At 47.6% G+C, this 855,330-nt stretch overlaps 305 protein-coding genes across 305 annotated transcripts; 145 read left to right on the forward strand and 160 right to left on the reverse strand.

The window, feature by feature from the left end:
- Positions 1–3,563: 3,563 nt before the first annotated feature.
- N7503_003233 (60S ribosomal protein eL34) lies at positions 3,564–4,621 on the reverse strand. The gene is made up of 4 exons (XM_057062780.1): positions 4,539–4,621; positions 4,457–4,470; positions 4,205–4,328; positions 3,564–4,000 (listed from the first exon to the last, which is right to left on the reverse strand). Exons 1-4 carry the CDS (start codon positions 4,560–4,562, stop codon positions 3,812–3,814), a joined length of 351 nt encoding a protein of 116 aa, XP_056923695.1. The 5' UTR covers positions 4,563–4,621; the 3' UTR covers positions 3,564–3,811.
- A 363-nt stretch (positions 4,622–4,984) lies between these two features.
- prp8 (U4/U6-U5 snRNP complex subunit PRP8) lies at positions 4,985–12,103 on the forward strand (the record flags this gene model as incomplete). Its single annotated transcript, XM_057062781.1, has 2 exons — positions 4,985–9,557; positions 9,618–12,103. 2 exons carry the CDS (start codon positions 4,985–4,987, stop codon positions 12,101–12,103), a joined length of 7,059 nt encoding a protein of 2,352 aa, XP_056923696.1.
- A 1,848-nt stretch (positions 12,104–13,951) lies between these two features.
- N7503_003235 (SANT/Myb-like DNA-binding domain-containing protein) lies at positions 13,952–15,020 on the forward strand (the record flags this gene model as incomplete). The annotated part of the gene is made up of 2 exons (XM_057062782.1): positions 13,952–14,794; positions 14,862–15,020. 2 exons carry the CDS (start codon positions 13,952–13,954, stop codon positions 15,018–15,020), a joined length of 1,002 nt encoding a protein of 333 aa, XP_056923697.1.
- Positions 15,021–15,673: 653 nt separating this feature from the next.
- Positions 15,674–16,872, forward strand: cox5b (cytochrome c oxidase subunit IV; the record flags this gene model as incomplete). Its single annotated transcript, XM_057062783.1, has 6 exons — positions 15,674–15,770; positions 15,936–15,989; positions 16,231–16,389; positions 16,489–16,589; positions 16,640–16,727; positions 16,778–16,872. 6 exons carry the CDS (start codon positions 15,674–15,676, stop codon positions 16,870–16,872), a joined length of 594 nt encoding a protein of 197 aa, XP_056923698.1.
- Positions 16,873–17,257: 385 nt separating this feature from the next.
- On the reverse strand, positions 17,258–19,121 carry N7503_003237 (purine-cytosine permease family protein; the record flags this gene model as incomplete). The annotated part of the gene is made up of 6 exons (XM_057062784.1): positions 17,258–17,341; positions 17,396–18,101; positions 18,152–18,265; positions 18,320–18,392; positions 18,450–18,600; positions 18,654–19,121. 6 exons carry the CDS (start codon positions 19,119–19,121, stop codon positions 17,258–17,260), a joined length of 1,596 nt encoding a protein of 531 aa, XP_056923699.1.
- Positions 19,122–20,031: 910 nt separating this feature from the next.
- On the reverse strand, positions 20,032–21,319 carry N7503_003238 (SANT/Myb-like DNA-binding domain-containing protein; the record flags this gene model as incomplete). Its single annotated transcript, XM_057062785.1, has 6 exons — positions 20,032–20,073; positions 20,125–20,208; positions 20,255–20,287; positions 20,340–20,387; positions 20,445–20,808; positions 21,252–21,319. 6 exons carry the CDS (start codon positions 21,317–21,319, stop codon positions 20,032–20,034), a joined length of 639 nt encoding a protein of 212 aa, XP_056923700.1.
- A 4,428-nt stretch (positions 21,320–25,747) lies between these two features.
- On the forward strand, positions 25,748–27,592 carry N7503_003239 (uncharacterized protein; the record flags this gene model as incomplete). Its single annotated transcript, XM_057062786.1, has 2 exons — positions 25,748–26,426; positions 26,481–27,592. 2 exons carry the CDS (start codon positions 25,748–25,750, stop codon positions 27,590–27,592), a joined length of 1,791 nt encoding a protein of 596 aa, XP_056923701.1.
- Positions 27,593–28,937: 1,345 nt separating this feature from the next.
- On the forward strand, positions 28,938–30,048 carry N7503_003240 (ER lumen protein-retaining receptor; the record flags this gene model as incomplete). The annotated part of the gene is made up of 3 exons (XM_057062787.1): positions 28,938–29,034; positions 29,103–29,404; positions 29,461–30,048. The coding sequence occupies 3 exons, from the start codon at positions 28,938–28,940 to the stop codon at positions 30,046–30,048; spliced, it is 987 nt and encodes a 328-aa protein (XP_056923702.1).
- Positions 30,049–32,293: 2,245 nt separating this feature from the next.
- Positions 32,294–33,654, forward strand: N7503_003241 (uncharacterized protein; the record flags this gene model as incomplete). The annotated part of the gene is made up of 4 exons (XM_057062788.1): positions 32,294–32,377; positions 32,466–33,191; positions 33,281–33,346; positions 33,460–33,654. 4 exons carry the CDS (start codon positions 32,294–32,296, stop codon positions 33,652–33,654), a joined length of 1,071 nt encoding a protein of 356 aa, XP_056923703.1.
- Positions 33,655–34,498: 844 nt separating this feature from the next.
- On the reverse strand, positions 34,499–35,868 carry N7503_003242 (putative translation factor pelota; the record flags this gene model as incomplete). Its single annotated transcript, XM_057062789.1, has 3 exons — positions 35,757–35,868; positions 35,204–35,692; positions 34,499–35,143 (listed from the first exon to the last, which is right to left on the reverse strand). Exons 1-3 carry the CDS (start codon positions 35,832–35,834, stop codon positions 34,499–34,501), a joined length of 1,212 nt encoding a protein of 403 aa, XP_056923704.1. The 5' UTR covers positions 35,835–35,868.
- An 879-nt stretch (positions 35,869–36,747) lies between these two features.
- N7503_003243 (aldo/keto reductase) lies at positions 36,748–37,893 on the forward strand (the record flags this gene model as incomplete). The annotated part of the gene is made up of 6 exons (XM_057062790.1): positions 36,748–36,819; positions 36,885–36,895; positions 36,958–37,015; positions 37,077–37,258; positions 37,312–37,681; positions 37,738–37,893. 6 exons carry the CDS (start codon positions 36,748–36,750, stop codon positions 37,891–37,893), a joined length of 849 nt encoding a protein of 282 aa, XP_056923705.1.
- A 595-nt stretch (positions 37,894–38,488) lies between these two features.
- Positions 38,489–39,517, forward strand: N7503_003244 (uncharacterized protein; the record flags this gene model as incomplete). Its single annotated transcript, XM_057062791.1, has 1 exon — positions 38,489–39,517. The coding sequence occupies one exon, from the start codon at positions 38,489–38,491 to the stop codon at positions 39,515–39,517; it is 1,029 nt and encodes a 342-aa protein (XP_056923706.1).
- Positions 39,518–39,645: 128 nt separating this feature from the next.
- On the reverse strand, positions 39,646–42,225 carry N7503_003245 (HET-domain-containing protein; the record flags this gene model as incomplete). Its single annotated transcript, XM_057062792.1, has 1 exon — positions 39,646–42,225. The coding sequence occupies one exon, from the start codon at positions 42,223–42,225 to the stop codon at positions 39,646–39,648; it is 2,580 nt and encodes an 859-aa protein (XP_056923707.1).
- Positions 42,226–43,435: 1,210 nt separating this feature from the next.
- On the forward strand, positions 43,436–45,299 carry N7503_003246 (FAD-dependent oxidoreductase; the record flags this gene model as incomplete). Its single annotated transcript, XM_057062793.1, has 3 exons — positions 43,436–43,694; positions 43,748–44,274; positions 44,331–45,299. The coding sequence occupies 3 exons, from the start codon at positions 43,436–43,438 to the stop codon at positions 45,297–45,299; spliced, it is 1,755 nt and encodes a 584-aa protein (XP_056923708.1).
- A 1,506-nt stretch (positions 45,300–46,805) lies between these two features.
- N7503_003247 (ferric reductase family protein) lies at positions 46,806–49,002 on the reverse strand (the record flags this gene model as incomplete). The annotated part of the gene is made up of 6 exons (XM_057062794.1): positions 46,806–47,871; positions 47,928–48,026; positions 48,080–48,334; positions 48,386–48,497; positions 48,557–48,813; positions 48,890–49,002. The coding sequence occupies 6 exons, from the start codon at positions 49,000–49,002 to the stop codon at positions 46,806–46,808; spliced, it is 1,902 nt and encodes a 633-aa protein (XP_056923709.1).
- Positions 49,003–51,507: 2,505 nt separating this feature from the next.
- On the forward strand, positions 51,508–52,282 carry N7503_003248 (uncharacterized protein; the record flags this gene model as incomplete). Its single annotated transcript, XM_057062795.1, has 3 exons — positions 51,508–51,633; positions 51,691–51,824; positions 51,889–52,282. 3 exons carry the CDS (start codon positions 51,508–51,510, stop codon positions 52,280–52,282), a joined length of 654 nt encoding a protein of 217 aa, XP_056923710.1.
- Positions 52,283–52,899: 617 nt separating this feature from the next.
- Positions 52,900–54,396, reverse strand: N7503_003249 (acyl-CoA desaturase; the record flags this gene model as incomplete). The annotated part of the gene is made up of 1 exon (XM_057062796.1): positions 52,900–54,396. One exon carries the CDS (start codon positions 54,394–54,396, stop codon positions 52,900–52,902), a length of 1,497 nt encoding a protein of 498 aa, XP_056923711.1.
- Positions 54,397–59,880: 5,484 nt separating this feature from the next.
- egl2 (putative endoglucanase) lies at positions 59,881–61,323 on the reverse strand (the record flags this gene model as incomplete). Its single annotated transcript, XM_057062797.1, has 5 exons — positions 59,881–60,659; positions 60,711–60,808; positions 60,862–60,926; positions 60,974–61,185; positions 61,236–61,323. The coding sequence occupies 5 exons, from the start codon at positions 61,321–61,323 to the stop codon at positions 59,881–59,883; spliced, it is 1,242 nt and encodes a 413-aa protein (XP_056923712.1).
- Positions 61,324–63,260: 1,937 nt separating this feature from the next.
- Positions 63,261–64,419, reverse strand: N7503_003251 (PQ-loop repeat-containing protein; the record flags this gene model as incomplete). The annotated part of the gene is made up of 7 exons (XM_057062798.1): positions 63,261–63,402; positions 63,464–63,512; positions 63,573–63,629; positions 63,682–63,811; positions 63,869–63,959; positions 64,019–64,083; positions 64,267–64,419. 7 exons carry the CDS (start codon positions 64,417–64,419, stop codon positions 63,261–63,263), a joined length of 687 nt encoding a protein of 228 aa, XP_056923713.1.
- A 1,547-nt stretch (positions 64,420–65,966) lies between these two features.
- N7503_003252 (glycoside hydrolase family 16 protein) lies at positions 65,967–67,125 on the forward strand (the record flags this gene model as incomplete). The annotated part of the gene is made up of 2 exons (XM_057062799.1): positions 65,967–66,778; positions 66,831–67,125. 2 exons carry the CDS (start codon positions 65,967–65,969, stop codon positions 67,123–67,125), a joined length of 1,107 nt encoding a protein of 368 aa, XP_056923714.1.
- A 30,615-nt stretch (positions 67,126–97,740) lies between these two features.
- N7503_003253 (flavin reductase) lies at positions 97,741–97,966 on the forward strand (the record flags this gene model as incomplete). Its single annotated transcript, XM_057062800.1, has 2 exons — positions 97,741–97,809; positions 97,862–97,966. The coding sequence occupies 2 exons, from the start codon at positions 97,741–97,743 to the stop codon at positions 97,964–97,966; spliced, it is 174 nt and encodes a 57-aa protein (XP_056923715.1).
- Positions 97,967–98,011: 45 nt separating this feature from the next.
- Positions 98,012–98,482, forward strand: N7503_003254 (TrkA-N domain dehydrogenase; the record flags this gene model as incomplete). The annotated part of the gene is made up of 2 exons (XM_057062801.1): positions 98,012–98,209; positions 98,282–98,482. 2 exons carry the CDS (start codon positions 98,012–98,014, stop codon positions 98,480–98,482), a joined length of 399 nt encoding a protein of 132 aa, XP_056923716.1.
- A 581-nt stretch (positions 98,483–99,063) lies between these two features.
- Positions 99,064–100,427, forward strand: N7503_003255 (F-box protein; the record flags this gene model as incomplete). Its single annotated transcript, XM_057062802.1, has 3 exons — positions 99,064–99,185; positions 99,249–99,758; positions 99,818–100,427. The coding sequence occupies 3 exons, from the start codon at positions 99,064–99,066 to the stop codon at positions 100,425–100,427; spliced, it is 1,242 nt and encodes a 413-aa protein (XP_056923717.1).
- A 1,073-nt stretch (positions 100,428–101,500) lies between these two features.
- On the reverse strand, positions 101,501–102,034 carry N7503_003256 (uncharacterized protein; the record flags this gene model as incomplete). The annotated part of the gene is made up of 1 exon (XM_057062803.1): positions 101,501–102,034. One exon carries the CDS (start codon positions 102,032–102,034, stop codon positions 101,501–101,503), a length of 534 nt encoding a protein of 177 aa, XP_056923718.1.
- Positions 102,035–104,451: 2,417 nt separating this feature from the next.
- N7503_003257 (uncharacterized protein) lies at positions 104,452–106,381 on the reverse strand (the record flags this gene model as incomplete). The annotated part of the gene is made up of 2 exons (XM_057062804.1): positions 104,452–106,007; positions 106,075–106,381. The coding sequence occupies 2 exons, from the start codon at positions 106,379–106,381 to the stop codon at positions 104,452–104,454; spliced, it is 1,863 nt and encodes a 620-aa protein (XP_056923719.1).
- A 1,238-nt stretch (positions 106,382–107,619) lies between these two features.
- N7503_003258 (uncharacterized protein) lies at positions 107,620–108,483 on the reverse strand (the record flags this gene model as incomplete). The annotated part of the gene is made up of 1 exon (XM_057062805.1): positions 107,620–108,483. One exon carries the CDS (start codon positions 108,481–108,483, stop codon positions 107,620–107,622), a length of 864 nt encoding a protein of 287 aa, XP_056923720.1.
- A 1,688-nt stretch (positions 108,484–110,171) lies between these two features.
- Positions 110,172–112,173, reverse strand: N7503_003259 (Major facilitator superfamily transporter; the record flags this gene model as incomplete). Its single annotated transcript, XM_057062806.1, has 4 exons — positions 110,172–111,248; positions 111,335–111,482; positions 111,538–111,820; positions 111,960–112,173. The coding sequence occupies 4 exons, from the start codon at positions 112,171–112,173 to the stop codon at positions 110,172–110,174; spliced, it is 1,722 nt and encodes a 573-aa protein (XP_056923721.1).
- A 2,506-nt stretch (positions 112,174–114,679) lies between these two features.
- Positions 114,680–116,682, forward strand: N7503_003260 (uncharacterized protein; the record flags this gene model as incomplete). The annotated part of the gene is made up of 2 exons (XM_057062807.1): positions 114,680–115,098; positions 115,161–116,682. The coding sequence occupies 2 exons, from the start codon at positions 114,680–114,682 to the stop codon at positions 116,680–116,682; spliced, it is 1,941 nt and encodes a 646-aa protein (XP_056923722.1).
- Positions 116,683–116,937: 255 nt separating this feature from the next.
- Positions 116,938–117,786, reverse strand: N7503_003261 (uncharacterized protein; the record flags this gene model as incomplete). The annotated part of the gene is made up of 1 exon (XM_057062808.1): positions 116,938–117,786. The coding sequence occupies one exon, from the start codon at positions 117,784–117,786 to the stop codon at positions 116,938–116,940; it is 849 nt and encodes a 282-aa protein (XP_056923723.1).
- An 848-nt stretch (positions 117,787–118,634) lies between these two features.
- N7503_003262 (uncharacterized protein) lies at positions 118,635–119,060 on the reverse strand (the record flags this gene model as incomplete). The annotated part of the gene is made up of 1 exon (XM_057062809.1): positions 118,635–119,060. One exon carries the CDS (start codon positions 119,058–119,060, stop codon positions 118,635–118,637), a length of 426 nt encoding a protein of 141 aa, XP_056923724.1.
- Positions 119,061–119,090: 30 nt separating this feature from the next.
- On the reverse strand, positions 119,091–121,730 carry N7503_003263 (Protein flp; the record flags this gene model as incomplete). Its single annotated transcript, XM_057062810.1, has 2 exons — positions 119,091–119,361; positions 120,133–121,730. The coding sequence occupies 2 exons, from the start codon at positions 121,728–121,730 to the stop codon at positions 119,091–119,093; spliced, it is 1,869 nt and encodes a 622-aa protein (XP_056923725.1).
- A 727-nt stretch (positions 121,731–122,457) lies between these two features.
- N7503_003264 (SDR family NAD(P)-dependent oxidoreductase) lies at positions 122,458–123,330 on the reverse strand (the record flags this gene model as incomplete). Its single annotated transcript, XM_057062811.1, has 1 exon — positions 122,458–123,330. One exon carries the CDS (start codon positions 123,328–123,330, stop codon positions 122,458–122,460), a length of 873 nt encoding a protein of 290 aa, XP_056923726.1.
- A 711-nt stretch (positions 123,331–124,041) lies between these two features.
- Positions 124,042–124,368, forward strand: N7503_003265 (uncharacterized protein; the record flags this gene model as incomplete). The annotated part of the gene is made up of 2 exons (XM_057062812.1): positions 124,042–124,052; positions 124,113–124,368. 2 exons carry the CDS (start codon positions 124,042–124,044, stop codon positions 124,366–124,368), a joined length of 267 nt encoding a protein of 88 aa, XP_056923727.1.
- Positions 124,369–124,772: 404 nt separating this feature from the next.
- N7503_003266 (uncharacterized protein) lies at positions 124,773–125,895 on the forward strand (the record flags this gene model as incomplete). The annotated part of the gene is made up of 4 exons (XM_057062813.1): positions 124,773–125,123; positions 125,203–125,308; positions 125,647–125,802; positions 125,864–125,895. The coding sequence occupies 4 exons, from the start codon at positions 124,773–124,775 to the stop codon at positions 125,893–125,895; spliced, it is 645 nt and encodes a 214-aa protein (XP_056923728.1).
- Positions 125,896–126,354: 459 nt separating this feature from the next.
- N7503_003267 (tetratricopeptide repeat protein) lies at positions 126,355–128,878 on the reverse strand (the record flags this gene model as incomplete). The annotated part of the gene is made up of 2 exons (XM_057062814.1): positions 126,355–127,702; positions 127,770–128,878. The coding sequence occupies 2 exons, from the start codon at positions 128,876–128,878 to the stop codon at positions 126,355–126,357; spliced, it is 2,457 nt and encodes an 818-aa protein (XP_056923729.1).
- Positions 128,879–130,844: 1,966 nt separating this feature from the next.
- Positions 130,845–132,146, forward strand: N7503_003268 (uncharacterized protein; the record flags this gene model as incomplete). The annotated part of the gene is made up of 1 exon (XM_057062815.1): positions 130,845–132,146. The coding sequence occupies one exon, from the start codon at positions 130,845–130,847 to the stop codon at positions 132,144–132,146; it is 1,302 nt and encodes a 433-aa protein (XP_056923730.1).
- Positions 132,147–132,504: 358 nt separating this feature from the next.
- Positions 132,505–133,231, forward strand: N7503_003269 (uncharacterized protein; the record flags this gene model as incomplete). The annotated part of the gene is made up of 2 exons (XM_057062816.1): positions 132,505–133,114; positions 133,170–133,231. 2 exons carry the CDS (start codon positions 132,505–132,507, stop codon positions 133,229–133,231), a joined length of 672 nt encoding a protein of 223 aa, XP_056923731.1.
- A 512-nt stretch (positions 133,232–133,743) lies between these two features.
- Positions 133,744–134,694, reverse strand: N7503_003270 (SDR family oxidoreductase; the record flags this gene model as incomplete). Its single annotated transcript, XM_057062817.1, has 1 exon — positions 133,744–134,694. One exon carries the CDS (start codon positions 134,692–134,694, stop codon positions 133,744–133,746), a length of 951 nt encoding a protein of 316 aa, XP_056923732.1.
- Positions 134,695–135,307: 613 nt separating this feature from the next.
- N7503_003271 (uncharacterized protein) lies at positions 135,308–135,661 on the forward strand (the record flags this gene model as incomplete). Its single annotated transcript, XM_057062818.1, has 1 exon — positions 135,308–135,661. The coding sequence occupies one exon, from the start codon at positions 135,308–135,310 to the stop codon at positions 135,659–135,661; it is 354 nt and encodes a 117-aa protein (XP_056923733.1).
- A 1,601-nt stretch (positions 135,662–137,262) lies between these two features.
- Positions 137,263–139,008, forward strand: chi3 (putative class III chitinase; the record flags this gene model as incomplete). The annotated part of the gene is made up of 4 exons (XM_057062819.1): positions 137,263–137,434; positions 137,496–137,509; positions 137,569–137,696; positions 137,754–139,008. The coding sequence occupies 4 exons, from the start codon at positions 137,263–137,265 to the stop codon at positions 139,006–139,008; spliced, it is 1,569 nt and encodes a 522-aa protein (XP_056923734.1).
- Positions 139,009–139,163: 155 nt separating this feature from the next.
- N7503_003273 (uncharacterized protein) lies at positions 139,164–141,350 on the reverse strand (the record flags this gene model as incomplete). Its single annotated transcript, XM_057062820.1, has 1 exon — positions 139,164–141,350. One exon carries the CDS (start codon positions 141,348–141,350, stop codon positions 139,164–139,166), a length of 2,187 nt encoding a protein of 728 aa, XP_056923735.1.
- Positions 141,351–143,652: 2,302 nt separating this feature from the next.
- N7503_003274 (phosphoglycerate mutase-like protein) lies at positions 143,653–144,577 on the reverse strand (the record flags this gene model as incomplete). Its single annotated transcript, XM_057062821.1, has 4 exons — positions 143,653–143,867; positions 143,930–144,089; positions 144,147–144,491; positions 144,542–144,577. 4 exons carry the CDS (start codon positions 144,575–144,577, stop codon positions 143,653–143,655), a joined length of 756 nt encoding a protein of 251 aa, XP_056923736.1.
- Positions 144,578–146,034: 1,457 nt separating this feature from the next.
- Positions 146,035–147,195, reverse strand: N7503_003275 (uncharacterized protein; the record flags this gene model as incomplete). The annotated part of the gene is made up of 1 exon (XM_057062822.1): positions 146,035–147,195. One exon carries the CDS (start codon positions 147,193–147,195, stop codon positions 146,035–146,037), a length of 1,161 nt encoding a protein of 386 aa, XP_056923737.1.
- Positions 147,196–148,208: 1,013 nt separating this feature from the next.
- Positions 148,209–148,895, forward strand: N7503_003276 (uncharacterized protein; the record flags this gene model as incomplete). Its single annotated transcript, XM_057062823.1, has 1 exon — positions 148,209–148,895. One exon carries the CDS (start codon positions 148,209–148,211, stop codon positions 148,893–148,895), a length of 687 nt encoding a protein of 228 aa, XP_056923738.1.
- A 922-nt stretch (positions 148,896–149,817) lies between these two features.
- Positions 149,818–151,495, reverse strand: N7503_003277 (putative carboxylesterase; the record flags this gene model as incomplete). The annotated part of the gene is made up of 2 exons (XM_057062824.1): positions 149,818–150,075; positions 150,137–151,495. 2 exons carry the CDS (start codon positions 151,493–151,495, stop codon positions 149,818–149,820), a joined length of 1,617 nt encoding a protein of 538 aa, XP_056923739.1.
- Positions 151,496–152,062: 567 nt separating this feature from the next.
- On the reverse strand, positions 152,063–154,009 carry N7503_003278 (SET domain-containing protein; the record flags this gene model as incomplete). The annotated part of the gene is made up of 2 exons (XM_057062825.1): positions 152,063–153,835; positions 153,896–154,009. The coding sequence occupies 2 exons, from the start codon at positions 154,007–154,009 to the stop codon at positions 152,063–152,065; spliced, it is 1,887 nt and encodes a 628-aa protein (XP_056923740.1).
- A 1,191-nt stretch (positions 154,010–155,200) lies between these two features.
- N7503_003279 (mitochondrial 54S ribosomal protein uL14m) lies at positions 155,201–155,817 on the forward strand (the record flags this gene model as incomplete). The annotated part of the gene is made up of 4 exons (XM_057062826.1): positions 155,201–155,215; positions 155,272–155,356; positions 155,460–155,681; positions 155,747–155,817. The coding sequence occupies 4 exons, from the start codon at positions 155,201–155,203 to the stop codon at positions 155,815–155,817; spliced, it is 393 nt and encodes a 130-aa protein (XP_056923741.1).
- A 210-nt stretch (positions 155,818–156,027) lies between these two features.
- On the reverse strand, positions 156,028–156,815 carry N7503_003280 (DNA-directed RNA polymerase II core subunit RPB9; the record flags this gene model as incomplete). Its single annotated transcript, XM_057062827.1, has 4 exons — positions 156,028–156,072; positions 156,167–156,256; positions 156,484–156,655; positions 156,736–156,815. The coding sequence occupies 4 exons, from the start codon at positions 156,813–156,815 to the stop codon at positions 156,028–156,030; spliced, it is 387 nt and encodes a 128-aa protein (XP_056923742.1).
- Positions 156,816–157,124: 309 nt separating this feature from the next.
- pin1 (peptidylprolyl isomerase ESS1) lies at positions 157,125–157,828 on the forward strand (the record flags this gene model as incomplete). Its single annotated transcript, XM_057062828.1, has 4 exons — positions 157,125–157,127; positions 157,191–157,588; positions 157,645–157,761; positions 157,819–157,828. 4 exons carry the CDS (start codon positions 157,125–157,127, stop codon positions 157,826–157,828), a joined length of 528 nt encoding a protein of 175 aa, XP_056923743.1.
- A 1,748-nt stretch (positions 157,829–159,576) lies between these two features.
- On the reverse strand, positions 159,577–162,413 carry N7503_003282 (uncharacterized protein; the record flags this gene model as incomplete). The annotated part of the gene is made up of 4 exons (XM_057062829.1): positions 159,577–159,634; positions 159,689–159,852; positions 159,907–162,021; positions 162,102–162,413. 4 exons carry the CDS (start codon positions 162,411–162,413, stop codon positions 159,577–159,579), a joined length of 2,649 nt encoding a protein of 882 aa, XP_056923744.1.
- A 243-nt stretch (positions 162,414–162,656) lies between these two features.
- Positions 162,657–163,424, forward strand: N7503_003283 (nuclear cap-binding protein subunit CBC2; the record flags this gene model as incomplete). The annotated part of the gene is made up of 5 exons (XM_057062830.1): positions 162,657–162,722; positions 162,802–162,893; positions 162,950–162,994; positions 163,049–163,240; positions 163,295–163,424. The coding sequence occupies 5 exons, from the start codon at positions 162,657–162,659 to the stop codon at positions 163,422–163,424; spliced, it is 525 nt and encodes a 174-aa protein (XP_056923745.1).
- A 146-nt stretch (positions 163,425–163,570) lies between these two features.
- N7503_003284 (pyridoxal 5'-phosphate synthase glutaminase subunit PdxT) lies at positions 163,571–164,439 on the reverse strand (the record flags this gene model as incomplete). Its single annotated transcript, XM_057062831.1, has 2 exons — positions 163,571–164,144; positions 164,210–164,439. 2 exons carry the CDS (start codon positions 164,437–164,439, stop codon positions 163,571–163,573), a joined length of 804 nt encoding a protein of 267 aa, XP_056923746.1.
- Positions 164,440–164,770: 331 nt separating this feature from the next.
- N7503_003285 (4'-phosphopantetheinyl transferase family protein) lies at positions 164,771–166,066 on the forward strand (the record flags this gene model as incomplete). Its single annotated transcript, XM_057062832.1, has 1 exon — positions 164,771–166,066. The coding sequence occupies one exon, from the start codon at positions 164,771–164,773 to the stop codon at positions 166,064–166,066; it is 1,296 nt and encodes a 431-aa protein (XP_056923747.1).
- Positions 166,067–166,623: 557 nt separating this feature from the next.
- N7503_003286 (1-acylglycerol-3-phosphate O-acyltransferase SLC1) lies at positions 166,624–168,222 on the reverse strand (the record flags this gene model as incomplete). Its single annotated transcript, XM_057062833.1, is given in 4 exon segments — positions 166,624–166,799; positions 166,857–167,237; positions 167,255–167,678; positions 168,187–168,222. The coding sequence occupies 4 exon segments, from the start codon at positions 168,220–168,222 to the stop codon at positions 166,636–166,638; spliced, it is 1,005 nt and encodes a 334-aa protein (XP_056923748.1). The 3' UTR covers positions 166,624–166,635.
- Positions 168,223–168,229: 7 nt separating this feature from the next.
- On the reverse strand, positions 168,230–170,811 carry N7503_003287 (anaphase promoting complex subunit bimA; the record flags this gene model as incomplete). Its single annotated transcript, XM_057062834.1, has 4 exons — positions 168,230–168,301; positions 168,359–170,181; positions 170,245–170,418; positions 170,475–170,811. The coding sequence occupies 4 exons, from the start codon at positions 170,809–170,811 to the stop codon at positions 168,230–168,232; spliced, it is 2,406 nt and encodes an 801-aa protein (XP_056923749.1).
- Positions 170,812–171,546: 735 nt separating this feature from the next.
- Positions 171,547–172,171, forward strand: N7503_003288 (SND2/TMEM208 family protein; the record flags this gene model as incomplete). Its single annotated transcript, XM_057062835.1, has 2 exons — positions 171,547–171,585; positions 171,662–172,171. Exons 1-2 carry the CDS (start codon positions 171,577–171,579, stop codon positions 172,169–172,171), a joined length of 519 nt encoding a protein of 172 aa, XP_056923750.1. The 5' UTR covers positions 171,547–171,576.
- An 816-nt stretch (positions 172,172–172,987) lies between these two features.
- Positions 172,988–176,695, reverse strand: N7503_003289 (uncharacterized protein; the record flags this gene model as incomplete). Its single annotated transcript, XM_057062836.1, has 4 exons — positions 172,988–174,460; positions 174,499–175,711; positions 175,766–176,503; positions 176,571–176,695. The coding sequence occupies 4 exons, from the start codon at positions 176,693–176,695 to the stop codon at positions 172,988–172,990; spliced, it is 3,549 nt and encodes a 1,182-aa protein (XP_056923751.1).
- A 904-nt stretch (positions 176,696–177,599) lies between these two features.
- Positions 177,600–182,218, forward strand: N7503_003290 (E3 ubiquitin-protein ligase SSM4; the record flags this gene model as incomplete). The annotated part of the gene is made up of 2 exons (XM_057062837.1): positions 177,600–180,597; positions 180,657–182,218. 2 exons carry the CDS (start codon positions 177,600–177,602, stop codon positions 182,216–182,218), a joined length of 4,560 nt encoding a protein of 1,519 aa, XP_056923752.1.
- A 589-nt stretch (positions 182,219–182,807) lies between these two features.
- On the forward strand, positions 182,808–186,813 carry N7503_003291 (uncharacterized protein; the record flags this gene model as incomplete). Its single annotated transcript, XM_057062838.1, has 2 exons — positions 182,808–186,120; positions 186,320–186,813. 2 exons carry the CDS (start codon positions 182,808–182,810, stop codon positions 186,811–186,813), a joined length of 3,807 nt encoding a protein of 1,268 aa, XP_056923753.1.
- A 1,102-nt stretch (positions 186,814–187,915) lies between these two features.
- N7503_003292 (beta-glucosidase) lies at positions 187,916–190,629 on the forward strand (the record flags this gene model as incomplete). Its single annotated transcript, XM_057062839.1, has 7 exons — positions 187,916–188,042; positions 188,128–188,321; positions 188,400–188,452; positions 188,513–188,735; positions 188,788–189,037; positions 189,101–189,263; positions 189,321–190,629. The coding sequence occupies 7 exons, from the start codon at positions 187,916–187,918 to the stop codon at positions 190,627–190,629; spliced, it is 2,319 nt and encodes a 772-aa protein (XP_056923754.1).
- Positions 190,630–193,551: 2,922 nt separating this feature from the next.
- N7503_003293 (glycoside hydrolase family 16 protein) lies at positions 193,552–194,735 on the forward strand (the record flags this gene model as incomplete). The annotated part of the gene is made up of 3 exons (XM_057062840.1): positions 193,552–193,823; positions 193,881–194,343; positions 194,394–194,735. 3 exons carry the CDS (start codon positions 193,552–193,554, stop codon positions 194,733–194,735), a joined length of 1,077 nt encoding a protein of 358 aa, XP_056923755.1.
- A 770-nt stretch (positions 194,736–195,505) lies between these two features.
- On the forward strand, positions 195,506–197,284 carry N7503_003294 (sugar porter family MFS transporter; the record flags this gene model as incomplete). The annotated part of the gene is made up of 4 exons (XM_057062841.1): positions 195,506–195,890; positions 195,949–196,186; positions 196,245–196,825; positions 196,908–197,284. The coding sequence occupies 4 exons, from the start codon at positions 195,506–195,508 to the stop codon at positions 197,282–197,284; spliced, it is 1,581 nt and encodes a 526-aa protein (XP_056923756.1).
- Positions 197,285–200,711: 3,427 nt separating this feature from the next.
- N7503_003295 (phosphatidate phosphatase App1 family protein) lies at positions 200,712–202,369 on the forward strand (the record flags this gene model as incomplete). Its single annotated transcript, XM_057062842.1, has 2 exons — positions 200,712–201,716; positions 201,767–202,369. 2 exons carry the CDS (start codon positions 200,712–200,714, stop codon positions 202,367–202,369), a joined length of 1,608 nt encoding a protein of 535 aa, XP_056923757.1.
- Positions 202,370–203,619: 1,250 nt separating this feature from the next.
- Positions 203,620–204,357, reverse strand: N7503_003296 (polysaccharide lyase family 20 protein; the record flags this gene model as incomplete). The annotated part of the gene is made up of 1 exon (XM_057062843.1): positions 203,620–204,357. The coding sequence occupies one exon, from the start codon at positions 204,355–204,357 to the stop codon at positions 203,620–203,622; it is 738 nt and encodes a 245-aa protein (XP_056923758.1).
- A 1,925-nt stretch (positions 204,358–206,282) lies between these two features.
- On the reverse strand, positions 206,283–207,679 carry N7503_003297 (transcription factor domain-containing protein; the record flags this gene model as incomplete). Its single annotated transcript, XM_057062844.1, has 3 exons — positions 206,283–207,425; positions 207,481–207,571; positions 207,621–207,679. 3 exons carry the CDS (start codon positions 207,677–207,679, stop codon positions 206,283–206,285), a joined length of 1,293 nt encoding a protein of 430 aa, XP_056923759.1.
- A 1,785-nt stretch (positions 207,680–209,464) lies between these two features.
- N7503_003298 (aromatic alcohol reductase) lies at positions 209,465–210,481 on the reverse strand (the record flags this gene model as incomplete). Its single annotated transcript, XM_057062845.1, has 3 exons — positions 209,465–209,908; positions 209,970–210,383; positions 210,446–210,481. 3 exons carry the CDS (start codon positions 210,479–210,481, stop codon positions 209,465–209,467), a joined length of 894 nt encoding a protein of 297 aa, XP_056923760.1.
- Positions 210,482–211,916: 1,435 nt separating this feature from the next.
- N7503_003299 (2-deoxyribose-5-phosphate aldolase) lies at positions 211,917–212,699 on the forward strand (the record flags this gene model as incomplete). The annotated part of the gene is made up of 1 exon (XM_057062846.1): positions 211,917–212,699. One exon carries the CDS (start codon positions 211,917–211,919, stop codon positions 212,697–212,699), a length of 783 nt encoding a protein of 260 aa, XP_056923761.1.
- Positions 212,700–214,293: 1,594 nt separating this feature from the next.
- Positions 214,294–215,448, forward strand: N7503_003300 (transcription factor domain-containing protein; the record flags this gene model as incomplete). Its single annotated transcript, XM_057062847.1, has 1 exon — positions 214,294–215,448. The coding sequence occupies one exon, from the start codon at positions 214,294–214,296 to the stop codon at positions 215,446–215,448; it is 1,155 nt and encodes a 384-aa protein (XP_056923762.1).
- Positions 215,449–216,047: 599 nt separating this feature from the next.
- N7503_003301 (FAD-dependent oxidoreductase) lies at positions 216,048–217,372 on the reverse strand (the record flags this gene model as incomplete). Its single annotated transcript, XM_057062848.1, has 2 exons — positions 216,048–216,782; positions 216,845–217,372. The coding sequence occupies 2 exons, from the start codon at positions 217,370–217,372 to the stop codon at positions 216,048–216,050; spliced, it is 1,263 nt and encodes a 420-aa protein (XP_056923763.1).
- Positions 217,373–217,680: 308 nt separating this feature from the next.
- Positions 217,681–220,098, forward strand: N7503_003302 (Zn(II)2Cys6 transcription factor; the record flags this gene model as incomplete). The annotated part of the gene is made up of 6 exons (XM_057062849.1): positions 217,681–217,737; positions 217,789–217,817; positions 217,878–218,407; positions 218,481–219,202; positions 219,261–219,487; positions 219,540–220,098. 6 exons carry the CDS (start codon positions 217,681–217,683, stop codon positions 220,096–220,098), a joined length of 2,124 nt encoding a protein of 707 aa, XP_056923764.1.
- A 1,119-nt stretch (positions 220,099–221,217) lies between these two features.
- On the forward strand, positions 221,218–223,270 carry N7503_003303 (carotenoid oxygenase family protein; the record flags this gene model as incomplete). The annotated part of the gene is made up of 5 exons (XM_057062850.1): positions 221,218–221,372; positions 221,437–221,704; positions 221,996–222,307; positions 222,374–222,483; positions 222,547–223,270. The coding sequence occupies 5 exons, from the start codon at positions 221,218–221,220 to the stop codon at positions 223,268–223,270; spliced, it is 1,569 nt and encodes a 522-aa protein (XP_056923765.1).
- A 536-nt stretch (positions 223,271–223,806) lies between these two features.
- Positions 223,807–225,665, reverse strand: N7503_003304 (carotenoid oxygenase family protein; the record flags this gene model as incomplete). The annotated part of the gene is made up of 2 exons (XM_057062851.1): positions 223,807–224,958; positions 225,009–225,665. 2 exons carry the CDS (start codon positions 225,663–225,665, stop codon positions 223,807–223,809), a joined length of 1,809 nt encoding a protein of 602 aa, XP_056923766.1.
- Positions 225,666–226,303: 638 nt separating this feature from the next.
- Positions 226,304–226,777, reverse strand: N7503_003305 (uncharacterized protein; the record flags this gene model as incomplete). Its single annotated transcript, XM_057062852.1, has 2 exons — positions 226,304–226,598; positions 226,647–226,777. 2 exons carry the CDS (start codon positions 226,775–226,777, stop codon positions 226,304–226,306), a joined length of 426 nt encoding a protein of 141 aa, XP_056923767.1.
- A 1,295-nt stretch (positions 226,778–228,072) lies between these two features.
- On the forward strand, positions 228,073–228,330 carry N7503_003306 (short chain dehydrogenase reductase; the record flags this gene model as incomplete). The annotated part of the gene is made up of 1 exon (XM_057062853.1): positions 228,073–228,330. One exon carries the CDS (start codon positions 228,073–228,075, stop codon positions 228,328–228,330), a length of 258 nt encoding a protein of 85 aa, XP_056923768.1.
- A 1,995-nt stretch (positions 228,331–230,325) lies between these two features.
- On the forward strand, positions 230,326–232,101 carry N7503_003307 (phytoene desaturase family protein; the record flags this gene model as incomplete). Its single annotated transcript, XM_057062854.1, has 4 exons — positions 230,326–230,353; positions 230,414–230,535; positions 230,598–231,131; positions 231,178–232,101. The coding sequence occupies 4 exons, from the start codon at positions 230,326–230,328 to the stop codon at positions 232,099–232,101; spliced, it is 1,608 nt and encodes a 535-aa protein (XP_056923769.1).
- A 513-nt stretch (positions 232,102–232,614) lies between these two features.
- On the reverse strand, positions 232,615–234,666 carry N7503_003308 (phytoene synthase; the record flags this gene model as incomplete). The annotated part of the gene is made up of 6 exons (XM_057062855.1): positions 232,615–233,425; positions 233,479–233,769; positions 233,830–234,003; positions 234,050–234,420; positions 234,486–234,585; positions 234,644–234,666. 6 exons carry the CDS (start codon positions 234,664–234,666, stop codon positions 232,615–232,617), a joined length of 1,770 nt encoding a protein of 589 aa, XP_056923770.1.
- Positions 234,667–237,857: 3,191 nt separating this feature from the next.
- On the reverse strand, positions 237,858–239,032 carry N7503_003309 (uncharacterized protein; the record flags this gene model as incomplete). Its single annotated transcript, XM_057062856.1, has 2 exons — positions 237,858–238,927; positions 238,990–239,032. The coding sequence occupies 2 exons, from the start codon at positions 239,030–239,032 to the stop codon at positions 237,858–237,860; spliced, it is 1,113 nt and encodes a 370-aa protein (XP_056923771.1).
- Positions 239,033–242,276: 3,244 nt separating this feature from the next.
- On the reverse strand, positions 242,277–244,564 carry N7503_003310 (uncharacterized protein; the record flags this gene model as incomplete). The annotated part of the gene is made up of 10 exons (XM_057062857.1): positions 242,277–242,543; positions 242,595–242,693; positions 242,747–243,034; positions 243,149–243,183; positions 243,251–243,537; positions 243,597–243,723; positions 243,785–243,882; positions 243,939–244,145; positions 244,210–244,312; positions 244,408–244,564. The coding sequence occupies 10 exons, from the start codon at positions 244,562–244,564 to the stop codon at positions 242,277–242,279; spliced, it is 1,668 nt and encodes a 555-aa protein (XP_056923772.1).
- Positions 244,565–247,354: 2,790 nt separating this feature from the next.
- N7503_003311 (dTDP-glucose 4,6-dehydratase) lies at positions 247,355–248,671 on the reverse strand (the record flags this gene model as incomplete). Its single annotated transcript, XM_057062858.1, has 3 exons — positions 247,355–247,848; positions 247,908–248,446; positions 248,499–248,671. 3 exons carry the CDS (start codon positions 248,669–248,671, stop codon positions 247,355–247,357), a joined length of 1,206 nt encoding a protein of 401 aa, XP_056923773.1.
- Positions 248,672–253,396: 4,725 nt separating this feature from the next.
- Positions 253,397–255,034, reverse strand: N7503_003312 (high-affinity nicotinic acid transporter-like protein; the record flags this gene model as incomplete). Its single annotated transcript, XM_057062859.1, has 4 exons — positions 253,397–253,728; positions 253,791–254,002; positions 254,054–254,775; positions 254,831–255,034. The coding sequence occupies 4 exons, from the start codon at positions 255,032–255,034 to the stop codon at positions 253,397–253,399; spliced, it is 1,470 nt and encodes a 489-aa protein (XP_056923774.1).
- Positions 255,035–256,374: 1,340 nt separating this feature from the next.
- Positions 256,375–257,934, forward strand: N7503_003313 (fungal specific transcription factor domain-containing protein; the record flags this gene model as incomplete). Its single annotated transcript, XM_057062860.1, has 1 exon — positions 256,375–257,934. One exon carries the CDS (start codon positions 256,375–256,377, stop codon positions 257,932–257,934), a length of 1,560 nt encoding a protein of 519 aa, XP_056923775.1.
- Positions 257,935–258,260: 326 nt separating this feature from the next.
- On the reverse strand, positions 258,261–259,178 carry N7503_003314 (ABC transporter substrate-binding protein; the record flags this gene model as incomplete). The annotated part of the gene is made up of 1 exon (XM_057062861.1): positions 258,261–259,178. The coding sequence occupies one exon, from the start codon at positions 259,176–259,178 to the stop codon at positions 258,261–258,263; it is 918 nt and encodes a 305-aa protein (XP_056923776.1).
- A 545-nt stretch (positions 259,179–259,723) lies between these two features.
- N7503_003315 (glutathione S-transferase family protein) lies at positions 259,724–260,518 on the forward strand (the record flags this gene model as incomplete). Its single annotated transcript, XM_057062862.1, has 2 exons — positions 259,724–260,203; positions 260,297–260,518. 2 exons carry the CDS (start codon positions 259,724–259,726, stop codon positions 260,516–260,518), a joined length of 702 nt encoding a protein of 233 aa, XP_056923777.1.
- An 886-nt stretch (positions 260,519–261,404) lies between these two features.
- Positions 261,405–263,067, forward strand: N7503_003316 (uncharacterized protein; the record flags this gene model as incomplete). The annotated part of the gene is made up of 4 exons (XM_057062863.1): positions 261,405–261,583; positions 261,698–261,794; positions 261,853–262,860; positions 262,921–263,067. 4 exons carry the CDS (start codon positions 261,405–261,407, stop codon positions 263,065–263,067), a joined length of 1,431 nt encoding a protein of 476 aa, XP_056923778.1.
- Positions 263,068–269,038: 5,971 nt separating this feature from the next.
- Positions 269,039–273,067, reverse strand: N7503_003317 (CHAT domain-containing protein; the record flags this gene model as incomplete). The annotated part of the gene is made up of 1 exon (XM_057062864.1): positions 269,039–273,067. The coding sequence occupies one exon, from the start codon at positions 273,065–273,067 to the stop codon at positions 269,039–269,041; it is 4,029 nt and encodes a 1,342-aa protein (XP_056923779.1).
- Positions 273,068–276,455: 3,388 nt separating this feature from the next.
- N7503_003318 (uncharacterized protein) lies at positions 276,456–278,066 on the reverse strand (the record flags this gene model as incomplete). Its single annotated transcript, XM_057062865.1, has 5 exons — positions 276,456–277,374; positions 277,438–277,577; positions 277,634–277,850; positions 277,925–277,979; positions 278,033–278,066. The coding sequence occupies 5 exons, from the start codon at positions 278,064–278,066 to the stop codon at positions 276,456–276,458; spliced, it is 1,365 nt and encodes a 454-aa protein (XP_056923780.1).
- Positions 278,067–279,653: 1,587 nt separating this feature from the next.
- On the forward strand, positions 279,654–281,586 carry N7503_003319 (flavin-containing monooxygenase; the record flags this gene model as incomplete). Its single annotated transcript, XM_057062866.1, has 3 exons — positions 279,654–280,242; positions 280,294–281,393; positions 281,449–281,586. 3 exons carry the CDS (start codon positions 279,654–279,656, stop codon positions 281,584–281,586), a joined length of 1,827 nt encoding a protein of 608 aa, XP_056923781.1.
- Positions 281,587–282,192: 606 nt separating this feature from the next.
- N7503_003320 (uncharacterized protein) lies at positions 282,193–285,102 on the reverse strand (the record flags this gene model as incomplete). Its single annotated transcript, XM_057062867.1, has 1 exon — positions 282,193–285,102. One exon carries the CDS (start codon positions 285,100–285,102, stop codon positions 282,193–282,195), a length of 2,910 nt encoding a protein of 969 aa, XP_056923782.1.
- An 871-nt stretch (positions 285,103–285,973) lies between these two features.
- N7503_003321 (uncharacterized protein) lies at positions 285,974–288,139 on the reverse strand (the record flags this gene model as incomplete). Its single annotated transcript, XM_057062868.1, has 1 exon — positions 285,974–288,139. The coding sequence occupies one exon, from the start codon at positions 288,137–288,139 to the stop codon at positions 285,974–285,976; it is 2,166 nt and encodes a 721-aa protein (XP_056923783.1).
- Positions 288,140–289,117: 978 nt separating this feature from the next.
- Positions 289,118–290,460, reverse strand: N7503_003322 (serine hydrolase domain-containing protein; the record flags this gene model as incomplete). Its single annotated transcript, XM_057062869.1, has 3 exons — positions 289,118–289,536; positions 289,589–289,886; positions 289,936–290,460. 3 exons carry the CDS (start codon positions 290,458–290,460, stop codon positions 289,118–289,120), a joined length of 1,242 nt encoding a protein of 413 aa, XP_056923784.1.
- Positions 290,461–290,579: 119 nt separating this feature from the next.
- N7503_003323 (uncharacterized protein) lies at positions 290,580–290,816 on the reverse strand (the record flags this gene model as incomplete). The annotated part of the gene is made up of 1 exon (XM_057062870.1): positions 290,580–290,816. The coding sequence occupies one exon, from the start codon at positions 290,814–290,816 to the stop codon at positions 290,580–290,582; it is 237 nt and encodes a 78-aa protein (XP_056923785.1).
- A 296-nt stretch (positions 290,817–291,112) lies between these two features.
- N7503_003324 (flavin-containing monooxygenase) lies at positions 291,113–292,970 on the forward strand (the record flags this gene model as incomplete). Its single annotated transcript, XM_057062871.1, has 4 exons — positions 291,113–291,254; positions 291,301–291,674; positions 291,728–292,450; positions 292,503–292,970. 4 exons carry the CDS (start codon positions 291,113–291,115, stop codon positions 292,968–292,970), a joined length of 1,707 nt encoding a protein of 568 aa, XP_056923786.1.
- Positions 292,971–293,658: 688 nt separating this feature from the next.
- On the reverse strand, positions 293,659–293,925 carry N7503_003325 (acetoacetyl-CoA synthetase-like protein; the record flags this gene model as incomplete). Its single annotated transcript, XM_057062872.1, has 1 exon — positions 293,659–293,925. The coding sequence occupies one exon, from the start codon at positions 293,923–293,925 to the stop codon at positions 293,659–293,661; it is 267 nt and encodes an 88-aa protein (XP_056923787.1).
- A 4,348-nt stretch (positions 293,926–298,273) lies between these two features.
- N7503_003326 (uncharacterized protein) lies at positions 298,274–299,021 on the forward strand (the record flags this gene model as incomplete). Its single annotated transcript, XM_057062873.1, has 2 exons — positions 298,274–298,643; positions 298,705–299,021. The coding sequence occupies 2 exons, from the start codon at positions 298,274–298,276 to the stop codon at positions 299,019–299,021; spliced, it is 687 nt and encodes a 228-aa protein (XP_056923788.1).
- A 440-nt stretch (positions 299,022–299,461) lies between these two features.
- On the reverse strand, positions 299,462–301,150 carry N7503_003327 (CocE/NonD family hydrolase; the record flags this gene model as incomplete). Its single annotated transcript, XM_057062874.1, has 1 exon — positions 299,462–301,150. The coding sequence occupies one exon, from the start codon at positions 301,148–301,150 to the stop codon at positions 299,462–299,464; it is 1,689 nt and encodes a 562-aa protein (XP_056923789.1).
- A 705-nt stretch (positions 301,151–301,855) lies between these two features.
- N7503_003328 (NAD(P)/FAD-dependent oxidoreductase) lies at positions 301,856–303,452 on the forward strand (the record flags this gene model as incomplete). The annotated part of the gene is made up of 4 exons (XM_057062875.1): positions 301,856–301,877; positions 301,929–302,482; positions 302,536–303,401; positions 303,449–303,452. 4 exons carry the CDS (start codon positions 301,856–301,858, stop codon positions 303,450–303,452), a joined length of 1,446 nt encoding a protein of 481 aa, XP_056923790.1.
- Positions 303,453–304,448: 996 nt separating this feature from the next.
- Positions 304,449–306,059, forward strand: N7503_003329 (NAD(P)/FAD-dependent oxidoreductase; the record flags this gene model as incomplete). The annotated part of the gene is made up of 3 exons (XM_057062876.1): positions 304,449–304,503; positions 304,557–305,113; positions 305,172–306,059. The coding sequence occupies 3 exons, from the start codon at positions 304,449–304,451 to the stop codon at positions 306,057–306,059; spliced, it is 1,500 nt and encodes a 499-aa protein (XP_056923791.1).
- A 557-nt stretch (positions 306,060–306,616) lies between these two features.
- Positions 306,617–308,404, reverse strand: N7503_003330 (uncharacterized protein; the record flags this gene model as incomplete). Its single annotated transcript, XM_057062877.1, has 5 exons — positions 306,617–307,232; positions 307,296–307,641; positions 307,700–308,058; positions 308,113–308,181; positions 308,232–308,404. 5 exons carry the CDS (start codon positions 308,402–308,404, stop codon positions 306,617–306,619), a joined length of 1,563 nt encoding a protein of 520 aa, XP_056923792.1.
- A 440-nt stretch (positions 308,405–308,844) lies between these two features.
- On the forward strand, positions 308,845–310,004 carry N7503_003331 (acetylornithine aminotransferase; the record flags this gene model as incomplete). The annotated part of the gene is made up of 2 exons (XM_057062878.1): positions 308,845–309,321; positions 309,402–310,004. 2 exons carry the CDS (start codon positions 308,845–308,847, stop codon positions 310,002–310,004), a joined length of 1,080 nt encoding a protein of 359 aa, XP_056923793.1.
- A 702-nt stretch (positions 310,005–310,706) lies between these two features.
- N7503_003332 (uncharacterized protein) lies at positions 310,707–311,195 on the reverse strand (the record flags this gene model as incomplete). Its single annotated transcript, XM_057062879.1, has 1 exon — positions 310,707–311,195. One exon carries the CDS (start codon positions 311,193–311,195, stop codon positions 310,707–310,709), a length of 489 nt encoding a protein of 162 aa, XP_056923794.1.
- A 426-nt stretch (positions 311,196–311,621) lies between these two features.
- Positions 311,622–313,164, reverse strand: N7503_003333 (uncharacterized protein; the record flags this gene model as incomplete). Its single annotated transcript, XM_057062880.1, has 6 exons — positions 311,622–312,020; positions 312,080–312,193; positions 312,249–312,343; positions 312,421–312,560; positions 312,627–312,853; positions 312,913–313,164. Coding segments are annotated over 6 exons (1,227 nt in total), but the record flags the coding sequence as incomplete, so codon positions are not given.
- Positions 313,165–314,859: 1,695 nt separating this feature from the next.
- Positions 314,860–315,960, reverse strand: N7503_003334 (amidohydrolase family protein; the record flags this gene model as incomplete). Its single annotated transcript, XM_057062881.1, has 1 exon — positions 314,860–315,960. The coding sequence occupies one exon, from the start codon at positions 315,958–315,960 to the stop codon at positions 314,860–314,862; it is 1,101 nt and encodes a 366-aa protein (XP_056923796.1).
- A 1,575-nt stretch (positions 315,961–317,535) lies between these two features.
- Positions 317,536–319,114, forward strand: N7503_003335 (uncharacterized protein; the record flags this gene model as incomplete). The annotated part of the gene is made up of 4 exons (XM_057062882.1): positions 317,536–318,071; positions 318,123–318,378; positions 318,439–318,891; positions 318,938–319,114. The coding sequence occupies 4 exons, from the start codon at positions 317,536–317,538 to the stop codon at positions 319,112–319,114; spliced, it is 1,422 nt and encodes a 473-aa protein (XP_056923797.1).
- A 512-nt stretch (positions 319,115–319,626) lies between these two features.
- Positions 319,627–321,147, reverse strand: N7503_003336 (uncharacterized protein; the record flags this gene model as incomplete). Its single annotated transcript, XM_057062883.1, has 2 exons — positions 319,627–320,865; positions 320,962–321,147. The coding sequence occupies 2 exons, from the start codon at positions 321,145–321,147 to the stop codon at positions 319,627–319,629; spliced, it is 1,425 nt and encodes a 474-aa protein (XP_056923798.1).
- A 1,506-nt stretch (positions 321,148–322,653) lies between these two features.
- On the forward strand, positions 322,654–324,283 carry N7503_003337 (uncharacterized protein; the record flags this gene model as incomplete). The annotated part of the gene is made up of 7 exons (XM_057062884.1): positions 322,654–322,845; positions 322,953–323,084; positions 323,155–323,161; positions 323,263–323,403; positions 323,465–323,729; positions 323,782–323,808; positions 323,875–324,283. The coding sequence occupies 7 exons, from the start codon at positions 322,654–322,656 to the stop codon at positions 324,281–324,283; spliced, it is 1,173 nt and encodes a 390-aa protein (XP_056923799.1).
- Positions 324,284–325,329: 1,046 nt separating this feature from the next.
- Positions 325,330–325,617, forward strand: N7503_003338 (uncharacterized protein; the record flags this gene model as incomplete). Its single annotated transcript, XM_057062885.1, has 1 exon — positions 325,330–325,617. One exon carries the CDS (start codon positions 325,330–325,332, stop codon positions 325,615–325,617), a length of 288 nt encoding a protein of 95 aa, XP_056923800.1.
- A 1,228-nt stretch (positions 325,618–326,845) lies between these two features.
- Positions 326,846–327,974, forward strand: N7503_003339 (uncharacterized protein; the record flags this gene model as incomplete). Its single annotated transcript, XM_057062886.1, has 4 exons — positions 326,846–327,052; positions 327,112–327,165; positions 327,216–327,733; positions 327,782–327,974. The coding sequence occupies 4 exons, from the start codon at positions 326,846–326,848 to the stop codon at positions 327,972–327,974; spliced, it is 972 nt and encodes a 323-aa protein (XP_056923801.1).
- Positions 327,975–330,135: 2,161 nt separating this feature from the next.
- On the reverse strand, positions 330,136–337,738 carry N7503_003340 (acetyl-CoA carboxylase ACC1). Its single transcript, XM_057062887.1, has 3 exons — positions 337,547–337,738; positions 337,095–337,392; positions 330,136–336,978 (listed from the first exon to the last, which is right to left on the reverse strand). Exons 2-3 carry the CDS (start codon positions 337,251–337,253, stop codon positions 330,265–330,267), a joined length of 6,873 nt encoding a protein of 2,290 aa, XP_056923802.1. The 5' UTR covers positions 337,254–337,392; positions 337,547–337,738; the 3' UTR covers positions 330,136–330,264.
- A 936-nt stretch (positions 337,739–338,674) lies between these two features.
- On the reverse strand, positions 338,675–340,642 carry nde1 (nuclear distribution protein NudE). The gene is made up of 2 exons (XM_057062888.1): positions 340,302–340,642; positions 338,675–340,242 (listed from the first exon to the last, which is right to left on the reverse strand). Exons 1-2 carry the CDS (start codon positions 340,536–340,538, stop codon positions 338,740–338,742), a joined length of 1,740 nt encoding a protein of 579 aa, XP_056923803.1. The 5' UTR covers positions 340,539–340,642; the 3' UTR covers positions 338,675–338,739.
- Positions 340,643–342,076: 1,434 nt separating this feature from the next.
- On the forward strand, positions 342,077–343,426 carry N7503_003342 (cysteine hydrolase family protein; the record flags this gene model as incomplete). Its single annotated transcript, XM_057062889.1, has 4 exons — positions 342,077–342,183; positions 342,252–342,676; positions 342,736–342,867; positions 342,924–343,426. The coding sequence occupies 4 exons, from the start codon at positions 342,077–342,079 to the stop codon at positions 343,424–343,426; spliced, it is 1,167 nt and encodes a 388-aa protein (XP_056923804.1).
- Positions 343,427–343,923: 497 nt separating this feature from the next.
- On the reverse strand, positions 343,924–344,574 carry N7503_003343 (TRAPP subunit TRS20; the record flags this gene model as incomplete). Its single annotated transcript, XM_057062890.1, has 2 exons — positions 343,924–344,284; positions 344,384–344,574. The coding sequence occupies 2 exons, from the start codon at positions 344,572–344,574 to the stop codon at positions 343,924–343,926; spliced, it is 552 nt and encodes a 183-aa protein (XP_056923805.1).
- Positions 344,575–345,516: 942 nt separating this feature from the next.
- Positions 345,517–346,746, reverse strand: N7503_003344 (uncharacterized protein; the record flags this gene model as incomplete). Its single annotated transcript, XM_057062891.1, has 5 exons — positions 345,517–345,788; positions 345,843–345,910; positions 345,962–346,079; positions 346,132–346,513; positions 346,564–346,746. The coding sequence occupies 5 exons, from the start codon at positions 346,744–346,746 to the stop codon at positions 345,517–345,519; spliced, it is 1,023 nt and encodes a 340-aa protein (XP_056923806.1).
- A 1,981-nt stretch (positions 346,747–348,727) lies between these two features.
- On the forward strand, positions 348,728–350,458 carry N7503_003345 (cytochrome P450; the record flags this gene model as incomplete). Its single annotated transcript, XM_057062892.1, has 5 exons — positions 348,728–349,024; positions 349,081–349,324; positions 349,372–349,490; positions 349,540–350,295; positions 350,345–350,458. 5 exons carry the CDS (start codon positions 348,728–348,730, stop codon positions 350,456–350,458), a joined length of 1,530 nt encoding a protein of 509 aa, XP_056923807.1.
- Positions 350,459–350,783: 325 nt separating this feature from the next.
- On the reverse strand, positions 350,784–351,437 carry N7503_003346 (uncharacterized protein; the record flags this gene model as incomplete). Its single annotated transcript, XM_057062893.1, has 2 exons — positions 350,784–351,100; positions 351,155–351,437. 2 exons carry the CDS (start codon positions 351,435–351,437, stop codon positions 350,784–350,786), a joined length of 600 nt encoding a protein of 199 aa, XP_056923808.1.
- A 1,743-nt stretch (positions 351,438–353,180) lies between these two features.
- On the forward strand, positions 353,181–354,506 carry N7503_003347 (splicing regulator NSRP1-like domain-containing protein; the record flags this gene model as incomplete). Its single annotated transcript, XM_057062894.1, has 1 exon — positions 353,181–354,506. One exon carries the CDS (start codon positions 353,181–353,183, stop codon positions 354,504–354,506), a length of 1,326 nt encoding a protein of 441 aa, XP_056923809.1.
- A 542-nt stretch (positions 354,507–355,048) lies between these two features.
- N7503_003348 (cytochrome P450) lies at positions 355,049–356,845 on the forward strand (the record flags this gene model as incomplete). Its single annotated transcript, XM_057062895.1, has 6 exons — positions 355,049–355,250; positions 355,321–355,406; positions 355,478–356,239; positions 356,290–356,391; positions 356,469–356,597; positions 356,654–356,845. The coding sequence occupies 6 exons, from the start codon at positions 355,049–355,051 to the stop codon at positions 356,843–356,845; spliced, it is 1,473 nt and encodes a 490-aa protein (XP_056923810.1).
- A 184-nt stretch (positions 356,846–357,029) lies between these two features.
- N7503_003349 (40S ribosomal eS30 domain-containing protein) lies at positions 357,030–358,096 on the forward strand (the record flags this gene model as incomplete). The annotated part of the gene is made up of 3 exons (XM_057062896.1): positions 357,030–357,293; positions 357,396–357,500; positions 357,658–358,096. 3 exons carry the CDS (start codon positions 357,030–357,032, stop codon positions 357,682–357,684), a joined length of 396 nt encoding a protein of 131 aa, XP_056923811.1. The 3' UTR covers positions 357,685–358,096.
- Positions 358,097–360,196: 2,100 nt separating this feature from the next.
- Positions 360,197–367,665, forward strand: N7503_003350 (tetratricopeptide repeat protein; the record flags this gene model as incomplete). The annotated part of the gene is made up of 3 exons (XM_057062897.1): positions 360,197–361,924; positions 361,980–362,586; positions 362,633–367,665. 3 exons carry the CDS (start codon positions 360,197–360,199, stop codon positions 367,663–367,665), a joined length of 7,368 nt encoding a protein of 2,455 aa, XP_056923812.1.
- Positions 367,666–368,085: 420 nt separating this feature from the next.
- N7503_003351 (Zn(2+) transporter ZRT3) lies at positions 368,086–369,744 on the reverse strand (the record flags this gene model as incomplete). The annotated part of the gene is made up of 3 exons (XM_057062898.1): positions 368,086–369,444; positions 369,503–369,633; positions 369,690–369,744. The coding sequence occupies 3 exons, from the start codon at positions 369,742–369,744 to the stop codon at positions 368,086–368,088; spliced, it is 1,545 nt and encodes a 514-aa protein (XP_056923813.1).
- An 888-nt stretch (positions 369,745–370,632) lies between these two features.
- Positions 370,633–371,619, forward strand: N7503_003352 (DNA/RNA non-specific endonuclease; the record flags this gene model as incomplete). The annotated part of the gene is made up of 1 exon (XM_057062899.1): positions 370,633–371,619. One exon carries the CDS (start codon positions 370,633–370,635, stop codon positions 371,617–371,619), a length of 987 nt encoding a protein of 328 aa, XP_056923814.1.
- Positions 371,620–371,786: 167 nt separating this feature from the next.
- Positions 371,787–373,016, reverse strand: N7503_003353 (putative RING finger domain protein; the record flags this gene model as incomplete). Its single annotated transcript, XM_057062900.1, has 3 exons — positions 371,787–372,102; positions 372,148–372,406; positions 372,462–373,016. The coding sequence occupies 3 exons, from the start codon at positions 373,014–373,016 to the stop codon at positions 371,795–371,797; spliced, it is 1,122 nt and encodes a 373-aa protein (XP_056923815.1). The 3' UTR covers positions 371,787–371,794.
- A 1,074-nt stretch (positions 373,017–374,090) lies between these two features.
- N7503_003354 (Arf family guanine nucleotide exchange factor SYT1) lies at positions 374,091–378,401 on the reverse strand (the record flags this gene model as incomplete). The annotated part of the gene is made up of 2 exons (XM_057062901.1): positions 374,091–377,932; positions 378,017–378,401. 2 exons carry the CDS (start codon positions 378,399–378,401, stop codon positions 374,091–374,093), a joined length of 4,227 nt encoding a protein of 1,408 aa, XP_056923816.1.
- Positions 378,402–379,230: 829 nt separating this feature from the next.
- On the forward strand, positions 379,231–380,957 carry N7503_003355 (M14 family metallopeptidase; the record flags this gene model as incomplete). The annotated part of the gene is made up of 2 exons (XM_057062902.1): positions 379,231–379,668; positions 379,746–380,957. Exons 1-2 carry the CDS (start codon positions 379,294–379,296, stop codon positions 380,955–380,957), a joined length of 1,587 nt encoding a protein of 528 aa, XP_056923817.1. The 5' UTR covers positions 379,231–379,293.
- A 293-nt stretch (positions 380,958–381,250) lies between these two features.
- Positions 381,251–383,018, reverse strand: N7503_003356 (major facilitator superfamily domain-containing protein; the record flags this gene model as incomplete). The annotated part of the gene is made up of 5 exons (XM_057062903.1): positions 381,251–381,774; positions 381,846–382,323; positions 382,372–382,416; positions 382,466–382,658; positions 382,711–383,018. The coding sequence occupies 5 exons, from the start codon at positions 383,016–383,018 to the stop codon at positions 381,251–381,253; spliced, it is 1,548 nt and encodes a 515-aa protein (XP_056923818.1).
- Positions 383,019–384,414: 1,396 nt separating this feature from the next.
- N7503_003357 (dicarboxylic amino acid permease agtA) lies at positions 384,415–386,331 on the reverse strand (the record flags this gene model as incomplete). Its single annotated transcript, XM_057062904.1, has 5 exons — positions 384,415–385,729; positions 385,785–385,945; positions 385,999–386,005; positions 386,070–386,127; positions 386,175–386,331. 5 exons carry the CDS (start codon positions 386,329–386,331, stop codon positions 384,415–384,417), a joined length of 1,698 nt encoding a protein of 565 aa, XP_056923819.1.
- A 1,811-nt stretch (positions 386,332–388,142) lies between these two features.
- N7503_003358 (exosome non-catalytic core subunit RRP45) lies at positions 388,143–389,144 on the forward strand (the record flags this gene model as incomplete). The annotated part of the gene is made up of 3 exons (XM_057062905.1): positions 388,143–388,306; positions 388,361–388,480; positions 388,550–389,144. The coding sequence occupies 3 exons, from the start codon at positions 388,143–388,145 to the stop codon at positions 389,142–389,144; spliced, it is 879 nt and encodes a 292-aa protein (XP_056923820.1).
- Positions 389,145–389,880: 736 nt separating this feature from the next.
- On the forward strand, positions 389,881–394,010 carry N7503_003359 (aminophospholipid-translocating P4-type ATPase DRS2; the record flags this gene model as incomplete). The annotated part of the gene is made up of 2 exons (XM_057062906.1): positions 389,881–393,105; positions 393,159–394,010. 2 exons carry the CDS (start codon positions 389,881–389,883, stop codon positions 394,008–394,010), a joined length of 4,077 nt encoding a protein of 1,358 aa, XP_056923821.1.
- Positions 394,011–395,159: 1,149 nt separating this feature from the next.
- On the reverse strand, positions 395,160–396,232 carry N7503_003360 (uncharacterized protein; the record flags this gene model as incomplete). Its single annotated transcript, XM_057062907.1, has 2 exons — positions 395,160–396,099; positions 396,162–396,232. 2 exons carry the CDS (start codon positions 396,230–396,232, stop codon positions 395,160–395,162), a joined length of 1,011 nt encoding a protein of 336 aa, XP_056923822.1.
- A 3,238-nt stretch (positions 396,233–399,470) lies between these two features.
- N7503_003361 (uncharacterized protein) lies at positions 399,471–400,418 on the forward strand (the record flags this gene model as incomplete). The annotated part of the gene is made up of 1 exon (XM_057062908.1): positions 399,471–400,418. One exon carries the CDS (start codon positions 399,471–399,473, stop codon positions 400,416–400,418), a length of 948 nt encoding a protein of 315 aa, XP_056923823.1.
- A 411-nt stretch (positions 400,419–400,829) lies between these two features.
- N7503_003362 (MFS transporter) lies at positions 400,830–402,287 on the reverse strand (the record flags this gene model as incomplete). The annotated part of the gene is made up of 1 exon (XM_057062909.1): positions 400,830–402,287. The coding sequence occupies one exon, from the start codon at positions 402,285–402,287 to the stop codon at positions 400,830–400,832; it is 1,458 nt and encodes a 485-aa protein (XP_056923824.1).
- Positions 402,288–403,184: 897 nt separating this feature from the next.
- On the forward strand, positions 403,185–404,218 carry N7503_003363 (spliceosome-associated CWC15 family protein; the record flags this gene model as incomplete). The annotated part of the gene is made up of 7 exons (XM_057062910.1): positions 403,185–403,194; positions 403,232–403,272; positions 403,321–403,397; positions 403,453–403,825; positions 403,884–404,054; positions 404,110–404,145; positions 404,201–404,218. 7 exons carry the CDS (start codon positions 403,185–403,187, stop codon positions 404,216–404,218), a joined length of 726 nt encoding a protein of 241 aa, XP_056923825.1.
- Positions 404,219–404,504: 286 nt separating this feature from the next.
- Positions 404,505–405,355, forward strand: N7503_003364 (RNA polymerase II mediator complex head subunit MED22; the record flags this gene model as incomplete). Its single annotated transcript, XM_057062911.1, has 4 exons — positions 404,505–404,796; positions 404,870–404,934; positions 404,989–405,057; positions 405,167–405,355. Coding segments are annotated over 4 exons (615 nt in total), but the record flags the coding sequence as incomplete, so codon positions are not given.
- A 565-nt stretch (positions 405,356–405,920) lies between these two features.
- Positions 405,921–406,736, forward strand: N7503_003365 (dihydrofolate reductase; the record flags this gene model as incomplete). The annotated part of the gene is made up of 1 exon (XM_057062912.1): positions 405,921–406,736. The coding sequence occupies one exon, from the start codon at positions 405,921–405,923 to the stop codon at positions 406,734–406,736; it is 816 nt and encodes a 271-aa protein (XP_056923827.1).
- A 336-nt stretch (positions 406,737–407,072) lies between these two features.
- Positions 407,073–409,929, reverse strand: N7503_003366 (putative voltage-gated chloride channel (ClcA); the record flags this gene model as incomplete). The annotated part of the gene is made up of 4 exons (XM_057062913.1): positions 407,073–407,228; positions 407,288–407,671; positions 407,730–409,563; positions 409,640–409,929. 4 exons carry the CDS (start codon positions 409,927–409,929, stop codon positions 407,073–407,075), a joined length of 2,664 nt encoding a protein of 887 aa, XP_056923828.1.
- A 1,440-nt stretch (positions 409,930–411,369) lies between these two features.
- Positions 411,370–412,378, forward strand: N7503_003367 (SGNH/GDSL hydrolase family protein; the record flags this gene model as incomplete). The annotated part of the gene is made up of 5 exons (XM_057062914.1): positions 411,370–411,530; positions 411,582–411,621; positions 411,673–411,751; positions 411,803–412,193; positions 412,245–412,378. The coding sequence occupies exons 1-5, from the start codon at positions 411,407–411,409 to the stop codon at positions 412,376–412,378; spliced, it is 768 nt and encodes a 255-aa protein (XP_056923829.1). The 5' UTR covers positions 411,370–411,406.
- A 761-nt stretch (positions 412,379–413,139) lies between these two features.
- On the forward strand, positions 413,140–414,809 carry N7503_003368 (uncharacterized protein; the record flags this gene model as incomplete). Its single annotated transcript, XM_057062915.1, has 2 exons — positions 413,140–413,338; positions 413,398–414,809. The coding sequence occupies 2 exons, from the start codon at positions 413,140–413,142 to the stop codon at positions 414,807–414,809; spliced, it is 1,611 nt and encodes a 536-aa protein (XP_056923830.1).
- Positions 414,810–415,337: 528 nt separating this feature from the next.
- N7503_003369 (uncharacterized protein) lies at positions 415,338–416,116 on the reverse strand (the record flags this gene model as incomplete). Its single annotated transcript, XM_057062916.1, has 4 exons — positions 415,338–415,851; positions 415,905–415,958; positions 416,020–416,035; positions 416,086–416,116. 4 exons carry the CDS (start codon positions 416,114–416,116, stop codon positions 415,338–415,340), a joined length of 615 nt encoding a protein of 204 aa, XP_056923831.1.
- Positions 416,117–416,367: 251 nt separating this feature from the next.
- Positions 416,368–418,200, reverse strand: N7503_003370 (bifunctional hydroxyethylthiazole kinase/thiamine-phosphate diphosphorylase; the record flags this gene model as incomplete). The annotated part of the gene is made up of 6 exons (XM_057062917.1): positions 416,368–416,622; positions 416,683–417,160; positions 417,212–417,619; positions 417,683–417,818; positions 417,870–418,046; positions 418,101–418,200. 6 exons carry the CDS (start codon positions 418,198–418,200, stop codon positions 416,368–416,370), a joined length of 1,554 nt encoding a protein of 517 aa, XP_056923832.1.
- Positions 418,201–419,471: 1,271 nt separating this feature from the next.
- On the forward strand, positions 419,472–420,725 carry N7503_003371 (translation initiation factor eIF5; the record flags this gene model as incomplete). The annotated part of the gene is made up of 1 exon (XM_057062918.1): positions 419,472–420,725. The coding sequence occupies one exon, from the start codon at positions 419,472–419,474 to the stop codon at positions 420,723–420,725; it is 1,254 nt and encodes a 417-aa protein (XP_056923833.1).
- Positions 420,726–421,014: 289 nt separating this feature from the next.
- Positions 421,015–424,561, reverse strand: N7503_003372 (uncharacterized protein; the record flags this gene model as incomplete). The annotated part of the gene is made up of 2 exons (XM_057062919.1): positions 421,015–424,479; positions 424,529–424,561. 2 exons carry the CDS (start codon positions 424,559–424,561, stop codon positions 421,015–421,017), a joined length of 3,498 nt encoding a protein of 1,165 aa, XP_056923834.1.
- A 577-nt stretch (positions 424,562–425,138) lies between these two features.
- Positions 425,139–427,980, forward strand: N7503_003373 (DNA ligase (ATP) CDC9; the record flags this gene model as incomplete). The annotated part of the gene is made up of 4 exons (XM_057062920.1): positions 425,139–425,206; positions 425,279–427,100; positions 427,153–427,383; positions 427,435–427,980. 4 exons carry the CDS (start codon positions 425,139–425,141, stop codon positions 427,978–427,980), a joined length of 2,667 nt encoding a protein of 888 aa, XP_056923835.1.
- A 480-nt stretch (positions 427,981–428,460) lies between these two features.
- On the forward strand, positions 428,461–429,303 carry N7503_003374 (uncharacterized protein; the record flags this gene model as incomplete). Its single annotated transcript, XM_057062921.1, has 2 exons — positions 428,461–428,567; positions 428,634–429,303. The coding sequence occupies 2 exons, from the start codon at positions 428,461–428,463 to the stop codon at positions 429,301–429,303; spliced, it is 777 nt and encodes a 258-aa protein (XP_056923836.1).
- Positions 429,304–430,036: 733 nt separating this feature from the next.
- On the reverse strand, positions 430,037–430,328 carry N7503_003375 (uncharacterized protein; the record flags this gene model as incomplete). The annotated part of the gene is made up of 2 exons (XM_057062922.1): positions 430,037–430,109; positions 430,174–430,328. 2 exons carry the CDS (start codon positions 430,326–430,328, stop codon positions 430,037–430,039), a joined length of 228 nt encoding a protein of 75 aa, XP_056923837.1.
- Positions 430,329–431,358: 1,030 nt separating this feature from the next.
- Positions 431,359–432,194, reverse strand: N7503_003376 (uncharacterized protein; the record flags this gene model as incomplete). Its single annotated transcript, XM_057062923.1, has 4 exons — positions 431,359–431,467; positions 431,547–431,711; positions 431,812–431,944; positions 432,116–432,194. 4 exons carry the CDS (start codon positions 432,192–432,194, stop codon positions 431,359–431,361), a joined length of 486 nt encoding a protein of 161 aa, XP_056923838.1.
- A 98-nt stretch (positions 432,195–432,292) lies between these two features.
- N7503_003377 (uncharacterized protein) lies at positions 432,293–432,515 on the reverse strand (the record flags this gene model as incomplete). Its single annotated transcript, XM_057062924.1, is given in 2 exon segments — positions 432,293–432,404; positions 432,424–432,515. 2 exon segments carry the CDS (start codon positions 432,513–432,515, stop codon positions 432,293–432,295), a joined length of 204 nt encoding a protein of 67 aa, XP_056923839.1.
- A 462-nt stretch (positions 432,516–432,977) lies between these two features.
- vtc4 (putative vacuolar transporter chaperone (Vtc4)) lies at positions 432,978–435,653 on the reverse strand (the record flags this gene model as incomplete). Its single annotated transcript, XM_057062925.1, has 4 exons — positions 435,610–435,653; positions 435,015–435,477; positions 433,420–434,956; positions 432,978–433,363 (listed from the first exon to the last, which is right to left on the reverse strand). Exons 1-4 carry the CDS (start codon positions 435,612–435,614, stop codon positions 432,978–432,980), a joined length of 2,391 nt encoding a protein of 796 aa, XP_056923840.1. The 5' UTR covers positions 435,615–435,653.
- A 1,314-nt stretch (positions 435,654–436,967) lies between these two features.
- N7503_003379 (MCM DNA helicase complex subunit MCM4) lies at positions 436,968–440,123 on the reverse strand (the record flags this gene model as incomplete). The annotated part of the gene is made up of 4 exons (XM_057062926.1): positions 436,968–438,742; positions 438,794–438,865; positions 438,918–439,772; positions 439,841–440,123. The coding sequence occupies 4 exons, from the start codon at positions 440,121–440,123 to the stop codon at positions 436,968–436,970; spliced, it is 2,985 nt and encodes a 994-aa protein (XP_056923841.1).
- Positions 440,124–442,635: 2,512 nt separating this feature from the next.
- N7503_003380 (putative DUF221 domain protein) lies at positions 442,636–446,338 on the forward strand (the record flags this gene model as incomplete). Its single annotated transcript, XM_057062927.1, has 3 exons — positions 442,636–442,802; positions 442,854–445,252; positions 445,311–446,338. 3 exons carry the CDS (start codon positions 442,636–442,638, stop codon positions 446,336–446,338), a joined length of 3,594 nt encoding a protein of 1,197 aa, XP_056923842.1.
- Positions 446,339–446,486: 148 nt separating this feature from the next.
- On the reverse strand, positions 446,487–447,764 carry rmt2 (protein-arginine N5-methyltransferase; the record flags this gene model as incomplete). Its single annotated transcript, XM_057062928.1, has 1 exon — positions 446,487–447,764. The coding sequence occupies one exon, from the start codon at positions 447,762–447,764 to the stop codon at positions 446,487–446,489; it is 1,278 nt and encodes a 425-aa protein (XP_056923843.1).
- Positions 447,765–448,154: 390 nt separating this feature from the next.
- Positions 448,155–449,238, reverse strand: N7503_003382 (prohibitin subunit PHB2; the record flags this gene model as incomplete). The annotated part of the gene is made up of 4 exons (XM_057062929.1): positions 448,155–448,478; positions 448,535–448,890; positions 448,956–449,024; positions 449,082–449,238. The coding sequence occupies 4 exons, from the start codon at positions 449,236–449,238 to the stop codon at positions 448,155–448,157; spliced, it is 906 nt and encodes a 301-aa protein (XP_056923844.1).
- Positions 449,239–449,395: 157 nt separating this feature from the next.
- Positions 449,396–450,331, forward strand: N7503_003383 (putative polyadenylation factor subunit CstF64; the record flags this gene model as incomplete). Its single annotated transcript, XM_057062930.1, has 2 exons — positions 449,396–449,447; positions 449,511–450,331. 2 exons carry the CDS (start codon positions 449,396–449,398, stop codon positions 450,329–450,331), a joined length of 873 nt encoding a protein of 290 aa, XP_056923845.1.
- A 1,076-nt stretch (positions 450,332–451,407) lies between these two features.
- N7503_003384 (putative SNF2 family helicase) lies at positions 451,408–458,306 on the forward strand (the record flags this gene model as incomplete). The annotated part of the gene is made up of 3 exons (XM_057062931.1): positions 451,408–451,759; positions 452,171–457,895; positions 457,994–458,306. 3 exons carry the CDS (start codon positions 451,408–451,410, stop codon positions 458,304–458,306), a joined length of 6,390 nt encoding a protein of 2,129 aa, XP_056923846.1.
- Positions 458,307–458,848: 542 nt separating this feature from the next.
- Positions 458,849–459,830, reverse strand: N7503_003385 (complex I 24 kDa subunit family protein; the record flags this gene model as incomplete). The annotated part of the gene is made up of 3 exons (XM_057062932.1): positions 458,849–459,250; positions 459,321–459,611; positions 459,714–459,830. The coding sequence occupies 3 exons, from the start codon at positions 459,828–459,830 to the stop codon at positions 458,849–458,851; spliced, it is 810 nt and encodes a 269-aa protein (XP_056923847.1).
- Positions 459,831–460,132: 302 nt separating this feature from the next.
- N7503_003386 (uncharacterized protein) lies at positions 460,133–460,480 on the reverse strand (the record flags this gene model as incomplete). Its single annotated transcript, XM_057062933.1, has 1 exon — positions 460,133–460,480. One exon carries the CDS (start codon positions 460,478–460,480, stop codon positions 460,133–460,135), a length of 348 nt encoding a protein of 115 aa, XP_056923848.1.
- Positions 460,481–461,083: 603 nt separating this feature from the next.
- aah1 (adenosine deaminase) lies at positions 461,084–462,133 on the reverse strand (the record flags this gene model as incomplete). Its single annotated transcript, XM_057062934.1, has 1 exon — positions 461,084–462,133. One exon carries the CDS (start codon positions 462,131–462,133, stop codon positions 461,084–461,086), a length of 1,050 nt encoding a protein of 349 aa, XP_056923849.1.
- A 451-nt stretch (positions 462,134–462,584) lies between these two features.
- Positions 462,585–463,877, reverse strand: N7503_003388 (L-threonylcarbamoyladenylate synthase; the record flags this gene model as incomplete). The annotated part of the gene is made up of 1 exon (XM_057062935.1): positions 462,585–463,877. The coding sequence occupies one exon, from the start codon at positions 463,875–463,877 to the stop codon at positions 462,585–462,587; it is 1,293 nt and encodes a 430-aa protein (XP_056923850.1).
- A 671-nt stretch (positions 463,878–464,548) lies between these two features.
- On the reverse strand, positions 464,549–468,082 carry N7503_003389 (putative DUF814 domain protein; the record flags this gene model as incomplete). Its single annotated transcript, XM_057062936.1, has 4 exons — positions 468,013–468,082; positions 467,892–467,960; positions 466,241–467,820; positions 464,549–466,190 (listed from the first exon to the last, which is right to left on the reverse strand). The coding sequence occupies exons 1-4, from the start codon at positions 468,043–468,045 to the stop codon at positions 464,549–464,551; spliced, it is 3,324 nt and encodes a 1,107-aa protein (XP_056923851.1). The 5' UTR covers positions 468,046–468,082.
- Positions 468,083–468,549: 467 nt separating this feature from the next.
- N7503_003390 (coatomer subunit zeta) lies at positions 468,550–469,226 on the reverse strand (the record flags this gene model as incomplete). The annotated part of the gene is made up of 2 exons (XM_057062937.1): positions 468,550–468,790; positions 468,862–469,226. The coding sequence occupies 2 exons, from the start codon at positions 469,224–469,226 to the stop codon at positions 468,550–468,552; spliced, it is 606 nt and encodes a 201-aa protein (XP_056923852.1).
- Positions 469,227–469,800: 574 nt separating this feature from the next.
- Positions 469,801–471,780, reverse strand: N7503_003391 (uncharacterized protein; the record flags this gene model as incomplete). Its single annotated transcript, XM_057062938.1, has 2 exons — positions 469,801–471,077; positions 471,132–471,780. The coding sequence occupies 2 exons, from the start codon at positions 471,778–471,780 to the stop codon at positions 469,801–469,803; spliced, it is 1,926 nt and encodes a 641-aa protein (XP_056923853.1).
- Positions 471,781–472,497: 717 nt separating this feature from the next.
- Positions 472,498–473,222, forward strand: N7503_003392 (60S ribosomal protein eL30). Its single transcript, XM_057062939.1, has 3 exons — positions 472,498–472,622; positions 472,678–472,872; positions 472,934–473,222. The coding sequence occupies exons 1-3, from the start codon at positions 472,590–472,592 to the stop codon at positions 473,027–473,029; spliced, it is 324 nt and encodes a 107-aa protein (XP_056923854.1). The 5' UTR covers positions 472,498–472,589; the 3' UTR covers positions 473,030–473,222.
- A 289-nt stretch (positions 473,223–473,511) lies between these two features.
- Positions 473,512–474,819, forward strand: N7503_003393 (60S ribosomal protein uL16). The gene is made up of 3 exons (XM_057062940.1): positions 473,512–473,632; positions 473,899–474,074; positions 474,153–474,819. The coding sequence occupies exons 1-3, from the start codon at positions 473,588–473,590 to the stop codon at positions 474,595–474,597; spliced, it is 666 nt and encodes a 221-aa protein (XP_056923855.1). The 5' UTR covers positions 473,512–473,587; the 3' UTR covers positions 474,598–474,819.
- Positions 474,820–475,099: 280 nt separating this feature from the next.
- On the reverse strand, positions 475,100–475,508 carry N7503_003394 (uncharacterized protein; the record flags this gene model as incomplete). The annotated part of the gene is made up of 3 exons (XM_057062941.1): positions 475,415–475,508; positions 475,209–475,347; positions 475,100–475,155 (listed from the first exon to the last, which is right to left on the reverse strand). The coding sequence occupies exons 1-3, from the start codon at positions 475,502–475,504 to the stop codon at positions 475,100–475,102; spliced, it is 285 nt and encodes a 94-aa protein (XP_056923856.1). The 5' UTR covers positions 475,505–475,508.
- Positions 475,509–482,771: 7,263 nt separating this feature from the next.
- N7503_003395 (putative serine/threonine protein kinase) lies at positions 482,772–484,712 on the forward strand (the record flags this gene model as incomplete). Its single annotated transcript, XM_057062942.1, has 1 exon — positions 482,772–484,712. The coding sequence occupies one exon, from the start codon at positions 482,772–482,774 to the stop codon at positions 484,710–484,712; it is 1,941 nt and encodes a 646-aa protein (XP_056923857.1).
- A 1,667-nt stretch (positions 484,713–486,379) lies between these two features.
- On the forward strand, positions 486,380–488,992 carry N7503_003396 (Sad1/UNC domain protein; the record flags this gene model as incomplete). The annotated part of the gene is made up of 1 exon (XM_057062943.1): positions 486,380–488,992. The coding sequence occupies one exon, from the start codon at positions 486,380–486,382 to the stop codon at positions 488,990–488,992; it is 2,613 nt and encodes an 870-aa protein (XP_056923858.1).
- A 480-nt stretch (positions 488,993–489,472) lies between these two features.
- On the forward strand, positions 489,473–490,129 carry N7503_003397 (Spo12 family protein). The gene is made up of 3 exons (XM_057062944.1): positions 489,473–489,721; positions 489,812–489,901; positions 489,986–490,129. Exons 1-3 carry the CDS (start codon positions 489,561–489,563, stop codon positions 490,074–490,076), a joined length of 342 nt encoding a protein of 113 aa, XP_056923859.1. The 5' UTR covers positions 489,473–489,560; the 3' UTR covers positions 490,077–490,129.
- Positions 490,130–491,016: 887 nt separating this feature from the next.
- N7503_003398 (uncharacterized protein) lies at positions 491,017–492,588 on the forward strand (the record flags this gene model as incomplete). Its single annotated transcript, XM_057062945.1, has 4 exons — positions 491,017–491,091; positions 491,206–491,451; positions 491,521–491,733; positions 491,782–492,588. 4 exons carry the CDS (start codon positions 491,017–491,019, stop codon positions 492,586–492,588), a joined length of 1,341 nt encoding a protein of 446 aa, XP_056923860.1.
- A 444-nt stretch (positions 492,589–493,032) lies between these two features.
- N7503_003399 (ribosome biogenesis GTPase LSG1) lies at positions 493,033–495,045 on the reverse strand (the record flags this gene model as incomplete). Its single annotated transcript, XM_057062946.1, has 1 exon — positions 493,033–495,045. The coding sequence occupies one exon, from the start codon at positions 495,043–495,045 to the stop codon at positions 493,033–493,035; it is 2,013 nt and encodes a 670-aa protein (XP_056923861.1).
- Positions 495,046–495,429: 384 nt separating this feature from the next.
- On the forward strand, positions 495,430–496,968 carry N7503_003400 (ribosome biogenesis protein LTV1; the record flags this gene model as incomplete). The annotated part of the gene is made up of 2 exons (XM_057062947.1): positions 495,430–495,469; positions 495,522–496,968. Exons 1-2 carry the CDS (start codon positions 495,450–495,452, stop codon positions 496,966–496,968), a joined length of 1,467 nt encoding a protein of 488 aa, XP_056923862.1. The 5' UTR covers positions 495,430–495,449.
- Positions 496,969–497,433: 465 nt separating this feature from the next.
- On the forward strand, positions 497,434–500,436 carry N7503_003401 (tetratricopeptide repeat protein; the record flags this gene model as incomplete). Its single annotated transcript, XM_057062948.1, has 3 exons — positions 497,434–497,521; positions 497,574–497,721; positions 497,772–500,436. The coding sequence occupies 3 exons, from the start codon at positions 497,434–497,436 to the stop codon at positions 500,434–500,436; spliced, it is 2,901 nt and encodes a 966-aa protein (XP_056923863.1).
- Positions 500,437–501,746: 1,310 nt separating this feature from the next.
- N7503_003402 (DUF4246 domain-containing protein) lies at positions 501,747–503,846 on the forward strand (the record flags this gene model as incomplete). The annotated part of the gene is made up of 1 exon (XM_057062949.1): positions 501,747–503,846. The coding sequence occupies one exon, from the start codon at positions 501,747–501,749 to the stop codon at positions 503,844–503,846; it is 2,100 nt and encodes a 699-aa protein (XP_056923864.1).
- A 1,066-nt stretch (positions 503,847–504,912) lies between these two features.
- Positions 504,913–506,620, reverse strand: N7503_003403 (CDP-diacylglycerol--glycerol-3-phosphate 3-phosphatidyltransferase; the record flags this gene model as incomplete). The annotated part of the gene is made up of 3 exons (XM_057062950.1): positions 504,913–505,912; positions 505,972–506,324; positions 506,384–506,620. The coding sequence occupies 3 exons, from the start codon at positions 506,618–506,620 to the stop codon at positions 504,913–504,915; spliced, it is 1,590 nt and encodes a 529-aa protein (XP_056923865.1).
- Positions 506,621–506,812: 192 nt separating this feature from the next.
- On the forward strand, positions 506,813–507,636 carry N7503_003404 (complex I NDUFA12 subunit family protein; the record flags this gene model as incomplete). The annotated part of the gene is made up of 7 exons (XM_057062951.1): positions 506,813–506,863; positions 506,926–506,946; positions 507,035–507,041; positions 507,100–507,180; positions 507,254–507,323; positions 507,394–507,531; positions 507,588–507,636. 7 exons carry the CDS (start codon positions 506,813–506,815, stop codon positions 507,634–507,636), a joined length of 417 nt encoding a protein of 138 aa, XP_056923866.1.
- A 343-nt stretch (positions 507,637–507,979) lies between these two features.
- On the reverse strand, positions 507,980–512,021 carry N7503_003405 (uncharacterized protein). The gene is made up of 5 exons (XM_057062952.1): positions 511,928–512,021; positions 511,712–511,835; positions 511,312–511,635; positions 510,613–511,229; positions 507,980–510,551 (listed from the first exon to the last, which is right to left on the reverse strand). Exons 1-5 carry the CDS (start codon positions 511,931–511,933, stop codon positions 508,203–508,205), a joined length of 3,420 nt encoding a protein of 1,139 aa, XP_056923867.1. The 5' UTR covers positions 511,934–512,021; the 3' UTR covers positions 507,980–508,202.
- A 225-nt stretch (positions 512,022–512,246) lies between these two features.
- On the forward strand, positions 512,247–514,612 carry N7503_003406 (RIX1/PELP1 family protein; the record flags this gene model as incomplete). The annotated part of the gene is made up of 2 exons (XM_057062953.1): positions 512,247–512,579; positions 512,651–514,612. 2 exons carry the CDS (start codon positions 512,247–512,249, stop codon positions 514,610–514,612), a joined length of 2,295 nt encoding a protein of 764 aa, XP_056923868.1.
- Positions 514,613–514,755: 143 nt separating this feature from the next.
- Positions 514,756–516,336, reverse strand: N7503_003407 (wax synthase family protein; the record flags this gene model as incomplete). The annotated part of the gene is made up of 1 exon (XM_057062954.1): positions 514,756–516,336. The coding sequence occupies one exon, from the start codon at positions 516,334–516,336 to the stop codon at positions 514,756–514,758; it is 1,581 nt and encodes a 526-aa protein (XP_056923869.1).
- A 619-nt stretch (positions 516,337–516,955) lies between these two features.
- Positions 516,956–519,850, forward strand: N7503_003408 (DEAD/DEAH box helicase; the record flags this gene model as incomplete). The annotated part of the gene is made up of 3 exons (XM_057062955.1): positions 516,956–517,211; positions 517,276–517,463; positions 517,520–519,850. The coding sequence occupies 3 exons, from the start codon at positions 516,956–516,958 to the stop codon at positions 519,848–519,850; spliced, it is 2,775 nt and encodes a 924-aa protein (XP_056923870.1).
- Positions 519,851–520,253: 403 nt separating this feature from the next.
- On the forward strand, positions 520,254–521,075 carry N7503_003409 (uncharacterized protein; the record flags this gene model as incomplete). Its single annotated transcript, XM_057062956.1, has 1 exon — positions 520,254–521,075. The coding sequence occupies one exon, from the start codon at positions 520,254–520,256 to the stop codon at positions 521,073–521,075; it is 822 nt and encodes a 273-aa protein (XP_056923871.1).
- Positions 521,076–521,608: 533 nt separating this feature from the next.
- Positions 521,609–527,292, reverse strand: N7503_003410 (putative SNF2 family helicase/ATPase; the record flags this gene model as incomplete). Its single annotated transcript, XM_057062957.1, has 2 exons — positions 521,609–524,363; positions 524,423–527,292. The coding sequence occupies 2 exons, from the start codon at positions 527,290–527,292 to the stop codon at positions 521,609–521,611; spliced, it is 5,625 nt and encodes a 1,874-aa protein (XP_056923872.1).
- A 444-nt stretch (positions 527,293–527,736) lies between these two features.
- On the forward strand, positions 527,737–529,441 carry N7503_003411 (glutathione synthase; the record flags this gene model as incomplete). Its single annotated transcript, XM_057062958.1, has 2 exons — positions 527,737–528,101; positions 528,161–529,441. 2 exons carry the CDS (start codon positions 527,737–527,739, stop codon positions 529,389–529,391), a joined length of 1,596 nt encoding a protein of 531 aa, XP_056923873.1. The 3' UTR covers positions 529,392–529,441.
- A 1,409-nt stretch (positions 529,442–530,850) lies between these two features.
- N7503_003412 (sugar porter family MFS transporter) lies at positions 530,851–533,057 on the forward strand (the record flags this gene model as incomplete). The annotated part of the gene is made up of 7 exons (XM_057062959.1): positions 530,851–530,876; positions 530,932–530,955; positions 531,007–531,287; positions 531,343–531,487; positions 531,547–532,196; positions 532,257–532,294; positions 532,353–533,057. 7 exons carry the CDS (start codon positions 530,851–530,853, stop codon positions 533,055–533,057), a joined length of 1,869 nt encoding a protein of 622 aa, XP_056923874.1.
- A 392-nt stretch (positions 533,058–533,449) lies between these two features.
- N7503_003413 (DUF167 domain-containing protein) lies at positions 533,450–533,888 on the forward strand (the record flags this gene model as incomplete). Its single annotated transcript, XM_057062960.1, has 2 exons — positions 533,450–533,662; positions 533,727–533,888. 2 exons carry the CDS (start codon positions 533,450–533,452, stop codon positions 533,886–533,888), a joined length of 375 nt encoding a protein of 124 aa, XP_056923875.1.
- A 382-nt stretch (positions 533,889–534,270) lies between these two features.
- Positions 534,271–534,819, forward strand: N7503_003414 (uncharacterized protein; the record flags this gene model as incomplete). Its single annotated transcript, XM_057062961.1, has 2 exons — positions 534,271–534,425; positions 534,480–534,819. 2 exons carry the CDS (start codon positions 534,271–534,273, stop codon positions 534,817–534,819), a joined length of 495 nt encoding a protein of 164 aa, XP_056923876.1.
- Positions 534,820–535,364: 545 nt separating this feature from the next.
- N7503_003415 (bestrophin family protein) lies at positions 535,365–537,266 on the reverse strand (the record flags this gene model as incomplete). Its single annotated transcript, XM_057062962.1, has 7 exons — positions 535,365–535,723; positions 535,776–535,949; positions 536,008–536,357; positions 536,416–536,541; positions 536,595–536,679; positions 536,759–536,906; positions 537,000–537,266. 7 exons carry the CDS (start codon positions 537,264–537,266, stop codon positions 535,365–535,367), a joined length of 1,509 nt encoding a protein of 502 aa, XP_056923877.1.
- Positions 537,267–537,847: 581 nt separating this feature from the next.
- On the reverse strand, positions 537,848–539,460 carry N7503_003416 (MFS transporter; the record flags this gene model as incomplete). Its single annotated transcript, XM_057062963.1, has 2 exons — positions 537,848–539,026; positions 539,089–539,460. The coding sequence occupies 2 exons, from the start codon at positions 539,458–539,460 to the stop codon at positions 537,848–537,850; spliced, it is 1,551 nt and encodes a 516-aa protein (XP_056923878.1).
- A 3,699-nt stretch (positions 539,461–543,159) lies between these two features.
- On the reverse strand, positions 543,160–544,997 carry N7503_003417 (uncharacterized protein; the record flags this gene model as incomplete). Its single annotated transcript, XM_057062964.1, has 7 exons — positions 543,160–543,430; positions 543,484–543,593; positions 543,653–543,853; positions 543,910–544,292; positions 544,353–544,428; positions 544,488–544,799; positions 544,857–544,997. 7 exons carry the CDS (start codon positions 544,995–544,997, stop codon positions 543,160–543,162), a joined length of 1,494 nt encoding a protein of 497 aa, XP_056923879.1.
- Positions 544,998–547,307: 2,310 nt separating this feature from the next.
- On the forward strand, positions 547,308–551,466 carry N7503_003418 (acetyl-CoA synthetase-like protein; the record flags this gene model as incomplete). The annotated part of the gene is made up of 16 exons (XM_057062965.1): positions 547,308–547,425; positions 547,499–547,610; positions 547,782–547,788; positions 547,841–547,944; positions 548,011–548,343; positions 548,421–548,580; positions 548,647–548,783; positions 548,838–548,973; positions 549,028–549,199; positions 549,256–549,733; positions 549,796–550,231; positions 550,372–550,446; positions 550,516–550,813; positions 550,878–550,924; positions 550,993–551,099; positions 551,154–551,466. 16 exons carry the CDS (start codon positions 547,308–547,310, stop codon positions 551,464–551,466), a joined length of 3,033 nt encoding a protein of 1,010 aa, XP_056923880.1.
- A 2,414-nt stretch (positions 551,467–553,880) lies between these two features.
- N7503_003419 (uncharacterized protein) lies at positions 553,881–555,234 on the forward strand (the record flags this gene model as incomplete). Its single annotated transcript, XM_057062966.1, has 3 exons — positions 553,881–554,383; positions 554,443–554,767; positions 554,827–555,234. The coding sequence occupies 3 exons, from the start codon at positions 553,881–553,883 to the stop codon at positions 555,232–555,234; spliced, it is 1,236 nt and encodes a 411-aa protein (XP_056923881.1).
- Positions 555,235–557,123: 1,889 nt separating this feature from the next.
- gatA (4-aminobutyrate transaminase gatA) lies at positions 557,124–559,304 on the forward strand. Its single transcript, XM_057062967.1, has 2 exons — positions 557,124–557,719; positions 557,775–559,304. The coding sequence occupies exons 1-2, from the start codon at positions 557,436–557,438 to the stop codon at positions 558,982–558,984; spliced, it is 1,494 nt and encodes a 497-aa protein (XP_056923882.1). The 5' UTR covers positions 557,124–557,435; the 3' UTR covers positions 558,985–559,304.
- A 131-nt stretch (positions 559,305–559,435) lies between these two features.
- On the reverse strand, positions 559,436–560,018 carry spt4 (transcription elongation factor SPT4; the record flags this gene model as incomplete). The annotated part of the gene is made up of 4 exons (XM_057062968.1): positions 559,436–559,469; positions 559,554–559,606; positions 559,683–559,880; positions 559,941–560,018. The coding sequence occupies 4 exons, from the start codon at positions 560,016–560,018 to the stop codon at positions 559,436–559,438; spliced, it is 363 nt and encodes a 120-aa protein (XP_056923883.1).
- A 308-nt stretch (positions 560,019–560,326) lies between these two features.
- ppt1 (protein serine/threonine phosphatase PPT1) lies at positions 560,327–562,079 on the forward strand (the record flags this gene model as incomplete). Its single annotated transcript, XM_057062969.1, has 5 exons — positions 560,327–560,476; positions 560,562–560,642; positions 560,764–561,199; positions 561,258–561,988; positions 562,041–562,079. 5 exons carry the CDS (start codon positions 560,327–560,329, stop codon positions 562,077–562,079), a joined length of 1,437 nt encoding a protein of 478 aa, XP_056923884.1.
- A 407-nt stretch (positions 562,080–562,486) lies between these two features.
- On the forward strand, positions 562,487–564,234 carry N7503_003423 (damage-control phosphatase ARMT1 family protein; the record flags this gene model as incomplete). The annotated part of the gene is made up of 6 exons (XM_057062970.1): positions 562,487–562,527; positions 562,579–562,649; positions 562,709–562,839; positions 562,905–563,017; positions 563,088–563,947; positions 564,004–564,234. Exons 1-6 carry the CDS (start codon positions 562,506–562,508, stop codon positions 564,232–564,234), a joined length of 1,428 nt encoding a protein of 475 aa, XP_056923885.1. The 5' UTR covers positions 562,487–562,505.
- Positions 564,235–564,537: 303 nt separating this feature from the next.
- Positions 564,538–566,003, reverse strand: N7503_003424 (ATP-NAD kinase-like domain-containing protein; the record flags this gene model as incomplete). The annotated part of the gene is made up of 2 exons (XM_057062971.1): positions 564,538–565,829; positions 565,892–566,003. The coding sequence occupies 2 exons, from the start codon at positions 566,001–566,003 to the stop codon at positions 564,538–564,540; spliced, it is 1,404 nt and encodes a 467-aa protein (XP_056923886.1).
- A 244-nt stretch (positions 566,004–566,247) lies between these two features.
- N7503_003425 (histidinol-phosphatase) lies at positions 566,248–567,314 on the reverse strand (the record flags this gene model as incomplete). Its single annotated transcript, XM_057062972.1, has 3 exons — positions 566,248–566,487; positions 566,546–567,094; positions 567,156–567,314. 3 exons carry the CDS (start codon positions 567,312–567,314, stop codon positions 566,248–566,250), a joined length of 948 nt encoding a protein of 315 aa, XP_056923887.1.
- A 386-nt stretch (positions 567,315–567,700) lies between these two features.
- On the forward strand, positions 567,701–569,475 carry N7503_003426 (pyridoxal phosphate-dependent transferase; the record flags this gene model as incomplete). The annotated part of the gene is made up of 3 exons (XM_057062973.1): positions 567,701–568,231; positions 568,284–568,417; positions 568,464–569,475. Coding segments are annotated over 3 exons (1,677 nt in total), but the record flags the coding sequence as incomplete, so codon positions are not given.
- Positions 569,476–570,472: 997 nt separating this feature from the next.
- On the forward strand, positions 570,473–572,437 carry N7503_003427 (fungal specific transcription factor domain-containing protein; the record flags this gene model as incomplete). The annotated part of the gene is made up of 6 exons (XM_057062974.1): positions 570,473–570,677; positions 570,731–570,993; positions 571,133–571,321; positions 571,369–571,835; positions 571,885–572,245; positions 572,276–572,437. The coding sequence occupies 6 exons, from the start codon at positions 570,473–570,475 to the stop codon at positions 572,435–572,437; spliced, it is 1,647 nt and encodes a 548-aa protein (XP_056923889.1).
- Positions 572,438–572,827: 390 nt separating this feature from the next.
- On the reverse strand, positions 572,828–574,903 carry N7503_003428 (neutral/alkaline ceramidase; the record flags this gene model as incomplete). The annotated part of the gene is made up of 1 exon (XM_057062975.1): positions 572,828–574,903. The coding sequence occupies one exon, from the start codon at positions 574,901–574,903 to the stop codon at positions 572,828–572,830; it is 2,076 nt and encodes a 691-aa protein (XP_056923890.1).
- A 2,146-nt stretch (positions 574,904–577,049) lies between these two features.
- N7503_003429 (putative choline transport protein) lies at positions 577,050–578,832 on the forward strand (the record flags this gene model as incomplete). The annotated part of the gene is made up of 5 exons (XM_057062976.1): positions 577,050–577,557; positions 577,613–577,946; positions 578,003–578,277; positions 578,360–578,575; positions 578,654–578,832. 5 exons carry the CDS (start codon positions 577,050–577,052, stop codon positions 578,830–578,832), a joined length of 1,512 nt encoding a protein of 503 aa, XP_056923891.1.
- A 490-nt stretch (positions 578,833–579,322) lies between these two features.
- On the forward strand, positions 579,323–580,362 carry N7503_003430 (G-protein beta WD 40 repeat-containing protein; the record flags this gene model as incomplete). The annotated part of the gene is made up of 3 exons (XM_057062977.1): positions 579,323–579,679; positions 579,758–579,997; positions 580,036–580,362. 3 exons carry the CDS (start codon positions 579,323–579,325, stop codon positions 580,360–580,362), a joined length of 924 nt encoding a protein of 307 aa, XP_056923892.1.
- Positions 580,363–580,416: 54 nt separating this feature from the next.
- N7503_003431 (WD40 repeat domain-containing protein) lies at positions 580,417–581,577 on the forward strand (the record flags this gene model as incomplete). The annotated part of the gene is made up of 1 exon (XM_057062978.1): positions 580,417–581,577. The coding sequence occupies one exon, from the start codon at positions 580,417–580,419 to the stop codon at positions 581,575–581,577; it is 1,161 nt and encodes a 386-aa protein (XP_056923893.1).
- Positions 581,578–582,659: 1,082 nt separating this feature from the next.
- Positions 582,660–583,385, forward strand: N7503_003432 (uncharacterized protein; the record flags this gene model as incomplete). The annotated part of the gene is made up of 1 exon (XM_057062979.1): positions 582,660–583,385. The coding sequence occupies one exon, from the start codon at positions 582,660–582,662 to the stop codon at positions 583,383–583,385; it is 726 nt and encodes a 241-aa protein (XP_056923894.1).
- A 363-nt stretch (positions 583,386–583,748) lies between these two features.
- Positions 583,749–586,002, reverse strand: N7503_003433 (uncharacterized protein; the record flags this gene model as incomplete). The annotated part of the gene is made up of 2 exons (XM_057062980.1): positions 583,749–585,913; positions 585,963–586,002. 2 exons carry the CDS (start codon positions 586,000–586,002, stop codon positions 583,749–583,751), a joined length of 2,205 nt encoding a protein of 734 aa, XP_056923895.1.
- A 1,513-nt stretch (positions 586,003–587,515) lies between these two features.
- Positions 587,516–592,427, forward strand: cpcC (putative protein kinase (Gcn2); the record flags this gene model as incomplete). Its single annotated transcript, XM_057062981.1, has 4 exons — positions 587,516–587,698; positions 587,775–590,147; positions 590,202–591,204; positions 591,259–592,427. 4 exons carry the CDS (start codon positions 587,516–587,518, stop codon positions 592,425–592,427), a joined length of 4,728 nt encoding a protein of 1,575 aa, XP_056923896.1.
- Positions 592,428–592,780: 353 nt separating this feature from the next.
- cwc2 (active spliceosome conformation promoter CWC2) lies at positions 592,781–594,473 on the reverse strand (the record flags this gene model as incomplete). Its single annotated transcript, XM_057062982.1, has 10 exons — positions 592,781–593,241; positions 593,295–593,331; positions 593,382–593,407; positions 593,457–593,553; positions 593,610–593,656; positions 593,710–593,731; positions 593,802–593,830; positions 593,900–594,002; positions 594,061–594,178; positions 594,253–594,473. The coding sequence occupies 10 exons, from the start codon at positions 594,471–594,473 to the stop codon at positions 592,781–592,783; spliced, it is 1,161 nt and encodes a 386-aa protein (XP_056923897.1).
- Positions 594,474–594,651: 178 nt separating this feature from the next.
- N7503_003436 (uncharacterized protein) lies at positions 594,652–596,237 on the forward strand (the record flags this gene model as incomplete). Its single annotated transcript, XM_057062983.1, has 9 exons — positions 594,652–594,680; positions 594,731–594,759; positions 594,812–594,826; positions 594,883–594,907; positions 594,976–595,407; positions 595,468–595,613; positions 595,673–595,730; positions 595,792–595,956; positions 596,030–596,237. The coding sequence occupies 9 exons, from the start codon at positions 594,652–594,654 to the stop codon at positions 596,235–596,237; spliced, it is 1,107 nt and encodes a 368-aa protein (XP_056923898.1).
- A 264-nt stretch (positions 596,238–596,501) lies between these two features.
- Positions 596,502–597,860, reverse strand: cpa1 (carbamoyl-phosphate synthase (glutamine-hydrolyzing) CPA1; the record flags this gene model as incomplete). The annotated part of the gene is made up of 1 exon (XM_057062984.1): positions 596,502–597,860. One exon carries the CDS (start codon positions 597,858–597,860, stop codon positions 596,502–596,504), a length of 1,359 nt encoding a protein of 452 aa, XP_056923899.1.
- A 1,296-nt stretch (positions 597,861–599,156) lies between these two features.
- Positions 599,157–601,016, reverse strand: N7503_003438 (putative C6 transcription factor; the record flags this gene model as incomplete). The annotated part of the gene is made up of 1 exon (XM_057062985.1): positions 599,157–601,016. One exon carries the CDS (start codon positions 601,014–601,016, stop codon positions 599,157–599,159), a length of 1,860 nt encoding a protein of 619 aa, XP_056923900.1.
- Positions 601,017–601,446: 430 nt separating this feature from the next.
- On the reverse strand, positions 601,447–603,317 carry N7503_003439 (uncharacterized protein; the record flags this gene model as incomplete). The annotated part of the gene is made up of 5 exons (XM_057062986.1): positions 601,447–602,267; positions 602,334–602,724; positions 602,825–602,897; positions 602,961–603,103; positions 603,168–603,317. 5 exons carry the CDS (start codon positions 603,315–603,317, stop codon positions 601,447–601,449), a joined length of 1,578 nt encoding a protein of 525 aa, XP_056923901.1.
- Positions 603,318–603,606: 289 nt separating this feature from the next.
- Positions 603,607–604,845, reverse strand: N7503_003440 (putative DnaJ domain protein Psi; the record flags this gene model as incomplete). Its single annotated transcript, XM_057062987.1, has 3 exons — positions 603,607–603,900; positions 603,954–604,612; positions 604,698–604,845. The coding sequence occupies 3 exons, from the start codon at positions 604,843–604,845 to the stop codon at positions 603,607–603,609; spliced, it is 1,101 nt and encodes a 366-aa protein (XP_056923902.1).
- Positions 604,846–607,409: 2,564 nt separating this feature from the next.
- On the reverse strand, positions 607,410–609,291 carry cp1 (putative carboxypeptidase S1; the record flags this gene model as incomplete). The annotated part of the gene is made up of 2 exons (XM_057062988.1): positions 607,410–609,098; positions 609,154–609,291. The coding sequence occupies 2 exons, from the start codon at positions 609,289–609,291 to the stop codon at positions 607,410–607,412; spliced, it is 1,827 nt and encodes a 608-aa protein (XP_056923903.1).
- A 701-nt stretch (positions 609,292–609,992) lies between these two features.
- N7503_003442 (putative poly(ADP)-ribose polymerase PARP) lies at positions 609,993–612,507 on the reverse strand (the record flags this gene model as incomplete). The annotated part of the gene is made up of 6 exons (XM_057062989.1): positions 609,993–610,496; positions 610,576–610,661; positions 610,733–611,530; positions 611,604–612,128; positions 612,187–612,312; positions 612,384–612,507. The coding sequence occupies 6 exons, from the start codon at positions 612,505–612,507 to the stop codon at positions 609,993–609,995; spliced, it is 2,163 nt and encodes a 720-aa protein (XP_056923904.1).
- An 808-nt stretch (positions 612,508–613,315) lies between these two features.
- N7503_003443 (YbhB/YbcL family Raf kinase inhibitor-like protein) lies at positions 613,316–613,897 on the reverse strand (the record flags this gene model as incomplete). Its single annotated transcript, XM_057062990.1, has 2 exons — positions 613,316–613,719; positions 613,774–613,897. The coding sequence occupies 2 exons, from the start codon at positions 613,895–613,897 to the stop codon at positions 613,316–613,318; spliced, it is 528 nt and encodes a 175-aa protein (XP_056923905.1).
- A 336-nt stretch (positions 613,898–614,233) lies between these two features.
- N7503_003444 (fungal specific transcription factor domain-containing protein) lies at positions 614,234–615,239 on the reverse strand (the record flags this gene model as incomplete). The annotated part of the gene is made up of 2 exons (XM_057062991.1): positions 614,234–614,852; positions 614,914–615,239. 2 exons carry the CDS (start codon positions 615,237–615,239, stop codon positions 614,234–614,236), a joined length of 945 nt encoding a protein of 314 aa, XP_056923906.1.
- A 453-nt stretch (positions 615,240–615,692) lies between these two features.
- N7503_003445 (uncharacterized protein) lies at positions 615,693–616,507 on the reverse strand (the record flags this gene model as incomplete). Its single annotated transcript, XM_057062992.1, has 3 exons — positions 615,693–615,725; positions 615,755–616,321; positions 616,385–616,507. 3 exons carry the CDS (start codon positions 616,505–616,507, stop codon positions 615,693–615,695), a joined length of 723 nt encoding a protein of 240 aa, XP_056923907.1.
- A 272-nt stretch (positions 616,508–616,779) lies between these two features.
- Positions 616,780–618,502, reverse strand: N7503_003446 (cytochrome P450; the record flags this gene model as incomplete). The annotated part of the gene is made up of 5 exons (XM_057062993.1): positions 616,780–616,954; positions 617,009–617,175; positions 617,233–617,343; positions 617,403–618,247; positions 618,301–618,502. The coding sequence occupies 5 exons, from the start codon at positions 618,500–618,502 to the stop codon at positions 616,780–616,782; spliced, it is 1,500 nt and encodes a 499-aa protein (XP_056923908.1).
- A 2,136-nt stretch (positions 618,503–620,638) lies between these two features.
- Positions 620,639–622,792, reverse strand: N7503_003447 (lipid-binding SYLF domain-containing protein; the record flags this gene model as incomplete). The annotated part of the gene is made up of 1 exon (XM_057062994.1): positions 620,639–622,792. The coding sequence occupies one exon, from the start codon at positions 622,790–622,792 to the stop codon at positions 620,639–620,641; it is 2,154 nt and encodes a 717-aa protein (XP_056923909.1).
- A 1,150-nt stretch (positions 622,793–623,942) lies between these two features.
- Positions 623,943–625,143, reverse strand: N7503_003448 (electron transfer flavoprotein subunit beta/FixA family protein). Its single transcript, XM_057062995.1, has 3 exons — positions 625,026–625,143; positions 624,225–624,873; positions 623,943–624,162 (listed from the first exon to the last, which is right to left on the reverse strand). The coding sequence occupies exons 1-3, from the start codon at positions 625,077–625,079 to the stop codon at positions 624,080–624,082; spliced, it is 786 nt and encodes a 261-aa protein (XP_056923910.1). The 5' UTR covers positions 625,080–625,143; the 3' UTR covers positions 623,943–624,079.
- Positions 625,144–625,497: 354 nt separating this feature from the next.
- On the reverse strand, positions 625,498–627,677 carry tah18 (NAPDH-dependent diflavin reductase; the record flags this gene model as incomplete). Its single annotated transcript, XM_057062996.1, has 3 exons — positions 625,498–626,989; positions 627,041–627,372; positions 627,441–627,677. 3 exons carry the CDS (start codon positions 627,675–627,677, stop codon positions 625,498–625,500), a joined length of 2,061 nt encoding a protein of 686 aa, XP_056923911.1.
- A 637-nt stretch (positions 627,678–628,314) lies between these two features.
- Positions 628,315–629,297, reverse strand: N7503_003450 (DNA-directed RNA polymerase III subunit C31; the record flags this gene model as incomplete). The annotated part of the gene is made up of 4 exons (XM_057062997.1): positions 628,315–628,691; positions 628,764–629,049; positions 629,127–629,214; positions 629,290–629,297. The coding sequence occupies 4 exons, from the start codon at positions 629,295–629,297 to the stop codon at positions 628,315–628,317; spliced, it is 759 nt and encodes a 252-aa protein (XP_056923912.1).
- A 238-nt stretch (positions 629,298–629,535) lies between these two features.
- Positions 629,536–631,488, reverse strand: N7503_003451 (uncharacterized protein; the record flags this gene model as incomplete). Its single annotated transcript, XM_057062998.1, has 1 exon — positions 629,536–631,488. The coding sequence occupies one exon, from the start codon at positions 631,486–631,488 to the stop codon at positions 629,536–629,538; it is 1,953 nt and encodes a 650-aa protein (XP_056923913.1).
- Positions 631,489–631,667: 179 nt separating this feature from the next.
- On the forward strand, positions 631,668–633,021 carry N7503_003452 (COP9 signalosome complex subunit 6; the record flags this gene model as incomplete). Its single annotated transcript, XM_057062999.1, has 3 exons — positions 631,668–631,932; positions 631,994–632,488; positions 632,579–633,021. 3 exons carry the CDS (start codon positions 631,668–631,670, stop codon positions 633,019–633,021), a joined length of 1,203 nt encoding a protein of 400 aa, XP_056923914.1.
- A 588-nt stretch (positions 633,022–633,609) lies between these two features.
- On the reverse strand, positions 633,610–635,529 carry N7503_003453 (OSTA/TMEM184 family protein; the record flags this gene model as incomplete). Its single annotated transcript, XM_057063000.1, has 5 exons — positions 633,610–634,461; positions 634,519–634,794; positions 634,866–635,169; positions 635,277–635,427; positions 635,487–635,529. 5 exons carry the CDS (start codon positions 635,527–635,529, stop codon positions 633,610–633,612), a joined length of 1,626 nt encoding a protein of 541 aa, XP_056923915.1.
- A 461-nt stretch (positions 635,530–635,990) lies between these two features.
- Positions 635,991–637,751, reverse strand: N7503_003454 (SAP domain protein; the record flags this gene model as incomplete). Its single annotated transcript, XM_057063001.1, has 1 exon — positions 635,991–637,751. The coding sequence occupies one exon, from the start codon at positions 637,749–637,751 to the stop codon at positions 635,991–635,993; it is 1,761 nt and encodes a 586-aa protein (XP_056923916.1).
- A 386-nt stretch (positions 637,752–638,137) lies between these two features.
- aguA (alpha-glucuronidase) lies at positions 638,138–640,652 on the reverse strand (the record flags this gene model as incomplete). The annotated part of the gene is made up of 2 exons (XM_057063002.1): positions 638,138–638,281; positions 638,331–640,652. 2 exons carry the CDS (start codon positions 640,650–640,652, stop codon positions 638,138–638,140), a joined length of 2,466 nt encoding a protein of 821 aa, XP_056923917.1.
- A 2,409-nt stretch (positions 640,653–643,061) lies between these two features.
- Positions 643,062–644,030, forward strand: N7503_003456 (uncharacterized protein; the record flags this gene model as incomplete). Its single annotated transcript, XM_057063003.1, has 1 exon — positions 643,062–644,030. The coding sequence occupies one exon, from the start codon at positions 643,062–643,064 to the stop codon at positions 644,028–644,030; it is 969 nt and encodes a 322-aa protein (XP_056923918.1).
- Positions 644,031–644,446: 416 nt separating this feature from the next.
- Positions 644,447–644,978, reverse strand: N7503_003457 (60S ribosomal protein eL30; the record flags this gene model as incomplete). Its single annotated transcript, XM_057063004.1, has 3 exons — positions 644,447–644,542; positions 644,701–644,855; positions 644,909–644,978. 3 exons carry the CDS (start codon positions 644,976–644,978, stop codon positions 644,447–644,449), a joined length of 321 nt encoding a protein of 106 aa, XP_056923919.1.
- Positions 644,979–645,213: 235 nt separating this feature from the next.
- met2 (homoserine O-acetyltransferase) lies at positions 645,214–646,837 on the forward strand (the record flags this gene model as incomplete). Its single annotated transcript, XM_057063005.1, has 2 exons — positions 645,214–645,723; positions 645,775–646,837. Exons 1-2 carry the CDS (start codon positions 645,245–645,247, stop codon positions 646,835–646,837), a joined length of 1,542 nt encoding a protein of 513 aa, XP_056923920.1. The 5' UTR covers positions 645,214–645,244.
- Positions 646,838–648,876: 2,039 nt separating this feature from the next.
- On the forward strand, positions 648,877–650,157 carry N7503_003459 (uncharacterized protein; the record flags this gene model as incomplete). Its single annotated transcript, XM_057063006.1, has 1 exon — positions 648,877–650,157. One exon carries the CDS (start codon positions 648,877–648,879, stop codon positions 650,155–650,157), a length of 1,281 nt encoding a protein of 426 aa, XP_056923921.1.
- A 199-nt stretch (positions 650,158–650,356) lies between these two features.
- Positions 650,357–651,613, reverse strand: N7503_003460 (M20 family metallopeptidase; the record flags this gene model as incomplete). Its single annotated transcript, XM_057063007.1, has 1 exon — positions 650,357–651,613. One exon carries the CDS (start codon positions 651,611–651,613, stop codon positions 650,357–650,359), a length of 1,257 nt encoding a protein of 418 aa, XP_056923922.1.
- Positions 651,614–651,899: 286 nt separating this feature from the next.
- Positions 651,900–653,431, reverse strand: N7503_003461 (uncharacterized protein; the record flags this gene model as incomplete). Its single annotated transcript, XM_057063008.1, has 6 exons — positions 651,900–652,233; positions 652,282–652,506; positions 652,560–652,788; positions 652,837–652,904; positions 652,960–653,303; positions 653,348–653,431. The coding sequence occupies 6 exons, from the start codon at positions 653,429–653,431 to the stop codon at positions 651,900–651,902; spliced, it is 1,284 nt and encodes a 427-aa protein (XP_056923923.1).
- Positions 653,432–657,698: 4,267 nt separating this feature from the next.
- Positions 657,699–664,761, reverse strand: N7503_003462 (putative THO complex component (Rlr1); the record flags this gene model as incomplete). Its single annotated transcript, XM_057063009.1, has 2 exons — positions 657,699–659,898; positions 659,957–664,761. The coding sequence occupies 2 exons, from the start codon at positions 664,759–664,761 to the stop codon at positions 657,699–657,701; spliced, it is 7,005 nt and encodes a 2,334-aa protein (XP_056923924.1).
- Positions 664,762–665,402: 641 nt separating this feature from the next.
- On the reverse strand, positions 665,403–666,534 carry N7503_003463 (putative nucleoside-diphosphate-sugar epimerase; the record flags this gene model as incomplete). Its single annotated transcript, XM_057063010.1, has 3 exons — positions 665,403–666,199; positions 666,259–666,464; positions 666,515–666,534. The coding sequence occupies 3 exons, from the start codon at positions 666,532–666,534 to the stop codon at positions 665,403–665,405; spliced, it is 1,023 nt and encodes a 340-aa protein (XP_056923925.1).
- A 1,049-nt stretch (positions 666,535–667,583) lies between these two features.
- Positions 667,584–669,932, reverse strand: N7503_003464 (retromer subunit VPS17). Its single transcript, XM_057063011.1, has 4 exons — positions 669,654–669,932; positions 669,100–669,567; positions 668,574–669,027; positions 667,584–668,523 (listed from the first exon to the last, which is right to left on the reverse strand). Exons 2-4 carry the CDS (start codon positions 669,511–669,513, stop codon positions 667,664–667,666), a joined length of 1,728 nt encoding a protein of 575 aa, XP_056923926.1. The 5' UTR covers positions 669,514–669,567; positions 669,654–669,932; the 3' UTR covers positions 667,584–667,663.
- Positions 669,933–669,971: 39 nt separating this feature from the next.
- On the forward strand, positions 669,972–672,689 carry N7503_003465 (mitochondrial elongation factor MEF2; the record flags this gene model as incomplete). Its single annotated transcript, XM_057063012.1, has 1 exon — positions 669,972–672,689. One exon carries the CDS (start codon positions 669,972–669,974, stop codon positions 672,687–672,689), a length of 2,718 nt encoding a protein of 905 aa, XP_056923927.1.
- A 274-nt stretch (positions 672,690–672,963) lies between these two features.
- On the forward strand, positions 672,964–673,626 carry N7503_003466 (GNAT family N-acetyltransferase; the record flags this gene model as incomplete). Its single annotated transcript, XM_057063013.1, has 2 exons — positions 672,964–673,357; positions 673,406–673,626. The coding sequence occupies 2 exons, from the start codon at positions 672,964–672,966 to the stop codon at positions 673,624–673,626; spliced, it is 615 nt and encodes a 204-aa protein (XP_056923928.1).
- A 310-nt stretch (positions 673,627–673,936) lies between these two features.
- N7503_003467 (uncharacterized protein) lies at positions 673,937–674,540 on the reverse strand (the record flags this gene model as incomplete). The annotated part of the gene is made up of 3 exons (XM_057063014.1): positions 673,937–674,075; positions 674,131–674,339; positions 674,397–674,540. The coding sequence occupies 3 exons, from the start codon at positions 674,538–674,540 to the stop codon at positions 673,967–673,969; spliced, it is 462 nt and encodes a 153-aa protein (XP_056923929.1). The 3' UTR covers positions 673,937–673,966.
- A 762-nt stretch (positions 674,541–675,302) lies between these two features.
- On the reverse strand, positions 675,303–676,076 carry N7503_003468 (uncharacterized protein; the record flags this gene model as incomplete). The annotated part of the gene is made up of 1 exon (XM_057063015.1): positions 675,303–676,076. The coding sequence occupies one exon, from the start codon at positions 676,074–676,076 to the stop codon at positions 675,303–675,305; it is 774 nt and encodes a 257-aa protein (XP_056923930.1).
- Positions 676,077–676,615: 539 nt separating this feature from the next.
- Positions 676,616–677,336, forward strand: N7503_003469 (uncharacterized protein; the record flags this gene model as incomplete). The annotated part of the gene is made up of 2 exons (XM_057063016.1): positions 676,616–676,831; positions 676,896–677,336. 2 exons carry the CDS (start codon positions 676,616–676,618, stop codon positions 677,334–677,336), a joined length of 657 nt encoding a protein of 218 aa, XP_056923931.1.
- Positions 677,337–681,084: 3,748 nt separating this feature from the next.
- N7503_003470 (uncharacterized protein) lies at positions 681,085–682,114 on the forward strand (the record flags this gene model as incomplete). Its single annotated transcript, XM_057063017.1, has 2 exons — positions 681,085–681,112; positions 681,138–682,114. 2 exons carry the CDS (start codon positions 681,085–681,087, stop codon positions 682,112–682,114), a joined length of 1,005 nt encoding a protein of 334 aa, XP_056923932.1.
- Positions 682,115–682,419: 305 nt separating this feature from the next.
- Positions 682,420–684,036, reverse strand: N7503_003471 (GTPase-activating protein GCS1; the record flags this gene model as incomplete). Its single annotated transcript, XM_057063018.1, has 4 exons — positions 682,420–682,833; positions 682,892–683,671; positions 683,823–683,891; positions 683,995–684,036. The coding sequence occupies 4 exons, from the start codon at positions 684,034–684,036 to the stop codon at positions 682,420–682,422; spliced, it is 1,305 nt and encodes a 434-aa protein (XP_056923933.1).
- Positions 684,037–684,788: 752 nt separating this feature from the next.
- Positions 684,789–686,083, reverse strand: N7503_003472 (uncharacterized protein; the record flags this gene model as incomplete). The annotated part of the gene is made up of 4 exons (XM_057063019.1): positions 684,789–685,124; positions 685,187–685,405; positions 685,471–685,771; positions 685,884–686,083. The coding sequence occupies 4 exons, from the start codon at positions 686,081–686,083 to the stop codon at positions 684,789–684,791; spliced, it is 1,056 nt and encodes a 351-aa protein (XP_056923934.1).
- Positions 686,084–687,247: 1,164 nt separating this feature from the next.
- On the reverse strand, positions 687,248–688,616 carry N7503_003473 (uncharacterized protein; the record flags this gene model as incomplete). Its single annotated transcript, XM_057063020.1, has 2 exons — positions 687,248–688,491; positions 688,574–688,616. 2 exons carry the CDS (start codon positions 688,614–688,616, stop codon positions 687,248–687,250), a joined length of 1,287 nt encoding a protein of 428 aa, XP_056923935.1.
- Positions 688,617–689,943: 1,327 nt separating this feature from the next.
- Positions 689,944–692,042, forward strand: N7503_003474 (DUF2985 domain-containing protein; the record flags this gene model as incomplete). The annotated part of the gene is made up of 4 exons (XM_057063021.1): positions 689,944–690,607; positions 690,673–691,065; positions 691,119–691,193; positions 691,255–692,042. 4 exons carry the CDS (start codon positions 689,944–689,946, stop codon positions 692,040–692,042), a joined length of 1,920 nt encoding a protein of 639 aa, XP_056923936.1.
- A 431-nt stretch (positions 692,043–692,473) lies between these two features.
- Positions 692,474–693,337, reverse strand: N7503_003475 (uncharacterized protein; the record flags this gene model as incomplete). The annotated part of the gene is made up of 1 exon (XM_057063022.1): positions 692,474–693,337. One exon carries the CDS (start codon positions 693,335–693,337, stop codon positions 692,474–692,476), a length of 864 nt encoding a protein of 287 aa, XP_056923937.1.
- Positions 693,338–695,676: 2,339 nt separating this feature from the next.
- On the forward strand, positions 695,677–696,197 carry N7503_003476 (hydrophobin family protein; the record flags this gene model as incomplete). The annotated part of the gene is made up of 2 exons (XM_057063023.1): positions 695,677–696,081; positions 696,141–696,197. The coding sequence occupies 2 exons, from the start codon at positions 695,677–695,679 to the stop codon at positions 696,195–696,197; spliced, it is 462 nt and encodes a 153-aa protein (XP_056923938.1).
- A 485-nt stretch (positions 696,198–696,682) lies between these two features.
- Positions 696,683–697,261, reverse strand: N7503_003477 (thioredoxin family protein; the record flags this gene model as incomplete). The annotated part of the gene is made up of 3 exons (XM_057063024.1): positions 696,683–696,980; positions 697,047–697,122; positions 697,219–697,261. The coding sequence occupies 3 exons, from the start codon at positions 697,259–697,261 to the stop codon at positions 696,683–696,685; spliced, it is 417 nt and encodes a 138-aa protein (XP_056923939.1).
- A 1,113-nt stretch (positions 697,262–698,374) lies between these two features.
- On the forward strand, positions 698,375–699,982 carry N7503_003478 (uncharacterized protein; the record flags this gene model as incomplete). Its single annotated transcript, XM_057063025.1, has 1 exon — positions 698,375–699,982. The coding sequence occupies one exon, from the start codon at positions 698,375–698,377 to the stop codon at positions 699,980–699,982; it is 1,608 nt and encodes a 535-aa protein (XP_056923940.1).
- An 885-nt stretch (positions 699,983–700,867) lies between these two features.
- On the reverse strand, positions 700,868–704,868 carry N7503_003479 (GRAM and VASt domain-containing protein; the record flags this gene model as incomplete). The annotated part of the gene is made up of 3 exons (XM_057063026.1): positions 700,868–701,583; positions 701,636–704,364; positions 704,432–704,868. 3 exons carry the CDS (start codon positions 704,866–704,868, stop codon positions 700,868–700,870), a joined length of 3,882 nt encoding a protein of 1,293 aa, XP_056923941.1.
- Positions 704,869–705,526: 658 nt separating this feature from the next.
- N7503_003480 (uncharacterized protein) lies at positions 705,527–707,369 on the forward strand (the record flags this gene model as incomplete). The annotated part of the gene is made up of 3 exons (XM_057063027.1): positions 705,527–705,550; positions 705,604–705,729; positions 705,789–707,369. The coding sequence occupies 3 exons, from the start codon at positions 705,527–705,529 to the stop codon at positions 707,367–707,369; spliced, it is 1,731 nt and encodes a 576-aa protein (XP_056923942.1).
- Positions 707,370–708,379: 1,010 nt separating this feature from the next.
- Positions 708,380–709,432, forward strand: N7503_003481 (alpha/beta hydrolase; the record flags this gene model as incomplete). Its single annotated transcript, XM_057063028.1, has 3 exons — positions 708,380–708,525; positions 708,584–708,846; positions 708,914–709,432. Exons 1-3 carry the CDS (start codon positions 708,420–708,422, stop codon positions 709,430–709,432), a joined length of 888 nt encoding a protein of 295 aa, XP_056923943.1. The 5' UTR covers positions 708,380–708,419.
- A 2,904-nt stretch (positions 709,433–712,336) lies between these two features.
- On the forward strand, positions 712,337–714,568 carry N7503_003482 (uncharacterized protein; the record flags this gene model as incomplete). The annotated part of the gene is made up of 4 exons (XM_057063029.1): positions 712,337–712,601; positions 712,655–713,030; positions 713,087–713,993; positions 714,047–714,568. 4 exons carry the CDS (start codon positions 712,337–712,339, stop codon positions 714,566–714,568), a joined length of 2,070 nt encoding a protein of 689 aa, XP_056923944.1.
- Positions 714,569–714,774: 206 nt separating this feature from the next.
- Positions 714,775–717,713, reverse strand: N7503_003483 (uncharacterized protein; the record flags this gene model as incomplete). Its single annotated transcript, XM_057063030.1, has 11 exons — positions 714,775–715,552; positions 715,617–715,855; positions 715,920–716,217; positions 716,276–716,491; positions 716,546–716,614; positions 716,672–716,850; positions 716,909–717,016; positions 717,067–717,143; positions 717,200–717,307; positions 717,372–717,464; positions 717,533–717,713. The coding sequence occupies 11 exons, from the start codon at positions 717,711–717,713 to the stop codon at positions 714,775–714,777; spliced, it is 2,346 nt and encodes a 781-aa protein (XP_056923945.1).
- A 1,112-nt stretch (positions 717,714–718,825) lies between these two features.
- N7503_003484 (DUF803 domain membrane protein) lies at positions 718,826–721,343 on the reverse strand (the record flags this gene model as incomplete). The annotated part of the gene is made up of 2 exons (XM_057063031.1): positions 718,826–720,348; positions 720,407–721,343. 2 exons carry the CDS (start codon positions 721,341–721,343, stop codon positions 718,826–718,828), a joined length of 2,460 nt encoding a protein of 819 aa, XP_056923946.1.
- Positions 721,344–722,170: 827 nt separating this feature from the next.
- Positions 722,171–723,943, reverse strand: N7503_003485 (WD40 repeat domain-containing protein; the record flags this gene model as incomplete). Its single annotated transcript, XM_057063032.1, has 1 exon — positions 722,171–723,943. The coding sequence occupies one exon, from the start codon at positions 723,941–723,943 to the stop codon at positions 722,171–722,173; it is 1,773 nt and encodes a 590-aa protein (XP_056923947.1).
- A 382-nt stretch (positions 723,944–724,325) lies between these two features.
- Positions 724,326–725,887, reverse strand: N7503_003486 (proteasome regulatory particle base subunit RPT2; the record flags this gene model as incomplete). The annotated part of the gene is made up of 4 exons (XM_057063033.1): positions 724,326–724,579; positions 724,636–725,704; positions 725,761–725,826; positions 725,885–725,887. The coding sequence occupies 4 exons, from the start codon at positions 725,885–725,887 to the stop codon at positions 724,326–724,328; spliced, it is 1,392 nt and encodes a 463-aa protein (XP_056923948.1).
- Positions 725,888–726,614: 727 nt separating this feature from the next.
- On the forward strand, positions 726,615–727,436 carry N7503_003487 (E2 ubiquitin-conjugating protein UBC1; the record flags this gene model as incomplete). The annotated part of the gene is made up of 3 exons (XM_057063034.1): positions 726,615–726,875; positions 726,943–727,208; positions 727,265–727,436. 3 exons carry the CDS (start codon positions 726,615–726,617, stop codon positions 727,434–727,436), a joined length of 699 nt encoding a protein of 232 aa, XP_056923949.1.
- A 613-nt stretch (positions 727,437–728,049) lies between these two features.
- N7503_003488 (TFIIH complex kinase subunit CCL1) lies at positions 728,050–729,379 on the forward strand (the record flags this gene model as incomplete). The annotated part of the gene is made up of 2 exons (XM_057063035.1): positions 728,050–728,382; positions 728,450–729,379. 2 exons carry the CDS (start codon positions 728,050–728,052, stop codon positions 729,377–729,379), a joined length of 1,263 nt encoding a protein of 420 aa, XP_056923950.1.
- Positions 729,380–730,139: 760 nt separating this feature from the next.
- Positions 730,140–732,034, reverse strand: N7503_003489 (ATP-binding cassette family ATPase ARB1; the record flags this gene model as incomplete). The annotated part of the gene is made up of 2 exons (XM_057063036.1): positions 730,140–731,408; positions 731,489–732,034. The coding sequence occupies 2 exons, from the start codon at positions 732,032–732,034 to the stop codon at positions 730,140–730,142; spliced, it is 1,815 nt and encodes a 604-aa protein (XP_056923951.1).
- A 537-nt stretch (positions 732,035–732,571) lies between these two features.
- N7503_003490 (HPP family protein) lies at positions 732,572–733,514 on the reverse strand (the record flags this gene model as incomplete). The annotated part of the gene is made up of 2 exons (XM_057063037.1): positions 732,572–733,144; positions 733,224–733,514. The coding sequence occupies 2 exons, from the start codon at positions 733,512–733,514 to the stop codon at positions 732,572–732,574; spliced, it is 864 nt and encodes a 287-aa protein (XP_056923952.1).
- An 814-nt stretch (positions 733,515–734,328) lies between these two features.
- On the reverse strand, positions 734,329–735,321 carry N7503_003491 (uncharacterized protein; the record flags this gene model as incomplete). Its single annotated transcript, XM_057063038.1, has 1 exon — positions 734,329–735,321. One exon carries the CDS (start codon positions 735,319–735,321, stop codon positions 734,329–734,331), a length of 993 nt encoding a protein of 330 aa, XP_056923953.1.
- A 2,468-nt stretch (positions 735,322–737,789) lies between these two features.
- On the forward strand, positions 737,790–739,167 carry N7503_003492 (uncharacterized protein; the record flags this gene model as incomplete). Its single annotated transcript, XM_057063039.1, has 2 exons — positions 737,790–737,980; positions 738,039–739,167. 2 exons carry the CDS (start codon positions 737,790–737,792, stop codon positions 739,165–739,167), a joined length of 1,320 nt encoding a protein of 439 aa, XP_056923954.1.
- Positions 739,168–739,698: 531 nt separating this feature from the next.
- N7503_003493 (putative NAD binding Rossmann fold oxidoreductase) lies at positions 739,699–740,906 on the reverse strand (the record flags this gene model as incomplete). The annotated part of the gene is made up of 3 exons (XM_057063040.1): positions 739,699–740,402; positions 740,474–740,569; positions 740,624–740,906. 3 exons carry the CDS (start codon positions 740,904–740,906, stop codon positions 739,699–739,701), a joined length of 1,083 nt encoding a protein of 360 aa, XP_056923955.1.
- A 281-nt stretch (positions 740,907–741,187) lies between these two features.
- Positions 741,188–742,349, reverse strand: N7503_003494 (O-methyltransferase). Its single transcript, XM_057063041.1, has 3 exons — positions 742,204–742,349; positions 741,381–742,130; positions 741,188–741,327 (listed from the first exon to the last, which is right to left on the reverse strand). Exons 1-3 carry the CDS (start codon positions 742,255–742,257, stop codon positions 741,283–741,285), a joined length of 849 nt encoding a protein of 282 aa, XP_056923956.1. The 5' UTR covers positions 742,258–742,349; the 3' UTR covers positions 741,188–741,282.
- A 538-nt stretch (positions 742,350–742,887) lies between these two features.
- On the forward strand, positions 742,888–744,360 carry N7503_003495 (uncharacterized protein; the record flags this gene model as incomplete). Its single annotated transcript, XM_057063042.1, has 1 exon — positions 742,888–744,360. One exon carries the CDS (start codon positions 742,888–742,890, stop codon positions 744,358–744,360), a length of 1,473 nt encoding a protein of 490 aa, XP_056923957.1.
- A 1,071-nt stretch (positions 744,361–745,431) lies between these two features.
- On the forward strand, positions 745,432–746,571 carry N7503_003496 (uncharacterized protein; the record flags this gene model as incomplete). Its single annotated transcript, XM_057063043.1, has 3 exons — positions 745,432–745,587; positions 745,680–746,059; positions 746,121–746,571. The coding sequence occupies 3 exons, from the start codon at positions 745,432–745,434 to the stop codon at positions 746,569–746,571; spliced, it is 987 nt and encodes a 328-aa protein (XP_056923958.1).
- A 661-nt stretch (positions 746,572–747,232) lies between these two features.
- On the forward strand, positions 747,233–747,868 carry N7503_003497 (uncharacterized protein; the record flags this gene model as incomplete). The annotated part of the gene is made up of 1 exon (XM_057063044.1): positions 747,233–747,868. The coding sequence occupies one exon, from the start codon at positions 747,233–747,235 to the stop codon at positions 747,866–747,868; it is 636 nt and encodes a 211-aa protein (XP_056923959.1).
- Positions 747,869–748,791: 923 nt separating this feature from the next.
- Positions 748,792–749,366, forward strand: N7503_003498 (uncharacterized protein; the record flags this gene model as incomplete). The annotated part of the gene is made up of 2 exons (XM_057063045.1): positions 748,792–749,283; positions 749,340–749,366. 2 exons carry the CDS (start codon positions 748,792–748,794, stop codon positions 749,364–749,366), a joined length of 519 nt encoding a protein of 172 aa, XP_056923960.1.
- A 1,023-nt stretch (positions 749,367–750,389) lies between these two features.
- N7503_003499 (ankyrin repeat domain-containing protein) lies at positions 750,390–750,755 on the reverse strand (the record flags this gene model as incomplete). Its single annotated transcript, XM_057063046.1, has 1 exon — positions 750,390–750,755. The coding sequence occupies one exon, from the start codon at positions 750,753–750,755 to the stop codon at positions 750,390–750,392; it is 366 nt and encodes a 121-aa protein (XP_056923961.1).
- Positions 750,756–751,929: 1,174 nt separating this feature from the next.
- On the forward strand, positions 751,930–753,862 carry N7503_003500 (uncharacterized protein; the record flags this gene model as incomplete). Its single annotated transcript, XM_057063047.1, has 9 exons — positions 751,930–752,391; positions 752,459–752,487; positions 752,531–752,660; positions 752,712–753,110; positions 753,179–753,463; positions 753,523–753,606; positions 753,660–753,686; positions 753,748–753,768; positions 753,824–753,862. 9 exons carry the CDS (start codon positions 751,930–751,932, stop codon positions 753,860–753,862), a joined length of 1,476 nt encoding a protein of 491 aa, XP_056923962.1.
- Positions 753,863–755,076: 1,214 nt separating this feature from the next.
- Positions 755,077–756,447, reverse strand: N7503_003501 (glutamine synthetase/guanido kinase; the record flags this gene model as incomplete). The annotated part of the gene is made up of 1 exon (XM_057063048.1): positions 755,077–756,447. The coding sequence occupies one exon, from the start codon at positions 756,445–756,447 to the stop codon at positions 755,077–755,079; it is 1,371 nt and encodes a 456-aa protein (XP_056923963.1).
- Positions 756,448–758,562: 2,115 nt separating this feature from the next.
- N7503_003502 (protein fluG) lies at positions 758,563–759,969 on the forward strand (the record flags this gene model as incomplete). The annotated part of the gene is made up of 1 exon (XM_057063049.1): positions 758,563–759,969. One exon carries the CDS (start codon positions 758,563–758,565, stop codon positions 759,967–759,969), a length of 1,407 nt encoding a protein of 468 aa, XP_056923964.1.
- Positions 759,970–760,800: 831 nt separating this feature from the next.
- Positions 760,801–762,698, forward strand: N7503_003503 (class I adenylate-forming enzyme family protein; the record flags this gene model as incomplete). The annotated part of the gene is made up of 5 exons (XM_057063050.1): positions 760,801–761,107; positions 761,157–761,887; positions 761,941–762,035; positions 762,094–762,215; positions 762,265–762,698. 5 exons carry the CDS (start codon positions 760,801–760,803, stop codon positions 762,696–762,698), a joined length of 1,689 nt encoding a protein of 562 aa, XP_056923965.1.
- A 371-nt stretch (positions 762,699–763,069) lies between these two features.
- N7503_003504 (class I adenylate-forming enzyme family protein) lies at positions 763,070–765,012 on the reverse strand (the record flags this gene model as incomplete). The annotated part of the gene is made up of 5 exons (XM_057063051.1): positions 763,070–763,512; positions 763,566–763,687; positions 763,747–763,841; positions 763,895–764,628; positions 764,694–765,012. The coding sequence occupies 5 exons, from the start codon at positions 765,010–765,012 to the stop codon at positions 763,070–763,072; spliced, it is 1,713 nt and encodes a 570-aa protein (XP_056923966.1).
- A 1,295-nt stretch (positions 765,013–766,307) lies between these two features.
- On the reverse strand, positions 766,308–768,050 carry N7503_003505 (GMC family oxidoreductase; the record flags this gene model as incomplete). The annotated part of the gene is made up of 1 exon (XM_057063052.1): positions 766,308–768,050. The coding sequence occupies one exon, from the start codon at positions 768,048–768,050 to the stop codon at positions 766,308–766,310; it is 1,743 nt and encodes a 580-aa protein (XP_056923967.1).
- Positions 768,051–770,213: 2,163 nt separating this feature from the next.
- N7503_003506 (catalase) lies at positions 770,214–772,289 on the forward strand (the record flags this gene model as incomplete). The annotated part of the gene is made up of 11 exons (XM_057063053.1): positions 770,214–770,247; positions 770,300–770,429; positions 770,500–770,523; positions 770,573–770,780; positions 770,844–770,936; positions 770,989–770,996; positions 771,050–771,173; positions 771,226–771,513; positions 771,568–771,652; positions 771,714–772,142; positions 772,213–772,289. 11 exons carry the CDS (start codon positions 770,214–770,216, stop codon positions 772,287–772,289), a joined length of 1,500 nt encoding a protein of 499 aa, XP_056923968.1.
- A 539-nt stretch (positions 772,290–772,828) lies between these two features.
- N7503_003507 (uncharacterized protein) lies at positions 772,829–773,740 on the forward strand (the record flags this gene model as incomplete). The annotated part of the gene is made up of 3 exons (XM_057063054.1): positions 772,829–773,195; positions 773,255–773,559; positions 773,615–773,740. 3 exons carry the CDS (start codon positions 772,829–772,831, stop codon positions 773,738–773,740), a joined length of 798 nt encoding a protein of 265 aa, XP_056923969.1.
- A 1,735-nt stretch (positions 773,741–775,475) lies between these two features.
- Positions 775,476–775,758, reverse strand: N7503_003508 (uncharacterized protein; the record flags this gene model as incomplete). The annotated part of the gene is made up of 2 exons (XM_057063055.1): positions 775,476–775,678; positions 775,731–775,758. 2 exons carry the CDS (start codon positions 775,756–775,758, stop codon positions 775,476–775,478), a joined length of 231 nt encoding a protein of 76 aa, XP_056923970.1.
- Positions 775,759–777,366: 1,608 nt separating this feature from the next.
- N7503_003509 (3'-5' exonuclease) lies at positions 777,367–779,146 on the forward strand (the record flags this gene model as incomplete). Its single annotated transcript, XM_057063056.1, has 3 exons — positions 777,367–777,416; positions 777,783–777,947; positions 778,030–779,146. The coding sequence occupies 3 exons, from the start codon at positions 777,367–777,369 to the stop codon at positions 779,144–779,146; spliced, it is 1,332 nt and encodes a 443-aa protein (XP_056923971.1).
- Positions 779,147–780,543: 1,397 nt separating this feature from the next.
- On the forward strand, positions 780,544–781,059 carry N7503_003510 (uncharacterized protein; the record flags this gene model as incomplete). Its single annotated transcript, XM_057063057.1, has 1 exon — positions 780,544–781,059. The coding sequence occupies one exon, from the start codon at positions 780,544–780,546 to the stop codon at positions 781,057–781,059; it is 516 nt and encodes a 171-aa protein (XP_056923972.1).
- A 4,142-nt stretch (positions 781,060–785,201) lies between these two features.
- N7503_003511 (MARVEL domain-containing protein) lies at positions 785,202–785,711 on the forward strand (the record flags this gene model as incomplete). Its single annotated transcript, XM_057063058.1, has 3 exons — positions 785,202–785,348; positions 785,400–785,512; positions 785,582–785,711. The coding sequence occupies 3 exons, from the start codon at positions 785,202–785,204 to the stop codon at positions 785,709–785,711; spliced, it is 390 nt and encodes a 129-aa protein (XP_056923973.1).
- Positions 785,712–786,289: 578 nt separating this feature from the next.
- Positions 786,290–791,298, reverse strand: N7503_003512 (uncharacterized protein; the record flags this gene model as incomplete). The annotated part of the gene is made up of 10 exons (XM_057063059.1): positions 786,290–786,764; positions 786,816–787,279; positions 787,349–788,281; positions 788,344–788,713; positions 788,773–789,368; positions 789,437–789,680; positions 789,736–790,079; positions 790,166–790,617; positions 790,679–790,761; positions 790,811–791,298. 10 exons carry the CDS (start codon positions 791,296–791,298, stop codon positions 786,290–786,292), a joined length of 4,449 nt encoding a protein of 1,482 aa, XP_056923974.1.
- Positions 791,299–791,704: 406 nt separating this feature from the next.
- N7503_003513 (Zn(II)2Cys6 transcription factor) lies at positions 791,705–794,333 on the forward strand (the record flags this gene model as incomplete). The annotated part of the gene is made up of 9 exons (XM_057063060.1): positions 791,705–791,762; positions 791,818–791,852; positions 791,916–791,982; positions 792,031–792,191; positions 792,253–792,493; positions 792,645–792,817; positions 792,944–793,129; positions 793,182–793,654; positions 793,757–794,333. The coding sequence occupies 9 exons, from the start codon at positions 791,705–791,707 to the stop codon at positions 794,331–794,333; spliced, it is 1,971 nt and encodes a 656-aa protein (XP_056923975.1).
- Positions 794,334–796,684: 2,351 nt separating this feature from the next.
- N7503_003514 (tyrosinase family protein) lies at positions 796,685–797,982 on the reverse strand (the record flags this gene model as incomplete). The annotated part of the gene is made up of 4 exons (XM_057063061.1): positions 796,685–796,932; positions 796,992–797,371; positions 797,425–797,521; positions 797,592–797,982. The coding sequence occupies 4 exons, from the start codon at positions 797,980–797,982 to the stop codon at positions 796,685–796,687; spliced, it is 1,116 nt and encodes a 371-aa protein (XP_056923976.1).
- Positions 797,983–798,523: 541 nt separating this feature from the next.
- On the reverse strand, positions 798,524–799,973 carry N7503_003515 (FAD-binding oxidoreductase; the record flags this gene model as incomplete). The annotated part of the gene is made up of 2 exons (XM_057063062.1): positions 798,524–799,288; positions 799,344–799,973. 2 exons carry the CDS (start codon positions 799,971–799,973, stop codon positions 798,524–798,526), a joined length of 1,395 nt encoding a protein of 464 aa, XP_056923977.1.
- An 868-nt stretch (positions 799,974–800,841) lies between these two features.
- On the reverse strand, positions 800,842–802,435 carry N7503_003516 (FAD-binding oxidoreductase; the record flags this gene model as incomplete). The annotated part of the gene is made up of 3 exons (XM_057063063.1): positions 800,842–800,971; positions 801,040–802,145; positions 802,211–802,435. 3 exons carry the CDS (start codon positions 802,433–802,435, stop codon positions 800,842–800,844), a joined length of 1,461 nt encoding a protein of 486 aa, XP_056923978.1.
- A 675-nt stretch (positions 802,436–803,110) lies between these two features.
- N7503_003517 (uncharacterized protein) lies at positions 803,111–804,350 on the reverse strand (the record flags this gene model as incomplete). The annotated part of the gene is made up of 3 exons (XM_057063064.1): positions 803,111–803,953; positions 804,028–804,156; positions 804,207–804,350. The coding sequence occupies 3 exons, from the start codon at positions 804,348–804,350 to the stop codon at positions 803,111–803,113; spliced, it is 1,116 nt and encodes a 371-aa protein (XP_056923979.1).
- Positions 804,351–805,751: 1,401 nt separating this feature from the next.
- Positions 805,752–806,561, forward strand: N7503_003518 (oxidase ustYa family protein; the record flags this gene model as incomplete). Its single annotated transcript, XM_057063065.1, has 1 exon — positions 805,752–806,561. One exon carries the CDS (start codon positions 805,752–805,754, stop codon positions 806,559–806,561), a length of 810 nt encoding a protein of 269 aa, XP_056923980.1.
- A 131-nt stretch (positions 806,562–806,692) lies between these two features.
- N7503_003519 (oxidase ustYa family protein) lies at positions 806,693–807,409 on the reverse strand (the record flags this gene model as incomplete). Its single annotated transcript, XM_057063066.1, has 2 exons — positions 806,693–807,144; positions 807,196–807,409. The coding sequence occupies 2 exons, from the start codon at positions 807,407–807,409 to the stop codon at positions 806,693–806,695; spliced, it is 666 nt and encodes a 221-aa protein (XP_056923981.1).
- Positions 807,410–808,757: 1,348 nt separating this feature from the next.
- On the forward strand, positions 808,758–809,076 carry N7503_003520 (uncharacterized protein; the record flags this gene model as incomplete). Its single annotated transcript, XM_057063067.1, has 2 exons — positions 808,758–808,830; positions 808,889–809,076. 2 exons carry the CDS (start codon positions 808,758–808,760, stop codon positions 809,074–809,076), a joined length of 261 nt encoding a protein of 86 aa, XP_056923982.1.
- Positions 809,077–811,600: 2,524 nt separating this feature from the next.
- On the forward strand, positions 811,601–812,278 carry N7503_003521 (GIY-YIG nuclease family protein; the record flags this gene model as incomplete). The annotated part of the gene is made up of 1 exon (XM_057063068.1): positions 811,601–812,278. The coding sequence occupies one exon, from the start codon at positions 811,601–811,603 to the stop codon at positions 812,276–812,278; it is 678 nt and encodes a 225-aa protein (XP_056923983.1).
- A 967-nt stretch (positions 812,279–813,245) lies between these two features.
- On the forward strand, positions 813,246–813,515 carry N7503_003522 (uncharacterized protein; the record flags this gene model as incomplete). The annotated part of the gene is made up of 1 exon (XM_057063069.1): positions 813,246–813,515. One exon carries the CDS (start codon positions 813,246–813,248, stop codon positions 813,513–813,515), a length of 270 nt encoding a protein of 89 aa, XP_056923984.1.
- Positions 813,516–813,634: 119 nt separating this feature from the next.
- On the forward strand, positions 813,635–815,342 carry N7503_003523 (carboxylic acid transport protein; the record flags this gene model as incomplete). Its single annotated transcript, XM_057063070.1, has 4 exons — positions 813,635–814,188; positions 814,242–814,372; positions 814,425–814,603; positions 814,674–815,342. 4 exons carry the CDS (start codon positions 813,635–813,637, stop codon positions 815,340–815,342), a joined length of 1,533 nt encoding a protein of 510 aa, XP_056923985.1.
- A 569-nt stretch (positions 815,343–815,911) lies between these two features.
- N7503_003524 (uncharacterized protein) lies at positions 815,912–817,045 on the forward strand (the record flags this gene model as incomplete). The annotated part of the gene is made up of 2 exons (XM_057063071.1): positions 815,912–816,058; positions 816,116–817,045. 2 exons carry the CDS (start codon positions 815,912–815,914, stop codon positions 817,043–817,045), a joined length of 1,077 nt encoding a protein of 358 aa, XP_056923986.1.
- Positions 817,046–817,157: 112 nt separating this feature from the next.
- On the reverse strand, positions 817,158–818,742 carry N7503_003525 (uncharacterized protein; the record flags this gene model as incomplete). The annotated part of the gene is made up of 4 exons (XM_057063072.1): positions 817,158–817,830; positions 817,890–818,196; positions 818,261–818,362; positions 818,415–818,742. The coding sequence occupies 4 exons, from the start codon at positions 818,740–818,742 to the stop codon at positions 817,158–817,160; spliced, it is 1,410 nt and encodes a 469-aa protein (XP_056923987.1).
- A 343-nt stretch (positions 818,743–819,085) lies between these two features.
- On the reverse strand, positions 819,086–820,070 carry N7503_003526 (hemerythrin domain-containing protein; the record flags this gene model as incomplete). Its single annotated transcript, XM_057063073.1, has 3 exons — positions 819,086–819,307; positions 819,432–819,908; positions 819,978–820,070. The coding sequence occupies 3 exons, from the start codon at positions 820,068–820,070 to the stop codon at positions 819,086–819,088; spliced, it is 792 nt and encodes a 263-aa protein (XP_056923988.1).
- A 5,230-nt stretch (positions 820,071–825,300) lies between these two features.
- Positions 825,301–827,919, forward strand: N7503_003527 (membrane copper amine oxidase; the record flags this gene model as incomplete). Its single annotated transcript, XM_057063074.1, has 4 exons — positions 825,301–825,662; positions 825,720–826,582; positions 826,641–826,935; positions 826,995–827,919. The coding sequence occupies 4 exons, from the start codon at positions 825,301–825,303 to the stop codon at positions 827,917–827,919; spliced, it is 2,445 nt and encodes an 814-aa protein (XP_056923989.1).
- Positions 827,920–833,081: 5,162 nt separating this feature from the next.
- Positions 833,082–835,690, forward strand: N7503_003528 (bifunctional terpene synthase/polyprenyl synthetase family protein; the record flags this gene model as incomplete). The annotated part of the gene is made up of 8 exons (XM_057063075.1): positions 833,082–833,448; positions 833,504–833,538; positions 833,606–833,906; positions 833,968–834,539; positions 834,590–834,744; positions 834,823–835,085; positions 835,149–835,294; positions 835,370–835,690. The coding sequence occupies 8 exons, from the start codon at positions 833,082–833,084 to the stop codon at positions 835,688–835,690; spliced, it is 2,160 nt and encodes a 719-aa protein (XP_056923990.1).
- Positions 835,691–836,727: 1,037 nt separating this feature from the next.
- Positions 836,728–839,133, forward strand: N7503_003529 (OPT family oligopeptide transporter; the record flags this gene model as incomplete). The annotated part of the gene is made up of 3 exons (XM_057063076.1): positions 836,728–836,932; positions 836,983–837,150; positions 837,203–839,133. 3 exons carry the CDS (start codon positions 836,728–836,730, stop codon positions 839,131–839,133), a joined length of 2,304 nt encoding a protein of 767 aa, XP_056923991.1.
- Positions 839,134–839,231: 98 nt separating this feature from the next.
- N7503_003530 (alpha/beta hydrolase) lies at positions 839,232–839,998 on the reverse strand (the record flags this gene model as incomplete). Its single annotated transcript, XM_057063077.1, has 2 exons — positions 839,232–839,920; positions 839,977–839,998. The coding sequence occupies 2 exons, from the start codon at positions 839,996–839,998 to the stop codon at positions 839,232–839,234; spliced, it is 711 nt and encodes a 236-aa protein (XP_056923992.1).
- A 1,985-nt stretch (positions 839,999–841,983) lies between these two features.
- On the forward strand, positions 841,984–842,748 carry N7503_003531 (GNAT family N-acetyltransferase; the record flags this gene model as incomplete). The annotated part of the gene is made up of 1 exon (XM_057063078.1): positions 841,984–842,748. One exon carries the CDS (start codon positions 841,984–841,986, stop codon positions 842,746–842,748), a length of 765 nt encoding a protein of 254 aa, XP_056923993.1.
- A 657-nt stretch (positions 842,749–843,405) lies between these two features.
- Positions 843,406–843,714, reverse strand: N7503_003532 (uncharacterized protein; the record flags this gene model as incomplete). Its single annotated transcript, XM_057063079.1, has 1 exon — positions 843,406–843,714. The coding sequence occupies one exon, from the start codon at positions 843,712–843,714 to the stop codon at positions 843,406–843,408; it is 309 nt and encodes a 102-aa protein (XP_056923994.1).
- An 840-nt stretch (positions 843,715–844,554) lies between these two features.
- On the reverse strand, positions 844,555–846,012 carry N7503_003533 (uncharacterized protein; the record flags this gene model as incomplete). The annotated part of the gene is made up of 1 exon (XM_057063080.1): positions 844,555–846,012. The coding sequence occupies one exon, from the start codon at positions 846,010–846,012 to the stop codon at positions 844,555–844,557; it is 1,458 nt and encodes a 485-aa protein (XP_056923995.1).
- A 544-nt stretch (positions 846,013–846,556) lies between these two features.
- Positions 846,557–847,997, reverse strand: N7503_003534 (pyridoxal phosphate-dependent aminotransferase; the record flags this gene model as incomplete). The annotated part of the gene is made up of 4 exons (XM_057063081.1): positions 846,557–847,003; positions 847,081–847,493; positions 847,542–847,746; positions 847,794–847,997. 4 exons carry the CDS (start codon positions 847,995–847,997, stop codon positions 846,557–846,559), a joined length of 1,269 nt encoding a protein of 422 aa, XP_056923996.1.
- Positions 847,998–848,441: 444 nt separating this feature from the next.
- On the forward strand, positions 848,442–849,503 carry N7503_003535 (4-hydroxybenzoate octaprenyltransferase; the record flags this gene model as incomplete). Its single annotated transcript, XM_057063082.1, has 1 exon — positions 848,442–849,503. One exon carries the CDS (start codon positions 848,442–848,444, stop codon positions 849,501–849,503), a length of 1,062 nt encoding a protein of 353 aa, XP_056923997.1.
- A 706-nt stretch (positions 849,504–850,209) lies between these two features.
- Positions 850,210–852,488, reverse strand: N7503_003536 (thioester reductase domain-containing protein; the record flags this gene model as incomplete). The annotated part of the gene is made up of 2 exons (XM_057063083.1): positions 852,128–852,488; positions 850,210–852,072 (listed from the first exon to the last, which is right to left on the reverse strand). The coding sequence occupies exons 1-2, from the start codon at positions 852,467–852,469 to the stop codon at positions 850,210–850,212; spliced, it is 2,205 nt and encodes a 734-aa protein (XP_056923998.1). The 5' UTR covers positions 852,470–852,488.
- An 878-nt stretch (positions 852,489–853,366) lies between these two features.
- Positions 853,367–854,598, reverse strand: N7503_003537 (uncharacterized protein; the record flags this gene model as incomplete). The annotated part of the gene is made up of 4 exons (XM_057063084.1): positions 853,367–853,751; positions 853,817–853,934; positions 853,988–854,366; positions 854,428–854,598. The coding sequence occupies 4 exons, from the start codon at positions 854,596–854,598 to the stop codon at positions 853,367–853,369; spliced, it is 1,053 nt and encodes a 350-aa protein (XP_056923999.1).
- Between the last annotated feature and the right edge of the window lie 732 nt (positions 854,599–855,330).

Consider the following 855,330-nt stretch of genomic DNA (forward strand, 5'->3'; position numbering starts at 1 on the left):
AGTCTCCACCTAACAAAACGATCGTGGTGCAGTGATCAGACCCTCTTTTCCAATCGGGTCCATCCCACTCCCGTTGACGTGTATCAAAGGCTTGGTAATAAAAACGGATCGCACAACGACATGAATTTGAGTGTCTCGCCACTATGCGCTTATTAAAAAAAAAAAAAAAAATATTAGCTAATTTTCGAAAGCGTATTTGAATACGAAAACTCGGCTATCAGATTCTATTTCTTATCTAGGCAAGGATTCCCGGTCGCAGTTGACGACGGGCATAAAATTAGGCTAAATGACATCCAGCTGACAAGTTTGTGATTCATACTTGGACACGATGTACGATTGAGACAGGGGGTTTGAGATCTAAGCTAGGAAGTGCCGGGCAGAAGGTACTGGCCAGTAGCATTGTAGTGTTAAGACAAGGATTATGGGAAAAGACGGCACATAATCCTAGTTTTCAAAAGTACGACAGTGTACTCTCTTCAAGTAAGAAAGATCAGATATGCGTTTGCAGAGATTTCTATCTTTCATACACTATATATGTGACTCAAAATTGTGTACAAGTTCGAGGTTCAAAAAGAAAGGAGGGTTTGACCTGTCATGTGCAACCTTAAATCAAGAAATCAACATGACGGGCAGGTTCGCACCTGGTATCGCCTCATCGCCGCTCGGGCCATGTTAGCCTATTCATCTTTCCGCTTTTTGGCCCTTCAGTTGATCTGTGGCTGCATCAGCATGCGGGTACTTATGTAGGCGTCTCCTGCCTATTATGGAATGGCTATTTGACTAAATTTTTCGTAAATAACCGACTAGTGTGACCTACGGTGATCCATAGCGGTTATCCCAAGCAGTGTTCTGTACTGCTGCGGTTCTCCCCTCACGCGATTCTGCCGGGCGGTAGTGCTGCTGTATTGCCTCGCGACCTAGCCTCGATTTGGTGCATGAATCATACATGTCACTAAGCCATATATGTACCATATTGCCTCTACCAAGTGGGGCTTTGCTATCTCCACTGGCGCTGCTTTTACGAGGTGCTTAAAGTCGGGTTTACGTAAATTTTAGTCCGGGCTTATTCTCCGAGCCGCCCAGTATCAATCGCGCAAGTGAGACGTGAAGTTCTCGGGCTCAGAGGCATATACTAAGTACCCAAGGCTCAGCCCATACCCCAAAATCACTCCTATAATATTGAGATTGTTTTTCAGGCCCCTTCATCGCAGTATTGAATTGATTCTGTATCGACTCTGCAATCGCTGGACACTCAAGATCAGGCTGTATGGTAAATTTGAGGTTTTTCTTCCTGGCGACAGGCATAGGCCGTCTGCTGTTGGGTTTTTGATACCAGCTATATTCCTGCTAGACAAATATGTTTCAAGCCAATGGCGCTAGCGAGCGTCCTATTATATAAATGCTATGCAATTGTCCAGTAGTGTACTCGAAGGAAAGTCTCATTCATATCATGAAGTCAGAGCTTCCGGCTTCCGACGCTATGGTACGTTCTGGAGATGTGACTGTCGTGAAAGAGAGGGGGGAAGGTCTTCTAAAGAAGCCACCAGTGAGACTGCCTGCGATCCTAGCTTTAAATTCAAAGCCTAAATGTGTTTCCTGGGTTTCTCCAAGGTCTTCATCTTTTTGTTTCCCCGCAAACCCTTCATATCCACAAGTCATAGTGAACGATGGACCTTGTCGGAAATATGGTTATTATATCTACATGTATTTCATTTTGTCCCTTCTGCCTCTGCGATTACCAAATGGACTGTACTTCAAGTATGTACATAACTTTCCAGGTATGCCTTTAATTCACCGTTACTGTCGTCTCATGAACTAGCACAGAAGTGATTGTGATTTGTATTTGTCTTACGCGTTGCCAGGCCTTTGAAAATAATTCATGACCTCGGGACGCTCATGCTATTTTGACGACAAGTGGGGCAACATTGTCAAGGTGGTCCCTTGAAGGGAGAACTAGCAGGGTGCATTATATTGAGGTAGGCTTAGTGGACGGATCAGCTCGAGGATTAAACGATGCGGTCCGATTGCCAGGTCCACGGTACTTATGTAATGGTCAGCAGGCCAGACCGCTCAGGGACGTTCCCAGCTCTACTGAGCAAAAAGCGACAGGGTCCAAGCACGAAAAAGAAAACACAATGCTAAGTAAGTGGAAGGGTAAAAGATCCTGTAGATCCGCTGCTATTTTGCTTTTTTTACTTCCTCGCCTTCCAAGGTTGATTATCTGTCCACGGGTGGAGGCGTAGGTGCCTTGTACAGATGGTGTGGCGATGTTCCGAGGCCATTGGTAGATCGTCAAACATATATACATCGGATTCTCGGATAGACATCATTGCTTTGGATTGTCAAACACCCTTACGAACATATGTTCGTGGATCTATATCCACTTGCCTAGGAAGGTTGACTGCATATTCCATAGCTAATTCTTCGGATGCGCCTAGACGAGACGAGGCCAATCTCGTGGTTCTTCTATTGTACACATCCATTCTGCGGCTCAGTGGGCCTTCCCAGCGCGCATCGATGCGGGCACCCACCTGGGCACCCCATGAAGATTGTGAGTAGAGCCAAGAGAAGATCCGACTGGGTGGTATTTTGTGTACGATGACTTACAAGAAATCAGAGCAACGTGATAATTCAATTACGCCGAAATATATTCCAGGAAAGTTGAGGTCACGGCATGCACCTAGTAGTGCCTGAATGCCCAAGGCATCATTATCGGACCACGATCACCTAAGATAGCCACTCACTACTGAACACGAGGGACATAAGTACCACGCGGCAATAAAAGAACCAAAACAAAACAAAAAAAAGGTATTTGAGTTTCAGGGGCTCGGAGATCCCACGTAGGACGCATCATATTGATGGTTCCGAGTGCTGTTGAGCCATGAAAGCTAAATCTCTGCAGCTGCGGGCCGAATACAAACCTGCTGATGCGTCTGCCGAGACAGGGACCCCGGACATGACGATTCAATGAATAAGATTTTGTCAACGGATACTGCCCTAGTTAATATTAAGCACAAATATAGGGGATTCGGTAGCTTCCCCGCTGACTGCGTCCGCACTATCTGCTTCATTTAGCCTATCATAGATCCAACTCGTGGCGGTCTGACCACGAGATTTGTAGCGCTGTCAATTGACAAGGGTATGAATCGTCAAGCTGCGGTGTAATATTAGGATGTTGGGAGACGCGTGCTTGACGTGGTCAGAGGTGTTAGATTAGTGTGTTTGGCAAAGGGCTGAACCGAGTCTAGACTTGTGACGAATTTGACACCTGCAGAGCATCGGTGAAGAGGTGCGGCTCTTCAGGGTCTTTGGAATTCCCACAACGAGGTAAGTTTGAAGTGTCGATAGAATGAAGCAGAGGCAATTGCTGCGTTGGAAAGATTGCCATTCAATATTCTAGGGATCGATATTTATACCAAGGACTGGATATTCAGGACCGAGTATCCAGATACGGGCTCTACGGCGTTCACAAGCAGTGTCACATACTCACATCCGGTCTATAGTCAATGGACCCCGCAAGTAACATTGCGGGTCCATCTAAGACGGTCCAGAGGGCAGAGCGGGAGGAAGATAGAATGCACAAAGTAGAGCACGAATGCCCAAGGCAAGAAAATGGGAACGAACGCATTGTGGGAATCAACTCATGAAGGTAATAATTTGGGTTTCATTTGCGTAGCCACGGCCCAATCCTGGACTCATGAACTAGCGGTTCCTGTCCATCGTTTTAGATTCTAAGAGAACCGTTCCCAACCATTTTTTCCGTAACGTCCGCTCCTCAAAAAAGACCAACACCGACGAAAATGGACTTTGCTTAGCGCTTGGCGGCCTTCTCCTGGGACTCCTTGAGGACCTTCTTGACGATCTTCTGCTCCTCAATCAGGAAGGCACGGACAATGCGGTCCTTGACGCAACCAGCGCAACGAGAGCCACCGTAGGCACGGCTGACGTTCTTCTTGGGGCGGGAGATCTGAGCGTACTCGCGGGGGCGGAGAGCGGGGACCTAGGTTGAACCGTGTCAGTTGCTTCGATTCTTTTGAGAATAGTGGCAATGTAGCGGTTGTGGGTATTGTTGGCGGAGCGTAAAGAATTCTTTCTGAGAGGGGGTGCCTTTTCCGTCGGTCCACCCACATCCACCCGCACCGCACAACACGACGCACAATGCCACATGCCGAGAATTTAAAAAATCGATTCAGGAGTTACTCACACCGGGGAGCTTGATGCCACAGTCACCGCACTTGGGAGCAGTACCCTTCTTCTTGAGGTGAAGGTACCGGAGCTCGCCACCGGGGGTCTTGATGATGCGCACCTTGTTGGACCGCGTGTTGTACCTATCGGGGAAAAATCGTCAATAAATCGCTCTGGATCGATGTAGCCATTCCGTCTTGATCATATCCAATGTCGAATCGAACGTAGAGAAGGCCTTGTGCGTGGGAATGGATTTTTTTCATGAACGTACGGGTTCCGGCGGCGCTAAAATTAAAAAATCGATGTCAGTATTTTCGCACAAAACAGACAGATATAGATTCATGAGAACTCACGTATTGCAGTCTGTTGTTCACCATTTTGACTGTGTCGAACCTCGGTGGTCAAGAAGGCGTTGGTCGTCGTCGGGTTGTGAACGGTAAAATGTTCGAGTTGGACGGGTTTGTGTGGGTTTCGCTCTAGCGCAGATTTGGCGAGGCCACGCTAACCCCGATCGGGCCTAGTGCGTTATGGAGCCGCCACCGGAAAGTTCCAAGTTCGAAAGGAGCAACTCAGCAAAGTTAGAGAGTGAGAGACGACCATTGGTGTACCCCCATCCCATACTCCTGGTCGGGTCGATTCTCTTTCTACGCGTTCTTAATTCGCTTTGTTTCTGTTGATATCGTTTTCATCCGCCATCAACCTCCACCTGTTGATGATTTCCGACGTGACCTGACGCGACTCTTGACCCCAACTCACGCAGAAGGGAGGGTGGACACTCCCCCCATCAACATCCACAATCATGGCATCATTGCCTCCTCCCCCTCCTCCAGGATGGGGTGCTGCGCCTTCATCATTGCCGATGGCGCCGCCGCCGCCTGGATACCAGCCACCTGCCGACCCGAACGTCGCAAAGTTTGCGCAGAAGAAGCATGAGTGGCTGCGAACACAACGCAGTCGCTTCGCAGAGAAGCGCAAAGGGGGATTTGTACAGACTCAAAAGGACGATTTGCCCCCGGAGCATCTCCGAAAAATCGTGAAGGATATCGGCGATGTGTCGCAAAGAAAATTTACCAATGAAAAGCGAAGCTATCTGGGAGCTTTGAAGTTTATGCCTCACGCCGTCATGAAGCTTTTGGAGAACATGCCGATGCCATGGGAGTCCGCGAGAGAAGTCAAGGTTCTTTACCATGTCAATGGTTGTTTGACCCTGGTGAATGAGACCCCGCGTGTCATCGAGCCTGTCTTCCACGCCCAGTGGGCCACTATGTGGATGTGTATGCGTCGCGAAAAGAGTGATCGTCGGCACTTCAAGCGAATGCGCTTCCCGCCATTTGATGACGAGGAGCCGCCTCTGTCATGGTCTGAAAATATTGAGGATGTCGACCCTCTGGAGCCAATCCAGATGGAGCTTGACGAGGAGGAAGATGCGGCAGTCTATGAATGGCTTTACGATCACCGACCCCTCCTAGATACCCCCCATGTCAATGGACCGAGCTATAAGACCTGGAACTTGTCATTGCCACAGATGGCGACTCTCCACCGTTTGAGTCACCAGCTTCTCAGCGACGTGGTGGATCAGAATTACCACCACATGTTTGACTTGAACAGCTTTTTCACAGCAAAGGCTCTCAACGTGGCCATCCCCGGTGGACCCCGCTTCGAGCCTTTGTACAAGGACATCGACCCTAATGACGAGGACTTCAGCGAATTCAACGCTATCGATCGCATCATTTTCCGCGCCCCGATCCGGACCGAATACCGCGTCACCTTCCCCTTCTTGTATAATACCCTTCCGCGGAGTGTCAAAGTCGCCTGGTATTCTCACCCCCAGGTGGTCTATGTCCGTACCGAGGATCCCAACCTCCCCGCTTTCTACTTCGACCCTGTCATTAATCCCATTTCTTCCCGCTCGGTTGCTCCCAAGAACATCACCGTCAGCCACGAGGATGAGCTCTTCGGTGAGGGCAACAACGAAGATGATTTCGAGCTTCCTGGAGAGGTTGAGCCCTTCTTTGACGATGAGGAGCTTTATACCGCGGACACCGCCTCCGCGATTGCTTTGTGGTGGGCCCCTCATCCGTTTGATAAGCGTTCTGGAAAGATGGTGCGTGCTCAGGATGTGCCGCTTGTGAAGCAGTGGTACTTGGAACACTGCCCTCAAGGCCAGCCCGTCAAGGTCCGCGTCTCTTATCAGAAGCTGCTCAAGACTTATGTGCTCAACGAGTTGCACAAGAAAACACCCAAGGCTCAGAGCAAGCAGAATCTTTTGAAGACACTCAAAACCACCAAGTTCTTCCAGCAGACGAGTATCGATTGGGTTGAAGCCGGTTTGCAAGTCTGTCGTCAGGGTTTCAACATGTTAAACTTGTTGATCCACCGTAAGAACTTGACTTACCTGCACTTGGATTACAACTTTAACTTGAAGCCTGTGAAGACTTTGACGACCAAGGAGCGTAAGAAGTCTCGTTTCGGAAACGCTTTCCACTTGATGAGAGAAATCCTCCGCTTGACGAAGTTGATTGTTGACGCCCAAGTCCAGTACCGTCTGGGCAACATTGATGCCTTCCAGCTTGCTGACGGTATTCTGTATGCCTTCAATCACGTTGGTCAATTGACCGGTATGTACCGATACAAGTACAAGCTGATGCACCAGATCCGTTCCTGCAAGGACCTGAAGCATCTGATCTACTACCGTTTCAACTCTGGTCCTGTTGGTAAAGGACCTGGTTGCGGTTTCTGGGCTCCAGCTTGGCGAGTCTGGTTGTTCTTCATGCGCGGTATTATTCCCCTTCTCGAGAGATGGCTTGGAAACTTGCTCTCTCGTCAGTTCGAGGGTCGTCACAGCAAGGGTGTCGCCAAGACTGTCACTAAGCAGCGTGTGGAGTCTCATTTCGATCTTGAACTCCGTGCATCCGTCATGGCTGATCTTATGGACATGATGCCTGAGGGTATCAAGCAGAACAAGGTCAATGTTGTTCTGCAGCATTTGTCCGAAGCCTGGAGATGCTGGAAGAGTAATATTCCCTGGAAGGTCCCTGGCTTGCCCGCTCCCATTGAGAACATCATTCTTCGATATGTGAAGAGCAAGGCGGACTGGTGGATTTCTGTCGCTCACTACAATCGCGAGAGAATTCGTCGAGGTGCTACCGTTGATAAGACCGTGGCAAAGAAGAACTTGGGTCGTCTCACCCGTCTCTGGCTCAAGTCCGAGCAAGAACGCCAGCACAACTACCTCAAGGACGGTCCTTATGTCTCGTCCGAGGAGGCTGTGGCTATCTACACAACAATGGTCCATTGGTTGGAGTCGCGCAAGTTCTCGCCGATTCCCTTCCCTAGTGTGTCGTATAAGCATGACACCAAGATTCTGATTCTGGCCCTTGAGCGCCTTCGCGAGTCATACTCCGTGAAGGGCAGACTTAACCAGAGTCAGCGTGAGGAACTTGCCTTGATTGAGCAAGCTTACGACTCCCCCGGAACTACTTTGGCTAGGATCAAGCGTTTCCTTTTGACCCAGCGAGCCTTCAAGGAGGTCGGCATTGATATGAATGACAACTACAACAACATCAACCCTGTTTACGATATCGAGCCCATCGAGAAGATTACTGATGCTTACTTGGACCAGTACTTGTGGTACCAAGCAGAGCAGCGTCACTTGTTCCCCGCCTGGATCAAGCCTTCTGATTCCGAAGTGCCACCCCTTCTGACCTACAAGTGGACCCAGGGTATCAACAACTTGTCCAATGTTTGGGAGACTGCCGACGGCGAGACCAACGTCATGATTGAGACCGACCTCGCCAAGGTCTACGAGAAGATGGATCTTACCCTCTTGAACCGTATGCTTCGTCTGATTATGGACCATAACTTGGCTGATTACATCACTTCCAAGAACAATGTCCAGCTAAGCTACAAGGATATGAATCATACCAACAGCTATGGTTTGATCCGTGGTCTCCAGTTCTCGGGCTTCGTGTTCCAGTACTACGGTATGATGATTGATTTGCTGCTTCTTGGCCTGCAGAGAGCCAGCGAAATGGCCGGTCCCCCGGCCAGCCCCAATGACTTCCTGCAGTTCCGTGACCGGGCTACTGAGACTAGACATCCTATCCGTCTCTACACTCGTTACGTTGACAAGATTTGGGTCTTCTTCCGTTTCAAGGCAGACGAATCCCGGGATCTTATCCAACGTTTCCTGACCGAGAACCCCGATCCCAACTTCGAGAACGTTATCGGCTATAAGAATAAGAAGTGCTGGCCTCGTGACTGCCGAATGCGTTTGATGCGTCACGATGTAAACCTTGGTCGTGCTGTTTTCTGGGATTTGAAGAACCGTCTCCCCCGGTCCATCACCACGATTGAATGGGATGATACATTTGCTAGCGTGTACAGCAAGGATAACCCCAACCTGCTTTTCTCCATGAGTGGCTTTGAAGTGCGAATCCTCCCCAAGATTCGCAACCAGAATGAGGAGTTCTCGGTCAAGGACAGTGTTTGGTCTCTCGTAGACAACTCTACCAAGGAGCGCACAGCACACGCTTTCCTCCAAGTCACTGAAGAAGACATTCAAAAGTTCAACAACCGCATTCGTCAGATTCTGATGTCTTCTGGATCAACGACCTTCACCAAGATCGCTAACAAGTGGAACACGGCACTCATTGCCCTCTTCACCTACTACCGTGAGGCTGCAGTGTCGACCGTCAACCTTCTCGACACTATTGTCAAGTGTGAGACCAAGATCCAGACCCGTGTCAAGATTGGTCTTAACTCTAAGATGCCTTCTCGTTTCCCGCCAGCTGTGTTCTATACGCCCAAGGAGCTTGGTGGTCTCGGTATGATCTCAGGATCTCACATTCTCATCCCCACTAGTGATAAGCGTTGGTCAAAGCAGACCGACACAGGTATCACCCACTTCCGTGCGGGTATGTCGCATGATGAAGAGACCCTGATCCCTAACATCTTCCGTTACATCATTCCTTGGGAAGCCGAATTCATTGATTCTCAACGTGTGTGGATGGAGTACTCTCAGAAGCGTATGGAGGCGCAGCAGCAGAACCGTCGTTTGACCTTGGAGGATCTTGAGGACAGCTGGGACCGTGGTCTGCCTCGTATCAACACGCTCTTCCAGAAGGATCGCAGCACTTTGAGCTTCGATAAGGGTTTCCGTCTTCGTGCCGAATTCAAGCAATACCAGCTTATGAAGAGCAACCCATTTTGGTGGACCAGCCAAAGACACGATGGTAAACTTTGGAACCTCAACGCTTACCGGACTGATGTCATCCAAGCTTTGGGTGGTGTGGAGACGATTTTGGAGCACACTCTGTTCAAGGCAACCGCTTTCCCATCTTGGGAGGGTCTGTTCTGGGAGCGAGCCTCAGGTAAGTCAACTCTCTTTAGATATGTGCATTACATCTAGCTAACTTTCCTTCTTTACACAGGTTTCGAGGAGTCCATGAAGTTCAAGAAGCTCACCAATGCTCAGCGTTCCGGTTTGAACCAGATTCCTAACCGTCGATTTACCCTCTGGTGGTCTCCGACTATCAACCGTGCGAACGTCTATGTTGGTTTCCAGGTCCAACTGGATCTGACTGGTATCTTCTTGCACGGTAAGATTCCGACCCTGAAGATCTCGTTGATCCAGATCTTCCGTGCCCATTTGTGGCAGAAGATTCACGAGTCCGTGGTTATGGACCTGTGTCAGGTGTTTGACCAAGAATTGGAGCAACTTGGTATCGAGGCTGTTCAAAAAGAAACGATTCACCCTCGTAAATCCTACAAGATGAACAGTTCTTGCGCCGATATTCTTCTTTTCGCCACCAACAAATGGAATGTTACTCGGCCGTCCGTGCTGTTTGACACCAAGGACGTTTATGAGCCCACGACCACAAACAAGTTCTGGCTTGACGTGCAGCTGAGATACGGTGACTACGACTCTCACGATATCGAACGTTACACTCGTGCCAAGTACCTTGATTACACCACCGACAGCATGAGTATCTACCCATCCGCGACTGGTCTCATGGTTGGTATCGATCTTGCCTACAACCTCTACTCCGCCTTTGGTTCGTACTTCCCGGGTCTGAAGACCTTGATCCAACAAGCCATGGCCAAGGTCATGAAGGCCAACCCTGCCCTGTATGTCTTGCGCGAGCGTATTCGCAAGGGTCTGCAGCTGTATGCCTCTGAGAGCAACCAGGAATTCCTGAACTCCCAGAACTACTCGGAGCTTTTCAGCCCCCAGATTCAGTTGTTCATTGACGACACTAATGTCTACCGTGTCACCATTCACAAGACTTTCGAGGGTAACTTGACGACGAAACCTATCAACGGTGCCATCTTCATCTTCAATCCTCGTACCGGACAACTGTTCCTGAAGATCATTCACACCAGTGTCTGGGCCGGTCAGAAGCGTTTGGGTCAACTTGCCAAGTGGAAGACTGCGGAAGAAGTCGCGGCTCTCATTCGATCCCTGCCCGTGGAAGAGCAACCGAAGCAGCTTATTGTCACTCGTAAGGGTCTGCTTGACCCTCTCGAGGTCCATTTGCTCGACTTCCCCAACATTTCCATCCGTGCCTCTGAGCTTCAACTGCCTTTCCAGGCCGCTATGAAGGTCGAGAAGCTCGCCGATATGATCCTCCGCGCCACTGAACCCCAGATGGTTCTCTTCAACTTGTATGATGAATGGCTGAAGTCCATCTCTCCATACACTGCCTTCTCTCGTTTGATCTTGATCCTGCGTGCCCTCCACGTCAACATTGACAAGGCCAAGATCATCCTTCGACCCGATAAGAGCGTGATCACTCAAGAGCACCACATCTGGCCATCTCTCTCCGATGAGGACTGGATTAAGGTCGAAGTGCAACTGCGTGATCTGATCCTGAACGATTACGGCAAGAAGAACAACGTGAATGTGCAGAGTCTGACCAGTAGTGAAGTGCGAGACATCATCCTGGGTATGGAGATCAGTGCGCCTTCCTTGCAGCGACAGCAGGCCGCCGAGATCGAGAAGCAACAGGAAGAGGCGAAGCAACTCACCGCTGTGACCACCAAGACCCAAAACGCTCGGGGTGAGGACATCATTGTGACCACCACTTCTCAGTATGAGCAACAGTCCTTTGCTTCGAAGACGGAGTGGCGCACTCGCGCTATTGCGACATCCAACCTTCGGACCAGATCGAACAACATCTATGTCTCGTCCGATGATGTTCGTGATGAGGGCTTCACCTATGTCATGCCGAAGAACATCCTTAAGCGATTCATCACCATCGCGGATCTTCGGGTCCAAGTCACTGGATACATCTACGGTAGCTCACCGGCCGACAATGATCAAGTCAAGGAGGTCCGCACTATTGTTATGGTTCCTCAGGTTGGAAACACTCGGGATGTTCAGTTGCCACACGAACTGCCTCAGCATGACTACCTCAACGGCCTGGAGCCGCTGGGCATCATCCACACCGTGTCCGGCAACGAACCACCTTACATGTCTGCGGCAGATGTCACACAACACGCTCGTCTCATGAATTCCCACCCGTCATGGGACAAGCGAACGGTCACTATGACTGTCTCGTTCACTCCCGGATCGGTGTCACTTGCCGCTTGGGGCCTCACCCCGCAGGGTTATAAATGGGGTGCTGAGAACAAGGATATGACCTCGGATCAGCCGCAAGGCTTTTCCACTGACATGGGCACCAAGTGTCAGCTGTTGCTCAGTGACCGAGTGCGTGGTTACTTCTTGGTGCCGGAAGATAACCTGTGGAACTACAGTTTCATGGGTAGCTCCTTTGGCAGTGTTGAGAAGCGACCGATCTATGTCAAGATCGACACCCCGCTGCGATTCTACGATGACCAGCACCGACCTTTGCATTTCCAGAACTTTGCCGAGTTGGAAGATATCTGGGTTGACCGGTCCGACAACTTTGAGTAAGGGATTTTATTGGTGGGCGTTAAGAAAAAGCCATGACCCCTTTTTTTGTGTCATTCGAGGCGTCTGTATTCTTATTGTATCTTTTTTTAAGTAGTTGCTGTGTATCATGACAATCTTAATTTCATGTATTGGACGAAAGTTTGAAACAAAGATCTCTTTGTAGATTACCATTAACAGGCTGATGTCTACTAGCGTTGTTTCTGATTGATCAAAGACCCTGTTAGCGTGAAAATGAAAGAATTAAATCCAGGCGACATTAAAACGCTCGTCCATGACCAAGGCGGTACGAAGTCAACCGCATTCTCCGGTCTTCGCTTTCCTTTACACCATATGTTCCATGACCTCCGGTAATCGCCCGGTAACGCGCTTACTGGTCATCAGGCCATGCATCATCGGCCGAGTCTCCGAGGTCAGATCATGTTATAAGATATGAGTTCGCGGAGGTCGCAGGGGTAGAACAACAACCGAGACTAAACCACATAGGCTGATACTCCGTGGGGATGCATGAGACAATGAATGCAAGCACACTACAGGCCGACTCTCCTGCAGCTAGTCAAGCCAAAGTAGCCCGGGATCCTCTCAGCTCCCCTCTCTCACCCGTGCTATTTGCTATGTAATAAAATGATGCGATTCGAGCGGGGCTAGCAAATGATCCAACATGCGTCTCGTATCATGAGTGCCATCTCATTACAGGGATAACAACATGGAGAGTATGTTCATTCTTTTTCTCCACTCTTTTTCACTCGTCAACGATGTCAAAACATCAAAGCTGGAGCGGTTTATTCTTAGAACTGTCAGGTTCATTGTTCTCAACCCGTGTCGGCACATTCGGTCCATTTTCTAGCTTCGTTTTGCAGGATGGCGCTTTTAGACCGGCGCCGAAAGCAAACCTTGCCCCTGGTTGCTTACAAGTTGGCTTGGCTCAGTACAAGTCTGACCAACCCAGAGCATTCCCTTCTGATCCCGACAAGACGTGGGGCTTTTCATTGGGAAGTTTGATCCATCGAATGACAATGTAGCCTTCTTGAATGTTTGTCTTATTCTATCAAGGCTGACGGGGCGTTTTTCGGTTCTTGTCGGATTCTTCGACACGGACTTCTCACCCTCCGCATATCCGCCTTGTCATTCTTTGTTTGAGTTTTCCCTAGTCGATCCCTCCCTTATAGTACTGGAAGATTAAGGTCTTGTATGAATAGTAAAATATCATATAGAGTATGGGATTTGGAAAAGCGCGCGCTTTTAGTTCAGATTTTCGCTTGGGAAGAGTCTCTTTACGCGAACTATTGAATTGTATAATTTCTCGGTTTGAAATCCTGGTTTCTTCGACTTCAAACCTATCGAAAGCAACCCTGGACACGATCAGATGAGGGGTTACCACACAGACTCCCCTTTTTTATTTTATTTTTCTTTCCAACAAGTAGCTGCAATGCGACGGATCAAGATACAACGAGGGGTGATCGGTGAAGGTCATAAACAGGCCAACGCCGCACTTGTTTTCCTGTGTTTTTTCCCCTCCAAAATGTCGTCAAAGTTGCTTTTTGTCTCCTTGCACACCTCCAGATACCCTTCATTCATAGGCTTTGACGTTCTTGTACCTCTTTGATACTTTGACTTTGATACTCGCCAATCTCCAATCAACGTACAAACTTTCTATTATTGGTGCAGATTGAAATTTGTCTTCCTTGGATAAAAAACGTGTCCTATATATTCGAGGTCTTAAGGACCAGCCGGCTACATCCGATTTATCCTTTTGGCCACACTGGAAACGACAAACGTGCCATAATCAGGTTCGACTCCGTGTTGACAACTCAGCCACCCAAGCCGGGTCTTTCCTGGCATCGTTGATGCATGCCCGCTACATTGGCGGCCCCGTATAGAGGTTTTGCTGTTACTTACTCCCACGCGGATAAACCCAACGATCATGATTTGATGTCCTACGATGAGGCCCATTCGCAGCCGCGGGACAGGCTCCTAAGCGGACTTTCCTACCACTCTCAAGACGCCAACGCATCTCACTTTGGGCACATGCAGGCAGTCCTACCTCCTTTACCAGAGCCCCATACAACCGGACATCACGAGGTGCATCCGACTTTCGCCTCGGGTCATCAACTGCTTCACCCACACCCATACAACTACGATATATCTTACCCGTCTGAAAGCAGGAAACGATCTCGCTCCGGAAGTGACGGAGGTCACCATCACCAAATGGATCGCAATATGGTTCACCCGCAGCCTACTCACTTAATGCCTCTAGATGGCCCGGGTTCGGCTCCCGAGGCGGACATGCTGTATCCCATTCAAACCGATCCTTCGGGATCCCATGTCTCGTCCGCCCACAGCTATGCTTCCCCAGTGTCCCTTTCGCTTCCCCTTCCAGTACCTCTTCCAATTCTGCAGCAGCATCACCACCACCGACTTCCGGCCCAGGCGAACTTGAGGGATCGGTCGAATGTGCAAGGGCCCCCGTGTATGGTTGGTCAACCAGGCATGCCTCCTCCGGCTCCGAGGCCCAGTGGACCGAAGCTCAAGTTCACACCTCGAGAGGACTCACTACTGGTGGAGTTGAAGGAGGATAAGAATTTGGCTTGGAGGCAAGTTGCGGACTTCTTCCCTGGAAGGACGAGTGGGACCTTGCAAGTTCGATATTGTACGAAGCTGAAGGCCAAGGATGTGGTTTGGACAGACGAGATGGTTCGTATTTGTTCCTTCTATCTTGTGTAGGGTAATTTATGACGTACATGCTAAATTTTGAATCAAGGTGGAACGACTTCAGCACGCTATGAAGGCCTATCAGGTTGACCGCTGGCGGATCATTGCATCCAAGGTTGGGAATGGTTATACCCCGTTGGCATGCAAAAAGCGGGCTAGGCAGTTTCCACCTGAGCCTGAAGAGGAGGATGAGTATGAGGATGACTGATGTATTTTATGGTTATGATTTTCTATGTAGACTTTAGCTTGGGCAATTTGATTATAAATGTCTTTATGTGAATTAATACCGTGTGCACAATTCTTGAATTACCCAGGGGGGGGATTAGAATCACCTGATGTCAAAATTTTCGTTTGATGACATTTGGTAGGGATGTTGCCCACCTAGGCGCCTGGTAGGTGGTACGTTCATGTAGTTGAAATATATATCCGTATGTGTAAACAACCTTAAATGTTAAATGACATAGCACCTAAACTATAAAGAACCACTCTAACTTTCTAAAATTGTGACGAGCGCGCTTATGCATTCAACGATGCATTAAGACCCATCACACAACTCTTACTCGATGGTCATATCATATGCCGAATGTTATATCAAAATGTCATCCCATACTTGCATGACAGAAGCCCTGAGCCCTAATATTACCCAAAGCGGCCACTCTATGCATACATGGTCTGTGACACCTCCCGTACCTCCCTTACCGCCAACCAATCAGCGTGACGCCCATTAGGCTGCTATCTAGCCAATCAGAAGCCCGACGGGCCGTAGCGGACTTCAAACTCGCTCCAACCTCAGACCTCCAAACTCTCCCCATCTTCAAATTCCACACCTCCACCCCCCATCCCACCACCTCTCGCCGGACAATGTTCCTCCAGCGTACCGCCATCGCCCTTGCGCGGCGCTCTCCTGCTCGCGCTATCACTCTCGCTCAGCGCCCATTCTCTTCGTCCATCGTCCGCAGTACGTGACTCCTTCCACCCCCAGTGGCATGATGCAAGCTCGCCAACCCGACCTCGGCCAATTCCCCTTCCCAAGCGCAATTGGCCTCCAATATACCATTCCAACCCAACATTGATCGATCCGACTTGCTACAAACATCAGCTAACGCGATTTTGTGCTCCATAGGCAATGAGAAGAAGTTCATCGTGAAGGAGGAGGGCAAGACCCTTTCCTTCGATGGTTAGTGAACCCCCCCTCTCCGCTATATCCGATACGCGACCAGCAAACTCTACACCTGGGACCTCGAATTGTGGGGGTAGATCTCGAATCCATTGTTATGATGTCTCTTTACGCAATTGGGCTGCGGGAGATATCGGGTACATGGATTGTGGACCCCTCCGCGTTCCAAATCACACCACATCAGCTCGGTCGCATGTATCACCATCGGAGGAAAGTAACTGACCCGTTTTTGGATGAATAGAGATCAAGACTGAGGAGGACCTCCTCCCCCCCGGTGCCAAGCCCGGTACCATCCCTACCGATTTCGTCCAGGCTACCGGTCTCGAGCGTCTCGAGCTTATCGGAAAGATGCAGGGCATCGACATCTTCGACATGCGTCCCCTTGACGCTTCCCGGAAGGGTATGTTGGCATCCTCGGAATCGATATGCACGGCGCGGATCTCGGCTCCGGCGTGCATATGCATAGCTTTCTAGCTTCGGGATCTAATTATGTGTATAGGAACGCTCGAGGACCCCATCATCGTTAACGGTGCTGGTGATGAGCAGTACGCTGGTTGCACTGGTTACCCCGTCGACTCCCACCAGGTTAACTGGTTGACCGTATGACGCACCCTCTCAAAACATCAGATATTAAACTAATATCTTTCCAGGTCTCCCGTGAGCGCCCCATCGAGCGCTGCTTGGAGTGCGGTAACGTCGTCAAGCTTAACTACGTCGGTCCCGAGGAGGACCACTCCCGTACGTGCTCCCCCACCAATCCTTGCTTGCTATATTCTAACCTTCAATAGACGACCACGACCACGACCACGGCCACCACCACCCCCCTCACGTTGAGCCCAAGACCTTTGCCGACTACGTCAAGCCCGAGTACTGGTACCGGTAAATTCGCAGCGCAATAAAACCCATGCGACTGTGAACGGTTTTATAGCATGCAAGTCTTATTCGTGTCTCTGTTTCTGTCTTCGTGGCTTGTGCATCTTTCTGTTTTGTAGAATAGTTCTCTAGTGGATGAAAATGAGAGTGGTCCTGGAGATGTGTGACTAATTTCTAAATCTTCTAAATCATTTGAATGTTGCTCCAGCGTGTATGAACACCTAACTTCTAGTATTCCATTTAGTAGTGTTGTGTAAATGATCGGATAACAATGTGCAATTATTTGTTGTATCTATACAAAACAGATATAGTGTTGAAGCTAATATGAAGCATTTTTAGGCGTAAGACATGAGTTGATCCAAGTCCATAAACAATACGAAATCGTATTGTGAAATTCAACGGCCCACGTACCGCAGCTCCAAGTATCTCAAAGGAGGATACACGAGCAAGGCCCAGGTGAAGCCAACATAGTTACCCATCTATAACCAGGTTAGCAAATGCCCCAGAGATATCAAAGACCAGGGACAACGCACATCAGCACCGTAATCACCAACCAACTTCGCGATAGGCCCAATATACCAAACCTCAGACATACACAGAATAGCACCAACCCACCCAACAACGAAAGCTGCAAAAGCCGCAACTCCAATAGGGAGTTTCTTCGGATCCCGCCACGCAGCCCAGTGGTATCCACTCTTCCTTCGGAAGATCAAGTACTCCTCCAACAAAATCGCAAACCAAATAGCGACCCAGTACCCCATCAACGCGAGGAAGTTGGTGAAGATTTCAGAAAGGTGAGCCCTTCCTACAAGTGCACAGACGATATAGATGACCACACCGATAGTGTTCCAGATAACGCGCGGGACTCTCTCGGCGTAGCGGCCTAGGATCTGGAAATCCACTCCGGCCGAATAGGTCGGTGCGACGGTGTTGGCGATTAGGCCTAGTGCAACGATTACCGAGCAGAATTTGCCGAAGCCGTGGAGAGGGCCGAAGCCTTCGACGATTAGGGCGCCTTGGCCTTTTGCGTAGGCTGTGGCGTATTCGGCGTGGGCGGTTATGCCTGAGCCCAGGCCGATTCCGGAGATGAGGGCGAAGCTGAAGGAGAGGACGAGGCCTGTTAGAGTTAAGGTGAAAATTGTTAGGCGAGAGGTGTGTTCGGGGTAGTAGACGAAGAAGTCTGCTGCTAGTGGGGCGTAGGTGATTGCTGCGCTTAGGCAGATGGAGAAGAAGGATAGTCTTTGGATGTTAGATGGATTCAATAATGGGCTGCAGGGAACATGGCTTACCTGTTCGCGGTTACTGTGGCGGGATCGCCAGTGGATGGGGTAGTCAAGTCAAACTTCACGGATGAGACACCGAATAGAATACAGAAGACGATAAGCTGGGGGATGAAGGCATATCTGGCATCTAGTTAGCTTGAAGCCCGACATGGATGTACTAGTATCGTGACTGACCGTTCATAGTGATGGAAGCCTTGAATGCCAAACGTCGCTACGACCCAACTGATAACCGCAATGATGACAATACCTATCCAAGCCAGTTAGAAGTCGTGTCAAGATAATATAAAGAGGGTGGTTACCATACCGACAGCAACGGACATGCCTCCGGGCGAAACAGCAGACAAGATTTGCCCTCCGACAACACAGTCGACCAAGCAGTAACCGATCATTTGAATCAAGTTCAACAGAACAATGATCTTACTAGGCCACCATCCCATCGAGTATCGGCCAAACGCCTAGTTCAAGATTAGTCCCAATCGCACATGATCTAAATAGTAGTATAGCATACCATAGTCCGAATGCCCGAAACAGGTCCCCATGTCGCTACCCATGCGGCAACCAGAGAACCAGTAAAAACACCAAAGACAGCACACAGAGCCGAGTCCGTGAAACTCAAGCCATAAACTGCAGGCCCCAGCATTCCAAGCGTGATATTGTTGGCCGCCAGATTAATCGAAACCCACAGCAAGAATGCTTGCAGATACGACATCCATGACAACTTCTTCATGCGATCCTCCGGCGCAACACGTTCAATACCTCGTGCCTCCAGGTTATACTCGACGAGCTGCTGCTCGAAGGCTCTCAGCAGGGAGCCCAAGCGCGAACCGACGGGGTTTCTGCGACCAGCCGAGTTATCGACGGGGAAGGGTGCATCATGTATATTCTTGCTATCATCCACAGTTTGAGTGGGGAGTTGGATCGTCTCGTCTTTCTCCGAGCGCACCTGGACGGTGGCGATTTCGTTTTCGGGAGCCATACTACTTCGAATGGGTGTTAGTCTTGCCTTATCGTACGGACAGAGGGAATAGTGTGCGCATGAGTTCTTTCGCTGGAATTATCCAGATCAAGTTCAACCGTATAATCTCAGAACGGCGCTGACAATTACTTGCTGCGCCGAACACCGGTCTGCATGCAGGTGGGTTTACCACTGTGTACCTTGATCAGATAAAAACCAGACTACTTGTCTTCATGATATCCGGGTCCCTGATAAGAGAGGTGGGGGTGTGTACTCGGGCATTTATAACAGGGAAGTGAGGTTGGAGGCGTTATCAGCTTCCCATGAGTCACTATGAAGCAAAGCTGTTAATTGTGGAGGTGGGGTCAATTGCGATAAGCGATACCAACCTGGAGAATCAATGTCCAGTTACTGAGTCAAGGGGTGAAGAGAAGCTCGGGCATTAAACTGCAGATGCATGCAAAAGGCAAAAAGCAGTAAGTGGTACGAGGGAAAGTGCTCTCGCGGGGAAAAGTAAAAATCGGCCGCGGTCTCGGCGTAGTTTCCCGTTCTCCGCCCGCGGATCGTTTATATGTAGATAGTACCAAAGTACTGTATATTTGATCAAATTGATCGAATGTTCCCTTCATGTAAATATTCAGGCCAATGGAAAAGCCACCCCACTAGCACCACTGTTAAACGCCCCAAGCATATAGAAAAGAAAATCGTGGAAATAAGAAAAGACGCGGAAACGCGACCAGAATCACCAACTCCATCTTGCCTTGTATCAAAAGACCCCCAGCGGCCATTTGAAAACACTTTGCATCGCTATGGAATTGCTTAATCCAGGAGTCAGGGATGCCAAATTCATGAGATGCGGGAAAAAAAAACAAAGAAATTAGAATAGGTTCGTCACTCGTCAGCAGGGTCGTCATCAAATGGAGAAATCGGCTCAAAGATTCTTGAAATGCTCTTTGGCGTACTGCTCACAGGCCTATCGGACGCGTCAGTATATAGCAAACTATGACTGTTGAATCTCACGAACCTTAGCGGGCTTGCCCACTTTCTGGCCAATGACCTTCCACTTGTTGGCCTCGTATTCTTTGATCGCATCGCGGAGTTTCACGGACTGGGGAGGTTAGTTAGGGATTGGGATGATCGGCCGAGTCGCATACCTCATCTTCGGCGAATTCGGCATAATGCATATCCTACTTCCAATTAGTATTGATGACACTAACATTGCGCGCGTAGTCCACATACCTTGTACCAATGCTTCTTGACACTCCCTTCAGTGCGAGTAGGAAATGTCTACGATCAGGCCCGGTTAGATATTAAGTCTGTTTCACGACGATCATCTGTTCCCACCTTGGCGATTTCGCTCCAGCTCCGGCCAGCATCGCGCATTGTCTTCAGTCGTTGTTCCTCTTCAGCGGTCCATGGGGTATTGGTGCGACCCTTCTTCTTCGGGACAGGCTCAGGCGCGGGGAGGGACCCAGGATCTTCGATCCCGCCGGGATTCATTTGTCCAGCCATCATGGCGGACGAGCTTGCGGTCGGGGATGATGGGCGTTTGCGTGATGGTGTCTGTTGGGGAATCGGCGCAGTCGGAATAGGAATACCTTCGAACGTGGGCACTCGGTGAAACGGGTGGATTTGTTGTTGGGCGAGAAGATGTGACGGAGCGCTGGTGGTCGCCGACGTCTTAATTCTCTTGGACGTTGGGGGTGAACTAACAAAATCGAGGTCAGTCGCAACGAAATGGTAAAACACAGAAATAGCAAAACAAGGCCAGGCAAACAACACCACAACGCGAACCATCCGAAGTCTCCCAGCCGCGTGAACGGAGATCATAGACGAGGGACTTACGACATGGTGAAGGGCACACGATCTCAATCACACGCCAAATCATCTGTACAAGCAATAAAGCGGCATCGGGGGGTTAGCAGAACTGCTACAGGCGCGCCATGGTCAACTTCTAGGAAAGTGGAAGTGGGCGCTTGTTACACTAAAAGACGATGACACAGGCGCATCCTAGGCAGAACCAGATCGGGACAAGAAGGGAACCGGGAGGGAAGGGAAGGAACCCCGAGCGATTCGCTCCTGTGGGGGATAGGGTCGTGGGATGAGATGGGGGGAGGGGAGTGGAGTCGCGACAAAGGAGAGGGAGCTCACAGATCAAAGTCGCATGGTCTCAGAGTGGATTCGGGAACCTCGAATTCCTCTGAATATGGGGAGAACATGTGGAAGGTGTGTAGGAGGAGTAATGAATATGTAGTGGATGGAGGAAGGGAGAGAGAAAGTTACAAAGGTTGAAGAGGAGAGAAGGAAGAGTGAGAGGGAGAAAGAGCGTGAGCGGGGATGGAGGCACCTCATAACGGTAATCATAAACAGCACAACAACACCCACTTTTTTAATGCTGTATCGGTTTTATTCATTTTTCTTAATGTTTTAGCTGCTTTTTGATTCTAGTTCTGATTTTATTTCTCTGTCTATATCTATATGCGAATTTGTAATATCATTTTGATCATTGAATTAGATGTCATTGAGTTTGATGGGGGAGAGATCCAGAACGTGGACATGTTTAGAGTGTTTGGTTTAGACTTTGTTACTCTCAACCTTCTCCATGTCTCTTTCTCCTCTCTATATTCGAATTAGAACATCCGGTGCATTCCACTTCATCGAGGAACCGATCTCCCGGGGACCCTGTCACAGATGGCTCGTGCAGCCCTCCAATTCGACCATGGACACTGCAGAAAGCAGGAATCGACACGTCCCGGCTCCCCCATGAGACATTTGGGCCGAACAGACCTGCGAGTGGTCTATTCCAGAATCCGGTGACCCGGCAAACGCTCACACCCGTGCGAGGATGACATGCCCTGACCTAGAGCGGCCTAAGACGTGCTTCTTCTTATCCTATTTACTTCGCAAATAATAATCGAAAAATGGCTTCGTTTCAACTTCTGGGCCCTCCGCCTAACCCGATCCTTGGCGGCCTAGTTTCAAGCCACAAGAGGGTTAGAGGGTGCAGCCAGCGTAATCGCTCTATTCCCCCTCTTTTGTGCTTCTGACTTGCATGCGACCTCCGCTATATGTGATAATGGGATCCATTGGTCCCCAAATCTTTATAAGCGACCAAAATAAAACAAAGAACAAGGTTCGGGTATGTATCCATTAGACAGATAGCTGTTCCTATTCTTTACGGCTGCACACATGCTCTCGTACGCAGTGCTCGATCACCATTGGAGGTGGTTAACAGGATGCAATGCAATTTCACCCCTTGTGCCAATCAACGGCCCGTGTCCCCGGGGCCCACGCTGCAGACATGGGGAATGCAATCCAGGATCCTGCGTCTGCTCGAAACAATGTGGCTTGCCCTCTGCAGAAAGAGAAGTTCTGGGTGGAGATACGGCCGGGTTGGATTCTGCCCCCGACTATACTTCTTCAACCAGAAAAAGCACCTTATCGATCGATTCTGATATAGCCGAATTTGGGTCGTCGATGTGGAAATAGGAAAAATTAGAATATTTTGATAGGTCATCTGTTTTCGGAGATCATTGATTGGTTAAATTGATTGATATTGACTGCATCGTGCGACATCTACATCCTCTCGATTTAACGAACATGGATCGTCGAGACTGTCCAGGTTCGCTATAGGCTCTTAATAAACTAAGAAATACGGAAGTGGAGTAGGCACGCAATTGATATATGTACAGTATACTGTCCCTTCAACCAAAAAACGAAACTTGAGATTATAACCCATCAATATTCACCTTAGTTGGTCAACGCCCAATATCACAGGTAAATATAACAAAAAACGTCAGTCGCACTCATAGGACCCTTCATCTGGATTCTCAGCCCAATACTCACCATCCCTAGTGTGACCTTTGACGAAGCAGGTTTATTCACATACGTCTTAGTCCCGACATTCGCATACTGTCAATTCATCAAACCCCAAATTTGTCAGATTGACCAAGCCGATCGATCATGCTATCGTGATGCCAAATCCAAAATTGATTTCAAGCCTGAATTCTGTTCGCATCGTTCCCCAGATGTCCGCCCATAACATGATGTCCATCGTCGTGAAGCTTGATTGAGCCACCTCGGAATCCCTTGGAGCGATGTTTCGAAGTGCCAGATGTTTGGCTGTGGGGGATTAGATGGAGGTCATAAGGGTATCTCGCGAAGCTAGTTCAGTCACATAAACTAGATACGAGCACTGTGTCTGGAAAAGGAAAAGCAGGCACGTAGCTACTGAGGGTAACTCGCAGGCCTCGTTATTTTGGGATGTAGACTTCATTACCGGAGAGCAATATGTTCTGCGGTCAAAAAGGGGTGAGTCCGTCGTGGAGTCGGCACCAGTACCTCAATCCCAGTATCTGTATGATGTGAATGAGAAGATCATTCGCTTGAGGGTGAACAATGGATGAGGGAGATCCACAAGTAGTCGCTGATAGACTGATCCCCATTCATGGATATGATACCAGTCCCCGAGATTTAGGCTAGCGAGAATCCCTGTTGCTTATTAGAATGATCGGACACTAGCGTGGTATGTCGAGAATGACTGGGATGCTTGCAAGGTATGGACTGACTCAATGTACTGAACGATGGATGTAACTATTCTGATCAATATGGGTCGTTAACAAAACGTCATGTCGAGTTCTCGCTGCCAGTGCCAGAGTGGAAGGGGCTCGGGAAGCCAATGTTTGCAGACAAAGAACGATTGAATATAGGTTGAAGTCTCCAAGCATGATGGTATTCCAGGGATTCCAAGGTACTACCTTTTTGCCGCCCGGCGGCAATGTTCTGTGCGGCGTCGAGAGCAGACTGTGCTAGTGACCTGAGGTAATTGTGATCTGACACCCGAGTCGACGGTCTATTCATCATTTCTTTTGGAGAAGTTGTTGGTAAGGCCCCAGATGACGAGATCAACGATGAAAGAAGAACCAACGAGCTTAGGGACCGGATACATAGCGCAGAAAACTCACGACTTACCAACAGCATAATGAAAAAACTGCATAGATATCACCTCCTAAGGCTGTGTATCTGAAGACGATGCTGGGCTTGGGCCGAACGTATCAGGGTTATAGTCCCTTGCGTAGTATGATATCCATTCGGATATTATGGATGCGGGATTAAGATGACGCCTGCTTATCTGCCGTGTACCACGAGGTCTATCACAGCTCATTGGCTCGGGTGTTCTCGAGGCCCTCCACATGCGGCTTATATTGACATGTGCAACCGTCGACCTTTCTCAAAGCCAAGCCCAAAGTCAATAATCTTGTTTACTAAAGCACCCAGGACAAGGTGGGATACGATCAAAATCAAACTGGAGTGAGGCTCATGACCGTTTTACAGGTACTCTAGAATAGCCTTGAAAGACCTACATAGGCAAATCAAATGGCTAGGGTCTTCTATGCTGAGTAAGTGCACATGTGAATGCCATAGCTAAAAATATAATGAGGTCATGATGATTGCGAGGTCGTTGATTGATCTTGGCGGCGCGCTTAGCGCAAATATGCAGCCCTGATGAGCCAGTCTTGAAAAAGCCAGACTCACGTACGGAACGTGCATCATCCAAGGCGGCTCCAGTAGAGTAAGAACCTCCATTATAATAAGGAGCCACCACCTGCAGTCACATTTGAACTTGGTCATGTGCATGGACTTGGTTATATGAATCCACACGTATACTAGCGACATTGGGCTAGTAAATTAGATGATGTACTCAGCGAATCCCGGAAACTCCGCACTGCGATCGAAAAGTTGAGAAACCTAGATCTATATTCATAGCCTATCACTCTGTGCATTTGTTGGCCACCTGTGTATACGGCTGTCTCTTATAGAAGAGCAAGGTTGTTCTCGACCCACAGCGAGTGAGCTTTTGACACAGAAATACTCTAGTAATTGCTGAGACGTTGAAAGCTATGGCAGCTACATATCTGATTTCGTGACTAGTATTAGATAGTTCGATTCTCGTTTGTTGCCGATAGCTGATACATAGCCGTGATTTCCGAGCGGAGTCTTCAATGAGAGAAGTGGAATCTCAGCATGATATGAGGAATGCTTCTGTGTTGTTTCTTAGGAGCTTCAGAGCTGATAACTGTTGGTAAGGTACTTACAGGAATTTTAATATAACCTGTTAGCTGTATAGCCTCGGGATCAGCAGGGCAAACTTGAACTGGAGTCGAAAGATTCGTTCGATAAGAATAAGATTCCGAATAGCTGATGTTGATTTTGACAAAAGCTTCTGTTAGGTGAAGCTGAGGCTAAAAGATCTCAACCCTCGGCTCGGGAGATGTCCTTGTGTAGGTGATGTTTTTTCTAGCAAGCAAAATATAATAGTCCTCATTCGAGATGCTCGAAAAGTTCTCTAACAGGAGCCTCCAATCAGGAATTAAACTCAGGCTTGTTGAATATCCGCTCTCAGATACGGTCAACCTTCATTATTATTTCACAGAAAGCTTAATAGGGACCTGGCGCTATATTTCCACTGAGAACCTGGAATAAACCAATTTTTATTGGTCATACCGAGACCCATGAGTTCAAGTTGATTGTCTCACGGTGTTTGTTGCCTAAGATAATGACGAATTTGCAAATCAAGGTCCGTTTGACACTACCAAATGAGTGTTTGAATAGCGGATCACCCGATCAGTATAGACTAGTCAATCAAAATGTCTGCTATATTTCTCAAGGGCAAATCCATCAGCTATCCATGCATTCCTTCTCTTACTTTTATCATCCTCATCCTCATCTTCATGTCCACCCAGTCGATCCCCCACTCGCCTGAAATGACGCTCCCAGACACGAAAAATCACTGCTTGGATCCTACTATCAATAATATTAATCATGAGGCTTTGAAGATAGAGATTCAGGAGACCATCAAAACGGAGACCAAAGAAGAAGTACAAAACGGGCTCAATGAGATACCCATGTACACCCTTACCACCCCACACTCCGCTGAAATGCTGCTCCCAAGCCCAAAAGCTGGCCAATTGGATACTACTGTCGACAGTATTGAGCGTGGGGTTCTGAAATGCGAAAATGAAGAGTCCATCAAAGAGAAAATTGAAGACAGCTCCCACGTGGATTCCAAAGAGGAGATGATAATCTCCACTCATACCACCCCCCACTCGCCTCCAAAATCGAATGTCAACAGCTTTGATATCAGTTCTGACAGTACTGGCAAAGAAGCTATTATAGAGGAGATCAAAGAGGAGACCAAAAAGATCTTCAAAGAAGAGCTCAAAGAGGAATTCAAAGAGGCTACCAGAGAGGCAATTAAAGAGACTAAGGAGAAGGCTCCAAGGAGGGCTACCAAAAGAAAGATTAATGAGATCCTTGATGATGAAGGTATGTATGCCATCCGCAAAGACATATAATGCTAATATAGACTCATCACTGCAGGATCGGCTGACGTCAACCATATTGCCCCTGTCCCATCAAATACGGTGGATCTTCCCGTTCATCAAGCCTGGAACTCTCTGGAGGAAGCGTACGAGGCGATCCTTGGCTTCGTTCATCGTCAGGGATATGGTGCCACATATTACAAGGGGCCGTATCGCACCAGTCTACCGGAATACGTGCATCTTGGATGCGACCTCCTGGAAATGAAGGAATATGACCGGGTGAAGAAAGATGGCTCGCGGGAGTCAATCAGAGCCAAGAAGACCAGCACCTGCACCTTCGGTGCCATTATTATGAACTGTCTGAACAGCTGGCGCATTGTTAAAATTTCGAGTGCAAGACATAGCCATGAGCCTTTGCCACCGAGAGCCCTTCCAAGCCAGCATAGGCTTGAGCGAAAGAGAAAGGCAGCATTGATCTACCAGATGATTCAAGAAGGATTCGATAATAATGAAACTTTGCAGCAAATTCAACTGCAGGATCCTAAAACCTGTCTCGATCGTGCGGATATCAAATACGTGCGGCATGCTATCAAACAGAAGCATAAATCTGAGCTGTGGATACAGCTTCAAAAGGGTGCTACAGATGATGATCTTCCTAGCCTTGGACCTTCATCGCCGGTAATCTCTGCAAAAAGGCGTCAACTTGAGCAAGATACGAACAAAGCATACATCATTCAGCAGGTTCAACAAGGCTTGTCTAACGAGGCTATCGTGCAAAAAATTCGACTTCAGAATCCAAATTCCCATCTCGATAGCCTTGATATCGCCAACGTGCGGGGAAAACAAAAAAATGGTCAGAGCAATGCTTTGCGGGGACAGGATTTGAAGGGTTCCACAGATGATGATCCTACCGAAGACCATCAGCTTTCAAAGGCGGAATCGAATGATGGCTTAGCAGAGGATTACAAGTTTCTAGTACGGGAAGTGAGTGATGAAAAGGATTGCAAGCTGCCAAAGACAGAGATGGATGACGATCTCATAGAAAGCTACAAGTTCTGGAAGGAGGAAATGCATGATGAGAAGAACTACAAGCTCCCCAAAGAAGAAATGAGTGACCAGAACTACAAGCTGCCAAAGGAGGAGATGTATGATGATCTCGCAAGAGTTTAGGTACAAACACCTGAAGCTGATGATGGGAATATGGCAAAATTGCAAAGTAGTTAATGAGTGGATGGGGGTTTCAATTTTTTGTAGCGTTCTTTTTGCCAAGCTGAAACGCGCAGAATTTGGGCAGCCTGTGTTGACATTGAGAGAGCATAAATTTGAATAATTTGGATTTGCAAGGAGAAACTACCATTTGAGAATTCAATCAGTCATTGCAAAGGAAAGCATGTAGCTCCAGATGTCTTGCAAATTGCTCCCAGTTACATATGCGAGAATTTCTGTAACAGGTGTTGGGGGATACCCACATTTCGCCATCTTTACCATAGCCCTGGGCCAAGAAAAGCCTAACAATATGTGCATCCATGTTCATAGAGGTGGTTGATGGATTTATTGCAACTCAAAACAGCAGCCGATGTAGCTCAAAATAAATATTGGGGTGGGGGTCTCCGAAAACTGCATTTGGGATCGTCACAGAATCCATTCTCTCTCAATCAAGGAGCTTGCAAGAAGAACACCACGATTTCAGAAGAACACCACCGCTAACCACAGTAGGGATAGCGTAGTAGATGTAATCGAAGAGTAGTATTTTTGAGTACATGTCCAAGTACCTACTTGCTCACTTTATTCTGTGGACTACGCTGGAATGTGAAGGTGATCAAAGACTGATACCCACTAAGCTTACTTATATCATGACTCTGATGAAGCGTGATCTCGTATATTGAGGTGGATTAAGCGAAGGTGGTGCGATATCCTTGAGTATTCGAGATAGCATTTTTTTTATGAATTACAATTACTGCGCCATACCAAATATAGAAATGATGTGGTGTCCGACTGATTCGTGGTGTTCGACTAGTGAGCTCCTCAAATCAAATCGCTGATTGCGATATCTGGTTAGGTTCGATGAGATTCGTGAGAAGATGTCGTGATTGGCCAATTGGGAATATTTGTATACAATGCTCTTATCCAAGACAGGAACAATCAAAAAGCAGTTTGCTTAAGTGCTAAGAAGATACTGTATTTCGAGGCAGCAATCTCGATACAAGCCAAAGCACGACTCGATGCTCGTACAGCATCATGTGATCTGATAGCCCCAGCTTATTGATGTCATACATCACGTGAGGACACGCGGCCCAAGCTCGGATCGCTGATAAGGGAGCTCAGCTTCCTTCCCCATGCAAGGCTCCAGTGCAGGTAGGGGGAAAGTGCAGCTTTCGTGAACACTACTTCTTTAACTGCAATAACTTCCTTACGAACGCTTTGAGATAAGGCACAATCATCTTACCCATCTTCGTTGACCGACGCGTCAAACCAACTCCACTTTTCACCCCGCAACCAACCCATTCTACCAGCCATGGGGTGGACCGTGTTTCGCTATCTGGCGGACATATCCCACCTAGCTTCGATATGTATCCTGATCTGGGCAATCCACCGTAACAAAAGTGCTGAGGGTATGTGACCTAGACATTCAGAGCAGGAATTCTGCAACCATCTTTTCTAACACCTGGCTTCTTGGTAGGCGTTTCGCTCCTCACCCAGGGTCTCTATGGGCTCGTGTTCGTGGCTCGATACCTGGATATACTCAAACCATCGTCATGGGCTTTTGGGTATGGAGCGTCACTGTGGAATATCCTCTTTAAGCTCTTTTACCTAAGCTCCTCTTTCTACCTTGTGTTTATCATGATGAAGGTCTTTCCTCGAACACGAGAAACAGAGCGAGCATGGAAGCTTGGAATTTACTCAGTGGCTGGATCGCTGGTGCTGGCGCCGATTGCGATTGCTGTACTGGAGGGGGGTTTCCCAACGACTTGGTTCCTTGAGGTAAGACAGATCTGGATCTTTTACTTTCGCTATAAGATGCTAATAGTCGAGGACAGCTCTGCTGGTCTTTCTCTATCATTCTCGAATCGGTTTGCGTACTGCCACAATTACTACTCTTGCGCCAAACCACCGTTCCAACCGTGATTGATTCCTACTACCTCGCTGCTTTGGGGTCTTACCGGGCATTCTACATTGTGAACTGGCTTGTCCGTGGTTTCAGCAATCCGCCGAGCTGGGATCCGATTGCGCTTGTTTTCGGACTTGTACAGACTGCTTTCTATGTCGACTTTGCGTGGGTTTATTACTCGCGCCAGCGAGTGAAGCTTCGCAACGGCGGAGTGGTTGATTCGGAGGACCTTCGCAAGAGTTGGCTGGTGAACCGTGTTCTCAACCTTCGAGGAGTGCGCGGCTCTAGCGATGAGGAGCAGGGTCTCCGAGAGGATGCGGAGGGGGATGAAAATCGAGCCAGTAACAACCGGTGGGGCGCCCGTGGTGTCTCCATTGCTGCGGATGACACGCTTGATCATCACCAGGCGCATGGGGATATTCAAGACCCTGACGATTTCGCGGGAGTTTTGGGGGACGAGGGTTCCGACGAGGATGACCATGATCTTTCTAGTCCGCGTCACCAAACCACCGCATGATACACATGATAGTCATGTAACATCTTCGCTTGATATATCACAAGTTAGAGGATCATGATAGGAGGATATTGATGTACAAGGGCAAACCCTATCACTGGGCTTTTCGATGTTAAGAAGCGTGCATATCTTTTAGGTTTATTTTCTATATTTCGGGAGCGGGTTCGTCTATCAATGCAGATTCGCAAGGCACAATCACAAATAGTATCGTATAAACCATTCATTTAGACAAGGCCCCCAAGTCTGGCTGCCTTACACGTCAAGCTAATAACGAACATCATTTATACGCCTATCGGGTTTCGCCGATGCTTCGGACTACTTTAGATGCCGCCAATCGGGCTTTGTAGAGAGTGGGAGGTCGAGAACCTCGTCAGCCCCATTGATTTGCGGCACATTCTCTCGCATATTGACGGGTTTATCAAGAAAAGAGCCCCTTTCCAACCACGCTAATGTGCCTGCAGCACTGCGGCACTGCAGGGCTAGCCATGAGGCCCCCAGATCGCCTGGGGTTACCGTACTTGGAAATTTTCCTCCGTAGTCTACGTACTACGTCGGGGCTACAGAGTAGAGCTGCACTCCACAGCAAAATCAAGCGTCAATCCAGTCAGGTATTGACACTTTTCACACCACCCTTTCCAACAATCTTCCCCTCATTTGAACTCGTCATAAACACCTCACCTGAACTCTCCACTACAGGTCAGATCTCGGGCGCTTAATAGCCTGACCGCGTAGGACCAGGGAGCTTAGTGTGGGGTTCGGGTAAGATGCCAAGCCAAGCCCACGCCCCGAACAGGATAACATGGCCCAAATAATCCGCCTTGCGGCTAAAGGGCAGTGCACGGTGTCAAAGAAGATTCGGGAAAAGCATATCAAGGCCAGGGTCCCCTGCTGGGCGCTTAACCATGGGTCAAGAATTCTCCGGAGCAAAAGCCACTGCGGCGCGCGGGTAGCCTTTCAGCCTCACGGACCCCGGTTTGCATCCGGCCAGTCAAGAGCCGCCGGTGACAAACTCCCTTTCCATTAGCCCCAATTGCTTTTTTCTCCTTTCTTTTCTTTTCTTTCCTCGGCAAGACCTAGATGGACATGGGCCCCATTCGTGTTTGGCCTTCTAATTTTCATTTTCCAGTATTAAAGGTGGAGACTGACAGCAAGGAGACCTAGGTTTGTTGGCTTGGTAGGGAGTTGTGTATTAGGGTATCATCCTATGATTCTTAGATCCAGGTCTCCAAGGCGGATTCCAAATTAATTAGTAAAAGATTCAGCCTCGACCATTTTAGGTTTAAGTAATGAATTCTGGATTTAAGGATAAATCCCGCTGGAGCTAGGAATTGTGCAGAGCGGGGGCGAAAGGCGAGTTAAGTATATCAGTGCGAATCCCTGCAGAACACATGGATAGACGAATTGACATGCACTAAATGCACTAGGCCCAATTTGAGGTCACTAGATTCTCAGCCCCAATAATGCAGGCAAATCCCGTAGATTTCGGCCCTTTGCCTTAGCCCATCCTTTTTGACCCATTTCCAGACCCTTGGGTGTTTTGTTCTATTTTGATTTCCTATGATGTTGTTTTCCCCCCCTTGCTCTAAGATCCTTTACCCGTTGAAGACTTCTCGATTTGGCCCTATGATCATTCTTCAGCAGATCCTGCAATCATTGTTCTCGGGGGTGTGGGTGGAAGGATGGGGGCCGAAAATGTTGAATATCAAGAAAACGGGACCATTGCATCCGTAGGCGCTTAAATATAGGCCCTCGACGTGTCTACACATCTCCTCCCCGAGCGGTTCTAATGCAGCACAGCGGCCATCGGCGTTACTAGTCCTTGCTTTTCTGTGCACTCTGAGCCTATAGTTCACCACGCCAGAACGTTTGTTCATCCTGCCTTGCAAGGCATTCCAGTGTAGGCTGTGATATCGCTTTCTCCAATGCATTTGCGAGAGTTGTCTTTGACTCTATATCTTATTCCTTCGACCCCCACCTGTACCTGGACAGATCCTTCATCTATAAAGAAATCATTCCTTCAGCTCTTCTTGACGATATTCTGACAAGCTGCCGCACGCCATTTCTTGTTTGTTTCATCTACTAGCCGCTTCCAACCATCAATCTTCAACAACCGCCACGTTCAGAATCTGCTGCACGAAGAACCCCGTGTTTCAAATCTTTGCCACCATCGCTTCTGGTTCCAATCAATTACAGTTGTGCAACCTTCTGGAAGTCATACATGGTTCTACCCGGCCACCGTGCGAGCATCATGTCCTTCCATGACGACAGCTGCTCACCAGAGGAGGTACCGTCCTTCTACGATGTTGAACCAAACTGGGCCGGGGTCGAAACAGTATGTCGCCCCCGTCTACTATTGGCCCCCGGGGCCAATAACCTCCACTAAGACCCACGTTTCCGAGAACTGACAGTACTATCTTTAGCCCGAATTTCAAGCCGCCTTTCTAGGTGTAAACGCACCCTACTGCCCAGAGCCAATAGGCCCATCCGCACTCCTGACCCCAGTCAGCCTCCCCGACAGCTCGTTCCGGCCGAGTCCCGCATTGAGCCATCACTCGCAAGAATACGTCCCAGAATACCAATATGTCGGCAATTCCATAGCTCCGCAAGGCCTAGGAATCAGCGCACCATTCCCCAACGACTTCCCCGTATCTTCAGCAGCACATCTAAATACATCCTACATCTATGCTCCAGATGATTATCAACAACTCGAATATGGCCTGCCAACCAATACATCCAGCATGTCGCCGCAAATGCAACCTCAAGCGCAAATCCACACGCAAGGATTGGCACCTAGACGCAGGAGGCGCGCGCCATCTCAATCAAGGTCTCACACACCCTCCCGCGATACACCACTCAATATCATGCCCCACCCACAGGGAATTGAGCGTATGGAACGTGAGCGATTGAACCCCCGGCCCCCACCACAGGTGCACCCCCGACCCCGGGCCCCCGGAAGGGGACGACGGGACCCACAGGCCGAAGAGGAAGATGCATTTGTAGAAGAATTGCGCGAGAAAAATACGGCGTGGAAGGTTGTTCGGGAATTGTATCGAGAAAAATTCAACAAGGATGCTTCGGAGCCGCGATTGCAGATGCGTCAAAATCGTCGGCGTGAAAGAAGGAATGCACGCTGGGAAGATCACGATGTGAGTACGTGAACCGAATTCCGGATCTGCCGTGAGGTAGGAAGGGTGATGTGTGTTTTTTGTGGATCGCGTGCTGATTGTGAATGTAGGTCCAGCTTCTTATCAGGGCTAGTGCGATGTGGGAGAAGGAGAAGTATCGGTTTATTGCGGATAAGGTAAGCCTCCGAGTCTAGTATCAGACCAATGTAAACTGGATTTGTGAATCTAGTTTCCATTATTTGTGTGGCATTGGTCTCGAATAGTTACTAATCTTTAATGTTTACTTTAGATGAAAGAACTCAATGCTTCAAAAGAATATACACCCCACCAATGCAAAGTTCAATTACGTCTCATCGAGACGAATGATTATCGTCAAAACATGGACATTGCCTCACCTTCAGCAATGACCGATCCTCCTCGTTCGCCACCTGTGATACCAAGATCAAGAAAGCGAGCGCGTCCTCAATCATTGGAACCGGAATAATGCATGCATCTCCTTACATTTCCAACTTTCAAAACGTTCCTTACATTTCTGAGCATTTATAAAGCATTTTCATTTCTTTACATGTTTGTTCTCAGGCATGACTATATTAGCATTGCATCATTGCATGGGATTAGCGTTGTACTATGCCATTTACTTGCACTTCTCTTCTATCGGATTTCGGAAACATGTATTGATTCCATACATTCAACAAGGAATATCATCAAAATATCGGCAAATGGGATTTGGCCGTACATACTCAACTACCTACCTCAGTAGGGCCTTAGTTCTGTACTTGCCAAGTAGCTTGCCACACAATCGACATCATGCATAGCGATCTACCGAACAACAGACCCACCCGGCGTACATTAAGCTAATGATGAGTTTCAGCCCCCGACGAATAAGATTCATGGATTTTGTTTCTAAGTATATTTAAGGTGGGAATTGTGTTTCATCTATTTAGGACGAATCGGGGCCATGCATTAGTCACTATTTTCCTTGATATGGGTCCGTACTTGCCTCATGTGTTTCTTCATTTAGAATTCCGCCGCTTCAAACCGTTTGGGCTTTTGATGTTACACTGCATAATTTGGGGTGATGCATGTTATGTAGCTAAGGTCTGGTCGCATATATCTATGTTTGGGTCATGCGCTGATGAGTGTTCTATTTGAGGGCGGACTATTTTGTTGGTAGTGCTTGGCTTGAGTTGGGCTGCTATGAATCGTATGATGAGGGGAAAAGGTCGGATGAAATGTCCAATTCGTGAATTTTGGGTATGGGTCTTGCGACTCTAGTAAACTTTCATAATATTCATCAAGTTCTATTTTTCAACCTCATAGATGACAGTTTAGGCCTCCTCGTCGGAATAGAAATCATCATCGCCGACAGGGAATGTTAAAAGCGCCGCGATACCTCCAAGTCCCTCCAGACGCTTTCCACTTTCGTGATCGGAGCTGAGAATCCGGACCTCACCACCTTCCACATCCCGGACCCGATCAACGAGTCCAACCCATCGTTTCCGTTCCGCAATATTTTGCGATCTGAATAAGCGGTTGGACACGATCAACACACCACCACCACGGCCGACGGCGCCCTGGTCCACCGCTGACTCGACCTCGCGTGGACCGTATGTAGCTTTGTTCGTCTCCTTGCGTAATTGATCCATGAAATCGTCCATTAACTTGGTCTCACGCGCGTACTTTGTATCGGCCAAAAGTGTCTTCACGGCGGGAGATTGGAGGACCTCCGATAGAGAGTTTGTGTACCCTGATGCAGAATGCACAACCACGACGCTGGAGAGTAGTCTTCTAAGGGCGGGTGTTGTAGATGCTTCTGCCTGAATGTATTTGTGGAATCCCGTGGCAACAAACCCGGGTGAAGCTAGTAGAATAGGTCTCACGGTCTCGTTGTTTGAGCCGGAAGTAATGCTGGTATTAAATTCCATTTGGCGGAGGAGTGTTTCGAGTGTGACTTTGAAGAATTTTCCCATGCCCTAATTGATGTTAGGTTTCTCTCCAATGATAGCCAAAGTCTCAAGACTGCCAGTACTTACTTTGTCATGATCTCCTCCACCCTGTCGTTTCCTCGGCACAGACATCTCTATTTTCTGCTTCAATATTGTTTGGAATTGGCCAATGAAGCAGATATGTGCCAGTCCTTCTTGCATTACAACGGCGATGGCCTCTGCCCGACGTTTCCCGCCCTCATCGACAGCATCCTTGAGCATCTCCACCGCAATGCTGTCCCACCCAACACCCTCACCATCTGAGCCGACATCTTTTTCTAATGTGAAATTGCGATTCAACTCCAGATCAAGGGTGTGGAATTGTCCGATCTTGGTATGCGCCGTCTCATTAACAATTTGTCCCGAAACATGAAGCTGCGAGCTCTGAGGATCGAAATCAAGGTTCTTCACGCGGATCTCAAGGTTTAGATGTACTCGTGCGGATGAGGTTGATCCGGTATCTTGGGTGGTAGTGACTCGGCGGATAGCACTTGCGCGTAGAAGGTCTCCGGGTCGAATGAGGTTGTATGCGTGCCACTAAGTTGGAATGTATGAGCTTGGTGTCTGCTAATATATGAGATTGTTGCTGAGATTCTCATACCATATCTTCGGGCTCTTCCGGGAATAATGTGACAGTGCCGGAGCCATCATGCTCGATCTTGTTCTTCACAAGACGCATGGTTGTAGAGAGGAATTCACTCGGACTGTTTATGATCTGAAATACGTCAAGGTCAAGAAATATTATCCTGAATCGCGTCTTGCTGCCCCGCACAATACTGCCACTGGTCACCGCTAATATGGTGAGGCTGCTCTATAGAATGTATGTTGATTAGCTTTACTCAGCAGAAACTTCTTGCAAATATAGAGCTTTAATTGTTTTTTTTATGCCCTTAACAAGATCTTGGTTGGGTCCTCGGGGTCAATTTGAGGTTGCACATGATGGTGTATACATAGATGCCTGATTTGTGCCCTCGAATGCGTTCCTCGTCCGCCAGGCTACGTCATTGAGAAGCAGAATCAACTTGACTATTACTCCGAAACCACAGTTTTTATTCACAAACAAACAAATCCATAGTGGGATCATTATGTAAAAAAGCCGATAAAAGTCCCCAAGCTTCCAGTTAAAATGCCATTGGCTTCATCTAGCCCCGCGCTTTTCGACAAAGAGATGGAATAGTCCCATGAACCTCGGGTCAACTGGTGGGCTCGGAACTCACCTTCCCAAGTAGGTATTTGGGTAGATCAATTATGGCCATTCAGGAATTTTAGCAATTCCAGGGTCACAGAGTCTGCAAAATTCTAATTCCAAAGCCCCAGTCATCGGCTTAACCCGCTCCCCACTTCGTTAATTTCCCCAAAAGCTCGGCCGTGGAAACGCGCGGAAATGATGGAACCGAAGTGGTCCGTGTTATCAATCAGTGAATCTTCAACTTCTCCTCTCCATCTACTTTCTTCACACTCTTAAAATACAGACACTTACTCACTCCTGAGGCTTCTCAACATCTTTAACCATCGGACTTCTGCTCGATTTTTTATTATCAAGTACCTGAACCTTTCGCCACTGCTAATTTAATTCGGACCATATCTGCAACATGGCTGGACTCTCACTTCAATCAACCCGCAAGATGGTGTCGGGATATGAGATCCCCGTGGTCGGCTTTGGTGTATGTGTCTCTATCAACTCGTTGCTTTCAAGATCTGGATCTCTGACATCGCTCCTTCACTCTAGGTCTACCAGACGTATGACTCCACAATTCCGGGTTATATTTCCGAGCTCGTTACTTACTGATATGGTAATCTAGACCCTCAGATGTCACCGAGAGAGTGACGCTCAAAGCTCTCGAGTTGGGATACCGTCATGTAAGTCACTATTCAAAACCGCTAACCAAGCACCGGTCGTTGGTATTGACTGTTCGTCTAGGTGGATAGTGCCAAAGTCTACGGCAATGAGAGAGAAAGCGCTTCGGCCATCCGCAAGTCAGGACTGGATCGATCCCAGATCTTCTACACTAGCAAAGTTCCCCGCTCATGCATGGGTTACGAGAAAGCCAAGCAGGCTATTGAAGAGAGCATTGCGGCTGCCGATCTCGGCTACATTGACCTGTATGCTTCTACATCTCTCACAATAGCGACGAAAATACTGATGCGCCAGTTAGCTTGTTGATCCACGCACCCTACGGTGGCAAAGAAGACCGCTTGGGTGCTTGGCGCGCTCTGGTCGAAGCCCAGAAGGCTGGCAAAATCAGATCATTGGGTGTGTCTAACTTCGCCATCCAACATCTGGAGGAGCTGGAGGCATACATCCAGGCGGGCGGTGGCGGTCAGATTTCCGTCGGCCAGTATGAGATCCACCCCTGGTGCCCTCGCGAGGATGTTGCCGAATGGTTGCAGAAGCGCAATGTCATTGTTGAGGCATACTCGCCCCTTGTGCAAGCCACGCGCATGAAGGAGACTGTTTTGCAGACTCTTGCTCAGAAGCACGGAAAGACTCCTGCTCAAATCCTGGTTCGCTGGAGCTTACAGAAGGTATGTGCTTATGAATCTAGGTGAGAAAGCAAAAAATTAATGTCCTTGTCATCTAGGGATATGTGCCTTTGCCCAAGTCGGTGACCGATTCGCGTATTCAAGAGAATGCGCAGGTCTTTGACTTTGTGCTTTCCGCGGAGGACATGGCTAGTCTGAAGCTAAACTCGTATGCGCCTGTGTGCTGGGACCCTGTCCGGGACTGCAAGATCTAAATGGATCCCCAGATAAAGGTGGACAAATGAGTAGAAATGAATAGAAAAGAAAAGAAAAGAAAGAAAAGAAAAAAAAAAAAAGAGAGGAGAAAAAAAGCAGGTGAAGCTTTCCAAAAATATGAAGCAACGTGAAGATGCAGAATGGAGTACCATGTGGCTTGCCTCTGGGCCGACCTTGATCCAAGAAAGGACTGTCTACGATGAGCTTACTTCAGGTGTTGTTTCAACCTTGCATCCTGGTGCAAGCAGCAAGTGCGACTTTCAGAGAAATCGATCAAATACTTCGGTGCTGAAATCAAACTATTAGCATGCAAGACCATATATTAGATGAAGCTATCCTCCATTATGGATGTGGAACCTATAGTTGCCAATAACATTAAATTTTTTCCCAGTCTCTGATTCAACGCGTGGGCAAGTAGACACGCGGTGTTACCGGCCAAATTAGGAAATTTGTTGACCATCGGCACAACGTATCGCCGTCAACAAAACCCCTCGAAATCAACCAACGGCTATGACGCACGACTTTCAATAAATCACATCTGTTCCCCATGTGTGGAATTATGCCAGGCAGTCGCACGCGACGGTTGCCTCCAAAATGCCACCAGATCGGCCCCGAATCATCCTTGAGAAATCCAGCACGGTGAGACGCCGATACCAGCGCAGCGACAAACGGTTCAGATTCACCGCCGAGCAACTGAAGCGCATTGAACGCGAGGAACAACGAGAGAAAAAGGCGAAGGAGCTCCGCGAAAAGGATAAGAAGCGTATTGCGAACAAAAAGAAGAAAGCCGACGCCGACGCGAAGGCCCGCGAAGAGGCTAGACGACAGGGCTTGCCTGATCCCACCGCAGGAAAGATCCCGGCTAGTCAGCCTCTGCTCTCGACATTCCTCTTCGGTGCAAAGAGACCATCTCCATCGGAAGAGCCCATTAAAGGACCAACACCTGAGCCTTCCCCCCAATCTTCGCCTGAATCAACACACGAGCCTACGCCAGAGCCTACACCTGAACCCACTTCCGAGCCTCCACTCGAACCTCCTCACGAACCTCCTCACGAACTTTCACACGAATCTCCACAAGAGGATGCGCCCGAGCATGAATCCCAGCCTGTAATTGCAGAGTCTGAACCCCGCAATGATTATGGAAATACGGAGGCCGACAGCCAAGCCGGGGACACCGAGCCAGACTCAGATTGTTTTGACGACTTGGACGAAGAATTGGAGCAAGAGCTTTCTATTCTCGAGGGTGCAGCCACTCCGAGGGACCCCAACACCCATAACATGGGCTTGGAGAAGAACAAAGAGACGCTAGACACAATTGATGATGATGATGAATTCTCCGACTGCTCAGCATTCGACGACGAGGACATCCTCAGAGAAGCCGAAGCGGCTGCAGCCACACAAGCGAGCCATCGCGTAATAAAGTCTCCATCCATAACCTCTGCATTATTACAACCAATCTCGAACGAACCCCCGCAGAATACCGTGGGCACCATAACTTCGCTCAGTGATTCCTTCCGCGACGATACGGCGGACTACTTAGAAGATATCTTTTCGCGAGGATGTGGTGACTCATTTGGCGAACTTATGCAATTGGGCTCGAAACCTCGACAGGCCCCCATTTGAAAAGTACCAGCATATTGCTCACGGAATAATGTCCATTTTTAATTCAGCATCTGGAGTTTTGGAGTATGAGGTCTTGGTACTGGGCATGTGGAACGAATCTGCTTTGGGAGTCCTCCAATTGGGATCTACTAGAGGCGGCCCTCACCTATATGACGCAGCTTGGAAAATACCTGACCTCCTTTTTCAATCGTCTTTCGCAATAGAGGGCGATGATTTTGATTCTCATCTCTGGGCAAGAGCTCAGCAATTTCTGGATGAGATACTTTCACTCTCTGCCACAGCGGCCTCCAGCCATCGCAATCCTCCGCATCAACTTCTGCGTCGACCTCAGCGCCTCTTTCAAGTAGCAACTGAACAATCCTCCTGTGCCCACGCAAGGCAGCCAAGCTCAGGGGCGTCTCAAAATGGTCCCAATCTGATGGAGCCATGTACTTCACTCTATCAGTCTTTGCCTCTATATCAGCCCCTTTGTCAAGTAACCATTCGACAGTCTGTTTCTTCCCCCACTCAACTGCCATATGTAGGGGTGTCCAAGAATGCTCAGCTTTCGCTTCTAAATCGGCGCCCCTTTCAAGTAGCATCTTAGCAATCCTCTCACGCCCATACAGAGCAGCAATGTGCAGAGGCGTTCGACACTGTTCATCTTGTGCGTCTAAATCAGCGCCTCTTCCAAGTAGCATCTCGACAGTCGTGCTCTTGCCCCCCTTAGTAGCAAAATGCAGGGGTGTCCATGAAGATTTATCTTTCGCGTCTATTTCAGCGCCTCTCTCAAGAAGCAGTTTAGCAATCGCTTCAAATCCACCAATAGCAGCACGATGTAGGGGAGTCCAGGAATGTTCATCTTTCGCGTCTATTTCAGCGCCTCTTTCAAGAAGCAGTACAACAATCGCTTCAAATCCACCAATAGCAGCACGATGTAGGGGAGTCTGATCAGCAGCATCCCTTGCTCTTAAACCAATGCCTCTGTCAAGTAGCAGCTTAGAGATGTCCTCAAGTCCATACCGAGCAGCATGTAATAGAAGTGACTCGAGGCGTCTGGCATGCGGTCCATCGTGTTTCTCGAGTAAAACCTTAATGACATTTTCATGCCCATTTGCAGCAGCAGATGATAGATATGACAGAAGACTTTTCTCATCGATAGCGAAACCCCAGCTAAGTAGTGACCAGATAATTGCCTCGTAACCATTTTTAACGGCCCACAACAGCATCTGCTCGAAGGCTCTATCATTTTTGACCGCAGCACCCCTCTCAAGTAAGATTTTAACAATACCATGATGTTGATTTGTGGCCGCCCATGATAGCGGTGTCTGATTGCCACGATCTTTCGCATCGACTAAAGCCCCCCTCTGAAGCAGCATCTTAACGATACCCTCATGTCCGTACTGGGCCGCCAAAGAAAGCGCCGCGCGACCAGAATCATCTTTTGCTTCTGTTTCGACGTCGACGTCGCTTCGTGTCAAGAGAAGCCATACAAGTCCATCGTCTCCGTTTTCGGCGGCTTGTGGTAAGGCCGTTGCGTTTTCGAAGTTCATCAACTCAGACAACTCATCGTGGCTCCAAAAGCCCGCATAATTATCCCGATTTTCTCGAGTCCACCTCATCTTCCGGGTTATGCGACTGACTTGGATACATATTCTTCTGACTGGATACTGGGAAGGTCGAAATCTTTTAAGAATAACTTCCTCCCAAGTATCACTCTTAACTCTCATAAAGCGTTCCATTGTGAAGGACAAATCTTTCACATAAATAGCAATGAGCCTGAGGTCGTCTTTATCAGTTTGATCTTTGCATTGGAGGATCGCGAGTCCCACCCCTCCGCAATTTATCCCTAAGAAGGGAAGTTCCAAATAGATACCCCTACTACTTATAGTAGGAGGATTGCCAACGGAGCCAAACTGATTAGATTGGATGATATTATAAGAATTGGCGAATGCAGCTGGGGAGGTGGCTAGTAGCCCGGCCCGATGGTCGTTGTGTTGCCAGGCAAAAATGGTATGATCATCCGATATACGCATAATCTCTTCCTGTAGCCTGATGAAAGAGGTTTCTCGTTCACCATATATCAATGGCATGTTGACGCCAAACAATCCCATAAGGCTATAGGCCCAATCTTCAACTCTAGATGTTTTTCTCTTTGCAGCCCAAGACATTTTCTGAGCGACACTAAATGTGTCGAGATCATCCTCTCCAGAGAGAATACCAATAGGTATACGGGTACAGTCAGACACGATACGTTGAAGTTGAAGGTCTTTCTTATGCCCGAGCTCTTTCCATTTCTCATCAAAGAACGTAATGTTTCCAGGAGCAATAAGTTCCTGAAGGGTCCACCCTCTAGTAAACCATCTGCTCTTTTTGAATTCACATTTAGATGGTACATCTGCAAGATACGCATAGCATATTTCGGCTTCTTCATACCAACTGTACATCGAGTTGATGGCTTCCGAGAGTTCTGCGCTGCTTGCTTTATCGATGCAGCATGTGTCTATCCAGACATAGTTGAACCCGCTGGCTAGAGCAAGAGCGCAACATCGTGTGATTTTGTCAAATCCTTTCTTTTTCTTCGCGCCATATCCTTGCATATCCTGCAGACTGACTTCCTCTTGCTCCCAAGTGTGGGAGAGGATAGCATATGGCGGAGCGTTATAGTCTGTGAATTCTTCGATGTTGAAGCTGCCCGAGTCGGACTCTCTTGTGTTAACTAGGCGCATAATTTGAGTTTGTAGGTCTTTTGACGAGTGAGATAGCGCTAGGTGCGCGACACAAATGAAATGCTCAATCAAGTGTCATTCCAAGGTTACTTCGGTTTGGCTCAGGCTGATGAAGATTAGGACGATTCCTGTCACGCGGGGTAAAATAAGGGTGCCTTACTAATAGGCATTTACACTTTGACCTCTTCTATACGAAGGCCCATGGCCTTGACAAACAAAACCGATTTGTATACTACCGGGCAGCTTTCTTACTTTTAGTGCCATGCCAAATTGAGAGACAAGGAGACCCCAAACGGTCTTGCGGCTTTTTATGTTTAGGGTTTCGGGTAAATCCCGGAAATGATTGGTGCAAAGTCACCCAGCCGGGTAATGATGTTGGCAAGGGACACTTGACGAAGGTTTTAGTGTTTCCCCTCCGCGATCCACTGTACCTGAATACCATAGAGCGGAGCTTGTGAGTGACATGTATGGACTGAGTAATCTACGGTTGAAGTTGTGCATTCGACATTTTAAGGCCCCCTATATCAGGTCTCAACTGGCGAGTACTACCCTACGTAAGCTGGAGATCTCGGCATTGAACTGAGGTTTACAAGATGCGGCTTCAATGCTGGAATATAACCCGTAATTGCGCCCATTTGCATCATTGGGCAAGATGGAATATCGTACCCTGTATAAAGTCGATCGACATGATCTGGTGTAATGTGGTGCCTGGGCCCGCCAGAATCTAAGCGGGGTTCCCGACCTCTTAGCCCCCGGGGCCGCCCTTGTCTTGAGCGGAGATTCTGTATCCACATTGCCGAATCCTGCACCAATGCACCGCTTTGGATAGCCAATAAAGCCACAAGGCTCGCAATGGTGCGGTCTTTATGGTCTAGTGTATAATGAGTGGGCCCGGGACACCTGTCGGTCTTTCCATCTAAATGGAGAGGCTACAGCCGTGCGGAGCAATCGAGAAAGCGATTGGCTTTTGCCTGCTCCCAAGGAATGCCTTTCATTGTGCCAAGGGTAGCCAACATAATGGGTGAACCGCGCACCAACAAGGAGCCCCTTATTGTTGCAGGTTGGTGCGTGAGTATTCATATTATATAAAGATGGGTTCGCTCTGTGGCCTGATCAGTTTTCTTCGCAAATCATTCATTCAAATCGTGGATGATCGATACGTACGTCGCTTCTGCCCTTGGTTTGTGTGCCAACACTTGATCAGGTCATAATGCGTTCACACACACTTCTATACTCCCTTTTTGCGTCCGCGGGTGTGGCGGTGGCTACAAAGTCCTGTCGATGCCTCCCATCGGACCCTTGCTGGCCTTCCCATGCGGAATGGCAAAGCTTCAACCGAACAGCCAATGGTCGTGTTCATGCATTAAGGCCGGTCGGCGCAGTCTGCCATGGATCCGCGTATAATTCCGCAGCATGCGCTGTTGTTCAAGAAAATGAGTATGACTCCATCTGGAGGGCAGACCAGCCAGGTATGTCCCCGCGGTGCAATTTCAACAGACACAGGCTCAAAAATGATTGACAGGAGCCGTGGAATGGCCAAACTGGGAGGCATGGCCCGAACAGAACCAGTCATGCTACATCGACTCCAAGAAGTCAATCCCGTGTGGCCAGGGACGTATATCACTTTACACCCTTCAGGCCGAATCATCAGAAGGTATCCAAGCCGGTGTGAAATTTGCCCGAAAGCACAATTTGCGGGTAGCTATTCGTAATAGCGGTCATAACCACGCTGGGCGATCTGTTGCTCCAGAGTCGCTGCAAATAAATACGCACTTAATGGTCAATAAGACTGTGCACACGAACTTCAAGCCCGCCGGTTACAATGGTGCAGATGGCGGTGTGGGTCTTGCAGTGACCCTTGGCGCTGGTGTTGAGCTGTACGACATGTACACATGGCTGGCTGAGAATGATATCATGGCCGTTGGTGGCTCGGCACATGGTGTGGGTGTCACTGGAGGGTATATCCAGGGAGGAGGTCACTCCCTTCTTGCTGGTATCCATGGCATGGCCTCCGATAATGCCCTGGAGTTCACTGTGGTTGTTGCCGATGTAAGTCACTGTTAATTATAGCTTATTCTAGTAGTCAGGACTAACTGGCTGCCCAGGGGAGACATTTGACTGCCAACGCTTACCAGAACTCCGACCTCTTCTGGGCTCTCCGTGGTGGAGGCGGCGGCACTTGGGGTGTTGTCACCTCTGTGACTGTGCGAGCATTTAATGACGCCCCGTTCGTGAGCTTCTCCATTTCGGGAGGCGCAGAGTTCGAGTCAGATGAGTACTGGAACGCAGTCGAGTATTTCCACTCGTTCCTACCCAAGTTCAACGAGGCAGGTGGAAGCTTGTACTACTGGCTGATTCCAGATTACCCCGATTCCACGCTTGGCCATGTGTCAGCCATCAGTGCTGAAGGTGGCTTCGGAAACGCGACCAGCAAGGCGGCTGTTGACAATTTCATGCTACCGCTTGTCTACGCGCTCGGCAATCTCACCGGCGCCGCCTTCACCTACTCTTCAACCTATATCCCGAAGGCATCCTCCCTGTATGTCGCAGAATTCGAAAGCTCCGACTCAGTCGGCACACCTGTCATCCTGGGCTCGCGTCTCATAACGCGCGATTTCATGGAATCGGCCGCAGGACCAGGGAAACTGACAGATGCTCTTCGAAGCCTGCGTGTGTACCCGGGAAACACAACTTTGGGCCAAAATGCGATCCAGGGTCTTGTCGTAGGTGGGCCGGCTGTATGGGCCAACGCCGGTGTTATTGACAGTGCGCTGCACCCTATCTGGCGCAAGGCGCTAGTCCATGTTATCCTCGCGCGAGGATGGGACATTGATACACCGGTCGCTGAACAGCAGGCAATTCAGCGGAACTTGACTGAGGTTGAGGTTCCGATTCTCAAGACGCTGGATCCCGCACCGGAAGGTGGCTGTTATCTCAATGAGGCGGACGGTTATGAGGAAGGTTTCCAGGACAGCTTCTGGGGTTCCAATTATGCACGTCTCTATAAGCTCAAGCAGAAGTGGGATCCTGAGAACTTGTTCATTGTTCGAACTGGTGTTGGTAGTGAGGATTAGGATGCCGAAGGGTTGTGTCCCAAGTAGAGTGATATGTACGAGGTACGGAGGAAGGTTTGAGCCAAGACAGATTGGATGGTAAGATTGTAGAGAGTGGCCCTTTTGAGTCCAATCCATGATTTTTGCTTTCGTCCCACAACCTTAAAGCGTGTCGCAACAAAGTTCAAAGACCATACAAATAAGCTTCACACTAGAAGGGCCCTGATTACGTCAATATCCGTCGTAGATGTCGAACTCATGCAGGCAAATTTATTCCTCTTTCATGAACTTCTTATTGAAAAACCATCATGAGAAGCAGATAATCAAATTATCTAAGCAGCGATGGTCTCTATACCCGCCAGCTATCTTCACTTGGTTGGTGATTCAACGAAACAGGAGCGTGTTTTAGAACGGACTGGAGACTTTTCAGTTCTTCAGAGGTTCAGATGGAACGTCTGCCTTGAGGGAATCAAGCCTCTTAGTGCAGGCCCAGTTGATTTAGCTGGGCTCCTACAAACGGAATTGATACTTCGAGAGAATGACCAACGCGAAGTGGCCATCAAAGAGACAATCCGACTTATCAGAAACGCTTCTGGCAATAACGAAGACAAAGCCCCTCTGATTGAAGATTTAAAAATGGAGATTAGAAAGCTCCGAAAAGAATACTGGCTGTTACAACGACGTTGGTGGGAAGTTCGGTCCTCCTTTCCAGAATGCCCTCTTAGTAGAGGAGTAGACCTTTGGCGCTCGCATCCGAAGTGGTTCTTACACCGATGGCTTTGTGATGATTGTTCTGGGCGCGGAGGCTGTTGTGGAAGAGATTGTGGATGCTGTGCTAAACGCTCCAATAGGCCCGGGCGAAATTTAGCTATCGGGCATTGCACAATAGAGTGTCACTGTTGCGAGCAAGCCAGGGGGTTTCGAATCGATACAAAGCATAAATCACAGGTTCAAAAAGCACTTTGTTTTGATCAAGACTACAGAAAGAACTCTGTCTATGCGAAACGAATGATCCAAATTGCAACTCTAGGCCTCACGATCGGGAACTTCGATAACCCAATCAACCTGATTTCTTCCAACATTGACTGCGTTGCCATGCCACCAAAATACTCGCCCCCCTTATGTAAGTCCCGTACCAAGGGCAAGGAGGATGGATCGCTTGGTACTGATCGGAAGACTTTGATAAAAGATTGCCTTATTCGATATGATGAGAGTAATTCAAGCGGCCGATATTCTATCTCTAACCATGTGTATGTAATTACTGTCAGGTGCTTGCTTTCGTTTGGTTATGTTGCTCTCATGGCTTGGTCTTCCAAGTATTCTTCCTATCTTTGCTGTTGCTATTTGCTTTGGCTCCTACTTTGTATTTTCGTGCTCAGGGATACAGTACACGGTTCCGGGGCAACTTGTGAAATAGTGCCTCGGCGCCGAGGACTGTAGCCTCACTAGCATGAGGTGCCATATGGAAAACTATGGCACTGACCGAAATCTACATTCAATGGCGGCGGTCAATTTCAATTTCTGATTTTATGCCCAAGAGAAGTGCTCGCAGTGTAAATAAGCTCCTGCCGACTTCGAACCTTTGAAGATGTTCAAGTTCACGTCTGCAACCGCGTTACGAACATCATTTTGCATGGTAGTTGGCCCACAGACATAGACCCCAAGCGATTCACTTGCTTCCACTGCCCTTGCTGCTTCTTGGATAATCACAGGTAGCTGTGGTCGGCCTTCGCACTCTTCAGCTAGTGTGGAGATTTCTGCTTGATTCCCCTCACCACTGATTCTTTGTGGCAACGAGGACTGACCTTCCAAAACTGCCGGATGCTCCTGGACCTGTTTTGTAGAATTATTGTCTTTTATAGCGTCGCCGGTCAGATGCACCTGAATGTGAATGTTGTGTAGTGGATTTGTCACTGAGTGCTCTGCCAGGAGCTTGTTGACTGCTTGAACATACCAAGTTCGGCTGCTAATGTCTCTGGTCGCAAGTATCAGTCGCAGAGAGCTGGGCATAGACAGCTTATAAGCATGGCGGAGTTCGTCATCACTTGCTACTTTTTCGCTGTCAACTTCTTCAGCTCGGCCACATTCTTCGTCAGTTGGTGTAGAGCGGCATGCGATAAATTGCTCAATGAACGGCAAAGTCCAACCAACGCCCGAGCCTCCTGCAATGACAAGGAGATGGTCACTTTCGTAATATGACTGCATATTGATGCCTCCATACGGACCATCAATGAGCACAGGTACTGTGGCATTGGGGTTCTTCATGGCATATTCGTAAATCTGGGCTGTGAACCCGCCTTGATGACGAATATAGAAGACGAGCTCAGACTTTACGCCTGGCTGTCTTGATGGCAAAGAGCATATGGTGAAAGGATGGGCCGAGAGAGCTTGTAAGAGACCGAAGCTTGTAAAGCGGAGGAAGCAGTGCTGTCCAGGATGCCAACTGAAGTTCACTGGAATGGTGATGCGAGTAAATCCATTTTCTTCCACAGAGATCTGGGCCTTTTGTCGAAATCCATACTCAAAACAGGTCCGTAGCAAGGGGAAGATGAAGCAGGGAACGTATACGGCTGCCGTCGCGATGAAGTAGTGCCTATGAAGATGTCAGCGTGTGCCTTGGAAGATTTACGGGTAAGCGTTTGTACTGACCAAGAGGTGAGGGTATAATCGCAGTGCCAAAAGAATATCAGAACGAACATGGCGGCAGCGAAAAAGTGTGTCGCCTTGAAAAACTCGTAACCGAGTTTTCTATATGTTATGTTAATATGAGGTTTGATGTTTATGCACGATCTTTCACATACCGGATTACACTGTGAGATGCAAATGTAAGCCAAGCCTGGAAGATGATGGCGACAATGCCTGTCCAGTAGAAAAGGAGGCTCATCTCCACTTGCATCATCATATCATGAAATCTTACATGATAGACGATGAAAGGGAATGTGTGTAGTAACGCAAGAATGAAGAAGGCGTAGGATATCCATCGGTGGAATACCTGGAGCTTCTCATGGGAAACACCCGTGAGTAGTGTGATCCAATTCGTCTTCGTGGCGGTGGCGCTATAGAGGATCAGTATCTTTAGGAATACCTCAACCAATGCGTAGGCTTACAAGATAAATGGCATACATGCCAAAGCCATCCAACCCGATCTGGTTGCCAGTGGGGGTGAGCCACCAAAATCCAGACTTGGCCAGTAGTAGGGCTGGGGAATGAGGTCCATGCCTAAGGGTATAGCTATCAGCTCACGGCACGTTGGAGTTACAGCGTCGTCTGTAGCTTACAAAAGAAATAAATAGTCCCTGCAGCACCCAGTAATAGAACCCCTAAGGGTGCCGAATTCCATCGCAGTGCCTTGACGTGGAAGCCACGGTAAGATAAGTATCGGATCACAGCTATCAATTTCTGCCATAAACGAGGGCCGCGAAACCTGCGATAACCCAGTAGTTGCGATGATATGAAGTTGCCGATGATGAAAATTCCAAGTGAACACATGAAAAATGCTATTGTCGGCAGCGCGTAGACATAATCTGCAATGTACCTATTGAATAATCTCTTGGTCAGAAGATGCACGGGATACCGTCGACGATGCTTTGCGGTCGAAGGAAAGTTCTCACCAAAAATGCCATCGATGCATGTAGTACTCGCACTGCTCCGTTGTAAAGCCATCACAAGTGAACTCGCGGCTCCCTGTCAGTTGAATGGGGGAGGTCAGCCAGCTTGCAGCCATTTCGATGTGACGAAGATATTATACAGTGGAATTTTTTTTTGGCGTGTTGCAAAGTGACATGAGGGATATGAGGTAGAACTCTCAAATTAAGCGAGCGAAATTAAATGGAAACTTCTGCTACAAGTAATCCAGTTTCGCGCACTGTCAGTGATCAATGTATACGAAGTCCTTGGATGCTCCAACGGATGTGGCGGCCTGACCCGCCACGGAATCATCAGCCACTCAACCAATGCGGTGTAGCGCGTGCTTGGTGAGCAAATTTGAGCTTTTTTGATGACACATTCAATTGGTTGCTCGCCTATTGTTCCAACTGATATTGGCCATATGTACAGTATTCGAAACCAGATTTACCTCTATACTCATAAACTTTCATTCCCGAGCCCTAGCCTGCGTCACGCTAGTCTAGATTTAGGCGTTCCCCAGTAATCCTGTCAGACCGTATGGAAAGGTCATTTGGAACAATACCGTAAGTTATTTGTAATAAATTCTTTCGTGCAAAGAGACCAAACAAAGCGAGCAATCCTAACGATTCGGCAAGATCCCCCCAATTCTGCTCCTTTACGCTTGATCTTCCAGTCACGTGCAGCCTTCGCTTACCCTCGTTTGACATCTAATATAAGGCTGCATTTGCTTCCGTAGAGAACTGACCCTGATAAGCAAGAATGCTTTGCATTCCCATGGCTTCTATTGTCCACTGCAATTCATTCGCTGTCGTGGTCTCGATCAACTGGCCTGGGGCTGAAATGTCCGAAGACTAGTGGACCTCTCCGTTCCATTGTTCATATTCGCCGCTACAATATATCATTTACTTGAGGACCCTGGCTGGGACCCATTGGATAGTCTAAGATTCTCACACGTCAAAAAGATGAGCAAAGCTAGGTGGAACGTGCCTCTCTCTGCTGAGACGGCTTAGTACAGAGCTTGGGCAAGGACTCCGTCAAATTATCGGCACAAAATGTTTGAACATGAGGCCGTAGCTCTCAAGCCATTCGATCAATATCCAAATTTGGTCAAAATTTTGGAGTAAAAGTCTGCTATTGAAAATGGGCCCATGCGGATAAAGCCTGTTTGCAACCGGAAGCCTACTTAGACAGCTCAGCACATGAGAATGGCGTTAGCTTTGCTTGGCCTACTAGTCTTTGAAGAAAACCAACCCCGTTACCTGGCAGATCTGAAGAATGAAAGGAATAGAAAAAATATGGCGCGAGAAATGTGAGTCGTTCATTGCCGTGTCTACCAAGCGTCGGCAAGAGGCAAGACTAGTCCCAAAGAGACACCATTCAAACCTGGAGCTTTGTGATTGAACATCACAAGATTAGTTGAACACCTTTACTAGCGGCATTTAGAGTAGCGCAGTATTCAAGATTCAGAGAGTAATGATACTGAGTACTTACCCAAGTATCTAGTTTCTCACATTATTATGTAGACTACGCTGAAATTTGAAGGGGATTAAAGAATGATATGGTACCCACTGAGCTACCTTTTCTTACTTACATCATGGCTCTAGTAAAGCGTAATCTCATAAATTGACGTTGATTGAGCGGGGTGATGCAATGTTCTCAAATGCTTGAGATAACATTTGCTCCGAATCATAATTACTGCGCGACTTCAAATATGGTTCGTGTTGAACTAATTTTGCGGTGTTCAATTATCGCGCTCCTTAAGATGTTGTTTGTTCTTTTTTTTTTACCGGCTGGATGCAAACATCTTCACTGTCTTAATCTCGGATACATTCGAACACGATCACGCCTTTCGAGATCCCATGGACAACATGCACGACCGGGTTTATTCCGGATGGAGATAGGGTTCTTCTCTATACCGAGCTCTTTGGGATTGTCATCTCGGGATTTCACGGCTCACCCGAAACTGCGATTCTTTGAAATTTGAGAGCTTTCTATAGGCTGCCCCGCATCATCAACTACTCGCAAAGTGCCACATTCGCAATGAAAACTGTCAATAAAGATCGCTAGAGCACCTATGTTTCGAAGGTATCATTTGTCATACTTATAAGCACTACTCATCGATTAGATCTGTATATAAACCCAAAATAACTCACTTAAAGTCAGCCGCCACTGCGGATCGGGATTGGGCAGCGTAAAATGAGGTGACATCCGACAACACAGCCCGATACTAAGCTTTGCCATGCTTTGCGGGGCATCATGCGCGGGATAAACAAGAACAAGAAAATGAAATGGAGAGTATGGGCGGCAGCTAAGTGGGGATTACTTTTTCTTTTCCCTCTGCAGTCTTGCGGGCGGGGGAGAGTTGGGGTGTTCAATCCCATAACGATTCAAAATGAGTTATTGAAGTGGCGTAGGCAGGGTCAAAGGGGTCATAAACCCCACTAATTTATTTCCAATCCACAAGTCAGTCTGAGCGCATCGCCGTGGCTTTACATAATATATAAATAGCCCCTGATTCATATTCATGTGTTTAGGTGAATTTTCCTTTTATTCCATAGACCGCCCCGCATTCACTGGTAATATCACCAAAGCCATTCTTTGAATGTTTTTTCACGTTTTCTTTGCCTTGGGCGGGGTCTCCGCCGCTTATGCTCAATCTACTGCTAGCTCGCCCTTCTTAGCCCAGTGGCTTATCTTAAGTGACTACTCCATCTCTACTGTTGGAGGCGTATGTCGCGCAACATCTTTACTCTAGAGGGTTGATAACTAATGAAAATTGTCACAGGATGACACTCATACCACATACAATGTAAAGTGTGATACCGACGCCACTCGTTGCTCGCTTCCTGCGGCTGGTGTTACCGTTTTCACTGCCCCATCATCTGTCGGACTATATTATACTGCACTCTCTGAGACATTGTGAGCCATGATACTTAAAACTGCAGCAAGGTCCAATCTCGAGACATCATTAACCCCTCAATAGTAAATCATTAGTTGATTGTACCTATATCGACGCTCGTGCATCGGCAGTTTGCTTTGCTTTACAGGCTGCTCCCGGTGTGGCTGTTCAGAGCGGTACTTTTGTGACGGGCCTGAGTATAAGTACCACGACTGCCACCCTGCCCGCCGCTTCCGTTGAACTGGGCTTTAACACGGCTACTACAACAACTACCGTTATCCAGACGACCGAGGGGGTTGTGTCAGCAGCAGGAACTACTTCTCACAGCGAGACTGCGACAAAAACTGGCGCTGCGGCGAGTGCAACGAAGGCTAGCGGTGCGAGTGAGGTATTTGGGCATCGTAATTCTAACCTGGCTGTGGGCGCTGCAATGATTGGCCTATCTTTGTTATTGAGTACATTGATGTCTATGTTTTGAAAATAATCGAAGTCCCTACCTGGACCAATGCTTCTGGATTGGAGTAGGCCCAGCGCAGTCATGTCTTGGATCTCATTAGGTGTGATGGTAAGAATTAATATGGACTTGGCGGGTATGCCGACGTTGAATTGAATTATATATATCCTAAAACTTTAAGAATATGAAATAATAGGGTATACATGTAAACATTGAGTGTTTATGGTTCGCCTTTTTGACAAACTATTATTGATCACTCTCTTCGCCCTCGAGTATGTCATTGTTTCTCGAATCTGTGATACGCCACTATGCAGGGTTATTAGAGTAGCCAAATGTGGGCCAAGGCGGTCTTAATAGTCTTCACGGTATATTAGCAAGATTGAAAATTATCTGCACTGCAGAACAAAGGGCACACGTAATCGTAAATGGGATATAAACCATTATAAAAAGTCTCAGTTTGATGTGAAACCTAGTCTATAGACCCTGATCATGGGTATTTTTTGACTAATTTGGTGGTGTTCAACTAGTGAGCTGCCATAGGCTTTAGGCACGCGCTAGGTCATTAATCCGAGAAGAAAAGAGGTGGTAATCCTCCTCCTTGGGTTTTCGGCAGAAAAGAACAAGACAGAGCAAAAACACAGTCAATAACTGTGGTGGCCCTCAATCAAATCCTTCGCAGCAACTTTCCTGCATTCCTCCATCACCCTCAATTGCTCAGCAACCTCGCCTAGTCTGCTAATAACTTCCTTGTTTCCGCGCGTAAAAGTAAATATTACATAAGGGATCCCGACGTCGTCGCAGAACTCCTTGACATACTTCTGCGCCCGGCGCAGGTTATGTCTTGGGAGACGAGGGAACAAATGGTGCACAACCTGGAAATTGAGACCGCCATGTATAAAGTCCAACCAAGGCGGGCAATCGACGTCCATCGTCGTCCGCACCATCTTCTGAGCAAATGACTCGTGGAGACCCCCATCAGTACTCGACATGGCAAAGTGACTGAGCGTGAGTTGGACGTGCAACGGAGCGGTGACCATATGCGAGATGAACAGGAACACAATGCGGGACGACCACGTCGGGATCGAGAGATATAGCGTTCGGTAGCCGTACCAGTACCAGAAAAACACCTGGCCGGTCATTTCAAGGTAGCGATGCCACCATGCTGACCCTTTACGGGGCGCTTGCTTCGGATCTAGTAGGTATGACCATGCTAGGCGGTACAGGTTGAAGCGACCCATCAAAAGTATGGTATAGTAGAGGTAATGCTGGTGCTTGATAAACCACCGTGCTGCAGCGTCGAAAGGCATATCGCGGTCGTAGTAGGTCGAGCGTAGGGAGCCGAAGAATCGAGAAGAGATGGCGAAAAATGGCATATGCTGAATATCCGGATCGTGCTCGGGCGAGTTGGTTGCTATATGATGCACATTATGATTCCGTTTCCACCAACCGACTGAAAGACCACCAATGAAATCTGCAACGAAAATTCCGATGCAGCTGTCCGTGTGGAAACCGTGTGTTATGCTTAGATGACCGGCGTCGTGGACGAGGAATGAAAGCAGGTGCCAAAGTAAGCCGAGAAAAAGGCCGGAAAGAGCGTAATAAGAATAGTGAAGACATGTCAAGAAAAAAACAAAAAGAGTCGAGTATCGGATGAGCTCGACAGCGTAGGAGCTATATGGGCACTGGTAGAGTCCTTCGGATCGCAATCTCTCATTGAGCTGGCGGTACTTTGAGATGACCTCGTCTTGTGACATTTGATCAAGACGAGGATATTTTGTAAGGTCTGATGATATCGCGTGGGCTGTTGATGCTTCGGTAGAAACAAATTGCTCCGGCTCCGGTGCTGATGATGAAGCTCGAGAAATAGGCGTATCATTGCCTATGCGCCTCAGACGAACTTCGTCTCCTGCCTCTTCAGTATCGAAGACTGGTGAAGGTGGTGTCGATTGTCCAGATGAGCTGACATCTTCGGCTTCGTCGTCCGTCGATACCAGCGCTCTGAATATTCCTCCCTGTATCGGAGGCAAGAAATTATCCCATCTTCCATGTACTCTTCCTATCACATACTTCTGCATATGTGCCTGTGCGTCCTCTGAGTGCAATGCTGTGATTTCGTCCGTCCCATCCCGACCGACCATGTGCAATATTGATTTATCGCCACCTGGGTGATATGGTATCCACGCGTCGGCCTTCAGTACTTGGCCTCCAAATATGATTATCTTTCGCCCATCTGCTATCAATCCTTCGATTTCCCTCCGAGACCACACTCGCTTTGTACGTGACATGGCCCGAGCAATAGCCCGATGTTGGGTGCAGTGGAGCAGCTGGAGATTAACTTCATACCCCGGACAGTTGATGATGAATGCTCGGCATCGGAGGGAAAGGGAATGAGGTGCTCGCACGTGTCATATGCTGTTTATTTGTTTGGTTCCTCGCCATCAGAGGTGTCAACCTTGGAACAGTCCCGGAGATCAGGCAACCAAGTCACGTGCAGGGCCAAACGCCCCGGATCACTCTGTGTTTCAAGGGGGATCGAATATTGCACTGAAGTAAGAAAATTGAAATCAGAGACCAGAAAACACCAATCAGACAAACGGAAAAAATTGGCACTAACGGGAAGTGCGTGGAAGGACGTAACTAATCATCATGAAAATAGGCTCCACTGTATCCAATTGACCAGGGCCGGGCCGCAACTTCCGTAGTTTTCCCATTTTCTCGATCACCAATGATCGACTAGATAACGACGAGACAAAACAACATTTTGACCAATGATCTCACCTGGGTAGTATTTCAGATGAACACGTACCCAGTGTAGTGGGGAGAACTAAACAATATAAGCGCTTGCGCTTAGGGATAAGCGACTCAGACTATCTTTCATACTACGAGCCACCTCTAGGTCTCCTTTCATGTTTCTCACTGCCTTCAGAGGACGACGAAATCAAATTCTGGCGCCTGGTTCGCAGATAAGTACCCTTGCCAATGAGCGTTTCCCTCTTTGATTAAGTAGGTGTTCAATGTCACAAAGCCTATGAGCAACTAAGACTGGGCCGCGCGTTCTCGGGCGCTAGCTGTGGGTCAGGTAGCTCCCCCCTTACTACTTAGCTATCTAACATTTGTTCTTTATGCTATTAAAGGTTTGCTCCCAGGATCTAATTGAGTTTTATTGATGGTTGAGTCGAGAAATATATATTTAATGGTTGAAAGGAGAAATTATGTTGTAATCTATGGTAACCTTGAAAAAAAAGTATTGATCCAAATCGCACTTAACATTGAACTTGAATTGAAGGTTTGATGTGTTCATATAATGTAGTCGATATGTGTGGTTGCTGAGACACGAATGTTTTAGAAATCATGTTTACTATGTACCTCAAGGTGTCCGACCTGACCGGGTGTCCGGCTCGCTTGTGAAATACATGATTTAATCCAGCTTTATTAAGCCCATGGGACGGTGGTGCTGCGAATCCCGACCATGAGGAAGTGGTTCAATGTTACGAAACGAACCAACGCTAGGTAGCAATCTCGGGTTCTGCTAGAAACCAGAAAAAGAAAAGAGATCATTGATCTTGGTTGGTATCAGCCGAGACTTAAGCACATATAAGTCTAAGCTAATAGCCGTATCGAAGTGGATTCAGTGAAGCCTTCGACATCTAGACAAGGGGGTTGATAGCCTCTCTTCGCTCTGCTATAGCTAAGATTTGTGGCGAGAGTGGGAATTTAGATTAGGTCAGTGCTGAGTGTCGACGGGTGAGGTGTCAGCCAGGCATCAAGGATCGCCTGTTTAGGAAGTTTGCTTGCCGCCTAGTCTTAGCTATCAGATTTGAATATCCACACGTGCCTCCATGCTCCTAAGCAGTTCTCATATATATAGACCCCTGATACCGGCTAGGCATGCCTTCAAAACAATAGATGGTTAGAGAACATCGCTTAGAAATACCGTCCTGCCCATGATCTACGGGTGAGTTCCTACGCCTTGGCTTTGAAGTAAATTCGTGAATCGTCTCACTCTTTATACCCCTTCCCTAACTCAATTAGCCTCCTGTGCTTCCTGTCATAGAACAACCTTGGAAGCTTTTTTGGGTTAGACGATCAAGTAGGCGGTCTCGCCTATATTAAGTTACATACGTTTGATGACTAGCATCAGTCCCGGTTTTCTGAGCAACGCATTCTACATTAAGAGACGAAGGGAGCTTTGAATACTTCACAGGGTGTTGATTATTCGAATAATTTACTGCATATCGCTGAGTACCTGTCCTCGAGAGGGTGGTGTTAACATTATTAATGCGTAGATATTTTGATAAAGCTATTATGCCCTTTGTTGAACTAAGACTACGATAGACCCATTTTATAAGCTAGACGTATTAGCGTAGCGTGAACACGCGGCCCTGGGCACTAATTATTGACTTATCTACGTTGGATGACTAGCGTCAATCCCGATCCTTCGAGCGAAACGTTTTGCTTATGAAGAGCCAAAGAGAGATTTGAATACTTTACGAGATGATAAGTTGTTGAATAATTAGTTCCACAACGCTAAGTACCCGTGCTCGAGCGAGTGGTGTAAAAGCTATTAATGCGTAGATATCTACTTAACGCCAATCACGCCCTTCGTTGTACTGAGGCTACCGTAGACCCACTTTATAAGCCAGTGGCGGGACCCACTTGGTTTATCTCGCTTCATTTTCACAGAAATCGCCGTAGCGAACATCGTTCTCGGATCCCGAGCTCAAAATCGAAGAGGCCACCAATCGGCGCATGTAGCGCTAAAATATTCTCCGCATCCGAGGCGAGTTTACTAAAATGTAGACCATGCATACCCGCATTTTACACTTTGCCATTCCCTCCCTTTGGACTTAAGCCATTCCAGATACTACGCAAGTTCAACAATCCAAAGGTCAACTCGCGATTGTCATAATGGCCAGACGCTCTTTTCTCGAGTCGTAAGTATTTAATAATGAGAACTATCAAGCGTCAAAGCTAAGGAGGGTTCCAGAATCATTATCATTGCCAATTTCCTCATATTTAATAAGGAATTCTTCCTTAGCTGCACCTTTGCATGGATAGTGGCATTTCTTATTCCTCAGACACGCCAAGTCCTTTTGACCATTCTACTCAGAGTATATCGCTACTTTCGGTCACGCCCGATTCAGTTTGTAGTAATATTCTACTGCTTCGTGCTTTCGTCGACCTTTCTTCTTTTACACTTGGACGTCGTCTCTGCGCCTCCTATTGTTGAAGTCGTTTACGTTAAGCTCAATTCAAAAAATGGAACAAAAACTCGCATCACTCCCCAGGAGTACAGCAGTATATCGTCACAACAGATCTCACAACAGATCAAAGCAAGTGGATTGTCAAGTTCCGAATGGGCTAAAGCTCAAGCTGAAGAGATCTCTGCATACTATTCGGCAAATGATCACCGCCAGGTGCATCATATTTCGGAGCATCCTGACACATCTGCGACTTCTACAGCCAGGGTGGAATTTCTGTTTTGAGGGCGTTTCATATCATTCAAAGCCATCATAATGGTCTGCAAAGTCGAAACGGGCTCTCATGCCCAAGTTCGGGTATGCTTACCAGCACAAGTGGCGTTAGGTTTACCTGCACCTCAGATTGTCGCAAAATTTTGAATAAAGTGGGTTCAGCTGCGAATAACTATCACTTTAGCTACTTAAAGGTTTGATTTGAAAGCCTACAGTCCTTTAACCTAGATGAATGAAATTGAAAGTCCAGAGAGCTGAACCATCTTATTTCGTAAAGCCCAGAACGTAAGGAAGTAGAATTGGAAGAAGTGGGGATGTGGTTACTTAACAAATGTTAGGATTGCTCACTTTTTTTGGTCTCTTATCTGAAAGATTCTATGATATTCGGAGGCGAATCAAGGTATTACTACAGCCTCGTGACCCATCCATCAATACCATGGTGTTTAATATAGTCTGACGGGGGATTACTGGGGAGTGACTCAAGTTAAAGTAGCGCGATTTAAGCTAGGGTTTGGGTATAAAAATCTGTGGGTATAGGAATGAATCTGGTTTGAATACTACTGTTAGCTATCTACGCATGACTTTGATGTCCTAGGAACGGTAATAATTGAATAGTATTCAAGAAGAAACTCCCCCTATCTCGTACTACTCAAGTGCTAGTCATCTACCTATATCTCCAAGCTTATTGACTCATCAAGCAGGCCACATGTTAAGTTCAAAAGATACCTGAATGAGGCATAGCATAAGCTAGACTGTCGTAAGCGAGCCTCCGTCTCCACGAAAGTCCGATAGCAGAAAATATTCTGACGGATGTGTCAACCGATCTAAACACATTAGCGTGACCAGCAACTGTATAATTTAGCCCAATTCTCATCAGAGCTAGTGATTTATCCTCTCTACCCTCGAAATTAGCAAACTCGACGTTAGAACGTTCAAACGCGATCTTAACACCTGTATCGCTTGCCGATGTGAGAAGTTCGATTGGCAGGTCAGCTGAATGGAAGTTGCTTTTGTCCTATTTCATTTGCAAAACCGCAACTTCAATAAGAAGCAAGTGGCCCACAAATGCGGAGCGGGCCATTTAAAGGCCGATTGGTACCTGGTACAGGATCAACTCTAAAGACTTTCTGATACTGATAGTCTTACGTAACGCATGTGACCTATGGCGTCTATTGCGCAACTTAATCCTTGCCCATTTGACACCCACTTGACTTGTTCGCATATTTACTAACCTCCTAGACACAGGTAGGCTCACTTCCTCATAATTCTGTGTAGCCAAGAATTCCTTCACGGAATAGTCTAGTACATACGACCATAGGGTGTGGAGAACAGGGCTTCCTGTCCGCTCAGCCGTACTTAAGCCACACGCCGGTTAGTTAGTAGTATGGTGGGTGACCACATGCGAATCCTGACTGTTGTATGTTTTTTTCTTTTTGATCTTGTGTGAAGAGATGGTATGAACCTTCTGTTGGCTGGGTGAGAGCGGCTAGGAACAAGGTAAGGATTCTCACCCATGTTGACCCGCCCCCCAACCTTTACTTCAGTCCGGGCCAAAGTTATGCCACTCGGGCGTACACACGGTCAGCTATTTTGATTCGATCACTTTTTGGCTACTAAAAATAAATGCAAGGGCTTGACCAAGAGTTTGACGACTTGGATGCTCGATTGAGGTTGCCAATGGCCTTCTGTTGCTCGCTTTCAACTAACCAAGATGACTTGAACGACAGACTCATTACAGACCACTTTTTTCGCTTTTAGAGAGACGTTGGAGGGCTTACAGATTTTGCGATGCAGTTGTATAGAAGTTTTTTTTCATGTCAATTTTTATAAGGGGTACACCTTAACGGAATTTTATAGAGTCAGCGGTTAGCACCGAGAGAAGATCTCGAGCAATGATCGCAAGTGCTGGAGATATCCACCCCCAAGTGGTACTACTCCATGGATACAGTCAAAAAAGGCAGACCTGATAGGTGTTTCTGGAAATACTATTTGACTGTGGTGCGGAAGTTTCTTGGCTAGCCAAATTTCAATTCCACAGTGCGCCCATTCAAAATTGTATATAAGACGTAGACCTTTGCATTTATTGAAGAAGTACATACATTTTGATAGACAAAGAACGACTAATACTATATTTCTCATACTTCTGGCTTACAGACATTGCGAATAGTATGCATTTTGGGCCTGGCAGGTATATGGGCTGGCACATGTCGTCGCCCCTGTCCAGCCAGTACCGCCACACTGCGCCCAATGAGATGCTGTTGCAGTAGTAGTAGAACCTGTGCTGGTGCTGGTCGACGTGGTGGTGGCTTTAGTGGTGGTCGTAGCTGCTGTGGTGGTTGTCGATGTAGAGTGCGTGGTTGTGGAAGTGGTTGTAGAACCGCCAGAACTTCCCGAAGTGGAAGGAAAGTAGGCAGACAAGATATTCAGATAGTAAGTATACGCAGTCCCCGAGGGCGGCTCCATCGAAAAAATATAAGTCCCCCACCATGGCCCTGCAGCCCACCAGGATGCTCCGAGCCAGACGTCGCTGTTCTCTTGCAAGTAGCTCAGCATTCCAGTCACAGCGCTCTGACAGACTGAGTTAGCACCACCGGCAAACTCGCCCAGAAAACCAAGTTTCCCATTGCTTTGCAGCCATTCTGTCGCTGCCTCTACACGCTCCTGGCCGATGGTCGTACTGACACATGTGTCGGATGTGCCAGACCCACCCGAGTCGAGATACTGGTGCATCTCGTAGACGATTTTGTCATTGGGGTCCGTTAGATTGACCAGATTGCTATTGACCGATGTCCACGTCCAGGCGCCACTCCACGAATTTCCTTCTACGAAGATATACTGCGAGGTGGCTCCAGCAGCCCGGATTGCGTTAATAGCCGCCTGGTTGAGATCAAGCACCAGTGTTTGGTCCTCCGTGTTGAATTCGTTGTCTGCAGATGTCAGTAAGAAGAGGAAGGGACCCAGTCGAAGCTGTCGCTTACTCGTGTCAAATATGACCTTGTCATTCGATGCAAATTGCGTTGCCACAGTCGTCCAAAATGCAGCAAAGTCACTCGTGGAGGTGATGATGTTGCCATAGCTAAATCACTAGTGAGTGAACTTTTCAGTAAGGAAGCGGAACTATCGACTCACTATCGCCCAAAGTTGTGTGGATCAACGATAGCATACGCGCCGGCAGACGTGATGTACTCCACCGTCTAGAAATCAATAAGCACGGGTGGTATCCTAGACAAGGACAACTTACACTCTTCAGATCTTGTAGGTATGTCTCATTTGGGGTCGAAGTCAATGTATTGGGAACCAATCGCTCCATCAAGAATGGCACCCGGAAGATGTTCATACCCGCGTTGCGTAGGGTTTGAATGGCCGAAGTGTCTGGCCAAATGTAGTCTGTTCCCAGTACCCCCGGAATATTTCCACTGCCAAACTCCGCTCCGGACTCACTTGCGCCAAACCCTATCGAGACTGGTCAGTTTCGGCACATCTTTAGTGGCTTCTACACATACAAACAAAGGACGAGGCCCGCTTGGAGTGGCCTTGGGGCACCGCGAGAGCCAGGGCGGCGCTGGCCGCGAGCAGCAGAGTGTATCTCATGGTTTATAATCTTGATAATATTGAATTTGGATGCCTGACAGCTTGGAATTATTGATTTCCTGGGAAGGGTCGTACTAGAGCAACTTTATAAAAGCACGACCCCAAGCTTTCAGGACTGTCGACCCTATCCCTTTCCTCCGCGGTGATGCAGCCGTGTCAGCCCTTTTCCACAGGAGAAAATTCTTCAGCATCTACAGTACTGTATAATATCATATTCGGAATAGGTTTCTCGGACCGTCGACCGAGTGTGACTGACTTCTTGTGAAACCACTTTCACGAGATGAATTACTGGCTAGGACAGGATAGGTACTACGGATTGACGATGACTAGATTGGACACGGCATTTGGCACGTCACAGGAACATCTGGGGCAAGGTTAGACATCAGAGATGAGCAGGAGAGCATGCAAGACGTTGCTAGCGCATGGAAAGTAAGTTTAAATGCGGTGAAGGATAATATGGAGAAATTCCCGGACCGAAACAGGCAATGAAGCTCTACTGGAAACTCCTCGGCGAACTTGTCTTGACAGCCAGGTTTTCTCGGTCTGTTCCAAGATTTGCGGGGCTCCCATTCCACCCCGCACCCCTTATTCAGGGGCGAGAGGTGGGTCAGAAATAAAGTTATTGGCATCTTCATCAGGCGAGTCTCCTCAGTGTGGCAGGGTCAGAAGGAGTTTGCCGGTGGATCTTGGTAGACCCTTAGCGGTACAGGAGATTGGCCGTCAAGTGTTCGCAACGACTGAGTTATGGTTCTTGTTGCTGGCATTTGAGATTTGGCCTGACGAAACCGAACGTCATTCTGCAACCCCACAAAATTAGTTTCACCCTTGAAATTAGTGTTATGCCAAGGTGGGGCGCTGACAGCGCTCGGAGATGAAACACAGTAGAAGGGCTCTTCAGTGGCGTACGTAGTCGGAGCGCCCTCCGCATGGTAGCTCCCGCATGTTGCAGAAATGTGACGGACTTTACTGCCAACGGATATGAATAATAGACCAGTTGTCGCATCTTGATTGGTCAGTCTAGAACAATAGAGTCCGTGAACGAAACGCGGATGCCAACACCTTCACGTGTTGGCCTCCCTCTCCCTCTTCCTTTTTCTCTAGATACGATCTCTAGCGCACTTTGCACCAACAGTACCTGCTTTTCCGCGCCCCCACTCCCTTCCTGCCTGGTGGGTAAACACATTTTGTCTCGATCCTATATTGTCACTTGAAATATCAAGGGCCTCATGGAATGGCATACGCTAAGCTCTTCCTAGGACAGCAGGCAAAACAATGTGGATTGTAATCAGGGCTTGTTTCATTGAAGCGGAAGCCACCAAAGAATGCTCTCCTCGCCGTGCGGGCCCTTGTAATGGGTAGGGCTATCGTCACTACGTGAACAGCCTTGGTGGCACTCCGGAGCCCAAAAGACATAAGTTTTGTTTTCAGATCCTTTACCGAAGCTTTCGCTTGACGAGATGAGAGTCATACAACCCCAGAGGATTGGGTAGATCGATCAACTGCGAAGTGATCACTCCAGGTGCGATGCATTACATCCAGGGGATTGACAGCCAATCAGGGATTGCTGGTACCACTGAAAAAGCAGGTCGTGACCGATTATGAAAATTTGGGAACATGATTGTATGCGAACTTCCGGCAGACATGCGAAAGACGGGAAAGGACATTCAGAGCTTCAAGAAAGAGGAGTGCTGATTGCATCGCAGAGATTGAAGCTGCTACCTACTGAGAAATACAAACCTATCACCCGAAATTGCCCATCTGAATGGACACCTGTGGTGAACGAAACCTTTCAATGATCCATGAGCAAAACCTCCAGTGAAGATGGCATCTTGTTCCCATGAGAGAATTCTTTTTCTTGCCTCCTGCCTTCATAATGCGTATCTTGCCTAGAATGTTGTTGATTTTCATGATAATTTCCCAATCAGGGCTCGGTAACTCTATACCAGACACGTCTCTGTATGATTTGCTTCAAGAAGCTCGTCAATACTCTTCCCCAAGAGCCTGGCCTGCTTCCGAAGCTCTCTGAACCGAATCCGCCAAATTATGTGGCTGACATAGATGCCGAGCTCAACAAGCACTCTGTCCAGCTGTATTCAGCACATTATCTTCGTAGCCAAGAGTTATTGGAAGCTGGACTCACACAAAGATGTACATAACGCCACCGAGAATATCAAATGATCCTTGTGCGGCTAACATGGGTTAGTCATGGCTGTCCCTAAGAGGTTGAAACAAGGGACGGTGCCTCAAACCTAACGCGAATAAGGAAAATAGTCCTCCCAGTGTATCGATACTCAGAAAAACCCAGTCTAGTCGACAAATCAGCCCAGCTATCTTTTTAATGCAGTTTGTAAGGCCTACTGAATCCAACGACCCTGCCTTTTCTCTTCCACAACTCAGGGTAGACCGGTAACCAACTACCACCGAGCAGTATAGTTGCGACAATGCCAACCAAAAGATCCGGCCAAGTGACTCCTTTACTGTAGGGGATCTAATTCTGTCAGCAGCTACTTGAGGGGGAGACTAAGCTAACAGAAGTGATGAATACCCTCAGTGTAAGGATCAGCATTGCTTCGATGCCCCCAAGCAAGACAAGAAGGCCACAACAGCATAGAGTTGAACTGACTCGACCGTAACCACTGCCATACAATCTTTAGAAACTCAAGTCTCCCCATTTCGAACACAAACATTGACTTACTGTCCATAGTGTAAGATCTGGGCCCAAACAATTGTCGAAAAGAACCCAAATATTTGTGGCTGCACCTGTAGGGGAATATTTACATCCTTGACCAGTAATGTCAGTCCTCAATATACCAGCAACGAAATGACTTGGTCTACCTGCAAGATTAAATATGCTCCCATTGGGACCGCACCTAGTAAGTAAAATGGTCAGCAAATAGTGGTCATCATCCAATGTTGATGAGATACGCATGCAAACATACATACTGCCCAGAGAAACCCCAATGCCAACGGCAACCCTTCTGTCTTCTTCCTTCTCCAATTGTGCCATATCTGGGGAACCAGCTGTATGCACCAGCATACAGTGCCAATAGTCCCCAAGACATTAGATGCAACCGTGACTTTATCTTCATTAGACATTATGATTTGCACTGGAACTATGAGAGCAGTGATATGAACATTTGTAAAAGAAGTAAGTGCAGTCCCCGCATGTCTTATTTAACTAGCTACGAAAAACGCATTTCACCCTGGTCGAAGAACTTTGATAGATAATATCAATGTTGGCGACTTTTCGGACTACAAGATGCCCGTAGCGTGGGGTTGGAGCTTGACTATAGTGGGGAAGTGGGTCTGGTGGTTACCCAAAGAAGGCAGTTCGGGTGAGATGAACATCTAGATTCTTGCAACTTTGCACGAGAGATACCAGTACAGGAATCTCTATGGCTCCTAGGTCCTCCTTGATTTCGCGCTAGAAAATGAAAGCCAGCTACATTATTATTTCTATTTGAGATCCCAATATCATGTGTTCGTTCCTCTATCTGCTTCGGAATTGTGTTGGTGGCCTCAGGTACCCACTTTGTCGGCCAATAGAATGTCCTGATATGGACAGAACGGCGGCACATCGCGACAACCACAGCTGAAAAATGTTTGCACTGTTTGGTGTAGATGATGGTCTTGTTGAGCAAAACAAACAAAGCAGATAAACAAACAGCACTGCAAGGGTCAGATGGACTTCTCGCTCTCGCTCCCTCTGGATCTTCACATATCTCAATACTAACCGCATTTCGACCTCCTGTTTTAGAGTGGCGAGTTCCCTGCTTTTACTTTTACTTTTGGGGATCTACAATTGTGGCGTGCATATGATAAAAATGATTTGAGATTTAATGTCCAAAGAAAGTCAATTGATTGGCCATAAAAAATTAATATCATCCACATCACATGTACTCTGCGTTGTATGCGTATCAGCCCTTATCTGCTGCCCGAGTTTTCTTGTATGAATCGCAGTTCATGTACGGAGTACTATTATTGGAAGATAGAGAGTCAACTCTAATCAGAGCTGGGCTTGATTGGTCAAGACTTGGGTTCTGTGTGAAAAGTTTATCCACAGTGTGGCACAGTTCCTGGCTTCCTGTCAACTCAGGGGGATCAACTCAGCACTAACCACCTTGAGGAGGTGGATACGCGCGACTTTGATCGCTTAGTCATTTCAGGGTTAACCCGTGGACCCCGTGGACCCTGGGTTTCGCCGATAAACACGGACACAATTAATTAACCCGGTGTTTCTTGATCTGTTGATGAATATTGGAAGCCTGCGAGTCTTTATAGCTGGTCCAATACATGCTAGATTACACAAGGTTGACAAACAACAATAGCCAAGACATGCCCAGCTTCTAATCAAATCTGGTTGTACCTATCATGACCAAGACCAAGACCGAGACCTATCCATTACACTAAATTAGCTCCCCACGTCGATCCATTACTGTTTCCCAGTTTTCCTACTGGTCGCAATCATGAGAGATTCCCCTTAAATGTATGCGGGAGCCTGCAACCCCTAAAAATCAAATCAAAGCAATCTTTTCCTTCCTTTAACCACTCCTTCACTCATTAGGGGTTAAGGAATTAAACAAGCGATGTGGATTCGACTGGGCTAATTCTACCCCCGAATTTTCCATTCGCTCTTTGCCATCATGGCGTCCTCTCCTTTCAACGTTCTTTTCGCTCTTTTTACAATTTTAGGAATCACAGCTGTCGCATCCGCCACCGACTGTAATCCCCTTGAAAACACAACATGTCCCGCCGATAACGCCCTCAGTACCGAGCACACATGGTGGCTCAACTCCACCCTCGACAGCGAGCTATGGAATATGGAAACCGGCACTGCCGACTACACCAGTACCGGCGCCGACTTTTCCATCAAAACTGAGAATGCATCCACTCTTTTAGTCTCGAATTTCTATATTTTCTTCGGCGTCATGGAGACGCATGTCAAAATGTCTCCGGGGAGGGGTATCATCAGCAGCGTGATCCTGCAGTCGGATGATGAGGATGAGATTGATTGGGAGTGGGTTGGATATAATACGAGCTCGGTGCAATCGAATTTCTTCGGGAAGGGCAACACGACTACGAGCGACCGCGGAGCCTTTCATAATGTCGCCAATGCCGATACCGAGTACCACAATTACACCTCATACTGGGATAAGGATCGGCTGGAGTGGTGGATTGATGGCGAAATCGTGAGAACGGTCAACTACTCCGAGCCGACGACGTTGTATGGAAAGAATTATCCACAAACACCCTGCCGAGTTAAGGCTAGTATCTGGCCAGTCGGCCTTCCGAGTGCATCCGTTGGCAATATCGAATGGGGTGGTGGACTTGTGAATTGGGACGATCTTCCTTTCACCATGAGTATACAACGGATCCGCGTGAAGGATTTCTCCTCTGGAAAGGAGTATGAGTACGAGGGTACCAGCGGCTCATATGACAGCATCAAGATCGTCGAGTAAGTTTTCGAAGAATTACTCAGAGCGGTTCCCTGATCTAACAAAATGCAGTGGAAACTCAACCGCAAAGGCAGAGATCGAGAAGACACCAGCTAAAACCTTAGCCGAAAAATGGAACGACCTAGGAGAAGGCGCCCATATCGGTGTTTACTGTGGTGCAGCTGCCGCTGGTGGACTCTTGGTCGCCCTCTTCTCCTGGTGGTGTATAAGGCAGCGGCAACAGGGTCGACTGGCTCGGGCACTCAACGATGGAAACCATGGCGAGGAGCTCGCATCCATGGAGAAATCTCAAAACCAGTGGGCTCAGTCAAGATGGGGTCGACAGAGTTATCAACCGGTGCCCTAGTACTTTCAACGAAAGTGGCATCATCAATGACGAAACCCGACTTCATGTTACTGTATACTATAGCATATTGGCATATCTCTTTTGACTGATTATATTTAGATTTTTTTTTCGATTTAACTTATATCCCGCCTGGCCGTTTGTACTTTTCCACGTTCAAATTGTAATTGAGCGAGCGAAATTTATCGTGGTAGAACATGCGTTACCAATGAAATAGCAATTGTGGATAATTGTGGTTCTGCCTATACATATTCCTTGAGCCGTGTTTCCCCTGGTCAAGCTCAGCAAGCCATAGTATTGTCCCTACCATAGCCATGGTTTACGATTTTGTAGAGGTTTCGAAATCAGTATGTAGATTAGGCGAGCATCTAGGCTACCTAAAGAGGACTAGTGTAAATAAACAGAAGGTGGTAATAAGCTAATATCTATACCTTATTCTTAGTCTTAAGCATAGCCAAAAGCTGATTTTGAGCTATCTATTTTAGAAACGTATCATATACCCTAACTACCCTAAAAAGTACTTAGCTCTATAGATTTAGTCTTAAATCTCCTAGATTAGTAGTAGTAGGTACTAGTCTTTCTTCGTGATTAAATTTAGCTATCTATAGTCTATATATAGTTATAGACTTCTATCTTTCTTTAGTATAAATAGGATTAGGTATCCTATTAATAATATTAAGTATCTAATATAACCTTTCTCTAGGTTCGTTTTAATATATTCCTTTAGTACCTAAGACTCCTTCTTAGATAACTAGTAGATCTTCTAATAGATTAGTTCTTTATTCTTTATAAGATTAATCTTATAGTTATAAGGTCTATACTCTAGTAGCTAGCCTATAGATAGTAGTATAAATATATCCTAGAACTTATAGTACTCCTCTAATAGTTCTAGTACTCCTTCTCCTATTATATAGAAGGCTATTAATTCTTAATATATTATAATATATTCCTTAAGCTTATTATTTAATATATTTAGTCTCTATTCTAGGTTCCTAATAATACTTATATCTATAAGCTATTAGTCTATTATCTTTAGTTAAGATATATTTACTCTTATTAATATATCCTTAGGATTACTTATTCTCTTACTAAGGTTCTATATAAATTCTTTAGTTTTATCTATCTATTATCTCTTTATCTATCTATAATTATAGCTATTAAACTATATTATTCTAGTATCTTATTTAATAGTAAGATTATAATATTATAACTATAATATTCCTAGGACTATATTATATCCTCTAATTAATATAATATTAAAACTAATATCCTTAAAATAGTTTCTAATAATTATTAGTTAGGGTTTTATTTTATATATTATTATTAATCTAAGGGATTTTTTATTTAATCTAATAGTAGATATAGTTATTTATTTCTTATTTTATATAATTTATAGCTTCTAAATATATCTTAGGTCTATAAAGTTTCTATATACTCCTAAGTTAATTAGTACTTTAACTATCTTAAATAGGATATTTACTTTTACTTTTAGATATACTCCCTATTAGATTACTATAAGATATTACCTATTACTATATATTACTATATTATCTTTAGCGCTAAGGCTTTATATAAGTTCCTTAAGGAGATTATCCTAAAGTATAACTTTATATTTCTATTTCTTAGGAGATTTATTAAGTATATTTTAACTTATAACTTCTAGGGTTCTATATTTTATATTCTATAATCTTATTAATCCTAGGATTATAGTTATAGGTCTTAGATTATAATATTCTATATCTTAGGGCTAATTAGTTCTTAGGACTTAGATTATAGATTCCCCTTAATTATATATTCTAGTCTCTATATAAGGAATAAAAGGGCTAGGTAAGAAGATAGTAAAAGAGAACTAAAAGGAATATAAAATAATACTAATATAATATAATAATAGTAAAGTCTTTATATTACCTAGTAGAATCCTACTAGATTCTCCTAAGTACTATCTAGTTAGAACCTAATAGTTCTCCTTAAATAGTATATAATCCTACTTAAATTATATCTAGTAGTATATCTAAAAATATATAATCTACTATAGTTATATAAGATTAATAAGGTTCCCTCTTATAATAATCTAATCTAATCTAAGAAAAACCCTTATTTTATAAAATTATAAGAAGATAAGTCTAAATATATCTATTTAGACCTAAACTAGACTATATAAATAAAAAAGGGGTTAAAATAAAAGGATTATATCCTTAGAAAGTACTAATATACTCCTAAGTAACTAAAAAATATTAGAAATTCCCTTTTAAAATCTATCTAAGATAAGTAATAATCTACCTATAGATATAAAATAGTATAAGGCCTAGGATTATTCTTAAATAACCCTAAATATATCTATTCTATTAGTACTCTAAGATTAATAGAAATAATCTTATTTAGTTATAAATAATCTATTCTCTCTAGAAATTATTATAGCTCTAGTATTACTTAATATATAGACTAGGACCTTATTATATAATATATAGTTCTATTTAGCTAATCTTAATATCTATATATTAGCTATTCTTTATATAGTAAATCTTATAGCTATAGCCCTTAGAATAAACCTATCTTTATTAGTTAAGACCTAGATAAGTACTATTAGCTATAAAAGTAGTTAATATTTTATAAATAAAGCCCTCTTAAAGGATATCTACCTAATTAATAAGTATAGTAGAAAGATTTACTAGTTAGTAGCCTAGTAGTTCTTACTTAACTATAAATAGTATTTTAAGGAAATTAGCTTATATATAAGATAATAGCTAGATAAGAAAGCGAAGATTATCTTTATAAGTAGAAAGCTTATAGATTAAGCTAGAAATACCTAAAAGGCTTTTAAGTAGAAAGTTAGTAGCTATTATACTAACCCTATTAAGACTTTTATTAACTTTAAAGCCTAGATTAAATAGGAATTCTTAGAATATCTTAGATCTAAAAAGCGCTAAGATTACTTTAATTCTCTTTAATAAAGTATAAGAATAGTCTAAGTATATACTATAGAGCTTTAATAAATAATAATAGATACTAGGTTTAATATCCTAAAAGTAATCCTAATCTAGTATCTTTAGAAAGAAGTAAATATAGTCTTATAATAGTATTAGATAAAGATAAATATATAAGCCCTTATCTTTATAGAAGCTAAGAAATATCTTATTAAGTTTAAATATAGATAAATACTCTTAAATTATATTAATTAATATATAGGAGAATTAGATCTAGATACTATAGATCTATCTATTTTCTTTATAGTTATAAATAAGACTAAAAGAAATAATAGGGTTTATTTTAATTATAGGAAACTAGAATACTTTAAGAGGGATTACTAAGAAAAAAGAAAGAAGCCCTTTTACTAAAATTACTTAAGAAATAGATTTAATTAATAAAAGCCCTTATTAACTATATAAAATAGGCTTTATATATATCTAATCTAGAAGATATTAACCCCCTTAAATTAGTATAATCTAGTAATATAGAACTAGATACCCTATTAGATATTATTATAGACTAGTCTCTATAGATTTAAGTCTCCTTAAATATAATAAATAACCCTTTACTATATTTTAACTATATATTTAGAATAAAGGAGTTAAGAGTTACTATTTAAGCTATAATTAATAGTAATATATTATATTCCTTTATTTCCTTTTATATATTAAAAGGATTAGGGATAGATATATCTATCTATATCTAAAAGATAGAGTTAGAAATTATACTCTCTAATAATAATTACTTATAGATAAGAATATCTATCTTCCTCCTAATATATATAAGAAGCTAAATAAAGAGTATAAAAGTATAGATCCTAGATCTAGTAGATTATATATTTATTCTAGAATATAAGTTCTTATAAACTTAAAACCCCTAATTTAACTAGACTATCTTATATATAATAATTTAGGATAGTTAGAACTAATACTATTAGATCCCCCCTTAAAAGATATCTAAATAGACCTTAATATAAATATAGGACTAAATCTAATATTAGATAAATAAGCTTAAAAAGCGATCTAAAAAGAATAGATAAAAGTAGCTCTTTTTATTATCTAAGAGAAAGATTATAGCTAAGATAGGCCCTAAGTAAAAGTCCCTTACTATTAAAATAAAAGAATCTAAGAAGTTCTAGATAGATACTCTCTAATATTCTAAAAGAAACTATTAAATAGATTATTACTAAAGCGCCTACTTAAATACTAGATTAATATAAAAATAGCTATATCTATTAATCTTAATTTATATCTAATATTAAAGGAAAAGCTAGATAAATAACTCTATTAGATTAAGAAGCTACTTAAACTAGGGCTTATCTAATTATTAAGTAGCCCTTAGGGCTTCTTTATTATATTTATTAAGAAACTAATAGATAAATAATAGATATATATTAACTATTAGGCCCTAAATAAAGTTATTATTAAAAATAGATATCTACTTTTAAGAATTTAAGATCTTTTAGATATAGTTAGAACTATATAAGTCCTCTTAAAGATTAATCTAGCTTTAGAATACTAGTAGATCTAAATAGATAAGAACTCTATTAAGAAGACCACTTTTAATACTATATAGGAAAAGTATAAATAGCTAGCTATACTATTTAGATTATATAATATACTAGCTATATTCTAGATAACTATAAATAAGATATTATAGTCTATCCTAGAGTAATATACTCTTATCTATCTAGATAATATCCTAATATTCTCTAAAATAATTAAAGAATATTATATTTATCTTAAGAAGATCCTAATCTTACTTAGTTAATAAGGATTAATTACTAAACTAAATAAGTATAAGATAATAACTACTAAATTAGAGTTTTATAGCTATATTATTAGGAATAGATCTATATAGTCTATACTAGCTAAGATTATAGTAATTTAGAACTAACTAGTATTAATAAATATCTATAAGATCTAGTAGTTCCTAAGGCTAATAATATATTATTAATAGTTTATCTATAGATTTACTTATATTATAGTATCTTTATATAAGCTATTAAAGGATCTAGATAAATCTATATAGAAAGATAAATTCTACTAAATTAAATAGATAATTATCTACTAAAGTACCTTTATTAGGCTAAAATAATAATTAATAAAGGCCCTAGTTCTTATCTAACTAGACTTATCTAAGCCCTTTATTATTAAGATAGATATATCTAAATAGGCCTTAGGGATAGTCCTAATATAAAAGGATATAAAAGAGATTCTTTATCTAGTTATCTTTAATAGATAGAAACTCTAGGGTATAGAATTAAACTATCTAATATAGGAGAAAGAGCTTCTTATAATTAAATATACGCTTTATCTATAAGACTACTTTATTAATAATAGTTATAAGATAATAATTATTAAAGATTATATAAGCCTATAATATCTCTAGATAATAATAATATATAGTAAGTATTTAGTCTATTAGATTAAGGAGTTCTAAGAATATAATCTTATAGTTAAGTATAGGAAGGATTTAGAAGTAATTATATCTAATATAATAAGCTATTAGCTAGACTTTATTAAGATAGGCCTAGTAAATATAGCTATAAGTTACCTAATATAGTTAGCGATATTAGTAATAGTCTATATAGTTTATTATATACCTAAAGATATCTAGTTAGAAGCTATAAAGCTATTCTTAAAGATAGAAGGCCTACCTAATAATTATTATATATATAAGATAGTAGAGTCCTATATAAATAGACTTTTATTAAAAGAGGAGATATTAGAAGTAAATAAATATCTTATATTTATCTATAAAGATAGTATAAAGTCTTTATATATAGTAGACCCCTTCTAGATAGATCTAGTCACGCGCTTATATAAGGAATTTAGCTATCTAGGATCCCTAGGACTAGATAGAGTAGTAAGATTATAAGCTTAATAGCTCTTTATATATATAGATTTAGAAGAAGAGATCTAGTTATATCTAAATTACTAAGTCTCTTAGAGATCTAAAGAAAGCCTAGAGCGCGAAGTAATATAATATCTTATAATAGTAGATATTTAACTATTTAAATAGTAAGGAATTAATCTTATTAAGTAACTTCTACTTATACTAAATAAGAACTATTAGATAATAATAGTAATTAACTATATAACTAGATAGCTAATTATATAGATAGTTCTAGATATAACTAAAGAGACTCTAGTAAAGTTTCTTTATAATAATATCTTTATATCTTATAGCGCGCTAAAAGAACTCCTATTTAATAATAGCCTAAATCTACTTTCTAGAGCTATATACTATTATATCTAACTACTAGGAGCCTATTACTATATAATAATATCTTATTATCTATAAATAAATAAGAAAGTAGAGAATCTAAATAGTCTTATTAGCTAAATACTTATAAAATATCTTATAAATAAGCTAACGCGAGAATAGGATCTCTTTCTACTATAGGCGCTATTCTCTATATATATCTATATATACTTAGTTATAGGATATAGCCCCTTCTATCTAGTCTATAATATATACCCTAGGATCCTTAGTAATATAGACTCCCTAAATATACTAATTATAGATAAAGAAGTAATCTTTTAGAATCTTAATAATATAAGAATAAAGGTAAATAAATTATTACTAAACTAAGTAATCTAAATAAATTATATTTAAGATTTACTAGTTATAAAAATAAGCTTCTAGGAGGGAAGCTAGATACTTATAAGGAATAAGTTAGGAAAGAAATTTAAGAGTAAATAATTTAGCCCCTATTAGATACTATAGATATATCTATTAGATATATATACTCTTATAGAATCTAATAAATAAGTATTATAGAATCTTATTAATAAATCTCGCCTAATTAAAGTAAATATAGATAATCTATAGGGATTATAGGCCTCTATAGCTATATAGTTAGCCCTATAGTAGACTAGCCTCTATCTAGATTAGCTAGAAGAGTTATAGTAGATCCTTAATAAGGAAGTCTCCTTATTAATATATATAGATCTATTAACTTATACTTAGAAAGAGTAAGAAGAGTTATAATATATAGATATATACTTAGGTTTAGTAAAAAAGAGAAATATAGTTACTAACTATATATTAATTAAGAGTAGAGCTAATATAAAAAAAAAGAATTAAAAGATAATTACTTAGCTAATAGAAGAATATACTAAGCTAGAAGAATAGGATTTTAATATAAATAATTATAAATTAGTTATATTAAAAGTAACTAGATTAGAACTAAAAGAAGAGTAATCTATATAAGATACTAAGTAAAGATAATAGATCTAGTTTAATAGCCTATTTATAATAATAATCTAATTACTAGAATAGATATATATAAAGATATAGGCTATATAGTTAATATAGGAACTATACTAAAGTATAGGGAAAGGGGCCTATTAGCTCCTATACTATTATATATAAAGGATATATAGTTAAGTATAGGCTATATAGATATATATAGGGACTATATAGTAAGATATAGGAAGGAGTTCTTACTAACTCTTATATAATTATATATAAATAGATATATATAAGATATAGGCTATATAGATATATAGGGATTATATAGATTATAATATAATTAAAATAAAAAGTAAAGTTATTCTAGGCTAATATAGAAGCTAGCTATCTTAAGTATAATCTTAAGAAATAAAACTAACTTAAGAAATATCTAAAATTATTCTTAATTAATATAAATATAAGTAAAATAGAATATAAGTATATAGAATACCTATAGATAAACTAGAAATTATTAGAAAGTACCTAAATATAATAAAAAAGATAAGAAACTATCTATATTAATCTAAAGAAATCTAAAATAATTAAAGATTAAGATTATTAAAGATACTATTACTACTATCCTTCTTCTTAGACTTATCTAAATATTCTAGCTCCCTATTCTTAATAAGGATAGCCTTTAGAATAGATACTTCCTACTAAGTATAGATAATAATAAGAGCGATTTCCTTAATTAGTATATAAGTTCCCTTTTAGTCCTAACTATAAATATATAGATCCTTTATAGTAGAAGTATAAAAGATAGGATTATAATTAAGCCTATAAGAAGTACTCTTAGACTTAGTAGCTATATCTCTTTCTTTTCCTTTAGAATTAGTTATATAAGCGCGCTTTATAATAGTTTTAGGTTCCTTCTTATTAATATAAGCGCGCTTATTAATACTCTTAGGTTCCTTTATATCCTTATAAAGGTATTTCTTAATAGAAGTCCTATAAATAGAACTTCCCTATTAATTACTACTTAGGGTAATCTTATTAATATACCTATAGAGTAAAGTAAGATTAATAGAATTAGCGATAAATAAGAGAATATAGATATAGGGTAGTAATAAACCTAATTAGAAGGAGTAATATCTAGGATTACTTCCCTAAGTATAATTAATATAAGCTCTACTAAATAGGAGCTAGCTATTAATAATTATAATCTAGTAGGATAGGAAAGGATCTAATTTATAAGTATAATATAAATATATATTAACTATAGATATAATAATCCTAATCTATTAGATATAAGCTAAATAATATTAGTTAGATAAGATAGTAAGCCTAAGCTCCCCTTAGCGCTAATCTATATTAATTTAGGGATAGTAAGATATAAGAAGGGCCTTCTTAGCCTTAGTTTTAAAATAATTATATAAGGGATTACTAAAAGTATTAAGACTAATAACTTTACTAATATCCTAAATAAAATTATTAGAATTAGATCTAGCTAGATCTATAATAGCCTTAGCTTTACTCTTATTCTTCTTATTAGACTTAGCCTTTATAGCGCGATCTTTATTCTTATAAGTAATATACTCTTTTTTTTTTTTCTCTAAGTATATAGTACTCTTACTCTTCTAGGTCTTATAGGCCTTAATCTCCTTAATCTTCTTAGATATAGAACTAGAACTAAAGCCTTTAGGTCTAATAGGGTTAGAAAGATCTTTAAGTCTAGCTATAGATTTAGTAATAATCTTCTTATCTTTCTCTTTTAGACCCTTATTAATATTAATATCTATTTTTATAGTTAAATCTACTATCTTAGCTAGAATACTCTTATAGGCCTTCTCTTTAGCTATAGTAATAGCCCTAGTAGAAGACCCTTCCTTAGTATTATTAGTAAAGGCCCTAGCGAATATATTTATAGCCCTCTTAGCTACTTCTAAGAGCTTCTTAGCGATAGTAGCTATAAGTATTCTTATAGTATCTTTATTAGCCTTACTTATCTTCTTTAAAAACTTCTTCTTAGCTATAAGAGTAGCCCTAATAGAGGATCCTTCTTTAGTATTATTAGCCTATATCTTAGTGGCCTTTTTTATAATATCTCTAATAAGATCTATAGCTATCTTCTCTATAGTTATATTATTAGCTTTAGCGATCTCCTTTAGGAGTACCTTATTATTATTATTATTAAAAACCTCTAAAATAATATTATCTAGGCCCTCTATAATAGTTTCCTCCTTAATAGCCTCTATAGCTAGCTTATTAGTCTTAGGTACCTTATTATCTATTAGAATTAAGAAGTTAGTATAGGAATAGAAGAAAATAGACCTATACTAATCTATATAGATCTAATTAGATTAATCTAAATCTATAGAAGTAGATACTAACCCCTATTAGAGTAGAAATAGAGATAAAGTAGACTTATCTAATATATTAACTTATATAAAATAAGAGATAGGAAAAGTAAATAATAATAAATAAATTTAGTATAGTTAAAAAGCGCTTTTTATAAGAAACTATAGTAAGTAATAGTTTATAGTAGGCTTATATAAGATATAATATAGATAGGTTCTTAATAAAGTTAAGAGTAGTAATATAGAGAGTTATAGAGAGAAGAAGAAGTTAAAATAAGAAAAAATAACTATTTATACTATAAAGTAAGAGAATAGTACTACTATATATAATAATATAAAAGAACACTTTCTTTAGTACTATAATCCCTATCTAATCTTTTACTACTATATAGATTAATCCTTTAGATACCTACTATACTCTTAAGTATAGATTATTAACTAATTAAATAGATTAGACTAAAATAGACTTAAAAGAACCTTTTAAGCCTTATATAAGCTAAAATATAGTGAGCCCTATACTCTTATTTCCTTTATTATTATATCTATTTTAAGATATTTATATACTTTTATAAGCTTTTCCTTTATTTTTCTTTATTTCTTTTATTTAAATCTATTATAAGATCCTTAGTATAAAGGAATTATATAAAAACCCCTATCTATAGCTAAAATTAGCCACTCTTCCCCTAAAAACCTATAGATTAGCTATAGATAGATATAAGTAGATCTACTTATCTCTAAAAGGGAGTATATAGGTTAGAATTACTAGAAATCCCTCTATACTAAGAAGATCTTATATATTCTAGAATATAAGGATATATTCTAAGCTAGTAGGGGAGGATATAATAATAATAAAGTCTTTATACTATCTAGTAGAATCCTACTAGATTCTCCTAAGTACTATCTAGTTAGAACCTAATAGTTCTCCTTAGATAGTATATAATCCTACTTAAATTATAATAATATAGATTTAAGGTCTAAGATAATATAGATTATATTAGTTTTAAAACTAATTCTTAAAGAAGGGAAGAATTAAAAGAGAGAGATTCTTCTTCTTTCTTAATATAAAGGAAGTAAGAGCTAAGTAAGAGCTAGATAAATAGTTTATAATAATCTTACTTTAAATATCTCTTTATTATAGACTAGCTCTAGATAAGTCTAGAGCTTACTCTTAATCTAGATACTAAATTAGAAGCGATTTAGTACTATTTTAAGATATCTAAAGTATTCTATAATTTCTACCTTAGAAAAATAGATATCTATCTTTTCTTTTATAATAACTATTCTCTCTCTTTTTATAGAATTAATCTTAATTCTAGATAAAGAATAATATAAGAAACTAATAGAAGTTTAGGGAATATATATTAAAGAACTTCTAGTTATATATAATATATATTTCTTTATTTAATATAGTATATAGTAATTTTAAAATTTTAGTTTACTCTTAGATATTATTTTACTTCTATATTATATCTATATTATAGTTTCTATAATTTAGTGTACTAGAGTAACTATAGTAATATAGTTATAGTATATATAATACTTTTATAACTAGTTATTTACTTAGACTCTAGTTAAGTCTATAATAGATATTATAGCTAGGATTAAAGCTTTTACTAATCTAGATATACTAATCTTAATATCTTATTTATATTAAGATATAACTACTATATTATATAACTATTATATTCCTATTAAAAAGGTATATAAATAAATTAATACTAGAATAATAGGGAATATAGCTAATTTTAACCTTATTATTAAATAGGCTATAAAATTCTAGAAGCCTTTAGGAGCTAAGAATCTACTAAAGGAGGACTAGATAGAAGATAAATTTTATTTAAGATTAAAATAAGTAATTTATAACCTAGAGTAGAGCTTAAAAGCTTCTTTAATAATATATTATATTATATATAATTTAATAGCGAAAAAGATAGTAATTCTAGTATATATTAATTTACTATTATTTTAGTATTAATTTACTAATCTCTTATTTTTAGATTATTAAAGTAAATTATTAGAAATATCTTATTTAATATAAATAGGATATTACTTTATATTATCTAACTAGAGTAGGCTATAATATAATAGATCTTTAATATAAATATTTACTATAACTTTAAGAAGATAATAAAGGATATATCTATTAGTTAGTAATAAAGTATATACTCTTAGAAGAGATTAAATAGATTATCTATACTATTTAGGATATAAATAAAGTTAATACTATTAGAAACTATAAAAAAGATAATCTTATAGAATTATAAATAGTAGAGATTTAAGAGACTTTTTTATTAAAGCTAATTATAATTTAAATATAAAATAAGATAAAAATAAGATTAATTTAAAGTAAAAATAAGAGTTAAATATATTTTCTTAATTTTTTAAATTTACTAATTAGAGCTAGTATATTAATATTTTCTCTTATTATCTATTAATTATATTCTAAGGGCTAATTTTTCTATTTTAATAAAAAGTAATCTTCTCTATTAATCTTCTTCTTTTCTTTAACTTCTTCTACTTCTTAATTATCCTTATTTTCTAAAGATAAGAATAGTATAGTTTTACTTTACTCTTATTTCTAATTTACTTATAGTTTAAGTAATAAAATATAGAAAATATTATAGATTTTATAATATTTTATAGATAAAGTAATTTAATAGGCTTACTAGCTAATTTAATCTAGGATTTTAAATAGGCTAATAAATTTAGGGATAAGCTTTTTTACTAGAACCTTTAATTATAGATTTCTTATTAAGAGAGAAATAAGATCTCCTTTTTTAAAGATAATATCTATATATTTCTTATTATATTATTTTTAGTATAATTTAATAGCGATTTACTACTATTTTTTAAGCTTTTCTTATATTATTCTTATTTTTATTATTCTTACTTTAACTTCTAGGACCTCTCTTTTTTTAGCGCTAATCTTAGTATATATATAAAAGCTAGATTAATATTCTATTAAAATAATAAAAGATAAGACTTTTATTATAGAATTAATAGCGCTATTATAAGTAAATTCTATACTTTAAAATAGAGTTAGCTAGTTAGTTTACTTAGTATTAGTAAAATAATATAAATAGTATTCTAGAACTTAGTTTATTCTCTTAGTTTATCTATTAGTTTAAGAGTAAAATACTATAAAGAGGTATTATTTTATATATAAAAGATAATATAAGCTAGATTAGAAATTACTTATAAAAACTAATCTATAATTAGATATAATTCTATCTAGAGCTCTATATTTTAGTTTTATTTTATTATAGAATAACTCTATTAGTTTATTTAAATTAATTATTATAGAAATAGTAAAGAATAGGGCTATTTTTATATAGTAATTAACTATAACTAAAATAGAGTTAATAATTAATTCTTTAAAGAAGATTTAAGATAAGCTAGTAATAAAATCTATAATTAATTTAGACTAAGATTAAGATAGAATTAAAAATAAACTTAGCTTATTATATAAATAATATCTTAGTAAAGTAATATCTTAATATATAGTATATCTTTTAATATAATCTTTTATTTCTTAGTTAATTTACTTTTAATAGAAGTTTACTTTTAATAGCTTACTTATTTTATACTCCCTAAAATAGTTAGCTAGAGGGTTATAATAGTATAATTCTAATAGGATTTACCTTAATTTTACTATTAAGGGAATATAATAATATTTTTTAAATAATATTAGTCTATTAGAACTAAGAGACTAAGTCTTATTTATTTCTTTATTATTCTTTTATTTTAAATAAGGATTATAACTTTTTATATTAGTAAGATTTATAATCTAATATTTCGCTATTTATTTTAATAACTTAGTAATAGAACTTAATTTAGTAATATTCTAAGCTTATTTTTAGCTTATTTTACTCTTATCTAACTTTTATCTAATAATAGAATAACTTAACTTTTACTTAATAGTAGAAAAACCTAACTTCTACTTTAATTATCTTATAATAGGATAATCTAACTTCTACTTTAATTATCTTATAGTAGGATAATCTAACTTCTACTTAGCTTATTTAATAGTAGAAAAACCTAACTTCTACTTAGCTAATTATAATATTACTTAGTATTTATTTATATCTTTATTTAGCCTATTTTCTTAGGCTTTTCTAATTATTAATATATAATATAAAGTAAGGGGATCTTTAGATTAAACTTAGTAGATTTCTATTATTAGATTATCTCTTAATAATATATTCTATATATTAGGTAAGTTATTATTTCTAATTATATTTATATTAATATAGGATTAATAATTTCTAGCTAGGTCTTCCTATATATAAAAAGATATCTCTTATACTTTAACTTTTTATTTAATTAGATCTAAATTATATATAATAGATAGAGCTCTTACTTCTTAATTTAATACTAAAGTAAGATTAAAAGACTAAGATCCTAAGTATCCCTAGATTTTCTAAATAGTCTTAATAGAGTATCTACTAGATTAGTCTTACTAGATTAGTATTTTATAATAAAGTTAAAAGATAGTAAAGTTATATATTACCTTACTTACTAACTATTAATTTTTTATTACTTTATAAAAGCTTATAAATTAGTATAATCTAAGAGTACTTTAATTATATATTTACTTCCTTTTAAATAATAATACTATATTTTAAAGGAATATACTATAATATATAGCTCTTAATTAAATATATTATAATTTACTTCTAAATTAGTAAATTTTTAAGACTAGAATACTATAGGATAAAAAACTCCTTTTTTATTTAGCTAGAATAGAATATTTACTATTTTCTATTTAAAGATATTAGTTTCTAGTCTAATAAGTAATTTAGGATTAAAGTAAACTAGAAGTAGAGCTAATTTAAAAGTATTAATTAGCTTTTAAAAGGCTTCCTTCTTATATTCTAATAAAAAATATAAACTAGGCTTTTTTTTATCTTTACTTCCTTTTAAAAGAGAAGTAAAAGATTATATAATTTAAGAGAAGTTATATATAAATCTATAATAAAAGTTATAAAATCTAATAAAGACTTAGATATCTCTAAAACTCTTAGATATTAGCTAAGAAATAATAGATTTAACTCTTTCTTAATCTATAGTAATATCTTCTTTTAAGATAATATATTTAAAGAATTTAATCTTAGATTAATAGAATATATACTTTAATAGCTTAGTATATAGTTAAGCTTTTTATAAATACTATAGTACTTACTTAATATAACTTATATACTTATTTCTTATTCTAAAGAATATAAGAATATTATCTAAATAAGTAATATAGAATTTATTTAGAATCTTATATAAAGTAATATAGATATAGTTCTAAAATATAGTAAATATATTTATTAATCTAAATAGTATAACTATATATTTAAAATAACTATATTAGATTTAAAATACTATCTTTTATTTATCTCTACTTTTAATTTAAATTTAATAATATATATTTTATATATTAATTTTACTAAAATATTAAGAGCTAGATAATCTATCTAGAATCTTAGAAATAAGAGATAATAGATATTAATTCTTTACTAAAACCTTATTTAAATCTTTATAATTAATATATAAATAAAGAGTTCTATCTTTCTTTAGTATAAAAAGAATAAAAGCTCTTATAGGACTTTTTAAAGATTAGATTTATTAATTTTTAAGATTTTCTACTAAGTAATCTTAAAGTAATTTTAGTTTATTCTAAGATAATAGGTATATAGGCCTATATAGGGGCTTAGAACCTTTAATTAAATTAATTAAATAATTACTTACTTAATTAGTAGGTAATATCTTTAAATCTACTTTTAAAAAGATAGGTTTATATTTATATAGCTTAGGTAGAATAGATAGTTTATTTATTATAATATTATTCTAACCTTAAATTAAGCTTACTTTAGGCTTACTTTTCTTTCTCTCTACTAGTAGTTCTAGAGTTATAATTAAAGTAAAGATATAAGTCTAATTTTAATAAGCTTTCGTTAATTAATAAGCTATTATAATTTTAAAGATAAGGTTCTTAAACTATTATTTTCTCTTCTATAGTAGTAAATAAATCTTTAATTTAGTTAAAGTTATTATTAATAATAAGATAGGACTTTAATTATAATTTAAGTATCTTTTAATAGTAATATAGGCTTATCTTATTAATCTAGTAATATCTTTATTATTTATTAAAGTAATAGATATAGTAAAAGCTCTATAAGTTAGAACTAAGAGATTTCTAATTATTTAAATATTTAGAATTATAAGTTTTATAGATTTAAAATAGGACTTTTAAATAAATTCTAAGCTAATAATATTAACTTTAGCTATTATATTAAGATTAACTAAAGTCTTCTATTAATCTATTATTATAGAGATAGTAAAATACTATAAAATCCTTATTAAATTAAGAGATATTAAAATAATAGGGCTTACTTTAATCCTTTTTAATTTTTTAAATTTTTAATAATTATTTCCTATATTTAAATATTTTATAAATAATTAGATTATATATAATTAGGACTATTATAGATATAATAATTAATTTTTTATTTAATATAAGTTTAATTTCTTAGTTTCTACTTAGATTTCTCTTACTTTTAGGGCTCTTTATTAGAGCTTTTAAGCTTTTTATAAGATAAGTCTAATTTAAAAGTAAAATAATATTATTTTAAAGCTAATTTTAAAGAAAGAAGATTCTAGTATAATATAGTAAGTAATACTATTTCTACTCTAGTTTCTAATAAAGATCTTATATATTTTTATATCTTTAATCTTAGTTCTAGGACTAATTTAGAGAAGAAAATAAGTACTTAATTTTCTTTATTTTCTTATAGAAGATACTTTTTTAAAGAATTTAAATATATTTTAAAATTAAATAGATACTAGATACTAAATTAATATATAGCTTTAATTTAGTTTCTAATATCTATCTTAAAATTAGTAATATTTTAAATTAGAATAAGAGTCTATCTCTTAAAATATTCCTATAAATTAGTATTAATTTAATATTATTCTAGGGTTTTTTCTAAGATATATTCTACCTATTTTAGTAATAGTAGTAATAATAGAATTTATTTACCTAATCTAGCTTATCTCTAATAATAGCTACTATATAGGGGTGCTACTAGGCCTATCTAGTAGCGAAATAGTATACTATATCTAAGATATATTATATATAGAGATAAAGTTAGGGTTTATCTATTTTATCCCTAGTTATCTATAATCTAAGAAAATTAAGTATAAAGAATATTAAAAATAAAAGAAAGAATATTAAAGGAAAGTTAATCTCTACCCTAGTAATATAGCCACTAGTATCTAGCCTTTTATAGCTTTTTCCTAGTCTTTTCCTACCTTATTAGGAGGCCTATTATATCTTCTAAACTCCCTATAAGATTATTATATCTATTATGCCTATAACTTTATTTTTCTACCCTATATATCTCTATGGTTTCGCTATATCTCTTACTTCCTACTTCTAATACCCCTTATACTACTATATCCTCTTCTTCTTACTTTACTCTTACTTCTATCTCACTTTTACCCTACTTCTACCTCTATAATATACTATCCCTAGATATATAACCTTTTCCCTAGCTAGTTAGCCACTTCTATACTATTCTACCTCTTAAGGGAAGGAGGGGACCTAGCCCTTCTTCCTATAATCTATGTTTTATCTACTACTACTATACTACCTTATTAAATTATATTAGTTATTCTTACTCTAGTTATTACTACTCTAGTTTAAATCCTATAATATTAGGGTTAACTATATAGAACTACCTAAGAAGTTAGGTCTTTTCTATAAAGACAGAGATCGCTAATATAGCACTTTACTCTTATATAAGCTAGTTAAAGGATAGAGATATATATATATATACTTATATAAGTATTACTTATATATCTCTACGCTTATCTTTAAAAAAGGGGCACTCTAAGAGTATATATCTTAGTTACTAGTACCTAAGATTATATATATAGTAAGGTAAGTCTATAACTCTAATTCTCTATAGATAATATTTTAATCTAATAATATTAAGCTATATTTAAAGTATAATAGATACTAACGCTTTTCTCTAGTCTTTCTAGTAGTCTAGAATCTTCTTTATAGGTACTAGAATTAATTATTTTATTACTTTTCCTAATTTCTCTTTCTCCTATACTACCTCCTATATAATCTTCGCCTATTCTTAAATACCTTACTTTACTATAGTAGTAAGCTTAATATACTAGTTATATAGGCCTAGAAGCTTTACTTTTACTATTTACTTTATATACTTATCTATAAGCTTATTACCTAGGATCCCTTAATATATAAGGATCTAATAGAGCTTAATCTAGATATAAGGAATAAAAGGGCTAGGTAAGAAGATAGTAAAAGGAATCTAAGAGGAATATAAAACAGTACTAATATAGTATGGATTTGAGGTCTAAGGTAATATAGATCATATTAGTTTTAAAACTAATTCTTAAGGAAGGGAAGAATTAAAAGAGAGAGATTCTTCTTCTTCCTTAATATAGAGGAAGTAAGAGCTAAATAAATAGTTTATAATAATCTTACTTTAAATATCTCTTTATTATAGACTAGCTTTAGGTAAGCCTAGAGCTTACTCTTAATCTAGATACTAAATCAGAAGCGATTCAGTACTATTTTAGGATATCTAAAGTATCCTATAATTTCTACCTTAGAAAAATAGGTATCTATCTTTTCTTTTATAATACTTATAGTATTATAGTATCTCTAATTAATATTAATAAAATAGCCTATAATTATTATAAATAACTATAAATAAGGAGATATCTAATAATTAAGTATAATTAATATCTTTAAGCTAACTAATAATCTCTAAAGTATATCTTTTTATTAGTCTTTAATAATACTTATTAATTAATAGTAGATTATATTAATAAAGGAGATTATTAATAGACTTAGGGTATAATAATCCTAAGAAATTAGATACTAAAATAAGGGATATTTAATAAGATATAATAGAAGTTAATTAAGTATTAAAAATTAAAGAAGGTCTTTTTTCTATAATTCTTATAAAAAGGGTATATTATTATCTATTAGTAATATCTAGTATTTCCTAAAATATATTAATTAAGATATTAGATACTAACTTTAGCTAAAGATAGGATTAAAGAAATAATTAAATATACCCTATTCTTTAGAAACTAAGTAATCTTATTCCTCTTCTTATTATATAGTACTAGGCTTTAGTATATAATATATTATCTAAAAATTCTAGGGCCTATACTATACTATATAATCTATAGGCCTATATAGGGGCCTATAGGCTATTATATAGGCCTATAGGATACCTAATTTTACCTAATTTTACCTAATTACTACCTAATTTTATATATTTTTTACTAAGACTTTTTTTTAATTATAGTCTATTCTAGTCTATATATATATAGTAACTACTATTTCTAGAATCTTCTACTCTAACTATTATAATTATATATAATATAGCTTAATATAAGCTTATTATACTATATTACCCTAGATTACCCTATATTTAGAGTAGCTAGGTATAATATAAGATAGTAATTTTTAAAGTAGTTAATTTTCTATACTAATAGGGGAAATATATATATATAGAATATATAGCTTTATTATCTTACTAACTATATATCTAGGTTTTCGCCCTAACTACCCTTTATATATATAATTTAAATAAAGAATAAGCTATATTATAAGGTATTAACCTTATATATAAGGTTAAAAGCTCTATTTTAACTAGTCTAGATAGGAATTCTATAGAAATATAGATTAATTAAACTAGTATTCTTAATTATATAGCGCGTAAGTAAGACTACTATAGTAGTAATTAATTAGCGCTATAGAACTAGACCTATATATAATATCTAACTAATTAGGTTCTAGAAGGTAATATCTTTAAAAATCCTTTTATTCTAGCTCTCTCTTAGCTCTATATACCTAGTATATTAGAATTAGGGTTTCTAAACCCTCTCTAGAGTAATCTAATTACTCCTTCTAAGTTAATATTAATATTTTACCCTATCTAGAGTACCCTATCTACTCTAAGCGCCCTATTAACCCTATTTAATAAAATTCTATAGTTTTCTATATCTAAAATAGGAAATTATACTATATAGTCTAAATTAAACTATAATAGCTTCCTAAAATAGTAGAAAATAACCTTAAATAGATTAAAGGATACTAAACTAGCTCTTAATTAGTTAAAAATAGGAAACTTAAAGATTTAGTCCTATATTAAGTAAGTTATAGAAGTTTAGACTAGACTACTAAAAGTATACTATATAGTATATAATATACTACTAAGCTACCCTAATTAGAGTAATAGTAGAAGCTCTATTAGAGGAATCTCTACTATTCTTCGCTATATTAAGAAAGTCTATAAGTCTAAGATTATTAACCCTAGCTAGGCTTTAATTAAGAGTAGCTTTATCTTTATTATAGTAAGCCTACTACCTTACTACCCTACTATCCTACTACCTTATATTATATATATTATATATATTATATATACTAACCCTACCTAGATAGTTTAATTAAAGTAGTATATAACCTATTAGGTATGGTTTAAGCTACTTATAAACTTCTTTACTATCTACTATCTATCTTTTAATATCTTAAATAGTTAGTAATTTAAGGCCTTTATAAAAGGAATAATCTAGCTTACTTTAGTCCTATCTTTATCTTTCTCTTAAATCTTATCTTATTACCTATAAGATAAAAGCTTAAATTAATAAATAACTACTTTAAGTATACTTCTAGAAGGTTCTAAGCTCTTAATTACCCTAGATTATTAGATATCTTTATACTCCTAATCTTATCTAGCTATTATAGGCTATTTTCTAGACCTAGACTAGTACTATAGAGAGGTCCTACTAGGGTTTAAACCCCTATATAGCCCCTATTTAGATAAGTCTAACCCTAGGTATCCTATATTATATAGCTCTATATTATATAGCTCTATATTATATAGCTCTATATTATATAGCTCTATATTATATAGCTCTATATTATATAGCTCTAGACTAATATATAATATATCTATATCTAGGCGCTAATCTTATATATATACTTACCCTAATACTAGAAAAGCATAATATATTAGACTAGATTATAGCTATTACTATAGATAACGCTTTAAATAATAAGACTTTAATCTTATCTCTTTAAGAACTTCTTTAAGAAGCTTATCTAGAGACCTTAATCCCTTAAGTTCCTTATATAGTATATATAATCTAGCTATTCTTAAAGTAGCTATATAGAAAGATTAGGGTTAACCCTAAAAATAATAATATTAAGCTAGTTTAGTCTAAAGATCTCTAAAAGTATAAGATTAGCTAGATAACTAATATTACTTCTATACTCTAGAAGATATAGAATCTAGTAGTCTATATTAATATAAGCCTATAAAGATAGGATAATTTCTAGATAGAGTAAGTAAAAGATAAGATAAAAGACCTACTTTATCCTATCTAGGATATTTAGACTTAATAGAACTTAATCTTTCTAATACTAGAAAGAGCTATTTAGATTAAACTAGCTCTAGATAGCTACTATAAGCTATTCTAGGGTAAAATATATATAAGATTAGATAAATAGTATTAAATTATCTATCTTTTATATATTATAAAGCCTTTCTTTATCTTTACTACTATATTATATAAGATAAAGGATATTATTATATATAGTATATTTAATATCTATAATACTTTATTCTAGTATATTAAGTCTTCTATCGCTAAGCTTTAGTAAAAGAAGATATATTTAATCTATATAAGCTTATATATAAGTTATATAAGCTTATATAACCTTATATAACCCTATACTAACTATATAACTCTAGCTTTTATAGAAATAAGATATACTTTTAGCTCTATAAATAGCTAAATCTAAGCTTTAAGAGTATTACTCTTAGACTATAGACCTAGCCCTAGATAGTATATATATATAGAATAATCCTTACCCTATAATATAAGCTTTAATTCTTTTAATCTAAAGAGTAGGAAGATAAGATAATTAATTATACTAAGGTCTATAGATTAAGCTTATAGGATCTAATTAGATCTTATTAATAAGATAATCTAATCTTAAGTCCCTAAGCCTAGAGATATATAGCTATAGAGCTAGTAGTCTAGTCTATAATACCTCTAAAAGCTAGTATATTACCTATATAAGTAGATAAGCTAGGAGATTACCTTTAAGCTAATATATTAAGTCTATATCTATATATCTATATATATATATATATAGACTCTATATCTATAGCCTAACCTAACTACTCTTTACTAATCTAACTAGGGCTAATTAATAAGGAACCCTATATCTTCTAGTAGAATAATTAGACTAAATACCCTATCCTAGCTTAGATAGCTTAAGATCTCTTCTCTATTCTAGTAACTAGTACTAGTATAGAGTATCTATTTAATATAGTATATAATATATACTACTACTAGTATAGTAGGCTAAGTACTTCTATTATAAAAGACCTTATAGTATATAATTATACTATAAAGTTTAATATAGATATAGAAGAGCTAACTTAGCTAGTTAAGAATCTTAAGATTAAAGAGGAGATAGGATTAAAGGACTTAAAGACTTAAATAATACTTAAGGATATTAGTAATATTAAGGACCTAGACCTTAATAGCTTAGATAAGGAAGAGTAGCTAGTCCTAATTTAGTAGTCTATAAAGAGAATAAGAGAGATTTTATCTAAAGATTCTTTAAATAAAAGATTAGATAATAGAGATTTATCTTTAATTAGGGTTTCTAGAAGAGCTAGAGCTACTAGATAAAGATAGGATAAAATAGAATAGGTATATTACTAATTAATAAGATTAATTATATAAGCTTTTCTTAATTATATAGATACTAGGGTATTAGAGTGGCTTTTAGGTCTTACTTTTATATATAAAAATCATAAAAAAAATTAAAAAAATAAGATAAAATCATAGGGTTTATACCTTTAAAAGCTAAATTTATATTATCTATATATAATATATAAGATATTTAAAGTAGTATTTTACCCCTCTAAAACTAAACTTTCTATATATTTTATAAAAAATATATATAATTTTAGACCTACTTTTATAGATACTATATAATATATTATATAGGCCTAGGCCTATTTTAAAGGTAAATAGTATATTATTTTTAGGCCTATACTATATTATATTATAGATACTATACTATATACTAAAGCCTATATAGTACTAACTAGTTATAGTAAGTATTATTTATAATAATTATATATATATATTAAGGCTTATTCTTAAGTCTTAGTTATAATTATACTATTATTATTAGGCCTTATATAGGCTTAGATCTATAAAGTAGACTCTTATTAGATATACTAGATAGTATATTTAGTTAAGCTATATTTAGGATCTATATTAAGTAATAAGAGACTAAGTATATCTCTCTTAATAGAGTAGTTATCTTAAATATAAAATAAGTATAAAGCTAGAACTATAGGTTTTTATTATATAGTACTAACTAATTATAGTAAGTATCGCTTATAATAGTTATATATATATATTAATAGCTTATCCTTAAGTCTTAGTTATAATTATACTATTACTATTAGATCTTATATAGGCTTAGATCTATAGAGTAGACTCTTATTAGGCTATACTAGATAATATATCTAGTTAAGCTATACTTAGGATCTATATTAAGTAATAAGAGACTAAGTATATCTCTTTTAGTAGGGTAGTTATCTTAAATATAAAATAAGTATAAAGCTAGAACTATAGATTCTAAGTAATAATATATAATTAAATATAAAGAACTAAATATATATATAGTAATAACTATCCTTATATATTCTAGTCCTTCCTATTAGGGCGATAGGATTCCTATTCTATTACTAAGATAGGATCCTATCCTATTATTAAGATAAGATATTATATATAACTAACTATCTTATAGTAATTAGAAGTATATATTATAATAGTAAGTAATAGACTAGAAATAGCCTTAAGTAATAAGAGAATAGAAATCTAGTCTATAGAATAACCTATATACTAGATTTCCCTTAGCCTTATTACTTTAGATATTTCTATCTCTAAGCTACTTAGTAGGATTACTAAGTATTAGTACTTATATAATTTATTATATAATTATCTTTTATTTAGGCGTAGTATTTCTAATTATACTTAGGTAGCTAATACTAGCCTATCTTATATATAACTTTAGGTTTATTAATTCCTCTCCTAAGAATTAGTTAGTTCTTAACCCCTACTCTTATTATAGGCTAAGTAGGTCTATAATAGCTATCTAATAAAACTTATTCTATATTATTATAGAGCGTTTTAACTACTAATGAATTTTCTTATTATTATTTTCTATAATTATATATTATATCTAAAACTACTAGCTTATAAATTACTCCTTTAATATATTATTATAAAGAATATAAACCTTTTTTTAATTAAGGCTAATATATTAGAGAGAATTAAGACTAATAGTAGACTAAGGAAATTTAGATAATAGAGCTAAGATATAAGTTTATTAACTAAAGATAGGATTAGGGATAAATATCTATATTAGATTAGATAAAAGATATATAAGATTATATAGATAGTCCCTATAACTAAGATATAAGGGCTTAGTATTAGAGGACTAATTAAATAGATCTATAGTTTAGATTTAAAAAGTATATAAATAGAGAGAAATAACTTATCTTAGAATATTTTAAAATAGATAGTTAATTATCTTTAGTAGTTCTAGTATTATAATAGATAAATTCCTTTAAATAAGATATAATATATTATAAAGAAGACTTTAGTATTTATTACTAATTAGATATCCTTATTTAGCCTTATAGGGATTCCCTATTAGTCCTAGTATATTCTCTATTAATTCTATAATATTCTCTATTAGTCTTAAATAATCCTATTAGTCCTACTAATTTTCTATTAAATTAATCCCCTATCTAGTTTTAATAAAATAAATTTAACTCTAAAGGACTTTAATTAATACTTTTTAACTACCTAAAAATTCTAAAATTTAATCTAAAATAAAACTTATAATAAAGAGACTATTAACTATCTATTAGTATAAAATAAAGTCTAAAAGTCTAAGAATATATAATTAAATTATAGAAGAATAAAGTTTTTTAATAATAAGATAGTATATAATAGGGAGGAAATATATATATTTATACTTAAGATTTAATTATTTTTAAAACTTTTAAAATACTATTATAACTTTATCCTTTTACTATAAAAAAGTAATTTTTATTAGACCTTTAATTTACTAAATCCTTATTAGGGGGCTAACCCTTAATAAAAAAGTCTATAAAGATTTAGTAGATATAGACTTAATATAATCTTAATTCTTAAGTAGTACTATTCTTATATAGATTAATATATAATTACTAGTATATATAGTAACTTATTATAAAGATATAGGATAGTTAGAATAAGTATAAATAATAGTATTTTAAATATATTATTAGTAGTTTTATATATCTAATTCTAGTTAGTTATATAAATTTTTATCTTAGCGGGGTATTTAGGAATTCCTATAGGACTATACTAAGACTAGAATTAACTTAGTCCTATAGGACTAGGACTAATATATACTCCCACGGGACTACACTAGGACTAGAATTTATTTAGTCCCGTGGGACTTAGAAAGGTCTATTTACTCATAATAGAATAGGAGATAGCAATAACTAATCCTTAGTTAGACGTGACGGGTTAGGGGACGGCGACGATATATTAATATTCTAGTTAAACGTGATCATTAGCATAAAGAGCTTCGTAGTGGCTTTGTTACCTAAGCATACTAGAAGAATATATAGAAATAGTAAAGTGGTAAGAGAAGGTAGTAAGTAGAGAGGCGTAAGAAGAAGAAGAAGAAGAAGAAGAAGGAAGAGAGGAAAAGGTGTATTTATATCATAGTATTAGAAGATTATTTACCTCACTTCTTGACTAGCCCTACTAGTAAATACATATGATCACTAGTGATCAGAAATCATTGGTTTTTACCCAACGCTAATATCAAAAACTTATATCTTTTAGTAGCTTCTTGGTCTTCCTTACATATCTCGCCCTTCACAACCCCCCTCCCACAATTACCCTCCCTCGATCCAAATCAAGCCTTCTTCTCGTGAATATCTCTTGCTGTCAACATGGAGCATGACATGAATGACTTTGGACACGAAATTGAATGCTGGGGTTGCTGATGGAGCTGGGCCTGGGCCTGGAGCTGCTAGAGCGCGCTGTGTACGGAGATGGAGAGGCAAATGGTGATATGGCGGGCATTCCGCAAGTATCTGCTCTGCCTTGGCCGACGCTTTTCTCTTGACCGAGTAGTCAAGGCTCGTGGGCCTATGACCCCTTGAGCAATTGGCATACTTGATTCGAATCATGCCGCCACGCGTTGAAGGGGACTCCCAGGTCGGGTGCTCCTCCGCTGACCGTATATGAAGCTTCTGTGTGGGTAGTGTAATTGAACATGCCCTGGCTTCTGGCACTTGCGGCATAGCTTGACCCTGCCAACTCGGCAGAAGAACACGACGGAGTGGACCTCCGAGTTCCAGTATAGGTCTTGATCAATTCCTTAATTCGCAACCATTGGATTGTCGAATTCCATTACTACCGATGCTTCACACTGGATCTCGCCGCGGGGGCGGGTTAACCAGTCAAGGTAGACAATCTTCGCTTTCCCCCCCCAATTCAACACGTTCTGCCGCTGAAGCTCACTAAACCAAGCCCTCTTGATTCTCGGGCATGAGCTAGAAGCTCTGGATTGGCAGATCATACACGACCACGCCCCATGATAGGCTCTACATCGGGGCTGCCGAACCAAACATGCGTTTCCATCACTCGTGAAGGCGAAGGAGCTCCGCACCTACAGTAGAGTTCGCCAACAGCATACGTCTCCAGACGGCAGCACACGAGCAGCGCAGAATTCCGCGTTTCCATAGCGGAGCTCAGGGGGAGATGGCGGAAGTTATCTCTGCTCTTGAAGCAATTGCCGCTGACACACACCTACTGTTTTCCTCAACCTATCTCCGTAAGCTTCCTGCTACTATCCAGCACCCTGATATTTTAATACATCACGCAGCTTTCACGACCAAAACACCAGAGAACCGCTGAGTATCCGGTTCCATCTACTTGTAGCGAGTCCTGACTGACCGTCAACACATCGAGGCACAGAGACTGCAACACTCTCCCTGACACATTTGTTTGGCGGGAAATTGTGTGGCTGGAATCACAATTGAAGTTGGGCTGAATTGACAGTTGAGCCCGTTTGGCCTATTGCTACCAGCCCTTTCTTTCCAACCTTGTGAGAGCCTAGAAATCAGGTGACCAGAGTTTGTAGTCTAGCCTAGCGCTTATTTTGATCCTTTCCTTCTCCATAACCACCTCGACGCAAGATTTCTCTGGTGATTCCGTTCCACCTTTCTATCGTTTTTGATATTCCACCAGCACTACATTTCGAAAAAATTCGTTTGAAAGGCTCAACCGCAGGTCTATTTGCGGATAACCTTATGTGCTCTCAACAAACCGAGACAAACAGAACGTCCGCTCTTTTCTGCAGGTTGGACATCTTTTTGTATATCTCCGGATTTTTGCCCACTTCTCACGACTATCTGAACTTGTCATACACATGCAAATACTTTTACGGTGCTTTGACAGTATCCTATCCTAGTGCATTGGTAAAATCACGAAGCTTCTGTCACCGTTTTCATTAGCCAGCTACTGACTGTGCTTTGCAGTGTAACTGCCATCAGTGCAATCCACATCAGCCTCCGTATCTGCTTTGATTGCTTGTTTCCCCCTGAAACAATCTGCAACAAATCGAAACTATCAACCATTTTGCGACGAAAAAAGATGGGAGATCATGACAAAGCTGGGGACTTCTATGAAGTTACACCCACCACCGCCTGTCTCCTTTATTCAATTGTCCGCGACGCAACGTATGAGGTTGAGAGTGATCGAGCAAAGCGTGTGAAGCAGATTGATGCAGTGATCCTACCCAACAGATAGTTTCTATGTAGACTGCTCCTCGAGAGACTCATGATTCACTTTTAAGTCTTACCGTCCACCCTACAGAAAATCCACAAATAGAGCGCAACAGCAAAAGGCGTAGAGAACAGAAAAGGAATAGCAAAGGGAATTGAAGAAGTTGACAATAGACGACCTGCGAGATCCGCGCACAGTAAAGGTAAGATAAAAAGCCGCCAAGATTCATCTCAGACCATTGAAGACTTGATTAAGAAAAATATGCGATAGATACCACAGCAAGTGGATTGCCTTCAGACCAAGCTTCCTACCGGGGCTTGATAGATAGAGCATTAGAAAAAGCTGCGTGGTCACTCTTTATCATCCAAGAAGCAATTAATTCATACCTAACATTTTAAACTACCCTAATGGGATATTATGTACGATTAACGGCCCGGCCCGATCCCGATTCTATATTTAAAAGCCAGCGCATAATAATATAGGACCTTCCACTCGCCGGTTGCTTTATAGATAGGGATATACCTATGGATCTATACTATTATCGCCAATAGGCTAGCTTAGCTATATTTGATATAAATATAGATAGATACCTATTCAAACTTCTCCGTTATCCATTAATACCGCTATACTAGTGCCCTAAAGAGTTTAGTAAGCTCCTCGCGTTTTCTTTATTAGCTTTTTATGATTTCCACGTTCGACGATTTTCCTATCTTATACAACAATAATTCAATCCGCTTTACTAATAGTTAAAAGACGATGCGCGATAATAAAGATAGTATATTTAAGTCTTAGCTATTCTAGCGAGGTAATGATCTTTGTCTTATTTATTAAGTAAACGTTGCTAGTAGGTTTATTAAGTAAAATAATTAGTGATTTCCTAAGGAAGGCTTAAGTAATATTAATATATTACTCTTAGCCCCTAAATAGGCCAATTTCCCTAATAATACTATTATAGCTATCTATGATGCTTAGGTTATCATCATAGATAATAGTATTCAAGTATATAACACGAACTTCCTTATTAGTAGCACTAATCCGCGTATATCGCAAATTTTCCATAATTAATAAGTCCTATAGAAGTTAAGTCTTTTTAAGCATAATTATAATAGCTTCGCGAAGAGACTTAAAAGTCGCATATTTAATATCCTAACCATTAGTTTCGATCTTACTAGATATCACATCGAATAATCATAGAAGAAGCTTAAAGATCGTTGACTTACTAGAGCTAGTTAAGCCAACCAATCTAACTATTATTCATGATAGGGCAATTAGGGTTATATCCTTTAAAATCATTCGGTCCGAGCAGGAGAAGCTCACATTACGGAAGGCAATACTCCCACCTATATAGTAGAGTCGCCGAGCATCCGGACTCTCAGTAATAGTTAGGTCCATCTTGAAGAGAGCAAGAAGACGTTCCGCATCGACCAGACCCTCCCTCATTACTCGCTCCCTAGGAAATTTCTTTATACGTATATCTGATTTCGAAAGCTTCTGTAACTCACGGTCTAGATAAATCAATAAAATATATACGATTGTTTTCAAACACCTTAATCACCTTGGTAAAGATATCCACTTTATAGCTCTTTGGCTTGCAGTCTAGCCTAAGGACTCGCTGAATGGTCATGACCTCGCGGCAAGCTTGTGTGTCGGGTCATCGCCCCGCGACAGGCTTGTGTGTCAGGCCAAAGTTCAGTGAGGCATGGGTCAAGATGACCACAGCTTGCAACATTCAAGTTGCTTGCATGCATCTATGATGAATTTACCATCAAGATCAAAGACCAGTGATCAACAACACCCCCAACCCGCCGTGACGAGCTTCATGTACGTTTTCAGACATCATGTCTCATGCACATCACATCATCACATCAACCACTCAACATTGAATTGACTTCTGGACCTGCGAGTTCTTACTCAAAACCACAACACCTCACTTACCAATCTTATTGTCATCAAATTCTATCAAATTCTCAATCATCAATCTACAATCTACAATCCTCAATCAATATCCACGCCAATCACACTCATCAAACCTTGCGACCTCCATCGAGATTTACTCTCCAAGCTTCGTCTCTCAATATGAGCTCACAACATCAATCTTCAACTTATAAGCTCTACCTTCAAGTACATCTGACTTGCATCTTCGAACTTCTGACAATCATCTTTGCCTCCTTCAACTCTCTCTACTTCTATCTACATGTTCCGCCTTCAAGATTTCAACTCCCATCTTCGAGCTTCAAACGTCCATTCACGCTTTCGTCTTCTTCCAACTCCTGGCTCCGAGCTCCATATTTCCATCTTAAGACTCCTTTTTTTCACCAAACTTCCAACATTCCAAATCTCATCTTCAAACATTCTGCTTCGAAATTTTCCCACTACCAGCAGCGAGTTCCAAATTCCATCTTTGACTTCCTTCTTCCACCGAACTTCCAACCTTCTAAGTTCAACCGTCGAACTTTCTACATCGGCTCTTTCAAACTTCCTACTCCAAGCTTCATCTTTGACTTCCTTCTTCCACCGAACTTCCTACATCCTTCTTCAAGTTTTATCTGCCGATTTCCATTTTCGAGCTTTCAATATCCATCTCCGAATTCCATCTTTGAACTTGGGTCTTTTATCGAGTTCTCAACATCGGCTCTTTCCAACCTTCAGCTCCGAGGTCCATGTTTCCACCTTCAAGGTTCCCATATCTGGGTCCTCCAACAGCTGCCGATCTGAAATTCAGACAACGCACCGATAACACATGGAGAACAACATCCTTTTTGAGGTCGCAACTTCTTGAGCCTCAAAAATGTGACTCAACAATTCAAAGAGTCTAGATAGACAGTCATCAATGCTACCCAGTCAGCAAGATAATTTACAAACCCACTCACGTATTAGTAGTTTGTAGGCCCATTTTGACTGCCTCGAAATCATTTGAACTAGCACTATCCTTTGAAACTTGTTACGTCAGGCTAGCGATAACTTAATTGGCCACATGTACGGTCTTAAGACTGGGACTCGGAACTTCTAAGTAAGTGGTTGGAGGGCATTCGGATCCGATACAACAAACCGTCATGTATGAAGGCACAGTCGGGTGCCATGGAGAAAGACATGATATTTTCGCTTCTCATATCCAACAAGTCAATCATTTAATATTAAAACCCTTTGAATTTTATACTCAGGTTCCGAAGTTGGTATTTCACGAAAAATGCGAGTTCTTGTTATTGGTGCAAGTGGCCGGACAGGCAAACTAGTCCTCGAGGGCTCCATAATCGAGGTGTGTGTTTGTATATCCTCTACAAGCCAGTTAAGAGCAAAGCTAATACTAGGTACCAGGGCATCATACCACAGCACTTGCCCGCGACCCGCCAGCATTGGAAGGGTACAAGGTGAACATCGTGAAAGCTATGGATGTCAACCCAATTTATCTGTGAATAGTATACGAAAACTAAACAATCGTCCTAGGCACACCTACAAAAATGTCCGACGTCAGGGAGGTATTCAAGCAAAACATCCCAGAGGTCGTAATCGTGACCCTGAGCACACCCCGAGCCAGCGATAGCCCCTTCGCCGCATCAATCTCCCCACCGCGCCTGATGGCCGATTGCAACGCCAACGTGGTGGCAGCCATGCAGGAGTTTGATGTTCGCAAAGTGGTAATTCTCCAAGCATTCGGAGTTGGTGCATCATGATCGAATATGCCGTGGTTGTTGCGATTGCTCATGAGCAAGTCTAACATGCGGTATCAGTACGAAGATCACAACCATACCGACCGGGAAGTGCGTGAGAGTGAGTTGAAGTTCGTCCTTGTGCGACCATCACGGCTGGTGGAAAGTGACGTGCTAGAAGTGCATGAGTGGCCTGTTAACAGAAAAGGCGTTTCGCTGATGGCGAGTGCTAGCCGAAAGAGCGTTGCTCATTTCCTGGTAGACGCGGCGACGAAGTCCTAGTGGGATAATACGGCGCCAGTGATTACAAACTAGGAAGGTATCAGGGTGACCCCAAACTCCCCTTTTTAGTGCTCATATACTGGCTTTCACATTCAAGTTTATAATTAATTTGTTGATTATGGCGCAGACTAGGCACGTCAACTAGTGACTGGATTTTCCTGCCCCCGCCCTCCCTTATGGAAAAGCCGAGGTCTATAAGCCATTTTGAGCAAGTTTTGATGGTTTCCTTTGATATTTAGTTCCGATTGTGTATATATATAGCAGAAGGGATTGTAGTACATTTTCGAACTACTATGTTTTAGAACGAGCCGTAACTCCCTATATCAAACAATAATACCAAGATCAAAATCAAACTGAGCATACGGCTATCCCAAACAGGAAAGCAAGACCGAGGGCTAACCGAGTGTTTTTGGCGCTTAGTCATAAAAGCTTGATAGGGCCGCTCCGGTCCGGTCCGATCCGCCAATCCTATTGCCGCAGATCTCTCCTGCAATATACAGTACCAAGTAGAAAGGAGACAGCTTTTTGGCGATACGTGGCTTCGCCGGAGCTGATCATTCCATATCTGCAAGGGTTTCGAGATGACTGGCCTTGCCAAATTCATGCTTTCGGTGCAGAAAATTCGAGCGGCTATCCATCACAAAGGCAAATCAGGAGCCAGGCAAACATCCGGATGTGACCTAGATCATCATCCAGCGCAGGGGTAATCTTTTGCCATTCCGACATATTGAATATATTGCTGACGTTCTATCCTTATTCTCAACAGCCCGCAAAATGCCAAATATCCATCAAATTCCTTGAGAGGCCTTCCGGCCGAGATCAAAATCAAAATATTCGCCTGCTGCAAAATTTCAGACTTTTCAAACTTGAAGCTGGCCTGCAGAGCACTCTATGACCTCATTCGGCTCCATGAACACGACATTGCTCGACAATATCTCTATGAGCTTCGCCATGGCACCCTTCCATCCCCTATTGCTACCGAGCGGATCTACACAGGAAACCCGGAAGACGATGTGATTCTCTTGTCCGACCTTTTCCCACCACACAAAAACACAAAGGATGGATACGTCTATACATTCCAGTATCTTTCCAGTTTGCGTCGCAGACAAAGCCTATGCTCGAGGCTTTGCTACTATCTTGCAGACCGGATGATGGACCGATTCATACAAACCGAGCCTACCCTCGTGAGGTCCTTGTTCCCTAGAAAGAAAAACGAAAGAGGAGCATATACTCGTAAAGGCATATCTAACATAGTGCTCTATCTCGCACCACTTATGTGAGTAAAACGGGCAGACTTTCTTACTACATAGGCTGAGTTACTAATATCCTTCGCAGGTACTATCTATTGTACTTCTTAGAATCGTACAAGTCAGCTAGGAGTGAGCATAGAAACATGGTTTACGGAGAATATGAATTTGGCCGTCTTCATACCCCCATTATACAAGAAGTGCGTCAGTCGATGCATCACGAATTGCAGACGCAGATTCTTCAATCTCCCCCCTTCACCAACACGCCGACTTTAATTGCCACACATCATTGCATGCAATTGCTCGTCTCATATATTCGCTATACTATGTCACCTGAGGAAGTGATCGATGACTCCTGGATCAGTTCCTTACTCACACTTTCGCCATTTGTGCGGATTATCGAGTTTTTCTCCGCCGAGATTGGCGACGGAGGTAGCCAGTGGACGCAGCGAAAGGATTTCATGAACAATTTCAGCCGCGATATTAAAGAACATGAGCGCGATAAAATAAAATCTAAGATTTTCGCCCGCGCGTCTGATCAACAAGCTCATGATCCCCTAGATGGTGTTTGGTTTGACGCCACCTATGCCGAAATGTCAGCGAGGGGAGCAATCCCTCATAATATCGAGAAAATATATGTATGGGACGGCATTCCTCTAAATTTTGGGTGTGGAGAGTGCCGCCATACAAGGGAATAGCTGGTATGAAGCATCAATTGTTCTAGCAATGTGATATTGTCTTTTCTGTCCTATGTTCGTCTGGCACTTCCTTAGATTTGGCCCTACTACTCATCAATGCCCAGTGCATATCCTGCTTTTACTAAATCCAATATGTGCATGAGTCATGCCTAGCCTATATATCATACGATAATTTCTGGGATTATCCCACCTATCTAGCTTGGCTAGTTTCTCTCTTCCTCCCCTATCAAGGCGTCTCTGCGCGCTTACTAAGGGTTGCCGCACTATATTCCCACATCATCATAGTTCTAAGACAATTAAATAATTGACTATAGAAAGAGACAATGACTAAAAATGGTAGCGAAAGAGAATTTCGGCATACAGTAATGCATGAGTGAGCATCGTAGGCTCCATCAAGAATTCAGTTCCGAGGTAATATCATACCGTAATGCGAATCAGCTCTGTATACATCGAGTCGACGAATTGTTTTGTTTTGCACTAGTTTGCCATTTTTATTCAAAAATATTAATCAGGTGCACATGTCCTGTCGCAGAGGACAAATATATACAGAAATCGGATAGATTGGAAAATTTGCTCAGAAGATTACTCCATAAAGCTACATAAATGTATACTAGCTACTACATACCAAATAAACATTGAAGGTTTCAAACTTTGAATAACAGCGCGGGCATGCCCTATCATGACATGGATTCATTGTAAAACGAAGACATCCATATTGTACATCAAATCGAAAGCAAGCAGGGGACACAAAGGGCAAATCGAAACACTGGAGTAAAGCTGACCATGTGACATCGTAGCAAAACCAACCACAAACATTTGTTGAAGTGAATGGACATTCAGCCCCATATCACAATCCAGCGTTTGGTGGAAGGTGCACCAGGAGGAACCTTTGAACTTTGTTGCATCGGGTATAGTTGCCCAAAATTCGATTAGTCTGGATGGAGAGACAGGCATTCAAGTAGCATCCATCTCATAGTCGGATGCAACGTATTTGATAGCCGGGATAAATCCATCTAGCAAAAGGTATCAGTAATGCAATATACCACGAGAGAACAGATGGCTTGGAGTCATACCTAGATGGTCGAATCATTATTGACACATTGGCCATCACATGCGACCGAAGCTCGAAGGTAGTCGCTGGGGCAAGCATCAACTGACTCGCTTAAGGCGTATAGAGTATAATCCACCACGTTGCCCCCCTCGCCGCCTATTTCGACGCTTCGAATACCTCCTGCGCCGCCGCACTCGGAATACAAATTGGTAAACGCTGTGCGAATGTGATCCACCGCACATGCTCCTAGGGCTGTGCTGATTTCTGACTGCATAAGAGATCGCGTAGTGCATGTGTATTGGTCATCATCGCCGCAACTCATATTCGTTGCAGTGAAGCAGATACCTGTGGTGTCTGAGCCGTCATTTGTAGACACCAACTCCACAACCATATAGTTGAACTGAGCCTCGCTGATGACTCGATTTCCATCAGTACCGGCAGTGTTGCAGCTCGTGCTGTATTCTGTGTAGGTACACGAACGTTCATGAAGGGACACATCAGTTCCTAGAGAGAAGCCTATGGCATTCGCAATAAGTAGACCTGCAAGGACCTTCATGGTGTAATTGACGGAAAAGGATTGGGGATTTTGTTGGCGGTTTTTGGGGTTCCCTGGTTGAGTGGAAGTCGCCCAAGGGGGCTGGAGCGTGGGCTTTTATAGATGCTCGTTTCGGGAGCTTGCCACCAACCCTAAGCGTTAAAAACTAGCTAATCCAGATGAAGCTACTCTTGTATCGCTTGTTCTAGCGCTTTACGACGCTACAATCTCCACATTCTCACCTTGGAAGTCTTTGGGGTTTGAAAGCTGTTGTGCGGCCTGAAGGGGGGAGAGAATTGGTACATCTAAGTTCGATGTTGCTTCTGCACAACTTCTGAGTAGATGCTGTTGAACGAGGATCTGAAGCAACAGACTCTGAGGATAGGATGGCGCAGCATCCCATTCTATCTAGGGCTTCGAAATAGACCAACGGAGATCTCATTCGTGCGAACAAGTGCTGCTATCTGTTGATGGTTGGTATTCTATTACAATGCTAACCTGAAGGGGCTGTGCTGCTCCACAGAAGCCTTTCTTTTATATAATAGACCGGATCAACTCGGAATACCTCTTGTGTTATACCAAGAACGAGATAGATCTAGATCTTCTCAAAACCGGGCAGAGTCAAACGGAGTAGTCCCTTCATATTATAGTAGCCATTTTGCATCTCGCCCCTCAAATTCTTCGAAGGCTGTCGGGATTTATTTGAATGGCGTCTTTTTATTTTTGATTTCAAGATCCTATGAATGAACTTCGAATGTCGAACAAGACACTATACTCAGTAGTAATCAGTGCTAGCAGTACCTCGGCATTCTAGTGCTCTAAATGATTGAACCGGAACGGCTTTTGTCTAGGATTCTAGGTCGTAATCCCAGAGCCTGGGTCGTTAAAAGGCGTCGGCAAATATCATAGCCTCCTCTTACTCCACTAGAGCGCGGTCGATACACTAGATGAAGTCTAGCTCCACGTTAGCCTTTACCTCGCACGCTGTCAAGTACTCTTAGTATTTGAAGGGTAAGCCGGCCCGGTTACGGTATAAGCACAATAAAATACAAAATTTGAAGGCTCACGTTTGATATGTAATAAGTATTAATCAAATACTATTTAATTTCGTGACCGAGAAGCTTGAACTTAGTCTATCCTAGGCTAATATCAACACTAAGGAACTCTTTAATGGCATGCTGGTATAGTTCAATCTAATTTTGCCGAGCTTTATACGCTAGTCTTACTCGCATAATTAGCTCTATGATATCAGGTAACGAACCCGGGTTAATATCATGCGGTATTATCTCGGCTATACTTGTTAACTAGGCTAGATGAAATCTATATACGAGAAAATTAGAAGGCCCTATAACGACTAAATGTTCTATATTATCTATCCCGAACGAGCCTAGGGTATATGCTCGTTATTTATTTAACGCGTGGAGCGCCTAAAGGCGAATAGTATGATAGGTAGTAGCGAAAAGGGTAAGTTACTGGTATTTAGTTAGATCTTAAAGAGTTTGAAGAATCCCAGCCCGGGGACTTAGAATCCTATTTTTTTAAGTCCTATTCCTTTTGTGGAATTATTTAAGAGAAAGATAGGAATTAGCGATACATATACTTAAGCAGATAAATAGACAGAAATAATTATCAATTGGTTAGTCATATCAAGAGCATTCAAAAAAAAGTCGAGGCTTAAATAGCTCATCCTCTGTATTCTATGTGGTGGGCCTATTACGTGGCCTGTCACCTAGTTTTTTTCTTAGCGAACTTAGCTATGCCCCAAAGGACCTTGGTTGCGTGTACAAGTGGAGTATACAAATTTCTGGTTGAACGGCTGAGCCGGATACCTCCGTAGATAGGAATCGAGCTCGCGCCCAGGCCTTGGCCTAAGTCTTATCTCCCATAGGCTTCGGCAAATGGGTCGGGCCCAATGGGTCGGGCTGAGCCCGGCCCGAAAATGGGCCCCCATTCTGGGCCCATTTTAGTGGGTCTAAATTTATGTGTATTTTTCATAAAATATGCAGAAAAACTGGTTTTGGAGGGGTAAAATACCACTTTAATTACGATATCTAATATAGCCCTTGGTAATTTATAGCTTATAAGCTTATACTAGACTTGGTTGAAAACCAATATATAGTAAAGACTAAAGATAATATTAAAAAGGTAAGAATGAGTTAGCGTGCGATATATATGGTTATAGTGTAAAGAATCACACTCCGCGCGACGGTTGCATTGACCTAATTCAGCTAGAGTAAATCCAATTAGGCAACAATCACCATCTAGAATAGCCAGCTTATTGACATTCGCACATATTCCCTCGTTATAGTATCATTCTACTACTAAGAAAGTTCTAAGCTAAGCTTGAAAACGAGAGAAGGCGAAGCTAGTGGAGACACGGCTCAACTTACACCGTCTAAGGAGGCATAGTATACAGATAACAGGAAAAAAGACAGCACTTAGTTGTTCCCGACCAGGAATCTGAACACGGCTCGGACAAAGTCCAGGGTATCCTGGGCATTGCCGGTTGGGATGGCCGGGGCAGTCACAACACTGCTGGGGTAAGCCACGACAGTGCTGGGCCTCGAAGACTGATGAGCCTGGGTGGCGAAGGTAGTAATAGCCTGCACAGCCTGCTTAGCGGCAGCAGGAGTAACAGTCTTAGCGGAAGCGTGGATCGCAACGGTGGCGACAGTTGTCTCTGCAGCAGCGGTACTCTCAACCACTGCAGGAGTCTCGGCGACAGCAGCAGCAGAAGTAGTCCCAATAGCAGCACTGCTAACAGAGGTAGTAGTCTCCACAGCGGCAGCAGTAGTCTTGGTAGCAGTAGCAGCAGTAGTCGTAGTCTCGGCAGGAGTGGTGGCGTTGGTGATCTCTTCAGTGCCCATGCAAGCGAAGGACATGTTCTTAGTAGTGGAAGAAGTACTACCATACCCAACCGCCTGCGACAAATCCCACTCCATGCTGACATACGGCCAGCAGATACGACCATCCGACATAGTGACCATGTCACCTGCAATATAGACATCGGTGCTGGTGAAAGCATCACCAACCTTGGTACCATCTGAGCTCACCTCCTGGAAGAAAGTGCCCGCAAACTGTCCCCGACAGCCCATCGCAATGTAGTCACAGATCGGGTTCGAGATTTCTTCCCAGGTGATCAGGGCCGAGCTGGTGCCAAAGGTTGCGGCATGGGCATTGGAGCAGTCATTCGATCCTTGGGTCACCCAGTTGACCTGGCTGTCTCCGTCCTCGGTGCCAACCACCGAGGTGGCCTGGTCGCCTACCTTGGTATACTTATCCGTGAATAGGGAGATGGCAACGTTGCGGCCATTGGTGCGGTTGTTGACATGAGTGTAACCGTCGCCCATCCAGGTGTTTTCGGTCACATCGATGGCACCGCGAGAAACCCAGGCGAAGATGTACTTGGTGGTGTCGGCAAAGCGAGCCAGCGCGCTGTAACTACCCGACATACCACCCATGGGCTCACCAGAGCCACCGTTGGTGGTGTTCTCGTTAGAAATCTTGACTCCGTCATTCATCATGCCTTGTCCCTTGGTGTTTAGCCAGATAGCGCCCTGGTCCTCAGCGCAGATACTGGCGAAGGGAGCCTGGTCGGCATCCTCGAACGCAATACCGGTATTGTGGCTGCATCCCCAGGAGCTTGATGCACCGGTTATCGTGTCCAAGTCTCCGGCCTTGGTAACGTACTGGATGCTGTCACCGTAGTGACCGGAGGCGTCCCCAGTATAATCAGTGACAACGAAGTATGCACCGTAGAGCTCTTCGCTTTCAGAGTAAACGAGGTCACCGTTCATGTCCGGGGAGGAAGAGAGGCCATCAGAAGCGTGCACTCCAGGTCCGCCCAGCCAAGTCTTCCATGTCTGCTTTCCATCGGTGTAGCGGTACAACACAGCAACGGGGGTATCACTGGGCGGCGCATTAGTGGTGCCCGAAGGCATGGCTTCGTTGACCAGAACAGCGAAACCGTCGTTGTGAGCGACGAGACCTCCGGCTATATTTTTCAATCAGTCACAAATTTCTCAATATTTCAAATATATCAGGTAATTGGGCTATCACACCTTCCTTTCCACCAGAGACGGTTACCGTAGTGCCCGTAGCCTCGAGAGTCGTAGGATCCAACTTCTGAACATGAACATCGGTCTCACTAGAATCCAGATACGCAATGTAGGCAGAAGTTCCATCAGGAGACACCGCGAAAGGAGTGCGACGGTGGTGTGGATAGTCAGTCCAGTAGGCTTCCTTGACGGGGTTGAAGGCACTGTCGAGTGCCAGCACATCGACGTGAGTTTTCAGGTTAGAAGACGTCAGACCAGCAGAGGCACCCAGTGCCGCAGAAAGCAGGGAAAGAATGAAAGTCCCACGCATTTTGGGGGATGAAAGTCGGTGCTACTGCTTTTTGGTCTGATTTGGATCGTGTAGATCGCCCGGGATCTACACTCTTTTTAAACCCTATCCCAACAAACACTGCTAAACGGCTAAGAATCCTTACATGGCCTGATACGAACACAGATACGATGCATGCTTAAGCATATACCATTGAAGGGTCAGGTTGGCACGGTAAGTGTTTCATGTACTGCCGAGAAAACCCTTAATGTAGATTATTTAGTTCCCCATCACTAGTCTCGGAAAGTAGCCGCTGCCAGAAAGGGTGCGGAACCCGACCCTTGTGAAACATTGTTTCACCGTCATTTATGCGGAAACCCCCACACTTTAATTTTTCCATGACGGATAGCTTGTAGTTAATTGGGCTTGCTTTCCAAGTTCTTACTAAAGTACTGCCTGGGTAGATTAAAGCCGATCTAACTAAAAAGGCCAAAATGCTAATCTCTCAAAGATTAGCATGCCCGCCACCGTAATATAATGAGTGCCACGCACCCGTTCTACCGCGTGATTTATGGCAGATCGATTGAAGGGCCCTGAGTTATCATTTTATAGTTATGTTCCTCCAAAATGCCTCGTAATATGTTCATCAGAAGTTTCAAGGCGTCCCTTAAATTGTAAAACTTTTGAGGCGTAAAGAGTTTGACCGTCCTGTATGGCTTGGCCGAAACTCTGCCAAGCCCAATGTTAAATACACCAGCTCTAGGAATAATCAACATAATTCTAGGCTCTGAAAAAGCCCGTTTCTATGATTGAAGCATTTCAATCATGTTTTTAGCTTTCACTTCAAAGGCCTGATACGCGTAAACATCATAGACACAAGGTAGGTTCAAATGTGTGTGCTCATTTCGATATTAGAAACGGGAGAGAGGCAATGTAAGTATCGTCAGATGGTTGAAGACTAACGGGTTGAAGGATTTGAAATATTATAGCTCCTATGGGTGAGCCTGAAGATATAAGAGTCGTCCGATCCGAAGAAGTTTGAATTTCGATGGACATATCCTTGAGGAGTGAGAAGGACACCTCAAGAGCTCCTCGAAGTGTTTGTGCAAATATGCATAGGCCCGCGCGCCAGAAGGCTCGCTCGCAAAGCTGCAGAGACAGCGCTACGGTGGCTTGTATGCACCCAAAAGGCTCTTTCAACAGGTATCAAACGCAGACCCGTATGGAGAATCAGCTCATACCCGGGAGTATCGGTGCAATCGCGGTAGTTTTCGTATGTCTCACGCTAACTCATGAGCATCATTCGGAGCCGACAACTCCAGCTTGTTATCAATCTTATGGCCTGGTAGCTCCGCTGGCGTAGACTCTCCTGGAAGTTCCGGACGCTGATTATCGGCTGGCAGTTCGTGATGCGCAATGTCTTCAGCACCAGCGTTGGCCTTACGCCTCCGCTTAATCAACCAAAACGCCAATCCCGCAGCCAAAGCCACTCCGGCCACGCCACCGATTACTGGGCCTGCGATCCATGCTTCCGATGATGAGGAAACGGATTTGTCTGGGGTGGATGTAGTAGATGTGACGGTTACCGTTGGAGCGGATGTGGTGGTAGTAATCACACCGGTTGAGTCAGTTCGGAGTTTATCCAAGCCTGACATGACCGTCAAGGCTTTATATGTCAATTTAGGGGATAAAGTGGGCGAGTCGGACAATGTCGATGTAGTGGAGAACGTCCCACTGGAGAAAAACGAGCTTGTCGTTCTGACACAAGGGGCAGCGAGTGAGGTGTATCTAACATCGCATTCAAGACTAGCAGACGTAATCCACATCTGCTTGGCGAAGTAGCCGGTCACGTCAAGCCTTTTTCCCTGATTTGATGGACCGGTCGTGAAAGTTTGCGGCAAGACATACCCGGCGGACGTGCATATGTTGGTAAAGTCAGATCGGCATTCGATCTTGATAGTGGTGGCCGTGGAGTCGGCACTAATGACACTTCCTTCCACATGAGACATATCCAGTACTGGGAACATAAAGTGGAGGGCACCAAATTCAGTTGTTTGCGCCGCTGCGTTCGCGACAGTTATTATCGGCATTAGAAAGGCCACTGCCACGGCCACGGCCGTTTGGCAGGCACGGAGAGAATTCATCGGGTCCGTGGGGATGGAAATGAAATCCAAAGAATTCTGTTGCTAGATAAGAGATCGTCTTACGCAGGACTAGTATCATCTGAATAAACGGCGGTAAGAGAGAATAATTGATGGCACGCCTTGGACTGTCTTTCGGTGGGCGTAGGAGGAACTGGGCAGACGAAGCTATGGGAGCTGTGAGCGCTGGCTAATCCTTTACGACTAATTACTGCCGTTGGGAAGGAATTCCACACCCGGACCGCTTCTTAGGGAGTGACTAGTAAAGCTTGCGGTCAAAGTGGGAGGAGCCGAAATAAACGGTTGATTGGCTTGAAATGCCTTGAGCCCCATCTCAAATCTCATTAGCACGTTGAACTTGATGGAGACACTGTCAATCCTTCCACATTGGTAATTAGTCTCCTCGGGCTGGGAAGAAAGGGCCCGTATGAGTGGCTATGCAGGCGGACCAGCTCTCCGCCTCGCCATATTCGGTAGGAGCCAGTACTTTGCACGGCCTGGGGAGGACCCACTTTATACGCGCTAAAAGCAGGGTTCAGCCTATCCAAGGCAACTTAAGATATGATCAAACAAACGCTCGGACATCTATAGGGTTTGAAAATGCATTGACCCCAGTACCGACAAATCAAAAAAGTTGAATCGGTTCGTCCTTTTAAATAGGAAATGGATGCTCCGATCCCTCACCCCTCTCTGCCTGACTTAGTGGGCCAATATCTCTCAATGGTTGCTAAGCGACCTGCGCAGTCCAAAACACATAGTAGATGAGTTAAGTGGAATATCACATCTGATCAACCATGGGTTTGATTTACTTCATTATTTGTAGATTGCATTGGGCATGAGAAAATCACCCAGTCGTCCTTGGTAGCTGTCTCCCTGTCAAATACACGTAAAGCGCCGCTAGGCTACTGCACCTAGTGTGAGTGCAACAGACTGTGTCTATTCGTCGTCTATGGACAAAGCTCCAGGTGTAGTAGCTGAAGCCGTCCAGCCTTCAAGACGATCGTGTTGAGAAATTGTCAAGCCAAAGTGACCAGTCATGTCCATCTGAAGCATAAACAGTCAAAAAATATCCCACATTGGATTTCATCCGGGTTGTTCCCAATCATTTATGACAGCTCTATTCTTACCTTTTATTCATTTTTATGAAACTATGTTCTGATCACCTTTCTCACGTGTGCTAATATAATTTATCGGGAGGAGACTTGCCCAGGTGGTACAGTATATGCCTATGGCGTCGGAGTTTGACACAACGCGACCTCGAGATATATAAACCCAAATACCCGTCCTCAAATATTGGGCATTTAAATATGCATGTCTACCTATCTGCAATTCCTTCCAAGGCTTCTTACATGCCGAGTCTCTTGAGCTCGTTCTTCACACCCTTTCCGAGGTTTGTTTTGGAAATCAGATTGGTGTTTTGTTTCACCAAGAAAAGTGCCATGGCCTCCTTCATTATGGGATCTATGCAGCTAGCATCTGGCATTTTTGCCGGCTTGAGACGTTCTACGCAACATAAGATCTCAAATTCTTTGTACAGTGAGATTGAATGCTAGCATCACAAAACGTGGAATTTGAAATCCATTATTGTGGGATCCTGTCATCATGATCCGGTGGTTTGAAAGCATGAGAGGAAACGTGGATCGCTTCATGAACCAGGTGATCCAGAAATTACTAGTGCGATGGAGAAGCTCTCAAGACGCCTGTTGTGACCCTCTTTCCGTTTCCGTCTTCGTGTTCTTGAAGTCAAGAGCCTCCCATTTCATGATCAAGGCAAAAATAGCCATCAAAGCCCCTCCAACTGTGCTGATATAAAACAACCTGATGATGGCTTTAGTCACCGCTGAAATGGCGTCATCTAGAGCTTCTGGGTCGAGCATAGCCCACACAGGGGACTCATGTCCGGCAAGCGCGTTATGTATTTGCGAATCTGACAAATTAGACCGTTGCAAAGCATTGGAGAGAAAACCGAAGCCAATGTTCTGAAAGATGCAGCCCGCAATGGCCAGTGAGACGGTAGTTCCGGTGTAGATGGTAAGAGTCATCGTAATGGAATTGTCCATGCGAATATTTGCCGGCAGTGCCAGCGCCAAAACAGTCACTCCAAGCTGCATTGTCAAGCCCACGCCGAATCCGAGGATGGCGCTGATTCCCATAGTCTGACTCAAGGAAGTGTTTGCATTGACCGACATCATGGATCCAGCCCCGGCCGCGATAAGGATTCCACCCAGGAGATACATGACGGCATATCGACGCACGACAGGCAGGAACATGCCGCAACCGATTGCTCCTGCAATATAAACGCCGATATAGGGGAGCATGTGCACAGCTGTTTGGATTGAGTCGTCGCCGCGTGTGAACGCATAGTATAGGGGCAAATAGTATAATGCAACGCCGTATCCTGAGCAGGCGCAAAATGAGGCGCTCATAACGAGGAAGCCGGTTCGGGTGGATAGGACGCCAATGGGGAGGATGCGCTTCGCTGGATCTGTAAATAGGCTGAATGCCTGCTGGATAGTATAAATAATTGTGACGACGCCAAACATCACCCACAGAGCGATGACACCGGAGCGCCATGTCAGTGTGGATCCTGAGAAAATACAGGCTGCGTCGAAGAGCGTCAGCGTAGCTGCATGCAGAAATGCACCCACCCAGTCTATGTGAAGCAGCCCTTTACCAATTTCCTCTTGAGGACGTAATCGTACATGCGGGAAGACGAAAAAAATCAGTACCATGATAATGCCCGAGTATGGAATGCCGATGTAGAATGCCTGGTATGCCGGTCAGCTCACCGTCGTTCATTCGACCAGACTGGGGCTGGGAAATCGATCTCAAGTTTGACCCAAAACAAACCTACCCATCTCCAAGTAGCATGCTCGTTCTGTGCAAATGATCCTCCGATCACCGGGCCAAGGAATAAGCCGACGGCGTAACCCATACCTAGCAGCCCGGTGAGCCTTGCATGCTCAGTGGGCCGAGCCAGGATCGTCGAGTAACTCAACAATCTGATCAAGTCAGCTTTCTTCACCGAGTAAGCAGCGTAGTGGTTCAAACACATACGATAAGTAACAGCCCCCTCCAGCTACACCTAGAATGATGCGACCGACTATGATGCCTTCAATAGTGGGAGAGGCTCCACACACAGCAGTAGCAACGATAAACACGGTCCAGCAACTGAGTGTGAACCACTTCAAGTCGACCAGCTTCATTATCCGGTCAATCGTAGGACTTGTGGCTGAAACACCGAGCGAGAACGCTGTCACGATCCAGGGGAGGAGATCAATCCGTCCGAACGCCTGGTATATGGATAGCTGAATGGTGGATACATTGCTAACATCGTAACCTGCAGATTATCGCAGTCTGTCAGCACATCTCTGGGCATCTATCTGTAAACATAACGGGTGAAGGTATTAAGTAGTGGAAGGAATCTTGAGAATTTGAATGGCAATCTGTATACTTAAAGTTCTAAAAGTGGGTCATACCTGAAATCGCGGCTCCAAAGAATACGATTATGTGGAAAAGACTCCACTGCCAACCTGCTAAGCCGTTTCGCAACTCTAAAAATCGGGCTTTATCGTCTGGCCCAGACAGTTGAGTTGAGGCTGGCGATTTGACGATTTCTGAAGCATTCGTCGATGGTAGTGCTGAATTATGATTCTTCTCTGTTGAGGACATGTCCCGGGGCGATGAAGACATTCTTAACGGCGGCTTTGTTTACAGAATAGTTAATTTGGAAATATCCGCCGTTGTCATCAGGGATATGGAGATGAATGGCCAGCGCCTCTTCCGAGATATAGTAAAGGTGAGTGAGCTAGGACGAAATAAAAAACGAAGTGTTTTCAGGGATCTCCCAGATGCCCTTTGTCCGCCAGTTGAGTCTTATTAAGAGCGAACATATACAGAGCGGCGCATTGGTCCATATCGAGCCTAATCCACGGGTAGGACGGATATGCTGACGAAGTTGAAAAGAAACCAACGAGCTTGATTTTATTGGTCAGAACGAGTCAGCAAGGCTCGCATGTATACGTGTAGTCGGTAGATCACAACACGAATCTTTTTTTGGCACTTGTCAAATCCTTTCAAACCCCCAATAGAACTGCACACGTGCCCTATAATTGGCGATTGTAAGTTGCGAGCTTGCATTTCCGGCGAGTGTTCAGGTCATTCGGTTTCGAACACTTAGGCCAATGCCTGGCCAGTGCTGTATTTGCAACTCAACTAAATGCTACACCTTGTCGTAGCCTTGTTAAAAGATACACAAGATACCAAAAGAAACAATTAGCCTACAGGGCACGTACCTCGGGCTCGGTGCTCTTGGCTTTTAGTATGAGTGTGGGTAAGGACTCCAGCCGCGGCAGGGTCTTGCATAAGGGGCTAAATCCCATGTTCATTGACTGGTGTCGCCCTCGGATGGTATATATTTATTTCAGATTTTCGTGAGACCTCTGTAACGCACGTTCTCGGGAGGGTTACCGATCAGTCACTGTCTTGGGTGAACTATGTCCAACAGCCGTTTTGTGGGCCATTATCGGTAAGATCCACTTTCTCCACCAGCTACCCCCACCTTGCTGACTACCGATTGAGCATAAACAATGCCTCCGAAGGTCTCGACTCTTTATGATACGTCTTATATTAAATCACGTAGAAGATTTCAAGAATCACTGATTTACGCCTATAGCAAGGATTAAATAGTAGCAGGAACCTTGCAAGTGGTGGAGCTGCACGCCATAGTGGCTATTGGAAGCCCATTACGCCAGTAAAATACTTAAAATCCTTTGACACGATCATAATCAGCTGAAACGGAAGCATTATGAGCAGGCGGCTTACCTACTATGGAATCCCGCAAGCTTTGGCGGTACAGTGTAGAAGTGAGAAGACTCTAGTTGGCCAGTATCTTCCACCCGGCAAAAATGGCCCCAAATTCTGGCTTACGGCAGACGGCCTGAACTTCAAAGCAAGACAGAATTAGGCGACCGACTCAATCATCCCAGCCGACCAGAGCTGATACCTCTCATCTTGCCTACACTACAATTATGGAAAAAGGGGCTACCGGGGCCGGGGTCCCCGTCTATTACCCCAGTAGGCAGGTCTAGGTACTTGTAGTAAAACTTGAATCAAGGGTCTCACATCATCGTGGGGCTTTGTTTACCGAGTATTACACCCCCCGGCCAGTTCCTGAAGCCCCTCATAATAAAACCTTTTTCAGCCACGTTGTGAGGTCTTGCATATTCTATATATAAACCTGCTTCTTTCAGATATTGTAATCCGGGACATGCGGTCAAGCCTATGCGACCGAGGCTATGCTTCGGGTATATGCAACCCATTGGCCAGCCAATTATTTGTCGGGGTGGAATCTAGTTCTATAGATAATAGCAATGATCTGATAAAGCTATCAAAATACACGTGTAGAGCTGTCGAGTATAGTTGGCACAGGCAAAAAACCACCTTCCTGCGAGTCTATTGCAATGAACGGGCGGTATAATAACGTGTACGAGGAGAACAAGTACAATATATGATATGTGAAGCAAGACATGCTTAACATTAGAGGAGTCACATGAACACTGAAAAGGAGAAGTAAAAGGCATGAAGTTCAAACTGTTCGGCAAAAATACTGGATCTCAATCATGGGGCGACAATACTTGCATACTTGCTCTCGTAAATCAGCAAGGCTGCGCATCGCAGGAGCCGGGAACAAGAAATGAAAATAACCCGAGATAAATACGGGACAGAAAACCTGGTTTCTGCGCCTACGCAGAATGCCCAGAGATCTCCGATGTCCGACAAGAGCTGTGTTAAGAAAGCCATGGAGTTAATTCTTTCTGAAACTAGAAATTTTTCGCGATGGTATCATAAAATTACCTTTCGTTACATTATCGCTTGTTTATGATTGGGACCACGCGGCGAAAATATGTAAGCGTATTATTCCGTTTAGACTTCTGTACAATGGGGTTATCAACTCTCACTCTTGTACACAGATCATTGCGAGGCAAGCGCAGAATTGGCCAACACTGGATCTAGTTGAGTGTATTAGTAATAGAAACGTGGTAGATGTGGTGGTTCAGCTGTGGCGAGCCACAGAGCTGATACTATTGGGAGGTTCAAATAGACACTAGGAAGCCGTCTCAAGAGATCTGTATTGATTTACCATCAAGAAAAGCCTTCATAGATCCCATCTCAATTGTGTCTATTGTATGGTGTTAGAATGTTGTCATTCATTCAGCGAGTCCAGACTCCTACTTGGCTGGATCTCTCTAAGCTGTCCAAGACGCCACAGGTGACCACGGTTGAAGTCCTTGAGAACAGCGGCACTGATGATGGTTTATTTGAGACACCTCAGAAAAAACATCGATCAACACCGAAGCTAGAGAGCCCGTACTACGATGATGTAGCCTTTGCTCGAATTCTCGACTTGTATCTGTCGCCTGAGATCAAGAAGCATGCCGAAGGCGAACTCTCTGTATTCGCCGATGCTGCGGTCTCTGAGCAAGTGATGAATTGGATTGCAGAGACCGAGCGCCATTCTGTGCACGTTCAGCATTGGGATGGCTGGGGAGAGAAGAAAAACGAGCTCGTCACGAGCCAAGGTTGGAAGTATCTATGGCGACTTGGAATATCCGAACGGTAAGTTTCTGAGAATATCCAAGATTGCGCATCGCAAACATAGACTGATGTTACAATCATAGACTGGCTGCTTTGCCTTCTCTTGCCAATGAGTATGAAGGCTACGCAAGAATGATCCAGATGTTGAAGGGCCACTTATTTGCCCCGTCTTCTGCGACATGCATATTCCACCTGATCTTGTCGGATGGCGTTGCTGCTCTCCTACTGACACATTTACGCGGTTCAAAGATCGATAAACCAACGCGAGCATTGTTTCAGCACGCCTATGACAGGCTCACATCCGCCGATGATCAAAAAGGATGGACTTCCGGGCTGTGGATGACCGAGCGTGGCGGCGGCAGTGATTTGACGCCCACCGAGACTACAGCCACCTACTCTCCGCTCAGCAAGGACGACAACTCCAGGGATGCGGACGGATTTCCTCTTGGACCCTGGGTACTGGACGGTCTCAAGTGGTTCTCCACGGGTACCGAAGCGTCCATGGCAATCGCTGTCGCGCGAACACCCAACGGTTTGAGCACATTCTACGTCCCGATGCGTCGCGCAGTCACCGTGAACGGGGTTGACGGGGTCGAGCTTAACGGCGTCCGTATCCGACGCATCAAGAAGAAAGTAGGCACGCATCCGTTACCTACCTCAGAGCTCGAGCTTAAGGGCATGCGCGGGTGGCTGATCGGCAAGGAGGGCAAGGGCATTAACGAGATCGGTGTCGTGCTCAATATCACGCGCATCCATCTGGCCGTGGGCGTACTTGGCTACGCGGGGCGGTCTCTCTCAGCTGCTCGCGCGTTTGCAAGGGTGCGTAAGGTTGCCCGCGGTACTCAGCTTAGCAGCGTGCCGCTTCATATGAAGTCGCTCGCGAAGGCCCACGTTGCTTACCGCGCGCAGATGGCGCTGGCATTTTTTGTCGTAGCGCTACTAGCCAAGCACGAGCAACAGCAAGTCAGCTCGCCAGTCGATCTCGTACCCAAGAGCTCACAGGACGCCTCATGTCTGCTGCGACTGTTAGGCTCCGTCGCAAAGGCGTCTGCGGCAATGTATGCCTGTAGCGCAGCGCAAGTCGGTATGGAGTCTCTTGGTGGCGTCGGCTACCTAGAAAATGATGAGATGGACTTCAATGTCGCGCGTCTCTGGCGAGATTCTGCTGCGACGTTGATTGGGGAAGGCACCACGGACGTTCTTGCCACAGATGTCGTCAAGGTTCTGAAGGGCAAGATCGGCTCGTACGTAATGGCGGCTTTCGGTCGGTGGATCAGGTCTTCGTTGCCCAAGAAAGAGTCCATGGCACCCGAGGCGGCGATCCTGTCCGAACAGTGGTCAGAATTTCAAAAGGCTATATCATCGAGCACACTGGAATATCTTACCATGAATGGGCGCGAGATCATGGATCGGGTTTGCAAGATGAGCGCCGGCGTTCTGCTTCTTGCCGATGCGGCGCGTGATGACAACCCTGTAGCGATGGAAGTAGCTCGTCGTTGGATACGGCCGACTGCCTTGTTGAGCGGTTTGAGCGTCGAACAAGAACTCAAACTTGACCAGCAGATTGTATTTGGTAATCAGCCAACATGGGTAGGTCTGCCATGAGAGGAAATTACAGTCTCATCTTAACATTGGAACACGATCGCGTTGGGAGGACTTGTATTGCTTTGGATTGACCAAAGGGGATAGATTGGATTTATCGATTCCGCATTAGAATACGACTTGACAGCAAATGAGTTATAATACATTAGAGAATTGATAGGGTCTGGAAGCTTGTACCAAGTAAATTACTGAAAATTAGATACAGTCTTGTAGTGAATGAACCTGCCCAAAATAGAGTCTACCCAAGCACAATCTCGCTCACAATTTTGAACTTCCAAGCCATGTCCTCATAATTGCTTGCCGATACATATCTGGGTCTTGCTTTAGATGCCCAACGTGTGTGCTCCCCTGGAACTTGACTTGCTCCACTGACCAGCCTTTCCGCTGGGCATCCTTGGCATGCTCCTCCACGTCTTCCCATCCAATGATTTCATCTTTCTCAGAATAGATATAGCATCTTCGGGTCCCTTTCACTGCTGCAGCAGTGTCGTTCATCTGAGCTCTCATAGAGTCATATACATCGGGTCCAGGAAGAACAAGCATTCCAAGATGCATTATGCACAAGACAGTGCCGAAGATAAATCCCAGAACCATCCTTGGTAAAAGGGCATGCGGCAAACTTTGTACCAAAGATGCCCATGTCTGTTTGAAATGCGCGCGCCCGGGGGCGCTGTCCAGAATCGTTACGGCGCTAGACAGAGTCCGTCCAGTTGATTGAAGATACATCTTGTTGATTTTGGCCCATCGCGTTGACCCGGCGTTCGACATCACATGTACAAGGAGGGTATCATCGTCCAATTCACTCAGCATCTTCACCACTGGCTCTACTAGCTTGCGCTGAGTGGACTCTGGCCTCCAGAAGAAATCTGCCATGCCTGTTTCGACGATAATGATCTTGGCTTCAGGGTAGAGTTCACCATACAGACTGGTGTACTTTTCGATGTAACGAAACTTCGCATCTCCCCAGGAGAGGAACAATATTGTCTGCGGCGAGGCCCCCGGAAGAGCTTTGCTGGACCGTAGCCCTTCGGCTGAACTTGCCACAAAACTGGCGGGATCCTGAATGGACACAATTGTGTTGACGCGGGAAAATGGAGGAAGCGCCATTGTGGAATAGTCGTGAAGAAAGGCTGCTCTCTTCTGCTGAGCGTAGACTTCAGCTGTAAAAATGTATGCTGGCAAATATCGAGGACAAAAAAAAAGTACACCTGAACCTTGTTCACCACATGGCTAGAAATAGTATCAGGTGAGGAGGTCATAGCGGAAATCAGAAAACATCGATTTATTGCATATGCTTTACGAGCCAGCCAGTCATTCAAGTGTTCTTTCTGATTGAGAATCACGTCTAGCCAGATACTCCACCTTCTTGCATGGTATCTTGCAAGGTCCCTTTGGATGGCCAATGAGAGTGGCGTTGAACCCCGATGGATGCGCGGCAGCCCGGGGGCGGAGGAGCCCCGGCACCCGTGAAGCGGGCATGCCGATGCAACAAGGTACGACTAAACACGGCCGGCTTAGGAAGAATGCGCCATGAGGCACTCTATCAACATAACTTGAACTACTATGCATTGCGAATATATCGAGTATATGAGTTTGCTTATTTTCTTTCGTTTCCTTCCGTTTTTTCTTCGTATACGAATTCTTTTTCTTCTGGATAAATTTCTCTTGATAAGTAATACCACGTGGCGGCGATATACGCTTCATTGGTTCCAACTTTGCCTGGGTTGTCGCAACGGTAATATGGATGATAGGGATCTATGCAAATGGTTAGAATTTTCCATATCCGAGGCTGGCAGATTGTTCGAGGCCTTACTCGCAGTGCGCGAAATTTACAATCATGTAGTAGCTTCATCGGGATTGTGGAATAATTTCACAAGAACGAGGCTCGAAGCTTACTACGGAAATTGAACGATATTGTTGTGCTTTTGCAGCCCGGCGGTTGTATCAGCTCAGTATCACATGATTCGTTCGACGGTCCAGCTCTCAATTCCATCTTGTAGATTCTCTCGATCCTCAAAAAATGGTTTGAATAGCTCCTGAATGATATCGTCCGGATGAACACCGCCCTCGAATTTTCCTGTTGCTGAGCCAGTGACTGTTCCCCGCACCAAGGGCATGCCCACAAGAATGCTGTATCGTTCTGGAAGCCACTGGGCAAACAATCGGCTCACATTCTGAGAGGCAGATTTGGAGATAGAGAGTGCCGAAAAGAATGGCACCGGGTTCTTGTCAAGGAGACCACCCGTAACTAGGAAGACAGGATATTCCCCCTGGGCAACTCGATCAACCCGGGCATTTTGCGCAAACCATTGCCCCGCAACGAGTGTCCCAACAGCTGAGACCTTTAGGTCGGATTCCAAAGCCTCAGGGGTTAGATCCATTATGTTTATTTCGGAAACATGGGCGGCGTTTTAATTCAAAACGTCCAACTTGCACTGGAATTGCTCAACACACCAGTCGAGGGCAGTTTTCAAACTACTGGGATCACTTGTATCACCAGTCTTGTAGACTACTTTAGCGTCAGGATTTTTCTGTGCATTTTTGATTTCGGTCGCGATTTTTGAAAGAGGTTCTTCCGATCGAGAGATCAGGGCAATGTTCCACCCTAAGCTCGCCAGCCATAGGGCAAGAGAGCGCGACATGGATGGGCCAACGCCCACGATAGCGATGGAGCGGTTCTCACTAACTGCCATATTGGTTGATTCTTGGCAAAAAAATTAGAGCTATAGCATTCTCAAAAGAGTTCTCAAGTCAACTTGCAAGATGTCATCACTGAGATGAGTAATCCTCGTATTGCGGACGATGCGGGACTTTATGGAAGGTTTATTATTGGTAAACAAAAGCGCGTGGCGCTGGATGACGACTAGAGGAGACACAAAATAATGAGACAGATAGAAGAATCTCGTATTCTGGATGTTGAAAGTACAAGAAAGAAACAAGAGGGAGAAGCCCTGATACATCTTCAGAGGCAGTCACATGAGTATATGAGTAAAGCACCAACTTGCTTTGACGGATTATTGACTAGCGGATACCGGTTGATCTTCTAGTCTCGCCCTAGGTGGTTGGAGATTTTATCATAAGACTCTCCATGGGCATCGGTCAGATGGGTAATTTTCACCGATCTCGATCGCACTCCACTGAGTAGATATCAGTTCTAGAACTGGGTATTTTACTATAGCAAATGGGAAAACTGAAGCTCATTTTACTAGTAGACTCCGAAAGCCGTTGACCCTATTCGAAAATGATATTGTCGGAACCTAGATACCATCGCCTTCTTCTTCTTGGTCTTTCCTTCTCGCCTCCACACCCACACAATTTACGTTGTTCTCTCTGTCGTTCTTTGCTCTTGTAGCAAGCTCCATGAGCTTGTGCTCCCTTGCCTCCTCTGCTCCTCCAGTGCAACGCAATGACACACGGCTATTTGACCAAATAAATCATATAATTTTAGTGAACTTGTAGCCTGTCCAGACGAGATAATCCACTTGAGCCATAACTGTGCGAAAGTAAATCAGGAAGTAATCCACTTCTGTGATGTGATATCTGCCACGTTCTGCCTCCTCATCGAGCGACAAGGACCATTCGAAAATATTGTCTTCCAAGTGTCTGAGGCTATATCGCTGAGATTCGCGGCCTTGGAATAAGACCTCCAACGTGTTGTTCTCGGGACCCACGTGAATTTCCACCACGAAATTCTTCAGCTCATTTATGTAGCGTCCTGCATACTCTCGTAAAGAGAATCCCCGTGTCCCGATTCGGCGTCTTGATGCGATATTGTCCGCCTGTTGTTTGTATTTATGAATCAACTTATTACTAGTATCCTCAGTGAACGAAACAAGGTCAACTGGATTCGGAAAATCAAAGAGGGCCTGGGAAAGAGCTTGCATAATGGTATCTGGTGAATCCGTCAACGGAATTGAATTGGCCAGAACAACAATGGCAGATTGGGTTTCTGGGAAGAGAGCGATATTGGTGTAGTACCCTACGGTCGAACCCTGGTGATAGATGCAAAGCATTGAAGGCGAACCCTGGCCAATTTCTGGAAGCTCATCCACATCTTCCAGAATAGCTATATTCTCGCCCATCACACCAAGTGTCCCAGGTAGCTGGGTACGGATCCATCCCATTGCGTAAGACCGCTCACGGAACGACGGACCAAGAACTGGAATTTGACCAGATAGCAAAGTCTCCAGCTCTTTAAGGGCTGAGTCACCACCATGCCGGTAGGCCGTAAGGATAGATGTGGAGTAAGTCAACAGATCATCCACGTTAGAGTATGCACCCGCAGCAGCCTCGAATAAAGTATCTTCAAATATCATTGGACTTTGTAGGTGAATTGGGTTCGCGTTGGAGTCGGTCGCATACGGTTTCGCGATATGTCCGCTATGATGAGATGGTATTCGTGTTGCGGTATTTTCCATGCCAAGCTTGTCATATATATTTGTTTTCAGGTACTCGTGAAAAGAGCAATTGGAAAGCTTCTCGATGATGCGACCGGCTATTGCGTAGCCCCAACTATTATAGGACCATTTGCCTCGGAAGGACTCAACTTGGTCCATGTTGTTGAATGTCGGTATCATTTGCTCCGCAGGTAGCAATGCTTCCCCGTCTCCCTGAAAGGTGAATGATATATCACTACTGAGACCAGTTCGATGGGCCAGCAAATCAACAACCGTGGTAAGATTGGTGACAGAAGCGCTTTTATGCTGAAAATCCGGTAGAATGTCTTTTACGGGGGTTTCCCAGGTCAAAAGGCCATCATTTACTAAATCCCCTATTGCAAACGCTGTCATAGACTTTGTAAGGGAGCCCAGGCCATACAAGGTCTGCGAGTCGGCGGCTTGTTTGGTTGCGACGTCGCAGTACCCGAGATTTTCTTTGTACAATTCCTGGCCATGATGCAGCACACCGATGGATACACCGGCTGTGCCCGAAATCTGGCGGATCTGCTCTAACGTTGTTCTGAGATTTTGCAGACGTGACAGAGGTGACGACTCTTTGTTTGCCTGGAGAATACTTTGGGCGGCGAGAATCGAGGTGAATGTTTTGAACATGATCCTTGATAGACAGAATGGAAGGTTTCAGTTTTTAAATGATGTTGTGAGGCTGCTTCCTTCATTTACTCTCTTGTGTCGGATATTTCGAATATTGCTTTTTCAATCGATCGCATAATTCTTTCAGCGTTGTTAGTGAGTTGAAACGTAGGCCCGTATTTAACAGCGAACTGGGCACGCTTGAGTGCGGTCTGAGCCCTACGCCTACACGTGACAGCACACGTGACGCCTCTCGTCGAGTGAGGACAAGAATGTTGAGTAGCGTGGCGTCTTCTGACATCAGAAGGTGGAAGTCCTGCTTGAGAATGACTTCTTGTGTAGATAAAGGTCATGACCCCAAAACTTACCCGGTATCACTGATCAGCTGTCAACTACGGGTAGAGTTACGGGCCACCCTTGGACCCCCGCAAGCCCTTGGAAAATCTACATAGATCTCGAACCACCTTATTAATTCTCAAAATGGGTCATAACACCCTTGAATCTAGCTCTTTATGACTTGGTTTTTTTTTGTACAAGACGCATGTATCTTCGCAAGATCCAGTGTGATTCTTCACCATAGTACCCCTACTTAGAATCAATTCTGCCATATTCTCTGGATATACAAGGGAATGAACATCCTGAGCAAAGAATTTAAAATGCAAAGTAAATAGCAATGGAATGTTGGAAAATGTTAGCGTCATTCTGGTCGCGACTTGAACGGGTTATGTGATAGACAGAAAGATCTTGGTCAGATTCCCATCATGGTCAACCGATACAAGCTTGAATCTGCACGCACTTCTTGAATCATATGCTGTAGATCCCGTTCCGAGTCAACATAGCGCCCACTCAGGTGCCTTGAATTCTCGTTTAAGGCCAATTGCAAGCATATATCAGCCACATGGCATGGCGAAGCAGTACTTCTGCCGACGGTTGATTCAAGCATTTTTTGCAATGCAGGCACCTTCTCCACCGTGTCTAAGTCAATAACTCCAGGTTGATGCGTCAACGTTGTAGCAACATCACCTGGTTGGAGATAAAAATGTGAAACTCCTCGACCTTGAATCTCCTGTTCGAGACACTGATGAAAGCGAAGCAGAGCCGTCTTTGCCGCACTATATGCTGTCATGAAGGGAAAGTCTATCGCCCCATTTCGACTTCCAAGACTAATAATAACACCAGTACCTCGAGATAGCATACTAGGAAGCACTTGGTGAATCAAGGCTGCTGGACCGCGCAGATTCACCTCCAGAACTCGCCACCAAGATTCAAAGCACCTTTCGTGTTCGACGGTGTTGATCTTGTCGATTCCAGCATTATTGATAAGTATAGAGACGGGGCCAAATCTCTGGACGGCGGTATCCACAATGAGCTTCGCAGATGTAGAACTTGAAACGTCTGCGATGACTGCGACACCAGACCCAGGAGTGGAGGATTCAATCTGAGATACTACGGCCTCAATCTCTGAGGCCGTCCTAGAGACGCAAACCACATTGGCACCTGCTTGAGCAAATGCTAATGCAATTGCCTTGCCAATCCCCCTTCCGGCACCTGTCACTATTGTGGTAGTTCCTTTCAACACTGGGCTCCTCATCATATCTGGTTCAATATCAGCAGAATGCATCTTACCGATTATTTGGGGATAAATCAGTGTTGAATGAAAAAAGGACGAATGGAATTGCAAAACCATCTTTATTTCTTTATGTGGATATCCTGATCATGAGTAACAAATACTCTGTATTATTGGCTGAACGAAGCCGCGCATACCGCCATGTCTTGATCCCCGCACCAGCCTCCGTATTCATGAAATCAGGCTTACTCGTGTATACGCTGTCCTTGTGCGACTATCTTTGGCTATATTTCAAATGCCCCTAGTGTTTCGGCATCTGCATCCCCTCAAAATATCCAATTAACGAAGAACACGATAAGAAGTGTGGATTATCAACGATCCGTGAGAGTATCCGATGACATGTGATAATTAATTTGCATTCCTGGTTTCAAAGAGTCGCTTGGGCCTTCATGGGCTGAGTTATGTAGCAGGGTTCGTTAAAACTATCTGTTAATTGGGCTGTTCCCCTCACTTCTCTTGTTTCTTGGGCCGGCAGTACCCGCGACCCAACAATAACCCGGGCACAACTTGGTAGTCAGGCAAACAAAGCGTGTCAGATAGTTATACGCGAACTTCTGAATTTTGCCTTGGCAATTGAGCCTCAGTTATGTTTCTGGTACATAAAAGGCCCCATTTTGCATTGATTTGGCCTGTCAATAGCGAACAGCAAACATTTCACATAAATAACCGATTATCACAATAGTCGATCACCTAAGCCTAAGCACCATGCAGTCCGAGTAAGTGCAGTATAGCTCCTTACTTTGAAAAAAAAAAAAATCTAAAATACAAAAAACCAGCAAAACTTTATCCTCCTCAAGCCCTAACACTGCCTCAAAGCCTTCGCATCCCTACTTTTCCGCCCCGGTATCGGACTCAAAAGGATCTGAACGTGAACAACCATGGAAGAAGATCGTGAATAAAGATCCTTTGAATACGTCGAAGGGTGATAGTAGTTCCAATAGGGACATGGCCAAGCTTGGAGGAGGAGGAGGAGGGCCACAAAAGCCAGAACCGATAGGTCCGCAGACTCCTACGCCCCATATTGCAGGTTAAATGGATGGGTACTCCTAAGGACAGGCTTTGTGCGAACAAACACTATGTAATAAAAGACCAGGTCATCATGGTTCTTGGCAGGTTTTCTTCGGGCTTCTCCACTGTCCTGAACCTATTTCAGTCGTCTTATAATGTCCGAGGTTGTTTTGTGCAAGATAATCACAGCGTGGTGCCTATCTGTAAATATGTTTTCCGATATTATATTGAAGACCAAATTATGGATGTTATAGATTAGGTGATGAGGCTCCCATAACATACCAATATAAAAATACTGCCCAACATATTGAAATATGGCATGGGGTCGTTTCTCCAATTCAGATTATTTGGTTGCCCAGCCCCGTATAAAAAATAACTTCTTCCCCCGGCCCTTTCGGGTTCAAAGCAGGTGAAAGGTACCAGTCAGGATGTCAGTGACTACCATGGCCAAAGATCAACGAGCTCAACTACGATACTTTCAGTGGAGCCCAGAATTTTACAAAACCAAGCCCTATGAACTTCTCCTTGACAACATCCCCGATGATTTTCCCGTCACAAATTTCGAAACCTCACCCGAAGAGGCAGAAGTAATCCAAGATCTTCGAGGCATGGAGCAGTCGTTCACACTAGAGGACCATGGCTTTTGCATAGCAAAGCAGCGCCTTGATATTCCAGTCTTTGATCAGGACACTATCGAGAAGGTTTATCTCCCACAAGTTGAGCGGCTGCTAAAAGGAATGATGCCCGATATCCAAGATCTTTTCATTTTCGATTGGAGAGTATGCTGGCTCATATCTACTATATTTCCTTTCAATTCAATTTGCAGCCCAATCACTGACTGTTATTCCGATATCGCAGCTACGATCTAGCGATAGAAAGCTGATTGGGGCCCAATTTGAGGGGGATTATCTTAACTTGGCCGACCAAACAAACCGACTGTTCCCCGCAGAAGCTGTGCATATTGGTGGGTTTTGATTCACGCATGATATTTTGCGCTCTTTTCAACTTTCTTATGCGAATGTCTAGATCAAAGCCCAGTTTCGGCAATCAAAAGAGTGAAATACCATATGAAAGACCGAGCCCCGGGGCTGCTCGAACGAAAATTTCAGGTCATAAAGTAAGTATTTCAACATAACCAAGAAAAATTTGAGATTGATCATTGCTCGATACACGAATCCGCATAGAGAGGAATATAACCCAATATTGACATCGATCCTAGTATTTGGCGACCTATTCACCACGCAGTTGAAGATTACCCTCTTGCCATTTGTGATGCAAGTACTGTACGCTCTGACAGAGTAGTCGCCGCAGACCATGTGCGACGTGACTATAATGGGGAAAGCTACTACCCCCTATATATCCCGGGATACAAGTGGTACTACCTTAGTGGCCAGATGGAGCATGAAGTAACCGTATTCAAAACATATGATTCGCGACCGGCTGGATCTGCCAAAGTTGGTGAGTCCAAGCCCCACCTACCTATTTGTCTGGAGGCATAGCTTTGCCACCTTTGGTGCAGCGTACATCAAACACACGGCAGTTCTCAGCTGACCATGTGCATTAAGGCTGCCCCCACACTGCCTTTAAGGTGCCCGACGTTCATCCAGATGCGCGACCTCGTGAGAGTATTGAGGTTCGAGTTCTGGTATTTTTCAACACATAGGGAAAACCGGTTTGGCTATATATTTTGGTGGCTTCGTTTACAGGAAAGTCTACTAGCAATGTATGTGATCTTTATGTGATATCATATGCAAGATATGTTCTGGCCCCAGGGCTTGAAGGTGTACACCGTGACGGAGTATCGTCATTCTGAAATATTACATAGAAAGTAGCGGTGAAGACAGTGAGAGAAATTATAAAAAATACAATTAAACAACCTTGAAACGGCATGCAAAAAGATCCACGAAAGAGTTCCATTGTCAGGACGTCTCAACACTTTCGACAAAAGTATCCAAAGATAGCGCGTCTTTTGTTGCAGCTAAAATCTTAGATCATCATGGATCTTTTCCATTAAATGTGTGCGACTAAGTTATCGAAAGCAGTCTCGTCTAGCGTTATCGACGGGTCATGGCTTGGTTGCTCTGCCTGATACATTTTGAGAGCCTCACGGTGGGTCTGCATCTCCGCAGGGTCGTTCAGGTAACGAAGTACAAGAGAAAGCTTATATTTTGACCGTGCGATCCGCCTTTTATCTGGGTGAGCTAATCCCTCTAGGATGCGGATTGCTTCCAGCAAACAATCCCTATTTCCCACGTCAGTCCGCGCATTCAGCAAGAAGAGACAAGAAAAAAGTTCGGAGATATACCTCGCGGTGGGTTGATCGTCTAATCGAGATTGACAGCATGCAATCATGTGTAACGTGTTAGCGGTATCAAAATGGTCCCCCAGCTTCCCCTTCCGTAGGTGAAAGGCTTCTGAAAACAGTTCAAGAGCGACTGGAGTCTTTCCTTCCTCCAATCTCATGCAGCCATAATTGTGAAAAGTTAAAGCTCGTTTGAGTAGATCTTTCGAGTCCTTACTGGCTTCCAAAGACCGGTTGTAGTACTCTGCTCCTTCTTCCCACCGCCGTTGGCGACCATATAAGTTGGCTGTATTGCTGTAGGACAAACTGAGGAGATAGTCTAGTTTGACGTGGTCATTTATCTTGACCTGCGCATGCCAGTACTCTTTGATCCGCAGAGATAAAATGTTCCACATTTCAGCATCCGCAAGACGGCCCATAGAGAGACAGATCCCAGCTAGGTTGTTATACGCATTGGATAACTGGATTTCGTCCACCATTGTTGGAAAGTCTCCTCGGTCTCGGATAGAAGCAAGGTTGCTTCGACGATCTTGTGCCTGCCTCTCAAAACATTCCAATGCTCCTGAAAGATCCCCTTGCTCCGCGAGAAATGTTGCCTGAAATGCATCAATGTCTGAGGCAAGAGCATTATTGTTGAAAATTTTGGTGTTTTGGCTCTCGCAGATACGTTTTGCGGTAATAATGAGGCGTTCGCCCGAAGATAGAAGCCCCCGCTCCCATAGATAAATCGAAGCGTCAAGAAAGAGCTCCGCGACTTGTTCGATTGACAGGAGCTGGGCATCAAGCTGTGCCAGACGGTTACCCAAAGAGATGACATGGGTGATCCATTTCTCACATTCTGGCCACTCTTCGCTGAGGGGTTCCGCGAATGGCGATTGTCGGGGAAACACATGCCGGAGGAGCCGTATGGCAGTGTCAAAGGACCTTTGACGATCAGAGGTCGTTAATCGATCTAAGCAGTATTGTTGTACTAGCCGGTGTACCGATAGTTCCTGCCCTGGAGGAACTGATACGATGAGAGAATACCGACTAATATCTCCCAAAGCGCGGAGAACACTGGATTGTGGGTATTAGCTGAATTCGCTATTCTCGTTCGGTAGGGCAACAAAAAGATGAGGCTTACTGGTCCTGGGTTTGGAAGGTATCTGGGTACGCCCATCGCAGAATATCAATATCAAAAACTGATTTCGGGATTCTGTCTGGGTCGAGAAAAGACATTATACTTAGCAAATGAAGGCTTGCCGGGGACAACCGATCGAACGAGAGCTTCCAAACTGTGGCCAAGGTGTGCGGGTAACTAATCAAGCCTTGTCCCAATGAATTTAGCGCTGCTCTCATCTTCATGTCTCTGTAGTAGGCTAAGAAACTGGCGGGATCAATAGACGTTGTTGTTATGTATGATCCGGCTTGACGGACGGCGAGAGGAAGTGCGCCCATCTCATCCACAATCTCGCTTGCATCTTCGTCACTGACGTCCATGTTCACGCGCTCAAGGAGCGTTCTTAGAAGTCGAACCCCTTCGGCCTTCGAAAATGAACCTAGTCGCTCGCCCTTTGTAATGAATTCTTGAATGAGCCACGTCTGATCCTGACTAGTAAGCAACAATGAACCTTTAGTCGTAGGTGGTATGTATTCCTCCAGAGCCACAGGGCTTTCTGCGTTATCAAGTATGATGAGGCAGTTTGTACCATTTTCACAAAGCCAGTCTCGAACGACATGGTGTGCTTGAGAGTGTCCGTGGACATCCAGCCGTAGCTTGCGTGCAATCTCGACGAATCCTTGAGTAATTTTCACATTCGTGTCGCATGTGATCCAAAAACAAGCTTCGAATGAATTCCGAAATCGATACGCGTACTGGAGTGCAACTTGTGATTTTCCTGATCCCCCTAGTCCGCATAGTACAAAGAACATGAGTCTATCTTGCGTTCCGGTGACCGATGGACGAAGGCATTCATGAATTCTGATGAGTAATTCCTCTCGGCCGCAGTACGTGTTATTTTGGGAGAAAGGCACACTGAAGTGCGTTGCCGGCAGGGCCTTTGGAGCCGATAAAACATTGTCAGGTGTGGTCGGTGAGGCGATGGAGATATTCTGAGCTTTTATGAATGCACGGTTTCCGTCTGTGATGTTTGCTACATTGAAGTGTCTCAATTCCACTTCAACTCGATCTTTGATGCGCCGGAGGCGCTGGAGGATGTCTTCGTGTGCCTTTTGATCTCGCTTCCAAGCCATCCTTTTGAGCCCTGGACATGGTTAAGATAAGAGGGAAATAAATAAAAGATTGCAGGCTCATAATGACGACGTATCGGCCGAGGCAAAGAAAGGATGTAGTGAGCACTTACAATTATTACCTCGACCGAAAGTTTTGACCGTTCGCAGGCCAATCCGCAGATATTCTGTGTAGATATCGAAGATGGCTGATTGTAGATGGGGTAAATGTGGAATCAGTTCCACGTATGATGTCTGCCGTGGGAGGTCGCTCAACAGGTTGTCGTACATGAGCAGTATGAAACTCAGCTCGGGAATATTCTTCTTCGTGGACTTTTCTTGCTCAGTATATTATACAAGGAAAAGTCGGGTAGTTATTGAATCGATAGAGTCTTTATTCACCTCTATGACTAGTTTCAATATTCCCCAAATGTATCTAGCGCGTGGCGCATATCGATCTGATCTTGTATCAAAATTCAACGCCTCCGCAATTGGCTCTGAAATTTCAATGATTTTCATTAGTCGAGTGCGAACGGGATCGATAAAACTTCCAAGGTTTTCAATATGCGCCTGCAGTGCGTCTTTGCTCTTCGCTGAATTCAGTATTTGGACCTCTTCCGTGCGCAGCTCTACCAGCTGTTGAGGGAGAGATGAGGAATCCATCGTTTGATACCATTGATGCACTGCAGGCTAGGGAGTGAAAGGCGCAACTTTTAGACTGGGGCTGGGGCTGGGGCTGAGAATGAGGGGAAGTCAAGGCAATTAGCCATTTTCCAGTAACAGTGGCATAGACCCATGCTTGACAAAATGCAGTGACTGTACTCGCTGGCTAAATCAGTAGGTCCTTGAGAAAACCCTGCTCGTTGATGTCAAAGAGTCACCTCCACTTATAGTCTAATATTGAGAGAGACACCTGAGCCTCCCTTGATACAGATAATTTAACTTTCCCAGACCAGACATGTTTTGTACCGATCGTCGAAGAGTAAAGCGGCTCTTTGTATTACCCTGCTTTTGAGTGCGGAACCTTGGAAGGTGCTGCGAATACGGGCTTCTAATTTCCAAAATGGAGTTTGCCCGGGCAAAATTACCGGAGGCGATAATAAGACCGTTAATACATGATCCGATACGACATAATCTATGGAGGTCAGTCGGTCTAAATTCTGGGCGTTGAACAGCCCCGCTCCCCGGGCCCTGAAGGATGCCCACTTGGAATCTTTCTCTGGCTCGGGATGTTGTGGGAACTATGCGGTCGGAAGATTTAGCTCGTTCATAAAACATAGAGCATTCCATAGGAGCATTTTTGAATTCAATTTTGAGTAAACTCTTGAAGACCATGGACTTACGACGATTCTCATTATCCTTTACAGCATCGAACGCTTTTTGTGGCTTTTTCTGGGAGGGAGGGCGGACACAATCGGTGAGTGGTCTTATCGCACCCCCCTCGCAGGCTATTGCATGCACCTATCCCAGAATATGTAGTGGTACCATTCTGCATGTAAGCCCAAAGCCCTCCAACACTGCCGCGCTTTCCGAAGATTTCCGGGTCTTTGAACAGCGGGACATCACCCAGCAAACAAGCAAGGATCCTATCTAGTGAACATCAAGATTGGTTGATGCTTCATTAGCCCATGGTCAATGCACATCTCCAACACAAGACGTACGAATCAAAGCCAGCCTTTTTGGAGCGATTGTTCTAATTGGTTCTTTCATCGTTCAACATCTTTAGGTCAATGCGAGCCTCGAAATCTCGACCATGAGAAATAGAAACATACCAAAATTACGAGCCGCTTCGACACGTATTTCTCTGCAGCAGGAAGATCATCAATTGCAGGCTAGCTCCCGTATCTGAATTCCCAAGGACATATATTAGGAGTTTCTTGTCGCTTGACTTGAACTTGAAGTTATTGGCTGGACTTTGACATCGCCATCAGATAACCGTCACCTGACAAATCTTCTTAAATGATTACATTGCAACGAGAAGGTAAACAGCATGGCCACTGAATCAGTTCCTCCTATCGTTCGTCTCGAATACATTCCACGGTCCTGGTCGGAAACAAAAGCGTCTGCAGCCAGTGATCCGTTTCATCATGAATCGCGAATCAATTCGCACAACCATCACAGCCTGCATCCATGGGGCCCAGAAGCGAGTGTAGGAAGCGATGCATTCAACACCTTGTATGCTCAGGCAAACAATCAATACATGTATCATGTGTGGTACACCGATGCGTTGGCACCCTTCATGGCAACCGATGTGATCGCCATCCATCCTCTCTCGAGCGACATGTTAGAAATCCTAGGTGTCGTGCTTCATTTGACAATTAATTCTGGCATCAATGCTGCGCTTGCATCTCCCAATGGCAAAGAGTTAATCCGTCAATTCCAGGAGGTTTTAGACGACCTGGGCCTTTCAGAAGACGAACAAATCTTTGTTCGTCTCGGAGCAACATCCGCTAAAGATAGTTGGGCTACTTTAGCCGGGGTCCCAACGATGAAACCGCCACCCTTATCGGCTGATGCAGATCTCATCCTGCACTGGCTATTGACCAGCGGGCGGGTCGTTGGCAGACTCCTCGCTTTGTCTCAACGATTCTGGGCTGCCGATCCTGGAGAGGCTTTGATAATACAGCGCTGGAGCCCTTTCATTGAAGCTCGTCGGGAGTTCCGCGTATTCTGTGATCGTGGCAGGGTCACTGCTATTTGTCAAGATATCTGGTGGGAGAAGCTGGAGGACGACCAGAGATATTCGCCTGGCTTTGTTGACGCAATTGTTCACCTCTGGGACAATGTCAAGAAGCATCTTCCATTCGATTCCTGTACAATGGATGTCTTGATGACACACGTTGGTCATACATGGACTGGACAAATTGTTGAGTTCAATGGCTTTGGAGCTCATCTCAATACGGGAAGCGATCTCTTCCACTGGGTGCACGATGCTGATATTCTCCATGGAGAAACCGATAGCATCACCGTCCGCTTCATGGAAGGAAGCAACTCAATCGATCTTGTTGAGCCAGCACCAGACGATAGTGTGCTAATTAAATCGGAGTCTCTGGTGGAGCTCAAAGAAACTCCCCTGCAGGGAGCAAATATCCCAGAGATTCCAGAGGTTAAGGAAAGCCCCAAGGGAGCGACCGATGAGACAACTCAGAATCAAAAGCCAGATTGGCTTATTCTTGAGAAAAGCCTAATGGCCAAATTTGGCAGTTTGGATATCGATCCGAATGGTCAAAAACTCCAGTCAGGTGAACGAATCACGATCCCACTGCGAGGAAATTGGTCAAGTGCATATTAGCATGCTTATAATGTGGCGTTTCATATTCTCTATCCCTTCAAATTTTATGATCGTAATAAGTCAAATCCTGACAATTAAACAGTTTTGCTGCCTAATGCTTGGATATGTTGTATTGCATCAATACGTAAGAAGGGCTGCTGATGAATTTGCGTGGTTGGACGTGACGCCGCCACGCATATAGCTCGAGGCGGCCCAAAGTGGTTCGTTTAGCCTCATTTCTGATCTGCAGCTACCCGGGTGCAATTATCAGCTTCCAGTATATATTTTCTCACCATAGCAAGCCCGATAGACGGCCTTCTGCACTATACCATAGAAAAAGGAAAAGGAAAAACAAAGCTTTAGTCAAAATATGTCGAACATGACTTCTACGCAGCAGCTCTGCGGCTTTGTTGGCAACGGCGACACATATGGTCTTGGGGTTCGACTAGGCGCATATCTTCAATGGATCGCCTCACTATTTGCTTCGCAGCTTTCGGCGGACGAGGCCAACTCCATGCGTGGAGTCAATACCTGCTTCAACATTGCTATGCTAGTTGCTTTAATGTGGCAGACCTTTTCTCGAGATCCTCAACTTTACCCTTCAGAAGCATACATTCTCCTCTTATTCTGCGTCAGTGGAATATGCTCGACATTTGTATTTTCCCAGAACCTTCAACGAAGTACCGAAAAACCTCTGGCCCCCGACCTGCCTGCCATGTCATCATGCTTTTCATATCTTCTCGCAACCGATGCCGGAGGCGTGGTGAGAGTGGCATTCACGTTTGCTACATTCGCTTACATGGCCTGGTTCAGCTTCAAAGGACTAGATGACATGGACAATCCGCCTTGTGCATCAAGGGTGTTCTTGTTCGCCATTGTGGATTTGCACGGATGGGTACGAACGTTTCTTCAGGTCCTTTCAATCAGCACCGTCATTGGGTCTGGACTTGCCTTCTTCGCCAGCTTGCTTCAGGTCGGATGGAACAGTCGTATGTGGCTTGTGCACTGGATGGAAGCAGATTCTTCTGACAATCAAGACCGCAGCCATGTCACCACTGTATCTCTCTCCTTCAAAAGTATCGGCATTGCGTTGGCAGTCTTCTTAATATTCACTCTAGCAATAGAGTTGACCTTGATCTGGAGTCATATTCGCGGCGTGTACTCTTGCTCATCCACAGGGCAGCTTTTTCCATTGGTTGTTGGAGTATCTGGACTTCTACGGTTAATATACGTTTTGGGGACGAATTATGTCAAAGGTAGCCTTCGGATATATCGCACATCAATATTATGAGACAAGATGGGACAGGTTATTCGGGCAAAATTTACGATCTTCTAAGTGCGTCAATCACAGATCTACAGTGTGGCACAGAAGAGGATGATGTTGATGATATGACAGCTCCCTGGTTTGGAAATTGGGTACTCATCTAAGTAACCCGGATGCCTAAGTTTTAGATAGCGATGTAGCACTCTACCTGTACACAGCCATGTATCCAGGGGAATCTTGCTTATTGAGACTGAAAGACTTTGAATTTTACTACAGTTGTATTCAAGCAGATTTCCAAGGATTCAGACAATGGCACTTTGTAAACTATTTCTCTTGAACCCCGCTATTCCATGCTCATAAAAATATGTGTTTGTTTGCCTTGGCCCATTCTTCCAGGCTTGAGACATCCCAGGCATACTTGTGAAGATTGGCGGCCGCCTTTGTGTACGCTTCGCCCTGAAATGGATTAAAGCCACCATCGCCGCTCTCCTTTGGTCTCATCGACTCGATTATTGGCCCGGCGGCGAATTGTGGTACACCATTTTCTAACATGACTTCAAGACCCTGCTTTTCATCCAACTCGGTGACAGTGATCTGTTTTCCAAGGGCGTCACCAAATGTCTTCACAGCATCTCTCTGAGACACCAGCTTCGGTCCACAAAGAGTAATGAAAGTTGGCTCTTCAGCGCCTTCCGTCGCCTGAGCCCCTTTCACGAGGACCGTTCCCGCTACCTTGCCGATGTCCTCGGGTGATATCCAGTCGACCTTGGCATCTGGGTAGGCCATTCTCACGTTCCCCTCCTGGAGCATACCCCGCCACCACGTTGCGTTCGTGTTGAAGAATCCAGGTCGAACAGCTACATAACCACCGCCTCCAAAGACTTCGTCAAGATTGACCTCGACCTGTGCATGTGCATACGGTATGTACTCTTCCGGTGGGACCTGCCTGATATCACCTTGCACTGAGACACTACTGAGGAAGACAACAAACTCGACACCGGAAGCCTTGAGGGATTCGATAGTCTTCCTCATATGGTCGGGAGAACCGTGAGCGAGGTATATGAATGCGCGCTTAGCGTCGGTGGCGCGCACAGCAGCCTCAATGGTGTCAGGCTTAGTAAGATCTGCTTGAATCCTTCGATACCCTCCGGCCTTCTCCTGCTCTGAGGTGAGACCTGGAATAGGCTTGTTGGGATCACGCAAAGCAAGAACCACATTTGCACCGAGCTTTTGCACAGCGCGAGCAGTTGCGGAGCCGACTTGGCCTGTGGGCCCGAAAATGATTGTAGTGAGAGAAGAAGCCATTGCAGAATTTGTTAGATTGTACTGATATTACTAAGAAGGCATTTGAATTGATGAGATGTCACTTTCGAGATGCTTGGTATCCACAACCTTCTTGTATTCCATTTTCCCCGAGGATCTTCGGGCTCTCGGGGGCGAAATTCGGTATTCGGCTTTTAGATTGCCGACTTTGAGGGGGTGACGTAGAAGTGTTTGTCATATTGCTGAGTAAAGCTGAAAATGGTTCATTTTTCGTATCCAAATTGATCGAGCTCGGATAAGGTTGATAACCGGAGTTTATCACAAGGCTCAGAAATAGTGCGGGGATGTAAAGTTTGGCTAGGAATCTTCGTCATCAACTCATCCTTCGGTCGCCACTTTGTTTGGACTAGTAACAAACCACTCTTGCAAAGGTATCTCCATCTCGCCTTTTGGCCTCCAATCCCAATTTCGCGATCCGATTTTTACCTATGGCTATTCCAGTCATAGTCTGTGGCCGAAGGGAAAGCGTTGGCTCTGTTGTGATTGAAGGATTGAAACCTGACTATGAAGGTACTCTAACGTCCCATGAAAACAATGTTGGTCAAAACAAAGCATGAGCTATAGTCTCACTAAATAAACAGTGATATATTTTATCATGAGCCTTGAAGGAGGCCTACGCAATCTCCCCCTCATTCTATCTGGCTCTACACCCGCCAATGAGGAAAGCAGCCTTGGCTCGAAAAATTACTCTCAGCCTCCTAAGGCTATAATTCTAGGTGGCGGTTACAGTGATGATGATTTGGCAAAGCTCCAAGAGGCAGCCACTAGTTCCCCTGGGGCTGTCAGGGTTCCTTGGCTAAAAGCAGATATTGAGAAGACTAAGAGAGGTCCAGAGCCAGGAACACCTGAGTATAGCCAGCTGGTGGCACTTCGAGTCAAAGAGACGCTGGGAGATTTACTCAAGCAAAATGATCTGAATCTCACGGAAAATGATGTTTTTCTTTGGTAATCCGACGTTGAGGCTGCAGAGGGCCAAGGAGTAGGGGCTTCAACTCAAGCAGGATGACCTGCAGTTTTCAAGATTCCACACCCACACGTTTTCATTGTTTGACTTGTTCGTTATCTTTATTGAGTGGAGGTAAATTAAATTCTCAGGACGTGAAAAAAGGCCTTTGAATTCGACAGGTCGACAACCAAGCCAAAGGTCGCCTGATTTGACGCAGCTCCTGTGACATTGCTTCACATGGCGCTCTCATTCACATAGCAGCATATGACTAAAAACGTCAATAAGAAGATTTATGATGTGATTGCACCATTGTCGTAAGATTTTCACAACAATTTGCAGTTTAACATTGACCGATCCAGGTTCGGCCCAAAATAGTGGGTCGCAGTTTACTAAGTAGTCTACCAGGAAGTTCAGCACCCGTCCCCATCGGCCTTATATTTGTACTTTTCTCAGAGGTCTTCGCTCGGGTGACCCTCTCAGATTCTGTATCTTCGATAGATTATCAAAGACGGGTACTCAATTGACTATGCCTGTGTTAGTTTGGTACTATATCTGCACGTCCTGGCATATTCCTATTGGCCGAAGGGCGCCAAGCCATGGACCCCTAGCTTATCTACATGCCGTATACGACTAGTCAAATTTCGCACTAAAAAGTACCGGACCTGGCAAGCGAGCCAATTACCGCAGCTTCAAAATATTAATCTCCACAATATACGATCCAAACGAACTAGCGGGATTGCAAAACCGAGTTGTTATTGTGAGGAAATTGTAGCGAGAATGGGCACTGAGCTGGGAAACAGGGTCATACACAGTAACTCAATTTCATCAACTTTGGAGAGCATTATGACTATATTGTAATGCATGGGAATTAAAAGCTCTTGGAACCTCGGGGTTGAAGCAAAAAAAGTATAGAAGGGATGAAAGAAAACTCCAAGGCTCCGGCTCTAAAAAAGCCTCTTGGAGAGTAGGTCGTTTCAATCCATCGATTTGGTGGAAATTACACTCATCTTCTAGAAAACACCAAGTCTGCCAAAATACTGAAACCGATGCTTGCCTTGCCCGATCTAGCAGATGAAACACGCCTTGGCGCTCTGAGGTGCTTAAGGGGTCTCGGTTAGTGAACTCCGCATCGCCGTCAATCTCGGTTAGAATTGTCAAAGCCCCATGAAGAGCTATGAAGTGGGTCTTGGCCCACCAGGGTCCAGCTGACAACGACCAGAGAAATCCCGCCGATATACTGAACCAATCAAACTCCTGTTTAAGTATGATGTATGTAATTTGGCCTAGTTGTAGACTCAAGTCAAGGGATGGGCACAGCGAAGGGGAAGAAAATGGCGCGCACTAGGCAAATATATGCTTGTAAATCATACACAGGGGCTTTTAATCTTATTTCGGACTCCATTTAATACATAGTATAAAAACAATGGTAGAGCTCTCTATTCCTACTGTCTTGTTTTTTCTCCAACCCTCATTCATTCATTCATTCGGTTCTCGGCCTGTCATTCTTTTACAGTCGCTTTTTTTCCCTCCCCGGCCTGCCGACCTTTTTACATTATTTCTTGACGAAATAAAAACAATCATTTATCTTTCCTTTGAACTTCATCATGTATTCTGTGAATACTGCTGCGGCCCTGGTGGCCCTTTATGCCTTTCAAGGCGTTCGTGCTGCACTTGACGTGACAAGCTCATCAAATGTTGCTATCTACTGGGGTCAAAACTCTTATGGTGAATCATCTGGCGACCTTGCCCAGCAAGATCTTGCTTATTACTGTGAAAGTATATACTTCGAGTCTCATCTACTGAGTTGATCATAAGTCTGACTGATTTTGGCATATAGGTTCGGATATCGACGTATGATAACACCACCTTCCTAATATCAATGTCATATATACTAATGCTAGCATGACTAGGTCATTCAACTGGCCTTTTTGGATGTGATTAACGGTGAGGGCGGTGCCCCCGAAGTCAACTTCGCCAATTCAGGTAATGCTTGCACTACCTTTGACGGTACTGCTCTTCTTGATTGCCCTACAATCGCGTATGTACCTTAATTTATTACAACATTACAGCTCCTACGTGTCTAATTCAAGAATAGAGAAGATATCATCACTTGCCAGGGTCTTGGAAAGACCATCCTCCTTTCGATTGGCGGTGCCACTTATAGCGAGGGAGGTTTTACCAGCGAGGCTGCGGCTATCGCTGGCGCTAAAATGATCTGGCAAACCTTTGGACCGGTCTCCACCAATTCCTCGATCAATCGTCCATTCGGTGATTCCGTTGTCGATGGATTCGACTTCGACTTTGAATCTACTGTTGAAAACATGCCTGCTTTTGCCAACGAGCTGCGCACCCTGTTCGCTGAAGACACCTCTAAGACATACTACCTCACCGCCGCACCTCAATGTCCCTACCCCGATGCCGCCGACAACCCGATGCTTGACGGTGCGGTATACTTCGATGCTATCTGGGTTCAGTTCTATAATAACTACTGCGGTGTTAACTACTTCACCACCGGTTCCACCACGCAGGCTGATTTCAACTTTGATAGTTGGAACACCTGGGCCACTACTATCTCTCTCAACCCCGATGTTAAGGTCTTCCTTGGTATCCCTGGGGGTAGCACCGCGGCTGGAACTGGATACGAGTCGGCATCGACCATCACTTCAATCGTCGATTTCATTGTTGAGGAAGGGTACACAAGCTTTGGTGGTATTATGATGTGGGATGCTAGTCAAGTGTATGCCAATGATGGATTCCTCTCTAGCATTGCATCCGGCTTGGGATCTTCGTCTACTGGCACCACTACTAGCGTCGCGACAACTTCCAGCGCTAAGTCCACTACCAGCACTAGCACCACATCTAAGGCTACTACCCTATCCAAAGTGACTACGACTACTGCTTCAACTACTTCCACTAGTTCCTCCACCAGCTCGAGCTCTACCAGCACCACTGACACTATCAAGGCGACCACCACCGCCGTTCCTACCACACTGTCGACCGTCACTATTAAGAGCACAAAAACGGTAGTTCATATGATTACCACAAATGCCAAGGCAGTTACTTCGGCTACTTCGACCGCTTCGACCGCCACTTTGACGACTGCGACTGCTGCATCTGCTACCACTACCGCGGCTTCATTGACAACTGATGAAAGCTCTGAAGTCTGCCCAGTGTCCGGAGGAACCTGTGCTACCTCTGGCACTTATTCATGCAATGGTAGCAGCTATGGAATTTGCGACAATGGCGAGTGGGCTATTCAAAAATGTGCTTCGGGTCTTATCTGTGTGCAGGATGGATCTTCTATCTACTGCGACTTCAAGGGAGACCATCCCGATACTACTTGCAGCTAAGGGGTGCGTTTTTCAATCAGATTTGGCGAAAGATGTACTCTTGTATTATATCGCAAATCTCATTTTAGAAATTCATAGATTATTTGTTAATTACCCATCTCACTTTCAAGTCTCCCAAAGATTGTGCTATTGTTTTTCCCACCACACCAAGTTGTTTAATCGGTAACTTCGACGTTGACAGTGCCTTTTCCATTGAATGACTTGTCGGTAGTAGAGTGAACAACTACAGCAATGGAATCGGCGGTCTCGTCGGTAGCAATGGTCAGATATCCGCTGTTTGAGATCTTGGTATCATTGGAAATGTTACCGATCAGGTTCCAGGTGACCGAGGGGACACTGGAGTTGAACTGCTGACTCGCACCCTTGGCGAGACTCCATTCGAACTTGCCAGTATATGGCTGGACGTCAATCCCGCCCCAGCCGGCTTCGATGCTGCTCTGCCATGCCCATTTCTCGTGATAGATCCAAGTGTCTGACGTCTTGTTGAGGACATATCCGGGTTGGCCTGAGAGGTATGGGCTGGCAGCATCTGGGGAGAGGGTGGCACCACCAGCGTAGGTCTTAGTGAAAGTGACTGGTAAACCGTCGACTTTTTCTGTGGCCGTCGCATTGACCCTTGTGGTGATGTAAACGGTGTTACCAATTAGTTGCACATTCATGTCCTCGACACCGGACCCATCATATACATCGGCGGCCGCCGTTGTGTTGACTAAAATGCCACTGCCACTGGCCGTTTCCGCGTAATACTTCTGCACTCCATCGATGGTAGTACCCAGAGTGTAGTTAGCGCCCTCTGCGATCTGGCTCACTTGGGTGAGGTTTGCAAGCCCGTAGAAACTGTATGCGGTCACAGTGCCATCGATGGTGGTGCCACCGCCGCCCTGCTGAGCAAGGTAGACGTACACACTAGCGATGTCGTACGTTTTGGTAAGAGAAGCCACCGATTGCTTCGTACCCTTGAGATTTCCTCCGCTCACAGTGATTGTCATTGTAGTGTACACTGGTTCAAATGGCCAGTTCTGCAAAGTGATTGCAATTTGCGTCTCGCTGCTAGAGGTGCTAATCACAAAGTCGTTGCTTGCCTCCAAGGCAAGCTTGTCGCCTTGGTCGCTAGAAAGAATAATTTGCACGTCACCGGCCTTGATCATAGACGCGTCTGTGCCAACGGGCCAGGTGATGTAGACGTCGTCGGCCTGGGCATCGGCAAGGTTGGGCTTGTCGCCGTTGCCAACCCAAGTGTATACCGGCACGTTACCGCGCTTCGGCGGATTGGCGACTTTCTTGCTCAGTGGCTCAAGAACGGCCTGTACAGTGGTGCCTGCGCCATACTTTGTAAGTGCGTCGCTGGTATAGTTGTAGCCGTAGATGTAGACGTGGGTGCGGAACGTCTGGGCGGCCACCGGTAGTCCTTTGTAGGTGATTCCGGCTACCTTCAGGTTGAAAATATAGTTGCCCCGTCCGTCGCCTCCTAGACAGCTCCATTCGCGACCACTATCAGAGTCTTTGATGAGATAATCACCTGTATTGATGACCATGTCGCCTTGTTGCAGAGAATAAGTGGTCCCTCCATTAATCCAAGACCCTGTCAACTTGTCGGACTTGAGGATGTACTCGGAAGTGTAGTAACCATCGCCGTCTGCGAGGGTAACGGTGGCATTTTCATAGCCGATCTTTGAGTCTTCCAAACCCGGCAGCTCCAGTAGCAGCTTTGCATGTGTGTCCGCATTATATGTGACATCGACTCCGAACATCTCCTTCAGCGTGCTCTTGGCGTGGGTGTAGGCGCTGCCTGTGATGTTGCTGACAATGCTCAGCTTTGGAACGAGGTATCTCCCGACCGTTGTGCTTGTCGGCTTGTAGACAGTCTGCCCGGCATTCTTCAATGCTCCATATGGCGGCCGAACTGTTAAGGTACTTGGACCATTGGAGATGAAGCCAGTGATGCTTAAGGCATCAAGTCGGATGGTCAGTAACTTATCATCGACTACGATAGCCTGGGCAACGCTGCTGTCTTGTGTAAATGCCGACATGTCGCCATCGTTGACGAACCAGGAAGTGACGTCCGCGGCGTTGGTGACATTCCAAGACAACCCGCAATTGGCTTTGAGCTCAATCGTCTGGGACTGAGTATCGCTGATATGTATAGGAGCGCTCAGTAGCTGGTAGAATGCCGAGTCGCAATCGACATCGGTCTTCAAAGTGCTCGCGGCATCCTTCGCAACCAATGCACGGGTGTATGTTTGACGTCCATTTATCACTCGTGCTGTACTCCCACCAATTATTCCACTGATGGCAAAAGCAGCAGTGAATAATGGGAGCGAGGTAAAGGACGAAATAAGCATGATGAAGCTTGAAAAGCGGGGAAATATCTGTTTCGCTTCTCCAGGCGAGATAGATGCAACGAAGTAAGATGCCAATGGAATTAAGCGAGCTGTAGGCTGTAGCTACTGGAACGGATTTTGGATTCGCTGAGCACCCAACTGCATGTTATATAGTCTTCATATTTGTATTAATCTGTGCGTAATTCTAAAATAAAAAACTTGCTACTGGCCATACGCTAGATGACATCGGGAATAACATACTTCAAGATCGGTTAAATCAATTCCCGGATCACTGGGGAAAGCGGGGAGGTTATTTACAATTTGATGGTATTTTCTTCATTTTTCCAAGCACTATTTCATAAGTGGAAAGGTCCTGATCGTTTCTGACACCACCCGGCCCAAAGGAAGTTTAGCTGCCGGTATATTAGAGGTAGCTGCTTGATTCGTGGGGTTACCCCACAAACACACGGTCACTAGCGGCTCTCTCCACACGACAACCAAAGCTGTCATCGGCTATTCTGCTTCCTATTGGTAATAGCGTTCAGTTCTTCTTTGAAACCCGAGGTAGCATCAATCGCTCATGTAAGTGGCCTATAGGAGAGATAGAAGGGGCATTCAAGGCCGAGAGGATGGCTGGCCCTCGGAGATAACAAAAGCGGGCACTTAAAGACAACTTTCCAAGGTCGAAAATGGCTCCGCTAACTTTAAAAGGTAACTGTGAAAGGGGCCAAGCGTATACGCTCAGGCTTATGGAAGGCTTTCGGATTGTCAATTACTTCCGTTTCCTTCCCACAATCAAGTGGGGATGTTCGAAAAAGAGATTGAATGACTAGTAGTATTCACGGAAAGCACAGCAAGCAACTTTTCTTCCACCCTGTAATTAAAACTTACCAAGGGTGCCGATCTCCACAAAATATGGTCCCATGCTGAACACATGATGGTGGGAGGGGTATCTAGCGCTCCAACTTACTCATAGTTGTGAATGACATTTAGTTCAATATCTTAGCTAAGCCCTTTAGCCTGCAATATACGGGAACCTGGCTGGTAGATGTATCCTGAAAGTATCGACGCCAATATATTAGTTGACTTTTAACTGGCATGAAGTGCGGTGTGTCTCTGGCTGCTATTATTTAGAGAATTGGTCACAGACAACGGATAATAATTCTCATATGGTGGGTCACTCAAGCATGTGGCTTGTGTGCGGTCAATAGTCGGGTGGATGTCCGGGTAAAAGATGGGTGGTTTTGGCTAGGAGAAATTTATGCAAACAAAAATTGCATAATAGACAGATCAGGAGTGAGTATATGGTAAAAAAGAAATTGCAAAAAGATATGGCGCTGCCCGGAATCGAACCGGGATCGACGCAGGTTGGGAATTGTGGGATGAACACCACTGAAACCACAATGCGGCATTCTGCCATTAAACCACAGCACCTTATTGGATGAATTGTTTGATCAAATTTAGAATAATAGCCATCAAAAATGCTAAACCAACCTTGCAATGGCTACACCAAGTGCTCTACCTCTACACGCCTGCTCTTGAAGCCGAGATATATCTAATGGTTTCACTTACAGCACCGTCTTACGACACGTTCTCTCTTGCTAACGCCAATTGTGAGCCAACCCGCTAACCAAAACTTGTCCTCGTAGTGCTTTTGAAACAGCCCGCCAACCATGTCTGGTCATGTCTGGTCAAGCTTATTGTGACAGGTTTCGGTATCTGAACGCTAACCTCAGAAAACAATTGAAAAAAAGCAGTGCGCATTCGATTGTCATGCAATTAAAATGAGCCACTGTATCCTATATCTAAGAGAAAGAAAAACAATGCCGCCCCACCTCACAGGTGGCAGGGGTCATCAACACTCAATAGCAAAGGCGCTGCAAACCGCGACGTCGAATATTCTTGCTTCCGCGTGCGATCCTGGAGAGCTAGGCGCGACGCGCTAGCCGCTTGTTTCAGTCCTTGATAAGCGCCTCCACTCTCATCCCTCTGTTTAACATGGCCTGTTTCTCCAAGGTCTTGAGGCTTGCACGGAATACGCTTCTCGGCTACTATTGAGGCTGTTACCAGGAAGGCTCTGGTAGCAGCAAGCGGTGCACACCGCTGCCCTCTCACCAACAAGTGTCGTGCATGTGAGCCACGCGGTTTGCAGCCAATGAACTGACCAATAACATGATAAAGAACAACATCTCGTGACCTTCAAATGTACTTCTAATATTCTTCGAGAACTCTAGATATGGTTTCTGAATACTATATCGAAATTCTTAAAGACTCGGCGTGATATCGTATTCCGCTATGTTTTCGAAAGTTCAACTGTCTCAGTTTACTCGATCGGGTAGCCTTGGTTTGCCCAGCCTAGCAACATCTCTCCGCTTAGCAGCTCTTGGTCATTGATGGTAGGCGATATGGTAGTTTGTCCCCGCATATGACGTGATTCCATTGTTTCTTGCATCGGAGCTTCGTCGCCTTTCTCATTAAATTCACCAATGTTTGCGACAAATTCGTATGTTCGACACTCTGCATTAGCCCACCCGGTTCCTATACCACGTTATTATAAGGCCCAGGTTAAGATTCAATTACAATGCTTGATTTGAACATACCATCGTACTTGCACGCATCTTCCCAATCCTCAGTCAAGAAATGGAGGAATCCTCCATGGCTGACCACCACAATCTCTTTCTCCGGACGAGCTTTGAGCCAAGCTCTAGCGTCCCGAGCTCGGGCTCGAATCTTCTCTCTTGTTGGTTCATACCGACCAGTCTGTATCGAACAGCCAAGTTAGATTTCTTTCATAAAGCGGACACAATGACTTATTACCTTCTTTGTCCAGTCATTTTCAACGAAGCTTAAATCCACTGGAAGATTTGCTTTCTCCATCTCTTTTTGCAAATCGGCGCGCTCAGTACCAATGTCACATGGGAAGTCGCTAACTTCTTGGAGGTCCGGAAGAGCAATCATTTTCAGCCATGGCTTGGCCTCGAATGTTTGACTGAAGGCTTCCAGTCCGGTATGTATGGCGCGTCGCATTGGTGAAGCGACCACCAAGTCTACTGAATCACTGAACAAAACTTGACGCCTCAATTCGTGACATTGTTGTTTTCCTTTGTCGGTCAGTTCAGGATCAAGAAGGTTCCAATTTTCAGGGCCAAGGTTATGGTAGCCCTGGTATACCAAGTCAGCGGGGAAACATTGTTTGGAGGGTGGAAACAGACCTGTGCGTGTCTAACAAGATGTAACGTTGGCGCCATATTTGTGAGTGTGTCTTGGTTCAAACTTTGATATAGAGAAAAAGCTACAGGTGTGATGAAGCCTGGTGCACTAGATATAAAGGATTTTCACTGGGGTAGTAGCTTAGCGTTTATCGATTATCGAGCGCAGATCTCATGACAAACCAGAATTAGGAGACCGAATTTGCATTCAGTGCCTGAACGTTTCACTCTTCCATGTTATACCAGTTATTATCAGGATTTGGCAACCCCCCATGTTGATCCACTTGAAAGTCTAATTAGCTGTCTTGGCGTCTGGTTATGGACTAGCGCATTTGACTCTCCACCTACCAACGGTGCATGTTTCCTGATTTCAAGTAGGGATTCGTGCGCGTCATGATGCGTATGGCTGTTCCAAATTTGGACCTCAAAGGATTTAGTTTAATCTGAGATAATTTGACTCCGGATTCACCCGCAGATGGTTTCATTGATAAGCGGGGATATAAACTTTCATCATTGGTAGCAATTCTACCCTATCTATCAACATGGGCCCCTACTCGTGCTTTGAAAGAGGGGAGGGAGTTCCGTCGGGGTTGCATTAAAATTGATACACAATGCATTAGCAAGGTGACTTCGTTTCATACAGCCGAATGTCAGGAACTCGTCAACTATTTCAGCACTATCTCTTTCTAGGTCACTCGAGCTGAAGAGAGATACGCGGAGTCCTGTAAGATACCCCAGCTCGGTCCTCTTAGCCACGCCTTCATTCCAAGATCCCCCCATAATGTGGCTTTTGGCTTTGGGGAGAATTTTCCATCCAAGATCTTACCCGTCGCCTGTGAATGCGAGGGGATATCAGTCTCATGACACTTGCATTCATCTAGCGGACCGGGCGTCTGTGAAATTCTCATAACACAAGGCTACCATAACGGAAATCATATCCGTCACAAGCAATCTCGACTGTTCTAAATGTTCCACTTTCAGAGGCGATCTCCATCCATGATGGGTCCAGAATGCAGGTGTGGGGTGTGATGGGTGGGGGGACTAAGATGGAGATTGATAAGAAAGAAAACACAGACCATCAATGTGTTGAGGTAGTATTGTGGTTACATCATGCGGGGTTTTCATAAGCCAAAGTGGCTACTGATAGGAGGAAATACAATCTTGTTTATTGTCAGTAGTGCAGACTTCAGGACTTCATCGCCGTTGAGATGCATATATCACTTGCTAAAGAGTGGCTCGTGATTTCAGTATTTGAGGTTTCTTTCAAGACCGTATTTGGCATAAACAGAAAGATTGTTATCATGTGAAAGGCCCAAAATTACACATAATTTTCAAGGCTAATAAATCATAATTTTGTCCGAATAATCAGGTGTCAAATCATCCGCGGGATGCAGCCGGGAGAGTGTTGAATATTGGATACTGGTGAACATCAAAAAGAAAGAAATAACTGGATAAACTCTTGATGTTACCAGGATTCAAGCGCCAGTAACAACACCCTAGTCAACCCGCTGCTTTCTCCAAGTCAAGAAAACCACATAAAATTCCTCCTCCGTCTGCGGATCATACCGAAGATGACCACCTGGAGTATTGCTATCACCGGTTCTTAAGGCAGACTGGGGATCAAATGGTTTCAAAGTTGGAACTGCAAGCACGGGTTCCGGTTCAGGAACAGTATCCGAGTCTGGCTGACCGTCCTGTCCGATTATTCTTGGGGCAGGAGTTGCTCCTTTCTTCAAGTCCACCTCCTTTGCCCCGATCCAGCTGTATGTACTCCGGGAGCTCGGATCAGCAACCAGGTACACAGAATTATCGACCTGCATTGGAAATTTCCAATTCAAGGCCCGTTCTATGATGCCATCCAGCTGCTCCCGCTTCCGCATAATGGTCTCAAACTCAATAACCACTTCCTCAAGGCTGGGGACAGAAGCGAATTGATTCCCCCATGCCCTTTCTTGGTAAGGGCCGGCAGGTCTATCCATCTCGTGTGCGCGTGTTCGTCCGCATCGAAATGGGTCCATACCCAGGGGATCATTATTCTCCCAGAACCACCAATCCGTATGCCGGAATGTGAAAGTGATCTTCTTTGGCGCAAGTCTGCACTCTCCGCGCATATTCCGTCCATCTTCGCCCATTTTCATTCCGACCCAAACACGCGACCAGGGGTTATCTTCCAGGAAATATTGCTGAGTAAAAAAATGCAGATCGTGCACCTGCGCGCGTTGTTTTGGGGTCATATTGCGAAAGTATTGCACTGGGGACGATGCATGTTTGACATGTGGCGGAGCGCGATAGAACCAGAATGTATGTTCATTGACAGCAGTGGGGAGAAGAGATGCCTCATTGTAGATCTGCTGACAGGTTTGGAGGAGTGCGGTTTGGATACGTTTGGGCTGCTTGTATCCGGGTCGATAGTAGAAGGTATTTCGGCGGTAGAGAGAATCGGGATCGTCATTTGAGGAGGTGTCTTCGGATTCGAGAGATAACGCATAAATGCGGTTCCGGATCTCTGCGGGGAAGACGGTAAACAGGGGACATGATGTCTGTGAGATCGCTGGGAGCGATGGGACAAGGTCGGGTAATGTCTTTTCGGGTGTGGTATCGACTTCAGGCAGACGGCGTCGCCCTCCTCGAAGGATTCGTCTTGGATAGCCGTGCATTTTGTGATTGAAAGGTTGAGATGGCGATTGAGTGCAACTTATATTTTGGTTTGGTTCGGGTAGCACCCCACTGTAACCTGCGGCCCCGCTGATGCCTAGAACAAGTCGGTCTCCGCTTAGCGTACATTAATCCACCAAATTGAGGCAGACAAGGTGGTTGCCTGGAATTATCTCATAATTGAGCCGCACCAGTGAGTCATCCAAATCAAGAAATATGAAGCTCTTGCAACCAATCATATTCCAGTGCGTTCTTGACGTCAGCCCGCGTCAATCTACTTCTCTAGTGAAACTTTGATTTGTATCTATTATGGGATAGCAAAGATGAGTATGGGTTTCATAGATTTCTTAAACAAAGAGAGATTCCGCTTCTACCAGAAATGGATGGTATGACCTAAATATAGAACTTTGTGTACTTGTAAGTCGTGAATAGCGATGAACAAAATACAAATTAATGACTTCAGGGGTTGGCTTTTCAGGGGTTGACTTCGTGTCCGATCTACTGTCACAACCTTATCGAGAGCATGATGGGTGGATGCTTCTGACTCCCCGAAATTCGATCTATACTCTCGAGTCTGCACAGATTCACTTCTTCGCCTTGAGCACCCAGCCCCCTTCTTTTAGAACTCATCCTTCTTTCATGGTCTCTTATATGCACAATGAGCATTCTACTATTATGCAAGAATACATGGAACAATTTATATTGATGAATGCATTTCTTTATTGCTCGTTTTGACCCATTCATACATTGTTACAAACGTTCTCCCTGTCCACAATTTTCTTTATTCTAATTATATTCTTCTATTATTATATCTATTCTTTGCTTCAATATGATCTGAATATTGGTAGACAGGACCCGGGTTGTAGTATATTAAGCCCATCGAGGCACCACAAATCGAGTCCATCACCACATCAAGATCGCATCACATCATTTGCATACTTAACAACCAAGAAATCATTTCTTTCATCTAATATTATCAATCCAAACTAACTTACCGCATTACCAGCGACGCAAAATGACTCACCAGTGCTATAACGGTAAGTGGGAATCGGACGGGAGTGATCTACAGAGACAGATGGAGAATGCTCAGGAGCCAGGATGCAAGATCCCTAGATGTACGTTTACCCTAGATGATATGGACGACAGGGTATGGATAATCAACTACACCGACGAATGTCTGCCTTGGGAATTTTATGAGTGGATTGAAGGACTTTCACTACCCCAGGATACTCAAGACGACACGATTTCCCCTTACAAGTATGTTTGCCTTGTCAAGCGTGAACTTCCACCGATGTCCTGGGTCGGCCGAGTTGGGGAAGGTGTTATCTTCCTTGATGTTATTGCTCGATCGGAAGGCAACGAATACTACATCAGCGACCTGACCAAGATGGCATATGAATCGTTCTTTGCCCTTGACACCCTAAAGTATGTGTTTGTGAATAATATCGTTAACGCGTACACCACAGATCTTCTTTCCGACATCTACTGTGCTAAGGGAATTGACTATCGGTCGCCTGATGAGTATACGTGGGAGTCTTCTTCTGCAGAGTTCAAAGCTTTGATTGGCTGTGGGATCGGTAAGTGCGTTGCCTCGTTCATTTTGGCTGCTTATGGTCAAGGTGTTAAGCGTATTGCACGAATTACCACCTGGAGGACTGGACATGAGTTGGAGATGCTGTTTTATATTGAGAATGTTGCCTAAAAGCTGACTCATTGCAAGTTATCTATTCATTTACTTCTTTGTCTGATATGTAAGTGTGCTGTGAGATATTTTGAAATTGAATATTTGGCTATTACCGAGAACTGGGTTGATATAATTTTGTAATACTTAACCAAAGGGCTCCAATCTTTTTCAGAAGCTTCCTTTCGGTCTGTAAAAAGTTGGAAGCACGTCATGGTGCACAGGATTGCGAAGCACTTCCCCTTATTAATATTGCTGACGAATGGTCTTGATGTCTTCGACTGCTTGATATTAAACTTCAGTTTCTCAATCTGAGTTATTATAGCCAACTATCAAATGTCACACATCAAATCAGTGGCTATTTTTGGAGCGGGGGCTTCGGTTGGATTGGGGGCTTCGGTTAAACAAAGAACTCTGCATTATTGCCTCTTGTCTTCGAGTGATGCACTTTAAACAATTTCGCTCCGCGACCGATTTCACCCAGAGAAGTGTTATGATCATCGGCAATTCCGCCTCTGGACAGGACCTGACAACATCTCTTGTTCGCGAAGCTGCCCATCCTGTATATCAATCACGTCGATCGGCAGGTCGGTGGGATGGCGATAAGCCTCCAGAAGGTGTGCAATGGAAGCCCGTTATCACACGATACGAACTACCTGGGGAAATAGTATTTTCAGATGACCCGGGTCGGTCATACCCGATGATGAGATCGTGGGATGGTGGGGAGACAGTTCAATATCTATAAGCATTATTTGATATTACAGGTTTGCCTCGACTTGACGGTGCAGGCAGATATACACCTGTTCTGGGTGAAAGGACGAGGTGGGCGATTCATAAGAAGTACCCTGAACCTGAGAGGAATGGGATTGAGGATGGGTATGTGATATTCAACTCGGCAGAAGTCAAGGATAGTCTTCATTTTATCTGATCTATCCTGATCTAATCAAATTGGGATGTTCTTTCCTATACTGCGCCAAAAGTCGCATCTTTTCTTCAGTTGAACCAAACGAACGTTCTCGAATCCATGATCAACAATGACAAATTCTTCCCCTGTTTTCTGCAGCTCTGGTACACCGGGCTCAGAGGAATTAGTCAATTTGTGCGCGTTCGGATCACCTGTCTGGAAGAAACTAGCGAATGCGCCCGCGTAACCTAGATAGACGACACGGTTGGTCTCTTGGACTGCATTGACAGTGTCCCACTATTGTTCTGTTAGTCATGATTCTCCAACTGCTTGCACATAATTATGGGGTCCAACGAACATAGATAGCATCACTCCCGTGTGTTGCCGGGGAAATCGAATATTCACCAACGTATCCCTTCCCCGGTGCCGCCGAGGCTACCCAGTATGCCGGACAGGAGAGCACCACATCTCGGTAGATGAGCCCGGCGCGAATATAAGTAGTATTATACTCAGTGATCGTCTCGGAGCTGCCATCGACTGGATAATAAGTATCCTCCACAGCCTCAACCTGCTTCGCCGACAAGCCAGGTAGAAATCCGGTTAACCACTGGTGAAAGCTCTCCTCAGATGAGTTATATCCGCCCGTTAAAGCAGCATCAGCTAATCCTGACGGGATGAAATTCTGTCCTTCGTGGGTGTTGTACATTCCCCAGATAAACTCGGTTTGCAAATCACTCTTGTCTACAGCCTCCGTTAAAGTATCAGCCAGAAACTCGCCATCGATAACGGGGGCCCACGTATACGAGCTGGTAGTGTATGTATTATCAGCATCGATGATGAGACTCGCATCCCGAATAGCTTGCACATCAGCCGATTTCAAGCAAGCCAGCGTCTGATGGCCATTATTGTATCCAGCACAACCGGTCAAATTAGCCAACTGGTTGTAAATGGCCTCAGCCTGGGGCGCATCATAAGTGTAAGACTTTGGCCAGAAAGGAGAGCTAGCGATGGCCTTTGAAAAGAGTTTCGGTTGCCCATTACGTCCATTTGCTAGAATCTGAGCCACAACAGAGCCTCCACCAGCAGATTGGCCCCAGATGCTCACATTCTTCGGGTTCCCGCCAAACTGGTCGATGTGGCTCTGCACCCACTTCAGCACATATTGCTGATCTAACAAGCCCGGATTGAGATCCGAGGTGGAGGATTCTTTGATCGCTTTGCCGGGTAGGAATCCAAATGCATTCGTGCGGTAGTTGGGATAAATCACCACGTAATCATTCAGAGTGCTTGCGTTGAGAACAGGGTATGAATTAGGCGGGATGCCAAAAAGTGCATCGCCTTCGATGAATGCGCCTCCGTAGAACACGACAAGAACAGGCCTTTTCACATCCTGTGAGGAATCCCATGGACGAGAGAAGAGGCCCAGGTATAAACAGTCTTCGGAGCCGTTGACCGTGCGCTGAGGGCACATGTCGAAGGTCTGATCTGTGTCATAGACGCTTTCGTTGATTTTGAGAGGCGGCTGGGGTCCACGGAAGCGGTTTTGTCCTGTTGGGGGCGCTGCAAATGGAATCTTGCGAAAGTACGAGAGGTTGTAGGTTGTGTCGTATTTTCCCTGGAAGTTGCCATAGTTGAGCTGTACCAATGGGTCATCGTATGCGCTCACGATGGCTACCAGGGCCAGGAAATGTAGGATGAGAGGTAATAAGAATCCCATCGTAGTAAATGATGAATTAGTATAACTATTGACCCTCGAAATGATGCTAATGAGATGATCTACAGCAGCGTCTTGCGGAGGCTATATATGCCTGGTTTTGGAAACTGCGGCCCAAAAAAACAGGATTTACTCGGGGATAAGCCCGCAACGGTCTTGCATGGGGTCTCGTGTGGACCATGTTTGGGCATCATCGATCAAGGATGGGATACTAACAAGCAATAACATCTTGTTCCTCATTGGTGCAGTTATTGTTGACGGAACCCTGAATGTCGCGGGGCCGAGATGCGGGGATGCATGGGGAATCGCTACTTCGGTGTCGATCAACCCGATGAAAAGTGTACTCAAAAAGTGTTTGCTTTAACCAATGAAGGAACTGTCCATGTTTTAGTAATAGATCTCTGTTTCCAAATAAGCCGACTCCAAACGACCAAAATGCCTGATGCCCCATCCAATGAAATCCCTAAATGCACCACGAAAAAGCCGTCCAAACACCTTGTCTGATGCGTAAAAAGAAATGTTACAAATGCCAAATACTCAGCTTATCCACTCTCATAGATGAACAGCTCTTTACATCGTCATGCGCAGCTCCCGGGTAAGGCGGCGGCTCGCACGGGTGTTGCGGCGCGGTTCGAGAACGTCGCTGGTCTCTGTCTCAGTGTGACTATCCGAGAGTTCAGGGGTTATCCCGAAGCTGACACCTCGGTCTCGGCGTGAAACACGAGCCTCGGAATCGGGGGACAGGAATCGATGGATGGTGCGGTGATCCATGACTCGATCTTCGCCGTCATTGCCCTTCTCCGTCTTTGGCCACTGGAATCCATACAACTTTGAATGCCGCTCACAGCGAGGGCACTCGCGGCGGGTCTGGTATGAATTAGATTGGACGAACCACACATCACATGTTTGGCAGTCTACCCAGCGGTCATATTTCTGTGCTAGGAGTCGTGAGGTTTTGGTGTAGTCACCTGGAACACGCACGAGAGGCATCTTCTCCTCAATGGAGGCGATGATCTTCCATTTGCGACGGTTTCGGCGAATCTTGGGCTTTTCAGCACCATTTTCAGTGGCCTCGTCTAGCTCAACTGATTTGGATAGATCCTCGTCAGACTCAAGGATTTCTGCTTGGGCCTTCAGGCCTGTCTCTATCACCGAAGTAGGAACACTTGATGTGGAGGACCGGTGGGATTCGCCAGTTGCGGATTCAGGCGATCCACAATCGATAGGAGAGATTGTTGTCGCAATAGTGGTCTCAATGGACTCGATGGGAGCGACCTGATCGGTAATTACTGGAAAGTCTGACTTTTCGGAGGCCAGTACGGTTGAGAGTGAGTCAGGGATGGTATCGAAAATTATTTCCTGTCTCAACTTAGACTTTCGGTCGCTCTCGATAGGAGTCGCGACGACAGTTGAACCGAAATCGGAGCCAGGTGTAGAAGGAACATCAGAATCTGGAGTCGTAGTGAGTTCGGTGAGAGAGATTTCTTCCCGTAGCTTGGACGTTTGGCGCTGGAATTTGGCCTTCTTGCGTGGAGAAGAACATATTGCGGGTGGATCTTCCACATCCAACTCCGAATCTCGCCGTCTTTTTTTGCTGGTAATTTCTGGTGTCTCTTCATCCATCGAAACTGGGGTGGACTCCTTGCTATTCATTTCCGAGTCCGAATGTGATTGTGGCGCCCAACCGTTACGGGCGCCACGTTCGCAGGTCAGACACAGACATTCACAATTATCGATACCAAAGTAATCCTCTCCGTATGAGACTGTGATTTCTTCTCCCTCGTAGATATTACGCGTGGCCATAACAGACATTCCCTCGTTGCCCCGAGTCACCAAGCGACCATTAGCATCACAGTCGTGGTTGGCAAAGCGAGCGGGTCCGAGAAAGAAGGAGGGCGTTTTCCGGCGGCTGGACATCACAACACTGAAATCCTTCCGCGTCAAGCCAAGATCCAGCTCTTCTTCTTTGGTCATAGATACAAGAGTTCCACTGAGGAACTTGATCTCCTGGCCTGATTTAATGAATTTGCGGGCGCATATGGCGGCTTCGTGTTGAGTGATGATATACCGGTTGGTCGTAGTGACCTCGAATGGACAGTCCGGGTGGTACATCTGCACATATTTGCGTAGATGGCGGCGAAACCACTCTTTTTCACGAGGGCTAGGGAGATTGGCCATGTACTTCCTCAGCCCCGGTAATTCCAACAGCTTTCGTTCGCCTTGTGGGACATCCTTGGCAACGACCACATCGTGAAGGAGGATGCGCCCTACGTCGTCATCGTGGATGCCGCGGGCCGGGCTGTACTTGTTGCGATTCTTGCGCGTAGTGGTCCAGAAGTAAGCCTATTCATAGTTCCGGTTAGCAAGTGGGTTCTTAGATCAGGTGGGACACGACGAGCCTACATGATCAACTAGCGCATCTGTTGCGACATCGTCATAGCTGGCCAGTTTCGCCAAAGTCAGGCGTTCACGGCGCTCGCTCGCGGGAGACTCCGAACGCGAGTTCTTAGGTGGCATGGTAGATCACAGTGACCGACTGAGGGACTTGGGTAAGGAGGACTCCGTGCGCATGAAATGGAGGGCGTTTTGCGCGGTTTTGTGAGGCGTTCGGAGCACGCGGCGGTCCGCAGGGAGGGGTGTAGTGTGAAGGTGGATTGAACAGATAATTGTGATAATGAATGAACAAACGAGTGATAAAGACAGTGTCACAGCCCCAGCATGGCGACAAAGATGATCATAGGGGCGCCAATTGGTGCTGAGTAGGCTGTGCCCGTCGCAAATCCAAGGGGAAAACCAAGGCTTTCCGCGTTCCTGGGACTCGGGCCGTTCTCGCCGCTTTTACGTCCGCCCCATAGAGGCCTTGCATACCAGTGTACTTCTTGAATAAAAATAGCCCTTGCACTGCTTACTTTATTCTACAAGTCCTCATAGTATTGCCCAACTTTTTAGACCTTTGTATACAAAGAGTACCATTCCCAAACTCCGGTTTCACTGCAGGTAAGGCTTGAGACCCGGTGTAAGATCGAGTCCTCCGCGCCTGAACACCTCCGACATATTGCCTTGATCGTTAAATTTTATCCTTTGAATCAATGCTCACCTGTATGTAAGCATGACATTTGAACCTACTCATCTACTGGTTCACAAGGTAATTGACATGACGACTGTCCTTAAAAGATGGAATTAAGGTCATCGACTGGGCACCCTCCAAGGTTGGCAAGCGCGCTCAATTATATATATCTTCAACCTCCCGAGCCATTGTACGATAGACTACCCAGTCGAAACTCAAGTTGTACCGTTTCTATGAAATATGCATTCCAAGGCTACTAGCATTGGCTCTGAATATATGTACCAGCAGACCCGCAAAGACATAGCAGATTTGCATTCATTCTAAAAACTGCCAATTTAATCCAACAATATTGCCATGGTACTAATGCCCTGGGAGAATAACATCAAGTCATGTCACTGCAAACATACTCCATCATTCCTTTAGTGCTGCAATAATCTATCAAGAAAGGAAGGAGCAACCAGAGGTCATAAATAAAATAATATTAAAAGGCATATTCGCCATACGGGTCAAAGTTAAATTGCGAAAGTATAGATGGCGATCGGAGAAACATTCCGTTCGGGGAAACTCACATCCGACCTCCCGATCAAATTATGGTTGATGCGACTCCGCGACAAATAACTACCCTCCTCCAATACGCCAACATGATTCAACTAAAGGTGAGTACCAACCTCAAAACCTGCTGGATAGAACATTGCTAACCCTTTCCACACAGACATTACTAAATTGCATCGACAACTCCGGCGCCTCGGTCGTCGAGTGCGTCAACGTCCTGAAGAAGAAGCGGCCCGCGACGATCGGTCAGTTCCGGAACCCAGAAACCCCGAATATATGGATTGCAAAGAATTGGAAGAGAAGGTCGAGAGTCCGAAAGTTAGAGGCTAATATTGGTGGTTCATACAGGTGATCGGATAGTCGTTGTCGTCCAGAAACAGAGAGCTGCTGGATCCGAGGGATCTGGCACTGCTCTTGCGAACAAGGTCCGCCGTGGTGATATTCGTCATGCAGTTGTTGTGCGTGTGAAGAAGGAACTTCAGCGCAAAGACGGATCTGTGGTGCGATTTGGTGACAATGCCTGTGTGCTGGTGAACAAGGCGGGAGATCCGATCGGAACAAGAATGAATGGTGAGTCTGGACTCCCTTAAGATTACTTGCTTGTAATGGATGCTAACAATTCCCGCTCTCTTCAGGTGTCGTTGGACAAGAACTGCGCGATAAGCAATGGTCCAAGATTTTGTCGTTGGCCCCGGTGCACGTGTAATACTACAGCTATCTGATTTTCGTTTTTTTATTTGGGAAAGCGTTGTTTGGAAAGCATATTTTGTATCAATAGAACTTTTCTCCGTCACAAAACCATTGAGCATATGCACGAAGTGTTCCTCGCTAAACTCCAGAGCATGCTGAACTTGCAAATCAAAAAAAAGACCGTGAAAGGGTATCCGGGGGAATCGGGACGCATCGTAAAGGGTCATCACATGAAAACGTTACCGCACGCGCAACACACGTAGTAGAGTTTCTGTCAATAAGAGTTGGCGCATGATCGTTGGGTGTGACCGTTGGTATATGTAAGGGGAAACAAAAGGGAAGAAAAAAACCCGAGGGATGCTCACCATTCCAGTCTCGGCAGACCGTTGTTGGGACTGGAAGAATACAGCCTCATTCTCACCACAACTTGGGCATAACTTGTTCGCACGGGGAAGCTATAAAATGGGGAAACAAGATTGTGTCAGCCTGAAGGAACATCCAAAGAAACTTCTTAAGAACGGGCTGAGCTGAGGCTGCACTGGCTCTCGAAACATGTTTCCAGGCCATCATCGTCCTCTTCCGCGTGAGTCAAATTGGGTAGCTCGCCGCAAATATAGCAAGAGAGTTCATCTCCGCAAAGATAGCAAAAGCCTTCGAGAAAGGGGAATCTTGGGACACAAACCGTGGGGTCGGAGCCCACATCCTGGGTGACACCGGCGGTATCACCGACTTGGCTGTTGAGCTTGTTCTGATAGACACAGTAGGAACTGGCAGGTTCACCGACATGGCAGGTGCGGCAGGTGAACATGAGTTGGTTGGTGGCGCGGTCCTCCTTGGGGTAAAGCAGGTTGGAGCTGACAAATTTGTTAATACGCATTCTTTTGGTTCTTTTGGAAAGGAATCAGTTCCCCTATAGAGGAAGCTCAAGACTTACCATTCGCGGCAGAATCGGAAGTGAATCTGATCGGCCTGCTTGGTGTCACCACCGGCAGCTGGAGAAGGGCTGGCAGACATTTTTCGAAAAGAGCGATAAGTTTGGATGCCGAAAGAATGTATATTAGCGTTGTTGGAAGTATGACAGAAGCGTTGAGAAATGAATGGCGAAAACTTATAGAAGGAAGTGAGAGTTGAGATGATAAGTTCGATTTCCCTTTGCCGTGGCGATGTGGTTTGCACTGTTTGCACTGGACCTCCCCCGCAATTTGCTTAATTTACTGCGTTGTCCCGCATTTCGTAGTGAATTGCTAGCTCCAAGTCAGATTCAGAATCATCGCAAACACCTTTTCATCCCCATATAAAACCTTCTTCACGAAGACATTCACGATGGTAAGCTCCAGTCATCATCCAATGCTTGATACATCAATTTCTAATGCTTCCGTGTTTTTAAAGGCCGATACAGGATTGCCTGCCGGTTGGGAAGTTCGTCACTCCAACTCCAAGAACCTTCCCTACTACTTCCACCCCTCTTCCAAAGAGTCCCGTTGGGAACCCCCTGCCGATACCGATACCGAGAAGCTCAAGGTCTACATGGCTCAAAACCACACCCCTGCGGCCCGCAACGATGGCGCTGGACAATCCGAAGGCAAGATTCGTTGCAGCCACCTGCTGGTGAAGCACCGTGATAGCCGTCGCCCCAGCAGTTGGCGCGAGGCCGATATCACCCGTTCGAAGGAGGAGGCCATCCAGATCCTCGAGGGTTATCAACAGCGCATTGATTCTGGCGAATCTCTGGGAGACATCGCCGTCTCCGAGTCCGATTGCAGCAGTGCCCGCAAGAAGGGTGATCTGTAAGTCTCAAACTTCTGGATTTTAAATTACAAAATTTGGAACTAATGATTCTCAGTGGCTTCTTTGGCCCCGGTGAAATGCAGAAAGAGTTCGAGGACGCTGCGTTTGCACTGTCGCCTGGTCAGGTCAGCGGCATTGTTGAGACTGCTTCGGGTGTCCACCTCATCCAACGGTATGTAGTAATAGCTCCCTAAATGAGACCCCACAGCCACTGATTTGCGAGACACAGTGTCCAGTAATTTGGTATCCTTTTAGTCAATTGACTGAAACGTCAGAGTTTGTGCCTTCAACTAATCTCTTTTTTTTGTTTATGCGTTCTCTGATGATACTCTCGGGCTGCCATGTTTTGAACTGGAACTTATTCCAAGGTGATGAGAAATGAAAAGCCACGTCCCCGTTGAATCTCCACAAGCGAACATAAGCGAACTCGATTCCTGGTGGAAGCTGTGATTTCCGTGTTTTAGAAACCACTACTGCAAAAAAAGTACTGGATAGTTTTCTAAATTTCCAGAGATAGAGATGACCCAGACCACTGGGAACAATGAATAGATATTTGCTTAACTAAGTACGCCTACTCAAGACTTTTGATTTCAGATTTCCAACTATCTGCCAATATCTATTCTTCAAATGTACAAGTCAGTTGTATTCCAGACAATCTGTCTCATTTGTTTCAAAGGTTCAGTTCTGAAAGCTTTGTCTCTCTGTCATACCAGAGCATCACCCTTTATCTGGAACTACTGCGCCTTTGATTTCCTTAGTGTTCCAGTCACTATACAAAGAATGTCAACAGGTAGGTGAGTAATACAATTAGCACAATGAAAATCTTCGTTATAAGCATATCTGCCAGATTTACCCAACATCCACCTATTTCCAAGCCAATAACTGCAATCAATCCATTTCCCATCTCCTACTTGACAACGGATAGCAATGTGTATCACATGGACTCGAAAGTATCCGCTATGTGGCTGTATATGGGTTGAAGAGGATATCCTCTGTAAAGCAGACCAGATGTGTCTCGGTCGACGGATGGTGATTCGTTACTCGCATTTACAGACTTGCAAAGAATGCTGGAAGAGTGGAGATAAGAGGATCAACGAGTCTATTTCCAAGATGATTAGAAATCAACTTGAATGGAAGGAGGAAATAACTCGAGGCAGCGAGACCCATGATGAAAGCCCGTCAGGCAAGACCGAATCACCCTACCTTGTTCCAAGTATCGTTAGAGGAACCAGGGAAACAGGTGCGAAGCAATGCACCAGCGACAAAGAAGCCCCGAATATACCCTTAACTCCTGATAAGTGCACCTGCAAAAATGCCCCAAGGCGACTAAGCCAAGCCGATGATATAGAAAACATAATTGGTAAAGAGTCAGACGATGAAGCCTACATCGAGGACAATGATATCACGCGCACGAATCCATCGCGGCCACAAACACCCATAACAGACTACGACCTAGATTCAGATAACCTTCCCTGGTATCTTCTACATTATGAGTATTACTGTGATACGTCCAGGTCCTGTGAGCCGGTGAAACTTTCGTCTATGCAAAAAGATTATCGCACGACGCGTGAGAAGAGTAATTGGATTTATTTGAAAGGTGGGCAACCTGTTACTATATCTCTCTGATTTGGTTATGTGTGCTAATTAGAAGTTTCATAGATGGAGTTGGGCAAGATGTCGAGCCCGACCCCGAGACATGCGAATACGATGAGAACGTCTCTTCCGATTGGGATCACGGAGATGTATCGCCGTGGTGGTGGTGGTGGAAAAGAGAATGTAATTATTAGCTTATTTACGATAGAGATCTCGTTTCAGGACGAAATTCATGGATGTATTAAGCGAAAATGCAGGGCTTTCATTGTACTTGAAAATCGTAAACATGCGGGTTTGATGCGTATCTCACCACTAAATAGCTTCACCCATCAATGCAGGTGTAAAAAAACAAATTCTATTGGCCAACAACTCCGTCGCTATACTGTTCAGCGCCCTAAATGTTGTGGTTGAGGCGTCCAAGTCGAGAAGTAATAGCGTCAATGACAGCAGACCTAGCGATTTTGTTAGTTTGTAGCGACAAGAATGTCAAGGCAATATCAACTCACTCTCGCTCGACCATTCTCATGGCCTCTGTGACCCGTTGGCGCTGCAGGCGTTGCGGTACCTTGGGCTGAGAGCCAGAAGACGAATCTCCAAGATCCGGGGACGTGGGTGCCTTGGCGGCAATCGACTTTGTTTCGGCCATGAGGTCAAGGGCGAATTGTTTGACCTGGAAAATTATTAGTTGACGAAATCTAGTCATTAGTAGGGGGGAAAGTCTCACCGTCTCCAACCGTCCGGCAAGCTGTTGCTTTTCCTCGTCCTTGGACTGCTGATCATCAAGCGATTCAGACAACGTGTTGACCTCCATCGCCCAAGCCCTCTCCTTCTCACTCAGGGGACGTCCGCCTGAGTTGATAACCTTCTTGCGTAGTGCATCATAGCGCTGTACCAATTCTAATTGTCGGTCCCTCGCGTTTTGCAGCCTCTTGTCCAAGGCTTCACCATTTCTGGTGCCCTCCTTGCGGTTGCCATCTTCACCAATCTCGCTCGTCACGCCCTTGATGCGTTCTGCAACATCGGAGAGTTGCTTCAGCTGGTCCTTCATCTCACCTTGCAACCGTTCGCATCTACGGAACAGATCCGAAGCGGCTCTCTCGAGTGCATTGGTATAAGAGGCAAGCTGGCGGTGAGCAGTAGCAACAAGGTCCAACGTTGCTGGCGACAGGCGGACCTGCTCCTTGAGGGTGTGTCGTTGCCGGTGAGGGACTTGCGTGTCGACAAAGGATTCCAATGGGGACGCCGCATAGAGAACGGCCGGAACTTGGTATGGAGCGCGTCGAGGCAACGCGGCAGGAGAGCCGGGAACACTCGTTCGCTGTTCGAAATGGGAGTCCAGTGCGGCAGAGAACGAGTCCTCTGGAGCATCCATGACAGCGGCATACGGATTTGAAGGGTGGTAGGTGAGTAGTAGGTAGCCGAGGTCGAAATCATAGAAAACGACAGAACCAGCAAGATGCGCGTTCGGGAAGGTGATATCAGTTTCCGAAACTTGCAAGATTCGTTCTCTTTGGGCAACGTTTCCACTGCACAGGACTTGCAGACGGAAACCAGACCCGGAGGGGTCCTCTGCCTGCAGTTCGGCCTCGAGTCTCTGAACCCAAGAGGACATAGAGAAAGATACTACGTTTGTAGCAGTAGTGACGAAAAAGGAGTAGCGTGAGTGTAAATCCCTGGTGAAGATAGGCCACGCCACCGACTCGTTTCCAGTGGTTTTGATGGTGTCGAGTGACTCGACCAAGACGAGATCAGAAGGCTCCGAGAGAGGAGTTCGGAACGTGTTTTTCTTAGACTTGGGAAGCCATTGGCCTTCAACACCCTCAAGCTCCAGGCAAATGTTGACACGGCCGTTCCCACTCGACAGGCAAATAACAGTTGCCGACAGCTTGTCTTTCTCGGTGGCCTCAACTGCAAGCTCCTCATCCTCGCCCATCATGAGGTCTTCAACATTGAGCCTGGCGGCAATTACGAGGATATCACAGAGATCCAAATCATCCAAATCGTCACCGAGATCAAATCGGAAAGGCCCTTGCAAACGTGGAATAGCGCTCGGGACAGCCGGACGGGTGAAGACGTCTGCGCCCTGGATGTTGCCAGTTTCAGAGGGAGGATCCAAGGGTTCTTGTTCGTCAATCTCCCGCAGCCAGTCATACTGTTGCCGGCATGCGATTAACTGCTCTTCCAGATCCTCAGGGGCCTCTTCAAGGGCCGCCAACTTCGGAACAATGGCCGAAGAAAGCGAAGGGATAGTTGTAGAAGGAGCCTGCCATTTAGATGGCAGCAAAGGGCAAAGAGCATAAAGATCACCTGGCCGCATAGCAACCCAGAGAGTCATGGGCGCCCAAGCATCTTCTCTCTCGTTTCCACTGCCCGCAAAGCAGGCAGAAGCAACTTCCATATCAATTACATCGGCGGAGAATCCCTTGTTTTTACCAAATCCTGAGGGTGCGAAATCCTGATCAGACGAGGTTCCATCAACCAGCTTCCTGAGGTCCACTGCCAGAGTCGGTTGATCAAAGGACCAGTGGTTGTTCCGGTCCAACTCCCAAACTCGCACCGCAGCATCTGCGGTAATGGTCACGATACACCCGCTCAAGTTCGTGTGCAGCCCTAGAGGATGCCACAGAGCAGATACCACGGGGGCTTCTGGAATGACATGGGTGGTCGGGCCAAGCTGGTAGGTTTTTAACCGAATAGGTAACGTGTCTGTCGAAGATAGATGGGACGAATCGGGGAGGACAGAGATATGGACAGTGTTCTCGGTGACAATCGCGAGGAACGCGCCATTCGGAGAGGGTATAATCTGCTTGATGAGGCCGTAGACAGGCACCGCTAGAACCTGTGTTTGTTAGTTATGGGCGCCAAAATCGAGAGTACTCGGAGACAACATGTTTCGAGTATATGATTAGAGTTACCTACCCTGTAAGGTGGAGATTTAGTGCCATTTGCCTGCTCCTTCACAGGACCTGTAGAGCTCTTCTTTTGCCGAGCTTCTTGTTGCCATTGATCCTTCAGTCGCGCAAGGTCGGACCAGCGAATTTCGTTGTCGATGACGGCGAATACCTCATTTCCTCTCTTTGCGATCGTGCGATTTGCTGCGTTTGGTGTAACAGTCTTTGATCCATTTTCCAGGGTCTGCGCAGGGCCTTTGTCGGATGCACTGGTGAAAAGGCTGGCGCCGGGCGAGGGCCGGCACAGCCAGGCCGGCGCGTAACTGTTCACCTTTGGCATGGAGATAGTTGTATCAAAGAGAATTCGAGTTGGATCAGATGTTTAAAAAAGGGTGAGAAGCTCAAAACATCCTCCCCAAAAAGATGTTAGGCAAAGCGGAAGTGTTGATGCGGCGTTGGAATTTGGGCGCGCGCCAAGATCTTTAGAAGCTCCGAGCTCCCTTCCCTTGTCCGCCTTTCTTGCTTGCTTCTTCAACTTTCATTCTTTTCCCCATCTCTAAAGTCCACCAATCCCACTTTCACTATGAGTTTATTGCAGATTAATACCGTCGATCGGTTAGACCGGCCTAGCGCTTATTATGCTGGCAAGGTGAGTGATCACGAGGTCTTACGACCTCTACAGGGTCTGCGCCTTGCAAAAGACCAGCGCTAACCACCAAATTAAACAGAACAAGCGCCGCAGAGATCGTGATGATGAAAAGGAGCAGGAAGATCCCAACTCCAAGCTCCACAATGCGACAACACTCTACGTGGGTAACTTGTACGTGACGGGCTCCAGGCCGAGACTTGGCGGACATGTCACTGACTCGACTATAGGTCTTTCTATACAACAGAGGAACAGATTCATGAGCTCTTCTCCAAGTCAGTTTGATCAATCTGCTGTACTACCTAACCAAGGCTAATGAAGATACTCAGATGCGGCGAAGTCAAGCGGTTGGTAATGGGTCTTGACCGTTTCAATAAAACACCCTGTGGGTTCTGCTTTGTCGAATACTACAATCATCAAGATGCTGTGGACTGCCTGAAGTACATTGGAGGTACTAAGCTGGACGAGCGCATTATCCGGACTGACCTGGATCCCGGCTTTGAGGAGGGTCGGCAATATGGGTAAGTGGTCCGACGAAGCAATTGCTGAAGACGTAAACTAAAATCTTCATACAGACGTGGAAAATCAGGTGGCCAAGTCCGTGACGAGTACCGTGAAGAATACGATCCCGGCCGAGGTGGCTACGGCCGTGCTTACGATGAGCAGCGCGCACGAGAGGAAGAAGAATATGGTGCGGGACGATAGGTATCTAACATGGACATGAAGCATTGTGGGAAAATTGGCGTTATTTCAAGGGTGCCAGCTCAATTAGCAGACAAAAAAACACCGGAGATTTTCTATTCATCTGATACTCTATTTACATGTCTTCTCAGCGCGGTCTATAAGTCGATCTATTGTTGTCCCAGTTTATTCCTTTTGTTAACAGCAGCTTGCACTTGGCGCAGCCACCATGCGTGAATCCGAGCATCACCCGTCAGCTCCGGGTGGAAACTGGTACCGAACACATTACCCTGGCGCACAGCAATAACATCGCCAATCTCTTCATCAGGGCTGATGTTTCGGCTTTGTGTGGCAATGCGAGCTGCGGGTCCTGACAATGTGGCCATCACCTCAACGTTATCGGCTGTGGCAGCTTCTGCCACTGCGTCTTTGGTTGGTCTCGACGGAGCAACGACAGTGTCTTCTCGGTCGACCTCGTCCACCTGGATACCTTTCTGGTGTGGTAAGATGCACTCCACGATAGGTGCGCGAATGAAGACGGCGGGGAACGGTTCTGCAGTCTCGCCCAGGAATGGAAGGTCGAGTGGTGCCTGGAAGCTTTCTGCTTGCCGGCCAAAGTGATTGCGATTGACTCGAACGTCGAGGCCACCAACAAGCTCTTGGCCACCCTTTTTGGTACGGTTCGCTGACTCGGCGAGCAAAATCAGGCCGGCGCAAGTGCCCCAGGTTGGTTTACGAAGGACCCTATACAACCGCCACATTAGCTCCCAGTCACGTTCGTGAGATCAATGTCATTAATGAAGACTTACTTGACGAACTCTCTCAATGGCTCCAAAAGATTGGACCTCGCAGCAACCAGAGACATTGTGGTACTCTCGCCACCAGGCAAAACAAGTCCATCGCATCTCGCGAGCTCTTGTGGTGTTCGCACCTCTAAGAACTCCCAGTCTGCAGAATCTTGCCCCACTGCCTGTTTCAAGAGATTGACATGCTCAATGAATGCGCCCTGCAAGGCAAGAACACCCACTGTAATCGTCATTTCCGTAGTTAAAGTAAAGTATAGAAAACAAGGTTGCCCCCTCGTGGCGATATGACTCTTCATGCACGTGATGTTGACTTTCCGCGGGGAAAAACTCTTATCGGCACGTGAAGATCGTACCTGATAGGCCGATAAGCTTATCCTTGCGAACGCGGCGCAAGGTATCAACACCTCATAGTGGGGTCCAGAATGACCAGTCGTTGATCGACACTTCGGACTTTTCATTGCCTGAGCCTTTGGGATTAGTGGGGGCTATATATTTAATAACACCCTCTCACGCTTTGGACTCTTATATTCGCCTCAAAATTGGCCTGAAACCAAAACCTACAACATGCGGACCAATGAGATCAGTCTGGAAGATGCTCGGCATGGCAACCCCAGCGTCGAGGATGTCAACTCTTGTTTAGCAGGTCTCCCAACAACAGCACGCTGGTACATCGATGTCCGAGACTGGGAGGCGAATGGGAAGAATCTGCCCTTTTTAGAATCCCTTCGTCCCGACGAGCAGAAAGCCGTGACAAGGTATTACCATGCCGCAGACAAACGCATGTCGCTGGCCTCACATCTTCTCAAGTATTTATATATCCACCACGCCTGTGGTGTTCCATGGAAAGAAATTATCCTCAGGCGCACGGACATGCCCGAAAACCGACCATACTACAAATCTATCTCTGACACTCAGGTGGAATTCAACGTCACCCACCAGGCAGGGCTCACCATGCTGGCGGGAACCATTGCTCCAACTTCAGAACAAATGCAAAAACACTCCACCAGAGGCACCTTACCGCAGCAGCCTCGGCTGGGCATCGACGTGACCTGTGTGAACGAGAACCGCCGCAGGGTCATCAAGACCATGCCCGAGTACCTGGAACATGTATCCATTTTCGTGGATGTATTCTCAGATCGGGAGCTTGAGACTATGAAAAATCCAGCAGCTGCCCTCCGCCAAGCTCGAGCACTCGGCCTCGCAAAAGCATTCGATGGCTCAAACACCGAAGAAACGATTGTCAGTTTTGGCGTGCGTCTGTTTTATTCATACTGGGCTCTCAAAGAAGCATACCTGAAAATGACCGGAGATGCTCTTCTGGCTCCATGGCTACGAACTCTTGAATTTTCAAACGTCGTTCCCCCCGACCCTGTCAATCCTTTACATGCTCCGAAACCCTACGTTCAATCTCAAAATTCGAAAAATATCCCGCAATCACCCAGAAACTGGGGCCCTTCGTTTGATGGTGTCAAGATCACCAAGGCAGGGAAGCCACTTGATGACGTTCGTCTTCAACTTGTCGCATTCGAGTCTGATTACATTGTTGCGGTTGCTGGTCGGGGTCTCCCTGTTGGTGTTTTCCCGGAAGTGAAGTGTAATGAGGGTCTGCATCATCTGCCTGGACATATCACTGTGCGCTCTGGGGACGAAACGGAGGAGTGTCGCATTCCTCTCAGTACTATGAAAATTATTGGTCATATGGATCCGTGGAATATTCCATCTTCAATCACAGATCCTTGGCTCCCGATGCAGGAGGTCGATATTGATCTTGATATCCGGGCTTGTGCAGAAGGTCGATGTGCTCATCCTGAGAACCCTAAATCCGTTCTCTCCGGTGTTCAATTACGTGAATCGTTGTAAAGCGACATGCCTTCTGACTCCAGAGCTGGGGATCACATCACTTCTTGTGAATAGGTGCAACTCCTGAGGTCGATTCATGATCTTGGAGTGATTAGGCTTCTTATAAAACATCATATAGCGTCATTTGATGAGGTTGAAACAAGACAGTTGCCAGATCATTAGTCTTTTCATGCTAAAGATATATACAGTTGTAGGTGGGTATGAAAAGAAAAAAAGGGCCGAGGAAGGTTGTGTGATAATGTGTACCGAAAAAAAGGGAAGGTAGCAAATAAGCCTTTCTGATAAGCTTGAATCAATTAATTCGTGATAATCCCCATTATCTGTTTGTTTCAGACAAGGGGGCCAAGTTCCTTCTTCTATCCGCAGCAATCTGTAACTGAAAGACAAGGGGTATGTGCCGAGAGAAGAGATGTATATACAGCAACAATGTTAAGTGCTGCTTCGGAAATGGCAGGTTTCATGAAGGCGGGGTTTTGTGAGAGGCCGGCCAAACAAGGCTTGGTTGGCGTGGAACCATGTTTACATGTTCCATTATATGCTTCTGACTATTCATGACCAAAATATGGCCATCAGATCTCGATGGCAGTTGACACACCGTTGGCCTGTGGCTCGACCTTGTTTTCTAGGGTCTGTGCCATTTCCAGGATGGACTTCAGCATGGAATCCCGTGTCAAAGTGGTGAGTTGATCAACATCCGCAGCGGTCATGTTCTTAGTTTCAATGGGTGGAAGAACTATTGATTTGTTTTAGTAAAACCTTGGTTGGAATGCATGTAGGTGCAAAAACTGACCTTTGATCCTGATAGTGCCTGCATCAAAGCGCCAGGCGCGAGGCGACATGATATGCGCATAATTCTCCGTAACAACGGGAACAATAGGCACACCAGCCCTGATGGCAAGGTGGAAAGCACCCTTCTTGAAAGGCAGCAACATAGCTTCATCGGAGTAACTCCGGGTGCCCTCGGGGAAGATGAAGACGCTTTGCTGATGGGTCTTCATCTCATCCACAGCACCATCGAAGGCCTTCATAGCAGTTTCACGATTCGCTCGGTCAATGAAGACAGTGCGAGACAACCACATGAACCAACCGAGGAATGGAATATTGCGAAGGGACTTCTTGGCCGTGACACTGCAGTAGGGGGGAAGACATTGCCAAGCATGAGGACGTCGAGCTCAGTCTGGTGATTACCGACAAAGATGGCAGGGCGGGTGGAGAGATGTTCCTCACCCTCCACGATGTCGAAGCAAACTCCGGTGGTAAAGCGCATCACCCATTTGAAGCTGCGGGCGGTGGCCCATTGGGAGATTCGGCCGTAGCCTGCGATGCGGAGGACGATGGACGCGGCAACTCCATAGGTTGCACATAGGAGAAGGGAGCCATATGCGGCGAGACAGCGGGCGAGAAACGCTGCGCGGGGAACCTTCTGGCCAAGGGCGAAGAGAGATAGTGTCACCACCACAAATGAGCTGATGCCCGACAAGATATAAGAACCGATCGACATAGCGGTGGGATCAATACGCCAAACTGTTGGGAAAGGGTTGGTGGTCAGTCCAAGTTCTCTGAGGTCGAGGGTACATGGATACATAACCCTGGAAATGTTGGGGGAAATCACCTGGTTCACCGAAATATGGCTTCAACCTTAAAGAATGTCGAGGGAAAGAAGTCACAAGGAGGGAGATCCATGCTGCGGGACTGCGGAGGTGGATACTGCTTTTTTTTGCCGACGCCGACTCACCGCCAGCTGATGGTGGCAGATGACGGCATCACGCATATATATATCCGGAGGTTTTCCACATGTAAATAAAAATTTTGGCGATTCTCCTGGGCCAAGTATGACGGATTTACTATACTTTCAATGTCCCCGGGGCCACGGGGGATACCAGGAAAATGAGGGGGATAGTGGAATGTCAATGTTTTGGAATTTTATGAAAAATGGACGAATGGTAATAATGCATTATGCTATGCCATCATCGGGTTCACCATGATGCCCCAACCTCACTAATGTACAAAACACCCTGAATGCCAGGCGTCTAGACGTGGAAAACAAACTCCCCAGTGATGCTGTGCAGAAAAGGTCCGGAAACGCCGAGCTCGTAAGACAAGATCCTCCCAAGTCAAACGTAAAAGTGAGAAAAAGCCGTGAAGCCTAAAAACATCACAGGCCTATGCCATGTCGTCATCCTCCATCTCATCATCATCTATGGACTCCATCGCATCCTTGATAAACTGTGCAGCCTGTGTTTAAATTAGAAAAAGAGATACAGACCAGATGGAGGAAGCAGTATATCTTACCTTTGGGTCCAAGTTCAAGGCCGTCGTAAAGTGCTTGATCGCATTGGCCTTGTCATGAATGGTTTTGTACAACTTGCCCAGAAGGTAGTGCACATTCGCCTCGTCGGGGGCCATATCTTTGAGGACCTTCAGTTCTGCCAGCGCAAACTTGTATTCGTGGAGTTTCATCAGCACACGAGCCTTGCGGAATCGTGCTAGGATAGAGTGTGGTGCTAGAGAACACGCCCGTTCATAGTGAACCAACGCGGTCTTGGAATTATCGCTCTTCTCCAAAACTAGTCCAATGCAGCAAATGAGAACTGCATTAGTGGGATTGATCATCGCGGCATTGCGGAAATGCTGTTCGGCTTCGTCCAGCTTGCCCATCTTATCATAAACAGTGCCCAGGCCGTACCATGCATTATAGTGTCGGGCATCGGCCTTGATACCGTGGCGATAGGCATCAAGTGCTTTGTCATACTCTTCATTCGCAACATACTCATGGCCCTGAAGGGTGAATGCATATGCAAACTCAGGGTCCAGCATCGTTGCACGCTTGAAACACTTCAGCGCTTGATCATGATCCCTTTGATGAGAGAATGAGTTGCCAATTGCACACCAGGCCTGTGGAGAGAGTCGGTCGACCTCCAGTAGCTGATGCGCTAAATAAGCAAGTTCCACATCGTTCTTCAAGTGCCAAAGCACTGTAGAATAGATTTCCATATCCTCAAGTCTAGAGGGTGCCAAGGATTGAACCCGAGAGAAGTATTTTGAAGCATCTGCATACATCGCCTGTTCAAAAAAGGCCCGACCCAGCTGGGCCAGGACCCAAGGTGTTTCCCGCTGACCCTGCGATAGGGAATTGAAGTGCTGAACGGCATCTGTGCACTTGTAACGACTCAAGGAGAAATATCCCGAGGCAAGTTTTGTGAAGAGTCCCAAAAGCCAGCTGAGCGCCTCAACCTCTTTTGTTTTTTCGGCATTTCTGGGCAAAGGAGGAACGGGAGGTATGGATGTTGCACGGTGATGATCTTTGCCATCGCTGTCATGGCTTTCGATTGGTTTGCGGTTGCCACTAACAACACGACCAACGGTAGAAGTCGATCCAGTCCTTGCCTTGGAAGTTGTACTTCTTACTTTCTTAACTTCACGTCCATCTCGGCCGCTCAAGGTGCTGCTGGTCAGTTTTGTGGTAGGTTTGATTTGGTTGAAGAGCCGGACACTGCGACGTTGAGGAGCGCCTGGTTCTGTTATTTGTTGAGGAAGAGGGTGAGCGACTTGGCCTGAAACAGTGCGTTTACGATCACCGATTCGTGGCGCTGGTGGAGGCTCTCTCTCAGATGGCGCAACTGGCGGTTCTTCGGGTTCGGTTCTTGTTTTTGGTCGAGGACGGATGCCAGTGGGTCGCATTTTTTGGGTACCTTGACCTGTGTGATCCAAGCTCATGCTCATTGCCTGAATCGTGCGCATCTTTCTCGCAGGGGCCAGTGGTGGGTCCCAGGGATCCGTGACTCCATTTGCGATCCGAAAATCTTCCGACCCGCTGCTTTGGCCAGGGGTTTCCATTCCCTCATGAATTATTGGCTGCGGTACCGTAGGAGCGTTGGCCGAGCTTAGATTGAGCTTCTCATAGAGAGCAGAGCTACCATTTGTTGTATCATGGTCGGGAAGCGTGGCAGAAACCATAAAAGGGTCCACCCCATTGCCAGTAGTCGGCATTGGAAATGAACCTTCGGTGGGACTGAAGTGATCAGATAGTATGTCCAACTCATCTTGGGAAGAAGATATCATGGCGAGTAGCTCGGGGCTGAGCTGAAATATATTAGGGACTCTGATATTAACACCTAAACACGAATTAGCCTTGACTGCTTTCAATGGAGGAAAGGTGAAGAGATGAATCAACAAACCTGTCGCGCTTAAACCTAGGAACGCATCCCACATGAATGGATTGAGTTTCAGCGAGTCCACATAGCAATCTACGGCCCTGTTCAGGTCTTTGTGGGCATGGAATAGCTTTCCCTGTAGGCAATAGACTGCAGCTGCATCAGGCAAATGTTGCCGTTGTGTTTCACTATGCTTGTCTGTGATTTGGCATTAGTTCAGTCCCGGACACAAGCAAGGCCTTTCGATCACTCACTCCAGTGATTCTTAGACGCCCATAGACTCTTGCTGCGCTCCAATGCCGTTACACCATCCAGGTATTTCCCAAGATCAAGGCACGCTTGCGCATAGACGTAGGCGCAGCCAGCATGTAGTCCACGGGACCCTGTAGGCTGGCTACACTCGAAGGCTGCCTTGACCTCACCATTGTGTAAGTGACAGAGAGATAGAAGGTATTGCGCCTCGAAAGATCGCGGTTCGAAAGCGTGTAGCCGATCAGCAAGGAAGAGCGCATTACGAATGAGGTTGTTGTCGAGGTGATAGTAGATCAAGTGTCGCAGCTGGCCTGCGACATGGCTCGGAGAGAGAGCCATGGTGAGGAGGGGTGCGCGTGGGGTTCGGCGCGCGAAACGGCGTTTGAGTGAGCGAAGAAGGCGTCAAGTGGAAGAAGGAGGGGGTGAGGATGAGGCAGTAATGCGATTGCTGGGTATCGGTACTTTCACTGTCGATGGCACATCCAAGTCTTGTGTCCCTTTGGACGCGGGGAGACAACGCGCGAGTTCGATTCAGAAAACAAAGCACAAAAGTCCATCAACACTCTCTAGACATGGAACCTGATCAGTCTGTAGGCCGGAGAAGACCTCGTCTGGAAGCAGGGATCTCCAACCGATCTAAATCGGAGCACGACAACGGGTTGTGCCAGCACGGAATGTAAACTGACGGAAACGGTAAGAACGAAAAGAGAAACCAGGATTGGCCAGCCAAGTCAGTTATGCTGTAGACTCCAGTGTGAGCCCTTCATAGCATCATAGTCATCGTGCTGGGAAAGAGATCCAGTCAAGGGGATAGTAAGTTATTCCAGAGTGGAGACGTTGGAGTTTGTTGCTGCATCATGATCTTATTTTGGTTGCGTCGATCAAGGTGCATGGTTTCTGCCGGGCGGTGAAGGTCGGGAGGGCAACAATCGGAAGTTGGAGATCAGCTTGCTCCGCTTCCCTCGTGGCCACTTCTGCAACTAACCCTCTTATTTTCAACATCGGTTGGGCATCGTTAGGGAAAGGGTCTATTTGGCTTGCCTTGACTATCTGGTCCCCTCACTTCTCTAATACGTTGTGTGATTGTGTAAAGCTGTGTTCAAAATGGCACAGGTGAGCTTCACTAAGCTACCACAGCTACTGGCGCAAGCTGTCTTGTATGTTTCTAGATGAACTAACTCCTAAATAGAAAGCTCTCAAAACCCTAGCCACCCGTAATACGGCTGTGCTTACTCGCACTCATCTTATTTCAGCCGCAATCCACATACTGTTCTTTATCCTCCACCAGGTGTTCCAACGACCACGCTCTCTGAAACCATACTTCTTTCTGGCTTTCCCAACCCTGCTTATCGAATTTTACCTTGACCGAGTTGGTCGCCCAAGCTATAACGAGGATGGTTCCTTGCGCTCGGCTGGCGAAGATTTAAATGCTACCGGCTTGACCGAATACATGTGGGATGTGCTGTATTGGACTCTAGGCTGCATTGTTGCTGCCTGTATCTTCAATGACCGTGCTTGGTGGCTTTGGACCGTCATTCCTGTCTATTCTGTCTACCTGGCCTACACTACAGTTATGGGCGTGAAGAAAGGCTTTGCGGGCATGGGCGGTGGCAATGAGGGGGAGTCTGAGGGCGCAAGGAGCAAGAGGGAATTGAAGAAGGAGAAGAGAGGAGATCGACCAAAGCACCGGACTCGCTAAGCCTATCTGGTCAGACTTATCAACCGACTACACAGATTGAGCATACAATCTACTGTGCTTGCCGTCCTGGCTCACCTATCTGCATACCGGGCGTCGGCACCAATCCAAAGAGCCTTTTGTGCCAGGATTGGGTTCATGGGGCGGCTAACCGATGCATGAGAGGAAGAGACCAATGTTTGCGAATTTCGACGAAGAAGTCCATGGTTGGGAACACATCTAGCACTGGACCCAGTCCAAATATCCTACTCCTTTAGCCAAGGTTTTATGTCGCAGTATTCGGAACTTGAAGAGTAATATTGTCATCAAGTACATATCTAGGTACCTATTTACTCAAATGTAACTAATGTGAAGTTGAAAAAGGAGGCATACCCACTGAGCCGCCTTCTGTGTTCACAGGCGCCAGAAAGAGCCTGAAAGACCTAGGCATTGGACGAAAATGATATGATTTCAGACTATACGGAGTAGGGCCATGGTGCATCCATATAACAACTCACATTATCCAGATTATCTCGTCAAAAAGTACAAATAAATAATCTTGAGCACCCGAAAGCGACGACAGATGATGGGAAAGCAAGATAGGAAAATTTAGAACGCAGCATAATAAAAACATCAATGTGCATCTGGTAGGTCGTGAACATATTGCCATCGTGACAAACTATATGGGGAATAAAGCGTCCATAAACCGAGCATGACATGCCTCTGGCAAGAAGCCCAATTTCGACGCGGCAGGATCTAGAAGAAAGGAGTGGACATAAGACAGTAGCATAAGGGGCAAGTATCACAACTAGGCCCATGAGCCGGCTTTAAGCGAGTTTATTACAGCTCGTCCTTGGCAGACGACATGGCAGACTTGATGTTGCCGGTGGCATCCTCCACATGAGAGCTAGCAGTCTCAGCAGCCTCAGACGCGACACTGCTGGCCTTTGAGGCCAGTTCGGCTAACTGGGACTGAGCACCCTCAACAGCGGCAGCAAGGCGGCTGGTCGCGCTTTCCACCGCACCGGGCTCCTCCCCGTAGATGGCAGCACTGGCCTTTGACTGGATTTCCTCAATGTGCTCCCTGGCAACATCAATGTACCCGGGCTCCTTTCCATAAACAGCACTGCTGATCTGTGCTGACGCGGTATTGTAGGCGTCAGCCACAACCTCTGTAGCCTGTTCATAAGGGCCCTTAGGAGTGCCATAGACTCCAATACTCGCAGCTTCTACAGCAGCATTGAGCTGCTCGTTCACATTGTGCAAGACATCCTCCACGCTTGGAACGCTTGAAACGTAAGCATCTGCAACCGAGGACGCTGATTCGTAAGTTTCACTGACGTAGCTAGAAGCAGAAGACAAGGCGGCCGCAGGGTAAGGGGTTTCGTATGCAACACGAAGCTTGCTCATGACACTCTCAGTAAAGGAGGGCTCCTTGCCGACAATCAGCTCAGATACCACTCCTTGAACAGCCTCAAACTGAGGCAGTCTCTCATGCAATTGCTGAAGATACGGAGCGGGAGTGCCATAGATTTGCTCGCTGGCCTTGGAGATAAGGCCTTCCCAGTTCTCGGATGCTTGGCTGGACAGAGACTGCAAAGGTCCTGGTGTAGTGCCATAGACAGCAGAGCTGACGGATGCAGACGCAAGAGAAAGGGAGGCGGACGCCGCTGACATGGCAGCGTGATACCTGGATGAGGCATCGTCAATGATGCCCTGCGCTGCCCCATCATCCGCCGATGAAGCCATAGAGCTGGCAGATGCGACGACTGCAGCAAGGCTGGCAGAAGCCAGCGAAGAAACACGTTCGTATTGGGACCCAGCTTCTTCGATGAGCTGTTGGAAGCCAAGAGGAGCTGCAGTGGGAGTTGGGGTACCATAGACAGCGTGAGAAGCCGTGGAAACAAAAGCGGTGTAATGATCATGAGCGAGACCGACAGCTTCATAGTACCGACGCTGGGCATCAAGCACGTAAGGCTGAAGGCCCGCAGAACTAGTCTGGGATGGAATAGGCTGGATGTGGGCCAATTTCTCAGAGGCGACGCTGAGACCCTCGCTCAATCGAGAGGAAGCAATTGAGGAAATCTGGGCGAGAGGACCGGCAGGAGTAGGAGTTGCCCTGATAGCGGCAATTTTCGCGTCAAACTCATTGGTTGCATAATTGACAGCTCCAGAGTATGCAGATTCAATAGAAGAGAGAACCTGTGCATGGGCAGGCTCACTAGACTGAGCCATTTGACCCATGACTTGCGACTTGGCGATCTCGTAGAGAACTTTGGCATTTGAGGTAGAATCAGCAAAAGCGGAGCTCGCCTGAGAATAGGCGTCAGAGTAAGCATGTCCAGCCTTACTTGCAAGGCTATGAAGGGCATCTTGCTCCTCATCATCAAGAATAGGAGCTTGATATGTGTTGGCATCAGCTGCTGCAACTCCCCCCAGGCGGCCTTGATAGGGCTTGATTCATCGTTTTGAACAGCATCAGCCGACATTGACTCGATAAAATTATCTTTCTCAGTGCCAGGTGCGCTTTCGAAAGACTCTTCGAAGTCCGAAATATTCTCGGTCGATGAATCCTCTCCCTCATTATGAATGGTAGCGGCTGTTGATGGTTCCAAAAATTCCTCAGGAGATTCATCGTGTCCAAGATCAGCTTTTACCTCAGAATCCTCAGCATCGGTTTCCGGCTTCGGTCTCGGAGGGGGAAGCTCATTTCTGGTCTCGAAATTGTCGCCGACTTCTCGGGCAGCCAGTTTCCAATGGCCAACATCCTTCAATCTGACAAGCTCCACAGCCGTTTCTTGAGCAACCTCCATCCCACGGTCCAAGATATCGGCGGCCACCGCCTTGGCTTCCGCAACTGATTTGTGGTTCATACCGACGTGATAGATCTGATTGCGCCAGTCCTGGAGTTGTTCCTTGACGGCGCGATATCTTGCCCAGTCTTTGTAGGTAACACCATCCATCCATGCCCAGCGCATGCCGATTTCCTGGAGACCAAGATCACGAATGCCGTCGAGGACATCTAAGGTCGAGTTCACAGCTGCTGATACCCGACGCAAAAGTTCATCGTCGAATGACAATGACCATTCGCGAAGGGCATGAGCACGATCTCTGACAGAGATGGCGGATGTTCGAATGTCGTCAACCAACCGATCGCGGGCTTCCTCCTCAGCTTCCGGTGCATCCTCTTCAGGTAGAGATTGTACAAGATCATTGATACGGTCCTTAATGGTGGTAACTTGTTTCGCAGCCACACTTTGAAGTGCCGTTGAAAGGCTCAGACCATGGCTATTAGCACTGCTAGCAACGAGGGCACCGACAATCTCTTCGATGCGCTCTTCAAGGTCTTCAATTCCACTGTCAGCTGCGGCAGCAAACTTGTCTTGCCATCTCTGAAGATCAGAATCAATCTGTTCGCGAACTTGCTTTGCCTTATCGGCTGCCGAGAGGGTAGGCGCAACATATGGGACCTCGGTAGTTGAAGTTACTGTCACACTGCTCGAGGTGTGGATCGACTCCACAGAAGTAAGCGTGGCCGAAGGACTAGGCTGCTCAGAGAAGCTACTAAGGCAATATTAGTGAAATCGATCGGATAATAGGGTTAAGAATAGTCTATACCTATCCATTTCCTCAACAACCGCACGGAGGCGCTTGCCCTCCCTATAGCTCGCCAGACGCTGTCCGATCTTCACCAATTGCGGCTCAACCTGCTCAGAATAGAGACCGGTAATATGAGGCCACAGGGAGCTGTTGGCAAAGTAGACAACGGAAGACCAGGTGTATTGTGCGCCAGGCATAACGTGTGTCACCAAAACATCCTGGGAAGTGGCATAGGCCTTACCGATAAAAGGTTGGGACCTAGTGTAAAAAGGAACCAGATGATCCCAATAAGCCGTGAGCACAGCGGAGTTTACCTTATGATAGTAAGGTGAAACCACCATAAAGCCCTGCTGAACGTATGGATCTACCTCAGCCAGATAGAGCTGATGTACTTTGTCCTGGGCCGCCTCAACCCGCGGCGTCACCTGAGCCTTCCATTGAGCTGCGCCATATGTCTGAGCCTGTTCCCATGCTGGTGCGCCGTACTTTTCATAACCAGCGTGAGCAAGCTTGGATGTCGGCACATAGACTTGTTTGTTGAAAATCTCTACGTATGGTCGGGCTTGATCCACGTAGGGGCGGGCCTGGTCCACGTAGGGTGCAGCATAGGTATCATAGTAGGGAGTAACGTAGGGTTCCACATGAGATCGAGCAATGAGATAAGGTTTGCAGACTCGAGGAGACGTGTCGTTCAAGTCGGAAATGTTCGATGGGCACCGCAGAAAGGGTGTCAAAAGCGCATACCATATCCCGAGTCTAAAGCATGCACAAATCAGCGTCAGAACGGGTCAAATACTGCCACGATTCGAATTGTAATACATACCGCACGACCAAGCCTATAATGGTCCATCCTAGGAACTTCTTTTTCCTCTGAGTTTGCACAGACTCTTTTCGCCCATTCGGTTTGACCACTGCTTCAGCATGGCCATTCTCCTGTGCCACTGCCATGGTTGGCGGCAAGTCTAATCTAGGCCGGGCTTGCACTTCGAAAATTGGCAAGGGCAGGTTCTGCAGGACCACAGGTGCCGGATTGTTTGTACAAAGGTATCAAACAGGAACTGAAACTCTCGGGCTCATTGAAAAAAATCAGTGAACACCCGCGAGATGCTGACGGCCTGATAAGGACCTTTGGAAAGAAAGCTGAACCTGAGCGGAATGCTCGCGTTGGTCTTGGCACTAGCAGAACTTCACGAGGTGCCGCGGTCAGAGCGCGGAGACAGATCTGAGGCAGGAAGGCACTTGATCAGTTTAATGGGGAATTTCAAACAACAACTACAACACGACTGATGTTTGGGGGAAGACGCGACCTACAGTACATCAATAACCGGTAACTCAAATCATCATAAAAGCAAGGGCATAGTTGGCGACTAGGGGAAGCAGTGAGGTCATCGGTGCCACCTGCATCACGCAATACATATTAATACCAATTACGCGGATGATTAGCGGGCCAATCCAGCGTGCACGGGTGATTATAGTGTAATATATGTAATTAATTGTAAGGCCTTTACAGGCTGAGTCAGCCATAGTGGCCCGAGCATTGAAGCAAGAACAAAGGAAGGTGCGACTCGACGGTGATTGTCTGATTTGTTGAGGCTCCGTTGATGCAGAGTAAGTTAAATGCGGTCTTGATTTCCTTTTCATTGTGTTTCACTTCTTATCTCTTCTTGTCTAATACCATATTCTTCTCCGCAGCGTTTTGATACTCCGGTGCTCCCAGTCCACACTACCCGTGCGCGCCCACCTCCCCAACGGTTGATGGTTTTTATCATACAAGGAATAAGCGAGACTAGAATGAGGATTTGGTGAAGACACTTGTCCGACCGTCGGCTCGACGAGATTATCCGCCATCATAATGGACACGAATCCCTTCCGCAACCCAGCGGGGTTGTCTTCTTTCCCAGACTTGATGAACGATCCAGCTTTCGATGAGAGGGATAAGGGTATCGAGGATATGGATACTTGCCGCATTTGCCACGGAGAGGCTACAGAAGAAGAACCGCTGTTCTACCCATGCAAATGTAGCGGAAGCATCAAGTTTGTTCACCAAAGCTGCCTGGTGGAATGGCTGGCACACTCGCAGAAGAAGCATTGTGAGCTGTGTAAAACACCTTTTCGGTTCACCAAATTATACGACCCGAATATGCCACAAAACCTCCCGACGCCCTTATTTTTGAAGCAAGCTTTGATTCAATCTTTCGGAACCCTGATCACATGGCTGCGATTTGGTCTGGTTGCCTTTGTCTGGTTAGGGTGGTTGCCATGGTCGATGCGCGCAATCTGGAGGGCACTCTTCTGGCTTGCAGACGGACGATGGTCCGCCAACGGCCAACAGCAAATTGCGGAAGGAAGTCTACTGCAAGGCGCTGCAAACAATACCGCAGCCACTGCTGCCGTGGTCAGCTCGGCGATCCCGTCAGTCTCAAGTGCAATTCAATCCACTCTCGGTACTCCACCAGCAGTACAGTCATCGACCGAGGGATTTTCCGCTGGAGAACCGATGATGCTCACGCTCATCAAAAAAGTGATACCAAGTCTCTTTCTCCCCGCTTTGACATCACCAGGTGGCCACAATGGCTCCTTACCCACTAATATGACTGGGCTATCAAAGGCTCGGTATCCGTCATGGCTCTCGGATGTAAAATTTCTCATCACACTTACACCTTACCCGACCATCAACAACATGATCATCGATACTCTGGAGGGACAGCTCATTACTCTTTTGGTAGTCGTCGCTTTCATACTTCTGTTCCTTATCCGAGAATGGGTCGTCCAGCAACAACCCATGGTTAACATTGCTGAGGGCGAACGGGAAGCCGCTATGCAATTGAATGTTAATGCAAACCGCATGAATGATCAAGCACAACCACCTCAACCTGCCGGCCCTGTTGTTCGTCCGAACTTTGGCAATCATGAGCAGCATGACGTAGCTCAAGAAGAGCTCCATGAAATTCCTCGCGCTGCATCTCCCGCTCCCTCCTGGACCGATTCCGATGACGATCTTCAACCGCTACTTGGGGTACCTCCTATTCCTAGCAATATTCTAGCAGAAGGAGACGCTCAAGATAGTGCAGGGGAAGGTCTTGCAAGCCCGTCATCCCTCCATCGGGACCACCCTGCCAATTCTGGCGTAGCTGGCTTCAGAGATATATTGGCTCGCTCCAATGGTGACCGCGATGAAATTTTACGACTTATTCGTGACGAAGGCCGTGAGGATGAACTAGGCTGGATTGTGAACGCGTTGACTCCAGACTCTCAGGACCAAAATTTGGCGGGACCTTCAAACCGTGCTGTCAATGCCGAGGTTGATGAAACCTCCAGCCCGCGTGATTCGTTCAATCTACAGGAACAAGACACTACCCCTCAACAAATGCAATCGAATGATCAGCCTGCCAGCCAATTTCCCCGTGTCCAAGAGGAAGCATCACGTTCAGTAGCCTTGCAAGAAGATATAGAGAACCCACAAGGAATTACAGAACGCTTGGTGAACTGGTTTTGGGGAGATATTACTCCAGGAGAGCATGATCCTGCCGAGGCAGTACCAGCAGATGATGAGCATGTTGTTCAGGACCCAGCGTTGGAAGAGCCTTTTGTCCCCGTCCCAAATCGATTGGAGGACCCACCCATGGAAGGAGATATGGCCATCGCCGCTGAAGCGGGGTTAGATGCCAATGACATGGATGCAATCGAAGGAGATGATTTCGAAGGAATCATGGATTTAATCGGCATGCAAGGCCCCATCTTTGGTCTCCTACAAAATGGTGTCTTCTGTGCTCTTCTAATCGCCTTCACGGTCACAGTTGGCATCTGGCTTCCCTACCTGTGGGGAAAGATTGCCCTGGTTTTGCTGGCCAATCCGTTGGAATTGATTGTGGGTGTTCCAATGACTACCCTCACTGTCGTAACAGATATTGCTCTTGATACTTTGATTGGCGTTGTTGGCTACCTCATGTACTGGTTGACATTTATCTGCAAATTGGTGCTGAGCCCATTTGTTGCATTTGTCCCTCTTGGAGAATGGATCCCACGAGGCAAATCCGTCACAACCGCTTCACTTTCTCTTATTGACGCCAGTACTCATCGATTGAACAAGGTTGTCAAAGCCTTCCTTGTTTTCAATGAGTCTGACATACCCATGTTCTCGGTTCTTTCTCACCAGGCACTCAGACTACACCAGGCTCGTCTCCTGGCCTTCTTCGAGTCAATATGCGCTATCATAAAGTTTGTTTTACACGACTTTCCCTTGCGCTTGATCACACTTGGGGTTCCCGGGGCGCTCTCCTTCGACCTGGACCTTTCCCAAGTTAAGGAATACGCCGTGCAAATCCAGCAGCATGTCGGAAACTTCACCAGGTCTCAGCTATATTCCAGTTCCGGAACGAAGCTGCTGAATGCAAGCACCGCCAAGGCAGTCTCGGGATCTGCGGCCGTCGATTACGATCTCGCTGTGTGGGATACCAAAGACCGCATCATCGCTATATCTATGGGGTATCTTCTTGCAACAATTATGGGATATCTTTACCTACGGATCACTGGATTTCTGGCTGGACCTAACCGCGGACAACGGATTGAAGGTGTGGTTGCCGAGGTACTTCTCCAGGCTGGGGGAGTAATGAAAGTAATTCTCATCATTGGTATTGAGATGATCGTTTTTCCTCTCTACTGTGGCACATTACTCGACATTGCTTTGCTTCCCCTTTTCTCGGAGGCAACAATTCTTTCCCGCATCGCTTTCACCACAGGATCTCCGCTCACGTCGCTCTTCGTGCACTGGTTCATTGGCACTTGTTACATGTTCCACTTTGCCCTATTTGTGTCTATGTGCCGAAAGATTCTGCGAACGGGCGTTCTTTGTAAGTTTTATTCGTCTATCACCGTAACCCATTGAAATGCTCATTTTCTTTCCCAACAGACTTCATCCGAGATCCCGATGATCCTACTTTTCACCCCATTCGCGATGTCCTGGAGCGCAGCATTACCACCCAACTTCGGAAAATTGGCTTTAGTGCCCTTGTTTATGGGACTCTAGTCATTGTTTGCCTGGGAGGAGTTGTGTGGGGCCTGAACTTTGCATTTGAGGGTGTTTTACCCATCCATTGGTCCGCCAGAGCCCCTATGCTTGAATTCCCAGTGGATCTCTTGTTCTACAACTTCATTATGCCACCCATCATTCAATCCTTCAAGCCTTCGGATGCGCTGCATGACTTGTACGACTGGTGGTTCCACCAATGCGCTCATTTCCTGCGTCTCAGCAATTTCTTCTTCCCGGACAGACACCCCGAAGAGGAGGGACACTACGTTTATCGGACTTGGTGGGGGTTTATTGCCGGACGCAAGGGCGAGTGGGAACATCCTGTGGTCGGGGCAGCTCAACAGGCCGCCGCAGAGAACGAAAACCGTGACGTGTATTTCCTCCGAGACGGCCGGTATGTCCGGGCTCCTGCATCGGACCAGGTTCGCATACCTAAAGGAACTCAGGTTTTCTTGGATGTGACCGAGGACAATGAACGCGTTGATGGGAAAATCGATTTGGATGATGGCCTACATGGACGTTCCAGCAACATGTTTACCAAAGTCTACATCCCGCCTTACTTCCGACTACGAATCGCCGCTTTCATTCTCCTCATCTGGCTGTTTGCTGCCACCACAGGGGTAGGCATTACAATTATTCCGCTCATCATTGGGCGGAAGATGATCACTGTATTTTTTTCAAGTCCAGTGCCGGTGAATGATATCTATGCATTTTCCAGCGGGCTATGTATTGTTTTCAGCTTTGGTTATCTGGTTTATTACTGTCGCGCAGCAGTGAGAGCCATGCAGGGCAACTCGTGGGCACACTTGCGATCCCCCAGTGAGTTTGGCCGGCTTTGTGCAGCTCTTGCACTCGATGCTGGGCGTCTTCTCTACATCTCTGCTACCTTGGCCATCTTATTGCCGACTCTTTTCGCACTCCTCACCGAGCTTTATGTGTTGATCCCCCTACATACCCTTTTCGGGGACGGCAAATCCCATGTTGTTCATGTCGTTCAGGATTGGACGCTAGGGGTGCTTTACGTCCAGATGGCAATCAAGTTGACTTCGTGGCATCCCCAGTCCTGGGCCGCGGCCGTTCTTAACGGTATTTTTCGCGATGGCTGGCTCCGTCCCAATGTGCACCTTGCCACCCGAGCTCTTATCCTACCTCTGTTACTTTTCACAGCTGCTGCCATTGTTCTTCCTCTTTCGCTTGGCGGAATCTTGGGGCACACCGTTCTCTACAGGATTGAGGCGCAGCAAAATATCTACCGCTATGCTTACCTCGCCACGCTGCTATTCGCTTTGGCCGCGTGGGCTATCCACCTGGTGCTTCGGTGGGTAACCATCTGGCGCATCAACATGCGGGATGATGTATATCTTATCGGTGAGCGATTACATAATTTCAGCGAGAAGCGGGCACGAGATGTTGGGGTTTCTCGGAGGGTGATCACAGGGTGAAGATGGTGGAAGGATATTCGGATGAAGTCTAATCTTGGAAGAGCACTGTGTGACATTCTAATGTTGCCTATTCTTTCATGCTTTTTCAATTTTCTCCATTCCAAGATAAAGTGTGTTTTATTTCTTCCTCTCTTATTATTGATACTGTATATTTAGAACATTCTTAGGGGATCTTATACGACGAGCGCTCCATATGAGATTAGATGACAAGTGATGCTGCTGCCTGAGAATCCTCAGGCAGATAATAAACCAAGTCCGAGTCGTAATATTACCCGCATTCTGATACCACTTGCAAATACCAAATACATCAATTTAGATGCCTGCCACGTGACCCTACCAGCTCCACTATGCTGCACAGATCAGCCTTTCTCATTGGTTAGGCAACAGGATTCCCTTTAATCCTCCCGCATCGGTCTATCGCTGTAATCGCCGCGCCCAGGCACCCATTGATGGACCGTCTCTTCTCTCCTGATCTTCCTGTCTGCGTGGGATTTTAGATCTTTCAACGTCTCAGGATGGATCTGTGATACTACGCGACTCTACGTTTTGATATTTGGAATCCCTTCGTCCTGATCGAATCGTTATCGCCATGTCCGTACTGCGCCACGGAGGAGGCGGCGGCTTCCTCCAGCGCCGCCTCACCAAATTGTATACCGATACCAAAACGTCCTGCGAAAGTGTCACCACCGCTTCGAAAGCACTCGATGACCCAGAACTTGTCGCCTTGCATCAGAGTTTCCAGAAACAACGGGATCGGTTGTTGGCCTGGGGTTTGGACTGGAGCGACGCCAGCGCCGCTCAGCCCAACGATATCGACGAATCTTTGACTGCGGCGGGGTTCAGCGACGTGGTCGAGAGCGTCATGTCTACAATCCAGGATCTACTCAATGATGCCGAACGAGTTCAACACCTTGACCCTCCGCTCCCCTCGAAAGACCGCAAAGTGGACCCGTCAAAAGAGGCTGTCGGCCCTCTTAAGACCCAGTGGACAGATAATGATATCAGCCGATCGCAGACAATATTGAGTGACTTGACGGGCTGCATTGACACTTTATACGATCTCTCCCGCTCGCGGCGGACCATGGCCTCCAGCATGTCTTCAACCAGGCGGCGCGCTCGACCCACCCCGGCTTCACCATATGACTCTCCACTTGGCTCTTTTTCTGATACGAAAGAAAAAGTCCAAAGCCCGAAGCAACTGTTTGACCAATATACTCAATCTCCTACAATGCAGCGTGACTTCTCTGCACCATTTGTCTCACCCCACCATCTTGTTATTCCACGATCTGCTTTGCAACTATATGGGGCCGCCGTTGATAACAACCCTCCACCATATGAGCCGGTCGCCGCATCTTCGAACTCGCGTGCTGTCGGTCGGCTGAACACTTCCGCCTCTTCTGCTCTGAAGACATCTATTAAAGAATCCCATGTCTCGGTTTTGGTTGAGTTTATGCCTATAATGGCGGATTCCCAGAAAGGATCCAAGAACTCCAGAATGGAAAAGCTGCAGCAGTCTCTTGAGCAACTTCTGCAGAATGCCAGGATTTCCCATCTTGGTCTTCTACGATTCCTGGGTTATTGCATTGATGAGCCCAACGCCCGTTACGCCTTCCTTTATCAGATGCCCGTTGATTATTTCCCATTTCTGAGCAACCCAAGTGATTTATTGAAAGAATTGAAGCCCATGCCGCTCGTCTCACTTCTGCCCTCCCCATCCGCGGAGGACTATCGTGAGAAGCGGATGCCAAACCTAGAGACCCGCTTCCGGCTTGCTTATGATCTATTGATGTCCGCCTTGCATCTCAGAAGTCAAAATGTCGTGCATGGTAATATCAACAGCAGCAATGTCATTTTCTTCCCCGGTCGGACAGATGCGAACAACGAGGACGGTGGTCTGTCCCCTGATCTTCGTCGTCCTTATTTAACCTCCCCAGCTCGCTTTTCGGGAGACGGACCTACCCCCGAGCCATTGAGTACGGCCATGTATCGCCACCCAGAAGATAAGAGAAATGTCGAAGATGATGGTGCTTGGGCCTATGATCTTTACTCGCTCGGTCTAATCCTGCTGGAGATTGGTCTATGGGCACCGGTTGGGCGCCTATGGAAGATGAAATATGACCGTTCCTGGTTCAAACACCGTGTTGAGGATCTGTACGTCAAGAAGCTTGGAGCGAAGTGTGGTGGTGCATACCTTCAGGCCGTGCAGCTTTGTCTTGATGCACCCAATTTCCATCTCTCTACGCAACCCATGACCGACCTCTCTCTTCGAGTTCCTCAGATCTACCACTATCCTGTCCTCGACTTGTCTGATCCCGACGGAACGTTTTCCTTTTCGATGAACTTCATGTACACCATCTGCAAGATTCTTTGGTCATGCTGTCGGATTGATATTTTCTCCGCGCCGCCTGCCGAGGAACTGGATGACTGTTTGCCACTAGCTCTTGTGCCCACCCCTGAACCTACGCCGGCAAATGAACAAGTGTCCGCTTATAGATCTGCCTGCGAGTCAGCTGACCTTGGCAAGAAGCTACCGAGCATTCCGACACATCAGTGGGGTGCAGTGACACAAGAAAAAATAGAGAAGCCCGCCAAGAAACGCACGGTCAAGCGTCTTCCTAACATCGAAATTCCAGATGAACATTTACAGGAATGGAACTTCCAGATGATGCCAAAGTTGAGCCGCCTCTTACAAAAGATCCTGAAGGATTCAAATGAGTCCTGTGCAGCCAATCTCATAATGACCGGAGAATCGCTTGAAACCGCCCGAACCACCATTTGTGTTACCTGTTCCAGTGTCAAAAAAGTTCGATCTGCTCTGAAGAAGCATTTTCAGCTTGGTCGTGATGACTGGGATCTTATTGTCATCCGGGGTGATGTCGAAAGATCTAAGGTCCCTCGCAACAAACGACGCAAGCCGGCAAAGACACGCCCTAACGGATCTAACGAAACGCCATTTCGTCAACGCGAACTGAACCCATGTTACCAGCAACGACCACTATGTGGAGCCTCAATCGGTGCCTTTCAGAACGAGGAACATTTGCCTCCAGTCTCGTACGGTGGCGCAGTCCTAGTTGACGGAATACCCTATGGTCTGACGGTCCATCACATGCTTGAGGCACCGAGTGACGATGAAGGCTCCGAGAACGATGATCAAGATGCCCCAACTCGTTCTGCGGGTAACGGGCTTCGCAACACGTCTACCGCCCCGAATGCAGATTACACCCATACATATCCTGAGGATGACCGATCAGAAGTCAATCTGGACCTCGAGATATCGGATTTTGAGGACGATGATACCGCATCAACATCACAGGGCCCGGATGGTGGGCATGATGAATACTGGCTGTCGGAGGACGAATCATCTGACGATGAATCCATTGATCCTGACAACGATGATGATGATGCTGCATCAATAGGTGATACAACCGGTATTGATCCAGGTGAAGAACCACGGCTTTTTGTCACCCAGCCTGCGATTGACGACGTTCACGAGGATTTTTTTCCATCCCCCGAAGATCGCGATGACGAGCACCTTGCCTCGCATTCTTTAGGCTATATCCATGCATCATCGGGCGTGCGGCGCTGGATGTGGAAGGGGATCAAGCATGAGATTGATTGGGCTCTCATCAAAGTTGACGACGCTCGCATGGATCCTCGAAATATCATCGTCGATAGCACGACGTCGTCGCCCGCTAGGCCCATTCCTGGACGAGCGGCTCAAAGTCCACCCATCTTTCTCAACCAAATAGCTCGGATGGAAGAACTGGGTGGCTTGCTGGTCCATTGTTGTGGCCGTACAAGTGGACTACAATCAGGCTTAATATCCAAGGCGATGACGCTGGTCAAGCTGACAGGTCGGCACTCCTTCTCGACGAGCTTCTGTGTCAATGGAAACTTTGGAGGTAAGAGGCGCACTTCGCGGATTCATGTTTATGTCTATACGATCATTAATTAGATACCCTTGCTTTTGTTTTGTCATTCCCCTGTGATTCCCCCTACCTGTTACTGTTAAACCGGTAAACAATAACCGTTCCCACCGGATCTTAAGACCATTCTACCCATATATCTAGTAAACTGTTCTTGAAGCTAACCTTACACAAGCCCCCGGCGACTCTGGCGCATGGGTATTTGACAGATCAACCGGTCGCGTCTGCGGCCACGTCTTGGCCTGGTCCGCGAAGAGCAACACCACCTACATCGCCCCGATGGAGGTGACCATCGAAGACATCACCCGCACCCTCAACGCCTCCCTCGTTACCCTTCCTGGCGATCCCACCAGGTCCATGGGCTACATCCCCCATACCTCACCACAACCACCAGCACAATACCGCTACCAGTCACAACAACTGCCAGGGGACTTTAGCCGCCTGACTGTCGGTGGTCCTCCCACACCCCCAATGCCACCGCCGCACCCCTTTACCCATCCCCATCATCAACCCTATCCTCACCATCCGGGTTTCGGCCGCCCTCCCCCTCCCCCGCCGCCTCCTCCGCGACCCGGCTCTCGGGAAACCCATGGCTTCCGTGGCCGTGTGTCGCCAATTCCACCAACCCTTCTAACAGGGCCCCGGAATATTGAACGTCAGCTTGCGTGATTTCCGTGCTTATATTTTATCATGCCCTTTGGTTGTAGGCACATCTGTCGTGCGGATACACTTGACTTATGATATGCAAGATTTATGATTTGTTTTGAGAATACCCATGGCGGCTAGTTATAACTTGTTGTTTAAACCACTTTACATCATTTCGTTTGTTTGATCCTGACTATCTTGGAGTGGTGGAAGCTTCTGTCGAGCCCAGCCTTGAAATATTAATAGTACGTTTCGTAGTATTCGTGTATTTTCCGATCTACATCAATCCTTGTATCTTCGTTCAAGAACACTTCCAAAGGGTTTCAAAGGTTGGAAATTTCTTTCGGAAAGTTTCTTGGGACGGTACGCTAGATTTAAGCAAGCCACGAGCCCTGAAGAGTATGAACGAGTCTTGGGAATCCGAGAATCCTGCAAGCGAGTTCCAAGTATGTGGAAGCCCCACTTGTAGTCATTGTTCCCCACATTCCACTTTCTAGTACTACAAGTCCATAGAGTATCTGAGTTTCCACAGCTCTAATCGAGGCTAAACCATCTCACCGGTCAGCTGCAATGCAACCCCGGCACTGAGTGCAATGGCCTTTATACCCCGCTTCAAAAAAAAAAATCAATACCTTTCTCCCCCCTAAAGATCCGGACCCCGAGCCCCATGGGGAGCTATCCCCACATTCCGAGTTCGTGCCCTAGACAGCGCGTGATTTCACCTGCATAACTTACATAGTCTTCATAGGATCTCGCTTCCACTAACCCCGACTATATTAAGCCATATCGGCGCACGAAACTGTCGGATGGACAGGTACTCCGCACTTGAATCTTCTTCGAGATTGGTCGCCAAGTCTTACCAAGAGGCTAGTGGATAGATTAAACGCTTCGACACTTTCTTTTTGCCATTTGCGGGGAAATACAAGGTTAGATTATAGCCGATATATACCCGGTTGGGGCTTTGGGAAAGTGGGATGATGCAGGGCTGCTGTGTAAATTAGACGACCGTGGGGAGGGGTCGTACTTTTTCTTGTATAGTAACGATAGCAAATGTATAAAAGGGACGTCTATTCTCGACGAAAGGGTCTTTGGAATTGAGTCAAGTCTATCAGCTCCTCTGGCTATCATGTTAACCTCCTGGGGAACGACAAGCCTATTGCTGGGCTTTGCCCTTGGCAACTATGCCGTAGCTGAAAATGTCATTACGAGTGACAGCCACTTCTATGGCGAATCTCCTGCAGTTTACCCAGCTCGTGAGTCCGTATTTTGGTCCCCCAGCCTGACTATTGCATGTATTGGTTCCATTCTGGGCAGAATAATTGCTAAGTGTCCTAATAGCTGTGGGATCTGGGGCTGGAGACTGGGCGGCTGCGTACGTGAAAGCAAGGGCTTTTGTCGCCAAACTTTCTGATGACGAGAAAGTCAATTTGACAGCTGGTGTGACATCCAAAACTGGCTGCTCTGGAAATATTCAAGCAATCGAACGCTTAGGATTTCCGGGCATGTGCGTCAGTGACGCTGGAAATGGTCTTGTAAGTACCAATCCTCTGAGGGCTATTCATCCGTCCATCCCACCTATTGAATCTTCATGGACTTATACATATTCTCAGAGAGGAACAGACTATGTTAACAGTTGGGCATCGGGTATCTCTGTTGGAGCCAGGTGTGTTTTGAGATTGATTCGAAGGCTCGCCAAGGTCTTGCTAACTTTCACTCTCCACAGCTGGAACCCAGATCTTGCCAATGATCGGGCTACATATATGGGCAAAGAATATCGTAAGAAGGGTGTGAACATGATTCTTGGCCCCGTCGTGGGCCCACTTGGTCGTGTAGCACTTGGTGGACGTAACTGGGAAGGATTCTCTACCGACCCCTACCTCAGTGGAATTCTGATCGGCGAGTCAGTGAAAGGCCTCCAGTCCCAGAATGTTGCGACATCACTGAAGGTATGTACCGCCAGCCTGTTCTTGTTGGACTATAAACCTAAGCTTTAAGCAGCACTTCATCGGTAATGAGCAAGAAACCAATCGCAATCCCACTACCGACTCCAATGGCAATGCTGTCCAGTCTGTTTCGTCCAACATGGATGACCAGACAATTCACGAGCTCTACTTGTGGCCGTTTCAGGATGCAGTCCTTGCTGGTGCAGCCTGTGTCATGTGCTCGTATAACCGATTGAATAACTCATACGCCTGCCAAAACAGCAAGACTCTCAATGGTTTGTTGAAGACTGAGCTTGGCTTCCAGGGTAAGCAGAACACCCAGTTTGATGACAGATGAATCAAACGGAAACTGAATAATTCCTCAACAGGCTATGTTGTGACGGACTGGGGAGCTCAGCACGGTGGTATTGCTAGTGCTAATGCTGGACTTGATGTTGTTATGCCCTCATCATCGCTCTGGAACAGTAATCTGACCACTGCCATTGCAAACGGAACGATGGAGGCATCGCGTCTAGACGACATGATTACGAGGTAGGTGAATGTGTGATCAACGAAAAATTAATGTCAGATACTAATTCTATCTCGCAGACTCATGGCCACATGGTACTATCTGGATCAGGACTCGGCCTTCCCCAACCCAGGTATTGGAATGCCCACCAGTGCCTCTGCAGCTCACCAGGCTGTCATCGCCACCTCCCAAGAAGCGAAGCCATTTCTTCTCCAATCCGCCATCGAGGGACACGTCCTGGTGAAGAATACCAACAATGCACTTCCTTTGAAGTCTCCGAAGCTGATTTCAGTCTTTGGCTACGATGCCTATACCCCAATGGCCATGGACCTCTCGACCTCATTTGACTTCAGCGCAACCGCTACAAGATCGGCCCTCTATCAAAATGGGACCCAGTATGTCGGTGGTGGCTCCGGTGCGAACTCGCCCGCCTATGTGGATGCTCCCATAAGCGCCATCCAGCGCCGAGCCTATGAAGACGGCTCGTCTGTTCTCTGGGACTTCACCTCTGAAAGCCCGTCGGTGGACTACACTTCCGATGTGTGCTTGGTATTCATCAACTCATACGCTACAGAAGGCTATGATCGTGCAGGTCTCGACGATACCCACAGCGACACCATCGTGAACAACGTCGCTAACAACTGCGCCAACACCATCGTCGTGATTCACAACGCTGGTATCCGCACTGTCGAGTCATGGGTTGACCATACTAACGTCACCGGTATCATCTACGCCCATCTCCCTGGCCAGGATACCGGTCGTGCCTTGGTGGAAATTCTCTACGGAGATTCCAACCCCTCTGGTCGACTTCCCTACACCGTTGCCAAGACTGAATCCGACTACGGCACTCTGCTTGAGCCGTCCGAGCCTGCGGGTATTTACGAGTACTTCCCTCAATCAGATTTCTCAGAGGGTGTCTACACTGACTATCGCGCCTTCGACAAGAAGGGTATCGAGCCCCAGTACGCCTTCGGATTCGGTCTTTCATACACCAGCTTTGATTATTCCAAGCTTAAAGTGTCAAAGAAGTCTTCTTCACTTCCTCAGTACCCGGCCAAGGCATCGATTCTTCCGGGTGGAAATCCTCGTCTCTTCGATACGCTGGTGACCGTGTCCGCCACTGTCAAGAATACTGGCACTGTTAATGGCCAGGAAGTTGCTCAGCTCTATGTTGGCATTCCCAATGGCCCCGTTCGCCAGCTTCGTGGATTTGAAAAGGTCCTCGTCAAATCTGGCAAGTCAGTCACTGTTAGCTTTAGCTTGACTCGTCGCGATTTGAGTACTTGGGATGCCACTGCACAGGAGTGGCTGTTGCAGCGGGGAACCTATAAGATTTACGTTGGTCGTAGCAGCAGGGATCTGCCTCTTGAGACAACCTTGACTATTTAAAGCTTGATTAGACTAGCTGCCCAGTGGTGATCTCATATAAATGTCTCGCTCATTGTTCAGGAATTTACTCACGTCCAGTTCCTGTTCAATTTTTAAACCTCTCTTGCTTCTACATATCCGAATCGTTACCTAAATGATCGCGAGCTTTCTCTTGACATTTCGTATCACCTAGTAAGCTGTCTTGATTGCCTCCACAGGCTAGCTCCGTGGCTGACACTCAGCTGAGAGCTTTACGGCAACCCATACCAATCTTTCCAGACCAACAACAAACTGACCTGGAGATCTATGCTGTAAAAATAATCCCTCTTCTAGCCACAAGTGGAGATTCTACGACACAGAAGAATGTGGGGTTACTGCTCGGAGAACAGGGGATATTTTTTTACCCTCAAGCACAACCCTTTCAAGTTATTGACGAACTCGTAAGAAGTGTTGAGTCTTCAAATCCTTACTTTCGTAATCGTCCTACACAAAATGCCAAGGATCTCGAGACTAATCCACAGGCCTCGCCAAGATTATCAAGCTTCATACTCCACATACTATAATATCAATCATAATTACGTCCCCTTCGTTTGTCATGGTTTTACATGTAGGACATACAAAAGGTGGATTTTAAGCAGGTTTCTTATCTGCCTCTCTGCTCAAGGATTAAGAGAAACAACCCGTCCACAGTTGCGGATAAAGCGGTACAAGCGTTGATTCAGATTTTCTTGAATGCCCAGAAGTCACCTTTCCATACAATCGTGCCTTGAGGTCCATTTATTGCCATCCTGCCATCTTGGAAGAATACTAGTAGACGATGATAGGTACTGGGATTATGTACTTTTGCCAGAAATACATCCGACACTTCCACAATTGAATATCGAGTAAAATGCTGGAGGGACGCCATGCGCTTACACTTTCTAATATGGTAATAGAGGGGAAGCAAATAGCTTGAATTGCAGGATTCCGTTAAATAGATAGACCATGATTACGCACATTAAGTATTGTTGAAGTTGTATGATGCTCCCGTCATGACCTTGTCTGTGCCCGCCAGGGTTACACAAAACTTTAACAACTTAAACTCATCCTCACCTGATCTTCACAAACCTTGGAAAAACACCCGTCCTTATGCATTATCGCACTTCGAAGTTCGAAAATGCACACTCCAGGCTTCAGTCAATTCACGATACGACAGAATGTCAGTTTTCAGCCACGTCTCAAAACACTGATGAATATGAATACAACGATCTGGTCCGATCGCCTCTATCGCCGGAAGAAGGAAATAAACTTCCACCATTGAGTCATCAATCAATGCTAAAATCTCAGTGACCGTACAATTATCTTTCCCACATGCTAGGTATCTATCCTGGTAAAACGATTGTGTATTAGATGGTCCGAATAATGCCGATGACTTCAAGTATCAGGGAGGGCATTGACTTTTTCAAGGGACGCAAAAGACCATGATTCAAGCCCGTGAAATTTGTGCCAGGCGCGTTCAGACAGAGCACTCTATTCTATCTCTGCCTCGGTAGTCAGTCCACTCCACTTGCCGTTTTTCCATTTTCCCGCCTTGCCCTCCTTCGACGCGTTGGTCACCCCTTTGTGTAGACCCACTGGGGCTGAGGTGGCTGATGATTGTATCAGTATCAGACCAGCATGAGCTGTTGTGTATGGTTACACACGATTGAAGCTTTGTGGCTAGGCACAAGCTTACGTAGGCGCCAGTAGTTCCCGACGCCACGAATCTGCAAATGCCGAGATTTAGGCGTCGGAAGAAAAAATAGCTCGCGCTAAAACTACCTGAAGCTCCACAACAGAGGAAAAAACCCTCTTTTGGTGCCTGAACCAGAAAAGACCCGGGTCATGTGACTTGGTACACGATAAATAAAGGATCAGCCGATAGAGTTCAACGTATATTTAAAGGCGGATAGGATATACTGAACACGGACAAGAGTGCACGATTCAGATTGACTGTCTTGACATATCCAATCGTCACGAGCAACAGCCTGTCGTCTAATATTTCTTCTTCTGAGCATCGAGTCACGTGTTATTAGCCTTACGTGCGGACCAACGTAATCCACAGAGCGGGCCAGACCAAAACATTATAGTAAATGCAACGATTTTTTTCGACAACGACAACCCAAATCTAATTTTCTCCCGCTAACTTCCTGAAATAGACGTAGTTCAATTTGGAAGCTTGGTATAGCTTAACCTATGGATGCTTGATGAATAAAATCACCATAAATCACTACTTTATCTTGCCCTTTTAAGCTCCAGATATGAGCCCGTAGAAATCAGATCTTAACCCGGAAGTATGCAACGGATAATACGAAGAATAGTATGAACAACATCAGTGCATGTTAACAGTTCACTTTTTGTTTTTATCGGAATTTAGAGTTGTAAAATTATCGTATTCACTATGGCGTTTTGGGTCGCTCGGTAAGGGATTGCCTTACTCAGTTACCGAATGTGCAGAGTAGGATCCGCAAAAGACAAAAGTAGCTGCAGGGTCTGCTCCGAAGATAGCCCACGCAGCGAATTGGGCGGTGTTATTAGAGACGGAAACTTGTTATTTTGGGCTTAGATCCCTGTCAGCGCCCCACGTATCAGCGGGACGCGTGGTCAGCGTCCCAGCCGCGGCACTTCGTCATCATGGCTTGGCAAGATACGCGGCCTTACCAATGGCGAATGGGAAATTCTTATCACGTCTTGCAGTGAAGTTGTTTTAATCGTGGGTCATGGTCGATATTTGGGGTTGTTTTTCTTATTTTTTCTCTCCGCAACGTTCCTGGTACGGCAGATGTCTTTTCCAACGATTGGATAACCTTAATTATCACCTCCGCTGGAATGAGCTTTGATCTATACGAAAGATCATCTGGGCAAAATATCAGGCAATCAGGTTTCTCGAGAATCAGTGAGCCACCTGCCTACGGATCCTGGAATATGGGCCCCGAGACAGCAACAGCGGGTCCTACAACCGCAGGATATTCTGCCTGGGACCCGCGGGGATGGTCTCTGATTAAAAAGCTCGCTGTCGCAGCCGGTGTTGTTGTGGTTATTGTTGCTGTTGTTGTGGGTGCTGTGCTCGGAGTACGAGCAACCCGATACCCCGATTATTCCCAACTCGACTACAGTTTGGTAGATACCTATTCTGGCTCTGATTTCTTCAATAACTTTTATTATGCGACCTCTGACCCGTCAGGTGGATTTGTCCAGTAAGTATCAGACGAAGCTGCGCCAGGATGATATCTCCGCTAATCACTTTACTACAGATACATTGACCGAGCTGCATCTGAATGGCTCAACTTGACATATGCCACCAACACATCGGCTGTGCTCAAAGTGGATACCACATACAGTGGAGAGGACGAGGTCGCTAATGGCCGTCAATCTGTCAGGATTACATCCAATAATACCTATGCGGATGGACTCTTCGTGTTCGATATTTTGCACACACCCTATGCTTGTGGCATCTGGCCAGCGCTATGGCTCACAGACCCAAGTAATTGGCCAGAGCATGGCGAGATCGATGTCATGGAGGCTGTCAACATGGGCGAATGGGGCAACCAAGCGACACTCCACACATCAAGTGGATGCAATATGGGCGTGAAGCGGAAGGAGACTGGCACTGCACTGTACAAGACCTGTTACTGGGACTCGCACGACGAATCAGGATGTGGTGTGAAAGGTGCCAAGACCACATACGGACCTGAATTCAATGCACAGGGTGGTGGAGTAAGTTGTTTTTGTCATTCGCAGAGACTTCCTCAACTAACCATTATTAGGTCTATGCAATGGAGCTCCGTGACGCCGGAATTCGAGTCTGGCATTGGGTTCGCGCAGATATCCCATCCGACATTACATCAGGAAGCCCTGATCCCTCCACTTGGGGCAAGGCATACGCTGATTTCCCGAGTACGGAGTGTAACATCGGGAATCATTTCAAAAACCAGAGCATCATTGCCAATATCGATTTCTGTGGAGGTTGGGCATCTGCGACGGAGTACTACACCACACAGAGCGGCTGTCCCGACAGTTGCGAGACGTTTGTGATGGATAACGCATCAAATTTTACGACAGCATACTGGGAGTTTAAGAGTTTCAAAGTTTATCAAGCGAGCACATAGAGAGAAGACATTTTTAGATTTGCGAGCTTTCGTTAATGAATAATCCAAAATATATATTTCTCCTATTCATGTTCGGTGCCCCTGCAAACGCACGTAGCAGTGCATTGAAACTAATATTCGGATCTCAGTTTCAATCACCTACCTATGGTGACCATAACTTGATCAGAACAACTTTGGAAACCCCATCAAAGCTCCACAGCTAATTACCTACCTGCCTACCTGGTGAGGTCCATGCCAAAGCACACGGAAATTCATTGTCCTGTCTATTAGGAAGCCTTCCCTTGTCTTCAACATTCTTGTTTACATGAAGCTGCAGAGCCAAATCCCCATTGAGTCTATCTTATATCATTCCCGGTCACACTTTAATTCAAATTTAGGTTTCCAACGGTCTCATCGCCAAGAATGTGCCCCCGACTCGTGTCCCGCCTCGACCCCCGACACGGGCACGAGCCTTGAAGATCATCGGCAGACAGAGCCCGAGACCCGCGCGGGATCCCCTCATCCCTACCACATTGGGAACCCCAGAATCAACAAGCCTTACATGCTGCATCGGATTGATACCGAGACAATGATTGTACGATGGGGCTCCGTCTCGAGGCAAGCCACTGGAATGACGATTGCGGGGGATAGCGATGGAATATAGCTGGTTCCTACCCCGGACCCACTCATCCCCACACTATGGAGACTGGGGTGTAGAGGATATATAACCGCGATCGATGGGAGCATTTGAATGCATTCTCGGGTATTGGTTTTGGAATGCCTTCTTGACGATGATGTGGAATTCTTCAAAACCCTACTTTGGCCTCCAGGGTGGATGGCTTACCTTCTGGATCACAGTGGCCTGTGGCGCGGATATGACACTGCTTGGCTATGATCAAGGAGTATTCAGTGGAGTCGTCATTTCACAGGACTTTCTTCGGCTTCACAACCTTGAAGGACCAACCAAAACAACGCTTCTAGGCACCGTGACTGCTATTTACGATGTGGGTTGTTGTCTTGGTTCGTTGCTTGCCTACTCCATTGGAGAGCGACTGGGTCGGAGAAACACCATTGTGCTGGGCACACTTGTTATGACTATCGGTGCTATCCTGCAGGCTTCTTCTTACAGCCTGGGTCAAATGATGACCGGTCGCATTGTTGCTGGTATTGGCAATGGTATGGTCGAACTTCCAAGCTTTGTGCTGCATGAGTGCTAATCTTCTTCTGTGAACAGGCCTCAACACCTCAACAGCGCCAATCTGGCAAGTTGAAACTTCCAAGGCCCAGTGGCGAGGAAAACTGGTTATTCTCGAAAATTGCCTGCTCTTGGTCGGCTTTTCCCTTGCCAATTGGCTGAATTATGGTCTCTCATTTGCCAATGGTCCAGTTTCGTGGCGCTTCCCCTTATCCTTTCAGCTGATTTTCAACATCATGATATTTTGCACAGTTCCATGGCTTCCGGAGTCTCCCAGGTACGCCTTACTCTCTTGCTTGGAACTTGAAGCTGACCAGCATTCTTCCACCCCATAGATGGCTCATTGCCCACGATCGTCCGGACGAGGCTCTCCAGATCATCGCCGATCTGGAGGGACAAGAAACCACCGATGCTTTTGTCCAGCTTCAGATTAGTGAGATACAATACAGTGTGGAGTACGAGCGCTCCAACAGCGTCAGCTTCAGTGATATTATCCGCGGCCGAGCTAGAGAGAAATCAGGCACGAACACAGTCCGTCGCCTCATGCTGGGCATGGGAGCGCAGGCATTCCAACAGTTTACTGGGATAAACGTGACATCTTACTATCTCCCGACCGTCCTTACCACATCGGTCGGACTGAGCGAATCATTGGCGAGGTTGCTCACAGCATGCAACAGTGTCCAATACCTGTGCTTTTCCCTGATCGGCATTCCCAACGTGGAGCGATGGGGCCGTCGGAGATTGATGATGTTCGGATGCTCAGGAATGTGTTTCTGCTACATATTCATCACGGCGCTCATACGATACAACGAGCTGTCCGGATACCCGCATCGAGATCAAGTTGCATCGGCATCAGTAGCGTTCTTCTTCCTGTATTACGTTTTCTTCGGCATTGGCATGCAGGGTGTACCGTGGCGTGAGTTGAAGAGAATAACCCCCCCCCCCATTGTGATTCCAATCATGATTTTTCATCACTAACATTTGACTCTACTGTCTAGTCTATCCCACCGAAATCAACTCACTCACGATGCGAACAAAGGGAGCAGCACTGGGAGCTGCAACAAACTGGATCATGAACTTCATGGTTGTCGAGATCACACCAATTGGCATTCAAAACCTCGGCTGGAGGTTCTACATTATCTGGGTTGTTTTGAATGCGATGATCATACCTACTGTGTATCTGTTCTACCCAGAGACCGCCGGTCGGACTTTGGAAGACATGGATGATTACTATCGAGGCAGCCCGCCTCTTCTGGCTTGCCTCGACAAGGAAGCCATATCCAGTAAACGTCCTCAAAAGTACCAAGTCCGAGATGAGCATATCATGCATGCCAAAAGGGGTGAAGAGGCGGAGCATATTGAGAGTGTGACATGAGAATAGCCAGATCTCGGATTTTCATTCATCAAGGCTTCGAGGGCTGGACATGGAGGAGCTTGTCCGGAGTTACAAGTCGTCGCAATTCTCATCCTCATGAGAGTTTGGGTCGAGGCAATTATCTACATGCAGTGAATTGAATGTCATTTGGGAATCAGAAATGAGTCTCAATCAAATGCCATGAGCCGAATACCCAGGATCAACAGTAGTATGTACAAGATCAAACAGACCAAGAGACAATAAGGTCGAAAAAGCAAGTGTTGTCTACCAAGGGGTCTGTCTTAGCTTTCCGAGATGTCATGAAGCACAAGGCAGAACAACACAAGGTACTAGTCGCCAGCACTGCGTAAAAGTGCAGACCCATCGCTGGCGTGTCGAATGGCAACTGACCGAGTCAGAGTAGACCACGAAACGCTGTGACGAATGGCATCTAACCGAGTTAGAGGCTGCCCGCACATCGAATCAGACGACCCAAGAACAGTCATGACAATGTTCAAGATGAAAAAACCCATCGCATGCGCAGAGTACAAGCCGAACCGGGTCCGAGAGGAAGTAGTACTAAGCAGATGCTCCGGTAAAAAAGAGCCAACCCACAGGATGCATTGCAATATTCAGAGTAAAAGCCGGACCGAGTCCGATTCGATCTGATCAGAAGACACAAAGAACACGTTTTGGAATCAATGGATTCCTCACAATGTTCAGAGTAGAAGCCGAACCGAGTCCGAGTCAATCAGAATATACAAAGAACACGATTCAGGATCCAAAGATCCCTCACAATATTCAGAGCAAAAGCCGGACTGAGTCCGAGTGAATCAAAACGTACAAAGAACACGCTTTGCAATCCACAAATCCATCGCAACATTCGAAGTAAAAGCCGGACCGAGTCCGAGTGAACAAAAGATACAAAGAGCATGCTTGGGATCCACAGATCCCTCACAGTATTCAGAGTAAAAGCCGGACCGAGTCCGAGTGAACAAAAGATACAAAGAACATGACTTGGAATCAACAGATCCCTCAAAATATTCAGAGTGAAGACCGGACCGAGTCCGAGTCTGAATAAATCAGAACGTACAAAGAACGTGCTTTGGATCCCCCAGAGCCATAGCGAGCCAACGAGTTTGACGAAGAGCAGGCCTGTAGTGTGGAGTACTTCTCCAAGCAAAGAAACAATCAGGCACAAGGCCCCGTGCACACACCTCAAGAACACAAACACCAGAGAGATATTAGAGAGAAGCCAGATTGCGACAACCCGAAAGCCCACTGTGTTAACATCAACCGTGCAGAAGTGCGGACCCGCCATTCATGACGCATTGGCGACTCACCGAGTGAGAGGTTGCACAAGTCCCAGGAGCTGTAAATACATACTCACAAATCGTGACTGCTCAGGGGTGGAAAGACGAACCACGGTGTTAACACGCTGTCCCAGGCACCTCCGTCTTTACAGACGAGACCATTGACCGGCCTCAGACTGCGGTGTAGACGATAGTGTGAGGCTGTTTTTCTGTTCTCCGTCAGTTGTACGGGAGGTCAGGCAGAACACGGGGCAATCACAGGCAGACGACAAAGCATCGACCAGGTCGCAGGCTCAATACCCACCGACTTTCACGCGTCATTGAGAGAGTGTAAGTCAACGACAGAAAGCCCGTATGCACTCGGGAACTTCCAGATTGCGGTGCAGGGGGAAAGAGAGTACTTTGCATGATGCTCTGTCTGAACGTCATTGGGAACTTTCGGCGAGCGTACTAATTCCCACCAGGAACTTCCGGCGAGACCTACTAAACCCAGCAAGAACCTCGGCATGGTCAACGCTTCAGCCGGCAAGGCCCGCGAATAGCACCCTTGTTGACTTGCATATACGACCAGGGGTACCACATGCACTTCTGATGTGGGGTCTTCCAGGCACGCGGGTCCACATGGAGAAAATAGTGGAGGCGCTTTTGACGAGAAGACGCCGAACGAACAGATAGAAACAGCAAGCCGTAACTACCTAGGTGACGTACCTGAAGAACATGAAAACATACAACGGCGAAAAATGTTTTGGCAAAACTGGAAAGACGCGTTAGGTAAATAGGGAGATGGCGGATGGAATTAAAGAAAGGAAGCCATTGTGGGGACGGAAAGAAGAGAAGATATTGAGTTCTGTGGAGGGGAAGAAGGAAGAAGAAGAGAAGAGGAAGAAGAAGAGGGGGGTATTTTTAGGCAGGCCTGGGGGACGTGAATCATGGGCTCCACAGATCACCACCCCAGAATCACTCGCTTAATTCAGAATCGACCAACCAGAGTGCAGGATCAGAGCATTCACTGTTTGCTACACGGAGTGACTCATTGTGGGATCACATTCACTACTATCTAGGTTCCCAATTGGGAGAACAATAGCAAAAGTGTTTCTTCCCCCATCTTGGTATTGTTTTTCCCTCTTGGTATTGTTTTTCCCTCTTGGTATTGTTTTTTCCCTTAATGCTATTTTGATTCACCGTTTGATGTTGTTCCTTCTTTCTTGTCATTGCTTTTGTCGAATTTCCATTCCCACTGAGGAGTTGAATCAATCTCATGTTTATACTTCCACATCTTACCTAATCACGTGACTGTCGTAGAATCATATCAAATTAGCATCTGCCACTGTTGATGCTAAAATACCAGAGTTGCCCAGTACAAACTCCTATGCAAACCAAACTTACACGTATCTTCTCATTAATCATGGGAGGAGCCGACGTTCATCAACCACTACGTATCTACTCGGCCCCGCGTTATCTGTAAGTGGTCAGAGCCGCATTACATAATACCAGTTCCATTCAGTCAGTTATTTATAGCGCATGAACAAGCCTTCTAGATTCCATGGCCTTGATTTTTACTATTTGGTCATTGCTTGCTCGTATCAGCATTGCTCGTATCAGCATGAAAAGCCGCAACCAGAGGAAATTCGACACACTTTACTGCAAATACAATATTCGAATTTCCCAAATCACTACAGTCCACCATCGCGATGTGATATTTGAATAGACAATTCATTCCTCGTATGCTACAATGGTTACGATGGGCGTAATGACGTAGTTTTAATCTCAGGACCCCTAGACCCTAAGGGTCTCACAATAATAGCCGTGCATGATTTCCTGGGTTGTAATTCGTCAATCTGGTTGTTGGTGGAAATTCCTGCCCCACTTTCGGCGCCAGTGACGTCGCTCGTCCCTGTTTCCATGTTTTATACATTTGTGCCTGGTCAGTTAATCTAATTTCCACTATTAATAAGAAGCACTGCTGGGGAAATAGTGGTCTCGAGCTTTGTACCTTCTTTAAATATCTCAACAGGTCTCAATCGCTACCGAAGAAATATCCTGTCTTTGTGTGCTTTACTTGGCATCAGCGCGACCTTTGATCTGAGACGTGTGATTGGTACGGACCCCCCACTTTTGTGTTTCTACTCGCAATCATGAAGGAGTCGACAATTGCGCTCCAGGCCATTCTGCAGGCCTGCCTCTTCTCCATCACCTCCGCATCCCCCGCACCGACTCCGTACCCCAACAAGAATGCCGTCGCCCCGCAAGACCCGGTCATCACAGCCACCCCAGTCGCGCGTCAACCTTCTCCGATCGTCGGCAGAGGCCTTCTAGACGACGTTGACTCCTATATCGACACCGTGCTTTCGGGGCTTGGGACAGATCTTCCTTCGTGGGTTGCATCAGGCGTGCCCGAATTCTTCCAGGGATTCCCAACTGGAGATGCAGTTGCCAGTTCACTCGGCCTGGACAGCACAGACTTGGCAGCATTGCCGACCAATGTGCTTAACATTGACCCTTATGCGAATTGGACCAACTCAGGCTGGAACGTTCGCTTCCACGGAAATGTTTACAAGCAGCCAAACACCTCCGTCTCAGACTTGAACAAGTTAGCCGACGTCTTCCTCGTCAACACAAGCATCTCGGATCTTCCTGAATCCCAGCAGGACCAGGCACGGAACCTGACTGCCGAGATCTTTGTTGTTCAGCAACCTGAAGTGGCCGTGAACACGATTCACCTAGAGCCTGCCCCGAGCCAGGGATCCAGTGGACAACCTGGTGGTGGTGGGTCATCGAACACAACGGGTGGCACACAAGACATCACTCTGCCGTACAATACCACGGTCGAAGGTGATTTCGACGTCTTTATGCCAATTGATAGCAATGGCCTCACTGCCGGAAATGAGACCTCGGAAATCCAAAGGCTTAACACCTACGTTGGCGGTGCAACTATCGGCAACAGTACCGCCTACCTGGTGCCTCCGACTGGAATCACCATCGTCTCTGATATTGATGATATTCTTCGTGTCACAAAGATCTATGAACCTGAGCAAGGATTGCTCAATTCATTTGCCCGTCCATTCACTGCCTGGGAGAACATGCCAGACATTTACCGCAACTGGTCCATCAGTGTCCCCAACATGCACTTCCACTACTTGGTTGGTCCCTACCCTCCCTCTTTAAATCAGCATGCTAACAATGTTTCAAGACTACCACCCCCGAGCAGATTACCAGAAACTATATGCAGTTCATCTACACCAACTACCCGGGAGGTTCTTTCGACACTCGCCCATTGAACTTCAGCGACGTCTCCGCTACCCTGTCGATCCGCAAGTTCCTACTACAAAAGGTTTTCGAAACCTTCCCGGAGCGCAAGTTCATTCTGATTGCAGACACGAGCAACAGCGATGTCATGAAGGACTACCCAGAAATGGCCACCGAGTTCCCTGGACAAGTCCAATGCATCTGGCTCCGCAATACCTCCGCCACTGACTCGGGCGACAAGTTCCCATATGACACATCCGGCTTCAAAAGCTTGAACCAGTCAAACTATATGTTCTTCTTGAACCCCGATGACCTGACCAACTTGGACGTTGCGAATGGAGAGTGCTACAATACCTCCATTGCGCAGAACTTGACCTTCGGTTATCAGGGACTTCCATATGGATTGGGAGCTACTCCCACCTCGGTCAATGGCTCGGCAAATCACACTGGGGCCGGGATTGCATTGACACCGATGGGATCAGGTGGTGCGCAAAGTTTGATCGCATTGGTCGCAGCGATATTTGCGGCCACTTTCATGTTCTTTTGAATTCATGCAGATATGATTAATGCCATTTACGTATCCTAAGTTGATATGTTCCTGAATAGCTGTTGTTATATGTACTAAATACCTGGACTCGGTATGAAAATGGAAGGCAAAACTCAATAAAGGAACCGAAACATATACCTATTATTGTCATCACACAAAACCCTTGATTCATGTGACCTAGTAATCCCCAATGCTCCACCCAAGGAGTGAGCGCTTTCACAGCCGAAACCCCTTTATTCTCAACTATGAGCCATCCGTAGGCATATTGTAAATCATCTCTTTAATACTTGCTTTGGAGTATACCTAGTAATAACCCTTGACATACACTTGATGGACGGAGATGTTTAATCGCACTTGCCAAGGATCTTGTACTGGCCAGTACCACATGCACCGCTGCGGCATTTGAGATCTCAGTACAAGCATCATCCGCTTTTCTTCGTATCATAAGTCAATAACAAAAATAGGAATCCAAATTGCAGAGATGACTCAAAATAAAACATGCTGGCAATGCATCTTTTTTCGGCAACAGGAACAGCGCCAGCAATAGCAACGAACACGAAAAGAGCAGCAAGAGCGATGCCACTAAACATTGATGTGATATTATAACATTTCTTTTATCTTAAAGTTGGTTGTTTTGGTTTGAATGAGATGGCAAACTCCTTTAAAGTAGCTAGAACCCCTACTTATGCCTTTGTTCGTCACTCATCTTGTTACTCGTTTAAACAATGTGTCTTCAAGATGAGCCCACAAAGTAATTGACCGTGAGAGATTTATCAGGATGTGTCTGATTGGATCCAAGTTGATCTGGCTCCAAGGATTGCGGGGGCTTTGATACTTGGCCAGTAAGAGTTGGTCGAGCGACGTAGCCCCTTGCCCAGGCGGAGAAGGATTAAAACTTTCAAGGCGCCATTTATGCTTCTAGAAAAGTGCTTCAGGGTTTGAGTTCTAAATGTTCAATGGAGGGGGCGAAGCTTGGTATAATGCTTTCTTTATCGAAATCTATTCTTCTCTCTCGCATAGACTGTTTACACCATCCCCATCGCTCCCTGACTAGATCGAATCAACAGCATTTGCCGAAATGACATACAGAGCCTGGAACAGATATGGGCAATAGGACGAGTCGCATTCCCCAGTCCCACAGCGCGATCCTTCAGCTTCATACCACGGACCAGAAAGCCGATACTCGGATCTGACCTACGAACGATCGCGCAATCAATCGCCCCCAAAGCTGAACCCCTGCTCTGTTGATTTCACCACTGACTGGGATCGGCATCCGCAAAAGTTGTCCCGGTAGCGATCTGGTCATACCATACCTGCCGCGTCCCCTGAGTCCCCTTCATCTGATCATCATCATGCCATCCATTAGCATACAAGCCAACCCGGAACTGGAACTCCCGATCATCCTCAATCGTCGTATTGATATTATACTCCTCCAAGACTTTCGTCCCGTCGAACCAGATCTTATAGAATCCAGTCCCGTCGGTCTTCCAGCTCGCTTGGATCTCGACTCTGTGCCAGGCACCCGGGGAGACGGTAACGATGTTGGAGAAGGTCTGGATCTTCTGTGCACAAATCGTTCCCTGCTTGACACGGGAGTACAGCTGGTTTCCGACGAGCCAGATCATGCTGGAGGGCATGTAGTCGTCGCAACCCGTGTCAGAGAAGTCGGCGATGAATTGAGCGATATTGTATGACTGAGCGGGGGAGAATTGCCAGTCGTCTTGGAGGCGGAAGGTAAATCCGTAGAAGCCGGTGTCGCCGCGCTTGTACACGTTGTTTTTCACTACCTCCGAGTGGTATCGTCCCGTATAGCTCGAATCGTAGATCTGGGTCATCTTCAAGGCTGTCGTGCCTTTGTAGACAACGTTGGTGACTTGTTGGACGGTGCCCTCGTGTTCTTTATTGGTGGAGTCCCAGCCGGAGGTTGTTCCTGTGTTGCTGAAGGTTTGGGTCGCCTGGGCGCAAAGGCTCAGAGCCAGGAGGCCCATCGTGTAGATTGACTTGTTCATCATCATGAAGGTAACCTCGATGGAGAATGAAAATCAATCAAGATCTCAGGCTTTGCCAAATGATGTGTTGTGGAAATGGATGGACTCTTCTGAAAGTCTGAAGCTTGCCCTTGCCTCTCAGTATTGCCGGGCAGAGATGGGCATTTTATATTTTCTGAGCTCTTATTGAAACGACCTGTTCATAGTTTGCACCACACGGGAAAACAATGCTGCTCCGGAGAAACTTCCAACTGGTCACATCGACCTCGGCATCCTCCAATTGTCTCACTGTGGATGCTCATTAGGCTTCTAATGTTGTATTTGGTGGTGGATAAGCAAATGTGCCACCTCCTGCATATACGAAGGGTTCTTTCATTCTCCGCATATGGCGTTGAATCCTCTAGTCATGCAACGAGTAGTATACTGCAATAGGTGATTATGTTGTAAGACGAATGCTCGCCTTGCATTCCATTATACTAAGCTGAAATAATTATCCTGGAAATAAACTCCAGGGGGCGATCAACCGATCAGTATCGGCAGTTTCTCCCTGTGGATGATCATACATATTAAATTTCCACATAATGGAGATTGTCAGCAGGTCAGCACACATTCTAGTGCGCAGTGGGAATAAAAATCTCCAGCTTAGACTAATCTCGTGACTTTTGAGAATTCTAATACTACATTGTTCATACTATGCGTGTTTGACGCTTTCCAGGGTTGCATTGGTTAGTCCGTTTAAGGTTAATGGTCGCGGAATTACCGCAGGGGAATTACCGCAGGGACCCGTGGCACAAAACTTGGGGGCGGGGAAACAATTATTGGTAAGAAGCAATGTTGCGATTCAACTATGTAGAAGGTGTATGAAACTTACTAAATATGGCTCGCCCTTTTAGGAAATTGGTCTTCATAATATTTCATCTTCATTGTTTCAGGATAATGATCATTGAGGGAAGTCAAGGGGTCTTGGCATCCAATATTAGCGCCACGGATTTGTCCCTGCTGAGTCGGGCTACATGCTTATTAATGACATTTGAAAGTTTTGATAAGCTTACTCCGTTTTACTGAGAGGTTTGGCAAGGAGTTGAATGCCGAAACCCGGCATTTAGTTGGGTGTAGATTATATATGCGACTATACGTACCGTACTGTCTTTGACGGAGGGGATTTCCTATTCTGGTTGCCGCCGCTGTTATGAAGGCGCTCAGACTCAGGCTCGCTGAGTAAATTTCAGTCTGGGCTCAGGCGCACTGAGCAGCTCATTGATATCACGTAATAGATCGGCCACCCTTAACTTAACCAGTGAGCACTCGCTGATCATGATCGTCTGCTCGCTGACACCCCACACTATTGATTACTCAGAGGTCCTTTTTTGACTACCCAGTCGCTTTCTAGAAATGAAAAGCAAGTAAAGAGAGAGAAGTCTCCCGCACCCTGTCCTACGACGTCAAGTTTGAGTTTGAATATTTATCCGATGTCTTATCGGCCTACCGCAATGCGGATGTCAGTCAGGGCTTAAAGGTTTGGGGCTATGGGGAACCAGAGAAAGACAGGAACAAAGGTTTCAAATGTCTTTAACACCAGGAACAATACGTGAAGGGCCATTTATTAGCCTATAGGGCTGGTCGATCATGGTGAATCGTGCGCTTGAGATACAGAGCTCCTGCACTGTATGGGCAAGTATTTAGTACAAGAAGTGAAGTGGCTTCACTGACAGAAATTGTTAGGTTGAGCACTCGTCATGGGAAGTCCCAAGCGCTCTCTCGATCCACACTGGCTTTCAAACTCTGGCAAAATCTTTGAGCTTGAGGAAGATCCATGAGTGTTTGCTCCTGCCTTGCAATGGAGTTTTAGACAACATGATGAATGTAGAATTCAGTGATGAGACCTTTCCAAAGTACATTCAAAACTCTCACCAATATTGTGTTTTCTAGAGCCATGACCTATGCAGGTTATGCTCTGAGTCTAACACTTCGAAGTATTTCTCAAAGATTTGTGCACTCCACTGGCAACCTGTTCCCGCACTGGGTATGGTCAGGCTCTCCGTAATACCTTCGCCTTGCAATGCAGTTGAAACGACTTCTGCTTGACTAACGGGTGCGCTTTGGACTTGGGTGTTCATATCACAGTGATTGGGATCACAGCTACCCACGGGTGACATTGTAAAGACACTGGGCTCCCTCTGCACCAAGCCTCTGGCGTATAAAGCCCGGGAACGTAGGTCTTCGATATTTTTCCAGCGATAGTTGAGACACGTATCGCTGTGGTTCTTCCAATAATCATAGATGTCATCAGCAGCACCCCATGCTAATTCGACGTCATCCCCTGACGGTACTAGAGACATATTGATGAACAGATATGACAGGGCATCCCACTCGAGGTATGTCTGGAAAAGCCAAAGCCATTGTTTCCCCTTTTCATAATGACGCAGCAAGCGAGCACGTTGCAAAATGTTGACACAAGTCTTTCGGAAACTCTGTTGCATGACAAGGTGTTGACTTTGCTTCGTTTGGGGTTTGTTCACTGCGAGTTTGAGCTTGACGAGTATGAGACGAATGGACGCTGCGGTGATAAAGTCCAAAGGAACGCTCTTGTCTAGATGGGATAGATATTCTTCCTCTATTCGGTCTCCGAAGTTGTTGATGGCCACACATCTCTCAGGACCTGATAAGACATCGTAGGCATTCTCTTGACAATATTTATCGGAGAAAACTACGCGTCGTGCAAAATGACTCCCTTCAAATCTCACCAGAGAAAATGACATTTCTGTTCTCCCTGAATATGCTTGAGGCATCTCGCTCATACCAGGGTGGAGACTTGCATCGTTGAAATTAGAAGGAAATCGCGTGGTGAAAGATGTAGTAAGGATTCGTGGATCCGAGCCATTGTCTTCGGCAGTCCGCACATCCAGGACACAGATCTGCCACCATAGCCGACGTCGGATCTCGACTTCGAAAGGGGGCATATCGAACTCCAGGCCATCCCGATGTAGATTGTTTTGGAAAGCCAGCCTGACCGCGAGATCTTTCAAGCGATTGGTATCCGGTCCTCGCTTGTCGAATCTGCCACATACCTGACACAGCAATGGTGAGGTTTTCTTCGGCAGTGATATGGTAAGGAAGACCTACAGTGTATAAGACAAAAGATTGTATAACAGTCATGTCCGATGTGTTAAGAAAGCCAGACTGTTCCAAAGAGTTTTCCAACTCATCGCGGAATCTATTGTTTTATGAGTGAAACACATCACGCAAGGACTTCTAAACATTACCCTTTCAAAGCTGCCCCCTTGGGCTTGTGAAACTCTTCCCAGCATTCCTTATCTGACATTGTAATCACAGAGGTGTAGTATATCGCAAACATTGAAATATGACGAGCCAAATCGAGACGGAATTTGCCCCGCATAAAATTCATAATATCTTGTTGCACGGTCTGTGTATGGATCAATTTCAATACAGGATCAACTCTCTCGAGATAAGTTTGCCACATAAAGAAGATAGTTGTTGGAGGCGGGTGGAGAGACTCTAGGGATCCCGTTGGAGAGACTGTGGATGGTGAATCCGTTCGACTAAATCTCGGACATCGATTGCCTGGATCGTCTTGGAAATTATAAGACGCGCTTAGCCTGTGTGACGCTAAGCCCGTTGACCCCTAATGCCAAATCAGAACCATAAGACTGAAGTCACGTTGAACTGATGAACATACACTACTAATTGTTCTCCCCGCCGATAAAATTTGGTCTCTCGGATGACGTGCTTCGAGCCTATGGGTATCAAATTGGCCAGAGCTTGAGGTTGCGTGGGTCTGTTGCAGAATTTCGGAGATTTGAGAGATCCTACGCTCGAGGGTTTGCAAGGTGTTCTCAATACTATCAATGCGAGCACTTTGGATTTCGTTGCCTAAATTCGAGCTTTCGCCTTTCTCTGAAGCTGACTTTGGTGTTGGGTAGCGGCATTTGATCTTGACCTTCACACAATACGAGCAAGGAATACACTTGTCACACCTGATTTTCCGCCGACGACATTCGAGGCAAGATTTCGTTGCAACCGCGTTGGTCGTTAACATGACTCGTTATCTTTCACAAACACTCAATCTCTGTCGCAGTGATATCAGCCAATCTATTGATAATCGAACAGTATCGGGTGACTGAAAAGATGATTATCAATTGAGTCATGAGTTATTGGAAGACAGTGTGCCCTGGTTGGTCGAATCGGACAATTGGAGGGAAGGGTCCGCATGTATAATGGAGAAGAGTTGAGCTTAGTAAGTACCGTGAACCTCGGATGGCGTTATAGAATAATCTTAGCGTAAGATAAATACAGTAAGCTTCCAGTCATATCACCAAGGAGTTAGCTTGCTAATTGGCTACGGCGGACAAGCGGCCGAGAAAGTCCGCATGCTGCATGTGGTTTGTAACCCCCCGCTCTTTGGACCATTTTTACGTATTTCTGCCGCTTTTATCTGCCAGTTCAAAACATCGTATCTGCCGCTGTTTATTAGCTTAAATACCAGTCGTCTTTATCTACAATCTGCTGTGTCTGGTGAGGCATGGTTAAAGATTAATTCATAGGCGTAAAAAAGGCAAGCTCTAACCAGGCTTCTCGGGCAACCAGAACCACGTAATCTAAGGTCTCTTTAATGTCTGGCTTTAGACCTCGTGTGTTACGTGCCCATCCCGGTTCCAAGCCAACACGTGACCGATCCATAGCTACATAGCCCATAGTTTCGGTCCTTCTGACCTCTCTTTATGTCATGCTTCTTATCACCCATTTTCTGGCTTCGTGCCTTCGTTCCTATCAACGTAACATAATGAGAAAAATTTAAAGGGACACCTCCGCCCTCCGCCCTCCGCCATCATCAGCCCTCGTTTGCATAAAGAAAGTTGACTATTCCTATTTCAGATGCATAATCCTGCCGATTCGTACTTTTAGAACGTTATTATTCGGACATAGTCATTATATTGATTCTTGTCGAATTTGTGGGACTTAAGAGTTAAGTGAAAGAGAAACAATTTAATAAAGCAACTTGATTTGTGTAACCTAGTATAGTTTGCTCTTGCCACCACAGTGCCCCATACCATGAACGCAGGTCATGTCGGAGAATCAAGAGCCTATGTTACAGCCGATTGATGGTATTCTCAACATTGTCCATCTCTAGACCCAGCAATTCATTTGCAAAATATTCGTCCTGCAGATAGCTTGAATGAAGACCAGGCGTGTTACCGAAACAGGTGGCCCGGACCAGTGCAAAAGCGCCGCTGAAATCACCAGCTGTGAGCTTCTTGACAGCCGCACTAACCTGCTCATCCGTGGTGGTATCTTCAGTCGTCCATTTAACCCCAGTCACCTTCTCCAGAGCGGCGACAATATCCCTCTGGGTGGTCTCCACAGACGCGACATACAGATACATGTTGCTAGTCTCCTGTGGATGTTCGAGTACAGATACCACCGACTGGCCTAGCTGGTTTGCGTTGGTCAAAGTGAACTTTTTGTGACCGCCATCCCAGATCGTAGCAGTGTGATTGGAAAGGTCGAATTCCAAGAAGCCATTACGAAGCCCCTGGTGGTAAAATAAGAGTTAGAAATCGGACACCAGCTCTGCAAGATATTATATCATTTACCCAATCGAACAATCCAGAGGTGGCAATGCCAGTCCAAGTCAAACCTGAGACTTCCTTTTCTTTCAGATACTTGATCAGGTCATTCTTCTGCCCAAATAATGGCAGCAACTGTAGCACGGCCTCACTCTGGCTATCGGCTGAAAATTCCGAGGGGATGAAACGTTTGACTCCAGCGTGGATGGCTGCATCCACGAGCGCTTTCTGTTCATTGAAACCGGTGGCTCCCACTGCCGAGATCACGGCATCTTGTCCCTGTAAGACATCCCTCAGAGCGCTATCTGAGAAGTCTGTCTTCAGAACCGTGACTCCTGGGGGGAAGATAGCCTCACTGGTCTTGCGGGAAATGACCGTTATGGTAAATTTGTTCGAAGCAACCAGACTGTCAAATATGATTTTGCCAATGTTTCCGCTAGCCTTAAGATATATCAGCTTATACCGAAGACCGAATTGTTAGATAATTGTCAAGCCGTTCTTACACCGACGATTGCGACGTTCTTCAGGATAGTTGCCATTGTGAATGTTTATTTGGCAGTCAGGCTTGTCTCTGGTGATTTGGTTCTCTGGCTTCAAGATTTCTTATTGATATTCCACATAGGTAGGATTGAAGACAAAGTCATATTTATACATTCGACTGGCAGCATCATCGTTGTCTTCCCACGGTAGTTAGAGGTAACGCTTGCTTGCGGTGGATTCTTGGTGATATGATTGGTGAAAGCGGATATACTGACCGTTTCCCGCTGTAGCCAATCGGTGAATGTCAAGTAAAGCAATCAGGTTGCTCTTCGTTGCCCACCGTCGGATAAGCCTTGCTCAGGTAGTCGCAACCTTGACTGATTGCTTAGAAATGCCGGGTTCGATTTCTGATTGGAATGATGATGGTCGACCATGATACACGCCACGATACCTGCAATATGCAGAGGAAAATACAATCTGATGTGCCTTGTCTTTCAATTTCTGGTAAATCCTGCCTTGAGTGCCATCGCCGAAAGAGTAATAAGACAAAGCCCTTCCTTGCTTATACTGTGCGATCATAGCCACTATATTCAAATAGTGATAACTCCAACCATTCCATAACAAGCTATGTGCTCGATCTTCGGGCTAGTACAGGAAGGCGACTTCAAGGCCTATATCAAGACTTACTATCTCGAGACCCTTATGTGCATCATGCGCGTTTTTTCATTCCTCTTCAGCCACAATATTACTTCTATGGCAGAGATACTCAGAGCGAGTGCATCCGGTGCTGAAAATCATCGGCGCACCAAGCGTTCAGCGCCAAATTATCGCGTGCTTTTGAGAGCGAAAATACAACAACTTGCTGATTTACTGATCTGATCACTGCGACTAAGGCCGTGCTCGGATCTACTCAGTAAAAGCGGCGAGGGGGTGAGCACTAATCTGGAAAGGAAACGACGAACAGTTAAAGGGAATCCGATACATACGTTCGGATGTTCAGGGTTGCGTAAATTGTAGATTTGTAACACTAACCATCTTAACATGATGCCTCTGGTCGTACAAACACATTCAAAGTAGACTTTCGTGAATTGACAATTTATGGCGTAAATTGAGCACCATTCCCTTGAGTGATGAGCACCCAATGTGGGTGTCTTCATTCGATGCATGTCCGGCGAGCGGAGTCCCTATCACGTAATAACAAAGCCACGGTGATCGGAAGAAGTCTTTATCCTATATTAGTCATTCAAGCACGCATCATCACGCTGGGACCCACTTCTAGAATAGGCAGTCATTCCACCGGAATCCCAAGATACTTTAAGGAAAGTCGATCCGAAAAGACGAAGGGAACTATATAAACCCACCATTATTCTGGAAATTTTATTTTCTTATATCCAATTTCAAAAATCAGAAGACTCTCTTAATTAAAACCAATTGATCACTTTAGTCCCGGCCTCAACCACCAAACATCCATTCGCTCAACAAGAAACCGGAATCATGTCTGAGAATACTGTCACCGTCAATCTTACTCAGATTGCCAAGATGATTGATCACTCCCTTCTCCATCCCACAATGACCGACAATGATGTCCTGGCCGGCCTCGAGATTGCCAGAGACAACAATGTGGCAACCGCCTGCGTCAAGCCATATCACGTTCCTCTTGCGAAGCGAGAGCTCGCCGGAACTGATGTTCGGGTGTGCCCTGTCATCGGATTTCCCCACGGAAACAGCACGACCAACGTCAAAGTGACCGAGGCTATCGCTGCTGCCGAGGCAGGCGGCACTGAAATTGATATGGTGGTCAATGTTGGCAAGGTTCTTGGCGGCGATTGGGACTATGTGACCCAAGAAATCGATGCCATTAATAAAGCTGTAGTGAGCCATGATGCTATTCTCAAAGTTATTTTCGAAAATGACTACCTCCAATCTGAGCATATTATTCAGCTTTGCAGAATCTGCACCAAGCTCAAGGTTGCGTTTGTCAAGACATCAACCGGGTATGGGTTTGTCAAGCAAAGCGATGGCTCCTATAACTATGTCGGTGCAACCATAGACGACATCAAGCTGATGCGGGAGAACTCCGGCCCCGAGGTTCAGATCAAAGCCGCGGGTGGTGTTCGCACGCTTGATGATTTGCTACATGTCATGAGCATTGGCGTCACTCGCATCGGAGCGACAGCAACCGTCGCGATTTTGGATGACGCCAAAAAGAGGGGTATCGGCAGTGAACCCGTGACTGTGACATTTAGACCCATGGCCGAAAAGACAGGCGGATACTAAAGCAAGATCCATATGATTCGCATCTAGCATTATACTAGCAAAAGATTCAACGCCATAATCGTTATTATTCAGTGGTCGTTACAAGGTAGCAATATTTATCCCAGTGTTTATGATCCGGAATCTCCAATTCTTACCCTGAAATGAATCAATGAAGATATATTGCCATTTGGCCTTACGAGTGTTCCGCCAAATTGTTCGACTAATTTAAAAATGGCACCGACAATCGGATAACGTAGCTCGGATCTTCTTACCAGAATATCGATAATCTAACAAGTTTTGCAACCGAGAATATTGTGTAGCAGGCGGCACGACATGATATCGGCCCGGGAGCACCTGATGACCTAACGAGCTGGCGGTGACATTTTGCCGAGATCTTTACATCACTCCAATTGTCAGTATCCATACTATCCTTTTCCCTGTCGGGGCGTTTCGGTGCCCACCAGCGCCATCATCAGAGCCCCTTAAAACTCGGTCTTCTGTATTTCACCTGTCTTGCTCACCTGCACAGTCTCAAGCTCAATGTCAGTATGGCTTTACGGAGCAAACGAACAAAAGTAGGCAGTGCGTGCCAGCGATGTCGACGTCAAAAGCTTAGGGTTAGTCCCTTAATTTATCATCCAAATTGCCACCCGCTACGGTCTAATTGCGACTTAAGTGTGATGTCCAACGCCCGTGCACTCTCTGCGTTCACGCGGGTGTTGAGTGCCAAACAGGTCAAGTGGATCGATTCAGACCCTTCCAGATACCTGTTACTCGTACGCGAAGTAGGCGAAATTGCCAACAGGATACTACAGAGGAAGAGGAAGAGCTTGAGATTGATAGCAATCTCACTGACCAGCCCTGGTCTAGCTCAACAATGTCGCTGGTAGCAGGAGTAAGTGCAAGATTAAAATTCTAAAACCCGCATTCTCACGCTGTGCAGGCCTTTGAACTCGATCGATCTACCACAATAGACACCTCAATAGCTACAGCCATTCCGGGAGGCCAAAAACCGCCAGGATTGGTAAATCCCATGACTAGTAGTAGCCCCAACGCTGGATCCAGGTTAAAGAGGCCATATTCGTCGAATTTGCTCTTACAGGAACTAAGGTCGGCCTCAACAGACTTACTTTCCCTCCTCCCATCGCGAGAAGTAGCGGCATTGCTGATCGACACATACTTCGATCGCGTACATTGGTTCATGCTCATATTCCATCAAGATGATTTCAGGCAGAGATGGCAGACATTATACGACGCATCAGCTGATGGTAATTTTGAAGCTACGCCTAATCTCGGTCTCATCAGTACCTTCCTATTGGTTATCGCCATTGCCTTGCAGTACACTGGAAAGTACAGATCTCAGATATTGGAAAGGAAAGATGTGGATCCTATTTTTTTGAAAGAGAGAATCCTTTCCACCGTTCGGTCCAGATTGTTAGACATCGTTTCAATTGGCTCGCTAGAGGCTGTTCAGACTTGTGTTCTATTAGGCACATATTACCTATACCACGGCAGCCCAAATTTAGCATGGCCAGTCTGTGGATGTGGACTACGTGTTGCACAAGCAATGAATTTACACCGCAAGTTACCCATCAATCAACCAACGTCTGCTGAAATGCAGCGAACTATTGAAACGCGCAAACGCTGTTGGTGGGCTATTTATGAGATCGAAACCTTCTGTTCTATCTCATACGGATACCCCCATGGCATCGTTGATACAGATTGCAATGTGGAGCTCCTAGATCCGCTGATGACGTCTCCTGGTCAGTCACCGGCCATTTATGATGAATTACACCAGTGCCCAGCCAGTCTCTTGTCTTATAAATATCTGATGTCAAAATTGTCTGTTCTGCTCAAGGATGTCTTGAACGATTTATACGGAGTCGGATCGCATCAATCAGGGAGCAGCAAACGACGCCCAGGCTCACTCGATCTCAAAACACTTTTGCACAAAGTGCCCATATTGGATGACCGATTGCAGAAGTGGAAGGCCGAATTACCAGATATTTTACGCCTAAATCCTATTACCCCGACACAATATTCTTCTGTCGAAGTAATGGATTGTGACATTGGTGCATCTGGCCCTGGCTTCGAGAGCCACGTCTATCAGCTTCAAGCTCTGGCTCTTTCGCTAGCGTATGAAAATGCAAGAATCCTCATCCATCGACCACTTCTCACGTACCGAACGCGACCTGGTAGTGATCGCGAACTAGGAAGTCTTCGCGAATCATCTAGAAAGGCGTCCCATCTCTCCTTAGAGGCCTGCCGAGATGCTGCTATGAATACCTCAAACCTTGGAGAATCCCTCATATTTTCGCTTGCGGCGGATACGTATGCTGCCGCATTTATAAGCATCCATACATTTACCGCCGGTGTTATGCTTTGTGTTCTGACCAACATTGACCCCTTGGCCCCAGAGTCTCAGCAGTCTAAAATAGGCCTCCGTCGGCTTTTGAAAATGCAAGCACATTTGAAGTCGAAGTCACGATCGCCCATTTCAGAACAGGGACTTGATATCCTAGAGCGATTGACTCGATTAGTCATGGAGAAAGAATTGAAAGAGATTTTGACTCCCATAAATGCGGTTAGCTCACAGTTTCAGGGAATGGAAGCCCCCGCACTTGGCCATTCCCAGAATTTGGGTGAATGTGAGCCAAAAGACCAACTAGATGAGACGGAGGAAGCTACTCAAGAAGCGGGCTTAGTGGACTTAGTGGAAGACACGACTGTTTCACAGGCGTTATTTGAACTTGACCAAGGTATGGACTAACCGAAGCATCTGGAAAGCCTTTTTAACGTAATACACAGTTCTCTCATGTCACGATTCTAACATGGCCCTTGAGCCATTCTTTCCGGATCTCATTGCGCCCAACAATGGTCTTGCACAAGAACAGGCCTGGATTTGGGGTATGGAAAACTCTACGCAAAGCTTTTGGCAGCCATAACGCGTGGTGGTGGCTTTTCGACTCGGAGTCAATCATGCATTGATTGTTCCTGACAAAGCTTCGCTACATGTGAAAAATGAGGGACAAAAGAGAGATACACTTTGTAGCTAGAGTTATAAAAGTAGAAAGACAAACAAAGCAAAAAAGAGTCGGAATTTGCGTGTCAGCACATCCAGCGCCAGGTAATTTCATATACACTTCAAATGGTTGTTATACGCTAGCAGTTCTCATGATAACTTTAGCTTGCCATCATATGAAAACCGGAACGACATCTGCAGTTCTGGTCAGACGCCTCCTTCCTAGACTTGCCAGCTGGAAGCGGCCATATATTCGGTTTTTGGGCTGACTAGGAGAGGGGGAGCCAGATAGCTAACAAACGAATAAAAACCTGAAATCAACACCAATGCATTGGGATTTGATGCCTTTATTTGCCACCCGAGGCCTTCACGTTGTATAGGAGCTCATCATGTTCTCCATCAACAAATCCAAGAACATTCTCCACCGCATTATCACTGAAAAGCACTGCTTCACTCTCTGCGCTGCGCCGGATCAAGTCCCGACCGCGCTCAAACATTTCCTTTTCATACGAAGATAGGGCCTCTTCCAAGCCCGCTTGCTGGACACTTCCAATATCCAGATCCTTGCCACAAAGCTCACGAAGACAACTACACAGTAGCACAGCGTCATACATGGCGCAATTCACCCCTTCGCCCACAAATGGCGTTGAAAGATGTGCTGCATCTCCGACTAGCGTCACACCCGGAGCCGCATCGCGTTTCCAACCGACTTCTTCTGGCTTCAGATAGTGCAAACTCCAGGCACGGAATGGCCCTTCAGCATTTTCGGCGATAGATTTGAGCTGTGGAGCCCAATTGGCATAGAACTCATTGGAAGACAGCATCAACTGTCGCACAGCTTCGGACTTTTCCATAGCACTGCCATTGCGGTGTTCGTAAAAGTCTTCAGCAACGACGACACCAAAGTACATTCTGTATGTGCCATCAGCCACTTGCTGCAATGCTAAGCTCTTGTTTGGACCCATCGCCATCATCATTCCCGGTCCGGCCAAGTCGTGGGCTGCTTTGTAACTCTCGTTGTTGTGCGAAATCTTGCCTTCGATGTACATCTTCCCGGAATAGACTGGCTGAGCTGTTGAGATCTGCAATTTGCGACCAGAACTTAGAATCAAAATTCTTGTTGATTCTGGGTTGTTTGACTTACCAAAGAACGGACTTTGCTCCAACCCCCGTCAGCCCCAACAATAAGCCTAAACCCAGTGGCCGAGATACCGTTTACAAAATGTATAACGTGACCATTACCCATATCATCGGGACTCTTTGTTTTCTTCCCCTCAATAGAGCGCACACCGTGACCCCACTGGATCTTGTGCGCGGGTATAGAGCTCAGTAGAAGCTGACGTAGCTGCAGGCGATCGATCTCCGGCGCGTCACGGCCCTCACCAAAGCGCCCAACTGTCTCTCCAGAAGATTTGACAATGTGGATGCGCGAGGCATCCCAGCGTGCGTAGACCGTGTTGAATTCATCGAATAAACCCGCTTCCTTGAGTGCCTGCTGACCTGACGGGCCATGGAGATCTAGAGAACCGCCTTGCTGCCACGGGCCCGGTGTGGACGATTCATCACACTCGTAAAGAACATAGTCCTTGAGTCCATTCACCTCAAGGAGGCGTGCGAAGAGAAGGCCACTCGGCCCGGCACCGATGATTGCGATAGAGGGTGACGGATGCATGGCATGCGTATCTGAATAAGAGGAGCAGTGAACAGAATAAGGACATAATAGAGAGAATGTGTGCTTGTAGTCAAGTGGCTTTATATGTATGCGACGTTGTTGATGGGCAACGGAAATTGGTATGATTCGAGCTCCGGGTTCACCCCTTCTGATTGGTCCAGGGTGGAACCTATCCGGAGCACTCTCCGGAGACGACCACTCAGCACCACGCAATCTTTCAGCCTGTCCGGAGCCATTCCATAAACTTTGCCATCTTCACTCAGAGCTCCATAGTATTGCTCACGAAGCCTGCGTCCTTGAGTAACATTATGGAAGCCTCCAATCATTCGGAGACAGCCCACGGGCGCAGCTTTGCTCGTTTCGCCGTAAGTACGGATTGCGGACGATCGGGAATATGCGAAAGCTAACAGTGCTAGTGCGACTTTTGTCGAGTGAAGAAACTCAAGTATTTTGCACCCCTGCATGAGGTGAAGTCAGGTATCAAATTTGGCTAATCATCTGAAAGATGTTCAAGAGAGTTGCCGAAATGCGGTGGTTGCAAGCCGTGGCCAAGTAGCTGCGTTTATTCCCGGGAAGTGTCGTCAGTCAATGCGAATGGGAAAAGACCTCATGTGACTGAGGCCTCTAATAAAGTTACGGAAGTCAGCATTGACACTCGCCTCGAACGCTTGGAGGGCACAATCAATTCTCTGACCAGATCCGTTGACGAGGCCTTGCTTACCTTGTCCGCAACACCCTCGCGAAGAGACTTGAGCAAATTACCGATTGCACCCAACCAGACAATTGTGAATGGAGCAGACAGATCCAATCCGGAGCTATACATCGGTCCATCGCATTCCTTCTCTTTTCTTCAAGAGGCGCCTGCTGGCATTGAGCGTTTACCCCCCCAAGGTGTTGAAGATTCCCGACAGGATGTCATTTCAGAGATTCACAACATGTCATCGAATCTGACATCAGCAAAATTGCCAGTATCAAAAAAGGATTCAATCAGTTTTCATATTCCTTCGAAATCCGTAGGATATGCCCTCCTTAGCAGTGAGCTCATTCCCATCCCTTAACCAATTATTGTTGTTAGGTAATCCCACTAACTTCAGACTCGTCGCCCTAGAGTTTTTGGACTATTCTCAGGTTGGTGAGCCATTCTTTCGGTTCCCATCGGACGAAATTCTCAGGCAGATCGTTTTCGAACCTGAAAAGGTCCGGGAAAAAGCTTGGATTGTTTCCTTCAATTATGTCTTACTTGCCGCCATATCTACAGAGCATGATGAGCATGAAGACAAACTCCGGAACAATTTCCAACTGGCACTTAATGATAGCCAGATATTCCTCGAACCATCTTTGGCTAATGTGCAGGCTTTGGCCTTGCTCGCTGTTCACGGCGAAGACTTCGCTGCACCCAACATATCATGGATGCTGTTAAGTCATGCATGTCGCCAGGCGGAAGCTTTGGGTTTGCATGCTAAGAATAGCAAGGATACGTTCGATGAATGGCAGCACAAGCTGTGTTTATTTTGGATGCTTTTCACAATGGACAAATCTTGTGCGCTGGCATTTGGTCGGTCTGCCTTCTTGCCATTATTCATGTGCCGACATGTTCCGCTGCCGGAGAAAGAGTTTATGCGGAAGTTCAGCCCCCATGACACGAAGGACTTCGGTAGTGAGCAGCGGAATTCTCAAAATTCTGTTTTCGGCGCCGTCATGTTCCAAAATACCATTGAGCTGGCAAAGTTGACGAGCGATGTCTTAGATGCTCTGGGTGTGGGGAGCTCGGATCAATCCAAGGATGAAACGCGGGCAAAATTGGAGAGGTGGTTCTCAACCACGAATATGGTAAGATTTACACTGTCTTGGCTAATCTTGAAATTGGAAACCTAATGCATAAATCTAGATCTTGACGCAAGCCTTGGAGAATGAGCGAGTATCAGCAGACACAGATCAGATCCATGAAATGGAACTGGGAATCAACAGTACCAAATTTCAATACTTGCACATTCTAACTCTATTACTAAGGGGGGATATGTCTTCAGATCTCCGCCTATCTTGTGCTCGTGAAGCGATTTCCTTACTCCCCTTTTTGGTATCGAATTGGGGCTCAGTATATAACGGAGTTGTCTGGTATGAGAAAGCTTTCCTTTTTTAGACCCTGCTAACCGCAAAGATGACACAGGCAACTTCTCTATTATCCCTTTGCCCCTTTCTTCGTCATTTTCGAGAACATAGTGCACCGTTCTAGCCAATCCCTCAAACATGAGGACGATTTGCGTTTACTGGCTGTTGCCGTGGATTACTTTGCCGAGATGAGGTCCCAAATGCGGCTTCTCGCCGATTTATGCTCTAAACTTCAACATACTGCGGCTGTTTTCCTCCATCTGGCTCAATCTCTTAACCGCCATTGCAAGTCCACAAAGCCAGCCCGCAACGTAGTGCCCATATCCCAGCAGCAGACGGTTGCAGAGCCTGAAGAGCAGACCACACATTCATGGGATGATTATGTCGATATTGATATGAGTGATGATGAACTCACGACCTACCTGAGTTGCTTGCCAGTTGACATGGAAGCCACGTCACGAATGCTTGAAAATGAGCTTCAATTTCCACAATCTCATCATGGGGATCACGGGGAGAAAAGCAGTCCAACGTACTTTCAAAAGCCAATCTCGGACTGTACGTTTGGTTGGTTCTTATGGGACGACTATTATCGCAGTTCCAACATGAGGTCTGAATGATGTTTCACCCAGCAACCACTGAGAGCTTTGCCTAGGGGCGGGCGTACATCAAGGAAAACCAGATCAGCTAGGGGCCACGACATTAAATAAGATTATTGAATAAATTTCCTGCATTGCGCTTAACCTCGCTGTAGATCCCTGTTTCTCTGATTACTCGTCCCTCTTCAAGATACAGCTAGTGTTATCACGCTTACCTATTCCCTGTCCATTAATCTTACTGTCATCATTCCTCTAGACAAGAACAAAACCTAGTTATGTTACGAGAGAAATATCAGGATGAAATTACTGAATAACAATTAGCATTATGCGACCACGCTATCAAAGTCATAATAATTTAAATGAGAAGAATGGTCCAAACTGCATTTTCCGTTGCGAGTCTCTCCGCACTTTCCCCGTGGTTGCCTTTTCCGATCTTCCCGGTTTATGATGTCCCCGGTCTATACCCGCGAGCATAGACATTCACTGTAGCTGTTATATTTAATGATGAAAGTGGAAGCAGCGTCGGAGATACAGGGGGTCGATTAAGGCTTTTTAAGCGCAGGATCCTGATCCCCAACAGTATGCCTATGTGGCCTATGACTATGGTCGGGCCAAATGTCTTTCCAGATGATGTATCTGAGGTGCTATAAATACCCAGTTATACCCCATGTTGTGCTGTGCAGCGAAATTCAGAACAAGAATTCAACTAATTTTCCCTTCACTCACCAACCTAAGTCTGGTGATGCAAGCTGATTAATCTCTTCGGGGAGAGGGCGGATAGTCATCCCGGGCGATGGATAAGGCCAGGGCCCACACCAGTCAAGAATCATTGATCCTCGTTGCCAGGCATGTCTTCCATCCAATCAGCAAAGATCAATTAGTTCGGGGTAGATTCCCCCCATGCCGTAGTGCAGAACAAACCCATAGTGATCGCGATGACCTGGGGCTGTCCGCAAATCGTGCCATCGGCTCCCTCGGCACTCTTCCGCCTTCAAACTTGGTAGTTTGTAGCGGTCATTTCGAACTCCATTGCTCGCTCAATATAAATTTCCGGTGTTTTCACGTTTCTACCCACCTTTACCGTTCCAGTCCGAACATTCATTGCAACTATACCACAGCAGCCAGCCAAAAAGCATCACAATGACGAATTCTTTCCCTTACAATACCTACTTCGTAACGGAGGAAGATCTGCAATACGTTCCACCGTATATGAAGGATACTGGAGAGACACCACAAGAATTGAAGTGCCCGATCAAAGGTTGCTGGCCAAAGTGGCTAGCTGGTGAATTTGTGCGGTAAGAGCCTCGCAATAAACTCCCCCTCACTTGCTCTAAATCTAACTGTCCTATTGTGGTGAAGTGTCGGTGGATCAAAATTTGTCGTTCCTCTTTCTGAGGATGGATCCAAGCCTGCTGCGGTTCTGCAGCACTTTTTCGATGGTTTGGGCTCTCTACACAGATTCCGGTTTGCAGATGGCCAAGTTCATTACACCAGTCGCTCTAACACCGATGGTGTTGCTCGCAATGCAAAACGTGACGGCATTGTCCGCACCCATATGTTCGGCCCTAATGCCAATACACCCCTAAGGGATGCGCAGGATCCATGCTCTAAATTGCTGGGTGAATCGGTAATAAATTGCGGTGCACTTTGATGGATAAACCTGTGTTGACTGTAATCCATTTCAGCAATCACTCTATCTGCCTCCTGGCCACCTGGGTCCAGATGAACTCAACATTCAAGTTATGCCCCGACGAGGAATGCATCTACCAAAAGATGAAAATCCACTGTCGCGTGGAAGTACAGCTTCTAAGCCTGACGAAGAAGAGGTAATAGCAAAACCGAACCTTCGACCGGCTTCACACCAGAACACTACTATGAAAAGGACATTAGGCTAATTGTGAACTCAAATGATCTGCAGATTCTTGTCCATACAGACTATAATTATTTGCAGGTCTGTGATTCGAAGACCTTGGAACCAAAGCGTCTTTTGACCTACGCAGATATTGATCCTCAGCTATCTGGATTTCGAATTTGCGCTCACCCGCCAAAGGATCGGAAGCGGGGGTTGACGTTCAACTATATCATATCCGAGGAGGGAAAGATGTCTGTGTTTGCACTATCCTATACAAGTAAACCAGCTTCTTTGGTCTGGAATACCGTTCTGCCTTGCCAGCCTTGCTACATCCATTCTCTTGCCATCACCGACAAATACGTCATTTTCATTCGCAACGTGAGCTTGTTTCATCTCTTTGACTTGGTATCTCTGAAGTACATAGCTGACATAGCACCTGCACAGCCACTTCATATGGATGTAAGTGATATGGGAAAGCCCGTCATGGACATGCTCGAGTTCGAGCCAGAATCCAAAACGCTTTTTTTCGTGCTTGATAAAGAGGATGGAAAACTGTCAGTATTACCTTCTCGTTTCCTTTTGCCCTCTCGTCAACCTCTTTCTCTAACTGTAAACAGTGTACGAACATTTGCAGCCCCAAACTTCATGTTTTTCCACTCCGTGAACGGATATGATTACGTCTGCCCCAAGACCGGACGTACCAACATCCATGTCGATTTGTGTAGCTACGACTGTGACTACTGCCCATATCGGGAGTACACTTTGAGCAATACTCTCGACCCTGTGAGACCATTCCAAGAAGGTACACTAGTGCGCTATGAGTTGGCCGGTGTTGACGGCGAAATGTCGTCGAAAGATCATACAGGGAGGGCTACAATCGCACAAGCATTCCGTAATTTCCCCATGGAGCTTCCCCGCATCAACAAGGGGTATTCAACAAATCCATCATATCGGTATGTTTATGCCACGGGTGGCAACGGCGGTCCGTCACCGGGGACGTTGGTTCCTGTTGGTCGGCTTGGCAAGAACCTGAAATGTGTGCAAGGCGCATTTTTCAGCCGAATTGCCAAAGCCGATTGGCAAACAGGCAAGACCCAGGTCTGGCAGCCTGAGGATGGTGAGAGCTGTCCTTGTGAGCCTGTGTTTATCGCGCGCCCGGGGGCTGTCGAGGAAGATGACGGAATTGTCCTCACCATCATTGTTAACCGAGATGGAACACAGAGCATCCTCATTGCTCTTGATGGAAGAACTATGAAGGAGGTTGCCAGGGCGATGATGCCTCAAGTATATGGCTTAGGTCCCCACGGTAGCTTCATAGAGCAGAAGTCGATGTACCCTTAGAAAGGTCACATCTCCTTGACTTCAAGAGGACTAAGGTCGAAAGCATGAATTCTCATAGCTATATGGAATCAAAGGGGATGATAGTCTTCCATCAGCTTGGAAGGTCCTTTTTTGTCCTTGCCTTTTGTATTAGCGATATGAAGGCTATTCGGACAGATGTGATTTTAGGCTGGTGAAATATAGAGTACAATTTACGTTTCACAACCGAGATCCCGTCAATAAAGTGATATATTTGTAGAATTTCATGAATCATAACATATTCTCCATGTTCGGAAAACAATTAAGCGGACGGTAAGAAGCATTAATAAACAGCAAAGTCATACCAGGCATGATCTATCGCACGATTATATAGAAACAGGTTCTAAGGCAAGGCCCCGGGGGAATTCTGGTTTCTTAAGAGACCCAGCTGAGATGAAGTACCGGCCGCTCCATCAATGCATTGCAAGGTTATACCGCTACAAAGCATATTACTGGACTAGAAAATAGTGATTCTTTAGCCTCATCTCAACGATAGAGGTCATGGACTGTCTCAGATGTTAGTTCAGACTTTCCCGGTAGCTCTCCACAGGCCGCTGTTTGCAGATTTCCTCCTTGGGAAACCAGCTTCCATGTAGTCCATACGGCACTCGCTGAGGCAGCAAAACCCGAGCGATCAAGTCTTGCATTCCCTTTGCATCAATGACCCATAGCTCACTACGGGCATTATCCAATGCATTTCCCTCCACGTCGAGTTGGGATTCGTCAAAAACGAAGGTCAAAAGCCATCCATCATCTTCTGACGTTCCTTCATTCCGAGGAACGAAACTACATTCTTGTGCATACCATCCATCAGGGATCTGGAATACTTTGATAGGATCATTTGGATCTTTCAGATCCAGGATTTCCTGAACGGACCGGTCATCCACACAGCCGGTCACAGGAACAGGTGGCTGTCCAAGACCCTTCTTAATCAGAGAACTGACATCCAGCTTCACTAAACAATCAATTTTGGTCGCTCGTCCAAGTGCCGCAGTAAATGTGCCTTTCGATAAAGAACAGCCGTAGACAAACTGGGTTGCAGACATTGTGAGGTGTTTGGGAACATGCGAAAATTCAAAAGGTATAGCGGAAAGTGCCCACTGATGGTTGATTGTATTCGAAAATTGATTCAAACCAAATTGAGTATAGTATAGTCGACATTCCTCTTCACCAACATGGCAAGGTACCGGTGGGGAGATGTTTCCTGCGGTGAAAATCATTGCAGGACTGGTCATACGACACACAAGCATGTTCACAGCTGTAACAGCACCCGAAAGCGTATCCACTTCATCCCAGGTGTTGACCGAGTGGAATATACAGCAAGCTTTGGTTTCAAACCACCGTACTCGATGTGGACTTCGCCTTGGAAACACGCCGAAGCGTGTACGTCCCTCAGATTCATAAGCGACTACTGGCTTATTGTAAAGAAGATTCATTGGATCAAGCGAAAGGGGAATGTCAATAATGATTGTATGCGTGCGAGATACACCAAAATCGTGCATCATCTTAGGAGATTGAATTCCTGGGACAGGCATGTTCAGAATGGGAGTTGCAGGCCCTGATGTTCTGTTCTTCATTTTCGAGGTCGGAATAATCGAGTAGTGGACAAAGGGTGCGATGAATGTCGAATGGAAAAGCATTAGTTCTTGCGTATGCGGATCTCTCCGGGGCTATATTATTTAGTCAAGAGATTTAGATAGCAGGTAAGAACTGGGCTTACATGTGCAGTAGTCCATTCTTTCAAAAAGCCGCATATACCGGGTCCCCCAATCCCAGGTGAAGGAGCCGATTTCAGCGGCTCGCCCTCCGCTTTCCAGCCACTGAACCATCCAACCGTTTCAAGGCTGGGTAAAGAAACCCTCATTGGCGGTCCACTTTCACATGTGGCTAGAACACGCCCATCGTGATAAATGACATTGGTGTTGGCTACACTTATCTTCGTTATTGCGCTTGAAGGGTTTTTGAGACAGGACCGCAGAATGAAAAAGAGCGTTCGACATATTACGAAGAAAATCCAACCCAAAGTCGCCTTTGGGTTGATCAACGTTGCAATGCTGGGCAATATTGGGATGCGCAGTTCGGGACATGCTTCGGCAGCCAAAAAAACATCTGTCAAGACGTATCGATTTACGTATTGAGGTTGGATGCCGAACTTCTCGTCTGCCTTGAAAAAGACACCACTGAGCATGCCGTCTCCATCGAACCAGTGAAAATCTCGTGCTAAATCATTGTTTGTCACCGGATTGCCCCCGTTGCGGACGTACTGACCGCCAACGAGGTCTTCTGGAATGTCTCCGATGTAATCACAAGATGCAGCAGATTTTATGCTGTGTATAGGGGCGAAATTGCCTTTCAGATACCTAGCAAAGGGCATCATAAGTTAGCTTAATCAAAAAAATAAGCGTCTTGTACACATACGGGTGCGTTTGTGGTTTCTTCGTCCTACAACTATTTGATCTATCCATCATAATTCCCAACTTATGGACTAAGGCTAGCCACAATCTGCAAAGATCTCGTGGGCTTTCAGAAATACAGATTTTCAACCATATCTTATCGCCTTTTAGTGTCCACTATGGTCGAATCGGTAACGAAGGAGTTCCGTTTGCTTTCGGCTTGTCCCCCGCCTATTTTAAGTATAATTTATTTATTCGCAAGGCCCATGACGTGACAAGCTATTAAGTCATCTATCTCTCTTGTCAATTTTCATGTATTCTTCCAGAAGCGGTGGTGATATTCAGCGGACAGAAAGTATGACAGGCCGTGATCTGCAACGCGTTCCTCCTTCAAGGAAAGTATACGAGATCAATTACAAGAATCCTTCTGCGAAGATAGTCATCATCTCACAGGGCTTGAGGTATGATGTAGCAGTACAGATACTACGCATTGAGTTTTCATAAGAGTGGCAAAATTGGTGAAATGTTGGAAGTGGATCAACGCCTCTTAGCCAGATAGGTGACTATGCAGCCGTCGGCTAGCGTCCAAGGTTTTAGTGCATTACAAGGCCAAAGACTGGTATCAATCATCAATTCCACACAGGCACCGATAAACGGTCACTATTAGGAGGATGCCGTACACAGGACCTCCTAGGAGATCCAGAATTCCGTAGAAGAGACCTTCTCCGTTGGGAGAAATAACATTGCCTCCCTCACTTAACCCCCAGGAAATACCATAGCCACACCAGAGGATAGCCATATCAATGCCGCACAAGATGTACATCCGCTTCATTAATGTCCCTTTCAGCGAGGCTAGCCGGTACCCTGTGTGCGTAAGCAAAATGGTAATACCGGCACATGCGACGCCCCCGTAGAAGCTGATTCAGGTCAGCAAAAACTCAAAATCAGAAGAGTCCCATACTTACTAGTACGCCCACTTATATGTGCTCGGAATGACCGCTCCAAAAAAGCCTGTTGCCATCACGATGAAGATGAGGAAGACATCAAGCAAAATTACTTCAATGGAAGCGGACACCAGGAGGAAAAGTTCTGTCATCGATAAAGGAGTGGAGATGAGCCTGGTTGTTGGTCAGCGTTGTACTTAGTCTTCCAGAACGTTCAAGCTTGCCATGTCACGTAACGAATCCAAAACACCTGGCGAGTGGGATTGCTGCCCAAAATGGCTCTCGAATCATTACGCACAAACTCCACTTCTACTGCCACCCAGCCAAGATCAGCAGCCATGGCACAATAACCCATGGACAAGGTATAGCAAGCCAATGCTGAGAGATAACAAAATACTGGCAGGTTTTTATTTCGCGTCATGACACCCAATGCCAGGAATAAGAACCCAGTAATGGCAAATATAGCTGTGAGTACCCAGAACCTAGCTTATTGTTAGACACTATGAATGCAATTGAATTTTGACCAACCATGTTTGTCCCCAATACGTCACCGCAATGTCCGGTCGCTCAATTTGAGTCGTGGTAGCGCGGCTCAGAAATGACAGCATGGTACCGTTTTGACTTTGGAAAGGCAAAGTCGACAGAGACAGCAAATTGAACTTCACCACTAAGTAAAGAGCAGAATCGAGGAACCACAGTGAGGTTGCATTATTTGAATTTATATGCGCATGTCACACCGAGGGAACATGACCTAGACGACTTAGGATAGCTTTGGTTCAACCTTTCACAGAAATAATTTAGATTACTCACCGCTAGTGTCTCATGACATATCGCTCAGCGGGGTTATTAGCACTGGTGGCTTTTGTGTTCAATTACCCAGGCTCTCGTCAAACGCAGCCTAGCGATATTACCGAACGAGACTGTAAAGCTACGTATCTTTATGACCTTGTATTAGGTTATACGGGGTTGAAATTACATTGTAATACATACAGATGTTCGTAGCTCAGCGGTGGGAGCAAATTTGTCCTATCAAGACCTACCACAACCCGTCCTTCACACGTTTAAATCTCCCAAAAACAATACCCCCCTCCTCCCCCCAATATCAACTTTATCTCCTGGAAATACTCGCAGAAGAGTGTTCTATCTCCAAGCTTTTGAAGTCGTCAATACATTTGAGTCTTTGAATCGTTCCCCTACATTTGAAGAGAGTCAGAGATTATGGGCAAGTCTTGGAGTCAAAGTGCCTGGATACCAACTCCGCCTATAACGGAGGATAATATCTGCGATCAGAGTGGAAAGGTAATAGCCTGCCATCTGAAGCCCGAACGATAAAATATCTCTTGCATCGGGAGCTTACCGTAATCAGGTGTTCATAATTACAGGAGGCAATGCTGGTGTCGGTCTACAGCTAGTTAAGATACTGTACAGAGCGAACGCTAATATTTATATGGCTGGCCGGTCAGAGAAACGCGTTACTGAGGCAATTGAAGTCGTATGTGCAGCGATGCCCGACTCCAAGGGCAGTCTTTTATGGTTGCCCTTGGACCTTGCCGACCTGCGCTCGATAAAGGGAGCAGTAGAGAATTTCCTTACTAAAGAGACAAGACTGGATGTGCTTTGGGATAATGCTGGTGTCATGTTTCCATCTGGAACAGTCAAAACAGAGCAAGTTGGTTTTTCTATCACTGATTGGGCGGCTGAATGAGTGCTTACTGATGTTACCAACTCTTAATCACAGGGGCATGACCTTCAGATGAGCACAAACGTCCTTGGGCCTTATCTACTTTCAAAATTACTCTCTCCAATATTGGAGAAGACGGCAGAAACCGCCCCTCTCAACTCCGTGAGAGTGTGCTGGGCCAGCTCACTTTTGATGGAATTGTCACCCCACGGAGGAGTTGATATGGATGAGTCTGGGTCGCCGATATTATCGAATAACAGATTCATCAACTATTTTGTTTCAAAAGCCGCCAATAACCAACTAGCCTATGAATATGGAAGAAGATACAAGATTGCAAACATACTAAGTGTGGTATGTTACCGTTTTTCTGTCTATTCATTATTCGTCTATCCTGCTTTTTGTGCTAACATGGGCAAGTCTTTTAATCCCGGGAACCTCAACACGGACTTGACGCGGCATTTAATGGTCCCGTATTTGGGATGCATTCAGCGCTTGCTGCAAGGGCTTGTATTGTGGCCAACACGCTATGGTGCTTATACAGAGCTCTATGCAGGGCTCTCCCCTGAACTGACCATAGAAAAGCACTCTGGTGCGTACATCTGGCCTTGGGGACGTGTCGGGTATCTGCGTTCAGATATTGAAGATTCATTGAGGTCAGAAATTGAAGGAGGCACAGGGAAAGCAGCAAAACTATGGGCATGGTGTGATCAGGAGACCGCAAGTTTTATTTAGGAGTTTTTGATAGCGGGGTGGACTGTCTGGAAAGTCATGATGTTACGACCGATAGTGCATGCTTCTTTCAATATATCAGAAACGTGGTTGGAGTCTCTTAGGCTATGAAATTTATTTAACTGAAAGTTTTTGTATTGAATAAATGACCACTTATTGATTATATATCGCGAAACTGTCAGATTAATGTTTCACTCGCTAAAGACGCAAGTCGTATTAATATCCGCAGATTGAAGGAACTTCAAAGTAAACTTTCTCAAAATGCGTATTGCAATTGAAGAGAATGATTGTCCTAGGCTTTAAACTGTGCTCGTAGCCAGGTAACTAAATGTTCAACCCTGCCGAACATGATATTGCAGTAATAATAATGGTGATCAGCTTATGGCGGTTACGTCTATGCCTATTGCTATCACGAATTCAGGTTTTGAGCCCTGGCGTCATTTGGTTTTGATTTTCCGCCCAAAATAAACCGATGCGCACATCGACCCACGTTCGAAACTTATATGTAACAGCATAATATCCAGTGTTCGCTAGGTTCACCAAGAAAACTCGAGGTGAAGAAGTTCTGACATTAGTCGTTACAAACACGGTACAGGACTGGTAAACACGCGTGGAGCCACACTCCCTTCACCGCATCTTTGCCCTTTTAGGGTTGAATAGACTCTTCCCACATCAATGCAAGGCATGCCTGCTAGTAAATTCATCCTGCAGAGTTTGAATCTTTTCTTAGCTGAGACTACCCTACAGACTAAATATTAGGGCCCTTGAGAAATACTTGTCGGCTGTAGAGCCATGCTTACTTCACCGCAACTTCGTATCTCCTTATTGTAAGGTTTCAATGAACCCAAAGCGATCGTGGCGTTTTATGTGGATTGGAAAAAGCTAGATCACCGAACCAAGCGTTCCATAAACTTGGAAGTGGATCCTTTCCAGCGATCAGTCAGATGCGTACCCACCTACAGGTCGATTCAAAATCTCCACTATTATGCGACGGAGTGGGGCGTTGATAGATGGGCGTTCCCATGCCAATTCTACTGAGAATTGAAGTGCTAATGGGACACACTAAAGCTAATGAGCAACGGTGGGGTGGTACATTCCTCACCGTAAGTTGGTAGCCTCTAACTTTATGTATTCTGAATTTATAACACCGTGGAAAGAAAAATCGATTTTATCGCCACATTTCTCGCCAATTTGCACAAATCGAGAGACTTGACTGACGAGTATTTTGGTTATATGATAGGCGATTCCTTTTGGAACTATAATTTGAGTCACAGTAGCAAGTTGAGCTCAATGGCTAGACAAACTGCGATTGTTATTGGTAAGCATATGCTCCGAATGCTCAGCCCGATTTTATCTAACAAGCATTCGACCTACATAGGTGCTGGCGCAGGAGGGGTCGCCATCGCCGCTCGTCTAGCAAAGGAAGGGATGACAGTAACTGTAATAGAAAAGAATGATTTCATCGGGGGAAGATGCTCACTCATCCAGGAGAATGGCTATGTTCGTCCTGACTTACTATACAATGTACAACTGTCAAAGGAAATACTAACTAAATTTGCTAGAGGTTCGATCAAGGACCGTCCCTACTTTTATTGCCGGAATTATTCGAGAAAACCTTTCTAGACCTGGGCACATCACTGGCAGCTGAATCCGTTCAATTGCTCAAATGTGAGCCAAATTATCAAATATGGTTTGATGATCAAGATTCTGTTGAGTTGTCAACAGACATGGTCAAAATGAAACGAGAGATCGAGCGCTATGAGGGAAAAGAGGGTTTCAAGCGATTCTTGTCATTTATGAAAGAATCGGGTCATCATTACCATCTATCCGTCACTCATGTCCTGAATAAAAACTTCCCCACCCTTTATAGTATGCTCCGACCTGGCTTTCTTCTATCAACACTGGCTTTGCACCCATTCGAGAGCATTTACAGCAGGGCAAGCAAGTATTTTGCCTCTGAGAAACTGAGAAGAGCATTTACATTCACAAGCATGTATCTCGGGATGAGTCCGTTTGAAGCCCCGGGGACATACTCACTGCTTCAATACTCAGAGCTTGCCGATGGAATCTGGTATCCTGTCGGAGGGTTCCAAGTGGTATGTTTCCCCGTCTACTTGATTGACTCAAGCTGAACTTTACTAGATTCTAAGAGCGTTAGCCGACGTTGGAAAGCGCTTGGGTGTAGAGTATCGCCTCAATGCACCAATTTCATCCATCAAGCTGTCCGAAGACGGCCTTTCAGCAACAGGTGTTTTATTAACCTCTGGCGAGGTCTTATCTGCGGACATAGTCGTTGTGAATGCTGATCTCGTCTATGCTTATAACGAGCTTCTGCCAAAGACTCCCTTGTCTGAGTCGTTGAACAGGCGGCCCACATCCTGCAGCAGTATATCCCTCTTTTGGTCGTTTGACCGCATAATCCCAGAGCTCCGCACGCATAATATCTTTCTGGCCGACAATTATCGTGAAAGTTTCGACACCATTTTCAAAGAACACGGCATTCCTTTTGAGTTATCTTTCTACGTCAACGTTCCCAGTCGCATTGATCCCACAGCAGCTCCACCTAATAGGGATGCAGTGGTTGTACTGATCCCTGTCGGACATCTAATGGAGGACACATTTCTGGGCATAGACTTGGGAGATATCATATCTGAAGTCCGAGAGGCTGCTTTTGATATAATTGAACGTCGCACCGGTGCCCAAGGCCTGCGTGATTCCCTCCTAAATGAGAAGATTGAAACTCCCTTCAGCTGGAAAGAGAAATTTAATTTGAACAAGGGCGCCATCCTGGGACTATCCCACTCATTCTTCAATGTTTTGAGCTTTCGACCCAAGACTCAACATGACAAAATCAGTGGACTCTACTTCGTCGGCGCCAGCACACATCCAGGTACCGGTGTTCCTATTTGTTTGGCGGGCAGCAAAATTGTATGCCAACAGATTTGTCAACGAATCAACACAAGGAAGACATATTTGAAAGGATTCGGAGCTTTTGGTTATTTGTTATATGTGGTTTGGGCCGTTATGTTTGTTTCCTTGTTTCACGAATATATCGTCGCACGCTAGCATGGATTTTGGGACCTTCTAGGTTGGACTTTTAGAGACCATGCCATTTGATTTCACGTATAGACTGAAAATCCAAATTTAACTTGATTGAAATCGTATTTTCTAAGCGTTTATATATATAATTGATGGTGATTTGCACAGACCAGATAATACCATTTTCAACCTTTAGTAAGGGAATAAAGAATTTAAAGATACGAATATAGAAATTTCGAATCCCCCGGAAAATACAAGGTAGAAAATCAGGTAATAAACCGTTGAAGAGATTATCAAGGCTAGAACATAGCAAACAAAGTAAAGACAAGCATGGTACGTCAATGGAAGATTGACAAAAAAAGGGTTCAAGAATGCTGGAAAGAATGTGAAATAACCGATGAGGGCTGAGGCATAATCAGAACCCAGAAGTGTTAGTGAATCCAGGCAGACCTAAAAGCCTGGAATCTGGACGACATGTTTGTGTATTCCATGCGGCACAACGGATCCTGTTGCCTGTCTGCGTAGGTCATACAGTTGACGCTATGATGCCATGGCCAACCACGCAACCTTGACCCTCCTCCAAAATGAAACTTTCAGCTTCCCGTTCCAAGACTTTCCTTCATTTTCTCTGATTACATGACCTATCTCCATATAACTCATCACAGTTGCTCGGACAGGGCCTCGGACGGGCAAGGGGAGCTTGTCCATTTGTATGTGCGTCTCTGCGTAACATGCATCTGCTTTATCGAGAAGGCGTTTTCGAAGAATGGCCATTTTAGTATGGTTGGGGTTCTTGACTACCATTGAAGGTGTCAGTCCCTCGTCGGAGAGCCATGAGGTTGGGATATAGACTCTGCCTATGGCGGCATCTCGGACAATATCTCGTGCAATATTCACGTATTGTAGAGCTTGACCCATGCGCTCTCCAGACGATATTATATCTGATCTTTCGACGTCATCAACAGTCTCTGGGTATTGACGGAAAATCCTATCCAGAAGAAGTTCTGCGATAGTACCAGCCACGCGGTAGGCATACAATTCCAAATCTTTCTCCGTTGCGATGGGGAATTTATCATCTGAATGGAACTCCAGATCGGTTTTGAAGCCTTCGAGTAGACTCAAAAATGGTTCCCTGAGCAGACGTGATACTGGAAGAAGATGGAATGGGACATGCAAAGGTGCTGGAATTAGTTCTGTCATTCTTTGATACGCCCTTGGATCCTCAAATTTGACTTCAGTGGAATTAAACTTCACATCCAAGGCTTTGGCACATTCCTTGATCCAATATTTTGCAGTTTCGCAATTGGGCGCATCATCAATTAAATCGTCAGCTTTGCGACAAAATGAATATCTGAGAATCAAACGTCAGCGATCATCACCTCTAAAGTAGTTTGGAACCCTGACAATGAAATAAGGTCCATCCGTAGCTGGCCTTCGAAAGTCGCGCTGCCTAAGTACATGCTTTGACTCTTATTCTGAAGACTTTCAACAGCCTGAGACAGATTTTGGAGTAGGTTCTGATCGTATTGCCCGTTGCCCTGGAGGAATGGGGCAATGAGAAGGGCAACAGAGGGTTTTTCACCAATAGTATCAGTGGACGTGAAGGACTTGTACTCGTGTAGCGCAATTGCGTTGTCGATTGCTACAAGGCCGAAGACTATCATAAGATTAGTCACAAAGAAGAAAAGTGCCTCTCTAGTAAAATGTCAGCTATGGCTCTCATATTTGAATTTTGGAATGAATCAATATACTGACTCTATCTCCAGACCGGACCATATCTGTATATCCATTTTCGTTCCTGTCTCTATGACCCATGTACCTCTTTTCAAGGCAAGAGTATCCACCAGCCAAAGGTATGCGGTGGGTAGTAGGATAGGGACTAAAGTGCTGGTAGGCGGCAGAGCGAGCAGAAAGCGGTACGTCAAGAGCCTAATACCTTAGCATTCTGTATGTTAAGCAATAGAGTAGATCGTACCATTGGAGAGTGAGTACTGGGGACACCCAAGTGAGGATTAAGCCCATATACATGTATTTCCCACCATGATACATGCAAGTCAGGCCCAGAACTGCCGTTCCTGAAAATAAAACGGTACCTATATCTCTGCACAAGATAAGGATGGTCCGATGCGGGCTCTTCAACGGCCCTGAGAGGTATATTGGCAGCAGTAATCTTTTACCAAGCAGAGTGTAAAGCAGGCTAGTGTTATAGGTCTGAATTATGAAAAAGAACACCTCTTCAATGGGTATTTTGAAAAGGGTAAGTCCAAGGATCGAATCAGTAGGATATGTCCATATGTGAGTATGAATGAGAAACGAATCCCATGGGATTGTCCAAATGACAGCTATCTAACAGCTAATAGTCAGTCTTAGACATCCACGAATACAAAGTTGCTATGACTTAGGTGACCCACGGTACAAAGTATCAAGATCTTTTGAATATCTGTCCTCGTGAAGAACGGTCCGTATAATAGTGTTATAGCCAGTGCTGGCGGTACGTTGTACTTTGCATGTCTTGCATTTGTTAATTGAAAGAATTCCACTTGGTTAAACAATAGTATCGCATACTTACACGAACAAATAGTCAAGCCCCATAGTTCACGGTATACGATGCGATCATGGAATCTTCCAGTCACCAGGCGATTTTCAAAGGTGCACGAATGATTGATTATTATTCTAACAAGTAGAAACTATCAAATCTATATTGAAGAAGATACCCTTGCCTGCTCAGCGAACACGTAAATGTAGTTGTAGCGGTGAGAATCCGATATGTGAAGTCTAATTTTTTCTTGTTTTCAGAATCTTCAGATGATATGCACTGACTTTGAATGATCCACATTGACCCACTTCCAACATTGCCCAGTTCTTCGGTGACGAAGCTCAGCGACTGGAACTCTAAGAACTGATACGTTGTCTATTATGCGCCACCGTGGATCGCCGTATCAATCCGTTTTTCCCGGTATCTTAGCTTTACATACCACGGCCCGCGAATAACCAGCCTTTATATTACATAACCACGAACGTAATACCGTTTGTGACCCATGGTGTATTCACCTAGCCTAGGCACGTATAAATTACTTATCTTATTTCTTGGCGATCCCATTTGGGCGACTTTATTGGTGTCTATTTGCTGCATGTGAATCCTTGTAAAACGGTACAAGATGCACTTGCAAAAAGCCCCACGTGGGATGATTTACAATTTGCCCTCGTAATGCTTGACAGATTGCCGCCCTTGCATCCTTCATATCAGTAAAGGACAATACGAGATCTCGGCCTTTAGATAGTCAAGTGGATTTATGGAGATTCCGAGGAATCACAGAAAGCCAATGTGATAGATCATATCTACGGGAAATCCTGGAAGAGGGCTATAGGGACTTAGGCAAGGGCGAATGATATTCCCACTCTTAGCTTGAGTGCTGAAGTCTCTCATCTATATTTATAGTCTCTGTGTGTGGAAGGCAACTCGACCGGGGTTGAATTTGCATTTTCTCGCTCCTCACACAATCATGAGATGTCATCCAACCTGGACAAGTTCCTCAAAAGAATGCATGATAATCTGCGGTCTGAATTATGTAGATTCTCAGCATAAATGTGCCGGCTTAATATGACTGCGTAGAAGACTTCAGCATTCCTTCAGTATATATTGCCCAAACCATAGCCACCTGTAAGCTTTTGTTGTATCAAACCACAAAGGCAACTCAAGTATTGCATTGAATTTACATGGATATATCAAGAACACCCAATGCAATCACTATAACTGCCCGGTTTGTTATTATCGTACTCTACGAAGACGCTCGGCGACTTACATTGTTAAGTTAGGTATGTAGAATCTGAATATAGAAACCCACACTTTAACCTAATACATTCTCATTTGGCCAACAGGGGTATGTTAGAGCATCTTAAAGGTGCCTCAGCAATATTTCAATTCTCGCAGAATTTGCACAAGATGGAGCTTCTAGTGAAAGCCGTAGGCCTTCTTTACTGGCGAAAGGGTAGCTCTGAAGCTATGCGGGATGACCTGTCCCCTGCAAATCGTACAGAATTAGGTTTTTTCGAACCTTTGGTCAAAATGATCATCCGCCAGATCAAAAGAGGAAAGAAGTGGCTGATGCTTTGGCCTTCCCCCTCGCTTCCTGGTATCGATATTTGTTTAGTTCCAGATGGAGAGTTTATCGTTGCCAGTCTGCTAAAAGTGAGATGGTCAGTGTGGAGGCAATCAGCATCGTTGAGCTATAGGGTGCACAAGATGCATACCTCACCAGAGTATGTGAGAAAAATAGAGAGGAGTATGCTGCAAATGTTACAAGGCTCTTGAAATGTTAGTTCTGAGGTCTAATGGTTTTCCACAAGGATTTTATTACCCAATTCCTCGTGGATGGCCAACTCCATACCGCCACCAACCAGAGGAAACGTCTTGCTATCCTTGGCAAACGCTCCCTGAAAAGAACAAAGAGAAATATTATGGCTTTCGCGTTGTGACACGCGTTCTTGCTCACCAAAAGCACAAAATTGTCGATCTTAGCATAGATGCTTGTCAGCTTCGCACAGGAATTAATTGTACGATCTTTGATGATCCTTGCGATGAGTATGAAAACTTCACTACGATATCCAAGCAACCAGGCTTCCGCCACCTTGACCTAGCGCTTGCTATTCACGGATAGAGGAGCCCGAACAGAACTGGCAATCCTTGCGCAATGGAAAGCTTCACCAAGCCTTAGGCCAATCATGCGACCTAGAGGAGATTAGTCTCTACACTGGGGGAATAGTGGCTTGGGGCGAGACTAGAGAAGCAGCAAAATATGCACCACCTGTTCCCCTTGAGAGCATATTTCCCCTCTAGAAATGGTCAAAGCTTCGTCACTTCGAGCTGTCGCGTTTCATAGTCAGACAATCCGATCTTATATCATGTCTATTGAAACTACCGGATACACTTCAATCGGTCAGGTAAAGCTTCTTGGAAATTCATTGATAATGAGACTGTGGATAATGAGTGGCATCCATTCCTCGCAGAGATGCGCAGACAAATTCGTGAGAAGCGTCTCTAGCCCGACCGACGACCGCGTGTTACCATTGGTTGTATGCGAATCGATGTTCTTCCAGGGCGAGGTCGCTGGTTTAACAAGGAGACAAATGCCTTCCCATATGAAAATGGAGAAAGCCCATTTCTCGAGCAACCAAGAGGCCACGCCAAATGGTGGTTGGAAAAAATGAAAGATCCACTTGATCCTCATCACATTTATCCTATCTATTAGTCTGGTGTCCGTTCTTGGATTTCCGAAATCCGATTTATCTAGAAAGACTTGATAAATTAAAGTTGTTAGAACCCCGCAGGGGCAAGTGTTAGCGCGTGTCTCTGAGCAAAACCAGACGAGAAATGAGTGTACGAGTATATGATACGAATACGAAGCAAAGAAAGGAAAACGAGGGCAAGACAGAAAAATCCCCGGACAACGAGGAGAGCTATAAATTCGGGGCACTTCCAAGGAAACACCGCAAGAGGTTGTTTTCAATCCTACCAGGTGGGCATGATGCCCTCGGACATATTTAAAATTAGCACACCTGGCCGTGCTGCGGGGGGATGGCTGCATGGCTAACAAATCGAAAGAAAGAAAAATATATCATATAAATTAGGGGCTGGTTGCCCGCTAGTAGGCTTCCCAACTATGTCTAGTTACCCATGATCTAAATCGCTATTATACAAGAGGTATTCCAAACTTGCAGTGAAAGTGGTCTTCAAACCATAGAACGCGATGGACACGGGGAGTTGGCAAGCAAAGGAAACCGCATTACTCCGTCAGAGTACTGGGGGCAGGGCAAGCCAGGACCGTCACAATGTCTGTTACATAGACAGTTGGAGTGACTTCTGCACTATCGTTCGGTTCAACATTGGTAGCAGTGGTATGTGGGACAGGCGTCTCTGCTGATACCAGAATCACAGTATAGGTCTCTTCAGATTTAGAAGTCACGTAGGTGGTCTCTTCAGACGAAGAACATTCATCGGCATCGTATGGACAAGCAGTAATGGTGTGAGCTCGAATAGTGGAGCCGGTGGAGGTGGTGATAGAGTAAAAGTTGGTTCCAGTGGGAATCATTTGGGTGATTGTCGAGGGGGTCTTTTCGGCATAAGGACAATCCTTTACCGAAGAGGCACATTTGTAAACTGTCGAGAACTCGGTTCTATACAGTGTTTCAGTGAAAATATTATCCGCTGGTGCGGCGTCACTGGGGGCCGCCTTTGCAATAGAAGTGGTGACAGGGTAAACAGTCGTTCCAGTAGCGCTTATTTGGGCGATTATCGAGGGGGTCTTTTCGTCATAAGGACAATCCTTGACCGTAGATGCACACTTGTAGATCGTAGAATATTCAGATGTATACAGAGTTTCAGTGGTAAGACTCTCTGCTAGTGCAGCTCCACCGGGGTTTTTCCCTGCGATGGAAGTGGTAACAGGGTAAACAGTGGTTCCGGTGGCAATCACCTGGGTCACTGCGGAGGGGGTCTTGTCGGCATAAGGGCAATTCTTCACCGTAGAAGCACATTTGTAGACTGTTGAAATCTCAGTTGTATACAGAGTCTCAGTGGTAAGGCTCTCCGCTGGTGAAGCACCACTGGAGGTTTCACCTGCGATGAAGGTGGTGACAGGGTAAACAGTGGTGGCGGTCGCTACCACTTGGGTTACTGCCGAAGGAGTCTTTTCTGAATAAGGACAGTTCTTCACCGTAGATGCACATTGGTAGACAGTTGAAACTTGAGTTGTGTACAGAGTTTCCGTAGTCAGAGCTTTAGGTGGTGGACCGCCAGTTGGGGCTTTTCCGATGGCGGGTGTAGTCTGGGTATCATTCGGAATAGCTGTTGGGACTTTGTCGTAGGGTAGGCTCACAGAACTGACGAAGGAGGCAGAATGAGATCCCGGGAGGTACGAGTGATACTCGGGGGATGTAGTGCCCGAAGAGACCCCGACATGGCTTGAGGATAAGATCGACGAGGCACTTGTGGGAGGTTTTGACAGCGGCACTGATGAAACCGGTGATGACGAGGGCAAGTGGGCCACTGAGCTAGAGCGAAAAGAGACCGATCCGCCTGCAGAAGTTGAAGGAGAAGCGATCGGCAATGAGGCAGATAAATGAGGCACTGAAGAGCTAGACCGAAGAGGGGCTGAGGCTGCAGCAGAATTTGAACCAGATACGATCGGCGATGAGATCAGCGATGAAGGTGATGGATGAGTCAATGGAGAGCTAGAGCGAACCGAGGCTGAAATTTCTGCAGAACTTGAAGGAGGAGCGACTGGTGATGAAAAAGATAGATGAGCCACCGAAGAGCTGGACTTAACAGAGGCTGATACTGCGGTAGAACTTGGAGAAGGAGCGACTGGGGTTGAGGAAGAAACTGCAACAGAGCTTGAGGCTACTTCTGGAGTAGGAGTAGGAGTCGGCGTCGGAGTCGGCGTAGGTGTGGAAATAATGATGGTTGATGTGTATAAGACAGTGTAGTCTACAGTTGAGACCTCAGTGGAAGTCTCTGTATACATCGAAGTGATCGTTGCATAACAGGGATTAGTAGTAAAGACTTCCAATACCCCTTGGGATCTGGTGCCCGATACCATTGTAGGCGTGCCACTAACCAAAAAGCATTCGCTTACGGCGCCTATGGTGAGCATCTGCATTCCGCTACAACTAGAGATCTCGGCACAATATCCGCAACAAGCCGCCCATGGGAGTCCAACATATGCTCGAATTGTGGTAGCACCTACCAGGGACGAAGATGCACAAGTTGCCGAAAGATAAAGTGAGCCTTCAGTCCAGACAGCGTTGGTGCATGTTACAAGCGGTGAGCTGCCAAGGGTGCAGGAGGTCTCAGTTGTAGTTACTGCAAATGTGCTTGTAATTGTCTGGGAGACTGTACTCCGACTTGTCTCTGTGATGGTGGTCAGAGATGAGGCTTCTGTGGTGCCTAGCAAAGACCACAGCAGGACGGCAATGCAGGTAATGAAGGCCCTCATGTTGGCCTGTGGCTTAAAGGGCCGATGTAGAAATGAGCGTGGATGAAATCAAGGTTAGTGAAAAAAGGAGTAGAGGGGTCTATTTACGTCCTTGTGAAGGGTAAGTTGAAAGATCCTTCTCAATCTGTTACTGTAGCGCCACTCGCTTATCATGACCTGGAGTATACAGTGGAAACATCGTGGATCCACCGTGGGAGCGAACAAGTCGAGGACCCACTATTCAAGAACAAAATCAGGGTTGGCTTTTTTGCCGGTGGATCTGGGTACAAAAGGCAATGACCAAGCAAATCTCAAGGGAACGGTTTTTTTCGTCTAGTCAGCCAGCTATTGAGTTCTATTGGCTTAAAATTCCAACATTAGAAATCTTGTATCGTGTAGAAAATAGAATTGGGAGGCGGTGCCGGTACAATAATAACCCCTGAGTGACCGGCCCTGCCGACAGGGACAACATTTCCGACGCTAAGATTACGCCACAACCACTACTAGTAAGCAGGACCTGCATTAGCTTGATAAATTTGGATCTCCGATTTCGCAAGCATCCATGGATGACTTCACGGAGTCTTTTATAATGTGAATTGCTATCTTCAATGGACGGACACATATATTTCTATGGCGGTCCCGTTTATTATATGCAATATGCGGCTTGTCAAAAATTACAACTTTCACTTTCACTGAGGAGCAAAGGAAATGGAGGAAAGTTCAACATTGACGTAACATTAGGCTGACGTGAGAATGATCTGAGCTTATTTTGGGTCAAATCTGTCGCAATGAAGATAGAAGGTTTTGCGGGATACAGCTAAGGATATAAACTACAAGGCCTAGATTCAAAGGTGAATAGGAATAGTGAAATATGACTAACCATTCGGATTGTGCTAGACCCTCAAAGGTGGGTCACCATGATCATTTGACTTCTTACATAAGCAAACACCAATTTCAACCTTCAATTGAATAATTCCTTATTCAGCTGACTGGTGTGTTTGACCACCGAGTCTGTCTTTTGACGGATGCAGTGAAGACAAACTTGAAATAATCGAATCTGCTAAAGCGCCATAATTGCAATAAAGGCCTTTCAAAAGTGGGGAGGAGCGAAAGACGCGAAGGTGTGAGCACAGATCCGCCAAGTCATTAGAAGAAACCGACGAGATAGTCGGGTCATTCATTCTTAAGACCACCGTTGTATTCATATAGTGATCAAAGGATGACCAGTTCAATGGAAAAAAAACCAATACCACGCAGAAAAGAAAAATCATAGCTAATTTCCAAGAATCCGCGTGTGCTGATTAGCGTCATAATGCAGAAAAAGATAGCCCCGTAGGCATGTACTCCTTATTCTCCAGAAACAGTGAGTATTGCCAGCGGGCCAGCATCCTTCATCCGAGATACATCCAATCGGACCTCCTGTTACGCCATAAACTTTAGCATATGCTTTAAGCAGAGGGGATACTACCACATACCTTTTGAGCTGCTATAACAATAGGGTACGTGGATATCATAATGGAAGAATTTCATGTTGTCTGTACTCACTCTTTGAATTTTTTGACTTAAAACGTTGGGGAAGGTCGTAAGCCAATGAATATTCGTTGTCGCTACTAACTTTCTTGTAACACAGTGGGACACTTTGTATTTCACCTTGACTGCCAATCAGCTCGACCTAATCGCGATTCCTCTAAATTAGCGGTCCGTTGGTCAGGCTTAGGATAGGCTTCCCTAGGCCTCGTGGCCCGTGGCCTGCTTATGGAGAAGCTTTGGCATCACAAAGTATTTTTCTGGGCGGCAAGAACCAAAACCATGTTTGAGTTTCCACCCACTCTTTGCTCTCCTCTCCCACCGCGACAGAATCAAACCTTCTCTCTTCCCTGGTGGTTATAATGACAGATATTAATTGATTTTTATATTTACGACATTCCATCTTTGTCCCAACCTCACCGGCAAATGGGACGGATTTGAAAGGTTACGAAATGCTTTGTCAGTCCCAACTTTAGGCTGTTCCCAAACTTAAATTTAGCCTAATACTTATGAACTAACAATAGAGTTTAGCGGGGAGGCTTCTGTGGACCTTGAATTAGGACTTGGCATAAGCGTTTGATTTATTGAGATCATAGCCATTCAATCAATTTGTCGAAGGCGAAGGTTCAAGGGCACCATAAACACTCACTGTAGAGATGCCTGACCTCCCAAAAGGCCTATGGAGTGACTGGCTGTCCACACTCACGGAATTACAGCCTCGGGCTTTTCCTCGGAGGAACCAAAGTCCAAGAGTCCCAACTCAGTGTAAATCTGAAGCAAGCGATTCCTGTCCTCAATCGCGCTACCGGCTTCATCCCCAAAGACTTCATCCATTTCCTCAAGAGTCAAATTTTTGGTCTCAGGGACCACAAAATAGATGAAAAGTGCACCAAGGATGCACATGACTCCAAAGAAGATGAAAGTTCCGTAGCCCATTTGCGCAACCATCTGGGGGGTGGCTTGACCAATCTAAGAAGTGTTAGCGCATTGAAACAGTGAGGAAGTTCGGATAATTCGTACAGCAAAGTTATTAAGCCAGTTAGAAGAAGCACCGATTGAGATAGCCTTGGCTCTGACTCCAAGAGGGAAGATCTCAGCGACCATCACCCATGCACCTGGCTATAATAATTGTCAGCTTAAGCCTTCACATCACGTACAAATCTTCAACTTACACCCCATGAGTAGCCAAAGTTAATTTGATAAATCCAGACGAAAACAACAGCAACCCAGCCCGCAGCCTTATGATCAGCCCAGCTGGTGTTGTATTGTCCATCAAGGCCAGCCACAATGAAATGAGAAACACCCATGCCAATGGCTCCTGCGATCAAGACGGGCTTGCGTCCAAGCTGATCAATATAGAGCACTGCAGGGATGGTAGCAAGAAACAGGAGAATACCACCGACTCCGCTAGCGAGCAAAGACACAGTATTTCCAGTAAGGCCCAAATCTTTGAAAATGAACTAAATATCCTCAATATTAGCAATGCGCTTCATTTGATATTCTATATGCATGGCGGTCCTGGTTCACGCTGTGCGACTTCGATAAAATGCATATAAATTTTGATGTTCACTTACCGCTGCATAATAAAGAATAGCGTTGATTCCGGACCCTATCAGAACCCGAACATGTCAGCAGGCTTGCCATATTACTCTCCAGGACGAAAAGATGAAACATACATTGCTGGAAAACCATGATAAAGACAGCAACAATAGTGCGTTTGAACAATGACCTGTTCGTCACCAAGCTAGCGTATTCGTGGAATTCAAGTTTGAATTTGTTCATCCACCCTGGGCTGTGGTATTGAGGGAACTTTGCCAAGGACGTCTCTTTTTCAAACCGGTCTTGTGCCTTCACTTCTAGGTATTCAAGTTGCACAAGCTCACTGTCGGCGGGTAGACTGCGTAGGTTCGCAATTACGGCCAAGCATTCTTCTTCTCTCCCTTTTACCATTAGCCAGCGGGGGCTGCAAAGATTAATCAGCTTGCTGATACTTGGTGTAGTAAATGAAGTATTTTGACCGACCTTGGGGGCATGAAAAGGATTCCAACTCCGAGTGCTATGGCGGGGATAATTTGGATGCACACGGGAACCAACCATGCTGCATTCGATTGGCTCTCGCCAGTTCCTCCAATGTAGTTAGTACCATATCCTAAATGTTGGATGTTAGCTATCGAAGACGCGGCATTCCGGCTTTGAATTTGGGAACGGACCGATCCAGTAGGATACCATGATTCCAAAGCAAATGGCAAGCTGCTGGAGGGAAACAAGGGAGCCTCTCAGCTCAGGCGGCGCGAGCTCTGCATTGTACCTAAGCAGCGATATTAGCACAATACTTACTGACCGAGGCTTGGGAACAGTCCTCACAAAGGCACGATCATAGAGAGGATACCAACACCGATACCAGTCACAAAGCGTCCGCCGAGGATGTAGTCAGCGTTTTTCGCACATGCTTGGACAATGACACCGATGAGGAAGACTGCAACTCCGGAAACTGTAGCCTCCTTACGGCCTAGAGCATCTGCAAGAACGCCATTTACCAAAACGCCAACCCAGGCTCCCAGCTCCAAGATACTATCAATTCTCTGTCAGCTCGTTGCGCAACATCGGATAGCTTTGCAGGGGGGTCTCAACTCACGCCGTAAGAAATCCTCTCAATGTGGGGTTTGTAATAGACTCCGGGTGCACAGTGTTGGAAAAGGAGGTCATGCTCAGAATCTGACCGAACATTCCTTGATTGTCTGCAAGTTCCAATTTGTAATCAGTGACAGGTCTCTTATTTCCAACTCCTCTGGGCGAAAAGACATAGGGAAATACAGTGGGTTTGGGCACATACAGCCATACACAAGGCCACCGAGTGATGCAAAAACTGCGATAGCAAAGATTCGGAGATTTGACATAAGACCCTTGATTCCCGAGGGGCCAGCGAGCCCAGCGCGACGCCGGGATACCGCAGTAAGCCCCGGGTTGGGTGCTGAAGAACTGACAACCATGGTGAGAACGGAATTGGAGCTTCAGATAATTTCAAACACCCGTGGGTGTCTCTTCAAAGGTGAAACGAACATTAACATTGACATCCATTAGTGAATATATACTGATAATGATCCTCCGCATTATTATAATGTTTAGGCTGAATGGGACTTTCTTTACCGGCTAGTCTAGACCGACAGCAACATTAATTAGCCTTATTTGGAAGCAGAAGTTACATCGCAATGAGTAACCGGCTGTTACAGCACAGCTAGATTGTTTCGAAGGTTTGTGGCTTCGTATTCCCCGGGTGTGGCGCCGATCATTACCGGATGAAGAGTCTAGTTTTGCGGGGTCTGGGGTATGATTGGCTACAAAGTAACATATCTTAACAGAGGCATATGACCAAGTGTTATTTTTTTTATCCTTGCGAAGGTCTCGCAGCTACATCGGAAACCAAATATCGTAGCAAAAGATGAGCAATATAGCCCCGCAGACTGACGCCTTGCTTCACTACCTGCTCTTATGGGTGATCAAGTTTTGAGGTGCCAAGGACCGACCAAGCAATGACAATCCAACCCAAGACTATTCAAGCGACAGATGCTGACATGGAATTGTTGCGCCACACGACTTGTTCTGCCGCCATATCTATCACGTGCGTTCCCTAATACCCTTCTCACCCCGGGTTTATCCCATGGGTAATTTAAACCTTCAAAAAACGGGGTTCTAACTCCATGGCATCCTGGAAACTCTCAGCAATGCTTTATTTGATTGGCCTATTTTTCTTTTTATAGACCCTTCTCGCAGCCCATATTCGATATTGGAGTGCATAAAATAAGTGTCGTACCTTGTTTGGCTCTGCTTGTGGGGTAGTACACAATTGAGACCTTCATTCTAAGGCTTTCTCCCCGTGGACCTCTGTTTTCTTTAGTCCGGATTTTGACTAGCGTGAGAAGTTTGTTCTGTGGTACTTTCACCCGTGCCCTCGAATCAGCGGGTATCTATTTTCATTCTGCATATTTAGTTTTCCACCGATTTCACCCACAATGCTTGTGAGACAACACAGTTCCGTGGCTGCTTGGCATAATTTGAGCATTCAGTGGGATTGCATGAAGCACCTCTTGGACTTCTTCCTTCAGATTTGAAGAAAGGGTTTAGGTTCGATCTTCAGAGTCAACTGCTCTACAATGAATAAATGAGCTTCTCTGCTCGTAACATTCTGCCTTTGTCACCATTCCTACCCTCAGATTTGTCTTAATGTGATCCTACCTGGCTTCCCATCTTCGTCATTTCATTGCCGATGAGCCATTGGTCGATATCAATTCATTTCAAATGTTGCCTGTCACTTCGTTTGATCTTCGGCCGATCACAGCTCCACCCACCCCGCCCAACCCAGTTACCCCCAAACCAACATCAGCCAGCGACAAGAATTCATCAGACGATATTTACATAGGCATAGCTGATTATAGCTCCTCTTCGAATTCTTTCAGCGTGTTCTACCACCTCCAAATACCTTTCTACCGTATTGTTTAGAAGCAATGTCAACACTATTGCCTCTCTACCTACAACATCGCTGTCAATACTCTCCGTCTTTTGACACTGTCGAAGTAGAGTGCCATACTTTCTCGTGGGATGAGGGCATCAATCATCATGTGACAGATACGATCATTAGTTGTCATAAACCTTATATGTGCAGTGATGGACATGCCCCCTTTCTCTACATTTGGAAGCATCCTTGTATTTGTTCAATCGCTTTAACTGGCGCATGGATGTCTCTTCGGAGTCAGCCAGTTGGTCTACCATCACATTTTTTAGGGGCTTAACGTTTCCGAGTACATGCGGGGGTCTTGGAATTTCTGACAGCCTCAGCACGCTCATGATACTCCCAATCTCCAATTTGTTTTTCACGTTGCGAGAAGTAGTTCAATTTATGAAGTATAGATATTTATAATATAAACAATTTATCACCGCATTCTTCACTTCGTCTATTGCTTCAACCAGCGCTTTCCGTTTGAAAAGTCTACTACATTGCCTTTGAATGGTTTAACATATCTTTTAGTCTTTCCATTTAAGGTCAGTCTGCTGATGGCAGATTCGTGCGGTGTGTCTGGTAATGCTCTAGCTAGAACGGGACGTTGGATAACCGGAATGCGGAGATTTCTGACTAATCAGGGGTCATGCTCAACGATCTAACAGCATAGGCGGTCAGCGAGGTTACATAATCTGCACTGGCAGAAAATAGAAAAATCCATGACCTTCTAATGCAAGTGAGGTTTATTCCCAGACCAAAATCATAATCTGCATTTGATGAATCCAAAATATCTACTAGTGATAGACAAATGCTACCATTCGAGTCTTTTTGTCTTCATGACTAATGCGACCGGTAGAAATGGATATATCCCCGGATAATATAATCTACCTAGACTAAACTAAGACTAGACTAGATTGAGTCCCGCACACGTTGCAGGGTTGAGCAGGGCCCGGAATTACTCGGACGGTCTGGGTCCTGCACACTCAGTTCGAGTCCTAAGCGACTCGGTAACAATGACTTCATTCAACGCAACACGCAGACCTTGGAACTTGATAGTAAGAAACTCGATGGATTTCGTTGGTATTTTTCTCGAATTTCGCCATAATCTTTGTAAATTCAATATTTCTTCCATGAAAATCTACTACCACACGGGGTCAATGATATCACACGGGGGGAGGATTCAGTTCAATGTGGAATCTCCTAGTTGGATATGAAAAGAAAAAGCGGTCTTGGTATATTGTCGCTGTCTAATTAATGTATAAATTCAAGTTTCGAACTTTGCAAGTCAACTCGCTTTCTCAACTCCGCTCCCGTTGGAGTGGGCGCGATGGCTTTCAGGGGTCGCAGTCGACGCGACGTTGATAGCCTTTGAGGCTTCAGGCCACCAAGAATCTAGGTTCTCACGGTACCATTTGACTGAGGTTTCCAGTCCATCGGAGAAGGAGACACGCTGGTGCCATCCTAATGCAGCCAACTTAGAGCCGTCGACCCAGTAGTCCTGGTCGTTGAAGGGACGGTCGGGAATCTGAGTCAGACAACGATTAAAGTCACGTGGATTGTACCCAAATAGCTCAAGGGTACGAGCGGCGACCTCAAGGTTGGTGACTGCTTGGGCAGATTGTATGTTGTAAGCTTCACCAATGACACCCTTATGTAGTAAAGTATCGAAGCCGTCAGCAGCATCGGCTCCATAAAGGTACCGGCGAATATTCATGCCGGTGCCTTGTATTGTTAATGGCTTTTGCTGCATTAATAGTGTACAAAAGCGTGGAATGATTTCTGATTTCATCGCGTCAGCTGTATGCGTCACCGAAACAAAGAGATGTGGGCATTCTTACTCTCGGGATATTGACCAGGCCCATACACGTTGTTGCTCCTGACAACAAGAGCCGGGATGTCGAAAGACTTCGCATATGACCAAACGTACATCTCAGCAGCAGCTTTGGAGGCTGAATATGGGTTGGTGGGCATGAATTGCTTTGTTTCGTCACACGCCGATTCCATAACATCACCATAAACCTCGTCGGTGCTAACGTGAATGAAGCGGCGGACCCTTCTGGACCCTTGGTGATGACGGACAGCTTCAAGTAATAATTGAGTGCCGATGACATTATTGACGGTGAAGTTTAAGGGATCATTGAATGAGTTCTGGACATGCGAGCACGCAGCGAAGTGCATCACACAGTCAATATCGTGCTCAGTAAGAACCTTGGCAATAGCTGCCTGGTCCATCAAGTCGCCATGCACAAACTGGAAGTTTGGCAGAGATTCCAAACAGTTGATATTGGCGAGAGAAGCGACAACATCGAGCTTGTCAAAGCAGACAATGTTGTATTCAGGGTATTGCACCGCTAAGTGTCGCGTTACCCAGCCTCCGCTAGATTTTCCATGTTAGTAACATCTAATTGGGGAATTTGCGGGTTTCTTACATAAATCCTGCACCCCCAGTGATCAGAATGTTTTTCACGTCATTCCGAGGCTCAAACCGGGTGGTGCCGATGAGGCGCCGGGTTTCAAGGTCACTAACTCCTCCAGTCGCCAGCGACAGACCCTTACTGGGAGGCGGGGTCGCAGGAGGAGATATAAAACGAGGGGCAGGCATTTTGCCAGGGTGCAGTGTTGAAAACGAAGGAGTGTGTTGAAGGCGAAGAAGTGGCTGTGCCGTGGTCTGATTTTCCTGCGGCGCGCAGCGCCTTAAAGTAGTTCAACCTCCAGATCCGTCGCGATAACAAGCAATAACAATGAATTTGTAATGACTGCAGTAAATATCATCAGATTTCTGCATAGATTGGTTGTAATAGGTCTTCCATCGCGCGATTCAAGATGATGAACAAGGTACGGAGGCGACTGCGGTTCCCGGTCGCGGACCCCAACCCGGAATTACTCCGTTCGGTTAGTGTCGTGAATATCATGGTGGCAATATACCCGATCTCTTTATCCTGATCCTTGCTGTACCTCAATTTGTATTGATGGTAGTAGCCCCGATGGGCTTCTTCAAGTTCTATGGGGCTAGATCTTTTTTGTTCCAGGTCCCACTGCACTACCGGACAGATCTAGTCCCTAGTGGGCTATGTTCCCACGAATCTGCAATTCCCCGCTGCAATTCACCGCTGATAAATTGCCGCTGCTTTAGCCACGTCTAACCCGTTGACTGCTCTATATGATTATAATACAGAATATCGTGGCATATAATCTTTTCGTGCCATTGAACTCGGTCGGATAAATTCTCAGGTGATTCATCATGCCTGCAGTACGAGGATAGGAGATGTTCATCTTGGTATATCTATGAAACAAAAGTTTTCACCTGAAAAGTCAAGATCTAAGGCTTTCAGCATCAATTAACACCTAGACGAATACGATGATTATCAGTGTATGAGTATCGTTATTTACAGTAGTCGATCAATATATTTGTAGATGAGAAATATGATGTACTTGAAAGTGTTCGGTGGCAAATTGAGTTCCCGCTTTCGGAAAGTTGAGCCCGTCCCAGTCACATGACTCTCATAAGCACGTGATGCTTTTTTATATCCAATACGCGTTTCCAGAGAAGAGAGGGTACAGGTCACGTCGCCACTGACATAAGCCACAGGTCGCCATTGAAAGTAAGCTAGCCCGATTAGGAAGGTCCCCCACAATAGATTACTGTTTATCAAAAACCAACTCTGCTTCCTTCCACCACCATCTCTTCTCCGCCTCTGTCACCGCTTCGTGAACTCCCCCTTTCGTTATGAGCACTTACTCTGATCACTTATGGAGTGCTTATTAAGTGCTTCTTAAGTGCTTAAATTAGTTTTATAATAGCTAATAAGGTTTCGCCTACCTATTTAGTTAGAGACTAATAAGATTTATATAGAATATATTTACCTTTAGGAGTCTAGAGAGTTAAGACTAGAGAGTTAGAGCTCCCTCCTTATAAAAAGATAAGTAAGAGCTATAAGCGCTTCCTAAACGCTTAATAAGCACTTACTATTTAGACTTATAAGAAAAAAAGTAAGTATTATAGTTAACTAAGCACTTCCTAAACGCTTAATAAGCACTTACTAGTTAACTTAGAGAATCTACCTCTATTAATATTTTGCCAGATTTATTAAATTTTAATAAGTTAGAATGTGGGTATAAAGTAAGGTAGTGGGTATAGCCTTAAACCCTTCTGTAATACAGTCGTTTTAGGACCTAGAATTACAGGTCACGTCGCCACTGACATAAGCAGAGGTCGCCAGTGAAAATTATTCTATTTCCTAATTAGGCCTAGTTACTGGCGACCTCTGCTTATGTCAGTGGCGACGCCATAACGTATTTCCCTAGCGAGCGGGACACCCGGGCGAGCGGGACACCCCAACCAAAACGCGTCAATTAATTAGTCCGTTCTTCTTCAACTAGCCACCATGCCACCAATCCGCTCTCAAAATCGTAAAAAATTGACAGAGCAAGAGGGGCGTATCTTGCTTGCTATATAAGCTATCAAAAAGCAAGGAAAATTGTCAGTCCGCAAAGCAGCAGATATATATGATGTGCCACGTTCAACGCTCCACGCCCGGCTTCAAGGACGTGAAAATCGCGTCGATTTACGCGCAAATTCCTTCAAATTGACCGAAATCGAGGAGAATTCGTTAGTTAAATAGATAATTTCCATGGATACACGTGGAGCAGCACCTCGACCTAAGCATGTGCGTGAAATGGCCAATCTTTTACTCGCAATACGTGGAACGACCCCGATTCAGACCGTCGGTAAAAATTGGGTTCCACGACTCGTGAAACGACACCTAGGAATTGATTCACGATTCTCGAGACGTTATAATTACGAGCGCGCTAAGTGTGAGGATCCAAAAATCATTAAAGAATAGTTTAACTTGGTTCAAAAGATAATATCCGAGAACGGGATCCACGAAGATGATATATATAACTTTGATGAGACGGGTTTCGCGATGGGCTTAACTTCGACTACGAAGGTTATAACGAGAGCAGAAATAGGTGGTCGGCGTTGCCTACTTTTACAGCCTAGAAATCGTGAGTAGGTTACCGCGATCGAGTCTACTAGCGCGTCTAGATTTAGCCTTCCTCCAATAGTGATCTTTAAGGGCAAAGTCTTTATTATAAGCTAGGCTAATCTGATTCCAGATACTTAGTTCCTTCAAAAAAGCAAGAATAGATGGACCTCGGATGAAATTAGAATTGAATAGCTTTAAGAAGTCTTTCTTCCATCGACTTTATTAAGAACGAAGGGGAAATTTCGACTTCTTATCCTTAATGGTTATAGAAGCCATTTAACTCCAAAATTCGATAGAATTTACTCTTAAAACGACGTGATTCTAATTTATATGCCACCGCACTCGTTATATCTTTTACAACCTCTTAATATAGGTTATTTTGCTATATTAAAGCGCGCGTATAGGGAAAAGGTTAAAGATCTAATGCGAATTCGACAAAATCATATTAATAAGCTTGACTTTCTCGATATCTTTCTAAGAGCTCGAATCGAAGCTTTTAAACCAGAAATAATCAAAAATAGCTTCGCGGTAACTAGATTAGTTCTATATAATCCAAATCGTGTAATTTTAAAGCTAAATATTCGACTTTCTACACCTATACCCCCCCCTTTAAGAGGTAGTCAAAGCAGCGCGTGGGAGCCAAAGACCCCATTAGATTATAAGCAGCTCTAGAAGCAAGCTTCTTCTATCAAAAAGCTATTAAAAGAACGCTCTAGAAGCCCACCAAGCGCAGCGAATTCCGCAATAGATCAAGTGCTTAAAGCGTGCCAAATTGCTATGCAATCTACCGCTTTTCTTACTCGAGAAAACGAGCTTCTACGTGCTGGAAACGAGAGAATCAAGCAGAAAAGAGCAAGATCTAAGCGTCAGATAGCTCGTACAGAGGCTATATCCGCGGCAGAGCTTCGAGAGCTAGCTCAGCGTGCTCCAGAAGCTCTAGAAGCACCAATTCAACCTCCGTCAACCGGTCAATCTCAAGCACAAGAACCACGCCAGCGAGCTCCACTAAAGTGTTCGAATTGTGGAATTCGGGGGCATAAGATCACACATTGTTCAAATTTAGTTAAATAGCTTGTATGTGAAATATTACGTTATTCTGGTTAATATACGTGGATTTGAATTACCATAATTTGATGGGGTGTCCCGCTCGCCCGGGTGTCCCGCTCGCTAGGGAAATACGTTATGTAGACTCGAGAGAAGATGAAGAGTTGACCTGGGTTAAATTACCTAATAATAGTAACAAAAATGGCATATGTACATTGCTTTGGTGTGTGGATATGCCGGATTGAAAAATACTGCTATATATGATACATACATAGGTCGCAATAGGAGTCTGAAATGCAGATACAAGGGTCTCAACTCAGGGTGTTCGCCCCCAAATTTTGATGGCTTTGTTGCTGTTAGCCCACATGGGCACTTCCCCCTCCGTATCCCTAAGACTTCCCCCAATGCAACACAATAATATTGGATCCCATTCCAGTCTTGTACCTCTTCGTGGAGCTGTTGCGTACAAGATAATTGCATCTCCCGACTCGCGATACAAGTCCTTACGCCTCAAGATCCCTATGAGACTCTATCATACCATCAAAAACACACTATCTCCTGACAACCAGTGTTTATTCGGTTTTGCTAATTGGTAATTATTCCAGTAGACAAATTTGAGGAGTTCAAGTTTACAAGATGGCATTTGGTCTCGCCGTGATCACATCTTGATAACATGGCAGATCCTCGTACTTTTATCCCCAGCCTTTCATCCTACTCCTCATGAAACGTATCTCGTAGTAGAGATTGGGATGAGCAGCAATATTGTGAAGATGCAACATCCTCTTTAGCCAGAAACTAGTGGAGCTCTCTTCCCTCTTTACTCCGCTGGAATCCTTTCCCTCCGGAATGTCAAGTCACGGCAGCGCGTCAGGCATATTGCCGCGGAGCCATCAACAAAAACAACAACAAAAAAACATACAACAGTCAGGATTCGCATGTGGTCACCCACCATACTACTAACTAACCGGCGTGTGGCTTAAGTACGGCTGAGCGGACGGGAAGCCCTGTTCTCCACACCCTATGGTCGTATGTGCTTGAATTTATATTGGAAGGAATTATAGCTCATGCTGCATCAGAATAGACTGATAGCGAGACCGGCTTTATGCCAATTTCGGCAGGATGAGTTGCTCTCCACGATTGGTGCTAGGGAGAAAGTCAAGAAGAGCAAGCAGCTGCAGTGAACCTGGACCCTAAACTACTCAACGAATGGATGAAAACTCTGGTATCACGTACTGTGAACGCATTTTGTCTCTCATTATCATAAACTTGTGAGCACTAACGACAGGACTTGCCACTCAAAGAATGTACATAGAGTCCAAACTCATGTCTCCCTCTAAACCATTGGTAGTGGCCCCTTCAGCAAGAAGCTTGGCCTTCTGTGCATTTCTACGTTTGAGCAGCATCCAGCATGCCGCATACAGGAGTCCGGCAACGACTGAAAGACCGGCAGAGACGGCATTTCCAACAATGTATCGCGGGCCTTGTTGGGTGGGGTATAGTTGTGATGCTACCAGCGCAGATAGATTGCCAATAGAGTAAGCCACGGGCATTCCAATGGCGCGTTTGGAGTCTGGAGACAAATTGGTAGATACCCAGGTCACGACTAGGGTAGAAATGGGGTATATTCCTATTAAAGTTTAGTCCAATACACGATGCAGCAAGACGGTGTCTAATAGCGAAACGACTCACCCAAAACAAGAACAAACATGCCTGCGTAACCGGCAGCGGAGTTTGCTGTACCAACACAGATAAGGTATCCAACTGCAACCGGAATGCAGCATCCAACTATAAATACGCCTCGTTTCTTGAGTTTGTCAGAGAAGTAAACCTGGGTGACAAGCGAGATGGCGCCAAGAACGTAAATTGGAATAGTCATATAGTTGACCTGCAAGGAAGGAAATCTGTACGATATTAATCCACTGACCATACTTGTCATTTGAGATGGTACGTACCCGAGGCCAGCAATAATGGTGGGACAAAAGACACCAAATCCATTAATTGCCACAGACGAAGTGAAGAACCCAATTCCCAGGAGCCAAACAAATGGGTCAGTAAGAGCAATCTTGACCCATTTTCGGTCGAACTTGTCGTCACCTCGGTGCACAAGGTCACGTTGCCTCTTCAGACGCATAGTCTCTTGTTCTTCTTCACTCAAGAACCATGCCTTTTCAGCTGAAGTCGGCAGGAAGAACCATCCAACGCCTCCGACAACGACTGTAATGCAAAACTCGACAATGAATAGCCACCTCCACGCGGCGAGTCCGTGTTGAGTACCCATGGTCTGAACCGCATATGCAAAGAGCCCACCAAATGCGCCAGAAATGCACATTGCGAGGTTAGTCGTCATGATACGTTTACCCGCCGTCTCTCGGGGATAGATTGTCGAAAATAGGTAGGCAAAACTCTGAGCAAGACCGGCTTCAAAGGCATTTAGTAACATGCGAACTGCGATAGCCTGGCCGTAGGTCTGAATGAATGCCGTTCCAAGTGTGCAAAAACTCCACAGTACGAGAGCAGCACCCAGCGACTTGTTAGCACCGAAGCGCTTGACTGCCAATACCCAAGGAACTTCAAATACGATCGTGCAGACGCTGGATAACAAGTTGATATTGCCAAAATCGTCTCCCTTTAGTCCAATATCCTCGTCAAAGCCAAAGACTCGAGCATTGCCAAGCTAATTCCTTGTTAGCAGTGGCATTGAAAGACAAGTGAATCAGGGGCATTCTCACATTGTTTCGGTCCAGAGCCGACAAAACGAGAAAGACTACAGAGACTGGCAGGAGGTAAATATCAAACTTCCTGAGAGCCGCTGCTTCCTTCTTGGGATCGATATATATCATAGAGCCTGCCACCTCTGACGAAGTATCGTTGGAGGCCATGTTGTCGATAACAGAAACTTTTGTCATTTCTTCTTTTCTATGTTCGAAATCCATTGCTGTAGACTGTAGGCGTGATGTGTATAATTATTGTAAGACTGGGGGTTATGATAAAAATCCTTTGCGGATGATCTGTGGTGGACCTGGCGGAAGTATCGTGAAGCTGCGCAAATATATACTATTTTTCTTTCGCTTCCTTCAACCTTTCCAGGCGAGTGTATACTGGCAGCGCTGTGATAGATCTTGAACAGCCAACGATAAGGATTCAAAGCCATAGGATTGGCGATGAGTGAGGGTCATCGGAAAAAGCCAGACTAGGGCGAAACTAAACTTAGCCTTGATCACTCCATATCGTGGATAACGGCTGGGTTGAGCCTATCTATATGATTGGGGCATTTCAGTGTTAGTGGCGTCCACAGGCGATAAGAGATATGAAGATGCTCGAGATAACTGCGCCGACGCGGGGTATGCCAAAAGATCTGGCATATGTCATCTTCCCAGAGCTAATCTAAGGCGCATGATATTTTGAGAATTTTATCTAAGTCCTAAGGAGGCACAATGGTCTGGTTCCAATCAAAGCGGTTTTGCTGTATGATAAGAAAACCGGGGTAATCACATGAATTAGTGAGACTTTTGTTGATAAGACCCCGCTTGGATGGTTGTACCCCGGTCGGCTTATCCCGGTCGCTACTTATCTGATTGCACGCTCAACTTCTCCTTGCCGAAACCCATGGAGCACCCAGAGTCACAAACGAAGTCCCCGCTTTGTAAGGAAGGAAGAATCATGAAGGCGGTTACTGCATGTCAGAGGTGGGTCGAAGTAGCATCGGAACTAGATCAAATCCAGAACCCGAGGCTGACCTATCGCTTAGATGTCGGAGGAGGAAACAGAAAGTAATATAACAGATACTCAAGCCATAGAGACATTTTGCTAAATATAGTGGAAAACTACAGTGTGATCTGAAGCGTCCGAATTGCTCCAATTGTCAAAGCGCACGCGTTTTGTGCTTGACATACCACACAGAGAAACAAGCTGAGGTGAGTGCAATTGTTGACAACAAGGCCAACGCTCACCGCTAACATCTTTGGAGATACCTCGTGACTACGTGTCTAATCTAGAGGCACAGGTAGAGAGGCTGAGACAAGAGAACGTCGAGTTACGAGCTACGCAAAGTCAAGGACGCTCTGTTAGTCGTGAGATTTCGGCGGCTCTACCTGACACATCTCCAACGAGATTCGAACCAAGTTTATTGCTTTCGGGGAGCCCTGCTACTTCTGATTCGAACTCTAGTCACGTTCAGGACTTGGTCACAAGTGTCCGGAACGTAGTCGTCGAACCTTCCAGACAGCCAAGGTTCTTAGGACAGAGCTCGGGCATTACTCTCGCGCGCCTTGTCATGGCTGCTATTAGAATTGAGGAGCTACCGTCGCTGGTAACGGAAAATTCCAAAAATGAATCATCCTCATCTGTGATAGCGAACGAGGCCTCTCTCCCACCACGCCATGCTGCAGACCATCTGGTCGAAGTCTATTTCCAGTATCGTACGCCTCACCTCCCGATTGTGGATCGCTCGCAAGTGAATGAAGCTGTTGAGAATGCATATTTGGCTAGAAGCAATACTCGGCCATCGAGTCGCTCAGTTGAGAAGGACAATTTTATTGCATACATAGTTTTCGCGATTGCCCTTTGTGATATGTCTAGTGCGTCCGGAGGTCGTCCAGCCCAGAGCGAGGGTTGCTTCCGTTCCGCCATTGCTTGGATCGAGAAGATCATCACATACTCGGAAAGTGACATTGAGACTTTGCGCTGCGTGCTTTTACTGGCACAATTTGTGGCTCTCTGTCCTTCCTGGGGCAGCTTGTGGCATCTTACCGGCATTGCCCTGCGCTTATGTATCGACATAGGTTTGCATTGGGAAAGTGAAGAGAATGCTATCAATATGGATCCAAAGCTGTTGCATGATCGACGCCGTTTATGGTACTCTACCTACCAATTTGATCGTAACTTGTGTATCACGCTTGGTCGCCCCTTTGGTATCATTGACGAAAGCACCCAAGTCCAGCTTCCAAATCCATGGGCAGTCAGTCGTCGCTCACTGACAAGTGACTCTTACGACTTTGACATCCATAGCCAACGAGCTCATAATCATATGTTCACCTTGTCCAAACTTGAGTCAGAGGTTCGACATGTGCTCCACAGCCACCAATGGCCTTTGAAGTTAGCATATCCAAGGGTGAACTACCCGGCTTGGCTTCAAGATATCCAGCCTCGTCTGGAAGAGTGGTATAATACTGTACCACAACCTAGCAAGGCTCATCCTTCGTCTATATTTGCTTGCCAAGCCTACTGGGATGGTATATATAACAACACAATTCTCCTTCTCTACCGGCCAAACTCGATAGTTTTGCATTCGTCGACGGAGATCCTCATTTCATTCGAAGCTTCTTGCAAGCTTATCACAAGCATCAAGACCTTACAACGAGAAGGAAAGATTGATGTTATGTGGAAATGGGTCTATCACCTCTTCATGGCTGGCCTTGCAGTGATATATGGCCTTTGGAACTCCAAAGAGATACGAGATCGTACCTCTATCGGGAAAAGTATTACGTCTCTTCAGTCATGTACCTCAACACTCTCTGCTATGTCAGAGACCTTCCCAGGGGCTTCAGGCTGCCGTGATGCGTTTGATAGTCTCTCATCCGCAACAATCGATTGGCTTGTGTCCGCTGAGGAGATACGGCAAGCACCATTTGACTTTGATAAGCAAGTACAGGATTTGTTATATGAACTGCAGCCGTCCTCCCGTGGTGGTATTGGTGCCGCAGCTGACAACAGTATCACTGACATGTCTGGCATAATGTCTACTGACAATTCGGCTTTATGCGAAATGCTCAGCTCGGCCGCACAGTGGCCTGGCTTTCAAGACATGGATTTTAGTACCTCAGTACCGCTGTAAAGGAGAATTTGCTTCTGCTATTGGATTTTGTAGTGATGGTTCGCCTGTAGTGACTCATCAGAGAGCTTCTACATATACTGAAATTGAATATCTGATATTGAAGACGAAGAATGATCATGAAACCTTATCAGTGTGGATATGAGGTTTTATTTGGCTGGCAATTGGACAAAAGATGATTGTAAGACAATTGGACAAAAGATGATTGTATGACAATTGGACAAAAGATGATTGTATGACAATTGGACAAAAGATGATTGTATGACAATTGGACAAAAGATGATTGTATGACAATTGGACAAAAGATGATTGTATGACTATTTACCATCCTATTTAGCCTCCGCTGCCTTCGCTGGTGCATCATCCACCATTTCATCATAAGGGAAGGCTTTCTTTATAAGACATGCATCAGCAAGGCCATTTTGCCACCGATCAAATGCCTTTCTGGGGATACAGGTGGATGACCACATGCCGTTTTGACGGAAAGAATTCGTCACGGTCACGACGATATCGACCGGCACCCCTGGGAATAAGTCGGCGAGTTCATCCTTATAGGTTTCGGCATCATGCTGAAGCACCCAATCTATACCTTTCTTAAGAGCGATGCAGAATCTTTTCTGTGAATCGAGGACTTCCGGAGTGACGGTGGCTGTTTCTCGGTAATAGACACTCCAAGGGATGTCGCCTTCCTTGACCATTTCCATTGCGATGGAGATTTCAGGATTTTTCGCTGTCATGGCCAGTGCAGAAAGATTATCGGTAACGAAATAATCTCCCATGCCGCCTTCAAACAAAGTAGCCAGCATCGCACCATCCAGGTCCTGAATGTAGCTGATAGAGTTTGGGTCGATGCCGTTCTCCCGCAAGAACATCTTGAAAAATAGACCCACGCTGGCTCCGCCACCTGACTTCATGAGGACAGTGCTTTTGGCGACATCGGCTAGCTTGAATCCTTCATCATGCCCTCGGCGAAGCAGAGCAAGAGGGCAGCGGTTTGCGATCTGGGCGAATACGGTATAATCTTTCGCTCTGTTGCGATACATCGCCGGCACCCAAATCCCTCCGAGAGCCATGTCGGCGGTGCCTTCTGCGAGGTCATCGAGAACACCATCCCAGGGAACTGGTATCTTCAGATCAAAATCGAGTCCTTGCTCCTTGAAGTAACCATGGCGGCGGGCAATGTACTCAGGAAGATAATTGAGATTATGGCCAGTGGCAGTAAGGTGGAATCTTTGTTTGATCTGCATGACTTTGTCTTGTGTAGTTGGCGAATGTTATCGAGTGATCAAAATCGGATTTGTGCGACGAAGCAACAATGGAACAAAATATCTGGAACTTGGATGCCAGTGCAAGTGAATCTCTAATGGAAAAAGTGCACACCAGGCTCTTAAGTAACTAGCTGAGTGGAAGCTCTTGCAACGGGGCATGTTGCCCGCGAAAGAGCCAATTAAGCTACATCTTCGTCGGAGATGGAATGCTCCATCGGAATACCGCGAAATCTCCGATGGCCGATCTAATCGCCTTCGGAGAATCCCGTCGCTGTCGGATTACTGCTATCAACACGTGACTCAATGTAATCGGCAGAAGGTACAACATTTGTCTTTAGCTCTAAGAAATTGATTATTCCGGTTAACGCTCAGATAAAGAGATGTGGTTGATTTACTTACTTTACGGGCGTGCCATGGTGTGTTGTGAGCAGGACATCGACTAAAATTCTTCTTAGTCTACATTTAGAAGCCCATGTCCCACTATTCTATAACTTATCTTACACTTTACCTTTGTGAATACTGAAATGGCTCCCAAAATTTCTCTATATACTGCCCATCACTGCCCTTGGGCCCACCGTGTTCAAATCGCTCTCCGAGAGCTCGATCTTGAGTTTGAGACGGTTCTTGTCGACATCAACATCCCACGCACACCCGAATATCTCGCGATTAATCCTAGTGGGCTCGTACCGGCTCTAGTTTACGATGGTCATGTCTTGACGGAATCTGGTCTCATCACGCAATTCCTTGTCGATTCACATCCCAGTCATCTACTCAAGCCTAGTTCTGAACCTGGCGGTGCTTTGCAACGATTCAGTGTGACGTTGTTCGTTGACTCCTACATCAAGGCCCATGGCTTCTTCGATACCGCTGTTTACTCTTGTGATCAGGAGCAAAAGGCCACCGCCGCCCAAAAATACATTAATGCGATTGTCTGTGATATTGAACCTCTTCTTGTGGATGCAGCACCATTCTTTGGAGGCTCCTGTCGTCTTACGTTTGCAGAGGTATGTGTCCAGCGCGTCGACATTACTACTATCACCAATTACTCCTTGCCTTCCAAAGAAATGAAAATCTCTGACTCGGTTCGCTGCGTGTAGGTTCAAACAGGATCATTCCTTCTCCGCGTGTTTGCACTGCCCAGACATGGGGGAATTCTTCCGGACTTTTTCGTCAAGGCGCTTGACAAGGCACCGAACTTCAAGCGATGGAGTCATGCTGTAATCGGTGAAAAGACGGTAACGGCGATTTGGGATGAGAGGGATGTCATCAAACGCACTCTGGCGAGGATTGAATTGGCGAAGCTTCGAGAAAAACCTTGAAAATAAAACTGGAATATTTTCATAAAGCCAGAAAAAAGAGTGTGAGGAAATTCATGTAATATTTACCGCTTTTCAATGTAAAAAACACTTCCATGCTGCACATATATATCGTGTCAACTCCAGCACAAGCACAGTCCGGAGCGACGTGCCGGGGAAAAAGTCCCGAGGTCGTAAGATAGAGACAAATGATCTGATGCTAAACATATATTTTCTATGACTTGATGAAAGGTCTCTTTTCAAACTCCCACGGCAGATTTTGAAATCCGACCCAATCGGGCACTGCAAGTGGCTCGGGTTTCAGAATTGAGTCAAACATGGCGAAGCTAGGAATTGGTTCCGGGGAATGTGGGGCGTTGGCAGAGGGAGCTGAGCCGACCTGGCCCCGACATCCCCGGTAATGCCGCACTAGATGCCGAACGCCCCCGGGAATCATAATAGAGTGGTGAATTATACGTGCAAGTAACCTCGGATGATGCGGAAATCATCAATAGCCACAATGCATCGAACCTTGAAGTGGAATTGTTCCGTATTCACCCCACAAATCGCTACTACAAGTGGGTCATCGCTCCAATGACAAGTAATAAACACGTAGTTCGTAGGTCATCACGTCCCCAACAAAAGGGTCCTTTACCCGTCAAGGCTCACCGTATACCCCACGGGGTAAAAGAGTGGTACTTACCCAGTTGTATAAATCCTCCCTTGAGAAAACAAAATGGCTCTTCAAGCCGAGTTCTGTTCATCTTCTACTCTTCTTGAACTGTGTCAGACGTCTTGGTTCATTTATATCCAGCACCTCTTTCACTATTGACATATCGGTACGAAGTGTACTCGGCCTTTCTCCTTGGTCAAACGCCTGGTGCTCCCACGGACCCAGGTCCTACTCAAAATGAAGGGGAGCAGCTCTGAGGATTCAAGCCACCTTGAGAATGTGGTTCCAACTACTCCAACCCAATATGTCCAGGGAGACCTCACACCGGTTGAAAAACTACCTCACGATCCCCAAAATTGGCCACAATGGAAGAAGAATGCACAGATATTCATGGTTGCCTTCCACTCCATGATGTGGTAAGTTCTTTCAAATCAATTCGGCGGAACTAGCTTATCCTCTCTTCTCAATCCATGATTCTGCCCTACTGGAGCGGTAAACAAAAACAACGACTAACTTTATTACCACCGCAGCACAATCATGGCAGCTGGTATCATCCCGGCTTATGACACCTTTGCAGAGCAATATAACATCACAGTGGCAGATGCCAGTTACTTGACGTCCTTCCAGGTAAGTTGTTGATCCTCAAGCTCTAGTCACTGACTAATCACCAAAATAACAAGAGTAGATCCTATTTCTCGGTCTCTCTCCACTGATATGGTGTCCAATAACTGCTGTTTATGGTCGATACCCCGTGAATCTCTTTTCAGTCTTTGCCAGTATGCTCTGCAACATTGGGGGCGCTAGATGCACTACATATGGCACCCAAATGGCTACCCGGATCCTGGCTGCTTTCTTCATCAGCCCACCTATTGGCAACGGAAGCGGAATGATCACAGAAGTATCGGAACCAGAACATCGTGCGCAGAAGCTGGGATACTGGTGTCTTTTGACTACTCTTGGGACGCCACTGGGCCCCTTAATCTTCGGTGTTGTTGTGAAGCACATCGGCGTCCAATGGATATTCTGGATATTTGCCATCATCAATTTCTGCCAATTTGTCTTGTACATTGCAATAGGGGATGAAACTATCTTCGACCCGAGTTATGACCGACAAGGACTCCGAAGTGGAAGATTCAGTAGAATGTTCCCTAGAAGGATCACCACCCGTCAATTCCAGCTACGAGATATCCTGGCACCGTTCTCTCTGGCCAAACACCCCCGTGTATTGATCCCTGCATGTGCCCACGCTATCACCTTCTGCTATGCTAACATCGCCTTGATCGTTGAAATGCCAATCTCATTTGGCGAGAAGTTCCATTTCGACGCACAGCAGATTGGCTTGCAGTTTATCGCTATTGTCATCGGATGTGTTCTTGGCGAGCAAGTTAGTGGACCTATGTCGGACTGGTTCCTGAAGAGTGTGCGTCGGAGAAAAGGACACTCTTGCCCGGCAGACCGGCTGTGGCTTTCATATATTGCATTTGCGACTGTATTTGCAGGCCTCTTGAGTTGGGGGTTTCAGCTACAGCACGCAACGACATGGAATGTTACACCCTGCGTTGGTGCAGCTATTGCTAGCTTCGGCAACCAGATGCAGACAACTATTCTTACAACATTTGCGGTGGAAAGCAAATCGGAAAGAGCAGCTGAAGTTGGCGTTTTTATCAATGTGTTCCGACAAATTTATGGATTTGTAAGTCTCCAAATTTTCGACCTCCAATTGCCGACATCTACTGATTTATACACGATCTAGCTTGGCCCTTTTTACTTTCCTGATATGTTCTCTGCCTTAGGTCTGGGCGGAGCTGCGGGTGTAATGGTTGCTATTATAGCTGGCTGTTCACTGTGTCCAATTGTCGCCGTTCACTTTGTAGCTACTCGAAATGATAATCACCAGTGAGAACTTGTTGACTTCGACGGTGACTTTGACTGTTAGGGGCAATTCGATGATTTATTGCACGCAATGAGCCACTATGGGCTCGAATTTGGTAGCTAGCCCAGCAATGAAAGTATTTCGGTCTTCCAATCAGTGATTAATTCGCAACTAGTCAGGGATTTTCCCCCACGGCGGGCCGCTGGCAGGGTAATTGATTGTCCGAGTGCAAATAACTTCCCATATCTACCCGTTTTCCATCTTGGCTTGACTCGGTAACTTTTCTCCCCAGTAAAATGCAAGCAATTCTTTCACCTGCGCAGCTATGGCCCGGGGGAGGGGGTTCCCGTGAGCTGTTCGTTTGCACCCAGAGAACGATTTGGAAGATCATCACCCAGGTGAAGAAATCAAAGGATGGTGCCAATTTTTGAAGGTATAAGCTAATTTAAACAAATGTGCAACCAAATCTAAGCTCGTTAACGTTTCCTAGGCATCGTGGACTCCCCTTCCTGACCCAGAAGAAGAGAGAGCATAAAGACGGGCTCTTGTGAAATAAGGGGCATCTGTAGATCAAAGTTCTCGTGATGTATACCGTCCTGTATCCTTTAAGCTTATCGATGAATGGAGGATCTATTAAGTTCCTAGTCTTCTTATTTGAATATGTCACTCCCGTTTTTAGTCAAAAATTTCCTTGGCGCATATAAGTCTAAACGCTTTGTCTGCCTTGTCGATAAGCCCTACGACCCCGAGAAATATTCCCGCATAACTAAGCTGTTCATTCTGCTCTATATTTATCTCGCTCGCACGCCTACTTATTCATTAAGCTTGGGTACTACCTATACCCTATAGATCCTGGTGTTCATCATAGATCCTGGTGTTCATCATAGATCCTGGTGTTCATCATAGATCCTGGTGTTCATCATAGATCCTGCCGCATTTAATTAGTACTCGCGACTCCTCGTAGTAGAGGACTTGCCTGCAAGCTACTACCTCAAAAGTCCTAACTTCAGCGCAATGGCTATAACCCGTATAGGCACTATTATCTTCCTATATCTTATATCATAAGTCTCCTTTATGATCGATAATCAGAGCTATCAGGTTAGACGCGTGCGTATGCTTAATTTCTTGTTCTAATGGCTAAATTATGTAAGAACTGCCTATACGTCCGTTTTAAATTAGTCGTCTTACGCTGCTCCACGCTTCACTAGGCCATCTTTAGGAATGAACTTTTCAATAGACCCGATACGTCCCCGCACTTGAATTAACCATACGTGCTTCTAGGCTTTAAGCTGCTTTCGGCTTTGTAATTACTTCTTTAGATCAAAAATTGTTTCGTGGCACCCTAAGCTGATAGACTATGATATAATAATAGTCCCGATCTAGAACCACCAATCTTAGAAATTATAGTGCTGCTTAGCCAGCGGAGGCATAAACCACCGTTTAACGACTACACATTGGCTAAGTGGGCCGAGGAGTTTAAGCGATTTGTGCTGGAGCTCATAGGCTATAAGTGCGAAGGCCGGGTGGCTCAGTACAGCTGGTATTGGCTGATGGATGTGACATTTCTTAAGTGTAATCATCTTCGCTATGACCGATAGCCTACTGCAGCGTTTATAGGTGAGTATGTAGAAACTAACACTAGGCCAGGTGGAACGGGGCGCTGGGGAGGCCGTGCACGTGGCAGGGCGAGGTCTTTTTGAAGACGAAAGGAAGATTTTTTCCATTGCAAAAGAAGCAAAATCGAAGGCCGTTGATTTAATCAGGAGTAGAAGGCACACTAGCAGATCACGAATGCCAGACCCTTGCCAGATTTACATTAATTTTGTCCTGCATGTGAGTATGGAAAAAGTATCATACTTGACGACGGAAGGGAAGATAGTACTCAACGTCTTCTCTATTTGGTGTGGCACTACTAGTGCATGGCAAAAATGAAGAAGAAGAAGAAGAAGAAGAAGAAGAAGAAGAAGAAGAAGAAATACCATGTGCCGACATTCAACATAAAAAAGTATTATAACACAAGGATAGGGCCGCGCCCCACTATAAGTCAAATAATGAAATAATGGTATTAATGACCGTGTGTATACAACTGGTGTCAATATATTATCGAGAGCATACCCAGGTACCTACTCGGTCACACTACTCCATGAAGTATCCCAGAATGTGAAGGTAACGAAGGAGTTATACCCACTAAGCTAGCGCCTTTTGAGCCCTAGAATGGAAATTTGTTCATTCTGGATTCTACTCATGACATGAAGTTTGCTTCACAGTAGTATCCCACTAAGCATTAGACTAACAGTGGCCAGGAAACTGCTACTAAGGGTTTCGGAGATACCTGAAATTGCAGCCGATGATGAAGAGGAAGTAGCCGGGCTCGTTGAGGAGATAGAAGCTGATACTTCAGATGTAGTAATATGTGATGAATTGTGTGATATCGTAGATTGCGAAGCCGATGGGGTTGCCGACGACGTCATTGTCGCTTTAGCCTCGACAGAGCCAATAATTGATTGATAAACCTGTTGCTCTTTCAGGACGACACTCACGACCGCAGTGGGAACGGAGGCGAGCCAGGTCGGAAGTGAGTTGATATTAATTCCGCTATACCCCGAACATGATAGCGAAGAAGTAACGGAGGCTGGAAAGGCATTCATCGCTGACGAAAATTCAGCATTTGCGCTAGAGTAGACCGGGTTCTGTTCGAAGCTTGAAAATGCCGACTCAAGCGCGTCGTTCATCTCATAAAACAAGTTGCTAGATAACGTGCCAAGAAGTTGTTCAATGCATGTTTCTCTAGTGACAGTTAGTCTGTGTACGCTTATTTTCTCTATAGAAAGTTTTCATACCTAGCAGTTGTTTGCGCGTGTATAAATTGAGAGGTGGTGAGAAGAATCATTGCAAGAAAATTTTGTTTGGTCATGTTTGTGGACCAGAAATATCTCATTGCTCTTTTTTTTTAAAAAAGATTAGTCGAAAGTATGAGAGAAACCAGACAGATAAATCACACGTTTCTGCGTATCGAAGGGAAAGTGACAGCCCCAGAGAAGAGCTGGGGACTTGCAATGCTACCTAGGGACTTATAATGCGCGGAGGCGATTGCGTAGATTATATACCGTGCCTAGTCACATCCCATGAGTGGGGAAGGATAGTAGGTCAAAGCGCTTGCTCTCGATTTTGTATTTTTAGGTCCAAACATGGGGAGGTACAAACTCTAATTACACCAGCTTGACATCACCTGGAACTGCAGTAAACAAAAGGCGGTCTGGTGGGCGTATACGTTGGAAGATTATTTTGCATCTATTTTCCTGTTATTGGCCAGTAGATTATCTAGCTGTGGTTGCGTTACATTGAGCTCAGACTCTTGAGTGCCTCGGGTAAGCACTAAATACGGAATGGGAACCAGGTGGGGCAGTTTACCCCTGATCTTAACGCATACCAATCGCATGCGGTCGATTCCTGGTTTCCAAGGCTTTTTATAGAGATCAAGCACAAATTATCGAAATACTTCCTAGGAGTACTTAAGGTCATGTAGGTAATCCTTAAAGGATACCAAGAACAACTGAGCAAAGCTGAGTGTTACTAGGAGCGAAGCGCTAGATAGCAGCCGATAAGCCAAAAATAACTTTCTTTTTTTTTTCTTCTTATCACTACTGGTATTGTTTTGACTATTTTCCCCATAAAAGGAAGAGTTCTAGGGTGATGAACTTAATCAGAACCTCCTATTTAGCTCTTATCTCACTTACCTATCTCACTTAGCTCTCATCTTACTTAGCTCTCATCTTACTTAGCTCTCATCTCGCTTAGCGCTCATCTCACTTAGCTCTCATCTTACTTAGCTCTTATCCTACATAGCTCTCACTATTAAAGTAAGAGCTAAGTAAGAAGTCAGAGGGACTATATTATGCTAGGCGTATGTTAGTTAGAGTATAAGGTAGATCACGATAACAAAGGATGTCAGTGAATGGCTACGCTTGCCTTTTGCTCCTAAGGTGATCAACATAGACTCAAAGCGCCCCTGTGTATCGATCAGGGCGTTGCTCTCTTCCATAGATAGCTTATGGGTTTGTTTTAGATGTTTCAACATCCTATACCTGCTTGGAAACCACTTCAGGGCAAGCGAACAGTCGTCAATAAGGCACGGCTGGCTCTTCACCCATCTATTCTTATAGGATGCTGGTGGTGAAGGACTAGGCTTTTTCCCGTCTTGATGTTCTATCTAGCCTTTCTGGTCATTTATAACAACAGCTTGCTCCTTAGACATTTTGTGCACACTGGTCAAATGGCCTAACATATTGGTCCTGGTCACAAAGCATTTCCGACCGCTTTTATAATCGTCAACGAGACAGGGCTATGTCTTGACCTCCTGATCTATATTGGAGGGCGACATGAGACCACGGAACAACAGCGGGCCATTCACCGAGAGCGCGAAATAAGAGACCATAGAACGATGCGGCAACTTCTATTGGTCCTATAACATAGACTTTTGTGATGATACTGCGCATGTCGCAAAGGAAGACCCTTAGGTAAGCATTCTCAGACCATACCATATACCGGACTAAGGCTTACCATGCAATGCAATATAGACCTAAATATGGGAGAGGGTGAAAGTGTTCGACTTTGATTAAGGGTTTTCTGATAACGCCATTCCCTTATGCCAGCGCCGCCATAAGGAGTGACTACGCTTCAGGTCCGGGCTGGGTCTTTTTCCCAACAGACTTGGGCTACTTCATCAAGTTTGAAGAAGAGGACAGACGACGTCGAGCTACCTATACCGGCCATACTAACCGGCGTGTTCCTACTGCCATGAAGTAGGAGACGTATCAGCGCGATGGTGGCCTACTCCCCCGAGGCACCAAGGGGGAACGTGGTCTATATCGACGTGTCTGGTTGAGGCTTTTCACGAACTGTAATTGCGGAATTACACCAACAGTTCTGGATCGACTGACAGATCCTAGGCAGTGGTATGGCGCACCTCTCGCATCGATCAGGCGGGCGTTCGCCGCCCTGGGCAGTGTCCGGATTTCGGTATTGGATCCCGCGATTGAGCAAAACTTCCTACAGCTCCGAGGGTTATACTTTGAGCATATTGATCGACAAGATTTGGTGATTCAGCCAGCCCTCAAGGCCCGCTACACACTCAATAAACGGCGCTTTGAAAAAGATAGCGACAAAAATCCAAAGCCCTCCAACGCGACGAGCTCAATCAATGCCAGACGTTACGTCTTACCAAACCGCGCCTGTGTCCGAGGACCATCATGTTGAGGATGGCCATGCCTACTTAGTCGATGCGGGAATGATAATGCCCTGGCGTCGCAAAACGAAGACCTTCAAGAAGCAAATCCTGAGTTCAATGTGCGGGTACAGGACCTTGAGAAGAGACTTCATAGCTGGGAGGGTGGTTTGGTCGATATTGAGATCGAAGATTAAGCGCGCTAAATTATATCTGGAGTCAGAAGAGCTAGGGAATTATTGATAGGAAACCAATGATGAGACACTGCGAATGAGTAGGTCACCTCACAAGCCCACATCTTAGACAATGCGGTAGTTGTATGTCGTACTAAAGTAGAAAGAGTAGTAGGCCTAATCGAGTACGTACACAGGTACCTAGTTGTGCACCTTAAGGCTATCCAGAACCATGAAGCTGCCGCAGGTCAAATGGGGTTGTCGGCGGTTATAGCGTTAGGTTGGCCTTGGCATTGCTGCTTTTTCATAATGCTGTTGGCCTTCAGGGACGAAATTTCCAATACGTACGGATATTCGGTTTCAAGTACATGAGCTCATAACATAGAATTCTGACTAGCATTTCTTGTTGTCAAAAGGCCAATACGTATAATATCAATCAAATTGTGTTGCTATTGGATGTAAGACCAGGAGCCAACGACAAGGATTAAGATGAAACAGCATGCACTAGCATTATTCAGCCAGGGGTCGTATGATTCATTCTCTTGCATCCGACCTATCTTGATAGAAACACCCTCTTAATGAAAGCAAGGCGTGAATCTACTCACGAATTTGACATAGATTCTGCAAGCTGAAATCGAAGGTCACCATAACCGATCAACATAAAAGATGCCCAATAGTAAGGGTCAGACCAATCAATTTGCGACAAAGTCATCTTCCAAGTAGACATAATAAATTCCTGATCGGGTACAAAGTCTTCGGGTAAATTGCCGTTCTCATCAGGGGCAGTCCAGTCTTCTAGCATGCTAGTCAGAAGCTCTTCAGCTCGGTCACAGTCAAGCTGCATAAATTCAACTTGAGCTTGCCTTATGGCCTCAGCAGTAGACATTTTCGCATTGCTTTTCAGATATCTGTAAAAGAGAGTCATTATTATCATCGACGCTAGATCGCTAACTTCCCAGAGTGTGCCAATATAGGCTTGACAGCCACTGCTGAGCACAACATGCGAGAAGCCCAAAACATCTGTGCTAGGAGTAGCTTTGCCCAATCCACTTAGACAGGCGGCAAAAACCAGCAAACGAGCTCTACTTCGGATAGTAGACATGTCTAAGACGCGGAAATTCTGACCAATCGAAATCGAGGAGAGAAGCGGGTTCCGAGGATCAATGTAGCCGTGAGTTCCGATATGAATGATCGAGGATTCAGCTTCCATGTAGTCGCAGAACTCCTGTCTGGACAGATTGGATGCTTCGACTGGCCAAGTCGCAAACATGCGGGCAATGCTAACTGCCTCAATTGCCGCCATATGTAGGTTGACCCCATTGCTTTCCTTTCGCGTGTTGGATTCATCTCCTTCTGGCGGGTTGGCGTTCGGTGACTTAGCGAACACAGAAACACCTCGCGCTTCTGCTGCCGACATGCGTTGGGATAAGAAGAAAAGAACAGTCATGCTTGGGATGTAAGAGATGACAGCATGCAAGACCAAGGGCCTCCCATCGAAGGTGAGTGCTGAAAAAGGGAATGCTGTCAAGGGCTCCGAGCAGGAAAATATGATATTCCGTTTGGATCGAATAATAGCTGAGAATGGTGCTACTAAGACCGAAGATATATGCCGAGAAAGCTCATCGAGGATTCTCTTCCGCTCATTGTTTGCCTCGCCCGTGGATTGAGCAATCTCCCCCGTGATTTGCATGAACTTCATCACAGGCCTGCGTATGTCGCTTACACTAATTGGTCCTTGCTGCACATGTTGAATACCGTCTTTGGTTGCAGCAAATGCAATAAACCCCCGAGCCCCGAACGTTGTTTGAATGACAACTGCATCATCGGGAATACTCTGATAGATCAATCGAGGGTCAATCGTTGTACTGGCCTCGTCAATAAAGCTCAACGCAGGAGATATCGCATCGTTATGTTCCAACTCCTGAATTTCATCTTGAAGCTCGGCGATCTCGACAATTTCCGCTTGAGTTGGAGATTGAAGAGAAAGTAGAGATCGAAGTGTCCTGAGCTTATGAATGGCCTTGGGTATGCAGGCACTGCTGGGCTCGACTAGCTCGCGTTGATTATGCTGAATGTGCAAGGAATCGAGGACAGCACGTGCCCTTCCAGCTTCCGTGAACAGTAGCGCATGTTCGTTCCAAGAAATATCTTCGGGATGATCATGTTCGTAACGATCCATAACATCAATGGGAACGATGGAGTCACGAAATCTAAGACATAGACGCGCCAAATTGAGATAAACTTCACCTTGCCAACCTGCCATTGGAATCCCCATTCGGGCATCCACATCAATGGTCTGCGATCGACGAAGCTCAATCATTTCACAGGCTTGGAGGAGGGAAGAAAACGCTAGCTCTGGGGAGTTATTTTCCATCATGATTGTTCCATAATGAGCGAGTCGAAAAGCTGATTCAGAAGCGCCCTCGACTGGACGGTTGAAAAAGTCTGGGGAAGCTCTGGTGATCATATTGACCAGTCGATAACCTCTCTCACAGTCTTGGGCATAAATGCTGCATGTGACTGCATTTTGTGCAATGGTTGACACTGTCCTCCAGGATGGGCCATCAACCTTGAACGATTCTTCAAGGTCCGTCAACCTGCCGTCAAACAGATAATCGTCATCAATACTGTCCAATATCGAACGAGCTCTGGTTGAATCTCCAATGCGGTCGCAAGCTAATATGCAGTAGAAGTATCTCATGGGCACACGCTCCAATTCGCTATTGTCATCTAAAAATCGATGGATGGCACTTTCTGCCTTTTCGATGTCCCCTTCGTCTAAATTGCGATGGAACTCAAGATCAGCTGACGCATATTTCACTTTCATAGAATCTTGCGCCATCGCCTTCTCCCAAATCTCTGTTCTCGAGCGATACTGATGACCAAATGATGAACGAAAGCTAGACGGTTGTGATCCGTCCCGCATGGTCTGAGAACTTCTGTCGTGTTGAATGAAATCTTCGAGCCTCGATTGCCATTCGGCAAAGGCAATAGCATCCCCCACTCGGAGATAAACAATACCCACATTCATGCTGAACGTCCAAATTGTGTTGAATTTACGACTCAGAAGAGTGCTTCTATCATTATTACCGGCTATTGTATCTGGAGCGAGCGTTATTCTTGCCTCATAATAGTCACTTATCACCTCAAACATAGAGATAGCCTTTTCAATGAGAATGCGTGACGCTGATGAGTTGAAAACCTCATTCTGCATTGATGCTTGACAGACCAAAGTTTGGAACATAGGAAAAGTATCCCCAAGAGCCTCAAACATTGCTTCCGCGAATTCCCAAGCGAGTAACGACGAATCAAGGCGCGAGAATCTCCGCCACTCCTGAAGTGCGAACCGGGATACCAGAAGCCCAAGGAAATGGACCAAGTTCTCATTCATTGCATCAACGCCCCATTGTCCAATTAATTTGCCGGCATGTTTTACTTGAAATGCGTTCATATTTCCTCTGCTGATCGCTAGCAGGGTTTGATGGATTTTGACTATTTGGACGTTTGCCTCATCTGCCCCAAAAAGTATCAGGGCATCCTGAAATTTCTGTTCGGCTTTCTCTAGCAAGTCAATTCGTTGCTGCTTCGTCCTCCGCAGTGGGATTGCCGAGACATGCAAGCAGCAACCTTCTCGGAGTAGTACAGCTGCTTGGCCTCGTTTGCAGCCAGCTTTCTGAAATAGAGTCGTCGCAGAATCGTAACACTCTCTGGCCTTAAGTGAGTAATCGAAAGGAAGATTGAATTCGATGGCGTCCCAGGCAGGGTCATCCATAAGAGATGAGGATGGGTCAACGACTGTCAGATTTAAAGAAAGTGGGCTAGCGAAATAAGGACTGAGAAGATTGTCGGCTTCAATCATTTTGCAGTTTCCCATACCCACAATATCCCCACTTTCCTCATACGTTTCAGAAAGACATTCGAGTGCAGCGCTCGATGTCTTGGATTGACAAGCTTGTTGAAGTTCGACGATAAGGCGATTGAGATAAGATGCAATCCCCGGCTTCTCATTCCCCGCAGCCATATCTCGGTGGGCCGCAAACCCTTTACAGACTTGACTAACTTGACCTTCCGAATCTGCATCTGGCGTATGCCATGGACCTTTAGGGCTTAGAGGATGAAACTTTCTCGTCAGGTTGCGTGCCATTATAGGAAAAAACAGAATCGAGCTAAGGGCTTTGCAAAGTACCCGGTCGGGCTCAGCTCCTGTTGGGTAGTATGTGGTGAAGTTCTTGCTGAAAAGCTGTTCTAATTCGATTGGGCCAATAATATCCTTCAGCATGCTGATACTGATTGGTTTGCCTGCCTCCTGGTAGAAGTGAAGTCCCGGTGGATAGCGACGGCTATAATGGGTCAACATCGTGTAATTTGACCATCGAAGCCCCCACTCCTCAGGCAATCGTTCTAGAAGACCATGAAGCTTGTTCAGGCTCTCATACGAACATGCCAACCTGCCGGTAAGGATTGAATGAAGGGAAATGCATCGAAGATACTCAGCATGCTGCTCCGGCTCGATCAGAGACTCATCGAATCGATACTGCTGTAGCCGGTCCCTCGCCTCCTCAAGGTCGCCTCGGAGCTCTTCTGCGAACGGAGACCTGCCACAGATATCGATTAAATTATTGGAATCCATTATATCTCAGAGCTTCACGTTAAGATGGCCCGATTTCAACCCTGTTGGGCTCAAATTATTCCCCCGCCTGCCAAGCTGACAGAGAACAACAATCGGATTCGCCGAAACTGTCCCATGCGCCCCGTCCAAATAAAGCCTAGTCTTGTTTCATCAGCCGATGAACTCTGATAGGTGATTCGTTCTTCGCTATCTTTGGGCGATGGAGGGGTCTGCAGGGTTGACGCCTGAATGCTTGGCTTTGCTGCATTATTGGCTTGCACAGACTGAGCTTCCACTCTGTCTACTCTACCCGCTCCCACTTTTCCCATGGAATTGACAACCAAAGCCCGGCCTTGAACTCGTGAATACGCAGTAGACAGGATGATAAGTCATCACCGGTTGCATGGTCATCTCACAGGCTCTCACATTGGAACACAACATATTAGAAGCTGAGCGCTGCAGTGGGCGAATAAATTGAGATTGTTCTTTATTATCTATCACAGCCGCAGGAATGTCACCCAGTGATGATCAAGCTGTCTTGAAGAAACTCACCGTCTGGGATTTAATATCGGTCCAATTCTCCGTCGGCTCAAACCTCTCAACGGTTGCATAGAGATAAACGCAATATGCTACCCTATGCGATATCATACCCTCAACCTCAAACATTGAAAGCCACTGTCCTTAGTGGCAGTGGGCTTACTATATGTAGAAACAAGGCAATTATGGCTATGCTTTATGCAAAGGCCGCCGCGGATGCCGTACTAGGTAGAATTCCATAGCGATTAATCTCCTACCTAATGAGGATGAATCATGACTATGCATACCTCGATTGACACACCAGTTACAGTGGGCGGCGTTTTGCTCTCGTCACACGCAAAGGTTTGCCGAACATTGTCAATGGTGTCCTGGACAAATCTGCTGCTGCTTAGGCCCTTGGTATACTAATCTAGGTGGTCTAGTACTTCCAAAAGACATCGCGCGTTTTCTATCTGATTATGGTCGCTTACATTAGCGTGCTTCCAGAACGTATCCATCTATGTGGGCTGCTGGCGATATAGTCTCCGACCTCTATTTGCTGGTATGGAGACAGGGTTTGCCGGACGAGTCACATGGCCCTATAATTGCAGTCAAATTTTTGTTTGTATAAGCCTCGCGTAATATAAAGAATATTAAGCTACTATCCATGATATCCTAGTACGCTAGTATACCAGGCACGGGTAGTATTTTTAGCGCCACGAGGGCCGTTTTAAATAGCATGATTCTACAGCTCCATCAGCTTTATAGGCGAGTGACTAATCAAAGATCTCTCATATAGCCTATGGTAGCTTTGTGTTATCCTGTGTTGCTAACCTAGTCCTTAGATCTCCAAATAGGCAGTCAACGAGCGTTCCCCTCTTCCTATCTATATGTTGGCTTGGAGGTTACTTTACGCGACTTTAGCGTACGCGTATGCTACATAATAAATTATAAGGCTTTTTTGTATGTCGCAGTACTATTGATGATACTAAAAGTTGCTGAATTAGTCGGCGAGTGCGTGACTTTGACCACTATAATCTGATTTTTGGTCTATCTAACGGTCTAACCATTCCTTCTTCGTCCAGCACTCCCTCCTAAGTAACCACTAACCCCTCTATATTAGGGAGTCTTCCAGGGCTTACTGTACGTTTTTTTCGCACGTCACATCATTAAAAAACAATCACACTCCTGCTCCCAGTGTGAGTAATTCTGACCGAATGACAGATATTATCCGCATGCCTCCACGACTATCCCCTCTCCGACCCCCATTCTTTTTAACCCCACAACGCCGTCACTCTCCAGCTTGATCACTCAAACCCTATGAACCGAACCTCCAGCTTGTTTACCCATTCTTGAGAACCTCAACCCGGAAATCTATACCGATGTCAGAATCAGCGTCGAACAACAGCGGGTCACTCACCAAGAGCGTGAAGCAAGAGACCAGAGACCTATGCGGCAACCTATTTTGGTGTTGCTATATGGACTCTTGTGATATTGCGCATGTCGTTGTAAAGGAAGATCGCCAGGTAAGCATTCTTAGTCTATACCATGCACTAGACTCAGGCTCACAACGACATAGAATATAGACTTAAGTATGGGAGTAGGCGAACGTGTTCGACTTCAAATACAAGTCTTCTAGTAATGCCATTTCCTTATGCCAGCGCTACCATAAGGAGTTTGACTACGCTTCAGACCCTAGCTAGGTCTTTTTCCTAATAGACTTAGGCTACTTCATCAAGTCAGAAGAAGCGGCAGATGACGTTAAGCTAGTTATACTAGCTATACTAACCAGCGTGTTCTTACTACTATATAGTATAAGGTGTATTAGCGCTATGGTGAGGGTGGTGAGGGTATGGTAGTCCCTAAAAGAGAGGACTAAGTGAGAGGTAAGTAAGTATAAAAGAGAGGACTAAGTAAGAGGTAATTAAGTATAAAAGATATCATAAAGTAAGAGGTAAGTAAGTATAAAAGAGAGGACTGAGTAAGAGGCAGGTAAGGATATAAGATATCATAAAGTGAGAGGTAAGTAAATATAAAAGGGAGAAATAAGTAACAGATAAGTAAGCATAAAAGACAGGATAAAGTAAGAGATAAGTAGATATAAGAAAAAGGCCTAGGTAGGAATAAGGAGATGGGGAAGAAGAGATAGAAGGAAGAACTTATCCCTTTATAGGCATCCAGGTGTCATATATTTAGGCCCTGAAAGAGGGGACTAAGTAAGAGACTTTGAATATTTATTTAATCGCCACCTACCAATTCTAGCTACGAGGTTCTAATTATTCGCATCATAGAATCTAATGCGATCATGTGACTATGCCTAGTGATGCATATCAGTATAAATGAATATATAATAGAAGTAATATCATTAGGGCTACAGCTGGATGACTAGGATCGGACAAGAAATCAGAGAGAAGGTTGGTTAAAAGGAGAAGCATGTCTAGGCACCTAAAGCACTAGGCAGTAACATTGACGCTAATAATGGATTTTGGCCTGTCGCTTTCAGCCCTCTTCAGGGTAATCTGGGCGGACTAATTTGTTTTCGAGCGTTTAGAGTAGATTCATCATATATATAGAAAGCTCCTCCACTATAAAAGCCTGGAGGTCTATAGAGACACTTCGACTCTACCTAGGATCACTCCTGGAGTGTCCTCTCTAAGGTACGTAAAATGAAGGGCAGTGATCATTCAAAGCTAGCTACCAACATAAGATAAAAGGCGCTTTGCTAGTAGCAGTCATCCCTCCTTCTACGTAGATTATTACTGTCAGATTAACATTCACGCCGTCTACTAGTTTAAGATTACCAGGACAGAGATAGGTGTAAGTTACTGATAAGGTGTGGCTATTGCCGCCAAGTAGATTTTTGATGTGGAGTCGTATTTGACTGTGCCGTGCATTATGAAATTACTTCAGCCCATATATTCGCCGCATGTTCCTTCTCATCCTCTAGTAACACAGCTGGCCAGGCTAGTGTTAGTAATACAGACTTCACATCTTTCCAATCTGTGATTTCAGTGGCCAAACTCCAAGCTCTGGCGCGGTTAAAGAACCATTCGTGAAGTCGCCGCGAGCCTATCTTACACGAGCCTGCCACACAGTGTCTGGCAGTCCGTATGCCTGTGGCTGTTTGCTTGTGCTGGGTTTTAGTCAGAGTTAGAATTCCAGTAAAGACCTTCCAGAGCCAGAGAGACTGGCACAGACGTCCTTTTTCTCCGCTCAGATGGTCTTGAGTTTGGTCAATGTCTTGCATCATCAACAGGAGAACGCGGTAAAGAAGGCGGCACTCAATCGGTTCACCCCCGTTGGTGATATTCAGCACGCTGTGCATATATAGTTGCACTGTTGCACCGATACCACTCCACGAGGATTGAAGAGAAGGTTGCGATAGCTTTTCCTTGCCTGGAGAGCCTGCGTTCCCGTCGTCCTTTGTGAAGGATGATATATGAGAAGTAACCAGTACCATCATTAGCTTTGTGGGGCCACCGTCGTTCCACATTCGATTAAGGTTCTCAGCCGTGGGATCGGTGCGAAACTGATCAACAGCCTCAGTAATGGCTCTGAGACAGTCAATTATAGGCAAAGCGTCGACCTTTCTGGGCCAGCGAACACCCGGACGCATGCTAAAGAAGTGCGGGAAGAGGCGCATGGCTTTCAATCTGGTATCAAGGCCTCCGTGCTCCATCCCGTGCCATATTTTCATTAATTTCAAGGCCTCGGACGATGATCTGTCATGATTGGAGTCGAATCCTTGCGCCGCGCGAAGAAGTATAAAACCTTCAAGGCGGCTCCTCAAGGCGGAAACAAAGGTAGATGTCCTGCATAGTAAAAGATTGACATGTTAGTGGAAATTCTGATTTTTAACTCGTCAAAATACTAACAGAAGAAGGTAACGATTAGTGAGCTCCACTTCAATATCGCTGAAGTTTCCCCAGGCATCGCGGGAATGTTCATGAGAATCGAAAAATGACATAACACCGTTGAGGTGAGTCTCTGCGGTATTGAGGTTGCCAAGACAAGCCTATGAGACAAAACGTTAAAATCTATATTCAACGTAGTCCTCCCATCACTCCTCACCTCAGCCAGACATATTGTCAAGATTTGTCTGACACAAATAAATGGTTTGGAGTTGGAAGCTTCAAGCCATGTGTTGATAGAACGTATGCTCTCAATCTTGTGGAAAAGAAAAGCGGAATCATAAGCCTTTATGTTCCCGGTGTTCCAAGAGTAATGTATGCCAGCAATCAGAATGGTACTCCGAAGAGCGTGTTCATCCAGGTTTGCTAGAGCAATGCTTGATAGTTCAAGTTAGCATGCGTCAAGTGTAGCGGACTGGATTTGTCCGATATGAAAAAAAGGAAAACAAACCAGTCATCTTTTGGATCCGTGGGAGCTACCGCAAAGGCTGCTCCACTTTGATAATCTACAATGGAGCGGGTTAATAATGTAATCTCCAGAGGCGGGCCATAAACATACAGTACTGATATAGTTCTTGTGACTTGAACGGCATTTTTATTGGGAGTACGTCGAAGGGGTCCATGGCTGTACCTGCCTTCCATCGTACATCAACAATGGCAGAACTATTAGCCAGCTCCCATGGAGCTTGCTGACCCGGTGGAATTGCATTTCTTTGAAGGATTCTTCGATCCCGAAGAGGAATGGTAACGGATGCATAGTTGCATGACCGTTGAGCACTGAGGCATTTTTGGCTGTCGAAATAACCGTTAGCAACCCCGTGGACCATCAAACCGCTCCAGTGATCTTTGGCCATACCCTCCCCTATGCCCTCCTTTCTGGCTTCGGTCACTTTGTCCAACTATTATTCAATAAATGCACATACCAAGATGGGCGTTCCTCGTCACACCGAACGTGGCGTTGCCTGCACGTCAGACATCCTGTCCTGCTTCGAGTTTTCACTCCGTTCGGCATTCTGGCTTTGTGGTCGGCTCGTTGTGTCTAAGCGGTGTTTTTCAGCCTGCAGATCATCTAGCCTTGTCAGCGACAACACGTGGCGAGGCAACCAGTTGACTAGCGCGCAATACAGTCATGTGATCACGTTCTTGTGGATAGTCAGCTTCCTCTAGGTTTCTCTTCTTCCTCTCACCATCGCAGTGAAGATCAGTGGATATTTCATAGCCAGCGTGTTTGATACAGCGCAAATGAGTCAAATGGCTGTCTTGTATCTATTATTGCTTGATTCCAGACAGCACGGAATCCTGGATTGGCCCCCACCGTAGCTCTGTCAAAGCCTTTCCTGTTCATGCCTTTTCGCCCCCACCCGTGGACTCCCTATACCCGCTATGTTTCCGAATACAGTTCCGACCAATAAATATCATAACTTGGGTAACTAACAGAACGACCACTCTTTCTGGTTTTCATTTCCACATATCGGAAATCTCTCCAACACCAAACTTGAGACAAGACGTCGCAAAGCGGCAAGTGGGTATCAGGGGGGCTGTGGCCTGTTGTGGGGGCGAAACCACAAAAACCATTCTGACCTCTTGTGTGTATCCAAAAGCGATAAAACATCCGCTGGTTTGACACTAGATTCCAAAGTTTTTCACTGCTTAGATTGTCAGAATTGCCATGAGAGAGGGACAGAGAATAATGCCAAGCGACTTGGAGCGACCGTAGGTGTTATTGAAGTCGTGCGGTGGGTTTCATAGAGGATATTTGGATGCAATTATTGCTTCGTGTTGATTTTTTTCCGAGCCAGAACTATAGTGTCTGGCAAGCTATCTATCTTTTTATAAATTTTTGTGCCTAAGTGACTGCATGTGATATTATAGGTTGCGTGTCCAGAGACTGTACGTCAATTTGCCCACTTGAGGCTACTGTAGTTAGGCTCCGACGGGGGAGTTTGATTGGATGGCTAATTGACGAGATGGGGCTAGTCCACATGCGCCGCGTGGGAGCCTTTCCTATTTGGGACGAATACTCGAGCTCGGCGATCAGATAGCTAAATGCCGACTCAAAGATGAGCTATAAAGGCCACCCATTTACCCACATTGTGACTGACCAGACAGTTTCTTCCCTCACTTTCAAACTTCTTTTCAATCCTCATACTCTTTCTTTCGGGTCATATCCAGTTCCAACCATGACTGGTGAATTTCCACCCTTGGCGGCTCTTCCGCAACTCATTCTGCACCCATCTGTGAGGCCAGAAAACCTCGATGCGGCCAAAGTTGTCGATGACTGGCTTTCTTCCTTCATGGAAAGCTTAAAGAATGGCTCTACGGGGGACATGCTTGATCATTTCCTAGAAGAGGAGTCGTGGTGGAGAGACTTCCTTTCTCTCACATGGGATATCGCGTGTCATAATGGATCTGAGGCCATATGCAAATACCTAAGCACTTCCACATCTGGACTTACAGAGCTTGAAGCCGAAAACCACGGTGCATTGCAACCACGCTTGGAAGATTTAGGAGGACTGAGGTTCATCCAATCCGGCTTCAGCTTCAAGAACAATTTTGGCACCGGCAGAGGTGTTCTTAGGCTGGCCAATGTTGGGGTAGACCAGTGGAAGGCATGGACAGTATTCACTGTGCTTGAGAATTTGAATCAGGTGGAAGGCCTTGAGCGACGGACAATCGAATCAGACATACAGTGTGGTGTTTCCAGTAATGGAACTTTGCCACCAGTCAACCAAACCGACAATGATCTACAGGTCTTGGTAGTTGGAGCAGGTACGGCCACAAAATTTATTTATGAACGCAAACCGCTAACCCCGCTATTAGGTCAATCTGGACTTGCAATTGCAGCGCATTTACAAAACCTAGGCATCAAATATCTCGTCGTGGACAAAGCATCTCGACCTGGTGACTCATGGCGAGCAAGATATGGGTCGATCAAACTGCATACGCCCATTTATTCAGATCACTACCCTTTCATGAAATACCCGACCGACTGGCCCCGCTACCTCGACCAGGAACACATTGCAAAATGGATGGAGCATTATGGACATGCTATGGCTCTCAATATCAGGCACGACACCCTCGCGAGGAATATCCAGTACAATGAATCGATCCAGCAGTGGTCAATCGAGCTGCAGACCAAGGATTGTGTGAAGACTATCAATCCAAAGCATGTTGTGCTAGCCACCGGGCTATTGAATGATATTCCAATCCGCCCCATCTTCCCTGGCGAGGATTCATTCAAGGGTCAGATCTACCACACATTGGCCCATAAATCGGCGGCTTTAGTACCAGACGTACGAAGCAAAAAGATCACAATCATCGGATCTGGAACAAGTGCACATGATGTGGCCCAGGACTTCGTCAACCATGGGGCTGAGACAGTAACCATGGTGCAACGCGGCCCCATTTATGTGGCATCTCTGGATTCGCTGGAAAAAATGCAGCTGCAGCTGTGGAACACTCCAGGATTAAGCACCGAAGATGCTGATCTTTTGGGCAACTCCCTACCAACGGCTGTTGTTCGCACTCTCAGTGTGGGAGCGTCCCAAATGATGTCGGCAAATGACAAAGTCATGTTGGATGGGCTGAAAAAGGCTGGACTGGCAGTGAAGAAGGGGGATGGAGGAGACAGCCTGGTCGATCATCAGCTTATCAAGGCAGGACATTTCTATATTGAACAAGGGGCAAGTCAAATGATCATCGACGGTCAGATCCAGGTACGGAGATGTGAACGAGGCGTCCAGGAGTACTACTCAGACGGAATAATCCTCGGCGACGGTACCAAGGTGGAGTCCGACATTATCATCTTAGCCACGGGACTCGAACGTAATATCAAATACGTTGAGCAGCTCATGGGAAAAGAGGTCATGGACAAGGTGGGAGATCTGTGCGGTTTGGATGACAGCCAAGAAAGAATTGGTGTAAGTTTGCATTGCTGAGTGTCTTCGGGCTGTAGATCGCTAACATCGCTCATAGGTGTGGAGACCGACCGGTATGCCGGGATTCTGGTTCATGACGGGGAGCTTTATGTGGTCCAGACAGTTTGCTCCCATTCTCGCTTTGCAGATTGCTGCCATAGAGCGAGGGTTGCAAAATTATCAAGTCCCGCCGTAAATTATATGTTGCTCAAATGGTTGAGGCATCGTTCTAACAGATAGACACCCCCGAGGTTTCGTGCTCTAAGCTTTGGGATATGATCACTTTTGCCTAATCCTCTCCTGCTGAAATATGGATATCAAGTGATGGCCAGATCCATGCACCTTCCCTTTCTTGTTTCTACTCCTCTGTCATCCATGCCACCACAATATGATCGGGTTTTTTGACTTGCCTTTCTTAACACTCGTAGCAGCAAGCCATATCAGCTTGTGCTCTTCCTTTTCCCCTCTAATACTCGACCAGTACCACGTGCTGACACCCTCCTTTCGTCATTTATCTTCAGTCAATCCCTATAAAACACAAGGGCTTTTCAAGCATCAAGCTTCTTAGATGGCCAAGCGCTAAAACCATGCCTCCTGGCAAGATAAATCAGCCAAAAGGTAAATTACTAACGACACTTGGAATGAATATGGCGAGAACCTCTTTCAAAAGTATCATACATATATTAAATTTCAAAACGGACAAACAGAGTGCTTATCTAAAACGTTTCCAGACGAGATGCCATGGTCCTCACCATTGCCACGCCACCAAAATGGTCTTTTCATTTTGACACCACGAGCGTTCCTAATCGGCATATCCACTGATGATGCATTTAACAGCAGTCTCTGAGTTTTCTTCTCGCAGGTCGGCTCTCTTTCGAATATGCTGGCTGATTGATAAAGGAACAAGACTTTTTTTGGTTGAAATGGAGTAGAACGGATGTTCTCCGAAAGAAGTCACAAATCCGTCCACTTTTGCCAGCATATTCAAGTGACGAGCATTGATGCAGTAGCTTTTCCCGACCTTGAGGACATCCGTTGGGTCTGCTGCCCACTGCAGATGGTGAGTATAGGCATTCAATTTTGTTGCCAACCGGCACTTGTCCGGCATCCTCCATTGATCTTTCTGACACATGTGACCCATAGTCTGAAAGCAATATGGAGATACACATGCAAAGGTCGCGGTCAAAGACGAGTCGCTCAACACTTTGGTCCACGGATGGTCTTCGGCAGACAAAGCCAGCATTTGTATTTCAAGCCGTTGAGTGATGAAAGCTAGGTGTAAATCTCCGTTTCTGGATACACCTGTTTCTTTGAGCATGGCCATCACATTCTTAAACAAAGACAATACTTGTTCTTGCAAAATTCTTAGGTAATCACCTGTACCTGGGATATTCTGTTCGAACTCCTGAGCCAGAGATTCGACCCAGGTCGTCAGACTTTCTTCTCCGCTCAAGACTTGAAGAAATGCATGTAATGAAGCTTCGCGGGTTTTCCCAGGCATTACTGGGACTTGACGAGGCACATGAAGGCAGATGAAAGCGACTATCTCGCGGAGTCTGACGCGGGTCATCACTCCGGTGCAGAGGCTGACGAACAAGCCCCACATCTGATCGAATTCAGCTATCTGAAATTCGAAGAATCCGACTGAATTCAGCACCGCTTCCTTAACAGTTCTTCCCGGCACCCTGATGAATGTTGCTTCTGTGACAACATTCACGATTTGACCTGCTTGTAGCCCAAGGTTGAAGTCTTCCATCTTCCATTGAGGGTCGCTAACTCCAAGTACCTGGAAACTTGATCCTAGCCGTTTCTCGGAGCAAAGACCGGCACTTCGAGGGCAACTCTTATTCAAATAGGATGGCCCGATTGGCGTCAGACGAAGACTATTCGTTCCTCCAATTCTGACTCGGATATGACGGTCGATGCTGGCATTCCCTCTGGATATGTGAGATATGTCATTTTCATCATTCTGATTCAGCGACTCCCAATGCCATTTCGGTATTCCATCAACACTTTCGTCACTTGGTAGGATGAATCCGTTTTGGATTCTTATGCCAAAGATATCGGTTTCCTCGAATATAGCTAAATCTTTCTGGGTCGTCTGTTCTGCCTCTTTCGTTGAAGGGTCTTTGAAAATGAATTCCGCTGGTCCCCACATAGCAGCCACTTGCTCTGGTGTTGCAATAACATCCAATCGATTTTGGAAAAGCGACTTTTGTGATCCGAAAGCTAGCACCTCTTTCTGAAGCATATCACCCAAACAAGAAAGCTTTTGTGAGCCTGCATACAGCTTTAAAGCATCTGGACTTGGGTGTGAACCTTCAAGGATGAAGTCTGAGATGGGAGTCGTTAAGAATTCAAAACAAAATGGCGTCTCTGAGCCTCGTAAATATGATTGGAGTATTAGAGTGAGAGCTTGCACTACCAAAGAGGTGAGGTGTAAAACTTCAAACTGTGCTGATTCTGAAATCTTGTCGTGGTCGAAGCGATCAATTCCGAGGGCTTCAAGCAAGGGTTCCAAGGATTTCATTAGTGGTGATAGTTTCTGCAGAAGAGCAAGATCTGACTGTCGGTACAAAAACGAAGAAACAAATGAAAAGAGAACGCTCCCTGCCGTGAAAACCAATAATATCGGATACACAACGCCCAAGATCTGACTTGCCGCGACGGTCCAAAGTCTCGTAAATAGGCTATGATCTTCATTCTCTGAGGCTTCAAGGCGCTGGTCAAATATATGTCTGGACTTTGCATATGCATCAAAGAAATCATTGATTTCCTTTACTTGTATTGAAGCAATCTCAGTGTAATGGCTGTCTCTGTCTGTTCCGTTTTCGGCTGTGGAGGAGACTTGGCGAATGAATAACAGTTGAGTAAAAGGAGCTACATCGTCCGGAAGAGTATTGAGATGTGACATGAGATTTATCATGCCATGGTCCACTAGCGATTTAGCACGGATCATCGTATCCTCTGAATCACCACGATTGGATTTATCATGTTGAAAAAATGAGATTGCTGCGCACTGCCTTCCTTTGGTCCCAGAAAATCGAATGTGCTTGTGGTATTGATCGACAAAATCGTATTCTATGGTTGTAGCCGATTGTGCCTCAGACCATGCAGCTTCGTCCTGCAATGCACACTTATCGATCAATGGAGAAAAGCCTGCCAAGCCAAGCATGGCATCTGAACGGGCTAGAATCTTGGACTTGTTGCCAAAGCTTTCCAGAAAGTTGCCCGTCTTCACATTCAATGTCAAATCATGCAATTTAGCCACATTATGTGTAACCAAGTTGGCCAGATCGTCAGAAGCCGCCACAGATCTATGCCTTGAGTTGGGCATGGGGAACTCAGACGTCGTCATTTCAGCCCCATAATCAGAATTGTCATCACGATTCTCGAATGTCTGCTGGACCAACCATGGGTGAAAAACCCAAGGGCGGTTGAGGACATAGCGGGTTAGAAGTCTAGCTATCGAGCTGGTTTCGTCATCTGTTGAAGTATCATCAAGGTCTAGTTCTGCCAGCTGGGAGATCCAATCGTCTTCTTTAAGTTTTGTTGCGGACACATGCTGTGCGATCTTCTTCTGGATACTCCTGAAAATCTCATCTCGCTGCGGTTTGCGACCGTCTTCGCTAGATAGAAAGCTGTTGACCTCCGGGATAGATCGGAGGAAAATCTCGATTTCTGTGCCTGAATTTTCATCACAGTCCGCCATTTTGCTGTCAACGTTGTTTGTGAAAGAAGAATCAAATAGATATCAGAATGGGAGAAGCCTCAAAGTGAGGGGTTTCATCCCGCGTGACAAACCCCTGTCTCAAAGGACGAATAATCTCTTGCTACGTGTACCCCACTAAGCTAAGATAAGGGCAATTGAATCAGGCCAATGTAGAATATCATCCATCTCATTGATGGTGGACATGTCTACTCCACATATTCGGCCACCAGCTCCGCGGTCCCGCCTTGCAAGGCCCGTCATTCGTCATGCGAGAACGATGTAACAGATGGATGTGGAAATATAGAAGGGAGGAAAATGCAAGCCGGCCACGTTAGCGCGTTGAGGGTTTTTTAGGGCGTTCAGGTGGAGGCGCCCAAAGACGGCAAAGAGATAGGGCGGCAAGAGATCACACTGGATTGGACAGAAAAAGAGGCAGAAATATATTGCTCCCTCTTGTTTTCACTATTATCTCCTCCTTTCTGACACGCAGCCATAGGAGGCATACGCATGCAGTGGCAAATCGATGCGCTTCGGGCACGACGGAAAGACCGGGCTTTCCAAATTCGCGAAAGTCCAAGCATGAACTACATATTTTCCTTGGGTGTCCGAAGCAGAATTGAACGGACTTTAACGAAGTGAAACAATTCGGCTCGCAACCTTTGGAAGGCGTGATGCACTAGAAAGCAGATGTCTCTTAGAATCGAAAGTTTCCAAGCTAGATTTTCACCTGAATAAAAAATCTCGCTAATGTTCATCCCGATCAATTATATATACAGCCAGACTTGATGTTTCCTCGAAATTCCTTTCATTGCAATACCAGAGGAATTGCATAAAGGTCGCCATAACTATATTAGCGTGCCAAAGCTTCCAATCAACCCAGGCACTCATTCCGTAGTTTTCTCAACGCTAGTGAAAGTATCTCAGCAATCCTTCGTGCCATATCTGACTTTTTACCCAACAGCCACAATCCCTTCATACAATTTTCGGCCCGCTCCATATTCCGCTCAATTTTAAGCCTAGTATGCCCGAAGGTAGTCGCAGTGTAGCAAAGGGACTCATCTGCTTCGCTCAAAAAGACCATACATGCTTTGGTAAACGCCCTGATTAGAATCATCGTCCATGGCTCGGTCAGAAGCGTCCCCTCATTGGTAGCGTGGTGAAAGTCTGGCATCTGCGGTACACCCGTGATAGCATCTTCGGCAGGCGGGGTGGCGACTCTTGCCAGATCTGATAGCTCTTGGGCACTACGGTTCCTGATTCCCCTCGCCATTTGGCTGTTGATACGACCGTAAGCCGCATCCTCGATACCCAAGGCATTGTCGTCGATAAATTCCAGCAAATCCGCAAGCATCAAGGCAGCAAGGTGCCAGTGCGCAGAGATACACACAAACCAGCCCTGTATACGCTGCGGAACTAGACTGTAGTTCTGCACGAGCTCGTCGAAGAAAGCACCATGCGTCTTATTCCAGTATTGATACAGCGACATTGTACTATGGATGATTTCCTCAATTTGCTTTCCATGAGAGCTCTTGCGAACAGCGTTTTGTAGGTACGACAGGTGCCGGAAGAGAAGTACTTTGACTGGCGCTGACTTGACGATGTCTTCGGCGGCGGTCTCGTAGGAGCAGGGCCAGTGTGTTTGATGTGTCTCTTCAATGCTCTCTTGCACGAAAAGCTTGAGATTCCACCGACTTTGTGTAGTAGAATTATCTAAATTCGAAACTTGTCGGTGCCGTTTTTGTGCGTCGTGTTCGCAGTCCTCATCCATTACCACGACGGGTCGTTCGTTCATGGAGGAGGAGATGGTGTCAAACATAATGGCCAGCCAATAGAGTAGGCCGATCGTCCCTCGATCTTCGGGACTTATGTCTGCAATGCCATCAGCAGCCTTCTCTCGACTGCCATACTGCCTGCCTAGACCCGCTTCGAGCGCATCGCAGCGAAACTTCAATGCGTGCATTTTTCGAGCTGCACTCTCCATATATATCGGCGGCCCTTCCTTGCGTATTATATCACTCGCCTGTAAAAAGACTGAGTTTATGGCAGATCTATGGCCCTGTGCTTCTATCTCATGTTCGAGAGTCTGCTCGTCGGGGTTCCATGGCCTTTGTGTCAAGCCAAAGATCATCTCGGCACAAGCCACTCTGTACGACTCTACAGCGGCAACTTGCTGCAGTGCGCACTGCGCCTGGTCCCAAAAGTGGCGCTGAAGAATGCGGTCGAACTCGTTGGATATGTTACTTTCGTCCTCGCCATGATGGAGAGTCACTGTTGGATGTTTTTCACGGTGCCGATTACTTCCCTGCGCCCATTGCGTAGCAAACGCCATGATGGCAAAATGCAGAGCCTTGGACGCGGCCTGGTCCTCAGAGCGTGTCATCTGAAGGAACTTGGAAGACTGTAAGACACGATCGAGCTTAATCGTGCGCTGATATATCCTGTTAGACCATGATGAGCCCCATTCCGGGATGATTTTGGTCGAAGTTCGCGATCCCAATTGGTAGGGACAAGTCATCTCAGTTAACCAACACGATAAGTTGTGCTCCAATACGTCGTGGTAAATCTGGAGAAGATTTTCTGAAATCAGGTGGTTATTGGAAGTGGTGATCATTTGCTGGTCGATGGAATATGGGGAGAACGAGCTTTGGGGGCTGTTCCGACGAGAGGGCTGGTGGTCGAAGGTCTTCCAAGGGGAGTCACTCAGCTGCCGGGAGCTTCTTGACGAGGTGGATTGGCGGCTACTGTACGTCTGTAGTTCCTTGTAATTATGGGTGTTCAGCCACGTCGGATGGCATATCGAATCAAATCCGAGATCTGCGGGTGGCTTGGTAGAGATATCCGAGGCACTAGACAAATCAGATAGCTGGAAATCATTCATAGATCGTGTAGACGTCAAGGCGTAAGGCACCTCTGCGGTAATATCCTCCTGGGTGTCCTCGTTCAAATCGAGCATGGAACTGAGTGGTCTTGAATCATGGCTCAAATATGACATGGATAGATCAATATTGGCCGGCTCCCAAGCCATACGATCCTGCATGGGATTTGGTTGCAGCAGATCATCTCAGATCCCACATTCAATGTCAGCCTGGAGCTTACTAGCCTTCCATGGGAAGCCAAGATCTGCACCCAAATGCTCATGATGGGGCCCTTGGCAAGGTGGCTTCGGCGTAGACTGAGCCTGGGACCGGGCCCATTCCTTGGTACAGCGTTTCTTTGTTCTGACACAGTAGGAACATGGTGAATGCTGGCCATCAATATTTCCAAATATCGGGTCTGGACATAGTGCATCGCATGCTCGCTTGGCCTTTCTGCACTGGTCGCAAGAATGGTTCTGACGCCTGGCTCTAGATCCTTGTGCAAGGGCTCTGGAGTGTTTCTGGATAGGCATGCTGAACAACGTTGTTCGCTCAATTCTTCTTTTCTTCTTTTTCAGGCTATAACGTGAGGAATTGGAATGTTCTGTGATTATGAAGTCGAGCTAGTGGAGCCGGAGGCGAGTTGGATGGCGTCAAAAAGCGGGGAACGGGGAGGTCCTTATACGGATCCCCGGCTTCCCCGCATTCCCCAGATTTCCCTTAGGCAAATTTACTGTTGTTTATCTAACCATGATTGGCCACGGTTGGAACTCGAACTCCTGCTGATTACAGGTTCGTGCCACGGCGATCTCGAGTTTGAGGCCAAAGCATCGCGATTCGTGACGACTAGCTAGTGAAGTGGGGATGGCGCGATAGCAGTCTGGCTCTGCAGATTGGGTGCACCAACGATGAAGCACACACAACCACTCTTATGCGCTACGATGGAATGAAATGGGAGAACCCCGAAGTGTAGGATAATCTTGCCCTTAAAGTCACATCATGAACCAGAGGAGGTAAAAAATGTAGTGATATCCAGGTAACTCTCTAGTCTAGGTAAGACTATATATGGTCCGCGGTGTTTGACACTCTGAGCGCCCGTCAACTAATGTCATTGAAATCACTAATACCCTAGATACCATCTGATATCTCCACATTCAATCTCATTGACCAAGCGCTTTATATATCTCGGATTCAACTGCTCCCCATAACTCAAGCACCTTGCCATCCGCAAAGGGAAGAATCTGCGTACAGATAATTCCCGCAACGCCTTTCTCCCTGTCCGCCCACCACCACAAATTTGGCAGCCCAGCCCAGTGCGCTGTGCCACTCGATCGCCCTGTAGCGCCACCGTTGCTTAGCATGAAAGTGAGTCCCCAACCCTGTGGCGGGTTCCCGGGAACTGGATACAGCTCAGGAATGAGGTTGGTCAGGTCCGGTTTTGCAGCTGGGATGCCCGAGCGGCTGTAGTTGGGGAACTGCGGAATTTGATTGGAAAACATTTCATCGACGGTTTCCTTGGAAAGTAACTTGCTGCCCGTCTTAGGGCAAGTTCCGTCGTTCAGCAACACAGCTAAGACCTCTGCAAAGATATGTCAGGGTACAGAACCTCACCAAAGCTTGAGGCTACTTACTGCAGTACTCTTGCGGCTTGGCAAACATTCCTGCGCCACCACTGTTGAATACCCTAGTGACTTCGGCCTCATTGTCCAGATCAACAACCAGAGGAGCCCGGAGAGGGTGGTCTCGGGCCCTCAGACTACCGTCTGGGCTTCTGCTGTTCATATAGGCTAGCCTCCGACGCATTTCGTGGTTCGGTAACATGGACATTTCTCTGATCCCAAGGGGAAGAAGAACATGTTTCTGAAGGTATTCGTTGAGGGTCAGACCAGTAGCCCGTTCCAGCGCAATCCCCGCCCAATCGATACCAACCTGTTATTATTAGCGATGCGCTTCATAGTCCTGTTTGAATAGCACCTACACCGTATTCCCAACCTTCGCCGGGTTGGAAAATCAGAGGCAGCTTCATATCTTCAATGCGCCCGGAAAATTCATCCACGCCAACCGGGTGTGACCATTGTCTCAATCTCTCATTAAAGAAAGTATAGCCGAATCCGGCAGTATGAGTCAACAGCATACGCAGAGTAATTGCACGCTTCTTCTCCTCAAAACTGCCATCTGGCAGTAAAACCTTGAGACTCTTTAATTCAGGGCAAAGACGCTCGGTCTGCTGCCCATCATCTAGCTTGAGAAGGCCCTGCTCAACAAGCTGCATACAGGCGATACCAACCAGCATCTTTGTACAAGATGCAATCCAGAAGATGTTTTCTAGAGTCATGGGATCTTTGGATCCCGTGCCTCGCTTACCGGCAGAGTGAGCGAATAGTTCGTTGCCATCTTTGCCAACGACCACGACTGTGGTTCCGGGGATACCGGACTTTTGATCTTCACAGGCCTTGTCTACAATGTCGCGGAGATTCGAAGTCACTTCCGCACCGAGAGACATGTTGGCTGCTGTATGTGTCAAAGTGGCAATTTGTGCGGAAGATTGGGCGTGGTCGAGTGTACGGCGTTGATATACCTTCAAAGGTCACACCAAATGTATCTGGAGGCTGCAAGTATGACTTATTTAACGATAGGTTCAGTCAACTCGTTGAAAATAACTTTCCAATGCCCGAAACTACCTCGGACACTGATAAGAGGTTCCCGTGATTCTAGAGCGGCTGTGACTTGCTGCGGAGCCGCAATTTGCGGATCCGCTGCGGATTGCGGAACGCGGGCGCGGAGGTCATTGCATCCTGCTCCGCAACCGCAACTAGCGGCCGAAAAGGTCCAATCAAAAACAGTTGCAGCACCATACATGATGACATGGAACATGGGGAACCTGGGGAACCTAGAAAATGTGGGGTATGAGAGCGGGGCTGGGTGTATCTAGAACGAACGCGTCCACTAGATTGGATCGATAGAGCTGCGGTTACCTGTATAATGACGATTAGTGGAATACAGTCTAAAGTGTATGCTGGCCTCACCATTAAAGCACAACATCAATCAAGCCAATATAAATAGGTGTCTGAGAAACGGAAGTTCTGAACGGTATCTCAGACTGTCAATCTCCCGATAAAAACTACAAAATTCGATCATTCCAAACTTAGCTCAAAATGGGTAGCCTAGGTGAAACAGTTTCTAGGCCCAAGAAGTACAACACCGAGCTCACAGACTACTCCGTAACCCACGCCGATAAGACTGGGCCATATGCGGACAACCTCGAAGTCGATGCTTTAGTCGTTGGTGCCGGCTTCGGTAAGTCGCCTTCACTTACAGGTTCATGAACCAGCTAACGAGATAGCCGGTGTCTTCATGCTCAAGACCCTCCGCGATCGCGGGTTGAAGACGGTCATTTTCGAGGCCGGCAACGATACGGGTGGCACTTGGCGATGGAACTGCTACCCCGGCGCCGGTGTCGACTCCGAAGTGCCGGAGTACGAGTTCGCTTGGCCGGAAGTATACAATACATGGAACTGGCCCAATAACTATCCTGACTACAAAGATCTACGTAATTATTTCGATCACGTTGACAAGGTAATTGGTATCAAGAAGGACTGCGCTTTCAACACCGTCGTGGTTGAGGCCCAATTCGATACGACGGAGGGAAAATGGCATATTAAGTCTGCAGATGGCCGCACAACCAAGGCCAAATATCTCGTTCTCGGAACCGGCTTTGTGAGTCCTTGCACCCTTCAGTCAGCTGAGCATGTTCTAATCGAATCGTTAAGGCCGCCAAGCGTTATATTCCCCCGTGGTCGGGCATGGACAAATTTAAGGGCGTTGTGCACCACTCGTCTTTCTGGCCCGAGGAAAAGGTCGACGTGAAAAACAAGCGCTGTGCTATCATCGGTACCGGCGCCTCGGGCGTACAAATCACGCAGGCCTGGGGGCCCGAGGCCGGCGACCTTAAGGTCTTCCAGCGAACTCCCAACCTCGCTGTGCCCATGCGCAAGCGCAACCTCACCGTTGAGGAGCAGGAGCGCATCAAGCCCTATTACCCAGAGTTGTTCCGGTACCGCGAGGCCAACTTTGCCGGCTTCATGTACGATTGGTGCGAGCGCAATACTTTTGACGACACCCCCGAGGAGCGCGAGGCCTTCTACGAGGGCGTTTGGAAGGACGGCGGCTTCCGCTATTGGGTTGCCTTGTACAAGGATAACTTGTTCAACGCCGAAGCCAACAAAGAGTCGTACAATTTCTGGGCCAAGAAGACCCGTGCTCGTATTGGCGACCCTAAACTAAGGGAGCTGCTTGCGCCACGGGAGATGCCACACTACTTTGGTATCAAACGGCCGTGCCTGGAGAGAAACTATTACGAGCAGTTTAATCGTGAGTCTGTGCACCTGGTTGACATCAACAACAACCCGATCACGGAGTTTACCGAGACCGGTATTACCCTCAAGGACGGAACTCACCATGAACTTGATGTTGTTGCAGTCGCAACTGGATTTGTAAGTTCCACGCGAAACACTAACAGGAGCGCACAAGGACTGACATTCACAGGATGTTGTCACTGGTGTCATGACCCAGCTCGGGCTGAAGAGCATCGACGGTGCCGAGCTTGAGAAGGAATGGATTCCAGGAGCAAAGACCTACCTGGGCACCACCGTCAGCGGCTATCCCAACATGTTCCACATATATGGCCCGCACGGCCCAACGCTCCTCAGTAACGGCCCCACGTCAGTCGCGGTGCAGGGCCGGTGGATCGCCGACGCTATTTCCAAGATCGAGGCCAATGGCATTAAGTACATCAACCCCAAGATCGAGGCCGCTGATAAATGGAAAAAGCACGTTGTCGAGCTCAATGACAAGACTCTCTTCCCCACGACGAGATCAACTTATATGGGTGGCAGCATTCCTGGCAAGGTTTATGAACCTGTGTGCTACTCTGGTGGTATCCCCGCATATGCCATCGAGATCCGGAAGGCTCTGGATAATTTGGAAGACGGATTTGACGTAGTCAAGGCTTGAACGAGACTTTATGGGAAACATGAAAGGGTTTCAGTCGCTAGGCAGTGTTGAGCAATTATATATCGCAGAAAGGTCCCAGACTAGACGTCTTTGCTATATTCTAAGCCACGGCGGAGGAATTGAAACCCTTGAAATATATACATATCACCATTAACCACCACGTGTGCAGTTATTCTCAAACACCATCTCGGATAAGAGGCCTAGGTCATGCGACTAGTCTGCCACGATGGAGTGAAAGACTGGAAATGCTACCTAGTGTAGTGGGGTGTAACTGGTATTCGTTTTAAGCGCTTGCATGTAAAAAATAAACAATATGACCATCCTTCCCTCTGAAAGCCACACATATTTTCTCATTTCCTGTCTCCTACTACCTCCCGTGACCGAACTAGATGTCAAGAGTGGGTTTGGTTCGTAGTGGCTTGCCGGTTCACCAGGTGACAGTACTCCGCTTCACTAGGTATATACTCGAATAAATTCCTGGATTTCAAACACAAAGTTTTATATAACCCGTTATTGTGGTGTTCAATTTGATTATAGCGCTGCTTTGCCAAAGCACACTACAGGTGTAGGTAAGAGCTAGGGAATCAAGATATATATACTCGTCTCACAGTCTGCTCTGGGCGTATAAATGAAATAATACCTTGCTAAAATTAGAGCTCATTTAGGCCATTTCAAAGCTGGGGACAACTCAAAGCTTGGCTTGGGCTTGCAATACTTCCTCAATTTTTGCAAACCGGTAGTAGTAATGAAGGCTTTTAGGATTGAGTAACGTTTCCGAGGGCTGTACAGTCTTTCCAGATACGATCTGTTTGACAGGAAGCTCTACTTTGTCAGTTAAAGCGGAAGAGAAAATTGCACCTAGAGCAATTGTAGCCAGCAGGACAAGCAATGAATCGATGCTGTTGCTCCCCACGATGGCAATGCGATCACCGCGTTGAATGCCTGCAGCCTTCATTGCTTGTATGAGTTGGCCGGTACATTTTCGAAGCTCAGCCCAGGTCAAATCCACCGCAGGCTTGAGGTTTCCTTCGCGAATTCCAGTCAAGGCGATTTTTTCCATTCATTTTCCTTCCCTTCAATTGTAGTGACATTTGGTTTCGCCGAATGAGATCCGGTAGTAGCCGTGAACAGTATGTTTTCTGCAAAATTGAGCCGGATTCCAGGAACCAGGCTGGAATACTGTCCATGCGCGCATTCTCATCTAAGATCTGCTCATGCTGGCCTTCGTGAACAATGGGCAAATAATACCAAAAAAGCTCCCAAAACTAGTTGATTTTTGAGATTGACCATTGATACAAAGAGTGGTAGTCGGGTAGATCCAGACCTTTTGTCTCCTGTAGACGCTTTCTAAAATGGCCTTAAGCAGTGGAATTGGGATCCGGATGTTCCCATAATTTCCGAGGTAACATGAGGCTGCCGGCCATCGTCTCAGCAGGAACGTGGGATTATATCCAGGAAGAAAAAAAAAAAAAAAAGGTAAAGTAAAAACAAAAGAGGTCGATGAATAAGGAAGATGAAGGAAGGCACTGCGAGCGAGAAACGAAAGTATTTATTATCTTTTCGGGAGGTCTTCAAAGGGCTCGGCTGGTAAGCATTGCGTCGGCTGAGTCCCAGACACCTGATCATCAAATCAAGAAGAGAGATTTCCAAGGCAGTAGAGCCTAGCATTAATTGCCAGGCAACTTCTAGCCTGAGTAGTATATGCAGAAATGGGAAGGCCTTGGTGAAAAAAGTTCGGCAGACTAGTATAGGTTGAGGGTAATTTCTCCCGGCCAAAAATTCCTTCAGGTTGGCTTCAGTGATTTGTCGATTTGTTGACTTCGGCAATCCCGAAAGAACTATGAGATAAGAAGCTAATAGAGTTCCCTCGAAGCAATCCCGCCAAGGAAATTACACTTCCGGCGATTGATTTCATGACATCCAGGATCAATGCCGGCACACGGACATTCTCCTTATCTAGCGCCTCGGGTAATAAACCTTGGCAGAATAGATGGCGCACCATTGAGTTCCACCCCTTCCCAGCTATCCAATGTTAAACAATGTTAGAGGAAGAGTGCGGAGAACTGAAACACGCCATCCGCAAGAGGGTTAGTTCCCAACGCAAGATTCCGATCATCGTTTGATTACCAAAGCCTCCGGTAACACCGAAATGATTAAAGACCCCGCAAGGTCCGACTGTCCTTCGCTTTGTCCGAAATTGGACTTCTTGCTACAACATGGGCTTTAATGAGATCAGCGTAGGTGGTTACACCCGTTCATTTGTCCCACACTCACTGGAACGTCGAAGTGTCGTTGTTGCCGGCTCCGCAAAATCCGGTGTGACAAAGTTGAACCGACTTGTACACCATGCTCGTCCCGCATGATTACTTGCCACTATGACGCACGCAAACAAAGACCCAGGAAATTAGTGTTTGAGTCCCTCCCATATTGTTGACCTATGACTGCCTAATTTAATTTGATCTAGGCAGCATGGCAAGACAAACAGGACGGCGTGCGAGAATATACAACACCAGCCAGAGCTTTCCAGTCCACAGCAAGCTCAAGACTCAAGTGTTGCAGGTCTTGAGCCAGGCTCTACGCCCGTTGAAGCCCATGATGTTGGAGTATCTAACAGAAATGAGCCCTCGCAGTCTAGTTTTCCTAGGCTGGCTCTTTTCGCTTCAGCGTCCACGGACTTTCCGAGTGCAATAGGCAGCAGCGTGCCTCACACAAATTACATTTCCAACCGTGCGCGCGACGTGAAGCTCATGTCTCATGCTTTTCTCAATCGTGTCAATGAGTCCTACGATGATATAGCATATCGACATTCACGTTTCCAATTGCTCGAAGATATACAAAAAGAAGCCAGTGAGGTTTTTCAAGGATACACTCCTGCTTCTGACACTGACACAAGTGAATTTGATATTGACACGGTATCACCGTCAACAAAGAAGAAATGGCTGGAAGGTAGGAAGTTTAAGCAATCATGATTTGCACTAGAGCTTCATTGAAGATTGCCAACAGATTTTTTCAGGGAATTTGCCATCGTTCTACACGCGGTTGATATAGACAAGGAGCTTCTCTTCCTAATTCCGACCCACCTGAGCAACCCTCACATTCGCTTCTCAACAACACTTCTCATCACCTTTTACGCAAGCCTTTTTTATGGCTCCAGTATTACTTGTGATTTGCCTTATATCCTCCAAATCGCCAAATCAATTCATCGAAAATTGTGGGCACTAGCTCAAACCTGGAAAAATACGATTACTGCCACTTCACTGGATGTTTTCGCCTGTACATTGATGGTATGTCATTTCCTCTCACTTTAAAAATCCTTTGGCGCCTAGCGACTTTTTCAATTTTGATGAGATGGTTACTAATAGAACGGTTCTTTGAAAGTCCGATATCATGGCCGTATTCGCTGACTTGGAATCCTCATGGTATTACTTCGGCGAATCCTGTCGGCTGGTGAGAGCCCTGGGCGATTTGGACACTTACGTTGAATCTATGTCACCTTCATCAGGGCCAAGTATTACTAGCTTGATAAACACCGAAGACAGACGATACCTCTTTTGGGATCTGATGCAGAAAGACTGTTGCTTCAAATTGATGTTGAACAGACCGCCAGTCATTCCATATTCTCAGCTAAATGTGCGATTTCCAGCACTATCTCACGATACGTTCGATCTCCACGCGGCCGACATGAAACAGCTATATTTTGTTGTTTCGATGCGTATCATTCTTTCTATTCCACACGTCGCCGGGGACCTAGACCCCCCCCTTCTGTGCCTCCGTGGGTCTCCCAAGAGACCTCGAGATTGCTCAAATTGAAATCGCGAAAATACTGGAAAATTGGGACATTGTCAGTACATGTGTCTTCATCCAACTTACATATAATCTAATGTTTCTATTGGCCTCAGAAAGCACAATTTCAAAGATCTTGCCCCGGAGTGAGCAGCTGGGTCTTTGCTGATTTATTATTTTATGGTTATATTGTTATCATGCACCTTGAATTTCAAAGACTAGAGAGAGTGAAGGGCAAAGTATCCCATACATCCCGCGAAACGGCCCTTGCATTCTGTGACCTTGCTAGAGAAGTGAATGAAAATGGTCTAGGTCCTCACGCTTGGGCATTAAGGCATGTCAAGAATCTTCACCCAGCCCTCGCCTAGTTAATGTTGATTAAGTTGCACTCAGTTTTCTAATCAGAAAGATACAGATATCTCGGCGTGTATGCTCTCGCGCCAGCGCAGATACTCTTCCAAGCTGTCCTTGAAACAACAGATGCTATTGCTGCTTCCTCGTACCTAGCCGTTCTGAAATGGTTATCTTCAGCGATGAAAGCTTGGAACCTTGGCAGTTCAAGGAACAATACGGTCGCAAAATTTGCTTCTGCATTGCTGGATCTGTGTCAGCAGCTTCTTCCTTTTAAAACGAAAGGTCGACCTTTTCAAGACTCGGAGGGGTCGCGTTCTAGCCTCAATTGATGGTTGAACGGTCCAGTGAGCATTGACTGCACCTTAGTGTATGGAGCTATCATAAACCAAGCTGGAACCCCAAGCTATTTGTACTGAAACTATCGTTTCTTCTGTACAATGTAGTACGATGAGGATATCTTTCAAGGTAGATCTAGTCACTAGTTTACTGCGAAATACTCTTGAAAAGTGGACATGTGAAATTGTTTTGAAGATCTTTTGAAATTCTTTCTCATTACGACGGCCCGTTTATTATGATTTCCTATAAATCAAAGTCCGACTAGATTGAGTTAAACTGTGAGCCAGGCACTGACATGAAGGGGTCTGATAGGCGCGGCCAATCGAGTTCAGAGACCAACAAACTGACTACCTCTACGGCCCCCTTGAAAGTAAAGAAGGGCCTAGCAAATCAAGAGACATTAGATCTTGCAAAGAGGACATCATAGTACACTGTTTCTTATGTCCACCTTATGTATCAATATCCAGACATGTCCAGACTAGCCTGAGTTGCGCATCTAGATCCTGGAAAGGCTAGTTTGCTTGTGAATAATACCTGCAAGTGGCCCTTTCGGGAAACTAAATCAAGTTTCCGGGCATGTTTAGCGCCAAAAACCTCGGACTTTGGTCCGCCGGTATTACCAGCAAACGCTAAAGGTCCGGAGTCCGCGGGTACCGGGGGCTGACCATTCACCTCCTTTCTTTGGACCGAGTGCTAGCGATGGGATTAAGATCTAAAAAGCCCAACCTGGGTCGGATTTTTCAAGTTAGAAAATTGAAACAATTCATACCGACAAAGTTTCCTCAACATAGTTGTCATTCGGGGCTGGAACGTCTTCTTCACTGCTAAATATGCTTATCATTAGAGGAGCAAATGTCTCCGATGCTGGCCGTATCGCCGAGATATACGTCCATGCAATGAGCATCAACCCCTTTCTCATATTTGAATTTCCCACGCCAGAATCTCGCAAGGTGTTGATTCATTCGTTGACAGAGCGAACAGTCGATGAGCTTGAGACAAACCCAGACTCGGTACTCGTCGGTCAGGATAGCAATGGCAATGGCGAAATTGTCGGCTTTCTCAAATGGACGCTCTATGAATGCTCGGATGTCGGTAAATCCGGCAGTGATCCTGCTCCAGCTGTCAGCGAATTTCACGCAAAGTATCTCTCTGAAACAGCTGCAGCGCGGGAAAAGCACATGAGAGATCATTCTTTTATTCGTAAGCTCATTCTTTATCTTTTACCCTCCAAGGCTTTCCACTTCATACCTTGCTATGCAAGGTCAATGTGACGTCAATTTGTTGACCGTGGTATCCGTCGGACTAGATTTAAACTACCTTGCAATCTCGCCAGAGGCTCAAAACCAAGGCGTCGCTCGCTCCTTGATTGGTCGGATTACAGACATAGCTTCAACAAGACAAATACCAGTCTATCTCGAGGCCACAATGAATGCAGTAAAGCTCTATGAAAAATTTGGATGGAAGGAAATCGAAAGTATACATATTCTGATTCCCGAGAAGAAGGGTGAACCGGCGACGAAAGATTACGAAGAAATATGCATGGTGTGGCACCCTTTAGGAGCACAAGAAATCAATTAATTCATGTTGTCTACTGCCTGTGAATTTATCCTGGTAAAACATTGTTTGAATGTCATCCGTCCAAAATTTCCCTCATTTAACTTCTTGATCACCGCTCATCGATGACTCTCACAGCCATTGCATGGTTGTACAAGTGACAACCTGGGTACTTTGATTAGTCGCGACTCTAAGACTTCCAGTAGCCTGTTTCATGCCTAAAGAAAGGAGTTCAGTCTTTAATGGCACGCAAACGAGTCAATTCCTTCATTTCTCATCACATCCAATTCTCCGTAGACACCGATATTTTATGGCCTGCTGCTTGCAATTAGTAGAGAATTCACTCCCACCACTGTAGTATGTGCCGCAATTGACATTTCTTGTCGGAGGAGTTAATAAATTACAATTTTTATGGGTTTGTCTGTACAAGATCATTGTGCTATTGTGGGTAGTGCAAATGGCAATCATATCTTATTCAAGCTGATAACCGGAAGGATAAGGAAGGCCGCATGGCTTCCACCAACGCGCAGTCTATGCTCGCTCTTCTCCCGTTTCGTGGCAGTCCACGGATTCTCCTCGGAGCCAGGATGCACAGCAAATATTGGGAAGTCACTACACTGGATCTGCAACTGAAGTCTATGTCCGGCTCGTAAGCGGTATGCGTTGTCATCCAAGTTGAGTAGCACCTCGGGTCCATATTTCTGATCTATGACTACCCGACCCCATGATATCGGACGGGTCGTTCCGTCGGGAAAAACGTCTTGCAGCTTTGCAAACAAGTGGGTGGAGGGACTCGAAAATTCAAGTTCCACTTGGAGCGTTGGTTGGCCACAGAAATCCAGATGATCCACTAACGGTTCGGTGCAGAATGTCAGGACATCCTCACGTTGAGCCATGTCTCGTTCATCTGGATAGGCTGCAAGCAAATACCAAAGAGCCTCAATGTCGAATGTAGACGGAACTGGATTATTTGGGTCGTGAATCCATGTCAATAATGATGGCATGGGAGAGTGGTCTTCATTTGTCGACATGACATACCCAGCATCACATTTTGTAGATGAGAGTGTGAGCTTCAAGGGTCTGCTTTGAGGGGGGTACTCTTCTGAGGCTTGCCATCCAACATGGCCGAGGTGCCACCGAGCTCGCTCTCGAGGTACAGATGGCTTTGATCCATTGACGAATTCATCAAAGAAATCTGCCACTTCACCACATTCCTCATAAATTCTTTTCTTTCTCGCTTCCTCATTTAAATAGGAAGCTTTGCTTAGATCACCAACATTCTCCAATAAGAACGTTGAGTGGTCAGCAGAGTTGGCCCGCAGATAATGGAGATTACGCGTTGGCAGATTGCGGAAATGCCTCCAATCGCGCATCCCGGCTGGTGCTAATCCAGGGTCGTACCAATTCTGCCAATGTAGGATGGGGATATTCGTTGTGTGATATGGATGCCGGTCTCCATACGGGTTATACCACCCCTGGAGATGGATTCTTTCCTGAATCATCTTGCCCGCAGCGATGTTCTTCCCAATTACATCAGAAGCACTTTCAACCACTTTATGAGGGGTATCAGCCGTCCAGTCAATCGAGGCGAGGTAGCCCTTATTGTCTGTCCAAATCTGGATGAGGTCGTTGACGGACGATAAAGATGGGATATCCTGTGACCATCGTGAGGCGACATGTCTAGCTCCCATATCGATGCCTGTTGCCTGAGGAACAGCTGCCTTGATCGCGGGGTGGCCACTGGCTACTGCTGCCCATGTTGTGAAGCCGTAATAGGAGACACCCGTAACCCCAACGCGACCATTTGACCAAGGCTGTTTTGTGATCCACTCAATTGTATCGTATGCGTCGTTGACATCATGGGCGTAGGGCTCGGTTTCACCAGTTGATTTGAACTTCCCACGAACGTCTTGCGCGACAAATGCATAGCCACGATCCATATAGTATTCAGCTTCATACTTGAGAGCGGTATAACGGCTGGACTTGTCGTAGGGTGTTCGAACGAAAATCGCCGAGAACTTCTGGTTGTTTGCATTTGGAGGTAGGTAGACATCAGAAGCCAGTTCTTTGCCATCTCTTGTAGGCACAAAGAACTCTTTGGCGAGAGCAGAACTCTCTTCCGATGTCATTACTTCAATAATTTCGATAGCCATGGTGTCAAAACGTAGGGAACTTAGATAGAAGATCCAAAAGATAAATTATCCAATCAAGTCGATATTGATCAAATCAATTATAAAAGAAATTTGAACGACACATTGTGAGACCGAAATCTCCTTTAATATATCTCTGATCCCACGGAGTGCTGCCGCGAGGTCTATCGGTCATTTCAGGAGACTTCGAGGTCGATGTGTCTCGCGCCCGAAGTTCCTATCCCATTTGATTTGGATTAAAATTTCGTGAACATTAGTTGTTTCGGAGCTTCGGACTGTCCGAGGGTACATCTCGGCACGTTGGAAAAAGACGGTGGTACCGATGCTTCCTTCTCAGCCCGGCGGATCTTGCTAAAAACTATTCAGACCACCATCTTTCTGACATCTGTCGATTGAGGTCTGTCCGAAAGCTTCACTCCATATCTCTGGAAGCCGAGGTGCTTTCTCGGCAGAGTGTCTCGCCCGAGCCCATTCACGTCATTTGCCGGGATTTGGGCTGTTTCCCCATGTTTTTTCCGTATCTGGACCCATCAGCTCCAACGTAACAAATGAGAGTAGACCCATCATCCTTTCATTAATCCCCTCCGTCTCTCATTATGCCCCTCAATTCCGATTCATTGGATTCAGTCAGCCTTATAACTATCACAGATACCGCGGGTACATATGGGCATTTTTACCATAAAACAACCTTACACTGGAGGAAGCACCATGTCCGCTCCGGACAATCAAAGTAAGAGAAAATGTTTTCTATCATACTCGATAAATCTGACATGATGGCCAGAGCGCACCTTGTATAGTCTGATAACATCAGATCCTGGCCTGCCACGACCTTTCACAAAACCACCGTACTGGCTTCACATGCCGTGCGCTCTCGCACAACACCAGTCCCCTAGCTTGCATTCAACAGTCGATGTTATTGTGATTGGCTCCGGAATTACTGGCGCAAGTGTAGCACACACATTGCTGGAGAGCGACCCTACCATCAGTGTAACCCTGCTCGAGGCGCGTTCACTATGTTCGGGTGCCACTGGTCGGAATGGCGGCCACATAGTCGCTTACGGAGGGGCCGATTTTGCAATATTGAAGGAAGAGTTTGGAGTAGAGGAGGCCCTCAAGATTATTGATTTTACCTTCAGCACCTTGGATGATTTAGTAGAGCTTGTGCGGCAGAATGGCTGGGAGAAAGATGTCGAATACCGACCTGTTACTCGTGTTAAGACCTTTGGAGACGAGGACACTTTGCTGTCTACTAAAAAAAGTGTTGCGGAATTTTCAGCCGAAAGACCGATGATGGACAAAGTGTACAGGTTTATTGGTCCAGAAAAAGCAGCGATGGTAGACACCGTCCCGTGCAAATCACGCACCCTGAATGAGCTAACGTAGCCTAGGACCACGGTATTCAAGGAGCAACGGGTGCTTTATTGTTCCCTGCTCATGCCATATGGCCTTACAAACTTGTGAGCAAAGTTTTTGAGCGACTAGTCGGCCACTACCCATCAAGATTTTACTTGGAAACAAATACCCCCGCGTTGTCCATAGCGGTTGATGATACCTTTCCAAAGTCAACCCATCCCTATGTAGTGACAACTCCACGAGGCTCAATTCAAACTACACATGTTGTCCATGCCACCAATGGTTACGCGGGGCATCTTATACCCGAGCTTCGCGGTCGGTTATATCCTTATCGAGGGTCAATGACAGTCCAGAACTTCAAAAGCGAGATCTCCAATCAGGGTGACCGGTACACCTGGAGCCATCACCATAAGCCCCGCTACGACCCTGCGTCTGGCACCACTATCCCCGGGACATATTACCTACAGCAAAATGCTAATTCGGGATATTTCTTCTTCGGCGGAGAGCGGACGACACCAGATCAGAGTATCAACACCGATGATACCCAGCCTGTCAAAAGCGCCACGAAGCATCTAGAGTCAAAGCTCACATCTCTGCTAGGACAAGACCCACAGTCACGTCATACTGTCAGTGAATGGGCAGGGGTTATGGGGTATACCGCTGATAAACTTCCACTTGTTGGTCGCATCCCTAGCACAGTGAGTGCTAGGCATGAAGGGGAGTGGATTTCAGCTGGATTCAATGGTATGGGAATGTGCTATGCCTGGCGTGCAGGCAAAGGAGTGGCCAAGATGATCCTAGGCGAAGATGTCAGTGGCTGGCTACCCAAGTCGTTCGTTTTATCCGAAGAACGTCTCAAACACAGACTTGTCACCGAGGCTAGTTTACAGGATCTCAAAGGGTATTTTCCACGCGCCAGTTTGGCACGTGATAACATTTCGAAGTTAGGTAGCCGGTCATCCTTGTTATAGTCATGCAGATCTTCTAAAGTCAGAGTATAAATATTATAACTGATTCACCTAGATATTGGTGTTCGAAGACTATTCTACAGACATTGCTGGGAGGCTATATCGATTTTTCCGAAGTAATTTGTCTCGCAGCCCATTGACTTCTGCATTTCGACTACTTTGCTTATCTCAATAAAGGCCCCATCAAGTATGCGGCATGCTCAATATAAAATATGCCACTACGCTGTTATCTTTCATAGCTACAGAGTCGATTCTTGTGATTAGGTTGAACTTTTCTCGATCCATAGCCAACTATCACGCACACAGCCATGATTTCTCCTCAAGATATCCATACCATGTACTATTCAGCTTAGTCTTATTGCGGGTTAAATTCACCGTCTAGTAAGCACGACACATTTAGGTTGAGCTGTCGGACGACGATCAGGGCCATACCGAGTAACTTCAAATGTTTCGCTTTTTCTTACCAGCAGATTCAGGAATGTGCATTTAGTCATTTCAACAAAGTCTTCATATACGTCAGGTCTCGGAGCGCTATGCAGATAAGACCCCGTGTCCTCAGAAGAAAACCCCATTGAAAAGATTGAAGGTTTAATCTTGGCTTTCGGATCGGTAATGTTATCGTCACAAACATATAGATACTTCCTATCTCTGGGCCCCCACTAAAAGATCATCTGTAACTGCGCGCTCGGTCAAGCAATGTTTGAGTGGAGTCGCGCGGGGATTTAGCGGGTGGCCTACTCCCGTAAATTAAGTGGTTTGTGTGTGTTGGCTGGGCTTTCGGACACTCCGAACAAGGCCAAGTCACCCCATGGTTTACGCAAGCCCCCGAGTCTTGCCTTTGGAAACAGGGACAGATTACCCCACTGGCAAGTACGATTGCTCTTTCCTCCATCTACCCGCAATATCGACAGGTACCCAATAAGTTCCTAGGGGTTTATTTACCTATAAGTCTTATGGGCCTGCGGATTCCCGGACGTTCAATGAGAAGAACAAGAGCCACAACAAAACCAAGCAGGACTGTGCATAAAATTACAAGTGAGTATTTGTCTTTGTCTCATTCGAACAGACCATTTGACAATTTCATGCAGTGTCACAGCTCAAGGACCTTCTCCAAGCCGACCCCGGTATTCCCAGACATGGAGCGACCGAGCCGTATTGGCTTCATGTTAAACACCATCTGGCTTCAGTCCAGTCCGAAGCCCTTCCAGAACAAACTGATATTGTCGTCATCGGTTCAGGTATCACTGGAACTAGTGTTACGAAGTCATTGCTCCAAGATCCGGCCCAAATCTCGCAGAGGATCACAGTCCTTGAAGCACGGACACTATGCTCCGGTGCCACAGGTCGTAATGGTGGTAACTTATTGACCTATGGGGGTATTATCTATGGGAAGTTGAAATCGATATACGGAAAAGACTTGGCGCTCAAGATAGTCGAATTCACCATCGACACAATTCAAGAGACACGTAAAGCAGTGGAGGAATACGCTGCTGAGGAATCGGAGCTGCGCAGTGTGACAAGAGTTCACTCTTTCAGAGACAGTGAGCTGTTTGAAGCCGCCAAAAAGAGTGTAAGTCAGTACCAGAGTGATCTGCCTCAATATGGTAGCTCTTATTCTATTATCACTGGTGAGGAAGCAGCAAAGGTCAGTGAATTCCTGGGGATGCTTTCAAGTTTAGATAAAACCCAGCTGACTAGCTCAGGACTACGATATCCATGGTGTGGTAGGGGCTATTCTCTTTTCGGGATATTCGCTCTGGCCATACAGATTCATCATGAAAGTCTGGGAAGCCCTATTCAAGGAATTCTCGTCTAGATTAACAATTGAAGCGAACACGCCGGCACTGAAAATTGAATATGATCCCAGTGTCCCATCTCATCCATACATCATCGAAACCCCCCGCGGCCAGCTGCGAGCCTCGAAAGTGATCCACTGCACAAACGGATATTCCAGTCATCTACTTCCCGGACTCCGCGGTCTCATCTTTCCCTGCCTCGAATCGATGACCGTACAAGACCTTCATGTGCGCCGACGCGAGTCAAGATGCTGGGCGATACTCCAAAAGCCAACGCACGATCCTCAATCCGGTGCTAAAACCACGGAGCTCTTGTATATGCAACAGAATTCAAAATCGGGACATTACTTCATTGGCGGGGGCTACAGCACCGCAGCGGAGGTTATCAGTGCCAATGATGCGGCGCTTAACGCGAGATCGACTGCTTATCTTCAGTCAACGCTTCATGAGTTTCTCAATACTGAGCCAGGTTCAGAAGACCTTGTCAGTGAATGGACGGGAGTGCAGGGGATGACTTCAGATCATATGCCTGTGGTCGGTCGGCTTTCGGGGAAACAGACTGGTCGGTCGGGGGATGGGGAGTGGATTGCAGCGGGTTATAACGGAGGTGGAATGTGTATGTGCTGGCGCATGGGCGAAGTGATGAAGAAGATGATTCAAGAGAAAGAACCGCCCCAGTGGCTGCCTGAGGTATTTTTGCTGTCTCAGCAGAGGATGGAGCGAAGTCTCACGGTCGAGAATTCGGTGCATTCTGCTAGCTACTTGCTACCTGACGAAACACCTGGTGATAATTAACCAGTATGTGATACGTAATTCTTTTGAGCTGTTGTGTCATGTGGGTTGGCATACAAATTATTCTCATTCAAAACTCTTCCACCTGCTTTTCGTGAAGTAAAATCTTGGAACATTTCTCTTCATAACGAGGTCCACTGTTTCCTGCCCATCATTTGGAGATAGCGATGAGTGACGCAGTCCTCCAGATCTTTCTCCGTCTTCTATCTTCTTCCTGTTGTTCCTCCAGATGGCTCAAACGTAGTTGATTGTCGCTTTGTGCTTTCCCTCCACCAGCTCTTCTGGAATATGCGCTCCAGAAGGTCGTATCAGGTAGCAAACCCATCACTTTCTCAGTTTGATGATTGACTGCCATGACTAATTTCTGCACAATCCTGAGTCTGTGCTAGCTTATAGGCTTTTTGCTGTCAACCTGACCCGGGTCCAATGATAATACTCCCAATGATGGTTTGGTTCCCTATCTGTCGGTCGCTCTCTGTGATCGGGAAACGACTTCAGGTTGATATGAAAACCAAGATGGAAAATTATTCAGATTTGTAAGCCAAGCAACTTGCACTAATTTAATTATCTTCCGCAGTCGACCGGTGAAGTGCTTCCAGAGGAATACCTGGAAATTTCTTTCCCCATGTAACATAAAGCAAGCAAGATATAATGATAATTGACACAGTAACTGCCCAATTGTAATTGAAAGTGTTAATGTCCCAGCTCTTGTAGAGCGGAAAAGACTCCATGATGATGAAGTAAAGCTGGGAAATGAGAGCCAGTGCATGTATTGGCTTACTCCATCTGCCATAGTTCCAGGGGCCTGGAACCCAGCGATCACCCGCGAACAGGCGCAATCCGACCGGTATTGCAGCATTGATGAGACCGCAGAGTACGGTGAGAGAGTAAATAATTTCTTTGGCTGACGTTGAGAGGGAAATCAGGAGAATGAGAGACGTCCCGGCTGCTAGGACTAGGACTGCGTTAATAGGAAGACTGAGACGCTGGTTCACGTATGTGAGGTGTTTCGCAAAAGGGAGGCCTCCATCCCGCGCAAAAGCAGCGATTTGGGTTCCATAAGTTAGAAGCATGCCGCTGCCCCCGAAGGTGCTGAATGGAGCTATGAATAGGAGGAAAGCAGCACTTTTCTGCTGGCCCCAGTGATCAATGAGGACTTGATAGAGTGGGTAACCTCTGTAGAGTAGCTTTTAGTTTTCCGGGCTTGGCGAGCGAATAAGAACAGATTTGGGGACTTACGATGGATCCATAGCAATGCTGTCCATATCTGCGATGCAAAAGGCGCTTATGATTGTCACAAACAGACCCATGACACATGTCGAAATGTAGGATCCGATCATGGCTTTGGGGGCACTTGTTCGAGGACTATGAGTCTCTTCCACAACAAACGCTGGTGCCATCCAGATTGAATTCACCCAGGCTGCACAGAACCAGGTGAACGGAACGGCAACAGCAGGCTCCCAATCTGTATAGTTCTGATAGCTTCCAAACACAACCCTAGCAGAAGGAAAGGGCATGCCTTGAACGGCATGTGACACCGGCAGAGCGATGAGAAAAAGGATCACATGGCAGAGGATAACAACAGCTAAAGTAAAGTAGATTAGTACCCGAGCACGTCTGACAGTTTCGACTGAATCACGTACCACAAATCATATAAGCGAGAGTAACATTCTCAAGTCGTAGCATCATTGAGACGACCCAGAACACGACGACACCCAGAGCCATTGCCATAATCATAGGGTTTGTGCAAGACCAGTCGGGTCTCGCAATCAGGATTGAATACGCAAGGCCGGAGGCAACAGCATATGCAAAACTGGCAACTCCAGTGAAAAGGCCAAACAAGTTAATCCAACCCGAAATGAAACCCAAGCATCGCGACCATGATTCAGGTGCCAGAGCTGCAGTCCACCAGTACATGGCCCCGTTCACCGGCATGGAGGAGCATAGCTCTGAGATGGCTAGGACCTGCGGGAAGAGGACTATACTGGGAATGATCCACCCCCTTTAGTCTGAATCAGTATTAGACAATGTCACAGATGCGGAATCATGCCCATACCACGTGAGACCAAAATACCCTCCATAGGACACTTGGTAAAATGCAGATACCAATATGGCAGACAATGGGCTATCAAAACATGAGCAAATTTTACATATTCAGGCACGTGGTTTGTATACGTTGTCAAAGCAATGACCAAGCATACACTGGCGATTGTCTTCAATACCCGCCTGTATGATTGCTGATAGCCGAGATCCTGGATAACCCCGTTATCGATATAATCGTCCGCTTTGCTCAATTCTGCACCAGTAGCTGAAGTGGCCTTTTTCGAGCAGTCTTTCGTGGAGTCCATGGCAGAAAATAAGGAAGGCAAAAAGTAAGGGAAAGTCCAAGTAAGCCTTGAAATATCAGAATCTATCTTTCTGTGAGTTTCCTGTTGCGGGGTCTCCACTTATAAAGTGGAGCAGCGAAAACTGGGGAAGCAGAGTATTAGCTCTATGAGGAGATAGGAGAAGCCAGATAACGGCTCGGCGCAGCTGGCGGAAATCAAACTGATACACAATTGCTATCAGGCCTTCCCTAAACCCATCGAATTGTAGCGGAGACACCGAGATTCGGGAAGGCGGCAAAAATACACATTCGTTAATTTATGACCAGATATCGGACTGTCCGAGTATCCGAATGTCCGGACCCACTCTTGCACAACCATATTTTAGAAGATAATACTCTGGTCTATCTATAAGTACTAAGACAACTACAAACTTCAAATTCAGGTGCAGTGACGTTTCAAAAATGTCAAGTGAATCAACTCCGGCCAAATGGGACGCCTTACTGGCCACCCATCATCAAGAGCTGACTGAAGATTATATATCTTCAAATCCTCACTCCCAAGAAGCTTTTGACAAAGCTAGACGGATACTTCCCGGCGGCAATACCCGCTCAGTCTTATATGCGGTGCCATTCCCACTGTGTACCCAGTCTGCTCATGACGCTTTCATCACGTCAATTGACGGCAAAGAGTATGTGGACTTTGTTTCTGATTTCTCTGCTTGCCTTTTTGGTCATTCTCATCCGACGATCGCTCGAGCCATCGATGGGGCCTTGAAATTTGGATTCAGCCTAGGAGCGATTACCCAGAAAGAAACAGATCTCGCGTATAAACTTCAGCAGCGTTTTAACAGCATTGAGCGAGTTCGTTACTGTAACTCTGGAACCGAAGCAAATATTTACGCCATTGCAGCTGCTAAGGCTTTTACAAGAAAGTCAAAGGTATGTTTGTCATCAAATGTGGCCTATTCCATGAATGAGCGTCCAGTATGAAAGAGTCAATATTAAAAAATGCCATACAGGTCCTCGTATTTCAGAACGGTTATCATGGTGGAGTTCTGAGCTTCGGCACCACCGGTAATACGACCAACATACCTCACGAGTTCATCATCGGTAAATTCAACAACATCGAGGCGACTGAGCCACTGATTAGCCCTGATCTGGCAGTCATTCTGGTAGAGCCAATGCAATCCGCCGGCGGAATGCAACTTGCATCCAAAGAATTCCTGGCCTTCCTTCGATCGGCCGCAGACAAGACCGGTGCAGTGCTCATCTTCGACGAAGTTGTTACTTCCAGACTACACTATAATGGTCTGCAAGGTCACTTTGGGATTAAACCAGACATGACCACGCTAGGAAAATACCTTGGCGGCGGTCTGTCGTTTGGTGCGTTCGGCGGTCGTGATGCTATCATGAGCCTGTTCGATCCGGCCAAACCTCACAATGATAGTCCGCTGCAGCACTCGGGCACATTCAACAATAACATCTTCACCATGAGTGCAGCCCTTGCGGCTGCGGAAATTGTGACTCCCGAAGAGATCCAACGCATCAACAATTTAGGCGATCGACTACGACAGGGGGAAATCAGATTATCCGTGAAGCCGGATTTAGCAGCGAATTGGTGATGATTGGGTTTGGAAGCTGCGTTGGCATGTATTTCCCAAATGATCAGATAGGAGTTTTGCGTGACTGCTTATATTTCTCTCTTTTGCATATGGGAATCATGATCGGTCGTCGTGGGTTTCTGATGTTGAATATCGCTCATACTGACGAGTTGATTGATCGTACTTTGAGTGCTCTGCGCAACTGCATCAGCTCTATTGCCCTACTTGTGACTCCCACATAGCGGGCTAGCTACAGCGAATCTAACATTATTGTTAGGTTAGGCGACCAATATCATACTATATCCCTCCACCTAGAGCAACTAAGACTTCTTTTTTCTCCATACCACATATTACTACCACATACATTCTATACGCTCCATCTGTACGTCCGTATAAATATTCGAACCTACATGACTTTGAACATAGGCCTGCTTATACTTTGAGTCATAACAATATTAAATAGGCCTCAAAAAAGATACGAAGATACTCAATATGCTTAGCCGTGAACATTAATAATGCGTGTGGCTTCGTCCTAACAGACATGTCCTGCCTATGATACCACCGAGGGTCAGTATTGGCAATACGAAGCGCTTGTATCTAAGCTCTCGCTCCCACTTTCATGTATAAAACTTTGGAACAAAGCCGCTCTTGTACTGCTTGCGCGTGTGGATTGATTTTGTTTGGATCCACCGGAGTAAAAAGAAAACAGAGGGAGACTTTGTGTTATTTACTTTTATGCTGAAATCCCTCAGTGAAACAGATACAACCAATCACTCCAACCAAGGATCCTATGCCAGCCCCACCAGCGACTCCACGCCAACCCCCTGACATGGCTACCAGTGGCCTCCGGAAAGCTACTGCAAGAGCTCCCATGATCGCTCCCGGTTCACTCCAATTGTCAATTGCCATCTGCCCTGTATTGTATCGCAGTCGCCAACTGCGATCACTCCACTCAATATCCTCTCGACCCCACATTCTGGCAACCATCCCCACTGTTGATAATCCGGCGCCGATTATGCTCCCGGCACCCGCCGACCGAAGGAGAAGAGGCATGGTCATAGATCGACGTTTGAACGCAGATTCAATAGTGTAACTTATTAAGCCAAGCGTTGTACCAAGCTGAAAGCCACGGCTGGCGACATGGGTGGCGAGAATAGTTCGCGCCAAAGGTTGGTCCTCGGCGTACTCGGCTGTGGGGTAAAAGTGGGACATCGGGATGTTTTACCAATCAAGAGTAGTTTATTGGTAGAATGATTAGTTCTGCATTATTTTAACAGGTAAGTTTTACTGGCTTTATAGGAAATCATTGCTGACACGAGTGTGGCGGGGGGATCCCGTCGGAGAATGTTCTGGCCCGAAGTCACCGTCCATATGCGGAGTCTTACTTTGGCACTCGTGATGCGATGCGCCCACCAAAATATCTTGAAGCATTTTGCCTTGAATCATTAATTTCGGGTCCATTTAAGCTAGTCGAGTGGATTTTCACTATCCGCCATCTTAAATTACATGGCCAGCGGTTGTAGGTAAAATGGCCCTTTTTTGAGACTCCAAGACCTAATTAATATTACATTTTTTACATAAGAGGTGTATAGTAAAGAGAGCCGGCTGTGTATATGCCTCCCTGTTCAACAGGATCTCCTATGTCCTCTCAATTATCGTCTCCGAGACCACTTGAATTCCAGGGCCTTGGTCTTTCACATCGTGCTTGTCCCAATCACTTTTTGCTGTAACATGTGTGGCAGGCTCCGTTCGGCCGGTATCGAGACTAACAAGTTCATCATCAAGCGCGCTCCACTCGTTATTCTTCCGAGACACTAGTGGATAGCTGCTCTTTTTCCGAATTTGCGACTGCAGGGCGCTTTGAGATTGCGTTTGACGAGGATAGTCCCGGGAGCTGCCTTGACTAACAATCAATCCGGCCTTGCGAGCGAGGCGACGGACAAGAGGGTATATCATAGGAAGGTTTCCTACAGCGACCGCCACAAAGGATTCACGTCGAGCCCAGGCAGCGCCTTCTGCGGCACTTCTGGATCCTCCCTGTGAATAGAAATCTTAGCATACTATAGGGGCGTGGTGTCCTTATGGATTGTGCTTACCGTCAAGATTAAAGCGCATCGTAGAATTCCAGCCGTCATGACAAACAGTCCTCCACTGAAAAGAACCAAAAGTCGCGCCTTTTCTCGCCATCGCATCTTGGCCTTCGCCAACATCTTGAAGCGGGCGTTAGGATAAATGTGATCTTGAATTTCCAAAGTAATGACTCACGGGGATAGGTATGCTCATGAGTTCGATATCCGTGATCACATTCAGGATAACGGTGAAGTAGATATGTAGCTTGGCAACAGCTGGTTGGCAGCCATCTTAAGAGCAAGGTTGTGTTAGCAAAGAAGATCCACTGAAGCCTTTCAGAACACAAAGACAAGCGGGGGCAACACACTTCCTGGATTGGGGTATATTTGCCAATTCTTGTGCATAGGGTGACAGCCTGCAAGTATGACAACAAGCACAACAACATAGGTCACAGCGATCGATACGTATGAGATAAGGATTCGGATTCGCATAAAGGGTAAACCGTCCCTAGAGTGTAGATGTCAGATAGATGTGAAGGAAGAGAGAGTGAGGATGTTGTGTATTGATACGTACGTAAGGCGTGAATAGAAAACTGACATGCATACTTTTAGCAACCATAAGGTTGTGACATATAATGACCAGCCAATCACTTGAACCTTAGAGCCACCAACGCGCCAATGGTATTCGTCGGAATCAGGTGACAGGCTCGCACGTTGTTCATCAGTCATCGAGCTATTGGCAAGACCATGATACCAATCAACTACCGCATATGCAGCAACTGTTTCCATTGTATAGACCATCTGCAACATAAGATCCTGTCAGCATTCGCAATATAATCAGCAGTAAAATGAGAACCCACACCAGCCAAAACCATTAAATAATCATCTGCTTGGAAATTCTTCCATCCCACCATAACCCATCGTGCCACGATTCGTAACGCGATCAGGAACATCGATACTCCTAGCAAGGAGAAGCCCTCCACGATGAATTGACTAGAGCTCGTATCAACCATTTTGCCGCATTTGACCTCATTAATTGACGATATCAATGACCAGTGTTCCCACGTTGTCACAAGCCCCGGAACAGAAACGCGGCAGTTTGCGAGACGCGCCTATATATGTTCAGCAAGACAAGAAAGGGGGTTTAGAATTTTTTTCCCCACAACTTGACTTTCTGAGTATCAGTATGGAACCTCTCTTACCTACCCCGTGTAACCCGCTGAAACTCCACATACGCCATTTAAACTTCACATCAAGACCCACCACGATCGAGCCATTGGTTGCAATTGGGAAACACGAATTCTCAATTTTGGGCCCTAAAATTAAACCTTTTAACGTGAATCCAGAACATTGCTGAACTTAAAATGCCTTAATTTAACCTTTGTTTTACGTACTCATCCGACCATTGAACTAAAGGAGCATAGTGTGAAAAGTTGATAGGTGCCATTCCCCCTAAAGTTCGCACGGCCCTTGATGACTACCCACCCAAGCGAGTCGGGCACAGATGTCCAAATCCAAGGACTGGATCAAATTTGAGACAATGCAAATAATAGCATTGTTCCATTATGACTTTAAACTACTAATCACGATGCCGATGGCGATCATAATCATCTTTCTGATCTTGGCTTGTTCGATCGGCCGTTTTCCATCCGAATGCGATCTAGTTTGCCCGGAAAACCTCCGAAGGATTCATGCTATGCGTACATAGCGCAGAGATCCGCAAGGTAGTTAGCCCCCTGATAGGGTCATTCTGGTCATTTGAAACTGTGGGCGATCCATACTGCGTGGTCAAATTTGCTCAGCCGCACTAAAGAAACCTAGACAACTTTCGGTATATAAACCGAGCCTGATGTGTCTGCCCTCCCGTACGATACCCATTGTGACCCGCCTTGTGGACCAGCAGATCATGGATGCGCCAATTGATCGCGAGGTTGAATCCCTATTAATTACTTCAGATCTTCTCCGGCCATCAATAGTAGATTTGCTAAGAAATCTCCACATTTGAGCCGCTATAGTACAGACGGCCCCGGAGAGGGACGATCACTAACGATCTTCGATCATATGACTTGTGGCCCAGGAATTATGCATTGCATTGTGTACTCCGGATACTGGACTCCGGAGCCAAGACTTTCTCTAGGATCAGACCTATTGCACCATTGCGCCCACACGGACTCTGATACATGGCAAGATGAGATGAATTGGCAATTTGCAGCAATTCTCATTCTCATCCCACGAGTACTAAGCTCAAACTGGCAAGATTCATCCGGTCCTGACCCAGTGTACCTTTCGCCCCACGACATCTTCCCAACAACAACCCCATCAACTGACTTCAAGCGCTCACATCCCCCGCCTCTCATCGTATCTAGTAAGCCGCGATATCAGATATATGTGCCTCGCTTCAAAGCATTTCTCAATGGAACTCCGGCTTCAGTGAGTGTTTTTGTCAACCAATTTCTTCAGCATCGAAACCTTTCACTCCGGGGTATGGTCGCCGGAATGATAAGAACTCTAATGCCATCTTATATGAATACCGGGAAACCTAATTATTGAGCCTCCGAGAGGCGGATCCAAATAGGGGCTTGCAAAAAACAGAGATACAATTGAGCCTGATCATATTAACGCATGGCACACGTAGTCATGATTTTATTGGGACGTCCTTATTTTCAGTTTGCCTGACGCTGAGCCTTCAACTTTTTTCATTCTCAAAATCTCAGATCTTATACCTTCATTTATACTGTATGTTTCCATGGTAAGAGAGCTAAGGCATAAGGTTTCATAATCCAATGTCTCATTTCCGACTGCTTAAGCTAAAGGTTACCCAGATTTCGAGAAGGTACTTTGTTCCGCACATCGTTAAGTCCAAAAAGCCGTATAGCATTTTGGTGAGAGATGACAGCCCTGGAGTTTTCGTTGATTTCAAGCGAATCAAACCAGTCTGCGGCATCCTCATTGCTTTCATAGGGATAATCAACACTGAACATCACACGTGACTCTCCGAGTTCTTCAATTGTGTTTTTCAACGTACTGTGGCGACGAACACCAGCTAATGTAGCATAGAAATGAGTTTGGAAATAGTGCATGAGAGTCTTTGTGTGTTTGCCATTGCTTCCAGGTGTTCCAATAAGCATTCGCTGATCAGCGCGATGAATAAGGAATGGAAGCGCCTCAGCACAGTGACCTAAAATAATGTTCACGGGATATCTGTCCAGGATACCTGAGCACATTATTCTGAGAGCATGACCAGCGCATTCCACCCCAAAGCCGTATGACGCCGACACCAAGTTTGGATACTGGCCATAAAGCACTTGTTGGTGTGTTGGGGGAAGTCGAGGGTGCAGGTATAGAGGAACTTGGAGACGGTGCAGCATTGCCCAGAATGGTTCACATTCAGGCGCATCAAGGTATCGTAGCTTTTCATCACGGTCATCGAGGTTTGTGAACCCGTTAATCAAGACTCCTTTGGCGCCCAATTCTGTCACGGCCCTTTCAAGCTCCTTGGCAGCTTCTTCTGGGTCATGCATTGCCACACATGCAAAGAAACCGAAGCGGGAAGGATGCGATGCGACGTATTTCTGATGGATTGCATCGTTCGTCTCTTTGGCAAAACGGATAGCGGTTGCGGTATCACTGACACCCTCAATTCCAGGTGAAGTCAGGCTTAGAATGGCATATTGGATACCACACCGATCCATTGATTCCAGTCGTAGGTTCACATCGTCCAATCTGGACTCAACGTCGGCAAGGAATTCAGGACTAAATGGCAGGCCCTGCAGGCCTTTGATAACCGGACGAGGCGGGTAATTTTGGTGTGCAGCGAAGAGGGGGCTTCCGACTGCTTCCTCCAGAGCAATCTTTCCACCCCGACGAGCAACCCGAATACTCTGAGTGGTTTCACGGTTCAAAGCCATCTCGAGTCGATGCTCTTTGAGGGAACAAAGGCAAAATATATAAGATTCCCATTTTCCCAAACAGATGACCTTATTTATGTCATTTCAACCCCGCTTTCGTCACTTGAATATCACACTGGGTACGCAAAGCGGAACAATCGGATCGCGGGGAAGGTGGGGAACGTGGGGAAAGCTCCAACGATGATCTTCAGACCACGCGGGGCAAACATGTTCATTAGGGGGCGATGAAAAAAGAGGCTGGACAGGGGAGAATCCATCGAGTGGCTCAATATTTGGAAGCGAATGCTCATCTCAGCGCTTGAATAGGGTGTGATGGATATAGTCTGCCTGGTTATTCAGGCATTAAATCATGGTGCCTTATGTGGTGCCTTCTCTTAGTAAACTTCATCCGCCATAGCCACGCCATTAATTCTTGTCTAGTGCGTCCGATATCACATCTATCACATCTTCATTGCGAGGACCTAGAAATAGAACATGTGCAACAGACCCGCTCATCGGGCTAGTCGAATCGTGCCAAAAATGGTGCCATTCAGTTCTGGCAGTGTTGGTCCTAGTGGACGAGGTGGGGTTTATGGATCTCAACTTCCAGCAACCGAACAACGCCGATCGGTATGTACTACTTGCGCCACGTAGCTAATATGATCACGCAGGATGCGATTAATCAAACACGAAAGAGTCAAATGCAAATACTGGAGCTGCTGTGGAAAAGCGGGTTGTCAAAGGCGTTCGACCTCAACTTCAGCATTGATCGAGTATTCAACAGCTATAAACAGTCGAAGTCTTCGACAATGGCATACCTTTGGCTGGGACATTAAGTGCTGCTGTAAATCTAACTTCTTGCTTCATCTCATTCTCTCTCCTTTGATTCCTCGTCTTTCTTACGAATGAGACTTTCTTTATATTTTCCCTGCTATGTAATCCATGGCGCTTCTTAGGTGCCCAAATGGTCTTAGGTTGGGGGCTGAACGGAAAGGTCTGCCATGATTGATTGGCTCTCAGTCGCCCATCTGCTACCTCTAACTCTTCAGTAGTTCCAAGGTTCGCGATTGCTAGGATCGCAACAAAGTTTTACGAAAGGTTTCTGGACACTTATATTCTATTTATTTAGATGGTCCGTAACATAGGGTGTTATTTATTACAAATATGAATAAACCCATGTTTCCAGATCTTCCTGCATAGTAGATTCAAACCAATAGGTAGGTCCCAAGGAGGTAAACTCTAAATCATCCATGGATGTGCCAGGACGGGTAGAATTAGCACCCTAATATGCCTACTTAGCAAGTATGGGTTCAGATTTCAACGTGATGTGCGGAATTTTGACTGTCGTAAAAGTGGATTTTGCCTGGTAATATTTTTGGTGGCGGGGCAACAAAGTATCAGCACAAACCCTAATCGTGACAAATCTTTCATGTACCTCATGAATTAAGCCATGTACTATAGATACTATAATAATTCAGTTACTCGCTTAAACTGAAGACTGATCTTGACTTTCCACTGAAAAGCTGCCGGCTATTGACGACGTGTAATTCAATCAACGAAGATTATAATCCGATCCCTTGGACATTCACGACAATTATGTCCACGACCTGGTATATGGCCTCGACAATCCTCACTGCCATGGGGTCCATTTGGCTCACTCTATCTCTGATCTTTGTCTGCTCGATTGTCAGATCCTACAAGAATTTGATCTTTCGGAAACAAAAAGGCACATCTAGCCTAGAGAACATACTACCTGAACTTGAAGCAATGAGAGGGTATCATGAGACCGCTGATCTGTTACAGCATTTGGTTGAGTTTGACGGTGCAGGCAGCTGGCCTCCTCAAGCCTCTCACGGTAAAGCGTGGCCCGCAGCACTTCGCCCATACCATGACATCTATCTCAAGCTTGCAAAATCATTATCCACGGCAGATGTATCACTTGACACGGAAATCCACTCCAGTCGACGTTTTGAGTATCGAGCACAGATGCGAGATCTATTGCACGAGAAGATTGATTTGTCAGCTGTGGAGGATATCCTGTTGGCTGCTGAGGCAGGGGATTGCTCTGTATTCTCAGCAAAAGCATACAATGGCTTCTATGCGTGCATTGCAGTCTCACGCCATGCTTTCAGGTACGTTTGGTATGAAGGCACTATCAAGTTAGTACTTTCTTGACTTTTCAGATGGGGCACGATACCCGTGGTGAAGGTCGCACAGGAGGAAAAGTTAATTGACTTTCCTCCTGAGCTTGACCTTCCCTGGAATTTCATCCAAAGACGGTACAACATAAAGTCACAAGGAGGCAACGTCACGTCAAACTACCTCTGCAATTTCAGCACAGAGGGGCAGATTGTCTACGAGATCAATAGCGGCATGACCGAGAGTATCAGATCAGCTGAGTACAACTTCGCACATATATTCGTCGCTATGGAACAACTGGTCTGTTTGAAAGTCGTACCACCTGATTTACTGTAATACTAACAGCCCGGCTCTTATCAGGCACTACCAATATACCATAATCTTATAAAATCTATAACATATTACGAACAAGGTCAGAGAGAGGCATGCGTTGGCTGTCTCAAGGTTATCAGAACACATCTACCACATGCCTTGGATACATATCGCAGCGCGCTAGTCGACTCTAAGATACCTCATAGCCTATGGATGCCTTACGTGCAAGGATTTCAGGCGTGGGGTGCGGGAGAGATCATAGACGGCACTGATGTCGAGTATGATGGTCTTTCAGGTAATCAACAACCATTGTTTCATTTCATCGACGCCTTCCTTGGAATTGACCCTTACCTTACTGAGGAATCACTTGAGCGATACATACATGCTTCTCAAAGAAATTTGAGCATAGCCTTGAGAAAGCATAGCTTCAGGCAGAGGGCAATTCTGGCGGGACATAAAGAGATTGAGGCTGAGATGGAGAAGATCAAAAATCACATACGGGTAAGTTTTCTTATCATTCCTAAAATTCAATGCTGATTTCTTAAAGAACTTCAGAGCAGCTCATCGAGCCCGAATACATCCATATCTCAGCATTTCTGCCCCCGAGAGAATGATAATGACTGCGGGAAAATCTGTCCTGGAAAGCAGTGCAGTCAACAATCTTAAGGCAGCGCTCAGTTTTCTGGAAGCCTTCCTTGTGAAGAGACAAAAGGAGACAGTTTGATGGTAGGATTTATTTTGGAGTATACCATGGGCATCTTATATACCACATACCGAGCTCTAAGCTTGTTTGAAAATGAGATCTTTGGTCATGAAGTAGTAAGCAGAACGCAAAGTAAATCTGCAATGAAAGCTTAGCATCCGTGTTATCTGTTATATGCTGGCAGGAAGTAAATTATCTCCAGTAAGCTTGTAGGGGGTATCTCTTCGAAAGAATTCCTTCTTTGTGGTACACAGCCAGGGTGAAGAGATTAAAGCCTTTGATTTTGAACCTGCGGATTTTGTCCTAAATGACCAAGTATCAGCTGCAAAATCAATTCGCATGCTTAGTTAGTGTGGAATGGCAGATAAGTAGGCGCCAAGGACTCTCATGTTCAATTGTTTTGGCCCAGATGGTATGCGGCAGTGAGTGAGCATGTATTGAATTGCTGACTATTATACACGAGATATGAGTCAGGGTTGAATTTGGAGAGGCAGAGCCTACATCTATTAGATGGTTTATAGTAGAAATTATCTTTAAAGTCCTTTGAGGATCTTAGGGAAAAGACCTTCATCAAACTCCCAAAGCGTAGTCTGGAAGTTCACCGAAAAAGCTCCACCAGTCCACCAAGTCGACCGAGCACCTTGGAGCTTATAAAGGTCCTGGTAGAAACCAGCCTTGACATCTTCGACACTCGCTCGGGCGTGCATAGGTCCGTGGGTAGCAAATGCAGCCCAGCTCAGCTCCTGACTCTCAGTTGAGCCGGACAGGCGTCCGGACTTCAGCAGTGTGTTGAAGCTATCCTGGGCCAAAACCTTAGCATCAGCAGCCGTGGTAGTTTTGTTACCGATGATCATCACACGGAAAAGGTGATCAAGGCCACTGTATTCGAAGCTTTGGACCATAGGCTCATTCTGGAAGACGAGGTAGTGGTTTGGAGCAGCAGTGGAGGGTAGATTAGAATACAGGTAGCTTGTGTTGAAAGCGGCGTTGTCGACCAAGCCACAATATTCGTTGGAGAAATCGAACTTGGACAAGGTATTCCACTCGGAGGGGCTAAGGTCCAAAGGCTTCATGTTGCTTTCGCTGGGCTCGATGGCGACGAGGAGGCGACGCGCAGCGATACGTGTGAGCTCGCCCGTCTTGTGGTTGCGAACGGTGAGGAAGACGCCGTGGTCGGAGCGACTGCTCTCAATCACTGTGCTGGAATAAAACACATCATCGCCAAGGTCTTTTTCGATAGCGTTATAAAGAGCCTGGTTACCGCCGGAAACCGGCTTGTACAATGCCATTTCGCCAACCATGGCGCGTGCCATGTCCCATCCAAATGCTTGCAGCGCAAACATGGTTGCGACCTCGCTCATGTTACCCACACCAAGACCGGTTGTTGAGTACATGAGAGGCGCGGCCTTCTCAACGCCATACTTGGTGAGAAACTCGCCGAAGGTGATCAGGAAGTCCGCGGGGATGCTTTTGGGCTCAGGGAAATTCCAGTAACCTGGTCGCAACATCGACTCCCACGGCTCGATCACCTTGAGGAACTTTGCAATAGCTTCTATCTGGATAGTTGTCGACGGCGCATTGAAGCCAACCTCTTTGCCGGTGTTGAAGTCGAAATACTCAGTTGTTGCGGTGGAAGTAGTCGAGTTAGTGGTGACCGGAATATTAAACCGGGCAAAGAAGTCCATCGAATTGCTGATGTTGAGGAAACTGTCCACGCCGTAGTCGTAGATGGCGCCAGTTTTCTCATCAACATATGTGTCGACCATACCGCCCTACAAATCGAGCTCACGTCAGCGCCTGCTTCTAGATATCCTGGTTCAAATTTCTCTGAATTGGAGAATTTGAAGGGTGTCAATCGGCGCTCTTACCAGCCTTGCCTCCTTCTCGATCAGCGCAATGCTCTTATTGAAGTCATCGCGCAAGCGGACGGCAGCATAGGCACCCGAAGCACCTCCACCAATGATCACAACATCTCGTTGGATGACCTCCGGATTGGCAGCGACTAATGGCAAGAAAGCTCCTAGTCCGCACACAAGGTATGCGAAAGAAAGCATTGGGGGAGAATGAATCAGCATCCGGTTGGGCCAGGGGAGGGGAACAAAAGTGTTGTTTCGCGGGCTGGAAAAAAGCAAAAAGCTCCGAGCCTCGCGAGTTAAAGTACTCAAAGTCTGTCTAATTCATTGGTCAGTCTCGGCAAAATTATAAATGAGCATAAATGAGGCATAGCTAAGCATAATCAGCTAGTCGTCTGTTCAGACGGAAAGCTCGGGAAATACGCTGCAATGGTATTGGGCTCTACAATCATTGTGGAGGCAACATGTATTAGCTTCAAGGCATGTCAATTTCGGTCCGCCGGGGTTGAGATGACCGGTTAAACTAATTGGAACGATCTTGGAGATATCAAGTCTGATTGGTGGCATTGTGAGTCTGATCGATCCACCACTCCACAGGCACTACTGTATACAGTACGCACCACAATCCCCCACTCATCATGCAACATACTGTAGTTTTTATTAATTTGCTGGGATTGTGAAACACAAAAAGTGGTTTTGATTGCTTGCTAATGCAACTAAATTGTTTGGACTTTGCAAGCTTTTCCTGCAAATGAAGCAAAGTATCTATTTTGATATCCGTACAAGGTTCCCTCGGAATTATCTTATAGACAACTCACGCTAAAGCCCGCACAAAGCTTCTGTATTGACAAACAAGGTTCGAGAAGGATTCGGGTAGCAATAATACGAGCAAGACACGATTCTCCGGGGTCGGAACACGTATTTGCGGGACATCGCCCCAGCCTGTTCACATCGGCGAGATAGCCAATATACTTGCGACCAGAAGTGGGACCAAGCCGTGTTCGCAAAGACTATGCTATTGCTTCTATGCACTCTGGCTACAGACCCTGGTCTTAAGGGCTTTGTGGCGCCCAGGGGCCCCGTCCCAACACAATGTCGTGGGGCCGCCCCATTTGTGGATAGCTGAAGGGAACGTGCACTAGCGAGACTTGCAGATCGCTGATTCCTTGTGGGTCGAATCCCGCAGTCACTCTCGGATTTCTCCTTTGCTTCCACGCTAGGATCTGAGTAGCCGGGCTGGTCTTCCCCGTCGCCTAATTATGGGGACGCTGGACTCACTAGACTCATTCATTCTGTCCTGCAAAAGTACTGTGGTGACGCGTTATCTTTGGATGGCCTACGTGTCCGTTTACAACGACTGAACATTCATTCGAAATAAAAACGCGATCTCGATTGTTCTACGTTAATCAAATAACCAAAGCCACCAGACACTACTGCAGGAGAAACAGGGATTCGCAATGTAGCTTTGTGCGGGGCGACTCCTTCCACTTAGAGCTTTGGAAGTCAAGATCCTTCGACGCGCAAGCATCAGGTTTCTTGTATGGATCGTACTGTGTGTGTTCATTTGTCGGCAATCCCTGCTAATGCCGACGAATTGACTTTTCTCATTATGAATTCTACATTGAATGCTCATTTGCGCATTGAATATTCTACTTCGATGTCTACCACCAACGTCGCTGACTACCATCTCCGCCTGGAAAGACGACCATGGCACCCAGCGCGGCATCAATGGTGGCTAGAGGATCAGCATCTGTCGACGAAAACCATCTTCCCCAGATCTTGGTTGTGCAGACAATTGTCACATTCCTGGCTGTTACTGCGGTCGCCTTACGTCTCTATGTTCGCATCAGATTAATCAAGAATCCTGGGTATGATGACTGGTCCATGTTAATCGCAGCGGTACGTAATCCTTTCCTTCCGAGTCCGTAGAATGTCATCTGTTTAATTATGGGGTAAACGGTTTAAACGAGACACAACATGGAGCCTGATATTGACGACATGAGCAGTTGTGCGCTTTGGGTGGCTGGATCCTTTACATTTTCGAGGCCGTTCACGGGCTGGGACACAGCGATGCATGGTTCGACGCAGGAAACGGCGATGAAAAGAAAGTCACCCAGGGGACATTTTGGCAGTCCATAGTTTGTTCTTCTTTAGGCATAGCTATGCTAAAGATCTCAATTGCTTTGAATCTGCTGAGATTGAGCCCAGCAAGGTGGTTTGTATATTGTTTATGGACAAGTATTGGTAGGTGACGAGAAACGTTTCTTGGGATTAAACAAGGAGACATTTGCTGTTTCGGAAATTAATGTTTTTCAGTGATTGTCGTTGCCTACTGCTTCTTAGGTGCCATGGCGCTTTTCCTCTACTGCTCGCCTATGTCGGCTTATTGGACTCAAGCTCCGGGCTCTCATTGCTACTCGGTGAACCTTTTTGTGACTTTCGCTCTCGTGAACACTTGTACGATCATTCCCGCATTTTCTGCAGTGGCGAAGGGCTAATGAAGATTTCTATACTGCAGCTTTCAACATCTTCACTGATGTTCTGTTCGCGACGATCCCAATTCCGATTATTTGGATTCTCAAAATGTCACGCAAAATCCGCCTATATCTTATCGGCATCCTCAGTCTAGGCTATGTGTTTGTCTCCCATTCCTCTATTTTGTCAGCGAAATGCGAGCTGAAATTCCGGTTGGCTAATCCCGATTTTGAGTACAGCGCTGTGATCTTCGGTATCATGAGTGCCATCTATCAGATCGCATTTCCCTCATCGACAGACCAGTACCTGTATGTCTACTCCTCCACCCATACATCTCCATTATGTTAATTATATTCTCAGGAATGACTGGATCTTATTCTGGGCAACGTATGCATCTCCTCCGTCTGGATGACTCTTCCAATCTACGCATGACCCTTACTAACTAAAGTCCAGAGCCCAATTCAACGTCGGAATCCTAGCCGCCTGCATTCCCTCCCTCAAGCCCATCGTGAGCAGGGTCCTCAAACTCTCCGATTACTCAAATTCCTATCCCCCAAGCCGGAATATCTACGGAACTCGCTCCCGATCTCGCCGCGTCCCAAGATCCACTGGAGGAAGCATACATACAGTGGGTGGAAGTAGCGGAAACCGCATCTGGTCCACGCACCGAGGCGATCTGTATGCGCTCCAAGAGCTGGGGAGTCGAGACTCTGGTGAACGTGGTCATGAGCATCATCCAAATGGCGAGTATAGTGCCACTGCTACGTATGACGGGGAATGGCCCTTGTCGAGAGATAAACACCAGCAGACTAATGGTGGGAAAGAGGGAATTGTGAAGACAACCGAGGTTACTATAGATTAATTAATTTTCGATGTTTCATTAATCAATCGCCGACATGGAATTAGAAGGTGAGGTCCGGGGTCGTCTGGGGTCGCACAAAGTAAAGCAGGAACAGGTTTGGGGAACCCCACAGGAGATTTGTAAACCAATCCACGACAGGCTGAGCGATGGCAATCTACCTAATAGATTTTTGATGATTGGTGTGATTAATTCAGGTCAGTGATGGGCCTCCTCCCGTGTGAATTGGCCGTATCACGAAGCTTCGTCAGAAGCGATTACCATTCGACTGCACGCGTTAATAGTCCGATGGACGGTCGGTCACCAGGGCCGTCAAGATCTCCATGTGCTCACCAACTAGTAGATTTGTGAGTATCATGCCGGCTATGAATCCTTTTGCTTGCCCCGTTTCAGTTGTAATACTAATCATCATTCCAGAAAGGCGCGTGGTCACGCTCGCGATGAGACGTATACCATTAAAACTACATCCAAAACAGGGAGTTACTGGCTGCTTAAAATGAATCAAGTTGCAAGGAGAAAGGGCAGAGATGAAAACTCACCCTGCGACAATGTCCCTAGAGGCAAAGCAGACCAATTGCGTAACAAGCAAAGGTCACCTGCTCTCCAGCAACCCAAAAGTGGATCAAACATTAATCCCGCACCCTGATTCCCCACCCTGCGGCAGCAATCACAATCACAACAGCCTTATAGGGCTGAAGCTTAGCATGAACACGGGCTACTCTGTTTCTAGCAGAGTCAATCCCATGACCTCTTCCCCTGGGTCTCCTAATTGGCGATCTAAATATGGCCCCTCATGGTGACACGGGCATCACACCAAGTCCTGATGGGTCTGCTCCATGGTCACCCAACCAACTGACGAGCATAACTGCCAGAGATGACTTTGCATCAAGTCAAATTAAGAACCCTAGCTCTACTTGTCTCAATGGGATGTGATGAGTTCTCCGTAGGGATATAAGGGTCGGGTTCTGCCCCTGAGACCAGTAAGAGTCGTTCAGTACAAAGAAATCTACATTTCGTACTCCTCTCCCACTATCCCTCGAATTCATACCATGGGCCTCCTCAAGATTCTCCTCAAAGTTATCCTCATCCCCATTGTGGTCGTCGTTGTCATTGTCGTGGTTATCGGCATTCTCATCAAGATGCGTCGGGATCGGAAGAAGGAAGAAAAGCAGGTTAAGCAGAGAGGCTTTCATCCACCGCCTATTACACAATGGGCGTATCCTGAGCAGGTTTATCCCGACCAGGTCCAGAAGCCTGCTCCGGTGGCGTACCCGGTCGCTGCTCCGAGTTACGTGGCTACGCCTAGCCAGAGGGAGGCGGGTTACGCTCGAGCGTAGAGTATGTTCTTTAATGAAGATGAAATATTCCGGCCTTAGGATTTGCTCTGACATTTATCTAGCTACGTTATTGTGGAGTTTCGATTGCTGTGTTATGAGAATCGTTTATCGTGTTAACAGCTGGTCTGATCTGTGATAGTTGAAATACTGGATATTTTGCTTCCTTTCTTCCTCGGTGTAATAGAGGTTGGTTTTTTTCTGATGTCTGCTTTCATGTCTCAATGCCTTAGATATTGCCCTACGCGTCCCTGAATGAGAGTACAATAAAGATCTATTCATTATTCCATTTCCCCTCACGAGGATCCAATGCACTGAAGTGGGTCAACCCAATGAACAATTCTGCTGCCTGGTCATCTCTTTCAGTGCTCTCCTAGAATCGGGTATGGACACGGCGCGTAGATGCAACATTGATTTAAACAGGGTTGATTTGTGGAACACAATTGCTATCTGATGGGTCAGGTAGGCAACCGCCAAACAGCAGCTCATTCTGTTATATCGTAGGGCTGAGCTCTGGTTGTCGATCCTCTGGCCCCGGCTACAGGGCTGAAGACTAGCAAGGTTTGGGACTAGCTCTGTATTGTTTGTACATCACAAATTTCCTTGTCTACATTATATTCTTATCACCAGCCATTCACCTTTCACTAGGTACGCAGAATGTCTATAATCATTAATGAACTATAGGTTCTTGAGGACATGAGAGCTTCTCCTACTTCAAGATTCTCACCGCACCCAAAATGGGGCTTCAGGCATTTAGGTAAATACAGAACTTGTTGTTATCTTGATGTCCAAGAAAAAGGATAGGCAAAAGGAAATGGTTCCAGAGGGGGTAACCCTCGACTTTGGCGTTATTAGCACCACACTCTGACCAACTGAGTTATGGAATCGCTTATGAGATGTGCTGAAGGTTAGAGCGAGACGCGTAATTTCCCCATAGATCAAAGAATTAAAAGTGCAATAAGGCAAGTGAATGAAAACAAAACCATACAAGAGCTAAAATACGCGGTTGGTGGCCATCAAGCGCTACCCAGTGTAGTACTCATGGGCGCCTTACCGCCCTTCAGGCCGCCTTTAGGGCATCCAGTCACCAATGATATTCACCGAGAATGTTCAAAAATGAATATCGGGGTGAAGCAGAATCACTGGACAACCTACGTCCGATTTAAATTCGGCTATGTAAATAGTCTTCCGCCCTCTCACTCCCGATTCTTTCAATTATCGACAATTCAATATGTCGATAGTAAAGTTGCATAACCAATGGCCTGGGGGGTTACCCTCCTGTATCCGCCGACATGAAGAGCCCATGGAGGATGTGGAATCTGTCACGTGCGCTTGGAGGCGTTTTGTTCGTGAGCAGTGGGTCGATGGCACGGACGCGGATCAACAGAGACGAGCTCTGATCGAACAATGGGCAACCGCAGACCAGGAAACCCGCGATGTGAGTCGGGCTTGCGTTAACTTGTGAAAGTAATTCGTTCTTTTCTAACACTAAAATAGAGCTATGAATCTCGAGCCCTAGTAGATGAACTACCTTTTGGGGACCCTGAAAGTGTATGGAATACGCTATCTATTATTTAACTAGATTTACTGATCTAGGTTAGGAACCCTGTCTTTCTAGACATGTATACTACCAAGCTGACGAGGTCTATGTCTGCATCTCCCAATGGACTCCTAAGACACAAGCTCTACTAGCGAAGTGCATTCTTTCATTATTCGGATTGGACTGTGGCGACGACCTTCTGGTAACAATGATATCGGTACTGATGCCTTTCGAAAAAAACCAAGGTGACCTGGTAGACAACTTCAAGTTCCGTCGGAGTGTTGCCCGACCCGACTTCCAAGATATGCACATGACGCAGGACGGAACCGTGCTGTTCGCAAATACGTTCCCGACACTTATTATCGATGACCACACTCTTCAAACTGGACTGGCACTTTGGATCCAGTACGAGACAAACGGATTCCGAGAGCGCGCTTATAGGATGCAATTACTCTCCAAAGAATTTCCTGACTTATTTCGCGATGTGTATTTGAATCAGAACTCTTTGGAGGTCCAGTTGAATTTTATGGAGGATGACGACGAGGATGAAAATCTGGATATGTTTTGGGAGGAAAAGCCGTGAGTCTTACGAACTTTTGTTTATGGCGGTTGCTGAATTATATTTAGGGCCGACATGCGTCGCTCATTCATGGAAGTTTATATCGGGGCAGATGAGAGGACACGCGCTCTACTTGACGTATATGCGCCTGGGTACCGGGAGGCTGAGAGCCTGGGCAATGGTTTAGCGATTGGGTATAATTTGGAACAAATCATCATCAACAAGGGACATCCGACGAAGATGACGATCATAGAAGGCTGATTTAATATAATGTTTGACACTGTGCTTCCCTGAATTATCTCCGACCGTGCCAATGTTCAAAGAATAGAGGTATTTTAAGCGAGCAAGAATCAATAGTAAACTTTTTCTTATAAGCTGTAAATTTAATAACAGAAAATCTAGCACTGTATTTTGGTATATATTAATATTTATTTACGCTTTGTCTCGCTTCTGCAGGTCGAATTTAGGCATGATCCTCGACTTTCGCTCCAAAAGTACTGGAGCTCTATAGCAAAACCCCAAATGCCGAAATCATATTCACTGCTAGGTGCAATACCCCATGCTGTTCTGCTATTATGCTCGTCACCTCATATAAGCCCGTCAGCTGGAATAACTACACGCAAGTATTGTTCCACTCTCTGTACTTTCGCTTACTGACGACTGCTATAGTGAATTCTGACTATCAATTTCTGTGTCAATAGGAGGAGCCGCACGAATACCTACCTGGGCAGGTGGAATAAGTATAGTGTCTGGTCATTATATACACAGAAGCACCAGCTTTCTTCCTCCAGTTGTGTTACAAAGCATGCTCACTGAATTTTCAATTTAGTTTTTGTGATTCTCAATTGTGAAAATGCGATTATCAGAATCTGCCTGCAGTAAGGTGACTAAGAGCCTCTGTAGATAACTAGATGGCGCTTCTTCCCTTCTTCCTTCTTCTCTCATCCATACCACCACAATACACAGACTGTTCTGTTTGTTCGTTCTTTCTTGGAGCAGCAAGCTGTAGCAGCTTGTGCTTTCTTTCTTTCCTTTCTCCTCTGATCCTCGACCAGCGTATGACACTGACAGCGGTTAATACCACACTTCTCAGTGTGATCCATTACTCAGAAGGTTTGACCAGAGAGAATGATACATAATCACTCTTGATTCACCCTTCCTCTTGACCTGCCTCATTCTGTTGACCATCCCCCAACTCTTCCCGCTTCATCTACCACCTTCTGATCTGTCATTCTCTTAACCTCGACCATCCCACTCTGATAGTGCTTTTCACCCTCAAGGTCAGTCACAAGCCAACAAATCCAAACATCATCCTACCATCAAAAAAATCTCACATCCAAAAGGTTGCATCTGCTCAAATACTCTCTACTCGAATCGAATCACGACCCGCAGTCAACATGACTCAGGAATCTGGAAGAACCACCTAGGTTCTGATGAATGGAAAGGGCCGATTCAGACGACAAGGTACGGCACAGGTTGGGTGGAACGGCCAAGCTATCATGTTAGGGGGCAGATATTAAGGCTGCTACGGAGCGTCTGGGGTTGCCGCTTCCAGGACCAAAACAATTTCACAGATATTTCAGGCGCTGACTGCGTGGAAACGCCAAGTGTCAGTTGAGGTTTCTGGAAGCAGGTTTCGACCCTGACCCTGATGTTCAAAGGCAGGAGTGCAGCTTTCAGCGCCAAGAAAGGTCTTTAGAGAGGAGCGCTTTGGCTATGGAGGTGGAGTGGGCTCCGCCAGGCATTGACTACACTGGAACACCAGCACACTATTTACGGTGTTTGAAGGCAGATTTTAAGACTGCTGTTGAAGAAGGTAGGAGTGCAGCTTGCAGGGACCAAAAAAGGTCCACCAAATGGAAAGTTATGCGTGGAGCTGAAGTTGTCTCTTCTAGGCGCTGGCTAGGTGGAAACCCCAAGCGCCGGTCATGGTGTTTCGGAGGAATAGCTGGAAGTTACATAGGACATCGATCATCTGGCACGAAGGAGTGCCGTGTTGCAGGGTCAACCGCACGTCACATCAAGTATGTGTTACCCACCTTTGAATGAATTCGATCGAGCACTAACAATATCATTAGGGTGTCGGCTCATGCGACCATGAGGCGTTCCAGTACCCTGCAGGATTTGAGGCTGGTCGGCACATTACTTTGACCGTGTACCAATCAAGACTGGAACATAGATGTATGCCAACACGGTGAATGCGACTGATGATGTCAGGCTTACTGGACACTTAAAGTCTAGGGTGCTTCGGGGCTGTACGTGAAAGATTTCGGAGGCAGGAGTCATTCGCAACACGAACCACAACATTTTGGACCAGGAGTTCGTTTCTACTAGGACCTAGGATCAAATAAATGTACGAGGAATTGAGGATTCAAGTTGAAAGACATTTAATATAACTATTAAATACACTAGACGAAAACTTTCATAGAATAATAAAAAAGAAAAAACCGATCACAAAACACCGATGCAAAAGCTTTAACAGAAACAAAAAAATCACATCAACATCATTTCATAAGAGAACTCTATTTTGCTTCACACTGTGTCTCTGACACTACGCGGAGCCGAGGTACTTCAGGACAGACTCACGCTCCTCAACGGGAAGCATAGAGAGAACCTGCTGAACACCAAGGAGACCACCCTCCTTGTTTCCGATGAGAAGCTGGGCAACCTCGGAAGCAACACCCTCAGTACGGAGAGCCTCGACCTTAGACTGGACGAGCTTCTTGTTCTCCTCGTACCACATGGCAACCTTGTGGTCGTCGTGCTCGAGTTCATCATCAAGGAGACCGGTCCAGGCACGGAGGCTCTTGAGGTGAATAGCACGGGGAGACTCGACGGTGGGGTGAGTAACACCGGTGTTGGGGATAGCACCAGCGGAACCAGTGCGGGGAGCGGGGGAGGGAGAGGCGGTGACCATGCGCTTGACGATGAGCTCTTCGCTGAGACGGCGGCGCAGACGCCAGTAGAAGAAGCGACGGGCGTTCTGCCACTTGAGGGCTTGACGGATGGTGTTCTTGGCCTTCATGCGACCAGCGCGGTCGTGCAGGTCGGCGAACTGGAGGGCAATCTGCATGTAGACGGGCAGAAGCTGCTCCTCACGGGCGGCCATCTTGATCTTGATATCGGAGAGCTGCTCGTTGGTGAGGGAGGTGTCCTCCAGGGAGCGGCGGAGCTCGCCGTAGGTGGGGTCGAGACGGGCCATGGTCTCGAGCTGCTTGTCACGGCGGAACTTGATACCGACGATACCCTCGGGCTCGAGGACACCACCACGGGCATCCTCATCGGCGTACATCTCCATCTGCTCGGGGTTGATCGTAGGGTCAACAACGACCCAAGATCCACCACGGAGCTCACCGAAGGGAGGAATGTAGACGAAGACGGGCTGCTCGTACTTGACGAGAGCATCGACAATGTACGAACCGTACTTGAGCACCTCGTTGTACATGTCACGCTGACCACCAGAGAAACCTCTCCAGTTGGCCAAGATCATGACAGGCAGCTGCTCACCGTTGTTGAAGTCACGCAGAGCCTGGGCGGTCTTGTAGGCGGAGTTGGGGTACCACACACCACCAGCCTCCTGGGTGATCATCTCCATGGAGTCGGGGTTGGCGGGGTCAGCAGGAGTGACGTTCTCGACCGAGCGGGACTCAACAGCGATGACACCCATAGGGATACCGCCGAGACGAGCACGACCAACAACGACAGTCTTGGCCCAGCCACCAAGAGCCTCCTCGAAGGAGTCCTTGTCGAACAGACCAGGGAGGAAGCCCTCCTCATCCTGCTTACCAGCGATCAACCAGCGGACATCGTAGGCCTGCTTGTCAGAAGGAGGGAAGTAAGCAATGTCACGGTCCCAGTTGTCAGACCAGGGGCGGATGGGAACGGGAGCGTTCTTCTTGTCAGGAACGAAGGACATCCACTCAACAATCTTCTGCACACCCTCGAAGTCATCGTTGGCAGTCATGTGGGAAACACCGTTCTTGTACATGATCTGGGTACCACCGAGCTGCAGGTTGGAGGTGTAAACCTCACGACCAAGGAGCTTGTTGATGGCAGGAGCACCAGTGAGGATGATGGGCTGACCCTCAACCTGGATAGCACGCTGACCAAGACGAACCAGGTAGGCACCAATACCGACAGAGCGGCAGGTAACCAGGGTGATGGTGAAGATGTCCTCGTAAGCCTTGGAAGTGGCACCGGCAATAAGACCAGAGCCCTTCAGACACTCAACACCAAGACCGTCCTTGGCACCAATGACAGTGGTGATCTTGTGACGCTCCTCACCGTCCTCGTGGATGAGCTCGGTGATGACCTCCTTCTGCTTGCTAGCGTCGAAGCGCTTCTTGACCTCAGGAGTAAGGTAGAGGTACTTGAAGCCAGCCTCGGGCTTGGAAGCATCGTTCCAGGCAACAGAGAAGAAGGGAATCAGCTCATCAGCCATACCGATACGGGCACCGGAGTTGGCAGACAGGTAGATACGGGGAATACCAAGCTTGCGAGCCAGCTCAGTACACTTGTGGAAGAACTTGTCTTCCTGGGGACCGAATGAACCAATCTGGAAGGTGATGTCGTTGGCGACGATGATGAAACGACGACCGCGGGGGTACTCAGGGGTACGGGCAGTGACAATCCATCCGACCATACCGTGGCTGTTGGTACCGGGCTCACGGGAGACCTCGACCAGGTTGTCGGTGTCATCCAGCACAAGCTCGCTGTAGTCGATGCACTCGCCAACAGGAGGACGCTGGGAGGACAGAGATGGGATGGTCGCGAGAGCCTTGGTCCAGCTGTTCTGGAAGGCCTGGCGGAAGAGCTCGGGGAAATCGTAGACGTACTGAGTTCCCATGAGGTGTGCCTTGTAACGCTTGGGCTGCAACCACTCCTTGGTAGGGTAGGGGGTGGACACAGGGCGCATGTGCATGGAGCCAAGCTTGGTGGTACCACCAATGCTCTGGAAGATCCACTCTCCCTTCTCGGACTTGCGCTCAATGTAGAGCTCAACCTGGATGATGAAACCGTAGGTGTTGCTGATGATAACACGCAGAGGGTAGGCCATTCCAGTGGTGGGGTCAGTGCAGAGGATACGAATCTCAGCACCAGTGACACGCAGACGCCACAGACGGCGACCGAAGCGGTCAAGGAAGCCAGCAAGAGCCTGCTCAACATCGACGGGCTCGAGGTTGAAGACGGGGGAGAAGTTGATGAAGATGTGGTTAAGATCAGAGTTGTTGTTGCCAATGATCTCCAGAGCATCCAGAATATCGGTCATCAGACGATCAGCCTCCGAGATCAGGTACTCGGCAGTAGGAATGTCATCGCGGAGACGACCAGGACGGACGACAGCACGAACGAAGTAGCGCTTGTCAACAGCCTTGTCGTTCTCAGGACCCTTACCAATAGCCTCGTAAACGTGGATGTTACGGTTCTCGGTGAAGACAGGGGTGATCTTGAACTTGGACAGACGGCCCAGCTCAAGCTGGAAAGCGAGGGCAGGCTCGTTGTGACGGATACTGACATCCTCGTCGTAGTTGGGGCCACGGAAGGTGAAGTAACCGGGGTACACACCCTTCTTGCCACAGATGAAAGTAATGCGACGAATACGGCGAGCAAGCAGCTCATCCTTGGTGCTAGCAAGGAGCTCCTGCATCTGAGAGACAAGCTCAGCGTCATCCAGGTTCTCGATGTCACGGATGGCGATGTTGCAGACACCAGTGAGCTCACTGTCGTTCTCAAGCTTGGCAGTGGGACGACGCTTGCCCTCCAGGTTGGCAATCAGACCGTTACCACCGACAGCCTTGAGCGGGGCACGGGGGAAAGCCTCCAGAGCCTTAGACAAGGACTCCTCAGCATCCTCCAGGTATTGAACGGGGATGATAACACCCTTGCGGACGGGGTCGGTGGATGGGTCATTGGCCATGTAGGACATCTCACTGATGGAGTTGATGCGCTTGAAGGGGCTGGGGATCTCGGCAGTGGGAGTGCCAGGAGCGGAGGGCTGGGTGGAAGACACAGAGCCAAACTCAGCCTGGTTGCCGACCTTGCTCAGGGTGAAGTCCCAGGTCAGGAAGGGGACCTCCGAACCGGCGTGGTAATCGATACCCTTCAGAGTGTAGGCACGGTAAGCACGGCGAACGTAAACCTCCAGAGCAGCAAGGGTGACCCAAGGGTCCTGGTGGACGAAGAAGCGAGGAAGCACATCGAAAACGGTGTACTTGGAATCGACAACCTCCTTCAGGGCAGCAAACTCAGGCTCACGGTGCTCCCAACCAGTCTCGCCGTAGCTGGACTCAACGACGGAAGAGCGCAGGATGTGCTCCATCTGAGTTAGACGCTCCTCCAGGGAAGGCATGGCGCACTGGATAAGGACCTCACGAGCCTTAAGAGTGACCTTAGCGGTGGAGCGAGCCTCGAGATCAGTCAACTTCTTCAAGACAGGCTTGAAGTAGGGGGCAACATTGCCAACCTCGGGCTGGTTGGGACGGTACATGTCCAGGATAGCCAGGATCAGGTTGTTCTTGGAGCCAACACGGCTGTGGGAGAGAACAGTGTGAACAACCTTGGTGATGTCCTCCTTGTTCTCCTCACGGAGCTTGAGAATAACATCCTCGTCACGCTTGGTGCCGGTGGAGAAAAGCTTCTCAACGTCGTAGTACTGCTGGAGCAGAGAAATGAAGACATTGTACTCGTTCACCTTAAGACCGTCGAGGTACTTGTTGATGACGTGAACCAGGGGCAGAAGAGTGGTGCGCAAGATGTCAGCATCGGCAGGGTTGACGTTGTCCTCAATGAAGCGGACAATGGTCTTCTGGAGCTGCTTAGCAGGGAACTCGGCCTGACGAACACGAGCCTTCTCGACAACAGCACCAAGCTGGGCATCCAGCTTCTGGGGCATACGAGAGTGCAGAGCCGAGAACTGAGCGGTCCACTCTCCGTAGGGCAGATCCGGGTTGCGGAGGACCTCAACGAGCTCCTTCAGGGTGGTACCCATGATGACCTGGTTGTCGAAACCACGGAGAATGTTCTCCAAGATGCTGTAGAGCAGAGTGAAGCGCTGGGGAGCCTTAGTACCGACCACAGTAGGCGAGCCAAGGTCAGGCAGCTGTCCAGAGAAGGGAGTGGCGTGCTTGACGCGGGAGGGGTCATCCAGGGCGAGGATTCCGAGGATGTCGCCAGCCTCAAGAGTGGCACCAGGCTGCTTGATGAGCTGCACAATACCATCCTCCTGGGCAATGAGGGGCATGTACATCTTCATAACCTCAACCTCAGCGTAGGGCTGACCAGCACGGACGTGCTCACCGTTCTCCACGGTGAACTTGACAAGCTTACCGGGAGAAGGAGTGCGGAGCTGAGTGGGGTCGTTCTCCTGCTCCAGAAGGCAAGTCTTACCATCCACACTGATACGAGTGGCAGCAGGCTCCTCCTTCCAGTAAACGTTGTGACTGCGGCCGTCCAGCAGAACGAGCAGACCACCGTCAGCCAGGGCACGCACACCAACGGAGCACTTGGAACCGTTGATGAACAAGTGGTAGCTGTCAAGACCGGCACGGGTGGCGGTGAACTTGTAACGGGCACCCTCGTAAATGAAGTCGACGGGGAAGACGGTCTTCAGAACATCCTTGGAAGAGACCTGACCCTTCTCAAGGCTCTTGCGGTACTCCTCGATACCCTCCTCGCTGGCCAAGTGCGCCTTGGTGACGGCACCGCAAAGAACGGCAACGATCGGGTCGGGACGCTCAGCAGTCAGCTTGTTGGAGATGAGCTGATCCAACCATCCGGTGGTGATGGTGTTGTCCTCGAAGGCAGGAGTCTCAAGCAGTTTGATCAGGTACTCGACAGTGGTACGGAAATCACCACGAATACTCAACTCCTTCAGCGCCACAACCATGTGCTTCCGCGAGGCAGATCGGTTCTCACCGTAGGCGAAAATGTGACCGAACTGACTGTCGGAGAAACTGTGAATACCACCGGCAGTACCGACGGAGAAGTAACCCCAGACGTTGGAAGAACTACGGAAGTTCAGCTCGTGCATGGTACCGCTGGAAGGCTTGAAGCCCTCGCCAGGATCTTCGGAGGTGATACGACAAGCAGTGGTGTGGCCCTTGGGCTGGGGGCGACGCTGGGTCTTGAAGCTCTCCTCGCTGGAGAAGTCAAAGTCAATCTCGGAGGCGGTGTTGGGGTCGACACCGTAGAGCAGACGAATATCACGGATCTGGTGCAGGGGAATACCCATGGCAATCTGGAGCTGAGCAGCGGGCAGGTTGACACCGGAGACCATCTCAGTGGTGGGATGCTCGACCTGGAGACGGGGGTTCAACTCGAGGAAGTAGAACTTGTCGTCGGAGTGCGAGTACAGGTACTCGACGGTACCGGCAGAGACGTAACCGACCAGGCGACCCAGGCTGACGGCGGCCTTCTCCATGGCCTGGAAAGTAGGCTGCTTGGCAATGGTGACGGGAGCCTCCTCAATGATCTTCTGGTGACGACGCTGCACGGAACAATCACGGCCGAAAAGCGAAATGTTGTTACCGTACTGATCGGCCAGCAATTGCACCTCCAAGTGGCGGGCGTTTCCAGCCAGCTTCATAATAAAGATGGGCGATCCGGGGATCTCGTTGGCGGCGGCGTTGTACAGGGAGACAAAGTCCTCCTCGTTGTCGACCTTGCGAATACCCTTACCACCACCACCCTCGGAGGCCTTGATCATAACGGGGAAACCAATCTGCTTGGCCTTCTCCAGACCCTCAGCTGGGGATGTTGTGCAACCCTTGGCGTAGATATCGTCCTTCACGGTCACAATTCCATGCTCGTCAACTTCCACATCGTCGACACCGGTTCCGGACCACGGGATACAGGGAACTCCGGCGTGCTGTGCAACAATGGTGGAGGAAATCTTGTCTCCCAGGGAGCGCATGGCCGAGGCTGGGGGACCAATGAAGATAATCTTCTTTGGCGACGCCGCCAACGACTCGGGTAACCGAGGGTTCTCGGAAGCGTGACCCCAACCAGCCCACACGGCGTGGACATCCATGCGCTCTGCCACATCGACGATGAGCTCGACGTTGGCATAATTATTATTATTTGTGCCACCCGGCACCTCGACGTATTGATCGGCCATGCGAATGTAGTCGGCGTTGGCGTGCAAATCCTCGGGAGTCGCCATCACAGTGAATTGAATTGCGCGCTCATTGCCAAATGTCTCATAGGCCCATTTCCGCACTGAGCGGATCTCCTTGACGGCGGCGATACCGTTGTTGGCGATCAGCACCTAGAAAATAAACACCCCGCTTGTCAGTTTCAATTTTAATTTGCTTTGCTTCTCTCTCGCTTTCCGAGGTCCTTGCAACGTCCGACACTTCTTCTGGGGTTGAATTGAGTACTCACGGAGCTGATCACGGAGTGACCTCCATGTTTGGCCACAAAGTCCTTGACGGCACTTGGAGGCGCGGCATCGAGGTTGTTGCCACCGATGAAATGTGAAGGAATAGTATCTTTAGCCGGGATACTGCTACCGTTTGCTGAGTTTCCGTTGGGGACGCCCATGATGTATCGATCAATTAGGCCGACTCAACGACCATGCGGGGGGGTAAAGGATAAAGTGTGTCGGAGTATTAAACAGCGCTGCTGTTACAAAGTAATATACAGGGAAGTTCCGGACGGTGGCTAGTCACGGAGTAAGAATCTGTTGCTTATGATAATCAGCAATCAGCCCAAAATTCGGGGTTTCTCGATTTTGGAGAAAAGCCGAGAAGGAAAAGAAGCAGGGGCGGGAAGGGAAGTTCTGCAGGACCGCAGGTCCGTAGGTCTGCAAACGGAGGGTTGCTATGTACACTTACTGATTGTTCAAAAGAGCCACCACTTTTGAAGCCCTGAAATTGAGGATAGGAGAAATAGATTAAAAAAGAGAAAACGGAATTCAAAGTGATCCGGGGTTCATGATGAACAAGTAGCTCAGCAATTTTTTTTTTGGTGAGTTACTAACGCTGGGAATGAATTGGCCCCACCAGCTTTTGGCCCGTGGAGTGTCGGTCCCAACCAGGTACCTCCTTCTAGCGCTGTTTACTATGGAGATCCCAGGTACCAAAATGCCCCCAACCAACGTCGTGTTGGGCGGATCCACTCTCTTCCGACCAATCGGATCCCACTTGACCTTCTATTGGACTCGACTGGACTCTACACTTCTTTCCCTGAAATTCGTTTCCGTCGAGTTCGGATACCGAAATCGGTGGCTTTTTTCCATATCTTCCTGGCGTGATTGGTGGCTGCATTGTACATCTGTGGAAACCCCGGTATCTCAAGCATACACAGAATAGTCTATCTGATCAAGTTGCCAAAGGAGGCAATTTGAGTTCTATTAATATGGTCAGATTAATAAGTCCTAACTTTCTCTGGACTCAAAATCGGGCCAAATCCAGGCACTTGTTCAGGAACATCATGACGTGGTTGACTGAAAGGGGGAAAGGAAGAGATGAAACGTGGGGTCGATAACGAACTACTCAGCGCCGGATTAGGAACTCCGCGCAGGAACATGATAGAACATGGGCCCCCAACACCTGAACCAAAAACAGGAATAACAAGAAAATCTAAGTATAGAGAAGATACCCTCGTATACAGTCTACAAGAAGAATTCGACATAAAAATCGTTCGTGGGTATTGTAAACGCCTCGCGACGGAAAGTATGAGAAGGAAGATTGCTGAGACACAGCTTGGGACGCCTGAGACTCCATCCAAGGCTACAAAAAAAAATTGAAGGAAGCACAGCACAACGGCTGGGATTCCCATAAGCAACACCTCCACGCGGTCATGGTAAAAAAGGGATCTGTACAGGAAAAGCGCAGAAGGGGTCTAGGTCCACCATCCAGGTGGATCGCAGAATGCAAAAATGCAAGAAACTGGACAAAAATCTCCCTTGCGTCCAGGCAAATAGTCGGAAAATAGCATGGTCCAAGTAGAAGAAAAGATTGCCAAATCCAAAACGGAAAGAACCATACTTCGGGAGATCCAACGTGAAACAAGGAAGACGTTACTTCTAAAAAGTCTCGCCGAGCCCATTGGCCTGCTTTCGGTCGGGTGGTGGCATCCCTCCCGGGCCGATGCTGGTCTTAAAGCTTCGGGGGGTGGGGATAGCCGAAACGCCACTAGTGGTGCGTTTCTTCAATCCCGGGGTAGCCGAAATTGATGGCCGTCGGAAATCTAGTGGAATGCGGGAGGTCGGCGTCGTCGGGCTCGAGACGTCTCGGTCCTCATCAATGTTGGACATACTACCCACAGAAGGGGTTTGTCCATTATGGTTGCTCAGAGAAGAGCGAGGGCGTCGGCTTTCGGTGGTAGGATTCGTAGAATAATGGCCGAGAGGGGTTTTGGCGCCAGGACGACTTGATCGACTCTCGGGACGAACGGGTACGCCGGAGTGGACGCTCTGGCTGAATGAACTGCGGCTCGAGTAACTAGTCCGGCTGCTGGGCCGACTGTCCCCGGTCCGTGCACTTGCACCGAAGGACTGGCGATTTTGCGGTAATGACGGGTTGCCTTCGCTGTCTCGTACCGAGGAGCCATAACTGCTCCCACTCAAGCGCTTGGAGGAGCTTCTCCGCACAGTGACCGTCGACGGGACTGGGCTGTCACTCACGACAGATCCGGAACGAGGTGAACCACGGGATGAAGTGTCAGAAGGCGCAGGGAGTAGTGACTTGGCAGATTGCACACGCTCTTCGAGCTTCTGCATCTTCCCGATCAGGCCCCGAATCTGGTACAAGGACCCTGACTTGGGCAGTCCCGTTGGGCGCGGGCCATTCATCCTGGTCATGCTAGTGCGAGAGGCGACAGAGGGGGTGGAGCGACTCGCATTGCTAAAAGCGAGGGACGACGCTCGAGAATGATTCGGCCGAGGCTGGGTTCTGGCTTGTTGCAGGGTCCGGGAGTTGACAGCATCTGCACCCGCGACTCTCGTTCGAGGGAAGGTAGGGGTAGCATTGATAGACCTGCGGAAGTTGGTCGAGGCCTCGGAGATGGGAGGCGACGGAGGAGTCGCAGTGGTAGATGCCAATGATGACTTGGCTGGTGGTGTTGCAAACACAGGTGAAGATGTGGCAGTGCCAGGCGAGCGGTCGAAGATTTCGAAGGTCTGCGGGGTTGACGGGCTGCGGTAAAGGGGTGTCGGCTTGCGACGACGGTAACCATGTCCCTCAGCGTGTCGCAGTCTCTCTTGTACAATCTCGGCCTCGACCTTCAGATCGGACAATTCATCGCGCAGACGTTGGTTATCAATCCGGAGACTCTCACGCTCCTGGTCACCTGCCCGTATCTCCTCCTCCAGCAGCACTCCGCGCTCAATGGCCATATTGTACTTGGATTCCAAGTCCTCCAGGGACGATGTTGTATTCCGGGCTTGTCGTTCATAGTCGTCATTTGCAACCTCAATGTCACGTAACTTCAGCTGGAGAGAACGGCTTGTATCGCGGAGAGCAGTGATCTCCTTCTGCAGATTGTTTTGGGCGGCGTTGGCTTCGGATTTAGACTGCTTGTATTTGGTCTGGAAACACATGAGTCGCCGCGTCGCATCAAACATTAATCCTCATCATAGCAACATACCTTCCACTCCTCAACCTCGTACCGCTGGGTATCCAATTTTTCTTTCAGCTGGCGCTCACGTTTCTCTGAAGCTTCAATGTCTTTCTCTAGCTCGGCCTCCAATTCATGGCTGGATAGTTGAAAGTCCGCCAGCTCCGATTCTAACTGTTCATATTGGGCTTTGTAGTGCGCAAGCTCATCTCGGTATGAGCTGCTGGTGTGCTTCTTCTCAGAAGGTACTTCATCGGCGGCAGGCATCTTCCCACGTTGGGCACCCGGCGGTGGGTCACAGACAAGGTGACCGCGAGATCCGGTTCACCAAACTTATAGCAAATTCAGGGCCGAGTCGAAATCAGCACAATTCAAACCCAAAAAGGATCCTCCTTTCGAGTTCATGCGCCGGTGTTGTGCGCGACACCCGGTCCGTGAGTTCTCGATAAGAGCCCCTCGTCGAGGCGGTGACGATGGCGATCGGGAATGTGATGGCCGAGCACCCTCCACCGTAGAGAGTGTATGCGCCAGAAAGAAAGTTCCAACGCGAAGAGGGCCCCGAGTAAATAAACTTACCTTATTGCTCCCCTTTCATGGGAGGGAACTCTCACGGTGGAAGGCACAGTGTTGTTGTGATGCAAAGCAAAGCGGCTTGATTAGATTGTTGATTTCCTGTCGTCAGGGGCCCCATGCGCTAGTCCATATTCAGCGGTGCCACGATACGTTATGTAATCGTATGCATCTATGCACGTTCTTATGATCTTTACTTCGACAATGTTGGCATCTACTTTAAACTTAGTGGGAAGCCTGGTCACTTTACTCCATATCAGACTTACGTTTCTTCTAATTGATGGACTGCGAGAGTATAGCATCAACACCTCATGCTGTCCGCCTGCAGATGCCCAGGTGGTACCTAATGAGCACTGGCCCAGATAAGTTGGGCTGAATATATTTATTCTGGGCTGCGGTACCTGAGCCATCCATCCATAGATTAATGCGTCAATATTATTACACCTCCTGCAATATTTAAATCTAATAATGTCTATATATATAGAGTTTAAATATGCAATCAATATCCTAACATTGAATTCCGATACCTTCTTCGAAGTATCATAATGTTTGGAGGTATGCGTGGTTCAAACAACCGGATGTGCCGTAAACTCCACATCTGTAGACCCATGCGTGCCACCGGATTTTCCTTTCTCCACGCACAGAATATTCCCACGGCCCTTCGCTCCACGCACCAAACACAAAACGTGATTTCTTTCATTTCATCCGCCTGAACCTTTTCCTTCCACGCACTCCCTCTTCACGCTTCCTCCAGGAGTATCTTCACCGCCTTCATCTTTGTGCTCGTCCACCTTACGTAACATTTAAGCCTCAGGCCACAAGGTCGTGGATCTCGATCGCGTCTGGATCCATTCGATTGACCTGGAGCTGGAGGTATACCCCAGAGCTTCGTGCGAAAGAAGGTGAGATATCTTGGTGTTGTGTGTAGGCGTGCGCGTATGTTATTCTCATCTCTCCGTGTCCCAATATCCCACATCTCTCTTGTTCCATTCACCCCCCTTCCCAAGGCATCCGTCCAACCTGGAGCTGCTATGCCCACGCACGGCTTCGTTCGATCGCAAACCGATCGTCGGGATTGCTTCCACGCACTTGTTTATCATCCCCTTCTGGCTCCCACAGCTCGACTAACCCGAACGGCGAGGCCTACCCGGCTTGGCTGGGGTATGCAAATACCGTGCTGACGAGCCTACTATATAGACACCGTTTAGATCGTGGCGTCAACCTCTGAGTCCGCCATGGCGAGCCCCTCCGATCTGAACCTGGACGCGCCCAGCGACCTTCAGGACATTCCTGAATTAGCCATGCAATTGATTCCCCCACCTGAGGGAACATACCCAGACAAGTCTGTCTCCCAATTGTCCCCTTGCGTGGAATCAACGTCATATACTAACCTCCGCTTTCGCGCTTTAGGAACGCTCTACTTCAGGCAGTCCAAGATCATGGGAAGACACATGGCTATAATGTGGTCGTGAAATCGTCCAGTACCCCTACCGAGAAAAAGCCAGGTCGCACGGCCAAGGTGTGGTTGCGCTGTGACCGTGGTGGACATTACCGGCCCCGGAATGGGCTTACTGAGGAGACACGCAAGCGCCGGCGTACATCGCGTCTCATGGATTGTCCCTTCATGCTGGTCGCGGCTGGGTCCCCTGGAATTTGGACTCTTACCGTCCTCAATGCGACCCATAACCATGGTCCCATGATCGAGAAGCCTCGCCAGATCCCTCAACACAAGGTTCGCAAGGGTCAACTCCCTGCGATGCCATATGACTGGCCCCATGATGCTTCTTTTAGCCCGTACACCACGGCACTTGTGATTATTGATATGCAAAAGGACTGTATGTATACCGACATCGTAATTTGTGATATATGAAGTATATGAACTAACAATTCTTAGTTTGTACACCCGGCGGTTACATGGAGTTCCAAGGTTATGATATCTCTGAAGCGCAGGCCCTGATCCCAAAGATCCAGCGACTACTAATGGCATTCCGCTCTGCTAATTTCCCGGTCTACCACACACGTGAAGGTATCTTCCAGCCCCAGCGAAGTATGCCTTGAGGGAGTTACTAATCCAGTATCTAGGACACCGCCCAGATTTGTCTACCCTTTCTAGCCGGGAGTCGCATCGGTCCCGCAACAATGCCTCAGGCCTTGGCATTGGCGCTCTTGGACCATTGGGCCGTCTGCTCGTTCGTGGTGAGGGTGGCTGGAATATCGTGGACGAATTATGCCCCTTCGCAAATGAGCCAGTTATCGACAAACCTGGACGTAGCGCGTTTGCTCACACCGACTTTGAGCTTCTCCTTCGCAACAAAGGAATCAAGAACCTTATCATCACGGGCGTTACCACAGACGTCTGTGTATCTTCCACCATGCGCGAAGCCAATGATCGGGGGTTCGACTGTGTGGTTCTCGAAGATGGAACTTCTGCCGCGGACTCGGCGCTCCATAACAGCACGATTGAGTCTGTCAAGATGGAGGGCGGCATCTTCGGAGCCGTCAGCAAGATCGAAGATGTGGTGCATGCGCTTGAAAATTTCAAGTCCGTCACCATGAAAAAGCTTGCTCCTCAGTTGAGTGCATGATCATTCATCTAGTGAATATTTTCTTTTTTAGCGGATCGTTATCGCGATGGGAGGAATTCGGACGGCGTTTCGGGATGGGTCCTTTCTTGATTCTTTGCTTCTTTTTCTTGCGATAATGGCACTGAAAGCGCATGTCATCCTGGTTCCCAGGTTTTTTCATCGGATTTAGCGAGTTCGGGATTTACTGTTTATTTGCTTTCAGGCACAAACACGGCCACATTTGTCTTTCGAGGGTCCAAAATTCGGACATGGCATAGTATGCATTCGATGCCCAATGCAATCCAGGCTCTCATATGGGTATCATACAATTTGCACTTTCATCTACCTTTTAGTATCAGAACCATGACCTAGAGGTATCTGCATAGCACTCCAGACCACCTCGCAAACACCAGGTGCAACAAAAACGATTTCTAACCAACAATGCAATCCCAAACGCCACGCTTCGAGTAATAAAAGCCATGAGGATAGAAAATTATCCCATATTAAAGTTCGCATCCCTACAGCCACTTCTTTCCCGCGGCCGTAACCTTCGTCCGAAAGACCGGACTCCGAATCTCCATCCCCTGCTTGTAGAACGGGCTCATAGCGGTCTTCACATAGCTCTCGTAGATCTCATTCATGAACTGGCGCACCGCTTCCTCAGTCTGCGGCGAAGTCGGGTTCGCAGCGATAGAGCTCGACGAAGCACGGGTGGTGGAACCAGACGCGCCCAAAAGCGAAGACGCACCGAGACTACTTGAGTTGCTCGCGGGGAGTTGTGGGGGTTGGTGTAGGAGGAGGAAGCGCGCTCCACTGGGAGTTAGGAAGGCGGAGATATAAGCTGCGGCTGGGGGGTAGGTATCGATATGTTTGAGGTACCTTTGTTTACCAGTTAGTTTGGACAGGAAGTTGGTGGGGGTGGAATGGGATTGGTAGCGGATAAAGAATGCGAAAATTTGGAGGGGTAGGTAAGCTTACATTCCACCATTTGTCCACTGGGTTTCTTCGACGATATCCAGACTCGAGTGGATGATGAATTGGTTCATGTACTGCGCGGTGTCCGGGAACCGGAAGCGGGCAATGCCATCGCCGCCACTTTTGGATGTGCCGAAGGCGATGTTGAATATCGGGGTATCGGTTGGTGAGAGGATGGTAAAGTAGTATGACATCTTGGCGGGATTGGTGAGTGCGGAGGTATGAATGGGGAGTTGAATGGGGGGAAACATGCCTGCCGCTTGATGGGCACGTGATTCGCGGATGTATATGCGGAGCCACTATATGCTAGGATGAGGTAACTGAAGTATAAGCTTAATTCTTCAACGGTTCATAAATATACCTGGCTTATCGCTTGGAAAGAATACTTTGGAATTTATGCGGGGGAATGTTGCTGCTTGATTGCGGGTGTGAATGTCTGTAAACCACTTGGGCAGTGTCCCAAAAGTATACACAAGGGAATATTCGACACCCAAAATTTATCTTCTGACACTTACTTACCTATATGAACTAGGCAAGTAACTGTAGCTCAGCTAAAATTCCGCCTAATTTCTCGGGTATGTATTCAAAACCATACTGTAGAATGTACTGTAGACCCCGGCTTATTTAAAGACAACACTTCAATCGACCCTCGGCTCCAGTCAATGAAAGTTGTGACCGTGGGTGGAAGCGCCCGGATACGTGTCGGTGAGTAAGGGCATATGACTAGAATGCTTCTTCTTTAATGCTTGAGAAATTGGGCATGATATGATTTGGTGTAAATTAGTTACCGCTACTTTAGTATGGGGTCAGAATGTTAATCTTGGTCGAACTATGAGTCTTCGTTTACACAGGAGGACAGAAGTAGACCTATGGTCTCCGCAGAACCCGAAATTCATTTTCACATTATAAATTATATCTACCTAGCTACCTAGAGCATTGTCCAATCTGAGGGAAGTTGATTTTTGGACGAATCCAACTATCGCTGTAATCATAGCATAGTAAGGGAAAGAAAATACAAAGATTGACCGTAGGCAGCTTCAGAAAAATAGTCCAGGAATCGAAAAAAAAAATAAAAAGAGATTAAAACCTCAATTTACCACAGGGTACTCAGTGTGGTACCCAATGAGTCTTTGAAATCAACGTGCCTCATGAGCCTCATGAGCCTCATGATACTCCTCCGTATCTCTCTCCATGTTCCTCTCCTCGCTTGTGCCACGCTCAACCGTCACCTCTTGTGTTGTTTCAATACCGGACTTGCTGCTGAGCGGGTAGTTGCCTTCATTTCCATCACTCCTCTGGTAGCTGGAGCGAATACGTACGATGAGGATTCGGAGGGCGGGGATCGAGGCGGCGAAGATGGTGAAACCGGTTTCGGCGGAGGCCCAGATGGCGATGCTGGAGCAGAAGTCTAGTTGTTTTCTTGTAAGTGGAAATGCATCTGAAAGGGCAGGATTATTCTTACAGGTAAAGTCCTGCACCATAGCAACGTTGACGAGCTTAGAAGTCTTGATGAAACTTGTGATCGCGGCACTGATGGATTGTTAGTAAGGCTATTCTTGATTGATGATCAGGTAGACTTACAAAACACCCATGCTCATAGCGAGAGCAATACCAATCTTCTCTCGCTTCTTCATCTCGAGTTTCCAGATGATCAGCCAAGGAAGGAGAGCAAGGATAAAGTCCATGCACCCAGAGTAAGCTATGTCCAGCGTTAGCATCGGTTCATCTATACGTCCAAGGAGCCTACTTACCTCCCGCCACGAGAGCAATGTCCTCAAAAACATTAGTTGGCCAGCATTTAGCTGTAGCCGCTAACTTGGTGTTCCACAGTGCAGCAGTTGGTGTACATTGAGCTAGATAGCTCACAGCACAGAGCCACATGATAGCGTTCATCGTGACGATGATGAACCATAGAAGAGCCTTCATCCATGTTTTTGTCACAATGCGGAGGAGGGTAAAGGCGAAAGAGGTCTTACTGAACACACAACCAAGGATCAGAATCACGAAGCTAATGTAGACCAATTTGAGAGCCTCTGGAATGTGATCCGGGTTTTCGATGGCGGCCGCGTGTCTGCCAATTACTCCCAACTTCACAGCCTTTGTAATAAGAACCGTGTAAACCAGATGCAATGACTATCGAGGTTAGCGAGATAGTACAACTTAGCTTCAAGGCATTGACAAACCCATGCGAATAGGACAATCATGTCATCAAAACCGAATCCACTGAATCCTCTGTTACTCAGTGCAGTTTTACACCAGATCCGCAGACCAAGTACCAGACCGGGGATCATGACCAGGACCCAGCATAATGCTAGAATGGTCGGACCCTGGTTCTCTGCGTCCACAGCAGCAGTATCCATAGCCATGATGCCTCGAATGAATTCAGCACTTATCAAGGTGTACAATTTGGACGAGAGTAAATAAAAGAATGAATATCGCGCACACGACCGAGTCCATAGGAGCAGAAAGTCAGTCAATAAGTATTAGACAGGAGCACATCTAGGGGGCCCAATCATTTCAGATTATTCGATTTGAGTAGAGATCATGCAATGACTAATTAATGTTCCCCAGGCAAATTCTCCTGGATATGACAAGTCAATATTCACGCAGGTAGTAAGATGTTTATCGAGTCCCGCTGCCGCGCGGGAGTGCAACCTTGGTCCTTGCGTTCGAATATAATAGCTGCGATGCTAATCCTTGAACGATCGGGGAACGGACTTTGATAGGCGGCATTAGCAGCCAGTCGACCTATCAATGTCCCTGGAGCTGCTAGACTGGCAAATCGAATTGGACGTTCCCAGTTTTGACAGGAAGATCATCATGCTAGGGATAAGTATATTCGACAGATCTTGAGCGCGACCTGCAAGCAAGCAAGATGGCAGTGATCTACAGAGAAAGGGTTTGCCCAGTGGCGATGTTGCGCGGACAAAGCAATTATAATATTTGGCCAGAGGCGAAGGGTTGGCTTACATTATATTACGCAGTTCGGGGGTTTAAACATGCGCGGGGGAGTTCACCATTGATATGATGCTTGTGTTTTGCAGACGCGGGCAATGCCCGGCATGAGGCTAATGCTGGCAATGGGAGTTGCCCACAAACCCCGCGACACTTGCATAATATTGAAAATTGGGAAATTATGTTAGTTATGGGGAAAAAATCTCCTATGTGTTGGCTTAGCTGATACGGTCTTACGGGCCCACAGCGAATAGGACCGAGCCCCATCTCTCCTCAACACCTGATTTTATTCCAGATCTTACCCTGGATTTGAGCAGTCAAAATAAAGTAGACGGCTGGATATGCGAACCCTGATTAGAACTCTGACTAGAACGTTGCATTTCTGTTTCTGGTTTCCTGCTTGACACATCGCACCATGGATGGAGTCAACGGGCCCCCTCTTGGGTGCTCCACTCATGGCCGAACTCAAAAATGCCGCTTATGCAGACGGAAATGTGATATGTCAAGTTGACCACAATGATAAGCAAGGCAACGGCGGACACAAAATTGAATTTTTCTGTACGCCCCAACCATAGAGACTATCTATCAACTGTGGCCAACTCACTCATAAAATCATCTGACAGCTGAGAAGCTTAAAGAATTGGCGTTCAAGGCAAAACGTGACGTAGTGTGGAATCTCCACATTGTCAATGGGGGCTAACTGCGGGATTTGGAATACCCTCACGTCCGGCCTTTCGATTGGGCGGGAACCACTTCCAAAATCCACTTAATATCCGACAAGCATCTTTGCATGTTCGCACTATCACACAAGAGTACATCTCTCCGAACTGCAATCCAACTACTCGCATACGCGCTCAAGGATTGAAGGATCAATGCACGATTACGAACGCCATGTTCTTGATTATGTATCAGGATAGCCACTGTGGAAAAGAGACCAATGATTATCACCAGTCCCTAACGCCTGTCGAACTACACCCGATCACCTTGCAGCACACTAGCGTGGTCCGGAGAGTTCTAGGTCTCCGCACCATCGCTGACTTATAGTGCCTGTATCACCTCCGACCACTGAGCTTTGATGCTCGCCTTTCTAAACTTTGTCTGGAACCGCTGATCTCCTTCACACACACCATACCAAGGCCCTAGCGGCCTAGTGATCTAATTCCCGTCACTAAACCTTGGAACTTGTCCGTGCAAGTGAATCCCGCAAGATGCGCACAGAACCCCTCTTCTTAGTGGGGCCAAGGAGATGGAGGCAAGCCAGTCGAAGGGCTCCTAATTTTACTTATGTAGAGGGGGAAGGACGAGAAAACAAGGTCTCAATTCCACAGGAATTGAAACTTCTTCTGTTCCCAAGATTGTAGGAACTGTTGGCGTTCAACCCCAGAAAACATCATGGTTTCGCCGGTGGACATTGCTACGAATCTAGCCCTTTCAGTGGCGATTCTCTTCTTGTCTCGCTTCCTGTGGAATTATCTTCGCTCTCCATTGAAGTCCTTCCCTGGACCGGCCAGTGCCAGTTTCACCAATCTCTGGCGAATGTACGATGTGTTCAAGGGTCGTTGCGATATCACTCATAACAAATTGCACCAAAAGTATGGGCCTGCTGTTCGTATGGGCCCCAATGTCCTCAGTCTCTCCGATCCAAGTTTGGTGAGCCAAGTGTTCACCACGAAGAACCCATGGCGCAAGGTAAGTACAAGCTGTGTTGCAATATGAGCCAGTCCGTTTTCTGATATACGGCATAGAGTGACATGTACAACGTCAATGACGCTGTTGTCGGAGGCGTCCGTTACAAGAATCTCTTCTCGAGCCAGGATGAGAAGTGGCATTCGACTTACATGCGTCCGATCAAGAGTATGTACTCTCTGAGCAGAGTGCAAGAAGTCGAGGAGAATGTAGACATCACTATCAACTTGTTGCTTGAAAAGCTCCGAACGCAGTTCGTTGGTACTGACAAGCCTTGCGAGATGACTGATTGGATCAACTTCTGTGAGTACTTCTATTCATCAACCTGTCCATTTACTAATAGGGTATAGTTGCTTGGGATGCTATGAGCCAGGTCACATTCTCTCAAGATCTCGGAATTCTCGATGCAGGCAGTGACTACCGCGGATTCGTCGGAAGATCAAACAAGACCCTCGACTACTTTGCTTCGGTATGTTCTAACCGTCTAAATGAGAATCCGCGAGCTAACCCCACATCAGATCTGCCAAATTCCCCTCCTAGATATGCTTTTCGACAAAAACCCAATCATGCGCATCGGACCCCCAACCTTCGTCTGGGCAAACATCTTCAGCGTCGAACAGCTCCAAAAACGCTATCAACAAGGCACAGAATCAACCAAAAGCATCGACTTTCTCTCCAAATTCCTCGAAATCAAAAAGAAAGACCCAGAGCTAGTTAACGACAACACCGTCATCCTCTACCTCCTCTCCAACGTTCTAGCCGGCAGTGAATCCACAGGAGCATTCATGTGCGCAGTAATCTACTACGTCTTGAAACACCCGAACGTTTACAAGAAACTGCGCGCCGAGCTCCAAGCCGCTGACCTCTCCCTCCCGGCCAGATGGAAAGATATCCAAAAACTAAAGTACCTCGAAGCTGTGATGCGAGAGTCTATGCGTGTACACCCGGGTGTTGGCCTTATGCTTGAGCGAGTTGTTCCGAAGGGTGGCCTGAGTCTTCCAGATGGCCGCTTCGTTCCCGAGGGTACGATTGTTGGTATGAACCCGTGGGTTATCAATAAGAACGAAGATATCTTTGGTGAAAAGACCGATGACTTTATTCCTGAGCGCTGGCTTCAAAGCCCCGGTGAGCCGGATGAGAGTTTCCAGGCACGTTTTGCGAAGATGAAGGGTACGGACTTTACGTTTGGTGCTGGGTCGCGTGCTTGCTATGGACAGTATCTGTCGCAGTTTGAGAGCTACAAGCTTGTTGCGACGCTTTTTAGCGCTTTTGATGTAAGTGGCGTTCTTTCGGTGTGGCTGTGCTATGCTAATGACTTTTTAGATGGAGCTGCCGAGTCGGGATCATGAGTGGAAGGTTATTAACTCGTGGTTTGTGAGGCAGGAGAATATCCCTGTTCGCTTGATGGAGCGGACGGGTGAGTCTGTTTCTGTCTAGGTGTTGACTGATGAATTATGTGCTATGTTTGTGGAGTAACTTTTAAGAGCTGGGGATTATGGGGCATGGAGCATTTTGATAATTGAGGACATGGTTGTGAACAGTACGTATTTCTCAAATGTATAGCTTGGGAATAGTGAAATCATGGACTCGGGTATCTAACCGTCCAGATGTAAGGCGGAGCAGACAAAAGTATCATCGCACGTCAGATATTATTATAGTCAGGTAGTCATATCGTATATACATAGACCTCATGAAGCACGCTCTAAGAGTCAAAGAAATCATCACGCATTAATCCATCGACGAACATTAGACCAGAACTTCTTTACAAGAACTTGCGCTCAACCTCTACCTTCACGCAGCTGGGGTTCTGAGGCTTTTGAGAGCCATTACCCATAACCCAGTTCAAGGTGCGGTAGGTGTATGCGGCGTAGTATGTCTCGCACACATACCAGTTCTTCAGCACCTTTACAGTGTCGCCAGTAGGAGGAGTAACGGCATCATTCAGGTAGCTGTAGATACCCATGACATTGTTCTTGTTGAAGAAGACCTCCTGCTGATCGTAGCTAGGCATGAACATGGGCATAGCGACATTGGTGGAAGGGTCGGAGTAGAAGCTCATGGGCTCGGACTCGACAAGATCTATGACATGTTAGATAGATCTATGCATAACGGGAATTTATGATATAAACTTACCACCATTGTAGGGCAGGTTCCAGATGAGAGCACCGGGAAGGCCATTGCCCTTGATAGGAGCTTCTTCTCCCTTGGTGTGGTTCAGGTAAAAGTGACCACCGGAACTTCCAGCCAGGCAAAGTGATTCGATGGCAGCGCCGGAGTGGCAGGCGGAAAGTTGCTCGCCGTTCAATGCCTTCTTAGCCGCCTGAGTGATGACCAAATGGAAGGGCTTGGACTGGATCTCTTGCGCGGTGGCAGCCCCGAGGAGCAGGAGAGATGACAGAATAGCAAAGGACTTCATCTTAATTGTGATGTGGGTTGTGTTGGGTGGTTTTGATTATTTTATAATGGATGTGTTGTTCGGTTGATGGCTGGAGAAATTAAAGAGCAGGCTGGGGATGCAGAATGTAGGTGGTAATCTTGTGCCTTATTTATACCCCGGGCTTCTGGTCCTTACCGGAATCCCGGCCACAATGCCCTGCATAGCAGGACCCTGGATGACTAGCGTGAACTGAAAATTCCTAGGAAATGTCCGCCGAATGAGACATGCGTACCTTAGTGCAGTTGACCACTTTCGAAATTCGGGCAGATCGTCGGCTTAGCTTACTTGCTAGTAAATTTCCGGAGATCTAATTACATCACCGTGAATCCCCCGCAACCGTGGAGCCTCTCTTTCAAAAATAGAGATTCAACCAAAAAGTGGCAAGGTAGCCGGGCTTGTAAAGTCTGGTCAAGAATGCCGAGTACAGTGAGAACTACGGAGCAACGCCACAGGTGGAGTTATGGAGCCTACGGGGACTCCGGGGGAAGTGCAGAATGAGATGAGAATGTCAACAGGCGAGTGCCGATGGGCAAGTCCACGTGAGGTGCACGGACCCAGTGCAAAATAAATAAGCTAAACTAAGCGGATTTCGCTTTCCTTTAACCAGAAATGGCTCCAATGTCTCAAGAAACCTTGGAATCAGCTCGGATCTATATCCATTTTCCAGTCACTTGAATGCTAGTCGCACTTGCCAAGCCACAAGTAGAGCATATACAATTCTAATTTTGGGTTATGCAGACGTCGGGCAGAAAGGTCATACAACCTAAGGCTGAACATGATTATATGATTACATGATTACTTCCGAAGCACCCGCTCTGTGAGACTATGATAGTAAAAACTAACTTTTGTGTTCGTATACGGATACCGATCGGGGTACCTAAACTCGTCGCCCTCGTAAAGCAACATTCCCCATATTCTATGATCATACATAGCCTGTGGGAAGGGGGGGGGGCGGGGTATCTCCATGAGTATTTTTCTCCCATCATCAAGCTTATCTCCAAATTGCGCGTCTGAGGAAGCATCGATTATGGTCCGGCACTTTCGAAGTTGTCCAGAACGATCACTGTGGTATCTACATTAGTTGTGTGGGCTGGGCAGGCTGGCAAGAATGCCGGCAGATTGCTTGACTTGACTATCACGCAAGGCATCATATCGGGTTTTCTTTTTTGTGTGCGCTTCTCGTCTGGAGCATCTTTTATAGCTTCGTTCTTCCTGTAATCGGTGAGCTTATTTGTGGAGATTCGGAAGTAAATTTACTTTGTCAGCATTGAACGAAGATACCAGTAGCCCACAAGCACACTGAATATCAAAATAGGCAGAGCGAGAAAGAGGCCTTCGATACAGCTCTATTGAAATCTATCAAAATCTCTGGACAGTATGGAGGCAATAAAGGGACCTGTAGGACGAAGTCGAAGACATAGTATCGGATTATCTGTAGAACACAACTCTACATGACGGAGAATCTATTTCATTTATCTTGTTTCGTCGAAAAGCAGGTGCGAAACGTACATCCATAAATCCTGAGCTGTGACTTCCACAATAGTTACGACTTCAGGTGGGATCAGTGTTGCCTTAAGGCACCAGCTTACATAACTCTTATCGCTTATCGCGGCTTCCACCTTGTTCACGTCACCCATTTCGAGCTGCGCGCGACAATTTATCCAGTCCATACACTTTGCTCTGTGACGCCTCCAGGCTGGTCAGGCCCACTCAATAACCAACATGGCGCCACAATTCTCTACTGGCCTCAATATGCCGAACAAGAAGCCTGGCCCAAAGCCAGGAAATCCTCTTGGACAAAAGCGCAAGAACATCTTCGATGACGACTCTGACGACGAAGGCAAACAAAATGACAACGGCGAAGTCGAGGTATCCACCCTCGGTGGCCTAGACGCTCCAGCTCCCCCGAAACCATCAAAAGCAGGACCACCACCCAAAAGAAAGATGCAATTGGGCATGGGCAAGCCTAGTTCCAAGCCGATAAGCAAGAACTCGATTTTCGCCAACGACGAGGAGGAAGACGAGCAAAAGGACAAGGAACGCCAGGGTGGGGTACAATTCGGATTGAATCAGTCAAAAGATGCAGGTGCTCCCAAGGATTTCACCAACCTCTCTGCGCTACATAGCAGCAAACAGCACGCCAAAGAAGCCGAAGAATTGGACCCGTCGATCTACTCCTACGATGCCATTTACGATAGCTTGCACGCCAAGCCCGATAAGTCGAAGACCGAAAGCAAGAGTGACGTGCCGAAGTACATGGAGAACTTGCTACGCAGCGCTGAAATTCGCAAACGAGACCAGCTCAGAGCGCGCGACCGACAACTAGCACATGAGCGTGAAGCCGAGGGCGACGAGTTTGCAGACAAGGAAAGCTTCGTTACAAGTGCCTATAAGGCCCAGCAGATCGAGATGCGCAAGTTAGAAGAGGAGGAGGCTCAACGGGAGAAAGAGGAGGAGGAGCGACGGAAAAAGAATGGCGGTTCTGGTATGGTCGGCTTCTACAGGGACGTTTTGTCGCGGGATGAGGCCAAGCATAACGAGGTCGTCAAAGCTGCGGAAGAAGCAGCTCGACGAGTTAAAGAAGGCGAGATTACCGAGGACACAGCGACAGAGTCAGGAGAAAAGTCAGAAGCCCAGAAGGCAGCGGATCTCAATGCACAGGGCGCTCGTATTACAGTTAATGACGAAGGTCAAGTGGTGGACAAGCGCCAACTGCTATCTGCTGGTCTAAACGTGGCACCGAAGCCGAAAACGGGCCCCGCCGCACAACCGGCTTCTCGCGGGCCAGTGGGACGGACTGGGCCTCCTGCGGGCTACCAGGCTGGCCGTGGCGCTCAGCGGGCCCGCCAGACCGAGATGGTTGCACAGCAATTGGAGGAGCGTGCGCGGCAAGAGGAGGAAGCGGAAGCTGCCAAACAAAAGGAAATGGCAGAAAAGATCCGCAGTCGCAAGACAGCAGGGGATGTCTCCAGCGCCAAAGAGCGGTATTTGGCTCGGAAAAAAGAACGCGAGGAAGCTGCCGCGAAGGCAAAGGCCAATACCAACTGAGACAGGCCTTCTCAGGGGAAATAAGCGGTGTATACGAGTCGTATACGAATCTACATTTGGGGCGTCTAGACAGGCTATTGGGTTGTATATTGCGGAGTTTCGGATAGGCGTATAAATTAATTGCATGATATATTCATGATATTTCAGCCGTACATCAAGAAAAACCAGATTCCCCCCTTGATCTAGTACATGTGATAACCAATAGTTGTGAAGAAATTACATGTAATATGCGGGGATTAGACTTCAGCACCCAACACAACGGTAGCCAACCAGCGCTCTTGGGACGGCAGGGTAGTGTACACTCACGGCGCACGTTCCTCTATGGTTTCTTCAGTGATTGGTAAATCCTTGTCATTTTGGGATAACGCCGGTAGTTAACTAGTCAGTTATCAGGATTTAGTCACGTCAAATAAGAGGCCGTCAAATTACACTTCCACGCCCCATGATTCTCTCCTTTCTCTTATTCTGGCATTTGGATCCCCACTTGTGCACTACAGTCTACCGTTCCAGTCAATTTCTAGGTAGGCAGACTTCAACATCTCATGGCATCAGCTTATAGCTGGGGCCACCTGGCCTTGGCCTTTGTCGCTGTAGTAGTTGCTCGCGCCTTCTTCCGGCGATACTGGGCACCGATCAAAGATATTCCGGGTCCTTTCTTGGCTTCTTTTTCAAATCTTTGGCTGGTATTGCAGATTCTGAAAGGACATACCGAGGCCGAAACAATTAAATTACACAAGAAGCATGGTGAGTGGGCGCAAACTCCAAGAAAATGCGGACATATTGAAGTATACAAACTTATCACGTTGAATATAAGGTCATTTTGTTCGCATCGCGACAAATGAAGTCAGCGTTTCACATCCAGATGCTATTCGACAACTTCTTCATGCTCCAATTGCCAAGGTATGATGTCATAAGGAGGCTGCTTCACTTATATACATGTATGGGCATGGCATTGACCATCTATACAACAGGGCCCATGGTATGAGATCATCAGTTTTCCAGATTATCTCCATGTAAATCAGATGTCAGAGTTGGATCCCCAACGACACATTCAAAAACAACGGAATGTTGCCTCGGGATACGCTCTGTCCAACATCATTCAACACGAGGCACACTTTGACACAGTCCTTCAGCTCCTGACCTCCCGTCTGGACAACTATTGCAAGTCGGAACAGCAAGTTGAACTAGACCAGTGGCTTATGTTTCTCGCATATGACTCCGCGGGCGAAGTCATTTTCTCCAAATCATTTGGGTTTCTGGAACAAGGTAAAGACGTTGGAGATGCTATCCTAAACACAAGAAGATTGGCTCCATATGTGGCTATCATGGGCTACTATGTCTGGTTTCATAACCTGACACTAGGGAACCCACTTCTCAGTCGACTGGGCATTCAGCCGACATCTCATATATTCGACACTTGCAATGCCGCAATAGAGGCACGTCAGAAAAATCCTGCAAAGCGAATTGATATGATGCAGAAGTGGCTTGACACGCGGGCCCAGTATCCGGATCGCATGGAAGAAATCGAGATTTTTACCGCTGCTGTCTCGACTCTTGCGGCTGGCGGAGATACTGTTGGAACAACGATGCAGGCGCTATTCTATTACTTGATTCGAAATCCTCAATACTTGAATCGATTACGAAGCGAACTCGATGCTGCCCAGTCTCGCGGGGAGCTTTCGCCTATTGTTCAATATGCCGAGACTCAGCAGTTACCCTTTCTTCAAGCTTGTGTATGTTCAACGCATTCATTTTGGGACATGGGTCTAACTTTACCAAACAGATAAAAGAAACATATCGATTCCATTCCGCTATTGGTGTGGGGTACCCGCGAGTCGCTCCTTCGGGTGGAATCACGATTGGTGATATGTTCTTTGCTGAAGGGGTAATGTCCTACCTCAAACACCTTCATCTCCAGGATTGGTGATTTCTGTGGGTCTTTTTCACTAACGTATAATTCAGACCATCCTAAGCGTAAATCCATGGGTCTTCCACCGCAACCCGGAACTTTTCGGCGAGGACTGTGAAAGCTTTAATCCAGACCGCTGGTATAAAAAAGATACCACGGAAATGAGCACCTTTATGATCCATGTGTGTATACCCCAACTTCTTGACATGCAACTCTCTTTTGACAATCTCTTTCCTAGTGGGGCGCCGGATATAACGCATGCCCTGGACGAAACTTCGCTCATTTCGAAATATCAAAGGTTGCGGCAACTTTGTTCCGGGATTATGATATTGAGCAAGTAGACCCCAAGCAAGAGTGGAAGTGGTCCAATCATTACCTTTGCGTGCCATATGATTGGCCTTGCAAAATTCGGCACCGGTCAAGGACGTGATGAGATACTTTAATAGTCCCTTTCTGCGAGCGGTGTCTAATAGCTTCCCATAGTTAATTAATATACTCCGTAGTAAATGAGAACGGAGTACTGATCAGCCAATCAACTTCTCTGTAAAAAGTTGAGTCCCGGGGACCCAAAAGGGTTAGCCCGAGAAGCCCCTGAACCACGGCTGACATCAGCAATGAGTCAAAGATCACATGACCTTCGCTGTAAAAAGCAGCGGAAGAACTCATTTATCCGGCCGCCCACACTCGCACACTCGCTAAGCCCGCCCCACACGGTCGCACTCCCAATTTTGCAACTCCATCGTCAAAGAGCGAATCGTCTCCATCCCCCTTCAACAAATCGTTCATCCCAGTCCGTTCATCGCCAAAAATCATCCAATATGGGTAAGGTTCACGGATCTCTCGCCCGTGCCGGTAAGGTCAAGGCTGCCACCCCCAAGGTCAGTTATCCAGCAAACCCCCGAACTCCTGCGCCACTACGATCTTCATCGCCGCCAGGATGCCCGACAGAACCGCCAACCTAACGAATATTTTGAATCCAGGTTGAGCCCCAGGAGAAGAAGAAGCAGCCCAAGGGCCGCGCCTACAAGCGTGTTCTCTACACCCGCCGCTTCGTCAACGTTGTCATGACCGGTGGCAAGCGCAAGGTACATACCGACTGATTTTACCCACACAACGCACAATACCCACACCCACACACGAAAGAAAACTCTTTCGAGAACTCGAAATCACATTCTCCCGACATACAGATGCATACACACGAAACAGGAACAAGAAACAGAAGGCTGACAAATCGCCCAACAGATGAACCCCAACCCCGGTGCTGCTTAAATCAACGCATCTTGATAAACAAAAACCCCGAGGCGTGGAGGGAGGTCGGATTCTACGATTTTGAAAGACATTCGCAAAACTCGACACCGCTACGGCCCCATCGAAACGAAGGCTCACCAGATACGGCTGGCTACTTGTACGGATGATATCATGCTGCGTTTCATTTTGAATTTTCGGCAACGGATCGGTTTTTTGAGGGGTGGAACATGGGAAATGGATGAATACCACATGGTGGCCTGAGGATGAAAAGTTCTGGCTAGAAGCGAGCTGCTTATTGGTAGGCTGCGCTTGGGATGGTCGCTTTTGACTCGTACATAGGCTATTCCATGCATTGCATTTCCGATCCTTGAGTGGAATCTTGCTTTACAACTGTGTATGTGCCTAGACCTGGGAGATCCTTTCTGATGTGAGCTTTGGAGACATTGTGCCACTGTGGGATGGAATGGGCTTGGGCTTTCTGGGATTACAGTGCTCTGGTATCCAGATCACCTCTGTAGTTTCTGCATGCCGGACCCTCTGCCCAGGTGGTACTCTGGATTCAGAGGATCTTACATTCTGTCATGCCTGGGTGGTTGGAGGGTTCTGCCTCAGGAGGCCCTTCAACCTTACAAGGATTCCAAAGTAGACCGTATGAAAACCACCATTCTCCAGGAGATAGGTAGACCGCCTTTGCATCAATTCAAGGTTGCGAGATACAATATTGGACGCTGCTGAGTGCCCAGAAGACTGGGGGGCGTCTAGGTACTTGCAAGGTGAGTATCTAAGAGATAAACCTGGCAGTATTTCCAAGGTTGAATGCATTTGACAAGCAATTTTTGTCGCCCAGGTCCATATTGCTTGCGCATATGAATTCGAATCCTTCGCAGTCTACTATTTTATGATGCCAGATGCATGTTGAACAATATTCCTACGTCCCTGTGTGTTAAGGATCCATGAAATCTAGTTTATACTTCCAATAAGTGAAAGCGTCGATAGAACAGAATAAATTTGTATGGTTGTTATTCTGGAACGATACATACATAAAAGGCAGAGAACGTGCGGTTGGAATGCTCCAGTAATCTTAAATGCCTGCGCTGTATATATATCTATAGTAGATTATCGGACCCGGATATATATCCTTCCAATGGATCCAACGTTCGACGCACATGTGACCTCTCGAGGTCCCAAGATGTCGACACCTGGGCGTGTCTCTACGATTAAGACGGCAAGATATAATCCAGGATGACATGCAATCTACATGCCAATCTAGCGCATGTGTAAAAAAACCAGGTCGGCCAATAGCAATGACCGCATGATTCAAGTGACGGGCGATCCAAGACCTGCTACGACTTGAAATTTTTTTTAAATATCGATTCGATCGATCACTCGATTAACAACTGATTTCGATGAGATTAATAAATGCATCATGCGAGCAATCCTGAACCTGTAGAAACACTCTTCAGCCAATGTCATGACATAAATGGCCCACAAAATCTCCTAGCCGACGTTGGGGACTGATATCCTTAGTCGCACAAGGCAGAATATCAGCATCCAAACAAAGACACATGATCTCATGAGTAGCCGGGACCTTCGGGATTGACATCTGTCCAGAACTAATATGTTGGGGGACATGACCTCACAGCAACAGTATCCATGGATCGCGGGGTTGGGATAAGGTTAGATCGAGGTGAAGGCGCCCGGATGACTAAGGGCCACACGACCACCAACTGGATTCTCTCTTGCTGCTTTTTAGAGCAAGAAAGTCTTTACGTCACCCAGAGGATCTCATGTGGCACACCCGTCCACTCGTGCTCCATTGTCTCCAAAACATTCACAATTACCCCACATCCATACAATAAGGCCAATTTGTACAATCGTCATGGGTGTTTCCTCCCAAGAGAAGATGTCAACCCCAATGGCCACACTCTTATATTTGCGGCTAGCAATTGAGGTCAATTGCAAATATAGGCCTTACTAACTCTAGATCTCGCATAATAAACCTCAATCTAAAGCCACGCTAGCTTTGTTCTAGCTGCGATATAAACAGTGACGATGCAGAAGGTTTAAGTGGGGACATCACCTGGTCGAAATACCCACTCAAGCTGTTGATAATTGCTCTCGCGCATCATCGACTTTACTCCCATACTGGTATTCCTGCAATCACAGCTCTCAATTGCTCAGTTGATCCGCTTGCAGCCCTTGGGACGCAAAATCATGGCATGGCTCACTACCGGCCGGTTCGAACCGCACCCTCAGTTTCTCTTTGGACCCCCTCGGTGATGGGGGTTATTTTCGGGAAGGCCGAATTAATTTATGATGCAATAGGAGAAGGAGGTGCTGAGTTTGGCTACTTACTACTTATTCCCGCTGAGCCTAGCGTAGTTCCTTCCCTTTTCTTTATCTCTATGAAAACTGAACTCAACGATTTATGATAATTTCAATCTATACTTTTTGACGGCGTCACACGTCTCACGTACTACTACTATATTCGATTATATTTGATACTATTCAACTACACACACACGCCTACAACATGTCCGATCCTATGAATACCGAACCCGAACCCGAACAGGTGAGCCAAGGTGGCAGCTCCTGGTTCAATAAGAAAATAGGCAGAAAATTGTCTTTGGCCCGCTCTCCCAAAGAAACACCAAAGGAGACCACCGGCCCAAGTGAAACAACAAAGGAGGCCACTGATCAAAGCGGTATTGGTCAGTCAGCCATGGATGAGGGAGAGAAGGTCAAGACAAACCTGCCTTCTGAGAATATGAACGTTCTGAAAGATACGGCTGGAAAGGGAGAAAATATTGGAACCACGGCCAACCAGGGAGACGCGGCGGAGGCAATTGGTCAAACTGGCTTGCACAAGGACAGTTTCAGCAAGAAAAACATCGAAGACGTTGGCCAGCGTCTCTTTGGCCACCGTGGAAGTACTTTTGGCCCGAATAGCGACATCAAGAAGGGTCCCATTACGGAGGGATCTATGGACCAAAGAGATACAGGCCAGGATCTTGTGGGCGCCACTGGCTCTGGATCTGCATCTGGAGCCGGAACAATGGGTACAAGCACTGGAGCTGATCTACTTGGAGCTACCACTGGAGGAGCTAGCACGTCTAAGACTACTACATCAGATACCAAAATGTCTAAGTCTACTGTATCAGATACCAAGACATCTAGTATTGGAGGCATGGGTCCAGGCATGACTGGCAACCAAGGCATGACTGGAAGTCAAGGTATGACCGGCAACCAAGGCATGACCGACACTCAAGACATGACCGGAAGTCAAGGTATGGCTGGCAACCAAGGCATGACCGACACTCAAGACATGACCGGAAGCCAAGGCATGACCGGAAACCAAGGAATGATGGGCAAATCTAGTGTTGCTGGCGGAACTTTTAGCGACAATTCGATGAATCAGGAACTCGACAATCAAGCACATATCGACTCGGATGTGTTTGGTGATAAGAATGGTCTGCAGAATACTTCGACAGGCGGTCATGTTTTTTCCTCCCCAGGAATCGAGCAAAAGCTTGCCGAGAAGAGGAGACTCAGCACAGAAGGCAGACACCATGAGAAGCATAAGTCTATGCGGGAGGGAGGAGGGCCCAGTCAAACTGCTATTGGCAGTTCGGCCCTCGGTGGTGGTGCTATGGGTGGCGCCAGTGATATGAGCAAAGATGGCACTAGCCAACAAGCTGGTACAGCGGGACAGACGAGCAAAGGAACAACACAGGCTCGTATGTCAGGCGTGTCTGGCGGAGGTCTCACACAAGCCATTGGCCAAGGATCCACCGGCAAGCGAGGACTTGGTCAAGGTGGCATGGGTGGTATGGGTGGTACGGGCCAACGCCCCATTACCCGTCGCAAGCCTATGGCAACTAAGGCGAATCGATCAGTCGAGGATGCTGGAATGGCCTCCGGAACTCCACGGACCATGATGCCCATGGGTAGCTCTAGCTACAAGGTGACTATACTCCAAGAGAAGGTCCATGCCGTGTCGCAGAAGTGCAAGACCCAATTGGGTGGCTCTGCTAGCGAAATCAGTCAGCGCAGCCCTACTGTGGATGCTTTCTTTGATTCAGTGGCGGCAGAGCGTCTCCGTTGGATGCCTGCCGATGGAAGTAGACTCGACTGCTGTCTTCGATGGGCCTCCCGGCTGGCATATGCAGTTGATAATCTACGGGAGTCGATCGGTGCTTTCGCTCCTGGAGCAAACGAAGCCGCGAAGCTGATTTGGGGTTTCGAAACTATGCTCCTGGAGGTAAGCCAATGAAGTACCTCGGCAAGTATGGAAAAATTACTAACCCAGCTGCTAGTCTGATATCGACAACACAGATCTCTTTGAAAGCGTCTTTGGCCGATATGGCCGTGTTGCTGTGGGCATTCGTCTGCTCCTCCAGTACGAGAGTGTATACAAGCCATCTCCGGAGCTCCAGCCTGAAGCTGCCGCCGTGTTTGCCGATCTTTTAGAGCTGGTCTGCAGCACCACTATCAGTTGTGTTGAGGGATTCAAGGCTAAGGAGCTTGATACAGTCATCAGCCACAACGTTGATGCGGCCTTTGTGACCTACGCCACTCGCTACTCGACGCACTGGAATGCTATCGTCGAGGCTGCAACATCCAATGTTGTGATGCAGAGCACGTTGATCTGGTCAAGTGAGGAGCTTGGCAGCCTTCGACAGTTCCTCGGCGTGCAGGATCGTCCTCTTCAGTTCATTCTTGACTCCCGTAGTCATACTTTGGCCGAGGGGTCCTTCGAGTGGTTTAACAACACTCTTTATGACTTCACTGTGGGCAAGCCTCCTGTCATGCTGGTTACTGGTGGAGCCGGCTGTGGTAAGAGTGCCATGGCACAGTGGACTGTCGACCGAATGCAGGAATCTTCCGATCACGAAGGCTGGAATGTGATTCCCTACACTATTCGTGAGTACAGAGTCCCATTTCCAAAAATTCAAACTAATATGTGCAGGCGCCGATATTCCCGTTGCCACTTTGCCTCTACGTATCTTGAAGGGTATCTTGCACCAGATGCTGGACCACTGCGTCATTGAAAAGAGCATCCAGGAGGATATCCTCTTCCATGTCGCCAAGGCCGCTCAAAGTGCCCTTGATGGTGCGGGAGAAGCAGAAGTTGAAGATAGTCTGTGGAAAGGCATTCGCACTGGACTGGAATCTGATATTCAGTACATGTTCGTCGTTGATGGTCTCGACCAAATCAAGGGCGGAGACCCCGATGCCACTGAATTCATGGACAAATTCAGCGAAGTCCTGGCTGAGCAGAATGAGGGTTCAAAGATGATTGTCTTCACCCGACCTCTGAAATCGAGAATGAGCTCCCGGAGCATTCAGCATTTCATGGTGCATGCATCCCAGACTGAAGCTGACCTGGAGGCCTACGTCCACAAGAAGATCGTATCCGCATTTGAATCCCAAACCGGAAATAGTGACCAGCTCGATACTGCTGTAGCTACCATTGTCAAACGATCTCAGGGCTCCTTTAGCTGGGCGGAGATGGCCATTGAGTATGCTCGACAGCAGAGAACCCCTGGCCAGGCTATTCAGTCTGTGCAAGCACTGCCTCAGGCTATGCAAGATATGCTTGACTTCCATATGAAGAACTTGGATCTCAGCAAGAACGAGGCAAAATATGTCCTGTCGTGGCTTGCTGCTGCTGAGCGACCTCTGCTGGTTGAAGAAGTTGAACAACTTTTGGCTGTTGACACGAAAACGACAACCTTCATGTCTAGCTTCTCTCGTGAGGATAGTGGATGGAGCAAATCATTGAGTCCTATTGTGATGACACGTGATGGTGTTGTTTCCTTCGCACACACCTGCATTCGCGACCACATCATCAATCAAGCTAGGTCCTCCAGCGCCACAGCACCGCTTAATCTGAAGGAATCCCACTATGACCTCCTTACCAGATGCCTTGCATGGGTGCAGCTTAGCGTCAAAGAAGAGACTGATGTATCTATTAATAAGCTGGGTATGGAAGAGCGCAACCGTCTCTTCGACAAATACGTTATTCTGGAATACACGGCACGATACTGGCTTTCGCACCTTCTGTCTTCGCAGTTGGTGACAGATGAAGGCGAATTCTCATTCAACGCAAGCTTCAGAAAGCTGGTCCCAGCGACCGTTCTGTTTGCTCGTCTTGAACTGACCTGTCGAGAGTCGCAGTTCACCCGATCCAGCGTGGTCGAACTATACCGACTGGCGACAGACATTCGCCGCTTGGTCTTAGGCGAGAAGTCACTGGCACTTCTGCAGAGCTTGCTACTCAGTGCCCGCGTCTCCAAGTATGCCCACGCTAGCCATGCGGATGAGCACTGCTACGAAGCTTGGAAGCTCAGCCAAGAACTCCTTGGCCAGTCCGACTTGATCACCTTGGCATGTGCCGAGATGATGACCCAGTCGTTCACCGAACGAGGTACCATGACTTCACAACAGGAGGACATCATGAAGTACTTGATCCTGACCGACTCTGAGATCACTGGCGTTGATTTTGCTCAGCGCTTGAAGTACCTTGGCGCAGTAACTGAAATGTACAGTTACCGCAGCGAGCAAGAATCTTCTCTTACCATCTCGAAGGAGTTCTACCAGCAGATTCTCACGAAATATGGCTCAAACTCGAGTCAGTCCTCAGAGACTGCAGACTTCTTGACCAGCCAGTTCGCTGCTACTGGTAGCGACGAGATGAGCCGCGACATTGCACGAACCAAGTACGATAATGTGGTTCGCACGATGGAGGTCACCGATGAGCGCCGTATCAAGTACACCTTGTACATGGCCCAGCTTTACGAGCAGCAGGGTGAGAATGCCCAAGCACAGGGTGTACTCTCCAGCCTGTGGGCTGGTCTCAACTCCCGGGACATCGACTCCGTTGACATGATGGACAAGAAGGCCAACGTTGCCCTCGTTTACTATCAGTTCCTGCGCCGCCAGGGCAGAAATGACGAGGCTGAGGTCATAATCCGTGAGCTTGTTGCAGACCTCGAGGTCACTGGTGTTCACTCTCCGGAAATGATGCAGCGCGTGCAGCTGCTTCGCGCCGAGACTCGCGAAATGCACATGTACAGCCTGGATCGCTCCCTGTCTATTCTGACGTGGCGCTACTACAAGGAGATGAACATGGAATACTCGGCCGAAGCGAGGATGCTGGCTCTGTCCCTTGCAGAGAGCATGGCTAACACCGTCTCTATCGAGGACAGTCATTCTCTTTCCGGAAGAGACCGCAGACTGATGGTTGAGCTTTTGGATTCCATCACCTCGTCTTCCGAAAACCTCACTGTGGCCACATTGATCCTGTGCCACAATTTGTCCAGCATCTATGTCCGCGAAGAGGATTGGGTGGAGGCGAGCGACTGCTCCAAAGCTGTCCTGCAGCATGTATGGCCTACAGTCGAGCAGGCTGGAAACCACAAGACATTCTCGGCCGAATTGGCTCCTCCAATAGCAGACCTGGCTCTGATTCTGGCATACTGCCACATCCGCAGATTGCATCTGGAGCAGGCTACCATTGTCTATGAGAATGCATTTGGATCTCTCGTCTCCTCAGATGGAGTCCCCGTACCTTCGGTGCTGGCTGTTGCTAAGGCCGTTGTTGAATTCTACGAGACAACCTTCCAGTTCAACAGAGCTCTGACTCTTCTGCACTCGGTCAGCGAATTCTTGACTATGAGACTAGGCGAGACTCACCAGCATACCATCGAGAACTTCTACCTCGAGGCTGCGCTTGCCAGTCGTTTGGAGATGACCCACGAGGCTAAGAGCACATACCAGCGCATTTACAGGTGCACCACCCGCGACGGCAAGGTTGAACCCCAGGGCTTTGAAGCTGCTCTCGCACTTGTTGCTTTGTACGAAAAGGAGCTCCAGTGGGATGCTGCTCTGGATGTTTACCGCCACGTATGGCCTACCGTGGTTGTTGAGGACAATATGACCTCCAGCTACGACCGCGTGAGAATCGAGAAGATGTTGGAAAAGACCTACATTGGATATATGACTATTCTCACTACCCGCTCCAAGCTTACCGACTTCTCTGAGCAATACAAGGTCGCTTCAGAGTACGTGATGACTTGCCGCAACGTCTATGGTCCCACGAGCCAGAAGACACTGAGCGCCACTCTGCTCTTCGCCGAGCTATGCGAGAGCAGCGACTCGCATATCGACGAGGCTATCTCACTCTACAAGAAGCCATTCCAGACTAGCGAGTGGGTGCCAACCTCCCAGTCTTCCAAGGGTCTCGACCAGATGACTGCACCACTGCCCATCACGCTCAAGCACAAGCTCGCCCAGCTATTCGTCCGCAAGCGCGATTCCACAATGGAAGCCCGCTCCCTCTACACAGAAGAGTTCCAGCTGGCAAAGAAGACCCAGGGCTACTTCTCCAGCACGACGCTCTCCTGGCTCCGCGAGCTAGCCCTCGCGCACTCCCGCCAGGGCACGCACGCCTCCGTCCAGCAAGGCTGCGCCATCCTCCATACATACGTGACGGACGTCCTCCATTCCGGCGGCGAATCCGACTCAATGAGGGACTGGGCCCACAAGGTCGCCGCGATCTACCTAGAATGCGGCTTCATTGACGGTGGCAACAGCATGCTCGACGAGCTTCGCCAGCGTGTAGTCTACGGCTCTGACACCTCAGCCATGGCACTTGGAGAACGGCGCGATGCCGTCTTCGCCGCTGCCTTCGAGGAAGCGTTCGGTCGCCGCGCAAGCTACGAACAGATCATGAGCGAGATGGCCCGTGAGATGCAGACTCAGCAGACCTTTACCAAGAGCCTGTCCGGTCACGACTTCATCCCGACTCTTATTACTGGTGAGCGTCTTACGTACCTGCAGACGGAGCAGAAGCGTACTCGTGTTGCGACGGAGACTCGTAGCAGACTGTACGAGTACTTCTGCACTACGCTATCCGCGACTGCGATTTCGGATCGCAAGATCGTTCAGCAGTTCTATGGTATCTGTCTGCGTGAGGTGCAGAATGAGAACTACAACATGGGTATCTTGAACACGACAACCAGTCTCGTTCGCGATCTATGTAACTCTGGCAAGTTCCAGGAAGCAAGTGATGTTACAGGCGTCCTGCATTCATTCCTACACCTGACAGATGGTCTGAATAGCTACGATAGCATCATCACCGCTTCAAAACTCTGTCTATACCTAACTGGACACCAAGCAACCCGCTGCCAGAATGATAAGCTCTCCAGCGAGATGTCCATGAAAGCAAAGGACCTCCTTCAGGAACTCCTAGCCTCAGCCAAGACCCTCGGCTTCGAAATAGTCGACCTCCCCTTCCACGAACTGAACGACATTATTACCCTGCTAGGCGAATTCGAGATGTTCGATGACCTTGAGGCAATCCTAACCCAGCTCTGGACATCCCGTATTGTCCAACGAACCTGGACACCAGACGTAGTCGTTTGGATCGGCCGCCGCCTAGTCGAAACCCGCTTCTGCCGAGGCGCAATCGATTCTTCAATCCAGCTTTGTCGCGATATCTGCTACAACCTCCGCCAAGTCTGGGGCAGCTACGACAATGTCACGTTGGAAATGACGAAACTTCTATCGGGACTGTTCACTGCATCGGGTGATCATGCTTCTGCGGCTACGCTGCATGAAGGTGTTCTTCATGATTTGCTTAGTGATTCCGATGCGACGTCGCATCCACAGGCTGCTGATACGGCTATGCAGCATATGGAGTTGCTTAGTCGGGCTCAGAGTCGTGGTGCGGGCTTGAGTTCTGCTAGGTCGTCTGCGCATGCGGATTTGGTTGCGCAGGTTACGGAGAAGTTTGGATTGAAGTCTGGACAGATTAAGGGTGTTGGGGAGGCGCAGGGAGAGTCGTTTGGAGTTTGGTCTAAGCCTAGACGGTTTAGCATTGATATTGACGACTTGGATGATCAGGGACAGATGCATCATAATCATCTGAGGGAGTCGAGTGGAACTGGTATTATGAGTGGTTCTGGGGCGAGAAGAATCTCGGTGCAAGCGCTGTAGTTTGAGATGGAAACAAATTGTCAGTGGATTTATTGGTGTTTGGGTTTGTTTTAAAAGGACGAGATGATTATGACCAAATTGTATGGATAGTTGAGTTCAGTCAATGTCAGTTTTCTTTTATAACTTTTGTATGAGGCCGTAGGGCTCTAGTATCATATGAGGACATGAATTGAGTAACAATTGTTCGTAATTCGTCTGATGCACCAAGTATCAAAACTCTGGATCGAGTACAGTGAATGGTATATAAAAGCAATACCTGCATATCAATATATCAATGTACCACACTCCTATGCATCATGCAATATGCAAGGTCTCCCGAAATGACAAATACAACGCCAGCCACCGATCTTTTCTTTTTATTCATATAGCGGGGCAGAAACGCAAAACGAACGTGAATGTGCAATCAGAATCGAAAACTGTTCAAGCCGTCAAGGCGAAGCTCACGCCCATCATTCCCATACCAAGGACTGCAAACCCAATGCCCAAATTTCGGCGGTGGGTCAGTCCCAAGCCTTCACTGAATAGCGATAAGGCGACAGAGGTCATCACTCCGGCCGTGGCGGCGAACATGCCTCCATACACACCCCAGGACGGCCCCATCTTATCATTGCCAGAGTGCCCCGAGGTCCAAATCCACAGAGCGGCGAGGCCAGCACCGGCCGGTTGGCTGATACCACCGAGAAGGCTGGACCAGAACATAGCTTTCCAACGGGAACCAAGGGCTAGATATAGAGGCAGTGCCATGGCGAAGCCTTCCACGATGTTATGAATGAACAGGGCGAGGAATACAGTCAGTCCAAGTGTCGGGCTGGCGTGATTGGTCGCATATGTGATAAAGCCTTCTGGGAGTTTATGTAAGGCAATGGCAAGTGAGGTTTGAAGGCCAATGGAGAGGAAGGCATTTTGTGGAACATGGTGGTGATGCACACTATCCGCCGCAGGCTTGGAAGCATGATCGAGGTCATCATGGCCTTCACGATCTTCATGATTATGAGAATTTTGGTTGTAATGCTGATGGCTAGCTGCATCCGAATGGTGGTGGACATGCGCCTGGGATGAGGCAGAAGAGGCCGTAGCACTAACTTCTGCGTGGTCAACGGGATGCTGGGCAGAAACGACGTCAAAATACCCCGAGTCGGACGCGGTCCGAACGTTTTCAATAGCCGTATTCAATGCAGGGTCTCGGCCTGAATCCAGTTGCACGGCGATGCTTTGATGGTGTGGAACAAACGGACGCGTGACCTCATTGGTATGGACGGTGAGTGGCGGACTAGCTTTGGGGAGCACCTTGATACATTCCTGGCCACATGTCTGCGAAAAGCCGTAGCACGGTCCGTCCTCGTCACAAACGTCCTTCACACCACCCATCAGGGAGCTGAAACGCCGCGAAAGCATCTTGCGTAACGAATCCCGCTTGACGGCTCTCGACGCCGGCTCCGTCCGTTGCGATACTACCGGTGTTGACTTGGAAGATTGGGTTTGGGTCGGTCGCAGAAGAGGGGTTCGCTCCGTGTGACCGTTGACATGGCTATGCTGGTCACTGTGTGCACCCAGTTGACCTTCTCCGCGCTCGGGATCTTGTTCCGGAGAATGAGTATGGGCGCAATCGACCACATGCGATGGGATGAAGCGGTGGAGAAAGCCGGATACAACTCTAATGACAATCACACCAGCTAGAAACAAGCCGATCAAAATATATGCGGAAGCGGAGGGGGAGAAGCCGGCGCGTGTGAGGTATTCTTTCGACGTGGGGAGCATGCTATATAGAGAGGTGAAGAGCTGCGATTGGTTAGATACCTGGGGGAAGCACAACATCGACAAGCTTGGAGCAGCTCACCATCACACCAGCACTCAGACATAGTGAGGCCGACAGGAAATTATTGCTGTTGGCGATCTGGAAGGTCTTATCGTTGGTAACCCGCCGCACTACCAGATCCGCGCAGATGACGGCGGCTCCGAGGACACAAGCTGCCAAAATTGTTAATTATTTCGTTTTAGTTGGCATTAAGATAAAACAAACTTACCCACGCCGGAGACACCGCTCATCACCCAGCCCCGAAGGTCGTTGCTGGCAGCCATAGTGAGGTGGGAGAGGTGATGTAACCAAAAGTCACATTCAAGCAGGAATCGATCTGTTGGCGGTCAAAGCTCTTTTCGCCTCTTTCCTCTTATAGTAGATATAGTCTCTTCGATTCCAAACCCACGAGAGAAGTGGGAATGAAAGGGAGGAGAGGCCAGAGCCCCAGATTCCTGCATCTTTATTCTCCAATGAACTGCAGGAGCGTCTCAGGCCATCTGCCTCCCAAGGTCCTCAGAGGCCTTGGCCTTATCCCCCTCGAAGCTATGAATGACCAATCAAGTCCTTTCAAAGCTGAGCATGTATATGGAACGTTACTATAGGAATGACCCAGATGACAATTTAGAAATAAACTGTGCATTTAGATATAACATTTGAAGACCTTTACCTGGGTGAGGTAGATTATCTACACTAAACGTACTAATGTCGTGTGGGGTAGCGTAAGTCACCAAGTACTAAGATTAGGCACTTAATTTATTTGTCCTGTTTTTACGCAATCTTGTGTGTGACTTTTATTCTCTCAATCATAGATAGTGAAGCGAAGCACATACAGTATGATGTTTCACTTTTGACAATATCCAACACTTGGATATAAGGCAGCATGCAAGTGCCTGTCCAACCCGTAACGTTCCTGAGGCAACACTGCAGATCACCGAGAACCATGACTGGACATCTGATTTGCTAGAATTCCCAGCTGATTAGATTCAATATGATTATCATATGATTCCGATCTATAGGTCACGAGTAAACAAAGTGCATGTGGTTTATTGATTGGCCCGTGACTTCTCAAGTTCCCCATACTACTTTTAGCTTATCCGCGCCAAATTCTCCATTTTTTTCTTCCTCCGCTCCGACTCCGACTCTAACCCCAAACACCTCACTTTGCGACCATGTCCAAAGCCACTTTGGCCGTCATCGCGGCCGCGAGTGCCGCCACCGGTGCCGGTGTCACCGCACTCCTCTACTCCAAGCCTGCTCGCCCTCAACAGCAGCAACAACAACAACAACTCCCACCCTCCAGCATCAGCGTGCAAGTTCCCACGACCACTCAAACTCCTACCCTCGCAGTCAAGGTTAAAGCCATCGGCCCTGTCGATCCCGCCGGTGTCCTTGAATATGGATTCCCAGGCCCCATTGCCGACGAGATATCCTCCCTCCCTCTACACGGCGCTTACGACCGTCGCACCCGCAATCCCGCCTGGGTCGCCGAGCACATTACACCGCAGTCCCTGCTGATCAAGAACGCCGACCGCAAGCACAGCACCTTCTTCGAAGATACTTCCATCCCGGCTATCTTCCGCGCCAAGCTGAGCGACTATTTCCGCTCTGGATATGACCGCGGACACCAGGTCCCAGCCGCCGATGCGAAATGGTCGCAGGAGGCTATGGACGGCACTTTTGCGCTGAGCAACATGTGTCCGCAGGTTGGCGAGGGTTTCAACCGCGATTACTGGGCTCACTTTGAGGATTTCTGCCGAAATCTTACCCAGAAGTACCCCTCTGTCCGTGTTGTCACTGGACCTCTGTACCTGCCCCATCGCGACCCCGATGGAAAATGGCGTGTGAACTATGAGGTGATCGGTACCCCGCCTAACGTTGCTGTGCCGACTCATTTCTATAAGGTCATTTATGGTGAGGATGGTACCGGTGGGCCGAACAGCAAGGTTGCGCTTGGTGCGTTCGTTTTGCCTAATGCTCGCATTAACAACCAGACGAGTCTGTCGAGCTTTGAGGTTCCGTTGGAGGTCCTGGAGCGGGCTTCTGGTCTGGAATTTGCGGCCAAGCTTGACCTCAGCCGCCGTCGTCGGTTGTGTCAGGAGGTCAAGTGCGACATTACCGTTCGCGAGTTCAACAACACCAAGAAGAAGCTTGCTTAGACTTGTGTTGACTTGGGGCTTGGACATATTTTTAGCCAGATGGCTCTGTGTATACATATCAAGGACATGGTTATTGCATGGTTTCGGGCGTTTGGCCCTCGGGCAAGTTATGGGTATTTTTGAGCCCTTCAATAGAAAGACCGCGTTTTTTTGTACAGCTTTCTCTTCGCAGCATTCAACATTGGAATGCCACTCCCTTCTTCGTAGCCACATTACCGCCGCCGCCTGCGAAACCCGTTCCTTCAGAGCTGATCTCCACCATACCAGGCTTGATACCTTCCTTATCCTTCTTCTTAGATTTCTTCTTTCCATCCGCTTTCTCTATAGTGGCATCTGGCGTAATGTCTGTTTCGCAAACATAACATAATACCTTCCGATGAGCTTCCTGTTCTTCCTTGGAAGCATGGGGGTCAGGCGTATCCTGTGGAGTCATAAACTTCGTAACGCAAGGCGAACAGATGACATGACCGCACGGTTTAGTGACTAGGAAAGTTAGCCCAATCCAACGAATAATTGCCAAATACATACGCATAGCTTTAAGTCCATTGCTAAGAGCTTTCTTGCAACTGGGACACACTCTGGACGTAGATCCATCGGTGCCTTTTTCCTCTGTAAAATTGACCTCAACCAGACTCTTAAGCGAATAGGTATGTCTATTCGTATCCGAAGACCCAGGACATATGGGCGCCAACTTCACAGTCTTGTTAGCAGCAATCTCATCCGCATCCGTATTCGGTGTCAAAGATGGCACCCAAAAAGACGGTAACGCCGACTTGCTCGACTCGAACTGTAGATCCGATCAACCTCAATCCCATCTTCAATGGTACTCGAATCCAACAAACCTTCTCCTTCTTCAACTCCTCCTTCAATCTCTCCTGCTCCTCCCTCGAAATCCTCTTCATCTCGGCCTCATCAAGCTCGAAAATCTTCTTCCGCTTCCCATCAACAACAACCTCGCGCGCCTTAAACGCCGCAACAGCTTCACTCTCCTCCGCCTTCCTCTTTGTCCCCGCTTTCGCACCCTTCGCACCAGCTTCCAGTCCCATAGAAACGAGTTCAAAATCGGCCAATTCTTTCTTCTTGGCTTCTTCCAGCACTAACTTATCATCCTCCGCAATCCGCTTCTTAGCATCCTCGCGTTCGCGCTCGAGACGCTTGATCTCCTGTCGTTGAGCGAGTAGGTCATTGATCGCACATTCGCGACAAAAGAGGTCACCGTTTGTTGCACAGCCTACGACGGGCGTGCGGGCTGGTTGGAGACATAATTTGCAGGATGCGAATGGGAGGAAGGAATCGCGGCCGATTACGCTGCGCTTTGTGCCCCAGCTGTCGCGGAGGAGGCCACGCTCGTAGGAAGTGAAATGGGGAAGGGAGGTGTTGCGCTTTGAGTGCGCCATTTTTTGCTGAGGTTAGAGGTTGAGGTGTTTGGGGCAATTGAGATTAAAGTTGGAGATGGATGTTGGATGTCGTAATTGAGCGGACTTATCTGGTTGTGAGATGCTGATTGGTCAGTTTGGTGACCGCGCTTGGGACCGCTTTCGTAGACACTAAGCTAACTAATAAATGATTAGTCGATCTATCACGGTTATATCTACAAATCATAGGATACTTTCATTTTGTCCCGTGTTTTTGCTACTTGGCAAGGTACGGTAAGCAATAATGACAGGAGCTATATAGCCTTGAGTCACAAGTGCTTTATCGTCATAAATTATGTGAGCATTTTTTTAGGCATAGCCTACGCCCTAGAGGTAATACCGTAATCTATTTGAAATATGAGCATCTCTTTAAGATTCACGTGGCATGGCTCATTTCGAGACGGGTTGCATCTCTAGCGTATAACCCGATAGACTTGACTATTTGACTCTTCAGTATTCACAAATATTATATCTATGATGAATCTATGTCTAGTAGACAATGCTTTCATATCATAGAAGCGGTGCCAGAGAGCGTACCACCAAAGTCATTATGATCATCAGACTAGAGGCTCAGCCGGAAGATAAAACTTCTCTTCGATCATCATTAAATGTTATACTAACTCATGGACACAGTCAAGATGATCAATCGTAAATGAGTTTTGTTGTCTAATGAAGTTGCCCACAACCCCATGCGAACTAATGGATGACATTCGCACTCAAGGGGACAGGGCGATGCAAGAGTCGAGATTCTCCCAAACACGCAGATAGGGAGACGCTAGAAGTAGATTGAACAAGATAAAAAATCGTCGCACCAATGAATGCTTTCCATGAATCCACAATGAAAATACAAATTCAAGCCGAAAACAATCAGAGATCCGAGATCGGCTGGTGGCCGTCAATGCAAAAAAGAAACCCAAGGAAGCAGACCGCAATGGTTGAAAGGGGTATAATAGTCGTAAACAGCAGATGAGAAAGGGTATGGCTATACAAGTGATGGGTTGAGAGAGGAAGGAAAAAGAGAAGTGGGAGGGATATGGGCAGTGATCAAGCCGATGTTCATGCTCCTACAGCTTGTTGCCGCAGGTTTTCGGAGGAGGGAGTGTCCACAGCTCGTTCACCGAGAGAATTGGTGGATGAAGGGGGTTTGTCATCAGTTGCTGTGAGGCGGGGACCGAAGATCGCAGACCCAGAACTTGAGGCCGGACGGGCTGTGTTCTCCTCCGAACGTTGTTCTGGGTCTTTCTCCTCGGGTGGAACCGAGAGATTTGAGAGATCCTTTTCGATGGTGGGTGTTGCCAGTTCCCCACCGAAAGTTTCGTAAGCGTCCTTGAAGTAGTCGACGCTCGGCTCATCGTCGCTACAGAAACTGAGCCTGGTTGTCGTGCTCGCACTTCGAATAGAGTGAGGCCGCGCGCCTGGTGTGTGATCTAAAGAGGCCAATTCGTTGCTGCCAAGTATAGCAGGCTCCGAAGCTCGCGGCTCTTCGTAGGGTGTTGGTTTCCGGAGTTTCAGCCGTTCCTCAGGGGGCATGTTCTGCCACTCAGATCCAAAGGTGATGATGGACGCCTTTTTACCATGAACGGTGAAACTGGGTGTCTTGCGTGACAGAATTTCACCATCTTTCATAATTTCGTCGTCATCAAGTGTCGGGATGCTTGACACCGATCCCCGGTTCTTCTTGCTACGAGAGTGATGACGAGGAACGTGGGGGTGTGAATCACGAAGTGTACGGTGGAGACTGCGTCGCACTCGGCTAGGCCTGTCACCTTGAGAAACGTCTGCAGACTCATCCTGCTTGCCCTCGCCTTCCGATTCGGCCACATTGCTGGACTGTTTCCGTGGTGGAGGTGAGCCACTCAGATCTAACAAGCCAGTTTCTCTCAGAAGCCGTTCCTCGCCTTCATCGAAGCTCACGGGAGAGGTGAGTTTAGATGCTCGAGAGCCGAGACTGGCCCCATCAAATCTGCTGCCACGGCTGAGAACTGAGGATTCACGCTCCAATTGAGGTTGTCCGTCGGATAGCTTGTCTGGCATAACGGCAATAGAAAGCGGGCGACCAATACGAAGAGCGTCAGAGGAGGTGGTCGAAGCCGGGAGGCTTGGGCGGCGCATCTCATCCGTGGATGGTTGGTGTAGGAGGCCAAGATCAACAGGTTGGTCAACAGATACCACAGGTGGTTCATGAGTATCATGGCTAGATGCCGTGTGGACGATACTAGGAGCCCGGACACCAGGTTCGGATCGCACCGAATGTCCCGAGATGGAGGCAAGCCGGGCTGCATCTTCAGATGTCGGCGGTTCGGCAATGGACCTGGCCCGTCCCTCAACAAAGCTATCATCTTCGCCCAGGTCTCGGAGAAGCACTTCACGATAGCACTTGTTGCGCCAGAGATCCTGTCTGACCCATTTGAGCTTTGCTGCCATTCGTCCTGCAGCCATGATGACGTTTTCACGAGCCCGAGGATTGACCGGAGTCAGAACTTGAAGGTGGCGGGCATTCCGCAACAGTTCTTCAAGTTGCTTCTGCGTGACGAAGAGCTTTTCGTTCGTTTCTCGGATCTTCTGGCTCATTAGTTCTCTGCGGGCAGCAACGAACTCGGCAACAATATCAGTGGCGATGCTTGGCGATGCAGGCTCCTTCTCCGCTGACTGCGAGTTGAGCGAGGCGTCATCAATCCGCTGGCTCGTACGGTATCGCTGACCCTCGTAGTTCGTCGCGATCATGCCTTTTGTGCGGACACCTGTCGTTCTGAATGCTGCTGCATAATTGAGCTTGGAAATCCAATCGTTCATCTCCGATTCGGACGTCGCAAGGAATATCTCTTCCAATGCATTTTGGCGAACATAACTGAACGCATACTTGTGTTTTTTGTAACTTGTGTCCAACAGAGCAACGGCATCATTCGTGGACATGATGGCATCTGGCTTGAATTCAGCGAGCGGTGGCCGGAAAACCAGTGTGCCTGTCCGATCATTTTTCACGTAGTTTTCGTGCTGTGCCATCAAGGACCGCACCCAATTGACATTGCGGAAGAAGTAAAGCTGCGAGAAGGTGAGAACAGCGCCCCATTCAGCCCAGGGTGACCGAGCCCGCTTCTTTTTCGGGTCTTTTCGCCAAAGCAAGCCAACTTTCGCAACCTTGATATCGACCAGGCCTGGATTTGATTCTGCAGGGTTCATCATGCTTGCGTGCATGAAGGCATCGGGACGAGAACGCAAGGATATGATCTGCAAGATTCCAGACTTTGTAAAAGCTTGGTGCAAGTCATTCATATCTGGCGGGCCGGCGGTTCCAAAATGATTGTACGAATCATCAAGACTCATCACATCTCCAAGACTTGGGCGCAGTGCCCCAAGCTTTCCATCCATGATCAAAGTGTAAGGATCAACGGGATCGCGTGCTATACGAGCTAAATTCTCGGTGCTGGTGCTCTTGAACAAGGCGCGACGGGGCTTGGCAAGGTGACGATCGCGTAAATTGGCATCTTCCACGTGGATGAACGGGGTATAGGCGATATTTTCATAGAAGCACTCAAGGATGTCATCAGAGACACCCTCGCCACGGGTATTCTTAACATAGTCGGGTTTCTGCATCTTCCGCTTGTTGTTCTTGTTGAACACATCAGTGTGGAGAATCAATATTGAGAAAGCAATGAAGTAAGCTTGATCTGTGGTTGCGAAAATCCCAGGGTTGCACTCATGATATCGATCCGCAAAAGCCTGCAGAAACCGGTCTATCTGCTGTGTTTCCTTTGGTAGTTCGACTTCCATCAAAAGTTTGCGAATGGCCATGTCCATTGGATCACCGAAGTAAGAGAACGACCGCATGTACTTCCGTAGAGCAACCTTGAAGAACTCGTCGCCTGATTGGGACAATACACCACCAACCATACCTCGAGGTACATTTTCTTCAAGCCTTGTCAAGTAGCTAGCTGGTGTATCGCCCTCTTCCTTCTCCGGCACGGGCGGTAAGTCAGGCTTCGAGATGGGAGTTGACGCTCCGCCGAGGCCAGGTGACCCATTGCGGGGAATTGGGGGCTCAGAATTCTGCCTCAATCGCTGAGAGATACTGAAAAGATCACCGAAGCTCTTGCGACCAGTCGTCGAAGTGGAGGTCCGTCCCGATGACACCAAGTATGGAACTGGAGACAAGTCGTCCTGGTTTTCGGCCAGTGACCCCATAGTGGACGATCTGCCTCGACCTTTGTGAGAGCGGTTGGATCGAGCGGAGTGGTTCGAGTTTGTGGAGTCGTTGCGAAATAGCGTGGGGTGGCCACCTGCTGTACTAAGCCCCACAGAGGAGCGAGACGGCGAGGGGAGAGGGGAGATTTGATCATGGTCTGCAGACCCATCGGATTTAGGTGTATCTGCCGGTGGGAATTTGGGGCCATTAAGGATTGACTGTCCCGGCGGGGGTTTCGGAGGAAGGGGGAAAAGAGGGCTGCGATTCCGCTTCAATCGCGGTAGACGGAATCCTCGCTTGGCGCTTGATGTTGATCCTACGCCGTCTCGCGGGGAGTTGCTGCTGTATGCGGCCTGGTCACCGTAGCTCTGATCTGAACGAGATGACTCTGAGAAGCGGGGGTCCGTCACTGAGGAACGCTGCGAATCGTTCAAGTTCATCTGGTCTCGACTTCCACTGCGTAATGACGTTGTTGAAAGTCGCCCTGGTTCCTCCATACTACCCTGGAATGTCGAGAGGCCGGAATCGACCTGCGAGTCGGTTGACCCTTGGTGCTTCCGTGATGGTTTCATCCCAGGCTGTTCTGCTGTATTGCGGGATAGCTCTTCCATGGAATGCTTTCGTGATGACGGCCGAAGTTTGTTGAATAAGGGTAGTTCTTTGGTGGGCTGATCAAGATCGTGGCTGGTGGGGGCTGTGGTGATGATTTTAGGAGCTGCAGGGTTGAGACAAGAAATCGTTAGTCGTCCATGCGTTCCTGCAAGTCTATCATCATGTTTCCATCCCGATATCGACTTACGCGGCAAGGAGGGCATTGGTGGAGCTTCCTGCTGACCAGCCTTGGCGTAGCTTTTGGACAGTTGCGGGTCGGATGCATGTCGTAACCTCATGAAGCTGAATCGATTGCGTCGCAAGCTTGGGGCATCTCCCGATGAGGGGCCCGCGAAGTCCGATTCGGCGACCCCATGGTCTGGAATATCAGTGGGCACCCCGAGTCTCGAATCGTCCGTTCCATCGATCGGGGGCAGGGCTGGACCGCGGGCAGTAGACTCCGAGAGTCTCGGATCGGACACCGGCGGACTTGGACGTGGCAAATGCTCACTGCGGCGGGACTGGGATTGGGGTTCAATGGTACTTTGACGTTTGGAGCTATCGGCGACAAGCCGCAAGCCTTTCCAATGCATGACGAAGAACCGAAGCGATCAGACCCATGCGTGGTCGGTGCCTTGCAGTTTGCAGGTATGAGATTTGAAAATGATAAAAGGCAAGGTCCTGAGGCTAGGAGAGCATGGCGACGTGGAGTGTTCCAGAACGCGGTGGGATTTCGGTGGAGAGGCCCGTCGTCAGCTTTGCAAAAAGGGGAACGCGGGAAGGGGGATGGTTCTGGGCTTCGCGCGCCACACCACTAGTTCCGTATTTTTTTTTATCACGGGTAAACCGGTAGAAAGAATCAAGTTCAACAAAATACAATCAGGGAGGGGTAAGGCAGACGAGTTACGTTGAAGAGAACAAGGTGCCCTGAGCGCGGAGGAAGAACACACAGTGATTTCATGGTCTTATTGGTTCTGGCAAACCGGAGTCTAGAACTTCTGGGGAATGTTAAACAGGGTCTACCTTGCCGATGCATGAACAACCTTGGAACCATTAGATCATGTTTTGTTTTCTATTATAATTCTAAATTCTAGAATTACCCTACAGTTCATCAATATTGTATCACGTACCTGCTTATATGTATTTCGAACTGCCTGCGCATAGTATAAGCTTGGAATATTGCTACCTAGTCTGTACCGGAACACCCCGATGGAATCATTCAAATGTTATATAAACTAAATAACACAAGATGAAAAAAACAAACTGATTGGAATAGCACAGCGTCAAATTAATATTATTCAATTATTGACTAGGTCCCTAGATCACCACCATAGTTTTATAGTATGTGGTAACCTAATGTTGTACTCTCTGTTAGAGATCCTAATCCGGTTCCACTTATCTGCTAATTAACTCTCCACTATCAACTATCGCTTCCCCTCTTCTCCGCACCTCACTCCAGGGCTGTCTTCAGCATCTATCACCACGATGCGTCTCTTTCCAGTTCTTCTACTCTATGGGGCCTTGACTCCCTCGGTTTCCGCCATCCCTGCGGCCTCCAGTATCGTGCCGCCTCCCCAACCCCAACCCGCCCTCCTTACTCATGCCTCGGAGCCTCGCCCATGGACCCGATTCCGCGACTGGGTCATCGAATCTGTTTGGAGAACCGGTCGCTGTTCCTCTCACAAACACACAGGCCCACCACTCAACGTTCGAGAACGCTATGAGACCGACGTGGTTCTCCGCTTTCACTTGCGTCATCCGGAGGAGGCAAAGGCGTTGGCCTCGGCATCACAAGCGCTAGTCTTAGATGTCTGGGCTATCACGGCGGAATATGTAGATATTCGTCTGACAGATGACATGGTACGTCTGCGGCATTTATGGAGCGATTTCAATCGCTACGTGCCTCAACTTTAGTCTAATCAAGTGCCACGAGACAGATTCCCTCCTTACTCGATATGCTCCCTCCCTCGCTCCGCACGGCCCACACCCCCCTCATGGATGATTTGGTAGACATGATCTACAGCACATATCCGAGACATCATCCCAAGAGCTGGAAGAGTGAACATGGCTTTGCGGGGGATGGTCGAGTATCTACGGTCGACGATGTCTTCTTCCGCGATTACCAGCCGCTCGAGGTTATTGAGCAATGGATGAAACTAATGGCATCAATGTTTCCGTCTCATGTTCAATTCACCAGCATCGGCTTGTCTTATGAAAATCGTGAAATCCCAGCCCTGCGACTAGGAGCTTCTAGAGCGGACTTCAAGTCAGCAGAACCGCGAAAGACAATTGTGATTGTCGGTGGTCTGCATGCTCGCGAATGGATCAGCACATCAACCGTCACTTACGTCGCATACAACTTGATAACCCAGTATGGTCTGTCACACGCTGTCACACAGCTTCTGGACGACTATGACTGGGTGCTAGTCCCAACGCTCAACCCTGACGGATACGCCTACACTTGGAAGTCAGATCGTCTGTGGCGGAAGAACAGACAACCAACCGGACTCCCATTCTGTCCGGGGGTGGACCTTGACCGAGCCTGGGACTTTGAGTGGGATGGAGAATCAACTCGGTCAAACCCATGCAACGAGAATTACGCTGGCTCAGAGCCTTTCGAAGCTCTTGAATCGCATCGACTCGCCCAGTGGGCAATGAATGAGACCTCCAGCGGTCGTGCGAATATAGTGGGCTTCTTGGATCTGCACTCTTATTCACAGCAGATTCTGTATCCTTATTCCTACACCTGCTCTTCTGTACCTCCGACCCTCGAAAGCCTCGAGGAACTAGCCTTGGGCCTGGCGAAGGCAATTCGACACTCGTCCGGGGAACTATACGACGTAACATCTGCCTGCGAGGGCATACTAAATTCAGGCTCAGCGGGCTCAGCGGGCTCAGCTGCCATCATTACCTCGGGTGGTAGCGCGTTGGACTGGTTCTACCACCAACTACATGCCAAGCACTCGTATCAGATTAAATTGCGAGACCGTGGTAGCTACGGATTCTTGCTTCCATCCGAACACATTGTTCCCACTGGCGAGGAGATCTTCCACGCCGTGTTGGCATTTGGCGGATTTGTCACGAACGAGGCCATCGTCTCTTCCACTGACTTCGACTCTTCGATCAGCGACCAACAGCCACTGGTCTGAACGAAAAGCTTGTTCTTCATGAAGCAGCTTGCCTTCAGATTGAAAATTGTTGATAACATGCTGCATAGTTTGCCGAGGCGTTTGGTGTTTCTTTTATGATTCGGGTGTAAGAAGAGAGCACGAGTAGTACATATTGGCTTCTGGCACGATACGATGGACCTGACTAATGTTCTGATGTACTACAATCGTCAAAAATGACCGGATATGACTTGGAATGGCATAAAAATCCAACAACCAGACTGCACCTCATTCGCGTAATCAGAGAAGTCGAATTAATCTCATATGTAGTTAATCTAAGCAGTCTTGAATCTAGCTGGCCCACTCCAAGCCCTCAACTCCTTACCCCAAACCTGCAATGCAAGCACAATAAAGAACGCCGCCCCCACGATCCCACACATAGTCCCAAATTGCTTAATAGTTCCCTCTTTCTGCGCCCACTCAACCATGAAGTAACTAACAATGAACCCACCCGTTGTTCTTCCAAAGTTCACCCACGCCGCAACCTCTCCACTCGCCTCGGGATACGCATCAAGCACATATGAGTTCACGGCCACGGTGACAATCATAATACCAAAGACGTACAGCCCCCATCCCAGCGCAGCGAGCATATAATGGTAGTGTCTCTCGAGCGCGAAGCCGAGGAGGATCAGGCCGGGTACAAGGAAGGGCATGGCGAACCAGATAGCGTAAAGTCGGGCTTCTGGATCGAGGTGGTTGTTGTTGCGCTTAGTGTATGTCTTTGCGATAAAATCGTGCAACCAGTGGCCGCAAATTTCACCGATAATAGCTGCTACTATAGGTGTGAAGTAGAAGAAACCTTGTAAATGTTAGTCTAATAACTCTCATACCCAAATAGGTACCTGGTCTGAGTTTTGATGGTGAACATACCAATCGCCTTAGCTCCAAATCCATACTTTGGCGCAAGGAAAATCGACAGCGTAGTGTTGATACCAACCACCCACGCAAACATAAGCATATAAGCTATAACGATAAGAACGATAACAGGCTTGCGGAGCATAGTAACAGGCCGCATGCATGCATCCTTGAATGAGTTCTTGATATACTTTGTGCGAACCTGCTGGATACCTAGCATACGTTGCCAACGTGGACCATTGGGAACGAGTTCCGGCTGGATCGTCTTGCGATCGTAGTATGTTTCATCCACGAAAAGGATAATGGCTATAAGGCAGAGACCAGTTTCGATGGCGTAGACGCCAAATGCCCATTGCCAAATCTGGGTATTGACGATGAATGATCCGAAGAGGGGGCCCATGTATGGGGAGAGGATGATGAAGCCGGACCAGATATTGATCTTGCGGGCGTGTTCGTGGAGGAAGAACATGTCTTTAACGAACATCAATCCGCCCTGGAGATGGTTAGAACTTTAGTTGTGTAGGAGATCTGGGGTACTTACGCCTTGAGCGACTGTTGAGAAGAATCCATTGAGAATACGGGCGGCCTGATAGTGTTAGTGTTGATGCTTGTGATATTGATTCAAAGCTGCGTACCATGAATGACTCGAAGCTTTGTGCAGCTGCACACCAAATTGCCGTTGCCAACGCGAACAGCGTCCACCAGAAAAGAACAGGGTATCGTCCGAAATAGGCTGCAAAAGCCACGACTATAGGTCCAGCTGCACCGAGCATGAAGACATTGCCAACCTGGGAGTGATTGACAGTATTGGGACTCATATTCCATTCCCTAAAGAAGTCAGCTTGTGCTGTCACCGAAAACAATATCGCGAACTACTTACTCTCCCTGTGGCGTCAGCGTTACCGCACCAGTGGCACTACCATAGTCTGGCAGGAACGCCGTGCACGAAATGATGATGAGAACAAGATGCTTCTTGAATGGAGTCCAGTTCAGTGGATCATTAGGTGAGTCACTTGGTTGAGGGATAAGAATAATTTGCCCATCAGCTGTTGTCTTAAGGCCACGTTCATGAGCAAGCGAGACATCGTTCAGCACATAACCCTCTCGCTCGCCAATCTCTTCTAAGTCGGGTTTCTCGAGATTCGCAAGATCCTCTCGCTGACTGAACTCGGGCTTCTCAGGGTCCATGGTGTATCGACCACCGGGTCAGTTCCGTATACGCGTAGAGCGTAAGGTCTTCAGAATGTCAGGAAGCCGAGGCTGAGTTTTTCTCGTTTAATTTCAATAAAAAAACGCCAGGCTCGGCATCCTTTATAGGGGAAACCCCACATCAACAGTCGCCGCCCCCCACTGAGCCGATGCGGACCACCCGTGGGGTGCCGGAACAGGGAATCAGGATCTGTCTTGATAATCCTTACGGCATTGGATTAAAGTTTCGTGGATATAATGCCGAATTGTCATTTGACAATTTCGCCCCTTTTCCACATGGGCGGGATCTGGGCGGCTTGTTTCTATGGACGTGCGGGGGGCCCACGCGGGGTAGGGGTTCGAACAAAGAGATTGTCTTAGCTCTAGAACTTCTAGGCCTACACTTCTTGACATGGACTAAAATGAGTTCTCGAGCTGCTCTCTCGAGGCCTGAATGCAATTGAGAACATGTTAAAATTCAAACACGTTAAGTATGAAGAAGATCAATCAATAAAGTCAAAGATGTAAACTCAAATAGAGTTCAATGGACCCACCTTTAATAACTGCCGGATGTGGGGAAATTGCCTATAACTCCATTTTGCAGTGGATTGACCCCTATATCTAGTAAATTGGCCCTATGGGATTAAAGAAAGGGGTTCAAGCCATCACAGTTCACGAAGTAGACCCCCAAATTAGAAGTAATATAGATGTTAATTGCATTAAACCCACCGCGTATGTGTGCTACGCCTGTGAAGGTCAAAGGGAACGATCATGGATACGAACCGGGGGAGAAGGAAGAGATAACAGAGAAGTTCATACCTTCTCTACGTCTATTACTACGTCATGATTCAAGTATTGCGTGGTCTATGACATGGCTCTCGACATTGTCCCGTTCCACCATTTCTGCCCAACCATCGAGACTGAACGATTCATGTGGTATTTGCAATTCTAGTCCAACCATTTTGGCGTTTATCATATCTATTCAATATATTGTTTACTTCCCAGTTTTGATGGTTGGTTCATGATCGCCATGTCAATCAATAGCCTCCAACTAGACCAAAGCTTAAGATGTGGTGGGTCCTCTTCAGCCTTCTAGAAGAAAGAATTTCCGTTATACCACGTGGGTATGTTATGCATAGCCGTGAAAAGTCTGCAGCCCCTGGCAAATAGATAGTCAGGGACGCTATCTGTAATTACTAAGAGTCGTAAAAATTCTCTTTTTGGCTTTTGTGATGATCTGTGGATCGCAGCCACATATCCGCTTCTTAGTCCAGTTGGATAAAGCGGGACAAGAACCTTTGCTGTAAAAGTGCTATAAAAGTTGATTTATCCAGTTTCTAGTAGACAAGCTATAGATAGAAAAGTAACATAGCTACCCTTCTAAGAGATATTCCTCTCAGAACAGCCATGACACAAACTTCTGGTAGAACCAGTGTGACTGAGCATGTTTCTCAGTCTCGGCCTCTCTCTTCGCAATGTACGCAGCCTCCTCGCGGTCAATTTCATCCTTCCCAGTCCACAAGTCCGCCGTTGCAGGATCAACACGCTTACACTTGGTGATAAGCTTGTATCCAGTAAGCATGATCAGGTAAAGCGGAATGCCGAGATAAGCCGTAATAAAGTTCTTGTAATCGAAGTTACCCCACTTCTTGTTGTGCGTGAAGACATCATAGTTTTTGGTCAAGGCAATGATGATGCAGAAGCCCAGAGCAACATAAGAGCCAGCCACGCCCAGAGGCGCAACATATGCTAAGCTTTCAACCGGGACATTCTGTGCCTTTCGGGCCCGCACGAAGCAGATGTGGGTCACCAGGATCGAAATCCAGGTGAGCAGACCGAAGATCGTGACGAGATTGACGAAGTATTTGAAGACCACCTTGGAGTCACTTGTGACATTCATATAGGCAAGTAGTGCGAATATCGCGGAAATCCCCAGGGCAAAGACAGGTACTCCACGGCGATCAGTCCGAGCAAGTATCTTGGGAGCCTTGTTCTCGCGGGCCAGACCATATATCGTGCGAGTTGCGATGTAAAGATCCGAGTTTGCAGCGGAGAACACAAACAGCAGGATGCATGCGTTGATGATGTGAGAGAGCACTGGGATACCAGACAGCTCGATAGCCACAACGAATGGCGATGCGGCAGCTGAGCTACTGGCGCCGATGGCGAAAGCGAGCTTCTTGTCGTTGAAAGGAACCAGGGTACCGACGAGGAGAACTGACAGCACATAGAAGACCAAGATTCGCCAGAAAGTCAACTTGATCGCTCGTGGAATTGTCCGCCGGGGGTTCTGTGCTTCACCGACAGTCACACCAACCAACTCGGTTCCAAGGTAAGCAAAGGTAGCGGATACCATCGAAGACCAAAAGGCCAAGAATCGTCCTGCGTCTCCGGTTTCAATGTATGTGTTAAAAGCTCCAGGACTCTTCCAGTACCGGAACCCCTTGCGGTCATGATCCGGACCTCCGCCCAACATGAGAATGAACGAAAGGAGAATGATACCCAGGATGACAATCACTTTGAAGGAGGAAAGCCAGAATTCGAACTCGCCGAAGAAGCGGACTCCGAAGTAGTTGATACAGATGATGGCGATCAAGAAGATAGTAATCCACACACCCGGATTGACCTTTTCTGCAGGTATCCAGTATGATATGACAAGGGCACCAGCTGTGAGTTGATTCGGTGAAAGGATGATATACTTAAACCAATATCTATGAGCTGCATTAGTAAGTATCGCAAGGTAGAATTTGAGGTGATAGTCCATACGTCCATCCCAAAGTAAATCCAAGCGCAGGATCACAGAATCGCACCGCATATCCTGTGAAACCAGATGGCAGTGGAAGCCAAGCGGCCATTTCTCCAAGCGCGCACATCACGAGGTAAACGATAAATCCCACCCAGGCATAGGCAATCAAAATAGCAGCGGGCTATAACGGTCAGGTTAGTTCGTGTAAACTCTCGAATAAGATTCAATACGTACTCCAGCCCTGCAAGAAAAAGAACTGACGTTAGCGAATGATTCTATAGCTCAATTTTGAATGTCAGTCTTACTTCGCGAGAGCTTCGCCGGTTCCGATAATCAGTCCTGTACCGATGGCACCTCCGATGGCTGTTCCGGTTAGTTTATATTCGCCGCTGGCTGTGAGCTTCTCCTACCAATCATCGTAATGTGGCGTGCCTTGAGCGCGCGGTGAAGATTGACATGATTGGGGTCAGATAGACCACCTTCCTCTGCAGTGGTCACATCGCCTTTACTGTAATCCTCTTGAAGTGGACTTTGAGACGGAAAAACCTCGTGTTTGACCTCCGCCATGGTTGCTGGACGGAGCGTCAATCTGGATAGCTTTGGGCCGAATTTGAACGTAAGATTTGTTTTTCAAGTTGGGGTATGAGGTTGGGAGAATCCGGGGTATGGGACAGAAAGAAGGTGAAGTGAAGGTCAAAAGAGACGTGTCAGAGCGGCTCTTTTGGGAGTCGGAACTCTACACTTTATAGCATGGGATCCCCCCGCTAGCAAAGATAGGGAAAAAAAATCTATGCAAGGAATTACTCTAATGTTATTTGACCGATAAGCTGACTGGAGAGCCAAGCCGGCTTTTTTTCTCTGTCGCGTGGTTCGAGAATGCGGAGTCAATGAAAACACATGGGGGGCATGGATAGCGTTGCAACGCAAAACCCGAGCCAAGAGTTTACCTCGAACAAGGTTCTACAAATACGGAATCTGCCTGACGAGGATGCATCTGCAGGGCAATTCAAGGCTGTGCGGTGTCACCTGAACTTTGTACATCAGCCTCGTATTTGGGACACAAAGTGTAGCACGCCTGGGCTGAGTATAATGATAGCTCATTACTGTATACAGTATCATGCACTGCCGTTTTTCTTTGTCAAGGATTGATCAATTGATGATAAGAAGCATAATCCAGCCCCTCTCAGGCGGAGCGCCCAGACGCCAAGATCTCGAGGGGCGAAGGCTATTCCATTTTGACCTATCTCTCTAGAGGAACGCGGCTCGCTTTCCATCGGAACATTATAAACCCTTCTACTCCACCATCTCTCATCTAAGGTTATCATCTCGTGTTTTACAACCTTTGGGCTGCTAGGTATGGATCTCTTTCCATTCAGGCCTTGTAAATCGCAGGGCGTCGTCAATTTACTGACATATGCTGCCATTATGCTACCTCTTCCGGGCAAGGGCGGGAAAGCATCCGTCAGCTTTGCATCAATCACCCCTCAACCCTCTGTATGCAGGCGAGTTCGGTGAAAACAATGAAGAGCCTAAGGAAATGTGGCTTGGCGGCCCGCTTCTCTACGCCAAGACCTCCGCCACGTCCACTTTGACCAATGGGTGATGTTCAAAACAAACCCCGGCTAGAAGCGCAACTTAACTTGTCTTGGCAGGGATTGGGTGAGCTTTTACAGACGTATGGAGTGTTTCCCTCGGCATAGTGCCACAAGAGGAAATTTTCTCGAAAAAGCTAAGGCTCAACTATCCATGGAACTAGACCCAGGGCATGCCATGGCATCCCGAGCTCGCGTTGTGTCCGGGTGCAAGAGTTGAGGGTACACCGTCCTTCCAGGCTGCCCAGCTGGATGTGTCGATCTTGCAGTATTATCTGCCTATGTATATAAATGTAGGTCTAGCGTCGATGCTAATAAATAAATTCAAACTTAACATATCCCCCGAGAGCTGGAAACTTGGTGGTTTTGGTGCTAGAGTGTAGTATTGAGCCTGGAAGATGCAGACATATATTTCTGCGCACTTGAGGCCGGGATTCTCAGGTATAGCTCGCACAACAGAAGCGGACAAAATGAAAGCCTAGGTTTAATGTGCTTCCCATATACCTGCATACATTTATTGATCTTTCAATGCAAGCTCCCAGTCATGATTAAAATGTTAAAAGAGCAAAGAAACCCTGGAAAGGAATTAAGTGTGGTATGGTGTATAGAGTAGAATGTTGTGTGGGGCTAACCTTCTCTCCTTCACGTGATACAAACTCACCGCTCTCTACACAAGCACAGTCATTGGTCAATACACAGCTCCCAAAATGAAGGTCATCACGGCAAAATGGCCAAAAAAATGGCATCCCCGCAAGTCTGAAAGGCCTCTCCACCACACACCTCAACATGTCTCGAGAAGCCCCTCTGTCAGTCGCTGAGCGCGATTTTATTCTCAAGGCCCTACAAGAGAACACGCGCCTCGATGGCCGTGAGGCTGATCAATTCCGACCTCTGAGTATTAGCTTCGGCGAGGAATATGGCCATGTGAAGCTGCAGCTGGGCAAGACCAGGTAATTTTCCTTGCAATTGCCTTATTTACATGGCAGGTGCTAACTATGCAATAGCATTATTGTTCGCATTTCTGCTGAAGTGACAAAGCCTCGCGATGATCGTCCCTTTGATGGCCTATTTGACATCTCCATCGAATTGACTGCAATGGGTTCTCCAGGCTGGGAAAATGGACGGTATGCTCCAATGATGGTCTATATTCTCTGAGAAAGATAGCCTTGCTCACAATTTATCTCCAAATACAGAACTAGTGACCAAGAAGCCTCTGTCGCCCACGTTCTTGATCGAGTCGTCCGCCACTCCAATGCCCTCGACACGGAATCGCTCTGCATCGTAAAGGGCGTCAGCTGCTGGAGCATCCGTGCTGACATACATGTGATCGACTACGATGGAAACCTGACTGATGCCGCCTGCATCGCCGTCATGACTGGACTGCAGCATTTCCGCCGGCCGGATGCAGTGGTGCGCGATGGCCATGTTATCGTGTACAAAGTGGAGGACAGAGTCCCGGTTGCCCTCAACATCACCCACAAGCCTCTTTCCGTTACCTTCAACTCGTTTAACGATGGCAGAAACATCATCGTTGACGCCACACTCAAGGAAGAACAAGCAGCTGAGGGAGAGCTAGTCATCGGCATCAATAGCGGTGGAGAAGTCTGCTTTATGTCCAAATTCTCGGGCGCGCCTTTGGATCCGCTATCGATTGTGAGCAAAGTTAATGTCGCGCTAGAGAAAGTCAAGGCGCTCAATGCCCAGGTTGACAAGGTGTTGCAAGTCGATCTCGCGAAGCGGGCGAAGCTGGGCATGGCCGATGAATCGCGGGCGGCGAATGATCGCTAATCTGCTTCAAATTTACACGACTCAATATTGTATGACGCGACCTTTGATGACCCTGGGGCTGGAGTTCTGCATGGCTTTTCTATTTCTGAACGAGGACCAATGGCATTGACTGAAATCATTATGCATGTTAGCATGTTTACAGAATAAATCAAGATAACATAGGAAATAATAGATAATTTCCAAAGTACCCTATGTGCCTGACCGCAGGGCTAATACCCTATTTGTTTTCTTTTGGGGGGTTCATAAATGATGATCGTCATTCTCCTTATGTTCGCAAAAGTGGATGTTTGGCGCCTGCTTAATATATTTCCGACTGCGGCGACGCCAAGAACCCTCCTATTCTTAGAGCGTATTGTTTCAGGCGGCTCAGCAAGTAGTGAATAAGCTAGATAAAATTAAGAACTCTAGATCAACTTTAATTAATGGTGAATATCATGAGAAGCAACTCGATGCATAATAGAGTTGATGGTTTTATTGCCGGAAAAAAAGCGGGACGATCATAACAGTTACTCGCTGCCTTCGCCCGCTAAGCCACCCCATTCTTACATTCTGTACTTTTTTCTTTCAACTCACCGTCCTATCGCCTATTCCTCTTCTCTGAAAGTCCTCTACCTCTCGGACCTATTGCTGTCAGGTCCTACTGCAAGATCCTAATAGCTCGATACCTCTTTCCGATCCATGCCTCAGGGGCATCACTACTGCTCTCAGTGAGGGTACCAGCTCCCCCCGCGGCAGCATGGCCGGTAGGCCTCACGGATCGCATCACGCCGTTGGCCACGATGACGACCTACTCCTGGACTCAGGTCCAGTCTATAGCTCTGGGCAGCCCCCACCCGTGAACGACGAACACCTCCTTGAACACTACGACATTGACGATTCCGACCAGCCCCATGCGCAGCCGCGCCCTTCCGTATCCTACGATAGTTTTGTCGGCAGCCGTGCGCAACAAGTCGGAGCACATCACAATCCAGCTCCTGGTCCCGCGCATGTCGCCCACTCGGGCGTGTACGGGAGTGATCCCTACATCGACGATCCAGTCACCCGGACCTATTCGCAGTCCTCCGGACTAGATAACTACCAGCGGTACTCCTTTGACGAACTCGAAGACTCGCACTCCGGATACTACGACCTCGATCATGATGATCATGAAGATCGCATACCGAGCTCCGCTCATGTTCGCAAGGCGAATGAGCGGAACAGCATTATGGGGTTGGGTGGTGGCATGTTGGGGAAGGCAAAATACATGTTTGGAATGGGACCGCAATATTCCGAGATGGATCTGCCATTAACAGAGGCCGGAGCGAGAAGAGCAACAGTAGACAGCAGTGATGCGACAGCCGCCCCGAAAGCCAAAAAGTCTTCCGGCGCGTCTGGCTTCAAGTCCATATTTGGCCGAAGAAAGGTCGATCCCGCAAGCTTGGGTCCTCGAATCATCCAGGTCAACAATCCCCCTGCCAACGCTACACACAGATTCATCAGCAATCATGTATCGACCGCGAAGTACAACATCATTACTTTTATTCCCAAATTCCTCTTCGAACAATTCTCCAAATACGCCAATCTTTTCTTCTTGCTCACCGCCGTCCTGCAACAAATCCCCAATGTCTCGCCGACAAGCAAATACACCACCATCGTGCCGCTGGCTATCGTGTTGGCGGTATCCGCCATCAAGGAACTGGTAGAAGATTACAAGCGACGAATGTCGGATCGGGGATTGAATTACTCCAAAACGCAGGTTCTCCGCGGCTCTTCATTCCACGAGACAAAATGGGTTGATGTTGTAGTTGGGGATATCGTTCGAGTCGAGTCCGAGCAACCATTCCCTGCGGATTTGGTCCTCATGGCGTCATCGGAACCTGAGGGATTATGTTATATCGAAACGGCCAATCTGGATGGCGAGACCAACCTGAAGATCAAGCAGGCCATTCCCGAAACAGCTCATCTGGTTAGCCCCAGTGACTTGGGTCGGCTGGGTGGACGAGTTCGTTCCGAACAACCCAACAGCAGTCTTTATACCTATGAAGCTACCCTGACCATGAACGCGGGCGGTGGTGAGAAAGAGTTGTCTCTCGCTCCGGACCAGTTGCTTCTTCGTGGTGCAACTCTGCGCAACACGCCCTGGATCCACGGTATTGTCGTTTTTACTGGACACGAAACCAAGTTGATGCGGAACGCAACAGCAACACCGATTAAGCGGACTGCTGTGGAACGCATGGTCAACATCCAGATTCTGATGCTTGTGTGCATTCTTGTTTCCCTCAGTGTTATCAGTTCTGTTGGTGACCTGGTCATTCGTAAAGCCAAAGGCAAATCACTTGCCTACCTGGATTATGGTGATACCAACGCCGTCAGCCAATTCTTCTTGGATGTTTTCACCTACTGGGTGCTATATTCTAATTTGGTCCCTATCTCTCTTTTCGTCACCATTGAGATCGTCAAATACTTCCAAGCTTACCTCATCAACTCTGATCTTGACATTTACCATGTCGAAACGGATACCCCTGCAACATGTCGTACATCATCTCTGGTCGAAGAGCTTGGCCAGATTGAATACATCTTCTCGGACAAGACAGGTACTTTAACCTGCAACCAGATGGAGTTCAAGCAGTGCACAATTGCTGGTGTCCAGTACGGAGACGATGTTCCCGAAGACCGACGGGCTAATTCGGATGAAGATTCTGAATACGGGATCTACGATTTCAAGACTCTCCGGAGAAATTGCCAGTCACACCCCAGTCAGCATGCTATCCAACAATTCCTTACTCTCTTGGCCACCTGCCACACGGTTATCCCCGAACGCAAGGGAAGTGATCCCAATGATATCAAGTACCAGGCAGCTTCACCCGATGAGGGTGCCCTGGTTGACGGTGCTGCTACTTTGGGATACCGTTTCACGAACCGCAAACCTAGATCCGTTCTTTTTGAAGCCGGTGGCCAGGAACATGAATATGAGCTTTTGGCGGTTTGCGAGTTCAATTCGACTCGTAAGAGAATGTCTACAATTTTCCGGTGCCCAGATGGCAAGGTTCGGATATACTGCAAGGGTGCCGACACGGTCATCCTTGAGCGGCTTCACCCAGATAACCCCACCGTGGAGACAACCCTCCAACACCTTGAAGAGTATGCCTCGGAGGGTTTGCGTACTCTCTGTCTTTCCATGCGCGAGATTCCTGAGGACGAATTCCAGCGATGGTGGCAAATCTTCGACAAGGCCAACACCACCGTGGGCGGCAATCGTGCCGAAGAACTCGACAAAGCTGCTGAGCTGATTGAAAAGGATTTCTATCTTCTTGGTGCCACCGCTATTGAGGATAGACTGCAAGACGGCGTCCCCGATACGATTCACACGCTTCAGACTGCCGGAATCAAGATTTGGGTTCTGACTGGTGATCGCCAGGAGACTGCCATCAACATTGGCATGTCGTGTAAGCTCATCTCAGAAGACATGACACTTCTCATCATCAATGAAGAGACTGCGGAAGCCACACGTGCCAATTTGCAATCGAAAATGGAAGCAGTCAAGACTCAAGCTAGCTCTGGTGACATTGAGACCCTGGCTTTGGTGATTGATGGAAAATCCTTGACATTCGCCTTGGAGAAAGACATGGAGAAGCTGTTCCTGGACCTTGCTGTCATGTGCAAGGCCGTCGTTTGCTGCCGTGTTTCTCCCCTGCAGAAAGCCTTGGTCGTCAAGCTTGTCAAAAGACACTTGAAATCCCTGCTTCTAGCTATTGGTGATGGAGCAAATGACGTGTCCATGATCCAGGCAGCTCACGTTGGTGTGGGTATCAGCGGTATGGAAGGTCTCCAAGCTGCTCGATCGGCCGATGTGGCAATTGCCCAGTTCCGTTTCCTCCGAAAGCTTCTTTTGGTCCACGGAGCCTGGAGTTATTCTCGTATCAGTCGAGTTATTCTATACTCATTCTACAAGAACATTACTTTGTACATGACACAGTTCTGGGTAAGTTTTGATCAACACTCGTCACTCATGGTGAGATTCTAACATCTCTTTAGTATTCCTTCCAGAACGCCTTCTCTGGAGAAGTTATCTACGAGTCGTGGACACTCTCCTACTACAACGTGCTATTCACTGTTCTCCCTCCATTCGCCATGGGCGTTTTCGACCAATACATCTCCGCTCGACTGCTGGACCGGTACCCTCAATTATACCAGATGGGCCAAAAGGGTCTCTTCTTCAAAAAGCACAGTTTCTGGGCCTGGATTCTCAATGGTTTCTTCCACTCCCTGCTTCTCTACATCGCCTCTGAATTGATTTTCCTCTGGGATCTTCCCATGTTCAATGGCCACGTCGCTGGCCATTGGGTTTGGGGCGAGGCATTGTACACTGCCGTTCTGGGAACCGTTCTCGGCAAGGCTGCTCTGATCTCGAACATCTGGACAAAATACCACTTCATCGCCATTCCCGGATCTATGCTTCTGTGGCTCATTTTCCTTCCCGCCTACGGTTACGCCGCTCCCGCCCTTGGATTCTCCGTTGAATACTACGGCACCATCCCCGTCCTCTTCAAACTCCCCGTTTTCTACTTGATGGCCATCGTTCTTCCCTGTCTGTGTCTCCTGCGTGATTATGCCTGGAAGTACGCCAAGCGCATGTACTACCCCCAGCATTACCACCACGTCCAGGAGATCCAGAAGTACAATGTACAGGACTACCGTCCCCGCATGGAGCAGTTCCAAAAGGCCATTCGGAAGGTCCGCCAAGTGCAGCGTATGCGCAAGCAACGTGGTTATGCCTTCTCGCAAGCCGACGACGGTGGTCAAATGCGTGTCTTGAATGCATATGACACCACCCAAGGTCGTGGACGTTACGGTGAGATGGCTAGCTCCCGAACTCCGGCCTTATGATCGATCTGGCATTAAATATTGCTGCATTTGTTTGCCATGTGGTTTATGCATTATTGCCCAATGTTGGTATCTGTACTTTTTAACTTTTTACTTTTTTACTCTTTTTCTTCCTCTAGCTTGGTTCAATAGCCGGCTATTGGGTCGGGGGAGGCTTGTGACATACTATGTTGAGATGTGTTTCTAGCTTCGATTTCAATTGGACATGAAGATGAATATGACCCTCTGTGATGTAGGACTGTCGTAGGCAGTTGGCGAGATATTTCAAGACCTCGAGTACCTAGTGCTGGTGTTTTTGCGTACGTATGATTGCCCAGCTGGATATTGCGCATGTAAGGCATTTCCCTACCGTACAGGCAGTACATTGTACCAACAGAAGCAAATGATGTTCAGCACCTGAGTCAAGTGCTCGACTCGCTTCACTTACAATAACATTGATGTCTCGTTTCTACGCATAACAGGTACCATGTAGATACACAAGAATATTCCGTCGAAATCATAACATCCATTGTAGACATACGACTTGCATAGCAAGGAGAATATTGTCTTAAGTTGCAAAGTCAATATGGTCATAAATTGATAAAAATTTATCTTCAAAATTATTGCAAATAAGTCAGATCTTAACCTCATATCTCCGCACTTAAGCGCCAATCCAACTTGGCCCCCACCCAACACTTGGGCACAAACCCATCAGCCCGCCACAGTAAGCGGTTATATGCATCATTTTCGAACTATCGATTTTCCAGACAGGGATCAGAGAAAAGTGCGGCACAATGCGGCTCTCAATCATGCGTATCGCCCAAATGAGCAGTGCAAAAAGAGATAGCCCCCAATTGACTAACGCCCGGGCAAAATATTGTCCAACAAATTCGCCGCTGACTTGCATTGACCACAATGCATCGGCAATTCTTCTGATTGTGGATAGCCACGCGATTAAGGCTTGGATACAATGAGCTCATGACTCGGGCTTTTGGTCTAGAAGGATGGCTGGAAAGGTTGTTGCTTGACTGGAGCGAATCAGTGGCTATCGTTTACAGCAATATTCGAAAAAATATCCCCATTCTCATATTGACTTGATTTACCCATTCGTATTAAAAAACCACTCTCATACGATAGCATCACAAGGCAAACCTTGTTGCCACGGGTATCTGCCTATTGCAATACCACGTCGTGCAAAAGGCATAGGTCAAACACATGACTGATCATACAGAACCCCGTAGCCATCCACCACCTGTACATGATTCGGTCCTGATACCTTGAGCAGGATGTCAAAGTATAGTAGACTAAGATAATTGAGCTCGTGTAGAATAGGAGGCCCGTAATGAATGCGGAGACGTGTTGAGCTCGTGTCCAGATCCAGAAAATGCTGACGACATCTGCTGATACCAAGACATGCGCTGTCATCTTTCGAAGCTTCATCTGGCCCTCTGGCGAGAGTATTATCGGTATTGTGACAGCGTGTGTGGTGTAATCTCCCTCAATATCCCGGAAATCTTGAAGATGAATTGTGGCCATAGTCCAGACACAGACGATCATGTCAGGCACAGCATTCATGGCCCATTGGTCGATATCAAGAACAACAGAATTTAGCAGACGTAACATGATGAAGGTGCTACCAGTGACCATAATGCTTTTTGTTAACCAGTGCCGATACGCGGGCCACACATAGAAGCTGAAAATCCATATTTGGTTCAGAGTCACGAAGAAGGCCGGCCACTTTCCATACAGCAAGGCAATTGAAGGAGCAAGGAACCAGCTTAGCAGCCAACGGGCCCGGGCCTGCTTGACAGTGAGGAGGCCAGACGGAATTGGCCGGTGGGGTTTATTCAATTTGTCTTCTTCCACAGATGAGGTTGTGTTGGCAATGTCAAATGTGTACGCCGTCAGGAGACATATCAATATCACACGTAGTGAGACTAAGCCTCCTGTTATCAAAGGTACCGGATGAACAACCAATCTTGGCAAAAGGCCTCCCATAAAGCCGGCCAGGAAGCCTGGAAAATTGTTTTTGCAGAGAGCCCACGTGATGGTGCATTCATGTTTCACGGACTTGAAGAAATGCGAGGCCTGATAAGGTGTTTTCGGGGTGCAGCTGCTGTGAGTTAGGACTCTGTTGACACTTGGTGGATGTGGGCTTTAGCAAATGACTCTTACTATCCATTGGAAGTCAGCTCTTTAACAAGGCTTTTGATCACCGCAGGAGGCGAAATGGTTGTGGCTGGCATTGCAGGAAAGACAGCAAGTTGTGAGATTGAGGAATATTGTGAGAGTTGTGAAATAGATAGTTGCGAGTGTTGTTAGTTATCCTTCACTGTTCCTTTATTTACATCTTTGATATTGCGGATCCTCTTCCCACTATCACTGATGGCACTCCATGTTGCAAGCTCTGTTCCGATCTACGTACCTGCAGTCATGATGCAGATAAATAGACCTCGGGAGTTGTGACGAGTCTTGAATATAAGTGTCTATCAGGAATCTATACGGCTGCTTCTCCGCACGAGCGGGGAAAATGCTGATTATTCCCACAATGGTACCTCTACTATATTAGCCTACAGCAAACGGAGTAAGGAACATGGTAGATCGCGAGGTTACCCCACTTTGAGAATCCTGCCAAGATCTTCACAGTAGACTTGAAGTATTTCATGAAGCCTCAATTGGCTTCCAAAATCAATAATATAGGAGTCACAGTACAGCTAAGTGGGAATAATCTATAGAGCTACCAGATGTTAGGGTAGCATCGGACACGGAACAAGTAATAGCGCATGCGAGTCAATGGAGGAGTCTGTTTTCAATTATTGCTTTACACCGCTGGATGGAATGCGGCTTAAACTTTAATAGAGACTAACAAAGCCGAGCCTTCCAAAGGTTAGAGCGCCATCTCGGTGAATGTCCTTTTTATAGACATCTTTGCCGGATGTGATAGATCCAGAGAAATCCAAGACAGGATCGGACCACACTTAGATTCTAAGCGAGTCTCCGAGTTCCGGCATTGTGATCTCAAATCTTAATGAATTCAATCAAGTAAATATTGGCTCAGGTAGGTATCCTTGTATCTTCTAGCTTTTGCATATTCAAAATTAGCGAGGCCAAAGTATCACCAAAGGGTGAAACTTGAGATGCGTTTCCACGGCAATGCAGATTGAGATGCAATTAATTGCTGGCCTTGCATAATAACATGTACCCGGCCCTTTTACTGAGAAAATCGCACGTTAAAGAGTATGTATGCAGTAAAAGCAGTCGGACCGGGATTATTGCATAATTTGACAGGCGTGATCGACGCTTCGACTTCAAGATAGCTCAACCGGCAACCATGTCTTCGATGCCTTCTCACTGTTTGGTCCCAGATATATCTGACATCAACATGAAAATTGTACTCAATGAGTCCCCCGATTGTACTATTTACGAGACCGAGCTCCAAGGGAAATATACGCAATAAAGCAAGTACAACTTCTTGAATCCTCAAAACGCCGCTGACAGGTCCGCTCCACAACGAGGACGAAGGATACACAGAAAAGGGCCCAGATCTGAGTCAATTCTGATGCGAACCGAACGCCTATCAGAATTTCCAGAAGTGCGGTGTATCTAATTGTGGCTTTTTATCCTGATGTCACGGCTACATCGATCGAACTGATCCAAGGCTTTTGGGTGGGCCGCTTAATCATTTCGTTCACGATGAACTCCATATCAGAGCACTTTTTTTACAGTCCTTGTCAGATACAAAGCCACTCGACTGTGTAAATTACTCAGAGAACTCTTTTGTGCTGCGGTTGGTGGTATTAGAGAGATTCATGGTGCCTTTGTTCCTCACCGGGATATTCATCCCACAAAAATACTTGTGTCTGCTAGAAGACTGGTGTGAATTTTATTCGATGTAGCAACTACTTTCACTGAGGTGAGTGAGAAGGAAAAGGCGCGTTGTGACCATAAGGTTGAACCGGTGGGAGGGGTTGGAGATGCGCTGCTTCGTTAAGTTTGTTCCCGGTCTAGTATCATAAGTAATGCTCAATTTTGGACGTGAAGATCAGAAAGAAAACTTCCACTGAACACTAGCTACTATCTATTTAGGTATCACAAAAAAGGAGCTTACTGAAATCTATAGTATAAATTAAAACCCCTTACTAACCGTAGTTAAAGTAGCGCAATAATTGTAATTCAGAAGAAAAAACGTTATCTCAAGTATTATAGGACATCGCATCATATCGCTTAATTCACGTTAATATACGACACAACACTTCATTACAGCCATGATATAGGTAAGAAAAGGTGGCATAGTAAATATCACTCTCTAATCACCTTCAATTCCAGTGTAGTGTATAGTGTGGTGCGAAGAGTATCGTGAGCAAGTAAGTGCCTGAGTATGTACTCATGAATATTACTCCTTGAATCTTGAATTCTGCGCTACTTTTATTTTCAATGCGGTTAGTAAGGGTGTTCATCTAACTCTGTGGTTTTTATTGAATAGCTCCTTTACGTATCAAAAGAAAAGCCAGACTGGTACGGTAATGGATTGTGAGAGCGTATTGCCACATCCATGAACGCACACCCGACAGCACCTGTATAGATAGATATCTGGAGCCCTTGGCTGTCATGATACGAACCGCAGTACCTCAAAAGACCATTTGTATTTTCAGGTTTGTTTACCGGTTAGCCTTGGAATGAATCCTCCTGCGGGAATATCCATAACTAGATTAGCGTAACTTGTGTGCTCGCAAGAGCCTCCTGACGATGTGTTGTCCGACAAGGATGGCGATAGTGGCACCATAATATCCGAGATATACGAGATATACAGATGTCAATGAAAAAAAGGAAGCGGGGCCAGTCCCAACTTTCAAGCAGGATTAAAGACCTTCAGTCGAGGGAAAGAAGTATTTTCAGCCTATCATTAAGAGCTTGAGGCACCAGGATCCAGGTTGGTGGAAATTAGCTCGAGCAAGGACCACCTACAGCTATCAACAATGAATCATGACGAGCCGAGGGGCCAACATTTGGATTATCGGGCTTCATAAGTGGATGCTGGGGCCCTGTGTTAGCGTGTGATGGCTTGCATAAGTTCGTTGTGAATGGATCAAGGATAAGATTCTGGTTGGTGGAGGAGCGCCTCAGCGGTTAGAGATATTAATACCCTGGTTAATATTCACGCATTGTAATTGGTGTCATTTGACCCACTCCCTCAATTGAGCACTGTGATTGGCTTTCAGCTGTTACAGAATTTACTATGATTAGCAACATTATGGACCTAAAAATGGAGTTAATTATGGCACTTTCTATGTTAAGATATCAGCTTAGATGCGGGGGACTGTTGGTTGTTCCCCTGCATTGCCAACTATATCAGGGTCTAAATCGTCTCTCATTCCCTCCTGTTTTCCAGAGGGAATTCACTGAATTCACTCCCTACAAAAGTTTCATTCTATAATACTCTCTCTTTCTATCTTTTAAACACTCTTATACATATATACCTTCATTATGGGCGTCATGCGTTTACCTCGCCCATCGGGCATCTACGTCCCTGGCTCTCCCCGCGTCACCACCGAAATGATCTCCCCACCACTCTCCCCCTCTTTCAATTTTGATTCCGAGGCTGTTCTTCCAACGATCCTACCAGCACTGGAGTACATCTCCTCAAAACTCCAACAAAGATTGATGCACGTCACCCTCCTCGTCGGCCGGGGCAAGCCCTTCCCAACCGGTCAAGCCTCAGACTTAATGGTCATCCCCATCACAAAACTCGACCAAGTCTCCACCCGCATTCTCGAACGCGCAATCGCCAAGGGCGCCCGCAAATACTCCCTAGGCACCAGCTGGAGCGAAGCACTAGACCGCAGCTACCATGCACGCCTAGCAAACGAATACCTCGTTCAACAATCCATCCTACAAAACGAAGTCCTCTTCAGCCAGGAAGGTCTAACCATCCTAAACATGGACCGCATCTACACATTCAAACGCCGTCTTTGCATCCTCTCCAGTAGACCCAATCCTCGCCCAGAAGACCAGGCCATGATCTCGGCCGTAAAACTTCTCCACCGGTTAATGGGTGATTTCCAAGGCCGTCCATTCAGCAAAGCATTCTTCCACCGTGTCTATGAGCAACTGGATGTTCGTGATGAACTCTTAACTGCTATCGCTTCTGCATACAAGAACACACATAAGACTGATGCGATTATTTTGCCTTCAAAGCTCACGGCTGAGAACTCGAAGAACTCGCCTATTCGCTTGGTGCGCGTGCGAAAGAACCCACCGCCGGCTAAGTCTAGTCGCTGTTCGAAGCGTGGGCCGAAGACGCCTTTGTCTGCTTCGGATGTTACGCCCATCACGAGAAATGAGTGGAATATGTTGGTTGCGCACGATATTCATGAGGTTCAGCCTACCATTACCCAGTGGACTCCATCTGCTACTGTCTTTGTAGTGGCTTGAATTTTGATTTGGCTTGTCTTACCCTACATCCTGATGTCTGCGCGTTTTGGAGACACCCCAAAGTACGGTGCTTTAGTCGGGGCTTCAGATGAAGTACCTGTTCTGCTGCCGTCCCATCACTCCGGGCTTTGTGCCCACTCATTTGAAAATGACCTTTAGTTTGCAAGACTGAAAATTGCCGGCAAGCTTGCATCACCCTGTCCTGGACGAACGAAGTATTCTTCGACTCCAGGGATGTCAAAGCAACTTGAAAAGAAACAGGAGGATGGATCTTTATGTACTATTATGAAGTTTATGATGAGATGATGATGAACAAACAACCACTTTTGCATCACTGCATTCCAGTTCCTCTGTTTATAACATTGTAGACCATGCATCTGGAACTTTCTCTAGCGTGTATCGGTACTTGAATCAAGTCCCATGTTCATAAGAACTTCTACTCCGGAAAGCAGGCCCATAATGATAAAAGACCCAAGGAATCGGTGCCATACTCAACGCCAGGAATCCCAAGAGACTCGATGCCCACCCCACGCCCAGCTTTTCATACATCTGTGTCACAAACAGAGGGAAAGCAGCCGAAAGTATGTACCGGGAAAATGAAGATGCTCCGTTGGATGAAGCACTGTACTTTGCACCGTACACATCCACCATATACAGACTGCATGGCACATAGATGAGATAACTGCCGACGAATGCGAGTGCTTGTGCCAAGATGGGACATATCCAGTGGACGGAAGAATTGGCGCTCCAGCCAAACCAGAAGAGAGCAACCGGGAGGATGAAGCTCCCATACAATGCATTGCGGAGTTTGTTCTCCGGATTGAATAACTCTGTGGATGATTGTAATTTTGACTTTCGTGTCCGCAGGATATAATCCAGTGTGATGAGAATAAACGGCGCAACCATGCATCCGCCTACCATTCCGAGAAAAGAGAGACCCTGCGCGCTCATAGAGAATCCATACACTGTCTTAAATACCCACGGGCTGGCAACAATGAAAGTATAGAGGAGCGCAAATTGGAAGCCCGTGTACAAACAGATGAATCCAACCAACGGTTCAGTTGTGAGCATATGTAACGGTCTGATAACAGTCGAAGTGATGAACGTCTGCAGGGTTCGCATCACACTGACAGACTCAGTCTCAGAATTCAATATATCCCCCGACTTTTCGGATGATATCCTTGCCTTTCCCCGCCGCTGCAATATAGTCGTCTTATAAGATTCCCGCAGGAACAGAACCGGAGGGTGAAAAGCGGCTGCCATGATAAGAACAATCCAAGCAGTCCAGCGCCATCCTTTTGCTTGCACCACAAAATCCCCAATCAGCGGCCCAATTGCACTTCCTAGCCACGGCATCGCATAGTACCCCGCAAGTGGAACAAGCCGTTTTTCCGGCGCCGTAAAATCCGATATCACAGCCGCGGCAACGGAGACACCAGGGGCAGCAAAAAATCCCGCAAAGAAGCGACAGACCGTCAAGGAAACGATGCCACTCGAGAATCCCGTTGCGAGTATGAAGATGTCGCATAGTGGGAGGGTAGCCAAGTACACGAATCTGCGACCGAAGGCTTCGGACAGTGGGGAAGATATCATGGGCCCAAATGCGAGGCCGAGAGAGTATGCTGATAGTGGCAAGAGCGCCACGGTAGATGAGACATGGAATTCATGTTCTACTTCAGCGTGTCCCGGCGAGTAAATTGATGCGCCGAGTGTGGTTGTAAAGCCGATCGCGCAGACGATCAAGCCTGTAGCGACCTTGCGTAGCCGAGGCCAGTTTCGGGGGTTCTCTTTGTCATATGCCCAGTCAACGCCTGTGGGTGCTATATCTGGTGGTTTTTGATGCGATGGCGATGACTCCATGGTGGACATGGTGCAGAAAAGGCTAAAACGCGAGACCGAAAAGAAAGCCACAATGGATTTATGCTGGTCCTGAATTTGTAATGTTCGCCATATCAAAATTTTAAGAGATGCACGGAATATTTAGTAAAGAAGTGGTGGTCGCTCGACCGAGAAATAAGCAACTCAAGCAGAGCGACGATCACTCGGTGCGACCTTCTAGCTCCCGAGGGCTCGGCCTCTAAATAGCAAGTGCCGAATTTAAGCTTGCAGGTCAACACATGATATCACCCTATTGTCGGGGATAATAGGAAACTACGGTATTCTAGGAAGGAGTATTGGGGTAATTAGGAAAACTTTAGATTATATAGATGAAGTTATGTAGATGAAGTACGGGTTGGAGTACACCCGTGGACCGTGACGCCGGCCCAGAAGCTCGGTTCAAAAAAAGATTGTCTAGAGGGTATACTGATATGACTGGGGATTTTCATCGCTTCAACTAATTCACAGCCTTGTTTACCTGCAGGAATCCTGAGATGGAATAAGCGGATTGTCGTGCTACTATAAAGGAAGTAGCCTGTGGAGCTGTGTTAGCCGGTGAAAACCAAAATCAAGAATGAAGTATCTTGAAACGATAATCGAATGATGCGATAAACACTTAAAATGGGCGCCTGAGCAGGAAAGTCTTGCTGACTTTGTGGACTGTCCAGAGTACACACAATTAAAAAGAAAGTATAGAGCAATGTATTCCCTCATAGACGGTATACCTCGGATCGGGATTACTTTGTTACGGCAGATTTTCGCTGAGACGTCATCACATGACCATGCCAGTTGGCGCAGCCTATCATCACGTCCAGCTCCGGCGCCAAGCCTTAAAGATCAACCTTCAAGTTATCACTTCTCAACTTCTCATCTAACACCACTCACAAAATGACGACCGGTATGTCAATCCGTGTATTCAGACTTCGGTATTTGAGAAACTGACATTCTTCCAGCTCACAGACCCACCTTCGATCCTGTACGACCACTCCAACTCCCCGTCCGAATGAAAGACTAATGAAACCAGGCCCAAGGCAAAGAGGCTCTCCGAGGCCCAGCATACCACCAAAGACTCCTCCCTGCACACACACATCTGAAAGTCCGGTACGCAAATCACTACACCATTGCGATCGCACCCGCAGCTACTAACATCGCCCAGACAACCCGGACAAGGTGGTGATGCTGACACCGAAGTTCGTGACCTGCGCGCAGAGCTCCTGAAGGCTGAGGCCGCGCACTTTGCCAAGAAGAGCGGTGTTCCCGTTGACGACAAAGTCGCCACTGAGCAGACTCCCAAGCGACAACTCGAATCTGCTCGCGCGGATGCTGAAGCCGGGGAGGGCGAGACCGAGGACCCTGAGGCAAAACGGCGCCGAATTTTAGAAGAGACTCGCGACCTAGATGCAGATTCTGATGGGTCAGAAGAGGATAGCAGCGAGGAGGAGGATAGCGATGACGATGACGACGAAGCTGCGTTGATGCGCGAGCTGGAGCAGATCAAGAAGGAACGCTTAGCGCAGAAGGAGAAAGAGGTTTGTGGCGATCCCATCTTGATGGGGACTTGACTTAGCGAGTACTAATCCTGTACAGGAACAAGAACGGGCAGCCGAAGAGGAGGAGCAACGAGAGGTCGACATTGCTCGAGGAAACCCGCTTCTCAACACACAGGATTTTAACATGAAGCGCCGGTGGGATGACGATGTGGTTTTCAAGAACCAGGCTAGAGGCACCGAGAAGCAGGATGGCAAAGAATTTGTCAACGTAAGTCTACTCTTCCTGAGATCTGCTGTGTGTCGCATACTAATGTTGTTTCTAGGATCTGCTACGCTCTGATTTCCACAAGAGATTTATGGTATGTTTCCAGTCCGTGCAAAATCCAGGTTAAACATTCACTGATCTTTTGCTAGTCTAAATACGTTCGATAAATCAATTACATTTACTGCGATGGGGAACAAATGAGATTAGAAATGAGGATTAGCACTGATTCTGGGTGATATCAGTTTTGGGATACCAGTCAAGCAATGACAACAATTATTCATTAAAACAGTTGAATGAAGAGAAACAAGTATTCTGTTAATACACCCAATTTTTCATAGCTCAGCCAGTCAAGGTTTATACAACTGCAAAGAACAGGTCATGTGACATGGCACGTTCTTAGACACATGCACGTGCCATTTTGGTCATGTGCCGGACCAACTTATCTCCGAAGTAAATGCACCCCACTTTAAACCTCGCTCACCGCTCGCTTATCGATATGGTCAAACGGTCCGCCTCCCTCTCGTCGGAGGAAGCATCCCCTCTGGTCTGGATAACGATGATCTGAATATCGACTTCGAGACCCTCAATATCAAGTCTGCGAAGTCCAAGCGCCCCAATTTCAAGCTTCCTAAGGTCCCAACCCCCATCCCCGGGCGCCACAAAGTCAAGAACCCCGATATCGACGTCTATTTTGTGAAATCCACCCACGACATGGACTCCCAGCTCACCGCCAAGGCTCTGCACTGTAAGTCACTTCCTGGAGAAGGTTTTCTCGCTCTTAATAAACGAATCGTGACTGATGAATTTGTTTCCTTTAGCTCGCATCAACACCAATGTCTCTCAGTTGCTGCAGCGATTCGAGAACATAATGGCTACCGCGACAGTAAGGCTCCTGTGAAACAATGAAATCCATCAATTGACTTACCACTTCTTTCAGGTTCAAAACCCAAGCCACACGGCTACCGCGGTGGAGACATATCAACTCGACGTGGAGTCGACCGCTCTGGTAAGTTCAGTTTGCGATCACCACAAACTTAAGACAGTCTTTTCTTTGTTTCCGGTCCTGATATTCGTTTGTACATACGCAATCGACTAATATTCTTGTTATCATCTAGATTCGCTCTGCCGAGGACATCCTCTCGCTCACCCGTGCCATGAAGGAAATGTGGCTTTTCGGCAAGCTGGATACTATTGGCGAGGACGAGCGCGATGTGGAACGCCGTGAGAAGCTAGACAAGGATGCCCTTGCTGTGGAGGAGGCTCTCAAGGAGGGGGCGCTTGCAAAGCTTGCACCTGAGAAGTAGGGCAGCCACCCTGGCATACTGCATGGGCTTTGCCCCAAATGGCGTTTTCGAGGGCATTCACGGAGCGTTGATGGTGCATTTGTCGGTTTTTGGAGTTTGAGGCTTTCCAGTCACTGCTTATTTTCGTGGAAATATTCAATCTGCTGTCTATTTCAATCGCTCGTTTCTCTTTCTTTCGTGTTTCTTTTTCATGCGTTGTTCATATATGTGCATTTGTCATGTTTGGCATCTCTTTGTTACGGCGAATTGGTGATGTCCTATAGATTGACATTTACCAATATGCATTTATAGCTTACGCCTACATAGACACTTAAAACATATCGTCCAGAATGCGCACAGGAATTGTAATGCATATTACAGCATATCCCAGGTACTTTTCTAGATCATACTTCAACAATGCATTAAACCCATCTAATCAACCCCACGCGGGGCTCGATAAGCAATCCGATAAACAACTTTTCGCCCTTCCCCATCGTCACCGCATCCAACCCCTCCCAGCAAAGCAACTTTGGAACCCACCAATACTCCCAAGGACACTCCAAAAAGACACAAAAAACACATCACAATGCCACCACCAAAAACCACCCACTCAATTCCCCCATCCCTCCCACTCACCTTAATCGTCGCGACAACCCCAATCCGCGTCGCGTCTCCCGCAACACCAGACCATGAATCCACCCGCCTAGGCATTGGCCTCAAGGGAACCCTCCCTTGGCCCCGCATAAAGACCGACATGAGCTTCTTCGCACGCGTAACATCCCGCCCCCCAACACCCGACACCACAAATGCGATTATAATGGGCCGGAAAACTTACGACTCAGTGCCCAAGAGCCTACGCCCGCTCGCCAAGCGCATTAGCGTGGTGATTACGCGCGATGCATCTGGTTCTGTCCGTGAGGGTGTTTTACAGGAGCTCGAGGCGCGGAAGGCGAAGATGGCTGCTAAGGCGGCGGAATCTGCGGCTGCTGGTACTGCTTCAGCTCCGGCAGACGAGCCCATTACGGATGCGATTGTGACGCCTAGTCTGGACGCTGCGCTTTCGGAGTTGGACTCTGTCTATGGATCTTCTGGGCGATTGGGGAAGATCTTTGTTATTGGTGGTGCGGAGATTTATGGTGCTTCGTTAAGGATGAACTTTGGGGCTTTGCCTAGGCCTGTCAGAGTTGTTATGACTAATGTTGTAAGGAAGCCTGAGGGCGGGGATGAGGTTCCCTATGAATGTGATACATTTTGGCCGTTGGATAGTATGGATCAGTCAAATGGGTGGAGGAGTGCTAGTCCTGAGGAGTTGACGGAGTGGGTTGGGGAGGAGGTTACTGGGGAATGGAAGAGGGAGGGAGAGGTTGAGGTTCAGATGGTTGGGTTTGAGAAGTTGGATTGATGGATATCTTAGGTCGAGCAGTGTTAGTATTTGCATATATATGGTGTATTTGGAATGCATTCATATCATCCATAAAGTGTTCATTCTGGAAAGAGGAAGAGTCCATATATTATGCTGAACTGTCGTTAGAACTGGAAAACAGAATGCCAAGTGGCTATGCACGGTTGAGTTTCTATAAACAATGCCTAGAATCAAGGCAGCCCGAAATAGCGAGAGAATGTGCAATGCTATGCAAGATGCTCAGAGAAATCATGGAAGCAGAACCCGTCAGGCCAGAAAACGCCAGGCTCAAAACAAAGAAACAAAAATTTGATCAACCATCAAGGTAGATCGTACCTACTCATTCTCCTTCATGAATTTCACAAATGCCTTTTTGTGCACAAGGCCGGCATAGTGGCCATTCTGAAGCACACATAGATATCGCAGGCCCAGCTTGGCAAAGCACTGGTATACCAAATCGATAGGAGAATGCACATCGAGGGAAACTGGGGCCTATATTGAGATGAATAGGTTAGCGTTGGAAAAGACAACAAAAGAGGACATCCACTTACAGGATCTATGTACCGCGTGAAATCTTCCTGCAGAGTATCTTCGTTGTCGCTATCATAGACAGCGATGGAAGCATCCATTGCCATCAGACAAAGTGTGTTTTCTTCGTCTTCAAGGGTGTCAAGTGCGAATTCCAGGTCTGGAGCTGGAATTAATCCTGCCAAGACACCATCCCGAAGAATTGGCAGGCCGCCATCCAGCTCACCGGCCATTAAGAGATGTTCGAGCTTCAAACGAAGTTCCGTTGCGGCAACGAAGGGCGAGTTTGAGATATCGATCATGCGGTCTTTGCGCACAGGTCGGACAATATCACCCAGCTCGGCATCGCTCAGGGGCTGAAGTTTGCTGTCGAGGAAAGGATAGGCGTTCATGTCGGTCAGGAGGTCCTATCCAGGGTTAGGTCTGTGATTTTTTAAAGCAATAGGGACCAGGCAATGAACTTACATAGATGGAGCGTGGCTCTATCGCATCTGCCGTCCATTTGGCGCAAAGGACTGCGAGAGAAAACGGAAGCACATGGTCTAGACTTCCCGTTAATTCGAAGAGGATGACAGGCAATGTCACTGAGAGTCGAGTCACTCCACACATGGTGGCACCTGCAGCAACCAGGGCATAGACGCCCGGAGTCACACATGATTCTAATCCACGGACGGCGGGACAAGAGTTGAACAAGAAAAAGGTCGGGTGCTTCGCAACCCAGAATTGAACGACATGTCCGACGATTCGGCCCATCAGACCACCAACCACCATGGATGGAACGTAGATACCAGCTGGTACTTTGATGCCAAACGTGACAACCGTCAAAAAGCTCTTGATTATGAACGCAACCAAGAGATACTGGATGGTTTGCAATATGTCCTCCTCAATAGGACATAATCCGGTACCGTCTTTAGAAATATTTTCACATGGGCTGGTGATCTCTAGCAAAAGCTCCGTGACGGGCATTTTGGTATATCGATTCCAAAAGCTGATCAAACCGGTTACAAGTGCAACAAGAAAGACTTCTAGCATTGGCCAGCGCTTGATTATCGGGATCCGACGGAATGAGCGTGCCCATAAATTGGAGGCTTTGATGAATAGCGCACCAGCTGCACCGCCAAGTATGCCGAGGAAGATGAAGATGAAGAGTTCAAAAAATTCCCAATCTGTGAGATACCTCACTTCAAAGAGAACAACCTTACCTGTGCCATAGGGATTGAGGAATTTCAGGGATAGAGTAGCCGCAATGCAACAGAAGAAAGTCCGGAAGAGAGTCTTTGGCGGGAAATAGTAGCTGACTTCCTCCAGACTGAAGAGAACACCACCGATGGGCGCGCCAAAGGCAACGGCCACACCACTGGCCGCACTAGCACTCAGCACTTCACGCCTTTTGCCATCGTTCTGGTTGTACTTGGCAAACAATCGACAGGCAATATTGCCTACACAAGTAGCAATGTGAACGTAGGGACCCTCCTTTCCTAGACTCAGTCCAGACGAAACACTAAAGACCAGAGCAATTGTTTTGACGACCAGCGTTTTCAAACCAAGGTAACCGTGGAGAACAAAACCACTGTTGATAACCTTTACTTCAGCCACGCCACTACCAGCAGCGGAATAGTAGACCATTGCCGGGCGTGAAGGAGCGTTAGGAAAGGTTCCATGAGGACTTGTGATTGACTGCGGCGAACCAACGTCAGCAGAAGTATACTGCCCGCGCGACTCAGCCCCAAGGTTTTCGTCAAGCGTGGATAAAGAAACAGAAGATGGAACCACTGTCTTTGTGAGCAAGGTAAGACCACACGAGATCATCGCGAGAACGACCACCCAAAAAACAAACATGACAAAATCCACGCCTTCATCATTTGGGCTAGAGGGCCTGAAGATCCGTGTCCATGGCAGCCAGGCGTCACAGGGTGACGCACCCACACAGCATCTACTTTGACTGGCAAACCAACGAGAAGTGCAGAATCCGAACTTCGCATCGAATATTCTATCCTCCGTCACATCCACGAAATAGGCAATCGCTGCCGTGATGCAGCCAGTCAATGCCACGAGAATCCACCCCTGAGCGCCGTCGAACCACGACAGCAACCGGCCTCGAAGATCCTTCCGGCGCCTCAATTGGCGCAGACGCGCTCCATCGGCAATACTGTCGTGCACCCAGTCCGTCGAAGTAAACTGGTCGTACCAGGTACGTTCATCCAAGAACGATGATGCGGTGAGTCCATTTTTAGTCGATGCCGGTAAACTGGCCGGGCGGTCTTCGTCTTCAGCCTCAATCTCCCCCTCATCCACAAAGCTACTCCGCCGACTGAATTTTCTTCTCGTTGAGCCTGCCCGGCTATGGTTGCCTATGCGACGCAAGTTCCCCGCACCCAGGAGATACCGCAAAGAATCCGGACCTGAAGCCCCCGAGATACTCGTATATGAGCGTCGCGGTACCCGGCGTTGTGGGTTTTCGGGGGGGGCCCAGGAGACTGGTGACTTCGGTGATCTCGAGATGCGATTCCAGCGACTGGTAGCCTGTGTGCTCTTCGGAGAGGTAGCTTCGACGGCGATGAGCGGTTGGCGACGGGGGAGCTGTCCGGGAGGCAGGGGAGTCGATTTGAGCCTCGTCCGGCTCACCCCGTGGCGATGAGGTATATTGTGGAACTGAACGAGGCATCGTGGGGTTCGGAAGCGTCTATGCTTCGGGGTACAGTGCCGGTGCCTGTATTGTTTATCGAGTTAGATATGTTGAAGAACCCAGTGCGCCGCCATGGGAAGGGACCGCATGAGGGTGTGTTGGATGGGGATGTAGAAGAAAGAAAAAAACCTACCAGAAGTCATGGCCCGCACAATACTTCAAGGGTCTCAAGAGCTTCAAAAGAAAGTCCAGTGCGGGTTGCAGATGATGGGGACGCGTCAGGTGAGGGCGGACCCACCGCATGTCGAATCCCTTAATCCACATCATTCGTTGTTTAATCTATCTTGTTGCGCATTTTGACGGCCTGGGATGCATATTTAATTCGATTTGATTTGATATGTTAACCGTTTAGCTTTTTGCCTCATGCCTGCTACATTTGCGGAGCTCCTTCCCCCCTGCTCGGGATGCCATTCTACGGAAGCCGCTTCGCGCCCGGTCAAATCACATCTTCCTATTGGAGTATGAAGGAGGCATGAGGGTCCGATGCGGGGAGCTATGCACGCCCAATATCTCCCCATGACGTTGGGCTACTTATGTCGGTATGTACTTGCCGGCCTGAGCGGTGTATTGCAGATGTCAATATACCAACGACTTTATTTGCTCTTAGAAAAGACTTAAAACTGCCCCTGTCAGAAAACCTAGATGAATGACCCTCAGGGGAAGAAGACCCGGACATACTAGGTCAGCTAGGTCATTTGCCTAAATCACCTAAGCACAAGGAGAATCCTGAGACATTTGTGCTGCGTGATGCTCGCCACTTGACTGTCCATACGCTGATCCTCCGAGTCGATCACTTGGCGGTGGGTCTCAAGGTCCCCCCAAGAGGCGGTGGCTTGCGCAAAGACATGTTTTTGGTGTGAGAATATCCATTAAATGTGGATATATGCTGTTGTTGTTGGCAAGTTCCAAGTATACGTGATGCACTATTGGAACTTTGTTGTCGTCGCTTATAAGCTTTGGGCGCACACACGACCCTCGGCAGATTTTGGGGATTAAACGTGCATAAGATCGATCAGTAAACAGCAGCGACGTTATCAAATCAAGGCCCCCGATGCTGCTTATAATTGGCCGATGTGTAACCGCTTTTAGTGGGGATTGTGATTGGTCTGTTATACTAGTTTCTCTACCTGGTTTTCCTACCGTCTACTCGGCTTCTATACCTGATTCCTATACTCTGTTCAGATTTTACCTAGACGTCGGGAAAATGAAATATTGACTGGCACACAAAGTTGCGAATGTGACTTTGTAGAAGATTCACGAAGCGCTAATCTGCATGGCAATTGGTGGAGAAACCATCGAGATAAGATGACTCGGTCCACTCCGTTTTGTCCACGGAGCATAACACCCCCACCATCTTTAGGTCTTTCCCGCTACTCTAAACCCCGACATATATCCCCTCGACAGCCTAGCATATTTTTTATAATTTTTCTTTCACCTGTGCTCAATTCAGCTCATCATGACGAGATCAGACGAGGTTATCGGAAAGCCATATGATCAGTTCCTCCTCTTTGGGGACTCGATCACCCAGATGTCCAGTAACCAGGACCTGGGATTCGGCTTCGAGCCAGCATTGCAAGACGGTAAGTCGATTTATTTTGGAACGAATTGTTCTCTGCTAAATCTTCCCATAGTATACTGCCGCAAGATGGATGTGCTGAACCGTGGGTTTTCGTAAGCGTTCAAAAATTCACAACCCCTCGTAATCAGTCTAACCGACAACAGGGGATACTCTACCGCTCATGCCATCAAAGTCTTTCCTAAATTCTTCCCATCGCCTCAAATTGCTACCGTGCGGTTCATAGTAAGTGTCCTTCAGCTCCTCCGTTCATACATTGACTAATACAACCCAAAGACCATTTTCTTTGGTGCCAATGACGCGGCAGTTCCTGGGCACAACCAGCATGTTCCTCTGGAGCAGTATAAGCAGAACCTGACAGATATCGTTCAACATCCGGCAATGCTTGCTCAGAACCCTCACATCATTTTCATTACTCCCCCACCAGTCAATGAATACCAACTAGAGGGCTTTGACAACGCTAAGAACACTGTCCACCCCAGCCGAACTGCCGCTCTTACGAGGACCTACGCTGAGGGAATGAGAGAGCTCGGTGCATCGCTCAATATCCCAGTTGTGGATACCTGGTCTGCATTCATGGCTTCAGTTGGTTGGAAGCAGGGAGAACCTCTCATTGGATCTCGAGATGCGCCCAATAACGAGGCATTCGGTAGTCTCTTCACTGATGGTAAGTATCACTTCAAGACGTCAATTTGCCGCCACACTAACTGATATCTAGGATTGCATCTGACACCGGCTGGATACCGTATTGTCAGTACTGAGCTAATGAACACAATCCGTGCTAACTGGCCGGAGCAAGTTCCAGAGGTCCTGCCAATGGTCTATCCCCCGTGGCCTGAGGCTCCCAAATAAATATTACATTCATAGCTCTATTTTAGACGGCCTTGGCGCCCCAAGAATACAATCAGAATTACTTTGGGTAAATTCCGTTGGTTTTTAGTATATAAAATCAAACTCCACATACAAAAAATCGATCTAATTGCACAGACCATGACATCTGCCGCGTAGTTGAAGCCGTTAGTGGAGCAGCACGGGAGCGGTCTAGATCAACTTCCTTCCCCTCCTGCATATGACGCTGTCCTCTCCACTGCATTTTCCCCCAGATCTCATTCCCGCTGCATTAAATCTGACATCAATTCCCTTGTCGCGTGCGATCTTCGTTTGTGAAGATCCACTTTCACCTGCTCTCATTCACCACCCCTCCATCAGTCATCACTCCGCCAACCACTTGCTGTTCAACTCCAAAACCTTAACGCCGTCAACCTTCCCATCGTCTCCCTTGCATATTTCAGCCTCAACCTATTTCGACCTCATTTGCTTTCATACATTCCGAGCCGACCACGACCTTCTCTTTGTCCATTTTTCACGCCTCGAGTCCTCACCGCATGCCATAGCGAAACCACAAGCCCCTGCAATCTACAGCTCGGAGGACGGCCCCGTGGGCCGTCACGCTTCCTGAAGGAGGGAGGAGGCCGAAGGAGGCCATACGCGATCATAGAGGCGGGAGTTGACGGAAACAAGTTGGCATCTCTTGGAGTTTTCGTCCTAAGGGCGCAAGGGGCGTGATTGATTCCAGGGCGGTTGAAAGATACCAACCTACCAGCCAGGGCCTAATGGATGCGCCGTACTATTCTGGCCCGCGGGAATTCTGGCAGATAGTTGAGGACCTAAAAGAGCTTCATGCTGTACAATTTGAGCAGGCCGAGCGGATCGCACGACTCGAGCGTCGCCGTGACGAGGATGCGAGATTGAAAAGTGTTTGGGGTCCACTGTCGCCATTTCCTACTCCGTTGGGGAGTTCTATTCCCACTGGTACGCGCTTCAGTTAGCCAAAATCCCGGTCGCGTTGCTAATAGTGGCTTTGCATTTAGAACCCGCTTACAATTCTCCGCCTGACGCCTTCAAAGGATTTGATCAAGGGCCTCATCCCGGGATGTCTAGCTCGGCTATGGTTATGGAAGGTGATGAGGAACCGCGACGAGGCGCTTCACGGGCGAACAGTGTGCGATTTGATGAGAGTGCTATTCATGGGTATGGGCAGGCTAGTCGGTCAACCACCGAGCTGCCGCTCCGCACCGGTAGTGGGATGGGAAGCTCAATGATGACCGAGCGATCTTTTTCTCATCGGTCAGATGGCCGACTGAGCTCCTCGGGACACTCGCTTCATTCGACACGCACAAATAGTATGGGTTTGGAATCGAGTCGCTTATTGGGCTCGTCATACGGTGGATCGTCGCCACTTCTCCCTCCACCTGGGTGGGCTCTCTTGGGGCCAGTACCTTGCATCATCCGATGCTGGCTGACACCTAGATTCTCAAATGAGACGCTCCTCTATGCCGCAGTCTGCTCAGGCTCCTACATGTCAACATTGGGCATATCGACCATTCGCAATCATGGATTGGAAGATTCGATAGAACATGAAGATGGCATGAAATACGTCAAGGTTCCCATGCACCTCACCGAAGCTAGTATCCACCATATTTCCCCTCGCTCCGGCAGCCCTGAGCCCCAGGTACCCACGTTGACAGTTCGATTCTTGGTCCGCGAGACAGATACCACCGACGATTCAATCGAAGTAATCATCGGGATTGATGTGCTTCGCGCACACAATGCAGATATTTTGCTCTCTAAGGAAAAGATCATTATGCTTGACGACGAGAGAAATACCATCTCCATTCCCCTCGTCCGCCCCGAAAAGGAGTCTGCCTTCAAGACTCTACTAACAGCTTCAAACGGGATCAAGATCAACGATGAATCGGGAGAGCCCGCGGTAAATGGGGATGAAACCGCTGGAGTTATTGGACAGTCCAGTGCTCAACAATCAACTTCAGCCCCTGCTTCAACTCGCATTTCCGTTGGCGAAGCAGTTGAAGGGAAGAAGCCTCGTCTGCAGGATCAAGCTCCCACAAGTGCTGAATCGCATCCCACTTCGGCTTCGTCCCATGATCCAACTACTACCTCTAAGACCGAGCCTGCTACTGTATGGAACTCTTGGCGTCGCCCAAAGCCTGAACCTATTGCCACAGAGAAGAACGGGCCTGGCCGTCCCATGAAAGTCCTTCGGCCTACCAAGCTCTCTACTCGTGCAGCATCTTACACACCTGCACCAATCAGTGTATCTACAGATCGCACCGAGTCTCATGGCACAGCACCCAACTCTGCTGCCCCTACTTCCTCCGACGGTAACGCTTCGTCTGTGACGTCCGCAACCAATCCCGTTGGCGGTGCCTCGGCGTTCGGATGGCTGAACTCATCCGGCCACGCGACTGGAACCCCTAAGTGAACTCCTTCCGTGAAAACGATTTACCATAACTTGCATCTTAGCGACGGATCTCGGTGATGAGCCGTAAAATACTACAGATGCCATCTCGATAGTCCCTGTTTACCGATATGGTATCCAGTCTTTTTTTAGTTAATCTTCCACTTAGCGACGACATCCATAGTCGGATAGTCATGACACGACAGCAATTCAAAAATGGGTTTATTATTGACATTGAAGCTCCAAATTGTGCACTTGTAACTGTTCATACATACCTCGATAGATTTCGGAGGCCACTGAACACAAACTTCCACATACGTTAGATAAACATAGTCGCTAAGACTTCTGATCCTGAGTCCTCGGCATCAGGTAGCATGGCATGAAAATTTTCATCAGCTTTCGCAGTCAACTTCCTCTCTTTTGGTGAGACTTTCTTTAGCGTCATTGGCGACATGCTCAGTCTTCAGGCGCTTTCCAACAAGTACTATTGCTTCTTCTTGACGCTCCATCTCTTCCAGCTCAGGATTGAGCAGATATATTGGGCCTTCCAATTTAAATCTTAGCAAAAACATCCAAAGCCCCCTTCGTCTCCTCCACTGTCTCCTTAACCAACCCACTAACAGCTCTGAACGACTCATGATTCGCATCTCCCAAAATCTCAAAGAGCAAACTCTCACTACTAGTAATAATAGCCCCCGCATCCCTCAGCCGCTCAAGCGCAATCTTCCTCTCCCCGGGGTTAACACTGCTGACCCCATCCACAACAATGTAAACCCTAAACCCGCGCCCCAAAAGCTGGAGTGTCGTCTGCGTAACACATATATGTGTCTCAATGCCTACGATGATTGCATCCATAGCAGTGGGGTCCGAGGGCAGCTTAGCATTCAGCTCTGGGGTTATCATTGAGAAAAGCGTCTTGTCGACATCGGCTTTGATGTTGGGGCCTTGGAGGTGGGGGGAGAGCTCGGAGACGGTTTCTCCGAGCTTTGCGCGTGATTGTGTGCTTATGTAGATTGGGAAGTTGAGGGTGTTTGCAGCGCGGACTAGTTTGTTGGTGGTTGAGACTCTGGGCCTTGTTAGTGATTGTTTATGCTGGAGGTGGGGATGAATGGTACTGACAGCTTGGGGAATTCGTAGATTTTCGTGCGAAATTTCTCTTGGATGTCGCAAATACTATAGGATTGACTGATTAGTCTGATATTGTATGGGTTTGGTTGTTAATATTTGAACATACAATAGTGCGGGGTTGCCTGTAATGTGTTAGTCGAGTTCAATGGGTAGTTGTTCGTGTGGTGCATACGAATCCGAACAGTGCGAGATAGGGTAGCCATGATGGAACAGCACTTAGCGATTGAATAGATAGATGGGGTTTCAGACGAAGTGTGGTGGAGAAGGAAAAGGGAAAGGATTAAGGGACTGAAGAGCGGCGGGAAATCGGAGATTGCGGGGAAGCCAATCGGCCGAGGGGAACTATGCACTGCGGAGAATGCCGTCTCATACTACGTATTAAATTGCCAAAGCTACTATGGTCATCAAAAGAATGGGGTATTCTTGTCTCGTCTCATTACCATGGATTTTAGATTTAGATTTTCACCTCGTGCACCTTTGCTCGGCCAGCGATCCAGCTATCGTCGCCCTTGGCTGCCGCCGTGCGGATGGCGTATAGCTCATCTAGGAAGGCTGGTACAAAACTGCCAGGACCGCGAACATAATCTTTGGCTGCAGCATTTTCAGCTGCAATCTCGTACATCAGAAGGCCAGATAGCACAGCAAGCAGTTTGTCGGAGTAGGGGGAGGCCAGGAAACAGCCTGAGATGCTACCAAGGGCACATCCAGTCTAGTAAATTGATGTGTTAGCATCAATCGTATCAAGGGCCTTGAAAGGGTTGAGACATACTCCGGTCACTTGTCCCAAGTATGGGTGGCCATTTTCAACGGCGAAAACACGCTCTCCGTCACTCAGGTAGTCAACGGCTCCAGTCATCAGCACAATATTTCTTTCTCGTCGGGCAAGGTCTCGGGCAAGAGCAGCCTTTTGCGAGTCAGTGAGGGTGCTGGGTCCACTATCAACACCCCGCTGCTGCACTGCATTACTACCCCAGACCTGGCGAATCTCGCCCTCATTACCCTTGATCAGGTCAAAGTATCCACCCGACATGAGTCGAGAGACCGCATTTCGGCGAATCTCTGTTGCAGCAGCACCCACGGGGTCTAGGACCACAGGGTTACCCCGTGTGTTGTACGCCTTGATAGCTTTTTCGTAGTTTGGGATACTCTCACTGGTCAATGTACCCATGTTAATGAGAAGAGCGCCGTTGAACTTGCAAAGATCCTTGGCTTCATCGCCGTATGGAGACATGATAGGCGATGCGCCACTTGGAGGGTGGTTAGTATGAATGGCTCAACATATAGCAGCAAAGACTTACATGGACAATGCAACATTCGCAACAAAGTTAGACACTACAAAGTTAATCATGTTGTGGACCAATGGGTGCGCCTCGACCAATCTGCGCACGATCTGCGGCACCTCAGCTACCAGGGTCTCGGGCTTGCTGGCCCCGGCAACCTTAGAATCCAATGCAAATACAGGAGTTGACTTGATAAGCTTGGCGAACTCCTCGGCCGAAGCCTTGGGGTCGTCGGCGGCCACAATAGCGCTCACAATAGCTACTCCGTCCAGGCCCTTGTTCGGGGACTTGGACTGGTAGAGTACCCGTTGGACATTGGCGTGGTTGATACCTCCAATAGAGACCGTACCAATAGAAGATTCACTAATGGCATCCAGAATAGCCTGAGTCCCTGCTGTTCCAATAACAGACTTGGTGTTGGTTTTTCTGGATCGGTGTTTTGGTTAGTCCATTTTCCGCTTACGCTGGATGGGGCCATAAAAAACATACGTTGGAGTGGCAAACATTGTCCCAATACCAATGTAATCGGCGCCATCGGCGACAGCCTTGCGAGCCTCTTCTATAGACGAGGTACTAATTCCAATAATAGCATCTTTGGGAAGAAGCTTCTTCGCCAATTCAAAAGCTAGTTGATATTAGTCTCCGCGGGAAACCGGCATCAGGTGAGCGGACTTACTCATATCATCCTGACCCAAATGAACACCCTCGACTCCCACAGCAAGGGCAACATCCACTCGATCATTGATCAGTAGTGGGACACCATAGCGCTGGGTGACTTGATGCAGCTTTTTAGCTGTGCTAATCAAATCTCCGGTATCGCTCTTTTTGTCCCGGTATTGCACGACCGTGACCCCTGCAAGACATCCTGGTTAGACTCGGACTATCCATCGGAGTATCTTTGTCTTACCTCCTTTTAGGGCATCTTCCACAACCGTGCACAGGTCTCGCCCCTTCAGGATTGCCGGGGTCGAGTCCGTCACCAGGTACAGCGATAGGTCTACGGGCATTGTGACCTAAACACACAATCAAAGGAGTGGATCCTTAGCGGTAATGTGCAGGTATCCGAGGCTTCCACGCACAATTGGCGAAAAATAGGACCCGGGAATTGGCGATCACGAACAAGTTGCCGTTGGGGGAGATTTGGTGGGGCTCGGAGGGGTTGACCTCATTCTGCAGCCAGATTTTCAAGGTTTACTTTGTATGAACTACGTAGCTTAGTTATACGCAAAAAAGCAAAAGACGAATCGGATCTATCAAGAGTCTTGTTTATCTTGGTTCGATTTGCTTCCTTTTCTTTCTTGTTTTTGTATTTGTTTAGTATGGGGTTACTGTATTGTTCTAGTGAAGTCCGACTCGGCCGCTAAATCCGATGGTGCTAAGGCGACGCATCAACTTACAAGCTACACGCACTGTTTGTCTCTTTTTCAACTCCCACCACGCTGCAGCACAAAGCCTCTTGAATCCTTCTCACGCTCGCAATGAAAGCCTGCCTTACCATTTTCGATATTCTGGGAGGCATCAAACCATATAAATGATCTACGTGGCAGCTAATCGCTGGCATGCAGGTATACTCCAAGTGCGGAGTGCGTGCATATAAGCGCGTCTACGGCCTTTGACAACGCCCCCCGAGACCACGTGCGGGATGAGCTAAGCAGACCCGCTTGAAAACGCTTTCTCTTTTTCGTTTTCGCCCTCAATTCTGTTTTTAACCCACACATCTTTTAAGGCCTCGACATCTCGCGAAGCCTCTGTTTCCCTGCGTCAACTGTGAATACAGTTTACGCGTCCACTTGAAATCAACCCGCGTTTACTTCGGTATCGCCATCATCACTTTCTTCAGCAAGCTATCCCAGGGTCTCCGGCCTCTGACTCGGATTCCCAGAACAACCTCGGTCGTTCTCGCCCCTAAGAGACACCCAGCAAGGATTTCGACTGCGAACTTGTCTATGTATTCGTCCTCCGTGCAAAATTTCGATTATCACCTGCCGCTCAAGCTGCAAACGTTTCGCGCGTCGAAACCTTGCAGTATACACCTTCGCTCTTGTGGCTGAATCCCTTCGGTTCACTTGACTCCCTCGTTGACCTACGCGTGAGAAATCACACTGTTTAGTCAAACAGAGTAACCCCTCAAAATCAGAAAAATCAACATATTTGTTAAAACACCTCCGACACGCATGTCTTGTTCCGTCGACAAGATTTCGTTCAAGATTTCCTCCCGCTACCTTTTCCGCAAGCCAATCGTATCCTCGTGATCCAAGTTTAAATCAATACCGCCAACATGGCTACCGTCAACATTCGCCGGGATATCTCCGATCCCTTCTATCGCTACAAGATGGAGAAGCTGCAGTCCAAGATTGAGGGCAAGGGTAACGGTATCAAGACCGTTATTGTCAACCTGAACTCTGTCGCCCAATCCCTCAGCCGTCCCCCTGCCTACGTCATCAAATACTTCGGTTTTGAACTCGGTGCCCAGGCCAATGCCAAGCCCACTGACGACCGTTGGATCATCAACGGTGCCCACGACGCGAACAAGCTCCAGGACTACCTGGATGGATTTATTACCAAGTTCGTGCTCTGCAAGAAGTGCAAGAACCCCGAGACCGATGTCATCATCAAGGATGAGACCATCACTCTGGACTGCAAGGCCTGTGGCCAGCGTTGCACTGCTGACCCCCGCCTGAAGCTGAGCACCTTCATTGTTCGCAACCAACCCAAGCCGGGCAAGAAGGAAAAGAAGGACAAGAAGGCCCGCCGTGAGGCCAAGAAGGAGAGACAAAACAACGGCGAGGATGTCAGCCCCGCTGACAGCAACGGCTCCGAAAATGGCGAAGAGGAAAACGGTGATGAGGCTCTTGAGGCTGGCAGCGACGATGAGCTCGTCCGCCAGGCCAAGAACCTCCAATTGGAGGAGGATATCAAGGACGACGACTGGGCTGTTGACGTTTCCGAGGAGGCTGTCAAGGCTCGCGCCAAGGATCTCCCTGATGACCTTAAGCGCGCTGTCGTCATCGAGGATGCCGACGCTGATGAGGCCGATGGTCCTTCGTCCTACGAGCAGCTGGGTCAATGGATCATCGAAACTGCCGAGGAGGTTGGCAGTGTCACCAAGGTCTCCGATGTTGACATTTACAAGAAGGCCAAGGACTTCGGTATCGAGACTAAGCACAAGACTCTCGCCGTTCTCGCTCAGAGCATTTTCGACGAGAAGATTACCAAGCAAATCGAGGCCCGTGCCCCATTGCTTAAGAAGATGATCACTTCCGACCGCCACGAGAAGGCCTTCCTTGGCGGTACTGAGCGCTTCGTCGGACAGGACCACCCTGACCTGATTCCTCAGATCCCTGCCATCCTTCTTGCCTACTACCAGCACGACCTTGTGTCTGAGGAAACCCTCAAGGCCTGGGGCGCTAAGGCTAGTAAGAAATACGTTGACATGTCGATCAGCAAGAAGATTCGCAAGTCTGCCCAGCCCTTCCTGGAGTGGCTTGAGACTGCGGAGAGCGAGGATGAGAGCGACGAAGACAGCGAATAGATGTTTGGCTTTACGCCATTTTTCATCGCTTATCTGGCTTATGTTTCTATTTGCAAGCTGTCTTTACAGTGGCTCAATGTCTTCCTGATTCTCACACATTGCAGTGAGTTCAGTCAGTTTGAATAGTTAGTCTTTTAGTTTAGCTCACCAATCGCCACTCCTTTGAAATCTCCACATGATCCAGATTTTTAATTACGTAGTACAAGGAATTTATTGCAGTATTTGTAGATCATGTCTATAATGCGCTATGAAAGCAGTGTATTTACAAACACATGGATCTAAATCTCATTTAAAATGCAACCTCTGCGAACCGGAGTACCACTCCATCAAGCTCCAGGGCCATATCATCCTTAACTTCAGACACAGGTCCAGTAGAAGGACTATGCAGTTGATTCCGCTGCTGCTCAAAAATGAACCAAGTCAAATCCGCATTCCAAGTCTCCATCGCTTGGATAGCATCATCAACTGATGAAAGCATACTCCTTTGCGCATCATCCAACCTAGCACCCGAGTCCAAATTCCTAGAATGAAAATAGTATGCGGGACCAACAAATAACGCAATCCACGCACCCAGTATCTCGCATATCCGATCTCCCACTTCGAGTGGTAGACGGACGCGAGTTAGGACGGTTAGGAATAGTGAAATCAATGCTCGCCAGAGTGTGTGATGTGGTGTAAAGGCTTTGGATCCGGATGTGAGAGGTGACAGTGCGAGAGAGGCAGTGGGCGCTAAGTTGAATTCAGCGTTTGAAGTCTCGGTATCAACAGCTTGTATGAGCATTGGAGCACCTGAACGTTCTTGTTTCTGTTTCTCCAGACGTTCCTGGCGGGCACGGCGTTCATTCGCTGCTTCGGCGTCTTGTCGGACTTTTGTCCAGACGCGTTGATATACGCGTTCCCATCGAGAAAACTCGGGTTCGATGCGAGAGGCCATGAAGTCGCCTGCGCCCTTGCACATGGCTTCGATAGCTTGGCAGGCTGCTGTGATGACGAAGGTTTCTTCTTGGAAGGTCTGAATATCGGGTTGACTGGGGGTTTTTGTTGAGCCGGAGGTGGATTGGGTGATTAGGCTGTTTGAAGAGGATTCGGAGCCCAGTGACGAAGGGAAGATGATTCTTGAGGCTACTGAGGGCCAAAGATCGTTGATTAGAGGGAGGAAGCTGTTTTCATTTTGGGATAAGGCTGGGAGCACGTCGATGAGGATTGTGAGAAGAGAGCGTCGGAGATAGGGCGATGGCGAAGAAAGGTGGGATGGGGTTGATTTGACGATGTGCAAAAGAAGGGAATGAGTCTTGCTCAGTGGCTTCTCGCTATCCTCTGGCTCTTTGGGTGGTGGAAGTGGCTCATCGGATTCAGCTTGGTTCAGTAATTCCTCGATGGTTTCGGGTTCTGGAGGTGGCTTGTCGTAGGTTTCTGACCAGGGCTTCTTGGGATGCGGGATATTCCCTTCCGCATCCATTTCTTCTTCGTCATGCATCGCGCTCTTAGCTTTCCTCTTCAAAATATTTTCGGCAATCGTGGAAATTGAGAGGTGCTGGTATTGACTCTTGCGGTGGTCGTGAGGGCCAGTCTCTCGGCCATCGTCGATTGTCAGTAGCGATGGTTTTCTTGCTCCTTCTTCAACAATAGCCGCTAAAGACTTGAACAACATCTCGACCAGCTTTGGGTAGCCATGGTATAGGTCCACAATGCCAAATATGGAGTCGATCACATCATCCAAGTAAGGGATGAGTCTTGGGCCACAGAGTTTTACCATCATGAAAAGAACTTGCGGTGGATATGGCGACACATCAAAGGTGTTGAGCTTCAAAGCAACTGAGTTGACCAGATAGTCCACATTTTCGATAATCATTGTACTGGTGTCCGGGTAATTGCAGGCTTTGGTCAATATATTCAAACATGTCATGGAATGATGTTGGAGAACCGGGTTGTTGGATGCTAGCAATTGTAGTGTGGGATACAAAGCATCCATGAGCTCGGGTCGGAATGCCTCACCAAGTTGCTGGGCTTGTAGAGCAACTGCTTCCAAAGCAAGAGCCAGTGTTCTCCAGTCACCAGAACCATCCGCTGGTAGTTCAGTCAAAATGATCAATGATGTACAATACAGCTCCTCTATCATTGTCGCACGCTTGGACAGAGACCGGGGCTGGTCTAGTTGGTCATCCGCAAGGAAGTCATCAAAGACAGCCATAGATTGGGACTGTGAGCGAAGAGACGTCAAAGCTAACCAGAAGGGACCAACGACGGTCTCATCTGATGTAGCCTGCAGTCGATTGACAATCAAACGCGTGATCGCATTTCCAGATTCAGACAGGTTGAGCCTTGTGATCATAGACCGCAGGTCCTTCAAGGTTTGTTGCTGACTTTGGTGCTCTAATAGTACCGGAGGAAATTCTAGCGATTGAGACCCGATGCCAATGACATCCAGGTTCAGGCTCTCTGGGGTAGTAGAGGCCAGTATTTGTGGCCCGTTTATGCTGGTTTTGACGACGGCACTGACACTGTCACATAGGCCAGATGCCAGGCTATTTGTCAGTATGTCAGACCCAGACTGAACCTGGGATAAGACCTGGAAGGCAGTCGAGATCTGCCGTATTCCCCATTGTTTAGCTGTCTCGTCATTGCTTTGCATGATTCGAGGAAAGGACATGAGCCAACTATGAAGTGATTCCTTGAGAGAATCTATCACGACTGGATATGTGGTAGTTAGATGAAGGAGTGTCTTATAGGCCTCATTCGGTAACTCTTCTTCTTTGTCAGCTAGAACCACGATCGTGTCAACCATCAAAGGAACGGCGTCTTTCAGAGTGACCTGGCAGTCTTCTATCACCATGACGCAGAGCTTCAACATTGCAGTTTGTACTTCTGGTCGCTGATGGCGCCGGACCTGGATCACGTTGACTAACGCTAATTTGATTTGCGTGGTTGTAGCTTTCAGCCAAGACTTGTCCAACGCCACTGTATCGGTTTCGAGTTGGGCGGGCTTTATCTTCTCTGTCTGAGCAGTCACACGATCATTAAGCACCGCTTGCAGAAGATGGTTCAAGGTGTGTAAACATATCTCCAGCAACTTGTATGACCGTCGAGTCTGTGTTGTGGGTTTCACCACTTTGGCTAGCGCAGAGACTGTTCTTGGCATGATGCTCGCCAGTACCACATGGTCTGAGATTCTGGCATAAAGGGCCTGTAATGCCTTTGCAGATGCAACACAGAGATCATCGGATCTCTCATCCACAATTCCTTCTAATAAGAGATAGACCGTTTGATCGACTACCGTTGCGGTGCCGATCTCATGGAAAATGGTCTGTTCTGCAACTGGGCCCTCCAGCACGTCGAAAATCACCCGGAGACAATTGAAACCCGCTGTTGAGAGCTCTTCTGTTGCTTGGTTCTTAAGAGGTTCTTTCCCATCGATTTTGCTTGGGGATCCGCCCACGATCAATGTCAGCAATATGATCAATTGCTTGCCCAATGCTGGCGATAATTTTCGACGCCACCCATCGGCAACCAATATTTGTAAGCATTTCACTGCTAACTCGAGACACCGCGTCGGTAGTCGCTGCGTTTCATTGAAGATATGTGAGAGAGGGAAGAAGGCATATTCAGCAAGCTTCTCATCCAACGCATTCTTTCCTGCAAGCTCCTCCAAGACATAGTGAACTGGTTCAAGAGCTCGAGTCACATCTGCAGCTGAGTTATGATTACCTCGAAAACCCAGACCGACGGAGCTTAGCTCCACACATGGTGTACGTAGCTGTTAGATTTGTTAGTATGTTTTCCGCGATGCAGTGGGCAGTACATACCCGCTTGAATGATTCCTGCCGCTGGTTTTCCATTGTGGTGGGCAATACCCTGGGTTTCAGATATACCACAGGGCCTTTACATATATGATCAGACCGAGAATCAGTCAAGCAGAGATGAAGCCATGCTGGATTGTGATTGATTGGATTGATCAGCGTGGGATAAGTTGCCGCCTTTATCATTCTGCCAGTCTACGAGGGCGGCGTGAGCAATAATTCCCGATAAAGTAAGATAGCTACCACGTGACTGTCGCGTCACGTCGCGTGGAGAACATTGGCAAGGTCGATGTTGCCTGAAATCCAAGATTCAAAGGCTTATGCTGCCTGGTCGTGCTCCCTGTCTGATTACTGTATTTAAGCAGACCTCGGTTCACTTTTGAGATCACTATTGTGAATCAACTCGCCTATGCGCCCTCTACAATTCGCATTGGCGCCCAAATCGCTCTCGTGCTTCCGATTCCATCTCCGCATCGAACCAGCACGTTCTTACAGATCTTATAAATCCACCACACAGCTTTATCAAGCATCTCGCCAATCTCAAAGCAGCCCACTGCTCGGTTCTTATCGTCACATATTCACTTCATCGTCTTTGTCTCCAAGTCCACGCATCATCATGGCGGATGACAAGAGTAATAAACAGGCTACGCTGGGGTATGTGCGCGATTCCCAATCAACCATCGGGTGCGTCGGCCTAAATTGGCGCATCATTTGCGTGCTTTAGGCTTCTGGTTACTGATGTGTTGGTTTTTTTAGGCGGTTTTTCGGCTCATCCGCGAATGGAAATCAGGCCCCAAAGAAACAAACGACACTAGCATTCGGCGGAAAGAGACAACAAAAAGAGAGCGATGCTGTAGAGGGCTCTACGGAGCCTGCCGTTACTGAGAAAAAAGATGACATGGACATGAAGATTGAAGATGAACCCACAACTGCCTCCGACAAGACAATTGAACCCGAATCTGCCAAGAGCTTGAAGCGGGAAAAGGTCGACGAAGGGAATGAGAGTGATAATTCGGACGTCCAACCTGTTTCAAAACGCCGGCGCAAGGCCACCAAGGAAAAAACTCCACCCCCCAAGCAAAGTCCCAAGAAAAGCCCAAAGAAGTCATCACCTGCGAAACAATCCAAGTCACCAGCAGCCAAGCCCACGAAGCCTGCGTCCCCCAAGCCAATCCTGAAGAAAGCATCGGAAGAAGAGCTTGCCGAGGAAAACAGTCAATCAGACAAAGATGAGGAGCTGTCAGAAAGCGACGAGGAAGTTAAGCCCGAAGTGAAGAAGGAGACGATGGCGAAGGTGCAGGCAACTCTCAAGTCGACAGGCAATGATCCATACCCGGACTGGAAAGCCGGAGATCCAGTGCCATATGCAGCACTTTGTACAACTTTCTCTCTGGTTGAGATGACCACGAAACGCCTGATCATCATGGCCTATTGCTCTCAATTCCTCCAGCAGGTTTTACGGCTCACTCCGGGGGATCTACTCCCAACCGTCCAATTAATGATCAACAAGCTGGCTGCGGACTACGCTGGAATTGAATTGGGCATTGGAGAGTCTTTGATCATGAAGGCCATTGGTGAGTGTACTGGCCGCAGTCTGGCCGTCATTAAGACTGATCAGCATGAGATCGGTGACCTGGGACTCGTGGCTGCTAAAAGTCGATCCAACCAACCGACAATGTTTAAGCCCAAGGCCCTTACCGTGCGGGGAGTCCATGAAGGCTTGCTTGGTATTGCAAAGGTCAGTGGGCACGGATCCCAGGACAAGAAGATCTCGGGCATCAAAAAGCTTTTATCTGCAGCAGACGCCGCCACCGCAGGCAAGGGCAATAAAGGAGTGGACATCACCCACAACAAGGGTGGCCCCAGTGAGGCCAAGTTCATCGTCCGCTTCCTGGAGGGTAAGCTGCGACTGGGTCTAGCTGAGAGAACTGTGCTCGTGTCCTTAGCTCAGGCAATCGTCTCTCATGAGGCCGCATTGGAGGGCAAGAAGGCAACTCCAGAAAAAATGGCCGAGGGAGAACAAGTCCTGAAAACCGTGTACAGCGAGCTTCCCTCCTATGAAGTCATTATTCCCGCTATGCTTGAACACGGCCTATTCAACCTCTCCAAGGTTTGCAAGCTGCAACCGGGTGTGCCTCTCAAGCCGATGCTTGCCAAACCAACCAAATCAATCACCGAAGTTCTTGACCGCTTTGAAGGAAAGGAATTTACTTGCGAGTATAAGTACGATGGAGAACGAGCTCAGATACATTTTGTGGCTCCAAGCGCGATTGAGCAATTCCCTGCGTCTACTGCTACGTTACAGAGGGATGACAAGGGTCTTTCTGCAATTTTCTCCAGAAACTCCGAAGATCTGTCAAAGAAGTATCCGGACGTGCTGGGTAAGCTAGATACTTGGGTCAAAAACGATGTGACAAGCTTTGTTCTGGACTGTGAGACTGTTGCTTGGGATACTGTCAACAAAAAGGTGCTTCCGTTCCAGCAGTTAATGACTCGGAAGCGAAAGGACGTTAAGGCAGAGGACGTAAAGGTCAAAGTATGCGTTTTTGCTTTTGATCTTCTATTTTTCAACGGAGATGTAAGTCATTCATCTACCCCACATTCCCTCTGCAGCTCTAACAATTCGACAGCCTTGCGTAAAGAAGTCTCTTCGGGAGCGCAGGGAGTTGATGCACCAGTGCTTCCAGCCAGTTGAAGGCGAGTTCCAGTTTGCCCAGTATGGCGATACCAATGTTCTTGATGAGATTCAAGATTTGCTGGAGGAGAGTGTCAAGTCATCCTGTGAGGGACTGATGGTCAAGATGCTGGATACTGATGAGAGTGGATACGAGCCTAGCAAACGTAGTCGGAATTGGCTTAAGGTATGTTCCCAATGATCCATCTCTGATCATTCAATCTAATCTCGTGAACAGGTCAAGAAAGACTATCTAGCTGGTGTGGGTGATTCACTTGATCTCGTCGTGCTTGGTGCTTACTACGGTCGTGGAAAACGTACTTCCGTGTACGGTGCTTTCCTTCTGGCCGCCTACAACCCGAATAACGACACATATGAGACAATCTGTAACATCGGCACTGGCTTTTCGGAAGCAGTGTTGGAGGAATTCCACAAGGAGTTAAAGCCAATGGTCATCGATCGACCCAAGCCCTTCTATTCCCACTCAACCGTGCCCAAGGATCAACCAGATGTGTGGTTTGAGCCTCGTCTGGTATGGGAAGTCAAGACTGCCGATTTAACACTCAGCCCTCGGTATCAAGCAGCTGCAGATGAGTTTGAGGGTACGACTGGCGGTGGTAAGGGTGTCTCGTTGCGGTTCCCTCGTTTCATCAAGTCCCGTGATGACAAAAAGCCTGAGCAAGCAACAACAACCCGTGCCGTGGCAGAGATGTACCGGAAACAGGAGGCTGTGGCCAAGGAGACTGCGGGCAAACGAGGCGTTGATGATGATTTCGAGTATTGAACTGCATTACGTAAATCAGGCAATTATATAAAAACCGGGTCACTTAGTGATTCTGACTATCTTATCACATTACACATTCATTCTATGGTCAGTATTATCTCGTAATGCAAAGTAGCAGCCGGTCTTCTGAGGCTTTCTGGTACTACTCGTTGGTACGGAGAATTCATAGACCATTACAGTCCACAATGGAGAGACAGTCTTTCATGGAACTGTCTTGCCATATGTTGATCTTCCAGGATTGTCTCAATTGCATTCTATCTTGTGTTTGTATTCTTTGTGTGTTTGTATTCTTTGTGTGTTTGTTCCAAGTTCGTTCCCTCACTTCCCATCACTCTTCATCACTCATCCTCTTCCCCCCCTCATCTCTTCTTCTTCTTCTTCTTCTTCTTCTTCTTCTTCTTCTTCTTCTTCTTCTTCTTCTCTCTCTTCCTTTCCGTCCTCCATCTTGTTCCCAGTATCATTGTTTTGAATATCGCTACAATGACTCCCAAAAACAAGAAGAAGTCTCGTGGACCGGGTCAGAAAGCCAAGTCACCCGAGTCCCTTAAAGGGTGTGTTCAGAAGGCCCCTCCTTCTAAGAACGAGAGGTCAGTCACGGGCATGGGCTCCATTACTGGTCTTTCTTGACTCACTGACCCCTCAACTTTCATCAGCTCATCATCCAGTACCAAAACTCTGGAAGCTCATGAGTCCAAGATCATCACAGAGGAGATGACCGAGCCGAGCTCCGAAGCACCTTCTTCCCAGCAAACAAATGGAGGCACCGCTCTGCCCGCTGCACCACCAACCGCCAAGTCTGATTCCGAAATTGATAGTGACGAAGAGGATGACGATTATGAAGACAATGATGAAGACGATGACGACGACGACGAAGAAGAAGATGACGATGAAGACGACGAGTACAACATGTATTCTGCAGAGTGGAAAGCCAAGTCGCGTGACCGAACCCGCAAGTTCGTCCTCGAATTTCTTGACACCACCAAAAGCAAGCATCTTGTTGACATGAAAATCCGCCCTCTCGTTGGCGAGAAGGATTACACATCCTGGCTGTTCGCGATGGAGACCAACCTTCGCATGCACCAGGTCTGGGAAGTCGTGGAAGGTGATCTTACCATGCTGGTGTCAACTGACGATCTGTACCCAGATCTCATGAGAATGAATGACGTCGCGTGCGCGGTCATTTATGCCAACATCTCCCAGCAAGTACGGGATTGCCCATGCGTGTTCGGTTCGCTCCGGTACAGGGACCCGGGTATTTTGATGAACGCCATCAACGAGCACTTCGGCCCCGACAGCGAGGGTATTGGGGGACAACACCATTGATTTCAGATCTTATCTACTTGCAAGAGTAGCCATCATATCCTTTAAGGGCTTGTTGCCATCTTCTGCGTGGTGTTCATGGTGTTTCAGTGTTCTGAGGCTCTGGTTTAGTATTTGTTTCTTGTTATCGTGCTAAGTTGCCAGGACAGATGACCACATCTGGATCTATGTTAAGGATATGAGATGAGGATTCAACCAATCATTAGTTATCATCAAAGCACTGAAGAATGTTATCCATTTCTTTTCTCTGTGATACCTACAAAGCTCCAGCGAAGACTTGTCTGTCTGACTCTTTGCTGATCATTGGCAGCTAACACTCTGGACCTGACAAAAAAAAAAAATCTCACGAAACAGCCGAAATTCTTCTTCTCCTCCATGCAATTTTGCAACAGAAGCACCATTTTTCCATTCTTAAACATCGAAGACGTTGATCAAACATAGCCACCCTTAAGCTACACAGTCTCGATCTCTCTCATCCGGCCGACATCATCCAGCTCAGTAGAACAAATTCATCGTATCGTAACCATATTAGATGAGCCTTTAATTACTCAAGGAAATTACCAGGGAACATACTAGGACGGATCCTTAGGCGCTCCCCATGCCCGATGCTACCAACCATCAGCCCTGCACGACCTACATTCCTCAAGAACGAACCTCGCAATAATCAGGATCCCTCCCCAGGTTCTTATTCGCATCCTTCGCCTGTTTGTATTCCGGGTTGAGTCCGTGCCGTTCTTCAAAGGTACCGATTGGTCTCGGGTTCGGACGTCGCGCTGACATCCAAAATACAACTGGAAGACCGACGGCAGCTATAATTAGATACCTACATAAAACTGTCAGCCAAGTTCTCCGTATCCATTTCCAATATCTTACACTCTGTTGTTGTGGGGATGATGTCCTGGAGCGGGTGGCGCGCTGGTGGCGTAGCTTCGGAGGTTGAGGCGGCTATTTAGGAGAGAACGGGAAGTCTGTGTTGGTAGTATTTGCACTGCTGCGCCAGTGCGAGCATATAGACGTGTAACGTTCATTGTGATGATTGCATAGGAAATGCTGATACAAAGTAATAAGCAAGGGTAGGTTGTTACTATTAACTATTTAAGGTAGGTGTGCATGTGAGCTTCAACTCTATATCACTAGTTACATCATCAATCTTGCCTCTCAGCTCGGGTTTGTTGGTCGCGAAGCTTCGAGTCTGCTTTTGGGAATTGGGAAGGCAACTTGATTTGCCCCAGACAATCCATGACGTATTCATGGATACGAGGTTTTTTAACCACAGCAATGCAATATGGAAAGGGATTTAATGTTATTCTATTGTCTTTAATGTGAATGCCTTTCTATTTGAGATAAACATGATGCTTATGGGACTGCGGTATGAAGCTATTCGGAGTTTATTTTACTAAGGTCTTATGCGTACGACACCCGGTATTTCAGGCACACATGCTGGCCATCTTTAACTAACCTACTAGCTATGCTGTAGTTGATTCTTTAGGCTGAATTAGCCGAATGTTGTTCATTAATAGCTACTTTATCTAGAGCTACTCATTAAGCTGCACAGATCTATGCTCTGCATCATTTGACACGGCTTGTTGTACTAAGTGTATGGTTAACAATCTAAGGTTAGGGCTACGCACTTACCTCCGCCTCCCGCAACAACACACACAACATATCTTAACGTGCAAAGAGGAGTAGTACTCACCTTGAAACCCGTTGGAAAGCATAGTACGTGCCTTAATTAGCTGCTTGTTAGTAAATCCCAAATGAAAGCAAAACAAACAAACAGATAACGCGCTAGGTAAATGAAAGAAAACAAACATTTCAATTAACGCAACAACGCAACTCATCCGGGAAAAGAAAGAAATAGCCCGTGATAAGACACCGCTTACTGGTGTATGGGACTTTAAGTGTCCATAAACGGGCAAGTGGTGTATGAGACAAAAAAAAAAAAAAGCAACAACAGAACCGCGAGAAACCGCAAAGAAACAAACACAAACAGTAGATCCACGTTCCTGCTCGAGTACTGTGCTCACCCACAGCCAGGAGCCAGGGAACAAAAGCCACTTAAGCCTCCTTCTCATTATTTTCGTCGGCACGCTTCTTATCGTCAGCGTGCTGCTTGGCCAACAGATATTCAGCAAACATCTTCAGGTCGGCACTGTCAAACTCCTCACTAAAGAAGACAATGTCAGCTAAATTCACCTCACTCCGAAGCAAATGAATAAGGAATCAGGAGCTCAAATGCAACTCACCTGGTATAGTAACCAGGGGCGACGCGGGCAAGGGCCTTTTCAAAGTCCCGCATTCGGTCAATCTCCGTGACAAGACAGAGCTTGAATCGCAGGAGGATGACCTCCTGCTGGCTCTCGCGGTACATGTCACGGAGATTGCGGGACTCCACGGTGAGACGCTCAATCCTGTGAAGAGGAGGTCAGTTTTGCTTACATTCTTACGCATCTTGTATCTTCGTGCTTGCTGGGAATAGTGAGGTTGCAGAGTGGTAAGAGTGAGACGTACTTCTCAAGCATGGTGTCGGCCCAATCAGGCAAGTCACCCTCGGATTTCTCTAAGTGCGGACCAGAGGGCACCTCAGAGGTGGAGTTGCCGGCCATGTTGGGTTCAAAGGAAGAATCGGTGGGAGAGGGGGGCACTGGGACAGAAGTTCCAGGAGCTCACTTCGGGGTGGTGGATGGGGTGGGTGTGAGCGAGAGGCGAAAGGAGGAGCGGCGCTTTGATCAGCTCGGTTGAAGACATGAAAGCCAATCCTGGTGGGAAGAGCCAGGTCCAAAAGTAAAGGGAAAGCTGCTGAGTTGCAAGTTACCCAGAGTGGCATTATGCGGGAGGTCGTTGAGGTCGACCGGAACCGTAGTGTCTTCTACCTGCCCATCCTCAGCCGGCATGGGCTGCAAGCTCTTAGCCTTCTTGGAGCAAGGCATGCTCCCAACACGTTCAACGAGCTCTCGGGGGTGGGGTGCCCGAGACGATGCCGATAACCTCGTTAAAGGCGGGGCGAGCTCTCGAGCTCAAAGTCAGTGATGAACCTGACGAACTCTTCAACGGTATCGGTCTCGTGGCGGGCGATACCAGTCGAATAACTCTCGAGGGTCCCGCTGGTACGAATCCACATACCAGGTTATGCGAATTTGAGAAGCAGGGCGAGGAGCGTTGCGACGGAAGCGATAGTAGTGCACGATTTGAGCCGGACAACACGAGATGATCATAATTCGAGCCCCGCAATTTGGGCACCTCAAAACGTACCATTCAGGGTACATTGGGTGTATGGGGTATTCGGGGCAGGTTAACTGCACAAGTAGAACGCCACGACAATCTCGGCACAGAACGAAGAGCACCATAGTGGCGTGGAGCGAGAAGTGGATCTGGGGTATGAGAGATGGAGTCGGAGCGCGTCGACCGGTGAATATGCTGTGGAAGACCTCATTACATCTTAAGGTCAAATTCACGCTAGAGCCTTTATGGACCCCATGTTGTTACCCTTATTGTTATTTGGAACGTACGCGTGTACGTACTCTTTCCCGTGATATAGAACGTACTCTGCCTCATCTTTTATACTGGACGTTAATGTAGTCGTAATATTTCCATTGGTATTTTGCAGTACATACAAACCTTTCTAACGCCTCGGGCTATCGAACAAAAGAAAAACGCCAGTGTATATGCATGTCAGCTTACAGCTCCCCGTGACGGGGCTTTTCACCATCTCCAGCCAAGAAGCCGCCGGCGCGAAGGCGGAATCCGAAGTTAGTCATAACGATAGCAACAAGACCAAGACTGAGAATAGTCGGGCCCCAACGCTCGTAGTACACGCGCTTGACATCGCGGCGCTTGCGAATCTTGTCCACACGCCACAAGTAAAGAACGAGACTGTAGACCAAGGCGACAGCTGCCAGGATGGTGAAGGCCCAGGACGAGGCAAGGGTGATATAGTCGAAGCCAAAGTTCAACAGAGTGGCAGCGATACCACCGAGAATGATCGAAAACTCGAGCCAAGACAGGAAAGTGCGCTCAGCGGCAAAGTAGACTTTCGGCTCAACACGAACAGGGACAAAAATGCCTGGAAAACGTTAGTACGATATGGTATAGAAAGGACAAAATATTCGAGAAACTTACGTTTGCCAGGTGGTGCCTGGAACCGCTGCATGGTCCGGCGGGTACCCTGCAGGACTGCAATACCACGCTGCTCTTGCGGAGGCATCGAGGTTGGTCGTGGACGCGGGATGACGGCCATTAATCCTGCCCATGCATATTGCCCCGTCTTGCGAAGATAATGTATGACTAATTGCTCGGCATAATAGGCACCTCCGATGCGACGGGCCTCTTCGAGCTCATTTTCATCATATGCTTCATCATCAGAATCGTAGAGTGGGTAATCCTCCTCTCCGGCCAGCGGCTGCGCAGCAATACGCTCCTCAATGTCCAACTCGTTGCCGTTAGTCTCGACAAACAGAAGGCGGTCGTCGCCTGACCGGGAGAACCCGTTAACTGGGGCGTCAGGAGTGTCAGGTGAGTCATCATCCGAATCCTCGTCATTCGCGGACATGGATGTGCTGGCTAGGGGTCGTTGGATACCGTAGCGCTGGTTGGCAGGCTTGCGGATGTCGACGTCCATCTGGGGGTACCAGAAGGGCAGAAGATTGATGCGGGTGGGGAAAAGGGTGGCGGTGCCGTGAATAAATTTAGAGAACTTGGGGACAGCCTCTACCAGATGACTGGCGGTCAAATCCCGAATCCATTGAGGCGGCTCCTGGCCAGCCTGAGTCTGCAGCTTCACCTCCAGTACGGCATAGGGGAAACGGTCAATATCCTCTGGGGGCAGCTGAGAGAAGGGGAAGTCCACTCCAATATCCATGCGGCGCCAGTTGCTGCCAGCTCGAGGCCGGCCGTCCAGGTTATCCTCACGAATCATAGTGAGCTCAGTGTCCAGAGAGATACGCACACGAGCATCACCAGGCAGCTGGAAGGCTGTACGGTGGTAGAAGGTACGTGTGACAGGGACTAGGCGGCGAGTGATAACGCGGTACTGAATTTCCCGGGCCAACTGCTCGAGATCGTCGATCTCTTCTTGACTCTTCTTGCCTTCTTTACGCATCTTGTCAAAGACCTCTTCGACTGTCATTCGTCCGTCCAAGAACGCATTGACATTCTTCTCCTTAAGTGAAAATCTCGCCTTGACGGACTTCTCACCAGTCCAATCCTCGCGATGGGTCTTCCGCTCCACAAAGATCTGGTCGCTTTCCATACCTCCGTACCAACGCAGACGAATAGCCTCCGCTCCTTCGGTCTTCTTTAGTCGCCCTTGGTACAGCTCCCAGGTATCAGTGTTGTCATAGTAGATGGAAGAGATAGCGGTGTCCTTCTCCTCGAACTCCTTGGAAGCGTTAAAGACCAAGACCGGCAAGTGCTTCAGAACGACCAGCTTCAGCTCCGTGATATTGTCACGGTGCACCCAGTACTTGGTGGTCTGTCGCACGAAGTTCTGTTGGGTGCCACCGGCTGACGAGTCACCCTTAACGGGGTTACCCTTGGTACGGACCAAATCATAAAGCTTGGACAGTTTCACAACAAACGCATCATAGTTGTCCTTGAAGAACGGTTTGGCATTCAAGCGTGCCGCAAAGACTGGTCGCAAATACCATTTGGTTTCTTTCTATTCGACATGGTAAATTAGTATCAAAAACCATGACCTGCTGGGAAGGTTCACCTACGTCATGCTTTTTAATGATCTTTTGGAAACCGGTGTAATTAAGCTGGGTGAACTTGGCCAGGTCATGAACATCAGCGATGATATCACTGAGGATCTGCTCCAGCAACAAAAAGTCATCGTCAGTGGGCGGCGGTCGGGGCGGGCGAATGACGCTCGGGCGGCGATTGCCCGAGTTATCAAGCCGCTCAACAACATCGGCGACCTCGAACTCAGAAACCTTAATTCGCTCGACAATTTCCTCGCTCTTGCGCTTTTGGAAGAGGTAGACCTTCTCCAGCTCGCTCTCCAGCAGCGTCACGAAATTCTTCTCATCGTCCTCGGTCCATTCCCGGCGAGGTGGCTTAGCAGTATCTGGGGTGGGCTGGGTGACATAGTCGGTCTTGAGAGCTTCCTTAAGTTGGTCGTATGCGATGTAGAAGGGATGATATTCCCTAATCATCGACGATTGAAGGTGCTCGCCGAACCTGGAGGCTGGGTCAGTATGCGGGGAAGCATTTCTGAGAAAGATCTGCGTAGGCAAGGGATAAGGAAGAAGAGAGATAGCCTATCCAGCCATTGGCAGCCATTGGCAGCCATTGGAATTGAATGGTACGTACCTCATGATGAAAAAGACCACTGGGAAGCACAGTGAAGAACGTTTGTAGGAAGGGAAAGAGCGAGACTGCGAAGGGAAGGCGATGGACTTTATCGCCCCCGAGAACGGTCTAGCTTAGTATGGACCCGCTCGGGGCAAATGTGAGTCCAGATGTATGTAGGTCGGAACACGCCGAACTTGTTTAGTTTCCCTTGCGCCCCAAGAAGGTAAAAAGTGGTACGAAGAGCATCGGCTAACAATTACTCTGGACGAGCATGCAGCCACTGGGAGTCGTGCACCGTTGAAGCTGTGCAGATCCATCGGTGCCATTGGTTCGAGCTGATGCACGTCGGATGAGTCAGCCAGTTCCCCACTGACGTTGTGACCAGTCACTGACGCACGTGCTCTTTGATCTGTTTGACGCTAAAATCTTAGTGAAAAAAAATTAAATTCAACTTTGGCAATATCAATTACCATTACGCGACATTGAGCCTCGCGATTTACACGTTGAGCATCCTATACGATGACATGCTTTTTTGCTCGCAACGCTAGCACCTTATTTCCCAGGGTACCTAGATCAAGAGGTTTGTGATACCTACTTGGCCCAGTCCCTGCAATAGGTATACCCAATGAACCAGTGTTCATTGGCTACTAACTGTGGGCATTCAACGGAAGGTGTGTACATGTCTCCGTTCAAGTGGAGCTGTCATGCGGGTTCTCTGCTCTGAATTTAGGCAATATGTAACTAGCGCAACTACGAATTCGACCAATTTAATTTACAAGCATGATACTGGGGGCACGCGACATATTACTTTTTTTGGTGTTGCCGGACATCTCTGAGCAGATCATCCTTGTATCCTGTACGCACTAACCAAACTCAAAAAAGAAAATACTTAAAGCTTATTATGCTCCATTAAGAAGGTGCATGAGCCCTTCCTAACCGAGCCGCGTGGGACCTCCTAGGGATACTATAAGCCGGCAGTGGCCGTATACCTTACGAAGCCGATGGCCCACAAGCATCCCGAGTGGGGGCGAAACCTCGGAACGAGGAATACTTTCCATGGATAAACAAAACGGCAAAAATGAAAATTGGGCAAAGACCCTTGATTGGGAATATAGTACTGCCTTTGAAAACATTTTATTTATTTCGCCTTGCGTATCTGCACATGCAGCCATAGGTAAGGCGGGTCAGTTGGTCGAAAACGGAAGGTTCTCACGCGACTGTCGCAGCGCATAGATGAGATAAGAAATACACCCCTCACAGAAAAGAAATTTACTCCCAACACCTAGGATCAAAAGACAATATTAAAAAGTCAAATATGTATCAATATGCCAACCCCAGTCAATCATCGCTTCGTAGGAATAAATCGTCATCTCTCTCTACATCCCCAGGGCCGCCCGACGAATACTGCGCCGGGGTCCCTCACCTAACACGTTCACAGCGCCCTCAGCCTCGAGCGATCGCACTGCATCAGAAAATTGCTGGTGCTCAAGCTGCACGCTGTTTTCAGTCATGTCACGATACAGATCGGTCCAACGCACGGGGGCGTGATTAACACCTCCACGGTCCTCCAGACGGGCCAGTACAGCCTTCTTCAGATCGTCCCGCAGGCGACGCTCGCTAGCGCTGGTGCCTTCCGTGAGCAGACCCATATCAATCAGACCAGTCCGAGCATCAGTAGCGGCCTGCTTGATGGCCGAACGGATTAGGCGCACGGCTTCTTCGACATCGGCCACAGTCACCTCAGGCGACAAGCGCATGCGAGCATGCGCCTCTGACAGACGAATCATAGACTCCAGTTGACGGGTGGTCGCGGTGATACGGCGTTCAGAGGACCGGATATCATCACCTAACTGGCGCATGGCGACATACGCGTCAGCCAGTGCGGTACCAGCGGCGGGGGTCAGAGCGGGTTGAATTTGGGTTTTAGCATAGGTGATGTAAGCTGTGAGGAATTCAATGGGCAGCACCTCCTCAGAGTTTGCATTCTCCGGGCTGTCTTCCAGGTACATGTTCACCAAGTGCTTCGCCAACCGGCGATCCTCGGTCTCATCCACATGATCCAAGACGAGGTAGACAAGATCGAAACGAGAGAGCAGGGTGGGAGGTAGGTCGATGTTCTGAGGCACAGGCAGCTTGGGGTTGTATCGACTGCCAATAGGGTTGGCGGATGCCAGAATGGATGTACGTGCATTTAAGGTGGTGATGATACCGGCCTTGGCAATGGAGACAGTCTGCTGTTCCATCACTTCGTGGAGGACGGATCGGGTGGCTTCATTCATCTTGTCGAACTCGTCAATGCAGCAAGTACCGCCATCGGAAAGAACCAGAGCACCAGATTCGAGCACCATTTGACGAGTCTCGGGGTCACGAGTCACATAGGCTGTAAGACCGACAGCCGAGGAACCCTTACCGCTGGTGTAGACACCACGGGGGGCAATCTTGTGTACGTAACGCAGGAGTTGGGACTTGGCAGTCGAAGGGTCACCACAGAGAAGAATGTTGATATCTCCACGGTACCGCGGGTTACCACCCTTCTGGAAGGTCTTGTTTGTGCCGCCAAACATTTGCAGCAAGATACCCTTCTTGATATCGTCCATCTCGTAGAGACTAGGGGCGACCGATCGAGCGAGGAGCTCGTAGACATCCGGGCGAGAGGCAGTCAACTTGATTTTCTCCTCCTCCTCGGCAGAGATCTTGCGGGCTTGATCCGCCTCGGCCGCCTGCTCGGACATCTCTTGCTCGACAGTTGACATGTCAATACCCAACTTCTTGCGGTCGACTTTTTGGACGTGAAGAACGTCGATATAGGTCTTGAAGAGGGCCTTCTGAGAGCGCTGGCGTGGATTGACACGCATGGGGTTGCAACGGAAGATACCAGTCACCTCAACACGGTCACCAGCCTTGCAAACATCGACGAGCTCATCGTACACACAGAGAGAAACGGAATGAGGAGTCTGGCCATCCGGAATACTGTCGGGAGTTTCCTGAAGCTTGATGACCTGCTTATCCGCGAAAGAACAGCGGTTGTGGAGGAGCTGCATTGAGTTTTTCGACTTGCATTCCAATCGGGGGCATTCGGCAGGTTCATGAATCCGGCCTCGGTCAATGTCAACCTGGAGACCATAGTTGCAGACATTGCAGCGGAAGAAAGCTATGATCAATTAGCCAAGAGTAACCAGCACGAGAGAATGGGTCATTTTACCCTCTTTCATGTCTGGGATGATTGGGGTTGCTCGAATAACCAATCCCTTGATGCTGACCAGCTTGTCCATATCTAAGAGACGTGTTAACACATGTATTTGGCAGGATTATTAGATTCAACATACCAGCTGGGTCAAGATCTCTCATGTTCACGGTCTCATCCAGGCCAAATGGAAGCACTTTGTAAGACATTCCTTCGACTTCGCCCACAAGGTCAGGCACATCGTCTTGGGGAGCCACTGCATCGGAGGTAAGAACGGACTGGCCACGGCGGTTCTGGCCTGCGCGCTGGCTTTCAGAACGCAGAACATCCATCTCTTTCAAGGCCAAGTCAACCATCACATCTTTCACAGTCTGATCCATCAAGGGAATAATTTCTTGCGGGTATGCAAGAAGCTGATGCCACAGCTTTTGTGTCAGGGGATAGGCCTTGAGATTCCTGGCATCAAGATTGAGAGTGGCCACACCGAGTCGCCGCATATCATTCAGCGTGGTGATGTACTCACGCTTCTCAGCGACACTTCCCAGGATCCGAGTCTCGTCCTCTGAAGCACCATCGGCCCACAGACGGTATTTTGTGGCAAAGTTATACAGGAAGTTCTTGAAAGCGGACATGGAATCTTGAATCGAAACGTTGGTACCCCAAATCACACGCGAGGAGTTTCCAGCCATGGCCTCCGCCTCGGATGTACCGGGGTTGATGTTCGAAAATGTGGCATCGGAGCGAAGAGCATCGGAGCCCGAGGGCATACCCTGGGCATCCACGAGAATTCGGTTTCTGCGGAAAGGAGACGCTTCAAAGCCACTGAAGTGGAGGTCACTGCGGCGAGGGGCAGTCCGACGACGGCTCGGGCCACCTGGGGAGACGAATAACGCGCTGCTTATGCTGTGAGCATCCGACCGAATGTCGGAGCGAATATCTGATCGAGTGAAGCCGCGAGTGGGACTAGAGCTGGCAACGTAATTGATTGGAGATGAGTCTGTTATACAGTGAGTTATTCTGTCGCTGGTAAACAAAAACAGAAGTTAGAACAGTATAATGGCGTACCTCTAATTCCTGCACCCGCACGAGGGGTGCGCTCGCCATCGTCCACAGTCGAGCTTGCTTCCGCCATACGAACATCCGGTGTCTCTGCGCCATAGTTGCTTCTGGTCGGGGAAGATTGATAATGCATAGGAGAAGATGATGGGACATTTCGCTCAGCTGCCAAGCGTCCGGCGGCGCGTGGGGTGGCTTGTTGAGTTGGACTGCTGGGAGGCTCACGGGAAGGGGCTGGTGATGAAGTCGCTAGTTTTGAGGAGCGACCCCTCCGTTTGGTTGGTGAAGACATTATTATTGTATGGAGTGTGTCGGTGTGGAGGAGGGGGTAAGTGGTGGTGACGGACGGGATTAGGAGTGGAAAGAAGGGAGAGCAAAATTATCTAATTAGGATAATTGAGTGGGACGCGGTAGAAACGCGTCCAGCGCGTTAAGTGGTTTCCTAGTTTGGAGCGCGTTGGTGTTATGTAAGCAATAGTGCAGCCCACAGCAACAAGTCACATGGTTACATGTTTTGAGTTTCAGGCTTGATATTTTGGTTTAAACGGGAATTGGTCCACAAGTAAGATTGAACGCGAGAGCGAGGAGAGTGAAGATAATCCATCTAGATAGAATTAAAGAGAATCAGATAAATAACAGACGGAGGTTCCCGGCCATCACAGGAATAACATCCATGAATCTATGTCTTGTCGACCAGTGTCCTCGGGCCCATTTATACCAAAGCATTGCGAAGATCTCAAGTAGAATGGATGATCCATTGGGCTCATGTAACCCACTTCAAATGCCTCATATTTCTCCTCTATTTCGATCAAAGAAAAAAGGCTTTGATATTCAGTTCAGTTCACTTGGTTAGATTGGTTAATGTACCGAAAATTAATGCTACATCTTTCAGCTGCACTTGAGGGTGTTTTAAAAAAGCGATCTATTGGACGGCTGACTCCCATATCTTGTTATCCGAAGGCCAAAGCTCCGATGGTGTCATCACTATGAGAGTCGGGGTAAAGTTCCGTGATAACAGACTCCACGGCAACTCGAAAGTTGACTGGATATTCTCCATCTACGAGCGGACTCTCATGATCGAATAAAAGGTCTGACACATGTGGCCACAGCTTGTCGGCTATCATAGAGTCTATGATAGTTGAATCGACAACTGGGCACGTACTAGTGTCAAGTCACGAGAGGACGCCTTTAGTCTCCTGGTACCCGTAATATGCCCTATCTCGATCATTAGTCAAAAGCCAGAGCCACGAACGATAGGGATAGGGCCTTCCTGTAGGATCTGTTGATTAATACTAGCCATATTCTCGTCCTCATAAATCTTGGAACTGGCATGAAGCATTCATCTTCGACTTTCTTTCGTCCGCTAAGCACTCTCCATCGAGGCGTCTATTATGCGCTGGAACTCTTTAAGCCACTGCTCCCAGCGTTGTTCGTATAAGTAATCGGTTCGAAACACGACAAACCCAAAGTCGCCCAACCCTCCCTGCTAGCTCCCCTACTAGATCGCCATTCTTTTCAAAAAGCGGCACCCCAGGGGCAGGTGGCAGGCCGCGCTCCGCGCGTACTTTTCGTCGGTGTTCGTTACTAGGACTTTCTCGATGGGGATCATATCTTGGTCAATCTCATGGTGTCTCTATGTAATCCAGAGAATTAGCAATCTAATTCTCTTGTTTTTGGCAGAAAAACATCAAATGTTTGCATCCCTTACATCCTTAGGTATTTAGCGTTAAAACATCGACTGTTGCTATTGAAAGCCGCTCCAGGGTATCCTAGCGGTGGAAAATGACATTTTAAGGTGCTTGTATGTAAGGATTGGAGGCGGAACCACAAATACTCTGAAAGGAAAATTCTTTGTATAATGGGTGTGAGAAAGGGAAGCCGAAACCAATGTCAAGCAACATGTACAATTGACATACAGTTCAAATTACGGTAAGACAGCGGTCCTAATGTTCGAGTTGGAACCCACTCCCCTTCGCTAGCAGTGCGCAATTTCATTAGAGCCGTCCCACTCTTCTCCATTGAGGATCGCTTCAGCCTTAAAAAACCAAAACGGATCCCCCCGAATCAGGTAATGAGTGGCGGTGCTTGAAAATCTCTTCCCTTCTTGGCTCAGTTCGCACCGCCACAGTCCAATCGCACCAATCAGCAGCACCATACCCCTTTTCTGGTGTTTCCGACAGTGGAGATTAGATTGGGGACTGAAAGGCCGCTTGCCAAGGGCGCTGGCGGTCGCAGTTCCCTTCGGAAACATTTGGCTTCTCCTTTCCAGGTCAAAGAAAACACAAATAGAAAATCTCGACACAAAGCGAAGAAAAAGGCGCTCTCTGAAGCCGCCGGAATCTGCTTGGCCGTTTCACCAGGCGCTTGATGTCATTCTACAGCCGATCGGCATACCCACGATCTTCCAATCATCATCCTTGAACCCGGCGGGGGGCCCGTCACGTTCCCTGGCGCCAGCCCAAACATTAGCCACTGCGGTCATAGTGTGACCATTCACAAGAACAGGTATAGACCTGCTCCACTCTCCAACCTAGCGCCTTTGTTGTCAATTTTCTTCGCTCGCGCATTGTTTCGATCGCAATACTTCTTGGTCGTCGCCCGACCATGTTCACCTCATCCATTCAAATTCCCACCTGAAAAAACTATCTCCGTCCTCGAACCCAGCGAGAAAGATACCGATAATTGCGAGGGAGGTACCCCTGGTCTCTACCGGGGCTTGATAACCTTGCTCGATACCCCACAAACTGCACCGCCTTGATTTGGTGGCTTGAATTACCCGTAGCTCGCATCGTCAATTATCAACCATGACAAACGCCTTGGAACAGGCCCTGGAGAATGCGGGCGGTACTGGCAAGGCGGATGAGGGAGAGTCAGTTTCGACATTCGTGGCCTCACTGGCGACAGCCTTTGTCATCTTCGCAGTCGAGTTCTGCTGCTTCATGATACTTAAAGGCAAATTGACTCGCATCTAGTGAGTCTTCATTCGCCCAGACTGTGAGGTTACCCATGCTAAATACAATAGTCAACCACGCACATATCTTGTTCCGGATCGAGAACGTACTACACCATCGCCCCCAGGTCTCTTTCGCTGGGTGGGTCCAGTCTTCCGGACATCCAGTGCCGAATTTATCCAGAAAAGTGGGCTGGATGCCTACTTCTTCCTGCGTTATCTGCGCATGCTATTAAAGATTTTCCTTCCTCTTGCATTTGTCCTTTTACCGGTACTAATCCCTATCAATTACGTGGGTGGCAAGGGGACTACGTACCAGAATGGCACCAGCGGAGAACGCTTCGATGTGACTGGCCTTGATCAACTGGCATGGGGAAATGTCAAACCCCAGCACACCCACCGCTACTGGGCCCATCTGATTATGGCAGTCCTTGTAATTGTTTATATCTGTTTCATCTTCTTCGATGAACTGCGCGGATATATTCGCATGCGACAGGCTTACCTGACTTCTCCACAACACCGACTGCGTGCCTCCGCAACCACCGTGCTGGTCACGGCTATCCCGTCTGATTGGCTCAATATCGAAGCCCTAGAAAATCTCTTCGACGTCTTCCCAGGTGGCATTCGAAACATCTGGATCAACCGCAATTTTGATGAGCTTAATCACAAGGTGAAAAGACGAGTCAAGGTTGCCGCCAAGCTTGAGGCGGCCGAAACTTCCTTGATCCGAAAGTGCAAGGAGGCTCAACTCAAGCAATTGAAAGCGGAGGAAAAGCAGAATAAGAAGAAGGGCAAGAAGGACAAGATCAGCGCAGAGGATCGAGAAAAGATGGCCACCGATAAACGCGCATCGGAAATGGCCATGGGACCCGGTGTAAGCTCCGGTAACCCCCATGAGGCTCATACATTGGAAGAGGTCCTACATCGTGAGCCAGAAGGACATCAACGGAACACATCAGACGGCTCCCGGAACGGGATATTTAATCCAGCCATGGCAGCGGCTGGGGCAGTTGGTATGGGTGTTGGAAAGTTGGGTAAAAACCTTATGGGTGGTCTGAAGAAGGTGGAAGGTGGCTTCGACCACACACTGACCCGAAATAGAGGGTTTGTAGAATCTATTGACGGTGGATTGCCACCTCGCCAACCTATGCCCCCGGGTTACTCTCCTGCCGACACCACTGGCTCCGAACTCGCACCTCCCACCCCCATATCCCAGATACCAGAGCCTATCCAGGGTGATAGCACCGTGAATCAGGACGGAAAACCTCCACCCAAACGACCATTCTGGAAATCCCGCGGCTCGTCTTACTCCAAGCATTCTAAACATGACCCAGAGCCGGATGAGCACCCTCTCACTGCACCCGATACCCCTGCTGGCGTTGATCACAAACTAGGATCTGATCATGAGAAAGCAAGCCCGCACAAAGACAAGAAAGATGGAGAGCAGTACCCAATCGCATACAATGAGGATTACGACGAGGAAAATTATGGAGAGCCTTTGTGGAAGAAATACATTCGACAAAAGGACCGGAAAACTTGGCGTCTTCCTTGGTTCAAGTGGAGAAAATGGCCGACGATTTGGCTCATTGGAAGAAAGGTCGATACGATCGACTATTGTCGGAAGGAGCTCGCCCGGTTGAATTTGGAGATTGAAATCGATCAGCAAAACCCCGAGCGATTTCCATTGATGAACTCGGCATTTATCCAGTTTAATCATCAGATCGCCGCGCACATGGCTTGTCAGTCAGTCAGCCATCATTTGCCTAAGCAGATGGCCCCACGAATCGTGGAGATTTCTCCTGATGACGTGATTTGGGACAATATGTCCATGAAGTGGTGGGAGCGCTACCTGCGTACCTTCGTTATAGTCACGCTTGTCTGTGCGATGGTTGTTGGGTGGGCCTTCCCCGTTGCGTTTACCGGGTTGCTGTCGCAGTTATCCTACCTAGAAGACTCTTTTTCATGGCTAGCCTGGCTTGAAAAGCTACCGTCATGGTTCATTTCAGCCATCCAAGGTATTCTGCCCGCGACTTTCCTGGCTATATTGATGGCTCTGCTTCCCGTGTGCCTTCGATTCCTGAGTAAAAAGCAGGGCGTGCACACCGGTATGACCATTGAATTGACTGTCCAGATGTACTATTTTGCCTTTTTGATCGTGCAGCTGTTCTTGGTTGTCACCATCGCGTCCAGTTTCTCGACCATTGTTGAGAAGGCCACCGATGTGACTAGCTGGCCGACACTTTTGGCGCAAAACATCCCCAGGTCTAGCAACTACTTCTTCTCTTACATGATTCTGCAAGCCATGTCTGTGAGCGCCGGCGCTCTCGTGCAAATCGTCAACCTGATCAGCTGGTTCATCCTTGCTCCGATTTTGGATAAAACCGCCAGAAAAAAGTGGGCTCGCACAACCAACCTTCATCAAATGCAATGGGGCACTTTCTTCCCCGTGTATACCACCTTGGCCTCAATTGGTATGTGAATTTTGTTATGTCTATTTGACGCAAAACGTTTGCTAATCTTCTATCCTAGGATTGATCTACAGTGTGGTTGCACCTCTAATTCTGGTGTTCAACGTTGTCACCTTCGGCCTCTTCTGGTTCGTCTATCGTTACAACACGCTTTATGTCACTAAGTTCCGTTTTGACACCGGAGGTCTTCTTTTTCCTCGGGCCATCTATCAACTCTTCACTGGTCTCTATATCATGGAGATTTGTTTGATCGGATTGTTCTTTTTAGTTGAAAATGAGGACGGTAAGTTGGCTTGCAAAGGCCAAGGCATCGTTATGTGTTTTATCCTCGCTTTTACCTTTGGATATCAAATGCTCCTTAGCGACGCATTTGGGCCTCTGCTCAGGTATCTGCCAATCACCTTGGAAGATGCTGCCATTCGTCGAGACGAAGAGTTTAAGCGTGCCCAGCATGCTCGACTTGGACTTCCCATGGATGATGAGGATGAGGATGAAGATGATCATCATCCTGTTGATCATGGCATTGCGCCGCCTGGGGATGACGGAAGTCATCAGGATCAAGAAATTGAACTAAAGACCCTCGATACGGATCAGGGTGATCTCAAGCATAAAGGGTCGAAGGATTTACTGTCGACACCCAAGCTGGGTAGTAAAAGGCCTTCCTGGGCCTCCCGGTCATCGAACCGCCGGTCCAAATTCTATGGGGTTAACTCTGCAACCTCTACTCCTACAATGAAGTCCTTGCGAGACAAGATGGCCCTTGATGCTGAAAATCAAGAACCATCGTCTAACAAACTGGGGCACGCTCTCTTTGCAGGTGTTCATGATGAATTGGAAGATCTCACCCCGGATGAGCGCGATCAGTTGGTACAACGCGCATTTCAACACGAGGCTCTCCGCGCTAAACAGCCGGTGATTTGGATTCCTCGTGATGATCTTGGAGTAAGCGATGACGAGATCTACCGGACACAACGGTTCACCAAGCATATTTGGATCAGTAACGAGTACCAAGCTCTTGATGGCAAGTGCCGGACAATCTTCAGCCGCAGTCCACCAGATTTCTCAGAAGTGGATCTCATTCAACTATGAGCAGATGCATTTCATGAGCGTCTCTGTATTTTATTCGTTTTTCTTGTCTAGCGTTTCCAAGCGTCGCATATACTTTGTCCATAGACAATTCAAGGGTTGCAAATCGCGGTCATCCTTTTCGTTTAATATCCCTTAAGTAGTGGGATATTTAATCCATAAACCGGCACAGTGGCAACCGGTAATTATCCACTACCCAATAAGCCCTCCTCACACCCTCCCATTCACCACCCAGCTTGGGCACCGGAATATCCTCCCAGTCAATATCAAAGCCAGCCTCAAAGAGATCCATCTCTGCGACTTTCTGATAGACATCGTACGAAATCTGTCGATCAGCTCCCATACCATTGAAGAATCCCCACTTTCCTTCCTGCTCCAACAATCCAATAACCTGCTCCGAGAAGAACTCCCGGAAATCATTGTAAGACTCCGCAAATGTATCGTAGTAAATAGCGTCAAAAGTCTCGCCCGCGCCCACAAGGTCAGGCATGATATCCTGCCATCGGCCCTCATGAATCACGACACCAGGCTTGGAATCCCATCCGCGTCGCTTCATCTCCGCAACAACATCGGGGTGGGCCTCAATAATATGGTGCGAAGCAGGGCTCTGCTCCTGGAAAAATCCATCCACGATACCCATGCCGTGTCCAACGTTGAGGACCTTCATACCTGGCCGTGGAAGCAGTTTCTGTGCCGAGTTCTTCATGATTGAACTTTCCCAGCTCATCATGACACCGTTTTGGTCTGCGTCGAGGATCCGTTCGTTGGTAATGTTGAGCGAAGAGTTGAGGTAGCCCGGGTTTGAGACTTCGGGGTTGGCAAGCCCTGTTCTCTCGCCAGTCGATGTGATTTCTGCAACATTTGCCTCAGAGGCATCGACGAGTTCGGGAGCAGCCTCGTCTTCAACTTCGGCCTGGACGTTCTCGGCATCTTCCTCCTCGTCCTCGTCATCACCATCAGACAATTCCTCATACCCCTCCAATCGGCTCAGCAGCATCTCTGCCCGTACACCAGCATCGACTACAAGCTCATACAGCTCCGGTGCCTTGATTCTCCGTGCAATGCAGCCGGGCGTCTCATCGTTGTTATCGAGATCGTTCCAGATAGCACCTTCCTGCAAAAGAAACTTGACAGTCTCAACACCAGACTTCAACAGCTTCGTATGCTCGTCTTCGTGAGCGCCGTTCACGCCATTCGCCTGTTCTTCGGCCTCCTCGGGCTCGCAGGCTGCGATAGCGGAATGGAGGGGCGAGTAGCCGGTCTCTGGATCTTTGACATTCGCGGCGTTTGGGAGCGCGGATTGTGTGCGCACTAGGCGCCGGAGAGTGGATATATCATGTTGAGAAGCTGCAAGAAGAATTTCTTGGATGTCGACATCGACGTCGATTTGGGTGAATGAGATTTCGGGGTCGTTGGTGGGGTCGGCCATCTTGATGGTTTCTAGAGTTTTGCGTTAGCTGTTTTGTCCATGCGCTTCGAATTCATGAGATATTTGAATAAAGTATTTCCAGTAATTTTTTACTTACCAAGAGATAAATTCGGCTCTTGAATATGTGAAGGTGATATTCTTGGTATATCGGACCGATAAAAAAAAGTTGGTGGAGCTCCCGCTCGCCGCCTTTGTCCCCGCGTCAACTCGGAAAATATATCTTCTGCGGTCAAGTCCGGATTAGGTGCTACCTAGGGTAATTAGCTCGCACATCTACTAAAATCCATTTATGAACCCTGAGAACAGAATGAAAGAGAAGAGACCACGTTCGGATGCTCCTAAGTAAGCTATTTGTACAGATGTTTCTCCACGGCGCCAAATTAATGTAATTTATTTGCCCTCCTCGTTGCCTGCGTTGACGTTCAGCCCCAAGCCCTGGGTATCCAAGTAGAGCTTGTTCTTGCCACCGCTCTCCTGCAAGACCTGGGCAATCGCACGAGCGTTCTCGATCTTGCGCAGCTCGATGTAGCTCTTGCTCTTTTTGATCGCATCTCCGATCAGCTCCGCAGAACGAGCCTCACCTTGTGCGCGCACGATGAAAGCCTGCTTCTCCTGGCGAGCCTTGTCGACCATGAAAGCCGCACGCTGGGCGTCTTGCTGTGCCACTTGCTTGGCTTCGACAGCAGCGGTGAATTCGGGAGAGAAGGTCAGGTGCTAAAGAGGGTTGAGTGTTAGTTAAGATATCAATAGATTTCAATGTGGCTGCTTACGGTCAAGGAAACATCGTCAAGAGCAATGTTGAAGCGTGCGGCACGACGGGCCAGATTCTCGCGGACCAGACGGGCAACATTTTCACGCTGAGTGATCAACTGGCTGGCGTTGAACTGAGCTACAACGCTCTTCAGCACCTCGTTGACAATTGAGGGCAGCACACGCTCATCGAAATCTTGACCCAGAGTGCGGTAGATCTGAGGCAGAGCGTCCACGCGGGGCCGGGACAGGACACGGCAAGTGATGTTGACCATCTGCAAGTCCTTGGTACCGGTCAAGGAGGCAATGTTGCGCGGTTTGGCGCGGACATCGTAGATAATGGGAGTCTCCAACCAGGGGATACGAATGTGGGTTCCTAAGAGTGAATACAAAGGTTAGTCCCTAGCTCGGTTTCTTGTCGGAGTTGATGTCACATCATACCTTCGTTGTAGATTTCCTTCTTCACACCACTGACCCTCGAGTACTTGATAGCACGGTGACCACCGTCGACTAGAATGAAAGCGCATTAGATGTTATCCCCAACTATGCGCATTGTCCTTTCCATACCGTTGAAGAGCGAATTCGAGACTGCCCAAGTGCCGACTCCGAGCAGGATAAGACCGGCCAAGCCCATACCACCGCGGCCGCCACCACCAACACTACCCTTGCGCTTCTGCAGCATGAGCTGCAATCGCTCCCAAGCCTCTCGTTGATTCTGAGACATGATGTGAAGGTTTTGTAGAGGTAAGTTTGATGGTGTGGAGGAAGACGGGACGTTCGAAGAAGATGCTGGTTAGGCGGTCAATGCAAAGTCCGGCAAAATATCTTCCTTCTTTCGCTCATCAACCTTAAACCTTCCTTTGCATCAACACATCACAACCATGGCGCCTGATCGCACGGGAAAAAGTGTGTTCCTGGGGAACATCCCCTACAGTAAGTACCGAAACCCCTCGAAACTCCTCATACTTCTGTGTGGGTTGCTAACAATGCACGCAGACCTCACTGAGGAGCAAGTGAAAGACCTCCTCAGCACAGCAGGCACCGTCACCAAGTTCCGCCTTATGATGAACCCGGAGACTGGCAAGCCCAAGGGATATGGATTCGCAGACTTCGTCGATGCCGATGCCGCAGCTTCAGCAGTCCGAAATCTCAATGATTACGAAATTATGGGCCGCAAGATCCGTGTCGACTGGCCTCACAACAACGAGAAAGATTCCATTCCTACAGACTACCCGCAAGAGTCGCAACCTGCAGCTCAAGATCCTACACAACAAATGCAACAAATTCCTGGCGCTGCACCCTTGCCTCCTCTCCCACCAGGTGTCGAAGTTCCACCCCACCTCGACTGCCCGAATGCTATCTCCCACACTCTCGCCTCTCTCCCTCCAAACCAACTCCTCGATGTCCTTACGCAGATGAAATCTCTTGCAGTAGCTGACCCTGCTCGCGCCACGGAGCTTCTTCGCCAAGCACCACAGCTTGCTTATGCTATTTTTCAAGCGCTGTTGCTGATGAACCTTGTCGAATACCAGCTTCTTGGATCCATTGTCGAGCAGGCAGCCCAACCCCAAGCTGCGGCCCATCAAAGCTATCAATCTTATGGTGCTCCTAATCAGATCTCGACACCGCCTGTTGCAACCACGCCATTTGCTCCACCACCTCCGCAGGCCGCACCACCTCAACCTGTGGCTGGCCAAGATGAGCTGCTCCAACAAGTTCTTGCTATGCCACAATCTGCTATCGATGCTTTGCCCCCTATGGAACGTAACCAGATCATGCTGCTTCGTCAACAGTTAATGCAAGGTGGTATGCGCTAGTGGATTTTATGGCATCGTAGGTTAATCCTGCACCAACTGATCTAATCCTTTTTCTTTGGGGGGCTGAGTTTGATGTCCCCAAACCTGGGTTTCTAATCTTTTCTGGCGAGGGATGGCGCATGGAGTGATTTTCTTTGACCTGGACTTTTGCATATCAGCTTTATCTAGCTGTCCTCCTAGAACAAGCAGCAAATCAACATCTTTCAACATGGACAAATGATGATCGAACATTACAAAAAAATAGTTGAACACCTCCTAACCCAATTTAGCGTAGCGCAGTACTTTTACTCCGCATAATGCTACTGTATTTGATCTTCCAGGTATTAAAGAGCAAATAGATTTGCTTGATTCAAAGCCAGTATACAAAATGATGCTACCCTACATTTTCAATCCTAGGTAAGAAAAGAATCCGGCTTAGCAGGTATTCCTCCTTAATCACCTTCACGTTCTAGGGCAGTCTATTATGAGCAAGTAGGTGCCCGGGTATTTACTCGATAATATTACTACGAATTTCGAATACTGCGCTTGTGATGTGGTAAAATAATCTTTGCGTTGTTCAATCAAGATGCCCTTCTATGACTAAATATTTGTGGTAATACCATCCTGCAGTTCTTTCACAGTGCGATGGCATTCTTGCTGTACTCCACCGTCCATCTACATGCATGCACACCTGACGTTATTAATACTACAACCATCACGATCAACATAGGAACGTGTATTAAGGATGATCTTCTTGACTCGCAATGGTTGCTGGGACAAATAATCTCACTCTAGTCTAGGTCAATACAATTAGCGCTGCCTGGAAGAGAATTTGATGGCATTTGGTCATGAATTTAGTCTTAAAGCACGACTCATAGCGTGCGCCCTCCCAGACATTAAAGTTGGCTTCGCTCTTACTTTTCTCCGTCTTCCTTCTCTCCGCCCCACTTCTTTCCATTCATCACGTGTTGCACGTGATCACTCCTTGCCCTCAAGCGCCAGCGATATTGGTACCTCGTAAGAACCCCCTCGATAAAGTTGATGAGTTTAGATATTTCCATTGCTGACAAAATGTCTACAGTCTTTGCTTCCTTGCAATGTCTCGCCATATCAGGCGCAGTACCTCTAGCAGGAATGCCTCCTCTCCTCAGCCGGCCACAGCTGAGGTTTCTTCGCAGCCGGTCACAGCTGCATCCACGACACCCGCTCAGAATGAGCTATCAGTAGTACCGGAGCTTGTCCATGGACTTACGCCTCCAACCCGCTACATCGCGTGGAACTTGCCACCGATGTCCAACCTCGAGGAAATCTTTACTGATATTGCCCAAAAGGCCATGGGCCTGGGACTCGAGCTTGTCCTCAAGCAACTGGACGGTCGACCGCTCCGCGTTGCAACTGTGTGCTCGGGGACAGAGAGTCCCCTCCTCGCCCTTGAAATGATCCAGCACGGTAAGTTCTTCTTGTTCTGATGTAGTCAATTCCCTTCCTTGAGTTTAGAGTTTGAAAAACCCGGGGTGCGATCTATTATGGGCCATGTGGACCCACTTTGCCCCGCAAGATGTTAAGCCGCACGAACGCCGTTCGTGAGAAGTCCGGATCATCGGGTCCGGACCCGCATTCTGAATTTACTGCATACATCGCTGCCCTCATACCTCACTGCCCCCACACCTTGCTGCCTTCATACTCATTGATCTCGCTGTGTTTACACTCACTTTCATTTCTCTTGTTGTCTTCATACTCTTGCCCTATTCTCGTTCTCGATATTCACAAAACCTTCACCTGTCTCTTGTTTGCTTCCCTGTCTCTGGAATTATTTGGGGAATTATGTGGATTGAACAGACTCGCTGACCTTTCCCGCAGGCCTTGGTATAAACGGCGAGCGATTCCGGATCGAGCATCTTTTTAGTTGCGAGATCGTTCCGCTCAAGCAAAGCTACATTGAACGGAACTTTGGGCCGCCTCTCCTTTTCCGGGACCTTCTGGAACTGGGTGGTGAGAAAGCCCACACGGCCTATGGATCATCGGCATTAATCCCCGGTGATCTTGATATCCTAATCGCTGGGACCGCATGCGTCGATTTCTCGCCGCTGAACAACAAGAAGGAGGCCCAGAAAGAAAGAGGAGAGTCAGCCTCCACTTTCAACGCCTTGTTGAAGTACTGCGACAGGTATCGACCCCGACTGGTCATTTGTGAGAACGTTAGAGGAGCTCCCTGGGAAGACTTCGTTGACGCATGGTCGAATGTTGGCTATTCAGCGGCGTACGAAATTGTCGACACCAAGCAGTACTACATCCCTCATACCCGTGAGCGTGGTTACTTGATTGCTGTCGACAAACGCCGTCTGGAGATGCCCGACTCTGGTGCCCTCGCCATCTCCCGCGCCAAGGAATTAGTTTCCAAGTTTCGCCGCCCGTGCAGCTCACCCACAAGTTCATTCTTGTTGGGTGCAGATGATCGGAGGTTGGAGCAGATCGAAAAGGATCTCTTCACTCGCTTGGAAGCCACCTCGGCTCGCGCTGAGGTTTCCTGGGAGAGATACAAGGCGCGTCACCAAGTGTGTCGTGACACTTTACCGGCGGGTGATCAGCGACCAGTGAGCCGCTCGAAGGCTGGAGGGGGTACCTGTACCGGGCCGGATTTTTACTGGCATCGGTGGTTCAAAGCTCAGGTGGAGAGAGTATGGGAAACGCTCGACATCAAATACTTGGTCTCCCTGACCAATGGATTTGATTTCAACTACAAAGAGCGTTTCATCGACTTGTCTCAAGGCGCTGACCGCGGCACGGAGAGTACCGCTTCGTTCGGTGTGACTGGGTGCCTGACTCCAATGGGTCTGCCCTTTCTCACTACTCGTGGTGGCCCTCTGACAGGACTTGAAGCTTTGTCACTCCAAGGTCTACCGATAGACCGTTTAATTTTGTCCCATGAATCATCCAGAGAGCTTCAAGACCTCGCCGGCAACGCCATGACCTCGACCACCGTTGGTGTAGTCATGCTCTCCGCTCTGATTGCTTTTTCGTCCGTGCTTAGTGAGGGCACAGGAAGTACTCTGCAAGCAAGTGTTGGTCCGACGACAAAACCGCCCACGTCCCTGTTTACAGTTGAGGCAGGTCACAGCCTCGTTGCCACTGATATGGAGAACTACTGCCCTTCGGACGCCGATGTCAGGGACTTCCTGTCCACCATCATGGCGCGATCGGTGCTAGCCGCCCGTCTCTGCTTGTGCGAGAAGCAGACTCGGGTTGAGCATAATATCCTCCAGTGCCATCTCTGTGAACATACGGCTTGCTGTTTCTGTGCTGGAAATCCTTCGCACGCGTATGGGCCAAAGGTAATGAACGGACAACGGATCAAACCACTGGAATTCGACCAGATGCTGAGAAAGATCCTCCCCATGCGGCTCAAATTCGCCGAGCTCAGGAGTGAGGACTCCCAGCCAATCAGACCCCAATCTCTCGACAATACGCCCATCACGAATTACGACGACACCTGGGACCAGTACATCTCCTCTGTCCAAAGCGCCCTTCGTGAGGAGGTGCGTTTCACTGACATCAAACGGACAGAGATCTGGACTGTCTCCTTCGAAGGTGAATTTGCGAGCGTGCGTCTTGAGATTGATGGTCATGGTCTCCAGTGGCTGTTATTCGCCAAAGCTCCTCGAAGTTCCCAGGCACAATGCGTGCTGAGAGAGATACTCGCAAAGCCGATCGCGAGAATGCGTCCCGCTAACCCCGAGTGGTTGTTCGATGGTGTTTGGGAGGTACTGGACCCCATAAGCACCGAGTTCGCTCTCCGAGTACGTGGTTCGGGTCACCAGGTGCCTACATACCAGGTTGACTGCGGCCTGCTCGGATCCGCACACCTCGACGCCCGGGTGTGGACGCATCTTGAGATCGATTGCGACCAAGCAGATGTCGATCATCTTGATCGGGATTTGCGCGGCAAATACGAAAGACTTGCTGATTGCGGAACCGCTGAAGGATGCTTGTACAAGAAAGATTGCTCGGAGCTTCAGCCTCCCGTCTACTTGTTCCTTGATCCTCGCAAGGCTGGTCCTATCACGCAAGATACGTTTGTGTTCTCCATTGAACACCGAAGGACCCCTGGTTACGAAGTGCGAAGAACCGTTGCTGAGCTTCCGCCTACCTGGCGGCCAGTGTCTGTCAAGACGACTCGGGACAAGCTCTCTGCTTACGCACGGCGATTTCACCAAGTTCCCAGCATGGTCTTGAGTCCCTTTGATGGTCAGCCAATTACCTACCATCACTTGGATCTCAGGACTGACATGGTTTTTCGTGGCGGAGACTGCCGTGGGGCATATATACCCCTGATATCTCTCTCAGCAGATGATGCTGTGACCTTGGGCCTGTCTGAGCGCAGGAGGTCGTGGGCGTCTACCAATTCCGAGAAAGCCCCGAAAGCATTCTCAGGAATTGCTTGGGCTCTTCAACGGGTTGGAGATGCGATTGCTTCCCACCATCAGTGGGAAATCCTTGAGCTTGCAGGTCTTAGCACCAGTTGCGGGACCTGCAAGCCAACTCAACCTTTCTTAATCTGGGGTCGTGACCAGAAAGAAAGAGTTGTCCTCTACGAAGATCCTCTGGAGGCGGCGGTCTACGAGCGTGCCGTAAAACAAAGGCCACCCCCCTTCATGATCTTCGAGAACGTTGATACCTTCGGCAGGGGGGAGCTGAAAATTGCAGTCAATCTGCAGTCGATGGCGCATTCCGCACTCGGAAAGCTCATCGACATCAACGATCTCACCGGGGCTCAGTTGACGTGGCGGCTGGTCCCGAATGCGCATGACATGGGTCGTCAAAGTCACCATGCGTTCGTCCTCCAGGACAACCTGGGTGATTCCTGTCATGCGCAACCCCCGAATTTCACACAACCGCTTCGCCCAGAACAGCTGCGATCATTAACGTGGATGGTCGCGCAAGAAGCTGACGACATCAGGCCATTCGTTGAAGAGGAGCTTGAGGAAGCCCTCTTACCAATGATGGCCTGGCGAGCGGATGTGAAGGTCTCACTCCCGAGACTCGTTCGTGGAGGATTGGTCGCCGACGAAGTCGGGTTTGGAAAAACCGCGATTGTACTCGGCTTGATAGATTCTCAGTTCAAACAGGACCAAGTGAGGTCCAGGAATTCGGTGAAGAGCAGTCCGTTGCAAAACGGACTACTAACCACGAATGCAACTCTGATCGTGGTGCCAAACAACGTTTGCACCCAGTGGCAGACGGAGATCGTCAAGTTCCTCGGCACTAAGTACCGAGTCATTACCATTCCCAATGTTGTCAAGCTCCGGAAACTTTCTTTCGAAGACATCCGGCAAGCGGACATTGTTCTCGTCTCTTGGACAGTTCTGGTTAGTCCGGTGTACTACAGGCAGCTTGCGCTGTTTACCGGAGCCGCACGGGTTCCTAATGAGGGCAAAGGTGGACGCACTTTTGACCTCTGGCTCTCGGATGCGCAGGACTCTCTGAAGGACTTGAATGGTCTTCTGGCAACCGCTGGCCCCAATGTCTACCTTAAGGAGGTGTTGGATCGCCACAATGCGGTGAGGAATGACCAAAAAGGCTCGACATACAAGCCGTCTCGTCGACTCCGCGGCCTTCGTTTCCAAGCGGAGGCCAATCAGAGGTTGCAGGAAGTGCAACGACAGGAAGCATGCTCTGTTCCCGGCTCTAACGAGTCGAATATCAAAGGGGAGTCACCGGTTGAAGAAGCTAGAGAGGTGCATACTGAGGAGGAGATCCGGAAGGCGTTCGTCATCCCTGATGTTGACGAGCCGGATTTCTCGATGCAGTGCCCATTCCTCCACGCTTTCCACTTCAACAGACTTGTCATCGATGAGTACACTTATGTGGACGAGGACAGAACAGCCGCCCTTCTCAGGCTCTCTGCCCGTTCCAAGTGGATACTCTCTGGCACACCTGCCCTTGGGGATTTCGCTGACGTGAAGAGTATTGCACGCCACCTGGGCGTTCACCTCGGAATTGACGACGTCGCCGACGTTCCGTCTCACAATGCGAGACTGAAGGCAAAGAAAAGCCACCTGACCAGTGTCGAGAAGTTTCTAATGTATCAAGTCCCTCACAGCAACGACTGGTACCAGAATCGTCATCGGCACGCTCAGCGCTTTCTCGACCAATTTGCCCGCCAGAATGTCGCCGTCATCGATCATATTCCAGTCAAGCTCCATGTCATTTTGTCCGAGCAATTTGACCAGGAGCGGGCCGATTATTTGAGTCTTTTTGACAGACTCGAATTGGAGATGGGCCGAATCCGAAGGTTCCCCAACCCCGACAACGATCCACGGATTGACCGCTTGAACGAAATCCTTCTTTCAAGTACATCTCCAACCGAGGTCTTACTGAAAGCTTCCGTCACCTGCAAGCTACATGATCACGCATACACCATCAAAGAATGCGACTCTCAGATCATAGCTCAACATACAATGAAGACGGAATTGGACCTCAAGCTGAAGAATTTGATCCAGCAATTCTACTACCTCAGGTCTCGACAAAACCCAAGCCTAGCTGTCTGGGATGGTTTCTTAGACCGGACTTCAGTCAACAAATGTGGCGATAAAGAGAACCAAGCAAATAACACCGAACTCATCGGCAAATTTCACACGGCTCACAACAACTGGGTGCGCGATCAAAAACAAAAGCCACGTCCAGCCAAGTCCCAAGCTCAAAGCGACCTCGAAGCCAAATGCAACACACGAATTACCAAAGCAACCAAGCAGGCAGAAACAGCATTGAAGTCTATGAAAAAATTACTTGCTGCTGCGACTGGAATTGCTGACAAGTTTTATGAGATTGATGAGACCGAGCCGACTTCCTCAGACAATGAAAGCGAAGTGGACGAAACCCAATTCAATTCGCGAAAGCGAGCCAAATCTCTGAAGCAACCCAAGGCTCGAAAGCAACCCCGAATATCAGGCGAACGAACACCTGCCCAGATTGCCGCAGCTGTAACCATGGAAGCCAGAATTGGCATCAACCTCGCAAAGGCACTGGGTGCCGAAATCGATTCCGCGATCAAAGGATGTATCAAAAACACACGCGACATCCGATTCCACGCTGTAATGAAAGCCATGCAATCCAATATCGATGACGACGACCTACAATGCTCAAGCTGCGAGTTCAGATCTCGCAGCACCAACGATCTAACTGTCATTCGATCCTGTGGCCACCTCCTCTGTAAGGCATGTCTTGAGGACAGTCTTATAATAGGCGAATGCGTTGTTTGGAAATGCGACGCATCTGCCGTGCCATCCAAATGCATAGGTGGCAAAGATTTAAAAAGCTCAACCATTATCACGGAAAGCAGCAAGCTTACCCGCTTTATCGAGCTGATCCATACCATCCCAGACAGCGAACAAGTCGTTGTCTTCGCTCAATATGACGAGATTATCACACTTCTCACCCGAGCTCTTGAACTTGAAGAAGTCGATTCGCGCACTGTCCGTGCCGCACAAGTCTCGGTAATCTCAGATTTCATCAATGAACCCCCGAAGACATCAACGCCTCCTAAGGTCCTGATTCTTCCTCTCGGAGGTGCAATGGCCGCTGGACTGTAAGTTCCCGATTCGCGTTACTCCGGTCTTTCAGTTCCATTACTCCTATCTCCCATTTCAAGATATAACTACTAACCCTCGGATTTTTACTACGCAGAAACCTACAATGTGCAAACCATCTAATTTTTGTGTCACCATTACACACACCCACTCAACATGAATACGAAGCCGGCATGAAGCAGGCGATTGGACGAGCTCGCCGCTACGGACAGAAAAAGATTGTACATGTCTACCATATGCTTGTGAAAGAAACCCTAGAGGTCAATGTCATTCAAGAACGGCGTGGAGAAGTCGTCGCCTGTCAAGGCAATTGTGCAAAATTTGTGGACGATATTGAAGATATTGAGGATGTTCAGACATGTGAAGGAGAAGAGCTCGATCTTGAGCTTGGAGGTGCTAATCTAATGTGAAAAAAAAAAAAAATGAAAAGATTGAAAGGCTTGTTTCATTCGTAAATCAGCAACCTATTTGTAGCTATCTTTACATAGCCCTAGTACGTTCTTTCATGGCTGGTATAAGGTTTTTATATCTATGAAAGCCGTCTTTGTGATCTCACCATGAAAGACTACTTGGCAACTCAAGCTCAGCTTTACTTGTCTATATCCAGATGTACATGGATCTTGGTAGACTTCAGCAGATACCTAGTCTACAATGTATATGAAATCAAGTGGAAAACTAAAGAAATTTGTATTGATGCCGTAATCTGCACCCGGCTCCCATTCCAAAAAAGAAAAAAAACTTCGGAGCCACGTATACTGTACATGGTAAACAAATGAAAAAAGACGCCCTGGAAAGACGATGCAGATGCAGCGGTTTCTAAATTTTTTCCCGCTCTGCGACAAAGCATCGGGTCGGGGTCCACACTCCACTAGACCCTCGATTATAAGTCCACGACTTTCCATACCAAATCATAAATGCAACTTTAAACGATAAATCACAGAGGGATCCACGTCTATTGCTGCGCAGGAGCCGCATCGAGTGCACCGTCAGTGCGCATCATGGTCTCGGGGTTCCACACAACCTCCTTCAAGTTGGTAAGACCGGCACTGTTCTCACAGGTGTCGCGTCCGCTCAGCGGGCCGGGAGCAGGGATCTTGGCGGAGGAGCCGGCGCCGGTGGCAGTGGCACCGTCCTTGAGGGCAGTGAGGAGGGCCTTGATGGACTCGGGGGTCAGATCCTCGTAGTAGTCGTCGTTGATCTGGACCATGGGGGCGTTAACGCAGGCACCCAGGCACTCGACCTCGATGTAGGTGAAGAGGCCGTCCTCGGTGGTGTGGCCGGGGGTGATGCCGAGGTGCTCGTTGATAGCCTTGACAATGGCGTCGGAACCGCAACCACCAAGCTGGCAGGGGGTCTAAAGGTAGATGAATAAGCCAATGATCCGGGATTGGGCTTGCTAGTCAATTCTGGAGTGGGAATCATACCGTGGTGCAGATCTGCAGGAAGTACTTGCCAACGGGCTCACGGTTGTACATGGTGTAGAAGGTCGCGACCTCGTAGACACGCATTGGGGGCATCTCAAGCATGCGAGCGACCTCGTTCATGACGCTGATGCTGGTGAAGCCGGCCTGGCGCTGACCAAGATCCAAGAGGGGCATGACAGCCGCCTTCTTGTACTGGGGAGGGTAGCGCTTGAGGATCTCATCGACGAGGGTGAGGTTCTGGGCGGAGAACTCGAACTTAATGCTGGGGTTGTTGGTAGGGGTGTTGCGGTGCTACATGAGATGATTGTCAGTCCATTGCCCTATCTCGCGAATTCTTGTATGGCTGGCTGCGCCGGGCATTGCCGAGGGGTCTGGGAACGGGGTTTCACGTACGACGTTCAGGGCGTCGCTGCAGCGTTGCGGGGCGGCGGAAAAGGATCTGAAGGAGGTGAAGGGAGTCTGGCGCAGCACCCGGCTGGCCCGCGAAACGGGGAAGAGTTTCGACGCCATGGCGGAGGTGAGAATCGAGGTGAATTGGGGGATGTTGGTGATGGAGGAGAATGACGGATCGAGTTGGCAAGACGTTTTGCGGGCTGTCAGCCAATCAGCGTCGACAGATTACTCCCTTCATAATACCGCTACAAAACACTCGCAACTTTCATCAACATCTCCATTTTTCCATCAATTGATTAAAAGTTGCATCTTACTCAAAGATAATGCCCTTTGTTAATATTCCAGGTACTAAAAAAACAGAAATCCACCCATATTATGCTCTATTGTCCAGTCCACCAATATCCACCACCCGGCTACCTCTATACATTCTCCATGCGGTAAACCTCATAAGCAACAACCTCATACGGGTGCGCCTTGTTCAAAGCCTCCACGGCATTGACCATCACCTCCCGTCCAAGGCACATGATCTCCAGCTTCACCTCCTCCAATTTTTCTACCACTCCAACTGTGCCAATCGCCGGGACCGCGCCCTCGTTCGGCTGGAACTGGCCTTGTCCAGTGGTCTGGAAACAAACCTTGGAGTATGTGCCGCCAGGGAAGGTACCTGCGCCTGTCGCAAAGATAGCTTCCTTGCAGACGTCCAGGTGTGAGGGAGGGACGAAGAAGACGAGCTTGTAGCGGTCGGGAATGGAGGCGCTGGTCGACATTGTTGCGAAGTGGATTAAAGAGCTTTGAGTGGAGTTCTGAGCTATATAGCAGATGGTGAGTTGTTCTGTTGGTTTTTTTGAAGCTAAGGCTGGTGGGATGGAGGCGTATGCGCCTGGCTCTGGGCTGATCAGGCGCGCAGAGTACGGGATGGCTGGCTGAGTGCTTACAATTGTAGCGTCGAGTTGGCTATTTTCCAAGTCCTTTCGACAATGAGAATGACTGGGGGTATGAACAGCTGCGGGGGAGTCTTGGTAAATGTGGGAATAAAATCGTTATCCGCCACTTTTTTTACTATACGATTTGGGTTTAGGTGCCCGATTTCCCAGGCATCATAGCTTATCTCGAGGGTCCAAATCCACCATTTTATGTAATTGGTGTCTCTATCAATTGAATTTTCTCATTTTGGTCATTGAGACGACAAGATACCACCAAATTGTGGATACCTGGCTATCTACTACGATATGCGAAACCTAATGTTCGTGTTTTGAGGAACTTGGGAGAATCAGATCCTCGATCCAGCCCTAATTGATATAAAGTTGAAAATATCATATATACATGTTGAAAAATCCCAGGGTATCACCATCATCATCACCAATCAACATCTACAGGTACTTCTTGACATGCACCTCAATGCGCTCCAACAACTCCGCCTTCCTCTCATTCGAAATCCAGCTCTCCTGCACGGAATTCTCCGCGACGATCCTCCACTCCATAATAGAAAGATTATGCGCCTCTTGCACAGCACAGTAATTGTCCAATATATAAGCCCCAAAGTAAGCCGGGTCATCACTGTTGATGGAGAACTTAACACCAGCCTCCAAGAACTTGCGAATCGGCACCTCAGCCACAGACTTCACGCACTGCAGCTTAACATTCGACACCGGACAAACAGTCATAAGAATATTCTCGCGCGCACACCGCTGCATCAACTCGGGGTCCTGAACCAAGTTGATACCGTGGTCAATACGGGTCGCACCAAGCTCCAATGCCGTGCTGATGTAAGTCGAGTCACCTTCCTCACCAGCATGGGCAGTAAGCCGAATATCCTTTTCTCTAGCCGAAGCGTAAATCTCCCGGAACATATCCTTAGGAGGCCCAACCTCCGAAGAAGACCATCCAAGACCATGGATAGTACCCTTCTCATAGTCGCCAGAGGCAAGGAACTTCTTGTAAAGCTCATTAGCTGATTCAACGGGCAGATGGCGCAAGAAGCAGAGAATGAGCTTAGTGCTCAGGCCCAACTCGCGCTCGGCGCGCTTGCAGCCCTCTGAGAATCCGGCCACGATAGTCTCGTAGGGAATTCCGCGGTCCTGGTGGACTTGCGGGTCGAAGAAGACTTCGGCATGGTGCACACCGTCCGAATGGGCCTTCAGGAAGTAGGCCCAGGCCAGATCGGCGAAATCGCTCTCCTTTTGGAGCACGGCCATACCGTGGAAGTAGTAGTGGAGGAAATCATCTAGCGAGGTGAAACGCTCGTAGCGCTCTGCTAGAGTCTCAATGGAGGTGAATGCAGGGTCGTCGGTAGGCAGGGTCACTCCATTTCGTGCCGCGAGTTGGAAGATCAGCTCGGGTGTTAGGCAGCCCTCCAAGTGGACGTGGTGCTCGCACTTTGGGAGACCTGCGATGAACTCGTGGAGAGGGTGTTGACACATTTTGGTATTTTGAAAACGAATGAGGTGGAGAGAGTGGGAAGAAATTCCAAGTAACCTTTTTCTTTTTTTTTCGAAGCACCGGACGATGAACTATATACGGAAGGAAAAGCGGGAGAGAATTCTCAACTGAGCCGCCGATAGAAACGTGGAACGAAAAACGTGGTTCTAGGAACGGCTTTTCACCCCAAATGAGTCAATCTTAAGCGGGGCCGTGGCTCTATTTTCTTATCGCAAATAAACATAAATTATTGAAAATCTTATTACTACATCTAGGGTTCCAATAATACTTTTATAGACCGGAGATCTCCGTTACATCAAAACAAGCTAGAAAAGGCAAGTCCAAGAGATTCAATTCAAAAGCAATGGTATAACCCCAGCTCCAATGTGCAGATTTTCAAACTCTATCCAGTTCCCCGCAGTTCAAGGAAATACGTAATACTACGCCAAGTATCTACACCTTCATCTCCGTACCAGCCGCCTTCCGGAGTCGGTTCATCACCGCCGCCGCCAGGTCGCCGTCGCTGTCGGAGATTCCCTCCACGTAAATCACATCCACGTCAAGCTCATCGAGTGCCCGTAGCGCTGCGAAAAGCCCATGCGCAATAGATCCCGTATCCGAGCCCAGATGGTAGTCGTATGCCACTTTGGTCATGCTATTCGAGCTGCCAGTCGGCTGAACAGGAATAGGGAAGCTGACCAGATCATTGATCGCGGCGGAGATAGGCTTGATGGTACTGGCCATCACATCATCCGGGGCAAGGCCTAAGCCCTGCGTCCACTCCCGCGTTCGCACAATGCCGATGTTGTGGGCACCAATGGCTGTATCTTTCAGGTCATGTTGAACATGGCGTGTCACGCAAGCCAAATCGGAGCCGGCTTTAAATAATACGACTCGCGCTTTCGGTGAGTAGTGTCGATATTTCATGCCCGGGGCCCGGGGGATCTCCTTCACATCTAAGGTTCCGTCGCGGTAGCCTACTGTGACGTTCTCCCAGCCGGGAACCTCGCGCAATTCCTCAATGCCAATACCGCCTGGCCGCAAGACTGCCGGTGGGTCGCATAGACCGTCCACAACGGTACTTTCAACACCAACACCGGACGGACCACCGTCGAGAATAAGGTCAATTCGTCCTTTCAGGTCGTGGTGGACGTGTTGTGCCGTGGTTGGAGAGGGCTTCGTAGAGGCATTTGCAGACGGCGCAGCGAGTGGGCGATCAGTAGCATGGATGAGTAGACGAGCGAGTGGAGAGGAGGGCATGCGAGCACCAAAGGTCGTCAGGTTCGAAGTGACCTCCGGAGCTAGGTCCGAGCCAGACGGGTTCGGTAGGATGATGGTTAGCGGGCCTGGCCAAAAGCGCTCGATAAGAGGCGTATAAATCGGAGGAAGGGAGTTTCGCGGTGTCTTGGTTGAACTAGGGCTGCCTTGGGAGGGATTCAACAGTCGATCAAGCATATCAAGAGAGTCGACATGAACGATCAGCGGGTTGTCTGAGGGCCGTTGCTTCGCGCGATAGATGCCCTGGACGGCACCACTGCGTGTGGCATCGGCACCCAAGCCGTAAACCGTTTCTGTGGGGAAGGCGACGGGGGTATCATTTGTGCGAAGGAGATTTGCGGCTTCTTCGATAGCCTTAGATTCAGGTGTTTGACTCTTGCGCTCGTCGGCCCACCAATCTGCCAGGGACCGGGCCCCGGGGCCTTGGTTAAGGCGTTGGACAGAGACAACCCGTGTCTCATCCGCCATTGTTGTGATAAATCTGGCTAGTATGCGCTGACTGCCAGCGAAAACACGGGGGAACTGCAGTTTGATATGAAGGCCGGATCAATGACGCACTATCGCGACGTAATGAGGGGCGTGAACGGATGCCTGTGCAGTAGTGGCACGTGTCTGAGCGTTCTCTAGACGGAATTGGTCCTGCTCGTATCTAATCTGAGATGTATGCGCTGTATGTATTCTGCGCGGCCTGATCTAGGGTATATAATTGTCGATCATCCCGCGCAATCTCCTGATCTGTCTATCGAAAGCAAAAAAAAAAAAAAGAGCGGCTGATTTTCCATGACGTCGGATGACTCATCAGGCATAAGCGCTGCACGATGAGATCAATTTCAGCCCAATTAATCAATGAATGAAGCAACTAGATGGAAGAAAAGAAATTATTGCATGAAATATCGAATCTCCTTTACATAATCCAAGGTCATCGTGGGAGTTCCAAGGTTATTGTAACACTGCTTCGATGCCAAGGTGCTAAAATCAGGGCACATCGCCACCTGCAGCCCTGGAGGGCCTGCATGTTATATAGTACAGTACAACAAAAGAGAAATGTAACATATGGATCCATGTCTTAACACATCTCGGTATCTACTTTACCGAGCTCACAAGAATCTTATCTATATTCAAATCTAGAGCCGTGCTATTTATCTCTTCTTCGAACCTTTCCCACCTCTTCCACCACCCCCACCACCTTTACCACCGCCTCCTTGGCCCTTGCCCTTATCACCACCGCCAGCACCAGCGCTGCCAGCAGTCATGATACGCACCTTGCCCACGGGCATAGTGTTGATGACCTCGGTATCCTTCCACCCCTTAATCAATTCACCCTCCTTTGAGCGAAGACGCTCAGCATCAACACGAGGAATACCCACATCCTCAGCGTGATCCTTTTTGACCTTGCCCGTAGTAGTTTCAAACACCCAACGACCAACGATCTCCTTGACAGCCTTGCCCTTTTTCACAGCACCAGGTTGCAATTTGACCTTGTACTTGTATTTTCCAAGAGCACCCCATGGTGCGCAAACCGGGATAGCAGCTAGAATCTCGTCATCAGGAGTCGGGGTGCCGACAAGGGCTGGAAGCCAGCTCAGGTCTGCGGCTTCAGTGGCGGCAGTTTCTTCATTGTAGTCGTCGCCGCCGCCTTCGGCAAACTCGGCTTGCCGTTTTTGCTCGGCGGCAGCGGCTCGCTCATGCTGTGCTCGTCGTCGCTGTGTTCGTGCTTCGACTTCTTGTTCGTACTTGGCTTTAGCTTCAGCGGCGGCAACTGCCTTGGCAGTCTTGTTCTTGCCAGCTCCGAGGAGACGTAGAGCAAGTTCACGTTCATCATCATCCTGGTGCGCATATTTCGCTGCTGCCCGCTTCTCCTTTGCTCGCTTGCCACGCGTAGGTGCAATGCGGGTAGGTGCTGGTTCAGCTTGGCCTGGTCGATCGATAGGTTTACCCTGTCTCAAGGTACGTCGCTCTCGGACCGAAAGCTTCTCCTCGTCTTTCTCTGTTGGAGCCTCCTGGGCATTGGAAGCGGTTTCTTCGTTTTCTGCTTCTTCTGTCTCGTCTGCCTCCTCGGTGGCCAGGTCCTGGTCTACCTCGGCCTTGACCACAGACTCTAGTTCCTCATCTTTTGTAATTTCATCTGCAGAGTCCGATTCAGGCTCAGTTTCAGTAGACTGTTCTGTTTTGGTAGCAGGAAGCTCGGAGTCGCCACGTTGGAGAGGGTTTCTGGCAGGTCCGTTGGCATCTTCGTCATCCTCTTCTTCTTCATCAGACACATTCTCTTGTTTCTCTGGATTCTCAAAGTTCTCCACTTGATCATTCTGTTCAGGGAGCTCCGAAGTGCTAGAAGGCTGATCTTGGAGTTCTTTGGGTTCCGTAGCCGGGATTTCGCCAGCATCAAAGTGAATCTTGTGGTTCTTCAAACTCTCTTTGCTTATCTGGAACAAAATAGAGAATCCAAGCACGAGCTGCGATGGCGCCAAGAAGTTCTTCTCACCCTTGATCTGGAAAGCACCCGTAGGTAAAATTCCACCACCGTGCTCGGAGATCTTTGAGACCTGGGCCGCGTGCGCCCAATACGCAGCCATGACAGCCTTAGACTCCCATACTACCGAGGTTGCAACGCATAGATTACCGGCCTGGGAAAGTGTGCTTGGAGAAATGGGAGCATCTGGATTTCCAGGGCGGTTTTTGACCACAAATGGCAGTGCGCCATCTAGGTCGGCGTGGATAAAAATATCACCCTTCTTCAGGTACCGCCGGTAGAGCATTTCACTTTGCATGGCATCTCGAGCCCTACCTAGTTGATTAGTAACGAACATGCATATAAAGATATAGAAACATACCCAAGAACGAGGTAGCCTTCGGAAGAAATGAAAAAGATAAATTTTTCGAACCAGAACGGCTCACGGGCCTGTCGCAGAACTTGCTTCTCCTGCTTCAGGCTCTTCTTGAGATCGGCTGTCACTTTCTTTTCGTGGCTCTTGAGGGCCTTGGTAGAAGACTGGGCGGTCCTCTCCTGTTTCTCCGACGCTTGCTTCTTTTGATCATAGTATTGTGAAGCGTTTGCCCAGGGGGTAAGACCAAGGTCGATATCAATCGACAGCATACGCGAAGCAACATCGGCCTTCTTTTGATCCTCTCTTTCTTCGGCCTCCGAGTCGGAATCGGACTCGTCGCTAGATTCAGGATCCTCGTCTTCCTCCTCTTCGTCACCTTCGCCAAGTAATAAAGTAACAGTGTTCTCGTACAACTTAAGGGGCAGCTTGATAATCTGAGCAACTGGATTGCCTCGACTCTGCTCCATCTCAATTAGCCGCGCGATCTCACCCCAGTCCATGCCTTGGGCTACCAAGCCATTTACAGCGTCCATTGCTTCTTGGACGCGATAAACATTGTCTTCGATGGCACCAGCCTTGCGGATATGAAGCTCCTGTACGTTCTTCAAGGCATCAATACGCTTCCGATGTTCATCTCGAACGGCATCCAGCTTTCGCTTGGCCGCTTGCTCTCGCTCGGTCAACCGTGACTCGAGTCGCTGCGATTCCAGAGACGAGAAGTACTCATCAACTGTAGCATTAAAGCGCTCAAACTCCAAGATCTTAAAGCCCGGCTTATCCTCAAACTGACGCGGCTTAAATGGATGGAAGTCCTCATACAACAGTCCTGGAGTCTTCGACCCACTTTCACCATCCGTTTGTGCTGGCACTCGGTCGTCCTCTTTGGCAACAATATAGCCGGCATGACTCCCACCAACATCGAAGCTCTTAGAGACCCTCTCTGCTTCATCCAAGACCTCTCGCACTTTCTGCAGGATATCCGCACTGGCTAAGGCCTGGTCAAGCGGGGTCGCAGCATCAAGCCCCACAACCGCAAACGCATGATCTAGCAAGAGCGGTGGGAACTCAGGGAAACCGTGAGAAAGAGCCTTCCGCAGCATGTCTGTGTTCTTCTTCCTTGTCTTCTTAGGAGCATTGGCCTCTTGAGAAAACAGCGCCTGCGCACTCTCTATCGTCTCGGTGATCCGACTCGACGTGATCTCGGGAACTCCGGCGTAATTCTGCTTATTGGTAACATTGTACTTGATTCCAAGCTTCGCTTCCTCTCCCTCGGCCGCATTGACCTGTCGGAACAATGAAATGATGGTGTGCTCGCGATCGGTCACGATAATATTGCCGCCCGCGAAGAATTCGAGGAACATGTGGTATGCGCCATCGCTGAAGGAGATGTCGATGACTCGGTCAGTACCGATCTGAGCGACGCTTGTGACGCGACGCGATTTAAGGAACTTGCGCAGTCGTGTTACGAAGGGCGAAGGGGTGGTGGCTGCTGTGCGGGAGTAATGTGTGACATGAGTGCGGAAGCCAGAGTCGACAATGAGTTGACGGCGGTGGTCCGGTTTGGCAAATTTGAAGAGAAAGATGCGCTTAACACGCCCAGATTAGTGTAAGCGCTTCGGCTTTCAGAAATTATTTCATGGCAGGGAATTGAACGTACCGAAGACAAGTCGTAGATGTTGGACACACGAAGGCTGACCAGCTCCGACGCCAGCTCCTGGGTGATAACCTGAGACCGGTCAGTGATATGCTTTTGTCCAGAGATATATTCAACCATATACCTTGACGTCTAGCGACGAGAATCTCTGCTTCATCGTGGCTGTAGTGAGTTGTAGAGAGAAAAGGAATTTTCGACCGTGACGTATGCGGGGCAGGACCCAAAGTCGGGCTCTATAATAGGCAAAGCCACCCACTTCTATAGCTTTCTACGGAGTATGTGTTGGTCTATATCTCAGCTATGCAACTAAGAAATAGTAAAGTACTTATTATTGGATTCGTCTTTTTCATTGCAGTCATCAGCGCTTTCAGCTATTGGAAATATTAGCTCAAGCCATAACGGCCGAGATCACACGCGACGGAATGAGGCTTGCTTTTGCAGGATGCAGAACAGAAATGAAAACATGCGAAAGATCTATGATGTCCTCCATCCCAAGAACAAATAAGGACCAACTGTGAATAAAAGAAACCGTATCACGCCAGGGCCAGCCAGGAAAAAAGGGTAAAGAAGGGGAAGGCCAGGCAGTTTGGACTATACTCCACCCGCACCTTACAACCCCGAAGAACGATATTTAGAAAGGGGGAAGCCGGCGCTATGCCCTCTACATCTGCCGCAAGCCCTCGGCCAGACGCCGCTTGCCAAACTCCCATGCATTCATCAGACCTTGTTCCGACAGGTCGATGCTCTTCATGTTCGGCGCATCGGCAGCCGGGGCACGGCTAACTCGCGAAGCAACCATGACAGGGTCAGTCTCGAGGATGATACCGTCGTCGATAATTTCGTCAATGGCAAGGGAAACAAGGTCGTAGTTCTCGACAATGGTACGCTTGTCGGTGGCACCCCTGTTCAAGACTACATTAGCTCTATAGTCTAATATTGGAAGGCCCGCTTCCATATTGCAGACAAAACTCACTTGAACAATATTCCCAGAGCATCACGGAGCGACAGAACCACATTGTAAAGCAGGACCTCGTTCTCATCAGCGCTTCCCACCACGTAGAGCATCACGTCGCTCTCCATCTTAAACACCACGATGCGGTTGTCGTATAAGATCACATCGCTAGTGGATTTGTTGGTCTTTTCAAGAAGACCCTTTTCGAATGCCCGCTGCTCCTTGAGAGTAGGGTAAGGGTTCGCACCGGGGTAATCGGTGGAGTTGGGTGCTGCGCCGGCGGGGGGGTGAGGTGCCGAGTAGTATTTGGCGAAAATCCGGGATCCGTCGTCAGCGGACATGACGAGGACCGCATTGACGGAGAAAAGTGACAAAGGACCAGGCATATTGTCTGTTTGTTTGAGTGCTAGAGGAATGCAATGTGTGGGAGATGTGCTTGTTGATGCGTGGAGGAGCCAATCTGGCCGCAGGCGGAGACGCACTAAAGTTCTTCCGAGGGTAGACCAGAGTACTTTAACAACCCTAGACTTACAATTCAACTTATTCTATTTTAAATTGAAGGACTCACGTTAAAAGGACTGTCAGATCAGAGAGCTTCTTTGAGTGTTATCTACCTATGGTCTAGTCTGGTACAGTTCACCATCTGGAGGAGCACAATATACAAACATTTGATCTATATACCACTCTCTCTGAAGTACTGAGGAAAGGGCACCATGTCTACTTCGACGTTGAAGGCCCAGCTGGCCGTTGCTCCCCCTCTTCCTCATATGAAAAGTCGTTCAAGCATCAATCATACAGTAAAAACAAGTTCAAATTAAGCAAGAGATCACACTCAGTATCCTGGCCATCCGTGACATGGGTCGCATTATGTGCATCACATAAGGGGTATGATAAATATGGTAAAGACAGTTCCGATATCACATCAAATCATCGAGTTCCAGCAGGCGAAACAGAGGCCAGCTAAGGCTGGGTCTGCTCCTCCGGGTTGGCTTTGTTAAACCACGGAATCCAGCTCGCGCGGTTCGCCCTCTTGCGCGCAGCCTCCTCTTCTTCGAGTTTGGCTGCATCGCTCACAAGACGCAGGGGTCGCAGTTTATTCTGCGTCATCACAGCGCCGGTATAATTGGTCATGCCGCTGCTTGAACGTGGAGGGCTGGAGGTTGCTCCCGTTGAGGAATTGTCTCCGAGCATATCACTTGTAACGCTTGGGGAGCTGCTACGTCCGATATAGTCTGGTTGGCTGGACATGGACGGCGCACGACTCATGCTAGATACGTAGCTAGGAGTTCCTGAGAACATGCTCTGGCGTGACCCTGGCCCCATGGCTGTAGGGCTCATTGGGCCACCGGAGTTTCGTCCGCGGTACATCGCACCTACAACAGAGGCAGCACTCGGATCAACCTGCTCGGACCGGGCGCGACGATGACCTGCCCTCATTGACTGAGCGCGAATTGGAATACTGGGGGCAGTGTCCGGGTTCTCGTTTGCATTGGTATGTGGGATGGAAGGCGGGGGCATCATGCTGGTCGGACGAGATCGGGGCTGGGGCTGAGAGCGAGGGGGGTGGCCCGAAACAACAGATTTGGCCCGCTGCAGGAAGGTCTGATTTGCCTGCTCGTCCTTCTCAGGAGGTGTGGGAGGCAATTCTTTCTCACTGCCTGCTGCTTTATCGCTCTTGGGTTCATCGTCATCATTGCGATCCAGAACATGCTCAAAACCGTCATGCTGTAGGACACGGCTAATTATGCGCTCAATGTAAAGTGTCAAGGCTTTGTTTTGGTCCTTGAGGTTCTTTAGCTCTCCGTCAACCTTGCGTATCGGGTCTCCTTCGGCGGCTTCTTCATCCACAGATTCGAGCTCGTCAGCCAAGGATCCTAGCCCGCCACTGGAACTCTTTCCAGGATGAACATCTCGCATGAAATCGCCCTTAGTGAAATCGCCGGTAAGGGTCTTTTCACTGAGTAGCAATTGGTAGCTTTCATTGTCTTCCATAAGGCGTGCATTAGCCATGCGAGCATCCAAAAGCTCCTTCTCTAACTCGCGCTGCTGGCCCCCACCTTTATTCTCCATCTCCACAAGTTTGATCTGTGACTCTGCCAGCTCCAGGCGCAGCGATTCAATCAACTTATCTTTCTGGAGGAGAAGGTTGGAATTATTGCGGGAGGGGCTGCGCTCGAGTTGGGAGGAGGGGGCGAATTGAGCATCCAGGTCCGGGGAGGCTCGGTTCCGGAAACTTGCTATGAGTTGTTAGCCTTCGGAATATCAAGAATATCAAGAATATCACATCTTACAAGATCGTGAGACTTGGTGGCGGTCACCTTCAGTATTGATGCGCATATCTTTCTGCGCCACCGCTCCCTTCAGGCGCTGGATGGTGGCCTGCAATTCTTCTTCCCGGCTGGCCTGTTGCTCCTTCTCCTGCAGCATCGCGTTCCGCTCCTGATCATGATTCTGTTCCATATCCCGGATTTGACGACTCTGCTCCCGGATCTCACTGCTCAAAGTCTCAATCCGGGTGTCTCGCTCATGAGCTTGATCTTCTAGCTTGCTCTGTTCACTAATCGCTTCGTCTAAGCGCATTTGCAGGACGCCAAGTTGCTTTTGATACTGCTCGGAGGCCGTCTCGGCTTTCTGGAGTTGCTCCCGCAGCTCCTCGATGAGGGCCGCATTTTGGGCCCGCGCCTCCTCCTCGGAAGGGTCGTTGGAAATCCGTGGGACGTTGGACATGCTCAAATTGGATCGGCCGGGTTTTCTCGCAGCGGCACGGGCAGAAACAGGGGTCGAGTTTCTCAAAGAGGGGGAACGGTTGTGACCATTACTCGCAGCGCTGGGCGAGCGTGCATGTCCTCGTGTGGTGGACCCGTTGGCTGGGTGCGGATCTGCGGGCGATGATTTGCTGGAACTGCCGGGGGTTCCAGGCTTTCGAGGCGTTGCTGACATTGTGCGGGGACCCAGGGCCCAGAAGGACTAGGCTATGTATATAAAGAAACAAAGGGTTCTTGCAGCCAACTCAGCCAAATCAGATGGTTGATTTGGTCAGAATGGGTGTGAAGGGTTGTGTAAGGTGTATCAATGGGCGGTCAAAACGGGTGGATCTGGTGGAGATGAGTGGTTGTATGGAACGAAGAATGTAAAACTGTCAGAGGTTGATTGCCTGCCACATGGCGAATGGAAGCCAAAGAAGCACCGAAGACAGCTCTGTCTGAGCGCGGATTGGAATGTTGACAGCAGAGAGATTGGAGGGCCGATTGCAGGAGGCCTTGAACTTTTTTTTTTTGGTAGGAATGCGGGTGGAGTCCCTTACTCAGGTACCTAAAAATACCAAAGTAATAACTACCAAAGTAGGTAAATGGGGGCTGTTACATATGGGGAAGAAGTGAAAGAGATATTTATACAATGGGAGTATCGGGATTTAAAACGATTATAGGGACTACGAGGAAGAAGTAGGTCATATTACCCAAGACGATGCATAACATCAAAGACAACAATCGGGCTGCAAGCATGTATTATTACGAGATGGAGATTACGGGGTGAAAAGGGTGAAACATACGGTTGCCTGGGGTGTCCATGTTGTCTGACCCGTTTTTAGTCTCACCGCCGGATCGGTACAACTGTATGCCCGTCCACACATACAGATGATTGCTTCAGATCCAAATCCGGAAATGTTCTTCATCAACGATCACGCCGGAGCGCATCCTTAATTACCTCATATCTAAATTTGAAGTTCGTTAAGAACTTCAAGCGCTGAGATGGCCCCCAAGTCTAAGAAGGGTTCCGACAATGTGAGTTACTCGGCTACAGATATTCCGTGATATCAAAAGCTAACAAGTAGTCTAGGTCAACTCCAAGCTCGCCTTGGTGATGAAGTCTGGTAAAGTCACCCTGGGTGCTACTTCTTGCATGAAGACTCTGCGCTCTGGTAAGGCCAAGCTGGTCATTATCGCTGCCAACGCTCCTCCTCTGCGCAAGAGTGAGCTCGAGTACTACGCTATGCTGGCTAAGACCCCTGTCCACCACTTTTCGGGTAACAACGTAAGTTTGGAAAGACAAATGGCTCGCTCTATGGCTAAATTAATACTAACTACTTAAATAGATTGAGCTCGGTACCGCTTGCGGTAAGCTCTTCCGTTGCTCGACAATGGCTATTCTCGACGCTGGTGACTCGGACATCCTTACTGGCACCCAGTAAATGGATTGACTTGGGGCAATTGGTGACGGTAGATTTTGGTTTGGGATTTTGTGCTGTGACCACTTAACTGGAGGATCCACAGCGCATATGAAGTATAAATATCAACTTATGATCCATAGCAGAAAGAACCAACCAGACATCTACAAGGGGAAGAGTCAGCGGAGATGATCCGTTTGATATTGACGATGATGGGGAAGCATTTACATCCTCGTCAATACCAGATCAATTATCTTTCCTCACTTAGACCTATAATCCGATTGACGTGATTTTGACTACCAAGCTTACATGTAAACCCTAATAACCCCGTTATCGTAGGCAAGCCGTAATGCTCAGTAATCAGATTGCAGTTGAATCATAAAAGTGGGTCCCTCGGAGAGTTATGTGATTGGCCCGCTACTAGGGCTTAGGGCTCTTCGCCACATCGCTGCTTGGAAATCAAACAATCCCGTGACCCGCCGGGCACTTTCTTCTTTTCCCCTTCGGCCCCTCGACACCAACCGACACTCAACTATCCCCAGTTCGCAGGAAGTGCAGTCCGCCTAATTTCCAGCATTCAAGATGGCCCGTCGTCCCGCGAGATGTTACCGTTACTGCAAGAACAAGGTGCGTTGCCGATTTTCGATCTCTTGAATTTTGTGTGCGGAAGCTCGGTTGTGGGGGAACACTGGAGGGAATACTGGAGGCACACCATGATCGCATCCAACGGCGAATCACAACGTTCGCGAATTTGGTGACTGGCTTCAGATTCCCTAGGGGACTACGCGTACTGCTGAAGGAAAAAAAATCTTTAGCAGACTTGGGATATTTGAATATGGGCACATGAAGTTACGGCTTGGCAAGTTCGATCGCTAACATGCTTCCCCCTACAGCCCTACCCTAAGTCCCGGTTCAACCGTGGTGTTCCCGATGCTAAGATTCGCATCTTCGATCTCGGTCGTAAGAAGGCCAACGTGGACGACTTCCCTACCTGTGTCCACCTTGTCTCCAACGAGTACGAGCAGCTGTCTTCCGAGGCTCTCGAGGCCGCCCGTATTTGTGCCAACAAGTACGTCTTATCTCCGCACCGTCCGACCGACGATCCGATTACCCTCGACCTGTCAAAGATTCTAACAATTTCACCTAGGTACCTCGTGAAGATCGCTGGTAAGGAAGGTTTCCACCTGCGTGTCCGTGTCCACCCCTTCCACGTCGTCCGTATCAACAAGATGTTGTCGTGCGCTGGTGCCGATCGTCTGCAGACCGGTATGCGTGGTGCCTTCGGTAAGCCCCAGGGTGTTGTCGCCCGTGTGAACATCGGCCAGGTCATTCTGTCCGTCCGCACCCGTGACTCCAACCAGGCCACCGCCATCGAGGCCCTCCGCCGTTCCATGTACAAGTTCCCCGGTCGCCAAAAGATCATTGTCTCCAAGAACTGGGGTTTCACCCCCGTTCGTCGCGAGCAGTACGTCGAGATGCGCGATGCCGGCAAGCTCAAGCAGGATGGTGCCTACGTCCAGTTCCTGACTGGCCACGGCAAGATCGAGGACAACATGCGCCGCTTCCCCTCTGCTTTCGCTGCTGAGGCTTAGATGGTTATTGGTTGATTCAGAATACGAATTCAAGAACGAAAAAATTATTTCCGGACCTTATAACCTTCTTCCTGTTCTTCCTGTCTACCACCTACCTTGATATCTCGTGTCTCAATCGCAATGGAGTTTTCCATGGGTCATCTTGATCTGCTTCATTTTTTTGTGTAGCTCTCTTCTTGAACGTAATACGGAACATCCAGGCCATCCGCTTCCCCTTCATGGCGAGGTAAGCGGCGAACCAGGCCAGTACAACTGCTTAGTCTGATCAGCAGAGCTTGTGCTATTGAGCAACAGTTTCTAGGCCCTGCGGAGTCTTAAAATTGGTTCCCTATGATCTGCCCTCCTACACATTCACCTGGAAGGAATATGAGAATGGCCTAGACCCAAGTCTCGTCTATCGGATCATGTGCTACACTACGAGAGGAACTTATTGGACTTTGAAACCCCTCTATTGCGTAATATGTATCATTGAAGTTAAGACATAGTTTATACAGCGGCCCGCCTAAGCATCGGAATCATTGTTGTTGTTACAGCGCTCTTGGTGTAGTTTTTTCGCCACTATCAACGTCAGCTCTACTCAAAATCACACACAGCTGTATACGATGACATACTTGTCAAGTCATCGTCTGTACATGAATCTGTCAAGCACGTTCCAAGCGTATCCATGAAGGGTTTACTCGGGCAGGTACAAGTGTGATCCCACTGTGAGGAGCAGCCAGCCACCAAAGCGGCCTCGTTCAGGCAGGTGTTCTGGTTTTCCGGAGCTGTCAGTATGCAGTCTTAATATTGCTCGTCGGGCTTATCTTGGAAGACTCACAAGGCAAACGCTGGGAGAATCGTCTGTTCGTTCGGCAACGGCGAAGAAGGCCAGGAATGTAGCAAGAGGAACGTAGATGGAGAGCTTCATCTTGTTTGAAGGATATTAATATATTAACGGGTATGATTATAATGCAAACTTTTGAGAGTATGATCAAGAGTGAGATATGAAGCGATAAGGAGGGCCATGGATGGGCATTATATCTTTGATCTTTGGTGGGGCTCACATTCCATACAAGTTGATGGTAGTATCGGGGAGATCAACCCTGGTGCCAGGGTGATGGCCGGTATGAGATCACACCTTGGAAAGAATGTGGGAAATAAGATTCGAGATATAAGATTGGATCCAAGAGATAATGATCTTCGAAAACATTTAAAGGGATTCTTGCCTCTGCCACTATCGTCATATTATGCAGGGCATGTCGATATGGACATGATTCTGAGCACTTGAGCGGTGGAATCGCAGCCCACGGGTAGTCAGGGCTATCCATTGTTTCTTTTGCCACCGAAAACACCCTGTCTGCCCTTCGAAATGTTGTTATGTTGCATTAGACCTCGATTCTAACACTGGCGTATGCCAACTGGTCCTGTAGCAGACGGCATATTGTAGCGATTGTGTGACGCCGTGTGTATCATACCCAGTCTCACCAAATATTACTCTTAAGTTCCAATCGCAATGATTCTGATTGAAATATTTTCGATCATGGACAAGACAAGTGGCGTGGGGTTGCAGGCTAATTATAACAACCTTGGGAGTTGGTTAGGGCAGAATGTCACTAGCCCGATTTGGGGGTTCAACATCCATATCGGAAAGTACAACTCCGCCAATGTCAACAACATCAAACTCTTGAAACACTGGGAAGGTCAAATTCATTGGACTATTTCATGCCATGCAGAAATGAAGGTGTGGATAAATTACTTGGAATAAACATTTATGAGAAAATACGTTATTTTTCAAAGATGAATGAATTCATATAAACAAAGGCGTAGTATATATATACAGTATACCCAGCTTCTAAAGATGAGTCGACTCAATCAAACTCTTGGAAGACCCTTCAATGTTATACCTATGCATGCACACAATAGTATCGGATCAGCAATATGAGCCAGTCATATACGAAATTCTAAAATTTCACCACTAGAATAGGACCTCGGGATCGTAGTAGATTGGAACACCATCTCCATCTGCATACCACCCCCACAAACCAAATCTACCAGCAATCTGCCCAGAGGCTATTGTAGAAAAGAGAAATGCAAGTTAGTTTTGACAGCAGGTGTAAGAATTGGTGACCAACTACAAGTAGATGTGGTGAGAAAGCGATAAAATAAGAATGGGGTAGGGCCGCCCCAGAGGCAGTCCCTTATTTGAGGAGGTCATTGGATTGAGTGAGACCAGGGGCTATCAAACCGGATTATCTTTTCATCTGGAGAAAGGAGAGGTCTAACACAAGGGTTTTGGGCAAGTGATATCCGAAGGTAGGAACATACAGGGCGTTAGATTGGAAGGGCAAAGTGTACTTGTGGCGAGCAACAAGGTTAAAAGGTGCGAGTAGTATGGGCTCTTTCATACTGAAACACCCCATTCTAGTCGGCTATACAGCTTTTCCTACAGCATCTGAATAGCAAAGGGGATGATGAAGATATTGCAGATACTGGTCATGCATATTTTGATGCTTGTAACTACGCAGAGGTTTGTCGACGACGAGTCGATATGGGTTCCTCGTTTCCCGTTCCTCGGAGCAAGTAATTTTTAAATCACCATGGGGTCCAAAAGGAACAAGGAACACTAAGACTGACTTTGGATGTCCAACGTGTAGAGTCTTAATGAACGACGGTCTACTTACAGTCTTCGATGATGGGGCAAGCACCTGATGTAGACTTCTGTGCCCATTGACGGCACCATCCAAACTATCATTCAATCTCAACCATATTATACAGCTTCAGGCGGCAGTATCTTGTGGAGGTCAATGTCAAATCACCTATTGATGGAGCACCTCCACGGCATAATTCTTCCTGCTCCATTATGTGCGAGTTCACAGCAAGCGCCACCAGACCCATGGCTCCCACTCCCATAGGTCGAAGAGAGAGGTGGCCCCTCTGGGATCTTTGTGAGCATTGATGCGGTAGCTTCCATTTTCAGATACACTAAGAACTAATTTCTGTTATACCCCCAAGCTGCTGGCTGGAAGAGCAATTGTCTACCGGGGCTGCTCCCAGGACGTTTAGTTGATCCAACCATGAAGGCAGCCTCCTCAAACGCCCAGGTCTCACAGACCATGATGCTGTTCAATTCCCTCTATCCCAGTCTGAAAACGTGATTTAGATCAGTGGCTTTCGTCGAGGATACCAACCGGAACCAGAAGTTGCTTATCGTTTTTTTTTTTGCCACAAATCCGCTTGCATAAAGGGCTGGAAACAATTGGACCATGTGTACTTCATGCACAAAGCAAGTACTGTTATGGAAAGTAGTTCAAGTGGCAAACAATGCACTAACCCACTCAATTTGCGGGACGCTCTGTTCAATGGTCTTCGAAACCTAGGTTGCACTTCAAACTATCCTCCAAGACCTTATCAATTACGCTACGCCATTTTCTCACTAGGTATTACCTGAAAAAGAAACATTCGTCACCACAGTACTATTTGGCATCATGTACAGATGGCGTTAGACACTACGCTAAATCTCGTAGGCACAACAATAATGACTGTACTAGATATCATGCATGTATAAACTGTCGCTGAAGTTTTTCATAATACGAATTCCAATCCTAGAGGCATAGTATCTCCACGCAGCTGGTCCGCGGTAGCCGAACTGACTTCATAGGATACTTCATTTGGACCCCAAAGTGCTGACATCGATTGAAAACGGGACCACCCGGCTATACATGCACGTAGTTCATGTGCATGTATCGTCACTTTTGAACTGCTCTTGGGGTATAGGCTGCAACGGGTCGTGTCGTACGACCAAAGAACAGAAGCAAATACAGATCGGAGCGGCATACCCCGGACTTGAGAATGTTGACATCCGGATCATCAGTTTCGTTAGCAAGATGATATCAACATGACTTCAAGACCCGCATATGGCATTAATCATAACTCCGCACGTCGGAATTATTACGTTGTCCTTTAGATGAATATTCCGAGATCGGATTATGCGATAACATGCAACCCAGAGGTGTTTTAGGTGGGGGGGAATGTCAAGTCGTTTTACGTTGACATGTATAGTCCGTGGCAACCAAGAATGATGGACGCATTCAGCCCTGAAAGGGGTCATTGCTCCGCCCAACCGGATACCGATTGGAGGGGTAAACACATCCAGTACTTGCAAATAAGGCAGACAGGCATTGATTGCAATAGAGTCAATGCTCATGTTTTCTTTTGTTTACTTCTGGGTCAGACCAAAATCCGGGGTGACTTTGACTTTGACTCCAGTTGACTGGTACAACAATCGGACATGTGTGAAACGCCATTCATTTCTTCTAGCTGCGCCATTCTCGAGATGGTTAGTCCGAGTGGGCACCGGACCCCCGGCTAAGATCATAATAAGAAAACACGAGGCACTAGTATGGTCGAGGGGGGCGCTAGCGATGTGAGGTGTGGCAGATACTAATTATGATAAGGAGGGTGATCTCATTATTATCTCAAGTCGCAGATTGTAAGAGTACATGACGAATCCATAGCCTATTTGTCTACTGCAGACCCTGGTGGGAATCCCCCAGCCCCCGACAAGTGCTAACAACAAGGCCATAATAGACCCCCCCATTTTTTGTCGGATTGCACATCATCCCCCTTTGAACATCAAAGTATTGTGAACACGCCCATGAATGACGATCGTGCGGGGTAAAGTTGATCTCAAAAAAGGGTGATAATTGAGTCCATGGATTCCGCCCTATCTTATCAGGGACTAGCTTATCAGAGAAGAGAGTATCCACGGTTCGAAGGAATTTAAAGTGCAGATAGAAGTTGTACCGGATGCAGATAAGAACCCACTATACTGAGTTCTACTTGGCTTAGCTGTAATCCTCATCCTTAACAGTTCCCTCCAATAGACACAGTCCACAGGACATGGTCCTAAAATCGAGGATACTTGGATCCTAAATACGAAGGTTTAGTTTCAACTCTCTTATCTCTGGTTTAGTCCAAACTCAGAGTTTGATATGGTCGGTCGCATTGCATTTCTTGGCGCATTTTTATTGCTTCTAAACTCGATAAGTTGTACGTCCGGTCGTGCATTATAGATACTCTAAGTGACGAAACATACTTGCAGCTAACTGATGGAGGGGGAGATCAGGAGCTGAGCCGTGCACGGCGTTGCCCTGTCATATATGGCGTAGAATGCTTATCATGCACGCAACCCCAAGTGGCACATAACCGTTCCCGTCGAGATTATCGACGCATCTAACTAACCACTCAAAACATTAATCTAAGCGATCAGCTTCAAAAAGACTATTAATTTGATGGTGTTTGGGGAAATTATCGCGTGATGTGAAACCACGTCATGAGCTATGCCCAGTCGTGCCACTTGGACTCTCGAGATGGGCTGCAAGGTTTGTCCTCGCAGGAGGCGGTCAGTTCTAGTTCCTTCACCGCTGGATCTCGGGATAAAGGCCCGTGGCACATGTAGCTGCTTGGGTGTCTGAGACCAACGCAGAGTATATGAGGTACACAGTCGACTCATGTACACGGTACTTGGGTCTACATTCTTTCTTTAGACCATTCGGATCTTTCCCCCACCCGAAGACCCGAGTACGTGTCTCTTTTGGTAAAGTGGCTCCACCTAATCGGGATCAGCAGCATGACCTCCCCTGATTGACCTCCCCGCAAAATGTACACGCCTATCTGCCACATTTGCTGTCTCGAAAATCCCGCGCGCCAAAGTGGGTGGTGTCCCAGAAATGGAACATTGAAGTGGGGACCCTGGGTGCACGCGGAAGCCCTGTTTGACCAAGTACCCAAGACACAAGAAACCTTGCCTTTGCCTTCCTATGGTATGGGCGCGTACAGTTGGAAGATTCAGGAGTTAAGCCATGCAGGAGCCACTGGGGGCCAAATAAAACATAATTACCTAGAGAGGAACTTATGCATGGGTACAAAAATTCTGCCCCCTTTCTTCTGCCCCCTTGAACTCCGTACTCCGTACCTGCGGAAGTATCAACCAGGTCCAAGCTAACCTTCAAGGCCCAACAGGCCCCGGCTAAGAGACTCCGGGGCCTGCAGTAGGGGGAGTGGGTGGACCACCAATGAAAGACCATCACGCCATCACTCATCCATGGCGTCATGCACGCTGGAAATAGTGCATGTTTGGGCGCTTCATGATTGGCCGTTGCCCCAGACTCCGCTGCGGATTGCGACACATGCAGTCTAGGTGCGCCACCTTGATCCGCCCTCGGCCGCGAATGGTGTAGCCTGGCTCGGCCATTCTGACCCTCCCTCCGGCTGCTGGACTGCCGCTGGGAAAAACAACGACTCATTCTGGACTGCAGGTCCCAAGTTATTTCCTGGGAATGAGAGTTTGGAACCTTGGGACGAGGGTATCTTGGGTCAGTTTGAGTTGGTCTGTCGATCACGTAGGAGATGGGGATGGATTAATGTATCGAAATTCATTAGTTGAAGATAAGGGAATTGATCCCGTCATCTCAGATAAACAATGGCAATTTGACAATGAAGTTCGTCATTTCAAAATTCCGTGATCCAGGGTCTGTCGTCTCCCAAGGGTGGAATGTCTGGAAGGTTCATGAACATGGACGATTCTGGATTGCGTGGCGTTCTACTGATACCGGGACCCGTACGTAACAACAGATAGTTTCAACGGAAGCGGGAGATAGTATGGAAGAAACCGGAAGGGGCAGTGCAGATCGCACGAGGAACCCCGTTTAAAACAGTAATAGTACCGTCATTCATTACATTAATTACTTGCCAGAGTACCCCGTGATGACCAAGTGTCTCCATAGTACCCGAAGTACCGCGTGTATGAGGGAACTCCACTTCTTGTGACTAACTCTCCTAATGACTCCTTCTCCTCCTTAGTTCTGTACTGCCCTGCATCTATCTCCTTCGTTCCTTCCCTTCTCTCTTACTCCCTTCCCATCACACCCATCTCGTTCGTCCTCGCTTCTCTCTCACCCGCTCTCCATCATCTTCCCATCCTCTTCCGGGACTGCACTCGATCCTCGGCGATATTTACTGTACCTCAATTCGCTGTTGCCATCCGACAAGGAGTGCTACCCAATCTACCTCGTTGCTTTCGGTCCGATACTCTTCACCGAAAATCTCCTGATCGAGTCTTCAACGTGACTCTCAAACTTGCAACAGTTCCGCCTGGTCCTCGTCCAGTCAACTGTTCCTTACCCCGACTTCCATTCGCCCCCCGTCTTCGTCCTGGTTCAACTTCTACGAAGACGTCCTTGCGGATTTGTCTACCCTTCATACGTACCTGGTGAACTGCGCCTTTTGAGCGATTGAGAGTTCCTTCATCTCGGGAACCTGGCATTGAACACTCCGTCTCTTCCGGACCCCCTGGATTTGAAGGCTGTTCCGTTCCCCAGGATCCCAAACAACTCTCCACCGGCCTTCGACCCATACCCTAGCTTGCTTTAAGCTGGGACTTGCTCTCGAAGACCCTTTCGGACTCCTCTGGATTCGATCATCTATCTTCGCTCATATTTGCCTACCGGTCCCACTCATGACTCATTAATCTCAACTTCAACCCTCTGAGTCACGGCTTCCGACCTTGAACCCGGTGTTCACAGGCTTCTTTTTGTTTACGTTTTGCTATACTTTCCCATTCAAATCACGATATCACGCAGCGCTATTCTCGACTCTTTTCATCTCGACTACTCTAAGGCTTTATAACCTTAGACCTCGTCCTCCGTTACTACAACACTCTTTCACCGTTTTGTCTCGCCCCTTTTAAACAACGAAAACGACCTACAAATGAGCACATAACGGTCTCTACCCCATTTCCTTAAGCGTCCATACTCCCTTGTCTGGGTCCATTCAGCTGCGCTCTGCGCCCCCACATCATTTCCTTGTCTATCAACTTTCTCGTTTCATTGGTATATTTTTATGACCCTTTGAACCGATTCGGAACATCACTCGTCAACCTTGTTCTTTGATCCGTCTCGGTGGTCCTGTCAATTCTCGATCACAGGCCTGATTCTCTCTTCCCTTCTTGAAACTTAATCATTTCAATAGCCTGGTTGCTGTTACCTGTCACGTCTGGACCCGTCTTTCCACACGTGCACCTTTTGAGTGATTCGATTCATAGACTGTTCTTTGTCGTTGGAGCCTACATCACTTTTGTGTTTTGCATTTTTTATCTCATCTCATTACATCTCCCCTTTTTCACATCTCCCATCAACATGTTCACCGACATGGAGTCTCTCAAGAACAAGTTCGTGAAGGGCCAAATGTTGGATGGCCGCTTCCGAACAGTCGCCCCGCTGAACCAGGGTTCATTTGGGATGGTCTTCCTTGCCAAGGACACCCTTACCGACCAGGATGTCGCCATCAAGTGCTTGCCCAAGAGTGCGTCTTCTGATTCCTCGGATCCTTTCCCAATGGACGATCGATTTGAGGAACTGGAGTGTCATCGCCGCTTTGGCTCCCACCCGAACTTGGTCAACCTGGTCCACTCCTTCGAGACTGATACCCATATGTACTTGGTTTTGGAGTTCTGTGCCAATGGTGACCTGTACGAAGCTATCCGCCTGAACCGTGGTCCCTTGGAGACTGAGCATGTTCGTGACTTCATGCTGCAGTTTGTTGACGCGGTCGCCTTTATGCACAGCAAGGGCCTCTATCACCGTGATATTAAGCCTGAGAATATTTTCCTCATGTCTGATAGCTCGATGAAACTGGGTGACTTTGGTCTTGCGACCCGAGACTCCTGGTCCTACGAGGCCTGCGTCGGTAGCGACCGGTACATGGCCCCTGAGCAGTATGACCCGCCCAGCTCGGGCTACTCTCCTGCTCAGGCTGACATTTGGTCCATTGGCATTTGTTTGCTGAACATTCTGTTCTCTCGCAACCCCTTTATCACACCCACGGTTTCCGATGTGCTGTTCTCGGACTACGTTCGTGATCGTCAGTCACTGTTCGACATCTTCCCCAATATGTCTCAGGATACCTACGACATCCTGACTCATTCGTTGTCCATTGACCCAGAGAAGCGCTCCTTGTCAGAGCTGCGCCAGGGCATTGTCCGCGCTGTTTTGTTCACCACTGATGATGAGTCTTTGGATGAGTTCTGCACCGAGGACCGTGATGAGGTTGTGCCTGCGACTGCCAATCGTGAGCCCCTGCGCACTCCCTCCATCCAGAGCCCCCATGTCAACCATGGTGATTCGTTCCCCTGGGCCAAGCTCTTGCACTCGAGCCCCCAGCAACATACCCGACAGCTCTCTGCCATTCCCGACAACGAGAGCTATTCCGAGGATCTCTTCCCCGCTTCCGAAGTGGCTGGCACCTCGTGGTTCTCGACTCATGAAGCCCCCTCGATGGCCTCCGTTATCGAGTCTGCCATGAGCGAGTCTTTCACCTCGCTTCACCTTCCTCAGCAGAAGCGTCCCATGCTTGCTCGTTCTGATCCCGTTCCCATTACTGGGTCTCTTCCTAGTCATGCCACGAAGCCTCTGCCATCTCTGGCGATGGTTTTTGGCAAGAAGAACACCCAGGATCAGATCTCCAAGAGCTGGAGTGATCTTTGGGAAGAGGAGGAGTCAGAGAACGAAGATCATGACCTCCAGCAGCGCCGTGAGCAGAACTCTCGCAGCTGGAGTCATGAGAGCCAGGATACCCGCTTGCCGGATAACCTGTCGGGACTGCGCGAGCTGGACTCCGCTGTTCCCATTGATCGCTCCAATACTCCGGTCATCTCATCAACTGCCCCGCAAGCCATTCGCGCCACCCCCTTGGACGTCGATAGCAACGCCGGAAGCTCGAGCAGCACCCCTCGTCCCATTCCCCGCCAATTGTCGCCAAAGAAGTCCAATCTTGACAAGTGGTCCGAGTTGGGTAACAAGCGTCGCAACTGCAAGACTCGCGAGCCTTTCAATCCCCAGCACGCCACCGGTACCTGGCGACGTGACTGGGGTATGGGGTCTTCCGGGTTCGATCAGGCCGCTCGTACTAAGCGCGAATCGCCTCAGATCGATCGCCGTCGGCAGTACTTCCTCGCTAAGGACTGGCGCAGTGACGCTGCACACGCTCCTAAGGGCTCTCCTCGCAAGCATTCTACCTACGATGGTAGCATTGATGAAGACCTCGACCTCGTTGGTGGCTGGCACGATTTACACCTGTAGCATATTTTATTGCTTGTCACTTTGATTCCTTCAATTCTGTTTCTTTCCTGTCCCTTGCGTCCTGTTTGCCTCGTTCGATTCAGTTGGGAAAAAAGTTCAAAAAAACCCTTACCAGCTATACATTAATTGTTTTTTTTTCTTGTTCCTGCACGTTTGATTTTTTAGGTTTTGTTTGCTGGTGTTCGCCTCCTGTCCCTCAACTCGCTGCAGTCTATACTGCGGCACTGCTCTCATTGTTCTTTTTCTTTTACCTCTGTACTATATGGGGAGCAGCAGAAGGCAGGCGATGGCATCAACCAAAAAGACTAGAAGGGTGTGGAATTCATTTGGGGGAGGATTTCTTTGCGCATTCGGACAAAAGCGACTTGGACAAAAGGACAGAATTGTGGATTGAATTGGCAGCATGGGAGTCCAACTACCTATCTTGGCTCCCACTGCAGGATGAAACACGGCCGTTTTTCTTTGACGCAGATATACTGTAACTAGCTCTATATGTCATAGGAAAAATTGATCACCATCCGTGAAGACTTATTTCCTTTCCATGTAGACAACTTTCAAGGCTTCAATCAGCGTTACACGAAACATACTGCAGGGATACCTTAGCTGCAGTTCAAAGGTCGGTGTGCAGCTGCAGGTCAAGCTTTTCTTTTGACTTTAGTAAGGCTGCTGTCCCTGATCTTGGAAGTGGATCCCCAAGTGGAGCAGGTGGGAGCGGCCTGACGCATTTGCATTTGCATTTCAGGATGTACGAAGCATGCGTAAGAACTTAAGTAACCTAATTCCATCTTGTAATAACTATCGTCTTAGACCTCTAGATTGATTTTCACTCACAGGCAGCAGTGTTAGTTAAGATAACTTCAAGGTTCTGGTCATAACGGATAGCATCTGCCATTGATCCCTAAGACCCTTTTCTAAGTGGAGTAGAACCATTCTAATTTGTTTCGTACAACACCTAAAACACTTTAGCCTTTCATACATTCTAACTCATCCATAGTCTTACAGCAGGGGCCTCATGATGACCCCGCTACAGTATAGTGGGTTAAATACGCCAAGGCAATACAATCACGATTCACTATGACACAAATGAAAAAGCCCCCGTTCAACAATATAAGCACTAGACTCTTGGGCAACAAAGATATCACGCTAAAAGCCCCCAGCCTCTTCTGACCACGTATACTTGTCCTTCGTGCACAGTGCAAGGATCAGCGGTGTAAAGGGCGGTGACCCCAGCTTCAACCGCCGAGATGCCACGATCCACTTTTCCCTGTCGCGCCTAGAGCTCCCGTTGACCAGCCTTTCCCCTCGCTTCTTTCGATCCAAAAATTCCAACGCACACTACCCAATCTACCTAACGATCACGCCATATCGAATCCAATCTCCTCTCAGCCGTTGCTGCAACTACGAATTCCCTCCTACCAGTACCCTCAGACCCTGAAATTCCGCAGATAACGTCCGAGCTCGCGATTGGTCTCGCCACCACCGCACCATGCGCATATCATAACTGCCGGGCCTGTCGGAGTGAAATCATATTCGGGATTGGATCTACACTGCAGTTGCAAGTTTCATCTTAACTTCCCCCTGTCGGTGCTCTCTGTGGCTGGAATAAGCCGAGGAGTCATCGCACATCCGACTGCAGATAGCCGCTGGTTGCTATCTTTACGACCAGGATGCCGAGTGCAGGATGGTCAAGGATAGCATGGCCTTACTGCGCCGTGATTGTGCTTGCTTTATCTGGCAGTGGAGGAGGAGATCGGCTTCAGGATTCTGTGCAGACGACTCAGAATCACCAACTCTCCGACCGCACATCGGAAACGACATGCCCGGTGGAAAATATTTGGGAGGTCGAGGCGAGTATCTTTCGGTATCCAGTATGCCTTGAGACGCGATGGGGACTTGGACAGAAGTCACACCATGTTACTCCGGCATCTGATGCTGCCGCCAGTGCAGATCATACAGCAGGGTCGGCTGCTACGACCGAAAGAACTGTTGATGCAGTTGCAGAATCAACCACACAACAAGAACAGCAAGATGCAGATACCGACTCTCTACTTGACAGTTCGAGTTTCCTTTCGTTCGAAGATTGGAAGAAGCAGAATCTGGCTAAGGTTGGGCAGTCTGCTGAGAATGTTGGGGGTAATAGACGTGTCGTGGCAGCTGGAAAAGAACGACGTCAGCCGGGGATTAATAATGCGCTGGATTCATTAGGGGATGATGCAGAGATTGAACTGGACTTCGGTGGCTTCGGGGCTGAGACGCCCGAGGCTAGTCCTACGGCTTGGGGTACACCGATTCCATCGCCCCACGCAGCTGATCATCTTGACGGAGAACATGAAGAAGATATCAATACTCAGCGCTTGCAGAAAGCAGATGTTTCGCGCCGTAAGGATGCCGGGACAACATGCAAAGAGCGATTCAATTATGCATCTTTTGATTGTGCAGCTACGGTGCTCAAGACAAATCCAGAGTGCAAGGGCTCTTCGGCTGTTCTGGTTGAAAACAAGGATAGCTACATGCTGAACGAATGTCGTGCCGAGAACAAGTTCTTAATTTTGGAATTGTGTGACGATATCCTTGTGGATACTGTCGTATTGGGCAACTATGAGTTCTTCAGCTCCATCTTCCACACGTTCCGCGTGAGTGTATCGGACCGATACCCTGCGAAGCCGGACCAGTGGAAAGAATTGGGTGTTTACGAGGCACGGAATACTCGTGAGGTACAGGCGTTCGCAGTTGAGAACTCGCTCATCTGGGCTCGATACCTTCGTATCGAGTTCTTGACGCACTATGGCCATGAATTCTACTGCCCAGTTAGTCTTATTCGAGTCCATGGAACGACCATGATGGAGGAGTATAAGCATGATGAGAGTGTTGGTCGCAGCGAGGCTGAAGATGAAGAAGTTATGGAATCAGTTGAGACCGTAGAAAGTCCCAGCGATCCACAGACCGATCTACCCGTACCTCCAGTGCATGAGATTATCCAGGAGGAGGAAAAGGAGACATTCAGTGACGAAGTCCCTGCATTTTGTCCTGCTTCCCTCACTGAAGTGGAGTTGTCTCTTTTGGGGCTTGTTCATCAGACTGTCGAGACTTGTGATATCAGTGAACAACCGCCAGTAGAAGCCATCCCCGACGGAACTGCTACAACAGATCCCACAAAGCCACAGCGAGTAGATTCAACCGGCTCCACAGGGAACGCTCCTGCCATCCAGTCTGGCTCATCAGCTCCACCAAAGGCAGCAGAAGATCCTCGGAAATCAGGTGACTCTAACAAGGCTATGCCGACTCCTCCTGATGCCTCGGTTGTCGCCGCGGAGCCAGCTGCACACAACACCACCATCGAGAGCACCGGAAAATCGACGACAAACCCCAAGGAGGAGAACAGTCCACCACACGAGTCTACTAGACCTACATCCACTCAACCCCCCTCTTCTAACCCGACTACCCAAGAATCGTTCTTCAAATCCGTCCACAAACGGCTCCAAATGCTCGAGTCAAATTCCACCCTCTCCCTCCTTTATATTGAAGAACAGTCCCGCATTCTTCGCGATGCTTTCAATAAGGTTGAGAAACGTCAGCTCTCCAAGACTTCCAATTTCCTCGAAAACCTCAACGTGACCGTTCTCAACGAGCTGAAAGATTTCCGAGAACAATACGACCAGGTCTGGAAATCCGTCGCCTTTGAATTTGAGCACCAACGCTTGAAATATCATCAGGAAGTGCACTCCATCAGCTCACAGCTGGGTGTCCTGGCCGACGAACTCGTTTTCCAGAAACGAGTGACTCTAGTCCAGAGCATTATGGTTCTCTGCTGCTTTGCGCTGGTTCTATTCTCCCGGGGCTCGGGCAGCAATTACATGGAATTCCCTCGAGTTCAAAGGATGGTCGCTCGCTCCTACAGTCTACGGTCATCGTCACCAATCTTCGCCTCCCCTTCTGCTAGCCCAAGTTCTACCCGGCCCACCTCGTCCTACCATGAGAATGCCAACCACCGACGAAATCTATCAGATACGTCCTCTTCACAAGAAAGTCCTGCCAGCCCAACAGCTCCCTACGTCCCACCAACTCCGACTTCACCTCTTTCCCACGAGATGGACGACGAGAAGATTGACACGCCGCAGTCCCCAGACTCGTTGTCTGAATCTGTACCTATGCTTGGGACGCCACAGTTCCGATCGCACAGCACTCCACCTGTGATGAGCTCCCATACTCCAGATCTAGATCGAGAGGACTTTGCGCTGGCATCTGAACTCTCTGAGGTATCTGACGAGGCGACCCCATGAGGACTAATCGCATTCTGAGTTTCCACGGTGGGCTGGTCCCAACTGAAACATGTCATACCGCATCCTTTTGCCACCTGAAGGTGGAGCATTTGCATGGATTGTTTTTATTTTTATTTTTTATTTTTCCTGTTTATACGATTTACTGTATTGGCGTTCGGGTATGTTCCAGGTACCTTATGATCTGGCGAGTGTATGTTTGGATGATGCACGATAAATATTCCCACTTTTGTTCTAGACCTGTTATTTAGCTACCATTTAGCCATGCATGCTCGGTCAAATTCTACATCATACAAAACCAAGATTAAAAACATAAACAATATGACAGGAATAGTAGCCGATCAGGAATGTCATGGGTGCGTCATGAGAGTCATAATGGTGGTTGCCGGGCCAACAATCAAACCGCATTTTTCCTCATTCAACAGCAACAACACGTTTTTCTTCCTTCTTATCCGATCCGCTTGATCTGAACCTTGCAGAACCAACTGTGTCTTTGATCAATCTTGCTACAAAACCCAAGACAAACCTCTCATCTACTTCCGTCCTTCCACAACACTCTCACACATCCATAATGGACGCTACCACAACACAAGTCCAGCCTCTGGCTGACCGTTCCACCAACACCCACCTTGCCAACGCCAACGTCGACAAGACAGACATGAAGTCTGCCGATCTGTCTTCAATGGAGTACCACCGACAGGCGCTGCAGGGCAAGCAGGATAGCGGCGAGAAGTGAGTGTACTCCCAGGCTGGCTGTTGCCCGCGCAGATCAAAACGACCAAATTCCATCGGTTGACATCAATGCTAACCGTTTTTTCTTAGGCAACCAGCTGCCTATGTCTCGCCTTCGGACGATATCATGAGCCCCTGCACAAAGAAGCTGAGCGATATCAAGGGCAAGCGATTCAAGAAGTACGTTTTACCATTCATCCGATCCCACAAAGCGCACCCAGGCGCGATCGCAAAACACGAATAAAATGCTAACATTGCGCACAGTGCCGGCAAGCCCCAGTCTCTCTTCGCTAAGCTGGGCAAGAAGAGCTACGAGCAATCGTCATCGGCCGAGCAAGGTCGAACCACAGAATAAATGCAGCACTCGAACGAGTTTTTGCTGCATTATGATGTGTATTTGTGTTCTTCCTTCTTCCATTCCTCCCATTGCTGCTAGTGTCTGGTATTACTACATACCCCTCGGTTCATCCGACCCCTCGGCTGGCTCATTATCCAAAACACGGGCGCTGGACGTCTTATTTTGTTTGAAGTGGCTGCCCTGAAGTTCATCATTTATTGAACTGGGCTAGGCAGTTTGGAGCCGGGGCTTGTTCGCTGCAATGTGGTTTCTTTCTTTGGGATTTCGATCTCCTTGGTCTTTTTTCTTTCATGACCCGCAATGCCTTCTCTTGTGTCATTTGTTATTTTTTCATTGGTCTGTTATCATGGGTTACTGGGTCTTGGACTCTTTTATGTGGTAATATGTCCTGTTAAGGACTGGATAGGAGCAATGGATGGTGTGTCATTCTCAAATGTGCATTTGTAGTCGTTTCGGACTTCTAGCCGAGGTATGGGGTTGTTCGTAATGGTGGTAGTGGGGAATACGATTCTTCTACCCGAGAAGCTCAGGTCGGTTAAGGAATTCTAGAGCAGTCTACTCACCATACTTGCAAGAGCATTGGGAAACGGGGAATATTTGGTACTCCCAGACTGCTAGTACATGTAGTGTCCTGTTGCGCGCCCATTGAGACCTGGGACAACGGAAAGTCACGCATTTTCAAATATCTATTATGAAGTTCAGCAAGGTATATGAGATGTACTTGAGCAGATTTAATCATATTATTAATCGCTCGTATGTACTTAATGTACAGGGATAGCAAAGGTGGTGCCATACAACAAGTGCCCTGGGCCGAGGCAAAATCCCGCTTCTCGGCTTCTCCACTACTCCGCAATTTGCTGGCCCCAACTTATATTCGACGCTCTCTCCTCTCTCAACCCCAGATAATACCTACCCCGGTTTTATTTGAACAGTTATCATGTCTGCTTCTACTCGCATCCCTCCCATCGCTCTTCCTTTCGTTAGCGATCGGGCCAAGAAGACTCTCGATCTGGTATGACCTCACTGCACTGCTTCAGCTCACCGCCGTGGAATTACTTCGCGTCTCATCTTCCTGCCCATGAATGACGGTCATATATCAAGTACACAAGCTGATTGTCAAACTTAGGTCGAGGAATTCGTCGAGAAGGAATGTGTTCCCGCTGAAGCTCTCTTCTCCGCTCAGCTCGGCGTGGGCGAGCAGCGATGGAACACCGTCCCTGCCGTTATGGAGCAGCTGAAGGAGAAGGCTAAGAAGCTGGGTCTATGGAATATGTTTTTGGCCAAGAGCCACTTCAAGCAGGGTGCTGGATACAGCAATCTGGAATACGGTTTGATGGCCGAGTTGCTGGGAAAGAGCAAGATTGCTTCAGAGGTAGGTGACAGTCGATACCATCTCCAATGGTTGCGCCGTTTGAATATGTTGCTAATTTTACATGTTCAGGCTACCAACAATGCTGCCCCTGATACCGGTAACATGGAGGTGCTAGCCAAGTACGGCAACGAAGCCCAGAAGCAGCAGTGGCTGGCTCCCCTGCTTGAGGGCAAGATCCGCTCTGCCTTTCTGATGACAGAGCCAGATGTCGCATCCAGCGATGCTACCAACATCGAGCTCAGCATCCGTCGTGAGGGCAGTGAATATGTCCTGAACGGCTCTGTATGTCATCCATCCACCCACACCTAAGAGACTTACTAACATCCCCAGAAATGGTGGTCCTCCGGCGCCGGCGACCCCCGCTGCCAAATCTACCTCGTAATGGGTAAATCCGACCCCACAAACAAAGACACCTACAAGCAACAATCCGTCGTCTTGGTCCCAGCCGGTCTGCCCGGTATTACTATCAACCGCATGCTCCACGTCTACGGCTACGATGACGCACCCCACGGTCACGGCCACATTACCTTCACAAACGTGCGCGTCCCTGTATCCAGTATGGTCCTCGGCGAAGGCCGTGGTTTCGAAATTATCCAGGGCCGTCTCGGACCTGGCCGTATCCACCACTGCATGCGCACAATCGGCGCAGCCGAGAAGGCCCTCGAGTGGCTTATCGCCCGCGTAAACGACGAGCGCAAGAAGACCTTCGGCCAGGCTTTGAGTTCGCACGGCGTGATCCTAGAGTGGATTGCCAAGTCGCGGATTGAAGTTGATGCTGCACGACTTGTTGTGTTGAATGCTGCTATCAAGATCGACCAGGGTGATGCTAAGGCTGCTCTTAAGGAGATTGCCGAGGCTAAGGTCCTTGTTCCGCAGACTGCGTTGAATATTATTGATCGGGCTGTTCAGGCCTATGGTGCTGCTGGTGTTTGTCAGGATACGCCGCTTGCCTATATTTGGGCGGGTATCCGGACACTCCGGATTGCTGACGGTCCTGATGAGGTTCACTTGCAGCAGCTTGGTAAGAGAGAGAACAAGTCTCGGAGAGACGCTGTTGCTGCTAAGTTGAAGTGGCAGCAGCAGGAGTCTGATCGATTGCTTATTGCCTCTGGATTCAAGGCTAAGAGCCATCTTTAGTGGTTTATATACATGTCTAGGATTATTTAGTCTGGATTTCTCTTGATCGTTGGTCTAGTTCTGATAGGCTAGGTCTTCTGTTTTCGGGGGTTAGAAAAGAAGAAAAATCATACACCTGGGCATTGAATATGAAATAGTTTCATTTGCTCTACTGGATTGAATGGCCCATTTTAATTGCATATGTAGCCAGAAGCTGGAGGTTTGTGTTTATGGTTACGGGTATGTACTCAGTGTTTGATAGTTCGTATAATCGATTCAATTCATAAAACCCAACGCCTGCAAATGTCTAGATCCAAGTCAAAAATGACATGCAAAGCCCATATGTGCCGGTAACCGTCATCTCCAATCTGTCCCCCCGATGCCGTGCATGGACAAATGTAAACAAAAGAAAGAACATAGCTACATAAAAGAGGGAATCTCAATCCATCCGCGTAAAAAGCACTTTTAGTAATGGTCATCATCAACAGGGTTGTTACGCTTGGCCTTAGCCCGCTTCTTGTTACCCTTGAAGTGCTTCTTGCCGTTTCCGCCCCGCACTTCCGATACATCAACACCCCGTTCCAAGGCAATCATCATACGCTCCTTGCGACCTGTCAGATTTTGACGCATCTCCTGCCCTTGAGCGGTGTTCTTGGCGTTAAATGGAAGAGTCAAACGACCGGCCGAAGGGCCAGTGGCGGTTCCGAAGAAACCGCTGTCGAGGTTGCGGGAGCGAGGACCAGGTGCCTCATCATCTAGGCCCTTGGCGAAAGAGGCAATATCAGAGTCCAGGTCATCGTGATCGGTGACGTTTCTCGCGGCGAGAACAGCCTGGCGCCGCTCGGGGAGATGGGCAAGATCGTAAAGCTCTCGGTTGAACTCATTTGCATCAATAGGCTCCTCACCCTCAGCCACAGGGGGTGGGTGAACGTAAAGAATCTTTCCGTTCACGTAATCCTTGAGAACGTAACGGGCAGCACGCGACTCGTCGGGCTGACCCAGACCTTGAGTGGAGAAACCACGAGCGCGGGCGTAGGCACGCAGAAGCTCGCTGGCAGTTGGGACTCCAGTACCGCCCTCTTCGATGGGACGAGTCAGGATCTTCACACCGTAGATGTTCTCCAAGAAGTGCTTGGGGACACGGTGTGCGACGATGCCGGCAGGACCGGTGAACTCGCGCTGCTGGTCGATGGGCAACACACCGTTCACGACCAAGTCCGCCTTGGTACTGGCGAAGTTGGGGAACACAAGACCGGGACAATCGCAAAGCATGATCTCCGGAGACAGGTAAAGGGTCTGGAAGTGCTTAGTCTTACCGGGAGTGGCAGACACAGACACCTTCTTGGCACCCAGAAGGGCGTTGATAGTACTAGATTTACCGACGTTGGGGTAACCAACCAAACCGATGGTAGTCTTGTACTTAGTACCTTCTTCGGCATTTGGGTCCCTTTCTGGTGAGTTGGCCAAGAAAAGTGCTTCTAGCTCCTCAACATCCAGAATGTGCGGGCCAAGCGACTGGTCAGGGTCGGCAAGCTTAGCAAGAGCCTCGTCTTTCTCAGTCTCAGCATCCTCTTCCGCCTCAGATTCGGTGTCTTCCACATCCAATTTCTTGGTTGATTCAGCGAGGTCATCCTCATCCTCATCACTGTCACTGTCACTGTTGAGACCCTGCTCCTCCTTAAGCAGCTCAGCCTCAATCTTCTCCTTAGCAAGGTGAGCCGAGAAGAAACGGAAGTTGATGTTGTTCTTCTCAAAATACTCAGCCCAAGCCACTCTTTGCTTTTCGGTCAACATATCAGCCTTGTTGACCAGCAGCAAGTTCTTCTTGCGAGGATCGATCTCCTTGACATAGTTCTCCAAATCCTCCGAGCGGAACTGGAGCGGGTTTCGGGCGTCGACAATCTGAACCACGAGATGCGAACGCTCAATAACACGCCACAGCTGACGCCAGACCTCCAAGTTGCGCTCGAAAGGAGTCATCAACAGATCATTGAACTCCTGCAGTTCCGCCAGTCCACGTCGCCAGTCCAAGAGACTCTCGCGCTCCATCATCTCCAGCTGCTGGGGTGTAGTCGTAGAATCCCACTTGGGACGACGTGGGACGGTCAAGCGACTCTTATTCTTTTGTTGCTTCTGTTGGGCGTTCCTCTCCTCAGAGGCGGATAGGAGGTATGGGTTTTTCTGATCGGCGTGGATAATCTTGACGTTGTTGACTTTCTCGGCGGTAAAGTCGGTACCAGCGAGCTCGGCGGTGCTCAGGAACTCGTCGAGGGCAGCCTGCTCGGTGATAGAGCGCATCTTGACCCATGAGGCCTCGGTAGCGGCGTTGGTGATGTAGGTCTCACCCATCATGTTCTTGCGCGCAATGGCATTGTTGTGCGAAGCCTTCTTCTCCTTGGCGGCTTTGCCCTTGCCAAAGCGGTCGTTCATGAGACTGTTACCCAGTCCCACGGCATTTTTGGATTTAGCCAACACCATGGTGAATGTGGTGTTGCGATTTGGTATTGGAAAGAATGTGGTGTGAAGGAATTAAACCAACCCCGCTTGAAAAAGGAAATATTCAGATTATTCAGACACGGATAAGATAGCTGACTCAGCATCATAGATTTGATCTTTTGTTTGCCTACAAACTATTGATAATTATGACTTTTTAGAGAAATACGTGAAAATATCTTTTTTCAAAAGTCTACAGTACTTTCAATAGCAAATTATTCATAGCTATCCTCTATATCGCGTGTGAAAAAGTCTGTTATCGCCACACTGAGGACCCGAGGGGTTCGGGCATCGATAAGCCCCACGTGACCCTATCTATCCCACTTTTTTTCGCTTTTTTCGATTGAATTGGAAGTTGTACATTACCACGCATCTTTTAAGTCGTCATCATGCCGCCCCGCCAGTGGATGTGAGTTGCTATGTTCACGCTATGTCTGATGTTTGAAACTGACCCCCTCCAGTGACAAGAAGAACGCGAGCACATTCCAGCTCTTCCATCGTTCGCAGAATGACCCGCGCATCAACGATCCTGAAGCGGAAGACCGAGTCTTGCACCAAGTCAGCGGTCCCGCTCCTCCTCCATCTGGGCCATCGACAACCGGCAAGCCCCTCCGGAATCTCTCCGATCTCCAGAGCGAATTCTCGAACAATGCCATCCGTCAGAACGAGGGTGAGGCCGCCAACCATGGAATTTACTACGACGACTCCCGGTATGACTACATGCAGCATTTGCGTGAACTAGGCACCGGTGGTGGCGATGCCTACTTTGTGGAGGCTAAGCCAGAGAAGGGCAAGGCAAAGGGCAAGAGCATGAAGCTGGAGGATGCTTTGCGCCAGGTCTCTTTGGATGAAGATTCGCAAAGCGCATACGGTGCTAGCGAATTTGGTGATATGCGCTCCAACTTCACAACATACTCCCGGAAGCCGACATACCAGGACCAGCAGAACGTTCCTGATGCGATTGCTGGATTCCAGCCTGATATGGACCCGCGACTTCGCGAGGCTCTCGAGGCTCTGGAAGACGATGCATATGTGGACGATGGGGATGACGACCTGTTCGGCGATTTGACTGCCAATGCTGAGGAATTGGATCAGGGAGACTGGGAAGACACATTGTTTGATCACGAGGAGGAGGACGAGGGCTGGGAGTCTGATGCGACTGAAAAAGCGCCTGTGCAGAGAGACAGCACCGATGCTCACATTGAAGACGATGATGTATCAGAACCGAACAAGGATGTTCCACCAGGTGAGCTACCTGAGCATGATCGACCTGCTCCGGATATGCACCCAGCAGACCAAAGCTGGATGCAAGAGTTCTCCAAGTTCAAGAAAGACGCCAAATCCGGCAAGGCCCCTGCACCGGCTGCTCCCACTATCGCGCCTTCCGAGCAGCAGACTGTTGCTTCCACTGCTTTCACTGTCGGTGGCACACCCATTCGTCGCAAGAAGCGTAAGGGTGCCCTGACCAATCCCTCCGCCTACTCCATGACTTCCTCCGCCTTGGCACGTACCGAGGGACACCGGCTCCTGGATGACCGATTTGACAAGGTTGAACAACTCTATGCTCTGGATGAAGAGGACGAGTATGACGACAGCATGTCTATGATTAGTGGTATGACTGGCGCCACTGGAATGACCGGTATGTCTACTGCATCGTCTATGGCACCCAGCCTCGTCGACGGCAACGGAGAAGCTGTCTCGCGCAGCGACTTCCACAACGTCATGGATGACTTCTTGTCCAACTGGGATGACAACACCGGATCCCAGGTCAAGCGCAAGGGAGTCAAGTACAAGCGTGGCAAGCACGGAAATGAGGCCATTGGCATTCGCATGCTTGATGAAGTCCGCTCCGGTCTTGGTCCAGCTCGGTTCTCGAGCAAGCCTAAGGGCGTTCCTGGAAAGGCTTAGACGCATTGCATTGCAACATTATACGACACTGAATGGAATCCCCAATCATGGTACGGCGTTCGGGTTTATTGACTATTTTTCTGTTCACAATATCCTATCTATGCATGTGCGTTAGGATTGATATACCTTACGCTTAAATCAAAAGTGATATTTTCTACATTAATTTCGCCGTAATCGAACAGAAGACGACATTTTTTTCTTCGTGCACTTGGAACGGGGGAAATAGCATGGAACCAGGCTGATTATCGCGTGCCGCACTTGATCTGGGTGTTTGAGCTCGGGTCGACATATTCCTGAGAAGGTGCTAATTCCCCCCTGCGTAGGACCAAGTCACTGCTCGAGGGGAAAGTACTTCCCGCTTAGCGCCGTAAAAGGTCACCTGACAGTGAGCCTCAAGACGTGCCCCATTTTCAGCTGAGGCAGATAACGGGCTTCGCATGGAAAGCAAATACACTTTTTATCATTATGGCGTCAATATCATTCGGTGACAATAACCATGGATTCCAAATAGGGGATAACTATGGACCGATACATACTATCAATCTACCTCCAGGTAAGCTAGGAACCAGATTAGGTTTGACACTCGCTGATCACCGCCTCTCCAGAGCGACTAGAAACTCCCCCGGGCCCTCTTTCAACTGTCCCATTCGCACGTGACCCTGACTTTATCAGTCGGGACGCGCTATTTCGACAGATTGACAAGAATCTAGTTCCAGGTTCGAGGATAGCGCTGGTCGGCCTTGGCGGTGTCGGGTGAGCCTAGAATGATGGGTCGTGGGGAATTGATTGCTCACAAGTGAAAGAAAATCGCAACTTGCCATTGAATATTCTTACCGGGTCCGAATCAACTTCCCAGAGACGTGGGTTTTATGGGTGCACACGAGTAACGCCGCCCGATTCGAGCAAAGTTTCCGAGATATAGCGAACCAGGTGAAGATTCCGGGTCGCCAGGATCCGCAAGCTGATATATTCGAATTAGTCGAGAACTGGCTTCGGGATGGGAAAAGAGGAAGATGGATTCTTTTGCTTGATAACCTCGATGATCCTGAGTTCCTTCGCAAATCTCCTGCGACCAGTCGGGGCTTCACGAAGCCCTTACTAGAATACGTCCCTAGATGTCTGCATGGATCGGTCATTATCACAAGTCGGACTCGAGAGGTTGCACTGAATACGGTCGATTATAAGGACCTTATTGAAGTCAAACCGATGGAACAGTCCGAAGCACTGGAACTTCTCCAGAAAAAGCTTCCACAACCAGAAAAAAGTCAGGATTGTCAACATTTAGTAGAAGAGCTGGAGCTCATGCCGCTAGCGATTGTGCAGGCAGCAAGCTATATCAGAAATCGAGCGCCTCGGTATTCGGTTGCGCAGTATCTGAGAGACTTTCAAAAGAGTGACCGCAAAGCAACACAGCTTTTGAAAGTCGAGGCAGGTCTTCTCTACCGGGACTGGGAGGCAAATAGCTCAATTTTGGTGGCCTGGCAAATATCATTCGATTACATTTACCACACGAAGCCATCTGCCGCGGAGTTGCTTTCTCTTATGAGTTGTTTCGATCGACAAGGAATTCCAGAGGACATTATCCAGTATCGACCACCCACCGACGACATATCAAGTCCAGAGCTTCTGGAACACGCCACCAACCCTGATGATAGTGAAATATCAGAAGACGATAGAGACCCTCATTTCGAGGATGATATCACAATATTAAGGGATTACTCATTCATCAATGTCAGCGAAGACGGTACCATGTTCACAATGCATCGGCTATTGCAACTAGCTACACGGGCCTGGTTAAAGTCTCATGGAATACTTGACCAATGGAGAGAGAAATTTGTTAGCATCTTATACGAGGAGTTTCCCTTACCTGATTATGAGAACTGGACGACTTGCCAACTATTACTCCCTCATCTCAAATCAGCAATCTCACAGTGGCCAGCATCGCATAAGTCCCAACAATGGGCTACTGTACTCCTCAGAGGTGCTCATTACGCATGGCAAAGTGGCAGTGTCGCCGATATGAGGGATTTTGCATCAGAGTCTAGAAAGCAATGGGCGTTGTTATTAGGTGAAGAGCATCAAGAAGTTCTTCGAAGCAAAGGAATACTTGCTACGTCATACTGGGTTGAAGGCCGATGGCAAGAGGCTGAACAACTCTTCTCAGAGGTAGTTGAGGCGAGCAAGGTACAGCTCGGCGAAGATAACCTCTTCACGCTAGCGAATACTACCAACCTGGCGTCCACGTATCGAAAGCAGGGTCAATGGGAGAAGGCCGAGCAGCTCCAGGTGCAGATTATGAAGACGTGTAAGGCGGTGCTCGGCGATGACCACTATCAAACACTATCGAGTATGTCTAACTTGGCGGCGACGTATCAAAATCAGGGCCGCTTCGGAGAGGCTGAGGTGCTCCAGTTGCTGGTGCTGGAGACCAAGAAGGCGGAGCTCGGCGAGGATCATCCGGAAACAATTGCGTGTATAGCCGCGCTGGCGTTGACGTATTACTACCAGGAACGGTGGGAAAAGGCTGAGTATCTCTGCAAACAAGTGATAGGAGCTCGCAAGATAAAGCTGGGCGAAGACCATCCTGACACGCTGGTAAGCATCCATAACTTGGCGTCGATATATTTGGAGCAAAGCCAATGGGAAGATGCCGAGCAGCTTTTGTTACAGGTGATAGAGGCTCGCAAAGCAAAGCTTGGCGATGACCACCCAGACACGCTGACCAGTATGGCGAACCTGTCATTAGTATACAACAATCAGGGCCGGTTGGAAATGGCCGAGAAGCTTAATATACTGGTATTGGATATCCGCAAGACAAAACTCGGACATGGCCATCCAGATACGTTGACCAGTATGGCTAATCTGGCATTGATATACGAAAATCAGGGCCTATGGAAAGAGGCCGAACAACTTGAGATGCAGGTGATGGAGACAAGCAAGGCGATTCTCGGTGTGCACCACCCTTTCACGCTTATCACTATGTCCAATCTCGCGTCAACCTTAGAGCTCCAGAGCCGGTGGCACGAGGTCGAGCAGCTCGAAGTGCAGATGATGGAGATACACAAGACGAAGCTCGGTGCGGATCACGCTGTTACGTTGAAGAGCATGTTAAATCTCGCGTCAACCTTAGAGCACCAGGGCCGGTGGGACGAGGTCGAGCAGCTCGAAGTGCAGGTGATGGAGACTCGCAAAAAAAAGCTCGGCGATAACCATCTCGACACGCTGAAGAGTATGGGCTATGTCGCCTTTACTTGGAAATCTTCAGGTAACAATGCCAAAGCCATCGACTTACTACGGGCTTGTTTAGCCAAGTTGAAAGAGATATATGGCTCTGACCATCCGAACACTATAAAGACTTCTGAAAGATTGCTGGAGTGGGAAACGGAAGTCGCACGCGATAATGAAGGAAGATGTGACAAGGACGAGGAATGGGAAACGGAGGAAGAATGGGAGACGGAGGAGGAATGAGAAATTGGAGAGGAATTGAGAACGGTGAACTTAAAGCAAAATAATTTTCTGCATCTCCCATTCTACAGGGAATTTCAATTAAAAACCAAGTTGACGGTATGAGGCAAGGCTAAAATAAGTGATTACCCTGATGCTTTCTATTGAAATTCGGTAAGTAGGGTTGGTTCTATCGGTAGTGACATTAGGAGTAACATTATAGACATACCCAGGTACTTATTCACAGACCTCGCTTGTTCCAAGTGTCAATATGTGCCGTAACTAGGCATGTGAATCTATGGCCGTAGTACGCCGTTATCAGATCTTGACTCATAACCGCCCAAAGCTATTCCTGTTCGAGACACCAATGTTCGTGGCTCTGCTGCACCTGCGGCTATTCAAACTGCTGATGAGCCTCTAGCCCTGAGGTCCCATCTAACACATCGCTATCTGGATCTAGACCGGACATGGCGGGCGCCATTCCCATGGAGATCTTTACATTCAAGGACAGGACTCATAACTGCCGCGCTGAACTAAGTAAGTCTCGGGGTGGAAACCCCCTGCAGACTCTGGCTATACCAACTGCAGTGGTGACCAGTCACATGCTACAGGCCCTGCAGAGACCCCCGGCTCTTCTTTTGCCTAGGCCTAGGTGATTTTTCGGACTCCACAGGCAATCAAGGGTAAACCACCGGGTCATCCGCCAGCGTTTGGAAGCAACTCGCCAAAACTTCAGACCCCGCCAAGTGTTTGATGATTCTATAAGAGAAACTCGCGCGCGCTGGGGAGCCTGCTTCATACTTATTTGGAGGCGCTGGATAGTAAGATGCCCGTGGCGTTGAGGATCGATTTGCCGATGGCATCCGGGGACGGCTTTTGAAGGAGATGGGGATGATGTGCCGGTTTTGAAGATTATGTCGGATACGTAGAGAAAGGACATGGCGGACCTGCAATCTGTGGTCCATCAGAGGATCATTCGAGACGCAAATGAGTCATTCAGGTGCTTTTAGTCTAGTCTAAAATTTCCAGCCGTTTAGCTTAGCTTAGTGGAAAGAACTCCAGGGTTCTATAATCACTGTGACTTCCTAAATTCTTCTAGTAGCCGTACTGCTTCCCCATACCTTTTGAAGCTAGATTAGCGACAAGATATACTGTAAACGGAAGTTGGTATACTGATACTCTGGGGGTTGTGAATTGGCGGTTGATCTGTGGGTATTTATGTTCTGTGGGGCAGACCCTAGGGTGGTATTGATGGTAAGGCTGCCATGTTATTCTTATAAGTATCAAGATGTTTTCCTTCTTCATTCCCAGCGTGACTCACCATTTCCTGAACAATGACCGAAGTCATTCAGACTCCCTTGGATAATAAATCTACCCCACTCAAAGTCCCTGGCCTCCACGATCTTCCCATCAATGTGTTACTCGCCAATGATCAATTCGCTACAGGGTTGAATGACTGGCGTGGTCCCATTCTCACAGTCAAAGAACTGGCCATTCTAGATCTAATCAACACCATCACCGATCGACCGAATTGGCACTGCGCCGTCTTTGACCAGCAAGTTATCGCTCAATGGCGAGAAGACGCCGTTGCATCTTCGTCGCTGATCAATGACAAAACGTGGGACTGGTGCTTGCAAGAGTTGCAAGACAAAGCTCGACAGTTTGAACGAGACAGCCGCTTGACCGTCTTCAACACGAGCAGCGGTGTCTATAAATCCGATACGGCAATCTCTTCCGATCTGAAGTCACAGCTGTCGAAGTCTGTCGACCTATTATCTCATCAAGCCATTCGGCAGAAGTCAGAGTCAGCTGTGGTGAATCTCATTGACCCATCGTTGTTTCCTCTTGTCTATGGGAGAACGAAAATCATGGTCGGAGGACAATCGTGTGGAATGGACGAGACTTCCTGGTCGTCACGCAGTAAAGAGGGCCCGATCATTTCGGAACTCCCACAACTGATAAAAGATGGCTCAAACTACTCACTCTACGCTCCCTATATTTGGTCCTCGAAATTTCAGTGGCTGCCATGTGAAGTGGATTTCACTGGTTCTCCTGGGTCTACGGAGGTTCGGATTTCGTCATACATCAACAATCTCCATCCGACGAACCGCGAGATGTACTCCGCGATCGAGGCCGTGATCACCGGCAGCATCAAGCAATGGAACGAGATTTTGGTTCGTAACAAGTGGAGGGAAGCGATCGGCCTTTTCCACGGGAATTTTATCTCCTGTCCTCGTGAGCCTATGCGAATCCGCACTTACGGAGTCGAGTGGAAAGCCCAATTCCCTGAATGGGCGAAAAGTTTGCCTTGCAAGGGAGACGAGGGTAAACTCTCCGCGGAGGAATACGAAGCCATGTGTGCTCAAGTGGAGGCGTATCTTCAAGAACCTGAATCCAAGGATAAGGTATACTGGGATCGGGTCAGAACGGAAAGGATCCCGGGGGATTGGAAGGCCAGCTGGGGACTGCTTCGCACAGCTTTGGCCAAGTACGCACGCACATTCGTCTTTGAGCACTCGGACCCAGGAACCGCGTACTCGTACGAGGACTGGAAAGCAGGGAGGACTGGGAAAGCAATCGTTGGCCCGGCGCACTTCGATTACGTTAACACTCCGGATTTTGAACGGTCTAAACTCATGAACTCAAGCCCTTGGTTGATACCCTACGAATGGATATATGCGCCAAAGGGAGAGGACGCTGACGATCACCAATTCTATACGCTTTCATTGCAGGATGAGTTTCGGGAACAGGGTCTCCAGGTTGTCGTCCGGATCCACAGCATCGAGCTAGACCCTGAGACGCCATCCTTCCCCGGCGAAGAGTGGCACACCGAAGGAAATGCAAACGAACGTATAGTCGCCAACGCTATCTACGCGCTTGATTCAGAAAACGTATCCGAGCCGCAAATTTGCTTCCGGCAGCGGTGTAAGAAAGCGGGTACGGGTACCTGGGTCTACGATCGAATCGGCGCCGAGGATTCAGATGAAGAGGGAAGTGATTATGATGACCTGTACCTAAAGCATGCCCTATGGGACGTCAAATATATAGGAAGACTTTTGGGAAGCGAGGATATTCAGTATTCTCCGGCTTGGCAACAGCTCGGGGAGGTGAAGGTGCCTCCGGGCCGCTTGATCTCCTTCCCCAACGCCTTCCAGCGCCGAATGGGCCCATTACAGCTTCAAGACAAGACCAAGCCCGGTCACTGCCGTTTTCTCACTTTGTCTCTTGTTGATCCGACCTACCGGCTTTGCTCTACGTGGAATGTTCTACCCCAGCAGACTGATTGGATCAGAGGCGATGGCGCTGAGTCTACGACGCATATGGATCTTGAGGAAGCCTTTGAGCTGAGAGAGGAATTGGTCAAACATCACGCCGAGAAGGAGGAGGGCGTCTTTCAGGTTGCTTCAACTCTCACGTTTGCTGGGTTTTCGTGAGCGTACGGGGCAGCCAGCTAAAATATACTGTACACATTTTCTATAGTCTGACACTTCGACATTTCATGCCTGCTCTCGGTGCCCACAAGTCAACGATACACATCTGGATATAGTTGTACCAACATAGAAGCTTTTGGTCATAGCATCTGTATGGAGATAAAATGTTATTCGGGAATGATCTTCGTTGTTCAGGCAGTTTCAGCTGGTTGTATATAGCAGCTTCATGTACACAGCGCGCACGTGTGGGACACTCGGCCCATTTCAACCCTTCGAGTGCTTCGATCTCTGCATCACGCCATTCATCCTGGTTCTTCTATTCCGAACTATCATAGCGTGGAACTGCTGAGGTCTTGTTGACCAATATGTTCAAGGTCGTCTTCGTGGACCTCTGCCTCCGGTGCTTCGGGACTTACTTTGCTAGAACCGATGTCTGCTTCACTTACAATGACTTCGATAAGATCAGCCAAACGAGACAGCAATTGACACGTCGTTTGTCCCCGACGCCCTTTACACAGAAGCGGTGCCATATATATGATGTTCATCTTCAGTCTAGGAGGGTGGGGATGAAGATAAAACAGCGTTAGACATTATCCATCCACTTCCGACTGCTCGTCTCACTTCTTCAGTCACTTCTGTCCATAAATTGGCTAGATCGTTGAACAGTGGAATATCATAGAGAGTTCATAAGGTTACTCGTGCATAAAGATGTACTTTGGCCCGAGGTAGTTCCCTACGCTATTCTTTGTGTTCTTGCCACTGCGAATCTTTCAGTTATAAATTCTATTCTATTCAACACTGATTAGCTCGTGCCACTTGATAAGCATCGCTACCAGAAGGGTGCGGACAAGCAGAAGGAAAGTCCTCAACAGGCCAGCTCAGGTATGATATTGCAAGCATTTGATGGATTTTTTCTTCCAGGATCTGTTGAATATATTGATGGCTGATATATGCATTGATTCATGACTCGGAATATGTCAGTGGCGTAATGCCCGAGACAATCATGTCCTATAAGTACAATTAGGAGAGAAATATATATACACTTTGAAAAAGACACGGAGCAGGAAATCTAAAGAGCTCCGCCGACTTTCTCGACGATCCACATGGCTAACCGCACGTTCCAGCCTACGCGGCGTTCTGTGCGCATCAAGTCCTCACGCGAGACGGGCTTGGAATCCGCCTGGAGAATTTCCGTCTCTTCACCGAGTTTGCGCTTCAGTTCCTGATCATTTGTGACGACCAGCGCGCCGACCTCGATATCAAGACTGTAACTCCGCTTCGTATAGTTACTGCTGCCAACAAAGGTGAGACTGGGATACTCTTCGTTCGGCAACGTGATCCAGAGACCTTTGGCGTGGTAAGTCCATCCTTCCGGTGTTCCGACAGTACCGCGGCGCCATTCCCTCAGCTGAATGGAGTTGGTCGCTTGAGCGGCGGCAACACGATCGAGGAACCGTGCGGAAAGGTGGGTATAGGCTGCTGGTAGCATGCCTGAGATACCTGGTGAGCCGTAGAATCCATTAGCCCACGGTGAGGCAGTCAGAACTGTGCCTTGTGTATTAGATGGGGCTTTGGGGTTGGTTGATGTGCTGGCAATCAATAGCGAGGACAGAACGGGGTGAATGTTGAAGTAGCCCGCGGTGAAGAGCCAACGGGCTCCGGCGAATGCAGATGATTCGGACAAGAGGCGGAGGATGCTGGTGACAGCCGGAAACTCGGTGGAAGTGTCGGGCTTGAGGAGTGGGGTGAATTGTGCCACGGGGTATACAAAGGTTTGGCTAGAGGTGGAGGGGAGGATAGGTTTGTTGTCGGAGGCTTGAATTAGGGGATTGAGAATGGTTGTCGCGTATCCGATGAAGTCTTCGGGGCTGTCCAAGGGTGATGGCGATCCATTGGTTTTGGGCCATTCCAGGAGATAGGCGGAGGTGTTGTTAGGGTCTGGCAAGACCTGGAAGCTTAGACTGCAGACGCCGTGGTGGATACGAGCGTAGTAATCTGCCAATGCCTTGGAACTGTACACATGGTATCGATCTAGACGATTGGTGAAGTAATCATCGGACAGGTTTGCCCTACATGAAGTATTAGCATCACTGGTATCAACAATTCAACTCAACGGGTCAACTCTTACCCGGAAATGATGATCTCGTCGTCAATTCCGTACAGCTTCATGTGTTGCAAGCCCCAGCCCTCATTGATCCGACGAGGAATGTGTTTCTTCTTCAGGCCCGTCAAATTGGGAGTGTGATACATCCGAATGTCCACTCGCTCAGGACCAAATTCCTCCACCAACGAGCAAAGTAGTGATGCGCATGACGGGTGGGGAGTTTCTCGTGTACCGCGTAGCGCATCGGAGAGAACAGAGACTTGTAGGTCGGGGTTTTCGCGCAGAGCATCTGCTATGGTATCGATCAATTCGTACTCAGTCTTGCCGATGTAGAGCGTCGAGAGGTAAACGCGCCTCCGGGCATTGCGGATTTTGTGCTGCCGATAACGGATCAGTAGACGATCTTAAGTATGAAGCTCCCTACAGGATCACAAACCTTAAGAGTCGAGTAGAACTGGGCCGGGGAATTCAATATTGTGACCTGGCTAGCTTGAATCTCGAACCGGGGCGCAATGCGATCCAATTCAACCGTGATGCCCCCGAGAGGTGACGGCGCCGGAGCAGCGGATGCATTCGCCGCAGCATGGGAGAACTTGCGACCAGGGAGATTGCGGCGCGCAATCGGGCGACGAGTAGCACAGCGAAGTGCCTGGCCTCCAATGCGACCGAACATGACGTGGAAAAAGCGAAACAAGCTAATGCAATAGTTCCCAAGAGGAAACTATTGAAAGATTTCTGAATCGGGAAGGGACGAGCAAGCATGGGTGCAAACAGTGCAAACAGCGGACTTCAATTCGCTTTCAACCTCGCGACGACTCACGACACTGGGATTACACATTGTTTCTTCCCCCATTGCATCGTCACCATGTCTACCATCCTGCGGACGTTGCGCAATTTGCGCCGCATTGGCTTCAAGGTTCGTTAATGTTATGCTTTTTTCTCCGTTCAAGAAGCTCAAATTGCTAACTCTACGCACAGGAATATGGCCACCAGATGCAGGTATGAACCTCGCCCGCGGATACTTAGGATACAAGAGTTGGGAGACAGAGAAACTAACTGCGGACTTCCTCTTGCTTTATTGGAATAGAACATCGGTATGGTACCCATTTGCGGGGTCAGAGGGAGCGCATCACTAACTTGATTCGATTATAGGTGATACCAAGGCCGGAACTCTGATCGGAACTGACCGCTGGGGTAACAAGTTCTACGAGAACATGACCGAGGAGCTGCCCCGTAAGACATCAAACCCGAAGCTCGAGAGGGGAACAGGAAGCCTGGGAATAGGAGTACTGATTGACCCGCACAGTCCGGACACGATGGGTCGACTACAAGACCAGCTTCCCCGAGTGGGAGCCCTCTCAGATTGAGCCTGGTTGGTAAGTTCGCTATGAGCTCGTCCCGATCTTGAAATGGGGGTCATTTTGTGCTGGGCTAATCAATATACAGGCACGCCTGGATCTCCTACATGGTTGATGCTCCCCCCACCCAGGACAAGCTCCTCCAGACCGGTCTGCGCCACTACGAGGCCGCCGAGCACCGCCCCAACCTTACTCAGACTCGCGCTGCTTTCAAGACCTACTCTACGTACGTACTTAGATATTTATGCTCATCCTGTGGTGAAGTACTGACCCTTTTCAAAGCACCCGCCCCAAGTACTCTGCCTGGACTCCTGTTGCCGCTCCCCGGTAAATCCAATTGGCTAGGGGCTAGTGAAATGAACTGAGCTTCCGCACTTCCACGCTAGTTTCTTTTGGTTCTCTTATATCCTGCAATCACCGAATGTGTTTGGTAGGAATGTACATAAAGTTGTGCTACTTCTGTTTTTCATGAAACTTTCATATTAGAAATCTCTGGACTTCTCAAGCTCATAACAAAGACTTCTGGCAGGTTGATGACGCCCTCACTTCCGGTCTACTATAGTGCGATAATGGCACTGTTTGGCTTGAATATTCCGGCAATAGTAATTTAATAGACGCCAATTTCGAGTAACTACCTGTAGCACTCATATACTGTATCTAGATCAAGACATAAGTTGAAGAAGATGAACGATTTTCCATTCCAATAAATGCAAAGATCACAACAAGAAAACGCTCGACGAAACATATCCAGTCCTGCTCTGAGTTCCCGGCTGCAGTAAGGACATGGTATCTCAGATGTTGAAGATGAAAACAAGGGGAATCAAGCGTGACCAGTCAAAGGGAAATCAACTAGATACAAGAAGGATATTAATTAAACATGTTTATTCCTTTGCTCTTTCAAAGGACATAAAGACCGGAGCCAATGTTGGACCAGTGCCGAATTGGCCTACGGTCCTCAAGCTCAATGCACCACCATAGAACTTCTTTTAATTTCTCAGTCTGCTCTCCAGCCTCGTATGCGCGAGACAGCGCATACCACGCCTCGGAGTTGTCCCAGGAGCTGCCGAGTTTAGTGAGTATGGAGAGAAGGCCGTATGCACGATCGCGAGCCGCCAGACGGTGGAGGTGCTTCGGGTCAACCTCATGTGGGGAAGTAGCGATCGAAATTGGTCGTGGAATCTCGGTCGTCTCAGGGACCTTGAGCTCATCGGCTGAGATGGCTCGTGCGGACTTGAGCTTAGCACTGGAAGACAGCAAAGATAGACGGGAGACGTTGAGATCTACTTCCGTCTTTGTAGATTCGGGCGAAAGTTTCTCATCCCAAATATCCAAGAGAAGGTTTGCGAGTGCAATCGTTGCAATGGGGTGTTCGGGACAGCGCAGAAGAGCATCCTCGTAATATTTCATGGCCTCATGAGGCTTGTCCTGAGCTTGGGACAAAAGACCCTCTTCGGCGTAGACATCAGCCCAGAGTTCCTCGGAGCTTCGTGCAGCAGTCCAGCCTCGACTATTCAAATGACGAGCAGAAGACTCTTCAGCGGCAACCAAAGCTTCCATTCGCCCAGTTTCTTTCAAGGCTTCCTCACAAGCCTCGCGGGCGTCGTCGAATAGGGATGCACGGCGATAGAGACCAGCGATCACCAGCCAGATCTTGACCAGTAGAGCAAGGGCGTGTCTCTTAGATTGTGTGGGAGAGAATTTGGTAGTGACGTTGGTAGGAGAGTCAAATCTGTGAGCAATGGGACGGCTAAGATTGTGGCGCAGAGAGTGACCTTCATAGCCAGCTTGCTTATGCTGCGGTTGTTCGTCGTTAGGAGTTTGTGACTGGGCTCGTGGCACGGGAGTCGAGTTGCCTGATACTGCAATGCCAACCTCATTTTCATGAGGAGGCACTGGTGGCCCTTGATCTTCTGGTTTCTCATGCCTGTAAGAACTACCGCTGCGCTTCGTCAATCTTTTGGAGTCTGATCGTCCAATCCTAGGGCCTAACTCGTGATCTTCATCAGTGACTTGAATTTCTGGCGCATCATAACCTGAGTGACCATTCGGAATCGCCGGAACAGGAGGAGTCGCAGAATGTAAGCTCGCGGATCGCTCACCCCGGCGGTCTGGTAGCTGAGACATTCGGTTACGGTGGAAGATACTGCCGCGGAAGCTCTTCGTTGTCCCCGCAGAGCTTTTGGGTGGTATCAAATGATCGGACTTGGACTTAGATCCCTCGTCAAGATCCAGCTCCTGGAACAGTTTACCAAAAAGACTGAGTAGCTGCTCTGTCTGGTTAACGGCAGCCTCCGGGCCTTCGAGAACCTCGGTGAACGCAAGCTGCGTGATGCGGGTCTGAAGGATGCGCTCCTTCTCCCGACCCTGCAAGCGACTGACCAGCGAGCGCTTAGGTCCACCTAGACCATTCTGTGAATGCCTCGAAGAAGAACGTCGGTCACGATTGCCCCTAGAGAAAATTTCCGAAGGAAAATGTTCGAACGCTGCCTCGCACGAGCGTTCAGCGATGTCGAACTCCTGCTTTGCACTAAGCAACAGTGCAAGCAGATGCCATAGTGATACAAGGTCTCTTTGCTTTGAAAGGTCCTCGGTGACAGGGGTGGAATTGTGAGATGCCAGAGCGGACTTAGCATAGTCGATTGCAGCATCGAGATCACGGTTTTCCGCTAAAGTTAGGGCAAGAGTGTATAAAGCGGCGAAGTCGGTGTCTTGTCCAAACTCAGGGTTAATGCTTTTCTCCAAGTAATCAATTGCCTCCCCACGAATCTCGTCGCGTGCCTCATTCAGAGGCGTGTGGCTAGCCCAGTTGGCGAGACCAACTCCGACTGCTCGGTATGATGCGGCTAGTATAGCGACAGGGATATCTGGAGTATTGGTACAGTTAGGACCATGTGAAAGCAGGAGCTTGCCGTTGCTCTGACCCTCTGTTTGGCTTGTCGCCTGCTTATCAATGTACTCTTTGATCAAGTCCGTCAAGTTTCTGGCCTTCTCTGCCTCTTCAAAGGACCCATAGGAGCTCAAAAGGGTAACGCCCTCCGAAAGAGTCTGCAACAGTATCTCATCCTTTTCCAGCTCTCCATATTCGGCCGACTTCTCGGCCCGTGCTTTGGCGGCAGTGACAATCTCGACGTAAGAATCAAGAGCTTTGAACGCAAGGTGAAAGTCTGCCAGTGCTGCATGTACATGGAACAGACGTCTGAGGATCAAGTGCGAATGATAGGTTTTGGTTGCCGCCCGATACAGAATCTGCAGTCTTGAGTAAGCCACCATCGAGGGTTATCAGTCTCCATCTTATTTTATCACTTACGTCCAAGACATTGCGGCCCACGGCATTTTGTCCCCCTTCACCAAGGTCCTGGTCCTGCCATTCGGGGCCACAAAGAATCTCCCAGTTGCTGATCACTTGCTCCACCCATTCTTCAACCTGTGAATTGTCGGAACTAGCAGTAGGGAACTTGACCTCCCGGAGTAGATTGCTCTCACAGATAGCTTCAACTCGACGGAGCTCACTGGCAAGCTGTGGGCGTTCCGGGTTGTCATGGGAAGGTGGGTAGGGCAAACCATCCTGCAGGACAATTGTGAGGAACAAATAGTACGATTTCCAGATCGAAGTGCGTGAAGGTTGACCAGGAGCACCAGCGTACGCGGCCTTAGGAGAGCCCTGTCCTTGCTTAACTGCAGGATGCACAGACCACAGCCGGAACAGCCGAAGAGCGATCTCCACATGTCGGGGGTCTGAGTATGGGGTGGCCGTGCCAGCTTCTTCACTCGCCATCACGGCTCCCTTGCCAAGTAGTGTCTCGGACCAGCTGAGGAACTGGGAATTGGCATTGTTGATAAGCTTGCCGTTGCTCAGCCATGGAATCAAGTCTGCAAAGGTCTCCAGAGATTCATCGATGCTGGCAACTGTAGACTGTGCAGATCCTATATCAGAGAAGTCAATCGGTCAGTTCCATCTTGAGAAATATAAAATGCTTTATCGAAAAGCGCATGGAAACCGGCGTACCCTTGATATAGCATCCCTTGACCAAACAGACCTCAGTCCACTCGGATAATTCATGGCCTTCGCTCAACAGGGCCTCAACGGTGGCAGTGAGATCCTTGGGCAAGCGAGCTGCCGCTAGCGCCGGCTCATTTAGTGTCCAATGAACCCATCCCAAGCACACCTGAGCCTGTAAGATCTCCTGCGGGGTGCCATCATTGTTCTCGATTGTTGTCAACAAAGCGGGGATTAACTCGGGTAGATTGGGTGTAGCTGTTGATTCGCTGGTCGTCTTTTGGTGAATAAATGCTACCACTCGCGTTTCGGCAGTTGCGGTCTGAATGACACCTGTTGGATGGGAGATCTCCGGGTTAGCGCGCAAGCCACTGACGCGGGGAGGAGCTTCGTCAGTTCAGAAACCTACAAGTCCTCTGTGGAGCGTGCTTGGTGACTTTTCGGATCAGTTCAGGAACCTCTTCCCATTTGCCCTGGGCCCGCGCCTGGTCTAGGAGTGCGATATAACGTTGTCCCTTCTCGACATTGCCTCCCTAGCACCGCGCGTCAGCATATGTGGTCCGATACTTGAATGGGTAATTGGGGGATGTCAACAGGAATATGCCTGAAGCTCCACGACACTCACCGCCATGATGTCCTTTACTGGGATTAATGCGCAGAAGAAGATGAAGAACAGGACATGCGGGCAGCGAGAGAAACAGGTTCGGGGAGAATGATCGCCCAGGGGATGTGGAGGCCTTTGCGTATTGCTTTGGTATGTAATTTTACCCGAGGCTTCACATTCTTACTGTTTTTCTGGTTTGGAATCATGTGGGTCCGAGCTTTTGGAAAAAAAAATTACCGATAAGAAACTATGTATCCTACATTCTCTTGATCCCTCCAGGAAAAAAGACCCGACCTGATCCCCAGATCTAGAGATCGTAAAGATCGGGAAAAGTGTCACCATGACTACAACTACTTTACGTGCGGTCACGCATCGCTTGGCCACGACACCTGTCGAGCAATTGCCCTCAATAGCTGCATTCCTTGCGACTTCGTTGACTGATTGCGCCGAGCTCCTCTCTGCGCCCCAGGCTCAGAAATCAGGCAAAACCGAGTCCGATCATTCCGTCCAGATTCATAAGCTGAAGACTCGCCTGGCTACTTTGCTGCAGGACCGCACCATTGAGGGACGATGGACCGCCGTGGTGCTCGTGAAAGCTACCGTGGAGGCGGGACAATGGGAGATCTTGCGAGGCTATGAGCCAATTGTTCGTGGCTTGATTAGCATTCTGGCGGTATGAGCATTCTGCATGAGCTATGGATCTAGATCTTGTGGCTTGATCGACTGACATTTAGTGCCGTCTAGAAACCGGATCCTATTTCCACAAGAAAGATGGCCATGATCGCCTTGACGCGCATCTTCCACCTCACCTACCAATACCCAACTCTGGTCCGAGAGATCACGACACCCCACCTGCCTGCATTCATTACCGCTGCCCTCAATTTGGTCTCGGTCCTTACGAAGCTACCCTCGGGATCGACTCGCAAAGTGAAGCCCAACACACCGTTCATGGAGACTGTTCTTCAAGTCTGCTTGGAACTGGTCCCTCGGCACCCTACCATTTTCCGTCCATTCGGTACTCAACTTCGATCATTGCTGACGGAAATTCTGGGGTCCTCATCCTTGTATTTCCCTGACCCGGTGATGGACGTCGCAGAGCAGCTCTTTGCCTCTCTACACAAGTGTGCGCCAAAGGACAAGGCTGGATCCGGTTGGACCGAAGATTGCAGAGCGACAGTTCTGTCTATCCACCGAGCCGCGGATTATGTTTTCCGCGCTGTGGTAGAGCAATGGGAGTCGGTTGATGGAGGCTTGGTTTCCGCACGACAGAACTTCACCCAACACCTTGCTGATGAAAGCTCCGATTCCCTGGGACTTGCCAGCTGGGAGGGCATGCATGCTGGATCTGATAGGTTGGTTACACTGTTGCGATTGCTGTCCAACTTCGTCTCTATGCCATCTACCGCCACTGTTGCCCTCCCTCTAGGCTCGATTCTCGATGTGACATCGCGTCTCACATCTGTTACCGCTCCTTCGGATGAGGGAACCCGATCTGGTGTGCAAACTAACCCCCAAATTGGCCGCGACGAGCGGGAATTGCTGTGGGCTGAATTGCCTCGAATTCACATTGCTTGTATGGACTTGCTTGCCCATGTCACCAGTGTCCTAGAGACCAGCGCCACACCTATCACCCAGAACATCCTGGAACAAATCACCTGGGTTTTCCGTAACGAGAACACCAGCCGGAATGTGCGCTTGGCCTCATATGATCTGCTGAGCACGGTAGTATCGCTCAATGGCCCCGCTATGTCGAAGCAGAGCGTGACTTCTATCACCGGCGTTCTGCGCGCCTGCTGCAATGATCTCCTGCCTTCGTCTGATGAGTCTGGTTCTCAAGGCAAGCAACAATCCGATGCTAAGCCTAAGACAAAGAACGGTCAAGCCACCGCTAATGCAGACTCCTTCTTGAACCCTGACCTTCAGAAGAATCGCAAATTCCAGACGTCTCAATTCGCGGAGCTAGAACGGGCTGCATCGGGTCTCCTGCAGACTGTTTTGACATGTGTTCCCCCACAGCTTCTTGTTGGATCTCTCCGTGCTGAAATCGACCGCACGATCATTCTGGTCTCCGATAAGAATGCTATGCTTGCAAGTGTTTTGAACCCCATCCCGGCCATCAAGGGTCGTGCTGCGGGTGCCAGTATCATGCCTTTCCTGGCTCGGGGTTATGCCGATAGCATCGAAGTCGAGGCTCTGATCCGCCCTAGAATGCCAGTTCTGATGACTGCCCCGGAGCTGGACGCTTATGCCGAGGCAGAGGACGAGCAAGAGGCAGATGAGATGGCCGACGACGAAGTGTATAACGCTGCTCCCGAAGCTGCCGACTTCTTGAAGGCCCCGGCTCCTGCGCCTGTTGAAACGACGACCACATCCCAGGTTCCGATGCACAAACGAACCTATGTTGAGGAGTCTAATATCCAGGCGCCGAATTTCCCCGCGCCTACAGAGAAGAAGGCCCGTCTTGAAGAGAGTGCTAATCAACAATTCCCTGTCGTCACTCGGACTTCGACTTCTGCGTCTCAGCTAGCTGAAGCCGACGCACCTGAGCGGATGCAACCCCAAGTCGTCACATCTCAGGCTCCGGCTGCTTCAGCTGCACCGGCCGCCCCGGAGCCGGAGGAAGAAAGTGATGATGAAATGCCCACTTTGAACATGGATTCTGACACTGATGATGAAGACGATGAGGATGTCAACATGGAGGGATAATTGTATAATGTCACTGAAAGTATATAATCAAAAGCCTTGTATCTTGTTGGGCCCTCTTAGGCTGGCCTACTTTTTATAAAAGTCGAATTCTACCACAACGTCTATACACACTACATGCAGCCCTTTTCTATTATAAACTCCGATCAGATCACCCGTATCCCACTACCCCAGTAAGTTCCATCATCCCAATATTTGAACCATTGCCCCTCCCAGCACCACCATCCCTGACCATTCGCCAATCCAAGGCCACGGAGAGGGCTAAGTGGCACAGGCTCCATCAACCACAGGCCACCCCTGGCAAAATCATCAGCGATGAAAGCTCCAGAATAGAGTAACCAGCAAAACACAATAAGGCCATTTGCAGTACGCCGCAACCACCGTGGAGTACGACCCAGACGCAGCTTTGGGAGTACTACAGCCTTGACCATATGTTCGACGAGAATGGCCATGCTTTGTAGAAAGAAGAATAGGAACGGCCCCCTAAGGGGGTGAGTTTCTGTGAACTGCGTGTAGCTGCCACAAGCATGCACAAAACCACTCAACGAGAATGCAATCACGATATAGATTACCCGTTTCATTCCCGGACATGTTCCCCATGAACCTGGGAGCAATGATAGAATCCACCGTGCTGTAGAGACGAACCCGTGTCTGAAAAGCTGATGCCACCAGCTTCCCCAAACGCCCGCTAGGCCGTCATCCAAGACCGGTGAAATGAATGGCCCAAAGGTATCGGCGTACAGCCATGACTCGTCTAATGGAGCCGCTGTTAACTTGCGGGAAGCATTGGGGAATGCCATGGATAGCCCGAGAAAGCAGATGGGGTTTAATGATGTGACATAAGCGAGGGCGACGTAGACTCCCATACAACTCACGAAGCAGTGGTAGAAGCGAACACCCAAAGGTATGGATGCGAGGAAGGAGAGAGGCGACGGAGGCGTGGCGTCCGCCACGAGCGTACCCCGGAAGTATGGGTCCCGTATCATGATGACTTTCAATGCATCGAGTGTAAGATATGAGATGAGAAACGTGCGAAATGCTTTCGAAAGACAAGATTTTGCAGAAATATGTATTCCATCTTCTTCTCGGAGACTGCTGGCCAGGAAGCCAGAATGCAGGTTTGCGTGTACTGTTCGGGGCAGTCGACCAAGGCGAGGTGCACGCCAATTCCACTCTGGGCCACGGAGGTTGAACAGAAGTCCTGCGCACCACTCAATGCGATGTGACAGCTTAGAGGGATATGACTGCCAGCGAAACTGGGCTGCGGCTGTATCCTCTGGTGCAGGTGCAGGGCAGTCATTGCTACCGAGCATGGATCCTGACTGCGCATTTAACTCATTGCCATTAGGATGTGGCGTCTCAGATAAAGCCACACGCTCAATGCGCTGGAAGTCACGCTCGACGTCTGAGAATACGAATAATGTGGCACTCCACACTAGCCACCAGCCTACCATCATGCCAATCATGTACCCATTTCCACCGAGGAGAGCTCGTTGAGTCCTGAGAACCTCAAGAGCAATTGCCAAGCTCAGTGCAAAGACCAACGGTCGAAAATACCGCCCACCTCTACGCTTGGGAATGACTAAGGCGATCCAAGGCAGGCAGTTGAAGAAAATAACATGGGAGAGGAGAAGGGGCTTAAAAGTGCCTTGTTGGAGTAGAGTGTCTAGATCATGTTCGTTTTGCCGAACGAGATATCTGGACCAGCTAATGCGGGGATCAGCCATGCGGAGAAGGCGCCACTATGCTCGGGAGCTTGTCTGATCTGGGGGGCGCTAAGCATCAATGTAGGGTCTGTGGGTATCGTGATCCCCGCAAATGAAGTATAATTGCAAGACTGTAATGATCACAGCAGTTTCATCAGTCCAAGTTCATTCTCGGCTGACTTGAAGCTAACTTGAAATCGAGAAAATCAAGGAAAAAGCAAAAAATCAAGTTGATACACGTTTGGACCGAGTTGTGTCATGTTCACGTGATTCCTACAGGATCCAAATCCCACAGTGCTTCGTCCTACAGATTCGAACAAGATGGCATATTAAGTCAGTACACACAGTTATAAGCAGGTAATACTTCAAGTATCTTACTGTTCTAATTCCCTGCCTATATAATTCTCAAATATCCTTAAAGACGAGCTTGGTTATCTGCGTCCACGTGATGACGCGTTTCCCGCGACCGCGTGGTTTCCGGATCAGGACTAGCCTACATGGTGACACTGTGATCTATCTCCTTGTCTAATTTTGACTGAAATGACAATCCCACGACGTTGCAAATTGTGCGGGACCTGATCAGCACTTCCTACTTATCTCTTCTGCCGAGCATTGACCTTGGTGGGCTGCAATTTACGTCATGCCGCCCAGAAAGCGCAAGTCTGATGTAGTCGACTCGACCGAAGACAAGGAGGCTCGTGCAACGAAAGTCAACAGATCGACCCCTTACTTGGACCCACAGAACATCAGCAATGGTGAGAGGTTTGGCGAAAGTGCCGAATTTATTCCCTTGACTCAAGTTCCCGGCGCCGATGAAGATGATGCTCAGGCTACCGAGCTTGTTGAGGGGTCTCAAGATGTGGATGAATCTTCTGTGTCCACAACTATGCTCTATGGTAAGTTATGCTAATCTCTTCATTGCCTTCAATACATGAATGAAGCCTGAACTTCCTCACTCAGGTAATCTGGAGACCAAGATCGTGGGTGTTCGTTTCTACAACGGAATTGCTACCCCAGGAGAGCATGTCATCTTGAAACGAGAGCCGCAGAATCAGTATGATCCTAACGCTATCCGAATCGATAATATCATGGGCATCCAAATCGGCCACATTGGTAGGGGAGTTGCTGCTAAGCTTGCTCCTTATATTGTTTGTTCAACGAACCATCCCCTTCAATTCAGGAAAGTTGCTTACAATTGTCGTAGGACTCTAAAGACCTTCACGTAGAGGGAATCCTGACGGGTGTCAAGGGGCCCTATGACTGTCCTGTGACGTTGCCGCTATATGGCCCGACTGAACCAGCCAGGAAGATAATTGTGAAGCAAAAAATGCAGAATGATAGACTTCCTTTGCGCGAGTTCATGGACTCCGAGCGTAAAGAGAAGCAACGTCAGAAAGAGCTTGCTGCGGAGCAGAAAAAGGCTGAAAAGAATGCTCGTGCGATGGCTCTTAAGAGAGCGGCAGCAGGATGGCAAGGCAACGACGACGAGAAAATGTTTGCCAACCTTTCGACACCTACAGGTCTTGGTGAAGTCACCGAAACCATGGAGGATCTCATCAACCAAAGTAGCTCCTTCAACCCCAGAGAGATTGGCCAAGTGGTGGAGAATTTCGGACAAAAAGAGTCCGACATGGCCAAGATGCCGATGGTTGATACCCCAGCTGGTCTGTCTACCGAACTACTTCCGTATCAAAAGCAAGGTTTAGCGTGGATGATTGCGCGCGAATCCCCAAGCCTTCCACCTCCTGGCTCCGATACAGTGGTCCAGTTGTGGAAGCGCAGTGGAAAGAACTTCACCAACATCGCAACCAATTATTCCTCAACTACTGCGCCAACTCTTTCCAGTGGTGGAATTCTTGCCGATGATATGGGTCTCGGGAAAACAATCCAGATCATTTCCTTGATTCTGGCCAATCCAGCGCCCAAGACTTCGGATTCAAGCAAAGCCACGTTGATTCTCGCCCCAGTAGGCGTGATGAGTAACTGGAGGAATCAGATGAAAGATCATTGTCGAGCTGAGACCATGCCGCGGGTTCTAATATATCACGGATCTGGCAAGAAAGAGGCTGCAAATCTGTCTCAGTACGACGTGGTAATCTCGAGCTACGGCGCCCTTACCAACGAGTACAAAGACCAACTGAAAGCGGAAAGGACACCTGCAACGGGTATTTTCTCGCTCCAGTGGCGGCGCATCGTCCTTGATGAGGGTCACACTATTCGAAACCCTAAATCACAGGGCTCTCAGGCAGCTTGCGCCTTACGTGCAGACTCTCGCTGGACCCTTACAGGAACACCAATCATCAATACTCTCAAGGATCTATACTCCCAGGTACGCTTTTTGAAGCTCTCTGGAGGCTTGGAGGATATGGGCGTTTTCAATAGCGTGTTGATCCGTCCTCTTACAAGCGGAGAGCCTGAAGCTCGCTTGCTTCTTGAGGCCTTGATGGGAACTATCTGTCTCAGGCGGCGAAAGGACATGGAATTCATCAATCTGCGACTCCCGAAGCTCACTTCCCGTGTTCTTCGTATTAAGTTCCAATCCCATGAGCTTGAGAAGTATAGTGCTTTTCAATCTGAGGCAAAAGGAGCCTTGTTGGAGTTCAAGGATAAGCAAGGAACATATTCTCATCTGTTGGAGGTCATTCTACGCCTTCGTCAGGTTTGCAACCACTGGGCTCTATGCAAAAACCGTATCGATAAGCTCTTGAAAACCCTCGATGAACAGAAGGTGGTGGAACTTACTCCTGAGAACATGAAGGCTTTGCAGGACATGCTGCAGGTTCAAATTGAAAGCCAGGAAGTGTGTGCGATCTGTCTTGATAACTTTGACCAGCCTGTTATCACTGCGTGTGCTCATTCCTATTGCAAAGGCTGTATCGAGGAGGTCATTGAACGACAGCACAAGTGCCCGCTTTGCCGTGCCGATATAAAGGATAACAAGAATCTTGTCGCACCTGCCGAGGAGTTCGGTGAAGATTCAACTACTGTTGACGCGGATCCCCAAAACCCTAGTAGCAAGATCGAGGCCCTAATCAAAGTTCTGACCGCCCCGGGCCAAGCACCTGGAACCAAGACAGTGGTCTTCAGCCAGTGGACATCCTTCCTCGACCTTGTGGAACCTCATCTCGCCCAGCGTGGAATCAACTTTGTTCGGGTCGACGGTAAAATGAACGCCATCAGACGCGATAATTCTATCAACTGCTTTTCTACCGAGCCTACTTGCACTGTCCTTCTTGCAAGTCTCAGCGTTTGCAGCGTTGGTCTGAATCTCGTTGCTGCCAACCAAGCCATCCTTGCTGATAGTTGGTGGGCGCCTGCTATTGAAGACCAGGCGTTGGATCGTGTGTACCGACTAGGGCAGAAGCGAGAGACCACTGTGTGGCGACTCATCATGGAGGACAGTATTGAGGAGCGCGTGCTTGATATCCAGGGCCGAAAGCGTGAGCTAATGCTTGCTGCTTTCCGTGAGACGGGGAAGAAGAAGGCGGAGGATAGAGCGACTCGTGTGGCTGATCTTGAGAATCTTCTAAATTGATCTGTTGAACTGTTGAATAGATTTGGGGCTCATGTCTTTACTTTTCATCTGAAGGAATCAACATACATAGTTTATGGACATACCAGTTAAGACTCGATCTCCTCAGGTACAATAAACCAGCATTTGGACCTTAGCCTACCGGGGTTCGAGATAAACCTACTCCGCTTTTCAAGATTGGTTCGGATGCAATTCCCTGACATTCTTCAATAAACCTTATTTTGTCTTCTGACCCGTGGATACGTCACATCCACATTCCAACCCCAGACCACGACAATTTCAACCTCATCACATGGCAACATGTGCACGACTCTCCTCTTCCATTTTTACTAGGGTCCTCCAAACTTGACATAGGCCCTGATTGAGGCTCAACAACCCCGGCTAGGTTATAACATGCAATTACAGAATGGTCAACTGCGATGCGCCCGTCGATGGCATTTCAGGCGCATACACGGGCAACAGCTTCGCCGCCCAAGCCTCAATCGCCAGTCTCCTCGGCTGCGCCCTCTACAGCGCCCTCGAGCTCATAGTCCTGGTCTTCTCCATCTTCCATATCTACGGCGGTCTATACTTCTGGAGCCTATTGATCTCTGCCTCCTTAGGCGTGATCCCCGACGCGCTAGGTCTGATCCTGAAATACTTTGAGCTCGCCCCAATATGGATCCCCGTTACACTATCAACTGCTGGTTGGGCCATCATGGTAACGGGTCAATCTCTCGTGCTGTATTCGCGGCTACATCTTGTTGTGATGAACCAGACGGTCCTGCGCTGTGTACTTGGCATGATCATCTTCGATGCGATAGCGATGCAGACGCCACAGATTGTTGCATCTTATGGCGCTGTGTATGCGTGTCATACGAGGTTTCCAAACTTCTTTAATGTCTGGGAGAAGGTTCAGTTGACCGTCTTCTTTGTGCAGGAGATTGTTATATCGGCGTTGTTTATTGTGCAGACTATTCGGTTGTTATTGTCTTATCCGTCGCGTTCGAAGCGGAGAACCAATATTATGTATCAGTTGATTACGATCAATGCGGTGATTATCTTGATGGATATCGCTCTTTTGTCTTTGGAGTACAATGGGCAATTTATTGCGCAGACGGTTGCGAAGTGTTTCTTCTATACCGTGAAGCTGAAGTTGGAAATTGCGGTCTTGTCGAGATTGGCTTCGTTTGTGAAGTCGAATTCTGATCAAGGGTCTTCGGGTTTAAGTCATTGGGATCATTCTTGATGTATGCCCTGTGGTCGTTTTGGAATATCATTTCTCCAATCATCGTCAAATTTGTAAAACATTCTTAAGACTATTTTCTGAACATATCCAAAAAGATCTGAGGTGCATGCTCCCCTTCGCCCTCCCCTTTCTACCTCCCCATCCTCTAAATTGTTCTATCCGTCTACCAAACTGGATACCTGATATAAACACTCGACTGAAAGGCAGAGCCCGTCGTAAAATACATGATCTACGTTGCTGATCTAGGATCATGAGGTCTTAAGAACTATATGGACATCTTTGGAGTTGATCTTTGGAACTAGGAGAAATGAAGCATTCAAAAGTCTTGCTATCTGTGGTCAGTATATGAGATGTGGTTAGTCTGGACCCATCCACCAGCAAGGCCCAGTCATGACAGATGCAATCAATAAAAATGACATAACGAATACAGGGGTATCATGAAAATTAGAAATAAATGGAATCAAGCATGGCTAAACGCTTGGGAAAAATCAAATGGTTGTCGTACATGCATAATCAGCTCTGGAGCCAAGACATTACTGTCCTGGCTCGGTCTGGGTGGGAGGCAGTTGATCGTCTGTTGGTACAGGATAATCAAGTGACGAGGAAGCCGGACGAGCCGACGTGGCCTGTGGCTGTGACTGTGGTTGAGCTGGAGGAATGGGAAATTGCCGAGTTGGAACCCAATTCCCATCTCTATCACAAGGGAAAGCAGCCCTCATTGCAGGGTTGCGGCTGCTCATCAAAGTGGCCTGCAGATTCGGTGGGGAGAAAGTTGGAGTGGTAGGTTGGGATTGGTATCTTGAAACTGACTCATTCGAGGACGCCCGCCACGGGTTCACTGGCACATGGTCGGGGATTGGGGTTGAAGATGGGCGTGCCTGAGCATGAGGGTATGGTGTGGAATTGACATCTGGTCCAGACGCTTGTGCTAATAGCGTAGGGAGCCAATTCATCCCAGTCACCCGATGATGTGACGAATTATCATTAGGTACCGATCGTGAGAGGCTTGGAGGCTGCCGCGCAATTTCTTGATGGCGCATAAGCCCCGTTCCGCGTTGGTGCAGCAGTCGCTGCATTTCAGCAGGTGCAGGAGGGTGGCCAAATGGATATGTGTTAGCCTGCTGAGGTTGACCGAATATTGATGGGCTTTGGAAGGGTTGGCCAAATGGACTTGGGTTGGCCTGCTGAAAGTGACCGGATGGTGATAGGTTTCGGGAGGATTGACCAAACAGACTTGGGCCTGGTGGCTGGCCAAGTGCAGATGGCGCAGCGGTTGGTTGTATACCAACCTGTCTCAATGGTGAGGTGCCTGCAGCTTGCTGCGCGGAAAGGACCCCCTGCTGCTGCTGCCGCTGGGGGTTTTGCTGCTGGGGGTTTCGGGGCAGATCGTTCTGAGGTCCAACAGGATCTGACAAGGTATGCAGCAGTCGCTGCTCCCTCTGCTGCTGTTCCTCTTGTTGCTGCCTGAGCTGGGCTTGCAACTTAAGCCGCGTTGCCTCGGCCTTAGCATTCTCAGCCAGCTTACGCTTCTTCATTTCCAGTCTAAATGCCGCTGGGTCGCTGCGTTTAAGCTGCTCCAGAGTCAATTCATCTTTGACGCGTAGGTTTTCCTGGGGGGACAATTTGTCATTCTCATCGTCTTGAACTTTAGACTGGGTGATTTCCAGAATACTGTCAGCAAGACTGCCGTCGGAAATGATCTTGTCAAGGACTTCAGGATCTTGCCCCAGAAGGTGATCAACCGGTTGCTTCTCTCTCACTTTGACAGGGACCAAATATTTCGTGGGCTTCTTGTGGCCCTCGCGAAGGACATTTTTCTGGTCCACCACGCGGACTGTGAGTTGGGACTTGAAGAGAGTCAGATTGAACATGATTTCTTCGAAAGTCCCTGCCGCTACAAAGCGATAGACAAAGACGGGTTTTGTCTGGCCAAGACGGTAAGCACGCCCGATAGCTTGGTCCTCCCAGGACGGATTGAACAAAAAGTCGAAGATAACGACTCGGTTTGCTCCATGTATGTTCAAGCCCAGTCCACCAGCCCGAGTTGAGATGAGCAAAAGCTCCATACTTGGATCTTCATTGAATTTTGTCGAAATTCCTTGACGCTTTGAAGCCTCAGTAGTTCCATCGATTCGTTTGTAATTTCGACCCCGTTTATTAAATAACTGGTCCAGGTAGTTCAACGTCGGGATACTCTGGGAGAATACCAAGACCTTATCACCGATTCTCTTTGACTCGTCCAGAATCCTGTCGAGCAGCAAAGATCGATGGGACAAGCTGGGGTCCGATATGTCGGAGATCGGGGCCAAGAGTGCCTTGATTCTTGACAACAATTTTGGGGGGAGATCGGCGTCCCCATCCAATACAGACGCTTCGACTCCGTGACTTGTGGTGGCCGTTCGATCTTCTAATTTGTCTAGAAACGGTTTTGGATGATTGCAACACAGCTGCATGATCGCGAGCCATTGCCACAACCTGGCAAAATTGCCCGAGGCTTTCAATTCCTCAACGAAGATATTGTATGCCATTCGCTGGGTTTCTGATAGGGGAACACGAACGACAAGTTCTTTTTTGGGCGGCAGATATGATGCAATTACTGAATGATCTGCGCGCTGAATTTTGGGCTCTAAAATCCCATTGAGAATCTTCAGCGCAACAAGACTTGCCCTCCGCTCGTACAGATTGCTGTCAATGTACAGACCGTCCTGAATAGGTTCCATGTACCTTTCCTTAAAAGACTGCGCTGTCTCCAAATAACCAGGTGCAACCCATTCAATCATTTGGTAATACTCGAACAGGTTGTTTGCAAGAGGTGATCCTGTCATAGCGATTCGACTCTTGGTTTCGAAGAGAGAAGTCACTTGGCTGATGTATGATTTTTCTCCCTTTAATTTGTGTGCTTCGTCAGCAACCACGATATTGGGCTTGACCAAGAGAGCATCTAAAATCATCTTATGCTGCTGGCCACTTGCGCGGTTTTGATCGTTCTTGATGTACCCCCGAAACATTTCATAGCTCATGATGATAACACCTCCTTCTTCATTCCAGGCTTGAAGGGTGGCCATTCTTTCCGCAGGGTCGGTGTTGGGACCAGCTATAATCTGGAAGACAGTTCCAAGGTGATGACTGGGTGGAACCCAGCAATTGAACTCTTTCTTCCAATTGAGCACCAGGAAAGCTGGACAAAGAATGACAGTTCGAGATTGGTGAAATTTCTCGGGGACTTGCGCTTTAATTTTGGGGTTTTCTGAGGCAGCCGCCTCGGCAATCGTTACTAAGAGGGATATCCTGCATAAAGTGAACTGTGAGTGAGAATCCTAACAATGGGTTTCTGGACAAGAACGTACACCTGAAAGGTCTTGCCTAGCCCCATAACATGGGCAAGCAAGCATCCTTGCGGATTATCGGTGTCACAAAGTTCACGCCACATGAACTGAATTCCTAGAAGTTGATGCGGTTTGACGAATTCACCTAGGGCGGGATTGAGGTAGATGATAGGGTCTTTGAAGGTGACCGCCTGTCCCGCTCGGTCACTGTTACTCAAACCCTTCTCCTCTCTCTCCTTCCTCAATTCCTCTCTGGCTCGGTCCTGCACTGCTTTTCGTTCCTGAGCATTTTTCTGCACACTATTGGGTGCTTTCGGCACGTACTGCTTTTTCCTTTTCAGGCTCTGTTTAGAAGGCTGCAACGAGGGCGGGCTCAAATCATCTTCCTTTCCTGAGCCCTCACCCAATGAGCGTCGTCGTGAAGACTCGGGATGCAAAACATTGTATGTGTTGATGAGCGATTGAAGTTTCTTGTGAAAGACTGACAACAAAACACCCTCATCACAATCCTCCTCGATCGCTTTCAGCGCCTCTTGGAGTCGCCTGGGCTGAAGTCCAGCTGAAGTCACGCTGGCACAGTGGTACCAAGATACGAACAAAGCGCCATAACGCATTGAAAGCTTGCTTTCGGCAGGTTCGACGTCATCGAGCTTTCGCTGGTTGTTCATCATGGCCCGAATAACTTCCTGGATTTTTTCGCGGTAGATTGGGTCAATCCACCTGTCTAGGTATTCCGGAAAGCCTCTGTATTCACTTGATGGCAATTGCATAACAATCTTTGCTAACAACTGAATACGATCTTTTCTGGTCTCAATGGATGCCATGCTCATTCCCTCGACCATACGGAGAACATCGGCGTCATCTGTATTTGTATTCTCCGGAAGTGCAGTCGAGAGTGTTTGGGGCTGGGCGGGTTCGCTTGCACTGTCGAGGAGGACCGGGGAGGAGCCATCGGTGGACTTTGGCAAGGACTGTTCGATTTCAATTGGGCGATCTCGGGGCTGAGAAAGCTTGAGCCTGATGGGTGATGTGGGATTCAGAGGGGGAGTCTTAATTATGACCCCAGTAGCATGATCTTGTCGCAATGGAGCTGAATTTAGAGGAGGGCTTTTGAGGGATATCTTCTCGTCGCCATCAGCAATGTCAACGGCTATTACAGTTGGGTTGAGGGGTGGAGTCTTGATTATGTCCTCCGAAGCATGACCGTGGTGTGACGGAGTTAATTTGGATTGGTCGCCCGCATTGGTGAGATCAATTACCTCTATGTCTTCGTCGTCGTTTTGATAGAAAGGACCTGGAGCCTTCATTCTGACATTGACCCTTCGGCCTGGATCGCTAACACGTCGTCGCTTGTTGGGAGGGTTGGGCGACAGGCTGGATCTAGAATCGGGAGAAGAGTCCAAAGCGAAAGGCATTCCATGAGCTGCTTCCGAATGAGGTGTGTTTGATGGGACTTCAGCATCTTCATCTTCCAATGAGATGGTCATGGGGCTACCGGAATCCGGTTGACCCTCATCGACAGATGGCTCGAAATTGTCATCCTCCTCGATGGGATCTCCATAGGAGAATTCCGCATCAGATGTGAGTGTTTCATCTTCATCTTCTTCTGCCGATATCGACTCCATATCCCGCTCCTCACGAGGCCGATGGACCTTTGCTGGACGTGGAGCAGGTTCCGGGCATGTATCCAATTCGAGGATATCCAGTGTCCATCTTTCAGTACACCGATCAAAGATCGTCATATCGATGGCCGCACATGCTCCCCGGAAAGCCGAGGGTGACCTGTATGACACACCCATGATCGCCTGCTGAATCTTTTTCAGACGGTCCTGAAGATGCTCAATGCGGTTTGAATGGCGAAGTCTTTCAGCCTGAAGCAGATTGTCATCCTGAAGCGCATTGCCATCCTCAAGCGTGTTGGTTTGCCGAAAAGCACACCACAGCCTTTCTGCTTTCGAAAGTTTCTTCGGAAGGACTTTCTGGCGCCACAGTTCTTTTTGCTCCGTAATGTATTGCGCCAAGATTTTATCACACTCTTCCCGGGAAAGGCCAGAGAGTCGGGATACTTCGGGGCTCGGGTGATCATCTTCGAGGCTTGGATGATCTTGCACTATTTCCTGCCAAGTTTCCTTGTCATACTCTCCTTCTGATCCCGATTCTCCATATCCAGGAAGGCCAGCATCGTCATCCTCTGGCACGTATTTCTTCAACAAGTAGGATAAAAATTCTTCTTCTTTTTCAGTTCGTGCCGGGGCCTCCGGACTATTCTCAACTAAGCCATCTCTGTTGTCGTGCAAAACAGTCTTGTTTGAGGGTATGTTGGCAATGTTCAAGCAAACATCCTGTGATAGAGAAGTTGCATGTGATGGGGACAAGGAGCCATCTGGCAGCGTCCGATTTGCCGATATTGGGAGGACTTCTTTTTGCAGCAATGTAGGCGCAATCCTCCTTTTTGTTTTAAGGGTTGCGTGAACAGCAGGAGTACCTTTGGGGGAAGTGATGAGGTCTACAGGGTTAGGGGTCATTGCAGCAGACACGGGGGTGCCCTCATGCGGGTATGGAGAAGACGTTGTAGAAACAGCGACCTCAATGGAAGCATTTTTGTGGGATGAGCTGTACTTGACAGACTTTTGCTGTAGCCATTGGATTGCTTTCATCAGCATGATGCGATGGCCATATGCTTTTATGCCCATATCCTTCAGGCCGTCGTTGTCGACATGCATAAGGACTTCTCCACATATGTCATTATCGCGGAGAGCTGCTCCAAGTACAGCCGGGTCTGGCCGTGGAGCATTTGAAGATTGCGCCCATGGTGCAGGTCCAGCGCCGCAGAGGAAGCTTACAACCTCATCGACAGACCAATCAACTGGGTCAGAGATCTCTGGCTCCATATTGCATCTGGGGGGCCTGGGATACCGTTTTGTCAGTCAAGCTCATATGTGGGGCCATCCACCTTCATTAAAATCAACATTAGAAACTCACCAGTTACCGCCCCCCCCGGAATGAACCCACGTGTAGGGGATTAGTACTTGCCGGGAGGCGTAGTCTTGGCTGAAACTGGCATTAAACACAAAGGAATGTCATGAGAAGACGAGTAAAAGTGGGTCCTTGTATTCGGAGAGGATTCCCAAGGAAAAAAAACAATGTAAAAGACGCGTTGTGTGGTGAGGGATACAAAACAAGGTCAACATCAAGTGAATTGAAGATTTCCCAGATAGGTAACGGGTGGTTTTCTGTCGGCAGTATATATTGTTAAAGGCGGTGTATATGGCGGTGAGTGTGGGGCGGTCAGCCCATGCGTCTGATTGTAAATCATATTTGCGGGGGGATGCCACTTGGGTTTTTGCTTAGCAATTATTCTCCAATTTGCCTACAGAGTGCAGTTGAACGCCCTGGTCATGGACGAGTCAATCTATACCAACTACCCTCCTCAGCTGTCTTCGGAACAGCAAGAGTACCTCGTCACAGCTACTAAGGACTGGGCAATTCAAAATGGCCTAGCTGTTCGACCCTCGCCGGCAGTTCTTCCTAAAAATGCTGACCCAAATGGAGTGTTCGCCACAAATGCTCCGGTGTCATTGTTCCCCAGTCCATTTCCGAAGGTCTGCTTTCAGGAAGCTCAGGCCTTGCAGACGGTCTACAACCAACTCTATGCGGCAATTACATGCAACGAAGACTGGCTAGGGAAGATCATCGAAGAGTAGGATAGCGGGAATCTTCAACTGTTGAGGTGTATATACTAAACGTCTGCATTCACAGTCTAACCGATGTCGATGACTTTGTTGCAAATCTCTGGAAAACCCATTTGACTGTGCAGAAGGAAGGCTACGTCCAAGACCTTTCTTTAGGTCTCTACCGTTCTGACTACATGGCCCACGTCACCCCGAACAATGCTCCGGGGTTGAAGCAAGTGGAATTCAACACAATATCCTCATCTTTCGGTGGCCTGTCGGCTCTCGTGAGATCGCTGCATACGGAGCTCCTGTCTACCCCGCTGACCTACCCGCCTCACCCTCTCCTCCAATCCGGAATACCGCCTGATAACACTGCTGTGGAAACTCTCTCTGGGGGTCTTGCGGAAGCACACAAGGCATACGGACCGTCAAAGTCTTCACCGGGGCTTCCTTTGTGTGTACTATTTATAGTCCAGGATGGAGAGCGGAACGTCTTCGATCAATTGGCCCTGTTGAAGCGACTTACAGGATTCCATAAAGTCCCGACCTTCCGTGTGAAAAGCAACCAAATCTTGGATCAGACATCTATCCCCGCCGATAACTCCTCTCGCCCACTAATTTACCACCCCCCACACTTTCCAGAATCTGCTTTTGAAGTAACAACTGTATATCTTCGGGCGTACTACTCTCCCGATGAATACACATCCAGCCGTGATTGGGAAGCCCGGACACACTTGGAACGCTCCGCAGCCATCAAGTGTCCCACGGTGTTGAACCAATTGGCCGGGTGTAAGAAGATTCAACAAGTTTTGGCAGAGCCGACAGGCCCCGATCACCTGTCCAGTTTCCTGAAGGACGTTGACCCTACCATCGTTGCCAGATTACGTGAAACGTTTGCTCCACAGTATGATCTCTCAGCAGGTGGACAAGGGAGAGACCTGGCTCTCAACCTTGAAACTGCCATGAAGCATGTCTTGAAACCACAGCGCGAGGGTGGAGGCAACAACGTCTACAAAGCAGAGATCCCGGATTTCCTGCGCTCTCTTCCCGAGTCAGATTGGAAGGGCTGGGTCTTGATGGAGTTGATCAACCCTGCGGCTAATGCCGAGAATGTCGCTCTGCGAAATGACGGTGAAGTTCTCCGTGGAAACGTCATCTCAGAGCTAGGAGTCTACGGCACTATCCTCTGGGAAAAAACAGGAAAGATTCTCCATAATGACGAAGGTGGATGGCTACTGCGAACCAAAGGAAAGGAAGTTAATGAAGGCGGAGTGGCCGCTGGCTTTTCTAGCCTAGACAGTGTCCTTCTTTACTAGGGGTAGGTCGTTGGTGTGGTGAGTTGTGTTGAGAACTCATGGCCACACTTGAGTAACGATTAAGATGAAGAGCGACGAGAGGTGGATACTGAACATTTCATTAGGATGTGCATGGGGTGAGGATGAATTTGGCACCCGTGACTTGAGAGGACCAAGACCGGTTCAAGTTCTGGTGACGAGCCAGATCAATTCAATCGTCTCCCCGCTTTCCCCGCCACTGTCAGTTGTTCCATATGCGCGTATCTTACCAATAGACGAACGAATAATGTAAATACATTCGAAACTTGAATATTCCATCTATCGCTCCTACATAACCCTGTAACGATATCTACTAGCTCTTGAGCCCCGACTACGTGGTCCGCGTTCATCCTTCTCAGACTTCACCACCCCTGACTAGGTCAAAGACTGTTCAAGCAATGCCCCCAACTCTGACTGAAATTCATATTTATCTAGTCATTGAGCTGCACGCATGCTCTAACCACCAGAGGTTGACCAAGAGAGGTTAGCTGGTTCAAGAAGTTGTTTGATCCTCCCCTGGGGGAGGCAGCGGATGGATGTCAGCTACAGCAACCCCCAACCTACCTGGGTGGTTCGATGATTTCGGAACCGATAGTGTATTGCACGGGAGCTTTTCAGCTGAACACCACAAGACTAATTGAAACCCCTCTTTAACCGCATTTAAAGTAGCGCAGTATCTAAGATTCATAGAGTAATAATATTGAGTATATCCCCAGGTACCTACTTGCTCACGTTACTCTGTGGACTACGCTGGAATTTGAAGGTGTTTGATTACCGCTCTGCATTGCATGAACGTCTATGGCGTAGGTATTTACGAGTTAGCTCATAGTCGGACTATATCCGATTTTACCTACATTTTAAGTCTGGCGCTAGACCCTAGACCGGCTTGGCGATCCACTGCGGGGTTCTTTTAGTATATCAGATATGACACAGCATCTACGACTTGCTTGGCTTGAGGGACTGTTTCGGCTAAAATCGTTGGACTTCGAGCTACTCATCTTGTTAATTGCATTCAAAGTTCCATGGTGCTCCATTAATCTCGACATATCTTTATAGACCAATTGACAATATACACTGCATGCTCTGTGCTTCTCTACTTCATTGATACTCATTTAGGTATCATGTAGGTTCCATAGAAGTAAGAATTAGGAACTCTAGCGACGATCACGGGGAACCAAGTGAGAGCTTACCACATTCGGAACCCATGGTAGTCCTTGCCCACGTTGTGATCTTTCAATCGTGTGATCTTCGTAAACGCGTCCTTTGATAACGTGTATCTTTCTCCTTCTCTTCTACACTTCTCTTCTTCATACCTTCTTTCCTAGCAACATCGCCTCCCACTCGTCTCCGTAACTTTGATTACTGCATACTGCATTCCACTTTTGAGCTCTGATCTCCCCAAGGAGCATAGATCTGTGAATTTTGTTTGTCAAAAACCAAGATGGCTTCCAAATTTCAGGCTGAAGGGTAAGTATTGAAACCATACATAGTCTTGAATATACTGACGCGACTTGATATGAAGCATGACCCACAATGTTACGGCCGAGTAAGTCTCGAGTCCCAGGATTTATGTTTTCTACTTTCTAACTCCTTCTAGAATTCCTAACCCGCTCGAGGGTATTCCGCACGATCAGCTGATGTCCAGCGTCCAGGAGTATGCCGAGCTCCACGGGTTGCAAGACATCTTGCCCACCCTTCGCAAGGGTGCTTTGGCTGGTCAGGACCCCATTGCAGCCAGAACCTCCCCTTTGCTGAATGGCCAAGAGCATGAGATCCTGCATGTGGAGGCCAACTATCGCTGGAGGCAGCCTTGGGCCCTGTACTACACCATTATTCTGAACTCGATTGCGGCAGCCATTCAAGGCTGGGATCAAACTGGTAAGTGGACTGTAGAGCTTTCACTGGCTTATATACTTGAAGTTGACCGTTTCAGGCTCCAATGGTGCCAATCTTACCTTTGACGTTGTCTTTGGCATCCCCAACAATGCCCCTGCCTGCCCGGATCATGTTACATGCACCCGCAACCAATGGATTGTTGGACTTATCAATGCGACACCTTACATTACCATCTTTCTATTGTGAGTATTTCTTCATGATACAAACTTTCTTCCAATGTTAACTAAGATTCTCGTGGTAGTGCTGGCTGGCTGTCGGATCCCCTCAACAACCTCCTTGGCCGCAAGGGCACGATTTTCCTGGCAGCAATCTTTAGTCTTCTTGCACCTCTCGGCTCTGCCTTCACTCAGACTTGGCCTCAGCTAGTGGCCTGTCGCATACTTCTGGGGATCGGAATGGGCCTGAAAGAAGTTACTGTTCCTGTCTACTCTGCCGAGAATGCACCCACCAACATCCGTGGAGGCCTAGTTATGAGCTGGCAAGTGTGGACAGCCTTTGGCATCTTTCTCGGAACCTGTGCGAACTTGGCAGTTGCCAACACAGGCAAGCTTTCGTGGCGTTTGCAACTTGGATCGGCGTTTATTCCTGCAATTCCTCTGGTTCTCGGTGTATGGTTCTGTCCTGAGTCACCCCGCTGGCTGATGATCAAAGGAAGACACCGAGATGCGTACAATTCGCTTCTTCGTCTCCGGAGAAGCTCCCTCCAAGCTGCTCGGGACCTTTACATGATCCATGCGCAGCTTGTCATGGAGAAAGGCACGCTTGCGGATTCTGGTTACCCTAACACTGAGAATGCACTCGTTCGGTTCAAGGAGCTCTTTACTGTACCACGCTTGCGACGTGCGACCCAGGCATCAGGCATAGTCATGATTGCACAGCAGATGTGCGGAAGTAAGTTCCTCTTTGATCACCTGAGCAGAAAATTTCACTGATGGCTTCTCTCTATGACAGTCAACATCATTGCATTTTACTCTTCGACTATCTTTCAGGTAATTTCCAAGATCTCAGTGAAATCGCCATTGGTTATCCATGCTGATAGACTTTTAGCTGGCCGGGGCGAACAACATCAACGCTCTGCTCGCATCATTCGGGTTTGGCTTGATCAATTTTGTGTTTGCCTGGCCTGCCGTTTGGAGTATCGATAGATTTGGTCGTCGAGGTCTCCTGCTTTTCACATTTCCACAGATGTGCTGGACCCTACTTGCAGCTGGGTTTTGTTTCTGGATTCCCAAGAACAACAAGGCACACCTTGGTCTCGTTGCCTTTTTCATCTACCTCTTCGATGCGTTCTATTCCCCAGGAGAGGGCCCTGTTCCATTCACATACTCCGCCGAGGTCTTTCCTCAGTCTCATCGTGAGATTGGCATGGCTTGGGCTGTTGCGACCAACAACTTCTGGGCGTCAGTCCTCTCGCTGACCTTCCCTTACATGCTGCGCGCTTTCACTGCCCAGGGCGCTTTCGGTTTCTACGCATTTCTCAATCTTGTTGCATTCGTTCTCATTTTCCTTTTCTTGCCCGAGACAATGCAACGGTCTCTTGAGGAGCTGGATTATGTGTTTGGCGTACCCACACGAACTCATGCGAAGTACCAGCTGACCGTCGTGCTTCCATGGTGGATCAAGCGCTACATCTTCATGCGCAAGATTGACGAGTGTCCCCCTCTGTATCGAGACCGTGCATATCGGGATGAGACCGAGTTTTCCCCCACTGAAGCTCATAAAAAGACTCCTGAGCAGGTTGAATCGGCTTAGATGTTTCAAGCCCCAGCTTGACAATCTCCACTCACAGTTTCCCATTGACTGCGGTTCCCATTGGCCCAATTTCCAGCTCCATTAACTCTATTCTACTATTGTCCAGTATCTATCCCATTTGTTTGTTTTCCTGTGGAACCCCCTCGGAGGGCCTACTCATTGCATTGAAGAAGCATGTCAATTATCCGTCTTACCTTTTCTCCTACCCCGTCCTTGAACATCGAATATTAGTGGCGATTAGGTTTTGCAATGTATTCTCCAGTCTCGTGCGCTCGATAACAAGAATTGAACTTACTGAAACATTCTGTGGCTTTGCAAGCTTGTACACCCTAAATTACTAATATTTGTCACCACTGGAACTCAACCACTTCAACACCCCTACATTTCGCCAAATGAACGGCAAAATCCCTTTTCTGCATTTAATAAAGTGTCCTCCCCGCGGCACTGCAAGAGGTATTTACAACCTACACCTCTCCTGTTATGTGAAGCCCAACTCCTCCGCCAACCGGGTGGCTGCATTGGGGACAAATCGAATTGACGTATCGGTCGCTGCGGCTCCACGCGACGGAGCAGCTAATCTTGCTGTCTCCCAGATTATCGCAGAGGTTTGTTTGCCACTTGAAGCTGCCAAGCAACAATAATGCTAAAGACTAATTTATGACATCCTAGGTCTTGAAAGTCCCCAAATCTACTGTTGAAGTGATCCGCGGAGCTAAGGCACGCGAGAAAACACTGCGCATTACTGATTTACGGATTGACGACGAAGCCGCCTTTCTACAGCAAGCCACACAAGCACTTATTGACGCTACCGAGATAAAACACTCCAGATAAGCAGACTCAGCAAGCTAGTCTACGATCAATTGTGGGATGGTTAAAGACTGGACGAGCCGTGTGCCTTCAGGGCGTGCTCCGGGCGTGGGGATGCCCAGTACTCGGGGCGGCCATGGGGACGAAGTCAAGCTAAGCTCCGGGAGCCGATCTATACCCAAAATGCCTTCAACAATACTGATTGAATCATCGGCGACGAAGAACTCTTTTGAAAACAAGCGCGAAATCACCAATTGATGCTTCTGAGGAAAATGGCTCTAGATCAGCATGTTTGGTAAATCAGTCGACGACCAAAGTGGTGTTGTTCTATGTAGCTGCGGAATCCCGTGACGTAAAATTCCGCTTTTCTGCAACTCCCAAACGAATATCTCCAATTACACACATCATGCCCCAACCAGCCCAGAAAATGGACACCACACAGGATCAAGGAGGGGACTCCGTGGCACATTCCACAGCTTCAAAGCGGAAAGCAGCAGAAGCCAGCAGCACCATTCATTTCACGTCGCGCAACCCACCATGGACCTACCTCAAGCTACAACTGTGCGCAACACCCAAAAGTTCTACCGTAATCATAGCTGACAAATGAAAATCTAGTATTCCCCAACCCGGTTCTCCAGCTCTACAACCTCTTGACGACCTCTCCGCCCGCACCTACCTATCCTCTGCCCTGTCCCAGTTCCTCGGTCTCACGGGCACATCTATTCCCATTGACGTCCTGAAAGTCGAGCCTGCGTCGTCTACTGAAGCGCAAAAGTACGGCGTTGCCTGGGTTCGTGTTCCACGCGACGATGGAGCGGCTGTTGTTGCGGCGTTGAGCTCTTGGGTTGGCGGCGGCGGAAACGGAAGTGCAAGTGTCGCGTGGAGGGTTTGCGCTAAGGGAAATTACTTGGGCGCACTTGTTGCTGGATCTGGACGGGACTTGTTCGTTCCTTAGTTGGAATGGCATCCCTGTTCTTTTCACGTTCGTTTGGAGCATCGCTACGAGCTTTTGACTCGGCGTGTTTCCAATTTGGCAGCTATTGCCAAGTCAAGGCATGCAAGTCTCTGCCTAGAGCGCTTTTGCCGCCTGTCTACCACCGTCCCGATGGAATCTTGGCCTAATCGCGGGCCAAATTTTCCAAAGCCGTCTACGCCAATCAGAAAGTCCTTCGGACAGCTGCGCTGCGCGCAAAGCAATCCCGTCGAGATATCCGCGACGCGACCTTAAGTCTATCCAGGCGACATTAACGGGTACTCAAACAACGGATCAATCAAAGCTGATGAATATCAAAATTATAAACAAAGATCAGTCTGGACACGCAAATCTCAAACTTCTAATTTTCTCATGAAAACGCCGTAACTCTCACGCTTTCAAGCCCATAAAAACAAGATCAATCTGGCCGCTGAAATAGAATGCACGTCTTCCACCACCATCGACTGAAGCTCCGGAACTTTTCACCTTTTATCATCTTCCTTTCTCAACAAGAAAAAAAAAGCAATTTAGACAGATTGCTTCCCAATCGAGGATCCAGCCCCAACAACGGTAGAGTCATCATCTGAGTTAGCGGGCGTTTGGTTCACATTCGCAACCACCTTGGCAGCCAAGGCAGCACGAATATCCTCAACGCTCCGCTCTTGCCACTCAGTGATGCCGCGAGGACTCAAGGGGAACATGACAAGGTTATCATCACGCTCCATGAAGTCATCGACATTGGGTGGGGGCATGGCAGTGATGATATCAAGTTCCAGGGCAATCTGGCGACAGTATGTGTCGAGTGGGAGATCGTTGACATCCTGGCCGAAGGGGTTCTCGATTTCACTGCCGATAGTAGCGAGACCGATGATAATGTACGCGGCCACTAGGAACTTGTCAGTAGAGGTCTTCTTCTGTGTGTTTCAGGAAACTCTTACCAATGGAAGCAGGGATGGTAATCCAATTCAGGAAGTTGTACAGCTGGAACGGAAGAACCAGAACATAGATCCAAGAGATCTGCGAAATAGCAATAGAGTATGCAGAGGGCAGAGGGGTGTCCAGCACCCGCTCAGTACCAGTAAGAACCTCATTTAGACTCGCCACCATGGTAACTAACAGGTACGTTAGTATTCCAACCACAAATCACATAGAATCGCATGTGAAACTTACTAGCTTGTCCCTGGTGCAAAGCAGACTTAAGCGTTCCATTCTCAACGATAGTATCAACATAAGCCGACAAATGGTGCAAAATCTCCAACGGCAAGTGACCGAGCGGCTTCTTAGCTCGCTTGATAAGCTTGCGAGGGTTCGACTCAGCCCACGAAACACCCAGATACTCGCCCGCGGCCTTCAAGGTGGATTTCGGGGGAGGCGAAACAACGTTGTGGTCATGCGCCTCGCGGGCAAATGTATCCAGGTATCCGACCAGACCAGCAAGATCCTCGTAAGCAACATCAGGCTCGAAGCGGAGCTTGTGCTTGAGGGAAATGGCGAAAGCGAGGAGAAGGTTCATGGCGGAACTATTGAAATGTGTTAGTCTTGGTGTGGTGAATAGCTGAGCTTGATATTTCCACGTACAGCTTGCGCAAAAGATCCTTCTTTCCCAACTCTCCTTCGCGTTCACCGGTATTGATCCAGATAGTACGGGCAAGGTTGCGAGATACCTGGATGAGTTGGGACCAGTATTTACGACCATCGGCCCACCTTTTGTACGTTAGCTTCTTGAGTAATTAATTCGAGAGATTTGCTGAACATACCGTTCATAGGCAGTCGAACTGCGGAACGACAAAGCCAAACCCACCACGAAACCCAGCACAGTGAGAAGGATGTCGTTGATACCGACTATGGATCAAAGCAAAGTCAGCAAAACCACATACGTATGACGCGCGGCATCTTTAAATTAAGGTTCGGGCAAACTCACGGTTATGCACAAACTTCGAAATACAGGTGATTATGGTCGACCAGATAGCAACCAGTAACATGGGCAGAATCATTTTAGGCATGACACTTCCATGCAAACGCATGAAAATGGGCCATTTAGAGTGCTTATCCATGTCGCGAGGTCCGTGCTATATCAACGGAACGTGTTAGTCTTTATCGCGATCCATGGTTCGTCTTTCTTTTTTTCGGGACTTGTCCGTTTAAAAATCAGGTCCACGTACAAAGTACCGTTCCAGCTCACTCGAATCCTGTCGACTGAGCTTGAACTGTCTATCACGGGAGTTGGCGAGGTTCTCCATGAAGGTCGGTCGAGGAGTCAATGCCTTAACGCGGGGCAAGAGCTCCTCTTTTTCTCTGTGGTGAGCTGGGGCAGCTTGGTGATGGGTATCGGTGTGGACGTCAGTGACGACTGGCGGAGGGACGTTGGTGTCGCCGGAAAGGCCTCCGGTGGTGCCATCGCTAGGCGATTGAGGAGCGTCGTCCCCCATTGTGAGTTAATAGACAGAAAGTAAAAGGAAAGAAAGTAGAAAAGTTAGAGATGACGATCGTAAACGAAAGTGGTTTCGCACAAAAGAGTGGATCAAAGAAAGAAAATAGTACAGAGGAAAAGACTGTCAAAACACGGAGAAGGGAAGAAATTAAAGAAGAAGAAGAGAAGTACAAGCTGGAGAAGTCGGAGAAAATTGCATGCAGTGGCAATGAAACATGGCGCTGTCGGCGTTCAAGGGGCTTGTTTCATGTCGATCTAGACTTTCCAACGCGTGTGAAAGTGGAGCCTTCATAGCCACGTCGCACGGTAAATTTAGAATGACTCGTCAGGGGTCGCCATCACGGGCCTTGGCACGATTTGCGTTTTTCCAATGAACTTCAAAATTTTATTTTATACGAACTAATTAGTAATAACTAATGCAACAGAGTAGTACCCGAGGCTAATACTGTGCGCCTAAGAAGTTACTGTACACTGGGCTCTGTACTCCGTACACGACGTTTGGGCTGTTGCGGGTACCGTCCCGACCCGGGGAGATCGGCGCTGCTGTCATGTCTCATATTTGCGCCCCCGGATTCTTATTCATTCCAAATCAACAGGAAACTTCTCACGAATCCGTTGACCATAGCGGGAGAAAATAATCGGCACAGGAACAAATGCAAGCGCGATGAATCCTAGCAGCGAATTTCCCCAGCCGAGCCCGAGGGAAGCGAACAACTTCGGTCCTGCCAAGGGCAGGAGAGCCCCGACGAGGGATCGGACAGTGGTCAAAGTCGCGTTCGCAGAAGCCGCGTAATCGGGGTAGCAGTCAATGATATAGGTTTGTACTGGTAGGTACAGGCCCATCAGACCGAAGCCGAAGGGTGCCATTCCAATGATGGGTACGAGCCAGAAGACGGCTTTGTCGGCGGTCCAGCCGTACCAGAAGAAACTTGTAGGTACGATGCAAGCATAGAAGATCATCAAAGGAAGACGCATCTCGGGTTCATATTTCCCGTTGTTACGCTTGGTCATCTTCATCACGACACGGTCGCTGGTGAGAGCATTGACGGCGAGACCGACGATGAAACCAATGCCAATGCCGAGGTACGCAAGACCCGAGACACCGGTGGTCCAGCCGTACTTTTCCATAAAGACGCTAGTGATGGTCGTGAAGAAAAGGTACAGCAGACCATAAACGACGGCCAGATAGGTGGAGAGAAGCGCGACAATGGGGGACTTGAGATATAGAATGACCGGTCGCCTTAGGCCGTGCTTGAGTGCGCCTCCCACCGAGACCTTGTCTTCGTTAGGTGTATAAGCGCTGCGGAGATCAGTGCGGCCCATCTGCTTATTCGAACGCTCGGTCTTGTGGCGGATCAGGACAACGGGGTATGTTTCCCTGTTCAGGATTTCGATGCCTAACGACACCGCACCACCTGCGGCCAGCAATATCCAGAAGACCCAGCGCCAGCCGATGGTTTCACCGACAAAGCCTCCGGCAATGGGACCGACGGTGGGTCCGAGCAACGGTCCCATGCTCCAGATAGCGGTTGCCATGCCGCGCTTCTCAACAGGAAAGAGATCCGCGATCACTCCAGCTCCCAGCGTAAGGGGGGCTGATCCTCCAATTCCGGCAAAGAATCGACATATCACCAAGGTGGTGATGTTTGGTGCAAGTGCACAACCAACCTGCCACGCGCAGAAAAACCAATTACCGCAGCTGAGCACAACTCGACGACCATAGATCTCACTCAGAGGAGCAATCAATAGTGGTCCAGCCTACGTTCCAAAGAAACTCGGGTCAATATGAAAGCTCAAGTTCAGATTTCAGGACGACTTACGGCATAACCCAGCAAGTAAATGCTGACACTAAAGGACAGCAACGTCTCATCAGAGACATGCAAATCCTTCGCCACATAGCTAACCGCCGGAGAGAACATACTTGACGCTAGCGGTGAAATGAAGGTGATGGCACTGACAAGCATCAACAGACCCCATTTCTTCGAGCTTGGGAAGTTCTGAGGATTGTTTTGATCATTTTGTCCCTCCCAGCCCACAAGACCTCTATCGAGATCTGTCACGGGGAAAAGTTTCCGGTCAGAATGGTTCTCAATGTCTTTTGGCTCGAAGAAGGGTTCCGCAGCCATTTCGACTTCAGTCCTTGATGACTGGGCGAACGACGTTGTGGACGGGTTGTAACTGGTATCGTTCATATTGATCGGAGGTGCTTGTGATCTGACCCAGGAAAAAGTGTCAAAAATATCGAGTATACCACAGCAACCAAGCCCAAAGATGAAAGGAAATCACGAACAACCTGGGAGAATAAAAAAGGCTCAGGCGAGGCAGGGTTTTTATGGGCTGGTATACATGGGCAGGTATGAGCAGGATCTCTAGTTCGCAAATTAAATCACACTAGCACATCATAACAAGGGAACGATCTCCGCTCTATGGCCTAGTCGTAAGCCTCTGGGGCTCATAGGGCCAGGGTATGCACAAGCGCCAACATATCGACGGCATTTTACTGGCATAGTGGGTTGGCCCCCAAGTGATCATCAGCCCCAATCCCCGCACGGTCACCGATTCCATGCCATTCAGCCTAGCAAAAATGAATCCCATACATATCAGAATTCAAAGTTGCCGTAGTAATATGATCCCATTGGTCATGCGAAATACAATTTGCGTCGAAAATTTTGAGGGTTGCGGGTGGCATCAAGGTTACCAGCGGCATAACCTTAACGTGACAGGAAAACGGTTCGTGATCAAATTCCTTTTTCTGATCGTCGGAATATTTTCTGCTCTTGGGCATACAGCGGTGTCGTCACAGCAGCACATATGTGATATTCCTGGTGATAGCCCTGCAGGCCCTTGTCTAGTCAACAGCCTAGACGATGCGTTGTAACCATTCAGCCTCCAGTCTAGCTGTTGGTTCTAGGATCAGGATCCACTTTGATGGCGGCTGAGCCGTTAGAGAAGCTCAGGAAAAGCTGTACAAAAAAACAATGTGGTCAAAGCGGTCAAATCAAAGAGATCTGTAATCTTTCCTGATAAGGATCATGATCTCGAAGCTGGCTAAACAGCAGGCTATAGTGTGGTGATGGTTAGAGATGCAAAATCTATTGCTCACAAAGACATCGCGAAGACTCAACTGTTATAATCTGTAGTCATGAGAGCTTAGCTGAGGCGCAGTTCGGTGCAATCCAATCTGTACTCTTAGCCAACCTGATGAAGATCAATGTCGGTCGGCGTCTTAGATCGCTTGATCAGCGAAGCAATTCGCAGTGCATACTCTTTAAGAGTATAGCGTATGACACAACTCTCTTGGCACACAACATGGACTCCACAAGCGGGTTTTATTAGCAAAGCGTACACGTTGATCCCTGTAAGGATGCATCCCGAATCCTTCGGAAGAGAACAACCCCGGCATCCCCGCTCGTTGTTATGGGACGCCTGAGCTAGCAGCTCAAAAACGAATACTGGAGCTCAGAGCAAACATCAGCCTTGTTTCCCATAAGTCTCAGCTGGCTCTCCTTTTTTCTTGGGGTGGTCTTTGGACTTGAAACACGAGTTCGTTTCGTTTTGCTTTGTTTGCGACCGTCGACCCCTGAAACGAGGGGTGCATGGGGGCCATTTACTCCTGCATCTGGTGAGTCTATTCATCATGTTAGACAGGTCAGTGGAATTGAGTTCGAGCATGAATTTCTCGGTGTCAAAGTGAGATGAGTGTTGGGGAAAAAGAAAAGATCAGTTGAGGTGAGATGAGTATATGTGTTTGTTTGACATTCTCCTTCACATGTGGTACCGAGGACCTCACAGCCACGAGCACCGAAACTATATCAAAGTAATTTTAAACCCCTAATGATATGCTGATCTTCATATTTGGGTTCGGTGGTAAGGAAATGTTATTTTCAATGGCTTGGCTTTGGAACAATAATGGTGAGAACAACGATTATTGATCTGTGAGGGGTTGAGCAGATATATAACAAAATATTGCACGGAGTAATACGGACTCCGTGGCTTCCATGTACAGAGTAGAAAAACAAGGAGTGGCACAATGTAGCCAAACCAAGCTTCTATGCCCTTAATAAACAGCCCGATCCTGGCTTAGGTCTTGCTCCGAAAGCTGACAGCGCGAAATATTTTAGGTGCCGAGTCGACCTGTCATAGAAAAAAATAAATCAAAATCCATGGTTTCCAAAAGACTCGTTCGATAAGCACCGAAAAGGAATTCTAGCATCAATATGGGCCTAGAATACAAGTGGGCCATAAATCAGATCTCGACCCTTATGGTTTGACACCTGGGCAGGGAAGAACATGATACTATCTTAAGTCCTACTACTAAGACGATAGTGAGACTGACTAGGCCCGATTAAGTTACAACCATCTTTATTTTATGAAGCCTTGATGGTATGGCATGGGACATCGGGCGAGATACCGAGATACTGCCCTATAAGCTGCTCTCGTATTCCATAGAGATCAAGGGCTGCTGTACCTTAGTCTTATTCAGAAGCTTTCAGTCTTTGAAAAAACATGATAGTCTTAATTACTGAAAATTATATACAGCTGTATTTACATCAGAGAAGAAGAGCCGCCCGTCTTTGCCTTGATACGATTTGTTACTTTGATATCCTTTTGATTGTCGCCCAGCGAGACCCTACTCCAGAGAAATCGAAGAGACGAGCCTCATTTCCTGCTCAAGAGACGCGAGCAATGCAAGTAGATCCTGGTTCCTTTATATCGATGCTAGATTAGCTATACTCACGAAGGCTGGTGGTCCGTGAATAATGAGCTTCGTCTTCCGATTCTCCATAGCCTGCACGTTGGCTGATCCACCTTCTTCCCGGTTCTCGATCTGCTAGGCTGCTAGTAATAAGCCTGAATAGGTCTCTCACTCAACACAAAATGCAACAGGTCTCGGTGCTTCGAAAGAAAGACGACGATAAATGCCCCTCTTCTCGCACGGGATCACATCCAGCAGTACGTTCTGCCCACCTATCGAGAGCGGTGTCTGTAAAAGCACGGACCTGGGCACTAGCTACAGCATTAGCATTGGCGATCTGGCTTACGGTGATTTGCTCATCATATCGCTAAAAAATTTGCTATAGACGGCAGATTTGAATGCCGTGTGGCGTCAAAGTGATTCGGCAATTACACGATCGGGAGATGAAGGATAGCAGCAAGCCGGACGCAGATCTCAATGACGTGTTAGACTTGTTAGATGAATGGCATTTTCATTCTATTGGCAAGAATGATCTGCAGCCTAATTTAGTCGGGCTGAGGCAGTCTCACTATCGTCTGGGCTTTAGTCGCTGTGTAGAACATAGAAGCCGACTTCAAATGCCGTACCTCGAACTTCAACCACGGGCGCCGGAACTGTCTGTAGGTCCATGTGTCGTGCCTTTGAGCTTGGCACCGCAGGAGATAGCCGTGGTAATAAGCGTGCAATACCTTTTTCGGTTGGGGCTGTGACTCTTGCAAATGTCAAATTAGGATCAATTCGCTGAAGAGAACACTCACTGAGTAAAAGATCTTCAATGCTAACTATCGTACCAGCACAAGAAGTTGGAGCTTAGGGGTTAACGGACATCAATGCTAGTTCTATGTATATGGCACTAGTATCTTACTCAAAGGATAGAAAGAATAGAAAGACCTTACAGTTAGCATGCTTAGCCAAGGTAGGATAAGAGCACAATATGTTTATACCGTGGTTTGATAGACTATATAGATGTTTGCATTGATTGTTTTGTATATATGTATACACTGAGAAGATCAAGCTGATTTCCAATCAACCTGACTCTTCGTATAGACACCTGGGAAAACATTCGGATATGGCGGCTTGATTCCTGATCCGCACTAACATCATATCACAAAACATCTTATTTACCCCGTGGGATAGGCTCGTTATTGCTAGCAGATCATGTAATCTCGACTTCTGCCTGTCCTGCGTCGTAAATGTGCCCCAATTTATTGCGGATTATGGTACCATAGAGATTCAGGATCACTAATGGAAGGGACAAGCACATGCTGATGATGGCATAGATCCCAAACGCCCATGCGTACCCCACACTTGTAACATATCCGTGGATGTAGAAAGGCACATAGAAAGAGAATAATTGTCTCAAAAAGTTGTAGAGAAGGCTAACATCACCGGCAGCATGATCATAACAATCAATAGCGTATGTGACTCTTGTAGGCGTTTAGTTCATGAATTGTAATTTGAGTTAGTAGGGGGTTCTTACGATACCGTAGATATAATCTGAATCGCAAATGCGGAGAGGCCCATGCCAATGCATGGGCCGATCCAGTGTGTGTGATAATGGATCGTACACCCAAAGAGGATAAGGCTGATCTAGATAGAGTATAAGATGCTCTGTGAACTTGATTATCAAGAATTTCGAGACAACTCACTGGTAGTAAGACCACACCGAGCCAGATGGCGCGCAAACGCTGCTCTGGACATCGCACGCCCCCGCTCCGCTTGGCCTGCCTTTGAACTATCCAGTCGGAAAAGGGCCCAGCCATGGGCTCTCCGATTATGGTACCGACGAGGAATGCTAGTGTTACCAAGCCTTGACCAACAGAGTTAAAGCCATACAGCTCTCCAAAGGCCTAGGAGGAAATTTGTTAGAAAACATCACGAACAGAAGGAGATAACCATCTCTTACAAAAGGCAGGACGCCAAGAAAACCATAAACAGAAAATCCGTAAACGTTTGCGTAGTAGACTGAGGGGAAGAGAATAGAAGGATACCAAACCATAGTAATGGGTCGATAAAACGAATGCCATGTTAAATCACCTTCAAACCTTCTTAACTTGACTCTTTCCCAGAAGGGCTCCCTTAGGGGAATATTTTCCGGCGCTGCTTGACGGTAATAAAGTGTCTCAGGCATGAGGAGACAACCTCCGGTGAGAAATACCCAAAAGAAGAATGTAAGCCATTGCATCCATCGCCAGCTTGTGTATGTAGTCATGACACCGTCAAGAAGAGATCCAATGTAGGGTGAGATTCCAAAGAAGAGTGTCCATAATCCCATTTTCTGCCCACGTTCTGAAGGTTAGATTAGCACGTTTCCTCCACCCAAATCCCAAATGCGGGCCTAGCGCATACCGTGCACGAAGAAAAGATCTTTAACGGTCAGTGAGACCAGTGACATGGGCCCTGAACATCCAAAACCATTGACCATCTATGATAAACAAATATTAATAGATTGTTTGGATGCAATTGGGTCCCGGGTGGAAATACTCTTCCCGCGATGAATCCACCCAGTGAGTTCGCAAGAGCACAGCCCAGAGATCCCATCATGGCGGTGATGGCAGAAATTAGGTAAATCGGCTTTCGACCGTATCTGTTAGACAGTGGCACCCAGATGAACAACCCTATTCCAAGCATGATCGATTGAGTGCCAATGCTTTCAAGCATGTCGGCGACGGGGACACCGAAATCATTCGCCTGAACATTGAAGCCCGAGGCAGGCGATGCACCATCGAATGGCCCGCTGAAAACCATGAGTACGGCGATCATCAGGGTTGTATGTTTCTCGAAACCTGTCCAATTCTATAATGACGGTTCAGAGATATGCCCTAAGTTTCAATTTTCTGGGTAGACACATACCAGCGGGTCATTCGGGTCCGCGGAGGGCCGAGGCTGTAGTTGATTGCAGCCGGCAGCTTGTAGATCTACATGAGTGCCATCGTTGTTTTTCTTGAGACTCTCCTCGATATGGGCAGTGACAGGCTTTTCGAATTCATCCATTTTATGATAACATAGACGAATATAATATTGTGGGCGTCCGCTTCTATCTACTTCCAGGGAAGACTGAAGCTTTTATGCTTGCCCTAGCTAGTTCTGATCAGGTCTGTAGAGGGCTCGACTTTTCGGACATCCGGAGTAAAAGCGGGGTGATGTAGAATATGCGGGGAATATTATGAGTATTTTTAGCTTAGTCTTTCGTGGCGATGTGAATGCGCAATACGAGACTTCATAAATAGCCGGGCAAGCGGATGCACAAAGCATTATAAAGGTGGGGGTGACGAAGCCACTTATACTAGTGGCGGTCAATCTTCACACTCGGAGTATGGAGGGTCCTATAAGACGGGATTCTAAGGGAGGGGCAGGGGGAAGAGCAAATAAAACATGAAGAATAAGGGATCTGATTCTTCAACCTGTTAAGTGACGCGACCAAGTCCCCAGGACTTCCAATCATACCATAAAATGATCAATTCCATAAGGATAAATCAATTGTTCCTGCGAATTAGCAACTAGAAGCCGAGGAAGATAACAGGACAGGTCATGGTGAAACAACTATATCATACAGCCATTGGTCCTCTCAAAGCACGGTGATTCCAATTTCATGAGATGACAGCATGAAGGATCACTCTTGCTGATACGACTTCTGTGCAAGATAACGAACCTAGAGATAACCATCCATGAACGCGATGTTTATCACTACTTCCTAAATGCCCGAGTGAAGCTTAGCTTTAGTGACCCGAGCTCTGCTATTATCGTCAAATTTCCGGCTACTTTGAAGTGGACCTTTTAAGCAACCGCCATATCTAGGGTAATGGCAAAAGTCATGTTTCCAATGAAGACATAGGAACAGCAATCCGGAAGAGACAATTATGAGAGAAAAGATTCCTCCTGGCGGTCCACGAAGTCACTGTTCATTTTCCGTTGGTGATTCGACTTTTGGGATCTTATATTAGGAGTGTCTGCCTAACAGGCAGACACCACTAGACATAAGAGAGATTAGTTGCTGCGACTATACAAAGTTTGGTCCTTTCATAAATATTAATATCGTCACATTTCTACCTCAACCCAGAGTTTAACTTCCGGCGAGGGGTCGGTGTAAATGGAATCTACTACTAGTGCTGCTGCTTTATTGCGTGAGAATATTGCTAGTGGTTTATTAATAAAGCTTTTACTAGTATTAGATTACTAGTATCTCCCTTCGGCCAGGAGGTCCAATGTTGCGGTAAGGTGGATCGAGGCGACGGGAAGCGCAGAACGTAAGGGTAGACCACTGTAGCGACACAATAGGCGTCATATCGCTAAGCTCCCAGGAACACTAAGTGTAGCCCGGCTAGCATCGGAGCAGGCAAGAATCTAGAAGCAAGTTAATAGACCGCAGGGACTGGCTCGAGATAGGCACTCGGGGCGTGCTCAAAGAGGGCTCAGAGTTGCTTAGGGAGTAGTCAGGCGTGCTCAGGGCGTACTCAGGGAGCGCTCAGGGCGGCACCCGCACTAACTCAGGCTATGCTCCTGGTGCCGATCTCTACCAAAACCGGAAACCTTATAATAGGCATATCATATGACTGTTGATCAACTAATAATCGTTAGATTGGGATACAGCTCTAGTATTTCAGTCCCTTTGCATCTTCACAATGCAAATTACGGTCTAAGACCATGATGGTCGGACGTTAGTGTTATTCGAGGACCGGCCCTAGGGATCATGGGATTTGAAGTAGACGAAAAAGTCTCAATTATTATTGGGTTCGGACATTTATGAAATGAAAAAAATCGTTTGAAAAGTCTAAATGAATCATCAAATTCAATTAGAAATGGACACTTGGCATCGGATAATTATCCGCACATAGTTCCACGGAAAAGCCATAACCAGACCCACGTAGCTTTTACAAGTTTATAGCGAGGGCCCGCTACCGTAATTAAAAACGGAACAGGCATGACGGGACTGCGTATAACGGAATCAGGCATGACGGGACCGCATATAACGGAACTACACATACGGGATTGCGTTTGATAGGACTGCATTTGAAGGTTGCGTTTACTTGTTAGCTCTTTTCCGGAACAAAAAGTATTATTGCCGAACCTGAGAATTTATTCCGAAGTCTCAATATGTTGTCACTTTTGTGGTCCGGAATACTAACGATCTCTTTTTGCTGCACATCTCTCTGATTCGGAATCATAAGCCATAACATATTTCTTTCATCATCACCGAGAAGATTTAGAAAAGTCTAACATTGCTTACATCTTGACACCTACGGCCAGTTTGCTATTGCGTAGTCTTTTGATAGCTCGATTGCGATACTTTTATCATAGCAGAAAATGCCTAGCCTCGAGGTTCCTCAGCGCCTATCGACCGACGACTTCGTCACCACCCATGGTCAAACATCAGGGACTTTCAAGCAACCTCCTCTTGATGGATCTCTTAATCTCCCTATGAGTACGTTGCCTTGGCTCCAGTTCTCGTTTTAGACATCTTTTACATTTACTGACTCTGGTAACACATGTTCCAGTGGTGGAATGGCATGCCGAGCATTCACCTCAGCATACCTGGGCTGTGTATCCCAAACCTGATGGAACCTTACAGCACATCACCTGGAAGCATCTTGCGCATGCAACGGAAAAGTATGGAATCTCAACTCAGACATGAGCCTTTTTTGTAAACATACTAATAAGCTTTCGGTTCCCACTTTCTAGAGTTGTTTTATCCATTCATGAACATATTGGAAAGCCACAACCCGGCACTAGACCGGTCTTGGCACTCCTAGCAAATCGAGACACCATAACATATAACAGTATTCTTGTGAGTGTGCTTAATAATATTTCGCTCCACTGTAGTTCTGCTGACAAGGCAGGTTGGAGTTCTGCGTGCAGGATATACTGCATTCCTTATCAGCCCGAGGAACGCAAAATCTGGAGTTGTCCACCTACTAAAGGTAACGGATACGGTGGGAATCATGTAGGAACTAGCGCCTTGGCTCATGGACAAGCTCTGGAAGGCTGACAACTTCTTGAAACCTTGCAGTGGCTCTTCAGACAGGACCGAGAAGACGTTGATCGATGCGGTCAGGGCTGAGAATCACTTACCTATAGCGGAGGCACCGCTTTTCGACGACCTGTTTGACTTGCATGATGACCCAGTCTCGTGCTTCTCTCCCTCACTCAATACCCTTCAGTCGGACTTTGATAGTTCGGAAACAGCCCTGATCATTCACTCTTCTGGCTCGACGGGATTCCCCAAGCCCATCCCTCTGAGCCATCTTGGGGTACTGCAGTGGGCCCGGATCCCTTGCTATGGCCATCATGACCTCTGTGGAAAGCGAATTGGGATACAGTCAGCTCCGCCATTTCACGGCATGTGAGTCATACTGATATTTTTCACACCCTGTTGACAGAATCTCTCGTTTGAATATCATCACTAATATCGTGTGAAAGGGGGTTCTTTCATGTGCTCGGATACCCTCTTGCGTGCGGTAGTCACGTTGCCTGTTTTCCACCACAAGAGCCACCGGTTCGTCCAACACCAGAACGGGTCCTTGAGGCTTGGAAGAACACAGGCGTGCAAATAGGCACTGGGCCCCCCTCAAATCTCGTTGTAAGTATTTTTACCTGCCAGTTTCTACCAACTGAATAGGTCGCCGAACTGATTTCAACGTAACAGGAATGGTCGAAAGATCCTGAAGCCGTCCGATTTCTAACGACACTTGAGTGGCTCCGTACAGGAGGCGGACCGCTTCCGACACCTATCGGCAATGCTCTAGTGGCTCAGGGAGTCCGCCTGTTGAACGGTTGGGGAACGTATGTGACACCGCTATTTAACCACCGAGATATGAGGCGCTAAGCATGTGGCAGCACTGAGGTCGGAGTTCTCTCCCAGCCTGCTCCGAAGGAGCCATATGGTAAAGATTGGGAATATATCCAAGTCACCAGGAACGCAAAACCTATATTTGAAAAGCATGGTGATAATGCTTACGAGATTTGCTTCCCCGTTAGTCGACCCTATATTCAGTCCCGATGCGTATAATTAACTCGAATTGTGCAGTGCACTCCAACCCACTATCCCAGTGTCTTCAATGACACAGAAAATTGGATCTACCGCACCTCTGACTTGGTTGAGATGCATCCTACTGAACCAGGCTTTTTCAAAGTTGTTGGACGCGCTGACGATCAACTGATGCTAAGCACTGGTGAAAAGACAAACCCTGGGCCTCTCGGTAAGACATTTCGCCTGGACCAAGAATCTGCTGCTAAGAGACATTTTAACTCGCAGAGAACGTTATCAAGGGAAATATTTTGGTCGACAACATCATCTACTTTGGTCGTGGCCGCTTCTATAACGGAATTCTCGTACAGCCTTCGTCTGGTCAAGAAATCGATGTAACTGACGATGCCGACGTTGCGAAGTATCGTAACGCTATCTGGCCCTCCGTTTCACAAGCCAATGATATTGCACCGACTCATAGTAGAATCTTCAAAGAGATGATACTCATTGCTTCTAGGGAGAAACCTCTCCCTCTAACTCCGAAGGGCACTATTTCGCGACCTCGTGCTTTGGAGCTCTACGCCAATGAAATTGATGCTATCTATGAAGCTGTGGAAAGTTCGGCCAATTCGGGGATTGCGCTTCCAAGGTCCATATCCCTCGAATCTCTCAGCCGATACGTCCAAGACCTCGTAACGGGAGTTATGCGCCCTGATGGAGGTGAGCTGGATGTAGAGAAAGATATTTTCCTGCAAGGATGCGACAGGTATTTGCCCCTACATGGTAGCCCGAGTTGTCCTCTATTTTATTAACTCTGAGCTTGATTAGTCTTCAAGCAACGATGATCCGAAACCGTCTTCTGGCAACTCTTCGATCCGAAGGAAAGGATGTGAAAAATATTCCCGCCAACTGGGTATATCTCAACTCGACGCTCCCTCTGTTAAGCGCGTCTTTTTATCAGATTTTCACCTCTTCCTTCCAGGCTCGCTCAGCATCTGAGATCATGAAAGAGAAAGTCGACCTTTTAAACAAAACAGAGAGCGAATACATAAGGAGACTCAAATCCTCAAAGAAAGCTGCGGTAATTCTAACAGGCTCCACTGGCACGCTGGGGTGCTACTTGCTTCAAGAGCTCGTGAGGGACCTAGATGTCGGCACGATTTACGCGGTAAACCGCCCCAGCTCGGAAACTGGGCCGGAGCGACAGAGATCTGCACTTATCAAGCGAGGCATAGATCCCGATATCTTGTCAAATGACCGCGTGGTAATGGTGGATGCTGATTTGGCATTGCCTAACTTTGGTATAAGCAAGGATTTGTTTGAACAGGCGAGTTTACCTACCCGCAATAAAATCCGTATTCCCCGGCAAGAGAACAAATTCTGATACCATCTTCGGACATACAGATGCACAAATCTGTGGAACTTATCATTCACAACGCTTGGCGACTCGACTTCAACCTTGGGCTTAATTCCTTCAAGGTACGGTATTACATCAACTATGCATACAGCCGCAGACCTGTCTCTCCCACTAACGTGTGATGTTTTTAGCCTAACATGGATGGCGTGGTTAATCTCATCAACTTCGCCCTTACATCTCCTCTACAGGAACATCCTCGTATTTTCAATACGTCCTCGATAAGTGTACTATCAGCACATCCTACCGGCTGGGTTGCAGAGGCTACTGCCGACCCTCGGTTTGTAGCCCCGACTGGTTATGGGCAGTCGAAATACATTGGTGAAAAGCTACTTGAAGCTGCGCCTCTGACAACCTGCTCTATTCGTATCGGCCAACTTTCAGGATCCACCACGAATGGAGCTTGGAACGTAACTGATTGGCTACCCATGTGTAAGTTAGACAGTATTCAGCTATTGTCATTGCCTCTTTTTGCTAATGGCACTTCTAAATGCAGTGGTTAAGTCTTCGAAAGTTTGTGGTGGCCTCCCTGCCGGAAAAGAGGTAAGTAAATTGGTCGTGATAACACCCGTTAGAGAAAATTCAAGCTAAGGCGCACTACTTTACACCAGGACATTGCCTGGTTTCCTGTCGACAAAGCCGCCCAGATTATTATAGAGCTGACCAAGGCCCAAACCGTGCCGCCCATTCTCCACTTGGCTCACCCACGCCCCATAAAGTAAGTCCCAACGCTTATCTTTACCAAACCTGTATTTATTCTCAACTATCTCAGGTGGGATACTTTTGTCAACCGCATGGCTAAGAACCTGGACGTTCCCGTTATCCCTTTCGATACTTGGATTCAGAGGATGTCTTCACCGGAGGCGTCGGATCAGTCACTCAATCCTGCTGTCAAGATCCTTGGCTTTTTCAAGGCCAGGCCACTGACAGAGGGGACTCCTGGACGTGAAGCAGCTGGCATACCTAGGGTAGAGACTAAGCTGGCTGAATCTCACTCGCCAACGCTCGCTAAGGCGTCGTCGTTGACAGTTGCTGATTTTGACAGGATGTATGAGTACTGGCGTGGGGAAAATTTCTTTTCCTAAGTCGAACAATATTTTAAAGGCATGCTTTTATCGGCATTGCTTATCAGCCTAGTATCTTGTTTTGTCGACGTTTATGTAGCTAGAGGATGTTATTACACTCTTTAAGACCCCTATTTACTGCACTTTTAACTAGTCAGTAGGCACCTTTTTTTCCATATCTACATTAGCTAACCCTCTCTCCAGCTGAATAATTAACACACAATGCAATCTAATAGTTAGTATAATCTTCTCCCTTAGTATGATAAAGTGGGTTAGTGTCTGTATACGTAATCAGACGTGGCTCAATGATGACTCAGACGCGGTAAAAAGAGCTCCAAAAACGGCGTCCTAGGTAGCCATTTTCGGCGCCCAATCTACCATCAACTACCGTTGTGATGTAATATGACTCCAAATCTCCACTTTTGCCTCATACTTAATTTTGGAGCCCGGAGCTAAGGAGATTATATCTGCAATTGCTTGACTTTGGTCAATAATAAGCAAACTCATCTAATTCATAAAGATCGAGCGAATGTATAACAAGATATTGTACAGAGTATTGCCTTCTGGAAGACACCTGGGCAGAAGCAGCGACACCGCACAGCTAATTTAGCTGCATTGCAGGGCGTTGACAGATAGTTTATTCTTAATTTACCGGTTTAGGTCATGTCCCGAAATCTGATAGTGCAATACTGCAGTATGAATGAAGTCGACCTGTCAGGGGAAATGATTGATCAGATTCCATGGATTCCAAAGACCCGCTTGATAAGTGCTGAAGAAAGTTGGGCATTAATATGGGTCTTCAATTCGAGCCGTGAATCAGATCTCGATCTTTGGGTCCCGGCCGGAAGGAAGAATGTGATAGTTCACGCAGATCATCCGGCCTTATTTTCAGTCAATTATATGTGGGTCTTGTTGTGTAATCAGCGTGAAACTCCCCACCTGACTCGGCCGAAATTCTGTCACTCGGTATAGAATTGGAGATATACGTGAATGAGTGATGACCGTCGGTCTGGGATCCGGATCAGCAATGTTGCTCGTTCCAAGGTTTGCTGGTAAATCAGCCGTCGTGTCAAGAAATCAAGAAATCTTGTTCTTTTCAGATTTGAAACCCCATTGTTTCGCCTCACTCGAAACTCAGACTCAACTGAATATTGAAGAAAAAACAACGGATTCCCATTTAGGTCTGATCTTTTCGGGATAAAAGAGGGTCTCGATCGGTAGCAGGACAGGGCTTAGTGCGGGCAGGTACCGTGCACTTGTGAACGGCACTATAGATTCCGCCTTGCGTATGAGTATAGATTAGAGTGGGCCAGTGAGTATCATATGGGCCGAGGTGTCGAGGCTAATGTACCTATGGCAGGCACAGGGCAGAGTGGGTAAACGGATATGATGTCAGGCAGAGGCAAATTTTTTCTGTAACCCTTTTCCATGGTGGCGGTTGTTAGCGGCCAAAGTCGAGGGGTCGAAATTACTTCGCAGCGATGATTGTCCGTAGGTCAAAACCCACAACTCCGGGGTGTGGAAATCAATTCTGCGCCTCTTCCGGAGGGGCAGTTGGACCCGGTGTGGAGTTTCACGTAGAAAAGTGTCGTACAGTGGATCCGGGATGGAGATTCTTCCACGTCTGATGGAAATTCTAGTCATACCCCGCATCGCTTGTCTTTCCATCTGTTCGGTATAGCGGAACAAATGAGAAGTGGCGCTGCCTCGGCTAGCGCTTTTGTCTTGTGCTAGCCGACACGATTGCCGTGCACATGTAACCTAACTCACTAGCAAACTCGGTGATCGGATTTCGTGCCTGAGCTGACCAGGGGCTGGAATCTGACACCAATGGCCTTTCATGTATGCATCAGACCAGTCTCGCTCCGAGTGGATCGGAGCGCTGAACTATGGGTACCTGGATCTACAATGTACCAATTGTCAGTTGTTAATTCGCCTCCTGCTCCACTTCGCCTCGGAGTTGGTCCCATTTTTGTGATCGCGTGAATCTTAAGTGGGCCGTACCCAAGGCTCATCGCGTCGGAGATGTGGAGCTACCGTGATGTGCAGATGGAGTCGCCTGATCGTTACCCTGAGTCGTCCATAGTCCCGACTTGGAGAAGGCTGAACACGAATCAAAGTAGATGTTTCTAATTAGGTTTTAACTTCTTTAGTGTTTTTAATATAACTCCCAGGATCCTTCCATGGGTCTGTGGTCTCGGCCTGTCATTAAAATAATTCATACTCCCCAGATCCCGGTCCTCGATGAGGGACTTTATTTCGTTCTTTCAATTCTCCTATAATGCACCCCTAGGACTTCCGACACTCTTACATTCTTTACTATCAACTCTATGACTATCTAACCAGAATATGGCGCTGCACATGCTTCCCCACTAATACCATCGCTTCCCAATACGATCTGTCCTGTCCAATCCTTATACATCAGCTACCCCATCATGCAACTTCCCCCAGCCGCCGTCATGGCGCATTGGCCAACTCCTAATTACGTTGACCCGGTGACTCGTGGACATGGTGTCCTAATTGTCAATGTTGTATGCATCAGCCTGGCGTTTGTGGTTACAATACTCCGCATATATACTCGACTCCGCATTACTTCCACCGCCGGTATCGACGATATTTTGATTGTAATCGGTCTGGTCTTCGCCATTGCAATGGTTGCCGTCACCTCGCTTGCAAGCGAAAAATGGGGCTTCAACAGACACGTCTGGGACATTCCCGTGACATGGTTCCCCACTATCGAAAAGCTGAATCTGGCTTTCCAGCTCATGTTCTCATGGTCATCGGGTTTCACCAAAGTTTCGCTACTCTGGTTCTGTCGACGGCTTCTTGGTGCTGGAAAGGGTAGCTTTGTGATCTACAATTGGGCTTTTATCGGATCCATGATCTTTGTCGCGCTTTCCGTCTTCATGTTCACTTTCCTTAGCATCTTCCAGTGCTCGTGAGTTCCTTTTCTGATCACGATCTTGGTCTAGACACTTCAACTAACATCTGATACAGACCCGTCAAAGCATACTGGGAAGTCGAACCCACATATCCACACAAATGCATGAACGACGGAGACATCGTCTTCTCGGCCAGTGTCATCAACATCTTCACCGATTTCCTAGTTACAACAATCCCAATGCCCCTCATCTGGAGTCTCAAGCTCCCCACTCGCCAACGATTAGCCGTGATCTCAATCTTCGGGCTAGGCGCCGTCGTCAACGTCGCCGGTTCCGTCCGCACAGTATACGTCTGGAGAAGCCAAATAGCCAGCTATGACCAAACCTGGCAAGGATGGCCAATCCTTGTCGCTGCCGCCGTGGAGATCAGTTTAGGCTTGGTATGTGAAGGCATTCCTTCTACTTGCTAAAGTATATAAAAGCCACTAACAAACAATAGATCTGCTCGTCAGCACCAGCCCTCCGCCCACTCATCGCAACCTTCCTCCCCCGCCTCCTCCAGTCAACCAGCAACATCTACGGCTACAACCGCCAAAATCGCTCGAACAGACTCTGGTCTTCGACCGGACGCTCTCGAAACTCGCATATGAAACATGCTTCGGATTCACGTCAGGCGGGTTATGAAAGTGATCGCTTTGAGATCTTGCGTACCGTCGAGATGGAGACGTGGACTGAGTCTAGGCTTGCGTATCATAATGATATGGTGGGGACTGATAACCGTGCTATATCACCTGATGATATTGAGAAGAAACAAGATCCTATGGTTTATACCTCTACTGCCAGCGGTAAATCATCCACCTCGTTTGGGCGGGTGGAGTCGCCGGTTGGTATGGGCCGGGCTTTTTGACGTCCTTCTTTTTCAATCCTCTCAAAATCCTGCTAAACTCCATGTTCCTCGTTTGTCTTGGTTCTTGGTGGTGATTTGGGTTTTAGGATATAAAAAGCTCTTGTATATATAATGTCCATACTTTATGATCAGCCTTCCTGGCTTGTAATGAACATCATGCACACAATATTCACCCGGAAAACAATAGTGAAATTACAATAGATAGTTTTGGTGATAAGGAAGAGAAGGGACTTCTCTGAGTCCCCGGATCACCGAAGAGACTAATGGCATGATTGAAAGAGTATTCCCAGCTTAGGACAGCGGAAATGAGAATGGGGGAGGATATAGAAGATCCTTTGGAGACATGTCTTCAAGAGCTAATTCATAGGAGTCAATGCGTCGCCATCATCAATTACTGAATACGTGAAAAGGAGCTCTCCAGTCTATATAGGCTAAGTAGAAAAATGCACCGCTGCGTAAACCGGAGAAAATATGGGAAGCTCTTCACTAGCCCGTCCTGCGGCCAGAATCTCGAATAGTGCGTGCGCTACTTTAAATGCGGGCTGTGAGGGTGTTCAACGATTTTTGTGGTGTTCAAATATGGCCCTCCCAGTCTGCGGTAGGTGGCTAGTTGGATAGAACAAGAAAAAAAGAGGAAGGGAAGTCGATAGAAGAAATGATGAGGCGAGTTCTCTGCAAGCATGGGACGCCAGGAACAAAAAAGATAGGCAAAAAAAAGAAACCCTCGACTTTGGCGTTATTAGCACCACACTCTAACCAACTGAGTTATGGAACCGCTTATGATAAGGCTGGCCTACTTTCATATATGACAATCATCTCATTTTTTCATCCAAATAATTCAAAATAAAATTCCGTCACAACATATCAATCTATTGATTAGCCCCACCATCAGAATGATGGATTGGCAAAAAGATGGACTCGCGGGGAATCGAACCCCGGACCACTCCCATGCTAAGGGAGTATTATACCACTAAACCACAAGCCCATTTGATGAAAGGAGGCTCAATTTAATGGATTCTGACTGGCCAGTAACCGATTTGTAGACAGAAGGCTAGACGGGATCCACTACAGCGCCAATTGGGACGAATCCCAATCAGGAATGGGTTTCCGAGAGGCAATGGATCTCTTGGGGTCATGGGACCGGTTGTGGAGAAATTTTTGCGGAATTTACACCACTTCATCGATGTACTATTAGGTACGAGATGAGACTGAGGCTGCATGGTAGTATACACCGCTAGTTATCTGTGCTTATCGTTGCCGGTCGCTTTGGGAAGGTGCATGAGCATTATCTAGGATTTTTACAAATGTATGCGATATGAACTCCCGGGTGTATTCAAGGAAATGTTCCCATTATAGTGGCTCTCACTGTTTACTTCAATTATGGCGGGGTCGCTGTTGTTGAGATTGATAGGTATGTGTGCGTGAAGGGTATGACACCAATCTATATATATCGTCCGGGTTGGTATGCGGGGAGCCCTAAGTTAGGTACTATTAGAAGCATGCAAATATTCCACACCCTTGGATATATAGTATTCATAACTTAAGCTACATAGTTGAGTAACCAATCATCTGTGCACATAGCAATAGCAAGATCTCTAGATCAAACCTAGACAGAGGATATCTAATTGCAATGGTTAATCGCACCGCGGCAGTTCGCGCCTCTGCTGATAAGGATAGGCTTATCGGGTTGATAAGCCTGGATCGACTTTCAAATTAGGACTTGATTTTACATATCCCGCTGTGTGTAATTTCCCTGACAACCTGGGAACTCGGCGCCGAAAAATATGGAGCAACGAGAGCAAGTTTTACCATATTGAATAGCCGGACAGCAATCCACCTGCGTAGACTTTCTCAATCCGTCGAGGATCCTATTGCACTGTTCGGCGTTTCGTCTGACTCTGCAGCCCCTGATTGGCTCACGCCGCCGAGATCCAATCGTATCCACGCGGGGAACCAGCAGCTCCAACAGCTCCAGAGGGCAGACCGATAACACTTTCTTTTGATATAAATCTGGTTGCCCCGCGTTCTTGTATCTCTTTTCCACGATATCTCTTCACTGTCTCACTGGAATTTCGGGCCTCACTTGGGATTGATTTGATTTTCTTGCATTGGATACAGCCTGTCCAACCCGCCCTTCCCCGCACGAGAGTCAATTGACCTCATTGCTTTTTGAAATTCCTCTGAACATCAAACAATTCACAATGGCCTCCGCTCTCCGATACGGCGCCAAGATGCGCATGGCGACTCGTGTCCCTGCTCGTGCTCTCTCGACCACTGCTCGCCTCAGTGCGGCCGAGAAGCCATTCTTCCCCAACGAGCCCGCTGCCCCCGTGGTCTCGACCGCCATTCCTGGCCCCAAGAACCAGGCTGCCACCGCTGAGCTCGATAAGGTGTTTGATGTGCGCAGCATCAACATGCTGGCTGACTACAACAAGTCTGTTGGTAACTACATTTTCGACCTTGATGGCAACAAGCTGCTCGATGTGTAAGTGACATCATAGCCGTCTAACAAGAAGAACAACTACTGATATCCAAACCAGCTACGCCCAGATTGCTTCCATCCCCGTTGGATACAACAACCCCCACCTCGCTGAGGTTGCTAAGTCGCCCGAGATGGCCAGCGCCCTGATCAACCGTCCGGCTCTGGGTAACTTCCCCTCCTCCGAGTGGGCTCACATCCTGGAGACCGGTGCCCTTCGGGCTGCTCCCAAGGGCCTGAACCAGGTCTTCACTGCCATGGCTGGTTCTGATGCCAACGAGACCGCCTACAAGGCCGCTTTCATGTACTACCGCCAGCTGCAGCGTGGTGGTCCCGAAGTTGAGTTCACCGAGGAGGAGCTCCTGTCCACCATGAACAACCAGGGCCCCGGTTCTCCCCAGCTTTCTATCCTGTCCTTCAAGCATGCCTTCCACGGCCGTCTCTTCGGCTCCCTCTCCACCACCCGCAGCAAGGCAATCCACAAGATGGATATCCCTGCCTTCGACTGGCCCCAGGCTACCTTCCCCATGCTGAAGTACCCTCTTGAGGACCACGTCCAGGAGAACGCCCAGGAGGAGCAGCGCTGCCTCCAGGAGGTTGAGCGCCTGATCAAGGAGTACCACAACCCCGTTGCTGCCGTCATGGTCGAGCCCATCCAGTCCGAGGGTGGTGACAACCACGCCTCCCCCGCTTTCTTCCAGGGTCTGCGCGACATCACCAAGCGCACCAACGTCCTCTTCATCGTTGACGAGGTGCAGACCGGTATTGGTGCCACCGGTAAGTTCTGGGCCCACGACCACTGGAACCTGGATACTCCTCCCGACATGGTCACCTTCTCCAAGAAGGCCCAGACTGCCGGTTACTACTTCGGCAACCCTGCCCTGCGCCCCAACAAGCCTTACCGTCAATTCAACACCTGGATGGGTGACCCAGCCCGTGCCCTGATCTTCCGCGGTATCATTGAAGAGGTTGAGCGTCTCGGCCTGGTCGAGCACACCCGCATCACCGGTGAATACCTGTACGCTGGTCTTGAGCGCCTTGCCCAGAAGTACCCCGAGCACTTCCAGAACCTCCGTGGTAAGGGCCAGGGTACCTTCATTGCCTGGGACACTCCCAAGCGTGACCAGTTCTTGGTCAAGGCCAAGTCCGTTGGTGTCAACATTGGTGGCAGCGGTGCTAACGCCGTTCGTCTGCGTCCCATGCTGGTCTTCCAGCAGCACCACGCTGACATCCTCCTGGAGAGCATCGAGAAGATCATCAAGCTCCTCTAAGTTCGGACAACATCAGATTGGATTGTCAAAACGGTTTCCTTTTTTATCGGATTTAATTAGCGACTTTTCCTTTTATATTTCTTTGTTTCTGCCTTGTTACGAGTGATGCCATCTTGGAATGGGCCATGTACATTCAATAGACATACTTCATGTCACAATCAAAATCGAATGATTCCACTGTGATCTGAAATCTTCATATAGCTTATTTGAACTCCTGCTAGCATGTCTTGTAACCATATGCCCAGAAAGATATAAGCAGCGCAATGCTTCCAACTCCAACTCCGATAAAACAATAGTATAAAAGAGAATGTACAAATCTCCCATTTGGTCCAAACGAAACGCAAGACTTGGTCCCATGTTCAACAAGGGTATCCAGAGCTAAGCCTTCATCGAACGGAGAGCAGCATTTGTACGTAGGAACAGTCCTGGGTATTGGTTTTGGGTCGAAGCTTCAAGTATCCTCCTCGCCGGTGGTTCCATCGCGACTGCAAAGCGGATCTGTCAGTATATGCAATAAAAAACGATTCAATGCAAACAATCGAAGTAAGCGGCAGCAAGAGGTCACGTACGGAACATATTTGACACCAGAATCCTCCAAGCTACCAATGATGTAGTCCGGAAGCTACAGAAAAAAACAAAACCATTAGCCAAGTCCAATCACCCCGATAATTGTTCAAGGGTCTAACAATGCCACTCACAGTTCCTGTCACCTTGGTCGCATATGTTCCCGGCACATAGTTATCCAACCGCTGCCAGCGGGCCACCCAGCTGACGGTCGGATCGCGGACAGCGATCAATCCCTCAAAGACCTGAGATGTGCATTCTTGAATCGCGTCGGAGTTTCCACGGAGCTGGAGGGAGGTTTCGCAGTTCGGACAGCCATCGCGCTGGAATTTCTGTCGGTTCACCAGGTTAGCTAGCTATTGGGGGCTGGGATGAGGAACATGAACACTGACTGTGTGAGACTGAACGATAGAGCAGACCATGCAGGCGCGCAAGTGGCGCTGCTGGTTCGGAGCGGCGTAGAACGACATTTTGTGGTAGGTATGGATTTGAGATTGAAGAGTGAAAGAGGATAGAAGTCCGGACTCGAGGGTTCTGGAGTGCCAAGCCTCCCATTACCGGAGAAAAAAGAGACGGACAGAAGCGCCAGGAACCAGATTGAACTTCGGGACCTTTTTCTTCTTTCGCCTTCACTCTCTTCTTTTTTTGGCGACTTTGTTCTTTGGATCTCTCCCTGATTACGATATTGTTTCGGACCTAGGTTCTTCTCTTCTAATTTCGCCTTATCCCCTCCGCACTAAAACCCCGATCGTCGGTCTCGTGCCCCTCTACAAATTCCATGGCTTCGAACCAAGAGGCTGCCAACGCGCTTAAGGCGCAGGGTAACAAGGCCTTCGCTCAACATGAGTGGCCTGCTGCCATCGACTTTTATACTCAAGCAATCGAGAAATATGACCAGGAGCCTTCCTTCTTCTGCAACCGTGCTCAGGTGTGTCCGCCCGGTTTCCGGCCCCCGTTACAACGGCTCTTTTCCCGATCAGTTCCACTAACAGTCTGGTTTTCGTTCCGGAAAGGCTCAAATCAAAGTCGAGGCACATGGCTTTGCTATCGCTGACGCCACCGCGGCTTTGGAATTGGACCCGGACTACGTCAAGGTTAGTCGTTATAGCCACCACCGTCCTCCCGATCCCAAAATAAAGCAAACGAACACACTATGCGAATATGGGTGCGAGATACCAGGATATTGGACTTGGCTGACTGGTGCTGCTTGATTAGGCCTACTGGAGACGTGCCCTTGCCAACACTGCTATCCTGAACTACAAGGCTGCCCTGAAGGATTTCAAGGCGGTCGTGAAGCGCGAGCCCAACAACCAGAATGCGAAGTTGAAGTTGGCAGAATGCGAAAAGTTGGTGCGCCGCTTAGAATTCGAGAAGGCTATTGAGGTTGCGGACCCGCCGTCCGCATTCGAGGGCTTGGATATCGAGGCGATTAAGGTTGAGGATGGCTACGATGGAGCACGCCTGGGCGGCAAGATGACCCAGGAATTTATCGACGATATGATTGAACGATTTAAGAACGGCAAAAATATTCACCGCAAGTACGTCTTGCAGATTATTAAGGCTACAAAGGAACTGGTCTACAATGAGCCCACGATGGTGGAGATTGGTGTTGAGACTGGCAAGAAGTTGACCGTCTGCGGTGATACTCACGGTATGCATACATTGATCGACTGGATAAAACGTGGAAATGCAGACTGACGTCACAACAGGCCAATTCTTTGATCTTCTGGAGATCTTCCGTCGTAACGGCTCGCCTTCCGATACCCACGCTTACCTCTTCAACGGCGACTTCGTGGACCGTGGATCATGGTCCTGCGAGATTGCCTTGCTCCTTTACGCATACAAGTGGCTCCGTCCCAACGGCCTGTTCTTGAACCGTGGAAACCATGAGACAGACGACATGAACAAGGTCTACGGATTTGAGGGCGAGTGCAAGGCAAAGTATAACGAGCGGGTCTTCAAGGTCTTCTCTGAATCATTCTCGGCCCTTCCTCTGGCTACCCTGATCGGCGGAAAGTACCTCGTCTTGCACGGAGGTCTCTTCTCCGATGACAAGATTACCCTGGACGACGTCCGCAAACTGAACCGTCACAACCAACGGCAGCCCGGTCAACAGGGCCTGATGATGGAGATGCTCTGGACCGACCCGCAGACCCAGCCGGGTCGTGGACCTAGCAAGCGTGGTGTTGGCATGCAGTTTGGTCCCGATGTTACCAAGCGCTTCTGTGAGAACAACGGTCTTACTGCCATTATTCGGTCACACGAGGTCCGCATGGGCGGTTACGAGGTCGAGCACGATGGTCGTTGTATCACCGTCTTCTCTGCTCCTAGGTACTGTGACTCAACGGAGAACAAGGGTGCCTATATCAACATTGGACCCGAGCTTGAGCTCGCTTATGAGGTGTTTGAGGCTGTTCCTCACCCTGATATTAAGCCTATGGTAAGTGTATTGAAATATGAACCTGATCGAGCTCAGCTGACTTTTTGTATAGGCATACGCACAGAACTCAATTCTGTCACAAATGATGTGATAAACCCTGTTGATTTGCAAGCGGTGGCGTTTTCTTATTTTGCAAAAGAAGCTAGAGATCCACGTACATGTAACTACTTGATGTCTTCACGAATTTTGGAATGTGATTGGTGGCCACCGAGGATAACATTCATGATCCATGATAGACCTTTATACCTAGAATCCTTGGTGCATTGCTATGGGGTTCCGGTCTAAAGATTCCATAAATGCCTTGTAGTATGTAGGCTTGACATATGGATATCCAAATTTATCCTAAAATCAATGGTTTATTCGCGATGCATAATGTCCGCATGAATAAATATTTAAATACTAAAGCTTGCTATATGCCTTGGCCTCCCCTCACTCTCACCGCCCTCTGCCCCGCGATTCCCCTCGCCTTGACGGAGCTAAACTTCACCCCACTTCAATCTTAACTCCACTATTCAAGATGGAATTCGATCCAGAGACCCGTAAGTACTGTTACCTGTGATTGAACTGGAACTATAGCTCACAATACACAGCTCAATATCTCACATCCGACCCATCGAGCTTTGCCTCGGTGTCGGCCAACGAGCGATGGCCCGTCATCATTGTTAGTCACTGCCGGCAGTACTATTCAAAGGAGAAAAAGTCAATTGCTAACTCTCAAAGACCGGTGCCATCGACGACCTTCACCGAACAGTGATATCCTGCAATAACACAGAGAAGGAGAATGAAGGCAAGGGTATTATTGCGAACCTGGCCAAATTGAAGTATGAGCTGCAGCACAACCGCCAATTGACGTGAGTACCTTGACACCCCTCCATTAATGGTCAGTCTCCTCGTTACTGACGAAACCCATAATTAGGCCCATTGAAGACGATGGTCACCCGGATATTGCCTCTTACAACCAGGAGTTGGAGCAGCGTGGAAACCCGGTCTGGCACGATGTGCCTTGGCTTTACTCGGAGTGCTACCTTTGTATGTTGCAACATCATATCGAGTTTTCTCGATGACTTTGCGTAAATACTGACCCTGAGATTGACCACAGACCGCCGCATTGAGAGTTACTTTGCTCTATCCAAGCACTGGAAGGGTTACGATGTTTTCGCCCGCCAGAAGATGTCAACTTTCAAGTCATCTCGCCCTGCAGTTATCGAGCTCGCTGCCCGGTACCGGGAATTGGCCCTAGAGGCTGAGAGTGGTAAAGGGTCCGATGGTAAATCTCCTGAGGAGATCGAGGCGGCCGAAAAGCTTCTTTTCTCGGAGATGTGCGAGATCTGCCTGTGGGGCAATGCTACCGATCTGTCCCTCTTGACTTCCCTTACATATGAGGATATCCAGAAATTGCAGGGCTCCGAGGCTCGCAAAGCCTCACAGAGCAACATTCTCGTCAACGATCTCGATGCCGCCTTCGCAGTCATGCAGAAGGCACGCAGAGAAAAGAAGGATGGCGAGCGTCGCGTCGACATCGTCCTTGATAACTCCGGCTTTGAGCTGTTTGTTGACCTGATCCTGGCCGGATACCTGCTGTCCACCGGACTGGCGACTACCATCGTCCTCCACCCTAAGCGCCTTCCCTGGTTCGTGTCCGATGTCACACCGAAGGACTTTTCCGACCTCCTCAACTGCATGGTCGACCCCCAGGCTTTCTACACTGCCCCCGACGACTCGGGCAAGACTTTCCCTCAACTTTCAGAAAAGGAGGTCTCGGATGTCCGCTTCCTCTTCGAACAATGGAGCGAATTCCACCAAGATGGCAAGTTGATCATGCGCCCTCACGCATTCTGGACTACCCAGGGCGGCTACTGGCGTCTGCCACACGTGGCACCAGAGCTGTTCGATGACCTGAAGGAAAGCGAGCTTGTTCTCTTCAAGGGCGACTTGAACTACCGTAAGCTGGTCAACGATGTAAGTTCCTATATCATCTCCCCCAAATACCGTAATCAGTTGCTAACTATACTAAGGCCGAATGGGACCCCACAACCGCCTTCACAACAGCCATCGGCCCCATGGGTCCCACATCTGGTATCCGTGTGCTTGCCTTCCGCACCTGCAAGGCTGATACTGTCGTTGGGCTTCCTGTCGGCGTGGACGAGAAGCTCCGCCAGCAGCCTGGTGGGGGTGATGAAAAGGTTCGCAAGTGGGCCTGGAGCGGTAAATGGGCCGTTGTGTCGTTTTCCGATGGCAAGGCCTAAATTGGGAGTATTGACTTTTGAGTCTATACTCTGTCGGACAAAACTGGGGTTGGCTTACATGGATTAATGGCGATGATGATATGATAATTGGTTCCTCGGGTGAATGAGCTCATAGATGATAAGTGGTTCCCGACTAGACTGATAGAATGGTGCACATAGAGGCCATTTAGATAGACAGTTTAGATCCCGGAAGTTTCCATGATCCAGCGAGCTCATTGTTTATAAAGTATGCATACCTCGCACTTTTCTTTTTAATCTTCCATTATCCAGCCACTTAGAGATTTTCTTAGTATAGCGGGACTCCTAATTATGTCCTAATCTATGCTCTTCGACTCCAACCGGTGGGACCAGTGTCATACCCAGCTGCGGATGAACCTCAACTTGAAACGGTTGGAAGGAAGATCTCTCTCCATCTATACTAAAGGCACCACGAGTCCTAACGGGAATGACCCGGTAGGCTGAGACTTTCCGGTGATGAACTTCGCGCATTGCCAAGTGATTGCCTTCCGGTACTCTCTCAAATAATTGCACAAGTTTCCAAGCTCCAATTCCGGAATCCACCATTATAATATCCACCAGTCCATTATCAGGCCGTGCGTCAGGAAATACCTTAGATTTGGCATCCACGAATGGGAATTGACCTGCAAAAAAAATACCCAATGTTGGGTGTTGCTCGCGCTTCCAGCTGTCCGGGAGGATGTCATTGACGGACCCAAACTGTAAGTGGGGTAAACTTCGGCTTTGTTCATTGGTCTGACAGCCAGGACGATCAGCGTAAGAATCTGACTGGCCAGTGGTATCGTAGACTGCGAGTTCACACCCGTACACGGGAGGGTTGAAAAGGCGTTGGAGGAAGCCGACCGCAAATCTTTTGCCGCCCAGGAACCGCATGTTCTCGGTATCAAGATCGCATTCTGCTAATAGTCCGACGCTCTGTGACAGAAACGAAATATATCGTTTGTCTCCTTGAGTGACTGACATGAGATCTATTGGTTGCCGAATACCCTTAATGGTGTAGAGCGCGGCATGGGAGAAGCTGGTTGTCTTGAACATGTTGACGCACATTGCGTTCCCTGAACCTCCAGGGAGCTGAACAACAGGAATGTTTCTCAAAATGTGACCAGCGTCATCTCTCAGCGCGATGCCGTTGATGACTTCGTATGGTAGACCATCGCCCGAGCAACACACTATGGCGTCGCATGCATCAATTTCGCGGTCTTCTCTGACCAGCTGACTAGCATGGCCAGAATGACAAGTTTCATGCAAGTCTATATGGCACTGGGCTGCGTCGAAAAGAGGTTTTGCATATCGATAGTACAATTTCACAGCAGAACCTTTGCCTGAGAACGGGTTCAAATAAACCTTCACATTCTTTCGTGCCTTTGAATCACCGTAGGCACGGTCCCTGAGCAACTGAATCCAGGCCTGGATTCGAGGAGAAGTGCCCTGGTCAAGTAGCTGAAATACTTTCTTCGCCGCGTGTAGCGTTTTGTGCCGCTCCGCCGCGTAGTGAATCGTCAATTGCTCTGCAGTTGCCTGAGCCCAAAGCACGTGCAAGTACCGGATTTCAAGTGGATTTTGACAAGCAAACCGTTCTATAGATTGTTAATTCTTCGCTATATCTCATTAGGGGATTATCATGAACGATGAACCATACTTTGCCTTTGTATAATCTTAAGTCCATCCTCATCCAGTTCTAACTTCGTTGATTCCACGTAGAGGGTGGTTTGACAGACCGCTTGCTCAGTTGCGTACTTCGTTTTCTGCATGATGCCCAGTCATGGAGACGCAGTATTCGACGGCGGCAATACCTTGAAATATATTAATTATCGGTCGGTAGCAACATGGAGTTTTCGATAGGCGCTTTTATGACCGAGCCCCGAGATACGAAGGGACGAAGTTAATTTCTCGGTTTTGGAACTAGTTCATCCTGGATGACAAGGTTACACGAGTCTTCAGTTATCTGAATTGGGATTGGAGAAATTAGGGTTCTATAAGGTCCGCTCAATACATCTACCGCTTCCAGAATTCCATCTCCTTCACCCCTGCCAGAGAACAGCATTTCACCAATGTGCGCGGAAATCGTGGATCTAGCCCTCCGGTCATCCCAACAGGGGCCAGCTCTAAGAAGTGAAGATTTTGAATGCCTTGCTCTTGGACGTATTTGAACATCTCGTGGTACTTGGCCCCAACTTGAGCGATTCCATGGCTGTCGTCAGAAAGGCAGAACCGGCCATCTATGGAGAGAAACTCCTGGCTTGCTGTTAGATTTGATATCCCCATACAACTCCGATTGACGACGAAATCATACCTGACAAATTTCTGCTGCAGGGTATGGCATCTCGAGCCCTTTCCGCAGTGCAGCTGAGTTCAACTCCAGAAGCCCTCCGTAGCTCGAAATATACTTGAGATTTCTCTTCACACGCTGCCAGACACCGGGCCAATTCTGAAGCCCTCCACTGGATAAATTTGGGTCATCACAATGAAGCCGAATAAGGTCGAAATGGCCTACGATCGGAGGCCTTAAGATCTGCAACATCTCATAATGGACATCAAAATAGTCTTCAAACGCACGCTCATCTGTTCCGCCGGAGATTTCTCGCGCCTTTGTGTATAGAGCTCGACTCCAGTCGATAGGAATCCCATGGAGGTGATGCACCGATCCAACAAAAAATTCGAAAGGATACCTAGACAGCGAATCGTATATGAGCCTTAGCGAGGCGCTGCTCTGGATCCACTCTGACTCAAATCCTACGAGAATTTTGATTTGCGAGGCATATTTTTCCTGTAGCTGAACCGCTGTCATGAAGTATTTTGCCTCATTGTCAACTAGAGATGCAGAAGTTACGCCAGCTTGGACCTAAAATGACATATATCGGTTAAAAAAACCACATTAATGCTTAGACGTCAACGAGACTTACTTCTTCTTCATATAGCTCGTCTGCAGAGCGTGGCATATGCTCGCTCAAGCAGAACACCTCCATGCCTTGCTCTATAGCTGTCTGAATCACTTGTTCCAAGGTGTTTTGAGCATGACTAGGGCAGAACTCTCCCGAGTGAGAGTGGTGGGAGAAAGGCATCTTGACTTGCCGTCAGCTTTGAATGCACGCAATCTGAAATGAACGGGAACATGAAAGTCAGGAAGGCTTTTGATAACCGATACCTATCTCGAGCTACCTGATATCTCTTTTATCCGAAGTTTCACTGTTGCAGATAGGAGTTTCCATCTCGGTCTTCGGATATGGATATTGTTGGCGGTGCTACTCGGCTCTCGGCTCTCGGATTTCACGAAGCAAGGTGCGGTGATGTTGCCACGATGCTATCCCCCCACGTGAATTTATTATAAAACGCTAGAGGCAAAGTCAAAGGGCAGTGCTGTTTCTAAATCTCTTCTCTGAGCTTCAAACTTGATTATCTCACGTCCAGCTCTTTGCAAGTTGCCATGTATTCGCTTAATCGAACAGCGAAGTCGTTTTGGTTGCTCCTAGAGCAAGGAAGCGGGGCGTCGAAGTTCGACATTGTTTCTCGACTAGTCTGTGCTATTTTTGTCATACGGAGTTTTTACACAGTTTATGAGACTGTAACTCGCCACGGTATTGTAGGGATGTTGACAAATGCCCTGGAATCATGGCGTGGGCGGGTATCTCCAGAAAAAGGGACAAATCCACGGATATTCAAAAGGGTGGACAAAGACACGGAGGCAATATCGGACGCGATGGCACAAAAATTGGCTATTCATGTACCTGACGCCAAGAAAAACTTGTGTCTTCCAAAACAAGGATGGGATTTCGAGAAAATTGAAGCGGAGTTGGAGGACCTTCGCAACTTGGACCATACGCGATGGGAGGATGGTCGAGTCAGCGGTGCAGTATACCACGGGGGCAGTGAGCTGCTAGAGATGCAAACTAAAGCCATTGGAAAATTCAGCGTCTCAAATCCCATTCACCCAGATGTCTTTCCAGGAGTCAGAAAGATGGAAGCAGAAATAGTGGCAATGGTATGTGAACATTGCAGCCATTTTTTTAGCCAGTCTCTAATAAGCGATTCAGATCCTGACTGCCTTTAATGGCCCCGAAGATGGTGCAGGAGTAACCACAAGTGGTGGCACAGAATCTATCATTATGGCATGCCTGGCAGCTCGGGAGAAGGCAGCAGCTGAGCGCGGCATCACAAGTCCGGAGATGTATGTCATCGTTTGTGTATCTTTGACTGCAGTGCTGATTGATCAGGATCATTCCAAGTACCGCTCATGCGGCATTTTTCAAGGCCGCCAAGTATTTCAAAATCAAGCTCCACCTGGTTTCATGTCCAGCTCCTGAATACAAAGCATCTGTTCCCGAGATTCGCCGGCTGATCAATCAAAACACCGTCCTCCTGGTCGCATCTGCACCGAACTACCCGCACGGCATTGTCGATGATATCCCAAAGATTTCAGAATTGGCAACTGAACATGGCATTCCACTCCATGTTGATTGCTGTTTGGGATCGCTTATCATTGCTTTCTTGAAAAAGTCGGGCTTCCCATCTCCGTACGAAGAAGACGGGGGCTTTGATTTCCGACAGCCCGGAGTCACCAGCATCAGCGTTGATACCCACAAATATGCGTTTGCTCCGAAAGGCAGCTCTGTCTTATTGTATCGCAATCGCTCATACCGAAACTATCAATACTTTCTGTTTCCTGATTGGACAGGTGGTGCGTATGCTTCACCATCCATGGCGGGATCTCGACCTGGTTCCCTGATCGCAGGATCCTGGGCTACACTGATGAGAATGGGGGAGGCTGGCTACATAAACAGCTGCCGGCAGATTGTGGGCGCTGCGAAAAAATTTGAGACTACTATACTCACCAACCCAGTCTTGCAGTGTCATCTTGGGATTATTGGACATCCCTTGGCTAGTGTCATCGCCTTCACAAGCAAGAATGATGAGATTGAGACATACGATATCGCTGATGCTATGGATGCTAGAGGGTGGCACCTAAACTCGCTGCAGTCTCCACCTGCTATTCATTGTGCATTCACTATACCCACAGCTGAAGCCGTTGATAGCCTCATATCTGATTTGATTGAGGTTACCACGGAGATATTGCTTCGAAATGAAGAGCGGAAAGAGGCTGGGGAGCAAAGTGTACATCAGAGTGGAAAGAGCGCGGTGCTCTACGGGGTAGGGGGAAGTATTGCGGATATGAATGCGGTCTCTCAATTTGCGGAAGGATTTTTGGATACTTTGTATAAAGTTTAGAGCGCATCACGGGGTAGTTTAGGTTGAGAACATATATAGACTAGCCAGCAATTTTCAATTATTTTTTGACTTGTCAGCGGTTTCATATTCTTGGCATTGAGCTTGTGCTTTGACTACCGTTTTCAACAGTCTTCACTGAGAAATTCGGATAGAGACGGGCTGGCTGAGAATGGCGTCAACGTTAAGGTCAAGTTCAAGAGCAAGCGTGATTTCTGGCACATGCAAAAAGGAACTAGCACATTATCGACCTCCGAGTCCCGAGTTGTTTTAGTCATCGCGTCACGCAAAAGCGACTCCCGAAGTACCATTCCCACTCCCGAACTTTCATTCCCTCTCACAAACCCGACTTACGATGCTCCACTCGCGGCTCTCGAATGTCTGCGATACCTGTAAGACCCGCAAGGTCAAGTGCCATAGTATGGCTTCTCATGGAATACCTTTTACTCACTTCAAAGGCTAAACATTGCTAGGGCCACTGGACCGTTTAGTAGCGTGTGCCAACTGCCGTGTATGTGGGAAAACGGTTGGAAAGAAAGTAGCTAACAATCCGCAACAGAAGAATGGAGAAAATTGCGTCTACAGTCCCCTGAAGAGGAGATACAAGTCTCGTGATTACAGCACAAGACATTCACCCACTGACCGCCCTCCACGAGAAGAAATCAACGAGGTTGAAGCACCGCCACTGTCAACCGCCTCTTCCTCCGAAAGGCTTATGGAAAATGGAAGTAATCCAGACGTCTCACAGTTCCCAAACCTGGCACCAAATACTTTATCTCGCCCCCTTTATGTGGACCAGTTGCTTGAAATTCGGCAGTCAACTGGACGCACTCAGAATGCTTCATTTCTCCTAGGAGTGAGTTTGATGAGTCAAAATTCTAAGATGAATTGACACTTACAACTGAATGAAAGGCCAACGAGAATTATTGTTTGTTAAAGAGAGAACTGAGACTTGACGTGTGGCATATTTCCTAATTTGGTTCTAGTGGCAAGCTCAAGTATGAGTTTCTTTTCCGACCTCCGATTGGAAGATCTTTCCGCACGACTAGGTCATGATGCACTCAAGTCACTTGTTGCACAGATATCAGGTATGGTCAAGTCTCGTGTGGAAGTCCTCCACCGCAACCTTGGTCCATCCAGTATATGGAACCAGTCTGGCGATGTGCCGAGATTATCGCCTCAAAGAGCACGCGATCTGATCAGCAGTATGTCACTATACTTGCCCACAATTCTAGCTGGTAATGACCTTTAACATTAGTTTACTTCGAAAATATTCACCCGTTGTATCCATTTTTGGACCGTGACGAATTCGAGACCAGAGCATTTGCTCCTACTGAGACTGGTCATGCTAATGAACTGGCGTGGACAGCTTTATATCATACTGTATTAGCTTTAGCTTGCGAATTTGATGGCGGAGGCGCATTCACACCTGGTGAAGGTGAAGCCTGGGGTCTTTTCAAGGTGGCACTTGATCTTTACCCGAAAGTCTTGTTGCTAAACACAGACCTACTAGAGGTTCAGGTAAGCAGAATAGTTATGACTTTCCTTCACTCGTGCATCATAAAAGTCACCTACCAGGACTAACGCTATCTAGTCAATCACAGCCATGGTAAATTTAATCCTGCCTGTAAATAGTACAAAAGGTAATAACTTTCAACAGGCCGTCTTCTGTCTTAATTTGTCCGGCACGCAGATACAGGGAAAAATAATATCTGAGGCAGCACGGGTTGCACAGCGAGCATTCTTACATAAATCGTCTACCAGCAGCGACGCTGCAGCCCGTAGTCGAGCTTTTTGGGTGGTATATTACATCGAAAAAACGGTGACTTTTCATCACGGCACTACCTCGGTAAGACTAATGATCTCTCTTGTATACGTCGCTGACATGTGCAACAGTTTATCATGGACTGTGACATTGGCTCGCCTATACCCGTTGTTCGTGAGGCAGTTTTCGGCGAATTTGACTGGTTTCTTACTTCAATACGGTTTGCAAGACTCTATTCGCGCATATTTACCGACTTGTTCTCCATAAGTGCAACGACCAACTCAAAGGCAACGTATCTCGTCAATATTGATGAACTGGAGAGGCTCCTTGAGCAGCAAAGACAAGCAATTCCTCGTCAGTTTCAACCTGGCACGAAGTTACGACCACAAGCGTTCTCCCATCCATGTGGAATCCTCGCAGCTCTTCGAGTGCACTACCACTATCACGAGCTCAAAATATCTCTACACCGTATGAGACTTCATGTTACTCGCGACCAGACTACATCTCAACAGTCAACCATCATTGATATGATGAACTCAGCACGTGCCGTGATTGATGCCACACGGGCCATTTACCAAGAACCATCCACCCCGTTTTTGTAAGTCGTTTTCCCTTTTCTGCTTGTCTGTATTTACTGATATGTTCAGTATTATTGTCTTCATGCCTATGACTGCACTGTTTATCTTGTTCGACTTCATTATCCACAATCCGGCCCACGTGGATGTTGGCAGTAGCCTTGTCTTACTTGAAAGTGTTACTGGCTATTTTAGCGCTCTTGAGTACGCTACTGGCGGGTATTTACCAGGCTCTATGCTAATGCAATTTGCGTCCATCGCGCGCGCATTTCACTCTTCTCCGCCGGCTGCTCACGTCAACGACATCAACAGCGCCAGCGACATGGATACAGCTGTTGAACGATCTGTATCTGAGACTTATGGCACAAGCACATTTACACATAGCCAGAGTCCCTGGAAGGTTAGCATTGCCTCCAAAGCTTGGAGATTTACGGTGTTTATCTCATACTAAATTCCCGACTAGGTTGCCTCTCACTCGATGACCAATGATTTATCCCAGAACTCTTCACACTTGTTTTATAATAGCTCCGTGTTTGCAGATGGCAGGCTCACTCCTGGTCTGGAGATCATGGATCTCTTTGGAGGACCCGTGCTTGGCATTGACTTTTTCCCAACTACAAATTGATCCATGTCTTGATCTAAAAGAGCACTGCATTTTGAGATTTTGCTTCTTGGCTCTGAAAGTTTGGCTCGGGAGCGCACCATAACATTGGGTTTAACACGGGAGACATGAGCCATATTTTTAGCTCTAGGTCCAGAAAAAAAACGAGTTATGAGTGGTGTCTCGCATAAGGTCAGGATTAAAAGTCCCTATAGCTTGGTAAATCTCTCTACAGTACTACAAAAAGTGATATTTGGGTAAATATGAGACATAATTCCAATATGAGAGCAAATGATGTTAAGAACGTCACCGCAATTTGGGGGGAAATGGAAACATCAAGCCCCCCAAATAGATAGAAAGATAGAAAGTTGCTGAGTTGAAACAATACACATTCTGATCCTATAGTCGACCTGGCTATATTTGGAGGCTAAACTCAGGTCCCACTCCCTCAAAAGAGGAGATGGTCCCAAACAGATCCTTGGACTCTCCATAATAATGCAGACGATATGTCCCGCTTTGTAGAGCCTTGCCCCAGCCTGAAAGGTAGTACGGATCCTCAATCTGCCAGGTCAAGCTCACTTGACTCGTACCCAGCAGTACGTTTGTTTGCTTCCATTGAAAGACCAGGTTCCAGTCCGCGTCAGTGCGTACAACTTCCCAAATACCGTCAATTTTCATTTCCACAGCTGCATAAGTTTTTTCTAAGCGCAGGTCATTACGCGGATTAGCCCCAACGAAGGTGGCTGAAACGTAATCTCCCACCGAGTAGACATGGGTTGGCGAAGAAGATAGGACATCCCCAAACGAATGGCCAATAGCAGGGCTGTCGAAGACGACAGCAGGGATGAATGAGAGAGAGTAACTCGTAGTAACTGGAGGGCTGGGGCCTTCAGGGAGTTTGGGCAATCTGACCACCTCTTTTGAGACTCCAAGATATGGCAGATATGTCAGACTAAGGTTCACGTATGCCGCCAGCTGATTGGGTCCGTAAAGGGTTGATGCCCCTTCATAACGCTGCACGGCGTATTCCTCCTCTGTTGTGATGTAGTGTGCGTACGAGTCTGCTGGAGATGCCAGAACAATGATAGGATCGGGGATGGATAGAACACTTTCGGCCGCGCCCGCAATGGCGGCTTTCCATCGACGTCCAGACATAGTGGTGATCTCACTTGGAGAAACTATGACAAGGAGTTGGCCAAGACGAAGGGCTTGAACATCAACAATATCAGGAGCCCAAGCATATGGTTTGTTCATAGCTCCAACGTCAAACAAGATCTGCTTGGGAGATTGACACTGAATTTGTGTAGGCCCTGGCTGGTGAAGCCCACCCCGCACGAGCTGCCAAAAGGGATTGGGAGACGTATTATTCTGAGTAAAATCAAAGGCCCCCGGTCCATCACTGGTTCCTCCTGCAAATGAAGTACCCAAGGCTGCGTAACAAGTCGATTGAAGACTACCATTGAACGGAGAAATGAATTCGTAACCCGACATGTTCTGGTACGTATGGTAAGACGCCACCGCCGATTCTCCCGAGAGCAGTACTCCCGAGCCGGAGGCTATTTGCTCATATAGCTGAAATGCGGCGTTGTATTGGCGACGGCCCATCTCAAATGCACTTTTGGCTCCGTTGTCACCTTCGCTGAAATAAGGGCCACGCGCTTGACAAAGCTCAGTCCGGCCATTGCATGTGCTGGTTTTGAAGTCACACGGCAATCCCGTATCTTCACAGAATGGGCCCAACACATTGGGACTCGAGTCTCCAACGCTTGATTGTGAAAAGCCAGCGACAAAATTATCAGCAAATCGAGTATCGTTAGCAACGCTTCTCTCAAAGAGATAGGCTGCAACACCTTTGTTGTCTCCTGTAACGAGCGTGTTGTTATTGTAGAGCGAGGTGCCATGCACAGAGAAAAATGACAATACACCAGTAGTTTTACCGTCTGAGAGACGATCGAACGCCAGGAGTGTCATTGTTGTATCCGTATCCGAACTGTACTGAGCTCGTTCAGCTGCCGGGTTTGCCAAGTAAGAATATGGGCTGCGGTTGATATTTCCATCCGGAATATCGATAGTACCGACGCTGATCGTGCTGGGGGCAAGACTGTCATATGCTCTTTGGATCGAAAGAAGAGTTCCCTCAACAATTGCGTTATAAGTCTGCTTATCAGAGCCAAGTGTCGCTATCTGAGGAAGTAAGTAATTCATCCATCCCCCCGGCCCAGAGTGCTGGTGTGTGCCACACACAGCGACATTATGTTCTCCAAAATTTCCATATTTCCCTCCAAGGTTTCGAAGCCCTTGAAGAATGCCATGTCGAACTGCAGTATCACCCGATTGAGTATCGAGTACCACGTAAATGAAAGAGCTAGTGAGGTTGGCAGGATCAGCAAAAATGAATGACCGAGCGTAAGTTCTCTGGCGGAGACCGGTCCCTGTCTGGTTGAGCTGTCCATAACCTGAAAAGGGGACTTGGACTACCGCGCTGATCATTGCAGCTCGTTAGTTAAGTCATAGTGCAAGGTAGCATAGGTCTCTCACCCAGTGATATCGGCCTTTCCGACGCCGACAAGGAACGTGCTTCCATCCCTGGCTCGCTTCTCATGACCATACGAGCTCCCCGTTCCGTCGGTTGGATGACTCAAAGAACCAACACTCCACCAAGAAAACAATAGTATTAAAACTGACAGAAAACCCTCAGCTTTCATACTTCGAAGTAGTAGGTGTGCCATCACTTGGAGTAAATCGAGGAATGAGCTACAATTTAGGGGAAATAACATGGTCGATGTGGCGCTACTTATACTTCAGTTGCCAGATCCCTCCCTGCAAGTTGTACGCGCCAATCTCATTGGAAAATAACCATATGGATCGGAGTACCGTTAAGGATTGTCTTGTGATGTCGACACAGACCTTATCAATGCGGAGCATCGATCGTGAAGCTTTGACGATGAAAAGTGGAACCTGGACTATCTTACTCCGTGCATTGGCCTCGATAGAGTGTTGGATTGGTCAGCCTGTTGTCCCAATTTTATTCCACTGCATAATCCGTACTCCATACAGAGCTTGGTATTATCGTACTCGGTTCTGATGATCATCTCTACTTAGGGTAAAACAGGTCATTTCTCCAACTGCTGAACTTAATTAGCTCGGTATCGGAGCTTCAAAGTTAATCGGGCGGATGGTTGTTCCGAGTGCGAAAAGATAACCTAGCTCTCTCCCTTTCTCCCTTTCTCTCCGACAACCGAGTGGGGAAGATCATGAGCACCGAGGCCCGACCTGTGGAGCAAGAAGATCATATCCACAATTCGAAAAGAGGGGAAACTAAGTCGCATGCCATGAGATGAGACACTTCATGTAGGAAATGTTAGCTAATGCAGTTGTTCCGGGGTTGTGCATAGCCAACGGCGAAGATTTCATCCCTAGAACGTTCGCTCCATTACTGGGGTAGTACTCCGTGAGTGCTTCATGGATTGGAAACTGGATATGGCTCTCAAACTCGCTCTTGCTAGCTTCCTTTTTAATGCGGTTAAGCGCTTGGGCCTGAGGGGATCCAATATTGGCAGATCATTGCTATTGCTAGTACTGTATTGGATTCGATATTGTGCACGGTTTCAAGAGTCAGAAACCACAGGGTCATCATGTTTGGCCAAATTTCCATTGGGGTCCGGCTCAGTCTTCTTGCCTCTCGACGCCCAGCAAGTTCGGTGAAAGTTAGTTTTCCGGCCCTCAGGTACACTTGAGATCCGTAACACCTCAATTCAATTTCATCCATCGTATGTCACCAACCGTATCTTGAGATTGATTATCTAGCCAGCTGCTATCTAAGTGGAAATAGGGCCTTAAGTGCGGTTGACCATGCATTTTGGGCCCAATATGATGGCTCCTTGTGGGGAAGACACGAGGACCATCATAGACAAGCAATGAGCCATTGATGAACCAAATCCGACACCCGAAGCCCGAATCCCGATAAACCGGCAGACGGAGAAGGTTGGAACACTTATTACTCCGCTCCGTATGTTTGCTTGGTAATTTTATTACTGGAGATGGAAGGGAACAGCAATCCTATCTTCACTGTCATTCCTGTTATGCCCTACCGTCCCTGATAAGCAAGGGCCGGATTTTTGACAACGTGCTTCACAGCCTAATGGATAAGAAGAGATTCCTTGATTTAGAACATTATCTTTCAAGTTAGCGACAAAATGAGTTTCATTGGCTTTTTGTTTCGTGTGGTGTGATCGGTCGGTCAAAAGTCAGTACCGAAATGGTTGATCTATCCACGGCCACTCTGCTGAACACCGCATTCCATGTAATTTGAGTTCATACCGTCTCTTCTCCTCGGAAAAGTTTCCTGACCTCAATGGTGATTGGAGAAGCCTCCAAGCTGACAAGGATGTCTGGTGAGAGCTGATAACGAAACTATACCGAGGTCCAACTTCTTCATTCTGCCTGTGGTTCTTTGCTTCCTACATCAAGAACTATAAGAGTCGCCGTGAAGACAAATTCCAAATCGATGGTAAACGTACGCCGATATAATATCATCATACGGCCTCTTGCTACATTACGAAAGTCGCAATATCTGCCAATGCAGAAACCCTCCGAAGCCCTCGAAGGAAATACTAGTTCAACCCCGCAACCGAAAATGGGGGACTCTACTCCTAATCAGGCAAAGAAGCAGCTGAACGGCATCACCTTGCTCTGCCTGGCTTTTGTTATATGTAATAGCTGGGCTGGTATTGCCGGGAGCCTTCAGCTAGCACTCCTGGTCGGAGGACCAGCCACCCTTGTCTACTCAATCCTCGTCGCCACTACAGGCTACGTTGCCATAGCATTATCAATGGCAGAGTTAGCAGCCGTTTACCCATCAGCAGGTGGGCAATATCACTTTGCCTCTATCCTCGCTCCAGAGCGATGGAGACGAGGGGTGTCATATACGTGTGGGTTATTGGCGCTTTTCTCATGGCTCGTTATTGGAGTTTCTGTCACTAGCATTGCGGCTCAGCAACTCTTGGCTTTGGTATCTACCAGTATCTCGGATTTTGTGCCTCAATCCTGGCATGTTTTCTTTGTTTACCAAGGATTTGCGCTGTTTGCAATGCTATACAACGCCTTTATCCTCAAACGGAACCCTTGGACTCACAACCTTGCGTGTTCGTATTGGAAAATTCCCTTGAACAAAGCTTATTGACCTAATTGTTTACACAGTTATTCTTTCAATTGCTCTATTTTTTGCGTGTTTCATTCTCTTACTGGTAAGAGGGAACCCGAAGGAATCCCATGAGTTCGTCTGGAACACATTCATGAATTATACTGGATGGCCAGATGGCGTGTGTTTTCTCATCGGTCTCTCGACGTCTTGCTACATGTACAATGGCCTCGATGGTGCCATGCATATGGCCGAGGAGTCCAGCAATCCAGAAATCGTCGTACCCCGCACTATGATGGGTGCGATTGGAATTGGCTTCACCACTGGGTTTGCCTATGCTGTGGCTCAAGTTTATGCCATATCTGACATTGAAGAAGTCATGACCACCACTCAGTAAGTTTTATTTTCCCACGCTCCCCTCGTTTCACGGTTATAGTAACTCCTCGTAGGTGGGTTCCGTTTGTAGTCATGGAGCAAGGGTTCCGATCTCGCACGATCGCTATAGTCATAGTCTCCCTCAGCATTGTCATGGCGATGACTATTATAATTGCCACTCAGGAGGCATCGTCTCGCCTGGCCTGGTCTCTGGCACGCGACAAGGGGCTATTATTCTCACAGCACCTCCAGGATATTCATTCGCACTTGGACGTTCCCATATGGAGCTTACTCCTAGTCTGGCTGTTGACATTCTTATGTGGCTTCTTATATCTCGCTTCGAAAACGGGTAAGAAAGCCTTGAAACTAAATGGCATAGTGAAGTCTGTACTAACCACTTTCCGTCAAATAAGCCTTCAATGCAATTATAGGCTCGTCTGTTATTCTTCAGCAGTTATCATTCATCATACCTATTCTTCTAGTAATTGCTCGAAAGCGATCAACGACCTACTTGTCCCCTGCACGCAGCTTCCGTATGCCCAGTTTCTTGGGCTGGATTGTTAATATCTACGCGGTTGCATTCATTACTCTCATGACTATTATACTATGTCTGCCAGTCACTATCCCGACGGATGCTTCTACGATGAGTAAGTCCCATTTGTTCCCAGGCGTGAAATTTCGATAGTACCCTGAAGGCTAGACTAATAATATCCTTCCTAATCTAGACTACACATGCGTGGTTTTAGGATTTTGTCTTTTGCTCGGTCTGGCTAATTGGTGGCTGCATGCCAAAGAACAGTACATTGGCCCCGCAATAGAAAGGTGGGAGGGCCGTGAAGCTGAGCTGACTGGTACCTTCACCATCCCTTCTCAGCCAAAAAGTGTGAATGAAGGAAGTGTTTAGGGTGAGTACATAGTTTGAAGAGAAAGCCAGCGCAGAACAAAGACAAGCTTTCATATTTCTCTCTTTGTAGAGCGAATTGTACTCGCGAATCGTCATTGGATGGCCAAACCCCAATTCCAATTTGTATATCCGAAGAAATGAGAATAAAACAATACCACATGTCCTATTACAGTGAATTGTGCCGTGTTTTCGACGATATGATGATATAATGACCAAGCCTTTGTTTCGATGCTTTGGTCTATAGGTACAGAGATACCCGGCTAACTTCAAAGTAAAGGCAATACGGGATCAGACAATCTAAATTTATCTTGTGCATCAAGCACCAATCATCCCATAGAATACATACTAGAGAAGACCAAGTAATACTAAGCAAACATAAAACAAACAGGGCCCCTGCTTCAAGGCTGTAGAGATCACCTGATAAGCGGGGTACAACAACAAATGACTAAGGGTTCGTACAGTACTGGCAAAGGATCAAGTCAGGGTCAATATGACTTCACAAATATCAAAATGTGGGACATGCGGCCCATATTTCTATCTTAGAGCATTCGAACAGCTAAGGATGGGCGATGTATCCGATATAAAGGGATGCATACGGCTGCTCCAAGTGATAACTTTGTCATACAGGCCTCTGAGACTGGAGGAATTTGCTAGCGTGTCTGGTCTCTCTACTGAAGAGAGCACTCTTGAAGCATGGGTAGATCGATGTGCTTCTTTTCTCATAATACGAGGAGATTGCATCTATCTTGTGCATAAGTCCGCTCAAGACTTCTTGAAAGGAGAGAGTGGTCAATCTTTACTGGACTCGTACGAGCCTTTTCGGCATAAAGAAATTGCTCTTAGCTGTGTGTCCTATTTGACCCAACGGCTTCGCATCAACTTGATGCAACTTCCACGACCAGATTCGACCAGGGAATACCTCTAGACGCTCAAAGATGAGGACCTACATATCTTGCTAGATAGTGTGGACTACGCAGCGACTTTCTGGGTGCAGCACCTTTGCGATGTTCATCCCACAGACTTATCACAGAAAGGGCTCATAGGGGAAGAGATAGTGATGGTTTTCTTCCACAAAAAGTTCTTGGAATGGCTAGAATGTCTCAGTCTGCTGAACAGACTACCGCATGCCTTTGATGGATTAAAGGCCCTGGAAAACCAAGCAGAAGTGAGTCTTTACAATATATGTATTATGAGGGAATTCAGTTAGTAAATTTGCTCAAGGACAGGCATCCAGTCTCAATATTTGCGCGGGATGCTAAACGTTTCTTCTTGCGACATTACCACACCCTTGAAAAGTGGCCATTACAAGCCTATAGCTCTGCGATTATCTTCAGTCCACAATCTTGCGTTGTAAGGACAAGTCATATTGATAAGATGCCTGAATGGCTGGAAAAGACTCCTTCTATGGAGAAAACTTGGACAGCTTTGATTCAGGAAATAGGCCACACCAGCAGGATAAGGGAGCTGGCTATCTCTCCGGATTGCAAGCGGATTGTGTCAAGATGCATTGATAGAGATATCAAGCTTTGAAATACAGTGACAGGCGATCATCAAACACTAGGTTACCCAGAGACTTTTAGAGCCATGGCCCTCTCTCCAGATGGTAAGCAGATCGTCTCAATCTCTGATATAAATATCAAGCTTTGGGATGCGGTGACAGGCCGCCACCAGAGGACAATAATTTGCCCCTCTGATTTTGCATCGGCTGTTGCCTTCTCTCCAGATAACAGGCATATCATGTCAAGCTTCAATGAAAACATCAGGTTTTGGGATGCTGCAACAGGCAACCACCAGAAGACACTAGGCCACGCCGAGTGTGTGACAGCAATGGCTTTATCCTTTGATGGCAAGCTGATCGTGTTAGGTTCTGATAACAATACTATCAAAATATGGGATGCTACTTTAAGCGATGACTACCAAAAGAAACTGATATACCACTCTGCTAGCGTGGTAGCCGTGGCTTTCTCCCCGGACGGCAAACGAGTCGTGTCAAGCTCGGAGGATAACACTATCAAGCTTTGGGATGCCGCGACAGGCGACTACCAGAAGACATTCGAAGGCCTTACTAAAAATGTGAAAGCCAAGCTGATCGAGAGAGACCCGCTTTGGGTTAACAACAAAAAGCTTTGGAACTCCATGATAGACGAACACCACAAAACGACACTAATAGACCACTCTGATAAGGTGGCAGCCGAGGCCTCTCTGAATAACAAGCAGACTGTCTCAACCTCTTTTGAGAACACCATCAAGCTTTGGCGGACTGTGGCGCACGAGCATCAAAAGACACTAGTACCCAAACCAGACTGGGTATTTGCCATGGCCTTCTCGCCAAATGGCGAGCAAATCGCGTCAAGTTCTAACAACAACATCGAACTTTGGGATACTGCGACAGGCGAGCATCAGAAGACACTATTAGGCGACTCCGGATTGGTGTCAGCTGTGGCCTTCTCTGCGGACGGCAAGCAGATAGTGTCAAGTTCCAAGGATAGGACTATCAACCTTTGGGATCTAAGGTCATTTTTCAAAGCCTCGAAATATCCTGGACGGGTCATTGACCGTCGTTTGAAGCTTCCTCCATGGCGCGTAATCAAGACGCCTGAGAATGTCACCACCGTCAAATTCTCACCAGATAACCGCTTTATCATCACGAATATTGGTCCTATATGGCTTGAAGCTCGTCCAGCGGATGAAAAAAGCGCTATCTTTGAATCATTGCGAGTTGCGTATCCTTCGACTACTCCCTGAGTCGGTGCCACGGTGTTATGATATACGAGGCGATCAGATAGTTATTGGGCTGGAGAATGGTCAGCTTTTGTTATTGAATGTGGAAAGAAGGAGCGTACGGTGAGCACAATTCTTACTGTCTCTGAGGGCTCTGACGATCTTGCAACCTTATCAGAAATGGATCAAAGTACATATACGGAGAAATAATTTGTCGCATATGATAAATCAAGATGCCTAAAATTAGGCCACTTGAGACATCGCGTTATAGAGAGACTCGATTGTAAATTTAGCATCTTTGTTTTCTGCCAATCTAAGATGAGGAGAAAGGATGGGGGCGGCAACTGCTTGACAACACCGAAGTTGGATCCGTAGGCGCTTAAGTATAGGCCCTCAATGTGTCTACGCTTTCCTCCCCGAGCGATTCAGGAGCGGCATGGCAGCCATCAGAGGTACCTAACTAGTTCTTGCTTCCTGGTGCAATTTGAGCCTATAGTTCACCGCATCAAAACATCTGTTTGTTTCAAAAGTCCATCCTGCCTTCCGAGGCATTCCTGGGCAGCGTAGGCTATGATCTGAGGCTATATATTAACCCTTCGACCCCCACCTGTACCTGAACTGATTCTTAATCTATTAGAAAAAAATTCTCCGCGCCGACAAGCGGCCCATCTCTTCTCGAAACAACACAACGCAAAAATTATCAATACCCTGACTCACAAGCCTTGATGTCTCCCGCAATTCACAGCAAGGCCCAAGAGCCTACTTCATTAGTACACACGGAGGCAGTTCTTAGCCTCATTAAAGGGTAAGATATGGATATCTACAAAACAAACCTCTAACCCACTGAAACCGTCATTAATGTGGGTTCAGCGCGTATCGAAACACAAAGCATAGTGATATGACAATCACATGCCAAGGGAAGACCTTTCACATACATAAGCTCGTTATTTGCCCACGATCAGCGTTTTTCGATCGAGTTTGTGATAGCAAATTTGAGGTGAGACAACATACATCCAGGCTTTCAGGGCTGTCTAAATCTGTGGGAATGAGAACTGAACCCTTATAATGTCATCTAGGGCCCGATCTGTCTGGATGACAAAGATCCAATGCTCATTGAGCAAGTGCTTGAATTCCTGTACACGGGAGATATTACTGAGCCATACTTCCCCGCGGATCAATATTTACCTCCAGATGGTTCGCTATATTACCGTGATGCAATATACCAAAATGTGCGTTTATACGCAGAGGCGGATTACTTCATGATCGATGATCTCAAACAGAAAATGATGGAAGGTTTCCGCCGTTCATTTCTGCCTTACGGACCCGATGACCCGCCTTCAGCCTCTCTTTGTGATCTGATTGACGACGACGATTTTGAAGATGTTATCAAGGAAATATACTCAACAAGAGCGGACTACCAGGAGCTGAGAAAAGTGGCCATTGACAATATCAAGGAAAGCCTTCTCCATCTTTGGGCAGGGGAATACCGGATTATCAGCTCGAGGCTTTTGAAATTGAACCCTGATTTCACCCACGATTTGTGTGTGGCAACTCTCAATAAGTATGTGGTTGAGCCCAAGCCAGTCACAGATGGTCAGATTACACCAGCTCAGATAAACTCTGGGTATTCTGGGTTTGCTTCTCAGAGCCAGCCCTCTGCAATTGGGGCGCAACCCTCTAGAATTGTGGCTCAACCATCTACATTCGTGACTCAGCCCTATTCATTTGAGGCTCCACTTGTGGCTCCACCCTCTTCATTTGGGGCCCAAACCGCTTTCCATGGAAATCGACCCGCTGTATATGGGAGTATGACGGTTGCATGGCGTTCGTGAACGTGAATCCCATATTTGTTAGTCTCCATAGCTAGTTATTCATTATCAAATCATAAGTACATTTACCCACCAGCTCATGCCTATGTCGTGACAATGACCTCTATCTTTGACCCAGACCTAGGAAAAAACGACCGAAAAGCCTATATCAATAATATGATCAGCCTGAAGATCTTAGATTCGCAGATATTGCTCCACAATGGTGTACATGGATCTTCTCGATTCATTGGTATTCTGGTTTGAGATTTCAATTCGTCGCTAAAAAATAAGTAGAAACATCCCTATACACATCCAGAAAAAAAGACTGAATTCCACCTCCATTAACAAAGAAATGGATCGTTAACTCTGATCAAACAACCATGAACCTCAGAGATTCTCCTTCCCCGAAGCCTTCGCTTTCTCACGCTTCTGCCTCAACCGCGACTTGGCCGCAGCAATTCGCTCGGGGGACAGGGCTTCACTGGTCACATTAGCCAATCCATACCGTCTCCCAAGCCGCTCTCCACCAGAGATGGTGTATCCAGCATAATTACCCACCCGTGAAGCAGTCGGTCCGGAAATACTTTCCAAAGTAGACCTGATGTGTGTTCGTGGGCGGTGTGAGTTTGCATAAGCTGGTTGTGTATTTGTATTGGTATTTGCGTCCGGATCTCGAAGGTAGAGAGAACGATATGTGCGCTGGTTTTCACCAGGTTGGTACTTTGGATGTCCACGGCCGAGAGACTTAAGCGCGCTGATATCAGGGGGCGAGGAAGGAGGAATGACATCCGGTTCTGTATGACGAGAACGGAGAGCAGGTCGAGGAAGGATTTCGTTCAGGTAGTGTGTAACTTCATCGTCGTCTGCGGCGATGTCTCGCAAATCTCGGGATGCACGTTTAAGCTCGAGGGTACCGGTTGTGGCGTTGCGTGCGTGTCGCGCTTCACGGGATTTAGAGCGTGGACTCGGACTGGGTGGTGCCTCGATGTCCTCTGTGGCTTCTTCCTCTACCTCGGGGTGATCGGGGTTCTGGGTCTGGGTCTGGCTTTGGCCTGCAAAGTCGTATACCTGCACGCCCGTGTATTCCTTGCGCGGGCTGAGCGAATGCCGTTGCTGAGGCCGGAGAGTAGGGGCGCGTTCTACAGCTGACACTCTTGTCCTTAGCTGGTCAATCTGGCTCTGCATACGGCGGCGTTCGTCATCGAAGCTCTTTCGTAATGCTTCCTCTGATTGTCGGTGCTCTTGGGTGGTGTTCTTGAGGCGCTCGCGGTACTCTTGAATGCGTGCCTCCAGCTTGGCTTCTCTTTGCTTCAACTTGTTCTCTTTTTCTTTGCGCCGGCCTTCATATCGCGACATTTCTTGCTTGACACGGGCTAAGGTTTGCTTGAGGCTATTATTCTCTCTTTCGAGCTCTTGCGCCTTCTTTTCTGAGCTCTGTGCGAGAGTTTCAAGCGTGCTCAGGTCGGGGTTTTGACGCTTCAGCTCATCGATTTTGGCGTTTGCTTCCTTGAGCTCCTTCTGCGCTTTCCGGAGCTCATCAGAGGACGTCTCTGAAGATGGCTTTTCCTTGGCTGGCTTGCTGACCTGAGCCTCTCCACCTTTGACAACCCCCTGTTGCTCAAGGAGGGTACGCAGGGAAGTGACCTGCTGCTTGTATTGTAGTGCCAAGGCGGTTTGCTTTGTCAAGTCCTGGATCAACTGCTCATTATCGGCCTTGGATCCTTGTCCTGTGATCGAAGACGCAAGGCGTGTCACTTGGCGCTCCATCTCCGCGACCTTCTCTTCTTCCTCCTTGAGCTTATCCGCCAGTCGAAGAGCCTCTGAATCCTTCTTGCGGGCGTAAGACTTCGCAATAGTCCGGTAATGGATTAATTTCTTGATTTCGCGGTTCGTGCGTACGCGATAATTATCGAATTCGGTTTTCCAGTATTTACCGGATTCCGACCGGGGTTCATCCAAATTAAGCGTAATATCCTCCCCTTCGCTATCATCTTTGGACTGGGAGCGCGTGACGGTGTTGGCATCGGACGTAGCATCCGAGGATTTGTTCGAGTCGGCATTTTTTGTCGCATTATCGCGAGCATCCATCAAGGTCTGCGTCAGCTTGCTGTGCGGTTTGCCGCCGGCCGACCCGGACAACCACTGAGTGCTAAGATTGCCTGATGGATTCGGGGGCGTCTTGACCACCTTCAGCGAATTACTGTCGCGTTTCCCTTCATTGTCCACCACACTTTCACCAAAAGAGACAGTCTTCCGTCGGTTCGAGATCGTCCCTGGCGTGACGAGAATGCTCTTTGTTGGGGAGCCTGAGGGGTTTGCTATCGCGTCCAGATCGGGTTTGTTGGGCTCCAATTTCTGGGGGATGGGGATGGGCACAGGTTTGGTGGTATCGCTTTTGCTGCGCCGATGATCTTGAACTGATTGCTTTGGCTGCGCTGGGTGAGGGGTTTTTTCATCGTCTGCGCCTGGGGTCCCAAACAAAGCACTCTTGAAGGCGCGAATCGCAAATACGGGAGCTGGGGTCTCGGGGGGCTCTAGCACCTTAGAGGTGTCTGTAATTTATTAACATTTTGCTTTCTGCTTTATGACATATAGACTCACCTGCGGCCTCTGGCTCAGTTCCCTTCATCCAGTCCAGCATTTTGCTGTGGTGCGGAGAGGTAAGCGGGAGAAATTGTGACGAGTAAACAACGCGTCGGGGAAGGGCGCTTATTGGTAATCAATCAACATCAGATCGGAGCCGCGTCTTTCCAAATGCCCCGAAGGTCTAACATCAAATTAAGAAAATGACCTGGAGTACAAAATATAATTTTAGACACCCAGAGAAATCATCAGCCGGACTGGCGGCCCCTAATCGTGTGATAGCCCCTTGTCTGTTGATGTGACCTCATGCTCCTCGCATCACGCACACCGCTAACTGCCAAATCCAAACGTCAAATCTACACGGTTACTACGTGACAGTATGCCTCTTTCTAAATCGGAGTTTCTTTGACTGGCCATCCAAGTTGCCCTTTTCTTCGACACTTCCAATTCTCTGGGTTGGTCTTTGATTTTACTAGTACAGTTGGATTCGCCGACGGCGCGATTTGCTAGTCTCACAGCCAAGGCAAGTGGAGTCATTGGTGGTATGTACCGCAGTATGTACCGCTGATCTTGGTAGTGGGAGACTCGATTCTTCGCACCGTTTGCCCATGAGTTACATGAGCCATATTGCATTTCCAAGTTTGGTGACACTGATTCGCAGGGCAATTGGATCCTCAGAGCAAGGCTACATGCAATTTACCGGGGTTAGTATCCTGGAAGAGGAATAGGTTCTCTACGGGTTGGATCTGCAGGATAGATGAATGGCTATGCCAATAAATGAATTTTCATTTCGAATCTCTTTACGCTGTCCTTGCCCAGATTTATGATCATGGGCTTGATGACCCCGTATGTTGTACACCGACTAGTATAACCTAGGTGGCCAACTCTTCTAGACGACCCACAATGATGATAAGTGGATCACATAACGTACTTTGGAGGCAAAAGCCATGTTTCAACAGCGTAGAGCCCATTTACCATGCGTACAGTAGCTAATCTTTCTGATTCTTCCTAATTCTACACTCTTATCAGAGGGTTTTATACTACTCGCAGACGGCCATTCGAACATTCTTACTATTGATGAATTTTTCTCGAATGTTTGAAGATTAGCAGCAAGACTGCGCAGTACGTATGTGGGTCAATTTGACAAAAGGTTGAAGCCACCAAATGGTGGCACCGACTACTGCAGTGCCAAATGTATAGGAGTTTAACCAACGCAGACATCTCCACACTTGGGCAGGGAGTCTTCTGTACCTTATGCGCAATCATTCTGGCCTGGCTATATTGAAGTACAGATAAAATATACGCATTAGATTTCCAGATCTCTTGCAATATGCTCATATTCGTGTTCGAGTATACTTGTAACCAACGGGACGTCAATTCATAGTAAGCGGTGACTCCACTTTTGCTATCGATAACTCAAGTTCTATCTGACCGCCTGTTTTTCCCCCTCGTGCGAAATTACAGCCCTGGAGAACCTTGTTCTCTTACTTCCTATTGTTATTTTTCTTTTTCGTTCCCCATGTCGTTCACTCAAATCCGGATGTAGGGCGATTTCGCGCCACGCCCCCGCGATGCCTCCCAAAAATAGGAAGAAAGCTCCCCGCCAGAAAAAGCAATCTTCCGACTCATCGACCTTAACATCCCCGATCCCAACTACCAATTACCGAGAAATTCACCTTAATGAGGTGGCAGCGCTTCGCTCAATCTATGGCGATGATTTTGAAGACGTCGAAAACCGGCCATCAGCATGGCAGGTGTGTATCAGCTTCTGTTCTCGTGTTCTTGACTTTCAATGTTATAGACGTGACTGACCTTTACGACCCAACATAGCAATCCTCGAACGTGATTTTTAAGCTCCACCTTCGGGCCTCCTCCAATCCAGATATCTGTCTAAGGCTTCTAGTTGAGCTGCCTGCCACCTACCCTAAAAGCGTCCCTAATCTTTCTCTGAACAACTTGGACGACTTTCGCGATGGGGCCCGCTCCCGCATTCAAGAAATCATTCGCGAAAAGCCCGCTTCCCTCTTGGGGTCTGAAATGATTTATGAGCTGGCGGTATCGATCCAGGATATTCTGGAGGATGTAGCGCAAGCGCGTGAGCAGAATAAAGACCTCCCCAGTCTTGAAGAGGAGCGGATGGAACAAAAAGCGGCAGCCATTCAACGTGCGGAGCTTGAAAAGCAGGAGGAAATTCGCAAACAGGAAGCTGCTAGTGCGGCGGAAGAGCACGCTCTGCAGGCAATGCTTCAGGATAAGATTCGGCAGCGAAACCGAGTCCGAGCTTTGCGACGCAAGAGCCGCACTAGTGGGGTGGACTCCAATGAAGTGGATGATCTTGTGGAGAACACGCCGGGTGCTATTTCCTTTGACCCGCCGGTGGCTGTACATGATACTGATGGTCAACCATTGGTGTTCCGTGCCGTGCATGGAAAAACACTACTGCACTCCCAACAGGCTAAGACAACATACACTGTGAGGCCAGTTGTATCCGAAGGTCGGTGCCATGTCCCGCAACTAGTCCTCAAGGAGATATTCCTAGATGAGAAAAGCTCGAATGTTGTTTCATTCCGTGAGCAGATGCGGACCAGCGAGGATAAATTGGAGAGCCTGAAACGACTTCGGCATCCCAATGTAGTTGATTTTGTAGGATTCAAAATCACTCGTCCTATTAGCGATTTCAATTCGTCGGATGATCTGTGGACCGTGTATGCTCTCTTTGAGCATGCTAACAAAGGCTCGCTCTCTGAACTTCTTGATATTGTCGGTACTGTTGCAGTTGAGACACTCCGCGGCTGGATGATTCAACTTCTCGAAGCCCTGGAATTTTATCGCCGGAGCGGATTTGTCCATGGAACTATCAACTGTGGCCGAGTCATGATATTCAGGAATGGATCCGGTGCAACGACTGTAAAGCTACAGTCTAGCGTGGAAGAGGCTCTGCCAGACTCCCCTGGTACAAAGCGTTCTCTGAATGCATCCAAGTCGCCACTATGGATTCCTCCTGAGCTGACACAGGAGGGCGCTCTACCAACTATGAAGACTGATGTCTGGGACCTGGGCATTGTTATGCTGCAGATGGCCTTCGGAAAAGATGTCTTGCTAAGATATACCTCTGCCAACCAATTAATGGTTTCCTTAGGTCTCTCCCCGTCATTGCAGGATCTACTTCGGGAGTTCTTCCGACCTGACCCCAAGAAACGTGCGACTGCCTTCCAACTGCTGCCGTCGGAGTTCTTCCGGGTTGATGCGCCTTTAACAATGCGTGAAAGAACTTCCAATTCTGTATCCATGCAGAGGAGGCCCCGACTGGACTCTTTTGGCACCCTCCCAACATTCTCGCGATACCATCACGATTTTGACGAAGCGGGCCACCTCGGACGAGGTGGATTTGGACAAGTCGTCAAAGCAAGAAATAAGCTCGATGGTCGATTTTATGCCGTCAAAAAGATCACCGAGTCCTCCGCCCCAGCGTTGAAGGATACCCTATCTGAAATTATGCTTCTTTCGCGATTGAACAACCCCTATGTCGTTCGGTACTATACCGCGTGGCTAGAGGAAGATTTCCATCACATTTATGAAGAGGCCATTTCATCTACCGACGGTGATTCATTTGGCAGCCAGGATCATCGTGAACTGAGCCCTGGTGGTCTTGATTTTATTAGTTCCAGCGGGTATCCCAAGATTGAATTTGCTGCCAGCGATAGTGATGAAGAAAATGAGGGAACAATCTCAGAGCGTCGTCATCAAGATTCGCCTGGATGGTACGCAACGGACAGCAAAGACAGTACTGAGCTTAGCCACACTAGATCTGGCTCATACGGTCGTCCGGTCTTGAATACCCTGTACATTCAAATGGAGTATTGTGAGAAGCACACACTGCGGGATCTGATCAAGAACGGCTTGTGTGATGATGTCGATCGGTCATGGCGCCTTTTCCGACAGATTCTTGATGGTCTGAGCCATATACATAGCCACGGCATTATTCATCGCGACTTGAAACCGGACAATATCTTCATCGATGTTGCCAACAACCCTCGCATTGGTGATTTTGGTCTCGCTACTAGCGGTCAATTCACGACAGCAGTACGTTCGTCCGCCCCAGGTGATTTTGATGGCAATTTCACCCGTAGTCTGGGAACGACCTACTATGTCGCACCGGAGATGAAGTCAGGAAATGCGGGTCAGTACAACGAGAAAGTTGATGTGAGTATCACTGAACCAGAAGTGCTATATATCCATAATGCTAATCTATGTTAGATGTTCTCCCTTGGTGTCATTTTCTTCGAGATGTGTCATCCGCTGCCGACAGGCATGGAGCGTGATGAAACGCTTCGAGCGATCAGAGAGCCTGATCATAAACTCCCATCTACTTTTGAACAATCTGAAAAGTTTGTTCAAGGCCAAATCATTGAGTCTCTTCTCAATCACACGCCTAGCGAACGGCCAACAGCTGTCGAGCTGCTGTCTAGTGGAAGGATTCCTCTTCAGGTTGAAGAAGAGACCTTTCGACGTGCAATTGTGCATCTGCTCTCCGATCCAAACTCCCCTGATTACAAGAAAATTCTCTCTGCGATATTTTCACAATCGCCGAAGAAATTCGAGGATATCGCTTGGGATATGGACTCTCACGGGGCCCCAGCTGCGAATGAGCTACTCGTTAAAGGCCTTGTCCAGGAGAGATTGACTTCCATCTTCCGAAGACATGGCGCCGTGGAATCGGCGAGACAAATGCTATTCCCACGATCTCACCATTATTCCAGCCAAGCCGTGCGGTTGTTGGATGTTTCAGGTCACCTTCTACAACTGCCGTTTGATCTCACACTCCCAAATGCGCGTGCAATTCCCCGACAGGATCGCTCGCTGGAAAAGACATTTGCTTTTGGAACTGTTTACAGAGATTCGGCTCATGGAAGTGAGCCCCGGACTCATCGGGAGGTGGACTTCGATATCGTTTCCTACAACACTTTGGATCTTGCTCTGAAAGAGGCCGAGGTCATCAAAGTAGTAGACGAGATTATTGAAGAATTTCCGCCCCTCCGGTCAGCTTCAATGTGCTTCCTTGTCAATCACTCTGATCTCCTACAGCTTATCATGGAATTCTGTCGCATTACTGCTTCTCAAATTCCGTTGGTGAAAGAGATTATCAGCAAACTCAATGTTGGGAAATGGACGATGCAAAAGATTCGCAGTGAACTTCGGTCTCCATCGATTGGTGTGGCGTCTACCTCGCTGGACGACCTTGCTCGGTTTGACTTCAGAGGTATGTGTGAAATATTCTGCCGTCGAACAAACAATACTAATATTCAAATAATAGATACACCGAAAGAAACGCAGCGGAGACTGCAAGCCATTATGGAAGGCACCGAATACGCAGATCGAGTTCCCGCCATCTTTGCTCGCTTGAACCTGCTCATGACCTACCTGCAAAGCTTTGGTGTGAAACGCAAAATCTACATCAACCCTCTGAGCAGCTTGAACGACAAGTTCTACCGAGGAAGCATACTTTTCCAATGTGTCTTCGATCAAAAGCGCCGTGATGTCTTCGCTGCAGGTGGCCGATATGACCGTCTGATCCAAGAATTCTCGCCGAAGGCCCTGTCCAGTCGGCCACAAGCACACGCTGTCGGATTCAACCTCAGCTCCGATCGACTTGTAATGTCAATGGCCGGATACCTCCAAACCAGAGCCCCTCCAAAAGAAACAGACACCGGCGCAGATTACTGGACAACCCGCAGATGCGATGTCCTGGTCGCCAGTTTCGATCCAACGGTCCTCCGTACGACCGGAATAAAGATCGCTGAAGACCTCTGGACGAACGACATCAGCGCCGAAATAGCCGTGGACGCCTCCTCTCTGGAAGAGTTAATGGCGAAATACCGGGAGCACAACCACCGCTGGATCGTAATCGCAAAGGCAGACAGCAAGGAACGTGGCTACAAAGTCCGCAATCTAGTCCGTCGCGAAGAATTCGACATCCGAAGCTCAGAGCTAATCCCCTGGCTCCGATCCGAAGTCCAGGCCCGTCACCACCGCGAAGGAACGTCCGAACAACGTCAATTCCGCCAACCAAACCAGCAAGACGCAATCCAATCCAACGAAAAAGCGAACAACGTCCGTATTCTCGTGCCTCAGCATCGGAGCAAGAAGACAAATCGACGAAACATTGTGGAGTCGGCTTTACTTTCTTCTCGTGAAGTTGCCGATAGTGCCCGCAATGGACCTGTCGCTGCTATCGATACCCGTGACGAGGTCCTTGCTGCTATTCGTGGAACGAGACTTTCGGATACGGAGAGCTGGCGGAGTGTTATTCAGAATGCTCCGCTTACTGAACGGAAGTACCTCAGTCAAGTTTATGATCTTCTCATGGATTTTGCATCTGAGGCTCGGTCTAGTGAGAGACCTGATGGCTACACTAATGCGTTTATCTACAACTACCGGACCGGCTCGTGCGTTTACTACGACCTCGGCTGCAGCGACAGATGATTATGAATAAGAAATAGAAATGGGGAGGAGGGGGGAAGGGGATTTGAAAAGGGGAGTCAGTGCTTTGAATCTTTGCTTTATCTTGTCTGCATCAAGGCATTCCTGCATACCTGTATTATGGGCGGTTGTTTGTATTTGTGACTTTTCTTCCAGGCTGTCCTGGAACTATCCCCCTCATCGTCATGTCATGCATGTTTTAGCGAGTACTCGGGATACCCCGTTATGAATAACGTCAATATTAACGAAGACCGCTTTGGGGCAAGAATCTTTTGAATTTTGAAGAGGTATCGCTATAGTACAAAGAATCACAAAGTTATAGATTGCAGTCTTGCCCACACAGCATAAACCAAAGTCTAATCGCTCTCATCATCGCTTCCATAAGCAACTAAAGGCCCAGAAGGCTTGGACGCAGCCTGTGTCTTAACATTACCACCAGCCAGTCCACGCAGCGCAGCCACAGTCGCACTAGAGAAAATTCCATTCTGAGCTTCGGGCTCAGGCTGTGCGTATGACGGCTCAATCATCAACTGCTCTTCCGAAGCCTCAAGCTGAGCAGCCTCCGGTGCTGACTCGAGCTGTCGTGTGCGAGCGTGCCACACATCATCTGGAACATCGTATCCATCCAATCCGAAACTGCCCTCGATCTTCTTGCGCTTCTTAGCTTCGGGGTCTCGACCCTCGATCTCGGCCACGAAAGCTGCCGGTAGTGCGCGGCGCACTGCTTCAGCGGCTTGCTCTTCCAATTGACGTGCCTCGCGCTTTTGTGCCATTGGGTTGGGGTCAACTGTTGCCCATCGTACGTTCAGGATTTCGTCTGTTGGAATGTATTAGATAAACAGTCTTTCATGCTACTTCAGTTAGACTTACTGTCATCTAAGGCTTGGTGGCTCATAGCTTCCTTGGCCTGTATGTTATATTAGTCAAGCGCCCTGTGCGCATTGCGATTCCACTTACAAATTGGGCGTTGGCCTCGTTCACATCTATGAGGTATTAGCATGGGTACTCGATATGAGCTTTGGGATAACTCACATGTCACGAAAGCAACTCCGCGGCCGGTCAAAACTCGGGTTCGTGCAATTTCTCCCCATGGCGCGAAATGGCGGGCCACAATTTCTTCAATTCCGTCCTGTAACAATATAGTCAGCTCCCGGTCTTCTGACAATGGATGTATCGCAAGCATACCGAGACATGAATTCTGCCGACGTAGAGTGTGCGATTTTGCCGTTGGACTATATCGAAGGTCAGTAGAGGAAACAAAAGAAGGGTTCTCGATATGATTTACAAGATCCAACACCACCCATGTCCTATATAGTTGTCAGCATGGCTATCCCGGTATCATGGCCTCAGTGAGCTTTATCGAAGGGGAAAACATACATCTCTGTAATCCGAATGCTTGTCACGACCTGTTCCATCACAAAGACGTTAGTTCATGAACCACTTATCACTTATCGTTTCAAGGTATAGTTCCGTACCGAAACAATCCACGTTAGGATTGAAGAGATCATGAATAGTCGGTAGCCGGTGAAGGTATTCACAGTCCGCTCCTTTGCAGCACGTTCCCTTCGCGAAATAAAGCTATCGAGACCAAGTATCAGCAAACTGATTCGTAGCGGGGAATTTTGAGCGCACGTACACAGAAGAATGAACCAGTCACGCGATCCGCCTTGGTGTATCCCGAATCCTTAATAGGGTCGCATCTCGTCGGTGCAGGTGTATTCAATCCGAATCTATCTTCGCGATCACCGCCGGACCTGTTTCAAGCGCAAGTTAGCGAATGATTCGGCGCAAAGCAAACGGAGCACGATCGCGGCCAGAAAACACTTACCATTTGCTGTACCAAATATTGAAGAGATCTCCAGTCTGTGGGGGCTGTTCAGACTTGATTTCTGAAGGATCGACCTGAACGCGAGCTGGGCGGCGTTTCTTCCGAATGATCTTCTTGGTTTTCTTGACGGGTTCAAGCTGCTGTTGCTGCTCTGACTGCTCCTCCGACACGAGAGCAGTATCTTGCGCCATCGCAGGCTCAGCGATTGGTGATTCGGCCATGGTTGGGGCGAAAATGGAGAGATGAACGTTGAATGAAGGTTCGCAGTATCGCGGAGCTTGAACGGAGGTGCAAAAAGCGATTACATAATCATCTTGGCGGCCGGTTTTCACGAACAAAAACGCTTAACTCGAATTGATATTTCTCATTTAGCGAGTTTGGAGTGAATCAACCGGCACAATGGTGAACATTACAGAAAAGATCAAGGAGTATGTACCCTGGAGATGATGTCTACGGGTTGATGCTTATAAATCTGCAGGATTGAGGATGAGATGCGCCGGACGCAGAGTAAGTTGACCCGATATCCAAACGCTTATCACCCCGCTAACATGCCCCGCAGAGAATAAGGCGACAGGTAAGATCCAGCCTGGTTGAAATTTCAAGTTGATACATGTATTGATTCTATATCAGAATATCATCTGGGTCTATTGAAAGGGTACGCATTCCGCACTCTCTACCCACGTGGGTGGATGTATCAAGATCACCAAATTAACTTTCTAACAGAAAACTTGCTCGTCTGCGAGCTCAACTCCTCGAGCCAGTAGGTGGTGCCGGCTCCGGTGGTGGTGCTGGTTTCGATGTCAGCAAGAGCGGTGATGCGCGTGTAGCACTTGTCGGATTTCCATCCGTCGGAAAGTCCACTTTCTTGTCCAAGATCACCAAGACCAAGAGTGAGGCTGCAGCCTACTCTTTCACTACTCTGACAGCTATTCCCGGTGTCCTGGAGTATGGTGGTGCGGAAATCCAGATCCTGGATTTGCCCGGTATCATTGAGGGTGCCTCGGAAGGAAAGGGTCGTGGTCGTCAGGTTATTTCGGCTGCTAAGACCAGTGACTTGATTTTGATGGTCTTGGATGCGACTAAGAAGGCAGAGCAAAGGGCTTTGTTGGAGGCGGAGTTGGATGCCGTTGGCATTCGTTTGAATAAGGAGCCCCCGTATGTATTCAGTTGATGGGATGATAGGTTGTTAGTTGCGGATGACTGACTGGTGCTCAGGAATATTTATCTCAAGGTCAAGAGTGCTGGTGGCATGAAGATCACTTTCTCGCAACCACCTAAGGGTCTGGATGAGCGGATGATCTACAACGTTTTGCGGGACTACAAGATTCTCAACTGTGAAGTGCTGGTGCGAGATGAAAATGGTAAGTGTGATACATGTTTTGAACCTCGATGCGTGTCAAATTACTAATTTGAATGATAGCCACAATTGACGACTTCATCGATGTCATCATGAAAGACCACCGCAAGTACATTCGCTGGTGAGAATAAGACCTGAAGTGGCCTGATGATCATAATGTGGATTCGCTAACATTGTTCTAGCCTTTATGTCTACAACAAGATTGATAGCGTCAGCCTCGAGTTCCTGGACCAGCTGGCTCGTGAGCCTTACACAGCCGTGATGAGTTGTGAACTTGATTTAGGAGTGCAGGAGGTTGTTGAGCGGATCTGGAAGGAGTTGAGATTGATGCGTCTTTACACCAAGCGGTATGAAAACCCTGCTCTTACTTGGGATACGATTTGCAAGAATAATTAAATCCAACTGACAACCGGAATACAGAAAGGGAACAGACCCTAAATTCGATGAGGCGCTTATCGTGCGTCGGGACTCCACGATTGAAGACGTGTGTGACCAGATTCACCGTACCCTCAAGGATACATTTAAATATGCCTTGGTGTGGGGTGCCAGTGCCAGACATGTGCCACAACGTGTGGGCTTGGGGCATGCGATAGCGGATGAGGATGTGGTTTCCATTGTGGCCAAATAGTTTCTACAGTGAAGCTTCTACGATTTGATAACGAAGAAAAAAAGCCATGCAGAAGACAAGGATATGCTCAATGACAATACTTACTGTTTATCTTACAATCAAGATTATTTTTCAGCTACATGCAGCTACTAAAAGGAATAGTTATGTTATAACTTATTTCTTGAATAAATAAAATTTGAAATGTCACAATGAACTATGAACAAAATGAACCCCATATTTGCCTTTCCAACCAAGTGCCAAACTCCCAATAAAACATCAGATCAACTAAGCCGAAGCAGCAGCAGCAGCAGCGGCAGCAGCAATGTTCTGCATACCGATGGTGGGCTGGACACCCACACGCTCCTTAGCCAAAAGGTCCACCAACAGACCGTTGGGGCGGCTGTCACGCTGGGGGTACAGACCAGCCTGGCTGTTCTTGTACTTCAGCACACTGTCCAGGTAGATGTCGAAGAGGTAGGACGAGTCGAGAGGACCGCCCTTGGCCTCGGGGTGGAACTGGGTGCTGAAGATGGGGCGAGACTTGTGGATCATGCCCTCGTTGCTCTGGTCGTTCAGGTTGACGAAGTAAGGCTTCCAGTCGGAGGGAAGGGTGGAGGCATCAACAGCGTAACCGTGGTTCTGGCTGGTGATGTGGCAGCGGCCAGTGCTCAAGTCCAGAGCGGGGATGTTGTGAGCCCGGTTTCCGTACTTGAGCTTGATGGTGCTGGCACCGGTAGCCAGAGCCAACAGCTGGTGACCAAGACAGATACCGAAGATGGGAACCTGGGAGGTCTCCATCAGGCGCTTCAAGTGGAAGACAGTGTCCTGGCAGTGGGTGGGGTCACCGGGGCCGTTGGAGATGAAGACACCATCGAAGTGGTGGGCGACCTTGTGGATGGGGAAGTCGAAGGGGAAGACAGTGACGCTGGAGCCACGGCCGACCAGGCTTCGCAGGATGTTCTCCTTCACACCACAATCGATGACAGCCACGTGGGAGGTGGGGTCAGCAGCGCTGATGTGGAAAGGCTGCTTGGTGCTGACCTGACGCACCAGGTGGATCTGCTCGGGGTCGGTGAAGGCCTCGTCCTCGTTGGCATCGTACTCCTCACCAACAGTGATGCGAGCCAGGGAAGAACCCTGCTCACGGAGGTAGGTGACAATGGCACGAGTGTCGACACCGGAGATGGCGGGAACACCCTCACGGGCACACCACTCACCCAGAGACTCAACAGCAGTCCAGTGGCTGTACTGCTCAGCAACGTCGGCGACGACGACACCGGCAGCCTGCAGGTTGGGGGACTCGAAGTACTTCAACAGTCCATTGCTATCCTTCTCGGCCGAGGGAACACCGTAGTTGCCAATCAGAGGCTGGGTGAAGACCAAAATCTGACCGCGGTAGGAGGGGTCGGTCAGGGACTCAGGGTACCCAACCAGGGAGGTGGTGAAGACGGCCTCGCCGGAGATGTTGGAGCGAGCACCGAAAGACTTTCCGGTGAACATGGGACCGTCACGAATAGTGAAGGTAGCGGGTTCCATAGCAGCACGCTGACGGACCGTGGCCATGAAGCGGGCCTGAGCAGGGCTCTTCATGGTGGTGAAAGCCGCAGCCCGGGTGGGCATGGCCTTGAAGACGTTCATGAACATTTTGAGATGTATATGCGATAATTTACTGAACAATAAACACGTAGGTCGATTCAGTTAATGGAAGACTTCCAAAGGTGATCTAAGGGGGGAAAAGTATTAGTATGGAGGGTCAATGGCGAGATAAAGAGGTTGTTGATCGAGGGACATACCCGAGATATAGTCCTGGGAGGTGAAAGTTGAGGGTGCCAAACACATAAGCGCGACTCTAGGTGTAGCAGTCAAGAGAAAGGGAGGGAAATAAATTCCTTAGTGAGACATGAGTATCGAATGCTTTAAGTGGAGTGTGAAGGGTAAACTGGGGAAGAGAAAGAAGAGAGGACGGCAGCCGGAAAGAGGTTTTTCGTTGACTCAGTGCGGGCACGTGCCCCGAGCGGCGGTGGCCAATCAAGAGCCCGGGCCGACATCGGCAGGCCACGATTGCTGACTGGTCCATTTCCGCCTTATCAGACCCGATAGTACCTAATAGCATCTCACCGCTAATTAGCAAATCGCAGTCATTGGATTTCCAAAGATATCGTTAGCTAGTAGATAGGCAGTATCTGTAGTTTTTTATCACCTAGATAAAAATATTGAACCTCAATTGTGTTCTACTCGGTAAGTTCAAAGATCAAAAACTACAGTACGCACCATGTTTACAAAGCTCTTTGAAACAAACAGAAAAAAAGATAATGGCAGCCTTAAAAACCTGGAATTGACATAAGTCCCGTCATGATCGTCCCAATTACCCAATCGTAACCCAATTCGACATAGCCCTGGCGATCGAGGTCCACCGCCCAGCCACCTGCAACCAAACATGTTGACCGCCGCTTGAACCAAAAACCCGCAGTACTGTACAGTACTATGAACCATGCAGAACTCAAGCGATCCCAAGTGGATGCCGTAAGGTTTCTATGGCATCATATGCGGCCCGGTCCCGAATGTCAATTGGAAACCTCAAATATCCTGGTGGCTGCAGTCGTCGAGGCGCCTGGACGCCCTTTAGGATTTGAAGTGGGGTTGTTGTTAAGGAGTCGGTGTAATAGCGCAGATATGGCTATTCCTATTGCACTATTCTTTCGCCTAATGTGAGGAAAAACAAATCTATCTCGTAATAGTCCCCGCTCTAGTGCTGGAAGGACAGCGCTCATTTTTGCGAACTAAAAGTTGATTTCTAAGTGTCCCATAGCGAGTTCTAGTTATTTCTACCTGATATAGATGATATAGAAAAAAAAGTCTATCCGGAGTGACTAGGAATTTGTATCCAAAGAGGACATATCTGTATTTTATCACAATAGTCATTACACCTAATTAACCCCATTATATTCCCATTTCAGGCAACGGCCATGGCACATCAGTCATAAGAAACTGATCCAGATCAAAATTCTGCAAACTAGGCATATCAATAACCAAATCCCCCAACCAAGAGAGCTCGACATCCGAAACTGGTGCATTGACCTGCTCAACCACCTCCTCCAGATGTGTCTTCTCCAGTTCCCCGCCACCGACCGCCCCATTACTCCTTCCACTTTCACCAACATCCTGCTGTCTAAAGACAGCCGCAGCAGCAGAATTAGCCCTTAAAACATCACCCAATGCGCGCGTATCATCCTCCTTCCGTCGCTGATGCATAGCAACAAGTAAATAAGCCGTTGAATACGCTTCTCGCATGACATCCGTGTCGTAGACCGTAACCACCTCCCTTAGCGTGAGCATCGCATCTGGGAGAAGCTCCAACGCGGCACGATTATCGATTGCCAGAAGTGTGCAGACGACTTGAAAGGGGACATTAGCGACCTGGTGCCACGGGCAAGTAGAAGCTACCATTTCGCGTGCGGCGCGTAAGCCACGACTTGCGATTGCGAGGAAGCGTTCTGGACGGGTTGAGAGTGGAGCGTGGGCATTTAGAGCGCGGACACGACGGTATATGCAAAGCATTAAATTGCATTGGACTAGAATTAAGGAGGGTTCTGTGTAGACTAGGTCTAAAACAGAGGACAGGGCTGTTTCGAGGTCGGGAAGGTCTTGTTGTGCTGAGGTTGTCGGGTCGAGACTTTCAGATAGGGGGAGAAGATGGAGGAGATCTGCTCGACTGGGGTTTTGGGGAATGATCCTGGTTGTTGCGCCGTGGACAACGACGCGGGAGCGGCCTAGATCGAATGAGATCCAGGTGTTTAGGTGGCGAGCCATACCGAAGAGACGGCGGCGGGTATCTGGGGTATTGGGTTCGGTGCTGTTGTTCTGGGGATTTGTTTGGGATTGTGTGCCTTGGAGAATACTTGAGTCTGAATCGGTTGATTCGAGATGCAGACCTGCTGCCTCGATTAAGTGCATCAATGTGCAACTTGCCATCCAGCCGGCGTGTGGCGAGGCTGTCATACGTAGGTAGGCGACACGAAGAACCCAGCCAGCTATGATATCGATTGAGGGTGTTTCTGCACCCAGTATGCTCTTTTGTAGAATATGATGCGCTGCATTAACGACGCGGAGCTCTGTGGGAGTTCTTTCGCGTTGTGAGAACAAGTACCCAAATGCCGCGACGCCATATAAGACGGCATCATATGATTGTTCCGATAGCTGAACTTGCGCTTCCCAACGGTGCGTAATACGAGAGAAAAAATGTTGACGATCTAAAAACGAGTAACATGGATCGACTTTTTCAAAGTAGATCACCGCCAACCGTCGCATCTCTTCCTGCGAAAGAAGCTTCGTAATGAGCACCGGCGCCAGCGCCTCTGCAGAAAGCGCAGTGGACAATCGCCTCTCCCCTACATTCCACGCAAAAAGATGCAATCTCGGCGCACGAGCTGGATCAATACGCAGCCCAAGTTTGCGAACAAACGCGGCGCCAGAATTCGCTTCGAGGGAATGGCTCACCCCTGCATCGCCGACCCGATTGAAAGAGGCAGGAGAGGTCGTACTCTCGGTAGTGCTGACGGCCTTCGGAACTGGATATGCTAGACCATCTGGGGGTCTTTGTGGTTCATCCAGCGCTGGGAGACTGGTGCCATACGCGCTAGTGGATCTGAGGCGCTTCTTGCGCGGGGCAGCGCTGTATTGACAGTCCACGCCGGACTGCACGCATGTCGCGCAGGGCTTTTCGCCTGAGCATTTCCTTTTACGGGATTGGCATGATAGACAGGCGGCGCGAGAGCGCTTGCGCGGCTTGGAGTCGGCCATTATTGTAGAAGTTGGAGAGCAGTGCGGGCGTGGACGGGATTGGCCAGTGTTGTAAAGGCCGGGGCCGCCCGCATATCCTTGTAATAAATGATGCCTTGAATCATAGATCATTATTATGGAAGGTTGATTAACAACCGCAATGATTAATTCCTAATTTTGATCAATCCATACATTACAAGTTCGCACTTTTGGAGATAGTGGAGGTCGGAGATCCCCGGTATATCCGGCAGAGAGACGTGATATGCTGATAAGAACATTGCTGCACTCTATACAGATATCCATATTATACTTCCAAGGTTCGTGATTTGTATGTTTCTATAGATAATTCGAGATGGTAAATATAGTCCCAAACGCCCATATCAATGCATGTGGGATGATATGATCCCAGTCGCCAAAAGAGAAATGTAATGAGAATAGCCTGCAGAATATTCTACTCCTTCTTATCACGTTTATGAGAACGTTCCGTCTTGCCATTGGAACCGAGACCGGACGACCAGGTGACTTGCACAAGTCGCCACAGAATCCACAAGAATCCAAGGGAGATGACAGCGCATGTGGCCACTTCGATGTTGCGAGACTTGAAAAGGCCCTCTCCATCTTTAAGGTGAAGGACAGGGAAATCTATCTCCTCCACAAGATGATCGGACTGAGGGTGAAACTGGTAGAAGAGTGTACGGGGAGCAAAAAGGCTGTCATAACCGAGGTGCTTGCGGTCAAATGGATTGATGCCCATACCAGCTTCTTCATCCTCTGCGCTGCAAGCCCAGAAGACGACTGGCCAAGGGACATCCGCAGATCGGTACCCTGAATCAGAAGGATTAAGGTAGCGTAGATGAAGGGGAATGGTAGCGGTCCAATTGGCGGATTTCACAACGCTGTCGAGGTCCTGGTCCACGGGTGTAGCTAGTTCAATGAGCCAGGTCGAGCCCCAGCGCTTGACGACCCAGTCTGGGGCCTCCAGGTCTGTTTCACCCGCATGGGCACGCAGACCTGCTAAATTATGGGATCGGAGGAAAAGCGAATCGGTCGTGCCAATTTGATACTGGTCCGCGAAGACAGATGATGGAAGTGTCACGTACGTATACAAACCGCAGGTCGTGTCATCGGGTGCTGGGGGTAGGCCCAATGAAGAGCGAGGGATAGATATGGACATTGTCGGATGTAGACCGGTTGGCTTTGCGAATGAGACCATGTAGCTGGCGGACTGGGGCAGAGCGTGATGCCGTGAAGGGAACGAGAACATCGTAGGTTCTATATCAAGTTAGTGTGACACTCCTATAATAGCCCCGCCTAAAGCAGTGATAGGGTCCAGCATACTCAATTTCTTGTCCTCTCCTACGACTGCTAACAGCCCTCCGACCTTGATTTCATCCGCATCGATTCCCTTCTCCGCTCCCAACAGCCCAAATTCGACTTTGTCAGCCTTCAAAACAGGGCCTTTTATCGTCTCCGACCAGACTGTCTCTGGAGCATTATTCCAGACCCCTGACATTGTCAATGTGTTCGAGGTGATATCAAAGTCCAAGTCGACATTGTCGGCCTTGAGGAGGAGGGCAAGATCGTGCGCAGTGCATGGCCCGTCTTTTGCACACGCATTTTTGACGAGGAAATCAATCAGTGATGTCAAGGATGGTAGCTGTGTATGGTATTGTAGAGAGGCTGCGATACCAGACTCGGTGGCTCGGAGCGGGGGTGCAATGAAAGTGTCCTGTATAATCGCAGCGCATTAGATTAATCCAGTAGAGCAATATATAGCCAAGCAGATCCAAGTATTTTCAATGCGAAGGAATTAGCGGAGGTCAATTTACCTCCGGACTTGTGCAAATCACATCATCTTCTACGACCCCAAACGCGGTTCGAAGGACCGAGCATAATGCATCCCTAATCGTCCCAGTCAACAATCCGATGCACCTTAGATATGCTTTCCAATAAGTATACACTTACGATGACTGGCCCGCAGTAACAGGAGTATAATGCACGTGTAGACCAGGGGAGACTCTGCTGGCAAAGGGCGCGATAGCATCGAAGGGCCGCTCGGTAGCCCAACGAATGTGGAGTTCTTGTGATTGACGGCATACGGCACGGAGCTATGAGAATGAAACAAAGTAGTCAGCCTCTATACTACTGCGACGGCATCATTATCTTCCCTACCTCTTCGGGGAGGTCATCCAAATCGAAGGTAATGCGGTCTTCGCGGGCGGCATCCAGACCCTGGATCTGAACGGAGTTTGAGAGAAGGGACACTTGTTCCGGCGCGAAAGGCGCCTCAGGGCGCTGGATATAGGTGATTCGTCGCTTCATGGTGGAGCTATGGAGGTGGACAGTAAATAAAGCGGGAGTGGAATTGGGAGCTCGAAGGTGCTTCTCCGCATGGCCCGATTGGGTTTAGGGTCGTTCTCTACTACGCATATACGTCACAATTGAAGATAGAATGTATTGAAACATTTGAGGTATCATTGAACTCCTAAAAATAAAATAGAAAAATCATATCTGATCATAGCCAAACTGTGAATCATTGTCATTAAAACCGCCCATTTGTGTATCGCTCACACCAACGCCAGTATGCATGCTAAATATCCAAGAATCACGTTCACAGCACATCGCCCAAGATTTGTTTTTGTTCAGCGGTCAAGCTGGTGGGGAACTTGACATTGACCTTGACGACAAGGTCACCGCGGTCGCTGGGCTTCTTGGAGATCACCATGCCCAGACCAGGGAAACGTTCCTCGTGGCCGGGTTGTGTTGGGCCGGGCTTGCTGACGCGGATTGACTTGCCGTCAATTGTGCGCACGATACGTTCCCAGCCTGTCAAGGCTTCCTTAAGTGTGAGGGTCACTTCTGTAACGAGATTGTCGCCAACACGTTTGAAATCGGGGTGTGGGGCCTGTAGACAATGTTAGCAAAGACTCACAAGCAAGGGATGAAGTAATCACAAACCTCTTTAACAATAAGATGCACGTCTTGTCGACCGCCTTCTTCCTGGTCGCCAACATTCTTATACTTAATCTTCGATCCAGCGCGCAGGCCAGGTTTTATGGTAGCTTCCAGCGTCACTTCATCGACAGTGCGCTTTCCACTAGCATCAAATGCTTTGCTCTTCGTCTTAACTTTCTTGGTAGTGCCCTTGAAAATTTCCTCCAAGGTGAGCACCAAGTCGGTCTCAACAACAGTCGGCTCGGGTGTCGGTGCACGGCGTGCTTTTTGCGAGAATCCTCCTCCTCCGCTGCCACGTCCACGCGCAAAGCCACCCATACCGCCATTGAGCATTGAGAAGATATCATCATCGAGACCGCCTCCGCCGCCACCGCCACCGCCAGTCGCTTTGGCGAATTCAGTGAAGATGTCGTTTTCGTTACGGAATCGGAAACCTCCGCTGCCGCCTGGACCGGTCGAGAAGTGGAATGTGCGTGCGCCGCCGCCGCCGGGCATGCCACCGAAATCGAATCCACCGGGCATGCCCCCGGCACCAGGGCCTGCACCTCCGGCTCCACCACTTGATGGTGGGGGGCCGCCGCGGAGTAGATATTCAAGGCCGTATTGATCGTAGACCTTACGTTTTTCGGGATCAGATAGGACTTCGTATGCTTGGGATACATCTGCGATTAGGTATTAGTCATGGTGATCTTACGCCTTAAACCAATAGGAGGGGTAGAAAGCGGGGTCGAAAGTTGTAAAACTTACCTTTGAACTTCTCAGATGCCTGCGGATTGTCCTTGTTCTTGTCTGGGTGATATTTCAAGGCAGCCTTGCGGTAGGCTTTCTTGATTTCATCTTGGGTTGCGGTGGGTTTGATGCTCAAGGCATCATAGAGCTTGGTTTCAGCTACCATTGTGTATGTAGGATGGAATTGAGTTTTTTTGGAATCAAGACCAAAAATCACAGGTGGACTGGAGCTTGACTAAAAGCCAACGGTCGGTTCACGCCGTCAAAGAAAGAGTCTGAAAGAATATGTGGTGTAGTTCTCGAATGACGTAGAAGATTCGGGGCGAAACGAGGCGGTCTGAAAGTGTATGATGCGAGGTTTGAGCGCAAAGTCGGATGTTCGGAGCAGAAAGAAAAATGGATGAAAGGGTGGAGCAGCAGGAAAATAAGAAAGAATAGATATCTAGCTTGGAATGCAGATGGTCCGACCTTGCAAGAGAAACAGGACTTGTAACTGTTCTCATACGTTATCGAGTGCGGAGTGACTGACGTATGACGTCGTGGGCACGGAAGCTTCGAGAAGCTTCCGTGCCTTTGATCACACGGTGGGTTGTCTGATGTCTGATTCTAATTGCAAGAAGTAAAAATAGCCAGCCACAAATTTTACAGGTGGGGTATCTTTTGTTTGATCGACACAGCGCCGTTATATTTGGCCTCTTTGTGATACTGTATGTAGATAAGAAGGTTCCATACAAAGTCAATATAGTATAGAACCAAAACCGATATTCTACAAAACCCGGTCGCAAACCATTTGACTCTCATCCATGAAGCAAATTCCTGATATATCTTCAATCTCTCCATAGCCATTCGCAATGTGATTATGACATGCCATGCCGATGTTCATCACCAAGTCTAGGGTCCTAGCATACGGTTCCCTTCTCCGCTCTGGCATTACAAAACGAACGCCATTGGAATATCCAGACTATAACCCCATATTCATGGTGATTACGGTAATTAGTGTACACGCAGACCAGAAGGAGAGATCTAGTTATGTACTGCAAATGACTGCATAAATTGCAACTCGTTCGACCGAAGAAACACGAGTCGATGAAAAAGTGTCTGCGGCAATCGTGATATATTTGTGGCCGCAACTGCCCCAACAGTTGATCATGGATGACTCAAGGTCCCATTGATGAGAACATCCCTGGCAAGTCGCGCAAGATTTTTCTGTTTGCTGATCTTGACGGCTAGATTTACCGTTAATCGCAGCGCAAGTGTGATTGGGTTGAGATAATGACCGTGGTAATCATGCACACCCCCCTCTTCTCTTGAGATACTAGCCAAGCCACGCCATCACTATCCAAAAAAGAAAGTCAGCACACCCCAATCGACATAATTCAACCAGAAGTACAAGGAAGCTCATATCAAGTCCTTCACCTTATAAATATAACATCATATCATAATTTCACCATAAATCATAACACTGATGTTCACTCCCCTGGTATGGACTATTTGCTTGCAATGTGCCGGTATTGGAGACACGAGCAAATGAACACCGTGGATTTACTGGTTGCGTCTCTCCCAGAAGCATAAACCCATCAAAGGTTGGCGCCGGTCGAGGAAGTAGAGGAAACCGAGGGAGTGGCTCCCTTACAGAGGCATATGGGTCATAGACAACTCGGCAACTGTATTGTGCAGGTTAGCTTTTCTGGATTATAAAATGCCCGGTCGATAATAACATTCTTAAGTCCCGGTAGGCAGCCTATGAAATAGCGCATAGTAGTCATACCTCGCTAGCACCCATCGGTGCATCGCGAAAAGGTATTCTCATTCTCAGGGAGGGTATGTCGATCAATTAAATTACCGGTGATGTTCATTCTTGATGAAACTGACGAACACCAAGTCTTCCGCCGCCATGAGAAGAACTTCAAGTAATCCTGATTTGGCGATATCACCTGCTTGGTCTCCAGCGTTGCAAATGCTTCCCATAGTTTCTTGACACATTTTGATGGGTCCTAATGTAAATTCGCATTCTGGTCAAACCAATCCGCAACTCTTCGCTATGAAGCCAAGATATTTTTCTGTCCGAATGGCTGAATTGAGTCTTTGTTGTTGGTTGTACTCGTCTTCAGGTCCTGTCAGGGTCGATCATGGAGACTATCGGAAAGGACTGATGAAAAAATTGTGAGAGCGTGACGAAAGCATCAAGTACATTGTGATCAAGTGATCGGATGGTGACAAGATGAGGCGAAGAGAAGTCGAAATATATGTGAAGTGACGTTGCGAAAGTTTTTGTATCGGACAGAGAAGGTATCAAAGATAGTTTAAGACTTCGATAGATAGAGATTGAAGGATGCAAAGGATAGGGCAGGTAAGAGTTGAGGTGTCAGAAGTAATGGCAGGAAGCTTTTATGTATCGAAAGAAGAGAGTATTAGAGGGACAAGAAGAGTTCAGTGGATACCAAGGGACGGGGAAGTGAGGTTGATGGATGATATTTGTAAAGTAACACATTATATTTAGACTTTGCCGACGAAAGGTATCCAAGATTCAATCAAAAAGGGGTTCAAAAGCTATTTAAGCTCGGAAATATACCGAAATCGCTGGGATATGCAAAGAAGACAGCTCTCATGCAAGGCCATCCAATCAAATGCAAAGTACCAATCCTGACCAATTATATGGGTACTCCTGTGTCAGCTTCTATCTTCAACAGGAAGCACCTGGACACAAGAAAAACATATCTATACAAACACTCAGCCCACAACAATATAGTCTTTGATGACAGCTGTATTGTTGACCACACTGGCAATCTGATCATCGGTGCAAGTCGCATCGAGAGACAAAATATAGCACACCGGATCGGGGCTTTCAGGCACCTCGTTCTTGATGTGCCAAGTGGACGAAGGCCCCTCGGTGGAGTAGGAAGCATTGCGAGCAGTATCAATCTTGCCAGTAGCCAGATCCCGATCAAATAGGGCGCGGTGGAAGATTTCGTACGCAGTCTGAGGCTGGTAAGCAGGCACCTCGTGACCAGCCTGATAAACACGGGCAAAAGAGAAGTTGCCATGCTGGCGGACCTGTCCTCCAATGTATGACGAGTTGGTCTGGAGAGGCGAATATCCAGCCGCGCGGAAAGACTCTGCCTTGGAATAGTTGATGCCCAAACTGACATCCTCGCCGCCGATCCAATCACAGGCATAATCCCGGTCGCCGTAGACGAGTGAAACCTTGACACCGGAGTCTAGGACATAGCCTAGATCACGAAGGTAGCCGTGCACATCGCCGCGGGCATAATCACCGGTTGACGTAAATGCACTATAGACACTGTCGATAGACTCGGTGTAATTGATGGGAGCACCCAGGGCCTTTTGCACCCAATGCTGGCTGAGGAATCCAAAATACCATTGTGGCGGAAATGGATCGGGACTTTTATGGGTGATATCGTAGTAGCCTCGACCGGCAAAATTAGTATAAGGACCCTCGACGGCATTGCTACAGAAGCTGTTCGCTTTCTGACAAGCCTTGTTCACGGTTTCGTTGTTGCCATACATCTGTGGGTCGCCTTCCGCTGCAAGGGCCCGGCAGTCTGTGATCAGGTCCTTACACCCACCGGGTTTGCTCCATGCATTCAAGGCTTCCTCGTACACAGTCTTGTTGATTGTTTCAATCCCGTAAGTATTATTATACGCCATCACCGGATACGTCGGCGCCTGCACAAGAAGATCGACACAACCATTGATAATGCCCAATGTGTCCAAGTGAATATAATGCGATTCTCCAGGGGCAGTGATCGTGCCATTTTTGATCTTCTCATTCTGCTCTTGAAAGAACGCAGTAAATGACGGTCCATAGCGACCGCCGTATGACTCGGTCCAGATGCTAACGCGATCATCGCGTGGTTTGTACTCCGGAAACTCGGAGAACCAGGTCTGCGCCAAGTGCCAAAGTGACCGGGCGGCATTTTCGGTGCTGTTAGCAGTGGAGGTATTCTTCTGACTGGTCGTCGTGCCGACATAAAAAGTATTGTTCTGCTCCGGAACGCCATGCGTCCACTCGGATACATTCCAAGCGGACGCGATCTGGTCGAAAGTGCCGTTCGTGGGTACATCGTAGCTGAAACCCACCTGATTGGGTTGGTCGATGTACAGCATATTGACATAGTTGTTCCAAGACCAGGGATTGAGTTCGGTCGAATTGGAATCCGCGTTGACGCGGCAAGGGCCGTTCTCCTGCAGGAGACCGATCAGGGACGAGCTGCCGGGCCCACCGTTCATCCAAATAGACAGCGGCGCGTTTCTCGCGTCATGACGAGACTCGAAAAACCAGAAAAATGTATTGATGGGATACTGCTGGTCCACGTCTACATCGCCCAAGGTCCCCGGTGGTAGGTGTATGTAGCCGGAGTAGGATTTGACCCCAGCGGTGGTTTCACAGATTCCCGGCTGCACGGAATTAGCGAGCGACTCGTAATTATGAAGTGACCTGACATTGACCTACCTCCTTGTATGATATTTTAACACCTTCATCGTGCTTTGACTTCACGACCTTCAGTCCCTCGGGTGTTGATGGGAAGTACTGGGCGGCGGTAACACCCGCCAAGTAGGCGGCGGCGAGCAATTTCATGGGGACAGCCATGGGGAGGTGATTGACGAAGCGCAGGAACCAAGGCTGCGGAAGCAGCTACTTTATGAATCACCTGGACACATCACGGGGACCAGTGGAGCAGTGATCGGCGACGTAACGCGATAAGAGAGTGGGGAAGATCGTGAGTCTTATCTTGCCGAGCTCAATGACTCTGCTACCGATGATACTAAATGATTGATTGGAGCTTTTTTATTAAACACCCTCACTAACCGCATTTATAGTAACGCAGTATCCAAGAGCCAGGAAGTGATAATATTAAGTAGTAGATTATTACTAAATGTGAAGATGATTATCAAGTAAAACCCACTGAGCCACCTTTTCTTACCTATATCATGGCTCTAATGGAGCATTATATCGTATATCGACGTTTATCAAGCGCGGTGATGCGATGTCCTTTAATACTTGAGATAGAATTTATGAACTGAAATTACAGCTTTGCTTGAATGCGGTTAGTGAGAGTGTTCACCTAATCTTGTGGTGTTAAATGATCGCGCTCCCTTGATTCCTAGAGTCAGATCTACAGAATGTCTTAGGTGGAATTAACAAGTCATTACAAACCATGAATTTCCATTCTAAGTTAAACAAGGTACAGTTCAACTATCATAGAGAACCATCAAGAGTCGAACCACGTTCTTCCTGTCTCAGCTTCAACATAGAACCCTGACGACATTGAATCATCCCGCGGTTGCATTTCAAGTTGTATTCAACTCCATATCAAACTCAAACAAGTATCGCATTCGGATCTGCTCTGATTTCCGATAGCTGTATTCTTTTTGAATCGGCCACAGCCCTAAGCGGTATTTCACACCGGGGGGAACATTCAGCATTTTGACTCCTTGGAGGTCAGGGTGCACACACCCTGCATCGCACCACTGATCGCCCTTAGTCTTATTTTCTCTGAATTCAGGCGAGCAGACCTCACAAAGAAGCATGAGTTGAGAAACGCCGACTTTAAAGCCGGTCCGCCTGTAGCAGTAAGTGGTCGAGTAGCCTGCAAGCCCAGAGAGAAAGATCTTGGGTTCCACTAGGCCCCCGACCAGCCCCGTTTCGAAAATGCCTTTGAAATAATCATTTCCGGATCCATGCCACAGTAGGCACCGCCCGTGGTCATTCTGAGCGTCTGCCCATTTGAGGAACCGGTCGGCTTCACCCAGTCGCTCGATGCGGAAAATGTTTTTTAGCTTATTTTCGTAGGACTAAGATTCCCTTAGTCGACTATACCAATCCCTCTCATAATAAAAGGTATATGAACTAGAATGCAATAAGTGAACTTACATTGTAACCAATGCCATATGCATGACGCATGTCTGAGAAGTTGAAATAATTTTCCAGAATTCGATATTCCTTGGTGGTTGGATCCACTATTAGAAGTTAGCGTCTTGTTTCTAATGGAAATTTTACTGAAAGGACATGAAAAGTGAAGATTAATAACCTAGAGCCATGTGAGTAAGGCCAAGAACTCGGGGTAGATGCTGCGTGAGCTGTTTCTCAACCCATCCAAGAGGTCGATTCGACTGAGAGGCCGTCGCAAGAACGTGGAGGTACGACAAGTGATCTTGCTCGCGCTGGATCCAATCCAAAGAGCGGGGAGCTTTGCTTAATCCATCACCTACGAGACAGTGATAACATTGTAGCATCATCAACGCAGGGCTGTCATCGGAAGTTATTTCGGCTGCAAGGTCCGGACGGCCCAATAATCGTTCTAGAAGAGCAATGCCAGCACGCAAATGCTGCACAGTCACCAGAACACTGCCATTTCTGATGGGACCGGCGGGTAGCCTCTTTAAGAAGGCTTTGATGAGGTTAGTCTGATCCTTGCTGGGTGTAATATGACTGAGCACAGCTTTCACCGCTGGTGAAAGTGTCTTGGCGATATCCAGAGCAGATGGACAAGCCTCCTCATCTTTAAAATGGTGTTCGACAAAAATGAACTTCCCCTTCTTCGGGTCTTTAAGGCGGCTCTTCCAACGAAGGCCGGTAGCATCGTGGAATATCTCTTGAAATGCGGCTTTGGCTTCTTCCAGACTACCAAGACCTGACCGACTGGCCTTGGCAATCACTTCCCCGGTCTTCTCGTGGCTGTATGTATGATACTGATTTGCAATCAGATCACAAAGTAGCTGAATGCGACATATCACAAACGGGCGGGTTGTTTCTCCAGTCTTTCGAACTAAGGGCTTGATCAAAAACGCATCCCACTCATCATCGCCCTGCTCCCAAACAGAAAGATCTATTTGAAGTTGGTTAGAACAAGCTTGTGTATTCAGCAACTCATTCAAGAGCCCCCTCGGCAGTATACTCACCCTTTGGAAGATCGGGGAAGAATTTATGCACATTGTTTTGCAGATAATGAAGATAATCTGCGTCCGACGAGGTCTTGGCTACTTTCTTTGTACCATCGCCTGCATCCTCAAGACCTTCCAGTGTTCGCTTGGCTTCACCAGCTGCACCAAATGCCTTTAGTTTGGGCTTCGGTTTATCGGCCTTGATCGGCCTGAGCTTTATTTCATCGGCCTCCTTCGGTTTGGGCTTGGCTTTGTCGGTCCTCTTCAATCTGGGATTGGGTTCATCAACTTCCTTCAATTTGGGCTCAGGATCATCGGTCTCCTTCGATTTGGACTTGGCTTTGTTAGCCTTCTTCATGTCAGGCTTGGGCCCATCAGCCTCTGGTTTAGGGCTGGCCTTGTCATTTGCCTTCGGCCTGAGTCCAGCTATCTTTATCGTCTCCAGCCTGTAGTCTTTGGCATCGATTGGATATCCGCACTCGATAGACAAAAGAAGCCATGGGAGGGTGACGATCTCGCAGCCCTTACTAGCTGCATCCTTGACTATCCCAGAAAGTCTGTTAGTGGGTTAACTCTCATGGATATAGAGCTTGCTGCTTACTTTTCGCAGGCATAATGGATTTTTTAACGTATTTCTCGGTCGTAATGAGATGGGTGCATTTTTCGATTCGCGAGTCGTAGTCTTCAAAGCTGGCGCCCCATTTCTCGATCTCTTCCCGAATTTCGTCTGTATAGGATATGGAATAGTGAGCCATTCACTCCAGAGATACACCCAGCCCCAGCCGTATTCTAACGTACCATGCTTTCTGCCCAGAGTCAAATTGCCATAGAGTGCAATCACACAGTCTTCCGGAAATTCGATGTTTGTAGTGTCTATTCTTTCCAAAGTGCTCGAGCTCTTGTCCCCCATGTCAGTCTCCATAATGGCTTCAGAGGGGGCAAAAATGGCGTTTGGTATGAAGGGGGGAACTGGGGAAGGCAAGGAACTGAGGAAGACAAGCGTTTGTAGGAAAAATCATACACGACATCATGGGTTTTGAATTTTATGCCTAGGAGAGAGCTCAAAATTGCGGGAAATTTCCGGCAAACAAACTGAGACGAGCTTGGAACAAACGCCAGAAAGGCGCTGCAAACTTATTTGTCACAAAATAATCAGGATCAAGCTGTGCAAGGCAATGGGTCACTTGGCTGGGCTACTCCACTTCATATAAGTCAGCATTGTGGAAACAAATGATGGAAAGCGCAAACATAGAGGGTGGATGAACTCGAGGGAAAAAGATATTCCATGACACCTGACAAGGACCGAGATGGAGCACTAGGCGGACATATCAGAGCAACCTGTAGTAACTCTGAGCAGAATGACCAGGAGCTTGTGCTCAATCTATTGGTGGAAATCGGGTTGCGTTGTCGAATCCAGTCATATATCGGGTTCGACGTAAGTACTGTTTCGCAGAATTGACCACGAACAACTCCCCAGGGTTCCAAAAAAAATATCATATAAATTTCAGGTCAGATCTAATAGGTCGAAGAGAGTAACAAAATCAAAACACTTAATGAGATTCCCTCCAGTAGGTGCCTGGGTATGTACTCGATATTATCACTACTCCAAATACTTAATACTGTGTACTCAATCCAACATACGTATCTCATCTCAACAAAGATTTAACATTTGAAAGATAACGACAGGCAACACAAGGGTATTCGAACAAGCCATGAGCAACCAATCAGATCTAGTTGCTGGTAAAGTAATTGAAAGCCAAGACTGGGCCCAGTTTGATCTCCTTTGCCCAAGAATCAAGATCATATCGGATCCGCGACCAATTTCCCATTTTCTGACCATCGGCCGGAGCATACTTTGCAGTTTCGAATCCAGCAGGCTGCTCATACAGGTAAAACGTATAGCGATGAGGACCGCTACCTGGTGGGGGTGCAGGACCAATATAGTTGCAAACGAAGGGCGCACTAAGATCTAGCTGTCCCGACTCAGAAGCCTTGACTCCAGGTTGGATCCAGTGAAGGATGGGTCCAAGGACTTTGAAAGACAGGAAAGGAGCGTCAATGTCCAGACATACGACAAAGTAAGTCTTGTCGGTTGATAGGCCAGGGAAGGAGAGCTTTGGGGGTGATTGAGCATCTTTGACTTGTTTAGTTGATGTTGCGGTGTTGGTGTGGGTTCAAGGGATCTGACCTGCGCGGGGAATGTACACTCCGGGCTCGATGTTTTCATGGCTTCCGATGGTCAAGTTGAGGACCTTGGACTTGTCGCTTTCGATGAGCGATAGACCTGCCTGAATACTTTTTTCCGAGGGCATTTTGATTTTGAAGTTTGCTTTGAGGTGGTTCTTAGGTGGGAGATTATGAATCAAGGAAGTTGTGAATGTCACTTAAGCTTTGGGTGTGCCGTTAGGCGCCCCAATATAGTCGGAGATAACCGGTCTTTAGCTCCATATCTCCACGTCAATGTAGCCCGCATAGATAGTAGAACTTGATAATACTGCAAGAATTGATATATGAACCATAATATTAATTCAAGACTGAGATTTCGTTTATCTATCACAGTATATAAAACAGATAGGCTGATTCTCCTGGAAAGCAAAACATAAACAAATCCAGCTAAGAACAAGTCTTGCTTACAGCAAAACAAGGCTCTACTTCCTACTATTTCCGCTACTGTCATTACTCGCGTCTCTTGCCTCTGTCGCCTGTCCCATAACAGTCTCAGCCAAGTCAATATTATCCCATGATGCAAGGAATCGATCCAACTCAGCCTCCTCTTGGTGATATTCTGATCCCTTTTGTTGGTTGACAGCGACCGAAAAGTTCGGATAAAGGCTGCTAAACTTCCTAGAATCTTCTACTTTCCAGAGATCGGCCTCAAAATCCTTAAAGAGGTTCTCCATTTCAGTGGGAAGCGCAGCTTCCATTTTCATCGCTGTCAGCTGGATAAGCCGCAGGATTCCCTTCGCCAATTGCCAACGGCGTGCGAGGGCCCGAAGAACGATGAAACATTCGACAAACACCTGCTTGTTTTGAGCATCGTCTAGGTTTTCAAGAAGTGTAAACATCGCAACGGAGCAATACTGCATTGCGGTCCCTGGAACACACTCCGCAGGCCACTCTAGCCGGAATAAATTGATCAATGTGCCGATGTTATACGCTGCATCTAACTTCAGGGTTTTGATACGGCGTTTGCTTTCTAGATCGCCCTTTATCACATTAGCTTCAACAAATCCGAACATAACTAATATAACTGTATAATAACGCATGCTTTATTACGAGTTCGTTAGCAAATGTTGGAAAGATAACTGATATGTGTTGGGTGACTTACTGCATGTCCATAACTCCGGGTAATGCATTGCATCCTAGGATGATGCATTCGGGAAGACTGTCGGCCCAATTCTGTAGCCTATAATGGAAGGCATTGACCTTCTCAAGTTCCAAGATCTCCGGCTTGTTATCTCCGAAGAAGTAGTCGCATATTTCCCACACGATAAGCATCAGATCGAAGACGCCATTGATCACACAATTGGTATGAGCTGGTTGGGGCGCGGCCTGGCGGGGATAAGGACTCCAAATGTCGTTAGGGTCATGGTCCCTAGGGAGCCGCTCAAGTAGTATAGGTCTTTTGATAATGGGATGCTTCTGCAGGCTCATGATGCTGTTTCTTTAGAGATGTCAGAAAGCTCCCAAGGCTCAATGCGAACTCGATAACTCACGTGCACATATTGAATAATCCAAAGATCGCAGTAGAAATGACTCGAGTCATCTCCGGAGCCTCTTCACCGGCCTTTGTTATCATGTTTTGTCTTTTGTTCTCCGTCTCACGAAGGCAATCAACTATCTCCACGAGCTGAAACCAACCAAGTCTGTCCTTTCCCATACCAGTGAGACTGTTCTTCAGTCAGCATCAACTGAGTAAGAGGATAAAGGAGAGGTTACCAAATAAAGATGTTACCCCGTGCTTGAAGATTTTCAATTGTCAGTCGGCCTTCTTCCTCCTTCATTAACCGCATTGTCTCTTTTAAAAAATGTGCCCCTCGCGTGCTGGGGTCTCCTGGTACGGCCAAGGCTTCGGGCCAATCTGAGTAGAGCTTGATCGTAAAAATGTTAACTGATGACGTTCCACCAATTAATACAAGACTATGGATTAATGACGCAGAATTACTTACACATGCCATGGCCAGGATACTATTAACAAGCAAAGGTGAACAGAAGTTGGCATCTAGGTTTCCAGATCTCATATCTCTCAAAAACAGATCGCGGTCAATCCAATTTGATGTGATTCCATTCCAGGTAAAATGAAGTGATATCAGGTGTGACACAAGGGCATCGTCATTCGACACAGATGTCCATGGCTGCGCAGGAACCGGGTATATAGGAGTATCGCATATCCGCTTGACATCCATCACGTTGCGAGGGGTACTGGCAGAGCTGCCAACGGATTCTTGGCGCTTTGGGGGAGTATTGCCGTCATTGCTTTGGTCTAGACTTTCCGCAAAATATAACTTAATCTCCTCTAAAGGCGCATTACTCCGGATCAAGTCTAGGACGCTAGGGCATTTTTCTTTGTTATCTTCGCGGATCGTATCCATGAGTTGCATCAATAAGTTGCGGTCCTGCTCCAAGGCTTCGATTTTGCGTTTGAGAGTAATCTTCCGGCGGCCATCGTTTTCCAAGTTGCTCACACAGTCAATTTTGGCATTCTGGCAGGGCAAGCATGGTATACCTCCAATACACTGTAGAGGTTAACAAAATGATTACTCAGCACGGTTTGTCAGCAGAGCTGATAAATGAGTTACTCTTATTTTGCGTTTTTGACAGGATGAACAGGCGGTTGTTGCCTTGGTAGAAGCGGTTATTATATGATCTTTGGTCTTATGAGGGCGGCCCGGTGTCGGGGCGAGGAGTTTCGGAGGAGCCATCTAGGTAGCATTGGTCTAAGCGTCCAGGCTGTGGTGGGGAGTTGTTATGAATTGACAGCGAATGGCCCCGGAAATGAATTTCCTGGTGGGAACTGCTTCTTGATTCAGTCTAGCGCGAGATGAGTGGGGCGGAAAGAACGCCTCCAGAGTTAACAGGCACCAATCATAGGAAAGATAAAAAATGCTATTGAATGTGATATATATATGTTCTAGATGAAGTATACTTGCATATGAAAGCATTGTGAAACTGCTCTTTCGGTACTACCCAGGACTCATTCTTGAACCAGGGCTTTCACCAGGACCTTGAGGCTGAAGTTTCCCTCATCGGGATAGGGTGTGCCAAAATCACGGGCAAAAGTGATATTCTTCTCGGTTGTATCATATAACTCAAACTCAAATTGACGAACAAGCGTTGCAAACGCTAGATATATCTCAGCATATGCCAAGCTGCGGGAAATAGTTAGCAACAGTCAGAAGACTTGATAGTATCATGAAACATACTGCATTCCGAGACAGATCCGGCTTCCCTTTGAAAAGTTGACCAAATAACGTTGCAGTGGCTCGCCCTGGGCAGCGGCGCGTGCCCATCTGTCTGGGTCGAAGGTGTGAGGGTCAGGGAAGATTTCAGGGTCCATGAGGACAAAATAGTTTGTTTGGCTAATAAGGGTCTGATAGATCTAAGGTTAGCCTGGAATCATATTGAGATTGGAGACATGATTACTGACTCCTGGCGGAATAGTATGATCCTTGTAGATTAGTGTCTCCGTGGGTGCAACTCGAGGTGATCGATTGGCAATTCCCGTTGAGAGGCGTAGGGTCTCTAGTATAACGCCAGACTACTTTGATGTTAGCTGAGATTGGGTACAAACTGTAGATCAACCAAGTGAAGACAAACCAAGTAAGGAAGCTGTTCCAGTTGGTTCCATGTTGGGCGGGCCTGGGGCGTTGGCATAACAGATTGCAGTTCCTCTCTCATTCTGGCTCTCACAGTGCTATCACTGAGAATATTGAAAAAGCCAAGCGAGAGGGATCTACCGGTTGTCTCTGTGCCTCCGATCAGAATAGAGAAGGCTTCATTCGTGAGTCTAGTAGCGCCTCGCAAATGCTGGGCTAGGCCATGACTGGCTAGAGACTCCATAATCGATCCATTCTCTGTGCGTTTGCCAGCAAGGGCATCCACCACATAGTTGTGGACACCCATCTTTTGATTTGCAAGGACGTAGGCGCTGGGGTTTACCCATCTCAGCACTGATAGCGGAAGAGAGCCGAAGAAAGTCTGCAAGAAAGGTAAAAAGAATAGGAGGTGAGCGCCTCTGAATAGCGCATTGACTCCATCTCTGACATTTTCATTGAAATCTTCGTTGTCAAGGTTCCCGCTGTTGTATCCAAGGGTATACTTATGGATGATATCTGCGGTCATACCCGCAAACCCTGCGTCCAAGTTGACAACTTTGTAAGACTCACAGGCGCTGGCGAGATGCTCACACAATTGATCCAGGCTGCTTTGGATTGTCTCCTCCATTTTTGCGATAGCTGATCTGGAGAAGAATTTCTCGAAGGGTGCACGACGTTCACGATGGTCCTCGGGGGAGACACTAGAGAACGCGGATCCCTCGATATCAAATTGGCGTACAGTGATCAAGTCCTTCTCTCGCCTTCTTAAGCTGGAAGCATATATGTCATCGTAGTAGTTTGAATCTTTGATGTGGACTTCTCTCGGGGAGACCCGCACAATGGGTCCTAGGTCGGATTAAGTTAAGGTTCGGGGACAGCCGACCACGGATAGTACTAACCATAGACTTCATGTAGTCGTTCAAGCTGCCAAATAAAGGTTCCCTGTTGAATGACGTTGAAGTAGAAGATGTATGCACTGGTGGCAGCTGCGAGCTTGGGTCCGGGGATTTTACTGAGAGGATGGAAGTAGACTCTATAGATAAGTCTGATGACCAAGGAGATCAGAATACCACCCGCCCCCACCGTCACCAAATTAGCCATTGTGACGTCCTTTTTAGAGTATCTGGGAGGAGACTAATATCGAAAATCAACGTCGCAGAGATAGAGAAATAAAGAGGGGGAAAAAAAGGACGATGCAGACTATCGTGGAATACACTAATGCGTGAGATGGTGATCAAGTACTGTCTAGGGGTCTAGTCGCCGAAGCAAAACGGGCCGCCAAGAATTCTTTCCAGCAGTACCACTGGTTACTGGCTCGCTATGATACTCCCAGATTAGTGAGATCATTTGCTGTGATCAATATGAATTTAGTGTGGGAGCTAAGGTCGGGTAAGAATTGGCATCATTGGCCTGGAATCTGTAGCCGAGCTAAATGTAGCCTAGCATGTTTCATTTGACAGAAATTCCTCTTTTTTCCGCGGCCTCGGCAGAATGTGCTTACCTTAGATGAAAGGACATTGGTCCTTCGACCACCATCATTTTGACATTTATCTAAGGTAGTGATGGAAAGAGGGGGAAACCTGCATATGAGAAAAAGGAATATTGGCTAAATAAGAGCACGATAATTTAACACCACAAAAATAGTTGAACACCCTCACTAACCATATTTGAAGGCGCGCAGTAAATTTTATTTCAACAAAAGAAAAGCCATCTCAATATTTGAGGACATCGCAGCACCTCGCTTGATCGGATTCAGTATATGAATTAACGCTTTATTAGAGCCATGATGTAAGTAAGAAAAGGTAGCTCAGTGGGTATCATATCAGTATTTAATCCCCTTCAAATTCCAGCGTAGTCTCGGAGTAACGTGAGAAAGTAGATACCTGAGTATGTACTCAGTATTATTACTCTCTGAATCTTGAATACTGCGCTACTAAATACGGCTAGTAAGGGTGTTCACTTAATTATGTGGTGTTCAATTACAATGCTCCAACAGTAACTTATCTGCAAACCAGGGCCTTTTACCTAATATAGCATAGCGACCTGCCCCTCAAGACACTCAAACATGTTTTAAAATTATTGAAAGTGAGTAAATTTCCCACTGTTCATATTTGTTATCTTAACAGAGGGGCCCTTTCCCCTCCCATCAGGCCCCGACGCACTCTGCTTGTGCTACATCTATGCCACATCCCGCGTGCTGCAGTACAACCTCCAGATAGTAAAAATCAAATTCCAAGTGGCTCTACTAGAGCTACAGTCAGTAAATTTGCGATCATGGATGAACTGCGGATTGGCTTAGACCAAAATCGGAGGGAACGGGGTGTCCAGGCTCTGGGCAACTAGCGCTTAATCAAGGATCCGTGGGAAGTTAATTTTCTTTATTTTCCCAGATTCTACTCCTAAATATCCCATTTTCAGATTTCGGCGAGAGCACCGCTGCCCTGAAAGCTGTGGGGCTGTAAGCCTTTAACCCTGCACATGGGGTAAGGATAATCGCTTTGCCCCACTAAAGCTATTTGAAGATAAAACACCCAGTAACGCGGCTGTAGCGGGTGATTTACCTGCTTTTGAGAGGGGCCCTGTTGATGTGCAGTCTAATGAGCCTGGTGCATCGATACATTAGGGGGCTTTGGCAGGTTAGAGACTTCTGTCAGGGTAGATATCTGATTTTAGAGGAGTTGGCATTTATGGCGAGGAGGTTAGGAAGGTAGTCTTTCTTTTTGATTAGCGTTCCTATTATGGCATGTGAACATCGCCAAGTCCATTTGCAACTTAAGACTTGATCCTGGAAAATGAGTCGCTAGTTTTATGCATATTGACTATCAATTTGTCTAAGTTCTGGAGAGTAACGGGCAATGCAGTATCAATATTATAAAAGAGTGAATTTGTTCAACGAAGCTCATGCGGAAGTGATCTATAGACAAATGAAGGAATGAACATCAGAATGAAGTCTCAAAACAAAATCAAATCAAAAACATGACACCAAACTGTCAGCTGAAATGCAGAACACGCTGAAATGCAACAGATGAACCTAACCAACGAGCCTATTTTGGGAAATAGTACCTATAACAATGTGATGAGGAAGAAAACAAGAAACCACCAAGCACAAGCATGAAATGAAAATGAAAAAGGGTATCGTATCCAAGCCAACTCCAACCAGCCAGCCGTATCGTGATGTGTACAGAAGAAAATCGTAGTCAATTATGCCAAAGACATGTCCTATGCCGGACTGCGAACTTAGGCAGCCTGGGCATTCAAAGCGTGGATGTTGACAAGGTCATGGGTCTGGTCTTCAGAGTTGACTTTGTCATTCACCTCTTCAGACTTGGGTTCATGGAACTTCTCAGCAGCAACTTCCACAGTGTCAAGCTGAAGGTCCTCACTGGAGGCATTGGTCTCAGTTGCATTGGCATCAGACTGTGGAGAGATGTCCGACTTCGGAGAGGAAGCCTCCAACTCGTTCTTCTCAACCGTATTGATCTCCATATTGGAAACATCACCAGTCAAAGTCTGAACCTCACCCTTGGGTTCGGATTCCTCGTCGCCGTTGACAGAGTGGAACTCGTCTTTTTCAACAGGCAACTCAGTGTCCGAGGCAAAATCCTCCTCGTCGAAATCATCCTCGTCAACCACGGCGGGCAGAACGGTGTTCGTCTGAAGTTTGGTCACGTTCAAAGGCAGGGAAGTAGGTCTGCTGACCGGCTCGGTCAAGTCACCAAAATCGCCAGCAGCCTCGGTGCGCTCAGTGCTGCGACTGGAGTGCGACAGGGCAGTGGGAGAGGTAGATTCGCGGCTGGAGCCGGAGCCCCAGGTGTGACGGGGGTGACGGGGAGGAAGGGCAGGCGGGGTAGGTCGCTTAGGGATGGTGACGAGACGAGCCCGAGTGAAGTTGGGCGAGCTGCGCGAGGAAGAGTCCGCAGTAGCCGGGCGCTCCTCAATAGGCGACTCCTGCTTGGTCATAGTCGCGCTGCTAACCTCATGAACCTCAAAGTCCTCATCATAATCAATTGGCTGATCTTCTTCTTCATGCTCATCCCAATTCTCATTTTTCATCTCAGCTTGTGCAATAAGTCTCTTCGCATCCTCCAAATCCTTATCCTGCTCCTTCTCCTCACCACCGATCGGCACCGAGTCCCATTTAGGTTCGTCCCACGGGCTAGAGGTAGGTTCATTCGTCGATTCCTTTGCACTCCGCGACGACGCTCGGCTTACTGATGGTGGTGAGGTTAGCGGGAGGTCCGTTTGAGTGCCGCTGTCCGTTTGAGTCCCGCGGTTTACGCTAGTATAGCTTTGCATACTGGTGCGCCAACTATTTCTTGGCGAGCTATCAAGACTGCGCCTCGAGAAAGTAGCATAAACCGGGCTGCTTGGATTGGGCCGGAACTCGAATGTTTCAGGGTTTGGCCTCACCTTGGTGCTAGCCTCCCGAATGAACAAGCCCTCAGCCTCCAACGCTTTCACACCGTAGGGATCGGGATCCTCGGCCGATGGAACACCGAAGGCGTGGCCGTCGTTCAAGTCGATATCACCGGGTGTTTCACCAGGAGGCAGAACCTGATCTATATCGCGGTCGCCCTGGGCGGCCTTAAGGGTTTGTAGAAGGGTATTGATCGACTCGGGTGGGTGGCGAACCTTACCAGCGAGGATATCAGTGACGGAGATACGCTCGCCGTAGAACCGTTCGTTCTCGTCGCTTCGCTCGATGATGATTGTGCCGTCGACGGCTACACCCGCGTACAGACCCTTGCTCTTCATGTAGGTCCAGATCGGGGCCTGACGCTTGTGTACCTCGGAATCGAGCACGCCACCCATTCCAACGGGACCAGCCGCAACACTGACTTCGCCACCAAGTGTGCAGCGCAGCTTCTTGAACGCTTCCAGCGCTTCGTGTGTGTTGATAATGACCACACAATCGTAGATGTCGACACCAGCAAGGAATCCGATTCCAGCAGTGTGAAGCATGATACCAGATGGTGGACTCCATTCACCAGTCTCGGGGATCCGAGCGAGCAAAACACCACTGCCACCGGAACCACTCACCCAGAGACCAGTTCGCATAGTGGTGAAGATCGCAATACCCTTGGCTTGCTTGATAACTTGCGTGGGAATCTTCTTGATAACCGTCTGCTTGCCCTTGGGGCGATTGATCTTTCCATTCTCATCGACGCCCTCATCAGTCTCGGCCGCATAAAATCCATCCTTGCAAAAACTGCGCAAAATGCGCGCAGCCTTATCGCTTTCTTTATCAATGGCCATGGGCCAAAAAGCTTCGGCGCCAAGCTTATTCGAAAGGCGATTCACCGGGGCGCCAAGTTTGTCGACGGTCGCCCATGTTTTGTCGAAGCCTTTTTTGGAGAATCGTTTTGTTTTTTGCCACGTCGATTCGGCCATGGTGGGCGATAGAGTATGTGGAAGAATAAAAACTGAAAATTGACCACGGGAAAGCCAAATCTATGACTATCTGAAACGCGGCAGTTGCGCTGCAAACAGCATGGAATGCTTCTTAGATTGATCCGGAATGCACGATTAAGAAGGAATCCGGACAGATCTGTGCCACTGGAGAATGCGGGGAGGAATGTTCGGATCCTAACAGGATCTGTCCAACGATGAATCTGGAAGTTTTGATATCGTTAATATAGATTCAATGTGCGAGTATAGTTGCAAAAAAGGGTAAAATGGTTCCACAGATAGCTTATGTCGCTCAAAAGTTGGGATGACCCTGGTGGTTTTGCGACACGTCTGGAATGTGTATCACAGTACACAGGAACTAGAGCCGACACTTACAGGAAGAACACGGATCCGGAGATATCTATATGGTTGTAAAAAGATAAAAAGAGAAACCTTGAAAAGAACAATGATCAAATAGCGGGGGCGCAGGCACCAAGCATATTTAATTTAAATCCGAGCATCGGGTCAGACGGAAGCCCATCGTAGGGCGAGTGTGGCGCCCGTGGCCAAAAAGCTGGAATCACGAGTCAAAATGAGTGGGAACGCGCGGAGAGACGTCATCGACTTCTAGATCTGTATATACTCCCTACTAGTTCCTGCATGCTTTCTTCACGCCATATGATGTATGATTTCGGATCGCTACAATGTTGAACGGAACATACATCTCTTCTCGCAATCAATAGATCAACTCATGAATGTCAATCCCAGCTGAACCCGGGTATATTGTCTGCGATAGATCACAAGCCCCACTTCGAACCCTTCGGCAATCAAAGCTTTCCATAGATCCAAGGAATCGAGACCAGTCGAGAACCTAGGTACGCCCAGGTACGCTTCATCAGGCTGAAATTTTCGAGACATAATTCCCGAAATCGCTAGTTTTGTCCTTATTGTTTTTGCCATGGCTTATGACGCCAAATTGCCTTACAAATCTACCTGCATATATTGCATGAAGTGGGGTTCTGCTGTTAGTGATCGGCAATTTAGTCAAATCAAGCAAACAACCTTTATTGCTAGTCTTCACTCAACCTCCGAGTTCCATGACACTATGCTATTGCGCTACTGAAGGTTTGAATTACTAAAAGCACTATTTTCATTCAACAATAAATCCAATTCTAGACAGCCCATGAAAATAACTGGGTTCAAAACAAGTCTAGAGGATGACAGATGGTATAACAGTACAAAATCATAGAAACCACCCAGGAAACCCCAGGAATTTCTTAGGCATGACGCTTAGAGCGCACCCATCTCCTTAAGCTTGGAAACAAGACCATCGACGTCCTCAACCTTGCCACCACCCTTGCGTGGTGGGGGCTCTGCAAAGAGAAAATGAGATCAGCAACCGAACAAATAACCCAAACTGTGGAATAAAACATACCAGTAACAGAAATCGTCTTCAACCGCCTCGAATCCTCAACTCCAAAGTCGGCCAGCGTCTTCTTCTCCAAAGGCTTCTTCTTCGCCTTCATAATGTTGGGCAAAGAAGCGTACCGAGGCTCGTTCAACCGCAAATCAGTAGTAATGACCATAGGCAATTTAGCGCGCAAAGTCTCAACACCACCATCAACCTCGTGCGTAACCTCAACAGTGCCGTTCGCATCCTTAATCTCAACCTTACTGGCCTGGTTGGCCTGTGGCCAACCCAGTAATCCAGCAAGCATCTGTCCTGTCTGGCCCTGGTCGCCATCAATCGCCTGCTTACCAAGCAACACGAGGTTGATGTTCTCCTTCTCGACGACGGAGCGGAGTAGCTTGGCGATTGTCAAAGGCTCGGGTCCGCCGTCGCTGGACTCGGGAACGTCGATGTGGAATGCGCGGTCGGCGCCCATGGCCATTGCTGTGCGGAGGACGTCGGGGGTTTTGGGGCCGCCAGCTGAGAGGGCGAGGATGTTCTCGACTTTCATTGGGGAGTCCTTGCGCTCGCGGAGGCGGACAGCCTCTTCGACGGAGAGCTCATCGAATGGGTTCAGGGAGTGCTTGACGTTGGTTTCGACGCCAGTTTGGGTTTTGTTGATGCGGGGTTTGATCTGGTAGATTTCGAATATGCGTACGTCAGTGAATGTTTTTTATTTATTTTTCCTCGTTGATTTTACACCATTGAAGGTGCACGAGGTCAGGTGCAGGTATTCGTGAAATTCGAGCTGTGGTTCGAGAGCCTGGTTTTGCTGGGGAGCTTTACCGCGTAGTCGATCACCCGCTTGATGGGCACTAATATCCGCAGACCGGTCGACATGGTGAAATTAAATTGCTGTGTTGAGCAATTTGGAAGGGATCACTGGGAGAAGTTGAGGGGAAAGGTGTGAGATGGAGAAAGGACTGCGGTGACGGAGTGCCAAGACCTTGAAAACGCCGACGCGGCCCGAGTATAGCCCTGATCGACTGATGTGCTCATCCTTGTAAGCCGAGGTTATGTATACAGCCTACGTATTGGAGAGGGACTATTTCCCTCAGAAATGCGTAATTATATCCTCGGATATGCCAATCCAATTGGATAGCTTTTTCATTTCGTGACTGAGCCTTTCTTTCTTACAATCATGCTGCACCAAGTCGTTTCGCCGACTTACATATCTAAATCTCCGAGCACATGCAAATCCCATATGCAACACCAGTCAGCATAAATTCAAATATTTTCATTGTATATTCTATTTAAATCACCACGTCTCCTGCTTGTAGCGTCCACTCTTCTCCATAGAAATCAAGTATTCCTCCGCTTGCGACCGAGTGTAAGGTCGCCCGGGTACAGGCGCACCTCCATTCTGGAAGGCCTCGATTAATGCCTCCCGCACCGCTTGAGGCATACGTCCTGACGAACCACAGATATAAACAGATCCCTGCAGTTCATGCAAAAGTCGGAAGAAGAGTGCGAAATTTTGACGAATTGTATCCTGCACGTAGATCTTCTGCTGCTGATCACGCGAGAAGGCAGTGAGAACCTGCAGGGGAATGAGTTGGTTGAGTTGGTCCCATTCTTCCGAGAAGAAGAAATCTGAATTACGGTTTCGTCCACCGTAAAGTAGAACTGTGGGACCAATGGGAGGCTCTACCCCGGGGTTTTGTTCGCGGTAAGCTTGGACCAGCGCCGCCTTCTCCCACAACATAGATCGAAGAGGTGCAATGCCTGTACCCGGTCCAATAAGAATAGTGGCCCCAGTCAACTGTTGGATAGAGGATTTGAGTCCACCGGGCTGGAGCTGGATTTTGAGGGTGCTACCTGGTCGGAGTGTGGAGAGATATCTGGTGCAGACACCTTCCCGGATCCTCTTGATCACGGTCTGATACTTGACGATAGCGATGAGGAGCTCAAACTGTGTCTTTCCATCTGCGGTTCGCTTCCGTGCGCCACCACTGGCAATGCTGAATTGACGTGCCCGCATAACCGGGAGTACGGATACTGCATGCTGCCAGGGAATTTTCACTGTGTCGAATTCGTGCAATACTTCGAGAATACTCCGTCGTGGCCGGGAGGTGTAATCCCAGAGTTCATCAAGATATTCTGGATTTGTAAATTCTAAAAGGCGCTCCTTTTGCATTTCATCATTTGTATAATGGGCAATAGTGGAAAAGAAGGACCTGCGGGGTATGGCTTTGAGATCCAGATAGTCTGTCAGAAGCGTGCGAAGGGTCAGATTAGGGTATGAGTCGAGGCCGGGTATCGGTGATGGTGACGGTGTACTCTGTGTAGGAACAAGAGCAATTGGTCTATCTGCAACATCGCTCCAGCCCGTGATATCGAGGAGGTTTTGTACGTCGGTGGGTGAGGTTTTGGGTGTGATGGCGATCATATCACCCGGGGCGTATGAGACGAATTCGGGAACCGTAAGCGAAATGCGACGGACATCCTGCCAATGATTTTGTGGGGTAACACGTCGATTGTCGTCCAGATTTGCGGTGAGGGTATCTGGGAGTGGTCGAATATCATGGTCCAGATTCGTCAAACCGGGATATTCATCTATTTGAACAATTTGATGGGTGGGCGTAGGTTGCGAAACTGGGGCGGAAGTGTCTTCTTCTTTCAGTTGCAGGATCCACTTCGGCGGTAGTTGTTCGTCATCTGGTATGGGATGCTGTCCAGGAGGTAGAGGGTGTCGATCCAGTAAATTCTTGCGGAAATCGGCTATCCACGGGAGAAATGTACCTTCAAGCCTGCCGAGGTCTTAGTTCCGGTTGCTACCACATAGGAAAGAATTGGCTCACCCTTCAGGATGTTGCTGATCTGCCTCGCCCGTAGGATAGATATCATTTGCACCCAACTGCAACAGCCGTTTATAGAGCTTTCGTACAGCCCAGTTGAACCTGAAGACGTAAGCATTTGCGCACCCGGTGGGGTATTTGATATCACTCGAAACATACTTGGGATAAGAGCTATCACCCAATCCAAACGACGCAAAATTCACACCATTCAGATATGTCGGCGGGAGCTTCTTAAGCAGCAACGATTTCCAAAACGTCCTCGCATTCGCCGGCAGATCGCCTTGACCGGTAGTCGACACGACAAAGATAGTAATGGTATAGGAAGATAGTGTTTCCTAACCACAGCACTATATTAGCAGTCTGTCCATCGTAAAATTCGATAAATACGTCCAATTGTACTCACCGGCTTCACCTGATTCAATTCGGAAACATGCGTCACGAAACGCAGTCGCTCGGTCACTGTACCCAATTCCTCGGCTACTTCTTGCGCATTGCCAGTCTCGGAGCCGTAGAGAATTAGCACCGACCTTGTGTGGCCGGGTCTCTGGGAGTCCTCCATATTGTTCCTGGGGTGTTTGTAGTCCTCTGCCCCTCCAGCTCCAAATTTCCCTCGGCGCGGGGCCGATACGGCTGACGTCATCCAGGCCGAAATCGCAACGGTTTTGTAGCCTCGATCTATAAAAGCACGTTCTGTTTATGGAATGGATACCTAGCACCAGGACGTAAAAGATTGCATTTTCTTATTTGATGATGCCTTTGTCTACATATTAGATCTTACATATGAAGGTTCATTGGATTGAAATCGCATATTGAGATTGCATATTGAGATGCTATCTATAGAAGAAAAGTTAGCATAACTGGATAAAACTTTGAAAGGTAGAAGAATGCGCAAGGGGGCCTATCAAATGCATGCATTCAAACACCTGAGCACTCCATACCTGTGTAGAGTTAATTGAAACTCAATATCAACATACCTCGTTACACTTGCCAGGGGCAATTACCATTCGGCCAACCCATGAATTTTGCATTAGCCGGGCTATTATGCACAGTGTAGTAAGTGTTACACCAAATAATAACCACCAAAGTACATAGCAGTCTATACCAGTCGAGTCATACGAAGATGAAGCTTTCGTCGAGCATCTCTTGAAAATAAAACAGTTCCAGTCCTTTTTATTCACCAAAGTACAAAATGGATGGACTAGATATCCACTGCACCGACGCTCAAATGCAATAAGCCCAATTAAAAAAGCAAGCAAAGGGTATCTCAGATCAACCGCTCAGAGCACATCCTCACCACCACCGTCACCGCCGTCGTCGTCTCCATAGTCATCATCACCACCATCGAAGTACTGCTCCGCATTGTAATCACCGCCCATCTCATCCTCGTCATCCTCAAAGTCGTTCTCCTCTTCCCATTCTTCCTGTCCTTCCTCCTCATCAAGAAGATCACCCTCCTCGTCACCGTCTCCCTCCTCATCGCCCTCGCCATTCGCACGTTTCTTTTTAGTCTCGTCATCACCGTCATCTTCGTCGTCCTCGAATCCACGCTTCATACCGGCACTGCCCGCCATGGGTTTATACCCATCCATGTCGACGTCTGGTCGGAAGCTTGGTTGAATAGTTTGCCAAAGTTCGCGAGGGAAATATTTCATAACTGTAGCAAAAGTTCGTTAGAAACTGTAGTCCACGGTATATTCGCAAAGATCGAGCGGAGTTTGCAACCTACTGAATTCGTAAGGCCCTCCAGTGGGATCAATGTGTGGGAGCGTCCGCCGCTTCTTCTGGTATCGTCCGGCATAAGACGGCATGCCCGTGAATGGATCAAAATTGACGCGCGCAGCAGTACCCTTCTTGGCCGATGAAGAGGAGGAATCTAGGACCGAGTAGTGCGGGCCTTCTTGATCGCGTTCGCGGTGGTGTCGGTAGTGATCGACCTCTTTTTGTTCTTTAGATGACAATTTTCGGGTCCACGGGACGGTATATGCCTGCTCAGAGTAGTGTGTAAGATTTTGCTGCATAATTAAAGTGACAATGAAGAAGAAAATAGCAGAAAAGAAGCTCAAGATTGCTGTGACTGGGGAATCCATACTGGGTAGAGGGGAGTCGGAGCTGTGTCTGGTACACCACCAGGGTCTGCATCCCAAGTGAATTCGGCGCCAGGAAGGCGCTTGCCCTTACTAAAACGTGACATGATCACCCGGCACCGCTATTATAATTACTGGATCGTAGTGAGAATCCCAAGTCTCACTCACGGCGCCATAAAAGGTGTGTTGGAGAAAGTTGCGACTCCAAGGAAAATAGCGTTCAAGGCCTTCACCGCCCGCCATCTCCGGAACGTGACATGGCCCGAACTGGAATTAGGGCTTCACTAGCTCAAGTTCCCCGCGCTAAGATAACAGCTGTCGATCAATTCGATACTTCAAAGATTTGCTCTGATACAAGTGGGGTAGTACACGATTACTATCTCTAATTCACTTCGTAATTATTTCTCATACTCATCATAGGTTGACTGTCTCCACCTGGGCAGAAGTCTGCTGCACTGGGCCCGAGGGACCCTCGTTCACTCGTTGTCGCAGTGTTCGCAGAATATCTTCAAATCCTTCCATTTGTCCACCGGTTTCCTGAAGCGCGCGGTAGAGTGCCACCAAGACATCATGCTTAGCAGTTGCCACCTTCCAGACAGCATTTTGAGAATCACCAGCACCGCCACCCACGAATTCACCGTATGATCGCGGTGGCTTGAAGAGATATGGAAGGAGGGTTGTCAGGGCAGGCGGAGTAAGAATGGCCCATGGCCCAGAGAGAGGAAGCAGCCCACTAGAAGCTGGAGACAATTGCCCCAGGCCTTCTTCAGATGGCAGTTGGAACCGAGACGAGGCCCCGGAAACATGAGAGGCCGGGGGCAATGGCTGCCAATTAGCGGAGACGATAGCTCTCATTAAGGAGATGGCAGACAACGCAACATCCTTCATCACAAGAATATCGGCGGCGGCAACAATATCATTCCAAAAGTTGGGATGCTCGTTTAGATAAAGGAAGTACAGCATGCGTGCTGCTGCAGCTTCGTGGTGCCAATCCGTGGCTGTCTGGCCTGAGGTATTCAAATCCATAGAATCAGAGACTGCGGTGTGTACGGGCCCGCGGAATATCTTGCCCAGGACATCAAGAGCCTCTCCATTGGTCGGGCTGGTAGGTATAGCTAACATAGGATTGACACCGTGCTTGCCAGCTTCAATGAGCAGTACTCGAGGAAGGGAAGCAAGAATGGCGAGATGTCCTGTGGGAACTTCACCGTGTGCCCATTGAACGGAAGGAATAGCAAGTGCCCGGCTGATGCGCGCAATTATGCCATCCAGGAGAGTCGGGGGGTTTTGTAGAAGATGGTTGGGATAGGACTCGGCATATCTTGTGACATACGCCATAACAGGACCCGGGAGATAAATAAGGTCCACAGGATCAAGCTTGGAATCGTCCAAGTAATATTCCAGTACCTTGGAGTGGAGCTTTTCCGCGACCAAGAAGTCCAATGCCGGGGACGAGAAAGTCGATGCGGATTGCACATAGCGCCGAGCGACGAGACCGGGAGCATCGATTTCCAGAAGTTCCCGATAAAAGCTCAAAAGGGTCATATGCATCAAGACATCACTCACGTCCACCATTTGACAAGCTGCGAAATGGAGGAGGCTGGTGCTCTTATACTGAGCCTCCACCTCTGGAACTTGGGATTTTGAGATAATGTCCCAACGAAGACTGCCCGCCTTAACCAGGAATCCCATCAATCTTCCCTGGGCTATAGTGCGCTCGCGTTTAGACAGCTCTCCTGGTGCACCGGGCTGAAGACTGCACAGGCCAAAGAAAATCCCATAGACATCTTTATCTGTGAAAACCCTTCTCCACATGAGACCCTGGCCTGTATGTCCTTCTTCATTGGCAAGTTCACGTTCTCCATTCTCAAGGTGGTTGGCCAAGTCGACCTCCAACAGGGCCCACAAGGTATCGAGAGCTGCCTGTGCGACTCCAGTAGACGAAGTTGACAGCCATAATTCCACAAGCGATGCGACCAAGCCCAGTTCCCCTGCTACTATGGCAGCATCACCGGATGCAAGCCCTGCCTTGGCCAGCAAAGAGAGAGCAAGAAGGTTGATGGGTGGGGATGGGGCTTTAAAGCCAGCGACGAGATCGATGGGAGGCTCGATAGAGCGAAGATCAGTAAAGCTAAAATAGTCGGTCGCTTTAGTTGCAAGAGTTGTGAGGGGTGTGGGATCTTCCTGAAGGATAGGCAAGAGAGCTGATATTTGCGATAAGAGTGTCGCGGGGACAGTTGGATCAGTGTTTGCAACGAGCTGGAGTTTAAGGCGCTCGATAAGGGAGATATCAATGGACGTAGATGGGTCTGCCTGGATATCGGCAAGATGCGCCTTGACGGCATCAAAGGTAGATGGGATCGCCATGATAAGGAAGCTTGAGGCTGTTATCCAAAAGAGATCTAGAAAATGAGATCAGTTGGCGGGGAAAGCTGTTTTTGTGTGGCCTCAGGCAAAGTTATGTATTCTGCCAACCAGACCGCATCACAGCTATCACTTCAACTCCAACCCTTCAACCTTTCACAACCCTGATAGGGACCGCAAGCATGGATACCCATTCTCTTGTTTCTCAAAAGCTGTCCGAATCGGGTCGTTACGTTCAGCTTCACCCGCTTGTCCTTCTCACTATCTCCGACCACCTTACCCGCCATACCGCACGCCAGCAGAAAGGACCAGTTCTAGGTGCTCTATTAGGCCAACAGAACGGACAAGAGATCACATTAGAACATGCTTTCGAATGTTTCACCACAACCGGGTCTGATGGCGAGATTCGACTTCCTGATTCATGGTTCGAGCAACGACTGCAGCAATGTCAGTACACCTTCCCCGCACCAGGCTACATCTTGAGCTATATCACTTACCAAGTCAACAGTCAAGGACGTGCACAAAGACCCACCTCTGGAACTAGTAGGATGGTGGTCCACTACTCCATCAAGTGGTCCCGAAGCCTCGCACTTGCCTCTCCACCGCCAACTCTTAGAGAAATACAACGAATCCGCCGTCTTCCTGGCTTTCCACCCCTCACAACTCCAAGCATCCGAGGCACACAATTCGAAGCTGCCATTAACGATCTACGAAAGCGTTCTTGAGGATGAAGGTGCCAATGATGCTTCTAAGGACATGGAGATCGACGGCCAGGAAGCGGTTAGCTTGAGGTTCCGCGAACTACGGTATTCCGTTGAGACTGGCGAAGCTGAGATGATTGGTGTCAATACCATTGTCCAAAGCTCCGGCACAGCAGCAGCAGCAGAAGCGCATTCCGCGTCAGCAGCAAACGACACAAAACTGCAATCTACAAAATCTAGTACCGAGAAGAGCAAGGAGGAAGAGCCAGTCGCAACCAAGCTAACCCAGGAAGAGGAAGAGAGTAAGTGTTGCATGGCACCATCCCCCCATCCTCCTGATTCATCCATTGATACACTTTACACATGAATCTAACGATTTCTTCTCTTGTCAGTGATCGCAAGCCTCAACACCCGCCTCAACGCAGTCCGCATCCTAGAATCTCGAATTGGCTTAATAAAATCCTACGTCTCTAGCGTTTCCACAGACACAGGTGCCGCAAACTCTTCCCAACCAACAGCATGGTCTCATCCCATTCTCCGGGACGTTAACTCCCTTATCTCACACCTCGCTATCCTCTCCCCATCCGACCAAAGCACCTTTGCCAAAGACGTCGTCTCCCAAAAGAACGACGTCCTCCTCGCTTCCCTGCTTGGACAAGTAGGTGACACGGTCAAATGCATGCGTGAGCTCGGCCGGAAATCTGCCATTGTGCAATTAGGGCGACAGACGAATAACGCGCGGAAAGGTGCCAATCCTATGGCGGCGCGCTTCGAGGAAGAGCTTTACGCGGGGAAGTTCAATCCCGAGGATGAAATGGCTGGGTTTTACACTTGATAAACGAGATTCGAGCTTATAAAAGCCATTGATGAAAACTTGAATGATCTTTATGAGTTTCAATTCAAGTTGAGATATGTCAAATCATGGGGCTATCACGCTCCTTTGCTTTGTGTTTTTTGCTTTTTATGGCGTTTGAGCACATTCTCATCCTACGAGGCCTTTAGACGAGATAATGACAATTAACGTGATTTATATATTTCATTTCATTGTAGTTTCAGAGATATGCAAGGATGAAGGACGAAAATAGACATAAGATTTCCTTAATTCATATCGGTTTATTGTACAAGTATTGTTGACGGTATCACCATGTAAATTGAATAGGATGCAAGCCATGACCATGCATGACTGCATAAGAAGAGAAATATGCGGAAAGAGGACATGCCAACGAAAAAGTGGCGGGTATTCATATCCAAAGAAAAACCAAGATGAAAACGAAGAGAAACATCAAACTGAAATCAAGAGCTGCTCATGGGTAGCGTAGGGATAGAGAATATGCCCGAAATCTTTTTTGCCAGAATCACGATTGTCGTGCAAAACCTAGATTGAATCACACATAACATAGAGATATCATGAATCGAGTATGGATTATCGTTCATGATGACTTTCCGGGTATGGTGGTGGAGGTCTATATGGATCTGGGATGGGCATAGGGACCTGCTCACGAAGCGGGCCATCGACTGGATAAGGGTGGGGGGCGGCGTAAGGGTTAGGGGCTGCATAGGGGTTCGGGGCTGCATAGGGGTTCGGGACTGCAGAATGGGGGTCATAAGTGTTGCTGTGATAGGCAGTGTCGGGGATTTCAGGCGGGAAGTAGGGTGAAGGCGAGCTCTCTTGGCCGTAGTAACGGTTTCCTGAGTGTCCCGCGAGATACTCCTCCGCATCAGAGGCGTATGGCGAAGTACCCAAAGGAGCGACCTCCGGGTTTGCTTGGGCGTTAGCGAGAAGAACGGCACCCTCCTCGTCCGGTGAAGGTGAAGCACCGTAACGGTCTGTCCGACCACCCGCCACGGGTGTAGCGCCCTGATAGGCAGTTCCCTGGACGACCCCGGATTCTGGGGGTTGCAGGCCGATTGCGTCGGTCGAGGACTGTTGATAACTGGGATCCAGGGTGCGCTTTTTGAAGCCGACGACCAGCCAGCGTGCACTACGCCCGACGGCTTTTAATAGGTCGAGTGGGTTCATTGCGTCGGCTAGGGCCTTGAAACCCCATCTTCCTCCTTCGTAGGATCCCTTGCCAGCGCCGTAGAAATCGGTCACCTCTGCGGATTGGCTGGGAATCATATAGGGTTTCTTGGGGAAAGCCCACCAGTGCAAAATGGCGAAAATTAACATTTCGATGTTAATCAAGAGCTCTGGTAGACTGTACTTGAGATCGATAGTGTTAACCTTCTTCGAACCATTGACAATGCCACTAGACATGAGCAGACTAATGACTTCCTGTAAAATGAATATGATTAGAAATATTTCAGAAATTTAGAGGGTCAATACACATACCGATTGCCAGAAAGAAAGGAAGATAACCAGTTTGATCGCAAGGATTTTCAAGAAAGGGCTATGCTCCTTGATATCATCCTTAATCTGGATGTAAAACTGGATCAGGCAGTACATCGCAATACTGACGCTGACGGATTCAATGACGACAACCCAAATATACGCAAAGGCAGGACTGAGCGTTTCTTCACAATACCTCCCGGTAGCTTGAGTGGCGACCGCGACAATGGTCATCAACACGCGCATTAAGCAGTATTGGAAGACACCGACCCAAATCACCTAGAAACAAATACATGGATTAGTATCAGTTTTCCAGCACATATCTCCAACCTGTCGCATTCCCCGCTTACATTGAACCACGTCAAACCGCTTCGCGGGTTCCGCCACGCCCCTCGCTTCGCTCCACACCATGCCCACTTCTGAAACCAGTTCAAGGGCCAAACCCATGGCTTGGGCTGAATACCGCGAAAGTAGTCCTTCTGGCTATGCAAGTCGGGCGCGATATAGGCGCACATGAGGGAGAAGAAAGAGGCAATGGCGAACGCTTCATAACAGTCACCGATAACCTCGAAGTAGACGGAATCGTTATAGAACATGATGCTGAGCCATGCGACGATCGAATATATAGGAACCATCCATAGGATTCGAATAATACTATAGGACAGAGAAAGCAACGGTCAGTACAGGTTCGTGGCATTCCAGATTCAACAATCCCGCTCGGACGCTGCGGCCTGGCTGCGTTCCACCAAGTGACAACTTACTGGCGCTGCTCGATAGGTTTGCTGTAGTGCATGGCATGGGCCATGATAAGGGCGATGGAGATGATGCAGGCGAGTAAACCACATACACCACCCACAATCAAGCTCAGGTCGTGAAAAGTGACGCCGCCATCCCAGAGGGCGGTTTCGGAGACTGTTCGCGAGTCGTGTCAGTTCTGGTGTTCTTTTCTCGCAGTAGAGGTAGGATCATACTTTTTTCATGCTCCTCCGTAGCATTACACACAGTCCAGCCCATTCTGGCTGGTGTGTGCCGGTTGCGACAGTATCGAGATGTTGAAAGGGGGATGTGTCGGAGAGTCGGAGGACGGACACTTTTTTGCCCCGTTTGATCCGTGGGAGATCAACAGAGAAACAATGCGATAACGAGGAAAGGAGAAAGGACAGTTCGAATAAGATTGCAGGATTGAAAAAGATGTGGCTTGAACCCCACGACTCAAAACATAAAACGTGCTAGATTTTGCCGATCGGATTGAATGAGCCTGATCGCTATTTTTGGCTTCCGGGGGCTTGGCTTCTCCATATATACTTGAGAGTCCCGGTACCTGACTTCGTCCGCGGGTGAGGAACTCCAAGCCTCGAAAACTCGAACCTTGAAAAATCAATATAAAAATACTTGGACTTATCATACACTAATGCATAAAGGTATCATACAGGTACAGAGATGGATGAATCTTCTGCTTTCGGTCATTTTGGTTCTTAGTTATCGCGACGGCGTCCACCACCACCACCTCCAGGCCGTCCTCCTCGTCCTTGACGTCGCTGCAGAGCTCTAGGGCCATATTCCGGTCCCACATCCACAAAATAATCGTCATCCTCAAAAGTAATGCGACGCATCTCATCACCCCCACGACGCGGGAACGATCCCTTGGTCAACAATTCATCGAACTGATCCAAACGCTTGTCAGCAACCTTCCGAGCAACACGCTTATAATAAAGCTTGGGTTTCGTGGTGGTAGATTCGAAAATCTCATCCAGAGGTTTAAACCCTTGTCCGGGCCGCGACGGAGGTGCAAGTGGGGCATTTGACTGCCGGCGATCCACCTGCGCCTGCGCCTGCGTAGCACTGCCACGCGGACCAAGAGGTGGAGTCCTATTGAACCCAGCTTCTCGTGTTCGCGGCGGTGCTGCGCGTGGATTCACCCCCTCTGATTCTGCAAGGATGGCACGCATACCATCCTCCGTGGACTCATAGCGCACTTCCCAGCGGACAGGCGGGCCAGAACGGTTGCGGGATGACTCCTCTGTTTGAATCCATTCTTTGATTTGGTCTTCAGGGATGAAGTCGGCGCGGAGAATCTTGCGGTTGCGCTCGTTGGGCCATATAGTATTGTGTAGGGCGGCGCGGACTCGTGATGCGGCGGCAAGGTCGGTGAATCCTGCGAAGCAGTGGGTTTTGATGGAGTCGAGGAAGAAGTCCTGGACTACGCTGGGGTCGGGCTCGGACCCAGGTGTAGTTGCGAGGCTGACCAGGTGGTTGCGGAGTGCTTGTGGCTGCATTGGGCGCATCAATCCATCAATGTAGAGGGCAGCTGTAGCGGGGTGCAAGGCTGGCTCGACTTCTGCGTCTTCCATTGTAACATCACCAGCCGGAGGCGGAGGAGATATTCTGTCCGCAGCTGGGCGGGTGGGTGCAAAGAGACCCCGGAAGCGCGCATCCTTATGAGGCCCTGACGGGGCTTGCTTAGCTGCAGGTGCACTCTGCTCCTCGGTAGATTCCACGGTGTCTTTCTCCTGAGTAGAAACCTCGTGATCTTCTTCCATAAGAACGTCGGGGCTAGCTCCCTGTGCTCGAGCTTTCTTGTTTGCGATCGCTTCTGGTGTAGGGACGGGGCTTTGACTGCGACGTTTGCGCTTGCGTTTATCCTCCAGCGCCTCTTCAATGGGAAGAGGGGTAGAGAATCCCGTATTTGCCTCGGATGTCTGGGGAAGGGGCAGCATTGAAGGTTCAGCATCTTTGGTGGGCTCCGCAGCTTCCTCGGGAACCTCCTCGGCCGGTTGCGCTTCAACCTTTTCCTCAGGCGCCGTAGCTTGTTTCATTTCCACATCTTCAATTGTTTTCTCCTCCTCAACCGGCTTCTCAACATCTACTTGAGGTTCCGTGGCTGCCTCGTCCTCAAGCTTCTCTTCGACGCGTGTAGGAGTGGGTTCAGCGGGTTCTTCTTGTGTTGCAGGTTTCTCTTGGGGTTCTTCGGGTGTGGGTTCAGGTTGCGATTCTTGCGCCGCAGGGGCGATCTCTGGGACAGGTGCCTGCTCAGCTTCAGATTCTCGTGCTTCTTCAGCTTGAGGCTGTGGCTCAGATTCAGAGGCGACACCATTTCCTTCAGGTTGCGACTTGTCATCCTCCTCCAGTAGCTTGTCGATGATCTGTTGCTTGAGGCGGAGGCCAGTCTGGGGGATACCACGATTCTTCAGCTCTGACTTCAGGTCAGCGACCTTCCATGAGGAGTAATCAGTCATTTTGTGGTAACATGTGAGGAAGTCGATGAGTTTGTGTGTTGAAAAAGTGAAGTTAGCGTGTACAGGGATTGAATCCGGGGACGCGCGCGGCTTTTCAAGGTCTTGGCACTCCGTCATTAAAAGGGACACCTTCACTTGCGCTTCACGCCCCACCTTCTACACTGTAGCTCATTGCTGTTTGGTTTTTCATAAATGATTATTACGGTTGGCACCTAACACGACAATTGATCATCCATAGTATTCTTGGAATCCTTTCAGTATGCGGATTATTGGCACCTGTCAAGACTAACAATGTCTCAAGATCTGCGAATTGTTTATGACTGGTAAGCTTGCTCCTTGTGAGCTCAGCGTGAATTGAACATTATTAATAGATCTATGTAGTAATCTCAATCCACAACTCCCTCCGGAAGCACCGAGATATAGTCCACCGGCGCTGGTTCGTCCCCATCAGGCGTGCCAACGATCTTCAACGTATCTCCTTTGCTGATCTTGACTCCCCCTGAACTTGATTCGGGTAGCAGAATGCCCATCTAAATATATAGAAGGTGTGTGGCTCAGATGATGCTCCGCATCACCCACCCACTGCCCAACCTGTCTATCATTGAGATAAACCTGCCAATTCGATTGCCCACCGTACAGGTCGTAGTAATTTATAGCAAGATCATACGTGCCCGAGGGAAAGTCGAGTGTGGTCGTTGCTGTACCCACTGTATCATTGGATAACGTGATAATAGCCACAGAGCCAGAGGCTGTTTCGAATGGGCTAACGGTGTAGGTATCGTAGCCATTCAACTTCATGTCCTCGGCCTCAATTCGCCACGGGTGATGGCCGACACGTCCAGCAGTGTCTGCTATTCCGGAGAGATTGTTGTAGAAGTTGTTGATCGCATCTCTCCAAACGATAGAATGCCCTGTCTGGTAGTCAAGACGGTGTCGAACATGGGCGTATCTCTCGTCATCGATTTTCCCCCGCAAGGACTCCCACTGGTCAAGGAAGCCTTGGGCTAACTCTGCACCACTGTAGTGGGCGTCGTAGAAGTGTTGAATCACTGTCTTCCCAGAATGCAATCGGTGGGTGTAGTTGACATGGTGAAACCATAGAAGAAGGTCGTCAGGTGTGCTCTGGATGTTCTCGTATTTAGATGCGATCTCCTCTGGATATTGTCCAGTGTATCCTGTTCCATTGTGTATGGTGCGGTCCATACCAATACTTTTACGGCCAGCACGAGTCCATTGGCCCCAGCCGTTATTGTCCTGAGAGGCAGGGTTGGGTCCATAGTGGGTATACAAGATGTCAGTCAGAGTCTGTATGCCCAGATTGCCACTGTAACTTTCGTAGGCAGGCCAAGATTGCATGGACATATTAGTAATGGTATCGAGGACAGCACGATCCAGACCAAATGTCAACTGAATGCAATCCTGCAGGATATCCTGGGCATCTGCAGTAGGATCCCATGCTAAACGGCCGTAGGCATAGAGATTCGACATTGACAGATGGCTTCCTAGCCATGTGTTGTTGGTACCAACATTGACAACGGCTGCCGATCCACCAAGGGTACGATTGAAGCGTTTACCTGTCACAATGTCACGGACTAAAGATGGCTTATGGTCGACGCGAAGATCAAAGTCCAAGACAGTCTTCCAGAGAGGAGGAAGGTAAACAAGATGAGATTGTTGTCCAAGGTATTCTTGAGTGACTTCCAATTCGATGGCAATATTTGTCTTGAAAAGATTGGCGAATAAAGGTGATGTCGGCTCACGGACTTGGAAATCAATAGGTCCATACTTGATCTGGACAACCACATTATCATCGAACTTGCCATCGAGGGGCTTGAAAAAGTTGACTGCTGCTTTGGCACGATCTGCCTCCCAGTTGGACTCGTTAAGTTGATTGTAGACAAAGGCACGGAACATGACAATACCCCCATGAGGCTTGATAGCCCTGGCAAATAGATTGGCACCTTCTGCCAAGGTTCGGTTATATACCTGTGGGCCCGGCTCACCCTCGGAGTCTGCTTTCACGAGGTATCCCGCCATGTCGGGTACTCTTTGGTAGATCTGGTCCGTCATGTTGGACCACCATCTGACTACAGTTGCATTGAGGGGATCATAAGTGTCAAGGCCACCCAAAGTCTCGGGAGTCGCGAAGTTCAGCGAGATACCGACTTTGACACCGTACGGTCGGAAAACGTCGGCTATTCTTCCTAGTCCATCAATGTTCTGGGGAGTGAGAAGGGTGGCATTGGCATTCACATTGTTGACCACGACTGCGTTGATCCGGACTGATGCTAAGAGACGAGCATACTGGCGGACTCGAGTCAAGTCGTCGACGATAGCCCCATTTTTGAAAAATATCGATTCGCCTCCATAGCCTCGCTCAATACTTCCATCCATGTTGTCCCATTGATTCACCCAGCGAAGAGGAGCGGAAGGGCTTGTGGAGTAGGCCACTTGAGAGAAATTCCCCCTTGCAAGCATTGACAGGTACTCAAATGCCCCATAGAGAGCTCCTCGTTCATTTTGACCGAGGATTTGGATCTTGCTACCCCGAGTGCTCAGCCAGAATCCATCTTCACCCAATTCAGGGATGCCAACTGTTGAACCGCAGGTTTGGCGGTATTGGTCAACTGTGCCAACGACGACGGATGAAGATGAGTTGCACTGGTTGAGAGCGATCGAGGCGTTCACATCGTAAATGCTACTTAATGCGACCTGAATTTCGGATCCGGCAACATACACAGGACTTGCCTCGGTCGAGTTGAGGACAAGAATGTTGACGGGTAGCTGGGAATGACATTGAGTAGAGCAAGGTAACGGAGCATATCGCAGCCAACCATCTAAGCCGGTCTCTGCGGCAGCAAAGCCCAAGGTCAAGTAAGCCAGCAACCACGTGGCTTGCATGGTGGCGTTTGAGTGCTGATTGAACCATGGCACTGACCCCAACTTTGTTATTTCTTTTATACCGTTACGATAACATCCCAGGTCCGCAGACCGGCTGGTTTTCGGCTATACCCACCTGCACCCTTGCGTCATTGACATTAGGGGGAATTGTTCAGGCTAAATTTCGTTAGCACGATTCAAGAGGACTTTAGGCTATAATCTCCGTGGAAGTGCGTATAGCGTGCTTGTAGATCATTTCCCCGCAGACTGGGCGTGGGGGTACTGTTTACCCCGCCAAAAATGCTGAAGATGCTTGACTGTGAGTAATTAGCCAACATATGCTGTCAATTAGTAATTTTCTCAGAGGGGAATATAGTTCAGGTTATTCCGAAATCTGGTTGATCTGGCGTTGAATTCCAAGCCTTTCAACTGTTTTACCTCGGATTGGTCTCGCCAAGCCCCCACCTGGTAAATCGTTCCATGGCAACTCGTTCCACCCGCTAGAGTAAGCACGCTTGCATCTGTGTATGGAATTCATGTCCAAAGCAGACGGTCTACGAGTCAAGCAAGTACGGACTTCTGCCTGGGCTTTGTTGAAGTAAGCCTCAAGCAAATTGAGGGTACCATTGGCAGCCAAGTCTCCCAAAGAGGAAAGGTGATGCTTTCTGTGGAAGATATGGGATATCATTTCTATCTCAAGTTTTTGAGGACATCGCAGTACCTCGCTTGGTCATTGTCAATCTATGAGATAACGCATTATTAGAGACATGATGTAAGTAAAAAAAAGTAGCTCAGTGGGTATCATATCATTCTTTAATTACCTTCAAATTCCAGCGTAGTCTATAGAGTAACGTGAGCAAGTAGGTACTTGAGTATGTACTCAATATTATTATTCTCTGAATCTTGGATACTGCGCTACTTTAACTGTGGTTAGTGAGGGGGTTCAACTAATGTTTCGGTGTTCAATTAAAAAGCTTAAGATATCGAGCAAGCACGATCGAATCGAAATGCAAACGTATAAGCAGAAGAGACATGTCAACTTGACCCGCTGGGCAAATCACATCCGGAGGGTGTCCGCCTTTTGCAAGGCATACAAGCCTCGGTGAAAGACCGAAAGGCAGTTTTTGGAAATTTGGCTGTGTCACGCGCAGTTACGAAAACGCAAATTCCGCGGAGCCATAAGCAGGAGAGTAGGCAGGAGAATACGCAGGGGAATACGTCAAAATATGACTTTGGTACGGCACAAATGAATGCCAGCCACCCCCTGTAAGTCAATAGTGTCGAAGCAAAATGAAAATATCAGGGGTTCGGATCCTTCTCAACATTCTCCAATACCCCAATTCAGCCATGGCGGCTTTAGCGTCCCACACTAGTAAGAGGCTGCAGCGATTTGATCGACAGCACAGCCAAACAATCCCAACACCCACCATCTCGGGTCGCAGGCTTCCAAATTCAACGAAAGGATTTTCCTCTGGATGATTCTCCTAATTGCTGGATAAATGTTTTGCCAATGGCTAGCTATACCAAATCTTTAGGATGTCGAGTTTCTTGTAAGTGATGAAGATCGCCAAGAATCGACCATCTCCACTACGCCTACACGATCGTGACATCATGTTTCTTTCTGTGAGTACCATATAGAATATATAGTTAGGAGATTCATTGAAAATTGCAATATCGAAAAGGGACAATGGTTTGACTGGGCTGTGGGTCTCCAGCCACCATTATGGCTCTAACCTTGTTCTAGGCTGAGGAGCTAGATAACGTAGACAAGCTGAGAGGTTCGATACCGGCACGCGAAAAAGAAGCATCGAGGCCTTTGCCATCGACCGACGAAGATAGTGTCATCTTAAACGGCTAATTGGATTGGGCACCAAACAGACAATGCGCTGTCTGCTCTAGCGGCTTGGAGGCCCCACATAGGACTGTCTTACAATATGTGTTCTGAACTAGGAAGGTACTTACGTCTAAATGGCTATCTCAAGCCACGTTCTTGAATCTAGTTTCAAGTAGAGCTGCATGCAGAATTGAACTTTAATCTGAGGAATCTAGACAAATCAGAGCGTCTTGGTTACTTTGTACCCGGCGTGTTCAAGGCAAATCCCGTTAGTGGTGATGTCAAAAAGTACCATGGTAACCAATCAGCTCAGCCCCACAGAACTCTAAATGCGTTCATTTCAGTTCGATTTGAAGACAGATCGGTCTATGCCAAGACATACGCCTGTTCCCCTATTCAGCCCCTCGATTCGGGTCTTTTACCTAAAGACACAACCGTGCCCCTACTCAGGCTCGCGACCTTGAAACCTATCATCGAAATGCAAACACCAACGTGAGCTCGCCAAGCGGTGGGCAAAATCCTTGCGGCACTATCAGAGCCAACCCGCGCTGTCAGACAACCCTGTCCTTATAAATCTCGCTGGCGATCGAACCAAAATGGCAGGCCAAACGGGACCAATCCAAGTATCGCGGGCGATTGCTATGGTGATTGCAGCACTATTCGCTCTAGCCTGCTACAATGTCGTCGAAATTCTTATATCCCTTTTTACAACCTTCCGCCGGCGCCGTGGCCTGTATTTCTGGAGCATGTTGGTCTGCACCCTGGGAGTCCTCACCCACGCCATCTCGGGATTCCTTCGCTATTTCGCGCTCGCCCCGAACTTCCCCATGTCCATCCTGATCTGCATAGGCTGGTATGCAATGGTAACTGGCCAATCGGTGGTCCTATACTCTCGACTCCACCTTGTCTCCACCCACCACGAGTATTTTCGTTATGTGTTGTGGATGATCATAATCAACGCCTGCATCTTTCATATTCCTACGACGATCCTATTTCTTGGAAGCAATCACGGCGTCGACAGCTTCATTACGCCATTTAATATCTACGAACGGGTTCAATTGACTGGATTCTCGGTTCAAGAGACTATTATTAGTGCTCTCTATATCTGGGAGACGGTAACGGGACTACGACCTGTTTTGCTTCTTAAAGGCCCGCGCGGCCAGCGAGTCATTACGAATCTCATTATCGTCAACGCTATCGCTATCTTACTCGATGCTTCGCTTTTGGCACTTGAGTACAGCGACTACTTTGATATTCAGACGTCTTACAAGCCGTTGGTGTACAGCATCAAGTTGAAGATGGAGTTCACGGTGCTGAATAGCCTCGTTGCTGTTATAAACAGTTCCCCGACGACCATTGAAGAGATCCAAGGATCTCACTGTGATGATCTAAATATACAACCGAGGTGGAGTGGTGATCGGTCCACTCCGGGTTCTCTCAACATCGATACCGAAATGTATGGCCAGTGTGATCGAAGGAAAGGATGCTCCAAGCAGACACCCAGTACTCCTGATTCTCGGAACTCTAATTATCCCATGCTGTCTGTCAAGTCGAATGCATCATAAGAATTACAAAAGTTTTATATCTGGAGCCATAATTGTACTACTACCCAACAGCATAGAGTTACGGATCCGAAGTCAATACTGAGGTCATTAATCGTACGGGCGGCTTGTTAATAAGAGGACTTTGATAGTGGGAAAGGTCGCGATGATTGGAACTCGCCACTTTCCAACGTTTTACGAAGAATAGTTTATGGGTTTACGAAGAGCTTCCAAGGTTGATACACAAGGTAAACTTGATAGATTGAGGGTATGACTATGGTACACAACGCCTATTCCCACTTTTGACCCAAATACACCGTCCCAACTAAACCGGGTACGTGCAACTTTTTGGGATGGGCTGGAGGCCGTTGAGCATCCAACCCAGATGTCGTCAATCATTCAATTTCCCGTTATATTTTTGGGCAATGCAATTAATGCATTTAAACCTCACGGGTGAGGATGTCGGAGTCACCAGCATCAAGGATGGTCATGGTGGAGCAACGGAAGAGCTTACCGCAGGCGGTACCGAGCTCAATCTATTTAGGGGTTAGTCAATTCGCTCTCCGGGCCTCAAAAGAGATCCCATCGCTGAGCAACTTCACTCTCCGAAGTGGCATTGCCGACTTCTTCTCAGAGTAGTAAAGCTGCTGGGCAGCCGCGGCATTTGCCGACTTGGGTAAGATATTAAACGTACGTTGTTGCCGTTGAAGTGGTGGACGGGGACCTTGGCGAGCATGGCGTAGTACTCAAGCTCGGACTTGCGCAGAGGAGGGCAGTTACCGGCGATGAGGATCAGCTTGGCCTTTCCGGAGCGGAGGGTCTTCATGGAGGACTTGGCACCCATGGTGACTGGAAATTTTCATTAGCGACCGATGAGCACGCTGGAAAAGATGAAAACTCACCCTTGCCGGACTTCATGACGAGGGCAAGGCGGGAGGAGATGGTCTCTCCGGACTTCTTGGTCTTGGCCATTTTGATGGATGGGGGTGGTGATTGGGGTTGGTGAGGGCGAGAGTGTTGTGTATGAAGAGAGAAAGAAAAGAGATGGAAATTGAATTTTGGAAATTTGATCGCACAATGGAAGTCTCACCGCCTTCGTTGTGATTGGGTGGATTTGCCCGCGGGGTTCCTGACTCATATGCGGGACCAAAGGGAACTTTTCTACGGGAGACTCTCCCTTTCCTCTCCTCCTTTTCCCCATATATTTTCTGTTTGCTTTATTCTATACTTTTGCCATAATGGCCACTGCAAGCACTGCTCCTGTTGAGCGACTCCGTCAGTCAATCCCCACCCCCTTTTACACTAGACGGCTACTAAATCCCGTAGAGAGAGTCGATTCGCAGCCGGAGAACCCCTACGCCAGCTTGATTGAGGATCAGCACATTGCCGTCATCCCTTCTTTCACACTCGAGTCCGGTGTTACATTATACAATGTACCTGTTGCCTACACCACGCGGGGTATTCTGAACTCCAAGGGCGACAATGCCTTGGTCATTTGTCATGCATTGAGCGGCAGCGCCGATGTCGCCGATTGGTGGGGCCCACTCCTCGGCGGTCCGGGTCAAGCATTCGATGTGTCACGATTCTTCGTCATTTGTTTGAACAGCTTGGGCAGCCCTTACGGGAGCGCCAGCGCCGTGACATACAAGGATGGTAAGCCTGAAAATGGCTACTATGGACCCGAGTTTCCTTTGACCACCGTCCGTGACGATGTGAAGTAGGTCATGTCCCGCAAAAATGTCTGAATTATTCTAACATTTATTCTCAGCATTCACAAGATGGTCCTGGACGATTTGGGTATCAAGCAGATCGCCGCCGTTGTCGGAGGTTCCATGGGTGGCATGCTTACCCTGGAATATGCCTTCTTTGGCAAGGACTATGTTCGGGCGATTGTGCCAATTGCGACATCCGCACGCCATTCTGCATGGTGCATTAGCTGGGGTGAAGCTCAAAGACAGAGCATCTACTCTGACCCCAAGTATGATGATGGATACTACCCGTTCAATGATCCTCCTGCTAGTGGTCTTGGAGCAGCCCGCATGTCAGCACTTCTCACATACCGTAGCCGAGACTCCTTTGAGTCGCGATTTGGTCGCAATGTTCCCGACCCGTCCAAGCGGGTTAACATCAATGGCGGTGAGAAGCTGCCTACTCCTCCCAATGAGCACTGGGCCATCCACAATGATGGACACCGGACTGGTGCGACATCTCGCTCTGGGAGCCGCCAGAATTCGCCAGTCCCTCAGACTCAGGCCGATGTTCAATTCATGGACCCTCAATTTTCAGGCACCAAGACTTTCTCTCCGGAGGTTTCAGCAGTGAAGACGGACTCTGCCGGTCGCCCGCGGCCGCCAACTTATTTCTCGGCGCAGTCCTACCTTCGCTACCAGGGAGATAAGTTTGTCAAGCGCTTCGATGCCAACTGCTACATCGCTATGACCCGCAAGCTCGACACGCACGATGTGTCCCGCCACCGTGCCAGTGTGGAATCAGAGGACCGTGTTCGCGAGGCACTTGCCTCGATTAAGCAACCTGCTCTGGTGTTAGGCATTGAATCTGATGGCCTATTCACTTTTGCTGAGCAGCAAGAGGTTGCGGCCGGAATTCCTGATTCCCGCCTTAAGCGTATCGACAGCCCGGAGGGTCACGATGCCTTCCTCTTGCAGTTCGAGCAGGTCAACCGCCACATCGTGGAATTCTTCCACGAGGTTCTGCCCGATATCATGGCCCATACTAGTGCGGAGGGTGCCGCTGCTGTCGCAAGCGTCACCAAGCTCACCAAGAGCAGCACCTTCGGCGAAGCCGAGGTGGAGGACATTACCGCGTGGTAAACCTTCCACCAATTGAAAATCGTGCCCGGCGCAGTATATTCTGCAGCCACCCCCATGCTCCTGTCCCCACGGATTCGCGCCCGGTCCCACTTGATATCTTATCTCCAGGACTGAGTGGCGTCCGTGCCTGGGCAGCAGTCATGGCGCACCAGGGGAAGTAGAGGTTGCCGTTCTTTTATCCGTTTCGCTAGTCAGGGAGATGAGCATCCAACTGCCTCTCTCGAATCTCACTTGGACGTGATCCATGTCGAGAAGACTGCACAAGAAGCATCCAACTGCTCTCCATCAGACCCATCCTCCGGGTCGCTTCCGAAGTTCTCTCCGAGGTTGATGGGTCAATTTTAATTCCACGATGACCATTGGTCCATCGAGCGACCAAGTCGCATTTAGTAGATAGATTACAGGAAATGGAACACGCTACGGAGTAGATTACTCCATTTCTATACAATCTCCTTTTGCCTTGGCATTCAATAGTAACAAACGGTGTATCTTAGCGCATGGCCGTTTACCCGATTGGGCCACGATAAGGAAAGCTAACTCGTGTGAATTGTCAGGGTCTAGGGTCTGATAAGCCGCCCAAGCCACCAGTACCACTCTGCAAAAACCTGACCAATCCCGGCACCTCCAATGAGAGCCCTGAGACCAAAGTAACTCCAATGCGATACCTTTCAGCGCTCGGACGCGGGGCGTTCCAGCCGCAACATGGTGTTCAGTATGCAAAGTCCAGGACCTACGTTCTGAGTGGTGTGACTCACCGATGACGGGCCTGTGCCAAGTTATCTAGGCGAGTCAACAAGCTTCTCGCCTAAGAAAAATCCGGGAGGAAATGAGGGCCGATGGGGCGGCGCTGCCGAATGGATGGACCAGCACAGCTGAAAAGTGGTTCGGTAGAATTTTCGTTGGCGCGAATGGAGACAAATTTACCCGTGAAATCATAGAAATGGGCGCGAGCGTACGCGCATTGTTGGTGGGTCACTGGCCTATGTTAGTGTGTTTGGAGCAGGTTTTGGGTATGATTGCGAAGGTGAGCGCAGGATTAAGTTGCTTTCTAGAAAAGAAGAACGGAGTAAAGTACTGTACACAGTAACATCTATGTCATAGGAGTTCCACCTAGAAAATCATCGTGTACTGTGCTCCGTAATTTCCCATGAATCGATTGCAAGGAGCGGCCCATTGTCTCAAACATTCCTGGTGGGTCTATTGGACCCTATGATCGAATAAGATGAATACGTGCACGTATGCTTTTCTAATCTAGGCTAGTGCTTTGTTTCTTATTTTATTTTATTTTATTCGGTACGAAGTATTGATTCGGTCTCTTTATCGCCCTCACTTGCGCCCTTTGTTTATCTCAAAAAGCAGATAAAGGGCGTTTGATGCAAGCCAAGACAACAGCCCCCCCGAACTAGTGTCAGGTCTAGACTAACGAACTACTTTTTGCGGTGATCCCGCACCGCTTTTGGGGTTGTTTATCACACTTCTATGGACCGAGGTGGAGGTTACCACTCCTTGATACCGGATTGAGTCCACTCAGCCAGCTCCAGCCCTAACCGTTCGACTCCACCCTAGCCTCATTGCTTCCCAATCTATGTTTTTCTTTATCACACCCATCTAATCCTTGTCCGCGCTAAACTCCACATGACCCTATGTGAAATAAAATCGAATTAAAATTAAAATTAAAGAGACCAGGGCGCCAACCTTGAATAAAGCTGACAGATCCCTCCAATATATGCTCGTGCTCTGAGACCGTTTTACTTTTCTCTCTCCCTCGTTGTCATCCCCCGCATACCAACCCGTTGGACAGCCAACACCTAAGTTGGGTTCTGAACTAATATCCAATCGATTTCCTCCGGAATTGAGACGATTGTTACCTCGTTTGGATCCGGAATTGACTCCCTTCGCCACATTTCCATACTCTTCAGTCGGCGTGGACGACTTTGTTGTTCGTCTTTCATTGTTTTCTCTACAACCCGCTTCCGGAATTCCTATAAGCCACGTTCCCTGCAACCAGCACACCAACAACCGTATTTCACCATTCAACGATGGAGCGCAAGCTCTCTCAAAAAGCTGCACAGATGCGCCAACGCTTGTTCACTCGCAATCTTCACAGTCGAGGCCGCGCGGCAACCATGAACTTCTCGGAGCCAACACCCAGCACATCGAGCAGTCGGTCTCGCTCAGCTACGACCCCTGTCTCGTCTCACCCAACCGGCATTACATTAGACACAGAGCCAACCCGATACTATCATTTCACCGATGAACCGGGGTACTTTTGCCCTGTGGAACCATTAATCGATCGACAATATATCGAAGAGGACCTGGAAGACAACGTGAAACACTCTTGCGGTCTACTCGTCGAAAGTATTGAACGCGGTCTCCCCATCTGGCCATCCTTCCACACAGAACAGAATGGCGCAATCCAAGTTCCACATGAATCACGCCCACAATTTCAGGGCGTCATGGCCCAACTTTCACTTTCGCCCGTCGCGATCGATAATCATGTGCCCAACGAATGGGATTTTGGTCTCGAAGATCTACCCTCTCCCAAATCAACCAAATACCAGGGTAGTCTCTCGGCGATGAGCGCTTCAGCAGGAACAGGACGCTTTTACGGAAAACGACTCTCAACACCGCCACCAGAAGAGGAGGAATTCGAAGGTCGCCCCCGCGGCCGCAGTATCGCTACAGAAACAACATCTCGTTCTCGCTCCCGCTCTTCAAGCCCCGGCTTCTTCCCCTACAGCCCACCGCAATTCGAAACCACCTGGGGCCGGGACGATACCCAAATCGTCGGATCACCCATTGACCACTTCCCGGAATCAGACTTCCTCGGCGCAGAGGGCACCACCTGGCTCAGCGCACTGGATATTCCAACTGACAGCGAACACTGGACATCTAGTTCAGCTGTGCATCTACCCAAAGACCGGAACTGCATGACTTCGGTACCTAATTCGGCGGTTGAACCTGGTCCCGCTCCGCGTCGCTTCTACAGTACCCGACAGAAAACGAGACCTGTCCAATTGCGCGAGTCTAAATGGGAGGCTTTTGAGTTGCACGGGAGTCGGGAGTCAGGATTGTATCGCGGGCTCTCGATGGGCAATCTTCGTCAAGAGAAAAGTCCGAGTAATTTCTCGTATCCTGTCTGGGGGAAAGATGGGGATATTCCTGTTTCGCTTGGGGGCTTCTATGATGTTTCTGATGTTCCGACGAGACATCGCCGGAAACGGGCACAGGAGTTGTTGAAGAAGTTGACTGGGTTGGGGATGAAGAAGAAAGAAGGTGGGATGGTTGAGGGTCGGAGGGCTGTGGCTGCTATGGCTTGATTGACTGGCTTGTTGTTTTCTTTTCTGTTCTCTTAGCGATTCTCTTCTGTGGTCTGTTACTTTATTCATGTCACATATGTCGACTTTATGTAGATACCCCGAGCCCGATGTTTTGAATTTATTTTGATATCAAGAAGACCTTCAAGTTTGTACACTCAAATACTTCCAACTATTATTCTAGAGAGATCCCCATTAAACCCTACAGAGCCGCGTCAATCAACCGTTTATACCCCACAACAGCCTTTTCCAACTCCCCAACAGTGATAGCCTCATCATCACCATGGGCAACATGGATCGTCCCCGGCCCATACAAATACCTCTTCACCTTCTTCTCTCCCTGAATAACCAAAGACGGAACATCAGTTCCATAATTCACAGTAATAACCTCAAACCCTTCAACATCAGCATCGAGATACTGAGGCGGAGCCCCACCGCGATCCCCAAAATCAACAACAACACTCCCATCACCCCCCGTAACAGACTCAACCGCCTTCGCAATAATCTCCCTCGTATCACCCGGTGTTCCAGCCGCAAGTCGAACGGAAACAACCGCCTCCGCATACGCAGGCACAACATTAGCCGCTTGTCCACCACTAATCACACCAATATTCAACGTCGAGGTATTGAACTTCTCACTCCGCAGAAGTCCGCCTTCGTCAGGGTGGATATTTTGTAGATTATCCAAATGCTGTAGCACAGGCAGGATAGCTGAGATAGCACTCTTGCCTAATTCCGGATATCCCGAGTGCGCAGCTTTGCCTTTAGCGATTATCTTAAAGCCCATAGTCCCTTTGTGACCAGCAACAAGGTTGAGCTCGGTAGGTTCACCGAAGATAACAGCTTTGTAGCTCGCTGGATCAGGGTTCAGTTCTGAATCTGAGAAGAATTTCATGCCTATGCCGGATTTCTCTTCGCCGACATCGAATAACAGGCCTAGCGATGCGGAGGGGTTTTTGTGGAGTGTTTCTAGTGCTGCGAATACTATTGCTGCGACGCTTGCTTTTGCGTCTACTGTGCCTCTTCCGGCGATGACCAGGTCCTCGCGGCTGAAATCTGTCGAAGGCGCGTGGAGAGAGTAATCGATGAATGGTGGGACGGTATCGATGTGGCTTGTTAATAGGACATCTGGGAATCTGTTTTCGCTTACGTAGGCGTAGACATTGAATCTTTCTTTTTCTGTTTCGGTTGCTGGTGTGACAAGTTGTTTTTCGACTGTGAAGTTTTGCGATTGGAGAAAGTTTATGATGTATTCGCCGACCGAATTCTCGTTTCCGCTAATGGAGGGTATTTCTACGATGTTTTTGTGGAATGTCAGGATGGGAGATGAGGTGATTATTTGGGTGAGGTTTGTTGGTTCGTTTTGTGTTATCTTTTGTTGATGCAGGGGTTGTTGGGGCTCGATGGCATTGGTTAGGCCTGTAAGAGCAATGAGATTCCAGAGGTAGGATTTCTTCATTATGATTTGCTGTTTCTTCGCTTTGGGGGGTTGCAGGAGTCGAGCTTTAGGAGAAACGAGATGTATGCAAGATGCAAGGAGATGAGGGGTTGATTCATCGTAATCTTCCCCCGCAATGGCGTATCTCTTGTCCTACATAGTCCCTGTATAAGCACAGACTCCCTGAATTATGCATAAACAATCTATGCCTTCAAAAGTAGTGACATCCCATCCAACTATCCTTCTCTCAACTATGTATATCATTCTATCTAAGTTCTCCGTCTATTTCAACTACTCCCCAACTAGTCTAATCCATCTTCTCACCACGATGAATATCAACATCATCCAAAATAGCCTGATTCTCTTTCGCAGCAGCAATCCTCATCCTCTTCAACCGTCTGGTATCAACATCAACCCTCCAAGTATAACACCAAGTAACAATTGTCATAATAATAGCCATCCCCACAAAGCCCATCGCTATTCCAAAAGACGTAGAATAATGCGGTGCATACCGCGAATTGAATAGCTGTGAGCCTACCGCTCCCCCGATCTGACCATAGCTATTCGCAAATGCGATTGCAAAGGCAGAACCCGTTGCACCTTCGGTAGTCTGTACACGCCAGGGCCACATCATTGTGTACCTTTGTATGTTAGTGGATAGATAGTTTATGAGGCTAAAGATAACGCACCATGCGGTTGAAAATCCTGTTGATATGATTGTTGCTGCGTATACGCCGCCGTTATTGGGAAATGCATAGAGTACACCGTAACAGGCTTCAATGACGATCAGGAATCCAAGTGGGATAGCGGGCTGGGGGATTCGGCCTGTGTCAGCGAAAATACCAAATCCGACTGTTAGGAGGACTGCGAAAACAGCTGTTGGGATATTCAGCAGAAGCGATGTGCCCATGGATCTGGGAATTTATGAGTATTCTTTTTGTTCTTCTTTGTTGCGGACTTGACTCACGTGAAGCCGAGATTAGCAATCACGGTTGGCTGATAGAAAGTAAGACCTGTTGTTCCGATTGTGAAGAACGCCCAGCAAAATAGAAACAGCCAAATTCTCAAATTTTTCAATGTTGCGATGAGCTCTCGCATGTTGAAGTTCGCTTCAGATGCTCGGGGGGCATTCTTGGGTAGACGGGCCTGGATAAAAGCTTTTTCTCTTTCTGAGAGCCACTTTGCAGACGATGGGACTGTTTCATTTAGCGGAATTCAGTATATAAGGATCAAAAAGGACTTACAGTCTGGCAAAAAGAAATAAGTGCAGAGGCCTAGTACAACAGTGACAATCCCCTCCGTCAAAATAAGCCTGAAGAATAATCAGCAAAGGTCTCTTTTCGGTTGGAGGGATGAGATTCACATACCACTTCCATCCCGACAGACCACCCGTGGTTACTCCATTAAAGGCAAATGCGAGCACGCCACTGAGAACAGTACTGAAGCATCCAAGAAGCGTCACGTAAACAACGCGGGGAGCAAGTTCGTCCGGTCGGTACCAGTAGCATAGATGCACAAGCATACCGGGCCATAAGCCCGCCTCGAAAAGGCCGAGGAAGAACCGAACAGCGTAGAGGCCTTGTCTGTTTACCACAGCTGCATGGCAGCAGAGAACAATACCCCAGGATATTTGAATCCGCGCTTGCCAGACTGAAGGCCGGACTCTCTTCAGTAGAAGATTTGACGGCACCTCCGCGACAATGTACGGAACCTGGAAATGTCAGCCAATGTTGGAACCTGTGGGGCAAAACTTACATAGTACATGGCCGTGACCAGATTATACTGATTAGAGGTCATTCCCAGCTCTGTCAATATATTATAGGATGTCCCTTCGTCCATTGTTCGAGCATAGGAGAGCTATTCATTGTTAGCACTAATCACAATCATAGAAAACATCGACACTTGCATTTGAAGCGTCAATGCTTTTCAACATATACATCAACGCCAACAAAGGAAGAAGGCGCCAATCAATCTTTCTCAGCAGTTTCTTCTCCTCGTCAGAGCTAAGCGTAGCACGCGCTTGCATCAACTCCGCGTCATATCCAGGAATGTCCCCAGATTTGGGAAGGGGTTCATCCGCATTACGATTAACGCGATGAACAGTCGTTTTCCCGGGGATCGGTGCCTCATCTATATTGAAATGGGTGATTTTATCATCCTGAGGACTTTGGGACAAAGCTTTCTTCTCTGCAAACTCATGAGACATTGTGACCGAGATCTCGGATTGAGAACAGAAATTCAAGATTCTCAGAGAACAGCGAGACCAGTCGTCCTAGGTGCATTGTTTCATAGCGGAGGTCAAGGCTTATCTGTGATATTATGGCGGTGCACTTGGGTGCGGGGTTAATGCATTTGTTGAGCATTTGTTATCTTTGGAGTTGATGGCGCAAGATGGATTAGCATTCTTCGACATAGCGAGCGCACTAACATTGGACTTGGCGTCTTTTACCCGACCTAATTCGTCGACATGCAAGATTAATGCCGTTCGCCTCATTGGTAATACAATCTCAAGATATCTGTTATGGATCTACCGGATATCAGCGAAGAAATTGACCCTTTCAGGACTAGCAGGTGGATAAATCAAATCAGATATTCATTTAGACTCGCCAAGTGCACCCCCAGAAGTCTGAAATCATTCCTTGACGCAGTAGCTCTCAATACACTAACTCCCCTTTCGTCTTCTTCCTTCTATCACCTAAGAAATCCTGCCAAGGTGTGACTTCCATAGTAGACAGAAGCCTCGCTGCTTGTTTTCTTGACCTTTATCAGTACTGCACTTGGCATCAATCATGACTGGAAAACGGCATTCTAGCATGTTTTACTGCATACGCTCTCGACCAATGATCGATGTTTGCGCTGTAAGGCGCCTGATACGCCACAGATCCAATTCACGGCTTTATTCATACAGGGTTACTGAGATGAACTCTGAGCAGAAAAAAGAGAGACCACGGACAGCTAACCGTCAGAAGCAACCCGATCTATAGAGCACTTGGCAACCCTAATTAACCGTGGATATTGCTGGTTGACACGTGACAGTCAATTAATAATTTTAATTTCCGGCGGCTCCACCTATAATCCAACCACTCCCACAAATGAAAAAAAATCAAAAACAAAAAAGAAATGAGGCGAGAGAGAATCGAACTCCCAATCTTCTGGATTTCCCAAGCTGGAATCAGACGCGTTACCATTGCGCCATCACCCCATTGGATGATATTGATGACGATCCAAGGCCCTATAGCGGACGGTTGAAATAGAAAAAGATTTCCCACAATTATACTCCTACAAGGGAACAACGCCCCGTAAATAGTGGCTAAGATGATGAGATCAATTGAAGGAATGACTGGTAATCTCTAAGAGTACGCCCAAACAGTGAATTGAGCCAGGGAAATAATTTTTAAAGTTTTCAATTTTGTCGCTATGTACATATAAGTATGAATCTAAGCACTCGAGATATATATTCCAGATATCAGGTTCCTCTACTGATATTGAAAAGTACCAGGGACAATCCACAAGGTCTGCCTCTCCACCTGCGATAGAAACTTTCATTGTTAAACATCTCGAGTCAAGATGCTTTTCGCGCTATGGCAGAGAGCTGTACCTTGAAGACATGACTCACTTCCTCAATAACTTTGAAAGTTGCTGCGATTCGCTCCGAGAACTTCGGGCTTGTATTAACCCTAAGCGTAGAATAATAATTTTCAGCCCACTCGGTTATCATGATAAGAGTCAACGTGCTGGAGCAAACACAATTTGCAGATCGCAATATAGCGTTGTCTCAGTGAAACGACTCCTTTCGAGTGAGCCTTATATGATATAGAGCCCATAATCGCCGTATCAAAGGAATCGACCTTCGTCCTGGCAGGTCCTATGAATTCCACTGTCTAGATTTCCAGCCTGCGGAAACAGTCCGGGCCTGCAAATCAATGGGACCATTCCCGTCTTGCGTTCGGAGTATCGAACCTGAATCCAGCCCCGGAAACGCAGTCACTCCTAGCATTGAGTTGTGTTCGTTGAAGCTCTGCAGATTTCCCTCGTAAACGTAACCACCCATAGTTTGATAAAGATTGGTCCATTGAAGCCCCAGAAATTCCAGCTGCAGCCTTTGGTTTTCCGATCTTCCGTCATTTCGCTCTTCTCTTGTCGAGTTCTATAACCGCCTTATTCTGCTGGTCCTTGGGCACTTCTTCTGGCAATGCGGTACCTGTCTTCTTCACCATGTAGCTTTGCACAAAAAGTTTTCATTCCAAAGCAAGTACATGACTTTTCAGATCTTTCTCTCAACCCAACGTGATGAGCAAACCCATCACGCAGGATTCAAAGAAACGAAACGCGAAGCCGTAATTGTGACTTTTTTTGTCCTACAGCCGCATAAATTGCGTACAGTCCTCTATTAGACGTTAGGATGATACATTTGGATCAAGTGATATGATGTGGATGGACTTACCTTAACTTATTGTTGACTTTCCCAAGGTTGTGGGTCCGAATTCCTCATTTTCGCTTGTCAAGTGTCACGATATAATAAATATCGAGCAACTAGTCTTCATATGCCTGTTTTTCCCTTTAAGAGAGATTATATAAACAGAATCGGGGCGTGGGGCTTGTGAAACTGGAATCTGTGCAGCGTTCTAGCATGTTTTTTGTAAAGATAAAAGGCTTCGAGTAGCCCTTTTCTTGTGATCTGTCGACAAAGTGGGATTGGCGACAGGCCTCATAATGACCTTTTGACGGAACATCGATTTTCATCGGCAGAGATGATAATAGCTTGCCGGATTTTCAAGGCCGAAAACACCCCAGTCTTCAGCTGGCTGATTTCAGCCTGGTATTCTGGGATACCATCACTTCAATATGTCCACCAACTCAACATGTGGGTCAGTGCGCGTGGTGATCATTATTTTGTAGCAGTCTGAAAGGTCATGGACTGCCAGAAAGCCTGTGATATCTTGTCAATGCCCAAGAAAAACCACTATGATATAGATGTTAGGATCATGTTCCTCAATGAGGAATGGCGATAAAAGTCGAATGTATGATCACTTGCCTTTGGCAGCAAGGAAATGGTTCTCCCTGAGGTAGCTTAAAGATGGCGCATAGGCGAGAGTAATATTGTATCATGCGTCGATTGCAGGTCGAGATCGCTTCCCATCTTCAGACTAGCTAGTATGGTCTGGGACTGGGTTGAGTGATCGAGGAATTAGGATGTAGTTGGTGGAAGACGGAGTATTACTGCTCGAGGAGATAGAGAAAAGAGGGGCGAAGAAAGAAAGCAGTGAGGAATTTATGGATCTTAAGATAAGATATCGGAAGTGTAAGTGGGTGATGAAGGAAGTAAAGAGAAATGGAAAATATTGAAAGCTTTTATAGTGCCTTGTTGCCTAAACGGTTTGCTGTCGTAAGGAATGGTTTCCAAGATTAGTTATGATTATGACCAGGTGATGGAAAGTGAGTTTGCTAGCAGCCTCTGATTCTGACGTGTACAGAACTTAGTCCTTCGTCGTATAAGCATACCTTTGATGCCGGATTTATACTCTTCCACATATTTCTCTCACAGATCAAGTAACGATAGGCTTCCGTACGTCTAATGCTTTTTTCTCAATGTACCTACTTAAAAACGTACATGGGTGTTTTCCTTACTCATAATTCAATTGGCGTAAGAATAATTCTGATGTAATGGGCGTGGTGGAGAGAGGAAGCAATATTGTTGTTCAAACAAGGAATAATAACAAGAAATAGAGAAGAGGTGTCGAGTAGACAATCACGTCAGGTATTTGATAGCTCCCGAGTGAACGTAAAACCTTGGAAGTGAAACCTAACTACAGAAAAAATACCTCAGGTAGTCATACTAGTCATAACTCCATGTATGTTAGGAGAGTTGGTAAAAAACCCATTGCAATTATCAAAATTTTTGTCTTCATTTGAATTCGATATTGTGTCACATAGAAAGAAAATACAGAGTGGATGTGGTTCCTAAACACCGGCCAGGATGCAACTTGTAAAACAAGAGGAGAAAAAAGCGAAAGATGAAAAGAGAAAAGGGGAATCGTCGAAGTAAAGTATTGTAGGATTGGCACGGACATCACATCACCTCTCGTGCGAATTCACCAAGTGGCACTCACTGCCCACGACGGGGGCGCTTATTATCGTTGCCCGAGCGTGGGCCACGCTGACTTCCATCACCACCACCGGCATTCTCTTCAGGGTTGGGGCGTCCACGCTTGCGATGGCTTGAGCCGCCGCCACTCTCTCGGTGGTCACGATCACGGCCACGGTCACCTCGGCGCTCTCGTTCCCGGTCACGGTTGTCAGATCGATTACCACGGTCTCCACCAGAGCTCCAGCGACGTGGGTTGTCGTCAGTGGGCAATGGAGGCGGGGGAGGTGGAGGTGGTGGGGGCGGCGGTGCTCCCATTGAAGAAGAAGGACGAATGCGGCCCTCACTTTCTTTGTTGGCGTTGGCATTGGCACTAGGAGTAGGGCCATCAAGGACTGGCGGTCCATCTTCGCGGTCTCGACGGTCTCGTCGTCGGGCCTCTTCACGCGAACTAGGATTGCGGCGCATAGACTCGCGGGATTCGGTATGACGTTCGCGTTCACGGTCCTTCTCTTCTCGATTGGCACCACCATCAACATCACTGCGTCGGTTTCTATCACGCTCGCGGCGTTCTTCACGGCGACTGGTACCACCGCTGTTGGTGGACTCATCGGCACGACGATCGCGGCCTTCACGGTGATTCTCACGATCACGATCACGTCCTGAGCGGCGAGCTTCAGGGGTAGAAGCATTATCCATCAGGTCACCACCTCGGCCACCGTTGCCTCCACCGCGAGGATTATTATCATCTCCAGATGCAGCTGGGCCAGTGGGGGGACGATTCGCAGTCTGGGGAGAAGGATTTGCTGCATTCGATTGTCGGTTAGCACCCCGTCCGCGAGCTGGGGGAGTGGCAGGGACGCGATCAGCAGGGTTGGTGGTCTGCTGCTGCAACATGGTGTTGAGGCCAGCAAATCGCTTGTCACTGCGCCCGCGCTCATTGCCAGACCCACGAGAGCCCTGTTGTCCGCCAGGTGCGCCACGAGGACCAGAGGGAGGATTCATGGCTGTGTTTGGTGTTGGTTGAGACAGAGGGCTTTCGAATTGCTTGAGTCGATCGGGGTGAATTCCCGAGACCTCGCCCCGCTCGGAAGTTGGTGGTTGTGTGGCAGGAGTCTGGGCAGGACCTGTACGTCCGCCTTGTCGGCCAGGGCCAGTTGGGATTTGCTGATCAGAAGTAGGCATTTTACCATTAGTCGAGGCCGGAGTAGGCTGTGCACCAGGGGCATTACGGCCACCCCGTCTGGCCCGACCTGGCCCGGATGGAATATCATTCGGAGGCTGCAGTCGGCCATGCTCCATATCGGGGCCGGTTGCAGGGTCTCTTGGGTCAGCACCTGCACGATCGCTGCGTGGGCCTCTTGGAAGGTCATCATGGCGAGGAGGTGGCTGGTTGAAGCTGGCGGAGCGACGATCATTGGGGAATCGCTCTGGGCGATTGGGCAAGTCGGATCGTGGGGGTGAGGGACCGCGAGGTGGATAGGGCCGTCGGTCATCCTTGTCGGGCCGAGCTGGTTCGCCACGACGGGGGCCGCTGCCAGGCCGGTCAGGGTAGTCCGGCATGAGTTCAGGGCGAGCGGGAGGCTCGGGACCATGGAATGAATCAGAGGGACGCATGCGTCCTCCGCGATCCATTGGCCACTCTGGTTCTCGTGGCAAGCGACCCTCACGGTATGGTGGGCCGCGCATTGGATCGTCTGGTAATGGCCTCATTGGGAAGTCGCGCTCACGCTCCGAGGGACGGCCATGGCCTCTGACATCTCCAGGAGGGCCGTCGAACGGGCGACCATGGTCGGGACCATGACGAGTCCGTGGGTTAAAGTCAGAATGTCTGTCTCGTCGATCATCCGCAGGTTCAGGACGTGCGGGCAATCTGCCCTCGCTGATACGTGGACGACGCGCTTGCTCACGTGGATTGATGCGCTCAGGCTCTGGACGTTTCGGGATATCGGCAATGCGCCCTGAATCTGGAGCTCGGGAACTCGTTCGAGGGCCGGACGGCGTATCAGCCTGGCTACGTTGTTCTGCAGGTTGGCGGTCAATGTGTGTCGAATCACCACTGGTGTCCATGGCGATAGAGTTTGTTGCTCCACCTTGAACACTCTCGGCTCTTGATGCGCGCTGCTGCATAGCATCGGCAGCCTCCGCCATCTTCGCATCTTCGATCTCACCATCCTCGACTTCAATCTTGCCAGGAGCTTCTTGATTCATATCATTGGACCTAGTGGTTGAGTCAGTTGCTGGGTCGTGCATCGGATCGTTCGCATATGGCGACTTACTCTAGGGCTGTGGGCTGGAATTCAGGTGCCGCGGCATTCAGATTTGTCGGAGTGGAGCCTCTAGGCGGTTGAGAACCAGACTTGGGCTGTCCAGGGTCACCCGGCAGGACCTTGATGAGGCTAAACTCCTGTGGAAGCATCCACTTCTTCTCTCGTCGATTGAGATCTCCAATTAATGAGGCGGCAGGAATCTTGACATCATCTCTTTCGTCATTTTTGCTTAGGTTGTTAACACAGGTCAACATGTCACGGCCAATCCAATTGACAGCCGGGAAATTCTGGACGACAGCCTTGAGAACACTGATCGCATTGCGAATGTGCATGTATTCCCCTCCATTGAAACAAGTCTTCAAGGCTTGGCAGAGCATGCGATGCCACTTGTACAGCACACGCCGGAAGTCCTCAAACTCCAAGAACATGGTTGGTACACCTTCGAGGTCCACATTCTTTGCAAAGCCAGGAAGATCTCGCTTGGCGCCAAAAGCTTCCTTCTCGTAGACAGCCTTGTCGGCGTGCCAACGACCAAGATCACGCAGGATATCGCTAAGGAATCGTCCCAAGTTATCAGCCTCATTAGAAGTGCAAAGGAAGATGAGCGCCGTCAACCGTTGTTCACGGAACAGCTGATCAATCAAACCAAGAGTCCGGAAATTGGGGGTCCCGGAGCTGTGTAGGAACTTGAAAAATTTGAAAGAGTAGAAGGCGTCAAGCGGCGACAGAAGCAACCGGGGAATGAAGCATCTTTCGAGGAGAGCGACATTCAGCACATCATGTTTGAGACGCATGCCAGCGAACCAGCGGTCTTTCTCTTTCTGCAGTCTTCTCCTAGTCTGATCATACGCCTTCAGATGGTTTTTATTCTCGTCAAGAATCCGATCTTGAAGTTGAGTGATCTGCTTCTTTTCTTGCTCCTTACGTTTAGTGCCAGCCATGCTGAGATCTGAGCGATCATTGTTGATCATGACCACTCGGCGCTTCAGTCGATCAATCTCATCCTCGTAAGATCTTCCAGGGATATGCACGTCATAAAGAGAGAGTTGCCAGAACGTTGCGTAGAAATGCGGCCCCACAATCTCCCACGTGTCGGCAGGTAAGACGGACTTGACATTGTCGATCAAGTCTTGCATCACAGGATTCGCGGACAATGGGCCCAGGCTGACCGAGGGGGTTGTAGGATTCCCATCTTTATCGACATCGAGGCCAGATTCCGCTGTCACCTCTCCGTCATCAGCATTATCCATCTTCACATCTTCAGCAGGGTGGTTTTCTTTGGGAGAAGGCTCTGCCTCCTGTTTCAAGCGTTCGGAATCAGAAATCTTTTTGGAGACACTGGCACGTTGAATCCAGAAAGCAATTTCAGGCTGGACGCCAAACTCTTGGATCAGTGAGCCAAGGTCGGGAACAAATGAGTCAAACTCATCTATCGACAAGTTGCTGCGCAGGAGATCAAGATACTGAGTAAGGATGCGGTGAATCTCATCGAAGATATTTCCGAGCAACTTAAGCTCGGTGGATTCTTCGTTGTAGACGCACGTGAGTCGTTCCTGGGCGATTGCTACCAAAAGTTGGCCGGCGAGTTTGGTGTGAGTCAGTGACTTGATCAACCGTTTGGAGGTGGTCTTCGACTCGTGTCGCTTATCAAGCAGCTGCAGAATTGTTTGTGCCTGGAGTAGCTCACCACCTGCCATAGCTTGGATTTGGTTGTCATTAAAATTCGTATCAGAGATGATGCCGGCCATTGAACTTATCAACTGTTCCAGAACAATGAGGTCTGTTGAGTTGTTACGGCGCAGCTGCTCTACGACATATTGAAGCAGCGGAGCCGGGTCCATGACGGAATATCGCTTAAAGGTTCGGCCAGCAAAAGCAGCCAGAGCGTTCAGCCAGCGACTGGTGAGCAAGCCACCCTCTTGGACTCGACTTCTTCCTTTTTGACCAAGAGAGTTGATCAGTGACCAAGTCAGAATGTCGTAGCCCAAATTGGTAAAATAACGTGCGCACTCGACCACCACTTCAATGAGGTTCTCATATGACTCAATCTGACTGATAGCCACATTTATGACAATGCCCGGGTTTGCATAGGCAATCTTGGCAAGTGCACGAGCCATCGGCTTGACATTGGTTTTGCTCAGCCTTTTGAGGACGTCCTTGGTCTCGGCCCTTGCTTGATCAAAGGCAGACTTGATATCAGGCAGTCTGGACGTCTGACCCGAGTACCACTCAGCGTACATATTGTACCGAACCTCGCGAGGGAAGAGACTAATGAGATCAAACACCTCATTCACGACACCAGGATTGGACTTGGTCAAACTGAGCGAAGGCAAAAGGAGGCGCTTGCACAGGTCTCGCCAGCGAGTCCTGTTCTCTTCTGAGCTGTCATTGGTCAGACTGTGCTTACCGATGCGCGCGAGCTTTGAGAGCAAGACTGTATCTTGTCCAATCTTGTGGCCGGACAGATTGAGGAAGGAGGAGCAAAGGGCAAACACATCGTCAACGGATTGACAGATCGGAATGTTATCTGCCCAATCGTCCCAGTAGAAGCGGTAGTCGGTGCCATCACTGGTATCTTCCTTGTCCAGCTGAGCCCATCGGAGAACTCGCTGTGGCGGGGGCTGTACAAGTCGAAGCCTGCCCTTGGCTACACCGGACTGGTCGGTGCTCAAAATTTGTTGTTGTCCAGGGAAGGCATGGCGGGGGTCCATCGGAGGGTTCTCAGGACGAAGGGGAGCGTAGACCTTGCTGAGACAATGGTGGAGGATGCGGTGGATGAATTCTGGAAGTTCAGGGAAGCCGTCCATCAACCATGGGAACTTGCTCATGACAAAGAGGGCCTCGGGGATGGCACCAATGGCTAGAAGACTCTTCAAGAGCAGGACCTTTTGATCCTTTGGCTCTGGAAGTTCGTTCTCTGTCTTTGTCGATTGCTTGTCGGCGTCTTGATCTTTTGATGGAGTGGCCATCCTCGTCTCCGAGTCACGAATACGAGGTGGTGGGATTGTATCATCTGATAGAGCGCCAGCCATCATGAGAGCATTGACGCCACCTCCAGGTCTTGCGGCCTTCTCTCGTTCCGCCTTCTCCGTCAATTTTTCCAACTTTAAATCATCCATGGACTCATCGGGCCTCCAAAGATGGGCATAGAGATCACGAAGCGAAATGAAGCCTACTTTGATAAGCAATGCAGCGAGATAGATCAGGTTATCGGGCAAGACATCGGATTTTGTCCGAGCTGTGGAAGAGTAGAATCGCAGTTTGAAACCGAGGAGGTGTGCGGCAACTCGGTTACCCTTTGGTGGCAGTGTGCCCGTCTCTTCAACCCAAGCCTTGGTCGCATCTTCCTCTTCAGGGAGACTGTTGGCTTCAGGGAGTACCTTTTGTTTTTCTTCTTCTGAAAGTGGCTTGCGACCAAGCTCAAAGAAAGCTTGAATTCCAACCTCACGAACACGATCCCAGAAGTCTCGATCACGTTGCTCGTTCGCCTGCATGGTTTCCAATCGCTCCTCTTCAGTTGTGACCCACCCCGATGATCCAGGCAGGGCCCAAGTTGGCAGGCCCGAGGCGCGTTGGGACCCTTCCACTGCATAAAGCGGATCCTCCTTAGGCCACCAGGAGCTGGCACGGAGAAGCTTGACAAAGAAGCGATATTGCTTGACAAGGACGGCAGCGAAAACATCTAATGTCACATCTAGAACTCGACCAACGTCCATATCAAAGGCTCCGATCATGGCCTTCACCCTTTCGAATGTGTCTTCAACCACCTCGCTGGATGGCCGCTCATTGTTGCTTGTTGTGAAAAGCTCTGTGAGAAGTTTAGAGTAACCTTCGGACTCCTCACGCAGTAGATTGTAGTTCGATTGTCGGTAAAGTAAATTGGTCTGCTTGCGAATGCCCATGCGCGCAAAGGTATCGCGAACCAATCCCAATGACTGCAACAGCGGCGTTTCAAGCTGGAGACGCATGAGATCTGGGGATATTGAGGTCGCGAAAACGAGGGGTTTGAGGGCAGGATTGGAGGTGTCAGCATCTGTAACGATAGAAAGCGTATCAAGGAATAAAGAATGCGCGTCAAACTGCGCGCCCGAGGATTGGTGGCCCTCGGCCTCCATATCCACATCCTGCGATGCAGCTGTCCCTCCGAGAATAATTTTGACTGCGGAACCGGCCTCAGACGGGGAAAGGCGACCGTACATCGCAGACCGAATGAGCTCCTGGTAGATCGACGCTAGGCGCGACAAATCCTGCTGTGATCGGGCTGCGGTTCCTTCTTCCAAGACCTTTTGCTTTCCTGTCGACGACCACTCTTGGACAGCGCTATCCGTGATGTACTCGTAATCGTAGGGAGGAGGCGGGCCGGCGGGGCGACTGACGATGGCCTCGGAGCCAGATCGGGACGCAGGTCGCGGTTGTGCTTGGAGAACGGGGGTGTTGGGAGCAGATGAGGTTGTAGGATTGATGCCCGTGGACTCGCCATTGACCTGAGAAGGTTCTGGGGCATCCTTGGGCTGAGCTGGCGGGGGAGGAGACATTGCGCTGGATTCTCTCTGTTGCGAGCTCGAAAAATTCTGGCCGTCGTAGGACCGGCGTTGGGAATTGTTTCGACCACCAGACCCACGGTTGGATTGTCGGCGGGACCGATCGCGCCCGTCTTGCTGGTCCCGTATGGGACTCGACTGATGCCCGCCGTGTCCTGCCATGTTGAGTGCACCGGGTCGATGAGGTGAGGGTCGTGGGCCTTCGCTATTGGGCGATTCATTCGGCCAACTTCGTTCACCGCGCTTTCTCTTACTCCCCTGCCCAGGTGCCATGGTGGGTGGATGGCAGGGTTAGACGGAGAGGGCAGAGACGGTCGGCTGTGATGTCGGTAGGTTGCAGCTCATGAGGCTGAATCTAAAAGAGCCGCGCGAAACGATTGTCAGCAATTGGGAGATGCGGAAAGGAGGGCAGGCAAGATGTGAGATAATAAGAAGAAAATCATACCAGTAATACGTCTGATCCCAGAGCTGTTGAACGGGGTGCGCGGCGCGGAGGGCAGCGATGGAGATGAAAGTCGTTGATAAAGCTCGGAGCAAAGAAGGAGCCCGTGAGTTTGGCGCCTGAGGTGTCAACATTCACGTATACACTGCTACTATCTCAGAGCTGCACCTTTCCACAATGTGGCAGCTAATTCATTTTTGGATCGTGTATTCTCTCAGTATCATTCACTGTAAAGTCCAATTGATAGACTCCTCAAACATGGCTAATAAGCTTAGGAATGTTCATCACTGCCTTAATTCTATAAAATACATACAACCAACACGTGCACCTCAGACTGGGATGTCAGGCCAATTTGAAATCTAAACATAAGATAACAAAACCGAGTAAGAATCCAATATGAGCAACTGCTTGATATTCTTATCTTTTATCATCATAGCATTAAGATGCTTGTATCATACACAAAAGCAGATCCTCACAATCCAAGTCCCTTAGCCTCAATTGCAACAATCTCAGGAATCAACTCAATCAACTTCGGCTGCTTAGGCTCCCAGCCAAACAGCTTTCGTGCTCGCAGAGAGTGACCACGAGAGTTCGAGCCCCAAGCATAGATACCAGCTGACAAGATCTCCGTAGTCTGCTTACCATCCAAGACCTCGACCTCAGGAGACTGAATATACTTCTGCTCAAACGCAGACTGAGCAACCGCCCGCTGGATATCACCCCAGACAAACGAACCATTTTCAGCCAGGTAGTATCCCTCGTCATTCCAAGTAGCCTTACCACCACCCTCGGCAGCTGCATCACCCAGGGCGAGGTAAACATTGCTCAAATCCTGAACATGGACCTGGTGCCAGACGTTCTCGCCCTTGCCGACGAGGAATCCCTTGCCGCGCTTAATTACGGCCGCACTTAGCAGATAGGCCTGCACACTCTTGGTGTTGACAGGTCCACGGCCTTGGCCGTAGATAGTGGGTGGGCAGACGATAGCCGTGTGGACGCTAGTGGGGTTTTCCTTGCCGGCATTGATAATGATCTCGTCCACATTGCGGTGGAAAGCATCAGCGGGGAGGTTGATAAGTTCGCTAACGCCTTCCCAGTCGTTGTATTCCTTAGGGCGCTCAATACCATATGTTCCAGCGCGCTGGTCCTCTACGGTCAGAATACCTGTTCCTGATGTGTGGATCAGCCAGAGTGGGCGCTCCGGGGTGTGGTGCTTGGCGCCTTTGGCAATGCCCTCAGCAGCAGCGACGTGATCGCAGTCAGCGAAGTCTAGAGAACAGATTAATAAGCGGTACAAGATAAATCGTGCCGAATAGAGGAAAACACACGGAAAACGATGTCGGCCTTCTTGACTTCCTCCTCAATGATATCAGTTGAGTCCAAGTCGCCGTGTACAACCCGAATCTTGGGGTACTTGCTGGACAGCACAGCGGCCTTATCCTTGTTACGGACTAAGGCCGAAAGCTCCCAGTCGGGATGGGCATTGGCGATGGCGTAAAGACCATCACCACCGATGTAGCCGGTGGTTCCAGTACTATCGATCTGATCAGACTAAAGCTCGGGTCCGGAGTGGGGGTGACCTACATGAAGACCTGAGGAGCCATATTGGGTGCTAGTAGGATATTTGTGGATAGAAGAACGTGAAATTCAGCTGCGAAGTTGAAGAAGGAAGAACATGAAAGTTGAAATGGAGACCGGTCAATTCGATTGAGATCTGTTGCTTTGAAATCAGAATTGTCATTGAATGGAGGAACTGGGACCCGAGATGGATCCAAAAGTGGGGGGACGTCATGTTGATCCCCGACTCGAGAATCTCGGAGATAGTTCTAGTATTGATGTGTATTCTTACTTTAACCAGGAATATAGAGACTTATTAATTGTGTGGTCTTACTTTGAAGCTTTAGCTCTATTCAGCTGCGTCGAGTGCTATCTAAGCCCAGATTTTATACGTAGAGAGCATCCGCGTAACCCCGCATGATGTCAAACTCGACCCCGCGAAACAACTTAGACCTATACATCCCTGCCAGAGCTCACTATCACACCACCTAGCTATATACCCCACTCTCAAGCGATGATCTCAGGAAGTTGTGCATGCAATCACATTCGCTATACAGCCAGCTTCTCACCAACGAGACTGGTAAATTGTCACTGCACAACATGCCGCAAACAAGCCGGTGCCCCTTACCAGGCCTTCGTGAACTTTCCTATCAATACAATCAAGTGGGAAGTCGAGCCTACGATCTGGAAATCAAGTGAAACCGCTTCACGAACTTTCTGTCCGCGTTGCGGCTCAACTATGAGCATGCTCTTGAATTCAGAGCCGGATTTTATAGGAATAGTGGCGGGGACATTTGACGATGGATCAGTTGTTCCACCACCATCTGCGCATATTTTTCTGGAGGAGAAAGCGCCGTGGTATGAGCTCCCGGAAGATGGAGCAGAAAGATTTCAGGGCTGGAGCGAATAGATTGTGCCATGATCTGTGGTATATTTGGCAATAGGATGTATTGGCATATGTGGTGCACAGAATACAAGATGATAGTAGGTATATATGAATTAACATCGAAGAATGAACTGTTTGAAGAACCGGAGTATCAGGATAACCATAACATTTAGGTCCGAGACCTACACAAAGGAAAGACATAACAGGAGACACGAGTTATAAAAAAGGCAAAGGGGAATCACGAAGTCGTGTCCAGGCTACATGTACAGAATCGTAACTCGGCAACTTGATCAGAAGGTGCTGGTGGCCAGCCGGCTGGCAGCGTTGCGAGCATCCAGTCGATCGCTATCGTCCTCAGCAATAGAATCAACCTTGCTGGTAGAACGCACACGCCCCGGACCAGACTCAGGGTTCTCGTCACCCTCATCCTCAACAGGAGCCGTGAAACTACCGCTCATACTACGACCGGCACTGTCAACGCGGCGGGGGACACCACTCCAGGCATCACCCTTGGGACCCTGGCTGGAGGCAATGTTAGGTCTTCGTTGAGCGGGGTGTGCTTCACGGCCCAGCCGACTCAAACCACCAGAATTATCGATGGCTCGGATATCGGGTCGGACGCTCTCAAGAGTTGCCAAGGTCCGACGCTCCGCCTCGATCTGGCGCAAAGTATACTCTCGCAGACTGAACAGAAGATCGTTGGTGGTGCGGTCGAACCAACGGCGCTTCTCTTGCAGTAGGTTTCCAGTGACGCGCTGGGTGCGCTTAGTCAAATAATCTTCGTGGCTTTGGGCCTCCTCAAGAGCATTGATTGCCTCGTCAACCTTGTCCGGGCGCACTGAGGAGCTGACCTTCAGTCGGTCTGCTGCGGCACGCTTGCTCTGAGCAGTTTGTCGAGCCTGGAGAAGATCGCGTAGTAGGATGTGACGGTTGGTTAGGGTCTCCTTCACAATGAAAGCGTCCTGGGAGTGGTAGCTCAAGGGTTCACCGAGGGTTGTGGCCTCCGCGGTGGCCTGCACAGCATGGAAGTCACCAACGGACTGAATAACCTTGCCGAGCTTGCGGTAGGCACCCGCCAAACCAGGATGCGTCTCCTGCACGCTCATTTGGCCAATCTTCACTCCGAAATCGGACTCGGCCAGACCAACACCTAAAATTGTTAATCTTCGCCAAATTAAGGATGGTGGACTGATAGCATACCACGACGACCCTTGACAACTCGGTCTACCTTATGACTAGTATCCATCGAAGCCAAGTAAAACATCTTCACGACTGGGCGAGCAGACTGGAGCTCAGGTGTGTCATCGGGCGGAGGCGCAAACTGCTTCAACATCTTACGCCGCACTCCGGTAGCTGGTTGCTTCATCCGAACCACGGGGCTGTAGCCAAAATCGCTCTCAACGAACAGCACGACCTCATCATCGTGGATGAGGACTTCATTGCTCAAAACAGTGTTAAGCCATCTTTGCATCGATGCTTTGACTCGCGCTTCATCCTCATCGGTACCTGCACCGGCCGGGGTCACAGGTGGTGGTACGGCCGGAACTAGAGCTTCTGGGTTGGCTGAGATCAAGTGGTCGGCGAGTTTAGAGAATTCGGCGTGGGTACGGCGGACATCACGGTACTGAGTAGTGCGGAACTTGGGAATATTGGTCTGTAACAGCGAGTATGGGTTAGTGCGCCGCCCTAGTTGAGTTCATCTGTGTTCACAGGGGAGTCGACATACGTGAACATCGAAGCGGAGAATGGGATCTTTCTTTCCTGCTCGCTCCAGGCTAGTAATCTTGGCTTGGATCTTATATGCTGGCGCGGGAGGGCGGGAGTTCTGGCGCAATCCAGTCTGATAACGTGTGGGGAGGCCCTGTGAATGCTGCTGGGAGTTGTCGAGGACAGACTGCCCCTCGGCATAATCCGGGTCTCCCAATTGAGGGCTCTGAAGTTGCGCCGAGAGGTCCGGAGATTGTGGCACTGGCTCATGGCTTCCGTCTGTCTCCACCGCAGATTTGTCCTGGCCCGGCAAAGGGGATGACGGGATGTCGCTGTTGGAGGCGGGGAACGTGTTGCGGTCAGCGCGCGGAGAGCCCCAGGGCGAGGGGCCCGCGGGGTGTTCGGGATCAGTCGAGACAGCCGAGTAGTCCATCTTGGGTAGGATTTGATGCAAGGAGTACCTTCACAGGGATTGAAGGGTCAGGAGCTGCTAGTGGATTGTAGGCGTCAGTATTAATGGCTGGGGATCGACCCCCACAGTAATCACCGGCTAGCTCCAACTGAGGAACGTACCTTGGGCAGCTGGAATAGGCAAGCAATGGGACGTTTAAAGGTTCATGACAAATGAAGCACAATTCAAATGGGAACGAAGAGCAGAAATGGGCCAGTCAAGCACCAACGTTTGTACAATGGAAGAGGCGGAGAGAGAAAGAGGTTGGTGCGAGTTACGTATGGGCGATCGGGAATGCCAAGCCCGCCCTCAGCTCCGTCGTTTTTCCCTTTAGCTTCATCCACCTTGAAACCGTTGAACATTCCTGGCAGATCATCAATGTCAATTTCTACATAGACTGCCAATAATTCTTCCTATTTGGAGAGAAGTTATCACGGGCTATGGTTGTAGCTCCATTACTACGCCTCCCTCAATCTGGGGTGCGTTGTATGGGCTTTTATAGGTCATCCTTCAACCCTGTGAAGAGCCATATCTGCGCCCAGAGCCTACAGCTCAATATCCAACGAGCGAAATGCTTTTCAACATCAATCTCGAAATGGCAGGACGAAGCTTTTTTGGAGCGAACTCGCAACATCGGCATCATTGCCCACATTGATGCCGGCAAGACCACAACCACCGAGCGGATGTTGTTTTACAGCGGCTTCACTAGGCGAATTGGTGATGTGGACGAGGGCTCGACTGTTACAGATTTCTTGCCCGCGGAGCGTGCTCGTGGAATCACCATTCAGTCCGCTGCTATCACCTTCCATTGGCCTCCTGGGGATGGCGCCGAAGGCCCAGCTGTGACTAAGGACCCGTCTGTGCCTCGCTCAGCAAATTCGCATACAATTAATCTTATTGATACCCCGGGACATGCAGATTTCACTTTTGAGGTAATGCGGTCTTTGCGCATTCTAGATGGTGCTGTTTGTATCTTGGACGGAGTTGCTGGTGTTGAGGCACAGACAGAGCAGGTCTGGAAGCAGGCCAGCACATATAAGATTCCTAGAGTACTTTATGTGAACAAGTTAGACCGTGATGGTGCAGCCTTCGGCAGAACAGTGCGAGAAGTAAGTTCTCGCTTGTCTGTACACCCAGCAGTATGCCATATCCCTTGGTTCCAAGGAGGCAACGGGCCTTTCATTGGCATCGCAGATGCCATCAATCTTCAAGGCCTAAAGTGGAAGGAAGGAGAAGATGGTCGTTCTGTGAAAATGATGAACCTAGAGCAATTGGATGCAGAAGAACCAGCTCTAGCAGAGGAGCTCCGAAAAGCTCGCATTGCTCTAGTTGAATTGTTGAGTGAGCAGGATGAAATCATGGTGGAGAAGTTCTTCGAGTACGAAGACCATTTGGCAGTGTCCTCAATGGACATTATTGACAGTCTCCGGCGCTGCGTACTTGACCCCACAAGTCGAATTGTACCTCTGTTCGCAGGTGCCAGCTTCCGGAATATGGGTGTCCAGCCCTTGCTTGACGCTGTGGTGAACCTTCTTCCGAGCCCACCAGAGGCACCGGATCCCGAAGTGAGCATCGGAGGTGTCAAGGGAGGCTTGCGACGACTACTTTCAGGCGATCTGATCGTGGAGCAGGATGAACAGGCCAGCACCTCTGGTAAGGGCAAGAAAAAGAAGAAGAGTCTTCAGATCAATGCTAAGGATGCTATCGCCAAACTCAATAGCTGTGCGCTAGCATTCAAAGTGGTCAATGATCCGAAGCGTGGCGTCTTGGTCTACGTGCGGGTGTACTCTGGATCCCTTGACCGCAACAGCTTGCTTTACAATACAAATCTGCACCTCTCTGAACGTGCTCCCCGATTGTTGAAGATGTACGCCAACGATGCGGTGGAAGTGGATTCCATCCCCGCTGGTCACATTGGTGTCGTGGTCGGTCTGAAGCACGCTCGAACTGGCGACACTCTGCTATCATACGCAGGAAATAAACCTACGCCTCCTGAACCGCTGACCACACTTCAATTACGCCCGATTGATGTCCCTCCACCCGTGTTCTTTACCAGTGTGGAACCACATAGCCTAAGTGAAGAAAAGCGGGTACAAGACTCGCTTTCACTACTCTTGAGAGAAGATCCTAGCCTGCATGTCAGCGTAGACGAAGAGTCTGGCCAAACGCTTCTCAGTGGAATGGGAGAATTGCACCTCGAAATTGCTCGTGACCGTTTGATTGGTGACCTCAAAGCCAAGGCATCTATGGGACGCATTGAAATCGGATACCGAGAATCTACCCTAGGCGTCTCGAACACTGTTACTAAGATCTTCGAGAAAGAAATCGCAGGTCGTCAAGGCAAAGCTGGCTGCACAGCGATGGTGGAACCTTGCAATGAGGAAAGTGTTGCCGAAGCCGCTGACGAAGACACAATTCTCGCCCAGACTATCGAGGGAAACCAAATTATCATCCGCGCCCTGGGTTTGCAGGTGGAAACCGGCAGGAATGAAGAAGAGACTAGCCCCTTCCTTCCACCAGGCATGGATTTGAACACCCTCCGTACATCATTGCAAAACGGCGCTCTGGCAGCGCTGGCACGCGGCCCTCAGTTTACATTCCCCATGCATAACACCCGGGTCACCCTCACAATCGACCCCGTTGAGCATCTCTTCGGCGGAGACTCCACCACATCGGCACTCTCAGCAGCAGCACGCCAGGCCACTTCCGCCGCGCTTCGAGATATGCTTACTGGTGCTGGAACAGTCATGATGGAACCAGTCATGAACGTCATCATCAGCGTTGACGAAGCAAGCCTTGGCTCCGTTGTTCATGATATCTCCTCTTCACGAGGTGGACACATCCTTTCGCTGGACGATGATGTATCGGCTTCTACCACGGATTCTTCCGAATCCCTTCCCCCCATTGACCCGAAACGTGTGTATGCGCCCGCAGACCCATTCGAGGCACCCTCTATCGGTATTGAAATGCCTGCCTCTGCTTCAAGACAGCGCAACATCACCGCGAAGGTTCCGCTGAAGGAGATGGTTGGATATTTGAAGCATCTCCGCAGTTTAACTGCTGGCCGTGGTACATTCGTGATGAGTGTTGATCGGTTTGAGAACATGTCTGCTCAGAGACAAAAGGCTGTTTTGGCTGAGCTGAGGGGTGGTTTCTAATTGTGCATATAAGAAGTATTAGATGCTGAGATGTGTATTTGATAGAAGTGTATATTATTGTATCTCTACATTCATTCTAGAGTTTTCTCCATGTACCATTAATTCGATTGGGGAACTCCGTCAACTTGAGCTATATGCACCTGTACTCTAGCGCCTCAATAGTGTCCCGGGGTGCGTTTAGATGACGTGTACATGTAAGTGGCGCTTGCTAGTGAAATGCCTTATCTTACTGCCTAATTACCTTGGAACAATTATCTCATCTTTCGTTTGCAAAATGGCATGTACAGGCCAACTGAAACTTGATGTCGTGACTATCGAGGATAGTCCCGCTCTGATGGACCTATGGTTCGCAGCTTTCTCAGACCCCAAATCACGACAACTCTTCCCAGATACGCCCGGCATGAGAAAGTGGCTTCAACATGCCATCCACAACGATCTACTTGGCGGACCACTCCAACGTTATCTTAAGGTAATAGACCCGGAACTGAAAGACGCCAACGACCGACCTCGAATAGCAGCCTATGCAAAATTGGATTCCCTAACGCCCGAAGAACGTGGACCACGCTATCCACAGTGGCATGATGATATGCCTAAGCAAATCTGTGAAGAGTTTGTGAACAGAGGCGACAATAATAGAAAGCGGGTTATGGGAAATCGGAGACACATCTGTATGTTTGTATCGAAATATGAGTTGAGCTATACTAATGCTTTGAGAGTTTTGGATATGGTCGCTACGCATCCAGATTATCGGCGACAGGGAGCTGCTTCTATGCTCGTTCAACGGGGTTGTGATATTGCCGATGCTGAGGGTGTTGAGATGTATGTCAGTGCTAGCAAGGATGGAGCATCGTTGTATGCAAAGTTCGGATTTGTGGATTATAGCATTTTAGGGCAAGAGACTGTCTCGATGGTTCGACATGTGCGATGTGTCGACTAGAATTGTAGATGCTGCTTATTTTTGACGTGTTATAGATTCGCACGTTAAGACAGCCTTAAATCGAAAATGGCAAATCAAGATAGCCTGCGGTGCTGTTAGGCGCTTTTAGTTCCTTCTCAGAGAATTGCAACATTATATTAATATAGACAGAGACAATTAGTGGCGAGGCTCTGTATGAAGTATATCATCCGCTCATCAATCTTTTTTCCAGTATGACCTCTCATATAACTAACGGGCCAACCCACGGCTTCGTCGATCTGTTGACCCAGACAACGATCTTGTCCGAGGACCAGGGTGCATATCATCTCCTCCGCACATCGACCCGGGGAGTAGCACCACATTAAACAGACCCAGGCGAAACCTCTCGGTAAGGAGCCTTAGGGTTATGCAGTCTCCGCCTCTTGTCAACATCTATGCAAGCCAACACAAACATCATGAAATGGTCGACACTACAAACGTCAAAAGTTAGCAAAACACACAGACATCGCATTGAGAATAACATACAAGACAATGAGTGCGAACACGAGCGAAGCGATATCGCGACCCATCCAGCGGGTATAATCATAGGTAATTCCGATACCCGCAACAGCGACAAGCCACGCAGAGGCGACGATCAAAAGCAAGTCGAAAGCGATACAACAGCCAGGGTGCGGGGCAAGTTTGAAACAGAGGAATCCGAGAACAATCAAGGACCAAAACCCGCAAATGCTGAACTGTTTGGGTTATTAGATGGCGAAGACTAATTTTCTCTGCAAGTTGTCTGGACTTACGAATAGGTAGTACCAGAAGGAGTTGATGGGGTAATAAGCGCCAGCGGTTGAGGCGATGATTCCAAAGACAGAGCCAAAAAGAGAGATCAGGCGCAGGACAATTCGCCAAAGGCCCGTCTCAGGACCTGGAAATGCTTTGCCCATGTTGTTAACGACTGTGATTAAACGAGTGTGGTGTTTTGATCGTGATTGAAACGATGAAAACGTTGGAGGAAAGCGATTGTAAGACCCTTAAAATAAAGATCGCCCCCTGATTAGAGGATTTTGAAGGTTTGGGGGCCATTCAATTCCAGTTTTTCGAAGGGTCAGCCTAGCCTTGTAGTAGCCTCTTGGCGTTCGAGAATCGCATCTTGTGATTGATGCAGCGGAATCTCCGTGATTCAGGGTCCATCCGGGCTAATCCTGTTTAGGAAAATCGTATTTGCTGTCCTGAGGCTCCAAACTGCACGTGCAATAAGCTTGCTGAATTGTTTTATGGTCTGATACTCAAATACTTGGCATGGCTAGGGACCAGGAAATGCTCCATATAAGTTGCTAGCTCGTTTTGAAGCGAGGTTGTTCCGATATTGCCTCCCGAACAAGGTCAAACCTAAGATTAGAAAGCGGGTAGCTCGTCGGCTATTGTGACCAGAAACAACATACTCACATGGGTTCTCAATAAATTGAGGCAAATACAACTCATCAAAAGCAGAAATCTTTCCGAGAAAACCTTTAAGGTATTGTCTTCACGTAGCATATAGAATTTTCAGCCGATCACAAAGTAGTCCAAGACTCATACTCTGGATTGCGTATATACATTTGTAACAACCAACTCGTTTCCCTAAAACCAATTAGACAAGCTCATCAATATCAAAATAATAAAGGATTCAATTCAGGAACATACCAGTCAAGACCAGTCTTCCAGCCTTACAGCAGACCAATCACCACATCACCGTAGATCTGAGCATCAAGGTCAAGACGAACCTTAGCGTGAAGGTTGAGGTGAATTTTGATCTTCAGAGCGCTCTTCTCTTCCTCGTTGAGCATCTTTCCGGGGATCTGCAGGCCGGCGTCGGAGATGCCCCCAGTTTTACCAGCAACCAATTCGCCACCCTTTGTGGTGCCGTTCGCATCGTCATCAGACTTGCCGCGGCGGCCGCCGAGGGGGCGAGACTCCGTGGGAACGCTAGGTGGTGGAGAGGGATTGTTAGCAGCGGGTTCGGGCTCGGGTTCAACGAAAGCGGTATATTTTGGCTTAGTTTTCGTGGGAGGAGGCTCGGAAGCAGCAGGAGCTTGCTTGTCCTCCGAAGCAAGAGCAGAAGCAGCAGGAACAGGAGCAGAAGCAGTCGGCTCTGAACGAACAGGCATACTTGGCTCAGAGAGAGCAATATGAGCTGATCGAGAAAGCGGAGGAGTCGAAGGCGGAGTCGGAGCTGCAGCCGAAGCAGTTTGCTCCGGTGAAACATGTTTATCAGGCTCAGGTTCAGATAGAACAGGAGCTTCTGGCTTTGACTCTGGGGTCACTAGCGATGGTGCTGAATCCATAGCACCCTTCAGGCCAGTTGGGGTCTGAACCGGTAGGGTTGAAGAGGATGAATTCTTTGTTCCAGAGTAGCCCACTCCAGATGAGACGGAGGACTGTCTCTCCTTATCCTTCTGCTTCTGTTTTTGCTTGATCTTTTGGGACTTTGTTCTGAACATGAGTGGAGGAGGAAGGTATAGACTTCAAAACGCAAGGAACAAGGAAGGCTTAAGTTGTAAGGGCTGTAGAAGTAGAAACGGGAATAAATACCTGCTGACAGGCTCAGACATTTTGGATGTAGAGGGGGCTTGGTTGACTTAAAAGAGGAAGTAGCCGGAAACGTATGTTGCAGAGTGAACTGATGAGAATGGAGAGAAAGAAGAAGTTGGTTGCTCGACTTGATGGGTCCCTTTTCAACCTCCTCCTGACCCGTGTCTGGACCCTAGGATATGCATCTTTTCGGAATCATTATTGTCGAACCCATGTTCCTGACTTAGTTGCAGATTTGATCATACGACTCATCGGCATCTAAGTGGGGTGGGTAGTTATCAAGCGTATATGGAGCTTGGCTAAGCGTCTCCACTTACCTCTCCTGATCAAACTACAACACCCCCTGCAGCTGAACGGCTCTTTATTTAGGTGCGATGTGCCTAATGCCCGCCATTCTACCCGCACACCAAATATCCCCTAGGTATCTATACCACAAAGCTCAACAGCGATGGTGATCGGCATCGTGATGATGGCTGCCATGTTGCCGACCATGATTGGCCTGAATGAGGCAACTCAGGGGAGTCGGGATGCAGAGGAAGGCCGACGCAACGAAGCACGGAAACAACGTGGACACCTAGTGGCCACATGTGCCCTTACACAGGGAACACCAAAGATGCGCCAACAGGTTCACAATGCCCAGGTCCAAGTGGGTCTGGATGGGAAAGTGAGTTTCTGTCAGACACGATATAATCAGGGAATTGACAAATAACATCGATTTCGACTTGCAGCTCTACATCACTAAGCATCCTAGCTCGACAATGGTGTCATTTAACGGCGGCTACTATACACATCCCGACTTTCCGCCGGACAACACATCGGGCTTGGTGACAATTAGCGGGGAAAAGGCACCAACTCTGCGCTGGGTCTTTCGAGACGCTAAGACGCACGAGATGCGTTGGGGTGGTCGGCCCGACTCGGAAGGTCACATATGTGGGCCCTTTGACTGGACTAAAGATGAGCAGTACTTGACTATGGAGGGCTGGGAGGGTTGGTTGGCTGTGCGTCTTCCGGAGGATGAGGCTAAGGAACAGATCAATGCTGAGTTGGGACTTACTGATGCGCGCGATATTTGGCGGTTATACTTTGACGGAAATGACAATGGGGCTGATCTACCGCCAGGTGCCCAGGGACTCGAAATTCGTCTCAAGCGAACTACGGCAGAGTCTTGATCCTGTACAATAATTGGACTAATCCTTCATTCAAGGAAATGACAAAAAGCAATGCTTACTATGACGCACGTGGACTATCCATTTTTATATCCTGAAACGCCTTAATCTATGCAGAATGTAAGATTATATGCACGAAAGACGCCTTGGAATAAGTGGAGTCTAGAAGAAACCGATAAAAAGTGCTTCGGGCGCTGGCGCATGCAGATCTTCCTGTTCTCCACGTCATACCCCGGACAGTGGGGGCGATTTCTGTATAGATCGTATGATCTCCCGAATTCAGCCGATCACCTCGCATCTTGACCTTGGAATAGAGCAACAGTGCAATATTTTGTCATGAACTACTTAGCGAAAAAGCCACATGCCGTGTACGAATCAATCTAATTAATAGACTGATTAGCCAAGATGCCGTGACCTCAGTTCATGCACCGAGCACAAATAGATGGTTCTGAGTTGTGCCAACAATGCCAATCATACCCAAACATTCTTGATTAGTCAACAAGATCACCGCTTCGTACAAGCCCAGGAACCCCTGACAAGATCTGATACCAGGCGCCGATATCTCCGAAGCCCACAAACGCCACCAATCCCGAAGGATCTGATTACTTTTTCCAGCCTCGATCTACAATAATTGAAAATGACGCATCGTCAAGATCCATTACGCCGATCCAATAAGAGGTCCTGCACTCCATGTAATCTAGGCCGGTTCATAATGGCGCAAACCCCTGCCTTGACCGGTGGAACCCCAAACGAAACTCCATATTGTCTGCGATCCTGGCTGATTTGAGAATACTGTGTGTAACCGTAAAATCTCCGAATCGGCTCCGAGCTTCAAATCGCGAATTCGTATGTATATGCAGGTCAACTAATTTCCTGCAGCGAGGACCATGCGAGTCGGATCCGATGGGAAATTCGCGCAACTGGGAATGTTGTGCATGCAGGCAGGACTCGAGTACTCGAGTATTCGAATACATCTAGACCCGACTTTATGACAAATGCGTAGTCAGAACTGCCTTCAATGTATTGCATTTATAGGGAGATATAGCTTAGCCTTGGATTTAGCATTAAGGGCACGTAGTAGACTCCCAGCCACAAGAATTGGCCTTGGGAAAAGGAACTCGAGCTGAGGAATAACTCTCATCTTCTACTTGTTGGCTGAAATAATTAAATGTACATAGAAATGGGAGTAAGCCTGGGAAGGGAAAGTATTGTGGGTGGGTGGAAGGATTATCCGGGTTGGATGGGAAGACAGGAAAGGAGGGGGGATAGGGGCACGGGAAAACGGGAATGGAGACCTAGAATGGGGGATGGTAAGAGTGTGAAGACTTAGGGGAATGGGAAGGCATGGCGAAATTTGAGGTTATAGCAAGGATGGGGAACGTGATGGGGAACGTGGTTGGGAACCGGATGGAGAAAGGTGGAAAGACAGGAACAACCTCAAAACTCAAAGAAGTAAAGGATTAGAGGAATTAAAAAAAGGCAAGTGTGAATAGCTTCAAATAAAGTAAGAGATGACAAAAAAGCCAATTCCGGTCGGTCGAATCTGCATGTCAAGGAACGAGGCAGTCGTGTAGCCCTGAACGAATTCACACCATCGGTGGTCGCCCCCAGCAAGCTGGGCCCCAACTGCGCTGATGCTACAGCACCGCCAGATATACAACCAGTCACCTGATCGACAGTACCTGACGGACCTTGTTACCCAGACCAAGGGGGAGGAATTGCATACTTTGACCCATTATTACGCCGTTATAAAGGAAAGAACGTAAGAATTTTCGTCGTTTTTGCGATTTGACCCACTTCTAGTAGGTATCTCGCTTTGATATTCATAATGTAGCAACCTTAGGATATGATCGAGCTATTTGAGCTTTTTCTCAGTAGAAATCGCTTTATATTCACCCTTTTGTAATTATGGCTAGCTTTTGGTCGAGTCAAGATTCTTATATATGGTGTTAAGTATGGAGGCTGATCGAAGGAAATTAGAACTTGTGCCATGGATTTCCAAAGGTCCCGCGTTCAATCCTGGCTTTGAGTACTTCTTTTTGATTATGGTATTTAGATATTGCAGAATCCATTATGGCTTCACCTCCGCCACAGTCATTTCCCTCTGGATTCCTACTGCCCTCCTTTCTTAACCCCCATTCCCTCCATCCACAATCCACTCGTTATGCTAACAATTACAGTACAATCATAATACTAGCGGATTTTTCAAAGCCAATAAGTCAGTAAAATATTCCAGGCTCAGCCAAAACATTGTTTGCCCCGTTAGTAGCTTCGACATTGGGTGGATCTCCAAGCTTAGACATGCGGGACGCCCCCACTGCACCGGGGCCCGAGAATTCAATCTTAGCCGTCTTTCAGCCGGCCCGGTCCGTCCCCAGCCACATGATTCTGTCTCCTCGCCTCTGCCTCGAGAAATAAAATCATCAACGGTATAGGATGCCAGCAGCCAATGCTTCCAGACACTGAAGGGCCATAGTAATTGGGTTGTTTCGGTCACCTTCTCATATGTGGTATAATTCTGGCCTTGGCCTCGCTTGACCGGACTATCAAGTGTGGGTTTCTGGCAGTGGTCAATGCCTACAGACGCTTATTTCAAAAGGAGTCACACCCATGAAATCAATTAACATCATTGATTCACAGCTGGAAACCAAAAGAGGTATGATTACTCTGCCACTAGAGAGAGGACTGACAAGTGCGGAACCACAGCCATCGCGACTCGAAGGACAAAGTGTAATTTGAACTATACCTGGATCTGTTGGAACTCCGGAAACCTACTATGGCTGCCACAGGATTGTCGAACAGAGGCCCTTGGTTTTTCGAGATCTTGAATAGGGCTTGGTTGCTCTTTAAGATGGATGCTGTTAATAGGGTTGATCCTTCAAAGCCCTTCAATTCTCCGATCAAAAATACTGTGATTGGAGTATCTCAAACTATTCTTTCGTTTAGCCATTTGCTCGAAAATCTGCGCGAAAGCTTTAGTAAGAGTATCAATCACATTTTGATACTGGGAAAATAATTTACATAGAGCAACTTGCCAGATTATCATCACCTGAAATTTAAGAGACGAAAAAAGCTGTCCAAGAGCTGTCGAAAGGCTTTCTAGTAAAGCGCAAACTTTGTACGGCTCTCGTATCAAACAACATGCTTGCGGCCACAGCCAAACGCTCTGGTACTATTTCAGCCTAGCACTTCTGTGATCGAGCCAGGCTTTTCGAAATCGGAACCATGAATGGAATGGCGACCAGTGCGATGAAGAAGGTAGCAAGCAGTAATGTGAAGATTGTATCATACAGAAGCGATGTGAAATTAAACGACACTGTACAGGGACTTGAGGACCCAAGGATTTGTCGCTATTCACAGCGCTTCTTACCGATACCGCAAATCCTCGAACCACTCAATCGAAGGCAAGAATGGCCAAGATCTTTTACGAAAAGACACCACCCCTTTTTCCATTATTGGGCTCCATAATTCTACATTCAAGGTTTCCTAGTCCTCCCAGTCGGTGCATTGATATGTAGCTGCGCCTTGCCAAGAGGCTCATCATGAAAGCATCCTCCCCGAATACGGGCTTGGCTAAGTTAGCCAGTTTAATTGGTGGAGCTAATGAAAGGTTAACATAGTTTTACTTCGGTGGGGGTACTAATAGTTGAAGGGCCCATCCCAATCAAAATCCTATCTCAAATCGAAGGTGGAATCGGCGCTTACACGTGGTTCTACCCACCGTAGCCGGGTGAAAGATGCAGCCGCTAACATGGCGCTGGCTCTTACTACTGACTTTAGTATTCCTTCAGCTCATTCAGATAGTCGAGGCAAGAGGCCGGGGTGGGGGTGGTGATGGGGACAGCAGTGGCTCAGATGGAGATGAAGACTCGGGTTCTGAAGGCAGTTCCTCCTGTGTCAACACCTACCTACCAATGATCGATGATCTCGATGTCACCCGATTCGATAACTACACCTCAGATCCAAACTATGGCGGCGCGTATTATTTCGGCGAGGCTTCCCTGAAGAGCAAAATTGAGCAAGAAGAGCTCGCCTGCATTCTCACCAACCAATCCGTCCTTCCAGTGAGACTGCTGGGAGCCGCGTTCATCGCCCCTCAATCGCCATGGCCTCAAGGACCAAAGAATAGCATTGTTATTGGGTTCAAAGCCTGGGCTACAGACAAGTCGCTACAAGACTTCGCGACTTCATACGATACCTGTGATAGTCTCGGCGACACGATTTTCTTCAGGACCACTTCATGGTTCTCATACACGAGTCCAAATGCCGGCTTAGTAGACGCTCGCGACTCAGTGCCTTTGACGCTATCCACTAGCCAGAATTTGACCACCTTCAGAGGGGACTACGTTGGAGGACCGCAGACGAAGTGGACCAATATATCGCTTGCACAGTGGACTCAGGATGATATGGCCTTTTCCGACGATTTCTGCAGCGGATATGCGGGGATGCATATTCCATTGCCAATTGGGACTGTTGTCAATGGCTCTGTTAGCTCGGACACCTTTGCTCTGACCGTCACGGGGGTCGTGATCGACGCGGTGGCTGGGGTCAACGTGAGCTTCACTGTGGATTTCAAAGGGGCATTTGCATCGGCCAACTCGACACAAGTAGTCCAGTCTGGGCAAAACGACGGGCAAAACGGCAATTCATTTATATCTTTTGCTTTGGTTGATAGTGATGGAAGCGATAATGGTCAAGGAAGGCTGCGTGCGCTTGGTCCAATGATGTTTGCTTCTCTTATTGTCACATTGGTGCTGGGTTATAGTGATCTATTGCATTGAAATGAGCACCTAGTGGTTGGCGGATTTCGAGGTCTCGCATCGTCTAAACTATTATCTGGAAACTTTTTCAAGATTTGAGGTAAAAAGGCGGACAGCAAAGCTATAAGAATGATATCTCTCCCACAAAAGGGGGAGAACCATTTCATTCAGAAGCCAGGTATATAAACCAACAAGTAAAGAAACAAGGAAGAAACACCGCACATCATCATGGCATCTGAAACCGTCTACACACGTGCGCACGTAAACAAAACCCAAAAACATGCAGATGGAACCAAAAGACAAAACACGCCAATGAGTATATACATCTACCAGTTATCATCCCAGTCATCTTTCCCCTTGGTGGTTGATGTCGCACCGCTCTCCGTCCCTTCTAACCCAGACGGGGCAGTGGTAGTCTCAGCATTAGAGGTGGATGAGTTTGCCAATGACGAGCCTGTGGCGGGAGTCTTCCGCATAGCCGCTGTTCCGACAACATCGGAGCGTGAGGCGCCACGGCGATGGCCAGCGGCTTGCTGCTCCTGCGACGCGATAGTTGAGAAGTCGTCCCAGAAGTCACGACGCTCAGGCTCGACGCGGGAGCGTTGACCACCAGCGTGGCCTTCCTCTCCTTCAACGAAACGGTTGAATTGGTCAGCCGCGCCCCGGGCACCAGTCTGCAAGTTCTGTCCCCAATTAGCAGCCTGGAGACGAGCCTGAGCTGCGAAATCGGACTCTGCGAGCTGTGGTACGATTGTCAGTCTCGCACACAAAATCCAAAATTCGATATGGGATACATACCTGCTTTGCAGTCGGCTGAAGATATGAGTCGTTAACAGTCTTCGCACCCTTCCCAACAGCCGACGCAAACCATCCCAATCCCTTGCTAATCGAAGCCACGGGATCTTTCTGAAATTCGTCAAGAGCCTGGTTTCCACCACCTCCTCCGAAGCCTCCAAAGCCACCGAATCCTCCAAATGGCGAAGACCGACGATCCCCAGCTGAAGGCGGCGGCATACCACCTCCGAACCCAGTGAACTTTCCGCCCTGCGAGGGAGGCAGATTATCCGATCGAGTAGCATTCTCCGTGCCCATCTTTGCGAAATAAGCCTCGTTCTGCTCCTTCTTGCTTGGCGGCCCAGCCGACCTCAGACTACTCGTGCGCTGCATGCCTGAAGCAGGCGACCCGGTCCTGCCGGGTCCAACACCGCCAGTGCCCACACTCATTGGCGTACTGGATCGTGACACGCCAGCGGCAATATTCTTCTTCTTCTCCTGACCGGGAACGTAGTCTTTCCCCTCAACCTTGCATGACAAGCGCTCTTTCCACTCCTCGCCCGCCTCGCCTTCGTATCGCTCTTTGATGGTTGAGTCCTCGAATGTCCGGCCTTCAGAGACGGTGATCTCGTGTTCGTCGTAGAAAGCCTTCCACGGCTCATTTCCGCCTAGCTCCATGCGCTGGATCTCGGCGTGCTTGAAGGCGTCCATGGTGATTGAGCGGACGAAGGAGATGTGGACGCCCAGACCGCGGTGTGTGCCTGCGCAGTTGAGGCAGATGAATGTGCCGAATTTAGGGGATGCCTGTTGGATGTGAAAGAGTCTAATTAGCTATGGATCTTTGCTGGGTGTGTCGCCTTCCTCCTTGAGGGATGTTATCGGGGCGGACCGTCTCGTTGCGGGGGTAAATAACATGGAGAAGAGATCGGTGGTAGAGTAGGTAGGGAATACACACCCATTGAGGCGAAGGCGCACCGCAATCGCAGCACCGGTCGTTGCCGTTTGTCTTAGAGATCTGGAGGAGCTGTTGGACCCGGTTTTATGGTTAGTTACAAGTATCCTGGCTTGTGTTGCTCTTGGCGCGTGCCGTTGGGCGACTGGCGATGGGTAGAAGAATATGGGCGCACCTTTGTCCTTGTCTCCGGATCGACCTCCCACATGCGAGACATGATGGGTATGATTGCTCTATACAATGGTGCTCGTGACAATTGGGGGGAATGAAGGTGTTGGGTTGAAGGCGGAGTCGGACCGCAGGTCGTTCGGAGCGTTTTCTGTTTTTGGTCCCTGGTTCGCCCCTTATTTTTAGTTTGTGCTCCACCAGACGACACTAGTCAAAATTAATAGTGCAAATGACACAAGTTGACAAACGGTCAAAAATTATTGAGTTGATAGGATTCGGGTGTTCTTGCGAGCGTTGGAGGGTGATGTTTGCCGCACGAAAATGATCGGCAAGGGTCACCCCAACTAAAGCGTCATCGCCAAGGGTCGCGCTAGGGAAACATCTACGCAATCCAGACATTTTGTGACATACTAAGACATTTAAGACAGTTTACAATTGAACACAGCAGGCAGATCGTCATCAGTTAGTTAAATGGGTGCTAAGATACAATACAGAAGGCAAAAAGTCGTTAAGGATGGAGGCATCAGCAAGGATTGCGCTCCAGCATGGACGTATGTTCCATGACGTCCATACAAAAAAAGGTCATCATCACACCCTCATCTCCAGTGTTGGCCTCCCCTGGGCGGCGAACAGTTAAGATACTCAATAATAGACCAAACCTTGGGGAAATGAGAAATAAACAAGAACGGAAAACATCCAAGACACTATTATCATGTCCATATGATCTCCAAGTTCCCATTCACATATCCTCCAAGCCAGTCAGCAAGCCATCTGCACTCAGAAATGATTCGTTTGGGGCATTTAAGCCTCAGCCGGGGTCTCGGCGGGGGTAGCATTCTCCTCGGCGGGAGCGGTGGTCTCCTCGTACTTGTCGGCGGCGGCGTTGACATCGTCGTCCTCCTTTCCGGGGCTGTCAATGGCGACCTTGACAGCAATGGTACGACCATCAATCTCCTTGCCGTTCATCTCGCTAACGGCCTTGGCCTGGAGCTCCTCGTTGGCGAGGCTGACGAAACCGAAACCGCGGGTCTTGCGGCGCTCGTTGCGAGCCTGGAGCTTCTTGATCATGAAGCGGGGAATGGGGCGCAAGGCAACCTTGGCACCGATGGGCTCGTAAGCGGAGAAGATCTCCTTGAGCTGTGGAAATGGTTAGCTCCTTCTAATACTGAATATGCGTGGGCTGTTCAGAGTTGACGCACCTTGTCCTCGGTCAGGTCGTAGGGCAGGTTAGCGACCATGACCTTAGTCTTGGAAGGAATACCGTCCTCGGGGGGACCACGCTGCTTCTGGGTGCGGGCACGGGGCTTGCCCTGCTGCTTAGCTCCCTCGGCATCAGCAGCCTCGGTCTCGTTGGTGGTCTCAGCCAGAGGAGCCTGCTCGGTAGCAGTGGCATCGGCGGTTTCCTGACCCTCTTGAGCCTATTGATAATTAAGTTAGCATGGGAAAATCGCAATTGGAGATCCTCAGGAAATGATAGACGTACACCACGACCGCGAGCAGCGCGACCACCACGGCCACGAGCGCGACCACGGCCCCGACCCCGACCGCCAGTGCGCTTGCGACCCTCAGTGCCGCTGGCACCCTCACCACCACTGGCAGCACCCTCCTTGGCCTCAGCAGGCTCAGGCTTGCGGGCAAGCTGGACAGACACCTTACGCGCCAGAATTTCCTTGCCGGAAAGGCTCTCGATAGCGGCGGTAGCTTCGTTAGCAGAAACAAGGTCGACGAATGCATAGCCAACGGGGCGGTTAGTGCGGGGGTTCACCGGGATCGAGGTGCTCTCGCTGGAATCAAGTCAGTACTCTGCTGAGATGAAAAGATGGTTCGAGGGCTACCATAGGACCTCGGGAGCCTGAGGGAGACGGAAATCCGAATCAAATGGGGGGTTTAACTTACATGGTGTATTCCTTGAAGAACTCCTTCAGCTCCTCCTCGGTGGTGGCATATGCCAGGTTACCAATGTACAGACGACGGCCCTCGTCGGCGCTAGCAACTGCAGCGTCGGTGGTGGCAGCGGGCGCGGCGCCGTTGGTGGTGGGGGTCTCGTTGATGGAGGCAGCAGCCATGTTATCAGTAAGGGCGTCGACGGCAGACATCTTGACGTTGTTGACACAAAAAGGATTCGGGGAGAAAAAAAGCTTGAAGCTGTGTCAAACAAACAAGAGGGGTGGGTTGTTTGTTGATTTGCCGGTGATGGGGGACTTGACGAGAGGGTGGAGGGAAGGAGCAGGGTAGCTTGGTGCCCTAGATACCGATTGGGGGGGGGGAAGAAGAGATGGATGGGGATTCAAAAGCAGTAGATTGACTCTTGAAGGAAAGGAAGGAAGAGAAGGGAGGGTCAAGTTGTTGCTTTGGAGGAAAGGAGGAGGCGGTGTGCGCTAGCCGTCTTGGGACCCGACAGAGTTCTGGCCTTTCTTGGGCGGTGTCAAGCCTAAGGTTTAGGCTTGCATGGCTTATGCATTAGGGAAAATACGGGGCTTCCGCGCCTAGACTTTCTTCCCCCCAAATTCTGCCCACTCTATCCTCAAGGCAACCAACAATGCTTTGATGTCATGGGAGAATAGTCGCGCCACTCAATTCGGTGAGTTGCTACCAGCTTCGATCCACTTCTTACTCATAAACCCTCCCCATCATACCTTTTCCAACATAGAACCCCCGTGTATATGCGATTATCTCCCAATTCGTATGCTTCTAGGATTAATCGCATCTCTTCCAAATTAGACCCAGTGCGCCCAAAATGGCATTCTGTTGCTGAAAGATCACCGTGAAGGGATCGGATCTTCCACCTCAGCCGGCTCCACTTTGCCTCCATGGTCTCCACGTTTCGGGCTAAAAAACATCATCGAAATACGGTGTACAACTATGGAGCCAGGCATTCACCAGGAAATAATTTATAGCGAAATTCGTCTTCATGCTACAATTTCTCGCGCCGATGATCTGTATGACTTCACAAAAAGCAAACATTGAACTTCCGTATTGCGTACATGAATGACTTGCAGGCTGCACACTGACTGGAGTCAAAAAAAAAAAAGAAAAATAGAAAAAATCCCCCGCTACTTACCCCTCCTAAAGCACCACACCGCCATACCTTCACGGAGTCTAGCCTGACCGTCGAAAAGTAGGAACCTGATCTAAGTCTTGAATTGCTGGAATTGCTGAAATGTTGCAAAGACGTTGAATCGACATTAAGCTTTGCTATGTAACTATCGTGGGCCCCTTGGCCAGCTTGCTAATACAATCAGACAAATTCAATCCACCCGTCACCATTCTTGGAATAAAACCCCCTTAGCCAAGGCCTGTTGCAGCTCAGCGTCATCCATCTCGTCTGAGATTGGAAGCACGCCGAGGTCTTCAGCCCATTGACTGTCCATGATACCGGGCCTATGAACGTCGTAGCGAACTTCGATTTCGTGACTCGATAGTATTTGTGGTACCGATGGACCTGCCTCTGGCTGCGATTGACTTGCTCGTCCGACAGGCTCTTTTCCTTTCCAGGCTGGATCCTTGTTGGGAATGTAAACGCCATCCGAGTCCAAGATAATGGCTGCGGGGGGCGTATAAGGCTCAGGGCTGACAGACGGCTCTACTTGCCTGGGAGACCGGAAACGTGGTACTGACGGTCCTTCCTCAGGCGACGATTGAATTTCTCGTCGGACAGGCTCCTTTCCTTTCCAGGCCGGAAACTTACTTGAAATTGAAATGCCATCTGAGTCTGAGAAAGCTGGTGCGGGGGGCATATAAGCCTCGGTGCTGACAGACTGCTCGATAGGCTTGGGAGTCCCTTCCTTGACGATAGACTCGATGGCACGTATCTGTCGCTCTTTGTAGCGCTGTTGGGCCTCGAAGTTGGCTTTGCTGAGCCTGGCTTTTTCCTCTCGTTCGCACCGCTCATAATAGTCCAACTGGTCTTGTGGCACATGAGCCGCTGGCCAGTGGGTATCATGCCAGCTAGCAATCAGGCGCTTCCCATATTTGGAAACTGAATCGGCGAAGTGCCAAGGCTGCGGACTGCAGAGTGGTGCCTCAACTACGGCACTCAGGGCATCGAGGACCTCAGCTGGGTTGCAGCCGAACTCCTCTGCAAAGGCGTAGACCGGGAAGGTCTTGTGAATTGTTGCTGCAATCCCCTTGAAGAACTTGTCTGTGTGTAGGTCTTTCTTTGCTACTACCTTTTGGCGTTTCGATTTCTCGGCCCATGTGATTGAACCACTTTCACTTGCCTGCAGGCTTGAGGGTCGGGGCAGCGGCGGAGTTGTTACGTTGCTGCTGGATGGCTCGGGCGATCTCAGCCGCTTCTTGGCTTTGCTCTTCTTCTTCTTATTCTTTTTCTTGCTTCCGCCTACTGGGATGAATTCTGGGGGTCGGCTACACTGGCCCGAGTGTTTGCCACTTGCCTGGGGACTTGCTGGTGAGAAGTTTGGGATAATGCCTGGTTGAGTGGGTGCTGGTGGCTGGCTACCCTGGGACGAAGACTCGTTCCATTGCGAAGCAGGCGTCTCTGCCACTACAATGATTCGTTATTTGTTAGCTTGATTTCCTATGGTCATTCGATCTCGAGACTTTGACTGACGGGGGGAATCACGAACTTTTGTCTGAAAAGGCTTTGATAGTGGAGTGGTGCGTGGCCATAAGAAAGTGAGAGGTGCGTGCGTTTGGAAAAGAAGGCTAAGGGTGCGTCGCAATAAGAGAAGAAAGGAGGAAAATAAGCGTGGAAATAAAAGTGGGCTAGGGCCGAAAGTGAGGGTACGTAGTGTAGTTCGTCACTGCCACGCACAACGAATCCCTTACTGCTATAACCTGGGCATCTGCAGGGTAACAACCCCTTTACTTCGAAGGTTCTCACTACTATCATTCATTATGAAGGCATACTACCTACTATCTACCCACTGAGCTTCTTAGGGTGATATACTAGGGCGAAATAGGTGGTGCGTGGCTGTAATAAAACATGGTAAAAAGTACAGTTGGGTGAAGTTTGCGATAGTTGTGTTTCGTATTGGAAGGACAATAGAAAATAATTCTAGCTAGACGGCGCCCAGGTGTTGCTCTTTAAGCGCACAAGCTTGAAGCCGAAGTCCAGGTTACCTATGAATCTGAAATATCGCAAACTAAGCGGGGATGTTATATAAGGAATCGAAAATAACTAGATACCTAATTCCTACTTTATCTATTCCAGCTTGAAATCGTACAGGATGCTTTATAGAATTCCATGTATATATGTGTTAATCAATTGTGTGTGATAGCGACTTTATGGAGGTGATTCTCCGCTGCACCGCATTGATCTTCTATTTCACAAATTAAACATTCCGATCCAACTTGCAGAGATGGCACTAGGGTGGGTACATAATGTAGCCCACTACCACGTGCGCGTACAAACCCAAGATATTTATGCATTTCATGACTAGGGACGACATGTCTATGACAGCAACGCTAGTAAAGGGTCAAGCCACTGGGCTCCACTAGACCCGAATCTAGATCACTTATTGATTGTTTCCCTTATCGGAGGTTTTGGTACGCATAATTTATCGCCACCCAATCATTGCCAAGGCTTTATTCTCCTTTACAATGGATAAGTACTTAGGCACTGACGACGATTTTATAGAAGATCGCCATTGGATCATCTCCGGTCAACAGGATTTGTGTCCTTAAAAGAACGGAGATCGACACATTAGCTTCCTGTAAACGTGCACAGACGCCTCCTTGCTCCACTCCCTCGTCACTATGTGAAAACAAGATTTGGGTTTTGGGTTGCTGACTCATCCCCCAGCCATTGCCTTCAGATTAATCGGGGAAAAACTTTCGGATTCGTCAATATCGGCTTGATCTGTGCTTATTTATCTTACATTGGGGGTGGTTTGCGCTACTTGTGCTTTTTGTTGCATGGTCGCATATCTATCCACATTACCCCATCATCGCCAGCCCCTCTTGCGGAACCTCCCCCCAACTAAAATCAACCCCTATGGATCGTATCGAGCCTGCGGAGGATGGGAATGCCCGGGGAAGTCCGGACAATCAGTCCGGCGAGACATCACCACCAAGGCCAGCATTGGCAACTTTGCAATCGCCTGGGCGCCCTCGGGCTCCTTCTGCACGATCACGCCGACCGAGCATCCGCCTGTCGCGTTTACCATCCCTCCCTTCCTTAGATACCGAGAACATCCAGCCGCAGCCGGTAACCCCGGGGCCCTCTCTTCAGCGACAAGTATCCATACGGTCTCCCGTTGCAGAAGAAGATGAATCTGCACATTCGGGTCGACGGCGCAGTAACTCTGAGCCACGGCCAGGGCGTTACTCCGGTCCTTCCTCCGATGCCCTGTCGCGAGCGGCGACCCCTATGCGCATGAATCCGCTGGCTGAGGAATCATCACGAAGCCCGTTACCTACCCCGCTAGCACCCACTCAACAGCCCGAATCCGATGCACCTGATGTGGAGGGGGCCGAAGAGGCTCCGCCTCCGGTTCAACGGAGTATGTTGCGACGTACGAGTCAGGCGGCGCTGAGACCATTCACTCGTAACCGGGCTTCCACCGTGACTGGGGCCCCGCAACCAACGGTTCCTGAGAATCAGGAGGTGGGCATCAACGAGTATGGTCCTCATGTAGTTGATGTGCTGGACGTGATCGGTAAGTTATCAGATACAGGCATACTACACTGTCTTGCACTGGTTGACTGACACTTCCCGTTATAGACCCGGAGGTTTCCGCCCTCTCGACTTTGACCAATGTTCAAAATTCGCTCTTCGTGCCCAACCTAGGTGGTTGGATTAATCGTATGCCTACCTACACCCTCACTCGGAGACCGCCTCCGGACGAGGAGCAGGGCACCAGCACGGATGAAGGAGAGGTATCAGATGACACCAAGCAACGCCCTACCTTGGAACAAATTCGCCCGTTCTCTAGCATGTCATCCGTTTTAGCTGGACCACGATATGCTGTCCTGCCGGAAGGTCACGATGACGAGTTGGCGGGATGGACCCACGAGGACTTTGCTGAATTGAATGACCATGTCCGGCATATGCTTCACTCCCGTCGGTCCAAGTTTAAGCGAGCTATGAAGGGTTTTGGGCAATACGTGCGAAAACGTGAGTTGTCAGTCGGCAAGTGTCATTGAATCGTAAACTAACGAGCAAATTAGCCCTTGGTTTCCTGGTCACCCTCTATGCTACCCTGATCACCCTATTCGGTCTGGCCTGGGTTCTTTTCTTGATTGGTATGATTCCCTTTCCGTGGAGTATCATCATAATGCGACCTGTACTAATTTAGTATATTAGGCTGGATTAATGTTGCTGGCAAGCAGTCTTATCTTATCAACATTATCGACAACGTCCTAGTGGGTCTCTTTGCCATTATGGGTGATGGACTTGCCCCCTTTCGAGCTGTCGACACGTACCACATGATCTTCATCGCGCATTACACTCACAAAACCTGGGAAATCCGTGACAAGCGAAAGCTCCCTGATCTCAAAGACAAGAATGATCTCCCAGCTCGGCCCGAGAAGGATGTGGATGTCGAATTCGGCGACACTCCTAAGGATGAAGAACACGAGTTCACTGTCCTTGAAAGAGCGCAGCAGCTCAAGTTGCAGCATCACCAGAACAAATTCGCCAAATCACACACCTTCTACAAACCCCATGAGACATTGACTCACCACGCCTTCCCGATGCGCATGCTCGTCGCTATCGTCGTTATCCTTGATTGTCACTCTCTACTTCAGATGGCTCTCGGTGCTTGTACCTGGAGTATGGAACCACCGAAATACCGACCATTTGCATTGACTACTGTCATTCTTTGTTGCTCTATCACCTGCAACATTACTGGTGGTATAATGATCATGATTGGTGACCGGATGACGCGAAAGAAGGACATTGTGGAGCGCCTCTTCCGACAGCAATTGACCGAAGAAGCCATGAAGAAGATGGAGAAACGTAAGGTCAAGGAAGAGCGCCGCAGCATGCAAATTGATCAAGAGCGTCGTAGCATGCAGGTTGATCAAGAGCGTCGTAGCATGCAGGTTGATCGTGACCTCCGCGGTGTCCCTGAACCCTACATTGCTAGTTGATTCGCTTGCTCGCATCATCGACTTGACGACCGATACGAACCGATATTTGAAGATTTGGCTCTTGATATACGTGAGCTCATCTAATTTCCCCGCTGTACAGTCTACATACCATCCGACTAAACTTGTGGTCGGCAAAGAAGCTATATACAGAAGCCAGGCGTTTTTTTGGATTTGAGCACAGACTTTTGTTTTTTTGATCACATTGCGATAATAGCTATCTTGTTTCTGTTTTCCTATGTTCTACATATGATTCCCCATCTGGTCGTGAGTTCATGTCAAATGACCGAACACATCTGCTATGATTGAATTGCTTCCCTCTATATATTAACATCTGCTCCATATGCTGCCTGGATTGGATAAATTTGCAATGCTATACATCTAACTTTGAAACCTCCAAACTCTTAAAGTAATTAAAACCACATCTTAATAGCTCAAGCAGTAAGGATCGCACCCTCCCCAACCCACTTGTCCCCACCGGTCTTAACAATTTCTTCAAACATCCACCGTCCAACCCAAGCCCTCGGAATCATATATCCGACCGCCGGCTTCTTCTCTGTCCCAACCTTCAACTTCTCATACCGATCATCGACACCCGGAGCAGCAATCTTATGATCCCCCTCCATAAAGCTAGGTCGCACAATAATCAACCCCCCAACAAGCAAACTCTGCCTCTGTTTCCTCTCCGTCTCCAAAAGCCTCTCCATCTGCTTCTTATCCTCATGCGGAATAGGAAGAAGCACATCATACATCTTCTTAAACAAATATGGAACATCGTTCAATCCTTCCTTGATTCCCGTCCCAGAAATGACCATCACCCGCGGAGCGACAGCCGCATAATCAGCAAAACTGTCAAACCTCTCCGCAATCTGTCCCAGGGCCTCAAGCAAAGTCATGGTGAATTGTTCCGCGACATGTGGATTCGGGATCACTACATGCGGTAGAGTTGGGACGCGCATGGACATCTTATCACATGGCTTGGTAAATGCCATTGTACCTGTGCCGCCCATCCCGGAGATGACCAAATTGACCAGTGTAGGTTGAGCTGATTTGTCGGATTCGGTTTCTGAGGTTATGATTGTGTTCATTACAGCTTCGATGTCCGTTCCGTCTCCTTGGATGATTTTGAGCTGGGTATCCAGTATTTCAGTTGTTAGGCCCGGTTGCTCGAGGAGTTGTGTTGTGAGTTTTGATGGTGTGCGGGCTAGAGCGATGACTTTGTAGCCATTCAGTAGGGTGTGTGCGAGACATGCGTTGACGCATCCACCTGTCGGACCGAAGAAAGCAATTGTCGACATTGTGAGGTATATACTAGTGAATTAAAGATATTTAGGTCAAAATTTGAATGAGTTGAGTTGAATTTTTGGTTGTTGAGGCTGGGATACATGGGAATCAAGCCCGGGCTTATATCTTTTCTTTTCGCGAACAAGGCGTCCATCGCATCAGGGCCTCGGATAGTTGGCTTTGAACATTCATCCTAAAACGGTGGCGTATCTTGTAGATCGATGATGGAGTCGGCCCGTTGTGATCGTGCTAGTCCTGATTAGGTTTAGGGTCGGGGCAACAGCAGCCCGGCGGAACATGCATCTGTAAGCAGCTACATGTACTACGACAAAAATAGGCCCATAGAGGCTGTGCAGGGCTGCGCCGCAGTGTATCAAACAATCTTGATATCATGACTCTTCAAGTTTCGTAACATCGTTTATCTTAGAAGGGATTTGGAAATATGTCAAATCTGGTCACGTGTCGTAGAGGATTTGAGTATACATAGAACTTAGGTCAGTTTTCAGGTGCATATAGAAATATAAACGCATGAGACCTGAACATTGAAGATTCGGTCAATTCCAGTAAGGGTGACTGGATTTAAGAGCTTTTTGGCCTTCCAAGGTCCACGGGATTCTAAATATACATGTTGTGGTTCTGCACTACTGAAGGACATGCATGAATATATATACATACCTTCACATTCTGAACTTATCCAAGACTTTCAAGATCACTACAATACCATGAATTAATATACTTAGAGCTGCAACAATCATTCAGCTTTCGAGATCTTTAATATTCAATTTCAATTCAAGATTCAAATGTTGCCAAATTTACAAATCGCGAGCCTTATATCGACGCCATGAGCCATTAACAACCTTGGTGAGGCAACATTTTAACATCAGTGAACCTTGGCATTCAGCATACGCAGTTGATCAACTACAAGCCTACTAAGGCACTACATATCCACATAGCCTATACCTGCTACCCTCTAGCTCAGTGATTTCTTTCAAATGTGCCATTGGATCTGCCAGCAGTTGGACCGCCTCGACAGGAGAAGGTGCCCGCAGAACAAGGGGCAGTTCCAGGATATCTCAACACCAGCCCTGGATCACAATCCCCAAGACAAGAATCCTTATGGCATGGGTATTTCAATTTTGATTTCGCAACACTGCAGTAAACATTGAAGTGAATCTCGATAAGCGGATAAGATCAATCTCGCGAATACGAGTGTAGCGGCTGGTTCCACCAAAATAGGGATAGATCTGCACCCACGGGTATCAAGGATAGAGACAATCCATTCCTTCCCTGTAATCAGGGAATACTAATTTAGCAGGCACATGTAGATCCTCATCGGTCGCCCATCGTAACATAGAATGGACACGGTTAGATCGGTCGAGAATTGAGATGAGTGGAGGTCGACAGGGTTGAATTGCTTTGCAACCCTGCTCAATGCCGTCCCTACTATGGGGCACCCACTATTCTTGATTCCTATCAAGATGAGACTTGATCAGTCGATCCACCTGGGTACCGGGATGAATGTGACCCGGGATGCATTTCCCACTACGCTTTTACACAACTATTCGATTTGAGTAGGTAGGGCGATATTTGGCGACAGGTTGGATTGTGATTTATACTAGGTAGTCATGGACTACCGGCTGACTTGCTAAGTAAATTAGTCGAGTAATTACTAGTGGCTATAGATAAGCCAAGATGACGAATAATAGGCTAAGGTCGGAGTTTACATGGCACATGGGCTAAAGGGAAAAGGTTACATAGAGTACGTAGATCATAACAGAGATCAAAATTTTGTAGTGCGTCATTCTTTAGGGAAAAGGAGATCGAGATTGACTATCCAGCCAGTCGAATCCAATAATCTCCACTGCAATCAAGGAAATCACGATCCAAGTCCGTGTGCTCGTAGGGCAAGATGCTTCACATGGAGTAAGCAGGGAATTGGAAATTACCTAGATCTACAGGGTATCTTTCATGGATACCACCACACCTTGGAATGCAGGGCTCGTGTACTTTAGCACCAAAGGGAGTCCATTCTAACAAATGACAAAATTCCGAAGGGGAGAACTAGCCAATTGAGGGGCTTCTAGCCCTGCCAATTCAGGGTCCACGGGCGCCACACCCTTGCGTGGGACATTCCCGTGACCATAACGGGACCATTGTTTTTGATACTAACGAGAAAAATAGCTAGCAAGGACCAACGCAAACAATGAGCTCTTCGAAGATAAAAGGCAGCAGATCGGTGGTCATCTTCTTTTTTCATCACACACTACTCTTCCATTCTTCTCTCTACTTCAAGACTCTCCAAAAAACCCTATCTACTTTTTCAAAGACTACAATCTTTAATTCTCCATTCAAAATGCAGTTCTCTATCTCCGCCATTGCTCTTGCCTTCGCCACCATGGCCGCTGCCATGCCCACTGAGTCTCTCCAGGCCCAGGAGCACGGTGGTGTTCGCTTCCCCGTTCCCAAGGGAATGACCGTCAAGGAGGCTCAGGCCAAGTGTGGTGACCAGGCTCAGCTCTCTTGCTGCAACAAGGCCACCTACGCCGGTGACACCACCGACATCAACTCCGGCATTGGTGGTGGCCTCCTCGGAAACCTGATCGCTGGTGGCTCCGGCTCCGACGGTCTCGGCGTCTTCGACCAGTGCTCCAAGCTGGATGTCCAGATCCCCATCCTCATCGCCGTCCCCATCCAGGACTTGATCAACCAGAAGTGCAAGCAGAACATTGCCTGCTGTGCCAACTCTCCTTCCACTGCCGTAAGTGTTTGTTCTACTTCATTATCCTTGCAACTTACTAACATCCATACTCTCTACAGAGCAGCGACCTCATTGGCGCCGGTCTTCCTTGCGTTGCCCTCGGCTCCATCCTCTAAGCGTATCGCTTCTTGGATTCAGTTCGCATGGGGTTGAAAGTTGGAGGATCTACGGGATATACCTTCACCTGTTATTTCTTTTTGTCTGTTTGAGACCTAATTATTCTTCTATGCATCATAGAGCGGATCTCTTCCCCTCTTAATACATAATTTCTTTTCTACCCACTTCGCTCTTCTTAGTAGTAGTAGTAATCCCTTGCCTCATGTCCAATGCAGCATCGCTGCAGAGACACATAAACATTGCGCTTCACAGTACTGCTGTCATCTCCCATCGCATGTAATAAGAATGGAACCTACTAGTCCTGCCAACATGACTTACATAATTCCCACTTACCAGTGTAAGCGAGACACCAAAGCTTGAACAGTTCAAAGAACACTAATCAAAGAGCGAATCATCAAGGCATAATCTTATTCCTCAACCTCAAACAACCATGTACAAATGCTCATCTCCACACCAAATTATTCCGCTAAGCATGTCGCAACATCTAAGCAGAAATAGCCTGAATACCAGCCTCCAAAGCCCGAATATCAGCACCCCGAACCCGCTTCTCAGCAAGCTCCTGGCCATCCTTCAGGAACACAAAGGTAGGCATAGCAGTAACATTGTACTGTTGCGCAACGCCGCGCATCTTATCAACATCAACCTGAACGAAGCGCACATTGGTGTACTTCTCGCTCAGCTCGCCAATCTTAGGCGCAACAGCCTTGCAGGGACCACACCAGGTCGCGTAGAAGTCGATAACAGTGGGGCCGGAGGAAGTGAGGGCCTTGAAGATGACATCGCTGTTGTGGGAAAGCGTTAGACTCGGACTGGATTTTGGATTGAGATTCAATGGACGGGTTTCTTACTTGTCGATGTTGACGACCTTTCCGTGAGACATGATGGGCGCGGAGGAGTTGCGGCGGGTTTGGTAGAGGCGGATACCTGGGATTCGTTAGTCATTGGGGTTCGTTTGTTGATCTGAGTTGTCGCAGATGCCTGGCGACAGCTACTGTAGTAGCCAGGCAATGGTTTACTTACCGACGTAGAGTACTAGGAAGAAGATGACAGTTCGGAGCTCCATTGTGGGTTGCGTGTGGGTGAATGCGGGTGTCTGTGGAGTCTGATTATGGTTCGTTCCACGTGATCACTAAACTATACATTGCGTTTGAAGTCCAGATTAGCAAAATCCTTTAGCAAATGGACTTTCATAGTTGATACATTTCCTTTCCTTCGAGTCTTGAGCTATTTTGATAATATGAGTGTAGGTCCTCCCCTGCTGTGGTTCTAGTAGCACTGTCGCGTGAGCAAGGACTGGTTTGCGGCGCCACATGCTAGGTACTCTTGACGCTCTAAGCTCGCCTGTTCATTTGACTAACATTATCTGTCGATATTTACTGAGCCGCACTTTGCATGACCAGTGTCAAGTTATCTGTCGATTCTGAGCCGAAACACATTGTGCTTTACAAGGTGTCGAGTCGACTGTTGCCGGCTGCGGCCCTGCGGGTCCTGTCAGTTATGATCAGGACCCACAGTATGATCTCAGGATGAACTCTACCAAAGACAGCTTCTCACGAAATTGACATCATTCACAGAACTGAAGCCTGGTACTATTATAAGATTTGTGCTTTGCACATGAAACTAAAATGACATACGAAACAATTACTCCATATGGAATGCTGCGTTGTACACAACTCCAGACTGGGAGTCTGTGCTTTCCAGTCACCTCTCATCTACAGTCACAAATTTCAAGCTAGCTAGCATCCAGTCAATGACGATATGCCTAAGCCAGTATTGAGCAACATTCCTCAACAAGTGCTCATGGTACATTCGCCTGAAAGTTTGAAACAGTTCAGAGAGCTTGGCTTACCTTAAATCTGGCCGGTGATTTCAAGAACCCCAGGGCATCCAATGAACATGATCTAATTCAACCACTCGGACATTATTACATTATTCATGCAAGGATCTTATCAGTCACCAGCACTTTCAGGCAAACGTCATTGGTCAGCGGAGAGGGCTAGCATTCCTAATGATCAAGCAAGGCATTGATGGCGTGGCCCTGGTATGCAGGAACCATGGGGTTAACCCAAGGAAAGGATAAAACAGCCCTGAAATGCTCTTCAAGTGCTCAATAAAAGCACATGAATGAACAAACTATCCCTACATCGTCTTCATAAAACTCCTTCGAAACGCAAAGATGCGGTGCTATGACGATGAAACCGAGAAAGATGGAGGGGCTCTTTCCGCAATGCGCAGCTCATCCTCAAATAAGGCACCCGGTTCAACAACCGCCATGCTCCGCGTTGCCTTATGGGTATCCTTCGCGGCATGGATCGTCAACTTCGACAATGGATACACAGGCACCGTGTTAATCATGCCCTCATACAAAAAGGCCTTCGGAACATGCACCAAATTAATGGATCCAATCACCAACACAATAGTCGAACAATGCTCCATTACACCCCTTCAACAATCCCTCATCAGTCTGAACTACATGTTCATCGGAATCGGAGGTGGACTATCAGGTCTCACAGGCCGTTTCCTCGGTCGTCGCGGCACGTTCCAAATCGGTTGTGCACTCTCCATAGTGGGTGCAGCTGGTATGCTGGGAACAGGCGGAACTGGCGATGCAAGTTTCCTCCACTACATGATCTGTCGGTGTATCAGCGCAATCGGATTAGGTCATTTAATCGCCGCGAGCACAACATACGGATCAGAGTGTATCGTCGCACAGAAGCGCGGGTTCGCGCTGGGATTGTACAATATCGGATTAGCTCTGGGCAACGTCATGTCGAGTGCCGTGTGCGCGGGATCAGCAAAGCTGGAGCCGGGGAATAACTGGCAGTGGAAGACGCCTATCCTTTGTCAGATTCCGTTCGGAATTATTCTTGGGGCGGGGATTTTGATGTTTCCCGAGTCGCCTAGGTGGATTCTTAATAATGATGGAAATGAGGATGAAGCAAGGAAGGCATTTGCGATTCTTTATCAGATGGATCCTTTTGCGCCGGAGATTACAGCGCAGATCGAGGATGTCAAGGCTCATATCAAGGCTGAGAGGGCGATTGCAAAGTCGACTTCTTGGTATGAGATTTATCAGAAGAAGCATATTCTGAGGACTGCTGCTTCAGCACTTATTCAGATTGGGCTTTCTATTACCGGGATTCAGTTTGTGCAGCCTTACGCCACTACATTCCTCAGGGGTGTCGGGGTCAGCAACCCGTATCTGATCAACGTCATTATCGGTGTTTGCATCCTGGGAGGTTCAGGGATTGGCCCCTTCGCGGTTGAATATGGAGGACGTCGACTCACAATGTTGCTCGGGTACCTGGCGATGGCAGTCTGCATGTTGATTCTATCAACTGTTAGCTCGGCACTAGGTCAAGATGACGCCTCTAAGATCGTTGTTGTTGTGCTTCTCTGCCTCTGGTCATTCATCTTTGGTGGAACAATCGCTCCAACTGCTTATCTAGCATCCGCAGAGATGCACAGTGTGTCACTGCGCACTTACGGACAAGCGAATACGACGATCGTCTATGGAATCTTCTCTTTTAGTGCAACTTTCTGGACGCCATACATGCTTGATGCCCAATATGGCAACATGGGGGCGAATGTGGGATATTTCTACGCAGGTGTGACAGTTGTCATTGCCGCTTTGATATTCCTGCTCGTTCCAGAGACTGCCAGTCTCACTCTGGAACAGATTGATAATGTCTTCGACTCGAAGATTTCAGCATGGAAGACCTCTGTGGCAGGCAATAGGAAGATTGCTAAGAGCAGAGCACTGGTTTTGCAATCTGCAGAATAGATTGATTTACGGATGTTTGGCTGATATGTCAATTAGTAATCGGCCTTATACTATACATATGAATATACGTCATTTACTTTGAATAATGGGTTCGATGTTCGATGCGCGCAATGAAGATGAAATTAGAGCCATGGAAAGAAGTCATTCAAATTACAATGTTATCTGGCTGAAGAGACGATAGCGCCAAAATCCGTGACGTACAAATTAGTAATAAATGACTACGTTAATGACTATGTGAGGCGGAACAAATGGTGCAGGAATCAGATGATGAGACAAGCTACTCACCCATTGGCTATTGAAATAAGGCCCGGCCAATCGATACTCAATACAGACACTAGGCTACAAGAGCTTGGAAGGGAAAACCAGCGATCAGAGCAAGAGTAAAAAATTCGGTTATGAAACGCTATGAGACAAAAAGAAGTATACAATCAAGCCTACTCAGTAGGGTGAAATGAACTCGCTCGGTTAACATACAAGGATAAAAAGGAAAGAGAACAGGATGGTGCTGTAATATATACAGCTGTATAGACAGGCAGTTGGTGCTCATGTACAGTTAAGGAAAACTTCACTGGCCCCCGTGTCACAAGAGGAGCAAAGAGGTGGAAGGGGAAGGAATGACTGTGGGTGGGATCTTAAGAGGAGAGAAGGGTTATCAACGGCTAGGTGGCTTCGTTGACCCATAATGTAACCCAAGCAAAACACCAGGAAATGGAAAGATTTTGTGAAGGAACGAACTTTGGGGTGAGAGAAAGCTGTGAGGAGGCCATGGAGTTTGTAAAAACCGGCCGGGGGAAAGGGCTTTGGCGAGAGAGACATACGAGAGCGAATGAAGCAGGTAGGATCGGATCTAAGCACGCATACAGGTGACTTAGCACATCAGGAAACTCACAATTCAGAGCGAAGGGGTTCTTGTGGATCCCGGTCCGCTCTGCGATTGTTCATCATCTCCTCAAGGATGTCAAGTCTTTGTCGTGTAGTCCGGATAGCATGGTCCATCTCCCGATCTGAAACCTTCTCCTCACGAAGCCGGTCAATGAGATCTAGTTCGTCTGCGACATTCACGCGAGGGGCTTTGTGGGTGGGCGCAGGCATTCTGTGGTGAAGGGCAGGGAAAACCATGCCATCCATGCCCACTCGATCCTCCAGCCAGTTCCACAGCTCGCTTTCCTCGCGCCGCCACATTTCGTCATATGCTGCTAGTCTTTGCGGGAGGCTAAGCCCATGGTGAGCCGGATGGTGTCCAATCATAGATGGGGTAGATGGTGTTCGGAAGAATGCGAGGTATATGAGGAGGCCAACGAGCAAGATTGCGATGTTCCCGCTCCACAGGGGTTTCAACATGCTTGTAAATGGCTCTAAGATGGGGCGAATTGGCTCAAGGAGACCCCAGGACTCGGATTGGCCCCCGGTGGAATCACCTCCCAGCTTGTTTGATGCCGCCTCGGATGACTCGCGAGCTCCGGCATCGCCCTTCTTGCGACGACCCTTTGATCGCCCACCACCAGCAGTCCGTCCACGGGGGACAACACCGGCCTTCAATGCTTTGACTAGCTCATTACCGAAGGTCGTTTGACCATCGATAGCACCTTTTTCGATCGGACCTGGGCTGGATTAGCATATAATATCCCGATATCTAGGTTAGGAATTGCTTACCTTTCAGCCAACTCTTGCCCGTCCACTCGATAGTACACGTCATCAGGAACCGCGTTTGATTACCTGGTGCCCACGTGAAAAGGTATTTTGTCTTGCAAGCAAAGACGTTTCCACTGGGAACATCAGGAGTCTGCGTGCTCAGCGTGACGAGAACGGCCTTTTCCAAATCCAAAAAGTCCAGGTTCTCGGTACTGATACACTTGGTTTGCTTTGGACCAATGGGCGCATTGAGAGGCTTGATGTATGAATACTTTCGGACTCGGCTTTCATTAGTAAGACCTTTCGCGGTTCCTTCAAACTGGAGTTCACCAGACTTCTGATTGTCCACGAGGAACTTGGTCATGAAATCCCCTGACGAAGGTCCAAAGACCAGCGAGTAAACCTTTCCAAGGGGGGCCGGAATAAGTTCGTCCTTGATGACTTTTTCGTATTGTCCATCAGGATTCGTGTATTCGGTAGGAGCGTGAGTAGCTGGACCAGGGAAGTCAGCCTCTTTGGAAGCCGCCTTGTCCCCATTCTTGGCGTCCGCGCCGGAGTTTGCCCCAGATGGAGATGCTCCCTTTCCAGATAGGCCCGAAGGTTGCCGACTCAAGCCAGTTTTCAATGGCAAGGACTTTTCACTGGCATTAGCGCTAGCACCGGCCTCAAAGAAGTTCTCGGCGTGATCCCCCTCTTCATCTTCGTCGTAGACTTCATCTTCGTCCGAGACATCGCTCTCGCTGTCGCTTTCGGCTTCACCTTCACCAACTTTCTCAGTCTTGTCACCAGTTCCATTTGTCACTCTGGTTCCATTCACAGAGCTTTTGAGAGAGGGGTGATTGATTTTCCAAATGTTGACCATCAGATCATAGGTAGATTCACGACTAAGCAGACTCCTAAACGTATGGCGAGCATGAAGTGTCTGGATAGCAATGGCATTTGGGAAGACCATAGCTGTGTTTTCTTTTTCGATGGCCACCACTTCATCAAAGCTGATGACAAGTGTGGTCACCCAGCCAAGAATGTTACTGGAAAAGCAAATATGGCCCTCCGAGATGTAGATACGACCGGCCAGAATGATCTCACGCTGTAATGCACAGCTGTAGTCCTCAATCAAGTAATCATCCTCGGGCACGCTGCGGAACAATTGATGGAAGTCTCTGTTGCGCTTTTTGCTCGCAACCGCGAAGCCTGTCAGTCGAGGCACACTTGAGTTGACGCCAGGAACGCCCAGATTGATGGCACTAGCTCCAATGGCCCCAATTGTTGAAGCGGTAGCTCCAGATGAACCTCGGTGACGGCGCGCGAGTCGACTACGCACACTGCCAGTGCGCCTAATACCGCCACTTCCAAAGTCGCCATCAATGACACTTCCACTTGGAGGGGTGCGATCCCCACTCATGAGGCCATCCCTTGGGAGGGAGATGGTAGATTGTGACTCGATGGCATCCTCACCAGGCGATCCTAGTACCGATGCGTCAAGAGGCCTTTCGTACGCCATGTTCACGGCACGCGTGGCACGTTGGTCTTCCAGCTTCGACGCCTCCTCATCGCGCCGATACACGGCCGTGTTCTTGCGCCTATCAAGCGGACTTCCTAGCTTTGTGACAAGAACGCCATCGGCATTTGAAACCACTTCGCCTGGCTGCGTATCGATGTCCAAATGGCTGAAGTTGAGATCTCCAGTCCCTAGAGTGTCCACAGCAGCTGGTTTCCCGTCTTCGCTGCTGTTCGCTTTCTCCAGAACGTTCTCTTGTTCTTCATTATCATTTCCTTTCTGTGTGCCATCAATACCAGCCGAGGATGGCTGGGAGAGGGGTCGGCTCTTTGGCGGGGCATTGATAGTATTAGTGAAAGAGGATGCCGCATTTTGGGCGGCGGAAAACATCGATGAGAAAAATCCACTTTGTTGACTCCCTCCGCTTTTTGGGGTTTTTGCTTCTTCTAGGGGAGTTAAGGCTGACATGGAAGTGGAGAGCTTGCTCGGGGTGTGAGCTGCAGATGCAGAGCGCACCCGGCGATGCGATATCATGTTTCCTGAAGGGCTCACGGTGACATCGGCCGAAGACATGGAATTTCGGCCAGTGATTGACTCAGGCGAGTCCGTCATAGCTTCAGCCGTTATTTGGGCATTGAGTGGGCGGTGTTCCGTTGGAGTAGGTGGAGTTACAGTTGTAGCTGGCGTCGGGATGGGAATAGCTGTATGCGGAGGGGTGTTCGGCAACGGGCTTGCTTGCAAAGAGCGTGGCTTATCCTCCTTGTCCTCCTTATTGTCCATATTCCATACATCTGTACGAATGGGGCTGGGGACAGGTGGAGGGGTCTCTTGGGAGGCCTGAGTTTGCGCTCGTCTGGAAGACAGACTGCTACGTCGGCCCCCAAAAAGACCCTTCCCACTCTTGCTACCCCCGGACTTGGATGACGACGCGTCTGTGTCTTCGGTTGTGTTCTTTTTGTCTTTATCTGTCGCGCTGAATGCTTCTTTCAATCGTCGCCCGGGTGAAACACTGCGTTTCTTGCTGCTGGAATCTGGAACGTCCAAAGTCATACTCGTTTGGGCGCGCGGCCTCCGTGGGTTTTCGCTCTGTGCTGAATCTGATCCGGTTGCGCTTGGGTCACTGATCGCTGACGTGACATCCTCTTGTGTACCCTCAGTTTCCGCAGCGGAATCTACTGACGTGGTATTGATGAGCGGGGAGGAGGAGGTATAGAAACCGGTGTGTGAGTTACGTGTGGTCAGCGGTGGAGTTCTGTGAGACGACATGAGTTAGTTTCAGTGAGGCAGACAACTAGTAACAGGAAAGATGCTTGATGTACTTGTCGGGTTCGGAATCATCGGTCAATAACTGGATGACCTCGCCCTCCGGCGGGCCGGAGCTGTTGTTGGACGAAGTAGCTGACGACACAGCTACCGAAGTACCCCCGTTGGATGTATTGGAAGGAGTTTCTCGTAGTTCTTGTTCGGTGATGATCTCGGGCACCGGGGGTTCGTCGGTCTGTTTCTGGTTGTTCTTCTCCTTCCGCCGGCGCCGGGACTTGAGGAGCTTAGAGAAACCGCTGGAGCCAGCCTTTGCGGAATCCGGAGTCTCTCCGGCCTGTGTTTTGGGCCTTTCTAAGGATTCAATTGAGGAGCGGCCATTACTCCGACTCGAGTTCTCCAATATATCTGAATCGGCAGCAGACACGGTCCAAGAGCGGCGCGACCTGCTCCCGCCTCCGCCGCCTTTCAGACTTGAGGATGAGGAGTCGGCCATGGGCAGGGATCAGGGCCGAAGCGAGGTGAGATGAATGAAAGATTGAGGCTGGGAACACAGCATGAGGATTGTGCGCCGTGTCTCCCGTTTGGTTGGAGCGTGTGTGAGTGGAAATCCCCTGATGCAATTCGAGGGGAAAGTAGTTGACTTAGTCAGATGCCGAGGAAGCTCCCCAACCTTTGGAACAGGAACATAGGAAGTTGAACAGGCTGTTTCATTGATCAATAATACTCTATTAAGCTGAAGCTCATTTATTTCGTTATCTATGTCTTTAACCCCATCCGTCTCCTTAAAGTCCTGTAGCTTTTGACACCTTTCTCCACTCGTAGAATGCGGATGTGACAGTTCATGGTCAATGCACGCTGCTTTCAGTCAGCTCTCTACAGGGTATGATGGGATCTTTTAAGGGCATAGTTACAATGGAATTTTATGAATAACTTTTACGCTACTAAATAATAAAGATAAAATCGAGTAGCTAAAATGACAAAATTGGGCAAATGCTAAGTATGCAAACTCTCTACAAGTACAGTGTACAGTAAGCAGATAACACAACTCTGTATTCTCTTCTCAGTTCCTTATTGTGTCACTCCAAGCTTCTGAACATTCCAACCATTCAACGGATGACGACTATGGCCCATGCGCCGTTCAATATCTAAATATGGAGACCGCGCCGCTCACTCTGGTAAGCTGTTCTAGTCCACTCCCCCGCACGTCGGTTAGTCTGATTGTCGCAAGGCCCACACCCATGCCCGCAATGCAGTCCTCGAAACCCGCAAGTCAAACCCGGTCGCTGCTAGCGAGGAGCATGATTTAGCTGCCGGCGAATTTGCAGCTGCAGCTCTTGACAACCCTGATCAAGAAGTGAGTCCTCTTGTACCTAGGTTTGTACTGTGGTGCTGATCATCCTATGTGCACCTTAGGCTCTCCGCACTCTGCAACTACTCGAGAATCACCACAAGAAGCTGGCCGAAATTCTGAGATTCCAGCATGAACACCCCGCCAACGCCGAGGAAGCAACCGCTACGGCCTCGCCAAGTCCCACCACCCAGCACTCCCTAGATACTGGACATACAAAGGCCGGCGCGCCTATCAGCCAGGATGCTCAAGGTCAACCACCAAGGCTCCCAGGGAATGCCCGAATACCCAGCCGAGAGTCCTCATCGATTGCCAGCAACTTGGCCTCAGCTCGAGGCATCCCGGCTCAACCTCGTCGTGGATCACCGGTATCGCCAACCCTTTCCGCCCACCAAGCTGGGGCGAAGATGACAGATGGACCGTCAAAAATCAAGACCGGCGAATCTAGATTGCGAGAGGTTCCCAATAAAAATCGATCCAGTCGGTCCTCGGCGCCTAGGCAGCCCTGGTCACCTCCACATCCACAACCCAGTCCCACCGACATCACGTCTCAAGAACTCGTTCCGGAATCTGCCAAGACTGGATATTCCAATGCGGATGAACCATTTCAGCGGTTCTATTCTACGTTCGAAGGCCTTATCTCTAAAATATCTGCGCCTCTGGCATTTGCAGGACTACCTCTCGGAACAGAGGGCCCTACCAAAACTAACACTCCCACGCGCAAGTCTTCTGCAGAGACTAAGGTAGACCGTCATCATGCGACTTCCGATAAGGGAAGTACTCTGGCCGAGTCGGATGTGAACCGACTCTTCTCCCAGGCCGCCTTACGCTCAATTCGCGATAATCCAGGATCCAGCCCAGGAAACACCACTGAGTCCTTCTACGTGGTCCCTACAACAGGTGGGACTATGTCATACGCAGGAATCATGACTAGAGCGGAGAAAGAGGCGCGTCGGAACAGCCTGGAGGACGGCGATGAAGACTTTGTGGATGCACGAGAAACCCCATCTTCACCGGAGTTACGTCTGAGTACAGGAAGTTCCAAAACTCGTACGATGCGTCGCGGTGCTGCCGATAAACTTACAAGCCTCCAGAATCCTAAAACCCTGGAGGAGTTACAGATGGAGAACCAAGCTTTGAAGCACCTGTCTGACACCCTCTCTAAACGACTTCACATGTGGGAAGTCAATGCACAATCGTCATCCATGGCGCTACAGCAGTCGTTGAGGGCAATCCATCACCAATCCCCCGAAGCTGCGCCACATGGTTCATCTGTCAACACCTCTCCAGTGGCCCAGATGTCAGTTGCAAACCCTTTGTCAGACCCAGATGACAAAGTCAAGGAATTGGAGGACCTTGTTCGTCGCGGCGAGCAAGAATTAGAACGTGTTGGGAAAGAAAATGACAAGCTGAAGAATGTCCTCAACCGGTACCGAGACCGTTGGGAAAAACTAAAGGAGGGAGCCAAAACACGACGAGCTGAAGTTCGATCCAATGACAGTAATCCATCGACGCCCACCGGAAGCTCGAGGACCCCGGAAATTCCTGCCTCGCCACACCCCGACACGGCATCTCCTGGCAAATTCAATACTCAGCAATCTACCGGGAGGGAAGCTGAAAGGAAACAAGACTCATCGAGTATTTGAACAATGACTGACGAAGCGTTTTCTTCGATTGAAATACAATCTTTAGGTCTCGCAAAAAAGCCTTATTGATTACGTCTCCGCGAAAAATAGAAACGCAAACGTAGTAGGTCCCATCGTAGCATCTGCCGTATATCTGGAGGTCAGAACCGATGTCGGTTCCGACCCCGTAGTTATACTAGCTCTCATGAGGATTTTTGGCGTTTTTCAAATCCGTTTCAGGACGATCAACCTCTTCACTGCTCAATAGTATCTAATTTGCTTTCCTATTGTCATGTCAATGAACTACAAGGATGTTTACTCTTCCTTCAACATGATAAAAATTTGACACTCATGGTCTTAGATAGAATGTGGTTGGTATTTTGCTTTTATTTCCTAGCAGATTCATCGAACCCTTGACTGATTGGTTCGGCGGGATTCTCCTGATACAATCTCCCTCATATAGAGATAATCCCCTTTTTTAAGCGCTCTCGTCAGCAACAACACCACCACTACTCTTCTTAACCCCATAATTCATTTTATAAAAGCTACAATTGATTCTCGTCACCGGAACTCCTCGTGTCACAACTCAGGGGGGAGCATAATTAATCGGGGCCGGCAACCGCATTATCGGTATCTCGAGTCGTACAAGCCGCTTTCAAAAGGTTGATCTGCGATAACCTTAAAAGTTTCGGCCTCATTTAAACAGATAGCTTATTTCGACATTCCATTTCCAGAATGCTGGCTATTAGATTGTCATATGCTCTTTAGATTAACAGGTAACTCACTCTCTCACTCATCTCCCCATCTATCCGGCTAGATTGAACCACTCACCACTCGAGTCATCTAGCAATCGCCGCCATATGGGCAGCAATATCTGGCCCGTTTCGGGGGACAGACACCTCACCCACCTACCTAGGTTATATTAAATTCGTTGCATCGCGGACCTTATTATCACGACTTAGCGCTCAATATGTCCAGTATGAAACCTCGGAGATTATTCCCTTCGTGATAGCAATATCTGACTTAATTAGCGACGTGGCCCCATCTACCTCATACACATATCGCAGTTTCATGAAGTCAAGACGGCTTATACCTGAAACTGTCACATTGAATGATGGTAGTAAGGCTCATTGGATCGGATCTAGTAAGAGCGATATTATTATTTTGTTTTTCCATGGTTCGTTCTTCAAGAGATAACAAGACGTGGTACTAACGATATTATTTTGAGCGATTAGGTGGGGGCTATGTTTTTCCGGCGCTCAACGGGCATTTCGTACTACTGAAGTGCTTGCTTGACAATATACACCAAAAAACACATAAATCAGTTGCGACTTTAGTGCTTCAATATGGTAAATATCCAGATAATCCTCATTCCACCGAACTTTCTGACTGTATTTCCACAAGATCTGGCACCACAAGCACAATACCCCGTCCACTAAACCAGGCGGTTGCACTGTTGGAATATGTTACCAGTGATTTGGCGATCGATCCATCAAGAGTAAGCTTTTCTAAGCCTGAATTAAAGCGCCTATTGAGATATGCAGACAAATGCTTACCTGCACTAGATTGTCCTAGCAGGAGAATCGGCAGAGGGTAGCATAGCTTTAGGCCTGGCACTTCATCTGAACCGTCCCCACCCATCACTCCCAAAGCTAGAGCTGAAATCTCCAATCATGGGTCTAGCCCTCATCTCCCCCTGGGTCTCTACGAAGGCATCATCCTGGACTAGGAACAGGAAAAAAGACGTGCTTTCCGTTGAGATGTGCAAGATATGGTCGGAGGCCTACATGGGAACGTCCACATCAAGTTCATTCTCTGAACCATTGACTGCCCCCGGGGGGTGGTGGAAAGACCTATCCATTCCTAAGATCTTGCTGACAGATGGTAGTAACGAGGTTTTCATTGGTGAAATAGAGCAAATGGGGGCTATTCTGGACGACGAGTTCTTGGGAAAAGTCACCACCATCATCATTGAAGGAATGTCGCACGGCGAATCTATATTCTCTAAGATGCTAGGAAATGAAGGGCCCACCAGGGAAGCAGATGCATTCGTGGAATGGATTTGCAAGATGACAGAGACTTGATATTAAGGATGTGAAGTAATGTGAATAGAACACTTGTACTTATATATGGATTTGATTTGCTTGTTAGGTGCCATCGATTACTGTTTTATTTTGGGTCCATGGATGTCGCAGCCCACGGGCCTTGAAAGTAAGACATGTATCAAACAGGATTAGATAGAGAATTGTGGTTTATTGATCAATCCGAGTGCTTTGGCTGCTCGGCACCTAGGGTACCAAGTAGCTTCCAATCGCTTAATCTAGCTCACTCCATTTTCCAGAGTGACGTGGAGCATGGAGCCACAACAAACCATAATATACAATGTAGACCATGGTTAGAACGTCCGAGCACACCTATCACAAGATTCTTACGCTTGGTCAGTTGAAGGAACATAGGCCGGAGAGTATCTCATGCAAGCTATTCGTATTGACTCATGTTTTTATGAGATAATAGAAACAAAAGGATGCATGTTGATGACGTACGCCCGGAATTTCCCACAAAAGACCGCTACAGTGCCTCAGGCGTCCAATGCTGAATGTAAACAGTGTCTCAATATCTCTTTCCTCTTTCCTCTTTTTGATACTTCTTACTAAGTTTCTATTTTTAAAACCAATTCCACATAGATAGACTCAATCTTTCTGCATTGCTGTTTTGTCTAATATGTAGGTTTCTTCTTTGTGCGTGCGGCTCTATTCAACCGCCGACAGCCCCCTCGAATGGTAGGGGTGAGATGCTTGGCAGATGCAGAGTAGACGTATTTCAACGCTGTTGGGCGTTCAAGCCCCGGCAGCCAAAGCACCATTAGCGTTCGTTACGCGTGGAAGAACCATTCTGGCGTAAAACGCCTTTTCAGCCATTTTGACATGTCCCACATTCCATGATGAAAATTTCGGAGCTCGCCTGGAGTCACCGGATGAATTCAGGTTTAGGATTATGAGGCATCGAAGATTATGATCGGTGAGATTCTAGCCTCGAATGATCATTTGTTCGTGTACACCGTTGTGCCAAGCTGGCAAGCTTTCCGATTCCCCTCCAAGCCAGGTTCCCCACATGAAAAATCGAGTTTCGTGCCAAAGTAGAATTGTGAGAGCCACTTGCCGGAAGGGCCGGATCAGTATGAGCTGTTCACGAAATTAACTTCAAGTGATCTACAGAGCACCCAAATTAAAGCTTCATTCCAAATGTAGGAGTTTGTGTACGAGATTTGAGAGCTACATGGGTGCTGGCACGTTTACCCCGGTGAGTGTAATACGTCAGATTGATTCGTATGCTTTCTGCACTTCGCGCGGATGGTGTTAAGCCTCGGTGGGCCCGGGGTATTGTTTACTTTGCAACGTGTATTACTGTATTCTTGGGGCTAGAATCCAACCTACTGGGTTAGGTAGTACCACCGAGCCCCCTTGGACATTCAAATGCTACTCAAGGGCTAAAAAATTATCAAATCACCCATTATGACTCCGTACTTTATTAGGATCGCCCTTAAGGCAGGAGCTTAAGCAGTCTTGGCACGTCTAATTTTATCCAGGTTGGCGAGCCCCCAATGTAGAAGGTCCGGAAGGTACGTGGAAGCTCCACCAAGCTTTTCCGTGCCTGGAACTTTAATTTAGTCATCGGTCATCCTTCTAGAAGACGCTTCCAAGTTTTGACCCCAAGCAGTTCATGATCAAAACATTACAGTACATCCGAACCAGTGGAACGAAACAGTGGGAAAAAAAATACTTGTCTGGAGAAACGGTCCCAATTTCGGTATCGTGTTGACCCGATCATCCGTGGTAAGTCGGTAGTTAGAGTGGGGCCCGGGTACTAAAAGCACAGCTTAGCTACGGCCGCGTGTGGCTGATTGTGGGCGGGAAATGACGCGGACTCCACCAAAACCACCATATGAAAAACTAGCAAGAATTAGTCTGATCAAAACAAGGCATAACATTCGTCGATCTATTAACCAATTTGCAAATTTCTGATTTGCCTGTGGACCATGCAAAGAATGGCTCGTAAGGCTGGCTTGGCTAATAATTGACACACTAAAAACTCTGCCAGCCGATAACCGAGATCTAAATACTAGCAAAATAGAAGAAGTAAGGTGGGGCGTAAAACTCTGTGCCTACATGGCCGGAGAAGAGTGGAATAGTAACGGTATTTAACAGCTTAGTAAGAAAAGGCCTGTGATGTCGATGTTTTCAAGAAAAAACAGCAGGTTTGGGGGGGCCTGAGGGTTTGGGGACTATAGGACCCCTGTATCTAAAGAACGTGGAAGAATTATCACTAGATCGTAGGTTAAACCGATGGACTCGTGGCTTCTAGCCATTATTCGTAACTAGGCTGATCTTTCTTGCCCAAGGCTCCAGTTTATGCTTGCGCTAGTATGAGAAGTCCCCATCAAAGACGGCCCCATGAGAGACGTGGATCCAGTCAAAGAAAGATTTACTAATTTTTATTTCCCTGAAGCACAATGATTCCGGATATTCAAGCTGAGAAGACATCATTTTTAGCAAAAGGTCGAATATGATGTATCTACAGAAGCTGTATAGATTAAAATCTTTTTTTGTCCATTGGTTCCTTGGGTCGGCAAATTTGAGTCTCAAGACTTCCAAGGATATGACCGAGACAGCAAGGCAGGGTCAGCCCCATCTAGATCCGCGCTGTAGAGATCTAGATGGAGAAGCTACGACATAGTCTCCACATGGAACAGAAGAACTCTTCCGCCGAGGGACAAATGCAAGTTTTTAGAACTCCGCATTGTGATTTTTCTCCTTCTCATACACTACTGTCGACCATTCGTTCCTTCATGCGGTGACATTTGTTGCCTTTCATTCGTTGCATTGTTACTAGCCACTCGTTATTACAGTCCACTCGTTGTCACAGTCCACTCGTTGTCACAGTCCACTCATTATTACAGTCATTCTTTTATATACTCAGAGTCGCCCACCATGTCTAACCGACATGATGCTCGAAGACACACCATGGTGGAGGACGTTGCAATCCCAAAGCACTTGCTAACAACAGCAAAGTTCAGTTCACCATGGGAATTGAAAAAATGGGAGAAATCCCTCCCGCAAAATGACCGTGTCGAATTTCAACCTCAGGAAGGTCAAAAGCAAGGTGGCATTAGCCGTTCTGTTAGTCTGTCGGCGCTACGGGGTCCAAGACGCCCTGCTGCAATTCGTCCTCGCAGTAACCCTCCCGAGTTATATGGTATGTCAACTGGTACTATGTGATCAAGGTCCGGATTCTGACTTAGATTATAGTATGGGATGAGTTCAGCAAACGAAAACGCTTGACACCTCCTCTAGAGGAAAAAGAACCTATAACGCCAATCAGAGAGTCAGCCGTTCACCCCAGTCCACCACTCAGTTCAAATAGCTCCGTCAGTTTCCATAGCCGCCAAAGTAGCATGCACGATGTCTACGAGAAAGCCAAACTGAGAGGTGTTGCTCTTCAACGAAAACATTGGGTGCGCGTCTTGTTCGAAGTGAGCGTCTACCTCCTTCTCGTCTTATTTATATATTTTGTCCTCGTTGGCATGCCCCTATGGAAGGGTGCTGTCTGGTGGCTATACTGGGTCGTCGCCCACAAATTTACCGTCACAGGAGGATGGGCAATTCTCCTCGGTCTCGCTTTCTTGTGAGATTCCCATATTGAACCCTTGTACCATGAACAATGGCTAATTATCTACTTAGATACGCTTTCTGCCCTCTTCTGATCTTGTTCGAAAAGGATCCTCCGCCAGCAACTGAATACGTTAATGCAGATCTGGAAAAGAATGATTCCAGCGCCAAAAACACCGCTCTGCTCATTCCCTGTTATAAATCTGCCCAGATCATTGGTCCCACCTTGGAGGCCGCCCTGAAGGTCTTTCCTGCTGAGAATATCTTCGTCATTGCCAATGGAAACTCTCAAACGCCCCTCGACGACACAGAAGAGGTCTGCCGTCCTTTCGGAGTGAACCACCTCTGGGTTCCCGTGGGATCCAAGATCGTAGCCCAATTCGCCGGTTGCTACGCGGCCAAAGGCTTCGAGAACGTCCTCCTCATCGATGACGACTGCGCTCTCCCGCCAAATTTCCCCGTGGTCAGTGATCGACTTAAGGGCCAGGTCAAGTGTCTTGGATACACAATTAAGAGTGTTGGACCAGGCTCATCTAAGGGAACGTACTGTCAACAAGCACAGGATCTGGAATATAAAATGTCGGGCATTCAACGAGCTTTCTTTGGTATGCTTGGAAGTGCTACGTTCCCTCACGGTGCTATCTCTCTTTGGAATACCGAGTTCCTCAAGCAGACATTCCACGAACACCCTGGATATTCGGTCTCCGAGGACTGGTTCTTTGGTGATGCCTGTCGCCGTCTTGGAGGTCGTGTCACAATGTGCACATCTGTCTTCGTCGAGACAGAAACCCCCTCATCAGTCTTCTTCGCTGGCGGCGGTAGCCGAGGTGGATTCGGCGAGATGACCATTTTCCAACAAAGATTTAAACGTTGGAACTTCTTCTTCGTTATTGGAATGTACTACGATATGAAATACATCCTCACAAGCTGGAAGCTTGGCTGGTGGGAAATCGGAGCGAAGCTCTGCGTTTTCCAAGAGGTATGTTATTCACTCCGGTATCTAATTCCAGACCTCGACTAATTCCCTTCCAGGTGTACGAAACTCTTATCTATCTTTTCGCTCCTTTCTATTTCCCTATTTCATTCGTCGTGCGTCCCAGTTTCTCCGGTATTCTCTTGGGCGCCACAATTGCCATGTACATCGTCAACGTGGTGCTGTTCAACGAGATTCACCTCCGAAAGAAGAATGAACGCATCGACTGGAAGGTCCTTATCTTCTACTATACGGGTTACAAAATCGTCTTGACGCTCATCAACGTGTTCAGTTGCTACTGGTCGCTGTTCAAGTATGCCCGCTACTTCGCCAAGCGTCACCCGAAGATCATCGAGGACCAAGAAGCCATTGGAGTCGTCTTGAGTCTTGAGAGCGATGTGGAGAGCCCTACAATTCCGGAGGAAGGGGAGCAGCTTGTGACCGCGCGCCCGCCTCAAAGAGCGGATTCGCAACGTGCGTACAAACGTCTCACCCTGACAAGAGTTGACGCTCCGATCGGGCTGGATATCACTACGACACAGACACATACTACGACTCAGTCGTATAGATCTGTGATCTAGTATTATATGACTGTATAATAATATTTAATGACCATAGAATCAAGTTTTCACACCCATGGATAGAACTCGGCTCAACGGCTAGTACCAAGGTTAGATAGATGTCGAACCTTGGAACTCGTCTGAAACACGGCAACTCATTGATCGTTTCCACGGTTCGATCATGGAGAACTGTAGGCTATTTTCGTCTCTTCTAAATGGCCCACCTATCACAGCACAGTAAATGTGGCGTTTCCCCTGATATCATCGGAACTGCTTCCAACCAGCACGGTAAACTCACCCGGCTCAACAACATATTTCATCTTCTTGTTCCAAAGTCCAACATCCGCAACCTTGATCGGGATCTTAACAGTGGTAGTCTTACCAGCAGGAATCAAGACCTTATCAAAGCCCTTAAGCTGCCGGTTCGGCACAACAACGGAGGCAATTTCGTCAGAGATGTAAACCTGCACAACCTCGGTCGCATCGCGCGTCGTATCCGTATTAGTCACGTCAACACTCACCGTAACAGTATCCTGCGAAGACACTTTACTGTGGTCAATGCTGACAGTGCCATATTTGAAAGTGGAATAACTCTTGCCATAACCGAAAGAGTACCACGGCATGGGTGAACCGAGCGCATAATTATGACCGAAGACCATAGTTCCATTCGCATACTCCATGCCGGAGGTCCAGACGGAGCGACCGGAGTTCAAGTAATCGTAGTAGACGGGGAGATCTCCGACGAAATGCGGGAAGCTGACGGATAGTTTTCCTGAGGGGTTGTAATCGCCGAATAGCACTTCTGCGAGCGCGTTACCTCCTTCTTCCGATGGATAGAATTGCTGTAGCAGGGCGGAGGTGCTATTGGAGAGCCAGACATCTGTGATGGGCTTGCCGCTTGAAAGGACAACGATAGTTGGTACGCCTGTGTTGGCGATGGCTTGGATGAGAGGCCCTTGGGCACCTACGAGAGCGAGGTTGTCTTCGTCGACATCCTCACCAGTACTGGAAATTTTGTTAGTAAGAAGTTCGACTCTAATTATTTTAGCGGTTGGTGGGTATCACTTACGTTGCGTTGTAACTTTCCCAGAGTTGGACTTGATCGCGAGACCAGGTTCCTACAACGACAATGGCAACGTCGGACTTCTTTGCCGCCTCAATTGCTTCATCGAACCCAGATTCATCGCTGCTCCAGCGTTCGCATCCCTGGGCATAGTTGATTGTTGCTTTATCGCCAACTGCGGCTTTAATACCATCCAATGGGGTGACACCGCGGTACTGGCTTTGGTAGACGACGTAATCACCATACTAAGATAGTGGTCAGCACTTAAACTCGAAGCGGAACTATATCGACGGTTATTGTTGGACTCACGTTCATGAATCCATGAGCCATAGGACCAATCACAGCAATGTTACCGGACTTCTTCAGAGGCAGAGTCTCATCGTGATTCTCCAAGAGAACGATTGACTCTTTATCCAAATCTTTGGCAACTTGCTTATGCTCCGCAGTATTGATGAGGGAAGACCATTGGCTCTTCTCTGCAGCCGAGTATGGATTTTCGAAAAGACCCATCTCAAACTTCACGCGAAGCAGTCTCGTGACGGCAGCATCGACAATGGAGATGTCAAGCTTTCCAGATTTGACCAGTGAGGGGATCTTTTGGAAGTTACTGTCCATGCGTTAGTTCTATGTCTCAACTCAGTGGACAAGTAACCAGGGCTTCTTACAAAGAGCCACCGCCCATTTCCACATCAACACCCGCCTCCATCAGCTGCAGAGTCACGGAGTTCATGTCGATGGGACTACTTTGGCACATCTTGAAGTAAGAGCAAAGTCTGTCACTGCCACCAGCATCGGTCATGACGAAGTAATCGTATCCCCATTCTTCTTTCAGAATCTCGGTGATGGTGTGGTAATCGGCAACCATGGGTATTCCGTCGTAGCTATGGGGAGAATTAGCGTCGTCTGATATGGAAATCAACATGAGAGACAATCACCTGGAATAGGCAGTCATCACAGCCCATGCACCACTATCAATAATAGCGCGCTTGTAAGACGGCAACCATCTGGAAAGGAAAAATTGTTAGCATCCCATGTCATCGCCCATAGACCACTGAGCTCACGTTGTGCGCAACTCTCTTTCTCCTCCGTGGACTGGTCCGGTGTTTAACCCTTGCTCTGGATTACTGTAGGCCGCATAGTGTTTGACCATGCCCGACACATTCTTGCTCTGTATTCCCATGATGTAACTATACGCAATCTCGCCGGCCAGGAAACCATCCTCGGAGAATGTTTCTTCGACCTATAGCAGGGTTATGTTAGTCTTGCATATAGGATTAATGAAGAGCAATGATCCTTACACGTCCATAACGAAGCTCACGAGCCAGATCGGCCTCGGGTGCGAAAAGCTGATTTACACCCAATGCTCGAGCCTCGGTGCCAATGACTGCTCCCATCTTGCGGACAAGCTGGAAAATATTAGCGGCTTAATTTGGATTGGAAGGTAGCGAAGGCTTACACTGGGGTTCCAAGAACTTCCAATGCCAATGGGGGAGTTGAAAATGGTAGCATTGCCGATCAAAAAACCATGGATACCTGTCATGATAGTGCTTAGCTCGTGTCTTACTGTGTTATAGTGCTGGATTGCTCACCTTCCGATTGAACAAGAGCAGGAATACCAAGTGTGGTATTCTGCATCAAATAGTCCTGGCCCCGCTTGATATTCTCCGTCAACCAATCCCAGGAAATCGGGTATCCGACTATAGCGTGTTAGAATTTGATATTGCGTAGGGTTTCCAAGACGACGGAACGAGACATGCATACCATAGAACATGCCTGCCTTCTCTTCCATATTGGCCACTAGTCCACTGTAGTTGAATGCGCCGGTCGTATCGTCCATCCAATTGGTGACATCTCCTTAAAAATACAGTTAGGTCTGGAATGAAAACCATTTGTCTCATGGAAAACATGGCCCAAGAACGTACCTTGAATCAATTGAGCCATCTTCTCCTCAGTAGTCATCCTCCCCAGCAAATCTTCAATCCTTTTCTCTATAGGCGCACTAGCATCCTTGTAAAGCGGCGTGCTCGATATCGCTTTACCACACACCAATGCACCCAGTAGCTGCACGAGCAACAAGCCCCTCGAAAGCCCCTTGACAAGCATCATGAAGAAACGGATTAAAATGCCAGATGTTCAATTCTATCTTTGAGGCACAATTGCCCAGCTCCAAGCTCCGAGAGTAGGAATTAAAACTTGAATTTTCTTTCCTCCTGCAGATCAGCTCACGCAGGGGTATTCTCGCATATAAGCATGATCTATGCAAAGGAAAGAGCTCATAATTCCTTGTTCCGAGCTGCGGGGAAAAACGTATTTGTGCATATTAGATCGAACCTTAGCTCGAGTCCAGGAGCTATCGGAGATGAAACGATCACGGGTGTTTATACTGGCTAAGCATGAGTGGCTTAACGGGAATGAACTGGGGCCGCTAAGACTATAACGAGACGGAGCAAAATCCCCGCGCGGGGCATCGGTTACAGTTTTGTGAGTGAATGTGGGGTGAACTAATGTTATTGCAGGGGTCAGAGACCGGAGGGTCCGAGATGCTTACCACGCTCGTTGCAGATCGGGATATTATAGTTGAATTTCGGCTAAATTGGATATGCGTAAATGGTATGACCGAGGTTTTTCCGGGACCTTCGTGCCTTGAAAATTAGATGATGTAGGTTGACACATGTGCAGGGTATGTGTATGTACTTTGTGGCCGTTATTTTCCACCTATGACCGCATTCCATTGCACTTTTCCCGGTGGACTTGACGCAAAGCTTTGGAGGCGTATTATTGCGTCGCAACAAGGACTATGGAGATTTGAATAATGGCTGTCCGAGAATGAGGCGTCGTTCGGCTAAAGTAGAGATCGATGGAATGTACAAATGATGAGAGTTGGTGGCAGAAGCTTTGCGACAAAAAACCGCCAGATTGATCCCGAATATGAAACGGAGAATAAGAGAACGATCACAAATGAACACGAAACATATTAGATGCCTGATAAAGAAGAACATACCCCGCAAAATGCATCGCTTATTACAGACCAAGGTCTTATGCCATCAGAAGTGGAAAAAGGGAAAGAAGACACCGTGCCAAAAAGAAATCACGGAAGGGTGTATGAAAAGAAGATAAGCCCAGGACGAGGCTGCATGTATGTATAATGTGAGTGACCCAGCCACTCTGCATGTACCACAGATTTACTCTGTAGGGTGAGAAGCTCCCCCTTGCTGTTATGATCGAGATTCGGGATCGACATTGGTGCTGTCGTGATTACCACTTTGAGCAGACGGTGTCTCGCCATCCTGTGGTGTCACAGTTCCTTGCGTCACTGCACTGCTGTCGACACTCTCGTGATTTTGAGTCTTTCGCAGTGCCCCACCTAGCCAAGCAAGCCCACCACTCCACGAGTCGCTGAAGCTACGAAGACGAGTACCCTCTTCGTCTGGTTTCGGAGCTGGCGTGTTGTAAACTTCCGTGGCAAGGGCGGGAGTAGAGCGGCCAGCCTCTGCAGACGGATCGACTAGGCTCGTAGCAGACTGAAGCCGTGCTGTAGCCAGCGTAAGAGGAGTGTCAACCCGATCGATCTCACCGAGAGGGCCTGCATCTCCATCATAGTCTCGATACAAAGCATCTCCAAATACGCCGTCTACTTGTCTTCGGCGTCCGGCTTTCCGCCTACCAGAACGATCCTTGTAAGGGCTGCCTTCACCACGTCGAAGAGATTCCGCAACCACAGCACTGAAGCCACCCGAGAGTGTGGGAAGAAGTGGACCAGGGGAGAACCTATGCGAAATAGAATTTCGCAAGACACGTTTTGTAGGCGTTTCAAGAGCTGCGTGGGCTCTCTCAGCAAGATGAGGCGAACCGCCTACAGCAGGTGTCGAGGCTCTTCGAAGAGCTGTGGTATTAGCACCAGGTGACAAGTCATCTATTCCCGGGGCTGGAGGGAAGCGAAGAAGCACTGTTGACTCCTGACCTGTGGCTTCTCCATGTGCTGGGGGTGTCATCGGGCGGTGGACCTCGGGGTCAGATTTGGGGGACGCGAGAGCCTGATCCTGAAACTCTACCCAGGGGTTGGACATGCGAGATGGAGGGCGCAGTGGTGAGGGATTTTCGAATAAAGGGCCCGAGAGGGCTGAATCAGCAGTCAAGGAGCGCGTGGGTGAAGATGGCGCTGCCGAGAGAACGCCTCGTGGTGTGGTGTCGTTGTCATCAACTCCTTCAATACCTTGACTGGTTAAAGATCCTGCAGGTGAATCTGCGCCATCGTAACCAATTCCAGGTGTCTGCAACGCTTTGGCCGCTCGCAAGGGCTGGTCCGGAGGGGACATATCAACCCTGTCACGATATCTTTCACCATTTGACAAGCCAATTGCTTCTTCCTCGTCCTCGGTTGAGAATGTAGACTCGTCATCAGAGCGGACCCTACCACTTGTGATAAAGTAAACTCCCAGGAAAGTCATTAGACAACCTCCAACAAACTTTCCTGCACGGGCAACAGACATGGATTCAAAATCACGGTAGAGGACTGCACTTCCGACGATCACAGAGAGGGTAAAAAGCACGAACTGGGTCGGAATCACTTGTGTGGAATCAAAGCGTTGCAGAGCCCGATTAATGTACTTGATCTGCATCAATGCGCTCGAAATCAAAACGAAAACAAGTAGATATGTGATAGGATACGTGATGACGTGCCATAGGGTAAATGACAGTAGGGAGGAAACACCCTTAGTAGACAAAGCTGTGTATCCACCTGTGATAAGTTGTCAGCATTATGATCATAATATAAACATTGGCAATCAAAAACTGACCAAAAAGTGCCACCAGTCCAACATCGATCAGAATTGAGCGGGGGCCATATTGATAGCTGCCCCACATGAGAATAACAATCAGCCCGATAGTCAAACCCATATAAAGCTCAAACTCCCAAGTGGTAATTCTAGCCCAGATCTCATCAGGTCCAAGTTTCTCCTCGGACGACTTGGCGCTGAGAACAACCACTACGGCACCGGCAATGGAGACCAATACGCCCCAGAAATCTCGGCCTCGAAACTGTTCCTTCAGCAAGCACGGTGCAATGACGCAATTTGAGATCAAAGCTACCACACCAAGTGGTGACACAATCGATGCCGGCGCAAAACCGTATGCCATGAAATTACCTGTCTCTCCAAGACACATCAAGATGATACCAGCCCACCAATATGGCGATCGAAGATAAGACTTTCGGCCTTCCGAGTCGTCGGGGCGAGCGGTGCGATCAGACGTAAAGGAGGCACGCATGTGGTCTTCCGATGTCGAATCACCATTGCGACGACCAGAGATGGTCTCGTTCTCGTCATCACGATAAGCCTCGAACTCGCGGCGTTCGCTGTTACTGCGACGGTTCCGCGGCGGCAATCTCCCCCGGCCACGAGTCTGACCTCCATTCTCTCCTATGGTCCCATATGAATTTGACGACTCTTCCCCAGATTGCGTTCGGCGCCAGCTATCTTCTTTATGGAGCTTATCGAGTTCGTATTCATGGGAAATTCGAATGTGCGCATAGCGCTGGATATTGAGCGCCAAAGAAATCAGAACATTTCCGATCAAAGCCGTGACGATACCGATCAGCGAGGACCATTGGTGCATTTTCCCTTGGTCGTTGGGGGTTTCAAAATGGGGTACGGAGGTAGGAGTGGATGTTGCGAAATGGGGATATGGCGTATAGGAGGCGACGGTGTATGAGGCAGATGTAGACGACGCGATCATCGAAGAAGCGAAAGAGGAGAATGAGCCCATCCCCAAGGGCTGCTGGTGGGAGGCCATCTAGCCCTGTGGAATTAAGTGATCCGCGACAAAGTAGAGGCAGTCGTATCTGATCGACTCAACCGATAGGCAGAATCGGGGTACCGACCGAAGCCCGGAGTCCTCCTGGAGCCGCCCAAATGACAACGGATTATTGTCGACTCTAATAAGCCCAGGGATAAACGGCAAGCATATCAAGTTGCGAAAGACTGCATTTTTAGTCGTCCAGAGAAGATCTGGAGAATTTCTAGCAATGACGAAGTCTCTCAGTCGCGTGTGGAGGTTTTATTGAAGTCGGCAGCAGACGGAGAAAGCTAGAGCGGAGAGGTGCTCATGTCAGCACTAACACCAACCACGGCCTTCTCTCCTTACTCCAGACTAAGGCGAAAACAATCTAATCTACGAGTTCCCTCCAGTGAAACATGGCTCATGCCGGAGCTTACGAGTTAATGTGAGGTCAAAGCCCGCAAAGTCGTGCTCCTGTCATTGGTTGCTGGGACGGGCGAGCATCCTAGCGGTGATTGACAGCCTCTTGCAAGACGTCATGGAGCAGATGAAAGAGGGGACATTACTAAGAAACAAATGCAAGGAGCAGGACGCACAGCTTGTGTCATGTAGTCGGTCTGGATCTCATTTAGAAGGCAATACCAAAAAAAAAATACAAGTGCCTGAAGATGATCGGGTTTGCGACATGGTAGTCCGTCTTTGTTGCTGTTCCTATGGTTAAGCACCCTATCAATCATCGCAATGAGAGATATTATATACAAATGACCAAGCTTAGTTTTGACATATCATCGTCGTGCTTTCTTCTTTTCCGGTCCGTTTTCTTCCTCGTCATCACTGACCTCAGCGTAGATTGCATTGGGTTGCGTCTCCTTGTATGCCCTAGTAAAGATCGGATCCTTCTCGGCCTTCTCAGCGTATTTCAACAGAGCCTCGCGCGGATCTTCATCGCGCATGGAACTGAGTGGGATACTTTCACGAATATGCTTCTCATCAGGCTGGGACTTTCCAAAGGGTGTGATAGCTGGCATATGGGGTCGGCGGGGATCACGGGAACGGCCTGAGGCTGTCAGACCGACGTTGGGGTGCCGAGCTGAATAGGTTGCCGAGGAGTATTGCGGCACGCCGTTAGAGCCAACCACCACCGAGTCGCCGGCAAGACCGCTCGTCAGATCCGTTGTAAGGGCAGCGTTGTCGTCCAAGTGACGACGCTTGGGCGCCTTGGACATGACCAAGGCTGCACCCTTCGTCGACATCGTTGGATTGTAGAGCACATGGGTTTCGGCATTGGCAGAGCCAGTTAGAATTTGGTTAAGCTTCTCATGCCATAAGACAGTGATGAGTGGCGATCCAGGGGTAACAGGAGTAATGAGCTCCGGTCTCAGAGTTGCCGGGTTGAGGATGTGCAGATGTCCAGTCTCTGAGCCCACGATGATATTCGCAGATGTCGGAGAGAATTGAATATTTGAGGTGGGGAAGCGAGAAGATGTCGAGGTGTGGGTAACAGTTGTGACCGGGGTCTTGAACTTCCTGGTATCCCAGAGCTTGATCGTATCATCGCCGCCTCTGCTGACGACAAGCCGCCCATCGGAACTAATATCCAGTCCGCTGGTCCATGTATCTCGGGTATGAGCATCCCGCACTTCGGCGCTAGGACGTCTATAAGGCCCATTCCCACTCCACATGGTCAAGCTTCCATCAAGAGCGGCAGTAACCAGAACGTTCGATCCGCCTTGTTTGGGGGAACCCCAAGCAAGAGCGGTCATCTTGGTCCGGCCAGCAGACCCAGCAACCTTTGATTTGTGCATTATCACCTCCTTTTGTGACCGGCCCACATTGGCGTCCCAGATTCTCACCGTGCTATCCGATCCAGCGGTAGCACAGAGATTATAATCAAAGGGACTCCAGACTCCAGTGGTTGCCTCTGCGATATGGCCTTTGGTATTGTTTAGATCGCGTAGGTACATATCTCCCTTGGCAAACTCTGTCAACGTTTCACCATCTCGGCTGAGGATTCGAGGTTGCGCAGTCGCGGAGACCACTAGAACATGGCTCGGCGAGAGTGGGTTGAATGCGGCATAGTGGACAGCGTGGGTGTCCTGTGAGGCAGACGTCTTTTTGGCGGAGGGATCGACTGATTTGAATGCGCGAATAGTGGAGGGGGTCATAGAAGCAAAGTCGTGAAGCTTCAGAGTACAATCGGTTGAACCTGTCATTAGTCGAGCTCCTGAGGGATCCAGCGTCATAGTAGTGACTGCGCGCTCGTGTGTCTTGAGAACCATTTCGTGGGAAACAGGAAACTCGTCTTCGTCGTCTGAATCATCAGAGTCATCGTTATCGTCAGAATCCTCATCGCTCTCTTTTGGTTCTTGTGGCCTTCTCTCTTCCTCTGCATGGCTAGGCGCATTTAATTCTTGCGTTTCATTGTCTGCTAGTGGTTTGGCCGCAACCTCAGTCCTCTTGGACCGATTGATCTGCGACTCAACATCAATCTCCTTCTCCTGCTTGCCAAAGCCAGAAGGAAAAAATTTCTTGAAGGCTTCCTCGTCAAAGTCGTCCATTGTTGGTGATGTGAGATGATGATTTGGCGCAAGTTCTGATCGCGCTGATAAGGCCGAGCTTGTTTGCTGTGTTTGCACCGAAGGTGGCGATCACTTTTATGCATATAGAGACGGGGCAGTGACGCGACATTGTAGGAAGTGTCAAGTGGAAGACTTCACTAATCTAATATTGCAGTCTAAGTCGGAGTGTGTTTGGCTTTATCTGAATTGAGCATTTTACTAGTTTAGTGTCACAACACTACGATGATTGATATACTATGAGTGTATGCCATTCGTCCATAAATTCGCATGCGGTCCATTAAAATACACAGATCAATGCTCGAAGACAACTCCACCGCACATGTCGATAGCGTACATTCCCCGACAGGGCACGGGTCGGCGCTTACAAGTAGAGTCCTTCGACGGGGCCACCGTCCTGCTTGGTCTTCATGATGCGCTCGCGAGCTGCACGGAAGTCATCCATCTGGACTCTCATACGACGCTCTCTCAAAGCCATCAGACCAGCCTCGGTACAGATGGCTCGAATATCGGCACCGGAGAGATCGTCCTTCTGGTTGATGAACTCGTCCAGATCCACATCATCACCCAGAGACATCTTAGATGTGTGCAGTGTGAAGATCTTCTTCTTGGTGTTTTCTGTTAAGACAGGTTAGTGGGGCTTCTCATGAGGTTATGAATAAAGTAGTACTTACGGTCGGGGTTCTCGAAGAGAATCTTACGGTCAATACGACCAGGTCGAATCAGGGCAGGATCCAGAGTCTCAATCTTGTTAGTGGCCATGATGACCTTCACATCGCCACGGTCATCGAAACCATCCAACTGGTTAAGCAACTCCAGCATGGTACGCTGGATCTCTCGCTCACCACCAGATGTTGAATCGTAACGCTTGGTACCAATAGCGTCAATTTCATCAATGAAAACGATGGACGGGGAATGTTCAGCGGCAACTTGGAAGATCTGACGGACCAAGCGCGGTCCATCACCCAGATATTTCTGGATTAGCTCACTGCCGACAATGCGAAGGAAGGTAGCGCTGGTTTGGTTGGCGACGGCCTTGGCCAACAGGGTCTTTCCGGTACCAGGAGCACCATAAAGGATAACACCCTTCGGTGGCTTGATACCCATCTCCTCGTAAAGCTCAGGGTGTAGTAATGGCAATTCAACCGACTCACGGACCTCCTGAATTTGATTCTCCAGACCACCAATATCGGCGTATGACTCTGTGGGGGCCTTATCCAGCTTCATCACCGACACCAGCGGGTCCGATTCCTCGGTCAGAACACCAACAACTGATACCGACTTGTGATGCAAAAGAATGCTGGCGCCGGGCTCGAGAAGATCCTTGTCGACGAAGGACATGATTGATACGTAGTACTCGGGGCCAGTAGCACTGGAAACGATGGCGTGGTCATCGTCAATCAACTCCTCCAAGTTACCCACACCCATAGGGCTTCCTCGCATGTCATCGACTCGACTTCGCTCATCCGCATTGCGGTCCATCACATCCAAATCACCCGACCTGGCAGGGTCCACGTTCCCTTGAGCCTTGGATTTGCGCATCCGCTCCATGTTCTCAACATATTCCTCCTCCAGCAGGAGGTGATCGTGGACTCTCTGCATTCGAAGATAACGGAGCTTGCATCGCGAAGTCGGGTAGATGTCTGGCAGCTTGGAAGCTGTGCTGGGACCGGCAGCCTTGCGCTTCTTCTTTCCGATGCGGGTGGTAGGGGGTGGAGGTGGCTCGTATCTCGGCTTGTCCTTCTGCAAGTTTCGGGCGTCAGAGCTGGTTGAAAGACTGAGTAACATAGGAATCAAACCTTCTTATCCTTATCATCGCGACCATCACCACCTGGGCCACCGCCCATGTTCGACTGCTGGTTACCCTATTCAATAAATTGTTAGTGGATGCGAGCTGAATGCCGAGTAGACAGGGTGACGAACCATGTTTGTAAGCCAGCGGGAGGAACGCTGTCAAATCCTCAAGGGAAGATCCGCGGATAATATAGATGGATGGGAATATCAAGCTTTACGCAAGATGGAGATGGGAAGTGAGAGTTGGGAGAGATGGCTGTCAATACCGTTGCGTGTTGCAGCTTCGGGGTCCGCGAGAGCTGGCAGCTGTTGCCATGTGCACGTGACATGTCATGCCTCAGGAAGTAAGTGGTCTGCGTCATTGGTGCCTTGTTGCCTGAATCACAGTGCCCGCGGTCCCCGGGCGCTAAAACGTTCAACATGCGGGACCAAACAGGATATTCAGCTTCGGACTGGACTTGATAACGCTTGATAGTCTGTGCAGGCCAATTTACAATTACAAGCATTGGACTCAATATCTGTCGAATCCAAGTGGAGCTGTCTGAAAGCTGCGACTGGAACTGATCGTCCCTCATAGTTCCCCTCCATTGGTAAGGCTCTCAGGATCCCCGTTATTTCTAGTTGTTTCACCCCAGAAACAAATAGATTGTGCTGTACTATTTTAGAAACGCACATGGGTGTTCTTTGGAATCTTCTGTTGATATCAAATTCCCAGATTTAAGCTTCGCGCTGTACCTTTTCCTCTCCGGTCATTTCCTGTGGCTGGTAATTCCTCACACGATCACCTACGTCCCCAAGGCACAACAATTTAATTCTGTTTATAAAAGCTATTTCTTGTTGAACAAATATCCCACACACCATGGCCAGCAATCGAATGCGACGCATTGGCAAGGAACTGGCCGACATCCATGCCGACACCAAGTCTCAGATTACGGCTGCGCCCGTCAACGAACAAGAGGACATAACACACCTGCGCGGTTCTTTTCCGGGACCCCCAGGTACGCCTTATGAGGGCGGTACATACAACATCGACATCAAGATCCCAACCGACTACCCTTTCCGGCCTCCTGTTATGAAGTTCGAGACCAAAGTCTGGCACCCAAATGTCAGCAGTCAGACCGTACGCAATTGAGACCATCACATATGTTGTCACTCAAAGTCAAATCATACTAATTATGTATATGCAGGGTGCTATTTGCCTTGATACTCTTTCCAGTGCTTGGTCGCCTGTCCTCACCATCAAATCCGCACTGCTTTCCTTGCAATCCTTGCTCAGCACACCGGAGCCGAAGGACCCACAAGATGCCGAAGTGGCCAACATGCTTCTGAGGACACCAAAAGAATTCGACCGTGTTGCGCGACAATGGGCTACGATCTATGCTGGTGCCCCCTCGAGCGGTATTGAGAACGGTGGTCAAGATGAACCAGAGGCTGTTCACGATAATTTAGCTCAGTAAGTGCTCGCGGCTTGTCAATTTGGTGAGCCTATATGCTTACCTTTCATCCTAGATATGACGGATATAACAAAGAATTGGTCGATCGATTTGGCAGTATGGGTTTCGATGTGGCTCGGGTTGTATCAGCGTTCCGAGATGTTGGAATCGATCGGAATGGAGGCATGGATGCTGAGCTGTCAGCAGGTCAAATGGGCGACATCACTAACCGCCTGCTTGGAGAGTAGCCCTAAATGTGGGCATTTATGGTTGATGATTGAATGAGCGACGAGAGATACTCGTAGATAGGGTTGGGAGTGGTGAGATTATACTTTCAGTAATCTGTAACTTATGCATGCATGAATGAAAGCAACCAGTAGCGGATATTGGTATACTGTGTCCGAATTTTCATGTTAACTTTAGTCGAAGCTTCTAAAACTCTTGATCCAGTTGAGACATTTACATTCACTGCATCCTTGAATATATCCTGCGCTCACATTGAATGACTATATCTGATGACGAATATAACGGATAAAAATCACAGTGAATGCCAGGTGAGCATAATAATCTAGAAATTAAAAACTAATGTCAAATCATTCAAGAGTATCACCTTTGTCATGACATTAATGAAAATACTTTGTTGATAGGGTTCCTTATCGATAAGCGCACGACCTCAAACTCGCCGCAGCGAACTTTGTTTCCACTATAGTGAATGTCTGCGCAGCTTGTAGGTATTTCTCCAATTACCCTCACCTGCTCTTAACCCGGAAGACTTTGAGATAGAAGGCAAGAGATACCTATCATACACCTGTCAGCCATTCGGTCGTCGCCCCGCAGCGCGCAGCTCGGCCTCCGTCCAACATGATCGAGGATGACATTTACCGCACCTCCTCACAGTTCCGACTATGGTCCTACACTGAATCATCTCTCAGCGCTTTACGTGAAAAGACAAATATAATAGCAAGTGGGCGAGTACGAGCTGCCTTACAGAGAGCTCGTTCCACCCAACAATCTGCCACGCCGTCCGCGACTGGAACACCCCAGCCAGGGAGCGATGGCGAGACGAAGAAACCAACCGAGAAAGAGATAGAGTGTTTGACACCAGAGGAGGAGCTTGTTCTGGTCCGATACTACTGCGAGAAGACACTGGAGTTAGGTGATACCTATAAGCCACCGCTTCCAACAATGGTTCGCGTAAGTCAACTTGAGGTCCCATTCACAGCACCTTGCCTTGATCTGACCACATCACTATACATGACAGGCGACTGCAATCCAATACCTCCGCCGCTTTTACCTAACCAATTCTCCGATGACCTATCACCCAAAATCCATCATGGCATGCGCGCTCTTCCTCGCGACCAAAACCGACAATTACTATATGTCCCTAAGGCAGTTCGCAGACGGAATCCCCGGCGATACATCCACAGAAGACGTTATATCGCCTGAGTTTCTGCTCATGCAAGGTCTGCGTTTCACATTTGACGTCCGCCATCCTTTCCGTGGACTAGAAGGTGGCGTAATGGAGCTCCAAGCTATCGCAGAAGGACAAGGCGCACCGGGACCTCATCTTCTACACCAAACACCGCACCAACTCCTGCAAGGAATACAATCCATTGCCCCCGCCCCATTCCCATCCTCCTCATTATCAGATCGCATCGCCCGCGCGCATGGCGCAACCCGCGAGACCCTTAAATCCGCTGCCCAAATGACAGACGCCTATTTCCTCTACACACCTTCCCAGATTTGGCTCTCGGCCTTCCTCCTCGCCGATAGACCCTTGGCTGAGTTCTATCTTGATACTAAGCTCGGTGGGCCCCTCACACCAACTACTGATGGTAGTACGGACCCATCAGATCTTCAGAACCCCCTATACGAACTGCGGAGTAAGCTTCACAAAGTCTTGACCGACTGCTCTGCTCTTCTACAGGCATACACTACTCTCTCTTCGGACCCGAATCAAATGAAGGACTTGAAGAGGATCGCCAAAAAGCTCTATCACTGCCAGAATCCCGAAAAGGTTAACCTGGCTCACAAGCGTGATTCTGCGCAGCCGCAAGCTGTGTCGAGCCAGGTTACTTCTGAGAGTGAGTCGGAACGTCTGGCCAAGAAGCGGAAGTTGGAGGAGAAAGCACGGAGCGGCGCTTCGGATATCTTTGGTCCTGAATTGGTCACGGAGCGGACTAAGCAATGATTTCAGTCTCTTGTGGCTGAACTTTGAGGTGCAAGCTGCCCTAGCCATGATCTCTTCACAAAACAATCACAGGGCTCGTGAATTATCGCTCAAAAACACTAGATCTATTAGTCTTCAGCCTTCATTAAGAATATATGATTTACAACTACCAAGTATTTTCTACAAACAAGTTGTGGGAAGCAAACCATTCCAATTCAAAATCCGAAGAATCCGTAGATACATCGATCCAGAACACAGAAACAAGAACTAGCCCCACCCGGATCGCCGTCCAGGTATAAGAACCAGTTACTCTATCAAACAAGATGCAAATCAAGAAACTCTCAACACAGATGGAGGTTTCCACATCATATATTGAGAAAAGAAAGGTTGGGGGGAGTCATCAACAAACGTCTTAAAGCAGGCAAGGAAAAGAGATAAAATAGAACCGAACCAGACCGAACGATCACAAGCCACCCTCTGATGCCCAATTCTAATGGAGGTGCGAGGGAGAAAAATGACCACCGATCTAAGTGAGATAAGAAAAAACAAACGAAAAACACAAAGGGAATCAAGAACCAACAACGTATAGAGGTGGAGAGAGACCAGGGTGGCTCGAGCCGTTACTATCTCGAGTAAGACTCGACCGACCGATGGGGTTTCCGGGTTGTGGGTTCCGAACTTTTTAGAGCGCGAAGCATTGTAATTCCTTCGATTCTCGTCTAGCATTTCGTCGTCATCAAGATATAAAATGAAAAGGGTAACAAGTTGTAACCGAGACCGCTTAAACGGCACCAGCGGAAACCATCTTGTCACGGAGGTGCTTCTTGTACTGGCCAATGCTGCCGTCCCAGCGACGGACAGTCTTGTGCTCGCAGACCATGATGTCCTTGGCGATCTTGTCAAGCAGACGGAAATCGTGAGACACGACGACGACACCACCCTGGTAGGCGTTGATGGCATCAGCCAGGGAGTCGATGGTGGGAATATCGAGACCGTTGGTAGGCTCGTCGAGCAGAATCATGTTGGGGGACTCGATGGCCAGCAGAGCGAAGACGATACGAGACTTCTGACCCTCGGACAGGGTACCCATGATGGCAGTCTGGGACTCACCGCTGAGACCGTAGCGGCCCAGCTGCTGACGCCAGTACTGGTAGTCCTGGGACTTCTCGGGGAAACGGTCACGGACGAACTCCAGGGAGGACTTGGTCAGGTCGAGCTGCTCAGCAGAGTGCTGGCTGTACAGACCGAGCTTCAAGTGAGTGTGACGGGAGACACGACCACCGATGGGGCTGAGCTTGCCGGTCATCAGACGGAGGAGAGTGGACTTGCCAACACCGTTGGGGCCGACAAGGGCGGTACGGGAGTCCATGTCGACACCGAAGTCGAGGTGCTCGTACAGGGTGTCGGCCCATTCTCCGGAGTAGGAGAAGCTGACATCGTCAAAGGACAGGACGGGAGGAGGCAGCTTCTCGACATCGGCGAAGCGGAAAGTGAAGACACGGTCGGGGATGACGGGCTGGATGAAACCATCGGCCTCCATCTTGTCGAGAATCTTTTGGCGGGACTTGGCCTGACGCACCAAGTTGGCGTAGGTACCAGCGGAGGCAATGAACTTCTTGATGTGCTGGATTTCCTCCTGCTGCTTAGTGTAGGCCTTGGCCTGGTTGGTCTCCTGCTCGGAGCGAGTCTTGTGGTAAGAGTCGTAGTTACCACCGTAGTACATGAGCTGCTGCATGCGCATATCAATCATGGTGGTGCAGACACCGTTCAGGAAATCCATAGAGTGAGACACCAGCACCAAGGTGCGGTCCCACTTCTTCAGGTACTCCTCGAGCCACACACAGGCCTCCAAGTCCAAGTGAGCAGTGGGGTCATCAAGCAGCAAGAGCGAGGGCTTGACGAAAAGGGCCTTGGCAAGGGCCACACGCATACGCCAACCACCGGACATATCCTTGGTTTTCTTGTGGATGGTGGTCTTGTTGAAACCGAGACCAGTCAGAATCAAAGAGGCACGCATCTCGAAGGTGGAGGGGTCCATCTTGTCCATACGCTATGAAGTATGTTAGTCTCGATTCCAGACTGGGAAAACCGGAATTGGAGGTTTTTTTTCTCTTGCAGGAAATCACTTACGTCGTAAAGATCCTCCAGAATAGGGTCCTCAGGACCATTCTCCTCGAGGATGTCCTCGGCCTTCTTCTCCATAGCGGCCAACTGGTTCTGTGCCTCACGGACAACCCACTCAAGGGCACCGAGGTCACTAGGGGGAGCACCCTCGTTAAGAAGGTAGATATCAATGTGTTCGGGAATAGGGTACTCGCGCTGGGCGATAGACTTGAGGATGGTGGACTTTCCACATCCGTTCTCACCGAGCAGACCGTAACGACGACCGAAGTTGAGCTCGAGAGTGGAGTCGGTGATGAGGACCTTGCCGTGGAACACCAGGGAGGCAGAGGTAATCTTGACATCGCGGGAAGCCGGCAGCGAAGACAGGACACCGGTGGTGACACGATCGGACAGACCGTGCTTGTCCATCTGCTGGGTAAGCTTCTCAACCTCCTTCATCTTCTCGTCGGTGGTGGCAGGCTGGTCCTCGGTGGACTGAACCTCCTTCTTGGACTTCTTGTCGCCGGCCTCAGCGCGCTTGGCCATACGGGCGGCCTTTGAGGCAGAAACCATTGTGACGGTTATGTGTGTGTGTTTGTGGAAGAAAAAGTGAGGGTGGGAGGGGGGTGGGAGGACGGAGGGGAAGTGGAAGACCCGTAACGAAGAGATTGAGGGCAAAAGAAATGCAAAAAGACTGAGTGGAGCGTCACTGGCGGGGCGGAGAGTAGAGGGGCGAGAAAGTTGGGTGGGGAGTGCCTGAAAGCCCTTATCGATAGAAAACTCTGGGATCTCTAATCCTCGACGTCAGCGTCAAGAATAGACCTTGTTCCAGATAAAAATTCGGATGGAGAAAGGAAAAATCAAATTGAAAACTTTGATCTTTAATGTGGACTTTTTGTGCACAAACCCCCTAATTACTCGATACAAAAGTCCAGTGAGAATCAAAAAAAAAATCTCTACAGTGGGCCACAGTGAATACGCTGATTGGGAGTTCCGACGTCACCGCACAATTTAATCTTGATGCCTTAGGTGTCAATTGTGGTTTGCCACTGATAAACCGTCACCACTGTCGTCCCTTGACTATACAGATATGCATCCTCTTCACCACCATTATATACGTTCTTGGATCTTTCCTAAAACTTTGCGCTCCATTGCGGTCAGGTATACTCCATCCGGAACCAGAATTTCGCTTCGTCCCACCACCAGCTGTCGTGGTTCATTCAAGCTGTCCTCGTATTGACTGGGAAGAGAAAGAGCTTCCTTATCTTGCTTAACGTCTCGGTTTTGCGATCGCGAGAGAGGACGGGATGTCCACCAGTATAATGGGAACCGCCGGTGGATATTATTAATTAGCAGCGCCGCAGCCTGCATAAGAGTGACACCCAAGATTACCACTGGGAATAGGAACCAGCCCAGCCCTACAATTTGGGAATTGGTGACGGCAAGTAGCGATGTGGCACCCGCCGGCGGGTGTACAGTATTGGTGAGAACCATGAGGAAGGTGGTTAGCCCACAGGACAAGGCACCTCCAAGGGAAGTATAGTTCTCGGCGTTCGGGTTTAAGGCAAAGAGCTTGGAAATGCTCACGCCTACCAGACAGGCAATCATCTGGCTGAAGAATGCGTTTCGCGGCTGTGCAAAAGGCGAGTCGATGGCACCAAATTCAAGAACGGCTGCAGCACCCTAGTTAGAAGACATCCTGATTAGCAGAAGCCTAGTGACAATGTGCAGTCACTGACCGTGGTAGAAGCTATCAACTTACAAAACTGCCTAAAATGGCTGGAGCATCCCGAGTCTTAAAGGATGGCACATGCTGGGAAACAGAGGCCACCAGGGCCACGCCACAGAATACACCGATGAGAGACCAAATGGCAATAATAACGTTCCCAAGCTGCTTGGGTGGTTCAGCACGATAGCCCATATAATGGGCCACGGGCCTGGATACCAAGTGCCATTTCGGCGCTGGAATGAATGGGTTCAAGTATCGATCAATATCAAATTGCCATGAACTAGCTCGGGAGAGCACCCCTGAGGCACCCGTCGACTCCGCCATGAGGAAACAGGGGAAGACAGATCTACAACCATTCGCTCAGGAAGAACTATACCTTTTACTCCCTGTTCCAACGGTCCCAGAGACTGTGAAAGCAGGGCAAATATCAGCCTTATAGCAGTAAGTTCTCAAACATAGACATGGCAGCATTGCACGAAAGGGAAGGGGTACCCGGACCCTCACCATCTAACGCGTCAGTAATTGAGATATCTCCGCGGACTTGCCAGCTCAGGCATAAACGTAGGCTTTCCCCTTATGTACATAGTCCTCATCCATGTGCTCCATCGTAATTGACGAACTACCACTCATGAGATTTGTATTTAGTAACAGAAACTCCATCGGGTGTTAGTGGCTTGGCATTTGATGATGTCATCAATGTTTTAGGATCATCTTCGATCTATACGACGTTAGTGACCCTGGAACTAATCGAAGGTTTGAATTTTTTGCGTAGGGACTTGGGAGCTCTATTAGTTCCCAAAGACCTATATTTGGATGTGCAAATCTCGGTGGAGACAAGATAGCGACCAGCCTTGCATTAGCTGAAACCAACCAAATGCACACCCGCCCATGTGCATGTGAATATGTGTTCATATTTGAGTGTCCGGAAGATTAATACTCAATTTGAGACAACAATCCCGCATTTAAAGGCTTTTGACATATGTCTAGCGAAACCAAAAAGCAAGAAAATCATTATTCAGTTCATAAAGTACAATGGCACCAATAAATACCATCATTCGTGACCACTATACCACAATAAACAACATACTCCTTCAGCGATCTGGGTATCAACCGCGCAATGTAACCCCATTCAACCTCTTCAAAACCCATCAATGTTCCTCCAATGCACCTCCCCAGCCGTCTGAAACGGCAAACCCACACACCAAGCCCGCGGATACTCCATCCCCCACTTAGCCATAAGACTCTTCAAATCCGCCTCGTTCCCAGGAACAACATTAACAAAGATCCGATCCCCATTAGACATAGGCTCCGAATGCACCGCTCCAACTTCATCCCCAACCCGGAAAAACACATACTCCCCCGGCTGAGCCTGCACAACCTGGTAGCTTTCTAACTCAGTTATAAGCCGGGTCCTCACCGACTCCGCAGCCGTGGCGCACCCAATACAACGCACAGACGCGCAAATGTGATGTGGGTTCTCGGCCCGCACGGAGCGCTTGACCTTGCGTTCGATTTCGCGGGCCACGGGACTAGATTCTGGGTTTATGAACAGGGTTCCGGGGCCTAGGAGGGTTGTGGTGAGTTTCCAGTTTGTGGGGTTGGGTGTTGCGGATGTTATTTGGGCAGGTGGGGCTGGGAAATCCTCTAGTAAATGGGTGAGGTCTTCACTTTGGCGTCGTTGTGGAGTGGATTGTTTCCTGGTGCGAGTGATATTGGGGAATATATTTAGTGAGGAACGGCGACGGTGTTGTGGGATTGTTGGTGGAGATGAGAAGAATAGGTCGTCTGTGTGCCATCTTGGAATATCGAAGTCGTGATTGCCCGTGTCGGCGCGGACAGTGATCCAGTAGTTGGATAGGTTGTTTGTTGATAGGAAGTCGTGAACGAATTCCAGGAAGGAGAGTAGAGGATCAAGTAGTGATCCGTTGATCGTAGCATCAGCCCAGGTTCTGAAGGATGACGGTAAAAGTTCTGGGTCGAGACTCAAGAGGGGTCCACAGTAGGTCCATGAGGATGTGGTCTTAAGGCTGATGGAATCCTTCTCAGACGCCGTGGCCTTTCCATTGTAGGGATTATAGTATTCAAGGTCAGATGGTAAGATCTTGAAATCGGGCAATTGACTAACATCCATAGTACGGAATGTTTTTTGCCTGGACGTTTTGTGTGGCTTAGTCCATTTATAAATAAAAGAAAATGGGGTTAAGGATAACTGTGCTGATACATATATTATGCTCCTGCAGTCTTTAAGCGGTCTGCAAATTGGAAAGAGCCTACCTCGGAATAGTTAATCTAGTTGCTCGGACCTTACCCCCTCCTGCATGACAACCATGTGGTCAGCATGGTTGAGCTGCACGGAAAACGTGGCCCCGCCATTTCACGGTGGTAACACCTTGAGAATCTAGCAATAAGATGTCAGAGAGCCGCTGATGCTGACGTAGGAACCAATGAGGATCAAAGCAGCGTTTGGGGCCAGATGTGGCGGTTCTCGTCCATGTGGATTAGTGATTCTGAAACACTAGTGACTAGTGGAGTTGAAACCTTACGCGACAAATGGAAGAACCGGCTCGCATTTCGTGTTCATCTCTCGCAATGGAAACCCGGTTTGGTGATGTTTTTTGCATTTGGCCCCCATTCAGAATCACCGTGCAGATCAGAGGGTCTTATCATCTATAGCGGGGTTTTGCTCGTGTACGAACTCTCCATCTCCAAGAAAATTTCAATTTCGGTAATCTCGGGGTTTGCCATCTCTTACAATATATTATGACTATGAGCTTCGGACTACGAAACAAGAGTACAGGTCTAGGGAGTTAGCCATGCAGCCTTAGCTGCATCCCAAATTTGAGCAGTGCAGTGCGACAAGGCTGTCACACTAACAATGTAAGAGGGGTCATCCGCTCTTATCGACTTTGCTCCCGGTGTAGCCTTGGCCATTCTCATTTTGAACAGCTCTTATTGGGTGTTCAATGATGGCGCATGGTGATTGCCTGGCTCCTTCTGTACCGGGACACATAATAACGGGACTATGCATCCTGTAGCTAGGTGTAATGCGTCGTAATCACCGCAGCCCAATGCAGCCAAAAGTCCCTTCCCAGCGCCACACTCTTCCCGAAGACTAGGGTGGCAATAGGTTGAACTGAAAAAGGATATAGTTTAAGGGTCCAATCACGCTGAGAGCGCATTGATATAGCTCCCGTGGTCTGAGTCCTGCAAGTGAAACCTCATTTTCCTTCGCAAGCTTCAAATTATACTTTGTTACACACTTGGCCAAGGCTTATGCACTTACCCTGGCTGTACAGGTTACAGCCTAATCTCATTTGCAGGATTCGAACGGTCGTTCAGCATTTCCTCATTATGCAGCTTCCCAAATCCTAGCAGGTTTGTAATAAGGCGAAAGAACGCATGATGCGATGAGACATGTCGCCTGGTGTCAAAGATACAAATGCTGGCCAATAAAGTGTGGATCAAATTGCCATTGCCCTGATTTCAGGGGAATCTAATACAAATTCCTAATTTTCGGTATGCGCAAGGCCTAATCTTAGATAAAGACATGGCATCATTGCATTGAATATGTCACTGCTACTGTGCAAACAATCAAGATCTTACATGCCCTGATGATTTGCCTAATAAAGCCTTGTACTCCCTAGGTAGGGCGGCACGACCAACACATCGCTGATATGATTTGTTTCTCAAAAGGATGCTGATTCATATCCCAAGACACAAATGATGATACATTCAAGCTACCCATTCTTTATGCTTAGAAAATTAACTTTACCCAACAATAAAGCACCAAGCTTTACACTACGATGATATTTCAGACTTTAAGCGGCATGGCCACGAGCCTACAGACGATTGAATATCACTTCTTAGTACTTACTTTCTATTCGGCCACAGAGATACTTAAGAAGGGTTGTAATCTATGCACTCCTGATCAAGAAATCATGTGATCGGATGATATTGAAATATAAAGGTGCCTAACTCACCGACATTCAATCGAGCACCAAATTATGTTATTCCAACATGGTCAATAAAATTCGCTCTAAGCGAAGAGAAGTGACTTATATAGAGGTGAAATTTGAAGACGAAACTGGATCAACATCTAAACTTAGAGGTTCATTGCTAAACGAACCTTTTAGTACTCAGGTAGCTATAGCCTATATGTACTCGATTTCCTCTGCTGGGAGGGGCTTTTCTATTTTAGCTACCGCCGCTTTTATGAGGGCGCCCAGAATCATGCCACTGGTAGATGACTCTGAGCGTTCATTGGACCTCACTGGTTGACCACGTGACTTGTCTGGGTCAGTCTACACTCAGACCATACCTAAAGAAGGCACTTGCCCCACAATAATGTTTACTCTGCGACTACTTCTTGATGGCCCTCAATTTTCACCAAGCTCCTCCTTTTCTGGAGGTGAATGATCTTCAAAGTCTCATGCCGCTCTCAAGGTAGCACACTCAGCCATAACGACGCAAAATTGGAAGGCATAGACCCGATAAGGTCACAAGTGCATCCTGATCCCAGTCCTTCGGGATCTAATAACTACATTCTCTTCCTCAATTACCACTTGTTTCCTTACCGCTGCAAGGGCTTTGAGCACTACAATGAGCGCTCAAGAGTTTTTGGCCAATGTTGAAAGCGGCATCGTACCTGTGACCTGCCATGAGGATGTCTTACGGATCGCATTCATCTATCTAGATGAAGGGCTGTGGACCGACAACGGGGTGTTTGATGTGGTGGAGAAGCTACACGCGCATGGCTGGTCCTTTGGCCAGGGTGAGTTACGCTTTAACCGGTAAACTTTCTCCTACTATGGTAATCTCTAATAGCACTGTATAATTAACAAATAACAGTACCCTGGATGTATTCTACCTCGCACAGCTAGCAGCAGCCATCTACCGCCATTCCTCCCAACTGGAAGGGGACTTCCCTACCTTCTCTGAATTCCCTGCCTTCTACACAGCCCACCACGCCCTCCTGCACTCCTCCGCCTGGCGCTCCTACTACTCTATCAACTTCCTCGCCCAGCGCACCACAGCGCGCTTGTACCGCCTGCCCGACCTCAAGGACCTCCCTGACTCCTCCTCCCCACTATGCCAGCCGTGCCACAGTACGGTCTCCGCAAACGTCCTGAAACTCCCCCGCTGGGCCTACACTGTCTCATGCACGCGACGCAGGCAGCCCTCTCTGCCATTTGTAACTCTTACTGTAGTAGCCCTTAGAACGCTAGAGGCAACCATGACACGCCTGCTCACGGCCCACCCCAGCGCACCACCCTATTCAGAATCACATGCGCGCTTCTGGCTTGACTATTTTACTCCTGGTCTATCTTCATCTCGGCTACCTAAGAAAGCTTCCCGGGAAGCATGGGGACCTAATAGCTTTGGGATATTGGTCGCGCAGGGAAAGTATGATATACACAGTATAGAAGCAGAGTACCTCGCACAGGTATCGGGGGAAAAGGTTGCCGAGGGAGATGGCGAGTCAGAGCAGGTGAAGTGGTGTGGATTGCCCGATGGAGGGATTGGAGAGCAGGCGTGGTGGAGGGGTTGGGAGGAAGAGGTCGGAAGTGAGGAGGAGGTAGAGTTCCTAGCCGCTGTTGCGGTGGAGGAGACAGTTGGACTGGGACTCAAAGGAATGGAAATGGATGAGTTGGACTTGTCAATCCGGTCACATATACTACTAGCGGTTATGCAGGCTGCAGTGATGGACAAGCAGGAGAGGGAACGTTCCCTAGGGGAGCTGGAGAAGCGGATGGTGCAGAAGGGGAGGATTAGCGAGGAGAGGGCAGGGAGGTGGGCCAAGGAGGCCTTGGAAATCATGGAGCCGTATGTACGCATATGGCAGGGCGTGTGGCCTGGTGCAGAAGAGAGGGAGGAGACGCTGCGGCGGATCTTGGTGGAGAATGCGCAGCTCTTTGCACGCTGGAGGATGTCACCTCTTTTAAAGCAGTTCGCTTTTGAGCTAGGGTCGAGGGAGTAGGGAGTCAGACTACCATTACGACCACTATACAATCATTCGAAAGGTGTGTAGGTATGTGTATACATACTGGCTACTGATCCCTTCCAACTTCCAACTGGTGCTTCTCCTACGCATCCGTCCCCAGCCCACGGGGCAGCATGGATTTCAGATCCCAATCCACAGTGCCCATATCGCCAATCTGGTCGTTGGCATCCGTGCCTGCACGAGATACACCTTAAAAATGGAGCTTTGCACGTGATGGGACTAGTGTTGTTGCATTTTATTGATGACGCTTGCTCAGGCCGCTCACCCCTACAGCAGTACGCTCAGCAGACTCAGTGAGCGAATTAGGGTGCTCAGATCTACTCAATGAGCAACAAGCGGCAAGGGCTGACCACTAATACGGAAAGAGAACGCCAAGAAGTGGCAGAGGGGATCAAGTACATACTGTGGGAGGAAATTTCATATGTAATTGGCTGAGTAAACCAAATCCAACCTTCTTTTTATCTACCGCTAATCATAATCTCGTTGCTTTTCATACATAAATGTTATTCAAACATCCACAGTCCGGCCAGTCTCCGAGCTCTCACGAGCCAGTTCAATCAAGCGGATAACCTGAGCAGCCTCCTCACCGCTAGCAGGAAGCTCACCCTCACCAGCAAGAGCACGGGCAAACTTCCGGTAGTACTCGGTGTAAGTAGGGGGCTCAACAGTAGGAACAATCTCCTTGACAGGCTTTCCGTCCTGGAAGGTAGTCAAAGTACCATAACGCTCCTTAGGTTCACGTCCATATCCATTGTCCTCGGGCATGACACCAGCCTTAAGCTGGTCCTCCTGGATATCGAGGTGGAACTTCTTGAAGCTTCCCTTCTCACCACGAATCCAGAATCGCAATTGCTCCTCCTCAGGGCTAACGACTGTTGCCTTGGCGGTGACCAAGGTGCCGTTGGCGTAGTGCAGCAGTACGGTGAATGAGTCCTCGAAGCCGTTGGTGTTCACTGCGCGTGCGGAGCCGACGAAACCGGTTACGCGCTTGGGAAGGCCGAGGAGGTGCACGGCTTGGTCTAGGAGGTGGGAACCGAGATCGTGGATGGCAGATCCGCCGGGCACGACCTTGTTCTTCCACTTTGAGGCATCAGCAGCGGGTTCCTCGGGACGGTGACGGTCGAAGTGGGTTTCGAATTCGGAGATACGGCCAAGAGAGCCGTTCTTGACGAGCTTGGAGAGGGTGACGAAGTCGGCGTCGAAGCGGCGGTCTATTTCAATATGTTAGTTGGTTTGCAAAGGTGGCAGATCGGGTTGGAGGTGGGGTCGCGCGGTGACGTACTTTGGTACACGGCCAACAATTTGTTCTGCTTGTTCGCGATGGTGACGAGGTCGGCAGCTTCCTTGTAGGTGGGGGTGAAAGGCTTCTCGCAAATAACTAGATATCGCAATTTAGATAATTTCCTCTCAATTGGGTCATTTGAGTACGAACCGTGCTTGCCCGCCTCCAGCGCCGACTTGCACAGAGCAAAGTGGGAGTCCGGAGCAGTGGTGACGATGACAATGTCGACAGCAGAGTCCTGGAACAGCTCCTCAGTGGTACGGTAAGACTTCACGCCGGGGTGATCCTTCTCTGCATCATCGTTGGCCTTGGGGGTGCGCTGCACGATCGCATGGAGCTTGAGCTCCGGGATCTGCGCCACGAAAGGAATGTGGAAGATTTTGGCACTGAAGCCGTAGCCAATGATACCGACATTGAAGGTCTTGGAGGCCATGGTGAATTGATTGGAAGTGGAATGAGTGTTGGGAGTTATGAAGATGTGGGATGGAAAGGGTATTTATATAAGCCCCCCCACGGAAATGCAGCGCCGATGCGGGGGAAGGTCCTGGCGACGGCAACCTTTGGCTCGGGCGGAGCACCTGACAAATGCCGTAATACCGTTTCTTGTCGGCCTCCCGATGTGGCAGGTCGGCATCTTTTTTTTCTATATCTGAATACAGAGGACTCACGGAGTACTGTCGTGCGGTTTTTAATGGATGATTGATAATCGCTTTCTTTTTTTCTTTCTCAAATTATCTAGATTGGTGGCGGCTGGGACCGCTGTACAATAAAATTGACCCCACGCACGTCATTTAGGCTGTCTACGATGTCTAGGCTTCCTGCACACCCACACATCGTGTCACTTCAATTGCATCCTGTTTTCTAATTAGCCAGTGGTCTGATTAATCATTGAGTGGATGTGACTCACCCGGTGTCCTTCCGGTTGCCGAAGTTCACTCTGGTATACGAGGTTGGGGTTCCCGACTGTCTCAAGGAACGGCACATCACCCTCGGGCATGAAAGAATTCACGGCACGCTCGCGCATGCCTTCTGTGTTGTATCCCTTGGTGGGGCCTTGCTTCGCAGCTTCCCGCTTCTGCTCGACTGTGCTCCGGACGTATTCCAAGTACGGTGGGTTACCCGGGTGGAGGACATTGTCAGCGGCTAGCACGGAGCCTGGAACGATCATGCCGTGGTGCTCGCAAAGCTTGACATCTGTCAAGTAAGCAGGCTTGTAATGGTCAATGAACATAAGTTCGATCTTCTTAACATCGCCGGTTCGGTATAGCTTGTCGAGGGTCACGTCGCTGCGGCCGACAAGGACGGTCACGAAGCTGCGAAGACCCGCAAGCTCAATGAGCATGTTAGCAATGGCAGCCCATTCTGGGTTGTACTCCAGACTGAGATACCGCTTGCCGCCATTACGACGACATGCGTCACCAAATAGGATAGCAGAGTAGCCCACGAAGCAACCAAGCTCGATCATGGTCTCTGGCTTGACTTCGTTGATCACATCTAGGACGTGCTTGCCCTTTTCCTGGCCGACAGTCATCATGCGCTCATCCTTGCTGAACTCGTCGATAAGAGCTAGGACCTTGTCGGGGTGTCCACGAATTTCATCAAGATTTTCATGGGCGAAGACCCAGCGGAGTAGTCTCCTGGTTCGGTGATCTTCATCCTATACAAGCCACATGAGCATTCGATCAGAACCCATTGTATCCGGAGGTTTTGCGAATCAAAGATGAGCTTACAGAAGTCTGCCCGGGGCGGGCGTGGGGAGGTGGCGAAGCCGGTCGTGCAGACATCCTTACGGGAGAGTATGCAATGGCGCGAGAAGTATATTTCGGAGTAAGGAGGAGTTTTGAAGCCGACGTACACCTATAAATCCTGAGGGTGGAATGTAAACCGCGATTCATTGACAATGTTGAAAGAAGGGTACCCCGCATGATATATATGAATTTAGAAGCTAGAGAGGATGCGTCAGTGCCGAACGTGGACCCGAATGCGCTTTGGTTTGGAGCGCAAAATAAAGCAATTCCGCCGATGTCGGTCAGTGATTGGTGCAATGAAGCTCATCAATGGAGAATGACGACGTGGTTGCCTCGGAGGTAAGGATTACAGGCAATCAACCCCGATTCTCCGATAATGCCGAGTGATCAGATAAATCGACTCGGAAACCTGATCCCCGGTGGGTTTGAAAGCCACTGACAGCGAGACTTATTCTGGGGATTGACTTGGTATTTATATGGTCCGTGCAATGTACATGTTCGCAGTAAATGTCTTCGGAATGTATTGCTTAAGCTCTTGCCACTCGACCTGCAGATGTGACTTCCCCACCAACCAGCCCCTCATTTGGGCTGAACCTCACCCTAGCTCTCCTTGCTTCCTTCCCGTACAACCTCTGAGGATTTAGACATCTTCTTCTCCTGGTCCCAATGGTGGTTCCAGGGGCGAATCACCGAATGCTCTTCTCAATGAAGATGCTCGGGCTGGCCTTGGCAAAAGGGCTCGTTCGTGTCTGGCTCTCTTTTGCTTTTTTGTTCCTCGATAATTTTATTCTCCTAGCTGCTATCCTACTTGCTCGTCTCCGCTCGAGACCGGATCGACGTCGACGTCAGGAAGTCCTGCGAGATGTACATTTCTACCCTAAGACGGTCTTGATTACCGGAATCGGCACCTCGCAAGGTCTCGCGTTGGCGCGTGCTTGGGATGCAGAGGGTCACCGTGTAGTCGGCGTGGATGTCTCTGACCTGGACCTTCCAGTTCGGTCGGGCGGAGGTATGTCCAAGACTTTGATTGCATTTTACCGGGTTCCAAAAGACCATTACCTCTCGAAGATTCTGGATATCATCCAGCGTGAGAAGGTCGATGTGTGGATTCCATGTTCGCCTAAGGCATCTGCTGTCGAAGACGCTACTGCCCGACAAGTAGTGGAGAGTCGCACAGGCTGCAAGTGTATCGCATTCGATACAGAAATGACAACCTGCTTCCGCAATACAGAGTCTTTTCGTCAATTTTTGGTTGAAAAAAAGCTTCCCCTGCTCGAGTACCATCAGGTTCAGTCGCGTGACTCTATTCACAAGATTTTGAACCGATCGCCGACCAAGTCTTATAACATACGACGCGTTAGTTCTGATTCCAGTGGAGTAGCTGTCATTCTGCCCAAGCGCACTGTCAGTAAGACGTACTCGGAAGTTAGCGAAATACAAATTTCCAAGGATTCCCCTTGGGTCCTACAGCAACAAACCCGACTTGGAGAATTCTTTGCGGACGTGCTGGTCGTACGGGGATATGTCCACGCCATTAAAGTCCGCCTGGCCGAATCCCGTTCCCCACATTGGGGTGCCTCCCCCTTGGACGAAGCTCTCGCCAAAGCTGTGCATCAACTCATGCAAAGTTTTGCTGAGAAGGGTGGTGTGCGAATGACCGGCCACCTATCGGTGCGACTTTTGGTTGACGAAGAGTTCGATGCATCTTCAGTCCGCCACACCATTCATATCGCCGATTGCGTCCCCGGAGCCGTGGCTTTGGAGAACCTTCTCCGCGATGCACGATGCCCTGTTCGTGGCTACCTCTCTGTCTTATCTCAGCAGCCAATCGAGCCTGCTTCTTGGAACGTTCCTGCGACACTCTCACCGAGCCCACGTTCGAGACCAACAATCGTCGATCATGAAATTGTTTCTCGTTTCATCTCGCTATTTCTATCTCTGGATTTTGCCAAACGTATGGTCGCCCTTGTCGAGGCAGAAATTGTACCATTTCTTTTCTGGAAGGACGCGCGGTTCTCGCCCAACGACCCCTTTCCGTGGTGGTGGCATGTGCACGTGTACCAGCCCCTGCGTGAAGTTTGGCAGCTTATGAAGCACACAAGAGAGGCAGAGCTGACGGGGAATTCCCATGCGGGATGAACATTATGATGTATGAATACTATGGATCACGATACTGGATGAATTTTCGGGGTATATTGAGTTTTTCAGCCATGTTGTATTTCGGTTCTCTACTTTTAAACATGCCATAGGGATCATTGGTTACACTAAACACTCTTTTCGCAGCCACTCTTGTCCTTCAACGACTGCCGCATAATCATTGACCCTATTTCCATCGGACCGAGCTTCGCGCTGCAGGGCCTGACCTCTGCATCACCCTAGCGCAAAAGCCCAAATCGTGACTAGGTTCAGTGACTGTATAGTACTCGCTGGCTTAAGGAAGAGCCGCTGCCATTACCAACTTTAAATATAGATACAAATTCTCATACAAGAACGTCTATATTTCCATATCTTCAGCCTCCACGTTGGTCTTACTAGCATGTGCCATATCTGACGTGCGCCACCAGGGCGAATCATATCGAGCTCTTTTTTTTCGTCTTAATGTCACCGAAACTCGGACTATCGTATCCCTCGTATACACAGTACATAGCCACATAGATAATTAAAGGTCAAACTGCCTATGACGATCGCGTTAAATGAAGTGGAGCCAGTCGAATTCTAGGCATCTGGTTCGATCTTATTGCTGGTATCAAGTCTAGTCTTTCCTTTGGTTCTGGTTCCACCGTGGCTGAAGCGCCCGAAAATAGAACCACACGGGCTGTCGCCTGGGCGATCGCCGGGAATCACAAGAACATCATTATTATTGCCTAATCTCTCCTCCGCTTCTTCTTGTATCATTTCTGTACACCTTCAATCATCCTCAAACTTGATCATCTGATATTATTTACCCCGGATCGCAAATAGAGCCTCCCCGCATTGAGGTTAATACGCAACAGCCAAGAAAAACACTGCGCGTCCTCGAAACTCCAAATCTGTCTTCCCCCCCCATTCCTCGTCTGACAGCCACTTTTATCCCGACTTGCTTCCCGTTGGACGTCCCTATCAATCGCACATTCTCTGCGATCTTGACTTTCTTGCCGAGGCCCCCTTGTCGGGTGATTCTTTGAAAGGGCTGATCCCGCCCTTGCAGTCTTCTTTCCTCCACCATTCAATATGCAGCTCCCTCGACCGTCCGGTAACCTGGGGAGGACGAAGAACATCCTTCATTTCGCGCAAGGGTTCATCATCTTCCTCGCCTGGGCTCTGACTATCGCTATCTGGACTAAAGGCGATGGTATCGATGGACGGACAGTCTGGTACTGGATCCTAGTACGTTCGCGACTCCTAAACAAAACCCCTAGTCCCGTTTTATTTAGCTAGGCCTGAAAACCCGGAACCCGTTAGCTAACATCTCCAATCAGTGTTGGATCAGTCTTCCCGCATTGATCTATCTCGCCGCAGTACCCATGTGGCCCCGAGCTCGCCGCTTCGGAAACGTCTACGCCTTCGCCACAGTCGATGTCCTTTACGCAATCTTCTGGTTCAGCGCATGGGTGTGTCTGGCCTCATATGTCGCCCAGGGAAAGAGTATTGGAAAAACCTCCAGCAGCGACAGTGATAGCAGCTCCAGCAGCACCTCGAGCTCGTCCACCAAAGTCCGCCGAGCCGATAGCAGCACCACCACAACGAAGAGCACGAGTACAACCACCAGCAGCGCATCCGGCTGTCACAACTGGGCTTATGGCAGCGCTACTAAATGCAGCTTGAGTGAAGCAACGACCATTATCGGTGTCGTCATCTTGTACGTGGACTCTTTGCGTTTTGGCAGGTGAAATAACCTCAGCGCTAACAAAATTAAACAGCCTTCTCTTCGCTGCTACTGCATGGATGTCCTTCCGCAATGTCATGCACTTCCGCCGCACCGGTACCCTCCCAGACGCCGTCTCAGACCCCACATTCGCCGCCCAGTCCAAGGCCGCCTTTTCGTCGAACCCCGCTCACGATTTCGAGGAGGACGAGGACGACTTCCGATCCAGCCGTGTTGGTGGCATGGGCTCAACACGGAGTGACCGTGATGAAGACTATGCTTTGTTGGAACAGAGCGAAATCGATGACCTAGGCAACCCCAATGGTCGCTCTGCGATGCACGGAGCCTACGACCCTACCGAGTCCTCGGTTGGAGGCAGTCATCTTGGCGAATATAACAGTACACCCTATGGCGGGGCCCATGGTCAACATTACCCCCCACCAGCAGACGCATATACCCCGTCTGACTACGGCTCTACGGTTGGCGGGTTCCAACACCGGGGGTAGAGAGGTTTTGGTGTGAAATATTGGATGAGAATTGTGGAGGCCATGGTTGCTGGCAATAAATACCCAAAATCACTGGGCGACTGCTTTTTATTGTGTCCCGGACATGATCACGGAACGGTGTTGGCGGGCGCATAATTCTGTGTTTTTTTTCCCTATTTTTGTTTCTCTACATGGATAGGCTACTGCCTTGGTTGTTTCCTGCCTTTTCCAAATGATTGTATGTTCTGTACTGAATGTAGGCAAATAGATAGCATATGTGACTCACGAATACCCTTGAACTTGAAACTAAACAATCCAATGTACCTGGTGTCGCATAAACAAAACCACGTGCATATCGTCACCTTGATCTTGTACCTGATTTCGATTCTGCCACCGCCTTGTCGGCCAGCGTGCTTCTGGACAACTTGCTCTCCGCGACGGATTTCGCTCTGTTAACTCGCCTCACATTAACCAGTCCTCAATTGTCTGGCAGCATACCATATCTGGTATATCATATAAAAGTAAGCCCTACCTCAGTGATAGCCACCCATCATCCCCCGATCACCACATCACAACTCCTCCCAGTCGCCATCTCGACAACTATACATTACCTCCGGACTAACAAGACCAACCAGCCCACACAAATCACCACCAGGACTCCAAAGTCCACAAATACACAAAAATGGCTAGCGAAATCGACATCTTCACTCAATATAGCCTGTACATGGACCCAGCCTCTAAAGCAATCAGCCACCCAGCATCCCTCCCGACACCATCCCAAACAACAACTATGACAACTGAACTAGACGAACTAAACGCTCTCCACCGCTCACTCCTCTCACTCGACCCCCCAAATGTTCCCCCACCTCCTATGCCAGTCAACCCCAAGCGCAGTGCCCAAATCACCAAGCTCCGCGACACTGGCAACGCTGCCTTCCGCAAAAACAACTACGACGAAGCCGTCAAGCTGTACACCTACGCAATTGACATGGCGCTGGCGCGGCCCGGCTGGGAACCCGTTGGACTTGCTAGAGAGGAGCTCGCAGGATTATTTGGGAATCGGGCACAAGCTCATATGGGAAACCAGAATTGGCCGGAGGCGCTGGTCGATGCGAAGACTAGTATTGATTCGAAGCCTATTGGCAATGTGAAGGCTTGGTGGAGGGTTGGAAAGTGCTGTGCTGAGATGACGCGGTATGAAGAGGCGAAGAACTTTCTGGTGAAGGGGCTTGAGATTGAGGGGGGTAATTCTGAGGGTGCGAAGGAGCTTGGTGCGTTGTTGGTTGATGTTGCTGCGGCTTTGCAGCGGTCCTCTTGAATTGTCTCTTTCAATGGTTTGGACGCTTGACCTATAGGCCGGGCGTGCTGTTTGCGGGGAGGAATGAGAGTTGAAATTACTCGGTTCTGCCTCGCAGCATGAGCTTATTATTGCTCTTTGATTTTTGCATATTGTTTGGGGTTTCCCTTCTCATTATATGATTCCCTTTTTTATTGTTCCGGCGTTGATTGGCGAATGAAACGGCTTCACGGTCTCAACTTTACCTATATGAAGCATTTGTCATTAGAAAGAGTTGTTCCGTAATTATGGCTCCTTGAAATTGGAAGGCATTCAGATTGTTACAATTTCTCAAAACCTCCAAGGTCTCAATTTGGTAGGGTTATACCAAATTTACAAGGTTCCCTAAACAAGGTCTTAGGATAAAATAGGTATACTAGGTACCGAGGGTGCTACACATGGCAAACAGTTTCTCCCAAGATTTCAAGGTTACTAGGTATACTACTTGTACTCTGTATGTTCTTATGTTAGTATGTCACTTTTACCAAGTAGTCAACCATAAGTCACCGAATTGGTGTCATGCCACCCAGAAGGTACCTGGCTTCTAACAACCTACACACTAGGGACTGGACTCCTACAACTCATTGAATTAGGGCAACCATGCACGACCGTATGAGCTTCACTCAACTCACTACCATTGGATATAGTCAAAACATGCATTTGTAGGTCCAGACAGCTGGATTTGAAGTCATGAGGTCATCTGGAAATTCATCTCATGGTACATTCTCTCTACCCGAGGATAGCTGAATGAACAATGAATAGGACGCCTGCAACGATTTCATGATGTCATTCCCAACTATTTCGTGTATCCGGGGTAAACCCTATATAAACATTAAATCCCTCAAGCCAAAGCCTGATAATCCATCCCATATGACCAAACCAGAGGGCTCATCATACGATCCAACATGAAAGGTCTCAAACCTCTCCATCGGGCTTTCCAAGCCAGCACTCTAACTCACCGAATACACACTCAGCCCCTCCACACAACCTCCTACCTGCAAGCACAGAAAATCACTCAAGCAGAAGAAGTCATACTGGAAAGGTGCATCCTCAACCCAGAACATGCAGAAAGCTGCCAATCAGGCACAGACGACGAAGTCGCCCGCCACAACTCCCCCTACGCCCCTTTCCCAACAAGCCCTGAAAAAGAGCATCTGGCACTGAGGGAGGAATACAGGTTGGAAGGCGATACTAAACACAATCCACTACTCGTCAGCCCTGCAAACCTGGATGTCAGCCTAATGGAACCGACAGTTTGTGCTGTTCATAATTTGCATCACCTACGAAGTGTTAAAGGCTGGACGAATAAGCATAAGGAGGTACTTCTTCTGAAGACACCATATGAGTTCAGGAAATATGAGCATGTGTTCTTCGAGTTGAGGAAGCCGAATCAAATGGTTTGTATGCGGGTTTCAGCATGATATGCGGGAAGGTGCTGACTTAGAATATACAGAGTTTGGGAAAGTGGTGGAATAGTTAAATTGCATCAAAAATGAAATATACCTACTACATGTATATACATCCATGATATGGATCAAAATATTGTTAGTCTCCAATGTGGCAAAACTAAAAAAGAAACTCCGATAGGGGGAATCGAACCCCCGGCTGTCGTGTGAGAGACGACGATGTTAGCCACTACACCATATCGGATTGATGTTGAAAACTGACAATTTGAGCTACAAGGATTACTGCCATTTGTCCTTACACTTCTGCGCAAAGCTCGATACGGGCTTAACAGTGTGGCCATTAAGGCCCCGCTTCAACATATCTCAAAGACGTTGACTTGCAAGGAAACGTTCTTCCGCTGTGGTAAGGCTTGAGTAAGCGCAGCGTTCTTTTCTCATTTTTCTTTCCAATTTTCTTTATCTATTTTTTTTTTTCCTTATCAAATATCATACCTCTATACTCTTGGAACTTCTTTGCCGGAAAGTGGACTTGGTATACGCGAGCTCTGATCCCATTGGCGGTACCCCCAGCTATATTCAATGGCAACCCGATGTTAAAGTATCATATTGATAAATAGTCTCCACAAAAAAATGCTAAGATGTAGCAAGTCCTTAAAGACAAGCTCCAAACCGCAACCAGCCAAGGATGTCTTACATTACTACGTGCAGTGATTCCAATCAGCCACACTTATGTTCCAAGGTTGGCCTACCTCATTACCATTGACAATCCTACCCTATTTAACCAAAAGGGAGATCTATTGATTTTACATCCCATGCCGTACAAAGGAGAGAATAACCTATAAATCTAGTCCCTATTAGTCTCTCGCATCACCATTCACTGAGAAAATAACCTAGTTCTACTTGAACTCCGAAATGAAGTAGATGTGTATAAAATTCGCTATTTTGATATGCGCCTTTTTGATTTTTTTTTATCAGACTTCGTCTACAAACACACGTCTAATACTAGGTTACAATGGTTTTTCTTTTCTTAAGAATATCGTGTACCAAAACCACCATTTCATCCAGGTAGTGTAAACTGCAAATAAGATTGCGTAAGCCTACTCATGTGATGTCAGTGCGTTAAGCAGCTTGGAAATAACCCTATATTTGTTCTTTGCGGCCAACGATAGCGGTGTTCGGTCTAAAACTTTCTGTGTCCCGGTCGTTGCTCCTTTCTCAAAAAGCAGCCTGACAACACCCTCATGCCCGTTGTTTACGGCCCATGATAGCGGTGTGAGGCCGAAGTTCTTCTGTGTCTCGATTGTCACGCCTCTCTCAAGAAGCAGTTTAATAATGCCATCATGCCCGTTCTTTGCGGCCCAAAATAGCGGTGTCTCGTCTGTGTTTTTCTGTGTCTCAGTCGTCACTCCGTTCTCAAGAAGCAGCCTGACAATACCCTCATGCCCGTGCTTACGGCCAACCATAGCGGTGTCCGACCTAAGTTATCCAGTGTCTCGATTGTGGCGCCTCTCTAAAGAAGCAGCTTGACAATACTCCCATGCCTGTTCTCTGCGTCCCATGAAAGTGGTGTCCGACCAAGCTGATCGGTCACCTTTATGCCGACGTCACTTCGTGTCAACAGCAACCATACATGATTCTCTTGCCCTGTCTTTATGGCGTTTAAAAGTGCTACTACTGGATTCTTGACTTCCATTAACAGTGCTATCGTGTCATCAAGGCAGATTTGATCGGGACCAACGATATCCAGGTTCACGGTATTTAGCTTTCCTATACGTGTCGTGCGACCAGCTTGGACACAAATACTTCTCACGGGATATTGGTATGATCTAAATCTTTTTAGATCAAGATGTTCGATATCTTCACATTGAACCCTCTTAAAGTGTTTCATGCTTAAGGATGAGTCTCTCAAGTAGATGGCGATCAGCTTATCTTTTGAAATCGCATCACCTAGCTTAATTCATGTCAATATACGAGATAATGCTTCATTGGAGCCATGGTATTGGTAAGAAAAGTGGCGCAGTGGACATCACTCTGAAATCACCTTCACATTCCAACGCGGTCTATAGAGTAGCGTGAGCACGTACGTACTAAGTATATACTCAATAATGTTACTCCCTGAACCTTGAATACTGCGCTACACTAAATGTGGTAACAAGGGTGTTGATTCATAGCGCTCCTTCACTCTGCGTGCTCGTACTATATACACTGTCGTCTCCAGTTGAACCCCGCTCTGCCCTCTCTCGAAATTCGTGCCAGCGCCAGGACTTCAGCACACCCCATAAGAACTATCCAGGATCTTCACATAAGTAATTAGTTACCGACTTCCACTATGACTGTTAATATCAACAATAGAGCCACCGTGGCGTTGAAAAGGAAATTGTCAGTTGCAAATCTTTGCCTGCTTATTTATATAGGCTACAAATGGTACCACTTAGGCCTCGGAATACGCTAATTGGCGGTCCGCATTTTTGTACTTGTTATTTGCTTATTCGGACTGGCCCGACCTGCACAGTTGCCCAAAATTCAGCTTCGCGGCCCGACGCTAGGCGGAGTATTTTGTTGGCACTCACAATATGAAGCTATTCTGGACCTCTAGATCTCTCTCTTGCTCTCTCACAGTCTCTCAACTCCCACTCAATGAACGCCCTAATCAGCTCTCACTGTCCTCCTCCAAACTCTCTACGATGGCGCAAAGACTTTTCGACCCGCCAGACGATTCTCTACCACGGCCAAGATAACCGGTTGCGCGTCCCCAACGGTGGATCAGTGATTGACGAATTTTTCCGCAGCTTTAATCCCGATCTGTCCCCACCCCGCCGCCATGAGCTGTTAAGACTATTCCTCTGGCAGACCGGAGCCAAAAGCTCATTTCGGGAGGCCATCCGGGTCCAAAGCTCACCAGCGGATAGGAGAATACTTGCCATAATCGATGACCGATGTGATCCCTGCTTGAGGTTCACGAGCATCCCGGAAGGCGCGGCTTTCCTGCCTGTCCGACAATGGGAGTCAGAAGAATACTTGCGACGACCTCCTGGGGGCTTTCATGTTAGTGTCTTCGGTGTGGATGCGGAGATGCTCTATACGCATCTTAATCAGAATGTATGTCTTGTTTTGCTTTCTTTTCCCTCTTTTTTCGAGGCATGAAGTCAGCTACTGATGATCCCAGAGAACAGGATATGCTGAGCGCCGAATATTGTATGTCTTCATCGTCATCGATTGATTGTGGCTAATTAGACAGATATCTTGTCGATTTGACACCTCTGATGGGCCTTGCGTTAATCTCAAACGTCAATTATATGCATCTTCCCCAGATACGGTCATTCTTGTCACGATATGTGGCATTTGCTTCGTACATGGGGGTCTCGCAGGTATTTTCACCATTAAAATAAGAAGACTGAGAGCCGCTAACGAAATTCTAGACCAATGGGTTCACCCTAGAGTTTCATTTGCCGCACTACGCCCTTAGGAAAGATATTTACCAACTCCGGGACGGTCGGAAACTTCGGAAACACCGTCTCGTCCGCCCCTTAGGTCAGGATGCCATCTATGAGGTGCAAATTTCCCTGGTCGTGTTCGGAGTCGATGAATTCTTCTGGACCGCCTATTTTTGCGAAGACGCGTATTTTAAAACCAGTAGCCCCATTACAGAGTACATCCTAAATGAGGTGGATGGGCCATCGGCGGGCTCGCGGTTAAACCGATTTCCTATTTGGGACCCACGATACTATTTCCTTTCCATTTTAGTCACTCGCACGAGTCAGATCACCATGGAATGGGCAGTCTTGATGGAGATCATCATTGGTGATATTGATAAGCACGTAAGTATATATTTCCACTACCATTTGAGTCCCTAATATGTATATGCACAGGCTGAGTCGCTAACTAGGATGACGTGTTCCTCGAGTTTGACCCGTCTTCAAAGAAGACGAAAGAATATGCTTGGATACTTGGCACACTACGAAGGCTTCATAACCTGCTATCCCGAGTGATCGATACGCTAGTCTCCTTTCACTCGAAGAATAGTGTCTACTTTGACCTCGAAACCAAAGGCGCCCTGTACGACCAATTCCGCGAGTGTTTCGACCAGATACGCCAATTTGCAACCGAATTGGCTACTACCCGGATGACCCTAGAGCAGCAGATCGAGACATTAGAGAAGATGTCGGACATGGTATGCCAGAAATAAAAGATTCAATTCGCTCTAGTACGCAACTCTAATGCATCTTCAAGTTGGTGAATGTTTCGTTAGTTGCGGAGAGCATGACGACTACTCATCAAGGAGAAAATATCCAGCTTTTGACTTATATTAGCATCGTAAGTCTCCTTACTTGTCTATCGAGTTTAGCTAATATGTACTATTCAATCAGATATACCTTCCTCTAGGGTTGGTTACGGTACGTTACACATTTCATTACATACGTACTAGTTTACTAGTTTACTAAATGCACTAAACAGGGTGTCTTCGGTATGAATCAAGTCAGTGGTGAAAATGCGTGGTGGAAATATTGGCTTTGTGTCATATGTCTCACAGGTGGCACTATATCCGCGACCATTGGATTACAAAGAATGATTCCATGGTGGAGACGGGGGCGAGAGAATTATGCTTCCAAGGTTGACTTCACTTGTTAGATGTGTACTTAAAGCGTGCTAGGTACATAAATACATTCATGACACTGTGGTAATGTGTTCTATATCTCTACACCATCACCACAGTTACCCTAAACTTCAAGATTATCAATAGCCCTGGGTTCCAATTATCCAGCAAGTAGCGGCTGTCTTACACTTATATACACATACATCAATTGAAAGCTTCCATAACTAGACCTTGGCATTGCGCACGTTTCTTATGTTGACGTTCAAAAACTCCTTTACGTCTTATCTATCGTATGATCTGCATGTTATAGGCAATTTGATTAGTATTCGATGTTACGACGGAACTCAAAGGCTACTTCCATAGTACCGATCCTTGATTAATTAAATCTCAAGACGGAGAGGAGACAAATACCTTTCTAACAAGAGCATATTGAGATGAAATGCAATACAGTGAGAGAAAATGAGTGAAAAGGGACTATGATGGGATGAATAGGATTCATATTAGGGATGAATGGGAGGGGCAATCTAGAATGCACGAGCCTGTTAGCCTCATCAGGCTGCGGTAGCTAGTGATTGGTGCTTTGAAGAGAAGATCCAAAATACCAATTCATTTCCAGAAACGTGTTGCATGATCATTCATTATGTATATCTTGAAAGATATACTGGGAAACACAGATAGGTACGACAAAGCGTTAAAAGCGACGGAAATAGGTAACCGTTTCGTTGCTGTCGAGTAAGACTGTTGTCCAGGATTGGTGTGATTTCTCACTGGGGTAACGTAATAGAACACAGAATTGATCTGGTGAGCTGCATGCCCAAGGGCCGGAGAATGTTTGGGTTGTGTCAGAGCCTGGTTGTCAGGTGGCCCCAATTCTGTAGATAGAGCAGCGCTTCTTCCTCTTGTTCTCTCTTTCTTTCTTCCATACCGCACCAATATTACCACATTGCTTTGTCTTTTCGTCCTTTCCTCTTGTAGAAGCAAGCTCCACGAGCATGTGCTTCAATTCTCCTCTGATCCTCCAGAACTACGTGCTGACATATATCAATCCCGTCGAAGCTGTACCTTCTCTAGTGTGATTCACTTCACGACTTGGGCTAAGGCTGGAATACATGTGATATAAATCAGGCTACCGAAATGAATTACGAAAAATTGGGGGATTGCTTCATTGATACGCAAGTGTCAATACATAATCAGAATATCTCAACCAGCAAGTCTCTTGCCTTTTCGGGGCCTATTTGTTGGATCTGTAATAACTCATGTCGTTTCAGCTTCACATAGTGTTGCATAATAGGTTTGCCGAGCATTTTGTCCAAATCTCCAAAATCATCATTCAACACCGACAGCGCATGATCCAACGACCTTGGTAGTACTTCAACATGGGTATAGATCTCTTCTTGTGACAAATTTGGCCAATCACCGGTAGACATGTCGGGCCAGTTCAAGGGTTCGCTTCCCGCAAGCCCAAGCAACCCGGCGCTCAGAACTGCGGCCAATGCCAAATACATATTTGCTGTCGCATCTATGCTCCTAATCTCCCAGTGGCCAGGTTCAATCTTGCGGATCGGAACTTTTCGATTCTCTGTACCCCATCCGACATAGTCACCAGCCATGAATGGGCCAACCCGCTCGTACGAAACATCTTGGGGTAGAAAAAACGCCCATAGACTCGGTAAACGCTTCAGAATGCCCGCTAGGAAGTATTCTTCTTGGCCTGGGCCGGCGGGATGGATCGAAAGATGCATATGTTGGCCATTGGTTTCCCGCGATACTGCTGGCACGGGCTTAGGCGACATTGTCACCATATAACCGTGACGGGAAAATGTGTGTTTAAGAACATTATGGACCAACACAAGTTGATCGACCGCTTGGAGCGGGGGTAGTGGCCCAAGAATAATCTCATATTGACCGCTTTTTCCTTCCGGGTGCAATCCCTCAACATGAACGTCAAGCGTCCGAAGTTTCCTTACACAGTCCTCGACATAGGACCAGCAAGGATAAAGCAGGCTAGAGGCCGCAAAGTGGCCCTGTCCACAACTGTGACGCACAGCGCCCTTTTCATCGCCATCGGACAGCTTCATCACTTGAAATTCCACTTCAAACCCAACGAGAAAATCTAATTGCCATCGCTGAGCTGCCTCTCGAACTACCCTAACGAGTGCCTGACGCGGACATAGTTCTCCACTAGGAATTGGGCTGGACGGCGTGGTTTTGACCACACCACACATCACAATCGCGGTGCCAGGACTGGTGTGGAGCTGTAGAGTCGACCAGTCTGGAATAAGCCAGTAGACACCAATTGGGTCTGTACCAGGGACCACGGTACTATTCACTACACAATCGAGAGCCATTGGAGGGGCGTGGAGAAATTTGCCGCCTGCGATCATGGCGAGACATGCTTCGATTACGAGAATCTTAGCACGCAGCACACCAGAATAGTCCTGCCATTGAAACCGGACGAAGGTGATGTCGGAATTTACTCGGCGGAGTCTTTCAAGCGCTCGTAATGGATCCAATGGAGTGGTGGTCGTCACCACCGACGCATTGATCTTGGGCTTCAACATGTCTGGAAAAAGGTGATCTGAACAATGAGAAGGTGTGGAGTGAGATGAGAATCAGAAACAATCCCTGACTTTTGAACAAATGAGGCTTTAGCAAAACAAAATACATTTCTTACCAGTAGGTATTGGTAAATGGGAATAATATTACCATACTGACACTTGTTTTCGAGCTTGCTGTTCTTACCATTGGCCATGCAATATTACGGACTACGTAAGTAAAACAGTGATGGTTACGGTAAATTTTGTCCTGTTATACTATTTCGCAGGCGCTAGTCAAGTTTTGGTACGATCGGTGGAGACTCCACACTTGAGCCGTGTCGCCATCGGGCCTAACCTTCAGATCCGCATTCATGCAGGAGAAAGCGCATCTCCTAAACTTTCATTGTCTCCAAGGGTAACGTATTTCACAAGCGGGTCGCAATCCCATCATGGTTTCGCGTCTTCAACTTTCCCCTTGTGTTTTACAGCAATCACCAATTCGTGTATAAACAAATCAAGTTTCTATCCACTAGGAGGGTAGGATCGAGTTAGCAATTCAGACGATGATGCCAAAAAAATCTCTTCTACTGCTGCCGCTGCGCGCACCTTTGATGCAGCGCTTTTAACGCTATACGACCGTGTCAACGGCCTGATGTAGATCGTCGACAGCACGTGGCAGCTGAGTGCCTTGAGTCTTACAGCCATGTCGCTACAGTACTGTAGATCATACTCGGGATTGGGGATGTCACATCGCGGACCAGAATTCTCTTGTGGCGAAGATTCCGGCCCACATAATGACGTTCTTCTCCTAAAAGAGTAGTGTATGGATGCAAAGTGGCTTGTCCCTAGTCCGCAGATATTGTTCCTCCTTTTCTCATTGGTCACTATCGATCCATAATTTGTGCCAACTCTTGGTAGTGGATCTGGATATAATTTTCCATCCAGCCACCATGATCCAGACCAAATCCACCGATCAAACAACAAGGCGTAAAAGTTTGAGCTGCTCCCACTAATACGTAAAGTACGCATAATTGGAGCGCCAATATCTCGGCTCCACTTAACCCATTTCCCAGTAGCATACACGAGATGTGGCCCTGAACACTCAGATATCTTGGCTATGGGCTATTGTATTCTTGTATGGCTTGGTATCATCCTTTAAAGGTTCAATCTCCAAAAATTGGAAACAAATTACACCCGGCTCAACTATAAAAAGTTTCTTTACATAGGTGACTGACGGTTTCTTCAAGACACGTGGAACAAGTCCCAGACTGTTCAGCACTATCATCTTCCGTAATCAAGTAGAACTAAGTAGGCGTCGAGAATCCGAATAAATTTCTTCAACCCCACCCTCCAGCAGGCCCGCAGTCTAAGGTCTTGGATCACCAAAGATCGGCAAGATACTAGCGCAAAGCTCAGCTCGAACTCTCCGGAGATCGTCCCATTTAAGGCTGCCTATGCATAGCCCGGCAAGTGGTGTCTTGGCGAACCAGATCCCCGTGCGACAACATGTGTAGGTATCCTATTCGATGTCAAGAAGGATCAGCAACCTTTTAGCAATACTTGTGTCAGAACAACCAGAGACCTGACAGCCAAATTTGGCCACTCTGAAATTTTTCGATGATACTAAAATTCCGACGCCGAGCAGCTGTAGATCCTCAAGCTCCCGACCCAAACAAGTGGAGCCGTAATTAATGTATGAACATGCATGCCCCTGGTATTTAGATACAAATACAACATTAAATAGCCCAGCTTGTCGTAACCTTTGTATGACGGCTTTAGATAAAAATATGCAATTCTCATACCCTACTCTAGTATAGCATACTATATTATAGGTGTGGTTAGAGACGTGCGAATTGATGTTGAACGTATTGAAGTTTCCCACTACAGATCGAGATACACAAACTGTCATAAATTACAAGGAGTGCGATCCACAATGGGTCATTCGGAGGAATTAGTTTACGCATCCACATTATTTTATCAAACAAGGCACATGTCACCCTTGAAATTATTTAAAGTGTATACCACGCAGATCTGACGGCGGTGAATCATGTGTGATGACGCATAAATTGTGCCAGAGCTGCTAGCCTGCCTCTCTTTCATTCCCAAATTGTTTGAGCGAGGTTTGAACTTTAAGAGACCATGAATTACCCATCGCTCGCCAAATACACTGCCCTTTTCGGTTCCCAATCGGTGGATGAAAGTCCGGGTAAACATCTACATGACTTTATCGTGGCTCATCCTCTTGTGAGATTCATTCGTTTGCAATGGCAGGACCATTCTGGAATAGTGCGCGCCCGTATCATCATGCCCAAACGCTTGCTGGCCCTGACGAAAGCACTTAAACCTGTCCATACACCTCCAATTGCCTTTCACTGTATCGTCGACAACAACCTTGTCCCTGGCCTGGATCCAACGGGTAGTCATTATTTGATCCCTGACTGGGCATCGTTGCGTCTGACGCCCGCACAGCCACATTATGCCACTGTTATGTGTGGTGTGATTGGCAACACGCCATCGCGTCTACTGCCTAACCTAGACCTCTGCCCACGCCTTGCCCTGGCCAATGTCATGAAGACTGCTGCTGAGCGTTTTGGCATTGAGTTCAAGGTGGGTTTCGAAGTTGAGTTCGAAGTTCTACGACGTGTTTCTTCCACCTCTTCCACAATTGATGGAGATGGTTATGACTTGATGCCAGCTGCGGAGGGACTAGGGCGTTACGCGATTGACGGCTTGCGGGATCCAATCTTCTCATACATCGAAGAGGTCATCATCGAGCTACTTGACCATGGCGTTGACATTGAGGCTGTGCAGACTGAAGGTCGGCGCGGTCAGTATGAGCTATCATTAGGACCACGCTCGCCTCTGGAGGCGGTCGATGAACTGATTTTGGTTCACGATACGCTCAAAACAATGATTGGTCGCCATGGGCTTGTGGTAACCATGGCGCCTAAGCCTTTTGCAGCCCGGCGCCAGGCTACTGGGCAACATACCCATATTTCTATCTCCGATGTCACACATGAGCGAGAGTTCCTTGCTGGAATTCTGCATCGCCTTCCATCCTTATGCGCGACGTGCATGCCCTATGACCTCTCATATGAGCGCGCGCAACCGTATCTTGGTGGCAACAGGGTTGCGTGGGGGACTGAAAACCGCGAGGTTCCTATTCGAAAGATACGCCCTGGCCATTGGGAAGTGAGATGCGTTGATGCGACTGCCAATATGTATCTGGCCTTGGCAGCGATACTGGGATCTGGCCTCTTGGGCATTGAGCAGCAGCAGCGGTTAACATGGCCCGACACGGCGCTTCCTGTGCGTCACTGCATGGACACTGATTGCTCTGAAACAAAGGCTACGGCGCCGAACTCTGATCTTCCAAGAACCTTGGAAGAAGCGCTGCAGCAGTTGGAAATATCATCCTCAGAGTTGGGCACGATAATGAATAGTGAGATTTTGCAGCACTACCTGTTCGTGAAAAACTTCGAGGCAGCTCAAATTGCGAAGAAGGATCCACAACAAGTGCGAAATCTTTTGAGTGCGCTGTTCTAATATTATTGTCATGGAGTACGATTCAGCCCTGGAGGTGGACGAGAGTCAATGGAAAATATACTGTATAGGTGTACTTGTCGTAGGCTTAGACCTACCACATGTAGCAAATTAGAGCCTGAATTATATCTGATCGCTGTGTTTTCTGCACGTGTGTATTTATGACCCACCGGTGCCTATTGTGTTGTTATTTGGTTCCCGAGGCCCCACAAACAGTACATGTACTTGTTACAGTGCCGTATGTTGAGTTTGAGAACCGCCCCCGACCGCCTTCAAGTACCCACCTTATTTAGCTGATCGCTCTTAAACACGCTGATAGACAACACGATCACAACACGCGATTTCTGTTATTTCACGAGATTTACAAAGTCTCCAAATAGCTCCTAGCTTGCACAGGCTAGTGCCGTTTCTATCAACATCCATGATATGATATATGGTGCTTTGGCTGCCGAAAAGGGTAGCAAAATTCTATATAAATACCCAGGCTGGGGGGCCCAAACTCATCGTATACCACGTGTACTGCCAAATTTCCGCAGATACACATAGCTTCGAGACAACCAAGTAGAATGTGGAGCTGGGATCGTACTCGGGTAGATCATTTCTATCTTCGGAGGCCTGGACTACTGTCGGTGAAGAATAGTTCAGATGATCGGGAACCTTGAATTTTCATACAATGTCGTACATAAATTACAGTGTTCTTGTCAAACACGCCTTTCCTCTCTCTTTGAGAGCCCCGGCCGTCCGTAGATCTAAGAATATCTTCTTGCCGTGACTGCTATTTTGTCTCGGGCACATCTCAATCTTGCCAACAAAGGTGGCCTTGATAATCAGAGCATGGATTCCCCAAATTTAAGCTTTCCCAACGACCCCATATTCACCCAACTCGCCAGCCTCAGTCGCAACATCTCGAATGTGATTATTCATGATGATTATGGCATCCACGAAGGGTACAAAGGCCTTCTAGGTGACATAATACATCTTCGCCAAGTCTTGCGAGAGCAGCTTCCCCATCACTGGTTTGATGGCAGGGGAATTTTGGGGTCCGATGCCACGCCCATAGCATCTATAGCGGCGAGCGGATATTACTTCCTTGTTGGATTTCTTGCCGTTGCAGCAATTGGGGGGAAATTTGTGCCTTTGCGTGAGTAAACCCCTTTTGGGAAGATACGACTCTGACAACTAGCTGCCAGCAATCACTGGGCCTTTGACAATGACTGCCTGGGCTTTAGACAAGACAGATATAACATTCTGTCTTTCAGAGCCTAACGTAGCTACTCAAGCCACTGCAATTGAAGACCATATGAATGCGGCTGGGCGACGGCTTCAAATACTCCCCATCGAACGGGCGGGCTCAAGTTCGCATACGACGATGGAAATTGACGACAGTATAACAATTCCCAAGAGTGACACTTTATTAGTGCTCTTTACATCAGGCAGTACTGGACGGCCCAAAGGCGTTGCCCTTCCTCGTGAAAGATTCTTTTTCCAAGGCCAGCAAGATCCCACGGGATTATTTTTAGGGTTCCGGCCCCTAAACTATATAGGAAGCGTAATCCTTCCTATCACCAATGTCCTGCAAGGAGGGGGTGTACGTTTTCTCAGGCATGGCAGTGGTGTGTCGCACATCTGGGAGGCGTTCAAGGAAAGCAATATCACTTCTTCGTCGATTACACCTATTGCCTTGAAGGCTCTTCAAGACCATTATCTCACTACCATTTCACACCTGCCATCAGAAGAGTGTGCAGCTTATGTGTCTGGAATATCCAGACTACGCTTGGTCATTACTGCTGGCTCTATTCTGAACCCCGATACGGCTAAATTTTGGAGGAAACTCACAAATATGCCAATTGTTCCCGCCTTTTCTACGACTGAACTAGGAGGACCGACCATCACTGTACCACTTGGTACGCCCTTCATCGATGTTCGTATCCCTTAGCATGAAGAAGGTTTCTACTTTACTAATAATAGTGTCAGCGTTTGATGGGCGAGCCAATCAGAGGTGCTGAAGTCAAGGTATCTGGAGGAGATATTGGCGAGCTTTGCATCAAAGTTCATGGAATGTTCACACAGTAAGGCTAGATAGACCTTACACCACCTGTTGTAATTGCCTTCTGACATGGTATGTAGTTATTTGGGCGACGAGGAAGCCACGAAATCTGCGTTCGATAATGAAGGGTTCTACAAAACAGGTGACATAGTTCGTCAGGTCGGAAACCAATACTTTTACGAAGGCAGAGCGTCATGCGATTGTGAGAAGCTCCTGTTTTACGACTCACCCTCTTACTAACAACTGGCCAGGGATTCGGTATTCGTCCTTTACCATATCGGTCATTGAGCTTGAACAGCGTTTGAACAGCCTTCCGTACATATCTGAAGCCCATGTTCTGCCAGTCATGAATTATGAAGTCAGAGAACTTGTTGCAGCGGTCGTTCGCCTTCAGACTATGGGCCTTGACCAAAAAGATGCCTTGGAGGTTAATCTTCAGAAAATACGTCAGGATCTCTCTTCAACCACAGAGATTTACAAACTACCAGCACTTCTGCGAATTCTGAAAAGTGAAGAAGGAACCCCCGTCACTGCTTCCGGTAAGCCCTTGAAGAACAAGATGCGGGAGACGTTTTTTCAGAAGTCAAGTGATCCAAAAAGTACTTACGCTGTCCCGGGCGTAGAGTTTTGGGAAAGTGCAGTTGATTTGAACTTTGTATTGAAGGCTAGGAACTTAGCTAAATAATGAAGAACGGAAGAGTTCCCTTTTAAAGTCTACAGTGGGGCTTTGCCGATGATATTATTCAAATTTTGATCGGATTCCAGCATGGATCGGTGCAGGTAGAGTGGTAAAAGGGAGTTCATGATAGGTAAATAAGCAAACTCTAGAAGACTTGATCATTGGAAAAGCTTCAAGGAAAATTGTAATACGAACCAGATTATCAGCTTGCTTCCATCAGAATGCAAAGAGAAAGAATTTAGCGATTAATAGCGCTAGTAGATGGTATATTCTTGGCAGGTAAATGAGACCTAGGTCTACGCAACGCAGTGACACAGCTCCAGTGGGTCCTGGGGGAATCTGTCGAGGCCATCTTTTGAACAGTACAAGGAGAATCATTAATCACTGCGCTGTAACCCGCACCAATCCCATGGTCGCGTCTGTCTGAGGCCCTGCTCGATCCCATTGCCCCAGAATGCTGTATGGGGCCATGAATACCCTTTAGGGATAATGTTTTCGATGCCAAAAAACTTCTGTAGCAGTCCTGGTTTGATAGACTTGCCGCCCGCTGTCCGTGGGATTTCTTCGCTATCTTGAAGAATCCTCAGAAGCGCTGGCAATTTGTGAGTGGCCAGGGTTGCGGATAGGTCCTTGCGAATCTTCTTCAAAGTAATTGCCTCTCCGTTGTCAGAACAAGACTTGAGTCGAACAATAGCTGCTGCAAGTTCTTTTGCTTCGTGATCTGGAGCCCCGATCACATACGCCTCTTTGATGTAAGGGAGATCAATGAGACTTCCTTCAAGCTCGACTATAGGGATGCGGTACCCGTAAAATAGAACAACTGATGAAAAAGCCAGTTAGCTTGAATCTAGTAAAGCTACAAGCACGCCTTACAATCAGTTGAGACCCGCCCTTCGAAGACATATTGGTCTCCAACGCGGCGCAAAATGTCTCCAGTTCGGAAGTATCCCTCCTCGTCGAAAGCACGCTTGGTCGCCTCTTCGTCATCCAGGTACCTGGTAGATAACAGTCAGCCAGATGAACAATAATTCCGTATATCGATTGGGGGTCTCACTCGGAGAATGACAGGTGAGTCTTTACTAAAGCTTCTCCATAGTCCCCGTCGGATAACTTCAGGGAGACCCAAGGCCAAGGTACACCAACTGAGTACTAAATATGCAATGATTAGAGAAGCCAGATTACTTCAAGAGTTGACTACTAACCTTCAGTGTGGAGCCAGTCTGCGTTTTCGTCACAGGTCCCGTCTCCGTTAGTGCGTAGGAATTGTTAATGATATTCTTTCCTAGAATATCGCGCCAAAACTGGAGAGTACTATCTTCAATCATAGCACCAGAGCTGGCAATATCATTCAGATTCCTAAGATTTTGCAGGTATTGGTTCAAGTCCTCCTGGGGAAGATGACTGAGGTTGTTTTCGAAGTAGTCTCGGAGCTCTCTGAGGCTTGTCGGATTCAAAGACATATGAGTGAACGGGACCTTGCGAAAGTACTCCCAGAAGACATCCGGTCCAGGTCTGTTTGGAAGAATATGTACCGCATGACCTTGGAGGACAGGCTGAATCAACGACCTTAAGCCGCCAACCCAATGCGGTGGGCGATAAGATATAACAACCCTATTGTAATCGGTACTGGACGGATATTGGTACCTGCGACGAGGAAACACAACACCCTTGGGCCGGCCAGTTGTTCCAGAAGTGAAGATGACTACTGCTGGCTGCTCGGGAGTGAATGTCAAGTGATCATCAGTTGCAATCTCAAAATTTTGAAGATTTTCCTCGGTCTGAGGAATCTGAACAACTGCTATATCGGTGCTTGCTTGTTCAAAGATGTATTCCTTGATGGCAACCGATTGCGTGATGCGATTTTCCGACGCGAGCAAGATACTGGACTTCGTCTTCTGAAAGAAATACTTGGCCTCTTCGGGAAGGACACCAGACGCTAGAATAAACATGGACACGTTAGTATCCTCTCGATCAATCTGCATTTCTCATGAGCCAACTTACCCAAAGGCACAACGACTCCTCCCATGGCCAGAATGGTAATAAAAGAAACGATGAAATTGTAATCGGCATCAGCTAGGATACAAACGTATGGGCGCTCCTGATTGATAATTCCTTGCTCGTCAAAGGAAGAGGGCGGCAGACTCTCTCTCAAGGTAGCGCGCAGCCGTGAAACATCGTTCAAGAGTCGATTGTAAGTAAACTCAAGGCCAGTTGGGTCGTGGATAATCGGTCGCTTGACTTGTGCCGCAAGAGAGGCCAGTTGATTGAATATTGGGTCATTGGGGAACCTCTGCACGCGCTTGTTCCTTGTTTGTGTCATTGTGACCTCTTCGGGATGCGTGAAGTTCTGGCAATTATGTTAAGAACGCGTAGCAAGTGCTCTGAGAAGAAAACGCTAAGGTTCAAAGAACTACAGCCGACTAAAAATGACTATTAATTCAGCTGATCGGGCAATTGAAGACCATTCCTTAATTAGACTGGCAACATGCCCATCTTAGCTGAAGGGTACGAGATCCACCTCACATGCGACGAACCGTGGAATGTATCGTAAATACACCGTATCGATCGACACTAGAAATACTAGATCCATCGTCTATATGGATCTTGATGAACCCCACAATCGTACATCAACTTGTATCTCTCAACAATACTGAAGCATGAGACCCACCTCGCAACGAACCGTGTACGTACCGTGTACGTACCGTGTAACGTACCATGTAACATACCGTAAATACATCATATCGATCGACATGACACATACTATATTCATCGTCCAGATGGTTCTTCACGAACCCCGCAATCCTGAATCAAATTGTATCTCTTAGCAATAACTAAACTTAGTGCCCATTTTCAATGCTACTAGGTAATAATGGTACGACATGTCTATAGAAGGCCCGTATGAGGGCCTGAGGACAGGCGGACAAGCGCCTGAGAACACTTCTATAGTTATGCTGCGGGACCTGCCCGTAGAACAACAGGCTGGAGAAACCTTGGAAGGTTATCACGATATTGTTTAGATAAGCCACACAGTAACTCATTGTCTTTCACAAGCGAGCGGGCCACCCAAGCCAGCGGGCCACCGCAAAACACGTAGTAGATAATCAATTTCTATAAGTGGTTGAGTTACAGATATATACTTGTAGCTCGAAATCGCCAATTTATTGCTGAGATACAACCCGTGCGAGACCCCTCTGTTACTTTATATTAGGTAGTAAGGCCGGGGTGCTTTCCTGCCATATAATATTGCGATATCAGCTTTTAGTGCACTGGTATGCTGGGCATGGTTTACAAACGTTGAAATTCTTTTATAGTATATACTGATGAATATCCCAAGTCCATGCCCACATAAATCTCGGGAACATCTACATTGTCGTGCTTAGAATTTAAAATGTACTGGGCTTTCTGATGGATGGAATAAAACTTGAGCGTCCTTAAAATGAGATTTCTTGAAAAGCAAAGAAATGAAGTGCGCTCATCTTAGTGCACGGCATACAAACAAGCCAACAAACCCATCAACCATTCGGGAACCGCATAAGTTGCCGTGAACAGCTGTTCTTCCTTGGAAGATTCAAGCGCCCCCCTACTTTGAATGTTTGGGCCCCAAATAGTCCCAAACTAGTTGTAGTAGTCTGAGTGATCACGCTTGATAGCATCAGCACCCTTCTCAGCCACCATGTAGACCGAGTTCTGGATGCGGCAGTCGGGAATAACAGGAATGACAGATGCGTCGATAACACGGAGATTCTTGATACCGTGCACCTTGAGATTAGGATCAACAACACCCTGCTGGATATCCTTGGACAGACGGGCGGTACCACAGGGGTGGAAAGAAGTCTGCGAACGATCCAACACGGTTCGCTTCATCGCTACATCATCGTCCAGCGGCATATCCCAAGGGTATTCGTCCTCAACAATATCCTTGAAGCCGTCGCCATTCTTGAGTACATCGTAAGCGTACCTGATACCTTCACGAACGGCAATGATGTCAAGGTCGTTGTTGAAATAGTTCAAGTTGATGTTGGCTTGCACTAGGGGATCCGCGCTATTAAGCGTGACCTCACCGTCCTCGGAGACGGGACGAACGAGGTCTACCATTACCGTCATATAGCTACCCTTGTTAGGGTGGGGGAAGTGCCACTGGAAGGCACTGCCAAATAGAGGGATAAAATCAAGCTCGAAATGAGGTTGACCATATGGGCAGAAGGGATCCAGACCACCGTTAGCAGCCTTTGCTTCGCGGTACTCTGGAGATTTCTCTAAGTATTTGTCGATACGAGGGAAACCGATCATCTCTAGGAAGGGTGATGCCATAGGACCAGCATGACTCTTGGCGTAAGCCGACAAAGCCTGGTCATGGAGAGCACCTTTCCGTAAGACGTGGCTATCCATTGAGAAATCATCCTTTAGACGAAGGACGAACGGAACACCTGGGTGATCCATAAGGTGCTGACCGACGTGGCGTGAGTCGACAATCACGGGGATTCCATGTTTGTTTAGCTCAGGGGCCGGTCCGATACCGCTAAGCATCAGCAGCTTCGGAGTTTCGAAAACGCCCTGAGAGACGATAACTTCACGTGTGGCATAGAAGCTAAGCTCTTGCCCAGATCCGGTGATCACTGTCACACCCTTAGCCGAGCGATCGGCCTCGTCGATGATAAGGCGCTTCGAGTGAACCTCAGGTAGAATTGTGATGTTCGACTTATCCGCAACCGCAAGGAAACTACCCGAGCGCCGACCCTTATAGATAGTGTTGACACTGTGTGCCAGGCCACGCATTGTTCCATCGAAGATGTTCTCAGTGACAGGTTCACCGGTAGATTTCCAGGCTTGAGTAAGCAGCTCACGGAAACCCTTCATCTCAGGGAGAAGCTCGGCATGGGCGATTGGGATCGGACCACCGCCTCCGATCTTCTTGAGGTCCGGCGAATACAAGCCAGCGTCGTCGTGATAAGTCACACTCTTGCGAAGGTAGGGAACAAGAGGATCCCAGGTCCACTCTTTCCCGCCGTATTTCTCCCACATGTCGAAAGTACCCTTAGAACCAGGCACCCAGGAGAAATAGTTCAGGGATGAACTACCACCAAGGGCCTTTCCACGAGTGTTGGGCTTCTCAACACGCTCGTAGTCAGGACGCTTGACCATGGTCGTCTTGTAGGCCCAATCGTACTGGCTACCTCGGATTTCCATTGCCATTGCGGGTGTTCGGATGTCTTCGTTATCCTTAGAGCTGCCAATACCAGCTTCAAGGACCAGGATTCTGGCATTGGGGTTTTCTGCGAGACGGCAAGCAACAATGTTGCCTGCCGTGCCACCTCCAACGACAATGAAATCAAAACGAGCACCGTCTTGGACAGTCATGATGAAGATTGATGAAATTTGTGATTGAGGGAGATGATAAGAAATATGCTGGTTTGGTGTAGGAGAAATATCCCACCCTTTATGCTAGAGCTGTTTCTCTGAAATTTCGCTCATCATTCATCGCGCTGGTGCATAGAGTTCTTGGTGGGGTTCATGAGCCCGCTCGGTTGATAAGACATGAAATGGCAAACACATTATTACGTTTTGTGAAGCTGATTATGGAATAACTATCAAGCCAATAAAAAATGGTATACAGTGGTGATCAGGATTTTAGTATCGTTATTGGGCCCTTCATGGTTGCCTTGAGGGATGTTCAGAACGAACCCCACCTAGAGGAAACGCAATCAGACTAATTGGGGTAGTCAAGATAGCCAATTCCTCACCTTGGGATCTTTCCAAAGCTCAAATAGATGAATCTGATATCAGACCACCGATCTATTGGGGTGAAAGTCCCGCGTATTGTATGCTGGTGGAGATAAATCGCTCCACGTCAACACGACGTGGGTGCATACTCACACCAATCGGGTATTACTAGTTCGCCAGTAAGGTCACCAGCTTAGGCACTAGTGTCGGCGGAAATTTAGTTCGCTTCCGGTGGACCAGACTACCATCTCTAGTCCATTCTGTGATAAGCAAGACTTGTTATGTCTCCGATAATAGATACCACGAGCATTATCACTTGTCTTCTATTGGATTCAAGCACTGGTAATGGAAGACGTAAGCTTTATGACTCTACACACTAACAGTAGCAGATTTTCGGAGCCGACTGTGAAAGGGCAAAGTATATTGCATATCCACTCTCCACAGCGGCCGAGAGGTGAAACGTTCAGCTGTGCAATATCGCTCGGGAACACCGGCAAAGATTCCTATTTCGTTGCCCCGCCTTCTCGTTATGCACAAACCTCATGATATACCCCCAATAAAGTCCCTGCAGTGATCCTTAATCACAATGCAGGCTAAGAAAGGGGTAAAGGTACCAGACCTTGGGCCTTCACGAGGGCCGTGCCGCAGTCTATTTGGGATGACCGGCAGTAAATGGGACTTGCTCAATTCGTGAATACGAGCTATAAAAGCCCTTCACGAGTGATTGGGTGGGCTTTCTGAAAGCGACTATACTCCATGCAGGATGTAAGACTCGTAATCCACTTTCTAGCCCCTCGGTGGACGTCATTGACTTGGATGCAGGCAGCAAAGCAGTAGCTCAACGAATCTAGGGATCAAACTCGTCTATCACTTTTCCATTGGTCTCGTCCTCTTTCCTCATCAGGGTGCATGCATATTATTCTCACATAATGCGAGTCCGATGAATGGCACTCTCAGCCGTGTCGCACACCTCAAGACAACAGGACTTCCTCGAGGCTGATAACCGTATAATAAATGTAGTATAGTTTGCCAGTACCAGCCGGCCAGGGAAATACTTTCAGTACAGGTAGTCAATTAGCAGAAGCCCGACGCTGAGCTCAATATATCTCGAAGCAGTATTTTCTATCCGATCATCTTTGTTCTCATGCAAGTGGATCCTGCAATTGAGATGAATGCCCTGCAAAAAAGCTGCACCTAGTTTCTGCTTCAAACTACTATTGTCAGGCCCCACATTCCGAGTCCTGCCAGCTGGCACCGATCATAGCCCCGGTGTTGATTCGGCCGGTTGAAGCCCCATAAGGTACTCCATAAGTGTAGCAGTTGAGCTCCAACAAGGTTAGACCTCAAGAACGTGGGTCCGAGTTCAGCGCATTTCTGCACTAACCAGATTAGGTAGTGGTAATCAGCCAATCAGGGGTCCGCCCTCAGAGTACCGAACCTTTCGGGTAGATAGTAGTCTCGGTCTGCTTCTTACATCAGCTTTGGGTCTTGGCCATTGGGGACTAGGACTGCATACGTGCGTCACCTCGTGCGGAGAGATAGTGGTATAGGGTAATGTCAGCGAGGGGTCATTGACGGTGGATCCTTTCTGTTATCGAGTTCCAATGTTCCAATGACTGTAAGGGTAATACTAACAGCCAATGCAAATCCATCTAAAACTAAGGACTGCGAGATGAGCTTTCCCCAAGCTTAAGACTATATAAACTGCACCTCTCGGCGAGTCCGAATCAGCAATTGCGATTTGCACGTCTCTTTCATTATTCCTATCACCATCATCCAATTGCCATATTACCATCCAGCATGGGCGACAACAAATACTACACTTTGGCTGAAGGTACAGAACCTATTTTAATCTTGAAGATGTCCTCAAAGCTGACTGTGTACAGGCTGCCCTTTTGCAAGCAACAGCGCGGCCGTTCTGATGCGGGGCAGACAGGGTGGCGGGCTTGGGTTGCTTCAGGATACTCAGCTTATTGAGACCTTGGCTCATTTCTCTCGCGAGAGAATTCCGGAGCGGTAAGTGTCTGTGCAACCAATCGGTTAATTTTGATGTCCCTGCAGTATACTGATGTTAAATCTCGAATAGAGTGGTTCATGCCAAAGCTGTTGGGTAAGCTGTTAAGATCCCCCTGAAACTTGCTCAAGTTGACCCTCTGTAGATGTTATGGCGAGTTCGAAGCCACCCGTGATTGCTCCGACTTTACCTGTGCCAGCTTCCTCAAGGCCGGAAAGAAAACACCAGTGCTTCAGCGCGTGTCAACGGTCGGGCCTGAGTCTGGATCTGCTGATACTTCTCGCGATGTGCACGGGTGGTCAATGAAGCTTTACACGGACGAGGGAAACCTCGATTGGGTTTTCAACAACACGGTATGCTCGATCGCTAATCACCTTATACTATAATGCTTCGGCTAACTTTTATTGCCACCTTAGCCTGTCTTTTTCATTCGCGATCCGATCAAGTTCCCCTCAATGAACCGATCCCACAAGAGGCACCCCCAATCCCATCTTCCCGACGCAAACATGGTAAGTCCTCCTGCTTTTAGCCGGTGATAAACGAATCTAATTAGAATCGCAGTTTTGGGAGTATGTTTCTTCCTCGGGCTCCACTTCGTGATTCGGACTCTAATTCATTTCAGCTTCCACGTCGGCAACCCGGAAGGCATACATCAACTTCTAGTCCTTTTCAGCGACCGTGGCACACCCAAATCCGTTCGTTACATGAACGCGTACAGTGGACATACATATAAGTTCACGAAAGCGGTAAGCTATGGTTGCTACATGCTCAAGATTTTTTCACTAAGATTACATTCAGGATGGCTCGTTCAAATACGCCAAAATCCACGTGAAAACGCAGCAAGGGGTACAAAATTTCAGCAGCGCGGAGGCTACTAAGATCGCCGGAGAGAACCCAGACTACATGATTCAGGACATGTTTGAGGCCATCGAGAGAGGTGACTACCCTATTTGGAATGTCTACGTTCAGCTGATGAGCCCCGAAGAGGCCGAAAATTACAAATGGAATATCTTTGATATGACCAAAGTCTGGTCGCACAAGGATTTTCCTCTGCAGAAAATTGGTCGTCTTACTATGAACCGCAATGTGAGTCTTCATAATCATTCTCATATACTCAGTGTAGTGGCTGACCTCGAATAGCCGCGAAACTATTTCGCAGATATTGAGCAAGCGGCATTTTCGCCATCGACAATGGTTCCGGGGTTCGCTGCGTCGGCTGATCCAGGTAAGTCGGAAGATTCCATTGATTAATTTTCCCAAGCTTCATGATACTGACTTAATATAAGTTCTGCAAGCCCGACTTTTCGCATATCCTGACGCGGCCCGATACCGACTCGGGGTGAACTACCAGCAGCTCCCTACCAACGCAGCCAAGTCTCAAGTCTACTGTCCTTTCCAGAGGGACGGAAAGATGCAATTTGGCGACAACTATGGTGGGGACCCTAACTATGTTGGCTCCTCGATTAAGCCCACCAAGTTCTATCAGGAAGTGAAAGAAACAAATCCCGCAGCATTGTACCTGCACACCGACCATGAAAAGTGGGCGGGGGAAGTTTCGGCCTATACCAGCGAGATCACCGACGCAGACTTTGTCCAGCCCGCAGCATTGTGGGAGGTCATTGGCCGGGAGCCTGGTCACCAGGATAGGCTTATTGACAATCTAGTCTCCAGCTTGAAGGGTGTTAAGTTCCCTGAACTGCGCAAAGGTGTCTATAGTACGTACTCTACTAAAACCTTCGAAGAAGATTCGTTCATTGCAGTGCAAGTCTAACACTGAAATTCTAGGCCTTTTTAGTCGTGTCAACAAGGATCTCGGGTCGAAACTGCAAAATCGTACTGAAGCAGCCATTAAGGCCGCGTGAGATCGATCTGCAGGAAGGGTATTTCTGCTGCGCTTTTAGACTTGGCTTTGTCTCCGGAAGGCAATGCTATTTGATTTGAAATTGTCTGTTCTTATTTATGAAAATGATAAAATGACAACACTAAAATGATAGTCAATGGTCCGAGCAGTGTAAAAATCTTTATTTTCCTTTTATAACTCTACCGAACCATTGTCGTAAAATCGAGTACACCGGTGATGGACCACAGACCGAAGCGTGTGGCGGCGGTCGGGTCCATGGGTGTGGCTTAGAAAGCCACACAAATATGACGAATGAGACCGACTAGACCGCGCTTGGTGCATAAGGCAAAACTTCTACCGAACAAGCCCTTGTGGTATCACCATACTCGGACCCGACCCCTGTGGGCCAAGGTTTCAGCTGAGCCAGTGTCCGAATATCCCTTACTCTGCCCGAATTCTCGTGTAGAGCGAGTCTATCATGTGATCTTTATCTCCCACCCCACATTTCGATCCGTCAACTTCGCTGTCTTAACAGCACCTGTTCATGGCCAAGAAAAAAAAATGTCTCTGCCGGTCTCCAGCTCCTCAAGTGGAACATCCCATTTCAAATTTGTGATGGGTGGTATACAATCGGAAGCTCGGAGCCATGCTATGAAGGAGCACTGGAAGCGGCGAAATCAGCACAGGGAGGCGAATAAGCATATCCGAAAGAGATCATCTCGAACCTTGCTTCCGCGCTCGACGAGTAGCTCTTCAGGGATGCAACAGGATGAGGACTCCGACGTAATCGAGAACCAAGAAGAAAATCACGGCATTCCAGCTCAGCTATTGTGCGGTACGAGTTGTGCGCTGTCGAGCTCGAGGCCTGACCCATTCCAGACGTGTCCTGTTCACTTGACGAGCCAGCATCAGAAACTTTTGCATCACTGTATGTATGAGGATTGAAGGCATCGATGCTTGTGGAAAATTTTGCTGACGGGATTGTAGGGATTAGCACTCATGCAGCTATGATGTTCGAAAATTTGGATGTCACCGAATTCAATCCGATGAAGGATGTTTGGTTCCCACTGGACCTTTCAAATTCTTCTTCTTTCAATTGCATCATGGCGCATTCAGCTGCACATTTATCTCACCTATACGCCGGCACTCCCCCGGGACGAGGAACGAATTCTTCTGATGCCTTGAAATATAAGATCGAGGCTGTCCGAATACTACGCCTTTGGTTAAGCGATCCTGAGAAAGAGCTAAGCGATGACTCTTTTGCTGCTGTTGTTCGTCTGCTCACGTTTGAGGTATCAGCCAAGAAGAATGTCCCTGTGAAATAATGACTGACCATTTTTCACTCAGCGATACTGGGGTACAGTGGAAGACTGGAAAATCCATCGTGATGGCTTACAGAGAATGATTGACGCCAAAGGTGGTGTCCAAGCGCTCCACCAGAATTGGCGGTTGGAACTTGTGGTTTATCTGTAGGTGCATATCATGATAAGTATGAAAGGCTGCGATACTGAAAATTTTCCAGTGTCTCGTTAATGTCGCGGCCATCATGGCTCGAGTCCGCGAACAACCTCGAACGAATTTCTCGCCCTCTTTTCTCACCCCCCGTTATGCAAAATTCCCCCTCTTTTGACATCCAGAAGGTCCGCTGCCTTTGGCTGATATCATTCATTCAAGACATGAGAACCTTCATGGGTTCTTTCTACACAAGAGGGCTTTCTTCATTCCCCTCTACTCATGACGCAGTCGGACTTTTGCGTCAACAATTCCAACTCTCTATCCATTCTTCTTCTTGTGACGCTTACATCACAGAGTGGGAAGCCGAAATGCTGGCGTGTTTGTTTTCCATAAGTGTCCTAGTACAGGAGTCAATTTCCTTCCTGTCAGATGGGGATTCGACAACACCCACTGGAACAAACCCACTTGATGGATTGGAGATATTTTTAAGGGATTCCAGACATGTTTGGGGGAATTCAGTCCATAACTTGCGCTCTGTGCTATATGAATGTCTGAGAAGACTCTCTACAGAGGGGGAATACAAGGTGAATTATGTTATGGACCTGGTGCAGGTTCTGGGCACCTTGAGTCTGGAAGCGCGCCAAGGAGTCGAGAAATGTCTCCTCAATCTGCTTTACTGCCTTGGGAAAAACAACAAATACTCAAACTCACTATTAGTAGATGACGGATGGACACCAGATTCGCTTTTGTCATCAATGCACGGACATTGAAGCATGCAGTCATGAATGTAAGTAATTAAGTTAGAAAAGTATATTAATTAAACTTAGTGAGATCAATTCCACAATAGTGATCCGTTGGCTGCGCTCTCTTTCCGATGCAAAATGTACTTTGTCAACGGGGGCTGGTTTTCCTGGAGCCATTCGGTCTTTATAGGTTGTTGATAACTATCGCGGAGAGCTGCCCGAGATCTCAGCTAAAAAGTAACCTCAGTATTTACCAGTAATGTTCGAAAATATATGACCACCCATCACGAGGGCGTGCATGTGTGAGCAGCTAGTCGTTCGCTGCTGTTTGTTGTAGCTCAGAGAAGTCTGTTTGGGGACAAGTAGCGAGCTTTGTCAGCTTGAAGAAGTCGAATTTCACTAACGTTCGCTGACAATTCTTATCTGCCATATAGCCCCTATTTATAAAGCGAAACTGTCAATATAAAGGCTGGGTACCAGAATGTGGTGACATGCGAATTGCAGTTTAAGATCCACCTCTTTCCTTGCTGGGTCGGCTTGGCACTCAAGAAGTAATCAGTGAACGGCTGAGGGAGGTGTTCATGTCAGACTGTTGCGAAAGAGCGAATATAGGGTCATTTCAAAGAGCAAATTATTGCACGCTGCATATTATAAGAGAAAAGAAGTTTCACAGTGATAGTTGCTCGGATATCATCATTCCTATGCAGCAGTGGCTTTGAAACAACATTCTTTGATGACCCGCTCTACCCCTACATTTGATGCATACTTATTTGGCTATTGCTTTTGCATTAGTTTACATGAGAACATTTAGCTTTCGCTCATTAAGCAAAGCGGGGATATTTTAAGATCATTTTACTAAATTTTGTTCAAGCAGGGAAAGCAACGGAGAGTCTCTCTATCTGCTGATAAACGGACGTCATATATTGAAGAGTTCTCGAAAGACATCTTGATTGATCACAAATACGGAATAAGATCGAGCAAATCATCGGTTTAGGCACATGATAAAAACCTCACATCAGGCCACCATATGTCTCTCCTTCTGCTTCTTCATCCTCCTCCTTGTGATACCAATCCTTGTACTTATCCTTCTCACTTTCCTTGTGTGGTGCCTCGGACTGCGATTCGGGATGGTCTTTATTATCTTCATCATGGTGATGGCCGTGATGTTCAAAAATCCTCTCCACAAAATTTTCGTGATGCGGGGGTTGGGATTCTGCATTCCATCAATACCGAGAAAACCAAAGGCAGCAAGCAGCTTAACAAACTTTGAGACGGAGTCTGAGGCGGAGACATGCTGTTCTTTGGAGCGAGTGATAAGGTAATTGGGAATTTGGGCTCTGTGGCTAGAATTGGAAAAATGAAAACATCTTATCTGCAATGAATGTGTGGGAAATTTATATCTTGGGTGAAATTGAATTGCAATGGACATGATGTCAACACTTTGGATAAAATACATTGGGCGAATCAAAATGTTATGTGGTGGGTCGCGTTCCGTATATTGAGGTCACGGATCCATGGTTTGGTGTCGATCTCATCTGGTTCCCCGATTTCGAAAGGCGACCCTTGCGGACTATCAGCCAGGATTGGTCATAATCATAAGTCGGACTTTGACCGTAGATATCACTGAAGGCTCTCCGCCAACAATACCCGTCTAACTACTCCACTTGGCTAAGATAGGTAGTACTACCAGAACTAGGCTTGATCCACGTTGTACAATCGATCTGGCGCAGTTACCCCGCAAGCCGTGGCCCGTGGATTCATAATCATGAGAAACACGTGGTTTAAACTTGCAAAGTTCGTCCGACGTTCGCGTCACCGCATTTCAATAATCACAGGGTCGCGCGATCAAGTTGTAATCGGGACCATATAGCAAAAAGATGCAGCTATTCCAACATCTACCGCTTGATCACTTCCATACATAATAATACTGGTCAAATTGCATTAGAATCATGTATATAGAAGTACGGTCTGCCAGGTCAAGACAGCACAGTCAGCACGGTGAGCATGTCAGCTGTCATACAAGAGCGAGTGCAAGAGATGTTAGAAGTATTCACGTTCTCAGAACAACATATTATAGGGAACGCTGGTTGGCCGCAAACTCGGTGATGTGCAGGCCGATCCAGCAGCACGAATCTATATTGGAACAATACCTACCAACACAAGCTGCACGAGAGAGCCAGGGCAAGCACCCGTAGGGCTTAGATGAGAGACGTGTAAAAGCGTGATATCCTACTACCTTCGAGGTGCTAGATACTATCCGTACCCAGAATACCCGCCCGCATGGATGGCCGAGTCAAATTAATACGGAACTCTTTTACTGACCCTTCATTATTATATTAGTGCAGTAACTCACTAAGCAAATTTAATGGACATAATCAATTGTAATTATAACCAAAATACCTGGGTTGGTAGGCATTTTTTATCTAGCAGACTATTTACTTCAGTCTACAGTATCGCGTTCTATGCCATTACCAGTGGTAACCTGCTCCGTATCATCTATAGACGAGCCATGGCGTCTATGGTGACAATAACCGCAAGAGCTAATCATGAACTTTTGGTGAGTGCTAATCTTCCGAGTGCATGTTGGTCCTACATCGTGCGACCGGAGTGTAAAGAGGGGGCGATCCAAAAATAGTGTGAGAAGAGGGGGTGATTCGCAGACCAGCGCGATCGCCATATTGGCTCAAATTGGCTCTTCTAATTAGTTGAAAAACCAGTAGTTGGAAGCCATTAGGCTATTTTCGAGATAACAAGTCTTACAGATAGTTCCCTACTGTGATGACTTTTGACTAGACCAACAAGGCGGATTACGATCTCTTCTCCTTAGAGCCAGCCAAGATAAGATCGCGTGGCCGCGCCACCCCACGATTATGGCGAAGCAACGTAATGCAGTGCCTGACCATGAACCGTGCTGCGGAAACCCCTGTACCTACCAATGGCTTCGCGCCACGGTATGCATGAACTCGACTACGTGTATGCTTTCGAAGCCAGTCCTAGTCTCTGAGAGAGGAAATAAAAACTACCAACTGTCTCTCCAAATGTTTTCTTGGATTTCTTACACATCACTTTCATGGCTCAAAAGCCGGCTTCAGTTCTTGAAATGGCCGCAGATAAATCAATACGACTTTCATGTCCTGGGTGTGCGAAAGAAAATTTTCGGAGTTATGTTGGGGCGAGAAATCATTTCATAAAGGCGTCTCATTCCCTCGAGTGTTTTGCCTGCGAAAAAACATTCAAGGAGGAACTGGGCATTATACAGCATTACCAGAAGTGTATCAAGTCCAACGGCGCTTGCTCAGATATACCATCATCAAAAGTGCCATCATCAAGCGCACCATTATCAAGCGCACCATCATCAAGCGTAACATCGTCAAGCGTACCATCATCAAGCGTACCATCGTCAAAAGTGCCGTCGTCAAGAGTGCCATCGCCAAAACTGCCATCGTCAAATGCAGCGGTCAAACCAGTACCGCAGTCGAGAGGTGTACAAACAGATAACCCCGAAGAGACCTCGAAACCCCCTGAACAGGAGGTCGAAACCCTAAATTATCCTCTATTACATAGCCTACTGGCTTATATGCCAGTGACAAACCTCCAAGCGCTTCATATACAAGGCAAGGAACGTCAAAGCTACATTGCAACTAGCCCAAGTCTTACGTCGATACCAACAGAATCTCTATTAAACGCTACATCCGAGATTACGGTCTTGCCATTTGTTCTCAACAATCTCGAGCAAAATCTCATCCTACGGTATCTGCGCTCAAGGTGCCATTCATGGAATCGTCTTCACACGGAAGGTTATATCCTAGGTTCTGGCTATATCTCTGAAAACATAAACAACAACAAACGTGCACACAAGACATCCATCCGATTGCGTGACTTTCGGGACATTCCTCGTACGATACTATCAGTAGCGGGCAAAGTTAGCGCTATCGCCATCGACTGCGAGATGGTAGGCGTTAGAGGCGGTCGACAAACACTCGCCTTTCTCACCGCCATCAACTTTTTGACGGGTGAAGTGCTCATAAATCGCTATGTCAGTCCAATCGAAGACGTGATCGACTGGAGGTCCAAGTTCAGTGGCGTCACACCGACGATCATGGCCAGCGCAGTTGCCTCTGGTGCAGCATTTGGAAGCTGGCGAGAAGCGCGTGATAAATTGTGGGAATTCATGGACGAATCAACTGTGTTGGTTGGTCAATCTCTCAATTATGATCTTGAAGTACTAGGCATGACCCATGCGAAAGTGGTTGATTCTGCCATCTTGACCTCAGAGGCTGTCTTCCCCTCCGTTACATCTACGACGCCACTACCCCGTCAATGGGGATTAAAAAGACTTGCGAAGGACCTTTTGAGTTTGGATATACAGAATAGCAACTGTGGTCATAGTGCTTTAGAAGACACATATGCAGCACGAGACGTCGTCATCTGGTGTATTATGAACCCGGAGGAACTGAAAATATGGGCAGAAAATGCTGGGCGCCAGGAGGAAGAGCGCAAGTTGGCACAAAAACGACAAAAAAAAGGCAAGAAAGGTGCTAAGGGTAAGTCACCAGCAAATCAGGGCACTCGATATTGGGAAACCAATTCTAGCCGTGAAGATTACACCGAGTATCTTCAATGGTCAGATTTGGCGGAGGACCTTGGATGGCCTGAAGGTTATGATCCTTGGTCCGATTGATATGGAGTAATACTGGTGGACTTCCTCCAATATGTCACATTCTTAGCTATTCCCGACCGCTTTTGTCTATCTCATTAATTGTTTGTGTTACCTTCCTTTTGCTCTTCAAATAAATCTGTAGTTCGAAGCAGCAAACAATTAGGTAGTAGCCTCAGTTGCTCATTGTATAAGTAGAAATTGAGAAAAAGACAGAACGGATTTTCTGGCGGTTACCCATCTCATGGGCGCGTGCCTTGAGCTCCATCAATATTAAGGTGGGTGTCGCCTGATTAGTATAAGACGAAAGCCACCATTTACTAGCGGTACGTCGCAAACTTGAGCCGAGTCATCTCTAATTGCCTTGTAATCGTCGTTAATATACGACAGATTGACTATGATCGTAGCTTGCTTCCTTGAGCCACACTCATCTCAAGGCTAGCGCTCTGACAGTGAGCCCCAAAAATTCACAATGGTGCAGAAACGGTGAGACTGGTACTGTAAATATCTTGTTCCCGGTTCCCCATTCGGATGATGAATTTGATTGCTCATAGAATGGCTCGGCGGTGAGAGCCTGGCTTAGGCAGCCGTGCAAAATCTCCACAGACTTTGAAAGCCATTATCAGGATATATATGAGTAAAATGATGGGAAATGCCTGATACTGGTTCTTTATTGAAAATGACCAAATAAGTATTGTCTCTTCCGTAATTATTGGTCCTACCGATGCAATTAGATTGTCATCAAGACTCAGATATAGGTGTAATTCCCGAGGTCATAGATTGAGTTACAGGCAAGATATTCTTAGCAGGGCCCCAGCTTAAGGCTTAGCATACGCCATTTGCTTTCTCGCGGAATCAAAATCCGCTCATTTCCCCGAGGGCGGCGGCCCCTTCGGGTCTAGCTTTTCTGGTACGCTACTAGTTACTAGTCTCAATATGGGCTAGCTTGACTGTTCTCATGAACATAGGCTTCAAACATCCAGCCTTTGCTGGGATCTAGATCTTCATCGCTTCTGTAGTCAAGCCCCACTGATGCTAGCGTCAAGACACTAAAGATAAGTGGCTAAAAAGGATGGCTAGACTCACCAGTTAAATCTCTAAGAACACGCGTCTTCCTCCATATAGATGCAGAGTGTACGTCTCCAGGGGCTCCATCACCGCGAAGAAAGAGCCAATGTAAAAGTATAAGTAGCTCCAATATCATACATACTGCACCATAATATTGTTTCTATGAGCTTGCCTTGTCTCATAGTTGAGCCCCGAGGTCGTAAGTACAAGATTTGCGATCCAAAGCAGGAATATTTGCGGGATTGCTAAGGACATTTGTTTGTGCAGCTACTTCCAAGATTGATTTGACCTAATTCCGACTTTGCGAAGCAGGACTGTCATTATATTGAGGTTTCGAAGCCTATTTATTCCAAATGCTCAAAGTCGCTATGCATTTTCAACTCTTGCCAGTCTTTCTCGCTGCTGTGGCTATTTGGAGTCAAGTAGCCACTGCAGCAGTTTTATCACGCAATATCACTTTTTTTGAGGAGTCGGAGTTGCTTCCGGGAGCTGCGCATATATTCTTGTCCTGCCTCAACGCCAGCGACGTCACATACCGGTTGTACGTTGAGGATGGTGCTATAATTGTGTTCCCGTCAGATAAACGGATGTGTGACTTCGACGGTATCGACGAGTGGCTTGAGCAGTGCATGATGATAACTTCAAGCACGGTGGTGGCTATGGTACAGGATTCAATCAAGCCAAGCTACGGGTACCTCAATAGCATTCCTGCTATTGAAGCCACGTATGCTTGGCTCCTTGAAAAGGGCGCCCGTGGTCTTCACACGACTGGTAAAAGGCCGATATTTATTGACTCGCCTTTAATTGATTGGATCGAGGATGGAACGGAAGAATATATGGGTGAAGAGGAGCTGTGTGATCTTTGCTAGGGATACACGTCTAGCCTCAAATAGCGTCCGAGCAAGATCAGCGTTAGGATCTTGTCAGCGTCACACGCTGGTCGAGGATCAGAGGAGAAAAGAAGAAGCACAAGCAGCTACCGCTTGCTGCTACAAGAAAAAACGAACAGACAGAACAATCTGTGTATCTTGGTGATATGGAGGAAATAAGGAGAGAACAAGAGGAAGAAGCGCTGCTCTATCTACAGAACTGGGGTCACCCGGTCTCCAGGATCTGACAGATCTATAAGACTGATCTTGGAACCGACCTAACGAACGGATGAAACAATTTTGACACATGAGAGCCCCCGACCATTCTGTACTTGGAGATGCAGGCCAGTTTTCACTGGGGATGTTTGCGAATGAAGAGCATCTATAGGCGGTTTTGGATTAGGCCAATATTTACAAGCAACTGCTGGAACAGAAGAACGTATTCTTTTGAGGGCAAATCTGAACAACCAGGAAATCTGCGATGTAATGGCTAGCTCACATTCCCAGCTGGTTCTCGCCATGTGAAGAAAGATAAATACAAGCGAATAAAGCCGATGTCATCATGTTCAGTATAGGGCGAGGGCTGCGTCAACCTACCCTGCATACTTGAGCCGAGCCATCTCTCAACTCAGGAATCATCATAAATCAAAGCTCAAGCATCGATCATAATTTGTTTCATTAAATGGTACGGAAATTTTAGGCTAGTGATTTGATAGTGAGGCTCATAATTTAAGGGTGTACAACAGTGAAGCTGGATACACTAGTGTACTGTGCTGTATACCAGGTTCCCCTCTTTCCCCACCTCACCAAAGTACCCAACTTTCTGTTTCCGCTTCCCCTCGCCGACTAAACTCTTTGCAACGCATATCAGAATGGCAACTGTGTCTCGCCTCCCTTTGAAACTCAGGCTTGTCTTCTTCGTGCCTCCTTCAGCCCTTACAGTTTGCAAGGATGCCATCTTCGCTGCCGGCGCAGGAAGGTATCCTGGGCCAGGTAACTATTCTGAATGCTGCTGGACTAGCATGGGAACTGGACAGTTCCGACCGGGCAGCACAGCAGATCCCCATATAGGCAGAATTGGACAATTAGAGGAGGTACCAGAGATAAGGGTTGAGACAATCTGCGTGGGGGAAGATATTGCCAAAAAAGCAGTCGAGGCTTTGAAAATGCAAGTTTCCACGGCGGATTCATATTTCATGATCGATATTTGTTTATTAAGCTAATCAGTCCCGTTCCCAGTGCTCATCCATATGAAGAACCATCGTACAGTGTCTTAAAAATGGAGGACTTTTGAGTTGGTATAGAGCTGGGAGCAGATTGTGAAAGACTTTTGTCGCCTATGAGAGCACCATATATGGAAATATATGTCAGGCGCAGAGGCAGGGAATGGTACCAGGGCGGCAAATGTCACGCTGAAGAAGCCGATGTTTGAATGTCGCTGAATCTATCCTTGGCACTTTGTATATATCCTCTGCACTTGGGAAGAGCTTGCCTCAGTGCAGGGATACTACAAGCCGTTAATGCAGTTGATATCTCCACAACGGAGCAGATGTAGATCGGTATAATATCCAAAGAGGGATCATGCCCTCGATAGAGATGAACCACAAATCCTAGCCGCACCGCAGCAGCAGCACAGGCCCTATTTTATGAGCTTGAGTCCACATCTTCGCAATATATAGAACCTTAAAGACTCACAATAGCCCAGCTGAACATAAAAGCCCCAAAATAGCCATTCTTTTCCTCAGGGCAAGGTGAAGGCCTGTGCAGGAAAGTCATCAAAGTAAGTGACTTGATCATATTTCACACGAGAGGACTGACATACCAATTATAGGCTTGATAGGCAGCACCACAATCCAGACGTTGCTGACCAGGAATATGACAGCCACATCACACCAGAAAACCAGAATAGAGATGCAAGAATTTTTGCTCCCATCATGATTAGCCCAGAGAACTCCAGTTGGCCTACACTGGAAGATTGCGGCAAAAATGAAGGCGATACTGATCAGCACAATAAGCGCAATACTGAGTAGAATCAAGATTCGAAGATGCTGGAATATGCGGCGGTATAGAAACAATATCGAAAGCTTGATTAACCCGCTTGACAGTATGTATAGCACCTGAGTCGCTAACTGTACCTATTTTGAGTCAATCCCCGTCTTCTGCGAGTTATCGTTTGAAGATCACCTTTCCCAATACGTTTAAGTTGACATCCAAGCTGGACTCCACCTTTCCTGTTCCGTATTTGACCCCTAAAAATCTTCACATTAGCGATACTGGTTTACCAGAGACATATCATACTAACCTAACCCCATTGTGACAACTGCTCCAATAGCAACTGTTGTTGCGGCCAGAGCACACCAATCGTCCAGTCCAGCAACATGCAGAATGAAGATTCGTGCAACCAATCTTAATGCGACCACTATCACAGTTAAAAACGTGAGTATAGAGGTTACTAGTATAAGGGCTAGCCCTCGATCAGGGAGCCCCTGCGAATTATTAGCCATGGTTTGCATCACGATTAGAAGAAGAGAAGTAGATGAACATACATTTTCAGGGCCAGACATGACTAACTTTAATTATCGAGTCCGGTCATTTCTTTCGGAACAGCAAGTAGTCGATACTAAGAGGGATTCATGGTGATATGATAGAATTAGACCCACAATGTCGAATGTCTAGGACGCATGGTTCCCTTTATTTTCAAGCTTGGAATATTTGTTTTTTGAGAATTTCTTTACAGCCGCCTTGTTCACTTAGCTAAGCTTTGAAATCAATTGTGAGACGACGTCATACAAAAAAAGCACGGACGTTGGTTTTGTTCTGGTCGTATTTCCGTTTTTGGACGACTATTACGCCGTCACTTCGAGGATAACATATATTGCAAATCATCTGATCAACATCGTATACTGGAAAACATTGTGCTTGGTAATTTACGCGCTAATGTGTCCCAAACTAAATAGCGACTTGGCTTCATTGCATGTTCCAAGCTGCATACCTTTTACCATTCATGATTCCAATAGTATGATCATATGATCCATGAGCAGACTGTCTGTGCGCGTTTTCATAGTTGAATTTCCTGCCTTATTCGTCATGACTCTTGACACAATCGATCCCTGATTGGGTGACTTGACATTTGGCCTAGAGCTACCTTTGCCACGCTTGCGCGACGAAACTGGCTCACGATTGTGGGTTGCAGAAGTCCTCGAAACATGTTCCTGTCAGTATCATTGGCTCTGGCTCGAGCCATGTGCCTAACACGTTCTTCCGCTCCACGACTACCATGCATTGCGGTAGCTTGTTTCCAGACATTGATCTGCCATCTACCCTACATCCGCGGTCGCACGATCGTTGATTCTGCCGGAGTGAGATAGCTATTAAGTCTCACCTCTTTAGGCCATCAATGACAGTATTGTGACAGTAGAAAAGACGGTTGAGGCCAAAACTCGAATTGTCAGTAGACGCGATGAGGACCACTTTACCTATATTGCGCCCATTTCATGATCAAAGTCGGTCATCGAACCCTCTCTTCATCTAACACCATACTTGCTCAGTTGATCGGTTTGCTCCATTTCCGACTTTCGCGACCACGATGGTCAGTAATGAGGTTTCTTAACAGGGTATCTTATCAATGAAAAGGATGCTACAACGTATTGACTTTGACGGGTATAACTGGGCACCCGACGAAGTGGTAACAACCACATTAAAACATGGTCGTAAAAAGACTTTTTTCCCGCTGAAAAGCAAGAGAGCAGATCAAGCGTATTATACAGAATTCCGCTTCATAAAGTGAGGTAGCGCCTTGATTACGCCCTCAGGGCAACGCATTCCAGCCGCACGAGATCTATAATGAGGTGTAGATTTTGCCTCATCGGATTAGTCTGAATCAGAATAGGAAGTTGTACCTCACTGCTCAAAGAAGTAGTCCCATGTTCGAGACAAGTTTTGCGAGTCGTGATTGGGTAATTTTTGATGAAGTAGGGTCCCTGGAAACAAACCATAAGTGGTGAGATCATCGATATTTTCGAAGGAACGGCAAGTCTGAAAATCGAAAATTTAGTAATACCACATATATTATAACCCATTCCCCGTTTCAGGAACCAGGCAATTGCCTAGTGAATTCAAATAACCTTTGGAAAACATCTGCAATGGAAAGCTTCTACCATCACCCTTTGGGTATTGTGGCCTATGTCGCTCGCTTGATGCAGTTTGTCAGTGCAGTCGTCGTTCTTGGCATAACAGCATGGGCAGTACGAGACACGAAAACCGTCACGGTCATCTATTCTTTGGTTATTGTGCGTTGAAACCCACTTTACTACACTATCGCACGACTGACAAAAATTTAGGCTGCTTTGGCTGTGGTCGTTTTACCTCTGTCAATCGCTACTAGCTTCATTATAAGACGTGCCCCATGGCATATTTTCCTGTTACTTGCGACAGATACTGTGCTTTCCTATTTGTGAGCAACCCTGGAAGCGATAAATCAGCAGCTCCACTCCCCTAAAATGACACTAACTAATTTGTGTAGATGGATTACTGCCTTCATTTTCTTGGCTCTCGACTTTAACCAGATCAACTGCCGTATCCTTCGTTGGAACGGCGAGGCGGTTTGCAGCCGAAAATATGCCGCAGAGGCATTTAGCTTCATTGCATTGTAAGTTTTATCATAACCCAGTTTCCCCTCCCTCCCTCTTGCACATGTCCTATTTGCAAAAAGAATATTCAATTAATAACAAATAGCTTTTCAACACTTGGAGCGATGGTACTTGAAGTAATTTATATTTACTGTCGGAAGCAAAAGCCTTTGCAAGCAATGGAGCAAACCCCGGATCAGGAACAGGTGACCCAAAACCTCACCAATGCTGGCCTACTTTAATCTCAATGTATAGCCAGTTGGAGAAGTCATTTTCCTGTACGTGAACAGTGAGATAGTCAATTGTACAGTAACGCGAATGGGATTGCATTGCACAACTTATAGTGAAAGAGGCGCTATAGGAGCGGGATGTCAAGCCTGCAGAAAGCTACAGAGTGGCTTTTGCACTGTCCACTCATGGACCGGAGGCTCTGGTTTACCGTCCTCGAATGTAGAAAATGTATGCGCTAATACTTGTAATCCGCTCTGAAAGGCACATTCTAAAATTCTCAATATAAACTATTACTGACAAATTACCCCAACATGGTCTAGCTTCCGAGCTAAAGTGCACCTCAGTCCTCCTTCTGCCGACTGGTACATCACTTAAGTCGAATTGGCCTTCTTTCCTGGCAAAGACTTCCAAGCCCGACTAATCAAGGCCCCAAGGCGCGAAAATCCAGGGCAACCACGAACCCGGATATACCAGTACAGAACCAGGGTAGCGAACACGTTGAAAACGATATAGACCCACATCAAACCAAAGTTCCTCCAGCGGTCGCTGTAGTATGACGAAACCGACTCCAGGAACACGTTCGACTCTGCTATTGAACAGAACTCACAACTAGTGGTGGCGTTGGGGTTGTACACTGCACCGCCAGCTGTCGCGATATAATCAGCCAAATATGATCCACAGGTCACGCCAGAAGGAGGCTGGACAACGACTAGCTCCAAATCAGAGCATTGGACATCAATATTTGCTAGCCCAGCGGAAAGCATGGCACTGATGAGGTAGGTTAAGGGTGAAACCCTATACATGAAAATCCAAAACCCTGGGAGCATAGTAGGGGAAGCCATGACACTAATAAAATGGTTAGTAGAGGTCATTGGGAAGATAGATAGGTGAACTTACCCGCAAAAAATCAAACAAAAAGTAAACAGTAGCAAAGCTAGAATTGCACCGATCTCAGCTGTCGCGGCTGCGGCCACGATCATTGTGGTAAAGGTACTGCAATGCATCAAGAAAGCCCACACAAGCAAGAACATCAACCCTCCTCTTTCGGCGACAGCATCCGTTGCAACAGCATTTGAATTCATGCCGATGAGATAGTAGAAGGGAAAGAAAGTGAGCAGAGCAGCCACCGTATTCCAAGGAAGTTCAACGATGACCTGGGCCAGAATAAAGGCAGCCCAGGAATATGTCTTTGATGGACACTCGCGCACTTCATAAAGGTCACGCTGTAGAATGTAATTTGGCATGGTTTGGTACGCAAGGAAAGGAAATACGATGAGAAGCATGAAGATGGCAAACATCTGATGCTCCAACCCGAGCACCGTGACTTGAGTCAGTAAAAAGGAAAGTCCAATAAACAAAGCCTAGGAAATTAAGTTGGGTATGTTAGCATGGAGTAGAACACTCTGGAGAGAGCGAATTTTAGAACTCACAGTGATGAAACACATAGCCAATTTAGAATATAGATAGGAAGGTGTTCGCCAGTACTGCTCAAATACCCGCGTGGTGCAAAGCAGCAGCTGCATGTGGAATGGACTGGCAAACTCCTGGGTCAGGCCAGGTTGGGTTTGCCCGTCAGACTTTGCTTCCTGTTCCAAGAAAGTCAAATGCTTCTGGACTTCTGAGTACTCTGGACTCTTGCGCCAGGTTTCTGACCAGTCACGAATTGCGGTGCTTCCTGGAGCAGCCCCAATCACTCGGAGCATCCACTCCGCCGGATTTTCATCTACCGCACAGTGCTCGGCTCCATAATGCTCAAAATAAGAGGTCAGTGTTTTAGAGTTTTCACCAATATCTCCAAAATACACTGTGCGACCACCAGCTGCCAACAAAAGAAGGCGATCAAATTGCTGGAAGAGCATTGCGGAAGGTTGGTGAATTGTGCAGAGAATGGCTTGGCCGTGGTTCGTCAACTTTCGTAGCAGTAACAAGATTGACCAGGCAGTTTGACTATCAAGACCAGATGTGGGCTCGTCCAGGAAGAAAAGGAGATCTGGCTTTGCTGCCAACTCCACGCCGATTGTCAGCCGCTTCCGCTGTTCAACGTTGAGACCTTCTCCCGGGACACCGACGACAGCTTCTGCGTAAGGCTTCATTTCAAGAAGATCGATGACCTCTTCGACTGTCTGGAGCTTCTCCTCTTTACTGACTGTCTTCGGTTGTCGCAGAAGGGCACTGAATACCAATGCTTCTCTAACTGTGGCAGTCTCAAGATGAAGGTCCTGCTGTTGGACGTAACCTATTCGGCGCTGGAACGAGGCATCTCGCGGAAGGCCGTTCGTGAAGATATCGCCGCCTACAACACCAGTTCGCACTCGATTAGCTAGCACATCGAGAAGTGTGGTCTTTCCTGCACCAGAGGCTCCCTGTACCATGAGTCAGCCTTTGAATTGGAGAAATCGATGTCCAATTGAAACATTGTGCATACCATTAGGGCCGTCAAGGCTCCTGGCTTGACCCAACCATCGACGTTATCCGTAATTCTCCGAATCTTGCCTTTAATAGAAACATCATAGGTAAGGTTTCGCCAATGAAGAATATTTGTCTGTTCTTGAATAACAACTGTCTTCTCCTCTCCAACACTACCTTGCTCAGTATCTGCGCCAGGGTGAACGACCCCAGGACCCTTTTCGGACGGAGACTCTTCATCAGTCTGCTGCTTTTTCTTAAAATTCGAAATATGGTTGCGTTTGAAGAGTAGAATCTCGCCTTTGCCTCGATCGGAAGAGATATACTCAGCTGCCAAAATATACACGATCATGAAGAAGATAACATATGCGATCAGAATGCCAAAATTTCTGTTTAAAATGGTGTCAGCTGGATTGGTTCTTCTCCCGGAAAGCATGGTGAGACAAACCGCCAGACATGGGACCAATAGTACTCATAAGTTTCTTGAACGTATAGGTTGCCGCTAACCACAGATGACCCAGAGGAAGATCCAGTCACTGAACATGTCCGTTCAGCACTTGTGATGTTCTCGTAGCTTGCTCCTTCGGGCACAAAGCTTTCGCATTCAAACTCCCGATTGTGAAACTCATTTGCAAGCAATGCTTCGTAAGCATAGGCCAAGGGGTTAATGTAGTTAATCCAACGCAGCCAGCCCTGCATGTCGCGAATAGGAATCACAAAACCGGTATATATAATCAGGCCGATAACCAAGAGAGCCGCTGGTGTCAGAGCTTCGGCAATGGTCCGGGTCAGTTGGCCAATGGTGCGGAAAATCATTGACATAGTCAGAGTTGAGGTGAAAGAGAACAGCAGGTAGATGACCACATGGCCGGACTCGGTCCTCAGGTTAGACATGTAGTACAGGGGGATATTGAAGGCTATGGTTGACAACATCTTTGAAGGAAGATCACAGATCATGGAGGCCAGAGCTTCAGATAGTGGATGGTAGAACGCATAAGTCGCATGCTTTTCGACGATTTGTCGCTGAGCATATAGAGACAGGATCTAAATAAAGGATGATTAGCGTTATGTCAGATAGTGCATGAAGGTAACTCGATTCTCATATTACATACCTCAAGAGAGCTGTTGAGAGCGTTGAAAAGCAAAGCAAAGAATAGGAGGATGCAGCGGTTGCTAAGGCTTTCACTGGTGTCTGGTAGGTCATAGAAGACACTGCCAAGAATGAGAGACAAGACAAAGTTACCACCTACGGTAACGATGAAGAAACTCATGTCACCCTGAATTCGACGAAAGCCTCGACGAATACATAAGAGTACCTGTAGTGGAACAGAAATTGTATAGGGTGAGCGAGGAGTCCTGTAGGTGGTCGTCAGTCTAAGAGGAATTCCTCATAAGCACGATATTTTCTCACATGAATGAAGTTTTCTCAGCATTTCTGGACGCCTGAAAGTGAGTTACTGCCGGTCCTCCCACCGGATATTCTTTGTCGAATTCCGCAATATCCTGCATCAATTCAGCATTGAGCGCACTATCCTTCCATGCCTTCGCAAATTCGTCAGGAGTTCGAGGCACTCGGTCTTCGAACCCGGCCCGCACCACTCGCTCGACGGGCATTGTGAGAGATGTCAGAAAGTCCGCAGTGGTTTGTCGATCTGGGCATTGGTATCCTAATTCAATAAAGTATTCCTTGGCTTGATGAACCGGTCCAAAGTATATCTGGCGGCCCTCATATAAGACGGCAACTTTGTCGAAGATCTGCCCATATGAAATTAGCATCATGTAACAGTTCTTCTATTTGAGTCATGAGATAAAGGGAACACAGAAGAAAAGCTGGTGTGTACCTCATATGACTCTTGAGAGGCTTGATACAGGGCCACAACCGTGGCTGTACTATTGATGTCCGCGGCGAGGCGTAGAGTTTGAACGAATTTCAGCGCTGTGGCACTGTCTAGACCTCTTGTGCTATTGTCCCAACATTGGATTGGGTTTTGTGCAAGAGCAACCTCGGCAATGCTGACTCGCTTGCGTTCGCCACCACTGACACCACGAACGAATTCGTTACCAACTTTGGTGTTAATGGTATGGGAGAGACCGAAGGTAGCCATAATTACATCGCGCACATGCTGTGCATATTGTTCGCGAGAAATTCCAGGCAGTCGGTTGCTGGGAGTCCTTGCTAGAGCCGCATACAGAAGCGTCTGTCCAACAGTCAAGTGGGGAAAATGCACGTCTGTCTCGGCTTGGTAGATGACATCTCCACGAAACTGTCCTTGCATTGCTTTGCGGGGAATTCCTGAATGGTAATAGTATGTGAGTATGGAGATTAGAAATTTTCTGGTTTGGAGTTGGTTTACCCTGGTAATTGAACTCTGTGGATGAATCCAAGTGAAGTCCTTTTGTCTCTCCTGCAACTGTTTTTAGGAATGTCGAAACCCCACTGCAATGCAATTAGATCGAAGAAGCTCCGAGGGAAGAAAGCTACCTACCTGCCTGGTCTTCCTAAGACAAGTAGCATCTCACCACTCCGGAGCAAGCCATTGTGATCTCTCAAGATCTGGATCTTCTGATCCTTATGATTGACCAAACCCGATACGATGTCGCCAACTTGTAGTACAACATTCAGAAAATCTTTTTGATAGCTGAGTGGACTGCCAAATCCATGAACACTCAAGTTGCGGAATGAGACACCGGCCTTTCGCGGCAAGTACCGTTCGGTATCATTGGACATCAGCCCAAGTACGGTTTCCGCCCAGTATCTGGCATTGAAACTCTTTGAGCTAGGGTCAAGCTTGGGATCATCAGAACCATTAAAAGGGTTAGATGCCGTTGAATGAGCTCCCGCGTGGTGGATAGAAGTTTCTGTCAGTTGTCTAGCAAGCCTCGCAATTCTATGTCGATTTTCCAGCGAAATGTCAGTGGGCTTTTCTGAATTCTCATCGGAGGCCAGAGTGGACCCGTCTCCGGAGGAAGACATCGTGGGATTGCTGAAATAAGCGCAAAGTAGAAGTAAGTCTGCTGACGAGTATTGGAAGAAATGTCCAGTTGAGGGCTCAGATGGACCCGAGCGAAGACCCTAGATTATATATAGTCCTTCTCACGCCCCCGATGATTACCGGCATTGACCAAACTAGCGTCATATTGCATTAGAATATATTAAAGGGGCTCATTGTGACGATTTTGTGTAAGCCATTAAAGTATATGTATAATATTTTCCGGTTAATCATTTGTCAATCTCGGAGCCGAAGGTGGTGGGGCTTGCAACGGTTAGATGGAGTAACGTGATTGGATGCTTCCTTCGGCGCCGAAGGTGGGAACGTCTTAAGAATAACAACACCCGCTCGCCTCCGTCTCCGACTTTTGCATTTCTGATCTTATTCACGATGGATATGTCATTGCACAAGGCTTGCGATACGTGCCGGGCCCGAAAGGTTCGATGCAGTAAGTGTTGCCCCGCCGCGCGGTCTAATCCGAGAGACCCGCTAACGGAGACCAGAGATGAGTGGCGCCGATGCTTGCGAATTCTGTCTCGTGAGTTAAACAACAGTAATCAGTTTCCCTGAGATCCTGGAGAATGACGATCATTACGTACAGTCACGCAACAGTCCGTGTAGCTTTAGCTACATCAAACAGCCCAGAAAGCGCAAGCTGAGCCAGCCAGGTAAGTTGCCACCCAAAATCATCGCAAGATAACGCTCATGAACACCAGGGGAAATACCGGTGAGGACTAGGCCTGTCCTAGATGAAAATGACGTCGTTGATGCCCGGCCACTCGATCGCAACAATGCGCTGTCTACATTGTACATCGATTCCTTGCTTGCCGATAGGCAGGCCTCGCGCATTCGAAGAGGTGTCAATCATCCTGATCAAGTATTAAGAATATTCTTTTAAGCGATTACCTCTGGACTACCAAACTAATGCGTGTACCTAGTTGATGGCTTTATTTGGCCCGAACCCAAACATATCTTTTTTTCCGGAGAAGAGAGTGCGTTTGATCAGTGAAAGGCTCGGCCATGATCGACTCGCGCATCTCCTTGAAGAGATTCGAAAGCTTGTAGCATCTAAGATGAAGCTTGCTACTTATATTCCCAGATCTAAGGCGTTTCAAGGGCGTTTTTCCGAACCGAACCTGCATGATCTACCTCACGAGTCACTCAAGGCACATATCTATGGTTTGTATATCTAATCCCGACTTTTATAAATTAGGTTACTTATTGGCTTCTATTTCAGCATATTTTGAGATGGTCCACCCAATTTACCCCTTTCTCTGTGCCGAGACTTTTCAACAACAGGCGTCATCCCAAAATCTGTTAAATTTACTAGCCACAGACAGAGCCTGGGCCGCGCTTTACTATGCTGTGGTGGCAATTGGCTGCCAATACAATGATGGTGGCAGTTTTGAAGCCGGTATAGGTGAGGCGTGGACATACTTTGAACGCTCGCTATCGCACTTTCAGGACATTCTCCTCTGTCGTGGGTCGCTCACAGCGGTGCAGGTCTGTTTAGATCCATTCCCATGACCGCAAAAGAAAACTAACGGCCTCAATGAGCTCTTAGGCGCTAATGGCAATGGTAAAGTTAATCTTATCCCAGGAGCAAATGCATTATGCTGAAGTTTCCAGTCTATCTTTTCATCGACCGCGTCGGCCTTCCAATTCGAACCGCTTATGCTATCAGAGGCTTCAATAATGGCACAGGGATTAGGATATAACAAGTCTAATGGCCTCGGCGAAGAGTCGCACCGGCGCACCTTTTGGGTACTGTATTTCATGGAGAAAGTCTCCTGCTTCATAACAGGAAAAGTTTCGGTATATATTTCCTCGCGCAGTCCTGCTAGATTTTCATTGACAACAGATCTAGGTACTACAAGACTCAAATATCAGCTGTGCCATCCCGGACGTGAAAGTGTCAACCTTCCACGACTATGATTGGTTTTTCAGTTTTCTCCAATATGGCCGCCTGGTGTCAAAAATCCATAATGATCTTTTCACAATAAGCTCGACCAATCAATCAGTTGCAGACTACAATACAAAGGTGCAGGTTCTTCTCCAGGAGCTGGAAGCTTGGCGTTTGTCAAGTCCCATGAGGTTTCGTGCTGGAGAACAACTGAAGCCACGCTTGCTACACGAACCACTTGCACAGACAATTGCGCTAATGACGCATTATCTGTATCTAAACGCACTGCTCACCCTTTCGTGGACACTTTTACATTTTAGTGCAGCCCGATTGCGAGCCACCCAACAGTTGGAGTTAAAGCGAGAGCTGATGCGTACAGCCAGATCTGTTTTGGAGCTGACAAAATATATCGACGTGGCTCCTTCTACGCCCATCTGGTCAGTCCACCGAAACGAGATACCTAGAGCAGTGAAATTCTCAGCTGTATACACTGGGATATACTCAGATATGGTGAAGAGTTACTGATATTAGGATATTAGGATCCTAGGTGTGATGCCACTCTCATGTCTCCTAATTCTATTCGACTTGGTGGTCCACAACCCCGAACATCCCGAAACCGGGATAAGCCTTGCACTCCTCGATATTGCCGGTGGACACTTCAGTCGATTAGAATTCGCAAGCAAGGGAACTCTGCCCGGCTCATTAATCGCGGAATTTGCGCATCTGGCGCGACAGTACGTGACCGAGAAACGACAGATTAAAAATACACACAAAATTCCAGACCCGAGAACCAATGAGCCGGCTCGAAGCGAGCAACCTGAAGCGGTTCCAGAGGCGACGGAAGCTGCGCAACCTGCTGTCATCTTTCCCAGTGCCGAGACGGAGAATTATAGCCAAATGGCTATTTCGCTTCCAACCCTGCCTCAAGAGCCACTGGTGTCCGGTGCTAGTACTACACCACTGTGGACCCCAGCTGCCCTTCAGGAAGCCGATGAGCTATTTCTCCCTCTGATTGATGATCCGAGCTACCATATAGATGGGCTGCAACTGCTTGGAATTGACTTGAAGGATCTGTTCGACCACCCATATCCACTTACAGATGGTGTGGGTCTATAAGGCATAGATGGAGAGTACATTGTTTACATAGAGAAAGTTTAATTGAATTACTGTATAGTTTCATGCCCCTAAACTGTAGATAAGAACACCTTATATCATGTACTTGTGATACATCAATTATCAAGAATCGAGTGTGATCACCCGCACAGCGGGTCTACTCTACCACATCCTGGTGCTCCCTCTTTTGCTTTAGTGTTCAGATCTTGCTGTTCCTTTTATTTTAATAACATCGATTCGTTCATTAAGCAGAATCCAAGCATAGGGGTACAGCTGAAGAAGTGAACGTAATGAAATGCACTATGGCACCCCATCCGCATACCACAACTTTCAAGTAAATTAGCCTAGTTGTCCCGTCAACGGCTTTGATGCAGCTTGTAGGTGCTGAAAGTGAAAGTGGAATAGGGAAATGACACTGGCTCAGGCCTGTGGGTGTTGCCAAGGGTGGCTTAAAATAGGAGCTGTGGTGCTGATATTGGCAACATGAAGATAAGCAATGACAGGCGCAGAAAATCCGGGGGAAACTAGTGAAAAGCTTTCAGGCCGGCCCCGTAGTAATGCTTGGAAAACAAGATAGATAGCTGTTTTACTCCAAAATCAACTCGGTAAGATACACCTTAGCATGACTTATACAATTTGAAAGTCAATTTGTCGAGATACTTTCAGCACATAACAATGGTCGTCATCTCTTGCCTCTCCCAAGTGCTTATCGCATCGTCATTGAAATGTTGAAATCCAGATGTTCATCCATAGATCCACTATCGTATGACCATATGGAGTCGGACTACGTAGTGCGTTTCCCACGTGGTAGATCATCTACCCAATCTGTCGGCTACGTAGGTGGGGGCGTTATGGGCACAGACTAGTACTGTCAAGGTTGTTGTAACTCCATTTTGGCGATCGAAAGCTGCAATCTCGATCGGATAAACCCGACCGTACAAACTGGTACTCAAGCCCACCTATGCAGAACATGTCAGGTGGTGGGAGTGGTAGGGGGTACAATTTTGGTCCACATCAACTGAACAACTAACATGAAAGTTTCAACTGCGTCAATGTTCCTACCGGCGGTTGCAAGTTAGCATTAAGCCCCTTTTCTATCTCGACGACTTTGCCTAGGACGGGTAATAACAATGAGTGGCTCTGACATCTCCGATCACAGAAATGAGAGCTACAATCGGAAACCATCTCTCCACCAAAGCACTCATGCCTAAGCACCCGATCACTGCCAAGCAACACAGGAATGGTTTCCAGAGGACGTAATATCTCTCAGAGACTCCTTTGGCCGAATATTTCTCTTCCAATGTTGTATATCTACTTCATGATGACCACGTACTGATTCTAATAGCCAGGTAGTTCACTAAGAACAACGATGGTCGAGACTTCCCATGCGGCATGTGAACACTTAGCAAGATCAAAATATTTCTGAGAGCGAGTAACAAAGAAAATAATTATATGCAACCGATTGACGTTCGCGGAAGTTGCTCATAAACCGAGCCCCCTCTTCTAGTATATTCTCGATGTCCCCTCTGTTCGGCAATGCACCTAAGGTCCACCGTGCACGAGAAACGGATTGTATTCAAGAACGACTTTAATACCTACACCCAAGACTTTTGACCCATTCAATTTCCAGGGTCGGTTCAAAGAAGAACTAGACGCTCATTTAATGAGGCTTTCTATTTGGGCTAAGAGTTCGGGTGGGCTCCGCAGTTCCCATCCACCAACCGCAGCAAGCGAGAAAAAAAATCTGATCCACTGTGATGGACCCAAGTCTTTTCAAGACCAAAAAAATTGACCGACGCAGGGGTCGAACCTGCAATCTCTTGATTCGTAGTCAAGCGCCTTGCCATTGGGCCAGCCGGCCTTGATGAAATATAGTAGTACTAAATAGCATTATCAACGATATGAAAACTTGGAGGGCAAAAACGCAAAGCTATCAGATAAGGACGGCACGCTCTTGCAATAACCGCCACCATAAGATCGAATCCATCACAATCATTGGCATTGCGATATTTTAGATTGGCCGACACAGCAGAAGGACTGCCCGCAGACCTTTTGAGAGGAGTTCACAATACACCGATCACTTCCAAAGGTCGCAGACCAATTATATATATTGCGTACATCATGGGAATCGCTCGAGGGAGACTATGTACACTCGTCAGCTACCCATTTGCCTTGATGCGTGTCGTGCTATGTCGGATAAGCTGAATCGCGCATCATTTGTATGCATCAACAAGAATTTCATTTTCCCAAAGTTTATGCATGATCAATGAATCTTGTGTTTTACTATCCAGGAGTTGATCGGAGAGATAATACCTACGAAGTTGGCCTTCATGCATTTGGAGTATGCTTGTTATTCAATGTGATCCTACTACGCCCACATCGTAACGATAACATAAGAGATCTCCTTCCGTGTCCATGAGATCGCCGACACTGGGATTAAGGGGCAGGAAACCACCATACTCGAGTAAATCAGTAAGCATGCCCTCCTCATCCCCACCAAGCTGCGCAGGGCCACTGTACTGCAGGAATCTATCACCAGAGTACTTCTGCCAGCTCCACCAAAGACGATCAATCTGAGAATGGTGTAAAAAGAAAACAGGATCTAACCACTACAGTATTAGATGTTTAGTCTTGAGAGAAGGCAGGGAAGCAATAACTCACCATTGGGCGCCGTGATTCTCCTGAAATCACCATGAACAAGGAAAGGAACAGTGAGATGAGAAACGTCCTCCACGTGCAAAGTGAAGTTGAAGAAATTCGGCTCGTCGACGACTACCGCTTCCAAAATCTCTGGCTTAACTGTGCGTGCGCTCACCTTTTCCGCTGTAACCACGTCTAGAAAACCGCGAGACAGGCAATGCGGGCGATACTCGCCTTGATACCATGCTGGTGTCCAGCCAGCGAATGAACCGTTTCTCACGCAATGTCCTTTCGAGACGCCTTCTGGGCCTGTTGGGTCACCGTTAGGCCCGAATCCAGCATCGGTGTCCCATATTGGCGATTCCAGGACGTTTTCGTAGTCTTTTGACCAGTCCCAATAACTGTATATGTTAACCCGGGCGATTGTTTTCCTGGGAATATTGATTTTGCTCACGGCAGAGTCCCCTTGTAGCCACAGTGATCTTTCAATGCCTTTTCGTACGCGTGGATAAAATAGCGGTGCCATGGGAGGAATGGGGCAGCGTCGTGTGCTAAATGGAGAACAGAAAAGTCCCATTGTAAGCTTGATTTCCTTATGCACGAATATAGACGTCGACTTACAGTAGTTGCCAATGCGGCTATGCAGATATGAAAAGTCGTCATGAATAGAGACTCGGGAGTCAGTCGGTGATTGCGTCCGTGTCAAACAGACTGCCGCATCCACATATGCTTGTCTCTCAGTCTTGCTGTATGTCCTCCACTCTCGTCGAATCCGAGGGTGTCGGCATCCTTTCGGTGTCGCAAGAGACAGAATGACCACGGTCACCGACAGCGCAGAGATGATGAGAACAAGCAATGGGATTAATATAGGTCGTTGTAAATATGACAAATACGATTGCTTGTTCCTCCACGCTAGTTCATCATCTTTGTCAATTTCTTCCCTGGATCTATCGTGGTCTTCAACGTCTGCTAAGAGTGAATAGCGATCATCCTCTTTTTTGGACGAGAACATCCCGGCGTGGGATAGATGACAGCATAAAGAGTGTGTAGAACGAGTCTCAGATAAAATTCCAGATCAGCGCCACGCTTTGACTTCCGGTGAGATGATGCATTGCGGCCCTGACTCGAATTAGTAGCACGGGATGTTGCGTCCGACGGTATCAGTGGTGAAAATACGGGGTTTGGTATCTTTCCCCACTCCGCTCGTGCATGCATGCGGCACGGGTGAAAGTTTGTCTCATTTGAAAGATATGTATGGTATTTGGGGTCTTCTTGAATTTCAATACTGGTAAGAGCGATTCTGGTCTGTACTTTCGCGCTGGGGGAGATCCCAAAGAGTTGGAAGAAATTTCCGTGCTCTCTATCTGCCGACTTGCAATCGGTAAGATATTCTCACTTGATTTCACTGTTATCTTTTGCTGGACATTAAGAGACTTTAAAGATAATACGATGCATTAAGCGAATGGATTGTAACCACATGGTATTCATTATTCCGAGGACATTGTGGCTTCAACCCAAGCAACTGAATGGGAATATTACTTCCAGTCTGCCTTCTACTCCAACAGCGGCACGGTCAATTTGAAAAGATTCTCCGGGTCAAAACTCGCCTTGATATCACGCAGAGCCCCAGCCTTCTCCCCATAAACCTTATCAACCCAGCGCGCCGTAGAGCCAGCGTGAGTCGAACCGTAAAGCGACACATACGCCGTAGGCAACATACTCCCGGCAGCGGCCTTCTCCACCTCATCTGCCATTTTCTTCCCCCAAGCCACGGACTCGGCCTGCTTCTCAGGCGTGCCGCCGTACGCAAGAATCTCAAGCATGTAATGCGGTTCTCTCGACCCGAAGACAGAACCATGTTCCTGTGGTGCGGCAGACGGCCCACGAAGTTGGTGGAGAGAAAACATGGCACCCGGATCATTGGGTAGGATGCTGAGGTTACGAGCGATTGCTTCCGCGACTGCGGTTGTGATCGTGGATAGGTTCATCGACCAGCTGGACCCGTATACCTTGTTAGGAACGTGTGCGCCTGCGCCGCCGAGCCATTCTGGGATCGTGGTGGGTTTGACCATATTCATCTTTGCTGGGCCTAGGGCGGCGATCTTTTCGCTCCATTGTTTGCCTTCTTCGAGGTCTGTGCCGCTCCAGCAGAAGAGGGCGGCAAAGGCGAGACCGCGAGGGGATTGGAAGCTGACCCGTTGGAGGGTTAGCTGTGGGGGGAGGCCTTCTGTATCTAGGAGGTTGTGGTAGGCTGTGTTGAAGTCTGTGTAGGATTTGACGATATCGCTCGAGTCGAAGATGATGGGACCGGAGAGAATCTAGAGCTGGTCAGTATGGGTCATCAAATTTCCAATTATTCGTGGGAAGATTTACATAGGTAAGAGGGTACACCTTGATAGTGAGATCAATAATCACGCCAAAAAGGCCGCCCGCGCCCCGAATGCCCTCGAGAATTGTCTCGTCGGCCTTGATAATTTCCCCGTCGGGATTGACAACTGTTGCCCCAATGATCTGGTCAACACCCAGACCCCAATGCGATGAGAAAGGCCCGTAGCCGCCATAGGAGGCCCAGCCAATGTATCCCACTGTTGGAATGGTTCCAGTCGGAGTAGCGAGTCCCTGATCCCAGAGCTCATTTACCAACTCGCCTTGCAAGATACCACCGCCGACAGTTGCCGATTTCCGATCCTCCGATACGGTTACCGAATTCAAAGCGCGTAGATCGATAAGCAAGGCATCCTGCACCACAGAGAGACCCTCCAGGTTATGGCCACCGGAGCGAAGTGTGAAGGGGATACCGCTGGACTTTGTGAATTTGATCACGGCTGTGACGTCAGCTGGTGATTGCGGTTGGACAATGGCAAGTGGGTGATCGCGGCGCGAGCCGTTCCATACTTCACGGGCGGTGCCGAACTCTGCGGAGGAGGGTGATATGTATCTAATGTCAGGGTGGTCCTTAGAAAAGCTCTCGACAGCTGTCAGGTGGGCGGCTGCGTCTGTCATGCTGGTATCAAGAGGGAATAATCTATCCAATACTTTATTAAGAACGCCACAAGTTGATTTATCTTCAGGATCTAGAATGCCACTGTGGAGGATGAACCAACTTGTTAAATATGGACAGCATGTAGAAGGGAACGCATCGGGAGCAAGAGGGGGAGTTTGGAGTCTGATGGAGCTTACAATTGATGGGCGGCCTTGCTCGGGAATGAGGGGCAATGGAAATGGCCAGGGTTTGCAGATTCGCTTACATGTTCAATCCAGGTGGGACGATGGCAACATATCCACTTCAGGATTAGACCCACACAAGCGTTGACAGCGATCTACAGAGCTAGTACTTACCTGCTGATCACCGGATACCATGTTGTATCACGTTTACCATAACACGTGAAGCATCCCCACCACCCGCAACAAAGAAAATATAACTTGCGCTGCTTAGCCACCTACATAAGCGTCCACTGTGCGGGGTGGATTGAGAGAGGTATGAAAACCGGGAAGACTCTGAGGGGACGACGGATCAGGGCAAACCCCGGTGCCGCTGACGATGTACCCTCAACCCCTCTTTTGGGGGCCAACATTCTTTGTTTTGAAAGACTTTGTGTGGAGTCTCGTAATCTTCTAGCCGCGCAAAGACCATCGAAAATTGGGGGCGAAAACCAAAAAAAGAAAATGCAACAGTGAGATTGATGTATGTACATGCCGTGGTCTACCTCCGATAATTCCGAGCACCGGAGATCCGACTGTCAATAAAACTGGTCAATAATATACAAGGATGTTCTTCGGGCCACACAGTCTTCGGAAGGGGCCACACAGTCTTCGGACGGCTCGATCTGGGCTTACCCACTGAACATGCCCAGCATCAAATTTCGCACGGTTAAAGCAGGGGAAAGAATTGATTAAATTTGTTCTGTGGGTCATAGTATGACTTCAGAGCCTGGAGAACGGGCACATTATCACCGTAAATATCCTCTAGTGACTCGTCACCAAAAGCAAAGTTAATGTATCTGCAAGGTGGAAGTATGTAAGAAATACGGCCCGCGCCAAGAAAGGACAAAGGAAGTGGAAAACTTACGTTGAGTTTGACTTTAATCCACTAGTTGCCCGCCAGTCGTCACGAACCTGACTCGCCCATAGATTAGCGGTCTCATCTAAACTTTCGTCCGTATACCAAGCAATGGCGACCGTATTGAAACGATTTGTAGACCGCCAAGCGTAAGCTGAGCTGTAGTCGCCCTTCTGCTCGGCAAATTGCAGGCTGTAGGCTTCCATGAGAACAAGCGAGCTACCCACGTTGTCTCCGCCATTTTCTGTGAGGAAGTTTGTATAATCGGTGTAGATTGTCCGCCAGGTTGTCGGGTCTAGTTGGCCTTGCGCCGCGCCGTAGCTGACCTTGCGACTACCCGTGACGCAGAAGCTCTCGCTGCCAGCGTTGACCTCATTATAAGGTGTCCATGTTGTGGTATCTGCCTCAGGCTCCAAGTTAAATATCGACGCAAAGGCTGCGCGGGCTTCAGCAGTAGCAGCAGTCGTGTTTCCGCCGCTGAGGTAGAAGGGAGTAACCATAAATATCGGAGTATAGTCGGGCGCACCCCCATTAGCGAAGTAGAAGAAGATGGCCATCTTAGAGGTCAGAGTCAAATTATTGACAGCGGAGACGACACTTTCAATCTTGTCTTCGCTGAAAATCAGGTTACCGACCCAGGCACCATTTTGAGCCGCGGGCGTGGGATAAGCCTTCATGACAGACGAAACAACAATGCCGAAGTTCCCACCGGCGCCACGCATAGCCCACCACAGATCGGGATTGGATTTTGACGATACATCAACGATCTCCCCGGATGCCAGAACCACGCGAAAAGACACGATATTGTCGATCATGAACCCACGCTCACCCATCATACGACTGTATCCTGCACCCATCGTGGCGCCCATTGCGCCTACACAATTGCAATTGGCAGTCACGACCTGCGCGTTATTGGCGTACGCAGCGTCCGTCAATTCGGCGACCGTCGCACCACCCCCCACTCTCACAAGAGTACGCTCCATATTGAACTCGACACTGTTCATATTTCGAAGATTGATCACCACGTCATTTTCTCCAAGACTCCAGGTCGTCGCCCAAGCATTGCCGCCAGACTGCGCGAAGAACTGGACGCCTGCTTGATTGGCGCATTGCACCTGCAGGTTTGAATACTTAGTAAGTGCGTCGGAATTAACGCGTGTAAGTGGATGGGGGCGCTTACCGATGCTTGAACGTCTGCCTCAGTAGATACATTCACAATGTGGCCAGTACTGAACTCTTTATACTCAGTCCATCGAGGAACAATGACATCCGATTGAGCAGTTATCAGCTTTGCTGATTTTGAAAGCTTTGGTCGCAAGCAGCTTTCGAAGCTGGTCCTGGCTGGGGAGGCAATCACCGGGACTATTGCGAGGGCCAGCCCGACCACAGAAACCAAGGAAGGCATGACGGAAAAAGAGGGGAAAAAAAGAGATAATGAAGCTTTACAAATTTCAGTCAAAGATAGTTGGCGGCCCTTGATAAGGAAATCGCACTTCTTACTAGAATGACTGAAATATATACCTCTTGGCTCGCGTCGCAACACCTCAATGCGTTCGGATTTGAAATCCACGATCAGGGGAAGCAAAACAGACCTTGGAAGCCACGAGGCCACGAGGTCAATCTATCCGAATCCGTGTGCATCAAAAACCACGCGAGATGGCGTACCTTTACTTCGTATTCTGGAGGATTCAGGCAATCGGATTCCTCCGTGTCGTGCGCCCCTTGTAATCTCGCGTGGCATGCAAGGGTAGATTAAACTCTATATTACCCCGAAGGTCCAATCCCTCGATTTTCGTTTTCCGGTTTTGCTTCGAGAAGGGGAAGTTAAGCGAGTTGTGTCAAAGCACAGTGAGAGAAGGATCGTCTTAGATTAACACTGTTTTGAGTTGGACCTTAGAAGCGAGCGGGGCTTTCGTGAAGTATACGCCCCACAGTCGATGTAGACGCAACCATGGATAAATCCATCAAAGAGAACCAAACTTTATCTCGTATAGAAAGTTATTGCGCCATGAACAAAGAACCGTCAAAACTTCATTAAACGTATAGCCAATTTATGGATGAAAAAAGTATACACAAGAATCTAAACAGACTGTTTCGGCTGCGCAGGGAAATCCTGATCCGACCATGTCGTACTATGTTGTACATGAATAACGCCATCAGTCGGCTCTTCCCGATCATCAACTGAAGATCGTTGAATCTGAATCTGCACTCCTGGCGCATCCTGTGAAGCCATCGCAGGCATATCAAAATCGTCCTGGCGAGTATCCACACTGAGCATGTACCCCGACCGGCGACCGGATTTACCGGACCCATAACTGGACCCGTATTGACGAGGATATTCAGGGTAGTCTGGAGTAGCGTTCTTCTTGCCGCGCATGAACAAAGGGCGCAGCGTGGGTAGACAAGCACTAATCACCGCCATGACCAACTCGACCACTGTCCAGACAAACACGCCGGAGGTGTAGTATGTCTCGTCGTTATAGTGCTCGATCAAGACGGTATCGCACTGCACGAAGGAAACGAGCCGCGCAATACTGGATGCGACCGCTAGCAAACCCAAAAGAAACATTCCCAGCACTGCCAGCCGTTGTCGGAGACTCATCTTGATGGACAAGACCGGCTGAATCGGTAGGATGATGATCAAGACATCGAGAGCAACGTCTGTACCACTAACCGTGTTGTATAGAACCAGAACATTAGTGCATTTATTTCCGTAAAAACCCTCGACAAAAGGGGTGACCGGCGTGCACTGGAACAGACAGGCGAAAAAGAATGCAATAGTCCACGCGATAATGACGACGATGTAGCCGAGACATATGCGCTGGAAAATCGGCATTCGAAAAATGCGCCGATAGAGTAGAATCACAGAAATCTTAGTGAATCCCAGTCCAAGCACTGATAACATATGCAAGGAGAATTTACACTAGACGCGACCGCGGCGTCAAGTTAGTCGCGTGTTTCAAACATATCCCTTGCTATCGATGATCGCCGACGAACCTTTTCATAAATAATAAAACGCGGATCATCCAAGATTGGCTCCCCATTTGGATAGATCGCTTGGTGCTGTCCCAATTGACCATGAATGGCTGCGATCAAATGTACGGTGCAGACAGAGAGAGTGAAAGCCTGCGATAAATCAGCTCTATAAGCCAGATACTTGCGATCGCACAACTCACCCATCCAACTAAAATAGTATAATCATCCGCACCCAGCCCAGCGCGACGGATAAAACGTGCCCAAATGCGCAGGCCGACGAATATTGTTGGCAGAACAACAAAGATGAAGCCTAAGGCTATCATCTCACCCTTTGTATACCCCATATCTCAACCGACCGATCGCGGATCGCGAATACGGGGTGAAAGTGGATGTGATGTTTGGGATTTTGCAGATGAAGGATGGAGGGCCTGCGGGTAAGTCATAAACAGTCAATTCCAGCCCCCGTATGCTTATTCGATATCTTCGAGCGTCTGTGTATATAGTCTTAGTCGATCAACGCCACTTGCATGTGCAGGCTATTTGGCTGGAAAAATCCATGGATCAGTTTCGTAAATATGGGGGCCAAAGTAGAGGTATGTGAGGGGCTGAAGTTTGTGCAAGGAATGAAAGGAATTAGATTTACGGGTTACTACGGTTTGCGTTCTCAATCTGGACGATGCGATTATGGTACTTTCATATTGCAGCCATAGTCACTCTTCGCTAGTGTACTTTCTGGCATTATTTTCAATGGCCAACCTATTTTGGTGTATTGTTTGGCAGATATCAGAGCGATTGGTGGATTATGCAGTGAGCATGCAGGAGTTAATCCTGCAGAAAAAGAAACCTTGTCATCTTCTACCATTCGCTTTTAAAAGATTCGACTGCCGGCGGTACATGCTGATCAGAACAGGTTTTCCTTTTCTAGCCTCGGCCCCGCGAATCGCAGGCGACAGTGGTTGCCGCTGCGCTATGTGCCCGTTGGGCAACCAGGTCGGTAAGCTGCGTTGCTATGCACTCCGGGAGCCCAAGGCCACGGTCAGCATGAAAGAAAAATAGCGCAAAAAACGAAAAGAAATGTGGGGTTTGTGTTGAACTAGACCGTGGGAATGGAAAAGATTTAAGTGATCTCAAGAGTTGTAAGGTTCGATCATTGATTTTTAGCACACAATGGAGCGGGGGGGGGGGAGACAAAGAGATCAAGTTTCGTCAGCTGAGATACTTCGAGACCCTCTGGGGCGGTAGATTTGCTAGTGTATATTCGCTTCGGCCACTCCCGTGACGGAATCCGAATTGGGGCGCACCAATCAATCAATAAACACGCTTAGGCGCATTAGCGCATCCTTCAGGCTAGCCCAACACCCTGCAGGGTTGCAGTATTCTTCTGTGCCAACTCCACCGGGGCGAGCTCACGGTCTTGGCGACGCCGTCATTCTCAATGTACCCTGCGGGGGCGCTTACTGCTCTCACCCTTCGACGAAATTCCTATCTGGGAGACACGGACCGATACATGAAGCCGTGGTGACATTCGCTTTGGCCACTAGTCTAAAGTATACTTGGCATAAATTCCCGTCTGTACTGTCATTTTTGTTATGGATTTCGACCGCCTGTTTTACAAGGACGATACCGTCAACATTATCAATGTCATATACCCATATCTTCAGATGCCATGGGCACCTTGGATGTGACCCGTATGGCATACTTGCATTCGTCAAGGGCCGTTGAATCGTCCTTCACCCCATGAAACCATGACCAAAGACGAGGAGAGGTACCATCTCGCGCCTTCAAACGATGATGAAGAATCATTCCAAGACGAAGCAATACCTCCCTTACGCTCGCGACAACAAAGATGGCTGAGGCTCCATTATGCATTCCTCACGTCCGCATACATACTCCTCGCCTTGCTTTATGTCCTCCTCATTGTGAAGCCTAACCACTTCCTTACATCACAACAACCAGCAAAACTCACACACTGGTCTCTTGCAACCCCATACCCATCCCTCCACTCCGCCGGCGCTCTCGAATACGAATCTCGCACGCTACCGGTGAGCATTCACAACAATCCATATGCTGGCAAACCCCGCCCAGAACTCGAAGAAGCATGGCACTACATGTTTGAGCACACGAACATCCGGGTCACGAAAGAGGATCTTGACTACTATAACGTGACATCTTTACAGATGACAGATCTGAATGGGAACGGTGGATACTACGTCGGACAAATGGGTCTTTTTCACGAGATGCACTGCTTGAAACGTATTCGACATTACATTTATCGGAGGCATTACCTGGCCAACTTCACGGAGGAGCGTTTGGTAGAAGAGGAGGCGCATATTGATCATTGTATTGAGCTCATGCGGGAGACGATTTTGTGTCGTGGGGACCCAACGCTTAGTGGGTTTCGGTGGATTGATCCGAATAATCCTGATGAGGCGCACCTGACGGTTGATGCGCCCGGGTATCATACCTGTGTCAATTGGGAGAAATTACGGACATGGAATAACGAGCAGGCCGTTGACCCGTTTGAGCCTGGTGCTCTGGTTGGTCCAAAAGTGTGATGTGAATTGACACAGTTAGATGAATATAAAATAAAGACCAGAAATGGAAGATGATTGAAACGATTAGCCACTAATCGACCCACTAAAGCATAGGATCTTCACTGCCATCTAGCTTTTAAACCATTCAATCTTCAAATCTCATTAGACCAGTTCTCCTCCGCCCATGCCTTCACACTATCCAGATCGCGACAAGTCCTTGTAAATCCCCACCCAGTCACACCCTTCAACTCTTTTGTGACAGGCTCCAAATTTGTGTCAGCCGAGCACATCAAGCTCTGCCGCAGGTAGTCAAAGCAGTGGCGGACGTGATGTGGGTCAGTCATATGGGACATTTGGGCATGATCCTCCATGTCGCGTGTGTTCACACCGTCGACGGAAGCATAGTAAACCCCACGAAGTGCATTCAGGCAGTGAAGACCGTGGTAGACGACCAGTCCCGATGTTTCAGGTGCAATTTTGTCATGCCGGACAAAACCCTTGCCTTTGGGGAATAGTGAATCCCAAGCGGCATCGCTTTCGGGAGACGGATGGAGAGTAAAGGTGCTATTGTATTCCATGAATAACTTGACATTTCCCTCCGGTGCTGCATAGCTATGTTAGCAGATGATGGGCTATTAATTTTGGTTGTCCATACCTAGTAGTCCCTGGCGCTTGGGTGGTAAGTGATTGCCCGTCGCTACACCCAATCCAAAGATCACCACGGCTGCAAAGATGCCGAAGATCGCTTTCCAGATAAATAAACGCTTAGACTGAGATTTAGAAGATTTGTAGCCTGCTTGGGTTTCGAGATACCCATCTTCGCCGCTCATAAGCGGCTCATCGGACTTTGGAGCACTCTCAAAAGACATGATTGCTATTGATGAGCTGATAGTTGGGATTGGGAAGGAATCATCTACTACCTTGAAGATAATCGGATAGGTAACTAGCGGAATACTATTCCGAAGTGGATCGGTATGTCAGTATGAATTGCATAACTTCTACGCAGTTAATTTTCAGGATTGTTTACAAAGATGGTTATCAGCCGTGTGTCATCATCATAATTACCGACCGAGCCTCTATGTAAACCGTCATTTATTTAAAATTTGGGTATCGTCATTCATGATGCAGATCCCGCTTTAGGTCCACTGATACGATGTGGGGCGAAATTTGCTGTCAAAAGTGGTTCCCCAAGGAAATCCTGACCAAAAATACCCCACTCGGTGAGGGGAATGGTAGGACGCCTTGCCTTATCGACTATTCTCCGAGAGGCTAACAGAGATCAGCCCTAGGATGAGTGGCGTGCTAGCGGAGCTAGTATTATCGGGTTGATTGAAAGTGTATAGTGATATTTACGCCCCATGCTTAAGCGATGTTGCAATCGCACGGCACTAGTCGTGTCTGGCAAAAACGAATCAGTTTGTCACCTTGCGTGGGTTGACAGCCATTATCACAAAAACAGAGTTCGCTTCAAAGGCCAATTCATATTCCAACAAGACGCCAACCGAGTCGAGGGCATCGGTATAGCCCATAAGAGACGACATTGCAGCACTTAGCATAGCTGTAAATGAATACTTCAGCGCTTGTAGTGAACGTAAGAAAATTATTTTTGGTCGCGTTCAAGGCCAATTTCTCGGTGCATAGTTTCGTTTAGGGCTATAGTTGAGTTTCGCCCCCGCATCTAGGCGACCCGGGATTTGGAAGCTGAAAGCACTAAATGGCATAGGCTCCAAAAGGGAATCAGATTAGCGATAGCGAGCCTTCCGTGGCTTGCAGATCGCATCGTCAGGTATTCATGCAAGCGAGCTGATTCACAGAACCAACAAATCTCCGGAGTACTTCATTGGGTCAAGTATGCCACCCCTCTTAGACAATGGGGTTTGTACGGTATCCACTAATGATTTAGCGCTCATCATTCCCAACTTCACCTTCCTTCGTATTCATTGCTACGGAGTATATCCCGATACGAGCTCATTATTTTACAGAACATCATATTGCCCGGGATCCTTAGTGGGTCAAGTATACCGCCCCGCTAAAGTAAAATAAACCATCATGATGGGTGGGAGGGGTGAGAGATCTGTCTCTCTTAAGTTGGGGGTTTTCCGGGAAAGTTTAGACATCCATGTCCGCACCTGCCTTTGCATAATTGAGACTCAAGTAATTCGACTTCAACAGAAACACGCTTTGAGATCGGACTTTTTCATAGATCGTTTCATCGAGATGAAGTTCTCCACTGCTATTTTCGCCTGCTTGGCAGGTGCCATGCTCACCAGTGCTATGCCTGTTGACAAAGGTAAGTAAAGATTTTCCAGATGCCCTTTCAGAACCTCCCTGCTAATCGTTTGATCCAGCCGTACGTGAAGCTGCAGACAGTGACGATCAGGTTGCCTATACCTGGGCTTTACCCGAATCTCGCAAGCGTGAGGATAGTGATGACAAAGTTGCCTACACCTGGGCTCTACCGGAATCTCGCAAGCGTGAAGACAGTGATGACAAGGTCGCTTACACCTGGGCTCTACCGGAATCGCGCAAGCTTTAGGATGCTGATGACGAGTTCGCTTATGGCTATCATTTGGAGATATGAACGGATATTCAAACACCACATGGGACTCATACCAGCGACTGCATGAGAAACAAAAGATGCAATGCGAAGGGTTGAATTAATTTACGGTCCATGAGATATGTTAAGTTAGTCTAATTAAGGATGTTATGTCAAATATTGTATCAGGCTTAATTTTCAACATGTTTCTCATTCCAAAGGTTGTAGAGATCCGTGGACGGTAATTTGCTCAGCACAACTACGTAATTCGAGATGTTGACTATATAGTATAGTTTCCTACAATAATTTGAATGTGAATTAGTTGAAGACGCATACATACCGGAATAGGATTATCAAAGACATCGCATGTACTTGGGCTAAATATGTTATGGTGCGGATTTCTTAGCCGAGGTCATCTTTGTCTTATCATCCAAGGTGGACCATGTCAGATACCCCATCGGCGATAGATTGTGCGCAGCTGTCTCTGGTATATTTTTGAACTGGGGGATAGAGGGTATTTTGTTGAGAGGCTTTTTGAGGTTGTAGCGAAAGGTAAGTGGGCTGTGTGTTGGGAGTAAATGAGCGAGGCATGCTGGGTGGGCCGCGAACGCGCGAAAACCGAGGATGAGATACGGCGGGATTAACGAAGAGGGTCGTGAGGATGTTGCATAATGTGGAGCTTTATATGGAGTCAAATCATGGTCCCATGGGTTGTTCAGCTTCGTAGGTGATAGGAATTTCTGCGGCCGCTTCCCCCTCCCCCTGTCTCTTATGTATCCACTGTCAGGTAAAAGCAACGGTCGGCCCTTTCTCGACCGCGTAGCCCATCAATATCCTCCGCGGGAAGTACTGCACTTCAAATTCTACTTCATATGCGAACGTGGTCTCGTCGGAAGAGCGACAAGTGTCTGTTTAAAGTGCGGATGCCATGGGTCGGGATACTGGAGATACGAGAGAGCGGGTGCGGGCCACCCCCCACTTTGAGCCTCCATCGGTCTCAGGGGACACGACCATGCTCCTAGAGTAGATCCTCGACGAAAAGCAGGGCCCACAAGGAGAATTCCCCAGAAGGACCAAGCAGCAGATGTCAAGTTCATGAATCTTTCGAAGCGTCCTCATATAGAAAATGGGAAATCAAGTCGTCACCGTGGCGTACGTTGACTGTCAGGATCATGTCACGGGGCCTTTCGAATTTAGAGTGCCAGAATCGCCCGTTCGTTCATTCTGCGCCCAATTTGTCTTTGATAACATCGACTTCTAAAGCTATACAAGTTTGCTGAATAGCTAAGCTATAATTCGAGCACTGCAGTCGGAGTCGAAGACAATTACACCCAAGGAAGTCGTGTTTTCCTTCTAGCGCGTGGCCAAAATACAGCCAATCGAGATTGAGCAAAGCTGCAAGTAAGCGCTGTCCAAGAATACTTCATCATCTTTTCCAGAACGACCGCATGACTTGCTCGTTGGCAGGGAATTCAGACTGACTTCGCAAGTATTCTACCCCTCAATCAACGTTGCCTTAGAAATATTGAATCGTAGCAACATACCTTTATACCGCCCTTCTTGTCCGGAATAGTCGAATTTTACTTGGCTATTACTGTTGTTCGCGATGTCTTACAATCCTGGTGTTGCTTTCTTCATATCATTTCATGAGCTTGACCCCTCAGAGCAAAGCCGGTGCATTTTCTTCACTCAGAAAGGTGCAAGATGCAAAAATTATTGCGATGAAAAAGACAAACGACGCGCGATATCTCTTCGAGATTCCATTTTGAAAGCTCCAACAAGACTTCTAAATATCGAGACTCTTACAGAGTACGCCGTGTGCAATTGCTGTGCGCGTGCTAAACATCGGGATCGTATAGAGGACGTGGAACTTTTATCACCGCTGGCTCAGCGGTGGTTTGGGGAAATTCATTTACGAGCATCTAAATTATTCCATAATGAAGCGCTTGCGTCATGTGCACGGCAAGGGAAGCAATACAACGACAATTTAAAAGAGCCGGGAACCTCAAGTACTCAGGTGAAGGACGAACAGTTTCCCGACCCTGACATTCCATCTTGCGACTCATTATCAATCCCAACGTCATATCGCACCTTTGAAAAATCCTCGATAGTTGGGGCCTCGCATAACTTCCCAAAGATCCCTTTGACCCCTCCAAATGTATTGGCAGCCCCGTTTAGCAGCCTTCAACCCAGTCTACGGCACGAACTCCGCAATCGCCAGATGAATGGCTTCGAAAACAACCTTCGAATACTACAATGGTTTCCCCCTCAGAAACTGCGATCGGAATTTCGCCCACATATAAACGATCCTTCTCCCGACGATTGTGTGTACCGAAAAATGCTGGATCCTCTCGTGGACCGAGATTTCGAGATAGGCAGACTCTATATATTTGATCGGATCTCCTCCCCAGGCCATGTTAAGATCGGCTGGACAGCCAAATCCGTTTCTAATAGACTGATAAGCTGGTCAATTTGTGGATATACACCAAACCTACTTTTCAATACGAGCCCCATCCATAATGCTATGCGGGCCGAGACCCTCACACATTACGAACTAATCAAGGAATGGCGCCGGGAGCGGATGTGCAAAGCCCCAGGGTGTGGGAAAAGCCATAAAGAGTGGTTTGAAATAAGTGCAGAACTAGCCAAGCAGGTCGTAAGTGGCTGGGCAACTTTCATGGAAATGGCTAGGCCATATGGCGAAGGTGGTCTCCTCAAGCCTCAGTGGAGAGAGGCGATAGAAAAAATACACTACAAATTGGAAGTGGTCACTGCTGAAAAATTGTTGGCTCTCCATAACGCCACTCTAATCAAAGAAGAAACCGCCCCTGAAGAAGCTGTCACTTTTTTGTACACACCAAAGGTTAAGGAAGAGATCCCTATACTTCGTCCGGTGCCTACTGTCCTCAAAGCTGTCAAGAAAGAAAACATGCTCGACGATCTTCCTTTGGTGCAGCAACCAAAGTGGCCGGAAAATACGGACCTGGACAAGACAGGAAAAACATGGAGTAAGCCAATTGAGGATCAATTAGCCAAGTCGAAAATTTCGCCGAAGCAAATGTTGATGCGCAAAGCGACTCCGGTACATGATCGTCCCGGTAAAGAAAGAGCTTACGCCCGAGGAGGTACCACTGCCTCCCTCGCCATCGTTCGAGCGCGTCGGTCCACTCACAGCTCCCTCTTCTCCCCAACTTACGCATGAAGGCTCAGGTGCTGGAGGTAAACTACCCACTACGAAGATTCCCGTTACCATTAACAACAACAATATTATCAACGCTACTGCCTGCAACAAACCTAATATGAATTCAGGCGTCCGTCCGCCGGCACAATGTTTCAGCGTGTCTACAGTTCCATCGCGAGCACTGATAAAGGGAGCTGTTACCCCAATTCAAACTAGCTCTGATGCCTTGTCGTCTTCCACAAATAGTTCATTGTTTGAGATACCGCTCTTTTCAGCACAAATGACTTCCTCGGACCGACTTGCCCGGCATGATTTAATAAAGCCTAATATCGAGTCTCCGTCATAGGGGACTCAAATGTAATGAGAGATCACACTAGGGGATTGGCCTTTGAACTAGGATCTGAGATGGTATCTTCGGAGTGGTGCAAGTGATTGTGGGTTTGGCTCTAATATTGTTTGGTCTCATTATAACAGAGAAATGATTGATGATACCACTCGTTTCTACAGCTTTAAGTACACTTTCAGTTCCACGTGTGGCTGTATGGGCATCACGAATGTTGAGAATCCAGATCCACTGGCCTTTCCTGGGGCCTATCTCCCCACGCCAAGGGCGGTTTGACCTTCGACTCTCTTGGCGGGCATTAACCTCCTTTCCTTATTCCCACAAATCGATTTCACTCGAGTGGTTTTTCAGCATGACATTCTCATTGATATAGCAATCAATGCCCTTCCTGGAGACTGAGTATACATTACTTCACCTCCGCCCATTTATAACCCATAAAACACGATTACACTGCACCCATGCGTTCATCTACCCTGAGGTCCCGTCCCGAGACCGCTACCACACATCACACGAATACCTTTGACTTCTTCAAGCCACATTCCCGGACAACTTCCGCGCACATGGGGTCTGTGGCTTGCACAGACACAGTTTTTGTATTTCCGTCCTGCCTGATCATTATGGAATCATTGGCCGATCATCGCCGAGATGAAGGTCTCGCCCAACCGGTCATCAATCTCCCAGAGCAGCCAAGCCCGAAAGGATTTCGGTGTTAGTCCTCCCCGCGCTAAGCCGTTTACCAAGAACGCTATGCGGGATATCCCTCATACGGTGCCCTGGTATTGGAGTGGCAGGTTTGGCCGAGTGCTTGGCATTATCTTGGCTTACCAGCGGAGCGGCATGCCCCCGCGTGGTCATGCGGGACATATCTGGGGATATCGGTATCTTGGTGTTCACTACGAAGATTTTGCGGAGTAATAATGCGGGGTTGACTGATGCGGTAGCGCGTATAAATAGATATGGCTGGGTGAGAGTCATCTTCCGGCGGGAAGGATACAGAATCGCCTTCAGCTCATCGCGTCTGTATCTTCTTTTCGATGTCTTCGAACGAACGAGCCGATCCCATTGCCAAGGGCTTCCTGCCTACCGCTACACAATCTTTCAAGGACCTTTTTATCTGGAAGCAGCGCGTAGAAGTCATTAACGAGTACGGCGAATCGCACGCAGAATGGCAGTCTCCTGAGCCCCTCAAGAACCCAATTGGTCTCATGGCCCAGCTCTCGGCTCGTGATTGGCTCTTCTTTTTGGTTGGACTAGCAGCATGGACTGCGGATGCGTTTGACTTCCATGCGCTTTCAATCCAGACGAAGAAGCTCTCTGATTATTACGATCGATCCAAGACTGATGTCACTACTGCGATTACTCTTACCCTACTTCTTCGAAGTGTTGGTGCTGCTCTGTTTGGGCTCGCTGGAGACAGATATGGTCGCAAGTGGCCAATGGTAGTAAATATGCTTGTGCTTGGGCTCTTGCAGATTGCTACCATTTACAGCCATACCTTCCAGCAATTCTTGGCGGTACGCAGTCTCTTCGGTCTTTTCATGGGAGGTGTGTATGGGAATGCCATTGCTATGGCTTTGGAGCACTGCCCGTGAGTACCCAGTCTCTCAATAGAGATGCAAAATTGGCTTAATGTTTACTTAGTGTCAATGCGCGTGGCCTTATGTCTGGAATCCTGCAGCAAGGGTATTCCATGGGATATGTTTTCGCAGCCTGTGCCAATCTTGGTGTTGGTGGGTCAACGGACAGCTGGAAGACGGTTTTCTGGATTGCTGGTAAGTGAAATTGGAAGCAGTCTAAAGCAAATATACTGATTGATCTCTTTAGCCGGTATCTCTATTGGAATTGGTCTTTTGCGCATTGCTTTCCCAGAGTCAAAGCAGTTCCTTGAGGCCAAGAAGGCCGGCAAGCGAAAGACAAGCGCCGCTGAGTTCTGGAATGAGACACGATCAATGCTCGGCAAGGAGTGGCGCATGTGTGTTTACTGTGTTATCCTCATGACTTGGGTAAGTTGCAACTAGTACCTACCCGATTTCATACTATGCGCTCATTGAAAGCTGACCGAGATACTCACAGTTCAATTTCTACTCCCATACCTCCCAAGACTCCTATACAACCTTCATGCTCACCCAAAAAGAGCTCGACAACTCCGGTGCCTCGAGAGCCTCGATCCTAATGAAAACTGGAGCATGCGTAGGCGGTACGATCATTGGTTACCTATCGCAATTCGTCGGCCGCAGACGCGCTATCATCGTCGCAGCCCTTCTATCTGCACTTATGATCCCGGCTTGGATCCTCCCAGAAGGCGAGCGCGCCTTGAGTGCAACTGGATTCTTCATCCAGTTCTTTATACAGGGAGCATGGGGTGTTATCCCGATTCATCTGAACGAATTGTCTCCCCCAGCATTCCGTTCCTCTTTCCCTGGCCTCACATATCAACTTGGTAATATGATTAGCTCCCCGTCTGCGCAGATTGTCAACGCTATTGCGGAGTCGACCTGGGTTACCACTGCGTCAGGTGCTCGTGCCTCGGCTTATGGGCCTGTTATGGGTATTGCTACTGCCATTATTGCTTTGGGTATCATGTTCACAACCGCTGTCGGACCTGAGAAGCGTGGTCGTCGCTTTGAGACTGCTGTTGCTGGTGTGGAGGACTTGACGCCGGCGAAGAGTTTGGATTTGGAGGCTGGTAGTCATGACAAGGGAACAGACGAGATGGTGGAGATGGTGGAACCAAGTAGGTGAGGATCGAACTTTGCTTGTATCAGAAATCAGATAGAGCGGGGGTGTTAAATGGCAGGGATGGATTGATGGAGAGCCACTTGGGCACGACAATTGATTTTTGTAAACTTGTGTTACATCTGGCCATGCGGGCTGTATCTTACATTTGTGACTCGGAGTTAATGAAACCTCCGTGTTAGTTTCCGGGTACTACAAGATTATCTCCGTACCAAACTTCCAACCAAGCTCTAAATAAGGGGAACGAAACACAAGTTGAGTCTTGGACGCGATGATATGATAGGTTGACCCACAACCCAAAAGGGAAGTGAATCTCCTATTGGCTGGACTTGAGGAACGACTCCACTGATTGTTGCGCCTTCCCCGATTAGGTAGCAAATCTCTCATTGGCTCCAGAGCTATAGAGGATGTCATGGGGAAGCATCGGTGCCAGAGCAGTGGCCTTTGAACAATTATAAATAGGCTGAGCTTCTTGCCCACAATATCTGAATTTGACATCCTTATTCACATCATCAGTCTCCAAATACGCTTTGAATCTTCTTCCAATACTCTTCGCCCAACCTTCTACGGACAACATGGCCACTACAACATATTCTACATTTAACGAGAATACGGAAGGCCGCGAAGTCGCAGAGGCATTTTCTTCCAACATTCGTGGCAAGTCCATTCTCATCACTGGCGTTAACATTGCTGGAATTGGGTTCTCTACCGCCCAAGCTCTTGTAAGGACCCCGCAACCTCCTCGTCTGAAATGAACTAAACATCCACAGGCATCGCAGTCTCCCTCGTACTTGATTGTTGCCGGTCGCACCCCTTCCAAAGTTCAGGAATGCATCGATGCTCTCAAGGCTGAGTTCCCTGACGTGAAATACCGGGCTTTGCAGATGGACCTTTCCAGCCAGGAGTCCGTCCGCAAAGCCGCTGCTGAGGTTCTCGCATGGGAGGATGTCTCCACGATCGATATTGTTATCAACAGCGCTGGTGTCATGGGCGTACAAGAGCGGACCCTGACCGAAGATGGAGTCGAGATGCATTTCGCAACAAATCATATTGGACACTGGCTCTTTACATGTTTGATCATGCCGAAGATCATCGAGGCCTCCAAGCATAGTGCGAAGGGTGCCACGCGAGTGGTGAATGTGAGCTCTGGATCACCCCAGGTGTCAAACATTCGTTGGAGCGACATGAACTTCGACAAGCAGAACAATGAGCTTCCAGAGGAAGAGCAACCCAGGGAAGACATCATGAAGGCTTGGGGATATACGGACATCGGAGAGAAGTCGTATATCCCGTTGGATGGCTACAATCGGAGTAAGGTGGCAAACGTGCTCTTTGGTATTGGTGCAAACAAGCGTTTATATGAGAAGTACGGAATCGTATCTCTTGCAGTTCACCCAGGCATCATCTCCACCGAACTTGCAAGGAACTTTCCCCCTGAGACATTCCAAGCTATTAAGGATATGTTTGAAAGTGGGGCCTGGTCTTATAAGACATTGGGCGCAGGAGCCTCGACTAGTCTTGTTGCGGCATTGGACCCAAAGCTGGGATATAGCGTCGGGGAGACTAAGGATGGTAGCGAGAATTGGGGGGCCTTTCTAGATAATTGCCATATTAGTGGCAAAGCTGCACTTCTTGCAGTTTCGAGTGAAGAGGCAGAAAAGCTATGGGAAGTTTCCGAGAAGTTGGTTGGGCAGAGCTTTTCTTGGTGAACGAGCATAGTCTCCTTTGCAGTTGGCCATCACTCTCTTGTCCATACGCTGTTACTACATTGGACAATTTGATTATAATCCAATCCAAATGTATTTGATGTTACATGATGAATTAGTGAATTTGATTTGCCCGTTCCCAAATTATACGGCCTGGCTGATCATGTAGACCGTTTATCCATGGATATTTGTAAACGATCTCTTGTGCATCCTCCCAGCAAGTAAGACCGAGCCGTTGGGCTCCCATTTTTAGCTTAGAAGCAATCCATTCATTTTCGGGCTCATCGGAAATCCATATACCACCAATGACCGTAAGCCAAAAGGAAAGCTCGATGTTTTGCTCATAAAGATCGTCCCGAAGAGCACTCTTGAGACAAACAGGAACCAAACTGTAGTTGATCAACCGGCAGCGGTCATTCTGTAGGAAGAGGGTCATCATAAAAGTGATCAGCCCAATATGATGTGCAGACTGGCTGTCAAGCAGAGTGTTGGCGTCATGTAAGGAACGAAACTTTAACAGGCGGCAGCAAAGCGATATCAAGACTTCGAGAAAAACGATGTAGTTGAACGATTTGCTGCCAATCTCATTGAACAGCGAGCAAACGCTCATAGCGTCTGAAAGGATGTCCTGAAGGTATGGGTCGATATTCTCGAGCGGGGAAGGTCGGACATTTGGATCTTGATCAAAAGGTAAATCTTGCGCCCGCAGGCTTTTTCGAACATCATATATGTGGTCACGAAAGAAGGATGTCGACCCTCCTTGTTGTAAGGCAAAAATTATGTCGGTCCTGAAAAGGCACGATATTAGATGCCCGTGTTGAAAAGTGGTCGATACTCATTGACTTACTTGCAAATTTTTAACACAAGTGGAACATTGCCTTCAAGTTGACTCAGTCCTCCGCGAAGCTCAATCATCTTTTCAAGTCCCTTAACATGAACCATAGCCGCAGACAAGTGCTGTCGTATTTGTTCTTGGTTAACTAGCGTCATAACAATTGCTATAGTCGAATCTGATAAAGCATCGTCACCTTGAAGTCGTTTGTTGACTTGAGCGAACGTCTGAGACAGGTGATACATCGCCTTTGTAGAGCTTTCGCCATTGCAGTGAAATATTTCGTTGCTTGCCTGCATCATCGCGAGCTGGCACTGGTAGGCTACGCGACTGATTAGAAAGAATTCCATGAAAGATAAACTTCTGTGGGGCACTTGTGAACTCACTGGCCTCGCTTTCAAATAAATACCGCAACCACATGAATTTAGCATCATGCAACGAGACTCCAAGTTTGACTGGGTATATTCTATCTGCAGTATACATGAAGACTTGGATATTGTCAAAAGAGATCCAATGGGCTGTTTGGTCTGAGTATCTCACATTTGTTGATAATCTCGAGCGAGTATGGTGTGATTTCCACAGGAAGTGAAAAAGTGAGGAATGTAGTTCCAAACTGAATTGACAGCCTATCGGGAGACAGGTAGCTCCAATTCGCGTATTTTGCGTGGTCAAATTGGTTACCTTCAGCGCAGTTACGTGAAGAACCGTCAGAAACATTTGGTTGGTTCTGAGTGACTTGTAAATCCAACCTTGAGCGACGGTGAATTTTCTTTCCAGCATTTTTGCCCCTCATTACATGCCGACGCATGAGCTTCTTGGATTTCTCATCATTCGCGATTCCATTGACGAAAAAGAATGCTTTCTCCATGATGTCTAGGTTGTGCTGTTCCGGACGGTGCGTGTGAGATCAAGTCATATGTGGAGATTCGGAGTTAAGCGGCATAATTCCGGAGCACGTGGCTTGCCAACATAGAGGCTTGATTGGGCTATGGTGAATCTGTGCTCTATGCAGCTTGGGCCACTGTCGTAGATTATGTTTCTGGCATTTCGAATTATGTTTTCATTTCTTGGCCAGGGAGGATTATTAAAATGAAAAATCCAATGATGATAACCTTGGGGGGGTTTATGGATGCGCAGACGTTCAGCTAGTGAAGGTCACATGGATTGTAATTTTAGATGTAATAAAAAACATTTCGGGTCCTTAAGCGGTCTCAATCCCGTGCCACAGAGATTAACTCTACTCTAGAGGTCGCAAACTTCAACTGGCGAGGGTTGCCCCATGCATCAGATGGCAAGAATCTCCAAGAACCAGCATGTTTGCGTGCAAGCAAGTAATGAATTAGGTAGGTAGACAGCGGTGGCAATGCCGGCCATTGGTTGCCCCCCTCGAAGGTGATATCACGCAGTCCAAGAACCATAGGCGGAACCACAAACTAAATCATATTTATCATTAGCAAATTCGAGAAACGTTTTCGTAGATTGGTGGAGGGAACATGAGCAACGGCTGAACAAGAACAAAAGAAAATAACAGGAAAAGAGAAAACAAAAAAAGCTTACTTTGTCTTGTCTGCTTGCTTCAGCCTCGCAACCCTTGTAGACTTTGAGTAAAGCTTGGCTATCATAGGGTGCCATCGACAATAGGCTGGTGATTTCGTGGGCTAGATGCTCACGAAAGCTAGGCGCCATCTCCTCAATCAAGCTACGTACAGTTGAGGCTTGGTATTCCTCAGGCTTAATATCCGCATACGCAAGCAGCTTTTTAAGAACTGGTTGAAAAATATGATGCTCCTCGACATTCCCTTGTAGAAAGTTGGGCTGCTTCATTGCCTCCTCAAACTGCGGAAACATGCGCTCTTCCTCCAGGACATGGTGGTGGGACACCCACCCAGCCCAGCTGCGAAGAAAGAACAAGAAGTCAGAGATGTCTTTCGGATCAGACAAATCTACTTGAAGGTAAAGTGAATTTAATCCCCGAAGCATTGCATTGTGTGCAAAAGCCATTTCATTAGCGATGTAGATTGACGCATGCTTAGACTATTGCCATGTTTTTTAGCAGGTGTGCAAAAAGAGAGAAAGACAGACGATGGAATTAAGAGGCCCTACAGTGTCTTGTGTCTTTGAGGGGGTTTCGATCAGGGGCCAAGGACCGTCGGCCCAAGATTTGGACTTGTGGGAGCGACATTCGTTGGGAGCCATAATCAAAGATATTGATCGCGACAAAGGGAAGCAGAAAGAAAGAATCAATGGCTCACTTGCCGATCAAGGAATATATAAGGTAGACAGAGAATTGAGAAGAGAAGCAAGCAACGCAAATTAATGAAGTGTTAGTCAGCAGGAGATCCTTGTAGGTAAATCACGAAATTGCATGTTAATGCGTGGGCAATGTCTATGGCTTCCAATTATGTGGGCAGCGAAGTCGGTAAGAAACAGAAGATTATTTACCTCCCGGTCTTTCGTATTCCCTACTATCTGGATGCGCCTGCGTCAGATCCACATTGTACTGAGACTCGGAGAGGCTCAAGCGCTGGCTTGGAGAGCTGCGTGATGGCCATCAGCCGCATAAACCTTAGTTCGCTCCAACTTGCCACTTCTGCGCATGAAGTTTGTAGCTGAGACGCTTGAAGTTCCATTTCCCGACAGCAAATTAGTAATTCCAGGGTCCATGCAGCAAGTATATTAAAGCAGTTCCTCTTTATGCTGGTCGGAGGTATCCTTATTCGCTCCTATCCGCACAGGCCACCTGCTAGGGCGTGGGGGCCAAGATATACTTCGCTTCGATCTCGACCCCGCCCGCGCCATTATCTGCTAAGGGGAGCAGTATCTTGGGATGAGAAAAAATCAAGACGCAAAGCCAATCTCGGCGGCCTAGTCATAAGCTCAGCTTTACTAAGCCAGGACGGAAAAAGATGCATCGGTGGTATTCGAATTAGAATTTCCAGTCCAATTGATGGAAGAATTGTGGCCTGGGTAACGTCTGAAACGCTTTTAATGACGTGGTCTTAGTAAGCCGCCACCACAGCCCTTTGAGTGCAGCTTGCTGCTGTTAATGATGGTGATATTGAGTTGCACAGTTCTAGCAACATTCCTCATCGAATATATATATATATATCATCGAAAGAAACGATAAAGTTTCCCGGCCGAAAAAGAGGAATCCTTACGAGGTAACGCCGTGTGCACCCTTATTGAAAACCGGATCAGCGCGGATTATCTTCTCACATTGCCCGATGTCCCAGACTTCAGCATAGGACCTGAGTAAGGGCATTGGCCTCTGTTCATGGACTACCCACGGACCTTAGGTGGGCCTCACATTGTCGTTCATACTGTCAGCACCTGCTGCTATTAGAAGATCAGGGGCAAGAAAGAAGGGAAGCGCAAGGTTATACAGCTTGCGCATACAGGAAGAACGAACAAACAATATGCTAGTAATGATGTGATGGAGAGACGAGCAAAAGAACAACAGGCATTAGTGCTGGTCTATTTACAAAGGCTGGTCACCTTCGGCCTCGGCAGGGCGTAATAAAAGTCTACCCACGGGTCGGGTCCTGCCAAATTCTAGCCTACCCTATGCGTGGTAGTGTACCTTACGTAGCATAGGTCTGTAATCTAGAGTCAATGGTCCGACCGGCTAATCTAGCCAGTCTAAGACGAGCGTTGATGATGAGCCTAGGCGTTATCTAGTTAGTAGTATATGGACGTTGTCTCTCATCCTTATTATATAGTAACCTTCCCAATAGACACTCGTTTGATTAACATGCTGTGTTCTAGAACGACCATCAAAATGAACTTCCTATCCTCGCAAGTGGGCCTTTTGACGGCCCACGGACCCTTAGTTTTATGGGCGGAGAGCGGGGGATACCGGACCTCTCAAATTATATATGAGATCTATCTGCAAGCCTCGCAAGAGATGGTCTTCCTACTCCTACATCCGGTGCTGATGTCGAGCGGTCGTTTAATAGTGCTATTAATATCTGAATTAACCCGAGATCTCTGAAGCCCAACCCCATCTAAGATCGTATGATGTTGTGTACAACACGCTTTCATATTGAATTGGAGAATTTAGCCTACAAAAGAAATGCATGCCAGGAAGAGAATGAGACTAAGAGAAAAAAGAGGGGGTGTTCGATCTGGTTATTGATAATGAGGAAGAAGAGGCCTACCCTGATACAACATCTGAGCCGAATCAACTAGCCAACGAGAGTGTCCTTGGTAAAAGACCAAGAATCGAACCAAAAGCAGCAGCCCTACCTAGTAGTTACCCAGACGCCGCTTATTCAGCAAGATAGGAATAGGGGATACCTCTTCCAGAAAATAGCTGTACGCGAAGGCGTACATCTGGGCGGGCTCTGAAGGTTATACGAAGAGATGAAGATGTATATACATTGCAAAATCTATAGAAAAGATAGAACTTTACTTAGATGCCATTATATTGAGGTAAAATATGCTTAATCTGCTTCACTTCTATTTGTTCTTTCTGTGTAGAAATGTAAGACGAATACTTGATAATAAGGACTAAAACTGCATAAGATATGCAGGTCAGGGAGTTTCCCTAGTTTTCAATGCTTGGAGGACCTGCGGGGTCGGTTTCGGGAGCCCGTTTGTGGAATCGCGGATCTAAAAATCCAGAGCCTGAGCCGACCGGACCTGGAGAACCGTGACTCCTGTCAAGTCCTAGTCTTGGCATAAGATCTCAAAATCTTAGTCCAATGGATTTGACTCCCACGCGACTGACCCGGTGTGATTTAGGTTTCAATGCAGCGCCATTAGGACCAGTGGCATTTTGCTTCTTCAGCTTGCCCCATGAGATGTGGAGCGGCCCATCTAGTAGCACTGACTACAGCTCTTCATTAGCGAAGCAATGAACTTCCACCTACGGTAAAGAGCGAGATCTTGATATCCGAGAGATGGCTCATTCCAAGTTGAAAGAGATGAAATGCTACGGCCGAGCTGTAAAGAGGTCTTGGGCTTTGTGGGCTTAATTATGGTCTGTGCACGTGGTGCAAAGCTTAATTGTGTTTTCATGTCGTTTTGGTACCTAAAGCTTGCTGGTTTGTATTGTTTTCACATTTTCAGTTTCAACTTGATAAAGACGCGTTGAATATAGTTCTCCCACTTATGCACTGCTTCAAATATTTGATATGAAATATGAACTGCGCGTTGGAGAATATTTTGATTTCCCATAATACGAACTCAGGGTCCACTAATGATTCGAGAAGTACTCGAATTGTCAATCTTCTCTTGCGACACTGACAAGTCAATGAATTGTTTTTCACGCGATGACACTTTTCATATATCAGAAAGCTTGAGATATAACAGAAGGATGTCAACAGATAATAGTCGCTTTGAAAAAAGGAGCTGCTGGAATTGATAACCATGCTATGCTGTATAGCCAGATGATGTGGCAAATATATGGCCGGGAAATCGTGGGAGGTTCACGATAAATGCATTGAACCCACAGTGAACTCTGAAGTAAAGAATATAATCTAGGATACAGCTTGGAAGCCGAAACCCTTGTCCAACCCGACTTCCCATCCTGTTCTATTGTCCTCGTCGCCTTGTACATCAAACCATTGCATATCAAGCATATTCACATAGGCCATTGACCTAACAACATCATGATAGCTCTATGCATCTGGTGTTATTGCTTCAATAACAGAACCCAACGCTTCTCTATCTACAAGGACGGGGTATCCATGTTGCACTTCGTAAGGGAGATAATTTCCATAAAGAGACTTCATGAGCTCCCGATGGCGCCTAGGTAAGAACATAGAATTAGTTTATCTTTCCCCCTGGGTGATTATCTCAGGTCGATGGCTTATGTGAATGTGCTTTGATATGCAATGGTTTGATGTACAGGATGAGCCGGATAATGGAATCGGATCGGAAGTCGGGTAGACGAGAGTTTCGGCTAACCGGCTTTATCCTATATTGTATTCATTGCTTACAGGTTACCTGTGGCCGCAAGTCATCTATCGTCATCCTCCCACGATTTCTCGTTTAAGCTAAGTATCGCGCTATGTCCTACTAATTTCTTAGCTCTCTTTTGGGATAACGAGCGTCATGGCCGAAAGAGAGCAATTGGTTAATGAGAATTTCGGGATTATAGAGCACTCGAAATTCGACATCATTATTGCGCCAAATGAGGGCTGTATGCCGGTGCGAAACTTCGAGCCATGTTGACTCAGGACAAGCTTGGTCCGCTTCTTCTATCACATTTATCGATGGAGCTTAGGATATCTTTTCAATATACGACCAACCTGTGACACAGTACTCGTAGTCTGGCACAGCTCTAAAAAGTCACTACCAACAGCCGGGGGTCCAGCCTATATGGCCTGCAGTATACCATAGGCCGTTGCAATAGCCCAGCTTGAATCACCCCATACCGCAGTATAGGATATGGTGCATGACGTGGCAATGCCCGTTTCCACAGGCCCTGTAGCCCGTGGACGTATTATTGCTGTCCGAAATCAAGATATTGGCAGTTAGAACCGATTCAGTCGCCCTTATTCTAGTCAGTAATTACTACGTGGAGTTTAGAGTACGGACATATTCGTGCTTCTGTCGGAATAAGCGCCTACATTACCACAGCAATGACTAGCTAACAAGGAGAAAAGGCTTGAGGCATGTGGGGTATCTGCGGCATAGAGACCACGGCCAGGTTCATCCACTAGGAGCAGCGGCAGACAAGAATGGAGAACCTAGTGGCTTGGAGAAGGAAAGATGGTGTAAGTTGAATGCTAGTTACATTGCGGCTACACATTCTGGTTTGAGACTCTACTAGATAAATCCTATATGTGACCGTCGCATAGATCTCAGCTTTGAATATTTGAGCCAATGACTTCCAAGGCCACCCTAACGATCTACCTGACTGAGACCAAGGGACTTTACCGAAACGAGCAAGTCAATGCGGAGACATATATTTACATACTGAAGCAGAAGATAATCTGACTGGATAACACATGAGAGATAAAGATTTCACTGATAAGATCCCGGTATACCCCGGGAACTTAGGTGGTAGTGATACGGCTAGCGTGCCCAGGAGAGGGGTCGGGCCCGGTTAAGGATGTATCCAATAAGAAAGAAGTACCGGGCTCGCTATCAGTAGATAGAACATTCGTCAACTGCCAAACCGAAGATGTGCGTTGAGCGACAATGGCATCTTGAGGCAGAAGGTCCACGCGAGATTAATTGTCAATGATCCTTGCTAGGTATAATAGATATTTGCGAGGCTGTGCTTTCCACCAATTATCGCACGACGCCATCGGTGTTTGTAGCCTCAAATGGTGACATTCATATCTTACACTATGGCAAAATGCCTTGTGCCAAGAGGAAGGATTGGAAGCAGGCAAATATAAAGCCTTAGACAAAGACGGACAATATTGCCTTTATCAGAATGACAGACATTGGGATTCATTTTATCATACCAAGCATGTTTTCTAGTTCTTGGTATCTTGCCATAGCACTTGGATTGGTCTTGTTGGTCAATCCGGCTGTTGGTAGATTCCATGGTGATCTAAAACGGCCATCACCAAAACAGCAACATGACAGCAGACGCGATCTCTCCAACGGGCTGGCTAGGACTCTGAATAATCGCGATCTAAATCATAGACGCAGCGCTGCTGGGGCTACATCTTGCATTGAATCAAACTACACCAAAATTCATGCACCACGAGAGAACATCTGGGCCGGCCTCACGGATACCGAAGCTGCAAGTCTTCTGATATGGTTGTTTGATCAATCGGATCTGAATTTGACCGTCACTTCGTTAGCAGGCGACTGGGACAATTCAATGTATGCCATAGAGCATGTATCCCAAAATTTCGATTAATTTCGGCTAACTGTCGACAGTGAACTTGTTGAGCTCATGCAGCCGAACAAAACGAACTCGCTCGACTTTATCGATCATGGTGCCAAAGCACCTCCCCGATATGCCCACGTGGTAATTGATCATCGATCCACCGTTGATCCGTACTTTGCCGATATCTTGGTTGGCCCATTCCCCATTGTGAATGGAACCACCAAGTGGGAGCCTCTCGAGTATCCATACACTCGCAAAACTAAAGGAAGAGTCCGGAATATTGATGCAGATTCGAGCTTAATTTACTATGATTGGCTGGTAGAGATCTCTACTTCGGTATCTGATATTACTCTTAGCCTTTGGAATGCAACATCCATGGGGCTTGATAATGACACCATCAATGTATGGGGAATAGACCCCCTGGACCAGTCAGACGGTCGGATTAGACGATGGGATCAGTTCTGGAATGACCCAACCAGCGCCTTTGATGACTCAACCTTGCTTCCCTTGGGCCTATACGTGCACTCAGATGTGACTGGCCGAGACCCCTCGAAATGGAAAGTTTTAGGTTGGCTATACAACAATATATTCTACGCAACAACTGATGAGTTCCGGAAGGCTTTCTATAGCCCGGGTTTTGAAAGACTCGGGCAGAATAAAGATGGCAAGTGGGCACAGACTGACCAGCAGGGGAAGGTATTGCCCCATGATCAATCTTATCCTCCAGTTTCGGTTGCACCCTCGGGGTCACGGTTTGGAGTAGATGTGGAACAAAAGTATGTCAAATGGATGGACTTTTCGTTTTACATCAGCTTTTCCCATGATACTGGAATGGCCCTTCATGATATACGTTACAAGGGTCAACGAGTTTTGTATGAAATGGGTTTGCAAGAGGCCATGGCCCACTATGCGGGTAAGCTTCCTTGCGCTAGCTGTCTTGGATTCACTCTCCTTTCACTAACAATTTTCAGGTAATGATCCTGTTCAATCTATGACTACGTATCTCGATACATACTACGGGTTTGGGCCATATGCGTTTGAATTGGCACGGGGTTATGACTGCCCAGCATATGCGACCTATCTCAACAGCTCGTTTTATGACGATGAAACCACACACACGCATATCAGCAGCATTTGTCTTTTTGAATATGACGCAGATTATCCCATGCAGCGGCATAGCAGCTCCAATTATGTTGCTGTCACCAAGAACATCTACTTCACCGTCCGCTCAGTGTCCACTGTCGGCAACTACGACTATATGTTCAGGTGAGACAAACCTCCCCGTATCAAATGTGTTCTCATGGATTCTAACCGGGACTTTTCAGTTACTCCTTCTATATGGATGGATCCATCGGTGTTGAAGTAAGAGCCTCTGGATACATTCAGTCGGCCTATTACGCCCATAATGAAGATTTCGGTTACCAAGTGCACGAGGCTCTCTCTGGGTCTATGCATGACCATGTTTTGAATTTCAAAGCCGATTTTGACATTTTGGGAGTGAACAATACCATGGAACTGGTTCATCAAGTACCCACAACTCAAACGTTTCCGTGGTCCGATACTCCTCGCAATACCATGAAACTCACACGTTCCCATGTCAAGAGCGAAGATGAAAGCCGATTCAACTGGGCTGCCAACTCTGCCACGCAAGTCAAGGTGATCAACATGGATGAGACTAACCCTTATGGCGAGTACCGGGGATATCGTATCTTGCCTTCGACAGGAACCATCCACCTGACGGTTGAGAATTCGACCAATCTCCGCAATGCCGGGCAGTGGGCTGGCCATGATATCCAAGTTACACAGCATCACGACACAGAACCGCGATCCGCTCACCCCAAGAACAGTCAAGATGTGGAGAACCCACCAATCAATTTCAACGAATTCTTCAACGGCGAGGATCTTGTGCAGAAGGATCTGGTTGTCTGGCTGAATCTCGGCATGCACCATGTTCCGCACACAGGTGACTTGCCAAATACCGTATTCACTACCGCTCACTCGGGTGTGCAGTTCATGCCGCTGAACTATATGCTGGGCGATCCAAGTCGGGAAACGGTGAATATGGTCAGGATTGATTATGACGATGGCAACGTTTCAGCTGTTCACACTTTTGGACAACACGATGACAAATGTGAGTTGGACTTTACGCCAGCTGAGTTTAGCTTGTGGGATTATGTTGGAGATGTCGTTGTGAGAAAGTTCCCTTATGATCCAAATGATCCCTATGATGAGACAGATAGCATTTCATAAGTAGTCGGAACCACGATACTCCTGATGAATATCACTCAGTGAGGGGCTTTTGAGCCATTTAGAGGAGAATCTCATCAATGGGCAACAACTCATTTTCAACAAATAAAGAATGTCAGCGGAAGTGTTATTAGATGTTGATGTATAGCTTCAGATATATTGAACAACGCTGATTCTATTTATACATGTCGTTTTCCATAGATACCCCATATGAGCCTGTGCATAATATCCTGCATGACGAGATCTTATGTTCTCGGCTTCAGAGGCCCTAGCCTATGCTACAATAATTGGCCTGCTGTTACTGCGAGCGGGATATGAATTGTTACCTTTAGTCAGGAACCCCCTCTCTGCTTCTGTTTTCTTCTTTGTTATCGATTCTCTTCGAGATTATTAGGCATAAATGTCGCCCAATCTGTCAGAATGGGCTGGTCGCTCTATCACAGATTCGGAATTGAAACTTATGAACTTTCTCATGTGTGCCGTGCTTTCGGATCATAATCCCAGTTACCGACTTCGAACCACGACGCCCTAAACTTCCAATGTTCTCGATACTTTACCTTAGAGACATAGCCACTGCCTATTAATTTCTTATCGAAGCATATATTCCCATTTCCAAACATTCCAAAAGCCAGGTTCAACATTGTCATTTCATGCTGAGCCTATTCTCAACTTCACCATGCGATCTCTTGACAAAGTTCGAGTAATATGATCGGATGGCCTGGCTCCAGGCCACTCGCAGGTCTTCACCTGGCAGATAATGGCGCCGAAGTACTGCGAATAGAACGGGTTCAACTAGGTCCCGCTCCCAGCCCCGATGTTCTCATTCGTGGCAAGTCGTCTGTCCGCATTGATCTCAAAAGCACAGATATTCGGACATTACTTCTCCGGATTATTCCCCAGTGTCGACGTTTTAATAGATCCTTTTCGTCCGGGTATGCTTGAAAAGCTCAACCTGGGGGCGGAGGACATCTTGCTGAAGCATAACCCTCGACTGATTGTAGCGAAGCTGACCGAATTTCATCTTGATGGAAAGTATCCGGCCATAGCAGCTCACGATCCGAATTACCTCGCAGTCTTCGGTGTTTTGTCGATGCTTGGGCCTTCCATTCGCGTTCACTTTGAAGCGTCCTCTGCCGCCAAGTCCGGAATATTCCTGCCCACTTTGCCGGTTGTGGGTTGGTCTGCCTTGCGGGGATTTTTTTCACTCTTTTGTCACTGGCTCAGATTGGAAAAGGTCAGTTGGTGGAGGCAGACATGGTGGACGGGTCTTCATACCTTGCGACTGCGCTGCGCTTTCTCACGAAGATTCCTGGACAATGGAACCAGCCCCGCGGTAAGAACTTGGCGGATGGTGGTTGTCCGCATTACCGGGTGTATGAATGCAAAGATTCTGGGCGATATAAGGCGGTTGCATCCCTTGAGTTCAGGTTTTCCAGGCATTATGCAGAGGGCTTGGCTTGCGTGATAAGGCCCTGTGGGGGGGGATCACGAAACAGACAAACGTGGCGCAACACCAATGGTCTATTCAACGCGAAATTTCGACCCAAGGTGCGTGCGGAGTGGGAGGCTATTGCGATGGCACCGATACCTGCTGCACGCCAGTCCTGACTAACCAATAGCTTGAGGTCAGCAATTACGAGCAGTGAGCAGCAGTGACCCTTGAAAGAAATGGATGAGGCCCCAGGACAATGTCTCCAGGTATAGAAGATATAAAACTCAACTGGACGGATTGTAAGAAGGATAGATAGTTGCTAGTAAGATGGTAAACCAGAGCCAGACATTTTATTCTCGCATTCAATGAAGGTAAGCAAGTCATAGCAGTCACGAAATTCCAAGGCGGTGCATCAGGCAGCGTAAGCATTTCATTGATTCCTATGAGAGTAGGATTCCATTTCCACCTATTTCAATTCAGTTGTACCATCTATTCTTTAGCACAGTGCTCAAAGTTTTGCTGTAAAGTCTGAACCAGTACGGCATACTAATTGGCGCTTCTATTCAAAAAACGCGGTAGGAGCGCCAGCTTCGTATAAAACAAAAAGTCTTTATCTCTGTCACCCACTGTCCAAAGCTCCAATCATAAGTACTATCCACTTTTTAAATCAAGAACAGATGAGTAAACAAAATTCAAAATGCAAAAACATACAACAGTCAGGATTCGCATGTGGTCACCCACCATACTACTAACTAACCGGCGTGTGGCTTAAGTACGGCTGAGCGGACGGGAAGCCCTGTTCTCCACACCCTATGGTCGTATGTACTATGGAGGAATGTGATTAAACCTACATTCTTCAGTTCAAATAACTATCATGTCGTGCGGTGCTGCGGCCCAGGTAAGACATTAATGAGCACCGCTTTAGCGTCATGGACCGGAGATGAGCTGGGTGAGTGAGCTACAGCTAAGTCAAGCCATTCCTTCCCGATATACTGCACATTTCTGGACAGAACAGACCACTAATGAAGTTCTTCGCTGTAAATCATGTGGAATTTACTTAAAGACACCAAGAAGCTCAGGATCTATATATGAATAAGATTCACTGAAAATACCCTAGTGTTACCGTGTTTCTACAGTCATTGGGACCGGTTCAGCCTAAGACACTGTGCCGTAGTCATATGCTTGTCCTGACATTATGAATCCGTTCTATGGTCCCCAAAAGCAACTTGTAAGACGCTGAATGTACAAGATTGTATAGAAGGTATGTGGTGGTAATATGTGGCATGAAAAGGAACGAAGTGGCATGTAGGTCAGGTGATCCAACCATAACACTCCACCACCCTAGATTCACGCAAGTTCTTTTCTATAGCGACAGCGCTCTAGGCGCATGAAGCATGAAGCATCTACCGCCAAACTCGCGAGACTCTGCTTCTAGCTTTTCGAAATACGCGAAGCTTGCAGTGTCTGCTGCGGAAGCTATTGTCTTCACATATAATTCAGTGACCTGAATATGGACCCTTTAATTTTCGTGTTAAAATCTGGATGGCCTACGTGATCTTCTTGATCGCAATTACTTCTCTGTTAGATATGGGGCTAAGGTATGGATGGACATTAGTTGACAGCCTTATCATCACCCTCAGCCAGGCAATGTTATTGCTGTTGGCCTTAGATTACTCGTCCTCGAGCAAAGCCACAAAGCCACAAAGCCATGATGCAAGGAAGCGAGATCGAGCCACTTTAATGGCATCTGGTACAATAACATATTTGTTGCGATCAATATTTCATTCAAGTGGCTTGTATTCAATCGAAGCCCTGGAGGGTTTGAGAAAAGTTCAAAAATGCCAACATGATTGTCCTTATCCTAAGAACTTAGAATCGAAGTTAATCTTCCTGATATTTAGACCTTAACCAGAAACGGTATCAGGAGTTCGTCACATCCAGTCCCACCAACCAATCCTATGATTTACGACTTCTTCAGCGATTGGTATTTACAAGACATAATCTTGTAACCCCACAAGCTGCAGCCCAATGCACCAACGCCACATATTGCCATCGGCATTAGCGTCGCCAGGACCACCATGAAAAGAGAAAATACCGGCACCATAGCAACAGCACTGAGAGACAAGCAAGCAAAGAACACAAGAAAAAAGGAAACGCTGAAACCGAGGAGGGCGAGAAGAAGGAAGGCAGCTAGGTATGGGTGTACTCGGAGACCGCCGACAAAACTGCTCTGGCTCATTCTGCTGATAGCATCTCGGATATGGCCGACAAAATCGCTCTGGATTATTTTGCTAACAGCATCTCGGAATTTGACCATGTATTTTTGAAGCACGGATATCAATGCTTTACAGCCTTCCATAGAGCTTATCACAAACTCAGTTATGTGTGCCAGACCCAACATCGCCTTTTCGTAGCTTTGGAGAAAATTTGGAAGATCTTCAAGGAGAGCAGGGAGTTTACCTATACAGATACTCCACGTTTTAGTTAGACCAACCACAGCAAGTAGTAATACTATCGAGTCGTATTTGGGTTGCATTGCTTACCAAGAGCGTTGAGCCCCTCAAGTCCCCTCAAGGCCATGGCTATCGGATGGATATTGAATTTCCTGACAATTCACGAGAGTCTTTCGATTGTTCGGAGTCCCACAACAAAAAGGCAACTATGGACTTTGCGGCCTTTTGTCAAACTTATAGTCGGGAATGTGTTGCACGACCTGGTACCGAACTCGAGTTCGCGCCATAATGTATGTCGTCTTTCCCTTAGTCCCGCCGTTCAAGACCAACCACGGAATGGGCTCATTTGCAGTCTCCAAGATAGATGCGACCGTTGCAATGCACTTTACTTCGAGTATATACACTACAACGGGTCCGTGGCTGAGACCTTTTGCAGACTCAGTCAAGATGACGCCCAATGATGTTCAAGGGGTGCTCTGGCGCACTTCGGCCAATAGTAAGAAAAGAAAGCCAGATCCTCGCATGATTGAGTGCCCAAGCATCTACCGCAGCTGCAGATTCCCTGATAACTGACATTCCAAGGTCCACCATAAGTGGGCCTTTCGCTCTCGCTCTCAAGGAAGTGGATCTGACGTGCGTACGGGCTGCTTCCCCGTTCCCGTGTTCATAATCTTACCTATAGCCAGTTACATTCTTAACACTGGTTGCCTCTGAGCCAGACGTCACAGTATCCGTCTTTTTTTGTATTCTTCCGCGTATCTCTTTATCTTCTCGGCGGCCCCAATCTTATGAGTCTAGTAGCTTAGAGTGACAAGCAATTCTAGCCACATTGCCACATTGCCAGACGTAACGTTTAGATCCTACTTGCCTGTTGTTACATTTATGTATTTATCTCATCCGGATCTAGGTCAAGGTCCTCATGAAGGGTACACTTGCATGCAGTAGTGGTGATGTAAAGGGTAGAAAGCCTTCTACTGTCGGTGTCATGCAAAGGCTTCCAATTATGCCCCCTAGCTACACATGAAGCCTGCAAAGGCCTAGCCCGGGGCTATCTTTGGTTTCATTCTTGGGTAGGTAGTGACGCAGACGATACCTCCTAATGTTGAAAATTCATATCTAGATAACAACACAGTCACAGTGGTCCGTTTGCAGATAATCATCTTTCTTGAGCCAAAGCAAAGACACTACAGTCATGAAGAACTACTTATAGTTTGCGAAAGATTGCGATATTGAGCATATCATTACTCCTATTGCCAAATTCGCGGCGATCGTCAAACGCAATGCCTGGAGTTACGCTCCTAGATGATGGCCATCCTTCTGCCGATCGAAAGACATTCATTCAGCATTCCATCCCTCTTTCTCCTCATCTTTACGAAAAGGACGAATATTTCTGTCAATTCACACCACGCATTCACTCTGATGCCCGTCTTGCCGATGCAGGTTCCTGGCAGTGCCAAGTGGATTTCCTTGACTCAGCCGGGACGGCTCGTGCCGATGCTCTCCGGAACTCTAATCAAAAGAGTTATGCGGTCGGATGCATCAACCCGACAGTGGGCAACTTCACAGCTTTATGTGCATCTGAGGCTATCCCAGAGCGGCTTGCACTAACTACCTACATGGTTGAATATGCATATATCCATGATGATGGTAAGTTGGTGCCCCAGAACTTGTCACTTCAGCCTCTCTAATACCACTTCCTTAGTCATTGAGTATGCCGAGAAAAAACATGAGTCGCAGGTAAGTGTGGCCGCTGCATCATGGAAATCTTGACCCAATCAATAACTCTATATCTTTCTTGTCTCAGCTCTGGGAAAAAAACAATGAGTTGGTCGAAGGCCTGGATCTCGACGCCGAAGTGAGCGCTGGAAGCAAGGATCACGTGAGGAGGAGACAACTGCAGGCAAAAATGGCCGTCGAGCTCATGGACATTGATCCAGCGCAAGGAAGAGAGTGCCTCCGTCTGTGGAAGGAGATGTCAAACGTTTTCGTGAAGATTCGAGATCTCAACTTCAAAAAATTGGATGACTATCTGCCTTTCCGTGTGGTTGACGCTGGGTGCCCGTACGACGATTCTCCCCAAGGCTGGCGAACAGAGACTGATTATGGTTTGCAGGTGGACAATGAGTCTATTATGTTTCTCAATGGACTTCAAACTGACAGAAGCAGAAGTTGAGCAGACGTCTGCGGTCACAAGTGCAGCGTATGATGCTTGGGTCCTAGTAAACGACTACTTTTCCTGGGAGAAGGAATTACAAAACAACCAAGCAAATGGAGGAGTTGGAGAGATAGTAAACGCTGTTTTTCTTTTCATGAAGTGGTACGATGTTGATTGGAAAGAAGCCAAGATCATGCTGCGGTCCGAGATTGTCAACCGCGAAAAGAAATACTGCCAGCAGAAGGCCGATTTATTGGCTCGAGGCAAGATAACAGACAAGATACAAGACTGGTTTTTACTTCTTGATCTCGTCACAGCAGGGAATTTTGCGTGGAGCATGACCACTGCACGCTACGATTTAAGTGCGATTGATGCATATCCCGCTCTTCGCATTGCGCATCAGAATGTCGAGTGCTCGAACCCTGCAGACAGCCTGAGTCTTCCTATCTCACGTACCGGCATGGAAAATACCAAAAAAGACCTTGGTGGTGGTTCAACTGCACCAACGAGCAATGGGCACTCAAATGATAAGGTCATTGGTGGGATTAGTACGGATGTTCCACAAATCGACCAATATGAAAGCGTGAGCTCAACCAACCGAAATCACCAGCAAAAAGACTGACACAGCAGCAGATGGTCCTCGCACCCTTTTCATATCTCAAATCTTTGCCGTCAAAGGGTGTACGGAACTCAGCGATTGATGGGCTCGATGCTTGGTATCATGTCCCACCCAAATCTCTGGAAACGATTCAGGAAATCACAAATCTGCTGCACGCTTCTTCCTTGATGTGAGTCTTCCCTTGTTTCTTTTCGTGTTCTTATTTCCTTCTATTGGCTCCTCTTAAACCTAACGCGATACAATTTAGGATTGATGACATTGAGGATAACTCTGAACTGCGACGCAGCTGCCCCGCTACTCATACCATATTTGGGGTAGCTCAGACAATCAATTCTGCAAACCTTGTGATGTTCAAGGCACTGAAAGCTGTGGGAACTCTGTCTCCAAAAGCAGTCTCAATCTTCACGGAGAAATTGATAGAAGGTCATATTGGCCAGGGAATGGATCTCTACTGGAAACAGCACACACAGGTACCTACAGAAGAGGAGTACTTTGCTATGGTTGATGGCAGTGAGTGGATCAAATTACCCAAGTCTGATCAAGTATGATACTAATACGCCAACTAAAATAAAGAAACGGGCGGACTGTTTGTGCTTGTGGCTGAGTTGATGCGCTCAGAAGCGACTCGGAACAAAGACCTGGACCTCAGTGTCTTGATGAAGGTTTTAGGCCGCTTTTTCCAAGCCCGCGATGACTACATGAACCTCAAGGATTCAGAGGTATGTTTATCCTCCATCTTATTTGCCGCCTTCTGTGAAAAAGGCAGATGGGCTGTGCTAACAGAGCATGCATAGTACACGAAACAGAAAGGTTTCGCAGAGGACATTAACGAAGGCAAGATCTCTCTACCTCTAATTCACGCCATGAGTGAAGTAACGCCCTTCTGTGACCGCCTACGTAACATCTTGCAGCTGCGGAAGACAGGCAACGGCTTAGCCCCCGAAATCCGAGAGTTGGCATTGGAGGGAATCACCTCGGCTGGGGGGCTTGAGTATGCAAAGGGCGTTGTCTTGGCACTGCAGAGGATGATAGAAGTAGAGCTGAAACATGCCGAAGAGGATACTGGCATCAACAATTGGGTATTACGGTTGTTGCAAAAGAGACTCGAAATCTGAGTTCCGATACTTTGATTGAAATGCTTGAATCTCGTTTTACCCCCCATATTTTGTTTATCTCTGTCTCGTGGTGGCAAGCTCTTTAGAAGTTATTTCTTAAACTCCGGTAGAAACACGTATTCTGGGGTATAATCTTTTACTTAATAGGAATTGTTTGTCTGTCTCAAACTACCATCCCCCAGGTTGAGCTATTGTTGCCTTATCAGAATAGAAGAGTTAAACTAAATGTGCGTCTTCTGAAAAAGCTATACGCGACCTGCACCTCAGGCTCGGAAAGAAGACATGAAATTGAGCAAAAATACATGAATTTCTTATTCATACCCCTAAATTTTCTTTTACACGCATTAGTACTTAGTGTGGTGGGGGGCAGTGGTATATGGTGACTAAGCAGATGTGATGCAGTTAGTCATATTAAATTTGAGTTGATTTCTAGGATTAAACGACCGGGAACCCCTCGAAGACCGGTGTCACATTCGTTGTACTAAGCCCGTAATGCTTTGCAGATAGCCGATGCTACCCAAACCTGCAGCGTGTCCCACAATAAGCGAATTATCAATTTACTGGTGTACAGCCCCACATTGAAGGCAGCGGGAAGAAGTGTAACTGGCCAGTTCAAAGCTTGACTCTACTTCGGCATGACAGGCTATAATTGCGCAATTTCCATTTGTCAATGACTTTGCACGGCCAATGTGACTCGGTCATTTACTACTTTCTGCCCCTCTTTTGTTGGGCTTTAGCGTCCACAGACCCTTATAGTCTGTGGTTGGTCTGGTAAATAAGTGGAAGTAAAACCAACACATCATTTGCGTTGCAAATCGCACCATTACCTTAACTATAGTAGGACCTGTTAGCGAGAGCATCGGGGTCAGATACGATTGGCTCCAGGTACTAGGGGAATTGATTGAAATGGTAGAAGTCATTTACTAAGAACCCTTATTTACTAAGGACCCTTTCCTCTCTCCTGTGATCTTTCTTCCACCATTCGCTTGTCTCAACCGGTTCCTCGTTGCTTGCGTTCCCACATCCTCCAGGTAACGATGGCTGAAATCGGCGCATCCGTTGACAAGACGGTTGTGGATATCGTGCTTGAGGACAAGAAAAGAAATGTGACGGAGAAAGTTGTGGATTTGAATGATAACATCGTTGAGAAATCCACTCACGAGAAAGATGTTCAAGATGAGCTTGGATTTCAAGGAGACAACAATGAGAAATATGTCAAAGGCCATCCAGTCATTCGAAATGGTAACTGCAATCGGACCCATTGCATGCCAACCAGTCACTGACACAAGCAGGTCTTGACGTTTCCAATTTCCTTGTATCGACCAGAGATGACGGTGATCCGTCGCTTACTTTCCGTTCGATCGTTTTGGGCACCGTCTTCACAGCACTGTCTAGTGTGATCACTATGCTTTACACTTTCAAACCAGTCCAGGTCTCAGTTTCGGCGGTATTTTTGCAATGTATGCCCCTCCAATGCGCACTCGTCGGCTTATCCTCTAATATCTCACACAGTACTCGTCTTTGTATTTGGAGAAGCATGGGCTTTCTTCACACCGAATCCCGACAGGCTCAAGACAAGCTGGCTACGGAAAACATTCAAGTTTTTCAATTTCGGACAACCATTCGGCATCAAGGAGCATGTTGTCGCATCCCTCATCGCCTCGTCTGGCAACAACGGTCTATCAGGAGTGGAGGTGTACGCCATCGAGAGATTGTTCTACGACCGAGGCATTTCCGCCACGACTGCCGTTTTGGCCACCTTTTCTATCTCACTGTGCGGATTCGTTTTGGCTGGTGCGTTGAGGTCACTGATTGTCTATCCTGCTGAGATGGTTTATTGGTCAACACTACCTCAAGTCGTGCTTTTCCAGAATCTACATTTCGATCGGAAAGCAAATCAAGAGCGGCTCAAGAAGTTCGGTTGGGCTCTTGGTTTGGCTGCAGCTTGGGAATTTTTCCCCGCCTACATTGTACCATGGGCCGGGGGTCTTTCGGTATTTTGTCTCGCATCGATGAAAGCGCCGACGAAGACCCGCACGATCTTTGCGACTGTCTTTGGAGGTGCCTCGTCGAACGAGGGGATGGGACTCTTGAACTTCTCTCTTGATTGGCAATATATCCAGAGCACATACTTGTCGCTGCCATTCAAACAACAGGTGAACACTTGGATTGGGTACGTGATTTGGTACCCTGCCATGCTTGGTCTTTACTACAGTAACACTTGGAATGCTAAAAGCTTCCCTTTTATGTCGACGTCGCTTTTCTCAAGCAACGGAAGCACTTTTTCGACAACATCTATTCTGAATAGTCAAGGCATTATCGATGAAGCCAAACTGGAAGCAACAGGATTACCGTACTTGACTTCCAGCACTGTCTGGGGATATTTCACACAGAATCTTGCCATTGGAGCCCTAATATCGCATGTGCTGATATTCTACAGCAAGGACATGGTTCTTGCATGGAAGCAGGCACGTACCAGAAAGCAGCCTGATCCACATTATCAGGGCATGTTGAAATACAAAGAAGTACCACAATGGTGGTATATCGTGCTCTTTGGCCTTGCATTTATCGCCGGAATCATCGTCACTGCTAAAGGCGAGACCACTCTACCAGTCTGGGGATACATAATTGCACTCCTTGTGGGCGCATTCATTGCACCATTCTCCTGCATCCTATATGGACTGTACGGAACCGGTGTTGGAACCAATCAATTGTCCAAGATGGTTGCCGGTGCCGTCCACCCAGGCCGACCCTTAGCCAACCTCTATTTCGCCAGCTGGTCGCACCAGGTCATCCTCCTTGCAGTCAATCTAGCGAATTGGCTGAAGGTAGGTCAATACACCAAAGTGCCTCACCGAGTCATGTTCGGCACCCAGATCTATGGTACCCTCCTCGGAGCAGGCTTGAATTACGCCGTGATGAGCACAATTGTCAGCAGCCAAAGGGAAATTCTTCTCGATCCCGAGGGTAACAGCATCTGGAGTGGCTCAACTCTCCAAAGCATGAACTCGCAAGCTATCACATGGGCCATGGCAAAAAGGATTTACAGTTTGAGTGGAGATTACTGGATTGTGCCAATGGGGATTGTCATCGGACTCGTCCTACCAGTCATTCACTGGAGTCTGAACAGAGTTTGGCCTCGTCTGCGCAACTGGCCTATCAATACCCCTATGATCGCGTTGTATACTGGATACAACTACTATGGTAATACCTCGTGGGTTTGGTCTTCTATCGCAGTCGGTGTGTTCTCTCAGTTTTACCTTCGACGCCGGCTACCACAGATCTACAATAAGTACAACTACCTTATTGGAGCCGCGATGGATGGAGGATCTCAGATAGTTATCTTTGTTCTGTCGTTTGCCGTTCTGGGTGCGAGTGGAGCATCGCATCCGTTCCCTACGTGGTGGGGAAACCCTTCGGACAATGCGGACCATTGCTCGTAGAACCTGCATGGTCTCGGAATTGAATGAGAAGCGTGCCTAAAAGGCCTAAAACGAAATATCTATTTTTTCAATAGCTTCTTCTTCACGCTTCAACTTTTTCACGCTTCAATGCAAGATTTGATGAAGTGAACAATTCCGACAAGTTGTCGTTTCCCACTAGGAATAACATGCGCTCCAGGATGCCGAATAACGCTTGCCTTGGCCTCATCCGCGGAACCAAGGCAACAATCCACCAAACGCATTGATGTAGCCTCGTCAACCACAGTGTCCATACCCCCAATAAAATGCAAACTCGGCGTCATGATAGGTGGCTCATAGAAAGGCTGATAAGCCGGATGTGAAGCCTTATACCCTGAAATAGCCACCACAAACTTCAGCGGCGGATGCCCACCATTGGTAAGGCTAGCGGGGTACGGCATCCCGCCCTCCGCCTCCAAGCGACGGAATTCCGCTCCCCGATCTTTTTCCAGGATGGCGGCGACCATGACGGCTAACGCAGCTCCCTGGCTGAACCCAACAATCCCATCAAATGGTCCAGACGTCTCGAGGATAGATGCGATTAAATCTAGACTCTTATCAAGTCCTTGATTAAGACTCTCGAAGGATTCAGACTGGAACCAGCGCCATGTGCCATGTCGGTCGCGTAGTTCGGAGACCTCGCCTAATGGCTCTAGTGCGAATGGAGCTGTCGGATAGACAAACTCAACGTCGGAGTTGAGCGCTTGCTTGGTGAGCTTTTCTATGGCCTGGATTTTGGCTTTGAAAAGTTCGCCCGATTGTCGGGATCCTAATGAGTGGGTCAGTATCGTCTTTGGTGATTGGTATTTTTGCGGGAAGACTTACCGTGGAGCATTAAGATCTTCATCGTAGTGGGTGTTATGCCTGATACCAATGTAGCAAAGGAAATTGAATGATGGGGGCGACTCAATCAGCATGGCTGCTGTGATCGCTTGATGGACCCCACTAAGTATCCACTAGACCCAGAACACCCACGATAAGCCTCATTCCACCTGTCTTTATAACTATGGACACTTGAGAGGAAATTGAAAGGAGAGAGAAAAGCACCAGTTGTCGAAGCTCTATACGCTACCAGAAAGCAGCTTCTGATCCAACGAAGTAACACCCGACTTCCAACCCGACCGTCTAAAGTTTAACTACACCCCCTCGACATTTGGTTGGCAATCTACTTGGAGGAAATGATAGCTTGACAAGAAAGGGTGGAACGTGCTTTTCCCCTCCAAACACGAAAAAAGTCATATCTAAGTTACGCGCAGAGCTTATTGAAAAGTAAAGAATGTCTTAGAGAAACTTGGAATGGGGTGTACTTCCAAAGGTGTGTGCTCAGTTGGTCGGAGCGTGAAACCTTGGGAACGTAATTCCATAGGTCAGAGGGAATTTTTTTGATATGAAGTACCTATGGGAATTGTTTGTAAGTGGTGAGAATCTTGAAATAAACTCAGCATTATTATACAAGATATCAAGCGAGAGATCTATTGTGCGGGTACTACTTCTACACTTACCAAGATTGAACTTTTGATTATCATTGTATTGATGGTGATGTGGTGCACTGTTACGTAGATATATATATATGGTGGGGGGGTACGAGTCAGATAGCGGAGTGTGAAAACCTTGACTGCGCATACCAATAATCTTCTTGTTCATTAGTGCGGGCTATCTAGCCACGTGTCTTCTAACGGACATCAACCAACACCAAGTGGTCGAGCGGAAACTCGACTATCTCCTCTTCCTTGGTCTAGTGGTCATGATTTCCGCTTGTCATTAACACCGATAAGCGCGGGAGACCGGGGTTCGATTCCCCGAGGGAGAGATTTCTTTTTTGCCTTTTGATCCATATTGATTGATGTCAAGCACGCATGGTCAATCAACCTCACATTTGGAATTTGTATTTTTTTTTGGCCGTGGTACGTTAAACAATTTTCAAGCTTTCGTGTAATCCGTGCCTGGTGAATATGATTTGGATATGGACCTTCGCTCAATGAACATAAACTTGGCCCAATGTCCAGAATTCCGGTGCTGTGGTTTAATGGCAGAATGCCGCATTGTGGTTTCTTTGGTGTCTTGTACCCATAACTCCCAACCTGCGTCGATCCCGGTTCGATTCCGGGCAGCGCCACTTTTTTTTTGTTAATCAAGTCCGTGGTTGTTTGTAACGTTCGTCATAACTCAACGTCCGCGGGTGGGAGAGAGTTGAATAATTTTGATCTTTTTGATACTTGGTAGTATTATTGATCGTAGTCTACGGACATAGCTCCATGAACTCAAAAATTGCCAAAATTCCAGATATCGGGTGCTGTGGTTTAATGGCAGAATGCCGCATTGTGGTTTCTGTGGAGGCTTGTACCCACAATTCCCAACCTGCGTCGATCCCGGTTCGATTCCGGGCAGCGCCATCTCTTTTTTTTTTCTCTTTTTTGACTGAGCAGTCAGTGCTCTTGATACTTAAGCTTCATTGCAAAGCCTTAAAGCAACGCCCTTTCCAGATTTGGATTCTTCATACTTCTTCATACTTTTTTCTTGCAGGTTCCAGGCGTGTAACACAATTGTCCAGTGAGGATAGATTTCTCCCTCTCTTCTTCTTTTGGAACAATTCACATTACTTTCCGTGTCAAGCCGAATGTGAGTTGATTAAAGTTGTGGAAGAATGATGCCTCGGAGTTGTCCCGACCTGACGTAGCAAGAGCGCCAAGCATACACACCCGTTCTTGCTAGCGCATTGGCATTCACCAGAACACAAAGGACAAGTGTTCCTCCGTCAAGCCTTTTGGATACTTTATTCACACACAGCCATACACGACACACCTGTCCATCCACACCAAACAGGCCTTAAACATGTCTTCCATGAACAAAGCGAGCGGATTGCGCATCGAGCCCATTGACCAATCCGAAGATATAATTCAGGCCTTTGATTGTGTTTGCGAAGCATTCGGCCGCCAAGCGCAAGATGGCGTCTGGATAGCCATGACTCCAGGGTGGGAAACCTCCATAGGTCGAAGCCTCGGAGCTGCCCGGATGGTAGGTCGCTGGCGCGACACCACCAAAGACAAGAACGGCAGACCCAACACAATTTTTCTCAAAGCCACACTTCCATCTCCGCAGCAGGAAAACAAGCGCATTATTGCTGGCTTCGCCATTTGGGTGCAGGCTTCTAGTGTAGCGGGGTTCGGCGATCCGGCGGTGAAAGAGGAAGAATTATGCGATGTCATGAATCTCGAGGAGATCTACCCCGGAAACAAAGCCGAACAGCGCTACCTTTGTCAGACTGTTGCCTCTCTGCATAGACAGCGCGCCGAGGTCATCAAGGCCAAGTCTACCGCAGACCCACCGGCGGTCATGATCCTTGATCTGTGTGCCGTTGATCCCACCCACCAACGAAAAGGAATTGCGAGAGCACTAGTGCAGTGGGGTTTGGATGAGGCTCAGCGACGTGGGGATCTAGAAGCCATCACTGAGGCGTCAGCTATGGGGCGTCATGTGTACGGGCAGATGGGATTTGTGCCACATAGCTCTGAGATCGAATATCTTGTCGACGAGGAGTTTGCACCCCGCAGCAGGCCTTCCAACATCTTTATGCGCACCCGTGGGAGTCTTGCATAAAGCTTCTACCGAATGAAAAGAGTGAAACGCACAGTGAACACAATACAGACCCTTCATGCAGCCCTGTCAGCGCGCGGTGTCATGATCAGGTATCAGAGGAGACAGTAAACCAAGAGAATACGGAACAATGTGGCATTATAGACCTAGAAATCAAGAGAGGTCTGGAGAAGAGAAGAAAGAACAAGCGGGAGAAGCGCTAGGATATCTACAGGGTCCAATGGCCTGGCCTCTTAACACACCCGGCAGCGCAAAACCTTGATCTCTAGCGAAATGCATAATATCCGTCAAGTGTTATTCTCTTCGGCTCGCTAAAAGGCACCTCCTTTTGATCGAATTTCTTCTGAGCTTTGTTGACTTGTGTCGCTGCGTATCCCATCATGGTGGTCTGCTGTGTGAAAACACATCCTCGGATGTTGTGGATGGTCTCATGAAGCTACATATTGGTAAAATTGGCTGGTGATACGTTGCTGAGACGTGCTGATTCCATGACCGAGTCTCTAAGGCTCGCGTATGCGGAGAGCTGAGTCATGATTCGTAAGAGCGCGGTATAAGGTGTTAATACCATGGAACTTTCAGTCATCTTTGTATGCATAATGATGAATTGTCCAGATAGATTGCAAAATCGGGATAGTCTGATAACTTCATCTCGTCGTACTTCTACCACAGCTTTATATTCCCATAAATCCCACATTTCCGCACCTCTTTCTGAATTGCGGTAAGGACGTCATCTCCAAACGTCAGCTTTGTGCAGTGTGTCTTGAGCTTCGCATTCGAGTCACCTGAGATACCTCCCAGCAGCCATGTACCGGTGCTCACTGACAGCTTATACCATCTCTTGGCCTTGGGGTCATTCATCAAGGGTCGGGGAATACTCGAGTCCACAAGAGCATCTATGCCGTAGCTCTTCAGTGCTGCCATGACCTGGCATTTCCATGTATCATACTCCTCAGTCTTCTTTAGCGTCATGCCCAGACAACAGAGTGCAAAAGAGCTTGCTGGTAAGCCATCAGCTTGTGAGGAGCGAGGCTCAATCACCACTAAATCCTAGTCCCGAGAAGCTTGTGTGGTGTCAAAGGGGACATCATCGTCATTGCCAGTCGTCGCTGTGAGCGCCGGGCTGTTGCGTTCAATCCCAGCGATTGGGATTGACATGCTGCAGGTTCATGCGGATCGTGCTGCTTGGTGGGGCAGGATGAAGGTACGGAGAAGCAAATCGCGTACCTCTCAAGTGTGAGTGAGGTAGGGTAGCGTACTTTTGGCACGATATCTTGAAAGGCCTGGTGCTGTATGAGGTAAAGCTTAGACATGAGCCCTTGCATGGCTATATGAGGTACCTTAAAGATGTGGTGATTTTCCTCGAAGGTCTCCTTCAAGGCAGGGGTCCAGTGACCAGGTGTGAGACTCAGTCGAGGCTCACGAACGAGGGCTCATACACTGTTAGAGCGTGGTGTGCTGGTCAAGAACCAGAAGAGACAGAAAGTGAACAACCGACGGGAAAATAAGATACTTTAAAGTGGCATGGAGAAAAGAAGGAAGAATAAAAGGGACAAGCGCTGGGGTATCTACAGTGTCTAATCACCTGACCTCTACAAGCCTTTTATCGCGATTTCCACGAATAGTCAGGTCGACCTACAACCTTTGAACTGCAAAGATTGTTTCATGAAGCTGAAAAGGGATGTAAGACCAGCTTTTCAATCACAAAGTCTATTTGCAAAACATAGAATGGAATGTGATATATCGTCTACACATAATACATGAATCGATTGGCCGACTTAACAGCCCGCCAATGGACCCAAATGCCCAGTATCATGAATCAAACAAAGGTCCCATCGCCGCTATCCCCCGACTTCTCAATCGATACAGTACCTCCTCCGTCAACCGCTGATTACTTATTACACAGACCATCTCTGCTTGTGACTCGTGATATAAGTCCGCAATCATGGGAACCAAATCAACTCGCCGGCCACATTTATCCGTATCCACGATCATTGGACCAGGATCAAGTCGATGTACAAGCTCCAGCACCTCAGACCCGTACGTCCGGGTGGGAGCCCGAGTTTGCCACAGCAGGCGCATCGAAGGCCTCTTGTGCTTTTCTGCCAAGAATGCCAGACAAGGTCCAATGCCGCTTCCTGTAGCAACAAGGACAATGCGGTGGAAGAGACGCATCACACGGGTGAAACCGTAGGTCTTCTGTCCACGGGTGTACAAGGTTGTTGGAGGATTGGCAATTATGGAAGATGTCCAGTCACCAGCGCGTGAAACAATCAAAGAGAATGAGGAGTCGACATTTTGACTAGACTCTGGATCAGAGAATGTAGCAAAACTGTGCCAGTCGCGCAGAGGGTTCCGCGACAGCGAGATGACTTTGCCGAAGCGGGTGGAGCCTGGGAGATGCAGACGTAGAGCATGTGAGGAGAGGACCTCAGCGCGGACGGTGATTTTGCGCAGACGAGTCCAAGGTTGAATAATAGCCAGAGCCGAGATGCAGACGCACCAAAATGCGGGAAAATGGAGAAGGTATTGACTTTGAGAGTGAGAGGATACCGTCTTGGCAAAGATGATGAGAAGAGCAAGGAAGAGAGCAACGACTACCCAGGTGCAGTACCGATGGGTTAGTTCAAATGCGTTGTGATAACGAACGCGAAAAGCTGGGTAGGAGACTCCAATAATAGCTAGGAGTAGCACAAGGATGACATGAGAGAGGACGAGCGAGATGGTGGTAATTAGAGTGTGAGTTGGTGCAATGCAGAACTCGCGGGTCATCAGCACCACCAACGCCACGTACCATAACAAAGACGCAATTCCGCATCCGCTGTGTATACCCCCATATTGATAGATTTTGGCAGCAATACGTCGGAGGCAAATAGGCAGAGACTTGCGAATCGAACACAGTGTAATAAAGAAGCCGTTCACCACCAAAGGCTGGCGGGCAAGACCACAAGCTAGAAAATTCGCGGCTGTAGCATCGGCTACACGTACAATACTTCGATCACAGACCAAAATCCAGATCAAGACCGCTAGGTTTGCAATGAAAACAACGGAAAAAAGTTGCCGGTAGATAGTCCAGAATATGTACTCTCTCGAGGGTATCCTTTCAAAAATTGGAGAGTCCAAGTATAGCTTCGTGGTCGGTGAAGGGGTGCAGATTTCGTCAGGAATATAGGTGGTACTCGAAGAAGCAGAATGGCTTAACCATGCTTTCTCGACATCTGCCAACGGTGAAATATTGGACAAAGAAGTTTCTTTTTCGGTGATCTCCATTTCGCGCAACAGTTCGGCCTCCTGTATTCCCTGTAGCATCGAGACTTCCGAGCCACCGATGATAAAGGTAATTACTCGCCATCATGCGAGCCCCAAGGAGCACCGCCCCCATGAAGCTATTCTGCGTTAGTATCATTCAGATCCTAAAGATAACATTCCATATTCCGGCCCCCCGCTTCGTCATCAGAGTGTGCTGCCATGGTTCTGCCAAATTGATAAACGCACGTGTGATTCTTGATCCCAAGAGCATGGTCAGAGTGGAGCCTTGGATAATATAGAGTCCGTGCACATGACAGGTCCATGTTGGGGTCCAATACCGGACATAAGGTACCGTACCTGCGCACACCTGCATATTTACAACTGGTAATTTTCAAAAGGCACGATCCACCCAGGTGGTCCTTCGTAATTATCAACGGCTATTATTTCCGGGACAAGGTAACATGCAGAACAATGTTTCCGACAATCTCTGCAGGGACTTCACTCGCATAGAATAAATTCACTAAAAATATGATTGGTCCGTCTAATCACTATGGCCCCCAAATCCTCATGCCGCCAAACTCCGATATACCTTCTGAATCCTGCCAATTCCTTCCGCTAATTCATCTGCAGTCACGGCAAATGTGACCCGCATCCAACCTTTCAGCCGCTCCGGCATATGATAGGCTTTACCCGGTACCAGCAAAACTCCCGCCTGCATGTAAGCCCGGAAGGCCGTCATCTCCTCTTCCCAGGTATCTGCGTGCGGGGCCAGCCGAGCTAACAAGAATACCGTTGCGTGGCAGGGGAAGTACTCAATCTCCATTGCCTTGAATGCAGTCGTCAGAGTAGTGTAGCTCACCCCCAGTCGGTCCGCACTAAGCGATAACAGCGCAGGTAGCTGCGGTGAAGCAAGGACCTCCTTTGCGAAAACCGTTGACAATGCCGATACATGCACAGATGCCACGAGTCCGACCACGTTGCGCAGGGGTCGGTTACGTGTCACCACGCAGCCCTAAAAGTAGATCAGAGCCTATCTCTTGGCGATCCACTTTATATTGTGAGGAGGGCTGTAGATAAAATAGAACGTACCAAGCGTACGCCACTGGCGGCTAAGTCTTTGCTCATGCTCCAGACGACATGAACACGCTCCGGGTCGCATCCAAACTGGGTCGGGTCAATGCTCAGACAGGAGACAAATGGGTCGGGATCTTGAATATCCGGACTGGTAAAGCTACTGAGTGCAAACACTTCGTCGGAGATAAGGTGGAGATTGCGTTCCTGACAAAACGCAATGCATTTTTCCAGGATGGATCGGGGATACGGTCGACCGAGGGGATTGTGTGGATTTGCCAATACCAGCGCCTTGATCGGACAAGGGGCTGTTTGGTAGGACTCCTCTAGTGCCGTAATGAATGCCTGCCCAAAGGAGTCTTCGAGCAAAGGAACGACCACCCCAATTGGGCGAACCTCCGAGTGTAGTGTAAACAGAGCATCGTATCCACCTAAAATAATTAGATATGAAGGATTTGGGGGCTGGATCAGCCACTTACTCCAGTACGGACATGGAACGAGTACTCCGTCGCCTGGATTACAAATGTTGTAGAGAATAGCGTCGAGACCGGCGGCAGCGCCGGCAGTCACCGCGATATGGTCGGACTCCACGGGTGCATAGGGGCCAAAGCTATTCTGAAAGACAGTGGATATTATTTTGAGTAGTTCTGCGTCACCAAAGAAACCCTTGGGCCAATCCAAATGCTGCCAAGGTCAGCTGTGGGGCACATGTGCGCTGGAGTATGACTTACCTTGGAGCGAAGACTATTCTCGATTGCAGATCTCGCCAGCTGCAGGATTTCTTCCCGGATGAGCCGATTCTCTGCCATCGACAAATCAATTTCATTGTGGCGCTCTGTTGGGTTGAGCAATTGGGGCGGGATGCGGCCAAGAATCTGTGTCAGATTCAGGTTACCACGGGCTGACAGTAGTGTCTGGGGCTTAGACTCGGACATGATGATGATAGCTGAGTCTTCTTTTTGAATATGGGCCAAGTGAAGCAACATGGCACGAGCAAGTTATATGGGCTGACGGGTGATGTCAGTAGCCCGTGTCCATCCATCAGCCCCATATGTCCGTTGATTAACCCGTATCTGGTGGCCATTCCGTTGTATCCACTCCACTGCGTCTCGTATCTGTCAGAATTCTCCAATACGTGGTCTATACCATTGTTGCTAGCTGTAAGATCATATTATATGTATGCAAATGCATGCACATGCACGCCCTAGCTGATTCAGCCTTAAGACAAAGCCCTGCGACATAGGTTCATTAGCATAGCCCTGTCGATGGATTAGAGAGGTGATATAAATTCCGACTTGATATAATCTTTGACGCATTACACTCGCAATTTCCTGCAGTGCGCGTGACACAATTGACCAATCTCTTCTGATCCGCCCATCATGGCTTCCACTACCACCCATCTGCAACATGTCATTACGCCGGACAAGACCACCTTGAAGCTCAATGCAGCTGCTTCTCTCCCCGCGGTCGCTACTCCAGCGAAAAAAGGCGGCCTTCTATCCACCTTGCCCCCTTCCCTAGTCCCATATGCCGAGCTCTTGCGGCTGCACCAGCCCGCGGGAGTATACGCTTCGCTCGTGCCCACATTAATCGGAACCTTTTTGGCAGCCGCATCCCCAATCTTGACCCCATCTTCAATTTCACACGTATCCCCGCTCAGCCTTCTTTCCCTCTCAATCACGCACACTGTGGGCAATACTCTTCTCCGCGGCGCTGCTTGTGCATATAACGATGCGATAGATGCACCATACGACCGTCTTGTTGCGCGTTGCAAATCGCGCCCAGTGGCGCGTGGAGCAGTCACCTCTCTTCAAGCCCATGTTTTTGCACTTTTTGTCTTCGGGCTATGGATCGTCACCTTGTTCACTCTGCCATCGCCCGAAACTGTAGCCACCCCGGCTGCTCTTCTCGTTGCTACGATGGCAATTTACCCCTTCTGCAAGCGGATCACACATTTCCCACAATTGGTACTCGGTATCTCACTCGCATTCGCGCAAGCTATTGGGTACGGATCATTGGGAGTCAGTTTCTCTAACATGGATCTTCCCACGCAAATTGGCCTCGGGTGTCTGTATGTCTCGTATGTTGTACATACGATGATTTATGACACAGTATATGCTCACCAAGATCTGGAAGATGATCTGAAAGCCGGAATCTTGAGTATGGCAGTGCTGTGCCATGGGCGAACAAAGATCGTCCTGAGTGGGTTGGCAACCGTGGAGGTGGGGTTGTTGGCGGCCACGGGATGGACACTAGGGTTCGGGGGATGGTCATATTGGATCGGTGCAGTCGGGGGCACAGCCATGGCTTTGGGTAGCATGGTTAGATTAGTGCAGCTGGACAAACCCAAGGATTGCCGAATGTGGTTTGCGAGGCTGTTGTGGTGGATGGGGGCTTGCGTCGTTGGTGGATTGGCGGGGGAGTATTGGCTCAGAGTTTAAATATTGGTACTTGAAAGATGATCAATGTATATATGAGACTGTTGGTCGTGACAGCTTCTAGATTGCTAACTGTCTTGTTGAATGTGAGACCTGAAGAGTAAGATGGAAAAGTAAATAAAAATCATTCATGTCTGTTGCAGCCTTTTTTCCCTTTCAACTCAGTCATTGTCAGATATTGTAGCCGTTCTTTGCCTCAGGTGTCAATAACAGCTCGCGTAGCTCAGTTGGTAGAGCGCGGCACTAGTAATGCCGAGGTCTTCAGTTCAAATCTGGACGTGAGCAGTTCCTTTTTGTTTTTCACGAATATTGCAAAGTCTTTTCTTTCTTTCTATTTTTCAACTTTATGTTAAGGGTAAGATGGTATAAATGAAGAATGAACAAGGATGGCGAGATATTCAACCTTGGCGATCATAAAGAGTTGAACTCACCTACTAAGGAGGAAACAGCTTTCGCACGGCGGTATGGACGCATCTGGTCTAAGAATTCAATTAACCGGGATCTCGTATCATACTACTTGCAACTGATAGCAGGAACAATGAAACAAAAAAAATTATATTCATTTGAGTACAGTACTTGTATCCATCACTCAACATGAAGAACATGGTATATACAAATAACCTGTAGCGGGCCGTACCCAAAAAGAGTTGACAGAAGTTAAATAAAAGTGGAGATGGACATTTTGTCTCCCAAGTTACATCTCATCAACTCAAGCTTTCACTTCATCCTCCATTAGGGCCAATATCTTCTCCACGGATGGATTGTCATACACAGCCTTGGGCTCCAATAAATCCTTTCCGGGACACCACTTGATGATGTATGCATTTAGGGCGTTAGCCAATTCCGTTACTTGCAGCGAGTCCAGTCCAAAATCGAACAAGTCCGAATCATCCTTAGCCTCTTGCACATCCAGGTTCTCGGCCAATTGGTCATAAATGAGCTTCTTCAGATCGGGAGGACCGGATGGGGCGGACTCGGTCTCTCCGTTCGGCCGCGTCGGCGGGTGTCCGTTCACCACGGGTGGGGCAGCTTCCGGTGTGCGCTCTACGGGCGCAACGATCTGTTGTTGCGGTGCTGAGAATCCAGCTAGCATCTTAGCCAACACAGCCTGCACGGCTTTCTCAACCGCGCCTGGCAGTACCCGGTCCAGCGCTTCTTGAACCCTACGATCCAGGTCATCACTGGCCCCATTGATCTGGGGCTGTGGCTCCTTCTCGACAGCTACCTCCTTCACATGAGGCTTCATTCGCTCATACAACTCCCGGAACTCATCCGCATACAGCTTCAATACTTGGTGCCGCTGCACAGTCCCCTTTCCGGCCACCGGCATCGGTTTCTCGGGCTTAGTCAACATGACAAACCCGCGCATGATGCGCCCATGAGCTGGACAATCGCGATTTGCTTGAAGGATACTAGGCCAAATATCCCTGATAAAGCTCTCCTCCGCCTCTTTGTTGGTGGGATGGTTGTACGGCTCAATCAATACTGAAGCTTGGAACTGGCCCTGTCCGCCCACGACGGCGCCCTTGACCTTGGGGTTTGTGGCAATAACACTCTCCATGGTGATTGGGTTCAGTTTCTCCGCAGTGGTAAACGCAATAATATCATCTGTGCGGGCGCGGAAAACCCACGCTTCTGGCCGAGTGGGGTGCTGCTCGAAAAGATCGCCCATGGCGAATTCAGATCGATCAGGGAAAGTGCGGAAGACGCCTTGGAATGGCTCATATTTTGAATCTAGGTCACGAACAAAGACAAGGTCCGAGAGCCCATCACGATCTTCACGGAAGCTGTGGCCGAGCCAGGGACTGATGGTCAGGTATTGCCAGTCGTCGGGGCTTTCATTGAGCTCCAGTGGGTGCAGCGCAGTCTCGCAGGAGCCCATCATTGTGAGCAGCTTAATGCGGGTAGTGAGTGCGTTACCGACGGGCTCAGGTAAGGCTCCACCCACATAGGCGAGAAACTTGAGGTTTTGGACCATGTTCACGCAGTATTTGTTGTTGTTGTAGCAGTCGACAATGAGGGAGGGGGCCATCACGGCGCCATCGAGGTTGCCATGTAGGAAGACTTCGTTGGCTAGGTCTGCAGTAAGTGGGCCCGGGGGTGGGAGCACACAGGTCACCCCGCCGAAAATGTTGAAGACAAGTGTGAAGGTGAGGCATGCGGCGTGGAATACGGGTAGAGCTAGGAAAAGGCGTTGGCCAGATAGGTAGTTGATCAGTGTAGGTTTTCCTCCCAGGGACGGGATGAGTTGGTGCGCGTCATTGCTGGCAAAAGTGCCGTATGTGACGAAGACCGGCTTGGGGATGCCAGTCGACCCGGAAGTATGCAAAACGCAGAAAGGTTTAGTCTTAGCCTCCTCCCATGTGAGATTGAATGGCATCGGCTTGACCTGGTCTAGGTCCTCAAAAAAGAAATCGACTTCGGGAGTGGAAATCTCCTGCATTGGCCGAGCGGCCAGGATGGAATTGAGAATTGCGGGTGAGCGACTGGGGATTAGGACTGTGTCACATCCGCAATTGTCGAGCAGAGAGAGGTGAGCTTCCAAACTGTTACGTTGGGAGCTGAAAAATGCCTAGATCGATATGTGAGCACTTCTCTCCGGCATGTCCAGAGTAAACTTGGCTTACCATGTGGCCTGCTTTGGCAGCCGCTAAGATAATGATCAGGTACCGAACGTCCAATGGGCCCATGTAGAGCATGGTCTTCGGCATGGACTTCTCCCCCAATTGCTCGCGGATCCACCACGCGCATTTGTTAACAGCTTTGGCAAAGGTGCTGAACGTGATATCTTCAAACCCATCGGCGAGATTTGCGCTCTTGGGCACGGAGACGAACACGCGCTGGGGATCACTTTCCGCAACCTCATCCAACACGGTAGGCATCAGCCGCCGGCCGCAATTGGGAGGAACCTCGATCTTGGGATTTTCGAACACCATTGTTGATGATATGATTATTGACTGATTTACCATAGAATGGCCAATGGCTCTGATATATACGATCTGAACGAATGCATCTCACAGAGCTCCTAGCTTATCATTATGAGCCCACGCTAAATTCCCAGCCCTTCGGGTGACTTTACCTGCGCGTAATGGTATGAACAATACGTGTACAGTTACGGGATTCCGCCCCCATGAGGCGCAATTGAGGGTTCAATAATAAGATTATTTTTCATGGTCATTCCAGCTCCGATAACAATCTGTGGATTTAGTGGGGGCCGGGTCGTCCCGCCAATGAACGCCCTATAATGATCCATGCACCTGGGGTAGGTGGTCCTAGTATACAACAGTGCCTCGGTGGCGTTTCAAGAAATATGGCATGAATCCTAACAATCCTCCGGGCTTGGCGTGCGGCTTACAATCCTTCGGCGGAGTTAACCGACAAGTCACCACGTTTTTTTTGGAGACCGGGATTATGTCCCAATAGAGCCGCCAAGTATTGGTTAAATTTAGTTTGCCGAGACGCTAGCAAGGTGCCCACGTGAATACGTTGTCAGCAATAGATTACTATCAGCCTTGATTGCAACGTCAGCTAAAGCCTAGGGCTTACTATCATGATCAGCCACGAGCTGATAATAGCGGGGTAGAACGATGCACCGGAGTTGAGTCGGACCTTGTATTCGAATTTTCGAATGATGCAGTTCAATCTTCCCGAGCCATTATAGTGTATGTATCCATTTTTTCTACCTTACAAATCAAATATGGTGCTATACCAGACCAGGAACATCGTGGATCACTAAGTATTGTAGAGATGACCCCAAATAATCAGTATTTAGCTTCATGTATATCGATTACAGTCTATGGCGCAGCGAAATCATCAAATATCACATGGAAGGAATATCACTATATACAATTGCTTAAAAAAGCTCCCTAAACAATATCTCTTGGCGCCATTTCCGGTAGAATCCTCTCCAGACTCGTCGACCTATCCACGGCCGCCGTTGAGAACGACTTCTTCGCTGGGTTGGAGCTTCCCTGAGACTTGTTCTCATATGAATTGCCTGAGTTGTTCATTTCATATGTATGTTGAGTCTTGGTTGAGCGAACGCCCAGGTAAGACATCGTCTGCGAAGTCAGATTTGCTATAGGCCCCGCCAGCGGGCGCAGTGCCGGTACGCTGGCGATCATCATAGCAATGTTGCGCTCCATTCCTGCCCACATCAGACCCATGACAGTTGTGTAGGAAACATCGCTGGTTCCGTTCTTGAGACCAAGGCCGGATTCAATGGTGCGAATTGTAGCGAAGACTCCGGTGCTGTATTATAAAGTATGGTCAGCATGTTTATGGAAAGAGAAAAGGGTTGACATTGTTGAACTTACATCACACCAAGTCCCATCAATCCACATAGAACTATTTTGTTACTCCGGCTGACTTGGAGGTCTTTGAAGAGGAAGAAAGGAAGGATGGAGAGGAAATAGTCGGTGACGGCAGACCAGGCTGTGTATGGGATATTAGCCACTGGGAGCTGAGAGTGAATATGGAAATTTTACCTCCTTGGAGTAACACCAGTGCAATCTCTGTTCTGTATGCCCAGCATTTCCCTGGTAGGAACGGGTTCCAAGATTTGTGGGGTGGATCACACTGCCCATAAAGCGAGATAATCACCACGGTATTGACGGCAAATACCAGGAATGCAGTAAGATAGCAAGCCACACGCAGCACATAGTGGCGGGTTCCCTTCAGGATCCGAAGGTAAGACAGACATATAGAGATTTTTGCGAAGCTGAGGGCGTTGATGCAGAAGACCTGTGATAGTAGGTCGTAGTATAAGGCGGAGATTGCATCGTTTTTGTGGATATAGATTAGGTGTCGCCCGAGTCCGTGATTGACAGAGATGTAGTCAAATACTGTTGCAACGAGGGCAAGGACCTTGTTGATGAATGCAAACGTTAGTGTTGGTTAGAGACAGAAACTGGGTAGGAGGCATTACCAGAGCTAGAAGCATCAGAAGGTCGTCCCAGCTCATCTTCGCGTATATACTACGTGCCACCATGCGCAAGCTGACGACGATAACGGCACAGACAAAGGTGACTGTTGTGCCAACCTCCAACCTGTAGCCAATGCTCACATCTGGCGGGACATGTGTTGATGTGGATGTCATTGTAGCAACGGCCGGGTCAATTCCAGCAAGTCAATTAAGCACGGTATAATGCAATAAGAGATGATGAAAAGCAGAAATTGAAATTGATGAAGCAAAAAAGTTTCAAGGGATTGAGTTTTTTTTGCTGATTCCATCAGCCTCGCATTCAACTACCCCTCATGTCGAATATGTTCCAATTGCCTATCTACCATGATGCGGGTCAGGATGCTTATGCCTCCCTGCAGAAACGCCACCTATGCGCCGTGGGGGCCAAACGAAAATATCATCAGGCCAATAGACACGTGCATAATTCAAGGCCTATCGCTCCTGTGAAGCCACAGTGCCATTTGCGCCCCAAGTGTCAAGTGGGAGTGAAGGGCATAGGACTCCGTAGCAGAAGGATTTCACAAGTGAGCGCAATCTCCACCCGAGTGGGGCGCTTATTGTCAATTTTTGTTGGCTGAGGAAAAGGATTGATTAGCGCAAGGTTAGCGTGAAGCCTATATGAATCCAGACCGATGGGTCCTAGCCTCTTAAAGAAGACGGCCCCTCAGCTTCAAGCCACTCAATGATTAGTCTGAGTCAACTAGGCATCCTGCAGGCTGAACTAACTTTGGATACGGAGTCTTTTTCTTTTCTTGGGTCGTACGGTATAGGTTGTAGGTTAATTTCAACATTACCGCCCCCATCCTTCATGCCAATGCCAAGGTCAACCCCGGAGCTTTTTCCAATCTGCATTGAAGATTGTCGATC

Source organism: Penicillium pulvis, assembly GCF_028828015.1.
Source record: "Penicillium pulvis strain IBT 33274 chromosome Unknown contig_1_segment0_segment0, whole genome shotgun sequence".
Lineage (NCBI taxonomy): Eukaryota > Fungi > Ascomycota > Eurotiomycetes > Eurotiales > Aspergillaceae > Penicillium > Penicillium pulvis.

Bases quoted from the DNA above. Each gene is read 5' to 3' on its own strand.
- N7503_003233 (XM_057062780.1), bottom strand. From the start codon at position 4,562: ATGGTGAACAACAGACTGCAATAC. The intron at 4,001-4,204 runs GTGAGTAACTCC...GGTTCAACCTAG, and splicing joins GTGGCATCAAGCTCCCCGGT to GTCCCCGCTCTCCGCCCCCG.
- N7503_003340 (XM_057062887.1), bottom strand. From the start codon at position 337,253: ATGGGCGTCCCCAACGGAAACTCAGCAAACGGTAGCAGTATCCCGGCT. The intron at 336,979-337,094 runs GTGAGTACTCAA...TTTATTTTCTAG, and splicing joins GTCACTCCGTGATCAGCTCC to GTGCTGATCGCCAACAACGG.
- nde1 (XM_057062888.1), bottom strand. From the start codon at position 340,538: ATGCCTGCCGCCGATGAAGTACCTTCTGAGAAGAAGCACACCAGCAGC. The intron at 340,243-340,301 runs GTATGTTGCTAT...ATGTGTTTCCAG, and splicing joins ACGAGGTTGAGGAGTGGAAG to ACCAAATACAAGCAGTCTAA.
- N7503_003392 (XM_057062939.1), top strand. From the start codon at position 472,590: ATGGCCCCCAAGTCTAAGAAGGGTTCCGACAAT. The intron at 472,623-472,677 runs GTGAGTTACTCG...CAAGTAGTCTAG, and splicing joins CTAAGAAGGGTTCCGACAAT to GTCAACTCCAAGCTCGCCTT. The intron at 472,873-472,933 runs GTAAGTTTGGAA...CTACTTAAATAG, and splicing joins ACCACTTTTCGGGTAACAAC to ATTGAGCTCGGTACCGCTTG.
- N7503_003393 (XM_057062940.1), top strand. From the start codon at position 473,588: ATGGCCCGTCGTCCCGCGAGATGTTACCGTTACTGCAAGAACAAG. The intron at 473,633-473,898 runs GTGCGTTGCCGA...TTCCCCCTACAG, and splicing joins ACCGTTACTGCAAGAACAAG to CCCTACCCTAAGTCCCGGTT. The intron at 474,075-474,152 runs GTACGTCTTATC...AATTTCACCTAG, and splicing joins GCCCGTATTTGTGCCAACAA to GTACCTCGTGAAGATCGCTG.
- N7503_003397 (XM_057062944.1), top strand. From the start codon at position 489,561: ATGGACGCTACCACAACACAAGTCCAGCCTCTGGCTGACCGTTCCACC. The intron at 489,722-489,811 runs GTGAGTGTACTC...GTTTTTTCTTAG, and splicing joins AAGCAGGATAGCGGCGAGAA to GCAACCAGCTGCCTATGTCT. The intron at 489,902-489,985 runs GTACGTTTTACC...CATTGCGCACAG, and splicing joins AAGGGCAAGCGATTCAAGAA to TGCCGGCAAGCCCCAGTCTC.
- N7503_003405 (XM_057062952.1), bottom strand. The intron at 511,636-511,711 runs GTAGGTTTCTGA...CCCATCCAACAG, and splicing joins GCACGCTCCACAGAGGACTT to GTGTCATTCAGACCGCAACT. The intron at 510,552-510,612 runs GTAAGTGATAAA...TCAAGACTGCAG, and splicing joins TGGGCCGCAATGTCTTGGAC to ATTCTGTATCGGGCGGCAAC.
- gatA (XM_057062967.1), top strand. From the start codon at position 557,436: ATGGCCTCCGCTCTCCGATACGGCGCCAAGATGCGCATGGCGACTCGT. The intron at 557,720-557,774 runs GTAAGTGACATC...TATCCAAACCAG, and splicing joins GGCAACAAGCTGCTCGATGT to CTACGCCCAGATTGCTTCCA.
- N7503_003448 (XM_057062995.1), bottom strand. From the start codon at position 625,079: ATGTCGACCGGTCTGCGGATATTAGTGCCCATCAAGCGGGTGATCGAC. The intron at 624,874-625,025 runs GTAAAGCTCCCC...GAAATCTACCAG, and splicing joins AGCGGGTGATCGACTACGCG to ATCAAACCCCGCATCAACAA. The intron at 624,163-624,224 runs GTATGTTTTATT...TTCTCTTTGCAG, and splicing joins GAAGACGATTTCTGTTACTG to AGCCCCCACCACGCAAGGGT.
- N7503_003464 (XM_057063011.1), bottom strand. From the start codon at position 669,513: ATGGACTACTCGGCTGTCTCGACTGATCCCGAACACCCCGCGGGCCCC. The intron at 669,028-669,099 runs GTATGTCGACTC...TCGCTGTTACAG, and splicing joins TTCTCCGCTTCGATGTTCAC to ACCAATATTCCCAAGTTCCG. The intron at 668,524-668,573 runs GTATGCTATCAG...TAACAATTTTAG, and splicing joins AGTTGTCAAGGGTCGTCGTG to GTGTTGGTCTGGCCGAGTCC.
- N7503_003494 (XM_057063041.1), bottom strand. From the start codon at position 742,257: ATGTCTGCACGACCGGCTTCGCCACCTCCCCACGCCCGCCCCGGGCAG. The intron at 742,131-742,203 runs GTAAGCTCATCT...TGGCTTGTATAG, and splicing joins CCCGCCCCGGGCAGACTTCT to GATGAAGATCACCGAACCAG. The intron at 741,328-741,380 runs GTGAGTCACATC...ATTAGAAAACAG, and splicing joins GGCAACCGGAAGGACACCGG to GATGCAATTGAAGTGACACG.